Genomic DNA, 1,075,272 nt, shown 5'->3' on the forward strand with positions numbered 1-1,075,272 from the left:
ATTCACTCACACACTCACCCTTCACGTCTCCTTTCATGTTTTCTTTGGAACACGTCTTACTCACAAAACGCCACGCTCAGGCTAAGTGTGGCATAGGCCACACATTGGGCATACAGGAGAAGGCTGAGGTTCTCAGAAACGTGCAAGTGTGCTCTGGCTACCTGGAGAGCCTCCGCTGCAGGCCCGTGCCTCAGTATTGCCTATCAGCCAGAGTTTTTTGTTTATGCACACCGAAGTAATTTCCACGGAAGGATGGGATGAGCCCAGCAGTGATATCCATACAAAATATATAAATCAGCTTCGTATTTGGACCGGGCTTTGTATGTTAAACTTGCAAAGGAAAGTGACAGAATCAGGGTTCCTGAGTAGTAGTAGTAGCTCCAAAGTGTGACTGATGGGCTGTAAATTAACTTGTAGTGCGGCTGGTTCTCCAGGCCACGTTGCTGTGAACAGCAGAATTGCCTTTGAAGTGTGAAATCTCACCCAAAGTGGTATAATAAATAGATGTGGCCCAAGGACAAGAACAAAAATCTACATCTCATGCTGGCCTCCGCCTCAACTTTTCCCACTTTGTCTTGTTCTAACTCTTGATTTTTTTGTCAAAAAAAAAAAAAAAAAAATAGATTGCAGCTAGTTAGTTGTATCTCATTTAAGGAAATCCTCAAATGTCCAGCTGCTGGGCTGGGAGAGGGAAAAGGTATATTTAGGTTTTCCAAATAAATTTCTTTATATTTCATGTGTTGATATTGACCTCCTGCTGTTGAAATGCTGAAGTGACTCATGTATGATGTGTTTTGTCCTCCTTGGTAAAATGATCAATTCTAGAGGTAACGGTTATTCAGGCTCTGTGCCAAGCACGGTGCTAAATGCTTTCCATGGATTATCCAATTTATTGCATGTAAGAGTCTTGTTGGTGTTGCCCCATTGTACAGATGGGAAACGAGATGCCTGAAGAGGTGAAACGACTCAGGTAATCTGATTCTAGAACACAGATTATAATCCTTCTGCCTGAGAGGCAGGAGAGTAAGAACTCTGGCTCTGGTGTCAGACTTCCCAGGTTCAAATCCTGCCTCCACCGCTTACAAGTTGAACTTTGGGCAAGTTATTTCATCTCTGTTTCCTCCTCTATAAAATGGGAATGATAATACCTGCCTGATGGGGTTGCCATGAAGATATAATAAATCCATTCTTTTAAAAGTACTCAGAATAATGTCCAGCCTATGGTAAGTGCTCAATAAACAGGAGCTATTAATTGCTACCATGCTGACTGCCTCCTTAGAGTCAGAGGACCAACCTTTAGGAGGCAATTGTAATAATCTAGGCAGGGGCTAGTGAGGACCTGAACTAGGGCAGCCTTAGAAAGGAGGGGAGGGGACAAATTGGAGAGGCCTTACAGAAAGAAGCAGTGGGATGAGAGAGAGGAACTCAGGCTCCTTGGCCGCACGAAAGACCCGGCCATGTGTCTAGCATCATCTCCTGTCCATCCCACTGCCCCCACCCACCACCCCTTTACACTTAGCCTATTAAACCTCTGACAGTTCCCCACAACCCACCAAGTACACTGCCAGCTTGAAGCCTCCTCCAAGTCTCTGCCGTGCCAGGAAAGTCTGCCTGGGCATTCTGCCTGGTGAGCTCCACTCATCCTTCAGGTGTCCTTCAGGTCTCAGCTCCAACACCCTGTGCTCTGTGTGGCCCCCTCCCCCCACAGCCTTCCCTTATGTACTGTTTATTCTTCTCTGATAGCAGTCATGTCTTTTACCTCCCTGGCCAGACCATAAGCTCCTTGAGGTGTTCAGTAAATGCCCTTTGAATGAGCGGGTGAGCAAGTGAGTTTCTAGGACAGAGGCTATAGATTGACCCTTCCAGGATGTGACACAGAGTGTGGGTAGTTCCAGTTCCCTCTGAGTCCCCAGAAGTCCTCTGGCCCAGGCTCACCTTGGCCTGCACTTGGGAGTTAGGTCCTGCTGCCTCTACTTCATCCAGCACATCTGTGTCCTTGGAGGCCACACCTGGCGTTACAGAGAGGGGTTTTGCTTGCTTTTATCCTGTTAGGCTTCCACTAACAGAGGAAATCGAAAGACCCCCCCCCCCCCCACCTATTTTATAAGAGTTTCTTAGACTATCCATTCTTTGAAGATGATGCTGGAGGACCACCTTTGATCATCAGCACCAGGGTTGGAACAGGTGCCAAAAGCCCCCACTCCCCACCCCCATACCTGCTTTGATTTGCCAGATCCCATTGAATACCAGGACATCCTCTCTGATCATGCTGGGCCATGATCCAGTTATTCAATATAACTTAAAATTCCAGGTCTTGTGTGACCTTCCATTTAAGGCTCACAATTCTGGAGATCCTTTCAATGAAAAATAATATAAAAATCACTTATGTTTGAAAATTTCACAAAAACAAACATCATGTGGTTCCATTGCGGGGTTACCTCCCAGTGTCCTAGGAGAGGCCCATGCAAGTGAAGGGCACTCAAAAGCTAAAGTTTTATTAACTTCATGGTCTACTCATCTTTAAAATAACCAGCATGTCTTAGTTCACCAGCTTCAAATAAGCCATATCTTATATTTTTCCAATTAATTGCTCAAATCCCAAGTTGCCATTATCAGCAGGAAGTTTAGCATCCCTCTTGAGGCCTACTTCCACCCCACCCAAATTCACTACGATTGCTAGGGAGCTTTAAATCCCTAGAGAGTTAGATAGTCCCATCAACCCTGGGACACTATGATTCAAACCCTCAACCCCACTGCCTTGACACAAAAGATGGGTGGCAAACACCCACTCTCCCAATCTCACATTAATAGTGTCCTAGTGTGGGCAGCTCAGTGACACCATGCCTGCGAGTCATTTCCAAAGCCTGCCTCCCTAGGCCAGGGTGTTTATATGCTGAAGGGTCAAGCCACAAACCCAGTCTGCTCCAGCCCCAGCTGCCATGGCACCCAGTTCAGCTTCCCCACAATGAAGTCTCTTTTGGGGGGCCAATATCCTTCCCCGCTGAGCCATCCTAATCATCCCAGAGATTCTTATAAGGGCCATTTTAAAAAGTACTCTCGATCCCTTCCTCCCTGAGGGCTTTTGGCCTTTGCAGATTTGCCACCTCCTTTGAGGAGTAGTTTGCTTCTAGGGGATATTGCAAGTGGGTGCCTTGCCAGGCCACCAAAGCAAAACTAAAATATTCTGCTGCAGAAGGCCCGGTTTCCCAGTTTTATGGTTCTTCCCCCATAAGGAGCTGGTTGTATCTGCTTCATAGGATCTAACAGTGTTCAGAGGAGTTCCTGCTACCATAGAAGCCACTTCCTTCCTGCCAAAACCTGTGGCCGCTCTGGTTTTCAGATAGAGCTGGCAGTATTTATGGTTTTTTTCCAGAGCTTTACTGAGCCACAAGGTTTGTCCTGCCAGGGCCCTGTGTATCTAGCGAAGAATTTTTTCCTTCTGTATCTTGCAAGTCCTGGTTACTGTGTAAATGAGAAAAAAGCCCCAAAGAAAAGGTGCTTCCATTGGTAGTTCTCCCCAAACTGAACTAATTCCCTTTCATCCTGCTAACTTTGTCCTGCTGTGACCAGTTGAATTTGGGAAACTATTTTTGCTTCTGAGTGCAAATGTTCTTCATTCCCACATCTGCTCACCACAAGCTTTGCAGTCAGGCAACAATGGACCATGCTTCTCCCATGAATAAACACTGAAGTGTTTTTTGAAAAAGTGTTTCCTCAAGAATGCCACCTCTGTGTACAACATCCTCTTTCTCTGAGGAGAAGTGTCTACATTAATCTGATTTCTCTCTGGGGTTAACTGAGCCAAAACCAAATCACTGACTTGGTCACTGGATGAAGCTAACCTACAGTTCTGGAAGATTACAATCCCGTAATCACCCTACCGATCCCTTATGCTGACGGAAGCCATCAGACTGGGCTGTATTAAAAGATGGCTGAGGAAATGAAACATAATAGCACATTTTCTCTTCCTTCCCCAATCCAAGAAGAGTTGCTCCCAGATGCTATTTCTGCCGCCCAGCTTCTGAAGGCTCTCAAACCATTCAAGAAGGAGGTTATGGCCTGATTGGCCAAGAGCCTTCATGAGACAGCCAGCCCATTGTAACACATGCACACGCAAGCAGAGGAGACGAGGAGCAATAGGGGAGAAGTTGGAGAGGAGGTTCGGGACCAGTCTACGGTTGAATCCCTACATTTCACAGGTCAAAACATGGAGGCCCAGTGTGGTGAAGTGACTTAGCCAGGATCACACAGCTGGCTGTCCCAGAGCCAGGGATTGCACTGGCCTCTGGTCCCTACTCCAATGTTCCTGTCTTAAGCACTACATTAACCCGTGAGCTACCAAAGACAAGAAACCATGTGTTGCTTGTGCAGCCCAGGGAGTTTCATGCATTTAGGCCATTGGTCCTTTCTAACAAATGCCATTTTTCCTTTCTCATCACTGCACATTTCTTACCTTTGGAACCCAGCTCCACTCTCTGAAGCCTTCTACTACTGACTTACAAGTTCAGAATTTTGAAGAGATATATAAAAATAGAGTGCACATAGCCAAGGCTGCTTATAAAAGAATGGCAAAAAAAAAAAAAAAATCCATAAAAGGAGAATTTCAGGAGTGACCAAAGCCTGGGGAAAACCAAGGTTCTTGAAAAGTGCTAAGGACAATTTTAATAAAGGAGATGGGGAGAGTTTTTGGAAGCCATCTATAGAATAAGAACTGTAAACAAAAGTAGGGGTGCCTACTGTTTAGAAAAAGAGTGTTGGTTAAACCTATTCCTGCTGCAGATCCTTTTGTGACTTCTCTTTGCTCTTGACCATGCTTCAAAAGTCAAGGTCCAGTGCTCTAATCCACTGGTAACTCTCTCTCCCTCATCTCTGCTCTCCAGCCATTCTGGATTATTTTCATTAAGTGAATATTCTTATTCACTTAATGAAGAAGCAGGGTCTTTCTCACATACTCTGTCCTCATTATTCCCCTAGTAAATTCATACTCATCCTTTAACTTTCAATTAGAATATCACTTGTATAGGAAGACACCCAAACTAGCTAATCCCCCCTTAGCACCTCTCATTTCTTCTTATAACTCTCAGTTCTGTTCAACATCTGTCTTTCCTGCTAAGTTATTAACACCAATTCTGTTTTTGGCTTGTTCAATCTCAGATACCCAACTCCTAGAACAAGGCTTAGTAAACAGTGCATACTCAGCAGATATTTGTTGAATGAATAAATTAGTTAACGAATACATGATGGAAAAAACAGGAAAAAATACTTGCATGGCAAGTGAATAAACAAAGGGTGAGATGTGGTTAGTCAGGAAAGACTTGGATGAAATAGGAGATCATACAGCCAGGTCTAGAAGGAAATGAGTGTGAATTAGCAAAGAGAAGTCAGGAAGGCAAGGGAAACAGTGGGAGGATCATGAAAATCTGAGGCAGAATTAGTTAGGAGTCTGCCTTAACTGTAAGGCTGGGGTATTAAGATTTTGCTTTTATATGCTTCATTAAGAAGAATAACATTTCAATTGGAAAAGGCAGATCATGCATTGGTAGAAGAGAACTGAAGCCCAAGACAGAATCTAACTTTCTAACTCTCTTGGCTCCTTGTCAACCTCAAGTCTCTAGGCTCCTAATGCAGTAAATATCATGGTGCTGAATTTCAATGTTACTATGGACTGAACCCTGAGAAAAAGGAAAGTGTCCAATCAGGACAGAGAAGAGAAGAGAAGAGGTGGATTTTGAAAACTGAGATCAACAAGCTTGATCTTAATCCACAGTAAAATTCTAGAGCATATGATTGTAGGGTTCTGTGACCATCCTTACGGAAGAAAGCACTGGACACTGGGCATTAGCAGGGGTTCACTAAGAACAGGCAGCACAACATTAGTGCAGTGCCCTTTTTCCATTCAGATTAGGAAATCAGGGACAAATCAGCAGAGCTCAGAGCACAAATCTCACCAAAGCTCAAACAAACGAAACACTCACTGTAAGGAGGAATTTGAGAATCCCAGAATGATATAACTCACCCTTGGAGAGCTCACCCTTGGAGAGTCACAGTGCACAGTAGCACATTAAAGTCTCAGAGAAGTCCTGCACCAAAGAAACCTGCTTAACCTAATCTCACTGAACTAGTGTCCAAGAGAACACAATTGACGAAAGGATATTTTGGATAAACTTCATCAAGGTGTATTGCGAAGTCCTTTACATATAGACTGTGAAGGGGTGGAGAAATGTAGGGTTAAAAATAGTTCATTGGACTCACAGCTGGGTATTCAACTCTACCTAAAGAACATTAATTAATTGATTAATAAGTGCCCTGTAGGAAGTCTCTAATGGAAAGTTTCAAGGCTCTGCCCTTGGTTCTGACATTTGACAGTCTTACCAGTGACTTGTATCTCAACATAGAAGACCTACTTAAAAAATTTTCAGATAACCTAAAGCCAGAAAGGCAGCTACTATGCTGTAAAAACCACTGAAAAACTGGTTTAAAACCAACTAATGAATCTAACAGAACCCTCTGACACTTATTGGAATCAATGGTATAAGTAAAGGATAGATCCAACCTGATTTGACCCTACACTGGTCTGGGTCTCAGGTGCCACATTTTGAGAGGGACATTGACAAATTGGAGCATAATCAGAGAATGACCAACATCAGGAGGGCTCTGTACAACATGTCCCCTGAGGAGGAAAGACGAAACAAGCTAGGGATATTTAGATGGTTTTTGGAAGAGAGGATAATGGGCCCTCTGATGATAACTGGTGATAAGTAGAAAAGAAATGAGCTCATGCTCAAATCTCTGCCCCAATACTTCTAAGCCTCATGACCTTGGAAAAGTTTCTTAGCTTCTTTTAGCTTCCATGTCCTTAGATGAGACAACATGATCCTTATTTAGTGGGGTTACTGGGATGGGTCTGGAGCAGAGTATTGGGTCAATACATGCTCCTTTTCCCTTTCTTCATGTGAAGGGCAATTATAGGGATGAGAAAAGAGATCTGTTTGATACAGATCCAGAGAATAAACTGGGATCAATGGGAGAATTCTCCAAATAGAGATTTGGCTGATTAAAAGTAGGAATTTAGTAATATGGGTTGGAACACAAAGAAACCAGCTTGGCTACCTTTGCTGACAGTGCCACAGATTCTACAGAGGAGATCTCTGCTTTGGTTAGGTAACCCTTAGATCCCTTCTAGCTATGCAATTCCATGATTCAAAGTCTCAACTAGACTGCTTATTATTTTCTTCCACATGAAGTCAATTCATGTATATTCAGTCCCCATTGATATATTTTGAAGTGACACTTATGTGGACTTAAAGTTACTCTTTGACTTTACCCTCTGTGTGGATTCTTTTTCTCCGATTTTGGGAGAAAATTTTATTATCTTTAATATTATCTTTAATAAGTGTTGATGGAATAATAAGAGAGGTCCATGTGGTCTAACGACCATTCACATACACTTTGGAATCACACAGTTATGTGTTCCAATCTGGGCTCTATTTCTTGGCTATGTGGCCTTAGCCCCTCTGGGCCTCCACTTCCTCATTGGTAAAATAGGGATAGTAATGATAGCATTATGAGATAAAATGTAATAGAATATTTCACATCTTGGGAAAAATAGAAAGTATAAAATAAATTGCAGATGCCATTAGTTCTGTAGTTGCTGACAGAGTGACCTTAAATCTACTTAATGCTTAAATAAGTGTTTTCTGGTTATATAGTAAGAAGCTTAGGGCTGATTTGGTTCTTCCTGCATACTTATCAAAATATTTTTTCCTAAACAGTGCTCTTAGTTATTGTACCCAAAAACCTACCCAGGTCTACTCCTCTAGTTCTAAAGGAATGTACGATGGGGACAAAAAAGGAATCAACTAGAAAAGAGAAAAAATGGAATTTTTCTCCATTTTAAAAATTGAAGTGGGGGTAATCTTAGCTTGGCGGAAAATCTATGATAAGCCAGAGCTGGAGTGAAACATCCTCATGGGGAACAAATATGTGATGTCAAGTCTGCTCATGCTAGACACCAAGTGAGCCTCAAGCTGTGGCCACTGAGAAGCAGCCCTGCCCTCATGTTGTGTTCCACGGACTAGGGAAAGTGCCCACGTAGGCACGCTCTGAGGAACCATGAGCCCTCCGGACAGGGCCTGCACCTTGCTTAGTGCCTAGCCAGGAAAGAGCCATGGCCTGGACTTCCAGATACTTGACCAGGAAGGATGGGAGGGAGGGAGAATGAAATGGAGACGCTTTTAAAGTGACACAGAAATGAAGAGTTTGTAAGGAGGGAGGGGGAGATTTGGGGAAATAAATGTCTGGAGACAAAGAGAAACAGCTCAAAAGACTCATGTCCAGCAATGGCAGTTTTGAAAGAAGACCAGTGAACAGTGGACAGAAAAAGTCGTTGGTCATGGACTGCTGAGTTGCAGAAGACAGAATTCACTCAAACTAACTCAAAAGAAGAGAGGAGCTTATTGTGAGAGCACAAGAGTATCTGAAGGTACACAAGGCTGGGTCTCAAGAAAGAGGGAACCAGGAACTAGAGTCAAAAACCAAAGTTCCTCTCTTCATCTCTATAGAATCCACATTCTTTCTGTCAACAAAAAAGCTTTGAGGACACCACTCTAAATAAAACAGACTTTATAATGGCACAGATTATTAATAAGCAGTTAAATAAAAAAGACATTTCAAATTCTGTAAATTGTATGAATTAAAAAACAAATGCTTTGGGAAAGAACAAACTAGCACCAAGAGGTAGGCTGGGACCTGACTGCACTACATGATCACTGATTTCTTCTCTGATGAGGCAAAATGGAAACAGCCATTAGAAGAACAAGAAGGTGCCAGCCATAGAACATTCCAGGAGAGGAGTGTTACAGGAGAGAACTGTGTTTTCCAGGAGGTGAGACGAGGTCTGCGGCGCCCGACTGTTGAGTGAGGGGGAGTGGAGTGGTCAGAAAGGAGGGCAGGCACCGCTTCACACAGAGCTTTGTGGACCCTGGAGCAGGGTTCTGACTCTTTCCTACTGCAATGGGTATCTATTAGTGAACTTTAAGGTAGGGAGTCACAGTATCTGATTTAAGTTTCCAAAAGATCCTTTTGTTAGTTGGTTGAAAAGTGGATTGGAAAGAGGGAAGGGTGAAAGGGAGTGATCAGGTGGGATTCTTGTAGTTGGTGTCTTAGATCTCCGAAGAAAGGATGGGGGTGGAAAGAAGTTTCTAGAACTTGGAAGGAAGAATTGACAGGTCCTGCTACTGGTTTGGAGGGGAAGATGTGGCCTCCTATTTTTATTTTTTCTGTCTGTCTGCTTCGTTCCCTGTCTTTCTGTAGCTAAATTTTATTTACTGGCTTTCTCTGTGCACAAGAAAAAAGTGGTAGCCCTAGAGCTCACTCCATATACCCTCCAACTCCAGTGTTCATACGTGTGGAAGCTCTGCAACCCAGTTTCAAAACCCCAGGAGAGACTTGTTGCACAGCATGGGTCAGTTCCAGGAAAGCAGGGCTGCCTGAACCCTAGAGCCATGCCCACCCCCTTGCAGGGCTGTGCAGGCTGAGCAGTTATGTTCCTCAGATGTGACAGGACTCTATTTTCAGATTTTTTGACAGAAAGAACATTTAATAAGCATCTTCCATGTTCCACATACGATGTCAATGCTTTCACATCCATAATCCCATTTAATCTCTCATCTACATTGTATGAAAGCCTGTGCTGACTAAAAGAAAACATTCTCAATTGGTCTCAATTTGTGGTGTATGCATAATGTCACATGAAGGCCTCAACTGGTGAATGCATCTCCCCAAGGGTAGGAAGAGGCCTTCTCTTGAAATAGGAACTCCAGGCACAGAATCTGGTTAGCAAAGTTGGGGGCAGGGGTTAACTCACCAAAATCCAGGGGTGATAGTGAACCTGAGAGCCAACAGAGATGTTTCTGAAAAATGCTTTCAATCAGTCTAAGGGGAAAAGAATCTATTACAAAAAGCTATTTGGTTCTTAAACATAGGAATCTGTGAGTTCTCTATTTAAAAATTCTCCCTGACTTTTGATTATCTGCCATAACTCTTTTAGAAAGAGCAATTGTTAGTGCCTGAGACCAAATGAAGGTGGAAAAATGAGACACAAGGAAAATCCATCTTCTTTAACTTAATCAGTGTTTGTAGAGTAGGCAGAATCCAAATCCAAACCATATTTTCCAAAAAGATTTTCCCTCTTAATTCTTAAATCCATGTGTATTACATGAGAAATCCAATCCGTATGTTTCTTGCTCATTTACACTTAACTCATCAAAGCGTTTCCTCTGAAGAACTATTTGAAGTCCAAGGAATCTTTAGAGACTTTTTTCTTTTAACAAGCCTTTGTTCTTAGAACTAAAGAAACTGCTGAAGTTGTGTATGAAAAGAATAAATGAACTTGAACCCCATAAAGGTTAAACTTTGTTTCAAGTAGGTTCTATATTTGGAATAAACAGCTTTGGGAATGATTTTTTTGTTGTTGGGGGGGGGCTGTGACTCCACATTGATGCTTGGAATTTTCTTGCCAAAACAATTTCCTCTCGAGCTACTGATGGGCACGATGGGAGATAAAATCCATTTCCTCAGGCCAGTCAGCGGTGGTCTCCAACTTTTAGTCAGATACCACACCTAATTTGGATCTCTATCTGACCATTTGTGGCAGAAGGTGCCAGGGGGAAAGTCCCATGTCTCTTTATTGGAAGGACCGAAGGTACTTGATGAAAGGAAGGGCTGTGGAACCATCAGCTGGCAACTCACTCTTCCATTCAACCAGGATCATCCATGAGCCGTCTCTGAAAATGTAAGCCTGTAAGCTCACTCAGTTCTCATACTCTGAAATTTCTTCCTTAATTTGCTAACATTTACCTCTACCTTTCATTCTCATAACATATTTCATTGTGAATCTTCTTACATAGCTGTGTCTTGGGCTGTGGAGGAAAGGGAGGGGGTAGAAGATGGCGGTCCTGCCCCCGAAAACCTCATAATTTCATTGGGGGGTGGAAGGAGGGAGGGGCAAAGTATCCCAAGTGAGAAGTTCATCAGGTATGTGTCTGGTGAGTATTAAAGGACTTCCCAGAAGGAAGGGATGGTCAAAGACTAGCCCTAGAGCAAGTGGACTTGAACTGGGCCCTGAAAGGTTCAGGAATCTGGTAACAATATCCTGAGTAATGTAATGATGCTGTCAGACCCAAACAAAAGTTTGGGCTGGCATCAGTCTTATGTTCCTTCAAATTGGTGTGTTAAACATATTTGCTTGATGTTTAATTAGGGGAGAGGAGTGTGTAAGGGTTGGCCGGCTGAGAGTGTCAGAGATTATGCTTTCTATGGCCTCTGCAATTCCGGCTGAATTCCTTCACCTCACTCAGCAAAAACAAAGTCAGTTAGTTGCCTGGCCTGTTCAATGGCCATCAGTTGTTACTTTGCATGCCCCTTGGGAATCTGACAGTTCCCTGAGACTCTTCCTGGAATGTGTTCTGGCAAATATAAATTTTTTCATCTTGTTTCATTTCTAAGGACATGTTAGCTCCCCTTAAAAACAGTGCCCTAGAAAACTGCCTGGATGGGACAACTGAGGGATAAGGCAGTGCTGTGCCGAGTGTGTAGAGAGGAAGGACAAGGCAGAAGAAGAAAAAATAAGGTCCAGGCAATCAGCATTTGCTTAGCTTCCCCTAAGTCTGGGCTCGTGCTTGGTATCTTACAGATGCAGTCTCGTTTATTCTCCATAGAGCACTAGGGGCAGGTGTGGTGCCCATTGTACAGACAAGGAAGAAGATACACAGAGGCTAAACTCACCTGCACAGAGGCAGCTAACAATAAGTGAAGTTTGGATGTAAACCTGACTCTAGCTGAGCCCATGTCTCCCACCTAGATGGGAGGAGAGAGGTCTTGGTGGAGACTTGAGGAGGACTGAAAAGGAAGATTGTGTCTGAGTGCAAAGATACTGAATATTGGCCTATAGAGTAGAATTTTCTTCCATGGGCAACTGAAGACGCTGGGAAGGCAAGTGACACCATGGACGATGCCTTTCAGTTTTCACAGGCTGTGATGAGCAGGGTGGATTGGGGGATGGTAAACCTTCGGGAGAGTGATGAGGAAGCACTGAAAAACCTGCAGATAAAAGGGAAGAGCAGCGGACCTAGAAATGGGGGTGGGAGAGGACATGAGAAAGATTATCAACAAACAGAAGACAGGCTTTGCTGAATGGCACACTTAAAAATGGTCAAAATGGCAAATTTCCAGTTTTCTAAATATATATAAAAAAATAGAGAATATGCTTTAGGGACACTGCTGAATGTGATGGTTGGCATAGGATCTGAGGAAGAGGAAAGGAAGCTTCTGCTCCTAAGAAAATGTTGATGACATTGAAACCTAGAAGTCAAGGAAGGGCACAGGTTTGAAAGGAAAGATGCTGAGTCTGCTGTGTTTGAGGTTCTGGAGGAAACCGCCAAGTCTAGGCCTCAGGTGCCTGCTGGAAAGCTGTCGGCCCTCGACAGGGAAAGACTAGCCTTTGTGTTGAGTCACTAATGGCCCTGGTGGGACCTGTGTGCATGGGTGTGTGCAGAGCAGCCCCTGAACACTGAGCTTTTGGAATCACAGGGCTGTGTTTCTCACAATACAGGATCCCCGCTTTGCAGTGGAGGCTCTGCTGCCCACAAGGGGGAGGACTGGAAAATTGAAGGGATGCTTCTCATTGTCCCCTTGATTGGGTGTGGGTGAGGGAGAGGGGATACTGACCTTCAATGATAGAGAACCTGGGATATAACATATCCTGCAATGAGTAAATAGGACAGTGCCACTGTTCTAGTTTGCCAAAGCTGCCAGAATGCAACATACCAGAGATGGACTGGCTTTTAATAAAAGGAGGTTTATTTAGTTTAAAAACATATAGTTCTTTAGAGGAAAGGCAGCTAACCTTCAACTGAAGTTCTTTCTTATGCAGGAAGGCACAGGGTGATCTCTGCTGGCCTTCTCTCCAGGCCTCTGGGTTCTAACAGCTTTCCCTGGGGTGCTTCCTTTCTGCATCTCCAAAAACCTAGGCTGAGCTGCAAGTGCTGAGATGAGGTTTGCTGAGCTGCCTGGGCTGTGCTGCATTGAGCTCTCTCATTTAAGCATCCAGCCAATTAAATCAAATGTCATTCATTGCAACAGACACTCCCCCTAGCTAACTACAGAAGTAATTAGCGACAGATGAGGTTCCCATGCCATTGGCTCATGTCCACAGCAACAGAACTCGGCATCTTTACCCGGCCAAGTTAACACCTGAACCACGGCCACATAATGAAAAGTTGTTCTGGGGTCCTCACAAGTTTTAAAGATCCCACTGGATATTCATGTAGGTAAAAAATCTGTTTATAGCTTTCTGAGTCTAGAATCTACACTTTATACACATATTCACGTATGTATAAAAACCTGTTTGCTTGTTTGACTCATTTTAAATTTATGCTCAGTTTCATAGAGATGTAACATCATAAATTGAAAATTGTAACTTTGTTTTGTTTGTGACTTGATTGAGTTGTTCCATTTCAGAAAATCATGTCTCCGATGGCAACACTATTCATAGATTGAGTCACTACTCTGCATTGCTAGCTCTCCCATTAATGGTGAGTCTGCATTTACATTCAAGCATTTATTTTTGCTTCAAGTCCTCATGTTTCAGCATTTATATTTTCAAATACATTTTTTTCCTATAGATTCCATTTATTTTTTCTACAGTTAGGCCATTATACTGACTTTTTAAAAAATTTACATGTGCAGGTTAGTTATGTTATCTATGAATTTCATTTCAAGAGAGTGAAGGGGGTATTACAACTGATTGTTATAAGAAGGAGCAGTTGGAACTTAATGGGGCTAAGAACCACTGGTTCTAGACCAGCACCATGCAACAGAAACAAAATGTGAGTCACAAATGTAAGCCACACCTAAAATAAAAAATTTCCTAGTAGCCTCCTTCAAAGATTAAAAAGCAGCAAGTGAAATTAATTTTAATCATATTAATTTTTAACCCCTTGTCTCCAAAATGCTATCATTTCCACATGTAATCAATATAACCATTATTAATGAAGTAATTTTTAGTTTTTCCCTCGTACTATATCTCTGACATCAGGCATGCATTTTATCCCTACAGCACATAACAACTGGGACCGGCCACATTTCCAGTATTCATTAGCCTCAGGAGTCCAGTGCTACCATACTGGACAGTGAAGCTCCAGCTAAGAGCTGACACTTGTGGAGCAGACCTTCAGTGCCAGGCACTGCTCATAGGAGCTTTACATAAAAAGACTCTTAATTCTCACAATGGACCCATGGGATAGTCATGATTGTTGTCCCCAGTGACACAGGAGGAGATGGAATCACACAGAGTGTAGGCAGCATGCCTGAGGCCATGTACTGCTATGTGGCCAAGTGGAGAGCTGAACCAGGCACTCGGGCACCAGTGCCCCCGCCATAACCACTGCTCAGTGGGCACCTTTTTCCTAGGACAACTGGGAGTCTGTACAGTCCTTTTGCCTGGGGAACTCTGAGAGCCTGCCTCCCTGGGCTGGAAATGGCTCGGCCCTGGCCCTGCAAGCTTTAGGGTGGTGGCATATCAGGAGCTGCAGGCTTGTCTTTCCCCACCGTTCCCAGGAGCCTGGCCGAGTCTCTGACCAGCCTTTCTGAGTCACAGACAGAAACTTGCATTTGATTCACAGCATCCTGCAACATTCTCCATAACTCTCTGCATTTTCTTTAGGAGAGTTAGTGGGCCTGGATGAATCAAGACAAAACACAGATAGGCGGAAACTCTCTGTCCCAACACACACATCTAATAAGAACTTGCTGCCCGGACCTTGCTAGTGATTATCTTGCAATCCAATAACTTTTTCTCCTGGGCTTTCCTTAATAAAGACAGATTTCTTGATTTTCCTGGGGCTCTCTCAAGATTATAGTGACAACTCCCCCATTAATTATCAAATTATGCCCCTTCACAAAATGATTCCATTTACTTCTCACCCAAGCACCTCCCCTCATTTATGAAAAGTCCCATTTAAACTAATGTGCTTTTAACTTGCTTAATTTCAACACCTCCGTAGGGGCTACTAATGAGCTGATTCCTTGCCCAGCTAGTCCCCTGGCCCTTCCTTGTGTTCTGTGTTCCAAGGCCAATTTAGATCTTGCAATACAGGAAAGGAGGGGGACTCACCCTTTGATATGGATGCTTGGCAGGAGCCATCTTGAGTGATATGTATACTTAAATATGCGACCTGAAGTCTTGAGTCCCCCGCGGAAGTGAATCTCCACTTGCTGCTTCCAGAAACATGAAAATTGCCCAAGAGTGGGCCATGGGAGTAAAAGGCCCCCCGGTTTCAACCAGGCAGCTTAATGAGTCAGGTAATTATACCTAGATTCCCTTTTAAAAAAAAGATGATTCTGGGCTCTGACCCACAAGGCTGGAGGCATTATGACCATAAAGCAGAAGTGCTTCCTCCCAGATGTTGTCCTTCTCTGGCAGGGAGACAAAGGTGTTTTGAAAGGACCTCTCAGTTCTGCTTCATGGGGAATATCATGTGCCAAACAACTCCTTCTCCCGGTACTGTCTTCTCCCGGGTGTCAGATGGGTCACTTCACTGGAGTGCTGTGAACCACGTCAGTCTGTTCCTCTGATTAACCCTGATCTCATTCTGTTGGCAGCAGGCACTAATCTGAGGCCCTGCTGCCTTCCAAATGCTGCCCACTCATGCCAGGGATACTGGGAGCAGGAAGAGCTGACGGGGCACACACCGTGCCAGGCTCTGTTCTAAGTGCTCTTGATGCATTGTCTCCTTAAATTTTCACATAGATATTACTATGCTCCCTTCCCCATTTTATAGAGCAGGAAACTGCAGCTTGCCAGCAGTTATGCACTTGGACAAAGTTATGTACTTTGTCCAAGGTCACACAACAAGCAATTGGGAAAGCTGGAATTTGAACTCATGAAGTGATGACTCCCTCACTCCAGAGCCCAAGGGCTTAACTCCTGTACCATATTTCCAGGGGTTAGCTGGCCAGCAAGGGCATTATTCAGGCTATAGTATCACAGTCAGAACCTTGGTGGGTTGTCAAAGGACTTCCATGTTCATTAATATTGATGGTACATCACGCCATGGCCCATATCCAGGGGCATATTTGAACAGTCATAGAGCCCCCTTCCCTGTCCCAGCCATATTCATTATACTAGGAATGGGCCCATTATCCAAGCCAGACCAGTAGGAAGACTTCCTTGGGAGTTTTCAAATTGGAACTGAAAAAAAAGAGGGGTCTTTCCCCATCCAGTGGCACAACTGAGTAGATGGGTGCTGCAAATGCCAAGGCCATGGCACAGGTAGTAGGGAAAGGCAGGGAGACAATGATGACAACACACAGAGATAGCTAGAGACAGGAGAAAGAGAAAAATTTCAATGGCATTTGAGTCCCAGATTCAAATCCCTAATGCACAGCCCTTTATTTCATCCAATTTCCTTTTCCACCCAAGCTAGTCCTACTTAGTTCTCTATCACTTGTGATCAAAACAATTCCAATACACCATGCTGTGGTATACGGTCTACTAAGGACAACAGAGAGTCTCTAAAGGGTTTTGTTGAGCAAACTAATTTGTACTTTAGAAATGCAGCTGCAGCAATATAGAATGGAGTTAGGAATTGAGAAGATGATGCTGGAAGCAGGAAGATCAGCAAGGAGCCTCTTGCAGTATGGACGATGGTGGTGGTCCAAAGGACAGATGATGGGGCTGGAGCCAAGGCAGTGGCAGTGGGCATAGAGACTAGACATATTTAGTTAGTAGAAGTTTTAAGACTTGGTAATTGATTAAAATGGTGGAGATGATTTTGGAGGTATGTAAAATAGATGGGTATACCATTAGTTGAATAGGAACCACAGGCAGCAGAGCAGGTCTGGGGGAGGTGAGTGGAGAAGCCAGAGGCAGTAAGCTTGGCCATTTGGGGATGGCTCTTATAAGCTGACACAAAATGTTCTGGCACTGATAGACGTGTACTCTTTATCACCCCCCCCCCCCCCTTCATAGCATTAGTCCTGATCCACTCAGCCTAACCTGTTCCTCACACCCCTTTCTATACTGCTCTCAGCTCTCCTGGCTGTGGAATTGTCTTTTTATATTTGTCCTTGCATCACCAGGAAGATTTGTCAGGTCTGGTATTGTCTTCCTGGGAACACTTGGGCTCCTTTCCATGGAATTCTGCTCCTTCTGCTGCTCAGTTGAACTGAGCCACCTTGGATAACTTCCTCCTTGGAGTGGGGGGAAAGGATGGCTAGCACTGTTAAAAAAAAACAAAGACACCATGCTGGGAAAACAAATTCTGGCCAATTTAGCTACTTAGCGTTTTTAGGTTCTTTTTTACAGGGTTTATCTATATAGACTAGCATAGTTAAAAGGAGATGAGGATGCTAGATCTCTTCTGCCCTGACTTCCCAGCTAAAGGGTATGGACATGTTGCAATGAAAGCAAGACCCAGACTGAATTCTGCTATGCATACAAACACTTTCTAATGAGTAGACAACAGAATAATGTACAATCTTTTCTTCTAAGTTTGAGGAAGTCTTTGCTCTTAGTCTGAAAAATACCTTGCTTGAAAGATACACTTAAGGCAGATGAGAAAATATTCTAGCTAGAGAATTCAGTTGCGCTACTTGTCAGAATCACACAATAAAATCTCCTGTGAACCTCACATAGAACCAGATGCGGCCATTATGAAGAGTGTGAGCTGTTGAGCTTGCAAAATTCTTACACACTGTTTATGCAAACATGGAGGACCCATGTCACACTTCTAGTCTTCCACATACCTTCTGCACCACTCATTCTGCCAATGAAAAAATCATTTCTAAACCCATTATACAAATCAACAAGCCCTTTACATTGATGGAAGATGAAGATCACTGAAGCTCTTAAAGAGGCTACCTCTGGAGTGTGGACTTCCAATTAGACTCTTCCAAAGCTAAACAAACATTCTAGAGTGTATAGTCTTGATCAGTGTACTGCAGAAGTTAAGAATTTCTTCTAGGGTGCAGATTAAAACTAATACACACATCCCTCGATCTATGCTGAAGTTTTTGAAAACAAATAACATGTCAAAAAAAAATCATGCCATGCTCTTGCCTTGGAACCTTCAGGTAAATTGCTCTCTGCATGGAATATCTTCATTCACTTCTAATTCATTTTCCTGGGTTAACTTGTTTAATACTTCTCCAAGAAGTATTCCCTGACCCTCCCCCACCTCACAAAAACTGAGTTGAGTGTCTCATTCACATGTTCTTGTGACATCTTTGGCTAACTTCTCATCATGGCAAGTCAGCTGGTCTCTCCCCATCACTTGACTATAATTTCCATTCCATATATCCTTAGCACAAGTAAAATACTTGACCATTAGTGGGTGCTCAATTTATTTGTAAAATTTAATTCAAACTAAACTAATCTTGTTTTCCTTCCTCCTTGCTCTGCACCCATGTATTGGGAGAGAAATCAACATCTAAGTGGTGGGCTAAAGATAGATAGCCAAAATGAAGGGGAAGGGACACAGCCCTGAATACAACATGAGTCTGAGAATAATTGGAAAGTGTAGGGACATTTTTTGTTTGTTTTCACTTGAAATGCACCAAGTCTTCAATGAATTTGCTCTTAGGATAAGTTCTGGACATGGAGTAGTGTCAAGTATCTGTGTGGGGGGCTAATCTCTGATATTTCTCCTAAAAGAGAAGAAAGCAACCAGGTGCCTTATTTATCTGAAAGCTCCCTGGGAGTTGTGCAATTCCTAGTGGAGTGGAGGTCGGTGAGGTGCCATCCATCACACAGAAAGCCCATCAGCGGGCTGCAGACCTCATTTTGTCCACTGCACTTCAAATATACAGGCTCAGGCTTGACATTTGCCAAAGAACAGCTAAGCAAATGGTGGTAAAATGATGCTCCACCAAGTCAGCCCCACATCAAAGGGGCTAAATGGAGTTTTCCATTTGAGAAAATAGACTCTGCAGAAAGATTGAGTTACAGGTCATTTATTCGGAAGTACTCTTCCTTTGCTGCCGTGCATCCATCATTTTAAATAAGACCAAACCTCTGTCTCATTGAGCATTTGTCTCATTTAAGTAAACAGTGATGAAGGAAGAGAGGATGCTGTGGAATTTATGCGTTTGAAATCTATAAACTTTATGCTTTCAGATTATGTGGAAAATATTGGAAGCAAATGACTACTGTTCCCAGAGATTGCAGGAAAGGAACTGGAGGCTGGGGACATAATTCCTATTTCTCTTCTACACCTTTATCTACAGTCCCACCAAAACCTCCTACCCCTAACCCCTTAGGATGTCCACCGTAACACCACAAAGTCACACCAGAATCAGGATTCCTAGGCATGGACAAAAATGCAGGACAATTCTACAACACAGAATTGAAAACCATAATTCTAAGAAATTGGGCACTGGCTACTAAGAATCCCCAGGCAAGCCTTCAGTTGGGCTTGAGTGTTATGTATAGCCTGGGGCTTGTTATTCTTTCTTGAGGGTGAAAAGGAAGCCTCTGAAAAACTCTTGGTATAAAAGTTCCACCAAATGAATTATGAAAAAAAAAGCTTTTAGTTTTCAGAGCTGTGTGAATTTCAGAATTTTTTGGATAAAGGATCATGGACTTGTAATAACATTTCCCTGAGGGTTTTTTGCTGAACTTAGCTCAGGAAAGTTTAGTCTGATATGCTTAAGGTGAAATGGTAGCACTTACCCCTCTCTTCCCCAGCATTTCCTCTCCAGAGATTTTATAACTGTGTGCGTGAGCATGCATGTGTTTTCATTGTTATTTCTTTTCTGTATTCGCATAGGCAGTGCTGGCTTCATCCCTCTCACCGATGCCTGCAAAGGTGAAACAAGAGAGAAATGGTAAAGGGCAAAGGCTCTGTGGTTGTAAGGAGCTTGGTTTAAATCCTACCTCTGGCACTCTTTAGCAGTTTGTTGGATTCTGGGAAGGGGCTTATCCTCTCTGAATGCCACAGCTTATTCAGCTATGAACCCTCCTGAAGGGTTGTCATAAGAATTAAATGAGACTATAAAATTGCTGACATTTATGGACTGCTTTCACTGTTTTAAGTTTTATACGAAGGATTATTTTATCCAATATATATCATTCCTATTTTATAGATGAGGAAACTGAAGCTTAGAAAGGTTACATGCCTGAAGCGACATTGCTTTTAAGTGGAAAAGCTGGTATTCATTTAGATAGACTAATTCCAAGTACTCTCAATTACTTAGCTATCGTAGGTCATTAGGTAAGATGTTTTGCACAGTTCCTGGAACAAAGCGACCTTACAATGTATGGTGCCGTGTTTTGAAGCTGTATGTACCCCAGAAAAGCATGTTCTTAATCTAATCCATTCCTGTGGATGTAAACCCATTGTAAATAGGACCTTTTGATGAGGCTACTTCAGTTAAGGTGTGACCCACCTTATTCAAGATGGGTCTTAATCCTATAACTGCAGTCTTTTACAAATGGAATGAATATAGATGGAGGGAGAGAGAAAGCTATGGAAGCAAGAAGCTGAAATCAACAAAATCCAGGAGAGAAGGGAGAGACCCACAAGTACTACCATGTGTCTTTCTGTGAGGCAAAGGAGCCAAGGTTCATTGGCAGCCAGTCTTGGGAAGAAAGAATCACCCTGATGATGCCTTGATTTGGTCATTTTCTCAGCCTCAAACTGTAACTAATAAATTCCCATTGCTCAAGCCAAACCATTTCATGGTATTTGCTTTAAGCAGCCTAGGAAACTAAAACATATGGTAACCCTTATAGGGTTGCTGCTGCTGTTGGTAATGATAATAAAGGAATATTGAGTGTTTTTTTTTTAATTAGGTAAATAATTTAATGATAGAGTGCCCAAATTCCATTAAACACAATATTACAAGCAGCTATATTTTTGTATGAAGAACAGATCTGAAATGGTACAAACAGTAACCCAAGACTAAACATGAACTAAGCAAAATTGATTGAAAAAAATTTCTCCTGACTTAAATCCCTTCCACTCATTCCTATCTCCTACTCCCTCTCACTTACCTCAGATTGTTCCTATACAAGATACCTAGTTAAAGCTTTAACAGACAACATGGGAGGAAAAGGTCTGCTGACAACAGGCTGAGACTGGCCAGGAGCCCAGGTGGGGCACTGTGGCCGTGGGGCCACCCCTTTCTGCTGGGAACCAGGCTGTTTTCTATTCTGTTTTAATCCATTTGGTTCGGATGAAGCAGCACTTGGTAGCTATGACAGTTTGAGTAAGAAGAGAAAAGTAAAGTAGAGAATTGTTTTCTTTTAGAGAGAAAGCAAAGGAAAGGCCACCCTACCGCCGTGGAGCGCTTCAGGCGCATGCTGGCAGCCTCTCCCAGAGGTCTGCATGCCATGTCCATATGACCGCAGCACCTTGCTTCCCTGACCCTTTTGCTCCCCTGACCCTCTTGCTCCTGTCACTGTGGCTGTAGCTACCACAGAAGACTCATGGACAGCAAAATGTTTAGGGAAACTGGAGGTTGGACACAAACTGACAGTGATAGAGACAAGCCAACAGTGATAGACACACCTGGTATGGCTGTTATTAACCTCATTGGCTGCTTCCTTCCAGCAGTCCCAGCTAAGAACTCACCGGGAGATCCCTGCTGGTCTTGCAGCAGCATGGAATGTGAGGCTTACTTCAGTAGTGACAAGAATGGCCCTTTTATACCATATGGCCAAAGAACAGCTACCCACCTCAAGTCGTGAGGACCACATGACATGTGGGGTTTTTGTGTTAGTGCACAAATACGTACATATGGGGAAGGTTAATAAAATTGCTTTTTAAAAAATGTTTCATCACTTTATAAAGTTACACTCTATATAAAATCATCATTAAAGTTCACTGACTTCCACTACCCGATTTTAGAAGGCTCCAGCACTTTTAAAGTGTGGCAAGGAGTTGCGGACTTCAAGGTAAATTTCAGGATGGGCTAACTCTGACAATCCTCACTGCCTAGTCCAAGCACTAAGTTCTATTTAGTCCTGACTGAGAGGAGGGGACTTCACCCATGAGTACTGTCACTCAATAAGGAAACATGGAACAAAGGCGTCTCTTGAAGGTTTTGGCACTCACTGTTCCCTGGAAGGGTTTCTGGTTGGCAGAGATAGAGAGTCCAAAGTGGATGGACAGCTTCTAGATGGGCCAACAGGAATCCTGTCCAGACCAGAACCCAGAACCCAGAAGCTAAGAGCTGCTGTCAGCCACTGGGTCTCCATCCCAGCACAGCCCTGTCCACTCAGCAACTTCATCCATCTGAAGCCCAGCAGAGTAGAAGTTCTTTTACAGAGGAAAGAGGGAAGTTGGCACAGGTGAAGGCTGTGCTGCTTCCCAAAAGCATGATGCTGCAGGCCCCACCTAACAAAACAGTCAAAGGAAAGAATATAACCTCACTAAGGAATTGAATTGCTATTTCAGGTACGAGTGGAGCATCTTGGGAAAACCCAGGATGCCTACTGTGGTAGTTTGATTCAGTTGTCAACTTGGCCAGGTGAACATACCTAGTTCTGTTGCTGTGGACATGAGCCAAGGGTATGTGAACCTCATCTGTTGCTAATTACATCTGCAGTCGGCTAGGAGGCATGTCTGACGTTTGACTTAATTGGCTGGTGCTTAAATGAGAGAGCACAAGGTAGCACAGCCAAAGCAGTTTAACATACCTCATCTCAGCACTCGTAGCTCAGCCCAGGCCTTTGGAGATGCAGAAAGAAGTCACCCCGGGGAAAGTTGTTGGAACCCAGAGGCCTGGAGAGAAGGCCAACAGAGACCATCCTGTGTCTTCCTACGTAAGAAAGAGCCTCAGTGGAAAGTTGGCTGCCTTTCCTCTGAAGAACTAACAAAATAAATCCCTTTTATTAAAAGCCAATCCGTCTCTGGTGTGTTGCATTCTGGCAGCTAGCAAATTAGAACACCTACTCTGAAACTTTAACTCAAGAATATGGAAGCCATACCAGTATGCAGGTATAGTTCCCACTTAAATCTACTTGGATATTTTGGTTCTCAAGCTCCTTTGAGCTTAAAAACTTCTTTGACATTTTAAGTGCTTAGTAAAGTGTACATGTTAAGCAGACTTCAAGAGACCCAGCATCTTAAATGGGTTAAGCAATCATTTATAAACATCTTCATAGAAAGTGGTCAATGCTGGTTTTATCTGCGATATCTGAGATGATTAAACATGTTATCAAACAGTGTGTCTCAAACAACACACAACCAAACTGTATGCACATCTACAGGTTAATGCAAAAGCCCTGATATAGATATATATTTGACCTTTCAGAGAAGATACTTAGGGGCATACTTTTCTATTTCAACACAATTATGGGAAGAAATTATACGATGTAAAATAGAGGTCCATCCATAAAGTTTAAGATTTAGAAGAAGGGAAGACAAAAACATAAAATTCCAATGAAGTAAAAATAATTCCACATTGGTCTTGAACTCTGTGAAACCCCGAGATGAACTGTAGTCCTAAACATGTGTACTGGATCCAGTTATACCAAGACAACTTCAGCATGCTTCAAACGGGCTCATCATCAACTTCCTTCCGTAGCTAAGGCCCAAAACAGTGCCCCATTGTAGGTAAGGCACAAATCATACTAGGTTTCAGAGCAAGAGATAGGGCTAGTCCTTTATTTTTCACAACACTTACTGAGGTTCCAGTAAATCCTGCCTGTTTTCCAGCCACGGATCCTGAATTCTGGGTTTGATACAATCCACTGGGTATACAGCCAGCCAGAGGCAAATTCCACCAATTCCACATTAACATCAAAGTGATGGGGCCTAGCTCATCTTTTGCTCTCCCTAATGCAAAAGACGATTGGCTCAATTCATAGCCACTGTGCTGGTTTGAAGTTGTTATGTACCCCCAAAAAGCCATGTTCTCCTAATCCTAATCCAATTTTGTGATTAGGCCATACCTGTTGTTGGGTGGGGCCTTTTCTATTTTGTTAAAAAATTTTTTTAACATTTCGTACTGTCAAATATAACAAAAAAGCAATACATTTCAAAGTATAGTGTATCAAGTAGCTATAGAACACATTTAAGAGTTTGGTATGGGTTACAGTTCCATAATTTTAGGTTTTTCCTTCTAGCTGCTCCAAGACACTGGAGACTGAAAAAAAAATCAATATAATGTTTCAGCAGTCATATTTATTTGTTAAATCCTATCTTCTCTGTTATAACTCCTCCTTCTCCTTTGATCTTTCTCCCAATCTTTAGATATATTTTTGCCAATTCTAGAATCTTTGCTAATTCTAACTTTTTATGTTGAAAATGGGTGTCAATAATATGGGGCAGGCGGATGGGGCTAGTTGATGTTTTTGGAAAGGCTGGCCACTCTGTATTTCAGGATTTACCCGGCCTAAGAAACCATCTGGAGGTTATAGGTTTCTGGAAAGTAACCTTAGTGTGTGCAACTTTTGTAGACTCTTAGATAAAGCCCTAGGTGTTCTTTAGGGTTCACAGGAATGGCTTTGGTTGGGTTTTGGCAAACCCTGGCAATTAGCCTCTTCACTCTATTTGAACTTTCTTAGCCACTAATACCTTATTTTGTTATATTTCTTTTCTCCCTTTTGGTCAGGAAGGTATTGGTGATCCCATGGTGCTAGGGCCAGTCTCATCCCTGGGAATCATGTCCCACATTGCCAGGGAAATTTTTTGCCCCTGTATGTCATATCCCATATGGGGGGAAAGTGCTGATTTTACTTGTACAGTTGGACTTAGAGAGAGAGAGAAGCTACATCTGAGCAAGCAAAGAGGTTTTCTGGAAGTAACTCCTAGGCATAACCAGGAGCTTCTTTGCTTCTCTGACACAGAAATAGACATCACAAGAGCCAGCCTTAAGATCAAGGGCTTGTTCTATTGACTTGGAAGTCCCTAATGTTTGAGACAGGGGTTTCCCGGTGGTAAAATGTAATAGTTCCATACTTTTTCTCCCATCCCTTAAGGGGACTTTGCCAATACTTTTTAATTATCTGCCCAAAATACTCTGAGATGTATTTGGGTATTACATTAAGCTATACAGAATTACAAGTCCCCATTCCCATTCTGGGCTCCATGTATTTGGGTTGTTTAAATGAACTATTCAGATGGGTTGAATTAGATTATATGCTACAGAAAATTTAGGTTTTGGATAACCTAAACCTCTCTTCCTTTGGTTTCAAAAGCAGGTGAAATTCTGAAATACTGACAATGTCAACCTTACCCCTGTATTCTGATGTGCCTTAGTCCCAATCTGATGGGTTTCTTTCTTGTCTCTAGTTGAAGCCTGATCTCTTTTTCTGGTTTCTTTAACAGTTGTTGTATATGGCAATACTGACTTTCACAGCTTCAGAACTCCAGTTCTGAGTTGTAGGTACCACACAGGTAGCCAAAGATACAGGGAGATACAGGTTATACATATATTGCACAGCATCTCAAAATCTAGAAATAACATTTACAGCTCTGGACTGAACATGGGTGGAACCTTTTAAATTGGATTGTTTCCATGGAGATGTGACTGATCCAATTATGGGTGGAACCTTCTGATTAGATGGAGATGTGACCCCACCAACCCAAAGTGGGTTTTAATTAGTTTGCTGGAGTCCTTTAAAAAGCTCACACAGAGAACAGGCATAGAGTTTTGGAGATGCTGAAGATGTCAGAAGCCCCAGGAGATGCCAGAAGCCAAGAGAGCCAATTGAAACCAGAAGACAGGAGGGAAGGACCACAGACATCACCAGTGCCTTCCTATGTGACACAGAAACTCCAGACAGAGAAAATGCCCTTTCTTCTGAGAAGGTATCCTCTTGTTGGTGCCTTAATTTGGGCCTTTTCACAGCTTAGAAATGTAACTTGTAACTTAATAAATCCCTTTTATAAAAGCCAATCCATTTCTGGTATATTGCATTCCAGCAGTTTAGCCACCAAAGAAGCAGAAATAACCTTGCACTTTTCAAACCAAAGTGCTGGAAAGACCCCGGTAGAAGCCCAAGGGATTATCCTTTGTGAGGATCCTCTTCACAACAGACCCAATTGTATTATGGTTTTTGGTGATCTTTCCCAATCCCCCATTTTACATGGTCTGCAGGCAGCCCTTCAGGCACTCATTGGGGCAGAGCACCAGCACACCAAAGTCAGAGGAGAAGGAGCTGGCAGTGGCTTTCTGCAAGTCACTCAGCTTTGCATGCTTGTCCAGTCCTACTGCCTTCCTACACCCTGTTGGCAGAAGACATAAGAGATAATAAGGATGGAGTTCTCAGCTATGTTGGTAATCAGCTCCTAGCTGGTTCCCTTGTAGAAGCCTAGAAAGCCCACCTGGGAGTAGTTCTTGAGGCAGAAGTCATTGAGCCCCCTGTATAGGTCAAGGAACATCCGCATTTTCACTGCCATCATGTCAAAGGTCTGCCTGGTCAATATGCATGCTGTACCTCCTGCAGTGCCGCTGTGATGTTGCTGGCAGCTTGGATGGCAGGATTGAACATCGTGTTCATCCATTTGTCTGTTGGTTTCCATGAAAGACAACTCTCTGGAGCTTATGATGAGCACCTCATATCCCTCCAGGTGGGCTCCGCTGTCTCCTCTTGGTTCTCACTCCTCAGCCTGGAGAGGCATTTAAACTAAGCAATTATTTCAGGATGAGTGGACTATTGAGTCCAAAAGGGAGAGTGGTAGGAAATAAGGCTGAGATGTAGGGAATGATCCAATGAGGTTTGCCTTTTAGAAATCCAATGAGAAGGTGGACTAGGGACTGAGGCTAGAGAAGCCAGTAGGGACACTGTAGGAAAAATCCAGGTAAAGGAGGATGGGGTCTTATGTTATGACTGACATTGAACACATTATCATCCCTCTTCAAATGCTTCTCCTCCTGAGCCCCCTGACTCTGATATAAGACCCACCATTCCACCATTTGCTCATGGGCATCTCAAACTCTTATTTTATTGTGTTCCATATCCAACCAGTAAGTTCAATCTGTTGGTAGATCCTCTGAATCTTTACTCTCAATTGTTCCTTTGCTCTACTAACTGCCATTGCCTTCAATGACCCTGGAGGATTGATATTCTCCACCCTGACCCCCAAATTCTATGTTTTCTCTACCTCCAATCCGTTCTTTATCCTTGTCTCTGCTTTCATCCTTGAAATGCCCTAGTCTAATAAAATCATTTCCATTTCTCTCCTAAAGTTTCAGAAAGGTCCAGCATAAGTATGGGTCAAATGGGACAGACCCCTGACTGCCTGGGGGCAGGGACCTGGGTCTTAAAAGAACTGCATTGGGAGGTCTTTGGGATGGATCTTGTGCAAATTGTCAACGGCAACTCCGATGCGAGGTCAGCCATCTGAAAGCTATCAGCTTTAGTGCCTGGAGAGATGCCTTCCCTATAGCGCACCCATCCTCTTCCACCCAACTCCTGCTTCTTTCTCCCTGTGGCTGCTTTCTCAAACAGACTATCTCAGGACTGGCACACAGTGGCACTCAGTGCCTACTTGCTAAATTGAACTGAATTGAACCTGGTTCAGCCAGGTTAGTGATTCATTATTATAGTTATTATTATTGTTATTTGTAATCTAATCTGCATTACAGGGACTTTTCTTCTCCCTACACCTACTTACCTTAATTTAGAGAATCCTTTCTTTTTCCTTGCTTTATTGTGCTTATGGGAATCAGGGCCTGGCTGTTCTTTGGTCACTGAGGATCCTGAACACTGAGTATGTGTACCAGGGAGATCTGCCAGGCTCCTGGGGCACTTCTTGACCTGGATTGTGAAATCCTCGAAGACAGAGATTGAGCTGCCTTTACGATGGGGGGTTGGGGTGAGGCATCCTTGCCTGTCCAGGGTCAGAGAAGTGCTTATTTAGTAAATGAGGGCTAATATTTGGTTAGATGTGCAGCCCTCAGGAAGTCGTTCCAAGAACACAAACCGACATCACAGTCCACAAGTTCCCTGATCCAGTCTATCAACACACCCAGTCCCCACTACACCCCCGAATGGCAATCACTGAATTCTTTACCTTGCTTCATTATCTTCCTTTCAGATCTGCTGCCTAAGCCCTCTCTAAGCCCTTTTTGTCACCACACAGTCCAGGTACACTCTTGGTATGAGGGCTACCTGACTCCTCCCTCTGCCCTTCCTCTAGTCCCAGATTGTTTGTTCAAACCTGTCTTGTCTCCATTTATAATAGCTATTAGGGAATTCCTCCCCAAGCCGCACCCTGTCTGCCTTTGAGTATTAACGACTCACCTCTTGACCACAATGACCTGCTGGCCTCGTGCACCAGGACAATAGTAGCAGTGTCAGAGTGAGAGAAACGATTTCAACAAGTGGCTTCGGGGTTATTCAAAGGGGCTGTGGGAATGTGCCAGATGCTTGGTCAAAAGACAGGAGAACTTTAGATGGCAGCTTCTAAAAATTGCGTATGGGAGAAAACAAAATGGCAGATTACACATCACTCCTTTGCCAGGAATTTAGCAACTCTCACATCCTATAGAAAATCAAGCCCCTGTCAATATCATGCCCAGTCCTCCAAGGTTGGCAGTGGAAGAAGAGCCTGGATCTTGTGCTCCTGACTCTTGGGGGAAGAGCTGCCTCTTGGATCTTCCTGTCCGTAATTCTTCTCTCTGCCGAGGGTAGCATGAGGCTGAGACTATCCTGGGCTCCCCTGCTGTGTGCTCCTGTGGCATGGGCACTACCCCACTCAAAGCCCTTCTCCACTGACAGCATAAACAGCTGTTACTGGTCTGCCAGTTCCAGGGCTTTATCTGATATTCATCTCTGTATCTCAGGTCTTAGCTCAGCGACTGCCACAGGATAGGTGCTCAGTAAATGTTTGTTAAATGAATGGATGAATGAGCTTTGCTGAAGGCTCAGGGAGAGCAAAAGGGTAAACAGACCTAGAGAGCTAATTGTAACTAAGGAATCTGGCCTATAAATTGTGACTTACTCATCTTGAGCTTGTGTTCCTTCCAAGGGCCTCCCTGCCTCACTCTGCATCTGTCCCTTCCCACCTGATGCTACTCCAGCATGACTAGGCTTATCAAGACAGATGCAAGGGGTGAGAGCCATGAAAGCCTTCGTGGGATGATCTAGAGCCCACTCTCCAGGTTCCAAATTCCTTTATGAAGCTCTACACCTTTTTTGAGGATGGATCCTGAGTATGTCCACCTCTCTGAGAAGGTGGCTTTATTCTAGTCAGAAAGGCAAACAGTTGTCATTTCCCTTGCCAATTTTAAACAGTTTCTACTTGAATGTTGGGCCATTTCTCTTTATATTGTGATTAGCAGGAAAGAGTAGGTGATCATTTAAAGTGTCTGCCATGGGTGTCAGAAGGAGGAAAGATAGTATTTGTCTAGTTTATTTGCATATGGTCTCAACAGAACAAACTGCCATTCAACAAAAGAAGTCTAACATCCTCACTTGGGGGGGCTTATGTCATATGTCACCTTTGAAGGGTTTAATGTGCCCCTTATCAGTCTTCAGGCCTCCTACTCCACCATAAAGACTTGGGGAGCAGGGGATTTTAATAACTTATATCAATTTGTGATGTGATTTTTTTCCTCTTCTGAGCTATTAAAGGAAGCAACTGCAACAAGATGGTATCTCTCAAACCCAATCCAGTCATTATTATTTTTTTAAGTTTTAACATTTTATTATGAGCCCATAGTGGGATATTGAGCCCTTCGTGTGTCAAGCATCATTCCCAAGCTTCTGGCAATGATACATGGGTGAACCAGGGACAGCCCAGAAGCTTCCTCCCACTCTACCTCACCGAGGTCTGAGATGCATCTTCAACAGCATCTATAGCAGGACTCTACTGGTGGGAAACCAAGTGGTGAGGTCAACTGCAGCGGTCCTCTCTCTTCAAGAAATATTTTCAGAGCACCCACTAAGGTTGCAGGTCTTATATCATCTTCCTATATTGTCTTCAACAGTTTCTTAGATTTAGTATTTAATCTTTCACTTTCTCAATGGACAGCATATCTGATTTGAAGGTAAAGAATAGTATTCTGTTTGATGGGAAAAGATCGAATACCTAGGAAGTGTTTATTTTCCTACTGTTAAAATAATGTGTTTTACTAAAAGATAGCAGATAAAGATCTCCATGGGTGATTTAAGAAATGCATAAATAATGAATTAGAAGAGAAAACCTATTCTGCATCCCTTTTCATCCTACTGATACCTGAGACAGAAGAATATTACTTTTTCACTCTCCCTTGATCTTCCATTCAATAGTGATGCCAATAGCAGCATGTAATATTTAGGGTGACCATGTAATTTATTATACAGGCTGGGACCCTTTTGAAGGTGAACAGAGTGCTAATAATTATTACTACAGGGCAATCGGTTAAATTAGACATTCAGTCGCCTTACTACTGGTGGGAATGGCATGGATTCTGGAGTCAGGTCTAGATTTCAATCCTAACTCCACACATACTTACTCACTGTGTGAATGCAGACATAGTACTTCACCTCTAAGCCCCACTTTGCTTGTGGCAAAGATGAGGTATATTAATACCTATCTGGCAAGGTTGTTGGAAGAATTAAATGAGATAATATGTATGAAATCACCTAGCATAGTGCTGGCATTTCAAAAGTATCCATATTCTTTCTTTACAGCAATATGCCAGGATAAGTGACTGAGTTTACTTATTCATGTATTCTCATGCACCCATGAGTGAATTGGACAAGTGTTTATTGAGTAAAGCCAATGGCTCTCAGAGGGAGCAGTACTACTCTGCAGGGGATGTTTTGGAAATTTGTGGGGGCATTTTGGATTGTCACAATGACTGGGGGAGGGGGTTCAACCAGCATGGAGGGGAGGCTGCCAGGGATGCTAGATATCCTGCAACATGCAAAAGAGCCCTGCACAAGAAGGAATTGTCTCTCAAACCACATGGCTTCCTAGTGTCCCACTGGATGTTCATGTTGGTAAAAAAAAAAAAACTTCTCATAATTATTGAGCTTAGAGCCCGATTTATTTTACATGCAAGCATAAGAAACTTTTTGCAGATTTCTAATATGCACTGGGTTTCCAGGAAATGAATAAGATGTATAAATTAAGGGAAGATTGTGCTTTGTGTGGTTCAGACTTCTACTAAATATTTTCATCGTTTTGGAAAATCACATTACTAATGGCAACACCGCTATTGAGGGTAAGGGTAGGACAGAGAAGGGTATTTTAGTCACTAGCACACCACACCTGTTTTGTACTTCAGAACCATCACATTCACACGATCCTACAAACAGGAATATGCATCTGACTCTCTTGTCTTCTAGTGTGGTCTTACCTGAGGAATTAGTTACATAATTATTTCATTATGAATATATACAATCACCGTTTATTGTATTTATAATGATAGTTATATTTGTGATATTTTTAATATTTTCCTTTTATAACAGGACATTATATTTGTGGCAGAAGCTGACAGATTGCTCACCGAAATCCAGGTCCTTCTCTCCTGGACCCCAATTAGACTCTATTTCCCACACACCACCGCAGTTAGTGTGTAGCCTTATCCCTGTGTTCTAGCCAAGGGGACCCGAGCAGAAGTGATGTGCCGCCTCCAGCCCTGGCCCAAGAAAAGCTCCCACGTGCACTGGTCCCTGTCCATTTCTCCTCCCCAAAGATTACTTGTCTTCCCAGTCCTGTCAGAGGAGCTAGAAATAAACTTCTGTTGTGTTTAAGTCATTAAATACAGTGGCGTCTGTTTGTTATGGTAATTAGCTTACCCCAACAAATACGGTCTTCTTAGTTTAAACTTACGTGTGAATTCCATTTTAAGATAATTAAAAATATGCATATTGCCAAAAATTAGTTATAACAGAGACCTTCAATATGATAGGCTTAAGAGCTACTGGCATACGCTGTGGAAGGTTCATAAGGACTGAAAAGAAGTATAAGATGGGGTCTGTACTTCATCAGGCTTGTAATATAGCATGCTACCCAGACACACCCGTACATAGAATTAACCATTAAGGTAGTGTGATAAGAAGGTAGTGTGATAAGAAACCATTGAGTAGTATAGACTGAATGGCCTCCCACTTTTTTCCTATTTTGCAACCACGTAAGTTAAAAACTTTTTGAGCAAGCACCCCCAAAATATGTATATTTCATGGAATTCAAGACGTAAGCAATGGTAAATTATATTATTAATTTATGTACCACTAAGACAGAAAAAAAATCACTGACAATTAAATTGTGACACAAGGCTTTCTTTAGGCATCAATTGTAAAATGCATCCTGATATTAGAGCTATTAAAATGTGAAACAATGCATGTCTTAGAAACAATGAAAAATAGCCATACACTTCTAAGTGGATATTTATGTATGAGTGACATCCATTTAAAAGTATTCACATAAATGGAGTTTTAAAAGATTCAGATTTTATCATCAAAAGTTACAGACGGGAGAAGTTGCAGGAGTACAGGTACAGAGAGGGTTGTCTGATTGGTGTTGGGAGACACTGAATAAACCAAGGTAGCTTGAAGTATCTGAGATTCTGAGCCTCAGTGCTAGGGTGAACAACAAAAGCAGGGTAGCCAGCAGAGGAAGCTGCTTTTTGGGAAAAAAAAATAACATAAACAGAGGCCATCCAAGTGGAACCAACTTCTACAAAGTAAGAAATGATATCTGGGCCCTAGATTTATGGTCCATATGGCAAAGAACACTACCAGATTTTGGTAGGTGCCTCTTATGGCTGATTTTATAAGCCAGCTGCTGTGTAGTTCCAAGAGAACCAATCAAATGTTCCTGGCTCAAAATATCTCCCCTGCTAACTGTCAACAGAGCCTGAAATTTCTCCTTTGAAAATTAATCCCTTTCAGTTGAGGGACAGAAGTACCCTATTAAAATGCAATTTCCCCCAAGAGAAGTAACATCTTAATTTCTGCTGAGTTAACACTTCAAAGAGGACAAGTTGCTGGGAGGAAAGCACTATGGACATATCGTGAGTAAGAGTGAGTGGAAACCCCAAAAGGAGAAATGGTTGGTCTAACAGGGGTCTACCCTGGAATCTACTGATGCGACTTGTGTGTTCATCACCTGCATGTAGAGTCTTGGATTCCTCAGTGAATTCTCTGCATATGTGTATTTTTCTCACTAGGTAGTTTCCAGTAACAGAAAAATTTTAAGACAACTTCAGAAATAAACAATTTTAGCATTTTCTAAGTTACTAGCAAGAAAAGAAATCATAAGGGACAGGATCAAAAGATTTGAAAAATTAAAAAATTCTGCATAAAAGAAAAAGCTCTACCAAAATCAGGATTAAAGGGTGTAGTTGGTTGAAGGGTAGCTCCCAAAAGATAAGCCTATGTCCTGGAACCTGCACATGTGACCTCATTTGGAAAAAGGTTATTGACAATGTAATTAAGGATTTGCAATTAGATCACCCTGGATTATCTGGGTGAACTCTAGATCCAATGACAAGTGTCCTTATAAGAGACAGAAAGGAGACACCATGGGAGAAGAAGACAAGGCCATGTGAAGATGAATGCAGCAGCTGGAATATTGTAGCCACAAACTAAGGAATGCCTGGGGCCTCCAGAATCCCCCTGAGAGTTTTCAGAGTGAGTGTAACCCTGCCCAGAGGTGACATTCAACCAGGTTTTGAAAAACACTTGTCTCATTAGTCATTGTGAACAGGTATCTAAGGAAACATCTTCTATTTGTAGGCTAGAGAGATAGTTAGTTATGAATTAATCTCAACACAATCTGCACAAAGCTAAGTTGCACCCAGGCAAGAAGCTGTTGTTTTTACAGGAGATACAGGCATACCTTGTTTTATTACACTTTGCTTTATTGTGCTTCACAGATACTGGCTTTTTTTGTTTGCTTGCTTGTTTGTTTTTAACAAATTGACTGTTTGTAGCAACCCTGTGTTGAGTGAGTCTATCAGCACCATTTTTCCAACAGCATTTGCTCACCTCAGGTCTATGTGTCACATTTTGGTAATTCTCACAATATTTCAAACTTTTTCATTATTATAGCATCTATTACAGTGATCTGTGATTTTTTTTTAACATTTTCATAAATGTTTCTTGCAAAAGTCTTTTTAGTAAGTCAAAGCAATTCTGAATTTCATATAGAAAGTCAAGATGGCTTTGCAACCAGGAAAAACTTGCAAGTTAACAAAAATGTAAGCTCATCCACCTTTGTCCATGCTGCCAGACCATAATGCGTTGAATAGTTATGAGTATGGTAATTTCAGTTTGGTAGTGTGGGTGGATATGTATCTTTTCTTCTATGCATGTCTTCATTTTATTACTCCTCTAACCACACACGATCAGTGATCTTTGATGTCACTATTGTAATTCTTTTGGGGCGCCATGAGCTGTGCTCATAAAGAGTGCAAACTTAATGAATGCATATTATGTGTGTTCTGACTGCTTCACCCACCAGTCCACCAGTCGTTCTCTCATCTCTCTCCCCCTGCCCTCAGGCCTCCCTATTCTCCGAAAACAATAATATTGAAACTAGGCCAGTTAATAATCCTACAGTGGCCCCTAAGTGTCCAAGTAAAAGGAAGAGTCACACATCTCTCACTTTAAATCAAAAGCTAGAAATGATTAAGCTTAGTAAGGAAAGTATGTCAAAAGCCAAGGTAGGCTGAAATCTAAGCCTCTTGTGCCAAATAGTTAGCCAAGTTGTGAATGCAAAGGAAAAGTTCTTGAAGGAAATTAAAAGTACTACTTCAATGAACATAAGAGTAATAAAGCAAGAGTCTCATTACTGAAATGGAGAAAGTTGTAATGGTTTAGATAGAAGACCAAACCAGCCACAATATTCTCTTAAGCCAAAAGCTAATCCAGAGCAATGCTCTAACTCTCTTTAATTCTATGAACTAAGAGAGATGAGGAAGCTGTAGAGGAAAAGTTTGAAGCTAGCACAGGTTGGTTTGTGAGGTTTAAGGAAAGAAGCCATCTCCATAAAACATAAGTGTAAGGTATTGATGTAGAAGCTGCAGAAAGTCAACCAGAAGATTTAGGCAAGATAATTGATGAAGGTGGCTAGACTAAACAATAGATTTTCAATGTAGACAAAACAGACTTATATTGGAAGAAGATGCCATTGAAGACTTTCATAGCTAGAGAGAAGAAAACAATGCCTGGCTTTAAAGCTTCAAAGGAGAGGCTGACTCTCTTGTTAAGGGCTAATCAGCTGGTGACTGTAAGTTGAAGTCAATGCTCATTTACCATTCCCAAAATCCTACGGTCCTTAAGAATTTAAGCTAAATCTACTTTGCCTGTGCTGTATAAATGGAACAAACATTCATTTACAACATGGCTTACTGAATATTTTAAGTCCACTGAAGACCAATTTCTCAGAAAAAAAGATTCCTCTCAAACTATTGACAATGCACCTGGTCACTCAAGAGCTCTGATAGAGGTGAAAAATGAGGTTGTTTTTATGCCTGCTAACACAACATCCATTCTGTAGCCCATGGATCAAGGAGTAATTTCAGCTTGCAAGTCTTATTATTCAAGAAATACATTCTGTAAGGCTATTGCTGCCATAGATAGGGATCCCTCTAATGGATCTGGGCAAAGTAAATTGATTCTAAAAAGGATTGATTATTCTAGATGCTATTAAGAATAATTCATAATTCTTAGGAGGGGGTTAAAATAACAACATTAATAGGAGTTTGGAAGAAGTTAATTCTAACCCTCATGGATGGCTTTGTGAGGTCCAAAACTTCAGTGGAGGAAGTGACTGCAGCTCAGTGGAAATAGCAAGAGATCTAGAATTAGAAGTGGAGCCTGAAGATGTGACTGAAGTACTGCAATCTCATTACAAGACTTTAACAGATGAGGAGTTACTTCTTATGTAGGAGCGGAAAAAGTGGTTTCTTGAGATGAGATCTACTCCTGGTGAGGGTGCTGTGAACATTGTTGAAATGGTAACAAAAGATTTAGAATATTACCTAAACTTTGTTGATAAATTTGGGAGGATTGACTCCAATTTTGAAAGCAGTTCTACTGTGGGTAAAATGCTGTCAAACAACATCCACATGCTATAGAGAAATCTTTCATGAAAGGAAGAGGCAATTGATGCAGCAAACTTCACTATTGGCTTATTTTTAGAAATTGCCATAATCATCCCAACCTATCCCAACCACCACCCTGATCAGTCAGCAGCCTTCAAAGTTGAGGCAAGACCCTCCACCAGTAAAAAGATGATAACTCACTGAAGACTCAGGTGATATTCGTATTATTTAGCTATGAAGTGTTTTTTAAATAAGGCATGTACATTGCTTTCTTAGATGTAATGCAACTTCACACTTAATAGTCTATAGTATAGTGTAAACATAACTTTTTTTAAAAAACCATAACTTTTATATGCACCAGGAAACCAAAATATTAGTGGGACTTGCTGGATTGTGATATTTGCTTTATTACAGACGTCTAGAACCAAGCCCAAAATATCTCCCATGTATGCCTGTACAGTTTTGCACTCTTTTTGGAGAATCAAGTAAAAATCATTCTGAAGAATTGAGATATCACTAGAATTTCAGAAACTGGAGGATTTATCTTAAAAATATATCACAGAAACCATGAGAGTCACAATGTTTAGTAGACACAATTTTAGACAGTTCGATAAAAATGCACTGGATAGGTGGAAGAACTAAGTAATCATGAAAAGCAGAAGAGAAAAACTAATTAGATGCAAGCAGCATCTAATTTTCATTCAATTTTATCCAAAGTTTCCAAGAATGTCCAGCTTCTTAATCCTCTCCTCTCTGTTCTTGAGCTTCTGCATGTAGAAAATGAGGGGCCCTGACTAGATATCATCTAAGACACCTTGCAGCTTTAATAATATGATGACTGACATAGCTTTTATTTTTGCTATTATCTGATGCCTTCAGCATCAATTGGAAAAAAATGCTATGTGCAAATAGGCACTTCTGTGCCTTGATATTGACCTCATCCTTCAGATCTGATAAACAGAACTGGTATCCTACAACTAACACTCTACTTTTTCCTTCCTAGCTGTATCGTTTAGGACTCTGGTTTGCCAATAACAGAAGCTGGGCATGATCTAGCTTAAGTTGAAAGGGAACACACTGGTTCACATACAAATCACTGGAAGGGCCAAAGGACAATGGTTTCAGGGATTCAAACACGGTCAGGACTTGCCGTACTCTTCTCTGAGATGGCCTCAGACATCTCCATGCATCTCTGGTCATTCACCTTATGTCCAGAGGAAACTTAGCTCTCTTCCTCCAGTTCAAGTTTGAAAATTCCCAAGTCCTTCCCTGGTTGCACAGTGGAATCACATGCACAACACCTGAAGCAATTTCCGGGCCCACAAGTGTGAGATATGCTGATTTGTCAGCCTGGTCACATGCCAAAACTTCATTGTCAAGAGAATTTGAGTCTATTAAGGAGTGGGAAGAAAGGTGCTGAGCAGGGAAACAGAAGATTGGGGCTGTATTTGTTTTCTCTTGGTGTATAACAAATTACCACCAAATTAGTAGCTTAAAACAACACCCATCTATTAGTTCTCAGTACTGTTAATCAGAAGTCCAGGATGGCATCCCTGGGTCTTCAGGAGCTCACAAGGCTAAACTCAAGGTGTCAGCTGGGCTCTGTTCTCATCTGCAGCTTGGGGTCATCTTCCAAGCTCATATAATTGCATCAGTATCAGTTCATTATGGATCTAGGACTGAGGTCCCCGTTTTCTTACTGGCTCTCAGATTCAGAGGCCACTTGCATCTCTTACCACATGGTCCCCTCCATCTCCGAAGCCAGCTATGGAGAATTCCCCTGTGACACATCTGTCTCTTACTTTGAATCTTTTAAAATCTTGTTCACCAGGGAGAGTGCCTTTGAAGGCTCACCTGAGGAGTGTTTAATTGAATAACTGTGAGAAGGTGTGCACTAGAGGGAGGCTGGGCAGGGCGTGGGTGGGAGGGCTCTTGGAGGCCTGCCTGCCACAGCTGCTATCCCAGCTTAGGTGGTTTAAATCAGTCTCAAGCAGATATATCTGAAATAGTCAGTCATCCCAAGATTGTCTACCTAGAGCTTGAGCAACTGATCCAAAACTTGTCCTTAAACTCATATAAGCCAAATAAATTGATTGAATACATTTTAAATGATTAATCTGATTGTCTTAACATTTGGATGATAAAGTATAAACTAAACAATAGCATTCAGTTAGGGGCATGTTTTGAACACTTTCTGCATGTTCTTCCCCTAAATATAACTGTTTGATCCCATGGACTAAATGTGGCATCCCTTTATATACCTCCTTAGGATTTGATTCTTTTCACTCATGATCTTTGCAACATGCCTGATTACATATTTAGCACTTTTCTACTGGATTCTAAACTCCATGGTGATGCAGAGATGGCATTTCTTATTTGATGGAGCATCCCCAGTATGTAGCACAGTGCATGGTGCACACAATAGACACTCACAGAATGGAAGTGGACAGGGGCTATTTTATGCCTGACTCATTTATGTGTCCTGCCTGCTTAGGGCAGTGCCAGCACATAGTAGGTGTTCAGTTAAAGCAGAAGGAAGAGAAAGAAAAAAGGGAAGGAGGGAAGAAGAGACAGAGGGCACAGAGCTGGGCCTTTAAAAAAAATCCCAGGCAGGCACCAAGTGCCATTCTAACTTGATTAAAATATACAAACACTTCTCAGCATTTCACTTCCAAGAAAAATTGCTTAAGCTGATCTATTTATTTAAAAATGGTTATTGAGACTCAAAGTCTATGGAGCACAATAGACAAAGGGGCCCCACACCCAAAGCTGGCATCAGGTACACCCAGCGGCTGTTTATCTGGCTGGGTCTGTGCCTAGGACCCGCCCACATAGTGCTATTCTCTGAGTGTGTTTAATTTCTGCCCTCAGTCACCTGACCACCCCTGGGCTCTGCACAGATGAGCTGCGCCTGGATTCAGTTACTCCTGTACAAAGGCAAACACACTCATCCCTCGGTCTGTGTGAGACTTTAAAAGCAGACAAGCCGAAGGCAACAGTGACTCACAGAACCTGGGATGGACTCTAGACAAAGAGGTTTCTTCTAATGTCTGGGAAGGTCAACAACCGCTTGCCTGTTAACTATCCCAATAGCCCTGGGGATCTGGCTTTGGAAAAGGACTGAAGCCATCAGACATCTCAGAAAAAGTACATATACTGGGCCCAAAACGTCAGTAAAAATGCACAAACAGACCAAAAATGGGGAAATACGTTCCAGGACCACTGTGAATGACATTGTTGGTCCTTCTCATCAGCGACCCCCCAATGTGTCCCTTCCGTCACCCCGGCCCCTCTTTAACCCACCTCTCTTCTGACCTTTTAACTGGAAGCCTAAAGGATCATATTCTCCTGCCTAATGGTGGAGTTGGCATCCTACTTTTTCTTTCTCTGATGCAGGAGAAAGAAATCAATATTTGTAGGAGGAAGATATTCATAGACCTGGTCAAGACGTGGGGGAGATACCACTGGGAAAGAAGAATTGTCCAAGCCAGTCCCGTCTCAATCCCAGACCATCTCTATCATTCGCTTGCTTATATTACTGTGATTGTTTGTGTGATGACAAATCCCCTCACTTATCTGGCAGTTCTCCAGGAGAATGTCTTATTCATCTTTGCCCTCCTAGGCACATGTACCTGAATGCATAAATGCTTAGTCAATATTTGTTAAACTTCAGATTCTGTGCTTCATCTTCTTAGGTGATGGGAGCCACAGTGAGAGGTGTGTTTGTATTTGTTTTAATTTAATTTTATGGTGGCAACATATAGATACAGATAACAAAATTTACCATTTTAACCATTTTAAGTGGCATTAGTGATATTTACAATGTTGTGCTACCATCACCGCTATCCATTACCAAAAATATTTCATCACCCCAAACAGAGGCTCTGTTGGCAATAATTCCCCTTCCCTCTTACCCCTACCACCCCCACCCCTGACTACCCCGGCTCTTGGTAACCTCTAATTTACTTTTTCTTAATTCACTGAATTTGCTTATAGATATATCCTGTAAGCAGAATCACAATATTTGTCCTTTGTCTGTGGCTTGTTGGCATAATGTCTTCTAGGTTTATCCTTTTGTTTCCCCACATCCTCACAACACTTCTTTTCCACTTTTTAAAAATAGTCTTTCTAGTGGGTGTGAGGTGGTATCTCACTGCAGTTTTGATTTGCATGAGTATATTTGAATGGGGAAGGGTGTTGGCTGTGCCGCTTTAAGCCAATGATAACAGTTTGGAATCTCGGGTTCCTGTTCAGTGGAATCAGGCTGTAGAAGGAAGAGGGAATGTGAAAGTCCTTCAAGCAGCATAATTCATTGCATACATATAAATTAGCCTTAGGAGCTCACATGTGCCTTCCCGCATTCCTCTCCAGGGGGAGCTGAGCTGCTAGGACCAATCTGTGAAGCGCTAACTTCATTTCCGTTTATTTAAGCTGGGCAAACCTTGTGACTTGAGGATCTCCCCCAACTGGCCTGTTGCTGCTTTGGAAGAAAAAGGGTCCAAGTGCCGAGGTGATTTGAAATCTTTTATTGTGGAAAGTCTCCCGTCTTGACTTTCAACCTTCCTTCTAGGCAATAAGTGAAGATACTTTTCTAAACAGCTAAAATTCGCGTTGCTATCCAAGAGCTACTGAGGGAAGAAAAGAAACCCTGGAGTTTAAACTTGTTAAATACGTTCTGGCAACTCTAAAGGCTATTTAAAGACACACATACACACGCTTGTGTCAGTTGCTGTTGCTGCCATTTCATCCTTAGGATTATTTAGTTTACGAAGACCACAGTACAGTACATGCTTCCCATCAAATATCCTAGCCAGGGAGTTAGCTATGTAATAAGGATTTCCATATATGGGAGTGTGACTAAGAACTGAAAGAAAATGTGACTGAGACTGTTGGCTATGAATCTTGGGTACTTCCCTGACAAGGCTAAAAAAATAAAAAGAATAACAAAACCTGCGGCGCACCGGAAATGCCTGACTCCCGGAACAGCTGAGCACAGTTATGTGGGAAAATGCATGGGCTCTCAGGCACCAGCTCCTGGTGGAAAGACATCGTTAAAATGCTAGTTCCCCATTTTTACACCTTTCAGATGACTAAGTGCCTCTGTGGGGACTTTTGAAAAAGACCTTGGCCCTTCAGGCCAGGACATTTTGAACGGCCTTTCTCACAGCTTTAGCTGTATGTTCTTTTGCAAATGGCTAAATCCCTCAACCTCTTAAATTTTGTTTTGAAATAATAAATTTCTCCCCAGGTTTCTTGGTTTTCAGAAGCTGGCACAGCATGTTTCGTTTGGGAACAACTGGAAGAAAGCAACTTTACTGCCAAAAAAAAAAAAAAAAAACTTTCACGGGCTTTGAATTTTACAGAAAGGCATGTGCCGTCTGCCAGGTGTAGGTAAATGCAGTAGAAGTGAAGTAGTTTAATCCTCAGAATTGTACTGCTGGTGTAGGCCAAAAATATCCAACGGGTTACAAAGTTGGGCCACATTAATGAAATGTAAATCAGAAGGGATGAACGTAATATCTTTCATTTCGCTTCAAAAATATGGCTGCACACCTAATTTTTTTTGGGGGGGGGGGAAGGGGTCCAGTGGTCTTTGCTCCAGTTTCCATTCTGCCTTGTCCAGCCCCCCACCTGGTCAGGCACGTGGGTGAGGTGGGGTCAGGTGGGCCTGGATTACTGTTCCTGCCCTACCCTTCCCTTCCCCCTCCCTTACCCAGGTGTGTGTTTGGGGGCAAGTCACTTACCTTTGCTGATTCTCAGCTGAAAGCAAGGACTCTAGGAAACCTCTTCCCACAGACAGGTAAGGATTAAATGAGATGACAGCTGTGCAGCATTTATCACAATACCTGGTGCTTCTTAAGCTTTTACTAAATAAAACCTGTGGTTCTTGGGGTCATCTGCTTTGACTGTGCACCAATTTTAGAGGACAAATCGATCAGTAGGATCCACCCAACTTTTGGTGTTTCTGATGTAAACCAAATTCTAAAAGGGTCATTAAGTTGACAATATTAAAGCCAAAATGGGTGTCTTCAGAATAACTTAATATACATAGGCTGAAGAACTTTGAAACCAGCTACACAGTTGCAGTAATGGACTACACATATATTGAACATATCAGTAGATACCCTCCAGCCTCCTCTCTGTTTTCTCTTGAGAAACCCCAGGTTGAGTGTCGGGGCCTCCCCAGACTGGTACACATGTGGCTGGAATCAGTTGCTTCCAGGTAAATTTGCTCTATTATTTAAGCTTTTGCATTCCCTGGCTACAACTCTTCCTAAATGTCCCAATTCATGACTGTGTTCTCCTTTCTGTTCACTGTAATTTACATTTCTTTTCTTCTACATCTTTCTCTCTTTTTCTCTCCCTTTTTTGGGGGGGGGGGTGGATGGGGGGTGGGAGGGAGGTTGCCAGAGGCATTATTTTTTCAGACTAATGCTGTTATAGAGCGCTTCCTTGTTATAGTGTCTGTTTAGGTTCAAACCTATTGCTCAAGTCAACCTCTTTCTGCCTCTACTTTCCCATCTGTCAAACAGGTGTAACAATAGGCTTGAGTGACTACACTATTTAATATATTATACTCAATAACATAACTATATTGATTAAGTGCTGACAACATTTCTGGCTCCTATTGAGTGCTATGCAAGTACTGCCCACTGCTCTGCCTCCTTGTGCAGTACTGCTCCCCTCCCCACACTTTGTGGGCAGCCTCCTGTGGGCCTGGACGGGGTCTGTGCCTAAAGTTTGTTGGTGACAGAAGCGGCATGAAACCTCTCAGTTCTGAGGAGGGTTGGGGGGGCCCCAAATACCCAACTTATTGGTGAGAACATAACCTTGTGTGAGATAGGGCCACCTGCCTTTAGGGCCATCTGAAAACCAGCTTTACCTCTCTCTCCCTGATGAGCCTCTTTCTGGGAATGTCCAGGGAAGATGGCCTTAAAGGGACAAGGCCCACACCCTGGCCCAGTCCAACTTCAAAAGTGCTAAGCAACTGGAATTGCTGAGGCCAAAGGACTGGCTTGTGCAAAACTCATTTTTATGAGCGTCTTGTTTTATTTCAACCGAGTTAGCATCGCACATGTTTGGCATCTCCTCCAAGGGGCCTATCAGTCAGCCAGAAGCACATGAAATGGAGCCTGGGCTTTCGGTGATGGCATGTTGACTGTATTTGAGGTTATTAAATCTTGAAAGTGTGGAAAAGAAAATGTCTTAATGCTACCAGTGGAGAAGAGAAAGCACACACAAAATCTGCTAATGTGAAGACAGTATGTTGGGAAATGGAGCAAAAGGGAATTTTTCATTACTTGTATCTGGGTCTTATATTACAGTAGAAAGTATCTGGCTCCTATAGCAGGTTTTACGTAGACCCAGTCCATAACTACTAAAGTACTCCATTGGGCTAGAATTTAATCAAATATCTTGATTTCTAGTTAGTAGATTTGTGGCAAGCATCAGTGATAAAAAATAAAAAGCCCACCTGAAGTATTCCATCTTGGATTTAATAAATGTTCCTTCTCAAACTCAGGTTGAAAAGAAGGAATTCTCTGATGCAGACCAGGGAGGGAATGAGTTCCCTCGTTTTTTATTTTTCGACTTACTTAGACAACACATTCATTTTATGGAGAACTCCTGGCATTAAATTTGATGTTTCAAAGCACTAGAATTCATTTTTGAGGTGATATTGTAAAACAGCATCACATCGTTTTAATGAATATTTTTCAACTATCAATACAAGCCAGCTGAAATGTTTCCCATCTCTCTTCACTCCTACACCCTGCTTCAACTTTACCATTCTCCTCAAGTCTGTCTCATTTCAAGTAAGATCCTCCATCCCAAATTATGAGAAATTAATAAAAATCAAATTAAGCCATGATGAGGGGAAAGATGAGGTTCACTTGCACACTTTCATTATAACTTATTTGGATCATACAAAAGGCCCTGCGCTTTTATATTTGTATTTTATTTCATTCAAATCCATAAGAATATACATAGCATTTGAGAACCTTTCAGGAAGATGGGAGGAGGTTGCATAAAAATGCAATAACTCCTCAAATATACAGCCAGAGCTCTCTTCCAGGGCCTCATGCTGCAGGAAAGAGTAGAATGTCCTGATCACGTAGATGCTGGTTCCATTGAACTTAGCTCTTTCAGACAATAATTGGAGTCTTATGTTTGACTCTGAGTACCAAGTTAAGACAGCCATTGTGAATCTGTAGAACCTCCAGGGAGGCTGAGAAGGATGTAATCCAGGCCAGCTGAAGTGTGCTGCTGGCTGGCAGGGAGGTTCTGATTGGGACACAGTGCTGTCTCTGAGGTCTGAAGCTCTGTCATGAGAAAGAAAGAGCAGTGCGATCAGACTTCAGCACCTCACAGCAGTTGAGCAGGAGTGGAAGGAAGATTCAGGAAAGCTGTTTTCATTTGCACACTGCCAGAATGCAATATGCCAGAACTGGAATGGCTTTTTAAAATGGAGATTTGATGAGTTACAAGTTTACAGATCTAAGCCTATAAAAATGTCCAAGCTAAGGCATCCAGGACAAGATACCTTAATTCAAAGAAGGCTGATGAGTCAGGAACACCTCTGTCAGCTGGGTAGTCATGTGGCTGGCATCTGCTGATCCCTTGCTCCTGGGCTCTGCTACTTTCAGTCTCTCTTCCTGTGGAGGTTCTTCACTTTGCTTCTCTGGGGCTGGTTTTCATCTCCTGGCTTCTCTTGGCTCTCTGCAGGTTCTGGCTTGCTTAACATCTCATGGCAATGTCTGCTGGGCTCCAAGCCATCTCTAAACATCTGTGTCTCTGTTCTCCAAGTGTTGCCATCTTTGTCAGCTCTGTTCTGAAGTTTCTGTCAGCAAACTCTGTTGGCTCTGAGGCATCTGCCATTTCTGGCTCACTCCAAAATGTTTCCTCTTTTAAAGGATTCCAGTAAGCTAATCAAGATCCACCTGGAATGGATGGAGTCCCATCTCCAATAATCAAAGGTTATTGACTTTGTCACATCTCTGTGGAGATAATCTAATCAAAGGATTCCAATCTGTAGTATTGAATCAGGATTAAAAGAAACAGCTGCCCCCACAAGACTGAATCAGGATTAAAATATGACTTTTCTGGAGCACATAATATTTTCAAACCAGCACAGAAGCCAAGCTCAGATCAATGTGAAGAAACCTAGTCTGACATGGAGAATTGACCAGATTGGAAAGGTCTGCCTTCTGAGAAGGCAGATGGGGTAATTGTTGATGTCTGTGAATCTATTCAAAGCCTGCAAAGCACTTTTGAATGCATCATCCCAGCTGAGATGTATTATCCTTATTTTACTGATGCAAAAACAGATTCTGAGTGTTCAAGTGACTTTTCCAAAGTCAAATAACCAATCAAGAGTGGTAGAGTTAGACAATACAGAGGATGGCATCCAGACAAAGAAGGTAAGTGATGGATTGGAGATTGCAATCAGGTCTGTTGTGCCAGTTTGAAAGTATTATGTACCTCCAGAAAAGCTATGTTTTAATCCTGATCTAATCTTGTGGGAGCATCCATTCCTTGTAATCCTGATTGAATCATGCAGGTTGGAGTCTTTTAATTAGATTATCTCCACAGAGATGTGGCATTCCCAGTTCGGGTGTGACCTTTTAATTAGAGGGAGCTGTGACCCCACCCACTCAAGGTGGGTCTTGATTGGTTTACTAGAGACCTTTAAAAGAGGGAGCATTTTGGAGGGAGTCAGAGCCTGCAGAAAGGAAAGAAGTCACAGATGCCGACACTTGGAGAACAGAGATACAGATGTTTGGAGATACTTGGAGACTAATAGATGTTGCCATGAGATGTTAAGCAAGCCAGAACCTGCAGAGAGCCAAGGGAAGCTGAGAGATGAAAGCCAGCCATGGAGAAGCAAAATGAGGAACTCCCACAGGAACAAACACTGAAAGCAGTGGAGCACAGGGGCAAGGGACCAGCAGATACCAACCAAGTGACTATCCAGCTGATAAAGATGTTTGTGACCCATTGACCTTCCTTGAGTTAAGGTATCTTTCCTTGGATGCTTTAGTTTGGACGTTTTTATAGGCTTAGAACTGTAAACTTGTAACTCATCAAATTTCCCTTTTGAAAAGCCACTCCAGTTCTGGTATATCACATTCCAGCAGCTTACTAACTAATACATCTCCCAACCTCCTGGTCCAGTGCTTGCACCCTGCGTTGCCCTTTCCTTTCAGCCTGTTACCACTTTTGCTAAAAGCTTTTCCAATTCTGTCTGGAGGAAACTTCATTCCTCTTCTCCCAGTCTCACCCATAGCAGTACAGCACACTAATTAAGAGTTAGGCTTAGCTGCCTTAGAATCCCAGGTCTACTACTTAACTAGCTGTGTAAAGTCAAGTGAGTTTCTTAAACTGTTCAGGGGATGATGGTCATCCTCATGGGCTCACGGGGAGGGTTGCATGTGTTGATGTGTGTGAGGCTCTTGGCACAGAACAAGCATCCCATGGGTTTTTGGCTTGAATTTGCTTCTACCATCACCTAATGCAGTATATTGTTTCACACTGGGACAATTGTAGTAGTCTCCTAACTGGTCTTCCCATGTCCATGTTGCCCTGTCCAGCTTATCCTCCATACTTCAGACAGGAAAATTTTCTAAAATGTAAATCTGATGTGCCACTCCCTGGCTGAAAACCCTTTAGTGGCTTCCACTAATTTTAAGATAAAGGACAAATTAAGACCAAGCATCTTGCATGGTCTGACATCTGCATTGCCTCTCTAACCACAGCCCACAACAGCTTCCTCTCACCATCAGGGCTCATTTCCACCTCAAGGCCCAGAATGCTTTTCCAGCCCCTCAGGAAGTTAGGTTGGCCCCTGTCCCAAATATATCCAGGGCTCTATTTACATTCCTTTATTGCACTTATCCCCATTTACAGTTATCATTGTATTTATTCCCATTCACAGTTATCATTGTACTTAGCCCCATTCAAAGTTATATTATTTGTATGATTACTTTATTAAAATCTGTCCCTGAACTGTAATTGTGCTGCTTATAGTTGTTTTGCTCATAGGGTTTTCTCACTGCTATTTCCCAGCATCCAGTACAGAACCTGTCATTTAGTACATGCTCAAAGAACATGTGTTGAACAAGTAGTTGGCTTTGCAGGAACACTTTCAGAATAGATTTCAATGAGGCTTAGGGTGGAAAGTAGGACCAGATTTATTCCATGGTCCCTTCCTGCGCTGGGATTAGATGACTCTATGCTTCCCAAATGTCCCTTCCCCACACCCTACTTTTGGACATCCAAGTTTTTAGATGATCCATGGGAGACTTTCAATCACTCCTTAGGGACTTAAAAGCAAATTGAGTCATAGAAGTAGAAAATGAACCGTATACTGGGTTCTACACAAGTTCCCATCCTGATATTGTCTTTACTCCCGCAGAGAAAGGTAGACACTTATTAGGTTATTGATTGGGGGCAAATGAATTAACATCTCTGAGCCTATTTGCTCATTAAAAAATTATTAGAGTTAGTAGAAGGTTCAGTAAGGTTGCTGGATATAATTTCAATGTACAAAAACTAAAAATTGCATTTCTTTGTACCAGCAGCAAGTAGTTTGAAGTATAACTTGAAAAATATATTGCACATGCCCACAATGTGAAATACAAGAAATCCATGAATAAACAAGCAAAAGTTATATATGATGTTTCTGGATAAAATTATAAAGCTTTATCAAAAGACATTAATGAAGACAAATAATCAGAGAAATAGACCATATTTCTGGATAGGAATACTCAATTTTCTTTTATTACAATCAAATTCCTGAGAAAGTTTTCATGGATTTTGATAAGCTGATTCTGGAATTCAGATGAAAGAGAATTGGGCCAAGAATAACTAAACACAATTCTTGAGAAAGAATCAGCTGGTGGTGAAATAAGGGCCCTTTAATTGCCTACAGTAATTTTTAAAATGTGATATTGACTCGGAGAGAAAAACAGACCAATACAAAATAAGAGAGAGCTCAGAAAGAGACCCTTGTATATATGGAAATAATATTTTACATAATTAAAATGAAGATCTGAAAGGAAAGGATGGTCTAATCAATAAATCTGTGTTGGAAAAATTGGTTATCTATGGGGGCCAAATGAAAATAGACTGTACTTCACGCAATTTCCTAAAATTAATTCCCAATGGCTTAAAACAGAAATGTGAAAAGTAAACTTTAAAACTTTAGGAAGGAAATACAGGACAATATATGGGGTAACTTAGAGCTGAAGGATTTCTAAAACATGATGCAAAATTCAACTCATAAAAGAAACGACTGATGAATTTGACTGCATTAAAATCTCAAATCACTATTAAAAATGAAAAAACAATTTCTAAATTGGAAAAAAATATTTTCACAATGATTACCTCCACTATATTAGAATCTATATAAAACGAATAGCTAAAAGACAAAGAAGGAAATTAAAGAATGGGTGAAAGCTATGAACAGGCAATTCACAGCAGAGAAAAACTAAAGTTACTAGTCATCAAGAAACTGTAAATTAGTGCTTCAATAAGATACCAATAATTAAAAAATTAAAATGTCGGACAATGCTAAATGTTGGCCAGAATATGAGAAATGTGAACTCTCATCACTGTTGGTGGAGGTGCAAATTGGTGTTGACCATTTTGGAAGGCACACTCTCAGCCTATTATGAAGCTGGAGCTGGCCAAACCCTGTGACTCAGACACCCGATTTCTAGTTGGCATCCTAGAGAAGCTCTTGCACCTCTGCCCAGCACAAAGCAGTGATTGGCAGAGCAAATAAACAAAAGCATAATAATTCAATTGTTCTTCAACAGAAACAACACCAGTAGATAAATGGTAATACAGTCATACAATGGAATTCATCTCAGCAATAAAATAAATAAATACATAAGTAAATAAACAAACCAGAACTTCATGTATTAGCCTGATTAAAAAAAATCAATAATAAAACCAAGCTATGAAGGTTACGTACTGCTTATAATTCCATATAAATAAATTTTGAAAACAAGTAAAGTGACAAAATGTGTTGTCTAGGCATTCTTAAGATGTAATAAAATATGAAGACATCTAAGGGGATGGTAGACACCAAAGTCAGTTCCATGGCTGCCTCCCATAGTGGAGGAAGGAAAATCTGATCTAAGGAAAGTACCTGGGGGCGCCAACCATTCTAGAAATACAGAATCTTATTTCTTAAGATGGACAGTTGGTAACGACTATTTCTTATAATAATCCTCCACATTTTTATAGATCGGAAATATTCTTAATTTAAAAAAAGTAATCATGGTCTATTTCTCTGATTATTTGTCTTCATTAATGTCTTTTGATAAAGCTTTATAATTTTATCCAGAAACATCATATATAACTTTTGCTTGTTTATTCAGCAAGTAAAATGGACAACCCAACCATCATCTCAACAACAGCAGTCTTACAGGGTTTTACGGGCTCCTGTGCTTGTGCCCGGCACCCAGTATTTGGGGTTTCCTCTCCCTTTTTTGGGCTCAAAAGATCCATGTGAATTCCAAGCACCCATGTTGTGTCTCCAGTTCTTCTTTATCCCTTAGCATATTCCCTGTGAATCCTAATAATCACTCAGGTCAAAAAATTTGAAAGAAGATGTTCTGCCTTCAGCCCTGGGCACTGGGTATGAGAACCTTTAAGCTCCTGGAGGGAGCTAGCAAGAGAAGGGTTTGTAAGGAGCAGAACTGGACAAACAGACCCAAACTTAAGTTCGAAGGGAGGTATTATCGCAGATGATGAACTTTTACTGCTCTGACCAGAAGGAACACCAGGGCTTTTGATCTTTATATCAGGTATGCAAAATAAAACCAATTTACTCACTCTACCCTAGAAGGTCAGCAGGCAAAGTTACATTGCTTCATATTTTCCCTCCATGCCGTGACATGCTGCTAGCTTGCAGCAACTTCCAAAGCGGGAGAAATGACATAATAAATCAACAGGGTGTATTTTATTTGTTTCTTGAGGATGAGCCATGTGATAAGATGTCAACATGGGGTCTGTGCCTGGACTCGACCATTCCATCGGCTCTTGGCTCCTTCTAAGAAGAGAAATTACAGAGTCACTGTAAACAAGAAGAGCTGCCACCAGGCCATGGCAAATAAAATGAACACAAGCTAGTGATGAGAGTAGAATGACCCTGGAGCTGCCCAGGCAGACAGTGAAGGTGCTGCCAGCAGGATATTTGTTGAGCTTCTGTCAGTTTGAACCCCAGACCAAACTGATGCTGGTTTTCAATAAACCTCAGCCACTGCCCTGGTTGCCTTACTGACCTGACATTAACACCTAACATGGGTCAGATCTGTTCCTAAATTTTGACAAAACAGCCTCGATAATTAACTTGAGCCTCCGGCTTGGGAAAGATGCCCTTGGCGCCGCTGGTTTATCCTTTGCTCCAAGCTGCACACACCCTTCAACAGGGTGGAGATTCCTACTGCAGTCCCGCCTTAGCTGTAGCTCAGTGGTTGCAGGATTCAGCTTCTAGGCCTGGTTTCTGCCTGAGGTCATTGAGGCCTGGAAAAAATAGTATGTCACAGCGGAAATCACCCAAAGTCTGCATTAATACGTTAATCCGAGCTTTCTTCCCTTCTGTTTTAGGGCAGCCCTAACGCAGAGGTGAGGGAGAGAAAGGGAGTGTGCAAGTCAGATTGAAAAAGGAAGAGTTGGGAGGGGTGAGGGTGTGGAAGGGAGTAGAAGCAGCGGCTCTGCTACGAGGAGGACTGTTTTGTTCGGAACGCAGTGGCCAGGCCCAGCGCCTGCCCCTGCCTCTCTCCATTCATGCATATACCTCTCTCTCTCGTTTTCTTCCCTCTCTCTCTCTTTCTCATACATACACACACACATAACACACACACACCCTTTCTTTTCATCTCATGGCTAGGAACAAAGGTTCTGGAGCCACTCTGCCTAGATTTGGATCCTGACTATGCCCCCTTACCAGCTTGATGACCTTGGGCAGTTAGGAAGCTACCGTGTGCCTCAGTTTCCTCATTTCTCCAAAAGAAGAATCACTGGCATAATGGTACTTGCCCCAGTGGGTATGAAACGAGTTAATATGGGCAGCGTCCTGACACAGAGGAAATCCGTGCTTGTCCATTGAGCTGTGAGATATCCCACTCCTCATCCTCTCCCCACTTGTCCTGCCTCAATGGTTTCCCAGTAAGACACCCTCACAGCCAGGTGCTTAGAGGCTGCTCTGTCCCTCCCCACTGGACAGGAGACAGGTGGCCATCAACTACCCTTCCCGCACACCCAGTGCTGCCTGTGCCACAGCAGGTAGAGTCAAGGCCCCCTGCTGTCATCGTGCACCCAGCCCAGTGAGGGCCAGAAGGCAACTTGCTGCCGTGCTGGGGAGCAGGGCTCTGGAGACAGGCCACCCCATTCACACATGTGGTGTTTATTGGCTGCCCTTCATCCTGGAGATGCATTGTAGTTTATTTAACCGTTCACTGGTTTTGGGTTTGTAGGTTGTTTCTCAATTTTGCACTATTATAAATAATGCAGCAACGGTAGTAATAGGCATGGACTCGATCGGTGGAAGAGGCCTGAGTTTGAGTTTCCCTCTGCCACTTCCTAGTGGTGTCACCACAAGCTCTTGGAGCTCCAGGTGCAAAATCTATAAAAGATGGAGGAAAATGATGCCTTCTTCAGTGGATTGCTCCAAGAGTTGAGGGAAACCACATGTGAACAACTATACATGTATAAAAATACATATCCATGCATGTATATTTGTATACACATATGCAACATCTATGTGTATATATATTTTTATTTTATTTTATGCTTTCACTGCTTGTTACATGCATGACCTTGTTATAAGTGCATAACATTTTCATGCATGTGATCCTCACGACTGCCTTATTAAGAAGACAGGATACTGTCAGCCTCATGTTCAGTGTAAGCAAGGATTTCAGGAACTGGCCCGAGGACACTACCCAGCAAGAGTCCGGTACTGAACTTGGTAATCAGCTCCCAGAGCCCTCACACTTCATCGTCCTCTGCCTGGCCCAGCTGTGCCTAGCCCAGGGCCAAGCACGCAGTAATGTTATTATATTATTGTGCTATCGTGGGCATCATGAAGGCTCTCAGAGACTGAGGGAGGTTCTAAGCTACTTCCTTTTTGTTTTGAAGCTCCTGGCATAATGAAGACATGTCAAAACAGAGTTATAAAAATTGTAATGTGTTCTAAACGTTTACGTTTAACCAACTGAAACCAGTGAATGTTTATTTAAAATACAAAATAATAACACCTTCAGGAACAAGAGACCCTAGAAATAGATTCCCTCACAAGGATGCTCTGAAATTCCTGCTTTTCCCCACCCCCTGCACCCCCCACCCCAAGATCTTATCCCAAGGCTGAGCAGCCTTGCTAGTAGGGGATGGAATGAGGCGGGGGGAAGAGCCTTAGAGCTATGGGAGGTGAGCCTGGGCTTGTCGGTTTTCTCAAGTCTGATTTGGGGAAACAGCATGAAAATGACTAGCGGGGACTCAGCATGCAAAGTAAATGCTGCACGTTCATAGTGTAAATATTAACATCCTGGAAATAATGCCACCCATTTAATTACAAATGCACACTCATGTTATTTTAAATTCCAAGCAGATCTTTTACATTCTTTGAAAGGTGCTGTCCTATTTATTCTCAGGTACCAAGGCTAAAGCCACTACCCCCTCTACTTTCCCTTTTGAGCTAAGGATATAGAATAGAATTCAGTAATTGTTTATTGGACACTTTCTAATTGCAAACTCCTGTGTTCTGGGTTGTAGCAACAGAAGTATTAACAACCAGGGACTGAGCATGTAATTGGCACCAGGGCAGGCCAAGGGCCACCCATTCATTATTTTTATTTTATCCTCGCAACCACCCTAAGAGGTCAGAGTCTTGTTATCACGATTTACAAATTAGGAAATTGAGGCTCAAAGAGGAGGTTTATCAGATGCTTGGTCTGTTGGCTCTTTGTTGGGGATCTGCTTCTATTGACAAGATTCAAGTAGAAGTGATGGATCAAATTACCCCTTTTTAATTAAGCTTGGTCATCTGTACAATGTGAGAATTGGAGTAGATTATTTCTAAGGTTCTGTCAAAGTTCGAACTTGCCCTCTATTTGAGGGGTAAAAAGTTCATATAAAGTGCAAAGTTGTCTTTCAAATTATACTTTCCCATGTACTTCTGTGTTTCTAACTTTTTTTTTTTTTTTTTACATGGGCAGGGGCAGGCACCGGGAATCAAACCCAGGTCCTCGGGCATGGCAGACAAGCATTCTTACCTGCTGAGCCACCGTGGCCCGCCCATAGCTGACACATCTTGATGAATGAACAGAATGAACACACTTGTGACACCAGCACCTAGACCAAGAAACAGAATCCCGGGTTTCTATTTTGATTTCGGAGAAATGGTCCCATTAATTCGCTTAACAAATATTTATTGAGCATCTACACTGTGTGGAAACAAGATGTGATGGAGAAGTTGATAGCAGACCCTACTTCCAGCCTTGCTGCTCTGAGACCTGGGAACATCCTTAATCCCTTCTAGAGAATGATGAAATAAGACTCGATAAGATCACGTGCCCCGTTTAGCTCTAGATCCTGTATAATACAATTATTTAGGAACTCAAATCATTCCACAAAACACTTTGTTTTTGCCACCCTGAATCCTCTTTAAGTTTAATTTCCTCTGTGACAATGTCAAGAAAACTCAATCAGTTCTAATAATATCACAAGACCTTTCTACAACTGTTGACGATACATGGAGCCCCAGGCTCCGAATAAAATTGTGAAGGAAGCAAACAGCCCTTAGTGGCCCTGCAGCTTCCCTAAAATTCACCGCTGCCTTTTCTGTTCTATCATTTTTGTCTCCCCGTAGCCTAGAACCTTCATAGTCTTCTTTAAAAAGACTTGCTGCCAGGAAAGGGTCTCCCTGTTGGTGAGGAATCGATGTGAGCTCCTCGGGTGCGGGCAGCTGCTCCCATGCCCGTCTCCTTCATCTGACTCTGAGCTCCTTGACAATAGGAGAAGGAACCTTCACTCTGAGCAGAGGCCCCCTGTGAAGTCTTGAATAGGCCGTTTCACATCAAAGTGCTCATTGCAGAGCAAGCCTGCTTTGTTCGCCTCCCGTGACATATCTGCGTTTTATGAGAAGAAAAGGCCTGAATCTCTTCTCGGTGGTCCCTCAGACCATCCTAAGCAAGTGTGTTTATCTGGGTGACAGACTGGGGGAAGTGAGTGGCCAGTCCCAGTGCGGCTGAAATCAGGCTCCTCCTGCGGGTCTGTGCAGTTTAAAGCATTCCTTGCTATTGTCCTTGAAACCCTTCCCAGAAAAGTGAAAACAACACCCAGGCGTCTAACCACTCTCCTGCCTATCATTTTACTGTGGGAAATCTTAACTCTATGGTAAAGTGGTGGGGATTGATTCATGTCCCCACAACAGGCGTGTTCGTGCTGACCCCCGGTCCTGAGGGAGTGAACCCATTAAAAATAGGACCTTTGAAGATGTTATTAGTTAAGGTGAGACCAAACTGAGTCAGGATGGGCCTCCATCCAGTATCATCGAGGTTCTTAGAAGCAAAGGAAATCAGACACAGAAATAGAAGCCAGAAGTAGGAGAAGCCAGAGGCAGGGATTGCCAAGCGCTAGAGGTCTGCCATTGCCAGAACTCTACAGGCTTTGGAGAAAGCATGGACATGCTGACACCTTGATTTTGGGCTTCTAGCCTCAAAAATAAATTCCTGTTCTTTAAGCCAACCAGTGTGTGGTATTTGTTACAGCAGTCGTGGCAAACTTGAACAAAAAGTAAAAGCCAGTTGTTTTAATTTAAATCCTATTAAAAAGTCACTAATGAGTAACTGGTTCTTTTAAAAACATATTATGAGAAAAACAAAACAACTTCTTACCTAACCCTCTGTCTGATCTACAATAATCCAAGCTCAGATTGTCTATTAAAGATTAAAATACAGAATAAGTATTGAAATGGAAACTGAACTAAAGGTTCATAGAACTCATTAGAAGATTAATATTAAGTGAAACAATTCCTTACTGCTCAGTAAATGAAAATAAAAAGGTTTCAAAAATTTGTCACTTATCACTTGAATCTGTGGTACATTAATTCTGTACATATTTTTTTCCCAAAAGGGCAAAAATTATGAGGGAAATAAATTTTAAAAGCAAAAATTATGAATACTGCTATTGCAATAATTCAAAGAGACAAGTGGTATATTCATTTCCTGTGGCTGCTACAACAAATTACCATAATTTTGATGGCTTAACACAACAGAAATTTGTTCTTTCACAGGTCTGGAGGCCAAGGATCCAAAATTAGTTTCACTGGGCTGAAATCAACCTGTTAGCAGAGCTAAGCTCCTTGGGCTCTAGGGGAAAATCCTTTCCTTGTCTTTTCCAGCTTCTGATGATTGTGGCTTGTCGTTGCATCACTCCAATCTCTGCCTCCATGTCACATTGCCTCCTTTTCTATGTGTATCTAATCACCCTCTTCCGCTCTCCTGTAAGGATTCAAGTGATTGCATTTAGAGCACACCTGGATAATCCAGGATTGTCTCCTAATCCGAAGACCCTTAACTGGATCTCATCCACAAAATCTATTTTGCCAGATAAGTGACACTCACAAGCTTGGGCAATTAGGATGTGGATATCTGGTGGCATGGAGCATTATTCAATCAACCATAAGTGGTAAACCTAGTATTCATTAAATCCATATACCGGTTACATAGTGAAAAATGCAGGGAGGTGCCTTATGAACTGCCCCCTCTGTTCCTGGGCTCCATGAAAGGTCAATTATGATTCTTTTATAATAATGGTGATGATGAGAGCTAACATTTATCGAGCACCTGCTCTGAACCTGTTCTTGTTGTAATTTCCCTTGCATTAGCCACACTGAATTCTTGCAACTGCCCTATTTGGTAGGACCACCATATTTCCTTATTTTACAGAAATGGAAACTGAGGAGGCTGAGTTCATGTTCTGAAAGAAACAGAACCAGGCTACAAAACTGGAGATGTCTGACCCCAGGGACATGGCCTCCAGGGAGCAAGCCCTGGTTCCATGGAAAAGAATGTCTCAGGGGTAGAGGCGTGGGCTGCTGCTGCAGGCGTGTAGATGCCACCGGCTGCAAAACTGGTCTGTGGGCTCCAGTTGCATGAGTTCCCAGGTACCCTTTCCATGGTCTTTTACCAAATAGTGCACTGAGAGTCAGACTGCCCTTTTAATTTGTTAAAAACAGCCCAGCTATTCAGGAGACTTTAAGTTTACATGAGAGTTTGGGTAAACTTACCTTTCTAAAGGTAAATGGAATAGATATAACACACTAACGCCTTTCAGTTTTTGATTCTAGGAGGTTCCGTGAGCAGCCAACCCTAAATACAGGAGCTAATTGAACCCATGGGGGTTAGTGATGTTCACAGAGTATAGAGTTGCAGAAGCTGCACATCCTTTTACATTTTAGTTTAGCTGTGGAGGAGCAGATGGACCCAATAAATGCCTGCCATTGAGATGCCCAGTGATATATGCCAGACTTACTGCTCAAATGGATTAAATGGCCTGTAAAATGATTTTTCTGCACCAAATTTTCCTATTTACTGTCTTAAAAACACTCTCTCTCCATGCCTGTGCTCCCGCTGCTCTTGTGTAGAACGTAACTTCTTTCTAGTCATCCATCAACACATGTTGAACACCTAATACATGCAAGGCACTATGCTGGGCGCTGTCCCCACAGAGGCATCTTCCAAGAGTCTTCCCAATAGTGGAGCCTAGAGTTCCGTGGTAGAAAAAGACAAGGAGGCAGTTTATTCCAATATTTGCAATCTGGTACAAATTATTCATTCCTTTATTCATTCATTCAACAAATATTTATTGGGCCACCTTCTGTGTGCCAGACACTAAGGAAGTAAAAGAATCATCATACTAGTAAGGCATTGAACACTGACTGAGCAAAGGGACAGCTAATGGGTTTTAAGAAAAGTTACATATTTCCCTTAATCTGAAAAATGGTTAGGAATTATCTAGACCAGTTTAGGGGAGTATTTTTCAGGCACTGGAGCAGCACTGAAAGGCTGGATTGGAGGGAACTAGGCAAGAATGGAAATAGATGGGCTGGGAATTGTGACAAAACTTGGAGGGGCTTGAAGGCCAGGTGAAGAATTCCAGATTTTGTCCCAAGAGGGAAAAGGAGCTTTAATTTTTGTTAACAAAGAAACATTTTATTTTCATCACAAGAAGCACATGCGCTATACATGCCAAAAGCAGATTTTTAAAAAAGTGCATTATGCATCTTCTACTGCAAATTCAAAGTACAAGAGAACTGCCTTCTAAATATATAATGCACATAAAAAGATGGAAAACAACAAAATTTTAAAAATTGATGTGGCCTGTATCAATGTCAGTTTCCTGGTTGTGATACTGCTCTATACCTGGGCTGGATCTCACCATTGGAGAAAACAGGGCGAAGAGTACGATTACTATTATTACTATTATTATTTTTGAGCATATGGTCTGGGAATCGAACCCAGGTCTCTCGCATGGAAGGTGCACATTCTACTACTGAACCACCTGTGCACCTACGAGTATTATTATTATTTCTTACAACTGCTATGTGAACCTACAGCTGTCTCAAAACCAAAAGTTTTCAAATGTATGCACACACACAAAATAAAGACAGTGAGAGGTGCACCAGGTGAAAAAACAACACATTGATAGAGTAACTAAACACTCTGGCAGCTTCCGAAAACTGAAGAGAGCAGCTCATCTTGCAGAGCTTTGGGTTGACTGGGACTCAGTGATTACGGTGTCTTTAACCTGTATTTCACTGCAGAAGAGCTAGCTGTGTTCTGTGTGCCGATGTAGAAAGGAAAAATAGAATGGCTTAGAGAGTAATGAGATTCTATTAAAGAAGGGTCAAAGTGTATGTTTGGGGAAAGGGTGGTGTTGGGTTGTGGTTCAGAAGTGGGTTTGGACTCACCCAACCCCTGGCTAACTAAAAAGATTATGTTCTTTCATTGGCTGTCATGGAACACTGTGCCAGCAGAGGCCTTCCTTGCCTGCAGGAACTGACGGTGCTGTTTCTAGCCATGCTCCCTGGATATTTAGGAACACACAGCAGAATACTGCATAGCCGAACAAACACTAACATGGAGAAGGACACGCTTATGACCTAATGTTCTAATTTTTTTTTTATTAGAGAAGTTGTAGGTTTTTAGAAAAAATCACAGGAAACAGAGGTCCCATAAACCACCCTATTATTAATACTTTGTATTAGTTTGGTACATTCTGCTGCAAATGATGAAAGAATATTATTATAATTGTACTATTAACTATAGTCCACAGGTTGCATTAGGGCTCATTGTATCATCCTATGGTTTTATCTTTTTAATTTTTATTCTAGTAATATACACATGTAAGCTAAAATGTCCCCTCTTAACCACATTCAAATATATAATTCAGTGCTGTTAATTACATTCAGAACCTAATATTTTACTCATAAGACAAAGTGTCCAATCACAAACAAGCAGAATTTATAGTTTCTTGAAAGGCTTTTAACAATGGGAGTTACATGATTAGATTTGTCATTTAGAAGATCCCTCTGGCAGCAGTATAGGCAATATATTGGATGGGGTGAAGAGTGGAGAGAGAAACAATAAGGACTTTATTAAGACAATAAGGACTTTATTAATGACAAAGAAGAGAATGTGTATTACAGAATTATTAAGGAAGCAAAATCATTATCTTAATTAACCATTAAAAAAACAACAACAGTAAATCTTGGTCCCTGAATCTGTTAGACTCAAGTTTGGCTGCATAACAGAAAACCCAAAATAAAAGTGGTTAAACAGGATAGAAGTTTATTTCTCTTTTACAAAATGAAGTTCAGAAATAGCAGTTCAGAGCTGGTGTGGCAGTTCCAGGCTCCTCTTGTCTTTCTGATCTACCATTCGAGCACATAGTCATCTTAAAGTCACCTCATGGTCCAAGATGACTGCCAGAGCTCATACATCAAGTCCATATTCCAGATTGTGGAAAGGAGGAAGGGGGAAAGCACAAATAGGCCCACTTCCCACTGAGTCAACAAGTTTTTAAAGGCCTTCGCAGAACTCGCAAACAACATGGCTGCTTATAGCCCATTGGCCAAAACACATGGTCATAACAAGGGAAAGGGAAGTCTGGGAAATAGATATTAGCTAGCTGTGTCCCTGGAATGGGTCTTTGATGGATAATTAGTAGCCTGTGTCTCAGCCATCAATCCACAGAGGAGGTGCAAAGGAGGTGAGCGTATCCTAGTCCTCCAGGGTATGAGTCAAAGAGCATAGTGGAAACTGTGATGTGCCACTCAGGTTCCCCTTAGGTGAAGGACTTGTTGTCTCTGCTGCAGGGAGTCCTGATGGCAGCAAGCCTTCATCTGTCCACCCCTTTAGGGACTGCCCAAGCTGCAGAAAGCTTCCTTGCACCAGGCCACACCTCTTTCCTACATAGGCTATGTTCAATGACCTCTGATGCGGTAATGCAAAGTCCTGGCCATCTTGGCCCAAGGATGAACAACTCTGAAAGGCCATTCTTATTCCGGAGCTTTCTGTGGAGTTGGCTAAGGCTATTGTTGGGCCACATTGCAACTTAACTTTTCCCTCCCCTTCCACCCACAGCAATGATTCCAAGTCACTCTCTAATAAATATCTTGCACACTAAACTCCATTTCAGAGCCTGCTTCCCAAGCAAACCAACCCATTACAAGGAGGGGGAGCATATCTACCTGGGGCCAGGTATCAGATTCTCCAGGGGGAGGTGCAACATTTACATTTATCAAAAGTGGAATGGGCCGAAAAGAGGGAGAAATGTGCCATATGCACATTTCAGGTTTTCTGTCTCCTGCTGGCGTCTTGTGGTTGTGTGTGCATCCTCTATATCCTTCCATGTGTTACTATCCATCTGTTGTAGGTTTGGAATCCAGATACTCTTGTTAAACTACGTGTTAAGAAAAGAAAAATAGGTGTTGGATGAGAGCTGGGTCCTCCTGGGTATAAAATGTTTGAGTGCCGATATGGCAGAACCTCCGCCTTTTCCAGCCATGCTTAGAGGCCTTTTGGTTTCTTTCTTGGTTTTTGGCTGGTCTCTAGATAGGTGAGATATGACTCTAAAGCAGGGCGTTAAGAGGGGAAAAATTATTCTAACCTGATTTTTTTTGTTCTAATTAGAAGACAATTTTCCTTGTTCATGCTAGTGTTTTACATAATTTAGACTCAAGACAACCTCTCTTTGACATCCTTCTTTTACCAGCCCATTTGCAGATTTTGAAAAGCTTGCCCACATAAATATTCACCCAGAATGGAAAGAAATTGCTTAGGCTCCCACTTGTAGTTGAGGGGTAGACATAACACTTGGAGGTAGATGCCAAAGAGGCGGCAGTGGTGCCCGGCTGCACCAACCAGCCTGTAACCAGCAGGCTTTCCCACCACAGCATCAGGGTACACGTCTGATCTGCAAACAGACTGCACTAAAAACAGTAGTTAGACATGATTGTTCAATGTTTCCATGACTCGGAGTAAATACTATTTATATGGTATCTATGAATATACACAGTTCTGAATAAAGAGAGAAATTTGTGGCAAGAAAAGAGAACTTTGTTATCCAATTCTTTCAGGATTTTGGATTCTGGGTTAGTGAGCAGTAGATGTTAGCAGCACGTCTGCATGCTCTGTGACTTTTGAATCTTTCCTCTTCACACAACTCTCTGGCTTTTCCTATTTATCTCTGTCAAAAATTGACACAGTAGTCTTTATTCATCTGGGCTTCTAAAAATTGAATTTTGCAGAAGTACCTTTCCTAGCAAAAGCACTTTTCTGGGCAGATATGTCTAGGGACAGGGTGAAGTAAGAAGTCCATAGCAGCTTTCTCCTGTTCTATCTTAGGAAAAAAATGCAGGTGGAAAAATAATCTTAATTCAAAAAATATTACCCAAACCTATACAAGTCTGAGAATGCAGAAACACAGAGAACTTCTATTCATCCTCATGTGAGAACTTCTATTCAGGCTCATGGCAGAGCCTGCCACTTGAAGTATGGTAGATATGAAATGTTTGCTGAATGAATAGATGATGAATGAAATGAATAACTGAATGACTGAGTGAATGAATGAATATGAACTCAAGAAGTTTACCAGTAGGAGGCTAAAATAAGTACACAAAGGGTTTATAACAGAGAGACTGAGTTCTGGTGGAGATGGGAGAGAATGATCACACCAGGTTAGACCAGTGGTTCTCAACTCTGGCTACGTGTTATTGTCACCTGGGAGCCCTTAAAAATCCCAGTGTCCAGGCTGTATCCCAGAACAATTAAATCAGAGTCTCTGGGGTATACGCAGGCACTGGTGTCTTTAAAAGCCTCTCAAGGGATCCCAGTGTGGAGCTAGGGCTGAGCACCACTAGGACAGAAGGATCAGGAAGGAAAACGTCGTGAAGGAAGTCTTCTTTCCGAGCACGCTTTATGGATGGGAAGAACGTGGATTTGTAGACGTGGGCAGGGATATGGAGATATGGGGGTTAATATGCCCTCACTCCTTCCATTCCCAACTACCGTTCTAGCCTATCTATTTTTTTAAATTTATTAATTAAAAAAATTTAACAACAAACAAATTAAAACATCAACATGTGATCATTCCGTTCTACATATATAATCAGTGATTCACAATATCATCACATAGTTGCATATTCATCATTTCTTAGAACATTTGCATCCATTCAGAAAAAGAAATAAAAAGACAACAGAAAAAGAAATAAAACGAAAACAGAAAAAAAAAAAAGATTATACATACCGTACTCCTTACCCCTTGCTTTCATTGATCACTAGCATTTCAAACTAAATTTACTTTAACATTTGTTCCCTCTATTATTTATTTTTATTCCATATGTTCTACTCGTCTGTTGACAAGGTAGATGAAAGGAGCATCAGACACAAGGTTTTCACAATCACAGAGTCTCATTGTGAAAGCTATATCATTATTCAATCATGATCAAGAAACATTAGTCTACCTATTTTACCTAACCAGAGACGTTATGTATGAACTGGTAAAATGGAATCTGGGCAGCTGTAAGGCCTTTTCTCTGGCCAGAGAAGAGCCGGGGCATTAGGGTCTGAAGGGTTTGAGGTGAAGATCTAAGCACAGAGCATCCTAGGACAACTAGCCCCAAGGGATTTCCCACTGTAGGGGATACCTGCATCACCCAGCAAGGTGTCCCTTCTTCAGGGTCCCCATGGAGCTGAGAAGGTCCTGAAAAAGGAGACTGAGACTATTTCATCCCTGGGATTGGAAGCACGTGAAAAGACGGGAAAACATGAATGCTTCCTACCCACGTGCCTTCACAGGGGTCTGACAGCCTACCTTTATTCCTCTGCCAGCCCCTGGCACAGAGGCCACAGGCCCACAGGACGGCTCTTAAAACTGATACTACATAAAGACCTTCGCATCTACACCTGAGCCCCAAGGAGCAGACAAAGAAGAATAATACATCAGAGAAGGACAACAGCTAGAGAGGAAGATAACAAAGCGATGAAAACAAACAAAAAGACCAAAAAAATGAGAGCTACTAGAGCCGATAAACTACAAACTAGACGAAACAACAACAACAATGATAGAAGCTGAGGAAATTTAAAAGATTGCCCAGAATTTTTTAAAAAACAGGATTTTCAAGTGAGAACAAATGGAATGAGATGAATGAAAGCATAGGGTAGTTAGAGTTGAGACTCCACTAGGGGCCTGGAGGATTAAGTGGAAGAAACAACTCAAACCACAGAGCAAATACAAACTGATGCTCACTGTCCAGAGAAACAGTAATTCCAGAAGGAGAAGGAGGAACCCTGGAGAAGAGGCAACAGCTGAAAGATAATGTAAGAAAATTATCTAGATAAAGGAAGAAAGATCAGTCACTGCAAACTGGAAGGTTTCACCAAGTTCTAGGCTAGATTGGTAGGAAATGCACGCACCCAGGCATATCTTAGTAGAATTTCTGAATTCCAAAAGAGAAAACAGGTAAGTGATTCAGGCTCAAAAATAAATAGAAAGGAAGATCACATTGGCACTTACCTACTTCTGCTATATTGGAAGCTTGTAGCGTAACATTTATGGATATTTGAGTAAAGAACTGCAGCCTCAGATTCCTATTCCTAGTCAAGACATCATCTATCAGTGAGCAAGGAAGATATTTGTGGTGAGTAAGAATCTGGAGAATTATTATTCCTATACTCCATCTGGGGTAAATACTAAACAAATAACTCATCAAACAACAAATAAATCAGAGCAGAGAACTCAGGGAAGAAAATGATAGGAATTAGTGATGAGTTGTGATGCTTGATATTTATATAAATATTTGCAGTATCCAAATCCATATCTATAAACAGTCTGGGAATATGTAATATAAGTTCCAATAAGAATTCTTGAAATAGCCAAGAAAAGCTCCAAAGAAATCATAATAATCATCTAAAAGGTTCTGTATCTCAGCAAAGTCTGAAAGGGGGACGGGGGGAAGATACAGCAATAAAGTAAAAGCATTTATTATAGGGAGCAAATAAATCAAAACAGACAAAAAATTGTACTGTAAACAAACCAAAGGCTACTGATTCTACAGCTGAGTTATCTAATCTTTAAAAAATAGATAATAATGAAATGATTTATATATTTTAGGGATAGAAAAGATGGAAAGCTTGTCAATTTATTTTTATTTTATTAAGGCAGCATAATGACAAAGATGATATAAAAAAAGAAACTATGGACTGATCTTGCTTATGGTTATAGATGCAAAAATTCTAAATAAAGTATTAACAAATAGAGCCTAGTAATATAGCAAAAGAATAAGCACTACAACTAAACAGAGTTTATCATAGAACTACAAAGATGGTTCAACATCAATAAATCTATCAACATAAATATTTTCATCAATAAATTAAAGGTGAAAAACCATATTATTCTGAAAAGGCATTTGATTAAAGTCAGCAGCCATTCCTGTTAAGCTTTAAGAAAATAAGAATAGAATGAAAGTAGTTGGCTATTATAAAATCTCCTTAGCAAAAACCAGTAGCCAAAAACAAACAAACAAAAAACATAACAAAAACAAAAACAAAAAGACATTTGTATCCAATGTCATTCTAATTAGCAAAAAGTCATTTAATTGAAATCAAGAACCAGAAAAGACCTTACAATATTACCATCTTAATTCAGCATTTTCTTAGAGAGTCACAAGAATGTAAGGTAAGAAAATGAAATGATTTGTACAAACATTTGAAAGAAGAGATAAAAATATTTGGAATATTTATTTTTGTTAATGATTTTACCTTTCTTTTCCAGATTTATGGCTCCTAACACCATTGTTATTTAATACAGCCTTGGAGGTTTTTAGGAAATACAATAAGAATATTAAGAAAATTAAATTTAAGAAAATTAAATAACTGAAATAAATATTCGACAACATTCCTTTTTACAAATGACAGGATTACATTCCTTGAAAACCCAGGAAACTCTAGTTGAAAACAGAGCATTGCAATTAATAAATAATTTGCTAAGGTGGCCAGATTTATAGAAATGCACACAAAAGATCAATTGCTTCTCTCTTCCATAGCGTGATCATCTAGAAATAGAAATGAGGAGAATATTAAATTGATTTAGTGACAAAATCTATTGATGGATAAGTTTAAAAGAAAGATACAGGTCTATGTGAATAAAATATTATAAAAAACATAAAACTAAATATGAACAAATTTTAACATCATGCAATGAATCCGAGAGTTAAAAGCATAAAATATTCATCCTCAGACTTCCACCCAATCAAGATAACTGGTGTCAGATGCTCTGGGGTGCTGTTGCCCCACAGAATCTTTGAACAGCCAGTAAAAAGTAGCAGAGTCATCTTCCCCAAAGCCCCAGAAAACAGTTTAAGGGTTGCAGGAACTGGGCAAGTGCCCAATCAGAAAACAGAGGACTAAGAAAAGGTTGGGAGAAGCTCATGGGTTCCTTGCTGGTCTCTCCCCCAACCCATCCAGCATGGTGTGCAATCAGCCTGCACTCCTGTGATGGGTCCCTGGCTCCATTCTAGAGGAAGCAGAGAAACCCAAATGCACGTACTTGGGTTCCTGCCCATGGGTGCCAGTCTACTTGGTGGCAGCCTGAAGGACTGAAGCAGGAAAGTTACCTCTGGCTCACTGTTTTAGTTTCCTAGTTTGCTTAAAGCAATTCCATGAAATGGTTCAGCTTAAGCAATATTAATTCACTTATGGTTAGAGTTCAAGAAAATGTCCAAATCAAGGCATCATCAAGGTGATGCTTTCTTCCTAAAGACCAATTGCCTGTGATCTTTGGCTCCTCTGCCACATGGCCCAGGCACATGGTGGCAATTGCTGGTCTCTCCCTTCTCTCCTGGTTTTTGTTGATTACAGCTTCTTGCTTCTGTGTCTTTCTCACTCCCTCTATCTGTATTCCTTCTGTTTATAAAGGATCCAGTCATGGGATTAAGTCCCATTCTGAATGAGGTGGGTGGGTCACACCTTAACTGAAGCAGCCTCATCAAAAGATCCTACTTACAATGAGTCCATACCCATAAGAACAGATTAAATTTAAGAGTATGTCTTTCTGGGGTACATGCAGCTTCACGCACCCACTCTCATCCTCCCAGAACTGGCCCTTCAGGCAGAAACAGCTTGTGGACAGCTAAAGCAGTGTAAGAAACAATTAAGTCAGAGTGGCCTGGGGCAAAGGAGTACCTACTTTAAGTTATAAAATAGAGCACCCTGGAGTGGTGATATCTGTTTAATAAGGAATAGCGGGAGCATTTGGATTCCTATATGTGAGGGAATTCCTAAGGCCCCGAACAAGCATAAACTCACGACAAGACACAGGCTCAGAAAAGATCCTTCACTTCGCATTCACCCAGGAATGATGTTCTCTATAGGAAGGTTAAATTCCAAGGGAGAACACTGGCCAGCAATTTGCAGAGACTGTGAAAGGTGCTTTTACTTTGGCTTCTTTTTATTAGCTCCTAGCACTCAAGGAAATCTCTGTCATATTACCAGCAGGATGGAAGAGTTTTGGTAATGGATGGTGGTGATGGCAGCACAGCACTGTGAATGTAATTAACAGCACTGACTCATGTATTTGAAAGTGGTTAAAGGAGAAATACTAGGTTGTATCTGTTTTACCAGAATAAAAGTTTTAAAAAACCAACAACATGGTACTGTACAACTCAGTGAATTTTAATGTAAACTATGGACTTTAGCTAATTTTATTATTATAATAATATTGTTTCATTAATTGTTTCAAAAGTACCACTCTAATGCAAAGTGTTAACGATAGGGAAAACTGTGGGTGGGAGAGGAAATACATGAAAAGTGTATTTTTTGCCTGATTTCTCTGTAAATCTACAACGTCTCAAAGAAAATTATTGAATTAATTAAAATGTCCATTCTCCTCCAAAATACAAAGATAGTGCAATGTCAATTATAATCCCAACAAGTTTTTCTGCTTTAGTAAATTTCATAGTGAAGATACGATTTTTTCCATATGAATTTAGTACATATGGAAAAGTATACAAATCATAAATGAGTCTATGTACTAGTATCTCCACAAATAAATAGGACATAATTGGCACTCCAGAAGCCCTGCTCCTGTTCCCTCCCAGTCTCTACCCCCTCACCAGGGGGAACTACTCTCTTGATTTTTAGTACTGTCTATTTTGCCTCCAACAGTTTTTATTTTTTTTTAATTGGATAAAATGTGCTTAAAATTTACATGGAGCAATAGATATGCAGAAGACAAGAAAATAAATTAAAAAGTGCAGCAGTGTGAGAGGCCTGACCTTATCAGATATCAAGGTCGTAATCCAATCATTGTGTATAAGTTTAGGAACAGTTGAACAGATGAGCGGAACTGGACAGGGAAAGCAAAAAACAGATCCCAACACATGTGAGCTTTTAATACACAACAAATCTGAAAGTTTAAATCCATGGCAGGGGAAAGGATTATTTAATAGATGATACTAGCTCAACCTATTATCTTCTGGAAAAAAAAGTTGAAACCCATCTTATACGCCACACAAAACCAGATTCTAGATCTATTAAGAAGTCTTTACATTTAAATAAAACAATAAATAGCTTAGAAGAAAATTTAGGTGACTATATAGGTTGAAGAGACCTCCTGAACAGGACAGGAAAGCCAAACCCTCTGAAAGAAAAGACATATTTGACTTATTTAAATTGAAAATGCTTAGCAAAAGATAATAGACAAGTATTTATTTGGGGGAAAATAGTTGTACAGATACAAGAGAACTGATAAATAGCAATAATTTTTAAAAGGTTCCTTCAAATTGACAAGGAAAACTAAATAACTAACAGAAAAATGGGCAAGAAATAAGACTAGGTAATTCACAAAAAAGCAAGTCCAAATATCCCATAAACCATTGAAAACTGCTCAAGCACATCGGTAGTCAGCAAACTGAAAATTAAATTTACAGTGAAATAGCACTTTATGGTTATCAGAATGGAAAAAAATGGAAGCAAAAATGATAGTAATTTGTTGCTAGTAGGGCTGTGGGGAAAAGTACTCTCCATATCTTGCTGCCAAAAATATGATGCTTCAGTCTTTTTGAAAATGATCTGTAATTATCTAATAAATTAAAATATATTCATGCCTTTCAACCTTAGCAATGCATTTGATAGAAGGAAAAGCATCACTGCATTAACATCTATGTACATGACATTTATTCCTTCATTATTTATAGGGGCAGGAACTTAAAACAAAGGAAAGAGCCATCAATAAAGAAATGTTTGGATAAATTATGAAAAGCCTCATCACAGATAAAGCCACACCAGGTGACTGAGAGGGATTTCCACATTTTGAGTGAGAAATAGAAGATGCAGAGAATGCATGGTGCATTTTTACTGTATGATTTTTTTATTAATTAAAGAAAAAAAAGAAATTAACACAACATTTAGAAATCATTCCATTCTACATATGCAATCAGTAATTCTTAACATCATCACATAGATGCATGATCATCATTTCTTAGTACATTTGCATCGATTTAGGAAAAGAACTAGCAAAACAACAGAAAAAGATATAGAATGTTAATATAGAGAAAAATAAAAATAATAATAATAGTAAAAAAAAAGAAAAGGAAAAAGAAAAAAAAGACACAAACAAACAAACAAACAGACAAAAACAAAGCCTATAGCTCAGATGCAGCTTCATTCAGTGTTTTAACATGTTTACTTTACAATTAGGTATTATTGTGCTGTCCATTTTTGAGTTTTTGTATCTAGTCCTGTTGCACAGTCTGTATCCCTTCAGCTCCAATTACCCATTATCTTACCCTGTTTCTAACTCCTGATGGTCTCTGTTACCAATGACATATTCCAAGTTTATTCTCGAATGTCCATTCACATCAGTGGGACCATACAGTATTTGTCCTTTAGTTTTTGGCTAGACTCACTCAGCATAATGATCTCTAGGTCCATCCATGTTATTACATGCTTCATAAGTTTATTCTGTCTTAAAGCTGCATAATATTCCATCGTATGTATATACCACAGTTTGTTTAGCCACTCGTCTGTTGATGGACATTTTGGCTATTTCCATCTCTTTGCAATTGTAAATAACGCTGCTATAAACATTGGTGTGCAAATGTCTGTTTGTGTCTTTGCCCTTAAGTCCTCTGAGTAGATACCTAGCAATGGCATTGCTGGGTTGTATGGCAATTCTATATTCAGTTTTTTGAGGAACCGCCAAACTGCCTTCCACAGTGGTTGCACCATTTGACATTCCCACCAACAATGGATAAGTGTGCCTCTTTCTCCGCATCCTCTCCAGCACTTGTCATTTTCTGTTTTGTTGATAATGGCCGTTCTGGTGGGTGTGAGATGATATCTCATTGTGGTTTTGTGCATGGTGCATTTTTTCCAAAGCAAACAATGGACTCCAAACCCTAACTATGTGCATATATTATGTTTTTGCATGGGTATATAATTAGATATCAGCACATGAGCTGATGGGAGAAGCTAAAAGGCTTTTGGCATCTTTTTTACCTGGGAGAGAATGCTGGGGTGGACACTTAAGAGAACAAAGGGGTGGGAAGTCTCAGGGGGTGTTTGAGAAGAGTTATTTAGCTTGCCTCACACACGAAGGCTGCTGGAGGGGCCCTCTCTTGGGGGCCACAGTTTTAAGGATGTGGGAGCAGGACCTGGTGGACCTCTCCACCCTCCCCACGTCTCACCTGGTGAAATCAGATCATTTTGAACATCAAGGACACTGCAGGGAACCCCGAGTCAGGAGAAGTACAGGACCTAATGGCGAGTTCAGGTGAGGCGGTCCTACATGTCTACTGCCCCAGGGACAGTGGGGCAGTCATGGCATGACTGCACGTGTGCAGAATCCAAATAAAGCTGGGGTCCCCATCACCCACTTCTTGTAGGTGTGACACCTACCAAAGTCAAAAATTGTTAAGAATAATCTCCAAACCTCACAGGTCTTGAAGAACATTAAGGGATCCAATTCATAATATACTTCAATGCTTCTAAAATACCCTTCTCTCACACCCTCAAATCATTTTTGAATCTCATGCTCAACTCCCCCAAAACTCCTCCAGGCCCCAGCTCGCAAGCCTTTGTTGGTTTAGTTTCCTTCTCTCTTCCCGCCTGCATTCCAGCCCCGTCTCTGTGTATCATCCTCTCAAAGTCCCAGGAGACAGTCTGGCAAGCATGGAAATCTCCATATGGGCGAGGAAGGGGAGAAGTTGCGTGGGAAAAAGAAACATTTTTCTTTAACAGGTGGTGAGATATTATTCATTAATAAGTTTTGCTTCTTTCGCATATGTGAGCCTACTGTATTTGGGGATCTGCTGCCTTCTTCAGGCTGGGTCTTCCCCCACACCCCAAGTGACTGCCCCCATCATGTTTGATAGCTGCCCTCCACCTTCCAGAGCCAAGACCCTGTTTAAGAGTTACTTTGGAAGGTGGACACATCCCCACCATGCCGGAGTCCTCTCCAGACCTCTATCTGCAGATTCAGGGGAGGCGGGCTATGGGAGAGTTTGAAGCTTGCCAGCACGCAGTCTTGCAGAACAGGTGGTTTTGTTTATTTTTCTTCATTAGATTTACAAAATTGTACTCTTTACTAAAACAGCCTCAGGGCTCAAGCACAACAAGTACAGGCACAATGAGATGACATTTAATTAAAATACAGAAATATAAGCAGCAGACATCACGGTCGTGCAGCAGAAATTGCCGCAAAACAAACATTGGAGCAGCCACCGTCATTTGGCTGCTCAGCGACTGAGAGCAAAGGAAAAGTGAAGTGTCTCCTGCTCAGCCCTTTGCCCGGCTCACTTATGCAATGGCAACAAGGCCAGAAAAGAGGCCAGTCTGTAGGTCCTGGGGCCTGAAGAGTCCAAAATAACCCCCCTCTCCCCGAATCATGGAACCACTGCCCTCCACTGTTCTGGGGAGTGACGCTTTAGGGCACAACCCCAGCCCCTGCCTCTCCTTACTCTGCCTTTAATGAGGGTGGGTTTCTCTGGGCTATTCTGATAGGATAGCTTTGTTTTAGGGAATCAATCTACTAGTATCAAAGTCAGCTTCTGAAAGCATTATGGTTCAGTAGAAAGACAATAGGCTTAAAAATAAATTGTGATTACATATATACAACATAACATTTCCCATTTTAACTACTTTCAATTATTCAGTTAAGTGTGTTGATTCACAACAGCATGCTATCCTCACCACCATCTGTCAGCAAAATTTTTTCATCACTCCAAATAGAAATTCTGTACCCATTAAGCATTAATTTCTCATTCAAGAGCAATAGGGTTTTGAGTCAATTAAAGTTGGGTTCAGCTTCTGGTTCTGTTGGGTGCCAGCTGTGTTGACTTTGCAGAAATCACATAAATCCTCCACATGTCCATTTGCTCATCTCTCAGGCTAGGTGTTAGTCCCAACTACATAACTGGTTTATTAGGAGTCTCAGTTCATGGATGCCACAAATATGAAATGGTTTTCTTTTCCCCATACCTGCCCTCCAACTGTATTTATGCCCAAACCCCCATTTTTCACTAGGTTTCAGCTCCCTTAATGACATATCAGCCCAATTCCATAACTGTCCAGCCACCTTCTGTCATTAAGCAGTTACTTTTGGTCCTTAAGACTTGGTCTTGTTCTTTTTTTATTTTTAATGTTTTTTTAATGTGAAATATAACATACATACAAAAAAAGCAATAAATTTCCAAGTGCATTTTAACAAGCAATTATAGGACAGAATTTAAAGTTTGGTATGGGTTACAGTTCCATGATTTTTCATTTTTTCTTCTAGCTACTCCAAGACACTGGAGGCCAACAGAAATACCATTAAAATGATTCAGCAGTCACACTCCAATGTTCAATCCTTTCTTCTCAGTTATACTCCTTCTTCTCTTTAAATAACATGTAAACATAAAAGCAATAAATTTCAAAATACATTGCGACAATTATTTGTAGATTGATCCTTTTTTTTCTCTTTTCTTTTCTTTGTATATGTTGTATGGCAGGGGTCACATTTCATTCTTTTTCCATGTGAGTCTCCCCTTATTGCAGCACCATTTGTTGAATTTTTGTTTGGTTATTTTTTCGCATGCTTATTTGTTTGTTTGGGAAGTGCATGCGCTGGGAATCAAATGTGGGCCTCCCGCTTGGCTGGTAAGAATTCTACCACTGAACTACCCTTGCACCCCTGGCCCTGTTCATTTTAAAATTTTGACCTTATATCCATTTTACCTATTTTTCATCACCTCCTAGGACCACCAGATAAAATACATAATGTCCAGTGATATTACAATTTTGGATAAACAAGTGATTTTTTTACTGTAAATATGTCTTTCTCCAGACCAGTTAAATAGAACCTGTTGGCATGTCAAGACATTTTTAAGTCCCCCAGGTGACTGTAATGTGCAGCCCGGACTGAGGCTACCACGAGTGCCTTGGAGGGTGGTCTGCCTTCCTCCAGCTCCAGTAGGGTCTCCCCATTTCTGGCATGCACCAGCTTTGGGGTGGCAGGTCTCATCTTCCTTGACTGCCTGTTGTAAGCTGATAATCCTCTCTGTTGATCACCACAGCTCCTCCGTCTGACACCGACAGGCCATTTGTTCCCAGCGTATGGCAGGCATCCAAATTTGGGCTCTCCCGTGGAGCACATTTGTTGGTTCTTTGGAGAGTCATGTGTGGGTCCTTTCTCCTGCCGAGTCCCTTCTGGGTGAGATCAGGCATTAGCTCCTCCCCAACTCGGCTCTCTGCCAGAAGCAACCCACCCGCCAGCCTCCTGCTGCTGAGGGTTCCCTCCTCCACCAGGCAGCCCTCAGGGGAGATACTGGCAAAATAAGTTAATCTCATCACTCAGAGAGCACACTAAGAGATCCTTTGGATAGCTCTTTAAGGCATTTTTCTCATCTGTCATAAATAAACTCAAAGATATATATATATATTTTTTGCATGGGCAGGCACCAGGAACGGAACCCAGGTCTCTGGAATGGCAGATGAGAACTCTGCCACTAAGCCACTGTGGCCAGCCCTCAAAGATTTTTTTAATCCAGATTAGGGAATCATAGGCATATGCCACATTTTAGTCTGCTTTTCTCACTTAAAAATATATAATGATGTTGTTTTATATCAATACATATTAATTCATATCATTTTAATAACTAAATAGTATTCAACCATATGGCAATGGAATAAACTCTTCAGTCCCCTATGGGGTTTAAGTGCATCCTTTTACATTTTTTAAATCATTATAAATAATATTACAATGAACATCTTTTTTTTAATTAGAAATAAAAATAAACATCTTTGCTGAAAAAGTACATGGCCATTGATGATTAACTTAGGATAAATTCCTAGAACTGCTGGAACAAAGAGCATGGATATCTTTAAAGATTGGAATAGTATTGCCAAATGCCTCTTCATAAAGGTTGTGCCAATTTATACTACTGGGTCCTACTGGCAGTATGTAGGGTTCCCATTTTCTCACCCTATCAGTAAAGTGTACCTCACAAAATGTTAATTCAGGGGAATGTTAGTCATGCTAATTAAGCCATTTGAAGGGAAACATACAACAAAATGTTATTCCAGTTTTATTCTATACTCAGCCCTTATCACAGTTCCTTACTTTCGCCCCTCCCACATTAAAATCTTAGCTAGATTTGAGGGTCATGTCCAATTCAATTTTTATTCTTCTATGCTCCACTGGGACCTAGCAAAGAGCTTTGTTTGTAGCCAATGTGTTAAATATTTTTAAAATAAAGTAAATTAACTGAGTTCAAATGTATCATTTAGATCTAAAACAATTCCAATTGAAGAGCTAGAAAGTGACACAGTGTAGAAAAATAGCATTTCCCAAATTATGAAGAGTACTATGCATGGCAGAAGGCACCATGGCGTGGTGGGAAAAGAATGGGCTTCAGAATCAGGCAGACCTAGGTTTGATGATACAATTTTCTACTAGTTCTGTGACCTTGGGCAAGCCTCTTCTAGCTCTAGTTTCCTCGTATCAGGTGTAACGTCCAGAACAGATGACATAAGGTATGCAAAGGGCCCATGGCACATAGACTCTCATTAAGGGGTTGCTGTTAGTGGATGTGTTCAAGGAAGGACTCACAGAGGGGGAGATGCTGGAACTGGATCACAAAAGAAGATTTTGCATTATTGGGCACAAAACATGAAGAGCTTTCCAAGCAAGGTGTGCTGGTTTGAAATGGCCCCTAGAAAAGCCATGTTTTAATCAAAATCCCATTTCATAAAGGTGGAATAATCCCTATTTAATACTGTATGTTTGAAACTGTAATCAGATCATCTCCCTGGAGATGTGATTTAATCAAGAGTGGTTGTTAAGTTGGATTAGGTGACGACATGTCTCCACCCATTTGGGTGGTCTTGATAAGTTTCTGGAGTCCTATAAAAGAGGAAACATTTTGGAGAATGAAAGCAATTCAGAGAGAGCAGAGCAGAATGATAAAGCCACGAGAAGCAGCGCCCACCAGCCAGCGACCTTTGGAGATGAAGAAGGAAAATGTCTCCCAGGGAGCTTCATGAATCAGGAAGCCAGGAGAGAAAGCTAGCAGATGATGCTATGTTCACCAGGTACCCTTCCAGATGAGAGAGGAACCCTGAACTTCATCAACCTTCTTGAACCAAGGTATCTTTCCCTGGGTGCCTTAGATTGGACATTTCTATAGACTTGTTTTAATTGGGACATTTTCTTGTCCTTAGAACTGTAAACTAACAGCTTGTTAAATTCTCCTTTTTAAAAGCTGTTCCATTTCTGTTATATTGCATTCTGGCAGCTAGCAAACTAGAACATAAGGGAAACAGCACATGCAAAGGCTTGGGGCCATGAAAACCAAGTGACCTGGAAAATTAGGTAGATCAATGATATTAGACCACAGAATAGGAGACAGGGAATGGTAGGAGATGAGGAGCAAGAAGTAGGCAAAAGAGCATCAGATGGTTTTCTAAGTCATGGTGAGGAGCATGAGGCCTTATCCACGATAGTTGAGCTATCCAATATGGGAGAGTCACATGCGACTATTTAAGTTAATTAAAATTAAACAAAATCTAAAATTCAGTTCCTAAGTCACACTAGCCACATGTCACATGCTCCATAGCTACATGTGGCTAGTGGCTCCCATATTGCACAATGCAAATTTAGAACATATCTATCACTGCAGAAAGTTCTGTAGGACAGCGCTGCCCTACAGACCTTCTACTCAGAGTGGTCAACAGATGGCAGCGCTGGCCTCACCTGTTAGTTTGTTAGAAGGCAGGGTCTCAGGCTCCACCCCAGACCTACTGAACTAGAATCTGCCTTTTAACAAGATCCCCGCATCATTTGTGCCCACATGGAAGTTTGATAAGTACTCCTGTCCAGAATAAGGAGCCAATGAATGGTTTAAGTAGGCACTTTAGAAGTATATTGTTGGAGAAGAATGAATAGGAACACATGGAGAGAGACCAGCCAGGAGATGGTGGCAACAAGGGCTGCCATTGTCAGATTTGAGCAAATTAGAAAAAGGCACCTCTTCTGCAAAGAATCAGCCCAAACAGGCTTGGTGAGCAGAGGCCAGGCAGGATTTAAGCTGCTACCACTCACCACAAGACAACGATCAGCATGGTGGCAATGGTCCAGGGGAGCAACTAAGAAGGGCCGAACCATACAGCTCAAGGACATTAATTAACAGCCACAAGTCACCACTATATGCAGCATTGTTTTATGAAATGCCGTGTGCCTCAGGAGGAAAAAGGCGGGCGGCAGGGTGAGAGCATGAGATCTGTTGTGCAAGGACAAGCAAGGAGGATTGGCCTCCTCACAGCATGGGCTGATGGGCAGCCTTGCTCTATATTGTTCCAGCGTCCCCAAGTCATTTCACACCAGGAAAGTGTTTAAACTAATTGACTTAAACCAGTTCTGTATTTCATATATATAATACCCACAATTTGATGTTTGAATACAGTTGCAATAAATTATACTAATCACAGGAAAACCTCCTTAAACTAATATAAGTTTATTCGAAAGTGTGTAGTTTTAAGCAATCAGTTTTCCCTAGTTGAATGTTGTCTCCTTGTTTTAGAATAAAAGATACAGAATACTTCAAAACTCTGTTAATTGGGAGACTTTTTTTTTTTTTGAGTCTCTAGGGTTTTAACATAGTGGAAGTTTTTAGAAAATATAACCCCATTTGGAGTTATGGTCACCTTTTAAACCACAAGCCATAATGCTAAAAGAGAAGGGAGAAAAATAACAAGAAGCAACTTGAACTAGCAGAAAGCGTCTTTAGAACTCGGCTCTCTCTATTCTGAATATTTTTGGATTTGTGAGTTAAAGTTTAATTTATGCACTTCCAATTGCCTTAGATAACAAGAGTTATGGCAGAGAAAATGTCTACCATTGGCTGTACAACATCTTACACATACAAACATGCTCACAAATATACATACACATTCTCTATTGGTTAGAATTCCCACAGGAATCAGATGTTCGAGCAGGTGATTGAAGATTGTTTAATAAAAGGATGATTTACAATAGTGTGAGTAGTGCCAAGGGCAGTTAACAAGGACTAGCACTCTGGGTCTGATAAGAGCCGGGCTGTTGCCACCCCTAGGCCAGAAGAGGTAGGGGTGGAGGGCACTTAGTGAAACTCTGAAAAGGTAGCTGCCAGAGAAGGCTGACCATCGGAACCCTTGGCTTTTGGTAGAGGAATGCAGCTTACAATGACTTGGCAGGGAGAGAGTTGAGGGAGTAAATATTCCAACTCACACTCCTTCTTTCCTCTCTTCTTCTGGTAACTGTCATTGGCCAAACCCAATCAGAAGCCAGAGAGTAAAGAGCCTGCTGCCTTAGTCCATTCAGGCAAGCCTCCTGGGACCCAAAGGGGGAGAAGGTGGAGAGTGAATCTGGAGAGGTGGATGGAAAATGTCTAGCACCCACTCTACAAACATATACGCAATTATACACAAATACGTATGTTACATTTTCATAACACCTTGGAGTTAGCACATACTTTCAAATATTTTTCAAATATACACCTGACTCATAGCAGACACTAGATATATATTTATTGAATAAATCAATGAAATTTGCGAGTGAACTAGTTTTTTTGTATTTCCCAAGAATTAGGGTTTTGTTTTTGTTTTTTCTTTTTAAAAATTTACGTTTTGTTGTGGTAAATACATGTAACATGAAATTTACCATTTTACCCATTTTAAAGTGAGCAATTCTGTGGCATTAAGTATATTCATGACGTTGTACAATCATCACCACTATCTAGTTCTAGAATTTTCTATCGCTCCAAAGAGAAACCCTGTCCTGTAAATTTATTCTAAAAATAACAGACTGTTTTGTCTCTGCAAAATATTGTGGAAGGTGACAGGCATGTAAGCTCTATTACATGGTGTGATGATTTTCACCTTGACCAATAGTCATGGGTAAAGAAAAATAAAACAGTGTGATTCTGTCTATAGAAACATGCTGAAATGAGTAAAGTAGTTAATTCAAACACAGGTCCCGGGTAGTTGAGAAAATCCCTTCATGTTCACAACCTCAATTGATCAAATTATCCAGAAATCCAATCAATTTTCACTTCAGTTTGCCAATGGAGATACTTATGCCCTGATAAGACATCCTGCTTCCTTCACAAATGGTGAGGCAACCATTTGTAACTCCCAGGCTTTGCCAATGAAGCCAAAATAATTTCCCAAAACATCTGAAGCAAGAATAATTTCAAGAGCTCCGTTGGCCTGTTAGCGGCAAATGGGAGGTCTAGTCCCCATTGGGCTGTTCACTTGGCTGCGTGGATACCGTGGGCAATCTGGCAATCCTGATCTGTAAAACAAGGGGTCTGGACTTTGATCTCTAAAGCCCTAGCTGCTCTAACCTTCCCTGCGACTCTAGGCTCTCTGCCCACGAATCTCTGAACCTTTCACTGGGAAACACTCTCAGTCTAAGTACATCAAATGTCTAAACACAGAATGTTTACCCTTTTGATCAGATGGCCAGGGTGGAATGTGACACTTCCAGTAAATTATGGATGCGAAAGCCAACGTTTCATGTATGCAAAGTGCATTTGGGAACAGGTTTAGCATTTGGGGATACAAATAAACCCGATTCATTTACTAAAATAGTTTTTGATGGGCATTTCTAGTATAGACAGGCTAGTACCGACTGATAAGCAGTAGCGCAGTTTTCCCCATAGAGCTGGTGGACTGGCACTGATCCATCTCTGCTCTCCCACCTGGTCTCCTTGGTAACCAAGGGCCTAGATCTGTGAGACTTTTGCAGGACATCTGGCGAGGATTAAGGTACAGGTTACCGTTATCACAGCTCAAACCCATAACTTTGGTTTTTGTGGACCCTAAGTTAATTAAATAGGAAGCAACCACGCACAGGGTATAGATCAACAAACCATACTGGTGAGTCAGGCCAGCACAGTGCTAGTGAATACGGGCTCTGGAAGCAGCCTGCTTGAGATTAAATACCTGCCATGTGCCTTGCTAATGATGGAAACTTGGGCAAGTTAACATGCCTCTCTTCATCTCAAATTCCCTCATGAGTTTAATAAAAGTACCTTCCTTGTGCAGTCGTTAACTTCATTAAATGCATTAAAGTGCTAAAAAGTACATAAAGTTGTACATAGTGAGCACTCAATCAAATTAGCCAATAGTAGCAACAATGTGATTATCCAATACCATAAGGAAAAGAGAGATTTTTCAAGAATAACATATGAAGCAAATATGGCAGGACTTTAAAGGTGTAATTTGAAAGCCTTTGCTAAGTTCCCATGATAGGTATGCAAGTTTAGACTTTTGGGGGCAAAGGTTTGAACAACAGCAACAGATTGGGAAAGTTGGACTTTGACATCATACAGGTCAGAGTTGGAATCCTAGCTTTGCAGATTACTAGCTGTGTGAACTTGAGTAAGCCAAACTGTCTAAACTTTACTCTCCCCATACATACAATGGGGGATAATGGCAGAACCTACCTCAGAGGGTTGTGGTGATTATTAAATAGATAATGCCTGAAAAGGGCTCAGCACACTGTCCGGAACATAGCGAGTAATCAATAAATATTAATGAGCATTACTACTAGGTCCAGTCATGCCCTATATGGCCTCAGTTTTCACCCATATCCCTAGTTTACTCACTTATTCATTTCAGCTGTCTAACATTTGCCAGTACTAGTTCTTTGTCTGTAATCAAACTGGACACCAGGAACAGCAAAAGAATTAAGAGATGAGGTACATGTCCCTAAGTATCTTATAGTCTAGCCCAGAAATGAATCATAGGTACATCTAACGGGAAAACTCTCGTAGAGAGCTCATGCTCAGTTGTGTTACAGAGATGGGGTGGGGTGGGGAGAGGCGGTGAGGCACAACAAGGCTGAAGGAGGTGTTTGTCAGGGGGTCTTGGTGGCTGAGGAGACAATGTGGTCTTGTAGTGAGGGACACAACCCCAACATTCGGACATCTGTTTTCACACCCAGATCTGTTACCACCTATGGCATGTGACCTGGGTTGACCTATGTGACCATGAGGTTAAACATGCCTCAGTTTCCTTAGGCATAAAATGATGAAAATGATCATATTTATCTCACAAAATCAAATGCATTAAAACCTGTGAAGCACAGAACATCACCTGGTTCATAGTAAAAGTTATTGTTATGGGCTGGGTAAGAGAAAGGGAGAATTTTCCAGGCAGGTAAGATATTAGGAGATTTTTCTTTATTTTCAATTGGATTTGCCCATGTAATCCTGCCGTTGTGCCCCTCAAAGGCTAGAGAGGTAGATCACCTTAGTCCATCCCCAAGAACTCAGTTGTACTCATGGCTTATCAGAAACACACTTGGCCTCCAAAGGCTGGTGTAAATATATCTTTATTCTTCCAATTGGGATACTTTTCAGCCAGTGCTGACTCAGTCTTGAGGCACGCATAAGTTTCTTCCTCTTGGTTTTGTTGTGACCCACATTCCTCACTCTCATCTCCCAGGGTCCCAACCTCATCCTATCATTGTTCTTGGACAATGCCATGACGTCTCAGGACGTGCCATGATTCCTTGACTTAGGTGCCTGTGTTTTCAAATTCTTCAGGTAGGGTACCCAGTATGTAAGCCAACCTCATTCTCGTTAAAACTGATGACCTCTTATAGCATAATTTATATATATTTTATTCTAAAGACCCCCTTCCCACCAAAGTAGAACAGGGAAGGACAATGGCGTGAACACAATATGGAACCTACAAAGTGTATATTAAGGAATTTCCTACCTAATTGCCCACCCTGAGGTCTGGCATACAGAACATTTCCTGGCTTTCTTTATAAGTTCACCCAATGCCAGGATTCAGCCCCTGGGGGCTAATTTAGGACAGTTAAGTGTTTAACAGAGGATTCACATTGCTGAAAAGCAGCTAGATAAAAGCAACACTCCCTCCCCACGTCGGAATTCTGATCCCAACAGCATCGAAAATTCCGTCATCCCCTGACTCAGGCCCTGGAAACACTCACCAGTGACTCAGTGAGCAGCCTGGGCTCAGTGTGTCACCACAGGTCTCATCACTGGATGCATTTGGCTCAGCCGGCCATATGGCATTTTGGAAGAGTTCTTTTGTAGTTTGATGGTCTGGAAACAACTATGGCTGTCTTCATATTCTGGGTTGCTGGCTCATTCCTGTTGCAAAGAGAGGATGCTGGCCTTGACAGCACTGAAGGACACCACTGAAGCACACAGAGGATGCTTGCCTTGACACCAGAATCTCTCTACTTGTTAAGGCAGATAGATAAGGATCAATAGCTTATCAACACATAACAATTAGTAAGCACATTTCTTGGACAACTTGTATACACTTGATACTGCGTTAGCTGCTCAGGATATAAAAAGATGAATAAGACAAATAGCTCAGTCTGTAGTGGGGAAAGAGAAGAGGAAACCGGAAATACCAATAGAGTGGGAGGAGAGCATAGGAGAGGGGAATGCGGGATACCATAAGAACTCAAAGAGCCAGAAACAGTTTCCAAAAACAAGCCCAAGTTGAGTTGTAAAAGAGGAGTATAATTTATTGAGTGCCTACTAAGCCCTGGTCCTGTAATGATATTTTACTCATGTTACTTCAATTAATTCTCTTACCAAAGTCATAGAGCTAATAAGTAGCTGAGCTGGGAATTGAATCTAGATCAGATTGAATCATAACCTATTCCATCCCAGCCCACTGCCAAGGAACTAGGCAGGTCTGGGCAGATGGGGAGCGGGGTGGGGAGGTGGGGAGACAGGATTTCAGGCCAAGAGCATAACCTGCAAAGTTGAAAACAACTGTACCAAGTCAGGGAGAGGTGGAGAGTGTAGAAACCTCTTCCCAGGTCTGTAGTAGGCATATATCTTGTTTGGTGCTGAGCCCAGAATTGGCCTTTGAACCCTTCTCAACCCAGGACTCCACAACCATCATGGATTAGATTCAAAATCTATTTTCCAAATGGAATAACTAGAATAGATCTAAATGAGCCTGAATTCCTAAAAGAACCCCACAGGGTCAAGTCCAGAAGGACGATTTGATTTTCCCAAGTTCTCACTTGCCTTAGGGGAAAATACTCATCTGTTCCTTCCTTTACTAGAGTATAGGGTCAGTGAGGCCCGGAACTTAGTTGATTGTGTGTACTGCTGTATTCCCTAAATCTATGATAGTGCCTGGCCCACAGTAGATGCTTGTGCTGGTTTGAAGCTGTGATGTAACCCAGAAAAGGCCATTCTTCTGGGTGCAGACCTGTTATAGGTGGAAGTTTTGGGTTAGATTATTTCAACTGAGATGTGACCCACCCCATTCAAGGTAGGTCTTCATCCTTTTTTATGGCCTTACAATTGTAACTTGTAAGCTAATAAATCCCCATTGTTAAAAGCCAACTCATTTCTTGTGTATTACATCCCAGCAGTTTTAGTAAACTGAAACAATGCTCTAATATTTTCTATTTTTAGTGCAATATTTGCACTAAAGTGCAAATCCTACCACGTAAAAAAAGTTGGGATTGATGCTTACCCAAGGAACAGGCTCTCAGTTCAAGGTCAGGATAAGTTTTCTTTGTGTGGTGCTGAATTTTCACCATTAGCTATTTGTAAACCCTTGTTGAATGCCTCAAATCCAGGCTTTAGAATGGCACTGAAAGCTGAGCCAGAAGTGCTCAAATTGGGCCTCTGCAATGAAGTCTTACAGCCAGATTCACTCCAGCTGGTTGCTTTGTTCTGGTCCTTAATTAATCAATGCACTCTGACAGGAGGAAAGTAACTTCTCCAGGAAAAATGTTCAAGGCTGCTCAACTTTGGTGGAAACATTTATGTTAATGTGAACTAACCTGGAAATCACTCTGACCTAGTTATTTATTTTAAAAATAAATAACCACAGTGTTTTCTGCCTCAACAACTTGTGAGCACTTGGCTGATGTATGATAATCAATTGAGATTAATCTCCATATCCCATTAAAAGGAACAAATATTTCTTAAGTAAGTTTTTTGCTGCCTGGAATATGTTTGTAATATCCTTCTAGGAACTCCTGTGGGCTTAAATATGACATTCCAAAAAATAATGTGTAAATGAATTTCTATCCATTCATCAAGGGAATTATTTTCTCCATTTGTAATCTTTTGGTTTGAATTGATTTTTCTTGCTGGGAACAGAAGTAGGAGGTACATTCAGGCCTTATCTGTGACTTTGGGATCAGCGCTCTGTGATGAAACTCAAATCCCAGGTGAGATCCTCACTTGTTCCAGAAGAACCCTGTGCAGCCTGGTTTCCTGGCCAAGTTGTCATATAGAAGACAGAACCTTCAGTGAGAGCAGTCGTCAGGGTAATTGCCAATCCAAACTAAGCCAGCCCTGGGTCATCAGGCTAGGGAGAAGGTCTGCCGGGGAGAGAGGGCAATGCAAACACTTCTCATCCTCCCCTACCTCCAGATGTGGCCTAAAGCCTGCTGTCAGACCCTTATGGCCTTAAAAGACCTCCCTTTCCCCAGCCCTCTTCCAAGTGCCTTACTAGTCCTATCACACAGCCTACTCAGATTCTCACCATTGCTTAAACTAAGCAGCACTACTCAAATGTCAGTCCTTTGACTGGTATCAAAACTGTTCCCATGTCAGCACCTGGTTTCTGCTACACTTTGAGTAGTGCCACTCTATAGCCCATCAGAGCTCACACGCTTACTGTGACCTTCGCTTGGGACACCATGATGGGAAACCTACCATATGTTTCCATGTATCTCATCCCATTTAAGATGCTGCACACAAATTTAGGAAAAAATAGCAAATATACCTTCACTAACTCTCTTCTAACTCTCCAAAGGCACATTTTATTATGAGTAGTATGAACAATTTATAAAACAGAAAGGCAGAAAGAAAAAACATTCCCCATAGTCCCACCACCCAGAAACAAGTACTGTTGACATTTAGTTGCCGTTTATTTTCCATGGTAATAACTTATACTGTATATATAATTTATATTTTGTCTTTAAACTTTATGGTTTTTTCGTAATATATTACCTATGCTGCATATGCTTCATAACTTTAATTACTGGGTAAAAATTTAATTCTTAAGTTGCTTTTTAATATTATTATGCTAATTTATAGTGGCACCTGAAATGTATGAAAATATCTATTTCACATACATCTTGCTAGCACTGACAAGCACTGACTAGATTCATAAAAAAGAAAAAAAACATATTACATGGTGGTTTCAATTCTGTTTTATTTATTAGTGAGTTTGTTACCACAACAGAGAAGACAGGATTTAACAAATGAATATGACTGCTGAATCATTATATTGATATTTCTTTTTTATATTGGTATTTCTTTTGGTCCTCAGTGTCTTGGGGCAGCTAGAAGAAAACACAAAAACTTGTGGAACTATAACCTATACCAAACATTAAAATCTGTTCTATAACTACTTGTTAAAATGTATTTGGAAATGTATTGCTTTTTTGTACATATGTTATGTTTCACAATTAATAAAAACATTTTTAAAAAAAGTTTAGCATTCACCTATCATATAATTCAGCCATTTCACTACTAGGTATTTACCCAAAAGAAATGAAGGTATATGCCCATACAAATGTGTACAGTAGCTTCATTTGTAATAATAAAAAACTAGAAACCACCCAAATGTCCATCAACAGGTGAATAAAAAAACAAATTATGTCTATGCATACCATGCAATACTCTACAGCAATAAATACACACACAAATATAGATAGTCCTCAAAATAATCATGCTGAATAAATAATGCCAGACAAAAATGAGTGTATACTGTATGATTTCATTTATAAAAAACACTGGAAAATGCAAACTCCCCAAACTGCCTGGGGAGGGATGGGCAGCATGAGACTGAAGAAAAGCATTACAAAAGAGAACAAGGAACTTCTGGAGATGATAGAAATGTTCACTCTCTTGAGTTTAGTGACAATTTTATGGATAGATACATATGTCAAAACTTATCGTATTGTACATTTTAAATATGTGCAGCTTATTATCTGTTAATTATACTTTAAAGACATATCACCTCTCAAAGTTAAATAAGATATGGTCTCTGCTCTCTTGCAGCTGCCTTGGAGAAAAGAGATACAGAGGCCAAGGTCTCACCACTATTTAACATCCCAGAGCTTGCATTAGTTATTAGACACCTTTGCTGTGTCTTTCCAGGACATCCTCATTCCTTGGGAACAGTCCCTCTACCCAGGACCTGTTCCCTCTACCTGCACAGACCTATGAATATGGTCTCTCAGAAACCAGGCTTCTACTTTCTGCCTCTGCCTTCTGAATGTGATTGGTTGGTTCAGGACTTTCAGGAAAATCTGGTCCAAGCTGGGTCCATCAGTTTTTCTCTTCCAGGAATCTAGGATGAAAGACAGCAAGATGGTTTCCATGGTACCTTGGGAAATGTAACATGCCATTTTGAGAGCTGTAATGCAGCTACACTCTACCAATGGATTTACTTATATATTCAACAAATACTGATAGAGCATTGTTTCTGTTTACTAAAGCTGCTGGGATGTAATACACAAGAAATCAGTAGGCTTTTAACAATAGGGATTTATTAGCTAGCAGGTTACAATTGTAAGGCCATAAAAAAGGATGAAGACCTACCTTGAATGGGGTGGGTCACATCTCAGTTGAAATAATTTAACCAAAAAGTCTCACCTATAACAGGTCTGCACCCATAAGAATGGCCTTTTCTGGGTTACATAACAGCTTCAAACCAGCACAAGCATCTATTATGCGGTCTGGCACTATCTCAGATACAGGGAATACAGCAGTACACACAACCAACTAAGTTCTGGGCCTCACTGAGCCTGTACTCTAGCAAAGGAAGACAGACAGTAAAGGATGGAACAGATAAGTATAGTGTATGTCAATTAATATGAGCATAACAAAGATCAATAGGCAAAGTAAAGGAGAAAGCGAATATTGAAGTTAGGATGGTTAATATATTTTTATAGGGTAGTCTTAAATAAATAAATAAATTGGCTGCCTAAATTGGCATTGCTGGGAACAACTCTTTTTTTTGAGAAGTGGGAAGGACTTACTAAAAAGTTAAAAATGAAAGTAGGGCTTTACTAATATACAGATCATACCCTGCAAAGTTGCATTGTAAGATCAATTGGAAAGAAGTTGGTTGGGATGCAGAAGAAATAACCTATCAGAAATAGACAAAATCGAGAGGCTATTCAGAAGGTTACTCTTATGCAAGCTTCAGCTAGATATTGCTAATTGCCACGGTTTGCCAAACCCCAACCCATGTCATTCCTGTTAACCCTAAAGAACACTCAAGGCTCTATCTGAGATGTTATAAAAGTTGCACACACAAAGTTTATTTCTCAGAAACCTAAAATCTTCAGATGCTTCCACGGCCAGATAAGTCCTGAAACCCAGAGATGCCAGTCTTTCCAAGAACTTCAACCAGTTCCATTTTCCTATGCCATACTGTCAACGTCCCTTTTCAACACGATAAAAGGTTAGAATGGACTTATCCCAAATATCCCTAAAGATTGGGGAAAGATCAAAGGAGAAGGATGAGTTATGACAGAGAAGTTAGGATTTAAAAAATGAGTATGAGTATTGAATCATTACACTGATATTTCTTTTTAGTTTTCAGTATCTTGGAGCAGCTAGAAGGAAAAACTTGATATTGTAGAACTGTACCCATACTAAACTTTGAACTCTGTTCTATTACTACTCGTTAAAATGTACTTTGAAATTTACTGCTTTTTTGCATATGTATTTCACAATAAAAAATGTTTAAAAAAAAAGAAATAGACAATATGCTGTACTAACCAATGTATGATCATTTCCTGCTTTTTAAGACCCTCCTTTATAATAGGGAAGCTAAATGCCAACCATTTATTATAACTTTCCATTTGGAAATCCCCTAATTTCCTTTATAGACCAGTTTAACTTGCTAACTATTTTGAGATGCTTACTTCAGTTTGAGCTCTCCCTACTCGAGCAGTTTCTCTACCAATAAACCCATTATATTAATTATTATTGATGAGTCCACTTGTTTTGACAAGGTTAGGGGAAATCTTTAAAATAATGATATAAGAGCAGAGATACAAAGGAAATAAGAGAACAAATCATATAGCCATCTCCATAATGAGCTTCTAGGCAGAGGAAATGGCAATGGTAAAGGCCTTGAAAAGAAAGCATGCTTGGAATTTTCTACCAGCAGCAGGGAGCTGGTGTGGTTATATGTTAGATAAAGGAGAGGGCGTAGGAGAAAAGTCAGAGAGGAGAATGGGTGAGATCATGAGCAGCTTTGCAAACATTGTAAGGACTGTCTTTCACTTAGAATGAGAGATGTTTCAATAGATTTAACTATTGGCCCAGATTCTTCTCTCCCCCTATAATAGTATTATGCAGATACACTCTTTCTCCATGGTGTCATAGAGACAGAGTAAATTTCCCCATTTCACTGATGTTGGACTTGACTATATGATTAGTTTGGTCAAAGGACTCTGGGAAGTGACAGTGCACTTGTTTTGAGATTAGGCCTTAAGAGGTATGGTGTGTTTCTACTTGTCCATAATCAAGAGAAGAACAATTCTTGGTAGGCTCTGGTCCCAGGAAGATTAGAGACCCTAATCTCACAGGCAGTTTAGTAGCACCTACCCAAGATTAGCTGATCCCCAGCCACCAGTCACTCCACAGATGCACAGGGTGGGGTATTTGTTGTGATTTTGTGGTTGTTTATTACATAGCAATGGGGCTTTGAGCAGAGGAGCTAAGTTTTAAAAGGCTCACTCTACCTAGTGTGTAGCAAATAGGCTGTAGTGCCTGGCTGGTGGTGGTAGGAGGGCCTGAAATTATTGCAATAATCCAGGTATGAAATGAAAGTGCCTTACTAAGGATGATGATGTTAAGAAGCATTTGGATTCTGGAAATTTTGAAGGTAAAGCTGGTAGGATTTGCTGATAGATTGATGTGGAGTGTGAAAGAAAGAGAAAAATCAAGAATGACTCTGATTTTTGACCTGAGCAACTGGAAGGCAGAGCTGTGATGGGGAAGCCTGTGAGAGGAACAAGTAGAAGAGGAATAGAGTAAATGGACACAAAGAAGCCAAATAAGAGATGGGGCCAGAGTCCTGATGAACTATTAGCTTCTTCCTAAGGTCAAAGAACTTCCTTGTCCTTAGGTCATGCTCGCCACCCTGTTAGCCTTATAACACGTCTCCCTTTTTTTTCAAGCTAATTCAGAGGTTTTTTTTTTTTACACACACCCAGAAAGCCCTTGCTAATATAAGTGCTCTACTTTCTGTGCACCCAAATACTGTGATAGGCCCCTGGGAGGTGGAGAGGAATAAGCAACTGCCACTGCCCCAGAGATGCTCATGGTCTAATCGGAGAGGTCTCCACTTAGGATAAGTAATTGCTCTTGCGCTTGACTCACAGAAACACCTGGCGAACTTATTAAAAATGCTGACTAGGAGGTGCAAGGGTAATTCAGTGGTAGAATTCTTGCCTGCCATGCGGGAGACCTGGGTTTGATTTCCAGTCCATGCACTTTTTCCAAAAGCAAACAAGCAAAACAAACAAACAGACAAAAATCAACAAGTGGTGCTGCAATACTGGGATAGTCACATGGAAAAATAATGAAATGTGACCCTACCATAGAGCATACAAAAAACAAAATACAAACAAAATAAAAAACCTTGATTCCTGGACCCCACCCCAGATCAATGAAATCAGAATTTCTAGTGGTGAACTCTAGGCAAGAAGATTTTTATAAAGCAATCCCAGAAATATTAGTGTGCAGCCACATTTGAGAATTCCTTTCTTCAGTACTGCAAAAGTTGTAGAAAATGTTCTAGGAGAAAAGATGGAACAATTCACACTGCCTGGGTCATATTGCACGGCTTCAAGGAGGAGGTACTGGTTTGGAGGGATAAGTCAGAATTTATCGGGTGTGGAAGGCATAGGAAGAAAAGCATTCTGGGTGTAGAAACAGCATGAGCCAAGGCACAGAGATTTGAAGAGGAATTTAGGGAACGAAGTTCAATGGATAAAGCATTTCTCTTGTCCCTTATAAGCACATACACACACATATACATATATCATAATACAAATATAAGCAATTTATACCCTATTATTAGAGTGAAATGGTTATAAATAATTTAAATTTAGACAAAAGTCTACATCAAGAAAGAATAAAAATATTTAAAGATAGGCTGTAATTGGAGAGGAAAGAAATGTAATGAGGGAAATTTCAGGAGTACAAATTTCTAAAAAAGAAAATTGTTTATCCTAGCATCACCATTTACAAACTATGCAGACTTGGAAACATGATCTAATTTGATCAAATGTCAGTTTCCTTATCTTATACATTGGTATATAAAAAAAGCATAATAGAAATAGGGCTGTTGTAAGGAATAAATCTAAAAATGCATGTGCAGTAGATAGAATAATGCACCCCACCCCAAAGATTCCCAATATATTACCTAAACTGGGCAAAAGGGGCTTTTCAGATGTGATTAATTTAAGGATCTAAGATGAGGAGGTTACCCTGGATTATCTGGGCGGGCCGGATGTGATCACAAGTTTCTTTATAAAAAGAAGGTAGGGAGTCAGAGGGTAGGGAGAGTCGGGATGGAAGCAGAAATTGGAGTAATGCACTCTGAAGATGGAAAAGGGGCCACGAGCCAAGGAATGCAGGCAGCCTACAGAGGTAAAAAAAAGGCAAGGAAATGGATTCTCTACTGAAGCCTAGAGATGGAGTACAGCCCTATTGACCACTTGATTTTAAGATTTCTGATCTCCAGAACTGTAAAATAATAAATTTTTGTTGTTTTAAGCCCCCCACCCCCCCAAAAAAAGATTTGTTTATATCTCAGTTTATATATTGGGATTTTAATGTGGTATAAACTGCGACATTGAAACAGCCACTAGATCAGTGAAAGGAACCAGAATGTAACGTTTTACGTTCAGCTTGGACTCACCTGGGTTTTGTTCATTTCCTGGCTATCTAGTCTCATTTCTTTCACTTCCTCGCCATTCCAATCCCCTCCCCGCTTGAAGTTAGCTTTAATAGCACGACACTGAATAGACATACCTTCCTGCTTCTTGCTTCTCTGCCTTGCTCATACTATGCTCTTCACCAAGATGGCTCCACATTTCACCCTCACCCGCCTGCCTAGCTTCTAGTCATTCTTGACATCTCTGCTCTGTTAACAGCTCTTCCAGGAAGTCTTCCCTGAAGAAACGAGAGTGCTTGGGCTGGGCCTTGAAAATCCCTTAAAATGCACGTGTGTAGATTCAGGATGCTTCGTGGTTTTTTGCATTGTCCTTGGGTGCATGCGAAAGTTTTCAAATTTTAATGTTTCTTAATTCAGGAGCACAGGTCTGAATGAGATTCAGAAGGTTTATTTCACTTTTGAGACTCTGCAGAGCTGCTAGAGTTCTCTGCAGTCATTATTTTGAAGAAGCAGATTTGAGAGATTGTAGCAAATGTACAGGTGCAAATAGGAAGCTATATTTGATAAGATTTTAAGTGAAAACAAATGCAAGCTACGGAGTGCTATATTTAATGTCATCCTATCTCATTTTAAAAATAGGAAGAAATACTGCTTTATAAGAAATATCATGAGGCATGTCAGCAACATTTTAACAGTGGTTATCTACGGGTGTTAGGACAATAGTTAATAGTTCTCATTTCCTTGCATCTTTTTGTTTATACACTTTCTATACTGAGTACACATTGCTTTTATAATGGGAAAAGCTGTGAACATTATTAACGAATAGTAACTTAGCCATAGTAAATTAAAACGTGAGCTGTGTGTGCAGGAAGAGGGCACTGGCTGGACCTGGCCATTAGTCCACTCAAGACACGAACTTGCAGAGTGAGAGCATAGACAAGGTCATTTCTTTATTCTTTGCCAACCTGAGAAATAAAAGACAATAACTCAGCATTCTTTGATTTTTATTACTTTGAATGCTAATATTGTTGAATACTTGCTCTAGGAGAAGGCACTGAGAAAGCAATTCAGTCATCTGTTGCAGTCAGAACATCTGATCGTCTCAGCAAAGTACAGAGCCATTGTCAGATGGACCGTCACCAGTGTTCTCTGCACACGAGTCACACTTACTACTTTTGGTGAACTTTACTGAAAAACTGTGAGTGAACTCCCAGTGAACGCATAAGTGAGGTCTGGGGAGTGCTGCCTTCCTCCAATAGACTCAGTGGCCTTCTATGAGTGGTAGGTAAGGTGGGAGGGTTTTGGAAAAAAAAACACTGTGACAGTCCAGAGGGTGAAATGTGACTGATTGGGAATACTTGCACACACAACCGGTTTCCTATCCCTCCATGCCAGCTTTTATTTTCCGCTACACCATTAGAATGAAGCACCTGCCATCTGGCAGGCACCTCGTAGAGAAGAGTGCCTAGTTTTCAGAAGCAGAGCTTGATTAAAGAGTGACAAGTGAAAGGAAGGTGAATCAAGCCTCCCAGTTATTTCAGTGGCTTCCACTCTCCCGGGCAGCCCCATTAAGTATCCTTCCTGAATGTTTCATCCTTTACAGGCACAGTGATGAGTCACTCTGGGCATCCCCCAGGAAGTTCTCACCACATTTTGAGTTGTAACTTATAAACATTCATGCCAAGGAGGGGAGTTAGTGCTAACAGTATCTGTTAGGCTCTTCCAACACCTTTCAACCATGGAGAAAATGCTTCTGAATTTCAAAACGTTGCTCTCATGATTGGCGTCATCATCATCAGCATACCATCAAATAAATTGTGCAATTTCCATAGCATTTTATAGCTATCTTTTGCTGAATGAGTTTCCTGGACTAAATCTTCCTAGTTTGATATTTGATTGAATGAAGTTTTAGGATACAGCAGAGAAGAGGTGGTATGAGCATGGTGGGAGAAGTGAAAACTAAGAATACATAAAATAATCAGAGAACAAAACAAGGCAACTATTATTTTCGTGAGGCTCTCAATGATACCAGTATTTATAATATTGACTAGTCCTATTATTAATTATATTAAAAAATTCTTATGCAGTAGTTAGACTTTTTTTGGTGTTCAGTTCTGTAAATTTTAACATATATATGGACTCATGTAACCCCAGCCAAAATCAGGGCACAGAACAATTCCATCATCCCAAAAAACTCCCTCATGCTCTCCCTTGTAGTGACTCCCTTGCCCGCACGCCTAACCTCTGGCTACTGATCAGTTTTCCATCACTGTAGTTTTATCTTTCAGAGAATGCCATAAAAATGGAATCATACAATATGCAGACTTTTGGGACTGATTTTTTTCATTCAGCATAACACCTCTGAGATTCATGCAAGTTGTGCGTGCATTAATGGTTTGCTCCTTTTCATTGCTGAGTGTTATTCCATTATAGGCATGTATACAACGTATGCATGTGTATCACAGTGCATGCATTCAACTGTGGAAGTCCATTTGGGCTCTTTCAAATTTTTAGTGATTGAGATTAGAGCTGCTATAAATATTTCTATGCAGGTTTTTGTATGAATGAAAGTTATTATTTCTCCAGGGCAAATACCCAGAAGTGGGAATGCTGGGTGATATAGTTAAGTCTATATTTAACTTTATAGGAAATAGCCAGAATGGCTGTACTATTTTGCAATTCTATGACCTGAGTATGAGGGTTCCATTTGTTCTGCATGCTTACCAGCACTTGGAATTGTCAGTATTTTTTAGTTTAGTTATTCTACTAGGTATGTAGTGGCATTTCATTTTGATTTCCATTTGTATTTCCCTAATGGTTAATGATGTTGAACATCTTTTCATATACTTATATACGTTCTTATATCCTCTTTGGTGCAGTATCTGCTCAAGTCTTTTGCCCATTTTTTAGTTGAGATTATTTCTTTACTGTTCAGTTTTGAGAACTCATAATGTCCTTTGTTGGATATTTCATTAGCAAATATTTTTTCTTAGTCCGCATATTGTCTTTTCATTTTCATGACAGTGTCTTTGTAGACAAAAACGTTTTAAATTTGATGAAGTCTAATTTATTGACTTTTTCCTTTTATGGACCATGTTTTTGGAATAATGTCTTAAGAATTAACCCCAGGTTATGAATATTTTCTCTTGTGATTTCTTCTAAAAGTTTTATACTTTTAGTCTATATTTAGGCCTATGGCCTATTTTGCCTTAAATTTTTATAAGGTATGAAGTGAGGTCAAGATTCTTTTTTTTTGTCTGTTGATGCCCAATTGTTCCACCATCGTTTGTTGAAAAGACTATCCTTTCTTCATTGAATTGCTCTTGTACCTTTGTCAAAAGTAAATTGGCCATAGATGTATGGGTCTATTTCTGAATCTACTCTGTTCCATTGATCTATGTGTCAATAGCCCTTCACCAATACTCCACTGTCATGTTTACTGTAGTTTTTTTTATTAATTAAAAAATTAACTAACACAACATTTAGAAATCATTCCATTCTACATATACAATCAATAATTCCCAATATCATCACATAGATGCATGTTCATCATTTCTTAGTACATTTGCATCGATTTAGAAAAAGAAATAAAAAGACAACAGAAAAAGAAATAAAACGATAATAGAGAGAAAGAAATAAAAATAAAAATAAATAAAAAAACAAAAAAAACTATACCTCAGATGCAGCTTCATTCAGTGTTTTAACATAATTACATTACAATTAGGTAGTATTGTGCTGTCCATTTCTGAGTTTTTGTATCCAGTCCTGTTGCACAGTCTGTATCCCTTCAGCTCCAATTACCCATTATCTTACCCTGTTTCTAACTCCTGATGGTCTCTGTTACCAATGACATATTCCAAGTTTATTCTCGAATGTCGGTTCACATCAGTGGGACCATACAGTATTTGTCCTTTAGTTTTTGGCTAGTCTCACTCAGCATAATGTTCTCTAGGTCCATCCATGTTATTACACGCTTCATAAGTTTATTCTGTCTTAAAGCTGCATAATATTCCATTGTATGTATATACTACAGTTTGTTTAGCCACTCGTCTGTTGATGGACATTTTGGCAGTTTCCATCTCTTTGCAATTGTAAATAATGCTGCTATAAACATTAGTGTGCAAATGTCTGTTTGTGTCTTTGCCCTTAAGTCCTCTGAGTAGATACCTAGCAATGGAATTGCTGGGTCATATGGCAATTCTATATTCAGCTTTTTGAGGAACCGCCAAACTGCCTTCCACAGTGGTTGCACCATTTGACATTCCCACCAACAGTGGATAAGTGTGCCTCTTTCTCCGCATCCTCTCCAGCACTTGTCATTTTCTGTTTTGTTGATAATGGCCGTTCTGGTGGGTGTGAGATGATATCTCATTGTGGTTTTGATTTGCATTTCTCTAATGGCCAGGGACATTGAGCATCTCTTCATGTGCCTTTTGGCCATTTGTATTTCCTCTTCTGAGAGGTGTCTGTTCAAGTCTTTTTCCCATTTTGTAATTGGGTTGGCTGTCTTTTTGTTGTTGAATTGAACAATCTCTTTATAAATTCTGGATACTAGACCTTTATCTGATATATCATTTCCAAATATTGTCTCCCATTGTGTAGGCTGTCTTTCTACTTTCTTGATGAAGTTCTTTGATGCACAAAAGTGTTTAATTTTGAGGAGCTCCCATTTATTTCTTTCTTTCTTCAGTGCTCTTGCTTTAGGTTTAAGGTCCATAAAACCTCCTCCAATTGTAAGATTCATAAGGTATCTCCCTACATTTTCCTCTAACTGTTTTATGGTCTTAGACCTAATGTTTAGATCTTTGATCCATTTTGAGTTAACTTTTGTATAGGGTGTGAGATACGGGTCCTCTTTCATTCTTTTGCATATGGATATCCAGTTCTCTAGGCACCATTTATTGAAGAGACTGTTCTGTCCCAGGTGAATTGGCTTGACTGCCTTATCAAAGATCAAATGTCCATAGATGAGAGGGTCTATATCTGAGCACTCTATTTGATTCCATTGGTCGATATATCTATCTTTATGCCAGTACTATGCTGTTTTGACCACTGTGGCTTCATAATATGCCTTAAAGTCAGGCAGCGTGAGACCTCCAGCTTCATTTTTTTTCCTCAAAATACTTTTAGCAATTCAGGGCACCCTGCCCTTCCAGATAAATTTGCTTATTGTTTTTTCTATTTCTGAAAAATAAGTTGTTGGGATTTTGATTGGTATTGCGTTGAATCTGTAAATCAATTTAGGTAGAATTGACATCTTAAGTATATTTAGTCTTCCAATCCATGAACACGGTATGCCCTTCCATCTATTTAGGTCTTCTGTGATTTCTTTTAACAGTTTTTTGTAGTTTTCTTTGTATAGGTCTTTTATCTCTTTAGTTAAATTTATTCCTAAGTATTTTATTCTTTTAGTTGCAATTGTAAATGGAATTCGTTTCTTGATTTCCCCTTCAGCTTGTTCATTGCTAGTGTATAGAAACACGACAGATTTTTGAATGTTGATCTTGTAACCTGCTACTTTGCTGTACTCATTTATTAGCTCTAGTAGTTTTGCTGTGGATTTTTCAGGGTTTTCGATGTATAGTATCATATCATCTGCAAACAGTGATAGTTTTACTTCTTCCTTTCCAATTTTGATGCCTTGTATTTCTTTTTCTTGTCTAATTGCTCTGGCTAGAACCTCCAACACGATGTTGAATAACAGTGGTGATAATGAACATCCTTGTCTTGTTCCTGATCTTAGGGGGAAAGTTTTCAATTTTTCCCCATTGAGGATGATATTAGCTGTGGGTTTTTCATATATTCCCTCTATCATTTTAAGGAAGTTCCCTTGTATTCCTATCCTTTGAAGTGTTTTCAACAGGAAAGGATGTTGAGTCTTGTCAAATGCCTTCTCTGCTTCAATTGAGATGATCATGTGATTTTTCTGCTTTGATTTGTTGATATGGTGTATTACATTAATTGATTTTCTTATGTTGAACCATCCTTGCATACCTGGGATGAATCCTACTTGGTCATGATGTATAATTCTTTTAATGTGTTGCTGGATTTGATTTGCTAGAATTTTGTTGAGGATTTTTGCATCTATATTCATTAGAGAGATTGGTCTGTAGTTTTCTTTTTTTGTAATATCTTTGCCTGGTTTTGGTATGAGGGTGATGTTGGCTTCATAGAATGATTTAGGTAGCTTTCCCTCCACTTCAATTTTTTTGAAGAGTTTGAGCAGGGTTGGTACTAATTCTTTCTGGAATGTTTGGTAGAATTCACATGTGAAGCCGTCTGGTCCTGGACTTTTCTTTTTGGGAAGCTTTTGAATGACTGATTCAATTTCTTTACTTGTGATTGGTTTGTTGAGGTCGTCTATTTCTTCTTGAGTCAAAGTTGGCTGTTCATGCCTTTCTAGGAACCTGTCCATTTCATCTACATTGTTGTATTTATTAACATAAAGTTGTTCATAGTATCCTGTTATTACTTGCTTTATTTCTGTGGGGTCAGTGGTTATGTCTCCTCTTCCATTTCTGATCTTATTTATTTGCATCCTCTCTCTTCTCCTTTTTGTCAATCTTGCTAAGGGCCCATCAATCTTGTTGATTTTCTCGTAGAACCAACTTCTGGTCTTATTGATTTTCTCTATTGTTTTCATGTTCTCAATTTCATTTATTTCTACTCTAATCTTTGTTATTTCTTTCCTTTTTCTTGCTTTGGGGTTAATTTGCTGTTCTTTCTCCAGTTCTTCCAAGTGGACAGTTAATTCCCGAATTTTTGCCCTTTCTTCTTTTTTGATATAGGCATTTAGGGCAATAAATTTCCCTCTTAGCACTGCCTTTGCTGCGTCCCATAGGTTTTGATATGTTGTGTTTTCATTTTCATTCGCCTCGAGATATTTACTAATTTCTCTTGTAATTTCTTCCTTGACCCACTGGTTGTTTAAGAGTGTGTTTTTGAACCTCCACATATTTGTGAATTTTCTGGCACTCTGCCTATTGTTGATTTCCAACTTCATTTCTTTATGATCTGAGAAAGTGTTGTGTATGATTTCAATCTTTTTAAATTTGTTGAGACTTGCTTTGTGACCCAGCATATGGTCTATCTTTGAGAATGATCCATGAGCACTTGAGAAAAAGGTGTATCCTGCTGTTGTGGGGTGTAATGTCCTGTAAATGTCTGTTAAGTCTAGCTCATTTTTTGTAATATTCAAATTCTCTGTTTCTTTATTGATCCTCTGTCTAGATGTTCTGTCCATTGATGAGAGTGGGGAATTGAAGTCTCCAACTATTATGGTAGATGTGTCTATTTCCCTTTTCAGTATTTGCAGTGTATTCCTCATGTATTTTGGAGCATTCTGATTCAGTGCATAAATATTTATGATTGTTATGTCTTCTTGTTTAATTGTTCCTTTTATTAGTAGATAGTATCCTTCTTTGTCTCTTTTAACTGTTTTACATTTGAAGTCTAATTTGTTGGATATTAGTATAGCTACTCCTGCTCTTTTCTGGTTGTTATTTGCATGAAATATCTTTTCCCAACCTTTCACTTTCAACTTATGTTTATCTTTGTGTCTAAGATGTGTTTCCTGTAGACAGCATATAGAAGGATCCTGTTTTTTAATCCATTCTGCCAGTCTATGTCTTTTGATTGGGGAATTCAGTCCATTAATATTCAGTGTTATTACTGTTTGGGTAATACTTTCCTCTACCATTTTGCCTTTTGTATTATATCTATCATATCTAATTTTCCTCCTTTCTACACTCTTCTCCACACCTCTCTCTTCTGTCTTTTCATATCTGACTCTAGTACTCCCTTTAGTATTTCTTGCAGAGCTGGTCTCTTGGTCACAAATTCTCTCAGTGACTTTTTGTCTGAAAATGTTTTAATTTCTCCTACATTTTTGAAGGACAATTTTGCTGGATATAGAAGTCTTGGTTGGCAGTTTTTCTCTTTTAGCAATTTAAATATATCATCCCACTGTCTTCTAGCTTCCATGGTTTCTGCTGAGAAATCTACACATAGTCTTATTGGGTTTCCCTTGTATGTGATGGATTGTTTTTCTCTTGCTGCTTTCAAGATCCTCTCTTTCTCTTTGACCTCTGACATTCTAACTAGTAAGTGTCTTAGAGAATGCCTATTTAGATCTATTCTCTTTGGGGTGCGCTGCACTTCTTGAATCTGTAATTTTAGGTCTTTCATAAGAGTTGGGAAATTTTCAGTGATAATTTCTTCCATTAGTTTTTCTCCTCCTTTTCCCTTCTCTTCTCCTTCTGGGACACCCACAACACATATATTTGTGTGCTTCATATTATCATTCAATTCCCTGAGCCCCTGCTCAAATATTCCCATTCTTTTCCCTATAGTTTCTGTTTCTTTTTGGATTTCAGATGTTCCGTCCTCCAGTTCACTAATTCTAGCCTCTGTCTCTTTAAATCTACCATTGTAGGTTTCCATTGTTTTTTTCATCTCTTCTACTGTATCTTTCATTCCCATAAGTTCTGTGATTTGTTTTTTCAGACTTTCCATTTCTTCTTTTTGTTCATCCCTTGCCTTCTTCATGTCCTCCCTCAATTTATTGATTTGGTTTTTGAAGAGGTTTTCCATTTCTGTTCGTATATTCAGCATTAGTTGTCTCAGCTCCTGTATCTCATTTGAACTATTGGTTTGTTCCTTTGACTGGGCCATATCTTCAATTTTCCTGGTGTGATTTGTTATTTTTTGTTGGCGTCTGGACATTTAATCAGATTTCCCTGAGTGTGAGACCCAGCAGGTTGAAAGACTTTCCTGTGAAGTCTCTGGGCTCTGTTTTTCTTATCTTGCCCAGTATGTGGCACTTGTCTGTCTGCGGGTGCCACCAGCAAAAGATGTTGTGGCTCCTTTAACTTTGGAAGGCTCTCCCTGCTGGGTGCGTGGTGGAGACAGAGGAAAGGTTGTAGGCTGGTTTTAATGGCTTCAAATTGCGAAGTCCTGGGATCTGAATTCCTTGAGAGAGGGATTCCACCTGAGTTGCATTTCACCCCTCCTGTGGGGAAGGTTCAGGTGGTAGAGAGCCCTGAAAGCAGCCTGTTTCTGCGTTTGGGGCAGTTGCAACCTGTGTAATCCTGGCACTGAGTCCAGAGGTGACCAAGCCTCCATAGAAACAGCCGCAGAAGGCTCTGTTTCGCCCCCCTTTCCTCTTTTTCAGTTAGCCCAATAGGTGACTTCTGCCTTGATCAGTTTCGCCTGAGCTGGGGGCCTATTTTTAGTAGTCAGAATTTGTTTATTAATGCCACTATTGGTGTTTGGTTGGACTCAGTCCCTGCTACTGTTGGAGAGTCTTTCCTTTCCCTCCGGGAAGCCGCTTGTGGGGGAGGGGTGCCGGTCGCTGGCCGCTGCGGCTTGGGGAACTCGCTGATCCGAGACTCGCGGCCGGTCCTGGAAGCCGCCTGCGAGGGAGGGGTGCTGGCCGCTGGCCGCCGTGGCTTGGAGAACTCGCCTCTTGGAGACTCTCAGCCATCCGGGAAGCCGCTCGTGAGGAAGGGGCGCCGGACACCAGCCGCCGCGGCCTGGGGAAGCACGCGCCGCTTGGGGATCTCACCACTGCGGAGTCTCGCAGCCTGTCTAGCCGGTCCAGACTGGGGTACGCTGTGTGTCCGGTCTCTGTCATGGCTCCGGGAGCTGTTCTGTACTGTTTCTGGTTATTTAGTAGTTGTTCTGGAGGAGAAACTAAGACGCGCGCACCTTACTAAGCCGCCACCTTGGCCCCAAGTCCATGTTTACTGTAGTTTTACAAGTCTTAAGATCAAGTCATGCGATTCCTCCAAATTTATTTGTCTCTCAGAATTTCAACAACTAGTTTGAATGAGCCTTTGCTGTGAATCCAACACCATGTCAAGTACTTTACATGAATTATCTCATTTCATCTTTACAATGTCAGTTCAGGTCTGCCAGAAGGCAGATGCCAAGGTGGAAATAGAAAAGCAATAGATTTATTAAGGAAACTGTGTATGAAGGATAAAGTAGAGAGGGAGCAGGAGTGAACAGGGGGTACATTCAGATGGAGGCATGGGTCTTACATCTGTGAAAGGAAGGGGGAAAGAAGAAGTTTTGAGTAGGAGGTGATGTGGACTGAGTACAGCTCTGAGAAAATCTCAGCCAGGGTGATGGAGAGCCCCACAGCAAAGTTTGCCCATTACAGGGGTCCCATGTTGGCAGGAACCATCAGGCTCTCGTATCACCCCATATTTAGTCATTGGCTGGGAGCAGCCTGGAGAAAGCATGGCCTCAGAATGAATACTGCAGAGGAATTAAAGTCCAGAGCAATTTGACTGTAGCTGTTGTTATTTTCCCAAATACAAATTTCATATAATGACTAAGTTCAATTATAATATTATGAACATGTAAAATATTTTAAAGCTCCCCCAGGTCAAAAAAAAAAAGAATATCCAAAGGTTGATAGAGTGAGAAGTTTTATCACAGTTTTCTGCTCTGGTGAGACAGATTTTCTTTTTAACATTCCTTAATTGTAAAATATAATATGTATATTAGGCAAAGAAAGAAAAAGCAATAATTTTCAAAACACACTTCAACAAGTAGTTACAGAAGAGACACAGATTTTAATACAGCTTTATATAGTGCTTTATGTGTCAGCATTTAGATCCATCTCTCTGGACAGAGACAGGGAACTGGACTTTGAATCCATTTCTTGCCCTAGTTCCTTGTTAGTTGGTGTTTCTTTCCTTAATGTTGCTGCTCCTTCCCCCCCTTCCTCTCTTATCTCTATATACAAATTTCTTCAAAGATCAATGTCACCACAAAATCATTTCCTCCTCCCTGCTTAAAAGAGGCTAGCTATCTTCTGCTTTATTAAAACATCACAGTCAGAATCCCTTTAATCAATGTTCTCATTTAGTGTTTGTAATAAAGTTCTAAAATGATGAGGATTGTGCCTCATCACCAAAGGCAATGCCTATTATTTTATTGATTGAAAACCTGTCACTGGACTTTGACACTCTAGGCGCATCCGCACTGGACATTTTAGAGCATGTTGGTTTGGACAAGATGTTTCTGGTGGGTATTTAAATATGCATATTGAAAAGCAGCTAGCATATCAAAATTTTTTCTCCATCAATTTTCCACAGATCTTTCTAATGTTTAAGAAACAGTGATACATTTAAAAGCATTCCTTTTAGTAATACCCATGATAACATTGACTTAATTGTATATAGTTCTCTTTATTTTAGACTGTGCTTTCTTCTTTTAATCCTTAAATTGTATATAGTTCTCTTTTTATAAGGTATGAAGTGAGGTCAAGATTCTTTTTTTTTGTCTGTTGATGTCCAATTGTATATAGTTCTCTTTATTTTAGACTGTGCTTTCTTCTTTCAATCCTTAAATGATTCTGGGAGGTAGGTAGGGCCTGTGATACTACCTCAGTTTACAGATGAGAGAAGTATGTCTCAGAAAGCCAGAGTGACATCCAAGACAGAGTTGTGATAAAAATCCAAGTTTTCTGACTCAAATCATGTACTCGCTTCTCTACACATGGAAGCCTGCATACAGCATCATAATATGTAAACACAGAAGATATACAAACCTTTAAAAAAAAGTAAATAATTGACAGAAGGATTTGAGTGTTTGTGAACATGGAGCATGCGAGGCACAAACATGTTTATCTGAGCCCAGCCACCCACACTAAAATAGAGAATAATCCAGACAAGATCCAAAGATAGTTGAGTAAATGGATGAAGGAGTGAAATATGAATGAATGAATGAATGAATGAATGAATAAAGACCTACCCCAGACCCCAGCAAAGCAGTCGCTGCCAGCATAGAGGCTCTGAGGGTAGCCACTGGCCAAGAACATCTTTTCCTTGGCCATGTCACCTTTCACTCTCATTTGCACTGCCAGACAGTCTCTGCTAAGAGTCAGACTACAAAGGTAGACTGTGTCTCCCAGCCCTTGATAAAATACACTTTAATAATTTGGGAGGAAATGGAATTGGTGGATCAGCCCTTTCTATAAACACATTTTATACCCATTCAGTTCGTCCAGAAAATGTTGTTTCCCCTCTCTTCTTCTCCCTGATATCACTTAACTCACCACATCATTTCTGTGGCTGTCTCCTCTATTACTGCATGAGCAACTGATGTCAGGAACAAAGGTCATTCATGGAAAGTGCCCATCGCAGTTCCTGCTGAAGTCGGACTCACTAAGTGACTGTCCAAATGAAGGAAGAATGACAACTGCATTCTCAGCACTGGGGCTTGGGTTTCCAGCATTCAGATGATGCTGATGCCAAGGATGAGGATGAGGATGAGGATGAGGAGGATGAAGAAATCAGTTAACATTTATCAGCACTTATTATGTCAATCACTCTGCTCCATCTTTTACACACACCCTCTTATTTACTTCTCATAGCAACGCTCACAAGGTAGGAATTTTGGGGGGCAATTTCTGGGTAGATAGAAGTTATAGCTTTGTAAGGAAAGTGACTTAACTTTTAAATAAATACTTTAGTTCCTCTACAATCCAGTGTAGCACCAACTCATCCAAGAAAGCAGATTCACTAAATCAAGACATTTCTAGTCTAGAAAGGTCTACCTATAATATATTTCTTTGTGTCTCAGAATATTTTACTTCAAATATGCCAAGAAATGAACCCAAGAACATTTTTTTTGTCAGTCAAAGTAATACTTTCTTATTTCAGAAATTTGGAAGATATAAAGAAAATGAAAATCATTCTTTACCACAATAGCCATGGGTGAAAAAATCACTGTTTACATTTTGATGTATACCCAAGTTTATATATGTGTATATAAATAAATAAATAATTAAGGCACCATCTGTCCAAATTATTTTGTAATTTTCCTTTTCCTACTTTTATGTCCTAAACATTTTTTCGAGAATATAACACAACTTGAAAACTGTGTCCATATATTTGAACATTCCATAATTTATTAGCCAATTCCATATTTTATAAGCTTTGTTTTAAAGTATTGAAAAACATTGGAGTGAATATTCTTGCACATATTCTTTATGAATGTCTCTGTTTCCTTAGAATAAATTCCTGGAAAGTGTAGATCTTTCACAGACTATATAAACCCTACTTTTAGGTGAGTGCAACATAAAAAATATCTAAGAAATCTGATTTGGTATTTATTTTTGCACAGAGCCTACTTGACTGAATTCAATGAAAAATACAGCTGTAATTAAATGGCAAACAGATTTTCTACATATGGAAACCAAATATCAGACTTTCGTTTCAGTGTTCCAAAGCTGAGAACTTTGTTCATCTGGACCACAATACGGACAGAAATCTCCCATAATCGTCATCATCATTATGATAATAGCTAACATTTGTGGAAAGCTGTGACAGGAGATAGGAATTTTTAGTAGTAATATTCACAGATTTGGAAACTGAGACTTAGTGGGGTTAAATAGCTTGCCTAAGACCTTCCAGTGAAGATGTGCAGAATTATGTCTGTTGGACTCCAGATTGCACACTTTTAATATCTTTACTATTCTAAGGGCCATACTGTCCAAACCAAATAACTGATGCATGGTTCAGATCATGGCCTTTCAAAAAGGACAGGACAGGTTGCCTGGAACATCTAGGAGCTGTCATCCGAGCTACAGAGACAAAAAAAAATGGGAGGCAGAGTCCCATCTTCAAGGAGCTTATAGATGCAATAAGAAGATGAGACCCACACACATTAGTGAAAGAGTGACCCAGAACCCGAAACTGTCTAGATATTCATTCACTTATCTGTACAAGCCACACTTCTATGCTCTATATGCCCACACTATGCTAAGTGCTTTATTTCTATTATCTTTTTAATTCTCCCCACAACTTTTTAAAAGTAAAGAGAGTATAATTATAAAAGAGAATTTGAGGATAGGAAAAGTAAGCAATTTGTTCTTGATCCCAGAGCTAAGAACTAGTGGTGGGTTTAGACTTTCAACCCAGGTCACATGATTGCAGAACCCAGATCACAAACCTCCTCGTCTAATAGACTCTGAACCAGAAGCAGTGATTCAGAGCAGGTAATTATGTCATTAGAGGAGAGGGCTACTAGTCTCTTCAAACACATACTGTAAGTGGAGAAATCTTTATGAAAAATGAGGATCCTTAGCAAAGATCTGCAGAGCTGGTATAAGCTAGCTTTCTCAGATTAGTAATTCAGTGAGAGTCTCTCAGGGCTGGGACACAAGACAGACAAATATTTTATCTGCACCCAAGGATGGTAGGTTTGTGTAGGGCCCACATGGGTGGGGCTATGGGGTGTTGAAATGTGAGGGAATAGGGGTGCTATAAACCAAGAACCCTGGAAGTCTAAGAGAAGCAGGCCTATAAAGTGGACAAGGGAAGGATGAAAACAAACAATTTCACCTGGGGTAGCTCTGCTTAACGGTGATAAAGAATTGGGTCTTGGAGATTATTCTGTCTATTTTATTACAGCAGTTAAAATATTGATAAGATAAGTACGCTATCTTCTAGTAGAATAGCTAACATTTTTTGAGTCTTTAATATATGTACCAGGCTGTGTTCTAAGTAAGTTTTTCATGAATTATACCTTATTAAATCCACACAATATCAATTAGGCAGTTGGTTCTCAATAATATGGATTGATTATGGACTATATGAATTAATTTATGGATTGCTTCTATTTGACTTAACAATGTGTTTGGAGATACTTCCAGATGAAGACATAGTGATTTACTACATTCTTTTAAATGGACACACATTATTCTATAAGATGGATATATATATTCTCCTATTGTCTGATGTTTAGAATACTTCTATTTTCTTTATGCCAGCAATAATCCAATAAACATCTTTGCTCATGCAGCTGTGTGTGCATTTGCCAATGCTTCTGTAGGACAGGTACATAAAAGTAGTGGAGACTGGTTTTTTTTTTTCAATATCCAAGTTTCATTAATTGTTGAGTTGATGAACAACTTTACGTTCTGACCTAAATTGGCTTTTGAAACATGTTTTTTTCCTCTTTGACTGCAAAGCTGATAAAACATCTTTTTTTAAAGATAGGAGGTATAAATTATAGGCCTTCTATATTTGAGATAATAGAACAAAAAACTATGTGTAATCATAAACAGCTATAAAATTCTCTTCTGTTCTTCAGCATGAGGAAAATACAAATTCTCAGAGTAATGAATATAATTTTGTTTTTATTGATGTAAACTTTAGCTTTATATCTTACATTAATGCTTTTTGTTACTCATATTTTCAATCGATTTTTTCATAAATTTCTTTTTTGTGCATGGCGCACCAAAGCATAGGGAAAAAGCTAATAAATCCTCAAGTGCTCTCTTACCTTATTTTGCATCTGAACATGCTTTGATTTGGTGGAGAGGGTTAGCTGGAAGTGGAGAAATAAAGGGTGAACTAAATGTTACCTGTGGGGCTCTTTCATGTAGAGAAGACTCCTAGACTCTGAAAGAATTACAGACCATCTATCCCAAATAACAAGGAATCTGCTGGACAGGACACACCTTGACTCTGAAGAAACTTCTCTGTCTGTGCTCACCTTTAAAGTTGCATTTTCAATTATATGGTATTAGTTGAGGTAGTCTAGACTGGGTAACAAATTGACCCCAAAGTATAAAAAGACTCAAACACAACAAAAGATCATTTCTCTCTCACTTAACAATCCATGGTAGGTGATAAAAAAATGTTTGTGGAATGAATAAATGTGGGTTAAAGACATGTATACAAGCCATAGTACCAGATATGAATCTCAGATCACAAGCTCAAGTATGAAAGAAAGGCATCTTTGTTCTTCCATAATTAAAATTAAAATCTTGGGCCTTTTTTTCGCTAGGTTAAGTGGCCAAAACTAAATCTGAGACAGCTCCTTAGCATACTCTGACAGGTAAAATAATGCTCCCCCTACCCCCACCCAGAGATATTTGTATCCTAGTCCCCAGAACCTGTGGATATGCTATTTTACGTGGCAAAGAATGACACTCTGCAGGTGGGATTAAATTAGGGATATTGAGATGGGGAGGTCATTCAGGTTTGCTTGGGTAGGCCCAATGTGGTCAATTGCAAAAATTCTTTTAAGTGAAAGAGGGAGGCAGGAGAGTCAGAAAAGGAGATGAGATGATTAAAACAGGAACCAGAGTCAGAGAGAGATCTGAAGATGCTATGCTGCTGGCCTTGAAGAGGAAGGAAGGGGTCATGAGCCAAGGAATGTGGGAGGCTTCCAAAAGCTGGAAAAGCAAGGGAACAGATTCTCCCCTAGGACCAGAAGGAATGTAACCTTACTGACACCTTGAGAGTAGTCAACTGAGACTTGTATCAGGCTTTCTGACCTCCAGGACTTCAAGGTAATTCATTTGTGTTAGTTTAAGCCACTAAACTTGTGCTAATTTGTTATGGTAGCAATAGGAAACCAAGACACAATGCACCACCAATTTCCTGTCAGTGGTAGCTAAATTCTGCGAGGGAGACAACCAGGATACAAGGAGGCCATAGAACACAGGGGCTCAGAGCAGAGATACTGAAGACAGATCGCCTGGGTTTAAAACTCAGCTCTACTATCTGCTTGCTTTGTAACCTTAGTGAAGTTATATAATGACTCTGTATTTTTGTTTTCTCTTCTGTAAATTGGGGATAAGAGCTGTTATAGCACATTGGGTTACAGTGAGGATTGAATGTGTTCATTTAAGTAAAGGACTTAGAACATAGCCTGGCATGCGGCAAAAACTCTGTGTTAGCTATCATTGTCATTCCTCTTATCAGTATCATCTGGTCCTCAACCTTGATTGGTCTATGCTGGCAAACTCAGTTCCTCTGTTAAAATTCACACAGGTTCCTGCTAAGTGGTCCTCACCCCAGAAGACTGTCCCAAGATTGGTTGTATTTCAGTTAATTCTGCTCCAGAATGTTCTCCACACGTGGAAATATGGTACTGACTACCATAACAATCTGCATCAGAAAATGTTCGTACCCACCCCCCACCTCTCCACCACATCCTTTGGAATTCCTTTTGCCTGTTGGTTGGTATGCTGCTCCTCCACTTTCTGCAGATGCTTTGGCTGATGGCTCACCCCTATGCCTTCTCCATTGCCCTTGACCCATGGCAGCTGCTTTGCACAGTTAAGACCCCCTCCTCCTGGGTCAAGAACCCCCTGGAGTTGGGTATATATGTCCTGTTTCCTTGTCTCATGGCATAACAGACTCCACAGCACAATTTACATTCCAGAGCTTTAAAGGATCTGGTGGAAGCCACATCCTTCTCCTGTTCTATCCTGCTGCCCTACAGATTTCCCCAGAGAGAACAATTTCAATATACCACATGTGCACAAACTCCTGTCTCAGGCTCCATTGCTAGGGAATCTGACCTGAAACATGGTTTAAGATCTAAAGACACTTAGGAGGGGGCTGGTTAGGACACAAGATGGGTGGCCCAGAAGGTGTCTCTAACAAGCTGTGGGATTGCAGAGAAAGGAGAGATATGGGCCAAAGGAAAAAGGGAAAGCTTCATGAAACCAGCTAAACCAACATCTAGCCTTTCTGCACCTAATTGGAAAGCACACATTTAGACTAGGCTGTGTTCTATCAGCCGCTTTCAGATGTCATTGAGCTCTGTGCACACAGAATGTGTAATGCTATTTTCAGCCCAACCTTAGTTTTCACAAAGCCCATTTTTTTCCCTCAAAAGCAATACTACTTCTACCCCTTAAAGCCCCTTGATGTCCTACATCTTAAAAGTATAACTTAAATTCTAAAAATTTTTGTGCACCTAGAAACTGAACAAAAAGTTACTAAGACAAGTAAAATTATCCTTGAGGTTTTTCCTAAATAGATTGAAAAGAAGACCTAATAAACCATTAAATTTCTAAACATCTCAGCAAGTCATACTATTATCTTTTTATTTCATTTTCCCTTTAGGCAATAGACTGCTTAGTATGTAAGTATTTATTGTCATAGTGTCTCAGTACTTTATGATTTCACTTCATTACAGTTTTTGTAGTTTATCTGTTTATGTTCCTTCCTGAACTCCCCACTATTCAAGGCAACACCTGCCCCCATTTAAACTGCTCTTTCTCACATCATCATACAAAAGCATCCCTTCTCCATTTTTTTTTTAAAGAACTATGGCCCTTGACAGTCTTCCCTGGGAGCTGTAAGATCATCAGTTAGATTCACTAGAAAAGACACTGATTCTACATTCCATAAGGGATGCAAATAATAAAGCTGAAGGTCTGTGTCAAGGTAATAGATAGACATTGTTTTATTGTTGTTGTTTGAGTATTAAAGGTCTATAACAAAGCATTATTCCCCAGTTTAATCCCTCCTCAATCCCGATCTCCTCCTTTCCCATAGTCAACCAATATCAACACTTTACTTCTTCTTTTGATATTGACCTCAATTTTAGACATTATCTCTTGACTTCCTACTATCTTAAGTCAGGATTTAATTGTTTTGCACAAAATTCCTCATGGCTTCCTCATGCTTTTCCAATCTTGGTTAAATCAATAGTCAGGACTTACATAATGGAAATATTGTTCATTGCAGAAGCAAGTAGTAACTCTAATTATGCTGACTTTTTGCATAAGTTTTGCTTTTTCCTGGAGTTATGATAGCCTTGTTCTCTAATAATTTCCTATGTGGTTGGCCTTAATATCTTTTTCCATTACATCTGCCAAAGGCTATTAATGTTTTTTTCCCCATGTGCTCAAACATATGGACAGGGATTGGCAAACCACGGCTCATGTATCAAATCAGTCTGCTCCCTGTTTTTTTTTCCCCTCAAATTTTTTATTTTGAAATCATTTTGAACTTACAGGAGAGCTGCAAAAACAAAAACCCTTACAGACAAGTTCAGCATAGCCCTCCCCACCCCCAGATATGCACATCTACTGACTGTTAATGTTTTGCCACAGTTACCATGCCATTCTGTCTATTAATCAATATCACCTATTCCTAAACATAAGAGAATAGGGTGTATGCATCATGCTCCTTGAACATTCAATGCTTGCATATTCCAACCCAAAATCCCCCTTTTAACCACATTTTAATATGTAATTAGTGCTGCTATTTGTATTCACAAAGCTCTGCTACCATCATCACCATACATTACCCGAACTTTTCCATCACCCAAAACAGAAACTCTGTACAACTTAAGCATAAAATTAATTATTCCTTACCCCCACCCCAGCTCACGGTAACCTATATGCTAATTTCAGACTATGAATTTGCTTATTATACTTATTTCATATCAGTTAGATCATACAATATCTGTTCTTATGTAGCTGGCTTATTTCATTCAACATGATGTCTTCAAGCCACATGCATCAGAACTGCATTTCTTTTCATGGCTGAATAAAATTCCATTGTATGTATATACCACATTTTGTTTATCCATTTCTCAACTGATGGACACTTGGATTGCTTCCATCTTTTTAAGGCAAATATCTGTTTGAGTCCCTGCATACAATTTTTTGGGGTTTATACCTAGAATTCGGATTGCTGGGTCATATGGTAATTCTATACTTGTGGAGGACCCACCAAACTGTTATCCACAGTGGTTGCACCATTTTACATTCCCATCAACAATGAATGCATGTTCCTGTTTCTCTACATCCTCTCCACCTCTTATTTGTGTTTTAATAGATCCATTCTAGTGGCTGTGAAATTGTATCTCATTGCGGATTTGATTTGCATTTCCTTAATGGCTAATGATGTTGAGCATCATTTCATGTGTTTTTGGGCCATTTGTACATCTTCTTTGGCGAAATGTCTATTCAAGTCTTTTGCCCATTTTTAAATTGGGCTATTTGTCTTTTTGTTGTTGACTTGTAAGATTTCTTTATATATTCTGGATATTAAATCCTTATTGTATATGTGGTTTCTAAATATTTTCTCCTATTGTGTAAGTTGTCATTTTACTTTTGTGACGGTCTGGTGCACAAAATTTTTTATTTGGATGAGGTCCCATTTATTATTTTTTCTTTTATTGCTTTGGCTTCAAGTCTAAAGTCTAAGAAACCACTGCTTAACACACGTCCTGAAGATGTTTACCTATGTTTTCTTCTGGGAGTTTTATAATTCTTACATTTAGGTCTTTGATTGATTTTGAGTTGATTGTTGAAAATGGTTGAGGTAGGAATCCACCTTCATTGGGAATGGTAGCCGCTGCATGAAGAGTGAAAGTCACTAGTATTTACTGCAGTGTATCAGCCTCTTCCTCCTGCTCCTTCCTGGATGCTGCAGTGTGCTGCTAAACTCTGGAGTTTCAAAATAGTTGGTTCAGATAGTTTCTGCCAATTCAATAGCTATTCTGGTAGAAGGAGAGATTCCTGGAACTTCCTACTCTACCACCTTCCCAAAGTCCTCCTCTCCTTCATTTTTAGATCCAGTCCAGGATCATGTATTACATTTAACCATCATTGTCTCTTTACTTGTTTTTGAAACATATATACTACAAAAAATTTTCCATCTCAATCTTTTCCATGTATACCATTCAATGTTATTAATTGTACTCACAATGTTGTGCTACACTTACTATCATCCGTTGCCAGAAACTTCCTATCACCCCAAATGGAAACCCTACACCCATTATGTATTAAAACCCTCTATTTCTCCCCCTCCACCCCTGGTAACTTGTACTCTACTTTCTGTCTCAATGAATTTGTATATCCTAGCTATTTCATGTAGTTGAAATCATACAATATCTGTCTCTTTGTGTCTGACAGATTTCACCCAACATTTCTTCAAGGTTTATCCATTTAGTGGATTGTACCAGAACTTCATTCTTTTTTTAAGGCTGAGTAATATTCCATTGTAGTATATACCATACTTTGTTTATCCTTCATCTGCTGATGGCTATCTTCCATGTTTTGGTTATGGTGAAGAATGCTGCTATGAATGTTGCTGTACAGATACCTGTCTGAGTCCATTTTCAGTTCTTTTGTGTATATACTGAGAAGTGGGATTGCTGGGTATTTTGGTTTGCAAGCTGCCAGAATGTGATATATCAGAAATAGAACAGCTTTTACAAAGGGAATTTAATAAGTTACATGTTTACAGTTTAAGCCTATAAAAATGTCCAAACTAAGGCATCAGAGAAAGATACCTTAATTCAAGTAAGGTTGATGGGTCAGGAACACGTCTGCTAACTGGGAGGTCATGTGGCTGGTATCTGCTGGTCTCTTGCTCCCGGACTCCATCTTTTCAGCTTCTGTTCCTGTGGGAGTGCCTCACTTTGCTTCTCCAGGGCTGGTTTTCATCTCTTGGCTTCCCTTGGTTCTCTTCAGGTTCTGGCTTGCATAACATCTCATGGTGATGTCTCCTGGGCTCCAAGCATCTCCAAACATCCATGCCTCTGTTCTCCAAGTTTTGGCATCTGTGTCAGCTCTGCTCTGAAGTTTCTGTCAGTGCTGTCATTTCTGGCTTTCTCCAAATGTTTCCTCTTTTAAAAGATTCCAGTAAACTGATCAAGAACCACCTAAAATGGGTGGTGTCACATCTCCATCTAATCAAAAGGTCACACCCACAATTGGGGCTGTCACATCTCCGTGAAGATAATCTAATCAAAAGATTTTAACCTACAGCATTGAATCAGTATTAAAAGAAACAGCTGCCTTACAAGACTGGATCTAAAACATGGCTTTTCTGGGGTACGTAATACTTTCAAACCAGCACACTGGGTCATATGGCAGTCCCTTCCTTCTTAACCACTGTTTTCTTGGTTCTCCAAACAGGAACCAAAGTGAACCTGTAGGGTCTCTGAGCAGAGCCCATTAGGGAGGAGCAAGGGTCCCTACGTGCTGGGGGAATCGAGCTCTTCCTGGTAAAGCTGGCACAGAGAAAGAATGTAGTTCCTTCCCTTGAAACAGAGTGCTTGTGTATCAAAGTTGAAACTTGGAAGGGAGGAGAGAGAAAATATCCTTTATCTACCCTCCTCTATCTATTTCTTGCTCGGAAATGCATTGGCACTTTTGTTTTGACACTTTCACATACTGAGTCTCCAATACAATTCTTTGATATTTACATTTTTTTAGAATATAAAGTTGAAACTTGGAAAAGACAGAAAAGGTACTTTTATTCCTTCTACTTATTTCTCTCTTAAAAAAATAGCACCATATATATTTTGACATTTCTATATACAGAGTTTTTTCTATAATTCTTTACTTTACTTTTTTTAGTTCTAAACCAAGAATAGGGATAGACCAGAACCCAGATGCCTTACAAATGACTTGGACAGGAAATGAGGAATTGTGCTAGTAAACATAGCATATAGTATAGTTAATTAAGCTGAAATATTTTTATTACTGGCAAAAACCTTGTAAAGTGCTTTTTAAAGAATATTCTTTAATATATTAGCAAAAGCAGCTGAAAAGTAGAATGATGTCTTCAAAACTCATGACTAAGGAAAAGCAAGAAAGCAAACACTCTTTGATCTGAACCCAAAAGAGCTTGTATAACTTTCAAGTTAATGCGGGAAGGGGTATGGAACAGTTATATGTACATGTCTTTGAAAATAAAAATATATGTATAATTTTTAGTCAATCTATTATTACCAGAGAATGCAGCCTGAGTTTTAGAGTTTACATGTCTATTTCAACATTGGAATGGTTTTAGCACCAGCCCCTATTATGTTTGCATATAGATTGCTACAAGCTGCATTACTATATAAAATTTTTTTAACTAAGAAGAAATTAAATACTTAAACATCTTCTTACTCTTTCTACCTCTAAATGCGTATTGTTCTTTCCTATGAACATAAAAGTAATCAATCCATTATCAGACACTTCCCTAAAATTGATATGTGCTTTTATGACTCACCTCTTGGATATCTACCTTGAGACCACTAAAGCTGTACAGAAGAAGTGTAACTCAAACCCCATCCTTAAAAAAAAAGCAAAAGAGCATCCTTTAACCCTAAGACAAGTTCTGCAGTGAAGATGCTAAAGGCAAGCCCATGAAGAGGTACCAAGAATAAATATTTAACCACAGAAGAAGAGCATCAGAATATAGTACACAGAGATGAAGTAATTTACGACCTTTCTCAGAATTATCAGGTTTGGGTAGGTTCCCTGGCTTATTTTTATCTCAATACTTTACAAACAAGAAGACAATTACCACTTTTATAACCAGATAAAATAGCTATCCAAGAGTATGAATTAGTATTTGAATTATAAGAAGGCCTTGTTTTTCCATTTTCAGCATGATTGGTTAAAGTGGAACCACAGCCTATTAATTATCTTTTTATTCCTTGTTTCTCTGTTATCTAAAGACATTTTAAAACCTGAGAATTAGATTTAAATTCACAGTTTGTAATTCTTTTTGTTGTTCTTGTTACCGTTTTACTGTTTAAAACAATTCTCCTTTCTAACTTAATCAGCATATTAATTTCTTCCCCTAGTTTGATGTTAAAAATAAATTCAGTTGGGCTTAAGTAAAATTCAACTGAATGCAATAGTTTCCAATTTTTTTTTTTTTTTAAAAAACACTGACATAGCATGTCAATGTTTTGACATGGTCAAAAAGAGAGGCAAATGTTTTATAGGCTGGTAAGAGTTTGTATGGGCTGAAGTTCAAAACCTTTATCTGTAATGCTAATTTAAACTACTTGGGTTTATGATCTTCGGAAACTTGTGACCCATATACAAAGTATTATTACAATAAATTATTTGCCAGTAATTGTTAGTATTAAGGGAATGAGCATGAGTCTGTGATCAGGCAGAAGGGAAACTTTCTAACAAAAACAATCAAGGATTGGAATGAGAAATCCCTTCCCAGAGACATCTAAAATGACTCAGATAGTTATTCATCCTGAATGATTTGGTTGAAATTTCTCTAGAGGCTGAACGATGGACTATTTAACTCTGGAGGCTCTTCCTATCCCTATACATTGATGATAAGTCTCTTGGCAGTACATAAGATTTGTGTTCTCACAAATGAATGACACGGCCTTCTCCCCTTTGCCTCCAATGAGAAAAATATATGCCAAGTGATTTTCTTCTTAGGCGCTTTTCACGCTGCCAACCCGAAGGCAATGATAATTTCACCTTGGCAAGAGCACTACTGGCAGGAATTGAAAAAAAAGCAGTACTTTATGTCTTCCAAATCTAGTGAGCACATTGCTTTTATTGCAATTTTTATGCAACAGTGAGGTAGCTATATTTTGTAAACACATTTCCCTTCTTATTTTTATCTTCCTTTTTTTTTGAAATAGACAAAAAACTATTATAAACTGCTCAGATATAGACCCTCTCATCTATGGACATTTGATCTTTGATAAGGCAGTCAAGCCAATTCACCTGGGACAGAACAGTCTCTTCAATAAATGGTGCCTAGAGAACTGGATACCCATATGCAAAAGAATGAAAGAGGACCCGTATCTCACACCCTATACAAAAGTTAACTCAAAATGGATCAAAGATCTAAACATTAGGTCTAAGACCATAAAACAGTTAGAGGAAAATGTAGGGAGATATCTTATGAAACTTACAATTGGAGGAGGTTTTATGGACCTTAAACCTAAAACAAGAGCACTGAAGAAAGAAAGAAATAAATGGGAGCTCCTCAAAATTAAACACTTTTGTGCATCAAAGAACTTCATCAAGAAAGTAGAAAGACAGCCTACACAATGGGAGACAATATTTGGAAACGACATATCAGATAAAGGTCTAGTATCCAGAATTTATAAAGAGATTGTTCAATTCAACAACAAAAAGACAGCCAACCCAATTACAAAATGGGAAAAAGACTTGAACAGACACCTCTCAGAAGAGGAAATACAAATGGCCAAAAGGCACATGAAGAGATGCTCAATGTCCCTGGCCATTAGAGAAATGCAAATCAAAACCACAATGAGATATCATCTCAAACCCACCAGAATGGCCATTATCAACAAAACAAAAAATGACAAGTGCTGGAGAGGATGCGGAGAAAGAGGCACACTTATCCACTGTTGGTGGGAATGTCAAATGGTGCAACCACTGTGGAAGGCAGTTTGGCGGTTCCTCAAAAAACTGAATATAGAATTGCCATATGACCCAGCAATACCATTGCTAGGTATCTACTCAAAGGACTTAAGGGCAAAGACACAAACGGACATTTGCACACCAATGTTTATAGCAGCGTTATTTACAATTGCAAAGAGATGGAAACAGCCAAAATATCCATCTACAGACGAGTGGCTAAACAAACTGTGGTATATACATACGATGGAATATTATGCAGCTTTAAGACAGAATAAACTTATGAAGCGTGTAATAACATGGATGGACCTAGAGAACATTATGCTGAGTGAGACTAGCCAAAAGGTAAAGGACAAATACTGTATGGTCCCACTGATGTGAACCGACATTCGAGAATAAACTTGGAATATGTCATTGGTAACAGAGACCATCAGGAGTTAGAAACAGGGTAAGATAATGGGTAATTGGAGCTGAAGGGATACAGACTGTGCAACAGGACTAGATGCAAAAATTCAAAAATGGACAGCACAATACTACCTACCTAATTGTAATGTAATTATGTTAAAACACTGAACGAAGCTGCATCTGAGCTATAGTTTTTTGTTGTTGTTTGTTTGTTTTTTAAAATTTTTTTTGCATTTCTTATTTTTATTTTTTTCTCTATATTATGACTTTATTTCTTTTTCTGTTATCTTGCTATTTCTTTTTCTAAGTCGATGCAAATGTACTAAGAAATGATGATCATACATCTATGTGATGATATTAAGAATTACTGATTGCATATGTAGAATGGAATGATTTCTAAATGTTGTGTTAGTTAATTTTTTTTACTTAAAAAAAAAAGATTACAAACTTTCCAAACACCTTCATGCCTCACAATAAGCCAAATCCTGGACAGGACTCCCTTTCTGAAGCATCTCTGGTTACAAAAAAGGATGAGAAATTATCAGGTACCTAAGCCCTTTCCCTAAATAAGAAGCAAGAAAATATGTCCTAAGTCCAGAGTCAGCATCCAGAAGCTTGGGCTTTGTGCTAAAGCCACAGCAGGATTTCGAGCTCAGCTTAGTAGAGTGGAGAATTCAGAAGGGGGAGGCGCAGTCCAGAGCAAGGGGAGTCAGCCAGGAGGAGCAGTTTACTTAGGGCAAGATTCCTAGGGCAACACTGCTGTGGGTGAACTTTAAAAGAGCTGGGGCTCCAGCTCTGATCCCAAACCTTTACAAGGGGCAAAAGTGGTCCAGGGTTGAGCATATTCCCTGGCAACCGGCAGAAGGAGCCTCTCTTCAGGAAAACTTTGATAAGTTAGGCCTATTGGATTTTCACAGAGTATGGTCACATAATGAGGACACAGACTAACATTACCAAGCACACAGGAAAGCAGGCCATTTTGAGTGAGAGTCAGCAGAAACAAGAAACAGTAGATATATTAGTTTGCCAGCTGCTAAAACAAACACTATACATCGTGTTCACTTAACAATAGGAATTCAGTGGCTCATGGTTTGAGGGATGAGAAGGCTTGCTTCCACCTGGGGTTGGAATCTTCTCGCTGGCCAGCAATTGTTGGGGTTTCTTGATTTTACATCACATGGCCATGCACATGGCAATGTCTTCTCTTTTCTCCTTTGGGTTCTGTTGACTTCTGACTTTGGGCTGCTTTCTGTGGCTTCTCTCTCTGTGCCCATCTTTGTAAGGTCTCCAGTAATAGAATTATGTTACATTACAATGTTACTGTTGACTATAGACCCTAGTTTGCATTGATTATATTTTTTCCTGTATACCATCCCATTTTCAACATCTTGCAATGTTGATATTCATTTGTTCTCCTTCATGCAAAAAGCAGTTTTATATTTGTACATTTAGTCACCATCACTGTCCACCCTAGTCATTCCTAAATTATACCATCTCAGTCTTTCTCCTCTATCTTCTCTCCTGTTGTTATATGTGCCCCCAGCCCTTCTCCCTCAACCGTACTCACATTCAGCTTCATTCAGTGGACTTATATTATTGTGCTACATCTTAACTGAAATAATCCCCAAAGGTCCTATTTAATGTGGTTTCACACCCACTGGAATGGATTATGATTAAGAATATGCTTTTCTGGGGTACATAACTCTAAGCTACCACAAATATAGACCTTCCAAGGATGGCGGATACTGGAATCATCAGGTATAGAATATAGAATAACTATGTAGACAACAATGGAAAAGTAAGAGATGCAATTCCTAATATATACATATAACAGATGTCTGCAAACATTTTCTGTAAAAAGCCAGATAGTAAATATTTTAGGTTTTTCAGGCCATGAGTGATCTCTGTCCCATAATTTTTTTTCCCAATCTTTTAGAAATGAGAAAACCATTCTTAGTTCACAGCCCATACAGAAACAAGTTGCAGTCTGGATTTGACCTACTACCTAACTCTTGGCCTAGAATAAGGAATGACAGATTTGAAAACATGGAATTTCTAGAAATTAAAAAAAAAAATTTAATGGGTAGAACAGAAAGTCAGATACAGTTGAAGAACAGATTCCATTTTCAGCCACCAACCTGAACTTTGAGCCACCACTTGTTCCTGATTCTAAGTCTTGGTGCAGGGTAGAACTTACCTGGCCAGTCACACTGTCTCCTCTCTGAATGTCAACTCTCTCTTGGGGTTCCCACCCTGGGAGTAGAGCCTCTATCAAGGCCCTCAGGGTCTGTCAGACATAATTATATGTAACTGGACAGTGGTCAAGTCTGCGCCTCTCCTACAAGGCAATTCATCAACTCAAGCAGTTACACGGTTAGAAGGGGGGGCAGGAGTGTTGCTTATCCCCATTTATAAAATCCATATCAATCTCAGCCTTAACCCAGGCAGGACATTCCATTACAGAAAGAACTTTTGAGTGGTCAAAACTTTTCAAAGATGACATGAGCTATCACTAGAAGGAACTGCCGCACACCATTAAATACACCACAGAATTACCCTACACCATAGACTCAGCATCCATGTGGCCAAGAAGTGGCAGATGTGGGATAAAACGCCCTTGAATGCTGAGGTCTGTTTTTCTAGGACAGATTAAAATACATGTCATAAAATGGTACTTGATAACATTAGTACGTGGATAGAACCATTGGTGTGAATCAGTATGGCATTTTCTGTTTTTATTGTTGTCTTCTGACTAACCTACTTCCATCAAGGAATCTTCCCTCCTCACCCTTTCTTTTTTGCATGGGCAGGCGCCGGGAATCGAACCTGGGTCTCCAGCATGGCAGGTGAGAATTCTGCCACTGAGCCACCTATACACCGCCCTTCCCTTCTCTTTTAACACAAAAGTTTCTTCTCAGAAGTACTTGAAGAAAATGAAAGACTAACTGCTACTCAAGTTCTGAACTATGTTGGCAGGCATCATGGAAAAGGGAACTAGGGGAACTTAGAACAGTTTTTTCTAAGTTTGTTTGTTTTCTTTGTTTTTTTAAGTAATAGTTTTGTTTTTTTTTAAGTAATAGCTTAAATCCTGTGCTTTTAAGATAGACTGGCTAATTTTCATATTTTAGGGTACTTTGGCCCTTTTACTTGTGATTGTCCAGAATTCTGAACATTTTTTCCAACCTGAGTTCTACTGCATTCTAGTTCTACCTGATTCCTAACCTACTGGATTTCTCTCTCTCTCTCTCTCTTTTTTTTTTTTTTTGGCTTAATTCACCCTTTGGATTTGGTGGCTGAACTCAGATTCGTCAGATTTTGACTGTCTAGGATACTCTAAAAATTTAATTCCTACTCACTTTGTTCTACCCACCTTAGATTGCTTCAGCTAAATACGAGCCTGCCCTTGGGGTCTGAGTCTGGGCTACATCGGGTACATCCCAGCCACTGGGTGTAGCACAAGGAAGGGGTGGATTGAATACTAGGGTTTAATAAAGATAAAATTTTGCCTTGCCTTGTCTCTCCAAATCTTAGCAATGACATTTCCAAGTCCTTAATAGCTCTTCGGTTACCCACAATATTCAAAGACTATTTTGAATTCCAAATGTAGAGTCTGGAGAAAACAAGCTAAAATCCAAGCAGCCCCACAGGGAAAATGAAGAACTCAAAGAAACATGCATGCCATTTGCTGCTCTAAGGGTAAAGAATGCACTGGTTAATTGTTGGGTGTAGAGATAAAAGCAAAGGAAGTCATTTTTCTACACTCACCACTGATTCTTAAGAAAAACATTTAAGCATTTCCTTTTTTATCTGTTTCTTCATCTATAAACCAAAAAGGAAAAGCTGTAGGAAGAAATAAAAAGGAGAAAAAGACTTTAGGTTGCTTAGAGCATATGAATTAAAACCTTTAAGATACTTTATAGTCTTTGAAATATCATAAAAACACAAATAAACTAATTGTGAAATCACTAGTTTTTATTTTTCACTTATTTACCTTTTCAGGGCCTAGGGAGACCTCTTATATAGACTCAAGCCTCCTCACCTCCCATTCCTAGGCAATACTAATTACTTAGTGTTCATAAATTTTCCTATTCTGGTGCATTCATTTCCTGATGCTGCTATAAAAAAAAAAATCACGAATTTAATGGCTTAAAACAACACAAATTCATAATCTTACAGTTCTGGAGGCCAGAAGCCTAAATGGGTGTTAAGGTTTCAGCAGAGCTGTATTCCTTCCGAAGACTCGAGGGGAGAGTTCATTTCCTTCCCCTTCCCAGCTGCTAGAGGCTGCCTACATTCCTTCGTTTGTGGCTCCTTCTTCCTCCTTCAAAGAGCATCACTTCAGCCCTTTCTTCTATCATCACATCTCCTCTCTAATTTTGACCCCTTTGCCACCTTCTGAGGAGTAACCTTATAATCACACTGGGCCAACCTAGATAATCAAGGATAATTGCCCTGTTTTGAGAACTTTATTTATTCATATTGGCAAGGTCCTTTTTTGCTATAAAATGTAATATATTCACGAGTTCCAAGAATTAGGATGCGAATATTTTTGTGGTTCCATAATTCTGTCTACTATTATCCAGACATTTTATGTAAATGATATCATACAATATGTGGTCTTCTTTTACTTAAGCTTAATGTTTTTGAGGTTCATCCATGCTGTAGCATATACCAATACTTCAGTCCTTTTACATGTTGAATAATACTCTATTGTTTGGAATATTTTATTTCTCTATAAATCAGTTGATAGACATTTGGGTTATTTCGACTTCTTTGGCTACTATAAATAATGCTGCAATGAACATTCATGTACAAGTTTTGGGATGGACACATGATTTCAATTCTCTGATACTTAAGAATAGAATTACTTGGTCATATGTCAACTCTATATTTAACATTTTGAGGAACCACCAGATTTTTTCTTCAACAGCTGTTCCATTCTGCACTCCCTCCAGCAATGTATGTATTTCTCCACAGTCTCACCAAAACTTGTTTTTGTCTATATTTTTATTTAAAGACATTCAGCTGGGTATGAGGTGGTATCTCATTGAGATTTTGATTTACATTTCCTTAATGACTAATGAATTGAGACTTTCTGCCTTGTTCCTGATCTTATGGGGAAAGTGTTCAGTATTTTGCAATGACTAATGATAGTAGCTGAAAGTTTTTCAAAACTATTATGAGAGATAATATTTTCCAAAGATGGCTGTAGCAATATTTTCTGTCCTACGTGGTTTTCTAAAACATTGCCACTCTCCCAATTAAGGTAGAGTTAGTTTACCTCCTCTTGAATTCAGGAGGCCTTAGTGATTACCTCAGCTAATGGAGTATGGTAGAGGTAAAGCATGTGACCAATGAGTCTTGGTCATAAAAATGCCGTGCTCTTCTCTTTAGCACTTATGAGATTCTCATTTTTGGAACTTAGTTACTATGGTGTGAGGAATCCCAGGAAGCCAGCATAGAGATCGATGTGGAAAGAACCAAAGCCTCTACTCCATAGTTCAGCTCAGCTGTTAGTTGTCAACCATATGACTAAGCCACCTTGGAAGTTGACCTCCAGCCCGAATTGAGCTGTCCCAAGCTGACCATGTGAAACAAATATGAATCATACCCACTGAACCCCATCCAAATTGTAGATGTGTGAGTGAAAAAAAAGGAAGTCTATTGTAAGAACACAGAGTTTTGGGGTTTGCGGTAATAATAGCTGATACAGAAGCCCATTATTTAATTGTGAAATTCCCCTTCTATTTCTCACTTGCTGAGAGTTTTTATAGTAAATGGATGTGTGAATTTTGCCAAATGCTTTGCTATATCTATTGAGATAATAAAATGGTTAGCTTCCTTTATTCTGTAATACGATAAATTACATTGATTGACTTTTTTTGTTTTTTCTTTTATTTGTATTTTTCTTTCTTTTTTCTTTGGACATTGATTGACTTTTAAATATAAAATCATCCTCACATTCCTGTGATAAATCCCCACTCATCAAGTTGTATTATTCTTGCAATATATTGCTGGATTTGATTCCCTAATAGTTTGTAAGGAGTTTTACATTGATGTTCATAAGAGATATTGATCTTTGGTTTCTTTTCTCATAATGTTTTGCTGGATTTTATCAGAGTTATGCTGATGTCATAAAATGAATTGAGAAACAGGACCTTCATTCCCTTCTATATTTTCTGAGATTGTATTAGATAGGTGTGGTTGCATCTTTAAATGTTTGACATGTGATTTCTTTATTAGGTATAAACCTATTCAAAATTTTTATTTCTTCTTTAGTCCATTTGGCAAGTTGTGTTTTTCAAGGAATTTTCCCATTTTTCTAGGTTGATAAATATGCTGGCATAAAGTTGTTCATAATATTTCCATATTGCTCTTCTAATGTCTACAGGATCTATACTGTATCTCTTATTTTGTCTTGATATGGCCATTTGTACTTTTTGTTTCCTGTTTTTCTTAATCACTGTTGTTAAGGAGTGTTAAAATAAAATTCAGGAGGCCATTAGGCTGGGATGACTAGCCTTGGCCAATCCCTGACTGCCAAACTCAGGTAACAAAACTGAATCTTAAGAGAAGCTGCCTTTCTGTAAACACTGTGTACTAATATACGGAGACTTAACACCAGCCAATCAGAAACAAATACTTTAAGAAACAAAAGTATTTTTGAAACAGCCCAAATCAGGCAATACAGCTTAGAGCAATCAAAATATTTCTTTGTTTGCTTCCAAAGCTGCCCTGTATAAACTTCTTTATAATTAAGATACATTTCTTACAAACTGCACATATTTCAGTCTTGCTTTTAATCAATTTCTACCTTTAACTGGTGTGTGCAGTCCATTTATGTTTAATGTTAGTATTGGTATAATTTGGTTTAAGGCTGTCATCTTGCTATTTTTAAGTTGTTTGTTCCTCTTCTTCCTTTTCTGACTTCTTTTGGATTAATCTAATAATTTTAGTATTGCGTTTTAATTTCTCAATTGGAGTTTTAGTGTTTGCTCTAGAGATAAGATGATCAGCTACTCAGGGAAACCATCAATCCCTAGAAAATCATAAGTTAGTCACTCTCAGATCATAATTTACATTTTTCCTTTGTCAAAATCTAATTTAGATTAATATTGTGTCACCTCACATAAAATATAAAAACCTTACAGCAGCATAATTCTATTTGCTACTCCTCTCTGTTCTTTTAATTATTGCTTTCATAGATTTTATCTGTATATACACTATAAACCCCATACTAAAAATGTAGTTACTTTTGTTTTAAACAATCAATTGCCTTTTAAAGAAATTAATAGGCAAAAGTTCTTTAAAATGGTCATGCATACTTACATTTACCATTTCTGGTATTCTTCATTCCTGCCTATAGATTTGAGTTTCGACTTGGTATTATATCCCTTCGTCTTAAAGAACTTTCTTTGGTATTTCTATAGTGCATATCTCCTGGCAAGGAATTCTTTCAGCTTTTACTGTCTATTTCATTCTCATTTCCAAGATATTGTCACTAGACTTTTGGGTTAAGAGCTTTTGTTTCCCCCACCTCTATCCCAACAGTAGGGGCCATTTCCATCGTCTCCTGGCCATCAACATTGCAGAAAGGTAGTAACTGATATTCTTATTGTTAGTCCCTTGTGCTTAAATGTCGTTCATGTTGTATGTTTTAAAGATTTTCTCTTTGTCTTTGTTTTTCATTAGTCTGACATAATGTCTCTAGGAGTGTGCTGGTTTGAAAGGAAGTATGCCCCCTAGAAAAGCCATGTTTTAATCAAATCCCATTTCATAAAGGTAGAATAATCCCTATTCAATACTGTATGCTTGAAACTGTAATCAGATCATCTCCCTGGATGATGTGATTTAGTCAAGAGTGGTTGTTAAACTGGATTAGGTGACGACATGTCTCCACCCATTTGGGTGGGTCTTGATTGGTTTATTGGAATCCTATAAAAGAGGAAACATTTTGGAGAATGGGAGATTCAGAGGGAGCAGCACCACAAAGCAGAGAGTTCATGAGCCAGTGACCTTTGGAGATGAAGAAGGAAAATGCCTTCCAGGGAGCTTCATGAAACCAGAAGCCAGGAGAGAAAGCTAGCAGATGATGCCATGTTTGCCATATGCTGTTCCAGCTGAGAGAGAAGACCTAACTGTGTTCACCATGTGTCTTCTCACTTGAAAGAGAAACCCTGAACTTCATCGGTCCCCTTGAACCAAGGTATCTTTCCCTAGATGCCTTAGATTGAACATTTCTATAGACTTATTTTAATTGGGACATTTTCTCAGCCTTAGAACTGTGAACTAGCAACTCATTAAATTCCCCCTTTTAAAAGCCATTCTGTTTCTGGTATATTGCATTCTGGCAGCTAGCAAACTAGAATAAGGAGGTTTTGTGTGTTTTTTTTTTTTTTAATTATTTTTTGTATTTATCCTGTGAAGTTATTTCCTGAAATACTTGGACCCAATTTTAGAAACTTTTTAGCCACTATTTCTTCAATTTTTTTCTCCCCTATTCTTTCCCTCTCCACCTCTTCCTCCCTCTCTCTCTCTCTCTCTCTCTCTCACTCCCTCTCCTCTTCTCCAGCTCTAATATGTGTGTTAGACCACTTGCTGTTGTCTTACAAGTTTCTTAGCCTATTCATTTACTTCACTTTATTTTCATTTCTCTGTCTTCAGATTGCATAGTTTTTATTGTTCTATATCCAAATTCTCTTGCAGTCTCCAATCTGATATTCATCCTATACAATGATTTAAAAAATGTCTGATATTTTACTTTTCAGTTCTAGAATTTCCACTTGATTTTTAAAATAATTTCCGTTTATGTGCTAATATTCTTTATTTGTCTATTCTTGTCTACTCTTCCCTTTAAGTCCTTGAAAATATTTATAATAGCTGTTTTAAAGGCCTTGTCTGTTAATTGACACATCTAGGTCCTCTTGGGTCTGTTTATATTAACTTTTTTATCTTGATTATCTGTCACATTTTTCTGTTTCTTTGCATATGTAGTAAAAATGCTACTCTGTATATTGTGAGTGATCCAGGGAGATTAAATTTTAAAAAATACATTTTTATTGACAAATCTTCACATACATACAGTCCATACATGGTGTACAATCAATGGCTCACAATATCATCATATAGTTATATGTTCATCACCATAATCATTTTTTAGAACTTCTGCATTACTCTAGAAAAAGAAATAAAAAATGACTCATACATCTCATACCCCTTATCTCTCCCTCTCATTGACCATTAGTATTTCCATCTACCCAATTTATTTTACCCCTTATCCCCCTTACTATTTATTTTTTATCCATATTTTTTCACTCATCTATCCATACCCTGGATATAAGGAGCATCGGACACAAGGTTTTCACAATCACACAGTCACGTTGTAAAAGTTACATCTTTATACAATCATTTTCAAGAATCAAGGCTACTGGAACATAGCTCAACAGTTTCATGTACTTTCCTCTAGCCACTCCAATACACCATAAACTAAAAAGGGGATATCTATACAATGCATGAGAATAACCTACAGGATAACCTTTTGACTCTGTTTGCAATCTCTCAGGCACTGAAACTTTATTTGGTTTCATTTCCCTCTTCTCCCTTTTGGTCAAGAAGGCTTTCTCAATCCCTTGATGCCAGGTCCCAGCACATCCTGGAAGTTCTGTCCCACGTTGCCAGGGAGATTTACACCCCTGGGACTCATGTTCCATGTGGGGGTGGAGGGCAGTGAATTTATCTGCCGAGTTGGTTTAGAGAGAGAGGCAGTATCTGAGCAACAAAAGAGGTTCTCTGGGGGTGACTTTTAGGCATAATTATAAGTAGGTTTAGCCTATCCTTTGCAGGAATAAGTTTCATAGGGGCACACCCCAAGATTGAGGGCTCAGTTTATTGACTTGGTTGTGCCCACTGCTTGTGAGAATATTAGAAACTCTCCAAATGGGGAAGTTGAATATTTCCTCTTTTCTCCCCAGTCCCCCAAGGGGGCTTTGCAAATACTTGTTTATTCACTCCCCAAATTACTCTGGGATATATTGGGGCATCACATTAACCTGGGCAAACCAACAAAATCTCACACCCTATTCAAGATTCCATGTACTTACGGTGTTCAACTAAACTGACCATACAAGTTAAGTTAGGTAATGTATTTCCCAAAATATAAATTTTGCACCAAGTAAATGTTTCTCTCTTTGGTCTCACACAGAAGTTGAAGTTTCAAAATATGGATACTACTTTATCATCATCCTCTACCCTATAGTCTGATCTACCTTGGTCCTATCCAGATCAGCTTCCTCCATATCTCTAGTTGAAGTCCGATTCCTTTTTCAACTTTTAAAATAGTTCCCATATGGGATACTGCTGACTTTCATAACTTCAGAGCTCTAACTCTAAGAATAGATATGTTTTTCCTTCTTCCAAGGAGGGTTGAGACTTGTTCTGGCAGACAGTTAAATTACTAGTGGATTTTCATCTTCCCGCTAGGCTTGGCTCTATGCACCATTAAAGTGGTTCTACTTTGAGTTTATCTTTAGTCCTAGGGAATGGCTAGAACTTTCTTTAGTGCTAGGAAATGGCTAGAACTTACTATTTAGATGTAGCCTTTCTCTAAATTTAACTGAATGCAGCAAGGTATTCTGGCTGATCCAGGTATCTAACATCTCCCGGAACTGTGCAATCTCCAGCATCTCTATTACGGGCTCAGCTTCACAGCTGCTATCGTATGCTAGGCAGCCAGCCCTCTCCAAGGATGCATGATGAACCCCCACACAGACTTCTGAGATCTCCCTTTGTGTTGCTACCTCCTTTCCAGTACCCTGCCTCACAATTCTAAACTTCTGCAACCCCAAACATCCTCAGAGCCATGAGACTGCTGATTGGACTTGTTGGGACGGCCAGAGTCATGGTCCAGAAATTGCCCCTAGGTAGAAATCTCGAACAACCATAGATATCATTTTGTGTTTGCCTTCTCTCAAGGATTACAGCCCTTCACTGCCCTTGTCCAAAGCTTTAAAATAGTTACCTCATGTGTTTTGTCAAGTTTTATAGCTGTTTACAATGATGGGCAAGACCAATCAGTACCTGTTACTCCATTTTGGCGAGAACAGGAAGTGCCATTAATTGATTGTTAACAGATTTCATTTTGTTTTGATGAAAATTAGAATTTTTTATAGTGTTGCAAAGGAAATTGAGTTGTGATTTACATTTACAAATCAGAGATTTAATTTCTCATGTTACTTGAAAAGCTATCACATCCCCAGTTCCCCCTTCCTCAGATATGGAAACATCTCTTAAGGATCCTTGTGCCCATTTCCCCCTACCTCCACTCCCAGTGCTTCCCTTTCCATGTCATACATATGGCCACTGCCCCAAGTTTCTTTATATCTACATCTTCTGTAATATTCTGTCAAAATTTGAATTCCAAATAGCCTTAAAACCTTTAAAAATCCAATTTCAAGTCATCATTTAAGCATTATGAGAATACTTCTTGAATCTGTTTTTATCTTCTATACCATATATGGGAAAATTTTCCAATACACAATTTTTCCTGCTTTTATGTATGTTTAAAATTTTTCATACTAAAATTTATAACAAAAACAAAAATAAATGTCTAAGAGTTCACAGTCATCTCTCATTTGTCTTAAAAATATTTCCTCCAAGAACTAAATGCCCTTTAGTTCCAAATCCAGTATTTTATGAATATGACTGACTTCCCTCCATAGTAATTTCATTATTCAATAAACATTGTTCATTTTCCTACCAGTCTTTATCTTATCTGAGCTGAACTAGCTCAGTTAGTTTCTCTTCACTGGATAATGCTTAAATCTGTGAGCATTACTGCTGCTCTCCTCTAGGATCTTCAAATTTCTTTTATGCTTCTTTCTGAAACACAGCAACCCCAGCTGCTTCTGTTACACTAGGTGAGGACTCATTCCGGATATTATATAAGAATAAAATAAGCATCGTGCAGCAAGAATGCGCTGAGCTCACACCTTGAATTTCTTCCTCTACTCAAACCCCATAGCAACGTCAAATAAAAATACTCAAAGTATGTTTTCTGATAACAATACCAGCCATCTTGTACTTGGTCATAAAAAAAATTGTGTTTTTTTTTTTAATTTAGAAATTTGGAAACTAAAAAGCACATTTAAAAAACTGGAAAGTTCCTCAGTGAAATATTCATGAATTTTATTTAAGCCTTTAAAAAACCAAACAGACAACTAATATTTCCAATTCCTGACCAAGAAGAATTTATGGGAGAGATTTCAGTAGACTTCCAAAAGCCCTAGACACATTGGGCTGGGAATCCTGGCCTTAAAACTCACTAGTTGGACCAGCTTGTGCAAATGATGGCACCTTCCTGAGCCATAGTTTCTAGTCTATCAGATGCAAAGATTCCTCCATCCAAGTGAAGTTTTTCCTGAAATGTCCACCTTGCAAATAATTCCTGTGGTTTAAACCTCTGTTCTCATTAGACGGGGTTCAAATCCATCTGTTTGTCTAATTCCAAAGCCCTTTCCAGCCAGCCTATTAGAATTTCCTTAGCATGCTTACTTTTAGAAAATATTAAATAATATTAAATATTAAATGAAAAATAACTTAGGATAGGCCACAACAATGCTAGTGCTGAGTATTCCTTTCCATATCCCCTTTATACCTTGTATTCTCCCAGGGTGGACCCACAGAGAAACATGGACCATGGAGTGTGTCTGCGGGTAGGGGGTACTGCCAGCTCCAGGAGGTGTGCTAAGTCTTCCTGAACCCCTCTGCAAAGGTTAAGAGGGGCCAAGTCTTTCCTGCCCTCAAGGCTAGGAACCGAGGAAGAGGGAGGTTTCCTCCAAAGGACAGGGAAAGAGAACTGACAGCTGGCTTGCCTGTCTGCAGAGCAACAGGTGAGCAGATTCTCTTTGCTTTCCACCACCTGTGGATTCCTGTAGGAAGGATACTCCATCAACCAAATCTGAGACCAAGTGAGCCAACAAAGAAAAATAACACTGCAACTGATGCCCCCCAGCAACCAAAGAGAGGAAGAGCACGATAATAATGAAAACACGCTCCCAGGGAAATAAAACTGTTAGAGGAGAGAGATGAAAGCATCAGTTAAAAGAAAACTGCCAGCACTGAAAAAGCCCAAGTGCATCTGCAAAAAATAAATATGTGAATTCATAATAAAAACACATGATTTCCCAATATAAAATTCAAAAGATGAATTAAAAGAGAGAATGATCACAGCTGTTAAGATCTGAATTAGCGTTCTCGAAATTCTTATACATGATCTAAGCAAAAATATCAGACAATTAAAATCGTGACAGAAAAGAAGAGATTTGGAGGATATATTCAGGTTATTTAATAGGCAAACAGTAGGAATTCCAGAAAGAGGAAAAAAAAAGAAAGGAGAGGAAACAAACAATAAGGAAAAGATTACATCAACTAAACAACAAGAAACCTTTTATTTGAGAAGGAGAAAGACCTGAGCCTTTAGGTAGAAAGGTACATTGAAGAAAAATCACAAGTACATTGGCATATCCTAGTAAAACTCCTAAATTCTAAGGATAATTGGACAATTTTGCAAGTTCCTAAATAGAAAGAATAAATTGCCTGCAGGGAAAAATGCATAGCCTCAAATGCTTTTATTATTAAAGATGAAAGACAAAAATAAAAAAGCACTTAGAGTTTCATTTAAGAAATTGTAAAGAGATCAATTAGGAAAAAAAGAGAAAAGGACTAAGAGAGAAATAACAAAGATATTAGAGAAAAAAGCACAAAAAGAGAAGGATAAGTAAATATAAAAGCTTATTTCAAAAAAGATGAATAATAGAAAAGATAAATCTCTTAGGAACATGATTTGAAAGAAGAGAAAATGAGCAAAGCAGACACGGTAATGAATGAGAAAAAGGATGTAATCAAAGATGCAGGAGAAATTTAAAAACCATAAGAGAATACTAAAAGTAAATTTATGGAAAGAAATATGAAAGCCTAGAGGATAATAATGATATTCCGGAAAATAGAAATGACTAAAATTGATCCAAGAAGAAACAGTAAACATGAATAGGCCAGTTATGACCAAATGTATAGTAGTTACAGAGCTACCATCTAAATAGGCACCAAGACTAAATGGGTGCCTAAAGCCTGGGTGCTATAGAGACCACTCCAATACTATTCAAATTAGTCCAGGTCAGAGTAAACACAGAAAGCTCCCCCATTCATTTTCTTTTATCTTTTTATCTCTTTACCCCCATTCATTTTATGTAGCCAGCACTACTTTAATGCCACAAGCTAATCTAATACATACAGAATGAAAAAAGTATAGTCTATGCCACTTTCAAATAATACGTAAAAAGTTCTAAATGAAAGATTAGTAAATAGACATCATCAAGATCTCAAAAATAAATGATGCACTATGATCAGGCAAAATCGATTCAAGATATGCAGAAAGGCTTGCTATCAGAAAATCACTCTCAGGAAACATCAGCACAAACTAAAGGATAAAACTCATAGGATAATATTAATAGGTGCTGGACGGGCTTTGATTTCTAATAAATATTCAAAATAAATAATGAAACTTTTTATCTACTAAAGACTACTGCCAAACCCAAAATAACCATCATTCTAAATGATAAAACACAATACACTGAACCAGTTCCAGCCAAAATCAGGAATCAGATTGGGATGCTGTTTCTGACAAACATTAGTGTTGTAAAATGTCTGGGACAGACCCCAGAAAATCTATTAAGACTAGCTTTTTTTTGCTGATGATATAATTTTATACCTAGATATACAAAAGACTCTAGTATAAAATGCACTAGATTAGTTAAATAATTTAGTAAGGTGGCAGTACAAAAAACAAATATTAAAAGATAGTTTTTCTCTACTTGTAGCAAAAAGCTCTTAAATGAAAATGGAGAAAATTCTATTTATAATTGTAACAAAATCTATGTAAATCATGGGAATGCATTTTACAAGCTCACAATCTACAGGGAAAACTATAAACTCTTATGAAAAGAAATTTTCAAAAAGACCTGAACAAGCTTGAATATGATATTCTTTGGCTTGAGATGACTTAATGTTACAAAATTGTTAACTGTCCCAAAACCAATACATAAATCTAGTTCAATTCCAAACAGAATCATAAAAAGACTCATTTTAATTGTCTAAAATATCCTAAACCTTTATGTAGAAGAATAGATGTCCTAAAGTATCCAAGAAAATCATATAAAAATAACAGTGCGTATGTTGGTGGTGGGGGGAGTAGGGAAATTGGCTTTGCAGATATCAAAGGGTACTTTTAGAGTCATGCTAATCTAATGAATATGGTATGCCATGGGAATAGACAAAGAGATTAGTGGATAGAGAACTGGAACTAGATCCTTGAATAAATGAGAATAAATATAAGAAGGATCACTAGCATAGTAAGATTCATAGATATCATAAAAGAGCTTCTACAAGAAAAAGACATATTACAAAGTAGGAAAAAAAGAAAGGCTATGAACAGACAATTCATGAAAGACCAACTCCAAATAAGAAAAACACATGAAAAATGCTCTTAAAGTATTAGTAATCAGGAAAATGCATATAACAGTAGCAGTGAACTATCACTTTATACCTATCAAACAGGCAGAAAAGAAAACCTACGGCTGGTTGGGATGTGGAGAAAGGAAAAGGATACTCTCAAACATAAATGGTGGAAAAGTGTTAGGACATTTTGTTGTTGCAAAACTATCAAGCAACATCTAATAACATTAAAAATATTTATATCTTCCAACCCAGCTATCTCATTCCTGGGAATCTATCCCGTGGAAAGAAAATCACCAGTAATTAAGGAAATATATAAAAGGGTATTTCCTGTAATATTGTTCGTAAAGGAAAAGTAAACAAAAAACTGGAAACAAAATTAATGCCCATTACAGGGAAGGGCTGGATAAAGTTTGAAATGCTGTCTTCATCTGCTAGTTGCTATGACAAATACCACACAATGGGTTGGTTAAAAAAACAGGAATATATTGTCTTACGGATTCGAGGCTAGGACAAGCCCCAAATTAAGGCATCAGCAATGTGATACTTTCTCCCCCAAGTCTGTAACATTCTGGTGCTGGTTGCCCGTCATCCTTGCAGTTCTCTGGCTTATAGCCTTGCCTCACGTCCCATGGCGAGGTTCTCTTCCTTCTCTTTTTTGAGTTCCTTTGACTTCTGGCTTCTGACTCCTCCCTGTGATTCTCTGACTCTGGCTTCTGGTTTCTTTCTCTTTATAAAGCAGTCTGCATTAAGACGCAGCCTTATTCTGTAGGGCCACAACACCTTAACTGAAAACAACACCTTCAAGAGATCCCAATCACAACAGGTTCACAACCACAGGAATGCAGATTAAGATTAAGGACATGTCTAAACTGAGTACTTAATTCAACCTCCCACAAATACTCACACTTAGAGATAATATATGGTCACCTTAAAAAATGAATAGAAGTTCTGCCAGGTAACTTGGAGGGCATTCTATAAGACGAAGAAAGTGTGTTTAATGTGACAGAACTTTTGTAAAACTAGCAAGAACACAACAAAAAACTTGCCTGTACAAGGACATGTGTGCGTATCCATATAGGGTTATATGAGGAGGGAGGTAATAAGGGGCCAGAGGTCATCTCAGGGTGTTGCGGTGTTGGGCTGTGTGTGTGGTGAGTTGAGGGGAAAAGGGAGAGGGTGAAAGAGCCACTTTTATAATGCAACTTGCTGGAATGAAATCTGCAGAAAACATCCCTTCCTTTGTCATTTGTATTACTAATCACAACAAGAAAAGGAAGAGCAAACAGTAGACATTATAAATTCAGACTGTGAGAGATTGTGTTTTTCCTTCGCAGAAACAACACTTTCCCTATTTCTATCAGAATTCACAGGATTTAATTCTTTTTCACAACTTAATTATATTTCAGTCTATTTCAAAACTTGCAATTTTGGAATTTTATACTCTTTCCTTGGGTTTAACATTTTCATGGTGCATAATTTTTAAAAAGATAGGATGATATGTACTCTGGTTTCCTATGCCATTCTTAATTATATTTAGCTTTTTGCTTGTTCTTTTCGATATAACAGAACATACTTCTAAGAGCAATGTTTCTATCCTAGTTTGTAAATAATAGGTGAGAATTAATTATCTTAATGGTCTGTTGTTTAGGAAGAACAGAGGAGACTCCCTACCAATAATTGTCTCCCCCACATCAATTGTCCAGCTGTGGTCTACACAATTAGGAACAACGACCATTTAGTGTATAGGGCTCCCCTCCAAGGCTTTGGGAGAAGATGATTCTCTAAGAACAAGGAATGGGGCTGATGCTAGCTGCCACAAGAGGACTGATCTATAGACAGTAGTAATAGAGTAGTTCCATTTTACATGGAGTCAGTCAACAGGAGATTTTCCTGTCCAACTGGATATATAAACACAATGCAAATGACTTGGAGCTATCTCTCTGTTAAAGGTCTTAAATCCATATATCCAAGTAGGGCTCTGAGAAAAATAGTGTGTGAGGACCAATATTCTAGTTTGCTAGCTGCCAGAATGTGATATACCAGAAAAGAATGGCCTTTAAAAAAGGAGGAATTTATTAAGTTGCAAGTGCACAGTTCTAAGATTGTGAAAATGTCCTAACTAAAGCAAGGCTATAGAAATGTCCAATTTAAGGCATCCAGGGAAAGATACCTTGGTTCAAGAAGACCGATGGCATTCAGAGTTTCTCTCTCAACTCGAAGGGGACATGGCAAACATGGCGATCTCTGCTAGCTTTCTCTCCAGGCTTCTTGTTTCATGAAGCTCTCCTAGGGGTGTTTTCCTACTTCGTCTCCAAAGGTCTCTGGCTGTATGGGCCCTAAAGCTTTTTCCAAAATGGTTCCCTCTTACAGGGCTCAAGTGAGCAACCCCACCTTGAATGGGTAGAGACACACCTCCATGGACATCATCTAATCAAAAGTACTACCCACAACTGGGTAGGTCACAGCTCCATGAGAACAATCAAAAGCTCCCAGTTAGCAATATTGAATGAGAATTAAAGGACATAGCTTTTCTGGGGTCCACCACAGATTCAAACTGACACAACCAGAAATGATGCATTCGATAAAATATGTGCTTCTTTAAAATTTCATAACTAATTTGAGGATGAAATTAATCATATATCTCAGGCACAGACTTGTGATTTGGGGAAACTCTTAGGTTTAATATGTAATTAACTCCAAATATGTTTCAAGAAAATTTATGTGCCTACCCTTCGTGTAGGCACTGTGGCAGGTCATCCAAATGTTTGTTGAATGAACGAATGATTGTCAAGGTTTTCCAGACTTTAAGAAACCTATGTAGGTGTTTTGCCTCTTGGTTTATTCAGCGGGTAACTGTATATTATATAGTTCCTTGAGGTTCTTCCCTGTTGCCTGCTGTCGAAAATGTGGCAGTTTTGTTCAACATTAGCACCATGTCAAGTTGTGAAAGGGAGGGGAGCTGAAACTCAAATCAGTCAACGTCCCTGGCAAAGGATTGGTGGAGGTGAATGAAGAGAACAATGGGAAAAAATGAGGCTAAATAAAGATTTTTTTGCATCACCTGTAGATTTTTGTCATGGTGTCAGCTCACTTGCCATTAATAGCATAACTAATTCATATTTGGTTGGCTGGATTTTCTCTTATACTCCAGGTCCATCATCTTTCAAGTGAATTTAGTCAGGCTTAATGCTCCAAGTGGATTTCTAGCCAACATCCCTGATAACATTCCAGGGAGTGGCGAGTGACAGAACAACCGAGAACAACAAAGTGGCATCTTTCTACCTTTGCAGTTTCCCCAACTTGTACAGCTCACGTGGGATGAAGCACCTGCTTGTCCAAGGTCATAGAGTAATATTACTAGATACCATTATAGAAGAGGCTAGGTCATCAATTTTAGGTAAACAACAAAAAACTAAAAGTATGTCTTGGGTATCTTTCATTTCTATTATTTCATTTTACTTGGTCCTCTTTAACTCCTGCTTTCTACATATCAGCATCTTAATCTATATTTATTTTAACTTTTAAATATTTTCCTCTGAGATTCTTAAGGTAAGTTGCTTGTTCTTTTAGCAACCAGTGAAGCTATTTGGTTGGTTAAACTACTTTATTTGCTGTGTCCCTCAAAGTATAGCTTCAAACTGGTGAATTGGAAAACATACAGTAGCCAGGTACCTTTAGGCTCTAGTCATGAGCTGAACTAGTGTATTAGGTATATTTCACAAAATTCTACAGAATTTGATTTGCATCAGTTAAAAAGAAAAAAAGCCCAATAACAAAACACATAAGGGTCTTTGTCATCTCCAAATTTAGACTTGCTTCTGACTAACACTAGTAGACATCATCTACCTTCTACACCGTCTCCCCAAACCCCCATATCCCTCTCCCAATGTGCTCCTCACTTAATGTAGGCAAGGCATTTGCAACCAGTTTTCGTGCAAGTGCTTTTATGATTAGTGCTTTTTATACCGTTAGATTATCCCCTGAGCCACATCTGTTAATGCATTTGAACATAAGAGCTTGACTAGCTATCATATCAAAACTTGAGATTGTGTGACTCCTAAAAAGGTACCAAATTGGGTGGTGTGATGGTGGCTCAGTGGCAGAATTCTCTCCTGCCATGCTGGAGACCCGGGTTCAATTCCTGGTGCCTGCCCATGCAAAAACAAAAAAAGGGTACCAAATTCATTTGGTGTATATGTTCTCAAAGTCACATTATCATTTGAAGACAAACCCAACAAAAAGGCATTGAGAGTCTCATAGACATCAAGGACCTTGGTGTGTGTCTTTGGTAAAGAGACAGATACACCCCTTCAACACATGTATCTGCTTTACTCATTTTTATTCATTTAGTTCAAGCTGAATCAGAGAGCAGTCACCTTGCTTCAAGCTAGGAGGATGCCCCAAACCACAGCACTAGTCATCAGAGCCAGCAAATGTGTACTTTCCCATCTGATTAGAATTCTAATTAATTTGATGGGTTCTTAGCTGTTGGAAATGAAAGGGGTATGGCCTTGCCTGATGGCTGGAGAGCAGATTAGGTCCCTATGGGGGTAGAGCTCACATTTTATGGTTCTTTGTATTTTCCCACACATTTTCCCTTGGACTCTCCTTTGAGAAGTCTCCCCATGTTATGAAATTCTTCAACCCACAATATTTCACCTTAAAATATGGCTATAGTACAATCTTTCAAAGAGCACGCTGGCCTCACAAAGGGTGCAAGTGCAGGATCATCTTCTGAGGAATCAGAAGCATCTGATGTTATAACTTTCAGTCTCCTTCTCTTTCTCTGTTTTTTTTTTTGTTTGTTTGTTTGCCTGTTGCAATACATATCTTTTTGTCTGCCTATGCCTTAGATTTGCCCCTGGGCACTTGGAGCTTGGTAGTTGGCCATAAAAACCAAACAACTAGATGTTTCCAATTTGAGATGTTAATTCTCCAGTTCTACAAATTTCTTTCTCTCGAATTTATTAAAGTGATAGATTGCTCAGACTTTGCAATTCTCATTTAGGATATGACTGTATCTAACTCTAAGACTAAGTTCAAAAATTACCATGGCCCAGTATCTATGGATCCCTATATATGTATTTTAAAGTCTTACTACTCTTATTCAGTATAGACTGAGCTTTACAACAAAATTTACTCAAGAGACATGTATTGCGTGCCCTTTATGTGTCAACAAGAGGAATAAAGTGGTGAACAAGACAGAAAGGTACCTGGGTCTGTTGGAGTGGGCATTCTAGGAGCAGAATGGCTTCATAATTCATTCCCTCCATAAGTCACAGAGCAAGATGGTGGTAGAAACTGGAAGGGACTATTCATTAGCCAAGTTCTATAGTACACCATAGACATTGACTTGAAAGAAATACAGTAACTTTATAACAAAATATTTCGTATCAGTTATTTACATTCAGGAAATACATGCGCCTTATTTTCTTTAAACTAGAAAATATTTTAGCTCTCTTTCCTTTGAAGGTCTTAAATCTGGGTGGCTATCCAGTTTCTCATCAAATTGCCCTGTTTTAGCTTTCAAACGTTGACACTTCTATGCTGAAATGGAGCCTGCAAAATGCCTTAGAGGCTGAAGCTGTGTGTGAGGCAGAAATGGTATTTAAGCCCTTAATGAAATTATTACCTTTGAAACTTGCATTTAGGGTTTATAGGAGCCTTCCTCCACTTATTATTATTATTATTTTTGAAGGGGGAGGAAAAAGAATTACTGTCGGTGTGGGAAATACTCTTAATACATACATTTATTAAGTGTCCTCTGCTTAAAAATACAATTTTCATGAATTGGCGATTTAGATATACTTCTCATTGCCTGGAAACATCTGTGAACTTTTATCTGTAAAAAAAGAGTTTAATTATTTTTTTGAACTCTCAAAACGGTTTTCTTTCCACTGTTCTAATTCTTGTTGGCAGAAAGCTAAATATCTCTCATTTCTTCACTATCTTTCTAGAGAGAGAAATATGAAAGTGAAGGAAAGGAGAAAGAAAAGAAAACAGAACAGCTGGATGAAGAGAAAGGAAAAGTGGGGGGCTGGGGGTGGGGAGAGACGAGGAAGAGGGGGTGAGAAATGAAGGAGCACAGGTTTGTGAACTAGCAGCCACCGAACAGCCACAGCGCCGAGCCGCAAACGCCCACTGGCCCTAGGAGCTGCCAATCGGGGCGTAATCCTGTAGGAATTTCTCCCGGGTTTAACTGGGAGTCACACTGCCGCCTCCTCTCACCCAGACGCCCGGAGGAGCCGGGAGAAGCAAGCTCTGGAGGGAGGGAGGGAGGGGGAGGAAAAGAGGAGGAGGAGGACTCGGGAGGGAGGCGGCGGTGGGGGGGAGGAGGGGCGCAGCCGCGGAGCCACTAGCCCAGCGCGGACTAGCTTCTCTCCAGATACTCCCGGAGCTCCAGCGCGGCGGACCGCGCGCCCCAACCGCACTGCCACTAAACTCCAGCTCCCTCCTTATTGCAAGCCTTCTAATTTATTCCTTAAAATCAGAAACTAAGCCGCGATACGGGGAACGAGGCCGCGGAGGAATAAAACAGCAGCCGAGAAACAGCTCCAGATAGCCTCCCCAGAGCAACAACTCGGCATCGGGAGTCCAGAAACCAACAAGTGAGAAGGCACCGCGTTCCTGGGGCGCAGCCGCCGGCAGCAGGAGCAGGCGCAGGAGAAGGCAGCGAGCGCCCCTGAGCCCCGAGCTTTTGCTGCTGTCGCTGCTGCTGCTCCTCCACTCCGGATCCCTCTGCGCGGGCCGCGCGGGGCGCTAGGCAGGAGGCTTCATTTCACCCTCGTTGCAAGCGGAGGCTAGGAGCAACCGGTCACCAAGGAATATGCGGCGCGCGTGGATCCTGCTCACCTTGGGCTTGGTGGCGTGCGTGTCGGCGGAGTCGGTGAGTGGGCCAGCGGGGGTCGCATGCACGGTTCAGGGTGTTTGGGGCCGCGAGAGGAGTCCGCGGTGTCCCGGGGGAATCGGGGAGCGTCACCTGAGGGATCCCATTCCTAGATGCCGCGCTCGGTCCCCGGGGATCTGCTGGGAGAAATGCGCTCGCTTCTCCACCCCTTTTCCCTCTTCCTACCCTGCCCGCAGAAAGGCGCCCTTCGCTTGGGTTGCCGCGAGGTCCCTCGGGATGGGAGCGCGAGAGTGGCAGTTTTGTCCAACTGCAGAGGTTACTGAAGTCACTCCCAACTTCGCTCTCAGGGTGTTTTGCTGCGTGGCCCGGGAAGGATCGGGGTGGGGATTGAGGGGTGGCCGGAGACTGGAGCAGGAGCAGAACTCCCGAAGGAATAGGACGTCTCTGTGCGCTCCGTGCGACTCAGGGATGAGCTGGAAACTTTGGGGCTCCGTCCTCCACACACCATTACCCCAGGCTATCCTTCCGGCTGTACAGAATGTAGGATCTGGGGAGATGGGCCCCAGATTTGAGAAACCTGCAATTGCCCGAGAGGAAAGTTTCCAAAAGTTCTTTTGTTTAATTTTCCCTCTGGCTGGGGCGAGGTAGCCGTCGCGACTTGGAAACGCTGCCGGCCCGTAGGAGAACGCGAGGAGTGCGCGGAACGCGCGGCTAAGTGGCGGGGGCGTGGGCCTTTGGAGTCCTTTGGCGACCTCCCTCTCCATTTGCGGGGCGGAGGGCTGCCCGCGGGGCCTTCGGGGCTGGAAGACATTTTAATTCCAAGTGCACTGGAGTGCAGAAAGCAGGGCGAGGCGGGGTGTGTGTGAAACTGCGCTCGGCCTTCAGGTCGTCCTGCCGGCTACCGGAGGGAAACTTCTAGCCGACCACGCTCGCCCTCTCGGGCCTTGGCCGCGGCGCGTCCCGGGCACGGAGCCTCCTGTCCCGCTCCCGCAATGGAAACTTGATTAAAAAAAATTTTTTTTTCTCGGTTTGGTCGAGAAAAAAACCCTACGTAGGGTTTCTGCGGCCCTACGTAGTCCGGTGAGCGCCCTCTAAAGGGGACTGTTTCCCGGGCTTCCTTTGCTCAACGGCCCTACCTAGGCGCCCGGAGCTAGGTCCAGGCAAGTGGAAGCCCAAGCGTCGGGATTCCGTCTGCGGCCTCAGTGCGGTGTGGAGGCTAGGCTAGAGAATGCGTTCTTTCTGCCCCTCCTAGTCTTCAGTGTTCCTTCTCTAATTAACTCAACTGTCTCTTCCCAAGAAAAATTATATCGCCTTTAGGTTGTTTTGTGATTCCCCCCCACCCTCGCTTTTGGGGTGTTACTTTTCCTTCTTCCTTCTTTTTGAGGTGAACCAGTTTAGGATTGGGAAACCCTCTGGCAATGGGCACTGGCTGGGCAATTTTAATGTGTGTGAGCCTCTGCGTACTTACTAGCAGATCCCCAAACGTTATCTCGGTTTGGAGAGCATCTAGAATTGTCAGTGATAAAGAATAGATGAGTTATTTGGGCGTTTAGGCTGTAAAACTGAGCTCCGACCCTTAGGGGTATTTCTCTTTAGCAAATGATGTTTTAATCGGTTGAAATTAGTAATCTCCGAACCAGTTATGAACTTTGGCTCATTGTGTACACAAAAAGGAACAGATTCTCTGTTTATTTCAGATAAACATTATTGCTCATCTTGTTGCAAAACAGGGCAAAAGGGAGAACTTTATCTCAGGGTTTTCAAAGGCAGCCTGCCTAAAAAGCTGTACAGGGTTAGTAGAGCCTTTTTCTTTTTTTTCCTCCCTCTCAGTCCTGTTCAGTGGGTTTCAGTGATTTGTTTAGGAAATGTTACTGTTTTGGGATTCTAGAGAAAGAATGTCTCTTATCGTCTGCCTGTCTGGGTTTTTGCATAAATCTGACAGTGCTTCTTTAAGGAAGCTTTTTGGCTGAACTGTATCTGGCACCTTCTGGGTGACACCCTTCCCCTGAAATCTGTATATTTGGGGTTCTAATATTTATCAATGTGGTCTGTTTGTTCTGATCAGAATTGTATGCATTTGGTGTAAGCTGCCTCATTGTGGAAGATTACATTTTCAGTAATTGGAATATCATCTCAAAGAGTGATTAGAGGTTTTTAAAATGTCAATTCACAGACTATAGCCGAGAGTCTTTGCTGGGCAGTGAGTCAGTCTTTTCTTCCAGAAGCTGCTTCAAAGCTCAGAATGACAACTCGTCAATTTAAATTATTATTCAGTACCTTTTTGTTTCATGTATAGCAACAGAAATAAGCATGGAGTTAAAAGAGTTCATTTTAGAAAGTTTAGTCACTGTAGTGCATTATTTCCAGTACTTCTCATTTCAACTTGAGAGCTATGTCCTGGGACTTGGAACGAGTGGTAGTCAGTGCTTAAGTGGTAGTCTCTCTTTACAAGGGAGAAAGGGAAAAAGTCTGCCATTAATGAAATCTTGAGTTTTATACTTAGCTTTGGGTGGGGTGGGGGTGGGGGGCAATGGTAGTTCTCAGGAACTAAGTCTCAAGGCTGTCTGTGAGAAGGAGCAAGCGGCTCTTCCTTTGTGGATGTGAGAACACAGCAGCCAGTGCTTAGCCAGGGAAAGCCTGTTCGTGGTGATGCATTCATACTTTCCACCGGCAGGTTAGGGCTTTCACTGTTGGAACACTATGCAAGGAGAAAGACTGACTGAGTGTGGCGGTAGTGATATGCTGCTGTTTTTCTATCCAGTTTTTTTTTTTATGACTGTTTATCTTTAGAAATAATATATTGCAGACTACCATAAACACATAACTTGAACTGGAAATATTTTTAAGAAAAGGGAAGTGTTTTGGACTAGTGGAATTTTATACATATGTTTAAATGTTTCTCAATTAAAAGAAACCGTCAAGCAGTTTAGACCCAGTGTGTTATGAAAGGCTGGCTTTGGAAAGTTTGCATCAGAAAGGAAAATAAAAATTGAAATCATACTGCCTTTTGCTATTCTTTAAAAAATATATTTTGGCCATTCTAGGAATGAAACCAATTCATTTTGCTGGGGAGTTTAATAGAAACAAGGACTCTTTCTCTGCTGGTTGGCTATTAGAAGTAGAGAGACGTCATTTAAGAAGGAAAGATCTTAAAAGATCAGGCTCGCAGGAGGTGGATATTCCAAGTAGGAAATTGAGCATGTCCCCCATCTCCCACTTCTGGGACCTGGTAGGTCAAGTTTTGATGTCGCTCACCATTTGAATGGCAGCCTGTTGGGGACTCGTAATGTGATCACTCACATGACACCTTGGATAATCATTAGTTTGGCAAAGATATCAAAAGATGTTTTTTTTTCCTGGGCAGGATTTCTTTTAACATTGCCAGAAAACCATCAGACTGTGCGTGTATGCATGTGCATGCATGTGCGTGCATGTGTGTGTGTGTGTTTGTGTGTGTGAGAGAGAGAGAGAGAAGAAGAAGAAGAGACTTACAAATTAACAAGTCTCCAAAAGCTTCCAGAGACCTGAATGGCCAGCCGGAGGTGGCCTGAAATCTCTTCAGTTTGGCAAGGCTGTGAGGCTGAGCCAGCTGTACAGAGCCCAGCCCACTCTGTTGTTACTTTTATAGGGAGTGGGGTCAGGCCACGGGGGCTTGTGCCTGTTTGCTGGCAGTGGTCCAAGAGGGCCCATGAGGCGTGCCTCTGAGTTTAGATTCTCACTAGAATTGTTTCTCCTCTGTTGCCAAAAGATCAAACTAAAAGATCTTGCCCCTCTTCTTCCCAAGAAAGAAGACCTGCCATTCACACCACTGTCAATAGTATATTCCAGTGTTTCAAAATCACATAATTCTTTCATGGACAAGAAGCCAAAATAAAATTTTAGGAAACAGCAAGAAGTAATACAGAAAAGCCTTTGCTGAAAACTAGCTACTCCTATTTAAGTCTTGGTCAGCTGTGCCAGAACCTCCATCTTAATTCTAATCCTCAGACGTGAATCTTAAAGAAATCCCTGACTTATTCCTTTTTGTTGATTTCCATGTCCATTTCACCTTTAAATCCATCTATTCATTCATTTCTAAAATATTTATTTAGTACCTACTGGTGCTTGGGATTTAGCAGTGAGCGAACCAAGCAGCCTCCCTACCCCAGCCCTTCCCTCACCTTTTTGGTGCTTTGGTTCCAAGTGATCCAGACTATTTCCATTCTTTTTTGTTTTTTCTTTCTCAGAATCTTGCCAGCTTATGCCTTCATAATGTCAGTAGCCTTGCAGTTGCCCTTCCTGGACCCAGGTGCTTGCTTGCTGTTTGGTTTATCCACCACTTTTTTGGTCATGTCCCCCATGGTCCAGAAATCTCCTGTGTTTCCTTGTTAACATGGTGTGGCATCTAAACGCATCTGCCAGGTTTATAAGATATCCCATAATAGGTTTTCTTCTTGGTTATCCACACTTCATCACCTTCCATCATGTCTGTCCCCAGTCGACTGGTCTCAGTGTGACGAACACTGGATATAGGCACCCCTTCAGTACGTCTCCTTTTAAATTCTATTGATTCAAGTCCAAGTTTCAAATAAGCTTTTCATGACTGGTCCAGCCTTTGTTTTGATTCTTCTGTAAATATTAAGACTGATGATCAGAATCACCTGTTGAGCATGTAGAAAGTACAGATCTCAATGCTTCTATCAGACCTACACAATCGGAAGCATGGATGGGTAGGAATGATGGGATGGCAGGTGGAGCTGTATTTTTAAAAGCATTTCAGATGCTTCTCATGAATCAGGCACATTTGTGAAACACTGATCTAGATCACACACTTTAACCCTTAATTACGTGCTGTTTTGTATTACTACTAGGGTTCCCAGCAGTAGCTATGTGACCCTGGGAACCAGGGTAGAGCACAGAGAAGTTAACCTTGGGAGGTGAACAAGTCTGGGTTAAATGCTGGCACTTTGCCACTTCTAAATACTGGACCATTGAGCTCTGGGTCACTGAAAAAACACATGTGTGTATAAATTGGACCTAAGAATGTCTTTATAACATAACTGTTGTGAGGGTAAAATGACAGAACATATGAATGGTGTTTGAGGCTCAGAAGGTGCTAAATGGTTTATTTGTTTGTTTTCCTCTTTGCTTCTCTTGGCCTGTTTTCTTGGCTCTGAATAGAGGGCACTGGATAAGATGTTCTTTAAGGCCTCTTACTCCTCCAACATTCTGGAGAGGTGAGTTTTGTCTCCCATCAAGAATGGAGCTCCCTGAGGGGTGGGGCTGTGTTTTCTCACCTTTAACGCCCCCCCCACCCCCGCACCCTGTGCATACTGAACTCATATTGGAAGTTCACTGGACACTTGTTGCGGGTCCCAGGGCCCTCGCACCAGGACATTCAGTCTAGGGTTGGCCAGGACTTATGCAGTAGCTCAGTTTCCCTCTGGCCACCATGGTAGTGTGGCATGGGGTCAGCTGAATAGAAAAGACCCCACCCACCCATCCACTCAGGGGACAAGTCTGGCTACTTTGGCAGCTTAGCCTTCCTTAGGCCTCAGTTTCATCAACGTTGCAAAGAATAACCGAGACACTGTTGTAAAGTCTGGGCACAGCATTAGGGCTCATTAATGTTACCTTCTGTGTCCTTTGGCTGGATTGAGATTCTAGCACATTGGAAGGGTAGAGTCAGGTGTGTCTGGCATGCTGGCATTTGGCTGGTCATCTGGAATGAGGTGGCAGGGCTGGTGAGTGAATATTGGGGAGATGGGGGCAGAGAAAGGGGATGTTTTTATTGTTTAAGCGTAGAAACGCATGAAATTTACTCCTTTTGGCAAGTTGAGCTTCAAATTTGAGCTACTGTGTAAAGTCTCAGCCACATTTTGACAAGTCTCTTTCTCAGTAGCATTGGCTTTAGCAACAGGTTAGAGGATGACTCTGCCCCTGAATAGGGAAAGACACTGTTGAATTTGAATCGTGAATGTCTGTTTTTCTCAAATATCTCAAAAAGTGGGACAGACAGAGAGAGGGCAAGAAGCCTTGACATCTTTGGCAATTCCCCAGTTGAATTTCACATCAACGGGATGAAACCATCTTGTATACAGTCAGTGATGTGATAGCCAGTTTTTGTCTTGGACTTTAAACTATAGAAAAATGTTATGAAAGAGAAGATATGTTTTCTCATTTCTCTCTTCTGATGTTGGATCTGTTTTGTGAAAAATATCATGAAGATGCAATAAATGTGCCCTTTACAAAGTATTTTGATGTTTGTTTTCTTTTCTTGTGATTATACAGGTATATTAAATATAAATAGTACTTTTATCTAAGAAGTATGTGTCGTTGTAATAAAATACTTAATTACCTGTTTCTTTATAGAATTTAGTTTCATGGTAAAATGACACATGGAACATGATAGTCAGTTATTAAAGGAAGGCCATTATTTTCAAGTTCTTACAAAAAGGAATAACTATGCATTTTGATATAGCTGTTATCAAATATATATATATACAACCTTTTAAGTCAGGGCCAGAGTGAGGTTTTGCATACATGTAAATTAGCTATCTTAACCCCTGTCTTAACTTCAGTTTCTCCATTTATAAAATGATGGAATTGAACTGCAGAACTTTCTGTCGTTAATATTTATTTTTCCTGTGCTTTAGTATGTGACTGGAGAGGTGTTAGGATTTACCTAATTATTAAGCAATTATAGGCCCCTGCCAAATATTTCTTATTTTATTACCTAAGTAAGGATATTACACATGACAGAGAGGTAAGTCACTGCTAGTTTTTTTTCTGTAAAAGACCCCATGGAGAAGATGAAAAGACAAGACAGAGACTCAGAAAATATTTGCAGATCACATGTTTGAGAAATAACTTGTACCTAAAATATATAAAGAACTCTCAGAACTCAATCATGAAAAAGCAGCCAATCCAATTAGAAGGTGGGCAAAAGGCATAAGGAGATATTTCACTGAAGAGGGTATACAGATGGCAAATGAGCACAAGAAAAGATGTTCCACATCATTAGCCATCAGGGAAATCTAATAAAAACTACAGCATGTGTTATCACTATGCACCTATCAGAATAGCTAAAATAAAAATAGTAACAACACCAAATGCTGGCTAGGATGCAGAGAAACTGGATCACTCATACATTATTGGTAGGAATATAAAATGGTGCAGGCACTTTGCAAAACATTTTGGCAGTTTCTTAATAAAATGAAGCAAATAATTGCCATATGACCCAGCAGTTTTGCTCCTCTGCATTTATCCCAGAGCAATGAAAACTTAATGTTCACAAACAAACCATACACAAACATTCATAGCAGCTTACTTTTAATAGGCCCAAACTGGAAAGGGCCTGAATATGTTTCAATCAGTGAATGGTTAACGAACTTCAATAAAACCTTACCATGGAATACCACTCAGTAATAAAAAGAGAGAGCTACTGATAAGTGGAACAACTTGGATGAATTTACAGGGAATTATACTGAATGAAAAATAGCAAATCCTAAAAGGTTACATTTTATATTATTCCATTTATATAACATTCTTGAAATGGCAAAAGCATAGAAATAGAGAATAGATCAGTAGTTGTTAGGATTTCGGGGCTGGTGGTGTTGGAACTGTACTAGGGAAGTAATTATAAAAGGACAACGTGGGGAATCCTTGTGACAAGACTATTCTGTTCTTGACTGTAATGGTTGATACACCTATGCAAGTGTTTTAAAATGGTTTAGAACTAAAAACACATATAAATGAGTTCAAGTAAAAATTGGAAGATTGGAGTAAGGTTGGTGGATTGTATCAAATTTCAATGTACTGGTTGTGATATTCTACTATTGTTTTGCTGAGTATTTCCATTGGGTGAAACTGGGTAAAAGGTGCAAGAATTTTCTTTTTTCTTTTTCCTGAAATTTAAAGAAGTCTTTAAGAAAGTTATGTTTACGTTAAGAATAAAAAAATTAGACAAAGAATCATTCACCTGCTTCCTTGTTTCTTAAAACTGCTTATGAATCTACAATTATCTTAATAAGTATTTCAGTTAAAAAAATGGCACCAGACCCAGATGGTTTTACAAGTAAATTCTCCTCATCCTTCAGGGAATAGATCATTGTTGTGTCAGAGCTTAGAGAATGATAGAAGGCTGTCCATCTTCATTTCATGAAGATGAGCATTAATCTACAATAATACCAGACAATGAGAAAGTACAAGAAAACGCATTTATAGACCAATCGCGCTTAAGATCATAGATGCCAAAATTTTAAGTAGAATATGATCAAATTGAGTACAGCAGCTTAATAAAAGAATATTGATGAGCCCAAGTAGAGTTTTCTAAGGAATGATTCAATATCAGGAAAGCAATATAGCTATTAACAGTTTAAAAGAGATAAGAATATTATCATATCAACAAATGCAGACAAAATATTTGATAAAAATATATAAAAATGTTAAGATAGGGTGGTGCGATGGTGGCTTCGTGGCAGAATTCTTGCCTAATATGCTGGAGACCAGGTTCGATTCCCGGTGCCTGCCCATGCCCCCCAAAAAAGTTAAGATAAGATCACTACAGGCTGGTAAACTGAAAGCGAACTGTATTAGGGTTAATACATCTGTGCTGAGAGCTCAATTCATTTGACATGTTTAGGAACCAAAAGGCTAGTGTTTACTGAGTTGTTAGGCAACATTTCCAGTCTCATGGGAGACAGGTGTGTGGCAGCCCAATAAAATATGGGTTAGGATATATAGTCTAATTTATATGGATTTGCCCCACTACAGTTGTGTGCTTCCAAATTAAGATACTGCAGGGCCATGATCTTCAAGATTTTGGAATCAGATACATTGGGATTCCTTTCCTGGTATTACCACTTAAATGCCATATGATCTTGGGGAAGTTTCTTATCTCCAAGCCTAATCCTTCAATGCATAATTGGGAGTTATAATCTTTTCCTTTTTGGTTATTTTAAAGATTTACTTCTATAAAGACTGAAAACTTGAAACATAAACCCTGACCCAGAGTAGGTGTCTTAAACGTGTTGTTTCTCTTTCCTTCTTGCTCTAAGTTTTGTGGCTCTGGAATGTATTATAGATGTGTAAATATGTACACATGTGTTTCCTTGTTCTCACTTGCATTCTGACCCTGAACGTGGAGGAACATATATTTTCACAAACTTACAGTTGTTTTTTCCCTGGAAGGGTGTGATGCTGCATTAACATTTTCTCTTCCTCATCTCCTCATCTGAATTACAGTTTCAAAATAGACTTTTATACCAACTAGAAATTAAGAATTTGGATTGTAACTGTAAGATGCTTAAATGAGGCCTATTAAAACCTTCAACTGTAAACACTGTTCACTGTTAAGTTTACTAATGAATTAGAATCTTAACTTTGGGTTCCCCATTCTGAACTCATTTAGGTATTAGAGTGATATTTTGATTTGATTATATTAGATTTGATTAGATCTTGTAATTGTCCTAATTATTTATTTAAGTTTTATGTTTGTTAAGTCAGTCAGCATTCATAGCTTCACACCTACTGGGGACAAAGCTCTTTGCTGCTCTTGAAAGTTAAAAGGAAATCATGACATGGTGCCCACCCTCAAGCAACTACTATCTATCTTTTGGTTTCCTTAGGGTAATTAAAGATGATTTGGCCTGGATTTAACATATGTATTATATGTACAATATGCGTTCATTTATTTTTGTCTGAATCTAGTTGGACATATCAATCAATCAAAACTGCCAGAGAACTAGAACCCTATGGAAGAGAGTCCACTGCTTTCCCAGAAGACAAAACAAAACAAAACAATACGAACAGTGTGTTAGAGAAAATCAGAATTCTGTTGTCATCTGAGGACACTTAATTTTCGTATTTTCCTCCTTTGTTCCACCTGTCCTCTAAGGAAAGACTTCCAAGCAGTAACATTTACTAAAGGCAAAAGCAAGAAATTAAAATCTGAATAATCTGTTGATGTTTATCAGGAATGACAGAGTCCTTCAACGTATTATGTGTTCAGGTTAAGATTAAATAGTCTTAGCCAATGAAGCAAAGACGTATAAAAGTGTTGGGATGATTCTTGTATTCCTTTGGACTCTGCTTCTTTAACATGTAATAACGGAACTTGGAGCTGGAATTGACTTCTCAAAGGAATCAGAGAGGTTAAATGGTTTGTCTGAGGTCACATAGCTAGCTTGTGGCAGAGACATAAGTTAAGCCTAAGCCATCTGATTTAGTGGTATTTTTTTTTTTCTTCCCACCAAACTTTGCCTTTCTGGCCCCTCCTTCTCTCTCTTTCCCAATGTTAATGTTAGTACCTACTATATTTCTGGCACGTTTGATGAAGAAATGAAATAACGGGTAGAGCATCCATTATATATTATACACTCTGCATCTCTGTGTGGGTAGTGGAATATATGTTGATGCAAAGTGAATAACTCCAGGTGATATTTGGGTAATTTCTCAATTTCCAGCAATGCTGTGCTCTAGCTAATTCTTCTACTTGTCTGTGAACTTTCTGGCTAATGATGGGAGGAGAGCTGAGAGAACTGGGATTTGGAAAACCTACAGAGATCAGAGACTGAAATAAAGTTGCAATGCCTAAGAAGATTGTGGAAATTTGTAGTCAGAAAAGAAATGCTTCCCAGAGATAAGAATCAGGACCTAGAAGCAAAATTCTCTTGAATTAATACTTCATTTTATGTGGAAAAAAAGAGAAGAAGCTGCTTTTGTAGGTGGATGGAAGAAGAACATCCCTTGGATCTTTATGCTAAAAATACATCAGTGTCTTCCAGGCGAAGAGAGGTTTGGGGCACTTGTAGCTCAGGCAAAAGTCGTTTTTTGCTCAGTTCCTTTTTTGCTAGTGTTTGATGTGGGCTCCTCATTTCTCCCAACCTTTTCCTCTTGAGCACCGCTCTTGTAAATCTTGCCTGTAACACATTAACCTTTGTGTCAAGGTTTTTCAGAAATAAGTTTGAAGTGATGTTTTTAAGAAATAGGTTTTATTAAAAGCAATAGCGCTAAAAATTACTGTCCTGAGCTCCTACTATGTACTTGGAACGGTGATAAGCATTTTACATTCATTTTCTATATTGGCAGCTGCTAGTCATATTACTTGCCAAGCATGCATTTTACGTAGCCCAGCAGTGGTTGGATCCCCAGTTTTTCCAGCTTTAGATAGTCCTTCCATGATACTTTAATCATTCAAGAAAGCAATTAAAGTGTTTACATGTTTCATCACTTTCTATTATAGTCTAATGGGTGGAGCCCCAAATAATGAAGTACCTGACCCTTCATGTGCATTGACTGGCTTAGTACTCTGGGTCATTGATACTCTTGACCTAAATTTATCTTAATTCTTTGATAGCTTCTCTCCACAAGCTCCAGTCTGGTCACTGGAGAAGTAAGGGGACATCAAGCACTTAGAACAGTACCTGGTACAGAGCCATTGCAAGAATGACGATGATGTGCAGTGAATTGGACAGCTAATTAGATGTGCTCATCCAAAGAAGAAGAGATCAGCTTTTGAGATTTTGAATCTGAAAATAAGAAGAATGATGGAGGGCGGGCCGCGGTGGCTCAGCGGGCAAAGTGCTTGCCTGCTATGCCGGAGGACCTCGGTTCGATTCCCGGCCCCAGCCCATGTAACAAAAACGGAGAAACAGAATACAAGAAAATGTTTAAAAATGTTTCCCTTTCTTCCTTCCTTCCTTCCTTCCTTCTAAAAAAAAAAAAAAAAAGAAGAATGATGGAAAGTTAGAGGAGGAGCTGAGTTTTTCCTTTACCTTTTTCTTTTCTTTTTGTCATTGTTGTGTGGTAAAAGGAGGAGGCCTTTTAGCCTGTTTAGCACTTAGTTTTTCATCTGGACAGTGAAAGACGTTTTCTGCAAAGTGGTTGAGGACCCTTTCTGCACGTTAAATTTACCTGGGGAGCTTTTAAAAGATATCCATGCCTGGGCCCCAGCCCAGTTAAATCAGACTCTCTGGAGGTGGGGCCCTAATGGTTGTAGTTTGTAAAATCTCCCCAGGTGTATCCTGCTCTAGATGATTTCTAGGATCCCTCCAGCTTATAGAACAGCAGGAAGATACTGTTTTCTTAAATCACACTTGTGATCCAGCTGGTGCAATGCAGGGGCTTGTCAGGACTGGGTCTTCTGTCAGTCAGAATAGAACTGGAAAATTGCTTACTTCCTTCTGTCTTCCTTTTCTACCCTTCTTTCCACTGTTTTTCTGTGGTTCATACTTTTATGGGAATTATATGGGTGCATTATGATACATTTGAGAGCACTTTACACAGAAATATTGTAACATGTGTAGAGTACATTTATCTGAGGCTGTCTTTAAAAAAAATGGAAACATTTCCCTTTCTGAAGGAAAGCTTTCCTTAGTGGAACAAAGGATGCTTGTTCTCTTGTTTGGTTGCAAAAATAGCATGTGTGGTCAGCTTATTCGATTTGCCTGAGTTCCTGCTTTGAACAGAGAAATTGCCTGTTTTACTGATTGGAAATGTGTTCCAGTACTTGTCTGAATTTGCCGATCATGTATAAGCCCTATACATGTGTCTTAATGATGGCCCTCATTTTGTAACTGCACTTGAGCTTCAGTAACTTGGATCTGGTTCAAGTCGCATTAATTCCATAGAACTATATTGTTTCCAGTTGAAGTGGGGCTCGAAAGGGCTTTAGGCTGTCCTGAGAACAAGACATCCCAGTTGTCTTTAGTTCTTGCTTAAGCAAAGCATCAGCAGCCCATTATCTCATCTATTCATAGTTTACTTTGTTCAGATTTCTAATTTTGGAGCATGTTTGCCCTCATTCAACTCTGAAGCACAAATTTCCATCGTTAAGTAAAAGGAGATGTCTTTGACTCGTGGTAAGAAAAACCTTGCTTAAGAATTCTAGATTTCTCAAAGCTTTTAAAAATTGCTCTGCAAGATAACATTAAAATGCTGACCCTTTAGAAACTGCCACTCAACATGTATCTGTTCTACAAGAGAGTTGGAAGAAGAATTATTCTGCGAAAGTGGTTAAAATGAGCCATTTACTATGATTCATAGACTTTTAAACTCAATAAATCTATAATATCTAGACTAAAATTCATCATTACTGTTAATTATTGTGGTGGTGATAGGGTTAAATGCGTCTTTACAAAGCGTTGATCGTATTGAATAATGTTAGAAATTAGGGAGTGGAAATGCCAATCTCACCCAACCCCCAGGAAATGTATCCGAGTTAGATGTTCGAGAGCACTGACGTGGAGCAATTGGTAGTTCTATAGCGAGGAGTCAGTAACTCTGACAGCAGACCAGTGGTTCCTGCAGTGTGGTCTCCAGATCGGTAGTTCCACCACGTGGAACTTGTTAGAAACGCGGATTCACGATCCCACTCCAGACCGACTGAATAAAAAACTCTGGGGGTGGAACCCAACACTCTAGAGTTTTAAAGAACCTTTCAGGCGGTTCTGTTGTTATGCCTGAGTTTGAGAACACTGCAGTAGACACCTTAAAGCTGTGGTTCTCATCCCTGGCTGCCCAGGAACGCTTAAATGAGACTCCGTAATCGGGGGACGCAGAAATCAGTTTATTTTTTTGAAAACTCCCTAGGTGATTGTAATGTGCAGCCAGGCTTGCAGGCCACTGCTTTAGGACTTGCTTCTCAAAGTGCAGGCCCCAGACCAACCATCCCCTTACTAGAATGACTTCTTAGAAATGCAGACACCACCCAAGTTGGGCTGAATCGTCGTTTGCATTTTACCAAGATTCCCAGCGATTCATAAACACGTGAAAGTTTCTGAAACATTGTTTTATAGAAATATAGTGAGTTTCTTTTATGGAAGTCAGTCATTAGAACACCTTTAATTCAACAAGTTTGTGAGGAGGCAGAGCAGCAGCTTTGGCTTCTATTGAGCAGCCACTCAGGGAAGAAATCGTTGGAGGAGAAACAGGTACTGCTTAGAAGAACCGGAAGCCATTTGGTGTCAGCCCCTAAGCCCCTAAGGGTTATCAAGTGAGGGATGTCGGTTAAGAAACTTCCAGTTGCAACTAACAAAACCCCCTACTCACATTGGTTTAAGCAATGAAAAAGAGGATTTGGGTTCAGATAATGGAAATGTCCAAGAGCCTGGAGGATTGCTTTCTTTCAGGCCTTGGCTACCTTCGGAGACTCAAAGGATGCTATCAAGTCACATGTTTTATGTATCTTTCAGTTCACTTCTATATATGTATAGTTGGTGACAAATTAAATAATAACCATAGTATGGAATGAGCTTAACCTCTGTTAATTGGATTTTGGACCTAGACAAGCAAAGGAAGTGGAGAACTTGGGGGTGCTAAAGGCGGGCGGGTGGGGTAAGGGTGGGGGGGTGGTCTGCTAACTATCTGTCAACCTAGTCCAGCACGGAGTATTTGAAGATTATTATTGATTAGCTAAGGAACATTTAGGAGCAAATTTATTTGATATGTTTAATAAATATAGGAGACTGTAGCAATGTACTTTTTAAAAAATGTGTTTTTATTGAAATATCTTCACACACCATACAATCATCCAAAGCAATGCAATTTTTAAATTGACTTTATTTTTTTTAGCAATGTACTTTTGATCTCTTATTTTAATGGTTAGTACATTTGAACAAAGGAAAGATGCATTTGTTTATCTTTGACTGTAAATGCTTTTTTTTGAAAGTTCTGAATTTTAAGGTTCTGTAAATAAAGGCCTTTAGCCAATCAAACAGTAATGAGTGTTATAAAATGATGAATTGTACTTGTATTTACCCTTTGTACTCAAAGCTTTATTTCTTACATTTTTTATACCCTGCTCTTTGACCAAAGGATTTGAGATTTCCACAAACTGAGTACCTTTATACCTTTAGAAGAAATGTGTAGATAGTTAAATTATATGAAACTGGCGCATCCTAATGGCGTACTATGTAATGTTTTACAAAGAGGTTTTGAGAATCTTCAATAACTGAAAACTAATACATTATATTCAAAATAGTATGCTATTTCCAAGCCTCTCAACTGAATGCTTATTGTCCTTTTAATAAAAATGTGGACTGTAGGCACATATCTGATCTAAATGAATTAAAATTTAATTTGCTCAGAACTTTGGGCATTGTATTAATAAGATTTACCCAAAACACTATTGTTGGTTTAATAAATATTAAGAGAACATTTGTGAGATGTCTTCTGGCATTTGCTGTTTCTCTCCTTGGGCATTAACCACTCTTATGACTTTACCAGGTTTCTTTTGTTGTTTTGTGCCTTGAGGTATAAAGAGAGACAGAAACCCAGAAGATTCAAATAAGTTTCATGCCATAAACTATTTACAGATGGTGTTTAATATTCATTCACTAGCGCCTTTAACTTTTTTTAATATGGAACTATTTTCTTTTAGCATTCTACATGTTTCAGTGTTCAGTTTTATTTTACTGGAAATTAAAAAAAACAGCAATGAGAAGATCCTCTAGGATATGTCTTCTTCTAATAAACATCAGAAAGATATAATGTAATAGCTTACAGCTGATCCTTAGTCTTCTTGGATCTTATATTCTTTGAACAATGAGGAAAAAAGGGGTGGAAACTTCCAAGGAGACAAATTTTGATTGGATTAAAGGAAGGCCTCTCTAAAAGGCAATCGGAGTTCACGTAGGCTATCTCAGAAGTAGTGAGAGGCCAGGTCTGAAGGTAAGCAAGCTTGTATATATCTGGATGGTCATATATTTGGGGTTTTTAGAGCAGATTCAAGCATCAGCTGGCTTGGGAGATTAGTTGGCCTTTCATGCATCCTTCTACCCTTAGAGTGTACGGTTCTTACACTATATATATATTTTTTGCATGGGCAGGCACAGGGACTTGAACCCGGGTGTCTGGCATGTCAGGCAAGAATTCTGCCTGCTGAGCCACCATCACCAACTCCTTATAATACTTTGATGTTGAATGTGAGCAATTTAAAATGTATTTTGTTTCTTTTCTGAATAACTTGGTCTGACTGAGACTAGAACTCTTTAGAGCAAAAAGATTGCACTCAGAATTAGAAGGAAGATGGCATTCTGGTACAAACTTTCTGTTAAACTGATGGAAAACCTCTGTTTGCCAAATTTAGGGGACATTGTAACTAGTCGAAATTTGACATTGCCTCAAACTTCAGGTGACCCTCATAGGTACTTAATCAGGTGGAATGGGCTACTTGAAGTTCTTATGTAAGCCAGAAACATGTGTAGCGGGAGATAAGACAAACTCTAGAAAATGAATGGCAAGTAATAGGGAAGGACTTGGGGAAGGAAGAGAACCTCCAGAGGTGGGTATTTGGAGGGTCTTCCAACCAGCATGAGGAGTAGAAAGGGAAAGGGGCCACTGTCCCAACTGGTCGAGGGTTTGGAAAGGTATCTTTGCCTCCTGAGTGTTCACTACTCCACTTCTCTGCCACATGGACCAGGTAGCTCCCTTTAGATTGAGCAGAGCAGACATGATCACGCATGATACATGGACCGTAGCACAAAGCTTTCTTTATGAGGTGTAAATAACCAGCGTGGAAAACACTATTGAGACAAATGATGCACAGAGGAGTCAAGGTTATGAATAATTTCTCAATCTCTTTACTTTTTCTCAAATAATACCCACTTCTGTGTTCCCTTCTTAATTCTGGATAAGGCTAGGGAATGCTGAATAGGGAGCCAGCATTATAGGCTGGCCTTTCTCTTGCTGGTAAACAGTTGTGACCTTTGGTAAATTACCAAGCCACTTTTGCCTCAGTTTCCCCATATGTAAGATCAGTTGATCTCCGCAGCCAAACATTCTCTAGTTCTGTAATGGCCATTTCTATTTATTTTTAAAAGAAACCCTTTTTTTTCCTACTCTGTACTTAGTCCCTTGGAATCAAGTTTTAAAAATTCCAGCCCATTCTTTAAAACTGTGCTGTGTTCTCCTCTCTTGTCCTCTGCCAGTCAAGAAAATTGGTTACAGTCATAATTTAGAATGCAGTAATCTTTCATGACTAACCACTTCCTCTCTTAGAGATGCCACTTCATCTAGCTGCTTTGGCTCAGATTTCTTCCTCCCAGATAGGAGGAGAGAGTTTGCATTTTGAGTATGGGAAATAGAAGTTGGAGTCTGAGGTAAAGTTCTCACAGTAGGGAAAAAATGTTGTCCACCTGTTCGAGACAGGAAACAACTGGGGTGTGAAGACCAGCTGCCTATGTTCTGTGGATAACAATCCCCAGCAGATATTTCTCTGTATTTCAGGCTCTGGGTATACAGTTTTGTTTTCCCAGGGTCTAATAGTGCTATTAAAAGCTAGGTGAGATAATGCCTCTGGGTGAAGGTCATGAGGCTGTGGCTCAAGTATAATATTCTGGGTGTCCCGAGGAGTTGACACACACCCTCTTCGGAAGGCTAAATTTCCCTTGGCATGTTCCAGCCAGAAGCTTTTAAATTAAAAAATCTCCCAAATGCCTATGAAATTCATGGTAAGAATTTTTATGAGGCAGGTGAAGAAGGCTGCCCAGCTGTGGTCAAGATACACCCACCAGCTCAGGGCCCATTGGCCCCAGGACTGCCTGAAGAGCCCAGGGCTGCACTGGAAGAGGAGCATTTCTTGGCGAATGGGATTCCTTGTCCAAAGGAGTCTCACATTCCCGATATCAGAGTCGTGTGTGTGTGTGTGTGTGTGTGTGTATGTGTGTGTGTGTGTGTGTGAAAGAGGGAGAGAGAGATTTGTTAAAAATGCACATTCTTGGGCCTAGCTCCACACCCTGCATTTTAAACAAGTTCCTACTGTAAGTCTAAACATACTTAAGTTACAGAATCATCTATTGACCCAAACTGTATACTAACCTTCTTGCTTTTTAGTTCCATGCCCAAGGTCCTCTGCACAATGCAAAATTTGGCACTGCGTTTGGTATAAAAACCTGCTTAGCACTATCTGTAAATTATTTATTCGTTTTAATAATAAAGTCGTTTATTTGACCACAGACAGGATAACTTTCAGACAGTATCCATCCATTGCTGCTACGTGCAATTGAGTACATTTCTGTACATATTTTAATAGCCTTGTTGAAAAATAATACATATAACATAAAAATTCACCCATTTAAAGTGTGTAGTTTGGTGTTTTTTGTATATTTACAGAGTGGTGTAACAGTCACCAAAATCTAATTTTAGAACTTTTTCATCATCTTCAAAAGAAACCCTTTACTCATTAGCAGTCATTTCTCGTTCCATCTCCACCAAACCTTAGACAACCACTAATCCCCTTTCTGTCTCTATAGATTTGCCGATTCTAGACATTTTATATAAATGGGATCATACAACACGTGTTTTTGTGACTGGTTTCTTTCACTTAGCATAAAGGTTTGGAGGTTCAGTCATGTTGTAGCTTGTATCGTTTATCTTTTTTGCTGAATAATGGATGGATATACCCATTCATTTTGTTTATTCATTCATTAGTTGATGGACATTTTTTTTTTTTTTTTTACTTTTTTGCTATTACAGTCAATGCTGTTATGAACATTTATATACAAGTTTTTGAGTGGACTGATATTTTCATATCTCTTGAGTATAAATCTAGGAGTAGACTTTCTGGGTCAGATGGTAATTCTATATTTAACATTTTGAGGAACTGCCAACATGTTTTCCAAAGAGGCTGTACCGCTTTACATTTCCAACAGCAGGAAGAAGGGTTCCACTTTCCCCACATCCTTATTATTGTCTGTCCTTTGACTATAGCCCTTCTAGTGGATGTGAAATGGTAGCTAGCTCCTTGTGGTTTTTATTTTTATATACTTGATGACTAAAGGATGTTGAGTCTTTTTTCATGTTCATATTGGCATTTATATCTCCTTTGGAGAAATGTCTATTCAAACCCTTCACCTTTTTTTTTTTAACAAGCAAAGATGACTTTATTTAGGGGCTGTTATAACAGTGGAGATCGAGTAGAATTCAACTCCATTGAAACAAAGGACAGCAGAATTTTAAAGGCTGGGAGTGGGGTGGAGGAAGAGCACTGAAAAATAGTAAGGGGTGGGTAAGAGATTTACGAAGATTGCAATTAGGTCAGTTTGGTTCCACCCAGATGGTGAGGAATTTACTGAGGTTGCCGATTCAAACCACTTGGTTTGGAACGCGTTGTGGTAATGAATCCTACGCATTTTTCAATTGGGTTGTTTGTCTTTTTATTATCGAGTTTTTTTTTTTTTGGCTTGGGCAGGTTCTGGGAATCGAACCGGGGTCTCTGGCATGGCAGGCGAGAATTCTGTCACTGAGCCACTGTTGTACACGCTATTACTGGGTTTTAAAGGTTCTTTGTATTATTCTGATTACAAATCCCTTATCAGATGCAAATATTATCTACTGTTCTATGGGTTGTCTTTTCATTTTCTTGATAGTATCTTTGAAGCACAAATGTTTTTTAATTTTGATGAGGAAGTACAATTTGTCTGTTGTTTCTTTTTTCACTTTTTCTTTAGGTGTCATCTGAGAAACCATTGTGTAACTCAAGTCACGAAGGAAATATTATTCCTATGATTTCTTCTCAGAGTTTTATAGTTTCAGCTGTCACACTTAAGTCTCTGATCCATTAGAATTAATTTTTGCAGATAGTGTGAGGTAAGCCTCCAACTTCCTTTTTTCCTGTGTGGTATCCAATTGTTCCAACACCTTTTGTTGCAGAGACTGTTCTGTTCTCATTCAGTTGTCTTGGTACTCTTGCTGAGAATCAATGAACCATAAATGTCAGGGTTTATCTCTGGACTTTGATTCTATTCTACTGATTTATATGTCTATATGTATGCAATACTGTAGTCCATGTTTGTATTTGTAATGTATATATGCATACACACACGTCCATATAGCCATAGAGAGGAATCTTGAAAGTGAAGTTGGTTGTGGTTTATGTTTTTCCTTTGGCCTTAATTTGAGTGGTTAGGAAAATGGGATAAGTTAAAAGGTAGGAATTTAAGAATTTAAGGGGAAGTGTGGGAGACCATTACCAATACCAGGACACCTGGCCATAAGGTTTCCCCTGCCTCAAGTTTGCCCATTTGTCAGGCTTACAAAGAGTAGCAAAGTTGTTGACTTGCAGTTAGTTTTTAATTCTTTTTTTCTTCTTCCCTGAACTCAAATGCATTATGGAATCTTTTGGAGTTGAGCACCTTTTAAATATCTCTGTTCTTGGCCCTAGTGCTACCAATAAGGACTTGGCAAAGTGTCCTTAAATGAGCTCTGGATGCATTCCACCCTGAGTATGATTCTCTGGGCCCAAGGTTCTTCAGCCGTAAAATGAAGGAGATTTACTAGATTTTTCCTAATGCCTCTTCCAACCAAAAATTCTGCAAATTATGTGCATGGCCACCCCTTAAAATGGTTTATTTGATCCTTGTCGTCTGTATACACATAACTGAAATAATAAAGACATATCCCAATTTCTTCTATTTTACCTAAATTTGGTAAAGAGAGACTGAGAAGCAAAAAATAAAAATAAGAAAAGGAAAATATGTAGTGAGGCTTAAGCTGCCAGTTATCTAAGTTATTTAGTTTACTGGTGTAAAACGCCTAGTCATGTGCTCTTCGCAATGTTTCTCAGTTATTTTAAATTTAATGATAAACAATGCGTAACAATGTAGAGAAAGAAGAACACAAGATTAAGCTGTGACACTGTGTGCTGCTGCCTTGGTTAACTACCAGATAATTAGCTGAAACTTCTTTCAGATGTGTCTGAAATTGATTCTCCAGTCTGTGGATATTTAGAAATTTGGCTCTTCATTATTGACAACTGGTGAATGAGTACAGCGGTTATAATAATTAGGAATAATATGGTTCACCTTTTAAACTGTTAGTTTAATTCACTTAATTTTTTTGACCTGAAGTCTGGCAAAGTCTTCAAGTGGAACCATTTAGGGGAGGTCCATCCTAGGTTTTGTTTGGAAAGTGTGTAAATCGACCTGATTTGCCAATTTTGTTACAGTGATTTTGATGGTGTGATTTTAAGGCTGTTCATCTAAACACACGCACAAAACTAGCCCCTGCTCAACAAATTCCATCCACACGTCCTCACTGCAGAGCACCTGAGCAGAAGCAGCATGTACAGTGAGCCTGTACCAAATGTCTGTTGTGGAGACTTGCACCCAATCCCTGTTCCTAGAGAAGTATGTGAGCAGATGGGAAAGTCAAGTTTTCTTGTGGCTATTGGGAGTGAAGGTTGAACTAGAGGAATACCCATTACTTCCTTTGGATAAAAATAATACTTCCAATTGCCTTGATAGTTTTGAAAACCATAAAGCTGATTTTAAGTTATTTATTCTCCACCCTCTGCTTTTTTTTTTTTTTAATAAAAGTTCTCAAATTTCAAAGTATCAGTAAAATTTACTGGTGGAGTTTACTTTTCCTGGTTTCTTAATGCTCCATTATAGAAACTATTTTCAGAATGTTTCCCAATGATAAATTTTTATTAGAGAATATTAAAAAAAGAATGTATGTTCTTAAAGAGTGATTTGGATAGAGGTTGTATTCTGGAAAACGTTAACAACACAACAAAATAGATGTTTTATGACAACATGTAATTCAATGAAATTATTGAGATACCTCTTTACCTTGGAAAATTTGGGGAAAATCCTAAATTTATGCTTAAGATTTGAAAAATATTTTTTAATCCCAATTAACTAACTTTATGATGCTATTTTTAGAAGTAGTATAAATTTAATTGTGAACAAGTTGATAGCTTCTCATACTTCATGCTGACCACTAATTTGGCTAATTTAGTAAATAGCTGTTTCCCAGAATTAAGTGATTAATATAACACATCATTTCCGCTTGTATTGCTGGACCTCTCAGAACAAGTCCATATAAAAATCCAGCCAATTTCCTGTTGATTCTGTTTCTCTAGAGAACCCTAACAATAACAAAAAAAAATAACAACAACAACAAAAAAATCCAGTCAAGAAAACTTTGTAATGAGAGCCTTTTTTACTTTTGGAAGTGTTCATGATATAAAGCTCTCTTGAATCTACAAACAGAAGCCATGTCACTCAAGTTAAGCTCTTAATCACATTTTATTTCCAAGAAAACAAGGTATAATTGTTTTCACTTTAGAGGGACATGGCATTGAAGTAGAGAGAGTTTGTGACTTATTGGAATCCATAGACCATTAGAAATTATTGTGAGATTCCTAAATTTACCTATTTCCCCATTTATGGCTTTTGCTGGTTTGCTCACTTTCAGTGTACTAATAACTCAAAGCCAATAAAGGGGAGTTGACAATTCCATCAGTAATTTAACCCTTCACTCCCTCCCAAAGATCCTCTTTTCTCATCTCACTTTGTTCAGATATGGTGTTCAGTGTTTGGACACTGTGCATCCTTATGCTTTAAGTGTTTGCTTCTGGAGAGTCAGCTTAGAAAAGCAAAACAGAAAAATCCATTGGCATTTTGAGAGTTGAATCTACAGAAGATGTTGTTTGCAATGTGCCGAAAACGTAAGGTCCAAACAGTCGGAACAGGCCTGGTGCCAGGCAATTTCACTGCCATAGAAAGAGGGGTTCTGAAGCAGTCCTTTTAGGATTATCTCCAACTCAGCCACCTGCTGTCTGTGTTTGATTATGCACATCCTGCTCTTGGAGACCTGCATTAACCCTCCAGTCCCTGGTGAACCTTGCAACGTCTTTTAAACAAGTCTCTTCCCCTGGACCCCAAAGAGAAAAAGCCAAAATGATATAGAGGTTAAAAGAAGGTGGAATTTTTGAAGATTGGATTTAAGAGAACTCTCTAGGAAGGAAACTGACTCCAGAATTTTGGAACCCCAAGTGCCCATTAAGACCCTTTAATTTTATAGCCTAGGAAGCAGAGGCTCAGTGAAGTTAAGTGACTTGCCCAAAGAGAACCAGCCAGAAGTGAAGTCTGCATCTCCTCATTCCCAAGTTAGAACTGCGTTTTATATAGTAACCACATCCCTGATGACATGATCAATACAAATAATAGGTCAAATAGGTTGTGTATTTTTTAAAAAAAATTGAGCCGAGAGAGAAGAAACTCTTAAAAGCACTTGGAGTTGTCTGTTAACCACTTTTTATAGACTATAGAGGCATATTTAGATTTTTCTTTCACGCAGTAACATTATATGAGTGTATTTATTTTCATAAGTAAATTCCTACATTACATTATTCCAGTAAATTCTATGTGTGATTCTGCATTTGAGAACAGGCTTATTGGGGAAGTTTGACTAGGAAGGCTGCTCAGAAAACTAGGAAGGATGTTTATATAAGGAACTCTTGTTCAACTATGGAAATTCCAAGAGGGGCCTGGAGCGCAGCTGAGGATTTATGGCCTCCAGTCTGGGGAAGGTAGGTGGGCTCACATTATCCGTGTTGAAGAATATGTGTGGGGTCTTTGAGCCTAAGGCTGTCCATGCAACAAAAGATTTTGTCAAAGAAGATGGCTATCTAGAGTTCTTTGAGAGTAATGTGTTGCTGTTTATTTCACATCTGTGTTGGGTATTGAAAATTTTCCCTGCTTTGTGGTTGTAATGAGATCCCTCAGTTTTCTTCCTTTTAAAGGTTGGGAAGCTAAATCTTGTAGGAAATAACCCATTAAATCCTAGGATATCACTAAAACATGGTGCTTTCACTTCTTGCCTAATTAAAGGACTGAGTTGTTAGGATTTCGTTTGTTATAATGGAACTATTTAACATCGTTGACCTAAACGGTTTGGACAAAGCAGGAGAGAAAAATCGCTTTAATTCATTGAAATTCCAAGTGGATTTGGAATCAATTTTTATACTTCCTAATAGTGAGGTTTTTAATTGCTTTATTTGTTTTTAAAGATAATGTTGAGTGTGAGCTGAGCTTGTATCTTTTTCCTGGGACCCCATCCTTCCTACAAAACTCAAAAGGAAGTGCTCTGTTTAGGATACTCTGTTGGGATGCGGAGGAATGCCCTTCTTTATTTGTATTTATTCTTTTTCTAAGATTTTGGCTCTGTTTATCAATGTAAATCAAGGGGAAAGAGGAACTAGAGTGCATTTTGGGTGAGATCTCCCAAACAGGAGAACGAAGAGCCTTCACTTTTAGATTTAGGCCTTGGGAAATGTTTTTTATTGAGTAGCCTATTCAGGACATGCCTGTGTGTGTGTATTGATGGCTGAGTCTTTGGAAGTACCTCTTGCCTGAAAGCGAATTTTTCAAGTGGTTATCTGATTTTTTTTTCTCTGACTGGAGAAAAGGCAGGGCAGGAGGAAAAGCTATATATTAATTTTGTTGTTCTTCACCAAAGACACGATTTGAGAGACTTTGGAAAAAGAATGTTATCAAAACATGTTGATCTTCTCTTTCGTTTCCCGTAATGGATAGCAGTGGCTCTTCACCCACTGGGAACTCTGTCTTAATGCCATTATACTGCTGTAATGATATCAAAGAAGGTGACTGAAGTGATTTTTCTCTGTAGGCAGTTATTCTAGTTTATATGATGCATTATGAAACTTTTGAAAACTATTTGGACTGCTAAGGTAAGGGAAATAGCTTAGGAGTATATGATCTTTGTTTGAAATAGTTCTCTAATTGGGTTTTTAGAGAGCAAAATGTAGTGGTTTCAGGATGTAAGGTGTAAGGTAATTCCTGTGGTGCAGTGCTTCCAAATCATCAGCTCGACCAGAAGGAACATTCTTCCGGTGGTAGCTTTATCTAAGAATGGGATATGTCTATTTCTGGATTAGTTTTACACAAATGAAGTGTATTGCCCACCTGCTGCTTTTGCCTGGGGTTGGAATTTTTCCTTTTCACTGCTTGTTGTCACTTGGCGTTTGGATAGAAAGTGTCCTCCTTTCTCAGAGCCAGAAGATTCTGTGTAATGCATCAAGACTAATTTCTCCAAGGAGTCATTAATTCAGTTGCTCCATAGTACATGGCTTGCACTGCAGTAATAAAGCTCTGAATTGGAAATCTTTTGAAAATCTTTTTTTTTGCAAAAAAACACCTACAGTGGATTTCTGTGTAGCTAAAATCCCACACTGTATAGCAATGTCATTCTTTGCAGTCCCTTTTTAAAAAAATTTGTGGTGTTTTAAACCACGTTAGCATGAAGTGAAGGCATTTGAAATAAAGATGTAGTTCAGGAATAGTAACGGGGATCCTTTAGATTTCCATGAAGTAGAATAATGTATGTATGACGACTGTAAATGAGTATAACACGTATATTAATGTTAATTATTTAATTTTTTATTTAGGCAGTTAAGCTAGCTCCTGGTGGGTTGGGGCTCTTCCAGGGACAGTGCTCAGAGTGCTAGGTGCAATCGGAGAGGAGCCTTTCATTCCCTGCATTCTGGGAGATTTATATCTGTAAGCCGGATGAAAATAATGTGGAAAGGTGATTAGTTTAATTGGCCTGCTATTATAATTATTCAGTAGGAGGTGACTGTGGGAAGGCTATTATATCCCCAGATGCCTGGTAGGAAGGGGAGGAGATTCATTGAAAACAGCAGCAACATTATAAAACGTTGGCTTCAATGTGCATTTAATCACGAATGACCCCAGCACTTAAAGAAGGACGGAGGAATTCTTAACCATTTGGTGCAAGAATCCATCCAAAAAAGAGGCGGGCTTTTTTTTTCACGTGGGAAATTCCGCTAATCACTCCTCGTCCCTTAAAATACCATATAGGGTAACAGAATTTAAATGGATGTGGACTCAAAATATTTGTAACTTAGATGCCCTGTTCTAAAGTTGTTGCGACAAACACTCGGGGTGGCCACGATCTGGGGTTTTTTTTGCTTCTTACAGAGAAACAGCCCAGTCCAGGATAATGTTAGAAAGTGGAGTGTTTTTCCTTCACATCAAAGGATAGGAATGCTCTAGGGGCAGCGTGCTGAGGAGTAGGGAGCAGGCCTTTTTGGTACTTGCGTTGGGAAACCATGTGTGGAATGTGATAGTTCACGGACCCGAGACCTCGAAGTGAATCCAGGTGCCAGCGCGGTGCTAAGTTTTCCTAAGTGAAATGGCTGCAGGCAGAAATTGCAGCCAGATGAACCCAAAATAAAATTGATGGCTTTATTGGACATTCTTTTCATGAAATTTAACTTTGTAATGTGCACATAGATCACTCTGGGGATGTCATTATAAATGGCTGACCTTTTGTTTGGGGGAGCTGCAGCTCGCTGTCTGCAGCTCAACTCAGCTCAGCTTTGATTTCATCCCACATCTGTTGAGCATGTGATTTTTTTTTTCCCTCTGAAGCACACTGGCAAATGGCTGGAAAAAAACAAAACAGAAATCAGTCAGAACTAATTTCAGTTAGATATTCCAGTCTCAGATGTAGAAGTTATGGCTTCCTAAAGGTCTTTTTTGAAGACAGCTTTAGGAAGTCTCTTTGGACAAGGGACTTGGGTCCTTTGTTTCGGCTCCCTCATGGCTGCCCGGGGTTAATGATTGCAGAGTGGCAGAGAATAATGAACCAATACTGCAAAGCTTATTATCAGCATGCTCAAATAAGATTTAAAAATCATTCCTCCTCCCTCTTCCTCCTTCCTAATAGAAGAAGGCAGAGCATTGCTGTGGTCACACCTAATAAATACTCCAGACTTCATTGGGCTGCTTAATGGGACTTAATGTTGCTTCATGGGTGCACTTCAGTGGACAGTTCTTATTTTTATTTTTGTGTTGTTTACTGCTCAGTCTTGGAAAGATGTGAGGTTTGAGGATTTTCCAGCAATTATGGATTTTTTTTAATGGCATTGGGTTCGAACGAGACAAGACTTTGGCCATTATTTAATAGGTAATCTGGATTTCCATATGAGTGTTGGGGATACTGGAGGAATTAGGTCGCAATAATTTAAAATGGTATTCTGTGCCTCAACTTACTCAAGAGAAATTATTGGAGCGCCTGCTTTCTCTCCCTCTTCCTGCATATTCCACTCATGATTTTAGCTTCTGACCAAGTGTTGCTGCAGGACCACAGCTACCTGACCCCCTCCTGGTGGAATTCTCTGTCTTATCTTTTCCCGATCCAGAGGCAAGAAGCAGTGAGGCCTCTGGTCAGTGTGTGATGTCACTTTCTTGATTCCGGTCATCTTGGAGGAAAACCCTGCTTCTACCCCTTCATAACTTGCAATGCCCGCCTCCCCTTCTCATGACGTCACTGCAGCCCCCTGTCCTCTCCTCCTCCAACCCGTGTTGACCCACTTGGAGGCCTTGTTTCCTACAGCACTGGACAGTTCCTTATCAGAACCCTGTTCCTGCTGAGGGAGGTTGCACCCCATCCAATCCTGTGTCCTTGTTGGGCTGCTGTTATTTGTGAGCTGCCGAGGAGACTGGGAGACAGTTCTTGTCCTGAAGGTTCTTGCCCTGGGGGGCTAGAAGTCAGTCCCCATTTCCTCCAAGTCTTTGTCTCTTTAAGCTCAGCATCGTCCTCAGCTGGTCTACACCCCAGGCAGGCTTGTGGAACACTGCTAGAACACAACTGGTACCTGGAAGTGTGGAAGGACTTGAAGACTGGATACCCAGGTGCTCACTGATTTTTGAGGGTTTCCCTGTGATCTGTTGTATCACTTTTTCTTTTTTTTTTCCTGGAAAAGGCATTGCTTGAACCTCAGCTCCTCTATCTGTAAAATCAGAAAAAGACTGCCAACTCATGGGACTGAAGGGGTTGGTCTCAGGAAACATACAGGACAATGAGCACCTCTTAAGGAAAGGCTCTAGGCATTTGGGTACCACTTTATGATTTACAGAGCTTTTTTTTTTTTACACATTATCAGGCTCAGTCATCACAGGAACCAGTGGGGTAGGCATCACTGACCTGTTTTGCAGATAAGAAAAGTAAGGCTAGAGGAGAGGCTCACCAAAACTGAGCATTTGGCCTGACGTTTATAAGCATCAACTGATATAAATAGTCATGGCATGTTTTTGCCTTCTAAGTATTCCCCAATGTTTTGGTCCCATAGGGCTCCCCAGAGTGGCTTTGTATCTATTTTTGTTATGGGCTGTGGTCTAAGGAAGCATTATTTGTGATCTTGAATTTAAAAGAAGGAATCTTTAAAGGTAACACAACCTATGATTTTTGCAGAAAGTGAAGTGTCAAAATCGTTTTACATAGGTAAAAGCAAAAGTTGAAGAATACTTTTTACACAGAGCTGACCTTAGTGCAGTTGGTAAACCACTTAGCTATTATGAAGTAACTTTTTGACAGAGGTGAAAATCTCAGAAAATTTTATTAAGAGTAAATATTGAAAGCTTTACACCTGTGCTATGCTAAGACCTTAGGAGTGATACTTTCTGAAGAAGTTATTCTTTAGGTATAAAGTAGCTTTCGTTTCTTATTATGTAGCATATTACCAATAAATGGCATGGTCAGATATTTGATAGTTACAGACATTTCTTCTCTCCCTTCCTTGAAACTTGAAGTTTTATAAAGTAATCCGATGTGTCCAGCCTATTTTCAGTGGGATGAGGAGGTGGGGGAGACCCTTCCTAGGCTGCAGGAGTGCCGAGCGCGGTAGTGTCCTGTAAACAGGGCATCGATTGTGAGGGGGGCTCTGGAAAACCCCAAGAGGAGGAAGGAATTAAATAATGAGAGCAAAAAAGTGGAAAAAGTACCCTCTCCCCCGCCTTTCCTTTTTGAGAATTGTTAGGGGCCTTTTATTTCATTAGTTCTTAGGATACTCTCAGCCAAGCCCTAAAGGAAATCCAGGACCCGAGAACTGGATCTGCACTGACTGCCTGAAGTGTGTTCAGGGGTTCAGGGCGCCTCTGTTCTCAGCCTCCCTTGCTCTGTTTGCAGAACAAGGAGAACCTGGTGCTTTGAGGAAGACCTGGCTTCCTGAACTTGGGAGAGGGGAAGCTCAGAGCAGCAGGGGAGCTAAGACCTTAACCTCTCCTAGGTGAAAGGCAAGTGCCCTCTGGAAAATATTTACTGGTGGCTCCATAAAGCAGTTTACTCCTGAAGTCTCAAGGTAGGGGTAGCAGTTGTTAGTGAGTGATTCGTTTCTGATATTCCACTTTGTTTTTGGTTGTTAGATTCATCCTCTTTTTACTTCATTCCTCCAGATCTCCTGTTAATTTGTGGTACCAACCCATTCAGGATTTACTGCAGCATGATTCCTGACCCCATAGTAGGTGCTTAATAAATATTTGTTGCTCAGTTGCATACCTGCATACCCCAGGGGGAAGAAGAAGGTGTGTTCTGCCTATTGACATGGTGAGAGAGACCGTGCTTGGGACAGGTGCATGAGCTCCAGCATTTCTGCTTCTGGAGTGAATGAATGCATCTTCTGTAGCAATAGGGGCAATAGAGCAATGTCATAAATGCCACTTGTATTATCCTTTGTGTCTCCTCGCCACCGCCCTGGCCACTGGTCTTCTAGAACAGATGCTATAAGAGATTCCTAACTGTCTCCGTGCCTCAGTTATTGGGTGCTTTGATAACAACCTGGTTTCTGCTTGCTCGGTTATCTTAATCTTTCGGAAACAGAAATCTGTGATTTTAATCTCTTACTTACGTGTCTTTCAGGTGGCTCCCCATGGCCTTCAGTGGAGTGTGTAGTCGTGCGGTCGTGGCGCACAGGGTCCTTTGGGAGTGCACCCCTGCTTTGTGCTGTGTGAGATCCCAGGACCTCCTGTGCAGCTGGGTAGGCTGTTCAGGTTGGGGCTCAGAATCTACCAGTTGGAATTCGCATTGGTCGGTTTTACCACCTGGTGCTTTGATTTGGGTCTCCAAATGAGCTGGGAAGCAACATGATATTTGGGATGGGTAGGTAGGGTGCATCTAAAAACTGGCACTAGTACAATCATAAAAGCGTTCTTTCATGAATTTTAACAAATGTATCACACAAAGCCAAGGTGTTAATAATAGCGTGGTATATGGGAACTCTGTATGTTATGCATTTTTTTTCTGTAAATCTGCAACTTTGCTGGTAAGAAATATTGCATTGAATATGTGGAAAGGGGGTATAACAGTTCAAGTGTTAAATAACGAGAGAAAAATGAGATATTAAGAGATCTTTGCACATAGTCCTCAGAAGTCATCCATTCAATTAAAAAAATCTATTTTCAACTGATTCGTAGTTCATCTGGAAAAATTTCTATATATGCATATTTGGCAAAAAAGAAGAGGAACAATGCAGAGACTTGTACTACCAGAGATTAAAAGATATTATAAAGCTATGATAATAACAGGATGATATGGGTATAAAGTATACAAACACTTGAACAAAATAGTGCCTCCAAATTTTCAGTGTATAGAATAACAATTATTTCATATTGGGGAAGGAAGATTATTTGGCAAAATGGAGGTTGTGAAATTGCATATTTTAAAAAAAACAATGTAAATTCTTCCCTTAGGTCATATACCAAAATATCATTTAATATATGTTTCTAAAGTCCTAAACTCAAAGAAAATTTGCAGAATGTTTGATCTCTGAAAGACTATTTTAAGCCTTAAAGCCAGGAGCTGTAAATGATTGCTCAACTTGAGTACATAAAATATTCATTTTACAGAAAAACTACAAATGACTAATAATGATCACTAGATTAAAAAATGTAAACCAAAACAAGTATTCGTTTTTCTGTCATCAATTTATGAAAGACTTAGAAAATGCAAATACTCAATGCTCATAAGGATGTGGTTAAACAGCTTTTCAAGAAAGGAATGTAAAATAAATTTTAAATAAAATATTTTAAAATTGTTTAGTTACATGTATTGTGGCAATTTACTATTTAAAAATTAGATTAAATTACTTCAAAATAAAAATAATCTTTCTAATGTTAGTTTCATTACCTTGGTTTTTAATCTTATTTTTTCATTCATTTTGTGTGTTTTTAAGAACATTTTAGTCTTTGGGCTGCCAAAAAGAAATACCTATAAGTTAATTCTCTTTATCATATATTTGACAATTTAAAAAAATGGCAAAGAGATAATATTTTGGAAAAACATGCCCTTTAGAGGGGATTTATGATCTTTAATATCCTAGAAAACATCATAATGAAGTGTCCTATATAAAAGAGAAGTCATTTAAACATTTCAGTCCACTTTCTGAAATGTTTAAATTCTATTTATCATAGTTTCTAATATCTCTTTGTGACCTTGAACAAGCTACTTTACCCCACTTGGGCTCCATGTCCTGTGAAACGGGAGGATGGGATTCGATCAGTTTCCCAACTGAGGATACCCTGGCACAGCTGGGCTGAGATTCTGCTACCCCTCAGCTCCCAGCACAGCTGGATACAGCTGGGGTGGAGGCCACAGGCCTCTGTCCCTCCACCAGCCAGGAGCAGAGCTTTGTTTCCCACAGTAAGCTGTGCAAATTCTCCCACAAAACACCCTTAATGCATGAAATCTGTCTGTGAAACAGTGTTTCACTCAAATTCAAGAGGGGAAGGCTAGGTGGAAAAAGAGAAGGAACCCCAGTCAATATTCAATAGCTGTTAGAAAAATAAATGAAAGAAAAAAATATAAATGAAAGAAAATACATCGTGTTATTAATTTATCTCTGATGGTGGGCTTATGGATAATTGTGGATTTTCTTATAATTTTCAGTGTCTTTCAAATTTGCTATTAAGAATATGTTAAGTTCCAAGTAATGTTATTGAAAACAAAAGACATCCTCACTGACTGCTGGGGTGTCAAGGATGAGAACCTAAACAAAAACAAAACCCCACATGACAAGTTGACATTTCTCATTGTGTAAATATCCTGGTGCATTTTCATCCCATGGTTTCTTGCCCGTGTGCTTACTTTCAAAGCTGGTTTAAGTGCGAGAAATAACCATTAAGCAGAAGGCCTTGTCTGTAGAGCAAGTTAGAAGCTTTCTTCTCGCTTGGGGTAATTTAGTCCTACAGCCTTCTTCTCCCATGTTCCCCCCTAAATGCTTTCTTCCCTCTCCTTCCCTTTCTTATGATTGTGGGAATCGCAGAATAATTCCTTTCTTTCTTTGTCCTTCTTGAGGATGCGTGTGTGTATATAGTTAGATTTCCCTTGTGCCTGCTTAGCTAAGCGATGGAGATTCTGTTTTTAACTTGTCCCTTATATGCCAGTCCCTCTAGTTCTTAGTCATTGTTTTTCCTCTCCCAGTTCCCTCCTGCTTATTAACATCTTTCTTTTAATGAGACACCTAGAACTTTCAAGCTCATTTGTTTGGACCAGATTTAGGAAGAATGGGGGGGGGGGTGTTTTCTTTTTTCTCTTTTTATTTAACATTTTCAAAATTTACAGACACTCTATATCCGCTAGGCAACAACTGTTCCTTGCCCCCTCCTCCCATCCCCAGGAACCTACATCTATTTTCCATGTCTATGAATTTGCTATTTTTAGATATTTCATGTAAATGAAATCATACAGCGTCTGTCCTTATGTACTTTGCTTATTTCACTCAGCATGATGTTTTCAGGGTTCATCCTTGGTGCAGCACGTCTTGGAACGTCATTCCTTCTTATGGTCAAATAATATTCCATTATGTGCATGTACCACATTTTGTTTATCCATGTATCTGTCAATGGACACTTGGGTTGTTGGCTATTGTGAATAATGCTGCTATGAACATTGGTATACAAGTATCTGTTTGAGTCACTCTTTGCAATTTCTTTGGATGTATACCTGGAGTAGAATTACTGGCTCACACGGTCATTCTATATTTAATTTTTTGAGAACTTGCCAAATTGCTTTCAGTAGTGGCTACACCATTCTCACTAGCAATGCACTAAGTTTCCAATTTTTCCATATCCTTGCCAGCACTTATTTTCCTTTTTTTTTCTTTTTTTTTTATTGTAATCATCCCAGTGGCCGTAAAACAGTGTCTCATTATAGTTTGGACACTTTCTTTTTTAAGAGAAGGTGTATGTTTAAAGAAAAGTCATGCTAGAAAATACAGAGTTTCTACATATCCCTTCCCCACTCCTACCACACACTGTTTTTTCTATCATAAACATGGCATTAATGAGGTATCTTTGGTACAATTGATGAAGCAGTATTGTTATAATCATATTATTAACTATAGTCCGTATTTTACATTAGGGCTTACTTTTTGTGTTGTATAGTCTTATGGCTGTTTTTTTTTCCTAGAGTTTTATTCTAGTAACATATATAGGACCTACGATTTCCCCTTTTAACTACATTGAAATATATAATTCATTGGTGTTAATGACATTTGCAATATTGTGCTACCATTACCACCACCTGTTATGAAAGCTTCTCCATCACCCCAAACAGTTCTCTGTACCAACTAAACATGAACTTCCCATTTCCTGCCTCTACCCTGACTGACCCCTAGTAACCTATATTCTAGTTTCTGACTATGAATTTGCTTGTTTGAATTATTTCTTATCAGTAAAATCATATGGGGCACTTATTCTTAATAAGGAAGATAGACAGGGATAATATTAAAAAGTTTAGCATCTGCTAATGCACGGTGGTCAGTCATTCAAAGTTGTAAACAACAACGGGCATTAGTGCATACCAGCTGATTGGAAGTAGGTGGAAGTTAACAGTTTTCTGTCGCGTGCCCTTTCCATCTCAAATCAACACTCAGAAAATCTTATCTTCCCTACATAATTTATCATCGTGATGATCAGGCATTAACTGAACAGAGAAGGGAAGTCTGCCTTGAAGGATGTTGTAAATGGGTGTTCAGGATCAAAACTTGAAGCACTAATATAAAAAGATGGCCGTTCACCACTTAAGTATTATATTAGGCAGTTTTATGAAACGTAGAAATGGCTTTTTCATGCAGCTCAAAGGCACGATTTTGGAGAGGAAAAATCAAAGAGGAATGATTTGTGTTTGTCAACCTGCTAATATTTATGAAAGTGTCCGTGGGGAATTCCGAAGTAATCAGATGACACGGACTTGCCCTTCAAGGACTTTGATTTATTGGTGAAAATTTTGAATGTAGAATGGCTTATCCTAGCCTTTTCTTTTTCTTCCTTTTAGTTTCTTCTTTTTTCCCCCCTCCTCCTGAAAGACCAAAATGCGTCTGCTGCAGCTCTGGATAGGAATATTTAAGTGAGGGTTGGTTATGGCATGGTAGAGTCTTCACTGATGGTTCAGTAAAAATTCTTGCATATCTTCTAGTTGGTGGGCATCATTTGTTCAACAAGTGTTTATTGAATGCCTTCTAGTGCATTGCAGGGTTCTAGGTGCTGGGAATATAGCAGCCAACGAGACAGGCCCAGTCCTGTCTTCATAGATTTTGGGCTCTATTATTGTGGGTACATGGAGAAATATAAAGATGTGCTACATAGGGAGTGGATCCTGGGCCATAGGAGCTGATTTAGAGATGACTCCCTGTGTGTTTTCCCTCTGTGGCAATGAGAAAAGAGTCTGCGGTTGACTAGAAGACTGGGTTCCTGGCAGATGACTGTACGTTATTGTTTGGAAAACTCATCAGAACTTCTGAAGTCCCTCACTGAAGAGTTTATACCAGAATCTTCAAAGGCAGCCTTTCATAAAATAGGCAGTGAATCAGTCAATCTATCTTTAATAAAATAATGAAAGCATGTCCCATCTCGTGTCACATAGAATGCCTCCTAATGTGGATTCATGTTCAATACCTTTGAGGAGGGGAGCTACTGTTATGAAAACCAGAACCTAATTAATCCTAATGACAGTTTGATCCATTTTAGGAGGGTAAAGGATTCTACTGTGAGAGTAAGGTTTTAAAGATTTTTCCCCCTTATGGAAAAAAAATAGTTCTGATATATGTATTTTTTTAAGATTAGAGAAAATAAATCTGATTTTAAAGCCCTTGGGAATTTGGAGAACTTTCCTGTATTCCAAAAAGCTTCTTGAATTGGTTGGGATTCCCAGCCTGAAGTTTACAAAACCTCACAGTGTCCAGATATCTCAGAACTGCCATAAAATTCTCAGAAAATTGTGAAAACAATATACTGTAGTTTTTCTTATGGAGTCAATACATGCATTTGGGCACTCTTGAGGAGTAGCAGAGTTTTTTCAAAAATCAGGTAGTGACAAGTTGTTACTATGTCAAAAAGTCTGCTTAGAAATCTTTGACTTTAGGTGTTCAGAGCAGTTCAAAGAAATTAATAATTTTTCAACTGAAAGATCTTTGCTTTGGTATATTTTGGTTATTTTTTACTAGTTTTAAATGCTATTTTAATGAATCCAGTATTTTGTAGTGGGGCTATAACCTACAGCCATGAATTTTAAGGCTAATATAAAAAAAAAGTTCATTTTTCCATTCCGTAAGGGCTAATGCACTTAAAAATATCTGGCAGTTTTGCCTTTAAAATCTTTCTATTTACGAGTGACCCCTGACTTCAGTTCTAATTGGTTCCTGAACATTTGGTCTTGAGACACGGCTGTAACACAAACCCTTATTTCCTGTAGGCAGTGTTAATTGTGTTATATATTGAGCTTCCATTACCAGAAGCATGTTTTATAATATGAAAATACCAAAGTGCATATGAAATATATAAAAATACAAATTCATAACTTAAAACAAAAAACAAATATTTATTAAATATTTCGGAACAAGAAAAATAAAGATAAGAAAGTTTTGCTATAAATGTTACATTTGGGAATTTTTTTCTGCTTAGGCTGACTTGACTGATATTTAATGTTAGATCTCCCTAAAGCAAATGTAAGTGTTTTTGCCATTGTTTCAAGGACTTTCAAATTGTGTTAAAAAAAAAGGGGGGGTTGGGAGGTTATCTGCCTAAAATGCTGTTGTCTTTTAAAAGTGACTTAATACTGCTAGGTTTCTGAAATACTGAAAGTTAAAGGAGGGGCAGTTTCCATGGTAACTTCTTCAGCCATCCCATGCTCTACTGTTTCAGAAGGATCTTTGCTGAACTGTGAATGAAATATTAAGAATCTAGTCAAGTCTTCAGGATGTGAAGAGCATTGCTAAAGAAATTCATTTGCCCTAAGCACAGAGGGAATAGCTAGGTCAGTCTATACCATCCCCAGTTGAGTCAGCCTTGCCAGTCCACTGAACAAGGTTGCTGTTTGAACAGAACTCTTATGGGTCAGATAGTCATCCGATTTTGGACATCCCGAGAGGCTCTTACCAGATGAAAGGCTGGGGCAAGTTGAGCTGCCTTTGTTTGGGGGTTGCTGCCTGCGTTATCCTTAGGATGTACTCCTTTAATCTGTATGTGTTTGGAATTGATTTTGTGTGTATGTGTTTCAAGAAAGTAAGCTAATTTAAATTTTGGCTATAAGATCAAATCTATGTTATCATCATTTTCCATTTTTCCCTTTAAATAAGGGGACAAAACAGGCCCTGGCATTACCTCATAATGACCATACTGAAAGTATAATTTTATGTGTCTGTGTTTACACGAGCAATTGGTATTTCTGCAGAAATGACATTAAAGGAAGGTCTTTTATCTCCCATGTTTTCAAAGATGAAACACAGTCTAAGCATGAATGAGAAAAGTATTTTCTTCAAACATTTTTGGGTACTTATTTTTTTCTTACTGATCTTTTCGAGTAGTTTTGTGCTTTGTAGGGTTGCAGTTTTGTGGATTCATGATATGTTGACTCTCACTTATTTTCTGGTTGCATTTTTATTTTTAATATATTGAATTATGTTAAGAAATGGAAAGAAACAATAGTCTTGTCTCATGAATAATAGACAAGTAATTATCAATCTATCAGTCAATACTTTTTAAGTATAGTAGACATTTGCCTGGGCCTATAACGTGGGGATCTGAAAGACATGCAAGACATCCCTGCTCCCTTTCAGTTATCTGGTCTGATTTCCTGACCACTTTCAGGTATTTTAAAATTGGTGGTTAGATGAATTCAGAGAGGCATGAGTTCAGTAAGGTTTGTATTATAACTCATTCTGCCCACAGTTTTTTGAACCATTCTGTCGTCATTTTCCAATCTGGTATTCTCAGTCTTGGTGTTCCCTCTCCTATCTAGGCTTTATAATTCTGTAAGGTGCAATGTCTGGATCAAGGTAGAATTTAGTCCTTTACTACTTTTAGCGCATCATGTCATAGAAATTAACAGAAGCAGTTCTGACCAGTTAACTTGTTTGGGAAAATGGGGCCATATTGACAAGAAGAGTTGACAGCAGAGATTCTTTTAAAACAAGTCTTCATAGTTACTTCATAGAATTAAAGCCTCCAAGAAGTTCAAGGAATAGGAGAAAAAATATATAGTGTTCATTCTGAAAATCAGCCATTATTATGACTTTCTGGTGTTTCTTCAGAATCTCAAAATGGATGGAGGAAGGAAAAGGCGAGCCCCTACAGGCACAGGGGTAATGTCTTTGAAGACCATTGGAATAAGATTTAGCAATGTTTATTCGTTCTAAGGTGGCTTTCTCTTTCTCTAAGAAGAAGCCTACTCACTCTCTTGGCCTTTGTGAACATAGGTTTTACTACAATTTTTGAAGTGGAAGCATTAAAACGTAAGCTGATAAAAGCAAGGCTGTTTATCAGAGACATCTCAGTTCACCCGAGCCAAGTGAGTTATCAAGTCGTGCTTTCTCCTCGAGTGGTAGAAAACAGAAGAGACCCTTGGGGAATCACTTTCTTACCTGGTTATTTTTTAAATTGCCGTTCATTCTCTAAGAAATTTTAACTATTCCAGTTAAAGAAAGAGAATCGAAATTCTTTTAAATTTGAAAAAAAAGACTTTTTTGTTCTTGTGGTCCAGCCTTTTAAGTATAGGCACTTTTTTGATTGAGAAGTTATTTATTAGTGTACTCCAATGATGGCCGCCAAGTCCCCCTGCCTTGAGGGAGACCACGCTACTGGAGGGCACAATACTGCTAGGTTGGGAATCGCAAGGGCATGCCGTGGTTAAGGATGCTTCAAGTCCTAAGCTCAGGGGAACCTGAACCTTCCCACAAAAAAGGATCAGAATTGGTTCTCATTGTAATTCTCATTGCTGCCCGACTCTCCCCTGACGAGATGTAGTGCTGCCTTGTTGCTGCATCCCACGGCCAGTGTGGTGAGATCATTTTAACGAGCTGTTTCTTTAAGTGGTTTGCTCTCTGTTCTGTTCCCAAACCCAGCACTACTCTTCCTCCTTGGCCTGCAGTTTTAAATCCCTTATTTGATGTTTGGTATCTCCCATTTTATAGCCTACGTTATTTTCTGTCTTGGACTATAAATTCAGAGAGGACGTGGGCTATGCACTTGGACCTTTGCAGCATCCAGCCCAATAAACCATACTTAATGAATGTTTTAGCTGAGGGTGAACGTCTGAAGTTGGAAGCTGACATTGCTAATACCTATTTAATTGAAGATTATTAGTGTCTCTTTAGCAGGGAAAGATAGCCTTCGTTTACAACTGAAAACAAATAAGCCTCAAGCTTCTTCCAGTGGTGTGGAAGAATTGTCAGTATCACCCCAGTAGATACTGACCTGGAGTTGAATCCCAGAGAGAACAAGAGAAACAGTTGGCACCTTCCCTTGGAAGCAGAAATGTCTTCTTTCCTTGTGCATGGTTCAAAGATGGGAATTCAGGGATGACATAGGTCAGAATGTCATTTGAGCTTTTTAGATAAGGGATTTTTCCATCTCTCCCTCAGCTGATGGACTTTTCCTTCTCAGAATAAGAGTTATAAGTAAGGTGACCATGCATCCCAGTTTATACCTATTTACTAATAGCTCCACCTTTTGTTCTCAACTGTGCCCCGATTTGGGTGATACATTTATATTGCTACCCTAGGCGATACCATGTAGAGAGAATCAGTTATGGGGGAAAAGTAGGGAGAAAAAGGAAGGGAAACTGTTGGAGATCCAGGAGAGAAGGAATTTCAGAAACAATCTTGTAGTCCAGCATGTTAGATTTTTTTTTAGTGAAAAGTTATTTGGCCTTTAAATTATTTAGCATTCTACTCTAATATATTGGAGTTTGAAAGTCTTGATAGCTACATGGGATCAAAAGAAGTTTTATTACAATAAATCATAGTGTAGGATCTTTTAGTGAGGGTTAATATGTTTACTTAGAGCATTAGCTTCAAGCGTTTTTAAGAGAAATGGCAGAAGAGTTCTCTGCAATATACAAATGTGTGTATATATCTTGCACTTGCTTCTTTAACTATAAAAATGAATTCCTCAGTTAAAATCTATTTTTGTGTTTGTGTATTTAACTTAGATAATTGCTTAGTGGACATTTAATAATGATTGACTTTAGCTATTAAGAAAAGCCAAGTTGCTAATGAAGGAAATTGGGTAGGACCATATTAATATCTTCCTATTTTTTAAAGGAATATCATATAATACAAGAATAAATGTTTTATTCAAGTATCATTTAGGAATTTTTTTTGTAAGTTCCAGTTTAAACCAGTTAGGACTGATTTTTGTTAAAGGAATTTATTGGTTTAAGTAGACAGAAAGCCCAGATGTAAGAGAGCTTTTAGGGTTGATTGAGCCAGCAGCCCAACAATCTCATCACAATCCTCTTTCTTTCCATTTCTCTGCTCTGGCATGGCTGTTGTCTCCTTCTACTGGAGTCTAATAATTCCCCTCACTTTTAAATTTATTTTTGAATATGCAAGTGTGCGTGTTACTTGCATATTCAAAAATAAATTTAAAAAATATTTTCAAAAGTTGGGTTGTAATACTGCCTTACATTTTAAAATTTTACGAAAGGCCTTTACATACATCTTATTGGATCAGCAAACAGTCTTACAGTGCAGAGAAATGATCATTTATATTTTGCACACAGGGGAACAGCAGTGTGAGTGATCTACTCAGGTGTTAAAGCTGACAGATGCATTTAGACTCAAGCCCATGTCTTCTTGACCCTTCTGACTCTGTCCATTGCTCTATCTTCTTGTCTCTTCCTGCCCAGGAATTTGTTAGTCTATCCCAAAAAGAATTTTTTTTTTCCAATTTCCTTTCCATTGAGGCATGATTTGAGATTGTGCCACACTGTTCCTTTTTGTGAAAGGAACGACCTTTGGGCTAATTGGATGCAGTTTCCCTTATCAGCAAGGTGCTCTTAAAGCTGGCACCGATGGAGAATTACCTCCATCCTACAGTTGTACTCAGGAGAGATTAGGTCTCGGTTCAGACATCCTTTTGATACCCTTCTTCAGTTGCCATCCCATTTACATTCCTAGCACAGGGATTTTTCCCATCCGTGGTCTTTAGGTCTTGCCCTTGCTGCTTGCTGGGGTGTCCGTTCTATCCTAACCTCCATTTAACAGACTTAGGCTGATTCCTCATGACCCAGTGAAATGCTGTTGCCTTGCTATTTTCTCTGTTTATTTTGGTAATAATTCTTCCTCTCCTGAGTTCCTGTAGTATCTTGAATTTCTCTTATGGCATTTATCACCGGCATCGCTGTTGGTCTACATTATATTCCTTCCTCTGTTATAAGATTGTGGTTAACTCAACAGTAATGACCATTTCTTACTCATCTTGATGTCCCCAAATTAGTGCCATATATCTAATAAATTTGCAATTAATTTTTTCAAATAATTGAATAGATTTAGAGATAATTAAGCCCACTCATAAGATAAGGGGCAATTGCAGATTTTTATTTTTTGTATGTTGTATGATGGGGGTCACATTTCATTCTTTTTCCATGTGAGTATCCCATTATTGCAGCCCTATTTGTTGAATTTTTTGTTTGTTTTTTTCTTTCTTTCTTTGCTTGTTTTGGGGGAAGTGCATGGGCCGGGAATCGAACCCGGGTCTCCCACATGGCAGACGAGAATTCTACCACTGAACTACTCTTATACCTCTGGGGCAATTGCAGATTTTTAAGGCATGTGGCTATTATAGGGAACTTTATATTGGTATAATTATCACCTGGTTTATGCATAATTAAGAATGTAATTATATATTTTTATACAATAGGTTATCATGAACTGAACTACTTTTTTTATAGGATTACCTCCAACTGAGTAGGTCTTTTGAGAATGCTGCTGTGAAGCAGGGGACGAGAAGGTGCAGAGTTGGAATCTTTTACAGAAGCTCATGGAACTGCGATTGATATATCCTTTTAGTCTAAGCCATGGCACAGCTGTTCCCATTTGGCTACCTTGCCTGTTGTCTCTTGCATTGCATTAGCTGAGAGAACAGACTTAAGATTTTAACTCTTCTCTCCCTAGCCTGGGGTTCAGAAATATTTTAGAGGATTTTTTGAAAATAGAAACTTAATAGACAAGATTTTGGTGGTATTGAAACTTCTCTCTGTTTTGTATGTATCTTCTTTTTAAAAAAATACCTCCCCATTTACATTTCACTCCATGTTCTTCCAATTCAGTAGATATTGAATCAGTTTATGAAATGGCATTTTTAATACCCTTCCTGCTCCCCACTGATGTAATTTTTTTTATTAATTTTTTTATTTTTTTATTAATGGAAAGAAAGAAAAAAAGAAAATAAAAATAAAAATAAAAAAAGAAATTAACACAACATTTAGAAATCATACCGTTCTACATATGCACTCAGTAATTCTTAACATCATCACATAGATGCATGATCATCGTTTCTTAGTACATTTGCATCGGTTTACAGGAACTAGCAACACAACAGAAAAAGATATAAAATGTTAATATAGAGAAAAGAAATAAAAGTAGTAATAATAGTAAAAAACAACAACAAAAAAACCCTATAGCTCAGATGCAGCTTCATTCAGTGTTTTAACATGATTACTTTACAATTAGGTATTATTGTGCTGTCCATTTTTGAGTTTTTGTATCTAGTCCTGTTGCACAGTCTGTATCCCTTCAGCTTCAATTACCCATTGTCTTACCCTGTTTCTAACTCCTGCTGAACTCTGTTACCAATGACATATTTCAAGTTTATTCTCGAATGTTGGTTCACATCAGTGGGACCATACAGTATTTGTCCTTTAGTTTTTGGCTGGACTCACTCAGCATAATATTCTCTAGGTCCATCCATGTTATTACATGCCTCATAAGTTTATCTTGTCTTAAAGCTGCATAATATTCCATCGTACGTATATACCACAGTTTATTTAGCCATTCTTCTGTTGATGGACATTTTGGCTGTTTCCATCTCTTTGCAATTGTAAATAACGCTGCTATAAACATTGGTGTGCAAATGTCCGTTTGTGTCTTTGCCCTTAAGTCCTTTGAGTAGATACCTAGCAATGGTATTGCTGGGTCATATGGCAATTCTATATTCAGCTTTTTGAGGAACCGCCAAACTGCCTTCCACAGTGGTTGCACCATTTGACATTCCCACCAACAGTGGATAAGTGTGCCTCTTTCTCCGCATCCTCTCCAGCACTTGTCATTTTCTGTTTTGTTGATAATGGCCATTCTGGTGGGTGTGAGATGATATCTCATTGTGGTTTTGATTTGCATTTCTCTAATGGCCAGGGACATTGAGCATTTCTTCATGTGCCTCTTGGCCATCCGTATTTCCTCTTCTGGTAGGTGTCTGTTCAAGTCTTTTCCCATTTTGTAATTGGGTTGGCTGTCTTTTTGTTGTTGAGTTGAACAATCTCTTTATAAATTCTGGATACTAGACCTTTATCTGATATGTCATTTCCAAATATTGTCTCCCATTGTGTAGGCTGTCTTTCTACTTTCTTGATGAAGTTCTTTGATGCACAAAAGTGTTTAATTTTGAGGAGTTCCCATTTATTTATTTCCTTCTTCAGTGTTCTTGCTTTAGGTTTAAGGTCCATAAAACTGCTTCCAATTGTAAGTTTCATAAGATAACTCCCTACATTTTCCTCTAACTGTTTTATGGTCTTAGACCTAATGTTTAGATCTTTGATCCATTTTGAGTTAACTTTTGTGTAGGGTGTGAGATATGGGTCTTCTTTCATTCTTTTGAATATGGATATCCAGTTCTCTAGGCACCATTTGTTGAAGAGACTGTTCTGTCCCAGGTGAGTTGGCTTGACTGCCTTATCAAAGATCAAATGTCCATAGATGAGAGGGTCTATATCTGAGCACTCTATTCGATTCCATTGGTCGATATATCTATCTTTATGCCAATACCATGCTGTTTTGACCACTGTGGCTTCATAATATGCCTTAAAGTCAGGCAGTGCAAGACCTCCAGCTTAGTTTTTTTTCCTCAAGATGTTTTTAGCAATTCGGGGCACCCTGCCCTTCCAGATAAATTTGCTTATTGGTTTTTCTATTTCTGAACAATAAGTTGTTGGGATTTTGATTGGTATTGCATTGAATCTATAAATCAATTTAGGTAGGATTGACATCTTAACTATATTTAGTCTTCCAATCCATGAACACGGTATGCCCTTCCATCTATTTAGGTCTTCTCTGATTTCTTTTAGCAGTTTTTTGTAGTTTTCTTTATATAGGTTTTTTGTCTCTTTGGTTAAATTTATTCCTAGGTATTTTATTCTTTTAGTTGCGATTGTAAATGGGATTCGTTTCTTGATTTCCCCCTCAGCTTGTTCATTACTAGTGTATAGAAAAGCTACAGATTTTTGAATGTTGATCTTGTAGCCTGCTACTTTGCTGTACTCATTTATTAGCTCTAGTAGTTTTGTTGTGGATTTTTCCGGATTTTCGACGTATAGTATCATATCGTCTGCAAACAGTGATAGTTTTACTTCTTCCTTTCCAATTTTGATGCCTTGTATTTCTTTTTCTTGTCTAATTGCTCTGGCTAGAACTTCTAACACAATGTTGAATAATAGTGGTGATAGTGGACATCCTTGTCTTGTTCCTGATCTTAGGGGGAAAGTTTTCAATTTTTCCCCATTGAGGATGATATTAGCTGTGGTTTTTTCATATATTCCCTCTATCATTTTAAGGAAGTTCCCTTGTATTCCTATCTTCTGAAGTGTTTTCAACAGGAAAGGATGTTGAATCTTGTCAGATGCCTTCTCTGCATCAATTGAGATGATCATGTGATTTTTCTGCTTTGATTTGTTGATGTGGTGTATTACATTAATTGATTTTCACTGATGTAATTTTGCTGTGAGTTCAGTGATGAACAACTGTGAGAAAAACTTTTAAAAATAGGTAAGATTTAGATAGGTGGAGAGGGGAATTACATAGAAATGTAGGGGAAAAATTAAGAGAATGAGCATGCAGTATTAATGGGGTAATGAAAGGTGATGGAAGATAACCTTAGAACAGTGGTTCTCAAACTGTGGGTGTCAGTGAACCTGTTAAACATTTCCATTCCTGAGTTCCATCCCCACCCTTAGATTCTGTCTGTTTGGAGAGTTCTGTGGGTTTGGGTGTCTGTGTTTCCAGCAAGTGTCTGGCTGAGAACACACCGAACCGTGTTCTCAGACCGTTTTACAGAGTAAACGGGGATAAGCTGAGTAGTTAGCAGGGTCTACGGATTGTCAGTCCTTACAGTTTTCGGTGAGATTTTGGGTTTAGACTAGAGCTCTGACTGGGAAATCACTTAGAGGGCTGTTGAGTAATCCTTGGGAGGTCTTGCATGCAGTGAGGGGGCAGGATTGGAGCAAAAGAGCTTTTCCTCAGAGGAAGGTACAGCCAGCTGAGAAAGAAGTTTGCTCTTCTGTAAACTGTCAGGAAATGGCAGATACATTTTCCATTTATGTAATCTGTTGAAGTCTTTTGAAGAAATGTAACGTTGAATCCACCTTTCTAAAGGAGTGACTGACAGGGACCCCTTACAATCATACACAATAACCTAAAATCAGAGATCGGTCTAGTTTGGGGAACTAACTGGCCTGGAATCCATGAACCCTGGATGAGCTTAAGGACGTGGTGAACCAACTCCCTGAAGCTGTAGGTGTTGCGTGTGCAGTTTTCTGGGGGAGATGAACCATAGTGTGTTGATTACGTTCTCCAAGGAGCCCTTGCTAGCACTGGCTGGTTGCTGGCTTGCTTTCTCTCTCAGTCTGTTTTCTCTCTCCTCTCTTTTTAAAGATCCAGAAAAAATTCCTGCTAGTGATAAAAATAGCAAAAAGAACAAGGAAGACCCCAGCCCATATGCTGGAGTAGCCCTTGACTTTTCCTACAGAAACCTCTGTTTCTGTATGGGTGAGTTTGACAATATTAATAATAAACTGGATGGGAAGAGAGAATGGGGAACTTTCTGTAGACTGTGTGATGAATTTTTCTGTTGCTCATGGAGCAATTTCAGTGACTGCAACTGAACTACAAAGAGAGGGCTATTTAATGGCAAGGAGGTGAATTACTAGCTATTACTCTCAAGTTTGGAGCTGAGGAACAAAGCTGGTGTGTGAAACCGGGCTATGTGTGAATGGATTTCTCAAGTGTTTCATTAAAGATTAGTCAGCCCGTTTAGCCTTCTAACCATTCTACAGTCTCTGGCTTCTGATTCTTTTGTGGAATTAAAAAAATACTTTTGGGAAGAGTGGCTAAACAAGCCTTTAATTTGAATTTCCATATATTGATTAATCAGCCCACAGAGCGTCCTGCTGTGAATTCCCTCTGCTGCATCATGAGCAAAGCTTTTCTGAACTTGCACTTTCCATGAAGCCTGTAGGCTCTTCTTCTGGGTGTGACAATTTAAAAAAAACCCACAGTGCTAGAATGAAAATGGGTCATTTCTTAATGGTCCATTGGTTTGCAAAACCTTTTTGCGTCAGATTAAATGGTCTCATACCTGAGTTAAGGGAAAAGATGCAGGCTCTTCTCTATTTTTGCATTTAAAAAATTTGACTTGGCAATGTTTTTGGTGGTAATGTAATGTTCGCCTCCTGCTTATATGTCTACATACATCTTTAGTCTTGGTTATGAATGTGGAAATCTGGCTCGTTGGCTTACACTTTAAAAGACTTCTGCATGGGTGCAAGGGTGGTTCAATGGTAGAATGCTCACCTTCCATGTGGGAGACCTGGGTTCGATTCCCAGACCATGCACCTTAAAAAAAAAACAAAAAAAAACTACTTCTGCAGCAGCACGTACAGTGTGAGTCACAGTAAGTAAGTATGGATCTAGAAGGCCTAATTATGACTCAGACTCACCCATAAACTTGGGGACCCCCCCCCCACCAACGCTCTCTGCCAGGCTATTTGTGGAAGACACCACTAGGAATCGTTAGATGGTTCAGGGTCCCTGCTCATTCAGCTCATTACAGTGTTGGGTTTTGAGGCAGTCTTGGCTCTTCGTAGGTGTCACAGATAGTAAGAAAACATGAACAGGTGCACCTGGGTACAGTGTATTTTTGCCTGCTGATGTAGGATAACAGGGTGACTCTGGGTGAAGAGTTTTAAATACTGATAAACTGTGCAAAAGTTTTGGGTCTGGATTTAAAGAATGTTTTCTTTGTTTTACTATCTGGGTTGACTTGTTATGAGTCCTGGTTTGTTCTCTTTAACTCCTTGTTGCAGCTTTGTAGATGTTTATTACTTCCCATTAAAAAAATGCAGCTGGGTGGGCCACAGTGGCTCAGCAGGCAAGAATGCTTGCCTGCCATGCCAGAGGACCTGGGTTCGATTTCCGGTGCCTGCCCATGTTTTAAAAAAAAAAATGCAATTGAGAAATCTGTTTCCCAAGCGTTTCCCCAAACAAAAAGGGTCAAGGACAAAGAGTTCTAAGAATCACAAATGTTTTTTGCTGCAATGGACTCATCTTGAGGAAGGGATTCTTCCCATCTTCGGGTACTCTCAGAGATTAGAATGAATAAAATTAACCTTTTAACCTGTGTTTTACTCCATCACGTCAGTGCTTCCCTTTCATCTTCTTTGTGGCATGAGTATTAGTGAAAGGCAAGGAGGTTCTGGAAGTGGTTATGAGCAGAAAGGGACCAGAGAAATTCCTGGTTCAAGCCTTCGATTTAAGAGCCCAGTTTAAACATACAGAAATCTGCTTTGCAGTAAACATGAAGCAAGGAATTTGCAGCTTTGAGGACTATACATTTTACTGTCATGATAGCAGTTTTAGTGGTAATAGGGCCACGGCAATCAAAAAGCCTGAATTCGTTTCTAGGTGTGAGACAGAACTTTATAGAGCATCCTAGAAAATAGTGCACACTTGGAGTAGACTCAACATTTAATTTGCAGCATAATATGTATTGTGTAAAATTCCCTCTTACACCTGAGTTCCAGTAAATTTTACTCGGTGGTGGCTATGGACCTTTTATCCCTTGTATAGCAAGTTGTATCTGTCAGAAACATTTATTGGGTAGTCTGAGTATGTATAGGAATCTAAGAACTGAGTGTTACAGAACACTCTTGTTCTAAAATTGAAGTACCTAGTTCCTCAGGAAAATCTAGGAGTGCTTAGCGTGGGGAAAACCAACCAACCAACCCTTCCTTTACCTGAATTTCTTACTCTTGAATTGCAATCACCTCTGAGCCACCTCTGGTTGCTTCGAAGCTGTCGGCAGGACAAGGATCGCTGGAGGGTGAAGTCTTATCTTTGAGACCTGTCCAGTGACTGAGGTGAACTGAGCAACTGTTTTTAGAAATAAGTGCCCTCTGCCCTGTGGGAATGTTTGTTACAAACAATGATAACGTGTGAAGCACAGGTACAGCTGGTAGATAGAACCAAGCATACTTCACCTGGAAGGCTAATTGAAACAAGTAATTTGGGGGATATTTATTAATTGGCCCTTTGTTTCTCTTTGTTTAGAGCATCTTCATCAACCTTTATTATTTTGGTAACCCCATCAAGGACAATGTGTGTTTAAAAGTTCTCATATTCTTAAGATGATTAAATAACTATATAGCTTTTAAGGTGTGACCGTGTGATTGTGAAAACCTTGTGACTTACACTCTGTTTGTCCAGTATATGGAGAGATGAGTAAGAAAATAAAGACAAAAAAATTAAATAATGAAGGTATGGAGGGTATGGGGTGTTTTGGGTGTTTTTTTGTCTTTAATTTTATTCTTATTTTATTTTTTGGAGTAATAAAGATGTTCAAAAATCAATTGTGATGAAGAATGCACAGCTATATAATGATACAAAGTGTACAATCAATGTGAACCATAGATTGTACACTTTGGATGATTATATGCTGTATGAATATATAATATATATCAATAAAATTGCATTAAAAAAGAGTCCTCATAACAGTTTCTCTTCTGAGGGCAGGAGTAATAACTCAAATTTATTTGCATACCCCTAAATAACTTTGTTTAGGGACTCATTTATTATTTATTATTGAATTTGATTTTTTAAAAAATTTAATGAGCATTTTTAAAACAAATGAAAGCTATTTCCTTATTTAAATTTAATGAGCATTGTTTAGAACAAATAAAAATTATAAAACAGCCTAGAGACTGTTTAATGTAGTAATATATGCACTACTATACTTCTGGCTGACAGAATAAATCTTTCTAATTTACCAATTTTGAATTGAACCTAAAATCCAGCTCACCTTTGAGACTGTTCTTCCTTGTATGCTTGAAAATTTTAAACTTGTTTTTTTTTTTTTTAGGTCTCTGTCAGTGTAAGTACTTGCAAATGTAGGCGAGATAGGTGGACTGGGGAGTTCTTGGCTGGCCTAAAAATGGGAACATAAAAAATTTGTCAGAGGTCTCGTGTTTACAAGTGAGTAAGTATAAAACGTAAAATTTAAAATCAGAATGAAAAATAGGATGGCTATCTCAGTCTCTCTCTGGGATTTGGGGTAGAATGCAGGTATAATCCAAACAGTCAATGGAGAATGCTGTTACCTTCACAGACATACGTGAAATTCCAACGAAGAGGAAAGTTTAGTGGTGATAGCATCATTTTCATCATTAACATAAGACTTGTGTGTCAAAGGTGCTTGTGACACAGAGAGCTCAGATGCTCTCCGTGGTATAACGATCACATGTCCATTGACTTGGGCTGGTTCACCCCATCCCTTAGTCACATGTAGATGCCCAGAACCGTAAGGAAATACCTTATAGTGAGATAGTCCCAAGAAAGCCCCCCAACCTCTGTTCTCTGTGCACGTTTTATTTAAAAAATTTTAAATGTTCTATTTCATACTTAAAACACGGATTCTTCATTAAATTGGCCTCGCTCCAGTCTGCTGTCCTTCTGAGATTGTTCTTAGCAGCATCTGGAGCCCGCAGGAGTCTCCTGGTGGGGCACCCCCTGGGGTGACAGGAGCCCGGTTGCTTCCTGCTGAATTTTTTCAGCGGTTCCTTCCTGAATCATTTTTCTAGTCCCTGTTGCTGTCAGCTCTTGGCTCTGCCCATAGTCTCCATGATCCGCCCTCGCAGGTTACTGTTTAGGAGGGCTTGGAACTTGCCTCCCGGCTCAGCCAGTGATGAGCTCACTCACTCAGGCCTCCCCTGGTGCTGCAGGAGTATTGGAGTGCTAGGCCAGTCTCCCCCCGGGGAGCTCTGCTTGGTCCAAGTACCATTACCTCCGGGATGGTTTCTTTGTCCTACACCTAGTTTAGGCAGGTAGTATAGGTACAGAGGGACCCCTGTCGGTGCCCTTGCTATGGGTTGCGTCACATTCCTTTTATGGATCCCAAGAAATTCATTTCATACCCACTAAATGTGGTTAAGAATGTCTGCCCATGGCTATAATTTTTCTAATCAAAACCCATCCCTTCTTAAATAGGATAGTATAAAAGAGGCCAGTTCCTGAGTAAATACATAAATCACATAATGACATTCATGTATTGTTCACTTACTATGTGCCCAAGCACCTAGTCTAGGTGTTCTACGTATATTAAGTCATTTAATCCTGATGGCAATGTTTTGACACTGATACTATAATTAGCATCAGCTGGCAAGTGAGGCCACCAGAGAGGCACAGAGCAATTAAGTAACTTGCGCAAGCTCACCAGGCTGGTGGACTCAGGAATAAACCCAGCCCACCTGGCTCCAGCGCCCTGCTCTTAGCCTCCCATCACCAACAGTATGAAAAAAAAATGCAGCTAGTTTCAGGGTTGTCAGTTTTGGATTCTGGTGCTTTTTAGGTGCGTTATGAGAGCTGGCAAGTCCTTTTATGAATCTACAGAAGAGATATACTAAGAAAAAGACCTTTGTAGCTCTGTACTTTTGGTGGGGCCCAGTACTCCAGAACCTTCTCCAGCTCCCCTCTGAGTCCAGTCCCCTTGGCTTGATTCCAAGTCCTCCTCTGCCCATTTCCTTTTTCCTGGAACAGTTTTTCTCAGATCTCTCCAGCTTTCTCCAAAACTTCTCTTCTCTTCCTCCTTCCTTTTCCTTAGACAAGACCAGTCTGTGTTTTCTCTTGGGGGCGGGATCTGTGTACCCAGGAGTCAAGGGCTTGATTGACAGGGGAAGGAGCCAATTCCGGCTGCCTCCCTGGGCGGCTTGACGGTCCCCTGATTTGGGAATAGTAACAGATTTCATCGTTGGTTAATGCAAGAAGCGACACTTTGGTGTTTATTTGGCCCATCTCTGACTTGATGTTGCTGTACTCTCACTAGGCTTGGCGGAAAGCCCCACTTTATGAAAATCTTGTTCAGTTAATGTTTCAGCCTCCACATGGAATGAGGAATGAAATATAGATTCTGGTATCTAATATAAAACCATAACTTATTTTTACTCTGAGTTCCATCTTGGGACTATATTTCTATCCAGAGGCTCTGAGGAGCTTCTTTCCCTCTTTTGCTTCGATATATTAAGTTTCTTGAACTATGTCCTGTGTTATTGATCTTGGCAAATGTGGGTTTCATAATTGAGAGGAAAGTCAATGATGCCCTGTTGTTGCCTTGCATTTGGCCAAATTCTATCCAAGTCTGAAGGAAAGCAATTAAACTAGTCTTTTCTTTTTCCTTTATTAGAGAAGTAGTGGGTTTACAGAACAATCATGCAAAAAAATATAGGATTCCCATGCACCACCCTGCCTCCTACACTTTGCATGGGTATAGAACATTTGTTACAGTTGAAGATGGCACGTTTTTATAATTGTACTATTAATTAAAGTCCATGCTTTAACTTAGGGTTCACCGATAATGTATTGCAGTTCCATGGATTTTTTTTTTAAAGTTTGCTCTGTTACCATATATACAATCTAAAATTTCCCCCTTTTAATCACATTTAATTACAGTTATATATTTTATATATATTATATACATTTAATCAGAGATAGATATTTCACTGCTGTTAATTGCATTCACAGTGTTGTGCTACCATCACCACCATCCATTACCATAACATTTCCATCATTCCAGAGAGGAATCTGTACATCTTAAGCCTTAACCTCCCATTCCCTATCCCCACCTGTGGTAACCTGTATTCTAGATTCTAACTCCGTGAATTTGCTGCTTCTAATTAAGCCATAGTCTTTTAATATGAAATAAGTTTATACTTTACCTTTTTTAAAGATTGAATGATCCATTCAGTAAATTTGGTGAGTGTTTGCCATATGCAAGAAGTTATTCTGGTTCAATTTAAAGTTCTAAATATTACTTCAACACTGTGTTTACATAGCCCCATGGATAGGCTATCTTTCTCTGTATTCAACATATGGAGAATTGGAAAAAGAATTTTTAGATTTTGCCACTAACTTGCAGCATGTAATTCAATGTGGTTTTACACTATTATGAAGACTTTCCATTTTGTTTCTTGGTCATGTTGTTCTTTAGAAGAAATAGCTTGCAGTCTTTTAGTGTGTTTCATAAACTTTTCATATACAGTGATATTCCCCCATCACACCCCCCCACCCTACTCCCCATTAGGAAGCTGAAATTCCTCTGGTGTCTTGAAGCATCTTGCCTTCATTATGTATCCCCAAATCATTATGCTTATAGAAGTTTTCTGAAATTAAATGAAAAATAAGTGCAGGTATTTCAGGAATTCCTACTTACTATTTTTTTAATAGGCTGATAATAAGAAAGCAGTTTGGGGCTTGGGGATTTATATAATGCAAGTTGCACATTTTAAAAAAAATGCAAAAATCTGACACCTTATTTTACAAGGTGCACTTTTATAGTGAGTAAAAAATTGCTAAAAGGCATAAAGTAAGTTTTGTTGAATAAATATTTCAAAGAGAAATGTGTTTTGTGGGACATCACTTGAAAAAACAGACTCAAACCCTAGAAGCCATTATTTTTATAGGTGCTATTTTAAAAAATATTAATAACACATTCAAAACTTTGAAAAATTATGGTAACATATATACAACATAAAATTTCTTATTTTAACCACTTTCAAGCATACAATTAAGTGGCAGTAATTATATCCACAGTGTTGTGCTGTCATAACCGCCCTCCATTACCAAAACTTTTCTATTACCTCATACAGAAACTTCTGCATCCATTAAGTGTTAATTCCTCATTTCCCCTAAATTTGTAATCTGCTTTCTGTCTCTTATAACTTTGCATATTCTAGTTATTTCATACAAGTGAAATCATACACTTATATGAAATCATCTGCCTCTCCTTTTCTGTCTGTCATATTTCACTCAACGTGATGTTTTCAAGATTTATCATGTTGTTACATGTATTAGAACTTCGTTCCTTTTAATGGCAGAATAATAGTCCATTGTATGTATATACTGTGCTTTGTTTATCCATTCACACTTGGGTTGCTTATACAGACATTCAATTTTGATAGCTAATCTAAAAATATATATTCAGTCCACTTAGGTTGTATATGGAAAAAATGCAGTTTATATAATTTTAATATTATTTTTATTTTTTTGAAATTTTAAAAATAAATTTTGAAAATACCCACAGCATATTTTAACTATAAGTGATTGTGCTGGTTTGAAAGGAAGTATGCCCCCTAAGAAAAGCCATGTTTTGATATAAATCCCATTTCATAAAGGTAGAATAATCCCTATTCAATACTGTATATTTGGAATTGTAATGAGATCATCTCCCTGGTTGATGTGATTTAGTCAAGAGTGGTTTTAAACCGGTTGGTTTATTGGAGTCTTATAAAAGGGGAATGGGAGATTCAGAGAGAGCAGAACAATATAGTCATGAGATGCAGAGGCCACAAGCCAGCAACCTTTGGAGATGAAGAAGGAAAACGCCTCCCGGGGAGCTTCATGAAACCGGGAGCCAGGAGAGAAAGCTAGCAGATGACGCCGTTTTCGCCATGTGCCCTTCCAGCTGAGAGAGAAGCCCTGACTGATAGCCATGTGCCTTCTCACTCGAGAGAGAGACCCTGAACTTCATTGGCCTTCTTGAACCAAGGTATCTTTCCCTGGATGCCTTTGATTGGACATTTCCTTGGCCTTAGAACCGTAAACTAGCAACTCATTAAATTCCCCTTGTTAAAAGCCATTCCGTTTCTGGTGTATTGCATTCCAGCAGCTAGCAAACTAGAACAGTGATTCATAAATTATACTTTTTTTCTTTAAGTATTTAAACAGTATACTTCCTTCTTTCCTTCCTTCCATCTCCCTCCTTCCCTCCCTCCCTCCCTTCTGTCTTCTAAGTCAACTTGGCAAGTTTAAGTACTTTAATATCTTCTTTTTAGGAAGAGATAAGTACAACAGGAAGTTGGAGAGATAGGCTAAACTTACACCAATGTCAGTTTTAAATCAGCTTGCCCTTTTATTTCCCAATTTTTTGGCAGCAAGAACTGTACACACCAATAACAGAGTAGATAATACATCTATTTATCAATATTAAAGAACCACAATATTATTCTTTTCTTTATGTTTTATTACTCTACTTCAGAATATTGCTTTCAGACCATGACAGCCACTTGTACTTCAAGTTATTTATGTTTAATTTTATACAAAGGTACTTAATCTGTCTGTCTGGTTTGGCTCTTAGCTCTCTAGATAATAAGGTGATTGAATGATGACATACAATTCTGGATTTATAACAGGAATCTTTTTTCAGAGGAGGCTTAATGGTGATTGTTTAAAATAGAAGATTATGGTGTATTGAAATATAATTTATAGGTATTCAAGTTATATAAGTATAATGCAGTTAAGTGTTATAATGGAGATTAACTTCTGTGGTTTAATAAAATCTTGAAATTTATAAAAACCATTCCCTGCAGTGAAGCTCACGTATTAGGATACTACTCTCTACCTTAGTGTATCGTTGGTCACATGTCTTAATTTGCCTTTGCTTTTAAAAGGAAGGAGTAGATTTTATGCAGGTTATGGTTTATGTCCCAGCATTTAATTTAAAGAAATATATATGTATTATCTTGTAGTGCCATTAATTTGCCAAGTACTTTAGTTTTACAAAGCAATTTCACATATTTTTCCTTAATTCATTCCTGACAGTGATGCTCTGAGATAGGCGTTATCTTCTTCAGTTTACACCCCGAGTGGCTCAGAGACCGAGCCCAACATCGCACAGCACGCTGTTTTGGAGTCCTACAAAACTTTTTCTTTCTTTTCTTTTTTAATGTAAAGTTAAAGTCAGAATTCCTTAAGGCCTCCAAGGTGTTGCACGTCTGGCAGCTGCTTCTCCACGGTCATCTCACCCCATGTTCCCTGCCCTCCTGCCCTTCAGCAGTGCAGCCGCTTCTCAGTTTGTCCATTGGGACCAGCTTTCTCCTTTCAGGGGCTTTTGCATAAGCTGCTGTTTCTGCGTGCAACTCTCTTCCCCCCTCTTGCCCCTCCTCAAGGTCTAGTCAACCATTAGGCTTCTTGACCCAACCTCTCTGCGCCTGTACCATCTTAAACACACGCACCCGCACACTATGCACACGCCCATTTACCTTTCTTTTGAGGCACTTATTTCTACAGATAATTTTGGTGGCGCTTGGTTGTCTCCCTAATTAGACCAAGTTCTGGAAGGATAGGGACTTTGTCTGGTTTTACACCCCATTGTATTCTCAGTCCTAGTATGGTGTCTGGCATGTGAAAGGTGCCCAGATACTTGGATGGATGAATGAATGATGCAAAGGCTCATCAGTTATACAGGCTTTGTTTTGTTTCTTTTCTTGACACTGTTGTAGAACCATGGAGGAACCCAAGGGATTCAGTTAACATCCTTGAGGGGTGGTTGGTGTAGCATTTGGCTAGATTTGAACAAGTTAAGCATCCTTTGTTTGGCTTAGTTCAAATTCGAATCAATTAACCAATATTTATTGAATACAAAGCAAGGGGTGAAGCCTGGTAGATCTGTTGTCTTCTTCATTTCTCCATCTTAACATTTCTTCGTATTTATACAAAGAAAATTATTTTAAGTAGCTGCTTGAAAGAAGCAGGTAAAAGTGTGCCAATGCTAAATATTATGATGGAAGCTACACAAACATTCCAGCATCAACTGTGTCGTTAGTGGAATTTATGAACAAGGATAGATTTAAACATTTTCCCTTCAGTGTATAACACCTCAGTTTTGAAAATTGTCAGAAAATGAGGCCATTTCTCAATTACTCCAAACAAAACTTGCTCTTTAAATTTAATAGCATTTTCTGCACCAGAGTCCTTCCTTTGTTCATCTCTTGAACTCCCTTTATTTACTCTACAAGTTGAGACACCCAAACAAATCCACGTGCTAAACTTCTTTGCCTGCTGCAAGGAAAGTTGGAAATAGTGTACATTTTTTCTTTGGTCTACAAGTTGTATATTTCCAGCCTATGTTTTATTAAATTGTTAAACTTGGTGAAAGCTAGACCTTTCAACTTCCTCTTGAGTTTGATTGTTAAAATATAACTTGTTTGAACTAAATTCTCTGAATATCTTATATACATATACATATTCAAATGTGATTAAATGACATACTTGAAAATCAAAAGTTGAACTGAAAGTTTATGGTTTGCAATATTTTTGTAATGTTATTTCAGAATTTCCACCCTCATGTTCTCCTCTTTGGTCTGATAAATGATAAGTTGACCATATGTAAAAGAGCTTTAGTAATAAATTTAATTTTGTTTAAAAGAAAAAGAAACAAAGTAGAAATTACTTCTCCTCTTTGGCTTCCTCCCAGTCCCTCCCAACCCATATCCCTCAACCGTCCTTTAAGTATTTTAGGATTATATCAATTAAATATTTGCTGTTGTGTCTGGTCGTTGGTGTTTTTATATAAGAATAGTGTTGTTTTTTGCTGAACAGTATTTTTTTTTATCTCCTCAATGGCTTGCCTCAAACCCAAGAACACAATAGCTCTGTTGTGTATTGGGGAGGTCCTAGAATGACAGGCCCAGGAATTTTTAAAAGATAACATAAATGGAGGAGGAATGCAAGTACATTAAACAGATCCTGAGGCTAGATCTGTTGCGTGTCTAAACCATGTCTACATTCAGCGTACTTTGTAAATAAAGCCCATAATTGGTGCAGATGGGTGGTTAGAGCAGTTCTAATTGCATGAAACCCGTCCGAGAGAAGGATCCATTCTGTTCTTGGCAGTTGAGATTATAAGTGTAGGGTAGAGCTGTGCGTCATTTAGAAATGGTTCACAACGGTTCAGACATGCTTTCTTCCCTGGTGGGTGGAGATGGGATGGAGTAAGGAGAAAGGAACTGGATCTGCCTGGTTCTGGGAAAGGAGAAAAGGGAGTTGTAATTCTGGCCCGAGACTTGGGTAACAAGGAATAGTGCTCAAGCAAAGGAGATAGATGGTGGTGGTGAGCTTTGGAGAAACAGCGGGACTGTGTAATAGTGGACTAAGTGATCGCGTTAGTAAAGCACTTCAATGGAAAACTCATCAATCAGAGATTGTCTCTAAAATCACATGTAAAGATAATTTTGAGATTATTTTACGTGTTCCCAGTGGAGAGGTGGGCTCTAGACTGTTTTGCAAGATTGACTGAAATTACAAGTAAAACAAAAATTTTTTTAGCCTGAAAAAGACAAATTTAGGTAATTTAATTACTGAGGCATCAACTTTATGCTTCTTTCTGGGCTAGGTGCTTGCTTGCTATGTGGAATCTCCCCAAGGAATGACAGTGGAAACAAGGTGGCCATGTTTGACAGAAGAGCATATAGAAAGGACGTGAAATATGATGATGTGAAAGGTGACCCAAGACTGGAACGGCCAAGAAGGAGATGAATTCTGAGATGGGGCTTCATAGGGTTAGGATTTTGACAACTACAGGGGACAAAGGAAGGGATTGCTGGAGAATCTTCGTTAACTTGGAGATGGAGTTGAGATGGGGTCAGGGAGCAGGTGACACACCTTGTGGAGTTTGCCTGGTGGGGGGCTTGAGGGGCCACAGTACAGCTGGGATTTAATAAAATAAGTATTAGGAAGCTTTTGAAGGTGGTGAAGAGAGAAGTGGAAGAGTGAAATTGAAGTTTAAGGAAGCTTGATTCGTTGTGTTCTGTGCTTCTCTTAATGTTAGTATATTTGCTGCTTATATTGCCATATACCAGATATTATTTTCAATAGGTATTGCCCCTAATTTTTTAGCTTAATGACATTAAACCAATAATGATGTCGTGATTAAATCTTTCCAAGTATTTTGTAGGTTTTTGTCTCAATTTTTATACCTCTCTAAGTTAGGGCATGAGTATTCTAATGCCCATTCTACAGAAAGGGAGATGAAAACTCAAAAAGTTACTCACCAGAGTCACACACCAAGTTAGAATTAATGCAGGAATCATAAGCCAGCTTTTCTGTTCCAAGTTACTACTGAACATCTTAATGTTAAATGAATTGTAAATACTTGGGGAAACAAAACATCTAGACCTATAAAGCCAAAAGAGGCTTCCTAGAGGACCAAATATTAGTTTCTGAGTTGAAATTGAATCTTATTTTTATTTACGTGGACAGGCACTGGGAATCGAACCTGGATCTCCGGCATGGCGGGTGAGAACTCTGCCTGCTGAGCCACCATGGCCCACCCTGAAATTGAATCTTAAGAATGACAAATGCCAAAAATTCATTTTCCTCCTCAGTTTCCAATTAATATTTAGTAACAACGTTATTAAGATATAATTCACGTACCATGCAATTCATCCACTTAAAGTGTAGAATTCAGTGCTTTGTAGTATAGTCATGGAGTTGTATAAACATTGCCACAATCTAATTTAAGAACTTTTTCGTCAATCCAGAAAGAACTCCATTCCCCTCATGCCCTTTCTATCCTCCTGTGCCCTCGCAGCTCTAGGCAACCAATAATCAATTTTCTTGTCTCTATGATCCAATTGGTTTTTTTTTTTAACTAATATTTTACAGATCGTTAAAATGGATTTTGGTATTAGAAGACTTAGGTTCAAACCCTAGTTTAGTAGTTCTACAAACTTGAGATAATGTCTTACCTTTGTAAGTCTGTTTCCATATTTGTTAAACATGCATAAATTTATCTACTTCACCAGCTTGTTGTAAAGATTAAATGGTATTTATGTAAAAGTGTTTTAAGTGCTTTGCGAATTGATTGTTTCACAGGAGGTTTACAGAAAGTTTGTAACTGAATGGCTTTATTAAAGGGTCTCCAGTAGTTGGGGCAACATAATTGAATGAAAACCAAATGTTTGAATATGAGAGGGACAGTTTTTGTTTTTAAGGTCATAGTTTCATTGTTTATGTGATTTTAGGGTTTGTCTTTTTAGATAGAAGGAGTTTTTGTAGCTCTTCAGAGTCTAGTATGGTGCTAATAACATGTTTTTTGGATCAGAAACCGTTTGAGAATCTGATGAAAGCTATGCACATGCATTTAATTTTATTAAAAATATTTTATAAAAAAATAACTTAAAGCCATCCATACATTCCCTATGGGCCAGATTGAGAGCCCTTGATCTAAAACTGGAGTTAAAATAGCTTTTCAAAGCTGGGGTGAGCAGTTCCACATGTGGTAAGAGAAACGCAACCATCAGGCTGAAGTATGTTGGTTTACCCTCTGATTCTTAGTATTTTCATTTGTCCATGCAAAAGTGTGTCCACTGTGTGCTTACCCCAAACAAGATGATTTTTCTTCCACGTGTGAAAATGCACATGCATCTCATATAGAGGAGAAATGAAGAGTAGTGCCACTGAAAGACAGCGACGGTGAGAGGAAGTACCCTTGATATTATAGGCAGTACCCCTGGCACCTATGCATTTTAGAATCCTTGTATAAACAAGCATTGGGTTCCCAAGGGACCCAGGTGAAGTGGAAATTCACATCAGCCTTACTGTACAGGGCGAGAGAGATGGCCTTAATTGAGTTATTCTCCAGATAGCTGTTACCCTGGGCCACTTGATACCACAATTGTTTATTTCATAGTAGATAAATGGCCCAACAGCACAGCATCCCTCAGTCAATTTAACAGAGTTGTTCTTACCATTTCTAAAAGCAGATTTCTTTCTTACCGAATTTGTTTTCCCAATTACTTCCTCTAATTTGTGATGCATGATTGTGGGAAAAATATTTGGGTACCTGTGGCAATAGGATCCAACTAAGACCAAAGCTCAGAGGGCTGGAAAAGGGAAAAAAAGAGGAGGTGAAAGACAAATAAATACCAGGAAACGGAGTGGTTTGGATGGCCCCTCAAGTAAGCATTCACTGCCCAGCCTTTTAGAGACTGAAAGATAAGTGGAAAGGGGTTCACTTGGGCTGCCTCTCTTGCTTGCCCTTGGCAATATTTCTGAAGGCAATAGTGAGCTTGGGAAGTCAGGGTTGCAGGGAGCCAGCATGCATGAGATACACTCTGAGTCTTGGTAGCTACTAGAGTTTCTGAGGAAAGACTCACTGTTAGAGTGAAAGAGAGGCTCTTCATCAGTGGGATAACAGCAAGTCATTTCCTCATTTTCTCCTCTTCTGCAGTCTCATTCCTAAAACACCCACTTTAACTGATAAGACAATTATAGCAAGATTTTGTAAAACTACCAGAACCAGGGATTCCATTGAAACATATATAATTCAAATCCTCACCTAGAGTCTTCATTCTAGTGAAACCGAAAATAAAATTACGGTTGTTTTCAAGCAGAACTTTTGTACTTAAATCACTCCATTTCTCTCTCTGTACTTGTAGGGTAACCTAAATCCCAGATTCCCTATTTGGCACATGGATGGTTCTCCTGTGGAGGCTAACTTTGGTTTAGTGATAGGCTAGTGACTGTGGGAGAGGAGGACCCATTCATAGTAGAATGCCACTCTCTTTTCCTTCACATTTCCTTCTTGCTAACACAGCCTGACTTCATGGCTTCCGAATATCATTTTCACACAAATCACCTCGAAATTGTTTTTCTGGCTCTGTGTTCTTTTCTATCCAGCTATATTCCCGAATGACGTTTTCCCTTGGACACCCTCTTGATACCTCAGACATCAAAAGAAAATTGTACGTGGCCTGTCTTCTCTCACTACTACGCCTATAGATGCTGTCAATGAGATGTCTCTTTTGCCAAGTCTAGTTGAAGAATCCTTCTTCAACATCTCATCAGTTTCTCCCTTGTCCCCGTCCCACTGACTTGCTCTAGAATGGCCTTCTTACAGCTCCCATCCGGTCATCCTTGCCTTCTTCCTACCCCACAATTCTGACAATCTCACTTTCCTGCCTCAAAAATTTTCATGAGCTCCTGATTTCCAGTGAGACAGAGTTAGGGCTTCCCAGGCTAGGCCAACACTCAGTGTCTTGAATTCTCTGGCTTTTACCTAACATTCTTCTTTATTTCTGGTACATCCCACCATGCCTATGCTACCTAATCAAGCATAAAAACCTAATCCCACCCACCCTCATTTCCTATAAATATCCTGCACTTTCCCACTTCTGTGTCTTTGTACTCAGATGTCTAAGCCAGAGGCCCTCAAACTTAAGTGTTCTTTAGACTCACCTTGAGGGCACAGATCTCTGACCCTATCCTCAGTGTCTGATTCTGTCTGGAGTGGGGTCTGAGAATTTATATTCCTAACAAGTTTCTAGGTGATGCTGATGCCCCTGGCCAAGAAGCCTGCCTCAAGAACCACTCTTATAATCAATTTTCAAAGGCAGTTTGGGAGTATTACAGTCCATATTTAATACAAATTGATTAAAGATAAATGTAATTCAGAAGGCTTTCATTATTTAATTTGTCCATTGGAGTTCATGTACAACAGTGCTGAAATTGTGTTTTGAACTTAAGAAAAGCATTTTGAGCTCTTACTGTGCCGGCTAGCAGGTCCTTTTTAAAAGCACCGTTGAATTGAGGGTTATCCTTCTGTTTCCTCTACATACTGGATGAGGACCATTTGCCTATTTAGCTGTGCGCCTCACTGATGGCTACGCATTGTCATTATAGACCAAGTCCTACAGCCGGTCAACTGCCAATTACCAAACTGCAGGCCTGTATTCTGAAGGTGGTTTAGTCAAGTTTATGCCATCATTTTGGTTGTTTCCAATGTTACCAGGCCACAGGCATAGCCTTTCCTCTTGGTGGCTGAGTAATTACACCCTTTGAAAGACTAAGGTATTCCCACTTGGACTGGTGCACAGGTTTTACGTTCTAGTCTTACTGTTAAATGCAGGGATTACTTCCTGGTCTCATTCAAAATGGAAGCACAGGGTTCTCCTAGATGGGGAAGGAGAGGTGAGAAAAGACTGGCCTCAGGCTTCTGCTCAGGTCAGTAGCCTTTTAGAAGGACTTTAGTAACTTGCAAAGGGATGTCCCAGGGTGAGTGCAATCTTAGTAGGGTATTTGGAACTCCTTGGAAGGCAATCAGTACCTAACAGAAGATTTCACTTCTCATTACTGTTGAAGACTGTAGGCCCTTTGAGGTAGAGCTGGAGTTGCAAGTGGCTGACCCCTAATTTAGGGGCTTCTTTTGTGAAGGATTCTAAAGGGAAAGCTTGGAGGAGTGCCTTCTGTTGGTCTTTTACACACCTCTGGACTTTTACCATCTGACCTGAAGTACAACTTTCCAAGGAAATGCCTTGAGATTCCAGATTTCTTTCTGCGGTTCATCTTACATCTTCATATTACCTCTGCTGATAAGTTACCAAGTCAGCTCACCAGTGCTTTGGGAAAGCACCTTGCCAGTTATTTTGGAGTTGAACTGTGTGATCATTTAAAAAATTTAATTTTCTGCTGTTGCATTTTCATCATTCTCTGGACACTCTTCACTCTGCTTCATAAATTTTGATAAACTATCAATAAGGCTATCCCTTCCTGTCTAAGTGTATTTATTTATCCTTTAAAAATTGTACCTGAGGCAAGGAGAGTAACGTTTAGAAAAATTGCAGTGTGTTAATCATGTGCATTAAGGGCATGAAAGATATCAAGTGTTTTAGTTAAAGGTTATTATCCTCAAATGAGTATAAGCATGAATGCAGCAAATTCTTGAATTGCAAGTTTTGTTTTAGAAGTGGGATGTCTATTTAGAACTAAATAGTCTGATGAAGTGAGTGTATTTCTTGTTTGTAAATGATCAGTTTTAAAAGAATTAAGTTCTCATACATTTTTTCTAGAAGTGAAAGTTTTATTAAACATGTTCTAGTCACATCTTTCATTTTATAGACTAGTACACCCACATCCTGAGAATTGCACTGACCACTGAAACTATACTGAATCATAGTTAATGTTTGATTCTGAAGATATCTTGGGGTCCTGTAGGATCATTTTGATTTAAATAGTCTTCATGATTTAGCCATCTAAATGTTGAAGAGATGAATTTAGGTTGAGTCTTAGTTAAATAGGATTTTGGATAAATAGAGTTGAACTCATAAATCCTAATACGATAAACCTGTCTTGTCTGCTAAAGCAAGGTCAAGGTGGAAAGCATTTTGGATGGGGAATGGGAGATTGAAAATAAGGGATGCCAGCAGGCATTGTTCCACATCTGTATTGTTGAGAGCATGTTGCTTTGTGGTTAAGCCTCAGTTTTCCCTGACACCAGTCATAAATATATATCACACATAGATTGGGAAAGATTTATTTCCCTCCTGAGCCCTAGAAATATCTGATTGGAGAGGCTGCATAGATATTGCGGTGAAGAAGTTGGATGTAGTGGCTTTCCCCCTGGCATTGGGAGTGGGCCAGGGATAGACAGTGAGTGACCGGTGACGGGGACGTTGCAGAGTTGAAATTTTGCAGCCATTTCAAATAGGTGAGTTGATGTTACCCACAGAGGATTTATACTGTAGTGACAAACATGGCAGACATGCCACACAGAAGACCTGGGTTTCAGTCTTCCTTCTTTCTCACCCTTCTGCCACTAATTAGCAGTGTGCTCTTGGATGGGACCTTCAACTGGCTGTCCTTTTCTCCATCTGTAGCATTTTTGATGCTGGTGACCATCACTGGGTCTTCCCCCGTCGGCACAGTGAGCATTAGCTGAGAGGACGCAGGAAACACTCCATGGACTGAACACAATCCAGAATGTCTGGTGGCTTGTCATGACTGTTACATTTGTTGGCTGACATTAATGTGGGCTGCCTAGGCGCGTCTCTTAAAGATGTGTAAATTTCATTTAAAAATGCATTTCATGTTAGAACACTGGCATCAACTCTGAATTTAAACATTTAAACTCTTTCACAGATGTTAAATATTTCTTGATTGTTTCTAGAGTGTTTAATTTTCCCTGATGCTGTGGATTTATAAAGCTATTAATGGTATTACAGTTCTGGAAGCAAAGGCTACAGCGACTTCATTAGAGTGATCGGAATGTGTGTTTTCAGGCATTCTGCTCACAACATTCCTGGGCACCTAATGAAATGTGAACCATAGCAGATTTTATTTGGGCATATTTTACCTTTCTAAAGAAGCTCTTAGAATATCTATCACACTTACTAGTTTTATGTCAAATACAACTAGCAGGCATATCTATCATACCAAAAATTATTTTTTTATTATTAGACTTAGTTTCCCTGCAATTGTTGATTTTTTTAAGTCATTCTGACTTTGCAATGGAAAAGTATAGGCACTATTTTCATACATTAATCTGTAAGCATTTATTTTTAGGGAAGGGCTTGTGTGTGTTAGAGAGAGTCTGTCTCTACTTTCTAAAGTTTACACGTGATAATGTATTAATAAGCTCTAATGTCTCTAACACTTTCTGTCCAAGATCATTATAACCTGACTTCAAGAATTTCACAAACAAAAAGGGAAGAATTCTCATTTCTCAGTTGCAGTTTGGGGAGAAAACAGTGTCTTACTAAAGTTTTAATTATTGGCATGTTCAGCCATCTTTAATCTGACTGAGAAGTTGCAAGAATAATTTAGTTGCCCTAAATATTTTTTCTAATGTATTTTACAGTAAAAACATCCACCCATATGCTGAGAAGTAGAGTGGAAGTAACATTGATTGAGCATCTAGATTATGTGCCAAGCACTGTTAGACACTTTGTGTTCAGGCGCTCATTATAACCATTACAGAAAGTAGTGTTATTATCTATTATCTTTACTTTTCAGAAGAAGAAACTCCTGTAGGGTGTTGTCATTTGAATCTAAGTCTGCGGAACATTGTGAAATCCATATTTTTCCATCTGCTTCCTTATAGAGACATAATTCCTGAGTTTTTACCTAGTTTTAGTTTCCTAGGCTGTTCAGAGTAAATACCATGAAATGGGTTGGGTTAAGTAATGGAAATTTTTTCACTCATGATTTTGAGGCCAGTAAAATATCCAAATCAAGGCATCAACAAGGCATTGCTTTCATCCCCAAACAGTGGCTACCGGCAACCCTTGATTACTCTGTCACATGGCAAAGTGCATGGCAACATCTCCTGGTCTCTCCCTTTTCTTCTGCATTTCATTGATTTGAGTTTTTTAATTCTGTGGCCTTCTCTCCCTCTGCCTGATTTGCATTCTCTTACAAAGTACTCGAGTACTAGGATTAAGACCCATCCTGATTGAGGTGGGCCACACCTTAACTGAAGGAACCTCATCAAAAGGTCCTACTTACAATGGGTCCCCCCCCCCCCCCCGTAGGAGTGGATTAGATTTAAGAACATGTTTTCTGGGGGTACATACAGCTTCACACTGTCACACTTAGTATATGTAATGAAGCTTATTTGTATGTTTTAGCATCAATAATCATAAAGGAGAATTGCTTCAGTTTGCTTTGCTTTGCAAAGTTATATGAAGTTTGAGCCAAATAGACCCTATGTCTGCATAGAAACTTGTGGGTTTTTCCTGTCTTTTCTTCAGAAGTTCCTAATTACTTCTGGCACATCTTACGATGAAGGAATACATCTTGTGGGGGTGGAAAATGAAATATTAACTGTAATGAATAAAATTGCTGGCCAACCTGAAGAGTTGGTTAAAAAGGGGGGCAGGGTGAGAAGCTTAAATGAATTTGCTTTTCATAATGTACTTTAAAAACATAACTAAAATCTGTTGGAGTTACTAAACAGTTGTCCATTGCTAAAATGGTTGGATAGTGCCTGGTGATGAGCCCTGAAGCTCTTCCTGTATTAACTAGACAGGCATGGTAGCTGTGGGTCAGACAGTTTCAATGGCTTGCCTAAGGGAAAACAGTTGGTGTCATCCTTTCTTGTATATGCAAGTTTGCACTCTGAACTGACCAGAAACTGTAAATTAAGCGTGGGTTTGTGGAAGCCTAGAGTTGGTTAGTGAGCACTGGTCTCGGACTATAGCTCAGGCCGCCATTTTGGATATGTGGGTGTTTGGTCATAAGGGAAATTAGGGGAAGAATGAATTCATTCAGTAAACATTTATTGAATGTTTTCTGTCCTTCATGGTAGGACATCCCAGATGAATGGAGATGTTTCCATCTGCTTGGGGGAGGCAGATATGTTTAAGTCAGATAATAATGCAAGTAAGAGTAATGGACCTTACCTAATAGAGGTATGAACAAAATTTATCAGAGCATTCAGTCATGCCTGGTGAAGTCAGAAGTCTATAAGTGGACAGGATGTTTCCATTGGGGCTTAAAAGGTATGTAGAAGTTTTCCGGGCAGGAAAAGGAAGACCTCTTTAGGTGGGAAAAACGAAATAAAATAGACTCACATATAAACCATCCCTTGAGTTTTTCAACAAAGGTGCCAAAAGCAATTCTGTGGGGGAAAACAAGTTCTTTTCAATAAACAATATTGTAGCAACGGGTATCCATGTGGAAAAAAAATGAACCTTGACCCCCACACAAATTAATTTGACATGAATCACAGGCTTAAGTGTGCAAGATAAAATTATCAAGCTTCTTGAACAACATAAGAGGATATCCTCATGACCTGAGGTTAGGCAGAGTTCTCTTAAGCAGAACAAAAAAATAAACATTGGACTTCATCAAAATGAGAAACATCTGCTCATCAAAAGACACCATTAAGAAACCGAAAAGTCAGACCGCAGACTGGGAGGTAATATTTGCAGTACATATTATCTGACGGAGGACTTATATTCAGCAAAGCTTATATCTAGTATATATATATAGTTCCTATGATTCAATAAGGAAAAGACAGTCCAATTTTTTAAAAAGTGGGTGAAAGTCGCATACAAAGGCAGGGATTCATGAAAAATCATCAGGGAAGGGTGAGGTGTTTCATGTGGCTGATATTTGGGTAGGAATGGTAACCTGTTATTTCGTGCTCACCCTCTTCTTCCTTCTTACAGTCTCAGCCTAGATATCCTTTCCCCCATGAAACCTTCTGCTGACTCCCACTCCAGCACTTGGTTAAATTCCATGCTGTGTGTTCATAGAGCCCATTGTACAGCCCTTGGCAGGGCATCTACCCCCTGGTTAAAACCTGGCTCTTACCTGGCTCTCCAGCCTGACTGTAAGCACCTGCAAATGGAAGAGTCATGCAGATTAGTACCCAACGCATAGTAGATACTTAAATATTTGTTAAATGAATTTAAATGAAGCTATACAAATATTATGCTAAGTGAAAGAAGCCAGGTCTAGGTATCATCATGTTGAGGCCTTGAGTTGGACGTTTGCATGACCTAAGAACTGTAAATTGTAAGATAATAAATCCCTGTTGTAAAAGCCACCCCATTTCTGGTATATTGCATTTCGGCAGCTTTTGCAAACCGAAACAGATGCATAACTATGTGAATATACTAAAAGTCCTGAATTGTGTAATTAAATGGGTGAATCATAGGATATGTCAATTATCTCTCAATAAAGCTGTTAAATAATGAAGCTGTATTTTTCACTGTGACTGTTTAATTGTGTAAAGCTTGTGTCTGATGCTCCTTTTATCCAGGGTATGGACAGATGAGTGAAAGAAAAAAAAGGATAAAAAAAATAAATAATAAGGGAATAAAGGGTAAAAATTGGTTAAATTGAAATACTGTGGGTCAGTGAGGGGGGTTAGGGGTATGGGATGTATGAGTTGTTGTTTTTTTTTCTTTCTTTCTTTCTTTCTTTTCCTGAAATGATGCAAATGTTCTTAAAATGATCATGGTGAAGAATACACAACTATTTGATGGTATTGTGAGCCATTGATTGTATAATATGGCTGGACTGTACATGTATGGGTATTTCTCAATAAAAATCTTTTTTTAAATGAAGCTGTAAAGGTAAATTGGAGTCCAGTTGTGGTACATGTATGGATATTTCTCAATAAAAATATTTTTTTAATGAAGCTATAAAGGTAAATTGGAGTCCAGTTGTGGAGGGTCCTGTAACAACAATAATAATTCTATTTGTTTAGTACTTACTATGTGCTAGGCATTGTAAAAAGTGCTTGGTACATATTAGTTCTTTTACTGTTCTCAGTGACCCTTAAGGTAGGTACTGTTATTATTCTGTTTTATAGATGAAAAACTGAGGTATGGGAAGTTCAGTATCTTCTCAGAGTTTGTTCAGCTGGTAAGTGACAGAGCCTGGGCTCAACCCCAGTAGTGAGGATCTGGAGTCTTGCTCTCACCCACTCTGCTCTCTGCCTCTATATCATCATGTTGGAGAGCTTAGACTTACTACAGGAGGCAGCGGGCCTGTTAGGGCTGCAAACTGGGCAGTGTGTCAGCACATGTGCCATCTGGCAAAGTAATCCTGGTACAGTTGTGTGGCAGGAGAGAGGTGCCTGTTGCCCTGAAAAGGCAATAGTATAACATATTAGCAGGATTTATTGATCTAACAAAGACTCAGAGTGCTTAGTATGTGCTAGGCACTGTTCTAAGTGCTATATAATATTAACTGATTTAATTCTCAAGGAAACTCTATGAGATTGGTCCCATTATTGTCATCTTCATTTATAGATCAAGAACCTGAAGTCCAGAGATGTCCCATAGCTGGTGAGCTGCAGAACCAGACGAGTCTGGCTCCAGGCTCTCAACTATTATACCATGCTGCCACTTAATCTTCCTGTGCAAAGGAAACCATAAGTAGCAGTCTCTGGTGACGCTTCCATCCCAGATGATACAGAATCTCAAGTGAATGACATATAGGTTTTTTTTTTTTTCTCGCATGGGCAGGCACAAGGAATCAAACCTGGGTCTCCAGCGTGGCAGGCGAGTATTCTGCCACTGAGCCACCATCGCACGGCCCAGAATATATGTATTTTGAAGACACATTCTTCCATTTCCAGAGCATCTGCCTTAAAGACATTTGCCTAGCACATATTTGCATGATCATATTATATTTCATATATGATTGGCTTAGAGTGGGAAAAAAAGACACAGGCCCTACTCTCATGCAGTTTAGAAGAGACCAAAAAAAACGTGTGGACATATAAAGAAAAAAGATAATATCAGATAGAGAAAGGTGGATGAAGAAAATATGCAAGGTAGTATAATAAATCTGGTATCCAATAGGGAAGCCACCAGTCACATGTGGTTACTGAGCAGCTGAAATGGGGCCAGACCAAATTGAGATGTGCTGTAAGTGTAAAATAGACTATGGTATTTGAAAAGTTAGTATGCAAAACATTAAAAAATTCTCAATTTTTACATTGATTGCATGTTGAAAAGATAATTTGCATATAGTGAATCAAATAAAAATTAAGAGTAATTACATCCTTTTTAAATGTTGCTAATAGAACATTTAAAATCACATGTGTGGGTCACATATTTCTATTGGACACACTAGGATAAAGAGTAACAGGTAAGGAGAGGCCTCATGAGGAAGTCACGTTTGAATCCAAGAAATGAGAAAGAATTGACCACACAGAGGTTTGAGGGTAGAGTTTCTAGGAAGTGGAAAGGCTCTAGGGTAAAAACAAATTCATATGTTTCAGGTACTGAACTTTGGAGCACGATGATCGAGGGGTAGTGAGAGGAGATAAAGATGAGGGGATCATGCAGTCTTATGGCCCATGGCAAGGGGTTTGGATACTATTCATGATCTGCATTAAACTTAGGAGTAGAAACAAAGCAACTTTTAAAATGTAGATATCTATACATGGTCAACTATATTAAACTGCTGGTATTGCTGACCTACAAAGTGGCAATTTCATCTGATTCAGCCTAATCTTTTATTTGTAGTTCTGGGGTTAGTGATATGCCTGGTCTGCTAGCAAAGAAAGCCCTTCATTGTTTTCTAAGAATTTGTTCATTGGTGGGTACTTCAGAGAAAAGAACCCCGTCCTATTGATTTACACAGCACAATGGCTGACAACAAATCTTTTGAAATGGAGGAAAACCTAGCTGGCCACAAACCAAAACTATTAGAAATAATAAAAAGTCAGGAAGCTGCACTTAGAACACTTTCTCTTTTAACTTCAGTCTTTGTCAGCTTGGTGGCTTTTGGAACCCAGAGGAAGAGAGAATTGTATCATTAACACCTTTGGGTCTTGGCTCTTTGAGGGCATTTGTTATTATCGTCACTGGTGACACTTACTGTTATTGCACAGTTTAACTCTTCCTTCTGGAAAGGTCTTAGCTCAAGACAAATAAATTGAAGGGTTGGCTTTCTCAGTAGGGAAGGGTTGTTAGGAAGGTAAATTGGGGTTTGCTTATCCTTATATTAAAGGCCATGGGCTGCTGGTCAGTTACTCTCACTCTATTTCCCAGGACCTCCTTGGTGGTCCCACTGTGTATTATTAAGAGGTCTTTCCGGGCTGGGGTGTCTGGAAGAGTGAGGGGTGATTGCATGGGATTTATCGATATGCTGCAGAACTAATGGATATGGATTTATAGATATGCTGCAGAACTAACCTCTTTCTTAATGGTCTTTCACTCCAGAACCCCTGGTGGAAAATGTTTGTTCTTTATTAAATGGGATGACAGTTAATACCAAAATCTTTCATTTCATGAAAACATTTTCTGGGCACTGAAACATCTCTGACCGCTTGTTGGGGACTGTGAGTCCAGGCAGCGTTCATGATTACTGCCTTGTGCTTGGGTCTGTCATGGAGGTGCTCCGTGTCATATTTGAAATCCCCAGTGCTAGGGTTCTAGCCATTCGCTGCATCTCAGTGAGCTGGAGGTAACTGGTTTTCCACAAACTGTTTTGAGCTTAAAGCTTGAACAAATACTTTGTGCTTTGCTGGGGTTATGAGATGTCATTTCTTGGTAGTCTAGGTGTTGTGGCAGCTAATTTTTTTTGTTAAAGGGGCATGTTCTGTTCCCTGTTATGTATTTATTAATATCTGAGCCACAAAGTAGAAATCTATGCCCAAAAACCATTACACTATTTCTAGAATATTTCTTAGGTATGCACGTATTGTGGTCCCTTACTGTGGGGTCTGTGTCATCTGTATTTAATGTCGAAGAGTCAAGTAGTTCAAGTTGTTAACTGCCTTAATTGGTCCCCTGGTAACCTCATGAGGTACTCCTTATTTTGGTAGGTTTATATGAAGGGGGCTTGATTTTGGCTTAGTTGCAAATCCTTTCTTCATTTATTTTCAGTTCTAAGCAGCTTCTGTGGTTTAGTTTTGTCCATGTCAAGATTAGCCAGATAATTGTGACTGCCTTCCTTATTTATGTCACAGAATTTGAAAGCCATGTGAATTTCACAGAGGTGGCTTGAGTTTGGAAAAGTCACTTTTTAAAAATATGGCATCTGAGTTGCCTAAAGGAATGACTGCATCTACACAAATATAAATAATTGTTTGTATAGGTTTTTTTTTTACAATTTACAATTTACATTAACTCTTTCATACATTTTATCTTTTTAAATTTCCACATGAATCCCAGGAAATGGTCATTATTATTTTTCTCATTTTATAGACGTGGATCTCAATCCCAGAGTTTAAGTCCATGTATATTGACTTCAGTTCTGATTCTCTTTTCACCTAGCAGAAGCCTACCTACTGCTAGCTGGCTGAAAGAACCACCAGAATGTAATCATTCCACGTAAATGGAGAAAACTATCATTTACCAAGTATCATTTCTGGTTCTTACTTGAGTAACTCCTGTTTGTTCCCTCTTCAAACTCATCACATCCCAAATACATCTTGCAGTCTATAGGTGCCACATTCTGGCCTAAGCCAGAAATCCAGTTGTTATTCTTAGACTTGCTGTGTGGGCAGTGGTGGGTAAACCGTGCAGTCTTTGAGGCTCTGCTGTAAAATAGAGAATAATAGTAACACGTGCCTCATTGGGTGTGTGGGAGGATTTCAAGGGCTCATGCACATAACGTGCCAACAGTACTGACATACAAATACTCTATAAGGGCAACAGCTATTGTCTTTTCTTGTAAAATCTTTATATCTTCTCACTTACCCCTTCATTCAATCAATTAGTGGGTTCTGTAGATTTTACCTACTTTAATACCATCAACTAAAACTTCTTTCCAATCTCTCAGCCTTATCACTTCTTACATAAGTGTAGCCACTCTAATCAGTGCTCCACACTGCACCCGACGTGATCTTTCCAAACACACAGATTTGATCTTCTCCTTAAAATCCTTCATTTGCTTACAGAATAAATGTAAAATCCCTTAGCTTTCTATGGAAGGTCCTTCATGATTTGACCCTTCCCGTGGCCTCAGCTCACATTTCTGTTCCTTTTCCTGGACAAACACCCTGCTGTCCACCATGCAGAACTGGGATTTCTCTGAATTTCTCATGCTATCTTGGTCCCTGTGCCTTCATGAATGTTGATGATCCCTCTGCCTCAATTTCCCCCTCTTGTCTCATCATCCTCCATATCTCCTCCCCTCTGCCTACCTAGCATCAATTTATCTTCAAGTTCATGGCCTGAGTATCTTGCATAGCATCCTGTACATAACTTTGCTTGACTGGACACAGGATGGTCAGTAACTTTAGCCCTAGAAAGTGACTCAAGTCTCCAACTTCCCTGGGGGTTGGTCAGGCTGAATACTGATCCCAGAAAACTCTGGGTGTGACTGAGCCACTAGGACCCTTGAGCTCTTCATCAGGAAATTTAGGAGAAGAGAAATGAGATCACTACCACCTCAAGTCATTTGCCCTAGCAGCATCCAGAAAGCCTACCTGCTGCTTATCTGAATTCATCTAAAGCTTCTATTTGGCTTTTCAGAATTTCAGCTATAACTGTTTCTTAAATATTCCCTGCAAAAGCAATGCTAGTTCCCCTGAAGCAATAACCAGCTGGGAGTGGGAATCTGTGATTTCCAGGTGCAAGATCTCCTTTAGCTGTAAAGTGACAAAGCCAGGCCTGCTGTCTGTACAGTCTGTAGGATTTTATCCTGCTGCGATAGGAATCACACCTGTCCGTAGCCATCTGACAGCTTCTTGCTGAAGGTTTTGAAACTCTAGTCTTAACTTATCATTCTGTGAAATAATACCTTCCATCTCTATGTTATGGTTACCTTTTTGGAAAACTCAACAAATATGGGAAAGTCATTGCATTACATGTATGTCCTAATCAACTAGAAATCCAAGCCTTTCTCCTTCAAGAGGACTATAGGGATTTGCTTTGCTCCTATAAGATGATAAAGCTGGTAAGTAAATGCTTCCAGGGTGAGTGTTGACGACATTTGACTTTAGATCTCAGATACACTAAGTTGTAACAGAAAAAGAACCCACCTGATCCCCCCAGTGCATGTCTTGTAAATGTGTGTAAACCCAATCTGTATTAAAGAGAAAGCTGTGACCAGGGGAAAGGGCTTATTCTCTAAAACCCAGCTCACTCTCCCTTTGTTTTTTTGCATGAGCAGGCACCAGGAATCGAACCTGGGTCTCCGGCATGGCAGACTAGAACTCTGCCACCATGGCCCGCCCTCTCCCTTTGTTTTCATCAACTTTTTACTGAGTTATAACGCACAATCAGAAAAGTACACAAATCATAAGTGTACATATTGAATTTCTAAGTTCCTCTTTAAATATATTAGTATATTAGATAAATAATTTAATATTTGATGCTACCTCCAGTTTTTTGTTTAATTTAATTAAAAGGGGAAGTGAGGATAGCACTAAGAGTGAAGTTCTGAATTCCATTCTCCTGTCACAACTGTCTAATGACCTTGCCCGCCCTCACTTGATCAAGGAGGCAGTGTTTTGTCTTCCTGGTAGAAATATCTGAGCCACTCCTAATCTATAATTTTTACGTTCAATTCTCTTTCTTTAGCCTTTGAATATGTATATCTATGAAGTCCTATACATCCACATATATAAAAATTGTTTCTGTATGTCCGATACTTGTTTTTATCTTCTGATAAGGAAGTTCCTTACCTTGACTGGATCAATTTTTTTCCCCCTATGTAGATGCTTCTCTTGCTTATCCTATTCTGTCTTCAAAGGTGGGAAACCCTTTCATTTGAGGGTTCCAGATTCTCTGCCAAGTTCATAGTCTTTTCTCCTGGAAGGTTATCCTGTCACTCCCATGTAGTCTTTTAGTGGGCCCAGTTAGTATAAGCCAACTAAACACAACTCATTTTTAGTGGAGTTCAGCTCACTCTCCTGGCATGAAAACAGTGCTTTCTCATCCCATCTGTGGTGAACTGTTTGCCTATGATCACCTTTGGCATCATCTGAAATTTTTTTCTACTGGAGTTTTTCCCCCAACTTCCTAATTGTGGAAATTTTCAAAAATACTGAAAAGTTGTAAGAGCAGTTACAATGAGCAATGATATATCTTCCACCCATGAATAAAAACTATATCATATAATTATAATCTTACCTTATAAAATTAGTAATAGTTGCATAATAATTTCTAATATCCAGTCCATGTTTAGATTTTCCCAGTTGTCCCAAGCATGTCTTTTATACATGTTGTTTTTTCAAACCAGGATATCTACTAGAGGTTTTGTTTTCCCCTGCAATTTTTATTAACATATCAGAATATCCCAATGATTCCAATAGCCAAGTGGATGGAACTGGTGGTGCCACCTATTACTTAATACATGTAGACAAATGAGTCATTTTCCCAGGAAAAAACTGCACTTGCCTTTCTGGTTTTGATGGTTTCTGTGGTAGTTAGATTCAGTTGTCCACTTGGCCTGGTGAAGGTACCTAGTTCTGTTGCTGTGGACATGAGCCAATGGTATATGAACCTCATCTGTTGCTCATTACATCTGCAGTCGGGCTAAGAGGTGTGCCTGCTGTAATGAATGATGTTTGATTTAATTGGCTGGTGCTTAAATGAGAGAGCTCAACATAGCACAGCCCAAGCAGCTCAGCATACCTCATCTTAGCACTCGTAGCTCAGCCCAGGCTTTTGGAGATGCAGAAAGGAATCACCCCGGGGAAAGTTGTTGGAACCCAGAGGCCTGGAGACGGCCAGCAGAGATTGTCCTGTGCCCTCCATGTAAGAAAGAACCTCAGTTGAAAGTTAGCTGCCTTTCCTCTGAAGAACCAATGAAATAAATCCTCTTTTATTAAAAGCCAGTCTGTCTCTGGTGTGTTGCATCCCGGCTGCTAGCAAACTAGAACAGTTTCCTTGTTTGATGCAGCAGTGTAGGCAAGAATGAATGAATGAGAATTAAGGCCTAACACCTGTCACAGCTGTGAATGGGCTGCTTAAAACTGAGAAGTCCAGGAATGTATCACTGATTCAGTGAAGCTAATTGAGTTTGACGCCAAGGAGGTGAAGCAGCCTGGTACACACACTGTTGGCAACCAGGGACTATCACCGTGAGCTTTTTTGCCAAAACCCATTCTCACTCTAAAGAAGAGGGCAGCATCTATGGACAGGCCTCAGGAACTCTCCAGGAATTTGGATTTCATGTGATTCAGGAGGGCGATTGGTTTACTCAGATTTGCCTTGATCCGAGGCTTGCCTTTTTTTTTTTAATACTTAATAGACTTTATTTTTTTAAATACATTTTTAGGTTTATGGAATTATTGACCATGGAGTTCCATATGCCCCCTCCAGAGTCACCACCACCACCAGTTTCCCCTGTTAACATCCTGCCTTAATATGATTTATTTATTATAATTAGTGAACCAATATTGATACATTATTACCTATAGTCCATAATTTGTATTAAGATTCACTCTGTATTGTACAGTCCTATGGGTTTTGCCAAATGAATAATGTAATTACATTATGTACAGCTCTACCTATTCATCCCTCCCTCCCTTCCCCACAAATCCCTGACAACCACTGATCTTTTTACTGTCTCTATTTGCATTTCCCAAAATGTTCTATACTTGGAATCAATATAGTATGTAGTCTTTTGAAAATGACTTCCTTCACTTAACAAAATGCATTTAATCTTTATGTCTTTTTACGGCTTGATAGCTCATTTCTTTTTATCATGGAATAATAATCTATTTTATGGGTGTACCACAGTTTGCTTATCTGTTCATAAGGCTTCCTTTTCTAGTTTTCAAACAAATCACAGATTATTTTAGAACATGGTAGGTGTCGGATTGATAATTTGTTAAATGACCTAGACAGATCGAATCCTTAAGCTTTCTGAGAGCTGTAGAGTGACAAGGGACAGTCTGATGGAAAAGGCAATTACCGGTCTCCTGCTAATGTGCAGTTATTGTTTAAGAGAGCCTTGAGCCCCATGGCACTTACCCCAGCAGAGATAGGTAACTTCTATGTGTCCAGATTTCCAACAGCAAAATTCTCTAGAATTACACTGCCCAGTTCACTAACCACTAGCCACATGTGGCTATTTGAATTTAAATGGATTAAGATGAAATTCAATAAAAAATTCAATTCCCCGACGTACTAGCCACATTTTAACTGCTCCTTAGCCACAGGTGGCTAGTGGCTACCATTTAAGACAGCGCAGCTATAGAACATTTTCATCATGGCAGAAAGTTTTATTGGACAGCCCTGATCTAGAGCATTCAACCCTTACAAGGATGGGATTGAAATCAGTTGACCAGGCTGATTCTGCTTTCCATTTTAATGCTTAGCCATTTTGTGCGGCAACAGTCTTACAATGGGAGAGATGAAACCCAGCGTGGAGATTTATTTGCTGGCTAAAAGTTGCTTAAAATAACTTACTCAGGATAAAAAGGCTGCCCCGGCCAGTGAAGCTGTGAAAGCCTCCGTGTGTGACAGCCCCAGGCGGTGCTGCTTGACAAAGGTTTAAGTCCTTGATCAGCTCCTGTTAAGGATTTTTACAGAACTCTCAGCTCTTGCTTATTTAGTTTGGTGAAAAAGCAAGGGTCTTTTCTAATTGGAGGGGCTGGGATGGGTGTGGAGAGGGAGTTAAACTTCCCAACTAATAAATTTGCAAATTGTATACCCAGTCCTTTAGTAAATTTTTTTGGCCCTTTGAGGTCAGGAATGTGAAACCTGCATGAATTATAGATATTTGCCACAGAAGTTGTGGCTTGTGCCCTTGAAATGGAAATTACTCTCATTTGGGAACAAAGCAAATGGCAGTTAATTTGGGGGGGTGGGGGGGTGGGGGGGGGTGGAGGGAGGTGTTTTTGCTTTTTTTGCCAGCTCTTTGGATTTGATCAGATCTAATTTCATTCATGTGATACGTGCCACACTAACACAAAGCAATATGGGCTGTCAGCCTACTTAGATTTCAGTTCAGTATTCGTTTTATGTATGATATTTTAATAAAGCCTTCATTTTTTTTCCTTCTAGCAGAAGTACAGATAACAGACATTACATTAAAGTGTGCTTTTCCTTAAAGTCTAATTGGGAAATTGGCTGTTGACGCTGGTGAGCAGTTTTAATATAATTTTTAAATGAAAATGTGAAATTGCTTTGTCTGCACATTGTAGCACTAAATATTGACTTTGTGCCTTTTGAAATACTTTGGCTTCTAATAGGCCTTGTGTGAAAAAGCAAATTTGACAGAATAATATATCGACTATAATTCCTGTGAAAAGATTTAAAATATTCTGATATTTGGAAGTTCATTCAGGATGTGACCACTTGCAACATTACTGTCTATAAGTACAGGCTTAGAATTGATAGTTTCCTCTAAGAATAGGCACAGAGAAAAGGGTATATTATCTTGCAAATTAAGAATTAGAGATGCTAGATCTCAAATGAAGACAGATTTCCCCTCAATCTTTAAGCCAGTGTCACCTGCTAAACAACTCTTACAAGAGTTGCTGAGGCTTAATCAGTGTTTAATAATTATTGAATTTGGTCAACTGACTTTAGAAAGCAAACATATCACCCCTTGAATGAAAGGCAGGCTATCTGATGGATTTCTTTTATCTGCTGGGATTTTAATTTTATTTGGAAAAAATATATTTTAATTCAGATACTGTTTCATGTCAGCAAAGTCTGGAAAAATTGACTGTGGTTTCCTCGCCTGGGATTATTTTCTTAAAAGGCGTGAAAGGAAAAAGAATCAATATGAAGGCTTTCCGAGTTCAGATTTTTACAGAGTGCCCCCCTCTCCCCAATACAATTGATTTCAGCTGCTTTTGTAAAGGATTTAAAAAGAACAATCTGTATTAAAAACATCATTCTTTGGTATGAGCTTGAACAGTTCCAAATGGGTTTCCATGGGGGCTGCCCTGCAATGTGACCACTGGAAGGGATTGTGGTCACTGCAGTGGCCAGGGCAGCAAGGCAGCGGAAAGGCCATTAGGTAAGGTGTCGCTGGCATGCATGCCTGAGAGGTTGCCCCGACAGCTGCAATCATTCTGCTGCATTCTTTAGCCTCCAAAGCAGTTGGAGCAAGAAGCAAGTCATTTTTCTGCAAGGGGCGCATAAGGTTAAGCAGCAGGAAGGGAGAGTCGGAAGTATGTCTTTGTTCCCAAGTCTGGGCCAAAGGCAGGTCTATCAGCCAAAGCTAGGTGCAATGAAAGGGATAGCTGCCTAGTCTCCCTGTCCTCAGCTGTTTCCTTGAGGCCGCATTGGCTATGTCTTCATTTGGCAGTTTACACATGGGTGCCCTGACCATGTTGCTCTCGGGCTGCGTGCTGATCTTGTACCAATTAAATTATAATCTTCACTGGGCAGAGACACTGACTGTGGAGGTGGATTTGCCTGGAGCGGTTAGATGTATTAGAAACTGGTCCCATCATGCAAGTTATCTGACAGGACCCTAGCAAGAGCCCATTAGCTTGGATTGAGCTCCCAGAGTTCAATTCTCCATAAGGCTCTGTGTTCTCTAGGAATTAAGACTTAACAGGTAGCGAGACCGCTTCATCCCAAAAAGGGGGGCTTTTTTTTTTTACGTAGTCCTTGCTGTTGGTCATTTTCAAGAATTTGCAGAAATGGGGTGGCCCAGTAATTTGGGGGGAATTGAAGATTCTGGGGAATGTGGCAATCAGAACAAAATGGAGTTGAGGTTAGCATCATCCATTGTTATTTAGCAAGGGTGTCCAGTAACCAGATGCCTCACAAATGGCTTGCTTTGGGTGAAATCCGCTGGTAAATTTCTTTTATTACTGGACTCATTTAGAGAAAAAAAAATTCCTTGAGATGGTCTGATTAATTTTTGACTCATAACTATTTGCTGCTCTTTTTCTCCCACATTTTTAGCAAACTTATTGCTGTGTCTCTTATGAAACAGTACTTCTTTGTGTTCCACAGAGACTTAATTAGCACTAGTGAATCACCATAAATCAGCTTCATTTGGGGCAAAAAGTAATGATACGTGCTCTTTTTCATATATTCTCAAAAGCGCTTCTTGAATATTATTGTTTTTTAATGTAATTAAAAGACACGTAATTTTACCATCTTGGGAGCTGCCTCTTTCCCCTCATCCTCTACAACTCTCAGAGCAGGATTTCACAATGTCTTCATATATAGATTCTCAAAAGGATAGATCAGAAGCCCAGCACAGAGCTGGAATAGATAAGATCATCATTTGGCCACATGGCGTTTACACAGCCAATAAACAATTTGATCATCATTGTGGGGAACTTAATACTGTTCGTTCTTCTTCGTGTGGCAAAACTGAAATGTTATCTTCAGGTAAAGTAAGTACTCATATACGACATGTTAGGGCGCCAACAGGAGTGTTTTCTACACTGCGTTAGCTTAGCAATGGCACCGAGATTGAATGCTATAAATACACTCAGTATGAAGCAGATTCATTGGCTGGCAGTTCATGCTTCTCCCCATGTACTGCCTGGGGAAACTCCATTTCTTAGGGAATTTCATGCAGTGTCTACGATGGATTTTTTTTTTTTTTCTATGATGGATTTTATAATAGAATTCTACTACCGTTAAATTTTTCCTGGTTTCTCTATCAAGGAAACCATTTCTTTAAAAATTGTCAATACTCCTAGTTTCTTTTACTTGGGTAAAAAAGTTTGGTCAAGAATAGTTCCTTTATATAACAAAAAGAAATGCAGGGCCTGGGGCTATGAGTCTTGGGTAAAATCAGGGTGTTTTTTGCAATAGGAATCAAGAATGTGAATGATCCTTGGACTTGGCTTTGGGCATTAAAAACCAGAACAGAAAAAATATGTAAATTTTATCTTTAACCCTGATTTTGAAATCACCTTTGCTTTTATCCTCTCCATTCTAGCTTTGTTGCTTTTATTTAGATAAGTGCTGACACATGTTTAGTCTTCCAGTATAAGGGACTAGCTGTAAATGTCATCTTCATTTCAAAGGTCCTCCTGGATCGAATAATCACTGAGTCAACTCAGAGCCTTTCCTGTAATCAGTAGATGGAGAGGCAGGCTTAGAGAGGCTGAATGAGAGGCTCCCATTACAGACAGACAAGATAAGTGGACACTGAAAATCAGGGAGCAATGCAGAACATCTGTGGGGCTACTGGGCGGGCCAGCTTTGCAAGTGTGTCTGGGCCCAGGGCTCCAAGTTCAAGTACTGGCTTGGGTGGGGCTGGGGCCAGGTTGGAAGGGAGCTTATTCGTGGGGAAACGAGGCAACTCCACCTTGACTTTTCTTCAGATTGTCACATGGAGGAGCCTCCTAGCTTTAAATAACCCAGGAGCGATGTTCCTAATGAGTTGGGTAATTAGACCCGGGAAATTTTAGAACCTGGCCTGCTGCAATTAAATATCCATTTAACTAGATTTTTTGCCCTTGAGACCTTACATGGATCTGAAGCCACCTGAGCACTGTTCTGAGATTTTGTGGCATGATTCTGAAGTGTCACGTTTTTAAATGCTTAGTACTAAGACACCTATATACTTCCATGATGCTTTCCTAACGTGCTTTATTTATATGTACATGTACATATTTGAGTGCATTACCTGTTAAACAACAAATACATTTGCTTTCAGAAGCTCATTTGTACTCTTGGTGTTTGGAAGCTGATTCCTCACCATTTGCAACCATGACTCATCAGTCTTGTACTTTCTGTGCATTTAGTACCTTGCAACTGTACATATATATTTACAAAAAAGTGAAAAGTAACACTAATACCAATTAGGAAAGTAATAATCCACACGTCCTCCACCCTAACCATTTAACTTTCTTTTTCATTTTCCATATGTCCTTTCAATGCTTGACCAAATGTTTATGAACTTTTAATATAGTTATAATATTAGAAAACACACAAAGTATACTCTTTCAATTTAATGTATTGCCATACACATTTTTCCTTGTTGACATAGGATCTGTTGTTTTCAATGGGGACATTGAGAAAATCAATGTATCCAACATAATTTTCATAGCTGCTCCCCTGTTAACTGGTGTGTAGGTTGTCTCAGTGATTTTGTTTTACTCTTGAAATAAACTCTCCAACTTATCTTCTTATAGACTATTTCCAGGGGATGATTCCTAGGAGTAGAAATATCTGGTATAAAAGATTTCGTAGCTTCGTCATGACAGATTGAATTGACTTCGTGACCTACTAAATATGCTATTACCTGCAGTTTACAAAGCAGCAGTTCAGTGGAGAGATTAGATGGCTAAGAGAAAGCAAACAGAAACAAATAAAAAGGGCCCTTTTACTAATTTAGTCATGAAGTGATAAAATTTCAGCAAAATTGAAGCAGCAGAAATAAAGATGGGACAGTTATAATCAGTATTTTAAAGAAAGAATTGGCAAAAAATAATGCTGATTGTTGAAGAATTTGAGGAGAAGAAAGAGGATAAAGACAGCTCCCAAGTTTTGAAGATATGCTACAACTCATTAAAATACTGTAGGAAGGAGAATCTACTTCTAGGGGTGATATTTAAGCTTTAGTTAAGTTGGACAAAAGATAGTACTGGACAGTCAAGGGAAACGTCCAGCAGATATTTACAATACATATGCTCCTGGAGCTCAGGTGAGAAATCATCTCAGGCTAGAGATGAATTTTAGGAGATATGCAGAGATAATTATTTAAGGTTTGGAAAGGAATGCAGATTTGTCAGGACTATTGGGAAGTACAGTGGACTTCTGGTTATCAGAGAATGGGAACTTCTAATAGGCAGGGCAAAAGGTGGAGTAGCAATGGGACAGGAGGCAATGGAGTAAGGAACTGTGGCTATAATGTCAGACATACCACCCCAGAGAGGATATTGAGACCACAGTGTGAGCAGTGTGCTCACAGCTTAAAGAATTAAAATTAACCCCAAAAGTATAAGGATCAGGGCAGCTGCAGTTATACCACTATGAAGGACTTGACCAGATTCTACTTGCCTTAGTTACATTATTCTTTAATAATCGGTGCAAGAGGAAGGACATGTGGTTAGCCCCAGTTTTATAAAGGAGAAACTTAAATAAGGCTCAAAGTGAATAAATATCTTGCCACACGATTTAGTGATAGAACAACAACAACAAAAAAGATTTCGTAGCTTCTAAAAACATATTACTGATGTGCTTCTCAAAGGGTTGTACCAATTTGTGTTAGTTGGCACAGCTAGTTGCTAGTTGTACAACTGGTTGCTAGTTGAAGCTACTTGGTTTCAGTGAGTCAAGACTTTTTTACAGTCCATCAGTACAGTATCCTGCTTCTAGCTTAGGCCTCTGAAACACAAGTTCAGTGGGAAATTCCATTGTCAACTATGGCAATCCAAAGAGCCTGAGTTCTTACTTTGACATCAGCCAGAATGAGAGTGGCTGGCCTGTCTGCTGAGGGCATGGTCTGCCCTTCAGTCCTATGGACCTCTCTGTTTGCCTGCCCCATAGGCGTCTTTTATGTAGCATTTTGTCAGCCTGCACATAGAGTGGAGAACGTATGTGGTTGTGCCTTCAGGCCCAGGATTATAGCAGTTGAATGACCCTCAGCGTGAACTGTGATTCTAAACTAGATCCTGTTGGCTTCCTGTGCTTGACTCGGAGTCTGTTTCATTATGGTAGTTGTACAAAACACTTCTGAATAAGAAATAAATTCCAAAAATCTTTTCCCCGCTCTCCAGCCAAATGACACTAGGAAACCAAATCTCATTACTTCAGTGAGAACATATTAATACTGTCCCTCTCCGGAACTTGGAACTTTTCAGGTTAGTCTCACGTGCCTTCTATTTTTACTCTAGTCTAAACTGTGGTCATATGGATAGCAAAATAAATACTGAAATATTCTAGTTTGGGAGGGGGAGACACAGAAATGCTTATAATAACATGGCTGCAAACTTCTTGCTTGCTTCTGTTTGATATTCCAAAAAAGGAAGAAAGCCCAGCTTTGGAGCACATCTGTAAGTAATGAACATTTTCCTTTTGTGTGTCATGCATATTCAGCATAATCCCATTCATAGTCCCAGGCGTTGTTTTAATATACATTGCTTCATAGATCCCTTTTTTGTTGCCAGCAAATTTAATTAAAGATGAAGGTTGCTTCCCTTCTCTCTCCAGATCAGGAGTCTGAATCCTTTGTCACAAATAGAATTAAGAATTATCAATGCGTTCTGCTTTTGATTGTGCTTTTTCCCTGGTTGACTTTTTCCTTGTTGCTGAAGAGGAAAAGTACTTTTTAAAGTGTTAGCAATAAACCAATGTATTGACTGATTTTTTAAAAAACTAATAATCCACTCAAATGTATTCAAAAGTGAAAGGTTACAAAAGGGCATAAAGTGAAAATTCTCTCTAGTGAGATGTTTTGTTTTTAATTATTAATTGTCTCTAATTTCTGAAGATTACAAAGTGTAAGGTGGGTCACAACTTTGGGCACAAGGTTTAGATTTCTTTCATCTTAGATTATTCAGATAGGTTTCTTTTCCAAGGAAACGTGGCTTGTAAAAAACTGAGGGGTTTGGTTCACAAGGATATGTAGACTGATAGACCAGTGATACGATTACTGATACAAAAATGAGCATTTCTGTAGTGAGTGCGGATGATCATGGCTGTTCATTGTTACCAGGTCCTGGATTAAAAAGAAATGCGAGAAGAGTGCAACAGAGGCACAATGGCAGAATTCTCACCTGCCATGCCGGAGACCTGGGTTTGATTCCCGGAGCCTGTCCATGTCAAAAAAAAAAAAAAGAAATGGGAGAGGGGTACCTGGAACCTACCTGTTTTATCTGTGTCTTGGTGGTAGAGGTGTTGGAGTACATCATTCACTTAAATAAAATATAAGATCTTTCTGGATCATCATATCTGAGATACTATTGCAAATTTATCCATCGAACCACTTAATGAACCAAGTACTTTTTTGTAGAATCCACAGACATGCTGTTGGAGGAAAAATAATTTTGAACAATTGTGAAGACGCAATAACCTACCCAAAGTGAGGTGCCATTTCTGCAAATGATATTGAGTATATTGAATCATAAATAAAAATTTAGATAAGCCAAGTTATTTTCCAATTTTTCATGGTTGTTGTTAATGTGCTGATTATTTTGCTGAGCATTTTATTAAAGAAAGATTTTATTTGAGCATTGTTGGCTGGGAAATCTAACTGATTTGAACCAAATTCAGTTATTTTTTAACAAAGAGGAAAGTTTTTTTTAACAGTTAAGTACATTGAGTGCTCCTTTTAAAAATGCTTTTCAACTGTTAAAATGTTCTGCAAAGACCAGCACTGTGCCTGACTCATTTGTTGGCATTCTAAATTAGTTGGCCGTTTCTTCTTAGGTCTCACTTTACTTTCCTGCACTCCTTCTCACAGTATAAATCTGAATTCCACCGTTTCCTTTTTAAAGAGAGACCAAGTTAGAGAATGTTGGCCTGTCTTTCCCAGATGTGGGATAATCAGATAGTTCTCTGGAAGGTCTGGTCCCTTCCATTCACCAGATGGCTCAAAGCTTAGCCCTTCACAAAAATTTGACCTCCTCTACTATTTGTTGAGCTTTTAACGTATACTGGTTCCTAGTGCACAGTAACAGGGGTAGGGGATGCAGGCTGCATATCATTCCTGGCTAAGGAACCGACTGGTTAGATAAGATGCCCGCTCTGTGAGTCATCCCACAGGAAAACCCATCAGTGGTAGGTTCCAGATGAATGGTTCAGACTTTAAGGACTATAAATAAATCAAGTAGAATTCTGACCTTTCCCAAGTCGTGGTTTGTTACAAAAGCTTTATGAAAACAGTCAGATTTCTCTTCAGTGCCTGCTATTTGACATTTTAATGACCAGCCTTTTCCCAACCATTCTTGTACCTTACCTCTCACACTCAAATATGACCATACCTTATGTATTCATTGATTTTTTTTCAGAATTGAAGTTTTCCCTTTAATATACATGAGTAAATTAATTAAATCCTCCACTTCGTATAAGGTATGTTGAAGTGGTTATTAAAGTAAGAGATGTTCTATTTCTTTGTAATTAATTAAGGATTATTATCAATGCTTACTTCTGAATTAAAGACCTTTCTTAAGAATTTCTTAAGTAGGGGATTCAAGAATTTTCTCTCATGTGTGACCTCATGACTTTTTTCCATGGATGGTTTCCATGTAGTATATAAAAGCCAGGATATGAAAAGCCTAGGAAATTATTAGGTACCAGATAGCTCTCTGTAAACCAACCCTTAAAATAATTGTTTGGAAGTACACTGCATGTGATTGTAAACTTATATAACTTGGTCATATCTCATACATTCGAGGACCACGGTTATCTTTTTTCCAACAATAAGCATAAGGTTTTTTCCTTCTATTATAGTTTTAATGTGGATAGGGCACCTGGTCATTAATCTGAAGGTATTGAAAATTAATGAATGGCAATTAGTATTTGTGGCTGCAAGTATACTTCATGTGGAAAACTTATAGGACATTAGGCAGAGAAGAAGCTGTTAGAACTCTGAACTCTTAATGCATTTTTTTCCCAGTCTGAGATGCCTAGGACACTAGTTCTAAAAGATTTTAATAGATGTTCTGAATTTCCAGTCAAAGTTGGAAAATGCTAGGTTAAGCCAAGTTCAATATGGTAGTTAATTGCAGTTCTTCTCAAGACTTTTGCTATGATTATGTGTGAACTACAAAGAAAGGGGGTGAGGGGGAGGTAGACAGCATGGTAAACACTATCGGTGAACATGCCCTTGAAGTCCAGTCTTGGACGTGACCTGGGCAAGTATCAGTTCCTTTTGTCTGCAGTGAAGATTGTTGAGCTGATTAAATGAGCGAACATAAAATGCTTAGTACAAAAGGCCTGGCACGTAGTAGACATTAACAACTACAGTTAATCCTTTTGAGCCTGAAGCTGAGTGATTCTGATATCATGCATGCCTTGGGGCCTTAGCATGTAGCAGAAAGAGCCCAGAATCAGGTATACATATTATGGGATGTTAGTATGTAGCAGAAAGAGCTCAGAATCAGGTGTCAAGAGTGTTGGGGCCACCAGCTAGACCAGATAGGTGAGTTTTTTGGGGGTGGGGTAGAGTGGGAAGTGCATGGACCAAGAATCAAACCCAGCTCTCTTGCAAAGGCATTCTACCACTGAACTACCCTTGCACCCCCTCGATGGGTGGTTTTGAGTTACTTTGCCACTGTGGTGTTCTTTTTCTTCATTTTTGAAATAAATAAGTGATCTTGGTGCCTGTAGTGACCAGTCAGGTTCTAGAATTATATGTTCCTTTGGGCTCTTCCTAAGTCAGAATTGGCAAGTTCAGCTTAAGGGCAGGTATGTCATATGACTCTAAGTGATTGGGGGTGGGGGAGGAAATTTTTTGCTAATTATTATTTCATTTACAAGGTGCATTAGCTAGTAATAAAATAATTTACTTAGTCACCTATGGAAAGATAAGCTTAAGGTATAGCCAGTTTGGCACTTTGTAACCATGATAAAAGTTAATATACTTTTGAGTCCTGAGTCAGGGCTGTATGTGCTTTTATCCTAAAACTAAGAGACATCATCTATATGCTTATTTTCTATGATCTTGTATAGAAATGTAGTATTAGGACACATGAGTATTTGATTTTTATGTCCAAAGGCTGATTTTCTGAAGGTCAGGTCTGGAGGTATGGGATGTCCATAGTTAGGTTTTCTACTTTCCGATTTTTAAGTTATTAAACTAGATTAAAATGTAAGGCACGTTTAACACCCATTGCTTTAAGGTTTCATTGTCTTGACTGCTGCTTTTTGGTTTTACTAACTTAAGATATTTTGAGAACATTAACCTGATAGGTAAATCAGTGTATCTTTTAATGACCTTGGATTTCTAAATAACAGATTTCCACTCTGGTGGTTTAAAATATGGTATTTGCTCAATGCTGGCTTTGCTTAAACGGGGAAAATCAAACAAGTAGATTTGTTCTGTTGCCAACCACTGATTTTCTTAGCTTGGAAAAGGGGACATGATTGTGATATTTTTCACTAAAACCAAAAATGGTACACTTGATGGTCTGCTAATGCATTGAATCAATATTTTATCAAAATCTAGTTTTTATCATCATCAAGGATGAAAGGCCTACATCACCGTTGTTTTCCATCCGTTTTTTAAGGGTTTTATGTAAGGGAAATTGGTTTCATCAGATCTCTTAGTGATACTTTTGTCATGGATACTGGGATTTGGGTGGGGGAAGTGGCAGCTGCTCACCCTGGAAGAAATGCAAGTGAAGCCACTTGGGAAGATAACTTCCCTCCAGACAAAGGCGTTTATGTTTCATCCTGTAGGTGACAGGGAACCCGTGAAGAATTTTTCACAGATGGTGAATGTGATCATGTTGAATTTAAGAAAGGTCTCTCTGGCAGGACAGCAGAGAATGAATTCAAATGCAAAGACTTGGGACAGTGGCCAAGTAAGGAGGCTCTTGTGATGACCCAGACCCTATCTGATGAGGTTGCTGAAGCAGCGAAGACAGAGAAAGACCGATAGAGTTGGGAAACAAGTATCCATCTTGCCTTCCTTCTAGGTACTGTGGGGGATAGAGAAGTGAGTCAGATGTACGTTCTTCAAGAATTTAGTCTAGTGGAAGCAGTTTAGTGCTTCAGTTTTCGTGGCTGAACATGTTGTAAAGAAGTAACTTCTGTCCTCGTCTGCAGTAGACTTTTTCTGTTCATTATACTAGTTGCTGTCCAGTTTCCCTTTGCTTTCCTGTACTCAGATCTTGCATCAGCAAAAGGCGGGAATGGTCTGAAAGACCAGCTTTGTTTTCCTTCCAGCTTGTACTCTGAGCTCTGTTAGCCAGTCCCAAATTAAACACCCTAGTTGTGAAATCCTATATTCAGGCTGCAGTTGTAGACTTTTGGTCCGTGCCTCTGCACATTTTCTCCCAGTGACTTTCGTCAGTGCCTCGGTCCCATTGAGCAAGGGAACACGTTCAGAGCACGCCCAAGTCTTTTCTGCTTAGTGAGGCAGAAACCACATTTGACTAGGGTGTAAAATCCAGTCTTAAGTTCCCCCTTTTCATGGCTCACAAGAGATACACATCTTCTTGTCCTCAGGAAATGCTGCATAATTCATTTCTTTCTCCAAGCATGTTACCTGCAAAAATCCTTGCAGCACAGAGAGTGGAGTCTTCAGAAAAGGAATTTGTCATGTTTGGAAAGTTTTGTTTTGTTTTGTTTTTTAAGGGAAAGACAGTGGAGATATTCCTTGAGTATTATCAACCACAGAGTGAAGAAGGTCCTGCTTATTATTAAATTATAGGCTCTGCAAGGCTTTTTGCTAATTCCTCCAATATGCTTGGTGTCCCTGAAGTCAGTATGGGAAAGAACTTATAGTTTGATTTCAAAATGATCTGCACCACATGAAATGACAGACAAACTGATACTTTTAGCTGCCTTCAAACACTCAGCTCAGGAACCACCCTGGAGCCTTGTAGACCCCTGACCTCCACCCAGTGTCTCCCAGTGTAAAGTCCTGGCAGCCTCTCCCTAAGGAGCCTGTTATTCTGGGGGGTTCAGCTGTTAGGCTGCCCAGTGTGGTCAAACTCTGAGATGGCCAGAATTTGCTGGGAGATGTTTCTGGCCCATTTGATTGTTAGTATGAGAAATATGTCAGTCCGGACAACTGGGCCATCTAATGAATAGAAATTTAATTTACACATAAGGGTTAAATATCTTAGTGCCATCCTTACCACATCAACTTCTCTGACAAAACCAAGAGGAAATTGAAAATTATTCAATGTTAAGAAAAGGGAAACTGGTTTCTAGGATGTAAAGGGAATCTTTTACTTGCTTTCAAGATTCTGGTTTCCTGAGATGGATGCATAGCACAGAATTGTACGTTTGGGGCTGGTGATCTTCCAGGCTTAAAATTTAGAGACTTTTAACTATAAAAATCTTAGAGGTTTCTGACATGTGTTACCTCTGAAACCTGAGTCAAAGGCCAATTTGTTTAAGTAATCTCAGTCAACAAATATTTGTTGAGGACCTACAGCATGTCCAGCACTGTGGAAGGGACAGAGAGTACACGTGGGTCATTTCAGATCTGCACTCAATAGGCTGTACCCTGCTGAGGGGCGAGACAAATAAGAACGCATGAAATTATTAAAAAATAATAGTGAAAGTTTATGTCTTAAACTGTTCATATGGTATAAAATCCACTCTATAATTAGGGGACATAATAAAGGCTAGAGAAGTCGGAACCTGTCTTGTGTGAGACAGGATTTGAGAGAGAGGAGTGAGAGAATTCTCCAGGTGAAGTTAGCAAGACAAAGCATAGTCCAGACAGGGTCAATAATGATTCTGAAATGAGAATACAGACTAGCTCAGCCTGTAGGGGTGGTTCAGCCCAGTCAGCGTTTACTGAGCAGCTACCATTAGTCTGCAATTATTATTAAAGATAAATGAGGTAAACATGAAATTGCTATATGATGTGGCAATTCCATTTCTAGGTATATTCCTGAAAGAATTGAAACAGATACTTGTACGCCAATGCTCATAACAGCATTAATCACAATGTCCAAAAGTAGAAACACCCAAGCATCCATCAGCAGATGAACAGATCAATAAGATGTGCAATGCTCATGCAATAGGATATTATTCAGCCTTAAAAAGGACTGAAATTCTGATACATGCTGCAACATGGATGAACCTTGATAATGTCATGCTAAATGAAAGAAGCGAAACGCACAAGGACATATATTGTATGGTTCTACTTAGATGAAATATCTAGACTAGACAAATTCATCGAGACAGAAGGTAAATTAGAAGTGACCAGGTGTATTCATTTTCTAACTGTTAGAATTTATTGGCTCACAGTTTCAGAAGCTGGAAGGCTTGCTTCCTCCCTGGCTGGCCAGCCATTTGGGGATTCCTTGGCCCTTCTGTTACATGCACATGGTGGGTGGCATCTTCTTTCTGTTGTAGGTGCTGTGGAAGTCCAGCTGCTGGCTGCTCCCCGTGGCTTCTCTCTCCATGTTTGGCTTCTTTTGTTTGTATAAGGACTTCAGCGATATTGAATCAAAGCCCATCCTCGTTCAGTTTGGGCACACCTTAAAACTAATAGCATCTTCAAAGATCCTATTTAAAATTGATTCACACCCACAGGACCAGGGTTGGGACCTGCACATGCCTTTTGTGGGAGACATGATTCAATCCCCAACACCAGGGGCAGGAGGGAGGGGAGTCAGGGAGTTATTGCTTAATGGTACAGAATTTCTCTCTGGGGTGCTGACAAGTTTTTGGAAACAGTGGTGATAGTTGCACAACCCTCTGAATGCAATTAATGCTGTGGAACTGTATGTACACTTTAAAGTGGTCAAAATGGCATTTTTGTTAAATAGATTTTACCACAATTTTTTTTTTAAAGACAAGTAATAATTAAAAAAAAAAAAAAAAAAAAGACCTGAATGTGATACAATCCTAACCCCTCAAAGGAGCTGAGAGACTTAACGGGGGCCAGCTCCTGACAGGGCTCACAGGCCTGGCGAATGAAAGCCTGCATGGCAAGAGCGTTGGAGACCAGGGCCGTGCAGCGCTGCCCCAAAAGCAGAGTGAAGCTCTGACAATTCTGGCAGAAAGGTTCCAGCACGCTCTTGGCTTGGGCTGGTCACCTGATACCCATAAGCCAGGCCATAGAAGACCCGTCCCCAAGGTTTCAGTCCTCAGAATCTGCCAGCAGGATAGCTCAGACAAAACGGGTTCCCGTACTCGTCTGTCAGTTGGCGCTGAAGGCTGGTGGGGAATGTAGGATTGGATTTAAAATCCCCTGGCCTCTCTGGCCAGCCACTGAAACCTGAGGGAATAAAGAGAGGCTGTTACGGAGGGCTGGCCCTGTGTGTCCTCCTGGGAAGGTTCCAGTCAAAGCTGCTGCTGGAACAGAAGGTTTTATTTTAATAGGCAATCTAATGAAAGCCAAGGTAGTAAGAACATTTTTTAATAATGCCTGTTGGGGGCAAGCAATCAATTTGATTTTTAGAAATAGGACAATAATGAGTGTTGCCTGTTTCCAAACACAAATGTTGTTTAGAACCTGATGGTCTGCTTTATTTGTTTTTGGACTCTCATGAGTTCTGGTGTTAAGTATTGATTTACTAAATCTATTTTTAAAGAAATTATACCTCTCCTTTGCCTCCAACTCATGAGAGTTACTCTTTTGGCAGGATTATGTTGAATTTTCTCCTAAAACTCTGACTGAATCACTAAGAAGCTGTGGAACTGGTATACTCAGCGAATGATCCCTCTTCTTATTAAGCGTGTGATTTGCTTTTACCCTGCGCCAGTAATATAAAAAGAATGTGCTACTGTGAGTTTATCTGTATTTGTCATTAAGGCTCTGCTAAGGCAAAGAGCCCTGCACGCAGGCTTTCCGTGGGTTGTAGTCCTTGTCAGGAGAACCGCATGAACTGCTCCAAGCGGAGTGCCGCGCCTGGTCTCAGCAGGACTTTGTGCTGTGGCAGGAAGCTCTGCGCCTCCCAGGCCACTGGGGCTCTCGTCTGGTGAGGAAGCCCCGTGCATGGCTAGGCCTGTGAGCATCTGGTGGGCCTGCATGGATCCCTGGCTGATGATTTACCTAAGCGCCATTCTGTAGCATTTCCGGTGAGGGAATGTGACAGCGAGTTTGTGGCAACAAGAATGCTTGAGATGGCTTACAACTTAGCTTTGGGAGGACTGCAACTCAAAAAGGTTTAGTGAAATGTAATGAAATAAGCCCAGGACAGGCATTTCTGTCTCCAAACTCTCTTCATTCTACAGGATTTGGCTACATAGGTAGGCTCCCCTCAGGGACTTCGGTCTTTGGCCAGCTCTTCACTTAATTCGTCAGGTTGTCAGGGTGCCCTGAAGAAGGACAGGGTGAGAAATGTGGATTCAGAACAGGGGAGAGAGAGGAGGAGTCCCCACAGTGTAAATTGTGTGAGGGTTTCTTCATCCGTCACCATCCTGAATCTCTTATCCTTCCTTTCTCAGAAAGCACAGCTGACGTCTGATAAAGACATGTACCTGGACAACAGCTCCGTTGAAGATGCTTCGGGAGTGTACCCTATCGATGATGACGACTACGCTTCTGCGTCAGGCTCGGGTGAGGCCATTGACTTCCGATCACATGCCTCCGTTCTCCTTGCATGTGTGCGCGTGCACACACACACACACGCGCGTGTTTTATTGGAATTGTTATTGTTATTGTATGGGGGGATTTATTTCACCTCTCTGAGCCTCAGTTTCCTCATTTGTGAAATGGGAAGTAGTCATTGTCCTCTCAACACAGGGTTGTTGTGATGATTAAAAGGAGCTGATGTATCTAAAGCTCTTGAGTTTGGTGCTAATCAAAATTAGTATTTAGTTTATTATGTAGGCTTTCACAGTGATGTCATAGAAACCACCAGTAAAAGAACTCCCTCAAACATTCATTTCCTAAAACTTCTTGCCCTCTGTTAAAGATTATAGGCGAGACCAAAAAGTTATCTTTTCTTATTCCTAGAGCATTGTTGAAAAATAGAAGGGGAAATGTAGCAGCCAGGTTAAACGGCTTTATAATAGTATCCCCAAATACAATTGATGTATCAGTTATCAATTACCACTGTAATGATGCATAACAAACCACCCCAAAACTTAGTGGCTTAAATGAATTATCTGCACCACCAACAGAGGGGAATATTATGGGAGAATACTAGCCCCTTTCTGAAAAAGCCAGAGGCCTGATACTCACTGGATATCCAAATACTGCATTGAATCCTCTGTTGTTGGCTTGCAGATATCCCTTCTTGTTCTGAAAAAAGCAAAGAGAAATGTTGAGAAGGATGCCCCTGCGATCAGCCTGAGATGCTGACTGATAGCAAAGACTTCACTAGGTTCTCACAGTATCTTGCTGAAATATCTGTCTACTAATGGGATTTTATATTTTGTATACAGAGAATCAAGAAATACAATAAAAATGGAAATGTCCAAGTGTTCACACTTTCTGGAGGCAGCATAACAAGTAACTCCTGAGTTCTCCACCTTTCATGCCTTCTAGTAATTTCAAGACTATGGCTTCACTAAATGGTCCCCATCCTGCACCAACCTTACAGCCAAACACAGAAACCCAGCCTGCCCTCATAAGTCACTTCCAGTACCTTGTCTTAGGGATCTGAGGCTCTTTATCAAGTCAACCTTTCCTAATCCCGCTTAGTTAAATTTAAATTAAAAAATCAGCACTGAGCATCTACTTTATAGAAGCTAGTGTGCTGGATACTGCATGTGTGAGGTGGTAGGGATAGGGGATAAAAAAATATGAGTAAAACAGAGTCCCTGACTTCAGTGGACTTGTAATTTAGTAGGAGTGAGCTTGATAAATACAACCCATAACCAAGTCATCTCATCAAAACCTATAATATTACCATCTGTTACAAATATGAGTACATTACCATGCTATAAAAAAGTTTTAAAATATATAATATCAATAAGTCTTCCTGTTCTGAATATAAAAAACCTTAGTGACTTAAAACAGCAATCATGTGTTTAATTAATTATTCTGCGGGTAGACAATTTAAACTGTTCTCATTGGGCTCCCTCATTGTCAGTGGTCAGCTGCAGGTTGGGTATGCAGCTCTGTTGATCTTGGCTGGGCTCTGTTATATCTCTGGGGCAACTGGGCTGACTCAGCTCTGGTCCCCACTATCTCTCATCCTCAGACAAGTGGACCCTGTGTTCACAAAAAGGAGGTAGAGATACCAAGAGTTGAAGCAGAAGTGTGCAAAGCCTCTTGAAGTCTAGACTTAGAAAATTGGCACATCATCACTTCTGTCACATTCTGTTGGCCAAAACAAGTCATAAAGGCCAGCTTAGACACCACCTTTTAATGAAAGGAGCTACAAAGTGACATTGGATGCAAGGAGGAATAAAGGATTCTGGCCATTTTTTATAATCTACCATACTTGGAAATGTTTCACCTGAGCCAGGAATAGCTCCTGAGAAGCTGAGACATAGGAAGAGCTTGGAGATATATTCAGTTAATGATCAAATCGGGAATTTGTGATCAGGAAGATGCCAAGAAATTCTTATCCATGACTCTTCTTGCTTTTGGTTTTCTTTGTAGATTCAACAGATGCTAAAAAGTTATGCTAAATGTAGAATCACGATTGATTTCTAGCAATCAGAATGGTCTGGGCTTCAGAATGATCCAGAAAAAAATAAAAATCAATTGTGTCTTTGGTAAAGATCTAGCCCCATAAGAGTGCGTGTTCTGTGTTGGAAAACAGCAAGTCTGAGAAAGACAAGCGAGGTGGTGGCTGACCTAGTAACAATGCAACCCTAATGTAAAAATAGCCCTAGTTATTCTCGGGAGAGTGATATATATCGCATACGCAGAACAAGTGTGAAAAGAGTTATTCTCCATAGCCCACAACTCTATTAATATGTTTCACTCATGGCACCTTTCAATTTTTTTAGCACCTCAAAAGTGCTTTGTAACAGTCATCTTCAGAATGTCACAGGAAATAATAAGTATGGACAATTTTTTGTCCCCATTTCACAGATCTTAGAATCCCAGAATTGGAAAGAATCGGTGGATGTTATCCAAGTCATTTTGCTGACTTCTGCCAAAATTGTCCTTAAGTTTAATTTAAGGAAAACAAATACAGTCTTAACCCCCTGCCTCCCCGCACCCCCCCCCCCCATCCAGGTAAAAAGGGATGAGAGTGAGTTGTTTGACATCCTGAGCCCACTAATCAGTAGATAGGGCTGAAGCTTAAATGTGGCTCCTGTCATGGCTCTAGCTTTTAGCTGATCATTGCTGCGAAGTGGAAATAGAAGAGCACTGTTCTTGCCTTTGGAAACCTCCTTGCACTGTGCCAGAGACATTATTAGTTTTAAGGCAGTCATAGTTGGGACTAAAAATTGTAGAGCGATTACAGTGTGAAATTGTAGAGCAGTTATAGTGTGTCAAGGCACTGTTCTGATCCTTGTAACATTTTCTTACAGCGGAACATAGGTTCTGTCTCTTATCTCCATTTTTACATGGGAAAAACGGAGGCACAGAGATATTAAGTAACTTTCTCTAGGTCACACAGGTAGTGGTGATGCTCTGGGGTAGGGACCAGGAAGTCGGCTTGAAAGTGCATCCCATTTCACTTCTTTGCTATACTGCTTGCCTGTGTCACAAAACTATTCTGGATTTAGATGCCGTGCCTAGCTGATGCCTGGTTCTAGCTGGAGGGACTGGGATCCCCCAAGGGTTTGGCCAGTTCCTACTGCCCATCAGGCTATCCAGTAGAAAAGTGAGTGGACTACAAGGAAATGGCTAGCGATGACTGTAACAGAATGAGATGGGTGCCATTGCAACAAAATGGAAAAAGTGCCATGCAACAAAAATGTAAGGCAGAAATACAGACTTTCTAATAAACATAATGATTGAGTATATATACTTTCTGATATCCCACTAAATGGACTATAAAGGAATAGAGCATAAACTCATGAGAACAAACAAAACAGTAGAGGAGACAAAAACCACAGTGTTTTGAAAGCTGGAAAGCAGATGGGCCACTAGTAACAGGTTTGGCAGACATGGGAAGGCTGCGTTAGCCAGCAGTGGGGGAGTCAAGAAGCAACCTGATTACACAGCAGAATCCCCTTGGAACCCAGGAATTGGTGGCTGTAAACAGAGGATGAAAGTGGGACAGAATTCAAGAAAATTGGTTGTTAAATCCTTGTAAGAAGCAATTAGATTCTCAGATTCCTTCCCGTCATCAAGCCAAGGGACTGATAATCCTTGACTTCAGAGGAAAGCTAGAGGTTTATTATCTGGAGTGGGTAAAACAGAGAGTATCTTGACTGGGGGGCACCAGGCACAGATGGGACAGGGGGTCCTTGTAGGAAACACGGAGAATAAGTGTTATATAATGCTAAGATGTCTAATAGTTTCAGAATATTCCCAGCCTGGCTATACCTTCTGAGTAGCAGGTGGGGAGGTTTCTCTCTGGGGAATTGGAGCAACTCGGAAGAAATGACTCAGAGATACTGGCATTGGGAATTCACCAACAGAACACACAGCTATATCTTAACTGCTGATTCCCCCATTTGGCAAACCATTGCCATCTGCTCAGAGCATCTAGTCAACTTTTTAAAGTTTTTCTCTCTTAAATATAAAAAGACAATTAGTTCCCCAGACTTTTATGAAAAACTTGTAACATGAAAGATAGAGGACCCCACCTCTCCAAGAAAAAAAAAAGGAAATGAACAGAAACTCAGAGAGAAGAGAAATTACAGGGAAATTTATTATTAAACTCAGAGATGTTTTATGGTAAAATGAAAATGGGATGCTATACAAAAGGAATATTCTGAAGGCACAAAAGTTCTTGGAGAGTGGAACTCTTAATGTTAGAAATGAAAAAAGTCATTAGAAGGTGAAAAGATTAAAAGCATGTACATTCATTCAACAAATATTATTAACCACCCCACTACATGGGAGAACAATGCTAGGGACAGAGTACTTTAAATAAGGCAGGCAAAAATAATAATGCTTTCTCTGGTGATAGAATTGCTTTATTTTTTTATATATTTCTGTGTTTCAAAATTTTATGTGAACATGTATTCTTTTTTTAAAACTTTTGTTCTTTTTATGAATAGAAGAAAATGTTATTTTAAAAAATGAAGAGAATGCAATAAGCAGTAGAAACAGGTTGGAAATGGAGAGATCAAGGAAGCCTTGATGAAGAAGGGATGACAGTGATGCTGGATGTGACAGTATAAGCAGGAGGAAGCAGGCTGGGGTAGGATATTCCAGGCAGAGCAAACAGTGTGAGCTGCAAGTCAGGAAAGATTCGCCTTGGGGAGGCAGATTACACATCTCTCTGTAGCGTCAGCTGGCTATCTTGAGGGGATTTCTTACTTTACAAATCTCTTCTTTCTCACAACAGATCCTCCACAGCCCTGGTTTGTGACTCATATTTTCAACTACTATGAACCTAGGGGGTCGTGCAGGCCCCAAGTTTTTCATTCGTCTTTGAAATTTTATTCTTTGCAAGAAAAGAATTGGTTGTAGGAATAAATCAAGCATATTATATGTAAAATTTTGAAGGAAAAACAGGTAGGCTAATATAAAAGAGCAGTGTGTTTCCGGAGCCACTATTATTAATGATGTACATGTACCTAATACTTTACCTGTACAGAGTGCTTTCAAATATTTATCCCACCTGAGCCTCTGAGAATTAGTTATTAGTTATTATTATTTTTTTTATGAAAGGTTCTAAAAACTATACCCAACTAACTTTGCATGTACTTCACACACACTTAATAGAAAAGAAGTACTGTAAGAGAAAGTCTTGCATAGTGGTTCTCAAGCCTCAGGGTGTGTATGAAAATAAACACCCCCATGCTGCACTCCAGAGGGGCTGAGTTTGTTGTAATTGGTCAGATCACACTTTGAGAAACATTAGTGGTGGTTACCAAACTGGGTATTTCTCAGAATTGTCAGAGCACTTATTAAAAATAGCGCCCAGGATGGAATCCCACCTGAGCCTCTGAGAATTAGTTATTAGTTATTATTATCCCCATTTTACAGGTGAAGAAACTGAGACTCAGGTATTCCTTGTCAAGATCGTAAAACTAATAAATGCCAAAACTAGTACAGTATTAGGTTTTTTTTTTTGGTTGTTTTAATTCCAGATTCTGTGTTTTTTCCGGTGTGTCTTACCATTTCTTCTGTATATAAGTATATGCGTTCTGAAGTTTAAAAGAGGCAGTGATGCATTAAAAGTGAGCCATAGCACTGTAATAGCCATTGTACGGTTACCTTTTACTTTCTGAAGTGCTTATTGCATTAGTATGGATCTGTAAAAAAATACCCATTTTCTTTTGGTTGAGGAATTTGGAAGCATTCAGGCAAGGCAGTCAGAAGAGCTCTGAGAAAGGTGAATTTAAGTTTGTTTGAGTTTTAACAAATTTGACAGATGATCAACTCTAAAATAATGCTGTGTGAAGTCAAAAATTCTTAAATGCTCTTCTGGTAAAAGGACAAGTAATAGTGCCCAGGTGGAAAGTTACTGGTGAGTCACTCATTGAATCAGTCCTGAATCAGAGCCTATTGTGTGCTAGGAATGGTGTGAGTGACAAATGCAATCCTTTTTCTTAGTGAGCTTCCAGTTTAAGCAGAGACTTCAGTTAGTAGTTACACAAATAAACACATGATGACAAACTTGTGACAAAGGCCATTAGGGGTGGTGCTAATGGGAGATGCTAACCTAATATAGAAGGGTTGGAGGAGGCCTTTCCTGAGGAAAGAACTTGGCACTGAGGTTTTGAGGCAAATTAAGAATTAAGTAGGTGAAGGCTCCTAGCAGAAAGATCAGGAGACCATAGCTGCTCGAGCCTGAGAACAAAAGGGGAAATGGTTCTTGAGAAACCACTGGGAAGGTAGGCTGGGGCAGACCACACAAGGTGTGCTAAGGCATTTGTGTTCATCCCGAGAGCAGTGGGTACCATTAAATGGGGATGACTGAGTCATGGCCAATGTGTGGGTACAGACCAAAAGGGGGCTATTAGGAAGAAGGGAGTTATGGTAATTTATGGAACGATTATAGTGGCTTGAATTAGGATGGTGATATTGGAGCTGTAAATAGCTGCCAAAGTAGCAAGATTAATAAGTGAAGGTGAAATCAACAGAACTGGGTGACAAGTTCAATATGGAGGTGCAGAAGAGGGAGTTAGTTTTCCATTTTATAGGAACAGAAGGTTCCAGTCACTGACAGGGAACATAGGGAGAGGACCTGATTTGTCGAGGGGAAAGAGGGAGACCATGAGTTCTGTCTTAGACATGTTAGAGAGTATAGAGGCTTTGAGACATTCCAGTGGAAATGTCAAGTAGGCCATTAGATGCATGCATCTGAATTTCAGAGGGGTGATATAACCCAAAGATGTACATTTAGATGCCATCTGTATTTTATAGTAATTTAAGCCATGGGTACAGGTGAGGGAGAAAGTGTACAGTAAGAAGAGGCCTAGGCCTCAATTTTTTTTAAAAAAACTCTTGGTGTTGTGTAACCAAGTAGAAGGGAATGAGCCTGCAAAGGAGGTTGGAGGGGTAAGCCCGGAAGTCAGAGAAATCCAAAGAAAGGAGATGGTAGTTGGTAGTGACCAGTGGTGCTAGAAGTTTTGGTTAGACAATGACCATTATTAAAAATGCCATTGGATCTGGCAGTGTGGAAGACACTGGTGACTTTAACAGGAAGCACCCGTGGCCTGCTGACAGGGGCAGTCCCGCTGGAGGGAGGTGATGGTGAGGGAAGGAGCTAGTGAGGATCCACAAACTTGGGAAAACTTTGGCTACAAAAAAAGGAAGGAGAAAATAGTAGCTAGCATGAGATAGAGGGTCCGCTGTGGGCAACTTTTCTTTTTTTTGCTTATTGTTTTGGCGTAGATGGGAAGAAATCTCCTTGACAGGAGAGATTGAAAATACAAGTGAAAGAGGGGCTAATTGAGAGCATTCAGGATGATAATTTTATAGAAAAAAATTATCAGTTACCCCAAGAGCCTCTTTGGAATCCCTTCTTCATTGCAGTGAAGACTGAAAGGAGGTTTGTGCTGAATTCTTGAGTAAATATTTTGAAAGAATTTGACTCTGTCCGTATCAATATTAGACAATATTTTCTGGTACTGCAGGAATCTGCATGATGATTCACTTCCGTAGCTCATCTTTGTTTATTATCTCAGGAGCTGATGAGGACATAGAGAGTCCAGAGATGACAACATCTCGAACACTTCCAAAGATACCGTTTACTAGTGTTGCACCAAAAGTGGAAACTACGACACTGAAAATACAGAACAAGATACCTGCTCAGACGAAGGTATGTTTTGTTCTGTAATACATTATCAGGTTATTGTAAATGCTTCTCTTTCTTAATTGTGCACAACAGTCCTTTTAAAAGGACGCTTTTAGAAACACAGAAGGACAATTGGTCTTTTCATTGTGCTATTGTAAATGGTTCTTCTTTATTTTTTATGACCATTTTGGCATTTACCCTACTGCTTTTATCACCCAAGCCTAGCGTATATACAAATATTTTTATAGAGTGCTCCTTTTTAAAGAACTCACAGCCCAGCCAAGAAGCAAAATTTCAGTTCAATTGGCTTAAGCCAAGAAAATTTGCTTTCTTTTCATAAAGGATGTTTTAAGTTAAAACAATTGTGAACTTTACATATACTCAAAGTTATGAAATAAATACACTCAGATTCACATACTGAGATGGCAACCAGTCTCAAATCATTTCTCAAAATGTCAGGTCTGCCATCAGTAATAAATAAACCTTGAGCTTTTTCAGCTGATAATGATGAATTTTGGCATATCTATATGTACTCAGTTTTGAGAGCTTACTTTTATTAAGAATAAGATATTTGAGAAGCACAGGTAGTTCAGTGGTTAGAATGCCTGCCTTTCCTGCGGGAGACCTGGGTTCAATTCCAGGACCATGCACTCCCTCCCCCCCCAAAAAAGAATAAGATATTTGGTCTTAGAATAGAAGAAAACTACTAGCTAATGAAAAATGACTCATTATTTTGGCCTGATGAGCATAATATTGCAGTTAGCTGACCATTTGCTAATAGATAAGCTGTTTAACTCAGAATATGTATACTAAAGTCTGAAGAAGGCATAGACTTCAAATCCTGGATCTGGTCAAGTTTCTCCCATTACTAATGGGTCTTTGAGAAAATTAAATGGGAGTGCATGTAGCCTGGTACCTAGTAAAGCATTCTGTAAGCTTTGAATTTGGTGGAGCACTAGAGACCACGTTGATTCACCAGATGTCTAATGAGCATATGTAATAACTGCAGTGGTAGATTTTGTAGATGGTTCTGAGGTAGCATGCTGCTTATGAAAACTTAGAAACAAAGTCCCCTTTTGGCGCTTACCCTATCTTGGAGATGCTGCCAAGCTATAACAGCAGACAGGATGGGGAAGGCTGTGCCAGGAAGGTCATAACAGGCCTTCCTGGAGGGATAAACATCCCTCCGTAGGAAGGAACATGTGTGAACTTTCTACTCTTTTCCGTTTCTTCCCCTCTCCAGAGTGCTTTGTTCTCCTTCCTCCTTGGTCCTCCCAGGGCATGTCATGAGTCTGGTGAAAGGCAGAGCCGAATGGGTCTCTGCAGATTTGAGGGAACCAGGAGGTCAGCCCACAGGAGACTGGGGTGCTCTCTGCAGGGCTGAGAAGGGTCCGTTACTGTGAGTGACAGACTGACTTCACAGGCCGGGCAATGGGAAAGTAAGGGGAAGCTCCCTGAGGACTGAGGCAGACATACATAGCATGTACTGGCTCCGTTCGTGGTAGCTGCTCAGTAAATGTATAAGTTGAAGAAATGAAAAAAGAAGAGAAAGGGGGAGAGATAAAAAGCAGTAGTTTCAGTTGATGGTAGATTGGCCAAATGCTCAGGGAGTATGTGGCACACGGTCATCTCATGTGGCCGTCCTGGCATGAAAGACCACCTATCGTGGCTGAGTCTCTTGAAGTCAGTGACCACTAGGACTCGCTAAATTGAGGCAAGAAATCCTCCTGGATAAGTTTCCTTATCTTTCATGATAAGGAGTTATATCTATCCTAAGTAAAACCTAATTTGACCTAGAGTTCTGGTCTGTTGAAAATAATAGGTTCAAACTGGATTTTGTTTTTGAAATTGACTTCAAGGAAGTGAAAGCAGTGGCATCAGATCAAGATGAAAAGATAGACGTTTGACAGATGAGCTCAGGAATTAAAGATCCCAAAACAGTTTAATATATTTGTGTCCTTAGTATTATTTGTGTTCTATATAGGAATAATAAAAATGATCCATTCAATGTTTATTGACTGCTACTAATGTGTCAAAAATGTTCTGGTGGCTGATAATGATAATATTGATAATGAATAACATTAAAATGTCCAGATTGCATTTACATGGTAAAGCTGAATTAAACAGTGCCTCTGGAATAAATAATGTAGATTTTGCTTTGGAATGCGTCTCACAGTGGCATTGATGTTACTTTGTAGATATTCTGTCTAGTTTGTTGTAAATTTATGTGAAAGAAAAAGAAAAAGAACAGTTACCTGTTTATGTAGGGCATTGCTCACAACCTATTACTTCCATCATTTCCATGGCATCCAAATAACCAGACATGTATGTAATAGATCTTTAATTGGATTCATTTAATCATTCATGCTGCTTTTTATAGTTTCGCTGTGCACATATACACAAGAGTCAGGGCATATCAGATTAGTTCTGTATTGTAGGATGATTTCCCCTTAGTCAAGCCTCTGCTAGCCTACAATAAAATTTTTCAGTTTAAAAAAATGAATGTGCCATCCAGAGCACCTTGGGGCTTGAACTGCGTTTGTGGATCAGTGGACCATTCATTGAAGTGCATGGCAGCCCCAGTTGTGCTGAGATCTTCTGTTCCCACACCCACTGACCTTGGAAATCAAGCTCCTACCTGCCAGCTGGATCAGAGGCTGAATCAGAGGGAACTGAGCAGTGTCAAGAATTCTCACAAATGATTTTAAGGACTCAATAAACCTGAAGTGAAATCTTGTGATTTGCCATAATATGGGACAAAGATGACAAGAATAAGTTAAATTTTGTCTCTAATATAATAGCTATGTATCTCCACCTCATTTCCCACTAGAACTTGCTTAACTCTTTCTCTAGTCCACAAACCTGAATATCCACCCTGGGTTTTCTCTTTCCTTTCCTAAACTCTAATAGCAGTGCTAATGCACAGTGAAAAGGTTGTTAGGTTAGAATCTGGGTAATCAATACTCTCATCTGTTGCGTTGTCTGTCCTTCCACCAGGCAGCCAATTAGTGATGGGCTTTCCCTGACAATAATGGAGGTAACTCAGGCAAAATGCTGCCCATAAGCTTCTCTCTTCCACTTTATTTTGGTATTTGAAGGCCTGGGAAGATCTTTCATATTGTCTTCTATCACAGTAATGTATAAGGCAATGGAATTTTAGATGCATATTGTACAGTAGTGAAAAGATAAATTCTCTATGGTCCTCTCTTTCTTGTAAATCATGTAGGTTGAGTTTAAGGGAATTAAGGGTTTCTTGGGAATGAAGAAAGTAAGACAGTCATTCTCTCTGACAATTTACCCCACAACAATCTTCAGAGGGTGCCTTGTGTTCTGTTCATGAGGCAAGGATCCATTGACCTGGATTTCAAATGGATCTACCTGGTCTAGCTTTTGAGGTCCTTCCTAGAAATGAGATTGACCTTAAGGCATACCAAAAAGATGAATTCCTTTTTTTCATGCTTTAACCCTATAGACTTAATTAGCAGGCTGCCATTTTGAATGAACCCTAACCTTCAGAAAGCAATCAATAGCTTAACTGCCCTTCACATGTTAGATTTTATAGAGTCCTACTACAGATGGTTAGATGTCTTAGTATGGTAGTAGTGCTAGAAAGAATTATTACCTACAATCTTTATGTCCCAGTAAAGTTGACAGTGCCTTTCATCAATTTTGTTGGCCAATAAGAACTTCATCTTGGTAGAGGATAGGTAGCACGTTTCAACTCAAGTTCTCTAAGTGGTTCTCAAAACATGGGATTGTCCAGAAGCTTTAGATAAGCAAACTGCAATAAATAAAATCAATGACAGAGCCCCATCCCAGACCAAAACATCATTAGTGGTGGAACACTCCCCCCACACACCTTTTTTAAGCATTTCAGCTGATTCTGATTTTAGCTAGGGTTTGGAAACTTTGGTGTTACCTCGGGTCTTTTAGGCAAGATTGCTAGTCTTTGAGCTGAATATAAGAAAGGCAACAGAGATTTTATGTGTTGGGTGTGTAAACTGAAGAGTGTTCTGGAGTTTTAGAGAGGTGGTGATCAGAAGGGCTTCATTAAAGACAAATGAACAATGAAACAAGTGAAAACTTTGGATTGGGGTTAGAAGATCTGCATAATGGAAGGTACAGTTGTTAAGAGTCAATTTTGGTAGGTAGAGGCAGTGTGGAGACAGCTGTAGATGTTTCCCACGGGGGAGTAAGTGGTGGGCGGGAGAAATTGAAAGCCAACTAACATGGGCAGTTATGAGATTATTGCAAGAACTTGGGTGTGATATAATAAAGACCCAAACAAGACTTTGGAAATGAGAATCCAAAGAAGGAGTTTACTTTGAGAAAGATAGTGAAAAGGCAAATTGATAGGAACGAAGCAAAAAAGCCTTTGAAATGTGCCAAAATAGTAAACTTTGGGGCACAAAAGAATAGTGATACCATTGATAGAAATAGGAAAGTTACTTTGTACTCTTGACAAGTAATATTAAAGGTGGTTGATTGTAGATGATGTGAGAATTATTACTGTAGGCTAATACTTCAGATTTATAGACTGTCCAAGGTCCTTAGCATGCCCTTCATTTGACAGATCAGGAAACCAAGTTCAGAAAATGGTGTGATGTAGGTCAGGGAACCATAGGAGTCAATTGCTTATCCTAAGCTCTCTGAAGTTCTAGTTGAGGGTTCTCTGAAGGCTTAGTGGGGCATGAGTAGGAAGAGGGAAGAATTAGGTCTCGGGCTGTCATTAGCAGTGCCATGTTCAATAAAGAGATGAAGGAGTAAGGAGAATGGAGCAATGCTGTAAGAAAAGAGACCTTATGAAATGTCTATGAAACAATCTGACATGCCATTAGGATTATTATACCCTCACTAAATAGTCATCCTTGCTTACATGTATGATGGATGTTAGACAAAACCTCAAACCACATGACTTCATCATGGGACTCACCCATTGGTACAAACACCACACAAAGTGATGATCTCAATTATTTCCTAACCTCATTCTATGAAAACAAACCAAAAAAGGGGAACTTTGGCATATACTCATCTGTTATTCCCCATTCCAGCACAGTTTTTAAAATCTGTGTAATTTTTCCTTTTTCCCATACCAGTCACCTGAAGAAATTGATAAGGAGAAAGTTCACCTCTCTGACTCAGAAAGGAAAATGGACCCCGCTGAAGAAGACACAAACGTGTATACGGAGAAGCACTCGGACAATCTTTTCAAACGGACAGAAGTCTTGGCAGGTGAGGAGCCGGAGGTGGGGTGGGGAGCCTCTGTTTATCTGAGTGATATTCAGAGGTGTAGGCAAAGCTTGCTGTTTGTCACCTTCCTACTGAGAGCAGTTGAGGGCCCTTCATTCCAGAAGTTAGGCAAATATTGTCTTTATTTTCTGCCAACTCTCTCAGCCTTACCCTTGGCCAGCCATTGTGTGGTTGGGCTGGGGGTGGCCTAAGAGAGGAAAGTTTAAGGTCTGAATTGGTCTATAATCGCTGCGGGGATAGGGTGTGTCATGTGGAAGACCAGTCAGTCTTGCTCCAAGTCATGCCTGATTTGAAAATAAATTTTAGTGAAGGAAAAGATCTCATGGGGACGGGGGTGGGGAGCAGTTTACACAAATAATGCCTATGGTGTTAAGAATGTTGTCTCTAATTGTAACTTATCTGATGGAAATGCTAGCATTTGATTTTAAAGGGGAAAATTTCGAAGATTTAAGAACACCTAATCCTTGACAGGATAGCCCCAAATCCAAGACTAGAAAAGAAGCTTGCATGCTTTTTTCCACATTTACTCTGAAAAATATTTGAGTCATTTAAATCCCGTTCCATGTTTTTCTCTGAAAAAAAGCAATTGGAAGGTTAGAATAGGAAATGTGAGTACCGAAAAGACTAAAGCCTTTTAAAGTATGGAATTTGTTGAGGTTGCATCAGGAGGCTTTTGGGTGATATTATTAATACTGATGAAAGAAAGTATTGTACCTTCCTGAGGAATGTCAGATTTGCATAATTACCAGGTTGCTTCATTGAATCCAGTTTTTTTTTTTAATTTGGGAGTTTTCAAATTAAGCCTTTTGTAAAAGTGTAACTAGCTAGGGCTTGAGAAAGCTCATTTCTGCAACCCTTGCATCTCTTCTCAAAGTGATCTTCCCTTGGTATGTTTCAGCGGTCATTGCCGGTGGAGTGATCGGCTTTCTCTTTGCCATCTTCCTTATCCTGCTGTTGGTGTATCGCATGAGAAAGAAGGATGAAGGAAGCTATGACCTTGGAGAACGCAAACCATCTAGTGCTGCTTATCAGAAGGCACCTACTAAGGAGTTTTATGCATAAAGCTCCTCCTTAGTGTCTCTATTTAAGAGATCACTGAACTTTTAAAAATAAAGCTTTTGCATAGAATAATGAAGATCTTTGTTTTTTTTTGTTTTTTTCATTAAAGAGCCATCCTGGCACCTTAATGATAAAATCCCATTGTATTTAAAACTTTTCATGTATTTCTTTAGAACAAGATGAAATTAAAACTTAACATCTGCAGTGTTCTGTGAATAGCAGTGGCAAAATATGATGTTATACAAATCCTCAATGTTCATGGAATCGGTTTAAACTTTTATGCGCAAATACGAAATAATTGTTTTTATCCTATGGTTCGAAGATGAAAGCGGTTTAATTTTTGTCAGCATGTCTCAGATCAACCCTACCAAGTTGGTCTCACTTCGTTAATTTATCTGTTGTTCCCCTTTTCTCCTCTGCCCCCACCTCGTCCCCTAAAAACAAACAAAACAAAACCCTATGCCTTTTGTAGCTGTCATGGTGCAATTTGTCTTTGGATAATTCAGATGACGGTAATTTAGTGTATATGTGATTTTCAAATATGTAAACTTTAACCTCCACTTTGTATAAATTTTTAAGTGTCAGACTATCCATTTTACACGTGCTTTGTTTTTCATTACCTGTAGCTTCGGGCAGATTTGCAATAGCAAATTAATGTGTAAAATTGGATTATTACCACAAAACTGTTTAATCTTATCTGTCTAATCATATCTTCTTTTGGGAGGATTTGATGTGAGTTACTGACAAGCCTCAGCAAACCCAAAGATGCTAACAGTATTTTGAGAAGTTGCTGCAGATTCCTTTGGCCACTTTATTTGTTAATTTCTTGCAATTGGAAGGTACGAGTAGGGGTTCAAAGAAAAATCTGTTTTTGTTCATAAAAAATGCATTTAAGTTGTAAACGTCTTTTTAAGCCTTTGAAGTGCCTATGATTCTATGTAACTCGTCGCAGACTGGTGTTAATGAGTATATATATAAAACAGTTTTAAAAAAAAGTTGGTATTTTATAAGCACAGACAATTCTAATGGTAACTTTTGTAGTCTTACGAATAGGTATAAATTGTAATTTGGGGACATAAAAACTACTGAATAAATCATGTGGCCTAATATTGGAAATGTCACTGTTATAAATTTTGTACATTTTCGATCAAATGTACATCACCCCTTTGCTAACGACCATCTGCTCTCAAGGATGGCAAGGGTTTGATTTCTGAGTGCTCCACAGTGTCTGTAAATCAAGACCAAAGAGGCTGTTGATGAGAATGTTTTATCAGTTCACTTCCACAATGGCCAGGGGAAATCTGAGTGTATCAACTTGTGTGTGTCTGGGTGCAGATTCTGCAAGGCTGCCAGGGAATTACGAAGTTGCAGCTTTTATAGGATAGTTGATGGCAATATTGAGACAGATGCCAGCCTTTGCAAATAACTTTTAACACTATAAATTCCAAAGAAATGAAAGGGGCTTTCCTGCAATAGTGACCTCAGGCTTAGTCCCATAGATTTGATTTACCTTCAAAACTATGCTCCAGATCTCTCCTGAAGCTTAACTGAAGAGCTATAACAGATGGAATACCATAGTTCATACTACAGGGAAGACGTCAAGGACCGGAGGCCGCGAGCATTAAAGTGAGGGCCCCACTGCTTGGGATTGAAGGTGCTGGCAAGCAGTGATGCCTGAGGAGGAAGGAGGCGTGGGGGTGCCTTGGCTGGTACTTCTTTCTGACTGAACATTTCTGTTTTCTGTTTATCATTAATTTGTATTGTGAGCCACCAAAGTAGGAAGAAGACAGCAAAAAAAAAAAAACAAAAAAAAACAACTTTTCCAACATATACTTCACTGTTAATAAAGTCTGAATGCTTCATTTAGAGAACATTCCCTGGATTTGCCGCACAATTCAGTTTAAACGTTTTATGTTTAAGCAACGCTTGGAACAGTGTTTACTTCGATCCTTAATGGCCTTAATTCTCAAATCCCTGTCCCATCACTTACAGAACCAGTCCACTTTAAAGTGATTAGAAGGAAGTCATAGCACCTTCTAAAGCCGCACGATGTCCCTCAATTACAGAGGTTAAGAATGTAGCGGGTATACCTCTAGCTGTGCACAGCACAGTGAAATCCAATTCATAGAATAACAACCGCTTGGAGTACTTGTGCCAGGAAAAGAAAATCTCTGGCAATATTTTGTCACTGCTGTAAAGCAAAGTATTTGTTAAAGTGCCAAAATAAAGTCTGTCATGCTGAAAGTAAAAACTCATTGTATAGACTGACATCCAGTTTTCTTTAACTGTACATTTTCTACCTAGTATTTCTTTTTTTTAAGATGCAACAAATAATACTCTAATAAGTGTTAGTAATGGTTCCCAAGTTCAGGAAAATTTTGGTAAAATACAAATATTAAAGCTAATGTGAAAATGTCCTGTTTCCTTGACCACATGTAAAATGATTTCCTTTGTACAGATACAGCTTTGTGTTTGAGAGATTTACCAGTGGTTAAACTGTCCCAGTTTCAGAATATGTGGGGAAATGGGATGAGCTTACATTTTCTTAAAGTTTCAGCAGCAGGTGCTTTAGTGCCTGAACCCCAGAATCGAGACCTGGTTCATGAAATTGAATTTAGGTTAGACAAGATTTTGGAAATTGCCATTTATTATTGTTAAAAATTTGATTAAGCTTTAGATCAAATGTTCAGTGAATTTGTATTTTGGTGCCCTTTGTTTATGCACTTTAGATAGATGCTTTTGCCTTTTGAGGGTAAGCAACCCTGATTATTACAGGGTTGAAGAGAGAAGCTTAAATAAGTAAAACACAGCCTCCTCACTCTGGTGGCTCTGAAAAACTAATATGTCCTACAAAGGGTGCTAGTTCCTGAAGAACAGGTACGATAATGACTTTACTGTTTTTAGGAGCTTATTTCTTCAATATCTTTGACAAACATTTTGTAACCTCTGGGAAATATTAAAGTGGGGAACAAAAATATAAAAGCAGGAAAAAATACATTTTAGCGTGTTTGATTAAAAAAAGCAATGCTGTTAAACAATGCCAAGTCTCCATTGTGAATTTTCAAGCTGTAAGTCTCACAGTCCACAGTGCTTTTCAATTAAAATTAATGGAGCCCGATGATAAATGAAGTAGTTGGAATTGAAGGATCACTAAGATTCTTTCAGAGCTATGACAATAGCAAGATTTGAGACTTGCTTCTTCTGGGGAATTCGATTCAATCCTTTTAGAAACTTTTAAAAGGGTAGAACATCATCAGTCTGCTTTTTAGTAGTAAAAACAGAATCAAAATGAATCGTCCCTCTCTGCCTCCTAACTCTGGGTGACTTCACTCATGATTTATGGTTCTAAAGTTTTATTTCTTTTTATTTGTCTGCTGCATAGGGTCTTTAGTAGGGCCATTTCTGACCAAGGAAATCCTGGCAGCTTTGGGAGCAGGTTGGTTTCCTGTGCATTCGCTAGAAGGGTATTCCCACCCATAAATAGCAGTGATGCTTTCCATCTTGGTGCTTCAGATATCCTGGACACAAGACAATTTCATTCCAGTCTCTTTGGCAAAGTAGCATCCAAGCAATAAGGCAAGGAGGTCTAAGATACTTATATCAAGTGACAAATATTTGCCTACTGATTATGCACCATATACTTCTAGCAGCTGGGTGTTTAGTGCTGAACTAGATAGACCAAGATCTTGCTCTCATGGAGCTTTCATGTGATGGGAAGAGGCTGCATAGTGGAAACAAAAAACTATTCAGTGAAAACTGTCAGGCTTGGTAATTTCCGTGATGGAATGATGGACATAATAACAGACTGATGTAAGTGACTGGAGGACTGTATTATGACAGAATATATCAGGGATAATCCTAGCAACTTAAAACCTCAAAGATTTATTTCTTATTCATGCTACATGTCCATGGGTTGGCAAAGAGTTGTGCTCTGATAATTACCATTCTCACCTCAGAGCTTAGGCTGATAGAATATCCATTAAATGGGATATATGCATTAGATGGGACACTACTCGTCACTGTAATAGAAAGAAAAGAGCGTGATGAAGCACATGGTGGCAATTAGTTACTGCCTTATGTTGCTTCCACTCACCTTTCATAGGCCAAAGCAAGTCATGGCCATACCTAACTGCCAGGTGACAGACAAGTACAATCCTACCTTATGCCCAGGAGTTTGAGAGTTGGGATGTTTGTGAGCAGCCATAATTTCTAATTCTACCTGTTCAGGGAAGATCTCTGGGAAGGTAAGGTCTGAATGAATTGGAGAGAGTTGTGCTAAAATTTGGACATGAGCATTCCATGCTGAGGAGGGAACAAGCTAGGCATATTGGGAGAAAAGCGAGAAGGCCAAGTTGGTTGTGAACAAAAGGAAACCGTGGCAGAAGAGGGTTGAAAAGTGTAATTGCCTTGCAGCTGGTTTTCTTTCTTCCACTTTTGTTCTCTTACAGTTTATTCTCCACAAGGCAGCTAGACTAATAAATTTTGCCATTCTCTTGCTTAAATCTCTTTGATGTCTCCTACAGCACTTAGAATAAAGTTCCTTCTCCTTACCCTTGTTATTAAGGCCTACAGGACCTGACCCTGGGCAATGCTATGGACAGAGTGGCATGGCCAGTTAAGTGGTATTATAGTTATGCAGGAGAGAAATGATGGTGGCTTGGCATAAGAAAGTGATAATGGAGATGGAGAGGAGTGGAGAGGAATTGTTTTGGGAGGTAGAATCAAAAAACCTTGTTAAGAGGTTGGATGTTGGGCGTAAAGAGTGAAAAAGAAAGAAAGAGACCAAAGATGACATCCATATTTTTGGCTGAGTATTGAGGAATTATGAGAAGGTGAATACTAGGAGCAAAGGAGGGGGTTGACTGATAAATCAAAGATTTGGAGCTATGTTAGGTTAGAGAGGCCTATTAGACACCCAAGTGGAGATGTCAGGCAATTAAGTATAAGAATCTGGAACTCAGAGAGGAGGTCTGAGCTGTGGGCAGTAATTTAGTAGTTGTGTTTATATTTGCTTGTTGGCACTGGGATTTGTTTCCTGCTCTTCTTTGCTCTCTTTGATTAGCTTGGAGCAAGGGATAGAGCAACACTGGTTCATGCAAACTACATTTCCCAAGCTTCCTTGTCAACTGGCTTCCCCAAATGTTTGGCCAATGGGAGGCACTATCAGGAGACTACAGCTCAGGAGGAGAGGGAAAGCCAGTGTACTTTTCCCTCACTTTCTCTGCTTTGGACAGCATCTCCAGCAGTAGTGCATCTTTTCTGGTTTGAATTCCCAGTAGGCAGGTGTCCTCTAGGATCCAAGCTTCCTTTGTTCCTTAACTGTCAGAACCCCTATTTTCACCCTTTGTCTCTACAGCCCTAGGGAAGGGAGCAACTTCCGGCTGTTGCTATTCTCACGCTTATCTCACCCTCTCCAGTTTGCCCTTATAGTTTATCCAACATTTTTGTAACTAATTGCCCAGATTAAATCCCCTCTATTGCCTGACTTGGCAGGGGTGTTTAATTCTGTCTATGGCATTACCTGGTAGGGGTTCTGTTTTCCTGCCTGACCCTGGCTAATAATGCAGGAAAGAACAGCATATAAATGGTATTAAAAGCAGTGGGACCAGATGAGATTATCTGGGAAAGTGAGTAGAGAGAGAAGGAGAATAGCCCTTGGTTCTGCTTCTAACAAAGTTATGACTATCTTTGGTTGAGCCATTATCAGATTCCCTCTTCAGCACCTTCACAAAATACACAATCTTTAACTGCAAGGGGTCAAAATCCCTATAATGCATCATGGAGAACTAATCTTTTGAGCAAATTAATAAGCATATTAAAGTATCCACTCCATTAATAACAGGCAATATCAAATGGTTTTAAAACTGAAAAAATAATTAGGCAGTGGAGTAAGAACTATTTCAATATTCAGGAAATATCTGAAATATTATCTGTGTTTACAATCAGAAAATACCAGCAAACAAAACAGCAAGCAATTATCCCACTTTTCCACTTGCATCCTTGTCCTGGGGTCATTGAAAGGACAATTTTGTCTCTTTAATTGCATCTGCTAGGTAAATACCAAATAAGCTTGCATTTGTCTGTCCAGACCAATTGCAAGGAAGAGTAATAAAGATGGTACAAAATGTACCATACAAAATGTACCATCTTAGTTTTGGCTCCAAGATTCAGAACTTGCAGATCATGAAAAATTTCCTTTTCAGATATCATCATGTCTCAATTATTTCCTTTTTAGTATCTGTTACTCGTTCTTTCAATTAGCTTATTTTTTCATGTATAAAATAAAGATCTGACACATTAGCTTGTTGTGGGAATGCAATGAGACCATGGAGGTGATGTACCTAGCACCGTGTTGGGCATCTGGTAGGCCCTCAATACAGGATGGTTTTAAAAATGCTTCCAAAAATGCTTCCTGAGCATGCATCATATGCCAGGCACAGTTCTAGGCCCTAGAAATGCAGAAGCTAACAAAATGAAGTCCCTGCACGTTGGAATTTACATTTTAGTGAAAAGAGATAGCCAATAAATGAACTGTAATATATCCATGAGAGGTGACATTTGAGCAAAGATTTAAAAGTAGTGTTTTAGTTTATTAATGCTGTTGGAAATGCAATATATCAGAAATGGGTTGGCTTTTATAAAGGGAATTTATTAGATTACAAGTTTTCAGTTTTAAGGCTGTAAAAATGTCCAAACTAAAGCATCCAGGGAAAGATAATGACTCAAGAAAGGCTGATGAGTCCAGAGTACCTCTTTCAGCTGGGAAGGCACATGACTGAAAGCACATGCTGCTGGTTTCATACAGCTTCCTTAGGAGGGGGTGGGGTGGCATTCTTTGCATCTCCAAACATCTCTGTTTGTGTCAGCTCTGCAGTTTTTCCAAAATGATTCTTTCTTAAAGGACTCTGGTAAGTTTCCTACCTTGAATGGGTAGAGCTATATCTCCATGGAGGCCATCTAATCAAAAGGTACCATCAACTATTGGGTGGGTCACATCTCCATGGAAACAACCTAATAAAAAATATTCCACTCAAAAATATTGAATCAGGATTAAAGAGAATGGTTTTTCTGGGGTACACAACAGTTTCGAACTAGCACAGGAATGGAGAGATTGATCCGTGGTGGGAGGAAGGGGAGATGTTTGGAGGTCTGGGGAGAATTCCAGGCAGAAGGAACAACTATCAGTGGCTGGAGGCAAATGAGCTAGAGAGTAGAGTAGTAGGCAGTTAGTGAAGTATTACAAGCCAGATAAGTTGTGTGACCTTGTAGCCTGTGTAATGACTTTGCAGAGCCATTGTAGGAATTTGAACTAAGGAGCAACATGACCTGACCTACTTAAAACTGATGTTCAGACCTTAGCAGGCATCACAATCACTTGGCGTAGGGGTGGGAGCTGTTAAAACACAGATTTTGGGGCTCCACCCTTAGGGATTCTGATTAAATAGGTAGGTGGATCCAAGAATTTAAATTTCCAACAAGTTACTCAGTTGGAAACTGAGCAGTTTCTGCTGATAGCTAGGGACCCCACTTTGAGAACTAGAGATCATTCTGCTTTCTCTGCTGAGAACAAACTAGTTGGACAGGGGAGTGGATGTCGGCAAAAACACAGCAGGAAGGCTGGTAAAGCTATTGCAGTACTCAGGGAGAGACAGTCACGGTAGTGGTGGCAAGACATAGTCAAATTTTGGAAAGTCAGACTGGCCAGGACTTCTGAAACCTTAGGTGAATACATATTAAATTGTTATTAGTATTACCCTACAATCTATGACAATATAATATGATCATGTTTCCAAACTTTATGGTCACCCCATGTTTTGAAGATGCAACCAACAGAATTTGCTAATGAATAGGATGACACTCTCTTCTTTTCCCAAATGGCTATAAGGTCTGGGCTCCTTCCCGTTCCTCCTGTTTCCCAGTTGAACTCACTTCTTTCTCTTCACTACTATAACTCTCAACATATAACTCATTCTGACCTTGTGTTAGTCATACCTGCTTCCTCCCTTCAGTTCTAAGTGTTTTGAGGACTTAGATCAGGTCTGCTTCTCTTATGCCTCTCTACCTCCACCCCCACAGCTCAGCCCAGTTCCTAGCACTGCATCTGTTACCAGCCTCTTAAATTCCGCTGTGAAATTAGACTGGGACCTTCAGCCAACAAACAAACAAAAAACCTATATCATCATCAAAAGTCTAAACAATTCAAGTAGGTATTTACAGATACTTGTTAAAACTTTGGGCTTGAACTTAAGAAATGGAAAATGCTCTGATGGGTTGATGGTTTCTTGCAGAAACACATAAGCATCTAGCAGATAAATATTTAGAATTTATGAAGGGAGCTGATTACTGTTTTCCTCCTTTGTTCTTTCAATATTTCATTTATTGTGCCACATAATCACGAAGCTGGATCCATGCTGTCCTGAGATCAAAAACTACCCTTTTTATGACCCTCTCTCCCATTTATGTGAAGGAGACTAGGCTGTAAACATGGTATGAAAAAAATTCTTATATGCCATCTTGATTGCTAACATCTGTTCTCATTTCCATTCATAAATTTAAAATTCAGGCTTCTGCTGCCATCTGTTTTCTCACAAAAATCTTAAAAGAAGAAAAGCCCAAGGCAGATGTTCAGGTAGGAGAAGAGCTTCCTGGCTTGGCCAACTTTTGAAAGTTTTTACTTTTCTATTTTCTCCCTTGCAGAACAGGCATGACTTTTCTTCCTTCAGGGTGGGATTTAAGTCCCCATGTCTCACTTTTCTGTCATACTTGGAAAAGGAATCAGGAAATGGCCAGTCTTTTTTTCCTCCCCGCCCCTCATTTTAGTTTATTTAATCGCATTAACTCCATCTCTTGTACAATTTGGAAAGAACTTTATTGTTCATTTTAGCTTTGCCTTCCAATTCATTCTCTCTCGTGCGCATGCACACACACACACAAAGTATGTGTGCCCATTTTATGAACGAGACATGGATGGAAATCTTTCTACTGACTTGTTGAAAGTTACCTGGGAATCCCAGTGACACTGGAGAACTGAACCTACTACTGCCTAGATCATAGGCAATTTTCTAACTTGCTGGGTTGCTGGGCCTCTCATCGGGAATTTCTCCACGGATTACTTTGGCATGGTTATTGGATATGATTTGGCAGCTGCGGGATCCAGATTCCACGCTAGGCAATGGTCGTTTTTTATTTTGCTTTTGGCAGTATCATCTATGGCTAAGGGACTGGGCTGCTTCTAGAGCCGCTTGGCTTTGTGCCACCAGTGCTCTTGAAGCAACTGTGAGGTGCCTTCAAAAACTGACATGGCATTTTGGGGCCCTGCTGGGCTAGAGTACCCTCTCAAATGTGACCTAGCTTGGAACTTTTAGTTTTAAATACTCTTTTGTTGTTGTTATTTATCTGGAGAAACAAGGCCTCAGCAAAACCACATGCAGGCTCTATTTCGTATCTTAATGTCCTTCTCTGAAAACCTCAGTAGTATAAGTGAGGATCCACCCATTTCAGACCTTAGTTTAACTGTCCTGCATGTAAGCTAGTGGTTTGCGGGATCATCTTGCTGGGTCATATGTGCTTATTTTCTTTCTACTCTGACACTGCTTTTATACCTAACTCATGAATGACTTTCTGGGCTTCACTCTGTAACCTGGAATGAGTCACTGAATATCCTGAGCCTATTTCTCTTCATTGACAAGGAGTGGAAGACGCAGGTACGTTACCTCCCTAGGCTTGCCAGGGAGTGGGGCATTGGGCTCATCTTCACAATGTGAGGAAGGGCTTGGCAGGCACTGCTGAAACAGGAAGACTTGATTTATAAATTATCCATACTGATGAGCAGATATAATCACTCCATCAGAGCTGTCCCCACCACTGATTTCATTGGATACTCCCACACAGTAACTGAAGCCTTGGCTCAGTTTCTCTCTTACCTCTCCTCTTTCAGAATCCCTGCCACATCCCCTTCTCCCAGTCTCTGGACCTCAGGGCTCAAGATTGAGGGGAACTGAGATTAGGCCATAAATCTTTGGTTGCAGCTTAGTATCAGGGTTTAAAGGGTCTAGAGCAGAGATGGCAAATACTTGCCTTTGGGCCCCTCTTCCATTTCTCCATTCATGGCTGACATCATCAACTGATCCTAGACACTTTTCTGCTGAGGCCAAACTCAGAATTCTTCTCCAGGCAGTGATCCTCCGTGCAGCCAGGATTATTGAACTAGAATTGGGCTGGGAGAAGAAACCTATTCACCATCTTCTGCCTAGAGGGACATTGGTCTTGAGGCCATAGTTGTTCTGAATTAGACATGTTGTGAGTTAAATAGGTTTGGTCTATTTAAATATGTTGGTCTAGGAACTAAATTTAATTTGTGATACTGGATTTTGGGGAAATGCATTTGGAACTTGAAACATTCGCTTTTAAGTGAATTTTTGGGAAGCAATTCATGCCTAAATTGGAGTTTGCCTGCATTTGGTCATGCAATAGTTAGAGTGGCAGCTTAGGTTGAGGTTGAAAGCATGGATGCTGAGCACACTGCCTGGTTCTAATCCTGGCCCTGCCTCTTACTGGCGGTGTGACTTTAGACAAATTATCCTCTGGTGGCTCACTTCCCTTGTGGATAAAATGGGGAGGGTAATAGTAGCTACCTTATACGGTGATTAAAATTTTATCATTTGTAAAGCACTTAGAAGAATGCCTAGAATATAGAAGGAACAATATAAGAGTTTGTGAATTAAAATAGATACCAAGTTCCAATCTCAACTGGGAGGCTAAAACCTGTTTCCTTAATCTCCATGAAATGAAAGCAGAGATGATCACAAGTTTTGTGTTTGTGGAAGTGATGTGCTATTGATATCTATTATCAATTTATTCAGTACTTTGAATGTATATAACTTATTTAATTCTCCCAATAATCCTCTGAGGCACATTATTATTCCATTTTACACGTGAGATAAGTAAGGTTTTTATACTTGGTATTAACATTTACTGAGATAACCATAAAAATCCATTAGAAACTCTTACTCTCATGTTTCAGCATCAGTAACCTTATGCCATAGGTAAGGAGATGCTTCTGGAACTTTCCCCAAATGCCCTTGAGTATTATTCACATGTCCCAGTTGATAAAAATGTGAGTTACTCAGGGTGATGAAAACTGACTCCCATTGACTCTTTTTCCCTATTTCTTTTTTTTCCGATGTTTTACTTTTAAAAAGTATCTTATTAAAATACAGACTCAGAGCATTCACACTATTACATATTAGAAAATAAAGACAAACAAAATTGGCCACTTAGCAGGTGCCAATGTTAACAAGGTTGGTGTATATCCTTCCTGATCTTTATTTGTATTTAACTTTTATGTCCCCAAAATGATATCACATGATGCACACCACTATTCTAAAACCTACTTTTTAAAAAATCAATGATCTCCACTTTTCCATTTCAATACATTTCATCTCACCTAATAACAAACCATATTTATCTTTCTCAATTGTCCCCCAAATTTTCTTTGTTGTTGGTTTACTGAAAGTTGAATCCAATCCAGGACCACCTTCACATCTGCTTATTATGTCCCGTAAGTCTCTTTTAATGACACAGATTTGTTGAAGAGGCTGGGCCTCTTCTTGCATCATTTGACTGTTTTTTAAATTTGGAAACCATCCCAAACTTTCAGAGAATTGCAGTACAAATAACTGTTTTTCTTTTCTGAACCACATAAGAGTCAGTTGCTGACATCATATTCCATCACCACCAGATATTTAAGTTTTTATTTCTTACAAAAACGGCATTCTCCTACATAACCACGATACAACCATCAAATCAGGAAATTAACATTGATAAATCACTGCCATTTAATTCTCAACCCCCCTTCAAGTTTCTCCAGTTGCCCCAAAAATATCCTTTAGCAGAAAGATCCAGTCCAGAGTAATGCGCTGAGTTATTGTCATGCCTCTTTAATCTCCTTCAATATTGAGCATTCCTCAATCTTTTCTTGACCTTCGTGACCTTGACATTTGTGGAGAGGAGAAGCTTAGATAAATAACTTAGTAGCTATTTTGTAGAACGTCCATCGATTTAGATTTGTCTGATGTGCCAGATTTCTTGCCCTTTGTAGTTAGTATTTTGTGGAAAGGTACTTTGAGGTTTTGTAAATATCCTTTTCCTCATCATGCTTTCAATTTGTTCATTTTTAAAGTTATATCAGTATGAATCTTAGATTCTGTTCTAGTTTGCTACGGAATGCAACACACCAGAGACGGATTGACTTTTAATAAAAGGGGATTTATTTTGTTGGTTCTTCAGAGGAAAGGCAGCTAACTTTCCACTGAGGTTCTTTCTTACGTGGAAGGCACAGGATGGTCTCTGCTGGTCTTCTCTCCAGGCCCCTGGGTTCCAACAACTTTCCCCGGGGTGATTTCTTTCTCCATCTCCAAGGGCCCGGGCTGAGCTGCAAGTGCTGAGATGAGGAATGCCAAGCTGCTAGCAGTGCTACGTTGCAATCTCTCTTTTAAGCACCAGCCAATTAAGTCAAACATCACTCATTGCAGCAGACACGCCTCCTAGCTGACTGCAGATGTAATTGGCAACAGATGCGGTTCACGTACGGTTGGCTTATGTCCGCAGCAACAAGACTAGGTATGCTCACCTGGCCAAGTTGACAACTGAATCTAACTAACACAGATTCCTATTTTATTCAGTGGATTATAATCCATTGTTGCTTTTATTTATCTTCCATTTGGCCATTGAAAGTCCCATCAAAATAGCTTCTGTGTCCTTTTGATGTAACATGGCTCTAAATTCTTTGAGTACTTCCTCACTCTTTGGTAAAAGAGAGGTTTCAGGCTTATCTCATATTCCCTTGCCCCAACTCCGGAATCAGCATGTATCTAAGATCCCTGGTTTCTATTAGTGGAGAATGCTATTTAGAAACTAAAAGGTAAGCACTCAATGTGCTCATTTTATTGAGGTGTCACTGCTCTCAGATCCTCTCAGTGGATAGAGAGAAGGAACGTATGTGTCTGTGTGTGTATGTACTTTTACATTTGTATTTCTTACTCTATCCATATATATTGAAAACTGTGCTTTCCCACCACTATCTACAATTTTAATCCAACACCAAGGGGTTCATTCTAGTTTTCCCTTTCCCTATTTGTAACTCCCTTCTCCAACAATGAGAAATCTAGCTCCCATTATCCTTAATGTATTTATTATTTAATAAATCCACTGGTACATGACCACTCCCCTGTCTGCACTCCTTACACCACTTGCATTCCCACGCCTGTACTGCACCACTCTGCCTCTTAACCCATTCAGGCTTCGTCATCTCACAACAGGCCACCTTTCTGCATAAACACCTTCCTTACTCTACCTGGGCTCCAATGCCCCATGCAACCCCCCACCCACTGCCCCCATCATCACATGTGGATGCCTTCCTCGTCCCTTTTAAGCTCTGATCCCACCACCCTGCCATGAGGATGTCCTCCTCACTCTGCTCATGCTTTGATGTCTATCTAGGTCACATCTGTCGAGTGAGGGGGGACCCCCTCCACTCTGACTGTGACACTACACACAGGGCTGCCCTTCCCACATGGAGAATCACCTCAACTGTTCAGGTTGCACACCTCACACCAGGTAGCCCATGTACATGTCCTTTTTACCCATGCCAGGCCACCTCCCTTGTATGGAAATCCTCCTCATCTCATTCAAGCTCTAGCACTCTGCCCTGGGTCACCATGGCCCTTCCTCTCTCAATGTACACATACAGGGCTTGCTTGTTCAGCTCCATCTAATGGTTTTTGCATGAATTGTTCAGGGAGGAGAGGTGTAGAGAAAGAAGAGAAGAAAGAGGTACCATTGCTAATTCTTGAGGCAAATATTAGCACTTTACTACTATCTTCCTCTCTCATGAGGGACCAATGCTCTAGATTCATTCCTTAGTTACTAGGTGAATAAGAAAGTGTTTAGTGGTAATTCCACAAATACGATGGGTTTGTTTTGTGGGCATTTTTTGGGAGAGGGAGTCAGGAAGAGATTCCTATGGTGTTTCCCAAAGGATATGGTGAAGAGATGCCAGTTTGCTAATAATTATCAGGGGACATATTCCTGGATCATGAGAAGTCTTACATTCTTCTTTGTGTGTCCCGAGGACTTTTATGCAACGTAGATATTTAGAACTTCTGTATTTGAATGACCATCATTTTTATAAGATCCCATTCTTTTCTTTCCTTTCCTATCAAAAATTCCTATTATCAAACCTGGGGAAAATGTTGAATAGTTTGGTAGGCACTAGCGAAGGTTTGGAAATTTGAGTTTCCTAAATAACTTAAATTAAACCCAAGGACAACAATATCAAAAACAAAAACGAAAACAAAAACGAGCATCTGTTGGGGACCTGAAAAGTTTGCTGCTCAAGGGCCCACTAGAGGAGACTAAATGACTCCTCTAAATTGTTCTAATTTATGGAGCAATGTCTGGCCCCATGGGTCCTGGGCTGGGTGCAGACATCGGAGTCACTGGCCCATGTGATAAAAAGTGTGAAGTTCATAGTTTCTGAAGGATCTACATTCACAGGGAGACTGAAACAGAACACCAGTCTCAATGTACAAAGGAGTATCAATTCAAAGAGTTCCAGAAACCAGGTCAGAGGACTGAAGTAGAGATAAGGAACCAGAGCAAGAGAGTTTGGAGTGGAAAGTACAAAGTGGAACCTGGAGCAATTTTCTGAGTCAGTGGACACACTGCGCTTTTTACAGGGCCTCAGGCACCTTAGCCATAGGGGATGAGGGAGCTACTAGGGTAACAAACTCATTCAGCCACTCTACAGATCAGGACTCTTGGAAGTCAGTGAAAGAAATCCTAGCTCAAATAAATAATTCAGACTACTTTTAAGTATACAATTCAGCGGCATCAATTACTTTCATAATGTTGTGCGTCACCACTTTACATTACTAAAATTTCTTCATCAACCAGAACAGAAACTGTCTACACATTAAAAGTAACTCTTTATTCCATCTCCCTTCCCCTTAGTAACCTCTAACCCACTTTCTGTCTTCATTAATTTCTTTATTCTAGATATATCACATAAGTGGAACCATGCAACATATATCCTTTTGTCTGGCTTATTATACTCAGCATAATGTTTTCAAGGTTCGTTCATGTTGTGGCATATATCAAATTTTCATTCCTTTTTATGGCTGAATAGTATGCCATTATATGTATATGCCACATTTTGTTTATCCATTAATCTGTTGATGGACACTTGAATTGTTTCCACCTTTTGACCATTGTGAATGATGCTGCTATGAGTATTGGTGTACAAGCATCTATTTGAGCTCCTGCTTTCAATTCTTGGGTCAATACCTAGAAGTGAAATTCACAGGTCATATGGTAATTCTATGTTTAACTTTTTGAGGAACTGCCGAACTGTTTTCCACAGTGGTTACACAATTTAATATTCCCACCCACAATGCACGAGAGTTCCAATTTCTCTACACTTTGCCAACACTTATGTTCCATTTTTAAAATAATAACCAATCTAGCAGTGTAGAGTGGTACTGCATTATGGTTTTGATTTGCATTTCCCTAATGGTTAATGATGTTGAACATCTTTTCCTGTGCTTATTGTCCATCTATGTATCTTCTTTGGAGAAATGTGTATTCAAGCCCTTTGTTCATTCACGTAGACCCAGTTCTCCTGGTCATTTTAAGTGTCCCGACAGAAGCATATGTAGTAGGCAGAGCACATCCAGGCTCAGCCAAGCAAAGAAATGAATCTTTAGGCCTCTGCTGAGAGGATTCATGCAATAGAGACCTAGTGAAACTATGTTTCTTTCTTTGGTAGAAAATGTTACAATCTCTACACAGATAAGGGGGTAAATGTCAATTTGTCTCTCATTGCATTTATTTTCTTTTTTTCCTTCCCTTCCTCTTTCCCTCCCTCCCTCCCTCCTTCCTTCCTTCTTTCCTTTCTTCCTTCCTTCCTCTTTCTCTCTCCTATTGTGTATCTATCTATCTATCTATTATTTATCTATCTATTATCTATTATATATGACACTTACATAGCACTCACTATGTGCTTGGCATTGTTCTAATGTTTTTTACAAATATTATTTCCTTTATTCCACATTTTAGTGGATCGAATTGTATACCCAGTTTGGACATGTTCTTGGTTTGGTAGCATTCTGGCAGATATGAACCCATTGTGAATAATATCTTTTCAGGATGTTACTTCAGTTAAGGTGGGGCCCAACTGAATTAAGTTGGGCTTCAATCAGGTTACTGGAGTCCTTTGTAAGCAGAGTGAAAGTCAGATGCAGAGAGAAGCCACAGGAGTGTCCAGAAGCCAAAAGTCAAACAACCCAAAGCAGCCCAAAGGAGAAGACATCATCATGTGCATTGCCATGTGACAGAAAAGTCAGGAATACCAAAGATTGTCAGCCATCTAGATATACCATCCTGGGAGGAAGCAAGCAGCCTTCTAGCTTCTGGAACTATGAGCCAATAAATTTCTGTCGTTAAGCCAATCAATTGCATGGTGTTTGTTTTGGCAGCCAGGAAACGAAAACACACATAATCTTCATATCTAACTGTCTTCTCATGTCCAGCTGAGAAGAAGGATTTTCCCCTGCAGGTTTATGAGAGGCCAGAGACTGATTTTGGAGGGCTAGAGAGTCAAAGCCATCAATAATTAAAACTAACATAGAGAAACTGAGCTCAAACAAATCGAGGTTACCCTAAAAATAAGAAGAAAATAATGTTACATAAGTATTCATTGAAACATTTAGTCCTTGAGTCTTTCGAAAATCATAATTCAAGACACTCCGAAGGATTACCGTCATGCGATTGTAAATAAACTCATTTGTGCTTAGAAAATAATAGCCAAATGTGACAGAGACTGATAATGATCTCTTTGCTTATTCTTTCTTTCTTCCTATTAGTAATGGAACCACCAAAAGTTTTAGCTGTGTGTGCCAGTTTGAAAGGATTATGTACCCTAGAAAAGCTATATTTTAATCTTGATCCATCTCGTGGAGGTAACCGTTTCTTTTAATCCTTAGTCACACTGTAGGTAGGAAATTGATTAGATTATATCCATGGAGATGCAACATGCCCAATTGGGGGTATTAACCTTCGATTAGAGGGAGAGGTGACTCCACTCATTCCAGGCGGGTCTTGATTAGTTTAATGGAATCCTTAAAAGAGGAAACATTTTGTAAAATGTTTTAGAGCCCAAGCAGCCAGAGACCTTTGGAGGTGAAGAAAGAAAATGCCCCTGGGGATGCTTTATGAAACAAGAAGCCTGGAGAGAAAGCTAGCAGACATTGCCATGTTTGCCATGTGCCTTTCCAGCTGAGAGAGAAACCCTGAACGTCATTGGCCTTTTTGAACAAGGTATTTTTCCCTGGATGCCTTAGATTGGACATTTCTATAGCCTTGCTTTAATTTGGACATTTTCATAGCTTTAGAACTGTAAATTTGCACTTAATAAATTCCCCTTTTAAAAAGCCATTCCATTTCTGGTATATCACATTCTGGCAGCTAGCAAACCAGAACACTGTGCATATGGCCACCCAGCTAGAAACTACTTGTCCAAGCCTCCTCCATGCCTAGGTATGACTATGAAATTACGTTTTGGCCATTGGAGTGTGAGAAGAAGAAATGCATGCAACTCCCTGGTCATATTGTTCATAGAATCCGTCTGTTCCCATTTCCTCTTTTCCTCTTTCCATAGATTGGAACATGCACACTTGGTGCTGGGGGTCCAGATTCATCCACAGTAAGAATCACACTCCAGCAGTCTTTCTCAACTGGGGTTCCTGTAAAAGAATAAAGCCCTACTGAAAATGATCTGAGTAACTTTTACCTCCCTCATCTCAAGGATTTTACAGAGCCATACCATTCTAGATGCATAGAAGAAAAGTTAATTCATTACTACAATAGATGTGTTATGGCATTAAAGCTTAATTTCTCTTAAGAAACCTCCTTTTGAGAAGGGCTGCTACAGGAGCAATAAGATAAGAGGGAACCTGAATTCCTGAAAGTCCTCATGGACTACAGCCTCCAGCATATTCAAGATTACCTCATCTCTGGGTTATGTGAGAGAGAAATGAATGTTTATCTTATTAGAGCCACAGTATCTTGTGTGGTCTTTTACATAACCACTTAACCTGCTGCCTATCTTTCTCCTAACCGATAGGAGAAAGAACATTCCCATAAGACACAAGAGGCTTAGGTTCAAAGAGTTGTGTGATGCTGGGCAAGTTGGTCTCAATCTGAGAACGTAAGTAGGGGCACTTCGGTATTATCTTTGGCACAATCCTGCAGCCAAGAGAGGTCACCTGGCCAAAAGAGTAGCCATAGATCCAGGGAGAACAACTCTGAAGCTGTGGCAGGGGGTACTTTCTCCATTCACTTCCTTCTCAGCTTTGTCCTTGCCCCTTCTGGATTAAATGGCCCTCTTTATCCATGAACCAAAAATTCAAGCTGCCAAGAAATGAAGTGGATGTGGAAAAGAACTGTCAGACCAAATACATATTAGCAAATGGCTGGCCTTCTCTTCTGGGAGATAGGATCTTTCCCCTAAAGACAAATAGCTGCAGTTGCCAGCAGAGGAGGTGTTAAGAGAAACTCTACTCATGCAAACAGACATAATGGGGAAATGCTGTTCTCTGCATTCTACTGGATTTTTGTTTTTCTCCAGTGTGGTGTTTTGTAGCACCAAAATACATTATCTCCCTTCCCTGTGCTCTTGCTAAGAGAGTCAAGGCACACCAGATGTAGCTATCGATGAAAGGGATCCTAACTAGTGTTGGTGCCCAGCACTCTGCAAAACCCATGAAAAAGATCACATGCAATTCTTATAATGACTTATAAGATGGGAATGTCTCAATCTAGATTTTATAGATGAGCAAATTGAAGTCTGAAGATGATTACATAACTTGTGGATAGTCACACAGATATTAAGTAATATTTTCTCTAGCTCCACAGCTGATACTCTATTACATGATATAGTCTCTGAGTACTGAGTGAAAATGGCCTTTATGGTAGATAGTGTTGTTGGTCCCAATTTTTCACCTTTCCCTGGATTGCTCTCTTTACAAGTGAGTTTGCAGTTCTTCCCACTGGAGTTGGAATGCACTTCCCTGCCTCATGACTTTGGGCTCAGCTATGTGACTTGTTTTGGCCAATGGAATGTGGATGGACATCCGCATGTGTCCATTTTGAGTGTGGTACTTAAGCATCATAGTTTCTGATTGTTCTCTTGTGCTTCTGCCGTTACCATGAGAACAACACGTCCTAGGTAGTCAACTATTCCAAAGAGGATGAGAAGAATGGTCCTGAAGTAGCTGCTGCCCTTTCAGCCTGGACCCCAAATTGAGCATACCTGGAGTAAATCTGGGCCCAACTTACAGCAAGGAACTAAGCCCATACAGACCTGTAGATTGAAACAGAGCAGCCCAGCTGAGCTCAGCCTAGCTGATCCTGGACAATATTCTGGCTCCTGAGAAAGAATGAATGAGTGTGGTTTTAAGACATTGAGTTTTGGGGTTGTTTGTTAAGGAGCAATAACTGACTGAGACAACCTCTTTGAACAGTTTTCAGCCATTGTGGAAATATCATTGTGTTTTCCTGCAATTGGAATGAGAGATGTCATGCCACTATTCTGTTCATAATTATTGAATACTCCCTATAGCTTTTATGATGAAGTTTATACTCTTCCTCATCTTTTTTTCTAATAGTTGAATATGTTTATTTAGAATTGATGACTATCATTAGCTCACAGATTGCCCCGAACAACCCTCACTTGGTTACAAGATGGTCTTACTTTGCTTCCTTTGATACTTAAAATCACGAAGTAAGGCTGAGAGTCTATTTCATTCTGAACACCTCTAAGAGACACTCTCACAGACTTGAGTGTACTTATTTCTAGCCTAGTCTCACTCATCTCTAAACAGTCCTTAGATCTGTCTTTTGTCCACCTCACCAAATCCTTTACTTTCCTTCAACTACATTGCATGCCTTTTGGTCCCCAAACTCATTCTGTTTCATACCTTCACATCTTTTTGCACTCAATTCCTTCTGCCTGGAATACCTAGCCTCCTTCTCAGTCTAATCAATCCTATTCATGCTTCAAAATGCAGTTAACATGTCACCTGCTCCAGGAAGATTTCTCTACCCTACAGTGTAGTTTAAATTCCCCATATATGTGTTTGGTATTAGTCTGATCCTTATTACACCATTTAAAAGCCATGTGTTTATATGCCTGTCTCTTCCTCTACCCAGGAAGCTCCTTGAGACCAAAGACAGTATTTCTCTTTGATTCCTAGCATTCAGCACCGTGCTTGGCACAGGACAAGCCCCATACAATAAATGAACACTAAATGAAAACAAAAGATAACAAGTAATTGCCTATATCCTTCCCAAACTAAGAAATTCATTGACCCCTTTTCTTACTCCAAGAAGAGGCTCTTTTCCTTTAACAAGAGAAAGGTTTAATTGTACATGGTCCCCCAGCCTCATTTTCTTTGCTTAACAACTATTTAAGGACTGCCACTATGTTTTAAATGGATTTTTACTTGGATTTATGGCATAGCATCCATACAGAATTTTGAAAGAAAGGAGAAGAGTAATGAAAACAAGCTTTTGTTTGTTCAACCAGGGCCTAATTGGAATCATTTGCAGAGGTTGTAACAGGTCATACAATATGCTTAAAATAAACAGACAAAACACATGTCATAGGCTGGATTTCTCAAGAAGTAGACTCTAAGATAGAAATTAAAATGCTGAAAGATTATAAGGGATTGTTAATGAGATCAACACCTATAGAAATTAAGGGAAGGAAATTAAACAGGATTAGAGAGAAGCTAGCCCTACGGGGAGCTCTGAAGCAGGGATGGCTCTTCAGAGTTGTCCTGCCTTGGAGTGTGGTCATAGGATTGACAACTCTTTTTCAACTAAGGCAATTCTTAAAAAGAGCCAGTGGCTGAAGGCTGTCAGCAGCATTCCTAGCAACTGTAACAAATAGGTTCTTTGGTCCTGAAAGGGCCAGTTCTCTGTCCACACAGCATTGAATACCAGGTGTATCACCTGTGGCCATGATCAATTGCTGCATAAAACTTAGTGGCTTAAAACGACACCCATCTTGTTTATTCTGTCTCACAATCCTGGGGTTTTGGCTCAGCTACACAATTCTTGCTCAGGGTCTCTCATGTGGTTGTAATGAGATGAGGCCTGGGAGTCATCTGAAAGGCTATCTTGCACTATCTGGCAATGATATTGTCTGTAGATGGGACCTCAGCTGAGGGTATCAGCTGAAACACTTACATGTGGCTCTTCCTCATGACCTGGTCTTCCTCCCAGCGTAATGCCGAGGTTGTAAGAGTGAGAGAACCAAGTGAAATCTGTATTGCCTTTTATAACCTAGACTTGGAAGTCACATAATATCTTTGTGGCTGCAGTCAAGGCCTGCCCAGATGCAAGGGAGGGGAACATAGGCCCTATCTCTCCAAGGGAGGAGTGTCGTGTGGGATGAGAGATCCTGCTGTAGCCCTCTTGGATAATATAAATCTGCCACACTGCCTGAGACTGTGCACACTAAGAAGATTTTCCCTTACTGATATCTTTCAGGGCCATCCTTGAGTGTGGCTCTACTGCAGCAGTAGACAATTTTTGGCTCATGACAACACTCCAAGCTGACAATCCATGAACCAGATTTGAACTTTTCCTCTTCCTTTTGCTGGTCATTTAGGCTCCTTCATGCAGCCATTCAGATGAGCTGAGGAAGAAGCACTAGTGAAAAAATGATGGCGACTGGTTTGGATTAGCTACTTGTGCAGCTTGCTGGTGCTGTCCAGGCATGCTTACGCTTTGTTCTGGATGCACCACTTTCATTTTGTGATGGATTTCTGCATGAATCCCTGAAACTTATGACTTGGTCTAACAAAATCTAACTAATAAAGGACAGTTTTGGCTGCATGGTTACTTGGTGTAGTGTATGGTCAGGCATTCTCTAACAAGGCTCAGATGTACACCAGAGCCATTTTTCTAAATATGTATTATATCTTATAGAAGATGGCAGGGATTTGCTCCAGAATCCTAGGAGACTATGTTGTGATTCTTCCACCGGAGCTTGGCATAAATTCTGTATGGCATATTTTCCTAGCATGGAGACATCTAGTATCACAGGGTGTGCTAGGTTGTGTGGTTCAACTGCAAGGGTGCTTTCACTGCGGACTGGATCTACTGCAGAGAATTTTTCTGCGCTGGGACCCACTAAAACCTGGAAGCATTTGTGTTACTGTGTTAGCAGATTTTCCAGGTGTGGAAATATTGAGTCCAGAAACCAAAGAGGCCGGCCAAGGATTTCACTTTCTTCTCTGTGGTGGAAGGAGAAAGATGCAATAATTCATCTTTTACTTCGGAAACATGTCCCAGCATGGCCTCTATCACTGATCCTTAAGCATTTTACTGATGTAGTGAGTCCCTTCATCTCAGTTGGATTTATCTTCCTCTCTCTGGAACTCACAGAGGTAGGTTACAGTATTGCTACCGCTATGAACCATTTTTTGCTCATTTACTTCAAGTAGCATTATGTAATATAGGGGACAAGGGAAATGTTCTGTGGGATGCTCAGCTAGCCCAGGTCTCTTAAGATTATATTATGACAGGGGTTGGGATATTTATCATAGCCCTGGAGCAAGACTGTCCATTCCAAGTGAATGTGATCTGTTCCTGATCCTCCTTTCTAATAGGATGTGGAAGAATATGTTTATCAGATTAATAACTGCATACCAGGTGTCTGATGTCAATCTCCTCTAGCAAAGTTACCACCAAGGAAGAGCAGCTATACTTCGACCCTACTATTTGGTTGATTTTACGATAGTGCACTGTAATCCTCTAAACTGTGTTTGTTTTAGGGGACCAGAGTGGTAAATTAAATGGAAATGTGATTGAAAACACAACTCCTGCTTCCTATAGCTCTTTTTTAAAAAATTATTATTCTGGTAACTTATAGTCCTGCGGATCTTTAAATGTCACTCTGACCTTAATGTTGTGATTGCACACTGAGATGCCTGAACCCTCCTCCCTTCTGACATTTAATCACTGATGCCTCATTTCTATTATTTTGAGATTCTATCATCCTTATTAGAGCTTAGTTCTGTATTTCCTATCATCAGCTCTGGTCCACAAAGAATAGCCATCTCTGAGATTCTCATGACGCTAGTGCCTTTCTCCCAAGGTATCCTTATTGCTTTTGTAAATGGAGGGTCCCCTATTGGGGGCTTGGTGGGTTTTCTAGCCTTATGTGATTTATCCATTCTTATATGACCACCTCTGAGAACCTTTTGATCCTTTCTTTCACCATCTGCCATGGTAGTTCTGGCATTTTTACTTCCTTTAGTGTGGGGTATCATTTTACCAACTTTCTAAAAGAGCCAACTTAGCAGTATGTTAGTATCATCTTCTGAAGTCCTTTCCACAGTGTCAAATCCTCTTTTGGTGGAAAGTGCTCCCATCTTGACAAGCTCTCCCTTATTCAATTGGTATGTTTTACCTTCCTTGATCCTTAGTCCTGAGGCACAGTCCCATAATACATGTTAGCCAGATCCTATGACAACTTTGGTTTATAATCCTTTTTCCCCCCAACCAGAGCCCTGTCCTTTGCACAGCAGACCTTCCTTCATTGAAGCTCTACTCTTATGAGTAAGGAGGGTGCTCAGACTTTTCTGCCCTCCTTCTGGAGGAGATGAAAGCCTCTTTATATGCCACCAAGAAAGTCCTCTGGCTTTCACACTTAACTTTTGATTGCCTACTAATCACTCTTAACCACTGTTGATGCCTTAGTAAAGCCACTCAATTCCAGTGTCCTTATAGCTTTGCTCTCCTCCATATTTTTCTAATGCATTACACCTTCTTCTTTTACCAGAATGTAAGAAGGGCTTAATAAATGAGGCAACTCTTCAACAAAGGAAAAGCTAGATTCAGAATTAGTAGTTAGTAGTGAAGCCATAGTTTAGTAGAGTACGTGCTTCTGATAGTCCAGTTATGATTCTACTGTAACAAGCCACCTCTCTGAGGTCAAGGAAGGCAGCTTGTCTCCTTGACAGTATTGAGGAAAAGCTATATGCTCTCCTTTTCTGCTTTTCAATACTACCCCCACTTATCACAGGCATAGGACAGAGAGGTACAGAACAGAGGCCCTGGCAAAATACTAAAATTCCAACATTTTAGGGTCCTTTCAGCATCAGTCACTGATGCTTCCTTGCCACTCTTTCCTCTGTCTACTACGATTCAAAGAATCTTGAACCAACCAACCCTTCACAGAGACGAGATTCACGCCACCGACTAGTGACTGTTTCCTTCATTGTCTCTCTCCTGAGAGGCAAGACACAATGAAGCTTTACCTTCCATTTCTGAAATTGTCATCACCTATCTTCTAGCAGAGACTCCAGTTTATCAAAGGGAATACTCCAACTTAATGGCCTGTTTGAGGAAGTTAATTTTTTTCAATGTAAAAATAATAAAAGCTATTTTTTTAATTAGAAATTTCATAAAAGGAGAAAGAGGAAATATATGTATTCATTCCATCATACAAGGACAACCACTGTTAACATTTTGATATATTTCATTCCATATTTTTAATGACTTTTTACACAGTATAATCATATAAACCATTTTTCCTGTCTCTTACTTTAATGTTATAACAGAAGCACTTTTCCATTCTTTTAACTTTTTTGGACATAATATTAAATGGAATATTATACAGTCACTGGATATTGAATGTATTGTTTTTTTAGCATACCTTGGTTGTTGAGTAGGTATATGATATATATGACAAATACATATATCTGCATAATTAAAACACAGTAACTTTGGATCTGTATTCTGTTTTTACAATTAAAATTATATGCTGATATTTTCCATGGCAAGAAAAATTATTTGTAAGCCTAATTTTTAATTGCGGCATGATATTTTATCTTGTGGATATACTAAAACTTATTAATCGTATATGTATTTTAAGTCATTAGCAATATTGCCAACATCTTAAATTATCCTGCTGTGTTTAGGATAATTTTCTTAAATTCCTAGATGTGCAACTATTAGGTCAAAAATTATGATGAAGACTGCTAGTTGTTTAGCAAACACATTTGCCTCTTCTTCCTGGGCACACAACTAGACTACGTCTCCTGGTCCCCCTTGCAGTGAAGTGTTCCATGTACTGAATTCTAGCCAGAGGAGATACTTCTAGGTCTTCCCCACAAAAACCTTATATACACACTCCTCTATACTCTTTCTACTTCTGCTGACTCACTGGGCATGTCCAGCACCACCGTAGACATCGCCATTGAAGATGCCCAAGGCTCCATTAATCTAGTCACCAAATGACTGTAGAGAGCAGAGATCACACACACGTACTCACATACCTGTGACCTGAAACAATTCATGGTAATCACATGAGCAGGAAACAAATTTCTATTTTGTTTAACCATTATACAGTTTTGGATCAATGTAGTAGCAGCTAGTGTTACCCTAAATGAAAAACAAAACACATGTAAAAATCCTTTATACATATTTTTTATTTCTTCATATGTAATTTTAAGCTGCAGTCTGGAACAGAACTGCCAACATACCCTCCCATTTGCGATGTATGAGAAAGCCCACACCACTGTCAGCATTGAAAATATATTTCTACCTTGCATAAAAAGATTTATTGTCATTACATTTGCCTTTTTTGATTGCCACTGAAGTTTAATCTTTTTCTGTTTATTAGTCATTTGTATATCATGATGTGGTTTTCAAATACAGAAGTTGTAAAAATTTTTTTAAAAAGCATTCAAATATAGCTTCCCTTCTGTGAAACATTTAATTGCTCTTACTCTATATGTATACTCTATTGAAACAAAAACTCAAGTTGAATTTTTGGGGGCCAATATTTTAAAGGATCCCAAACCACCACTATATTTAAAGGCATAGTAATATCTCAACATAGATGAGGGGAAAATAAAAGCTGGATTTGGTCCTGCAATTCTGGGAAAATAAAATTGTTAATCAGAGAATTGCAGAATAGCACATTCAAAATGAATATCAAGCAATTCCTTTTGAAACTGTGGTGTTGGAAAACAGGGGCACCACCTGGAGTATTCTATATTTACTTGATTTTAGGGAGTGTAATTTAGCTTAAATTCAATGTAATTTGGAACAATATCCTAATGGGTTTTAGCTCAACTCATTCATTGGCTTTGACTTAGGTGACACATGTTACCACCCTGGGTTTCTTAAATGAGCTGAAAGCTTTATTCCAAATACACTCTCCACCCCAGGCTGTTCTCTGCTGGAAGTGGGGGCATGGGTGGTTCCTAGGATTCTGGAAGTATGACCCACTCCCCTGTCCTTATTTTTATCTATTCTCACATGGCGCTTCAAGTTACTTTTACACCACCCTTGTCATTCTGGTCAGTTCAGTCTCAAACATTATCAGGAATAGTAATACAAATATTTTTGAGCACCCACTGTGTACTTGACACTGTTCTATATTCTGGGAATAGAGTAGTAAACAAGGAGACAAGTAAAAATCTCTGTCTTTAGGGAACTTGCAGATAGTATACAATAAACATAATGATAAATACTACTACATAGTTTGTTGGAAAATGACACATGCCATGCACAAAAGAAAGCAGAGAAGAGTAAGTGTTATTGGGAGTGCTAGGGTGAGAGGAGGACATGGTTATAGTAGTAAATGGGTGCTCAGGGTTGGACTCATGGAGCAGATTAGTTCTGAGCAAAGACTCGAAGGAAGTGAGAGAGGAGAGCTAGCCAAGCAGATGCCTAGCAAAGAGGAACAGTCTATGAAAAGACCCCAAGCAGGAGTGTCCCTGGAGTGTTTCAGGGACAGCCAGAAAAGCAGTGTGGCTTGAGCGGGGTGACCATGGGAATAGAGGCTGGGTTGACAGCTAGGCCATGCAGCCTTCTGTAGACCATTATAAGCACCCTGGCTCATACTTTGGGTAAAATGGGGACCTATTTGGAGAGACCTGAGCAGAGGAATTACATGATTAGACTTTCACTGTAGAAATTCTGTTCCAGTTATCTGTTGATGTGCAACAAATTACCTGAAACCTTGGTGATTTAACATTACAATTTATTATTTCTCATGGTCCTGTCAATCTGTGAGTTGACTGGCCCAACCAGACAGTTGTCCCTTGGGGTCTCTCAGTCAGATGATAGCTGGGGCAGACATCATCTCATAGGTTTGACATCTAAGAAGGCTCATTCACAACTGCACTCGGCACTGGAAGTCAGTGGGAACTCAGCTGAGGCATTGACCAGAATGTCCACGTGTGGGTTTCCAAGTGCCTTGGGCTTCTCACAACATGGAAGCTTGGTTAGGGGAGCTTTCTAAGAGTAAGCCTTCCAAAAACCCAGGTAGAAGCTGCAAGGCTTCATATGAACTACCCTTGGAAGTCCCAAAATGTGATTCTTCTGGATTCTATTGGTCAAGCAAGTCTCTAAGGTCAGCTTGGAGGATTTAGACTTGACCTTTTGCAAGAGAATGGCAAGGTCACACTGCAAAGGACAATGTGGGATGGAAGGTATTATTGTGGCTATCATTGGAAATACATCTCATGGTCCCTCTGGCTGTTGTGATGAGAATAGATTTGGCAGTGGGGAAGAGAAGTAGGAAGAGTGGCAGAGAAGGGGTGGCTGTGAGGAGTGCCATGTGCAGAATGCAGCCTAAGAGGCCACTGTAATAATAGTTTATTGTAATAAAGTAAGCGAGAGGTCAAGGTAGCTGGGGCCAGAATGATAACAGCAGGGATAATAACAAATGGTCAGGATCTGGGTCTATTTTGAAGGTAGAGCCAACATTATTTCCTAATACCTTGAATATAGGCAATTAACTAGACAGATGGAGAAAAAAGGCTGTTGGTAAAGAAGGTTTGGATGTGAAATTTTTGAAATGTTTATTAGATATCCAAGTAGAGAAGTTGAGGTAGCAGTTGAATATACAGATGAGAGCTGGAATGGGGAAGGATATCTTAATCCAGTCAAATACATTATGAGTGTTCTATAAAATCTTCCCAGCCCTAAAAATCTGAATAGATTTTTATTTTTCCTCATTTAAAGATGCTATGTATAGCATTGGTTACTATAACCCCAAAGAAGATACTTCTCAAATGGATAAATTGCCGTAAATGCAGACAATAGAATACTATGCAGCAATTAAGATGAATGAATTTATAGCTTCATGCAACAATATGAATTGATGGTAATCCAGGTTCCTGGGATGTACAAGAGGGGCCTCTAGGGAGGAAATTTATGGTATAATGATTTCTAGGGAATACTCTAGAGTAAAACTACTTAATTTTGAATGATGACTCTATCATTAACCAACTGTGGTAGTTAGGTTCAGGTGTCAACTTGGCCAGGTGATGGTGACTAGTTCTGCTGCTGTGGATTCAAATCATCAGCTTGTTAAACTCATATATGGTTGATTACATCTGCAGTCTCTAAAGAGAGAGCCTTCTACAATGAGTGATATTTAATTCATGGGAAGCTTAAAAGAGAGAGCTCGATGCAGCACAGCCAAAGCAGCTCAGCATACCTCATCTCAGCACTTGTGATGGTCAGCTCAGCCCAGACCTTCAGAGATGCAAAAAGGAATCACCCTAGGGAAAGCTTCTGGGGAAGCCTGGAGAGAAGGCCAGCACACATTGCCCTGTGCCTTCCCATATAGGAGAAAACCTCAGATGAAAGTTAGCTGCTTTTCTTCCGAAGAACTACATGTTTTTAACTAAATAAATCCCCTTTTATTAAAAGCCAATCCATTTTTGGTGTGTTGCATTCTATCAGCGTTGCCAACTTAAGTACTTTAAAAATGATACCACTCTATGTCTCAGTTTCCTCAACTATGATTCATAGAAACCTACCTCATAGGGTCATGTGATAATTAAAATGGATTGGCTCAGGGTTTAGCAAACAATAAGTGGTCAAGAAATGTTAGCTATTCTTAGCATTTATTGAGTACTTATCATATGCCAGGCTGGTCAGGAATTTTTATGAATCTATTTAATCTAATCTTCAAGGTAGGTTTTGTTATTTTCTATTTTATAGATCAGAAAATTAACGCTCAGCAAAGTTATGTAACTTGCTATGGCTCCACAGCCCATAAGTGGTAGAGCCAGACTTCAACTTCTAGGTCTTCATATGATTTTGTCCATACAGCTCCTTGCACATTTTTGATACATTTACTTCTATAATTTTACTTTAAGTTTTATATTTTCAAAGGATAACATTCCCAACATGTTGTAAATATTGACTGTTGGGGCTTGAATTACATAATCCACAAAAGACATTCAAATCTTAATCTGTGTTTTGTTGGTGTGAACCCAGCTGTAAACAAGACCTTTTGAAGTTGTTATAGTGAAGTTGTGGCTGGTGGGGATTAAATCATGTCCCTCATAAAAGGCATGTTCAGGTGGCAACACCAGGGTGGGTTTAAACCCATTTGTAAACAGGACCTTTGAAAATATTAACAATAGTCAAGATGTGCCCAAAATAAGGGTGGGCATAACCAATATAGCTGAAGTCCACATAAGTGAAGGCGATTAGGACATGGAAAGAAAAGCCACAGGGAGCTGCCAGAGCAGAAAGAGAAAGGAAAAGATGCCGCCATATGCACTGCTATATGACAGAAAAGACAAGGATTCCCAGGGCTTGCTGGCCAGCCAGAAGTTACTGACCCCAGCAGGAAGCAAGCCTTCTAGTCTCTGAGACCATGAGCAAATTCCTGTTGTTAAGCCAATCCAGTGTTTGGTATTTGTTTTAGCAGCCAGGAAACTAAAACAGCGGTCAAACTGAATCATGATGGATTTTAATCCATATTACTGGAGGCCTTATTAAGAGAGGAAACTCAGAAGGCATCAGAGAAGCCAGGGTCAGAGAAAAGCACAGGAGGAGCCCAAGGGTATCATCATGTGATGGAGGACTGCCATCACCAGAAGGCCACTGATTCCAGAAGAAATTGCTGATACCCTGATTTTGTACTTCAAGCCTCCAAATTAAGCCAATAAATTCTTAGTGCTCACCTTAACCCATCATGTGGTATTTGTAATAGCAGACCTGGAAAACTAAGACATTGACATTTTAAAACAACAACAACTGTTATATCATTCCTCTAAATGTATCCAAAGGAATCTAAATTCCACAATGATTGACTAATCACCATCATCAATGCAAAAATCACTGAAAAAGCTCTTCTTTAATAATCAGAAATTTTACACTGCTCCTTTTCCTCCATGAAATTGCTTCCATTCCACTCCTCCTTTCCCTGGATTTTATCCCCTGGATTTCATGCTTCAGTATATTTTGTTGATTGACCTACCATACTTTTCCATGATAAAAATACACATGTAAATTTAAAGAAAAATCTTGCGACCACAAAATTCTTCATGCCTGCCCGCTTCTTGCAAAGTTCTTATTAGTACTAGGATGTCCCCATATTCTGGTTTATGCCTGTTTTCCCAGCATAATTATTAGCAGTACCTTCTTTCACTCTCTGTCTCAGTTTGAATAATAAATTATTGGTTGCCCTACCAAGTACCCCTTCCTGTTTCCCAGAGGAACATATATCCCATTTGAGAATCATTGTTGTAAACCCAAGAGATGCCTGACTAATGTCCTATTTCTTCTTCTCCTTTTAAATTTTAAAAATATTTATTGCATACTTATTATGTGCCACCACATTAAGTACTTTTATTTTCTAGGTACTTTGAAATATATCATCTCTTTTTATCATCAGAATTACCATGCAACATGTTTATATCGTGTTTATTTAATTTCAACAGACAAAACTGAAAATTCAGAGGGTTTAATTAACTGGTCATGGATAGTAAGTGGCTGAATCACAACCCAAGCCCTGGTTTTCCTGTTACTAAAGCCCATGCTTGTAATTAAGATCTAGCCCCTGCATCTCCAGGGCAGGCACTGCCTTTGCGGTTTCCCTTCACCCCCTGAAACTAGGGATGCAGTTTAGGCTTTGCTCACCTCCAGACTGCCTTTTTGCCCAGATTTCAACATAAAGCACTTCCTACCAGGTGCTCTTTCATAGTTGCCCGCACTTTCTCTTCATCTTTATCTGGTCCCAACCCTATCTGGTCCTGATCATCATCAGCTTCTCTTCGCTGGGTGGTTACACAGTGAACAACCCATTTGGCAAAGCCAGCCAGAGCAATTTCTTCCAATTGCTTACTTCATTGTGTCAGGGCTTCCCAAAAAGGTAAAGTCCAAACTTCTTATCAAGATTTACAGGCCTTTTTTTTCGAACTCTACACTTCAGTCCTATTGAAATTTCTTCCTGTTCCTTTTTCTACTCCTTCTCCCTTTCCAAGTTGCTTCACCACAAAATCTTTTTCTTCCAATTCGTCGTTATTCACACTTTAGATCTCAGTTTAGACCTCTGGGAAGCTGTGTGCACCACTCCCTGCCCTGATAACTTTGGTGCCCTTCAGTGGTGTGCTGAAACCAGTTGGTACAGGCTACTAGAGCTGACAGTGAGCGTCTCTTCCAAAACTGTAGCATTCAGTGACATCATGTTAGCAGCTTGAAACTGGCCATGATGGGAATATTTACATCATGGAAATCTATAAATGGTACCGTTCAAGTTTTTCGTGTTTTGTCTTTAACTGGTAAGTGAATATTTACCAGGACAACACTGTTCCCGTCCTATATTTTCCTAACACTCTAAACACAATTTATTTCGACCATCATTCAATGAATGTTTATTGACTACCTACTATGTGTCAGGCATTGTACTAGGTGCTAAGGATATAAAGATGGGCAAATGCAACAGTCTCTAGCCTCGTGGATATTACTGAATGGAGGAGAATGGCCTTAGACAAATATTCCACACAAAACATAAAATGATAAATATGTTAAGAACTAAAAATACTTTAAAGACATGTAATACGGTTATTTTATCTGGCTCAGGAAGGTTTTCCTGTGCTCAGTTCTAAAAGGATAATTTGAATTGAGGAGGGAACAGTGTTCCAGGCTAAGGGAACATCAGGTGTGGTAGTGAGAGGGAGCATGACTCTCAGGAGTGAAGGAAAGAAGACTGTCTGGGAAGCGTGGAGTGAGAAGCAGCTGGTGAGTTGTCCAGGAGCCAGGCCGTGCAGAGCTTTGTAGGCCATCCTAAGGATCTTTGCCTTTATCCCAATTGCAATGGAAAATCACTGGTGATATAAGCAGGGAGGGCACACAGTAGTGGAAAAGCAGCACAATTTGGTGCTTCAGAGATAGACCCTTGAGCCAGGTAGGAGATGCAAAAGTTACATGAAGCAAGCACAAAGACAGTGGTAGTACAAAGAGAGAATGACCTCTGCTTCTAGAAATTAGTGTGAGCAAAGTTGAGGGTACAACGGACGTTTTACTAAGAGAGAGGAATGCTAAGGGCTATGGAGATGCACAGATGTCACTATACTTAGGCTTAGTGTAGGAAACAGAAAAATATGAAGACCACAGGGGGGAAAATGCATAGGAGAGGTACTTGAAAATTTCATGGGGGAGGGCCCAGCATGATGGCGGGCGTCATAGCTCCAGAATTAGGCCAGCTCATTCTAGAATCGTGATTTTGCTCCTCAATTTTTGTGTGACTTGACCTCTCTAATCTTCCATCTTCACGTCTGTAATGTGGAAATAACAGCAATACCTAACTCATAAGGCTGTGATAAAAAGTTACTGTTAATGGCTCCAAAGTTTTAGCACAAAATATTCAATAAATGCTAAGTTATTATTAATACATATAAGTTGAATCTTGAGCAAGAAGAACTTTGATCAATTCAGAAGAATGAAGCAGGCATTCCACATTAAAGGAATAACATAAGAAAAGGCCCAGAATCTGAAAAGCATCTGATACCTTTAAAAAATAGCAACTCAATGCTACTTAAAGTATGCTTGCCAGTTCTAGTCCATAAACTGTTCCAGGTAGGTTAGAAATAGAAAGCAAAATATTTAGAAAGTTTTTAAAAAGCAAATTTACAGAATAATTTTATATTTGATGCATTTCAAAATTTTAAAAGGGGCTTCTGTTTTTAAATTTTTCACTTTTTTCCCAATAAATTTTAATTGTATCCTATAAAAACACTCCACAGCGAATTGACTATACTAAACACCTGTTCTTCACCCCAGATAACTGGGGTAAAAGGTAATTCAACCTGCAGGATACGGCATCATAGAGATGATCCTGGGAAGGTAGGCTAGAGCTACTTTGCAATCAATCTTGAACGCCTCACAGAATTCATGCTTTCTGCAGCGGGCAGCAGGGCTAGTAAAAGTTTGGAGGGGTTGTTAACTGAGAGCTGTGTGCATTGTAAATAGACGTTGCACGGTTTGGTTTTTACTCTTTACTATTGTTTGGATTTCTTTTCTTCTTTTTTAGTGAGCATGTGCTTCTTTTACATATGTTAAAAGTGTTCTGTTGTTAAGAGAGCGGAATTATTGCTTTGTGTTTCACAAAAATAACTGTTTTTATAACTTTTTAAAACGTATCAAAATATAAAATGTTGAAAATTACGTCAGCACATACTTTATGACTAGAACTGCATGTTGAGATAAGTTTTACAGGGTAATGAGTCTCCTTCGTGGGCATCCTCATATAACTAATGTCTAAGCTAAAAGAGAAAAACCTCTGATCTCGCAGTCTGATTCACCCTGCAGCCTTCCGGCGTCGCTGCCTCGTTAACAAGTTAGCCGGCCGGATAGGGAAATAACGGACGTGGGAGGCGTGTGACACTCAGAGTATGGAGCTTCCAGACCCCTGCTTTGCGGACTGGCTGCCGTTAGCCAGCCTCGGGGACACACCAAAATGCTTCACCTTTCCCCTTCAGCCTCACAACCCCTCCTTCCCTCTCCTGGCTCTGCCAACTCCTTCACTTTCTCGTGTCCCCGCCCCAGGCCCGACCCGAGGCTACAGCTTCTCAACTACCTCGCGGCTCAGAAGCCCAGGCCATGCGGCTGAGGGTCTGAGGGCGACACCAGAGACTCTCTCGCTCTAGAAAGGCGCAAGGCCCAGGGGCCGAGGACGCAGGGTGGGGCACTCGGCTTCCTAATGGGAATCAGAGCCTACAGAGTGAGCAGCCAGCTGGTCGACCTGTGGCCCCGAGGTCGCCGAATCCCAGCCAGACCCGCAAGGTGAACGCCGGGCGGTGCCCGGCCCCCGACCTCTCCTCCTGGCCTCGGATCCGGGCGATCGGCCTCTCGGTCTGGCCCCGCCGGGCCCCTCGTGCCCGGGCTCCCGGGTTGGCGGAACTCTCAACTGCGGCGTCCGGCCTTCCCGGCTCGGCCTCTCCGCCCGCAGCGTCTGGGGGCAGGGCCGCGGTCACGAGGCGGCGCGCGGGGCCCGGGGGTGTGGTCGCCGCCACTTGAGGGCCGGGTGGCGGGTTTGGTCCCGGGCGCCGCCGCCGCCGCCGCAGTCGCCGCTGCAGTTGCCTGACCAGGTGCGTTCGCCGCCGCCGGGTCGTGCCCGCGGGCGGCTGGGCGGAGGCCTCGGCTCCCCCCGGCGGGCGGGAGAGCGGGCTGAAGCCTGTGCCAGCCGCAGGGAGGGGTTTTCTCCGTCGTTCAGTTCCTAAACGCGACTGAAGGACCCGGCTGGGAAGCCGCTGGGGGACCGGTCGGGCTCCGGGCCCCCGTGACCAGGCAGGGATCGGGTCCAGAAATGGGGTGTCGGGGTGGAGGAGGATTCTGCGAAACAGCCGCGCGACCTTTTCCCACCCTCCCCACCAAAGTAGCTTCCCCTTCCCACCTCCTTTCCAGGGCCCAGCACTCCAAGATGCTCCCTTCATCTCCCACCTGGAAACAGTTCCTCCTCCCTTGAGCCTTCAAGCACTTTATCAGGGTCTCTTTTAACGTTCGTTTTGCTCTTTTCCTTGTACTTTCAGTTTTGGTGTGATTGTACTTCTCATGCACTCAACAGTACTCATTAAGTAATTGAATGAATGAGTGCATATGAAAGTAGAGATGAATGAATTAACAAATGAGTAAATGAATGACTACATATGAAGTAGAGCCAAGTGAAGGAATATGTGAATGAATATAAGTACATGTGAAAAGGAGGTAGTAGAGGTACAGGCTTACAATTCTTATCTACTAGAAGTAGATCGTTTTCCAAAAAATTATGTAAAGGTTGCACCTTTGCAAAGGGAATCATTCTGAGTGTAGCAACTTAAAAGGAGTTCTGTTTTATGCTGTTGTTAAAAAAAAAAATCACCAGAAACACTCCCTCCTATTTCCCCTTTTGTTAGTCTTAGTTCCTCAGCTGCTATGACCAACACCACACAATGGGTTGTTGAGACTAAAATCAAGCTACCAGCAAGCCTTGCTTCTGGTTGCTGACAATCCTTTGGATTCCTTGGTTTAGGCATGTCCTCTCCTTTTTCTTCCATGTTCCTGCTGACTTCCTGCTTCCAGCTCCTCCCTGTGACTTTCTCTTTCTATGTTTGTATTTCATTCTGCTTCTAAAGGACTCCAGCAATCTGGACTAAGACTCATTCAGTTGAGCCACACCTTAACTAAAACCATATCTTGAAGAGTTCCTGTTTTAATTGGGTTCATGCTCGCAAGAATGCAGATCAAGATCAAAGACATGCCTAAATCAGGGTACACACAGGTAGTTTTTCATGAATGGGTTTGCTTAAAACAAAATATCCTAGGCTTTTTCTTGCTTGTGTTTTTTCTCTCCTATTTTGGACTTTTAAATAGCTATTGTCAATATAATATTAAAGTATTTCTGAGAGGTAAGGGTGAATCTAAATGTAGGACTCCAGAACTCTGTTTTTAGTGACTTGTTAGTAGAACCAGGCACTTCTCTTGATTCAGAATTATGAAGAATCTTGTCTGTTTTCCTGATTTGTGGGTGACTGAAGAAACTGAGAAGAAAAGGAAGATATTTATCTGTGTGTGAACGCTTTGGAAGTTGCATAGGCTGAGACTACTTTAATATAGTTAGTCGCTGTAGCAGTTCGGTTTCCATACCTGGTTCCAGAAAAGTCAAATGACTGGTACTTGTTCTTTGATCTCCTGAGGTCTCAGTTTCTTACTCTCTAAAATGAGGAAGTTTAGCTGGGGCCCCTTCTGGAGTTAAGCTTCAGAAATCATCTTTTATCAAGGGTAAAAGGTGAAACTGTAGGTGATATCATGGACTTCTGCTCACTTGAGCTGTTCCGCTTGGGATTCTGTAAGTTCTTGCCCTACTTTCTGCAAATCATAGCTCATTCGTCTTCTTCCACATCTGCTACAAGAAGACTTGGGAACTTGAGCTGAGAATAATAGGCCCTGGGCTGGTGAGAAGAGAGGAAGGAAAGATTTTACACTATATTGCTACAGGCTCCTTGTCCTGGGTCTAACTTGTTTCTAGTGCCATACAATCTGACAATACCATATATTTACAGTATGTTTGGGGAATTGTATTGCTGTCAATTTGCATATATTTGAGATTAGTTATCATAGATTACAAAATTTTGGAGCTGAAAGGACCTTAGAGATTTTTTAAGGCACTTAAAATCATTTTGCATACATACTAAAATATTTTTGCATGCTACATTTAACAAATACAAAATCCCAAATGTGTTAAGTAAAAGAAAATTAATGTTACCTACTTGAGTTATTTCAAGTCTGTTGGGAGAAGTGGTGCTTGGTGAAGCAGGCTGACTCTTTTCCCGAAGAGCTGGTAATGAGGTCATGTGTCATTCGGGCATGGAATATAACAAAGCAGATATTTATGGGGCCATGACCACATACCAAACACTGTTATATGTAATATCTTTACTTATATTGCCCCATTTAATCCTCACTATAAACCTAAGGGCTAGGTATAATTATAATTTTTGTCTTTCCTAAATAGAAACTATGCTTGGAAAATGGGAAAGTCATCTGGTCAAAACACAGGCAGTTGGAGGCAGGGTTTCTTCCAGAAACAGACAATCCCTGCTAAATCTATATGGTGTCGGAGAATGTGGCTAAGTGTGTTCCAGGATATATATATATAAACTCTGGTGCAGTATAGGTAAGTGAATTTGGAATAGGATCCCACAGATGCAATGATTAAGACTGACTTACAGAGGACTTGGTTGTTTTATCATTTCAAAGGTTATTAAATCCTATTGGAACTCTAGTAGACTCTGATACTTGGGCCTAGATGCACATGCATCCTGATTTTTAAAATGTTTGGATTTACCAATTTAGGGAGTAGAAAACTGGTGACATTAAGAGGGGTGATCAATGAATGCCACTTAAGGGCTTTGTCTTTAAATGTCTTTGGATGGTAATACCAGCGATGTTGTTTCTTGGGCTAGTTCCATGCCCTTGGAAAGGCATTGCCTCCGGCCTCTTTCTTTACAATGATAACAATTCCTAGTTCAGACACAGTACAATGCCTACATCTCTGTAATCCAGAGACAAGATTGCAAGATGGGTTTCCAGGACCCTTCTAATTGTCAAGAGCAAAAGAGGAAAAGAGAGACCTATAACATAAATAGAAAGTTATTTTGTTTCTTTTTCATCAGCCAAGTTTAGCCCCATGGAAAGCAGAGACTAATTGCTGCCTTCTGAGAAACTAAAAGCCCATGCCAGTTTGATTTAGCTCAGGATTCTGAAACTTTCTGCCTTGAAGGTTGGTGTGATGGAGTAGACTTTCCCTTTGCTCACGATATTATGAAAAAACATTAAAGCAACAATTTTTATTACTTGTCCTGGAGCTATGGCTTTTAAATGTACTTTCTTCTCCACCTCCCCCACCCGCCCTAAACCACTTAGCTTTCAAAAATAAACAACCCATTCATGCGTTTTTGCTACAGTTAGATTATTAATCCTTTCCCTTTATTCCTGGTCCCTGTTTCTTTAACGTGCAAAATAGTAGGACTCGCGCACTTTTAGGTCTTAAGGATTTTTCTTTAGTTGCTATTTTATTCAGCAGCTATTAATTTCAATAACCATTTATTGAGTACCAACTATGTGCTAGATAAAGACAAATGAGATAAATTTAAGTAGCATGTGTAGGATGAGAGTGACCCATCCACAAATAATTGAACCACAACGTGATGGGGAAGTGGTGACAGCTCGTTCTCTCTGTAGAAGAACGTGGTTGGAGCTTAGGAAAACATCACAGAGAAGGCAAATTTCCAACAGAGTTTTGAAAGCTAGAGGCGAAGAAAGCTAAGGGCCGCCTAGGGAGAACTACATGGGTGAGGGAAAGGAGGCGAAAGTGAGCATGGCATTCCTGGAGAGAGGGAGCTCCTTGTGGCTACAGTAGTGAAGGTGGGGCCAGATAGTGAAGGTCCTTGAATGCTGCGGAATTTCACCTTCACCACAGCCTACATAACCTTTTTTAGAGCCCAAGTTGAAATATTTAAGCAGAGGAGTGACATAGGATTTTCTTATGAAATAGTTTCAGCAATAATGGAGAGGGAACGAGAGAGGGAATAGCCAGGAGGACAGAAGAAAATTAGAAGGCTGTTGCTATAGTCCAAATGAAATAGGATAAGGGTCTAAACTAAGAGAGAGATTTTAAAAATAGATGGGACAGGATTTAATGATATAAATATAGATATTCTATATATTATTCTAGATATAGAATATATGATTGAAAATAAGTCAGAATGGCTTGACTGTGTGAATGGAGGTGCCGCTAATTGGGATAATAAATATAAGATGAGAAAGAGGTTTTGGGAGAAAGACAGTGGACAGGATACAGGTGGAACATCCAAGTAGACATTCCTAGGATACAGCCTTGACTGTAGCTATACTATGAGTAGTATACATACCAGGTAGTTAATACATCTGCCAAACATTACAACAGTTCCTCAGTCCAAAGAGACAAATCACTTTAGTAAGTCACTTAAAAAGAAGGAAAAAGCCACATTAGACTTTCCTAATGCCCATTGCATCGTGTTTCAGGTGAATTCTTAGAACGTGCATGTTATATAGGTTACATCGAAGGAACAAAGTTTAGAGACTCAGACAATGAGGGATTATTATAGGCTACCAAGAGAAACCTGAAAGGAGAAACACAGACAGGACTGCTCAGAGAAATGAAGATAGGCAAATGGCAGGCACGTAGCAGGCAGGAGAGATTGCTTAGCAGAGTTGTAGGTAGATTGGAAATACAGAATAGAAATTTGCACTTCTTTAATGGTAAGATTATCACAAACTTTGATTTCTCATTCGATTTGTCAAGAAGGGTCAAACAGAGAGGGTATGAGGGCTCAGTAGAGAGTTTAATCTTCTTTTTCAGAGAAAGTGTTGGGAGGCTTTGAACTAAGAGGAGAATAACAGGGAAGTTTTGTTTTACTCAAGTTGCCAGAATGCAATATATGAGAAAGGGATTGGCTTTACAATGGGAATTTATTAGCATGCAAATTTAGTTATAAGGCTTTGAAAATGCCCAAATTAAGGCACCAAGGGGAAAGTACCTTCTCTGAAGAAAGGCTGCTGGCATCTGGGGTTCCTCTGTCAGATAGCGAGGCACATGGCCAGCATCTGCTGGTCCTTTGCTTCCAGGTTTCATTGCTTTCAGCTTCTGTAAGTCCTCTCTTAGCTTTCCTGGGACTTTCCTCTCTCCAAGCTGTCTTGGCTTTTTCTGTCCTTAATCGCATAAAGGACTCCAATAAAAGGATTAAGACCCACCTTGAATGGGCTGCATCACGTTTCAATTGAAATAACCTAACATAACCACAATAGGTCTACACCCACAGAAATGGATTAGAAGAACAGGGCCTTTTCTGGGGTACAGAACAGCTCTAAACTACCACAAGGAGTAAGGTAAAAATGAATAGGATAATGATAAGGAAGCACTGTTGAGAACATTTAATAAATTCTATGACGAATAATTGACAAAGGAAAAAGTGGATTGGTGCAGCATTTTCTTAGTGTTGCAACACTTGACTTGCTTAGAAAAAAGAATATATTAGCATTTTTACACTTGGTTATTACAAGAACCCCCAGAAGCAGCTAAACTTACTTCGATATTATTATTATTTCTTTTAATAAAGAAACATCTTTATAAAGTATAAATCTGGGCATTAAATGGGTTGTAGTTTGCCTCACATCCCATGGCTGCCAAGAGCTCCAAGTCTTCCGATTTTTAGTCTGTTGCCTTGTCTATTGTACCAGAGCCATGGAACCTTGGCCTTTTTCAATGTGTCCCCTCTGCCCCCAACAGTGTCATATCATGTGAAAGTAAAGGTTGAAGGCCAACAGAACTGAAATCTCTGAAGAGAGAGACAGTGATGGAAAGAACTCTTTGCACCAACTCTGCAACATGTAGTAGGGATGTTCACAAAGGGTTGTACGTAGAGAATATGTGTGGAAATTAGGTGATGCTTTCGGTGCCATAGATGAGTCAACAATGTAAGATAATCTTATTAAATATTCTGTGAGGCATATAACCCCTTCATAAATTGAATAAGTAAATCTAGACCTTCAATTATGGGATTTTCTGAAAGCAAGATATATCTGTAGTAAGCTGCATTTTTTACTTTTATGTGACTACTTTGCCAATCTTGGGTATTAAGTATGAAAATCGGGAGTTGGATCCTCTATTTATTGGAGACCATTTCAAACATTTTGAATATATGATTTGTAGTTAAATCCCTCTAGCTTATACCGAGCATCTACAAGTAGGGCATTGGCTTCAGAGGTGAAGCTCTGCTGGGAGATGGAAAGACAAATCCATTCCTGGCCTTACCCTGAGTCTTACCCTGGGACCCACAAGCGAGGGTCATGAATGTTAAGTCCCGTGGGAAAACTAGACACTCTGGGGTCCTTGAGTTCCATGTCAGTATCAAAATGAAATCAGATATAAGTCAAAGCAAAGAAACTATATCAAACCCACAGTTATTTTCATTGATAAAAGATAAAATGCAAAGAAGATAGGGTAGTTGTGGCTCTTTATTGAGCAAACATTTAAAAGTATATATCTTCAAAATACATAAAATGAATGATTAGAAATATGAGAAGCATTAGAAGCTGACCAAAATAATTAGTAGAAGACTTAAAGTTTTGTTGTTTTACATGACAAATCAAGTAGACTAAAACCAAATAGGAATATAGAAAGTGTCAATAATATGTTGTATTTAATATTAATTAAAGAATGTAATTATTTATATTATATGTATGCATACATATAAATCTATATGTGTATGCATGTTATACACACACACACACACACTATTTACAGAGGATTCACTTCATCCCTGGAACATTTATAAAACATCAATTATTTAAAAAAAGTCAAATTACGACTTCAGTGAATTCTAGGGTCCTTTGAATTCATATTGGCCTCATGCCATTTTCTAGTTTAGCCTATGTTTTCAGCTAGCTTTTGTAATAGGTTGAAATAATACAACAAAAGGAAAGCAAAACTCTGTTGTTTTATGATGCTGTCAAACTCATATAATTCATCTTCCACCTGCATATACATATGTCCCTTTTGTGCCCCAGGCATTATTTTGAGGTTATTTCTACATTGTCAAAATACACCTGAACTGTTATCCATGCCTAATCCGAAACTATATTTGTTATATTTGATTGTGTTTCTAAATCATTAATGCTATTTGTATTGCATTGCAAAAGTTAGCATTTAAAGCATCTGACTCCTTTTTTGTAGTTTTTTTCTTTTCATTAGCTTTTCTGAGCTGAAGCTTGAAGAAAACCAGGGAACCACAGGAAGTTTAGAAAATGAATAGAGGTATCCCCCAAACCAGTTACTTTCACTGAGAAGCAGATGGCAAATCGTGGTAACTTCATTTCACTGCCTGCTCAATCTAAACTTTAGCATTTGATGTTTAAACTAATCGTCATTAGCACTTTATAGTCCCTAGAGTTTAATGGTTAAGACCAAGGGCTTTGAGGCCAGCTTCCTGGGTCAGATTTCAGTTTTTCCCTTACCATGTGTGTGGCATTGAGCCAATTATATATTCTCTCAGATCTTGGTTTCTTTATCTATAAAAATGGGATAATAATAATAACTGCCTGTAATAGGCAGAATAATGTTCTCCTTCCCCAATGATGTCCACATCCTAATCTCCAGAACCTGTGAGTTTATTATTTTATATTGCAAAGGGGAATTGACATTGCAGATGGAATTAAGATTGCGAATCATCTGACCTTAAAATAGGGATAGTATCCTGGATTATTCAGGTGAGCCCCATGTAATAACAGGGTCCTTAAAAGTGAAAGGAAGTGATTAAGATGGCAGTGGGAAGCTTCAGGGCTATGTTTTCCTACATAAGCTTTGAACAATCAGCAGTCAAAAACATATTTTTTAAAGCATTTGAAGGACTACAGTAACAGGGTGAGTGCCAAATCCAGAAAGACCTACTTAAAAGCAGTAGGATCTCATGGTGCCTTGGCTGTTTCCTCTCCTAGCCCCTGACCATCTTGGCATGGAGCCAAAATGTTTTTCCAGTGTGGAGGTAGCAGAGTAACCTGATGACATTCTGGAGATCACCGGACAAATTTGTCTGGCCCAGTCTGTCTGGTGGTGCCCTGAAGGCATGAGCCAGGATTCAAGTCGTACACTCACCATGCAGCAGTTGCCCTGCATGTAGAATATAGCTTACAGAGATCTACAGAAAGCTTTGGGAAAGTAGTCATGTGACTGCCTGGGACGGGGTGATTGCTGGATATAAGACATACAGTGTAGTGCCCAGGACCATAAAGAAATTGTTTTCCTAGGTGTCATGGTTAGGGACACGTGTCAACTTGGCCAAGTTGTGGTACCTGTTTATCTGATTGGGCAAGCGCTGGCCTGTCTGTTGCAATGAGGACATTTCATAGGATTAGGTCGTGATCACGTCAGCTGCATCCACAGCTGATTCCATCTGTAATCAGCCAAAGGGGAGTGTCTTCTGCAGTTAGTGATGCTAAATCTAATCATGGGAAGCCTTTTAAGGAGGATTCAGAGGAGACAGGTTCCATTCCTGCTTTGGCTGGTGAGCCTCTCCTGTGGAGTTCATCCAGACCATCCATCGGAGTCGTCGGCTTCACAGCCTGCCCTGTGGATTTTGGACTCTGTGTTCCTGCGGTCATGTGAGACAGTTTTATAAATTTTATATTTGCAAGTGTTCCCTGTTGATTCTTGTTTCTTTAGAGAACCCTAACTAATGCACTAGGGAAGAGGGGGCATTTGTATCTGTGTAAATGGGGGAATTCCTAGGGCCACACATATATGTCCAAGACAAGATGCATGTACAGAAAGGTTCAAGGCATACTTTGCACTTTAGCCTCAGACTATTTCTAAATTTATTGCATGGATGATATCTGAAGGAGAGCACTCTCAGGTCAATCTGCAATTGGGAAAGGTGTTTTTTGTTTTTTGTTTTTTTACTAGCTCCTGTCAATTCAAGGAAACCTCTTGTCATAACACTAGATGGATACAAGCTTAAGGAACAGACATCTCAAAGTCTAAACTCCAGAGATAACACACTAAAATATCAAAATGTTGAGGTTCACTGAAAGATTATAAAACAAACAAATAAGAAGTGAAGCCTAGACAAAGGAGAAGATTAAAACATTATAAATCATCGATGAGGAGGACTAGTCCTGGGACATATGAGACAAAGACTTTTAAAGAATTGTCCTAAATATGCTTGAAGAGCTAAAGGAAAACATGGACAAAGAACAAAATGAAATCAGAAAAATTATAGATGAACATTGTGATAGTTAGGTTCAGGTGTCAACTTGGCCAGGTGAAGGTGCGTAGTTCTATTGCTGTGGACATGAGCCAATAGCATGTGAAGCTCATCTGCCACTGATTGCATCTGCAGTCAGCTAGGAGGCATACCTGCTGCAATGAATGATGTTTGATTTAATTGGCTGGAAGCTTAAAAGAGAGAGCTCAATATAGCACAGCCCAAGCAGCTCAGCCTACCTCATCTCAGCACTTGCAGCTCAGCCCAGGCCTTTGGAGGTGCAGAAAGGAATCACCCCGGGTAAAGTTGTTGGAACCCAGAGGCCTGGAGAGAAGGCCAGCAGAGATCCCCCTGTGTCTTCCCATGTAAGAAAAGAACCTCAGTTGAGAGTTAGCTGCCTTTGCTCTGAAGAACTATACATTTTTCTAAAAAATAAATCCCCTTTTATTAAAGCCAATCCATCTATAGTATGTTGCATTCTGGCAGCTAGCAGACTAGAACAGACACAAAGAGAATAATCAATAGGGAGATGGAAATTATGAAAGGGGACCAAACAGAGCTGAAAACCACAGGAACAGAAATTAAAAATTCTGTAGCGGGGTTAAATAGCAGTTTCGAACTGCAGAAGAAAGAATAAACTTGAAGATGAGACAAATGAAATCATCCGATCTGAGAACAGAAATGGAAAGTATGACAAATAAAGATATCCTGAGGAACTTGTAACATCCGGTATACTGATACATGCACTGGGAGAATCCCAGAAGGAGAAGAAAGAAAGAAAGGACAAATAGAATATTCAAAGAAATATTAATTGAACATCCAAGAGGTTTAATGAACTCGAAAGAGGATTAACCCAAATAGACCCACACTATGAAAAATCATAACCAAACTATTGAATGCCAAAGATAAAGACAAGCTTCTGAAAGCCACAGAAGAGAAGCAATGTGTTGTATACAAGGGAACTTCAAAAAGATATAGTGCAGATTTCTCATCAGAAACCATGGGAGGCAAGATGGCAGTGGGGTAACATATTTAAATTACTGAAAGCAGAAAATTTCCAATAAGAATTCTATGTCTGGCAAAACTGTCTTTCAAAAATCAGGGAGAGATTAAAACACTCCTAGAGTAACAAAAGCTGAGGGACTTTTCCACCTCTACACCAGTCCTTCAAGAGATGCTAAAGAGAGTTCTGCAGGTTGAAAGGAAAAGACATTAAATAATAGATTGAAGTCACATGAAGAAATAAGAATCTCTGGTAAGAGCAATGATGTCAATAAATACAAATGTCAGTACTAGTCTGTTTTTGGTTTTTAACTATTTCCTACAGTATCTAAAAGACAGATGCATAAAAAGTAATGAGAAAGCAGTGTTTTTTGGCTTGTAATGTTTACACTTGCAATTTGTGAGAAGAACCACATTAAGATTGGGGACCAGAGGAGTATAGGAATATAGTTTGTGTATACCATTGAGATTAAGCTGGTATCTAAGCAAACAAGGCTGTTGTAGATTTAAGCCCTATGATAACTAAAAAAGAAAATATCAGAGGATATGCCAGCTCATAGAGACAGAAATTAGAGTACAGGGTGAGGGCTAGAGGTACGGGAGGTTAATCTGTAATGGGTATAGGGTTTCTGTTTGGGAAGATGGGAAAGTTTTAGTAGTGGAAAATGGTAAGGGTACTGCAATATTGTGAATATGATTAATCCCACTGATTAGTATGCTTGGAAGGAATTGAAGTGAGAAAATGTATGTTGTATATGTGTTCCCACAATTAAAAAAGAAAAGGATGAGCAACTAAAGAGATAATAACAAGTGCAATACATGATCTTCAATGGGATCTATCAAGGGGGAGATAAGGTTCAAAAGAATATTATTGAGACATATGAAAAAATCAGAATGTGTAGACTGTAAGCTTTCTATCAGTATTAAAGTTCTTGAATTTGATAACTACATTTAAGATGTATATATAAGTGAATATCATTGTTCTTAGAAAATATACATGACAGTATTAAGTGCTCAAGGAGCATGATGTATATAACCTGTAGTCAAGTGTTCAGCAAGTGGATTGATAAATATAGAGACAGATAGATAGGTGGATTGATACATTGATGGATAGATAGATGCTATGGCAAATGTAGCAAAATGCTAAAATTGGGTCTGGATATCTCGGGATTGGGGGCACGGAGAGTTGGTTGTATGTTGAAGTTCTCAATATAGGGTTAGTATAATTTTTGTTACTGCCCTGTAAGTTTGAAAGTATTTCAAAATAAAAAATTATATATATTTAAAAAAAACATAAGAGGAAAGCAGAAGAGGGAATCAGGGAGATGTGAAAATGGCAAAATAGTTAGAAAGATGCTACTGGCTTTGAAGGTAGAGGAAAGGGCCATGAGTCAAGGAATGTGGGTGACCTCTAAAAGCTGAACAAGGCAAGGAAACAGATTCTTCCCTAAACCTTCCAGAAAGGAATGTAGCCCTGTCAGCATTTTGATTTTATCTGTGAGACCAGTGTTGGTCTTCTTACTTATAGACCTGAAAGACATAAATGTGTATCGTTTGAACCACAAAATTTGTGGTAATTCATTATAGCAGCAGTAGAAAACTAATACAGCCCTATTGTAAGGCTTAAGATGTATAAATATTTAGGAAAGACCTGTTACATCATAAGTATTCAGTCAATATTAGTTGCTGTTATTCATTGGTACTCTAGTTTTTCTCCTGTCCTTGTTCCCTTATCAAACTTGCCTTCTTATTACCAAAAAGTGTGGGGCTCCCCCTAACACTGCATCCCCAGGAGTTTCTCACTCTCGTGGTGGTCATACTCAGCCTCTGGCAGTTTGTCAAGATTACAGGCAAAGTAGGTCTCAGCTGTGACTCTCTGGATTTGCCTCTTTCCAGATTTTGAGATGGCAATTGCCCTAAAACCTTAGTTCTCTGATGGGTCCAAGGAAAGTTAATGACTTTCAGGGTTTTTTTCCAGGTTTTCTGTTGTTGTAAGGAAAGGAGTGAAGAGTTCCAAACTCTATATGTGTTGCAGTGGAAATCCAAAGTGAGGGAAATGCCTCTTTAGATGAGAAATGCCTCTATAGATGATTTCTATCCTGAGATCTTTCATCCCTACACTTGTGAAAAACATATACACTGATATATATTCTCTGATTTTCAACTTATCAATTTCATTTTCAATCATACCTTTTCTATGTTTTCTATTTTTGGTTAGTGGCATCTCAATTTATGGGATAGTAGGTATTGTGATGTGTTTGAAATAAGGGGTACAAACCAGGCTTAAAATCTGGAAGATTATCCTTAACTCTTCCCTTTCCATCAGTCTCCAAAATTAATGTCACCAGGTGCTGTTGTGCCTATCTGATTAACGTATGAATTTTTATTTTTCCCTGCCCTTTCTGTCATTGCCCTAGTCTTACCCCTTATTGTTTCTTGCCTTGTTCAAGCAGAATTCTTTTTTTACTTTTCTTTTTTTTTTTTAACATTTTTATTATGAAATACAATATATATACAAAAAGCAATAAATTTCAAAGTACATTTTAACAAATAGTTATAGAATAAACTTAAAAGTTTGGTGCAGGTTACAGTCCCACAATTACAGATTTTTTCCTTCTAGCTGCTCCAAGACACTGGAGACTGAAAGAAATGTCAGTATAATGACTCAGCATCATACTCATTTGTTAAATCCTGTCTTTTCTGTTTTAACTCCTTCTCCTTTGATCTTTCTTCTAATCTTTAGGAATATTTGGGCTATGCTGTTCCTAATTTTTGTGTTGAAAAAGGGTATTGACAGTATAGGATGGGGGATGGAGCTAGTTGATGTTCTTGGAGAGGCTGTCGCCTCTGGGTTTCAGGACTTATCTGGCCTAGGAACCACCTGGAGATTATAGGTTTCTAGAAAGTAACCTTAGCATGTGAAACTTTTGTAGAATCTCAGATAGATCCCTAGGTGTTCTTTAGGGTTAACAGAAATGATGTTGGTTGGGTTTGAAAAACTATTGTAATTAGCAATGTCTAGCTGAAGCTCACATAAGAGTAGCCTCCAGAATAGCCTCTCCAAGGTTCTATTTGAATTCTCTTAGCCACTGATGACTTATTTTGTTATATTTCTTTCCCCCTATTTGGTTAGGAAAGCATTATCAATCCTAACATGCCTGGGCTAGTTTTGTCCCTGGGAGTCATGTCTCATATTGCCAGGGAGACTCTTACCCCTGGATGTCATGACCCACATAGGGGACAGGGTAATGGTTTTCCTTACCTTAGAGAGAGGAAATCCATATCTGAGCAGCAAAGAAAGTTTTCTCAAAGTAACTCTTAGGCATAATTACAGGTAGGCTTAGCTTCTCTGCTACAGAAATAAATTTTGTAAGAGCAAGCCTCAAGATCAAGGGCTTGGCCTATTAACTTGGGTGTCCCTAACTTTGAGAGAGCATCAGGGATCTCCCACATGGGAAAGTTTTAATAGTCCAATATTCTATATCTAGTCCCTCAAGGGACTTTGTCAATACTTTCTAATTATCTACCCAGCATACTCTGGGATGTATCTGGGAGGAATCATAGGATGGATCATGTTGCTTCCCTTTTCAAAAGACCTGCATTTTAAAAAATTGCTTGTGGAATAATATTTAAACTCCTAATATGACCTTTAAGATTCTTAAGGATCTGGCATTAAAATACATTTCTAGGTGCATTGCAGGCGCATTCACCTAATATATCCCTCTATGTATTATACACTCATGAGTGAATATCCGATCATCTGGGAAGCTTTTTAAAAATAATGATTACTTTGGTGGGAATGTCAAATGGTGTAACCACTGTGAAAGGCAGTTTGGCAGTTCCTCAAAAAACTGAATATAGAATTGCCATACGACCCAGCAATACCATTGCTAGGTATCTACTCAAAGGACTTAAGGGCAAAGACACAAACAGACATTTGCACACTAATGTTTATAGCAGCATTATTTACAATTGCAAAGAGATGGCAACTGCCAAAATGTCCATCAACAGACGAGTGGCTAAACAAATTGTGGTATATACATATGATGGAATATTATGCAGCTTTAAGACAGAATAAACTTATGAAGCATGTAATAACATGGATGGACCTAGAGAACATTATGCTGAGTGAGTCTAGCCAAAAACTAAAGGACAGATACTGTATGGTCCCACTGATGTGAACCGACATTCGAGAATAAACTTGGAATATGTCATTGGTAACAGAGACCATCAGGAGTTAGAAACAGGGTAAGATAATGGGTAATTGGAGCTGAAGGGATACAGACTGTGCAACAGGACTAGATACAAAAACTCAAAAATGGACAGCACAATAATACCTAATTGTAATGTAATTATGTTAAAACACTGAATGAAGCTGCATCTGAGCTATAGTTTTTTGTTTGTTTGTTTGTTTGTCTTTTGTTTTTTTTCTTTTTCCTTTTCTTTTTATTATTATTATTATTTTTATTTTTTCTCTATATTAACATTCTATATCTTTTTCTGTTGTTTTGCTAGTTCTTTTCCTAAATTGATGCAAATGTACTAAGAAATGATGATCATGCATCTATGTGATGATGTTAAGAATTACTGATTGCATATGTAGAATGGAATGATTTCTAAATGTTGTGTTAATTTCTTTTTTTTCTTTAATTAATAATAAAAAAAAACTCTGTACCCAGAGGGACACACCAAAAAGAAATAAATAAAAAAATAATAAAATAAAAATAAAATAATGATTACTGGTTTCCATCTAGATCCCTGAAGATTCTGAATAAAGAGTTCTGAAATGGGGCTGGGAAAATGTTTGCTGTATGTGTTTGAACTTCTCCATGGTGTTTTATAACATCCCAGCCTCCCCAGATTCTTCACCTTTACCGGAATATATTATAAATATTTACACCTTTGCTCATGGTTATTATTTAGCTGGAAATACCTTTTCTGCCATACAGCATGGAAATTCATTCGTTCTTCAAGGATGAGCTGAAATGCCCTTCTCTTCCTTTCTTGTCCTTCCTAGATATGATCCTGTAATATTTTATCATTATTTTTATTATAAGTACTTTTGAATTTATTTCCTTTTGCTTTGTATGACTGTTATTTGTTATTCTCTTTTACTGCTTCCTGAGGACCAGAATAACATATACTTTATTTCTGTATATTTAAAACCATATTGGGCAGTGCAATGGTGGCTCAGTTGCCTCTGAACTGGAGTCCTGGGTTCGACTGTGGAGCCTGCCCATGGCAAAAAAAGAAAAAGAATAAAACCATGGTAATCACTTTAAATGTAGTAGGTAATTAATAAGTATTTGTAGTATGAATACATAAATAAACTCATAATAAGGCTAATAATTTTCTAGTGGATTTTCCACAATGTAGACCACTGGATGAAAGCATAAGCTTAGTCAATATAAAATGATTGGCGGAAATTTTGTTTATAATTCTTTTCTTCAGTTAAATATATTTGGCATGAATGATGTTCTTAACATGTATTTCCAATTTAAGCCTTTTAACATTTTAAAATTTCTCTTAAAGAGGATGTGTGATAATAGGAGAACAAGGTTAAGGCATCACAAAAATTTGTGATAATGGCATCTTTTTCTGTATTGCATTTTTCAAAACAGAATATTTATGGTCCACTTCTTAATGATGAATGGATTCCCCAATGTCTATTTGTAGTACATTCTCCTTAACTCTCCCAGTCAAGAAACATTTCTTTGTATCTGGCATATTGAGGTGGACTGTTCTATTAGCTGAGCTACTAATTGAACTAGGAACTATTTTCCTAGTTCAATGAATAACAAACAATTCTTGAAATAATTAGATTAACTGAGATCCAGTTTCTGGGGAGGGAGCTGGATTCTGGCATTTCCTTTGTTGGTTTTCCAAAAACTACTAAATCTTCAACCTAAATTTCTAGCGATGGAGCAATTACCTCTCAAGTCATTTCTCCAAAGGTTTTTATGAACCAGAGCAGGCAGAAACAGAGATGGGCAGGAGAGAAACTGATATCTTCTCATGAGGGAAGAAGGATTCTGCTTTGAAAACACAGATGAGCCTTTGGATGTGGAAATTTACACGGCTCAGAGAGCCCTGAACATCTTTAGAAGCTGAGCCCAGCTGAATAATGGGAGACTGTGTGCTGGCTTGGCATTGGAGCTTGTCTGGCACAAACTATGCTGTAAACAACTGTTCAGACATTTGCATCTGCATCCATGACATTAGAGTCTCAAAATGTCCAATTAAACACTTATCAATGGAAGAGATGTTTGTTTCCTCCACTGACTCGTTGTCAGCCCTCTGACTTCTCTAGTGGAGAAGCAACTTCAGCTAACAGTGTTATAAGCTCTTCCTTTCTGGGCCCAATCTTGTCTTTCATGTTCAGACAAAATTCCTCTTGAAAATCACTGAGTCTGTGCCAAGCTGTGGACCAGGGATTAGATTAAGTATCTAAAGAAAAATCTTAAGTCTGTGAGTGCTTTGTAAAGCTAAGAAAACCTAGTCAGTGTTTTAATTTCTTTTGCATAATTCTAAACTGCTAAGTGCTCAAACTTATCCTCTTTATCGCTGATAAAAAGAGGAAAGGGCAGTGCTGGTATGTGTGTGTGTGTGTGTCTGTGTATATATATTTATATATTAAATAAATGCTTCACCTAAGAAGTGAATTTTTATGCTGGAAGAAGGGAAAAGACAAAAAGGTACAGTTACAGAAGGAAAAAATTTTAACTAACTAGATAGGCTTGTTGCTAATAGACTCTGAAATATTAACTGAAAAATTCTTGCTCCAAAGGCCACCAGCTCATGCACTTCTCTATGATTTTCAGGGAGAAAGACCTATCTTCTGGGCTCAGGAACTTTATGTTATCATGTATGACATAAACAGAAAGAAGGACTTCAAACAGAAACATTGTATCTCTGTGCTATAAATTGTTTTCAGATTTACACTAATCTTAAAGAAAATAAAAATCAGCTCATTTCAAAAAAAGTGCTTTGAGCATGAGAAGAGCATGTATTAGTTTATATTTATGTAAAATGGCTTTAGAGTTTGTTCTAGTTTGCTAGCTGCCGGAATGCAATATACCAGAAACAGAATGGCTTTTAACAAGGGGAATTTAATAAGTTGCTAGTTTACAGTTCTAAGGCCGAGAAAATGTCCCAATTAAAACAAGTTTATAGACCTGTCCAATTTAAGGCATCTGGGGAAAGATACCTTGGTTCAAGAAGGCCAGCGACATTCGATGTTTCTCTCTCAACTGAAAGGGCACATGGCGGACATGGTGGCGTCTGCTGGCTTTCACGTGGCTCTACCAAAAGGGACTCTCTCCAGAATGTTTCCTCTTTTAAAGGAGTCCAGCAAGCAACTCCACCTTCAGTGGGTGGAGACACACCTCCATGGAAATCATCTAATCAAAAGTTACCACCCATATTTGGGTGGGTCACATCTTCATGGAAACAATCAAAATGCTCCCACCTAGCAATATTGAATGAGGATCAAAGGGCATGGCTTTTCTGGGGTCCACCACAGATTCAAACCAGCACAGAGTTCTTATTCTATTTACCAAAACACTCCAGGTTACAAATATGAAATAAATCTTGCCCATAAAAATTGAACAAAAGTAAAATGAAAACCACAAGTAATTGATAATGACTGACAAATATCAAGAGAAAGCTTTTTCATGAAGGAGTGCAGTTTTCAAAGTATCACTGAATATCCTTCAAGTGGAAAGAATAATTACCTTCCCAAGTTGTGTAACTTCTCTAAATAATTCTCTAAGTTCTCATCAATGAAGATGCTGACAATTTTATCATCCTTGTATTCTCAGTATCTACGTAAAGTGTCTATTCAGTAAAATTTCCTGAACTAAAAAAAAAAAAAAAAGAATTCATTTTTTTCAACATTTCAAAAATTGATACTTATTTACTTAAAAAGTATTAAAAATGGTGTGTGTGTGTGTGTGTATGTGCGGTCTATTTGCGTCCCCATCCTTGTTGCTAGACATGGAAATGACCAATTATAAGTCTTTATGATTGGTACAGCATTAAAGGTTTTGGACACATGCTGTAGAAACCCAGAGGAAGAGAAGAAGGAAATAAGGGAGAAGAGTTTAAATGCTTATATTATTCTTTGGAAAAGAGCATATAAGAAAGGAGAAAGCTGTGTGACCTTGAGTAGTTTTCCAAATTCCATTGGCTTCATCTTCCTAATCAGTAAAGTCAAAAATATAATATCAAGAACATCAAAGGGTGTTGTCAGAAGTAAATAAAATGATATATGTAAACTGCTTACAACAGCACTTGCCACATTATAAACATTTAAGAAATGTTAACTAATAATGAAATCTTAATAACCTTTTGGGCAGAGGAGGCTAAAGCATTCCTGTAGGGTGAAGGGAAGGAGCCAAGGAGAGGAAGAAAAATTAGATATTTGATACAATATGGATAAAGCATGTGGCTTTGGAAAGGAGGCTGGGCCTTTCCTTTCACTCGTTTAGGAACTGGGAAGTCTGTTGAAAAAGCTATAGAAAAGCTTTGAGGGAAAGATGAAGAAAGCTAAGGCATCTCACAGCCATATTTTAGTCTCCTTAGTTATGTAGAAGAGGAGAGCTTTTGCTAAGCATGAGGGCAATAAAGGTGGAATTTGGGGCTTAAGGAGAGTGGAAAGATTTTGTAGCAGCTGCTGTAGGGAATTTGATAGGGGTCAACTGAAGATAAATATAAAGGTTGCCCAACAATGCAGAGAACACGGCTGAGGTCAGATAGCCTTAATTTATAGTGGAAACACTTGGCATGATTGTATAAATATTGATAGTGGTATTATGCACCCTGGAGCAAGTACTAAGAAAATTCAAAATTAGTTTTGAGGACTAGGCAAGGAGGTGAGGAGGAAAGGCAAAGGCATTGTAAAGTGCTAATGAAAACACTGTTGAAATTATTAACCACCACGTAAGGTCACGAGCTGAAATGTTGAGTTTGGTGGATAGATGCACAGATGGAATGAAGGTTAGGAGGCCTTTTGTTTATACAGCCTACATCAATTTTAGCTCCTACTCTGTGCCACACATATGCTGAGTGATGGGGATACAAGCATAGAGAGAACAGCTTAGTTCAAAAGCATTTATTGTAGTTCTGCTATATATTGAGCAAATAATCCACATGACATTGATCTTTCCCTTGAAGAGCTTTAAACCTGGTGACATAATCTGGGTAATTTCAATTCAGATTGTGCTAAACTCTGAAGGAGGTAAGCCGAGGGTACAGAGGAAATCATAGAAGAGACATTCATTCAACACAGCCTGTGGGAAGAGGGTGCAGGTTAGGAAAAAAAATTCTGGAAAAGCCCTAGATTGAAGTGGCAAAAATTTTGTTGGTAAGGATAGAAGAAAGAGGTATGAGGAGGATAAATGATGAGATTTAGTGATTGAATATGTGGTGCAATGAGTGATGACTTTGTACTTTTGAGCCTTAATTACATGGACAATTATGATATCAAAAGAGGGATATCCTGAGTTAAGGTAGATTTGGGGGAAATGCTGAGTTTGAAGATGTTGAAAGAGAACATTTGGTTGCAAGTGAAAGTAATCCAACCAAAATGAGATTAAACCAAAAGGGGAATTTGTAACTTTCATAAGTGGAACATTCAGAAGTTCAGCTGGCTTTAGGTATGGCTAGATTCAGGGCTCAAATGATGTGAGATATCCTATCCCTGTCATCTTTGTCTCTTGGCTTAGCTTGTCCTGCTTTATTTCATTCTTCAGACAGGTTGTCTATATATGATGGGCAAAATGTCTAAAGCTCCAGATTCATATCCTGGAAATTCCAGTGGAAACAGAGCATTTTTTTTTGCAATATCCATGTATCATTGCCAGGGAGGATTCCAATCGGTTTTATCTGGGTTGACAGTGGTAGTTTGGAGTTGTTATGTACCCAGAAAAGGCCATCTTCTTTTAAGCCATCCCAGTGGGGGCAGATAGATTGTGGGTAGGACTTTTTGATTAGGTTGTTTCAACTGAGATGTGACCCAGCCCATTCAAAGTGGGTCTTAATTCTTTACTGGAGTCCTTTATGAGAAAATAAAAGACAGGAAAGTGGTGAGAGATGCCCTAGAGATGCTCAGAGAGGACTCACTGGAATCAGAGGCTGAAAGCAATGGAACCCAGAGTGACGGATCAGCAGACGCCGGCCATATGCCTTCCCACGTGACAGAGGAATTCCTGATGCCATCTGCCTTTCCTCACAGAAGGTATTGTTCTGTTGATGCCTTAATTGGGGCATTTTCAGGGCGTTTAGAACTGTAACTTTGTAAACTAATACATTTCCACTGTAAAAGCCAACCCTTTTCTGGTACATTGCATCCCAGCAGCTTGAGCAAACTGAAACACCATCCTATCTCTGCAGTTTGTGAAGTGCAGGGTGAAGGATGGTACTGTGAGTGACCTCAACCTAGACCAGGGTGTAGGGATCAAGGAAGAGTACCTTAAAGAAAACAAAAACAGAGATGGGAAAGAGCTGGGGAGCCAAAAACTACAGCTGCCGTATCTTACTACAGGTGCTCATATTTATCTTGGTTGAGCTAACCGGGTGGCAGTTCTGATGTGGCCCCGGGCCTCTAGACTCCAGGGAGGATGGTGGATTTTTTTGTTTGTTTTAATAGCCCTCATTGCACAACATTTTCTGCTCCCTAGCTTGATGCCTTTCTTTTGTCTTAGTTCCTAAAACCCACTGTTCAAAAACAAATTCATCATTTCTGTTTTCTGATTCTCTTGCCTGGCATTCCCACAGTGTCCATAGTAGAAACATCAGCTTTCTCTTTGACTCCCTTCCTTTCACCTCTGTCAAGACATCTGTCTTCTTCTGAAATATCTGGCAGATTTATCTTTCCTAATCCATATTCACTGTTGCCTTTCTAGTTAGGATACTGATCTTTCCAGTCTCTCCTTTCCAGTATATTTTTCTTAACGTTATCATACTTTTCTCATCACAGAAAATCATCCTTTCCCCCCTCACCCCATAAAATATTCCCAGCCATCTGCAACATTACAGGGAGAGAATTTTGTTTACATAATTCAAGTGTGAGAGTCTGAAGACTTAGTTTCAAGTTATTTCAGCTTCCTATTTAGTATTTAAATGTGAAAATGCATGTTTGAAAACCCTTTATAAACTGTAATATAGTTCAGACGATGATGACTTCTTGACTTCTCATTCTATGTAGCATGAATCCTTTCCTGTGTCTAGTGTTCAACCTTATGACCTCTTTCTAAGTGAATTTCTCTTTGTGCCCAACTTATGCCAATTTTGTTCCTCTTTGCATCTTTCTGTTCTGTTCCCAAACTTGGAATGTCCTTCTTTTTGCTCTTTTTACCTGCCCAAATCTTAATCACTCTAAAGTCCTGCTTCTTTCATGAAATCTTTTCTGATTATCCCGATCACCAATATTCTCTCCTTTCCCCCCTAAACTTCAACTTCACTCACTAATTACTATTTAATATTTGCATGGTTTTTAGTCTCCACAGTATGTTTATGCTTTTGAATGGAGGGATCCTGACATTCACTTCTTTTGTACCATGCACATTTAGTTTTAAATGGGCATTTAGTTTTAAATAAATAGGTGTTAACTGCTTAATTGCTGACTGGGAAAACATATTAATCTGCAATAATTGCCCTTTGGATATATTTCTTGAGCTTCTCTTTGCCCAATGGCAAGAAATAATTGTGGATAGATTAGACTGACAGATGCTAAAACAATTTCGATTCATTTAACAAACCCTTATTGAGTTCTGGAATATATGGGTAAGTAATGAATAAATGTTCATTTCTTCATTTATTCAGTCAATAAATGTTTATCAAGTATCCACTATGTGCCTACATTGTGTGAGTCACTGTAAGGAATGTCTATCATTAGCCATTTAGATATTGAGAATCCAAACATGAATCTTACATAGTCATCATCCCCAATTTGCTTTACCTACATGACCAATGGTGATAACATAGGGTGATTATAAGGCATCATAGAAAAGTAATTGATATGCTATAGATACGCAAAGGAAGGAGTACTTCTTTCTTAGTCAGGGAGAGATGACATCCAGGCAGATATGACGTATACACGGCAGTAGCATTGACATTCTTGTTTGCTTTGTGAAAATTTTGCATTTTATAGAGTGTGCTATTAAAAATTAGCATGCTAGAGTTTCCTCTTCCAGGAAGTTGGAGTAGGCATATTTTTTCTTTTCCTCCCATCAAGTACAACTAACAACTCTTGACTATATATATAAAGACTTTTTAATATTTTTTACTTTATATATATGTATAAAGACTCTGAAAGGTGGAGTAAAGAGCTAGTGACATCAGGACCTAAGGAACATGGTAGTGAGTTTCCTGGGTTATCATTTTGCCTCATATATTTTAGGCATGGGGTATCCTGAAAATGCAAATGGGTGCAGACATATAAAGATTCAACAAAAGCCTGCTTTCTCTAGCCAAAGGACAAAGAAAGGGACAGCATGGCAACACAGAAAAAGTTTAGAAAGTAACCACTTTGCTCTAGCCAAACACCATGGAAAAAAAACTGGCTCTACCCTTACCCACACCAACAGAGTGTGAGTGGGGAGCCCAGACTTCCATTCTGAGTAGCTACACTTTGGAAACTTAGCACCCCTGCCAGCGAAGTGTGAGAGAAAACCAATTAGATCCAGTGCTTTTTGTCCCCATTAGCTGGTAATAAGGATATCCACACTCATGGTGCCAGTGGAGAACATATATGGAGCCTGGACTTGCATCCTCACCCAGCAATAATGCACCCCTCTCTTTTTTCCACTGGGGAGGTAGCAGAGGGATCTAGTGAAGAGTCAGGACTTTCATCATTGTCCAGTGGTAATGAGGCTACTCATCACAGTGTCAACTGGGACCATACGGGGATCTGGAACTCCTACCACTGCTCAGCAGATATACCCCTCCTCAGGTGTCAGCAGAGGCTGAGTGAGGAACCTGGACTTCTAACTTCACCTGGCAATGATAAGGTAGTGCCCCATCCCTTTCCCCTGATGCTGTGGTGCCAGAGAAAGCCAGCTAAAAGAGAAGGTTTAAATAAGATCCAGATTCTCATAAATAATATGAAAATGTCTAGGTTTCAATAAAAATCATGCTTCATGCCAAGAACTGGAAAGATCTCAAACTGAGTAGGAAAAAAAAAAAAAAAAGACAACCAATAGGCATCAACACTGAGATGACAGAGATTTTAGAATTATCTCACAGAAATTTTAAAGAAGCCAGTAAAAATGCTTACAGGGAACTAAACACGATTGAAACAAATGAAAAATATAGAAAGCCTCAGAGAAGGAAAAAGAAAGTTTCAGCAAAGAAATATAAGATATAAAAAAGAATCAAATGGAAATTTTAGATTTCACTTAAAAATAAGTGAAATAATTTCAGTAGATAGGCTCAAGAATAGTGTGGAGGGTGCAGAAGAAAGAATAAATGAATTAGATTTTAGAACAGTAGAAATTGCCCAAACCTGAACAACAGAGAGAAAATAGACAATAAAAAATGAACAAAACCTCAGTGACCTGTAGGATTATAAGAAAATATCTAGTATTTATGCCATTATAATTCCAGAAGAAGAAAAGGAAGTGGTTAAGGTTGAAAAAGCACTAAAAAAAAAAAAAATGTTGAAAACTTCCCAAATATGGTAAAAGACATAAACCTACAGAATCAAGGAATGGAGTGAACCCTAAACAAGATAAGCCCAAAGAGATCCCTGCCAACAAATGTCATATTTAAACTTCTGAAAATTAAACAAGAAAAAGTCTTGAAAACATCTAGACAAAAATGATACCTTCCAAAATGAGGACAAAAAATTAGAATAAGAGTGTATTTCCCACCAGAAATCATGGAAAAGGGTGGCACAATATTTCTCAGGTGCTGAAAGATAAGAACTATCAACCCATAATTTTATACCAGAGAAAATATCCTTCAGGAATGAAGGGGAAATCAAGTCATTCTCAAATAAATATCTAAAGCAGAGCTATTCAAAAAGAACGGCTAGAGGAAGTCCTCTAAACAAAAACGAAATCCTAGATGAAGGAACCTTCCAACATTAGGAGAGAAACAAAGAACATGGTAAGCAAATATGAGTAAACAGTTGGCTTCCCTGCTCCTCTTTCATTTATAAACTGTTTGACAGTTGAAGCAAACATGCCACTTCCTAGGGTGGTTCTAAATTTATGTAGAGGAAATATTTAAGAAAATTATGCTAAAACCTGGGGTGGCAAAGGAACATAAAGGCAGGTAATGTTTCTGCATGTCACTAAAGCCTGTAAAGTGACAATCCCAGTAGACTGTGGTAGTATGTAATATATTATCTAGAGCAACTACTAAAAAAGTCCATACAAATGACATCATACATGGTGACATAAGACATCCCCTGGAAAACTCTTGTCAGAATCAGCTTATAAAAGGACAAATTCCACTGGAGGGCATAGAGATTGGAGAAGGACTCCACAAATTCTGAATCAAAGACAAAGAAAAATAATCTCCAAAATCAGGTAGGAGATATTCTGCTGGGAGACGCCAGTCCAGACTCTGCCCCCTCACTCAGTCCCACCCAGCTTTGGAATTGCACAGTAGCAGCACTGCCTGGGTCCTTCCTGCTGTGGGTGCAGACTAGAGAGCCACTCACAGCAGTGTGTTTGAACCCCATGCATATCCAGGCACAGGCACTCAAGACCACAGAGACCCAGGGCAGAACAGCTGAGGAATGCTGCATACAAAACGGTCCCTGGGGTGGGGTGGGGGTGAAGAGAAACTGACAGAACTGTTGGCAAGTGCTGCACACACTCTGTCCAATTTCTGTTGGCTGGACTATCTAAACACAGAGTGAACTTTTTGTGGGATTGACCCACCCTTCTGCCCATTTGGGTTCATGGGGTAGGATATTCTAATGGGGAAGAAACCAGAGGCAGGAAATCTTCATGTAGAAAAATAAAAAGGGGAAAAACTGAACTGCTGCAGGATGGGATGAAAATTATAAGGAAAAGAGTACATTAAGTGAAGGAGAGAATTTAAAGAAATCATAAGATAGAGAAGAAATTATTAACAAAAATAAACAGAATAGATAGAGATTCCTGGAGAAGGAACAGAGGAAAAGGCACTTTCTCTTGGAGGTGAAACAATTGCACGAAAAGCGCAATCTTACATGGTACCACATATCCAGGGAAAGAATCAGAGGAGGAAAAGCTGAGAAAATCTGGATGGTTAAACCTGGATTACTCTAAAGGTCCACAATAAATTGGACCAAGCTTCAAATACAAGCCTTATGCAAAGAAAATCAACCATACAATCCTAGATGAGTGGTAGAAACTGACTTTTGAAATTAACTTTTCAAGATAGTCACATGCCCAGATATCAGCAAAAAATTGCAAGCCATACTAAGAAACATGAAGATATAGCTTAGTAAATAGACTAAATGTGTATCCTCTGAAGTTTATTTCAGAGGATACACAGAATTTGGAATAACTAATCCAAGAAGTTCAGACAAATCTGTCAATTCAAGGAAATGAAGTAAATATGGGTAGTTAGCAGGTACTAAGAAGACATTGTGAGCATAAAGAAAAAAAATTTTAAAGTATAAAAAGAAACAAATTATGGGGTTGAAAGACACAATAATGGAGATTAAAAATGCACTGGAGGCATACAACAAGTTTTGAAAAGGCAGAGGGAAAAAATCAGCAAACTAGATAACAGGGCAATTGCAATCATACAGTCAGAAGAACAGATAGAGAAAAAAATAGGAAGAATGAGCAGTGTCTCAGGGATTTGAGTGGCAGCATGAAATGCACAAACATATGCATCACGTGTGTCCCAGAAGAAGAGAAGGGAAAGGGGAAGAAAGTATAGTTGAGGAAATAGTGGCCCCAAATTTCCCAACTCTTCTGAAAGACATATACATGTGCAAGAAGTGCAACATACTCCAAACAGAATAAATGCTAATAGACCTACTGCCAGACACATACTAATCAGAGTGTCAAATGTCAAAGAGAGAATTCTGAAAACAGAGAAAAGCAATTTGTCACGTACAAGGGATCCTCAATAAGACTAAGTGCCAATTTCTTATCAGAAACCATGGAGGCAAGAAGGCAGTGGTATGATATATTTAAGGTACTGAAAGAAAAAAACTGCCAGCCCCAAATTCTTTATCCAGCAAAACTGTCCTTCAAAAATGAGAGTTAAAAATATTCACAACAGATAAGCAGAAACTGAGAGTTTGTTAATAAAACACCTACCCTACATGAGTTACCAAAGGGCATGCTGTGGGTTGAAAAGAAAAGATAGGAGAGTGGCTTGGTGTATGTGAAGAAATGAAGATCTTCAGTAAAGATAACTAAAAGAGTAAATGCAAAACCCAATAGTACTGTATTCTCAACATACAACTGTACTCTTTAATTCCTGTAAGTGTCAGAATATAATTGAACAAGGCATAATGGGCACACAAAATATAAAGAGGTAATGTGGGCAAAACCAACATAAATAGAGGAAACAAAGGGATATGGGAGTAGAGAACATGTAAGCATTGAAGCTAAATTGGTATCTTTAGTTGCTGTATTTTGAAATTAGTAGGTTATAGATGCAGGTTGTATAATAACCCCCCAGAGTAACCACAAAGAAAGTATTTTAAAAATATACAGAAACAGAAATGAGAAAAGGAGCAATCAGATAAATCACAAAAGATCAGCTTCATAGGAAAGAAGAGTGCAATGAAGAAAAAATATGACATATAAAACCAAAGAACAAAATGGCAAAAGTAAGTACTGCCATTTCAGTAATAATACTGAATGTTAACAGATTAAACTCCCCAGTTAGAAGATACAGATTGTCAGGATGGATAAAAATGCATGATCCAACTGTTTACAAGACACTCACCTTAGATTCAAAGACACAAATAAGTTGAAAGTGAGAGGATAGTGTTTCAGTTTGCCAAAGCTGCCACAACGCAATATACCAAGAATGGATTGGCTTTTCAAAAGGGATTTATTAAGTTACAAATTTACACTTCTAAGGCATAAAATATCCAAATTAAGGCATAATCGAGAGGATCTGTTCACTCAAGATTAAGACTCATCATGTCTTGGGTTTCTCTGTCAGCTGGGAAGGCATGCAGCTGGCATCTCCTGGTCCTTTGCTCCCAGCTTGTGTTGCTTTAAGCTTCTGATTCCAGTTATTATCTATGTCGGCTCTTCAAGGATCTCCACATGTCTGTGTCTAGACATCTGGTCTCTGTGGTGACCCTTTTAAGGACTCCAGTAAACTAATTAAGACCCACCTTGAATGAACAGGGTCACATTTCCATGGAAATAATCTAATTAAAAGGCCCCACCCAACAATAGGTCTGCCACCACAAGATTGTATTGAAAGAACATAGCTTTTCTAAGGTACATAATAGCTTCAAACCAGCATATTCCACCTTTTGGACTCACAGAAGACATGTTCTTTCTAAATTCAAAATACATTCATTTCTTCACAAAAGCCTTAAATACTTTCAATAACAGTACAAATACAATACAAAGTAAGAAACAGTACAGTCTCATCAAAATCAGTTACAGGCATGATCTATCCTAAAGCAAAATTCTCCTCTGGCTATGGACCTGTGAAACTCAGAACAGGTTATCTTCTGCCAATATACAAAGGAGAGACAGTTATAAGATAAACATTCCCATATCCATAGGAAGAAATTGAAAGGAAAACAGGGGTCACTGGATCCAAGGAATTCTGAAATCCTGTATACGCCATTGGATTTTAAGGTCTGAGAATCATTTATCCTTGAGGCCTGAGAGAGCAGAATTCCCACCCTTTCCAAAGGCTGAGGCAGCAGCCCCACTCTCTTCAAACACTGGGTTGAGGGTTTTAACATATTCATGCATTGGAGAGAACAACTTGTTCTTGGTCCTACCCTCTTCAAGCATTTTGATGGCACCTGAACTCTCTCCATCTCCACGGCATTTGCTCAACCTCTTCAGAACAGTGAGGTGGCAACCAGACTCTCTCCAATTCCTGGGAGATGTGCTCCACTCTCTTTGAGACTTGAGGAGCAGCACTCTTCCCAAGCAATGAAGTGGAAGGCCTACCATCTGCTTCCAGAGCAAACACACTCTCCACATGCATGGATGGATCCACTCTCCTGGCCTGAGATTTCCTGGCTCCAGACCTTAGCTTCCATGGTTCTGCCTTTAATGTCATTTTCCCTTCAATCTTCCCCTTTCCTGTCCCTTTTAGTTCAGACTAGCAATGGTTAAATCCATACATATCTTGCAAAAAATTATTTTGATTTTTCATGCAGTATACAGGGATCATAGCCATCAGACAATAGGACCTTCCACAAATCCTTTCTCTATAACTCCATCTCCAATCATGGCTTATCCTATAATGGCTGACTGGTTCTATATTTGGATAATTCCTCATGTGGGGCACTATTTTCTGGGGACTCATTTACTGGAAGCTCAGAATTTTCCAGACCATCAAGTTCTGGTTTCTTTGTACCAAGGAGTTCAGTTCTCAGCTTATCTCTTTCCTCTGGCATTTTACTGTAAGCTGTAAGAAGAAACCAGGCTGCATTTTCCACATTTAGTTTGGAAATTTCCTCAGTTAGATATCCCTGCTCATTGTGTTCAAATTCTACCTTCAATCCAGCAGCAAGACTCAATTTTACCAAATTCTCTGCTGCTTTAAAACAAAGGCCATCTTTCTTCCAGTTTGGAATGACAAATTCCTCATTTCTACCTAAAGCTTCATCAGAAATATCTTTAGAGTCCATGTTTCTACCAATAGTCTCTTCAAACATTCTAGGCCTTTCCTATTAAACTCCTCACAATTCTTCCAGAATCTTCCCCTTATTCCTTTAAAAAGCCATTCTGACATGTTTGGCATTTGCAAACTCAGCAGCATCCCGTTTCTCAAATACCAAAATCTGTTTTGATTTGCTAAAGTGGCCAGAATGCAACATACCAGAAATGGATTGGGTTTTTACAAAGGGGATTTATTAAGTTACAAGTTTACAGTTCTAAGGCCATAAAAATGTCCAAATTAAAGCATCAATAACATGATACCTTCACCCAAGAAAGGCTGATCATGTCTGGGTTTCTCTATCAGCTGGGAAGGCATGTGGTTGGCATCTCCTGGTCCTTTGCTCCTGGGTTGCATTACTTTCAACTTCTGATTCCAGTGGCCATGTATATTAGCTCTCCAAGTATCCACAAGGGTCTGTGTCTAGTGTCTCCTCTCTGTGTTGGCTCTTTTAAGGATTCCAGTAAACTAATTAAGACCCACCTTGAATGGGTGGGTCACATTTCCATGGAAATAATCTAATCAAAAGCCCCACCCAACAATAGGTCAGCTCCCACAGGATTGTATTAGAAGAACAAGGTTTTTCTGGAGTATAAAACAGTTTCAAATGAGCACAGATGTAAAAGGATATTCTATGCAAATGGTAACTACAAAAGAGCTAGGGTAGCTATCCTAATACCAGACAAAATAGACTTTAAGTCTAAAGCTGTTATAAGAGATAGAGAAGGCACTATAATTATAAAAGGGATACTCCACCAAGAAGAAAAAATAATCATAAATATTTTTGCACCAAACTGTGGTGCCCCAAAATAAATGAGGCAAACTCTGGCAAAACTTAAGTGAGAGATAGACAACTCTATAATAATAGTTGGAGGATTCAATACACATTCTCAACAATAGATATAATATCCAGATGGAAGATCAATAAGGCAACAGGGAACTTGAACATGTGATAAATGAAGTAGACTTAACAGACATATGCAGAACATTGCACCCAAAACAGCAAGATATACATTATTCTCAAGTACATATGGACTGTTATCCAGGATAGACCCACACGTTTGGTCAAAAAACCAAGCCTTAATACATTTAGAAAGGTTTAAATCATATAAAGCATTGTGCTGGTTTGAAATGATATATGTACCCTAGAAAAGCCATGGTTTAATCCTAATCCCAATTTGTAAAGGCAGCCATTTCTTCTAATCCCTATTCAGTATTATATGTTTGAAACTGTAATTAGATCATCTCCCTGCAGGTGTGATTTAATCAAGAGTGGTTGTTAAACTGAATTAGCTGGAGGCGTGTCTCTACTCATTTGGATGGGTCTTGATTAGTTTCTGGAGTCCTATGAAAGAGGAAACATTTTGGAGAAAGAATGAGATTCAGAAAGAGCAGAGAAGGATAACATAGCCACGAGAAGCAGAGAGAACCAGCCAGTGACCTTTGGAGATGAAGAAGGAAAATATCTCTCAGGGAGCTTGATGAAACAGGAAGCCAGGAGAGAAAGCTAGCAGATGACACTACATTCACCATGTACCCTTCCAGCTGAGAGAGAAGCCCTGACTGTGTTCACCATGTGCCTTCTCACTTGAGAGAGAAACCCTGAGCTTCATGGGCCTTCTTGAACCAAGGTATCTTTCCCTAGATGGATGCTTTTGATTGGACATTTCTATAGACTTGTTTTAATTGGGACATTTTCTCGACCTTAGAACTATAAACTAGCAACTTATTAAATTCCCCTTTTTAAAAGCCATTCCATTTCTGGTATACTGCATTCCAACAGCTAGCAAACTAGAATAAGCATCTTTTATGACCATAAGGGAATGAAGCTGGGAATCAATAACAGCCAGAGAACTGAAGAATCCACAAATATATAGAAGTAAGTAGCACTCTCTTAAACAAGCAATGGGTGAAAGAATAAATTGCAAGGAAAATCAGTAAATATCTTGATACAAATGAACAACAGAACACAATATATCAAAATTTATAGGATACAGTGAAGGCAGTGATGAGAGGGAAACTTATAGCCCTAAATGCCTAAATAAATAAGAAGAAAAAGCTTAAATCAAAGACCCAACTGCATACCTGGAGGAACTAGAAAAAGAACAACAAATTAACCCCAAAGCAAACAGAAAGAAAGAAAGAAATAACAAAGATTAGAGCAGAAATAAATTAAATTGAGGATAAAAAACAATAGAACAGGGTGCGCCATGGTGGCTCAGCAGGCAGAGTTCTCACCTGCCATGCCAGAGACCTGGGTTCGATTTCCGGTTCCTGCCCATGTAAAACAACAACAACAGCAAAAAAAAACAAAAACAAACCAAAAAACCAATAGAACAAAATCAAAAGTTAGTTCTTTGAAAAGATCAATAAAATTGGCAAACCCTTAGCTATACGGACAAAGAAAGAAAAAGAGAAAAGATGCAAATAAAATCAGAAATGAGAGGGGGACACTGATACTTACCTCATAGAAATGAAAGGAATCATAAGAGGATACTATGAACAGCTATATGCCAGCAAATTACGTAAGCTTGACGAAATGGACAAATTCCAAGAAACACACACACAACCTACACTGGCTCTACAAGAATTAGAAGACCTCAGTAGATAAATACAAGCAAAGAGATCAACTCGATCATCAAATACTTGACAACAAAAAAAGCCCAGGACCAGATGGCATCACAGGTGAATTCTACTTATCATTCCAAGAAGAATTAGTATCAATCCTGCCCAAACACTTCCAAAAAAATTGAAGAGAAGAGAATGCTATCTAATTTATTATATGAAGCCAGCATCACCCTAATACCAAAGCCAGTAAAGATAGTATAAGAAAAGAAAATCATGGGTCAATTTCTTTTATGAACATAGATACAGAAATCCTCAACAAGATACATGTAAATCTAATCCCATCACATTATTCCAAGAATTATGCACCATGATCAAGTGGGTTTTGTCCCAAGTGTGCAAGGATATTTGAGCATAAAATAAATTAATATAATACACCACATTTTAAAAATGAATGGGAGAAAAACACATGATCATCTCAATTGATGCAGAAAAGGTATTTGACAAAATTCAGCATCCTTTCTTGATAGAAACCTTTAGAAAACCAGAAATAGAAGAAAATTTCCTCAACATGATAACAGATATATATGAAAAATCCAGTACTTATACTCAATGGTGTAAGACTGACAGCTTTCCCCATAAGATTTGGAATAAAACAAGGATGCCCAGTGTCACCAATATTATTCAACATTGTGCTGGAAATTCTAGCTAGAACAGTTAAGCAAGAAAAAGAAATGAAAGACATCCAAACTGGAAAGGAAGAAATAAAATTTTCACTATTTGTAGATGATATGATCCTTTATATAAAAACTCATGAAAAATCTACAACAAAGCTGTTAGAGCAAATAAATGAATTCACCAAACTTTCAGGGTACAAGATCAACATGCAAAAATCAATAGTGTTTCTCTACACTAGGAAGAGTAATCTGAGAAGGAAATCAAGAAAAGAATTCAATTTACAATGTGAACTAAAAGAATCAAATTTATAGGAATAAAGGAGTTAAAAGCACTTACATTTGGAAAATGACAAAACTTTACTAAAAGAAGTTAAAAAGATCTAAATAAATGGAGGGACATTCTGTATTCATGGTTTGGAAGACTAAAGATTTGTAAGATGTCAATTCTATGCAAAATGATTTACAGAATCAATGCAGTCCCAATAAAAATTGCAACAGCCTACTGTGCAGAAATGGAAAAAACCAATGAACAAATTTATTTGGAAGTATAAGTACATCAAATAGCCAAAAATATCTTGAAAAAGAAAAACAGTTGGAGACTCATACTTCCTGACTTTAAAGCATATTACAAAGCTACAGTGGTTAAAACAGCATGTAAGGGGCATAAGAACAGATATATAGACCAATAGAATAAAACTGAAAGTTCAAGATAGACGCTCACATAAATGGCCAATTGATTTTTGACAAGACTGCTGAGTTCACTCAATTGGGAAAGAATAGTTTCCTCAACCAATGATGCTTGGTGAACTGGCTATTCATATGCAAAAGAATGAATTGGGAAAGATTAGTTTCCTCAACAAATGATACTAGGTAAACTGGCTGTTCATATGCAAAAGAATAAAAATTTTTTCATCTATCTCACACCATATTCAAAACTCAACTCAAAATGGATCAAAGACCTAAATCTAAGAACCAGGACTATAAAATAATTAGAAGAAAATGTACAGAAGCATCTTCAGGATCTTATGTTAGGCAGTGGTTTCTTACACTATACCCCCAAAACACAAGCAATGAAAGAAAAATTAAATAAATAGGACTTCATTAAAATTAAAAATTTTGTGCATCAAAGGACATTGTTATGAAAGTGAAGAGAAAACCTACTCAATGGAAGAAAATATTGGAAACTACATATCATAAAAGAGTTTATTATCCAGACTATATAGAGATCCTGCAACTCAACAATAAAAAGATGAACAACTAATTATAATATTGGCCAAAATACCTGAATTGACATTTCTCTAAAGAGGATGTACGAATAGCTTAATGCACATGAAAAAATGTTCAACATCATTAGCTATTAAGGAAATGCAAACCAAAACCACTATGAGGCACTAGAATGGTTACTATTAAAATAAAAACTGGAAAATTATAAGTGTTGGAGAGAATGTGGAGAAATAGGAACACTCATTCAATGTTGGTGGGAATGTAAAATGGTATGCAGCTGCTGTGGAAGGCAATTTGGCAGCTCTTCAGAAATCTAAGCTTAGAATCACAATATGACCTTACATCCCTCTACTAGATACGTACCCCAAAGAATTAAAAGAAGATATTTGCACACCAATCTTCATGCAGCATTATTCACAGTAGCTGAAAGGTGGAAGCGACTCAAGTGTCCCTTAACCCGTGAATGGATAAACAAGATGTGGTCTATGCAAACAATGACATTCATTCAGCTGTAAGTCCTGGAACATGTGACAACATGGATGAAATTTGAAGATATTATTCTGAGTGAGATAAGCCAGACACAAAGGGACAAATATTGTTTGATCTCACTGATATGAAATAATTAGAATAAGGAAACTCATAGGTTCTGAACCTAGAATATAGGTTACCAATTTAAACAGAATTTCTATTTAGGTTGATTGTAAAGTTTTGGAAATGGATGGTGGTGATGGTGGCAGAATATTGTGAGTGTAGTAACAGCACCAATATGTGAATGTGGTTAAAAGGGAAATTTTTAGGTTGTATATATGTTAATAGAATAAAAGTTAAAAGGTAAAACATAGAAAAAATAGGCTATAATTAGTACAATTATAAAAATGTTCTTTCATGAATTATATCAAATGTACCACACTAATACAAGATGTTAATAATGGGGTGGGATATGGAAAAAATACACTCTAAAGTAAACTATGGACTATAGTTAATAGTGCAGTTTTAATATTCTTTCATTAATTATAGCAGAAGTATCACATTAAGGTAAAGTGTTAATAATAAGGGGGAATTTTTTGGAAACACTGTATCTTTTACAGAATTTTTCTGTAATTTAAAAATTTTTTCAATGTATACAAAGAGATACACTCAGAAACACTGTAGGTAAATCAAATGGAATTCTAAAATATATTCAAAGAGCTAATAGATAAATCCAAATTATAGTTGGAGATTTCACCCTCCCTCTCTTGACAGTTGGTAGAACAACTAGACAGAAAATTGATAAGGAAATAGAAGAACTAGAAACTACCATCAACACAAGGATCTAATCAACCTAATACATGATCTAGTTATTTACTCCACCCAAAAAGAGCAGAATGCATATTCTTTTCAAGTGCCAATGGAATATATGCCAAGATAGGAAATATGCTGGGCCATAAACAATGTCTCAGATGTTTTAAAGAACTGAATTTGTAGAGTGTGTTCTCCTATCATAACAGAATCAAACTAGAAAATAGGAAAATTACCAAGCACTTGGACACCACACTTCTAAATAATCCATGAGTTAAAGAAGAAGCCCAAGGGAAATAAAAAATACCCCGAACTGAATAAAAATGAAAGTACAACATGTCAAAATTTATGAGACACAGCTAAAGCTGTGCTGAGAGAGATTTATAGCATTAAATACATACATTGACAAGAAGAAATGTCTCATGCAAATATTCTAAATTCCCAACTCAAGAACATAGGGAAATGATTCAAAATAACTTAAAGCAAGCAGGAGGAAGGAAATAACAAAGACCACAAATCAGTGAAATTGACAGCAAAAAAGCAACAGAGAAAAACCAGTGAAACAGAGTTTGTTCTTTGAATTGATCAATAAAATTGACAAATTGATCAATAAAAATTGACAAACCACCAATATTAGGAATAATATAGGCTATCACTAGTGATCCTTTAGACATCTGAAGTTTCTAAGGGAATACTATGAGCAACTCTACAGGCGTAAATGTGATAACCTAGAGAAACAGACCTCAAAAAACACAAACTATCCCAACTCACCCAATATGAAACAAATAATTTGTATGACCCTATAACTAGTAATGAAATTGATTTGATAATGTAAATACTTTTCCCAAAGAAATGTACAGGCATACAGATGGTTTCACTGGTAATTCTACCAAACTTTTTAAAAGTTACAAAAATCCTTAATAAAATATTGGCAAATAGAATTCAGCAACACATAAAATGAATTATACACCATGACTAAGGGAGACTTATCCCAGGGATACAAGGCTGGTCGAATATTTAAAGATCAGTAAATGTTATCCATTATATAAACAGACTAAAGAAGCAGAATCACATGATCTTTTCAATTGATGCAGAAAAAAAAAACATTAAAAAAATTCAATACCTATTCATAATTTAAAAATCTCTCAGAAGAGCAGGAATAGAGAAGAGCTTCCTCATCTTGATAAGGAGCATGTACAAAACACCTGTAGCTAACCTTTTAGTTATTGGTGGAAAACTGAATGTTTTCTCCCTGAGATCAAGCACTCTTATTCAACATGTTGCTGGAAGTTCTAGCTTACAAATTAGTGCACAGAAATGAAATAAAAACCATGTATTTGAAAGGAAGAGTTTAAACTTTCCCTATTTGCAAATTTCATGATCATCTACTTAGAAAAATTCCAAATAATCTACAAAAATTTAAAATTAAAAAATGGATTCAATAAGATTGCAGGATAAAAGATAAGTAAAAATCCTTTGCAATTTTATATTCAAAATACACATAGACACAAACATTTGAAATGCAATACCATTTACAATCACTAAAATAAATAAAGAGAAATAGGTGAAAATCTAACAAAACCTTTATAATATTTGTATGCTGAAAATTACACAATGCTAATAAAAGAAATCAAAGAAGAGCTAAGAAATCTATTCATGGATTGGGAGAAAACAAAAGAGATGTCAAATCTATTCCCAATAAAGCTTAACAAAATTCCTGTCAAAATTCCAGCAAAATTTTGTAGATATAGGCAAGATTATGCTAAAATGTATGTGGAAAGGCAAAGGAAACTAGTATGTTTAAAGCAATTTTGAAAAAGAATAATGTGAAAGGAATCTACCTGATTTCAAGCATTATTATATAGATATTATAATCAAGACTGTGTGGTATCAGTAGAGAAATAGTAACCTAGATCATTGGAACAGAACAGAAAACCTAGAAATAGATCCACACATATATGCCCAGTTGATTTTTTACAAAGATACAAAAGCAATGCAATGAAGGAAAGATAGCTTTTTCAACAACTGGTACTGGAGAAATTGGATACCATTGGCAAAACCGTGAATCTCAATCTGAGTCTTATATAAAAATTAATTAATATGAGTCATGAACTTAAAACTATAAAATTCTTATGAGAAAATCTTCAGGGGCCAGGGCTAGGGTTAGGTAAAGAGTACTTCATCTTGACCTGAAGAACACAGTCCATGAAAGGAAAAATTGATATGCTGGACTTTATCAGAATTAAAAACCTTTTCTCTGTGAAAGACTTTTTTAAAAGTATGAAAATACAAGATAAAGACAGAGAGAAAATATTTGCAAACCACATATCTGACAAAGGACTAGTACATAGAGTATATAAAGAACACCAAAATGAAACAAAGAAAAAACAAACAATCCAATTAGAACTTGGGGAGAAGACCTGAAGAGACATTTTACTGAAGAAGATATACAGACATCAAATAAGCACATGGAAAGATATGCATTATTATCCATTAGGTAAATGCAAATGAAAACTATGAGATATCACTACACACCCATCACAGTACTAAAATATAAGGACAAAACCAAATGTTGATGAGGATGTGGAGAAACTGAGTCACTCAGTCATTCATGGTGGTAAAGTACATAGTACAGCCACTTTGAAAAAAGTTTGGCAATTTCTTAAAAAAAACTAAACTTGTAACTACAATACAACTACCAAATTAAACTGCAACTACGTGCACTTTTGGGTATTTACCACAGAGAAATAAAGACATGTTCACACACAAAAAAATAAAAAACAAAAACTACACTAATCTTCATACCGATTTCATTCATATTATTCAAAACCTGAATACAGTCCAAATGTCCTTCCATGGGTAGATGGTTCAACAGCCTTGTGTATCTATACCATGGGGTACTACTCAAAATTAAAAGGAACAAACTGTGGATACAAGCAGCAACCTAGATGCTGATCTCCAGGGAATTCTGCTGAATAAAAAAGCCAATCTGTGAGGTTTATATGCCATATGATTCCACATATATAATAACCTTCTTGAAGTGACAAAAGTATTGAAGTGGAGAATGAAGTAGTAGTTGCCAGTTTTAAGGAGGGGTTGGGTGCAGGAAAGAAGTGGGTAAAAGGACAAATGTAAAAGGGCAATTGGAGGGAGTCTTGTGGTGATGGCACTGTTCTGTATATGGACTGTGTCATTGTCCATATCTTGGTTTTAATATCATACTACATTTTTGCAAGATGTTACCTTTGGGGGAATGGGTAAAGAGTATATGGGAACTCTCTTGTATTTTTCTTCAACTGAATGTGTTATCTACAGTCATCTCAAAATTAAAGTGTAATTGAAAAAATTAGTGTGCTTTTATGTGGCTTCCACCTCTGTGGTTGGTTATCTTAAATCCTTTTGTTGACCAGTGATATAGTGGTCTCCAAATGTTTATTGTGAATTCCTGCTTTGCATGAGCATTATGCTGGCTGAATCTATTAGGAATATAATGATAGATGCATAAGATTTGGAATGCATACAAACTGAAGTGTCAGGGTGTGTGTGTCTGCAAAGTATGTGCAGGTACGTCTGAGAGAGTAGAGCTAACTCTCTTCTTTCAATATTCTTAAAGTTCTACTGTAAATTCTAAGAACCATAGTATAAAATGACATTTGTGGTCCTGTTCAGCTCTTAACTTGTCAAGAGGAATATCCTCTCTCAAGATACGTAGCTTCACTATAGTACCAAACCATTGTGTTGTCAAAGCCATGTGAATTATGCAAAACAATAGAAAAACAAATGACCCAGCTAGGGTTTGGCAGCTGCAACAAGCAACCTATCAATTGGAGGTTTGTTGTAATGAATTATATTTGAAAGAGTATTCTTCCAAATAATTCCAGTGCTTAGAATGAATGAAGAATCATATGAAGAACATATAGCTTATTCCAAAAGATTGAAAAAGATAGAACATAAAATTCTTTCCAACTTTTCCTTAGTTTGTATTATAGAACATATGAATGTTTAACATTTTAGATTCTTTCCTAATTAGTTAATTTACCTGTGGAATCTCTCTGAAGAAACTATTTTTGTATTTATTTGAATTTGAGGAAAAAATTTAAACTTGGAACAACCAAGAAGAGTGTTTAGTTGGAATGACAGTTCACTAATAGGGTTTTTAGTGGTCTGGCAGAAAGATAGATCCTATCATATCTCATGGTTTAGGGAAAGTTTTACAGATTTAGGTGAAATTGATGAGGATTTCTGCTTTTATATAATCAGATAATACTCTCTCTGTGCAATATCTAGCACTATCTTACTGCATAAATATATATATATACACATAAAGAAACCATAAGAGTAAAAGGTCAAAAAGTAAAGCTTCCTGGACATCTCAGACCATTGTGATTGCTGCATTATTACAGATCACAATGCAGGTGGGTCAACAACTACTGAGTGCCTTGACCAGGCTGCACCATTACACCACTCCAGGACTATGGGACTCATCTTCTCTGGAACTGTGTAGTGCATACCCTGTGCCAAGTGCCTGACACGTTTTAGGTATGGGGTTACAGCAGTGAACAAAACAAATGAATGTTCTTGTCCTCATGGAGTTTCATTCTAGACTGGAAATAAGGGTGATAAGCTAAATAGAAAAGTTGATAATAAAGCATATTTAAAGGTAACATTTCAGTGGAAGAAAATAAAGCAAGGAAGGAGGGAAGGGATTGCTAGGGTGGATGGGTCATTACAATTTTAAATAGAGCAGTCAAGGCAAGATTTATTGAGAAGGTGAATTTAAAAAATAATAATTTTATTTCACACACTATATAATTCACCCAAAGTGTACAATCGTCAGTAGCTCTCAGTAGAATCACGGAGTTGCACTTTTTCACCATTGTCAATTTGAGATTGTTCTCAATTGATGAAAGAATATTATAATATTACTGTTAACTACAGCCCATAGTTTCTATTAGCTGTATTTTTTCCCCACATACCACCCTGTTATTATCACCGTGTAACAGTGACATACATTGTTCTAGTTCATGGAAGAACATTTTTATATTGTACTATTAACCACAGTCATCATCCACAACAGAGTTTACTATGTTTCACAGTCCCATGCTTTATCCTCTAGCTTTCCTTCTAGTGACATATATGACCCTAAACTTCCCCTTTCAACTATGACTGCACACATAATTCAGCATAATTCACAATAATGTGCTACCATCACCTCTATCTATTTACAATCAGCCCTCTTAAAGATTCTGCACAAATAAGCATCAGCTTCCAATTCTCTACCCTCATCCTATCTCCTGGTAACCTATACTCTAGATTTTAACTCCGTAAGTTTGCTCATTATAATTAGTTCATATTAGTGAGACCATATAATATCTGTCGTTTTGTGTTTGGCTTATTTTACTCAGCATAATGTCCTCAAGGTTCATAGATGTTGTTGCATGCATCAGGACTTCATTCCTACTTAGAGCTGAATTCTAGTCCATCATATGTATGTACCACATTTATTTATCTATTCGTTGGTTGATGGACACTTGGGTGGTGTTAATTTTTTGGCAATGGTTAATAATGCTGCTATGGACATCAGTGTACAAACGTCGGTTCACATTCCTGCTTTCAGTTCTTTTGAGAATATACCTAGTAGCAAGATTGTCAGATCATATGGCAATTTTATACTTAGCTTCCTGAGGAAACTCCAAACTGTCTTCCACAGCAGCTTCACCATTCTACATTTCCACTAGCAGTGAATAATTGTTCCTATTTCTCTGCATCCTCTCTAAGACTTGTAATTTTCTATTTTTTAATAGTGGCCATTCTAGTAGGTGTGAAATGGTATCTCATTAGATTTGTATTTCCTTAATGGCTAGTGATGTTGAACATCTTTCCATGTGCTTTTTAGCCATTTGCATTTCCTCTTTGGAAAAGTATCTAGAGAAGGTGAATTTTGAACAAAGATTTGAAAGCAGTGTATTACTTCTGGAGGAAGAGTATTCCAGGCAGAAAACAACTAAAATGAAGTTCTGAAGTGGGGATCTTCTCATTCCAGCAAGGAGACCAGAGTAGTTGGAGCTGAGAAAGGGAGTTTTAAAGATAAGATGTGAATGTAGCAGGGGCCTTGAGGACCATGGGAAGGACTTTGACTTTTACTCTGAGCAAGATGGGGAGAGACTTGAGGCACGTGAGCAGGAAAGCTATGTGATCTGACCAGTTAGCTGTGTTGAGTCCTGCATTGCAAGGCTGCTTATTAGAAAGTGGCTTAAATACCATACTGAAGCAATTTCAGTAAAATGCTAAAGTTAGGGCTACAACTGGGAGAAAAGGTGGTTAGAATGAAAAACAAAAAATAAACAAGATTCCTGACAAAGATTTTCTGTCACTTTTAAGAAAAAAAGTAAGAGTGAGGAATATCATTTTATAATAAAATCTTAGTCTTATTTCTAAAAAGTATCAATCAACTAGAAACAAAGAAACTGACTTTAAGAGATCTATTTTAGTAGGTAAAGCAATATGTCAACCATTATCATGGTATCTTAAAATTTTCAACATCAGCAAAATACCCAAAGCTGGTGTAATGATTTGGATTCTCCCACTGGAAAAAAACAATTGGAAACAGAAAATGTTCTGAAGAGGAGGAGACTCTGAAAAGTAGGAAGAACCAAAGTGTGTATAAGTTCTGAACTTTATATCCTTTCCTTAATGATTTGCTTAAAACTTTTGGGGGTTTATTGAAACTGTTTCATAAATACATTCATTTACATGTAATGAATGTTAATCTACATGGCTGAATATTATAGTTTTGTAGTCACTAACATTCAAGGCTTCATGACCTAAACAAATTTTTGCAATAGCCTAAATTAGTGTTACTAAGAATATGTTTTTTAAAGAAATACTTGTGGAATCTTTAAAATAATGAAAAATATCTAACACACCTGGCTAAGAATTTTTGCATTACATTCACACTTCCCTGGATAAAGGTCTGTCAGCACATCCATTAGCAGGCACATATTTTCAGGTTGAAACTTGGCACAGCAGTTACAAAGAGGTAAGAGATTCAAACAAAACATGAACAAAATGTTCCTTTCTCTTCTTTTGTTTAAAGAAGGAGACATTTTCTTCTAAGCCTGAACAAAAATATTGATTTTTGTTTTCAGGAAAATAAGAAGTGTTTTTGATAAACAGTTAATCTTTGGATCCTAAGGCAGAGAAAAATCTTTTGATGTTTGGCAACAGATTTGCTTAAATACAGAAATTTAAAGAGTCATTTAAAAAAAGAGTCAGTGTTTTTATGCATGTGTGTTTTCTCCTGAAGATCATAATCACACTGAAAATTTAAACATTGATACCCTTGAGGGCTAAATTTATCCTGCCTCTCTCTGGAACAAAACAAGAATACCCACAAATGTGACACCATCTTTGGAAGAATAGGCACTAAATGCATATCTGTTGAGGGTTTGGAAGAATACACAAGTCTGAAAAAAAGAAGTCATATCTGATAAGGCTTAAAATTTTATAAAACGGTTTTGAGCTAAATTTGTTTCAAGTGTAACATAACCCAAAAAGAGTATAGAGTGAAACGTGAATTTCTCTTCTTCCTTGCTTTGAGCCACTGGGTTACCCTCCACAAAGGCAACCAAGGTTATCAGTGCCTTATTTATCTTTCAACAGAGAGCATATTCACATGCAGGTATGTGTATATATGTATGCATATTGTGCATATGAATGTATGCATATATATGTGTGTGATCTTTTTTATCTTTAGTTAAATGCTAAGGTACTAGCATTTTGTTCTGTACCTTGTTTTGTTTCCAGACATTACAGATTGGAGACCATTTAATATTAGTACATAGAGAGCCACTTTGCTCTTTTTAATAGCTTCATGTTCTATCTTATGGGTGTACCATGGTTTACCTAATAAGTCTACTATTCCTGTACATCTTTGCTTTTTCAAACTTGTGTTATTACAAAAAATAACAATGAATATCTTTGTACAAAGGGCATTTGTGTGAGTATATCTGGAGGATGATTTCTAGAAGAGGAATTTCTGGATTAAAAAGTATACACATATCCAAACTCTGAAATCTTTTCTACAACTAATTGTTGTGATGTACTTTGAAATTTATTGCTTTTCATATATGTTATTTTCAAAAAAAGGAAAAAAGAGAAGGAAGAGTATAACAGAGAAGAGAGGATTTAACCAATGAATATGACTGCTGAATCATTATATTGATATTTCTGTTGGTCTCCAGTGTCTTGGAGCAGCTAGAAGAAAAGCAAAAAAATCATGGAACTGCAACCCACACCAAACTTTAAAATCTGTTCTATGACTACTTGCTAAAATATACTTGGAAGTTTATTCCTTTTTGTATATATGCTATATTTCACAATAAAAAACATTTAATAAACTATACGCATGTATGTAGATGTTCTCCATTGTGATTGTACATTCCTGGCAGCAATATGTTAGTATCCCTTTTTCCTGTTCCTGTGCCACCATGATATGTATTAAATTTTATGATCTTTAGCAATCTGAGAGAGGAAAATGGTATCCTGTTTTAGTTTGCATTTCTATCATGGATGATATTGAGCATCTTTTCCTATCTTTAAGAAGTTTGTATTTTTTGTGAATTTTCTATTAGTACTTTGATCCATTTGTTAAAGCTTTACTGATCTTTTCCTTGAACATTTGTGGGGGTTCTTGGTAAATTTATGAAGTTAGTTTTGTGATTCATATATTTTTCTTTGTCATTTGACATTTTTTTTTGCCATGAGGAACTTTTTATTTTTTATATTTATTAGACAAATTTATCAGTCTTTTATGGTCTCTGAGCTTTGTAATATAACTAGAGAACCCTTAATTGCACTGGGTTTATTTCCTAAAATCCTCTTGTTATAAACCATGAAAAGTGGTTTTTATGTTTAAATCTTTGATCTGTCTGGAATTAACTTTAGTGTTAGGTGTGAGGCAGGGATCAAATTAAAAATTTTTTCCATTTAGCTATCAACTGTTTATTTATTTATTTAGTATTTTTACTAGAGAAGTTGTGGGGTTATAGAACAATCATGCATAAAAACAGGATTCTCATACACCACTCCACCACTTGCATTGGTATGGAACATTAGTTATAATTGATGATAACACATTTTTTATAAATTTACAATTAATTAAAGTCCATGGTTAAATTTAGGGTTCCCTGTTTGTGTAGTATAGTTCCACAGATTTTTTAAAAAGATCATATATATAATCAGACATTTTCCTTTTTAATCATATCCAGATATATATTTCTCTGCTATTAATTTCTATCATCACCACGATCCATTACCAAAACATTTCCACCATTCCAGTTAAGAACCCTATATGTTTTAAGCCTTAATTTCCTATTCTCTATCCCTACCCCACCCCCTGGTAACTATATTCTAGATTCTTACTCTATGAGTTTGTTTACTATACTTGTTTGAAATCAAACAATATTTGTCCTCTTTTGTCTAGCTTATTTCACTCAGTGTAATGTCTTCAAGGTTCATCCATGTTGTAGCATGTATCAAGACTTTAATCCTTTTTACAACTGAATAATGTTCCATTTGTATGCATATGCACATTTTATGTATCCATTTGTCAGTTAATGGACACTTGGGTTGTTTCCATCTTTTGGCAATTGTAAATAATGCTGTTATGAACAATGTGTTTTCAAGTTGCTGCTTTCAATTCTTTTGTGTATATACATAGTAGAGTGATGGTTTTCTCATATGGTAATTCTATATTTAGCTTCCAAAGGAGCTGCTAAACTGTCTTGCTCAGAAGCTACACCATTTTACATTCCCACCAGATATGAATGTTACTATTTCTGCATCCTTTCCAAAACTTCTTATTTTCCATTTTATTAAATGGCAGCTATTCTAATGGTTGTGAAGTGGTATCTCATCATGGTTTTGATTTATGTTTCCCTAATGGCTAATGATGCTGAGCATCTTTTCATTTGCTTTGTGGCCATTTGTATATCTTCTTTGGAGAGATGTCTATCCAAGGATTTTGCCCTTCTTTTAATTGGGTTGTCTTTTTGTTGTCAAGTGGAGGATTTCTTTTTTATATTTTGGATATTAAATCTTTTATCAGATATATGCTTTCCAAATATTTTTCCCATTGTGTATGTTTTCATTTTACTTTCATGATAATGTTTTAAATTTTTTAATTTTTAAGAGGTCTCATTAATCTAGTTTTCTTTTCGTTGCTTGTACTTTAGGTGTATGTCTAAAAAACCATTGCCTAACAAAAGGTCTGAAGATGCTTCCCTATGTTTTTTACTAGGCGTTTGATATTCTGGGTCTTGTATTAAGGCCTTTGATCCGTTTTTAGTTTATTTTTGTATATGGTGTGAGGTAGGGGTTCTCCTCCTCCTCCTCCTCCTCCTCCTTTTTGCACATGAGATCTAGTTTTCCTAGAACCATTTGTTGAAATGACTGTTCTTTCTCAACTGAATGGTCTTTGCCACCTTGTCAAAAATCAATTGGCCATAAATGTGAGGACTGATTTCTGAGCAATCAGTTTGATTCCATTGGTCTATGTGTCAGTCCTTGTGCCAGTTTTATGCTGTTTTGATTTGTCATAAGCTTTAAGATCAGGAAGTTGAGTCCTCCAACTTCATTCTTTTTTTTAATGTCACTTATTGGATAGCTCACTTTTTTCCTATGGGATTCAAATTTGTTTATCCCATTTAAAATTTCTAACTGCATTTGGATCTATTTTTTGACTTTCTATTCTGCTTCATTGATCTCTTTGTCTCTTCAGAAGTCAGTAGTCACCATTTAAAGTAATATAGCTTTGGCAGTAGGTTTTAATCACTTGAAGTGCTAATCCCTGATCATTAGTTTTCTTTTTCAGAATGTGACTGGTTAGTCTTATTTTTCCTGTGAATTTTGGGATCAATTTGTCTTATTTCAGACAATGCCAATGTAGTATGTATACATGTGTTTGTGTGTGGGGAGATCATGTTAAATTTGTGGAATAACTTAGGGAGAACTGATATCATTGAGATACTCAGTTTTCTTGCCCACAAATCTGCTTCACCTTTTTGTTTGTTCATTGTCCTTCAGTGACACTTAAAAGTCTTCTTCTTAAACATTGTTTATATATATTTTTTGTATTGTTCTAGCTATTTTATATATATTTTTTACTATTGTAAATGGAATCTACTCTTTCTTTATATTTTTATTGGTGTTGGTTGTTTACATGAAGAGTAGTGATGTCTCTTGTTTTTTTGTATTCATCTACTTTACCGAATTCTCTTACTGTTTATAGTAGTTTTTCAGTTGATCTCTTGTTTGTTCAGATAAATAATCATAGTTCTACAGAGAATGATTATTTTACCTTACACTTTTCAATTTATACCTAATTAATTAGTTTGTTGAAGACCTCCAATAACTTACTGATGGTCATTTGTGGGCACTCACATCTTTGACTTGACTTTACTAGGAATACCAATAGCATTTTCCTTTCACAATGCTGGCTTTTGAGCTGCAATAGAGATATGTCATTATGTCAGGGAAGAAGCCATCTATTCTTAGTATAGTATACAACTAGAGTTTTTTAAAAAGATACTTACTTTTATAAAAAGTTTTTTTATAATTTATGGGGATGATTATTTTTATTATTAATGTGCTGAATTATATTAATATTTTTATTATAAAATTATTCTTTAATTTTGAGAATAACCCCCTACCCCACCCCCCGTAATGGTATATTATACATTAATGTGATACTGAATTCTGTTTGCAAATATTCTTTTAGGATGTTTTTCATCAATATTCATAAGGGAGTTTGGACTGTAGTTTCCTTTTTTCTGTAGTGTCTACATTGGGTTCTATAACTTCATAAACATAATTTTGAGGGTTTTTTCCCCTATGCTCTGGAAAACTTTTGATGGCATTGGGTTTATCTGTTTCTTAAGGATTTGGCAGGATTCCCCTTGTGAAGCCAACTGTGTGTGGAGCTGTTTTGGTGGAGTTTGTGATAGGTTCAGGTGTCAACTTGTCCAGGTAATGATGCCCCATTGTTCTATTGCTGTGGACTTAAATCATCAGCATGTGAAATTCGTCTATGGCTAACTACATCTGCAGTTGGCTAAGGAGAGTGCCTCCTGCAATGAGTGACATTTAATTTAATTAGCTGGAGGCTTAAAAGAGAGAAGTCAGAAGAGAGCACAGCAGCTCAACTTATCTGATCTCAGCACTTGGAACTCAGACCCAGACATTTGGAGATGGAGAAAGAAATCACCCTGGGAAAACTCATTTGAACCCAGAAGCCAGGGGGAAAGCCTAGTTGATGTCAACCATGTGCCTCCCATGTGACTGAGAAAGCCAGAGGAAAGTCTTTCCTCTTAAGAACTGTACATTTGTAACTAAATAAATCCCCTTATTAAAAACCTGTCCAACAAATGGACATTTGCACACCAAAGTCTATAGTAGCATTATTTACAATTGCTAAGAGATGGAAATGGTCCAAATGTCCATAAACAGATCAGTGGCTAAACAAGCTGTGGTCTATACATACAATGGGATATTATGTAGCTATAAGACAGAATAAAGTCATGAAACATGTAACAACGTGATGAACCTTGAGGACATTATGCTGAGTGAAATTAGCCAGAAACAAAAGGACAAATACTGTATGGTTTCACTAATATGAACTAACATTAATGAACAAACTTGATGAATTGAAATTAAGAACACAGGTTATCAGGAGGTAGAAATAGGGTAGAAATTGGGCAATTGGTGCAGAAGGAATACAGATTGTGCAACAGGACTGATTGTACAAATTCAGAAATGGCTAGCACAATACTGCCTGATTGTAGTATAATAATATAAGTACTGAATTAAACTGAATGTGAATATGATAGAGGGTAAAAGGCTGGGAGCACATATGAAACCAGAGTAAAGATAGAGGATAAAGACTGAGATGGTATAATTTAGGAATGCCTAGAGTGGGCAATGATGGTGATTAAATGTACAAATAAAAGAGAGCTTTTGCATGAGGGAGGACAAATGAATGTCAATATTGCAGGGTGTTGAATGTGGGGAAAAGTATAATCAATGCAAGGTAGGGTTTATAGTCAACAGTAACATTGTAATATATGTCCATTGAGTGCAACAAAGGCATTATGCCAAAGCTAAATGTCAGCAGGCAGTGGACACAGAGAAGGGGTGTGGTTTCTTTGTAGAAGAACAGTAAATGTTTTTAGATAGATTATGGTGATGGAGGCACGTCTATACATTTAGGTTCGATTGTATAATGTGTGAAAAACACTGTTTAAAAATGAACAGAGAGAAATAAGTGCTAGAGGAAATGTGGAGAGAGAAATGTATCTTTTCACTGTTGGTAGAGAAAGTGAGAAGTGCAGTCCCTTGGAGGGTAGGTGGTGGTTCCACAGGAGAATAGGGGTGGGGTTACTATGACCCTGAAAACTAGTTGCTCAGTATATACCTGGAGGAACTGAAAGTGGGATACAAATGGACATTTGCACACTGGTGTCTGTGGCAGCAGTGTTCACAATCCACAATGGATGGAGGTAGCCTAAGGGTACGACTGAAGAATCGAAGGGGGAACTATGGTGTACACATATGATGAACTACTGACAAGCCGTAAGAAGGAACAAAATTAGGAGGCATGCAATGTGGTGAATGAAACTTAAGGATGTATGTTGAATGAAATGTCAGGAGCAAAAAGATAAATATTATCATGCCTCAAACATATGGACTAGCTATAATATAAAAACTCAGTGAACCTAAGTCAAGAGCATGGGTTATCAGGTCAGGGCCTATTGTAAAGGGTCCTAGATTGTGAACTTTTACAGCAGTCGCATAGATTCATGAGTTTTAACTGTTATTTCTAAATTCTGAGATACTGAGCTGCTTGTTATTTATAACCTTGTTGTTCCTAGAAACTTTGGGTATTTATGTGACATCTGAGACTCAGAATTAGAACTCTAAAACTATGAAAGACAGTAGTACCCCATATCGGAACTGTTTAAAAAGTTGAAAAAGGGATCTGACTTCAAGTAGGGATATGAATGAAGCTAATCTGGATAGGACTAAGGTAAATCAGAATACAGGGTAAAGGATGATATTGTCCATATTTTAAAACTTCACCTTCTGTGTGAGCCCAAAGGCAGAGGTGTTTATTTGGTGCAAAATTTTATATTTTGGATAGTGCATTTCCTAATTTCACCTGTATGGTCAGTTAAGTTGAACAAATACGTGGACTCTTGAATAGGCATGATACTTTGATGGTTTGTTCAGGTTAGTGTGATGCCCTGATAAATCCCAGAGTAATTTGGGCAGTGAATAAAGAACTATTTGCAAGTCCCCTTGGGGCACTGTGGAGAAAGGAGGATATATTCAACATCCCCATTTGGAGAATTTCTAATATTCTCACAAGCAGTGGAGACAACCAGATCAATAGGCTGAGCCCTCAGTCTTGGAGTTCACCTATATGAAACTTATTCCTGCAAAGGATAGGCTAAGCCTACTTAAAATAAGGCACCAGAGAACCTCTTTTGTGGCTCAGATGTGGCCTCTCTCTCTAAAACAACACAGCAAGTGAACTCACTGCCCTCCTCGCCTACATGGGACATGACTCTCAGGGATGTGAATCTCCCTGGCAACATGGGACAGAAGTCCCAGGATGAGCCAGGATCCAGCATCAAGGGATTGAGAAAACTTTCTTGACCAAAAGAAGGAAGAGAGAAATAAGAAAAAAAAAAGTGTCAGTGGCTGAGAGATTTCAAACAGAGTTGAGAGGTTATATTGGAGGTTATTCTTACGCATTATATAGATGTCCCTTTTTAGTTTATGGTGTTGTTGGAGTGGCTAGTGGGAAGTACCTGAAATTGTAGAGCTGTGTTCCAGTAGCCTTGTTTCTGGAAGATGATTGTATAAAGATAGAGCTTTAACATTGTGACTGTGTGATTGTGAAAACCTTGCGTCTGATGCTCCTTTTATCTAGGGTATAGACAGATGAGTAAAAAATATGGATAAAAATAAACAAATAATGGGGGGAAAAAGGTTAAAATAAGTTGGGTAGATGGAAATACTAGTGGTCAATGAGAGGAATGGGTAAGAGATATGGTATGTATGAGGTTTTTCTTTTTTCTTTCTTTTTCTAGAGTGATGCAAATGTTTGAAAAAAATGGTCATGGTGATGAATACACAACCACGTGATGATATTGTGAGCCATTGATTGTACACCATGTATGGAGTGTTTGTATGCTAAGATTTATCAATAAAAAGAAAGCCAGTTCATCTCTGGTGTGTCGCATTCTAGCAGTTTTAGCAAACTAAAACAGAGTGTTTGTTATTAATAACAAACTTAGTTTGTTATTAATTAACTTACTGTTAAATTTTCAGTATCATTTCTGGTGATATTTGTTGGAAAATACTCCATTTCATCTTAGTTCTCGAATTTGTTTACATTGAATTGAACAAAGGTTACCTGGATATTCATAACTATTAGAATTTTTAAAATCTCTTCTGTTTCTGTGATTTTTCTCATTTTTGCTTCTTATTCTATATATTTGTATATATATATTTTTTTACCTAATTAAAAACATTTAGACAAGTTAAAGATTTTCTTTTCTGTTACCCCTTCCTGGCCCCCCAAAGAAATAGCTCTTGAATTTACTCATTAGTTCTTCCATGTTCAGTTTTTCTAATCCATTAATTTCAACTTTTATTTTAAATAATTTCTTCTTCTATTTATTCCTTTTTTCCTTTTAATTATGACTTCTTGGGTTGGGTGCTTAAATAATCTCTTTCATTATTTTTTGTTTATTATCTTTAGCTATATACTGTAGATAATGATATATAGTTCTTTACCATTATTTTCTAGACATCCTGCAGTTTTACTTTTGTTTCATCTTTGATACAAGAGTAACAAAGAATTTTTAAATGTTCCATAGTACAGCTCTTTTGTTTTCTGGTTTTGTTATTTTTAATTTTTACTGCATTGCTTGAGCACAGATATCTATCCTCTGTCCTTTTTGGAATTTACAGAAGTTTTCTTTGTTTACAAATAATCAATTTTGTGAATATTCAATGGGAACATGGAAAGAAGTTGTATCTCTCTATTTTCAGAGTATATCACTTAGGTATATCTTATTTTGTTTAGGTTTTCCATATTCTGAGGTTTTTTTTGTTTGTTTGTTCTGTCATGTACTGAGACAAAAATATTACATTTTCCTACTGCTAAGATTTTATTTTCTATTTTACAACTTGTATTGCCTATAGGTTTTAAAAATGGATATCAGTACTTATGTTATTGAGTGCCTGGATATTCATAACTATTGAATTTTCATTTTGCATTGTACCTTTTAACATGATAAATCATCTTCCTTTTTTCACTTATAATGCATTTTATTCTGTATTCAAACTCATCTGAATTAATACTGTTTGCCTTGTGTTTTTTTTAGTTTGCTAGCATCTGTTATGGTCTTTGCCCTTTTTTTTTAACCTTTCTGAGTTACTTATTGAATTTAAGGTGTTCTTTTTACACAGCAGATATTTGGATTTTGCCTTGAGATTTGGTGTAATACATATGTTTAATTGGTATGTTTAGGCTGTGTATACTTATGGAAACAAATGTTTAGTTTTAGTTCTGTCATCTTATTGATTTTAATTGTTAAATTCACAGTTTGAAATATATTTCTGTTTTAATGGGTGTATGTGTGCATATTTTCTGATAATTCAGAAGATTTATATTGTTGTTCTAGTCGTTACCTTCATAACTATACCTTTATGCAGTTCTCTCTGTCCCCTACTATGAGCACTGAATGTGGGAGTTTCCTCTTTCCCTCCCTAACCTCAAAACTTCTGGTATTATATTTATTTGTGTTCACTTCTTTTGCTTACTTCTTTACATGCAAATATACACATACATCTATTTGATTTATCAGTTGTAAATGATCTCTTTTGACCTCTATCTATCAGTTAGAATTTTTAATCAATAAATAACTGAAAATACATCTAATGGTGGCTTAATCAGTAAAGAAATATTATTATCTTAGTAATAAGTCCAGAGATAGGGTAGTTTAAGCACCTCGACAGTGTCAACAGGACACTGAAACCTAGTTGCTCAGTATATACCTGGAGTATATACTCCTGGTATATACCTGGTACATACCTAGTTGCTCAGTATATAGCAGGTTTTTCCATCTTTCACTGCCATCCTCAGCATGTAGACTTCTATGTTCATGATTCTGTTTTTAGCTGTGGCAAGAGGCAGAAGAATGTGCAATGCATTTTTCACATTTCTTCATAAGAGCCAAGAAACCAGCTGTTCCCTTATGACCCCATTGGCCAGAGTTAAATTTCATGTTCATGTTAAAATCAGTCATTGTCGAGGGAAATGGACTAACCAAGAGTGAATTAGACTCATCAATTCACTAGGAAGGATGAAAGGCCCCTCTAAGCTCTGCCAACAAAAAAGCAGAGAAGAATGGATTTGTACACATCCTAATGGTGTCTGCTACCCCTGCCTTTAAAAGATGAGGAAATCAGCATAAATATACCACCACACACTTTTTTGGACCCTTTCCCAACTTTCGTTAATTATTTATTTTATACTTTAGGAATTATAACATATGTTCTATGCTGTAACAATAATATCTATATTTGTTTTGATCTTAGTTACAGTGAATTTAGTATTATTACTAGTCATTTTTTCCAGGATTTCTTCATTATTTTTTTTTGTTAGAGAAGTTGTAGGCTTACAGAAAGATCATTCAGAAAATATGTAGTTTCTGTATACTTGCTCCCACTTTTAACATTGGTGTGGTTAGTGGACTAGTGTGGTTACTTTGTTACAGTGATGGGAGAATATTATTATAATTGTACTATTTTTATTTATTTATTTATTTATTTATTTATTTATTTATTTATTTATTTATTTATTTATTTTTGAGCAGGCTCTGGGAATCGAACGTGGGTTTCTGGCATGGCAGACGAGAACTTTGCTACTGGTGCAATGGTGACTTATAATTGCACTGTTAACTACAGTTAACTATAGTCAATAGTTTACATTAGGGTTCAGTGTTTGTGTTGTCCAGTACAATGGTTGTGTGTGTGTTTTAATTGTTCTAGCAACACCTATACTACCTAAAATTTTCCCCTTTTAACCACATTCAGATATATAATTCAGTGGTGTTAATTACATTCACAATGTTGTGTTACCATCAAGACCATTACCAAACTTTCCATCACCTCAAACAGAAACTCTGTACCAATTAAACCTCACCATTCCCTACCCTCATTCTGCCCCTGTAAACTGTATTCCAGTTTCTGACTCTATTAATTTTCTTATTCTAGTTATTTCACGACAGTTAGATCATACAATATTTGTCCTTTTTGTATGGCTTATTTCACTCAACATAATGTCTTCAAAGTTTATCTGTGATATTGCAGCTATCAGAACTTTATTCCATTTCATGTCTAAGTGATATTCCATTGTATGTATATACTACATTTTGTTTTGTAAAGTGTAATTGTAAAATTGTAATGCTGCTATGAACATTGATGTACAAATGTCTATTCAAATCCCTGCTTTCCATTGTTTGGGATATATATCTAGAAGTGGGATTGTTAGGTTTTATGATTATTCTATGCTTAACCTTCTCAGAAACCTCCAAACTGTTGTCCACAGTGGCCACAACATTTCACAATCCAACCAACAATGAACGAGGACTCCTATTGCTCCATATCCTTTCCAACACTTGTTACTTATCATTTTTTATCAGTAGCCATTCTAGTGGCTGTGAATTGGTATCTCATTGTGACTTTGATTTTCATTTTCCTAAGGGTTACTGATGTACTTTTTGCCCATTTGCTTATCTTCTTTGAAGAAATGTCTATTCAAGGCTTTTGCCCATATGTTAATTGGATTATTTGTCTTCTTGTTGTTGAGTTAGAGGATTTCTTCCTAAATTCTGGATATTAAACACTTACCAGATAGGTGGTTTCCAAATATTTTCTCCCATTTTATAGGTTTCTGTTGTACTTTCATGATGAAGTCCTTTTTTTTGGGTGGGGGGCAGGGGTGCATGGTTTGGGAATCAAACCCAGGTCTCCCACATGGAAGGTGCCCATTCTACCACTGAACCACCTGTGTGCCCTCATGAAGTCCTTTCATGCACAAAATTTTTAATTATGATGATGTCTCATTTATCGATTTTTTTTTCCTTTTTTGTTGTGCTTTGGGTATAAAATCTAAGAAAACGTTGCTTGTATTTTTCCCTATATTGCCTATATGCTTCCCTATATTTTTTCCTAGGAATTTTATAGTCTTGTTTCTTCTAGTTAGATCTTTGATCCATTTTGAGTTTATTTTTGTATATTATCTGAGGTAGAGGTCCACCTTCATCTTTTCAATATAATATCCAATTTTCCAGCACCATTTGTTGAAAAGACTAGTATTTCACTATTAAGTGGACTTGGCATGCTTGTCAAAAATCAAGTCTATAATTTTATTTTGTTGTATTATCTTTATCTCACTTTGGTAGTAGGGTGATGTTGGTCTCATAGAATGAGTTATGAAGTGCTCCCATACCTTTGACTTTTTCAGAAAGTTTGGCAATATTGATGTTAATTCTTCTTGGAATATTTGGTAAAATTCACCAGTGAATCCATCTGATGCTGGGCTTTTATTTGTTGGGAAGTTTTTGATTACCTATTGTCATGGTCAAGCTCATGTGTCCACTTGGCCAGGTGGTGGTAGCTGTTTGTCTGGTTGGACAAGTGCTGGCCTGTCTGTTGCTATAGGGACATTTCATAGAATTAAATCATGATCATATCAGCTACATCCACAGCTGATTCCATTTATAACCAGCCAAGGGGAGTGTCTTCTTTAATGAGTGATGCTTAATCTAATCACTGGAAGCCTTTTAAGGAGGATTCAGAAGAGTCAGGCTTTCTTCCTGCTTTGGCTGGTGAGCCTCTCCTGTGGAGTTCATCCAGACCCTCCACTGGAACTGTCAGCTTCACAGCCTGCCCTACAGATTTTGGACTCTATGTTCCCATTGTTACATGAGACAATTTTATAAATTTTATATTTATGAGTATTTCTTGTTGGTTCTGTTTCTCTAGAGAACCCTAACTAATATAACTTGGTACCAGGTGTGGGGTGCTGCTGCAGTTTGCAAATACCAGACATGTTGTAACAGTTTTTTCAATGGCTAAGGGGAAGATTTTGGAGGAACTGTGAAGATAATGATGAAGTCCTGGAGTGTTTGAAGAGACTGTTGGTGTAAACAGAACCACTGCCAATCTGAACAAAGGAGGACATGAAAAAGACAAATTGGAGTTTGCAGAGTGAGAACCATGGAAGCTCGGGTCTGAACCCAAGAAACCTTGGGCCAGCTGAGTAGACCCACCCATATACATGGAGAGGGTGAGTTTGCCCTGAAGACAAAGGATGAGCCCCCTGCCTCATTGCAGTGGAAGCGTCGTGCTGCCTCAGGCCTTGGAGAAGGTACAACACACTCCTTGGCGACTGGGGAGAGCCTGGCTTCCACCATGTGGAGGGATTGAGCCTATGCCCTGGAAATGGCAGAAAACCCAGGTGTGGTTCCGATGTTTGCAGAGAGTGGAGCTGAGAAAAAGGTGGTCTTCTCAATGTCTTCCAAGGTTGATTTAGAAAGAGGTGGGCCACTGCATAGGCCCTTGGAAAGGGTGAGACTGCCACTTTCTAAAGCCAAAGGATAAATGTTTTTCAGACTTTGAAATCCAATGGAGTTTGCCCTGCAGATTTTCAGAACTCTTTGGGTCTTGTGACTCCTGTGTTCCTTCCAGTTTCTCCCTATGGAAATGAAAACATGCATCCTGTGACTTTCCCTCCTTTGCATATTGGCACAAGGTAACTTGTTTTGGGATTCATAGGTCCACAGCCAGAAGAGAATTTTTGCCACTGTAACATCACTTAAGGTGATGTGTATAGTTGCCAAGTTGACAAGAGGTGGACATGCAGTAGTTAGGTTCACGTGTCAACTGGTCAGGTGAAGGTGCCTAGTTTTGTTGCTGTGGACATGAGCCAATGGCATGTGAAGCTCATCTGCCGTTGATTACATCTGCAGTCAGCTAGGAGGTGTACCTGCTGCAGTGAATGATGTTTGATTTAATTGGCTGGAAGCTTAAATGAGAGAACTCAATGTAGCACAGTCCAAGCAGCTCAGAATACCTCATCTCAGCACTCACAGCTCAGCCTAGGCCTTTGGAAATGCAGAAAGGAATCACCCCAGGGAAAGTTGTTGGAACCCGGAGGCCTGGAGAGAAGGCCAGCAGAGATCACCCTGTGCCTTCCCACATAAGAAAAAACCTCAGTTTGAAAGTTAACTGCCTTTCCTCTGAAGAATTATACATTTTTCACAAAATAAAATCCCCTTTTATTAAAAGCCATTCCATCTATGGTATGTTGCATACTGGCAGCTAGCAAACTAGAACAAACGCAAAGAGACTATCAATAGGGAGATCGAAATTATGAAATCAATTAATGTAATATAGCACATAAAAAATTGAAAGGGAAAAATCATATGATCATCTTGATTGATGCTGAAAAAGCATTTGACAAAATTCAACATCTTTTTTTTGACCAAAAAAAAAAACCACTTCAAAAGGTAAGAATCAAAGGTAACTACCTCAATATGATAAAGGGAGTATATGAAAAATTGATAGTCAGCATCATACTCAATGGAGAGACACTGAAAGCTTTCCACAAGGTGAGCAGTAAATTTTAAGTCCTCGATTTTTGCTGTTTCTTATTTTTTTAATATAAGAATTCAGGGAAATAACTTTCCCTCTCAGCACAGCCTTTGCTGCATCCCATAAGTACTGATAAATTGTATTCTCATTTTCATTCATCTCCAGATAGCTACTGGTTTCTCTAGCAATTTCTTCTTTGACTCACTGGTTGTTTAAGAGTGTGTTTTTTAATCTCCATGTATTTGTGAATGTTCTTGTTCTTTGGTGGTTATTGAGATCCAGCCTCATTCCATTGTGATCAGAGGAAGTGCTTTGAAGAATTTCAGTGTTTTTAAATTTATAAAGACCTGTTTTGTACCCCAGCATATGATCTATCCTGGAGAATGTTCAGTGAGCACTGGAGAAGAATATATCCTGGTGTTTGTGGGTATAATGACCTCTATATGTCTGTGAGGTTTAATTCATTTGTCAAATTGTTTAACTTCTCTGTTTCCTTGTTGATCTTCTGTCTGGTTGTTCTATCTATGGAGGAGAGTGGTGAATTGAAGTCTCCTACTATTATTGTTGGAACATCTATTGCTTCCTTCAGTTTTGCCAATATTTGTCTCATATGCTTTGGAGCTCCTTGATTGGGAGCATAAACATTTATGATTGCTATTTCTTCTTGGTGAATTGTCCCTTTAATTACTATATAGTGTCCTTCTTTATCTTTTATGATGTCTTTACATCTAAAGTCTATTTTGCCCAATATTAGTATAGCTACTCCTGCTTTCTTTTGAGTATAACTTGCATGGAAAATCTTTTTCCACCCTTTAACTTTCAATCTATTTGTATCCTTGTGTCTAAGATGAGTCTCTTGTAAGCAGCATATAGCTGGATTATATTTCTTAATCCATTCTGCCAATCTGTATCTTTTAATTGGTAAGTTTAGTCTGTTAACATTCACAGTTATTACTGGAAAGGCATTTCACCTTTAAGAATCCACCATCTTATCTTTTGGATTTTATTTGTGAGATCTATGTATTATTTTCCCTCTTTCTGTTTTTATCCTTTAAATTACCCTTACTGGTACTCTTCAATTCTGTGCCTTTCTCCAGACCCCCTCTCCTGTCTTTTTTTTTCAACTGACAGAACTCCCTTTAGTATTTCTTGTTGGACTGGGTACAGAATTTTTGGCTGGAAGTCTTCTTCTTTCAAGATCGTAAATATATCATACCACTGCCTTCTCTCCTCTATGGTGCAAGTTGAGTAGTCTGAACTCAGTCTTATGTGGTTTCCCTCATATACAATAGACTGTTTTTCTCTTGACACTTTCAGGACTTTCTGCTTCTCTTCACCATCTGACAGACTGATTATTATGTGTCTTGTGGAAGGTCTACTTGAATTTATTCTGTTTGGAGTTCATTGAGCTTTTGCCTTGTATATTTATGTCCTTTTTAAGGGTTGGGAAGTTTTCCCCCATTATAACCTCAACTACTCTTCCTAGCCCTTTAACTCCTCTCTTCTCCTTCTTGGACACCAGTGATTCTTGTATTTGTGCGCTTTGTTTTGTCCCTCATTTCCCTGAGATCCAATTCAAAATTTTCCATCTTTTTTGCCATTTGCTGTTTTGAGTGTTCAAAATTAATTATCCTGTCCTCTAGTTCACTTATTCTTCCTTCTGTCTCTTCACATCTGCTGTTGTGTGTCTCTAGTATGGTTTTTATTTGGTCTACAGAATTTTAATCTCTGTGATATCTGCTGTTTTTCTATTTATTCTTTCAAATTCCTCTTTATGCTCTTCTGGTGTCTTATTGATGTCCTTTATGTCAATAGCCAACCCACTTATTTTCTTTAGTAGAGTTATATGAACATGTTTGATAAGTTGTTCCAACATCTGTGATCTTCTGGTGTTTTAGTTTGATCATTAAGCTGGGCTATATCTGTCTGCATTGTGATATGCTTAGTGATATTCTATTGTTTTCACCACGTGTAAATATCTTGATTGATTTCCTTTGGAAGTTGATTTCCTTCAGTAGTTGAAAGCCGTGGGTTTGTGAGATGGATGTGTTGCAGGATGCAGGGCACAGGATGGGGCGCAACAGTGTGATGATGTGTTGCAGCGCAGGTATTGGCACAGGTTAGGAATGCTATGCTGGTACCTGTAGGTGCCCAGAAGCTGGGGAGGATGTGCCTGTGCAGGTGCATGGGTCTGGGAGGTGTGGCCCTGGTGTATACTGCTATAGGGCACAGGGCCCTTTGTGCGCATGTGCAGAGCTATGATAGAGAGTTGGCATTATGCCTGCATGGACTGGGGGGAGATATGACCCAGTTGCACAGGCCTGTGCTTTCCCAGAGGTGGGCGGCATGACTGGGGGTCATGCACATGCACAGACCTGAGAGTGCTGTAAACTGATGTACTTCTTTTGAGAGCTCGGGCGGGGGTGTGTGTGTGTGTGATTGTACAAAGGTATGTTCAGGGGGAGGGTGTAGCCTGGATATGAAGGTAAGTGCTTGTAACCTTTATGTGCTGTTGACAGCCTGCAGGGAGCAGGGAGGGGGAGATAGTAGTCAGAAAGGGTACTGGAGAGTTGGGTTGGGTTGCACTTGGGGTGGGGGTGTGAGACGGGTACACCCACAAGGGGTTGGTGGGGAGTGGGGGCAAGTGACAGGGTTCAGGTGTGTGGGGTGTAGAGTGAGTTGCAGGTCGCGGGGTTGTGCTGGTGAGGGTAGCGCATTTAAAGAACACACTTGGCTTACTTCCTATCCCTGTCTCCTCATCTGTGTACTCCTGAGCACTCTGGGCTTCCACCGTAGGGTCTGGTTCTCTGCTTCTCAGTTCCTCAGCTTCTGCAACCAGGGCCACCCTATGTGGTGCAGAAGACCCTCCCAGGTCAGTTACACTCTGAGATCACTGTCTCAGTTACCCTTCCATCTGTTCTCTAACTTTTCCTTGGAGCAGGTCTGAACTTGATCTATCCTATTCCACCTTCTTCTCAGAACCTATTCTAGATGTTATTTTATTTGTTATTATTATTTTTATTGATATGTATTATATATTCACGTATCATGTAATCATCCAAAGTGTACAATCAATGGTTCACAATATCATCAGATAGCTGTGCGTTTATCATCGCAATCACTTTTTTCTTAATAACATATATATATATATAAATTTCAAAGCATATCTCAACAATCAGTTGTAGAACAGATTTCAGAATTTGGTATGGGTTACAAGTCCACAATTTTAGGTTTTTATTTCTAGTTGCACAAAGATACTGGAGACTAAAAGAAATATCAGCATAATGATTCAGCACTCATACTTGTTTGTTAAATCCCACCTTCTCTGTATAATCTCAACATCACCTTTGATCTTTCTCCCACTTGTTATGGGTATTTGGGCTATGCCCATTCTAACATTTTCATGTTGGAAGGGGTGTTGATATTATATGGAAGAGGGGAATGGAACTAGTTGATGTTCTGGAGAGATTGGCCTCTCTGCATTCAGGATTTATCTGGTCCAGTGACCCATCTGGAAGTTGTAGGTTTCTGGAAAGCTACCCTAGTGCATGGAACCTTTGTAAAATCTTTTATATGATACCCTAGGTGTTCTTTAGTATTGGCAAGAATGGTTTTGCCTGGGATTTGGCAAGTTATGATAAATAGCAATGTCTAACTGAAGCTTGCATAAGAGTTACCTCCAGAGTAGCTTCTTAACTCTATTTGAACTCTCTCCGCCACTGACACCTTATTTGTTACACTTCTTTTCCCCATCTTGGTCAGGATGGCATTGTCAATCCTATGGTGTCAGTCATCTCCCATGCTACCAGGGAGATTTTCACCCCTGGTTGTTATGTCTCATGTAGAGAGGAGGGCAATGACTTCACTTGCCGAGTTGGGCTTAGAGAGACAGAGGCCATATCTGAGCAACAAAAGAAGTCCTCCAGATGTAACTCTTAGGCATACCCATAGGTAGGCTAAGCTTCTCTGCTACACATATAAGCTTGTCTAGATATTATTAAGGAATAGTAAAGTAGATTCATTGTAGTGCAGCTGGCAACAATGATTGGAAAAAATACAAGCATTTCAAGTTTGTATTTCATGAGTGCAGACCATATAATAACGGGTATGAACAATATAGTGGGAAGGAATAGATATTAAAATCAGCCTGATTTGGGTTTGAATCCTTGCTCAGCCACCTACTTTCCAAGTGATTGTTGGCAAATTACTTTCTACATAGTTTCCTTAACTGTAAATGGGGATGTGTAGTAATATTAACCTCCCAGGGATTTTTTGTTTTTGAGGATTAAATGAAATAAATTCTAGAAAGTACCTAGTTTGATGCCTGCAGCACAGATCTTTGAAAGAGGGAGCCATTATTATTACAATTAGCGATAGATCTGGTAAATCAAGACTATTGGTCAATGTAGCTATCAAATGTAGTTTGCAGTAGTTTGATATGTCAAACCTAATAAATGTTTGATGCTTTCTAAATCTCAAACTATTTCATTGAAGGTGAGTATATTTTCAAAGCATTTTTCTGCTTAATTTGGAAGTTTAAATGTATCTGACTGGAAGCTAATATTATAAAAACCATGAGAAAAGCAGAGAAAGCACTTTTTTGTTCTGATCAGAAAGATGAGGAAGCTCTGAAGAGATCTAAGGCAGGGCTTCTGGCAGCTTCAAAATGTGCCACATGCATTTCACTGGGAGACACCCGGAACAATATACTCTCTTGGCCCTGGGAGTGTGTTCCTTGGCAACGCTTGCCCTGTGGAGTTTGGCAGAAGGGGATTTTCATGTTGCCATCTAAAGACTTGCCACTTTGCTCCCAGTCCTGTTCCCAGGGCCAACCCAAGGGATTTTTGTGTAATCTCATCCTTCTACTGTTGACGGTGGCCCTAAATCCCCCTCTATATCCCCAAGCTCAGATGTGCATACAAGAAGTTTGCTTTGAGAAGGTCTCACTTTTGGCACTGTCAGTTTCTCATTTGTCTCCTAATCTTTCTCTTTCACTTTGTCTGGAACCTCCTGCTTTGGTGACCCACTGAAAACTGAAGTTGTCCTGATAAGATGGAAACCATATACTTCCTTGCCAGATGCAAAGGGGCAGTAGTTGCAGAGCTGTAGAAGGTTAACTCCTTCTGCCTACAGCATGGTTGGTTTATACCTGGATACAGGAGTATAGTAGGGAGGAACATTCATTTTGGAAGTTGTCTAGTCTGCACTTGAAGGACGTGCCATCTTTTTTTCTGGGATGAGAGCTATTTGCCTCTAGAGAAGCCAGCAGACTGTTTCAGGTGGGGGCAGGCTTTTCAACAGCCTGTGTGGGCCTCCAGGGGATCGGAGGCATAGGCAAGTGGGAAGCAATGAGGAGGAACAAGAAAAGGGTTAGGGAGAGTAAGGGAAGAAGAAAAAGGAAAAAAGTGAACGAAGATTACGTTGACTGAATGTCTTTTCTTTACCCATCACAAATTTTTACTGTAAGTTTGAGATGTCCTTTTGCTCCAACTTTATTAGTTTTTTTGGATAGCTTCACTTAAATAGTACTTACTATGTGCCAGGCACTGCCCCAAGTACTTTACGTATATTAACTTTAATAATCTTCACTACAAACCCACGAGGTAGGTAATATTATTCTCTCCATTTCATACATGGGAAAACTGAGGCATGGAATCATTAAGAAACTTCCCCAAGATCATACATTTAGTAAGTTGTAGAGCCAAGGGTGCAAATTGAGGAGTTATATTTTCATTTTGTCTTCTCCCTCCCTTGTTAATTTTAATTAATACCTCCTAATTTTCTTAGGAGGATAAGTAAATAAAGATACGTATGAATCTAAGAGTCATCATATTGTGAAAGCTCCTATTTTCTCTAATAAGGTTTGTTGTTTGGTAGGTGGTCCTTCTAATAGGGGGCTGGGAGTTAATAACCTCTTTGGCTGGGGGCAAGAACGTGTCCAGCCCAATGTGGGAAGATGATGTCCTTGGCAGTTCATCTCCTGTGTATGCTACATAAGACTGTGCAGAATGTTGTCTAACTTGAGTGCTCATGCTTGCTTGCATTCATGCATTCATTCATTCATGAGAATATATCATGTGTATGTACTTAGTTTTTATTGAGTATATACTATGTGTTTGTGGCCCTTTCAATTCCTTTAGACCAGAGTTTCTAAATCTTGGCACTACTGACATTTTGATGCAGAAAATTTTTTGTTGTGGATGGCTATCTTGGGTGTTTTAGCATCTTTAGCAGCATCGTAGGCCTCTACCTACTAGATAGAGGCCAATAGCATCACCACCCCCGGCCCCCAAATTGTGACAGTAAAAAATATTTCCAGACATTGCTAAATGTCTGCTGGGGAACAAAATTTTCCGGTTGAGAACCACTACTCTGGACACTTTGGGTTGAATCTATGTCTGTTCCAGATATCTATTAATTGCAAGGACAATCTGATGCTTTATGCCTGTCAGATCAAATAAATCTTTATCTGGCAAAGATGATAGTAAATATCTTTTGCTATTTCAGTTAGGCTAAATACACAGTCATCTTTATATGCAATACTGTAAAGATGGCTGCTACACAGGGTTTGTTTCTTCAGTTCATAAAATCCCATACACAACATTTTACATAGTACCTGGCAAATAATCAATGCTCAGTAAATGCTCATCAAATGAATGAGTGAATACATAAAGGAATAAATGAATGCTTAAAATGCACAACATAGCTGTATTAGTCAGGGTTCTCTAAGGAAACAGAACCAGAAGGAAATATTTGTAAATATGAGATTTTATAAAAGTATCTCATGCAACTGTGGGGATGTACAAGTCCAAATTCCACAGGGCAGGCTGCAAGCTGACAGCTGATAAAGGTCTTCAATGAATCCTCCAGGAGAGGCTTGCTGACTGAAATGGACAGAGTGGTTCCGTCTTCTGGCTTCTCCTTTAAAGCCTTTGACTTATTAGATTAAATGTCACTAATTGTGGGAGACATTCCCCTTGGCTGACTGCAGATGCAATCAATGTGCTGAAGATTTAATAAACCAACCTTCTGGTTTATTAACCAGCCATGAAATGTTCTTTCAGTAGTGGTTAGGTCAGTGCTTGCCTGATCAGACAACTGGGCACGTCACCTGGCCAAATCAGTGCATGAACCTAGCCATAACAGTCTGTCCCTTGTCAATTTGGCAACTATACACATCACTTTAGACCATATTTAATCTCTAAATCAAACACAATAACAGACACATTTTTTTTTTTTGCCTAACAATACTTAACTGTTCCGTGTACAACTAGAAATGCATTAAATCTCTCCCTAACAGGGTACAAGTCCTTGGGTAGCATTCACTCGCAAACTGGATATTCTATAACTTAAATACTGCAACCTGAGCAATACAACTTATGTCATATGAAAAAGGGATACGATAGAGAAAAAAACAAAGATATTTACTTATGTACCAATACAAATATACTCATAACAAATCAAGGAAGAAATTTTCATACCATTATGGTCCTTGCTTCTGTGACTGGTCACGTTACATAGTTCATATTTCTCACTGCCTTCTTCCACTACCCATTCCATGCTCCATTTACCCTCAGCCAGCACTTCAGCAGGCCGTGATCTTTGCTTAGTGGGGTGACCCAAACCTCCTTCTTGAAGTTTCTGGGCCATTGATAGTCCTGCCTGGATTGGGTTGTTGCAGTTTTCCGTTGACTTTAATCACAGGACACAATAGTTCTAAGAAGCACCCTAGAGGATCTCCTGTATTCTAGGAAAACTCTTTTATACCTCCATTGTGTAGCTGCAGTACTATTTCTTCCTGATGGTTAATGATGGAGAAGTCATAAAATATTGCCAACATGGCTACCATGACTGATGCAAGGCAACACAAAATGGCCTAACCTGTGACCGGCTTTCTTCCCGGAACTGGCGGTGGTTCGTGCCAAAAGCACTAACCTTAAATCTGCCCTCCACCCTAGCAACAACGGTGACCAATCCCAGCCCGACATGTAAATCTGCCCTCCACCCTAGCAACAACGGTGACCAATACCAGCCCGACATGTGTCCCTGCATGCTCCCAGCCTATATAAGCCTGTGCACTTCCTCAATAAAGCGGACGCCTTCTACTCACCCCTAGGGTTGTCTCCTGAGTCGTTTCTTCGTGACTGTGTGCTGTGTGCTTGACTCAGTATGGCCGCTTACCCCCAGCCATCAGCTAACCAACAACTTAGGATCAATCACACAAACCCATACAATAATCCCCTTCCTTGCCTGTTGATTCAGAGGCATGAGAATCCTGAAATGGCCAGGTGGCAGTCCTACCTTTCAGTTAAATGGAATCATTGTTGTGTCTCCTGGTAAGAGCACACCTTATTTTGGAACTAAGACCTGTAGACCAGCAGAGCTTAAGGTTGCAGGGTCAGGAAGTAACAATTTTTCTAGTGGATCACTAGGGGTGATAGTGAGCGGTGCCACTCCCATCCTGAGTAGACAATTGGGCACCATCACCTGGCCAAGCTAACACCCACCTAACCATCACACATGGTCTTTGCAATCATGAGTTCGGTTTTGGAAATCTTGAATTTAAATTGCCTGTGAAGCATCTAGGTAGAGATGTCAAATAGACAATTGCTATACCTATTTTTGGGTTCTCAGAAGAGGTCTGATATTAATACATACATTTCAGTGACACCATTTAAAAAGGCCTGTAAAGTCAAAGGCCTGGGTGAAATTGTCTAGGCAAAAAGTATAGAGTAAGAAAAAGAGAGGGCTTCAGACTGAAGCTTGAGGAACTTCAACTTTTGAAGGGTTGGTAGAGAAGGATGGAAAAAGAAGAATATTAAAAGGAGAAGAGGGGAGATCAGGGCAAGATGCTGACATAGTGAGCAGTGCAATTTAATTCATCCTCTAGGGCAGCTAGTAAATAGCAGGAACTGTATGGAACAACTGGGGGACCTCGGTGCCTGGAGATGCATATTTTACCAGTCTGGAACTGTTAAATGACTTAGATTCCACATAGAAATGTGAGGTTCCCAAGATATGGAAGCTGGCACCCCTCCCCCATGGGCATTCCTGAGGGAATGAGAAGCCCTGCTCTTCCAGGCACTCAGCTGGGCATGAGAATAACCACTCTACCAGGGATAAGAATAGTTTGCTCTAATGGGCATAGAGAACAGATGACCCACCACACACCAAAAATAGTGCCACACTGGGTACCAAGAGTAGCCAAGAATAGCAGCCATGGTGGACACTGAAAATAGCCTCTGTGCCCCACACCATCTTGCTCAGCTGGCCACAGTAGTCGGGATGAGGTGAAGCTGAGGGGAGGAGGTGGCTCAAGATTGGCATCTGTTGGTAAGTCTCGGTAGAATTGCTTCCCCTCCATGAGATATGGGCCTTGGCTTGGTGAGTAATTACTAACAAACCAATTGAAAAGGGGGACTGTCAAGACAAACCCAAGCAAATATAAAACCTTGTAAAAGTCAAGGAAATCAACTTGCAAAATAACTTTAGATGAGTGCCCCAAACACAACAGAAAATCACAAAGCATGTGAATACTTAGGCAGATATGGTCCAGCCAAATGACCAAACAAAAACACAAGAGGGGACATGGAATTTGGAACAACTAATTAAGGATGTTCATAATGACATAAAAGATATCAAAAATACACTGGAGGAGCATAAAGAAAAATTTGAAAGAATAAATAGAAAATAGTGGATCTCACAAAGATGATAGATATTGTAGACCAAATAAAACATTAGAGACACACAACAGATTTGAAGAGATGAAAGTAAGAGTAAGTGAGCTAGAAGACAGGATGATCGAACTTGAATGCACAAAAGAACAAATGGCAAGAACAATGGAAAAAATGGAACTTGATTTCAGGGAAATGATAGATAATATGAAGAGCACAGATTTAAGAATTGCCAGTATGTAGAAGGAGAAGAGATGAGGAAAGGGCTAGGAAGGTTAGTTGAGAAGATAATGGGAGAAAACTTTCCAAATCTTATAAAAGACATAAATATGCAAATCAAAGAAGCCCAAAGAACCCCAAATAAAATAAACCCAAATAGACGTTGCACAACACATACTAATCAGACTGTCAAATGTTGAAGAGGAGCAGAAAGTCCTGAAAGCAGCAAGAGAAAAGCAATTCACTGCTTAAGGGAAACCACATAAGATTGAGTTCAGACTACTCAGCAGGCACCATGGAGGTGAGAAGGCAGTGGTGTGATCTTGAATGAAAGAGACTTCTAGCCAAAAATTCTTTATCCAGCCAAGTTGTCCTTCAAAATTGAAGGAGAGGTTAAAATCTTCTCAGACAAGGAAAGGCTGAGTGAATTTGTCAACAAGAGACCTGCCCTATAAGAAATTCTAAAGGGAGTTCTGCCAATTAAAAAAGAAAAAAAAAGACAGGAGATGGAAGTCTGGAGAAGGGCATGGAATTGAAGGCTATCAGTAAGGGTAAATTAAAGGATAAAAAGACAGAGTGGGTGTTATAGTATGCTAAAGCTTCCAAAATGAACTATACCAGAAATGGAGTGGCTTTTAAAAAGAAAATTTATTGTTACAAGTTTACAATTTTAAGGCCATAAAAATAAGGCATCCAGAGAAAGATACCTTGATTCAAGAGAGGCTGATGTCTGTCACATGGGAAGGCATTCCATGGTGCCTGCTGAGTAGTCTGAACTCAGTGGCTGGCATCTGCTGGCCCTTGTTCCTGGTTCTGTTGCTTCCATCTTGGGATGCCAGTGGTTTCCTCTCTAAGCATCTGTGGGCCTTGACTTAGCTTTTCTGGGATACAGCTCTGGGTTCTGGCTTGCTTAGTATCATATGGGAAGGTACATGGTGATGTCTGCTCTCTCTGTCAGCACTCCAAGCATCTCCAGATGTTTGAATCTTTGTTGGCCCTGTCACTTCTGAGGTGTCTCCAAAATATTTCCTTTTAAATGACTACAGTAAACTAACCGAGACCTAACTCAAATGGTAGAGTCACATCTCCATCTAATCAAAAGTTCATACACACAATTGAGTGTGATACATCTCCATGGAAACAATTCAATCAAAAGGTCATACCCACAACTGGAGGAAACAATCCAATGAAAGTTTCTACCTTAAACAACAGGTCTTCCCCCAAAAGACTGGATTAGGAAAAAAACATGTTTTTTTTCTGGGGTACACAACAATTTCAAACCAGCACAGAGGGAAAAGAATATATAGATCTAGCAAATAAAAACTAAAAGCATAAGATTGATAGATTCAAGAACTGTCTTTACAGTATTAACTTTGAATGTTAATGGACTAAACCCACCAATTAAAAGATATCGGTTGGCAGAATGGATTAAAAATATGGTCCATCTATATGCTGCTTACAAGAGACTCATCTTAGACCCAAGGGTATAAATAGATTGAAAGTGAAAGGATGGGAAAAAGACCTTTGTGCAAGCTGTAACCAAAAGAAAGAAGTAGTAATTATACTAAAATCAGATAAAATAGGCTTTAAATGTAAAGATATCATAAGGAACAAAAAAGGACACTATATATTTATAAGAGGACTGATTCACCAAGAAGAAATAACAATCATAAATGTTAATGCTCACATGAAAGGAGCTCTAAAGTACATGAGGCAAACATTGGCAAAACTGAAGGGAAGAATAGATGTTTCAACAATCATAGCGGGAGACGTCAATACACCACGCTCCTATATAGAATGAATAACCAGACTGAGGATCAACAAGGAAATAAAGAACTTAATGTGATAAATGAATTGAGCCTGACAGACATATATAAATTGCTGCACCCCCAAACGCCAGGATATGCATTCTTCTCTGGTGCCCATGGAACATTCTCCAGGCTAGATCATATGTTAGAACACAAACAGGTCTTTCTAAATTTAATAAGATTGGAATTATTCAAAGCACTTTCTTTTTATCACAACAGAATGAAGCAGGAAATTAATAACCACCAAAGAACCAGAACTCTTATGAATAAATGGAGATTAAACAACACACTCTTTCTTTAACAGTCAGCAGATCAAAGAAGAAATTTCTAGAGAAATAGTAAATATCTGGATGTAAATGAAAGTGAGAATACAACATATCAGAATTTATGGGATGCAGCAAAGGCAGTGCTGAGAGGGAAATTTGTTACCCTAGAATGCGTATATTAAAAAAAAAGAGGAAAGATTGAGGGTTTAACCACTCACCTGGGGGAACCAGAGAAAGAACAGCAAACTAACCCCAAAGCAAATAGAAGATAAATAACAAAGATTAAAGCAGAAATAAATGAAATGGAGAACAAAAACACAATAAGAAAAACAACAAAACAAAAAGTTGGTTCTTTGAGAAAAATCAATAAAATTGATGGATCCCTGGCTAGGCTGACAAAGAAAAAAAGAGAGAGGATGCAAATAAACAAAATAATAATTGAGAGGTGGTTTGTTACTGTGGATCCTAAAGAAATTTTAAACACTCACTGACTCAAGAGGAAACAGAGGATGTCAACAAACTAGTTACAAGTAATGAGATTCAATCAGTCATCAGAAACCTTCCTATTAAGGAAAGCCCAGGGCCAGACAGCTTCACAGGGAAATTTTGTCAAGCATTCCAAAAAGAATTAACACCAATCCTGCTCAAGCTCTTTCAAAAAACTGAGGAAAAAGGAACACTACCTAACTTATTTTATGAAGCTAATGTCACTCTAATACCAAAACTGGATAAAGATGCTACAAGAAAAGAAAACTACAGACCAATCTCCCTAATGAACATACATGCAAAAACTCTCAATAAAATACTAGCAAACTGAATCCAACAATACATTAAAAAAAATTATACATCATGACCAAGTGGGTTTTATACCAGGAATGCAAGAGTTCTTCAATGTGAGAAAATCAGGGTAATATAGCACATCGACAAATCACATGTATTATCAATTGATGCTGAAAAAGCATTTGACAAAATTCAGCATCCTTTTCTGGTAAAATGCTTCAAAAGGTAGGAATCATAGGGAACTTCTTCAATATCATAAAGGACATATATGAAAAACTAATAGCTTCATAACAATGGTGAGAGATTGAGGACATTCCTCTTATGATTGGAAATGAGAGAAGGATGCCCATTGTCACCACTATTTTTCAACATTTTACTGGAAGTTTTAGGTAGTATGATCAGGCAGGAGAAAGGAATAAAAGGCATCCAAGTAGGAAAGGAAGAAGTAAAACTTTCCTTTTTTGCAGATGACATGATCTTATACTTGGAAAATCCTGAGAAATCTGTGACAAAGCTACTGAGCTAATAAATAAATTCAGCAAATTGGTGGGATACGAGGTTACTGTACAAAAATCAGTTATGTTTCTATAAGTAATGCCCTAACTGAGGAGGCAATTAAGGAATGAATTCTATTCAAAATAGCAACTAAAATAATCAAATATCTAGGAATAAGCTTAACCAGAGATGTTAGGGACCTATACACAGAAAACTACAAAACATTGCTAAATGAAATCAAAGAAGATCTACAAAGATGGAAAGACACTCTGTGCTCATGGATAGGGAAGTTGAATGTTATCAAGATGCCAAGTCTACCCAAATTGATCTGAAGATTAAATGCAATACAAATCAAAATTCTGACAACCTACTCTTAAGACTTAGAAAAGCTTTTAATCAAATTTATTTGGAAGGGAAAGAGACCTCAAATAGTTAAAAATATCCTAAAAAAGAAGAGTGAAATGGGAGAACTAACACTTCCTGACTTTAAAACTTGCTATAAAGCCACAGTGGTCAAAACAGCATGGTATTGGCCCAAAGATAGAAGTATTGATCAGTGGAACTGAATAGAGAGTGCAGATATAGACCACCAAATCTGTGGTCAATTGATATTCAACAAGGTCCCCAAATCCACTGAACTGGGACAAAATAGTCTTTTCAATAAGTGGGCATGGGAGAACTGGATATCCATAGCTAAAAGAATGAAGAGAACCCTTACATTACACTCTATACAAAAATTAATTCAAAATTGATCAAAGACCTAAATATAAGAATCAGTACCATAAAACTCCTAGAAGAAAATATAGGGAAACATCTGCAAGATCTAGTAATGGGAGGTAGCATCTTAAACTTTATACCTAAAGCACAAGCCACAAAAGAAAAAATAGATAAATCGGAACTCCTGAAAATCAGAAGCTTCTTTGTCTGCAGGGACTTCGTCAAAAAGGTGAAGAGGCAGTCAACTTAATGGGGGAAAATATTTGGAAACCACATATTAGATAAAGATTTGATATCTTATGTACATAAATTATAGAACTCAACAGCAAAAGAACAAACAACAACCCGATTATAAAATGGACAAATGATATGAGTAGACACTGTTTTGAAGAACAAATACAAATGGCTAAAAAGCACATGAAGAGATGCTCATCTTCATTAGCTATAAGGGAAATGCAGATGAAGACTACAGTGAGATGTCACCTCACACCTATAAGAATGTCTGCTATTAAACAAACAGAAAACTATAAATGTTGGAGAGGATGTGGAGAAATTGGAATACTCATTCACTGCTGGTCAGAATGTATAATGGCATAGCCGCTGTGGAAGACAGTTTGGCAGTTCCTCAGAAATTTAAATATCGAGTTGCTCATGACCCTGCAATTCCAATACTCTGTATATACTCAGAAGAGCTGAAAGTAGTGTCACATACAGGCATTTTCACACCGATGTTCATAGTGACACTGTTTATAATTGTCAAAAGATGGAAACAATCCAAGTTTCCATCAACAAATGAGTGGATAAACAAAATGTGGTATATACATTTGATGCAATATTATGCAGCAATAAGATGAAATCAGGTCATGAGGCATATGATAGATAACATGGATGAACCTGGAGGACGTAATGCTGAGTGAAGTAAGCCAGACACAGAAGGATAGATACTGTATAATCTTGCTATTATGACTCTGGTAAAGGTAAACTCAGAGGCTTACCATGTAAATTATAGGGAACTTAGAGAAACACAGAAGGTAAAGATGGGTGAAAGGTTACCCAATGAGGTTGAACTTAACTGTAAGGGAACAGATAGAAGTGATGGTAGTTCATTAGTGTGGTAATAAGTAGCATTGCCATATTCAAGGTGACTATGATGGAAAGATGTTGTATAGACTCATGTATCCCATCGATTAATTCTACAATTATAAATAAGTTCTTATATGAACTACTTGAAAGCTTTGATCTTTTCCAAGGAGCCAATAATAGAGGGGCATGGAGGTAAACTAATATTATATGCTATGACTTATAGTTAACAGGAACGCTTCAACAGTACCACAGCAATATTGGGGCTAATAATTGGGGGAAGGGGACATAACAGATGGGGGAGGTTTAGATTTGATATTTCTTGAGGCCATCTTTGTCTCTTTGGACTAATGTAAACTGTCTAGAATTGAGAGTGCTGATGATTGTACAGCAGAGTGAGGAGGACACTGTGAGACATAGATTATTTATTTTGGACATTAGCCATGGCGCCAAATAGATAGAGGGGGCCGAAGGGCACAATGTGTGAGAAGCAGAATGGCAAACTGTAATGTATACATATGATGGAATATTGTGTGACTACAAAAAAGAATGAAGTCGTGGGGTATGCAACGAAGTAAATGAACCTTGGGGACATTGTGCTATGCAAAATAAGCCAGAAGCAAAAGCACAAATATAGTATGTTCTCTTTTAGAAAATACTTCAGAAAACCGGAGCCTCAATTGTAAACTGTTAAAACAGTGATACTTAGTCCAGAGTTGTAAGTTTATTTCTAGTTCTGAGATGCTGTGCTATATGTGTATAAGTTGGTATTTCCCTGGAATGTTGGATATCTCCCTGACATCTTTACTCAAAACTGGAATTCTGCAGTTCTGAAAGTCTGCATTGCTGTGAATAGCAATTGTTAAAGTAACTGAAAAAGAGATTGGTTTTCAATTAGAGATATAAATGAAGCTGATCTGGTAGGGACTAAGATAAATCAAAATACAGGGCTGAGGATTATAGTGTATGTATTCTAGAGCTTCACATATTGTATGGGACCAAAGGAGAGAGGTTTATTGCATCTAGAACCTAATTTAATGTAACACGCAGTCTATATCAATCTGCCTGGGGAGCTCATTTTAACAACCTAACACATGGAACCCAGAATGGGAATGAGACCTTGTAATTCAATATGGCTTAATGTAATACCTGAATACATTCAAGGCTATGGTGAACTGATAACTAAAAAGTTATCCCTTGTGGTACTAGAGAAGAAATATGGAACTATGAAATTTCCCTATCTGGGAACCCCTTGGTACTCTCTGAAGCATTAGGACTCCTCGGACACAGGCCACACCCTTTGATTTTGAGGATTGCCCTTATGAAACTCATTTCTGTAGCAGAGAAGCTAAGACTACTCATAATTATGCCTAAGAGTTGCTTCCAGGAAAACTCTTTCATTGCTCAGATGTGGCCTCTCTCTCTAAGCCCAACTCTGCAAGGAAAATTATTACCCACCCCCATAAGTGGGACAGGAAGCCATGGGTGAAAGTCTCCTTGGAAGCATGGGACATGATTCCCAGGGATGAGCCTCGCCCTACACTGTTGGATTGACAATGGTCTCCTGACCAAAAAGGGGAAAGGAAATGTAAGAAAATAAGGTATTGGTGGCTAAAAGAGTTCAAATGGAGCTGAGAAGCTATTCTGGAGGTATTCTTATGCAAGTTTCAGCTAGATATTAATAATTGCCATGGTTTGCCAAACCCCAACCAAGATCATTCCTGTTAACCCTAGAGAATACCTAGGGCTCTAACTGAGACTCTACAAAAGTTTCATGCATTAAGTTTACTTCCCTGAAAATTATAACCTTCAGAGAATCCCTAGGACAGATAAGTCTTGAAACCCAGAGGGGCCAACCTTTCCAAGAATATCACCTGCATCCAACCCTCTACCTATATTTCTATATCCCTTTCAACATGAAAAATTTAGACTAGGCATACCCCAAAAACCCCTATAGACTAGGAGTAGGATTAAAGGAGAAGGAGGAGTTTTAATAAAGAAGATAGGATTTAATAGATGAGTATGACTGCTGAATCACTGAATCGATGTTTCTTTAGCCCTCCAGTGTTTTGGAGCACCTACATGGTAAAACCTGAAAGTTTTTTTGGTAACCCATATCAGACTTTGAAATTTGTTTTGTAACTGCTTGTTAAACTGTACTCTGAAAATATTGCTTCTTTTTTAAAAATCATTTTTTTAACTTTCTGTATGTATTATATTTCACAATTAAAAATGTTTTAAAATGTAAAAAGCAGAGTTTTTGAAGTTTACTTTGAAAATACTGCTTTTTTCTTTCTTTGCTATATACAGTTATATTTTACAATAAAAAACATTTCTTAAAAAGGCAGAGGAGGCTAATCTATGTGTGCTTATTTCTATGACCTCTCTAAAGAGCTTTGTTGCTGTCAGTTGCCCAAAGATAGTTCCATACATCTTGAGTGTATCTGTGTAATAGAATTCAATTTAATTTACCATATTTTTATCATTATTTTTCTTGTCTGTTACTTCTATTATCCTTGAGAACAAGAACCATGTCTTTTCAAATCATTCTTGAAACCCTAGTATCTAGCATTCTGCCTGCTTAGCAGGCTTGGCATATATCTCTGATTGATTGGGAATAAATTATCTTCTTAAGAAAGATTAGCAAGAACAGAAAATGGATTTTTCCTCCATAGCTCTTTGTGTAGAAAACTGTAGGCATTTTCATTTTAAGGCTTTTGTTTGTACTGTGAAAGGGTACATTCAGGTATCAGCAAACAGATACCTGAAGGGCAGGAATGTCTAAATTCTGCATCTGTGGTGTCTTTGCATGTATTTTCTCCTATCCCTAGACATGTGACTGCTAGAAGTAATTCCAGAAGCTCCTGCAACAAAGAATTTGGTATCTACCTCACCAGCTTGGACCTTGGCCTTCCTAGGTCTACCAACAATCCCTTTCCCTCTATTCCATCTCTCTCTTCGCTATGCCTACTACCTATACCCCTCTCCACCCCCGAACTTTCTAACAATCCCTCTTTTTCCTTTGCTCAAAGAATTCTAGGGACATGGTTCATAATTATCACCACAATTTTACTCAGGATTTAATAATCCTTTTTCCATTATATTATTATAGCTCCTTGTGCTGGTTTGAAAGTCTTGATTACCCCCAGAAAAGCCATGTCCTTTAATCCTGATTCAGTATTGTAGGCTGGAAAGCTTTATTAGATTTTTTTCCATGGAGATTGACCCACTTAGTTATGGTGTGACCTATTGATTAGATTACTCCATGGAGATGTGGTGTGCCCACTTGTGGGTGTGGCTTTTTGATTAGATGAAGATGTGAACCTACCCATTCAATCAAGGTCTTGATTAATTTACTAGAGTTCGTTAAAAGGGGAAACATTTTGGAGAAACCTCAGATGCACACACTTTGAGAAGAGTTGCTTCGGAGCTGACACACATGCCTAGAATAAGGATGTTAGGAGAGGCAGAGCCCAGCAGATGTTGCCATGTGCCTTCCCATGACATGCTAAGCAAGCCAGAACCCAGAGTTGTGTCCCAGAGAAACTAAGTGAAGGCCCACAGATGCTTAGAGAGGAAACCACTGGCTTCAGAAGCTGGAAGCAACAGAACTGGAAACAAGAACCAACAGACGCCAGCCATGTGCCTTCCCATGTGACAGACATCAGCCTTTCTTGAGTCAAGGTATCTTTCTCTGGATGCCTTAGTTTGGATATTTTTATGACCTTAAAACTGTAAATTTGTAACTTAAATTCCCTTTTTAAAAGTCATCCCATTTATGGTATATTGCTTTCCAACAGCATTTAACAAACCCAAACCCTCCTATATAATGAGGTTTCTGTATCCTCTTTGATAATGGTTCCAGTGATGTGAGGAAGGCCTGTGGGCCTTCCTCTCTTCTCCATCATTTCTCATTTTGCTGGATTCTTCTGCTAACTTTGCCTGTTATCCCTTTGTTTGGTGACTGGTTCTTTTTCCTGGCCTGAGGCAAAGAGTTATTGAAATATTAAGGCATTATTGTTAGCTTGGGATCAAGTTCTTGTTGCCTGGACTCTTCTTTACTTTAATTCATGATTATTGCTACCCCAATTTTATTTTTTCTAGACTTACTGTTTCTTCTGACTTTTTATGCCTACTCGACTTGTGTAATCTTTCTTAAGTCCTTGGTTCTGAACCAATGATTCTGTTATTTAAGCCAGTTATATGTGTTTCAGTCTGTGTCTGTTATCTTTTGTGCTCCCTGTTTGTATTTCTCATCTCTAATGAACTGACTGACAAGACATTGTGTTGGCTTTGGGGAGCAAAATCATCACCATGAATGTCAAGTAGCTGGAGAAGAGTGGAGCTTAGCTCTATAGGATTGGGGTTGAATGCTTGGTGAGATTGGAGAGCAGAAACATCTTTTGTGCAGGTGACAGGAGTAAATTGGGGGGAGACTTTCAACAAAAAAATTCTCATTGATTTCAAGTCAAGGTGAATCTGAAGTTCTGTCTACATTAGTGAAGACTTATTTTTAAAGCATTTGAAGTCATACATTTAAAATGACAGCTTAATGTTAAGATGGGAATTATGATTCATAAGCAGTAGTATAATTTTGAATAACATGTCCTTATTCATTGACATTAACTGCTTTAAAATCACTAGGTTTAATTATATTAGTACTGTGAATAAAACCCAGAAAAGTTATGGAGAGAACATAATTTTGAACTTTTTGTTCAATAGTCATTACTTACATTCTTTTACATTTTTGTGAATTTTAAATTTCAATAGTGATCTTACTATTCAATTTTCTTATTTCTTACAACCATAACCTTCTGAAGTAGCCACAAATGCAGGAATAAGCTAAAGTAAAAAGCCTTTGATTTCAATGAAAATATCTTCTACAAAGCCCATGGCTTGAGTCAGTAAAGCTAGAATTTGTCTCTTTTCCTATGTTAGACCTAGAACCTATTAGATTTAGCTTATCTGTAAGATTTAATTTGTTTTCTTGGGGTAGCATGTAGATTTTACTTTTGCTCTAAGACAGAAAAGGAGGCTTAGAGCTACAAACATAGCCCTGTACAAAGTAATAGTCCTTAAGGCATAATTGAGGAAAGAGACTGAAAAAGCAGTGCTGTCCAATAGAAATTATTGTGATGATAGAAATGTTTGTCTAAACTGCCCAGTACAGGGGCGAATAGGCACAGGCGGCTATTGAGCACTGAAAATGGGATGGTTGCAACTGAGTAACTGAATTTTAAATTATATTTACTTTTAACTAACTTAATCATATTTGAGGAGTGGCTATGGTATTGGATAGCATAGTTCTAAATCATTGTATTAACTTCTTACCATTGCTATGACAAATTACCACAAACTTAGTGGCTTAAAAAAATTCAAATATTTAGTCTTACAATTCTCTAGGTTACAAGTGTGACATAGGCTTCACTAGGCCGAAATCAAAGTGCTGGCAGGGCTACTTTCCTTCCTGGAGGTTCTACCCCTAGAACCTGTTTCTTTGCCTGTTCTAGCTTCTAAGAACTGTCCACATTCCTAAGCTCATGGGTGCTTCATCCGTCTTCACAACTAGCAATGTTACATTTCTCTGTGCCTTTTTTCCATTGTCACATCTTCCTCTATTCTTATTCTCCTTCTTTTCCACCTTTAATGACAGCAGTGATTGCATTTGGCCCACCTGAAAAATCCATGAGAATTTTCCTATTTTAAGGCCAGTTGATCAGCAATCATTATTCCCTCTGAAACCTTAATTCCTCTTGCCATGTAACCTAACATATTCATAGGTTCTTGGGTTTAGGACTTGGACATCTCTGAGGGCATTGTTCTTCCTACCACATCATCTTCTAAATGTGAGGCCATTTAGTGAAAGGCTAGGCTAAGCTTTATACATCTTTGTCACGGTATTTATTGAGGTTATCCCTCTATTTCATTTGGTACAGTGCAGGGGTCCTCATAATGAATCTAAAGGAATAGAAACGTAACTTTAAAAGAGGACCTTTGTGATACCTTGTTCAATCTTCTATACCATGCCGTAAAAATCCTCTTCTATAGAATCTTAGTTCATTTAATTTCTGCTAATAGTTTCCTATGAAGAGTAGTCTCTACTTAGTGACACTTGATTTGTTGTACATCTCTAATTGTTCTAGGTGATTCTGTCATCTGAGTCTTTCTAATATCCACACAGTGGCCATCTGGTTTTGACTTTTGGAACACTGTAAACTGGCTTTTACTGCAGTGTTTCCTATTCATTAAATGGCACCACCACTCACATTGTCCAAGTAAACTTTTGGTCTTCATCTCTATCTTTTCCTGCATATCCATTTACCACTGTTCAATATCTTAAATAAATAACTACTAAAATATCTCTAACGTCTGTCCATTTATTTCATTTTAGTTATTGTATCTTCAGTCCTATGATTTCAGTGTGATTCTTTTTTATAGTTGTTTTTTTCTGCTGAGATTCTCTTTTTTTATTAAAGACCATTTTTTCTTTTAACTTTTGAACACATTTCTTTTTAGTTCCTTGACCGTATTTATAACAGCTATTTTAAAGTCCATCTTTTGGTCAGTTTCTATTGATTGCTATTTTCTTAACTATGGACCATGTTTTTCTTTTTTGCTTATCTAGCAATTTTTGATTATATGGTAGACATTTCAAATGATACATTATAGACACTTTGTAATCTGTTATTTTCCCTTCTGAGGAGTTTTTGTTTGTTTGTTTTGGAATGCTGTTGAATTATTGGTTGATCACCTTGAACATGGATAGGCTTGGTTTTATGTTTTTCCTGGGCAAATCTGTGGAAAGCTTTAGATGATTGCATAAGCCCCTTCTTAGTGGGGCTTAACCTACAAAGGCTTAATTTTAGGCTTTGCTTGGACAAGTTAAGAGTAGATCTTATTCTAGAGCAGTATTTCTCATCCTTTTTTCATTATTGCCTCTCAAAGAGACTCAAAGAGTCTCAAAGAGACTTCTTAGACATTTCTCCCATTTCACTGTCTCCTACCCCTATCCCTCCTATGAAATTCTAGTATTACAGATATATTGTATTGTATATATCTGTAGTATTTTTGATTGTACACTAGAAAAAGTACTGTGGTACTCTGGAAAATCACAAAGCATTGTAATATTTAAGATTTCCCCGCCCTACACCTCCCAAGAACTAATTTTCACCCCGTTGGGGGTATTATAACCCCAATTGAAAATGTATGGTCCTTACTCAAAGTGAAGCTTTCTGGTATCTAAAATGGATGTTCAGGGGTTTAATGGGGTATTTCATCCCTGGCTGTGCCAGAATTCCAGTATCCTCCACCACTGCTCAAACCTCAGTATTTATTTCCTTCTCAATCCTATAGCAGCCAGTCTCTGGTAAGCTGTGGATACTTGGGTTGTTTCTACCTTTTGGCTATTGTGAATAATGCTGCTGTGAACATTGATATGCAAGTACATGTTGAGACCCTGCTTTCAATACTTTTGGTTATGTACCCAGGAATAGAATTGCCAGGCCATATGGTAAATCTACCATAACTTTTTGAGGAACTACCAAACTGTTTTCTACAACAGCTGTATCATTTTACATTTTACGTATGCACAAGGATTCCAATTTCTCTGCATCCTTGTCAATGCCTATTATTTATTATTTTCCATGTTAAAAATAATGGCCATCCTAGTAGGCTTGAAGTAGTATCTCATTGTGGTTTTCATTTGCATTTCCCTGATGACCAAAAACGTTGAGCATCTTTTTCTTTGCTTTTTTGTCATTTATATATCTTCTTTGGAGAAATGTCTATTCAAGTCCTTTGCCCATTTTAAGATAGCATTGTTAGTGTTTTTGTTTTTAATTATAGCAGTTCTTTAATACTCTGGATATTAAACTCTTATCAAATATGATTTGCATCTATTTTCTCCCATTCTGGAGGTTTTCTTTTCACTTTCTTGATAATGTCCTTTACACAAAATGTTTTAATTTTTTTTTTAAATATTTTTATTGGCAAATCTTCACACACATACATTCCATACATGGTATACACCCAGTAGCTCACAATATCACCACAATGCCTTAAATGTCTTGAAGGGGCTTTCTGACACAAGGGGATCCTTTTTATGAACCCTTACATGTAGACTAAATGCTTGTCCTGTTAATGGTATATTGTTGCTTTGAGCGGTAGTTTTTAATCCCCTCTCTTGTTTGTTTTAAGCCCTGGTACTCTTTCAACAAGTGATGTCTCAGGAGAAAGTCCCAACTTATAAAACATGTAAAAGGGAGCTGCTATGGTTGAAGAAAACAAAGTTTGGATCCCTATCAACTCAATCTCTCTCTTATTTTACATCATCTCTCCCTCCCTTAATGGGTACCTTTGTAGTATCCTAAAAAAGTGGGGCTATCCAAAACAAAATCACTCTAAAGTCCTGAACATGTTATCTATACCCAAGAGACCTCTTATGTTGGGGAAAACCCAGTAATTTACACCCAGCTATATTTCAAAGGATATTTTCAGGATATGTACTTTAAAATGTAATTTAATTTTAATTTGACTATTTTTATTTTTTAATAATATAATAAGCACCCAAGAATGTACCACCCAAAACAAAAGCTAGGATCTTGACAATAATCTGCCTTTATACTTCACCAATCTAACCCACCTAACTCTATCCAAAGTGACTCTATCCACATTTCTTTCTTTTCTTTTTTTTATAGTTTCATTATATCTGTAGATATTTCTCTCTTTCTCCCTCTCTCTTTCTCTCTCTCTGTCTCTCTCTGTCTGTTGTTTTTAGCTTTTAAAAGGTCATCATTGCTGTTTATAATATTTGGGCGCGTACTTTGAAAATTTGATTTTATTGTTAAGAATCACCCATATTCTTACATATTACAGCCATTAATTCATTTTGACTTCTCTGTAATATCCATTGTGTGAATATAACTCTTTTGCATATGGGAACTTGGATTATTTCTAGGTTCTTGTTATTATGAACAGTAGTGGCTATGAATATTTTTGTACATGTCTTTTTTTTCATACTGTGCAAGAGTTTCTTTTGGGTGTATGCTTAGGAGCTGAATTACTGGGTCATAGGTTATGTGAGTTTCCATTTTAGGCTGTAATGTCTAACTGTTTTCTATCCCTTCAGCCAATGTAAGAAGGAAATAATGACAATTTTTTTTCGTGAAGCAGAGCTGTTTATGACTGTCTGTGCAATTTCCATTCCCTTTCCTTTGCTGAGACCTAGACAAAAAACACTTCTGAGGTTGACTGAGTTTAGTAACAGGGGCAGTCAATCAGCTGCTTTTACTTTTGGGCATCCTTGGTCAGGTTAGCAGTTCCTGCACTAGACATAAAGTGTTACAAACACTGTCAGTGCCACTTGAGGCTTAGTCTCACTGCTCTGTTCTGTGATGTTGCCATCTTGCTTTACCTAGTTGCTTGAGACCTGACAGTTCTTTCATACACCCCTAACATTCTGGTTTCAACAACCATAACCTGCTGCTAAATACTGAGGAAAGTTATTTCTCGGGACTCACTTCCAGAACACTGTTCTTTTCTTCCTTTGGCTTCTGAGATATCCTCAGACCAGGGGTATTTTAGTTTGCTAATACTGCCAAAATGCAATATGCCAGAAATGGGTTGGCTTTTATAAAGGGGATTTATTAAGTTATAAGTTTATAGTTTGAAGGCCATAAAAATGTCCAAACTAAGCATCCAGAGAAAGCTACTTTGACTCAGAAAGACATATGACATCTGGAACACCTCTGTCAGATGGGAAGGCATGTGACTAGCCTCTGCTAGTCCTTTGGCTTCTGATTTCAAACAGCTTCCCCAGGGATGTTTTCTTTCTGCATCTCCAGACATTTCTGTCTGTGTTGGCTCTGAAGCTTTTGCTAAAATTATTCCCTCTTAAAGGACTCTAGTAAGTGAATAAAGGCCCACCTTGAATGGGTGGAGGCACATCTCCATGGAAATCATCTAATCAAAGGTCCCATGCAACAATAGGCCTGCCCTTATAAGATTGGATTGGAAAAAGAACATGGCTTTTCTGGGATACGTAGCAGCCTCATACTAGCACAAGAGGTGACAAATCCAAATGCCTATGTAAGTCAAAGTGGAAAAATACATTAGTGACCCAGGATTAATATAATACAATTAATATAATACAAACAGTGGTTGGGACTGTTTTGACCTGTTGATGGAGATAGCCTCTTCTCAACTCTATTTGGTATTGGTAGAAGTGGGGCTGCTCCTAGATCTTCTGAAATTCTAGAAAACATAGAAATCCAGATTTTTATGTGAAATCTCCTGACTGTTAAGTCACAAGGATTGATTGGGCATTTAGGAAAACACTGTGCATACCGAACAAAAAATGTCTGATCTAGATTCAGATCATTCATCTGTGACCACTGCCTTGCATTTGGGCTTGTCTGCCTTTTGCTTTAGCTGATGCCCAGTCTCAGTCTCCATTTGGGTATTCCTGCCAAGGTGTCATCCACTCTCAGGGGCAATACTTTATTGAAACTTCCTTCAGGTTCCCCTTGACTTCCAAGTGATCCCATACTGAGCATAGCCAGGGCAATGCCTTTCCTTCACTGCTTGCCTTCAATACTTCTGAATGCTGGTGCTTGGGAGGCCTGACTTGTTTTGATAATATTAGTAGAAGAAAAATGTCATATGAAAGGAATTTTTTAACTATTGAAAAGATAAGTATGATGAGAGTCCAGCATTTTCTTCTTTAATAGTTCTCAAATCTGTTATGCACTATAGGGTTTCTCTTTTTGATCTTGCTCTAATATTAATTAGATGGTACCAAAACTTCACTAGAAGCTGGATTTTCCCCCTCAATAGTCTGGTAGGCTAAAATAGCAATCAGGGTCAGTTTTTCGATTTAGATAAAAGAGGTCTTTCACCTTTCCACCATCTTACTACCTTTTGATCTGCAGATTTTAGGCTTCTGGACATTTTGAGCATACGCCTCTAGAAACAGAATGCCTTTGCTTTGCTTGAGATTATTTGGCACATTATAAGGATAGATGTTGTTATGGAGTTGGAAAACCAAGAAAGCATTTCATAAATCCCATAACTTTCTCTCCTGTGTGGATATCAGACATAGCTGTCTACTGAGCCAGCCTTGTTGGTCTTCCAGGTCTACAATTTATGGATGTGGTCTCTGAGATTGAGGTAGTGGAGTATGTTAGAGCTAGATGTGACTGAGCTCTGGGTCATAGGTTTGCTCCTCAAACAGACCTGTCATAATTTAGATCAAGGAGGGATTCCTAGCTCAGCCAGTTTGGTAAATGTATGGTCTCTGGCCCAGGGAAGATTAGAGAGTGGCAGATCCCTCATTACCAGGAAAAAATGAACTTGAAGCACTTGTCCTGCTGGATATAGTAAGTGATGTCATCTGTGGATAAAGTTAGCACCTATATGACTTATGTGTAGAGAGAACATTTGTATCACATGAAATCTCCCAACATACGTAATACCAGAGGACACTTATTTTAAGTGACCAATGAAAACTGTAGTGACTTCCAAGAAATCTGTCCCCACCCCATCCTCAGGTTGGACCTCCATGACTATGCTAAAGGGCTTTTGTGTGACTCCTTGTTCAGTGTGCAGTCAGATGCATGCATCCTCTGACAATGCTGTCTTCTCATGGAGGACAGTACAAAGGCAGAGATGTGTGTAGGCCTAGGACTGTAGACATTTGTCCTGCTGGCTGCCTTACATACCTCATATATCTGCACAGTCTGGTTTCACATTTCTTGAGTATTTTCCTATGGAAATATTCATCATAGGAAGGACAATATTTTCCAGTTGTACATATTGTTCAAGAATGACTTCAAAAAATATATATATATTTTTTGTGAAAATTTTCAGGCTAAGCAATGAGAACAGTACAATGAACACCCATATACACATTATCTGGATTTAACAGTTGTCAGCATTTTACTGTATTTGTTTTGTCATTTTTAGTTAGTTTTTTTTTTGCAAGTAGCATGTCACATCTAAATATTTCTTTTAAAAATGAAAATTTCCTTCATAATCACATTATTATCACTCCTACTAAAATTAACTATAATTCCTTTATATCATCTAATACTTGGTTAGTATTCAAAATTTCCACTGGTTGCCAAAATTATCTTTTGTAGCCAGTTTTGTCAGTTCAGGATCCAATCAAGGGCAATGCATTCCACTTGATTAGTCTCTTAAGCCTCTTTTACTTTAGAACAACCCTTCTGCACCTCTGCTTTTGTGTATGTGTGTGCGAACATGTGACACTGACTTGTTGGAGAGATAGATCAGTTGTCCTGTACCTTGTCCCACCTTCTGGACTTGTGTGTTTTTTAAGGATGAGTTTTGATGCTTTGCATTTGGCACTGAAAATAGCTTTGGGTCTGGAGAGTGACAGTAGCTTGGGGACCCCATACCCAGAAGGCCTCCAGAAAGAATGGAGGTAAAAAATATTCCACATTCCTGTATTTTGCTCCCTGTCTGGGCTGACGGGCACAGACTCATTATAAACAAATAGGGCCATACTCTGTTTTGAAAGAACCAGATAATTTTTTTCTCTTTGCTAGGTCACAGCGTAGAACTTGAGGATGGAATGATTTTATTGGATGTGTATTTTGAATAGTGTATCCTTAATAAAACAAGAGAAAAGAAAATGAAAGAAACTAAAACTATAAGGTGGTCATAGAGATTCTTCAGTGGCCTGGCAGATTAAGTTTTTCCTTGCTACCTGAATCTATTCATCTTTCTTGGGGGTAGGGAGAACCCAGATTTGAAATAAACAAGTGCCGAGGACCAAGTACCTTGGGAGAAGCTGATGACAAGTTTTGGGGTTAGGACTTGGGAAGAAGACAGCCAAAGATGGAAGCTTAGAAGACAAAGAAATGAAGCAACCAAAAGGAGGATGCAGGTCATCTTTTTTCTCTTTCCCTGAAAATACCTGTAGTTGTCAGTGGGCCTGTAAAATCCTTTTTGATCTTAAAGATGTTTTGGATAACTAACTCAGCCCTTATTTAGCATTCTTGAGCAGGGATTCTAAAACTTAAATGCATGTTGGAATCACTTGAGGAACTTTAAAAATTACTTAATGCCTGCATTTCTCTCTCAGAAATTCTGATGTAATTTGTTTGGGGTATGGCCTGGGCAATAGAATTTTTTAAAAACTTTTCCAGATGATTGTAATGTGTATCTAAGTTTGTGAACCACTGACCTAGAGCAATTAATTATTTCCAACCTTTGTTATTAAAAAAAAATCTCCCTTGCTCCCAGCAGTTAAACATTATAGAAACCAATGCATAAAAAGATAAAAGTGGAAGTGCTTTAGTTAAGGGGGTCCTGAAATCTTGCCCATTGCTTACTCTTTGCCACCCCCCCACCACATATTTCATCCAACCCCTCGCATCTTCACAGAACTAAGCTCCAAAGAGCTGTGAAAAAAATTCTGGCTAGGGAGTTCACTTGGTTTTAACCCTCCAGATTGGGTTTAAAACCTGGTTGGTCACATAACTTCTTAACTGTGTGACTTTGGACAACTATACCTAAACACGCTGAGCCTCAGTTTCTCTATCTGTTAATTGGGGATAATATCTATCTAAAGTTGGATGTAAACACATAGTAGTCTCTCAACAGATACTGGCTCCTTGGAGAGTTCAGGCTTTTCTTGAGGCCACCACAAGCTTTCAGGTCTGTTCTGGGACAGGATTGATGGTTTGGTTTGATCTGGGAACCTTATATTTGCCCTCATATTGTACTCTATGGTAAGCACAGATTCCCTCTATTATGATGGGTCTAAAATTCTCGATTAACTCGGCCTTCAGCACTATTGGGGTAGGTTATTCACTGCTGAGTGATGAGGGAGAAGCCAGCAGCTTCCATTCCAGAGCCTCAAGAAATTCTCTTGTAACTCAGATGAACTGTAAGAATCAAGGAGAGGGAACCAGGCAAAAGTCCACCCATGAGAAGGACTATAGGAAAGAGGTTTGAATGTCAATATGGTGGTTGGGGAGGGACAGGGAGGTTGGGGTGGAAAGAAGGACCAGAGGAGGCAGGGTCATGAATGAATAAGGGAGGATTTTTTTTTTAATTAAATGGGGCAGGCATGAAGAAATACGAACGCATTCTTTCCAATTTTGGTGTTCCGATATGGCTAAACAAAACTCCCAGATAGTACAGAAACCTCACTTTTCCCCTCGTGAATATTTTACCAGTGTTGCTGTGAAATTGACTGTTATGAATCTAACTTCTTCCTTCTTCCGCTTTCCCCATGTAGATATTAGTAAATGGTGAAATCGCTAGAGGTGTTCAGGGAGATGACAAAAGAGAAATCAGAAGCTTGGGGATTTACAAAGTTAGATGATCTGTAATTGAATAATGTTGAACGGAATACACAAATCAAAAGTGATCTAGAATCTGTTAAAAGAAAAACTTATGTGGGTTTGGCCCTGGCTCAATGACAATGAACTAGTGCTTTAAGTCCGAACATGGCCATAGGTGGTATTTCCTGTTGATCTTTCACAAAGCTGGCATCAATTTCCGCATCGTGTTCTTGTTTAGACTCTGCATATTCCCAGCCTCTGCAGAATGAAACATTCTTTTTAGTTTCCTCAGCATTCACAACTCCAAAGACTTTAGCTAGCTTGCTTGCTTTTTTACCCCCACCCAGTGTATGGATAAATGGAGGAATTGCACCCAAGGGTAGATGTTTGAGACAGTTAGGATGTTTGGTGGGTTCAATGGGAATGATCCTTATTTATTAAGCAGTGTTTTTAAATTATCTTATTCATATGTTATTGTCCAAAATATCACTGTACATTTGGTTGCTACCTCACTCTAGTGTGTTAGTGGTATTTTTAATTTCCATTCTTAACAATTTTGAAAAAAAACCAAAAAACTACCAAGAAGTAAAAAGTGAAAAATATTTATTTGGGTCAATAAAATCTCTTTTTTGCAATTTGCAATTGAGTGATTTCTATGCAGGATTGTGATGCTGTCTCTGCTGCTGTCTCTTTCCTGTATTATATTCCCACTATCTGGCACACCTCCACTAGTATCCAGGGGCTTACCAGGGCTCACCAAGTGGCTCCATGGTTGTCAGAGTTTACTTGTCCACAATGTCTCCTTGAGAGCACACCCTCTCCAAAGCCATGCCCAGATTCTAAAATTCAGCATCTTCCATCCTTTATAACATTCCTGTTTTCTTATGTCTCATGTTAGTGAGTTGTCTATGGAAGGAATTTGATAAAAATAGTCCACAATTAGAGAAAAATTGATGGTAAGGGCTCAATATATTATTTTGCAAAGAGTACATATGTTTCAAAAGGAGTGATCTATAAACCATAACTAATAAATCTAGTGTCAAAGGTATTTTCAGGATTTCAGGTATAAATTTGATGGCTGGGGCAGGGTGGTGTATAAAGTTACATAGACCCTTCTCAAATCTCAACTCATAACTTCTATTAAAAATCCATTTTAAAGACAGACCCTATTCAAGTTTTGCCTTAGCAACATTAAATTCCCTTTGTTATATTTAGCTATGGCCAGGACATTTAAAAATCCCTTCATTTTCTACCAATACATTAGTGACATGCAAAATGTTGCCTAATTGTAATTATTCTCAGTAATTGTGAAGAGGTGAAATTTGTGGAGTAGGAATTTTAGTGCCTCAATTTTGCATTCAATTAACAAATGATTTCATTCTGGTCCTGAGTTTTTGAGCTTGAGGCATATCTTTATTTCCCTTTCACCCATCTCCACAATGAATTTTTCAACCTATCATTACTTAATGAAGACATGGCTATTGAAGACATAGTTCAGTTATTTCTTAGAGTACCCTGTTCAATAGAAGTATATTGCAAGCCTATTCACAGTTTTAAATTTTTAAGTATCTATATTAAAAAATAAAAGAAAAAGATGAAACTGATTTTAGTTATTTATTTTACTTAACCCTATATAAAATATATTATCATTTCAACATGTAATAAATATAAACTATTAATTAGATATTTCATATTCTCCCCCTGCCACCTTACTTAGTCTTTGAAATCCAGGATGTATTTTACACTTACAGCATATCTCAGTTTGGGGTAGCCACATTTCAAGTCTTCAATGACTAAATGTGGCTAGTGGCTACTATACTGGACAACACAACCTTAGGAAATTTCTGAATAAGAGTGTAGAGCTGTGAACTTGTACTTAGTTTCAATTAGACCATTTTCTTCAACTTCTTTATGAAACATGTTTAAATTTAAGCTAATTATTTTTCTTTCCAAGTCATTTTCTCCTCTAGTATGTTCTGATTCAGTACTTGTCACTTACAGACTTGCCATTTATAGTTTTACAGGTAGTTCACTATACTCCTCTATTTACTCTTATGAACATGCCACAGGCAGGGCATGGTTTCAATAGCACTACCTACTTGTCCATGCCAGAAAGGGAGTTTTTTTTTTGTGACCCTTAATCTCCTTCTTCCTTAACCTCCATCCTCTCCAATCCTGTCTTTCACTAACTTCACTTGTTTCTATCTTCAAAGTACATTTAGAATCAGAACACATCCCTCAATCTCTACTATCATCTCTTTAGCATAAGCTGCTACCATCTGGATTACTGCAATAGGCTTTTCCTGACTCCCCATATTCACTCTGGATATTCTCCAATCCATTCTCCATGCTGCAACCTGTGGTTTTTTTAAATTAGCTTTTTTAAAAAAATTTACTGAAAAATATCCACGCACTTACAGCCTAACCATATTATACAATCATAGGCTCACAGTATCATCACATAATTGTGTATTTTCCACCATGATCATTTTTAGAACACTGCATTACTCCAGAAAAATAAATAAAAAGAAAATAAAACTCATACATCCCATACTCTTTACCCCTCCCTCTCATTGACCCAGTGTTTCAGTCTACCCAACTTTACCCTATATCTCCCCCGTTATATTTTATTTTTTATCCTTATTTATTATTTTATTTTTTTACTCATCTGCCCATACCCTGGATAAAAGGAGCATCAGACACAAGGTTTTCACAATCACATAGTCACACTTAAAAGCTATATAATTATACAGTCTTCTTCAAGAATCAGGGTTATTGGAACACAGTTCAACAGTGTCAGGTACTTCCCTCTAGCCACTCCAATACATGATAAACTAATAAGGGATATTTCTATGACGTGTAAGAATAAACTCCAGGGTAACCTCCCAACTCTCTTTGAAATCTCTCAACCACTGAGACTTTATTTTATCTCATCTCCCTCTGCCCCCTTCGTGGTCAGGAAGGCTTTCTCATTCCCATGATGCTGAATTCCAGCTCATCCCCCAGAGTCAGGTCCCATGTTGCCAGAGAGATTTACCCCACTGGGAGTCTTGTCCCATGCAGGGGGAGGGCAGTGATTTCACCTGTGGTGTTGGCTTAGAGAGAGTGACCACATCTCAGCAACAAAAGAGGCTCTCTAGGGAGTGACTCTTAAGCATAATTGTCAGTAGGCTTAGCCTCTCCTTTGCAGGAATAAGCTTCATAGGGCTGAACCCCAAGTATGAGGACTCAACCGATTGAATTTGTTGTCCCGGCTGCTTGTGAGAATATCAGGAATTCCCCAGATGGAGAAGTTAAATACTGCCTCCTTTTTCCCCAGTCTCTCAAGGGGACTTTGTAAATACGTGTTCATTCTCTGCCTAAATTACTCTGGAATGTATCAGGACATCACGCTAACCTGTACGAATCAACAAGATCTCACACCCTATTCAAGATTCCATGTAGTTATGGTGTTCAAGTAAGCTGAGCATGTAAGTTAAATTAGATAATGTGCTACCCCAAATATAAATTTTGCACCAAATAAACATCTCTTCCTTTGGTCTCGTACGGAGGTTGAAGTTTGAAAATATGGGCCATATCATCCTTTACCCACTATTCTAATTTACCTTAGTCCTATCCAGATCAACTTCATTCCTATCTCTAGATGAAGTCTCACCACTTTTTTAAAAAAATATTTTTATTGAGTTATCTTCATATACACACAGAGTCCATCTGAAGTATACAATCAGTGGCTCACATTCATCACCTGGTTGTGTATTCATCACCATGATCATTTTTAGGACTCATCACTTTTTATGCTCTTTCAACAGTTGCTGTGTGGAGTAATACTGACTTTCATAGCTTCATTGCTCTAACTCAGAGTCTCAGGTGGCACATAAAAATACCGGCAGTTTCCAGGAATGACAGGCTATATACAAATAGCTCAGTAATTGTATATAACTTGTAAACATCAGTTACAACTCCTAAGTATGTGACCGCTCTAAGAGCTTACAATCTAGGAACCTTTACAATAGGCCCCAACCTGATAACCCAAACTCGACTTCAACTCTGAGTTTGTATATGTAGTTAATCCATAGGAGTGAGGCATGATAACATTTGTCTTTTTATTTCTGACATTTTACTCAACATACTGTCCTTAATGTTCATTTATCTAGTTGCATGCCTCACAACTTTCTTCTTGCAGCTGCTCAGTACTCTGTTGTATGTAAACTCCACAGTTCCCCCTTCCAGTCCTCAGTCATTGTACCCTTAAGCCACTTCCATCCATTGTGAACACTACTGCCATAAACATCAGTGTGCAAATGTACATTTGTGTCCCCATTCTCTGTTCCTCCAGGTATATACCTAGCAATGGGGTTGCAAAGTCATATGGCAACCCTACCCCTAGCCTCCTGTGGAACCACCGCACTGCCCCCCAAAGGGGCTATACCTCAGCTTCCCTACCAACAGTGAATAGGTACATCTCTTTCGCCAGATTTTCTCTAGCACTTGCTTCTCTCTGTTCATTTTAAACAATTTTATTTGTACATCATATTCCAACCTAAGTAAACAGACATGCTCTCGCCACCATAATCTATCTGAAGACATTTCCTTTTCTTCCACAAAGAATTCATACCCCTTCCCCATGGCCCCCCACTTCCTGACATTTAGTTTTGGCATAATGCCTTTGTTTCATTCAGTGGAAGCATATTACAATGTTACTGTTGGCTGTAGACCCTAGTTTGCATTGATTATACCTTTTCCTGTATACCATCCATTTCAACCCCTTGGGCAATATTGACATTCATTTGTTCTCCCTCATGCAAAAATGTTTTTAAATTTGTACATGTAGTCACCATCATTGTCTACTCTAGGACAATATCATCTCAGTCTTTATCCTCTCTTTCCTTCTGGATTTATATGACTCCCCAGCCATTCTCCCTGAACTACATTCACATTTAGCTTCATTCAGTGTACTTATATTATTGTGCTACCATCAGATAGTATTGTGCCATCCATTTCTAAATTTTTACAGGCAGTTCTCTTGCACAATCTGTATTCCTTACAGCACCAAATGCCCAATCTTGAGCCTCTTTCTATCTCCTGATAACCTATGTTCTTAACTTTAACTCTCAAAGTCATGCATTAATATTAGTTCATATTAGTGAGAACATACAGTATTCGTTCTTTTGTTTCCAGCTAATTTTATTCAGCATAATGTCTTCAAGGTTCATCCATGTTGTTACATGCTTCATGACTTTATTCTGTCTTACAGCTGGGATAGTATCCATCTATGTATATACTATGGCTTGTTTACTCACTTGTCCATTGATGGACATTTGGGCTGTTTCCATCTCTTGGCAATCATAAATAAATAGCAGTTTATAGCACACTGCTATAAACATCAGTGTGCAAATGTCCGTTTGTGTCCTTACCTTCAGTTCCTCAGAATATATACCTAATATTGGGATTGCTGGATCATATAGTAATTCTATACTTAGCTTTCTGAGGAACTGCCAGACTGCCTTCCAGAGCAGTTGTACCATTTTACATTCCCACCAGTGATGGATATGTTGTAACCTGTGTTTTAAAAGACAAATCCTAGCATGCTACTCTCCCACTTAAAATCCACTAACAATTATGCTTTTAGGATACAGTTCAAAATCCTATGATGGCCTACAAGGCCCTTTGTGGTCTGGCTCCTATTTATCAATTAGTTCTTCTCTCTCTTTTTTTTTTTTTTGCTATGCTTCTTCTCCCATGTGAGGATTTTCAGACACTCTTCTTCCTTCTATCTGCAGCACTTGTTGCCCTTTCTGTTTACCTAGCAAACCTCTTTTCCTCTTTCTAGTTAAGTGATTTCCTCAGGAATCTCTTCTCTAATGCCCTCAACTCTTGGACCCCCATCCTATATGTTCTAATAGTACCACTTTGTCTTCTTTAAAGCACTTACCACAATTTTGTTTATATGCTTGTGTAATTTTAATATTTTATTTATCCCCACCAATGTAAGCTACATGAGGACAGGGAACCATGTCACCTTGTTTGTCATCTTTATATCCAAAGCACAAAGCCAGGGTCTGACATCGTAAGCCTTCAATAAATTCTAACCAAATTGGTAAATGCATATATTCAGCCTGCTGGTTCTAGCCACTTGTAGTTGTAGGAGGCTTCTCAAGGTTGTAGAACCTCTTGGGATATGACCAAGGTCCCAGCTTCTGTTTCATTTTGAAGAAATGAATTTTAGAGCCTATTGCTTAAGATGCTATTTCTTTGATGGACTGCTGATAAACTTGTAAACTTCTGCCAGGCATTGTGATGATGATCCCAGTGACATCAACTTTGCCTTGTAAATAAGCCCACTGTTCTGATTCCCCTCCTTCCATACCAGCTTATGTATCTGTAGAATTGCTATGTCATAGAATATGTGCATGTTCAAATTTACCATGTAATTCCAAATCATTTTCCAAAGAATTTATACCAATTAGCACTCTGGCCAATAATGCAGGAATTCTTTTGTTCTGTGTCTTCTCCCATTCTTATTATTGTCAGACGTTTTTATTTCTGCATGTATTGTAGTGTGTCATGTGATTTAAATTCACATTTCCCTGATTACTAATGAAGTTCAGCATCTTTTAATGTATTTATTCTCCATTCATTTTTCCCTTCTGTGAAATGAGTTTTGTCATTTTTTATTGTTGTTTGTCCTTTGCTCATTGGTTCTTTCAGTACATGTTCTAGATTCTAATCCTTTGTTATGTATGTATTACCTATATTTTCTCCCAGTTTGTGACCTTTTATCTTCTGTATGTGGTCTTTTTATAAATAGAAGTTATTACATATTAATATAATCAACTAATCAATCTTTTTGTTTATGGCTTCTACTTTTTTGAACTCATTTAATTCTTCTCTGTTCCAAAGTTATAAAGATATTTTCCTATATTCTTTTTCAAAAGTTTAAACCTATTGCATTTCACACTTAAATCTTTGATCTATCTGAAATTGATTTTGCATATAGCGTGATATGGTGAATCATTTTTTTCTTTTATAAGTGTGTATCTAGATGCCCCAACATTGTGAATTGAATAACTCAAACTTTCTTCACTGATTAGTAATGCCACCTTTAGCTTAAACAAGTGTCCAATACACCTGAGTCTGTTTTAGGATTCTCTAGTTCCATTGGTCTCTTTTCTACCTTTGTGCCAATACCATACTTTTATTATTACAGCTTCAATAAATTTTCCTATCTGATAGGACAAATCTCCTTGACTGTTCTTTTTATTTAGGATGTCTTTACACATTGCTCTTGTCAAGTGTCAGAAAGCCCTGTTGGGATTTGTTCTGTTTATTCATTGCTGTGTAATGCATATCCCAAACCTTGGTGGCTTTAAATAACAATTTATTTCTATTATTCTAACTCCTGATTTTTGGGTCAGAAATTTGGTTAGGGGACAGTATGAATGGCTCATCTTTACTGAACATATGTCTTTTCCATGTGGCTAGTTTGCACTTCCTCCTAGCCATGGCAGTATCAGGGTAGTTAAATTTCTTACATGTAGTTCAGGATTCAAAGAGATGAAGGCAGAAGCTGTTATGTTTTTAAAAGGCTAAGTGTGGACCTGGGATAGCATCACTTCCACTGTACTTTATTGTTCAAAGCAGTCATAGCAATCCCAGATTCAAAAGAAGAGTAAATAAACCACACTTCTCAATGGGAGGGTGTCAAAGAACCCTCTTCAAGGGTAGAAGGATACCAAAGTAGTCAATTCAAGAGATGACACTGTTTGAGAAAATTCAATGTTGGCATCTGTTGCTAGCAATGTTATCTAGATAGGCCTTGGGGAGTGGGAGCTCATGCTATTGGGTCCACTGTCATTGCCTCTACTCCTACCACCATGATTACACCAGTTGTGCACCTATTGAAAAACTGTATTCAAACTGCACTGGCTATTGAATGGAATTAGATTGAGTCTATATAGAAACTTGAGGAGTGATGGCATTTGCCTTAATTTGGATTCCCATGAAACAGGGACTGATATGGGGAGTTGCATGTAAAAGGTTTAATAGGGGACGATTTGGGGGTATATACCTCTAAGGAGACGAGGAAAGCAGGACTGGGTAGAGGAGGAAGCTGACCCATAATGGGATTACAACTGAGGCCTCAGCAGTGGAATGAGGATGGCTATTGAAAATTATCCAAAATTGTGTCAAGGGGGCTGGGCCTTTGTGTCACCATACCAGCTATGGTAGCCATTAGTTTGTGGTGTGTCAACAGGGTGCTAGATTTTGGCCATGAACTCTCCCCTGAGAGAATGCAAAACCCAGAGCAAATCAATTTCCTGAGGCTGTGAGCAACTCCCAATGAGGGACAGCCGTGAGCCATCAGTGTCTGCAACTGGAATTTCCAGAAGCTGTGGTTAGGATACATAGGCCTTGAAAAAGGGATTTGGGTGGAGCACTACTATATCTGTTACAGTTCATCCTTTGCAGCTCTCAGGTCCGTTTGCCTCTTATTGTAAGTTTGCCTCATCTAGGAATAGCTTCTCCAGGATTCCGGATGGTCCTGTTTCTGAGAGACTGCAAGAGAATGTCTAGGGAATTGAACTATACCCGCTGCTGCTACAGTTACTCCTTAGGCTGTAAAAAGCACTCATCATCCCCTTCCCTTACTACCTGTTCTAGTTTGCTAGCTGCTGGAATGCAATATACCAGAAATGAAATGGCTTTTAAAAAGGGGAATTTAATGAGTTGCTAGTTTACAGTTCTAAGGCCGAGAAAATGTCCCAATTACAACAAGTCTATAGAAATGTCCAGTCACAGGCATCCAGGGAAAAGATACCTTGGTTCAAGATGGCCGATGAAGTTCAGGGTTTCCCTCTCAAGTGAGAAGGCACATGGCGAACACAGTCAGGGCTTCTCTCTCACCTGGAAGAGCAAATGGCGACCATGGCATCATCTGCTAGCTTTCTCTCCTGGCTTCCTATTTCATGAAGCTCCCCGGGAGGCATCTTCCTTCTTCATCTCCAAAGGTCACTGGCTGATGGACTCTCTGCTTCATAGTGTCACTCTCTCTGAATCTCTCTGAATCTCTCATTCTCCAAAATATTTCCTCTTTTATAGGACTCCAATAAACCAATCAAGACCCACTCAAATGGGTGGAGACATGTCATCCCCTAATCCAGTTTAACAACCATTCTTAACTAAATCACATCAACCAGGGAGATGATCTCATTACAGTTTCAAATATACAGTATTGAATAGAGATTATTCTACCTTTATGAAATGGGATTTACATTAAAACATGGCTTTTCTTAGGGGGCATGCTTCCTTTCAAACCAGCACACTACCCATTTGAGGTTCCCCTCATCCTCAGCTAGTGTCTCTGCTGGCCTAGGTAAGATAACTGGCAGAATACCCAGACCTCCATTCCTATGAGAGCTGAGCCCTTGGTTACTACACCCTTCTCAGAATGTATCTGCTATATGTACCCATTTTTTATTAAAATTTGGCATAGAAGGACCAAGAGACACCCCAGTGGATCATTTGAGTGTCAAACATATTCTTCCTGGCCCCTGTTGTGTAGCAGTAATTCTATCTCCTCTTGATGATTAGGGCAATTTCCCCTGCCCATGGTGACTTCTTTCCTTGCCTGCTGGTCTCTTGATATGAGTAGCCTGAAGTGACTGGGCAATAATTATCATTTAAAGCCCAATAGAATTCTTATTGTGTACCCTGGCTGGAAGTATTCCACTTCTGGGAACCAAGATTTCTCAACCCATACAACCTAAAGTAGTGGGATGAAGATCATGAATTCCCCAATTGAATCACTGGTAATGGGGTAAGAAGTGCCACTCCTGTTTCCACTCCTTGGTTCCTAGAAAATATATTCTATTGTAGACACAGCATCTCATGATGGTCATTGATTTAGGGTGCATATTGTGTCCTGCAAATGGTGCCCTTATTTTCACAGGGCATTGTCCCCAAGCTAGTGTCTAAGCTGTGTTTTTATTTTTAAGAGGCCATTCTACCTTTCTGTCAGGCTGGTGGCTTCTGGATGGTGTAACATACGATGGAACCAGTAGATCTGATGGTCATGTGCTCACTTCTGCCCCTGCACCCCCTGTCCAAGATGATGTTATGTGAGGTTGTATATCAGTGTATCAAAAATTGTAAAGTCTTTGGATAGAGGTCATAGATAAGGCCCTGCAGGCAGGAATAGCAAATCCAGTCTTAGAATATATGTTGATCTCAGTCAAGTTTAATCTTTTCCTCTTCAAGGGTAGCAGGATACCAAAGCAGTCAATTCAAGAGATAACACTGTTTGAGAAAACTCATTGTTGGCATCTGTTGCTAGCAATGTTGGACCTTAGCAGTGATATCTAGATAGGCCTTGGTGAGTGGGAGCTCATGCTATTGGGTTCATTGTCATTGCCTCTACTCCTACCACCATGATTACACCAGTTGTGCACCTATTAAGCTGACATTGTGGTGGCTGAAGATAGAGGCTGGATGATGTCAATGGCTGTTCTAGTTTGCTAACTGCTGGAATGCAACACACCAGAGACAGATTGGCTTTCAATAAAAGGGGATTTATTTAGTTAATGTATAATTCTTCAGAGGAAAGGCAGCTAACTTTCCACTGAGGTTCTTTCTTACATGGGAAGACACAGGCTGATCTCTGCTGGCCTTCTCTCCAGGCCTCTGGGTTCCAACATCTTTCCCTAGGGTGATTCCTTTCTGCATCTCCAAAGGCCTGGGCTGAGCTGCGAGTGCTAAGATGAGGTATGCTGAGCTGCTTTTGCTGTGCTACATTGAGCTCTCTCATTTAAGCATCAGCCAATTAAATCAAACATCATTCATTGTAGCAGGCATGCTTCCTAGCCAACTGCTGATGTAATCAGCAAACAGATGAGGTTTACATGCCATTGGCTCATGTCCACAGCAATAGAACTAGGCACCTTCACCTGGCCAAGTTGACACTTGAATCTAACTACCACAACTGCCTTCTGTCTTTTTGGTTGCCGAGTACTTTCTCTATGGAGGAATGCTCCCTGGAGGGTCATAATATGTGATATAAACATCTTCATACTTCACGGTACATTCATAGTTCCATCTGCAAGCAAGTCTCAACTCCAGAATTCTTGTCCCTGATCTTCCAATCTTTCTTCTGTGCTCCTGGACCAATCTGCCAGGCCAGTCTTCACTGTCATGGGATCCTTATATCTTTTAACTTCAGGCCACTTATTTTTTCCATGTAAAGAGAATGACTAAGTGCCCTTCTTGGAGCTTTGCCAATTGGGAGGATTTCCCTTTTTTATAGACTTTCAAGACCATCATTGTGTGAGGTAGTTGTGGAGCAGCAGTCCATTTTTTGGCTCACACTGACATACTGAGCTGACCCATCCATGAACAATTTTTCCTTCTCTGTCATCTGGTCTAGTCATATTGAACCTCCATGTGACCACTGATATCATTTGAAGAAAAATGCTGTTGAAAACAGAAGTGAATGAGATGGGCTTCAGGGTTTGAAGTTTGCTTGTGTCCTCTGAGCCTGTTTTTGTACTATTTTGCATGTATTATTTCCATCTCATGATAGAATACTTATGGATCTGCCTAACCTTATGACTTAGTGGATCTGATAGAACTCAGATCTGATAGAACTCAGCTCATAATGGCCAAAGCTTATTGTAGGGCAACTTGATGTCTGATGGTCATGCACTCTGTCTTTACCAGGGCTCAGTAGTATTTCAGTAGCTGCTATTTGAATGGCATGTAGATCTTTGCTAAAAATGGTATGGCCTTGTTTCAGAACCCTAGAGGATTGACTATATAGTGATTTTTCCTACTGTTTCTTTCCATAAAATTCACATGGTATATTTTCACATCACAGAAATCTCTAGAATCAGGAAGCCTATCAGGTCATATAGTACAAGTGAAAGGGTTGCTTGTACCATAACCTGGTCCTGTGGTAGAGCTCTTTGCTGCTTTGGGCTCCACTCAGAGTAGCTAAATACCTATTGTTACCCAGCCCATCTGAATGAGTACTACTTCTGCTTATCCTTATTGATAGAAATGGAGCATAATTAATTCATTTGCCCAATCAGTGGCTGCAAATCATAAACTGGAGGTTTATCTTGATCTGCTAGCAAAGATAGCATATCTGACCCAGCAACTGCAACTGTGGCTAATACTTGGTTGTTAAAGAATGTTACAGGTTTATTTAATTTCTTTAATAATTATAGGAAAAATAAGTCCAGTTTGGTAATTTATACTTTTCCAAGAATATGTTCATTTCATCTAAAGGGTTTCATAAATTTCTCTTATTAACTTTTTAACATATATGGCGTATATAGTGATATACTCCCTGTTTCTGTTTTTTTGTTTTTTGTGTCTGTGACCATTTTTGTTCCTAATATTCTTTGTGTCCTCTTTGTTATTTTCTCATTCACTCTTGCCAGAGGTATGTCAATTTTTATTAGTTTTTGAACCAATATCTGGTTTTGTTGTTTCCTTCTACTGTGTCTTTATTTTCTGTTTTATTAATTTCTTCTTTTATTTTATTATTTCCTTCTCAATTTTTATGTTTAGTCTCTTGTTCTTTTTCTAATTTCTTAAGTTGAATGTTTAGTGTATTAACTTTTAAACTTTACCTGTTTTAAATATTTAAGGCTATAAAATGTGCTTTTAGCTACAGTCCACTTGCTTTCATTAATGGTCTTTTTGTTATCTTTCAGGTCTAAGTATTTTCTAATTTTTAGTTTTATACATGATCTATGGGCTATTTAGAGGTGTGTTATTGAATTCTCCAATATATATTTTTGTTTCGTGGTTCTTTTTGTTACTAATTTTAATATAAATATTGTTGTTAAATAATGCTTGAAATACTGATTTTCTGAAATTTGTAGAAATCTATTTTTATCACCTGTATTTTTTTTAAATAACTCATATGTGCTTGAAAACAATGCATATTCTGGAGTTATTGGATGCATTGTTTCACAGATACACATTTGATCAAGCTTGTTGCATCGTTCACATTTTTTACATCATTATTGATACTTTTGTTGTTTGCTACATATTTAATAAGGAGTTATATACATTGTATTATTTTGTAGATGTGTCAGTTTCTCTATAGTTCAGGCATTTTTTGTCTTATATATTTTTGGATATATGAAAATATGTTCAATATGTTATTAAGTACATATACATGTAAAATTGTTTCAAGTTGTTACATCTTTCTGGAAAATTGAACCTTTTATATAGTGATCCTCTTTGTATCCAGTAGTACTTTTGCTTTTAAGCCTATTTTGTCTGCTATTGATAATTTACCAATTTTTATTGGCATTTTATTGATATTTCTTTTTCATAAAATTTACATTCAAATTTTGTATTTTAAGTGATAGAGGTGTCTTTTGCAAATAACTTACAGTTGCATTTTATTTTTAACTCCAGTCTGACAATATTTGTCTTTTAAGCACATAATCTCCTCCATTTATATTGATTGTGATTAATGTTATATTTGGGTTCAATTCTCTCATCTTGTAATAATTTGACAGAAGTGTTGATCTGGATTGTTTCACATCCATTAGTTGGACAATTTCCCAACTGCTGAATCACTCAACTGCCCCTCCATAGCCCATTATGTTGGACTATCCGTATGACCCCCAGTAGCAAATGGTTTGAGATTAAATGGCATCATCAAAGAAAGCAGAAACTGAAGATGATTAGCAGTTAAAGAATAGTTTCAGTAAGGGAAAAGTTCACCATCATCATATATTTGAAGGACTATCATGTGCATTTGAAAGAGAGATTAACATGTAGCAGCAAATAAGAGAGCTAGAACAAATGTTCAGAATAATACACATTATTTATTGGGCACCTTTATGTTCAGGTAAATTGCTAAGTACTTTTCACATGTAATTAAATACATACAAAAATAACCAAGTTAGATGGGGAGTTAGTATCCTCATTGTATAGGAGAAGAAATTGGAACCCAGAGATTTTAAAGAAGCTATTCAAGGTCACAGAGTATAAGCAGCAGAACTGGGAGTCATACTCAATGTTTTTTTTTTTTTTTTACATGGACAGGCACCAGGAATCAAACACGGGTCTCTGGCACGGTGGGTGTCATGGTTAGGGACAGGTGTCAACTTGGCCAAGTTGTGGTACCTGTTCATCTGATTGGGCAAGCGCTGGCCTGTCTGTTGCAATGAGGACATTTCATAGGATTAGGTCATGATCACGTCAGCTACATCCACAGCTGATTCCATTTGTAATCAGCCAAAGGGGAGTGTCTTCTGCAATTAGTGATGCTAAATCCAATCATGGGAAGCCTTTTAAGGAGGACTCAGAGGAGACAGGTTGCATTCCTGCTTTGGCTGTTGAGCCTCTCCTGTGGAGTTCATCCAGGCCATCCATTGGAGTCATCGGCTTTGGAGCCTGCCTGTGGATTTTGGACTCTGTGTTCCTACGGTCACGTGAGACACTTTCATAAATTTTATATTTGCACGTGTTCCCTGTTGATTCTGTTTCTCTAGAGAACCCTAACTAATACATCTTGGTACCAGGAGTGGTTCTTAAGGAACAGAATCTTAAAAATGGGTTTTTATAAATGGTTTTCTACTCTGACTGGGCTCAGAGACACTAAGGACTCTGATTCCCGTAATCAGAATGACACTCCCAATCCATGGACTGAGTTGGCAAAGGAGATAGTCAAAATATCATCATTCGATTCTCCTAATGCTTCGCTTGTATGAAGCCAGACTCTGGGGGATAATGTTTTTGAAACCTTTACAGAGTTTTGTAGAAATAAGAGTTATAGAGATGTTGGTTGGTTGTTGTTAGATACACTGTCTACATTAAAGGGTGAAAGGGATGGGCTTAAGGTTTCAAACAAGAAGCTTAAGCACCGTCTGAAAGATGTAGAGGTTTCTATGAGTATCCTGAAGGAAAATTTTATTTCCTGTAGCCATAGACTTGAGATCTCTGAAAATCAGACTCAGAATCTTATTGTTAGAGTAGCAACTTTACAACGTAAACTGAAATCTCAGTCTTGCATGGTGTCTGCCGTTAAAGTGAGGGCATTGATTGGAAAGGAGTGGGACCCTGAAAAATGGGATGGTGACATATGGATTGATAATGATGTTGGGGGTGAGGCTGAAACCCTAGCCATGCTGAGCCTTCTTTAGATAACCCTGTAATAGTCTGCCCTGAGGACATAGCCGCCCCACCTCCAGCCTGCCTTGAGGAATTGGCCACCCAACCTCCTCCTGAAGGGATTAGCCCTAGAGTTATTAATCCTGTTTCACCAGATGAAACTGCAAATGAAAGCCCTGAAGCAAATGGCTTGGAAGATATTTCTAATTCTTTTCATGACCCACCCCCACCACCCCTCATTTCTTCTAGACCTATAACTAGACTAAAGTCCCAACAGGCCCCTAAAAGTGAGGTACAAAGTATCACACATGAGGAGGTACGTTATACTCCAAAAGAACTGTGTGAGTTTTCCAATTTATATAGACAGAAATCAGGGGAATATGTGTGGCAATGGATTTTAAGAGTGTGGGATAATGGTGGGAGGAATATAAGGCTGGATCAGGCTGAATTTATTGATATGGGCCCACTAAGCAGAGATTCTGCATTCAATGTTATAGCTAGAGCAGTTAGAAAAGGTGTTAACAGCTTGTTTGGGTGGTTGGTTGAAACATGGATCAAAAGGTGGCCAACATTACCTGAGGTTGAAATGCCAGAACTGCCCTGGTATAATGTAGATGAGGGGATCCAGAGGCTTAGAGAGATTGGGATGTTAGAGTGGATTTATCATGCAAAGCCTGCTCTTACACCCCAGGAATGTCCAGAGGATGCACCTTTTACCAGAACAGTGAGAAATAAATTTGTGAGACTAGCACCATCATCCCTCAAGAGCTCTGTGGTTGCACTTCTCTGTAGGTCAGATATTACTGTAGGAACTGCTGTCACTGAGCTGGAATCCTTAAACACAATGGGGATGACAGGATCCCGAGTTGGCAGAAGCCAGGTGGCAGCACTTAATCACCAAAGACAGGGTAGACGCGGCTATTATAATAGACAACAAACTCAAAGGAGGCATCAAAATTATATGACACGCAGAGATTTGTGGCATTGGCTAGTAAATCATGGGGTGCCTAGAAATACAATAGAAGGGCAGTCTACTAAATTCTTGTTGGAGCTGTATAAACAAAAGAGTTCTAGGTCAAGGGAACAGAAGTCTAACCTGAATTACAAAAACACAGAGTCACGGCCCCTTAACCAATTTCCAGACTTGAAACAGTTTACAGACCCTGAGCCCCTTGAATGAAGGGGAGGCCAGGTCCCTATGGGGGAGAAACCTATTACACTGCCACAAATTTATACTGTTAATCTTCCTCTAAGTCTTCCCCAAGGAGACCGACGGCCTTTTACCAGGGTAACTGTGCATTGGGGAAAAGGAAATGATCAGATATTTTGGGGATTATTAGACACTGGTTCAGAAGTGACATTAATTCCAGGGGACCCAAAACGTCACTCTGGACCACCAGTCAGAGTGGGGGCTTATGGAGGCCAGGTGATCAATGGAGTTTTAGCTCAGGTCCGTCTCACAGTGGGTCCAGTGGGCCCCTGGACCCATCCTGTAGTTATTTCCCCAGTTCCAGAATGTATAATTGGCATAGACATACTGAGCAACTGGCAGAATCCCCACGTTGGTTCTCTAACTCGTGTAGTGAGGGCTATTATGGTGGGAAAGGCCAAGTGGAAGCCACTAGAACTGCCCCTACCAAGCAAAATAGTAAATCAAAAGCAATACCGTATTCCTGGAGGGATTGCAGAGATTACTGCCACTCTTAAGGACTTGAAAGATGCAGAGGTGGTGATTCCCACCACATCCCCATTCAACTCTCCTATTTGGCCTGTGCAGAAAACAGATGGGTCTTGGAGAATGACAGTGGATTATCGTAAACTCAACCAGGTGGTAACTCCAATTGCAGCTGCTGTTCCAGATGTAGTATCATTGCTTGAGCAAATCAATACATCCCCTGGTACCTGGTATGCAGCTATTGATCTGGCAAATGCTTTTTTCTCAATAGCTATTAGTAAGGACCACCAGAAACAGTTTGCTTTCAGCTGGCAAGGTCAGCAATATACTTTCACTGTCCTCCCTCAGGGGTATATCAACTCTCCAGCCCTATGTCATAATCTTGTTCGCAGAGAACTTGATCGTTTCTGCCTCCCACAAGACATCACACTGGTCCATTATATTGATGATATCATGTTGATTGGACCTAGTGAGCAAGAAGTAGCAACTACTCTAGATTTACTGGTAAAGCATTTGCGTGTCAGAGGATGGGAGATAAATCCAACAAAAATACAGGGGCCTTCTACCTCAGTAAAATTTCTAGGTGTCCAGTGGTGTGGGGCATGTCGAGATATCCCTTCTAAGGTGAAGGATAAATTGCTGCATCTGGCCCCTCCCACAACCAAAAAAGAGGCACAACGCCTAGTGGGTCTTTTTGGATTTTGGCGACAACATATTCCTCATTTGGGTGTGCTACTCCGGCCCATTTATCGAGTGACCAGAAAAGCTGCTAATTTTGAGTGGGGACCTGAACAAGAGGAGGCTCTGCGACAGGTCCAGGCTGCTGTGCAAGCTGCTCTGCCACTTGGGCCATATGATCCAGCAGATCCAATGGTGCTGGAAGTGTCAGTGGCAAATAGAGATGCTGTCTGGAGCCTTTGGCAGGCCCCTATAGGAGAATCACAACGCAGACCCTTAGGATTTTGGAGCAAAGCCTTACCATCTGCTGCAGATAACTACTCTCCTTTTGAGAAACAGCTTTTGGCCTGCTACTGGGCCTTAGTAGAGACTGAATGCTTAACCATGGGCCACCAAGTTACCATGAGACCTGAGTTGCCTATCATGAGTTGGGTGTTGTCTGATCCACCAAGCCATAAAGTTGGGTGTGCACAGCAGCACTCTATTGTAAAGTGGAAATGGTATATACGAGATAGAGCCAGAGCAGGTCCTGAAGGCACAAGTAAGTTACATGAAGAAGTGGCCCAAATGTCCATGGTTTCCACTCCTGCTGCCACATTACCTTCTCTTTCCCACACCAGAGCTATGGCCTCTTGGGGTGTTCCTTACAGTGAATTGACTGAGGAAGAGAAAACTCAGGCCTGGTTTACAGATGGTTCAGCACGATATTCAGGTACCACCCGAAAGTGGACAGCTGCAGCATTACAACCCCTTTCTGGGGTGTCCTTGAAGGACAGTGGTGAGGGGAAATCCTCCCAGTGGGCAGAACTTCGAGCAGTGCATCTGGTTGTTCATTTTGCTTGGAAGGAAAACTGGCCAGAGGTGCGTTTGTATACTGACTCATGGGCTGTTGCTAATGGTTTGGCTGGATGGTCAGGGACTTGGAAAGAGCATAATTGGAAAATTGGTGACAAAGAGGTCTGGGGAAGAAGTATGTGGATAGACCTTTCTGAGTGGGCTAAAAACATGAAGATATTTGTGTCCCATGTGAATGCACACCAAAGGGTGACTTCAGCAGAGGAAGATTTTAATAATCAAGTGGATAAGATCACCCGTTCTATGGATACCAGTCAGCCTCTTTCCCCAGCAACTCCTGTTATTGCCCAATGAGCTCATGAACAAAGTGGTCATGGTGGTAGGGATGGAGGTTATGCATGGGCTCAGCAACATGGACTTCCACTCACCAAGGCTGACCTGGCTACAGCCACTGCTGAGTGCCCAATCTGCCAGCAGCAGAGACCCACACTCAGCCCCCGATATGGCACCATTCCCCGAGGTGCCCAGCCAGCTACATGGTGGCAGGTTGATTACATTGGACCACTCCCTTCATGGAAGGGGCAGCGATTTGTTCTAACTGGAATAGACACATACTCTGGATATGGGTTTGCGTTCCCCGCATGCAATGCTTCTGCCAAAACTACTGTCCGTGGGCTTACAGAATGCCTTATCCATCGTCATGGTATTCCACATAGCATTGCTTCGGATCAAGGAACACACTTCACAGCAAATGAAGTGCGGGAATGGGCACATGCTCATGGAATTCTCTGGTCTTACCATGTTCCCCATCATCCAGAAGCTGCTGGATTGATAGAACGGTGGAATGGCCTTTTGAAAACTCAATTACGGTGCCAACTAGGTGGCAAAAACTTGAAAGGCTGGGGTAATGTTCTCCAGGAAGCTGTGTATGCTCTGAATCAGCGTCCGCTGTATGGTGCTGTTTCTCCCATAGCCAGGATCTATGGGTCCAGGAACCAAGGGGTGGAAATGGGTGTGGTGCCACTCACTATTACTCCTAGTGATCCACTGGGAAAATTTTTGCTTCCTGTCCCTGCTACCCTGAGTTCTGCTGGTCTACAGGTTTTAGTTCCAAAATGGGGTGTGCTTTCCCCGGGAGAAACAACAGTGATACCACTGAACTGGAAGTTAAGATTGCCACCTGGCCACTTTGGGCTACTTATGCCTCTGGATCAACACACCAAGAAGGGGATTACATTATTGTCTGGGGTAATTGACCCTGACTATCAGAAGGAAGTAGGACTGCAACTACATAATGGAGGTAAAGAAGAGTTTTCTTGGAATATAGGAGATCCCCTGGGGCGTCTATTAGTACTACCATGCCCTGTGATTAAAATCAATGGAAAACTGCAACAACACAATCCAGACAGGACCACTAATGGCTCTGAGACTTCAGGAATGAAGGTTTGGGTCACCCCACCAGGCAAAGAACCACGGCCAGCTGAAGTGCTTACTGAGGGGAAAGGGAACATGGAATGGGTAGTGGAAGAAGGTAGTGATAAATATGAACTTCGACCACATGATCAGTTACAGAAACGAGGACTGTAATGCTGTTTTGTTTGTGTTATACTATTTAAGTTGTAAGATATCAAGTTTAAGAATGAATGTTGCCCAAGGATTTGCACACTATTCTGGAGAGATTTAATGTGTTTCCAGTTATATGCAGGACAGTTGAGTATTGTCAGGTAAAAGAAAAAATGTGTGCTTGTTTTCATTTGGAAATTAAGTATGGTCTAAGGTGATATATATATATATATATATGTGCCAAGTTGACAAGGGGTGGACTGTCATGGTTAGGGACAGGTGTCAATTTGGCCAAGCTGTGGTACCTGTTCATCTGATTGGGCAAGCGCTGGCCTGTCTGTTGCAATGAGGACATTTCATAGGATTAGGTCATGATCACGTCAGCTACATCCACAGCTGATTCCATTTGTAATCAGCCAAAGGGGAGTGTCTTCTGCAATTAGTGATGCTAAATCCAATCATGGGAAGCCTTTTAAGGAGGACTCAGAGGAGACAGGTTGCATTCCTGCTTTGGCTGTTGAGCCTCTCCTGTGGAGTTCATCCAGGCCATCCATTGGAGTCATCGGCTTCGGAGCCTGCCCTGTGGATTTTGGACTCTGCGTTCCTACGGTCACGTGAGACGCTTTCATAAATTTTATATTTGCAAGTGTTCCCTGTTGATTCTGTTTCTCTAGAGAACCCTAACTAATACAGTGGGTGAGAACTCTGCCACTAGGCCACCGTGGCCCGCCTGGAGTCATACTCAATTCTGTATGACTCTTGCCTTCTTCACTGAACTATGCCACAGAGAGATGAACTGATAAATACCAAATAAAGGAGAATTACTAAAATTAAAATTATACAAAAATGTAATGAACCATCATTTGAAGGAATGAGCATCTCATAACTGAGCATTTTCAAGCAATATGATGTGGCCATATGTAAAGGCTGTTATTGTAGGAGTATTTTTGCTTTGAATAGGAAGTGGTGCTTTTAAGCAGATCTTGAATTAAAGGACTATAAAGGTTCATTTCGATTTCCATCAGCTTATTGAAAAAACTGTACTTAAAGCTTAACAAATATTTGCCTTTTAAAACTCTCCCTGATTTCTGAAAGTAGCTGCAATGTGAACTTGTCCTTTCTTCACTCAGCCTCCTTAACTCACTGCAGTGTTACATGACGGTTACAAGTGGGGGCTTAATAAAATGTTATTTGATTATGACTTGATGAAAGTCTACTTGGTCTGTTTACATAGAAGAAAAACAAGCAGTGTGTTTCTTATAGAGTGAAAACATGAGTGTAGCATAAAACTCATTAATATGATATGCTGGGGCCAAGAAATGCAAAAACTGAGAGATGCTGTTTGATAGCAACAAAAAAATCTTACCTAAAAATAAATCTGTACCTAATATTAAATATAAACAATGCTTTAAATGAAGTATATAGCAAGAACTTTAGCATGTAGCCAGAATTCATTGTGAGCAAGTTCTTTGATTTCTTAGAACATTATGCCTTGTAAAAGCCAAGAGCCCTTAAGAATAAAGAAATTAATTTCTCTCAGGAGTCTAACCAGGTTGAGCCCCCATAGACTCTGCTTCTGTCCCCCTTATTTTATTTATCTTTACTGCCACTGCATCAATAACAATTTCCCCTTCTTTCAAAGCCCAACCAAATGCACTTTTCTTCCTGAAGCTTCCACTGACCTGTACCTTGCCCTGTACCTGTACCTCTCCAGGTACCCAGTAATGACAGCTAAAGTATACAAAGAAGGATTTCACATATTTCTTATTTTCTGAGTAGTACTTTAAAACCTTGTCAAAGCAATTTCACAGCTAACTGCTTCAGGAGCTCTCTGAGATGGGTAGGAAAGCTCTCATTATAGTGATTGGCTAAGTAGTTTGTCGTAGAGTTTTAGCATCTTTCAGCTCCACAGCTTTAACAGCCAAGCATTATGTTCCAACACATTTCCCAGTAGTTTCTGACTCTTGGGTTGTAAGTTACATGCCATGGCTGATACCTGGGAATTGGTGCATTTGCAACTGGCTGGGCTCCTTCTTTGAGTGAGTCAACCGGTGGTGTCCAATGCATAGAAAGAAAAGTGGAAATTAAAAGCCTACAACAGTGTGAACAAACTTTGAGAGAGGCCTACTGCTGAGGTGAATGTGTTATCAACCACATGTGTATGCCCAGCAAAACACCCGAGAAAAATCTTGCTTTCAGAATTCAGTCGTGTGTTGCTATAGATTGGCTATTCTGCTTTCATCCAGCTGAACCTGAGTTGGCTCTGGGTTGTTTGAGGCAGTCACTGAGGTGTAGTGTAATGGTAATTGGGGATTGGGAGTCCAGGACTCTGATTCTGGAACTGTCCGAAATTACATTCATCACTTTTATTTTCTTGGCCTCGGCTTTCGCAACTGACAGTTGAGGGGCTTGCATCAGATTGGTGATTCTCAAAATAGGCCCTTTGGATCACATACGTCAAGAATCACCAGAAGAGTTTGTTAGAAGTCCAGAAATTCTTGGACTCTATTCAGGCCTTCAGAATCAGAATCTGTATTCTAACAAGCAGACCTAATGAGTTTCGTGTGCACAAAAGTACACTAAAGTGTAATCTGTAAGGCCCCTTCTGCCTTGCTGTCTGTGAATCTCTGAGTGAGAAAAACAATGACAGGCAGCAATTTATGGATTTCATTTTGACAAAAATCTCTTTACTCTTTTTCTTTGATGTTTAAGCCTATACTGGTTTAAAATTTGCCAGAAATCAATGAATTAGCACGTGATGACAATATACTGTTTTCAATATTTATGTCTGCCTACCCCAGTTTATTATAAGCTTTGGTCCTTTTTTTTCCTGTACTGCTACAGTAAGCTTCAATTTCTTCTATTGAATTTATGCTATTTTCAGAGGGTTTTTTGTTTTTGTTTTTTTATTTTTGTCTACGAAACAACAACAAACACAAAATGTCCTCCACGTAATTAATGTTATTTCTTTGCATTAAGTAACCTTAATTTCTTAGCATGGCTTACTAGGCCTTTCCAAGTATTACGTTATACCTTATCTTTGTATATTTTTATCTTCCAAATTTTCACCTTCATCCACACGTAGTTCTTTGTTTCTCAAACTTTTTTCCTGTTTCTTTTTTAAAAATACACAAAAGCTTTATATTTTTCTCTATCATATGATCCAGGGACAATCTTATCCATAAAAAATATGGCAATATGCTAAATCATTAAACCATAAGCATAGCACATATTTAAAAAAAACTGAATTTAGTTTTTTTCTGAGTTTTGTATTTTTTGATTAGTTGCTACTTCCTACTATTGGCAAAATGAAAACAGGTACCAGAGAAATATTTATATACGAATAACTGAAAATTTAAAAAGTGTTACACATTATTTTTAGAAAAGACAGTTTTGCAACAGCTTACCATTATATGATGTAAATGGTAGAACACCTTGACTGTGGAGTAGTAGTGTTCTCTGTGAGCAATGTCAGATAACAAGGCTTCCATCTCTGGTTCCTTCTTCCTGAAATGCCTTTCTGCAGCTTCTCCTTCTAGACAATTCCTATGCATTTTTAAAGACCCAGTGCATTTGTCACCTTCTCTGAGAAGCCTTCTCTGAACCTTACTCACAGAATCAACTACTCTTACTTCTGTATTTTCCATGGTAGTTGGTACATTTGTCTATGCTTTTTTTTTTTTATAATTCATATCAAATATAATAGTAGTGGTTATTTTTATTTGGTTTCTGCCTCTCTTGCTAGATATGTCTCATTCAGCTTTATATCTAAATGTCTGTATGGGGCCTGGCACAAAGTTGTTCAATAATTGCTGTTGAATGTCTTGTTTTGATTAAGATGTTTGTTTCTCAAGTACTTTACCCATTTTTGCCTTATTCTCCAGTACCCAGAACATGAGATTTTGTATACACCTGTTTAGTGGTAATAGACTGGCCTCCCTCCCTTCTCTGGGAAGCTAGTTCAACTCTCACAGAGCAGTCAAGAAAAACTCATACATTGAGAGTGATGGGATGATGGCTGTATGAAAAGCTTGAAACTACCTTTGTAGATTAATCTATCTGTGTCTGTCTCAGATCTGGATCAGGACCAGGGCTTTGATATCTTAGCAAGGATCAGAACTCAAAAGTTTGCAGTCTTCCATCCTGATCTGAAAATTGTTAGGTCGATTTTTCAATAAATCACAAAGACTTCTAAGGCTGCTATTATAAAGGGGGAAGAAGTCTAGAGTTTGAAAGGCTTGTTCTTCCACCAGCCTGGGACTCATCAGTCTGGTAAAGAATCTGAGCAGTAGGGAAATGCAAGGGCACAGTAATCAAGAAAATATTACATTGCTGGGTGTTGGCTAAAGGAAACAGGCACTTCCCACTGTTGGTTTGTGGGGTAGAAGTGTGATTTAGTACAACCTTTCTGGAGTGCAGTTTTGCAGTGTGTGTTGAAAATCTTCAAGGTGTTTATACTTTCTTTCCCAGCAATTCTACTTCTAGGAATTTTTCTGAAGGAAATGATCTGACAAGTGTACCAAGGTGTTTGTTTAGGGATAGCTATCTGAAACTAATTTAAAGGTCCACAAATAGGGAACTGATCAAACAAATTGATTATGTATATGAGGGAACATTATGCAAGCATTGAAATGATAGATTTATGGAAAATGAAAGAGGTACATGATAAAGTTTTTAGAAAAACAATCTATGAAACCATAGGTAGATTATGATTTTTGGTATATTTATGCATATATACACCAAACAGTTAATGACGGTTATACCCAGAGAGACCTTCTTTTGATTATCTTTATGTCCCAGATTTTCTACAGAGAACATATAGCACTTGTTTGTAAAGAAATAGATTTTTTTCAAAATTGATTCCTATACAAAGGAAAATTCTTTTAGTTCAGTATTCTCAAGGTTAAGTGACTAGTACTTGGAACAATGTAAATAAGTCATATATATTAGCAAATTACATGATTGATTGAATAGGGAACTTTACTCCAGATTGGCTACTATTAGGTAATATTGGGGTGACTTTTGTAAAGTTTATCCATTCATCCTTTTCCACTGGAACTGCTTCTGAGGAGTAGCTGCTTTTTGATTCCCCAAATCTTTTCTCTCTCCCTGGTTTTTGCTATTCAGGCACCATGATATGAGGTTGTGTCCCTTCCTTGTTTGAGTACTGCTGGTGCATATCTGGCTGATCGTTCATTATTTTTGTTCATTTCATTTCATTCAGGGTTTTGAGAGTCAGGTTTCATGATCCAAATGCCATCGAACCATTTTATCCTGCGAGTCCTTCCAGTGATATTATTAGGAAATTCTTCTCTGAAATTTGGCAAATATTTACCTAATTTGCTTTAAAAATTATATTTTCGCTTAAGTCTAAAATTATTTGAAATTCATTTTTGTATGGTGATAGGTGAGACTATAATTTGATTTTTGTTTCTTCCAAAATAGTTTAGCCAGATTTACATAAACTATTTATTGAGTAATCCAGTTCTTTTTTTTTCATATAGGCTTGTGATGTGTACTTTGTCATATATTGTTATTTTGGATACAGGGTCTGTTCCGGTCCTATTTTGTTGTACTGATCTATCTATTGATTCTTATACCCTCATTATACTGTTTTAATTATTAAAGGATTAAAATACAATATAATGTCTACTTTGGGTATATTTCCACTGATTTCATTTGTGGGTTTTTTGTTTGTTTGTTTTAGCTATTCTCACATGCAGTATTTGCCGAGCAAAATGCTTGGCATTTTGTCAAAAATATAATTTAATTAGGGAATAACTGACATTTTCTATTGTTTAATCTTCTCTTCCAGGAGCATATTTTAAATTACTAAGGTTTTGCTTAAGTAACTCATAGTTCATTGCTATTGTGAATTGGGCCTTCCTTCCCTATTACATTTTAAACTGGTTATTGCTAGTATGTAGAAAATCCACTGAATTTTGAATACATATTTTATATATGCATTATTAAAATATGTATTATTTTATAATTACCCAGTTTACTGAGTATTAAGTTTTTGCCTCATTCCCTTATATTTTCTAGAACAATCATATTATCTTGTGTAAATAATTATAATTCTTATCCTTTTCTAAAATAGTTATATGTTATTTCTTTTCTTGCAAATTAATGGTAATTCTGGACATCTTCTTCAGCCTTCAAATTTTAATGATTATGCCTTTAGTATTTTATTGTTAAGAGGTACTGGCAATTGCTCTAAGAGAGATTAGGAAAATATATTTTGCTTCCTAGTTCTCTAGGAGACTTAAAAATAAGACAAAAAAGTGTGGAATTTTATCAAATGATCTTTTATCCTTTTTTGATAACTATATGGTCTTTTTATTGGGCCTAACGATGTGAAGTGCTATATTAATATATTTTCTAATATTAGATACTCCTTGCATTTTTTGAGTAATCCCTACTTGATCATGCTGGCTTATTATTTTAATATACTTCACTTCATTTCACTGGTTCCTTATTTAGGATTTCACAATCAAATTCATACATGAGATTTGTCTGGAGTAGCATTTCTTCATTTGTATTCTAGAAAGAAATGCAAGGAGAAATAAAATGTTCCATGGTCAAATACATTTGAGAAGAATAGATTAACACATTTTAACACATTTCTTTACTTCAGAACCCTTTATATATATTGATACTTGCTATGAATCTTTGAGAGTGTTTCTCAAACTAATCCACATTTTTCATCCTCAGAAAATGACACTAATTTCCACAAAATCTTCTTTGGAAAATACTAGTCATTGTCAGACTTTGATATCAGGGTTATTGTGATCTTATCAAATGAATTGGAATGGCCTTTCATAATTGTGTAAACTATGATTAGATTATACAACACGGATGTTATTGATTTCTTGAAAGCTTGAAAGCCTTGCCAATAACATTGTCTGGGTCTTGGACCAATTTTGCAAATTATTCCTTGAATACATTTACAATATAGTCTGTAGTTATCCATCTGTTCCACTTTTCTAGGCATTAAATCAGTTTTATTAATTCGTGTTTCAAGAAAATTGTCAGTATTATTGATATTTCTAGATTTGTTCATGCATTGAATTCTCTTAAATTCTTAAAACATGACTTACCTGTTGGCAAATAAAATCAAATGAGATGATCTAGGCTTGAAACACAATTCATGGTTTTTGGTACAGGGTCAACTATTTTATTTCCTCTCTTTTTTTCTAATTTTCTTTCTTTTTTAAAATTTAGGTTTGTTAGAAATTTGTCAATTTTTGAAACTTTTTCCCCTGAAGAACCACCTCTTCTACCTATTTATTGGTCCATCTATTTGTTTTATTGTTTTAAAATTCATTAGTTTTCTGCTTAGATCTTTATTTATTTTTCCTTCCTACTTTCCTTGCAGTTGTTTAAATAGCTAATTTAAAACAAAATTCTTGGTTACTAGTGAAAATAGTAAGTCTATAAATTAATTTAAAAGTAGTTTTGTATTTTGTGGCCTTTATGCAAAGGGTACAGTGTTCAAAATGCAAAATGGTATACAGAGAACAGTAAGTCTCTTTCTTCACTTTGCCTATCTTTTAGCACCTCTCTAGGAAGCACCCGCAGTTACCCATTTATTGTGTTTTCCTTCAGAGCTCCTGTAAAGTTTGCTCTGCTTTTGAGTACAGATTTGCCAGAAATCCAAATACTTTTACTTATTTTCATTATCTTTAAATAGGCTTTACTTACTATTTAAATTTCCTATTCAATAAATAATTAGGAGATTGATTTAAAAACTCTTGTTCAGAGGATATTAAATGATTTTGAAATTAATTTCTATTTTTATTTCATTGTGATTAAGGAAGATAGTCTACAATTTCAACTGTTTGGAAGTCCTGAGATTTATTATGTGATAATTACATGATCCATTTTTTATAAATATTTCATAGCTATTTTAAAATTCTATAGTCTGTAAAGCATGCCAAGTAAATATTTATTAAGTCAAATTAATATTTAATTAATTGTGGTTTATTTGATTTTTATAGAATGTGATAAATTAGTTTTCTTTTAAGATGGAATTTTAGTCAATTTCTATGTATCTCTCTGATAAATTTTGTGTTTGATATTTTCTGTTATACTATTTGGCACCTAATGTGTAATTTAATTGTGGATGGTAACTTTTGCTTCTTTTTTTTAAAAACATCCTAAACGTGACATCTGTACCTGGAAATAAGAATTCAAATATTCTAGAAGGTCATCAAATGGATAATAAGATCTTTCTTCAGTATCCCTACCTCTAGTCCAATGTTTTAGTGGTAACTGGTTTTGAATACTTTTCACTGTTTTTATTTCTTCAGGTATTTTCATAACTCTAAATAATAGGTTTGTCTTTCATTCATAATTTATAAACTGTAGACATTACCTAATGGCTTTTCAATGTGAAAGATTAAGATTTAACTTACTTATGCCACTCTTACTTTTCCTTTTCAAATCCCTCTCAATTTTTGCTTTTTTTCTTATATGCATGACCTCTATAATTTAAAAAAATATTTAGATGTTGTTGACTTCTTGATTCATCAGCTTTAAACATTTTGACTCTTTATTATTTAAGGCGGGGAAATGTTTCTTACTCAACAGTCTTTGTGTCCCCATTTCTTTACCATCTGACTTCTATTAGCTATATTGCCACCTTTACAGAGGACAGTTTTTGGCATTCTAATTTCTAATTATAATTTAATCTTTCATGGTTTATCTATAAATTGATTGTGAAAGTGAAAAGTTGATAGACTTCATTTTAATATAATAGGTTTGTAAATAACCACCTACATATGTGGTTGGAATATTGAGCTCTTAGAGAAAGCTGTGCAATTCAAGAGTTATGCCCCTGAAGGGGAGTGTTAATCTTCCAAAGGGTAAGCCTAAGGGGTTCTCTCTCTCTCTCTCTCCTTTTATGTTCCATTTATTACTCAGACCCATTCCATAGTTTACTTTGCTTTGTATTTGTATCATTCTTGGAAAATATTTTTAGTTTGAATTTAAGTTGCCTTTTTTTTCTTGTTCAGAGAAGAAACACATGCCTGTCTCCTATATTTGCATATTTTCTTATTTCATATAAGTGAGTTCTTATGGTATTTGTCCTTTTGTATCTTATTTCACCAACCTGGTGCCTTTGAGTTCCATCCATATTGTAGCATGCAGTGGAACTTCATTCCTTTCTATGGCTGAATAATATTTGATTGCATGTGTATGGTGCACTTTGTTGATCCATCCATCTGTTGAGGGACACTTGGCAATTGTGAATTATGCCGCTGTGAACATAAGTGTGCAAATATCTGTTTGAGTATCTGCTTTCAATTCTTTTGATTATATACCTAGAAATTTGTTGCTAGGTCATATGGTAATTCAATACTTAACTTCCTAAGAAGCCGTTAAGCTGTCCTCCACAGTGGCTGCTCCATTTTACATTCCTCCCAACACTGTACGTGTTTATTTCTCCACGTCCTCTCTGACACTTGTTAGTTTTCATTTTTTAAAAATAGTAGTCATTCTAGTGGGTATGAGATGGAATCTCGTTGTAGCTTAGATTTGCATTTCCCTGATGACTAATGACATTAAGCATCTTTTCCTGTTTTTATCGGCCATTTGTATATCCTCTTTGGATAAATGTTTATTCAAGTCTTTTGCCCTTTAAAAATTAGGTTTATTTTATTGTTGAATTGTAGGAGTCCTTTATATATTATAGATATTGACCCTTATCACCTATGTAGTTTCCAAATATTTTCTAGCATTATGTCAGTTATTTTTTTACTTTATTGAGAAGTCTTTTGATGCACATTTTTAATTTTGATTGTTACATTTACCTGATTTTTCTTTTGTTGCTTATGTTTTTAGTATGAAGTCTAAGAAACCAAGGCCCAACACAAGGTCTTGAAGATGTTTCCCTATGTTTTCTTCTAATAGTTTTGGTTCTTATATTTAGGTCTTTGGTCTATTTTGAGTTAATTTTTTTATATGGTGTGGGGTAGGGGTCCACCTTCTTTTTTTCCACATTGCTATCCAATTTTCCTAGTACCCATTGGTGAGGAGAGTATTGTTTCTCACCCTCATCAAAAAATCAGTCATCCATAGATGTGAGGTTTTATATTTGAACTTTCAATTCAATTCCATTGGTTGATGTGTCTGTCCTTGTGATCAGGAAGAGTGAGTCCTCCAACTTAGTTCTTCTTTCTCAAGATGGCTTTGGCTATTCCTCTTACCCTTCCATATGAACTTGATGATTGGCTTTTCCATTTCTGGCAAGAAGTCTGTAGGACTTTTGATTGGGATAGTGTTGAATCTGTAAATTGCTTAAGATAGAATTGACCTCTTGATAGTATTTACTCTTCCAAACAATGAATAAGGAATGCCCTTCCATTTATTTAGGTCTTCCTTAATTTCTTCAGCAATGTTTTCTTGTTTTCCATGTAAATGTCTTTTACATCCTTGTCTAAGTTTATTACTAGATATTTGATTCTTTTCATTAGTATTCTGAATGCAATTTTTTTCTAGACTTACTCTTCATTGTTCATTACTAGTGTCAGAAACACCACTAATTTTTCCATGTTGATCTTGTACCCTGAGATTTTGTTGAATTTGTTTATTAACTCTAGTAGCTTTGCTGTAAACTTTTCAGGATTTTCTGTATAAATAGGATCATGTCATCTGCATATACAGAAGGTTTTACTACTTCCTTTCCAACTTGGATGCCTTTTCTTTCTTAATTGCTGGGACTAGAATTCCCAGTAGAGGATTGAATATCAGTGGTGACACTAGATATCTTTGTCTTATTCCTCATCTTAGGAAAAAAGTTTTCAGTTTTTCACCATTCAGTATGATGTTAGCCATTTATGTTTATGAGGGATATTGGCCTATAATTTTCTTGTTTTGTCATATCTGTATCTGGCTTTGTTATTAGGGTGATGCTTTGCCTCAAAGAATGAATTAGAAAGTATTCCTTTCTCTTCAATTATTTTTTGTAAGAGTTTGAGCAGGTATGGTGTTAATTTTTCTTAGAATGTTTGTTAAACTCACTAGTGAAGTCATCTGCTTATGGGCTTTTTTTGTTGTTGGCAGGTTTTGGATGACTGATTCAATCTCTTTACTTGTAATTGGTCTGCTGAGATCTTTTATTCCTTCCTGAGTCAGTGGAAGAAGTTAGAATGTTTCCAGGAATTTGTACATTTCGTCTAGGTTTGATTTATTGGCATACAGCTGTTCACATTATCCTCTTTTTCATGACTTTTTTTGTATGCTGTATGGCAGGGGTCACATTTCATTCTTTTTCCATGTATCTCGTTATTACATCACTGTTTGCTGAATTTTTGTTTGTTTGGTTTTCTTTTATTTGTTTTGCTTGTTTGTTTTATTCTTGGAAGTGCATAGGCTGGGAATCGAACCCAGGTCTCCCACATGGCAGGTGAGAATTCTACTACTGAAACACCCTCACACCCCCCCATATTATCCTCTTATAATCTTTTTATTTCTGTGGGGTTGGTAGTAATGCCCCCTCTTTTATTTTGATTTTAGTTATGTGTGCTTTTTTTTTTTATTTTTTTGTTAGCCTAGCTAAACGTTTGTCAATTTTATTGATTTTTTTTAAAGAACCAATTTTAGGTTTAATTGATTTTTTCTATTGTTTTTTGTATCATTTATTTCATTTATCTCCATTCTAAACTTTGTTATTTTCCTGTTCTGCTCACTTTGTCTTTTACCTAGATTCTCTATCCATTGATGAAAGTGGATATTGAATTCTACAGTTACAGACTTTTTGCCCTTTGCTTGTTGCAGATCTTATCTTTTTTGTCCTTCCTTTCCTTTACTGAAGGCTTCTTTTGTGTATATTTGATCTTTGTGATATAAGTTAGTGACCCCTTTCTCATTTACATTTCTGTATGTATTTTAAATATTTTTTCTGTAGGGTTTATATTAAACAACCTAAAATGATAATGTCCTAGTTTTAAATCATACCAACTTAACTTGAATAGCATATGTACTCCTTGCTCCTGTACCCCTCCATTTCCGTTCTTTATGTTGCTTTTGTCACATGTTACCTGTTCATATTTTATATGTCCATAACATAGAAATATGACTCCTATTCAATTGTATTCTAAATCTTATAGGAAACAAAGATAAGACTTACTGATGGTACATATTGGGTTTTGCATTTAAACATGCAATTACCTTTACTGGAGATTGTCACTTCTTCATACTATTCCATGCTAGTCTAGTTTAAAGCTGTATGTACCCCAGAAAAGGCCATATTCCTTTTTATTTTTTTTTCACATGGGCAGGCACCAGGAAACGAACCTGGGTCTCCAGCATGGCAAGCAAGAACTCTGCCTGCTGAGCCACCGTGGCCCACCCAAGGCCATGGTCTTTTAATCCATCCCTGTGGGTTTAGATCTATTGTGGATGGAACCACAATTTGGTTATTTCAATTGAAATGTAACCTGCCTCATTCAGGGTGGGTCTTGATTCTTTTTCTGGAGTCCTTTATAAGAGGATAAAATACATACAGAAGTTAAGAGATGAAATTAAGAGGAGCTGAGAGAGAAAAGCTCCAGAGAAGCTAAGAGAGGATCCACAGAAGTCAAGAGAAGAAGCCACTGGAACCAGAAGCTGAAAGTAATGAAACCTGGGAGCAAAGGACCAGCAGATGCTGGCCATGTGCCTTTCCATGTGACAGACATCTATTTGGGTTTATCTAGTTTAGAGTCTGTTAGTTCTTGGACGGGTATATTTATGTTTTTCATCAGATTTGGGAAATTTTCATTCATTATTTCCTCAGATATTCTTCCTGTACCTTTTTCCTTCTTCTCCTTCAGGAACACCGATAATGCTTATGTTGGTACTCTTATCATACAGGTTCCTTAGTCTTTGTTTACTTTTTTTTTTCTTTCTTTTCCCTATCTGCTCTTCAGACTGGTTGATTTTGGTTGTTCTGTCTTTGAGTTTGCTGATTCTTTCTTCTCCCTATTCAAACCTGCTGTTAAATGCCTGTAGTATATTTTTAATCCCCTTTATTGTGCTTTTCATCTCAGTGAATTCTCTTATGTTCTTTTCAAAACTTTGCAATTCTTCTTTTTATTCACACATGCTTTAGTACCCTCTTCTATATCCCAATTTTCCCTTAGCTCATTGAATTGACTTAGGAGATTTGAATGAATGTCTTTGATTAGTTGTTCCAGTATTTATGCTTCCTCTCTTATTTTATTTTTGTTTATTTATTTATTTTTTGCATGGGCAGGCACTGGGAATCGAACCCACGTCTCCAGCATGGCAGGCAAGAACTCTGCCTGCTGAGCCATCGTGGTCCACCCTTCCTCTCTTATTTTAATTTGTTCCCTTGACTAGGCCATCTCTTCTTGTTTCTTTCCATAACTTGTGATCTTTTGTTGATGCCTGGGTGTTTGATTATTTTGATGGTGTTAACTCTGGATATCAGCTTCTTGCTTTTGCCTAAGGTTTTAGTGTAGTTTCACTGCATGTTATAGTTCTTCAATGCTTGATTCAGTTTATACTGAAGCTTTACAGTAGCCTGTGATTAATGGCTATCTTGGTTTTTCTTTTTGTACCTACTTTGGGCAGGCAGTATTTTCCAAGATTGCATTAGTATGTGTGACCTATTTCTCTCTGGGATTGGAATTCCTTTCCTCTGTTCTTCCTCAGGGATTCCTGGGCTATTCCCTTTGTTTTTATACACATTTTCCTCTCTTGTAGCTATTATTTGCTCAATTCCTCTCTCACACAATGGCCATTTTTCCATTCTAGCTTTCAGCCCTGCCTTTGTACTGCCATACAGCAGCTCAATTTCCCCTTTCTGTGTGGCTTTTTTTTTTTTTTTTTTTTTTTTTGCCTCTAGTAACTTCTGCATTAGGGGATCCTGACCCATACAGCCAGATTGGTTGATGTTCAAAGACACCCAATTTTAGTGTTTCAGTGCACTAGAAATTAGAGTCTAGGCCTTAGGTGTGCACACTTGCCAAAAGTTACACTATTGGTGCTTTGGTTTCTAGAGCGGCTGCTTTGAATGTGTGCATGCTGATTCCTGGGGCCTTGCTATGTGTCCCTGTGCCTGAATGTGTATGGGAATCTGCTGTGGGTGGCTCTGTGGTTGGTCCCTATAGCAGGTTGTTCTAGGGCCCGAGTGCTGCCGTGGTGTGTCCCTTTAAACCATGTAGATCCTAGTGTGGGGAAGGGTCCAGACTGAGAAGTTTGGTTTACTCCTGCCCTACCTTTATTAAGTGTTTTTTCTCTTTAATTTGGCATTTGTAGAGTTGGTCTACAGTTGAAATCATGCCTCAGATTTTCAAGAGAGTTCAATTCTGCCCTTTTATTTAGGTCTTTCTAAGTGAAGATGTTCTGAGGACATCATATGCCACCATCTTGATGAAGTCTGTCATAATATTTTCTGAGCACATATATATCAGAAATATTTTTCTCTTGCTTTGGGACATGAGCAACAACTTAACTGGATATCAGATCTTTTAGGCATCACTGTTTCCACCAAAATCTACATGTAAATTAATATCCTTTTTTCCCCCAAAGTTTAGTATGTTGAAATCTGAGACCAGTCTTTTGCTCCCTCCTCCCTTCTCCCTCCCTAATTCCTTTGTAGCAATTGTTTTAGTTGCCTGGATCCTTGTGTGTTTTGTGGGTGTATATGTGTGCTTCCTAATGAAATTTGGAATGTTTTGAAAAGTTATTAGGTGCCATTCTTTCAATGATTTTGAATCACACTTGGATACTGCCTCTTCATTCTATGGACTTAGGCTTTTCTTCAGTTTAGAGAAGTTTTCTTTGATAATTGCTTTTAATCCTCTAGAATACCTAGAGAATTTTTCTCTGGCATACCTACATTAATTAAATTGATCGTATATTTTTGTTCCTCCTACTTATCATATTCCTTCTCATAGAGTACAATTCTCTGTGTTTTGGGAGAGTTTTTCAAGCTTGGTCTTTATACTTTTCCTACATCTCTTGACTCGTGGACCAAAAATTCAGTATTTCAATTTGTTAATGCTGCCAGAAATGCAATATACCAGAAATGGGTTGGCTTTTACAAAGGAAATTCATTAATTAACGAATTTACAGTTCTATGGCATACAGCAGCTCAATTTCCAAACCAAGGCATCCAGATAAAAATACCTTTACTCAAGAAAGGGCTGATGATGTTCAGGGTTTCTCTGTCAGCTGGTGACAACATTTGCTAGCTTTCTCTTCTGGCTTTCTGTTTCAAATGGCTTCCCCAGGGGTGTTTTCTTTCTGCATCTCTTAAAGTCTCTGTTTGTGTCAGCTCTAAAGCTTTTTATAAAATGGTTCCCTCTTAAAGGACTCCAATAAGTGACCCACCTTGGTTTACATCTCCATGGAAACCATCTAATCAAAAGGTCCCACCCACAGTTGAGTAGGTCATGTCTCCATGGAAATAACTTAATAAAAAAAACCCCACATGACAATACTAAATCAGGATTAAAGAGCATGGCTTTTCTGGAGTACACTATAGTTTCAACCTGGCACATTCAGCATCAAGAGGAGCTTATTAGAAATACAAAATTTGGGTGCCACCTCAGACCTACTAAATCAGAACTTACATTTTAACAAGATACTCAAATGACTCAAATGCTTATGAAATACTTGAGAATTATTGCTTTATCACAAATTTCATTTTCCGTATTGTTAATGTGTTCTTGATTGTTGTTAATATGTTTTTAAAGACCTGATTGCATTTGAGTTGCCTTGTATTTTAAAATTTTAACCAACTCTCTGGATTTTTTCCTCCATAAGTTGTTGGCTTTTATCTACTTTCAATTTCTTGAATTGAATGGGAATTATCCAGGCTTTGTCCTTATTAATAAAGAGAATAGGGGAATTGTTTTTCACTCAATTTACTGTTTACATAGTTTGCTAGATATAAACTTTAAAGTTATTTTGATGTTTCCTTTTTTATGCCTAACAAGCATTCATTTAGTATGGATTTAGGTAGATTAAAGCTAGTATCCTTGTAGTACACCTCTTACATTTTTTAAAACTATAAGATTATATTCAATTTGCAGTTTAAATAGTATAAAGTGTTAAATATTCTTTCAGATGCCTTCCCAGAATGTGGGCTCTTCCTCTATTTGTTCCAATTTATGATGTTTTTTTCTTAAAAAAAACTCTGTGTTGGGGATTGAATCATGTTCTCCATAAAAGAAGTGTTGAGGTCTCAACCCCTGGTCCTGTGGTGGTGAACCCATTTGTAAACAGGACCTTTGATGATGTTATTAAAGTGTGCCCAAACTGAATGAGGGTGGCCCTTAACCCAGTATAGCTAAAGTCCTATTGAGCGAAGAAATTGGACACACAGAATTCATGGGGAACAGCCAGAAGCCAGAAGTCAATGGAACTTAGAAGAGAAAGGAAAAGACACAGCCGTGTGCATTGCCATGTGATGGAGAAGGGAAGGAATCCCAGAGATTGCTGGTCAGCCAGAAGATACCAACCCTAAGGGGCTCGGTGGAGGTGAGGCTGGGGGAAGCAAGCCTTCTAGGCTCTGAAACTGTGAAACAATAGATTCCTGGTTAAGCCCCCCTATTGTATGGTATTTGTTTTAGCAGCTAGGAAATGAAAACCATACTGCTTCCCACCACACTCATTATCTTGCTCTGTTAGGAGACCTGAGGTCTTTCAGTAAAAGTAGAAAGAGTAGAGCTCATGGAATAGAAAGACTGGCGGAGGTAGGCGTACATGACTGTTATAAAGAGAGTTCCCATAAAACTGGATGATGTTCACTGTAATTCTGACCACTGCAGCTCCTGTGTCCTGAAATTAAGTGCAGACTATAGGGACGATCAATGTATTTTCCTATATTTTTTGGAATCATCCATTCTGTTCTAGTCATGAGGCTAAACATGTGATGTATGGTCAAAGATGCACTTCCCAACCTGTTCCCAATGAAGTTGTAGTTAATGGAATGTTTATCCTTACCAGGAACTGCCCTCTCCTCTGAAATTTGACTTTCTGTACTTTGCCAGTAGTGTGTGTGAATGTGAATGGTTTATATAATGGGAACTAGGGAGAGGCCATATAATGCTCTCTAGCATGCTGCCAAGTTACAGAGTCCAATAGTTATTCTGTTAAATGAATTTTAATAAGCTTGGTTTTCAAATTTTAAAAGATTGCTCTTTGGTTTTCTCTTTAGTTTTTTATATATATATATATATATTTTCCTTCTCAGGCTTTGTCTGTATTTTTGTATTTTAATTCTTTCTACAAGGTTGAATTCTCCTTGACTTAACTCATGTTGGGTTCTCCCCAACCTTTTCACCCAGAGGTCCTGTATGAGGTTTTTTACTGCCTCTGCATTCCTGTTTACCAGTTTACCTCTTGGCATTGATAATTATCTCAGGTAATCTATCACCAATAAGATTGTGAGCCACTTTCTTAAAAGAGAAAGCCAATTCTTACTCATTATATTCCCCATAAAGTAGATGTTCAAGACCTGTCTACTGATAAGCTAGTTAGCCTCACGAAAGAGATTGGAATGAGCATCTTACACCTCTCTTTTACCACAAAGCTAGAGATGAGTATAGGACGAAGTTCCTGTAGTTATATGGAGAGAACTTGGAACCCAAGTGCCTACTATGGAGGCCTTATCCCACCTTCCAGTGCAAGACATAATGTGCTACATACTCTTGTCTCCTGGGACTGTCTACCTAAGTATCCTCCTTGAAGTCTCTGCAGGACAGATCACTTGTCTTGCTCAATCCTGTCCCTACCTTCTATCTGTTTTCAGTGGCTCAACTTATGCCAATTTCCCCAACCTCCAATGAGAGAAGAGGAGCTTTTAGTATTAGGAAAATGGGCTGTTGAATTCCAAAGTCAGAGAAATAGACCACATAAATATTTATGAAGCATTAAAACCCTTCTATGAATGTGATTTCCTGGCCAATGGATGGTTCTAGATTGGGCTTTTTTTTGCACTCAGTTAAGACCAATTCAGACCCACTTGGTTTTTGGATGAACTTAAGAACCTTATGATTATCGTCCATTCACATTTCTGTACTATTTTGCATTGTAATTATAATACTTCCTGAAATTTCTACATCCTATCTTTCATATGAAGTGCTTTTACACCCATTATCTTATTCAGTACTCCCAAGTATGCTCTGAATAATGTTGGGAGTATTTTTATCATTCCTTTTTTTATAGAGGAAGAATGTGAGGTACAAAGTATTTGAGTGACATGTACAAAATCATGCAGCGAGTAAGGTGGCAGAATGCGGACTAAGAGCCATGTCTTGGTCTAGTATGGAAAGGGCATGCTGCCTATCACTGTTGGCAATAGTAATTAATGTTCTCTAACAGTGAGTATTTACAGCATGCCAGCTAGTGTGCCAGGCCTTTCATATACACATTCTCAGTTAGTACTCTTCATAACCCAGCAAAGCAGGCACTATTTATATCCTCCTCCCCATGCATATTTTACACACAAGGACAATTTAAAGAGTTAGGTAGCTTGCTCAAGGCCACACAGCTAGTGCTGGTATAGTTGCAATTTGAACTCAAGTCTCCCTGACTTCAGAAACCAAACTCCTAGCCATTTAACTCTCTATAGCTCTATTGTACTGATTCTATAAACATTTCAAACATCAGGTTTTAAAACACTGTTCCATTTCTTATTTCCTAAACTATAATTACAAACTCCTTTCTCCTCCCTATGACTCTTACAAATCTGGAAACTGTTGTCAAAAATAAAATTGGGAATGACATGGATAAAAAGGGCAGAGAAAGTGAAGGCCACCAATATTGATTGAGTGTCTACTATATGCTCAACAGCATATATGCCCATTAGAAACTTGCATTACCAGAACTCTGTAAGTCGGGTATTATCATTCCCATCTTATGGAGGAAGAAAGAGAGGTCCAGGGAGGTGAAGAAATTTGTCCAAGATTGTGGATGGAGGAGTCAGGATTTTACCCTGGTCTATTAGACTTTAAAGTCCATGCTTTCTTCTTAGGCTCAATGGTAGTGTTCTAAAGGCTAATGAGAAGGGGCCATATTTTTAGGGGCCTAAGGAGGATTTTAACAAACAGATTAATTTAGTTTCTGATGATTTTAGACATTATAATCTATACTGTGGAGCCCCATTAAGTATGTTGTGAAGGAATTCAAAGAGAAGAAAAACTGGCAAGTTTTAGGTTACATTTTAATGTATATCGTGATGCCAGCAGGCCTTTGACTGAAATGCATAGGAGACTGGGACTCCACCAGCAAAAACACATTGGTAAACATCATAATGACATGCACATTTAGGAAAATGATGTTTTTAATTTTAAATGCTATGCAGCCTTGCCTTATATAGTCAGAGTTGAGAAGCTGTGATATAGTAGGAAATGATTTGCAATTTAGCCTTAGGGCAAAAATATGGAACTTGTAATTATGTCAGAGGGAGTCAAAATCTTCTAAGTAGAGAAATTAAAGCTGTAAAAGTTCCAAAATGTGTGTCAATTAAACTGGTGTGTGACTGAGCATTTGCTTGAAACTTCATAGGGAATGAGTAGCTATTAATGACTTTCAGGTAAATCTCTACCTTCTAAATCTTCAAAGTTAGAAGTCTTGGGTGACAAGCATTTTCCAGCGCCTTCTAAGGCCTTCCTGGTCAAAGGTGGTTTTGAGACTGGAAGACTGGCCCAGCTGAGTTTTTAGCTTATGAGAGGAAGGTTGCATATGTGCCCCTGATGTTCACAAGTTTGTCTGAACTCTGTGGATGCTAATAAGATACAGATGAATAGCCGTACAGATAAACTATGTTGCAGATGGGATTTTGTGCCTCTGGGGAAGGACTTGCACCCATGATCTAAGCACCCCTCATTTACCTCTCCTCGTAGCCCTGGATTGACCTTTCTAATGGGAGGCTCCCTCTGAAGGGTCTAGGTAGAAACCCACGTAGTGATTGTCCTGCCCCAGGGAATGGAAGGTGGTAATAAAACTGGTTTGAGAATTTTCCACTTTTCTTTGCTCTTCCTCCCTGAGAGGTAGAATACATAGTAGTTAAAAGAACCAGCTTTGCATTCAAAAGATCTGGGTGTAAATCATGACTCTGTCCCTAAGTTACTCTGTGACCTTGGCTACTTCCTTTATCTCTTCTAAGCCTCTTTCTTTATAAAGTTATGCTAAAGATACCAGACTCACTGATTATTGTGAGAATTAAATGAAATAATGCAATATTAAATCTCCAGCATTATAGAGGTTAGATATTATTGTAATTTTTACTTCCACTGACAGCATCAATCATGGAGTCTAATCAGGGCTAATTCTTTACTATTTGTGCAAGCTTACATATATTTATAATCACTATGCTATTGTGCTCCTCTTCTGAATGCAGCAAAGTTTACTAGCCCACTTAGGCCTTTTAACAAAGGGAATTTATCAGCTGCAGACCCCTATGTGCCACTTGATTAGCGGCAGGGAAGGTATGTGGTGGGGAGGGGTGTTGCGAGGGAGACTTACCCCAAATACTTGCTCTATAGCTGTGATATCACATTATCTCACTATCATGTGCCATTGTGGCTTTGTAAGAAATAGGTCCTGGATATTTATTTATATGTTATTTTTAGCTGTAGTTTATTTTTCTAGGAAAATAGAAATTTTTGTTTTTAAGATTGACAGTTAAATTTGTGAAGTGGTTTATGGCTACAAAAATTTGCTGTGTTTAGTCTGACCGAGGCCCCTGTGTTCTTATCTTTTATGTTTGGTTTCAAGGTTCTGTGTATGAGGTGTCCTTGAACATTGGAACTTGAAGGAACATTGAATGGGAGTCAGAACTAGTTTCAGATTCCAGCTGTGAAATGTAAAGCTGTGTGAATCTTAATTTCTTCATATGTAAATGTGAATAATGCCTGCCTCATGAGATTAAAAAATATATATATAGGAAAATTTCTTTGGTAGGTTGTTTAATGTACCCCAGGGGAAACAAAACAAAACATATCCTTAATCTTAATCCATTTTGGGGGGTGTGAATCCATTGTAAATAGGACCTTTTGAAGATACTATTTTTAGCTAAGGTACTATTTTAGCTAAGACCACCTGAATCAAGTTTGGCCTTATCTGTATTACTAGAGTCCTTTATAAGAAGATTAAAATTCAGACATAGAGAAAGAAAGCCATGGAAGGAAGCTGGAAGTCAACAAATCTGGAGAGGAAGAAGACACTGCCATGTGCATTGCCATGTGGAAAAAAAAAAGTTAAGGGTCCAAGGATTTCCAGCAGCCAGCCCAGAATGCCACAGTCTTCAGGGAAAAAGGATCACCATAATAATGGCTTGATTTTTGGATTTCTCCTAACCTCAGAACTGTGAGCCACTGCATTTCCATTGTTTAAGCCAACTCATTGTGAGGTATTTGTTTTAGCAGTTGGGAAACTAAGATACTGTCTATCAAACTAGCTAACACATAATAGCCTCTCAAAAGTTAGTGGTTATTTAAGGCAGATCTAAATATTATGTCAATAAAATTTAGTGGCTTCCACATTTTACTCTTTGGGACCCTGCATTCTATAGAAACATCTTAGAGCCTACAAAGGAAGGTGATAGAGAGACCAAGGAAATTGTACCTAGAATTCCTGCTCCCTTCAAAACAAGCTCTCTTTGTATCTCTTTTATATATAAGGGCTCTACCTACATACAATTTTTTAATGTGAAAATCTTTGAAAGTCCATTTTATCAATTTTTCCCTTTATAGAAAATACTTTTAGTGTTCTATCTAAGAAATATTTGGATAATTCAGTCAGAAGGGTTTTCTGATGGAAGTTGTTAGAGTTTTAGGTTTTGAATTTAGGTCTGTAATCCATTTGAGTCCATTTTTGTATGTCGTGGAAGGTATGGATTGAAGTTTGGTAATTTTTTTTTTTTCCTTTTGAATATTTAGTAGTTTCTGCACCATTTGTTGAAAAGACATACTTTTCACCATTGAATTGTCTTTGCACCTTTGTTGAAAATCAATGCCCATATAAATGTGAGTGTATTTCTGGATTCGATTCTGCTCTATTGATCTATTGATCTATCTTTATTACTTCAATACCATACTCTTGATTAATGTGGCTTCATATTCTCTTGAAATGTTGACAGATTGGACTTCTTTAAATTAAAAACTTTAAAACACACTCTTAAGAAAATGAAAAGACAAGCAACAGACTGGATTTATGATTTGTAGATCATAAATATGACATAGGAATTATACTGAGAATCTACAAAGAACTACAAAAACTCAGTAATAAAAAGCAAATAATCCAATAAAAATGGGCAAAAGATTTGAACAGACACTTCACTAAAAAGATATGTTGATGGCAAATAAGCATATGATCAAATATTGAAAATTACCAATTATTAAGGAAATTTAAATTAAGACTGTAATGAGATAACACTAAACACTTATTAGAAAAGTAAAAAAAAAAAAAGACCTATCAAATGTTAGTGAGTATATAGAGAAACTGGAACTCTTGTATCTTGCTGCTGGGAATGTAAAATGGTACAATCTCTTTGGAAAGCAATTTGATGGTTTCTTGAAAAGATAAATTTACACTTATATGTTCCTGCCATTTTACTACTACAAATGAAAACTATGCCTACACAAAGACTTGTACACAAATGTTCATAGCAGATATATTTATACTTATATCTATTGATATATAAATCTAGTTATATATAGTCTAAAACTAGAAATAACCCAAATATCCATCAACAGGTGAATAGATAAATGAACTGTGGTATAGCCATACAAAGGAATACTACTCAGCATTTAAGTAATGAACTATTGATACACTTTTTAGCAGGGATAATTCTCAAAATAATTACGCTGGGTAGAAGAAGTCAAATATGAATAGAGTACATACTGTATGATTTCATTTATATAAAATTCTAGAAAATGCTAACTTATGTGTAGTAGTAGAAGCAGATCAGTGGTTTTTTTGAGCTAGGGAGTGGGGACTAGAAGGGTATATGGAGAGGCAGGAAAGAAAGATTGCACAGGGACATGAGGAAACTTTCAGGGGGATCAATATGTTCATTATCTTAATTATGGTGATGGTTTCATGAATATAAATGTATGTTAAAACTTATCAAATTGTTTATTTTAAAGTATGCAGTTTAACATACGTCAATTATACCTCAATAAAGCTCTTTTTAAAAGGTGATTGAAAACTTTTGGATCAATAGTTTGAAGAATCAGAGTAAAGTGAAATAATACAAGAGTATTGGTAATTAGTTTTCAGGCCTATTAGAATTTCGGCTATCCCAATGACATTTGAATGACTATTTTTCTTGTATACTTTAGGAAGTGTCCAGGCAATCAGGAAACTGAGCAGAGACTCTTCACAGTGTCAGTAGCCCTAACATACAGCATGGAGTCACACATTAATTCAAAGACAAATTTTGAAAGGTTGAGTTTTTCCATAGTTTCCAGATCCTTTGAATTAATGTATGTTCTGCTTTGGTTCTAGTTGCTAGAGGCTACTATTTCTCAAGTCCACAATATCCTCCCCATGTTGGGTGTGGAATTCAGTGAAACCAGTCTTTCTGTATCCCTTTATTAAAGTCTGTACCTAGACATATTTTGAATAGGAGAGAAAAGTAAATAGAAGCAGATTTGTTGCAATCTGGGCTTAGTTGTTTAGTTGGCCTCTTTTTGCTGATTTTCTGGGTTGATTAAACTTTGCTAATTGATAAGGTTTCAGGACAGCCACCTTGTTTTGGACTTGGACTTAGTCCAGTTGTTCCTGGTGGCCAAGCCATGCATTTTCTACTTTGGAAATAGACATTAGAACAGGATTTGTGGTACAAAATTAGAGTTCTGTGGTGTAGGAACCATAATGACTTCCAAAAACATGGGCTACAGTAATTTGGCTCTCTTTTCATTCCCATATCTAAAAGAAAATTCAGATCTTCTTAAACATTTTGAAGTTGTCACAACTGTGTATGTGAATAACTGGTGTCTGTGGGCCTCTGAGGGTGAAAGCAAGACTTTCCAGTTCTTTTCGTTTTTACGTAAAAAAGAACCTGGAAAAAACTGATAGTCAGATGTAAACATTTCAGCTGAACATTCATTTTCAACCAGGGAATGGCAAGTACTAAAGGGCTGTAGATTTCTTTGCATTTAAATGCCCTGTTTTATAGGTCCGCAGTCATGTCCCACATAGTGGCATTAGTGCCATGAAGCCTGTAGCAGTAGGATCTGGAAAGTAGGACATGTTTAGTTTTCTTACAACTCTTTTTCATTTTGCTAAGCAATGGCTAAATTATAATTCCAAACAGTAATGCTCAGAGACGACATGGAATGGTAGGTTCTCAGTTCTGGCCCACCATTCCTCAAGCTTATCTAGGCCATGCATTGCACTTACACTGAGGGATAAGGAAATCAGAGACTTCGAGATTGCCTCTGCCTTCTGTGAAACCTCAGTCAAGAGACGGATACTGGAAAATATACAGGCAGTTATAATGTGGAGAGATATGTCCTATGGCGAAAGCAGGCAGAACAGAGTAGTACTGAAACCTATAGGACCACATAACCCAAACTGTGGGGGTCAGGAAAAGCTTTTCAAAGAATAAGTCAGTTACCTTGTTGTTCCAGTTTCCTAAGGAAGGCTGTAACAAGGTACCACAAACCCGGTAGCTAAAAACAACAGAAATGTATTGTCTCAGATATTCTGGAGGCTAGAAGGCTGAAATTAAGGAGCAGGGTTATGCTCTATCTGAAACCTGTAAGGGAGAACGCTGTCTTGCGTCTTCTAGCTTCTGGAGTTTGCCAGCAATCCTTGGCGTTCCTTAGCTTATAGATGCATCACTCTAACTCTTCCGTTTTCACATGGCCTTCTTCTCAGTGTCTGTCTGTGTTCAGTTCTCTGTTTCTTATAAGGACACCAGTTATTGGATTAGGGCCCACCCTAATCTAGTTTGGCCTTATAGTAAATATCACATCTTCAAAGATCCTATTTCCAAATAGGGTCTCGGTCATAGCACTGGGGGTTAGAACTTGAACATATCTCTTGGAGAGACACAACTGAACTCATTACATTTGTCAAAGAAGGGGAAAGACTTCTACCTTTTACTATCTTCGTGACAATAAGCAAATCACTTACAGTCTCTAAACTCTGATCGTAAATAATAATATCCTTCACTAGTTGCTTATTAGGATTACATAAGATGATAAATATATATGACAGCATTTCACCCAGTCATTTACTATGGGCAAAGTCAGGATTGCTTTTCTCGTTTCCTTTTTTCCTCCCTTCTGCGTCCATCACATGAAGAATATGCGTTCTGTAGCAGACTACACAGAGGTAGTGTTTGGAGGATTTTCAATCATTATCTCTGTCACTTGGTATTTATTCTCCTGCTTCCAGTTCATTCTGGTCTATTCCCTCTGATGCTGGTCTGGGTTCTGCTCACTTACAGCACAAGGTCTTTCATGTGTCGCCTGCTACACTTGAGTAAGTGGTGGAAGCAGAGAGAAGATGGGAACCAAATGCAGCACCCACAGGAAAGTGTTGGACAGAACATCCATGTGTCCCTGTGTGCGTGAGGGGCAGGCTGCAGCCACCATCTGTCCACGGGCCCTGTGTGTGGGGAGTGTGAGAAAGAGTTCTTTAGTAACTGAGTGGAGAGAAGGGGGCTGCATGTAGCCTCTCAGGGAGGACAAAAAGAGAAGAAAATCATCTTCAAGCATAATTCAAATTTACTCTGCACCTCTGTGTCTTACAAATAGTGCATTACTGCTATTCTTGGTTGAGCCTTAACTGCTATAAAAGTGATTGGTGCAACAAATGATCAGCAGGCATTTTGGATGCAGGGATCTGATGCAGAAAAGTTTGCAACAAGTGGGGCCTACTTTGCTTTCCACTGCCCTGCATTTCCTTTCGTTCGTTTCCAGTGTTTTCTTCCTTCCTAAGAAGGCTTTGTTTTTCCAACCCCAAAACACCTTCTCATGTTGCAAATCCACCTAACCTTCAGACTGAACTTCTGCACAGTTGTCACAACAAGCTTCCTCCTCATCTCAGTAAATGTATCAGACCCCGTCATGCGGGCAGCCAGTTGCTGAGGTGCTGATTCATTACCCAGGGGCTTTCCAATCGGATCTGATGTTATCCAGAACTTCTCATCTGTTTCAGGGGTACAATTTCCTGCATTCTCTGGAGGGAAATCAAATGCTCTACGTTTAGGAAATAGGCCAATCCTGCACAGATTTAGTAGACCTCTAGGCAATTATGGGGTGATTATTCCAAACTTAGTGTTTCTTCACTACATTTCCCATAACAATGGCTTGAGTGACCTGACTGCAGATTTTTCATCTTTCGAGTGAGACATCCGGAAATAAATCACAAAAACTGAGATAAGCTGTGGTACCTTTGATTTCTGCCTCCCTCCCAAGACATGTTATCTCTCCCCAGAGGTAATTAGTTCTCTTTTCCCTTTATCTTCTGCAGTATCTTCCTGAGATAAAAGAATCTTTTTCTTTAAACACAACTTCATAATCATTTAAATCATACACCCAATCTTCTGATAAATGTGATTCTCCTTTTTAAAAAATTTTAGATTTAGAAATTGTCTGTCAAGAAAAATCACTTTCAGCTGGTTTCTTACGCCTCATTCATTTTTCCTTCCTCCTCACCTCTGGGTGGTGAAATATTTTCTACTTCATTCTTTTTTCCACCCCATACTTGACACTCACAAGTGTCTCCCTAATTCCTTTGTTTATTTATTTTGAAGTTACCTCTTAATTTCCTGCTGTCAAACATTTGCTGTACCATCTTGCTGATTCTACTTCCTAGAAAAGTTGTTTTACAAATGCTTTTTTTTCTCAGAATAATTTTGCTGTCTGTGTACTGATGAAGTGCTACAAAGGTTTTATTTTACATTGATTTAGCACTCTGAATAATTGTTTTAGCTCCATTACTGTGAATCTATTTGGCGTAACACTTTTTTTTTTTTTTGCCATCCTTGATTAATGTCTGACCATTGGGACAGAGAGGCATCAGCACATTAATTTCCCCTTAATGACACGAGAAGTGCTGGCTTTCCTGTGCTAGAGCCTGAAGCAACAGATGTTCCCTGCTCCTATTGCAGAAGGAGGGAGCATGCACTATTACAAAGAAAGTATGTGCGTGCTCTCAGCGGTGTTTGCTAATGGTGCTGTGTGGCAGCCATTTCATAGCATAGAGCAAATGATAGGACTTAGGGAAAAGAGTATTGGCATATCAGATTTTTAAAACTGTAGGTGAATCTCTGCTGAGTTAATAGTGTATAGCTGGATGGTATTTTCTTTCTAAGCTCATGAAACTTAACAGCTGTTTAGTGAAGCGTTATTTTTGTATATGTCCATTGACAGGTTTAATAGCAAATTTTGCAGTAAGTGACATGCTGAACCAGGCCTCTCTGGCTTGGGCTGTAACAAGAACTGTGTTTGCAGCAAGATTCATTGAGGGTCTTTCTGCTTTTATGTTTATAGGCTGGGGGAGCCTGGCTAAAGTGAAGGAATCTGAAAGGCATATTCCAAAGGAAATTACTAGTATCTCTACCACAGTGTTCCTTGGAACTTGTTATTAACCAGTTCAGGGGAAGATACATGGGGAAAACATGTTGTTTAGCAATAAAAACACATTAGTACAGTCAGCTTACTATAACCCTGTATTGGTGAGTGGTAATTAAATCTATATATCTCTAGCTTTATAGTTTTCTGCAGCTGAATCTCTGGAAGACTTCTGCAATTTGTCTGATTCAAGGAAGCCCATATTCTCTCCCTAGCTTTTGGAAGAGGCTGATGTGCTTTGTAATAGCTTTTTAATATTGCCAGATGAAGGCAAACGCTTCACTGGTTTTATTGGCAGAAATAAAGCACTTCCTATTACTCTTACATTGGGGGTCCAAGTCCTAGGAAACTAGGACTTTATGAGGCTAGAATCCCATTCCCTTTCTCCCCCTTTTTCAGTTCTCTTGGATCATAGGACCTCAGAATTGCTATTGGCTGGGGTTATCTACTTTATATTTGGCTCAGATGGTATAAACTGCATTCTTTATGATTTATCTGTGTTTTTATTGACTATGTATGCTTGGTTATGACTGCAAACTCCAGCATGTTCACATGGGACAGAATCACATCTCACAGACTCCTTTTCTCCAGGAGAGCCACCCTCATGGTCAGCACAGCATCTTCAGCTAACAAAGGGACCAGGAGTTATCTCATATCCTCTATGGATTTCAGTACAGATTTTGCAAGCCAAGAATACAAAGTTTGTCCTAGGGTTCATGGCTGATATAATTTATTGGAATTTTAATCATATTGTTTCACTTAAGCAGTATGTAAAGGGAGCTTCATATGTATTTCTCACAGTCCCATTGTGATGTCGGTCAAAAACCCAGTTACAGATGGCTGTATGATAAAGATGCCTCCTTTTGAACAGTAAGAAAACTTGAAACTTGAAAGGGACAACAAAATTGGGAGAAAGGAGTAGTGAACTGAGCCCAATTAATTTTCTTAGAAGACAAACTGATAAACTCATTGCAAACAGTAAAATGTTCACTATTCCTGGGACTGGGACTGACTGTATACTATTTGTCTTGCTCCATTACCTCACTGAACTGCTGCCACTAGAACCAGTTAGAAAAGAAAGGGGAATGTCATGAACTGATCTTTTTGCCCTGCTATTAGGATTCTCCTCTCTTCTTTCAATCCTCCTTCCCCCTTGTCTTTACAATGTCCATTCTTTATTTAGGATACTGTGTTCAGTGGCCTCTGCCACTGAACAAAACCTTCCTTATTACTATCTTAGGAAAACTAATAGTGAAGCTATTGGATACAAGTGAACCCCAATTCAAGTGAGGTGGACCTGGAGCAGTCCCCTCCTTATCCTGGAGTATGATTCAAACAAGTAGATATGATTGTGTTTGCTTCTTTGTGGTTTTGTCCAGAAGCATATCTAGGCAATATGTTAAAATGAATGTTTGAACTTTTAAAAAGTCAGGTAGGTAAGACTTTTGCTGTTGTTGTTGTTCTTTTTTTTTGCCATGGACAGGCTCCAGGAATCGGACCTGGGTGTCTGGCATGGATAGGCAAGAATTTTTTCTTTGGGGCATGTGCTGACGTCAGATGTGTCATGTGCTGACGTCATAAGAAGATTTGAGGGAGGCACCTATCACGTAAACGGGTGAAAACCCAATCATCATACTCATGAACCACAAAAGGATCACTTTTTTCTTTTTTTAAATGTTTTATTTTGAACTCATTTAGAGTCACAGGAAGTTGCAAAAATAGTACAGGGGTACCCTGTTATATCCTTTACCCAACCTCCCCAATGGTAACATCTATGTAAGAACAGCATAAATATCAAAGCCACAAGTTTGACATTGGTACAATCTACAGACTTTATTCTGATTTCATCAGTTTTTACTATGTGGAACTTACTAAAATTTCAAACTCCATGGCATTTTTTTTTTTTAGCAAGTAAAACTGAGGGTTTGGTTCATGTCTGGTGTCTTTCTCTTTTTCCTATATACCCTTCTGTCCCATTTCATGTGGAAAATAGATACTCCAAAACGTATCAACAAACACAGTCTGAATGCTTACTCTGTAAGGCAGTATATCAGGTGCCAAGGAGGACATGCATGCCTATAAGAAGAAATGGTCTATATCTGGGTACCATTTGTTTACACAGAAAGATTCAGCTCAAACAATACATATTTATCAAGCACATGAAATGTGTCCAGCACTATTCTTCGGGTTATAAAAATAGGAGAACTTCTCTTCAGCCTGGAAAGTACATCTTTCCCTCTTTGCTGACCCATATATCTGGTAGCTCTGTTTATGACCTTCTGAAACTAATTCAGAGATCGTCTCCTATGTTGCCTGCCTATGTTCATTGAGTACCTACTAAGTGCCAAATCAAAGTTAGATCCTAGGGATTCAAAGAGACATGCTACACAGCCCCTACCTACATCAAGTCCACAATTTAGTGTGAATAAAGATATATAAAGAGGAATATGTGAAAAACTACAACAGGTATAAATAGAGGTATGAGTAGAGTATGCAGGGATACATGTAAAGTACATCTAACTCAGACTCTGGAGTCTAGCAGCAATTCCCAGAGGAGGTGAAATCCAAACCAAGAGTGACTAGGAGTTCTAAGACAAAGCATCAGCAGGAGGAAGTGTTTCAGGTAATGCGGTCAGCATGTGTTAAGACTCTGAGACATTAAGGCATTTTGGAGAACTTTGGGATGTTCATCTTGGTTGAATCATAGGATTTGGATAAAGAGAGACCTTTAGTCATGAGACTGGAGAAGGAAGCAGTGACTAAATGCCAGACAAAAGAGTTGAAGCTTTATCTTGAAGGCAGTGGGAACCACTGGAGGATTTGAACAGAGGAGGGAAATGATCAAATATTTTTAAAGCAATAACTGCTGTAGCAAAGAGAATGTATGGAGAGGAGGAGGTTGGAGACAAGGAGATCAATTAGGAGATTGTTACGTTAATTCAGGCTAAGGTATATGGCCAGAAAACCAAGGTTTTAAAGAAGGCCTACAGGAGAAGAGATGGGTGTGAGAGCTATTTAGGATTAAATTTGATGGCACTTGGTGATTAATTTTGGTGATTAAAAGAAAGAAGGTTTTCTCGAATAGTCCCAATTGATGGGTTGATGGAAATATCATGCACCAAAAGTGGGGATTCGGGAGATAAGAGTAGTTGTAGAGGAAAATCATTGAAAAGAGTGTGGCTATATTACATTTAATGTGTTATAGGACATCCAGACTGGGAAAGCTTATCGTCCTATAATGGTAAATGAAGCTTTGGAATGAATTGACAGTGCCAGTTAGAGTGTGTAGCAGGAGAAGAGGATCAAAGAGAGAACTCTAGGAAACAATAAAATCTAAAGGATGGATGGAAGAAATGGATCCCTTCATGATATTTTCTTTTTTACATGGGCAGGCACCAGGAATCGAACCCGGGTCCTCGGGCTTGGCAGGCAAGCATTCTTACCTGCTGAGCCACCGTGGCCCGCCCGATATTTTCTTCAGCGACTTTGGGACAAATTAAAAGTTCTAAAATTTTTTTCTAAAAGTAAAAAAGAGATTGGGAAGGAGACCAGTGTTACAGGAAGAAGAGCGTTTCATAAAGAAGAGACTATCTACAATGTCAAAAGCTTCAGATATCAAGTATGATAGGAATTGAAAGATTTTCACTGGATTTAGGAATAAGTTTGTCCTTGATAACCTTAATGAGTTCAGTTTCAGTTATTTAGTGAGAACAGAAACCAAAACTGTGGATTGAACACTGATTTTTATATATGAAACAAATTAAGAGGTAGCGTTCTAGTTTGCAAGCTGTCAGAATGCGATATACCAGAAACAGAACAGCTTTTAAAAGGGGGAATGTATGAAGTTGTAAGTTTACAATTCTAAGGCCGTGAAAATATCCAAATGAAGGCGAGGCTATGAAAACGTCCAAATTAAGACAACAACAAGAGGTTACCTTCACTCAGGAAAGGCTGATGAAGTTCAGGGTTTCTCTCTCAGTGGGAAGGGCACATGGCAAAGTCTGCTAGATTTCTCTCCTGGCTTCTTATTTCATGCTCCTGGGGGCATTTTCCTTTTTCATCTCCAAAGGTCTCTGGTTGTATGGGCCCTAAAACTTTTCCAGAATGGTTCCCTCTTAAAGGGCTCCAGAAAGCAGCCCGCCTTAAATGGGTAGAGACACATCTCCATGGAAACTACCTAATCAAAAGTTACCACCCACAATTGGGTGGGTCACATCTCCATGAATAATCAAAAAGCTTCCACTCAGCAATATTGAATGAAGATTAAAAGACATGGTTTAGGGGCGGGCCGCGGTGGCTCAGCGGGCAAGAGTGCTTGCCTGCCGTGCCGGAGGACCTCGGTTCGATTCCCGGCCCCAGCCCATGTAAAAAACAAACAAACAAACAAAATATAATAAAACAAGAAAATGTTTAAAAATGTTTCCCTTTCTTCCTCCCTTCCTTCCTTCCATCCTTCTTTCCTTCCCTTCCTCCCTCTCTCTTTAAAAAAAAAAAAAAAAAAAAAAGACATGGTTTATCTGGGGTATACCACAGATTCAAACCGGCATAGATGGGTATAGGTGATTCAGCCAATACTGAGTGTAAAGAAAAGTATGATTGATAGGTGTACATTTTTACAAAAATCCATAAAAGAATGTTGGGGCTGAAATCTAACCTCTTATTTTACAAATGAAGAGACAAAGGAATTGTTCAGGGTCATACAACTAGAGAAGGGCCAAGCTGGCTTCCTTTATAAAAGGAAGGTACAAATATACTGTAATTAGGAAGAGCAAACTAATGTCTGATGCTGGAAAAGTAATCATAAGGAGATGTATCAGAGCTGTATACTTTTCTTGTGAAATATAACTACTTGCTTGATGAATTTATTCATTTATTCTATAAATATTTATTGACAGATATTGCACTGTTTGCTTGGTACACAAAGATAAATAAGGCAGATTCTTCATGGACAACGTGCTTTGTGAATTTTGTAAAAGTAGCATTATTGCTTTTAAGTGATGTACAGTTTAGCAGGGTGACAGACACAATGGCATGTAGTCTATGGTGTGCTGCTGAAAAGGCAGCAGATACATTTGCCTAGGAGCTGGTGACGGGTGAGCTGGACTGCCTTGTGTGATGATCATGATGTCACCAAATACAGAAAGAAGGAAAGGGCATTGGTGGGGACAGAATATAAGGGCAGGGGAGAATGGAATGATTGTGAAGACTAGAAAGGCAAGTACAGAACCCTGAACTGTAAATAGCAGTGAAGAGAGATCTTTAAGTCAGGGAGCCATTTGATTTGCATTCAAGATAAATCTGTGGCATATGTAAATGGATTGGAAGGGGACCTGGGTTTAAGGTAGAGAGCTGTATGAGGAAGTCTTTTAAACAAGGGATAATGAGGTTCTGAAATAAAGCAGGAATGGCAAGTGTGGAGAGGAGGGAAGTTAGGCAAGAAAGGATTTGAAGGTAGAATTGGGGACAGGATTTTACCATACATTGGTCTGTTCTCCCTGAGGCAGAGGTAAGAATCTAGTAAAATACTGTCATGTCTAACTTACTAATAAGCTTAGATCCTAAGCTTGGTTTCCCAGTGTTAATTAGTATTGATAGCAATATATCTTATTATCAATCCCCAAGAAGTCTCTAAAAGTAGTTTATAGTTAGGAATATATTTACAGCTAGAGGTGGTAGGAAATCCCACTAACAGTGGTTAAACAAATGGAGTTTATTTTTCTCTCAGTCAGGGAAGCTGTGTTGGTTCAGCACTGAGCGCTGGTGCTGGTTCAGCAGCTCAGTGATATCAAGATCAATTCTCTCGAATTTACCCTCCTGGCTCCAACGTAGTTGAATGAACCACTACAATTGGGTCCACCCTTTTGCCAGCTGCTTCTGTTTGGGGGTCTTTAAGGTGAACCAGGACATGGGATCTTCCCTAGCCAGAAATCAGGCTGGAAGAGTAAATCAGATAATTGTTAGCTTTACTTAAACCAATGGTTTGCATCTTATTAGATACAGTGCTTCCTTTTAAAAGCAAATATTTCATAATGTCTCCTTTATTTCTGAAGTAAAAATTGTAGAAGATCTACTTATGCATGTTTTCTGATAAATCAGTATGCTATCCCAACCATAATATAAAGGTGAAATTAAAGGAAAATAATGTAGAATAAAATAAGTATTTCAAAATGTAAGTTCCTAGGCATGACTGCACTAGATGGCAAAAAGAGTTATTCAGATGTTTGCATGGTGACTGTGACAGTCAATGCAGACACACAGGGTGCGGTAATGGTCTCTCCAATGCCATAAGCAGCATAGTCACTGTTTTTGTTTTTACCAAAATGATGAGCAATTCTTGGAAACAAAACAAAGTACATGGTAGTTACCTCCTGAAAAAAGTTAATGTGTATTAAAACTGTTCAATAGCTATTTTGTATTTTTATGTAAAATAGAGTTGGTTCAAAGCTCAGATAATAGGTTTTTCACATTAAAAAGTTGTGTGGAGGGCAGTGCACTGGTGGCTCTGTGGCAAAATTCTCGCCTGCTGTGCCAGAGACCCGGGTTGGATTCCTGGAGCCTGCCCGTGCAAAAAAAAAAATGGCTGTGTGGAACATACAGCAATTCTTAGTATGTAGGATTGTCCCTCACATAGTAGTATGTCTACCAGCCTGGCCCCTTCCATAGTATCGCAGCACCCTATGACAACCCAAATGCACCCCTTTTTCCATAGTCAAAACACTCCTGAGGCAGAGTACCATCCATATTGAAAACTGGCTTATGTTAAGCCAGGGTAGACACTGCACTCCAGACAAAATTGAGGTTTGGTTAGCAAGCAAAAAGTGGGAATGGATATTGAGTGGTAATTAAGAGTGTTTGCTAATAGCAGGAACTGGGTCTTGCTTATTTTTTTTTTTATCTTTCCCAAACTCTTGCACGGTTTCCAGCATTTAGTTAGAGCTCAAAAAGCTCTCTTGAATGTTTAAATGTAATGTAAACTGTGGGAAATAGAAACCCAGTTCTGTTTGTACCTTCTATTTAATAAAGGGAAGAATCTTCCTTAAAATTAGCTAAAAGGGCTTCAAATTAGTTCAAGGGCTAATTATCATATATCCAGGAATATTAACAGGAGTTGGGAAGCGGGCGTCGATGTGCCAGTGTCTGTGCTAGGATTCTGCATTTCTGTCCTCATATCTGCTACATATTCTAGGCTGAACACTAAGGGTTAAATTTCTATCAGCGAATCCCATTCAGCAATGGAATGTTTAAGGGAAATATTCAAGTTTTCATTAAAGTACTATAGTCAACCTTAAGAAGAAAAAGTAACTGACACAATAAAAATCAATAAAATTCTCAGCCCCTAAGTCTTACTTCCTCTGTCTTTCAGCATTCTCTTTTCATTGTGCCCTTTTCACTTCAGTTAGTCTATTCATTCTAGAATTTTTATCATAGCCTGAGAGACTTTCAAACAATATTTTAGGGAAAATATTTAGAAATAGAAATAAAGGGTTTTGTTTTGTTTCCTTGAAATATAAAGCTGTTATTAGAGGAAATATAGATCACAATAGGAGAAAAGCTGATTTGATTTCATTTGCTTCCAGATTAAGTAGAAAAGAATGAAATGACATTATAAAGAATGTTATTATTTTTGTGTGAAAAAAGATAATCTGTTAACTGTGGATTATGAATACAATATATGAAGAGCAAATTTTTTCAAAATAGTGTTTCAAAATTGTCTTTGAATATATGACTTTCTGAATTCCAAGTTTACAGCATAGTTTTTACAAATAGTTGTTTGATATTTTGACGAATATAACATTTAATATTTCCATAGTTTGAATACAAGGAACAGTGACTTCAACCTTTTGTGTATAAGTATGAAGAGCATTATAAAAAAATATTGTGTAGTTTGTTTGGTTATTTCAAATGGTTCTGCAATTGCTTGAGAGAGACTAGACTTTTTGCCAATCATGTTAGTAATATTTTAGGCATTTTAAATAGAAGAAATATTGAGAGAGAGTCTTTGTAAATGAATTGCTGTACTAATGCATCTTTTCTAAGTAGGGGTTAGTTTTCCAGCACTATTTTGATCCCTTTGTGAAAAGTCCAAAGAATAACCAAATAAGTAACAAGTAATAGCTTGTTTAGGGATTTTGAGAAACTCTGTATGCTGCTGTTGTGCCACTTTGGTATCTGAGTGGATTCTCTGTTCTGTAGAGTTAGGAGGTAGTGAGAGTCAGAGAGGAATGTTCCTTCCTTCTCCTGGCTATGAGAGGCCTGGGGAATGTTTGGTGTGTCTTCTGTCACAGCAGCCCTAGGGCATTTTGCTCTATACATGTTGGAACTCTTCACGGTAGACACTTTTAGGCAAACCTTGGGGAATACTTCCTTCCCATTTCTTCTGTGCCTTTCACCATTCATCCCCACTCATCATATAACTATCTACATAAAACTCATCATATAACTATCTGCTATAACCCCATAGCCAGGTTTGTAAAGCCTCCGTGTCTTTGCGTGGCTTGTTTCCTTTGCTTGGGTTATCTTTCCTCCAGTGCCACCCTCACCTTCTCCACTACCTGTAAGTAAACTCCTGCTTATCCTTCAAATCTCAGGTCAAGCATTATGCCCTCTAAATCTCTCCATCCTTTCTGGAACCTTGTAACTACTTCAGTTATAGGGCTTTTCACATTGCAATTGCCCTATTTTACTCAGCAGCTCTTTGATCATGTGGATTATTATCACATCCATTTGTGTCTTCAGTGCCTGGTAGGTGCTCAATACATTTTTGTTGAATGAATGGACAGATGAAGTCACAACCCGAAGCAAAACAAAACACCTTTTTACAATTGAATAGAGAGAAGATATTGGAGATGTGTAATACTGTTTGTCTTCATTGATCACACTCACCACATTGTTATTTTCTCCCTTTGCAGACTATGGACAAATACCACTATAGCTTGCTTAAGTTTATTCTACTGCAATGACTCTATAGGGAAATTTACATTTCTGATCTAGTACAGACTTAACTGACTTTAGAATCAGGAGACACTCCTAGTAATCCTATAGGGAATATTACTTGAGTCATGGTAGTGGTAGTTTTAAAAGGGCTAGGCTTCCATTGAATGTATCATTCATGATTTTATCTAAGCTTCTCTTTTTCTTAGGTAAATAACTTCCATAAGCTTATCGTTCATTGTGTGAAGTTGTACATTTTAATTTTCCTAAAATTAGCTCTGACCTAGTAGGGCTATCCTTTGCTACTTTCTGTATTAATCTTATTCATATTCTTCTTGATTTTATATGCTGAAATATGTCTACTTTTGGCCTATGTCTTTTTATACTGTGGAGGGCTAATGTTTTTAGGCCTTTCATGCAAATAAAAGACTCCATGCCTTTGATTATCCTTCTCCTTTGAACTGACTCCAAGTCTAGAATGAATTTCTTGGTGTATGGTGACTCTAAATCTGTGCCTTAGGAGAAAGTATACTTCAAATTGCCCTTGATTATCAGCTTTTATTCTGTCTATGTATTTCACTATTTTAAGTTTTATGATAAATCTCTTCTTGCTTAGAATGTACAATGCATCTGATTATTGTCTTTGTGTTCTAAAATTACGTTAATTTTTTGTTTGCATGGGCAGCCATCAGTGACATTACATTTACAGTGTTTCTCTAATGGGACGTGATATATCAATATCCTGTTCCATTTTTGTTACCTCTCCAAATATAGATTTTTAGCAATAATTACTATTTTTTTCTATTAATGAAAAAGTATCTCAGTTGTGCTAATGTATCTTTCTAAAAACAATAATAAAAGGGATTCTTTTAGTATTCTTTTGGAGAGCTATATAATTATGCATTGCAGCCAAGAATTACCTCAGTAATTTTCAGACTGTATTCTAGGGTAAACCAGGTTTAAAATCAATTAACATGTATTTAGTGTTTACATATGCAGGATGGCAACATGTAGTACATTACTTTGTACCTTTGCAAAAGTGCTGAAAACTGATCCGTTGAAAATTGTTAAACCACCATCTTTTAAATTAAACTCTTTAAAGTAAGCATTTATTGTGTAGGTGGGATTTGAAGATACAGTCTGAGATATTCAGAACAACACTTAAACGAATCTGTTTTAAAGTAATTATATCCTTTTTTTAGTGTTTAAAATTAATTTAATTGATCATATTAGGAGTCATTAAGTGTTACTATCACAAAATGTCAAGTTGTCTAGTGATACTATTGACTTACATGAAAGAGATGCAAAAAATATTGAATAGACATAGCTATTTTCCAGAAATAACTGTTAACTGGAATATGGATCTAAGGATGACATTTCAGTGGTCCCTCTGCAACCTTGTCATTCCCTCTTCTCTGGCTGCGTAGCCCTGCATGGAGGCCCTCTTCAGATGTCATGTGTTCTCTGTAGCTTTTCATCACTCCCTTCGTTCTTCTCCATGTTCCTACAGTGCTCTCCGTATGAGTCGTTTTGAGCACATATGTTTTGTTATAGTTATCCACTTCTCAGACCGCATTTGGTTTCCCCTCACTGGGTTTCTACGATATGCAAATGCATGCGGTTTCCTATAAGAAAGCAATCTGTGATACTCTGGAAGTCTGTGCCAGTTGGTCCAGTTACCAGGTTGATTGTAGTTGCTGGTTTATATGCTGCCTGAGAATCACAATACCGGCTTTCTACAAAATGAAGCTATGATCTAGGGATCCCTAAGCTTTCCTCTGCTCCACAATGCTGTCATTATAATGATTCTAACCCATCACTAGAAGTGTATTGTGAAATAGTTAATTAATGTTTGAGAATGTTAAGAGAATTTTTAATGAGAAGTAGATACTTGTGGTTACTGTTAATGAATAGATGGCTGTGGACCTTGTTGATTTTTTTTGTACCAATAACACATTGGAAAAATGTGCTTTTAAGAATAAATTGCAATCTGGTGAAATATTTTGATAGCTTAATAAAATTTAGCCTTTTGAAAACAAGCACCATTATGTTGACTGTAGAAACCAAGAACCTGTGCATGTAAATAGTTGTAATAAAAAAGAAAGCAGCAGCAATGTATAGTTTTCATAATTTTTCAAAGTATTTTAAATATAGAGAGCAGACTTTTATTACAACTTCTTTGTGAATGAGGCAAGACTGGTACTCTCATACCATAGGCCAGCTTAAATCTGGAGAAATTAAAGGCACACTTGTTCCTTAAGTGAAAATGTGTTGAATACCTGTAAATGGGTGTAGTGACTGAGGGTGCAGAAAGGGTTAATTTGACCTGCTTGACCTAAAGGATAGGGAGATAGATTTATAAACATATATACATTTTTTTCTTTCTTTTTTTTTTTTTTAACATGGGCAGGGACCGGGAATCGAACCCGGGTCCTCGGGTATGGCAGGCAAGCACTCTTACCTGCTGAGCCACCGTGGCCCATCCTATAAACATATTTTAGCTGACAGTTAGGCTTGGCGAGAGCACAGAAGATAAGGCACATAGTGCTGGGCCATTGTTTGGTGATTTTTAAAGCTGGGTCTTGAAGAATGAGTGGAGGCATTTGTCAAAAGAAGGAGAGCAAAGTGAGGAGCAGCGCCTTGCAGTTAAAGGGAAAGAACATATAGAGAGAGACCCAGAATTAGGAAAGGGCCTGGAAATTCGAAGAACAGTGCGAAATTCAGTGGAACCAGAATGGTCGCTGTCTAAGAGAAGTATAATGCAAGCCACAAGGTAATTTTAAAATTTCTATTGGCCACATTTAAAAAGTAAAAAGAAGCTGGTGAAATTAATAATAATCTGTTTTATGTAAATCCATATATCTGAAATATTTATGCTTTTTTTCCTATTAATTCTTCAAAATCAGGTGTGTATTTTATACTTACAGCACGTTTCAGTTTGAATTAACCACATTTTAAGTACTCAATATCTAGAAACTTAGGAGTGTGTGTATGTGTGTGTGTGTGTGTGTGTGTGTGTGTTAGAGAGAGAGAGAGGAGAGAGAGCATGCTCTAGAAGGAGGAAGAGAGATGTGTTGAAGTGGTTGTTAGAGGCATATCTGGAAAGGCCTTGTAGGCCAGGCTGAATTTGGAATTTGTCCTTACAATGTAGTTGTTGACAGTGTGCGTCTCAAATTTTTTTGTGATGAAGGACCAGTTTTAAAAATATCTAATTTGTCACAAACTGGTACTTTTGCAAAATATAAGAAAAATGAAAAATACATACAAAAAGAAGCACTACTTTATCATTAGATTTGACAATTGTGAAATTATTCTTTGTTGTCTAAAATACACACATATATATATATATGTATGTATGTATAAAAGTGTCTAAACTAGTGCTGTCCAATAGAACTTTCTGTGTAATGGAGAAATGTTCTATATCTGTGCTGCCCAGTGTGGTAGCCACTAGTCAAAATGTGGCTTTTGAACATTCGGAATGTGACTAGCATGACCGAGAAACAGAATTTTAAATTTTTTTTTTTATTTTTTTAAATTTTTTTATTAACGGAAAGAAAAAAAAAAAGAAATTAACACAACATTTAGAAATCATACCATTCTACATATGCAATCAGTAATTCTTAACATCATCACATAGATGCATGATCATCGTTTCTTAATACATTTGCATCGGTTTAGAGGAACTAGCAACACAACAGAAAAAGATATAAAATGTTAATATAAAGAAAAGAAATAAAAGTAGTAATAATAGTAAAAAACAACAACAACAAACAAACAAACAAACAAGCAAACAAAAACAAAAAAAACCCTATAGCTCAGATGCAGCTTCATTCAGTGTTTTAACATGATTACTTTACAATTAGGTATTATTGTGCTGTCCATTTTTGAGTTTTTGTATCTAGTCCTGTTGCACAGTCTGTATCCCTTCAGCTTCAATTACCCATTGTCTTACCCTGTTTCTAACTCCTGCTGAACTCTGTTACCAATGACATATTTCAAGTTTATTCTCGAATGTCCGTTCACATCAGTGGGACCATACAGTATTTGTCCTTTAGTTTTTGGCTGGATTCACTCAGCATAATATTCTCTAGGTCCATCCATGTTATTACATGCTTCATAAGTTTATCTTGTCTTAAAGCTGCATAATATTCCATCGTATGTATATACCACAGTTTGTTTAGCCATTCTTCTGTTGATGGACATTTTGGCTGTTTCCATCTCTTTGCAATTGTAAATAATGCTGCTATAAACATTGGTGTGCAAATGTCCGTTTGTGTCTTTGCCCTTAAGTCCTTTGAGTAGATACCTAGCAATGGTATTGCTGGGTCATATGGCAATTCTATATTCAGCTTTTTGAGGAACCGCCAAACTGCCTTCCACAGTGGTTGCACCCTTTGACATTCCCACCAACAGTGGATAAGTGTGCCTCTTTCTCCGCATCCTCTCCAGCACTTGTCATTTTCTGTTTTGTTGATAATGGCCATTCTGGTGGGTGTGAGATGATATCTCATTGTGGTTTTGATTTGCATTTCTCTAATGGCCAGGGACATTGAGCATCTCTTCATGTGCCTCTTGGCCATCCGTATTTCTTCTTCTGGTAGGTGTCTGTTCAAGTCTTTTTCCCATTTTGTAATTGGGTTGGCTGTCTTTTTGTTGTTGAGTTGAACAATCTCTTTATAAATTCTGGATACTAGACCTTTATCTGATATGTTGTTTCCAAATATTGTCTCCCATTGTGTAGGCTGTCTTTCTACTTTCTTGATGAAGTTCTTTGATGCACAAAAAGGTTTAATTTTGAGGAGCTCCCATTTATTTATTTCTTTCTTCAGTGCTCTTGCTTTAGGTTTAAGGTCCATAAAACCGCCTCCAGTTGTAAGATTCGTAAGATATCTCCCTACATTTTCCTCTAACTGTTTTATGGTCTTAGACCTAATGTTTAGATCTTTGATCCATTTTGAGTTAATTTTTGTATAAGGTGTGAGATACGGGTCTTCTTTCATTCTTTTGCATATGGATATCCAGTTCTCTAGGCACCATTTATTGAAGAGACTGTTCTGTCCCAGGTGAGTTGGCTTGACTGCCTTATCAAAGATCAAATGTCCATAGATGAGAGGGTCTATATCTGAGCACTCTATTTGATTCCAGTGGTCGATATATCTATCTTTATGCCAATACCATGCTGTTTTGACCACTGTGGCTTCATAATATGCCTTAAAGTCCGGCATCGCTAGACCTCCAGCTTCGTTTTTTTTTCCTCAAGATGTTTTTAGCAATTCGGGGCACCCCGCCCTTCCAGATAAATTTGCTTATTGGTTTTTCTAATTCTGAAAAATAAGTTGTTGGGATTTTGATTGGTATTGCATTGAATCTGTAGATGAGTTTAGGTAGGATCGACATCTTAATTATATTTAGTCTTCCAACCCATGAACACGGTATGCCCTTCCATCTATTTAGGTCTTCTGTGATTTCTTTTAGCAGTTTTTTGTAGTTTTCTTTATATAGGTTTTTTGTCTCTTTGGTTAAATTTATTCCTAGGTATTTTATTCTTTTAGTTGTGATTGTAAATGGGATTCGTTTCTTGATTTCTGCCTCAGCTTGTTCATTACTAGTGTATAGAAAAGCTACAGATTTTTGAATGTTGATCTTGTAGCCTGCTACTTTGCTGGACTCATTTATTAGCTCTAGTAATTTTGTTGTGGATTTTTCTGGGTTTTCGACATATAGTATCATATCATCTGCAAACAGTGATAGTTTTACTTCTTCCTTTCCAATTTTGATGCCTTGTATTTCTTTTTCTTGCCTAATTGCTCTGGCTAGAACTTCCAACACAATGTTGAATAATAGTGGTGATAGTGGACATCCTTGTCTTGTTCGTGATCATAGGGGGAAAGTTTTCAATTTTTCCCCATTGAGGATGATATTAGCTGTGGGTTTTTCATATATTCCCTCTATCATTTTAAGGAAGTTCCCTTGCATTCCTATCTTTTGAAGTGTTTTCAGCAGGAAAGGATGTTGAATCTTGTCAAATGCCTTCTCTGCATCAATTGAGATGATCATGTGATTTTTCTGCTTTGATTTGTTGATATGGTGTATTACATTAATTGATTTTCTTATGTTGAACCATCCTTGCATACCTGGGATGAATCCTACTTAGTCATGATGTATAATTCTTTTAATGTATTGTTGGATATGATTTGCTAGAATTTTATTGAGGATTTTTGCATCTGTATTCATTAGAGAGATTGGTCTGTAGTTTTCTTTTTTTGTAATATCTTTGCCTGGTTTTGGTATGAGGGTGATGTTGGCTTCATAGAATGAATTAGGTAGTTTTCCCTCCACTTCGATTATGTTGAAGAGTTTGAGGAGAGTAGGTACTAATTCTTTCTGGAATATTTGATAGAATTCACATGTGAAGCTGTCTGGTCATGGACTTTTCTTTTTAGGGAGCTTTTGAATAACTAATTCAATCTCTTTACTTGTGATTGGTTTGTTGAGGTCGTCTATTTCTTCTTGAGTCAAAGTTGGTTGTTCATGTCTTTCCAGGAACCTGTCCATTTCATCTAAATTGTTGTATTTATTAGCGTAAAGTTGTTCATAGTATCCTGTTATTACCTCCTTTATTTCTGTGAGGTCAGTAGTTATGTCTCCTCTTCCATTTCTAATCTTATTTATTTGCATCCTCTCTCTTCTTCTTTTTGTCAATCTTACTAAGGGCCCATCAATCTTGTTGATTTTCTCATAGAACCAACTTCTGGTCTTATTGGTTTTCTCTATTGTTTTCATGTTTTCAATTTCATTTATTTCTGCTCTAATCTTTGTTATTTCTTTCCTTTTGCTTGCTTTGGGATTAGTTTGCTGTTCTTTCTCCAGTTCTTCCAAGTGGACAGTTAATTCCTGCATTTTTGCCTTTTCTTCTTTTCTGATAAAGGCATTTAGGGCAATAAATTTCCCTCTTAGCACTGCCTTTGCTGCGTCCCATAAGTTTTGATATGTTGTATCTTCATTTTCATTTGCCTCTAGGTATTTACTAATTTCTCTTGCAATTTCTTCTCTGACCCACTCGTTGTTTAAGAGTATGTTGTTGAGCCTCCATGTATTTATGAATTTTCTGGCACTCCGCCTATTATTGATTTCCAACTTCATTCCTTTATGATCTGAGAAAGTGTTGTGTATGATTTCAATCTTTTTAAATTTGTTAAGACTTGCTTTGTGACCCAGCATATGGTCTATCTTTGAGAATGATCCATGAGCACTTGAAAAAAAGGTGTATCCTGCTGTTGTGGGATGTAATGTCCTATAAATGTCTGTTAAGTCAAGCTCATTTATAGTAATATTCAGATTCTCTATTTCTTTATTGATCCTCTGTCTAGATGTTCTGTCCATTGATGAGAGTGGGGAATTGAAGTCTCCAACTATTATGGTATATGTGTCTATTTCCCTTTTCAGTGTTTGCAGTGTATTCCTCACGTATTTTGGGGCATTCTGGTTCGGTGCGTAAATATTTATGATTGTTATGTCTTCTTGCTTAATTGTTCCTTTTAATAGTATATAGTGTCCTTCTTTGTCTCTTTTAACTGTTTTACATTTGAAGTCTAATTTGTTGGATATTAGTATAGCCACTCCTGCTCTTTTCTGGTTGTTATTTGCATGAAATATCTTTTCCCAACCTTTCACTTTCAACCTATATTTATCTTTGGGTCTAAGATGTGTTTCCTGTAGACAGCATATAGAAGGATCCTGTTTTTTAATCCATTCTGCCAGTCTATGTCTTTTGATTGGGGAATTCAGTCCATTAACATTTAGAGTTATTACTGTTTGGATAATATTTTCCTCTACCATTTTGCCTTTTGTATTATATATATCATATCTGACTTTCCTTCTTTCTACACTTTTTTCCATGCCTCTGTCTTCTGTCTTTTTGTATCTGACTCTAGTGCTTCCTTTAGTATTTCTTGCAGAGCTGGTCTCTTGGTCACAAATTCTCTCAGTGACTTTTTGTCTGAGAATGTTTTAATTTCTCCCTCATTTTTGAAGGACAATTTTGCTGGATATAGGAGTCTTGGCTGGCAGTTTTTCTCTTTTAGTAACTTAAATATATCATCCCACTGTCTTCTAGCTTCCATGGTTTCTGCTGAGAAATCTACACATAGTCTTATTGGGTTTCCCTTGTATGTGATGGATTGCTTCTCTCTCGCTGCTTTCAAGATCCTCTCTTTCTCTTTGACCTCTGACATTCTAACTAGTAAGTGTCTTGGGGAACGCCTATTTGTGTCTAATCTCTTTGGGGTGCGCTGCACTTCTTGGATCTGTAATTTTAGGTCTTTCATAAGAGTTGGGAAATTTTCAGTGATAATTTCTTCCATTAGTTTTTCTCCTCCTTTTCCCTTCTCTTCTCCTTCTGGGACACCCACTACACGTATATTTGTACGGTTCACATTGTCCTTGAGTTCCCTGATACCTTGTTCAAATTTTTCCATTCTTTTCTGGATAGTTTCTGTTTCTTTTTGGAATTCAGATGTTTCATCCTCCAAATCACTAATTCTATCTTCTGTCTCTTTAAATCTGTCATTGTAGGTATCCATTGTTTTTTCCATCTTTTCTACTTTATCTTTCACTTCCATAAGTTCTGTGATTTGTTTTTTCAGTTTTCTATTTCTTCTTTATGTTCAGCCCATGTCTTCTTCATGTCCTCCCTCAATTTATCGATTTCGTTTTTGAAGAGGTTTTCCATTTCTGTTCGTATATTCAGCATTAGTTGTTTCAGCTCCTGTATCTCATTTGAACTATTGGTTTGTTCCTTTGACTGGGCCATATGTTCAATTTTCTGAGCGTGATCCGTTATCTTCTGCTGGCGTCTGCACATTTAGTCAGATTTCCCTGGGTGTTCGACCCCACAGGTTGAAAGATTTTTCTGTGCAATCTCTGGGTTCTGTTTTTCTTATCCTACCCAGTAGGTGGCGCTCGTGGCACACGTTTGTCTACGGGTTCCACCAGTGAAAGTTGCTGTGGGTCCTTTAACTCTGGAAAATTCTCGCCGTAGGGGATGTTCGGCAGCCGAAGCCTCTTGGAAGAGTGCCAGCCGGCCTGGGGTTCCGAATGCAGGGAGGGTCGCCGGCCGCCGCAGCACGGGAGAGCGTCCGGCCGAATTAGCTAGTCAGCCTGGGGCGCCCAGCGTGGCGGGAGGGCGCCAGCTGTCGCAGCCCGGGAAAGTGCACTGTTCCCAGCCAGACGGGGGAGTCACGTGTTTGGAAGGGATCCCCCGGTCACTGTTCTCCACAGTCTGGGGATTTCCAACCCAAGTCTCTCAGTTGGTCCGGGGGGCCTCGCGTGGTGGGGACACCAGCCGCCGCGGCCTAAGGGGACCGCCTGTCCAATTCTACCAGCTGGCCTGAAAAGGTGGAAGGGAGGGACTCCGGTCGCTTGCCGTCCCACCCAGGAAAGCCCGTGCCCCTTGGTGATCTCACCAGAGCTGGTTCTCCCAGATAGTCAGCCGTTCCAGGATGGGGTACGCCGTCCCTTTGATCTCCCTCATGGCTCCGGGAGCTGCTCTGTATTATCTCCACTCCCCCAGTAGCTGTTCTGGAGGAGGAAAGGTGAGGGTGGCAAGGCTGTCGAGGCTGGTGGCGGAGGAGCTGGTGAAGGCGGAAGAGGGGAGAGGAGGGCGGGCGGGTCCGCTGCTGCGGGGCGTAGAATTTTTAATTTTATTTAATTTAAATTTAAATAATCACATGAGATTGTTGGCTGCTATATTGGATGACATTGAACACCTTTGCTCTCAAACCCTGTACTTATCCTTCATAGACTAGTTAAAAACAGTTGCGCATTGGCAGGGGTCTTCAAACCATGTTTTGAGTAGCACTGTTTAGGGCATGGTCTCTAGAGCTAGAAACCTTTTGTGTATCTTGGACAAGTTACTTAATCTCTCAGTGCCTCAATTTTCTCATTTGTGAAATGGAGGAATATTAAGAAACTACCTCATAGAGTTTGGGGGATTAAATGCATTTATGACTGCAATACACTTAGAACAATGTCTGGCACATAGTAAGCACTGCGTAACTGTTTCCTTTTATTGTTATCAGTATCATTTTCATTATTATCATGTAGATGATAGAGCATCGTACAGTTAAATGCTAACAAAATCCAATCTTTATTATAAATTATCTGCTTTTTTGTAATAGTTGTATTCCTTTCTTCTAATAACCTATCACAGTCCCTGGCATACAGTGGGCATATCTTTTGAAAATAAGCAAAAAATACTCTTGGCACACAGATGAAGATACTTCTTCTCTATGCTGGCAAGTTATGGCACCTGCATTTGATGGTGGAGTTTGGGGAATGATTGGGAAGGGAAGGAGGATGCAACTGCCTTTGCTGTCTGTAAAACAGTCCTGGAGTGGTGGGAAGATGGCTATGAAATTCTTTCTCCCTTAATTATGAATATTTCTTACTTATATAGATTTCTTAGGAAGAACCAACTGGAAAAAAGAAATGAAGTCCCTTCTCGTCACATTTTTTGGTGTTGTTCATCTTTTACCTCTGAACTCTGGGAACACTTTACTTGGGAATGACGTCTCCCAGAGGCCTCTTCAAGATATCAGAGAAGAAATCTCCAGGTATAGAGATGTTGCAAAATCAATCATTGAGCTTGCTGTTTATGGTAAAGCCCAGAACAGATCCTATGAACGATTGGCACTTCTGGTTGACACAGTTGGACCCAGACCAAGTGGCTCCAAGAGCCTAGAAGAAGCCATCCAAATCATGTACCAAAATCTGCAGGAAGATGGGCTGGAGAATGTCCACCTGGAGCCCGTCAAAATACCCCACTGGGAAAGGGGAACAGAGTCTGCTGTGATGCTGGAACCGAGATTTCACACGATGGCTATTTTGGGTCTTGGCAGCAGCATTGGGACTCCCCCAGAAGGTATTGTCTTTTGAAATTGCTGTGTACATTATAAAACCATCACTTAACATAACTATTATAATATCCATGTTTAATATAATTTGAATGGTAAAATGAAAAGCATACTTATTTCCCATTCCATTGGCTTAATGATTCTCTATTCTTAATACTTTTTCTTCTTCTTCTTTCCTTTCTTCTGCTTCTTTTTTGAATAAAAGTACAGGGTAACTTTTTAAATAGAGGATCTATATATTGGTCTGATACTTACCGTCCCTATCACTTATTAGTTTCTATCTAATAAAATCTTAGTACCATTCTATATAGAATTGGAATATATGTAAATAGGACATAAAAACTATGATTCCTTCCAAGTGGCTTCTATGTGCAGAATTTCTTAGAGTTCTAACAAAACTTGCATACCAAATTGATTTGCATTTAATTATTTTTATCTTAAGAATCTTAAGCCTCTAATCCAAGGATTTTTAGGGTGGAGTTCTACCTTTATTTATCAGTGTCCTCCCTCAGCTTCATCAGACAATATAAAAGCCTAGATAGGGGATTTATAAGCAATCAATGGTGAGATATTAGTCATTCTTGAATGTATTCATGAATTAATTTCCTGTTGTGGAAGAACTAGTTTCTACCCTTTTGTCCTTTTTTAATGCCAAGAGTAAGACCCATCAAAGAGGGGGATGGTCAGTTGTTTTTTAATGGAGATATAATTCACATACCATACCAATTATCCATTAAAAGTGTACAATTCAGTGGTTTTTAGTATAGTCACAGAATTGTGCATCCACTACCACAATCTAATCATAGAACATTTTCATCACCTCTCTCTCCCCAATTCCCCTACAGTTAGCAGTCACTTCCCATCCCTCCCCTACCACCTGCCCAAGCCTTAGGCAACCGCTAATTTGCTTTATGTCTCTATGGATTTGCCATAGACCGGTCACATAAATAGAATCATACAGTATGTGGTCTGTTGTGACTGGCTTCTTTCACTTCGCATAAGGTTTCCAAGGTTCAGACATTTTAGGATATGTATCAGTACTTCATTCTGTTTTTTTGCTAAATAATATCCAACTATATGGATATACTGCATTTTATTTATCCATCAATCAGTTGATGGGCATTTGGGTTCTTTCTGCCTTTTGTCTGTTATGAATAATGCTGCTATTAACATTCATTCACATTATATTTTAATGTAGACATGTTTCCATTTCTCTTGAGTATACAGGCACACCTTGGAGATATCATGGGTTCTGTTCCAGACCAGTGCAATAAAGCAACTATTGCAACAGAGCTAGTCATATGAATTTCTTGGTTTCCTAGTGCATATAAAATTTATGTTTAGGGCGGGCGATGGTGGTGCAGTGGCAGAATTCTTGCCTGCTATGCTGGAGACCTGGGTTTGATTCCTGGTGCCTACCCATGCAAAAAAAAAAAAAAAAAAAAGTAATGTTTATACTACACTGTTGTCTGTTAAGTGTAGCATAGCATTATGTCTAAAAAAAATGTACACCTCTTAATATAATAATAATTTATTCCTAAAAAATGCTAGCCATCATCTGAGCCTTGAGCATGTTCTTATCTTTTTGCCTTGATGTTGATGGCTACTGACTGATCAGTGTGATGGTTGCTGAAAGTTGGAGTGGTGTGGCCATTTCTTAAAATAAGACAACAATGAAGTTGCCTTATCAATTGATGCTTTCTTTCATGGAATAGGAGTGGGAGAGAGATGGGGGATGGCTAGTTGGTGGAGCAGTCATAGCACACACCTTATTTACCTATTAAGGCCACCGTCTTATATGGGCATAGTTCGTAGTGCCCCCAAACAATTACAATAGTGATATCAAAGATCACTGATCACAGGTCACCAAAACAGATATAATAATAATGACAAAGTTTAAAATAATGTTAGAATTACCAAAATATGACACAGCTACAGAGTGAGCACGTGCTGTTGGAAAAATGGCACTGATGGAATTGCTAGATGAAGGGCTGCCACAAACTTTCAATTTATAAAAAATGCAATATCTGTGAAACACAATAAAATGAAGTGCAAAAAAATGAGGTATGCCTGTATAGGTAGGAGTGGAATTCCTTGGTCATGTAGTAATTCTATGCTTAACTTTTTAAGGAACTGCCGAACTGTTTTCCAAAGTGGCTGCATTTTTCCACTAAAAATATATTCTAATTTTTCTGCATCCTTGTCAAAACTTGTCCTTTTCCTTTTCATTATAGCCAGGCTACTGGGTGTGAATGTGAAGCGATATCTCACTGTGGTTTTGATTTGTATATCCCTGATGACTAATGATATTGAGCACCTTTTCATGTGCTTATTAGCCACTTGTACTTATTCTTTGGAGAAAGGCCCATTCAAATACTTTGCCCAGGTTTAAATTGCTTTATTTGCTTTGTTATTATTATTATTTTCTTATTCTCATTGTTATTATTCTTAAAGGTTTTGAAGTTCTTTATATGTTCTGATACAAGTCTCTTATCAGATATATGATTTCTAAATATTTTCTCATATTCTTTAGATTCTCTTTTCAATTTACTGGTGTAATTTGCAGTAGAAAAGTCCTTACTTTGATGTAGTCCAGTTTATATACTTTTGCCTTTTGTTACTTGTACTTTTAGAGTCATATTTAAGAAACCAATGCCTAACAGAAGGTCATAGAGATTTACTCCTACGTGTTTTATGTGAGTTTTATTCTGTGGATTCAAATAATTGTTTGGTATAATTTGCTTTTGGCTTAAAAGGCCTCCTCTAACATTTTTTCAAGGCAGTTCTGCTAGTAGAAAACTCCCTCATCTTTCATTTATCTAGGAATGTCTTTATTTTACCTTTTCTTGGGAAAGAAAGTTTTGCTGGATATAAGATTCTTGCTTGACAGTTTTTTACTTTGAGCATTTTGCATGTGCCATCCCACTACTCTTTGACTTCTCATGTATCTGATGAGAAGTTAGCTGTTAATATGTTTGGGGTCCCTTAGTCATGATAAGTTATTTTGCTTTTACTGCTTTCACTTTATTTTTGAATTTTTAAATTTTGTCCTGATGTATCTATGTGTGATTTCTTTGCTTTTATCCTACTTGTAGGTCTTAGATCTTCTTGAATGTAAAAATTAATGTTTTTCATCAAATTTGGGAAGTTTTCATTCATGATTTCTACACATATTTTTTCTACTTTTCCTCTCTCACCTCTTCTTCTGGTGCACTTAATGTGGTAGCATTTCTCTGAGGCTTTGCTCTTTTTCTCCATTCTTTTTACTTTGTTCTTCAGATTGCCTGATCTCTGTCATCAAGTTCACTGAGTCTTTCTTCTACTAGCTCAAATCTACAAAACTTCCTCTGCCAAATTTTCATTTCAGTCATTAAACTTTTGACTTCCAGAATTTCCATTTGGTATCTTTTTTATAATTTCTATCTCTTTATTAATACTCTCTATTTGATGAGACATTATTTCATACTTTCATTCCTTAGGTATAGTTTCCTTCTGCTCCTTGAACATATTTATAATAGCTGCTTTTGAAATCTTTGTCTAGGTCCCTCAAAGGCACTTTCTATTACCTACATTTTAACTTGTGCATAGGTCACATCTTTCTGTTTCTTCTCATGTCTCAGAATCTTTTGCAGAAAATTGAACATTTTCAATAATATGTTGTAGCAACTTGCAACTCTGGATACTGATTTTCTCCTTTCTAGTCCTCCTACCCACTGGAGGTTGATTTGCTTTTGTTTGTTTGTTTGGACTTTTGTTTTTTACTGAATGACTGTAATAATTTTGTGAAGTCTGTTTCTCCTATAATATATAGCTTCAGATTTCCCAAATTGGATTTTTTCCTTTATTTTTTCTTTAAGCCTAGTGTACTGTATTGAATAGTGTTCCCCCCAAAATGTATGTTTACCTGATACCTATTGACATGACTTTATTTGGAAATAGATTCTTTGCAGATGTAATTAGTTGAGGTGATGTCATCTCGGGTCAGGGTGGGCCCTAAATCCAATATGACTCATGTCCTTATAAGAAGAAGAAAGACGCAGACACACTGGGAGAATGCCACGTGATATAGAAGGCAGATATTAGAGTGATCCATTTACAAGGCAAGGAATGCCAAGGATTGCCAGCAACCACCACAAGTGAGGAACAGGCAAGGAAGTATCCAGCCTTAGACTCTTCAGAAAGAGCACAGCCCTACCAACACCTTTTTTTTTTTGGATTTATAGCCTCCTGAACTGGGAGAGAATAAATCTCTCTCTTTTTTAAGACACCAACTTTGTGGTACTTTTTTACAGCTACCCTGAGGTTACCTAGGAGTCACCTTGGTTAGCATAAGCCAATTGTTGGTCTGTGCCCCCTTAGCCACTTAGATTTTTACCTTTTACTGTTGGATTGTTTGTACTTCTTAGAAGCTGTTGTTATAACTCAGGTTGTTTATGTTTGTCTCCTGTAGAGCCAGGGACTAGTAGCTTGAAAGTTCTCTCTCCATTCACTCCCAGAGGGCACAGCATTGGGCTTGCACAGTCCTTAAGACTGCCAGGGACATGTGTGATTTTATTTTCAATCCTGACTTCATAGTAGTTGTCCTAGGCTAGACTAGTTTATATATCAGTCAGTATTTGGTCAGGCTGTGCCCTTGTGCTAATAAGGCTCTGTCCTTGGATCTGTGTGCAGCTTGGAGAATGTTTTCAAAAGTTTGTCCTGTGCCTTGTTCTTATTAATCCTATATAGGTATAGTCCAGCATGTGTACATAGCCTTTGCAACCCCCAGGATTTATTGTGATCCCAGGGAGGCTCTCTTTTTTGGCTATCTCTTTCCTTGGTTCTCCCTGTTAAACTTGTGGCAGTGCTGCCATTTTACTTGTTGCCACCAGTATCACAGAGCTACCAGCACCCCATTAATTGCTCTCTACAAAGATATCCATTGTTTCAATAGCATCCTTAGATGTAGAATTCTCCACTCTCTTCAAATAAAGCCAATATTCTCAGTAAGAATTGCTAGCTCTTTGTTTTATGGCCTGCCTCTCCCCAAAGGCCAAACCTCTGCATAATTGCACTAGAGCTAGGTGAAAGGATAGTAGTGGCCTGCTTTTCCTAGAAGCCATCCCTACTCTGACCATGGAGGAGGGGCAGTCCTAGCTCCTGGTCTTCTTAGCTTACTCCTCCCATTGTGGAACCTCCACCTATTAGCTGAAACAGGGGTTATTGGGAACCCAGTAGTTTGGCAGCTGCACTTGGGGTAAGGCTTATGCCCTACTAGGAGGAACTGGGTAGGGGAATGGGACCTACAGCCATACCTGCTTAAAAGAGAGCTTTTACAATTCAGGAATGGGAGCATATGAGAAATATTCGTGAACGGTCCCTTCCAGGGTAATATTATGGCCTTAGACTGAAAGCTAGGGGGAGAGGGAGCCCCTTTGTCTTGGCCACCCTCATCTGGAGTACAGTGCCCAGATTAGTTTTTGTAACATAGAGTAGAGACCAGGAGAAAGGAGGAGAGCTCAAATGCCATAGGCTGTCATTCTTTACTGAGATTTAGTAAATTTTCTTGAATCATATTTGCTCAGTTTGCCAGTAGGATAAGTTTGAGAGACTTAAAGTGATTTTTTAAAAATACTTTTCTCCATTTATATGGTTGTTTTGCTGGGAGAGGATGCTGAGCTTATTCCTTATTTGACCAATCCAAAAGACCTGCCAGGATAGTCAGTTTTGATTGCTCTGAAGCAATTTCAATTAGTGGCAGAGTCCCCTAAAGTCATCAGGAGTTCCTGAGCCTGGGTTCTATAGTTTCACTGGGAATTTTGTTAATTGCTTTTTATTCAGCACCAATCTATGTTTTAGGTATCAGCTTTTTACACACATTACCTTTTTAAATCCTCCCAACAATCTTATGAGGTTTATGCCTTTTCTACAGATGATATCAGATTCCAGGAGGTTAATTAGTAACACGGTCAAGTTCCGGTATGAACAAACTATCGAATTCCAGTTTATGTTTTAGTTATTAGACTACCTTGCCTCATATATGAATATTTTTCTGTTATTTTTATTTATAAAACCCTTCTTTTCAGACATCTGGCTGAAGCGGATGGCTTTCAAAAGCTGCTGATGCCTGTGATGTCATGGCAGAATATTTTGGTTTCTGCCTCTTCTTATTGGACATGTTTCTTTCTTTTTTTAAAATTTTTTAAATTATTAATTAAAAAAATTAACATATCATTCCATTCTACATATACAATCAGCAATTCTCAATATCATCACATAGTTGCATATTTATCATTTCTTAGAACATTTGCATCAATTTAGAAAAAGAAATAAAAAGACAACAGAAAAAGAAATAAAATGATAACAGAAAAAAAAAAATACATAACATATCCCTTACCCCTCGCTTTCATTTATCACTAGCATTTCAAACTAAATTTGTTTTAACATTTGTTCCCCCTATTATTTATTTTTATTCCTATGTTCTACTTGTCTGTTGATATGGTAGATAAAAGGAGCATCAGACACAAGGTCTTCACATTCACAGAGTCACATTGTGAAAGCTATATCATTGTTCAATCATCATCAAGAAACATGGCTACTGGAACACAGCTCTACATTTTCAGGCAGTTCCCTCCAGCCTCTCCACTTCATCTTGAACAACAAGGTGGTATCTACTTAATACGTAAGAATAACCTCCAGGATAACCTTTTGACTCTGTTTGGAATCTCTCAGCCATTGACACTTTGTCTCATTTCACTCTTCCCCCTTTTGGTCTAGAAGGTTCTGTCAATCCCTTGATGTTAATTCTCAGTTCATTCTAGGGTTTTTCTCAATCCCTTGATGCTGAGTCTCAGCTCATTCCAGGATCTCTGTCCCATGTTGCCAGGAAGGTCCACACCCCTGGGAGTCATGTCCCACGCAGAGAAGGGGAGGGTGGTGAGACTGCTGGTCGTGCTGGCTGGTGAGAGAGGCCACATCTGAGCAACAAAAGAGGCTCTCTTGGGGGTGATTCTTAGGCCTAGATTTTAAGTAGACTTGACCTATCTTTTGTGGGGTTAAGTTTCATGTGAACAAACCCCAAGACTGGGGGCTCAGCTTGTAGCTTTGGTTGTCCACATTGCTTGTAAGAATATCAAGAACTCAACTTGGAGAAGTTTTTTTCTTATCCTCATTTCTCATTCTGTGGTTGGGCCTACTCTTCCCTGGCTATCTGCCAGGTGTTGCAAACTAAGCCAAGTTACTGATTGCTCATAGGGCCTTCAAAACCCAGGGGAAGTGGATTCTACTCACTGGAATCTGTTCTGGTTTTCCAAGATTCACTTTCACCTCACTCCTCATTCTATAGGGCTCAGAGTAGATGAACAGTTATCTGGCAGCTGGACTATTTTAAGCTCTGAGGAGACTGGAGAGTTGGGCAGGACCAGGTATGGGAAATTCCCACAGGAGATAAATGTGAAGTTAGAATAAAAAGATCTCTAACTACAGGTAGAGTGATGCCGAGTTCATCTCCTAGCTTTTGTTCTAGGAAACCCATGTCCTAACCTTGGTTTAGTCACTTATTAGTTGTACAGCCTTGGTCTTATGCTTTAGTTTTGTCAACTGCAAAATGAGAGAGGTTCAGAATATGAATTTGAAAGGTGTCTTTCAAATAGGAAAGTCTATGATTTTTCTGTTTTTTTTTAAAAGATTATTGATATATATTCACATGCTATGAAATCATCCGAAGCGTACCATCAGTTGTTCACAATATCATCATATAGCTGTACATTTATCATCACAATTGACTTTTTTCCTCTTTTTGTGAAAAATAACATATATACAAAAAAGCAATAAGTTTCAAAGCACATCTTAACAGTGGTAGAACAGATTTCATGTTCTACATATAATCCATAGTATGGATTACAATTCCATAATTTTAGGTTTTTATTTCTAGCTTCTCTAAGATACTGGAGACTGAAAGAAATATCAATATAATGATTCAGCAGTCATACTCATTTCTTAAACCCTACTTTCTCTGTATAACTCTATCACCTATGTTCTTTTTCCCACTCATTAAGGGTATTTGGGCTATGCCTGTTCTAACTTTTTCAAAAGGGGCTTTGAATAATATGAGATAATAATATGGGATGGGAGAATGGAACTAATTCATGTTTTGGAGAGGCTGTAACTTTTGGAACTTCTGTAGAATCTTGTATCATACCCTAAGTGTTCTTTAGGGTTGACAGGAATGGTTTTGGTTGAGGTTTAGCAAGCTATAATAGGTAGCAATGTCTAACTGAAGCTTGCATAAGAGTGACCTTCATAAGAGCCTCTTGACTCTATTTGAACTCTCTCAGCCACTGGTACCTTATTTGTTGCACTTTTTTTTCCCCTTTTGATCAAGATAACATTGTTGAACCCACGGTGCCAGGGCCAGGCTCATCCCTGAGAGTTATCTTCCACACCCAGGGAGACAGAAAGTCTGTGATTATTATAAATATCCACCAGGGATCAGTGAAGCTAGAATTCATGAGAGCAAAGATCTACCAGGTGTGTGCTTTGAAGCTGATTCCTTTTATAGCCAGAGGTGATGTTTTAGCTTTCCAGTTCTAGACTTTAGTATTTCAGTGTGTTAACTTATCTGAGTAGCAGGGTGAGGTTTCCATGAGCTGTCTGTGAAGAGGTGGATTAAAGCAAATATATGGACAGTCTGTGTAAGATGAAATGCTGACCAAAACTTAACCCTAGACATAAGATGAAAGTAAGAACATTCTCCAGTTGATCCTGGAATAACAGAACAGACATCAGATTCAAATAGACTAAGGAAAAGAATGAGAATCAGCAGTTAAATCCAGGAGAGGCTGATATATGAGCAAAAAAAAGGAACCTAGTTTGAATATTGTGGCTCTTCCCCAGAAGATACAACTCTGTGGATCTTCATGGTATGATCTCTTAAATGCAACATGGTAGATCACTGAGTACTGATTAATCCTCTGTGAAGACTAACATCTCTATAGAAGCTTTCCAAAAATATTATGTTATAAATTGTATGTTTTCTGTTACTTTGACGATTCCTGAAGGACTGAACTGAATCTTTTCTACCTCTCTATCTTTAGCACCTAGCACTAAACTCTTAGTACACAATAATTATTCATTCAATGTTTGAGCACAGTGAACTTTTTTAGGTGTTATTCACTTGTAATAAAACAAAAATGCTTCCTTCTGCATACTGAATGAAAATATTGATGATACCTCATCATTTGCTTAGGATTTTTTCTGATTATAAAATTAATGCTTGTGCATTAATGAAAGCATGCACATGAATATAAAATAATAAAAATCACCTTTGATCTTTAATCCAGAGTCATTGCAAATATTTTATTTTTTCCTCTAATCTTTCCATATGTATATATGTTTTTATTTTACAAATCTGAGATCACATTGAATATAGTTTTGTGACCTTTTATTACATCATGAATCTTTACCCCTTACATTTACCCGATATCTTCTGAAATAAGTTTCGATGGTTGCAAAATACAAGTATTGTATAGATATACAATAATTAATATAACCAAGTTTCTAGCATTGGAATCTAGATTATTTACTTCTTCTTCCCACCCCCCCATTTTAAATAACCTGGCTATAAAAATATGTTAATACAGAAGTAAGAATAGATTTTTAGGATGAAGGGTTTATGTGTTTGATAAATAAGATAAAAATAGGAGGAATGATTGGAAATTTCTAGGAAGTCCTAGAAAGGTAACAAAAAATAGTTTACCATCTATAGATGTATTGCTCCTATAGATGTAAAACATTCCAATAAAATTCTTAGAAACCATTTTTTCTCTGTTATTAGTATTTTCAAATTATTTAAACATGCTAATATACAACAATATAATAAAAATTATTTATGATACAACACTAATATAATGTATTTTAATCATTTAAAATAATAACATAAATATTGATATTTATAGGCTCTTGATAAATTTTGTTAAATTTTGTGTCCCCGAAAGACTTACCATCTAATTAGCGGTGTATCTTAATGTGATAATCGCTGTGCTTTACCCATATTGGGTATTTTCCCCTAAACTTGCAAATTTGATGGGCAAAAAGTGATATTTCACTGTTATTTTAATTGCCATTATTTTGCTTATTGGTGAGGTGAACATTTTGTGTTTATTGGTCATTTGAAGTTTCTTCTTTAGATTATCTGTGTATATCCCTTATCATTTTTCTATTGATGATTTAATAATTTTCTAATTGACATGCAAAAGCCCATTGAATAATAAGAATTTAAATCTTCGGATCTCATATTTGATTTAAATTGGTCTTTTTAAGCTCTTAAGATGGTTTGTATTGATACATCATACCCTCTTTCATTTCCTCTTAAGAGGTTCTTTACTTTTCATTATTTATTTGCAGAATGTATGGCTGGCACTGGAAGGTAGTTAAGAGACTGCAAACTGGCAAAATTGACTAATCTATCCTCCCTGTGCCCTATCAAAGTGCTCTAGGAAGCTGCACTCAGGTTTAGTTTATGCAGACATTGGAATAGCATCATCATTGTTTACCCGGTGGCAGATGAAGTGCCCTTGAAACTGCACTCACAAACTTAAGGTCATGGTCAAGCTGGACTTGGATTTCCAGCTGTGTTGTAAGCTCATCGGTGCTTCTGTTGGTTCATGTCAAAGTGTGTGCACCTCATGGCTTTTCCTTATGGGGGTGATTTAGGAGTGGAAAGTGTGCGCACCTCATGACTTTTCCTTCTGGGGATGATTTAGGAGTGGAAAGACTAGGCAGAGATAGCACTAAGTTGGGCTTGGTGTATAGAGTTGACTGGCTAGTTAATGCTCAGCTGTAGAGAATCAAATTGACTCTAACTGGTTTAAGTAGACATGGGATAGTTTTAAATGGTTTATGAAATCATTAGGAAAATCTTTGCGTGCATCAGCTGAAGATGCCGACTTTAAGTTGATTTCTTTCAGGAATGAATTTGAGAACCATGCTATAGAACATGGATACTACTCTCTTTCCTAGATTAAGCAATGACCTTTATCTGAAAGCTGCTGTAGAAAACTGAGCAATTCCCCAGTGGGGCTTATAACTAAAATGGTAGAAGCAGCAGAAAACAGCCTCTACCTAACTTCTGCCTTTCGGAGCTTGCTCAAGTGCATAAAAATCAGTGATTTTATGGAAATCCTAGAAATCCAGTATTGAGGTTTTCAGACTTTGCAGAATATACAGGTACATTTGAAGGAGTTTGGAATGGATATTGAATGCTTATTTCATTATATTCTCTAATCAACAATTTAATTTGAATTTTTTTTCACATAAGGAAACAAGTAAATAAGAGATCATTGGTTATATAGTACAAGTAAGACCAGTAATAGAATTTTATTTCTCTATCGCTAGTGAGTCCATTAGTGGATTTAATAAAACTGAAAGGACTATAGAGGAGAATAATATGAAATGAAAGACCCTATCTGCCTGGGTACTCTGTTAAATTGGAGAGAAATTGTTCTAGGCTGTTTGTTGAGTTTGCGAAATAAGCTGAAGTGGGTCCTTCTTCATCTTTTCTTCCATTCTTCCCCTATTTATTTTGGCATGCTCCCCTTTCATAGGCCTCATCTTAAATTTGGGTGTTCTTACAGGTTTCTATCTTCTGCCTTTAAACAGTTTTCTCGAGTGATATGATCTAATTCCATGGCTTTTAGTGTCCCCTATATACATAGGATTTCTAAGTGTGTATTTGTGACTCTGACTTCTATCTGTGCATTTCCAAGTACCTAGCAGATGTTCTACAAGCCTCCAAAGCTCAGTACTCTGCTTCTCCTGTGTGTCTTATCTTTTTATTGACATTGCCATTCACCCAGGCACCCAAATTAGAAATCTTAACCTTCTAATGTCTGATGTTGTAACTTGTTTTAATGTTTTTGTCATCTGTCTTGAACACCCATATTTGAAGATTCAGCTCAAATGTCTTCTCCTCGATGGAGTCTTTGCTATGCTTGCCCATCCCCAAAGAAGTGTTAGCCATTTCCCCTTTCTGCTTCCCTTGCACCATATTCATACTTCTATCCTAAGCATGTTTCTACCAGATAAAAAATTTCTGGAATTCAGAGACCCTATCCAGTGATTCTGAACCATTGTCTTAGACATAGAAAAAGTTTCAAGAAATATTTGTTGAATAAGTAAATCCTTCCATTTATCTCATCTCCAACAACCACTCAACATTTTCTCTCCTTTCTTCCTTTCTGCGTGTCACATCATGGTTCAGGACGTTGCAGCTCTTGCCTGCAATATTGCAATTACCTCCTGATTGATCTTCCTGGCTCCAGTCTCATTTTAAGCTATTGCCATACTGCTGCCTCAATTATCTTTGTAATATGTGGACCTAATTATGTTTGCTTCAGATCATTTTATTGTTCAGGCGATAGTTTAATGACCCTCTAAAAAGTTATCCAAGGCTGTGTTTCTAGGCTTATGTCTACTCCCCACTAGCCATATACCTTGTGTGTCAGCCACACAGGCCTCACTGCTCTTCCCTGTACATGCTCATGCCCCCTTGCCTTAAAAGCTGCTTCCTGGTTCTCTGGCTAACCTAATTCTAACTCTATACAAACCCCATCCAAACTCTGTCTGCCTGGGGAATTTCTACTCATATTTAAGACTCATTTAAAATGGATCATTTCTCAGGAATCTTCTTGATCCCAGACCTAAATAAACTTAATTATTCTTTCATCTCTGTTCTCATAGCACTTTATTTGTCTATGTAGGACTGATTTTACTTCATTACAGTTAATTGCTTATATGGCTATTTCCTCTGAGATACAATGACCTCATCCAAGGTGAAGATCACATCTTACTCATGTGTCCTCTCCAGCAGTAGGCCCAGTGCCTGGTGTGTAATCAATGCATATTAAATGCCCACTGATTAAATAATGAATGGATTGTGAGAAAGGTCTCGAATGTAAAAGGGTATTTGAAAACTCATTCAAATTCAAACACAGTTTCTTCAGCACTATGTGATTTTTCATAGGTCTTTTATGTCCCTTCCATTTCCAAATAACAGTAAGTTTTGGTTTGTATCTGAAGTGAAGGCAGATGGTAAAGAGGAGGATGAATGAGCATCAATCAAATTAGGATTAGGTTGTTCACCACAGTCTATTCTTTCTGAAAATGTAAGCAGCACAAATCAGAAAGTCTGGAAAGTTACAACGTAGGCTTATTTCCCAACTCTCTCTGTATTCATCTCATAGAAACCTGAAACAGCCATCCTGAATACTCCTAGCACTTTCACCAAAGGAAGAAATTCTGCAGCCAACACTTTCAATCCATTTCTTAGTGAGGTGCTAACTCATTTACCTATGAGGACCCTCCATCAGATAATTAGTTATTTGCACCTGCCATCTTCTCCTCCTTTAGTCTCATCAGGGAAGCATTTTTTTTTCTTCTTCTTCTTGTTTTTTTTTTTTTTGTCTAATATCTACTTGCAGTATGTGCAGAATTTCTCTGGAGAGCTGTCTCCACAGATGATGCTTTGAATTTGAGTCCATAAGATCAGCTGTAAGATCCGATTCTGAAGTATCAATGGCTGAAAATTCCATCTGTCTGCATCAAGTGAGGGTGGGATTGAGCTAGAAGGGGGCAAGCATCCTTACATCATTAAGTACCTGTCTATTATATGCTCATCATTGTGCAGATTCTTCTACTTGGTCTTATGATGTAGGTATTTGTCCTGCTTTACAGGTGACAGGTCTTTGTCTCTGGGAGGTTAAGTGCCTTGTCTAGGGCCACTCCAAGAGTAAGTGGCAGAGTCTTACCTCAGGGTCGCTCCTTCCCCAAAGTCCTTGATACCTTCCTTCTTCTCCTTGCCTCATGGTGAATCTTTCTGCCCAATCTTTTATGTATTCTCATCTTCCTTTTGGCTGTTTCCCCAAGAATAGTACCACCTCATCTATCTCCTATACTCCTTAAGATCTCCACACAAAACACAGCTTAAAAAGCACTAATTGTAAGATAAAATCACTATGGAATTTGGCTGCATCAGAATTAAGAATTTCTGTTCTTTGGGGGACACCATGCACCAAGATAATAGATGACAAAATGGGAGAAAATAGTAGCACTGAATAAAATTGCCCCACAAGAATGTATTAGCAGAACACAGCTTTTCTGGGATACATAATAGTTTCAAACCAGCGCAGAAATTGCCACATAGGCCATTGTACCAGGCAACTTATACAGGATGGTTTTTGCTGCAGCCTCCATGTAATGTCAAGGTCCATCTGGGAGTCCATCACTGGGAGAGTGGACAGGTCAAATGTGGTGAATATCCTCCAGGGAATATCAGGCCACAGCTGGAATCGACAGACTAATTAGTATATGTATAGCAGCATGAATGGATCTTATAAACATAAAGCTGGGTAAAAAAAAAAAAAGTAAAAAACAGAATGGTATATGTAATACAAAAGCGTATGTATAATGACATTTTATACGCACACAGAGTAGTATATCATAAGAAAATGTATACGCAAAAAGTTTCACATTAAACATCTTAGAGTGTTTATTAGTTAAGGGTCTCTAGAGAAACAGAATCAACAGGGAACACTTGCAAATATAAAATTAATAAAAGTGTCTCACGTGACCGCAGGAATGCAGAGTCCAAAATCCACAGGGCAGGCTGTGAAGCTGACGACTCCAATGGAGGGTCTGGACGAACTCCACAGGAAAGGTTCACCACCTGAAGCAGGAAGAGAGCCTGTCTCTTCTGAATCCTCCTTAAAAGGCTTCCAGTGATTAGATTGAGCATCACTTATTGCAGAAGACACTCCCCTTGGCTGATTACAAATGGAATCAGCTGTGGATGCAGCTGACGTGGTCATGATTTAATTCTATGAAATGTCCTCATAGCAACAGACAGGCCAGCCCTTGCCCAACCAGACAAACGGGTACCACCACTTGGCCAAGTTGACACATGAAGCTAACCATGACAGAGTGGTCGCCAACTTAGGACACATGAGGGGAGAAGAGTACGAGGAATGGGGATAAGGGAAATAAGTGAATTTTAAAAATCGAGTATATAAAACAGATTGGGCTTGAATGGGACAAAGGTGATGATGTACTATGAATTAAGGAGTACAATTAACCCTCTAATCTGATATTTTTACAAAACCACTTTCCTGTCTGTGGTTTATGTGGTTAAAGTAGGTATTTGGGTTACATTTAGTCATTTTTTCCAAGAGGAAATGCGACCACTCTCCTTTATGTTGAACATTGATTGATTTCCTTCTTCACTCACCATGATAGTATGACGTGCTCTTAGGCTTTGCTTATACAACGTAAATTCTTCACTTTTTGTTTATTGCTTTTAGTTTTACATGTCATATACATCTTTATTGGTGCTGGCTTTTTAGTTTCAAAGCTCCTAGGGGCAGGGATGATGTCTCCTCTTCATTTGCTTTGATAACCATGAGTATAGTCAGACCTTTAGATCATAATTAATAATAATCTCAATTAATTTTATGGACCATCCTCTGGAAGATTTCGAACGATCTTCTAGGAAGAGGTGTTTTCATTGAACTTCTAAAAGTGTAGATAATGATCTCTAGAGACTTGAGGATGGAATCCTGTCAGTTTATAGCACTCAGATATCCTTTGTAATGAACAGCCTTATTCCAGGTTCATACCTCATCCCCACCCTCCTGACAGAAAATACCATTAATAACTATAGATGATTCATAACTGCTGTTGTGAGTAAATCTAAGAAATGTGATCAATAATTAAAAGGTTACAATGAGTTTTGAGCTTAATTATGTAGAACCAGGAAATTTAGGTATTTTTCTTGGCAGGCTGTGTCTGTGTTTTTCTTTCTTTCTGCTATTTATGTTGCTTCTCTCTGTGTGTGTTTCTTTATTTCTCCTTCTCTCTAATAAGCATCTCTGTGTTTCTATAGCTTTCTCCTTCCTTCCCTCCTTCCTTCCTTCTTTCTTTCTTCCTTCCTTTCTCTTTTCCTCTCTCTCTCCCTCTCTCTCTCTCTCTTTCCCTCCCTCCCTCCCTCTGTTCCCTCCTTCATTCTTTCTTTCTTCTGTCTCTTTGTTCTTTCCTCTTCATTTTTTACCTTCTGGTTTCTGATTTATAGCTTCACTAACAGTATAGTTCAAGGTTGATGTACTTTCAATTTTGTCAGGTTCTTGCTCTGGATCAAATTAGGAACGTCTGTCTTTTCCTTAGTTTGTTTAAGTTTTCTTTCACAGCCTCATTGTAGTCTTAGGGTTGCAGTCACTTGAAATGAGAAGATGAGTACATATTTGTTACACTTCTAGCAGTAGAGAAAAATTTTGAGAGACATTTCTCATTGAAAGGGGGTTCCTGAGAATCAATGCCATTTTGATGGTGTTTTAGTTTTCTTATTGCTAAGGCAAATACTGTGCAATGAGATGGCTTAAGCAACAGGAACTTATTGGCTTATGGTTTTGAGGCTAGGAGAAATGAAAATCAAGGTGCCACCAAAGTGATGCTTTCTTCCCAAAGACCATGATATTCTGGGGCTGTCTCTGATCCCTGGTCTTTGGCTTTTCTGCCACGTGGCAATATACATGGTAACCTCTCCTAGCCTCTTCCTTCTCTTATGGGTCCCTTTGACCCATAGCTTCTGGCTGCTTCCTTTGGCTTTCTCTCTCTGCGACCTTCCCTACAAGGAATTCAAGTATTAGGATTAAGGCCTGTCCTGGTTCAGCTGGGCCATACCTTAACTGAAGTACCTTCATTAAGAATATCCCATTTGCAACAGTTCACACCCAAAGGAATGGAAATTTGAGAATATGTTTTGCTTGGGGTACCTCACTCCAAACCACCAACAGATAGCATCTGGGAAAACACATCAATGATATCAAATAGCTGAAATCACTTTGATTTCTCCAGGGAGCTGAACAGACCAAGTTTTAGGGGACTCCTTACATTCTTGATTTCCTTTGTCTTGAAAGATTGCATGTGAGTTCTCCAGGAAGTTTCAAACTTTATATCATCAAATTGAAACATTTTAATGAGGAAAACATTAAGAAGATTTGTCTTCTTTAGAAGTACATGGCTCAAAGATTTTAGATCAGCTACTGCATTGGATGTTCAAGGTCTGATTGACAAGGTGGATAATAACCACTGGGACCAGATGGCATCCACTCAATATTTCTGAAAGAAGTCAAGGGTAAAATTGTCAAATCTTGGGTAAATTGTGTTTAAGCCTTATTAATTGCCACTGAGTGCAGAATCACTGGTATCGCAATGTAAATACGTAAGTTTTATTATATCATCGGAAGAGTGTAATTTCTCAGGTTTAGGTACAAAGCCAAACCAAATAGATAAAAAATGTTCATACATCCCACTTTCAACTGTTTAAGCATAGCTTCAGAATTACATTAAGTTCACCTGACTCCTTATGGCAACTGGTTAAAATTTCCTGTGCTACTAGGAGACATCTATTATTTTGCCAAATCCATTCAGTCTATGTTATTTCTTACTGAAGCAATTGCCAACCAGCCTGTAAAATTTTCAAAGATATGAACCTCATCTTTTTATCTTTGTGTCCTCTATAGTACTTAACAGAGTATATCGCACTCAGAAGTGTTTGCTTTTTGTTAAAGTAGTGGAAAATATCATGCCCTTTAAAAATGACAAACCAAGGATAGTGTAACATAGAAATCTAAAGAAATGCTATCCAGTTTTCTTTAAGAAGGCTGAATTTTGAAATAGTTTTAATTGCATCTCATTTTTTAAAGTCTGTTAAATTTGAGTCACCACAGAATCTTTCAAATTTAGCTACTAAGAGTGTCCTGGATCTGTAGATGTCTACTGATGTTTTTATTTGGAACTTTCTAAGACTAAACAGTTTTATTCTATCTAAGGTCCATTGCCACAAAATCTTAAACTCTGTTCTGTATGACATTCTTTCTAGCATTTGATAGACATTTTCTTTTTCAAAATATATATATTTTCCTTTGATTAAAGAAAGAATGGGAATAGTAAACCTTGTTTTTAAGTAATGGAGCAAACACAAAGCACTTGACCTGTCCTCATTGGCCCAGTTCATCATTATTTTTAGTTACAACTAATCTTATTTTGCTTGGACAAAATGGAAGAAAGCCTAATTAGGTGTGAAATTCTGAGGCATATTAAGAACTCATCAAAATATTATAGGGTTCATTTCCTGGTGCCTGCCCATGCAAAATAATAATAATAATAATAATATAGATAATGTGACTATCTTCAGACACAGGTTAAAAAAAGTGAAATTGACAAGGAAATATGAGCCAGACAAAAATATTTTGCTGGTATAACATATCTTGGAAATATTTAAATTAATATGATAGAATTATAATAGCAACGAACTTTTCTGTGTGCTGTAGCAATTTTTAAGAAGTGAATGTCTATTTCAAGGTGATTTAAATCTATGTTATAGTCTTGGTTGGCGATTTAAGATAATTTGTTAACTTACGAATTTAACCTTTCAAATAAATTGCAAGGGCCACTCACTTCTTGCAGCATGTATAGAAATTTATCCAAATGTGTTTTTGGTTAGGATGGGAAAATATTTGGGAAATTTTAATCTGTTGCTAATGCCTATTTACTTTCCGTAAATTGAAGTTTCCCATAAGTGACTGTATAAATTGGAGGAAATAGAGAAAAAGAAGAATTGAATATAAACCAAATGTTTGTTTATGGACTTTATTTAGCCACCAACATTATTTACGATAGTAACAAAATAATATATATTTTTTGTGGATCATTATTTTCATATACAATTATATATTCTTCTGAGGCAGTTCTTTTTGGAGTACCAATTTTTACCAAATGAATTCTTTTGAATATTCTAATCTGACAATATTTTCATTTTAGAAAACTACTTAATTTACGAGAGCTTTTCCTGTACAGGTATTTTCTTGCTTATCCCCAATCTTCCATTGCCTCCCCCTATCCTCTAATAAAAGCAATTATACAAAACTCCTCAGAACTTTGTCTGCTTTAAAGATGGTTTGGCACAAACTCTGGGTTATACTGCCATAGCAAAGATGTTTCTTAGCCATTCGTCTTTACATTTGAATTTACACTAATTTATAAAAGGATTAAAAGCACCTTAAAAACGATGTGCCTTGTGGGTGTATAGGTGGTTCAGGGGTACAATGCTCACCTTCCATGTGGGAGACCCAGGTTTGATTCCTGGACTGTGCTCTGCCCCACCCCCAAGAAAAGTGATGCTCCTGTTCACTAAACAGCATATATTAATTTTTAGGGCTGTTTATTGAAAACATTGTGATTATGCTATGTCTCTTGCTTCGGGTAGAATAAATAACTTCTCTTTTTGAAAGTAATTGCTTTAAAATATTGCTTGAGGGATCAAAAAGTTAGTGTGTTGGGAGGTAGTACTTTATAGGTTTTACCTTAGACAAACTGCTTTGACTGTCTTAGGTACAAACATAAAACTAGATACAGAGAGTTGAGATAGGGAAAAGGCAGAGTGGTTAGAAGAGATCTTTAGATCATGGAGCACTTGCAAACAGGGATAGGATCTTGTCAATCTTTTGTAAAATCCTTACAGTGCCTGGTGTAGCACCATTCATGTCAAGAGGAAAGGACAGTATAAATGCTAAGAGAATGACAATAAGAGGTTGATCTTAGAAAATGCTGAGTCCCACCTAAGGTATTCGCTCAAGCTGAACTGGCATCTGGCTTTCTGACCATGTTATTTCTCCCCTTTATAAAGAAGAAATAATGTTCCAATTTTAAAGAAAACAAACATGTTTTGACTTGAAGCCTGGAAGTGATTTGTAGAGAGAGCCCTTCCTCCTGTGATTTTGGTTCTGTAGGGTTAAGTTAGAAAGATATGGTTATAAAGTAAACTATGATTTCATTGTGTTCATGTCCCATTCACCTCCACATTCTCCCCCATCCCCCACCCACCCCATAGTGACTATAGGAAAAGATCCAGATACCTCGGTGGCAGGTGGAAACCTTCTAGAATTTGGCTTCAATCTAGGCATAACTTTTACTGCTTTCCAATGTGAACCTCAACTCTAGCTAACCATTCTCTCTAGACAAGAGATACTCTGGTGGGAAGGAGGGAGTAAGTTAAAGGCTTAAAGAGGCTGAGGTCTGGGAGCTTTAACAGGGCTTGCTTCCCAGATCACTAAATTCGGGGTAGGTTGGGAGTGGAATAGAGAACTCTGGTCTTGCCTACACTGACAATATTTTCTAGGTTTCTTTCCATGGTGAGGAGAAGGTCTTTAGAGATGATGACATTTTTTGGTGCCAGACAGTTATTTTACTCATAGATAAAGACGTGTTCTGTGAGCTATATAATGTACTGGATTCTGGCAGTAGGAGCCAATCCCAAAAGATACAGGAATTAGGTGAGGAACTCAGTATACCAGACCATCAGCCTGTTGTTCAGGGCTAGCCTTGAGCCCTTGAGAAAATTACCATGAATATTAGGGACTAAGGGAGATACAGACAGACTGGCCTCAGAAAGTGGAGGAAGAGGGATAAGAAGATAGCAGCTCACTCTGGTATCTTGGAATCTCATCATCCTCAGCATATCAGATACCAGATAAAATGCATCATACTATCCCCAGAGATTTCTCTGGAATGGTGAAAGGGAAACCTGTAGGTCACTGACTTAATTTTTTCAGCTGGGTAGGGCAAGTTCTCTCAGGGACTGACATTCCCCATTTCTGGATTCTTTTCACATTATAACAGGCCTCTTTATGGTATTTGGATAGCATATAAGATATATATGATTAACTGTGTTTTCTCTCTCAAGTAATTAATGTTATTTCAGACCAAGGAATGTGTTATGTTTATTCTCTTTAATCCTACCCAAGCATTAAGCACTTCTTTAATGAATAACATTTTGAAACATAATTCAATCTATTTATTTAAATAAAGGATGAGACTAAACAATAAACCCAAGTTCATATAAGTTGGTATATTAATTTTTTAATGGAAAGAAAAGCAGCCTATTGGTTTCTTTAACCTCTATTTTTTTTTCCTCTGCCAATGGAATACAAAACTACGGGGACTCTTTATCCCTTAGATTGAGAATTGCAAATGCTATAAGAACAAGTAAATGATTTTTTAAAAATTATTTTAGAAACCAAAAATTTCTCTCTGGAAAGATTAGATGCTGGAAAGCCAAAGGTTTTTGGCACAAAACTATAAAGAAACCCAGGATGGAAGAATGCTTCAGGGGAGCTTCCATTCCAAGTTATGAAATTTAGGGTAGAATGAAGGAAACAATCTGTTCACCTTACAAAAACTATTAGTTATTAGTGCTATCTAAGGCTTAGTGAATAAATACTACTTTGAATCTGTACTACATAATATTATACTTGAATGTAGATGCTTGCAATTATCTAAGTCTTGCCCCCAACATACATATTATTTCAGTAAATGATTTCGAACCTCTATCATTCTTTCATTCATCCAGCAATCTTTTATTGAACACCTTCTGCACACCAGTTGGGCTACTGTTGATACAGAAATGAGTAAGACATGGTTGCTGATATCAGGGCGTTCACAGTTCTCACTGGCATCATGAGATGTGCTTTAGGGGATATAAAGACAAGTCCTTAAGCAACTAATGAATGGTGTCATTGTCAGGTTCATGTGTCAGCTTGGCCAGGTAGTGCCCATTTGTCTGGTTGGGCAAGCGCTGGCCTGTCTTATTATGGGGACATTTCATAGAATTAAATCATGATCACGACGGTTACATCCACAGCTGATTGCATTTGTAATCAGCCAAGAAGAATGTCTTCTGCAATGAGTGACGTTTAATCTAATCACTGGAAGCCTTTTTAAGGAGGATTCAGAAGAGACAGTCTCTCCTCCTGCTTTGGCAGTGAGCCTCTCCTGTGGAGTTCGTCCTTCATTGGAGTCATCAGCTTCACAGCCTGCCCTACAGATTTTGAACTCTACATTCCTCAAAAGTTATGTGAGGCACTTTTATAAATTTTATATCTACAGCTATTTCCTGATGATTCTGTTTCTCTAGAGAACCCTAGCTAATACATATGGTTAAAAAAATATATAGTATATCCATACAATGAAATATTATTTATCAGTAAATGGAATGAAGTACTGGTGTCTGCTAAAACATGGATGACCCTCAAAAACATGGGAGTTAGTGAAGAAGTCACAAGAGATCACATATTATGAGTCCATTTATATGAAATGTTTAGAATAGGTAAAACCATTGGGACAAAAATTAGATTAGTGCTTGTCAGGGGCTTTGCTTGCTAATTATTTGACTTCTGTCTTGGAGGTGATGAAGATATTCCAAAATTGATTTCAGTAATGGCTGCATAACTCTGTAAATATACTAAAACCATTTAATGGTGCATTTCAAATGGATGAATTGTATAGTACATATATTTTATCTCAGCAAAGCTTCTTTTTATAAAAAAAGAGAGAAATGGGGGTAGGGATAGATAAATCTTTCAAGAAATTTGCTGATGAGAATGAAAAAAATGGAAATATGGTAAAGAATATGTGTTCTATGTTGATTATTTAATTTATACAGTAGTTTCATGCACACATTCTCATTTCATCTTCATAACACTGCTGTGAATTTGAGTATGTTAATATATAGATAAAGAAATTGAAACTCTCCAAACTTCAGTTTCTTTATCTAGAAGAGTTTAAGAGACTTACCAGGGTATGTACAGCTTAATAAGAAGGAGAATGGGTAATTAAGTTTAAGCCTGTATATGATCAGGCTTCAGAAAAGCAGAGCCCAAGTTGAAGAATGGACTCAGAAAAAAGGAACATATGTCTACTGAGATTGGTGGGAAGGAAGAAAAAGACAAGATAAAGATATAGACACTATGAATTCTCTGAATTATAGTCCAAATCACATTTTAACAGCTTTATTCTTTTGTACTTTATTCTTTTTGCCCTTGAGGAAAGGACAATATCTTTACATTCATATTCTTCCTGGTGCATCTGGGGCCTTGATTATCCATTTGCTTATGTTGGACAATTACATTCTCAGGAAAATGTGAGCTCTCCTCCCATACTTCGTTGGCCACTAAGAAATATGATGGCCTTGAATTTGGACATGTGTCCTTGTTAGTTGTCTTTATTTTATAAGAAGATATCAATTATTTTGTCAGTGTTGCCCTGCCCTGAATTGACAGCATGGAATACACATGCGGTACAAGTTTATAGAGAAAGTCCATCCTTGATCTGTTTATAAACAATTATCATCAAATGCTTCCTCTTCCTTCCCTTTTTCTTGTTGCACTCCATTCCCCGCTTCAAATAATTCACTTAAACATGTTGATTCTCTGTCGAAAATAGATTGCAAACTCATTCACTTCATTTCCTCTGCTATCAAATTAGGCCAGGCTACCATTATCTTTGTCTAGCTCTTTTCTTCCAGCTGATCTCATGGGTCAAGTTTTGCCCTTGACCCCAAGCTATCATCTTGCTTTGAAAATGCTATGATTTGGCTCACCTGAAACCCACCTGCCTTGAAGAATAATCATCAGTGTTATCTCTTAAAATATATTTAAAAAAATTCATCCAGCAAATATTTGAGGGCCTACTTCTCTGCCAGACACCGTTTCTCCATTGACCATAGTACAAATTCCAACTCTTTGCCCTGGCCTATAGGTCCTACAGGATTTAGTCCCTGCCTTTTCCTCAAACTTTGTCTCATGTTCCTCTTTCCCTTTTCTCACTATACTCCAACAACAATGTTCTTTCTTCAGTTTCTCAGAACAGTTTTCCTGCCTTGGGGCTTCTGTATATGCAGTGACCTGCAAGGAATACTCTTGCCTCTGCTGTTCTCAGGAAGAGTTCCTTAGCATCGTCATCCTTCAGTTCTTAGCTTACATGTCTCCTCAGAGATGTCTTCCCTGATCTACAACAACGAAGGATGTTTTGGTTCCTCTTGTTCTTTAGTTAGCTATAAATGACAGAAAACTCAAAATAAAAGTGGCTTAACCAAGTTTCTTTCTCTGTCATTTAAAATTCTAGATAAATGCTCAATGACATTAGGAACCTAGGCTCTTCTGTTCAGATTTTCCTTTCCAAGACGGCCTCATGGGGCAAGATAACTCTTCTAGCCCCAGCCATCACATCAGTATTTGAGCCAGCAGAAGGGAGAGGAGGGGAGGATAATGTTTCTCTCCTATTAACTAACAGAGTCATATTTAGCTACAGAGAAGCTGGAAAATGAAGTCTTGCCCCCACGCCCCCTCCGAGGCAGGCACGTATGTTCCAGCAAAATTTAAAAATGAAAAGGTTCAGTTACCAAGGAAGAGGGAGAAAATGGATATGGGGGAAAAGGAGCAATATCCCCATATGTTATACTCAGGGTTGGAATGGACTCTCATTCATTATTATATCACATATTATTTATTTGTGATGGCCTACAATATAACTTTCTTGTTGGTCTTGTTACCAGGAAGTGTATGCTTCTTCTGAGCAACTGGCTTGTTTTCAGAATATAGACACTGTGAATCTTATGCCTGATTGTGTTTCCCCGTTTGCTATTTTTGCCAGGCACTTTGTAGATAAACGTGTGGTCCCTCCAACAACTGCACAAAACGTGTATGATACATATATTTTCTATAATTTTAACACTGGCATTATTTTATTTTACTACTTCTATTTTTCTAACTTCTTTCCTCATTTATTTATTTATTTGTTTGTTTATTTTATTTATTTATTTGCATGGGCAGGCACTGGGAATCAAACCTGGGTCTCTGGCATGGCAGGTGAGAACTCTGCCTGCTGAGCCACCATGGCCCACCCTTATTTTTATTTTTAATGTATTTTTGCAAGTCACCTCAAATTCTTTTGATAATAAGGCAGGAAATAAATTTAAAACTTTAATGATACATAAATAAAATATCCTACATTAAATGAGGTTAATGAAAGTGCCTCCAACATAGGATTGTTGAGGGAATCAAATTGAGTTATGTAAAACATTTGAACAGTGTCTGGCATATTGTAAGATCTATATAAATACTAACTCAGTATTATTATTATAATTAAATCCTTACTGACGTGACTACCAGATAAGCCTGCTTGAAGAGACCATCCTAATAATACTCTCAAACCAAGATAAAGGAAGAGGGACAAGATGAAATTATATGTATATTTAAGGGCCACTTATCAGCAATTTTTCTTGTAGATTATAATTATGCAGCAGATAGCATTGTTCTGTGTAACATAATATGCTAAAAATTTTAGTAAAGGCGACCCTAAGACATTTGATACATCTGTTAGTTAGGTAAAGCATAGGCGTCACTAACTGAATGAGAATTCAATCACTGAAAGGGCTGTTACTTTCTACTTTTTTTGTCCATGTTAGGACCAGAAGAGGCCTAGCTGAGAGGACTGGGTTTGAATCTTAAATCCACAACTAATAGTTGTGTCAGTTCTCTGTTTTCATATCTGTAGATAGAAGTAGCAATAGTATCTACCACATAGGAACAAAAAGATAACATGAAATAATGCATGTAAAGAACTCTGTATAATAGAGTTCCTATGTTATTAGTTTCATGTAGGTCTTTTGAACTGAAGAATTCTTCCCCTCACCTCTTGGATCTACATAGGTTATAGTCAAACTTGATGGTTTTTCTTTAACTATCTGAAAACTCTAGACTTAAAATCCTGTTGGTAATTTCACAAATGCTGAAATTACTGTTTTGTTTTGTTTTTTCCATCACAGGCTTATATGGAATAAAGATTTTAAAAATATAGTTCAAGGATCACAAATGGCCCCCAGGGATTCTTTGGAACCATGTAGCGTGTAAGCTCCAGTGACACTGATGTTTCTATTACCATAACATTTATGCTTAAGTTTCTGGAGTGGATTAATTAACCATTAATTGTGCTAACTGGATGCCTGGTTTTCACTAAATGGTAACTCATCAAAAGCTCATCAAAAATTCCCATTCATTTTATTGAATTCAAACGTTGAGGACAAATCGCCTGAGAGACTCTCTGTCCTGCCAAAGAGGATCTTGAACACTATGGTCAATTTAATTCAACATACGTATATTGAATTCAGGATGTGGGAAAAGCATTGTGCCACATATTGTGGCAAATATCAAAAGACATCCCTTGTGGTGCCCATCTACTGCTTGCTACCCAACATTCATTTCCTTCCTATCTGGGAACTGCAGCCTTGCTCTACTCCCAGCTATATGGCTTGGCTAGAATTGACCTCTTGCACAGGTGTATTATTGGGCCTTGCTTGAATTAAGTTAGAGCCCAGCCCATCCTCATCCCCATGGTTTTGGATTCATGAGTGGCCATATCCCAATCAGAACCCATGAGTCTTGAACAGATGTTTGCTGGGGCTTCAGGGAAAATGAAGCTTCCTCTGCCTTTCCAGTGGAAACTGCTGGAAGAAACCTCTCTTCTTCCTTGAGTAGTATTGTAAGTCTGGAAGAACCTGCAACAGAGAGGGGCAGAGCACTGCATAAGCACTAAAATGAAGCTACACCCCATATGATACTTTGAAATTTGCTGTACTTGTTAAACTATACTTTGAAATTTATTATTTTCTTCATGTATTTTATATTTCACAATAGAAAATGTTAAAAAATAATTAAGTTACAAACTATACTTTGAAATGTATTACTTTTCTTTATGTATGTCATATTTCACAATAGAAAATGTTAAAAAATAATTAAGTTACATCAAAGAGGGCAGTACCAGTGGCCAGGAACTGCTTGAAGCCAACCCTACACTGTTCACATGAACTGATAAATTTCCTTAAGCTAATTGGAATGGAAACAGTTACTTCGAAGTGTAAGAATCCAGGTGTTCTTTGACTTCAGTAATTAGAAAAGAATTTATGATAGCAGCTGCTTGAGTGTTACTATTATTCTAGATACTGATTTGTATCTATAATAAAACTTGATCCAGGGATTAAGACTGTGTGGAAACAAAATTAACCAATGGCAGGTATTTACTTAAATGTCTTGAGAGAAGGGATGATATCTTTCTTATTTACTGTTGGTTCTCCTACAACCATTTCTGGCACTTTGTTAAACCCTCAATATATGATGCTTAAATATATGAACTCAAGTTTATGCTAGATCCTGTGTTTCACACATACAGGAGACTTCTATTTGGGGCATTCCTGATTTTAGGCTTTATTAGGTCAAGCCACAGTCTCTTTCTTTTGAACAACCTATATGTATATTTTTAAGATGCACAATAATAAATTGTGTTTGTAGTAGCAATCAACTATGCCTTGTCCTCTGAGGGACAAGATATAGGATACATGGGCAGTGTAACACTCTCTCCCCAATTCCTTCAAATGGAGTGAATTTTTTAAATAGTTTAAACCTGTAGGAAAATATTCTCCATCCGGATTTAATAAATATGAAATTTTTGGCCACTTGCCACACATGCGTGCACGTGCACACAAACACACACACACACACACACACACACACACACACACACACAGTATGTTTTGTTTTAAAAAGAAATAAATTGTTACTTATAAAGTTGAAACTCCCTTTGCACTTCTCACCAAGTCCATTCTCTTTCCTTCATTTACCCAGAGTAATAACTATCTGAAGTTAGTGTGTATCTTTCCCCTGCATACTTTTTTGACTTTTACTATGTATGCATACGTCTATTATGTACACTTTCAAATGCCTTTTTAATGGAAGCTTTCATTTTGTTTTTGTGCTATATCCATGTTAATACATGTGGATCTAGTTCATGCGTTTCAATAGTCGAATTCTTTTGAATATATAGTAATTTGTATATATAGTAATTTGTATATCCTTTTCCTATTGACGGACAATTAAGTGGTTTCCAGTTTTATTTTAAAAGACTATGCTGTTGACAAACATCTTTGTACATTTCTACAGTGCACATGAGTAAGAGGTAAGTACTTTAATGCCAAATTGTTAGGTTTTAGGGTATCTTTTACTTTGCTTGTTATAGCTAAATTTCTTTCTGTTGTATTTATATCAGATTACACTACTATGAGAAATGCCTGTATATTCTATTGTCCTCAAATCCTTGCCAATGTTGGTATTGTCAGATTTTTTACTTCAGCTTGCTGGGTGTGAAGTGTTATTTCACTGTGAAATTACTAGAGATTAAAATCTTTATGTTAATTGTTCTTTTGGGTTTCTGCTTCTATGAATTGCCTTTTTATATTTGTTGACCATTTTTCTATTGGATTATCTGTCTTTTTCTTATTGATTTACAGGGGTTTATTATATAGTTTGGATATAATTTTTTATTAGTTGTATAAAGAGCAAATATCTTCTCCCAGTCTGTAGCATGTTAACTTTGTTATTGTATTATAACCAGTTTTAAAATAGTAGTTTTTGTATCATTACATTTCACTGTAGTCAGATTTAAGACATTTTTTAGTGTGGTTTATGTTTCTTTGTGTCTTAAGAATCTTCTTCCCAGTCTTGGGGTCATCACATCTTTTTCTGTGGTTTCTTCAAAAACTTCTATCCTTTTTTGCTTTCGTCTTTTATCTCCCTGCAATTTATTTTTCTATGTTAGAAGGTCAGGATCAAGTTTGATATTTTTCTAGGATCATTCATTAAATAATCTATAACTTCACCATTGATTTGAATGGTACCATTATTTTACATCAAGCTTATATGGGTGGGTCTATTTCTGGACTCTATTCTTTTCCATGTATCAATATTGTCCTTTTTTCACTATTAAACCGCAATAATGTTTTGCCATATGATAGTGCCCTCCATGTGTATTTTTGTTGATACATTGCTGGCTATTGTTGGCCCTCTATCTAATAATATGAGCTCAGAAATAAAAATTTCTTCCTACTGTATTTCCTAACATTTTTAGTTAACTGAGTTTCTGGTCTTATTAATAATGGGATAATTTTCTCTGTTATGTTTTATAATTAACATTTGTCTGATCTTCAGGAAATAATTTAAATTTTGAACATTGATTGTGTGTAAGCAACATAGTTGAATTCTCAAACTTCTTTAATATTTTCTTGGTAGATTTTCTTGGATTACCTATAGATAATCATGCCATCTGCAGATAAGGACCACTTGTCTGTTCCCTTGCAACACTTAAGTATGATATATCTTTTTGTTATTTTACTGCACTGGGTTAGGACTTCAATACAATGTTGAATAGAATTGTAAGAGCGGCAACCATTTCTTGTTCTGATTTGAGGCTGAAAACAAAGTTACAATGCTGTTGACATCTTGTATAAACTTTCAAAATGTAAAATAGATTATTCCTGCTTCCACTTAAAACCTTTAGATTACTTTCAATGGATAATTTTTGTTGTACAAATACTCAAATTCCTTAAAGTGGTCTACAAGGTCTTGCCAAATCTGGCCCCTCCCTGCTTCTCCATCTTCATCTTGTATCACTCTACCATCCTAACCTGCCCTTCTCTCAGTTCCATGGGCTTCTTCCCACCTCAGGGCTTTTGCTTATACTATTTATTCTATCTGGAATGTTTGATCTCTCCCCAACCTACTCTTGCTCTACATAGTTCATTTCTACTTACCCCACTGGTTCTTAACTCAATGTTTCTCTCCCATGGAAGAGTTCCAAGACTGTGCCAGATACATCGAGTCCTAAGTATTTCTATTTTAGAACATATGTATTTCACTTACTGTAGATTGTAGCTATATATTAATATGTTTGCTGTTTTTGAGTGGTATCTGTTCTCCCCAATCGAATGCAATCTTCATTAGTGAAATGACTATATCAGCTTGTAACCCTATTGTATCCCTAGTACTCTGGACAGGCCTGGCACATTGAAAGGGCTCAAAAATTGTTTTATAAATAAATGAACCACTTTAGGTGAAAATCACTTTTAAAATGAAAATATTTCACCTTTCACCCCTACTTCAGTATTGATCATTTTAGTTGAGTCTAGACTTGGCTTAAAATAAGTTGAATTAAATAGATATTTTACTGAGCCTAGATGGATGGGACATTTGTAGAATAGATAAGGGTAAGAGAGAGGAAGCAGGAGGTACATGACTTTGGATATCCTGCGAGTCAATACAAGGCCTCCGAATTTTTTAAAAGTTCAGTAAATGATACCTATTCATTTGTGATCCTTTATAACATCTTAGCTCCTCCTTTCCAATTTCTAAATCCAGTCATATCAGTTAGAAACAGAATCAATAGGATACACGCAGAGCACACAAACACACACACACACATAATGATAGTATGTATATTAAGAGATTTGCTTTAATAGATTGACTCATGATTGTGGGGACTTGCAAATCTTTGAAATCTGTAGGGCAGGCTGGCAAGGCTGGAAACTCAGACATGAGTTGATGCTGCAATCTTGAGGCAGAATTTCTTCTTTGGGTAACCTCAGCTTTTGCTTTCTTATTAGGGTAGTTGTACATTTGTAAAAAAATCATGCAGAAAGTACAGAGTTCCACATACCCCCCCTCACATATAGAGGTTTCCATATTAGTGACATTTTACATTAGTGTGGTACTTTTGTTACAATTGATGAAAAAAATTACAATTATGCTGTTAACTTTAGCCCAGTGTTAACATTTTGTGTTCACTTTTGTGTTGTACCATTCTATGGTGTTTTTTTTGTGTTAACTTATACAACCCAAAGTTTGCCTTTTAATCCCTTTTCAAATATATAATTCAGTGGTGTTAACTGTATTCACAAAAGTATGTCTCCATCATCATCTTCCATTGCCAAAATTTTCCCACCAACCTAAACAGAAATTCTGTGCCAATTAAACATTAACTGTCCCTTCCTCTCTCTTACCTGACCCTGGATAACCCATATTGTGGTTTTAGGCTTTATGAATTTGCATATTCTGCTTATTTAATATAAATGAGATCATATGGCATTTGTCCTTTTGTGCCTGACTTTATTTCACTCAGCAAGATTCATATGTTCATTCATGTTATAGTATGCATCAGAATTCCTTTCCTTTTTACAGAAGAATAACATTCCATTGTATGTACATGCTATATTTTGTTTATCCATTCATCTGTTGATGGACACTTAGGTTGTTTCTATCTTTGGGTGATTCTAAATAATGCTGCTATGAAAACTGATATGCATCTGTTCTAATTCCTGCTTTCAATTCTTTTGGTTTTATACCTAGCCATGAGATTGCTAGGTCATGTATTACTTAACTTTACTTAATGTAAAGTTAAGTATTCTATACTTAACTTTCTGAGGAAACACCAAACTATTTTCCACAATGACTGCACCATTTTACATTCCCACCAACAATGAATGAGTGAGTGTTCCTTTTTCTCCACATCTTCTCCAACACTTGTTATTTTTCTTTCTTTTCTTTTCTTTTTTTTTTTTATTTACTAGTAGTCATTCTAGTGGGGTGTAAGATGGTACCTGATTGTGGTTTTGATTTGCATTTCCTGATGGTTCATGACATTGAACATGGTTTTCATGAGTATATTGGCCTTTTGTATAACTTCTTTAGACAAATGTATATTCAAGTCTTTTAATAGTTTGTTTGCCTTTTTGTTGTGGATTGTAGGAGTTCTTCATATAGTGTATATATTAAGCCATTGCAAGATATATGGTTTCCAAATATTTTCTCCTGTTCTGTAGTTTTTTTTTTTTTTTACTTTCTTGATAAAGTTCTACAATGTACAAAAGTTTTAAATTTTGATGAGATCACATTTCTCTATTTTTTCTCTGATGCTTGTGCTTTTGGTATAAAGCCTAAGAAACCACTAACACAGGCCCAGAAATGTTTCCCTAGGCTTTCTTCTAAGAATTTTATACCTTTGGCTAGTATATTTCAGTTGTGATCATTTTAAGTTAATTTTTGTATACGGTCTGAGGTAAGGGCCCACTTTCATTCCTTTGCATATGACTATCTGGTACTCCCAGCACCATTTGTTGAAAAGACTAGTCTTTCCCCACTGGGAGGGCTTGGCATCCTTGTCAAAGATCAATTGACCATAGATATGAGGGTTTAGTTCTGAACTCTCAAGCTACTTCCATTGGTCCATATGCCTGTCCTTGGTCCAGTGCCACACTGTTTTGATGATTGTAGTTTTGTTGTAAGTTTTAAAATCAGGACATGTAAGTTCTCCAGTTTTGTTCCTCTTTTTCAAGATGGGTTTGACTATTTGTGTCCCATACCTTTCCATATTAATTTGATGTTTGGCTTTTCTATTTTTGCAAAGAAGTCTGTTGAAACTTTGATTTGAATTGTGATGAATCTGTACATCATTTTGGGTAGAACTGACATCTTAACAATATTTAATCATCTAGCCCATGAACCCAGAATATCCTTCCATTTATTTAGATCTTCTTTGGCTTCTTTTAAAAATATTTTCTAGTTTTCAGTGTACATGTCCTTTACATCCTTGATTAGGTTTATTCCTATATTTTTCATTCTTGTAGTTGCTATTGTAAACTCATTTTTTTTTCTTGATTTCTACTTTGGTTTGTTCATTACTAGGGTATGGAAACATCACTAATTTTTGCATGTTGGTATATTGTACCCCGCCACTTTGCTGAATTCATTTATTAGCTCCAGTAGCTTTGTTGTGGGACCTTTTTTGCAGGATTTCCTGTATGTAGGATCATGTCATATGCAAATAGGGAGAGTTTTAGTTCTTCTTTCCCTATTTTTATGTCTTTTATTTATTTTTCTTGCCTAATTGCCCTGGCTGGAAATTCCAGTATAATGTTGAATAACAGTGGTGATAGTGAACATCCTTGTCTTGTTCCAAATCTTTGGCGTAAAGTTTTTAGTCTTTCAGCATTGAGTATGATGTTAGCTGTGGGTTTTTTATACATGCCATTTATCATGTTGGGGATGTTTGTTTATATTCCTCATTTTCTAAGTGTTTTTGTTAAAAAGGTGTTCAGAGTTTTGTCAGATGCCTTTTCTGCATCAATTGAGATGATCGTGGTATTTTGCTTTTTGTTCTATTAATGTGGTGTATTACATCAACTGATTTTCTTTGAGCCTTGCATACCTGGGATAAATCCCATTTAATCATGTTGTTTAGTTTTTTAAAGATGTGCAGTTAGATTTGGTTTGCTAGCATTTTGTTGAGGTGCTTTATATGTACTTTTATGAGGGATATTGATTTATAATTTGTTTTCTTGTTATAGATTTATCTGGCTTTGACATTAGGGTGATGTTGGCCTGGTAGGAATGAGTTAGAAAGTGTTTCTTCTCCTCAGATTTTTGGAAAAGTTTAAGCAGGATAGGTGTTAAGTCTTTGCATGTTTGGAAGAGTTCACTAGAAAAGCCATCTGGTCCTATGCCTTTTCTTTGTTTTTGTTAGAATTTTTTTTATATAGCTTCTGCAATCTCTTTATTTTCTGTTTGTCTGTCAAGATTTTCTATTTCTATTTGAGTCTCTTTATTTTCTGTTTGTCTGTCAAGATTTTCTATTTCTATTTGAGTCAGTGTTGATAGTTTGTGTATTTCTAGGAATTTGCCCCTTTCATCTAGGTTATCTAATTTTTTGGCATGTGATTATTCACAGTATCCTCTTATAGTCCTTTTTATTTCTGTGGGGTCAGTAGCAAAGTCCCTCCTTTTGTTTCTGATTTTAGTTATTTGTATCTTCTCTTTTTTGTCAATCTAACTAAAAATGTTTTGATTTTATTTATCTTTTCAGATTACCAACATCTTTTTTTTTATTTCTTCTATTGTTTTTAATGTGTATTTCATACATCTTTGCGGTAATCTTTGTTATTTACCTCTTTCTTCTGGTTTTGGGTTTATTTTTCTCTTTTATTGTTGTTGTTGTGCTTCCAGTTGTGAAGTTAGGTCTGTGATCTGAACTCTTTCTGCTTTTTAAATGTAAGTATTTGGAGCTATAAATTACTTCAAGCACTGCCTTCCTTGTGTCCCATAAGTTTTGATATGTTGTGTTTTCATTTTTATTCATTTCATGAAGTTTCCTAATTTCCCATGCTTCTTTTTTGCTTCTTTGACCCATTGATTTTTCTTGTGTGTTGTTTAACTTCCATATATTTGTGCATTTTCCAGTTGCTTTCTATTATTGACTCCTAATTTCTTATCATTGTGGTCAGGGAAGATGGTTTGTATAAGTTTAAACATTTTCAATTTATTGAGACTTGTTTTGTCATCTAAAATGCGGTCAAACCTGGAGAATGATTCATCTCCACTTGAGAATAACGTGTGTTCTGTTTTGGGGGGATGCAGTTTTCTGTGTATGCCTGTTAGGCCTAGTTCATTTACGGTATTGTTCATGCTCTCCATTTTCTTATAGAGTTTCTGCCTGGAGATTCTAACCAATGATGAGAATGGTGTATTGAAGTCACCAGTTATTGTAGAGGTGTCTATTTCTCTCTCTTCAGTTTTGTCAGTATTTGCCTTATGTGTTTTTGGGCACTGTGGTTAGATCCCTTAAGGTTTAATATAAGTATTAAGGCAGGAGAGCCCCAGACAGGAATGCTGCTGCTGTATACGTCTTAAGCTATGCAGGGGCTGGGTGTGAGGGAGGGGCCGATTAACAGATCTGTGCTGCTTTCCTACCTCTTTCTGTTTCGATCATCAGTGAAGTCTTTCTTTAGTCTCTATTGTCCCCCAGAGTTCCAAACAAGTTGAATCTGCCCTTTTATTTAGCTGTCTCTAAGAGAAACTATTCCTGGAGATTTCTTACTCTGCCATCTTGATGATGTCCTCAGTTTCTGCTTTGAAGGCCTTTTAGCTGACTGGATGAGATCCACCAACATCATAGTGAGTAATCTCCTTTATTAAATTCAACTGGTTGTAGATGTTCACTACATCTATAAAATACTTTCACAGCAATGCCTAGATTAATGTTTGATTCAATAACTGGATTCTGTAGCCTAACCAGATTGGCATATCAAATCAACCCCCATACTGAGGCTATTATATATATATATATGTATGTATAATTGATATTTAGAGATAAGAACAAAGCTGATCAGGTCAGGGTTAAAGTAATTCAGAATACAGGGGTAAGGAAGACATTGTCTATATTTTAGAACCACACATACTCTTTGAGACCAAAGGAATAAAGTTTTATTTGATCTGGAAACTAAATTTTCTGTAGCACAGAATCTAACTCTACCTATCTGTATAGCTCATTTGAACAATTGAAACACAGGGAGCCCAGAAGAAGAAAGAGGTCCTTTAATCCTGTATAGCTTAATGTAATGCCTGGATACATCCTAGAGTATACTAAGCAGATAATCAAGAAGTACTGGCAGAGTCCCTTGAGGGTTGAGAGAAAAAACATGAAACTATTAAACTTTACCATCAGGGAATTCCCTGATACTGTGTCAAACTTTAGGGACACCCAAATCAATAGGCCATGCCCTTGATCTTGGGGCTTACTCCTGTGAAGCTTGTGTAGGTAGCGGAGAAGCTTAGCCTAAGTATAGGTATGCCTAAGAGTTACTTCTGGAGGACCTCTTTTGTTGTTCAGATGTGGCCTCACTCTCTCTAAGCCCAGCTCTGCAAGTGGAATCATTGCTCTCCCTGTTACGTAGGACATGACATCCAGGAGTGAGTTTCCCTGGTGGTGTGGGAGATGACTCCCAAGGATAAATCCGGCCCTGGCTCCATGGAATTAACAATTCCATCCTGACCATAAGGGGGAAAAGAAGTGTAACTAATAAAGTATCAGTGGCAGAGAGTTCAAATAGAGTCGAGAGGCTGCTCTGGAGGTTGCTCTTACACAAGCTTCAGTTAGATATTCCTACCTATCCTAACCTGCCAACAACCCCCAACCAGGACCATTCCAGCCAATCCTAAAGAACACCTAGAGCAATATATAAGATTCTCAAGGGTTCCAGGCACTAGAGTAACTTTCCAGAAAACTACAACCTCCAGATGGGTCCCTGGACCAGGTAAGTCCTAAAACCTAAAGGGCCCAGCCTCTCCAGAACATCAGGGAGTTCTCTCTTTACCTCGTATTAGTGACAGACCCTTCCAATATCAAAAATTTAGAATTTCCATAGCCCAAACAACCCCAAAGAGAGGTATGGAAAGATCAGATGTGATGGTGGAATTATACATAGAAGTTAGGACTTAACAAATGAATATGAATGCTGAATCATTAAATTGATATCTCTTTTAGTATCCAGTATTTTAGAGCAGCTAGAAGTAAAAACCTAAAATTGTGGAATTGTAACCCATGCCAAACTCTCAAATATGTTCTACAACTAATTGTGGTGCTGTACTTTGAAATTATTTTGTATATATGTTATTTTTCACACACACACACACACACACACACACACACAAAATGTCGATTGTAATATAAAAAATATTTATGCCCTCTAGCCTCCTATATTCTGGAGCAGCTAAAAGGAAAAATCTGAGAGGATCGTATGGTAGCCCATGACAAACTCTGGGATCTCTCCTGTCACTAGTTGAAGAGTGCTTTGAAAGTTATTACTTTTTTCTTTCTTTCCCCTGTGTATATATTATATTATATAATAAAAAAAGTTTTTAAAAAAATTAACCTCCATACCAGGGATTTGTGGAACAAGATAGAATGTATGAGTCCTGTGAAGATTATTGGCTATCTGAGCAAAGCATACTTAGAAAACATAAGTACCTGTGATTTAATTAATTAGGAAAGCTATGTAGACTAGGGTGAGAAGAGCGCAGGTTGGAGTAAGTCTGAACTGAATTGAAATCCAAGTACCACCACTTTCTGGTTTGATAAGATGTTTGAACCTTTCAATGTCTCAGTTTTCTCATCCATAAAATATGGCTAATGTTATTGTATTTTGGATGTTATATCAAAGTTCTTTGGGTGATGAAGCACAAACACATAGTTAGCCAGCCAAGAATGCATGAAATGACACATTTATTAGGTCAAAGAGCCTGGAAGAGGAGAGGAAAGAAGGAGGATAGCGGAGGGGCCTGGAGCTTATTACCACTGGTTCCTGTGAGGGTCTGTGGAGGAGGTAGGGAAGCGGAGAATATGTGCATCCCTGACTCTTGCCTTTATTGTGACCCAGAGGGGAGTGGTAGGACTTTCCCGTGGATACTGGGGTTTGGTGGTTTTAAACTATATAGAACTAAAAGCAGAAGGGCCAAAGAGCATTTGGAGAAGCTAGGAGTGGCTCTTAGCATCCAACTCTGTGGAGGCACATGCCTTATTAGTTGTGGTTACAATCAGAGTAGGGCCAGCTGGGGTGGTCACTCAAAAGGGGAACTTATGCCTAGGCAAAATGATGCAGCATCATATTCTATTTCTTTTATGCCATTATACTCTATTCCAGCTTCTTTAAACTTTATGGTGCTGGCTTTAAATTGTAATGGTGGAGCTGGACAGCCACAGGAGTTCTCAGAGAAATCAAGACTTCAATCAGAGGCTAGCACCAAAAGGGTTCTTGACTCAGTCTCAGGAAAGAATTCAAGGAGTAGTCAGTGTGTATACCTCAAAACTTTAATGTGCAGTGAAGGTACATGCTCAGAGTGCCAACATTCTCCAAAGGAAAAGCAGTCTGAGGTTGGGATCCTTGCATTATAAAGACTTGGAGGGGCCCTTTCCCCTCTGGCTGTGCTAATAAGGGATTGCTGAGCTGCACTTTTCATTGGTTCTTTTCAGGTGCCCTCCTGAACGAGGGTTAGGTGTGTGGGGTCTGGGTGTATGGGGGCTGGGCAGGTATATATGCCAAAAAGAACTTTTTGTTATGGGTCTTAGGGTCACTTTCTCCTTCCTCCTCCCCATCTGACCTGCCTCAATGGGACTAATGTTGATGGTTGGATTGTATCCTTCCAGCCAATGGGCTTTAATAAAAAAGCACCCAGGAAATTTCCATGTTTAAGTCACATGGTCTGGATACTTTTTTTTTTTGTGACGCCTCAAAAATCGTCTGGAAAATGTTATGCCAATCTGAGTGATGAAATTGAGACATGTTTGTTATTATTTGGGGCAAAAATTCTGTTTTTGTTTTTTTTTTTAAACAATATTTCCCCCAAAGCTTTACTTCTCTAGGAAGAGCTTAGGACAGTTAACATTTCAAAACATAGCAAAGTAAAAAAGCTCATTTTGGAATGTCAAGTTGTCATAGTTATTTTATCTCTCAGATATAAAACTGTAATAACATTATTCTGTACATAAGCATACCAATTTCTACTATTTTCACTCTTCAATTTCAAAGCCAGAGTAGAGGGAAAATATATTTAGAGATGAAATATTGAAATCTACTGAAAGTGTATAGAATTATTTAACTGTACTTCAGGGCTGCTTGTATCTTTCAGAAATGACAATGGATAGGTTGAACTGAAACTGCAGAGACTCTATTTGAATGATCTCTAGGGTTTATCTCCTATTTAAAATTCTTTGTCATATATTATGCATGTGTTAAATCACTGACCCTTGCTTAATTCTCCTCATATTTGTTTGTTTTCTGCTGTTTGGTATTCATCATTTGATCACTTTGATATGGAGTATGAAGAGGAAACTAGTTATCTAATTTTCACTAACTATCTTCCCTATGGTATCACATATATTTATTTTATAGCTTATCTGTCATCAGTTACAGATTGTGAAATGCTATAATAGAAACTTTCAGTTCAGAAATTCAGGGCCTGTGCATTAGTCAGCTGTCACTCTATAATGCTGTCATAGCAAAAAACCCCCAAACATCACTGAACAAAATTACAAAGATGTATTTTTTGTTCAGCAAAGATATATAGTGTTGGCTGCCAGTGCCTTTGCTTCTGGTGCAGGTGTCTTTTTCACTCCAGGACCCAGCTTGAAGGAGTAGTTCCATCTATGCCATGCCATTTTCATGGATGAGAGAAAAGAGTGCTTAAGAATTAAAGCCAGAGCTTACAATGGCTCTTAAAGTTGTTGCTCAGCTGTGACCGTACATCCTGCCCATTCACATACCATTGGTATAAACAAGTCACATGCCAAGCCCAGTGTCAGTGACCCGGGATTATATTCCTCCCAGAGGTACTGCAGTTTACATAACAATTGACAGATTTTAGCCTCTTATAGCAAAGGGAATAGGGAATAATAGAAGATAACACAGGTCTAATTTTGTATAGGACCTCTGGCTTCTTTTTTCTCCCCTGCTATGCTCTTCTCCTGCTTCTTTCCCAAAAGGCCTCTTCCCTGATTCTTTCACCCATTCCTCAATTATTACCTCTATACTTCTTGATGCTAAGTAGACCATGGCGTCCACTCAGCTTTTCCGCCCGCCCTGAATGGCAGCCTTTATAATATATTGTTTAAATTATTGCTTCAGTAAAAACTGAAGAGAATTAACATAGCCTCTGGAGCTCTTCAATGTGATAAAGATATCTCTGTTTTGAGGCAATAGGCTTGACTTTTGCTGAGTCATTTCTTCTTTTTGTTTTATGCCTGGTAATTTGTTTATTTAAAAAATTTTTTTATTTTGGTGGTGGTAATTTGTTTTCAACTAAAATTTGAAATAAATCACATAATTAGTATTTGTACATATTCAATATATGTCCAGAACCCTTATATAACCTATGATGGTTAATTTCATGTGTCAACTTGGCTAGCGTATGGTCTACACTTGTTTGGTCAAGTAAGCACTGGCCTAATTGTTATTGTGAGGTTTTTCATGGATTTAGGTCATTAGTCAATTGAGCACATCAATGCCTGATTATATCTACAATCAACAAAGGAGATTTCCTTCAGTAATGAGAGAAGTCTTATCCAATCAATTAAAGTCCTGAAAGGGAGAGGTGATCATTTCAGCAGTCAGAAGAATTTCTCCCTATTTTAGCAGGACAGTATTCTCCTGGGGAAATTATCAAAACCTCCGTCAGTTCCCACCTTGTGGCCTGTCCTTCAGAATTTGAACTGCCAATCCTCATAGTCACATGAGCCAATTCATTTAATAAATCAGTCAGTCTATCTATCTACCTATCTATCTAACCTTCTGTGGGTTCTGTGGAGAATCCTGACTTATACAATACCTTGTACTTATTGTCATATAGGTACAGAGCAATTTTATCTCCATCATTTCATCTGATGCTAGTTAGAAGCCTGGTAGTACCAGTATTATTGTGATTTCCATTTTACAGGCTGTTTTGAAAAGCAGCATATTAAGGATCAAAAAGGCTACTGAGTTTTATAGCCATGGTTCAAACCTGGGTACATAATGATAGACAGTTTTTGTTACTGATGCAGAAATACCCTGTTTAAGCATATTTGAAGAATGCGTAATGAAATATAACAAATACCTTTTCTGTAAAAAGTTATAAAGCGAGTTGGTTGCTTGTTTCATTGAATGGATTAATCAAAAAAGTTTTAAAATGTCTTCGTCATTTTGAATGATTCAATTGCTACATTTCAGTTTACATACAATTTTTCCCAGGAAAACAGTCATTACATAGATTAGACAGTACGGTTAGTGGAGTACAAAACTCCGGGCAGCCAGTTTCCCCATTGCAGTATATGAAATGTCACCCATTCAGTTTCTCCACGTGCCTATTGTTCTTTATCTGCACTGTACTGCCTCGTCCAAGCCACCCCCATCTCTCACCTAGGAAGAGGCAGGCATCTCCTAAGCAGCTCCCCATACCTTTTCTTACTTCCTCCAACCATTTTGTTCAACTAAGCCTAGTGATATTTCAAAATGTAAATCCGAATTTGCCTGACTTTTCTATCCTGCCCAAATCCCTTAATGCATCTTCAAGGCTCCCACATGGCATTACCCCGGAAACTTTGCCAGCCTTGTCTCGTCATTTCTTCCGCACTCCTGACGCTATTCTCACTCCTCTCTTCTGCTCCCAACCTCCCTGTTCCCTTATAAATTAGCACTCATTTTCAGATTTCACCTCCTGAGGGAGGTCAAACGGGAATGCTGACCCCCTAAACCATAACTAGTCCTGTTTTATTCTACTGTAGTTAGTCAACTCAAGGAGCATTCTCAAAACATTTTCCCCTCAAGCCTTTGTATTCTGCCCATCATTAAGGCCTGTGATTTTACTCTTTAAATGTCACTTAAAGTTGACATAGGTAGATAGTGCTTTCCTGTTGCTGGTTTTCACAGACACACTAGATGACAATGGCTTTTGTAAAAGCCCTCACTCACCCACACCAGGTACTGTCATGAGGAAGTATCTAGTGGTCGAGGAGAAAGCAACCATGTTCAAACATGTTTCAAAGCAATCATTTTTCAAAACAACCACATTGTTTTGTAAAGAATACAAACACATGTTTTTTGGTATAAAGGCTCACACTGATAATTCCTAGAAGTAATCAAGGTACCCCAAAATCTGACTGCCTATTTATGCTGCAGCAATACCAGTGCAGGTGGCTTGGATTCTAAGGTAGTTAGATTTTTAAGGACTAGACTGCATCCTTTGCTTATTGTTGCTGCATATTGCTGGATTTAAGCACTGTAAAATTTGGGTTTCCTACATTACACATCAAGATAAACATAATGGTCCTATGCTAGGTATCCTGTCATTAAATAATAAAAAGTTTTTGTGTAAATTCTGCATTTTCGAGGTCCATGTAGACAGGCTGCTCTGTTTGCAGCTCGTCCTCAGGTGTCAGCGTGGCATGATGGCTGGTAGCTGGCAGCACACTGCTCCGATGGGCAGACAGCTGCCTCTCTAGAGATGGTAGGAATTTACTGCACCACAGATTTTGATGAAGTCGGGCTCGGCTAGTGTGCAAAGTGGATAGACCAAGTTTACTTTGAGCCAGATTTCAGGAGAACCAGTTTGGAGAGGGTGGGCCACAGGCCTCCAGCTAATGTTTAGTTATGCATTGTCCCTTGCTTTTCTAACTTTTACTCAATTAAGAGCTGAGTTTATTATATACATTTTTTATTATTATCTTTTTTTACACTGCAAATTGCTTCAAGACAACTCCTCTTTCTGCAATTCATGGAACGAGGATGGAGGCCCATAAATGCCTTGGCTAAAAATTGGAAGATTTTAGGGAGTCCTAGTGCCTATTCTGGGGCAGGGCAGGAAGCATCGTATTCACTGTAAATAAATAGTTATTTTAATTTCAACCACTTGTCTTCCCTTCTTTGCTCATTACCTGAGAATGCCCTTTTTTCCCTCATTTTCAGGCTACTGAAATCTTTCAAGGCCACTTAAAGCTTTCTTTTACAGGAACTCCTAGGTTTCCCCAGAGAGGATTAATATTGATTTATGTTGTGAAACATTTTATTTGTTACCTTCATTTAGAACTTGTGACATATGTGTTTGTTTTAAAGTTAATGTTTACCCAGTTTTCTTTCCTAGATTATATGATCTTTAAGGATAGGACTAGATCTTATTCATCTTTGTATGGTACCCAATGCTCAGCTTGAAGCCTGTCCACGTAGAAGGGCTGAACATTTGTTGAATTAATTAAAATCTTTAAGGCTTGTTCTTCCATGAAAAGAACATTGCACAATCATAATATTCTCTATAAACAAATAGGCCCTCAGAAAAGTCTGCTCTGATGTTCTTTTATCTGCCCTGCCATGAATTTGCAATTTCCTTACCACCTCAGGCCAAACACTGAGTTTCCAAAAAGGATTATTTTCTCTTCTCCATTACTGTGAGTTCAGGAAAAAACAAGTCATTTCACCAGACTTCGTTACCTTGAATACTGCTTGTAGTGTGAGTTTACATTGTTAAGAATAAGAAGCTAAGACTTCGTTTTGGGTGGGAGCTAGAATATTTTCTGTTTGGGAGTTGTCGTCTTTTCAAATCAGAATCAATTTCCTAAAACATACTATAGGGAATTGAGAAAATCTCAGTTTTCTCGTAATTACTTTGTAGAGTTGCTGTGAGTATTAATATAGAAATAAGCACACAAATATAGCTGTTACTATTATTACCATTATCACCTTTTCTGCCTGTGATCTCTTGCTTTGAAAAGTAGAAAACATTAATACTTTTCACTTTACTTTCTTCTTATCCTTAACTGTTCCTTGGAGGAATCAAGTCAGAAGAGTCTAAGATTGCAGTCTCTTTATCAATTCTCCATAGAATACGTGATCTGAGCCCAAACCACAGTGGTCAACATCTGCTGTCTCTTCAAGAAGATGGCAGCAATAATTACACACAGGGTAAACTGCTAAAAAAAAAAAATCAATTTTGAAAATTAGGTATGGAGAATAAAAAGGAACCTGAGGATTTTGGTATTATTTTGTATGATTTAAATAGTTGTAGCCAAGAGAATCACTTTATGAGTATTTTTAGCTTCAGTCTCACATTCTCGTCAGAATTAACTACCTGATTCTTCTCATTATTCAAACAGAGCCTGATGACTCTTGTCTTGAGTGAAGTACCCCTTCCAGCTCCTCTGTTAATAGATAGGGACCACCTATGGTAACAGCCTACTGATGTATGAGTAAGATCCTGGGTAGACGGACAATAACTGCTAACTGATGAATTAGATCAATTTTTATATATCTGCTCACTTTTTCTTCCTAAAATGAAAATATTGAGCTTTTCTTTAGATATAGTGCACATTTGTGAGAGCGGACGGCAATGAAGATAACAGGCAGAGCATGACCCTTGGATTTAGACCACCAGTAATTCAAATTTCAGCTTTAGCACTTAGCAGTTATATGAACTTATTTCTCTGAATCTCAATTTTCTTGTAATTACTTTGTAGAGTTGCTATGAATATTAATATAGAAATAAACACACAAATATGGCTATTATTATTACCATCAATTATTCTGTCCTACAGAAATATCCAAGTTCTTAAAAGTATACATTTTTGGAGGGTGATCAGGGATGGGGTATTATACTTTTTTTTTCCTTCATTTATTTTATGTATTTACACATACAAACACATACACATATAAATTACAAACTACATGTGTCAGGTACCATTTTCAGACACTTGGGAAACATTAATGAATAAAATAGACAAAAATTTTTAGCCCTCATGGAACTTCCATTATTACAGGGGGAGACATCTGAAAGCTGGTTAATGCTATGGAAAAATGAAGCAAGTTAAGGAGAATAGGAGATCGGGTAGTGAGCTGCAACATTAAATAAGGAGGTTAGGGTAGGCCTTATTGTGAAGAGGACATTAGTTTTATGTTCTTAGGGGTTTGCTTGTACAGCCTTTTGGCATGGAAGGATGGAAAGAAGGAAGATGAGAGTGGGGGAAAGAATAGGAGTCTGCTGATTGGAAGGAGTACCTGAGAATTTCATTTGTTGTAACATCAAAAATGCTAACATAGAAGAGTGAAGTTTTCCAGATGGCCTAGATTTATTTTGGTCAATTTGAGCAAAAATCTTTCTAAAATGTATTGTGTACCTCTGCTCTACCCATAAGATGGACTACTAATAGAGTCCACCTGACTGGTGCCACAGCTGGAGGTCATCTGTCAGGTCTGTTACTGTCATGGAATGAGCCCCTTAGAGACCGGAGAGGCTTTCAGTAGTTTGCTATGTAATGACCTGAGACTGCAGTGATTATTAGATCTACATAGTGGCCACTACCCACATGCTGCTCCTTAATTTTTTCATTTAAAAACAAGAAACCTTAATTTATTAAGTGCAACAAATCAAAAAAATATATTTCAGCTCGAAGTCATGGTTATTTAATCAAAAATTCCTGCTATAGGCATTATATTTGCCCTAAGGGGCAAAATTCTAATTTCCTTCTATTCTTTTTTCATTGTGAAAAATAACATACATATAAAAAGGCAATAAATTTCAAAGCACACCACAATTAGTTGTAGAACAGATTTCAGAGTTCGGTATGGGTTATAGTTCCATAATTTTAGATTTTTCCTTCTAGCTGCTCTAAAACACTGGAGACTAAAAGAAATATCAATATAATGATTCAGCAGTCATAGTCATTTGTTAAATCCTATCTTCTCTGTTATAACTCCACCTTCTCCAATCTTTCTCTCAATCTTTAGGGGTATTTGGGCCATGCCCATTCTAACCTCGTCATGTTGGAAACGGCTGTTGATAATATGGAATGGGGGATGGAACTAGTTGATGCTTTAGAGAGGATGGCCCCCTCTGGGTTTCAGGACTTATCTGGCCTAGGAACCCATATGGAGGTTGTAGGTTTCTAGAAACTAATCATAGTGCATGGGACCTTTGTAGAGACTCAAATAAAGCCCAAGGTGTTCTTTAGGGTTAACAAGAATGGTTTTGGTTGAGATTTGTCAAACTATGATAAATAGAAATATCTAGCTGAAGCTTGCATTAGAGTAGCCTCCAGAGAGTTTCTCAACTCTTTGAACTCTCTCAGCTACTGATACCTTATTCTTTACTCCCTTTTGGTCAGGAAGATATTGTCAATTCCATGGTGCCAGGGTCAGGCTCATCCCTGGGAGTCATATCCCATGTTGCCAGGGAGGCTTTTACCCCTGGATGTCATGTCCCATATAGGGGACAGGGTAATGATTTTCCTTGCAGAATTGGGCTTAGAAAGAGAAAGACCAATCTGAGCAACAAAAGAGGCCCTCTGGAAATAACTCTTAGGCTTAACTATAGGTAGGCTTAATTTTTCTGCCACATAAATAAGCTTCACAAGAGCAAGCCTCAAGATCAAGCCTATTGACTTGGGAGTCTCTAACGTTTGAGACAGTATCGGGGTATCCCTGGTGGTAAAGTTTAATAGTTCTGTATTTTTTCTCCCATCCATCCCTCAAAGGACCTTGCCAATACTTTTTGATTATCTTCTCAACATGCTCTGGGATATATCCAGGCATTACATTAAACTATACAGAATTATAAGCCCTCATTCCCATTCTGGGCTCCATGTGCTTGGGTTGTTTAAATAATCTATCCAGACAGATTGAGTTGGATTATGTACTACAGAAAATTTAGGTTTTGGGCAAAAGAAACTAATCAAATTGTATCTTTATGGAATGGCAATTTTTGAATAACTTATTGGAAGATATGGGACCCTGTTCCTTAATCAAAAAGATCTGGGTAGGCCTTGTAATGTAAGGAAAGATGGCAAATATTTTCTAAGTGAGACCCTAGAATTATAGGACAGTGACTTCAGAATATTTTTATTTGAATAATAGTGATATGTTCGATCATGAAGAAGTACTGTAAATCAAGAAGCGTGGGACGTTCCCACATTGTTTAAAAGTGTATGGTACAAAGTAGGAAAGAAAACAAGCTGACTTTTTGTGGTTCCTGGGAGAGGTTACATTAACCATTTGGTGAAAGTTGGATTTATGAAGCACATTGGCTTCCAAGAGCATTCTACACAGACTGCCATCCTTTGCATGATGTCAATGTAGGTTGTTTAGCAACATATCAAAATAGTTTTATGAAAAGATAAATACATGTTTTATTAATCCTAAGGGGAGCCTTTTGAATTGTGTTTCCTTTATAAATAATTACTGTCATTCTGTGAAATTCATGACTTCTTAGGGTGGGAAAGAAAAAAAGAAAACAACAAACATCCATTTCCTCAAATAACTTGTGATTTAATACCAACTGGCCATGTGAATTAAAGAACCTTTTGAGTTGTATGTTATATTATGTTCAGCGTCTTTTCTCTGTCTTAGGAAACTAACTCCCACAATCTTTCCCCCATGGTAAATGGCTCTGAATCCTTGATCTTCTCAAACTGGTTTGCCAGATGTAGCTGCTAGAATGTATGTGACCTTTTGTATGCCAAATTCAACCTGGCTGATCAGAAACCGTAAATTAATCCTGTATAACTTTTATTTCTAGGCATTACAGCAGAAGTTCTGGTGGTGACCTCCTTTGAAGAACTGCAGAGAAGGGCCTCAGAAGCAAGAGGAAAGATTGTTGTTTATAATCAACCTTATGTCAACTACTCGACAACGGTGCAATACCGAGTTCGGGGGGCAGTGGAAGCTGCCAAAGTCGGGGCTTTGGCATCCCTCATTCGATCAGTGACTCCCTTATCCATCTACAGGTTGGTCATTTTGTTCATTTGAAATCCTTTCAGAAAACCGGGGCTTTCTATGAAGAAAGAGAAGCCCATAAGAAACCAAAACACACCATTTAACTGAAAATATTGCTTGTTCATAGAATTTTTCCCCATTCCACATTTGGTCATTTGTTTATATCTTTCTTTGTCTATTCAGGATTCCAAACATAATTTGTGCCTTCCTATAAAAGCTTTCCATCTTCATGAAGATCATCTATCATGCCTTACATAACTAACATGTTATGTGTTTTCATTGGAGGGAGAACCAAATTCATGTTTGTGTTTCATCACAGATTTCTAATGACTTCAGAGGAAAGCAGGTCTTTTTTAAATTTTCATTAAAGAAGTGAAATAAAAATAGAATGGGTAAAATGTTGGGGTGGGGGGTGTTGTCTATGGTATAGTAGAAAGATTTGGATAATTAGACACCCAGAGTTTAGACCTGGCTCTGCCCCTGAACGACTGTGTTGGGAATATTCCTAAGCAGTGTGGACCTCAGCCTTCTTCTCAGTTAACCCCTTTCTTCTCAACCCATGACAGCGAAGAATAATAAGTTGATTTTAAGATTAAGTGAGATAAACTTATGAGATAAAGGCCTGTATAAATGTTTGGTGGCATTGTTTGAGGACAACATAAGTTCCAATTGAGGTAATGCCATAGAGCTTTACTGATCCTCCATCATAGGGTGACATTCAGTATTGCAGTGGATCAAAAGTCTAAAATTTGACTTGCATATATTCAGCCTAGCTTAATGGCTATATATGGTAGCCATATTTACATTAATGATAAAATGTTTGAAGAACATGAATGAAAGAAGTACCATCTCAGTGTCGTAGCCTAGTTTCTCTAAGTAAAAAACATACAAAAATAATTGCAGATAATGTTTATTTAGGTGTAAAAACTGGCTTTTTACCGGAAGTTTGCTCTGTACGGTTATTGTTTGGAGCTGGAGACAACAGCTGCTTGACCTTAATTACCACCCTACACCCTTGAAAACTAAATGACTGAGGAGGAACTGTTAGCAACTAGGAAACCCAGAAAGAGAGGAACTCTACAAAAGTGCAGAGAAAAGGAAAGAGAGATTTTTCTTTTACGGGGATAAGATATCTTCCCATGGGAGGAAGATGGGGCATGTTAAACCACTTGTTAGGAGTTTTATGGGAGAAAAACGAGTTACACTGATGTCACAGTGCTAAAAATAATGTCCTTAGTAGAGTCTTTAAAGGTTTCATGACTAGTGAAATAATGATTGGACTATATTCCTTTGGATGGTTAACTCTTCCCAAGAGAGAAGTCCTAAAATGACTACCTTACTTACCAGAAACCTCACTTAGCTCTTGGAATAACATACCCAGAATGCTGTGGCCATTCACCAAGATTTCACTAGTCATAAGACCTGAATTATGGAGCTAGTCTGTTATTTTCTGAAACTGGGTAAATGCCAAGAATCTTTATTTAAGAACTACTGCTCATAGGACTAATAAAATCCCAGATGACTTAATACATGGTGATCTGCCAGAATTCATTGGCTTTTTTTTTTTTTTTTTTTTTTTTGCATAATGAAGACATCTGGAAGCTCAGGCTATAAGCTTCAAACACTGGAAGCATTTTATCTAACATAAGACTTAAAAATCTGTTGTTAGCCTGTAAGATTTGGTTCACTACTTGTGGTGTGTATTAAATGAGCATTTTTCCTAATATTTCTAGATCTAGACTGATTAAAAAATTTTATTGATTTTATAGCCAATCATATTTCACTGGCATTTTAACTCTTGTGGCTGCATTCTTTCAAGATATAGAAATATGTAATAACATTGCTCTTATTATAATGTATTTTAGATTCTTTCATGTGTCATCTTATTTGTTTTGAGAACAACATAATGGACCAAGTAGAAGGGACATTAATTACCCCATTTTACAGTTAGGGAAATGAAAACCCAGAGAATTAGAATGAGTAACTCAGCATATTCACATGTTTAAGTCTTCCATCATGAAAAGTAAAAGCGAAAATGAAACAAACTCTGTCTCTTTGTGCACTTCTAGCTAATTGTTTTAGAACCAAGTTACATGAAATGGTATTCTCTATTTCTATCTCTGCTTTCCCATCTCATTCATACCGAAGCCCATTTTAACCTGGCTTTTGTCAACACTGGAATGGAACTTGTTAAGGTCACAAATAGCTGCCTAGTTATCAAATATATTGGGTACTCTTCAGGCCATCACCCACCTGAGCAATCCCATCATGCTTGTGGCTTCAACCACCTTCAATACTGTGCCAATTTCCAAAACCTCTCCTCACCATGCCACTGCTATGAGCTCCAGGGCCGTATAGCTACCTACTTGCTCATTCTCTTTTTGGATATCTCATAGCTTTTTCAGATTCAGTTTGTTTGACATTGAAGTCCTCCTCTCATTTTTTGCCCCTTTCTCCTGAATTTTCTCTCTCAGTGAAGATAACACCGTTTATTCTATCTTCTAAGAAAAATAGCCCTTAATCACTTTTTTCTCTTTCTTTATTCATCACTTATAGTAGTTACTAATCCACATCTGTTCTGCTCTTTATCATCCATGTCAAAAAACGTATCGTACAGCTCCATCTCCCAGCATCACATATACATCCAGTAGTGAGGAATCCCTTACACTTTCCTAATTTCCTCAAAAGTCCATGACCTCATAAGCTTTTACCTCTGCTGCTGTCCATTGCCTCTTCACTGACTCACACTATCTTTCAAGGTTCATCTTAAGTGTTTCTTCTTCTGGGAAGCCCTGTCTGATATCCAGCTCCAGCTAAAGTGAGCTATCCCTTTTTAGTATTTCATGTCATCCTTTGCATACTCTGTATCATAATGCCTTAGAAGTAATTTTGGTTCATGCTTTGGTAGGATGTACTAACTACTCTAATAAGCAACCTCAAATCGTAGTCATTTAACACAAGTGGAATTTCGTGCTCACACAATAGTTGCGAGGGGGTACTTAGCAGAAGGCCCCTGAATAGTAATTCCGGAGCCTAGGCTCCCTCCATTTTGTGGCTCCATCACGCCTAAGACCTCAGAGTCCTCTGCAGTGTCCTCTCCATCCAGCTGGCAAACAAAGAGAGAATGAGAGAGTAGATGATCTAGAGGGAGGTTTCCATGGCCAGGCCTGGATGTAGCATACATCACTTCTACTCACTTTCCACTGACCAGAATGCAGTCATGTGGAGGCTGGGAAATTTGGTATATTTTTATGCCTAAACTGAAAGGGATATGAATTTGGTGAACAGCTGTGAAGATTTCTCCAGGTGTCTATCTCTATAACTAGACTGTAAGTTCCAGAAAGACATTGGTTATATTCTTTTTATCTATATCTAGTGTAATGTTTGCTGTGTAAGTAATTCTGGAAGTGACTATGAAGGAATGACTTTGTCTGAGGTTGAATAGAAAATTATGGCAAGGCTGTTATGACAAACCAGGTGGCTCTCTTATGACTAAACTATATAATAAATTTAAAATAATTTGTGCTTTTAGGGAACTTTGTTTTGTATTTGAAGTAAAATATATAGATGCCCAATATGCCAGATTATATATATTTTTGCTACAAAATTCATAAGCAATGATGTTTCGATTTACTGATTGAAGAAAATAGCTCTCTTCTCTCTGGCAGGTATATCACCCTTAGAGGAATTAAAGAATTCCCTAGAGGGTAGGAAATGTATTTTTTTAATTTAATTTTTCTCTTTGGAAATGTGTTTATTATCAGCTTGATTTGACCCTGTCAGTGCAATTTTCAATATTCGTCAGCCATTTTGGAAGTGTAAGAATTGTGATTACATGATCGAAGTCCTGAAAAGAAAATCAGTGACTTTTTGCCAGCACACTGCAGGTTCATTGTTATTTCTTTTGATTGCCATTGTTAGTGTTCTCGTGCTCAAATTTACTTCAAAGAGAAGGCCTTTTCTTTATTGATGCTTTTATAATGACCCTTCTTTCATTCACCATTAAATATCACCTAGGACCCCCATTAGATTCTTTTCAGTGTTTCCATATGTAAAATAGGGACAATGGTGCTTTGCCAATGGCCTTTGTCATGAGGATATTTTAAGGGTAAATATAATCATTAAAAGATTCAAGTTCTACAGATGAAAGCTTTTTCTATGAAATTCTTTTGTCTTATATTCTCAAATTAGTCATGTGTTTTATTAAGTATTTATTGAGAACTTACAAGCTCAGAAGTTGCTAGATACTAGGGTTACTAAAATGAAGTAGACATGCTTTTGTCCTTCAGGAATATTTTATCTAACTAAAAGAGAAGGGGGTAAGCTTAAAATAAAAATGGCTAGTATATACTTTTTTTTTTTCCAATCTACATGTACAATCAGTAATTCTTAATAACATCACATAGTTGCATATTCATCATTTCTTAGTACATTTGCATCGATTTAGAAAAAGAAATAAAAAGACAACAGAATAAGAATTAAAACAATAATAGAAAGAGAAAAAACAAAAATAAAAAACCTATACCTCACATGCAGCTTCATTCAGTGTTTTTACATAATTGCATTACAATTGGGTAGTATTGTGCTGTCCATTTCTGAGTTTTTATATCCAGTCCCGTTGTACAGTCTGTATCCCTTCAGCTCCAATTATCCCTTCTCTCTTTTTTTTTTTAATTAACGGAAAAAAAGAAATTAACCCAACATTTAGAGATCATACCATTCTACATATGCAATCATTAATTCTTAACATCATCACATAGATGCATGATCATCATTTCTTAGTACATTTGCATTGGTTTAGAAGAACTAGCAACATAACCGAAAAAGATATAGAATGTTAATATAGAGAAAAAAATAAAAGTAATAATAGTAAAATCAAAACAAAACAAAACAAAACAAAACAAAAACCTATAGCTCAGATGCAGATTCATTCAGTGTTTTAACATGATTACTTTACAATTAGGTATTATTGTGCTGTCCACTTTTGAGTTTTTGTATCTAGTCCTGTTACACCGTCTGTATCACTTCAACTCCAATTGGCCATTATCTTACCCTGTTTCTACCTCCTGCTGGACTCTGTTATCAAGGACATATTCCAAATTTATTCTTGAATGTCTGTTCACATCAGTGGGACCATACAGTATTTGTCCTTTAGTTTTTGGCTAGACTCACTCAGCATAATGTTCTCTAGGTCCATCCATGTTATTACATGCTTCATAAGTTTATCCTGTCTTAAAGCTGCATAGTATTCCATCGTATGTATATACCACAGTTTGTTTAGCCACTCTTCTGTTGATGGAGATTTCGGCTGTTTCCATCTCTTTGCAATTGTAAATAACGCTGCTATAAACATTGGTGTGCAAATGTCCGTTTGTGTCTTTGCCCTTAAGTCCTTTGAGTAGATACCTAGCAATGGTATTGCTGGGTCGTATGGCAATTCTATATTCAGCTTTTTGAGGAACCGCCAAACTGCCTTCCACAGTGGTTGCACCCTTTGACATTCCCACCAACAGTGGATAAGTGTGCCTCTTTCTCCGCATCCTCTCCAGCACTTGTCATTTTCTGTTTTGTTGATAATGGCCATTCTGGTGGGTGTGAGATGATATCTCATTGTGGTTTTGATTTGCATTTCTCTAATGGCCAGGGACATTGAGCATCTCTTCATGTGCCTCTTGGCCATCCGTATTTCCTCTTCTGAGAGGTGTCTGTTCAAGTCTTTTTCCCATTTTGTAATTGGGTTGGCTGTCTTTTTGTTGTTGAATCTCTTTATAAATTCTGGATACTAGACCTTTATCTGATATATCATTTCCAAATATTGTCTCCCATTGTGTAGGCTGTCTTTCTACTTTCTTGATGAAGTTCTTTGATGCACAAAAGTGTTTAATTTTGAGGAGTTCCCATTTATTTATTTCCTTCTTCAGTGTTCTTGCTTTAGGTTTAAGGTCCATAAAACCGCCTCCAGTTGTAAGATCCATAAGATATCTCCCAACATTTTCCTCTAACTGTTTTATGGTCTTAGACCTAATGTTTAGATCTTTGATCCATTTTGAGTTAACTTTTGTATAGGGTGTGAGAGATGGGTCTTCTTTCATTCTTTTGCATATGGATATCCAGTTCTCTAGGCACCATTTATTGAAGAGACTGTTCTGTCCCAGGTGAGTTGGCTTGACTGCCTTATCAAAGATCAAATGTCCATAGATGAGAGGGTCTATATCTGAGCACTCTATTCGATTCCATTGGTCGATATATCTATCTTTATGCCAATACCATGCTGTTTTGACCACTGTGGCTTCATAATATGCCTTAAAGTCAGGCAGCGCGAGACCTCCAGCTTCGTTTTTTTCCTCAAGATGTTTTTAGCAATTCGGGGCACCCTGCCCTTCCAGATAAATTTGCTTATTGGCTTTTCTATTTCTGAAAAATAAGTTGTTGGGATTTTGATTGGTATTGCATTGAATCTGTAAATCAATTTAGGTAGGATTGACATCTTAACTATATTTAGTCTTCCAATCCATGAACACGGTATGCCCTTCCATCTATTTAGTTCTTCTGTGATTTCTTTTAGCAGTTTTTTGTAGTTTTCTTTATATAGGTTTTTTGTCTCTTTAGTTAAATTTATTCCTAGGTATTTTATTCTTTTAGTTGCAATTGTAAATGGGATTCGTTTCTTGATTTCCCCCTCAGCTTGTTCATTACTAGTGTATAGAAATGCTACAGATTTTTGAATGTTGATCTTGTAACCTGCTACTTTGCTGTACTCATTTATTAGCTCTAGTAGTTTTGTTGTGGATTTTTCCGGGTTTTCGACGTATAGTATCATATCGTCTGCAAACAGTGATAGTTTTACTTCTTCCTTTCCAATTTTGATGCCTTGTATTTCTTTTTCTTGTCTAATTGCCCTGGCTAGAACCTCCAACACGATGTTGAATAATAGTGGTGATAGTGGACATCCTTGTCTTGTTCCTGATCTTAGGGGGAAAGTTTTCAATTTTTCCCCATTGAGGATGATATTAGCTGTGGGTTTTTCATATATTCCCTCTATCATTTTAAGGAAGTTCCCTTGTATTCCTATCTTTTGAAGTGTTTTCAACAGGAAAGGATGTTGAATCTTGTCGAATGCCTTCTCTGCATCAATTGAGATGATCATGTGATTTTTCTGCTTTGATTTGTTGATATGGTGTATTACATTAATTGATTTTCTTATGTTGAACCATCCTTGCATACCTGGGATGAATCCTACTTGGTCATGATGTATAATTCTTTTAATGTGTTGTTGGATACGATTTGCTAGAATTTTATTGAGGATTTTTGCATCTGTATTCATTAGAGAGATTGGTCTGTAGTTTTCTTTTTTTGTAATATCTTTGCCTGGTTTTGGTATGAGGGTGATGTTGGCTTCATAGAATGAATTAGGTAGTTTTCCCTCCACTTCGATTTTTTTGAAGAGTTTGAAGAGAATTGGTACTAATTCTTTCTGGAACGTTTGGTAGAATTCACATGTGAAGCCATCTGGTCCTGGACTTTTCTTTTTAGAAAGCTTTTGAATGACTAATTCAATTTCTTTACTTGTGATTGGTTTGTTGAGGTCATCTATGTCTTCTTGAGTCAAAGTTGGTTGTTCATGTCTTTCCAGGAACCCGTCCATTTCATCTAAATTGTTGTATTTATTAGCGTAAAGTTGTTCATAGTATCCTGTTATTACCTCCTTTATTTCTGTGAGGTCAGTAGTTATGTCTCCTCTTCCATTTCTGATCTTATTTATTTGCATCCTCTCTCTTCTTCTTTTTGTCAATCTTGATAGGGGCCCATCAATCTTATTGATTTTCTCATAGAACCAACTTCTGGTCTTATTGATTTTCTCTACTGTTTTCATATTTTCAATTTCATTTATTTCTGCTCTGATCTTTGTTATTTCTTTCCTTTTGCTTGCTTTGGGATTAGTTTGCTGTTCTTTCTCCAGTTCTTCCAATTGAACAGTTAATTCTTGCATTTTTGCCTTTTCTTCTTTTCTGATATAGGCATTTAGGGCAATAAATTTCCCTCTTAGCACTGCCTTTGCTGCATCCCATAAGTTTTGATATGTTGTGTTTTCATTTTCATTTGCCTCGAGGTATTTACTAATTTCTCTTGCAATTTCTTCTTTGACCCACTCGTTGTTTAAGAGTGTGTTGTTGAGCCTCCAGGTATTTGTGAATTTTCTGGCATTCTGCCTATTATTGATTTCCAACTTCATTCCTTTATGATCCGAGAAAGTGTTGTGTATGATTTCAATCTTTTTAAATTTGTTAAGACTTGCTTTGTGACCCAGCATATGGTCTATCTTTGAGAATGATCCATGAGCACTTGAGAAAAAGGTGTATCCTGCTGTTGTGGGATTTAATGTCCTATAAATGTCTGTTAAGTCTAGCTCATTTATGGTAATATTCAGATTCTCTATTTCTTTATTGATCCTCTGTCTAGATGTTCTGTCCATTGATGAGAGTGGGGAATTGAAGTCTCCAACTATTATGGTATTTGTGTCTATTTCCCTTTTCAGTGTTTGCAGTGTATTCCTCACGTATTTTGGGGCATTCTGGTTCGGTGCATAAATATTTATGATTGTTATGTCTTCTTGTTTAATTGTTCCTTTTATTAGTATATAGTGTCTTTCTTTGTCTCTTTTAACTGTTTTACATTTGAAGTCTAACTTGTTGGATATTAGTATAGCCACTCCTGCTATTTTCTGGTTGTTATTTGCATGAAATATCTTTTCCCAACCTTTCACTTTCAACCTATGTTTATCTTTGGGTCTAAGATGTGTTTCCTGTAGACAGCATATAGAAGGATCCTGTTTTTTAATCCATTCTGCCAATCTATGTCTTTTGATTGGGGAATTCAGTCCATTAACATTTAGTGTTATTACTGTTTGGATAATATTTTCCTCTGCCATTTTGCCTTTGTATTATATATATATCATATCTGACTTTCCTTCTTTCTACACTCTTCTCCATACCTCTCTCTTCTGTCTTTTTGGTTCTGACTCTAGTGCTCCCTTTAGTATTTCTTGCAGAGCTGGTCTCTTGGTCACAAATTCTCTCAGTGACTTTTTGTCTGAGAATGTTTTAATTTCTCCCTCATTTTTGAAGGACAATTTTGCTGGATATAGGAGTCTTGGCTGGCAGTTTTTCTCTTTTAGTAATTTAAATATATCATCCCACTGTCTTCTAGCCTCTATGGTTTCTGCTGAGAAATCTACACATAGTCTTATTGGGTTTCCCTTGTATGTGATGGATTGTTTTTCTCTTGCTGCTTTCAAGATCCTCTCTTTCTCTTTGACCTCTGACATTCTAACTAGTAAGTGTCTTGGAGAATGCCTATTTGGGTCTAATCTCTTTGGGGTGCGCTGCACTTCTTGGATCTGTAATTTTAGGTCTTTCATAAGAGTTGGGAAATTTTCAGTGAAAATTTCTTCCATTAGTTTTTCTCCTCCTTTTCCCTTCTCTTCTCCTTCTGGGACACCCACAACACGTATATTTGTGCGGTTCATATTGTCCTTGAGTTCCCTGATACCCTGTTCAAATTTTTCCATTCTTTTCCCGATAGTTTTTGTTTGTTTTTGGAATTCAGATGTTCCATCCTCCAAATCACTAATTCTATCTTCTGTCTCTTTGAATCTATCATTGTAGGTATCCATTGTTTTTTCTATCTTTTCTACTTTGTCCTTCACTTCCATAAGTTCTGTGATTTGCTTTTTCAGTTTTTCTATTTCTTCTTTATTTTCAGCCCATGTCTTCTTCATGTCCTCCCTCAATTTATCGATTTCGTTTTTGAAGAGGTTTTCCATTTCTGTTCGTATATTTAGCATTAGTTGTCTCAGCTCCTGTATCTCATTTGAACTATTGGTTTGTTCCTTTAACTGGGCCATATTTTCAATTATTTGAGCATGATCCGTTATCTTCTGTTGGCGTCTGCGCATTTAGACAGATTTCCCTGGGTATTGGATCCAAAAGTTTGGAAGATTTTTCTGTGAAATCTCTGGGTTCTGTTTTTCTTATCCTGCCCAGTAGGTGGCGCTCGTGGCACACGTTTGTCTGCGGGTCCCACCAGTAAAAGGTGCTGTGGGACCTTAAACTTTGGAAAACTCTCGCCGTCCTGGGGGTTCGCTAGCCGAAGCGGCTTGAGCCAGCCCCGGGGTCTGAACGCAGGGAGGGTTGCTGGTCCCCGCAGCCAGGGAAAGAGCCTGTCCGAATTTCCTAGTCGGCCCTGGGCAACAAGCGTGGCGGGAGGGCGCCAGCGGCAGCGGCCCGCCCGAGAGAGTGCACGTTCCCCGGGAGTCACGGGTTTGGAAGGGGCCTCCCGCACCCGTCACCGTTCTCCGCGGCCTGGGGGTTTCCGATCCAATTCTCTCAGTTGGTCCGGGGGCTGCGCGTGGTGTGGGCGCCAGCCACCTTGGTTTCAGGGGACCACCTCTCCAATTCTCCCAGCCGGCCCGGGAAGGGGGAAGGGAATAACTCCGGCCGCTTGCCACCCCGCCCGGTAAGGCCCGCGCGCCTCGGCGATCTCACCCGAGCTGCTTCTCTCAGCCAGCCAGCCATTCCAGGATGGGGTACGCTGTCTTTTTTATCTCTGTTGTGGCTTTGGGCGCTTTCTGTATCGTTTCTACTCCCCTAGTAGGTGTCCTGGAGAAGAAACTAAGATCCGCGCGTCTTACTAAGCCGCCATCTTCCAGGAAGTCCTACTTTAGTGTACCTAGTATATACTTTTTACTTAGTACTAAGTGCATGACTGGAGAAAAAGAAATTAAGTTATAGAAAGGAAATTAACATTTATTAAGCACCTACTTTTACCATGCTTCTCTAAGGACTTAAATATATTTTTCACTTAAATCTTTTAATTCTTTATGCAACCCAATGGGAATATATATTTTTATCTCTCTTGTACTGCAGGAGAAACATATTCAGAATGGTTAAATGGCTAGTTAAGTTATACATCTTGTACAATAACTACTCAAGAGTTTCTGGATCCAAAATCTTTAGATTGCATGCAGACAACCTGGAGATCTAATACTATAGGGGTGTAGAGGCAAAACAAAAGTCAGAGTGTGGCTGGTTTCATTGAGGATATGGGTCTTGGGTGGTACACAATGAAAAGGTAGAACTTGAACAAGAAGAAGGAAAATGAAAAACACTCTATGCATGATCCGGGATGAAAGTGAAAGTACATGATACATTTGGGGAATATATTGATTGATTGAAGCTAGATGGTTTCACAGGGGGATAAAAAAATGTAATTTTGGAGTGAAAGAAAGAGACCAGATTATGAAGATTCTAAATGATCAGACTGAGGATTTTTGAATTTGATATGAAGGAATTGGAGAAATACTGTATATGTTAGAATTGAATGATGATGTTTCCGAGTTGGTGTCTGAGTGTGGTCTCAGGAACAGCACCATCAAGCCTCACCTGGGAGCTTGCTGATATGCGAATGATTAGATCCCACCTCAGACCCACTAAGTCAGAAACTCTGTGGTAAAGTCCAGAAATCTGTGGTTTATCAAGCCCTCCAAGTGATTCTAAATGCATATTAAATTTTAGAACTTCTGTTTTAGAGGGATGAATTTGATGACTGCATAACATTGGAATAAGAAAGGATACTGTTCTAAGAATGCAGATATGGAATAATGAGGGCGGGGGAAATGAAAAGAAAGATAGCAGGAAGTGGAGTATAGCAAAATGATGGATTTGAATGGGGAAGGAAGTAGAGTCAAAGTCAGCAGTGTGGCAAGGGTCAAAAACCACGGGATGAATTTGTGTTCAGCCCAATATTTAAACATCATGAGTTTTACATAAAATCACATTCTTTGGTTTTTAGAGGAAAAACAGATCTGGTGACATCTGATATGGTCTATAAGGCAAGCCTCAGCTGGAATGGATTAGCCAGCAAATCCTTTTGGTGAATGGGATGTGTGCTCTCTATCTACCACAGTGTCCCTCCATGTTCTTTCTTTTTCCTATATTTCACTCATTTATCTTACCTGTTTAGGTCTTATAGGCATTTGAGCTTGTGACCTCTGCTGAGGATCACAGTTTGGGGATTGAGAATGATAAGAAATATAATGGGTTGGGAGAGGGAGGAAGGTTGTCTGGGGGGAAAGATGACTACTTGGCTTTTAGATGTTGAGATAATGCCATTAAACCAGTTTTTACATTTTGTAGGAAAAGAAAAGTAGGTAAGTATTTCCATTTCTCTATTATCCCCTTTTTGAATCACCCAAGGTAATTTAAAATTCTAGGCTGTCTTCCTTGTAATGTCCTATACTGTGCGACTTCTGCTGCCTGCTTTCTCAACATGTGAGCCCAAGAATGCAAAGTAATTCTCATGAACCCACATAATATATAATTCAAAAGGTAAATTTACTGAAGCCAAATATATTCCCACGATGGTACTCCCAGTGTCAAATAAACATTTTTTTTCTGGTTATTTTCTCCATTGCGTTAGTTAATTGAACACTGATTTGAAGTATTAATCAGCTATGGAAGCCTACGCTCCCCTTTCACTTTACTGTTGAAATGGCATCACCATCCTGGGTAGAACTTCTTTGAGGTGGGAGTGAGTTGTTGACAGAGTGTTGCTTTGTAAATACTCCCGGCTTTTATTTTATATCCCTTGGTCTTTATATGCTGCAGTGATCGAGTGAAGAGGCAGAGGACGGGGCGCGATCCAGGTTGAAACTAAGATAGGATTAAACACGCAGCTGGGGAGAGGAATGCATGAGTCCAGGTGATGTTTATGGAGTGCCAGAGAGGAAGAATGGTAGATCATCTGGTGAGAGAGCTGTGAAAAAGTACATAAATCAATCTCTATAATGATAATTAATGCAGAGTCAATAAACTGAAGCACCGGTTGGGCTGCATCGTAGAGTTAAGTAGCTTCAAAGAGGGCTTTGATTAAAGCCATTACAATTTATAAAACATTTTGCATCTTAAGAAAGCATCTTGATGAGCTTCAACATGAATTATTTTTGTAATCAGAAACCCATCTTAAAACATTCAGAGCAGAGGTGAAATGTCTTAAGAGGTCTATTTTGGATGTTTTTGAAAGCAATTTATTCTCAGAAATTAAAATAGCTTGTCCCCCTCATTTTGTTTTTTAATGGAAAAAATTAATGCTGCATCGTTCACACTTAGATTGTGTTGAATTTTTGATATCCTGGTGGTTTGGTTCTTTGGCATGACCTTAGGATAATTAGCTATCAAGCTTAATTTAAGTGGTTTGGTAATATTATTGCAATTTTGTAGGGCATATGTGCCTGCCAGAATTATAAAGCAAGGAAAATACCATTGTGACTCAAAACAGTGCAACTAGGCCAGTCTCAATTTAGTAGGCTCCTTTACTCCCTTATTTTGTTTTCACTTAATTCATTCTGAGGACCAGAACAGATGCACAGTAATCAAGCAGAATGCCAATTCTCATCATTGATGCAGGTGGAGGGCCATGTGCTCCCAAGAGGGGAAACCAGAGAAGTCCCACCGTAAATGTTGCATTTTTTTCTTCTCATCATCCATTTCTTTTCCCTTCTCTTATTTTTGAAAGGCAGATTCTTTGTTTAGAAGTTCTTTCGTTAGAAATTCTGAAATGTTCTTTAATCACTGAATTCTTATTATTGCTTCAGGTAGTGTGGTATGCATACTACCTCTTAATGGGTAGAGCCAGGCAATGTACTATGGAACTGGAATTCTGGAGTCACAGTTTCTGGGTCTTTGTACAGCCACTTGGCACATGTGTGACTTTGACTTCCATTTCATTTGTAAAATGGGAATAATGATTATACCTTCCATTTGGAGCTTTGTGAGGATTAAGTGAGATAGTGTCACTGGTGCCTGCCCATGATAAGTTTTTAATGCATGTAAAATGCTGGTATTATCTAGTCTTGCTAACTGGTGACTAGATATTCTTACTGATGAAGAAAGAAGTAAGGGTGCAAAGAATGGTGGGAGAAAGGGGAAAAGGAAGGAAGGAAAAAAAGAAGGAAGGAATGGAGGGAGGAAGGAAAGGAGGGAGGAGAGATGGAAGGAACCTTTTGAATTGCTACTTATCAAAAATAGAATCTCTGGAATCTGAGAGAGACTATACAGTTATGTAAATTTCAGTAAAGTATTGCAAACTGTGTACTACTGTTGTGCTTTGTAGGACCGCTATAATTAATAGTCTGTTTGCATTTCTAATACAGACTGTCATTTTTCATCTGCTTATAACCTTGATATAAAATTCATTTTGGGCTGCTATTTTGCATTCACAATTTAAATATATTCTATTCTATATATATATATATGTATGTATGTATACATATGCTCACCTATCTCTCAGCTTTCTGATTATTGAAAGCACAAGCTTAAGAATCACATCAATGTGGCATGTTTTTGCCGAATCTATGGTGGTAAAAAGGATTTAATGCATTTTGAATTCGGCTTTCAGGATTAAGACAATATTGCTTGCTTGTGCAGTGCTCACTGGAAAAAATCTAGAGTAATATATGAGCCAAAAGAATCCTGAGTAACCTCAAGGCAGTATTTTACTAGTGCCCGGACTTTTGTTCTCCCTCTCTTTCTATTTCTCTTTCTCCCTCTCTCTGTCATCAGTGTTAAGATGACCTAAAGTCCTTAGGCATTCAGGTGACCCTTTTGGCTTCTTAGCCCCTTGGAGAAAGTACAGCCAGAAGCTACTACCGCCAGGGAGATTTGCATACTAACAAAATAACAATATAGGGAGTGGGTGTAATCAGACAGTCCTTGATTCAAATGCTGGCTCTGCCACTTAGAAATTTTGTTACCTTCTGCATATTACTTAACCACTCGGAATCAGTTTCCTCATCTCTAATACGGGGAGTTGTTGAGAGAATTAAAATGAGATCATGTATATCCTGTACTTGACGCAGAACCTCACACATGGGAAGCAATAAATTATAGCTGCCATCTTATCTTGATCATGGTGATTATCATTAGATGATAGGACTAAGCAGGTAGGTTGTTATCAGCTGATTTATCTTGAAAAGCAGCATCTTTGGAACTCTCCTCAGTTTGGGCTCCCTAGACATTGGTTCTGTGTACATCCTGACTCCAGGCACTGACTCTTCATATTCTTCCTCAGTCTTTGGCTTAAAACTTTGCCTCTTTATCCTTTTCACCTTATGTGGACAAATAATGAATGCTTGATGCTGTTCCTAAGTATAATTCCAAAGACATTGTGACCCAGATAAGTGACTGAAATGTGGCCTGTATTTTATTTTAAACAATAACCAAGTTATTTCCCACCCCAGGACCTTTGCACTCACCATTCCCTCTGTCTGGGAGGTTGTTTCCACAGTTTTGTTTTTTTTTTCATGGCTGAATTCCTTTCAATCTTTGCATCTCAGCTGAAAGGTTATCTTTTCTGAAAGGCTTTTCTTGACTATCCTAAGTAGAGTAGTGGTCTACCTCAAAATCTTTTTCAAAGTACTTCATCTGTATGCCCAGAGAACTAATGATAGTTGGTGACTTCTGTCTATCTATCTATCTGTATCTACCTATCTGTCTATCTGTCTATCTATTTATCTATCTAATCTATCTGTCTAATCATCTGTCATTATCTGTCTGTATCTATCTAATCTCTATCATCTATCATCTCTCGACCATCAGTCTTTATCTACCTATCTATTCCTCTCTCACTCTCGTTTTCTCTCTCTTATCTATATAGCTATCTTATCTATCTATCATCTATCTACCTATCTTCTCTCTCTCTCCTCTTGATCTAGCTTTCCTACCTACTTGTTATCTATCCAAGTGTTTTAGTATCTTTCTCCCCATGAGAATGTAAATTCCATGAGGTCTTTCTTATATATCACTATATTCTCAGCACACAAGAGATTGCCTAGCACATGGCAGCTACTTAATAAATATTTTAAAAATCATTTAAGATCAAAGAAAAAAGAAACAACTATACATGGATACATATTGAATCATATATAGTTTTTTGAAGTCTCATTCTAAAGCACCACCAATTTTGTCCCAACTTTTTTGTTTGAAAAAATATCAATTTCTTTTAAGTTGAAAGAATAATAAATGACATGTATACTCTTTATAAGAAATTGCCTTATCTTTTTCCAGAGTGATTGTACTATTTTACACCCCCATCAGCCATGTGTGAGAGAGTTCAGGCTCTTTTGCATCTTTGGCAAAATTTAGTGTCAGTCTTTTAAGGATACTTTAGCTATTCTAGGTATGTATTGGTGTGTATTGGTACCTCATTGAAGTTTTGATTGTCGTTTCCCTAATGACTAATGATGTTGAACACTCTTATGTGTGTGGATTGGCTATTCCTATATCTTCCTGTGTGAAGGATTTATTCAAGTTTTTTTGCCCATTTTAAAAATTGGGTTATTTGCCTTTTATTATTGAGTAGAAGTTCTTCATATATTCCAGATACAAGTCCATTGTAATATATATATATTGCAAATATTTTCTCCCAGTTGGTGGCTTGCTTAATAGTGCCTTTAAATGAACAGAAGTTTAAAATTTTCTTTTTATATTTGGTTCTTGCATCCTGTGTCCATCTATATGAATTATCTAGATTCATCATTTTGCCACATTTTCTCTCTCTCTCCTTTTCTGAATCACTTAAAAGTAAGGTACAGGCATGATGACATTTCACTCAAATATGTTAGCATATATTACATAAAAACAAAGACCTTTCCTGATATAACTCCAATATTGTTGCCACACCTAAAACTTAGCATTGTTATAAAATATTACATATTATAAAGTCCATATGCAAATTTCCTCAGTTGCCCTGCCCACTAATGGCTCTACTATCTCTCTCTTATTTTTAGTTACAGAATTCAATCAAGGGCATGCATTGCATTTAGCTGACATGTTGCTTTAGTCTCCTTTAACCTAGAATTGTTTCCTAGACTTTTTATTATTTTATTGGACTGGCATTTTTTATTAATCCAGGGCAGCTATTTTGCAGAATGTCTCTCAGTTTAGAGTTGTTGCTTATTTCTTTTTTTTTTTTTTTTTTTTTTTTTTTTTTTTTTTAAAGGAAAGACAGAGAGAAGGAAGGAAGGATAGAAGGAAGGAAGGAAGGAAGAAAGGGAAACATTTTTAAACATTTTCTTGTTTTATTGTATTCTGTTTCTCCGTTTTTGTTACATGGGCTGGGGCCGGGAATCGAACCGAGGTCCTCCGGCATAGCAGGCAAGCACTTTGCCCGCTGAGCCACCGCGGCCCGCCCTGTTGCTTATTTCTTCATTATTGGATTAAGGTTCAAAGTTTTGGGCAAAAATTATATGTTGCATGTACATACTGTGTATAATGTGTCCCTTCTATAGCATTTCAGAAGGAGGCAAATAATACCTGTTTTCCTTACTTGTGAGGCTAAGACAATATGTCTAAATAAATATATTTAGACAATATATTTAATATTGTCTAAAGCAACATCTGCTAGATTTCTTTGTTGAAATGATATTTTTTCCCCTTTGTAAAGGAAACACATTGTAATTATGGGGATATGCTTTGAAATTTTGAATTTTGTGTCCCCAACAGAACTTCACCCAATGAAATTTTAGCATCCATTGATACTTGCCTGATTCAATCATTACATTGGCGACTATAAATATTTTTCCAATTTAGTTATTCCTATTACATATATTAGTTGGCATTCTTCTATAAAGAAATGCTTCCACCTTTCTCTTCTTTTTGTTTCTGAAAATCACTTTATTTTTTTAAATTTATGTGTTAAAATTCATTACAGTCATTCTTTTTCACAAAGCATCAAAAATTTGAAAGTGTTTAATAAATGTCAAAGCTACTATTATCCAATAAGGTTGAAAATTTGAAGCATTGAAGGGAATTCACTTTTTTTTTCTTAACCCAAGGAAGCCAAACTACCCCAGGATAAATCAACTCCTTAGCAGGGTGTAATCAATAACATTTCCTCTGAACTTTCTCATTAGCAGTATGAGCTTTGGAGTAATAACTCCGGAAATTATTTTTAGAATTTACCATTATCAAGTGTCTGTCATATGTCATATGCAAATGAATACCTTTATTCCACCCCCCATCCATAATTGCTGTTGGTTATTAAAATACATTATTGAATTTCTCCAGAACTTTTTTTTTTCAGTTCTATGCATTTGCTGATATTGAAGAGTGTGTTTTTAAAGTGCTCTTACCAAGAGGAAGATAGTCTCATTATGAATTAGTAGAGACCTACAAGGATGTTTCTTTGGGCTGAGCTTACCTTCCAGTTGTGATGAAGTACAGAATACAGTAAATTGTTCATTCACTCCAACTTCCCATGACTTCAGTGGTTTTGAAAGGGTAACCTGCCTCTCCTAGTGAGTCAACAGTAATAGTTTAATAACAATAATAATAGTTTAAGGTCAATGAGAAGGCAGCTGATGTTAGATGAAGTTTAGTGGGCATCTGCTACTGCGCTGGGTTGCTACTCAATAAATTAAATATGAGATCTAGAGAAGAATTTAATTACTAACATTTTCCAACTTCATTCATTCAATAAACAGTTATTGACTTCTGTATTTTGAGTACCCAAGTTGTGTAGGAATTGTGGAAAACTTTTTTTAAGAAAAAGAATACAAAATTACAAATACAAATTTAGATATTTAGAATATGTAGAATCAACATTTATTTAGAATAGGAAAGAAATTTTAACAAATTAAAAACATAAGAAACTTCCAAATGTTATCAGAAAAATATCATAATATTTTTATTAAATAACTATATTTTTGGTAAATTTTTTGGTTGCATACTCTTTGTTCTTCATTTGATAATGCTTTTGTGTTCTATTTTTTTTAACTTTTTAAATTGTATAGTACCATATATCTACAAAGCAAAGAAATAAAAAAGCAATAGTTGCTCTTTGTCCGCTGGGCCGCCGCGCGGCGCCCACGCCCCGCAGCAGCCGACCCACCCGCCCTCCTCTCCCCTCTTTGTCCGCCCTCCTCCTCTTCCGCCTTCACCAGCTCCTCCGCCACCGGCCTCGACAGCCTTGCCGCCCTCACCTTTCCTCCTCCAGAACAGCTACTGGGGGAGTGGAGACAATACAGAGCAGCTCCCAGAGACACGACGGAGATCAAAGGGACAGCGTACCCCATCCTGGAACAGCTGACTGTCTGGGAGAACCAGCTCCGGTGAGATCACCAAGGGGCGCGGGCTTTCCTGGGTGGGACGGCAAGCGGCCGGAGTCCCTCCCTTCCTCCTTCCCAGGCCAGCTGGCAGAATTGGACAGGCGGTCCCCTTGGGCCGCGGTGGCTGGCGCCCCCACCACGCGAGGCCCCCCGGACCAACTGAGAGAGTTGGGTCGGAAATCCCCAGACTGCGGAGAACAGTGACCGGGGGGTCCCTTCCAAACACGTGACTCCCCGGGCCGGCTGGGAATAGTGCACTCTCCCGAGCTGCGACAGCTGGTGCCCTCCCGCCACGCTTGGCGCCCCGGGCTGACTAGGTAATTCGGCCAGGCGCTCTCCCGTGCTGCAGCAGCCGGCGACACTCCCCGCATTCGGAACCCCGGGCCGGCTGGCACTCTTCCAAGACACTTCGGCTGCCGAACCTCCCCTACGGCGAGAATTTTCCAGAGTTAAAGGACCCACAGCAACTTTCACTGGTGGAACCCGTAGACAAACGTGTGCCATGAGCGCCACCTACTGGGCAGGATAAGAAAAACAGAACCCAGAGATTTCACAGAAAAATCTTTCAACCTGTGGGGTCCAACACCCAGGGAAATCTGACTAAATGCCCAGACGCCAGCAGAAGATAACAGATCACGCTCAGAAAATTGAACATATGTCCCAGTCAAAGGAACAAACCAATAGTTCAAATGAGATACAGGAGCTGAAACATCTAATGCTGAATATACGAACAGAAATGGAAAACCTCTTCAAAAACGAAATCGATAAATTGAGGGAGGACATGAAGAAGACATCGGCTGATCAAAAAGAAGAAACAGAAAAACTGAAAAAACAAATCACAGAGCTTATGGAAGTGAAGGATAAAGTAGAAAAGATGGAAAAAACAATGGATACCTACAATGACAGATTTAAAGAGACAGAAGATAGATTAGTGATTTGGAGGATGGAACATCTGAATTCCAAAAAGAAACAGAAACTATCCAGAAAAGAATGGAAAAATTTGAACAGGGTATCAGGGAACTCAAGGGCAATGTGAACCGCACAAATATACGTGTTGTGGGTGTCCCAGAAGGAGAAGAGAAGGGAAAAGGAGGAGAAAAACTAATGGAAGAAATTATCACTGAAAATTTCCCAACTCTTATGAAAGACCTAAAATTACAGATCCAAGAAGTGCAGCGCACCCCAAAGAGATTAGACCCAAATAGGCATTCTCCAAGACACTTACTAGTTAGAATGTCAGAGGTCAAAGAGAAAGAGAGGATCTTGAAAGCAGCGAGAGAAAAGCAATCCATCACATACAAGGGAAACCCAATAAGACTATGTGTAGATTTCTCAGCAGAAACCATGGAAGCTAGAAGACAGTGGGATGCTATTTAAGTTACTAAAAGAGAAAAACTGCCAGCCAAGACTCCTATATCCAGCAAAATTGTCTTTCAAAAATGAGGGAGAAATTAAAACATTCTCAGACAAAAAGTCACTAAGAGAATTTGTGACCAAGAGACCAGCTCTGCAAGAAATACTAAAGGAAGCACTAGAGTCAGATACAAAAAGACAGAAGACAGAGGCATGGAAAAAAGTGTAGAAAGAAGGAAAGTCAGATATGATATATATAATACAAAAGGTAAAATGGTAGAGGAAAATATTATCCAAATAGTAATAACTCTAAATCTTAATGGACTGAATTCCCCAATCAAAAGACATAGACTGGCAGAATGGATTAAAAAACAGGATCCTTCTATATGCTGTCTACAGGAAACACATCTTAGACCCAAAGATAAATGGAGGTTGAAAGTGAAAGGTTGGGAAAAGATATTTCATGCAAATAACAACCAGAAAAGAGCAGGAGTGGCTATACTAATATCCAACAAATTAGACTTCAAATGTAAAACAGTTAAAAGAGACAAAGAAGGACACTATATACTAATAAAAGGAACAATTAAACAAGAAGACATAACAATCTTAAATATTTACGCACCGAACCAGAATGCCCCAAAATACGTGAGAATACACTGCAAACACTGAAAAGGGAAATAGACACATATACCATAATAGTTGGAGACTTCAATTCACCACTCTCATCAATGGACAGAACATCTAGACAGAGGATCAATAAAGAAATAGAGAATCTGAATATTACTATAAATGAGCTAGACTTAACAGACATTTATAGGACATTACATCCCACAACAGCAGGATACACCTTTTTCTCAAGTGCTCATGGATCATTCTCAAAGATAGACCATATGCTGGGTCACAAAGCAAGTCTTAACAAATTTAAAAAGATTGAAATCATACACAACACTTTCTCGGATCATAAAGGAATGAAGTTGGAAACCAATAATAGGCGGAGTGCCAGAAAATTCACAAATACGTGGAGGCTCAACAACACACTCTTAAACAACAAGTGGGTCAAAGAAGAAATTGCAAGAGAAATTAGTAAATACCTAGAGGCGAATGAAAATGAAGACACAACATATCAAAACTTATGGGATGCAGCAAAGGCAGTGCTAAGAGGGAAATTTATTGCCCTAAATGCCTTTATCAGAAAAGAAGAAAAGGCAAAAATGCAGGAATTAACTGTCCACTTGGAAGAACTGGAGAAAGAACAGCAAACTAATCCCAAAGCAAGCAAAAGGAAAGAAATAACAAAGATTAGAGCAGAAATAAATGAAATTGAAAACATGAAAACAATAGAGAAAATCAATAAGACCAGAAGTTGGTTCTATGAGAAAATCAATAAGATTGATGGGCCCTTAGCAAGATTGACAAAAAGAAGAAGAGAGAGGATGCAAATAAATAAGATCAGAAATGGAAGAGGAGACATAACTACTGACCTCACAGAAATAAAGGAGGTAATAACAGGATACTATGAACAACTTTACGCTAATAAATACAACAATTTAGAAGAAATGGACAGGTTCCTGGAAAGACATGAACAACCAACTTTGACTCAAGAAGAAATAGATGACCTCAACAAACCAATCACAAGTAAAGAGATTGAATAAGTCATTCAAAAGCTCCCTAAAAAGAAAAGTCCAGGTCCAGACGGCTTCACATGTGAATTCTATCAAACATTCCAGAAAGAATTAGTACCAACTCTCCTCAAACTCTTCAACATAATCGAAGTGGAGAGAAAACTACCTAATTCATTCTATGAAGCCAACATCACCCTCATACCAAAACCAGGCAAAGATATTACAAAAAAAGAAAACTACAGACCAATCTCTCTAATGAATACAGATGCAAAAATCCTCAATAAAATTCTAGCAAATGGTATCCAACAACACATTAAAAGAATTATACATCATGACCAAGTAGGATTCATCCCAGGTATGCAAGGATGGTTCAACATAAGAAAATCAATTAATGTAATACACCATATCAACAAATCAAAGCAGAAAAATCACATGATCATCTCAATTGATGCAGAGAAGGCATTTGACAAGATTCAACATCCTTTCCTGTTGAAAACACTTCAAAAGATAGGAATACAAGGGAACTTCCTTAAAATGATAGAGGGAATATATGAAAAACCCACAGCTAATATCATCCTCAATGGGGAAAAATTGAAAACCTTCCCCCTAAGATCAGGAACAAGACAAGGATGTCCACTATCACCACTATTATTCAACGTTGTGTTGGAAGTTCTAGCCAGAGCAATTAGACAAGAAAAAGAAATACAAGGCATCAAAATTGGAAAGGAAGAAGTAAAACTATCACTGTTTGCAGACGATATGATACTATACGTAGAAAACCCAGAAAAATCCACAACAAAATTACTAGAGCTAATAAATGAGTACAGCAAAGTAGCAGGCTACAAGATCAACATTCAAAAATCTGTAGCTTTTCTATACACTAGTAATGAACAAGCGGAGGGGGAAATCAAGAAACGAATCCCATTTACATCGCAACTAAAAGAACAAAATACCTAGGAATAAATTTAACCAAAGAGACAAAAAACCTATATAAAGAAAACTACAAAAAACTGTTAAAAGAAATCACAGAAGACCTAAATAGATGGACGGGCATATCGTGTTCATGGATTGGAAGACTAAATATAGTTAAGATGTCAATCCTACCTAAATTGATCTACACATTCAATGCAATACCAATCAAAATCCCAACAACTTATTTTTCAGAATTAGAAAAACCAACAAGCAAATTTATCTGGAAGGGCAGGGTGCCCCGAATTGCTAAAAACATCTTGAGGAAAAAAAACGAAGCTGGAGGTCTAGCGATGCTGGACTTTAAGGCATATTATGAAGCCACAGTGGTCAAAACAGCATGGTATTGGCATAAAGATAGATATATCGACCAATGGAATCGAATAGAGTGCTCAGATATAGACCCTCTCATCTATGGACATTTGATCTTTGATAAGGCAGTCAAGCCAACTCACCTGGGACAGAACAGTCTCTTCAATAAATGGTGCCTAGAGAACTGGATATCCATATGTAAAAGAATGAAAGAAGACCCGTATCTCACACCTTATACAAAAGTTAACTCAAAATGGATCAAAGATCTAAACATTAGGTCTAAGACCATAAAACAGTTAGAGGAAAATGTAGGGAGATATCTTATGAATCTTACAACTGGAGGCGGTTTTATGGACCTTAAACCTAAAGCAAGAGCACTGAAGAAAGAAAGAAATAAATGGGAGCTCCTCAAAATTAAACACTTTTGTGCATCGAAGAACTTCATCAAGAAAGTAGAAAGACACCCTACACAATGGGAGATAATATTTGGAAATGACATATCAGATAAAGGTCTAGTATCCAGAATTTATAAAGAGATTGTTCAACTCAACAACAAAAAGACAGCCAACCCAATTACAAAATGGGAAAAAGACTTGAACAGACACCTACCAGAAGAGGAAATACGGATGGCCAAGAGGCACATGATGAGATGCTCAATGTCCCTGGCCATTAGAGAAATGCAAATCAAAACCACAATGAGATATCATCTCACACCCACCAGAATGGCCATTATCAACAAAACAGAAAATGACAAGTGCTGGAGAGGATGCGGAGAAAGAGGCACACTTATCCACTGTTGGTGGGAATGTCAAATGGTGCAACCACTGTGGAAGGCAGTTTGGCGGTTCCTCAAAAAGCTGAATATAGAATTGTCATACGACCCAGCAATACCATTGCTAGGTATCTACTCAAAGGACTTAAGGGCAAAGACACAAACGGACATTTGCACACCAATGTTTATAGCAGCATTATTTACAATTGCAAAGAGATGGAAACAGCCAAAATGTCCATCAACAGAAGAATGGCTAAACAAACTGTGGTATATACATACGATGGAATATTATGCAGCTTTAAGACAAGATCAACTTATGAAACATGTAATAACATGGATGGACCTAGAGAATATTATGCTGAGTGAGTCCAGCCAAAAACTAAAGAACAAATACTGTATGGTCCCACTGATGTGAACGGACATTCGAGAATAAACTTGAAATATGTCATTGGTAACAGAGTCCAGCAGGAGTTAGAAACAGGGTAAGACAATGGGTAATTGAAGCTGAAGGGATACAGACTGTGCAACAGGACTAGATACAAAAACTCAAAAATGGACAGCACAATAATACCTAATTGTAAAGTAATCATGTTAAAACACTGAATGAAATTGCATCTGAGCTATAGGGTTTTTTTTGTTTGTTTGTTTTGTTTTGTTTGTTTTTTGTTTTTTGTTTTTTTACTATTATTACTACTTTTATTTCTTTTCTCTGTATTAACATTTTATATCTTTTTCTGTTGTGTTGCTAGTTCCTCTAAACCAATGCAAATGTACTAAGAAACGATGATCATGCATCTATGTGATGATGTTAAGAATTACTGAGTACATATGTAGAATGGTATGATTTCTAAATGTTGTGTTAATTTCTTTTTTTTTTCTTTCCGTTAATAAAAAATTTTTAAAAATTAAAAAAAAAAAAGCAATAGTTTTCAAAGCACCCTTCAACAAGTAGTTACAGGACAGATTCCAGAATTGGTCATGGGCTACCACATGACCCTCTCATGTTTTTCCTTCTAGCTACTCCAGAATATAGGAGGCTAGAGGGCTTAAATATTTTTTTATCATCACAATTTACTTTTTTTCTTCTTTTTTTTTGTGAAAAATAACATATATACAAAAAAGCTATAAATTTCAAAGCATAGCACCACAATTAGTTGTAGAACATATTTCAAACTTTGACATGGGTTACAATTTCACAATTTTAGGTTTTTACTTCTAGCTATTCTAAAATGCTGGAGACTAAAAGAAATATCAATTTAATGATTCAGCATTCATATTCATTTGTTAAATCTTATCTTCTCTGTATAACTCCACCATCAACTTTGATCTTTCCATCCCTCTCTTTAGGGGTATTTGGGCTATGATGATTCTAAATTTTTTATGTTGGAAGGGTCTGTCACTAATATGAGGTAGGGAAGATGGAATTATCTGATGTTCAGGAGAGTCTGGGCTAGGTTTCAGGACTTATCTGGACTACGGACCCATTTGGAGGTTGTAGGTTTCTGGCTTGTTACCCTAGTGCATGGAATCCTAGTGGAATCTTATATTTTGCCCAAGGTGTTCATTAGGATTGGCTGGAATGGTCCTGGTTGGGGGTTGGCAGGTTATGATAGGTAGCAAGTTCTACCTGAAGCTTGCATAAGGGCAACCTCCAGAGTAGCCTCTTGACTCTATTTGAACTCTCTCTGCAACTGATACTTTATTAATTACACATCTTTGCCCTCTTTTGGTCAGGACGGAATTGTTAATCCCACAGTGCCAGGTCTGGATTCAACCCTGGGAGTCATATCCCATGTTGCCAGGGAGACCTTAACCCATGGATGTCATGCCCCACATAAGGGGGAGAGCAATGATTTCACTTGCAGAGTTGGGCTTAGAGAGACTGAGGCCACATGGAAGCAACAAAAGAGGTCCTCCAGAAGTAACTCTTAGGCATGTCTATAGGTAGTCTAAGCTTCTCCACTATCTGCATAAACTTCACAGATTGAGGGCATAGCCTATTGATTTGGATGCCCCTGAAGTTTGACACAGTATCAGGGGATTCCCTGATGGTAAGGTTTAATAGTTCCATATTTTTCTCCCATCCTTCAGGGGACCTTGCCAATACTTTTTGATTCTCTGCTTCATATACTCTAGGATGTTTCCAGGCATTACAATAATCTATACAGGATTAAAGGACCTCTTTCTTATTCTGTGCTGCCTGTGTTTCAGTTGTTCAAATGAGCTATACAGAAAAGTTGAATCAGATTATGCACTACAGAAAATTTCAGGTCCAGACCAGATAAACCTTTCTTCCATTGGTCTCAAAGAGTATGTTTGGTTCTAAAATATAGATGCTGTCTTCTTTTCCCCTATGTTCTGAATTACTCTAACCCCAACCTGTTTGGCTTTGTTTTTCTGGTCACTCAATAAATGAACCAGAGTAGCACACCCAAATGTGAAATATGTTGTCACCAAAATCCAAAAAGACCAACTAGACATTGTGCCTCTTTTTGGTCATAGGAGGGGCCAGATGCAGCAACTTATCCTTCACTTTAGAAGGGATGTCTCAACATGCCCCACACCACTGGACACCTAGAAATTTCACTGAGGTGGAAGGCCCCTGCATTTTTGTGGGATTTATCTCCCATCCTCTAACATGCAAATGCCTTACCAGTAAATCTAGAGTAGTTGCTACTTCTTGCTCACTAGGTCCAATCAATATGATATCATCAATATAATGGACCAATGTGATGTCTTGTGGGAGGGAGAAACGATCAAGTTCTCTGCGGACAAGATTATGACATAGGGCTGGAGAGTTGAGATACCCCTGAGGTAGGACAGTAAAAGTATATTGCTGACCTTGCCAGCTGAAAGCAAACTGTTTCTGGTGGTCCTTGCTAATAGTTATTGAGAAAAAAGCATTTTCCCGATCAATAGCTGCATACCAGGTACCAGAGGATGTATTGATTTGCTCAAGCAATGATACCACATCTGGAACAGCAGCTGCAATTGGAGTTACCACCTGGTTGGGCTTACGATATTCCACTGTCATCCTCCAAGACCCATCTGTTTTCTGCACAGGCAAAATTGGAGAGTTGAATGAGAATGTGGTGGGAATCACCATCCCTGCATCCTTCAAGTCCTTAAGAGTAGCAGTAATCTCTACAATCCCTCCAGGAATCCAGTATTGCTTCTGATTTACTATTTTGCTCAGTAGGAGCAGTTCTAGTGGCTTCCGCTTGGCCTTTCCCACCATAATAGCCCTTACTGCATGAGTTAGAGAGCCAATGTGGGGATTCTGCCAGTTGCTCAGTTTGTCTATGCCAATTATACATTCTGGAACTGGAGAAATAACTACAGGATGGGCCCGGGGGCCCACTGGACCCACTGTGAGACAGACCTGAGCTAAAACTCCATTGATCACCTGGTCTCCAAAAGCTCCCACTCTGACTGGTGGACCAGAGTGATGTGTTGGGTCCCCTGGAATTAATGTCACTTCTGAACCAGTGTCTAATATTCCCCGAAATATCTGACCATTTGCTTTTCCCCAATGCACAATTACCCTGGTAAAAGGCCATCGGTCTCCTTGGGGAAGGCTTTGAAGAAGAGTAACAGTTTAAATTTTTGGCGATGTAACAGGGTTCTCCCCCAAAGGGGCGTGGCCTCCCCTTCATTCAAGGGGCTCTGTGTCTGTAAACTGTTTCAAGTCTGGAATTGATTAAGGGGCTGTGACTCTGTGTTTTTGTAAGTCAGGTTACACTTCTGTTCACTTGACCTAGCACTCTTTTGTTTATACAGCTTGAACAAGAATTTAGTAGACTGCCCTTCTATTGCATTTCTAGGTACCCCATGATTTACTAGCCAATGCCACAAATCTCTGCATGTCATATAATTTTGATGCCTGCTTTGAGTTTGCTATATATTATAATAGCCACGTCTACCCTGTCTTTGGCGATTAAGTGCTGCTACCTGGTTTCTGCCAACTTGGGATCCTGTCATCCCCATTGTGTTTAAGGATTCCAGCCCAGTGACAGCAGTTCCTACAGTAATATCTGACCTACAGAGAAGTGCAACCATAGAGCTCTTTAGGGATGATGGTGTTAGTCTCAGAAATTTATTTCTCACTATTCTGGTAAAAGGTGCATCCTCTGGACATTCCTGGGGTATAAGAGCAGGCTTTGCATGATAAATCCACTCTAACATTCCAATTTCTCTAGGCCTCTGGATCCTCATCTACATTATACCAGGGCAGTTCTGGCATTTCAACGTCAGGTAATGTTGGCCACCTTTTGATCCGTGTTTCAACCAACCATCCAAACAAACTGTTAATATAGTTTGTTCTGACAGCTTGTTCTAACAGCTCAAGCTATAACATTGAATGCAGAATCTCTGCTTAGTGGGCCCATATCAATAAATTCAGCCTGATCCAACCTTATATTCCTCTCACCATTATCCCACACCCTTAAAATCCATTGCCACACATATTACCCTGATTTCTGTCTATATAAATTGGAAAACTCACACTGTTCTCTTGGAGTATAACGTACCTCCTCATGTGTGATACGATACTTTGTACCTCACCTTTAGGAGCCTGTTAGGACTTTAGTCTAGTTATAGGTCTGGAAGAAATGAGGGGTGGTGGGGGTGGGTCATGAAAAGAATTAGAAGTATCTTACAAGCCATTTGCTCCAGGGTCTTCATTTGCAGTTTCATCTGGTGAAACAGGATTAATCACTCTAGGGCTAATCCCTTTAGGAGGAGGTTGGCTGGCCAACTACTCAAGGTAGGCTGGAGGTGGGGCAGTTATGCCCTCAGGGCAAACTATTACAGGGTTATCTAGAGAAGACTCAGCATGATCTAGGGTTTCAACCTCACCCCCGACATCATTATCAATCCATTTGTCACTATCCCATTTTTCAGGGTCCCACTCCTTTCCAATCAATGGCCTCACTTTAACGGCAGACACCATGCAAGACTGAGATTTCAGTTTACGTTGTAAAGTTGTTACTCTAAAAATAAGATTCTGAGTCTGATTTTCAGAGATCTCAAGTCTACAGCTATAGGAAATAAGATTTTCCTTCAAGATACTCATAGAAATGTCTACATCTGTCAGACAGCACTCAAGTTTCTCGTTTGAAGCCTTAAGCCCATCCCTTTCACTCCTTAATGTAGCCAATGTATCTAACAACAACCAACCAACATCTCTATACCTCTTATTTCTACAAAACTCTGTTAAGATGTCGAAAACATTATCCCCCAGAGCCTGGCTTTGTACAAGTGAAGCATTAGGAAAATTGAATGGTGATATTTTGACTGTCTCTTTTGCCAACTCACTCCATGGATTGAGAGTGTCATTCTGATTATGGAATCAGAGGCCTTAGTGTCTTTGAGTCCAGTCAGAGTAGTAAACCATTCATAAAAACCCATTTTTAACATTCTGTTTCTTAAGAAACACTTCTGGTATCCTTGGTACCACAATTGTGATATGCTTAGTGATCTTCTGCTGTCTTTGTGGCATGTAAGTATCTTGATTGATTTACTTGGGGAGTTGATTTCTTTCACTAGTCTTAATCCTTGTGTTTGTGGGATGGTTGTACAGCAAGGAACAAGGCATGGGGTGAGGCATGCAGTATGGTGATTTGTTTCAGGGCAGGTATAGGTGCAGGTTAGGGATGTTACACTGATGCTTGTGAACATAGGCTCCCAGCAGCCAGGGAGGATGTAGCTGCGTGAATGCACTGTTTTGGGGGGCATAACCCTGGTGTGCACTGGTCTAAGACATGGGGCCCTTTGTGTGCATGCGTAGAGCTGTGGCAGCAGGTCTGCATTATGCCTTCATGGATTGCGGGCAAATGTGACCTGGCTGTGCAGGTAAGCACTTTCTCAGAGTTGGAAGGTGGGGCTGAGGGTTGTGCGCATGCACGGTTCTAAGACTACTATAAAGTGCAGTTCCCAGAGCTGAATGACGTGACTGGGGGCCCGTGCACATGCGTGGGCTTGTGAGTGCTATAAAGGGATGTGGATATACAGAGCTCAGAGGGGGCAGTGTGAGGCTGTGAGCCACTATAGGCAGGGGGACAAGGGGTAGCCTAGGTATGGAGGTTAGTGCCCACAGCCTTTATGTACTGGCAACAGCCTGGAGGGAACAGGGAGGGGGAAGTAGTGCTCAGGAGGGTTGTGGGAGAGGTGGATTGGGCTGCACTTGGGGTGGGGGTGTGGGGCAGGTACATGCACTGGGAGTTGGTGGGGTGAGGGTACCTAGAAAGTAGGGAATGGGAACAGGTGATGGGGTTTAGGTGCATGTGGTGTGGGGTGAGTCACTTGCACTGGTGAGGTTAGCACGCCTAAGGAACGTGGCCTGGCTTACTTCCTAATCCCATGCTCCCATCCGTGCACTCCCGCAGGCTCTGCAGCTCCATGCTTCTGTGCCAGGCTCCAGCTTTCTGCCTCTCAGTTCCTCAGCCTTTGCAACCAGGGCTTCCCCATGTGGTACAGAAGGCTCTCCCTGGTCAGCCACAATCCCAAATCACTGCCTCAGCTACCCTCCTGTCCCTTCTCTAACTTTTCTGTGGAGAAAGGCTAATCTCGAGCTACTCCAGTTGGCCATCTTCCTCCTGTCTTCTATTTTATAAATAGAAAATAAAAAGAGAATTCAGATTTTTCTCTAGCATGATTGGTCAAAATTTCATTTTTATTATTGGTAGTTTAGATGAGTTTATTCAATGTTGCAACTTTTATTGGCAATATGTACATATTTAGGATTGTTGTCAAATTTTGGAAAAGTGCTGTCACATCTCCTTCATGCATGAGCTGTAAGATTTCAGAACATTACAAGTTTTCTTATGTAGTGGCAGTGAACTGACAAACTGGTTTGTTTCTATGTCCTCTTTTTAGAGATTACTTTATTAATTAGATTGTTCAATAACCTAAGAGACCATCATGAATACTCGAAGTACATTTTTTTTCTCAATAAATTTTGGTTTTAGGTATGCCTTTTGTTTGAAGTTGGAAAACTTTATCAGGATAATATGCATCATATCTGCTAATATACAACATATTCATTTCAATATGTTGAGATGAATAAAACGTGATATCATACACAGACATTATTTATGGTATAACTATAGGTTTGTGCCCCACCAACACAAAAACTCTGACAGCTTTCATTTTGCTTGATTTCCCCAAAAAAGGAAAATAAAAAATAAAATTATAAAAATAATGGTATACTCTGTATAGAGTGTATTCCTCATAGGAGGGAACTTCCATTTTAACTAGGCATCGATGAGATTGAAATCCTTGGATTACATTTTACATGTCTGATGACTGGTAGAATTTTCCAGTGACTAGTTTCTGGGTGTCATCTACTATTTCCATATTTTCATTGCCAGGTGTTGCCCCATATATTCTTATCACAAAGTGACCTCTGGCCCTGCACCTGTGGATTGAGATTCCAGTAGTCCTGGAAGCCAGGATAGAAATGTCTGTGAACCACATAAATACATCCCCCTAAATCCAAATTAATATATCCCCAAATCAGCTTCCTTTAGGATCTTCAAAATGCCTGAAATCATTACCACCACTGTCCAATAGGATTGGAAGTGTGACAGAAAGGAATGAGGGGATTAAAAGAGATAACACCTGTAACGTGCTTAGATCAGTGGTGGCCTCTTAGTAAGGCATCCACAGATATTAACTAATAATATCATCCTCACCTCTCCATCATCAATTCCATATATGTTTTAGTGGCCTTTACCAGTTTTTGGTGGTTTGGCATTTAGGACCTTTGATAAGCAGCTTCTTCCTATTTCTATCCCTTTCACTTTTAGAACATATTTCCAAAATTTCAGAGCTAATGAACCCTTAGACCACATCTGCTCTGCTTCTTCTTTTTACAGATGAAAAACTTGGGGCTGAACATTTCAGAACATTACAAATTTTCTTGTGCAGTGGCAGTGGACTGACTAGCTGATTTGTTTCTATGTCCTCTTTTTAGAGATTACCTTATTACTTAGATTATTAAATAACCTAAGAGACCATCATAAATACTCAAAGTACATTTTTTTTCTCAATAAGTTGTAATTTTAGGTATGCTTTTGTGGCAAACTTCAGCTTAGTTAATGGCAGAACAAGTACACAAGTCTTTTAACTCCTGGTACCATGTTTCTTTTCTTTGAAGTCTCATGGGTAGCTCTGTATCAGAATGCACTCAACCTCTAAGGATTAAGTGTAAATTAATTTAGGTATGCTTTAGTTTATTCTTAGTGGGCTTTTCCCCCACAATTGACATTTTAAAAAGTGAGAATAGTTGCTGTGTTTCTAAAAGGGCACATAATAGTGTTACTTGCTCATCTTGATAGGACTTTTACCAAAGCAAACCATATGGTGGACACTCACAGGAAACGGTTACTCACTTTGTGAAGAGGTAAGCTTTCCACAAGCTTTGCGTTTTTCCTTTCTCAGTAAGAAAAGAGCCTTTATGTCAGCTGCCTGGCTTTCCTCTGCATTGGTTTTAAATCTACAGGAAGGCTAGGCAGACAAAATGTCAACTCTTTGCCTGCTAAAGAAAGAAGCTTTGAAACAGATCATTGCTGTTTATGCACCTCAAGTTGCTTTGCACTGGCTGTGTCCACAACACCGTGGTGTATTTAAAATACTGCTCTATTCGAATAATTTTTAAAAAGTACTCAGATGCTCATAAATACTTCAAAGAGGTATTTTGATGTTGCACTGATTTTTATCTTTAATTGGATTTACTACCTTAGAAAGCTTAAGTTTATAGATGTATGCCTAAAAATGCCCAAATTCCATATTCTGTTGTTCATTGACCTGGATTTTTTTGCTACAAGTTTTAGGAGTCCCAATTCAAAGAGGGGAAGACAAAAGAACCACCATACATTCAAATGCTTTAAGTATTGGGTGCTTTATAGATATCATTTTAGTTGCATCTTTATAAGAAGTTTGAGAGGCAGGGAGCTTTAGACACATTTAACATTTGAGTAACTTGGTCAAAATTCTATTCTAAGACATATTGAAAAGGGTTTTTTGTTTATCTGTTTTCCAACTAAAGAACCGATGGCACTGATGTAACTAAATAAAAATAAGGAAAAAGTACTCATATAGATAAGGGTCTTCGTCAGTTCATTTTAGTGAGGGTTGCAAAAGAGATCAAACAATGTGCTTCAGTGGAGAAAAATGGGTATATGGACTAAAAGGAGGAAAACTGCTAACAAATTCATTAACAGCAGATTTAGCAACTTTGGATGAATTTAAAAGGGCTTCTAAGATCTTGGGTCCTTTTTTTTAGGAGGGTGGATTTTGAAAGACATCATTTGGTTGTATTTCTGTGAGGCCCTTTTGTTTCCTAACCTTCTCTCTGGTCCCTATCCTCCTTCTCTTTATTCAGGACCTTCCTATGGCAAATAACAGTTGCTTAATTAGTTACCATCCAGCTTGAAAGCAAAGGCACAGTCACTATCCTTCTGGCAATTATTTCTGATATCTCTCCTGCCAGAGATGTGCCCTATGGCAGCTTCAATCCGTTATCTTCACTTCTCTTACCCATATTGGCAGCTCCCCAAGACCTAAGAAGGAAATAGCAGATCTGCAGATATGCACACCTCTGAATCAAGGCTTGGTTAATGAAATCACCCCTGCGCTTGCCCTTGCCTGTCACTGAATCCTATTCCAGCTGGGATGGAAAAAGAGCATTGGTCATGCTGTCAAAAGCAGATCGGATTTCTCCATTGCTATTTCTTACCTTAACTAAAAACAAAACAAAATGTCATACACTACAAACAGGGAAAAATAATGGCATTATGTGAGGATAAATGTAGTTTGGACTATTTTCATATTTTGTGTGTTAATCGTATTTCTCTTAGCAAATATGATTGGAAGTGGTATTTTTGCTTTCTTCCCTACCTCTGGCATTAGGTCTACAGTTAAGATAAAAATACACTGACTCCCCAAGAAAGAGTTCTTTCTGCCTGGCATGCATCCTTCTTGCCCTGTCCCTTGCTTCTGATCACCTTTCTTTCTCTCTGCTTCCCTCTCTCCTTCAATTCAGGGCTCAGAGAAATCTTTCACTCTTCTTTTGACAGGTGTCAGATAGACAGTATGAGCTCATTTAAGCTGAACTGTCTGGGGGAAATTATATTTGTTCTGGAGAACAGAAATTTGGATGACAAGTGCCAGGACACACCAGATGGCATGACTGGAGAGACTGATCAGACTCCCAGCTCACGTTCCAGGTGGCCTTTCTGTCTTTTGCTCTCCCTTATTCTTATTTGTTCATGGTTGACCCAAATGGAGACCTTGAAATACAAATCTTTGTTGGAAGTTTTCAAGGAAAAAAAGTTGATAGTGACTCAGCATAAGATACTAATACCTTCCTCAGAAGAATAGCCAAACTTTTCACTGACACTTCCCAGACCCATATGGGCACAAATTTAAAGAAGCCTCAACTTTGAATAGTGTTAGTTGTTTAATGAACAGGTCTGCTAACTAAGCTGCAAAAAAATTGGCATTTCAGACAGTCCCTAAACCTGGCTAAAGTCTGGCAATTCTTTGCCAGGATATGAACAGAAGTATCCTTAAATATTCTCCACCACTGGCCTTACCGTCTGACTGTTTTTGTTGGCTCTCACTTCCCAGAAAGGGAACCTGTGGCCATAAATGTCATGGAAAGGTATTTAGAGGAAGGTGAGATTTTTTTTTTTTTTGGTCCGAGTGAAAAACTCTAAAATTCAAGGCGAGGGCACCAGGGTTGGTACTAATCTATGAATCATTGTATTCTTAACGTATCCTGAGAACAGGAAGAAAGAGATCAATCTTTACCGACACTCAGAATTTCTCCTCTGAGCAATAGTAATTCCTCTGACATTTGCTGTTTGCTTGTTTGCAGTAAAATTCTTTCCTTGAACTTTGCTGTTACTGGTCACTTAATGAATCTTCTGAAAGAGCAAAACAAGTTGATGTTTTAGAGACACAAACAAAGAAGATGTTTATAATTCTGTGCCTCGGTTTTTTATATGTCAATATTTGGTTCACATCAGAAGCCTTATTTTTGCTAGCCAGTGTGCTTTGTCCATGAATTTACAGGTGATGGAAGGTTTGAGGTTGTTGCTAATTCAGCGATGAAACTTATTCAGGGAGAAGGCTTATTCTGAGCGAAGAAGTAAAGTACCAAATATTGTAGGGAACACACAGTTTTCTTTATCATTCAATTTTGTACTAAATTATACAGTTGGTTGGTATTAGAAATCATATTATTATGGCAAAACCAATGGTGGCAGTACTGTACTTATCTGGAGGTTTGTTTCATTAACAACTTAAGGGTAAAATCAGAGAAAAATGCCTCTGAGCCCTCCACATAGCTCTCCTAGCTCCTGTGTAGCAAGGCAGTGCATCTTATTTCTATTCTCACCAGTAACATTTGGGCCTTTAGTGTGTGATTTTTAACAAGTGACAATTTATGTTTTTTTGAGGATATACCACATTAGGGGAAGTAGGAGCAATAGAGGACATTTTGACATGGAGGGAAGAGACAGGAAAACTGCAAAATATAGCTAAAAATATGGACTGCCATGCCCTACAGTGGTGGAAATTCATAAGGATAACATTAAGTCACCCAGAAAAAGTGCATTGTTTCTTATTTTTAAAAAATAAGTGAAGGGAACTGAAAGCCCAGAGAAAGTGTTAAGCATGCAGGTAAGAGACTGTCTTTCTGTTGAACTCAGACAGATGTCTTCCTATCTTTGGATATCAGGTGGCTGCTGAGAAGGGCCCAGGAAAAGAGACAAATGTCTTTGTGTCAGAGCTTCAAAGGTCCAGGGCAAAGATAATAAATCCAGCCCCGATGGGAGAATGCTGAGTCTCAGAAATAAATGGATTCATTTCTAAACTATGGAAAGAATTCATTCATTCATTCTTTCATTCAAGTTTTAACTCAAATGTCACATCCTCAGGGCAGCCTTTTCTATACATGATCCAAAGGAAATCATTCATTCATTCCCCCAATTTATTAAAAGCATTCCCCATGAGAAACACTGGGGATTCAACAGTGACCGTGAATAACAGAAAAGGTCACATAGTATGTGCGTGTTACATACTAGTGGAAATAAACAAATAAATAATTTCAGATAATTATACATGCTATTAAAAATAAGATAGGGAAAGGCATTACAGTGTTGACTTGGCTGGACTTGGTTCCACTGGCTGGACTGGTCAGGGAAGACCTCACCAGAAGACCATAGCCAGCTTGGATTTGAATGATGTGGAGAAATTGTCCATTCAGAGATCTGGAGATAGAACCTGTCGGGCAAAGGCAACAGCTGGAACATGGCTCACTGGGGAAGACCATTTGGCCTGTTCTAGGGACTAAACTAAAGTCAATGTGGCTGGGGCAGAGTGAACAAGGAGGGGAAAGTAGGAGAGGTGGTCAAAGTGGTCAGTTAGGCTAGATCTTCTGATTTGGAGCTTGCACTTCATCCTGATAGAAATGGGTTTTAAGAGCAGAGGATGGAATCTACTTTAAGTAGATCTCTGACTCCTGCGTGGGACATGTATTTGGGGAGCAAGACTGGAAATAAGAATGTTAGACATTTAGGAGGCTCCTGCAGGAGTCCAGGCAAGAGATTACAACGGCTGGATTTGAGTAGCAACAGTGGAGCCAGTGGGCAGTGTTCAGCTTTGGCTATGTTTGGTAGGCAGAACCTTCAGAACTTGCTGATGGACTGAATATGGCAATGGGATGTGTATGTGTGTGTGTGTATGTATAGGGAAATAAAGGATTCAAGAGTGATTTCTAGGTTTTAATTTCTTAATGGCATATATTTTGTTTTGGAATTATTTTGTTTATTTGTATGCTTATTTTCTATTTGTCACCTTCCATCAGACTACAGATACAGTGAGAGAAGGAATCTTGCTTCATTACCTCATTCTCAGTACCTAGTACAGTGCCTGGCAGTTGGATTGAATAGATACATATTTATTGAGTACTTTGTATGGATCAGACCTGTATTAAGACTGAGATTCAAAGAATCTTAGAATTTGCCTTCTAGTGGAGGAGATAGACAATAAACATGTAAGCCGATTTGTTTCAGATGTTGATAAATTCTGTATTGTAAAAAAGGATCAAAAGGATGGTAAAGGAAAGCCTCTCTTCTAGTTGTTCTGTTCTCCTGCATGTGTTCACTAGATTGTAACTTCCCTGAAAGCAGACTAGAAGTCTTTCTCTTTGTACAGTGCTAAACAGAGATATATGTAGCCAGGAAATACAAGTGGGCTGGTCATTCCAGGAAACCAACCTGCTTCCTAATACACCTTCAATACCTATTTGGGTATCTGTGTGACGTGACAGCTAAGGAAATTGGCCAAGTCTTTCTTTTCTCATGTAGGTTGGCAATGCCTAAACCCATGGGTCTGTGCCTCAGCAGACCTGTGATTGAACTGCTCTCCTGGTGCTGGTTGTTAATAGGCATGGGCGGCCTACCTATGGATTTACACAGTCACACACAACCTTCCTACAAATTTAGTAATTGATAGTACTTCAGGGTCACTGGGGAGGAATTAAATCTGCTGTAAGGGAAATAAACGTAGGCCAATAGACATGGAGTGCCAGAAAGCTGTGCCCAGCGGGATCTGAAGAGCATCTGCATGTTTATTAAAAAAACTAAAACCACCTCTTTCTCCTCTATTTAAGGAACACATTTAGACCGCCTCTTATGAAATTTTTTTTCCATGGCATCTGCTTAGAACAGAAGATTTTCGAAAGAGCTCTGTTTGCCCTTAAGCAATCTTATCTTTGGATAAGGGTGAACAATCAGGGGGAAAATTTCATGGAATTGTTGGTCAGCTATCAAAATGAAAAATGAAAAACACTCCCTAACTTAGTAAGTTTGCAATGCTTTAACAGCACAGCAGTTTTCAGTTGTCCTTACACAACTACTGTACACGTTTTAGAGAGAAGAGACTGTGCTTGTCAGGCAGTCAGTAAGTGTTTGTTGTATACTGCCTGTGTACTGGTTATCCACTAGGAATCGTTCCTCAAGATTAGCCTCTTATTATCTTTTTTTTCTTTGTCTTCCCCATAACTCAAGATCACTTACCCTTTTAAAACCTTTAGGAGGAAAGGAAAGACGAGGCTGATCAAAAAGCAGACTGGAAAGAGATGAGTCTTGAAACCTCTTCTGCCGTGAAGAATTGAATTAGTGCCTTGCATAGTGCTAAACAGATAATAGATATTCAATTCATAATTCAAAACTGATTGTTGCAGTGAATGATGTTCTGCAATGTGAGGGTCTGTTCTTTTTCTTACTGATAAGTACCACAGTAAGAGGTGTCTTCAATTTGATTTAGATTTGAAATATGTGGAGCATTAGTATGTGTGGGGTACTGAGATATGGGGATTCATTGTTAAGTGAAGGTGGAAATGTATTCATGAAAACAGTATCTTAAGATAGAAATGTATGAAGATTAAGAAGAGAAATATGGGAAATCTTATCCCAGAGGAGGAAGATATTTATACTCCTCGGAAGAATCTGGGCCTTACAAAGGATATTTTTCCACACTCTCCTCCCAGCTCCTAACTTGGAGTGTTCCTCTTGGATTATTAGTTTTCTCTATCTTGAGGCAAGCCTCATCAAGACTGGTATGTGTGTCATTTAAAAAAAACTTTTTATTTTGAGATAATTTCAAACTTACAAGGGAGTTGCAAAAATAATACAAACCCCATACAAAGAACTCCTCTGTACCTCTATCGCTCCCAGGTATCCAGATCCATTGATTTTAATATTTTGCCACCTTTGCTATGTCATTCTATCAGTCAACTAACTATATCCACTACCGATCCATCCATCTAATCTATCTATTTTATGAACATTTGAGAGCAGGTTGTATACATCATACTCCTTGAACATATAATACTTCGATGTACGTTTTCTGCAAACAAGGATATTCATTTATGTAATCACCTTAAGTAAATTAGCAAGTTCAAGAAATTTAATATTGATATAAAACTTACATTCTATATTCCAATTTTTCATTATGTTCCGATAATGTCCATCATTCTTATATGCCATCCAATATCATGTATCACATTTAATTACCAGTATCACTTTAGTTTTAATTTTTCTTTCTTTCTTTTTAATTGTTTAAACATAAAACCTTTCATCCCAGCCCCTCCCAAGCATACCATTCAGTGGGATTAGCCACATTCACAGTACAGTGTTGCAGTACCCTCACCACCATCCATTGTTATAAATTTTCTTTCATCCCAAACAGAAACCCTACAGTCATTTTCCATTAACTTCCCAGTGCCCCTGCCCCCACCTCCTAGCCCTGGTAACCTATACTCTACTTTCTATCTGTGTGGGTTTGCATATTCTCTGATATTTTCTTTGTGGTTACCATGGAGCTTAAATGTGACATCCTAAATTTTGTTTGCTTTGATACCAACTTAACAACTTCAATAGCTCACATAAATTATGTCCCTTTACTCCTGCATCCCCCCCCACACTTTTATGTAAGTTCTGTCACAAATTACATATTTTTAAATCATGAGTCCAAAACCTTTGATTTGTCATTACATTTCATGCATTTGCCTTTTAGGCTCTGTAGGAAGTTAAAAGTAGAGTTACAAACCAAAAGTACAATAGTATTGGTATTCATATTTACCCATGCTATTATCTTTACTGGAAATCTCTATTTCTTCATGTGGCCTTAGTCAATTGTCCAGTGTCCTTTCCTTTCAATCTGCAGAACTCCCTTTAGCATTTCTTGTGGGGCCTGTCTAGTGGTGACAGAAGCCTTCAGATTTATCTGGGAATGTCTCATTTTTAAAGTTTTGCCAGATAGAGAATTCTTGGTTGGCATTTTTTGTCTGTTTGTTTCCAGTGCTCTATTTCTTCCCACTGCCTTTTTGCTTCTGTGGTTTCTGATAAGAAATTGCACTTAATCATATTGAGGTTCCCTTGTGTGTGACATGTTGCTTCTTTTTTGTGGCTTTCAGAATTCTCTCTTTATACTTGGCATTTGCAGCTTGATTATAACATGGCACAGTTATAATTACTGTGGGTTTATTTGGTTTTATCATTTTCAGAGTTTGATGAGTTATCTTGGATATGTATATTCATGTCTTTCATTAACTTTGGGAACTTTTCAGCCATTGTTTCTTTGAATATTTTCTCTTCCCTCTTTGTTATTTCTTCTCCTTCTGGGACTCCCACAGTGTGTATACAGATACACTTGATGGTATCCCACAGGTTCTGCTCACTTTCCTTCATTCTTTCTTCTTTCTCTTTCTTAGACTCTATGCTTTTCAGTTATCTTCAAGTTCAGTGATTCTTTCTTTTGCCAGCTCTAATTTCCTGGTGAACTCTTCTAGAAATTTTTAATTCCTGTTGCTATGGTCTTCAGCTCTATTTGTTTTCTTTTCATAATTTCCATCTCTCTATTGATATTTGTGTTCATCTGTCATTTTCCTAATTTCCTCTAGTCCTTTGTTCATGTTTTCCTTTAGCTCTTTGAGCACATTTAGGACCATTTTTTAAAATTCTTTAGAATGTCCCAGGTCTGATCCACTTATTGATGGTTTCTAATGCTTTTATCTTTTCCTTTGTCTGGTCCATCACTTCCTGTTTCTTTGTATATTTTGTAATATTTTGTTTTAAATTGAAACCTGGACATTTTGATACTTTAGAGTGATATCACTGGAATTTAGATTTCGAAGTATCTTTTCCTTAAGCTTGGACCTAGATAGTGTTATACAGCACTTGCCTTGGATGCCGGAAGCTAACAAAAAAAGAAGCAAAGGAAGAGGAGGAGGGAGAGGAAGAAGAAGAGGAAGGAGGAAAAAAGGAAACACCTTTTCCAGTCTTTAGATATTGACCCCTGTGAATGCTGTCCTTCAGGGCTTATCCATACATTGAGTTTGGAGACTAGCTCCAATTATAGAGGTCTCTCTGATCCTTTCTGTGCACACCACTTGGCTTAGGCATATACATCCAGACCTAGGAATCTCTCCATTTACATGGATACAAATGCCCCCTCTTCCCTAGGAAACATTTTCCTCATGGTCCTTGTCCCAGGCACTGCATTGTATGTCATACAGCTAGCAATCCCTTACTCCAGGTCGCATGACTTGAGTGCTCTCTAATAGTGTTCTTTAGCAGAGTTGGGTAAGCTTCCTTCTGCACATTGGTAGCAAGTTCCTCAGACCACTACCTCCAGACAGATTGGGCCAGACAGATATGTTCCCAGTATGTGCATGAAAGCTGCTCTGTTCCCTCCAGAACCAGGACCAGAGATCTCTACTGAAAACATGGAAAGACTCCATGCCATGCTGTGTAATGGCATGGGGAAGGGGCCAACCATGGCACCCATGAGATCCTACCACTTTTAAGTGGACTTTTGCTGGATTTGGCTCTTGCCATGTTACTGCAATCCTTTAACTGTTTTCTGGAGATTTTAGAAAGATGTCAGATCATCAGCTATAACCAGCAATATGATTGTGATGTATATTGTTCCAGACCTTTTTCTATACATTAACATATGAATATGTGTGCATATACAAATGTGTTGCCTTGTGTTATATATATATATATAGCACTAATTCATTGCTTTATGTGTTTTTTTCTCATGATTGTCCTTCATGCATTTCTCACTCATATTCCTAATAATTTTTGTTTGAATGCTAGACATTATTTTTAAAAACTGTAGAGACTCCTTAGGTTCACCTTTGTTCTGCTAGGCAGATAAAAATGATGAACTGATCACCTTTTTCCAACCATAGACTAAGTGTCATCAGGATAGGTTGCAATTTTATTAAAACTTAGTCTACTTCTGATTCCCCCTTTTTCTGGAGCATGGCATACCAGGGCTTTGTCCCTTTAATACCAAGAGTATGCACAATTTCTACTCTGCTTTTGAAAGATTTTGCTTTAGCTATTTAGCCTTCTGTGCTGTACAGCTTCAGAATTTGGCAAATAACTTGACAGGGGGACCAGTTCTGTGATCGAGGTCCTTCAGATTTCCCAGTTTTGCAACTGAAGTCTTACATGGCTGCCAGAGGATCTACCATTTTCTGTGTCTCAGCAGCTGCCCTCTACCTGGGCATATCATGGATTCCAGATTCTATAGTGAGCCAGCTCAGAAGTGGCAAATTCCCCCCAGAGGTAGTTTCAAGTATTTAGTTCATCTCTAAAGTATTCTTTTCTGTCTGGAATCTTACTTTCTTTAGTGCTCTTGCTTCAATAACTCTCTAATGTCTTTTAATGTATGAGTTTTGCAATTTATTTGGCGTTTTGTTTATAGTGGGGATGAAGAACTGCCATGAACAACTCCATCTACCCAATAGAACTTCTGTCTCATTTGTTTCTAATTCCTGAAGATTATTCCATTGAATGATATACCATGTACTATAGTCTACTTAACCATCTCACTATTTATGGGCATGCTGATAGTTTCCAACTTTTCATTGTTACAAACTTGCATCTTTGTGTATTTATTTATTTATGGAAGTCACTAATATCTGAAATTTCTGTATTAAAAAATATGGATTTATTTTTATTTTTATTTATTTATTATTATTTTTTTTTAACATGGGCAGACACCGGGGATCAAACCCAGGTCCTCTGGCATGGCAGGCAAGCGTTCTTGCCTACTGAGCCACCGTGGCCTGCCCCCAAAATATGGATTTTTAACTTTAATAGAGACTGCCAAATTTCTTTCCAAAAAAAGACTTGCATTTAAATGTCAGGAGTTAAATAAACCCTTCCTTCAACTGGAACAATACTTCTTAAGTCTGTGTTTGACCTAGTAGCTTGGACCTACTACTGTATAAGTCTATAGTATATAATTCTATAGTATAATTCTAAGTAATTCTACTTGGGGAAACCTATTAACTCTTTTGGAGACTCTGAGGCATAATGAGGGATTACCTGCTATGTTGCCCTTACCATTCTAACTCTGGTGCCCTCCTGAGACCATATTTTACAATGTGTTAAATGATGATCATGCAATGGATTAGAAGAGTTTTACATCTTCTCTAAGATACCAAGGGAGTGATATAGGCACTGAGGAGTCTTTAAGTAGAAAATAACAAATCACTAAGAATAGCATATTTTCAATACAGGCAATTTCCCAGTTGCAAAGCCAAGCTGTTATTGAACTGAGAGAATACTGGCTATGGCTTCAAAGCTTTGGGACCTATTCTTCATTCATGCAGTGACTTTCCCATGTGCTTTCTGTAAGATCAGTCCTTTGGATGAGTTTGCTCAATACATTTGTTTATCTTTTCGATTTCTCTCAAGCTCCTTGGCCCAGTAGCTATTTCTTTATTTGCCAGGCCCCAGGGAGTGGGAAGGCAGCTTTTTTCTAGGCAGTCAATTATTAGAGTGAGTAGGGGGAGGTTTGGAGCCTGTGAACATGGGGTGTGCAAATATGTTCAACCTATAGAAGCTCTTCCAGTTCGTAGGGTAGATCTTCTAGAATAGTTGTCTTGGGGCTTCTTTCACTCCAGATTAGATATAAACTTTTGGCTGAATAGGTAGGAAGTAGGATAAGTCTTAGGCCTTGGGACACAAAAATTCTAAAGTAAAATTCCTTATTCCCTTTTTTCTTTTGCAGTAGCTCAGCTTTAAACAGCATTAATATGCTTTCTATTCTAATGAAACAAGAAGTTGTCACGCTTATTTTCAAAATTAGTAAATGATTTTCAATGTCAGTATCCTGATAATGGTTTATTTTAAGTTTTAGAATTTTGAATTTTGATTTGATGGTGCCAGTTTAATTCTGAAATATAATAAGGGAGGGAGTTGGAAACAAAGCAGTCTCTCTTCTGGGCTCATTGATTTAGTCATGCTTCATTAGACAGTTGTTAAATTGTTAGTGCATTAGATATTGGACTTTGCATTCATTGACGATTATAAAAATATTAAGAAATGCATAATATCTTTGATGGTGTTGAATTATATAAATTGCATAGACTGCAATTTGAAGTTAGCATGAGAATTTTATAATATAGAAAATGTAAATCAAATAAAAATTGTATACCCAGTTGTCTAAGAAAGTGCCTTGCTTTTTACCAGTAATTTAGAAGCTTGTAAACCAAGCTTAAATAGGACATTGAGAAGAGAAGTGAAAGGGGTAAGAAGTTAGTGGTGTGGGGCCGGAGTATGAACGAAGTATGAATGAAAAGGAAAAAAGTACCAAGGATTGAGGAAGTTATTAAGATCGCAAGCTTGCAATGACCTTTATTTCCTAATTAGTACATTGTGATCCTGAAGACATAGTAAGTATGTGTGAATACATCACTAGGGTGTGACATATTCATCACATTCTCACTTCCCTTTGCTAATTCTGGCATCAGAAACTATTGCAGAGAATGTCTCAACAACATATGTAGATATCTCCAAAACAGGTGTGCCTATTCTTAAGCAAACTTGATATGTGAAAGTTCAAATTTACTTACTAAACAAAAATTAGATGACTACTCATAATTCCTGATGCCCGGTGCTATCCATAGTGGGATGTACATGAAAAGCACAGGGTCCAACTCTCTGGGAATGAGAAACCTTGTGGGAGGGCAGGATGGGATATAGCCAATCACAATATAAAATAGAGTTTGATTAAGACTTCAAAGAAAATACACACAAAATACTGTGGGACATGAGGGGAGAAAGTACTTCCGGCTGTTAGATTTGGCATACAGTGAGGAAGAGAAACAAATCAGAGATGCTTTCTTGCTGGAGAGAGCATTTTACCCAATCCTGGAAGATGGTTTGAATGCCAGCAAGTAAAGGAATGTCAACAGGAATGGAGGATGAGACATCAAGAATGAGTGACATCATGAATGAACAGCATGAGCAAAGTCACAGAAGAGGGAGAGCTTGTTTGATGACTAGCGATGTGTTACTGGGGTAGGGCATGCAGAGAAACAACACACTTTGGTGTTCCACAAATTTGTAATCAAATCCCAGTCCTCCCACTTATAAACATAGGACCATGTCCAAGTTACTTAACCTTTCTGAATCTCATGTTCCTCATCTTTAAAATAGTGGGGCATAGTGTTGATTTTCTGTGTCTATTTTTGGTGAAGATTGACCATAATTTATGTAAACTCTCTAGAGCTCAATAAATGGTGGCAATTATTATGGTAAGTAGTTAGTCTTGATTTTTCACAATAGTATTAGATAAATCAGAATATTAATTTGCAATCAAATTTTGGGTGTTCTTAAGGAGCTAATTAAGGAATATGGACTTTATTTTACAGTCATTGGAGAGTCATTGAAAATTTTTGACTGGGGAGTGATGTGATAAAGACTTAGAATTGGAAATTTTATTCTGATGACTGTGCAGATGCCAGATTCATTGTGGAAATAAAAATTAATGGATTAAAGGGATTAGATTTGGAGCATGGTGTCTGTGCTGGTTTTAAACTGTTATGTACCCGAGAAAAGCCATGTTCTTTCAATTCTAATCCACACCTGTGGGAGCAGACCTATTGTTTAGAGTGGAACCTCTTGATTAGATTGTTTCCATGGAGATGTGATACACTCAATTGTGGGTTGGAGTTTTTGATTAGATTACTTCCATGGAGGTATAGCCCTGCACCATTCAAGGTAGGCCTTGATTAATTTACTGGAGTCCTTTAAAAGGGAAAATATTTTGGAGAAAACTCTGAGCTGACACAAATGCAGCATTAGGAGATTCATGGAGTGCTGACAGAAATGTTTAGAGAAACCCTATGAAACCAGGACACAGACACTTGAAGAGAAGAAATCTCTGGCCCCAGGAGATGCTAAACTAAGAAATGAAGCCCAGAGTAGTTTTGCCCTGGAGCAGCTAAATGAGAACCATAGATACTTGAAGAGGAAGCCGCTAGAATCAGAAGCTGGAAGCAGCAGAGTGGGGACAAGGACCCGCAGACACCAGCCATGTGCCCTTCCATGTGACAGATACTGGCTCTACATTCAGTCAAGTTATGTTTCTCTGGATGCCTTAGTTTAGGTATTTTTAAGTCCTTAGAACTGTAAACTTGTAATTTAACAAACCCCCTTTATAAAAGCTGATCCATTTCTGGTATATTGCACCCAGCAGCGCTAGCAAACTAAAATAATGCCAGACACTGCTAGTCATAACCAAATATAGCTCTTCTTCTCCCTTTCATGGTAATAAATACCCTTATTTTTAGCTGAAAACACGCTGTCTAAAAGATGTCTTACAAGGTGGCTGGCACATACCCTTTACCTGCTTCTTCTTTATTGCTTCGTCCATCCTACTATCCAGAGGATCATCTGCTATTTTGGTCTAGTTCTAGCTTCTACTTTGGAACCTAGGAATAGTGAAAAGGTGCCATAGAAGGAACTTGAGCACTTGATGAAACAGGATTGTCATAGTACCCATATATTGAATTCCACTAGATTTCTACATGAGAGAGGAATAAAATACCTTGTTTAAGCCACTGGCATTTTGGGATTCTGTTACTTAAAATAAGATCTAATCCCAACCCATTCAGGGATGGAGGAAATAAATGAATAGGAGATTAGTTTCTAGGATGTCAAGCCAATAGTAGTTATAGTATTATAAAGGAGATGTGTATGGAGCAGGGGAAGGATGTTGGTTTTATCTGGAGTCTAGTCCAGGTGGAGATGTCAGGTGATCATAAACAAGGATCAGGAGACTGAAGAGAGGTCAAAATCAGAGGGTGGGACGAAGCCCTCTAAATATCTTGATAGTCGAATACATGGGAGGGGATGAAAATTACATGGGAAAAGAATGTAGAAAAGATAAAAAAAAGAATGCAGAAAGCTGAAGGCCAACCCTGGTGTAGTCTCTGTTTATAAAGAAGAAGGAGGAGAAAACAACAAGATAGTGAATCTGGGCAGGAAGAGGGACATGATGGTGATGAGAAGAGGATGGTAAAGGAAGAAGGGTTGAAGCTGGATTGGTGAAACATTTCTTTTGCATGTGGTAGGAAATGCAAGAGAAGAAAAGGGAATCTTAGGTTTCTCCTGGTTAAGAATGCGGTGACTATGTGTTTGCTTGGTTAATGAATAAACTATTTTGTTTAGTGTTTCAGGAAGATATTTTATTCCAATGCAAAGAGTTGTTTTCCATTTTTTATGCTTGGTTACAATTTTGTCATGCTCTTTGCAGGTGGACAGCTGCATACCAAGCTACCTCAGTGACAGAATTGTCAAGGAATTCCATAGAGGATGGATAGTCTTAGTTGGAAAGTCATGTAATAGCTTTTAAAGTTGTGTGAGATGATCATGCTGCATAAGTAACAAACTGAAAACTCATGAACAGTGTTTGGTCTTGGCATAAAAAATTACTAACAAATTGAATTTGATACATTTAATAGTATGTATAATTATTATAGGTCTTCATGATGATAGATGATACTCTAACCACTATAACTGGTAATAACCAGGTGAACCTTTCCCTTGACACAGTACAGACACATATGGGGACAACTGTAAGAAGAATGATATTAAGAAATGTGAAGGAAAGGAAAGGATAGTTTGTGTCAAGAGGAAGAATTGGGAAGAAGTGGGCATTGTTCCTCTTCCCACTTCCTCACCAGCTTGCTCTGGAGTTGGAGTCCCGGAGACCCTTGCCCTCAGTCAGGGTGATCTAAGGACATAGTGTGTCTACTCTGCTCCAGTCTCCACTCTCCAGGGTGGGCAAACCTGCCAGCCTTATTATTTTAGTTGTAAAGGATGGAAAACTTGACCTGTATTAGTTAGGGTTTTCTAGAGAAACAGAATCAACAGGGAACGCTCACAAATATAAAATTTAGAAAAGTGTCTCATGTGACCGCAGGAACACAGAGTCCAAAATCCGCAGGGCAGGCTGTGAAGCCGACGATTCCAATGGAGGGTCTGGATGAACTCCATAGGAGAGGCTCACTAGCAGGAAGAGAACCTGTCTCTTCTGAATCCTCCTTAAAAGGCTTCCAGTGATTAGATTAGGCATCACTCATTTCAGAAGACACTCCCCTTGGCTGATTACAAATGGAATCAGCTATGGATGCAGCTGACGTGATCATGATTTAATTCTGTGAAATGTTCTCATTGCAACAGACAGGCCAGCACTTGCCCAACCAGACAAACAGTAACCACCACTTGGCCAAGTTGACACATGAACCTGACCATGACACGACCATTTGGGGTTCTCCAATTTTCTGAAGATTCTGAAATAGTGTGCATGGCCCCCCAAAGTTCTTCTTTCTCCTCAACAGAAGAGAAAAGGCAACAGGCCACAGAAACTCCAGAGATTATGACTACCTGTGCTCATTAGAAGTCTGAAGCGGGGCAGGTCTGTGTTTCTAAATGTTACAGAAATCTTGGACCAGAGGAGCAGTATACAAACAAGTACGTGGTCTGTGTTTTCAAAAATGAAGCAATGCAGTCCCAGTCCATAGGACCATAAAAAACCTCAGAGGATCATAAACTATGATAATGAAATATCACATTCATCTTTGTGTCTTCAATACCTAGAACAGTGCCTCCACTCGTATTTTTTAGATGTGTTTTGAATAAATATCCTCATTTCAGGAATATTTAAAATTGCATCCTAAATCTACCTGCTCTGTATTTCTAAACATAAAGAAATAACACCTATAACTAATTGGAGAAATACCATGGAGGATGAGGCACAGAATGGAAAGAGGAGAGAGAGACAGCATGTCTCCCCAATAAAATATTCCTTGTAGATGTTGGCAAAATCTTGGTTCGAATTATAGTTCCTTGAGTTGCTAGTTATTAATACTATATAGCAGATAAATCCCTTAAAATCTTGGGGCAGAATATCTCCATTGTTAATCTGTCTAACAATATCTACCTTATAGGATTGGGGTGAGACGTAAATAAAACTTATGAAAACATGATTAATAAACTCTAAGTGGTTATTCAAATGTTAAATGTTATTGCTATTAATAGCAATAGTAATAAAACAATAATTGGAGCACTGTGAGGTACTGAGAGCTGTTAAAGTAGGCACGAATAGAAGACTTGAATGGAATATATGGGATCTGGGCTCTGGATGTATAGAAAGGCAGGTGGTTCCACAAAATAGAATAATGAAATGGCTACTATTTGTAATCACAGTGCACTGACATTTTATATAAGCTAGTCTGAAGTCTAAACAACAATCTGAGCTAGATACTATCCTTATAAATGAGAAGTCTGGTTATGTTTGACCCTAGGTCAAAGCTAAATTTCAACCTTGTTCTCTCTGGTTCATATGGTGACCCCAACTTGCCAGGATTCAACATAGAATCAATCACCAGTGCCCTGAAGGACAGCTGAGTTCCACCAGGTTTGGTCACTTGGAGAGGCTAGCCCTCTTGCCCAGGCTGACTTTAATCAGAGGTCCTGGTTATGTCTGGAGTGAGGTGGCTCTGTCTTAGAGAAGAAGAACGGAGACGGGCTCTGCATACCAGTCTGACTTAGTTTTAAGCTGCACATAGATGTTTGCCCAGACATCTCATTTCTTGTGCAGGTGCACTCAAGAGCAGTCCATTAAGACCCTTCCTGGTGTCTGTGGTCAATATGCTCCCCTGTGGAGGGTGGCCACTTATCAAATTCCTATTCCACTCAACTTCCGACATTTAACTTTGAAAGGGTTGCAAAATGCCTCTGCCTCTTAAGCTGAGTTTACTCTAGAGTTGTGTGACTGACTCTTTGTTATACTTAGTTGGAAATTCAGATGATATTCATTTTAAATAGATCTGTGGGACTTGGGAGCAGTTAGAGAGAGCACAGATGAGAAGGAGAAGTTAATTTTTTCCTAAACTAAAATTGTCCATATTAAACACATCACCTGCCAGTGATGTACATAATTACTGGAAATAATAATCTGTATCTTTTTCATTCATCCATTCATCAAATGTTTATTAAGAGCCTACTGTGTGGTAGGCTATATCCTAAATGCTAGAAATATAGAAAGAAATATAAAAGCAATGTCCATTATAGAGAGCAATATGAAGAGCCTGAGGGTCACATTCAGGCTAGTCTGGGAAATACATTTCAAAGAACGTTTGCAATAATGTGATTTGTTTTTTTCTAGAGGAAAAGAACTGCATTTGTTTTTTTCATGGGTGTAGCCTATCCCCAATGCCTAAAATAGAACCTGGCTCAGCTAAATGCTTACCAGACTTTTTAAAATTGACTTATTAAATCTGATTACATGATCAAGTGGCTAGAATGAATTCATTTAACCCATGAGTCTTTGTTATTCCCTTTAGTGAGCTAGGAATTTTTAATTTCCAAAGTCAACCTGGTAGCTAAACATTTAAATTCTGATAATTGATGAATGTGCTTAGTTACAGATTTAATGAATGACTTATTTTTAATAAAAGCAGAAGGTTCATGGTAGGCTAGACTCAATCTGTTGGCAGCTTTAAGGCATTACATCAGGTAATTTAGGAAAATTTTTCAGCAAATGAGAGCTATTAGATTATGTAACGTTCTTTCTAGGGACTAGGCAAATAACTTTGAAAGTCACATCTACTTTGCTATTTAAAAGCAAAAGTTACCTGATAAAAGATAGATTATGGGGAAATGATCCAATATTTGGTAGAATTTTTTATGAATCAGAAAAAGTATGGATGTTAATTTCTCACAAAAGTTGAATTACCTTTCTAAAAGTAGAAATGATAGTTTCCCATTTGATTACCTGTTTTCTTTAGAGTTGACTTTCATCTCTATTTTGATGGTTTTAATTACCCCCTCCAAATTCTAAATTTAAAATTTACCTCAACATAGTATCTATGAAACAGATGAAATCTTATAGAATGTTCCAATGTCATCTGAAACCAAAACAATTAACAGAGGTTTTGTGTTTGTAAAGTGGTTTAATCAGTGATGGATTTGGAATTATTGACAGCTGATTCCTAGGTCTTTAGGCCTAGACCTCGGGAACACATTATACAAGTGTTTATAAAATGCCATTTAACTAATATTCTGTTTATAATTTGACTTTGTGGTAAAAAAAAAAAAAATGCATTTGCCTGCTTCAGAGTACCAGATGAAAGCATTTTACATCAATCAAATATTACACTTGGGCTGCCCAATGTCTCCTCAGCTCCTTCTGACTTGGAGGGACTTGTTCCCTATCATTACCTCTTTTCTCCATGACACGTGACGAGAATTCAGCCTATTTTATGGAATTTCATTGAATACTAAGTCCTTGGAATGCTTCTTATACCTTCCCTATCTCTTCTTCTATTTTTCCCCTAAAAGAATTTTCTATTTTGAAGAAAAGTTTATTATTTCTCAATTTCTTAAAGCAGATTACTAACTGAAAAACTATGCAAAATGGATGGATGAACACCCACTAAATCCTCAAAATTCAGCAGCAGAATCTAATCCTTTGAAAAAGCTGTCTGCTTAGCTCATCACTATTAATCAGTTTAAAATAACTTGGCAAGGTATATTGAGAGAAAGAAAGAGAGAAAAAGGAGGGGATAAGGTAATGTTCAAAGCTGACATTTTGTATTATGGTTGGGAGGGTGAAAAAGCAGTTGAACTTATACCTTTTTAATTAAGAAAATTAGATAGCATGTTATCTTTAGTTTTAAAAATGTGAGCTGTTTTCTGATTATGAATGTAATATTTACTCTTCTTATATATTTAGATAATGCAGAAAAGCAAAGGAAAAGGCAAAAATCACGAATGATCCTACCATCCAGACAAAAACACTTTCCTGTATTTCGAGTCATTTTCTTGCTGCATAAGTTTACATGTATACAAAATTAGGGTTTGAGTACACTCACACTGTTGTAATGTTTTAAGCATATTCCTGGTGTCATTGACATTCTTCAAAATATGGTTTCTAATAGGTGCAGGGTTATCTGTCATAACATTGTCATAATTCCTTTAGTCTTCCCTGTCCTTTTAAGATGCCCAGTCTTGGTCTTGTTTTGATCGCATTCTAGCCTTTGTCCTTACAGAGGACCTCTTGGTTCAACATGGTAGTCATTTTTTCTGATCACCAGATATTTCTGGCTCTTATCTTCTGCACTCAAGACAGGACTATACTCCTTGGCCCCTTTGGATTTGGGTGAGGGCTGTTGACTTTTTCTGACCAATGATGTGTGGAGTTTTTAATTGTGGATGAGATGTCTGCAGAAGCAGTTTTCCTTCTGTCCCAGTAACTGGCAGTGTTCCTGAATGACTAGTCTGAATCAAGAGTGGGTGAAGCCAAGCTAAGATAACCCAACTGACCTGGTGTGGACAGATAAAGTAAGCAAAACTTTACTGTTTCATGTGGCTTAAATGTCCGGGTTGTTTACTATCATAGCATAAGGTAGCCATTTTGACTGATAAACTGACCTTATGTATTTGGTTTAGAAATCTGGTTTAGACCTTGTGGTCATCAGGTGAACCCATAGTCACTTTCATTTCTCTGAATTATGTGGCAGGTTGTTGTACACATCTTCGGCTTCTCAGAGTTGGTGAATGTTTCTCCCTAAGCATCTATTTCCAGGGTATTCCTTTACCTGGCTTCATCATACTTGTAGCCCATATCATATATATATATTTACACACACAGTACATATATTACACACACAATATTTCTCATCTTCATTCTCACAATATTTATGATTATTCATATATTTAAGTTGCCCTGGTTAATATCAATAGTAGCTTTAAGGTGGTAAAGATTTATTTATTTTTTTAGTTTAAACTTTGTATTTGTATAAAAATGAGAAAGTTCAAAAGAAAAAATTTCTACAATTTCCGCTACCATCCAAAACTATTTCCATGATACCATATTTTCTTTGATCCCTCGCACACAACATTTTATCATATTGCTTATCATAATTTAGTACAAATGGACATTTTCTCTATATTGCATCAGAAATTTCCATGTTGCTTTATAAACTACCTCATAATTAGCATTGTGATGGCTTCAAAATAATCCATAGAAATTGAATACCATAATTTACACCATAATTTCCTTATTATTGAGTTAAGTGGATTTTTTTTTAAAGATAGTTTCAGTATAAATAAGTTTTAAAATGTTTTCGAAAACAAATATATTACAACATATATCTGATCAATATTACTTTGTAAATCTAAACGTATATTCTAACATAGGTGCCATTGATTCAAATATTTAATATACTTTTATTTTGAATTTATTTTAAGGTCCAATTGATGAGTTACACATCAAAAACCTGCCACATTGTTTTATAACATAACTTGGTTTGGACCTCAAATAATTCATTCATTTTGTTCATATTTTGGCTGTTTCTGAAAATCAATTCTGATTTTAAATGACCAAATTTTACCTCCATTTAGACCATTTGGAAGGCTGCCAAATGCACCAAAAGCAATTTCAGAGGAAAAATTCCAAAAATGTTTAGAGCAATAGTCAATCACTGGAATAACTGCAGCCTACCACAGTGATGATTTTGGAGGGACAACACTTCCTCTGTTATGAGAGTTTGGGTAGGTCTGCTACTATATTAAGTCCATGTTGCTACAGTCATATGTTGCATAAATTTAATATTGTTTCAGATACTTATCAGTTCCTTGAGAGCAGGGACTGATTTTTTCAAAGAGCCTCCCTTTGTTCTTGCACATGTGCATGCTTATGTATATTTGTGGTTGATTATGAAAAAGTAAATGCCATGTTGAGGATACTCTTTTCTGTTGACAAGAACCTATCTTTGAATAAACCCTTATTCTGGTGAAGGCTTAAACTCTCCCACAATCTGAATCAGCAGCGTCAGAATTTGTAGGAAATGCACCCATCCCAGACCTACTGAATCAAAAGCTCTGGGATCTGGTCCCAGCAATCAATTAATGGCAAAGATAAAAGAGATGATTCTGTGACCAGAGAAAGTTGATGATCAAAGGCCACAGTTTAGTACAGTTCAATAAATGTTTTCTGAAAAGCTATCAGGGACTGTAGCTTTAGACATTGGGTATGTAAAAGTAAAAAATATAATTTCTTGGTCCTCATGTTTTCAGGAGTATAAAATGTGTAAATAAATACATACCATCTTGTGTGATACTTTCAATGTGCAAAATGTAAGTGATGGTGATGATAGCTACTGTGTTGGTTTGAAACAGTTATGTACCTCAGAAAAATCCATTCTTGTGGGGGGAGACCTATTGTTAGGTGGGACCTTTTGATTGGATTGTTTTCATGGAGATGTGACCCTGCCCATTTAAAGTGGGTCTTAATCAAGTTACTGGGCTCCTTTAAAAGAGAAACATTTTTTGGAGAGGGCACAGATGTTTGGAGATGCAGGAAGAACACACCCCAGCAGAAGCCAGAAGGACACACAGGAGCTGAAAGAGCCATTTGAAACCAGAAGCTGGGAGAGAAGGACCAGCAGACAGAAGTCACCATGTGCCTTCCCATGTGACAGAGGAACTGGATGCCAGTTGCCTTTCCTCTGAAAAGGTATCCTCTTGTTGGTGCCATAATTTGAACATTTTCACAGCCTTAGAATTGTAGCTTGTAACTTAATAAAACCCCTTTATAGAGGCCAATTCATTGCTTGTATATTGCATTCTGGCAGCTTTAGCAAACCGAAATGGCTATCTTTTTTTTTTTTTTTTTTTTTTTTTATTAACGGAAAGAAAAAAAAGAAATTAACACAACATTTAGAAATCATACCATTCTACATATGCACTCAGTAATTCTTAACATCATCACATAGATGCATGATCATTGTTTCTTAGTACATTTGCATCAGTTTAGAGGAACTAGCAACACAACAGAAAAAGATATAAAATATTAATATAAAGAAAAGAAATAAAAGTAGTAGTAATAGTAAAAAACAACAACAACAAACAAACCAACAAGCAAACAAAAACAAAAAAAAACCCTATAGCTCAGATGCAGCTTCATTCAGTATTTTAACATGATTACTTTACAATTAGGTATTATTGTGCTGTCCATTTTTGAGTTTTTGTATCTAGTCCTGTTGCACAATCTGTATCCCTTCAGCTTCAATTACCCATTGTCTTACCCTGTTTCTAACTCCTGCTGAACTCTGTTACCAATGACATATTTCAAGTTTATTCTCGAATGTCCGTTCACAACAGTGGGACCATACAGTATTTGTCCTTTAGTTTTTGGCTGGATTCACTCAGCATAATATTCTCTAGGTCCATCCATGTTATTACATGGTTCATAAGTTTATCTTGTCTTAAAGCTGCATAATATTCCATCGTATGTATATACCACAGTTTGTTTAGCCACCGGTCTGTTGATGGAGATTTTGGCTGTTTCCATTTCTTTGCAATTGTAAATAACGCTGCTATAAACATTGGTGTGCAAATGTCCGTTTGTGTCTTTGCCCTTAAGTCCTTTGAGTAGATACCTAGCAATGGTATTGCTGGGTCGTATGGCAATTCCATATTCAGCTTTTTGAGGAACCGCCAAACTGCCTTCCACAGTGGTTGCACCCTTTGACATTCCCACCAACAGTGAATAAGTGTGCCTCTTTCTCCGCATCCTCTCCAGCACTTGTCCTTTTCTGTTTTGTTGATAATGGCCATTCTGGTGGGTGTGAGATGATATCTCATTGTGGTTTTGATTTGCATTTCTCTAATGGCCAGGGACATTGAGCATCTCTTCATGTGCCTCTTGGCCATCCGTATTTCTTCTTCTGGTAGGTGTCTGTTTAAGTCTTTTTCCCATTTTGTAATTGGGTTGGCTGTCTTTTTGTTGTTGAGTTGAATAATCTCTTTATAAATTCTGGATACTAGACCCTTATCTGATATGTCATTTCCAAATATTGTCTCCCATTGTGTAGGCTGTCTTTCTACTTTCTTGATGAAGTTCTCTGATGCACAAAAGTGTTTAATTTTGAGAAGCTCCCATTTATTTATTTCCTTCTTCAGTGTTCTTGCTTTAGGTTTAAGGTCCATAAAACCACCTCCAGTTGTAAGATCCATAAGATATCTCCCAACATTTTCCTCTAACTGTTTTATGGTCTTAGACCTAATGTTGAGATCTTTGATCCATTTTGAGTTAACTTTTGTATAGGGTGTGAGAGATGGGTCTTCTTTCATTCTTTTGCATATGGATATCCAGTTCTCTAGGCACCATTTATTGAAGAGACTGTTCTGTCCCAGGTGAGTTGGCTTGACTGCCTTATCAAAGATCAAATGTCCATAGATGAGAGGGTCTATATCTGAGCACTCTATTCGATTCCATTGGTCGATATATCTATCTTTATGCCAATACCATGCTGTTTTGACCACTGTGGCTTCATAATATGCCTTAAAGTCAGGCAGCGCAAGACCTCCAGCTTCGTTTTTTTTCCTCAAGATGTTTTTAGCAATTCGGGGTACCCTGCCCTTCCAGATAAATTTGCTTATTGGTTTTTCTATTTCTGAAAAATATGTTGTTGGGATTTTGATTGGTATTGCATTGAATCTGTAAATCAATTTAGGTAGGATTGACATCTTAACTATATTTAGTCTTCCAATCCATGAACACGGTACGCCCTTCCATCTATTTAGGTCTTCTGTGATTTCTTTTAGCAGTTTTTTGTAGTTTTCTTTATATAGGTTTTTTGTCTCTTTGGTTAAATTTATTCCTAGGTATTTTATTCTTTTAGTTGCGATTGTAAATGGGATTCGTTTCTTGATTTCTACCTCAGCTTGTTCATTACTAGTGTATAGAAAAGCTACAGATTTTTGAATGTTGATCTTGTAGCCTGCTACTTTGCTGTACTCATTTATTAGCTCTAGTAATTTTGTTGTGGATTTTTCTGGGTTTTCTACATATAGTATCATATCGTCTGCAAACAGTGATAGTTTTACTTCTTCCTTTCCAATTTTGATGCCTTGTATTTCTTTTTCTTGCCTAATTGCTCTGGCTAGAACTTCCAACACAATGTTGAATAATAGTGGTGATAGTGGACATCCTTGTCTTGTTCCTGATCTTAGGGGGAAAGTTTTCAATTTTTCCCCATTGAGGATGATATTAGCTGTGGGTTTTTCATATATTCCCTCTATCATTTTAAGGAAGTTCCCTTGTATTCCTATCTTTTGAAGTGTTTTCAGCAGGAAAGGATGTTGAATCTTGTCAAATGCCTTCTCTGCATCAATTGAGATGATCATGTGATTTTTCTGCTTTGATTTGTTGATATGGTGTATTACATTAATTGATTTTCTTATGTTGAACCATCCTTGCATACCTGGGATGAATCCTACTTGGTCATGATGTATAATTCTTTTAATGTGTTGTTGGATACCATTTGCTAGAATTTTATTGAGGATTTTTGCATCTGTATTCATTAGAGAGATTGGTCTGTAGTTTTCTTTTTTTGTAATATCTTTGCCTGGTTTTGGTATGAGGGTGATGTTGGCTTCATAGAATGAATTAGGTAGTTTTCCCTCCACTTCGATTATGTTGAAGAGTTTGAGGAGAGTAGGTACTAATTCTTTCTGGAATGTTTGATAGAATTCACATGTGAAGCCGTCTGGTCCTGGACTTTTCTTTTTAGGGAGGTTTTGAATAACTAATTCAATCTCTTTACTTGTGATTGGTTTGTTGAGGTCGTCTATTTCTTCTTGAGTCAAAGTTGGTTGTTCCTGTCTTTCCAGGAACCTGTCCATTTCTTCTAAATTGTTGTATTTATTAGCATAAAGTTGTTCATAGTATCCTGTTATTACCTCCTTTATTTCTGTGAGGTCAGTAGTTATGTCTCCTCTTTCATTTCTAATCTTATTTATTTGCATCCTCTCTCTTCTTCTTTTTGTCAATCTTGCTAAGGGCCCATCAATCTTGTTGATTTTCTCATAGAACCAACTTCTGGTCTTATTGATTTTCTCTATTGTTTTCATGTTTTCAATTTCATTTATTTCTGCTCTAATCTTTGTTATTTCTTTCCTTTTGCTTGCTTTGGGATTAGTTTGCTGTTCTTTCTCCAGTTCTTCCAAGTGGACAGTTAATTCCTGCATTTTTGCCTTTTCTTCTTTTCTGATAAAGGCATTTAGGGCAATAAATTTCCCTCTTAGCACTGCCTTTGCTGCGTCCCATAAGTTTTGATATGTTGTGTCTTCATTTTCATTTGCCTCTAGGTATTTACTAATTTCTCTTGCAATTTCTTCTTTGACCCACTTGTTGTTTAAGAGTGTGTTGTTGAGCCTCCATGTATTTATGAATTTTCTGGCACTCCGCCTATTATTGATTTCCAACTTCATTCCTTTATGATCCGAGAAAGTGTTGTGTATGATTTCAATCTTTTTAAATTTGTTAAGACTTGCTTTGTGACCCAGCATATGGTCTATCTTTGAGAATGATCCATGAGCACTTGAAAAAAAGGTGTATCCTGCTGTTGTGGGATGTAATGTCCTATAAATGTCTGTTAAGTCAAGTTCATTTATAGTAATATTCAGGTTCTCTATTTCTTTATTGATCCTCTGTGTAGATGTTCTGTCCATTGATGAGAGTGGTGAATTGAAGTCTCCAACTATTATGGTATATGTGTCTATTTCCCTTTTCAGTGTTTGCAGTGTATTCCTCACGTATTTTGGGGCATTCTGGTTCGGTGCGTAAATATTTATGATTGTTATGTCTTCTTGTTTAATTGTTCCTTTTATTAGTATATAGTGTCCTTCTTTGTCTCTTTTAACTGTTTTACATTTGAAGTCTAATTTGTTGGATATTAGTATAGCCACTCCTGCTCTTTTCTGGTTGTTGTTTGCATGAAATATCTTTTCCCAACCTTTCACTTTCAACCTATATTTATCTTTGGGTCTAAGATGTGTTTCCTGTAGACAGCATATAGAAGGATCCTGTTTTTTAATCCATTCTGCCAGTCTATGTCTTTTAATTGGGGAATTCAGTCCATTGACATTTAGAGTTATTACTGTTTGGATAATATTTTCCTCTACCATTTTGCCTTTTGTATTATATATATCATATCTGTCTTTCCTTCTTTCTACACTTTTCTCCATGTCTCTCTCTTCTGTCTTTTTGTATCTGACTCTAGTGCTTCCTTTAGTATTTCTTGCAGAGCTGGTCTCTTGGTCACAAATTCTCTTAGTGACTTTTTGTCTGAGAATGTTTTAAATTCTCCCTCATTTTTGAAGGACAATTTTGCTGGATATAGGAGTCTTGGCTGGCAGTTTTTCTCTTTTAGTAACTTAAATATATCATCCCACTGTCTTCTAGCTTCCATGGTTTCTGCTGAGAAATCTACACATAGTCTTATTGGGTTTCCCTTGTATGTGACGGATTGTTTTTCTCTCGCTGCCTTCAAGATCCTCTCTTTCTCTTTGACCTCTGACATTCTAACTAGTAAGTGTCTTGGGGAACGCCTATTTGTGTCTAATCTCTTTGGGGTGCGCTGCACTTCTTGGATCTGTAATTTTAGGTCTTTCATAAGAGTTGGGAAATTTTCAGTGATAATTTCTTCCATTAGTTTTTCTCCTCCTTTTCCCTTCTCTTCTCCTTCTGGGATACCCACTACACGTATATTTGTACGGTTCACATTGTCCTTGAGTTCCCTGATACCTTGTTCAAATTTTTCCATTCTTTTCCGGATAGTTTCTGTTTCTTTTTGGAGTTCAGATGTTTCATCCTCCAAATCACTAATTCTATCTTCTGTTTCTTTAAATCTGTCATTGTAGGTATCCATTGTTTTTTCCATCTTTTCTACTTTATCTTTCACTTCCATAAGTTCTGTGATTTGTTTTTTCAGTTTTTCTATTTCTTCTTTATGTTCAGCCCATGTCTTCTTCATGTCCTCCCTCAATTTATCGATTTCGTTTTTGAAGAGGTTTTCCATTTCTGTTCGTATATTCAGCATTAGTTGTTTCAGCTCCTGTATCTCATTTGAACTATTGGTTTCTTCGTTTGACTGGGCCATATGTTCAATTTTCTGAGCGTGATCCGTTATCTTCTGCTGGCGTCTGGGCATTTAGTCAGATTTCCCCGGGTGTTCGACCCCACAGGTTGAAAGATTTTTCTGCGCAGTCTCTGGGTTCTGTTCTTCCTATCCTGCCCAGTAGGTGGCGCACGTGGCACACGCCTGTCTGTGGGTTCCACCAGCGAAAGTTGCTGTGGGTCCCTCAACTCTGGAAAACTCTCGCCGTAGGGGAGGTTCGGCAACCGAAGCATCTTGGAAGAATGCCAGCCGGCCCGGGGTTCCAAACGCGGGGAGGGTCGCCGGCTGTCGCAGCACAGGAGAGCGTCCGGCCAAATTAGCTAGTCGGCCCGGGGCACCAAGCGTGGCGGGAGGGCGCCAGCTGTCGCAGCCCGGGAGAGTGCACTGCTCCCAGCCGACGGGGGAGTCACGTGTTTGGAAGGGATCCCCCGGTCACTGTTCTCCGCAGTCTGGGGATTTCCGACCCAACTATCTCAGTTGTTCCGGGGGGCCTCGTGTGGTGGGGGCACCAGCCACCGCGGCCTAAGGGGACCGCCTGTCCAATTCTACCAGCTGGCCTGGGAAGGTGGAAGGGAGGGACTCCGGTCGCTTGCTGTCCCACCCAGGAAAGCCCGTGCCCCTTGGTGATCTCACCGGAGCTGGTTCTCCCAGATAGTCAGCCGTTCCAGGATGGGGTACGCTGTCCCTTTGATCTCCCTCATGGCTCCGGGAGCTGCTCTGTATTATCTCCACTCCCCCAGTAGTTGTTCTGGAGGAGGAAAGGTGAGGGCGGCAAGGCTGTCGAGGCTGGTGGCGGAGGAGCACGGTGAAGGCGGGGGAAGAGGGCACCGTGTTGGTTGGAGAGCAGCCGGAGCAGGAGGGGGAGGAGGGGGGTAGGGAGGTCGGGCGGCTCGGCTGCTGCGGGGCGCGTGCGCCGCGCGGCGGTCCGGCGGAGAAAGAGAGGGGGTAGGGAGGTCGGGCGGCTCGGCTGCTGCGGGGCGCGTGCGCCGCGCGGCGGTCCGGCGGAGAAAGAGAGGGGGTAGGGAGGTCGGGCGGCTCGGCTGCTGCGGGGCGCGTGCGCCGCGCGGCGGTCCGGCGGAGAAAGAGAGGGGGTAGGGAGGTCGGGCGGCTCGGCTGCTGCGGGGCGCGTGCGCCGCGCGGCGGTCCGGCGGAGAAAGAGAGGGGGTAGGGAGGTCGGGCGGCTCGGCTGCTGCGGGGCGCGTGCGCCGCGCGGCGGTCCGGCGGAGAAAGAGACCGAAATGGCTATCTTTTTATTAAACATTGTTATCTGTCAGGAACAGTGCAAGTGCTTTCCATTATACTATATCATTTCTTTCAGTCATCCCATCAGAGGCAATGTAACAAACGAAAAAGTGCTGTGTGGTTTGAGTAGGTTATCTTGAACCTGGAAAGAATCAAAGTCTCATCTCAAAATTAACCATTTCCTGTCTAGAATAGTTGACCTATTCAGGAGTCTGTCAGCTCACTTAAAAAAGGGCATATTGGTATCTAAGAATTGATATGCAGATTAAATAAGGTCATGTATGAAATTGGTTCGCTCAGTGCACATCATAAATATTCAATAGGTGGTAGTTATTATATCTTTGCCATTAACAGTCATCATCATCATCATCATCATCATATAATAAATATGTTGCCAGCATGGTGATGGGTGGTACAGCATAAATTCTATAGAGGCTATGACTTGAACCAGACCTCAAGAATTGAATTCTGACTTTGTCAATTTATGGCTGTGAGAACTTGGGTTTCTCTGTGCCACAATTTCCTCATCTGTAAAATGAAGACAGTAAGAGTCCTCACATCATAGGATTGTAGTAACTGGTAAATGAATTAATGCATATACGACATTCAGAACACACCAGCTACATAGCATATGCTTAGTAAGTATCAGCTATCATTACAGTTAATTTCTCTGGAATGTTCTATGGACAGCTCTGTCAGGAAACTAATATCTCTTTGTAGTATTTCTTGATTTTGATGAAATGGTGTATACTTTGGGAGTCCATGAAACAAGAATATCACCCTTCCTTAAATTTGTGGGGTTCAAAGCCAGCTATATATTTGAATACAGGTACTTTTAAGATGCCTAAAAATAAGGAAAAAAAATATAAGCTGATACCAACGTAAAGCTTATAAAGACCAAGAGGAGGAAGAATTTAAATCAAAGGGTATCCATTTTTATTTCATTGCAATGTACTATTTAAGCAAACATACCTATAATGATACACAGATGTTGTTTGTATACATTCTTTTTCTCCTTCAAAGTACCGAAGTGCTGATTTCTTATCTGTGCCAGCAGAACCTTTTCAGAATTAATTTTGTGCTCCTTCTATATCATCATGTGTAGCAGAGACCTCAGGTACAATGTTCTTAAAAGACAGAAGACTAAAATATGTACCTGTTTTCTCAGAAGCTGAGATATACACAAATGTGAATAAACAGTAAAAATACTACCAGATGTGTAGGAAGAGTCCTTGAACACAAACATGACTAACATCAAAAAAATATTGTATTTTTTTGATATTTGTATTTTATTGATGGACTGCCATTGCAAAAGGACTTGGCTATAAGAATTTAATGAAATTGATGGTGGAAGTAAAGAGCATTTTGACAGATATTTTTGTATTAATTTGCCACAATATTTGCTCAATTTACACTACTCCAAACTCATGTTCAATCTTTACCATGTTCATACTATGTTTGGTTTTAAATTTTATTTTAACACAGCATATTGTGTCTATATATTTCTGTGTGCCACTGTTGGCCATTTATTTGCCATTCATGTCTTCCATTTTGCGGCTACCTCTCCATGAAGTTCCTCTACTGCATTTTTTTTAGATTTCCACATTTATACACAGAGATACAGAGAACATTCTTGTTCTCCAAAACAGAATAACCAGAATAAAAGAAATAAGCATTTTTATCGTTCTTGCTACACACTGTGAGAAAGAGCAAACCAGCTTATGGTGCTCTCAGTAAGGGATATATGTAACACTTTCTCCTATGGTTTACACACTTTTGAATGGATCTTTATAGTAATTTTAATTTGGATTTTTTTAACTTGATATGAAGCTTGACATTTGTAAAAGTCTGCAAATAAGAGAAAATTTGACTAATGATGTCTTAAAGAAATAGTAGTTTTATTTACCACACATAAGAGTAAATCAGCTTAGACACCTGATCGATGATGCTGTTAAAGTCCCAGGCTCTTTCAATCTGCCTGCTTCTCCGTCCTCAATAAATATGCCTTCATCCTATGCTTGCTGACGTATGATCACAAGATGGTTGCTGCATCTCCAGGCTCACATATTTGTTCTAAGTGGAGAAGAACAGGAAAGGCAAAAGAGTGAAAAAAAAAAGAGTTTCTTCTTGAACCTTTGCCTTTATTTTTGGGAAAGACTCTTCTGTCTCCTTCTCATTGTCAGAACCATATCACATACAAAGGAGGCCTCTGCATAGAGGAGGGCAGGGAGAAAGTGGTCTGTAAATAGTGTATGGTGAGCCGCCCTTGAGTTACCTGTTATAGCACCTTACCAAGGAGAATCTGGCTTAAGTTTTGCCAATTCTTTATAAAATATTTTGTACAGTAAGTGTGTATTTATCATACTAGTGTTTCCGAATCTTTTGAAAGTCACATTTTATTTTGGAAAAAAAAAACTTACTTTAAATTCATCTAATCTATTCTGCCCCTGCTTATATCTTACATTCTTTAGCTTTGGGAAGTTTATTTTCCCTCATATCTGTAATAAATGTTATGCTGCATTTTTTTTAAATGTTCAACACTGACTCTTCTGGAATTTAATGCAGTATAAGTTATGGACCCAAATGAATTTTTCTCCATATTTATAACCAGGTGTATTAAGACATAGTTTGTTATTCTTTTCCTTTTTGTGAATTTTCTAGCTTTTCTTATAAGAATTATTTTTTTTCTGGAATCCAAATGATATTTGTTGTAATACTATGTGTTTTGATCATTGGTCTTTGTAATGTATTTTAAAATCTGACAGGGCCATAGCATTATCTAAAAAAATAAGTCCTTGTCATTCTTTATTGCTTAGTCTTTGTATACATTTCATTATCAGGTACATACATGTATGAATTTATAGAGCACTTAAAATATGGTAGAAATTACAAATAGTTCAAATATAGTAGGAACTATAAATTTCTGTTATACAAAGAAGAATTAGACATAGCCTTGACTCTTGAGGCGCTCATATCCACTATGAGACATTTAAACACAGGATTACAACTTAACATGCTAAGGGCTCTGAATAGAGGTATGGAGGGGAGACCAGTATATACTGGATGGGAGGGAATTGCTATTGTTAGCATTTTTTAGATAAACTCTGTTGGGACAGTCACAAACCGTATTCTTGTCTGGATCCTACTTGAATGAGAGCAAAATCAACATTGCATAAAGTGTGTTTCTCAGAACAAGTCTGTGAGATCATGAAACTGTTACATGAAAAAAGTTCAGTAGACATTTGTTTGGGAAATGACAACTCAGGCATGCTTCTGTTTTAGCTGTTATTTCTCAGGGACTACTATGGGCTGGTGTGCATAATGACTCCTCAAAATTTGGAGCTAGTACTCAGTGTTTCACAAATTTTTAAAAAATATTTTTATTGACATATCTTCACACACATGCATTCTATACATGGTGTACAATCAGTTGGCTCACAATATCATCACATAGTTGTGTAATTATCACTCTGATCATTTTTTTAGAACATTTGCATCACTCCAGAAAAAGAAATAAAAAGAAAAATTCATACATACCATAACCCATGCCCCTCCTTCTAATTGACCACATCATAATTTTTTTTTTTAATCAGGGAATCTTCCACTTACATAATGTGCTGGATTGAAACTGTTATGTACCTCAGAAAAGCCATGCCACTTTAATCCAATCTTGTGGGAAGAAACTGATTGTTAACCAGAGGGCCTTTTGATTAGATTGTTTCCACGGAGATATGACCCTGCCCATTCAAAGTCAGTCTTAATCAACTTACTGGAGTTCTTTAAGAGGGAAACTTTTTTGGTGAAAACTCAGACACAGATGTTTGGAGATGCAGAAGGAAAATGCCCCAGAAGACGCCAAGAGCTGAAAGAGCCATTTAAAAGCAGAAGCAGGAGAGAAGGAAAACAGACATTGCCATATGTCTTCCCATGTGACAGAGGAAACCAGATGACAGCTGCCTTTCCTCCAAGAAGATATCCTCTTGTTGGTGCCTTAATTTGGACATTTTCACAGCCTTAGAATTGCCACTTGTAACTTAATAAAATCCCCTTTATAAAAGCCAATCCATTTCTGATATGTTGCATTCTAGCATCTTTAGCAAACCAAAGCAAATGGTTTCCTAGTTGTTCTGTGAAACATGCCTTGAAAATGGCTCTAATATTTCTCCATCCGGTACCTTGTTGACACTTTTTAAAAATATATTCTTTTCATAACGAGAAAGAAATTGGCCACTCCTACTTTTTCCAGAGTTCTAATCAAGAATGGATGCTAATTTTTCAAATATTTTTTGTTTCCTGCTTCCTTTCCAATAAAATGTATCATGAGTAATATGTTCATTTCTGTGCTAACAGGAGAATTTCAGGGCATGAGGGTAATCAGAGAGTGCTATTAACGGAGATAATAAAAGAAATTTAGGTTAATTCTGAATGAGAAGAGCTTAATCTGCATTAGACAATCCTTAAGTACCTTCCAGTTCAGTTAACCAGAATTGCTTTCCATTGGATCTTAAATGGAGAACAATATTTATATGGTATCATGGACAAAGCCAATGATTTTTATGTTCCTCTATTTCTTTATCATCATCATGATCTTTCTCAAACAAATTATCCACTTAAAAATGTTCTTGTTGTTCCTATGTAAGTTTTTGTTTTGTTTAATACTGCTTCATAAAAACACATTTTTCTTTTAAATTTAGAGATTTGAAATGAAAATAAGAAAAAAAATACAAGTTAAAATCATGAAAAATATGTTACAGAAATTGTAATTTGTAAAGAAAAATTAAATCAGATAGAAACAAAGGGAGTAACAATTTTGTGATATTTACCTTGTATTATGTACATGTGGTCTTCTTTTACATAGCATAATGTTTTCAAGGTTTGTCCATGTTGTGGCATGCATCAGTACTTCATTTCTCTTTATTGTAGTATAATATTCTCCTGGACAGATATATATATGTATATATATATATATATGTGGTATATGTATATATATATATATATATATATACACACATACATACACCACATATATATATATATACACACACCACATTTTATTTATCCATTTGTCAGCTGATGGCCATGAAGGTTATTTCCAATTTTTGACTATTACAAATAATGCTTCTATGAATATCTGTATGCAAGTTTTTGAACAGAACTATGCTTTTATTTCTCTTGGGGTAAAATTGCTAGGTATAGCGCTATGTTTCACATTTTTGAAGAATTGCCAAACTGTTTTCCAAAGGAACTGTCCCATTTACATTCCCACCAGCAGTGAATGAGGGTTCTATTTCTTCTCATCCTTACTAATATTTGTTTTCTTTCTTCTTGACCAAAGCCATCCTAATGGGTATAAAGTGAGATTTCATTGTGGTTTTGATTTACATTCTCTGATTGCTAATGATTTTGAGCACCTTTTCATATTCTTATGGGTCATTTATATGTCATCTTTGGAGAAATGTCTACTCAGTTCCCTTGCTCATTTTTAATATTTGTCTTTTTAAAACTGAGTTGTAAGAACTCTTTATATATTCTAGATGGAAGTCCATCACTAGATATATTATTTGTAAAAATTTTCTCCCATTCTAGGAATTGTCTGTTTACTTTCTTGATAGTGTCCTTTGAAGCCCGAAAGTTTTAAATTTTGATGAAATTCAACATATCTGTTTATTCTTTTGTTGATTGTGATGTTAGTGTTGTAGCTATAAAATAATTTCCTTATCCAAGGTCATGAATATTTTCTCCTATATTTTCTTCTAAGGATCTTATAGCTTTAGCTTTTTGCTCTTACCTTTAGGTGTTTTATTCTTTTTTAGTTAATTTTGTATATGGTGTTATGTAGGGGTGCTACTTCTTTTTTTTTTTTTTTTTTTTTTTTTTTGGCATGTGGATATCCAGTAGTCTCAGCACTATTTGTTGAAAATATTGTTCTATCTCTATTAAATTGTCTTGGCACCATTGTCGAAAATTAATTGACCATACTTTTAAGACTCTCAATTCTATTCTATTGATCTAGATGTATATCCTCATGCCTTTACCACCCTGTCAGATTACTGTACCTTTGTAGTAACTTTTGAAATCAGGGAGTCTGACTCCTCCAACTTTTTCTACTTTTCCATGAGTGTGTTACTTTGGGCCCTTTGCTTTTCCATATGAGTTTTTCAAAAATAATTTGTTCATTTTTTACATCTCAAAGATTTTATTTAATTCATCATTTTTAAAAACATTTTTTATTGTAAGATATAACATACATACAAAACAAAGAAAGAAAAAAGCAATACTTTTCAAAGCACACTTCAACAAGTAGTTACAGAACAAATCCCAGAGTTTGTCATGAGCCACCATTCTGCCTTCTCAGATTTCTCCTTCTTGCTGCTCCAAAACAATGGAGGTTAGAAGGAATATTAACATAATGATTTAGCAGCCAAACTCATTTTTTAATCCCATTTTCTGTTATACCTTCTTCTTCTCTTTTAATCCTTCTCCCAATCTACAGGGATCTTTGGACAATGCCTGTTCTAATTTTTTCATGTTGAGAAGGGGTATCAACACTAAAGAATGGGGGATGAAATTAGTTGATAATCTTGGAGAGGCTTGTCCCTCTGAGTTTCAGGATTTATCTGACCTAGGAATACTCCAGAAATTATATGTTCCATGAAGGCAAACCTACTACATGAAACCTTTATAAAGTTTCTGTTTGAGCCCTAGGTGTTCGTAATAGTCAACAGGAGTGATGTTGATTGAGGTTTAGTTGATGTTGGTGTTGATGAACCTGGAAGCAACTCTTAGTCCTCATTATAGGTAGTCTTAACTTCTCTACTACAAAAATGAGGTTCATAAGGGCAAGCATCAGAATCAAGGGCTTGTCCTATTTTCTAGTGAGTCTCCAAAGGTGGAGATGGTACGCAGGTTCCCCAGATGAGAGTTTAATAGTTAAACTACATGCACATATATATATATTCCCCTTTGGACCATCAAGGGATTCTATCAATGCTCTTTAATTTGTTCATTTGTGGTTGTGGTAAAATATACATAAAATAAACGTTTTAACTTTTCCATAAGAATTTTAGTGTCAGTTTGCCAATTGATTCAGAAAGAGCAGCTGGAATTTTAATAGTGATTGTGTTGAATCTTTAGGTTGATTTGGGGAGTGTTGCCATCTTGACACTATTAACATTGTCTTCCAATTCATGAAGACAATGCCTTTTCATTTATTTAGATCTTTAACTTCTTGTTTCACAGTTGTCAGTGTACAAGTCTCACACTCCTTTTATTGAATGTATCCCTAAGTATTTTACTATTTTTGTTGTTATAAATAAAATTGGTTTCTTAATTTGTTTCTTGAATTTTTCACTGCTTCTGTGTGGAAATAAATTGATTTTTATATATCAATCTTGCCTCCTGCAGCCTTACTGAGCTTTATATTAGTTTGAATAGTTTTGTTTTGATTCATTAGAATGTTTTATATACAAGATCACGTTATCTGATAATAGAGGTAGTTTCACTTCTTCCTTTTCAATCTGGATACATTTTATTTCTTTTTCTTATGTAATTTCCTTGTGTGGAACCTCCAGAACAATGTTGAATGGAAGTGGGAAGAACATATATCCTTATCTGTTCCTCATCAAGGGGAAAGTGTTTAATTTTTCCTCATTAAGTATGATGTTAGCTGTGTAGATACCCTTTATCAGGTTGAAAGAATTCCTCTACATTCCTAGTTTGTTGGGTTTTTTTATTGTGAAAGGATGTTGGGTTTTGTTAAATGGTTTTTCTGCATCTATTGAAGTGATCATGTGTTTTTTGCCCTTATTCTGTAACTATGGTATATTACATTGATTGATTTTTGGATGTTAAAACAACTTTGCATTCCTGGACAATGGTGTATCATCTTTTACATATGTTGCTGGATTCAGTTTGCTACTATTTCACTGAAGATTTTTTACATCTATATTCATTAAAGATCTTGGTCTATAGTTCTACTTTTTTGTGATGTCTTTGTCTTGTGTTCACATCACAAATGCTGGCCTTTTAGAACGAGTTTAGAAGTGTTCTCTCCTTTCTGTTTTTTGGAAGTGTTTGTAAAGAGCTGGTATTAGTCTTTAAATGTTTGTATTTTGATTTTGAAGAGCTTCCTTTGAAACTTATCCTTTGCTAATGTTAAATGGCAGATGAGACTTGTAAATGGTGTGGGGAAGTGGTGTTTGACTGGTCGTCCACTTTAGGGCAATTGACTTGTATTACAGTGACAGTGAATTAACTCTAAGTAAAACAGTTGACCTCATTTTGCCTCCTTCTATTCATATTCCTCCTCCATCCATGACTAAATAATTATGGATGACCTGCCACTAGAGCAGATGTTTAACTGAAGAAATAAATTTAGAGTCTTTTATATGTTGAATTCAGGACCACACTTGGAAGATGCCTTTAGTGCCATTCTCTTCAGTGGCACTGTGGATAAGCCATGGCTGTTACCTGCAACTTATTAGTACAAATTAGTCTAGAAGCATCACTTGAAAGAGCCTTACTAAGAAGTGTCATGCTGACCCCCTCTTAAGTAAGAGAGTCTGAGAACAGAGTCTTTTAAATATTAGACACCATGTAAGGTAATATGAATAGCAAATATTTAGATTATTTTCCTACACATTTAGGGTACTTTTTGGCCATCAATCACTCTACCAAATTAGCACAGAAGAAATAATAATAATAGCTAATCTTTACTAGGTAGTTACTATGAGCCAGGACTGTTTTGACTCCCTCACACATACTTTTTTATTCCTCATAGCAATGAGGTCAATTCTAATAATAGTCTCCATTTTATAAATGAAGAAACTGACAAAGATCAAAGTAATCATAACTTGCTTGGTGTTGTACAAAAAGAGGATATTATGCAGGTAGAGAGCCAGGATTCGACCTAGGTCACGTGACTCCAGAGCCAGCCTTAAACCAGAAGACGTGTATTTCAAAGCAAAGATTCATATTCAGGGTCCCTGGATTCCAGGTTCTCGTCTTATAAGTCATCTGTCTCTCTGTTGATGAAGAATGAAACTTTTAGTCAACATTTAAGAAATTCTTAAAGAGTGTACTAAGATGGTACTAAAGACTTGCTGGATAGACAATATCTCTTTGCAAGAATAATGTAATAGTCAAGTTAAAAAATAGTTTTTATTAAACATGTACATGTGCAAGAATAAATGTTTTACTTATATAAAATAACTGAATCTGCAAAATAACCCTATGAAATAGTAATTATTATTATTACCCCCTCTATAGATGAAGACACTTTGGTAACTTGCCCAAGGTCAATTAGCAATATGTGGCATAACCTGAATTTGAACCCAGGCAATCTTGCTCTAGAGCGCACGTTCTCAACCATTTTGCTATGCAATCTCTCTAAGTAAATAAATCATCATCTGAAATGTGGTCACAAAAATACAGTGACACCAAGAATGCAGTGTTGTATAAGACCGGATCATTGTGTTTGTGCATACAGAAGTTACTATAACAGAGAAATACCAAGACATCATCTGTAAAAGGAGAGAAATGTGTTATAGCTTAAAGGAAGAGAAAGGCTGTTCTGTAAATATAAGACAACCTGAAACAAAATAAAAATTAATTTTAAAAGGGAGACTTTGAGCCTGTGCCTCCATCGAAGGTAGGAATAGACCAGTAGGATGTGGTGTCTACTCAGCAGCCCGGTCAGCTTGGTCCTAATGAAATCATTTTCTGGGAGGGTTTGGAGCTATACCTTATGGTATAAAAAAGGACAGTTTGAAAAAATAGTTTTAAAACTTAATTGATGAACCTATATGAACAGATATAAAAGTTGAATCACCTTTTTATTATTATATACTTGAATTCTGAATATATTAGTATAATAATCAGTTTATGAGTATATAGTTGAATTCCAAATGTTTCTAGTAATGTAAAAAAATTTGGAAATTAGAAGGAAAAATTTGACCAATCTGGGTATATTTTCTCCTCTAGTGCCAGAATTACAATAGTTTTCCTTTTCTTGTGGCAGTAAAGGCATTGCCCTGGTTTTTTGTCTTTTTTTTCAGCTCATTTCTTCATGGGAATGCAAACATTTCCCCATTTTCTGCAGTTTTCCTGCACAGTGTTCTGTGACCAGTGCAGAGCTACTGCTTGGGACCTCTGCGTTTGGGCAGAAAGAGTATAGACCCAGTGCTAGTCAGTGACCCTGGACCTGTGTGTAACTGGAAAAAGTTTCCTCCAGATGGGTGGGCCTTAGACTTGATGGAGCTCAGACTTCTTTTTTCTTGTCTTCCAGATGTCTTCATTTCTTGGTTGTGAGACACTAAGTTAACGTCCTTCAGAGTTTGAGGCATTTTACGAGTATAAAGGATTATCTAAATCATCAAAATAAACCCCATGGAATATTTTACGTTAGATTATTATTAAATTGAAGTTTCTTAATCATTTTTACAAAAAGAAAAGTGACATTCATGTCAAAAGTAAATAAACCAATAGTGCCCACCGTCTCCATTCAAAAATAAATGAACATCCGTGAAAGTCAAATATCAATTTATAGGGGCTTGCTTTTAAAAAATATTTTTAGTACGTTTCTGCTACATTTCCATAACCTTGTGACTTCTTTTCTCAAGTCCTCATACAGGTATTCAGGAATACCAGGTTGGTGTGCCCATGATCCCAACTGCCTGTATTACAGTAGAAGATGCAGAAATGATGTCAAGAATGGTATCTCGTGGGGCCAAAATTATCATCCAATTGAAGATGGGGGCAAAGAACCATCCAGAGGCTGATTCCTTCAACACTGTAGCTGAGATCATTGGGAGCAAGTATCCGGAGCAGGTAGGTGAAGAAGGGGGCTGGACTGTCTGGGAAGAGGCAGTTCGGGTTAAGATTCAGTTTTCAGAGATAGTTTGAGAAAGAGAGAATATGAATCTGCAGAGATGATCCTCAGAGAGCCACTCTAGTCAGAAGCTTCAGATTTTTTTTTCCTCATCAAAACTTACTAAATTGACTGAAGAAAGGCAGGACTAATTGAAGTTTATATATATCTTGTGTTTATTCCATTTAGAGCCAGCTTGGCTTTTGAGATACTGCTAATGGCTAATAGTTACTTTACTTATTATGTAAATTATCTTTTTAATCCTTTCAAAGCTCTGTAAAGTAGGATCTAGTTTGTTCATTTTACAGATGAGGAAACTAACTTGGATGAAAGGTCACTTAAAGCTAGTAAGTGGCTAAGAAGGGACTTGAAACAGGACTTTGGACTATTAAACCAAGCTTTAAACCACAGTTTATGTACAATTTCCAAGAACTACTTCTCTTTTCTTGCTTAGGAAAGCTTGAAGATCAGGTAGACCCAGAGACAATTCCAAACTCTATAACTTATTTGCTGAGTGTTAAATGATTTGGACAAGTTACTTACTCCATGAGTCTTCATGACTGCAAAGAAAGGGATAATATATGTAACTAACAATTACTGTGAGGGCAAGATTAGATGATACACATGAAATAATCTAATTCAGTGTTTGGTATATCACAGGCACTCGCTGAATATGTTCACTTTATTTGACATGAAGTGTGCAGAAAACAGTTTTTATAAGGTTTTGCATGCAAATCTCCTATATTAGAAGTTAATGAAATTCTGAAAATAAACTCAAAAATAAAGTTATCCAAGACTTGTACTTTGTTTGAGGACATCAGTGGAAGTAAGGAAAAAAGTAATAATAATGGAGTTGTCTCCCCAAAATGAAACCTCTGCACATGTCTTGACTCAGAACCTCTCCCTGACTTGAAGAGCTGTGTCAGAGTAAAGATATGTTTTAAGCTTAGGACGGGCTTCTCTCTTCCCAAATCACTTACTTCTAGACCTGGGATTGTGGCAAAGGGATAATGGAAAAGCAAAATCTCAGTAGGACCATTAGAGGTTAAAAAGCTGTAGAGAATAGTTTCAAATATTGTGAAAACAAAAAAAGCACCCAGCCCCTTTGAGCCTTTAGGAAACTGTTAACAACAGAAAAACCAAAAATCTAAACAGGCATTGAATATACTTTAAACTGTAAAGTATATTTTCCCTAGCTAGTGGTTCCAGGGTAAAGTTTTGCCATTTTAAGGTTGCTTGTCTAGGGCATGAGGATTTAAGATTATGGATTATCGCCTGTCTGGATGAGCAGGATGGTTCTGGCCACAAGAAGGTGGGTGGCAGGCAATCGTGAGGAATCACTGGGATTAGTGTGAAGCAGAAAAAAGAAAGTAGGAGGGTTTCAGGGTCTGAGGCTGAACCATTAATGCAGAATTCTGGGGACTACATCAGACAAAGGGCTGAGGATAGTGCTGGTTCTGATAGCTGTCTCAGGGCCACTGACACCTTCAGGCTGGGGGAGCTTGAGTAATTTTTTAATTAAACCATCTTTAATAAAAGTATAATTTATATAGAAAAATCTTACAAATTTTAAATGTACAATGCTATGACTTTTGAGAAATCTAACCACCACCACAAACATAATATAGAACATTTCTATCTTCCCCCAGTTTTACCTGGTACCCCTTTGCAGTCAATCTCTTCTTGCACAACTTGGGCCCAGGTAACACCTGGTCTGCATTCTACAGCTATAGTTTTGTATTTTCTAGAATTTCATATAAGCCAATTATGTGTGATATTTTGTATCTGAAATCTTTGACTCAGTATAATTTTTTTTACATTTTTTATTAGAGAAGTTATGAATTTACAGAAAAATCATGCAGAAAATACATATAGATATAATCCCCCTATTATTAACTTCATGCATTGATGTGATACACTTGCTACAATTGATGTAAGAGTATTTTTGTAATAGAACTATTAACTATAGTACATTTACATGAGTGTTCCTTGTTTGTGTTGTACAGTCCTATGTTTTTTTAAACTTTTATTTTAGTAATATACATACAACATAAAATTTCCCCTCTTAACTACGTTCACATATATAATTGAGTGCTTCATGTTCACAGTGTTGTGCTATCATCATCACCATCCTTTACTAAAACTTTTTCATCACCCAAAATACAGTTTTGGTATTCTGTACATTTAAGTATTAACTCTCCATTCCCTATCCTTGCTTTGGCCATGGTAACCTATATTCTAGTTTCTGACTCCATGAGTTTGCTTCTTCTATTTATTTCATATTAGTAATATCATATAGAATTTGTCCTTTTGTGTCTGGCTTATTTCACTCAAAATGATACCTTCAAGTTTCATCCATGTTGTTGCATGTATCAGAACTTCAGTCCTTTTTACAGCTAAATATTTCATTGTATTTATATATCACATTTTATTTGTCCATTCATCAGCTGATGAACTCTTGAGTTGCTTCCATCTTTTGGCAATCGTGAACAATGCCACTCTGAACCTTGGTGTACGTATATCTGTTTGTGTCCTTGCTTTCACTTCCTTTGAGCATATACCTAGAAATGGTATTGCCAGGTCATATGGTAATTCTATACATAACTTTCTGAGGAATTGCCAGACTGTCTTCCACAGTAGCTGCACCATTTTACATTTGCATTAACAGTGAATGAGCATTTCTATTTCTTTATATCCTCTTCAACACTTGTTAATTTTCTGTTTTCTTTTTTTTAATAGTAGCCATTCTAGTCAATGTGAAATGGCTTCTCCTTGTGGTTTTGATTTTAATTTCCCTAATGGCTAATGATGTTGAACATATTTTCATGTGCTTTCTGATCTTTTGTGTATCTTATCTGGAGAAATGGCTATTCAAGTATTTTAATCACTTTTTAAACTAGGCTGTTTGTCCTTTTGTTTTTAAGTTGTAGAATTTCTTTATATATTCTGGATATTAAGCCCTTATTAGATATGTGGTTTCCAAATATTTTCTCCCATTGTGTAGGTTGTATTTTTACTTTGATATACAGTTTTTAAATTTTGATGAGTACTCATTTATCTACATTTTCTTTTGTTGCTTTTGCTTTGGGTATAAAATTTGAGAGACCATTCCTAACAAAAAATCCTGAACATGCTCCCCTATATTTTCCTCTAGGAGTTTTATAGTTTTGGTTCTTATATTTAAGTGTTTGAATCATTTTTAGTTGATTTTTGCATATGGTATGAAATCAGGATCTACCTTCGTCCTTTTGGATTCTGGGTACCATGAATGGTTTCCCAGCACCATTTGTTGAAGAGACTGTTTTCTCACTTGAGCAGACTAGGTACCCATTTTGAAAATCAGCTGGCCATGGATGTGAGGTTTCATTTCTGAACTCTGAATTTGATGTGTTTAGTTTTTATGTCTGTCCTTGAGCCAGTACCATGCTGTTTTGATTACTATGGCTTTGTAATAAGTTTAAAGGTCAGGAAGTGTGAGTCCTCCAATTTAGTTCTTTTTTTTTCAAGATGGCAATAGCTATTTGGGGCTCCTTACCTTTCAATATGCATTTGATTATTGAATTTTCAATTTTTGTTAAGAATGCTGATGGAATTTTGATTGGTGCCCTCAATTCTGTTAATGCCTACTTTCGTATTTTTTTATTTTTATATTATACCATTTTGAGTTCCTTCTTCTTTCTTTTTCTTTTTTCATGCTTAAATATGTTCAGTTTATTGTATACCAAGTACCTTAATAAAACTTTAAAAATGATTCAAAGTAAATATTTCAACCTCCTATTCTTTTCATAAAATCAGATTTGGTAACCAAAGTCAAATTTCATCTCTCTCTTCATACACTAGGAGGGATGACCTTGCATCCGTGACAGTAAATATTGGTAAGCTGTGAGTACTATTTCCACTTGAGTTAGCAGGAATGCTGGCTGGGTCACAAAAGCATATGCTTGTTTTCCTGCATATGGAAATGAGGTCAACAACTCAGAGGCTTTGGAGCCACAAAACCTTCAAATATTTTCTGACCCGTAACCTAAACTTTACAAGATACACAGGCCTAAAGGTCCTTAGAATTTCTGTACAAACTGATCCCCACAGCCATAGTCACTAGAACATTTGTGGAAACATTTTTGTAAGAGACAGATCCCATCTAGTTTACTGCAGTCTCCTCCACTCCCTTAATCCAGTGTTTCTGTACCGATTATGGTCTCCCCAGGATCTTATGTCATACAAAGCACCATGTGAACCCAACATTGTCCCTTAAAAAAGTCATTATTTTCTGCAAGCTGTCATCGGAACTCAGATAGGGTTCATGGGCCAACACTGAGTCAAGCCGATGCAGGAATGGGTCAGAGAAAAGGGAATGAGGGCATGCTAAGAGCTCAGGCTATTCATAATATCCTCTAGTGAATACAAGCGGACAAAAGTCTGCTCCCCTGAGCATGTTGCAGAGGTGTCAGATGTACACCATGCAGATCTGCCAAATGTAGGAAGCAAAATAATCTCTGCCACAAAAATTAGCAGTATCATAAATCTGAAAATGGCCCTGGGCATGTTAAAAAGTACAATGCTATTCCTTCAGTCTTCCCAAATCCTGGAATTTATGTGTAATCTCCCTATTGTGGTTGTAGGCTGCGTGAGGTCAACTGCAGTTAGAGTTTCCCTCACAAGGGTTCTCCTCCACTGTCATACTGAACAAAGAAATAGCAGCTTCCTAGGGCCTTTCTCCAGTGTGAACTCCAGCGTCAAATAAGGCCAGAACTTTGTGTAAAGTTTTACTAATATTCATTGCACTCATAAGACCTTGCTCTGGTGGAAACTTTCCAGTATCAAAAAAGTTCAAATTTGCAGGTAGAGTATTTTCCACATTCAATACATTCATAAATGAACTCTCTAGTGATAAATGGGAATTGAACTTTGACTAAATGACTTCCCATATTCACTGTGCTCAAAACATCTTGCTTCAGAATGAACTCTCTGGTGTTGGGTTAGGGTAGAGCCTTGGCTAAAGAATTTCCCACATTCACCACACTCATAAGGCTTTCTCCTGTGTGAACTTTCTGATGTTGAATGAGGCCATAACTTTGGCTAAAGTTTTTTCTATATTTGCTGCACTCAGAAGCTTTTCTCCAGTGTGAACTCTCTGGTGTTGAGTGAGATCGGGATTTGTGGCTAAAGGGTTTCTCACATTCAATGCCATAAGGCCTTTCTCCACTGGGAGCCATAAGACGTCAATGAGGTCAGATTTTTAGCTAAAGGATTTCCTACATTCACTGCACTCATTCGGTCTCTCTCCAGTGTGAACTCTCTGGTGCTGAAAGACATCGGCTTTGGGGCTAAAGGATTTCCCACATTCATTGAACTTGTGAGGCCTGTCTTCAGTATGAACTCTCTGAATAAAATCAGATTGGCAGCTAAAGGATTTCCTACATACACTGCACTCATAAAGCTTTTCTTCAGAGTTGTTATAGTTTGCTAATGCTGCAAGAATGTGGTATACCAGAAATGGACTGGCTTTTATAAAGGCAATTTATTTAGTTACTGATTTACTGATTTGGGAAGTCACGTGGCGATATCTGCTGGGCTTCTCTCCCAGTTTCTGGCTTTCCTTGGGGCGTGTCCTTTCTGCATCTCCAAACATCTGGGTCTGAGCTGACTCTGCACTCCCCTCATCTGACTTCTTCTTCTAAGCCTCACTCATCATGGAAGGTACTCCCCTTACATGACCACAGATAGAATCAGCCATGGAAAATTCACATGCTGATGATGTAAGTCCACAGCAAAAGAACTCAGTACCATCACCTGGCCAAGTTGACACCTGAACCTAACTACTACAAAAGTGAACTCTTCTGTGTTGATTAAGGTTGGAGCTAAAGCTGAAGAATTTCCCACATTCCTCACACTCATAAGGCTTTGCTCCTATATGAACTCCCTGGTATTGAATGAGGGTAGACTTTTGGCTAAAGGATTTCCCACAATCACTATAGTTATAAGGCCTTTCTCTACTGTGAACTCTCTGATAGTGAATGAATTTGGAGATATAGCCAAAGGTTTTCCCACATTCACTGTGTTTGTGATACCTTGTAGCACTGTGAATTCAAGAGTGCTTAATGGGTCCAGAGATTTGATTAAAGAATTTCCCATATTCACCATACTCATATGACCTTTCTCCAGTGTGAACTTACTGGTACTGAACAAGTCTATATCCATAAGTGAAGGCTTTCTGACATTTGCTACACTAAAATAGTCCTTCTCCTGTGTAGACTCTCTGTGGGTGAGCAAGTGTGTTTTTGTAGCTGAAATCTTTTCTGCAGTCACCCCACTCATTATAACTCTTTTTACCATCAAAAGTCTCTCTACACTCAATGCTGCTAGGTGACGTCTCACTTCTAGGAGTGATCTGGTGCTGGAGAAGCCCTGAGGTTGCCAGGAAGTCCTTGCCAACCTCTGCAAAGGTGAATGTCCCCCCTGATACATGCAATTTGGAACTCTTTACAAATAAGGCCCTGTCCACGTCCTGTTTGAAGAGTTTCTTTTCACTGTTAATGCTTCTTTTGCTTGTCAAAATTTGCACTGAACTAGAAGCATCTCAAATATGCCTCACCTAAGTATGGTTTCTTCCCAGAATTTGTTGCTTGGTGTTTTATTTTGCTAATGCTGCTAGCATGCAATATACCAGTAATGGTCTGGCTTTTATAAAGAGATTTATTAAGTTACAAGTTTTCAGTTCTAAGACCATACAAATGCCCAAACTAAGGCATCCAGAGAAAGATACCTTGACTCAAGAAACATTGATGACATCTGATAAGATCTCTGTTAGCTGGGAAGGTACGTGGCTGACATCTGCTGGTGGTCCTTTGGCTTCTAGTTTCAAACAGCTTCCCCAGGGGCATTTTCTTTCTGCATCTCCAAATGTCCCTGTCTATGTCAGTGCTCAGCTTTTTCCAAAATGGTTCCCTCTTAAAGGACTTCAGTAAGCAGATTAAAATCTACCTTGAATGGGTAGAGACACATGTCCATGGAACTCACCTAATTAGAAAAGTCTCACCCTCAATTGGGTGGATTACATCTCCATGGAAACAACCTAATCCAAAGGTCCCACTCTAAAAAATAGGTCTTCTCCCACAAGATTGGATTAGGAAAAAGAACATGGTTTTTCTATGGTACATAACAGTTTCAAACCAGCACACTTAGATTTTAGCCAGGTGTAAAATATCTTCCAACACATAGTCATACCCCTCACAGGACTGAGTGTTCTAGGTTGATGGACCTGGCTTTGGAGTGCTGATCTGTGATGGTCTTTTGAAAGAACCACTAACCTCAGAATTTGCTTCCTCATTCTTCATTCCATGCCAACAATCTGTTGTACATTCTATACATGTTTCTGTAGCCATTGGAACCTGGGCTGGAGCCAGGGTCATGGCTGCCACTATTGCAGGCTATGGGGGGAACAGACCAGGTTGGCAAGTGGCCAGGGCTGGGACTTGGGGGTTGGCATCTTCAGCCCTACAGAGAGGCGGAGTTACACCAGGTGGTACCACCGCCCCTCAGCCCTGCCTCTGTACAGATGGGACAAGGCTTTTCTTCAAGCCTAATGTGGTGCCAGCAAAGCTCTGACACTGAGGATGCACTAACAATCCAAACACCACAGTGGCGGCAAGGCCCTCATTTATTTCTGAATATATGGTTTTCATATTATTTCTTTGTGGTCACCATGCAGTTAAAATTTAATAATCCAAATTTATAACAATAATATTTTATTTGATAAGTTAACCTCAATAATTTACACATACACTGCTCCCATACCCTTCTGTCTTCCCACCTTTTTAATGGCACTATTACATATGATATCTTTATATATTATGTGTCCAAAACTTATTATTAATTTTCATGCCTTTGCATTTTAGAACCTGTAAAAAAGTGAAAAATGGAGTCACATATAAAAACTATAAAACACTAATATTGGCTTTTATAATTACTGTTATGATTACCTTATCAGAGATTTTTATTTTTTTCTGCAGCTTTGAACCCCTCTCTAGTGTCCTTTCTTTTCAGTATGAAAAACTTCCTTTAACATTGTTCATAGGGCTAGTCTGGTAGTGACAAAATCCCTCAGCTTTTGTTTATCTGGGAATGTTTTAATTTTGCTCTTATTTTTGAAAATTCTCATCAGATATAAAATCCTCAGTTGGTGTTTTGGTTTGTTAATGCTGTCAGAATGCAATATACCAGAAATGGGTTGGCTTTTTGCCTTGTTTTTTTTTCCATGGGCAGGCACCAGGAATCACACCCAAGTCTCTGACATAGCAGGCGAGAATTCTGCCACTGAGCCATCATACTGCCCAGGGTTGGTTTTTATAAAAGGAATTTATTAAGTTACAAGTTTACAGTTCTAAGGCCACAAAAATGCCCAAACTAAGGCATCCAGGGAAAGATATCTTGATTCAAGAATGGCCAGTGGGTCTAGAACACCCTGTCAGCTGGGAAGACATGTAGCTAGCATCTGTTGTGGTCTTTGGCTTCTGGTTTCAAACAGTTTCCTGAAGGCATTTTGTTTCTGCATCTCCAAATGTCTGGTTCTCCTTTTGGTTCTGAGTTTTCTCCAAAATGTTTCCCCTTTTCAAGGACTCCAGTAAACTAATCAAGGCCTTCCTTGAATGGGTGGGGTTACATCTCCATCTAATAAAAAAACCACACCCACAATTGGTGGAGCCACACCTCCATGGAAACAATCCAATCAAAGTTTCCACCCTAAACATTACTGAATCAGTATTAAAGTACATGGCTTTTCTGGGGTACACAAGTTTCAAACTGGCACAGTTGGCAATGTTTTCTTCCAGTACCTTAAATATTTCAGACTGCCTTCTTGCCTCCATGGTTTCTGATGAGAATTGCACTTTAATCTTATTGGGATTCCTTTGTACATATTGCTTTTTCTTGTAGCTTTCATGACCCTCTTATTCCTCCTGACTTTGAACAGTTCGATTGTATGTATCTGGGTGTTTCTCTCTTACTTTATCCTGTTTGGGGAATTACAGGCTTCAGAATTTGCATACCCATGTCTTTTGTTAAATTTTGGCAGTTTTCTTCCATTATTTCTAGAATATTTCTTCTGCCCCTTTCTTTCTTTCTTCTCCTTTTAAGATTTACAAAATGTGTTTATTGGTATGCTTAATGGTGACCCACAGTTCTTTTAACCTCTTTCATTTCTGAAAATTCTTTTTTTCTTTCTACCTCTCAGCCTTAATCATTTCAATTGTCTTTTCTCAAGACCACTGTTTCTTTCTTCTGCCAGCCCCAGTCTGCTTTTGAAACCCTCTAGGAAATTTTCCATCTTAGTCGTTGTGGTTTTCAACTCCAGTATTTCTGCTTGATTCCTATAGAGAATCTCAAAGAGTTCTCCATATTGTTCAATCATTGCTTTCCTCAAATCCTTTCATTCTTTCTCTATGTTTTCCTTTTTCTTCTTGAGTATATTGAAGATATTTTTCTCTAGCAAGTCCAAAGTATGGTCCTCTATGTTGATGGTTTCTGTATGTTAATCTTATTTCTTTGGATGGGCCATCATTTCTTGTTTCTTTATCTGTCTTGTAATCTTCAGTTGCACACTATATATTTGAATATGAAAAGTGTTAACTCTGGTATTTAGTCCCTAAGTTGCTGTCTGTTTCTTATGTTTGCATGCAGCTAGTGATATGACAAGATTTTCTTTGATTAGCCAGGAACTAATCAAATTAAAGAAACCAAAGTAAAAAGCACCTATCAGTTTGTGTAAATTGGCTCTGCTTTGGCTGGTGGTTTCCTTCAGAGCTTAGCCTTCCTATTAAGAAGATCAGCCCAGGGCAAATGCAAAGTATAGGATTCTCTGCATCTTATTTGAACCTGCATGGAGCCATACTTTCTTGAGCCTGTGTTTGCTAGTGGCCTTTTGAATTTCCTGGTTTTAGTTTATGGGAGTTTGAAGCCCCTTCTAATACTTTTGAGTTAGACTTTCACTCCTTTAGGGTGCTGTATTGTGTTACTTAATGCTGGTGGTCCTTTGCCCCAGGCTACTTCAACTTTATTGTTTCTCACAGTGCCCTAAATGTCAGCAAGCTGCTGATCTGGCCTCAGATCAAACTCTGGGAAGGTAAGCCTGTGACAGATTCTCCCATTCAGTCCTTGAGATTTTCTCCCAATTGATTGGCACTGGCATATATGTAGCAAGTATGCACTCAGAGACCATTTTGCTCCCTCTGCCACAGGGCTAGAGACCCAAAATGGGAGTGCAGACTGGTTCTATGCCGCACCAAGAGAAAGTTGGGGAGGAGCCAGCAAGGATACTATTTGCTACATGGCTTTTGAAGTTGTGTTTCCTTGATTGACACTTGTCCTGTTACTGCATTCCTTTAACTGTTTTCATAGTTTTGAGGAAGGATACTGTCTTTAAGATTTCAATGCTGCTTTTGCCTGAGGGGGTATAGAACAATAGCTGCCCTCAGAGCCAGTCTTTAGTGATGTGAATCAGCTGCAGAAAAGCAGTGATCAGTGATCAGACTGCATAACCCTGGAGTTTGGAGGGCCATGTCCTTATAGACCTGCTCCTCCCTGATGTGGCATAGTGTTCCACTAGATGCTAGAATGTTAAAATAATTGACTCAGACAGTTCTTGCCAGTTCAGTAGTGGTTTGGGTGGAAGGACTGACGCCTGCAGTGTTCTACTCTGTCATCTTCCCACTGTCCTTTCTCAGCATAATTATTTTGGGATTCATCCATGTCGTTGTACCAGTTGTTCATTCCTTTATATCACAGTGTAATATTTCATTGTATGGACATACCACATTTTTTCTCCATTTAGCAGTTGATGGACATATGGCTAGTTTCCAGTTTTTTATTATTATGAATAAAGCTCAGTAAACATTCTTTCACAAGTCTCTCTGTTTGGACATATGTTTTCATTTCTCTTGTGTAAATACTTAGGAGTAGAGTTATTGGGCCAGCCTGCATTATAAACGTTTGTCTGATCCCAACATGGTGTTCCCTGCTTTCAGACTCTTCTGTCTGTTCTCTTTGTGATAAAAATTGTGAAGACAAATACTAGGGTGAATGATCAGTGGTGCGCAGCAAATGTAGGAAAAAATACAAAGGGGTGAGGAGCTTGGGAACATTAGTTGAGAGACAAATATAGTTAAGAGAAAACTATATTGTACCATCCACAAATAAAGAGAATTGAGAACCAAGAAAAGAAAAGAAAAAAATGTGTGATAAAGATTCAATACTAAATGAGAACTATTCTTTTATAGACCACTGAATGGGGATTCTGCTTTCCTGAACTGAGGGGGTCCTGCTGTCCTAAACTCTGGCAATGTTTCCTAATGTTATTCAACTTTATTTTCAATTATCAGTAGTGCTGACCATGACATAGATTTTTGGTTCTGATAGTTTAGGTTGACTTATCTCTGACAGTTACTTCTTGCCTTGCTTCATATGATGCTAGATATGCGAATGATACAAAGCAAATTAGTTGCAATGGAAATTATCTCTTAAAAAAAAGAGAATATATTGAAATTACCATTTTTTTCAGCCTGCAGGTTGAATGTCCTGGGGAGATTTGAGTTAGGAGGAGGGGAGGAAGTTGAGCCAACACTTAGGCAGTGACTGATAGACATTTTTTAGTGATGACAGCCTGCATGGCTTTACCATCTGATAATGGATGCAAAGCACTTTAATAAAAGCAAAGCAGTTAGCACATAAAGAATCATTTCATTTTGTCCTAAGAATTATGGACATGGTGTGTGGATTTCAGCTCTAAAAAAGTGTGTATTAACTACTACAAGTGTAGTATTAACGCATATCAAAACTCTATTGCATAACCCTGCTATAATCCTGTACTGCATTAACAATAGGCTTTAAAAATGCCAATGATATAAACCTTGAAAATGGCAGGATAGGGGTATTATACACATAAGTTCTACCTTCTTCCTGTGGAACCCACTGTATAATGTTTCAGTTTCTCCTAGCCAAGATACCTGTCTCCTTTCTGGCCTCATCAAAACTGTGCTCTTCTGTGATTTGGGCACATTGTATAGGATTCAATAGACCTTGAACTCATTGAGGGAATGCATTTCATTGGCGGAAAGCTGTCCCCTGGGAGCTCTGACATTAGGTATCCAAACTCCTTTCTCTCAGAAAGCATCATTTCTGGGACATTAAGGAATCTTTAAGACTCATTCATGGTTAAAAATGAGACTCAGAGAGTGAACACAGGAACTCTTTGACCTTAAGACTCCCTGGTCACAATATAGCAATTTCTACCCTAGTTCATTAAGGAACTAATTTATATTTGAAAAATAGGAAACTTATTGTCATCCATGAATAGGTTATATTTTTTCTTAAGTCAAGAGAGGTTGTGCTTCAAATATTCTTAAACCAGATGCAGAGACAGAGATGGGATCTTAAAGATCTAGTACCAACCTCTTGAAACCAGGAATAACTTGTCCAAGGGTACATAGCAACTGTGTTATAGGAACACATCTGGAACAAGATTCCAGATTTCTTCATAAAAGTGATTGTTAGGCTTGTGCTACTTAGTGTCTAAATTGAAGGGATGTAGGTTGATGCCAGTTCAGGATACTATCAGTGCCATTCATTCCAAGCTGTTGCATAGATAAATTGTGTTTGTTCCCTGCTTTTCCTTCTGACATCCCTTTCCTAAGCATAAAGCATCCTCATCTATACCGTCCCTTGTTGTTGCAGAGTTTCCCCAGAGCACCCATGAGGGTTATCACCTGGGAAACCCAGCTGTGCTTGGTCCTTTACTTTTACTCATCTTCCATCAATCAAATCTTTCTTGGCTCTCTTCCCCTCCCCCCCTCCTTTTCACTTGGAAGAGACTTTTGATGAATGCATCATCTCTGTGGCATGATTGACTATTTAGGATTCTCTTCTGCTCTATTTCCCCATCCCTCTGTTCAAAATCCCCCTCACCCTATCAAACAGGTAATTGGGTAGTTCCATTTTAGCAGAGAATTGCAGACAAAGCCAAAATAGATCCGATAGTTATATAATTAAAAAAAAACTATTTTATTCTGAAATAATTTTAGACTCACAAGAAGTTACAAATATGGTACAGAGAATTCAGGTGTACTGTTTGGTCAGTTTCTCTCAATTGCATCTTTCAAAACCATAGTACATTAATCCAATGAGGAAACTGTGGGGAGACACCCCTATGAGCAAACCTCTTTCTTGTAAAGCAGGGACTGCCTCATGGGCATCCTCTGTTTAGTGCCCAGTACAAGGTGGACCCTGCCCTGACATTAGCCCAAATGATAATTCTTTCCTAGGCTTAGTTTATGATCCTTTCATGGTTTTCTACTTAAACAAACAACAACAAAAAGATGGTGCCAATCGACTTTAAATTAGGAGTTTACTGTAACTATAGGAGAGACTATCTCACTGATAGCATATTCTCTAATCCTGACTATTGGGACTAGTCTGTTCCTTTTGATCCCCAGTGATTTTCTAGGTCTTATTCTGAGGCTTTCTTCAGTAAATGCAATATTTTTAAAATGTTAATATATTCAAGAATTCTTCTAAGGGGGTTGTGTGGAAAAAAGTCTTAGATTTTTAGTTGCTTTAGATAATATCTAAACCCATTTTGATCAAGCCTTGATAAGTGGAATTTTTCTTACGCGTGCCCTTTTCCTATGGTAGTTCTTTTCATGGGCTCAAAGAACAATTTCAGTTTCACATGCCAGTATAATTTGAAATAGAATACAGCACTATTCAGGCAGTTAGGAAACTGAAATGAAAGCTATATTTGTTAACTAGATTGAGAAAGGACACTGCACTTTCCCTTTTCCTTTTCAACCCCCAGTTGAAAACTATTGATGTGGAGTAATGGAAGGATTGGGTGGGTGTCAGGAAGCCTTTGTTCTGGTTTTGTTTCTGCCAACACATAAGTAAAGAGACTTGAGGCCACTTAATCTTCCTCTGTAGAATGAGGGACTTTGTCAGGAAAAGCCCTAAGGTCATTTCTAGCTCTCAAATCCCATTATTTAAAAAATACTTGGAGATGAAATTTCTCAACAGGCTGATGGTACACCCTGAGTGCTGTGAGATCATAACAAGACATAGTGGAAGCCCTTTCTAAAGCTGGTGTTGGAACAAAGTATTACTTCACAGAATAAGAATGTTGGTAGGTTTTGGTTTTTTAGAAAATTCTGTGTTTAAATACAGTTAGGAACTCCCCTATTCAAAGAGTTATGCTGTCTCCTCTTTTGATGGCGCTTCTTAAGCCTTTAATGTGCTAATATTCACCGGGAATCCTTTGGAGGGGGTTTGCAGTATTCCACAAACTTTCGATCACTTCAGAGAAACAGTAGGATAGAGGCATGAGATCCACTGGGTGAGTGATGGTTTGTGCTTTTTATTATAGTCATGTTTTCCCCAATTATTCACTCATCAATTCAAAGCACTTTCATTGTGCCGTATGTGCCGTATGTGCGGTATGTGCCAGGACTTACTGTTGCAGCGGTAGCATTGGGGAACAAAATAGTCCTGTGGTTAAAAGCACAGTCAGTAGAATTAGGAAGACCTGGATTTAAATCCTGCCTCTTCCACTTCGTGGCAAATTATTTTACCTTTCTGAGACTCAATAAATATTAGCCTCTGTGCAGCAGGGAGAGCTTATACAACAACAAAAGGTTGAGAATTGGTCGGGGGTGGGAGGGGAAGGCACATTAGGAGGGACAGATCATAGAAGGCCTGGCGTGCCATGAGAAGGATTGGGGCTTTGTTCTGTAGACAGCAGGAGTCACTGAAAGGTTTTAAGCAATAGATTTGCATTTTAAATCGCTCTGGCTACTGTATACATTCATGAGGCCCCAAACTTGAAATTAAGCCAAAAGATAATAAAGTATTGAATTTATGCAGTTGAAAGAGTGTTAGAAAAGAGGGGGAGGCTAATCAGGAAATGTTTAGGAAGTAAAATTAGAAAGAATTGATAAAGACTGAATATAGGGGAGAGAAGAACAGTTTGGTGACTAGGAGAATTCTTTCATTCATTCTGCAGAATTTATTGAGCTCCTAGCATATGCTGGGTACATCCAATTGTGCTCATAGCATTTGGGGTCAAGTGGTAGAAATAGGAAACTAAACATGCAACAACAATAGAAGGTGATGGTGGAAAGTGCAACCATCCTGCCAAGGGGCAAGAAGGATTTTCTGGCTATTCATCTTATTCCTGTAACATAACTCGAAGTTAACTATGCTGAGAGGTTATAAGGATGGCCTTAGGATGGGGAGATTCCAAGTAGAGGGAATAATATTTATGAAAACACGAACAGTAATGTTGTTCTTCTTTTTTAAAGAATGTGGTGTGATGTTCTACAATTTCCAAATCCCTTTGATAATTAATTCCATTTTCATAAAGTTAAGTAAAAAGAAATAATAAGGCATGGCCTATTTCATGTATATGTTTTTTAAAAATAAATTATTGAAAAGCTCAGCAATCCCTTTGCAGCTCTCTTAAAGTTGATGCTATTAAGACCCTTGTTGGAGGAATAAACAAAACCCGATTTACCTGGTAAACAAACCCATTCCATACATAATGGAATAGTTAGAGACTGCTCAGCAAATGCAGCTTTGCCTTTCATCTAATTATATAGTCTGATGATTTGTAAAACCTTCTTAAAAGATACAGCAAGTTATTCTGCCTGGGTGGGAGAATTTTTCCTAACTTAAGCAGCTGTTAAAACTTTCATAAATAAAGTAATTATTAAATCTTTCATGAACACATTGGTTAGAACATTTTTTTCACATCTTAACTTCAAGTTAGTAGGTTTTTGAGGGTGGGGTTAAGAGTTTTAAGCTGCCAATTTTTTTTCTTTTTTTTCTTTCTTATAAATTTTTATGGCTTTGAACCCGCCACCTAAATTACGAAAGAAGAAAAATACATGTGTGGCGAGCATGAGTCATTTCATTGTTTATTTTTCCAATTTCTGAAATGCACTATTAGCTGCATGCCCTCTGGGCTCATAAAGACAGCAAATGGAAATAACTCAAGTCGGACAGGCTGTTTTAGGTAGATACCTTGCCACCCAGGTAGGCAAGGCAAGCCTTGGAGATTACTCTTTTCTGAATTCAGTAAGTCATCCTAATATGCTATGATGGAACTAGCATGCAGGAGAATATGATCTTTCACAGGTTTGAACACCTTGCCTTCATTAATGATAAAGCTATTTAATAATAATCATAACCACAAAGTGAAAAATACATTTATGGGATACTTACTATATGATGGCCAATATTCTTGGTGTTTCTCATGTATTTTCTCCTTTAATCTTAACTATGACCTTGTCACATAAGCAATGCTGTTATCCCCATGTTACAGTTGAAGAAACTGATGGGTGGAGAGATCACAAAGTTCACAAAGCTTCCAAGTGGCAGAACTGGGTTTAAACTCAAGTCCGTTCTATCCTAGAACCTGTACAATTCATTATCCTGCTACTTATTATTCAAAAATACCAGTACCTAAAGAATTTCCTCTGTTTTGCCCTAGATACTGACTGCTATCAGCATCGGTAATAACAGCAGCAAAATCTTGTGGAACACCTACTCTGTGCAGGACTTGATTTTACAAGCTTGAAAAGTGTTCAAGGCAGAGAGGAGGGGAGATAAAGGAGTCCTCGCCTGGTGGCTGTTGAGTAAAGTAGGAAGTAAGTTCTGAAACCCAGACTCCATTAGCGCTAATGCAGGGCTTGCAGCACCAAATTCAAGCTGCCCAGTACCAACATATGTATACACTATTCTATAGTTTGCATTCTACTTTCAGCACTCTTAATCCTCACAACAGGGCTTATTATTATGATTAGCACTTTAAAGTTGTAGATGGTGAGACTCAGAGGGGTTGAGTAACATGACTGGAGCTAGATACACAACTAATAAGTAGGAGATAAGATGCAAAGTTTTAATTCCTCTATAACTTTCTGTGGTCAGTGCTCAGAGCCCTACAATTTTATATAGCATAAAATAAATACTTTAAGGATGCCCTAAAATACAATCCAAAGAATAAAAGCATTTAAATGAATAATTGCAATATAATGCAATAAGAGCGATTTTTATTATGTGGTTTTAAAATATGTCCACAAATTCTTTGATCTTCTTTTAAAACATAAAGTCTAATTCATTTCTCCTAAATATGGGCTGTACTTAGTGACTTGCCTCTATTGAATAGAACTTGGCAGAAGGTGATGGTATGTGATGTCTGAGACTAAGGCATGAAAAGCAATGTGGCTTCCTTCTTGCTCTTTCTCTTGGATCATCTACTCTGAGAGAAGCCAGCTGCTGTGTTGTCAGGATACACAAGCAGCCCAATGGAGAAGTCCACTTGGTGAAGGACTGAGGCCTTCTGTGATCAACCAGGACAGAAGAGTCAGACATTCACGTGTAGATGAATTCAGTGGCTCCAGTCATGCATTGAGATGACTGAAACCTTGGCCAACATCTTGCTGCCACTCCCAAATTCTTCATCTACAAAAACGCTTATTATTTTAAGCCATTAAGTATAGGGGCAATTTGTTCTGCATACATGTGTATCATATGTCAAGGAGTACATGATGCACAGAAAGGAATGATTGTGTGTGGGCTATCATAAAAGCTGGGTTCTAAAAGATGAAAATGATGAGTAGGAATCTAATAGCTAGAGAAGGAATTTATGGGAAGTATTCTGGGTAAAGAGAAGAGTGTGTGCGAAAAACCATGGGAATGTGCCACAGCAAGTCTCTTTTAAGAAACTGCACAATAAAGGATAAGACAGAAGCCCACAACTTGAGCATCATATCATTTTGGCACCATTAAGGGTAGGAGACTCTGTAAACTTACTATATTATATCATAATGTAATAACTGATGTTTCTAAGAGTGACTGTGAGTTTTCAAGAAGTTAAGTTCCATATAGACTACTTAAGAAACAGTTAAAACATTGTTTGAAATATTTACTTCAAAAATTAAAGCCAAAAAAGTATCATATAAGTCCTTAGATAAAAGGGAGTCAAGGCAGGTGGGCAATGTTGACTCAGTGGCAGAGTTCTCACCTGCCGAGCCGGAGACCCGAGTTTGATTCCCAGAGCCTGCCCATGTCAAAAAAAAAAAAAAAAAAAATTGGTGCAGTGGTGGCTCAGTGGCATGAATTCTTGCCTGCTGAGCTGGAGACCCAGGTTCTATTCCCAGAGCCTGCCCATGCCAAAAAAAAAGTGCTCAATATAAGGGAAAAAAAAGGGAGTCTAGGCTATCCAGAATAACAACCTCTCTGAGTTGTTACTTCACTAAACTGTGTAAGTCTGTGTCTGTTTTAAAAACTTTAAGTTTAAATGTAGGGACAAGAAATAGCTAATCAAGAGCACCTGTATTTTTCTGAGGATTTCATTCTGCTACAAAGGTTAGGTAGAATTAATATTTTATAACCAATTATGTGTTTTGCTTGGCATCATGCTAACCAATTGAATTTTTTAAAAAAGAGAATTGCCCAAATTGACTTATTATTTTATGCCATACCTCATTCATTCACTATTTATTGAGTGCTGCCCATGTATTACCCACTGTGATAGTCCTGTAAACCAAACCTTTATATTCGTGTTGGAAAAATCTCTTTACATCCCAGTTTCAGCCCTACTGTTTTTAAGAGTCAACAGCCATTCCTGGTAGAAAGACTATTTATTGTTTAAACTGGTTTTTTAATAAAAAATTGATACCTGATAATCTGAATAATAGAGAGAAATAAAAAGGAATTTTTACTCAGCAGTACATTAATTCAAAAATATTGTTGTAAAAATTTTGCTGCATTTCTTTCGGTCTTTTCTTCTAAGAATATTTCATGTAGTTATCAATTTTATATATACTGTCGGATCCTAAATTTATTTAACATCAAGCAAAATATCCCTCAAAGTATAATTTTTAATATCTTTAAGTTATTCTAACAAATGGGCATTCTGTAATTTATGTAATCTGTTGTAAGATTTGATCATACGTTAATCTTTTAGTAAAAGTGTCATATCTAAATAAATATGTAGCTGTGGTATTTTGGAGTTGTATTTAGGACAGCTTACGGGCTTTGTAATAATGGGGTAATTTTAAATCAGGATCAGTGGAAAACTTAGGAAGAGGGTACCGTGGTCTCTCTCCTCCCTGCCAGAAGAACTGCCTTTGGAAAGTTCTAAGATGACCACGGAGGCCTCGTGCTGAACGTGCCGTCATAGTTATACTGTTAGTTAAATTAAACATGAAGAACATTATTATTCTGTGTGCATTCTTGCTTCTTAATTTAAGTTTAAACTAACTTAATTTAATGTCATGATTTTTTTAGCAGCAATTATGGGCAGTTAATGCATGTTTCTCCTCAGTCATCCATGCCTCATCTCTTTGCAAAATTACAGCATTTCATTCCAAATTTAATCTGACCATGTTCATAAGTAGCACTTTCCTTTCTTTTCCTTCAGTGTTTACATCAGCTTTTGAGTTTATACTTAGATATGAGGGCACAAGAATCAATGCAAATCAGGTTACTGGACCTAGTCCCGCATCATCCTTCAGAGGATGTTGTGTGGACAACAGAGATGCCATCTTACTATCTCAGTTCTAGTATCCCCCCTCTCCTTCTGTCTTGCATGCCCTGACCCAAAAAATATTCTTTAAGTATGACTCTATATAGAAGTGTATGCCTCTATCAACTTCTATTTTAAAAAGTCATTGGCTCCCTACTTCCTATAGGATAATAGCCAAAACTACTTCAATCTGACATTCAAAGCTGTGCTTTTACAAGACACTCATTTTCTCATAATTTATCATCCAGAAGCCCCAGTTGACTCTTTCCCATGTGTTTGGTGTCACTTCCCTGTCTCTTGCCTTCTCCATACTGACCCCCTTCTCTATATCTACTTATTGAAGTCTTACTTGCTTTTTCTCTAACTTTCTCATTGACTGAATGAATGATTCAGTGACATTCTTTTATTTAATTAATATTTATTGAGAACTTATTGCATGGCAGACACCATTGTTCAAGCGTCAGTTCAAATGCTACGTCCCATAAGAAGCCTTTCCTAAGTAACTCAGCCAAATGCAATGTCTCCCTCTTTGAAACTTCTATAGGTCTTTTTATACTTCTGTTTTGTCACAAATCACATGCCCTATTTCTGTGTATATAACAGGCACTCAAAAATGCTTATTAAAGAAAAAATGAATGGATGGATGGATAAATTAAATAAAGAATAAAAGAAAAGTTGTGCCTTCTCTGTCAAGAGAATCTAATAACCAGACTAAAATGGTTATACTGGAATAGAAATTTAAGATCTTTATGGGTTTAGATATAAGAAATAGTGGATTTAAAAAAATTTTTATTAATAAAACCAATCAACACACAAACATGAACATTCTAAATGTATGAACATTCCATACTTGTTGTGCAATCAATGGCCCATGATATCATCACATAGTTGTATATTCATCACCATGATCATTTCTCATAACATTTATATCACTCCAGAAAAAGAAATAAAAAGAAAAAAGGAAAAACTCATATATAGCATACCCCTTACCCCTCCCTCGCATTGACTACTAGAATTTCCCTCTACCCAATTTATTTTAACATTTGTTCCCCCTATTATTTATTTATTTTTGATCCATATTTTTTACTCATCTGTCCATACTGTAGATAAAAGGAGCATCAGACACAAGTTTCACAAAGCAACTTTGCTAAAGCTATATCATTATACAATCATCTTCACGAAACATGGCTACTGCAACACAGCTCTACAGTTTCAGGCACTTTCTTCTAGCCTCTCTAATACACCTTAAACTAAAAACGGTATTTCTATATAATGCATAAGGATAACCTCTCAACTCTATTTGAAATCTCTCAACCACTGACACTTTCTTTTATCTCCTTTCTCTCTCCCCCTTTCAGTTGAGAAGGTTTTCTCAATCCCTTGATGCTGAGTCCCAGCTCATTCAAGGAATTATGTCCCACGTTACCAGGGAGGTTTACACCCCTGGGAGTCATGTCCCACATAGAGAGGGGGAAGACAGTGAGTTTGCTTGTCATGTTGGCTGAGAGATAGGCCACATCTAAGCAACAAAAGAGGTTCTCAGGGGGTGACCCTTAAGCCTAATTTTAAGTCGGTTTAGCCTATCCTCTGTGGGGATAAGTTTCATATGAACAACCCCCGAGATTGAGGGTTCGGCCTATTGATTTTGTTGTCCTCACTGCTTGGGCAAATATCAGGCTTCTCCAAATGGAATAGTTGAATTTTCCCCCTTTCTCACCATTCTCCCAAGGGGACTTTGCAAATATTTTTCATTCACTGTTCAAATCACTCTGGGATTTTTTTTAGCATCACTCTGGACAAACCTACAAAATTTCATGCCCTACTCAAGGTTCCATGTACTTACGTGTTCAATTAAACTGTCCATACAAGTTGTATTAGGAGATGTGCTAGTCAAAATATAAATTTTGTACCAAATAAACATTTTTTTGCTTTAGTCTCACACATTAGTTAAAAGTTTTAAAATATGAATTACCATCTATTTTCCACACCCTGCAATGTTGACATTCCTTTGTTCTTCCTTATGCAAAAAAAATTTTAATTTGTACATTTAGTCGCTATCATTGTACACTCTAGACATTCCTAGATTATGCCATCTCTGTCCTTATTGTCTATCTTTCCTTCTGGTTTCATTTGTGCCTCTAGCCCTCCTCCCTCTATCATTTTCACATTCAGCTTCATTCAGTATACTAACATTATTGTGCTACAATTAGGAAGTATTGTGCTATCCATTTCTAAATTTTTACCATCAGTCCTGTTGCACAATCTGTATCCCTTCAGCTCCAATTACCCAATATCTAACATATTTCTGTCTCCTGATGGTTTTTGTTCTTAACTGAAATTTTCCAACTTCATTCATTAATGTAAGTTCATATCAGTGAGACCATACAGTATTTGTCCTTTTGTTTCTGGCTAATCTCATTCAGCAAATGTCCTCAAGGTCCATCCATGTTGTTACATGCTTCATAATTTTATTCTGTCTTACAGTTGTGTAATATTCCATCGTATGTATATACCACAGCTTGTTTAGCTGCTCGTCTGTTAATGAACATTTGAGCTGATTCCATCTCTTGGCAATTATAAATAATGCTGCTATAAACACTGGTGTGCAAATGTCCTTTTATGTTTTTGCCTTCATGTCCTCTGAACAGATACCTAGCAATGATATTGCCGGATCATATGGCAATTCTATTCTTAGCTTCCTGAGGAACCGCCAAACTGCCTTCCATAGTGGTTGTACCATTTTACATTCCCACCAACAATGGATAAGTGTGCCTCTTTCTCCACATCCTCTCCAGCACTTGTCATCTTCTGTTTTATTGATAATGGCCATTCTGGTAGGTGTGAGATGATATCTCATTTGGATTTTGATTTGCATTTCCCTAATAGCCAGGGAAGTTGAGCATCTTTTCATGTGCCTTTTAGCCATTTGTATTTCCTCTTCTGAGAAGTGTCCGTTCATGTCTTTTGCCCATTTTGTAATTGGTTATTTGTCTTTTTGTTTGTTGAGTTGAACAATCTCTTTATATATTCTGGATACTAGATCCTTATCTGATATATCATTTCCAAGTATTTCTCCCATTGTGTAGGCTGTCTTTTTACTTTCTTGACAAAGTTCTTTGATGTGCAAAAGTGTTTAATTCTGAGGAGTTCCCATGTATCTATTTCTTTCTTCACTGCTCATGCTTTGGGTGTAAAATCTAGGAAAGTGCTTCCTGTTATAAGATTTATAAGATATTTCCCTACATTTTCTTCTAAAAGTTTTATGGTCTTACATCTAATGTTTAGGTTTTTGATCCATTTTGAGTTAATTTTTGTATAGAGTGTGAGATATGAATTCTCTTTCATTCTTTTACATGTGTCTATCGAGTTTTCCAAACACCATTTACTGAAGAGACTGTTCTGTCCCAGGTAAGTTGGCTTGACTGCTTTATCAAAGATCAATTGTCCAAAGATGAGAGGGTGTATATCTGAACACTCTATTCAATTCCATTGGTCAGTATATGTATCTTTATGCCAGTACCATGCTGTTTTGACCACTGTAGCTTTGTCATATGCCTTAAAGTCAGGTAGTATGAGACCTCTGACTTTATTTTTCTTTCTCAGGATATTTTTAGCCATTTGGGGCACCCTGCCCTTCCAGATAAATTTGGTTATTGGTTTTTCTATTTCTGCAAAGTAAGTTTTTTGGATTTTAATTGGTATTGCATTGAATCTACAAATCAATTTAGGTAGAATTGACATCTTAACTATATTTAGTCCTCCGATCCATGAACACAGTATGCCCTTCCATTTATTTAGGTCTTCTGTGATTTCTTTTAGCAATTTCTTATAGTTTCTTTGTATAGATCTTTTATATCCTCAGTTAAATTTATTCCTAAATATTTTATTCTTTTGGTTGCAATTGGAAATGGAATTTTTTTCTTGATTCCCCCCACCCAGATTGCTCATTACTAGTGTATAGAAACACTACAGATTTTTGAGTGTTGATCTTGTAACCTGCCACTTTGCTGTACTCATTTATTAGCTCTAGTAGTTTTACTGTGGATTTTTTGGGTTTTTCGACATATAGTGTCATATCATCTGTAAACAATGAGAGTTTCACTTCTTGTTTTTCAATTTGATGCCTTGTATTTCTTTTTCTTGTCTAATTGCTCTGGCTAGAACTTCCAACACAATGTTGAATAACAGTGGTTATAGTGGACATCTTTGTCTTGTTCCTGATTTTTCCTGGGGGAAAGTTTTCAGTTTTTACCCATTGAGGATGATGTTAGCTGTGGGTTTTTCATATATTCCCTTTATCATGTTGAGGAAGTTCCCTTCTATTCCTATCCTTTGAAGTGTTTTCAACAGGAAAGGATGTTGAATTTTGTCAAATACCTTTTCTGCATCAATCGAGATGATCATGTGGTTTTTCTGCTTTGATTTGTTGATATGGTGTATTACATTAATCGATTTTCCTATGTTGAACCATCCTTGCATACCTAGGATGAATCCTACTTGGTCATGGTGGTCTTTTAATGTGGTGCTGGATTCGATTTCCAAGAATTTTGTTGAGGATTTTTGCATCTATATTCATTAGAGAGATTGGTCTGTAATTTTCTTTTCTCGTAGTATCTTTGTCTGGCTTTGGTATGAGGGTGATGTTGGCTCATAGAATGAGTTAGGTAGCCTTCCCTCCTCTTCAAGTTTTTTGAAGAGTTTGAGCAGGATTGGTACTAATTCTTTCTTGAATGTTTGGTAGAATTCACATGTGAAGCCATCTGGTCGTGGACTTTTTTTTTTGGGCGGGGGGGGGGTACTTCTTAATGACTAATTCAATTACTTGTGATGTGTTTGTTGACATCATCTATTTCTTCTCAAGTCAATGTTGGTTGTTCATGCCTTTCTAGGAAGTTGTCCATTTCATCAACTAGTTTATTAGCATAAAGTTGTTCATAGTTTCCTCATTACCTCCTTTATTTCTGTGGGGTCAGTGGTTATGTCTCCTCTTTCATTTCTGATTTTCTTTATTTGCATCCTCTCTGTTCTTCTTTTTGTCAACCTCACTAAGGGTCCATCAATGTTATTAATTTTCTCATAGAACCAGTCCCTGATTTTGTTGATTTTCTTGATTGTTTTCATGTTCACAATTTCATTTATTTCTGCTCTAATCTTTTTTTATTTCTTTCCTTTTGCTTGCTTTATGGTTACTTTGCTGTTCTTTCTCTAGTTCTTCCAAGTGAACAGTTAATTCCTCAATTTTTGCTCTTTCTTCTTTTTTGATATAGGCATTTAGGGCAATAAATTTCCCTCTTAGCACTGCCTTTGCTGCATTCCATAAATTTTGACATGTTGTGTTTTCATTTTCATTTGACTCGAGATATTTACTGATTTCTCTTGTAATTTCTTCCTTGACCCACTCATTGTTTAAGAGTGTGCTGTTGAGCTTCCATATATTTGTAAATTTTCTAGCCCTCTGCCTATTAGTGATTTCCAACTTCATTCTTTTATGATCTGAGAAAGTGTTTTGTATGACTTCAATTTTTTTATATTTATTGAGACTTACTTAGTGACCTAGCATATGGTCTATCCTTGAGAATGATCCATGAGCACTTGAGAAAAAGGTGTATCCTGCTGTTGTGGGGTGTAATGTTCTATAAATGTCTGTTAAGTCTAGTTCATTTATTGTATTATTCAGAATCTCTGTTTCTTTATTGATCCTCTGTCTAGATGTTCTGTCCATTGATGAGAGTGGGGAATTGAAGTCTCCAGCTATTATGGTAGATGTGCCTATTCCTCGTTTCAGTGTTTGCCTCATGTATTTGGAGTACTCTGGTTTGGTGCATAAATATTTATGATTATTGTGTCTTCTCATTGAATTGTTCCTTTTATTAATACATGATGTCCTTCTTTGTCTCTTTTAATTGTTTTACATTTGAAGTCTAATTTGTTGGATATGGTGTAGCTACTCCTGCTCTTTTCTGATTGTTATTTGCATGAAATATCTTCTCCCAACCTTTCACTTTGAACATATGTTTATCCTTGGGACTAAAATGTGCCTCCTCTAGACAGCATATACATGGGTCCTGTTTTTTAATCCATTCTGCCAGTCTATGTCTTTTGATTGGGGGAGTTTAATCCATTAACATTTAGTGTTATTACTGTATGGGCAGTACTTTCTTCTACCATTTTGCCTTTTGCATTGTATATGTCATACCTAAATTTTCTTCTTTTTACCTTTACTGATAGTCTTCATTTCTACACTCTTCTCCACACCTCTTTCTCCTGCCTTTTCCTATCTGTCTCTAGTGTTCCCTTTAATATTTCTTGCAAAGCCGGTCTCTTGGTCACAAATTCTCCCAGTGGTTTTTTGCCTGAAAATGTTTTAATTTCCCCCTCATTTTTTGAAGGACAGTTTTGCTGGATATAGAATTCTTGGTTGCCAGTTTTTTTCCTTTAGTATCTTGAATATATCATACCACTGTCTTCTTGCCTCCATGGTTTCTGTTGAGAAATCTACACATAGTCTTATTGGGCTGCCCTTGTATGTGATGGATTTCTTTTCTCTTGCTGCTTTCAAAATTCTCTCTTTCTCTTCGACATCTGACATTCTGATTAGTAAGTGTCTTGGAGTATGTCTGTTTGGATCTACTCTGTTTGGGGTATGCTGTACTTCTTGGATCTATAATTTTAAGTCATTCATAAGAGTTGTAAAATTTTCAGTGATATTCTCCTCCATTAGTTTTTCTCCTCCCCTTCCCTTCTCTTCTCCTTCTGGGACACCTACAACATATATATCCATGCACTTCATATTGTCATTCAATTCCCTGAGTCCCTGCTCATATTTTTCCATTCTTTTCCCTATATTTTCTTTTGCTTATTGGATTTCAAATGTCCCATCCTTCAGTTCACTAGTCCTATCTTCTGCCTCTTGTAATCTAACATTGTAAATTTCCATTCTTTTTTAATCTCTTCTCCTGTGCCTTTCATTCCCATAAGTTCTGTGATTTGTTTTTGCAGATTTTCAATTTCTTCTTTTTGTTCATCCCTTGTCTTCTTAATATCCTCCCTCAATTCATTGATTTGATTTTTTTTTTTTTTTTTTTTTTTTTGAGCAACTGAAGCTGTTATTTTTTTTTTTTTTTTGAGATTTTTTTTTTTAATTAATTAAAAAAAGAATTAACAAAACAATTAGAAATCATTTCAATGTACATGTACAATCAGTAACTCTTAATAACATCACATAGTTGCATATTCATCATTTCTTAGTACATTTGCATCGATTTAGAAAAAGAAATAAAAAGACAACAGAATAAGAATTAAAACAATAATAGAAAGAAAAAAAAAACAAAAAAAACAAAAACAAAAAACCTATACCTCACATGCAGCTTCATTCAGTGTTTTAACATAATTGCATTACAATTGGGTAGTATTGTGCTGTCCATTTCTGAGTTTTTATATCCAGTCCTGTTGTACAGTCTGTATCCCTTCATCTCCAATTATCCCTTCTCTTTTTTTTTTTTTTTAATTAACAGAAAAAAAGAAATTAACCCAACATTTAGAGATCATACCATTCTACACATGCAATCATTAATTCTTAACATCATCACATAGATGCATGATCATCATTTCTTAGTACATTTGCATTGGTTTAGAAGAACTAGCAACATAACCGAAAAAGATATAGAATGTTAATATAGAGAAAAAAATAAAAGTAATAATAGTAAAATCAAAACAAAACAACACAAAACAAAACAAAAACCTATAGCTCAGATGCAGCTTCATTCAGTGTTTTAACATGATTACTTTACAATTAGGTATTATTGTGCTGTCCATTTTTGAGTTTTTGTATCTAGTCCTGTTGCACAGTCTGTATCCCTTCAGCTTCAATTACCCATTGTCTTACCCTGTTTCTAACTCCTGCTGAACTCTGTTACCAATGACATATTTCAAGTTTATTCTCGAATGTCCGTTCACATCAGTGGGACCATACAGTATTTGTCCTTTAGTTTTTGGCTGGATTCACTCAGCATAATATTCTCTAGGTCCATCCATGTTATTACATGGTTCATAAGTTTATCTTGTCTTAAAGCTGCATAATATTCCATCGTATGTATATACCACAGTTTGTTTAGCCACTCTTCTGTTGATGGAGATTTTGGCTGTTTCCATCTCTTTGCAATTGTAAATAATGCTGCTATAAACATTGGTGTGCAAATGTCCGTTTGTGTCTTTGCCCTTAAGTCCTTTGAGTAGATACCTAGCAATGGTATTGCTGGGTCATATGGCAATTCTATATTCAGCTTTTTGAGGAACCGCCAAACTGCCTTCCACAGTGGTTGCACCCTTTGACATTCCCACCAACAGTGGATAAGTGTGCCTCTTTCTCCGCATCCTCTCCAGCACTTGTCATTTTCTGTTTTGTTGATAATGGCCATTCTGGTGGGTGTGAGATGATATCTCATTGTGGTTTTGATTTGCATTTCTCTAATGGCCAGGGACATTGAGCATCTCTTCATGTGCCTCTTGGCCATCCGTATTTCCTCTTCTGAGAGGTGTCTGTTCAAGTCTTTTTCCCATTTTGTAATTGGGTTGGCTGTCTTTTTGTTGTTGAGATGAACAATCTCTTTATAAATTCTGGATACTAGACCTTTATCTGATATATCATTTCCAAATATTGTCTCCCATTGTGAAGGCTGTCTTTCTACTTTCTTGATGAAGTTCTTTGATGCACAAAAGTGTTTAATTTTGAGGAGTTCCCATTTATTTATTTCCTTCTTCAGTGCTCTTGCTTTAGGTTTAAGGTCCATAAAACCGCCTCCAGTTGTAAGATCCATAAGATATCTCCCTACATTTTCCTCTAACTGTTTTATGGTCTTAGACCTAATGTTTAGATCTTTGATCCATTTTGAGTTAACTTTTGTATAGGGTGTGAGAGATGGGTCTTCTTTCATTCTTTTGCATATGGATATCCAGTTCTCTAGGCACCATTTATTGAAGAGACTGTTCTGTCCCAGGTGAGTTGGCTTGACTGCCTTATCAAAGATCAAATGTCCATAGATGAGAGGGTCTATATCTGAGCACTCTATTCGATTCCATTGGTCGATATATCTATCTTTATGCCAATACCATGCTGTTTTGACCACTGTGGCTTCATAATATGCCTTAAAGTCAGGCAGCGCGAGACCTCCAGCTTCGTTTTTTTTCCTCAAGATGTTTTTAGCAATTCGGGGCACCCTGCCCTTCCAGATAAATTTGCTTATTGGTTTTTCTATTTCTGAAAAATAAGTTGTTGGGATTTTGATTGGTATTGCATTGAATCTGTAAATCAATTTAGGTAGGATTGACATCTTAACTATATTTAGTCTTCCAATCCATGAACACGGTATGCCCTTCCATCTATTTAGGTCTTCTGTGATTTCTTTTAGCAGTTTTTTGTAGTTTTCTTTATATAGGTTTTTTGTCTCTTTAGTTAAATTTATTCCTAGGTATTTTATTCTTTTAGTTGCAATTGTGAATGGGATTCGTTTCTTGATTTCCCCCTCAGCTTGTTCCTTACTAGTGTATAGAAATGCTACAGATTTTTGAATGTTGATCTTGTAACCTGCTACTTTGCTGTACTCATTTATTAGCTCTAGTAGTTTTGTTGTGGATTTTTCCGGGTTTTCGACGTATAGTATCATATCATCTGCAAACAGTGATAGTTTTACTTCTTCCTTTCCAATTTTGATGCCTTGTATTTCTTTTTCTTGTCTAATTGCTCTGGCTAGAACCTCCAACACAATGTTGAATAATAGTGGTGATAGTGGACATCCTTGTCTTGTTCCTGATCTTAGGGGGAAAGTTTTCAATTTTTCCCCATTGAGGATGATATTAGCTGTGGGTTTTTCATATATTCCCTCTATCATTTTAAGGAAGTTCCCTTGTATTCCTATCTTTTGAAGTGTTTTCAACAGGAAAGGATGTTGAATCTTGTCGAATGCCTTCTCTGCATCAATTGAGATGATCATGTGATTTTTCTGCTTTGATTTGTTGATATGGTGTATTACATTAATTGATTTTCTTATGTTGAACCATCCTTGCATACCTGGGATGAATCCTACTTGGTCATGATGTATAATTCTTTTAATGTGTTGTTGGATACGATTTGCTAGAATTTTATTGAGGATTTTTGCATCTGTATTCATTAGAGAGATTGGTCTGTAGTTTTCTTTTTTTGTAATATCTTTGCCTGGTTTTGGTATGAGGGTGATGTTGGCTTCATAGAATGAATTAGGTAGTTTTCCCTCCACTTCGATTTTTTTGAAGAGTTTGAAGAGAATTGGTACTAATTCTTTCTGGAACGTTTGGTAGAATTCACATGTGAAGCCATCTGGTCCTGGACTTTTCTTTTTAGGAAGCTTTTGAATGACTAATTCAATTTCTTTACTTGTGATTGGTTTGTTGAGGTCATCTATGTCTTCTTGAGTCAAAGTTGGTTGTTCATATCTTTCCAGGAACCCGTCCATTTCCTCTAAATTGTTGTATTTATTAGCGTAAAGTTGTTCATAGTATCCTGTTATTACCTCCTTTATTTCTGTGAGGTCAGTAGTTATGTCTCCTCTTCCATTTCTGATCTTATTTATTTGCATCCTCTCTCTTCTTCTTTTTGTCAATCTTGCTAAGGGCCCATCAATCTTATTGATTTTCTCATAGAACCAACTTCTGACCTTATTGATTTTCTCTATTGTTTTCATGTTTTCAATTTCATTTATTTGTGCTCTAATCTTTGTTATTTCTTTCCTTTTGCTTGCTTTGGGGTTAGCTTGCTGTTCTTTCTCCAGTTCTTCCAAATGGATAGTTAATTCCTGAATTTTTGCCTTTTCTTCTTTTCTGATATAGGCATTTAGAGCAATAAATTTCCCTCTTAGCACTGCCTTTGCTGCGTCCCATAAGTTTTGATATGTTGTGTTTTCATTTTCATTCGCCTCGAGGTATTTGCTAATTTCTCTTGCAATTTCTTCTTTGACCCAGTCATTGTTTAGGAGTGTGTTGTTGAGCCTCCACGTATTTGTGAATTTTCTGGCACTCTGCCTATTATTGATTTCCAACATCATTCCTTTATGGTCCGAGAAAGTGTTGTGTAAGATTTCAATCTTTTTAAATTTGTTGAGACTTGCTTTGTGACCCAGCATATGGTCTATCTTTGAGAATGATCCATGAGCACTTGAGAAAAAGGTGTATCCTGCTGTTGTGGGATGTAATGTCCTATAAATGTCTATAAAGTCTAGTTCATTTATAGTAATATTCAGATTCTCTATTTCTTTGTTGATCCTCTGTCTAGATGTTCTGTCCCTTGATGAGAGTGGTGAGTTGAAGTCTCCAACTATTATGGTATATGAGTCTATTTCCCTTTTCAGTGTTTGCAGTATATTCCTCACGTATTTTGGGGCATTCTGATTTGGTGCATAAATATTTATGATTGTTATGTCTTCTTGTTTAATTGTTCCTTTTATTAGTATATAGTGTCCTTCTTTGTCTCTTTTAACTGTTTTACATTTGAAGTCTAATTTGTTGGATATTAGTATAGCCACTCCTGCTCTTTTCTGGTTGTTATTTGCATGAAATATCTTTTCCCAACCTTTCACTTTCAACCTATGTTTATCTTTGGGTCTAAGATGTGTTTCCTGTAGACAGCATATCGAAGGATCCTGTTTTTTAATCCATTCTGCCAATCTATGTCTTTTGATTGGGGAATTCAGTCCATTGACATTTAGTGTTATTACTGTTTGGATAATATTTTCCTCTAACATTTTGCCTTTTGTATTATATATATCATATCTGATTTTCCTTCTTTCTACACTCTTTTCCATATCTCTCTCTTCTGTCTTTTTGTATCTGACTCTAGTGCTCCCTTTAGTATTTCTTGCAGAGCTGGTCTCTTGGTCACAAATTCTTTCAGTGACTTTTTGTCTGAGAATGTTTTAATTTCTCCCTCATTTTTGAAGGATAATTTTGCTGGATATAGGAGTCTTGGTTGGCAGTTTTTCTCTTTTAGTATTTTAAATATATCATCCCACTGTCTTCTGGCTTCCATGGTTTCTGCTGAGAAATCTACACAAAGTCTTATTGGGTTTCCCTTGTATGTAATGGATTGTTTTTCTCTTGCTGCTTTCAAGATCTTCTCTTTCTCTTTGACCTCTGACATTCTAACTAGTAAGTGTCTTGGAGAACGCCTATTTGGGTCTAATCTCTTTGGGGTGCGCTGCACTTCTTGGATCTGTAATTTTAGGTCTTTCATAAGAGTTGGGAAATTTTCAGTGAAAATTTCTTCCATTAGTTTTTCTCCTCCTTTTCCCTTCTCTTCTCCTTCTGGGACACCCACAACACGTATATTTGTGCGGTTCATATTGTCCTTGAGTTCCCTGATACCCTGTTCAAATTTTTCCATTCTTTTCCCTATAGTTTCTGTTTCTTTTTGGAATTCAGATGTTCCATCCTCCAAATCACTAATTCTATCTTCTGTCTCTTTAAATCTATCATTGTAGCTATCCATTATTTTTTCTATGTTTGCTACTTTATCCTTCACTTCCATAAGTTCTGCGATTTGTTTTTTCAGTTTTTCTATTTCTTCTTTATGTTCAGCCCATGTCCTCTTCATGTCCTCCCTCAATTTATCGGTTTCATTTTTGAAGAGGTTTTCCATTTCTGTTCGTATATTCAGGATTAGTTGTCTCAGCTCTTGTGTCTCATTTGAGCTATTGGTTTGTTCCTTTGACTGGGCCATATTCTCAATCTTTTGAGCGTGGACAGTTATCTTCTGCTGCTGGCGTCTGGGCATTTATTCAGATTTCTCTTGGTGTTGGACCCAGCAAGGTTGTAATATTTTTCTGTGAAATCTCTGGGTTCTGTTTTTCTTATCCTGCCCAGTAGGTGGCGCTCGTGGCACACGTTTGTCTGCGGGTCCCACCAGTAAAAGGTGCTGTGGGACCTTAAACTTTGGAAAACTCTCGCTGTCCGGGGGGTTCGCTAGCCGAAACGGCTTGAGCCGGCCCGGGGTCCGAACGCAGGGAGGGTGTCCGAACTCAGGGAGGGTTGCTGGTTGCCGCAGCCAGGGAAAGAGCCCGTCCGAATTTCCTAGTCGGCCCTGGGCAACAAGCGTGGCGGGAGGGCGCCAGCGGCAGCGGCCCGCCCGAGAGAGTGCACGTTCCCCGGGAGTCACGGGTTTGGAAGGGGCCTCCCCCACCCGTCACCGTTCTCCGCGGCCTGGGGGTTTCCGATCCAATTCTCTCAGTTGGTCCGGGGGATGCGCGTGGTGTGGGCGCCAGCCGTCTTTGTTTCAGGGGACCGCCTCTCCAATTCTCCCAGCCGGCCCGGGAAGGGGGAAGGGAGTAACTCCGGCCGCTTGCCACCCCGCCCGGTAAGGCCCGCGCGCCTCGGCGATCTCACCCGAGCTGCTTCTCTCAGCCAGCCAGCCGTTCCAGGATGGGGTACGCTGTCTTTTTTATCTCTGTTGTGGCTTTGGGCGCTTTCTGTATCGTTTCTACTCCCCTAGTAGGTGTCCTGGAGAAGAAACTAAGATCCGCGCGTCTTACTAAGCCGCCATCTTCCAGGAAGTCCCATTGATTTGATTTTTGATGAGGTTTTCCATGTCTGTTTGAACATCCTGAATTAATTGTTTCAACTCCTGTATCTCATTTGAATTGTTGGTTTGTTCCTTGACTGAGCCATATTTTCAATTTTCCTAGTATGATCATTATTTTTTGCTGGCATCTAGATATTTAATTTCCTTATTTAATTTATTCTGGAGATTTTTTTCACTTTTTTTTACCTAGGAATTTCTTACTGGATGACTTTATTGTCCGTCTATTCTTTGACATTCAGTTCAGCTTATTCTAGACCTCTCAGTTAGGTTTTGTTTAACAGATCAGAATTTTTCAATTCTTGTTTTCTTGTTTCTTGTCCTGCCTACATGGTGCCTTTTTCCCCCTTTGGAGGGTCTGCTTAGGTATTATAGACCCCAGTCGGATTTTCCCAGACCAAACTGGCCTCCCCTCAGGAGTAAAGAATCACCTGTGTCAGTTTTCCTTGAGGGTGAGACCCAGCAGGTTGAAAGACTCCTATGAAGCCTCTAGACTCTGTGTTTTTCCTATGCTGCCCAGTATGTGGTGCTTGTCTGCCTATGGGTCCCACCAGCATAAAGTGATGTGGTGCTTTCACTTCAGCAGATTCTCCCTGCTGGGGACATGGTTGAGATAGTGGAGAGGTTGTATACTGGTTTTAATCACTTCAGTTTTCCAGACCCTGGGGTCTGAATTCCCTGAGGGAAGGAGTCCACCTAAGCTGGGCCCCACCCCTCTCCTGGGGAAGGCACAGCCTCCAGACAAGCTCTCAAACAAGCTTAACACTGCCCTTGCCTAGGGCAATTGGAGCCCTGAAAGGTGGTTCTGGGTAGAATCGCAGCTGGTCCAGTTTGTCCAGACTGGTGTATGCTGTGTGTCCGGTCACTGATGTGACCCCAGCAGTTGTTCTGTACTGTTCCTGGCTATTTAAGAGCTGCTCTGGAGGATGAACTAAATCCCAAACCTCACTAAGCAACCATCTTTTTTAGTCTCCAAATAGGGTTTTAAGGATACCATTGAATAGGGAGATTCAAATTTTTGCAGTGCCAATAAATTGTTTTAACATTAAAAAGGGCAAATATATGAACCTGAAGGGTAAGAAGAATATAGTAGATGAGGTAATTTTGAAAAGGCATTTATTTTGAGCAGTAAGTATGAGGTGGGGATCTTGATTAGTTCCTAAAATAAGTGAGGCACCAAAACAATAGTGATAACTGTCATTTTGTGCTTACCAAGTGTCAGGGACTTTATTGTTCAGTTTCTCATTTAATGCCACAAACAAACCTGTGAATCAGGTTCTTTAATTGTGCTCATATTGAGTGTAGAGAACTTTGAAGAGATTAGTCAATGTTTTAGTTTGCTAGCTGCCGGAATGCAACACACCAGAGATGGATTGGCTTTTAATAAAAGGGGATTTATTTTGCTAGTTCTTCAGAGGAAAGGCAGCTAACTTTCCACTGAGGTTCTTTCTTACATGGGAAGGCACAGGATGTTCTCTGCCGGCCTTCTCTCCAGGCCCCTGGGTTCCAACAACTTTCCCCTGGGTGACTTCTTTCTGCATCTCCAAAGGCCTGGGCTGAGCTGCGAGTGCTGAGATGAGGAATGCTGAGCTGCTTAGGCTGTGCTACATTGCCATCTCTCATTTAAGCACCAGCCAATTAAGTCAAACGTCCTTCATTCCAGCAGGCACACCTCCTAGCCGACTGCAGATGTAAATCAGCAACAGGTGAGATTCACGTACCATTGGCTCACGTCCGCAGCAACAAAACTAGGTATGCTCACCTGGCCAAGTTGACAACTGAATCTAACTACCACATGTCCACCCCTTGTCAACTTGGCAACAACAAACATCACCTTAAACAGGTGCAAAAAATTCTCTTCTTGCTGTGGACCTGTGACTCTCAAAACAAGTCCGGTGCCAATATGCAAAGGAGGATATTCACAGGATACAGATTTTCATTTCCATAGGGAGAAATTGGAAGAAACACAGATGTAAAACCTGCAGGGCAGCGCTGTGGAATTTCAAAGTCTGAAAGTCATTCATCCTTCAGCTTTAGAAGGTGGCAGTCCCACCCCTTCCAAGGGCCTATGCAGTGGCCTCTTTCCAAATCAACCTTGGGGAACATCGAGGAGACCACCTCTTGGCTCCACTCTCTCCAGGCATCAGGGCCACCCCTGGGCTCTCTGCCATTTCTGGGGTACACGTTCAACCCCTCCATGTGGTGGCAGCCAGGCTCTCCCAGTCCCCCAAGGAGCATGCTACACGCCTTTTCCAAGGCTGAGGCTGCACAACTCTTCCACTGCAATGAGAGGGGAGACTCATCCTCGTCCTTCTGGGTAAACTCACCCTTTCCATGTATACGAGTGGGTCCACTCTCCTGGCCAAGGTTTCTTGGCTTCAGACCCGAGCTTCATGGTCCTCACTCTGCAAATTCCAATTTTTTCCCCTTTGTGTCCTTTGTCAAGATTGGCAGTGGTTCCATTTATACCAACAGTCTCTTCAAGCACTTCAGGACTTCTCGATCATTCTCTTCACGGTTCCTCCAAAGTCTTCCCCTTAGCCATCCAAAAAACTGTTCCAACATATCTGGTATTTGCAAACTGCAGCAGCAAAACTAGGTTTGCTCACCTGGCCAAGTTGACAACTGAATCTAACTACCACAGTCAACTTGCCCAAGCCTATAGGACTAGTTTCTAAAACCCATGAGTTCAACCTCTGTGCTCTTCTTCATCTATGCATGAAGTTAGAAAATCTGTGGGTTTTGATCGTGACATTGTGAATTGCAGCTCCTCTCTGTTGCCTCCAATGATTTTTATTTACATAGTTGTTTCTATACTAGCTCTATCAAAGGTGAATAAGACCCCAGGGTTGAATTTTGAATTATTTTTTCTTCAGGAAACTTGAAGCCACAATAGTGACATCTCAAAAAATTGCTCTAATTCTAGGGCTCAGAAGTTCCCTTTTAATCTGCACAGCATTCTGAAGCAGAGTAGGCATAACTGTCCTGGAGATTATCATTCTTTCAAAATATGAAGTTGCTTTGAATTCTATGTTTCTGTATTTAGGGCCGAGAAGGGGAAACTGGCAGAAGGCTTCTAATTAAGGAATCAAGGCTTGATAAAGGCGTTTTTGTCAGCCCAGCCTCTCTTCTTTTGGGAAAGTCCCCTCTCTTTCATTCGTGCTTCTGGCAAGCCCCACTCCTCAAAATTGGAGTCCTGAACACAGACATGCAAGAGCAAAGGAATCTGGTCCTGAATCAACCTTGACAGTGCCCCACACAGCTCAGGTTACTGATCCTCAGTCTTCTGCTCTGCAAAATGGGGTCCATAGACTTTAGTAGGTTGTTAGAAGATTTAATGAGATCATGTCTGTGAAAGTTTTGGAAGAGAGTTGTTACTTAGTGAATGTTAGTTATTACTGTGCTCTTTGACATTAATTAGTCCTAGGGACAATTCTTTTATTTTCTTTTCCCAAAAGAAGGAAAGGTAAAAGTAAAGTATTTTTATTGAGAAGGCAATAAATGCAGACTTATTGAAGATGTTTAACAAGGACATCTAGCTATGCAAATGATGGATTAGCCAAAGATAATCAGATGATTGTGAATCATAAATGATGCACTGCTACTTTGTTATAATACTGTTTGCTGTTACATTTACAAGACTTCATTCTTTAAATTTTCAGTGGTGGTAGGGGTATTGGAGATCATTGATAGTAGCACAATATTGTGTATGTAATTAATATTAATGAATTGTATACTTGAATGTGGTTAAAATGGGAAATTTTGAGTTATGTATTTATTATAATATAAAGCCTAAAAAAACAATGGTTCTAAAGACATTTAGCCCTTTTTGGGGTTGGGGGTGAGGAGCTTAGAAGTTTGGTGTGAAGGGAATAAGAAGGGTAGAAGTCTATAAAGGAGCCAGCTATCCAGCCATCCAGTTGCCAGGACCTTCCTTTGAGGAATAGAGATAGGATGAGGCTCCAGCATGTTAATAAATGTTCCACTACAGGTGAGAACTTCAAAAGTGAAGCAGTCTTCAACTAATTCCATCCCTTTATCCCATATCATCTACAGCCCCTTCCAACATGAAAAAGTTAGAATGGGCATAGCCCAAATACCCCTAAAGAGTGGGAGAAAACTCAGAGGTGATGGTGGAATTATACAAAGAATGTCAAGTTTAACAAATGAGTATGAGTGCTAAATCATTATGCTGATGTTTCTTTTAGTTTCCAGTATCTTAGAGCAACTAGAAATAAAAACCTATAATTGTGGAATTGTAACCCATACCAAACTCTGAAATCTGGTCTACAACTATTGTTGTGATACATATTGAAATTTATTGCTTTTATGTATATATGTTATTTAAAAAGAAGAAGGAGTATAACAGAGAAAATAGGAATTATCAAATGAGTATAACTGCTGCATCATTATATTGATATTTCTGTTGGTCTGCAGTGTCTTGGAGCAGCTAGAAGAAAAAACAAAAAATTGTGAAACTGTAACCAATACTAAACTTTAAAATCTGTTCTCTAACTACTTATTAAAATGTACTGGGAATTTATTGCTTTTTTGTATATATGTTATATTTCACAATACAAAAAAGTTAAAAAAAAAAAAAAAGTGAAACTGTGAATATTGGATTTGATAATGACAACATAGGGAATTATAAATGAAATGTCCAGAAAGCATCTGTGTTAAGGTAATCTCGAATCAAGACTTTGTGTCTTCTAGCTAATGAAGATTTGGGGTAAAATTAGGGTGCTGTGGCAGAAAAAGAAAGGAAACTGTTGGCCAGAGGAACAATAATATAAAGTGAGGGGGTCTTGATCAAGCTTCTATCTTTGATCTTTAATATAGGGACCTGGAGAGAATATTAGAAGCCTTAAGTGTAACCACATCCTATGTAAAAATATAACATTTTGTAATGTTATTTCAACTTTGAGTGGTTGCCAATTTACCAGCGGCTGTACAAAAAATAGGTTGTTTGCAATGTATTTCCACATAGAGACAAAGTTGCAAATAACTTGTTGAATTCATCTTATAGCATTAAATGTACTAGGACAAGGTATGAGGGTAAAAGAAAATCAGTATAAGAAGCACAGGATGATGGAAGAATAAAGTTTTCTCTATCATCTAGGACTTTGGGCCAATTCTTGGCAAAAAAAATAATGATGATGTTGTTTTTATGCCTTCTCCTTTTTTATCCTCTTCTTCCAATTCCTGTTACCTCTCCTTCCTGACTCCAGAAGCCTCTTGTTGCTCTTAGCCTCTGTATCTTTGAAAGTGTGTCCATCTCTCAGGGCCCCAGAATTCTCTGTTCCTTTCCCTTGTCCTTTTCCCATCTATATTAAGAACTTTGTTTGAGCTCAACTGGGGTCGAACTAATCAATGTCAGAATGGGAATGACTGATAGATTCAAATGTGTTTTGATTTTTAAAGAGGCTCCTTGTTAAGCACGTTGGAATTTCTGCAAATGAGATGACAAATTTCAGGCAGTGCAGAGGAATATTTTGGGGGTAAAGAGCCTTTGCTTGGGAGTCTATCAATTAAATAACTTCTGCATTTTATAGATTCATCTGAATTACAGAGCATTAGGGCTAGATAGGCACTTCGAGATCTTTAGTGTTTTGCAGATAAGGAAATCGGTGTTTGGAGACAGGAATAACTTACCTAAGGCATCACAGATGATTAAGGGAAGGCTTCCATTCAGTGTGCTTCCCAGTCAATGTTCTCATGCCCTTTTTTCTGCTCTAATCTCTCCAACTCCCATTCACCAACATCATCAACAAACTTGTATGTTTACATTCTCTAGTGTTAGGAATAGCCTTTATGATAATATTCATTTAGTATTCATCATCTCAATTAGCAAAGTTTGAATATTGACTGTGTATGAGACAATAATACATCAGTATTAAATTGATGGTTATATTGTGATTATGATAAGAGAATGTTCTCATTCTTAGTAGGTTACGTGCTGAAGTATCTATCTATGGAGAGAGAGAAAAATTAAATGTGGCAAAATGTTAGCAACTATGAATCTTGGTAAAGTGTATATTGGTTTTCAGTATACTATTCAAGCAACTTTTCTCTAGGTCTGACACTTTTTCAAAAAAAAAAAAAATCCATCTAACTCATCCAGTCATCCATTTATTTGTGGATATTTATTGAGCTCATGTAGTGCCAGGCATGGGATAAGTACTGAGTGTGTGAGATGGACAAGACACAGACCCTACCCTGAGGTGTTTATTTTCTGTTAGAGGAGATCAACATGAAAGCACAGTATTTTATAGTGAGTATTGGAGATAAATACAGTATAAGGAACTAAGAAAGCACAGAAGAGGTGATACTCAGTCTATAGGAGAAAAGGATCCTTGGGGGAAGCATCACTGAGGTGATTTTTTTTTTTTTTTTTGGTTGGTGCAACAATACAAATTTATTTTCATTTTCATCCTTACTTTTCTTATTTTCTGAATTTTCTTTCATAAGTAGGGATAACTTATATAATGAAAAATAAAAATTAACCAAATAAAGACACTACATGAAGTATATTAGACAGTGAGAATAGTCAGAGTGGCTGAGATCTTGAGGAACGGTGGGAAGAAGGGAGATTTCTGTCCCTTATACTTCCCTGGTTGAGGAGCTGCATGTGTGAACTTCCTGTCTGATGATTGTATATTTGGAGATGGCTTCTCAATGTTGGTGATTCATTTGCTCTGAATCATTTACACTGACACTCTGCTTCTCCTACTCTCAAGGTGACTGGTCTTGTGATGTATCCATCTGAGAAGGGGACAGCAGACTGATCAGGGCAGGCACTGACACCTTTGCTAATTAGAATAAAATACGCTTTGCAAACAAATAGATGTTGCTAGCCCAGAACCAGGAGGTAAATGTGGCGAGCAGAACCCAACTGGATTTCAGCACCCTCTCCCTCTTTTAGTTTCTCTCTCCCCTGAAGGGTGCAACCTCTCTATCAGGAACCCATATTTGGGTAAAACTGAGGTGATTTTTGACCTAGTTCTTGTAGAATGAGTAGGAGCTCAGCAGCAGGACCTAGGTGGAAAAGATGTTCTAAAGCAGTAACAGAAGTTGTGAGGACATGGATGTTGTCGTTGGGAGGGGTTCAGGATGGCATATAGAGAAAGGATCAGAGGAAGGGAGTACTAGAGACAGGGAGAACAATGGGAAATCTACTGCAGCAGTCTAAGCAAGAAATGGTATGTAACTGAGTTAAGGAAAGTACAGTAGTGATAGAGAGGAGGAAATCAGTTTGAGAGATGCTTGGGACTTCGAAACCTATTGAATATGGAAGTAAGAGAGGAAGCAGAAAGGAATTAACATTGGTTGAGTACCTACTATTTGCTCAATATTTTGTTGGTGCAGTTTATGTATATTTATTTTAGTTTGAATGCAATCCAAGGAGATAGATATTTTCCCAATTTTATAGTTGAGGACGTAAGGCTCAGAGAGGTTTATGTGAATTTCTCAAGTCCACATAATAAGTAATTGGAAAAAGTCAATTTCATAATCAAATATGTCTGTCTCTAAACTTCATAAACACCGAGGTGTCTGGCTTAGGATGTCTGAATTAGTAGTGCCACAAATATACAATAAAAGAACACAAAAAGAATAAAGTTTGGAGTGGAGGGTGGGCAAAGAGAAGATGAGTTTGGCTTAAGATATATTGATTTACACTGCCTTGGGTTAGCCATTTCCTGCTGTCTGATCACAAAAGAAATCTTATTTTGTTGCTTAGTGGCAAAGATGGATGAACTTGATGTGCTTGGTTTGTTGAAGAATTAGGGAAACATAGGTGAATAAATAGACAGCTAGCTAGCTAGATGGATGGTTGTTGGTGAATTGGGAGTTTGTAAGTCATTAGTCAGTACTCTATAGCTTAGCAACTTAGTTTCTCATATAACCATAGCAAATGGCTCTTTCAAATTTGTTCTTATGCCTTAAGGCTGATAGTGCTGCCTATAAATGATGTATATGTGACAATTTTACATTATGAGCATTACTCAGACTCTTAGCATTATAGATTCTCCAGGTTGAAAGAGAACTTCATATTGTCCCTAGGATTTGCTCTATCAGACATTCACTTTACATCTTTACCAGGTCCTTATTGACACATCCCAGTCCTTTTTTAGATAGATCTCCCTATATGAAAGTTCTTACTTTTGAGGTAAAATCTTCCTCCCTGTAAGCTGATAATCCTCAGTTGTTCCTTGTTCTACCCACAGAGGACAGATCACAATATCTCTTCCACATGAGAGCCCATCACACTTTAGGAAACAGCTTTCATGTTGCTCCTATATAGAAGATGCTATCATTATAAAGAAATTTAACAGATGAGGAAACTGAGGCACAAAGTGGTAAATAACTTGTCCAATGTCATGTAGCTAGTAAGTGGCTGAACCTAGTTTCAAACAGCTTTGTGCTCTTCTAAATACAGCTTTTTGTTCACATAGTTGCTTCTGAGGCAGAAGTTCTTATATATTATAAATTGTCTTGGTGAAAGGCTAAGATTGTTTCAGAATGGGGTTGGGGGAGTATATCAGACATAAATTTTATATGCCTCTTCAGATCTGTGTCAACTACATCTTTTTTATTTTAATTGTTAAACTGTTTTATTAGCCCTACAAATGCAGGGCTTACAAAAATTTCATGCAAACTTTAGATAACAGTGCAACATATAGGCGTATAATATACCACCTCAACTGCAGCTTGTACTGTGCTACCCAGGGAACCATCGAGCCACTAGTCCTGGGAGTGCTGGGCCCTTGCCCAGGGCTGTGACCATAAATCTAGGTCAACTAAACCTATGCCTAGGGGTTCTGGCTCTTCCTGTCATACCAGGGCTAGGATGAAATACTAAACTACGGAACATGGAACATGGCCCCATGAGAGTTGGAAGCAGATGGATGATACAACCTGAAAGTACTGTAGTGTTAACTCCCTGTGTGGTGAAATTCAACCAGAGGAAAGCAGGAAGCAGGAAGGAAGGAGTCAGATAAACCTCCTCATCTTCCCCTGACCCATTGACTACTCTTTGTAGCCCATCCATAGAAGTCCCTTGTGTCCAGGAAATGCTCCTGCCCGAGGACCTGTTGCATCTCTTTATCTCTTTGTGGCTCATTTTGAGGCAGAAGTGATATCACTTGGCATTGCTGGGCATCTTTCCCTGTCACATTTTCTTTCTTTCTAACCCATACTACCTTGGGTTTACACCTCCCCCAAAAAGCATTAAAACCCAAGCTAAGAAAGTGGGCCTGCACTAAATAGTGGAAACAAATAGAGTAGTGGACATAGTTCTTAGCTACGCTTCATTGTTCATACACAAGAAAGGGCCTTAGATTCTTTGAAAACAAAACAAAATTAGAATACCTTCTGTGAAGTTTCTTATCGAGATAAGTTATTTGGAGCAGAAAAGAGCCACACAGAAAGAAAATGTAGTATGAAAGCATCTTAGGATAAAGAGAGCATCTTTGTCCTAATTTGCTCCTAAGCAACTTCTGGTGGAACTAGTTGCAGGTGTTTGGAGTATCCTTGCCGTTTAGGAAAAAGTGTCCCAGTCCTGGAGAGTACATTGTTGATACTCCTCAAGCCAAGAATAAATGGACCCTCTGGCTCCTTGAGCAATTTTTATGTATTAGATTGGCATGAATTAGTCCTCTCAGTCTGCCCAGCACAACCAAACCCTGAACTGTGGTGACTTTACAGAGGCCACTTCATCTGTAATTGTCTACAGGTCTCCTTGAAACCTTCTTTCACAGGTGTCCTTAAGAAAGCCAATTAAATATATATATTCTCTTGAACCTAACACTCTCATCTCCCAACTTTCTTTTCTCAGTGAAACCCCAGAGTTCTGTACTTGTGGCAAAACCAGGGTATTTGTCTTGGAATAAAGCTGTGGTACAGTTGATCCATGAAAGTGGATCAACCTTGTCTTAACAGAATAAAAGAAAAAAATTTTTAAATTGTGCACAATTAAGCCTGTAGTATAAAGGTATCAGAGTACCCCCAAGAAGCTAGGTATGTTGGTAAGCAATAGGGTTGTGAATAGATTAAATATTAGAAATGAATTTCCTTCTCACACTCTAATGAGATGTTGCTGAGCTGGGGTAGGGTATGGACACTCTAGAACAGTACTTTGCTTAATTTGTATGTGAATCTGTTGGGACACTTGTGAGAAATGCAGATTCCTGCCATGCACTCTAGCCAGTCCTTATTCAAATATTGGGGGCCGGGAGGGGGTTCTGGACTTTGCATTTTACATAAGCATCCAGGAGGAGCACTAAAAACAGTGTCCTCTGCAATGAGAGGAAAAACAGTGAACTCTGTCTTGGAATAGTTTTGTGTTTCTTGGGAATTTTATCAACTTCTCAAAGCCTTAGTTTCCCCTCATGTAATATAGACAGTGATATCTTTACCAAAATCACAGGTCTTAGAAAATATATGTAAAAAAAAAAACCTGTGTGAATAAAAGGGATGATACTAGGAACTTAGAATGGAAATCTACATGAATAAAATGCTAAGTCATAGACTTCCATACCCATGTCCCATCCTCCTATTCTCCAACACAGCATAGGAACAAGTGTATAAAAGGTTCCTTATATACATTTGATAGAGTTTGCTTAGGAGCCATTGAAAAGTTTCTAGGATATCAAAATGGCATAACTATTCTTATTCATGTCTCTGTTGCTATTAGAAGATGCCAAGGAAATGGAAAAGGAGAATTTTTCAAGGTTGATTGACAAAGGGAGCTCAGTAGCTAAGGAAAACAAATGTTAACAATAAATTATATTCATGATACATTTGTATCCTTAATATATTTTATTCCTATTTGGTGACTATATTAGGGTAATGTCTAAACTGCTGGAACAAAAAATAAACCACAACAATATTATGGTTCAAATAGCAAAGAAGCTCATTTATTGTCCTTTTAACAGTCCTGGTATGAGTGTCTGGTCTGTTGAATAGTTCCGCTACCCATGCTCATGGGACCAGGTTCTTCCATCTTTTTGCTCTACTATAACCTAAAGCACTGTCATTATCTGCATTATAGAAGCTGACTTGTCACCTGGAAAAGGAAAAAGAAGATGAACATCTTCAGGGCCAGAGCTGGACATGGCACATGGCACTTTTCACTTATAAACCATTGACAAGGGTTCTAAAAAACCACCAAGCCTAAGTGAAAGGGAGGCTGGAAAATGTAATCTAGTTGAGTAACCACCTGTAGTAGCCATCTAATAACAGAATACTATATTAATACTATTATTAATAGTTATTAATACTATAAAAGAAAAGGAGAACAGAATTGATGACTAACTGGCAGCCTCTGCTAAAAGATGGTGGTATATAAGACTTTGAAAATGGAGTCAGTCAACAACTTATCATGACTTCAGTAATTAGCCACAGCTAATTATCCTGTGGAGTATCAGTGTTCTTTGATGTGCTGTCCAGGGCTTAGTATCCAGCTAAATCTGAGAGTTATTCTGGGCAATGTGGATGCTGGCATTCCCTCGTCTTAATTTTAGGGTTTTCCTCCTGTAACCCATGCAGGTTATGAGAAAAGACTTGTTGAGTCCCTTCTTATGGTTAATAAATGTGCTGGTGATTGGAAAATGTTGGCATAAGTGTCAGTATGAACTGTCTTCCATTTGCTTTTCTGACAATTCTGACTTAATGAATTTCAAGTGTGATTATTGTTACTTAATCAGAGGCTCCCAACATTAGTAACATTCTCTTAAGCATCATCTAAAAAGAAAATGAGTTCACAGATCTTCAACATTTTTACTTTTGATGTCCAAGTAAAAAGGATAGTACACCTATCCTTGTACTATCTCAATTGATTTGTTTGTGTGTGTGTGTTTGTGTGTGTGTGTATGTTGGAAGTGGGGGCAAGTGGGGAAAAGAATGTTCCACCAGTATAAGATATTTTAGGATTTTTAAGATGTGTTCCTCATTATTCAGTAATGTGTGAACTATTCATAACAGAAAGGTCTGATAATTAGCTGCCTTGGGATGTTCTAAGGATGATGCACTTTATCTTACAAGTTTAGTGACTTACACTGGAGGTTGGCAGGTGACAGAAACTGTTAAGGAAGATGGAAAAGCAGACTGATGAGAGTTAGAGCTGCTGTCTGGATGGGTGCGCTCGTTTAGAGAATGACTTCCCCACGATGGTAACTGGCTCCCTATACATGATTTAATTCCGGTGAGATGAACTTACTTCTAAGAAGAATCTGAAGGCAGGTTTGAGGGCTGAGAAATTATATAGGAAGTTCAGATTACTAAAGGCAAAAACTTTCCTATACACAAGTGGAGAAAGGGAAGGAAGTTACTAAGAGCTAGTTGACAGTGTGATTGGACAATGAAATCTCTGATTGGAAAAATTATATAGCCGTTTGTCTCTTTAGTTTAATACAAATGTATTTTTATTTAAAAATGAAAAATATATTTTTATTTTTGTATCCCAATTTAATAACCCCTTACATATTGTAGGATATCTCTACCGCTGACCACATTCCCACAGTAATCTGGAATTCATCCCTCTAGTCTCAGCCTGCCTTAGCCCCCAAGTGTGATTTTGGTGATTTCTAGTGTCTCATCAACTGCATTTCCATAGCTTGGTGAATGTTCCATCTTAAATGTCATGTTTTGCCACTTGTGATGGTAATTTATAATAAAACCAAGATGTGACGTATTCTGTGTCCAGCAATGAAAAGTTGGAGTCTGTCTGTGGTGTGAGATGTGCCTTCAATGAAAGGACAGCTGTGATGTGAATGGATTTGTATTGGGGGAGGCAAGGGAAGGAAGGCCTTAATTTCTCTTCCTCTTTCCCATGGATATAAAACTTCATTATGGTAATCCCCAAACCTCTTATATCATATGCAGCTACTGAAATTCTAGATTGTTTAAATGGCCACTCCTTATTCCTTCATGCTAAGCATTACCATCTGTTTCTTTCTTAGTTCTAAATGCAGGAATTCACAATTACATCGGTAACAGTGGAAATGAAATGGAATTAGAGGCCTTGTACTAAACACAAGGCAGCCTTCCTCGGGTGCTTTTCTTCTGTCATAGGCATTGGTCAGAAAGGAGAATTCCTCAGAGGTTTTCTCCCCGCTCTTCTCAGCATAGTTCCCATGAGAGTACCGTGCTATAAATCCAGCAGTTTCCTTCAGTGAGGAGGAGAGCTGTGTTTATTTTCTGTCCATGGAACTAGGGATATATGGGCAGCTCTTTCTCACAGTATTAGAAGCCGGTGGTATAATTGTCCTGCTGTTATTGGCCTGTTTTTTTGTGAAAAGAGACATGAGTTGAAACAGCACGATGACATGAGTCATCATGTCATCCCAGAGAAGCTGGGAGTGAACATCTGAAGAACTGTGATCAACCCACTAGTCGCCAGCTTGCCAGTCTCTGAAAAACAAGGGAATTTCTGTGAAAGAGGTCATGTAGAAACTGACCTTTTCTTTTTATTTTTCATCAAGTGGAGAATTAAACTTAATAATCATGGTATTTTAGAGTTAAAAGAAACACTTAGAAATCACCTAGATCAAAGCCATGGTCGGTATTCTTTCCTTTGTGTTAATCATGGTGTTTGTAGCCAGCAGAAAAGGGTTTGAGCTTTGGGCTACCACTGTGTGCTCTAAGGCATATTTCTCAACCTCAGTCTCTCAGTTCTCTTCATCTGTAACCATGGATAGCATAACGCATCTTGAGAAGGCTGCTATTTGGATTAAATGAAAGAGAATTTATAAAACTCAAGCCCATTGTATGACCATGGTTTTCTTCCACATTTATGATAGATGAAGAAATATTGGTCCAAAGAGGTTAAATCCTTTGCCTAGTACCATGCATCTAGTTAATAGTAGAACTGGAAGTAGAAGTAATATTCTCTAAGACCCTATTCCAAGACTTTTTCTCCCTGAGTTGTATTTAGACCCATTGCTACCTTTTTCGTCCTTGTCACCCATTGTACTTTTGTGCAACAAATGAGCACAACAATCATCATTTGTAAATTACTTTTAAAAATGTATATTCTCATTTAATAGGTGAGAGGTGAATTATTGTCTTTGTTATAATCTTATCATTACCACTATTTTACATTTGGGGAAAGAAAGTCTGAAAGGTCAGCTATCGTGCTATCATACTGAAAGCTTTCTTGAGACTTGGGCTCAGGTTTGTAAGACTCCAAATGTGTGGGTTGCACCTGTTCTAAGTGAACTCTCCCTGTTACATCAGCCCATGTAGGAGAGGACTGAGAGATGAAATAAAGAGGAATCAATACTATCATCTATAGTTAGGAACTTCTAGGATAGAGATGTTACAAGGAGACCAAAGTAGTTTTCTTGCATTAATATTTTAGTGGCTATGTGCTTTCTGGTCACCTGAAGTTTCCCACAGGTAGATAAAGAGTGGAGCATGAGCCAGCAGGTTCATATCGGGAGTAGTTACAAAGCACTGCACAACACAACAAAACATAGACTGCAACAACCAGAAAAGGCCCTTGCTGCCACATATGAATGAGTAGTTTGCTACTTCAAAAATACAGCTCATAGGGTGGGCCACGGTGGCTCAGCAGGCAAGAATGCTTGCCTGCCATGCCCAAGGACCCAGATTCAATTCCCAGTGCCTGCCCATGTTAAAAAAAAAAAAAAAAAAAAAAAATACATCTCATAAATGAGAAGACTTCCTGAGTCACCTGCGCCTGGCAAGTTTAGTTTCAGGCCACTCGGCGTCAAGCTGGTGTACATTCTCAAATGGAGAATGGCAGGGGAGAAATGAGTCTACAGGCCTTGTGTTTGATTTTTCTTCTCAATACCCTCATCCAAACGGGGAGTCCCCTTTGCATTTTTCCAATCACTGGGCCGTGTATTATGTCTGTTCCTTACGGTATGGTTTAATAATTCTTGGCGATAACAACATCACAATGAGTTTCACTTATACTAAGCCATCCAAGAGACTCCCTGAAATGCAGTTTTTTTTTTTTTCTGGCAACAAAACCAAATCCTTTAGAGCCAATACTAATGACCATGTGTAGAAAACCGTGTGGATTTTTATTATTTCTTTATTATTTATTTATTTATTTATTTATTTATTTTTTGGAGGAGTGCATGGTCTGGGACGCGAACCCAGGTCTTCTTCATGGAAGGCAAGCATTCTACCACTGAACCACCCGTGCAACCCTATTTTTTTTTTTAACATGTGAAATATAACATGTATACAAAGCAAAGAAAGTAAAAGCAATAATTTTCAAAGTACGCTTCAACAAGTAGTTACAGAACAGATTTCGGAGTTTGTTGTGGACTACCGTTCTACTACTTCAAATTTTTTGCTCTACTGCTCCGAAACACTGGAGGCAATAAGGAATATTAATAGAGTGATTCAGCAGTCATACTCATTTGTTAAATCCTATTTTCTCTGTTATACCTCCTTCTTCTCCTTTAATCCTTCTCCCAATCTATAGGAATCGTTAAGTAGTGCTTGTTCTGACTTTTACATGTTGAGAAGGGGTGTCAGTGCTAAAAGATAAGGGATGTAATTAATTGGTAATCTTGGAGAGGCTGGTCCCTCTGAATTTCAGGATTTAGCTGACCTGGGAATGCTCCAGAAATTATAGGTTCCAGGAAAGCAAACAGTGCATGAAACTTTTATAGCGTCTCAGTTCGAGCCCTAGGTGTTCTTAAGAATTAATAGGAGTGATGTTGGTTGGAGTTTAGCAAACTGTGGCAATTAGCACTATCTAACTGAAGTTTGCATAAGAGTAGCCTCCAGAATAGCCTCTTGGCTCTATTTATCTCTCTTGACCGCTGATTCCTTGTTTTATTACACTTTTTTTCTTCCCTTTTGGTCCAGAAGGCGTTGTTGAGCCCACAGTGCCAGGCCAGACTTACCTCCGGAGTTGTGCCCCACCTTGTCAGGGAGATTTTCACTCCTGAATGTCATATCCCAGGTGGGGGGAGGGTAGTCATTTTCCTTGCAGAGTTGGGCTTAGACACAGAGAGGCCACATCTGAGCAACAAAAAAGGTTTACGGGAAGCAACTCTTAGACCTTGTTATGGGTATTCTTAGCTTCTCCACTACAGAAATAAGTTTCATAAGGGTAAGCCTCAATATCAGGGGCTTGGCCTATTTTCTTGGGAGTCCCCAGTGGTTGAGAGGGTACCTGGGGTTTCCCAGATGAGAAAGTTTAATAGTTCCATTTTTTTTTCCTTTGAACCCTCAAGGGACTCTGCCACTACTTTTAAATTATCAGCCCACCATAGTCTGAGATGTTTCCTGGTATTATGTTAAGCTATACAGAATTACAAGGCCTTGTTCTCATTCTGGACTCCAGGAGTTTGGGTTGTTTAAATGAGCTATCTAGACAGATTGATTTAGATTGTGTGTTACAGAAAATTTAGGTTCTAGACATGATAAACCTGTCTGACTTTGGTCTCATACAGTACGTGAAGGTTTAGCATATATACAGTATCATCTTTTGGACTGTATTCTGATGTACCTTAGTCCTAGCCAGATTGATATTGTTTTTAACTCTAACTGAGGCCTGATATCTTTTTCGGTACCTTAACTGTTATTGTCTATAGCTATGCCAACTTTCAAGGCTGTAGCACTCTGGGTGTTAGGTATCACAGAGTTATTCAGAGTTCCAGGGAAATATCAACTGATACGCATAAACTCAGTGTCTCAGAATCTAGAAATGCAGTGTGGCTACTAAAAGGGCTTACAATGTAGGCTCCAGTTTTCTTATACGTATTTTCTGAAAGAGACCTTAGCATATTTATTCTTTTGTTTCTGGCTTATTTTGTACAACACATTGTCCCCAAGGTTCATTGTGTGCCTTTCGATGTCCTTCCTTTTTGTAGCTGCAGCATATTCCATCACATAAATGTATGTACTCTGCTTCTCAGTCATTGTACCCCTTGACTCCCTCCATCTATTGGGCATCATAGATAATGTCCAAAGTAAACAAACCATGTCTTAAGTACCCTCACTTGGTTGTACAACTATCAGCACTCTCAATTTTAAACAACTTTCATTGGTCGGTAGCAACAAAAAACTGACAAACACAGAGTCACCGAATATCAAATCAAAACTATCACTTACCACTTCTCCCTCCCCCCACAATTAGTTGCCCCTGGTAGTGCTGTGGTACTGTTGATATCTTCCTGTTAACTATTGGCCATAGCATGCATTTTTAATTTTCCCCTTATACTACACTACTATTCATGTGGATTTTTGAAATGTAAATATTGACATACTGAGGTTTCTTTGTGCAATGTGATTTCTCCATTTTTTCTATTTCTGTGTGCATTGAAGTGAATTCAGGGACAGTGTGATTCCGAAGGTAAGAGGGTGTGCTATAGAGTCAGAAGGTCTTGGGGTCTAGTCCTGGCTCTGCCTTTATGAACTGTGTGTTCGAAGTTCTTCTCTGAGCCTCACCTGCCCCATTTGAGAACAGATAGATATTTGCATGTAAAGTGCTTAATTATAAAACAGCATTTTACCTGATCTTGTTCCCCAGAACCAAATGAGTGATTCACTTCTGATGTTTTTCCTTCATTCAGAAGCTTTAGCTAACCAAAGGTCATTCATGATTCTTTTAACATAGGAAATGCCTTACTTTTATTAGTAGAGAAAAAAATTATTTTAAATAATTATTTTAAAATGTATTTATAAAAAATTATTAAGATTTTTTTTTTACCTTCTTGTAGAACTCAAGCCTTACAAAATTAATAAGTTTTCATTTCAGGTTACTATCATTCCATATCCTTTCGCTGTGAGCAAAGTTGTAAGAAAGGTATATATTTTTGTGTTATCTTGTGTGTGAATGTGAAACTATCCTTTATGTGTTATGTACATCTCTGTGAACATATTGTTTATTTTAATCTAGTCTTTTAATATCAGAAAATTCTCATTGTTCCAGAAGAATAATAATGACCAAAAATGCTTGTTAAAAAGCACATTAAAAGACAAGGCTGTTTTGAAGACTCAGGGGCAAAAGACAGATTATTATTTTTTCATAATTATATTAAATCCGGCATGCACTAGTCAAATTCATGACTTTATATAGGATGGGTTTTTTTTTTAAGTGTGTTGTAGAAATAATGCTAAAATAAAGGAATGTGATCACTTTTGCCAGTTCTTTGAAGGAAATGGTAGAATGCCTCAAAGAAGTATTAAGAGAAAATAATCCAGTTATATTGCTGTAGGCTTAGAATCTTTAAATAGTTCCAAAGATCAAATCTGCCTCAACAATGTAGAATAATTCCACACGTTCTCGTCTGAAACCTCTCCTCTTTATCTGTAATTGGGGGCCGTTCTGAGCCCAGGTGGGGAGAAGCAGTGAAACAGGAATACTTTGCTGAGGAACATATTCATGACACACCGTACTAGACATCTCATTTGATAATGACATCTGCATTTACAGAGAAGTCAGGATTGACTGTTGGCTCCTCTCTTTCTCCTTGCTCCTCCCCTCCACCACACACACGCATGCACGAGCATTTGTGCACAAATATACACACACTTTTCTTCTCATAGAAATGAGAGGCTTAAAAAAAATGGTAATCTTCGGGAAAAAGTATCATTAGTCTTTGATATGAAGAGGAATCTGTTTTAAATTCTTGGGTTCTGCTAAATGTGCAGAAGCATTGAACAAGGCAACCAGGCAACCAGGCAACTGCATGTAGCTCCAGATGTGCTTCACATATGGACCATTGTCCACACTGCTGGTGGGGCTGGAATAATTTTCACTCATGGTCATAACACATGTGTCCCTTTCTCTTTGTTCTGGCTTCCAAAGTCTTGCTGATTCAATTGCATCATTATAATGATGCTTCCAGGATAGCAAATATCTATCTGCTCTCAAGTTGTGATCTCCATGTGCTCCTGTAGTCCAAGGTGGTAATTAAGTTCATTCTTAGATGAAAGTGAGGGCCAGAAGCTTTGCCATCATCGTATTCTTGCCAGGAGAAAGGTCATGTGTTAGATGCAATAAGAGGGAATGAAAAGGAACTGGACTCAACTCTCTCTCTTTTCAGTGTTTTGAACCCCCACTCATTATAAACTTTCAAGCCTTATTATTGGATAATACTTTCTAATTCCTTTCTAGCCAAGACTGCAAGATATAATTTCAGAATGGAGGGTAAATTGTATTTTATAAATTCCCTACTTCCCATATCTCAGAAGAATTCCTTATCAGTTAAAGTTTTCAAAGAGGCAATTTAAGAGACATTATTTTGGTTGTCTAGCTATTTATGTTATTTATTATTCAGTCTAAAGTCTTCTGACTGCTGAAAACTTTACAAAAAAAATATTGTGATCATTGACTTCCCAGCCATTTTTTTTACTGTTTACACACATAATTGCCTTGATCACCACTGAAAAGAAATAAGTAAAATAATGTCCTAAATACCCTTTGGATTTACAAAGTGATTATAAATGGTTTTTTAAGAAAATATTTCTCATTCTTTTCATTGTATTCAAGCTTCTCTACACAGTAAGCCATATGTATTTTGGGGTGCTTTGGTAGAAGTTGGGGTATACAACCAAAATAGGGTTAAGTCATTTTACAATAGACAAATTACGTAAATAATACTTTTATTTTTAATTAATTTGAGAAATATTTATTGAGTACCTTCAAAATGTTATGAAGAAACTTGACCTTTCTTTGAGTATGAAGTTTTTGTTTATTTTCAGGGGGAGTTTATTTTGCTTTGATTAGTTTTGTGAGAGGAAGCAGCAACCTAAGGACTTTATAGCTGTAAAAAGGCAGAGAAGTTACTACAACCTAGACATGAAAAAAATTAGTTTAAATTCATTTTTTTAATGCCTGAATCACAGAGCATTTTGTAGTAACAGTAGTAAGATTGCAAAAAGAAAAGAACATGGACCTCTAAAGAGCTCCGTGAATCCTCTTGTACTTTGAGCAAGTATTGGTGATAGAAAATTAATAGAAATAAAAACAGATAGCATAGCTGGCATTCTTCTATCCTTTGAACATGTTTAGGAGACATAATTGACCTGTGCTCTGAAATCTGAAATACAGTTTTTGTAATGTGATTTTCCCTGTAGCTTTGGCATTTTCCTTTACATTTAGCCTCTTAGTATTCAGGGAGGGGACTCTGTCATAATCCTGCTTTGTTATTTTGGGAAGATTTATTTTAAAATTATGGTAAGGGGATTTTTGATCAGAGTTCTACCAGGCTAATTTCTATCTGAGTTTGCTGACTCCCACTAGCCATAAATGGTTCCCATCTCCAATGTACAGAACAGGAAGTGGCATGCTAGAATGCCAGGAATAAGGCAATTGCTCAGATGGAATAGCACTTGGCAGTTTGGAGGAATTTGTTGATGTAAGCCTAAATCATAGGTTAAAGATTGACTTGTGGGATGCATTTCTGCCAATTGTGGTCCATTCTATAGTCAAAAATGTAAAAAATTACTTACTCCAGCTGGCGCTTTAGCATTGGAATCACTGATGGGATAATCAGTGGGAGATTTTTTTTCTTATGAGTTATCAGAAAAGATAGATTGTGACAAAGGATGCTAGTTCTCCTGGAGTATCTGCTTTATCTCCCTCCCATGACATGAAAGCTCCTTGTCTAGTGGAAGAGCTAGAGAGGCAGGGAACTGTTGAGTGGGCCTTAGCATTGACCTGCCTGATGATAACTAACGCCTGCAAATGCCCTTTCTCTCCTGACATGTCAGGGCCTAGGTTGGAGCCTTGGAAATGTTCTTTGTTAATATCTCTCCAGTGTCCAAAGCTCTTTGCCTGTAAGAGAGGTGGTGACAAGTTTCCTGAAGCAGCCCAAACATCCTATTCTAGGAACATGCACGTTGTAACCTGGAAGTCTGCAGCTGAGATGCCAAATGCCAAGATAATTATAGCTGATCGAGGGAAACATGCCTAAGACTGAGCATACTTTTTCTTTTCTTCGTTCATGGATGTAACCATGTTTAAAAAAAAAATCACTCTAAAAATAAGATCTTCAATTAAGAAGACATACCACTCACCCATGTAGACCAAATGGATTACTCTATTCATTGATAAATTGCATGCCATTTGGGTTTCTTCATACTTATTTATCATTGAATGATCTTTTCCTGGAAACCCTTATGGTTGTTGTTTGACTCTGTGTCCTGCATCATGATATTTCCAACATTGAGAACAGATTTTGAAGATTCTGTTCTCGAGGATTCCACCTCCCTGCTTTGTAATTTCTCAACCGTGTTTATATTTCAGGATGATGTTTGGGCCCAAATAACCTCCTTGCTCTGACTTTCCTTTTTGGATTGTAAGTTCCTTAAAGGCAAAGACTCTGAGGTGGACTGCTGGTTTTTTGTCTGCTCAGTTCAGCTTCCTGTTCTGCTAGAAATAGCATCTTAGTTTTGAGGGACAACTCTCTCTTCTTTTTTTCCTGTATGCTAAGTAGCACTTCAATTGAGATATTCTGCTTTCCTCTTGCCAGGAGGTAGGTACATGATTCAAATTCAGTTTCCCAGACTCTGCCTCTGTTCTGAGAATCTGAGCAGAGGCCTTGAATGGAAGACAGTTGGAGCTAATTCCTCTCAAAGGCGTTCTCGGAAGAGAAAGTGGGATATCCTGCTGCCTGACTTTGAGCTGCCTGCTTTATATCCTGTTTGGATAGCTGTACCTTAGAAGCTGTGAGCTGCCCCATAGCTTTCCATTTATTTGTCTAATTTAGCCAAAATTAGTTTTTGGTTGCCAGTAAAGACTCCACCTTCTAGTGCCTCTTGATTGATCTGCCATGATGATCTGGAGCATCTTGAAAGCATTGGGAAGGTTGTTGCCTAAAATCAGAAAATTCTAGAATTTAAAGAAATTATAGATATTAACTAAGCCAAATAATATTATTCCTCCTTTATACCACTTCAGTTTCCTGAAGTTTGGAAACTTATGAATTGAGATTGGAAATTTATAGCAGAAATTAACTGGAAATCTATTACCATTTTCTTTTCCTTAAATGAAGTTTATTTTTTTAGAGCAATATTAGATTGATAGAAATATTGTGAAGATAGTACAGACATCAGTTTCCCCTGTGAATATCATTTTACATTTGTGTGGTACCTTTGTCACATTTAATAAACTAGTATTGATACATTATTATTAAATAAGATGAATATTTTATTCAGATTACCCCTGCTTTTTTGTTGTTGTTGTTGTTGTTTTGCTAATGCCCTTTTCTGTTCCAAGTCTCTGTCCAGGACACTGCATTACATTTAGAAGTCATGTCTCCTTAGGCAAATCTTGGTTGCGACAATTTCTCAGACTTTTCTTTGTTCCTGATGACCTTCATAGGTTAGAGGATTACTGGTCATATATTTTGTGGCATGCCCCCTAATTGGGATTGGCCTAATGTTTTTCTCATGATTAGACTGAAGTACTGTGTCTCTGGGAGGAAGACCAGAGAAGTGCAGTGCCATTCTCATTACATCATATCAAGTGTACCTCATTGTGGCTTATCACTGCTGATACTAAGTTTGATTATCTGGATGAAGTAGTGTTTGCTATATTTCTCCACTGTGAAGTTACCCTTTCTTCCTTCCTTTTAGATTCTATACTCTTTGGAAGGGAGTCACTATGCCCAGCCCTCACTTAAGAAATGGAGAGTTACGGTCCACCTCCCTAAGGCAGAATAGATATTCTGTATTATTTATTGGAATAAATAATGTATTCCAAATACATTATTTGGAATTCTTCTGTACAGGAGATTTTTCTCTTTTCCTCCATTTATTCTAGTTTTGGACAGTGGGAGCTTTCAGTTAGCTCATGTATCACTTTGGCATGCCTCCATTATTGTGGGTTTTTTTTCCTTTTTGAGCACTTTCTTATTTTCTCGTACTACAAACATAGTCCACGCTTGTCTCATATATTTCCTGTCTCAGTCCTAGAATCAAGCATATCTCCGAAGAGCCCTGCTTCCTTTTATTAGCTAACAGTATTAGAAACAAGTCCTGGCACTAGGTATGCTCATTACTACTGAATGTCATTACTGCTAGGCCTTCTCAGCTAACAGATCAAGGAGATATGAATGTGTATACCGTGTATATACACATACCTAAAAATATTTCTGTCTGTAACCATCTGTATCTGTATTCAAGTAAATATGAATTCATACTGTTGTCTCTAACTCTAATCCATTACCATGTGGATCATTCTAGCCTCCTCCCTCAGCTAATCTTTAACCTCCCACTTCAACAGTGAGAAATCCGGTGTCCACCATCCACCGTCCAATCCCCAATCCCGGTGTAGTGGATAGTGGTTTAGAATTGTTTCAGAATTGTTTACCTGTATACCCATGCTGTACAACTTTATCAGCTAGAATACAGTGCTTGTTATATACATTTCCTTTTGCCTTTTCCCTGTTCTCAAATTAGTGCCTCATCCACCTTCCAATGTGCCTACTTCACTTAGTTCCTCACTTTCCTAATTGACTTTCTGTAAGACTTCTATTCCTGTCCCCCAGAGTTGGGAGACTGTGGGTTGTAGTTGTCTATGTGGGAATGAAAGGGTAGGGACCTGGAGTGGGGGGTGGTGTCTATGTGCTTCACATACATACTTGATAGTAAACTCCCTGCTTTCAGTCTTATGCCTCACCCTGCTTTTGTTTTACCTATGCCTTTAATTCCTGTACCTCTCTTAGCTTCTCTGCAGTAATGCTGTTTGATTCTCTTCTGTATCTCCTCTGCTTTACTTGCTTTACTCTGCCAGGTCAGTAAGAATTCCTACATCTGCTTTGCATGTTCACTTAGTGTGGTTCAATATTACATACACGTCTTTAAATTTCATCAAAGTTGGAGTTTGTGTTTGTGTCTCTTGCACTACTAGTTGTTTTGGGGGTGATTTTGGATAAAAAAAAAAAAAAGGTCTCCAATGTAAGTCAGAACTCTCATGCCTTGTCTGCATTTTCTGTGACCCACACTAGATTCAGCTCATGTTATGTCTTTGGAGAAGGCACCCCTGAATCCTCCAAGCAAAGCTGTTATTTTGTTCTCAACTTCCACAGCATCTGTCAGGGTATATACCACAGTCTCTTAAAATAGCTCTGTACATTTTCCCCAGTAGACTATGAGTCCATCCAGGAGAAGGACCATATCCAACTAATATACCCTGAGCCTTGCACTGGCCTGACTTTGGTAGGTGTACTCAATGAATGTTTGTTGACCTAGGAATGAGTGAACAGCACTGTGTTTGCCGCATTAACTCTGAACAGACACTCAGACCTCTGAGATACACTATAGTTGTGCAGGTACTAGCTGAGAAGTTGAGTGATGATGTTGGGTTGAAATACAATTTCATATTCCCGGATCTTAACTTAGTTTCATGCTCTACAATTATGCTGCCTCTAGAAGATGTTATCCTTGGGTGACCTGGGAAAGAATTGTAGGCAATTGAGTATACTGTAATTTGGGAGGTTTCAAAAAAACTTGACTTTTCCAGTTATGTAGAAGCATCTTCCAAACTTTAGTTTCAGTTCTGTGCAGATTTGCTGTGAATTTAGTGTGGCATAACCTTTATAAATAATTACTTCAGCAGTGGAGTTAATGTAGAAGTACAGTTAAGATTAGAATATAAAGGTTACAGGAGGTAAAATTTAAGACTAAGCTCTGAAATTACACACATCTGAGCTTAAATTTTAGTCTTCTTGCCAACTTGGGTAAGTCATTTAACTTCTTTGAGCCTCAGAGTCTCCACATTAAAATTTGGACAAAGAAACAGTACATATATTCTTGGGTTGTAGGAGGATTAAACAAGATAATGCATGTAAAACACTTAACATAATGCTTGGCAGGTGATAAGCTATTGAGGAATGTTTTCTACATTTTTTTTAATCTATCATGAAATTAATATAATGCCAACAAATATGTGGTGGTTGCCTGAAATAATTCAAAAAAGTTTAGTGAAAAAAATTTGAGATGAGAGTTGGGGAAATGGGCATAGAAAATTTAGCAATGTAGAAAAGCTGTGGTGCTTTCTTCACTGAGGCCTATTAAAATGAAAGATTGTATTCTAGCAGCCAAGGAAAAGAGCAGCTCTACGAATCATTTCTTATGATATAAATTCCATTATCTACTCCATTTAGCTGTTAATGTTGTGAGGCCATCGGTGTAAATAAATGTGTTATTTTGGTAATGGACTTGTTTTCTTAACAGTTACAATATATTGTTTCCTCCAAATGCTATAATTTAACTTTGGAATTCTGCTAATAAGTCAGGAGAGCAGACTTTAGCATTATCCAGCCACCTCTTCACCTTACTTTTGGTTTCTATATTTACCAACATTTATTTAGGTAATATGGAGGAACAAAATTTAGACTGGAAATTCTGGTTTTATTTTATACTTTGTAGTTTATACAGCACTTATCATACACATTTGAGCCTCACCCAGCCCTATAAAGTAAGTATTATTATTATTATTGACCCATTTTCTAGATGAAGCAATTAAGGCTCAGAGAGTCTATACAACCACATCAGTATTCAGGTGGCAGGTGGAATTTGAATCCAGATTATTTGACTTAAATCCCCTGCTCTTTTCAATTTATCAACATGTCTGTCACTTCTGCATCCCTTTTACCGTGAGTGTAGGGTTTGTTCCTCCTTCTTATTATTGTATTTTATGTACTTGGTTTGGCATGAGATCGTTTTGAGTAAGATTTGAACTCCCTGCAACTGACGGGTTACCCTTGGTGACTGTGGATTTCTGCCTAATCCTGGGTCGAAGAAGCAGCACACTTGCCAAATCTGAAAAGAGAATATTTTATTTATTACTCAGCTTCCAGAATCGAATGACTTTCAATTTTCTGTCATTGTTCTACTGAGGGTGAAGAATAGAATATTAATATACCCATTGTTTATCCTGCTTTACACCATTCCATGAGGTTAGATGAACATTTTTTGTTAATTCATTCCACAAATATATATTAAGCACCTTTTATGAGCCCTGTAAGTTCAGATGTCAGTTTTTAAGGTTGGCACTAATATGTTCAGCATGGAGAGAGGGGGCTGAACAGAAAACTTTTGGCTCTTAATCCAGGGAAGCATCTCTTTTCCATGAAATTAACACTGTAGCTTTTCTTCTCTGTATTGAAAATACACCTTCCTCCACCCCCAAATTAAACTTTCAACATTCCCTTTCACTCCCAGAAAGATTTCTATGGAATTTAAAAAACAAGCTATTGCCAGATAATGCAGTGAACAATCTGCTGTTACTAGCTTCGTATAATCTTCGTTTATTGTCATAGTCACTCATAATTAAAATCGTAACTACTCATATGCCAGGCATCTTGAGGAAGATAGTAGATAGACAGGGAGGGGACAGTTAAGTAAGAATTTGATTTTGGATTTCTTCCCTGTTATTTTCAAAGTCCAATTTAAGTGAGTTTGCATACATATTTTTTTTTCCACTGAAAATCTTACTTCAGAAAATCAGAATGTTCCTATTCTTTTTTTTCCCTGAGAGTAGAGATGATTTTCTAAAACTCAAGTCTTTGCAAATTTATTTTTATGATTATTTTTATTTCAGAGACCTTTGTTGTTCTTGTGTGACTACACAGAGTATGTAATTTTAAGTTTCTGGCCATCTAATTTAAAAAGATGTTTCCTAAGTATGATCAGCATTGGAATGGGTCCAGAGCCCATATTTATAGAACAGTAACTACAACAACCCATTTTTCTAACCAGGCTCAACCCCTAAAACATTCCCAAATGTCTGTTTTACAAAATGACATAAGTAGAGGGTTTGGAAGGAAAGAAAAAAAAAACCTTTAGATGATATTCAAAGAGCTTTTTGCAAACGTAACTATAAAGCTGTTTGTTCAGCAGCATGTGATTCAGACAGCGAGAGTTCATCAGAGAGCAGAGATTTAACCCCTCATTTGTTTCTCTTTTTCCTTCTGGAAAAAGGATAGATTGCTGTGAATTCCATGGCAGCCTGAGCTGCCGAATGCGATTGGAAACTCTTTGACTGACTGGTCACCAAAATATCAGACAGGAACAATTCATTATTTTCCTGCTACTTAAGACCCTCTGTAATAGGCTTTGTTTTGTTTTGTCTTAAAGAAATAAAACGATGTCACAACTGTTTTCGTTTCCTAGGCTGCTCAAGCAAATACCATGAAAAGGGCTGGCTTAACCAATGGGAATTTCATGGTTCACAGTTTTGAGGCCAGGAGGAAGTCTAAATCAAGGTGTCATCAAGGTGATGCTTTCCTCCCAAAGGCTGTGGCGCTCTCCTTCTGGCTGTGGAGGACGCTTAGTCCTGGGCTCCTGTCACTTGACCATGTGCATGGTGGCCTCTTCTGGCCTCTTCATTCTCTTCCTGTTCCGTTGGATTTCAGCTTCTTGCTTCCTGTGGCTCTCTCTTTGTCTGAATTTCATTCCACTTATAAAGGACTCGAGTAATAGGGTTAGGACCCATCCTGCTTGTGGTGGGCCACACCTCAACTAAAGGAACCTCACCAAGAGTCCTACTAACAATGGGCTCACACTCACAGGGATAGATTAAGTTTAATAACGTGTTTTTCTGGGGTATATACAGCTCCAAACCAACACAACTTTCACATGAATGTCTCCCTCAACCTGAAAGGCTTTTAAATATTTTATGCTTTTCTGATAGAGCAGAATCACGTTACTTATCTATAGCAATTTTAAGTAAATTCCTTATAATTATCTCCATCTCTAAGGCAGAAACTCCTCCCTAGTGAATACTTAAAACAGTTCTTAATATACTTGAGGAGCCAGCTTCTTTAGGATGATTTCATACATAATTGGGTTAGGTTAGATCATTGTAGTGTGCAGAGGTTCAAAGTGTCCAAGTCGGTATCAGAATAGTCCACTCATACTTGTTTTGGTGGTGTATCCCGTAAGATTAGCTATTCTTCGAAACGGAGGCGGTGGCAGGACTATGCACCTGAGACCACTCCTGAACATTGACCCTTTCTGCTCAGAGCAATTCCATATTTCTAAATGGGAATGAATCCTTGTGGAGATAGGGGCCAGCAGCAAGTAGTTAAGTAGTAGGCTGTTTGACTATGTCTCCATGAGTCCTTGTCACTGGATGTGGAAGCCATCTTAGCCAAGACTCAGCTACAGTGATAAGAACTTAGACCCACCAGGCCTCTTAGTGATAAGGACACCTAACCAGCTTACCTTTTAAATATTCTCTCTTCCCTTGGCTTCCACACTGTCCTCTCTTGATTTTTTTTAATATAACCTCTCTGCACATCAGAATTCTAACTTGAGGGTTAAAAGTAATGCATTAACCTGAAGTTGTTAAGATTTTGATGGAAGGATATATAAGGAAGCAGTATAAAATATGAAATTGAATTAGCAGTGGCTAGACAGTTAAACTATCTTGGTATTCAATAAGTGGTGCCTTTTGAATGTGCTTCTCCCTCACTGGCCCACCACTATGTAACTCTACACTGACTTACCTGGGTCACCAGAATTACTCGACTAGATCCTAGAACTTGGCCATTGGGAACAATTCAGTGTCCTTGTTCCACACCTTTTTCTCTCTCCTTCTCTCAAATGTCATTGTTTCCCATGGCTCCGTCTTGAACTTTTTTAAAAAATTTTATTCATTTTCCCCAATTATACATTCTTGTTTGTTCATTTACCCATCCATCCATTCATCCAACATTAATTTATTGAGCATCTAATAGATATTAGATGCATGCAAGATATATTCTTAAAGCATCATTTGCCTGGCCAAGCTAGGAAGATAATGAGTGATGAGGTGCTCTGACTTAATTTGGTTCCTCAAAAGCAGGCCCTATAATAAGGTATTGGGTGAAAGTCTTTTATTTGAGAGGTGATTCCAGGAAGCAAAAGTGAAACAGGAAGGAACAGGGAAGGGATGAAAAGCAATGTGGATGCATTAAGAAATGGTTAACTGCTGGGGTCCACTGGGCTCAGTCTGCTGGGGATTTTTTTAGAAACTTGTTAAACATTCCTCAGAATTGTTTCGCTAAGGAATGGGGAAGCTTGGATGTTTATCCATTGACCCCTGTCCCTTTCTGATTGAGAGTTACCCTGAGAGCATTAAATCCCTGCCATTTTCTGGATGCCCTCCTAGCAGGCGTTGCAGGTTCTAGTACTGGAGAAAGTCCTCAGGCAATAAAAAGCACAAGGGTATGCACAAGTTCTGTTCTCCCAGGCTGCAGGAGAACTCAGAGGTAGGCCCAGAGGCTGTGAGTGGGGCCCTCCATACCATCTGCCTTATCCTCTATAGCCATCCCAACTGCCTTACATAGAAATACAGGAGAATTTTCAGTTTTCCAGCAAAGTTTATCCAAATAAGCATTTACTCTATTTCATGTGCAGAAACCCAGCACTATGTTTAGAATTGGACTTACTCATTTGGTGAATATGTTTAGCTTCCTTTTTCTCTACAACTTCTTTTCAGCAGATTTATGCAGACAAGAAAAATATTGTAACTGAAAGCACTACCACAAATTTCCCTGTGCTGACATTAATCATGCCATTTGACTTATTATCTCGCATTTGAAAAGAGTATTTTGCAACTCTTGTGCAATGAAGTTTTTTTTAACCAAGAGGAATTACATTCATGTAGCAACACTCTTCCAAGGCTAATGCAGTTTGCTTTATCACTAATTTACTCGCTAATTATTGTGTGTTAGTAAGCAGACACTATACACAGAACGTTTGGAGAGAAATATTTGATTCGGCTCTTCATTCAGAAAAGGGGGACAGATATAAATACCAGTCCTTGACTGATTATTAGGTGCTTGGTGTGGTGGGCTTCATTTACCAGGTACTATTGAATTGATTAAGAAATAAAAATAACTTTTGTGGGTATTAATATTTTCAAGTATCACAATTTGAATGCCATCTACTTTGGGACTGTTAAAAATATTTTCGCTGACACTGTATAATTGAATTGAGCTTGTCCCTTTTCTTAACACAGTCACCTATCCTCTCAAGTAACCTCTTCTACTCTCCACATCACTGCATTGAGGACAAAAGTAACTATGAACAACTCATGTTTGGGAAATACTTATTGAAGGGATATATAAAATCCACTTGGAATTTATATATAATAACAAATTCCCATGAATTTTAACAAAAAGTAATGAATTAAGCTTCTCTTTGGGTTCATTTATAGATACTCCAGCTTATATTACCAATCAAACTGGGAATATGTGTTTCACAAAAACATACTAGGTTACGCTAGAAATGTCACTCTCTTCTTTCCATCTATTATCTAAATCTTATTCAACCTTTAAAAACTAGGCATATTCCTTCTTTAATAAAACTTCCCTAATTCCTTCCAATTCAGTGCTTCTTGTACTTGATTGCAACTGGGGAGCTGTTTAAAACCCTTATGCCCAGTCTGTACCCCAGGTTACTTAAATCAGAACTGTAAGGGATGAGAGTCAGGCCTCAGTATTTTTTAAAGTTCCTCAGGTGGTGACAATATGCAGCCAAGTTTTAGAAACACTGCCCTACCTGGCTGTGATTGCTCCTGTCTCTGAAGACTCAGAATACCTTGATTGCACCTCTTAATGAGAGTTGTCATTGCCCTTGTGTTCTAGATCAAGATACTTTAAAGATCAAATGGCCCAGCCACACTTCGAATTCCCAGATACATCTGACAGCCTTCTTTTTGTCCAGTTTGAATACCCCTACTGACATGGAACTCATCCCCTGATGTAACCTAGTCCATTTAGGGGCAGCTGTGGACAATTCAGATCCAAGTCTGTCTCTTTGTAGCTTTAATCTATTCTTTTTCTTTCTACTACTTTGGAAAAAAGAGATCTTCCCAATGGCTTTAAAATGTTTGAATAATCCATTCATTCAAAAAAAAATTATGGATTTCCTACTATGTATTAGGCACTGAGCTACTTCATTGTAAACGAAAGCACAGATTCCTAAGAAGATTTGAAAGTCTATCCTCATATCTAGAAATAAAGCCTGATTTTTTTTTAATCTGCTACGTTACTTTACATAAAAGATTATCCCAGACCGAGAACACAAAAAGAACAAATGAGCTTAAGCTATAAAATGAGAAATTTAGATAGCGAAGTGATGACTATTAAAGTTTGGGAACAGTTTTCTGAGTAAGGTTGTGGAATCTTCCCTTGCGGCTTTAAATATGACATGTTTTCATATGACTCCATTTTATACTGCCTTAAGGGTGGAGGGCAATGTCCTAGTTACTTCTCAGAGTTCCCTGAGTCATTCTACGTCTCTAAATGAGGCAACCCTGGGAAGTTCAAGTGAATGATTAAGATACTTGTTGATTTCCTGATGATGTTTCTTGGGATAAAGATAAACAAGTTTGCCTCCCCTCCTGTTGTTCCCTGCAATATAAGAAGCCAGCTGAGGTTAGAACCTTTGTCCAAAGTCTTGACTGTGCCAGTTCCCTGAAGATGAAGGTTTTGCTGGGAAACAGAGCACTGCAAAGGCAAATTTGGGTCATGCTGGTCCTATATAGCTTTGTGTGGCTTATTCAAGGAAATGAAAAGCAGGGCTGCTGAGTGGCAGAGCTCCAGAAGCGCCATTCGTGTTGTTCGTCCTAGGGGTTACGTTCGTAGACGTCATAGACTGGAATGGCACTGCCTGGAGTAGTGTAATGAGGTGTCCTTAGGCCAAGGACACAGCAGAGGTAAGCATCTTGGGAAGGAAAATCTAGTGCTGGAGAAGAGTGGAAGATTCTATGCTGTCCTGTACAAGGGGGAAGTAAGTGGTCCCAGGGACTCTTTCCTGAGAACTAAAACTTGGTTTCAGCTACGCCAACCTAGAATCACATCAGAAAGGCATTTTATACATTAGGAACCAAGTTAGCTAAGATGTTTCCATCATCCTCTCTTGTTTGTTTAGGATCCAGGTTATTCTTTCCTTCCAATACACCCAATCCTGAGATTATCTGATTTCCTTATAAATTCTGCTCATTGGGGCAGTGAAATTTGTGCTCCGGTGATTAATTCTGGCTTATTCTGCCACCCAGCTGTGCTTTATCCTGTGGCATACATTGTGCCATGAGATAGTTGTGCGCAGGCACACACGCGCATATACACACACACAGATGCATGCCCCCAGTTCATCACCACTACAGAAGACACAGGCACTGAAAATGTGTAGGCCAGGCCATCAAGTCCTGTGCAGCTCAAATTCATCATGGTGTTTTACAACCATCCAGTCGCTCAATTAATTTTATTGGTTGACTGTACCCATCTCTTACACTCAGGGAGCACTTTCTCATATATCGTAAGATGGGAAATGAGGGAAAAGTGCTCTTTCAGTTGCAAACCCCAGGGCACTTATGCACTAATAAACTTCCTTCCTTTTTGCTTTTCAAAAGAATGTAAACCAAAGCAATTAAATTAAATGGAGTAGCACTGGCATGGTAGCATAAATTAAATTTCAGGAAATTCAGTATTGAAGGGTTAACTTTCCTTTTTTATAAACTGTCTAGTATCTGCCTATTCTGAATTAAGAAAAGACAAAATATTAGGCCCTGGTATAAATGAAGAGATTGCACAAGAGAGAAAGATAAGAAGCTGTTGACCTTGTGCTCAGCAGCAGATAAACAGCCTTATGATTTGTGGGTGAAACATGTTTATGAGATGCTTGGATTTTTTGACAGCTGTGGGCCCCTTAATCAGCTTCTCCTGCCCATGATATTCTGAGCAGACAAACAAGGGCAAGCAGTTTACTTCTGCTTTCAACGTTTCCAAAACAGACAACAAATGTCCTCCTGCGTTTAGACTTCAACCACCCCAGGCTGCACTCTGTAGAGCTGCCAGACTCTCCACATCACTGACTCTCACAGTGAAAAGCAGAGGCTTCTTCACTTCGTTCATAGACTGAAAGCTGCTTGTAAGATGGGCTTCCAAAGTTCAAACTCTAATGTAGGAAAATTATACTCTGGCAACTCAGAAGAAACCATTTGTTTGGATTTAGGACTGATTTTAATTTGATGAGTCAGGGGACTGAAGACTTTCTGCTGAGTCTGAAAACACACAAAACCCAAAGTGCACAAATATATCACTTTTAAGGAATTGTAAATTATTTAAAACCTGTACTTTTAACATAACTTATTCCCAATAAGATGCTCTCCGCATCCGATCTCATTTTTGCACATGACTTTCTAATAACTGTTAAGCATTAAGAGCTTGTACAGGCTTTGGAATGATGGTAGATCATTTTGATTCAAATGGATAGTGCTTTAAAATCCTATGTCCTTTCTCTCTATCGATTGTGGGAGATGGAGTAGGGGAAGACTAAAACTGCTTAGAGAGAACTTTTCAAGGCAAAGGCGTAAGATGTACCACATTCCATTTTCCCAACTTGATGAAGGCCTTACGTAGGTCTTGTTGAGAAGATGTGACCGTATTGGTGAAGAGGAATGTTGGAAGATAAAATTTTTAGTCTGCTTGAAAATGTTTTCAGTGACATTATTCTCTAAAGAAGGTATATTTGTGTTTCTTTTGACCTGCTTTATGAGACTAAACAAAAGTACCCAGCCTTCAAGTCTTTCTTACATTCTTTGCCATATGCAGTTCCAATATTCTCAGTTCCAATGTTAAAAGTGCTGGAGTGCAGTTCCTTCTCCTTTTACTCCCATTTGGTTTAATTTTAAAAATCTGTTTAGATATTCCCACAGTTTTTTTCAGTATACTTCAAGCCATGGCTTCTCACAATTTTTCTATGAAACACACAATTTTTCCTCTATCTGTCCATACACTGTAGTGTTTGGAATGAAAATGTACTTTCTATATTCCCTTATTTACAGGAGTGTGTATATAATTATATAATCATCCAAATGAGTTAATCTTGGAGGTAAAATTACTAAGTCTTGCTTCCATCTGAAAGCATCCACTGAAAAGTATGGATACAGAATTCAGTATATCCGTGTCTCAGAGCATCTTGATAAGCAAAAGTTTCTTTAAAATGATTGCTGTGCTCTGAAAATAGCCTTCACTTTGTGCTGAGAACTAAAGGGGAGCTATATGCAGGTTATGGTTGATATATCAAGAGTTGGGGTTAGGTATATCAAGAAACATCTCCAGTTGAAGCAGTTCAAAATCAGGAGGGGAGAATCTTACCCTTTCTGAACTATTAGGAGATCTAGAGGGAGATATAGGTTTCCCAAGACATATTCAGAAACTATAAGGGTTTCTATGACAACAGAGATGAAAATAAAGTGTCATCTTTTCTTAAGATCCTTTAGCTTCACATGAGTCCAGGATCAAGGAAACACATACATAGAAATTCACATAGCAAAGAGGACCGTGTGTTTCTTTTAGACCAGCAGATGGCTAGCAACTGCAACTCCTTAGAAAAACTTTTCTAGATGAAGAATCAAGAATCATTTCTTTTTTCCTAGAGTTTTGTTTTCCTTTTGCTTTTTGAGAGATTGAAATGTCAATCCTATTTATTCGTGTAGAAATCTTTAGAAGTCGAGAATGTATCTCATTTGCTAGCTGTCTGTGGAATGAGGCCCCAAGAACTGTTATTTCAGAAGTTTGATTTTTTAAACTAGTCGTTTTCAAAGGATAAGTCAAACCACCACACACACTACTTTTAAAGAGTTCTGTTCCTGGCAGTGAGGATGGTATTCTTTGGAGATTTTTAGTTTTACTGGAGGCAACTTTGCACACACTCATTTCCTAGTGGTTAGGTGAAAGGCCTTCATTACCCTCCTGGTTTTCTGAGCAGTGTTTTTTTTTTTTTTTTTCTAATTTGGAGAATGCAGAGGACAATGTTAACTCAATTCACAGAATCACCAGCAGGCATGTCATTTAAATGCCTAATAAAGGGGGTAGGAAAGGATATAGTTGTATCTGGCTGGGCTCCAAGATCAGGAAAAGAATTTTGATGGTAATGGAACATCAGACAATTTTTTATTTCCTTGGACTTGAGTCTGTAAACAAGGCCAGGAAGAAGGAAATGTTTGCCCCACGTAGAGACATTCACAGGGCAAAGATAGACCTCAAGGTGCTAAGTCTAATAAACTTCCTTTGCATAGGTCACCTTGGCAGGTGGTCCCCAAAGACGTGCTGAACATCCGAGGCATAGGAAGAAGAGGAAACCCAAGAATGCTCTTCCTCCTCTTCTGTCAGTGGCTATTTATACACCAAAGGGCATACTGGCCATTCATCAGTCTCTGGCCCACTCTTCCTCTCTTTTCCACAAAGGACTTGTGGAGGTAAAGGTCATGTTAATGGATAGTAGGTAACTGGCTTCCCCTTCTGGAGTATTCCAGGGACAAAGGCTATATCAGCAATGTTGGTGTGACCTTCTCGCCTAGTTATTGTGCTAGTTCCAGAACAAAATAGGTAAAATGGTCTTGTTTTCAGCTTCCTTTCTTTTTACTTTGCCTTAACTTTTATGTTGTGTCCCAAGAAAGGACAGATATGTCTCTTGTTTATCTAAAGAAGTTTGGGTAAAAATGAAGTTTTGGTCTTATAGCTTATGGTGCCCTGGAGAAATTTGTTTGTTTGTTTTTATGATAGCCCCAGTCTTTCTTCTGCACCTTTTTGTTTACCAGTTTGGAATGCTAACTGTCTTGGACCCTGTATAGCTCAGGTGATTATGTGGGCTACAGCAACCATTGGTTTCTTGCATATTGGTTTCTTTTTCAAGAACTGCCATACTAGATTAAAGATACAATTTTTGTCAATTCTTTCATATTGTGAAGTCCTTCTCCATGGCTTAGAAAAGACCACTGGATGTTTACAAAGACCTACCAAAAAGTCTTGCCCCATTGAATTGGTGATTTCAAAGTCCTGACAGATGTTATGTTCTTTTGCCATCAGTGTTTTGGATGTAGCTTTGAATTGACTTTGACTAGGCCGCAGCAAGGTCATGAATACCAGATTTGGTGAGAAAACGCCAAGTGCGCAGCCCCAGCCAAGAGAAAATTTCCTCTTACTGTGCTATTCTCAGCAGTTCAAGGCCAGTTTGTTCTTGCTCTGCCTGGAAGTGGACATGCCCTCCTGTAATGAATGGTTGAAGGGACCAGAGTGAAAAAAAAAGGGGGTTCTGTGCCATCAGCAAATGCTTCCTGTTGGCTTTTGTCAGCTTCACTCATTCAATAATTATTTACTGAGTATAATAAGTTATTGACAAGACAGTGTCCTTGCCCCCAAGTTATTTCTAATTTAGTAGAGGAGACAGAAAATTGGTGTTTTTAAGGCAGTAAATAAATGCTAAATTAGGTAAAGGACACAGTGTGCTATGGGGGCACTTAGGAAGGGCATCAAATGAGTCTGAGTCATGATAGTCAATAAAGACTTCCTAGGGGAAGGATCACATTTGTAAACAGAATTAAAATCCACTTTGCAAGTTTGCAGGAATTTAAGGTAATGTATTTGCCTCTGCCTGCTAAGCAGTAGCAGTAATGACAGTTTAGTATTGGTGGTGATGATGATGATGGAGAAGAAAAACTGGCTTCATAACTAGAAAACTCTAGTTTCAAATCCTAGCACTTTCTATTCTCAGATCTGTGATCTTGAGAAAGTCACTCATTCTTTCTGTGACTCCCAACTGTGACATAGGAATAATGATGTGTACCTCCAGGATGATTGTGATGATTACAGAAAATGTTTATAAGGAGCCTACCACAGTGCCCGGCACACGGAAGGGGTTCAATATGAAGGGGAGGGCAGGAGTGATTGAAACGAACATTTAGTAAAAAGGCAACAGGCGTTTGAAGAGAATATCACAGTAGGTGTTATTAGTGGGCATGGAGGAAAGGGCTCTGGATGTGGAATATTGAGACCTAAGTTCCCACCCAACTCTATCACGAGCTGAGTGCCCTTGGACCCATTCTCTCTGACATCCTCTCATGTCTCCCATCAGTACAGAGAGGCCCATTCATGAATCATGCAATATCTCAGTGAGAGGAATGCACAAGTTATCTAGAGTGAAGGACAATGGGGAGGTCACTGTGGGATTTGATGACGTGGGATGGCTTCATGGAAGAGAAGGGTGCTAAAGGTTAAGTAGGCTTTAGTGGTGAGGGCATGTCAGGCAGGGGCATGATGGGAGCAAAGAGGCCAGCTCCCGCCTCAACTTTATCAGGCACTACCTTCATCTCCTCACCTCTGGGTAGTCTCATTCATGGAAGAGACTGGATAGTGCAAATGTTTTGGCTTTGGTTAAGAAGTTTTCTCTTTGATAGAGAAAGTTCTGGCAAAATTTTCAAGTCGTTGAAGTTTATCTGCACAACCATTCATCTTCCTGCCAACAATCTCACTTTCCTTTCCCTGTGCTTTCCTGTCAGCTTGGCTTCCATGTCCCCACCCCTACCCCATCATCCTCCCACTTTGCAAGCCTGCAAAATATGCCCCCTCTAGAAGCCCTTTTCTGATTCTTCTCCCCTGCCTCAAAATCATGCCTAGATTCAGTGGTAGAATTCTTGCCTGTCATGTGAGACCCTGGTTCAATTACCAACCCATGCACTCAAAAAAAAAAAAAAAAGCAAAAATTCAACAAATGGTGCTGCAATAGCAGGATATTCACATGGAAAAGAATGAAATGTGATCCTCACTGCACAGCATACAAAAAAAAAAAAATCATGCCTAGAATCACAGTAAGTCAGACTTCAAAGGGAGCTTAGAGTTCGTTATGTCCCTTATTTATTTATTATGCCCCATATTTTACAGTGAAAGGACAAACCCAGGTCTAAGGACAGAAAAGAGACAGAGCCTGTATTTACAATCTCACAGTTGTGTTCTTTTCCTTCCACTATGCAGCTGGCACTTTTCTCCATCATACATTATGTTTGATTAATTTAGGCTATGGGCATCAATACCTATGTAGTAATCAGGACTCTTGGAGTTTTAAGTATCAGAAATCTAATTAAATTGTTTAATAAGAGGGAATTTCCTGATTCAGTTAACTGAAGGGTTCTGATAGGGCTGAATTCAAATGTCCAGAAGATGTCAGGGGTGTGCCTCTCCTTTGTAAGGCGCTGCTTTTCTTGGTATGACTATATTCTATTTGCTGCCCGCAAATGGTGTCCAAAAGACCCAAGCAGCTGCATGCTTATATCTTATCGTCTTAGCACCCCAAGAGAAATTGAGAAATTGTTTTGGTAACAGTTCTGGGGCAGGCTGTCATTGATTTGGCTTGAATCCTATACCCGCTTTGACTGTGGTGAGGGGCTACAGCACTGTGACTGTGCAGGCCTAGGCCAGGTGCCTGCTACCAGAGCCAGGGTGACAGTCAGCCTTACTCAAAACCACGGACTGCGAGTGCCAAAGAGGAGGTTCCCAAGAGGATATCAGGTTTCTGTTTCCAAAACACACACAACCCATCATAGACTGTGAATAATTTAAGGTATTATAGCTCAGATATCATTTACTTTTTGTGAGGCACTTTCAGTATTTTAGCATGTAGAACATGGGAATTTTTGGTACCATGGAAAGACCCTTAAGGGGGTTGAAGGGAGATCAAAATTTTGAATTTCAGGACTTTACAGGCTCCCCAATATCATAGCACAAATAATTGTCTACTCCGTTTACATATGAACGCCATCCTGATGGTAGCCAGGAAAATCAGCCTGAGATGAAAAGGTTTCCATTGGTTTAACCGTAGATAGGCAGTTGAAAGTTAATGCTAATTAATTGTCCTCCCAACAGTGCATTCTTATTTGGTCTACCTCTTGTCTTACATACATTGCTTACCTCACTCGTGAGCATAACCATGTCCCATGAGGCCAAGTCAAATAGTAGACATCAGGTAGGAAATTATAACTTTGTGTGCATTCTTTCTCTGCTTTCCATGGCCTCTTTTGTGTAGTTCTTAGATGCTTGGGGGAAACTCTGGGCTTGTTTGGTAAGAATGAAATGCTTTCACTTTCTCACCTTATGCAGTGTGGGGCTAGGATATGGTAAGCTCGAATTAGAAAGTGGTAACAGTGGTGAGAGGCAGATAGAAGATAGTGTTCAGTATAGGTGAGACTAATGCAATATTTCTTGACTAGACTGAATGGAAGTTTTGGCTTAAGTCTTTTAGAAATCATTTTCAACTCTATTTTAAATCCTAATGTTCCCTTATATGATTTCTGACTTATTTGCTTAGTGGTTTCACTTATGCTTAGAAAAGGAACACCAAACCTTCACTATTTACTTTTCCTAGTGCTTCTCAAATACCACAGGATTCTGTAAAACCATCATAGAGACAGAGGGGTCCAATATTAAACATTCATTTTCATTGCTTTGGCAAATAATTCTTGAGATAATCCAGCACAGAGGAACCAGTGAGGTTCCCTAATAACTATACCTAATGCTAATTAATTAACTCACAAAATCTCTTGCCTTATAACGATTAATAGAAATAATACAGAAATAACTAAATACTATATGGACAGATATTTGGAAACTATTTTTTAAAATATTTTTATTGACAACTCTTCACACACTTACAGTCCATACATAGTGTACAATCAATGGCTCAGAGTATCATCACATAGTTGCTTATTCATCACCATGATCATTTTTAGAACATTTGCATCACTCCAAAAAAAGAAATAAAAAGAAAAAAGAAAAAACTCATGCATCCCATATCCCTTAACCCCTCATCTCATTGATCTAGTATTTCAATCTAGATCATTTATTTTATCCCTTATCCCCCTTATTATTTATTTATTTTTAATTTTTTTTTTCTCTGTGCAGGCACCGGGAATATTTATTTATTTTTATCCATATTTTTTTACTCATCTGTCCATACCATGGATAAAAGGAGCATCAGACACAAGGTTTTCACAATCATATAGTCACACTGTAAAAGTTATATCACTATACAATCATCTTCAAGAATTAAGCCTACTGGAACACAGCACAACAGTTTTAGGTACTTCTTCCAGCCACTCCAATACATCATAAACTAAAAAGGGATAGCCATATAACACATAAGAATAAACTCCAGGATAATCTCTTGACTCTGTTTGAAATATCTCAGCCACTGAAACTTTATCTTCTCTCATTTCTCTCTTCCCACTTCTGGTCAAGAAGGCTTTTTCAATCCCATAATGCCAGGTTCCAGCAAATTCTGGGATTTCTGTCCCGTGTTGCCAGGGATATTTACACCCCTGGGAGTCATGTAGGAGGGAGGACAGTAAGTTCAACTGCCAATTTGCCTTAGTGAGAGAGGCCATCCTCTGAGCAACAAAAGAAGTTCTCTGGGGGTGGTTCTTAGGCATTTTTAAATAGGCTTAGCCTATCCTTTGCAGGAATGAGTTTCATAGGGGTGAACCCAAAGATTGAGGGCCCAGCCTATTGATTTGGTTGTCCCCACTGCTTGCAAGAATATTAGAAATTCTCCAAATGGGGAAGTTGAATGTTTCCTCCTTTCTCCCCAGTCCCCAAGGGAACTTTGCAAATACTTCTTTATTTACTGCCCAAATTACTCTGGGATATGTTGAGGCATCACACTAACTTGAACAAACCTAGAAGATCTCATGCCTAATTCAAGATTCCATGTATTTATGGTTTTCAAAGAAACTGATCATACAAGTTAAATGAGGTATTTGTGCTACCCAAAATAAAAATTATGAACCAACTTAACAGGTTTCTCTTTGGTCTCACACAAAAAGTTGAAGTTTTAAAATATGGACAATATCATCCTTTACCCTGTATAATAAACAGCTCAGTATCTTCAAATTTAGAAATAACAGTTACAACTCCTGAAGATATATGACTGCTATAGGAGCTTACAATTGAGGGCCCTTTGTAATAGGCTCCAACCTGATGACTCATGCTCTAGACTTCAGTTCACCAGGTTTTTATGTTATAGTTTGTCCATATGAGTGAGTCATGATAATATTTGTCTTTTTATTTCTGCCATTTCATTCAACATACTATCCTCAAGTTTCATTCACCTACTTGCATACCTCACAACTGCCTTCTTTTTTGCAGCTGTTCAGTAGTGTCCCTTGTATGTATATACCACGGTTCTCCTTTCTATTCCTCAGTTGTTGTACCCTTAGGCCACCTCCATCCATTGTGGACTGTGAACACTGCTGCCATAGCACCAGTGCGCAATGTCCATTCATGTCCCCCACATGAATGGTCTTCCCTTTCCTCTTATCACTGAACTCCATGTAAACTTATCTTGCTTCTTAAGATTCATTGGCTTACAGTGTCAGCATTGCTCATCAAGGTCTTCTACAGCAGACGCTATCATAGGCCCCAGAGTTGCCGAGATACGTAGAACCTGGTTTGTTCTTTTCACTAAGCTACCCAGCTTGTACACTTTTGAAAAGCATTTTTTTTTTTTTGGTACTCTTAAAATTTTTTTTTACACAATTTATACATCAGTACTTACTCCTTAGAAATAAGGTAAACAATATATGAATATAAAAGCCTAAACATTGGTGTTTTTCTTCCCCAATTCTAAATTAAATTCAGAATTTAATTTAAGTGTGTGTCATTCTAATTCTTTTTCTGTGCTTGTATATCCATATATAATTGTATCAGTTGGGATCCAAAGCAGGAAAGAGATGGAGCACTCACATTAGGTTAATTTAAATTGAGTTTAGTAAAGGGAACTATTTACAAGTTGGGGGGAGGGTGTAGGAAAACCACAAGGCATAACATAGTCACTTGACTCTGGTAAGCCATTAGCAGCAGCCACAATTACTATCCCTAGACCTGAGGGGCATGGGGCATAGGGCATGGGGCATGGGGCATGAGGTGTTGGGCACAAGGAGAGAGTGGTCATAGAGACCTGGGCACACAAGAGGTGCTGCAGAAAGGGTCCTCGGATGGGTGCTGAGACCTTTGGTGGAGAGAGGCAGCCAGTCCTCAGGGACCACAAGGAAGTAGCTGGGAATAAACATACTGACTTCCATTCCTCCCTCCCTCTACTCTCTGTTAAAGCTCCCTGCAGGAAGCCAGGGGACAGGAGAACAGGAGAATGAGTCCATGCCAATGTCCATACAGATCAGACACCTGGGGCAGAAAGCAGGGTGCAGAATGGTGGGGGGTAGATTGGAAGGTCTAACAGAAGGCACCCAATACAAATATGTGCCTATACAGTTTTAGCTTCTTTGGTTTTAGTTTCCTTGCTTACTTATTATAGAAATGGGATTGTACTATGGTATTATTCTGTGACCATTTTTTTCTAACCTAACAATTTATCTGAGCTTTTTTCCGTATCAGTACATATGGGTCTAATTCATTCATTATAATGGTTGCGTAGTATTTTATGTAAAATATATCGGAATTTTTTTTTTTTATTTTGCCTATGCTGATAATGTTGTACAGTTGATATGTACAGCAGAATATTGTCATCTTTGTAAGCTAGGAAGCATAGTAACAAAAGTAACATCTGTCATTCACCTCTCAACCTAAGATCCCTACTACCACTGACTCTGCTTTGGGAAGCTCCCCTACAGGCTCTCTGGAACTCCTCACCCTATATGTACAAGTCTGAATTGTTTGTGTTCACTATCATCTACTGTTTTCTAAAATAGTTTTTCCATATATGTGTGTATCTCTAAACAATATATAGTTTTTCTCTTTTAAAAGCCTTATAAAAAGGCCATTTTAACTGTATATATAGTCTTCCACAACTTTTTGCTTTAACATAGCATCCATGTTGCTGCATGCAGCTGTGCTTCATTCATTTGCACAGTTTATAATACTCCATTGTGTGACTATACCACAACTTACCTCCCCATTCCACTGTTGCTGGACTTTTGGGTTGCTTCCAGCTTCTGCCGTTACAAACAGTGCTGCCTACGAGCATTTTTCTACTTGTCTCTGGGTTCATGTGTACTGGAGTTACTCTAGGGCATGTACCTCAGAGTGGAATCTCTGGGCCGGGGGTTTATACATATCCTTCTTTGCTAGGTAATGCCAAATTGTTTTCAGTGGGATTGTGCCAATTTACATTCCCACCAGCGGTATGTAAGAGTTCTGGTCGTTCCTTGTCCTCCCCAATGCTTGGTATTTTCAGACGTCTTAATTTTTACCATTAATATTCTTTTCAGGGGTGCCAAGGGAAAGCTTAGTGAAAGTCTGACCCTGTTATCATAATAAATATTTTTAATTTGGCTGGCCTAGAAAATGAATTCTACTTTCCTCTGTGAAAATTGTTTTCCTTTTCCAGCCCTGTTTTGCTTCGTTTGTTTCTTGAAGTTTATATCATCTACCGACTGTGTCACATTCTAAATATATTTCAAGTTAATTAATACATAGAAAACAAACCTGCCAAATTGATCTTAAACTTCTTTCCAACTCTAATATAAATGTGATTCTGATTGGGTTCCACATGCAAATTACGGTTCCTCACAGCTCAAGGTTAGGGTTCTCCCCTATGGAGGAGTTAGCTCACCTAAAGGAAAGAGAAAAACAGTGTTCTATGGCCCCTTTTTTACCAAACCCTGGAGTACCCTGACTATCACAGCAAACTGGATTGTGTGCCCTTTGAAAACAACTGTGTCTCCTTTCCTCTCTCCCTCCTTCCATCCTCTCTTCCATCTTTCTTTCTTTTATTCATTCATTTACTGACCAGCTCAAAGTCTAGTGGAGAGGGCAAAGGGATTATTTCTGTGTAGCTTACAAACAGGATGATGAGGAAGGGATAGATGGCTTCTGAGGAGAACACTTGCTCTCAGCATTCCTTGAGCCCACCTCAGTTCCTGGGATAGGATAGGCTCTGACTGGTTACTAAATGAGTGAATGAACACTATCAAAATTTTTCAACTCTTAACTCAGATTTTTCAAATGTACAGTTTAGGTAGATCTACATGGATTGAATTCCTTTTAGCTGGTCTATCTTTTATTATTGGAGTTAGTCTTCTTTGGTAAATTTATATGCAGAACAACTTATATAACTTCTCAATTGATTTATTCAGGAAATTTAAACTATTTGATATAAATTCATTTTACCTTTATAAAAAAAAAATACCTTTCACAGTCTTTGAGGCACTTCTTTCCCCAGATTTTGGGAACTGGCATCAGCTCCTTGTAATAAGATAGCATCCTTTTTTTCCCTTCCTGTACAAGTAAGAGCTTGTAATCACCCACTGTTTCTCTGACCTAGAAAAGCTGAAATATTCACATTAATGAAAACACAGGGACTTACAAAATTGCTCTCAGCCCTTTCCTGTAGAGGTATGTCTGGCACTTGTTAATTAGCTGGTGGAATGTGGGTAATGGATGGACTGCGATGGTGGGGCTGCTGATAGGATTATGTAACTTTGAAATCAGGAAGCATATACAGTGGGGGAGGGGAAAACTGCTTTTTACAACCTGCTGGGATTGGCTGAACTTGTGCTGGCCTTGCTTTTTACTATTATAACCTTCATGTTTTTCTCATTTGTAAACTTTATTTGCATTCCAGAGCTCGATTGCATTTGCCTGGGTACCTATTTCTTTAATCTTTCGTCCTGACTGGCTTGAATGTAAATCAGCTTCAGACTTCCAGCTGCCCATATATTGCCCCAGTTCACACGATGTAGAGTTCTTTCTTTGTAGGCTCCCGTGCAAAGAATGGCAGTGTAGCTTAACATTGGACAATATGGTTGCTATTAGTAGTAATGAGCTGCTATTGAGCATCAGTGTGGGTTTGAATAGATGGAGCAATTGAGACAGTTGCTCCAGTGAAGAGCACAACATAATATTACAAAGTTTCATTCCAATAGGTTCAGAATCATCATTCTCAGTTATGCTCGTGATATCCCTAGTAAGGAAAGGAAAACATCATCTCTAGCAGGAATGGAACAGGAGACCTGGAGCGCTTGGCAAATTCCCCAGGGTCCCACAGAATGTGAGCCTGGAAACCCTCAGTCCTGAACTGTCTCAATTGCTCCATCTATTCAAACCCACACTGATGCTCAATAGCAGCTCATTACTACTAATAGCAACCATATTGTCCAATGTTAAGCTACACTGCCATTCTTTGCACGGGAGCCTACAAAGAAAGAACTCTTTACATCGTGTGAACTGGGGCAATATATGGGCAGCTGGAAGTCTGAAACTGATTTACATTCAAGCCAGTCAGGACGAAAGATTAAAGAAATTAGGTACCCAGGCAAATGCAATTGAGCTCTGGAATGCAAATAAAGTTTACAAATGAGAAAAACATGAAGGTTATAATAGTAAAAAGCAAGGCCAGCACAAGTTCAGCCAATCCCAGTGTGAGCACTGTTTTCACATCTTTACATAACATTATGCATCAGTTTATCCTCTTCTCATGCCTTTTGGATCAAGTGTAACCATTTTTATTGCTTAAATATAGAAATGCAAGAATACTGAACTGATTGAGAGAATAAGGCAGGTAGCCTTGAAAGAGGAAGATATTTATTCATTTGAGCTAGCACAGAAATACTAGATTTCTTTAATGGTGAAGTATGTGCTAAAATGCTTTATTATCCCCATCCTTTTTCATTTTCCTTTTCTCTACATAAAATTAACTAATTCACAATGTCTAAATATCACAGAGGCATATACACTGATTCACAATTTTGAGAAAAAATTTGGCTATTCTTATTAGTAGTGCCTGAAATAACACTGTCTTTCCAAACACTGCTTACCTTGATTTCACACGTCAAACCTGTCTTTTTCCTCATCTTCTCATCTCTATAAGGCAGGATGCTAGGTTGATTTTTTGAAAACCTTGCAGTCTTATCCTAAACACCCATGATTGTTTTTAAATGGGAATTTGTTTGTCTGACCAGATGTCATTTTAAGGAAGGAATCTTTCAAAGGCAGTGTTCTTGGAGCCAAGGGTGGTTAGCTTTGCCCAGCTTCCTCCTTTGGTCCCAGTGATAACCATTTGTCATTGATAATCATTTATCATTGATTATCATGGGTCAGGCCTTGTTCTACAAGATTCACATATATTGAACTAATCCTCCTAACAACCACTATTCTAAGTATTATTATTATCATCCTCCTATTATTGTAGCACAAAACCAGGAACAAGGCTCTCCAAGAGTCCTCAGGAACGTTACATGAAAACAGGACTGGCACATGGAACCAGGAACAAGGCTGCAAGCCTTCAGGAACGTTACTGAAACAGAACAAACCCGATCAAGGCTCCAAAGTTTCAGGAAGTAGGTTTTATTAGTCTATGGCCACAGGGCTCAACTGAGTAGCCTCTGAAAGTCTGAGCCCTGGGTAGGGGCTGATACAAGATTTTATAGACAAAATGGCTCATTTAGGACAGGGTTTTTCCCAATATGGTAACTGGTGATGCTCAAGGGAGATGAGTGACTGCGTACAGACAATCAGACCAGGAAGATTTGCAAAGCTGAGTTTGCAGAAGCGGATGAGGGGGGAGGGTGCTCCTACGAAAGCCTCTTATCTTGGCTTGTGTGTGCTTTTCACTGTCCTTGGGGCAGGGAGACTTTCCAAAGAGGGAGTAGCTTGAGTGAACAAGGAGCCTACTTGCTGCCAGGGGCCTGCATGCTACATTGTAAATCAGCAACCAAGGCACAAGGAAGTTAAGAAACTTGTGTAATGTTGCTCAGCTAGAAAATAGCAGTCTGGCCTCCTTGCTTTGGCCATTTAAATGTATAAGTTAACATGAAACCATTGAGGAAGCTAGGAATCTAGAGAAGCTTCCATTTTCAAAAGAGAAAGGAAATAAATACATGAAGGGCATTATAGTGACACAGCCACTTGTGAGAAGTGTTGTAGCTTTTTTTTTCATGATGTCTGAACAATCTAGTTTGCTTTGATACCTTATTCAAACTATGTTCTATACTCTTCCCTCTCCCTGCCTTTGTGTAGTTCTTGCCACCAATTACATATTTATACATTATGAGTCCAGAACCATGGATTTATCATTACATTTTATGCATTTGGTTTTTAAACCCTGTAGAAAGTAAACTGTGGAATAACAAACCAAAATATAATAGTACTGACATTTATATTTACCCATGTCATACCCTCACTGGAGATCTTTAGTTCTTCATGTGGCTTTCACCTATCATTACTATCCTTTCCTTTCAACCCGTAGAACCCTCTTTAGCATCTCTTGTAGGGCCTGTCTGGTAGTGACACAGTCCCTCTATTTTTGTTTATCTGTGAATGACTTAATCTTGCCTTTATTTTTGAAAGACAGTTTTGCCAGATGCAGAATTCTTTGTTGGAAATTCTTTGCTTTCAGCAATTGAAACTGTCATCCTACTGCTTCCTTGCCTCCATGGGTTTCTGATGAGAAATTGGAACTTAATCTTGGTGAAGCTCCCTTGTACATGCTATGTTGCTTTTCCCTTGTGGCTTTAGAATTTTCTTTATAATTATGGCATTTGACAGTTGGATTATAATATGACACAGCATGAAACTATCCAGATTTATCCTGTTTGGAGTTCATTGAGTGTCTTGTATATGTAAATTCATGATTTTCATTAAGTTTGGGAAGTTTTCAGCCATTATTTCTTTGAATATTCTCTCTGCCCCTTTCTTAATTCCCCATCTATGACTCCCATAATGCATATATTGGTACTCTTGATGGTATTCCACAAATTCCTCAAACTCTTAGTTCAGTTTTTTTCATTCTTTCTTTTGGCTCCTCAGACTGAAGTTTTCAGTTGTCTTAATTTCAAGTTCTTTGATTCTTTTTCTGCCAGTTCCAATCTGCTATTGAACCCTTCTAGGGAATTTTTTTTTTAAATATCTGTTACTCTGTTTTTCAGCTCTGTTTCCTTTTCATAATTTCCATCACTGTCAGTATTCTCTTTGTGTTCATCTATCATTTTCCAGATTTCCTTTAGCTCTTTGTCCATGTTTTCCATTAGCTCTTTGAGCATTTTTAGGACCATTTTTTAAAATTTATTTATTAATTAAAAAAATTTAACAAATGAACTAAAACATTAACATATATAATCAGTAATTCACAATATCATCACTTAGTTGCATACTCATCATTTCTTAGAACATTTGCATCAATTCAGAAAAAGAAATAAAAGGACAACAGAGAAAGAAATTAAATGAAAACAGAAAAAAAAATTATACATACTGTACCCCTTACCCCTCGCTTTCATTAGCACTTCAAACTAAATTTATTTTAACATTTGTTCCCCCTATTATTTATTTTTATTCGATATATTCTACTTGTCTGTTGACAAGGTAGATAAAAGGAGCATCAGACACAAGGTTTTCACAATCACACAGTCATATTTTGAAAGCTATATCATTATTCAGTCATCATCAAGAACCATGGCTACTGGAACACAGCTCTACATTTTCAGGCAGTTCCCTCCAGCCTCTCCATTACGTCTTGAATAACAAGGTGATATCTACATAATGCGTAAGAATAACCTCCAGGATAACCTCTTGACTCTGTTTGGAATCTCTCAGCCATTGACACTTTGTCTCATTTCACTCTTCCCCCTTTTGGTTGAGAAGGTTTTCTCAATCCCTTGATGCTGTTGTGTCTCAGCTCATTCTAGGGTTTTTCTCAATCCCTTGATGCTGAGTCTGAGCTCATTCTAGGATTTCTGTCCCACATTGCCAGGAAGGTCCACACCCCTGAGAGTCATGTCCCATGTAGACAGGGGGAGGATGGTGAGACCGCTTATCATGTTGGCTGGAGAGAGAGGCCACTTCTGAGAAACAAAAGAGGCTCTCTTGGGTGTGACTCTTAGGCGTAAATTTTAAGTAGACTTGACCTATCCTTTGTGGCGTTAAGTTTCATATGAACGAACCCCAAGACTGGGGGCTCAGCCTATAGCTTTGGTTGTCCACCCTGCTTGTGACAATATCAAGAATTCAACTTGGGGAAGTTGAATTTCTCCCCGTTCTAGGACCATTTTTTGAGTCTTTGTCTGGTATGCCTCAGTTCTGGTATTACTCACTGATGGCTTCTAATGCTTTAATCTTCTCTTTTGTGTGCACCATCACTTCCAGTTTCTTTGTACCTCTTGTAATCTGTTATTGAAACCCATACACATTGATATTTTAATATGTGACTACTATAATTTAGACCCAGTGCATCTATTCCTTTTGCTTTTATCTAGCTAGTCATAATGACAGAACTTTCCTTGAATACCAGGATCTAACTAAAAATAAAAAAATAAAATAGAAGAAGAAGAAAAAGGAAACATCTTTCCCAGTCTTTATAGATTGACCTATACCAATGTTCTACTTCAGAGATTATCCTTACAGTGAGTTAGGAGAACTCCTAATAGGCCAAAATATAGGGGTCTCTCTGATCCTTTCAATGCATTCATTTTATCTTGAGCATGCACATATTGCCCTTAGAATTTCCCCACTTATAAGGCTCCTTCTGTAGGATACGATTTCCTCACTATTCCATGTACTGCTTTGTATGTCCTTTAGCCAGTAAGCCCTTGCCCCAGGCAGCTATGACTTGACTGCTTTCCCACAGCATTCGGTAGGAGAGTTCTGCAAACTGCCTTCTATATGCAGGGCAATTTGGGGGAGTTCCTCAGTCCACAATATACATACTCCCAGTATGTGCACAAGTATTGCTCTGCTCCCTGGGGAACTGGAACCAGGGGTCCACAAAAGGAGCATGGGTCAGCTCTGCACCGAGCCAGTGAGGAGATAGGGTACAGGCCAACCAGGGCACAGGAGATCCTAGCACTTTTATGTAGCCTTTTTTTTTTTATTTGGTGCATATCCTGTCATTGTAGGCCTTTCACTGTTTTCTGGAGTCTTGAGAAAGATGCCTCTGCCAGCACTGTTTGTCCAAAGCTTTTTTGGGGGAGCATTTCATATCACCATCTTGATCTGCAGGATTTTTTTAATCGAAAAAGTTTTTCAGAAATATATCACAGCATAGTAGCTATAGCTTTTAATGCATATTAAGGTTAATTCCAAGACTTTTATTGTCACTCAGGATTTGATAATGTTATAGTTATTTATGCCAGTAAACCTTTGAGGCTGGAGGGTTTTGTATGTTAGTAGCTATAACAGATCTTATTGCAGAAATTACTGTCACAATTATAGAGGCTCCTAATTTAACCCACATTGATCGTAATATGTTTTTGACACAGTCATAAATTTTTCCCGATTCAATATGCTTTATAAAGCATATTTAAAGGCTGGCCTCAGACTCTCTGGCACTACATAGCCCTTTTGTTAGTCAGGCTAGAATCCCTTTTGAGGGTTATTTTAGGGTTCTGCAAAGAAAAAGAAGAGCAACTGGCATTAAGCAATCAACTGGCGTTGACTTCCAGAGTTCTGTCTATGATCACTATGGCCCCTGGTCCCCCCAACTTGTTAGTGCAAAGGTGGTCTCTATTACCATTAACGCCCAGTTTTCATCATACAGTCTTCACTTTCAGAGCTGCAGAACTCCAGGTTCCCCTACAAAGTCCCCTCCAGGTATTTCATGGAGTTCCTAAGGATGTCTCTCATCATCTCAGCCCCAAGTTGTTCATGACCACCTGCTTCTGTCTTCTTGCTAACATATCCTGATATTATCAAATTTTGCATATATGATCAGTGATATTAAGGAACAGAGGTCTATGCTTTATCATTTCTTTCTGACCAGTGATTTTGTGGAAAAAAAAAAAAGAACTGGGGCAAAATCTCTTCTAGAGATGTGGAGTTTTTCATATGTCAACCAGCTGTAACCTTTTGAAGGTTTAATGAAATCAGCAAATATAATTCAATGTAGAGAGTGTATATGAATCAAGACTATTATTGTTAAGCAAATGGCATTAATTTCCAGTGCACACGTGGACCTGAGTTTTAAAATATTTGTTTGAAAAATGTCAAACTGCTCATTGTTTTAAGATATTTGAAACAGTGTACTTCTAAAAGGTTACAGTATTCTCACATTTACTTTTTCAACTTTAAAAATTCTTCCCATGGCATAGGTAGTGGGGAAATACCTCAGATTCCTCTTTTAGTGGATTGACTTTCCTAGAAGCATAAAAAATTCCTCTTTAGGTTTTCAGGTAAGATGGCAGAGTACAGAACTTCAAGAGTTAGTTCATCCTCCAAGGCAGCTAGTAAAAAGCCAGGAACTGTCTAAAAGAACTGTCTAGGGGCTCTGGAGACTAGAAGAACAATGCACACCATCCAGGGAAGAGTGGAAGGAAGAGACTGAACCTGCAATGAAAAGCTATGATAAAACTCTCCGTGCTGCAGAGGCTTGTGCCCCTCCCCACTCTCATCGCAGGCTGCTCCAGGATCCTGTTCCTGAATAGAAATTAAGCTCCTCTTCTGCAAGAACCAAGGGGAAGGGATAGGAGCACAGCTGAGCACCAGTTGCAGGTTTTGACAAATTCAGAACAAATTTAGAACTCTAGGTCCTGGCTCTGAGAGCAGCTGCAATTTAAGCCAGTCAAGGATAAAAGCCAGATGGTAGCCTCTGTTTCAACACCAGCCCCAACAGGGCTAGAAGCAGGGGAGGGGACCATTTAAAGTCACAGTGCTTCCTTATAGCTTCAGGAAATAGTTTGCTAAAGGGTGCCATCTGCGGGGCAGGCCAGGAAAGTGTAGCTTCAGGGAGTCATTGAAAAAGGCATTGGGCGTGTTTCCTGACCATCTGTGGAGTCTGGGTCTACAACCCCTTTTGTGGGTTCCTGGCCCTGTTCTGGCTGGGAAATAATGACATGGAAAAGTCCTCTCCAGAGTGACTCTCCTCCCAGAATTTGCCCTCCAGGTAAAGGCAGCTAAAGACAATGAAAGGAGTGTAAAATGCACTATGAATGCAAAGAAAAAGACACAGAACAGATCAAGATTCCCAAAGAAGGAACAGAGGAAAGGAAGCTTTCTCCTGGGTATGGAACACTTGCACAAATAGTACAATCTTAAAAAAAAAAAAAAGTATAGCATATCCAGGACAAGAATCAGATTAAGCCCAGGCTGTTCCAAAGGTCTAGAATAAATTGAAACAAGTGTCAAAGAAAAATCTTAACACAAAGCGAATCAATAATAAAACCCTAGGCAAAAGGAAGAAACTGACCTTCAGAGTAAACTCATCAAGATATTCAGATACCTATATAACAGTAGAAATTACAAGCCATACTAAGAAACAGAAAGAAATGGCCTAGTCAAAGGAACAAATTAAAACTTCAGAGGAGACACACAATATGGAACATCTAATCAAAGATATTCAAACAAATCTCCTAAATCAATTCAAAAAGATAAAGGAAAATATGGCCACTCTACACTAAGTAAAATGTCGTGCTGAAGATACACATATCCAGGGCAAGCATTAGGTGAAGAAGAACTGAAAAAGCCTGATCAGTTAAGCACAGACTATTCCAAAGTTCTAGAATAAGTTGAAACAAGTGTCAGAGCAGAGCCTTAACAAAAGCCAATCAACAATAAAAACCTAGCGAAAGGGAGACACTGAACTTTAGTAACAAAGTAAACTCTGTTAGGCTTTATAGATATGAGCAGTGAGGCAAATGGAGTTAATGAATTGGTGTATGCATTTTCTGCTCAATCCAATTCTTTAATCTTTAGGCCACAAGCTGGGTAGTGATTGGCCCAAATGCCATGTTCCCTAACCTACAGAACCTTCTGTTCAGTGTAAGTGGAATCGTTGTATATTTCATTTCTTCATGGAGAATTTATATGTTCTTATTCATATTTTAGACCAAACATAGGTTTTTGTTTGTTTTTATGTTTACTTTTCCAAGAATGATGAATTCACCTTCTATATTATATAGATTAGCTAAAAGAATAAGCTCACTTTTTAAACTTTGGTTTGTTTTCTAATTTTGTCTATTGAAATTAAAGGAAATATTTGTATTCTTTAATAATGTATTTAATATTTTTGTATTAACCCATAAATAACATTGGTCTAACATTTATATTATCATACTATTCTTGTCTTATTTTGGTATCAAGGTAATACCTTGATAAAAGAGCTGGCTTAGTTTGAGAATTATCTACTCCTTTAAGTTGGGTAAAACTCATCCATAAAACTTCTTGGGTCTAGTGGTTTAATTTATATGTGGGAGAAGTCAGGGTACTTTTTTTTTTTTATTCTTTTTCTTAATGGCTATTGTTATTTTCAGGTTTTCTATTTCTTCTTAAGTCAATTCTGGTAACTTTTTTTTACTAGAAAATTATTCCTTTGAGAACCATAAGCATTTTTTTTTTTCATGGGCAGGCACCAGGAAATGAACCTGGGTCTCTGGCATGGCAAATGAGAACTCAGCCTGCTGAGCCACTGTGGCCCACTCCATAAGCATAGTTTTTAAATGTTGTGTATGATCCTTCTGTATAATTAAATTAAATTGTTTTCTCTCCCTCTGGACTCAGACCTCTCTCCCTAGAGGTTTTCTGGTCACTTTTACCCGATCTGTAAAGCTTCCAGTCCAGAACCAGGTTTTATTATGTTTGTTTCAGCACTCTTCGCCAATGGTGATAGCACATATTTTGTTCCTAAGCCACCAGGTGGCTTAGTTCATTGTCTGGTTCTGAGTTATGTCTTTGCCCATTTCTCTTCCGCAGGCTCAAGCATTTTACAAAGCTGCAGCCCTAGGCATGTTTTTTGTTTGTTTTCATCTTCTCATGCACTCAACCCTCATGTTTGGTTCCCTACAATTAACTTGGCAGAGGTCCTCCTGTCTCCAGTGAAGTGATTTCAGATTTTAGATTCTCTTTCCCTGTAGGAGCAGAATGGATTTAGAGCCCTGCAGGTCCCTTGGCTTCACAATCACTTACTACTTATTTATTCTAATTCACAGAGAGGCTTATCTTGTTTTTGAGGCATGCTATGACTTTTAGGTTTTCACTTTTTCACATTTCATCTCTAAATTGCCATGTGTTTGACTCAGAAAGGTGTGAATTGGCTGTACCACATTTACCCAAAGTCTCATTGTTAACTGCTATGCATTTCTTTTTTTCTGGTCCTAATTACTTGTCCAAAGCTCTGTGTAGGCTTGACCATTGAAGAACACATTAAAGGTTAATGCTTTTTAAATATACTCATTGTTTATGCTCAACACTGAGAAAGGAGTTACATTATACAGTAGTTCGGAACAAACTTCATTAAAGGGTTTATGTGACTAAAATTGTAAAGGTCAAAGTAATTAATGCAAAATTGGTTTTACTTGTGCATTGATCACAAAGTAATATTGTTTTCTCTAAGTGACTGAACGGGCTTCATTCTGAATCACGTTTTATTACTAAACAGAAACAAATCGGCTGCATTTGTTAATATTCTACTGTATTCCAGGCCTTGTGAGAATTACCTATGAAGAAAGTGAGAGGCTCCCTGCCATCAGGAGTCTTCCAGGCTAGCATTTCTCAACAGAGAGACGGGGATGGAAGGCACTGTTGCCACTTCCAGCCCCAACTAGAAGTGTATCAGAATTAGAGATGGGAGGCTTTTTATTTTCTAACTGTGCAATATTATCACCTCTTCTCGGTCCCCTACCACCAAGGAAATTAATTTATTCCTTTCCTGCCGCTTGGGAATTACCATGAGAGCTACTTTTACTAAGAAAATGCACCATATCCATTGGGCATTTTGATGACAATAAACATATAATTAAATGCTAAAATGGAGTAGAAACTGTATCAATTAGCGCGCACTGTGTGCCAGGCAATGTGGTAGGTACTTTCCTTGCAATCATTGTTCATCAACATATTTGGCAATTGTTAAATGTCCATTCTAAGATATGTGGGAATCAGGAAGAAGAGGTGCCAAATGTTTTGCTGAGAGTTTCTAGCAGGTGGCACGGTGTGGGCTTCAGATTCCTGCCTCTGAAGCCCATGGTCTTAACTACCTTGGGGCAATAAGAGGATAATAACAAAGTTGAAATGTGCTCTACCTTACTACAGCTCCCTGAAGGAGAAGAGAGATTAAAATTCATAATTTGATAAAGTGTAGGGTTAAAAGAGATGAAATCATGCCCGTTTGACAGACCATTCAGTTTTTGTTTTGATCTTTAAACAATGCTGCACTTACACACTTGTCCACAATAGCATAAAAAAAATATTTGCCGATTATTATCAACTCCCCATTCTTGGTGCTCTTTATACTTCTACTTTAGAGATTATGCTCAAGTGTGAAGTCAGGAAATGCTTTTTGTCTGAGCTTAAGCTTCTTATTTCTAAAGGAAATGTGCCAGCTATTGAATGCTTCCTTACGGGTTCTGTTCCGGGTCCTCTTCCTGTAATTCAGGGTCCCCCTGAGAGGGCCGTTACAGTCCTGTGAAGGCAATTGACAGTAGAGTCACTCAGTGGATTAGCCATCGCCAGGACAAAATTTACCTTAGGTGCATGGGAAGCTTCAGTTTAGACACCTGAATTCATTTGCACGCAGCACTTCCTGGTTACCTAGTAACGGCAGAGTTATTTAGAGAGGGCTGCGTGTCTGTGATTGCTTCAGCTGTAACTTTCTTTTCCCTTTGTAGCCCGTTATTGAAATGAAAATGTAACTTTGCTATTTCATAGAATATAGGATGTTTTCAAATGGAATAAGTTCATACTGTTTTAAATTAGACTCACCAAACAACATTTTTAGAATATTTGTCACATTTCTAAATAACATGTGCTTGTGATTGATACTCCCTCTAATTCAAACTGGCAGTCCATAGTGCCCTATACTTGTGGCTGCTGAAGCCGTCTGTATGAAACCTACTTATGCTCTCCAACTTCTCAAGTGAGTCTTTCCTAGCGAGAATTGTTGGCAATGTTTGAGGTCATCTTAAAATAATTATGGTATAATTTTTAAAAAGCAGTCATTTATGGATTCATGCTGTGTGCTAAGGACTACAACATTGATAAAATTATGCCATCTCATTTCATTCTCACAACCTACATTAATACAAACTTAGGTTTGTATTATTCCTGCTTTTCTGATAGGGTAACCACGTTTAGAGGGTTAAGTAACTTGCCCATGTTAAGCTGATAGGGATAAATCGTTGAAAAAACTCATTGTGTTATGCGTATAGGCAAAACGTGGCAGATTAATTTTAGCATAGTTAAATGAAAAGTAATGCATTAGAGAAAAGCAAACAAAAGTAGATTTGGGGGAGGTACACTAAATGCAAAATGTTAATAATAGGGAAAACTACTGGGGAGATTGGGTATATGGGAACTCGGTACTTTCTGTAGGATTTTTTTGTAAATCTACAAGTGCTCTAATTGAAAAAAAATAGAAAATAGCACAAACAAAACAAAATAAAAAGTAGAGTCTGCACTGTCTCATGAGGCAGGCAGGAGGATATGATGGAACAGTCCTCAGCTCTGGGTCGAAAGCCCTGGGTTCTCAAGCCCTGCCACTTCGGCATATCACTTCACTCTAGTGTAAAAGCAGAGTGTTGACCATCTTCTAGAGTTATTCTAGCTTTAAGAGTGTGTGGAAGTGGGAGCTGGAAAAGGAATCCAGCAGCTTTGGCAGGCATCTTAATATACTTAATTCCGTGCAATTAAAGAAGCCAAGTAAATTATGAGAACTGTCAGGAGGATTGTTACAGTTTGTGTATAATACAAAAGCAATTACGGTATATACATCACAACTATGGTTGCCATATTTTTAAAATCTGTGGAATTAGAGTTTAGAAGGAGCCATCTGAATGGTATGGCATGGCTATTTTAACAGTCGTAGCAAAATCTTCAGCCCGGAAAGGAAAAGAAAAAAAAAAAAGGCTCATTTAGAAATGCCAACAAAATCATGATTTTTATGTATTATATTCTTGAGAGGCTGGTAATCTTAGGGCTGATAAGAGGAAGTAATGTGTCACACAGTAGATGATAAACCTCTGGAAATTTCTATGCACGAATGTAAAAAATCAAAATAACTTTGAGAACAATTCCATGGTCCATTATGGATTATTAAAGGAAAGTGTAAAGTGTGGAATTCACTCCTAAGCATTGGTATTGACAGTGATCCTGGTTGTTATGCCCTCCCAGAGTATGTACCTTGATTCCAAGTTGGAATCAGAGGATGACTCCAATTCAGGAGGGCAAATTTTAAGTTCACAAATAGTTCTTTTGCAGGACAGTGAATTTCCTTAATGGCAAGTGTTACTATGATATAATAAAACTTTAAAATGTGATTTTGTTTCCAACTGAAGAAACAACATGATAATAGAAATTTCTAGTAGAAAAACAAGAGTAGTAACAGGAAAACATTAACAGTTCCTTCTCACTGAATAATGACCGAGATAAGCCCACCCTTCCTTCTGGAATCATAGAATCATGGAGTTGATAGTGTCCTTTGAGATTATCTAGCTCAGTACCTACCTCCCACCACCCCCTTAGGTCAGGTATCCATTCTTTACCTGAAGGATGTCCATTCCACCTCTGTTTGAACATGACCAGTATTTAGCACCTTATTCCCCTGAGGGTTACAGCGTTCCCTTGTTGAACCACCTCAAACTTATTCTTCTACTGCTCTGAAATGTACCTGCATATTCTGTCCACACACCTGCCTGCTTATACCTTCTGAGGCAAATCCATTCCTCTTGCAGATAAAGCATTAGCCCTTTGAAGCCTTCTCTTCTCCAGGCTAAGATGTTCAGTGGTGCTTCTAACCATACTGGAGAATTTTGAGAGCTCTTCTCTGACTGCAGTCTGGTGTTTGAAAGCTCTTCTTAGAATGGGGTGCTCTGGGAACAGAAGGGCAGAAAAAAGTGTTGGCTTAATTCAGAGTAGAGTAGGAATATTACGTCACATAATCAAGATCCCATATTTCTGCCAATGAATCCTAAATTTTATTAACTTTTCCTCATAGCTGAATCACATTCTTAGTTCAAAACAGTTTATGCTCACCTGAATTTCCTGGTTGTTGCCAGGTGAATACTACCAAGCTGGGTCACATCCACCATCTCTGAATGCAGTGTACATCTTCACAATTATTCTTGCTGGAATATCTTGTTGTTTTATATTATTATTTCTGCTTTTCAGGATATTTTAAAATCTTGATTATTGGATCCAACATATTAATGATTCTTCTTTATAATCTTTTTACAATCTTAAAACTCTTAAGTGTGACTCCCAGGTATTGATGGAAATGTTCAACAAGATTGTACCAAGGACTGGGTTAGGTTAAGCAGAGATAACGTTCAGAATTTAGTGAGAATTGTACTTTGTTGCTTGCATTTCTTTAAATCTTGCTGTAATTTTATAGCCTATTAAAATATAGTCATGCTAAAAATACTGTTTACATTAATGAACAATTGCTTCCATTAGCATTTTTATTTTTTTCAGAAACGGTACAATTGAGTGGAATATAGCCCACTTCTTTTACTAGCTATTCCACAGGTAAATGATTAACTACTTTAAATACATGGCTACAACTAATATTTAACTGATGAGAATATAATCTAATGACAAGTCAAAATGCTTAGGGAGCCATGGACAACCTCAGGAGTGTTGGCTTTAAAAATCTACATGCACAACATGAAAATAAAGTCACGATGTCCACTGATAGAGAACATAGACTTTCTTTTATTCATGATGTTCTTTGATTTTAATTAATTGCATTTTGGAGAAAGGAGACCTAACCTATTTGTTTTCCTTTGTGGTCTCCATTCACTTCTGAAAATTACCTTGTCTTTCTATTATGTTCTCGTTTAATAGTCATTCCTTGTGGACTCTTGGTCTCTAATAGGACTGAGTTTTATTCACTTAACCTAGCAGCTCTGCTTTTATATTATGACATTCACGTTCCTCCTACTCCTTATCTCTGCAGTTCATTTTTAATGGTGCAAAAGATAAGTTTTCTGTACAGTACCAAGTGTGACTACACTCCGAGTTAGCTTTGGACTTGCAAGAAATCACTTTCATAACTTTCTTTTTTTGAGTTGCAATGCACAACCGTTATAAGGTTGATCAGTATTTTGGCTGCTTATGGCTTTTGATTTTTGTGAGACAAAGGTTACTTCTCTTCTTCATGTAGGTATGTAAGTTAAGCTTTGATTTTTATTTTAAATGAGAAGGAAGAGTTTTTCATTTTAGGTCAATATATACCAATATATATTTTTCCTTAGCTCTCATAGAATTTATGTTAGGTATGAAACTAGTTAAGATGTCTCTTTTGTTTGTTATTCTGGGACATATAAATTCCAATAGAAAAATAAGGTAGGATCAAAGTTAATGGGCAAAATATTGTTCTTTCATACAAGGATGCAGGAAAATGAAATGTTCAATATTTGCAACATCCTTTTCCTAAAACAAAATATAATGATGGAACCTTGGCTTGTCCCCTAGAGTGTGTCTGATGTATGTGGGACACATAATAATGAGAGGATTAAGGATCAGGAGGTCCTGTGATTGGACAGCAAGGCTGCAGCTTGGGTAGACATGGAGCCTTTCAAGTAAACTTGGTTTCTTGACATCCAGAAGTCCTCTATTAGAAGTAGCTATAAAATTATTTAACTGTCTTATAATTAAACTAGAATTTATACATCAAAATAAAAATCGTCTTCAAATGTTGCCATCATAAAAAGCCGTGCACCTACCCCAATGTTCACTGCAAGTCTTGGGACTCAGACGGTTGATTTCTCACTCCGCATTACTACCATAATCCAGGGGCATGGCAGGCAGGAGTCAGCAGAATAACTTGCATGCTTGACATAAAAAGGTTTTGGGTAACTTTTATTTAGACTGCACAGGCTATCATGGCTTGATAGTACTTCATAAAGCCCTCTCCCCACTTCTCAGCTTACCTAGCTTTTTAGTACCATCAAATTAGTGCACACCATAACATGGTGAGACAATCTGTACTTTGTTATGTGAACCTCAGCAACCTGAAAGAAGTGTGGGTGTACTTCTTGACCTGGATTTACATTCCTTCCTCTTCCTCTGCCTTTGTTAAAGCTGCCTTGCAATTCTCCTCCTTTCTACTCTGCCTTTCACTCTATCTCCTCTTTTCATACTAGCCATCACTTCGCTTTCTTGTTTTTCTTCCCTTACTCTCTTTCCTTCTTTCTCTTTTTCCATCTTTCTTTTCTAATTATTCACAAAGTAATTCAAAATCTTCTATCCTCAAACCAGATTTCTTGTTATTGAGGAAAAGCTGCACAGAAGTAAGTACATGTACTAATCCATAGTAATCTGGGTTTCTCTTTATGGGAACTAGTGGTGAAGGAGAATTTTGGTATAGCCTTCCAAAGAGTTTGCTTTTCAAAGCGATGGCATGTATTGGACAGATAAGCTGTGGTGCGTTATTTAGTTTTCTCTCATGGCTCATCAGATGAGCCTAGAGCCAGAGGCTGCAGAATATTGTATAGACATGGCTTTCAGCTGATCTTGTCAGACTGGCCCCTGTGGAGAGCATTCAGGACATCAGAGGGTTAAATTGAGAAAATTTTCATAATCAATAGACAAATGAGCATCAAAGATAGTACTCTAAGCTATATATTCTTCTGGGATTCTAGAAACTATTAGGGACCAAAAAAAATTATTTAGCTTGAAAACCTAAATGGTCAAAATAAATTAAAGATAGTTTCTTTTGATAGGAAGCACCTTAACCCCATTTTTTTAGAATGAAAGATCCATGATACATGCTCTTTATGTCTTCTTTAAATTGAACCATAAAAATATCTGTAGCATAGCCTGATACCGAAATGCTTCCGTTCTTTTTTTCTTCCATTCCTATGTATCCTATGCCTAGTGAAAGCCTGGAACATAAAGGTGAAAAAATGGTTGTAAGAAAAGAGAAGTTATCTGTATATGTATCATACTTGGATTTGGCCATGGGAAAGATGATTACTTTTGGGATAAAAGTTTCCTGAACTCGCTCTCTCCTTTCCCACTTTTCAGTAAGTTTAAATACAGCATTGCAATTCAGTTCTTCTGCTCCTTTCATCCTTTCAAGTGAGACAGCTTATATTGTGGTTGCTTAGGGCAAAAGAAAAAGAATTCAGAAGCATGATTCTTTCACTTAAAAGAAGATCATCTCTGGTTGCAACCAGTCAAGACTTCTGGATGAAACTCAATTGCCTCCATTCAATCAGAATTATTTCCTTCCACAGACGTTCTCTGTGTTGCCCCTATCCGCAAATCAATGTTTAATCAATTTCAGCCATTTCTTCCCAATTCACTGCAATCACATTTTATAAATCTACCCAAGACTTGGTTTTCCTGGGCCATAGATAATTTAGGCCCTTCTTGTTTCCTCCTTAGATTTCAATCCAATAATGTGCTCAGAGAATTCAACCTGTAGCAAGCATGATCTTCCTTTAATGAAGCCTGTCTGACACAGCCCGGTGCCAGTAAGAGGGCAGTGGACAGCACTTCTTTCAGGAACAGCTGAGTGATGTGTGAGCATTCAGACTGCTGGCCCAATTTCTTGTGAAAGAAGTCTGTATCCCATAAGCTAAATACCCAACAGCTTCACCAAACCAAGTTTGAAGATGAGAAATCAGTTCAAAAGGATATCAGATGTTTGCTGTGTTGCCTCTGAATCCACAGTCACACATCATGTGTGTCAGGAGGCCTAGTTTTACTCTGTAGGGCTACCTGTTCTGATTCACTGGGGAGAAAACAATATTTGTCCAAACACAGTCCCTTTTGTCTGTGCCTCTGGGCAGTAACATAATATATTCAGCCAGTAACCTCTGAAAAGCCACAGCTTTGTCTCCTATGGGAATTAGAAAAAAAAAGAAACAGATTTCTTAAAAAGTGCCTGCCCACCTGTGTGTAGATTCTAAATTTGGGGAGGATGTCTAGCAGCTAGGAGACGTCCAGTTTGTTGAGGTTGTAGAAACTTTTTAAAGGACTAAACATTCCCCCTTTAAAGTGGTTAGAATAGAAGAAGAATTCTTGAGAACTGTCCTGGGGTATTGTACTATTTATCCCATCTCTTTTAGGCTTCCATGTAAGGCCTAAGAATGTACTCGATTTTAGAAGCCTTCTAAGAAGGAAATTTTACAAAACCTTTCCCCTGTCAACCATTTTCTAACTTCTACAAAAGCCTTCTGTCAGAAAATTCGTGCTTGCTTATATGACCCTAATGCTCACTGCTGCTGTCCAAGCCTGTTCTCTTTTGCTTTATCATCTGCTGTTGAGATTTTCCATAGAGGGACCTGTCATCGCTAAAGCCCATTATTAGATCACTCTTTGGCATTATCTCTACGGCTAAATAATGAGAAGCTTTACCCCCTCTTGTTGTAGTCATCTTCTTCAACCACTTAATTTTTGTTATTGGAAATTTGATTGGGGCTTTCTTGTGTCTCGAAAGGCATTAGCCCTGAAACTTTGTAACCCAAAAACTCCTCCCTCTTAAAATAATTCTGGTAAGAGATGACCAGGGAGAAGGAAGCAGCTGCAGACAAAACAGAATATCACAAAAGCAAAAAACAAAGACACTGAGTAATTGTCCCTCTTTCTATTGACCAAGACATTTGCATGAAGCATTCTCCACTGTTAGGTAGGCACCCTACCTATGAATATAGAAAATGCATTTTCTGCATTTTTCTTTGCTTTGGATCAGTTGAAATAGGATGAGCTTAATATAATCTTCAAAGTTCAATTGAACTTGCTTATAAAACTACCAGAGCCCTTTGCTTTTCAAAGTCAGGTCTTTGTTAACTTTTGATATTGTTTAATATAACATACATGCAAAAGTTTATATTTAACAATTTATGTACAATTTAAAGAATAATAATGAAACAATCATATGTTTTCACCTCTTGCTTCAGAAACAGAACACTGCTAGGGCCTAGGAAGCCCACTGTGTAATTTCCCTGGTCACCTCCTTCTCTTCCCCAGTCCTCTATCTGACATAAACACTATCCTAATTTTTGCTGTACCATTCTCTTGCTGTTTTTCATGGCTTTACCATCTTTGTATGTATTGCTAAAGAGTATATTATTTAGTTCAACCTCATTTTGGAATCATACTCTTCTATTTATTTTGTGATTTTCTTTTTTGTGTATGCAGGTGCTTGGTTCATATTTTTATTTTAAGACGCAACCATATTGATACATGCAGCAGAAGTCATTTTTACTACTTTAAACTATTCCATTATCTATTTAATTTATCCATTTATTTATTTATCCATTCTATTGTTGATGGACATTTGAATTGTTTCCAGTTTGGAGCCTTATGGTCTCTTCTGTATGGCTATTCTGGTACATGTGTCCTGGAACTCGTGTCAACTTCCTCTGATGTATGCACCTAAAGCACGACTGTCATACTGTGGAATACGCATGTGTTCAAATTTATGAGGATAGGCCCAATTGCTTTATAAATTATTTTAACAGTTTCCTACTTCTACCAGCAGAAGATGAGAATTCATCTAGTGCTTAGCATCCTTGGTAGCATCTAGTGTTGCCAGACTTTAACATTTTTGCCAATAAGGTTGTAAGTTACTTTTTCCCTGATTAATAATCTGGTTTGTCTTTTAAGATGTTTATTACCCATTCATAGTTTCTTTTCTGTGAAGTGCCTAATTATGTCTTTTGCCCATTTTCCTTTTGGATTATTTGACCTTTTCTTTTTGATTAGGAATAATTAATATATTTTGAATATTAATCATGTATTGATTATGTGTATTATAAATAGCTCCCAAATTGTAGCAACTCTACTCATTCTATGATTTCTCTTGGTAAATGCGTCATTTAATTACAGTTAAATTTATGTAATTCTTCATGCTTTGCAGTTATTATATCTTGCTTAAGAAATTTTGCCCACTCCAAGGATATGAAGATGTTTTTCTTTATTTTATTACAAAAGTTTTAATGTTTGACTTTTTTTTACATGTATGCAGTCCACCTGTAACTAATTATTTTATATTTTCAATTTTTTGCATTTCTATTTCACTTAAAAATAATTTCCATTTCCCTACTGAAATTCTTCACCTTTTCTATGACATCTTTAACATATTGATCATGTTTTTTTTAAAGACTCTATCTGGTAGTATAGACATTTGGGCTAAATCTGGGTCTAATTCTGTTAAATACTGTATTTCCTAACAATGGATCATTTATTTTTTTCTTGCTCATTTTGTATCTTATAATTTTTTATTGGATGCTGGACATTGAATATATGAGAATTGTAGAGCCTGAGGTAAATAGTATTTACGTCCAAAAATGAGAATGCCTCTTCTACTGTCAAGCCATTGGTGTGAGGGGTGGTTGAATGAATCTATTCATAGTTGGAGTAGGCTTGGATTTTGTTCTTTCTATTCTTACCTTTGGTGCCCACATACTCCAAATGTCTTCAGCAATAGGCTGCTGCTACCCTGTTTTTAGTATGGGGCTTGGGTTGCTGGAGAAGTTTCCTCATGGTTCTGGCTTCACCCTCAGCAACCATCAGGCTGTGTGTGCCTGTACCACAGAATATGCCTCTCTCTGTGCTCTTGCCCCTCCTACAACTGTACAGCTGTGGTCTCTTATTTACTGCAGACCTCACACAGGGGGCAGAGTAGTTTCTTGGATCTCATGTCTCAACCTAGTCTTAGGCCCTGTGTGCCTGAGCTCAGGGGAGGGGCTATCTCAACATTTCTGCTCCTCCTCTTGCAGAAGCCAAATCCTTCCTTGTGTCACGGAAGAAAGTATCCTGCCCTTCATTCAGTGGCAGCAGAAGTCTGCTTTATGTCAGTACAGGGTTCTGAGCATGAGTGGGCTTCCCACCCTGTCCTAGAAGGTGTTGTCTAGTACCAGTGCAGGATGGAGGTGATAATTTCTCCCCAAAGCCACTGATATTTCCCAGGGACTGTCATTGCAGGAGAGTTTTCTGCCACTGACCCAGGAGCAGATGACTTCTGCTTCATATGAGAAAGGAGTCCACGATGCAAGCACGTTTTCTGGCTGCCTGCCAGCAGCAGCCAGTCATCATCTGCACTCCAGCACCACAAGGGAAGGCTTGTTTGGATCTTTTGCACTGCTCTCAATTTTTCTTTGAGCATGCAATGGAGGCCCATGGAAAAGACCTGGGAAGTGGATCCCTAGTCTCCTCGTGTGGGAGTTCCCAAGCATTCTGAACTCTCAGTTGAAGCCACGTTTGCTCTTTAAGAATTTGTTAAAATTTCAGTTGTTTTCTTCGTTTCTACTCTTCTGGCTGCCACCTCTCCCTTCTGTGGCTGTCAAAGACAGAACATTTCTTGTGTCCCATCTCTCCTTGGAGAGACTTGTCTTCCTCTGAAACTCAATTCCTCTTGTTTCATTGCAACTTCAGATCTCTGTTAAGCTAAAAACCAAGCTTTTTATAGATTATCTAGCTTTCTCTCGTTGTTAGGGTGTGAACAGTGTTCTCTTGTTGCTTTCAGCATTTTAAGAAGAAGCAGGACTCTGCACGAACTGATTTTTAGTGAATTGATTTTGGTATATTGGTCTGTTTCCCTTTCATCCTCCACTCTTCCTGCCTACTTGCAATGATTTTTAGACGCATAAACTGGATTCTATCAATCCCTCACTGCTTTTCATCACACTCAGAATAAAATCTCAATTCCTCACTATGGCCTACAAGTTGCTATTTGATCTCTAGTCTTCAGTGCCCTGCCCATCTATTCTCTACCTTTCTGTCTCACTTTATTCATGCCATCACTCTTGCCAGGCTTCACACATGTCACACTTTTTCCTACTCCAAAGTCTTTTCATATATTTTCATGCTTGGAATGCTCTTTCCCTACGTCTTGGCAGTGCACTTCCTTTCTTCATTCAGGTCTCTACTCTAATGTCATCTACTTAGAGAGAGACCTTCCCTGACAATTCTACCTATAATAGCTTAAAAATCCATCCTCCATTGTCACTATCACTTTCTTGTCTTCCCCTGCCTTATTTTTTCTTTATAATACATTAAACTGCCATATTATATATTTACCTACTTATAATCCATCTCCATTATCCTAGTGTCAATTCTATTAAGGCAGAATGTTTGCTCTCTTTGTTCATTTCTGTATCCCTAGCACATAATAAGGGAACTCAATGAAAATTGTTGAATGAATGTCAAAGCTCAGATAATTTTCTCCTGTATCTGAATTAGCTTGTTCTTGTAAGAATGGACTTATTCTGAGGTTGTTCTCTCTCCCGTGTTCTGCCATGGTTTTCATTGGTCCCATTTTGATTTCCTTCTTATTCATCTTTTAATTAGGCAAATCTATTTGGATTGAGTCTCAGTATGTGTCATTAACAGGCGAGGAGCTCATCCTTGGGGTTGCTTTCTGTCCACCCTTGATTTAGACCATCTCCTTTCTCAGACTCACAGCTGGCCTGCAGGTGAAATGTGCCAGTCTGGTTCCTCGCCTAGCAGGTTTTCCTACAGACCATTTCTGCTTGACTGAGGTAGCTGCTTCCCCTACTTCCAAGGCCTGAGTCTTGGTAGTCAGGGCTAGTGTTACCAGCCACAGTGATAACTGCTTACTTACTTCCTTTCCCTGTCTGTCCCCACTCCCCATTCCTCACAAATCAAGAACCATACATTTCAGTGCACTCCCAGTTCCTAGTCCGCCTTCTTTAGTTGCTCTGTTGTGGCTGCTCTTGCTGTTACTCTTGATTTTAATTATTTGTACACTGCCTGCATTTGAAGAGGTGATGGTAGAAAGAAAGTTGGGAGTGGGGAGAATTGGTCAATATCTGCCTGCATTGGGGAGGAGCACATAAAGGGGATAGATGAGTGGGAGCCTACTTCTCTGTTTCCAGGCCATGCTATTGCTCTAGGGGCAGCACATGTGGTGACAAAGGCAATGAAGACAGCGTACATTTTCCTGTCTTTTATCAGATGGTTCTTTCCCATGGAGTTTATTATGCACCTGGGCAGGTGGTTTTATTTTGATTTGCTTGCTTAAATCAGATCCAACCATATTTTAATTAATGTTCAGTTCTGCTTGACATAAAGTAGATTTTTGGTAGTGTTTTGGTAGTGGGTTTATTTTGTTGACTTATTTTTTTGTTAGACTGGAGTAAGGAATGCTAGCCAGACCCCATTTTGAATGAGTTCCCTTGCAATGCTATTTTATAAATGTATATAGATGCTCTTATGATTAGAAACATTCAAGTTCATTAAAAATGCTACTGCATTAGGAGAAAATTTTTGTCATTACCTAGTTTTCCAATCAATAGAGATTAAAATCACAATTGTTATCTCATTATGCTCCCCGTTTTTCCTTTTTTTCTGATTTAAAAAAAAAATTAAAACAAGCTTTCATAGTACAAAAGATTTGCAACCATTCTTCCTTAGTACTGTGCCAAAGACCTTATCCTATGGAATATGATTTCATTTCCTATTATTTAAAACCATTTTCTCCATCTTTTAATGACTATTTCAAATAATAATTCTGGAATAAGAGAAGGGAAGCATTTAGGAAATATTAGAAATATGATTGTGAAAAAACAACCTGAAAGAAGTTTGAAGGATAAAATAATATCTGCCTTGATATAGTTACTCTTGAATACTATCTAAGAAAAAAGTTTGTTAAAACCCGTTTTGAGGGTGCATGGGTGGTTCAGTGGTAGAATGCTCGCCTTCCATGTGGGAGACCCGGGCTCGATTCCCGGCCCATGCACCCCCCCCCCCCAAAAAAAACCCTATTTTGAAACTTTTAATCTTTGAAACTTTAACTTCAGCGGTTCTGCGGGTGGTGAAAATGTTGACTAATTAGGCTATTGGTCCCACCTGGGATTACACCACTTTCTGAATCAGAATTTCCTGGTATTGCAACATGTTTTTCTCTTTATTCTTTTCTTTTTTTGTCTCCTTAGAAACAATTCATTTGGGTCTGTTACATGGCCATGTGTTGGGCTGGGGCATTGCACTTAGGACTACAATGAAGTCATAGTAGGCTGGGTCTGTGTACACAGAGTGAATGGGAGATCCTACAGCTGCTCACTGAGTTCAAGGAGTCACCTTGCTTAAAACCCAAAACCCTACTTTCACAGTCATTTAGTATTTTTTTTCAATCATCAAGAAAATTGGTTCGACTTTGTTTTGTTTCCTATGTGCTGTGCATAGACATCAATCTGTTGAACTTGGGTTTTGTTCGTTTATTTGCTTACTTTTTATTGACACATAACCTACTCAAAGAAAGTGCACAGATCCTAAATGAATAACAAGATGAACTTTTACAAACTGACCACAACTGTATAACAAGCAGGCAGCTCAAGAAACAGAGCATGACCAGCTTCCCAGAAGTATTCCTTGTGTCCCTTTGCTGTCACTAACCCTTCAAAAAATAACCAAGGGGAGCCACGATCCTGTTTGCCCTGTTTTTAAATTTTATATAACTGGAACCATACAAGATTTATTATTATGTATCTGGCTCCTTACACTCTTCACTATGTTTATGAGATTCATCCAAATTTTTCATGTAGAAGAGTTTGTTCATTCCTACTATGGCACAGTGTTCTATTAATTAATGCACAGAATCTATATATTCATTCCACTGGCGACAGGCATTTGAGTAGGTTCCTTTTGTTAATAGTCTGTTATGAACATTCAAGTACATCTCTTGTGGTGAAAGAATATACACACATATGCACACACACACACTTCTGTTAGGAGTAGAATTGCTGGGTCATAGGGTATGCATCAGGCAGATACAGTGTTCCAAGTGGTTGCATGTATTTACATTTACACCAGCAATGTATGAGAGTCCTAGTTGCTCTACTTTCTCACCAATATTGGCATTTTCTGTGTTTTTTCATTTTAGCCATTCAGGTGGATATGTATTGTAATGTTTTTAATTTATATCTCCTTGATGATTATAATGCTGAGCACCTTTTCATATGATGATTAGTAGTTTGTGTATCTTTTTTTGTCAAGTGTTTCTTTGTCTTTTGTCTATTATCCTATTGGTTGACTGTCTTTTTTCTTATTGTTTCATGGAAATCCTTCATATAATTCAAAGATGAGTCCTTTGTTGAATATATGTATTGTGAATATTATCCACTGTTGGTTACCTTTTCACTCTCTTAACATGATCTTTTGAAAAAAACATATTCCTAATTTTTTAAAAATCCAATTTAGTTTTTTTTTTCTTTTATGGTTTATGCATTTTGTGTCCTGTCCTGTTTAGGAAATCTTTACCTAATCCCGATTGACAAAGCTATTCTCCTATCTTTCCTCTACAATGTTTATTTAAATCTACAATCCATCTGACTTGACATTTGAATGTTGTGTAATGCATATCCTATTTTCCCAACATCAGTTTATTTGTTTTTTTAAGTTGTTTAAAATGATTGATTCTTGACAAAAATTCAAACCTATGGTGATTTAAAATTTATAATATGATCAGCCCATTTATTTAAATTGAAATGATTTAAATTAAATAATTTACTAATGTAAATTGAAAGCACCCTTACAGCCAGAAGAAAATACCAAAGTTGTAGAACTGTAATCCAGTAGGCCTGATCTCTGGTAATGATGGTGTAACCATATAGCAAAAGCAAAGCAAAACAAAATAAAAACACAGATTCTGTGTTTGTATGGACCTATTTCTAGATGTTTATTCTGTTCCACTGATCTCTGACCCACACTGTCTTGGTTGGCCTACCTCTATTTTAAGTCTTGAGGTTGGGTAGAGTGCAATACTAGTGGTCAATAAGAGGGAGTGGTAAATGGTATGGGAAGGTTGGGGTCTTCTCTTTTCTCTTTATTTCTTTTTCTGGAGTAATGCAAATGTTCTCAAAATGATCATGGTGATGAATACACATATATGTGATGTTACTGTGAACCACTGATTTTATACTTTGGATGGATGGTATAGTATGTGAGTATATCTCAAGAAAATTACATTTAAAAAGTCTTTCTATTCAAACACTTGAGCTCTAGTTTGTAAACCTGGCATATTTACTTATTCAACACCAGAGTAATTTATAATATATGGAAGCATGATCATTTTGTAAAAATGAAGTATTATCCTCACTTTTTCATTTGAATTCAATTCACAAATGTTTATTTCTTGTCTATTATAATTTGGGACTGTTAAGAATATGGTTGAAGTTTTGAGTACTGTGTTTATGTCATTTAGGTTTTAAGAGCTATTATAAAGTCATCAAATATCTACCAGTAATAAACTATTTTTTCTCTAGTATTCAAAATTATATTAATAAAGAGAGGTACAAGTTGAGGATATCTATTACCTATTAGAATGACCATAAGCCCCTTATGTAATGCCTATATACCAAGTTTTCCACTAGCAATGATACCTTTTAAAACTCAAAAATAGAAATGGAAATATGAAAGTTTCATTTTTGTATTTGGAATGAATATGAGAGTTTCCTCTTTGAAGTCATTTCTGTTTAGTCTTATTTTCTTTTTTTTATTGTTTGTTCTAGGTTGTACTGGTCAGTGGACATCTCGACAGCTGGGATGTTGGGCAGGGCGCCATGGATGATGGTGGTGGAGCCTTTATATCGTGGGAAGCACTCTCACTTATTAAAGATCTTGGTAAATATTTAGAAAGTCATTAACTAATATGTAAACGTCTCAGTAGTGACATGTTTAACTCAACAAATCAGTTACTCCAGTATACTCAAAGATACACCGTAGGTCTTTACATTCTCTTGTCAGTTAATTCCCAGAAAAGAACTAATTTATCTCCTCAAAGAAATAAATTTTTATTCAAGTGTATTCCAGACATCTATAGCATCAGGTATTACATCTGCCACTGGAGAAAATGAACAAGGAAAGAAAACTGAAGCAAATATAACCACATACATGGGAGACTATGTAAAAAAAACATGACCAAGTGCAAAGAAAAATCAGCAGTGCTATTTCCTTTCCTTGTTCTCTTAAAGGCATTATTAGACTTTTACTATAGCTTTGGTCCAGTGGTCTTTCTATTGTAGAAATAAAAAAGATCAACGTAGGACTGAGGAATGATTCCTTTAGCCGCAATGAGGAATCCAGATTGAAAAACTGGGACTTTCCAGGTAACCCTAGAATGGGGAAGATGGACAGGCATAAAAAGAAAGGGCCAATAGTAAAAGCAGTTTATTTTATTGATCATACATGCCAGTAAAAAACATACCTTTCTTCCTTGTGTGCTGATCAAATTAGCCAGATTTTGAATGGGGTTGGAAATAATTTGATTAAACAGTTAAATGGTCTGTAAGTGAGAGTTCCAGACCCAAATGAAAATCACAGTGGTGTTTTCTAAATACCTCCTTAGCAAAATGGCTTGTATCACAGCTGTGGAGTAACCTCAGTTTCGTATGTACTAAAGATCAGGACATTTCTTTAATGAAGGCTTTCCTTTGTTTACTTAAGTACATATGTGTTTAAATTCATGTTTTTTCCTCTTGCTTTTAGTGGACCCTTTTAATCTTATAAATCGGGCCATTAAACAGTTATGTTCATCTTCTTAACAGTAGATTGATGAAATTGTCTTGCTTAGGGACAAATTTTTGGTGTACCGTTTTGACATGTATCTTACTTGCATTTTAAAATGGAGAAATGAAGAGGTGGCCTTGCAATTTTTTTACTTCTAAATAAGCCTGTGTTTCTCAACCTTTGCATTATTGGTACTTTCAACCAGATAATTCTTTTTTTGTGGAGGGCTGTCTTGTGCATTGTAACAAATTTGGAACCATCCTTGGCATCTAATGGGTAGATTTGGCGTGCTCCCTGCCAAATTATGACATCCAACAATGTCTCCAGATATTGCCAGGTGTCCCCTGGGGGACAAATTGCCCCAGTTTGAAACCACTGAAATAAATAATAAACATCTAGGCAATCTGAATACAGGGTCATTTTAACTAAATAAAATCTAAGCTAATTGGAAACCCTACATTATATATATATATTTAGCCCAACTTTTAACATCACTACCATAAATGAGAGAAAAGGTTCACTGAGCACCTACTATGTGAAAGTACTTCATAAAAGCTGGGCATGCAAAGAGGTTTAAAGTGTGTTCTCTGTTATTAAGGCCCTTGGAATAGAGTTAGAGACATACATACCCACTAACACATATACTTATCAATATAGTCGTAATTTCAACAACTGCTTTTAGAATTAAGTTAAGTTTGAGGGACATAAAGTTTCCAGTAATAAAACCAAAAGCACAACTTCCTTCAGAGAAAGTCTGAGACAATTTTTATGTAAACTCCCTCCTCCTTCCTATCTCCTCTCTTTCTCTCTACTAACTTTCAGTGAAGTGGGTTCTAGTGTGCAGCAGGCGGATCTCAAGCATTTCCCCTCCATAGGCCCCAATATTTATTTTGGAAATAAATTTTATTTCAGTGAGTTCAACCGTCTTGACTAGGAACAGAGAGGTAGAGTGAAATGAGAACCAGGCCGATCCAAATTGGATTTTAGGTCTCTCAAGGTCTCAGGCAGAACATTTGAACTCTCTGAGCTTTATTTTCCTCCTCTCTATTCAACTATAAACTTCTGGAGTACTTTACCTGCTCTAGATTGGAATTAAAAGTATGTTTTTTCTAAGCTTTAAATCTTGCTTCTTGTAGTACTCAGCATGGGACACCCTCAATCACGGTTAATCGAGTCGAATTCGATTGCATAGATAAATGTCAAACACCCTGCAAGAGAAAATTCAGTATCTTTTTCCAGCCCTGAAATTACATTGACTTCAGTTGCGTTTGTTAGTTCACATCAGTTGTCTTCAATTCAGGATTTAAGTCTTCTTAGAGTTTCTAAAGACCTGTGTAAACATATTATGATTAACACTAAAGAGTAAAATGGTTAGAGTAGGTATAAAGAGAGAGTATGTTAAAAAAAAAAAAAAAAAAAAAAAACAGCAACACAGGACCCTGGAGCCAAATTGTCTGCATTCAAATCGCAGTTCTGCAACATGCCAGCTGTTTGACCTTGGACAAGTTTCTTTGCCTCCCTGTGCCTCGGTTTTCCCATTTGTGAAATAGGGAAAATAATAGTAACTGTCTCATAAGGTTTTTTTTTTGAAGGTTAGGTGACCTGTTCTCATAATACACTTAGAACAGGGTCTGATACAACCTAATACTCAGTAAATGTTAACTATTATTTAAATAAGCATGACTCTGACAATAAAATAATTTTATGCAAGAGAAGATGATAATTGTTGGGGTTTTTTTACCCCACCTTCTTTAATTATTACTTTGCCTCCTTAATATGTTAGTTATACCAGTGTAACTCTAGAGACAGCTGCTTTGGCATTCCTACAATATTCTTCCCCTTTACTATTTAAGTCATACCCCTTGTATGTTGGACACTTTTTTGACCACTACACTTCTTTCCACTTTCATACTGAATTTTCAGGTGTTCTATATTTCTCCTGGTCTCCCCCTGCTTCCATTTCCTGCTTAGGACTGAAATCCCAAACCCTACACTGCATCTCATTTCCTGTGATTGCACCCATTGAGTCCTACTCTTTAATTTAAAAAATGATTGTGGATTTCTGCTTGCAGATTGTGCATTTGAATACGAAGAGCTGAGTCCAACATGAGACATGAGTTCTGGGTGAAAATGACTGATATATTTGAATAAGAAATAGGAGCTGGGGTTAGAGGCCAAGAAATATTATATTATATAATTACATTGAGCCCAAACTGTTTAATGGGTGAAATATGAAAGTTCTGTGGAAATCTCTTTTTCCAAGAAAAGTGAAACTCCTTTTGGCTGCTATTCCTTGGACAGTATGTCCTGCATCTTTTATGTCAAAGTCCCTCAATGATGCTTGTTAATTTGAAATGTTGGTCTAGTGGGGCTTTCTGATATTTGGTAATACTTTTCTAAGATTCATCCTTCTGATCTATTCTCCTTTGTCCTCCCCTTTCACAACTCTTATAGGTTGACTTTTTTTGTCCAAGCCCTCGCCTAAACTATATTTGATTAATCTAACAAATGAGTTATTTTTGCTTTGTAAATATAATCAGTCATTCCTGAGTAACTGTCAACAGAAGGCTATTTGCTGTGAAGTACTGTTGAATACTTTTTTGTGTCTGTGGTTTACTGGACTTGAAATTGTTTATTTGAAATGTCATTTCCTGAAATGTTCTGGTGTCAGCGGACAAAGCCTATAGCCAAAGATGTTATGCCTCAATATGTTCATTTGGCACTTGAAACATAAACTGTCATCCATTCCCAAATGCTTCCAACCTTATCATATCTGTGAAGTTAGTATTTTGAGGTTTTGGACCTAAAGAAGTGAAATAAATTAGAATAGTATTTTCTGGTTGTCAAAATGTGGGAAATATAAGAATCATCTTTCCAGAGAAATGTAAATGTGAACATCTTGATCATGATTATTATATATCATACAAATCTATCTTTAGGGTAATATTTTATCTGTATATTCCTTCCCTCATAACTCAAAAGGTGCTTATTGTGCATTGACTGTGTATCTGTGTGCCAGGAGTCTGTTACCAAAGAGGAATGTGGTCCTTGAAATCCAATACATAGAGCATTTAATTAAAAAATGGCAAGGAAATTGTTATACATTTCCTAATTGACGTATGTACAAATTGCTTTGGGGACCTCATGAAAGGATGGACCAGCATTGCTTAGCTGAGTCAGGGAAACTTCACCAAGGTGATATCTGCACTTTCTTTTAAAAGATGAATAGAAATTCCTGAAATGAGAGGGGCCGAATGAAGAATTCCCAGCAGAGTATAAAGAGCTTCCAATTCTGCACATCTTTAAAAATGAAGAAAAAATTGTTGACAGTAGCAGTTTTGGGATTGGGGGAGAGGATATAAAATTGCAGGAGGTGCACATTCTTTACCTGTTATGTGTACATGTTAGATTTTTGTATAACAGGCATGCATTATTTTAGTAAATAAAGAGAAAAACCTCAACCCACCCACACCTCCCCCACAAATATATATGTATTTATAAGTATGTCCATCTGTTAAACAGGAACAATAGGGCAAAGATAGGAAGTCAGATAAGTGGTGCAGGAGTCCACCAAGTCTCCAGGGCCCAGAGAACACCAGTGAAAATAACTAAGTGCATGCCACAGCTTTAGTGCAAATTTCACTTTAGAGCTGGAGCTTTATGCTGCCAGTTCCAGATGAGTGGGTGCTCCAAGAGAGGGAGGGGTTCACTCAGGAAAAGGATTTTCTTCTCCCAGCCCCCAATCAAGTCTGTCTTGGAAAAATCCCAGGAAGTCCAATCCAAAGTAACTAAGGGGGGGAAAGTAACAACTTCCAATGACATAGAAATCTAAAGGGCAGAGCTAGAAACAGCTAGAGCCCTGAAGTCAATTTAGAACTATTTTAGACCTAGAAAGGAGGTTCCACTTAGAAAGGACCTGCCTCTAGGCCTAGCCATACCTCTGAAGATACTGTAAGTACTAACTGCTAACATTTATGGAATATTACTATGTTGTAGCTGTTGTGCTAAGTACTCACATATGTACAAGCTCTTTTCCTCCTGACAGTAATGCTAATCAGTAGATACTCTTGTTGTATCCACTTTATAGAAGAGGAGACAGAATCAAAGAGCTAGGTACCATTCCTATGTTCACACAGCTATTAAGTGAAAAATTTAAATCCAAGCACCATGACTCCACACCCTGTACTGTGTGGTACTATATAATACAATCTACCTGGAACAACCTTCCTAGTCTGTCTCTTCTTCAAGCTATCAAGAGATGTTGGGAAAAAAATGTCCTATAGTCAAGTACGTTTGGAAAACTCCTTCTAGGAAATTTCTAAATTCACCAGAAGCCATTTTGAGGGGGCGAGTCTTCCATGGATGTAGCATACTTTGACAAACAATGTCCTAGGGCATTTATGCTGGTGGCAGAACTGAAGAAGAATCCATGAATACTCGGTCAGATACACTTCAGAGAACTGTGTACAAATGGCCTTGGATTTGTTTTCATTCCACATTTTCTAGGGTCTCTTTGGGGGTTTGTGGCTCCCACAATGTTGACAGGTAGAACTGTGTCATGGTCCCTTAACTGATATGATAGAGGTTATTCTTCTGTTTCTCCCCAAAGAACATTGACACCTGCCCGACTGTAAATTTCACATGAAAACTAGCTTCTTGCCCAAGCAAACTGAGCCTTTTAAATTATTTAGAAATGTTTGGAATGTGCTAAGGGCTTTTTCTGACTGGTTTTTCTATGACCCAAATTAATGAGCTTACTGATATTTTTCTTTTCTAAATGTTGCTTTTTCTAGATGTTCTAGAGTTTTTTTTGTTTTGTTTCCCTGCTCCTACTTCTAACCCAAAAAGGTTAGAAGTAACAGGGTATTTGTAGCTTCTTCTCATGGGACTTTGAGGCTGATCTTCTAATATTTTATTCAGATATATTATTTCATCTAGTGGCAAGTTGTACAGTGCCTTGATTTCCCATATGACTTGTGTCAGGTACATAGTTTTTCAGCTGGGAATTACTGGGAACTTTTCCTAAGGTTTGAATACATTTATAACTTTCACTAGAACACTTAGCTTCTTCATATCATATTCTGCTAACACAGACATTTCCACTGGCATGTGTGATAAAACAAACACTGTGTAGATTGAGCTGCCACATATGTCCATGAAATAAAGTAAGATTTGTTAAAAAGTATCACTTAGATGTGGTCTCCCTTTTAGTTTGGATGTAGTATGGGAGGGCCCATCATTTTACAGCTTTAGGTTATGTGACTATTTCCATTGTTATTTTATCATTTAGTTAGAATATATTTTTTCCATATAAGAGGAGATGTGGTGCAGGCCACATCCTTTTATGGGATACAGCATCATGACCAATTCCTTCCTGTCTGACAGAGTTTGGAGGGGTGGTAGATGAATGCTGCTATCCAGTGAGTCTCATGGGAACCCCTTCTTGCATATTGGGCTGAGTTCACACCCACATCTGCTTTGATTTGACTTTTTTTTTATGCCTTAGAAAATCAAGAAATGTGGTATTGGTAAAACAAGTAGAAACTCAAGAAATCAGTTGTATTTATCTGGAGAAGAGGGACCCTGGAAAATTTTAATAAAATGGTATCCTTAGTGCTCCAGTAGGTTTCCTCCCACCCAAGATTGGGAATGTAAGTCTGGGGTGGGGCTGTCTCAAAAACCCTAAGTGAGCTACCTCATTAAAATTGTATTATGGTGTTGCACAACTTGGCCAACAAGGAGACCTCCTATGTGACTTCATCACATTCTGTTTCAATTATTTAGCCCCCACTTCATTCCAGGAAAATAAAAATGATTGGATGTAGTTCCTTCCATCAAGGAGCTCATAGTCAGGCAGCAATGACTTCACCTGGGCACAGACATTTGACCTAAACCTTGAAGGGTGAAGTAGATTATAAAACCGTGGCAGGAGGTGGGATAAGAAAGAACAAAATCAGAGCTCACCAAAGTATTTAGCTTGAGAAGTGGAGGATGTTGCATTAAGGCTAAAGCTATAGATGAGTGAGGAGTGATGGGAAATGAGTGTGTAATGAAAAGTCAGAGTCAGGTTTTGAAGGGCATGGGCATAAACCTGAAGTTTGGGGTTGGCACTATAGGCAGCAGAAGCCACTGACTATTATATGCAAAAATAGTATGATAAGACTTCTTCCTAATGCACAGAAACTGAGTAGATGGTCCTTTTAACTATAAAGTCTTGTGACAAAAGGAATGAAGACAGAAAAACTGAAGGGAAGATCCCAGCTATACTGAGACTAGAAAACCACAGTTTTGAAGTTATTTTATTTGCTCTGTGGCTGATGAGCCAGCTTCTACTTCTTTATGCTAAATATACCAAAGAGGAAGTGATGGGGTTTCCAAGGATGCTGTGTTCTTCGCCTACACATTTCTCTGCATCATGCTAATGCTGCATTTTACAAAAGCTGTGGCTCTCCCATCATCCAATATAGTCTCCAAATGAATTCTGTTTTAGACTGACTAAAATAGACGTCTTCAAACAAAGAAACAAGAAAGTACACTATAAACATCTGATCTGGCCTTTATGATCAAGCAGCTTTTAAAAATGGTCCAGAGAGAAAATAAGGGTTAGTTTAGTCCATTCTTAAATTCTCCAGACCTGTCAGTGCCCTCCAAATCAAGCCCTGGGAACAGAGAGTTTCTGCTGGATATATTTTGGAAAATGATGGGCTAAAGAAAATATTAAAAGAAGTTGACCATTATGTGCTTACTAATTTTAATCTTGCTAACGTCCTCACAGTATTGGATAATTATCATGGATGTGCCAATGTCCAGCCCATGTTCTTTACTGATACTGGCATCTCCAGACTGTGCTATGTGATTCATATCTCACTGATTTTTTTCAGCCATTTTAACCCTTCTTTAACCCAGAGTTATAAGTCAAAAATCTGGCAGTAAATAAGAGCCAACAGGGATAGTAGAATATAAGTACATGCTCTATGTTAAAATATCTTAGGTTCAAATCCTTCTATACTTAGTAATTGTGTTTTAAAAACTATGTAACTTTTTAAAATCTTCAGATTTCCCTTTAAAATGGGAATATCTTTTCTTAAGTACTAGATAGTTTGATTTGAAATAATTTATACAGTACCTAGCCCTTGCTAAACTATCAGCGAGTAGTAATCATTATTATCAAATGCTAATTGCCAGTCAATGTATATGGATGTTCCAGCAGAGGATGTAAGCTCAGTGTCGACGTTGAGCTCCCAAGTCTAAACATCTGTGTCCCATCTGCACAGTTCAACTTGGTTAGGGCTGGTCCCACAACAGAGAAGCCCCTAAAGTAAAAGAATAGGTACTGGTTCCAACAAGACAAACTTACAAACCACTACCCCAATATAGCCACCATCCTTGAGTATATATGAAGGCTATTGTAGAGAAGAGCATTTTAAAAACTTCATAAATAATGTGCAGAATTAAAATAATATTCCACAGGACATGGGAATGAAGATAACCTCATCATTTTGCACTTACTTTGCTCTCTCTACCAATGTCCTTAACCTAATAACAGTATATGTACAAAGATTTGTAATATTTCTGGAAAAAAATAGTAATAACATAGGAAATAGCTGTTGAGAGAAACTTAATTTTCTCCAAAGTAAATTGTTTGAAATACAGGGGAAAAAAATCAAGGCAGAGAAAGCAAAGATCAGAATCTAGTGCTTACTCTTTATAATATACCCTAATAACTGAATTCTGAAGAAATCTGTTTTTAATATAGTTAAAAGCCTCACAATTTCCGAGCATTCTTAGAAAATCCTAGGGACTATGGCCACTGATGCTTGTATTATTGTCCTTTCTCTGTAATAATGGCATATTTTTAAAGGGATATATATAAAACACAATTGGAATACTCTGAGTTATTGCTTTATTTAATATGTGTTGAAAAATATAAGTCAGGAAGTGTTTCAAAGGCTATATTTCTGTTCATATCACTGTAGATAGACCATATATCAATTTAGCTATACATAGACACTTGTTCCAGGCAGCATATAAGAATAAAACAGTATTTTATGAAGTGCTTCACAGTGGAATTACTCCTTTTCTGAAAGAGGGATGTGTGATTCACCTTTTATAGTCGAATAATTTTAGTTGAAGTCATTTGAATGTAATTTTCATCACAAATGAGGAGTTTTGTAGTGCAACTTTTGGATTGATTACTTGTCTGGATACTTAGAATATATTGTTGCAAATGAAAAAACAATTGTTAAACTTATAAAGCAGAACTTTCTGATAAAAATGCAAAATACCTGCCAAGAAGACCCCAGTCCCATATTTTGATATTTGTACTCAACAAACATTAATTGAAAACCTGGGAAAAGGGAGGAGGAAACTAATACTTGTTTAATATCTTCTCTGTACCAGTTATTTTATATGATTGTTTTTAATCCTCAAAACAGTTCTCTTGATGCTGCTGTGTATCACCTGACTCAGGACGGCATCAATTCCTTGTGATTAAAATAAATGAGAATAGGTTTAAAGGACTATTCTATTAATTAGAAATCCATATACCTATTAGAACTGTAAAGATTAAACATGCGTGGCACGTATAAAAACACTAGAATCACAACTCTGATGCTGATGGCGCCACTGCTGCTAATCATCTCAAAGGCTTGGAATTCAGATTGAGCATTTTCCTGCAGCAATCGTGTGGAGCAGAGGGAGACAAGACAACCTTCTAATGTGGTTATTGAATGAAAAAACTTGAAGACTGTAAACTGCACAAGGTGTGCCAGGGAAGATGGCAGAGTAGGAAGCTTGAGGGATTGGTGCCTGCACCAGAACAACTATTAAACCATCAGGAACTATCTGAATCAACTATCTCGAAACTCTGGAGTTCTGGAGAAAAAATTGCAGTAAATGCCAGTAAATTACTCTTGCCACACAGTGGCTTCCAGCACCAATCCCCCACTCTCACAGCAGGCAGCAATGGAGCTGATCACTGGTCACTGCTTTTGATTAGCTACTTCGAATCTCTGGCTTCCCGATTCTGTGGGTGGCCACTGTTACAACCCACCCCAGGCAAAGGCAGCTGAGGTGACTTAAAGATGGTATGCTTCCTCAGAGCTGCAGGGGACAATAGAAAGGCAGCATTGGCTGGACAGGGACCAGCCAAGAAAGTGCAGTTTGAGGGAGCCATGGAAGAAGCTCCTGGCACCCTGCCTGGCCCCTCTTCAGGGCAGTTTGGCACTAGCTGGTGCTCCCTTTGTGGTTAGGTTACTGGCCTTGTTCCAGCTAGGAAAGATTGAATTGGGAAACTCCTCTCCCCCTGCCATCCCTTCCAGAACTTGCCCTCGATGCAAAAGCAGGTTGAGACAACAAAAGCAATATAAAAAACAATTGCGGTGGACTACCTGGGGCAAAGGATTACCTGCCCTAAATCCTGCAGTGGAAACAGAGAAGTTCTGTTTCCTAGGAAAAAGAGGGGGCATTCAAACTACTGTAAATAGGGGAACTGCTAAGGCTACTAGCAAGTACAAGCTCAGGACAAGGCATAGGCACATCAAAAAATAGAGAGGATCCTGCTCTTTGCATTTGTCTTAGGCTGACCTACCTGATAGGAGGTCTTAACTCTGATGGAGAACACCAGCCTATGCAAAGTCAATTTTCAAAGAACGAAAAGGATTTTCTGCATAGAATTGCTTGGTTTTGTTAGTTCCTGACAGTCAAGAAAATCTGTCATATCACCAGCTGGTTAAACTCAAGGAAAGAGACATCACAGGGAATAAATCACAGTGTTAACATCTTAAAAATATTAAGATAAATGGTATACAACAAAAAATTGCAGGATAACAGAGATATAGGAAATGATGGTCCATCCAAAGGAAGAGGATAAAAATCTGGAAAACATCAGTAGAGAAGACCAACTGTGAACATACTGGACGAAGACTTAAAAACATGTATCTCTACTATGCTCAAGAAGCTTAAGAAAAACACAGAGAAAGAACTAAAGGATATCAGGAAAGCAATGAATGAACAATATGAGAATGTCAATAAAGGTAAATAAATTAAAAAGGAACCAAACAGGCCACTGGAGTGGAAGACCACAATATTTGAAATAAAACATTGCTAGGAGAGTTTCAACAGCAGACTGGAGCTGGCAGAAGAAAGAAACAGGGAAGTTGAAGATAAGACAATTGAAATGAGTCAACTGAGGAGCAGAAAGAAAGAAGAATTATAAAAAATGAAAATAGCCTAAGAGACCTCTGGAACACCATCAAATGTACCAATATATGCATTATGGAAGTCTGAAAAGGAAAAGAGAGAAAAAGGCAGAGGAAATAATCAAAGAAATAATGACAGAATCTTTCCAAACTTAGTAAAAGATGTGAATATGCACATCCTAGAAATCTAGAGAACACCAAATAGAATAAACTTGAAGAAAAATATGTCCTATCACATATCAATCAAACTATTGGGTGCAAAGAATAAGAGAGAGTTCTGAAAGCTACTAAAGAAAAGCAATGTGTTATGTACAAAGAGTACCGTCTAGATTAAGTGCCTATTTTTCATCAGAAACTGTAACCAAGAAATCAGGATTTAAGGGATGATTTTGATTATGGAATCATTATGTAGATATTCCTTTTTGCTTTCTGTTATATTGGAGTAGACAGAGGGAAATACCTGAAATCTCTGAATTGTAATCCAGCTGCCTTGATCTCTAATAATGACTGTAAAGCCTTTATCTTCTGCCCCTGTGATTGTAAAAACCTTGTGACTAACTTCATCTGTACCCAGTTATCCAATTTTGCAACTTTAGAGTCTTGTAATCACTAAGACAGCCCCTAATGTTTACTATTAAAGGGGCTTGGGTCAGCCCAGAACTAACCCACTCCAAGTCCAAAGTTATCTTGATAACCAAGACTGGATCTAACCAAAATGGACCCACCTGACATGTGTAGTAGCTTAGACTTTAACCTACAAGTCAACTATACCTCATCTGCTATCTTCTTATATACATTCTGTAACTAAGCACATAATCAATCTGTGCATGCTCAATAATTAGATCACCTCTAATCACATCATCTGGGGCCACTGTGCTGATTATCCTCAACCCTGCCCATCTTTCCTCTAATAAAACTATCAGAATTACTGCAGTTCAGGGAGACAGATTTTGGGCAGATGGACCATCTGCTCTCCTACTATGTACCTAGTAATAAAATCTTTTTCTCTTTGAAATTCCTGTGTCTCAGGAATTGATTATTGAGCACATTGGGCAAAGGAATCCATGGCCTTTGTCCAGTAACAAAATCACAGAGGCAAGAAGGCAATGGTTGAAATACATAAAGTGCTGAAAGAATATAATTGCCAGCCGAGAATTTTATAGCTGATGAGAACTTTCTTTCAAAAATGAGGGAGGATTAAGACATTCCCATAAAAACAAAACCTGAGGGAGTTCATTACCACTAGAGCCACCCTACAAGCAATGATAAAGGGCATTGTTCAGACTGAAAGTAAAAGATAATAGACAATGATTCAAAGTGGCATGAGGAAATAAAGGTAAAGACAATCATTTGGGTAATTATAAATGGCATTACTATTATATTTTTTGGTATGAAACTCCACTTCTTACTCCCTGTAAGTACAAAATGCAAATATTTAATAAACAATGATAAATCTATGGTTTAGAGAGCATAATGTACAGAGATAAAATTTGTAACAAGTACAAAAACAGGTGGAGGGATAGAGGGGTATAGGAACAGTACATGTGTATGCTATTGAACTCAAGTATCTATCAAATCAAATATGATTATTATTTATTTAAAATGTTAAACTTAAACTCCAAGTAGCCAGAAGGAAAATGCATGAAAAATATATCCAAGTAGAAATAAAAAGGGACTGAATATGGTACAATACAAAAAAAAAAAGACAAATAAATATGAAAGTAGACACTAATGGAATAATTGAGGGACCAAAAAGGTGTAAGAATTATAAGGACTAAATAGCAAAATGGCCAAAGAAGCTCTTGTATTATCAGTAATTACTCTAAATGTAAATAGATTAAACTCCAGTCAAAAGGGAGAGATTGGCAGAATGGATAAAAAAGTATGATCCAACTATATGCTGTCTACAAGAGGCCCACCTTACATTCAAAAATGTAAGTTGGCTGAAAGTGAAAGGGTGGAAAACATATACATTATAAGTAGTAACCAGAAGTGAGCTGGGGTAGCTATATTAATATTAGTTAAATTGACTTCAAGTAAAAAACAGAGACAAAGATGGTTATTATATACTTTAATAAAGGGGTTAATTCAACAAGAAAATGCAGTAATTATAAATATATATGCACCTAACAGCAGAGCCCCAAAATATATGGAGCAAATATTGATAGATTGGAAGGGAGAACTGGATGGTTCTATATTAACAGTAGGCATGCTGGTTTGAAGCTATCGTGTACCCCAGAAAAGCCATGTTCTTTAATCCTCATTCAGTATTGGTGCGGGATCTTTTTTATTGTTCCCATGGAGATGTGACCCACTCAACTGTGGGTGGCAGCTTCTGATTAGATAGTTTCCACGGAGATGTGTCTCCACCTGTGCTGATTTGAAAGGACATATGTAGCCTTGAAAAGCCATGTTTTAGTCAAAATCCCATTTCATAAAGGTAGAATACTTCCTAGTCAATACTGTATGTAATTAGATCATCTCCCTGGAGATGTAACCCAATCAAGAGTTGTTAAGATGGATTAGGGGAGATGTGTGTCCACACATTTGGGTGGGTCTTGATTGGTTTACTGGAGTCCTATAAAAGAGGAAACATTTTGGAGAATGAGGGATTCAGAGAAAGCAGAGAAGAACAACATAGCCATGAGAAGCAGAGTCCACCAGCCAGCGACCTTTGGAGATGAAGAAGAAAATCGCCACCTGGGGAGCTTCGTGAAACAGGAAGCTAGGAGAAGAAACTAGCAGATGATGCCATGTTCACTCTGCCCTTCCAGATGAGGGAGGAACTCTGACAGTGTTCACCATGTGCCCTTCCACTTGAGAAAGAAACCCTGAACTTCATCGGCCTTCTTGAACCAAGGTATCTGTCCCTGAATGCCTTAGATTGGACATTTCTATAGACTTGCTTTAATTGTGACCTTTTTTTCGGTGTTAGAACTGTAAACTTATTAAATTCCCATTTTTAAAAGCCAATCTGTTTCTGCTATATTGCATTCTAGCAACTAGCAAACTAGAACAGATTTTGGCACCTGAGGAGTGGGGCGCTGCTACAGTTTGCAAATACCAAACATGTTGGAATGGCTTTTTAAATGTATAAGGGGAAGATTCTGGAAGAGTTCTGAGAAGCTTGATAGAGAAGGCCTAGAATGCTTTGAAGAGACTGTTGGTAGAAATGTGTACTCTAAAGGCACTTCTGATAAAGCCTTAGACAGAAATGAGGTATGTATTATTATAGACTGGAAGGAAAATGAGCCTTGTTTTAAAATTGTAGATAATCTGGCAAAGTTGACTAGTGGCTTTGGCTGGAAGGCAGGTTTTAAGAGCTGTGAACTTGTATATTTAGCAGAAGAGATATCCAGATTAAATGTGGAAAGCACAGCCTTTTTCCTTGCAGCTTATAGTGAAATGTGACAGGAAAGAGATAAGCTGAAAACTGAACTCTTGAGTACAAAGAAAGCAAAAATTGATGTTCTGGAAAATTCTGGGCTTCCAGAAGTGGAGACTCCAAAGAATTATGCCCCGTGTGAGGATTTGGCCAAATGTGAAACCACTCAGCCATTTCAGGAAAAGCCAGGATTGGACATGGATTATCCAGGGAGGATTTGTGGAAACTCCTTATATCTGATAGGCATGATCCAAGGCTACTGCATAGAAAGCAAACAAGAGTGCTGTGGTACTGGTATAAACACAGCTGCTGTCAGTCAGGACTGGGGGGCTCAGAGAAGGGACACATTGGAGGAAAAATAATTTCAGAGGCAAAACCATGGAGGCTGGGGTCTGAAGTCAAGAAGCCTTGGGTCAGGAGAATGAACCCACCCAAGCCCATGAAGGTGAGTTTGTCCCGAAGGCAGAGGATGGGTCTTCCACCTCATTGCAGTAGAAAAGTCATGCCACCTCAGGCCTTCGAGAGGGTAGAGCACATTCCTTGGGGTGTGGGGAGAGCCTGGCTGCCACTACGTGGAAGGGTTGAGCATGTGCCCCAGAGAAGGCAGAGAGCCTGGGTGCGGCCCCAATGCTTGGAGAGGGTGGAGCCAAGGAAAAGGTGGTCTCCCCAGTATGCCCCAAGGTTGCGTTCAGAGAGAGGCAGGCCTCTGCGTAGGCCCTTGGAAAGGGTGGGACTGCCGCTTTCAGAAGCCCTGAAGATAAATGACTCTCAGACTTTGAAATCTAATGGACTTTGCCCTGCAGGTTTTCGAAACTGTATGGGTCCAGTGACCCCTGTATTCCTCCCTCCCTATGGAAATGGGTACATGTATCCTATGAATATTCCTCCTTTGTATGTTGGCAGCAAATGACTTGTCTTGGATTTCACAGGTCCAGGGCCAGAGGATAATTTTGCCTTAGAACAGACCATGCTTCTAACTAACTTTGAGATTTTGTACTGCTTTTAACCTTGTATAGTATTGGTAATGTTACTGAAATGATTTAAGCGTCTCTGATATTGTTATATAATGAATATATTTTGTATATGGGGAAAGCATGTCTTTTTTAGCATCCAGAGGATGGAATGGAATGTGCTGGTTTGAAAGGACGTATGTACCCTTGAAAAGCCATGTTTTAGTCAAAATCCTATTTCATAAAGGTAGAATAATCCCTAGTCAATACTGTGTGTAATTAGATCATCTCCCAATCAAGAGTGGTTGTTAAACTGGATTAGGGGAGATGTGTCTCCACCCATTTAGGCGGGTCTTGATTGGTTTACTGGAGTCCTATAAAAGAGAAAATATTTTGGAGAATGAGAGATTCAGAGAGAGCAGAGCAGAACAACATAGCCATGAGAAGCAGAGTCCACCAGCCAGCGACCTTTGGAGATGAAGAAGTAAAATGCCTCCCGGGGAGCTTCATGAAACAGGAAACCAGGAGAAGAAGCTAGCAGATGATGCCATGTTCGCCTTGTGCCCTTCCAGATGAGAGAGGAACTCTGAGTGTTCACCATGTGCCCCTCCACTTGAGAAAGAAACCCTGAACTTCATCGGCCTTCTTGAACCAAGGTATCTTTCTCTGGATGCCTTAGATTGGACATTTCTACAGACTTGCTTTAATTGGGACATTTTCTCTGCCTTAGAACTGTAAACTAGCAACTTATTAAATTCCACTTTTTAAAAGCCATTCTGTTTCTGATATGTTGTATTCTGGCAACTAGCAAACTAGAAACCATCCATTTAAGGTGGGGTTGCTTACTAGAGCCCTTTAAGAAGGAACCATGTTGGAAAAGGCCAGAGCCCAGAGAGCCAACAGAGCTCACAGAGTCAGAGACCTTTGGAAAATGTCCCTAGGGGAGCTTCATGAACCAAGAAGCTGGGAGAGAAAGCTAGCAGATGTCTCCATGTGTCTTCCCAGCTGAGAGAAGTGTCCAGAAGCCAGAGACCCCAGCAGACGCTAGCCACATATTTCCCCAGCTAGCAGAGGGGTTCAGATGGTATTGCCTTTCTTGAGTGAAGGTAACCTCTTACTTGTGCCTTAATTTGAACATTTTCACAGCTTTAGAATTATAAACTTGCAACTTAATAAATTCCCCTTTTAAAAGTTGCATTTCTGGTATATTGTATTCTGGCAGCTTTAACAAACTAAAATAGTAGGAGACTAATATACTCCTTTCAATAATCAATAAAACATGAAGACAGAAGATCAATATAGAAATGTAAGACTTGAATGATTCTCTAATCAACTAGCCCTAAAAGACACTTTACCCAACAATAACAAAATACAAATTCTTCTTGAGGGCACATATATCATTCTCCAGGATAATCCATATCTTAGTTCACAACACAAATCTTAATACATTCAAAAATATTGAAATCATACAATGTATCTTCTCCAACCACAATGGAATAAACCTGGATATCAATAACAGCAGAAGAAATAGAAAATTCACAAATATGTGGAAGTTGAACAACATACTCTTAAATAACCAATGAATTAAAAAGAAAATTATAGGGGAAATTAGGAAATAACTAGAGATGAATGAAAATGAAAACACAACATATATAAAAACCTATGAGCTGCAGCAAAGGCAGCTCTAAGAAGTAAATTTACACCTCTAAATGCTTACATTAACAAAAAAAAGATGTCAAATCAGAGACCTAACCTCAAAACTAGAAGATTAGAAAAAGAGAAAAAACTATACACAAAGTGAGCAGAAGGAAGGAAATAACAAAGATTAGACTAGAGAAAAAGTGATATAAGGAATGTAAAAACAACAGAGAGAATCAACAAAAATTGGTTCTTTGAAACATCAATAAAAGTGACATATAGTTATGATGAAGAAAAACAGGGAAAAACTACTAATGACTAAAATCAGAAATGAAAAGGGGGTATTACTACTGGCCCCACTGAAATAAAAGGACTATATGAGGATACTGTATACCAGCAAATTAGATACGCTAGATGAAATGAATTCTTAGAAACACAAACTACCTACACTGACTGAAAAAGAATTACAAGATCTCAACAAACCTATAACTAGCAAAGAGACTGAGAAAGTCATCATATACCCTGCAAAAGAAAAGCCCAGGACCAGATGCATTCACAGGTTATTTTTATTTTTACTAAATATTATAGGAAGAATTGACACCAATCCTGCTAAAACTCTTCCAAAGATGAAGAGGAAACACTCCTTCATTCATTCGACTAGGCCAACATCACCTCACGTCAAAGCCAGATAAAGGTACCACAAGAAAAGAAAATTGCAGACTAACATCTGTTATGAATATCAATGAAAAAAATCCTCAGCCAAGATACTGGCAAACCAAATCCAACAGCAGATTAAAAGAATAATACACCATGATCAAGAGGGATTTATTCCAGGTATACAAATGTGAGGCACCATAAGAAAACCAATTAATGTACTACACTACATAATCATCTCATTTGATGCATAAGGCATTTGACAGAATTCAGCATCATACTAAATTTTGTAAGATCAGGAACAAGATAAAGATGCCCACTCTCTCCACTGTTATTCGTATTGGAAGTTCGAGCCAGAGAAATTAGGCAAAGAAATAAATAAGAGGCTTTCCCTATTTGTAGATTATATGATCCTAAATAGAAGAAATGCTGAAAAATCCACGACAAAGCTTCTAGAGCTAATAAATGAATTAACAAAGTGGGAGGGTACAATATCACTATATACTAGAAATAAAAGATTGGAAGAAAAAATCCATTTATGACAATATTTACAGTAACAATTTATTCCTAGATATCCTAGAATCAAATATCTAGGAATAAATTCAACCAAGGATATGAGAACGTATACCCAGAAAACTGTACAATATTGCTAAAAGAAATCAAAGAAGACCTACATAAATGGAAGGACATACCATGCTCATGGGCTGGAAGAGCAAATATTAAGGTATTGTTTCTACTCAAATTCAATGCAATCCCAGTCAAAATTCCATCATGCTTCTTTACAAAAATGGAAAAGTCAAACTTCAAATTTATACGGATGTATAAGGAGCCCCAAATAGCCAAAGCCTTCTTGAAAGTTTGGAGAACTCACACTTCCTGAACTTAAAATTTATTATAAAGCCACAGTAATCAAAACAGTGCATAGTTCTGTCACAAGGACAGATATATAAACCAATGGAATCAAATTGAGAGTTCAGATATCAGTCCTTATATATATGTCTGATTGAGTTTTGACAACTCAGTTGAGAAAGAATAGTCTCTTCAACAAACGATGCTGAGAAAACTGGATCTCCATTTGCAAAAAAAAAAAAAAAAGAGGACCCTTAGTTTGTACCATATACAAAAATCAATTCACAGTGGATGAATGACCTAAACATAAGAAACATAACTATAAAATAATATAAGAAAGCATAGGGAAACTTTTTAGGAACTTGTGCTAGGCTGTAGTTTCTTAGACTTTACACCCAAATCATGAGTAACAACAACAAAAAATAGATAAATAGGACCTACTAAAAATTAAAAATTGTGCACTAAGGATTTTGAATTGAAAGTAAAAGTACTACCTATGGTATAGGAGAAAATATTTGGAAATATTTGGTATTTCCACAAAATAATTGAGAATAGGGAGTCAAACTGGGATTTGTGCACCAATGTTCATAGAGCCCTTATTTACAATTGCCAAAAGATGGAAGCAACCCAAGTGTCCATCAAGAGATGAATAGATAAACAAAATGTGGTGTATACACACAATGGAATATTATTCAGCCTGAAATAGGAAAATAATCCATGGACTTGCACAATACAAACAGTGAATCCTGCTAAGCCATGGACTATAGTTAATAGTGTAATTATTAAAACATGCTTTCATTAATTGTAGCAAATGCACCAAGCCAAAGTAAGTTGTTAGTAATAGGGTGATATATGGGAACCTTGTATTTTATGCATTATTTTTTAGTAAACCCACAACTTCTCTAATTAAAAAAGGAAAAAAGAATGCACTGTAGCTTTTTTTTTTTTTTTGCATGGGCAGGCACCAGGAATTGAACCCGGGTCTCTGGCATGGCAGACAAGAACTCTGCCTGCTGAGCCAGCGTGACCCACCCTGCAGCATTTTAATAACAGTAGCATAATTTTACAGATTCCAAATTTATAGAGTTTCATGGCTTTGTGTTTCTAAGAAAAAATTACTCAAATTGACAGTAACCATGAGTACCCTTGCTTTAGGACTTAAATGAGGTAAAGCTAAATAAGATTTCTCACCCAGAACTTTTTAGATTGATGTGAGGATGCAAGTAGACTGTTTCAAATTATAGGATGAAACAATAATGGCAGTTAACATTCTTGAGCATGTCATACCTCACTCTGGGTATGGACTGGATTTGCAATTCTCATTGAGTCTTGAAAGTAGGAATCACTATTAGTCCCTTTAGAAATAAGGGGCCTAATGCTGATGCTACTACGCCTTACAAAAGTAGAAAATCTGTTACTTTTTCTTAAAGTTGCTCTTTATGTTCTTTTTTCCTTTTTTTATTACAAAATATTTCAAACATTTAGGAAACTACATAGAATTATAAACAGTCACATATCCTCCCTCCAGATTTCATAAATGTTAACAATTTTGGATTCTTATTTTAAAAGGAATAAAAATTTAGCCAATACAGTTGAAATCTGCATTTTTAGCTCTCCACAATCTATCCACTTCTCTCACTTCAATGTGACCATTGTTCTGAGGTTCTACTACATTATTTTGCAAGTGTGCATATCCAAAAACAGTATAATATAGTTGGTGCATTTTCTTCTTTCATTAGATTTATTTTTTTTTTTATCTTCTATCTTCTTGAGGTGAATATTTAGTCCATTAGTTTTACTTGCTAATGTATATCTCACGGAATTTGCTTTCTTTTACTCAACATTTTTCAAAGATAGCTTAGTTAATGCGTAAACATCTAGTTAATTAATTTTAACTTCTCTATAACATTCCACCAAAATATGCTCATCTACTCCCTTATGAATGGAAAGTTAGATTATTTCTAATTTTTTGTTACTATAAAAATTCCTGCACTGAACACCTGTACCTGTCATATATATATATATGGCCTTTTCCACAGAATAGGGTTTCTCAGAATATGTTCATCAGGGCAAACATTAATTGTGCTGTTCAACACTATTTTATCATTACTAGCTTTTAAATTGCTTCCTCTCTCTCTCTGTATATATATGCTAGTGTTTCTTTAGAACTGTGCTGTCCTATAGGGTAGTCATGAAGTATGTGATTATGAGAACATAAAATATGGCTAGTCTGAATTGAGATATGCTGTAAACATAAAATACATGTTGGATTTTGAAGATTTAGTTCAAGAAAGAGAAAGTAAACTATCCCAATCATTTATTATGATTACATGCTGAAATGATAAAACTGTATATATTGCATAAAATGTTTTATGAAAATTATTTCACCCATTTATTTGTATTTGTAAAAATGATGGCACTATGAAAATTTATATTGCATAATGATTTGCATTTGTATTTGCATCATATTTCTAACAACCAGATTGGTGGAGTTGGAATTGCTGGTTCATAGTACCTATGTTGTTAAATACTGTCAGTCCTACTCTATCCATAGTTTTTATTCTTAATAATTGTTATGCCTATTACCTTTTTTATCTTATCATTATTGCTGTATTTTTTACTTTTATTCTCTTTTAAAAGAATAAGCATTTGTTGTGTTTCAATTAACGATTATGTCTCAGTTCCCTATTTATTAATTCTTATTCTCTCTTTATTTTTTCGTATTTTTATCTATTCCATTTTATATCTTTTATCTTCTTGAATTCCATGTTTATTCCATTAATTTTCAGTTTTTATTATTTTCTAATGTATGCATTTAAGACCATACATTCCTCTCTAAGCACTGTAGTCCATCAGTTTTGAAACAGTGCCTTGGTGTCCATCCATACCTAAATATTTCGGAATTTTCATTATGATTTCTACTTTGACCTTTTAATTGTTACAACTTTCTTTAAGTTCCTAAAAATATTGGGAAGACGGAAGATGTCATTTTGTTTTTTATTTCTAACTTTGTGGCAAAATGGTCATAAACATAGTCTATAGAATAATAAAATCTTTGGTGTTTGTTGAGACTTATTTTTGGCCTATTATGTGGCAGATTTTTTTTAAAAGTTATTGTGTGCACTTGGAAAAAGTTTGTAGCCTTTTTCACAGAATAGGGTTTCTCAGAATTTGTTCATCAGGGCAAACATTAATCGTGTTGTTCAGCACTATTTTATCATTACTAGTTTTTAAATTGCTTCCTCTATCAGTTTTTGAGAGAAATATATTAAAATCTCCCCCTAGGATTGTGATTTTTATACACACACTCCTTGAATTCCTCTCCAGTTAGCTTTATATGGTTTGATGCTTTGTTGCTTTATGTAGTTGAATCCTAAAGACATTCTTTATCTTTAGTAATATTTTCTCCTTGGAAGTTTGTTTTATCTTATAGCAATATGGAACCAACTCTTGTTTGGTTACTCTATCTTTTTCTATTTCTTTATTTTCAACTAATCGAGGTCATTTTGTTTTAGCTGATTTTGTTGTAATCAGCAAGTAATTAGATTTTTTAAAGATCCAATCTGACAACATTTGTTAGCAGAGAAATTTGTTGTTTGTCTTTATTGTAATTACCTATATTTTAGTAATTTTCTATCATTTTTTCCCCTTTAAGTTGTATTTTTGAGGGTTTTGTTGTTGTTCTTTTTTGCTTCCTTTTGGAATCATTGGTTTTTCTTATCTCCTCCTCACTTTTTTTCCCTCTACTATTTAGAAAGTTGAACATTCTCTTTCCATCCTTTTGTTGTTGCAATTAAATGTCAAATGTATATTTGTCTTCATCAGATAAGACAGAAACCATAGATTTGATTCGTGCTCCAATATATCCTCTCTCATCATATTTAAAACTGTTCTTGACTAGCGTTTACTTATGCCTAATTTCTAAACCCTCTCCAGATCAATTGTCATTTAGTTATTGCCTTTTGGCTTTGCCACTTACTAGCTCAGTGATCTTGCAAGTTGCTTATGTGCCCTGTGCTCTGTTTTCTCATATGTCAATATCTACCCGTAGGTCTCTTGTGATGATTAAATGAATTAGTTCAGTTTCTGGTACAAATAACTCCTCAGTGAATTTTAGCTGTTATTATTTATAATCGGTACTTATTAGATTGCCCATGTTTACTAACATTGTAATTCACTGATATTACTTTCTTCTGGTTCATTACCTTCTTCCTGAAGTAAAACCCAAAGAACTACTTAATTAACAAAGTTCAGTGAGTAATAAACTAAGTTTTCTTTGAAAATGCCTTTATTTTGCAATTATTCTATTATTTTTTTCTGGCTCTTATAGTTGCTCTTGAAAAATATAACTATATATATGATGGTCTATATTTTCACCATGATTTGTTTAGGACTAGTTTTGCTTTTATTTTTCCTTGCTCTGATTCTTTTTGCTTCTTTAATCTGAGGACTCTTGGGGTTTTTTTTCTTTCCTAATTCTATAATTTCATAGGCTATTATTTTCTCAAATATCTTCATTCTATTCTCTCCTTCTAGTATCTTCATAGATAAATATCTCATTCTTTCTCCCAGGTCTCTCAATCTCACTTTCCTGTTTTCGAGCTCTTCATGTGCCTTTGCAGCTTCCGGGGAGATTTCCTCAGTTTCATTCTTTCAGTTCTTAGTATTTCTCTTTAGTTGTAGCTTTCCCTGAAGGAGTGCTAGATTTGAGCCTGGCTCAAGGAAGCACAGTTAGGTGGGGGTGTGGCAGTGGGGACATACATTAGAAGGCCACATGGGACTTCCACATCTATGTCTGTTTGATCTGGTCACCTTCACTACCCTGTCTCTGCATTTGAGCCTTCTGTTAATCAGTTACCCTTTGTTTAATCAGTTCATCATTTTCCTTTGTCCTTTCTTGGCTCACTCTTAAACATCACATTAATGTTAGCTGGTTTGATACATTCAGTTTGATAAACTCAGAGAACTTCTTTCAACCTGGGCAGCCTCCAGGTAAGCCACTCTAAGTCCTTTTTGATATATTTATGTGTTAAGTGACAGTTATTTCCTTTTATGGAAGTTGATAGACCTCATGTAATAGGTCTTTCAAATGGAGAGATTAGTTGTGGTCACAGTGGCAAATTTTTTTATAATTCTCCAAGTGCTATAAACATAACAATGGTATGAATTAAATTCCCATTATGGGAGTTGTCCTGTCACAGTGAATTGCTATGATCATCTTTAAGGTGATATTTCTTTCCATACTGCCTGTCAGCAACCTTATAAGGCTTGTTTTAGATTTTAAAAATGTGAGTGCATAGGTAGTTTAGTGGTTAGAATGCCTGCCTTTTATGTGGGAGACCCAGGTTCGATTGCTGGACCATGCACCAAAAAAAAAAACAACAACAACAAAAAAAAAAAACGTGTGAGATGAATCAGTCTGCATTCTAGGAATTCAAATACTTTTTGTTGTTTTCTTGGATCTGGTCACTATTTGCTGTTTTATTTGTGGGATAGATTTTTTATGTTTTGCTGTCTTGAAATGTTATATTTAGATTCAGTTTTATATATTCTTTTATTTTTCTCCTTGATATTAACTATTTACACACACATACATATATGACTTAAGACAAATCAGCATCTTCCCCTATCTACTACATAGGTGCCCAGGATTTATGTTTTCTTTTCATATCTTCCAGACTAGGAACAAATATATTATTAGTAAGTAGGTGATTTAATTTCAATATCCTTTTTATTTCTCTCTTGCTATGATTTACTGTTTGAAACCGTGAGAAACATCCCAGTACAGCTGCTATTTTCCAGCTTTGACAAAACCTTGGTTGTTGACCTTACAAACTTAGAAATATTTATATAGTGTGATTCAATGGTGGAAGTAATAATATTAGCAGTTAAAACCCTCTAAGACATCACCAGGAAAAGGGAACTTTGGTCATTCTGTTTCTTGTTAAGAACAGCTGGCAATTTAAAAAGCAGACACTAGGTAACGGGGAGGAGATAAAAATGATCAAACAGAAATTCCTCCTCTTTCAGTTAAATATGAACCGACAATACTGCATGGTAGCAATAAAATCAAAGACTTAGCAGCTTTCCCTTGATGAGTGTGTGTGTGTGTATGTACTTATTTTTATTTCCTTTTCAAAGAAAATTTTTCTTATCTGTTTATTCTCTTTGAGGGAAATATGTCTAGATCAAAACATTTCTTGCAAAATACTTGATTTATATAAAAGCTTATTTAATGTTTCTTATGGCCATGTGCAGATTCAGACAAGATTATCTGCTGTGTGAATTACATCTGCAAGAAATAGGTTCTTGTCATGCCTTCTGCACAATTTATTCCACTCATATCTTCAAGGGGACAGAGGCGATTCCATCATTCTGAGTGCTGCCCGTAGAAGGCGGACCCCTCTGCAGTTCCCAGGACTGAGGCACTAAATGAAAGTTGCCACAGCACCCACCAAGTACCTTGATTATACGGAAGTATCTCTGAGAGGAAATGATTCTGAAGCAAGAAATGGGCAAGACCAATCTTATGGGTTGTATGTCAGATGACTGGTGGAACATGTCTTCCTATTTAAAGCATGTGCAGCAGAAGGGAGAAGAAATAAGCATATGAGCTGTATTTCCTCAAACCGTGCATCTCAGCATCTAGCATTACACTACTCAGACTTCTTCCTTCTGGTTTCCAGAATTCCAGAGGGTCTCAACTGTGCTAGAATTTATAGGATATTTTGTTGTTGTTGTTCTTTGAGGTTCTCTGTCCTTCTGGACCTTTAGCCAGAAGTTGAGATGGACCCTTTCTTTCCCAATAGTTTTGAGAAACAAAAAAATCTTAGTTGCTAGAAATAGAAGGGGATCTCCAAGATTGTCTGATGGAGCAATCTGATTGCTCATGTGAATAAACTGAAACCCAGAGAGAATGTGACTTGTACAAGAACATAGACCACAGTTAGTGTCAGAACTAAGACCCAACTCATAGGTGTCCTGATGAATAACAGGAATGTTTTTAATGAAAACTAGTAAGGACCATAAGGAGCTTTTGAGAACCATAGTGCAATCGATGGACATGGTCTCTAGCTCTTTTTCTTAACCCTTCCTAAAACAGTAGTTCGTATTCACCATGCCCAACCTTCAGTAGCCTTGAAGCAGAGTATCTTGGTAGTGAGGAGTGCGTAGAGACTGGCAGCCTGGCAGTGTAGCAATGTAGAAAGATTTCTAGACCAGAAGTTTAAAGACCCAGAAGTGAGGCCTGACTGTGCCTCATTTTTGTCTTGAAACCTTTAAAAAATCCCGTTTCTCTCAGCCTCAGTTTTCTTATCGGTTACATGAGAATAAAAATACCTGCTCTACGTTAAGGTATTCTTCACACCTATAATCACTTCTTTAACATTTTCCACCCTGGGGGTAGGGTCTATATGTATCTTGTTTGCCGCTATATCCCCAGAACTTGGCCTATCATGGCATTTACTGTGTTCATTGGTTGGTTTGCCTAATGACTGGGAAAATTTCAGAGCAATTTTAAACAGTTATTATGATTCTTGTTATCACTGATGTTGTTCTGGTTCCCCTGAGGTTGGTAGTTTTTAGTGTGATTTCCTCTTTTCCATACCCCATGACTGAGGAGAGCTGAGGCAGAAGACCCACAGTGTATCAACAGAAGCCAGTCTCTCACCCTTGGTCATAAGTGAGTGACTTCAAAATTCATATTTCTTTGAAAATTCTTGAGTCGTCTCAGTACCTGGCACACAAAGTGGATTGATCTGACTTTAAATGGGTATGTGCCAGAGGTCATCATCAACAGCAAGGTGACCTCCTCTGCTTACTATTATTGGCTGCTTTTCTACTATAATTTTCTTCTATCTCTAGTGGTCTTTATGAATGAGTATTTTTAGTGGCAAATATAAGCTTCTAATGGTACTGTACTAAATGTGACTTATACCTGAAGATGCTCTTGTGTCTGAGGAGAATCTAAATTGTCCATATGAGCCCTTATTTTAAGACCCCTTCTTCAGGTAGGCTTTGAGGTATGGAGTGAAGAGCAGGGCCTTTGGCATCAGACAGGTCTGCTTTTGAAAGCCAGTTTTCTTAATTGTAATGGTGAAGATAGTATTTCTATGTTCAGGGGACGTTGTGATGAATCTGTAAGGACATATACATAAAATTATTTAGCATAGATTTAGGCCCAAAGAAAATATTCAATAAAAGTGAGCTTCCACCCAATTTTTCCCTTCATTCTCTTTTCCAAAAATTAACATGAGATGAAAAGCAGCATTATTAGACTTCAGTCCTGTGATGGCTCACCTGAAATGCTTCCTCTCAATTCATATGCATCTTTCAGATTGCATGTTTACCAATTTCCTATTAACACAAATTGAAGGGACTAACATGACCTTCATTTGTTACAGAGACATGAATAGGCAGAACACCTTGATGAATGTCTCAATTCAGGCAGGAATTGAATGTTGCTTTTGGGGTAGGCTTGGTCTGTCATCTGCATTGACTATACATCATTCCTGGAAACTAACCCATCTTCAACCATAGTCATTGAGATGGAAACAAGTGCCAGTCCATTGAACATCACCTTCAAATAGGAAGAATGAAGGCCCAGTACAGTATATATATGGTGCATCCACATTTATAATCATGTGACTATGTATACTATTCTAACTCAACCACTTGGATAATATATTAAGATACTGTCTAGCATGAATGGATTTATGTATATATTATTTGTTTCTAAACTAAGAGCTGAACAGAAGCTAATAGTTTTCAATGAAAATATAATGGTAATAAAATTCAGGAGTCAATGTCCTGTTTCACATCCACTCTGAAATACAATTATTTGCCCACTTTAATAAAACTTTATGCATCAGTCATGTTGGTATAGAAAATATTGATGTGCACCTTGGTCTTTACAGTATCAATGGATGATAGCACTAGATCGTTGTAAATTTCGAAAGCATTATTGCTTACTAAAAATTATAGTACATTTTAAGGCTATGGAATGATTAGATACATGCATACATAGCCAATATATAAAGAAAATCTTTGTTTTGTTCTATTAAACACATATTTATCCTAATTCAATCTTTTCTATTGAATCAATTAATTCAAAATAATATCCATCAATAGGTAAATAAGCTAAAGACAGAGCATGTATATAAAGTTTTATATAGTTGTATATAAGAATGCATACATGGTAAACCCAATATTTATACACTTAAGTATGGAAACAAGTTATTACTTTTACTTTATAAAGTTAGTGTAGGCAGATTTCTATAATTATACATAATTTCATAGTGTGTCAATCAAAAGAACAGAAACTACTTCTAGGTATTTCAAGCAAGAAGGGGTTTAGGTTAGGGAATTAGAGCCTATGGAAGAAAGAGTTAGTGCTCACCAAACATTTCATTGTTTTTTCAATGAAGTAGTCCTAGCTGAAGGGCTTGAAGGGAACTGAGGAATTATTTCCTAGGGTCAAGCAGGTTTAAAGCTGGTGTGCCTCTCCCAACCCTCGCTTCCCCTGGAAGCAACCTTAGAAGCTTTGTGGTGAAGTAAAAATTAAAATGAATCCCCATGTGGAGGAGAGCCCTCACCACCCTGCATTGGACTTTGCTTAAATAAAAATCCAACTTTTACAGGGCTAAACCACATGGATATGAGAGTTCTGTTTTGTTGAGGCAGCTAGAGTTAATTATTTTATAAATACAAGGACTTATGCAGATTATGGAAGGCCCAGGTTAGGGAAGAATAGGGAAGTAACTCTTAGGATTCAGAAAATTATGGAACAGGAATGCAGGAAACTGCCACCACTGAGCTCAGCCTCTTATAGCACAGAGTTGTGTGATTTCTAAAGAAGAAATGTAGAAGCAATCGGCATTTGCTCACATTGGCTGTCTGCCAAAGCCCATACAATATCCACCCACTTCACAGGGATAACAATTGTATTAGTCAGGGTTTTCTAGGAAAACAGAACCAACAGGAGATATCTGTAAATATTGAGATATTTTATAAAAGTGTCTCAAACAATTGTGGGCTTGTATGAGTTCCAACTCTGTAGGGCAGGCTGCAAACTGGCAACTCCAATGAAAGTTTTTGATGAATTCCCCAGGAGAAGTTTGCTGGCTGAAGTAGAGATGAGAATTCTCTCTTCTGACTGCTGAAGTTCACTTCTCCTTTTAAGGCCTTCAACTGAGGAGGAGACATCTCTCATAGTTGATTGTAGATATAATCAGCCATAGATGCAATCAGCTCACTGAAAATTTAAGTCCACGAAATGTCCTTGTGGTAATAGGACAGTGCTTACTTGACCAAACAACTGGGCACCGTTACCTGGCCAATTTGACACATGAAACTAGCCAACACAGTTATGGCTTCTATTTCTCTTTTGCCTTTGAAATTTCATAGGTATGTGTCTCATTGTTATAACCTAAACCATAACCCTACTAACAGAGATTCTAGGAAATGTAGTTCCCAAGCTTCCAGCCCCTACAGTATCAGTACAAGAGAGAATACAGAAAGGGGAAATGGTGTTGAGCTCTCAACAAACAATATGGTATACACAGATGACCCAATTATTCGGGTGATTATATGTCCTAATTTGTCTGGACAAATTTGTATGTACAAGTTGACCCAGAATCATTACTGATAATGCCCTATTTCAATCACAGAACTTTCTCTGTTTGAAAAATAAATTATGTGGCCATCCTACCTATTGTTAACATGATGAGAGTACTCTATTAATTTCTTCAGCAAACATTTATTGAAGATATACTGAGTCCTAACCATTGTACTAGGCACTGGGAAATGATGAACACAGATACATGTGAGTCTAGCCTTCATGAAACTTAGAGTCTAGTCTAGTGAATGATGCAGGCCTAAACAAGGCAATAGCTATGAGGATGGATTGGAGGGGACATATTTGAAAGACATTGAGGATATCAGTTGTACAAGTCTCAATAACTAATTAGCATAGTAGTTAATATTCTTAGGGGCAAGAGCCACAGCACTTAATAGTTGCCAATTTATCCCTACCTCAATTTCCTCATCTTTAATTGGGGATAACAGTAGTGCTTAAAGCATTGTTGTGAAAATCAAATGAGATAAAACTGATAAGCTTATAAGAGTGCCTCACAGTTAGTAAATACTTAGTAAATATTTGTTATCATATAAAGAAGATAATGATGTTTTCTCTCATAATGGATGATATGAAATAAGTGTTCAAGAAAATTTCTAGGTTTCTGACTTGGGTAGCTGGCTGTGTGGTTCTTTAAATAGTAAGTGCAGGAGAGTCCATGTTATGTGGGGAAAATGTAAGATATCAACAAGGAAGACTGTTCAGAGTAAGGAAATAAAAGGGTTTTTAACAGGTCTTTGGAGTAAACCAGTATTTAAAGGGCAGAGGAAAAGAAGCCATGAGAAAGGAGAGAACTAGAAGAGAACCGGCTAAGAGATGAAAGGAAGACAACACGGGAAAAATCAGGAAGAAAAGAGTTGATAACAGTGTTCAGTGCCAAACACAAATCAGGAAAATAAGAACCTACGTGAGTTCCATGGATTTGATAATTGGGGGCTATTGGTGATGTTAGTAAGAATAGATCCAATGGAGTAGGGAAAGTGGAAATCTGATCACAGAGGGTAGAAGCAAGAATGAAAGAAAGGACATTTGGATAGTAAATGCCTTGAATACAATGTTTTGTGTTCAGAGGGTTTGAGCATGAAGGAAAAGGATCACTTGTGACTGAGGGCTATTTAAAAGCAAAGCCTACACAATCATTTCTTCCCAGAGTGTACAGGGGATTTGCAGATCAGGAAAGGTTTTGGATTATATGACTTCTCAAAGTCTTTCTGTCTCAAAGTGTTTATTATCACATGAATCGCTATCTGAGTTCTACTCAGGCTCAGCTTTTATTTACACCGGTTGACACCTGTAGATAAGATATAAAATCTGTCTTATCCTAACAAATTTAAGTTAGAATTTAGTTTGAACTTCAGTTTTTAGGGAAATATATCTTAGGATTCAAAACATATATACATACGTAGTTTATTTATGAATAGCGTTCTTAATTATTTAGCATCACAAATGTACAATTCCTTCACAATTTATTTTGAAATTGGTTCCTTTTTTTAACCAGTTGCTTATGCTTAGATGGAATTTATCTTTTTTTAACTTATTTTTTGTGTAAACCTTTATATCCAGCTTTTTTCAAAGAGTAATTTTAAATCATTAGATTTAGGTTGTAGCACTGGATGACGTTTACTAAATGGTAATTCTTTTTAAATACTTTAATATTTTCCTTTAGCACCTTTGGTAGTTTGTTGACTAGAGCAAAGCAGTTAGTTTTCTGTTAGTAGAATAGGTAGTCTAAGCATCTGGAAACGTTCTACCAGAAGGAGCCATTGGCCTTGTTTTTGAAAGGTCCCAGGTCTCCCATCCGTCACTTCCAGCCTTGCTAGGGCGTAAAAGAATCAGAATTTATGGCTGCCTCTTAGCTCTATACTATAGCCTTCCATCTGGGGTCTTCTGTTTAGAAAATCTCTTCAAATTTTTTTTTTTTTTTTTTGCCTCAAGGGAAAATGTTCTCTCAAAGATACCTCAATTTTGGTCAAAAGCATTCACAAGTCCCCTTGTAGTTTTTTTCTCTACAATTAAGTTCCTCTTAGCTGGGTAGATTAAAGCTCGTAAACGTGGTTCCGTGGTTTATTAGAAAACTCACTTTAGCTAGAAGAGTAAAAGTTGTTCATAGAGACAGACCCTAGGGAGCTAGGAAAAGGTTATTTTCCTCCAAAGAGTTCAAGCCCCTGTAATTTAATTTTCCTCTGCTTTTGAACAACCTCATGTTTTTGCTTTTGTACTATAACATAACCTATCCATTTTAGTTAAGGATTGGTCTCTGTTTCCATTTAATTTAGAAATCCCCAAGTTGTTGCTATCATTTTTATTTGTTTTTATGCATGTGCTTAAAGCAGTTTAAATATTTTAAATTAAATATTATATTTCATCAATTCCAAATGGCATTAATTGAAAGATGTACCTTTACTATAAGATATTTTCAAAAGAAGAACATTTCTCAATGAAGTATACATTGATCATGAGACCATTCCAATTTCAGAAACATTAAATGTGTAAAATTATGCCTGTGGATTTGAAGAATTATAATAGTAATGGTCATTTCACTTGATTGAACCTTCCCATTTGTGGGATTCATCATTATCTAATATGGATCCATCTATTCTTCATTCATCCATTCACCTACAATTGTTGAGAGCAACTCTTGCTAAGCAATGAACAATGAAACTTTCCTGAAAATGGTTAGCATTTTGAATTTTTAAAGTAAACCATTTGTCACATGTCTTTTTCTAGTATATTTCTTAAAAGAATTCAACTTTTTTTTTTTTTAAGTATTTTTAAATCCAATTTAGGCAAAATGGTAGTTACATGCTGGCTTTCTCACATAATCTCCATCCCCTCCATTCTTCTGCTTAGAGTGTGCTCTCAGTAGGTTCCCATACACAGTCCAGCAACCTGAGTTTATGCCTATCAGAGTGTGCCATGCCACTCAGTCATTATAAGATGGCATGATTAGGAGGGAAAAGACTTGAAAATAAGCATGTTTAAAATAGTCAACAAATAAAAGGAATAGAGTCCATTTTAAAATAAGGATGGACATTTTTGAAATAACATACCTTATTTTGTTGACTAGCATAATTACCATCTAGAATATACATATAGATTCACATATATATATATGTCTTTACTGTTGGTATTAGGACTTTTAGGATATGATGAGAAAGAGTAACATTGAACTTATAACTTCAAAGATAGAATGAAATTTTGGGTGAAAGTATCCTGACATCTTTTTCTTTAGTTCTCCTAATTCATTTGTTCAATTTTTTTTTGTTGTGAAATATAACATATATACAAAAAAAACCAATTAATTTCCAAGTACATTTTAACAAGGAGTTATAGAACAGATTTTAAAGTTTGGTATGGGTTACAGTTTCACAATTTTATGTTGCTCCAAGACACTGGAGACCAGAAGAAATATCAATATAATAATTTAGCAGTCACACTCATTTGTTAAATCCTATCTTCTCTGTTATACTCCACCTTCTCTCTTTTTTGTTTTTTGTGAAGAATAGCTTATATACAAAAAAGCAATAAAATTCAAAGCACATCGCAACAATTAGTTGTAGAACAGATTTCACAGTTTGGTATGGGTTACAGTTCTACAGTTTTTACTTCTAGCTGCTCTAAGGTACTGGAGTCCTAATTCATTTTTATCATGTTGAAATTCAAAGCCATCCTTTGAAATGTTGGCAAGAAGACCAAAGATTAAGAAAGGCAGATAATGAAATCACAGAATTTAATACAAAATGCATGAAGGAATTCCAGTGAAAGTATAACCAATAATAACCTTACTACATAAAAAATCCAAACAAATCAACAAAAAAATGAAGCCCATAACTGTAGTAGCTAAATGAGCAGAGAACTAAAAAATGCATAATCTGCAGAAGTTGAAATGTGAAATCCCAGTAGCGACCATATACAGTCATATACATGTAATTCAGAACAATGAAATAACATTTTTAGCCCTTTACATTAGAGATTTAATTTTAAAAAAAGACGTTTACATTAGAGATTTAATTTTAAAAAAAGGATTTTAATTTTTAAAAAAGCCCTTCACATTAGAGATTTAATTTAAAAAAAAAGAATTCTGGGTAAGACACAACGAATGGTACTGTGACCCATAAAGAGTGGGAGAAAGATCAAAGGTGATGATGGAGTTATACAGAGAAGGTAGGGTTTACAAATGAGTGTGATTGCTGAATAATTGCAATGATATCTTTTAGTCTTCAGTATCTTAGAGCAACTTGAAGTGAAAACTTAAAATTGTGGAATTGTAACCCATACTAAACTCTGAAATCTGTTCTACAACTAATTGTTGCAGTGTGCTTTGAAATTTATTGATTTTTTGTATAGATGTTATTTTTCATGAAAAGGAAAAAAAAGGGTATTGTGCTGCTTTGAAACTATTGTGTACCCCAGAAAAGCCACGCTCTTTTAATCCTCATCCAATCTTGTGGAGGCAGACCTATTGTTTTGGGACATTTTGATTAGATTGTTTCCATAGAGATGTGATCCCACCCATTCAAGGTGGGTCTTAATTGGTTTACTGGAGTTCTTAAAAGAGCTCACAGAAAGAGAAAGGATTTAGAGCTGACACAGAGAGCAGAGTGATGGAACCGGGTGACAGACATTTGGAGATGCTAAACTAAAAGACAAAACCCAGAGGTGCCCCAGAGAAGCTAAGTGAGGACCCACAGACACTTAGGAAGCCATTGGAATAAGAGCCGTTTGCAACCAGAAGCTGTTAGAGAAGGACAGCAGACATTGCATGTGCCTTCCTACGTGACAAAGAAACCCTGAATGACGTTGGCCTTTTCTTCAGAGTCTGGATGCCTTAGTTTGGACATTTTCATGTACTTAGAACTGTAGATTTGTAACCTAATAATTCCCCTTTCTAAAAGCCAATTCATTCCTGGTATATTGCATTCCAACAGCACTAGCAAACTGAAACAGGCATATTCTACACTGTGGGAATATAATTGGATACAACCTATTTGGAAAGCAGTTTGGCAGTATGAGCCTTAAAATGACCCTTTGACCAATTCTACTTCGCATAATAGGTTCTCAAAAATTTTCAAATATCCGAATAAGAGGTTTATGTTCAAAGATAGTCATTACAATGTTGGTTGTATTATTAAAATTGGAAACAGATATAAAGTATGACAATTGAGAAATAAATAAATTATGCTTTTCTCCTTATAATGAAATATTTTGCAGTCCATAGAAACAGAAATTTAAGGAGAACATGAAATAATACAGATAAATATCTAAGTTAAAATATAAAATGAAAAATGTACATGCGTAATGATAACTCAAAGAAATTTGAAAGCATTGAAGATTTTATCAGTTTAAGGGATGAAATCTAAATGTATGAGTATGAGGGTAGATAGAGAGTTGTTTGTTTTGAATATTCAGATCTCAATTTGTAGTTATTCAGGGCTTATCTCCCCATTTCAGAGGTATTTTCTCCCTGCATATATATGCACACATTGCTCACTGAGTGACGGGAGCATAAAATGAAAAAGATCACTGCCTATTTCATATGCTTCATCAAATGTGCTGACCATTAAGTAAGCACCAGTGTCCCTGGTGCCCTCTGCAGTTAAGAATCTTGAATACTTTCCCAAAAAATGCATGGTGAAGAAGCAAAGTCTAAACAAGCCAACTAGTGGCGAGAGAGGCATTGAGTTTCAGCCAGCCAATGCCTCCGACCGCCTGGTCTGAGGTCCTTGGACCTGTGATTCCTCAAGGGGTGATTTGTGCTTGTAAGAAAAAGGCCCTTAGCATTTCAGTAAAAGTGAGGTAGCAGCTTTGAAATGGAGAAGACTGGGACATGTTACATAGGGAATAGAAGTTCAGATCGAAATATTTGAGTTGCCCTTTCTGAGTCTCTTCCAGTTATGTGTCTCCTGCTGTTCCTTAGATTTACCCAAACCTGCCCTAAAGAATGTCAAGAGCTGAAGTCCAAAGGAAACTCTCATGAACCTTTTATATTCAGTAAACAGGACAGCGAGGAATTTCTCAGAGTACAAATAAATACAAGAGAAATAAAACTCACGCAAAACACACTTGTAGCCTTCTAAATATCTGTCCTATTTGAAAAATTCCGGCTCCAATTTCTTAGTCTGAATTGCAATTCGGCCAAATGTAGCTGACACAACCCTATAGGAGCCGGTTATTACTATGTCTCTCCCTTCCTTAGAACCTCTGGGAACAGACAAGAAAAAGTAATAAAGACAAAATACTTATTAAAATGTAAATACAGCGGCTAGATCCCTGATGTGCGGCGCTGACAATGCTCGGCTGCAAGCCCGGGAGGGCCCAGGTGCTCGGGAACCATCTTCTCTGGGCACCGTGGGGCCTCGAAATTGACAGGCTCTGAAGGGGGCCATTTGTGTGACCTGACTTCTGTGGCAGGTTGCTGGCTCATTCTCCTGCTTGGAACAGTTGAAACTTGTCTTTCAACTAACTAGAGTACAGGGAGGCAGAGATCCTTTTTCAGTTTGGCAACCTAAGTATATTAGAGGAAAAAAGGCACCACAAAATAGTAGGAAAGCGTGAGAAAACGCTTTATGAAGAAACATAAAAGAAAACCAGAGGAAAGCATATTCAGCCTCAGTTATTAAACGCATTACTGCTCCCAATCCTGCCCCCGCCTACCTCCCTCCCCAACCCCCCCCCCCCAAAAAAAGTTTCTTTCTTTGAAGAGGTTCCTTGCAGAACTCCAAACAGACCCTGATCCACCAATATTTTTAACAGCTGGTTCTGGTACGATAGAGGCTTCTATTACAGGAGACGCAGTCCTCCATTTCACTCGGAGTTTTACACAGTAGTTTCCTGTGTGGCTGAATTTTTGGCATCTGACTCCTCAACAGAAGCCCTGTGGTGTTTTTGTCGGCCAGATCTTTGAATGGCAGGGTCCTCCCACCGTGCCCCTGGCAGCTGATAAAAGCAGGCCCACCCTGAAGAAATGCCACAGGTACCGCCTAGAACAAAATGACACACATGGATGCCATTGAGAATCTGCTTGCCTCCTGCCTCATATTTTAGTTTCCAAGAGAGAGGAAAAAAAAAGGCTGTTTTCAAAGCTGACAGTGTCTGTAGCCTGGTAATGGAAGAAAATGATTAGCGTACTAAAATGGAAGTAAGCATGGAGCTGTTTGACATTGTTCTTAGAAAAATCCTTTTCTTACTCAGAAGCCAAAAGGAAGAGCTATTTCTAATATGACAAATGTGTGCAAATTTTCAGAGTGTATTGTGATTTTCCCAAAACACATGGGCAGGCAGAGCATTGTTATGCTTTAGAGTCTAAAGTAATCTAATTTCTTAAATAAAAATCTTTTTTGGCAAGGGGAGAATGACGTGTATTTTATAGATGTGAGGGGAAATTGTTATTGCTTATAATAATAGATGGGCTGTTTTTCTTATTTGGGAACATCAGGGGGATGAAGTAACAGTTTTAAAACTAAAAAGAAGTGAGCTGTGGAATACTGGGATACATCTCTTTATTTAATATTTAATGCCCACACTGTTAGGCATGAAGAAGCTTAGTCTGGTACAATTATTTAATGAAGGAACAGTAAAATAAGGTGGTTGAGATTAGATTAGACAATTGACTCAAAATGCTCCAAGCTCAAGCCTCAAAAATGAACAAATCAACACTGTCACTGTACAGGGCACATGAACATATGTGTGGCTGCTGGCGGGGTGAGACCGTGAACTGGCCCCCCCACTTTAGGGTCCCTTGTAAGTCCAGAGCTTAAGGAAATTACCTCACATCTTTATTTTTAAAGACCTCTTTAATGTCAATTGCCATGTGAAGAATTTAATGACTAAATTATTTGCTGAGAACAATTTGATGCTTTGTTCTATTGATCCCTGGGTACACAGAAATGGATTTGAGCAACACAGTGGTGAGCAAGTCAAGGAGATCCAGGAAGCCAGGATCGATAGTCTGTTAGGCTCTGTAATAATGCATCGGTTTATGCTTGGACATTTTAGGATGTCTGTTTATACGAATGTTTACAAATGTACTTTCCCCTGCAGCTAGGGTAAACTGAGTGCTAGAGAACAGCTCTATGCATGGACTGGTGTTTCACTTTTGTGACTGGCTTAGAATGTGCTTTTTCCTGTTGGAGGCTTACTCCCCAAATGAGATGGCCCTGTTTACTGGGCTCACTTAACCCATGGGCTTTAGGATCAGAAGGACCTGGGTTCAAGTCCTGCTTCTGCCCATTATTAGATATGTGACCAGGAGGTTCACCTCTGTGCTTTACCTTTCTCAGCCTCAGCTTCCTGATCTGTAAAATGGGAGCAATAATAGTGCCTACATCCTTATGTTACTTTGAGGATCAGCTGGGAAAAATTAAAGGAACTGATGGTCAGTGGAGTAATTACCATACAGCCTGGCATGTAACAGGCACTCAATGGATGTTAGCTTTCTCTTTACTTTTCATCATTACCAACAGCTTTATTTTTTAGTGTTCTCCTTTCCACATCAGAGTCAGCATGACACTCTGGACATACATTTGGTTTGTAGTTTTATTTACTGCTTATGTGACTATCTCTTCACTTACTGACTTAGCTGGCTCTGAGGCCATACATCATCCTTTTCATGCCCCCTGGTTTTGGATTCTATCCAGTTCAATGCGCAATGCCAGAACGGAACCTCTGCGTCCATGGCAGAATCCTCTCGCTCACTCCGCCTGGGCAGCTGCGTGCAGCCAGCTACTTAGGCCCAGTAAATCAGCACCCGGGCACTTGTTCTCCATTTGCACAAGCTCTGTGCTGTCCTCTAGCACCTCAGTGCACCTGCTATTGCCTCAGAGTAGACTGACACCTTCCGGCCCTGAGGTTCTTTGATTCTGTGTTTGACAAGTTCCCGTATTTTTTCTGCTTGGCCCCATACATTTCCAACTCATTCCCTCCATGCCCTATCTGATTTTCCTTATCATAGAGGGAAGGTGTTGGACTCAAGGTGGTAAGTGTGATTTAGTGACAGCTGCCCCAAAGGGTAGTATTGACAAGAGATGCAGGAAGTTATAGAATAAGTTGTCCACATCTTTTGTTGACCTTATGACAGTGGTGTTTATGGTCACCAGTTTTTATCTGAGTATTTTTCATCTATTAGAAAAAAAGATTTTCTTTGTTTTATGTATCCTTTAAAAAGAAACACAGGTTACCATCTGGCATTCATCTTTTGAAATGTCTATATCATACCTATATCATCCATATTCCAAGTCATTTTGTTCTCTGGATTTTTTTTTCTTCAATGATTTATATTGAGATATAATCATACAAAGTGTACAATCAGTGGTTCACAGAATCATCATAAAGCTGTGCATTCATCATTACCATCAATTTTTAAACATTTTCATTACTCCAAAAACAATAAAAATAATAAAAATAAAAGTAAAACATCCCATACCCCTATTTTTATTTATTCTTTTGTCTTTTTTTTTTTCTTACTCATCTGTCCATATACTGGATTAAAGGTGTGTCAGTTACAAGGTTTTCATACTCACATGCGCACACGTTAAAAGCTCTATAGTTATTCAGTCATCTTCAAGAATCAAGGCTATTGGATTATAGTTCAACAGTTTCAGCTCTTTCCCTCTAGTTACTCTCGTACACCAAAAACTGTAAAGGGATACTGCTATATTGATATACTGCATAATCTCCAGAAAAACCTCTCAATTCTATTTGACATCTCTTAGCCACTGGAACTTTATTTTGTTTCATTTATATTCCACCTTTTGGTCAAGAAAGTTTTTTCACTCCCACAATGACAGAGCCAGGTTCATTCCAGGGAGTCATGTCCTACATTGCCAGGGAGACTTACACCCCTAAGGGTCAGGTCCCATGTAGAGGGGGAGGGCAGTGAGTTCACCTACAGGATTGGCTTAGAGAGGCCACATCTGAGCAACAAAAGAAATTCTATGGGGGTGGCTCTTAGGCATAATCATAAGTAGGCTTATCTTCCCCTTTGCAGGAGTAAGCTTCATAAGGGCAAGCCCTAAGATCAAAGGTCTATCCTATCAAACTGGCAGTCCCTAATGCTTTTGAGAATATCCGGTCTTCCTCAGGTGGGGAAATTTAATATTCCCACCTTTTCCCCCAGTCCCTCAATGGGACTTTGCATATACTTTTTATCTTCTGCCCAGCTTACTCTGGGATGTGTTGGATATCATACCAACCTGTACAAACCAACAAGATCTCATTCCTATTCATGGATCTCTGGATCTTCTTATTTCTCAATTAATTTTCATTCATTTATTTAGCCAATCAGTCAGTCAGGAGAGGGAGCAAGCCCCACTCAGTCATAACATAATGACTTCTATCATGGAGCTGTGCATAGGGTTTGGTGGGATAATGGGGATGGCAATGCCTCATGGACTGCATACCATGATGTGATTTCTCTAAGCAACCGACTGATGGTGTTTGATTACTCATGTTATGGTTTGTGTCTGCCTTTGTCTACTTCTTTCTTTTTCCACACTTTACCTTTACCTCACTTCTCATCTTTGGAGGGAAGATGGCCATGGAAACTTGAGGAGGGCTTAGAGGGTAAGGTCATAGTGAAATAAATAGGAAGACTTGAAAATGACTCTCTTCTGCTGTGGTAACACCTTGTAACTTAACACTGATAACTTAATACCTAGCTGATTTTGTAAAATGCGCTTTAGAAAGTAATTCAGTTTACTTCCACATTGTCATTGAAACCCTTTATTTCTTCCTTTGGTCTTCCTATACCATTAGCATTTCTCCTAAATAATTTTTGTCTTTTGTATTGTATGTCAGAGAATGTTCTCAACATAAGAGGACCTAAAACAAAGTACTCTAGTTGAAAAGGCATGGAAAGAGGAGTAAAAAACAAAAAAACAAACAAAACAAATCTAGATTCATATCTAGCCTCCAGCGCTTACAAGCTCTGTGACATCTTGCAAGTGACTTAAGTCCCTTTGTTTCCTTATCTGTACCTTGAGGATAATAACCCCCAGGTGTTATAATGCTCCCAGGCATTATCAAACTGTTGTGAAAATTAAATGAGATAATGTCTGGAAAGAACCTAGCACAAGGTCTGGCACAGTGGTAAGTACCAGTAAATCTTGGTTTCTTCTCTCTCTCTGCCCACCTCCTTTACATTGGCCAGCTGTCTCTGCTACAGCTTCAGTGAAACTGTAAATACTTTCACTATTATGTAATTGTTTTCCACCAATCCTCTCCTCAATAACCTTTCTGCTTCCCTCTGGGTCTACTCATAAACTTGGTTATGACTTTCCTTCTGTATAATCTCCCTCTCTGCATAGAACTGTGAAACTTTGATGTTTGCAAAACTCATTCTTCCTTAAAAGAACTTAAAGCACCTTCAGTGTCGTTTTTGTCTTTTAACAGGATTTTTTGTGGGCAATAAAAAATCAATATATTTACATCTGGAGCCTATTTTTTACAATTATTTTGACAGTAATCTTTTCTTGATTTTTGAGAAACCCTGCAATTTTTTTTTTTTTTTTTTGCAGAACTGCATTTTGTTGATTTAAGTGGATGCCAATGGTATAATTTTTAGACTCATTTTGAAGTTTGTTATATCTCCATCCCCCAAAATGCAATTGAATCTTCAGCAATCCATTTGGAAGACATTACTCTTTCCTGTCTTCTACCTATTCATAGTTAGTGGTGTTTATTTCCTACCCAGCAGTTCAAGTCTTTGGTCATCTGTATTGTTATAAATCTGGATGCACCAATGTTGTCTGACTTCTGTCTGTCTTAGGGACTGAATGCTTATCTCCTTCAGCATAGAAAATGTCCTTCTTTGCATTGATCCCCAGTGCTCACTCCCACTGACCTAACACATATACCCACCATCCATCCATAGGTCATATTCTTGCTACTTTGTCTCTTTGAAATTGAACAGTTTTGGATGGAATTGGAAGGTGCTCATAGGCAGGCAGATACAAATAGCTTTATTAGATTGTATTCTCTAATTTGAGAATTTTTCCTAAAAAGAAATAGAAGGTAGAGATTGCTGAGTACTGGTCAGGTCATCCCATGCAGCTTATTATTTGGGAAGGGAGTGGAACAAAGTGGTTAAGAACATGGTTTGGGCATCAGACAGTCCCAAGAGATGAGTCTCATCTCTGCTACTTACTAGCTGTGTGGCATTGGGCAAGTGCCTTAATTTTTCTACCCCTCAGTTTCATTATTGATAAAATGGAAAGGCAATATTGCTACTTGCAGAATTAAATGTGATAATGTTTCTAAAATTACATGAGATATTGTCTGGAAAAAGCTCAGTGTCTGACACAGTACTGAAGTGTCCATAAAAGTTGGTTCCTTCTCCCCCCATTTTGCCCAAAATGTTGGACACCTCTGCAATCCCACTGGTAGTGCTATATTTTTACCATTATGTAATGGCTCTCTTCCAATCCTCTTCTTTATTCCCTGTCTGCCCTTCCTCCCAGCTCTACTCTTGAATTCTAATACTCAGTCCCTCCCTTGGGTATAACCTAACTCTCTGTTCAGAATACTGATAACCCAGTTAAAATTTTAAAAATTAGAGGTTTTTTAGACAAATTCCAAGCACCCACTACAATGATGTTGGTGCTGACAGTGATAATAAGGATAATATGAGAATTCCTTCAATCTCTTTTCCTGTAGACTGTGAGTTCCATATGAAAAGGGCATGACTGTTTCTTCAGCCCTAAATCCTTCAGTTCTTGGACCAGTTATTGAGTGGCTGAGTCTGATTTTTTGAGTAGGTTTTAATTGTGCCATTTAATCTCTTTGTTTTCACACAGCCCATCCAAATGAGTGTTGGTTGATTTGGGGCGTTCACTTCTCCCATTATTGAATTTTAGATTTTTCTTTAATGAAATAGAATTCTTAAAAGTGTGCTTGTGTGTCCAAGATGGACAGTGATGATGTGTTTTGATAAGTGTTAAATGTGGAAATTGAAAATAAGTTAGGACATATCAGGAAATATTGTTCTTGAAATGTATGTGTCTGCATAGGGGGAAAAAATCTATAGATTGATTTTAAGGTTTGAGGAAAGGTTTAAGGAACAGGGGTCCTGGGAAAAGTTCTGAGAATGAAGGCATCACATTCCTTCCCACGCTAAGCACATAACTCTGCTTGCATTTTGGTTTCATTTCAAAAGTGGAGTGTTCACAGACTCCGAACACACCCTTGTAAATTCAGCCCTAGAAGGGCAGCAGATAAACTTGGGAGTCTTTCTAAGAGAGCCATCCCTTGAGGTTTTAAGTGAATTTTTGCAAGCTCCTATAAATACTTTTAAAAGACTGTATGAAATTTCTTCTTTACCTTATCAGCTTTTATAAATGTGGCAAAATAACTCAGAGAAGCAAAATCCCCATAAGATCAGATAATGCATTTCTTTGACAATGTTAGGTTCATAAATTTTGAAGTATTGAAATTTCGTGTAAACACTCTTGAGTTTGTTCTCAATTTTCTTTTATTTGGGAGAATACAAATTGGTCTCACACTTTCTATAATCGAGGAATACATGTGTTTGAGATAAACAGCATTTCTCCTGGCAGGCCAAACACTTCTCTTGAAGAGATGCCAATCTCATATTCCTGTGGGCAGGGTTTGGCATATGTAGAGTTACCAGTTCTAACATTCTAGATCCAACAGAGATTCAAAGATTCCAGTCTATTTCCACCATCCCCACTGCCCAAACCAGCCTTATTTCCAGGCCTTTCAGTCTCTTAAGCAAGTATTTTAATGTTTAAAAAACATTCACTGTTGAAAAAAATTTTTATAGATCTAATCATATCTGTCTGGTTGCAGTTTAAAACAATTTCCATTAGGTGTGCTAATCGCTTCATCAACAAATATTAGTCTCCTTGATTTGCCAGGGGCTGCATGTAGAAATCCAAAAGTAGAAAATACATTAATCATGATTAATTGCCAAAGGGGTGGAACAGAAAATAACAGCTTTGAAATTCAGAGGAAGGAGAGAGAGGAGCAGTGTTCACGGAAGAGAAGGAATCTGAATTGGGTCATGAAAAATGGTTGGGATATGGATAAGTTGAGAAAAAATAACCAGCAATCCAAGTGGAAAAAATGGTGTGAGGAAAAGCAGAGGTGGGAAGAAAGTGAAGGAAACAGTTTACCTGGAAATGAGGCTTTGGGAAGGGGAGGAGTTGGAGGTAAGTCTGGAGAGGTGGATTGGAACCAGGCTGCAAAGGGCCTTGAATGTCATGCTAAACAAGGTAGATCTGTTCTGCGGATCAGTGATCGCCAAAGCCAGGATATGTGCAGAGCTACCCATTTAGATATAAAAGATACCACTTTATTTATATTTATTCATTTTTCTAGAAAGAAAAATAAATTAATTTTTACTAATATTTATTATGCAGATTGGCAATAGTGTGGGTCATCTGTATACAAATCTACATATGTGTTGATACATGTTCAAAAACGTTTTGAGGCAGATTACTGCTATAGATGATAGGGAATGATTAAAGGTTTTCATGCACCTAGTGACTTGTTCAAAGCAGCATTTTAAGAAGAGGAGTCTGGCAGCAGTTATACAGAGAGGATTGGAGGAAGCAGTTAGTTGGCGATTGCAGCAATTCAAAGGGCCTAAATTATAGTACCCACAGTGAGAATGGAAAGGAGGGGGAAAGTTCCAAAGACATTTTGATGATCTTGTTCTTTTCATCGTAAGATTTTTCCCTTAGCAAGAGCATTCAGCAGTCGCTTTGGGGGCTGAGAATGGAGCAATGCTCAAGAAGATGCGGGTTTTTGTTGTTGTTATTGTTCAAATCTGATTGAAAATTGTATTGGTACTACCAAATGTATTTGCCTCTTAACACCTAAACTTAAAGAGAATGAACAATTTTTAAAAATCATAACTGATTATTGGTCAAACACAAATGTAAGTCCATAACTAATTTTTACATAAGGAAAATCTTTGAAAATATAGATAATATCCTTTCCATCATAATCTAAAAGAGGAGCACTTGAAAGAGTTAGCAGAAGCAGCTTAGTGATGACTCCTGCATAATCAAACAACTAGGTTTCATGTCTGCTGTTTGATGTTAAAGAGGGATCGGAGACATTTTCTTATCTCAGTTGTTTGTTGGATATATATTACTTTTTGATAATCCCCAATTCCAGTACAAACACATTTGTTCTTCCTCACAGCTTGAATTTCATAAGAAATAAAATTTTAAAAACCATATTGATGAATGTAAGTTTTTTTTTTAAAGTCTTTGCACTTATTCTTGATTTACCATCATTTTCTTAAAAGATTGTTCTGTTTAATACCCCAATTTTAAGGTTTTTGCAAGGTAGATCTCTTAACAAAATTGTGATTCAGAGTTCAAATCTATCATTAACCATACTTCTCAATTTCTCCTTGCAGATAAAAACACCCTAGAAAATGAAAGAGGAAAAAATAGTGTATTTTAAAATGCCAGCTAGATCAGGCTTGTGATCTCTACATAATACTAACATTATCTTAGGAATAATGAAATATTCCAAATATATTGATGAATGAAACTTCTATCAAGCAATTTAAATGAGAAAAATAAATTCACTTATTTGAACTCTAGTCGGGCATCAAATATGAACTTAGCATTCATTTCAATCAAGTTAAAGTAGACCACAGATTGTGTGTATGTGCATAATTATGTTTTTGCTGAAAATGACTAGAATGTAATAGAGAAAAATAGATACAACTTTTTGGCTCACATAAAAACAGAGGAGATAAGATTAAGAGTTCAATATTATGTAAAAATAAGTACTTTGATACACTGCTGGTGGGAATAGAAATTGGTAACCTTTCTTTGTGGGCAATTTGATAACATGTCAAGAGCTTTAAAAATATCTATGCTATTTAGACTCAGTAATTTAACTTACTTTTGAGAATTTATTATAAGGATAAAAACCTTAAATGTCCAACAATAAGGCAATAGCTAAATAAAGTAAGAATAATTTTCTTGAAGGTTATTGATTATAATAGAGATGACGATGTATGCTGTGATTTTAAGTGGAAAAGTTAGTATAAAACTATGCACAGGGCAGTGCGACGGTGGCTCAGTGACAGAATTTTCACCTGTCATGCCAGAGACCCAGGTTCAACTCCCGGTGCCTGCCCATGCAAAAAAAACCCCACAAAATTATATATAAAGCCTTGCTGTGTTTATATACATATGCTGTGTGTGCGTTTATACGAATGTATGCATGTGAAAAGTATAAGGAAATGCCACATTATCCTTATGGATTTTTATTTTCTCATTTTTTAATGTTTCTTAGTTTTGAATTTTGAAATGGATATGATTACTAGTATAATTAGAAAAATTATCAAAAACTGAAAATTAAAGGGAGCTAACTGAGTTTAAAAGATAAATAACTTTAATTTTATTCAGTTTGCTGAATGGAAAGATTTCTGTGACCATGGTGTTTAGTGACTTGACCAAGAAGAGCTGTTGATACATAAAATTTTTACTGGACCCAACTGTGCTACAAAAATAGGTAAATGTATTAGTAACTAAAGTAAATGCTGGAATTGAAGCATATCTAATTATCTTGGCTACTAAGTAGTTTTATCCGCATTATTTGGGCTTTGATCTTACAAAAATAGCATATGTTATCATCTTTCTGAAGCTAGGAGACACCAGAGCCTTTTCTTTATATTTAGATAAATACGTTCTTTGGTCAGTGAGTTATTCAATTACTCAACAGCCAGTCAATAAGCTTTCATCAAGCACTTGTTAAATGTCAGTCACTGAACCAAGACCATAAAAAAGAAAAGTGAGTAAGATTCAGAGAAGTAACTGTCTAAAGGGGAGAGCAACATTTAAATGTGATTGAGAATGAAAATAGAAAGTTCTGAAGAAGGAGAAGCCAACTTTGCTTTGGAGTTAGGGAAGCTTTCCCAAAGAAAGTAAGATTAGGGCTTTATTTAATGCTTAGGCGTTTAACCGATGGAAAAGGTGAAGGGCATTCTTGTTAGGCAGAGGAACATATGCTAAGTTAAGGGCTGAAGATCTGAGATGGTGTGGCATATTCAGGAACTGGTGGGAACTGTGGTGTAGCTGGAGCTTAGAATGACAGGTACATGCAGGAGATGAGAGCGGAAAACTAGGTTAGGGCCAGAAATGGTCTTCACACAATGGTAGTCACTGCGCTTCCACTCCAGCAATGACTAACAGCAGTTCTCCTCGCTATTAGAATTCTAATCATTATAATGAGGTAGGACTGTTCTCTTTGAATTGTAGAAATAATATCTGTTATTATATGTTCCACAAATATGGATTATAACTGTGGCCATATTTCTTAAATCTCCCTTATTGTTAATTGCTTACCTCCACATGCCCTATTTGCAGGAAGTCTCCTATTGCCTCATGACTAGGGGAGGGGCCCCTAACCATCTATGAATTATCCATGAATCCTGGGACTCCATTCAGCCCAAACTATTCAGTCCTCCTTCATAAACCACTAGTAACTGGATTTGCCTCTGGCTGCTGTTCCTTGTGACTGCTGTGTGGCATCTCTTTTCCCATGCTTTGAATGAAGCTGAGCTAGTGCCTCTGTTTGCTCCCCATTTGGGGCATCAAGGTAACAGCTCCCTTTGTTTGCATTCCTATCCTTAGCCAGTGTTCCCAAATTCATAACTGTTCTGCCAGAGTGGCTGGATCTGGAGATGCTCCTGGAGTTGGCTGAAATTATCTTTCCACTAGAAACTTAGGCTGTTGTATTGAGACTGTGTCAACAGCCCAGACTCCTCCCTTCATCAGTGTCGTGTTTTCAAAGGCTTCTAAACCCTGTTCCACCCCTGAGGCTTAGAATAACACCCATCATAACATGTGACTCATCCCCAGTCCCCAACCTCAGGAAGCAGGTGAGAGCATTGGCTGCTTCCTTCCCAGAAGGCCCTGGGCTCCATTGATACACTCGTTCGCCTCTTACCCAGTATAAGAGATTCCATCTAGTTGATGAAATTAAAAAAAAACATATTGTTCAGTGTGCACAGGTGGTTCAGTGGTAGAATGCTCGCCTTTCAGGTGGAAAAACCTGGGTTCGATTTCTGGACCATGCACCCCTCCAAAAAAATATATTGTTGCCCTGTCCTAATACCCTCCCAAAGTGTCCGATTGCTTTATTTTTACATGACTAAAAAAGACACAAAGTAATTTTTCTAAGAATAAAGATCTCCAGGTGGTTTTCTGTCCTACCTGTAAAGATAGTTGCAGTTTATTTCACTAACATAATTAATCTCAGTCTAACCATGCTCCCTATTTTAAAAATCAGTGATAACAAGCTCATATATGATATGCCAAATTATGTAATTTGTCCAAGGTGGAAATAGGTCTCAATCACCAAACAATGCTTTTAACTACCGCCTCTTCTCATTCAATTTATATACTACCATGTCATTATTTATTTCTATATCTTAGATACTATACCCCTCATATTAGTCAAATATATTGCAAGATGGAGAACTCTGTAAGTATAGGCACTCTCTTCTGAGCTGTTGTAAAAGTACTGGACAAGTATATTTGTGAACTAGTGCATTTATGTGGAAATGAGTACATTAACTGTAAGAGAAAGTTGTTTTTTGTCTGCCTAGTTAGGTTGCAGAAAGGAGAACATAGTTCTGGGAGAGATTGAAACTGAATAGTAAATGAGTGTTTAGGTCAATACCCATTGTTAACAAATAGTGTTCTTTAGCATTAACTCATGATTTGGAGAAGCTATTCTACAAAAGTAGAATAATGAGCTGTTCTGAAAGTCAAGTTCATTTTGCTGTGCCCCACCCTTTGCATAAATATAAGACAGACAACTGATCTTTGCAATTAATCTGCATAGTGATAGTCATCCTCTGGCCTTCTCTTTTTTAAATTTGATGAGAATGGGGTGGGTTTTGGGGGAGGAAATTCCAACCAGATTTTTTACACGTTTTCTCATAGGCACTTTTTTCCAAAAGGCATTATTATTCTCCTCAATAAAATGAAAATGAAATGCATGTATACCATATTTCATAAACAAAGCCCTGCCATGTTATCAGTAGTTTATGTTCTTTTGGAGGAAAACTGTGATGCTGTACAATGTTTGTCGCATCATCTAGAGGTCTTAAAAGAAATTCCAGTAAGGGCTCTTTAGGCAGATTCTGTTTATCTATGGGGTGGTTAAGTACCCATTCTCTGACAAAACCACAATGATACCTCACTTTTAACCAACTGAGAGCTGAGTCCTGCTCTCACCTCCAGTTCGAGCACATTTTTTCATGTGTTTGATATGTGCTGGTTTTGCATGCCAGTAAGCCAGAGCCAGAGTTGGGAGCCAGTATTATGACTGAGCTCTTACTTTACCCCAATTCTACTACAAGATGAATTTCCTACATTTGACCCCATATCACTTTGTTTTATTGTTAGTTATTACTTTATTATCATCATCATTATTTTGTATACTTGAAATTCTTGGCTTTTGAAATTAACTTGAATTTGAAAGTCACAGTAAATTCCGTCAATTATAAATGATAAATATATATCCTGATATCAACTTTATTCAATTTTAAAATTTAGAAGGCTTTTTGACTGCATTTAGAAACTGAAAATTCTAATTGGCCCTCATTTTTAAAAGTGCAGAACCTATTTCTATTAGTTTGGGTTTAGATATGCTGTGTGTTGGGAAGGGAGCGTTTCAGGCAGAAAGAGGCAATGTATTCTTGTTACCCATTAGATGATGTCCTTTTTCCACTGGTTGAATATTATATCCATTCTGTATGTACAAATATTTTTAGGTCTCCTAAGAAAGAGAAATGAGGAATATTCATTCTTTCCTAGTTCTCCCACATTACCTACTTGGTGATTTGATATAGACTAAAAACTTGTCTCTTGACAAAGAGTCCAGCTAGCAAACAGTTCCTTAGAACCTTCTATGTGCCAAGCACTGTGCTTGATCTGTATTTACCTTGTGTAATTTAAATTTCTCAACAATCTCATGAGGCAGTTTTCCTTATTGGATACACAAAGTAATCGAAGCTCCTAAAGATTTAAAGATTACATAACTAATCCAAAGTCACGGCACTAGGAAGGGGCAAAGCCAGGAACCAAACACAACTCATTCAGACTCCATGGCCGCCATCTTTCTGTACCCCACGTTGCCCATCTCCTGGCTTTGGTGGCCTGGAGACCTGCACTCCTTACTAGTTTCACATCTAGTCTTTGAATTAAGTCCCATGCATTTCTCTTAGGTCAATTAGAAAGTCAGAGTGGAAAGAGAATTCGGGGTACACTCAGGTATTTGTTAAACCACGTGTTTCCTATTCGTTTCTGTCTACCCTTGGCCTTGGTGTGAGCTTGCTGCCATTCGGTGCTGATGTGTGCTGAGCTTCTCACGACCTTGAAGGAGGCTCTGTCTGTCTCTTTAGGGTCAGCTATGCAGCAATAGCTATGCTATTGTTATTGTTTTGAGATCTTAGAATGCCTTGCTTCAAACTGATTACTTCTTTATTATTTTAATATGACATCATTGGCCATCTGGCTGATTTGAAACGTGAAGGAGACTAATCCAGTTTAATAATGACTTTCAAGTGGAACAACAACTCTACAGGGGTATTCGGGGCTTTTCTTTTCTTTTTTTTTTTTTTTAAGACTCTGTTGTCTACTTATCCTTATTTAAAGAATATCAACATTTTAGTAGTTTGGTATTGCTTTGCTGGTAGGTGCAAAGGTATGTAAAAAGAAAGATCATTTTTTTCCTTTCTTATGGATTTTTAAAAATGATTAGAAATTTGCAACATATAAACAATAGTACCTTATTCTTTGTTATAATGTTAAGAAGAAAATGTCATTTGACTTAAATGGACTTTAAGAACAAGTATTTCTTTTAGAGAAACCACAGATTGTGATCTTTAGCTACACTGATTAGATTTCTTTCTCAGACAACAGTTTGTTAAGTTTGGACTGTAAGTGTGAGCAGGTGGTTTATATCTGTGGAGCAGCAGTGAGTGCACCAGGACTTTTCCTCACTAAATGCTCAAATGCGTTTCTAAGAAAGTCCGTTCTTAGCATTTAGATGCCCCCTCTTCCCTCTTGGGGTAAAATTGTATGATCTGAACCTGGATAATCATTATGTTTCTTAATAGTTACTTTATTGAATGTCTCTTATATGACAGGCACAGGGGTGTTTTACTACATTTTCACATCTCATTCAATTGTCACAACTCTGTGAAACACTTATGTCGTGGGCTTAATCATCTCCAATTTTCATATAAGGAGACTGAACTTCTGGTAGGGCAGTTTCCCAGGGATTGCACATCTAGTGCCTGATACATGGCAGGGTTCTCCAGATCTATGACACCTTGCCTAAGCATGAGCTAGGAGAAAATTTTTAGGAGGTGAAGCTGAGGAGGTGGTGGAGGGCTTTGCATTTTTCTGAGACACCAAGCTTTCCTATTCATTTATTAATTCAGTAGTGTTTTATTAGGCACCTACCATGTGTCAAACAATCTATGCACTGGAGACAGAGAGTGAATTAAAAAAAATATATGAATCCCTGCCTTCCAGAAACTTTCATTTCTCTCTGCTGGAAGGTCTTGAATAGGGCAATGACATAATCTGGCTGCAGTGTGGAGATTCACATGCAGGGGCCAATGGCCGTGATAGGGAGGCCAATTAGGAGGTTACTGCAACAGTCCAGGTAAGAGATGATAGTGGCTTGGACCAAAGTGGTAGCAGAGATGAGAAATCGAACTCGAGATATTCTTAGAAGGAAATGCCAATGGGATTTGCTGATGAATTGGATATAGAGCTTGCTTTTTCAGATGTTAGTCTGAACTCAGGAGAACCTGCATCCTAAAACTGTGTTCTTTTAATAATGTTCCAATGCTCAAGTGTAAAGTGGGTTCATAACTATATTCAACTTTACAAAAAATGTTGCTCCTGTTCATCTCATTAGGCTAGGCAGATGAAAGGAGAGGATCTGTTGGTGTCCAGAGGAGGCGGCACAGGGCTCTGTGTCCCAGTAGACTTATCATCCAGGCTACAGCCTACTAGTTGGCCCCTTAGAAAACCACACACCTCGGTGGCAGCATTTGAATAATAATACTAGATATTTGAAGTGTGTCCATCTCAGAGCCACAAGAAGTGCATTTCAGTCCTTCTCTATGGCTCTCCTGTGAGGAGTCAGGAGGACGGATCCTCTTCATAAGATTGAAAACCGGCTTCACGTTGTTTTGCCTTTATTTCTCAAAAATGACATCATCAAGTCCAAGTCAGAAAAGATTTTAATTATTGGTCAAATTGGCACCTTTATCATTCTGTTATACCATTTTTTTTTTTAGTTTGGGAAACAAAACTTCCTTGCAGTTGACTTTTACTAAGCAGACATAGTCACTTACAAAGGTTCTAACTTTCCATTAATTTTTAATAGCTCCTGAATACAAAGTTGTGCTTTCCAAGTCAATGTAATTTCCACCAAGCTATTTATGCAGTCATAAGATGAATAAAATGTTTTCTCCATTTAATTAATTTTCATTGACCGTAGATAGGAAAGGAAAATGCCCATGGGTAAACATAAATGTTGCATCCACTTTGCAGTCATTATGTTATTTCATACAACATTAGCAGCTAGCCATGCTTGTAGATTTAAACTAAGAAGTAATACTATGCACACCTTATCAGAAAGTAGAGCCACACCAATGGGATTCAATTAAAATAATTGGAAGGTCCCATATTCTGCTTAAAGTCCTCCTAACTGCATTTTCTGGACATGCTCAAATATCCCACCAAACTTGGCCATTCATTGAGTCCTGCTGAGCAGAATATCCACATAAGGGTATGATTAGAGGCTCTCACTTCCTGGCTTGCAGACAGCATTGGTCTTGATCCCTTTTCCATTAATCTGGCCTCGAGACCAGGTGTGATGGAGCTCCTTTGTTATGTTAGCTACCCTCTGGATGAGGCAGTCACACAGGTGAGAGATGAGTGCCTCTGATACTCTCCTGTCTCCAGAAGGCAGATGAGGGGCACTGCCATTTCTTTTAAAATTCAAAATCTGTTGAAGTATAACTTGCATCATTGTTTCTAGGGTTGCGTCCGAAAAGGACTCTACGCTTAGTGCTCTGGACTGCAGAGGAACAAGGCGGAGTCGGAGCCTTCCAGTATTATCAGTTACACAAGGTAAGAATTCCACCATGGATGCTGGGCATTTGCAAGTCTAATGTCAGTGTAAACCAGAATCCCTCGCAAAAGTCTTCTTCATCCAACCCTATCAATGAGAAGGTGTAGTGAAGTGAGGATGCTGTGGTACAGAGGCAAGGGGCTTTCTTTTTCAGCTTTATAGTCTGAGGCCTTAGAAAAAGCCCCACTGCTATGTTGCCATTTTCATGTTGTCTCTAGTTCTGCTACATTTATATATGCTTGAGAAATAGTGATTTCTTCCCTCTCCCCACTTGAAACCACACACATACTTCAATATCCCAAATCCTCCTAGAAGCCCTGAAGTTTGACAGCCAAGCTCTAAAGCCTTAAGTGAGTCAGAAATGCGTCTATAATGGCTATGGGAATAGCAGCAGCGAGAGCTGTCAGATCTGGGGCTGTGGAGGATCGCGGGGGCAATAGTGAAGCTTGAGGCAAGAAGATGATCATGGAAGATCGTGATTAGGAATGTAAGACCATACTTAAAGTGGGAGACAGGGAGATTCATGTCAAAGACCACCTCTGAGAGAGCAAAATGTACGAGCTCAGAAATACTCTGGATCAAATCAAATGTTAGTTCAAAGAAGAGTCCCAAAGCAGCGGGCGTGTTGCTGAGCAGTGATGGTAGGCAGTGATGGTGGGCAGTGATGGTGGGCAGAGATGGTGGGCAGAGATGGTGGGCAGAGATGGTGGGCAGTGATGGTGATGGCGGGCAGTGATGGCGGGCAGTGATGGCAGGCAGTGATGGTGATGGTGGGCAGTGATGGTGGGCAGTGATGGTGATGGTGGGCAGTGATGGCGGGCAGTGATGGTGGGCAGAGATGGTGGGCAGTGATGGTGGGCAGTGATGGTGATGGTGGGCAGTGATGGTGGGAGTGATGGCGGGCAGTGATGGCGGGCAGTGATGGTGGGCAGAGATGGTGGGCAGTGATGGTGGGCAGTGATGGTGGGCAGAGATGGTGGGCAGTGATGGTGGGCAGTGATGGTGATGGTGGGCAGTGATGGTGGGCAGTGATGGTGATGGTGGGCAGTGATGGCGGGCAGTGATGGCGGGCAGTGATGGTGGGCAGTGATGGTGGGCAGAGAAGCAGGGTCTGGTTGTTGCTGCCGCTGCTGCCAGAATGTTTTCCCTGAATATCCAAGTTAGAAGACGCAGACCTTGCAAGCTTAAATTAGCAAAATAAGAAAAGGGTTTATTTATTTTGTGAATTGTGTTGGTACCTTTTTGATCTTTTTTGCATATAGTCAGTCTCTACTACCCTATTTTAGTTAGTTAGGGCTTTGGAGTAATAAATGTAGGGTCATGAATTTGGTGAGAGTGTAATTATTTACTATACAGAGGAAGAGCCATGCCTTATGGCCAGCTCTTTCACTCCTTCATTTCTTTTAGCCTCAAATGATCCTGAGAATAAGATAATTCAAGATGTACATCCTTTGGTTGATAGGTCAGTTACATCATCTTCCATATCTTGTGGTAGATTAGAACATCAGATGATGATTATTCTAGATTCAGCAACATTCAACTAATATGTTAAAGCATTAGGCTTAGCATCATTAAAAAGATAAACCCTGACTTTATGGAGACGACACTCCAAAGCAGGAGACTAGTCACTAAACGTCCAGTATAATAGAGTGTGCTAAGTGTACTGATAGAGAAAAAATATTGATGGCACACACAGGTAGTTCACCTAACCTGTCCTTGGGGGCTGGTCAGGATAAGCTACCCAGAGGAAATGCCAACTAAGCTGCGACCTGAAAACTTAGTAGAAGTAAGCCAGGGAAAAGAATTGGCAGGGAGAAGAGGTAAGGATTACAAGCAGAGGGAAGAGTATATGCAAGGCTGGAGGTGAGAAAGTACAGCACACTGAAGAAACTAAAAGTAATGTAGAGCTGCTGGTGCATAGACTGCAAGACGTACAGTAGTGAGAGCACAGACAGATAAGCAGGAGTCTGAGCAAAAAGAACATACGCATCATGTTGTGAAGTGTGGACTTTATCCTGAGGGCAAGAGGAGTCCCTGAGTTATTTTAAGGAAGAAATTTAATATTCTCTACATCTTGGACAATATAGAAAACAGAATACCTAAAAAAACTTTTAGTCTTTGTAATATACTCTACTCGGAAAAAACGATTTGGACATAAACTGTAGTGGATCTGGCTTGAAATTTCCTTGATCACTAAAATCTCTGAGATCTGAGAAAAGGTTTATTTCATCAGATGTTCTCTGTAGGGTTTTGAGCTTCACCATTGTTTACTAAAATTCATGTACAGAGTCAGAAAGAACTAGATGGTTAAAAGTTAGCAGAGATATAAGGAGCTTATATTTTCTTTTTCTGAAATTTCTTCTTTCTATCCCTGAAAATGCTATTCAGACAAGCCACTAGTATCTGGACATATTTGTATGAAGACGCCATGGTTGCTGTCAAGATGGGCTACATGTGAGCTTTTGAGGCCTTGAGTTTTGCTTTCTGCCTTCACATAGGAAACTGAGTGTGTCAGGAGAACTGACATCCTCAGTCTTTGTCCTTCTACTAACTAGATGTGAGCCATCAAAAATGAGGCCCCTCGGCCTCTCAGGGACCCAGTGTCCTCATCTTATTAAAGTTTATCTCCCCCTTCTCTACCCCTGCAATTCAATCCCGGGTAATAATTATGCCTTGCTCTACTGAGAATGTAAATTGCAATGTTTTTCACAATTACATGCCTTATGCATGTCATTCTGAGTTCTGGTGTCATTGTCCGTGAGAAAACAAAGACAGTATTACCTTCAGTAGTACAACCATAGATCAGGAAACTGCTATTATTGAAAACCTACTGTATGATGACCACGACAGTGTGAAGAAGTTCAGTCTAGTGACACTATTTTCCTCCCCACCACCAGGTATCAAAGTGTTACTGTCATCTTTGCCTCTTACCTCTTTCTTATGCCCCTCACCTAATCAATAGTAAAGCTCTATTGATTCTATATTCTGTCACTTCATATGCATCCTCTTCTTTCTAAGCTCCCTTTCACCTCTCTAGTTATGGTCTGTACAATCAATCCAGCCTGCCACCAGTTTACCTAAAGCCCTCAACCTAAGAATTTTTTTTTTTTAACATTTTTAACTGATTAAATGGCATAGACTGTATGTGACCCACAAAGCCTAAAATATTAACTATCTGGTCCTTTACATAAAAAGTTTCTTGACTTCTGATTTATATGATAAAAATCATCAAATATTTTGCATTGTTATTGTTATAAAATGACTTAAAGATAATTTTATAAATTTTGTTTGAAGCCATATATTTTACAATATATTATTGTAGGAAGATATTATTCTAATAATACAAACATATGTATGCACTTTTTTTTTTCTGTGCATTCTTATTTGGTAGAGTTTAATAGTAAAGTTGACTAAACTTACATGACGTTGGCTACAGAGAAAAACAGCATATAGAAAATTATTATTCTTTCTTTTTGCTGTTATAAATGTATTCTTTCTTCCCCCCCTCAGAAAATCTTTTCAGTGGTAAAAGTTCTACAAAAGCTATTTTAATGGATACATTTAACTAAATTTTTATGGAAGTAAAATTAAACATTAATATTCATTATACTTTTCGTAGAAAATCTATCTTGGTTTACAACATGGTTTTATCAATATGTATGCATAGAAAAATATTCATATATATTTAAAACATATTTTTAATTATATGGTAACAATATTACCAACTTCATTTCCAAAAATTATATTCAGATTAATATCTAGCCTTCATAATTATGCTTTCTTTTGAAATATTTGCTCATTATTATATTAATTGCTAGCTTTGCTAAACCATTCTATGTGACACTATGATTTGTTTATAAAATTTGAGACTCATGTGCAACTTTTATTGTAGTACATAAAACACTCTGTCCAAGGAAACAAATTTTGTTTCAAAAAAAGTCTATAAGTTTTTGTGTGCATGTTACTAAATAAAACAGCTCAAACAGAAATATGAGTTTACACTTTATTTTGGAATCAACTAGAGTTGAAATCATTCTGGGGTCCATCCTGTATGCCAGTAACAGATCATAGCAGAAAATTTCATAAACAATTTGAGTTGTTTTCTCTATTTAAAAATAAAATGCTAGTTCATATATTTTGATAAGTTGGAAAATTTGCCTTTTGTTTTTAAGTTCTTCCCACTGTCTCTTTTCATATTAGCACTTAAACTTGATAGTTAGATCAAACCCCTCTCCATCAAGGGCAACTGCTATACTGATTTTTATCACCACAGTTTGGCTATTCCTGCTCTTATTCTTCATATAAATGGAGTCACAGTATATATATACCCTTGCGTCCGGCTTCTTTCACTAAGCAGTTGGTTTTGTGTTCATTCATGTTGCTTCATTAACAATATCTTATTCCTTTGTATTGCTGAATAGTTTTCCGTTGTATGGATATACTACAATTTCATTATCCACTCTCCTGTTGATGGTTGTTTCCAGTTTTAGATATTATAAATAACACTGCTGGGAACATTTTTGTACAGACCTTTTTGTGGACATATGCATTTGTTTTCTGTGGCTAAATACCTAGGAGTAGAACTGTTAGACCATAGGATAGATCTAACTGTATAGGAACTGAAAAATAGTTTTCCAAAGTGGATATACCTTGTGTGTATGCTCCCACCAGCAACACATGAGCATCTCCATTGCTCCCCATCCTTCCCAATACATGGCATTGTCAGTCTTTTTATTTTGGGCCATTCTGGTGGATGTTATATTTTCTTAATATTTGTTCAAGGTCCAATTCTGTAGAGTCACAAGAAAAGTTTTGCTTCCTGGTTCTTTCAGTTTCCCCTACTTCCTTACCTTTAGAGAACCTTCATTCTGCCTTCTGCCTTATGATTTAAATGGGGTATAGGAGGAAGAGACAAAGGCCTTTTTCTCCTACATGAGGTTTGTGAGGATGTTCATAGTAGGAGTGGCCCTATTTCATTTTGGAGAGTTACAATGGCAGAAGCAGGATACACAATGCCATCGTGCACATAACCGAGGCCGGCTCCCTGGAGCACAGACTTAAGATGGAGGCTGGGGCCTGCTGGAACAGAGCCAAAAGAGGGCCGCAGCAAGATGGCTTGGGGTGAGAGATTTCTTTTATGCCCAGAAAAAAAAAGCTATTCTAGGGAGGGAAGAAAACACTACAGAAAATGCCTTTGTGTTATCCTTTATTAGTGAGATTACTCTTTTTTAAAAAATATGAGTTTCTTTGTCAGTTGAACTCAGCTTGCATTCACTAAGAAGTGAATGTAACCACACATAGAGGGATTTTATTGTGCTCTAGTGATTTTTAAGAAACTGTTTAAGGGAGTGGAATTTAGCTTTGGAATTAAAATATATTATTGATGATTTTATTGAAATTTCAGATCAGTGAATAAATGAGGTTGTCCATATGTCATTTGCCTAATCTGCTTTTCATGGGAACAATGTTACTTTTCTCTCTACTTTTGGAAGAAAAGCAGGATGTCATTTCTCATGTCCTGAAATGCACGAAAGAGTTTTTATAAAAAAAAAAGCTTAGAATAGTTTCAACTGGATTCCTGGCATTTTTAAATCTTTTCCCTTTTAAGCAAAAATCTGATTTGGCATAATTATAATGAGTAAGGTAATCTGGCCTTAAGGAAGCCTCATTACACAAGGTAATCAAATAAAATAGATTGATATGTTCTGCTCTGGCATGAAAAATATTTTAACCTTTTCCTGATTTATTGCACAAACTTCTGGCAATTGAATTACAGGGATTGTGAGACCTGCTGTGTTCTGGTAGTCATTAATAAAGGCAATATTTTAAATAGGCTTTATTAAATGAAGGATGGGAGTGTATGATCATTCAAATTACATCATTTTATCCTATCCCTAGGCAACTCTAAAAACGAAAAAGACAAAATGAGTATGGGTAATATTTTTCAGTGTTTCCTTTGTTGTCATGTTATAGGAATATTATTTTCTCCATACTTTTATAAATACATTAAAATGTTAGCCTCTTTTGGTAGTACAGTTCTTGCCAACTTCCTAGCCCACATTAGTTTTCATACTTCACTCTAAAATAAAGGAATGTGTTAGAAATGCTTGTGAGACTTCTTCATATTATCTGGGCAAATGGGTTTCTTTGGCATTTTTATTTGGCCAACTCCATTACTGATATATAGTGTTAGTTTAGCCACAGTGCTATTACTAAAGTGCAAATAGTATTGTACTCAAGTACAGCTCTATTATAAAAATAATAGAACTGATATATCCATTCAACATAATTATAACTGTGTCACCAGCACAGCTTTCCTTTTATCTTTAACGTTCCATGCAGTATAGATATAGATCACAGATTATTGTTTCAGTCATTACTGCTAGGCCTTCATGCGACTTGTTTTTCTTTCAGTGCCTAGATATTTGCATTAGACTATGAAGCACATCACAAAATTACTTTAACTCTCATTCATCTCAGTGTGTTCTTGGTCTGGAGCCCTTGGAGTTCCAACATTCACACAATTTCTACAGTAAACCTGGGAGCTCTTTGGAGTCTTATTTGAGTTTGTGAATTTTATTAAGCAGGAGAGGGCTATCTTGTGCATAGTTTGCTTTCTCCTGTGTAGAATTCCATTACAACCACAGGATTTTATAATCTTATGTATATAATTATATATAGATGAATGTCAGCCTGGACAGAGTTAGCAAAATATTCCCTTTGATTTTAGGACAATCACGTTATGCTGCTTTGAGAATGAACATGAGTAGGCTTCAACTCTCCTCTTTCCTTTATCTCTTTAGCAGGGATCCTTTTTAACTGATTTTTTTCTCTCTATTGCAGAGAAAAGAAATTGTTTAAAGTTAAAAGCCTGGCTCTGAGCATCTGGAATAGAATCTTCCAGTGTTCCTAGGATGGCATGGCTCTGCTTAGATTCCAGGGGTAATATTTATCAGAAAACACCATATGGTTTCAAATCAGTGTGATGTTTAGCATGAGCGTTGGTTGAAGCTCAGTGCACGTAAAGAGTATATCTTGACTTCTCTGATACAGTTACTAACTCAAATTAGTCAACTGCCTTTTTACAGTTAATTCTAAGATTGTGCCAAAATAGTAAGGCTTATTATGAATTATTGTGACAGAATTTTATCTCATTCGTTCTCTATTCCTAAAACCATGAAGAAAGGCTTCCATTTTCTCCAGACTGTTTTACCAGCTTACTAGAGGTTGCCTACTAGGCACAGTGTCTGCTCAGTGCTTCCCTACTCCTAACCGGGTCATGATTTGACCTGGAAAGACCCACAGCATAGCTTATTTTTATAGTGCATGAACTTCATAAGGAAATTAGGTAGGCATGCCAACATACACAAATCTGAATTGAGGTGTCATGCCTTAGGCTCACAAGTGACTTACATGGATCAGAACCTTTGGGGCTAAATTAACCCATTACATGTGTTTGGGTCTTACAAAGTTACAGAATCAGCAAAGTATTCTTTTGAATCACTTGCACCATTTTAATTTGCCTGGAGCTGCCTTCTTCCCTCATCTTTACTCCAGCTTCTAAACCAAAGTTTGGCAAACTTTTTCTGTAAAATTCTGATAGTAAATATTTTAGACTATGGAACCATATGGTCTCTTTACTCAACTCTGCCATTATAGTGCAAAGGCAGCCATAGGCAATACTAGACTAATGAGCATGGCTATGTTCCAATGAGACTTTATTTAAAAAAAGCAAAATAGGTAGAAGATTAGATTTGGCCATTGGTTGCCAACCACTGTTCCAAACTTTTATTGGGTTGAAGTTTGGAAAACTTTTTTCTGATGATTCTTCCAATCCTACAGTCACATCTTTTGAAAGAAGTCTGTAGCACAAAATGTATTTCTAAAATTTAAAGCTTGTGTCTTGGTAGGCTATTAATATGACTATTGTTTGTAAGCTAAGCACCCAAGAAGTTGCAATTGGCCAACAAAACATACCATCACTAAGTTGGTCTAAAACCTTAATTATGCAGTGAGCCACCCAATAGGCATAGTTACCCAAATGGAGGAAAGGAGTTAACACACTTTTCCAATATTTCTTCAAATAAGAACAGAACCCTTTATTAAGATAGATAAATGTAATAATATTCAAAAATATATCTAATGTGGTTTTTTTAAGTCTATACATATAGAAGGATCTTTTAAATAAGTGAACATTTTAATACATCTTGACAACTGTCTTACTAATCCATAATGATTATCATCCACTGCTCAGTCATATCCTAGTTTCATCCATAGATTTGCCTACAGCATTTCTATTTTAAACCTGAATTATTGCCTAGGAGTGAGGCTCTTGATGGAAGACCCCAAGACCTCAGATCTTTTGGTAGCCGGTAGCCTTCTGGCAGTTTGTCCTCCACTTCTGGCAACTATGATTTTTCTGTGCTTCCGCTAGACTAGTGCATAAATATCAAAGAATGGTCTGGCCGAGATGGCTTGAGGAATGAATAGACAAATAATGCTTTCAGGCCTGCAGAGGCAATGCTAGAAATCAGGTACTGGGTGGTAAATTGACTTTTTACTCTGAAAAGCAGTATCTGGAAGGCACACATAGATCATACTAAAGATATATCTAGTTTGGGGGCTGAGGATCAAGTAGAGGAATAAGAAGCAGAGCTGTGGGACACAGTTGTGAGAATAGCCTGAATAATTTTCAGAGCTCTTTATTTTTCTCTCTGGGACTCATTTTAATGGCCCATACCTGTAGGTATTAACCCATGTCTATGCTGTCTTAAAGATGCTACTTGTCACCTGATAAAGTTGGTCTTGGCCTGACTTTCTGACTTTATTATCAATTAGTTAACATCCGTAATTCTTTCTGATTCGACTAATCTCTATTTTGTGTAAGAAAAACAAAGTCATAATTTATTTCTTAAAAAACCAAAGGTTAGAATTTTTATTCCTTAATTTCTTTCAAAAGACCTCACTCTTGCCTGCTCTTCTCAAATTCTTGCCTTGCATTTGCAATGACTCATTCTAGAAGCTGAGGTTGCCCCTAGCAACCAACGGTTTGTCTAAACTACTTTAGTTTCAGAATTCCCTTAAAGAAGAGCTTCTCAGAATCTCAGAATCAATTTCTACAGAGCTTTTATACCCCACACAGTAAAACATATATAAACAGCAATTCAAATTTTAAAAGCTTTACAAGACTTTTCAACAAAGGTTTAAAGTGGTTTTGTTATATGAATTATTTTTAAGATTAGACAATCCCCATTACCAGTTAAAATAGGAGTTTAATTTGCTTTTATGGATTCCTATAGATTTCATGTAATAAACTCATCCAATAAGATGCACCACCCCTGGAAATCAGAGGCAGTGCCATGGTAAATACCTGTAGGTGTGCTTCAGGAAACTCTCCAGGTGTTAACTGAGGGCTAGAAGGTTGTATGGCATGCAGCTATTTCCTGCTCACTGGCATAGCTGGATGTTTTTTCCCCCTCCTAAGCACTGGAAAATACTTTATTATACCCTGCAGAGCTAAATGAGACGCAATCAAGCTGTTTTGTCATTTGAATTAGGAAAGGTCAAAGGGAAGAGAACATAATAGTCAACAGGGAAAAGTGCTCTCTGAAAATTGCCCATTTTTTCCATGTAAGGGAGAGTAATTTGTTCCTTTTATTAGATCTGAAAATCCAGTAACCTACTAGAGATTTTTTTAGATAGACTTATACAGAGAAAAGAAATCAATAAGAATTTTGGTTTTTGAAAGATTCCATATCCCAAACAGATAGATTACAGATTCTTAATATTTTCAAGAAGTTGTTTTAATCCACTGTATCTATGTGAGTTTTATAAATTAGAGTACCCTTTCATAGACATCATCTCATTAATAAGAGTAATGTCCCTTGTTGTTGCCAGGCCATGTACTGTTTTCTTTATTTCACAGGTGAGGGGACAGAGACTCAGAGTGGTGATGGCATACCCAGAGTTGCATAGCACAGCCCATAGGGTACCAAGCCTGAACTTGAACCTACTTTTCTGTCTCCAGACTTCAGCCTTAATGACTCCTAGGACCAAGAACTTCATGCAGCCCACCTTAAATATAGGTGTCTACCCACTTCTCATAATATGAAGGACATACGCACCAATATATCCAGACTTGATGGAGTAATACATTATGCTCGAATAAATGAATGAAGATGTCACCTCAAGGTGCTTAGTTTAATACATATCGCCCAGAATCATATACTGACAATTTTTAAAATACAAGATAAAGCCAAAGGGGTATTGCATAACCATGCAGGCATTAGTTATCACTATTATTCTCAATGTTTTGTACTTGTACTCTCTCTGGGGAATATAAAAATAAATATATGTATTTGTTCATGATGTTAACCTGCTAAAGTGATAAATAAATCACTTCACTCTTCAGCATAATTTTATCCTAGTTTGGGGCATTTTCTAACTCAAGTTTTAGCTGGACAATAGATAAATACTTTTTAAAATATCAAAGAGACGCGTTAGTGATATGAAACTCTTATTCACACTGATATGTGTTAAGATCATTCTACTGTTTAAAAGACTGTCTTCAGATCAGAGGCACCCTGGGATACCACCTTAGGCCATTTCCTACTGCCTCTAATCTTGAAAGAAAGAAAAAATGAGAACAGAACCCTAGACCTTGGGAGATGGAAGTAGTATATGTATATATCTTTCAAATTGTTGTCTACATGTACTGTGCTTAGACACCCAAGAAAATATATTAGGACTCTGCAAACTGAGTCTAGCTTCCTTCTTTCAGGATAACTGTGACTGATACACCAAGGACAGATCACTGCTTGTTCTATTTTTAAAGATTTCCAGACACAGAGATTTATCATGTCAGTACTTTTTACTTTATCAGACAATAAGTATATCCCAGACCAGGTCCATTTGGTGATGCCTTAATTTAAGGATGAAATTTAGAACACTAAGGGGCAATTAAAACTAAGTGGCTGTAGGGTCTCAGAGTTTGTGTACCTTAACCCCATCTGCCTTAGAAGTTCCTGCACAAAAGCATGAAAGAAGGATAGGTGAATAGGGAACATAGGAGCGGTGGTGAATTGTGAATTGCAGAGAAGAAATTTTGTCACTGTTTCCAAATTTAACTCATAGCACAAAAGACAACACTTGCTCTTGTTTTTCGTTGTTTTTAAGGAAGTGAGCTCCAATTTATTCTTTTCTTTGGTCGAATAATTTGTAACCTTTAATATGTTCTTTTCTTCATAATTGAGGGCTCAGCTTGTTAGTATATTCTCTGGCCACATGTTTTCTGAATGTGTTGGAAAATTGCATCTGCCAAAATGGATTGGTGTTTGCTTTTTTTTTAAGTGAAAGGCAGCTGTGATCAAGAGCCGCCGTTCTTGGATAGTTTAGCCTGCCAAAGTCAGTCTAATATGACAGAAGTGGAAAGGGAAATGAGGATCAAAGACATAGTCAAGAGTGCAGCGAATAGTTGGAGCCCAAGGCACTAAGCTTATTGGCTTCCCGAGAGCTTGGCAAAAAGGCTATGGCCACCCATGGGATTTTTATCTTCTAATCTTTTAGGCAATTACCTTAATAGGGTACTCTGCAGTTATGGCTTCATTGAAAGGCTCTATTTAAACATCTTTTTATGGCTCACCAAGACAAGAATGGAACAGATGAAGAGAAAGAAAAACTGTTCACGTGTACACAAAGCTGCTACCTTCAATTCTCTAAAACTGCAATTAATGCCTAATTATACTGACATTCCTATTGTACAAAATGTTGAGAATGCAAATATAATTTCCCAGCTAATTACTTCATTATATGGAGGTGACACATGTGAAGTAATAAATTAACATCGTCTTCATAAAAGCCAGCAATTGTGGACTTTAATATTGAAATTTTCAAGTGAAATGAAGTGCATTTTTCTGGTGACAACTCTGATTAGATCAAAATGCCTTCTATATTTATGAGTATAATACCACCCTCTCCTTTTAGGAGATATTTCATCAATAAAATATGGTAGTGAGATTTATATGAGTAAATTATTACTAACAGGGCAACCCAAGGGATGTCACAGAGTACAACAACCTGCAGCTGCAACAGTCCAAACTTCAGATGTCTTCTTAAAGCATGGTTCAAACGGTTGACATATGAATAGTGGTGAAAGAAACTTCCTTATATACTCAAAGAACACAACCATTTACAACTCTTCAGCTGGAACAACAGTATATCAAAATTCTCAAATTTAAACTAGAAAATACTGGTGGACCCTGAGAGAGGGAGAAAAGAGGGGACCTGAAGAGTGGCAAAGTGAATTTGGTTGGAAGATATTTAACTCTCCATTTCTTTGATTTAAAGAATATCAGTTGTAAGAGGTACTATTAGGGTTAATACAGATCTTCAGGAAAAATAAAACATTAAATATACAGGTTTTTTTTTTCAACTGACAATAGTATACAATACCCAATAACCCTTTTGTCTTTAGAGTTAGTCTATGTCTGAAGCAACTTCAATTCAGAATCTAATGATTGCTCTGAATACCTTTGGGTCATTGGCAGCCAAGCCTCACCTCAGAGTGATGCACTGATTTGTGTAAACTGTGCTCCTTGTTTTGATATCTTTAGCACCTTTGGGGTTGACAGTCTAATTATGGGGCATATTGAATACAGGCTTCCTTCTGCATTTCCAATTTGGCTAAGCTTTATTTTCCCATTTGTTTTTAATTTTAATATATCCAAAAGCTGTACAGCTACTCCTGAAAGTCTAAGGAAACTTTGGCAGACTGTCCAGTACCTGCATGGAAGCCCTCCGTGAGGTATATCATTGCTTATATCCATCTTCCTGAACCTTGGACTCCCCAGGATCTTTCTGTATATTTGACAATTTCTACTGCCTTTTTTTGGTCTCACATGTGAAATTCAATCTTCCTTTACACCAAGTTTCTGAAGAATTTTAATCAATAATTGGGAATTCAAATTTAAAATTTAGTGATGGGTCTTGATACTTAAAATAACACAACTAAAGTATAAAATGTGTTATCAGAGTTCTTCTCCACTGATAAAATTAATGGACAAACAATAACAACTAATATAAGATATCGATTGTTCTTTTCCTGGTGTCTGGCAAATTTCTTATGGAATGTATCAACAGCAAGATGCAGTCCAATTTCCAAAATTTTAAAATTGGAGAAAAATATGATTTTATAATCAAGGAAATTAGATGTTTATCTGTTGAATTAAATAGTGGCAGAAATAATATAGACAAAAAAGCAGAAAAGTAGTTTTCAAGTAGTTTATTGATTCCTGATTTGCCTGAGATAGTCCAGTTTTCACCCATCCTGCCATATGTATTGATAGTGCCCCTTTTTACTCTCAAAAGGATTCTAGCTTGGATGATAACATACATAGTTACTCTACTTATTAGACATTCTTGATGATAATAATAACAATTAGTCTTAAAAAAGCACTGAATAATTTGAAATAGGATATATTTTTCAATTGCATTATCTCTATAATCATCAGAACAGCCTTATTAAATAAATCTTCGAATTGAATATGAATCTCAGTGAGAGTAAATGGCCTGCCAAAGTCATTTAGCTGTCTAGGGAAAAGTAGCTCTAGTGAGTTTAGTAATAGTAATAATAGGAATGATTATCACCATCATTTTTGTATTATTACAGTAATAATTAAGCCACCATTTACCCATCAGAGGGTCTTGACTATTTTTTGTGTCATGGACCACTTTGGGAGTTAGGTAAAGGAAGCTTGTTGCCCTCTCCTTGAATAGTATTTCTGAATGTATAAGGTAAAAATATATTAGCATTACAAGGAAATAAATTTTATTAAAATATATTTATCTATTTTTAAATGGAATTTGTGGTATAGTCATACATTTTTAAATGTATTAAGTAAAGTCTGGCAGTATTATCTAATTATTATGGTAATTTCAAGGTGGTGATGAGCATAAAGATTATTTTGAGATTTCTGCAACATCTAATATGATATGAAAATATCTGTGATTTGTGTTAGAGACAAAGTGACAGCTTCTACCAATACTACCATGGTTTGTTGCTTACATTCATAATTGAAGGAAATGCCAAATTTCAGTTAGAAGTTAATGAAAATAAGCATATAATATTTTCCCATTCAGGCTCACAGATACCTCCCCTTACCCTCACTCTCATTTCCACCTATGAACCCCTACAGGATTCCAGATAAAGAACTTCTGCCTGCAAAATAACTATTATCCCCATTTTACAGATGAGTAAACTGAGCCCTAATATTTTTCACTTCATGGCCAAGTAGTGTGTCAGAAGACATTAGGTTCTATACATCAGCTCCTCTTGCTCCTCATTGGCAACCACTACTGAAGTGGGAATTGAAGTATCCACTCCACTCCTGAGACTGCCTACCCCCCTCAGGATTGTTACACTAAACTCCTGCATGCTCTCCAAACACCAGTGGCACCCTTGGGAAAAAAGAAAGGATTATATTTGGGAACAGAAGGAGAGGTCTGTGCACCTGACTAACTGCTACTATTCAACTTGCCTTGAGCATTTCTAGTGTTCAGTCTCCCTTAAGTAGTCTGCAGGTGGCTTCCCACATGATCGTTTCCAGCGTATTTGATGCTATTTTGTGCCTTAGCTATTTTCCTCTTCTACCTTTAGGTGATTACTGCTGCTGCTTATTACTATTTTCAGATGAGGGAAATTGTTTTCTTCACCTCCCTAGCTCACTACGGGTACTTATTTGGATTTTTTTCTATAATCGCTATAATTCCTTACCCTCCTTTTATCTAAGCTATACCTATTAAATTACCTTAACTTTTATAGAAGCTAAATTGCTTCATCTGTTTATTATTTTCCTTGAGCTTATCTGAATGCTTAAAAATTTACAAAGTATGTGAAGCAATTGCTAAAGCTCTAAGAAGTCCCAGGATGCATTTATTAGTTTCTGTAATTGTGTCTTACTGATTATACCGTGTATTATCAGCCTCATGGTATACTAACTTAAGCATAACAAACTTTAAGGATTTCTTTTTTGGAAAATTATTTTATCTTTTTAAAATTCTCTTCAGATACCCAGTTGGCAGTCTATCTGTCATTTTTCAGCCCCTTCTCCTCCTATGAATGGTGGCCATGTTAGTTTGGCAAGTCTTAAACATTGATAAAGTTCTTATCTTCGATGATGAAGATGATGCTGACATAGGGTCTACTAAGAATGTATTTACCCATGTTTTCACCTGACAAGAAGAAAACTTTTGCTGCACAGTCTCCAGAATAAGACTATCTTATTACTCTGTTATTGAAGGGACATTAAAGCTTTCATTTGTATTTAGATAATTTAAGGCCAATTTCTTTTCATTGATATCATTCTATATAGTCTTCTAGAAAGTACTCTTTTAACTTTTGTAATAAATGTTGTAAAAAGTTGTATATTTCTAAAGACTTTATAAAATAGAAACTAAAGATTCAACTTAACAACCTTAGTTTTTGGAACGTATGCTTCCTTAAGGAGAGAAAAAGTAAACTCTAAAAAGCTGACATTACCACATCATCATCATCATCTCCATCATTATCATCATCATCACCATCATAAGTAAAAATAACATCTAGTTACATGCTTGTATGGGTCTAAAAATACATATAAATAAGTGTGTCTACACATGTACATGTGCTTAAATACATGCATACATATACTTTATTCATTCACTCACCACATGTTTCGGAGTCTTCTAAGTGCCAGGCACTGTTTTAAACTCTACTCTCATCTTGCTTACATATAGTGGATAAAAATTAGGTAACAAATTGGATAAAGAGGTAAAATAGTATGTTAGATGAAGATAGCTTCTATGGAAAAAATAAGACAGAGGAGAAAAATAGGGTATGTGGAGAAGGGGTTGTTTTAACTTTTGATTAAAACAGGAAATCAAAAATTTTTTATTTAATCAAAATTTTTTATTAAAACAGGACATCAAGGACAGTTTCACTAAGTTGATAATACTTGACTAGGACCTGAAGAAGTTAAGGAAGCAAGCAGCATGGATAGCTGGAATAGAGCATTCTAGACAAAATGAAGAGCTATTGCAAAGGTGATAATAAAGGAGTGTTCTTGGCACTCAAAATAGCAAGGAGGCCAATGTGCTTGAGGTGGAGTGATGAGGGGAAAAGTGATAGGAAATGAGATCCTCGATATGCTCAAATCCTGTCAGGCCCTGAGGCCATTTTCTTTGAGTGAGATTGGAACCTTTGGAGACTTATGAGCAGATGAGGGACATGACCTGAATTAATATTTAAAATGATAGCTCTGGCTGCCAGGTTGAGAATAGATCCAGGGGCTCTAGAATTGAAGCAAGGAATAACCCACTGAGAGATGGTGGTAGCTTGGACAAGTATGGTAGCAGTGGAGAGAATAAGAAGTCATCAGGCACTGGATTTATTTTAAGAAAAGAGCCACCAGGATCAGATGGTGGATTATATATGGAGTGTGAGAGAAAGAGAGGAGTCAAAGGTGACCACACAGTTTGGGGCCTGAGCAACTGCAATGAGAGCTGGGTGGAGGAGTTGAAGATGAGCTCAGTTTTAGACATGTTAAGTTTGAGGTATCAGATATCCATGTGGAGAGGGCAAAAAAAGTATCTGGATAAAGGAATCTGTACTTCAGGGAGGAAATCTATAGGTAGGCATGGATATGAGTTTTTCTCCATATAAATGCTCCATCTGCGCCAACTATAACACTCGCCCTTCTCTCAACACCTTTGCTTCCTGCCCAGTGGAAGCTCAACTCCTATACTTTTAATACCTGGGATTGTTACTTTTGCTCTTCAGGGAATATAGTGACCTTAGAGACTCTGTACCTTCTTCTTGAATATCCCCTTGTCCTCAAGATCAACATTTTCCACAAGCCTCCTCCATACCACTTTCATGAACCTCACCAGGAGTAATTGTCTCTGTGTTGTTCTCTCTCTACCCCTGATGTTTCCATCTCTCCTTTCCTTCCCTGATGGCCATCATAGCCACAAGAGCCATTGGATATACCATCTTTCCATTCAACAAATCAGCTCATTTAGTTTAATGGGAATGATTTTTATAGCTAATTTGTTCAGCCTTCTTTAAAGACAACTCAAAAATTCTTTAATCATGAAACTAAATAACTTGTAACTCTTGCCCCCAGATTCTTCTTGAATAAGATAACTTATTCCATTCTTTTAGTAAAGAATTCTGAGAATTCAACTGAGCAGGTACTTAGCATTTCAGCAGATATTAGGTTACTTCTTGAGTATGATTTCGACTCTGCTTTTAGATGTGCTCTCAAGCCCACCTCAGCAGAAGAGGGATAGTCTACCACATCGACAGAATTAAAATTCAGACTCTACTTTTTTAAATGATAAAATTTCAACTTTTCTACATATTCTGGTTATAGATAAACACATGAATCTCCTTTGAAGTGATAATATAGAATGTTTACTCATTCAAAAATATTTACTGTACATCTGCTACATGTTTTGTTGCTGTTAAGGTACCAGGGTCCCTGTCATTACATTTTTTCTGAATATTACACAGGATATACTTACACTAAAATAATTGTTTATTGTTTTTATAAAATTCAAATTTAATGGAACATCCTACATTTTATCTGGCAATCTTGGTTGCTGAGGTTGTGATCATCCGGCAGCTTGATTGGGCTGGATGGTCAAAGATGCCCTAACTTACATGTATGGAAGTTGAAACTGGCTATAAGCTGGGCTGCTATCCCCATATGGTGCTTCAACCTCAAGGAGGCTAGCCCAGGATTTTCTACATATTAGTCTTAAGGCTGCAAGAGGTCAAGGTGGACCCTACAAGGCCTGTTGTAGCCTATGCTCAGAAGTCATATATGGCCACTTGTATCAGAGTCTATAGTTCAAACAAAGCCAAGAGCCATCCCAGATTCAGAAAGTGGGAAAAGAGTCTACATCTTTTGATGAAAGGGGCAGCAAAGCCCCATTACAAAAAGGCATCATTCAAGAATAGATTTATAGCCATCAAACAATGTATCTCAAGTAGTGAGCACAACGTCAATGTCCCTGCCATCAGGAATCTTACATTTTTCCCAGGGAAGACAGCCAATAAAAAATAAATGTTTATTTTGTTACAAAGGAGAAAAACAAATCAGAATAAAGGGGTTCTGGAGTGCCATGGGAGTGCTGGGGGAGGTTTTATTTTATATGAAGTGGTCAGAAAGACTTCCCTAAGTAAAGAACATTTCACCAGAGCCCTGAAGGAAGTAAGAGATATCCAGAGAATAGTGATCCAGAAAGATGAAGTAGTAAGTGCAGAAGTTCTATGGTCAAACATGACTGAGGACCTGCAAAATGATTGGAATAGTGACAGGGAGATGGAGATTAGTAGGAGATGAGGTCAGAGAAGTTATGGAAGACCGGAACCTGTAGGGTCATACAGGTCAATGTAAGGATGTCATCACCTTTTCCTACAGATGAGGTGGGAAGCCACATGGAGGGTTTGAGAAGAGCATCATCTGACTTAGATTTTTAAAATGGTGACTTTGACTTCTGTATAGGTAATAGACTGAAATATTACAAAAGTTGAAACAGGGAGACATTTAAGAAGCTATTGCAGTACTCCAGGTGAAAGAGAATGGTAGCTTGGACCAGGTAATAATAGTGGAAATCATGAGAAATTGTTGGAGTGTAGGCATATTTTGAAATAGAGCCATCAGGATTTGCTGATGGATTGCATTTTGACAAGTGAGGAGTCAAAAGAGTGATGCCAAAGTTTTGGACTCAACAACTAGATGTGTGATTTTTCTATTTACTGATTTGCCTTTATAAGAAAGAGGCAGGAAGGTCAAAGAAGGCAGAAGGTGATGTGATGATAGAAACAGAAGGAGAAAAATCAGTATTAGTGGAGCCATGAGCCAAGGAATGAGGGCAACCTAAAGAATCTGAAAAAAGGCAAGGAAACAGATTCTCCCCCTAGAGGCTCTGATAGGAACCATAAGACTCATTTCAGACTTCTGAACTCCAGAACTAAAAGCAAATAAATTTGTGTTGCTTTAAGCCACTGAGTTTGTGGTAATTTGTTGCATCAGCAATAGGAAACTAATATATCATTAGACATCTAAGTGGAAGAGTAGCCATTGAGTATGAGTCTTGAGTTTAGGAGAGAGATGCAGCATGGAAATATGAATTTGGAACTCATATATATAGAGATTTATTTTAAAACAAAGTTACATCATATCACCAACAGAGTGAATGTGGCTAAAGAGAAGAAAATGCCACAGACCATTTTTTGACCACCCCAATGTCTAGCAGTCATAGAAATGGAAAGAAACCAGTTGAGGAAAAAGAGAAGGAGCATCCAGTGCAGCATGGCATGGAGCTATAAGAGCTTGGGGTCCCAGAAGCCAAGGGAAAGACATGTTTCCAGGAATGAGCAAATGCCAAAATGCAGCACTTTCAAACATTTCCAATTTAATGTCCACTAGTGATCTCAATCTTGATTCTTTTTTTGCAACCAGGAGGGACAACTGATATGTAAGAGCAGGATATTCTTCAGATCCTGCTCATATTTACTCTTTCAGAAGTTGCCTAAGCTCCATTCCTCTCTCAGAAAGCTACACGTCTGGACAAAATTATTTGGATGCTTAGAATAGTGTTCATCCATACACTTACTTATTTGGTAAGTATTATTGGATGGCTCTTGGCTAGGCCCTAGGAACTTCTAATCTAGGGCTTTGCCCAAGTCAAGCATAACCTCCACTATCAAGGCCTCCCCAACTTTTTCCAGTAGTTAACGTCCCTTCTTTGCATATATCTCATTTGTAGAACTCACCACATTTAATTTAACAGGCTGGTATGCCTCTACTGGTAAATTCTTCCCTCCCTTAACAAACTAATCCTATCTTAGTCATCTTCATAAGCACATTCCTTCATAGGTGGGTTGGTGACATGGTTAATATTGCAACTGGGAAACCTTTGTGAGAAAAAGACAGCATTAGTAAAAATCACACTGGGACAACAGTTGTGGATTGAGACTCCCTGGGGTAAAAGGGGTGCATGGTCACCTTGTTCCTCAGTTTTTGTTGCAACAATTGTTTGTTGAATAAATACATTTTGCTCCCTGAAGAAGCACCTTTACTGAGATATGATTATATCTTTCTTTATACTTTAATTGAGGATCAATATGTAAGAAGCATCTTTTGAAAAAGTGTTTCTGCCTCTTTTTGAAATTCGTTTATTGAAGACTTTGTCCATTTTGTTCAGTGTTCCTCATATAAAGAGCCACATAATAATTCCTCTTACAATTGAATGCTGGAAAAATAGCTCAGTTATTTCAAGGAGCAGGAGGTATGCTTCATTTTCCTAGTTAATGAGAGTCCAGTAACACATCAATCTTTCCTCACCTTGGTAACCACAAGTTAGAGCTAAATTATATCCTCAGGGTGCTGTTGGGATATTATGGCAACTTTTTCTTGTGACTTTCTTTCTCCTCAAACATTTATTAGTACCTACTATGTGCTGGACTCTTATTTAAGCTAGAGATATGGCAGAAATCCACATAAACTCGGACCCTCATGGGTCCGAGTTTATGGCATTTTCTTGGTTCTTGATAGTTTACCTTCACTTTTAATGTGGTAGTTGGGTCTTTTCTTATCAGAATCCTTGGATTCTTTCAGGAGTGTGGCAAGTATAAAAAAAATAGTTGAATAAAGTGCAACAGCACAGTACATAAGGTAGGGTGTGGAATGGTAGGCATATGCAAGGTTTGGAAAAAGCAGGTAGGGCATGAAGTTATTTGAGTAGGCCAAGAACCTTGAAACTCAATATTTGGGTATTATTATTTTGCATTAGGTTTCAGATCCATTACTGTGCTTTCAGGAGAGAAGAAGGAAAGTTGTGCTTAAAAAAAATAAAATTATGAAGCTGTGTTTACCACATGTTTAGCAGCTTTACTACTATTAATCCAAGGGGGGCTTGATCGAATAAAACACCCGAGGATATTATCATCCAAGAAAGCTGTAAGTGCTTGAGTCTAGGCTATAAGGAATTAATGAATCGGATTTTAATACAGTATGTCATAGGATCAAAGAAATGCTTAGGTTCTAGAGTGTAGAGTAGCCTATTTCTGCAGGACAAGCAAGTGAAAAGATTGCATTTTAAAAAGAAATAACCTACTTATAAGAAGACGAGCTCAGCTGACAGTTATAACCTTGGAGAGGGACTAAAAGGCCTGCTGCAGCCTTCCTAGCCAAGAGAATGTTAGGCATTCTCAGAAAGGATATTAGAAGTCAACCAGGAAGCACAGTCTTGCCTTGTAAAACACCACCACCAAAAACAAGAAACACTTCTTTATGGTTTTTTAGCATGTTACAGTGTTAAGGAAAAAGGATCAGCCGAATGAAGAATTTCTCATTTAGGCAATTTTGTACTTACATTTTGAGTCTGAGAGAGGAGAGTAGTGTAGTGGATATTACAGTAAAGGATGACAGGAAGAAAACCTGGGGGGGGGGGGGGAGAGAATGATAAAGACAGAGAAGGGTACTTCCACAAGGCCAGCTGCATTGGAGAGTTCTTTCTAAAGTTGCATATAGAAATGAATATGAACTAGTAACATGGAGCATTTGACCAATGTATTATATACTAAAGGAATAAAAATTTGAGAGATCTTGAATCTCACTGGTTCTATCTAATACATTGCCTCAAAATGCAGCAATAAAATTAGAAAAAAGGTAGACATTAACTCCCTATGTGATCCTTTCACAGTCTGTCCATCAAGTGCCCTTGATAAGTCTTTCTTTTCCTGCTAAAGAAAATGTGAATTGTCATATTTCCTAAATAATATAAATGAAATAATTATTTTACCTTATGTTTATACATATTTTCTATAGTCTTTGGACTCACCTTGATTACCACGGTGACATTTATAGAGGGATGATGTGTTTTCAGTAAATATAAGGCTATTTGTGAGCCTTACCCAACATAAGAAGAGAATTCGTTGAGATCTAGAGTACCTGAAATGACACTATAAAAACGGGATGGCCTGAAAACACTGGTTTGTCTAACAATGGGATCCTTCTGTGTACATCCACGGAATGACAGAGCAGGAAAGAGACCCCCAGAAGCTATATATTCTCTTCCACTGTCTCCAGGCAGAACAGTGTCAAAACCACAATAGGTGTCTGCAATTTTAGTACTAATGGAACTTACCCAAGACTGCCCATTTCCCCAAGCTGCAGCCAATTTAGCTGTCAAATAAAAACAACTTATGACATTCCACCTTGTCATCATCCCTTTCATGGCTCTCCCTCAGGTACCCAAGACTGTTCAAAACTGAACACTGGAGACCATTAGAAATGAAAGTGAGAACTTCAGTAGATCTGACCAGAAAGTAAAGCCTATTCTTGATTTTGTATAACAGGGGGAGACCTCTCTGCTTACCATCCAAACATAACAGCTGTTTGAGCTGAAGCTGTGTAAAGGACGCCCTATCCCTTGCCCCTTGAACTGGGAATTCCAGAGTCATTGCCACACTGGAAAAGATGATTGCAGCAACTCAGCATGCAATATTGTAAGACAATTTGCTTTTGAGAACTTGTTTTGAGCCTACCACCTGACCAAACAGAATCCCAACTTCATCTGTAAAATATTAACATTTACTGGGTAAAAAAGTGGTACTGAGGTTGATTGCCCTGTGTCAGGGTAGAATTTACTTCTTTGAAGATTGAATTGAAGCGGGTACATGATTAATTCGAATAATTAGGAGTCTCTTTTCTTTTAAGTTGATTTTGGGATTCCAGTGTCACTTTAAGTTAAACTAAAGACATGTCACCTCGGTTATGAAAAAATAAAATCTTTAAAACAAAAAAGAAGAAACCTCATTTGTGAGGAGAGGAGAGGTTGTTGAACTTGGGTCTGTATTTCTAAAGAATCACCTAGAATTTTATAAAAGCAAAGCACATAAACGTCATCCTTGTGCTTATATCAGGAAGTAAGCATGTTAAAACATGCAATATGTATTTTAAACAATTTTCTTCTTTTTAATCTTGCGTTGCACCCAAAGAATGCTAATGCTTACCAAATTGTTCTTTCACAGGGAGCTGACCCTTAAAAAAAAAAGAAAAGAAGAAATGTTACAGAGTGTGATTTTAACACTCAGCCAAGTTATGAACTCTCAACCCTGAGCAGATGTTAACTAGTCCCAACCTAAGAGATTATTCGGGAGCATTTTTCTGCATTGAATTATCTACATGGCGATGAATGTCAGTTTCCAAAGCACCTAATAAAGAGATGTTTCTCTTTATTAAGAGAGCAAAGTGGGGGGTGGGGGTGGATTACAGATAATATTTGAGCTTATCATTGACCTTCTCAGCCTCCTCATCTGTACGCCTCAGCTTGTCTCAATCGCGATGATTATCACAGTAATAAATAAAGCATTCAGCTCTAGGAGTACGTTTCTTCCTACACTCTGTAAATAAGAGGACAAATATCTTGTTACGTGTGCTAAAATAGGTTGAGTGAGAAGAGAATAGCTCTGCTTTGCTGTCACTAGCTATAATCAGCTTTTCAAATCTACACCGTGTCCCCAGTGACTCACTGCATAGTAAAGAACATGGATGTTTGTGACGACACGTTCTTGAGAAGCCACGATTCTAACAATACCATGACCGGCCTTCATTCCCATCTCTTTGTGCAGAGACATTTTGTTTTCCCTGTACCTTCAACATGTGCTAACGATTAGACAGTGATTCCATAAATGAGGCGAGAGCATGGTATCATGGAGGGTGGGTGGTTTGTTTTCTTAGTTCTTTATCGAAAACATATGGAGATGTTTATATATAAATAGAAAACAATAGAATGCTGCCATCACGTTAGCAGCAGCTATTACATTTCTACATGAATAGAAATCAAGCATTTCTCTACCTATGCCAGAATTCTGGGATACTGATATTTGCACATCCTGCCTAATTTGACCTGAAAAGATGTTTTATTATTTTAGGGCTTTTATCCCTCTTTGGAGGGAAATTGTGGAGTCAAAGTTTTGGTTTTCTGGCTTTTCTTTTCCCCTTTTTCCTCCTTTGCTTAATCAAATTACATTATTAGCACGGACAGTGAAATCAGGCCAAGTAGACCTTGAATTATGATGATGAAGGTAAAGTTTTTTAAATCTATACATTGGTTTAACTATAATCTCTTGTTTTTTTTTAACCAAAAATGAGGCCTTGTGTGGCCCGACAGAAGTGGCCTCACAAGAGACAGGGAGGTGGTGCAATCCAGGCACAGCGTAGGGGAGGCGGACCTCTGCAGTTCTAATCCCGGACAAACCACTGAACTAGCTGAATAACCCTGGGAAAGTGAGTTCACGTTACTAAGCCTCAGTTGCTTCATCTGTGAAATGAGAGCTCTAAGAGCACTTAGGTCTATTAGAATGATTGTAAGTATTACATGAGATAAGCTTTAAAGCAATTCACACCATGTCGGGCATGTAGGAAGCCACCCATGCACCCCCATCCCCGCACCAACGTATAGACAACCAACAGAAAGGTTATTGCCAAGATCATCCTTGAAAATCTGAAGGATATTGATGCCTACAGCTAAGAACAATAAGAAGAAGAATGCTGAGATTTAGCAAGTGTTACATTTTGTGCCAGGCTTTGCAGGCGGTATTTCTGACAGTTCTATGTTCAGGGTGCCATTAGCATCCCCCATTTCGTAGAAAAGAAACTGAGAGGGTTACACAGATTGCCCAATGTCACACAACTTGTAATTGGTCAATCTGAAGGTCAAGCCCAGTCTGGATAATTCCAAAGTCCATCCATACTCGTTAACTCTCTGCTAAACAGGCTTCCACATATATGGCCTGCCACGCTTTCAGCGTTTCTTTGTTTACTTTATTCTTTATGTTCCTATCAACATCCAGTGACACTGCAGTGTCATTCACAAACTGTGGGATCCCCTGTCGCTTGTACATCCCTTCATTTGTGGTTGAAGAAGGCCAGGAAGCCCAAAATAAATGTTTTGTTTGGAGGCCTGGTAAGTTAAATTTACACAGCAACTTTCACTTTGGTCAACAAAGGTCTTTTCATTGAAGGAGCTCGAAGCTCCATATGCATAGTCTCATTATTCAAACTTTGGAAAAGAGCATTTGTCCCAATTTACAGATGGAGAAGGTGATATGACTTGGGGACAGGAGAGGTCAGATATCCCCCTCTGCACCCCAGCATGCCAGTGGCCGGGTCAGGGCTGTGTCCACCTCACCAAGCTGCTCATTAGTGTGGGCTCTGATAGCCAAACTGCTAACTTGCTCCACTTTTAACCTAAATCGTACATAATTAGAAGCACTTTGCCTAATTCTCTTCTTGGAAGAATGGGATCTGACTGTAATGTGGAAACCCCCACACACAACATTACCCAATTCTGTTCCCATTTGTAAGACATATCATAATTTTTCTTTTCTCTCCTTTTCACAGGGGAGGGAGAAATTCGAGGTGGGGTGTAGCAGGGTATGAAAGAAGAGAGGGTCAGGACATCCAAATTGCATGTCAACATACTGACCAAATATCAGTGTGCTAGTTAATCAAGCCCTGAATGTCAGACATCACTGCAAATATTTTGCAAATTGTTAACTCTAATGATGCTACCACCAGGCAGTGCCACAGAGGAAAGCTGAGGTGGCACTTCTTATTATAAATACCTCAGTCTTTCTCTGAAAATCACCTTGAAGACAGGAATCCTTTGAAATGAGAGTGGAAATATGAGCAGACTTCTGCTTTATTAACCTTTTCATCATCAACAGTCAAAAAAAGAAAAAAAGAAAGAAAAAGAAAGTGCTGGCATGACAGGGCTGCAGAGTTCAGTCCTGCAAATGCTGGCAGCATCCTCCTTGAGAACCAGCAACTGTTCTTGCCCTTGTAGTAACAGTGCGCTTCCATGGCAATTAGGAAATCACTGTAGAACAGAATCCGTTTTAGAAAAAAAAACACTTATACAACGTTCAAATAGTTATGTAAGCGAAATATATTTATAATTCAGAGAAAGCTTTTGTTACCACTTCAATCCCATGCTAGTGATGGCAGTGTGGAGTTTTGGAAAAAAGCTATCATTTGCCAGCTGTGTGACTTTGAGCAAATTACTTGACCTCTCTGTCCTCAGTTCTTAACTATACCAGCATCAGTAATAAAGCTGCTTTGTCTCCTTTACAAAGTTGTCAGAGAAGATCAAAGGAAACCGTGAATGTGAAATCTCTCTGGAAGCACTGTACAAATGTTATTATTGATTTTTACTAGATAAATAATGAGAATTGAGTAGCAATACAGATCTAAGAATGACTTGGGAATAAGCCAGCCATGGTAGTCATTGGTTATTCTTGAAGAAGTGGATGGTTTCTGAGAAACAGATAGCCTTGCCAATCTGAAGAGGCTTAAACTCTCAAGTCTTAGGGCTGAGTGGCATTTTAGCTGTACAACCTGGCGAGAGCCTCTTACATTCTAAGCTCTTGAAGTGACGATATTGGCTACACAAAATCATTATGTGCTTTCTTACCAGATTTTATTTAGAAAGAGTTTGCAAACTAGTGGCCTGGCAGAGTTGCATGGGATTAGAGTGCTGTGGTTTTACACCATGGAGAGCTACATTTCATGCCTTCTTCTATTAGCACCATCCCTAGAGAGTCAACAGATGGCACAACAAGAAAATCAGAAACCCAAGACAAGCTTGTCAGTTTGATGCCTTTAAGCTTCAGCAGCACTCACAATAAAAATAAGGTGGAATATCTATTTAGAAGGAAGAGGTGCAGAGAAAGAGGGCCACTGAGCATACCTTCTTTTGTCTGAGCATGGCTAACAGTATCTAGAGACCTCCAACCATTTAGGGGGGGCTTTACACTGGACCATAGTAGGCACTTAGGAAAATTGGTTGAAATTATATTATTTTCGGTAGAAATAATTGAGCAACTTGAATAGGGGGTATTATATTCCCCTTCATTATATATATTTATAATCCTTCCAAGTCAGCTCTTGAGTCTGGCAAATCCCAGGATGAGTAATTGTGCATCTCAGAGTGGTTAGGTAAGAAGCAGACCAGTCCCTAAGTCAGGCAAAGCAACATGTGTTTCAACAGCTTGTAAGAAAGTGAAGTATTTGGTTATTGTTGTTGTTGTTTGATAGTTCCCAAGGAGAAAACAAAGAAGCAACAGATATAAACCAAACATTGTTCTCTTTTGTTTAGGAAGCTATTTCCAACTTCAGCCTGGTGATGGAGTCTGACCTGGGCACCTTCTCACCCTGTGGGCTACAGTTCACTGGCAGTGACCAGGCCAGGACCATTATGAAGGAGGTCATGAGCCTGCTGCAGCCCATCCATGTCACCCGGGTCTTTAAGGGTGGAGAAGGGACAGACATTAACTACTGGATCCAAGCTGGAGTACCCGGTAAGACCAAAAGACTAAGTCAGTATGAGGGTGGTTTTCCTAACGTGCAGTCCACAGGTTTAACTGAAGCTTCCATTCTAACATGGCAAAATGGACAATGATAGGCCATTTAATGCATGGAAACCCTAAGCTTTTGTGTATAAGGTACAATCTGATGATTTCCGGATTAGTTCATTTGACTCTGTACATGTTTACACGTCTGTTTTCCCTTTCTAAATTAAAAATGCATCACTCCTAGAGATTCTGAATTAATGATTCTGGAATTGGGCCTAGAAATCTATAATATGTTGTTGTTGCTTTAACAGATATTCTTGGTGATTATGGCACATGTGAGTTATGACTAAAATTTGAGAATTTTAGTAGAAGGCAATTACTTCTAATAATGCCCTTCCAGTTTTAGCACTTGGCTAGGAAATCTTCTCTAATCCCAATAATTCCCTACCCAAATATCATGGTGTCTGAAATTTTTCCATTGGAGATTTATTCCTTGAGGTAGAGTATTTTCTGCTAATAACTCTTTTTTTCTTAATGCAAAGTCTCCTAGAAGAGATTGAACATCAGACTAAATTCTTCTCATCAGGTATTTATCAGTTTGATATCTTTCAGAGATGTCCTAAGCAACAGGGGAAAGGAATGAATGGGAGTAGGCCTGGGGAGGTTATAGCAATCAAAAGGGGAACAACCTTATAGAAAATAAACTGCTTTACAAGTTTACCGAGGACTGGCCATGTAGAAGGGTTATTTAAGCTATCAAGTGTCTACGACCCGAGCTTGTTCCCTCCACACTATTGTATCCATAATTGAAAAAACTAAAGGTCCATCTACAGATTGTTCTGTATTTATATTATACAAATAGGTAGGTCTGCTTTTGAAAAGTTTTAACATTACTATTTCCAGAACCATTTCTTTGGCCACAAAGCATTTCATGGGTGCAAAAAATGTATCTCACTACACCCATCCCAATCCAACCTTTTTAGTTCAGTCTGCAGAGTTAAATTTCACCAAAGGCATACTTCATGGATGCTTGAGAGACTGTAGATTTTTTTAAAGCATAGGTTAGGGTTTAAGGTTTATGATAATTCAGAGCTAAAGATAGAAGCAGCTTTCCTTTATTCTAATACAAGGAAGGGCGCAAATTCTCTCCACTTGGTCTGTGTATATTTTAAGCGTATTTTAAAATTATTTTAAAGCAACATTTCCATTTATAATGCTGTACATCATCTGGACAGATCCAAGCCTCTCTCTCTCTCTGTGACATTAATAAACATGATCCATGTCAGAGAAAGGGGGGTTGAGTTATATAGAATAATTTATTTGATTGTTAGAGTTTGCTGAGCCTTAAATTTTTCAGAAAGAATGTTCTTAAAATTTGAGAAAATTTAAGTAGGCTGCCATGTGGGAGCTGTGGTGATAGATTATGGGTGAATTACATTGGAAATCAATGATTATCGGGAGGTGAGAGAGTTGAAACCAAAGAAATAACTAGGACAAAAGAGACTGGTACCCTGTCTTCCCAGGTCTTTCTTGCTTCTGCTGCTCTGGATTATTGATAATCGACTCTAGTTTTATTTCTTCACATGTAGAATGGTTCTGTTTGGATTAACAAATTGATTTGATTGTGGTCACCCCAAGTAGAGAGACTTTTTGCCTTTGCCTTTGGTCAGATTTGATTTCTATGTAACGGAGTGGATTGGAAATGTAAGCCTCTCTTGGTCCCTTAGGAGTTACCATTTACTGAGCTCCTGGTGTTTACCAGGCATTTAGGCTTTTTACAGACACTTGTTAATGTATCTCTTGTGAAATAGATACAATTATCCCTATTTTGTAGATGAAGAAACTGGATTCACAGGGGTTAAATATAGACTTGCTCAAGGCTATATTGCTTTTAAGTGCTGAAGTCATCCTGAGAACAGGTCACTTTGGCTTCAAGGCCAGTGGCCCTTTTCCCACAATATGCAACAATCCAGGGGGCTCTGGAATGCTGAGATGGTCTTCTGAATCTATGGCAGTGTCTGAAATGTTTATGTTACTCAGCTCTTGCTTGTGTAAAAGGTTTCAATTCATTCCTGTTCCAGAATAATTTCCCCCTGGGGGAAAGGAGTTTGTTATTGTAAATAACTACTTATTCCTTCTCACATATCTTCTTCCAGTCTCCTCTCTCCCTTTGTAGATTAGGAAGGTTTATATAAAGTCAGCAGTTCATTTAGACCACGATACATGTTTCCTGGAATTCTTTTTTTTTATTTCCCTTAGAGTATTGTGAGATGGAATAAAATTATGGCCGTCTTCCCCTTATTACCTCTGAGTTATCTTTTGATATTTCAAATTTGGCTATTCCTGGAAGAAATAATGGAACTGTTCATAACTCTTGATACTTACAGAAATTTTCACGAGCTTTAGAAAAAGATGAAGAGCAATTGCTAATCTGAAAAAGCAAATAAAAATATACACGTTGTATGTGCTGTATCCTTGAAGACCTGGCAAATCACAATGACTTAAACCTAAGAATTCAAAATATTGATTAAGTTATGGTTTACATACCCACTTGCCTAACTTTTAAAAACACTGAGAAATTTTATTTCCAAATTCCACCCATTCTTTCCTCTTTCCCTTTTTTCTTCCTTTCTTCCATTCATTCAAAAAACATTTATTGGACCCCTACCACGTTCTAGGCCCATTGCATTTCTGTAATATGTGGTGACTGTATGATGGCTGGGCCCCATTTTTTAATGCCCTGTGTATACTCAAAACAGAAATCCTAATTAAGAGTAAAGGTAGAATTAGAATTAGAATTCAACACGATTTATAATTTTCATTAATTGTTAAGAACACATAGATTAATTTATGAATGGATTATATTTAGGAACAGAAGGATAATGTCCCTCAACCATCTGGATGGTTTCCATAAAGGACAGGTTAAATATCAATATATATAAATATAAGGCTTTAGGGGAAAAGGTTTTAAAAAAATCATAAGGGGTTGAAAGGGTAGTTCACTGGTGGAATCCTTGCCTGCTATGCCGGAGATTCGGGTTCAATTCCCAGCCCATGCACTTCCCCAAAAAACAAACAAACAAACAAACAAAAGAAAAAAATTCAACAGTTAGTGCTGCAATAATGGGGTACTCACATGGAAAAAGAATGAAATGTGACCCCTGCTATGCAGCATACAAACAAAATAATAATAATAGGTATCTTGGATGTACTTTCCACCCAAACTCTCTGTTCTACATTTATTTATACACCAATCTTCTCTGATTTCCACTCCCTAACAGACTCCTTTCTTCCCCCTCCAAATTCTAATGTTCTTTTAGACCCATTCTATATTTTTTGATGTCTATGAAGCACCATACAGCTGGCAAATGATAGCTTTTTTCCAAAGCTCCACACTGCCATCACTAGCATGGGATTGAGGTGGTAACAAATGCTTTCTCTGAATTATAAATATAAACAACTCAGGAGTGGTGGTTATAGAACACTTAATTTGGTCATTCAACCATATCAAGGACCTGGATTCTTTCCATCTTTCTACTTTGCTATCCTCAGCCTGTTGACTCTTGTCTTCAAACTTGTTCCCTTATAGTCCCAAAATAGCTGCCATAGTTCCAAGCAACACATTCACACATTCTGCAGTAGTGGAAGGGAGAATGCCCACAATTGATAACCCTTTCTGTGAGTGTGGTATTCTTTACCAGATGTCCCACCACAGATTTCTCCTCAAGGACTTCGGCCAAAATGATGACATATGTCTATACCTAAATCAGGTAGTGGCAATCAAGTGTACTTAGCATAATGAACTTAAATTGATCACATTTCACTTCTTTGTCCTAGAGTGACACCCAGTCTACACTGAAAAGCATAGCCTCCTGATATATGGGAAAATTCGGGGTTCTTTGGGAAGAAGGTGGGGTTTTCTGCTGAGTTAGCCAGTAAGATTTATCTGCAACATCTGATCATCTCTCTTCCTGGCTTAAATCTTCGGTGTCTTCTTATTGCCTTCAGGGTTCCATGTATTACTAAAGTATTTCCTTAGCATGGAATTCTTGTTCTACCCACTGGCTTGGGTCTAGACTCATCCATTAGCCTCCTTCACTCCTTTCTATCCATCTATTAGACATACAGGTCTAATTGTATGTACTTCCTGGTGCTCTCACTCTTCCCTGCCATTGGACTTCCCCTACTGTGGCTTCTTCACCAGCTAATTCCTGTTCATTCATCGTGATTCAGTTTCTGGTTCTTGTCACTGTACACATCTTCCCTAATTCTTCACTATTTGGACAAGTGTCCCTTGGGTGTGTGGACCTGTAGTGACCTGCGCACACTTCCCTTCTTAGCACTTACTCTGCATTAGTAATGGTGATCAACTGTGAAGTCCTCAGAACTCCTGGTACCTGAGAAGATTTGCCAGGCCCTCAACAAGATGTCCACAAATCAAATATTGAATGATTAGGGTCTAGGGTCATAGGAGTAGTAAAATTAATGTGAGCAAGGTCTAACTGTAATGTAGTACACAACCAAAAATTATGATTACTTTACTAAGAACTTTGTTTCATTGAGCAGTCTTCTGCCTTTACATATTGAATTGTTTAAAAGTAACATTTTAACTTCTTTCAACTTTTCTATAATTGTTTAGAGTCCATGTTGAAGTACCAAATATGCAGATTACTCAGAATTTCGCATTTTTTCCATCTTGCTTATTTCTGTCCAATACCTCATATGGCATTAAGCAGAACTAAATTAAAACTTTCCATTTCTGCATTTCCAGAGGCCTTTTTTTTTTTTTAAAGATGTTCTGAGGAAGAAGATCAAGACACAAGTGGGAATGGGAATGTAAGGTAAATTGAAGTTTCAGCCTCTGGACCCAGAACTCAGATGTTCTCCAGTCACCAGATGGAATAGTGTAACCCCACAGTTCTATGTCCCCTGCTGTCCCTAATTAAAAGATGCCTCCCTTATGGTGCAAACTCTCTGTGCAGTGATGTTTAGAAAGATCAATGCCACGTGGTGAGCAGACTTCACCCCTCGGAGAACTTGAAAAGGGCACTCTCTGATTTGTGACTGTAGCCCTCTTTTAAATAACTGGGGCACTTTTATTCAATTATTAAGCATGTTTTGAGTGCCTGCTTTACAGACTGAGGATACAGAATGAAAAAGACCTACGGAGCCTCTGCTTTTGTGAATTTACGCTGTAGCTGGGAGGGATGATGGTGGGAAGAAACAGGCCCGAACAAATAAATCAAGAATAAAGAAATATATTACAGAGTAATAGGGCTCTACAGGGAGTTATAGAGGGACAGCTGTTTCCTACCTCTTTTCAGGTGAGTCAGAGTTCTTACTTTAATATCCTTTGGCTGCTATATTCTAGATGGGTTGTGTACCACCCACATTTGTACCGTGTCATTGGAAATCACACACCAGAGCAGCCTATCAGCATTTCCTCTGCCTACCCACCTCCCCACCGCTTGCAGTAGATGCACTTCAGATTGACAGAGGCCATTGGGAATCTTGCTGCTGCCTAGGCTTCACGCTGACCATATGTCCTGCGCTGTATGAATTATAGGGCCTCCTCCCAGGAGAAATAAATGATGATATAAAGGCACTATTCTGTGAGAGGGCTGTATGCCACGTCTGCTCATTTTGAGGACTAGGTTTATTATTTAATCATACATGCATGTATTCATATAAATGTCAGGCCATGTTCTAGGCACTGTAGATAAAATAATGATCTAATAAGAGTATTTTCCTTCAATCACCTGACAATACTTTGGGGGAATCCCAGCTAAGTGTCCCCCAACTGTCATTGGAGTGCATATACCCATGATGATCAAGATCACAGACTCTCAAGTCTCACAGCCTGGACCTGGGTCTGAATTCCTGCTCCACCCTGACCTACCTGCGTGACCCTGGGCAAGTTAAATAACCTGTCGTTGTCTCAGTTTCTTCAGCTATTAACAGAGAGTAAGAATAGTGCCCAAGTTATAGGACTGTTGGAGAATTAAATGGAGTGATACTTATAAAGTGCTGACAACAGCATCTGGCTTGTGAGAACCCTTCAGTAAAATTATATATGATCAGTGCCTATCTGTAGATAATGTGGGAGTATTATTATGCACAAGAGTTTTGGATGAAAAATGAGACAATTGAGAATAATGGAACACAGACATAGGGATAAGTTACATGAAATTATTAAAGTTAATAATGAAATAAATATAAACAGAAGTATAAAACAAAGCTTACATAGTAGTAGTTCTCTTATAATTTCCAGTCTTTCTACAGCTAAGGATTGGGAAAGTCAAGTACAGTTAAAGGCGAGCGCCTCTGTCCTGGTTTTCTTAGATCATCTTTATTGCCATATTTAATGTCTTCTATGTCTCTGAGTTAAAAATAGTTTTTATACTAACAGTATTAGTCAGGGTTATCCAGGGAAACAGAATAGAACCAACAGGATATATATATACACACATTTGTGCGAGTGTGTGTATCTATATATCTATATATATATATATGTATATACATGTGTGTGTGCATGCATATGAATGTATATATGTAAATATTATGAAATTTATTATAGAAATTAGAGCAAGTGACCGTGGATATTGACAAGTCCAGATTCTATAGGGCAGGCCTCAAGTTGGGAATTCCAATGAAAGTATCAATGAATTCCCCAGGAGAAGCTGGCTGGCTGAAATAGAGATAGGAATTCTTCTTTCTGACGGCTGAAATCATCAGTTCTGCCTTTAAGGTCTTAAACTGAATGGATGAGACTTCTCTCATTACTGAAGGCATTTTTTATTGACTGTAGGTGTAATCAGCCAAGGATACAAACAACTGATTAATGGTTCAAATCCATGAAACAGCCTCACAGTGACAATCAGGCCAGTGCTTGCTTGACCAAACAACTGGGCACCATAACCTAGCCAAGCTGACATTTGAACATAACCATCACACTTACCTCACTGAATCACTGTAATTCACTGAAGGCATTGAGTACAGAATCTCATTCAACTGTACAGCAGTAGTTCTAGGTGTAGAATAACAACTGTAAAGAACAATGTTATGCTAAAACATAGGGAGATTTGCTCTCATCAGGGCAATTTCAACAAATGCCTGTTGATACTGTCCCTCTTTCTGATTCTGTAGCTCTCTGGATTTTGGTGGAGATAAAAGGAGCTCTGGCACAAGTTGTAAAAAAAATTTCCCCTGTGGTTCAGGAAGCAGTGCCTCTGATACTTTCTGAATTGTAGCACCACACTCCTTCCTGGCTGCGTTTATCTGTGATTTGCAGTTTAACTTTTCTATTTCTACTTTTATGGAGGGAACATTAATTCAGCATCTATTGAATGCTTACTTACTATTAGGTGCTATGGGGACTAAAAAGACAAAAAGTAATGATGCTAAACTCCTTTTTTCTTTCAAAATATCTCCAGTATAAAAATAATATAAGAGATATATAATACATAAAATACAAAGGAAACACAAAATAATAATATTTCAGAAAGCTTGGGAAACAGGGATCAAATAAGGCAGTGTGATCGACTACTCTGACACAGAACTATGATCATTTTTGCATATTTCTTTCCAGTGATTTTTTCCTATGTCATAAGAAATGTTCTGAACACATGAAATTGTAATATTTAATTTAGCCAAACAGAAACAAGAGCTTAGGACATCAGTGCGAAAGTCATTCAAAACAGACCTGACCCACATCCTCTAGAACGGTTACAGCCTAGAAGGATAGGAGAGCATTGTTTATGCCACTGGCAGTTAATCATGCCCGATGGAGTCTCTTCTATTGTTGCCTTGAAATATTACTTAAGGCATACTTTCACTTTATAGTTAATATACTTTGTCTTTTATTTCTTTAGCTGGATTGAGTTGCAAAAGAGTATTTTACTCATGTATATATGTACCACCTATTATTACCTAGCATGTAATAGGTATCCAATTAATGTTTGCTTACTAGATGTATTGATTTGAAAATGAATATAATGATTAATTGATCTGTTTATGGTTTATTATTATTATGTACTAATGGATTTTTAAATATTTGATGTATTTCATTCCACTGTAGTGATTATTCTTATTGATACTCAAATTATCCCATCTTTGGCCAGTAGGAGCCTTTTTAAGTTGGTTCCTGAGTCTTTTGCCATGACCCTTGTGGTTTTTGATAACTTTCTAGTTTTCTGATATGACAAGATGTCCCTGAGCATCTTACACATTTCCTACCCCAGATCTGTAGCAACCGTTTCTCCAAAGAGCCCAGTTCTTTTCCAAGGTTACAGTATTTATAGGCCACAATCTGAACACTAAATAAGATTGTCAATAGTGGGTTTGTCATGTTTCTAGGCCTTTCAGTGGATAGAGCTAGAAAATATGTATTCTTTTTCTTTAAAGACAAAATATATTATAAATTATAAGATATTTCCAATTCAAGTCCAGGCCTATAAGAATTTTACTTAACTTCACTGATGTTATATCTGTATTTCCTTTATTCTCTTACCAAAAATCCTGGTTCTCAGTGGAACAACATAATCACCAGTTTACTACACTCCACAATACACACACACAGTAGTCCCAAAATAACAATGTCAACACAAATAACAACATTATGATTATTAAGGACAAGTTTTTTTTAATGGTTCTTTTTTGTCTTTAGTATGTATTCCACTAAAGATGTATCGATTTCTCTTAACTTACAGATCACATTACTCAGAACGTAATATTTCCATCATTCTTACTTTTCTTTTAAAAACTGAAACGGCTGATGATTTCTAAAATGTTTAAGTACATATTTCAAATTTTTCTTTATAAAGCAGAAAATAGGTTATAGAAGGGAATCATTGTAAGATTTACTAAAGCGATTACCCTGAAGTGTGACATGGTTGGATTCTTAAGATATACATACTATCACCTGTTATTTCTTCTTAGACCTGACTTAGACTATTTCATGATTTCATTTATTCATTCATTCAAGAAATATCTAGTAGGTGCTATGCGGCACTCAGACAAAGGGAATAAGAAAAAATTTAATATGTATTTTGGTGTCTACTGTGTGCCAAGTGTTATGGTAGGTACCTTATATCCATTATCATAAAATGTCAAAAAACCCTTTTGAAGTATGTATTATTATACTATAACTGATTTTCTGGTTATGTAATTGGGGCTCTAGGAGTTCCCTTCATTTAAAGTCACACAGCTTTAAGTGGAAATGCCAGAAGTAATATGGAGGTCTGCTTGACTCCAATGTCATGCTATAAGGCACAGTCCCTGTCCTCAAAGAGGTAATGAAGACTTAAGACACAGGGAGAACAAAGTTCACTGGAAGTTCATGCAAGAGAAGCATGAAACTAGCATATCCCCAAAGGGGCAACATTTCACCTGATTTTGAAGAAAGAATAGAATCTTGTTGGATAGAGAGGGAGTACATTCCATGTGGAAAGATGGATATGAGCAAAATTCTGTAGGTAAGAAAATACACTGGGTTCTTAAAATGATGAGTAGGGTTTGGCCAAGGTTTAAATTAACAGGGAAATAGAGATAAAACTGAAAACATTGCTTGGGATCCCAGTTGGGACCTGAATGCCATTATGAGGATTTGGGACAGTGTGAAACCTTTGAAGGTTTTGAGCAGGAGTGAAACATAATGGCTCAGCTCCAGCGGCTGGAGAGGTTCTAGTTAACCCATCTCCTCCTCCTTTGAGGGACTCAAAACAAGGCCCAGTTCCACAGGTTGAGCTGCAGTTCTTCTATAAACTTCTTGCTAAATTTGTAGTTTTCTTTGGTGTTTTGCTACTTGGAATTTCGCCACATTAAGCCTTCTAGTTGGAGAGACTTTGCACTGTGATTAGCCATGGGTATACTGGAATTCTCAGGTGTCAACAAATGAAGTCTGACTCTAATTGGACAAAACTCAAGCTGCTCATTGAACCTTCGCTAATTCAAATTAGTTTTAGAGCATTGTGGTATTTCATCAATTTCTAATAAGTGCTCTGCTAAAAATATGCTTATCAATTTAAATACTTTAGTAATTATGGGATTATGGAAGCAACAGGAAAACAACACAATTCAAGAGACTTGGGTGAAATTGCACTCATATTGGGCAATGGTTTTTTGCTGCAGAAATGAGTTGTGTCTCAATTGTACTGTAATAGACCCCTTAATTTAAGCAATTTCATTGTCTTAAGATCTTCCTTTTGCTCAGTATTAAAGTTCAAACTGATCACTTAACCTGATATTATTGTGCAACTCCCTCATGGATCTCTAATATAGTACATTAAATCTCCCCATTATCCCACTTTTATAAGAAAGTGTGAAATTGCATAATTCATGATAACTAACTTTCTTTTGTAATATACTTGCTGTCTTTTGTTGTCCTTCCAGTTCATAATACATAAGTCAAATATAGTTGAGCTCTGTGAAATCTATTAATTATGGATCTTTTGAGACACCTGTGAACTGTTCCCTATAATACAACCAGTTAACTTTGAAGTGCTTCCTTGGTATCTTTCATTTTTCAGTTCAAATGACTGAAGTATTCTCCTGGGAGGTGAGAGAAACGAAACCTAGGTAGAGGTAGGTCATTGGCTTCATCACTATTCTGAAGTATCCAGTTTTTGGAGGTTTAAACCTAAGTGGAAACCAGTGTTTGCTGGACACATCTTTACATTTTTTGGCAGAAATAGCTCATTACTCAGTGTTAATGTCTTATTTAAAGACAGAAATTACTCGTATATACTATTTTAAGGTCTTTAGTCAATACTATTCTGCAAAGTATAGTATAGAATTAGAGCAGTTATCCAAATGGGTCAGTGGTTCCGCACATAGTATTCCTCTGAGAAGATTATATCTGAGATACCCTAATTGTAGCCATTTGACACATTAGCACAAAAGTTTTAATTTTTCTTTCTTGTGTTGGTAGAGACCCAGTGAAAGCCCTTATGAACCAAAGACGTGTATCTAGCTTACAGTTATGGTTCTTACTCATGACTGTACTTCGGAATCACCTAGAAGCTTTTAAAAGCATATTGAAGCAGGGAGCTCACTCCCCAAAATTCAGATTTAATTGGCTTGCTTCCGGGCTACAGCAGTCTCCCTCACCACCCCACCCCCACCACCATCATCCTCTTGGAGCAGCATTCCATTGTAGTCTGTGTGTTTGGGTAATCCTTATAGTTGTAAAAAAATTGGAGACCTGTGTACTCTGCTTTTAAATGCTCCCCAAGTGATTCTAATATGTAACTCAAAATGAAAATTGTTGGGGGTATAATATAGCTTAGCTATTAAGAGTACAGATTAAAGGACCATGTAAAATTGGACTCAAAGTCTAGCTCCATTACTTACAAGATATGTGACCTTAGGAAAGTCATGTAACCTCTTGGATCCCCAATTTCTTCATAAATAAAATGATGCTGATAATGTCTCTCTCATGAAATACTATTGAAGAAGGCATGAAACCATGTAAATAAAATGGTTAACACAAAGTTGATGCTCTATCTTATTATTTCAGTTATTAGAGATGTCTGTTATTAGTCCAGACCTGTACAGTACCAAGTGACAGAGATCCAGTTCAAATGGCCTGAGGCAAAACTGGGGAATTCAGTACAGCCAGAAGAAGGATAGCGGTGGATCTGGCCTCACAGATTCTGATATTTGAGTGCTGATAGGATGCACACACTCTCACTGGTGTTCATCTCAACTTTCTTTTCATGATGCTGTCATTCTCTCTGGCCGGCTACCTTCTTAGAGACTAAGTAAGCTAGGAGCAGCTCAAGGCTTATACCTTTATAGCCTCATAAGCAAAAAACTCAGGTCCTGTGCCATCCCTGTGGTTGGGGGGTGGGGGTGGGGGACAGAGTGGGGGTTGCTGTCCTTAAAATGGGAGAAGAGTGCTGTACAGATAAACACAATGGTGGCATTTATTTTCTCTGTTGGGACTTGATTCAAAATATATAAAACCTGTGTGGTTCGAGGGCTTATAGGCAGATAAAGGACAGTAGTTAGGTCCTAGAAGTGATAAAGGAATTCCCTGAATTTAAGATATATATAATCTCTCTTCTCTTCACTACCTGTACACGGTAATCATCCTGTAAAATGAGTTTAGGATAACAAAAGCATTCCTTAGCCTCTCTAGTCCGTTTTACCTCAGACATTCAGATTCATAGGCAGATTGAATAGAGCTGGACAAGCTCGTGCTATGCTCCCAGCTCTGTGCATTATCTACTACCTGAAAGGTTCTCTCCTCCCACTCCCGCCCAGCCTCTCTACTCGAACAAGTGGAAATCCTTAGTGGTTATTTATAGGAACGCCCTCTACGGCTCCTCTACTGTGTATGTTAACCAAGAATAAGGCAATGAGGTAGAACAATCATAAAATGCCCAGAGACACCCTTTAACATCTGAATTGTTCAAACCACTTACCTAACACTTGTGGTGGAGAGACAGCAGGTGTCGTGAAAGAGAAATAGGATTCATCTCTACAGCAGCATGCGTTTGACAAGTTATTTAAATTCTCTGAGCTTCAGTTTCCTAATCTGTAAAATGAGGGCAATACTATTTCCCAGAACTGTTGTTAAGGATTAAATGTGATAATGTATTTGAAAGTTGATTATACTCTACACAGTTGGCATTCAGTAAGTGGCATTTGGGGTTTTTTTTTGTTGTTGTCATTGACAATTTTATGTTTACAAAATTATTGAAGAGGACTTTGTTATGAGCATGCTTTCATGTATTTGGACCCAGTAGAGAGAATGATTAGGAGGAGACTTTACAAAAGGTATTATTAGTATTCATTAAACTTTGGATCTTCAGCATACTTACATGCTTTGTACTTACTCTTACATAAAAGAGTGAAGTTGCTGCTGGCATTCACTCTGAACCACTCTTCTACTTTTTAGGAAAACAACGTGACTCACTTCACCACAACATGGTGCAACATATACTTCAGAGAAGGAAGCAAAGAGAAAAAAAAATCAAGTATTAATAGCATTCATCTTTTTATTCCAAATGATGCTTCTGGGAATTTTGAGTCCTTCTGTTCAGTTCTTTTTCAGCCAAAGTGAATGATTACAGATTGGTAAGACCCAAACAGAAAGGGAAAGGATGGTGGTGGTCTTTGTTCTTTACAATACCATAAGATTCCTTGGATCACCTCCAAGAGGACAAATAAGAATAAATGGATGTGAGCCTCTAGGATAATTTTGAGATATATACAGGGGGGCATCTTCTGACAGTGAGATTCAAGGACTTAAATTTGCAGCAGAACAGGTTCTCCATAAAACTTTATATTCAAAATAGTGATTCAAAACTTTTGGTGCTGAAAATCTGGTCTAAGGAACCAAAATAGTAAAAAGAAGCCTAAATTGAAGATTAAGTGATAATCCCAGCTCACAGAGAGAACTCAGCTACTCTGGTGACAAAAGCTTCCCAACTGTTCTGAGCATGTAGGTGAGGCCAGATGAAAGTTAATGTACCATTCTATCACCAGGTGGCCACTGTTAAAAGCCCGTTGTGAACTGAGCCATTACAATGGACCCCCACATCTTTGCTTCTGCTTTCTCCTTGGGAAGGAGGTGGTATATGGGCATAGAGACTAGAAAACAGGACAGTGCCACAAAAAGAGCACACATATTAAAGGCTTTGCCGTGGGTGACTGTGTAACGGTTTTGCCCAGGACCAGTTCTGGTTTACATCTGTCATCATAGCATCTTTTCCAGTCCTTGTCACTTTCAAGAGTATTCTGGTGGAAGACAAACTATCTGATTCCCCAGCTCTGCTACGTATAAGTATGTAATCTCTAGCAAATTATTTACCTTCTCTGAACCTCATTTTCTCCCTCATACAAAAAGCATAATAGTACCACCTAAAGAGTTGGTGAGAGGATTATGAATGAATGTGTGTAAGCCAGTTAGTGCAGAGCCAAGTTCACGGTAGCTGTAACTGACTCTCACAGGTAGCATCAAGTTCTGGAGTATGTAATATGGGCTGGGTCTTCTCTAGTGGCAAGAAGCCTCATCCCAGACAGTGATGTGGAGATAGTTTGCATTTTCTTTGACCTGAAAATGGGGGAATTACCTCTCTAAGCCTCTTGTAATTTTAAGACTCTATAATGACAAACTCATATTTTTCCTGAAGTAAAAATTGCTCTCAATGTAAAACAGGCATGTATTGAATGAAGGAGCAGTCTACTCATGAACCTCTACCTTTGGAGAAGTGAAAAGATGAAATAGCACAAAATTACCTTTATCAAGCAAACACAAAGAAAGTTCAGCTATGGATTTTAAATTTCAACGTTGCTAAAAGGCAGGGAGCAAGTTGATGAGATTATCTTGGCAGTTAAGGAATACGTTTTCTTAATTTTTTAACATCTGGTCTTGGTGCCAATTTCGTTTCAATTTCAGTCCTGGTACCAACTGCATAAATGCCTGATCTATACAGTTAAATATCCATGGCAACATGATTTTATGCTTCTCTCTCTCATTTCATTTCTACCACTCCCTTATTTTCTTCTTGAGAGCATCAGGAGAATGTTTATTTCTCAACTGTTGAATCTATCAATGAAAATTTGAGCTAAACAATTTGGCACAATTAAGCAGGATGCCTCATTCATCAAACCTTCATTTTTCCAAGACTTCTATCCTGTCAGTCATGAGAAAACATGTGCTAAGTGGAAGCCGTGTTTCCCATCTGTTGACCTGCCACATCTGTTGACGATTACAGAGGCACATATGATGCCATTCATTACATGACATGTGCCTCCTTGTGCCTTAGTTCATTGGCCCTCAGGGACATTTCAAAGTCTATGCTTTTTAACTTTTCTGGAACCACAAAGTTTAATTTTGCCTGCGAATGTGTTTATGTGCCTTATAAAGGAGGTAGTCATTCTCTTTCCCTTTCCCTTATTGTTGCGTGTATGCATGTTTGTGTTGCATCGAAGAAGAACCAAGCCAGGTAATAAGCATAAGGATTTTCTTCTACCCACCCACAAAGCTGCTGCTTTTATTTTCTATTCATTCTTTTCTTAATAGCATATTTCAGGGCTCCTTTTGAATTTTGTCTGTTTTTGAGTACTACTTAGTTCTGATTTCATATGCTCATGTTCTTCAGAAGAGATTTGGGTCAGATTTTTTAAAAATAGGAGATATGTATTTATATGTCACTCAGATCCTCTCTAGAGCTGTGCCCTCTTTCTAACGGGTCTCTTCCTGACCTGTAAGCATCTAGCATGTTTATTCCAAAAAACCGTATTATTCAGGAGGATTCTAGTGCTTAGAAAAGTAGAACTGAGTCTACAAGTCATCTGTTCATGTATCTTATTTCTCTAATCTTAACACCTAGAATGTTTGACAATAAACATAATATTGACCTGTTCTTCATTTTCATCCGAATATTAACCATTGGGTATGCATGTCCATAGTGACATCAATTGGATTTTCATTTAAAAGAGAGGTACTGTGTTTGGACATTGTAAGTATCTCTTAATAATATTATGAATGATTAACTGAGTTTTAGAGGAAGAGCTAAAGAAAGGGGTTATTTCATATTTGAAGGAAGAACCAGGAAAGCCAATGATGGTTTCATCCATGTGGTTAATGGTGTTTCTCAATCATTAAATATCAAGGGCACTGTAATGCTTAATTATCCTGAACATCTAAATGAACTACCAACATTTTGGAGAAAAGAAGTGACCTACAAATTCTTTAGTGTTTAGACACATCTTGAGTGGCTTCATGAATTCAACAAAAATGAGGAAGTTCTTAAATTCTGTGCCCCCTCCTCCTTCAAATGAGGAAAGCAGGGTATACAACTATGTCTCTTTTCCTGCCTTAAGTTTTGCATTGATTTGGTGCTATTAAAATCAAGGAATTATGTGAGAGGAAAACTATATTAATTGCTTGGCATTTAAAAAGTCTGCTCTATTGTTCAATGGGCTAGAAATATTTTGAAAATTTGACTGCATTAGAGTCATGCAACTTTACCTGTAATAAAAATTTTGCTGTATTCATGAATAATCAATCTTCTAGAATGAACATTTACATGCAAGTGTAGAATGCTCAGAGGGGGGTGAGAAGCTAATACTTGTTGAAGACCTACATGGTGCCAACAATGATAAAATACATTCATTATTTTATCTAGTCTCTTAACAACCACATAAATAGATACTGCAGTTTTTATTTTACAGATGGGGAAACTGAGGCCAAGGCAGGCTCAGAGCAGCTACTTAACTGGTAGGAGGTATAGTGCAGATCTGAAACTTCTATTTGACTGAAGAGCCTATTTTCCTTCTCTGCTTTTTATCCCTAGAATTATATTGAAAACAGCAAAGAGTGCCTTCTTAGTTTATACAGGCTTTGCATTCAGCACAGTCTGATTCACCAGACACACACCAGCCTCATACCCACACATCCACGTGGGCCTGACATCTGGACTGGCATCTGAATCAGCCTATGTATCAAATAGTGCTAGATCCTCTTTCTAGTTTCTGCTTTGTAGCTACTTAAAATGTCTCAAAATTCTCATTGACCCAGAGGAACACTAAGAATGTTGTCTTATGTTAATCAAGTATGTACTGGTGGTCTCCTGTTAATTACATTTATGGTACCTAAATGAAGAATCCTTCGGTTGGCTTATGAAGCATGCTGTAACTCAGGCATGGGAAGAGGCCATTTTTCAATTTTCCTAAACAAAAGGAAAGAAGGCCACTACAAGGAATCCTTCAGCGCCCTTTCAACAGACCCCCAAACACATGAGGGCACAGTTTGTTTGGAAGGTTTTAAGAAACCTCATTGTTTGACAAGTTAGTCAAGTGTCTAGAATGTGGCATTCCTTCACTTCTTATTTTTCCACTTATGCTTGTGTTTTAAGGCTCCTTTGATGTCATTTGCCCCCAAAGTAATGGTAAATGGCCACCACTGCTAATAGGCTGGCTTTCACAGCCCCTGCAAACAACTGCCTCATAAATATTCAGTAGGGCATTCTGCATGAAGGGCTTGGTAATTAGGTGACCTGCCAAGTCTTTCCACATCTAATATCTATGATAATGGCTGCAAATTACACAGGACAGAAGGAATGGCCGTACACTGTGAGGAACCTAGAGGGAATCAAGATGGCCTGTGATTTCTGGCTCAGGCAGGCAGCTGCCTCAGCCAATACACCTCTCCTAGGTGCCCCTGCTGAGGTCATGGCCTTCACCGCCACCTAAGGAGGGAGCAGTTCTTCCTCAGAAAGTCCTCACCACCCCAGATGAGAACTGCAGGCTCTTCTCTTTATTTTAATCTTTTGTTATTATGGTAATTTGCATTACAACTTGAATAGCAAATTAAGAAATCCAAAACAGATTTTAAATTTAAAAAGCTTTTCCACTAGGAATCCACTTGCATTAATTTTGTGGACTGAAGGTAAGCTAAATTAGCCAAGTTTGTACATTCATTACCTTGTTCTAATCCTGAATAGCACAAATGCAAAAAGCTGTCATTAAATTTGAGAACTGGCAAGAACTGGGATTTCTCAATGTAAGTGTTGAAAGATTAATTTGAAAAGATCTCACTAAAAAACACAGAAGGTTATTGCTGAACATATGATATTTTATATTCATGTTCTGTACCTGGTTAAAAATGCCTCTTTTCTATACCTGGTTAAAAAAAAATAGGCATGTTTTAGAACACTTGACCATATTCAAAACTGAACTATTTCTAGTTATTATTTTTGTTCAGGTGATTTGTAAGTTCAGTGCATGAGATAATATTGGAAGCTATTTTTTGTCATCAAAAAATATCTACATCCAAATAGAAGTTAAAAGCAAAATGGAAAACAAGAGAAAGACATGAGTTTTTTTTTTTCACCTTTTTTCCTTCATAATGTGATTTTGAAAGAAAAGTATCCATTTATTTAACAATATTTTACACTTTGTGTTTGCCCTAAAAATAGTAATGCTGAAGAAGAAATGATAGTGATGAAAGCAAAGGTAACAGAGTTCATGTTAATATAATTAATTTTCGCTGAACTAGGTGAAAAGCTGGCAGTGGGGTGAAAATATAGATATTTCATTTTTGATCAATGGAATTTTAATTTTATAAATACTTGCATGCCTTAATCTATACATCTGTAGTACATTTTAAACATCTGTGTTCAAGATGACTATTTGGGAAAAGGAGGCTAAAAGGTTCATTGACTTCACTGAATATACTTTCTTTGATTCTATATGCTACGTTCAAGTCCCAAATGAGGCTTTTTTAAAAATAAATTTTATACAATTTCAGCAAATTGCTTACCTTATCATAGACTGTATAACTTCGAATGGCTTTTTAAAAACCAGAATGGGTGATTTCACTATGAGTTTTTAAATGTTATACAGTTGTTGAACAGAAACATCAGTTTCAATTGTGAAAATTAGAGTAATTGAGATTTAAATTACTCGAGTGGCTGATAGTTCTCTTAAAAGCTATGTTACTAAAGGACCCTTCATTCCCTTGTGTTGCCTTTATTAGTTATAGAAGATTTTTGTATTTAGAACCTATGCCCTGGTTAAGAAAAAATTGCTACTGTGGGGTAATAGACTGAACTGTAGCATTATTTTGATCAAGCTTCATTAAGTTTAGCCATAGGTAGTTAGATTAAAACTACTACACATACAGGAAGAAAAGAAATAAACTGCCTATAGTTTAACTGTCCAAACCATGCTTGAAAGAACTCTTATGGATGACCCTTCTATTTTTTGAAAAATAATTCATAATATTACCACTCCTAAAATGCCTAGACAGCCATTGGTATTAAGAAAATGGAGAAAATCCTATCTCCTGTGTGTTTGCTTCTTTCATAAAAGTAACTTAAAAGCAACTCGAATGATCCAGGTTGGCACATTCATATAGTTGACTGTAGATTCTGCTAGCATCGGAATGGCTTGCTAGTTCCTTTTCTTCCATGTTTAGTTCACTTACGTTTTTCATTCGGTTCTTGGGCACAAAAACAGCAACTTTATTACAAAAATGTTGAAAAAACTCTGGATCCCTTTCTACTAGAAGTGTATTTATTTTGTAGTCAATAAAAACTGAGGGCACCTTCTCAAATGTTTGCTTGGTGACTCCTAATTTAAATGTTTGTGACTTTTTCCTTCTCAACACTACTCCTCAGGTGTTTTGAGCACAGTGTAGGATGAGGGTAGTGGAAAATGTTGATCCTTTTCTTTAATTCTGAGTGGCCTTTAGAAACTCTCATTTACTCTGGACCAGCAGTATTTAAACAAATGTAGTAAAGAATCTTTTATAAAGCATGTTAAAAGTACAGATTCCTGAGTCCCATTCCCAGAGACCCTAATTTAGGAAGTCTGGAATGGGACCTGCAGTCTTCATTTTTAATAAGTTCTCCTAATGATTAAGATGCAGGGGGTCTAGGAAACTTCCTTTGAGGAACAAGTTGGGCTCAGGTTTCTTGGTCATCTCTTCACACAGAAACTAAATCACATGTTCTAGGCAATATTTTCCCTGGTTTATTAATGAATGTGAAACCTGACTGAGAATCAAAAACATATATGAACTAAAACATATATTTTGTATATATGTGTGTGTTTATTATATATATATATCATATAAGGATAAAAACTAAACTATTTCTGGTAAACAGCAGCTTGATGGATTCTGAGATGCTTTGGAGTAGGAAGCCTGGGAGAGTTCCAGGCCCCATTTGATGATACTCTGGCAATATTGTGCAGTTATTACCGCAGCTCAGTTTTCTAGTCTGAGTGGAGATAATCATCTTTGCCTCCTCTACCCACATAATGCCAATGTGCTGACAAATGTTGAAGCACCACTTGTAAAAATAATTTCTACATGGTACTGTAGTTATATAAGTAACAGATTTACAGAAAACAAGCCCCAAAAGAAAGACCCAAAATTTTGCTTAGTTTTACAATTATTTCGGTCAGTTTTTGATGATAGTTTGAAAACCCACTTCTTCAGAGACTTTCCCTATAACTTCCTACTTTACCTTCACCCTGTCTCAATTCATTTCTGTAAAAATACTGAGATGTCAGGTTACATGTCACATGTCTAAACCACCCTCTGACCAGTGTGCTTGGAAATCTTATAGTTCCCATGCTCAGAACCTAGAAGGTCAACCATGTTTGACTCTGAAAATAAAAAACAGCTGCTGAGCCAGCCTGGGATATTGTATGGGAGGAAAGTCGGGTTAAACCACAGAACCCTTCCCGTTAGTGAGTCAGTGTGTGGGTGCCTCTGCGTTAAACAAGACCTCATGCAAGAGCAGAAGTCGGCTGAGTGGGAGTAAACTCTCAAGTGGTCTTTAGAATTGAAATTTCTGAAAGGAAGCATCCTTGCCCAGCTCCACTAGAGGAAGCTTTCTCACTATTTTACCCACCTCATCTTCAATAAACATCTGGTGAGCATCATTGCAGTGTGCAGCAAGGGTTCATGTCCCCTTTAACCTCTCCTTTGTCTAAGAGCAGAAACACACCTGTGGTTGAACAAGTTGGGGTTATTACTTGTTGTGGAAAGGGAGAACACACACTATGAGGAGCCATGGTTCATTGCTGTCAGGAAACAAAGACAATTCTATGATTGGGTATCTTAATAAATCTTAGCTAGAAGGAGGATGGGTCAAGACTAACACTGTTAATTGGTAAAGAAACAACAGTCACAAAACTAGACAGGAGAAAGGATGCTTGGTATTTTTGTAGTCTGCTCAGTGACTCTTTTTGTCTGAGCTTAGAGAAGATTGTGGAGTGGCTTGTTTTGACTCACTTCATCACAGTCATAGAGTGACCTTGTCTGATGTTGACGTTCTGTGAAGTTGTTTATGTCCAACAGGAGAACAATATGGTCCGGCTTCTTTAACAACGCTGACACTTACATGTCAGCCCAGATCTCAGATGTCAGGGGCTACTTTTTGTTATTTTTCAGAGCAAATACCTTTATAGTATAAATCGGTTTTAGGGCAATGTGATTTTTTCATGGTGAATATTTCAGGATCTCTTTGTAAGTACTATTTTTAATTACTCTTCAAATTTGCCATTGTTCATTTATGACCAGCTGCTCTGCTCTTGAGGGCATGCCCCCCGCTAGCACCAAGGGATTTAGGAACAGTGAGAAGAGCGAAGAGAGGCTTCCACCCATGAAGCAGTACATCAGTGGGCAGAGTATAAGGAAGAGCAGTGGAAATGAAGCGGTGACCAGAGTCTCCTCAAATGTCAGGCTCACGTGCACTTCTTACTACTCCACAGAGGTACAGAATACCTGAATACATCTAAAACCAATAACCAGCAAAGCACATGGTTCCTCTCATTTATTATCTGTTTGCTTATATATGTATGTATGTACATATGTATTGAACCTGGTATTGACACACAATGCTGAAATTATAGGTACATGAGTACCTAATATTCCAGGCTTTTCTTATCTAGGGGGAAAATATGTGCAATTGAAACCACATTAGAAAACAGTGTGCAACATCTATTTTCAGCACACACTACCTTTGAAATCTGTCAAAAATCGACTGTCAGCTGTGGTAACCCTCAGAATCATAAGGTTTGAACCTACAAATCATTCCTTTTCACATAAACATGGAATGGAGCCAGGGTTTGGCAGGGGGTGGGGGTGAGGATTCCTTTTCCAACAGCTACTTCTGCAGAACCACCCCATAGAAAGGGAGCGTTCCTTGAGAGGTGTAGGGAAGAATGTACTTCTGCTGCATCGGCACTGTCTATGGAGATGGAACTCACACTTGATGCCAACAACGCTGGGCAGGGAGCACAGTCATCCCTCTTCTCTTTCTTCCTGAATCCTTCATAAGAAATAGGCCTACTGAAAAGTTAAACCACCATTCAAAATCTTAAACCTTTACAGAAAACTATTTGTCTGCTATTTTCCTTTGCCACCTACTTTAAATCTAGAGTTTTGTCAAAGCCCGTACCAGAAGTCTCTAGCTCATTGGGTTCAGGGTGGAGACGCTATAGTGTGTTTTATGGTATCCTAAATGCACTGAATTGATATTTAGTGCATATGTTTCATGAGATATGGGGCTTCAAAAACAAACGTAGAGAATGCCCTTGTTATCTACTGCTTTCTCATGTTGGGAATGGAGGAGATGAAAGTCTTTTTTTTTTTTTTTCCTGTCTTTTCTTCAGACTGAGCATTCTGAGTTGAACAAAACTCTTCCCTGATAACTCTTATGAAATGCTTTTTGCTCTGCTCTCCAAAGATTAAGAATTGGACACATAATTCTCCATTCATTTCTCAAGTGTCAAGAAAGAATTGAGTTTAAAAGCTCCAATTCCCTTACAGGTTACACTGTCTTTCTGGATGAATTAGTATTCAACATGGCTTTGGGGTAATCTCAGATGATTTGCAGGTTTGCAAATTGTTCAGACTCATAATGAAATCTCAGCTCATAACTATGAGCTTTTTTCCCAGATGTCTGGACACCTTGGATCAATTCACTCATCTGCCCTCTCTGCCCTCATCTATACCAGAAAGGCAAGTGTGCTCGACAATGCCATATAACTGCAAATTCATGGCCTCCAGCCTTAGCTGGGCCGTTCATGAGACCTCATAATCCTGCCATGTGTCCTCAGTCAGCTTCTCTTTCAAACTGTCACCACTGACCTCACTGTTCCTACCTGCCGTTTATTTCTTTGCTCAGCAAAGAGCAGTCCATTCTCCATCCATTACCACTCTTCTTTTCAGATACAGTAGGATACGTGTTCCTCTTCTTATCCAGTGTTATTTTGTTTCCTTCTCTCCTACACTTGCAAGCACCTCAAACCAGCAATCATTTCTACCCTTTTCCTTCAGTTCTCACTCTTCACTAAAGTTTTGCCTTTAAGTATTCTCATCTTTTCCATTAAAAAATAAATAAAGTACTTCGGAGAAGATGGCAGCTTAGTAAGACGCACTGGTCTTAGTTCCTCCTCCAGAATAACTACTAAAGAACTAGAAACAGTACAGAACAGCTCCCAGAGCCACGACAGAGACCAGACACACAGCGTACCCCATTCTGGAACGGCTGGACCGGCTAAGAGACTCCGCTGCAGTGAGGTCCCCGAGAGGCGCGCGCTTCCCCGGGCCACAGCGGCTGGTGGCTGGAGCCCCTCCCTCCCTCCTTCCCGGGCTGGCTGGGAGCTTTGAATCGGCAGTTCCCCAAGCCGCCGTGGCCGGCGCCCCTCCCCCACGCACGGCTTCCCGGGCCAGCTGGGAACCTCGGATCGGCCATTCCCCAAGCCGTGGTGGCCGGTGACTGGAGCCCCTTCCACACACACGGCTTCCCGGGCTGGCTGGGAGCTTTGGATCGGCGGTTCCCCAAGCCGTGGCAGCCGGCGCCCCTCCCTACGCGCGGCTTCCCAGGCCGGCTGGGAGCCTCGGAACAGCGGTTCCCCAAGCCGCAGTGGCTGGCGACCGCAGCCCTTTCCACACGCATGGCTTCCCGGGCCGGCTGGGAGCATCAGAACAGTGGTTCCCCAAGCCGCGGCGGCTGGCGCCCCTCCCCCACAGGTGACTTCCCAGAGGGAAAGGAAAGAGTCTCCAACAGTAGTAGAGACTGAGCCCAACCTAACACCAATAGTGGCATTAATGAACAACTTCTGACTACTAAAAATAGGCCCTCAGCTCAGGTGAAACTGATCAAGGCAGAAGTCGCTGACTGGGCAAACCGAAAAAGAGAAAGGGGGCGAAAAAGAGCCTTCTGCGGCTGTTTATATGGAGGCTTCGTTGCCTCTGGGCTCAGCGCTGGGATTACACAGGTTGCAACTGCCCCGAATGCAGAAACAGGCTGCTTTCAGAGCTCTCTACCACGTGAACCTTCCCCGCGGGAGAGGTGAACTGCAACTCAGGTGGAATCCCTCTCTCAAGGAATTTGGATCCCAGGACTTCACAATTTGACCCATTAAAACCAACCTACAACCTTTCCTCTGTCTCCACCACACACCCAGCAGCGAGAGTCTTCCAAAGTTAAAGGAGCCACAACATCTTTTGCTGGCGGGACCCGCAGACAGACAAGCACCACATACTGGGCAGGATAAGAAAAACAGAGCCCAGAGACTTCACAGGAAAGTCTTTCAACCTGCTGGGTCCCACACTCAGGGAAATCTGATTAAATGCCCAGAAGCCAGCAAAAAATAACAAATCACACCAGGAAAATTGAAGGTATGGCCCAGTCAAAGGAACAAACCAATAGCTCAAATGAGATACAGGAGCTGAGACAACTAATTCTGAATATACGAACAGAAATGGAAAACCTCTTCAAAAACCAAATCAATAAATTGAGGGAGGACATGAAGAAGGCATGGGATCAACAAAAAGAAGAAATGGAAAGTCTGCAAATAACAAATCACAGAACTTATGGGATTGAAAGACACAGTAGAAGAGATGAAAAAAACAATGGAAACCTACAATGGTAGATTTAAAGACACAGAGGCTAGAATTAGTGAACTGGAGGACAGAACATCTGAAATCCAAAAAGAAACAGAAACTATAGGGAAAAGAATGGAAAAATTTGAGCAGGGGCTCAGGGAATTGAATGATAATATGAAGCACACAAATATACGTGTTGTGGGTGTCCCAGAAGGAGAAGAGAAGGGAAAAGGAGGAGAAAAACTAATGGAAGAAATTATCACTGAAAATATTTCCCAACTCTTATGAAAGACCTAAAATTACAGATCCAAGAAGTGCAGCGCACCCCAAAGAGATTAGACCCAAATAGGCGTTCTCCAAGACACTTACTAGTTAGAATGTCAGAGGTCAAAGAGAAAGAGAGGATCTTGAAAGCAGCAAGAGAAAAACAATCCATCACATACAAGGGAAACCCAATAAGACTATGTGTAGATTTCTCAGCAGAAACCATGGAAGCTAGAAGACAGTGGGATGATATATTTAAATTACTAAAAGAGAAAAACTGCCAACCAAGACTCCTATATCCAGCAAAATTGTCCTTCAAAAATGAGGGAGAAATTAACACATTTTCAGACAAAAAGTCACTGAGAGAATTTGTGACCAAGAGACCAGCTCTGCAAGAAATACTAAAGGGAGCACTAGAGTCAGATACGAAAAGACAGAAGAGAGAGGTATGGAGAAGAGTGTAGAAAGAAGGAAAATCAGATATGATATATATAATACAAAAGGCAAAATAGTAGAGGAAAGTATTACCCAAACAGTAATAACACTAAATGTTAATGGACTGAATTCCCCAATCAAAAGACATAGACTGGCAGAATGGATTGAAAAACAGGATCCTTATATATGCTGTCTACAGGAAACACATCTTAGACCCAAAGATAAACATAGGTTGAAAGTGAAAGGTTGGGAAAAGATATTTCATGCAAATAACAACCAGAAAAGAGCAGGAGTAGCTATACTAATATCCAACAAATTAGACTACAAATGTAAAACAGTTAAAAGAGACAAAGAAGGATGCTATCTACTAATAAAAGGAACAATTAAACAAGAAGACATAACGATCATAAATATTTATGCGCCGAATCAGAATGCCCCAAAATACATGAGGAATACACTGCAATCACTGAAAAGGGAAATAGACACATCTACCATAATAGTTGGAGACTTCAATTCCCCACTCTCATCAATGGACAGAACATCTAGACAGAGGATCAATAAAAAAACTGAAAATTTGAACATTACAATAAATGAGCTAGACTTAACAGACATTTATAGGACATTACACCCCACAAAAGCAGGATACACCTTTTTCTCAAGTGCCCATGGATCATTCTCAAAGATAGACCATATGCTGGGTGACAAAGCAAGTCTCAACAAATTTAAAAAGATTGAAATCATACACCACACTTTCTCGGATCATAAAGGAATGAAGTTGGAAATCAATAATAGGCAGAGTGCCAGAAAATTCACAAATACGTGGAGGCTCAACAACACACTCTTAAACAACGAGTAGGTCAAGGAAGAAATTACAAGAGAAATTAGTAAATATCTTGAGGTGAATGAAAATGAAAACACAACATACCAAAACCTATGGGACACAGCAAAGTAGTGCTAAGAGGGAAATTTATTGCCCTAAATGCCTATATCAGAAAAGAAGAAAAGGAAAAAATTCAGGAATTAACTATCCACTTGGAAGAACTGGAGAAAGAACAGCAAACTAACCCCAAAGCAAACAAAAGGAAAGAAATAACAAAGATTAGAGCAGAAATAAATGAAATTGAGAACATGAAAACAATACAGAAAATCAATAAGACCAGAAGTTGGTTCTATGAGAAAATCAATAAGATTGATGGGCCCTTAGCAAGATTGACAAAAAGAAGAAGAGAGAGGATGCAAATAAATAAGATCAGAAATGGAAGAGGAGACATAACCACTGACCTCACAGAAATAAAGGAGGTAATAACAGGATACTATGAACAACTTTATGCTAATAAATACAACAATGTAGATGAAATGGACAAGTTCCTAGAAAGGCATGAACAACCAACTTTGACTCAAGAAGAAATAGATGACCTCAACAAACCAATCACAAGTAAAGAAATTGAATCAGTCATTCAAAAGCTTCCTAAAAAGAAAAGTCCAGGACCAGACGGCTTCACATGTGAATTCTACCAAACATTCCAGAAAGAATTGGTACCAACTCTCCTCAAACTCTTCAAAAAAATAGAAGTGGAGGGAAAACTACCTAATTCATTCTATGAAGCCAACATCACCCTCATACCAAAACCAGGAAAAGATATTACAAAAAAAGAAAACTACAGACCAATCTCTCTAATGAATATAGATGCAAAAATCCTCAATAAACTTCTAGCAAATCAAATCCAGCAACACATTAAAAGAATTGTACATCACGACCAAGTAGGATTCATCCCAGGTATGCAAGGATGGTTCAACATAAGAAAATCAATTAATGTAATACACCATATCAACAAATCAAAGCAGAAAAATCACATGATCATCTCAATTGATGCAGAGAAGGCATTTGACAAGATTCAACATCCTTTCCTGTTGAAAACACTTCAAAGGATAGGAATACAAGGGAACTTCCTTAAAATGATAGAGGGAATATATGAAAAACCCACAGCTAATATCATCCTCAAAGGGGAAAAATTAAAAACTTTCCCCCTAAGATCAGGAACAAGACAAGGATGTCCATTATCACCACTATTATTCAACATTGTGTTGGAGGTTCTAGCCAGAGCAATTAGACAAGAAAAAGAAATACAAGGCATCAAAATTGGAAAGGAAGAAGTAAAACTATCACTGTTTGCAGACGATATGATACTATATGTCGAAAACCCGGAAAAATCCACAACAAAACTACTAGAGCTAATAAATGAGTACAGCAAAGTAGCAGGTTACAAGATCAACATTCAAAAATCTGTAGCGTTTCTAGAGACACTCCGGGAAGGGCGAGACTGGAGCAGAGCCGCCCGAGCCGAGGCGAGCGCCGCGCGCACCGCTGGCACCAGGAATCGGACCCGGGTCTCTGACATGACAGGCGAGAACGTTATAGAACAATTTTCAAAGTGTGAAACCCTGGTGTCTCAGGAACTGATGATTTGAGCACATTGGGCAAAAGAATCCACTGCCTTTGTCCAGTAACACAATTACCTTCTAGCTGGGGGAGGTAGATGGTTGGAGCTGCTGTGGGTGAGCTGCTGAGGTCCGGAGCCAAGCATGCTGTGGTCGGATCTGCCCAGCCGAGGAACAGAAACGTTTGCTGGATGGAAAATCCATAAAAGAAAGCTCCTGTGAAAACTTGAGACCAACGATAATTTAAGCAGAATCAGATATCTTTGGGTTGCCTGAATTCCTTGCTTGATTGCTATTAATTAAAAAACTTTGTGGACTTCCGGAGAAGATGGCAGCTTAGTAAGACGCGCAGGTCTTAGTTCCTCCTCCAGAAAAGCAACTAAAGAAACAGAAACAATACGAAACAGCTCCCGGAGTCACGACAGAGACCAAAAAGACAGCGTACCCCATTCTGGAACAGCTGAACGGGCAGGGAGAATCTGCTACGGTGAGATACCCGAGGGGCGCACGTTTTCCCGGCCGGGGCGGCTGGCGACTGGGGTCCCCTCCATGCACGTGGCTTCCCGGTCTGACTGGGAACGTTGGATAGCGGGGCCCTCCCGTCACGCTTGGCGTTTCGGGCCAGCTGGGCAATTAGGACCGGCACTCTCCCAAGCCGCGGCGGCCAGCGACCCCCGCCTCCACGCGCGGTTTCCCAGCCGACTGCCGTGCAAACAGACGAGCGCCACGAGCGCCACCTACTGGGCAGGAAAAGAAAAACAGAGCCCAGAGATTTCACAGAAAAAGCTTTCAACCAGCTGGGTCCCACACCCAGGGAAATCTGATCAAATGCCCAGACACCAGCAGAAAATAATGGATGACGCTCGGAAAATTGAAGATATGGCCCAGTCAAAGGAACAAACCAATAGTTCAAATGAGATACAGGAGCTGAGACAACTAATGCTGAATATACGAACAGAAATGGAAAAACTCTTCAAAAACCAAATCAATAAATTGAGGGAGGACATGAAGAAGACATGGGCTGAACAAAAAGAAGAAATAGAAAATCTGAAAAAACAAATCACAGAACTTATGGGAGTGAAGGACAAAGAAGAAAAAATGGAAAAAACAATGGATACCTACAATGGTAGATCTAAAGAGACAGAAGCTACAATTAGTGAACTGGAGGATGGAACATCTGAATTCCAAAAAGAAACAGAAACTATAGGGAAAAGAATGGGAAAACTTGAGCAGGGGATCAGGGAACTGAATGACAATATGAAGCGCACAAATATACGTGTTGTGGGTGTCCCAGAAGGAGAAGAGAAGGGAAAAGGAGGAGAAAAACTAATGCAAGAAATTATCACTGAAAATTTCCCAACTCTTATGAAAGACCTAAATTTACAGATCCAAGAAGTGCAGCGCACCCCAAAGAGAATAGACCCAAATAGGCGTTCTCCAAGACACTTACTAGTTAGAATGTCAGAGGTCAAAGAGAAAGAGAGGATCTTGAAAGCAGCAAGAGAAAAACAATCTGTCACATACAAGGGAAACCCAATAAGACTATGTGTAGATTTCTCAGCAGAAACCATGGAAGCTAGAAGACAGTGGGATGATATATTTAGATTACTAAAAGAGAAAAACTGCCAACCAAGACTCCTATATCCAGCAAAATTGTCCTTCAAAAATGAAGGAGAAATTAAAACATTTATAGACAAAAAGTCACTGAGAGAATTTGTGACCAAGAGACCAGCTCTGCAAGAAATACTAAAGGGAGCACTAGAGTCAGATACGAAAAGACAGAAGAGAGAGGTATGGAGTAAAGTGTAGAAAGAAGGAAAATCAGATATGATATATATAATACAAAAGCCAAAATGGTAGAGGAAAATATTATCCAAACAGTAATAATACTAAAAGTTAATGGACTGAATTTCCCAATCAAAAGACATAGAATGGCAGAATGGATTACGACCCAGCAATACCACTGCTAGGTATCTACTCAAGGGACTTAAGGGCAAAGACACAGACGGACATTTGCACACCAGTGTTTATAGCAGCATTATCTACAATTGCAAAGAAATGGAAACAGCCAAAATGTTCATCAACAGACGAGTGGCTAAACAAACTGTGGCGTATACCTACGATGGAATATTATGCAGCTTTAAGACAGACTAAACTTATGAAGCATGTAATAACATGGATGGACCTAGAGAACATTATGCTGAGTGAGTCTAGCCCAAAACTAAAGGACAAATACTGTAAGGTCCCACTGATGTGAACCGACATTCGAGAATCAGCTTGGAATATATCATTGGTAACAGAGACAAGCAGGAGTTAGAAACAGGGTAAGATAATGGGTAATTGGAGCTGAAGGGATACAGACTGTGCAACAGGACTAGATACAAAAACTCAAAAATGGACAGCACAATAATACCTGAGTGTAATGTAACTAGGTTGGAACACTGAATGAAGCTGCACCTGAAATATGGTTTTTTGTTTGTTTGTTTGTGTGTTTGTATCTTTTGTTTTTGTTTTTTTTCTTTTTCCTTTATATATATATATATATGTATTATTAGTATTATTATTTTAATTCTCTTCTCTATATTAACATTCTATATCTTTTTCTGCTGTTTTGCTAATTCTTTTCCTAAATCGATGCAAATGTACTAAGAAATGATGATCATACATCTATGTGATGATACTGAGAATTACTGAGTGCATTTGTAGAATGGAATGATTTCTAAATGTTGTGTTAATTTCTTTTCTTTTTTTTGATTAATAAAAAAATTTAAAAAAAAAATCAGTAGCGTTTCTATACACTAGCAATGAACAAGCTGAGGGGGAAATCAAGAAACGAATCCCATTTACAATTGCAACCAAAAGAATAAAGTACTTAGGAATAAATTTAACTAAAGAGACAAAAGACCTATACAAAGAAAACTACAAAAAACTGTTAAAAGAAATCACAGAAGACCTAAATAGATGGAAAGGCATACGGCGTTCATGGATTGGAAGAGTAAATATAGTAAGATGTCAATCCTACCTAAATTGATTTAAAGATTCAATGCAATACCAATCAAAATCCCAACAACTTATTTTTCAGAAATAGAAAAACCAATAAGCAAATTTATCTGGAAGGGCAGGGTGCCCCAAATTGCTAAAAGTATCTTGAGGAAAAAAAACGAAGCTGGAGGTCTCATGCTGCCGGACTTTAAGGCATATTATGAAGCCATAGTGGTCAAAACAGCATGGTATTGGCATAAAGATAGATATATCAACAAATGGAATCGAATAGAGTGCTCAGATATAGACCCTCTCATCTATGGACATTTGATCTTTGATAAGCCATTCAAGCCAATTCACCTGGGACAGAACAGTCTCTTCAATAAATGGTGCCTAGAGAACTGGATATCCATATGCAAAAGAATGAAAGAGGACCCGTATCTCACACCCTATACAAAAGTTAACTCAAAATGGATCAAAGATCTAAACATTAGGTCTAAGACCATAAAACAGTTAGAGGAAAATGTAGGGAGATATCTTATGAAACTTACAATTGGAGGCGGTTTTATGGACCTTAAACCTAAAGCAAGAGCACTGAAGAAAGAAAGAAAGAAATGGGAGCTCCTCAAAGTTAAACACTTTTGTGCATCAAAGAACTTCATCAAGAAAGTAGAAAGACAGCCTACACAATGGGAGACAATATTTGGAAATGACATATCAGATAAAGGTCTAGTATCCAGAATTTATAAAGAGATTGTTCAACTGAACAACAAAAAGACAGCCAACCCAATTACAAAATGGGAAAAAGACTTGAACAGACACCTCTCAGAAGAGGAAATACAAATGGCCAAAAGGCACATGAAGAGATGCTCAATGTCCCTGGCCATTAGAGAAATGCAAATCAAAACCACAATGAGATATCATCTCACACCCACCAGAACGGCCATTATCAACAAAACAGAAAATGACAAGTGCTGGAGAGGATGCGGAGAAAGAGGCACACTTATCCACTGTTGGTGGGAATGTCAAATGGTGCAACCACTGTGGAAGGCAGTTTGGTGGTTCCTCAAAAAGCTGAATATAGAATTGCCATACAACCCAGCAATACCATTGCTAGGTATCTACTCAGAGGACTTAAGGGCAAAGACACAAACGGACATTTGCACACCAATGTTTATAGCAGCATTATTTACAATTGCAAGGAGATGGAAACAGCCAAAATGTCCATCAACAGACGAGTGGCTAAACAAACTGTAGTATATACATACAATGGAATATTATGCAGCTTTAAGGCAGAATAAACTTATGAAGCATGTAATAACATGGATGGACCTAGAGAACATTATGCTGAGTGAGGCTAGCCAAAAACTAAAGGACAAATACTGTATGGTCCCACTGATGTGAACTGACATTAGAGAATAAACTTGGAATATGTCATTGGTAACAGAGACCATCAGGAGTTAGAAACAGGGTAAGATAATGGGTAATTGGAGCTGAAGGGATACAGACTGTGCAACAGGACTAGATACAAAAACTCAAAAGTGGACAGCACAATACTACCTAATTGTAATGTAATTATGTTAAAATACTAAATGAAGCTGCATCTGAGCTATAGTTTTGTTTGTTTGTTTGTTTGTTTATATATATATTTTTTGTATTTTTTATTCTTATTTTTTCTCTATATTATCATTTTATTTCTTTTTCTGTTGTCTTGCTATTTCTTTTTCTAAATCGATGCAAATGTACTAAGAAATGATGATCATACATCTATGTGATGATATTAAGAATTACTGATTGCATATGTAGAATGGAATGATCTCTAAATGTTGTGTTATTTAATTTTTTTAATTAATAAAAAATAAATAAATAAATAAAAACACTTTTGCTCCATGACCCCTCAGCTCTTTCTTCTCTTCACAGCTCTTTCTCTTCTCACTCATTCCTCTTTTTACTCAGTCTTAATCCACCTGGAACATTCCACCAAGTCCGATCCAAGGACTCAAATGACCTCCTTTTGGTTAGATTTTATGGGTTCATTCTGGTACTTATTTTACTTGATTTTTCTGAAACATCGACAGAATTGACCAAACTCTATATCCTTAGATTCTGTACACTTATTTTGCATCTCCCTCTTTACCATTCTTTTGAGGTTCCTCTTCTTATGTTCATTCCTTCAATTTTAGTATGTATTAGGGCTTCATCCTTGGACCCTTTTCTTTTTACTCTGTCCACTATTAATTCCCAAATCTACATCTCCAAGGGTCAAAATATATGCAGCTGACACTACCACTTAGATATCCTGTAGGTACTGTTTCAGTGTGCTAAAGCTGCTGGAATGCAATACACTAGAAATGGGTTGGCTTTTTCAATATGGATTTATTAAGTGACAAATTCACAGTTCTAATGGCATGAAAATGTCCAAATTAAGGCAGCAAAAGAAAGATACCTTCCCTGAGGAGAGGCTGCTGGCATCTGGGGTTCCTCTGTCACATGGAAGGCACACAGCAACATCTGCTGGACCTTCTCTCCTAAGCTCTGGTTTCAATGGCTTTCTCTCTCAGCTCCTGGGCTTTTATCGTCTTTTATCCTCTTCACAAAGAACTTCACTAAAGGCTTAAGACCCACCCTGAATGGACTGGGCCACATCTCAGTTGACATAACCTAACCAAACAGTACCATAATAAATCTACCCCAACAAGATTAAATGAACATGTCTTTTCTGGAGTAATTAACAGATTCAAACAAGCACAGGTGCATACATGCAACATGTATGTTACAAGCAGAGCTTTTGTCTCACCTCACTCCAACCCATCTCTAGCAATATCAAATCACCATCCTAGTCACCCAAACTTGAAATTTTAGCATTGACTTAAACCTCTCTTCCTTATTCTTCCTTCTTCATGCAATCAGCCCCCAAAATATGTTAATTCTACCTTATCAATTTCACCTTTCCTACATTCATTCTACTGTTGCCTTAGCAATAAACATTCAGACAGAAATTTAATTGCCATCAGAATCTCTCACAACTGCTTTGTCACTAGTTATCTTCTTAAAATGGATTCCTTGCTGCTTTCAAGGCAAAACCCAAACTACTAAGCATGAATTAAGATCCTTCATGATCTGACACCTGCCAAACTCTTCAGCTTGGTCTCTTTTCAGTTTTCCATATGGACCTTTACTCTGGCCAAGCCATCCTTCTGGAAATTCCCTTAAAAAGCACAGAATTATTTCAAAGTTCCACATTTTATGTGCTATTCCCTCTGCTTTTAACATTCGTCCCTTCTCCTTCACCTGGCTCATCTTTTAAGACTCAGCTCATATAATAACTCCTTAACATACTTAGTCCATCTAAGTAAATGTTAGCAATCAATTACAGTGTTGTTATGTCTTCCTTTAGTTTGAAGGCTGTTTAGAACTCCTGCTCTGTATTCTCATGGTAGACCTATAGCATAGCATTAATTAGACTATGTAATAATTGGCTACTTGTCCTTTTCATCCCTAAATCCTGAATTTCAACCATTTTACTTCACTCGTTTACATGTCATGAGTAGACTCTAAAAGCATCTGGGCTCATAAGCCTTGTTTAAAATAATAGAAATAATGAAGTTTTCCAATAAAATGATGATGATGATAACTAATTTTATTGAGCTCTTACTATGTGCTATACCCTTTCTAAATTAGTTACATATATAATTATATTATTAATCTCATTTAGTGGGTGAAGAAATTAAAACTGAGAGACATAAGTAACTTGGATAAACTACACAGCTAATAAGTAGCAGAATCAGGATTTGAATACATGGAGTAGTATTCCAGAGACATGCTCCTCCAACAAGATACGGGAAAATGTTTCCCATGTCCTAATACTAACCTTATTTTATCCTGTTTCTCTATGAAAGAAAGCCTGGAAAGTCAAAGCAAAATATTTATGGTACATTTACTTTGTGTTGGATTGAATTAGCTCTCTGAATCAAAAAAGCACAGCTCTTCCCTCACGTTTGCCATCTAGACAGGAAAATAAGATATGAGCCTACCTAAATAACTAGGCAAAATATAAATCTAAAGCATGTAAGTGTTATGGAAATTGAAAAGATAAAAATTTCGCACCTGGTTGAAAACTCAGGGACATCTTTTTGGAGGAGGTGGCGTTTGATATGTGCTTGAAAAGTTGAGTCCTAATGGGTGAAGGTTGCTGAGGGATGAAGAGTGAATGGGATTGGAAGGGTAGTTCCAGGGAACAAAACAATATCTTACTGCGCTTGACAGCAACAATGTAAAACAAAGGCAAGAGGCCTTGGAATGACTTTTTACCACAAAAAGGGAATTGGGTTATATAGTCATTCGTGACTCAGAATTCCTTGGTTCCTGCTAGGCAGGTATCTAGGAAACCAAGAAAGTAAGGCGCAGGAAACTTTAAACCCATACATGCTTCCCTGCCAGAATTCAGTCCATTTCCATACTATTTAGTATGTTCTGTCCATATGCACCTAACTAGACAATGTATTGGGTCTTTTTAATTGGACCTTAGCCCAGGAGAGGATTGAGTTACCTGAGGTCTCAGATTTGCCCAAAAAGCAGCCTGGTAAGCTTGACTCTTCAACTCTGTGACTGCTTGGTTGCTGTAAATACTTTTACTTTATGGGCCTCTTCTTTTTTTTGGTAATGTTTGTAGAGAACTATTTTATGAATACTAGCTTCTTCTTAGGGAAAATAGCTAATGGTGATAGATAATCTGAAATTGGTAGTGGCCATCTCTAACCTGGCTACATAATGAATATGTCAGCCTTAGGACTCTTTTCTTTTACTTTATAAGTACATAAAAAATCACTCTGCAACCCCTGGTTTGGTATTTATTTCATGCTTCACATATGGAAAATGCTTAATAAAATGTATTTATGATTCAGTGTACATATATGTAAATAGGTACCTCATTGTAACACCTATTTTCTAGTCTTATTCTGTCAGAAATCAGAGGGTCCAAGTTCCCTATAACTAACACAGAATTGAATGGCCTCTATTAGTCAGGGCAAGTAATGCTAGCAGCTACAATAAACAATTCCAAGTCTATGGCTTGACACAACAAACATTTATTTCTTGTTCATGTCACAATCTAATGGGGATCCATTTGTGAAAGGCCTATTAGAGGGAGGTGGTGCCCCACAGTTATTCAGGTATCCACACTCTTTTCATCTACTGACTGTTGTGGGGTGTACTGAAAGAGAGACCACATAATTCAAAGCTGCAAGTCAATTTGAAATCTTTATTAGCTGGCTGGCAACTGCCTCAGAAACCTCCAAGAAGGAAGATTCAGAGAGCAACAGCCCTGAGGTTTTCAAGGTGTGCTTATAAAGGCTAAAATCATGTTGTGGTTTGCAGTTGCTAGCAAGAAAGCATAATCATAGAATCAGAAAAATACAGTTAGCTGTTGCCAAAACACATCCTGTTCCCCCAGTTCCCTAACATTGATTATTGTTTAACTCTTGGGGACTTTCCCTGCTCGGGCCTGATTTATTGTTCCTGGCCCTTCACACTGACCTTGCTGTGTCTTAAGGTTTCAGAGCCTTGAAGCCCTCCACTGGAACCTCTGCATCTTCTAGCCAACAAGACAAACAGAAAAAGAGAGAGAAAAAGAGAGAGCATGAAAGATTGCAAGGGAGGTTTTCAGAGCCAGCATGAAACTTTTGCCCAAATCCTATCAACCAAAATAAGTTACATGATCTCCTCTAGGTACAGCAGAACCAGGAAATGGAGATTTTCTGTGTATGGGTTCAGGAGAAAACAAAATGGAGAAAACAACATTGCCTCTGTTATAAACTTTACCACCTTCATTCTTCCAATTATTCTGAGCATTTTGAAAGTTTCAAAGTCTTCACCCTCGTCTCACATGTCAAGGGGGCCACCCAATAGGGTGATGGAAAGAGCTGGAGATACATGAATAACAGTCTTCCTGACTTGACACTATTCACCTTTTCCTTTAATTATGGCTTTCTGCCATTGATGTTCCCTGGCATAGGGGGAGCTCTTGTACCTCCTGAATGGATCTGGTTGTCCAAGGGGTGTCAGCCCAGGCCATCATTTCCCTCTGGAGGAAGTCTGATCTCTGGTAACTAGAAGAACTGGCACTAGCTCCAAGTTCCCCATCACATGTTCTTCCTAAGAAAAAAGATATTTTTGTAAATCAGTTTCCAGAAATCACCTGATATCCCATGATCATCCTATGGAGAAAGGCAAATTAAACACACACATATATATTTAATATTCAGAGAGCAATATTGTGGAGAGACTGCATTACGCCTGTTAAATATAAATTTAATTTAATACAGTGACTAAGTATTTTCTTTTAACGAACTATCTCAAAACACTCAAGATGCCAAATTCCCAAGATGGATTATTTGGAAGAAATCCTAAAGCTCCCCCTCTGATCAGATTTGGGAGGGACAGGTGTTTTGTTTTGGCAGGTTCAACTTCATCCTTGTTCATTTTGGTTATATCAAAATCTTAAAATATGTTTTTTCTCAGCAGGTGGTTTCTCCTGATTCTAAATTCTTACCACCCCTGAAATGTTGTAAAAGCAGTTCTAATTGTCCTCAAGAAAAAGATCAAAGAAGGAAAAAATATACTAATGAATGCAATAATTCAAAATGTGAATGTTGTTCTCAAGTGTGGTAGAACTTTCCAGGCATATTTCTGAGAAATGGATATTTTGGATCTTACTTTAGTATACAAAGGAAGCCAATCTCTGGGCAGTTCCTCACTGCAATTCCTTTACATGTTCCCCCCTAAGAATTCCTAAAGTACCTTAGTCACAGTAATGTAGATTTCTTAGAGTTAAAGTTATGGGATAATGGAGCAAGCTGGTATCTCAAAGTTACTTGTCTACTCCTCCAACATTTGCTACCTATATACCTACACCAAGATAACCACTTTATTAATGTAGGGATAAGCTATGGAGCCATGAAATCACATCATTCTTTCATAAACAGAGAGGAAACACAAGCATGGTTACTGTCTTCAGGCTTAAACTCTGAATGTGAACACTTAGAAGCAGGAGCTCCAACTGTAATATAAGCTCCATGAGAGCCAGTGCTCATCACTACTGAATCCCTAGTGACTTGAATAGTGCCTGGGTTATGGGAGGTGCTTAAGAATTACTTGTTAAAGGTAATACAATGTGGCATAGGTATGGAGACAAGATCTAGCAAGAATAGTGAAGACTCATCAACATGGCGAAGTTGATCTGAGCCATGAAATATTATCAACGTTGAATAGATAAAAGAGAAAGTAGTGGGCAGGCCAGGCAAAGAGAAAGAATGAGAGAGGTAGAAGAGGAGGGAATGCCTATAGTACATAAGGAAGTGGGTTTGTCTCAGGTCACAGCATTCACAAAGTGGCATAATTGAAACCAGGCAGGTCAGTCATCGCAGTATGGACTTAGATCATGTGGGTTTGTGTCCTAGTGCTGCCACTTAGTAACTGGATAAATAACCCCTTTTAGCCTCATTTAGCACCTACAATTTGGGAATAATACTATAGGGCATATGCAAATATTATAGATGATATTATAGGTGAAAAAGTTGTAAACTTGGGCTATTCAAAAGATGGTATTATTGTTATTATTAATGAAAAGAATGTTCTGAGTGGCCTTTTGATTCTGGTTGTTTTCTCAGAGTGGGAAAGTGGTTCACAGAATGACTTCAGGATGTATGCCTGGGAAGAAATAAGTATAAAACATGAAATCTAGTGATGGCTTACTTAACAATTTCAAAGTATGACAATTCATAAAATTGTTTTAAGATTCATAGGTATTATAAATGATTTAAAAGTTAAATTTGTGTTATTAATTTAAATTATTATAAAGTATATATATTTGTTTCACAAAGTTATTATGTGGGCAGTAAAGATGCATTCATTCACCGAGTCAGCAAAGGAACTTGATTAGAATAACATCCAACCACACTGGTATTGTTAAAGAATACAAAATGAAGCTTTATTGTTGTTAATGATTCTTGGCATGTATAATGCTCCTTGTCTTCAGAGAACTTGACAAGCATTGATTTAAATTTCCTTCAAATATATTCTCAAATGAAAGTCATTGTTTCTGAGTATGCCTAGAAGCATAAGAAAAATTTGCTAGTTGTCAGGTTGAGAAATTATTGAAGAAGCAGAGGTGGAAACTACATATTCAGAGTAGAGATCATTTGGGAAATGTTTGCATTACCTTAGAATGAGTGTGGGCAGTGTACTCTCCCCACAGTTGTTCAAATTGTGGTGTTGGTTCAGCACATGCAGAGCAGTCCTGCAACTCCCCACCCCAAGTCCTGGCAGATCTCACCAGTTATTCTCTCCAGCTAAGCCTGGAATTGGCCCCTCATGTCCTTCTTCTGCATAGAGCTCTAGGCAGTAATACCAGTTGATCAGAGTCGGCATGGGCAAATTGAAACCTACTTACCAGCTTGGAAAACTTTACAAAATTGCCAACAAACAAAAAAATGTATCACTGTAAATGGTCTGCAAGTATGTACCCCTAATAATACATAGATGCAGAACTTGTATGAAACTGTCTCCCCTCCCTTCCCACATGCCCATATTATCACATTCTTCATTCATTTGGTCCACCATTATTCACCCCTTTGCCTAGTGAGTCAATCTCTCTCTGTCTCTCTTTCTCAGAGTTTATTGATAGGCCACCTTATGTTGGACACTAAAGAGAGAACAAAAAGGATATAAAACTCAATCCCTGCTCTAGAAGAGCTTACAATATGGCCTAAGTATGGGGACAAGATCTGGCTATGTGAGCCAATCAAATCCTACTGCTTTTTTCGGGGGGTAGGTGGAGGGAGCCACGTTTATTGTTTCCAGGTCACAGGTCACGTTGCTTGCCCTCCACGGATGGAGAGTGAGATCCCCTGGGTGAAGAGGCATAGGGGAGGTAGCCACCAGGGAGTGGAGGGTGGCCAGGGAGGTGAAGCACCTTTAATCCATCCATCTTGGTGGCCTCTGGGGCCTGGGATGGTGCTTGGCCCTGCCTGGTCCCTGCACTCCCCTCCCCCGCCCCACTATTTTTTAAAAGGAATGTAATCTACTTGAGCTTTTTGTTTTAAAAATGAAAATGCACTCAAGTTGAAAACAAAGAAAAAAGATGTGTTTGTTTCTGGTTTCATAAAGCCATCTCTGTTTTCAAGAAGGATGCTGGGGAGTTTTTTGTTGGCTCAATTCTGATATAAGCTGAAAGCAAGAAAACCAAGACCTGAGAAACCAAAATATGTAATTATTAAATTATCCCCATCTGACTATCATACTATTTGAATTGAATGGCCCTTTTCCAAAAACATAGAGGAGACAGGGAAGAGGTTCTGTGATAGAAAAATAGGGTGAGGACTGAAGTGGTTTGTGTTCAACAGAATATAATACATAGTACTGTTTCACTATATTCAATAAATAATTGAATCGTGGCTACTTTGCAATGTTGATTATCAGTGTCCTTTCACTTACCTCCTTTTATTCACAGTTGCAAGGATTAAAATTTTGGTGCTTCGATTGAAAGCATAGTTTTGAGGTCCAAAAGGCCCACATTTAATTATTCTCTTTGATTTGGGTCAAGTTATTTGACTCTATAAATCTCAGTTTCCTCATCTGTAAAAGGAGATTAAAAATAGCTCCTCAGTAGGGTTGCTGCGGGCTTAAACCAGATAGTCCACATAAAATGCCCAGTTCAATAGCCTAGGCATTGTGAGGGCGGAACAAATATTGGCTGTTAGAATCACTGTCAATGCTTAGTTGACTATTTTTTTTTCCTGTTGCCACTGTAACAATTTACTGCATATTAGTGGCTTAAAACAACACAAATTTATTCTCTTCCAGTTCTAAGGTCAGAAGTCCAATATCAATTTCACTGGGCTAAAGTAAAGCCACAACTGTTTCCTTCCAGAAGCTCTAGGAAGAGAAACCTTGTTATTTAACAGCTTCTAATGACCACTTGTATTTCTTGGCTCTGACTTGTGACCCCTTTCTTCATATTAAAGCCCACACCACTCCATTCTCTACTTTTATCATCCATAGACTTCTCCTCTTACTCTGACTCCTCATGAGTCCCCCTATAGGACTGCCATGCTTACTATGGGCTCACTAAGATAATAGAGGATGATTTCCCCATCTCAAGAGCCTTAACTTAACCACATTTGCGTAGTCCCCTTTTGCCATATAAAGTAACATTCATAGGTTCCTGAGATTAGGATGCTGTTATCTTTGAGGGTAATTATACAACTAACCATAGTGACTAATAAGACTATTGAACATCATTAAAATAATCTGGTTCATATTGTTATGACAAAGAATAGTGAATGTAAACTCCGAGGATATGAGGGTTTGAGATGCTAACCAAACAAATCATTCTAGAAAACTAAAAGTTTTTTTTTCTTTAACATTCTCTCTTGTCTACCACTATCTTATGTCACTTACTTAGGAAAGAAGATGTAGTTCAAATATGTGGAATTGAAGAGTATTTTCCTCAAACTCAGGTAGACCCAGGTTCACAGTCCAAATCTACAACTTGCTGTCTGGCTGTATGAAAATTATATGATTGCCTTGGATTGTATTCCTCAAGAAGCATTTTCTGAGACAAGGATTTGAGGCAGGTAGTTTATTAGAAAGGTTAACCCATGAAGCAGTAATGGGGAGTAAGGAAATGGGTCATAGAATGGAAGAAAACCAATAAAGGTGTGTAATAAAGTGGGTGACTCCTGTGGGATAAAGGGTGAACTCTGGGACACAATGCAGAGCATGCCTCTGAGGAATCCCACCTTGAGGAAGGAAGCATTCATCATTGACTTTAATCACTTCCTGAGAGATGATCCCTAGAACATTTTCTCCAGCACCTCTAGCCTGAATCCAGAAAGCCCTGGGGGATAGGTGTTTGCAGTAGGGCCCTTCATCCCCCATCTAGCAAAGTATACTGAGTGCCTGGGAGGAGTGGGGCATCTGCTAACATGACCTCTCTGAGCATCAGTTCTCTCTTCTGAAAACCAAGAATAATAGTACCCACCTTGCAGGATTATGTGTTTAAGCACCTAGTAGTATGCCTGACTCATAATAATTGTTCAATAGTCAGTAGCTCTTGAATAATAATTGTATCAAAGGATTCCCTGCTTATGAAATTAGTTTTTTCATAGGAAGATCATTTAGCCTATGTCTTATTCTTCTTGTCCCTAAATTAAGGTAGGGTAGGGGTGGTGGGGAAATAAATCATCTTGATGCATATTCTTTGTACTAATAATCTTATTATTGATAGTTTGGTACCCCATGTCCTTTGGCATTAGAATTTCCCTCCAGCCTCTATGCTGGTGATTGGGAACCAGCTGGTGATTAGCTGGACTAATTTGGTCATGTGCAGCTCTTAGATTCTGTGGTCATTTGAAGCTATATGTATTATGTACAAAAAATTATGTTCTTAAAGTTAAGAACATAATTCTTATGTGTGTGGACCCATTGCAAATAGGATATTTTGGTAATTAGGATAGAGTTAAGATTTGACCCACCTTATTCAGAGTGAGTCCTTAATCCTCTTACTGGAGTACTTTATAAGAGAATGAAATTCTAACAAAGAGAGAGAAAGCCATGGAAACAAAGCAAGAAGCAAAAAATCCCAAAAGAGAAGGGAGAGAAGCAGACACCATGTCCCTTGCCATGTGACAGAGGAGTCCAGGATCACCAGCAGCTGGTCTTAAGGAAGAAGGTATCATCTTGATGACGCTTTGATGAACCTTTTCAAAGTTTCAGAACTGTAAGCCTGCAAGTGAATAATTCCCACCACTAAAAGCCAACCCATTTTCTGGTTTGCTTTTGGCAGCATAGCAAACTATAACAGATTTTTGGTACCAGAAATGGAATGCTGCTATCGGAAATACTGAAAAATGTTTAAAAGGCTTTATAATTGGGTAATAAGTAGATCATGGAAGAATTTTGAGGTACTTGATAGAAAAAGCCTAGATTGCTTAGAAGGTACTATTAGTAAAAATATGGTTGCTAAAGGTATTTCTGATGAGGACTTGAATATGTCATTGCAAACTGGAAGAAAGATTATCCTTGTTTTAAGGTGGGAGAGAACTTGGCAAAATTGAGTCCTAATTTCACATTGAAGGTGAATTTGAAAGCAATGAGCTTGGATATTTAGCTGAGGAGATTTACAAACTAAACATGGAAAGTGTGACCTGCCTTCTCCTTTCAGCTTATACTAAAATGCGAGAAGAAAGGAATAAGCTGAGTACTCAACAAAGAAATGAGAAATTGATGATTTGGAAATTTCTAAGCTTCTAGAAAAAAAGTCTTCAGAGAATAGTGCTCCATGTGAGGGTTCAGCTGAACATGGAATCAGTTAGCCCTTTCAGTGCAAGTCAGGATTGGAGTGCAGTTACCCAGGGAGGATATGTGGAAAGTTATTTTATCTGATGGTTTGCACCCTATATACTACATGTTTAACTGGCAAATTTCTTTTGTGAGAGCTGTATGAATGGAACCACTTGCAATCTGGACTAAAAGGGACTGAAAAGGGACCAACTGAAGGAAAAGTTACTTTAAGGGCAGGGCCATTAAGTCTGGACTGAAGACATCTTCTTGGGCCAAGAGAGCAGATCTACCCATGTACGTGGAAAGGGTGAATATATCTTGAAACTTGGAGAGGGTGGGCCCTACCCTCCCCCCTCTGCTGTTCAGGAAGAGTGTTAACACCCCAGTTTTCTCAGATGCCTGGGAGATTGAGAACTGCTTGGCCACCAGCCCAGTGTTTGATGAGAGTGAACCTTGGAGTCTGGCCACCATCTAATGCTTGACAAGGATGGACCTGAGAACCTGAAAGTTCTTGAAGCATCTTCAATGCTTGAAGATGTTGGAAACTTCACCCCAGTGTTTGGGGAAAGCATGGCTGATGCACAAGCACTTGAAAAGTGTGGGGCTTCCACTCCATCAGGCCTGGATGAAAAAATATCATTCCATAAATAACTCTCAGACCTTCAAATCTAAAGGAGTATGCCCTATAGGGTTTTGGAATTGTTTGGACCTGTGGCCACTGTTTTCCTTCCAATTTCTCTCAGTGAGAATGGGAATGTTAATACTATGACTGTCTCTCCATTGTATATTGGAAGCAGATAACTTGTTCTCTAAGTTTCACAGGTCCATATCTAGAGGGGAATTTTACCCTAAGACAGACCAGACCTGTAACTGATTTTGATGAGTCTTTGAACTTAATATTTTTATTAAAATGATTTAAGGCTTTGGGTATATTGTGATGGAATGATGAATGTATTTTGCATATGGAAAGTAAATGTCTTTTGGGGGTCCAGAGGGCGGAGTGTGGTGGTTTGAATTGTGTTCTTAAAGTTAATTCATTCCTGTGAGTGAATATCCATTGTAAATAGGATCTTTTGTTGAGTAGGATCTTAAGATGTGACCCACCTCATTCAGGATGGATCTTAATCCTCTTAAGATCCTTTATAAGAGAATGAACTTCAGACAAAGAGAGAGAAAGCCATGGAAGCAAGACACATGAAGCAACAAAACCAAAAAGAAAAAAGAGAGACCAGCAGACATTGCAATGTGCCTTGCTGTGTGACAGAGGAGTCCATTATCACTGGCAGCCCGTCTTCAGAAAGAAAGTATCATCTTGATGATTCCTTGATTTGGTTATTTTAATAGCCCCAGAACTATAAAGCTTATAAAGCAAATAAATTCTCATTGCTAAAAGCCAACCCATTTTATGGTATCTGATTTCAGTAGCTTAGCAAACTAGAACAGGTCCTTTTGTAAATCATGGTAGCCACTGAAGAAACTTTGAGGTAAGGGATGACAACTTGCCAACCCTAGGTTACTACCAGATTATAATGAGATTTCAGACAAATACTGTCACAAATAAAACATGGCAAATCCATTATGTAAATAGGCATTAGCAAGCAAATACACACATACACACATGGAGAGTTCATGTGGCCTCTGTGTAAGCTCAAGCAAGACTCAGATCTGTATTTCTATGTCTCTGACCCTCATCTTGCACAAAATAATCACTGAAAGCCATCACGAAGATTTCTGGGCTGGAATTCTGTCACCCTTATGGCTAACATTAGGCATCCAGATTCCCCCATGGTTCCAGGCTGGGCATAGGACTACTTACAGAGTTAGCCTAGGTCATCGTCACTAAGGGTACCAATTACAGGCTTAATTGAATTCTTATGTCCTGCTTAAGCAAACACAGGGAGTATCTCTAAAATACTTCCACCAGTCCTCATTTAATGGATCCTTTTAATTTCAGTGAGAGCCCATTTCTGACATTTGCCATACTACATTACAGGCTACTAATTCTGTCATTAGAAAAAACAATCATGGGCAGTCCACAGAGGCTCAGCAGGCAGAGTTCTTGCCTGCCATGCCAGAGACCTGGGTTTGATTCCTGGTACCTGCCCATGCAAGAAACAAAAACAAAAACCCAATTATGACTTTCAGTATGTTAATTGTCAGTGCATTGATTGTGGGTTGGGACACAGGTGCCAGAAACCTGTGGTAGCTCATTGCAAACACTACCCCTACATTGGGCTTTCTTGATAAGCACACAGGCAGTACCTGGGTTATCACTTAACCCAAGTAATGGCAGTACAGTATCAGAGTATACATGCTGTTAAATTTTAAAGTAAATTACAGACATTGTAACAATCTGGTAATTTTACCACGAACCCAAACAGGTAATAGAGAATATTGCCAATCCTAAGCATTATTAGAGTTTAGTAAAGCACTTGTAATTTTTTCAATACCTTAATACAAATAAGATTTAAGAAGAAAACAATTTGAAACTCTTGGCTTAGTATCATTACACTGATTTTATAGTTCATCTCCATGATAGCTTTTAAAAATATAATTCACCCTATAATTGTTTAATTTCTTATATTGTACTTCTATTCTGTCAAAATCACATAAATTTTCATAACTATTTGGTAATTTTGCTTGGTTTCCAGGGTGCAGTTGCATAAAACATTATATTCAGTGACCTCAACCTTTTCATCAGCAAATGCTGAAATGTGCCTTCATCATCCTCACCAATGGGATGGCACAATACTTTATAGATTTATAATAACCTCCCTCTGGAAGACTATGACTGTGGAGAGTGTCTGCCCTGAATTTTGATGATGGCCACAAGAGAACCAAGTAAACTCTATATCTGCATAGACTGGAGGGTTTGAATTCTGCACAAGAGAGATCGTTTGTGTCCTTTATTTATATGGATGAGCACTTGTGATTGTTAAATCAGGAATACTGTGGATGGAGCACTATGCCAAACTCTAGTTCAATACCTAAACTGGATAGTTCCTTCATATTCTAGGAAAATGGTAGTTTCCTGAGTGATGAGTACCTGGGTTCTGAACCCTATCTCTACAAGTGATACATTGCAAGGCCTTGGGAAACTTTGCCTTGGACTTTAATAATTCATTTACTAACACATTTTTATTGTATACAACTAATGTCAGGGACTCTTCCAAGTGTTTAGGATAACTTGGTGAATGAAACAAAGATCACTGCTCATATTCTAGAGCTGCTCCTGATATGGTAGCTACTAGCCACATGTGCTATTTAAATGGAAATGTAAACTTAAATTAATTAAAATGAAATAAAATTTAAAGTTCAATGATTCAGTCATACTAGCCACATTTTAAGTGCTCAATGGTCATGTGTGACTGGTGGCCACTGTATTGGACAGTGCAGATATAGAACATTTCCATCATCACAGAAAATTCTATTGGATGATGATATGGGAAAGACAAATACTAAATAAGTAAAATACAAAATGTTAGAAAGCAATAATTGCTATGGAAAAGAGAAAAGTAGAGAAGAATAAGAAGAATTGGAAGTCATGGTGGTACATAGAGACAGGTTGTCATATTAAATAGACTGGTCAAGGTCAACCTTCCTGAGGAAGTGAGATTTTAAATAAAGACCTAAAGGAGGTAAAGGAGTTAGCTAAGTAAATAACTAAGAGAAGAGGCTGAGGCTAACCAAACCTTTGGAAACAGCCAGAGTAAAGATTCTAAATCTAGAGCATGCTTGACATCTTCCAAAAATTGCAAGAAGACCAATGTGGCTGGACTGAGTGAGCAAGGTCCAGGAGGCTAAGAAGATCAGAGTGTAACAGGATCTAGAAAATGTAGGGCTTTGAATACTATTATGGCTTGGCTTTTACTCTGAGTGAAATAGGGGACCATGACAGGGTCTTGAGCAGAGGTGCAATGTGAACTGTCATATTTCACAGTGGTTTCTGTGTTGATAAGGCAAGAGTAGTATGAGGAAGACCTATGAGACTCATGACTCTTCCATAATTTCCATGGTGTCTGCCCTATCTACTTTCCACCTCTGGACATGATCCAGTTCAGATGTGTTCTCAGTAGTCACCACATACTTCCATTTTCCATACCTTGCCAGTCCCAGCCTTGGAAATTAGCTCCATGGTCAATCTGTGCTACATAGCCCTTAATGCCATTCTATAATTTTTCATCCATGTCAGGAAAACCCTCTTTAACTCTCTATGGTACCTGTTCTGAATCTTTTCATGTTCTTAGGACCCTAGCCCTACCTCTTTCACTTTCACTTGATACCTCTCCACCTGCTGAATTGAGACATTAGAGGATATCCATCATGAGCACCATGACTTTCTTCTCCCTCCACCCTTTACAATTTCACTTAGTCCTCCATCTTCGCTCCTGAAAGGTGTCTGTTTTCCTCCCCTTCCTAGGGGAAAGTCTTCTGTTCCAGTTTGAAACTATTATCTACCCCAGAAAAGCCATGTTTTAATCCTGATCAAACCTGGTGGGCCAGACCTATGTTTAGGGTAGGAAATTTTGACTAGATTGTTTCCATGGAGATGTGACATGCCCAGTTGGTTGTGACCTTTTGGTTAGATTACTTCCATGGAGATATGACATAACCAATTGTGGGTGTAGCTTTAAGTTAGATGGAGATGTAACTCTCCCCATTCAAGGTAGTCTTGATACGTTTACAAGAATCCTTTAAAAGGGAAAACATTTTGGAAAAACCTCAGATGTAACTTGGAGAACAGTTACTTAAGAGCTGACAGAAACACAGATGTTTGGAGATGCTTAGAAAGTCAACAAAGCCAACATGAGACCAAGATGTATGGAAAATATAGACCCAGCAGATACCACCATTTGTCGTCCCATGTGATGCTAAACAAGCCAGAACCTGGAGAGACTCAAGAGATGAAACCCAGCCCCAGAGAAGGCAAGTGAGGAACCCCACAGGAAATAGAGGCTGAAAGCAAAGAAGCCCAGGAGCAAGGGACCAGCAGATGCCAGCCACATATCTTCCCAGATGACAGAGGTATTCTGAATGGCATCAGCCTTTCTCGAGTGAAGGTAATCTCTTGTTGGTGCCTTAATTTGGACATTTTCATGGCCTTAGAACTGTAAACTCACAACTTAATGTAAAATTGCAACTTATTAATTCCCCTTTTAAAAGCCATTCCATTTCTGGTTTATTGCATTCTAGCAGCTTTAGCAAACTGTAACACTTTCTATGTCCATCAGAGCCTTATTCTATGAATTATCTCCTCTCTTCCTCAATTATTCTGCCTTTTGGCCTACAAACATGCTCTAATGAAAAATAAACAGTATTTTCTGCATAAGTGTTCTGTAAATTTGAAATTTCCATTTTTAATTTTCTATTTCCTATTTGTATTTCATTCTAAAATAAAAATCTAAAATAATTTGAAAAAACAAATAGTACTTCTCTAGGCCTTTCAAGTCCCTTAAATTACAATTCTGTTTCCCTTATTTTTCTTGGCAAATCTTATGGGATGTGTAATGACTGCTTTCTGCTCCTACTGCTCCACTCACTATTATGGCCATAGCCTACCTTTCTGACCTTACCTCACAGGGCCATCCTGAAACCCATAATGCACTTTATGCATTCCCTTCCTTTCATCTCCCTGTTTTACCCAACTGGATTGCCTTTCCCCCAGACATTCTCTAATGGTCACCACCTCCCATGAAGCTCTACTCAAAGTAGCACTTCTACAAAGTCCTGCTGTCCTTTTACCCAACCTCTATTTTTCCTTCTTTTTTTTATGGAGAGATAATTGACACACAGTAAAATACACCAAGTTTGATGTTTTAATAAACATGTACACCCATGTACCTACCACCTAAATTGAGATATATATTTGCATCACCCCAGAGAATTTCCTCATTCTCTTTTCTATTCAACTCCCACCCTCACTCCCATCTCCAAAGACAATCACTATTTTGATTTCTACTACCATAGATTACTTTGCCTGTACTTGAACTTCATATAAATGGAGTACTTCTTTAGCTCTATGTCCTGTTTTTGATATTCATCTAAGTTGTTGCATTTATCAGTGGTTATTCCTTTTTATTGCCAAGTAGTGTTCCATTCTATGAATACACCTCAATTTGTTTATCCATTTTTCTGTTCTATTCACATTTACCTTTTTTCCAATTTGGGGCATTTATGCATAAAGCTATTATGTACATCCTGGTGTAAGATTTTTGTGGACACCTGTTTTATTTATTTTTTCCTTGGAAAAATACCTAGGAGTGTGATTGATGAGTCATAGGGTATATGAATGTCTAGCTTTGTAAGAAACTGCCCATCTGTTTCCAAAAGTGGTTTTACCATTTTACATTCTTTACATTCCCACCAGCAGCATATGAGAGTTCCTGTTGCTCCACAACCATCTCTTACTTTTGTGCTGTCATTCATGCTTTTCATTGAGACTTTTGTCCATGTTATGAGAATGTCTTACCTCCCCCTCCACTCTGAGGGCATCTAAGGACTGCAGTCATGCCTCACTTATCTTTGTACACCCATGGTCTAGCCTTCCTGGGAGCTGGCTCCCTCTAAACTTATACAGACCAGAATAAAATGGAACCCAGTAAAAGAGACAGGGATTCTGGGAATTCTGTGCAGACAGCTGAGTGGCCCAAATAAATCAGTATGTTGTGATTCACGCAGTTGTGTGTTACAAATATTGTTGCTTGAATGCAGAGCTCCTATGGCCATTTGTTACAGTCTTCAGGAAAAGTTTTTTATCAGATTCATAGCAGCAAGTGATATGAATTATTGAATTCACTTTCCAACATAAAAATAGCTATTTACAGCCTTCTGAAGCTAAGCAAATGAGCAATTGATCTTATCTGTGGAACACTGCAGGCTACTGTTGTCCTATCTTAACTTCCAATATTCTATGAAGGGAATCCACCTCTCTAGCCAAGAAGGTTTAATTACTATTCCTTGGGCAAACCCTGTCCATATCCTTCTTGACACCTTTTCCCATGGTGTTGTGGTGAAAATTCTTACTTAGAATGAGTCCCCTTTCCCCTCCTAGAAGCTAAATCTTCAAGGCCTGCCACAAATGCCAGTGTCTACATGAAGCTTTCCCAGCTGCTTCATCCTTCAGTAACTATTCTCTCCTATGAACTATTAGAAGCTTCCCGGGGTGGGATGATGGCACCAACCTAGCTTCCAGAGTTTCTAGATTACTAGCAACATCCTAGGGCATAAGAGAACTCTATAAATGACAAGTGCAAACCAGATGTCTGTAATTGTGTCCCAGAGGGCCAGTTCTGTTCAGAGGCTCTCGTTTGACCTCCCTTGCTCAAAACGAGCCACTCCACTTCTAACAACACTGCCTGCCTTTTGCCATCATCTTGAAGTAATAAATTGCTTCAGACCATGCTTCATCACTCACCCGTCAGTCCAGAACTTGAGTTGAATTCCAGAGCACATGGGAAAGCTGTCAGTCTTCTGGGTGTGTGAGCCAGCCCTGAATAACATGTCTCTGCTCATGCCAGCATACAGGGCTGTTCACTCTCCAAGGAAGACATAGAAGCATTTGGCATAAATTTGGCAAATATCTTGAACAAAACAAGAGTGGGTCCCTAACAACCTTCCTGGTTTTCTTCTCTCTGTTTTCTCATTTTCTCTCTCAAAACAAATCAGTACCCTCTCTGTTTCTTCATATGCTCTGGGCAGATATTTCTTGATGAAGAGAACAGATGTCTTCCTGAAAGACAACCTGGAAAGCAGAATGTTTGTCTTCTCTTTGGACTCCAATTGTCTGCATTGAACCCCAGAAAACCCTTCAGCTTCAACACTAAAAAATGGAAACTGGAGTTACTCCCTCCATGGTTTTTGATGTTGTCCTCTGGCAACACAATTGCCTCTTCACTTGGTTATGGTACTCTGCTCTCTCCCCACCTCTTATTACCTACAAAATACGTTTATTCATTCAAAAATATTTAACACCTGCATTTTTGCTGGTCACTCTCTGGAGTTAGAAGTCCAGCAATGATCAAGATAATCAAGATAAAAACTGTGCCTGCTCCTGGAGCTTATGTTTTAGAAGGAGATACTGATACAGAAAGAGAAAACTAGAAAATAGTATCATAAGTGTCATCTTAGTAAAAGTACAGAGGACAGGAAGGACAGATAGGTGAAGCACTGCACCCAGGCTTGAGAGGGCTAGAAGACTTCAAAGAAGAAGTGACATTAAGCTGAGACCTAAAGGACAAGTAAAAGTTACCCAGAAGTCAGTTGAGACACATGAGCGTGGAGTGAAGATGAGGGTTTCACACAGAACACTCTGGAAACACCCAGAGACCGATGAGAGCATAGCACAGTAGGAAACTGAAAGAAGTTTAGTGTGTTTGGAAAGCAAACTGCAAAAGAGAGTGGTAGGAGATAAAGCTGAAACAAGCAATAATAATAATAGTAAAGGCTTTCTTGTAAATGTTATAAATTCAAATAAAAAGCAGAGACTTCTCATAGCAAAGAGGAGCCATTGGAAAGCTTTAAGTAGGGGAATGAGATGACCTCTTTTGTGTTTAGGGGAGTCACTTTGACACTGGTAGCAAAGATTGGAGAGGCAAAGCTAGAATAGGCAAGAAACCAAGCAAGAAGCGGCCTCAACCAGAGGAGCTGCAGTGCAGATGGAGAGATGGATGGGTTAGTAATGCCCCAGCTTGGTGACTCAATATGAAAGGTGAGAGAGATGAAAGGGCAAAGCACAATGCATGGCCCACTGAGATAATAGCAGCATAGTCACAGAAGCAGGGAATCAAGGAACTCCAGGCTCGGGGGCAGAGCGAGCAGTCCTCTTAGGTAATTTGTATCTGAGCCTCAGAGGTTTGAGCCGGTAGAAGTATAAATCATCAGTACTTCAGTAGTAATGCTACTTAGGAATAGATAAGCCCAAGAGAAGAGGAGGGGGCTGAGGACATTAAGGAATTGGCAGAGGAAGAGAAGACTGTGATGGGGCAGGGAAATGGAGCAAACGAGGAGAAGGGATTATCCTGACAGGGACCAAGGAAAGAGTCTTCCAAGAAAGACAAATTAGTCAACTAGACACACTGTTCCAAGAAGATACTTTTATATTCTTTGGATTGAACAACCAGAAAGTTGATGTTGCAAGAACAAGTTCAGTAGAATGGTGGGTATAAACTAGACTTCAAAAGTAGTGGGAATGAGGAAACAGAGACAGCAAGTAAAGAAACTCTCTCAAGGGGTTTGGCCATAAAAGGAGGACACAAAGAACAGGAGTTAGAGAGGGTGTGGGGTCAAAGGATGGGCTTTTGAAGTTGGGAGAAACATAAACAGGACATTAGAGCTCTTTAGAACGAGATAGGAGGATATCATGAATGATGAGAGGCAAATGGTAGATGGGAGTATATAGGATTGATGTTCACTGTCTAACATTTGATAACCACCAAATTCTATGATCGTGAGCTATAGTTTTTAAGCAAAACTACCCAGTTTACAGAAATGTTAGAGAATTCAGTTCCAAATGGAAGAGGTAGCACAGTGAGCAGGCTCTGGAGCAAACTCCTGGGTTCCATTTCCAGCCAAGGGCGGCCTTGTACAAATTACCTAGTCTCTCTACATGAAATGGAGATAATCACACCTGCCTCTAGATTCTTGTGCGGATTCAATGAGATGAGGCATATAAAGTACTTAGCTCAGTGCTGGGCCCACACTAGGCAAGCGTTCTATGAATGTTGAACAATAATCATCTGTTGAAGCCTGAGATTACAGGAAAATAACTTATTTGGTGGTTTCTTACCTAAACTGCTACAGATACTGAAAAACATGTCCATGTGCTTGTTGTTTTCTAAATTGTTGAAAATCAGATCTGTCCTCAGATTTATAGAAACAGTGTTTGCATTGCTTGGCTCCTGGATGGACAGCAGAAGTGTCCATGATGAAGGCAGTACAGAGTTGAGAAATCTCTTCTGGGTTCCTCTCCTGTTTCCATCCCAAAGCCTTTCCTCTCATTTTTCAAACCCCTGTTCAAGATAAGTGCCAAGTGTTGAGGATTTCATAGCACTCCCAATCCCAGGAACCAGATTTGGGTAACTGCAGTGGTAGAAACTTGAATATGTCTTTTGAAGAGGCCCCATACTGTTTGTCTGTCAACTCATGTTGACAGAGCTGAAATTATAGGAGATGAAATATGTGAGGATTTGTTCCAAAGTAGCTGGCACATACCTATTGGCGATCCATAGGTGCTGGTTTTCTTCCTCCTCTTCCTTTCTGGAAGGTACCAAGATTGTGTTCTCATTAGATGCATGACAGAGTGGAAGGCATAAGGGATTTGTTCCCAAGTCTTGGCTCTACTGTTGAACGGCCATGTGAACTTGGACATGTCTTCTTGGGTCTTCTTCTTTCCTCATCTGTGAACTAAGCCTGATAATACCCATTGCACTGATGTGTTTTAGGGATTAAATGAGACAACATATGTGGAAGTACCTGGCACACAGTAGGCATTCAATATTTGTATCTTGTTCTTCTCTGTGTCCCAGTTTTGTTTATCTACTAGGTAGCCATGTTTACTCTCACATATCTGCCACAATTCTTCACTTCCAGACAATATATTAAGCATTTAGTCACACCTTACCCTGATGCATCAAACTCACAATATGGAAGTTACACCATGACCAAAACTCACCACTGTCTTGTCAGACACCAACAGAGTTCTGTGTGGCAGCAATAGAGATATTATTGCCAGTTGTCAGTATTGAAATGATAATGCTCCTTCATTCCTAAATGAAATCTGTGCAGGCATTTTCTTTCTATGGCTGAACATTTTACAGTCTCCTCTAAAAACAATTGCCTCATCTTATTTCCTCTCCCCGACATGTCTTTTCTCTCTCCCAGCCTGCTAACCCCCATCTAGTTTCCCTATATTGTTTGCTTAATGGGCAGTTTAATGAGTGTTGCCTTTCCATTTGGAAACGTACAGAGCACAAGACAGAAATTGGATTTCTTCCTGGACTGTTTCCATCCCCTCTCCACTTTTACAGCTTCCCCCCTTCTTTTCTATTCTACAATACAACTGAAATTTGCTGAACCAGAAAGGGGAGGAAGTAGGTATGAAAGGAGAGGCAGTCTGCTTTCTCATTTCAGGAAGAGCTGATTAGTGTCCTGCTCATGAGAAAAAACCAAGTGCGCTAAAGATACTCTAGGTCTCTCTTCTGTTTCCACGAAAGCTCAAGTCCCTGAGTACATAGTGCATGACAGAATCCAATTACTGAGATAATTAGTGTTACCTACACTGCCCAACTGTTGTGTTTTGTAATCAAAAGCTGTATTGGCAGGTGTGAGTCTAATCCTGCTGAAAACTTAGGGACACTATTGCAGGCTTAGCAACCTGAAGCAATTTTACTCTAGCTAGTGGGCCTGTGCTGCTCAAATTTCATGTTAGCTGGATGTTTGGGGATCTGCAGAATACACCAGAGTACACCAGCCAAGACACAGACATCAGGTGCCCTAAAGGGATAGCCTCTGCTGACTCGGGTACTCATGTTTCCAAAACCAGGCCTCATAGAATAGTCAAGCAGAATAGCAATTTCAAACAGCTCCATGTGTCTTCTGAATTTGTTCTCTTTAAATACTCATCTGTACCTGACTTTAAGAGCCTTTGATTTGGCATTCAAGGGAGGAGAAATTGGTTTTTCTTGGGCATGGATAGGCTGCATGTGTGGGGGTTGGACTGTGTGCTAACCTAGATACATGTATGTGTTCATAACTCACGCTACCTGCTTTAGGCTCATGCTGGCACACAGCTGCAAACTGGCTTTCTGCTACCCTTCTCAGCCAGCTCTAGTTAATTTATATCTTCACCTCTCTGCTTTATATAGCACACTAATATAATGGAGTTTCCACTCTAAACATCAGCCTTAAAGATCATTTTATCATAAAAATGGTACTTCACTTTAAAAATAAAATTTATTAAAAATAAAACAGCATGATGATAATTGGTTTATAAAATGCTGTAAGAAATTCCAAGTGGAAAACAGGGCACAAGTTGCAAAAAAAAGTAAAAGAAATTAGGTACTAAAGACAAGGACACTTTAAAAGAATAAAGTAAAATAAGAAAGATGGGTGAGGTTGACAGGTGATATGCTAGCAAGGGAAAAGGGGTCAAGGAAGATGCAGGAGGGAAGAAAGGAGACAGGAAAAGAAATGATACAGACTTGAGTAATGGACTCAAAGAAAGAAATAGAAAATGTGAAGGCCAAAGTAAGAATTAAGGAAAAAATGTCAGACATATCCAGGTCACAAGAATTACAAGTTATTTGTGGACTCCAAGGAGGTGGAGGGGCTTTATATTTCCCTAATGAAGTTAGGTGTCTGAATTCCTTAGGACAGTCTGACAGAGAGAATGCCCCTGCACATGCTAATTCAGGCTCTGAAATAATCAGACAGACGTATTGCCGGGTTTGGCCTGTCTGTAATGGCAACAGAATTCACTGATGCATCTTTAAACTGATTTTTCTAACCAGAGTCTCAAACAGTCACCAGCTGTAAATGAATATTAGAATAAGGCTTCCAGTAATGAGTATTTCTATAGAAAAATTCTGAAAACCCTTTACCTTGCTTTTTCCAAAATTTTTAGACATTTGTTGTTCTTAACCCTGGCTAGTATGTTAGCAATCGTTCAACTGCTAGGCTGTGTGACTCTCTCCAGTATTTATTTTGACGTTCTGCAGTACTGAGAGCAGCCCAACACCTGAGGTATAAATGAAATCCCTGGTAGGAATGTTAGCTCTTTTAGTAACAAAGGAACCTTTAAAGGGCTTGGATTCTAAAGGAACCAACAGGAATTCTTTCCATCAAACTTGAGAAATCTCAGCTAGCCCAAATCTGCAAAATCAGAGTTGTCTGAGGTTTGTGGAGATAGCAGGAGGCCTAAGAGAAATCTCAGGAAAGTTTCATTTGGCTTATGGCCTCAGATTCAGAGTCTGGAAAGGTGACGCAGCTGTTGTTCTGTGCTAACAGCTGATGCTCTGTTGAGTCCAAAAATTGAGGGTCACTGGTAGCTTGTGGATGCTGGTCTTCCATGTTGAGCACTGACTTCATCTAAGCCCTTTCAGGTACCGTCTCTTAGGGTTGAAGCTAAAAGCCATCTTGTTATATGCTTCTTAGGTCAAGTGATAGATTTATTTTCCTCTGATTTACACCTTCCTTGGTTTGGGAGATGTAATAAAGTGCTGTGGTTGAAGATGTTATCTTCAGAATGAATTAAAGAATAAAACAAAACAAAAAGTACTGCAGTGTGCCAATAAAAATGCAATAATCCAGGTTAGGATTTGGAAATTAGATTGTCAAAAAGATAAAGGAAGCCAAAAATGACTTATTCAGTACCTGGATACCATCTGGCACATCAAAGAGATCATTTATAGAATGGTATTTCAGAAAGTTGAAAGAATGAAAGACAATGGGCATATTATCATTCTATCTTGTTATACTTTTTTTATACTGAAAAATATTCACAATTATGTAAAGGGATAGAAAAACAGCCTAGAAGCCAACTTAGTCACTAACAATCCACTGACCCTAGAGAAGTCATTCAATAGCCCTTGATCCTTAAATTTCCTCCTTGGAATATGAAAGTATAGGTAAGGATTTCCCAGGAACAGCTAGCAAAGGAGAAATAGTAGAAGTCAGGAGACTCATGTTGTAGTCTTCACACTTCATATTTATCCATGTGGCCTTGCACAGGTGAGTTAGCATCTCTGTTTCTTCATATATAAAATGGAAAGTCATTAAGTAGGGTTCTTTTGAAGATAAAGTGGCAATATAAAAAGCATGTACAAATGTCATATTCTGCTGTCATGTAATGATACTGACAGCTAAAGGTAGCATTTAGCATGGCCGTGATTTATTACAAGGATTAGGAAACTGTAGTCCACAGGCTAAATCTGGCATACCACCTGTTTTTATTTTTTAAGTGTCATTGGAAGCAACCATCTTTGTTCTCTATGTATTATTACCTATGATTATCTGTGACTGCTTCCATGCTACAGTGCTGGAGTTGAATAGTTGAAACAAAGGCTGTATGACCCAGCAAACCTGAAATATTTAGTCTCCTAGTCTTTACGAAAAATAGTTCACTGACCCTGATCTAGCAGAAATGTTGCAAGGTTGGTGTTCCAAGGTCCTGGATTCGCTTTTAAGTTCTGTGTCATCATGTGATCCCAGACAAATGATTTCTTCTCTTTGGTTCTCTGTTTCTTAGACTGTGGAAAGAAGGGAAGACAAATCCAGCCCCTTCTTTCCTCCCAGATATGTTGTTAGGATAGATAAGAAAACAAAAACATTGATCTTTTATGGAGGAAAGATTATTAAATTCAAAGTGTTATTCGTAAGGTAGATATAGTCAGATGAGTCAGAATTGATGACTGAGTGTTATTATTCTCTGATATTAGTGCTCTCGTGTACATCAGCGGGGGGTTAGTTAGATCAGTGATAGCATATAGAGCCCTGCACCGTGGCAATATATCAAAAGCTACAATAATGCCCCCAAATCAAATTTAATCACAGTATTCATTCAGGGGTATGAGTTTTAATTGCTTCTTTATCCCTTTATCTTCTGAAGGCTGTCATTAACATTTACAAGACATGAACTTCAGAGCAGGCCAATATCTCTGCTGGGGTCACTGGCAGCTGGGCATCTTAGTCCACTGCCGTGTCAGGGGGGCCTTCCCAGCACATGAGGAAGGACTACTCCCCAGTGAGCGCAGCAGTGGTGGTGGAAGCACATGGGCTGGTTTACAGAGCAAATTCCAGAGATATTTATTTATATTAAAATTTTAATTTGTATTTGACACTTGGATGCATGAGTGATACCCAGACTCACTAAGTACATACACAAATGATTAACAAACCTTTGTCTTACACATGTAAAAATTGGGACCTCCTCTTTCCCAAAAACTCTCTCAAAACTCTAGGAATGATCTCCCTGCATGAGCAGTTCTTTGGGTAGGAAGTATATGAAAGACCTGTTCTTTGAGAGTAATATTGGCTCAGGTGCAGCCCATTTACAGTCTTTACATACACAACACCAGATGTATGGCATAGATAAATTAGGGGGCAATCTTTTTTTTTTCTCTATAAAAGAATTCTTCACTTTACAAGCAGATTCACTGCCGTGTTCCTTTACTGATCTATTACCAATAGTGCAGTTCCAATAAAGCCCCATTGTTAGCAATGCAGTACATATATGCTATTTCATTGCTAACCTGGATGGAAAGATAAGGGGCAAAGATAATTCTCTGGTTCTTCGATGTGACTATTGTCAAAGTTTTTGTTTGCAACCAAGGAGCCTATGTGTTACTTAGGATTGACTGGGAGATATGGGATGCATGATTCTTTGAAATAACAACAATGAAATGATCTTATATGATTTCATTGACTAATATGTTATCTGATTATCTGTCTGAGGTTTCAGAAAAATGAAAGGTCATGCAGAAATAAACTAATTAGTGTTTTGATGATGAGTAATAATTTAGCAATAGCTACCGCTTTGGGCATTACTGTGTTCCAAGCAGCATTCTAAGTGTTTTACTTGTCTTAACTTATTAAAGTTCAAACAAACCCTAAATGGTAGGTAAATTATTATCATTCTTACATTACATATTTTTAAATTAAGGCATTGAGAAGTAATCCTTCCCTCGGTTACAAGCTGGTAAGTACAGAATCAGAATTCAAACTCAGCAAGGGTGGCTCTGCAGTTGTGCTATTAACCACTGTGCTATATTTACCAGAAAAGCAACTATCAGGTGCTGAAATGCAGAAGCAAGAGCTGCATAATACATATTTTGTACCTTCAAGAAGCTAGCAAGAATTTCTGCTTTTGGCTATAAGAAAGAAACTGAGTTTGGATTTGTCCTTTACCATAAAAAGATAGAAAGCTGGACAAAAATATCTATCAACTAATTTCATATATTAGACAACAGAGAGATGAGGACTGATTTCTGACATAAAGGAAACAAAGGATGACTCCTATGATCTGCCTAGGAGCACATTTTGGGCCATAGAGCAGGGAGTGAGAAACCTAAGCATAGCACAATGGGCTCACTAAATTGCAGAGAGAGATTAGAATTCAGGGAGTCTGAGGCAGTTACAATTTGTCGGACAGATATCAAAGAGGAGGAACCTATACAGAAAAAGAACTCCAGAACTTTGCATGAGTCTTTAGCTGAATGCTAAGCTGAGCATGCAGAGGGTGCAATTCCACAAGACTCAGCAAAGAACATATATCTGGGAGCTGAAGGTTGAACAATTCCCAGAGCCCACGAAGGTGGGAAAAGTTTGAGTTCAGATCAGCCAACGTAGAGAAAACTTGTTGAACATGTGGTGCATTCAATAGAGACCCCAGAAAGGTCATGTTTTAATGGGCTAAATTAGCCCTGAAGCAAGGTTACACTAGACTTACCCTAACAAAACTTTAAAACAATCTTTGAATGGATCAAACACATCCATAACTGCCAAAACAATATCCAACACTCTTTAAAGGAAGACAGGAAAAATCCAGACATCCAACAGTGTAAATTTTACCATTCTACCATCCAATTAATAATTACTAGACATGTGATGAAGCAAGAAAATGTGATCCATAACAAGAAACAGACCTATAAATGATAATGATGATGAAACTGGCAGATAGGGAATATAAATATCCACTGCAAATATCTTCAAGGACTTGAATAAAATAAAAAAACATAAAGAAAAGAAAAGGTTATGCTATAAAAAAAGTAAATAGAATCTATAACTGGAAAATACAACATATGAAGTTAAAAATTAACTGAATGGCCTCAACAGCAGATGAGAAGCTGCCAAGTAAAAGATTAGTGAATCGAAAGCATAATAATCAGAAAAGCAGTCCAAATTGAAGAGAATAAAAACTTGAGTTGCAGTGACCTTTGAGACAAAATCAAGCAATCTTATGTAAATGGAGTGACAAAACAAAAAAAAAAAATAGGTGAACAATTAATGGTCAATGTCTGTCCAAATTTAATGAAAACTACAAACCCACACATCTAAGAAGCACAATAAAAGCCAAGCAGGGTAAACAACAAGAAAATCACCATAATCAACTTCCTGGAAAATTAGTGTTAAAGAAATACATTGAAAACTTCCAAAGATAAAAAAATTACATAAAGGGGATAGAAAATAAGAATAATCACTGATTTATTATAGAAGACAATGCAATAACATCTTTAAAGTGATCAAACAAAAATCTGTGAGCCTGTAATTCTATAATCAGCAAAAATATCCTTCAAAAATGAGGGTGAAATAAAGACATTTTAGGCAAACATAAGCTGAACAAATTCTTCACCAGAAAACTTGCACTATAGGAAATGTTAAAGGAGGTCCATCAGCTGGAATAAAAAATGCCCAATGGAAACATAAGTCTTTACAAAAGAGAAGACTGTTTATATCATTAATTATATGAATAAATTAAATAGGCTTTTTTATGTTTTTAAAATATCTTTAAAGGGTAAATGAGAGTTTAATACAAAATAATGATGTATTGTGGGATTTATAAACATGAGGAAATAAAATGCATAATAACAATAGCACAAGGAATGGGAGAGGAGGGGAAGCATACTACTGTAAGAGTCTTAAATATATTCTTCTAAATGAAGATTATGATAAGTTAAAATGCTAAGGAAACCACTACCAAAGAAGAGGTATAACTAATAAGCAGTAAAAGAGATAAAATAGAATCTTAAAAATATAAAACCCAATTACACAAGAAAAGAGGAAGAAAGCAGAAATAGAACAAAGAGCAAATGAAATAAATACAAAATAAACAGCAAGGTGGAAGACTTAAACAAAAATATATCAGTGGTTGCAAATATGGATAAAACATTCATATTTAAAAACTGCCTGATGAATAAAAAAGCAAAATTATATTTTTATGGAAAAAACTTTAAATATAAAGACATAAATGGATAAAAAAGATAATCAGAAAATTCTGAATCTATGAAAAGTACAATAACTGTGCTATCAGAAAAAGTAAGTGTCATATAAATAATATTATTAGAAAGGAAAAGAGTCATTTTGTAATGAATGACAGTAGTCTTCATCAAGAAGATATAGAAATCTTAAATGTGAGTGTACCCAATTACAGAGCTTCAAAATTAAATGAAGAAAAACCTGAAAGAAGTGAAAGAAGAAATAGACAAATCCATAGAAACTGGATTAGGTGACAACATGTCTCCACCCATTTGAGTGGGTCTTGATAAGTTTCTGGAGTCCTATAAAAGAGGAAACATTTTGGAAATGAGAGAGATTCAAAGAGAGCAGAGCAGAACAACATAGCCACTAGAAGCAGAGTCCACCAGCCAGCGACCTTTGGAGATGAAGAAGGAAAATGTCTCCCAGGGAGCTTCATGAAACAGAAAGCCAGGAGAAGAAGCTAGCAGATGACGCCGTGTTCACCATGTCGCCCTTCCAGATGAGAGAGAAACGCTGACTGTGTTCACCATGCGCCTTCTCACTTGAAAGAGAAACCCCAAACTTCATCGGCCTTCTTGAACCAAGGTATCTTTCCTTGGATGCCTTAGATTGGACATTTCTGTAGACTTGTTTTAATTGGGACATTTTCTCGTCCTTAGAACTATAAACTAGCAACTTATTAAATTCCCCCTTTTAAAAGCCATTCTGTTTTGGGTATATTGCATTCCGGCAGCTAACAAACTAGAACAACGTGCAACATTCAAGCATTAGGTTCATGCGTCAAATTGGCCAGGTGGTCGTGTCCAATTGTTTGGTTAAGTAGGCACTGGCCTGATTGTGACTGTGAGGATATTTTGTGGACTTAACTCATCAGTAAATTGATTGCATCTATGGCCAATAACATCTACAATCAACTGAGGAGACTGCCTTCAACAATAAGACATATCATCCAAACAACTAAAGGCTTTAAAAGAGTGAGGATTTCAAAAATCAGAAGAGATCATTTCCATCTCTACTTCAGCTAGCCAGCTTCTCCTGGGAAATCCACTGAAAATCTTCATCAGAGTTCCCAGCTTGCAGCTTACTCTACAGAATTTGGACTTGTGTGTCCCCTCAGTCATGAGAGACAATTTTTATAAAAATCTCATAATATTAATAGATATCTCCTGTTGGTTCTGTTTCCCTAGAGAAACCTGACTAACACACAAAGTTAGACCATATTTGGGTCATAAAAGCAGTCTTAATAAATTTAAAGGAATTGAAATCATATGAACTATATTCATTGACTACCATGGAATTAAGAAGTCAACAGCAAAAAGATCTGGAAAATCTCTAAAATGGAGCCATGAGTCAAAAAGAAATCACAAGAGAAATTAAATTATTTTAAATTGTTTTGATATTAAAAACATAACATATCAAAATGTGGGGTGAAGCTAAAGCAGTGCTTAGATGTAACTGTATAGTTTTAAATGCTTATATTAAAGAATAAGAAAGTTTTTAAATCAATGATCTAGCTTCTACATTAAGAAGTTGAGATTAACTCAATTTAAGTAGCAGGAAGGAAATAATAAAAAGTGGAAATCAATAAAATAGAAAGCATCAAACAAAACAGAAAATAAATGAACTTTAAAATTGGCTCCATGACAAAAAAAAATCTGGAAAACTGATAAACTTGTGGCAAACAGATCAAGACAAAGAAAAAGAGAAAAGATACAAATTATAATGTCAGGAATGAACTAAGGCACATCACTACAGATCATTCAGACATTAAAAGGAATAATAAGGAACTATTATGAACATACTTGTTCTAGTTTGCTAGCTGCCAGAATGCAACATACTAAAAAAAAAGAATGGCTTTTAAATAAGTTACAAGTTCATAGTTCTAAGGCCATGAAAATTGCCAAATTAAAGCAAGTATATAAAAATATCCAAACCAAGACACCATCAAGAGGTTACCTTTACTCAAGAAAAGCCAATGAGTTCAGTGATTCTCTCTCAACTGGAAAGGCACTTGTTGAGCATGGTGGCATCTGCTAGCTTTCTCTCCAGGCTCTTGCTTCATGAAGCTCCCTGGGAGGTATTTTCCTTCTGCATTTCCAAAGGTTGCTGGCTGGTGAACTCTGGTTCTCTCATCCTTCTGTCATGGTTCTGCAGCTTTCTTGTCATTCTCAAAAGGGGCAGTCTCTCCAAAATGTCTCCTCTTGTATAGGATTCCAGTAAACTAATCAAGGCTCACGTAGAATGGGTGGAGACATGTCTCCATCTAATCAAGTTTAATACCCACAATTGATTGAGTCATGTCTCCATGGAGACAACCTAATCAAGTTTCCAACCTATAGTACTGAATAGAGACTAGAAGAAATCACTGCTCCCACAAGATTGATTAGGATTAAAACATGGCTTTTCTGGGGTACATAATTCCTTTCAAACCAGCACAATACTCACGCCAATAAATTCAATCATTTAGATGACAAGGGAAAATTCTTCAAAAGGCCCAAATTACCAAACATTGTTTCAAGAAGAAATTTGAAAAACCTAAATAACCCTATAACTCAAATAAATAGAATTTATAAGTAAAAACCTCTCTCAATGAAAACACAAGGCCCAGATAGTTCACTAATTAACTTGTCAAATATTTAAGGAAAAAATAATATCAACATTATGCAAATTATTTAAGAAAATGGAGGAGGATGTAAATACTTCCCACTCATTTTATGAGACCAGCATTACCTTGATACAAAAATCAGATAGAGATATTATAGGAAGCTACAGAACATGTTCTTCATGAACATAAACACAAAACTCCTTAACAAATATTAACAGATTGAATTCAGCAATATGTAAAAAGGATAATACACCGATCCAAGTAGATTTTACCACAAGAATTCAAGGTTGGTTTAAATATTCAAAATGCAATCAAATTAGAATGGGCATAGCCCAAATACCCCTAAAGAGTGAGAAAAATATCAAAGGTGATGGTGGAATTATACAGAAAAGGTAGTGTTTAACAAGCCAGTATGATTGCTGAATCATTATATTGGTATTCTTTTTAATTTCCCCATATCTTAGAGCAGCTAGAAGGAAAAACCTAAAATTGTGGAACTGTAACCCATACCAAACTCTGAAGTCTGTTTTACAACTAATTGTTGCGATGTGCTTTGAAATTTATTGCTTTTTTGTATATGTTATTTTTCACAAAAAAAGAAAAAAATATATTTCTTCTAGCCTCCAGTGTTTTGGAACAGCTAGAAGGAAAAATCTGAAATAATGGAATGGTAACCCACCACAAACTCTGAAAAATGGTTCTCTAACTACTTTTTGATGGATACTCTGAAAATCATGGCCTTTTCTTTGTATATATATTTAACAATAAAAACATTTAAAAATTCAATCAATATAATTTATCACTTTAACAAAACAAAGAAGAAAAATATGATCATCTCTAGAGATGCATAAAATGCACTGAACAAAATTCAGCACTGTTCTAGTTTGCCAGCTGCTGGAATGTAATGTACCAGAAACAGAACGGCTTTTAAAAGAGGACATTTATTAAACTACAAGTCCACAGTTCTAAGGTTGTGAAAATGTCCCAACTAAAGCAAGGCTATAGAAATTTCCAATCTAAGGCATCCAGGGAAAGACACCTTCGTTCAAGAAGGCTGATGACATTCAAGGTTTCTCTCTCAACTGGAAAGGCACATGGCAAACATGACAGCATCTGCTAACTTTTTCTCTTTGCTTCTTGTCTCATGAAAGGGGCATTTTCCTTCTTCATCTCCAAAGGTTTCTGGCTGCATGGCCTCTGTCTCTCTTGGAATCTCAAGCCTTTTCCAAAATGCTTCCTCTTTTAAAGAATTCCAGTAAGGTAATCAAGACCCACCTGAAACAAACACCCATTCATGATAAAAATTCTTGGCAAATGACAAGTAGTAGGGAACTTCTCCAAACTAATAAAAAGCAGGTATGAAAAATCTACAGCCAACATAACAATGTGAACGACTGAATGCTTTCTTCCTAGTGTGAGGAATAAGGCAAGTATTCTTTCTTTCCTTCTTTTTTTCTTTTTTGCATGCTGTATGGCAGGGGTTACATTTCATTCTTTTACCATGTGAGTATTCCCTCATTACAGCACCATTTGCTGAATTTTTGTTTGGTTTTTCATTTGTTTATTTGCTTGCTTGATTGTTCATTTGTGAAGTTCATGAGCTGGGAATCGAACTGGGTCTCCCGTGTGGCAGGTGAGAATTCTACCACTGAACTACCCTGGGACCCCCAAACCAAGGATTCTTATTCTCAACACTTATATTAGATATTATACTGCAGGTACTAGCTAGTAAAATAAGGTAAGGAGTGGAAAGAAAAGGTTACAGATTTTTAAGGAAGAAGTAAACTTATTTTTATTAGTAGACAACATGATTACATATACAGAAAATCTTAAAGAGCCTACAAAAATGTGCTACTACAATTCATCAGTAAGTTTAGCAAGCAAGGTCACAATATGCAAAATCAATTGTATTTCTATATACTAACAATGAACAACTAGAAAATGAAATTTTTAAAAATAGCATGAAAGAACATGAAAATCTCAGGGATAATTTAACAAAATACATGTAAGAGTTGTTTGCTGAAAACTATAAAACATTCATGAGAAAATTAATCTTAACAAAGGTGCCAGGTTATTTAATGGAGAAAGGATAGCCTTTACAACAAATAGTATTGGAAGGAATTGATATCCTTAGGGGAAAAAAATAAACCTTAATCCTTACCATACTCAGAAACTAACCTAAATGTAAAATCTAAAATTCTGACAATTCTAGAAGAAAATATAGCAGAAAAGATTTGCCCTCAGATTAGTCAATGATTTCTTAGATTGCCAAAAGCACTAATCATAAAAGAAAATATTGGTAAACTGGGCTTCATCAAAATTATGAAGAAAACACAACGCATTTATCTGAGAAGGCTTCATAGCCTTTAAAGCTACATCTACCACACGTCAAACTGAGAAAATAGGGCATACAGGAATCTCTTCAATTTTTTTTTAATTTTGTCATTCATATTGTTGATATAAATTGTATGATTGTGTCTGATATCCATGTTTTCGCTTAAATTGTCCAAATAACCTGAGCCCTGCACGGTCTCTCGTGTGGGCTGGAAGTGGTGTCGGCACCGGAAGTTCCGCTGCCAGGCGCCCGAATCGAGGGGTAGCCAGACCAGCGGCCAGTCGAGAAGCATCTTTTGCCCAACTTTTACTGACATCTTTTTCTTCTTTGAATTATGTTGTAAGAGTTCAAGTCCTCCGCCAGATATATGCGTTGTATTTTCTTCTCCTCTCTGGCTTATCTGCCATTTTCTTAATGATGTCTTCTAATCTACAGTAATAAGAAGTGAATCGGTGATGACCTGGGACTGAATGTGAGAGGGAGTGGACTAAAAAGGAGCATGAGGGAACTTTTAAGAAAGATAGAAATGCTCTTCATCTTGATTGCTGTACTAATTTTTCTGGTGTATATATATATATATATATGTATATATATATACATATATATATATGTTAAAACTTATCAAATTGTACTTAATCTGGGTGCATTTTATTGCACGTAAATTATGTATAAAAAATAAACTAATGGTTTTATTGGATAAGCAATATTAACACTTAATAATATCTAGCTCTTTCCCAAGGTTATGCAGTACTACGAATTCCTTTAATTAATCAGAGGATTGGGAAATTAGCATGCATTGTCTTGGTCTGACTGGGCATCACAATTAAGAATGACCTTTCTGTCCCCTGAGCTCTTGCAGAACTTTGGACCTCATGTTCTGACTCTAGGTGTGCATGTCCTAGCTCCCCTGAGAGAGTCTCCTTAAGGGCAGGAATTTGTTACAACTACCATAGTCCTTAAAACTATCCACTCAGATCATGTTATTAGTGCAACTAATGTTGAATGAATTCATTACTGGAGAGCAACTGAGATGGGATACTTTGGAAAGCACTGAGTTTCTTGTCAAGAGAGGTGTTGTTTAGAGAAGTATGAACAACCATATATAAGGAATGGTATGAAGTGATTCAAACATTATGTGATGGTTAGAGTCTTTTGCAGCCCTATATTGAGTGAGAAGCAACCTTCCAAAGAGATGAGGCATTTTTTTGTTTGTTTTTGGAGAGAGAAGTGATCCTAAAAGTTAGGAGGAACAATAGCCTTTTACCACAGGCTGAATAGAATTTACCCCCAAATTAGGAGAATGGAATTTACTCCCAAAATGAGCAGTGAGATTAGATGTCTGTTAGTGAGCATATGGAGTTGAATTAGAAGCAAGGGAAGGTGATGATTTTGGAAACATATGAGTCAGACATGAAATCTAATGGAAGGAATTTCGAAAAGCACCAGTTCATGAGAGATGTTCTCTAGACGGAATAGAGGAATGGATCATGATGGGGCCGGAGGTCATCTGAGGATGGCAGCCAAGACTCCCCACCCTGGTGGCCTCCATCCTTAAGGTGAATGAATGAATCCAGCACAAGGTCATAATATTGAGGTCTGCTCTCTCACCAGTCACTTTTACTTATAATAATCATCATTCTCTTTAAGCCTAAGTTTACACATTTGTAAAATGTGTAATTATAATATCATTGTCAGGATTTAACAATATAGTGGACGTCAGATGTTTACACAGGCCATGGCACATTGGATGTACTTAGTAAATCTTTACAATAATTATGGTTATGACTTTTTTAATCATTAAAATATATGTCGTTGTGCTCCTCCACATGGAGAAATTCAAAGCAATATGAGATATTACCTTTGAAGGCTTACAACAAGTTAGGAAGTTAAAACTCTGCCTCAGTACTAGTGCCTCAAAAGTCTTCTGTGAGTTTGTGGAAAACTTCAGAGAAAGGAGCACACACCCATGTTCCAGGTATATGTCTGTAGTATACCTGGTGCTAAGAGGGGATACTGACTTTCATGAGAAAGAGCCGATCTTTGTCCTTGCCCATGTGAAGCTTATAGCTTGATGACAACTTAAACCTGTTTTTTTTCCTTCTCAGAGTTGCCAGTTTATTGTTTTTTTTAAATCACCCCAATTATAACATTTTCTTCCTTGTACGTCATTTCCTTAACAGGAATATTTACAAACTTGGGGAGGGGAGACATATCATCTTTGCAGACTGACTCACTTGCAAAGGAGCTAAGAATGATAATGATGATTCAAAAGCTCCTAGTTTTACTTCTGAATCAGGCAGAGTAAATGACAATATAAGAACAAATTATGTTTACAGCAATATTGTAGTACAATACTGAATTATTACAGTGCCATGGTTATAATTTATTATGAAATATTCTTAGCCCCAAACCAGACCAACTAAAATCACCAAGTTGCTCACCAATCTAAAAAATTAGTGCAAGCAGTTGCTGTCTTAATAAAACCTAAAAGGCTTTTCTGGCGATGAGTCTTTGACACTGAGAGCTTCTTCTCCTCAAAGTGCAACGTTCTGCTCAGAGAGGACCTGTGCCACCCTACCTTTAAGTCTTAGTCTTTCTTTTCATCTAAAAGGAAGGAGCAGATACCCAGCTTTTTCAGTTCTTCCACCAGGACCCCATCCTGTTGTATCTGCAGAAAAATGCCCCAGCCACCCACAAACTCTCTGTGCTGGTTTGAAAGTATTTTTGTACCATAGAAAAACCATGTTTTAATCCTCAGCAACCTTGTGGGAGCAGCGGTTTCTTCTAGTCCCTATTCAGAATTGTATGTTGGAAATTTTAGTTAGATTATCTCCATGGAGAGGTGACTCAATCAAGGGTCGTTATTAAACTGGATTAGGTGGAGACGTGGCTCCACCTGTTTCATGTGGGTCTTGATTAGTTTACTGGAATCCTATAAAAGAGGAAACATTTTGAAGAAAGCGGGAGAATCTGAGAGAGCAGAGAACACTGTAGCACTCGAAGCAGAGAGTCCATCAGCAGCGACTTTTGGAGATGAAGAAGGAAAACGCCTCCCAGGGAGCTGGAGAGAAAGCCAGCAGATGATGCCATGTTTGCCATGTGCCCTTCCAGCCAAGAGAGAACCACTGAAAGTGTTCGCCATGTGCCTTTCCACTTGAGAGAGAAACCCTGAACTTCATCAGCCTTCTTGAATCAAGGTATCTTTCCCTGGATGCCTTAGATCAGACATTTCTATAGACTTGCAGACTTGCTTTAATTGGGACATCTCCCCAGCTTAAAAAATTGTTTACTTGCAACTTATTAAAAATTCCCCTTTTTAAAAGCTTTCCATTTCTGGTATATTGCATTCCGGCAGCTAGCAAACTAAAACACTCACCAAGAGATGGTGGGCGATTTGGAATTGTCTTTAATATCTTGCTGGAACTCAGGACTGTCTGGCTTGTTGTAGGCCACCTAGTCGTGGATGCCCTGCAGCCACGGCATCTGCACCACGACTTTGCTGAAGCCCCACTGGGGCTGTTCAGGCATCTCCTTGAGGTAAACCATACCTTGTCCTTCTTCACCGGCGTGTCCATTTGGTCATCCAGCTGCTGTGCCGCGTGGGGCCACCCATCCCCGCACACGTGCTGGAGCCCTCACAGGCCAGTGACCTCAGCTCACCACCAGCCTGCTTCCAGAGGCCCTCCTTGGGCACACCTCAACATGGTTCTATCCTGCACTCTTCTTGGTCCTCACCAATGCCCTAGGAAATGTACATAGCCAGTACCCCAAAGACAAGTAGGAGCATTATTTCCCACTATCTGCAGCAGGCCAATTGTGATGCATCCCAAGTCATCCACTAAAACTCCCATAAACAATCTCCGTTGTGTTAAAACCAGAAACTTGGGGAGAATTGGGGCTTTTCTTTTTTTAAGCTTCATCTGTTGTGTCCTGAGGAATTTTTGGATATGCACTTTTATTTTTTATTTTTTGGGCGCATGGTCCGGGAATTGAACCCAGGTCTCCCTCATGGAAAGCAAGCATTCTACCACTGAAACCATGCGTGCACCCTGATATGTTCTGTTATATTGCAATCATTTCTACAGTGTGCTCCACTACCTTGAAAGTTGCCCAAGAACAAGTATTTCGTTAAGTTGTTCCCACCATTGTTTCCCTAGGGCTAAGTAGTTTCCCTACTCTACACTTAGGAGCTTGATATCAGTTGAATGAATGCATGATCTCCTTTCCAGAAGCCTTTTATGCAAGTCATGTTTGAAAGAATCTCTAGTGGCTGCCTTGCTATGCAGCAATGAGTGAAAGGTTAATGCATTGTAAATATAACTGAGTAGTCATTTTACCTGTTTACAGGAGCTAGAAGATTATTTTTCAACTGTATGAAATTTAAAAAGAAATAATTCATGCTTCATATTCCATGTCCTTCATAATGAGGTCTTCTTACCCATTTAATTAGTTAGTGAAGGACAGCACATTTTGCACCTTTTGACAAGAATTCTAAAGGATTTAGAGAAAAATGATTCAGGAGGTGAAACAGCAGGACTCCTGGTGTTATTTATAAACTCTGTGCTGGAAAGTATTTCAGGGCTTGTAGCAGGGACATTCAAGCAACATTTACCTTACCCCATAATTCTGGAGTTTGAGTATAAATGATGGAACAACTAATGACATGTTACCTCCACAAAGTAGAATTAGCTTCTTATATCATCATCAGCCTTTTTTATTTAAGAACACAGAAATATGTAAATTGCAGTTTCTCTCACCACAGAAACATTTAAACAAATATACTGTGATTATAATTTGGGTGACTACTGAGAATAATAACTGTTTATTCATTATAAGGATTGTCCTAAAAATTATATTACTGAGGGTCAACCACAAATAGCATTGGGAATTTAGCTATATTTAAATGTTAAATTCATACCCCAGCCTTGTAAATTCCCTGTAAATGTGTTACATGGACCAGGATCTTTTCATGGGCAATGCCACTTAATGGATATTCGTTGAACCAATGTTTTACTTCAAGTGAAATGTATTTGCATTAAAAGTATATTCGTGGGTGGGCCACAGTGCCTCAACAGGCAGAGTTCTCGCCTGCTATGCCAGAGACCCGGTTCGATGCCCGGTGCCTGACCATGCAAGAAAAAAAAAAAAGCATATTCATTTCACAGGCTCTTTCTTACACATTTGCTTTCCCTTATTTTGAAATTCACAAAGCTTTTCATGTTTAGTTCATATGATTCCTTGCTGCATAATGATTTTTAGAAGGTTTGGTGTCAAAAAGTTTATGTCTCTTTAACAGACAGTCAGTTAAAGAGGCTGCGTTTACCTGCCAGTTAGGAAACTGCCAGGTGACCAAGAAATTTAAAACTATTTACATAAAAGACATGAAAGCATATTAGAGTAACTAAACCACTATTCACCAGATTTTTCACTATTGTCCTAACCTTCCTCCATCATTAAGGATTAAGTTTTTCACCATTTTTCCGTTCTCCATGTCATTCTTTCCTCAAAAGCTGATTTGGGGAAAAACTCACTAATTTTTGCAGCATTAACCAAATAATTTGTCATCTTTTTGTAGCCAAATACCTTACCCAAAGGCATGGGCACACTTATTTTGGATAAATCCTTGCTGATACTTAAGTAATATAGAGAATAGAATCCAGGGGCTCTCACACCCAACTTTCTCTTCATTAGCCTGAGCTGCCCCTAATTCAATTCATGTGACACTATCCTCATTTTTCTCAACACAATATATGTTATTCGTTGATATTTAAACCTTTATTATATTTTTAGTGCTATATCTTTTCAGATAGGATTTTTTTAGCAGTAAAACTTTCCTCTATAAATGTATCTCCTATTTCCTGTGGTACAGCTTCTTGGGACCTTGACACAGGAAATGTCCTAAAATGAAAAAAAAAAAAGCATCTTAGCTCTGACGCTTGGTCCATCCAGCCCTTACTTCTACCCTGGATAGTGGCTTTTCAGTGAGGACTTGGTTGCTCACATCTACATCTACATCTAAAATTATTAGAAGGGGTCCCTCCTTCTAATGAAAATGATCTCATTTCTCTTTTTAACCCAGTTACAACTGTGAATTTATACTAGAGCCCTGTAAAGGGACAATTTTAGCCTGTTCTGCTTCATAGGTGGGGAGAGGGGCTGTAATAGAGAACCACAGCATTTTATAACTGGAAGGAACTTTACAGGTTCTGAAGACTGGTTACAATTTCAAATAATGATATCAATCCTCAGGTTGATATAAGGTAGGTTGAGAAGAAATAAAGTAGGTGTTCAGATGTTAAGATGTTAAGGAAGAGCCAACTTTTATACACACATATATACATACAAATACATAGGTATACACACATGTATTTACACATGTCTGTATAATTTATTTATATTTATTTCCCCTCCAATTGTTCTCATACCTGGAAACTACCCACTATGCTACAGCGGGGAGGCAATATTCCAAACTAAAGGCTAGCCCTTATTTGGAGACCATTTTAATCAGTATTCTCACTCATTAGGGTGATCATGGATAAGATGATGGAGGGAGACTCCGTCAGTCAACTTAATTTTTTAGAAAAACATATGAGTGTAATTGTTCTTTTAAGGTTTTAGGTGGGTGATGTTAAAGGGAGTAGCATCATGACTCTCATGCAATGTAAAATTGACACATATCAAAGATTTTATTCAACTAAATTAATTAATGAAGTAACCAGTAGGATGTTAAAGTCAATTCAAATAGCATTTAAAAAACTAAACTTATGCAATTAATAAGGAAATATTAGCATAAGATTGCTGAGTCAGAGAAAAACTGGCTAATGTCTTAGAGGCCAATAAACTGTAACCTTTGGGATTATGTTCTATGGGACAGAAATCATTGTCATCTCTACTGGACAAAAATCTTTAAGATAACATGTAACTACACTAAGTCTTCAACTTTTAATCAGTAGTAAGCAGTGAGTCAAACTAAGTACATTTCCCTAGGTTATCCTTGATAGCATTTACTCCTCAATGACATTTAAAGGATGTGCTGCTTACCTTTTTGCCTTATTTTCAAGTTACAGATAATTTGCATAGCAATGATGAGAGCTATAGGAACATAATGAGTAATACATCATAAGAAGAGTGTTTGGATCTTGGCTTCTATATGTAAATATCCCATGATTTGAGTAAGAAGCACCGACTTGTCATTCCCAAACAAGTGGAATCCCAGAAAGTAGGATTTCCTTATCAAAAGTTCCTGTAGAGGGAGAAGAAGAAAACAATATTTATTTTTGTCTTTGGTCCATTAAATATTTAATAATTCATTTATTTCTTCATTTAGCGATCCAACAAATATTCATTAAGCATCTACTATGTGCCACACATTAGGGATCAAGAATAAAGCAGTGAACAAGAGAAAGTCCCTGCTCTTTTGGAGCTTACATTCTAGTGGGAAATACCAGAAACAATAAGAAAACCAATAAAAGAATTATAATGTGGTTACAGGTAGAAAGTCCTATGGGAAAAAAGGCAAGTTGAGGGGTGGTTTAGATAGGATGGTCATGGACTGCCAGGAAGAGTGGTAGAATCTACAGAGTGCAACCCAATCAGAATAGCAGGACAGGTGTACAGAGGCTCTGCCATCCATCTAATAGATAGGCCCAGGATGCTGTGGCCCACTATATAATATAAATTAAATTGCTCTCTGTTTCATGACCCAGGATACCTCCAACCTGAATTTTCATCTCCTTGTCATGAGGTAGAAATGAGGGGTGGGAGCCAGAGAAGTTAGTAGTGGGACAAATAAGGCAATTTATTTCCCATGGGGGCAAAAGCAATTACTGATTTCCTGGGATATGGCAAAATGATTAGGAGCATGATTTTTAGATCACAGATACCTAGGTTTGAATTCTGTCTCTACCGCTTAGACAAGTTACTTAAATCTTTTTTTCTATCTGTAAATGACACATGATGATCCCTCCCTGATGGGTCACTGGGCGAATTGAATAAAATGATCAACAAAAAACCCTTAGCATATAGCAAGCCCTCAAAACTATTATTCTTGTTATTTCCACATATGGAAAGTCTAAAGTGCCGTATTCATGTAGTAATGATTAACTAGTCTTATTGCCACCATGCAGCTCTTCATTCTATTGGAGAGGTGAGTCATTATCACATAGTTCAAGTTCTCTGTCCACTGGAGGTCCACCAGGTATGTTGGTGTTGATCCAAGCCATGTTGTCAAAATTGTCCCAGCAGCAAATTCAGGTTTTCCAAAGAGATAGAAAGTATAGGGCCTTAGTGGCACACCTAAAACCTTTTAGCACAGTCTCTGAGATTCTTAGGTATACCCAATTATCAGGCAGATTGAGAGTTTAGAAACTAAAAGTATGGCACTTTTATCAAGTTTTGTTTTTCTTTCCTTTTCTTTTCTCCTCCTTTCCTTCCTTTTCCTTCACTATCCTTTGCTTTCCTAAGCATTTGCTTCTTTCCTATCCTTCTCTTCCCTTTTTTCTGATAAGTTGTTTTCTTCTTTGGGAAACTATTGATTAGGAAGATATTAATTAACTGCTTCTGACTCTCTTTTCTAATGAGATTTAGGACAGTAGGGATAAAGTCCCCCTTTTGAAAAAAGAGAGTCAATTCAGTTCCATGAATTGATGTTCTAATTGTTTTAGTAACACTGTTTTTTCACTTGATAATGTTGCTGAAAAAAATAATAAATTTAATAAAATTTTGAATGTATTTTTAGCATTTTATAGATTCTAGGGAGACCAAATTTTCTTGAAGGGTGTTATCTAAGACTATAACATTCTTTTCTAATCCCATAAATATTATGACCAGGGAAATGTCTGCAATACATTCCATTGCAATTAAATTATGTACTCCAGACTGTTCAAGATCTGTTTAAAAAAGAAAAATGGATTTTCCACAGCTACTTGTCTATGAGAGCATCTGTGCTGTTTGAAACTATTAAATACCCCGGAAAAGTCATGTTTTAATTCTGATCCAATTTTGTGAGGGCAGCCCTTTCTTTTAATCTTGATTCAATATTGTAGGGTGGAAACTTTTGATTAGATTGCCTCCATGCAGATGTGGTGTGACCAATTGTGAGTGTGACCTTTTGGATAGGTAAAGATATGACTCCACTCATTCGATGTGGTCTTGATTAGTTTTGAAGAAATTTGAGATGCAGATGCTTGGAGAACAATTGCTTCAGAGCTGACAGAGACACGGATGTTTGGAGATGCTTGGAGTGCCAACAGAGAGAGCAGATGCTTAGACACCCAGCAGATGTCATCATGTGCCATCCTATGAGATGCTATGCAAGCCAGAACCCAGAGTTGTGTCCCGGAGGAACTAAGTAAGGCCCACAGGTACTTAAAGAGGAAACCACTGGCATCAGAAACTGGAAGCAACAGAACCAGGAACAAGGACCAGCAGATGCCAGCCACATGCCTCCCCAGCTGACAGCAGAGTTCTAGATGGCATCAGCCTTTCCTGAGTGAAGGTAACCTTCTTGGTGCCTTAATTCGGACATTTTACTTGGCCTTAGAACTGTAAAGTTGTAACATAATAAATTCCCTTTATAAAAGCCATTCCATTTTTGATATATTGCATTCCGGCAGCTTTAACAAACTAATACAGTATCCTTCGTGCAACATTACAGGAGCTAATGTATGCAATAAAATAACAGACATCAACTTAAACTTTCAAAGCTTTCAGATATCTTGCAAAAACTTCTTGCAACACAAATTGCTTTATTTGTATACATTAAAATCCACTAGTTAAGGGGTGCAAGGATAGTACATTGGTAGAATCCCCACCTGCTATGTGGGAGGCCTAGGTTCAATTCCAGCCCATGCACTTCCCCAAAACAAACAAGCAAGCAGACGAATGAAAAACCAAACAAATACAAAAATTCAACAAATGGTGCTGCAACAAGGGGATACTCACATAGAAAAAGAATGAAATGTGACCCCCACCATATAACTTACAAAGAAAAAAAGAATCCACTAATTACATATAAATGAGAGTTAACACATAATAAGAGGAAGCTATGAGAATCTTTGTATATTTGCCTACCTATCTTTTCAGGAATTAGGGTATATTCAGTCTTTTCCTGATGTCCTGCACAGACCACAGTCATTACTTGGATCTCCCGGTGAAAATTTGGAATCTGCTGTAGCGCTTGGTGCAGGTTGAGTATTTCTTACAGTATTGATTGTATCATCTTCACCCAGTCACACAGCTGGAAAATATTTTCTATGAAGTGAGCATTTACAAAAAAAGATTCATAGAGGTGGAAGAAGAAAGAGAAAGGGAAGGAGGAGGAAGGAAAATAATACAATCCAGGGTCAAAGCAGGGCCATAGAGAATAGAACTCATGGTCCAACTGCACCATCTTTAAGAAAAATCAAAACAAGTTTAATTCCTGAAATCAGAATTTAAAATTCTCCAAGTTGTATATAACAGATGTTGCTGCTCTGGATATGTTGTCATCTTGTGAATATATAACATCTATAATAAAGTGTTATGTGAGTGCCTACTAATCCTCACAATTATCTTGAAAGTTGGGCATCATTAGCCCTATTTTATGATTGAAGAAACTAAGGCTGAACCTTATCTGATTCACCCAAAATCACCAGTTATTAAGCAGGAGAGTATGAATCTCAGCCCAGCTCTAACTACCTATAAACCCCATGTTCTCTCAGCTGGACCTGCCGGTTTAGGTCTTTTCACAAATCCCAAGCCTCCCTTAGAAGTAATTTCCTAACGGTGAAATGCTCTAATAATGAGGATACAGTTTATTTCCAGGGGTGAATACTGGTCCTCAGAACAGGCTTATTGTTACTAGCTTTCTATTTCTAAAAAGCAATTGATGATTCCAGGAGCTCCAGTAAGCTTCTCTTCATTATAAGTTTACAGAGTATATACCTATTTTTATAATGATAGAAATATAATAAATGTTAAATTAAAAACACTAATTTTTTAAGATACTGTACAATTTATCCCTGGGTATAATTAACATTTTCCCCACCCTGCGATCTCAGGTGGAAATTGAAATGCAGGCTCTCCCTCACTGCTGGTCTTTATATCAGTAGCTCTCACTGATAAAAATGTCTCCTTGCCAACAGGCCCACTCTCCCATGTCCTGTGGTTATCTGAGTTCTCACTGATGATAGCGGATTTTCTGGAGTTGTTTTAGATTGTAAAATGTTCATGGGAACTTAGGAGAGCTTTGAGGAAACAGCTTCCTTAAGTCACTAGTTTTAAAGAGAGGCAGCCAAATTCCCACCCATTAAGCAGTCAAGTTCTTTCAGTCTGAGAGAGAAAGGGAATTTCAGAGGCCTGAAGAGGGCATGCACAAATATTTCATGTTTGCATTTTTTTCAATTTGGAATTTGGAGCGTCTGGGCAAGAATTTTTCTGTCAGCCACCATGAGGGTCTATATGAAGCTCAGTGGCAAGAAAACAGCCCCAAGCTAGCCAAATTCTGTTAGAATTCTATGTCTCTTCCTGTTTCCTGATATTCGCACTTCTTATTCATCCTCCATCTACTCTCAGTTCCTTTTATTCTTTGAACTCTGTCTCTGTCCTTAATTTGTACACTGCATTTGACATTCACCTGATGTTCTCTGGGGTCTACAGAGCACATGCTCCCCACCAGTTCCAACTAATTCGAAAATGTTATTGTTTCTGTTTAAATACTTCTAACCATACCAAAATAAACACACAGATATGTCCCTTGTGGGTGTGCTGTGAGTTCAAACCATAGAGAGTCTTCTGGTTTTAAAATGGACTCTTGGCCTTTCCAATGGGAAGTGCCATTATTCTAATCCACATGCCTTACAGAGAATTCCAGAGTCTGAGATATCATCATCCTGGTCCATTTCCCCACCACGACCAACAACAACTGCAACCCAGACTACACCTCTCTCCCACCTGTCTCCGTGTTCACCCACACAACTCCACCTCCACATTTGGCTAGACCATCTCTAAGGTGCAGCTCTAGACACACCATCTTCCTTCCCGCTGACCCCCTAAGGGCTCCCCGTTTATGAATTACAATCACTGTATTTTCACCTTGACATTTAGGACCTTCTATAATTGGTTGCCAACTTCATCTGCCAATAATTAACCCAAGTTACTCCATGTATCACCCAAACTTGAGCGCTCATATACTCTATTTCTTTCACCTATGATGCCTGTTCCCCATCTCTGTCTGTTGACATCCTAACTTCTTTTACCCCTCGCTATTATTCTTTACCCCTCTCTAGCCTGAATTATGCTCCTAGAGGCTAACTTTTATAAATAAACTGTATTAGTGAGTCACTCTTGGCCTCTGGCTTATGATTGGATAATGGCTAAAGCATATCCCAGCAGGGTGTTGGGAAGCACCAGCCAGGTACTGATTCCACTGGCTTCTCCTACCAACTACCACAGATCCTTCAGTGATCCTCACCTAGAAGCTGTAACTGCAGCTATAGTTGTTATGTCTGGGTTCCAATAGTCTCTCTCTCTCTCTTTTTGCACTTTTAGGCCTAGGGGGTGGTAATGGTTCCCCATTGTTTCTAGCCAGGCTGTTTCTCCATTCTTGTTAGTTAATCCTGACCACTCGTTCTAAGTAATCTTCTCATTATATTTTCTAAATTACCTTCTCATAGTGTCCCATTAGTTTCCTGCAAGGCTCTGACTAGTAGAGTACCCTCAAGGCTCAGTTCTCTCATAACATATGCTGATTTCATTAGTTTATTCCACAAATACACATTCACCATCTACAGGCACTGGTGACACAGTGAGGAACAAAACAGAAGCTCTGCTCACAGGGAACTTCCAGTATTGTGGGAAAAGCAGGCACTAAATGTCATATGGTGGCAATTATAAAACTATAATAAAGCACAACCAAGTGTAGGTGTTAGAGGAGTACATGCAACTGCATGAGTTACTCACCATTTCTTTGTCCTTTTCTCATAGTACTCAGTACATTCTGCCTGTGCTAGTATTACCGGGTACACATTTCTCCGCCTCTTTTGCAGAGTAAAGCTTTTTGAGAGCAGAATTTGCATCTTTTTCGCTTTTATGTCTGCCTCAGCCTTATCCCACTATCTAGAATATTGTAGGGACTCAGTAAATATGTGCCCAATTGAATTGGATTGAGCCTTCAGACCATTTGTGGGCCTCCACTTCAACCCGCCTAATGAGGGTTTTTCATTATCAGGCTGGATGGTTATAGTGAGATCCTACCCATATGAGCTCTTAGACAGAACACAAGAAAGAAAATCACTGAGGAGGAAGAAGCCTCCTAAACACAGATGAAGTGTTTAATAGGTGTTGTCAGCTTAATATTTGCATCTTAGGACATTTGCTGATAGGCATTGGAGCCATTAGTTGTCAGGGTTGGTAGCTGAGCTTTTTTATACTTTTTTTTTCTTTTTTTCTTTTGCCTCACTAGCTTGTGTTGTGGTTAATAGCATCATAGCTGAACTCATTATGGAATATGAACAAATGTAAGGGAAACTCACACTCCCTTCCATAATGTGGGGCTTGGGAGCATAACTAGGGGAAAACTTTGTATTAAGATTAAATAACTTGGGTTGAGCTTGCACAAATCTAGATACCATCCTAGGGCAAAAGAGAGTGCAGGAGCAATGGCAGTGCCAAATTTGCAGGGCACTGTGAAGGCTTGGGGAAGACAGTCTTGGCAGTGTAGACAAGACATTTGTAAACTCTGACACATACCGCCCCAAAGGAATTGTTGGATAAAACATTATTATTTTTTTTACAATGCATAGTTTAGCAGGAGGCAAAGTAAGGGAATTTCTCAGAGGTGAGAAAGGTAATAAAGTAAGAATCTACAGAGGCTAGGATACTCCGGAGCTGGCATTTGTCTAAGGGTATCTGTCAATCCTCATTTGCATAGAGCATTGGTTTTAATGAATAATGGGTGAATCCGAATCCGAATCAGAAGACGAAAGTTGTAGTCCCTACTGTCCTTAAATAATATAAGACATTGATTAACTTTAACGTATTAAGATAAACATATGAGCTATGAATTCTAAGGTCTCCACTGACAAAATAGAAATAGAATGTGTAATGTTGACATTCTAAAAGAGTAAAAATAATTCTGAGAAATTCTTAGAAAATGCATATTCTGAAAGAATATGAAGTTAGGGGTGAGGGGGAACCAAAGAAGGAAAAACTAAATAAATCCAAAAAAAGGAACACTAGAAAATGAAATGAACAATTAGAAAAGCAATTTAGATGATATCAATGAATACAATTGAAAAATAATCACAATATGCATAAATATTCACCAGCTAAAAAACAAATATTGTTAGGCTATAGTTTAAAATTCAAAAAAACAAAATTCAACTATAGGCTGTTCATAAGAGAAATATCTAAAGCATACAGAGAGAAGACTGTAAGTAAAACTATGGAAAGAGATATACTAGGGAGATTCTCTGCCAAAGAAGCCGGTGTGGCTATATTAAATATTAGTAAAAACTAGACTTCAAGACAAAAAGCATTACAGCAGATGGAGAGGATGACTGCATATTTATAATGTGTTCACTTCACCAGGAAGATAAAATTCTAAGTTTGTTTGTCTTAATAGCATAATTTTGAAATTTATGAAAAAGAAATAACTGGAACCATGAGAAAAATAAGCACCTAGAAACCAGAAAGGGACATTTTAACACATCTGTCTCAAAATTAATAAATCAGATAGACCGTAAATCAGTAAGGAGTTAAAAGGTTTCTAGAACACAGTTAACAAGCTTGCTCTAATGGCCACACACAGAACATAGAAAGTACATTTTTTTTCAAGTACACATAGATCATTTATAAAAACTAACAACATAATAGAATATAGAGAAAATTTCAACAAAATTCAAGGAATTTGTATCATACACCACATTCTCTAACAATTAAATTAGAACTCCATAATGAAAAAAATAATGAAACCCCATGCATTTGAAAATTTAAAAAAAAAATCAAATTCATGAGTCACAGAATTTAAGTCGAATTAGAAATTAGTAAATATTTAGTACTGAATGATCATGAAAGTATTACTCAGAACTTATGGGATCCAACTAAAACAGTATTAAGGGGGAGAAGATAGCTTTAAACACTTAAGTAGAGAAAAAGAAAATCTGGAAAGTAGTAAGTTGAGCATTCAACTTAAGAAGTTAGAAAAGGAAAGGTGAATAAAGGCAAAAAAAATATGAGAAGAAAAATAATAAAGTGCGGAAATCAATAAAAGAAAACTTTGATACTATAGGAAGGATTAAAAAACTCAGTTATCATCTTCTTTTGTTCAAAAGGCTAATAAGGGGGCGGGCCGCGGTGGCTCAGCGGGCAAAGTGCTTGCCTGCTATGCCGGAGGACCTCGGTTCGATTCCCGGCCCCAGCCCATGTAACAAAAACGGAGAAACAGAATACAAGAAAATGTTTAAAAATGTTTCCCTTTCTTCCTTCCTTCCTTCTCTCTGTCTTTAAAAAAAAAAAAAAAAAAAAAGGCTAATAAGACTGACAAACTGCTGGCAAGACTGATGAACAAAAAAGACAAAAGACACCAATAAACAATATCAAGAATGAAAATGAGGGCATCACTCTAGATGCTGCAGACATAAAGATAATAGGATATTATTGGCAACTTTATGCCAATATTTTGAATATTTAGGTAGAACTAACAAATTCCTAAGAAAATATCATTTCCAAAATTAGTTCAAGAAGTGCCAAACCTGAATAGCCTAATAATCATAAAAGAAATTGAATCATTAGTTAAAATTTTTACATAAAGAAAGCATTAGACTTAGATGATTTTGTAGGTGATTCTACATAATGACCAGGAAATAAATGATTCTAATCTTATACGAACTATTCCAGGTATAGAGAAAGATGTTATACTTGCCATTTTCTGGATCAAATATATTCTTGATACTAATACTGGGCAGCTACAAACAGAAAATGCAAATTAATATATATATATAATATATATATATAAATAAATATATATGTATATCATTTACAATAAGAATAGAAAGTTTATGCTATCCACAAGAGAAAACTAACAAAAGCTGTGGAAGAGCAAGCAGTCAAGAATAGTCCAGACACTGCTGTAGAAGGAAGAAGGAAAGGAGGAAGTAAAGGTAAGGAAAATTTCCCTGCTAGAAATCAAGAATCAGAAAGTAATAATAATTAAGATAGTGTGAGACTGTCAGAGCAATAGACATAAAGACCACTGGAATGAAATTATAAAGCCCCACAACAAACCCACACATGTAAAGAATCTTGATATATGACAGAATTGATACTGCAGATCATGGGGAAAGAGGATGTATTAGTCAATAGGTGTTGCTGGGGCACTGAAAAATAAAAATAGAAGTCTACCTCACATTCTGTATAAAAGCCAACTCTAGTATCAAATGGATAGAGAACTTAAAAATGAAAAGCAAACTTTAAAAGATGTAGAATAGAGCATCAAAGAAGATCTTTATGATGTTAAAGTAGGGAAAGATTTCTTAAACAAGGCATAAAAAATGTAAATTGTAAAGAAAAAGATTCATAAGTTTGACTACGCTAAAATTAAGACCATCTGTTCATCAAAAGACATACTAGAGTAAAAAGATGAGCCACACCTGGAAAATGATACATGTGAACTTATCACCAACAAAGGATTATTTAAGATATATCAAAAACTCCTACAAATCAATAGAAAAAGACAAAGCACTTGAAAAATGGGCAAAAAGCAAAAGCAGGCATTTCACAAAAGGGAAATATAAATGACAAAAAACTATATGGACAAAGTAAGTCAAAGAAATATATCTGGAGTATATGTTTAAAAAACGGCACTATTAAACAATAATAAATCGTATATGTATATGGTATATATATATGTAGTTGTGGTAAAATTATAAAGAAAAGCAAGGAGTGATTGAACCACAAGCAGGACAAGACAGTGGGTGTCGCTGAAAGGGAGAAAGGAAACTATAAAGGGAGGGGCATAAAATGGGCTTCAGATAACAATCATATCTTTCTTGCATTGAATCCAGATAGATGCATATTTTTATGTTGCTGCCTTTTATAATATACATTCAGGTTCTCCAGTCTGTTATGTATATGGTATATTTGGCAAGAGAACAGTCAGTAAGTGAATAATTAAATACATAAATATGACCAAAGGCTAAAGAATTGCAACTGGAATCCAAAAATTTGACTGTATAGGTTCTGAGGGATGAGTAAGAGACGGTGAAGATTCCCTGAGGCACTGGTGGTCTATGGCCAGAACTGCTGAAAAGCTTCACCCTTGAGTGAGAGGAAAGCTTTCAGTAGGGCAGATGCTGCTCCTGATACCCTTGGAGGTTGTTGGGGTATTTCATGGCTGTGAGAAGTAAATAAGGGATTTGTAAAGGAAAACTTGAGCAAAAGGAGTATTTGACACTCTTTTATATCCAGGAAGGTACATAATTTGTACGCTCATGTATACAAAGAAGATCCTGTCTTTTTTAAAAATTTGAGGACATTTGTCTCAGTGGCTTCAACAATAAAGATTTATTTTTTCTCACATGACAAGAAGAGCAGAAATACGCAGTGCAGAGCTGGTTCTGTGCATTAGAAATATTTTCTAAATCCAGTCTCCATCAGTCTTTGCACTCTGCCATTTTTAGTGTGTGGGCTTTTGCCCCATGCAGTCTCAAACTTCAAATCGACCTTTTCGTCTTTTTTTTTTAGCATAAACAGGCACTGGGAATCGAATCTGGGTCTCCAGCAAAGCAAGCAAGAATTGAGCCGCTGTGGGCTGCCCCTGATTGACCTTTAATGTAGCTTGAGGGGCATTTTCCTGACTCTTTTGTCAGCAAAGTAAAGGTTTTCTTAGAGCTCTCTCATAGCCTACCACTCATATCCTAGTGTCATTTGGCCACTTCTTGCTACAAAGAACACTAGGAAAATAATTATATTGCCATTGCAGCCTTTTTAGTAGGAGCAGGCAAGAGTGAAGGGGGAGGGATGGCAGTATTTTCTGAGCAACTATTCAACTGTGTCTATCAAAATACTTCACTAAGGGGCAGTGCAACCGTGCCTTGGTAGCAGAATTCTCTCCTGCCATGCCTGAGACCCGGGTTCGAGTCCCAGTGTCTGCCCATGCAGAAAAAAAGTAAAATATTTCACTAAGAATTCTTCCCCTTTCCTCCCTAGGAGCCAGTCTACTTGATGACCTATATAAATATTTCTCTTTCCATCACTCCCATGGAGACACCATGTCTGTCATGGATCCAAAGCAGATGAATATTGCTGCCGCTGTTTGGGCTGTCGTCTCTTACGTCGTTGCAGACTTAGAAGATATGCTGCCCAGGTCCTAGCCAGAGCAAGAAAGAAGGCACGTTGTTCCTTGCCAGCCAGGAACCCTGGGTCTGGAGCTCCAGGAAGCCTCTCTTCACCCAACAATTTCATCTGATTTGTATTCAAAGCACAGCTCTTGTTCATACTTTCTGCTACCACCTTTCTTGATACTTTTTGAATTACCTGTTTCTAGAATAAGGAATGATCCTTGCCCCCACTCAAAATCAACATACGATAGGGATCACAGTGGGACCATTTCTTTATAGCATTTATAAAAAATATTGTTTCTAATTTGAAAGTACACATGGAATAAATCTTTGGAAGGCCTCTGGTTTTTATGTGTCCATTTATAAGCATTAAATCAAATAGTTGCATCAATTTTTGTGTTTTATGTTATTTATTGAAGGAGTAAAGGTATTGCAAGTTATAGGATTAGCTTTTGGCTTTCTAATTTGTACACATTTATATTGTTTCAATTTTTAAGTGAAATATGGATTTTTTTTAATAGAAAAAAAAAGACTTTGCTTTGTAGGGAAACAACCAAGTATGCATAATCCAGCAACCTCATTAAATACTAGGGTCTATCACTAGATAAATTAAAAGATAATTTTACATTTATGTTTTGTATATTTCACACAACCTCTCCATAGCATTGGGGCCTGTTCACACTTTTCCAGGAGCAAAGTTGGGGCTCCAAAAGAAAACTTTCACAGGGTTTCAGAGAGGAAACAGTGAAGAAGGGTACTGAAGTAGAGGGTACTAGGGATAGATAAGCTGAGAGGGGGTATTTTCTTATAGCTTCTTGAGGTAATGTGGATCTAGGAAGGACTGGAATCCTAATGAGAAACCAAGGTCATAGCTGGGAAGACTAAGAAAATTGTCAAAATGAGGTGAAGCTGAAAAGGCAAACAAAGAAGAATAAGCAGCCTAAAAGGTCTGGGAAGAGAACAGAGAGGGCAATATCCCTCAGCTCACGACAGGGAATTAAGCACCGGACTGTGAACAGCAAAGCAATGCCAGGGTTCCTTTTGATATTGGCACCTGCTGTTTGTGTAGAGAAGAATGGGGGGTTGGACAAAACAAGCTTCAACATCTAACTCTCTGTCCAGGGCCCACATGAGGGGCTTATCTTCACATCAAGATATAACGAACTCCCAGCATCCTTTGTTTACCTTAACCTTATGAGTGAAGATAGAGAAAGTCATTGTAGAAAACATTGTTATTTGATGTTGAATTTTCTTGAGGAGTTTGGTTTTAAGAAAAAGATTCATATTTGTAGGCCTAGAAATGATCTTGAATTTAGAATATTCCCTTCAAGTAGAATGGACCTTATTCAGAATGTTAAAGGGTTGGTGTACATGCATTCACTTTTCTTCCCCTCAAGGTTGTAGATAATGGACTATACTCATAAGAAGTCAAAGTACCAGTTCTGAAAGAATGACATTCTCTTCTGCTTCAGCTGTAGACAGCTGAAAGACAATGTTGCTCCCTTTCTAAAAAGAAAAAGCTGAATAAGCTAAAAAATCATAATTTTTCATGTGTCCATAAGGCAGCTACAGGACTGAATTCCAAAGAATGGCAAGCCCTTCTGAGGAGAGATGTGACCTTTGAAAGAGCATGGGAGGAACAGGAGGTAGCCGTAAAAGCAGGTAAGAAAAAAGCAGCTAAAATGTTAATGAATTCTTAAAAGCTAGTTGTGCTCTAGACTACCTGTTTAAAATAGCTGGGCATCCCAAACACAAGGAGAATTCACACTCTTTCACAAGCTGTTTCCATGAGTTTCCAGTGCATGCTCATGAGAAAGACTGGAGGCAGTGCAGGAGGCTGATGCAAACCCCCTTGATGGTACAGGCATGCAGGCAGTGATGGGCTGCTGCTGGGAGGCAAGCATGAAACTTGTGTGCTCCTCTAGACTCTTCTTTTATACTAAACAAAGCCTTAACCTGCTGGAAGAGAGTCAGAAAATCCTTTTGGACCCATAATCCTGCATCAGTACAACAGAAGTCTGCTACTACTGGGAGAGAAGTAGGAAACTCTCTCCCACCAAGGTATGCTACAGATGGAGTGTTGTGCTGGTACATGTAACAACTGAGTCTTGGGTGTGGGAGAGGAGGGATGAAGAGAGCTTTGATTTGTAGAATTTGCCTATTTCCATAGTGTAACGTGACCAATTCAAGCTGTTAACATGATGTCACCAAATGCAGAGTTCGGAAAAGATCTGCAGTAGCACACCATTATATGGTATTTCCACCATACAGACACAAAATGCAAATATCCTCAAGCACATAGATAAGTAGTAAAATGTAGAACGAAAATTAGAAAGTGGTGAGCTTTGAATATATATTGCCTTTGTTTTTAATATAATTCATGTAATAGTACGTTTTTATAATTTAATTTTTCATAATGGCTGTGTTTAACAAGAGGCTCACAAGCTCTTAAAAATTAAACAAGTGACTTTTTTTTTACAAGCTGATATGAGCTGGATCCAGCTACTTTTTTTTTATATAGAATGCTTAATGAAAGAATTATGAGACACACACACAGAAAAAAAAAGGAAAAAATCAAGTAATTGTCAAAAGATAAAGCAATCAAGAGAACTAGACTAAGAAATAATCCAGATATTGGAATTCTAAAAAGAGGGATTTATAGCATAACTTGTATTAGTTTGCAAGCTGCTGGAATGTGATATACCAGAACTGGAAGGCTTTTATAAAGAATTTAATAAGTTACAAGTTTACAGTTCTAAGGAAGTGAAAGTGTCCAAATTAAGGCACCAACAATAGGTCACCTTCACTCAAGAAAGACCGATGGGTCAGGAACACCTCTGTCAGCGGGGAAGTCATGTGGCTGGCATCTGCTGGTCCCTTGCTCTTGGGCTCCATTGCTTTCAGCCTCTGTGCCTATGGAGGTTCCTTACTTTGCTTCTCTGGGGCTGGCTTTCATCTCTTGGCTTCCCTTGGCTCCTTCCAGGTTCTGGCTTGCTTAACGTCTCATGGAAGTGTCTGCTAGGCTCCAAGCATCTCCAAACATCTGTGTCTCTGTTCTCCACATGTCTGCATCTGTGTCAGCACTGCTGCGAAGTTTCTGTTGGCTCCGAGGCTTCTGTCATTTCTCTAGGTCTGTCGTTTCTGAGGTTTCTTCAAAATGTTTCCTCTTTTAAAGGAGTCCGGTAAACTAATCAAGACCCACCTGGAATGGGTAGAGTCACATCTCCATCTAATTAAAAGTGTCACATCTCCATGAAGAAAATCTAACCATTTTTCCAACCTACAGTACTGAATAGGGATTCAGTACTGAATAGAGATCCAATCTTGTGGCTACTCCCACAAGATTGGATCAGGATTAAAACATGGCTTTCTGGGGTACATAATACATTCAAACCAGCACCCTAAATATATCATGATAAAGATCTAGTGGGAAAAGTGGATTACATACATGAAAAGAAGGGCAATTTCAGTAGAGATATGAAAACCAAAAAAGTCAAATGCAAATGCTAAAATAACACAATTTCAGAGATGGAGAATTTCTTTAGTGAGTTCATCAGCAGATTGGACAAGGCTGAGGAAAGAATAAAAAACTTGAAGACAGGGCAATGAAAATTACCCAAACTGAAGCACTAAGTAAAGAAAGAGTAATAAAAAAAAAAAATGAAAATAAAAAAACCGGAAGAATGGAGTATCCAAATGTTCCGAGATAATAACAAATGGTCTATGGTCTAATATACATGTAATTGGATTCCCAGAAGTAGAAGATATTTTTATCAGGTTTTTAATGGTAACCATTTAAAAGATTGGAGGATGCAGTAAGAACTTTCATTTCTGACCAGGTAGCAGACCGGTACACTGATTAACCCTCACACTGAAAACAATTAAAATATATATATATTCTTGTATATAGTGAAGGCTAATATACAAGAAGTGAGGACTCTGGCCCCAGGCCAGAATCATATGCATGACCTTTTAGGCCCAACAATAGACCATTGCAAAGCCTTTGCCTCCAAGCCTCATGAGGAAAAGCTTGCAGCTCCCCACTAGACATGGTGCATAATCAATGCATTATAGTTTTCTGGAGGGAATTGCAGTCAGGATCTTTTTTTTCCTGTTTTTTAGGAATTGTTGTCTTTTGTTTCCTGATATCTGGTGTCTTGAAACTGTTGTTACTTATATTTTATTTTTTTAATTATTTCAGGCATAAAAGCAAATCTGGTTCCTCCTATGTGGTCAGAAGTGGATATCATCTCAGATTATTAATTTTTGTCTAATACACACACTCTTATTGTACTTACATTTCACACTTTCTCACTACTTTACTCCAATCTGGTAATGTCAATTCTGAGGGATATCATGAACTGTCCAAACACTGAACTAAAATTCATGGTATATATGAATTATTGAAGTCTAAGGATAAACTGTGATTTATCTAGAAATCCTTTATGGATTTGAAGAATTATTCCTAGAAAGGATATATTCAGTTTTATACTTAGCTTTAAAAAAATATTTTTGGATAACCAGTCACCTCCATGTTGCTTCCTAAGATGGGGTATTTATGCTTGATTAGACTAAGTTTCTTCCACTTCTATCAAGACCAACAGAGAGGGACTTCTTGAGAGGAACTCTGACACACTCATGAACTCTACCTCCCTGTTTTAGAAACTTCAGCGACATTTCTAGGTTATTCCTGTGCTCATTTGAATCTTTGATGTACCCAAGAAAAGCCTACGTTCTTTTAATCCATCCCTGGGGGTGCAGACCTATTGTGGGTAAGACCTTTTGTTTAAGTTGTTTCCGTGGAAATGTGACCCACCCAAATCAAGGTGGGTCTTAATCCTTTACTAGAGTCCTTCGTGAGAGAACAAAAAGATAAAAACCCAGGGAGATTAAAGAGAAACACACAGACATTTTGAAAGAGCTATTGAAATCAGGAGAGAAGGACCAGCAGACATTGCCATGTGACAGAAGAACCCCAGATGCCAGGAGCCTTTCCTCAGAACAGGTATCCACCTCTTAATGCCTTAATTTAGTCGTTTTCATGGCCTTAGAACTATAAATTTGTAAACCAATAAATCCCCACTGAAAAGGCCAACCCAGGGTGCATGGGTGGTTGAGTGGTGGAATGCTCACTTTCCATGCAGGGGACCTGGGTACAATTCCTGGACCATGCACCCAAAAAAAAAAAAAATCCAACCCATATCTGCTATATTGCATTCCAGCAGCTTTAGCAAACTGAAACAATCCCTAAAGATTATGGAACTCAAAGTAAGTTCTCTTTTGTATTCTACATTCACTTTTACTACCATCCCACTCACTGCAGAATTTCAAACTTTAGGGTAACTTTGAAAAATCAAAACCATCACAAAGTTGTATTTTAGTCTTGTATTTCCACCACCTAGCAAAACTGTCATTTTCTGGCCCCACCAACTGTCTTCTTGAGTCACTGCCTCCCTGTCTAGTCCTTCTAGGAAATTAGGCCCTTTCTCCACCCTTCCCTTCTGCGCAGGCTTGGAACGTACCCCCATTGCTTATATACGAGAAGTGGCTCTGAGGAAGCAAAACTTATTCCATCTCTTTGCCTCTGCCTATAAACTGTCTATTTTCTTGAAAGGAGAAGAAGCATTACATGGGGCCACATGGTAACAGAAATGTCCCATTTCCTACCTGGACCCCTCCACTGATGCTTTACTGGAGGAAGTGTATGGAGGGGCTGGGTCAGGGGGGCAATGTGCATATGTGCAGGTGGGGAAGTATGCTGGTGACTGTGGTTATCAGTTTTGGAGGTATGAAGAAATATGCAGGGCTTGGAAAAAGAGAAGGCAGGGAGAAGAAATATGAGAAAAGAGAGGGGTGTATAAGGTTTTTTTCTCATGACAACTCTACCTGCACAGCATGCTCGCTTAGGTCTACCAAACAGCCATGGAGACTGCCACATATTATTGAGTATCCATAGCTGTAGGCATTTTAAAATATAAAAACCTCTTATTTTCCTTATACCATTGCAATTGGAACTTCTCATATGCTAAGAAATGCTGTATTATTTGAGTGGTGGCCTATTTCCTGTGCATGCAGCAGCTCTCTGATTTGACTTTAGGGTCAAGTTGCTTTTATGATTCATTTAGCTGAGTAGACTTAAGTGCAAATTGAGAAGCGAAACCCATTTAAATATTGTATAATGTGAAAAGGGTGAATTCTGTAAGAGACCAGGAGGGGATTAGAGGAGAAGAGGTCGATTGCTGATTTTGCTGCCCTTGACTTTGTTACAATGTGGTTTTGAGGGTTTCTGGTGTGTCTGTGAATGATCTGTGGTTTAAGTTCCCCTGAGTGTTCCACCTTCCTTACAATAATTACACTAATGACACCAAGAGTACTTTGAAATCCTCACGCATCTACACTGCATACATTACATTGCCACATCATCATATTTGCTCAGTATACTTCCTTCATAATAATTTCAGATGTTTCCCATTTACCTTGAGTAAATATCAAACTGATCCTGATATCTATATCTGTCTCATGAAATATACATCCTGTCTAACTGTGCCCAAATGATTAATTTACTGTTATGTGATGATTAGCATAAAAATCTCATCACGACATGAGATAAAATGTTATCACTAATTGCCATTTGAAGTGAAGAATGTTTTCTGCATGGAAATTAATGATGCATGCTTATTCTCAACTCTCTGTTAAACCAGAAGACCCAAGGCTGTTTTTTAGAGCAGAAAGAAATTACCTTTGAAGTATTTTTTTTTCTTTTCTTTCCCTTAAATGATCCTCTGTTAACCAAAGGAATGGAGGAAGATAATGATTAATGGCCTTTTGTAGTCGTAATGAAACAGCTGAGCTCAGCCGTCATCAAATAAGGTCTTTGAGCTCTTCTAATCAATTGATTCCCAGACTCCAGGCAAAGACAACATTTCCCCGGACATTAGAGCCTATTGGCAGCCCTGAAACTTGACAGATAAACACTCCTATGTTTACAGCATGTCCTAAGAGTGCACAAGTTCTTTGGAGAACTTGACTTTCTTGATATCATTGGTGGTCATCCTGGATCTACTCAACCAGCCATATGACTATCTATGAATTTTCTTGCATCTCAGAAGGACTTGTTTTATTTTTCAGATTTAAGGAACATTTTCTGTGTTTCAGATCTTGATGATAAAGTCACCTACTGTGCCAGTTTGAAGCTATTATGTACCCCAGAAAAACCATGTTCTTTAATCCTCATTCAGTATTGCTGGGTGGGATCTTTTTTATTGTCTCCATAGAGATATCACACACCCAATTGTGGGTGATAATTTTTGATTAGATGTTTTCCGTGAAGGTGTGTCTCCACCCATTCAAGGTGGGGTTACCTACTGGAGTCCTTTAAGAGGGAACCATTTTGAAAAAAGTTTCAGAACCAACACAGCCCACACAGCCAGAGACCTTTGGAGATGCCAAAGGAAAATGCCCCCAAGGAATCCTTATGAAATGAGAATCCAGGAGAGAAAGCTAGCAGGTGTTGCCATGTGCCTTTCCAGCTGAGAGAGAAAACCCAAATGTCTTCGGCCTTCTTGAGCCAAGGTATCTTTACCTGGATGCCTTAATTTAGATATTTTTATAGCCTTGCCTTAATTTGGACATTTTCTTAGAACTGTAAACTTGCAACCTAATAAATTCCCTTTATTAAAGTATGCCGTTTCTGGTGTAAATTGCATTCCAGCAGCTTTTACAAACTAATACACCCCGTTTTCCTATTAGTTAACTTAATACTAAGTACCAGTGAGTATATTACAGAGATTATAATAGAATATGAATTTTCCCCCAAGGCAAGTTCTTCTCTTAGGCTCTGCCTTGCATCCGATTACAATTGCTATGATCACTTATACCTTCCCTATGCCAATTATGCTACTAAGAACTTCATATATTTTTCCTCATTTAATTCTCACCCAATGCAGTGAGATAGGTACTATTTTATTCTTCATTTTAGAGAGATGAGAAAACCTGGGTTTAGAGCTCCAACCCCCCAAGGTCACAGAACTGAAAAAATGTGGCTAAAATCTAGAACACTCAAACCCAACTATTCCCTAAGATTGACCTGAATTCCCTAAACAGTGAGCCTCCTGGCCTTCACTGTGCTGGTAGATCCTGTCTAGCTGGTGCATTTTGATTTCAAAGACTAGAAAGTGGGGTTTGAAAAGTACCACTCTTAGGCCCAAGAAAGAAGGGCCCCTGACCTGGGCCCTGGGCCTTAGAGGACCCTACATATTGCACTCACCAACAACAAATGTCTTAAGGAGCACATGGGTGCCGCTGACACCAAAGATCCAGTGCTAAGGGATGGCATAACAGAAGCTTCCATTGCAGACCAAAGCCATTCAGGCTCCAGAAACACACTGAAAACTGTGAATGTACTGAATTTGTTAAGATAGACATTGCTTCAAAACACATGGAAGGCTGGAGGAACATAAGGACTCAACAAGGAGAAAATAACAAATTCATTAACTTGTCACATCTTTCCACTCAAACAGCATGAAAGCAATAGCTTCTTGCATAATGAAGTATTGTTTCCCGGAAGAGTCAAACATCTATTTTCTTGAGCCTTGTCAGGCTCTGATTTGTGGTTCCAAAGGTACTTATGAATTAGCGTGGTATTTGCAATAGTCATACATGGCAGTGTTTTGTATTATTTAATATTTGCAATATTTAATATTTGTAGTATTAAATAATTTGTATTTGTCATAAATTTGAATATGTGTTGGTGTAGGCATAACACTTCTGAAATGTAGTTTACATTGATGACTAAGATGGACTTAGAATTGCAAATAGTTTTATTTTATAAAATTATCTACTGCTATTTAACAAACATTTCAAAACTTAAATAGAAAATGTGAGCTTTATTTAAACATTTTTATTTAAAAATTTTATATTCATTAGTTATTATTACTATTTGCCCTTACTAGGTAATTTTGAATATTTTAGAAGAAAATATTCTTTTTGAAAATGCATAAAATGTCTTTAAAATACTTTACATTTACATTAATTACATTTTTATTGTGTATAAAATAAATCCCTTTTTTATCCTTAAACATACTTTCCACAGAATACGCATTATGTAAAAATCTGGATTTTAAGAATACGATTTTTAATTTTGCTGAAATGAAGACAAGTAAAATAACTTTGTGGACTAAATAAGTAATAATTTGTAATTATGTATATCTTTGTTATTAATGGCCCATCAATAGAATACCCTGAGAAGGGCAATAATAGTTAAATTCAATTATCTTTTGTATTTTTCTGACTGTTTTAGTTTCCTAGAGCTGCTGTAACAAAGTACCACAAATGGAGTGGCTTAAAACAACATAAATTTATTATTTCACAGTTCTGGAAGCTAGAAGGCCAAAATCAAGGTGTCTGTAGGGTCATGCTGTCTCTGAGATTCTAGAGAAAGTTTTTCTTGCCTCTTCTAGGTTCTGGTGACTATAGGTAATCCTTGGTCTTTCTTGGCCTGTAGACACATCACTCCAATCTCTGCCTCCATCTTCATATGGCCCCATCCCCTGTGGGTCTATGACTCTGTGTCTCTTCTACTCTTCTTAAAAAGACATCAGTCACCCAGTGATGAGCCTGGCCCTGTCACCGTGGGATCACAATGCCTTCCTGACCAAAAGAGGGAAAAGAATTGTAACAAATAAGGTATGGATGGCTGAGAGAGTTCAAATAGAGTCGAGAGACTACTTAGGAGGCTACTCTTACACAAGCTTCAGCTAAATATTGCTATTTATCATGGTTTGCCAAGCCCCAACCAAAATCATTCCTGCCAACCCTAAAGAACACCCATGGCTCTATCTGAGATTCTACAAAGGTCCCATGCACTATGATTACTTTCCAGAAACCTACAAAGCCTAATAAGTCCTAAAACTCAGAGGGGCCAACCTCTCCACAACATCAACTAGTTCCATTCCCCTATCCCACATTATCAACAGCCCTTTCCAACATGAAAAAGTTAGAATGGGCATAGCCCAAATACCCCTAAAGAATGAGAGAAGGATCAAGGGAGAAGGTGGAATTATGACAGAAAAGATAGGATGTAACAAATGCATATGACTGCTGAGTCATTATGTTGATATTTCCTTTAGTCTCCAGAGTCTTGGAGCAACTAGAAGAAAAAACTTAAAATTGTGGAGCTGTAACCTATACCAAAATCTGTTCTATAACTACTTGTTTCAAAGTACCTTGTAATTTTTTGCTTATATATATATATATATATATATATATATATATATGTTATTTTTCACAATTAAAAAAAGGCATTAGTCATATTGGATTAAGGGTTCACCCAGTTCCACTACTACCTCATTCTGACTTAACTATTTATGTCTACAATGACCCTATTTCCAATAAAGATCACATTCTAAGATATTGGGGGTTAGGACATCAGCATATCTTTTGGTGGCAATGCAATTCAATGACATTTAGTCATTATGAAGTTATGTTCTTCAAATTAGGATGCCCAGATCATATTTATCATTTTGCTAGTTTTGATTTATAACTTTTAAGTATTTAGTCACATTAAAAAGCTTTCTCACACGTTCAAGAAGCACAAGAACCGCCAGCCTTGTCAGACCATACTTTCCTTGCCCAGGACCCTACAAACCTTAGGGACAGTCTCAAGTTTGAAAGTGCAAATACGGTAGACTTCTCATTGAAAGAAGTCATTCTGATAAGATAATCTCTTCTCTACAATGCAGTCAGGATGATATTTATACAATGTTCATCTATGTACTCCTCTGCTTAGAGCCCTTTTCACTTGGAATGAAATTCATAACGCATAAGGTCCTGTGTCATTTCACCCCTGCTCACTTTACACCATTCTCCCACCCTTCACTCTAATCACTTTGACTTTTTATCTAGTTCATTCAGAAAGTCCTGCCTACCCATCAAACTCAACTCCAGTTCTTCAAATTTCCTTTGGGAAGCCTCCTTTGAGCTTCGGAGTAGATAGATTAAATAATAACAAAAATGAGAATTATTATGGTAATACATAAAGGCTAACATTGTCGGTTGAAGTGTTCCCCCAAAATTCATGTCTACTCAGAACCCCAGTATGTGACCTTATTTCAAAATAGGGTGTTTGCAGTTATAATTAAAGATCTTGAGATGAAATCATCCTGGACTTAGGGTGAGCCCTCTATCCATACTGGTGTCTTTATATGAAGAGGAGAGGAGATAGAAGTCCATGTAGATGAGGCAGAGATTGGAATGATGTATTACAAGCCGAGAGATAGCAAAGATTGCCAGTAACCACCAGAAGTTAGGAAAAAGTTTAGAAGGATTTTACCCTAGAGTCTTCAGAGGAAATAAGATCTTGACAACATCTTCTAGCCTCCAGAACTGTGAAAGAATAAATTTCTGTTGTTCTAAACCATATAGTTTGTGATACTTCATTACAGCAGCCAGGCAAACTAATACGGTTAACATTTGAGTATTTGTTATCCACCAAGCAGAGTGCTAAACACATCATGTCTATCATTTTTGTTTCCTAGGCAGCTCAAAGCAAGTACCATTAAGTGGGTTGGTTTAAACAATAGAAATTTATTTGCTCATGGTTAGAATCTGGGAAAATGTGGACTCAAAGCATCATCGGGGCAATGCTTTCCTCCTGAAGATTAGCTGCTGGTGATCCTTGGCTCCTCTACCGTATGGCAAGAAGGGAAAAAACAGACATCTGCTTGTTTCTCCCTGCTTTTCTGGGTTTCATTGCTTTCAACTTCTTGCTTCTGTGGCTTTCTCTCTCTGTGTCTGCATTTCACTCTTTTATAAAGGACTTCAGTAATAGGATTGAGACCCACCCTGAATGAGGTACATCACACCTTAACTGAAGTAGCCTCTTCAAAAGATCTTACTTATAATGAGTCCACACCCACAGGAATGGATTAGATTTAAGAACATGTTTGTTTGTTTGTTTTGAGGTGCACACAGCTTCAAACCACCATATCTATTAACATTTAATTCTCACAAAAGCCTACTCCTCAATTTTTACAAATAAAGAAGCTAAGACTTAGCTAAGTCAAGTTACTTACCCAAAGTTTTATTGTTAATAAGAAGAGGGTGGAGGTGGAAGGGTAGTTCAGTGGTAGAATTCTCGCCTGCCATGCGGGAGACCTGGTTTCAATTCCCAGCCCATGCACGTCCCAAAACAAACAAACAAACAAAAGTTCAACAAATGGTGCTGCAATAACGAGATACTTGCATGGAAAATGAATGAAATATGACCCCCATCATAGAGCTAACAACAAAAAAAAAGAAGTGGGGACAAGATTTTAATCAAGATTGTCTAACGTCTGATTCTATATATTTAGCTACAAAACCACACTGGCTTTCTCTGTTAAGGGCACTCATTCATGGTTTTTGTCCATTCATCCCACATGTTCAGTAGGTTCCACCATGCGTCAGGTACTCTGTGGTACTGGGATATGGTCATGAGCAACAAGATAGATAAAATCCCTGCACATAACAACATTCATTCTAGAGGTGGGGGAGCATAAATAAATAAAGAAGATCATTCCTGTGGTGGGAATAAATAGGTCCTATAGACAGAGGGTAGGTGAGAAAAGCCTGCTATTGACTGGATGGTCCAAGATGGTCTTTCTGAAGAGGAGACTTTTGGGCTGAGTCCTGAAGGATGATGGGGCAAAAACAACTAGTGTCCTTCAAAATCCATTCTACCTTTTTTTTTATGGTAATAGAGCTGCAAAATTTTAGCTGGAGTAAGGATTGTTTTCCCACCCCTTGTTAGTAGGCAAAGCTATGTGACTAGGTTTTGTCTATAATGAATTGTAACTGGAAGTGATATGAGAAAACTCCACAAAGTATCCTTAAGAGGAGGTTGGAGAGTTGGCTTCAGATAAGCTCTTCTCTCCTTCCTTCTTCCTGCTGGAAAATTGGAGCATCAGCAGCAGACTTGGACTATGAAGGGGCTTGGGATGGAGCCAAACCCAGCTGGGAAGCAGATGAGAAGGAGCATGGGTCCCTGACACTGGAGTGACATCCCAGTCCTGGACCACCCACCTCCGGATAAACTTTATTGAAGTCATGTCTCCTACTGAAAGGCACTGAACTTCTTTAGGCTTCTGAAGATTTAATGCTGCTACTTGTGAGGTACAGACTTCAAGCTTCATGTACAAGGCTTTTAGCTATGGTTGTGATTGAATAAATATCCTCAGCAAGTCATCGTAGCCCCCTTTGGTTGTCTGACTCCCAATCACAGGAAATGGTTGGTTTTCCTTCCTCTTTGACATGCATTTGGAAGGCATTTGGCATGCCAGAAGTGCCACCCACTTGATCATATGGCACCTGACAAACCGACACAGATAGAGCCCGATGCAATGCTGATCTCCGAGAAATGTCACCGCACCACATCAGTGATTTCACAAACACACTCAAAAGCCCAGATAAAGCTTTTGATGTCCCTGATCTTTGCACTTCCAAATGGTGGCTGAACAAACAGAAATCAGTCTTCTCAGAAATCTTTCAAAGAAGTGAAGTTGCCTAAATCATTTGTTGACTATTCTCTAACTTCCAAAGGTCAGGAAAGATTTTCTGTTTGTTCTTCCTTCCAGAAACACTTTCACATTCTCTTCTAGTTACTTTTGTTCTAAGAAATGTAAATCTATCATTTATCTGTTTGATATGCAAGTTTGAATTTCCAGTAAAGACTTGGTTAACTTTCCTGATGACTGACGATCATTATTCTAAAACATAGGAAGTGTTGAACAGAACTCACCAGTATAAAGGTAAATGAGAAAAAGCAGAACAAATTCTTCTACCAACATACTTAAAGCTAATGAATCACAAGTGTCATTACAGCAGGAAATCCTGTGTAAAATCCAGTGTGCAAAGGTTGTTAGGTTACCATTTGTGTGGATTAGGGCTTCATTGTGGCAATAGGATGGCTACATGATTTGTACTTGTTTTTCAATAATTTTTAATTAAGTAAGTGGCTATTGAGGGGAACTCTCACCATGCAGAAGATGCCATGGAATTTTCCACATGGAAATGACCTAAGAAGCTGAAGCTTTAGGGTTTTCTTTGTCATTGTAACCCTCTTAATCAGGACTCTATAGGTAAGTATCAGAAATGCTTTTAAACTAATTTCAGAATGGTAGTATAATGGGAAATACTGAAGTATCACGTGAACTTATGGTCTGGAATATAGCAGAAATTCGGAAATTGAACCAGGAACTATATTCCCGTGCATCAGTGCTTCCCTACCCTTTTCAATTCACAGATATAATGTAAAATGATGACAATCGGATCGCTCATAGGGATAAAACAAAGTGACAATCTCTGTATTTACAGCTTGACATACAGATCCACCAACCAGAGCAAGCCTTTTCCTTATTCTCCTAGTTCCTAAGTTCTTAGGAAATAATCATCATGAGTATTTATTGAGAACTTGCTGTTTGCCAGGCACTGTTCTAAGTACTATGCGTGCATTTCATCCACTCATTAAATCCTAACACAATCCTATAAACCAGGTGTATTATCTTTCTATTTTCCAAATAAGAAAACTCAGATACTTTGAGGCTAAGTGCCCAGCATACAGGCAGGATTTGCATCTGGTTTGCCTCTAGTTTGCCCTTAACTCTCTGCCACAGCACCTTTGTTTGGCAGTACAATCTTCCACAAAAGGACAGGAACTCATTGGCAGAGCTCAAGTTAGGCACCCAGGCCTGGACCAACAACTATGAGAAGGGAGTGGGATCACACTGTAGAAAGAAACCTGGTTCTCCTGCTGCTGTGAAGGAGAGACAAAGGGCAGTTCCTAGCAAGGGAGTGGTTGGCAGCCAAACAGAAGAACAAGGTGTCATTCTTGCTTTCCCTCCACCTCCCTCAGGCCAAGGGAATGACAGACTTTCTCTCAGTTCCAGGCATAGGACCATCATAATGCATCTCTTGCTTTATTTGTATCTTATTCCTATTATCCACTTCCATTCTCCTTACCCCCAAAGGAAGCCATACTACTTCGTTTGATGGGAATTGTTTCATCTGTATGTGTTCTTATAAAATGTGGATTGTTGTCTTATGTGCCTTCTGTTTTAATTTACATAAATGTTGCTATACTACGTGCTGCCTCTCTGTCTTCCTTTTGCCACTCCGTGTTGTTTATAAGAACCTCCCACATTTGATGGGAATTGTTTCATCTGTATGTATTCTTATAAAATGTGAATTGCTGTCTTACGTGCCCACTGTTTTAATTTACATAAATGTTGCTATACTACGTGTTGCCTCTCTGTCTTCTTTCACCACTCCTTATTGTTTATAAGAACCTTCCACGTTGCTGTGTGCATTTCACATCCATTGCTTCAAGCCACAGCATAAACTCTGTGATGTGCCTGCACCACATTTTACTTTCCTCCCACCCCACGTCTTGTCTGTCAGGGATCAGTGTGTTCTAAGGGATGGTGGGGGGTAAAAGGACCTCTCTTTTCCTGTCAATTGCCCACCTAGACACAGTGCTACATCCCAGGGCAGAGTCTTTCCCACCCGCCTGCTGTTTGCCAGGCACCGCAGAGCCACCTCTTCTGGGAAAGACTCTGCCCATCTGATGCCTCTAGACTGGGCCTGGTGTCCCTCCTCTGCACCCCAAGTACTCCACATCTGCCTGCACCAGGGCAGAGGCAGCAGAGCTGGTTGGTTGAAAGTGCAGTTGCTGGGACCAGAATGCCTGCACTCAGAATTCTGGCCCCACCACTCACAGGCAAGTCACATAATCTCTCAGTACCTCCATTTCTGTGTCTGCCAAATGTCATTAATCATAACTACTCCTGGGATTATTGTGAGAACTAAATGAGAAAAATTTGTGGAAAATACTAAGAAGAATACCCAGTAGGAATATAGTGCTATTTGTAGCTATTATAATAACATTTGTTACTTGCATTGGAATTGTCTGTTTACTTGTCTATCTCTATCAGCAGACTATGAAATCCTCAAGGCCAAAGACCTTGGCTTTTCCATTTCTGTATTCCAGAGCCACACACATTGTAAGAGCCCAGGGCATGTTCATTGGACGATGCTCTCTCCTACTTGGCCCTGGTCTGACATGGCTACAGGATCTGGTAACAGACTGGATTGAGGAGACATTCAGATAGGAAGAGCTTGGATATGAGGGCTTAAGAGGAGAGAATGTTCCTGGAGATAAAATGCTAAGCAATAGAAGATAGAGCATCAGCTGCCATATAAGGCCAGTCTGCAGGTCAGCAGGTCACCCAAGATGGGCCCAGAGAGGACATCCTGAAGGAGGCAGCTGAAAGAGCTAATGGAAGAAATTATCACTGAAAATTTCCCAACTCTTATGAAAGACCTAAATTTACAGATCCAAGAAGTGCAGCGCACCCCAAAGAGAATAGACCCAAATAGGCGTTCTCCAAGACACTTACTAGTTAGAATGTCAGAGGTCAAAGAGAAAGAGAGGATCTTGAAAGCAGCGAGAGAAAAACAATCTGTCACATACAAGGGAAACCCAATAAGACTATGTGTAGATTTCTCAGCAGAAACCATGGAAGCTAGAAGACAGTGGGATGATATATTTAAATTACTAAAAGAGAAAAACTGCCAACCAAGACTTCTATATCCAGCAAAATTCTCCTTCAAAAATGAGGGAGAAATTAAAACATTCTCAGACAAAAAGTCACTGAGAGAATTTGTGACCAAGAGACCAGCTCTGCAAGAAATACTAAAGGGAGCACTAGAGTCAGATATGAAAAGACAGAAGAGAGAGGTATGGAGTAAAGTGTAGAAAGAAGGAAAATCAGATATGATATATATAATACAAAAGCCAAAATGGTAGAGGAAAATATTATCCAAACAGAATAACACTAAAAGTTAATGGACTGAATTTCCCAATCAAAAGACATAGAATGGCAGAATGGATTATGACCCAGCAATACCACTGCTAGGTATCTACTCAAAGGACTTAAGGGCAAAGACACAGACGGACATTTGCACACCAGTGTTTACAGCAGCATTATCTACAATTGCAAAGAGATGGAAACAGCCAAAATGTCCATCAACAGACGAGTGGCTAAACAAACTGTGGCGTATACCTACGATGGAATATTATGCAGCTTTAAGACAGACTAAACTTATGAAGCATGTAATAACATAGATGGACCTAGAGAACATTATGCTGAGTGAGTCTAGCCAAAAACTAAAGGACAAATACTGTATGGTCCCACTGATGTGAACCGACATTCGAGAATCAGCTTGGAATATATCATTGGTAACAGAGACCAGCAGGAGTTAGAAACAGGGTAAGATAATGGGTAATTGGAGCTGAAGGGATACAGACTGTGCAACAGGACTAGATACAAAAACTCAAAAATGGACAGCACAATAATACCTAAGTGTAATGTAACTAGGTTGGAACACTGAATGAAGCTGCACCTGAAATATGGTTTTTTGTTTGTTTGTTTGTGTGTTTGTATCTTTTGTTTTTGTTTTTTTTTCTTTTTCCTTTTTATATATATATATATATTATTAGTATTATTATTTTAATTCTCTTCTCTATATTAACATTCTATATCTTATTCTGCTGTTTTGCTAGTTCTTTTCTTAAATCGATGCAAATGTACTAAGAAATGATGATCATACATCTATGTGATGATACTAAGAATTACTGAGTGCATTTGTAGAATGGAATGATTTCTAAATGTTGTGTTAATTTCTTTTCTTTTTTTTGATTAATAAAAAAAATTTAAAAAAAAAAAATGCTTTGGTTTCAAATGGTGGAAAGAAGCTCTCGGGGTGAATTGCTGGCTGCCCTACATGAGAGGCCTAGCTGTGAGAACCCTTAGCTGTAAGATGAGAGGTTAATTCTGAGGAGAACGCTATGGCCTCTGCTGAGGGAGTGACAGTGCTTGGCAGTGAGGAGGCCAATCAGGGAGCCACGTTTTGTGGCAGCAGCCCTCTCCCGGGCAAGGGCTTAATGAGGTGGCCTCATACCTTGTGCAGTGTTTGGGCTTGTGTGGGGACAAGGAGGTCTGTTGGGTTTGGGTTCATTAGTTGTGCGGATTATTGCCTCTGGGATTCATTAATTCATTAGCATCACGGTAAAGGGGGCAGGGGCAAGATGAGCTAGTGAAGTTCAGCAAAACTCCTCATTATTTAAAACTGGTACCTTTGTGAAACTCCAAACTGACTTTGCCCAGGATTTACCATCTGGATTGGTAAGTAGGTGTAGACAGAATTTTTCAAGATCTTCCTTCCCTCTGTCATCTGTACCCAATGATTCTGCATTCGGTTGTGCCTTAAAATATGCACTCCAGAGAGGCACTGGATTACCAAGTGAGATTTCCTTTCTTTTATAATCCCTTAGAAACAAAGTCTTGTGTTTTGTTAAGCAAATTTGATTTTGAACCAATGAAAGCAGAAATCCAATTCCCACCCCTACCCCATCTAGCCCCACCCCACTCCTGCCAACATTCTGGGGGCAAATAGGAATCCAGGATAGGAAAATTTCAGGAGCTCACTCCAAAATGCATATTTTGACAAAATGTACATACACTTCAGATCCTGCTATCACTAACTGAGCATCTACCGTATGCCGGATTCTGCAGACCACTTTTCCTTGCCTTGTTTCATCATTCCAAAGTGCCTGAGATTCCCTGGGAAAGGTCTCCGGACACCAACTTTTTAGATGAAGACACCAAGATTCAGGTTCACAGACTTACAAAAGGTCACACAAGAGCAGAGCCAGAATTTGTATTTGACCTTTAACCAACAGTATGCCCCTTAAGGGAAGGAATATTAACATGGCTTCCTTTGTGGGCTTCTGAGTGTGACACCCTCTAATCTGACTGCCCTAAACATGCTTCAGTACTTTTTTTTTATCTTCCCAACTTCGAAGTGACTAGACAGTTAACCCTGTGACAAATATCAGGTAAGGCTGAAGTGGTTGTATGTGTTGATGCTTCATTTTTATTGTATGTTTTCATTATCTCTATAAAGAAATAACATTGTTTCCTCATAATACTTTCAAATCTAATTAACTCTTGAGAGTATCTACTTCAAAGTTCTAGGATGAAATTCCCTGTTTTGAACTTCTGCTCTTCAAGCCCATATGACAATTATATATGTAATTAGATGACATTCTACTCGACAATGATCTTGTCACAGGTTAATATAACAATGCATTTCTATCTTCATTGTTTAGTTTCTTACCACTAGGCTAAGCATTTTATGGTTTTTGAATATTTTACATTTACCAGTGTTTACAAGGCTTTCCCTTGAGTTCAGTGTGCAAATGAAGAGGGTACACACTGTTTTGGAAGGCAGAAGAGCACAGTGTGTAAGAGTCAGCTTCTACTAAGTACATGTTTTATTAACATTGTTTAGCAAGAATGAGGAATAGAAGCTAAAAACTTTGGGGGTTGGTTACCATGAGGCAGGACATGTGTGTGTTAGGCCTCATCTCCATGGCCTTCACTTAGTGATACATTCATGCCTCTCCTCTCCTAAATTCACCTATCAACGTGCACCCTGTAGTGTGCATTTGCTTTTGAGAATATTCAGTTATATTAAATGAACAAGCTTGTAGTTTGTAAAACACACGCAAATTATTTTAAGATGTTTTAGTATAGATGAGTAGCTAGTAAGCAAAAAGTTTGATTGCCATAGCAGAAGTTTTGAGATGTGTTATGTAGTTAGCAAGTAGAGTAGTGTGCATTAAACAGATAGAGAGATGGAACGACCAAGAAAAACCTAGTATTTATGAAGCACCTGAGCTCTAAATATTCATAATTTACTAAATATACATGAGAATAAGTAGCAAGCAGCATTAAATATATACTAAGTATACATGAGCATGTAATATCCATGATCTCCTAATTAAAGCATGTATCAATGGTACCCTTCTGGTCCCTTGTGTCCTCTGCCCAAGAAACACAAGTAGAACTCATAGCTGAGCATCATGATAATTGGCAGTTGAGGGTTGTAGCCAGATGTACTTATCCCTGTGTCTCTCTAGAACAGCAAGTATGTGACATTGGCCCAAGGTACCTTCCTTTCATGGGTTCCTGTTTGGAGGATTCCCAAGACCACCCTGAGGCTCAATGATTCACTGGACAGCCTCACAGAATTCAGGGAAGCTGTAATACTCCTAGTTATGGTTTAATATGGTGAAAGGAGATGGGTCAAAATTGTCAAAGGAAAAAGGCACATAGGACAATGTTAAGGGGGGACTAGGTGCAAGCTTCCAATTGTCCCCTCCCAGTTGTACAGAAAGCACTTCATTCTCCCAGCAAATATGTACAAAGTGTTGCTAACCAAGGAAGTGCCTTGGAGCTTTGGTGCCTAGGTTTTTATTAGAGTTCCACCACATATCAGTGGAATGCCCACATGACTGACTTACTCAGTCCTCAGCACCTCCAGACTTCAGCTGCTGCCATGAGGCTCAGGTCCCTCACCATAAATCATACTGTTAGTACACTATCTGCTACAGCCTAAGACCCACATAGACAAACCCACACTCTCATCAAGTAAGATATTCCAAAGCCTTAGAGGTAATGTCTGGGACCTTGTCAAAGACTAGTCTATTTGCAATGTGCAGGGTTTGAGCACCCCAAGGCCAAGCCTCTGACGCACAGCCCCCTTGCTCAAACCTCAGCTCTGGTCCTAATAACCACACCACCAGCAGGAAAATCTTATGTGGCCCAGAGAGACAAAAGATATATGAACATTGCATACCCCAGGATTCAGATAGCATGGTCCTTATATCCCACCTAAACACTTTCCTAGATGCATTCATTTATCCCAATTGCCTCCCCTTGGTACTTGCTGCATGTTTTCATTTGATTTAACCTTGTTATACAGGCACTTTAATATGCCCTGTGAGTTCTTCTGGAATAACTTGCCTGATAGTGTACTTGAAGGCATGTACTTGGAGCTAATGTCCCACATGATGTGTCCTTATTTCAGCATTTGTTGCAGGTGGGTAGAGAAGTTGATATATTAGTCAGTTTTTGCTAAGATATGCCACAGAAACAAACATTTCCAAAAATCTCAATTGCCTACAATAACTACCTTATTAATAAAAACAATAATACAATCTACCATGGTGGCATGGAGAGGAGGAAGAAGATAAGACAGCAAGTTCATGGGAGTATTGTTATAGCTCTGTCTTGTTCATTGTGGTCACCACTGACCAATTGACCTATAGCTAACTTTAATTGAAGGCTCACTACAGCCAACTAAAGGGTCTCTAAGATGAGAAACGTACAAGGAAATATTTCCTTACATGTAAGAACAGTAAGAGGATCAGATTTAGCAGTAACTTTGGTCTTCTCTTTCACAAAAAAGGTCAACCAGGAGAATTGAGGGAAGTGGGAAGAGGAAGACTACTGAAAATAGGTACACGAAACAAAGAGCAAAAATGTGGGAAAGAATTTCTGTACTGGAGACAATTACAGTTTTAACAGGACATCTGCCTCAAACACTGTTGGGTGTCTGGTTGCTGCTATTGTTGGTATTTTTCTGTTTCTTGGTGCAGTTAATAGCCTGCAGTGGCCAAGGACAATTACAACCCATTGCACAAAGTCGTATGTCCCATTTGGAGAGACTGGTCACCTCAACTGTCACAAACCAGCACAATCCTCTGGAAATAGAAGCTCACTCCACAGGGCTTCTCAGATTCTCTTTAACTTCCTAACTCAACCTGCTCCTTGAGGTGTTCCTTGGGTTTCAGCCTTGTTTGTGGCTCCTTAGCGCTGCCATTTGGAAAGCTGATTTTCAGAATGGGATTTGGCAGGGCAAATAGAGCCCCAGTTGGGAAAGTACATCTACCCTGCAGAGAAGGTTATGAAAAAGGACAGGACGATAGATTCCAGCAGCAGGTTAAGGGAAAGAAAAAAATGAACTGTGCACACACTCACATACATAAGACCTTGAACTGCTTTTGTGCACAGCTTAGGTCCAGCAAGACTTCAGCATATTTCAGCCCCAAACCCTTGTCTTATTTTATTCTTCACCTTGTGCAACATTTCAGGGAAAACATAATCTTCAACTCTGTAATTCAACCACACTTCAATTTTGTCTTTAAGATTATCAGCCCATCTTTTATTTATTAACTCACACACACTACTCTTGTATAAGAGCCCCATTCTTCCATGGCTAAGCAGACATTTATGTTTTTTGTATTTAAACCAGGGATTGGGGGTGGGTTTGTGGTTCCCTTCCTTCACCTTCAAAAAGTTGGTTTCCTCTTCAACTCAGAATGTTCTAAGTTGTGTGAGCATCTAGGCTGTTAGGCTAGAGAACTCAAGTCCAAAGTGCCTTTTGAGGTATGATGTTTTACCCTTTTAGCTCAAATACAGGCCTGAATTTACTTGCAATCTGGGATCTAACATCCAGACCACTTTTCTCCTGCATCAGGACGTGGCATGCCCACCTCAAACCTGTTTCAGATTTAGTGTATGAAAAGGTTTTGACTATAGAAGGAGACTCACCCACCTGAAGTTATGCCAAAACTGAAATCTGAAGGGAAAGGGGGAAAGTGAGGGTCACTTTTACAAATTTTTACTGATCTGACTAGGCTAAAAGAGACATAAAGCAAAAAGAGCTGATTTTCTCACTGTGCTTCTCTCAGTCAACTAGAGGAATGATAGTCCTGAAGGAGTCACTGAAAAGAACTGAAGGACTTGGAGACAACCCACCCCCTAATTTCACTCATGAGGAACCTGTGCCCAATGAGGTTAAGGCCCTTAGCCGGTGGTATGATGAGCCCAAAAGTTAGGCCTTGTCAGCTCTCCTCTGTCAACCTCTTTCCAGCATGCTTTCTGGGTCAGGGCAGGGGGCAGGAGGGCAGGTCTAAGACCTTCCACAATGAACCAAACAGAATAACAGAAAAGCAAGCAGCTTGGCTGAATTGTTTATGCTTTTCTCAAATGCATTACCTTTCCACCCTGGCCATACATTAGAACGGATGGGGAAAGCTAACCAAAACAAAACACTCAACAGCTGAGTCCAGTTATGCTGATTAAATCAGGCTCCTGAGGATGAGCTCTAGGCATCATTATTTTTTTTTAGTCTCCCTAGGTGATTTTAATGCACAGATAGTTTGAGAACTTACATACTTACCTTGGCTGGAATGGGTCTGTTTGGTGGTTGATTTAAAGCATAGGTGGAGAGAAATTGCTGACCCCAGACACTATTGAGTGAATCCAATATACTTGACATGGGCTGCTTTTCTCTGTGGGGGTAAGGGAAGAAGCAGGAAGAAGGAATATCTGAAAGCTATACCCTTTAAGGAAGCTTTGTTCTCCCTGCCCTCTGGCAGAATAGATTCATTGCACAGATAATCACAAACCTTCCCTTTCCCAGCACTGTCAGTTGATGCAATATTCTGCAAGATTTTCTGCTGCATCCTGTTTTATTACCAAAACATCTCCAACTTCTTCCAGTTTTGAGCTGGTGTAACTAATAGCAACAAGAGCTTTCCAGCCTACGAAATTAATATCGTAACAACTGAAATGTCTTAAGGACAGAACGAAAAAACATCCCATAATGATTTCCCTTGCAGGCAGTCCCCTACATGCATCAATGTGCCTTTTCACATGCGAATCTGGGAGCTGACTTGACATATGATCTTAATTGTTCCTCTTTAGGAAGGGATGTCACATCTGAACTTGGCTTCAGGAACTTCTGCTCTATTCACCTTAGTACAGAAGGTCAAACTAATATTTTTAAGTGAATGCCTGACTGTATTTCACATTTTTTTCTTCCCCAGGCCATTTCCTTTGGATTCATCTCTGATATTCCAGGCTGTATGAACTGTATTGACAGTTCATCTGACTGTTAAAAAGAAAAATATAGGAGTCAATTTCTCACATATTAGAGCAGATAACTCGGTTCCCCAGATTTGGTGGACTTTAAATGCATAACTAGTCTTAAAAATAATCAAGTCAATAGCTTAGACTGGTGAAAGGAAGTGAGAGGGTGAGCAGAGCAAACTGGGTGGGCCCTTGGAACCTTGCTAAGGACCTTGGATTAGAGGGCTGCAAGCAGGAAATGACATAGGATTTGAATTAATACTTCATCTTTTTAATTTTATTATTATTATTTGTTAAATTAGGATTCAAATTCTATTCAAGATACTTTTTCAAAAGAGAGAAAATCACCAGACCTGAAAGTTCCAGCTGCTCTTGATCAGGAATTTCTTCCCTTATAAAGAGAAATCAGGAGCTGCCATTTTATTTCCAAACATTCTTCTCTATAAAGGGAGCTACTCCTTCAAACATCATCACTGGTCTTACCTCCAAGGAAAGAATTTGTGAAAGAGGTTGAAATTTGATACATGCCATTCCTTTATCCATGAATGACTATGTGATATCAACTTTTGTTTCATTTTCAAACTTGATATTAAGAATTGTGCTCTTAGATGAATCCTAGTACTCTTTCTCCCTGCCTTCTGCCTATAATTTGTAATGCTCTGTCACTGAAAGGTCCTGGCTGACCTTGGACAAGTAGCCCCTCCCCCCAACCCCCTTGGCCTCATTTTCCTCTTCAGCGCAATAGGCTAGACAGGATGGTCTCTGAAGCATCTCCACCCTTCCTTCCTATGGCTCCAAGCTCCCACTCTTAAATCCATGTTTCCAATTATGTGACTGAGCTGTGACTGTTGCAGAAGTCTAAAGGAGGGTCTGAGCCCTCTCCTATCTATTATTCTGAAGTCATATTGGCTTCTATACATATAATACACAATGCCTCCCATCCTTGCCTATTTCTTCAGTTGGGTAACATACCTTGCCCTCCCTTTGTGCCTTCCATTACAATCATCTTCTCTTCCCCACACCCAACTATAGCAATCCTTCATTTGTTTGATAAACATTTATTGAGCACCTCTATATTGAAGACAGAACAAGGCTCCAGTCCTGACCTTGAGAGAAAGGAAAAATAGTGACTAAAAGCTAGAATGCAAAGTATAAAGTTCAGATGAAAAGGCGGACTCAGGAAATAAAGATCTTCCCCAGGAAGTAAATAGGAGGAGTTAGGAAAGAAGTAGGAGAAGTTCACAGAGATAGCCTCAGGATAGGTGTACATGAAGAGGCTCCAGAAATGCTATCTGGCATTGCTGTCTCAGCTTTGTTTTCTTACCTCTGGTAACATGGGAGGCTTGTAAAACCGGAGGTCAACACATCTCTCACTCTTTGCCTCCAAGAAACAAGCCTCTAGGGCTCCGCACATAGAAACATTTTCAACAAAAATTTTCCTTCTGGGAGATGAGAAGGAAATGAGATGTGACTGGCCTCTCTGAAGAGGAGGGCGGAGAAGCAAGAACAGCTAATGGAATAACAATCAACCATCGTAAAGTAAGTTAATATTGAACATGAAACATGTAGACTGGCATCTAGAACACTAAGCACAAAATGACTAGTTCCCACACAAACTGAGTCTTCACAAATGTTTAAACTGGAAAGGGAGGAAGGAAACAATCTTTGTTTTGATATTTGCAGAAAATATCTGAGTTTTGGCTTGGGAGGCACAGGGGAATTCCAGGGTGAGAAATAAGACTTTGAACAGTTACAGTTCCCACTCCTGCCTTTCAAGCAAGCAGACTGCTTTTCCTGTCCACCCTGAGGCTCCCACTCGTGTGTCACTGTCCACTCTGTTCAATTCCTGGGACTTCCCTGACCTAGAGAAAGTGGTCTTTGCAGCTGAACACTGCTCCCTGGATCTTTAGAACATATTCCTTGAACCGTGTTTTTCTAAAGCATGGACTAATTGGTATCCAACTCACTAGGGAGCTTGCTAAAACTGCAGTCCTACCCCCTCCCCAGAACTTCCGAGGTTGAATCTGTTTCTAAAATTATTTCTTTATTTATGTGTTTACTTGTTTGGTCTGTTCTGTCCACTGCTATATCTTCAGCTCCTAGAAAAGTCCTTGGAGCATAGTAGACTAGAAGCTCAACAAAATGTGCTAAATAAATGAGTAGATCAGTGTATTGCATCTCCTTGGCCATGTGATTGGTTGAAGAATGGATATATGACCCAAGCCAAACCAAGAAGATTCAATTCCAGAACTTTTATTGGGAAAGAGAAGTTCTTTTATTGCTGGAATTGACAAATGTGACCTGAGGATAAAACCAACAGAGAGGAAAGTGAAACCAAGAGATTGAGAGAGAGACTGGGTTCCTGACTCTGAGCCTATAGGTCCAGCTGTGAATTTGTCAGTGATGAGAGATAATCTATTCCTTTCTGCTGAAGTCATGCTAACTTGAGCCTCTCACTCATGACTGAGAGAGATCTGCCTGGTGTGCTGAGTCCTGACTTGCCTGGAGTCAGGAACCACATGCTCAATTTAAGCAATAGGTTTTTAAGAGAAGACATTATGACTTTTGTTCTGGGTACATCTCTCCTTCTGCACTTGGAATATAATGCAAGACAGAACTCTTTTTCCAACTACGTGATTGTTATGATTATTGTGAGAACTTTATTTTTGAAAATGACTTAAAAATTTACAAATCCTCCTCCAGTTTAGAGATGAGGAGCCGGCACATGAGAGATTAGGGAGCCAGCCCCAAGTCAGACACCTGATATGAGGCAAGGTCAGTCTAGGATTCTTACCCATGACTTTTGGCTAAGAAGCCTTTACCACATTGTCGTTTTTCCTCTTTTCCATGAAAAATAAAATAGTAGACCTAAGGTTCAGAGAGTTTTTACTTATGGGTCCATGAACTTCAACCCCAAATGACACTTGTTATTCCTCAGGCTTTGTCAGCTGTCCTCGAGTCCCGCAGGTGCAGGGTATGCCGGGAACATGTGCTCCGGCAGAACCGAAGGGAAATCAGCCAAGTTCATGCTCATGACACCTTCCCCACCCCGTTTCCTTTTACAAATCCTGTGGCTCAGGATTACAAGATTGGGATGGAGACCATTGTCTTCCTGTGGAATTTAGCAGAGAAATGACGTATTTTGGGATACGTGCTGATACAGTATCGCAAGGCGACAGAGGCAATTCTAGCCTGAAGACGCCATTCCCTTCCTAAGTCCCACATGCTCACTTGTTCAGAAGCTAGTGCTGGCTCCAGCCTGGACACACACACACCCCGCACATGCAAGGCAAATACCTAACAGTGACCAGTGAGACGCTAATGCCCACTCAAACCTGGACACCACCCCCACCCAGCTGCCCCCACACACACCCCACCCCAACCTTTATCATTGATTTGTTGGAATTTGTATGTGTTGATGCTTCATTTTTATTGTATGTTTTCATTATCTCTATAAAGAAATAACATTGTTTCCTCATAATACTTCAAATCTAATTAACTCTTGAGAGTATCTACTTCAAAGTTCTAGGATGAAATTCCCTGTTTTGAACTTCTGCTCTTCAAGCCCATATGACAATTATATATGTAATTAGATGACATTCTACTCGACAATGATCTTGTCACAGGTTAATATAACAATGCATTTCTATCTTCATTGTTTAGTTTCTTACCACTAGGCTAAGCATTTTATGGTTTTTGAATATTTTACATTTACCAGTGTTTACAAGGCTTTCCCTTGAGTTCAGTGTGCAAATGAAGAGGGTACACACTGTTTTGGAAGGCAGAAGAGCACAGTGTGTAAGAGTCACACTGAGCCACAGGATTTGTAAAAGGAAACGGGGTGGGGAAGGTGTCATGAGCATGAACTTGGCTGATTTCCCTTCGGTTCTGCCGGAGCACATGTTCCCGGCATACCCTGCACCTGCGGGACTCGAGGACAGCTGACAAAGCCTGAGGAATAACAAGTGTCATTTGGGGTTGAAGTTCATGGACCCATAAGTAAAAACTCTCTGAACCTTAGGTCTACTATTTTATTTTTCATGGAAAAGAGGAAAAACGACAATGTGGTAAAGGCTTCTTGGCCAAAAGTCATGGGTAAGAATCCTAGACTGACCTTCCAAGAAATGACCATGGAATGCAAATCGAGAGATAAGATATCAATAAAAAATAAATACAAATATAATACTGATTAAAACTGTGTCAAGATATTATAAAGATCAGTCGAAAAAAGCATCACCATGTTGATAAGAATCAGTTTAAAGACACAGGTCAGAATACAATGGTTGGCATGTAAGGGCCTATACTTGCGAGGCAGGAGGTGAGAATGCCATTGTGGATTTGAAAGCCTATCATGGGCATCAGAGGCATATCCGTACAGTAGTAATAGGAGGAGTGATGACAGTAATAATAAAGGTGTGGTTTTCTGAAATAAACAAGGCAAAATGCTTTAGAGTTAGCCAAGAACTCTCTCTCCAGATATAAGATCTCATTTGGTAGAGCAGACCTGATAAAAACCTGGAACTCTTCACAGGAACTTCAGTGACAATCCCACGTATTACTGGCTGGTGTTTAGACTCATAGGCTCTTAGAACAAGAAGGAATCGCTGAGTCCAACTAGATCATTCTGCAGATGATAACAATACCAACCGCTATTGAGTCGGCCCTAGTGCTACGCACTTTATAGTCGTCATATCATTTGATCCTCACCACCCTCATCCATGGTTGCCTGATGAGGAAACTGAGGCTTGCAAGGTTAAGCCACTTGTCAGCAGTTACCCAACTAGTTCGCGAGAGAGCCAGGCTATGTGGCTCAAGGTATGCAACTGGTTCAATTCTATTCAAACCCATATTTTTACCGGCAGAGAGTCAAAGTAATGACAGATTTTCTGCCTTGGCAGCAGAGGGTCCAGAAGAAGACAAATGGGAATCAGAGGACCTGCTATCAAGTAGCTTTTTGACCTTTTGAAAATCAGATGCCCAAGTCCTTATTTTCACCTTCTGTAAAGCAAGATGCTTAGACTTGCTTTCAAAATGCTCTCAAAAGAATCATACAGCTCAAACATCTGATGATACCTCACAGAGAAAGTCTAGAAAAGTACATTATTGGTCTACTAGGTTGTTAGCATATATGTTTTTAACTTTTTATTGTAGTAATAAATGTACTTCTCAAAATTTCCCAATTCAACCATTTTCAAGCACATGTTTTTAATAAAATCTTCTGGTACCCAAAAGTAACTAGTTACAGTGCTTCAGAATCCTTCTCAACACAGTGTCCCCAGGCAGCCACTAATAACTAATCAAAGTGGGCATGCAAGATAAAATCCATTTATAACCCCCCATAGAAGAATAGCTTGTGTTTTTTTAAAAAAAGCATATGCTTTACAGAGGTCTCAAGGTTTTACTGTATGGCTCATACAGTAGTTGGGTGGCAGCCTTTTAGAGGAGTACCAGGTCTGCTAAATGCATTTGCCAGGGCAAGGTTAACATGCATGTGAGGTAGCTCCAGCAGTGGTCACTGCTCAGCTGATAGTCACTCATGAACTCTCAGTGCTGGGGCACAGCACCTCTGAGGACAGGAATGGGGTGACTCACTTTCAGCCTGGTGAGAAAAAGAGCAGCTTCCCAAGGGGAGCCCAGCATGCCAGACTATGGGGATTCCTTTTGGGGAGCATGGTCACTGCTCTCAGAATGCCCCCTCGGACAGGATTCATGGACAAACATACTGATTTTCCCAGATGAAAGCGCTCTATCAATTTATTTCACTTCCTTTTCCCTTGGGAGTGAAGATAAGCATGTGGGATCATGGCAGCAAGCTGTAAATAATGGTTGAAAAGAATAATGGATGACGAGGGAACAAATGGGTAGGCTCGCTCCATTATTGCATTCTTGTTCTGCTTGCTTCAGTAACCATCAAATCTCTACTCAGAGAAGCCTCTGGAAGAGAGCATATGCCTTCCTGGGTCCTACTTCTGCTGCATTTTGCCTTCTCATTCTTGCTGCCCCTTCTCTGTGAAAAGTTGAAGGTTAGAACCGTAGCTGAGTTAAAATGCTATCTGCAAATCCAGTGTTCTTCCCAAAAACCAGGTATTCCCACGAGGCCCTTTTGATTCTCTGCATATGTTCTTCCTGAGAAAAGGAAATTATGTCTCTCGAGGTTCCAGTCATGTAGCAAGTCAACAAATATATATTGAGTAACCACTGAGTTCCAGGCACAGGGGATAAAAGAGAAAACTGGCAAGACATCCTCATTCATGGGATTAGCAGTCTAGGTGGGAGAATAGCTAAAATAAATAATTGCAAGTTGTCATGTACCAAGTGCTGTGAGGCAGGGCAGTGTGCTATGGAAGCGTGAACTGGGGACCTAGCCTAATCTGAAGCCCTAACCACTCTCCAACAACCACAGAGCCACAGATCTTTGTAACTATAGTGACACCCTTAGCATCAAACACACACACACATACACACACATTATCTCTCGCCATTGGTTTTGGCATTTCCCTTAAAGAGCATTTCCACTTCCAGGGATAAGCCCTTTTTTCCTAGCTCCTGGAAGCAGCAGTGGCAGCAGAGGCCCTCGCCAGGCTCAAGGCAGGATGAAGGGCAGCAGCAGTGGCTTGGTTCTCACAGCAGCGCCTCCGGGACCTGGGAGCCCTTGGGCACACCGCTTTCCTTTTTGCACCCCCAGCCGAGGAGTGGTAGTGCCTTCCAACAGCTACCGAGCTCTGCTTTTGTTAACTAAAACTTGCCATCAATTCCCTGAATCAAGTTCTCCCTGTTTGAAATATGTGGAGGGTCTGAGTTGGGCTGATGCTTGGATGCATGCCAGCACAAGGGGCACAGCCCTGTAAGAGAAGCTCTGTCTTTGAGGTCTTCTGAGGACCGGCACTTGCCCTTCATGAACAAGAACCCTTGGGTTCTTCTCTCACTGCCCTGTGAGTGGCAGGTGTAAAGCATAGACGCCTCCTCACTTTACCCATCTAAATGTGTCCCGATGTGGTGGTTTGGAACTATGTTCCCCAGAAAAACATGTTCTTAAAGTTAATCCATTCCTGTGGGTGTGAACACATTGTAAATGGGAACTTTTGAGAGGTTACTTCAATTAAGGTGTGACCCAACTGACTCGGGATGGCTTCTAATCCTGTTACTGCAGGTCTTGTAGGGAAGGCCACACAGACAGAGAGAGACAGCCAGAGGAAGCACCAGAAACCCACATTCAACAGAACCCAGAAGAGAAAAGAGAAGCCAGGAGAGGCCACCGTGTGCACTGCCATGTGACGGAGAAGCCAAGGACCCAGAATTGCCAACAGTCAACCCCGGACACCACAGTCTTCTGGGAGAAAGCATCTCCTTGGTGATGCCTTGCCTTTGGACTTCTCCTAGCTTCAAAGCCGTGAGCCAATATAGTCCATTATTGGGCCAACCTACCACATAGTATTTGTTTTGGCAGCTAGGAACTGAAACACCTGGCTTGACCTGATTTTGTTGCTGTGGCCTGAGTGCTTCCTCTGGGTAAATATAGGGTATGTGCCAGCTTTGTGAAATGTCAGAAGTAGGTGGAAAAAAATAGAATACCAGTGGAAGGCATGTGTTGAAGTAAACTTAGCTAGGGAACAGAGAAGCAGGAATGACAAGGGATGGCAGAAGGAAGAAGCAAGGAAGGTTAAAGGTAAGCAATAAACAAGGAGGAAAAAGAAGTCAGGTTGATTAAGGTCACCTTGACTTGTTGCCTGAGCTGGTTATGGTAAAGGAGTTAAGAGTAAGCTACTTTTCTGCTCAGAGGATTGGGGTGTTTCTACGTGACCAATTTCAAACTATTTCTGGGGTTATTTCTACAACCAATATAATATCGTATTTAAGGCACAGCTTTTGAATCATGTGCTATCTGCATGACTTTGAGCAAATTCTTTTATTTCTCTATGTCTCAGTTTCCTCACCTGTTTTTATTTTAAGGTAGAGGTAATGATTTTTACTTTACAGAAAGGTTATAAAGATAAAATGAGACAGCGTATGTGAGACACAGGAAAAAACCTGGAACACTATAAATGCTCAGTATTACCCATCAAGAACCTTGATTCCCACAAAGACCAGGGACTGAGGCCATTAGGCCAGCCCAGGGGCAGATGGAATATTCCTGTCCATGTGCTATCCAGGTGGATATGCCTAGCAGTCAGATCCCAGGCTTTGTCTATTTTACTCCTTTCCTTCATGTGTAGCTGTTTCAGTATGTTTCCACGCCACAGCCTGGAGGAGGTCTGATGAAGTGGCCTGTCCATGCCAAAACCAGAAACAAGCAGCCCCAGTTGCTTATCAGGACAGAAACTCTGAACAACAGGTGCCCGATACATGCCTTTTGCTCAGGGTTAAGGTCCCTTCCCTCAGAGATGCATAAATACCTTCCACGTTGGGCAGCACAGACGCCCCTGTTCTCCCACATGAAGCAGGGTCTGCAGAGCTGCCATCCACTGACTCTGACCAGAGCAGTTGGCCTCCTTTTGAGGACCAGCCACAATGGAACCTCTTCCCCTGATCCTTTGGACCCTTTGTGCTAAAAAAGTAATAAAGTGGTCATTTGTGGGGAATCTCTGTTGTGCCTGAGCCTGTGTTCCCATGACGCACCAGAGAGCGACTCACTCCATACCTGGGTATGAATCCTGGCTTTGCCATGGACAGGCCCTGAGCCAGTCCCTTCACCACGCAGTGGTGAAGAACTGGTGAACCCTAGACCCCAGATCTACACCATGTCCCACAGTCCTTCCCTAAGCCACCTCCAGCCTTGGGCAGCAAGAACATGGCCATTTTGGAGGTAAGAGTGAGGACCTGCTTTGTCTTCTCAGGGTCTTCAGGAGCAAGTTTGCAATTCTAGGATGATTCTGCTGGAAGAAACATCTCCTCATCTTTTCCTTTCCCAACCTTCACCTAAACACAGAAGAAACCTGTTGTTTGTACCTATTTCGGCTTATAATAAAAAAAAAAATTTGTACACTCATTGATTAGTTTCTTGTGACTGCTATAACAAATTACCACAACCTTGATGACTTAAAACAACAGCAATTTATTCTCTCATAGTTCTGGAGTCCAGAAGTCTGAAACCAGGGTGTCGACAGGGCCATACTCCCCCTAGAAGCTCTAGGGGAGAATCCCTTCCTTTTCCAGTTTCTTGTGACTGCTGGCATTCCTTGGCTTGAAGCTGCTTAACTCCAATCTCTGACTTTCTCTTCACGTGATCTTCTCCCATGTGTCTGTGTCACATCTCCTTCTGCATCTCTCCCATCAGGACATTTGTGACGGCATCTAGACCCATCCATGTAATCCAGAATGATCTCCCCATCTCAAAACCCTTAACTTTTTAAGTAAAAAAGTAAAGATGCTTTTTCCAGATCAGGTCACATTTAAAAATTCCAGGGATTAGGTGCAATATCTTTGTGTGGCCATTATTCAGTCTCCTACAACTTGGTTCCCTCAACCAAGCTGATTCCATAAGGCCAGGGACACTAATGTCATCATTCCCTGGTAACAGCAAAAAACAAAGTCCCACTAAAAGGAAGAGAGCTTGTCTCATGGGCATCCTGAGAAAACCCACTTAATACTCAAAGAATGAACAGGGCATGTTTGCCTGAAAGCAAGCATCCTAACCCTACTTAAGATTAACTTTTGGATGTATCCCAAAGCTTAGATTCATCTTTGGCTGGACACATTTTTCTGGGGAAAATGGGTTGAGAGATGGGTGAGGACCGGAAAGGCCGAGTCAGCTCCAGCAGAAGTTTATACTGGCCTGAGAATTAATTTGGGAAAACAGTCTCACTAGTGGACCACTTAAAAGGAGGACTCCAGAGGATCTTCTTTCCTTAATCTGTGGAACTTGTCATGTTAACAAAAGCAGCTTCGATTTTTGACATAGCAAAGTTTTTCTCTTATATGCAGCTCCACTTTTAAGAAAGAGAAAATCATAGACCTTACTATTTGCCAGCATGCTACTCAGTATGAGAACATGGAGTACTTGAATTATTGGGCCCAACAGATAATAGTCTGTTTTCCTTTTTCACGAGGAATGGGTAACAAGCAAGAAAAATCTTGTGTTTCATCTTTTTCATTCTGGTCCTCTGATACCTTTGGCCCTCACTGATCTTTGCTTCCTTCTTTATATCTGTTCTTCTCCTTCTCTACAGCTGTATTTTCCCTTGCTCTTTCTCTCCCCATTCCCTTCCAATTTAGCTAAGAGCATGTGTAAATGTAAAACTGTAACCCTTAAGTCTTCACTTCCAAGATGATTATTGCAAACAGTCCCCTGCAGCTGATGCTGTCAGCACCCAACTCTATCCCTTCATCATTCACCATTGCTATAAACACTTGCACAACCCAAAGGCCAGCCCCATTGGCACTTTTCTGAAGGGCCCTCTGGCTGTTAACACCCATTCTGCCCACTGGGGCTCCCCAGGAGTCAAAGGTCACACATTGTGCAGGAGAAGAGTCCTTGCCCAATGGCAGACAGATGTCGGTGGGCAAACACCCAGCTCCCTCTTGCCTCAGGCAGGATAACTCCAAGGCCTGTGTTCCACGCACTCTCAGCTTCTTCAGTGGGCTTAGCTCTGTTCATCCACAGTGGTAACTTGATGCATCTTTATTTGTCTGCATCCCATCTCAGTCACATTTCTTTACTCCCTTTCTGATGGTTCTTGCAATCACTTCCCAAAAAAACTATCTATACTTGAATTCTTGTCTCAGGGTCTGCTTCTTGGAGAAACCTAAGATAGACCATCCCCCTATCATGTCTTTGGCACCACGTCCCTCCCCCATGGGCATGATGGGGAAAATTTGCTTGGAAAAGCAAATTTTCTAATCCCCTATATGCTGTCATACCCTGAAATCTGGTCACTTTGGTAAAAGTGTGATAAAACAGATCTGGCCCAGCATTTCCTTGTTAGTCTTTATCAGACAAGATAACCCCCTCCTACTTGCTCATTTTTATACATTAGTTTAGCTTCTTCCACAAAAGAAAAAATATATATATATATATTACTTTCACAGGCTATTCCAGGGCCATCTTAAGGTGAACCTTAAGCTTTTCTTGCTGTTGTGCTTGTTTCTCATTTTTACCCTTCCCCACCTCCCCATTTTTTTTTCTTAGTCAGTAGAGTCTGGTTCATGACCTCTGGAACAACTCAAGCTGATTGCTTGATCTCCTCCCTCTATTCACAAGACAAATGCAAGCAAAATCTCCTCTCCTAGGGGAACTTCTGTCACCACTTGCCCCCACCGCCCCTCTGGTCAAATCAGAAATTGGGCTTCCTGAATCAGCCCCTTCCAAAGCTGTCATTATTTTTCTTTCTAGTTTCCAAATTCCCTGAAGTTAATTGACATTGTTTTAATGCAGACTGACTTGCTATATCCAGTGTGTCTCAGTCTCAATTGACTTATACCCAATGCTTCCTCCAGTGAGAAGATGCCTATGTCAATTTTGTTCCAAAGTTTTCTATGACCTCAGTAATTGTTTTCTCATATTGGGTGGCTCCCATCACCTATAGCCGTTGACTCTTGGCTAATAGTAATGCTTGCTCAATGTGATTACAAAAACAAAACAAATGTAAATAGCTATTTCACTTGCTGGTAATTTGACCAAATTTCCTGAAATTTACCCCATAGAACCCCAAATCTCTGGAAAATGGCTTGAACCAGGTGCCAAAGAGAGTGAGGTCAGCATTCCACACTGTGCCTTCCTTCCCAGGTCTTCCTACTCCATAAATTCCTAAGCTTTACCAAGGCTGGTGGCTGAAGGGAAGCCATGGGAGCCAGTGCAAACTCCTGGGTTTTAAATCTGTTCTACCATGTGCTCAGCATGTGCCCCTAGACAAGTTAAATAGCTACTCTGAGCATCAGTCTCCTCACTTATAAAATGGAAATAACAAAAGCTGCCCTGTGATGGTAGTGTAAAGATTTTAAAAGATAACATATATCTGTTTGGAGGATCTATTATGGGAGGAGTTATATTGAAAATATTCCCTATGATGGTGGAATTGTCAATTTCTTCTCAGAATTCTGATGATATATGTAGAGACAACTCAGCACAATGCAGGTGCAGAGTCAGTCCTCCATAAACATACACATTTAATAGAAAGAAAGTTATTAGCTAGTAATCAGGCCAATAGATATCCAAATTTTATTTTTTAAAAAGCATCATTCTAGACCAGGAGTTGGGAAACTATGACCCATGACCGAAATCTAGCCTGCCACCCGTTTTTGTATGGGTTGCAAGCTAAGAATGTACATTTCAAAATGTAGTTTTTAAAAAATAAAAAGAAGATGAGTATTGCTATAATGAAAATTATATGAAATTCAAATTTCAGTATCCATAAATAAAGTTTCATTGGAACTCAGCCACGTCTATTCATTTGCATATTGTCTATGGCCACTTGTACTACAATCACAAAGTTAAGTAGTTGCAACCTTTCCAATCATTCTCAGTATTTTGGAATCTCAAATCATCTTTGGTATCTTATTCTTACAAATCTCTCTTTGATAAAAATTGTGCCTAATGCCAACACTCACCTCCTATTATCTGCAGCTTCTTAGTATCTGCTGTCCTAGCAGAAATCTCAGGATTCCAGTCAAAGTTGTGCTATGAAGTAGGCACAAAATTTCCACTGGGAAAGCAAGTTAGTTTAGGGGAATGCAGTGAGAATCCAGGTGATTCTCCTAATTGCATGTGGCAGCTCTGGACACAAAGTGAGACTGGGAGGCCAGGATGTGGCGAGAAGTTCTGGGGTTGGTGGGTGACAGTGGCTCTCCCACACAGTTAGACCACATAACTAAACCCACTTGTGAGTTCTAAGGAAAATTCCAGAATATTTAAATACACTTCATTTGATGCCAAATCTCTGGTACTGGGAATGGGGTATACAGCCATTCTCAGTAATTTAATCTTATTCACCACGCATTTTTTAGCACTTGTTGAGCTCAGCAGAGGATGTGCAAAGATAAGTAATAATACCCCGTAACTCATAAATATGTGCTCAGTAAATAATTGTTGAATGGATAAATGAATGAATGAGTGAAGACAGACTCTGCCCTCAAGGTTTTCACATTCCAATAGAGGAGACACAAATATGGAAATATTTAGTGCTAAACAAAGGTTTTAACTGGGAACTATACTGAAACAAAGGAGTGACTGGTTAATTTTGTTTGTGTGGGTGAAGGAAATTGGGTCTGAGTTTTTAAAGATGTAAAGAAGTTTTCTAGTTGTAACCCAGGCAGAGAAAATAAGATATGCAGGAAAGTCACATCATCAAGATGATGGCATAAGACATCACCGAGAATTTTTCCCCTTAGAGACAGCTAAATAAAAGAGGAGATTCAACTTGCTTGGAACTCTGGAGGATGAAAGAGAGTGGAAAAAGTCTCCACAAATGCTGAGTCAAAGGGAAGAAAACACCAAAAACAAAAGGAAGTAGGAGAGCAATGCAGACCTGCAAGTCCAGACCCTTTTCCCATGCTCTGTCCTGCACGGTTTCAGAAAGACATAGTAGTAGTCTCCCTGTGCACCTCCTGCTGTAGTCACTCCCCACAGAACCAACCACACCATGGCAGCCACTCAAAGTCCCACAAAAATCCAGGCAGAGGGACCCAGGACCTAGCAGTTGGTGTGCATGAGCATACACAGTGGTCCCCAAGAAATCAGAGTGACCTGTGGTCCAACTATCGGCAAGCTGTACACACTCCCAGCCTGGTCCCTAATTGCTGGTGCACCTAAATGAAAAAAAATGGTGTTTTTGAATAATAACCCTAACTGTCTCTGTGAGTGGGAATCCAACGCCACAGAAATTATCAGAGGCAGGAAAGCCACATCAAAAGGGGAAACCGAACCAGTGTAAGGCAGGGCAGATAAAGGGCTGAAAGCTGAAGGGAAAAGGGAGCCCAGAGTGTTGGAGAAGAATTGAGTAAATCATAGCCACTGGAGAGGAAATTTTGTATAAAAACAAAGACAACAGTCCAGGACTCCTGGAGAAGGAACAGAGGAAAGGAAATCCTCTCCTGGAAGGGAAACAGTCACACAAAATAAGGTTATCATAAAAGTTACTGCCTGGGCCCAGGGCGAGAGGCAGGTGCAGAAAGATGTGAGAAAATCCAAACTGTTATACATGGGCTGCCCTAAAGGTCCACTATATACAGGACGAAGCATTGAATAAAAGCCTTAACACACAACCAGTCTGCACTGAAACTCTAGGAAAGAGGGAGAAACTGAATTCCAGAGTTAATACATCAAAACAATCAAATCTCCAGACATCAACAAAGGATACACAAAGAAACAAGAAAATGGCTCAGTCAAGGGAAAAAATAAAACTTCAGAGGAAACACAGACAGTAGAGCAACTGATCAAAGACATTTAGTCAAATCTCCTAGATCAATTCAAGGAGCTAAAAGAAAATATGGATAGAAATAAACTAAATTTGGATATAGAACTAAAAGATATAAGGAAGACAATGTGTCAACAAAAAGAAGAATTAGAAAGCTTAAAAAGGAATATAAAAGAAATTATGGGGATGAAAAACACAATAATGAAGATTTAAAATCACTAGGGGCATTAAATAGCAGATTTGAACTGGCAAAAGAAAGAATTGGTTAACTAGAAAATAGGACTATCAAAATAATACAGTTAGAAGAGCAGATAAAGAAAATAATGGAAAAAAGTGAGCAGAGCCTAAGTGATCGGTGGGACAACAGGAAGCATACCAACATACACATGATGGGAGCCCCAGAAAGAGAGGAGTAGGAAAAAAGGGACATTGAGGAAATAATGGCCCAAAACTTCCCAAATTCTATGCAAGTCATGAATATACATGTCCAGGAATTACAAGCTCCAAACAGGATAAATTCTAATAGAGCTCCTCTAAAACACAGACTAGTCAAAATGTTGAATGCCAAGGATACAGAAGGAATTCTAAAAGCAGCAAAAGAAAAGCAATTCATCAAGTATGAGAGCTCTTCAATAACACTAAATGCTAACTTCTCTTCACAAACCATGGAGGCAAGAAAGTAGTGGCATGACATAACTAAGGTACTGAAAGAGAAAACCTTCCATCCCAAAATTCTTTATCAGAATAAACAGTCCTTCAAAATGAGGGAGATTTTCTAATGTTCACAGATAAACTAAAACTGAAAGTTCATCACCAAGAAATCTGTCCTACAAAAAAAAATGCTAAAAGGAGTTCTTCAAGTTGAAAGCAAAGGACAGGAGATAGTAGCTTGAAAGAGTGTGAAGAAGTGCAGATCTCCAGTAAAGGTAATTCTATGGGAGAATGCAAAACCTAATACTGTGGTATCCTCAGTATGTAACTCTACCCTTTATTTCTTGTAATATTTAGAATAGGAAATAATCACATTTCCATATTATGGACACACAATATAAAGAGGTAATGTGTGACATAAGCAACTTAAAGAGGGGAAATGGAGAGTTATAGGAGCAGAAACTGTGCTATTAAAGTTAAGTCGGCAAATATTCAAACTATCAGGTTATAGACTTAGGTAATACAAACCCTAGGGTAACTTTAAGTATTAAAATATATACAGAAATGGAAATGAGAAAGGGATCAATCAGTTACATTACAAAAAGTCAACTATGCCCAAAAGAAGGCTGTAAGAAAAGAAAAGAGGGACAAAAAAGATATAAAACATGTAAGAAATAAAGAACAAAATAGCTGAAGTAAGTCCTGCCTTGTCAGTAATTACACTGAATGTAAACTTCCCAATCAAAAGACTGAGAATGGCAGAACGGACTAAAAAGCATAAACCAATTACATTTTGTTTACAAGAGACTCTCCTAAGACACAAATAGGTTGAAAGTGAAAAGATGGAAAAATTATTCCATGCAAATAGTAACCAAAAGAGAGTTGTAGTAGCTACATTAATATTAGACAAAATATTCTTTAAGTCAAAAACCTTCAATTCAAATGAATGAACCAGTTAGGACTAAGGTAAATCAGAATACAGAGTAAAGAATGATATCATCTGTATTTTAAAACCTCAACTTCTGTGTGCGATTAAAAAAAGAGATGTTTATTTGGTCCAAAATTTTAATTATCTGTAACACACTATCTAATTTAACCTGTCTTGTCAATTTATTTAGACAAACTAATTACACAGAATCTAGAATAGTGAATGAGATCTTATTATTTGGTACAGGTTAATGTAACAACCAGAAGCATCCCAGAGGATTTGGGGCAGAAAATAAAAAAGTACAAAACCCCCATGGGGATTGATGGAAAAGGTGGAACTAATTAAAATTCCCCATCTGGGAAATTCCTAAAATTCTTTCAGGCATTAGGGACCCCCAATTTAATAAGCCAAGCCCTCGATCTTGAGGCTTACCCTTATGAAACTTATTTCTGCAAAAGTAAAGCTAGGCCTGCATGAAATTATGCCTAAGAGTCACCCTCAGAGAGCCTCTTTTGTTGCTCAGATATGGTCTCTCTCTTTAAGCCAACTCTCCAAATAAACTCACTACCTACCCCAACCCACCTCCATGTGGAACATGACTCTCAAGGGTGTAAGTCTCCCTGGAAACATGAGACGTGACTTCCGGGGATGAACCTGGTCCTGGCATTGTGGGGTTGAGAATGCCTTCTTGATCAAAAGGGGGAAAATAATTGAAACAAAGTAAAGTTTCAGTGGCTAAGAGATTTCAAATAGGGTCAAAAGGTCATTCTGGAGGTTACTTTTATGCAAGTTTTAGCCAGATGTGGCAGTATGTGAAGCCCCAAACAACAGTATTCCTGAAAACCCCCAAGGAGTGGTCTGGGCTCTATCTAAGTTTTTACAAAAGTTTTTCCTTGTAAGCTTATTTTGTCATGAACTTAAGGTCCCCAAATGATCCTATGCCAGTTAAGCCCTGAAACCCAGAGGTACAGTCTTTCCAATAGCATCAACCAGTTTCATTTCTCTACCCCATAAGGTCATTACTCCTTTTCAGCAAGAAGAAGTTAAAGATATCCTTCCAAGATATCCTTGAAGATTGAAAGATCAAATGAAAAGGAGGAGGCGTAATTAAGAAATTAGGATTTAACAAAAAATTGTGATTACTGACTCATTTTACAGACATTTCTTTTTAGTGTCTAGTGTTTTAGACTAGCTCAAAATAAATGCCTGAAGTTGCTGACTATAATCCAATAGCCCTGATCTTTGATAATGGTTGTATAATTACATTGCAAAAAAAAAAAGGCCATTGCCCATGTTGTTATGGATCTACTTCTAGGTTTTCGTTCTGTTACACCAATACTACACTATCTTAGTTAACCTGCTTCTATTGTGTGTCTTAAAATTGAGTAGAGTGCACAGGAATGAGCCTGGCCCTGGCACCATGGGATCAACTCTGCCTGTCTAACCAAATGGGGGGAAATAATTGTAGCAAAATAAGGTATCAGTAGCTAAGAGAGTTCAAATAAAATTGAGAGGCTATTCTGGAGGACACTATGCAAGCTTCAGCTATATATAGCTATTTATCATGGTTTGCCAAACCCCAGTCAAAACCATTCCTGCCAACCCTAAAGAACACTCAGAGCTTTATCTGAGATTCTACAAAAGTTTCATGCACTGTGATTACTTTTCAGAAACCTACAACCTCCAGATGGGTTCCTTAACCTGATAAGTCCTAAAACCCAGAGGGGCTAGCCTCTCCAGAACATCAACTAGTTCCATACCCTTTTCCAACATGAAAAAGTTAGAATGGGCATAGTCCAAATATGCTAAATTTGGGAAGAAAGATCAAAGAAGAAAGAGGGGTTATAACAGAGAAGACAGGATTTAAAAAATGAGTATGACTGCTGAATCATTATTTATCTATATTTCTTTAGTCTCCAGTGTCTTGGAGCAGCTGGAAGGAAAAACCTAAAATTGTGGAATTGTAGCCCACAACAAATTCTGAAATCTGTTCTATAACTACTTGTTACAAAGTATTTTGAAATGCATTGCTTTTTTGTATATATGTTTTATTTCACAATAAAAAATGTTTTTAAAAAATTGAGTAGAGTGCAATACTAATGATCAATAAGAGGAAGGGGTAAGGAATGATGGGATGTTTGGGGTTTTCTTTTCTTTTATTCCCTTTTCTGGAGTAATGCAAATGTTCTTAAAATGATCATGGTGATGAGTACACAACTATGTGATGATACTGTGATACCACTGATTGCATACTTTGGATGGATTATATGATGTATTAATATATCTCAATAAATTACATTTTTAAAAGACTGTCAATCCACCAAGAAGAAATAACAACCATAAATGCTTATTTACCAACCACAGTGACCCAAAATATATGAGGCAAACAATGACAAAACTGAAGTGAAATAGGCACGTCTACAATAATAGCTGGAGACTTCAATATGCCACTAAAAGAACAACAATAAGGAAATGAAGAACCTGAAGAGTACTATAAATGAAATAGACTTAGTCATATACAGAACACTACACTCCAAAACAGCAGAGTTCTCATTCTTCTCAAGTACACAGAGATCTTCTCCAGGATACTCTTCAGAGGCCACAAAACAATTCTCAATAAGTTTAAAATGATGGAAATTATACAAAATATCATCTCTGACCACAGAAGAATGAAACTTGAAATCAATAACACATATAAATAGAAGTTAGACAACACACTCTTAAGCCTTCAATGGATTGAAGAAAGAATCACAAGGGAAATCAGGAAATCTCTTGTGACAAATCAAAACAAAATACAATATATGAAAACTTATGGGACACAGTAAAGACATTGTTCAGAGAGAAATTTATAGTTTTAAGTATTACATTTAAAAAAGAAGAGCTCATATCACAGACTTAACCTCACACCTGGAACAACTGGAAAAAGAAGAGCAAACAAAATCCAAACTTAGCAGAAGGAAATAAATAACAAAGATTAGAGCACAAAGTGAAATAGAGAATAAAAAGCAATAGAGGGAATCAATGAAACCAAAAGTTGGTTCTTTAAGCAGAGCAGTAAAAAAAAAAAAAACTTAAGCTAGATTAACAAAGAGACAGGAAGGAGATGCAAATGATTAAAATCAGGAATGAGAGGGAATAAAAAGGATAATAAGAGGATACTATGAACAATTGTATGCTAAAAAATTAGATAAACTAAGTGAAATAAGTTCCTAGAAACACTGCCTACATTTACTCAAGAATAAATAGATCTCAGCAGACCAATAACAAGTAAAGAGATTTAATCAGTCATCAAAAATCTCCCAAGGAAGAAAAGTCTGAATGAGATGGCTTCACTGGTGAATCCTAACAAACATTCAAAGAACACCAGTTCCGCTCAAATTCTTCCAAAAATTTGAAGAAGAGGGAACAATTCCCAACTCATTCTATGAGACCAGCGTCACTCTAATAGCAAAGCCAGATAAAAATATCACAAGGAAAGAAAATTACAGAATAATACCCTTCATGAATATAAATGCAAAACTCCTCAACAGAATACTAGAAAACAAAATCCAACCGCACATTAAAATAATTATACAGTTGTACAAATCAAGGGGGATTTGTCCCAGGTATGCAAGGATGGTTCAACATAAAAACATCCATTAATGTAATATGCCACATTAACAGAATGAAAGGGGTAAAAACTGCATGATCATCTCAATTGATGCAGAAAAGGCATTTGACAAAATTCAGCATCCCTTTCAAATAAAACATTCATAAAACTAGGAAGAGAAAGAAAAGGCATACATGAAAAACCCACCACTAACATCATACTCAGTGGTGAAAGACCAAAAGCTTTCCTCCTAAGATCACGAGCAGGACAAGAATGCCCACTTTCATTACTATTATTGAATATTGTATTGGAAGTTCTAGCCAGAGCAATTAGGTAAGAAAATGAAATAGAAGGCATCCAAGTAAGAAAGGAAGGAGTAACACTCTCTATTTGCAGATGACATGATCCTACATATAGCTTGTTTCTTCAGGCTGGACTTATGAATTTCAGACAATAAATTTCTGTTTGTGGTGCATAATTACAGCAGCCCTGGGAAACTGAGAAGGTGGGAACCATCGTTGTGGAAGTTCACAGAGAACTGTCTCCTGCAGCCCAGATCATGGTTGAGCTAAGGCCATAAACACATGAGTCTGGCCATCAGAGGTGATTGATCTGATAGCATGACATGATAGTGCTCTCATTTGACTTGCATCATGCTCATAATGAGGAACTCTGCAGGAAACATTGCAAAGTTATTGGGGGTTTTCATCAGTTTTCCCAAAGGCCCTTCTTATCTTTTAATACTCAACTCCTTTAAAGCACCTTTCATCACTCTCCCTTGATGAGGTTCACTTATCTGTTTACTGTCCTGACCCTGCCAAACAACATTATACCTCCTGACTTTCTACGTGATCCAGCAATTCTACAACATTACTTTAATCAGCTTCACAAAGCAATGCACCTTTTCCAAGATTTGGAGTTTCTCTTTGCAGGGAACTTGGAATATATTTGCACTTAGCAGACCAACCGACATAGACCTCCATACAGAGGGTGAGATTATGCACAGGGAGGGTACCTGTCAAGATTGGGGACTAATTTTCTCAACGTTCAGTTCATTATTTCTAGATAATACCCTTTGCCCACAGTCATGCCCTTTTCCCCTCTTCCATTTGGCTGCCTAGTGGATACACTCCCTTCAGGGGAAAGATCAGCGCATAAAACATTGAAAAATTCCCACTGCACAAGTGTATGTTTCCCTCACAGTCATTCCCAGAATTATATCCTGAGTTGGAAAAGCAAAGGAGCTGGTGTGTCCTCCTGGTCATCACTGCACCTTCCCCACCATCCAGTCACAGCCTTGTTTCATCCCTGCCTGGCTGTTTCCTGACATGGGCTTCTCCCTCTTCTGCAGAACCACAGCAGTATCTCACCAGTATGCTGGGACCTCCAGACCCTTAACCCAAATTCCAACCCTCACCTCTCTAAGCCTTCCCTGGTTCTGAGTGTATGTACCCGTAATTGCTTCGTGTTTTCTTACCCACTGGGAAGGTGAGTTGTGGCTGTAGCACACCCACTCCCAAATCCCTAACAGTTGCACTCCTCTTCATGGACATCAGTAATGAACATGTTCTCAATTTTATGTAAAATTCTATGATAAAGCAGCTTTAGGACCAGTCTCTTAGTTCATCCCTTTCAACCAGATGGTTGCCCCTAGCCCCTCCTAAATAGAAATTCTAGCACCACTCCTGGCAGGGAGGGGCCTCGTCTAACTGGGTCACTGTTAAGTCCCAAGCAATAGGATAGTATTTGGCATGCAGTAGATAGTCAATAAACATTTGAGAAATAAGTCTGGAATAAAATTGTGGCCCCAGACTAAGGAGAAGGAAGATGTGGGACTGTAGGTTCTCTCTGACCAGCAACTCAGTGCTACGGTTAACACTGGGAGTTCAAAACCGTGGCTTCGGATCCTGATACAACCATTTACTATATGAAATTAACTTCCCTGTGCCTCATTTCTCCATCTGCATCTCATCATAGTAGCTACCTCTGGGCAGATGAAGATTAATGAGTTAGTCCATGGAAAACACTTAAACCAGCACCTGACTTGGAGCAAGTACTTAATAAACATTAGCCAGTGCTATCCTCCTCCCTTCAGTTTGAGATACAGAGAGAATATTTTCATGTAGGCAACCACATAATAAAAGAGGCCTGAAAGGCACAGAGGGCACAGCCACCAACTTACAGCATCCTCAGAGAGGGTACAGCTCTCCTCTAAATGGAGACTGGAGAGAGGGCCTGCCCCAATACCCCTGATTAGTCGCACCTCCTCAGGAAGGCCATAAGAATCACAGAACATCACTAGCAAGAGCTAGAAGCATCATGATGAATGGGCTTCTGCACAGCATGGAAGACAGAAACCCTGGACACAATCAGTTTCCCCATGAGCATGTCCCACTGTGATCTTCACATGGAAAAGAATAAAATGCGACCTCCACTGTACAGCATAGAAATACAAAAAAAAAGAGTAATGTTATGAAATCTGAGAGGCCTCAGAGGCTCCAATGTCCCGGCTCAGAGAGTATCATTTCATAATCTGAACCAAAAATACACCTCTGCATTGGGTGCTGCTTAATGCTTATTCAACAAAGGCACTCGGAGCCTCCACCTAGTGCAGGGAAAGCTTGGGGGAAATCAGCAGGGCCTTGGCCAGTCTGGAAAGGGAGCTTCCTCTATTGGGGCTGGTCTTGTTTCTCTGAAAGCCTCCAATTACCAGTTGATCTGACCCAACAGGGTTGTTCTAGGGCAGAGGGAAGCCACCACCAGGGGAATTGAAGCCAGTGCCAACAGCAAGAAGTGGGCACTGCCTACTTTTGCTTATGTAGCCCTTTTATCTGCCAACTCCCTTCCCCTCCTTGGCAGCTGTGGGAGATTAGAGTTAATTCATTGGCATACCATTTCCCAGGGGGCCTGACCTGCTTCCAAACATAAGATAGTGTTTAGGAACGATGGAGGGGGGCACCTTTTGATTGTCACATGACGGGTAACCATTAGTTTCCTTCAAAAGTAGCCAAGCCATGGTTTGGCTTATCCCTCCATTAGAATAACAATGGCTATTCCCTGTAGACTTAACAGGTCCCAAGCCCCTTCATCAAGACACACAAGGATCTGTGAGTATGATCATCACCATTCTGAGCATGAGATCTGATGCTCAGAGAGGCCAAGTAACTATCACAAGACTGCCCAGCAAGTGTCAGATTCCTGGGATTCCCACCCAGGCCTTCAGTGACTAAAGCAGGCAGTGCTCATTCCACTGCACATGCTGTCCTTTTAAACCAGCATCAGCATTTCTCAATGAAGATGCTTTTGGAATTTGGGCAAGACAATTCTTCTTTAATGGTACTGCCCATTCACTGAAGAAAGTTTCGCATTTGGACCTTGCATTTCAAGTGCCTGCAGCATCCCCCTGTCATTGTGACAATCGAGACCACCCCACACATTTCCAAACACTCCCACCTGGTCCACTTGAGAGTTAACTGATGGAGACATAGAGTACATGAGTCATGATGATGAGCCTGAGAGCCCAGCTCTTATTTTCTGTGCTCCCCACTGCCCTTGGCCACATCACCCAGAGAAGATCCCCAGGTAGCTGTGGGACACCATGGGCAAGAGGGTCTTGTCTGTCCTGAACCAGTCAGAGAATTTTCATTATTACAGGCTTCTCTGTGACTGTTCTGAACCCTCTCAAGAGGTTGACTGTAATCCAGAGGAATCTCATCCCCTCTTCCCCCTGGGGATCCTCTAAAGCCTGATCAGTCTTTGGCAAAACTGAGAAAGCAATGGAATGCAGTTTTGGTCCTCTCCTACTTCTTATTCTATGTTTCCCACCCAAAGCTCACTGTGCATCTCTGTCTGTCTGGTGGCCTCACCCAACTATTCCTAATTCCCCATGATCTTCCTGCCACCTCCACTCTCCAAATCCACCCACACCCAGTATTCCTACCTCAGCCTCCTTCTGAACATAGGCAAAGAGCTCTAATGAGCTATTTCAGCTGAAGCAGTGGAGGTTGAGAATGACAGTTGTCCTCCAAGTGACATGTGTCCTTTGAACACTTATTAACCCTAAGCCATGGATTGTGGTAGTTCTCCAGTGTGGCCAGGGTGATCTAGAGAGAAGGACTTCCAAGATAGGTCAGAAATAATCCAGCCCAAAGGGGTATCAGACCTCCAATACCGTTCCCCCAGATGGCTTCTGGGATTCCAGCTATATTCAGATGTTCAAGGCAGCAGACCAGATCCTCCTGGCAGCAGGTCTCCGAGTTTTCACTATTTAAAGGGCCCTGGGGCTGGCCAAATAGCTTACTGAAATCTGGCCCTTGAATTCACCTAAAAAGGTGATCAGCCCCAATGGTTAGGCATCAGGAATTGGAGTCTAACTGCTCAAGTCCATGGTGTGTGCTGCCATTTACTGGCTTTTCATTGTGAGCACCTTACTTAACCTCTCTGGGCTTCAGCTTCCTTTTCTATAGAATAGAATGTGGCACACACAGATTTATGGTTTTGTTGAATGAGGAGAATAATAATATAACTGTCTCCATAGTACTGTGGTAGGGTATGTATTTATACAGCTTAGATCAGTGCCTGGCACATAGCTAGTATTCAATAAATGCTATGATTCTGTTCAGAGATGTGGTGACTTGCACCTTGCCCTGGCAAGTTGAGTTACCTAAGGGGACAAAGAGGCATGAATTCAGATGGTGGGTGAGACTCAAGGCTGACAGACATGCTTTGTTCTGGGACATCAGTCCATTCCTGTTAGGTTCCCACATCATGGCCTGGTGTACCCAGAAAAGATCCCATCACCCCCACCCCACCCCAGACAGGGCTGGGAGAATTCGTGAATCGGGATCCCACCCTTTGATATTCATGTCAGGGCTTCAGTCCTAATGGGGAAATAAGGAAAGCGCCACATGACTGGGGGCCAATGGCCCCAGCCCACTCAGCGCGCGACGTGCCTCCTAGTCCTTGCTGCTCAACACCAGGCCCAGTCCCAGACCCCTGCCAGTGGGCTGAGGCTCGGCAGCGCCCTCCACCCAGCGCAGGTCTGGCTGGCACAGTGAGCTGACTGGACTGAGTGCCGGGGAGGCACCACGGCCTTAGCTGACACACTGGGCTACTCCTCCTGGCCTCAGAGGGCAGCAGGGACCTTCATCACAGCCTCGGTCAGGTGGTCAGAGGGACCTGCTGAGCAAGGACAGGCATATCATCACACCCCCTAATCACCTCTTTCTCCATCTGTCCACTCAGAAATAACCACTAAAGTCTTACCTATGCCAGCCCCTGTGCTAGATACTGAGGGTAAAATAAAGTTCTCCTGGAATTTATAGTCTATTAGAAGAAACCCAACTAAACAAGCAATTGCCATAAAGTACGATGAATGTTGTGGTAGGAATAAATGCAGGAGCACTGAATCTATGCTAGAGTCAGAGAGGCTTCCTGGAGGAAGAGGCACTTAAATGATCATTAGTAATTATTAATAATGTTCCTTCATTCTTAAATCTGAAATAGTATATATTCCTAGAAATAAGGTGAGCTGTTTTTTTTCCTAAAAGCTATCCTTCAAAAAAAAGGGAGTTGCTTTTATCTCAAGCTTGATAAGGTCACGCTTCTCACAGCAATGAGCTCTCTGTCTAGCCTGTCTCTGAACCAACAAAGTCCTTTCGGCAGAAAGTGCTTTAGGCTGGCATGAGCTCAGTCAGCGCTAGTTTGAGAGGTTTAAAGAGGTGACCATATGAATTTGGCTAAAAATAAAGGAGACAACACAAAGATAGAACCCAGATTTAATGAATATTCCCAGGGCTGTGAGCCATGATATGGACAACACGTCAAACAGCACTTAGAATAGAATGGGTGCTTTCCTTCAAGTAGCCTCATGACTTGCAAATATGGGTGTTTCTAGGTAGATGTCATACATGGATTCAACAAGGGCTGTAGCTCAATGATTTAGAGGGAAGTAAAAATGGCGTGTTATGGAAAACTGACTCATGATGCAGCTCTGCTAAGAGAAAGACGCTATCCAGGACACGTGTAGCTTTAATAAAATATCTTAAGGAAGTGAACTTTTAAAATAAAATATTCTATGTGATTTTTATTTTATTGTATTGTATTTATTGATACTGTGAGAAGGGAAGCACGGTAGCTCCCTTCATGGAGCTTATAATCTAACAGGGGAGACAAGACACACATGTGACACTCTTAGACTCTTGATTGGGGAAGGTGGTCGCAGAACTGGGCTGTTGGTTGTAAGGAAAAGGCTGACTCATGAACCAAGGAGATGGGGAGAGGGGCTGGTGGAGTGAGCAGAAGTCAAGAGGAGGTTGGGCATCATCTTTCCCAGGACAGAGTCATTGATTCCAGAGATCATCACGGGACTCATCAGATGAAAAGGAAATTAGCTTCACTTTTTCAATGTCTGCTGTCTGGGCTAAGTTGTAAGCTCCCTGTGTCTGCCTGGTCTCCACTGTCCTCTCTCTGACACATACACACACACACACAGACCTCAGTTATCCTAAAGCCTTAGTAACTGTTTCTATAGCTGGATCATCATCTAGATGTTTGGGCTGAGCAGCACTTCCATAATACTGGCATGTTCTATTTATCAAAGCATGTTCTCCAAACTCAGGTTGACTATGTCTTGAATTTGGAAGCATCCTGTGTTCCTGGGCACCCATTGACAGGAGTACATGCCAAGCAAGAAGAGCTAGTTAACCCAGCATGGTTCCCAGAGAGATGGAATAGGTAGATGTGATGGTCCCTGATAAGCCAGACCTCTAGGGCAAGGCAAGGGACCACAGGGAGCCACCTGCAAAGGGCCCCCTTCTGCTACATTGTCAGGACCTGGCCATCTTTTATGTTCTTTCTGAGATGCAAGAGGTCCTCCAGGGCCAGATTCTGGGGCTCTTCAAGCAGCCTGGCAGTGCCCAGCCCCTACCTGTGCCACAGCTCCCAGCCCACCAGTGGCTGCATAAATGTGATAGACAGAATAAGGGCCCTGAGCTACAGATCTTAATCTTTCACCTGCACCCACAGAGCACCCTCTACGGGATCTCAACTCCTACCAGTGTTCCTCTAATATCGCAGTGTTTCATCCTAAGCTGGCTGCCTGAGTAGGGCCACAGCTAGCTGTCCAGCCATCAGAGGCAGGCTCCTAGACAGAACAGGCAGAAGCAGTGCTGTGCAGCCACTACCTTGAGTGCAACCCTTGCCCTTCAAAAGCATGCACCATTGGCAACTTCTCTCTGAAGTTCATGGGAATGCGTTTGTCAAATCACATGCTGAAATGTTTATCTTGTTAGCTGTCAAGATGAATAAGTATGCATGCTGAAAGCCATCATTCAGCCTGGACCAAGAAACAATATTATGCAAGAAATCTGACAAAATAAATACACCTTCTAACCTGATCTGTCAGATTCATATTAATCTTTTGTTCAAAGCTGGTGGTAATTGGCCTTAAACAGACCTATGATAGCCCAGCGACTTAGAGACCTCAAGTTCCCACGTGTCCCACACATGAAAGCGACAAGCTGCCAGCACTGGCAGAGATGTTTGATGGAGAAGCTGTCCCACCTGCATCTGTGTATTCACTTGTCTTTCAACATCTAATTAACCCAAAGGAACCATCAAAAACCATATATTCAGGCCTTGCCACAAGTGCAAGGAAAAAGTGCCAAAGGGAAGGTGAAGTAATTGCCCCCACATCAACCTGTCCTAGTCCGGCATGAGACAGCAGATTAGTTACTGGCTCATCCATGACATTTTAGGAATCCCAAACAAAAAGGGCAAGCCTCCAACCCATTCTCAGTCCCCAAGGGGAGGGCCTTTTTAGGATGGCCCCTATGAGTATCTGCCCTCCAGGGTAACAAGAGATCAGGGGCCCAGGAATTTGTTAAAGCACCATGGTGGATCAGATACCAATTTATGAAGTACCCCCACTTCAGAACAGGGTGAGCTGATGAGTGAGGTTCTGAAAGAGAAAATCAGACAGTGAAGTAACATTTTTTTTCCTCTAAAAGCTCTGTTTTATCTTTAAATTCCTGAAAAAATTGCATGATGGGCTTGCTATATCGAGATAATCTAAATTCAAAGCTCCTTCTTCCCAACTCTTTGACTAAAACTGTTTGTCCTGAGGTTGTATGTACTAATAATAGCTGGCATTTCTGGAGCACTTACTGTCATGCTAAGAGCTTTACCTGCCTTAGCTTAGCTCATTTAGTTCTCACAACTGCACAATGAGGTAAATATTATCCACAGTTTGCTGATGAGGAAGCTGAGACTTGGGGAATTAACATGAAACCTCATCCAGCCGGAAAGAATCAGCACTAGGATTTGTGTTTAGTCTTGTTTGATCCCAAAACATCACCCTTATGATTTACAATTTGGTGTGCAAAGCACAATCCCACCCTAGAGGTCAGTTTTCTTTCTTTCCTGATAGAAGATGGACTTTTAGTTAATGTCAGTCCCCAGAAACCTGACAACAGCAGTAACAAGCAAGGGCATCTTCAAGGCCCTTCCTTGAGTCTGTGGAGGAGCAAGAACCCAGCTCCCCTTCCTCCAAGTGCAGCAATACCCCCAGCCTTCCCCCAAGAGACAGCCTGAGAAGCTCATGGGAGATGCCCATGGGAGAGGAGCTGGGCAGAGGTTTGTTGATGAAGGAAGGCGGCTGGCCCCCGGATGTTTCACAGAGCACTCTCAAAGGAGGCTGCCAGGTGAGCCCATGATGAGAGGCACAAGCAGGGAGCTGCCTCCATGGAAAGCACAGTTGTGGTCTAGAAGGGTCTGTGCATGGAGGCCTCCAGGCACCGTAGTTTGGTTTTGTCTCTGAAAATGTACATGCTTTCAGAGGGCATAACTCAAAGGCAGTCTCGAGCTTGCCTTCACCAAACGTTTTTTCTCAAATTATATTTTCTTGCAGGATGTCTCTGAGGAGATCAGCTTCTTGGTCACTGTGATAAAAGCAGGTACCGTAGAGACCCTTCCCAAAATTACAGACCACATGGAAGATGTTAACTAAGATAGAGGAGTTAACCAGGATATAGGAAATATGCATCCCTTAATTTTGGATCTGTAATTTTAAGTCTTTCATAAGAATTGGGAAATTTTCAGTGATAATTTCCTCCATTAGTTTTTCTCCTCCTTTTCCCTTCTCTTCTTCTTCTGGGACACCCACAACACGTATATTCGTGCGCTTCATATTGTCTTTCAATTCCCTGAGTTCCTGCTCATATTTTTCCATTTTTTTTACTATAGTTTCTGTTTCTTGTCGGATTTCAGATGTTCCATCCTCCAGTTTAGAAATCCTATGTTCTGTCTCTCGAAATCTACCACTGCAGGTTTCCATTGTTTTTTTCATCTCTTCTACTGTGTCTTTCATTCCCATAAGTTCTGTGATTTGTTTTTTCAGACTTTCAGTTTCTTCTTTTTGTTCTTTCCTTGCCTTCTTTATATCCTCCCTCAAGTCATTGATTTGGTTTTTGATGAGGTTTTCCATGTCTGTTCGTATATTCTGAATTAATTGTTTCAGCTCCTGTATGTCATTTGAATTGTTGGTTTGTTCCTTTGACTGGGCCATATCTTCAATTTTTTTAGTGTGATTGGTTATTTTTTGCTGGTGTCTAGGCATTTAATTACCTTAATTAGTTTATTCTGGAGGTTGCTTTCACTTCTTTTATCTAGGGTTTTCTTGCTGGATGAATTTATTGTCTATCTGTTCTTTGACATTCTGTTCAGCTTTATCTGGACCTTTAGCTTAAGTTTTGGTTAACAGAGCAGAATTTTTCAGTTCTTGTTTTCTTGTTTCTTGACCTGCTTGTGTGGTGCCTTCCCCCCACCACCACACACACACGTAGGAGGGTCTACTTAGATATTATAGACCCCAGACAGATTTTCCCAGACCAAACTGGCCTCCTATCAGGAGGAAACGGTCACCTGCGCTGGTTTTCCCCAAGGGTGAGACCCAGCAGGTTGAAAGACTTTCTTGTGAAGTCTCTGGTCTCTGTTTTTCTTATCCTGCCCAGTATGTGGCGTTTGTGCGACTGCAGGTCCCACCAGCATAAGATGATGCGGTACCTTTAATTTTGGCAGACTCTCCCTGCTGGGGGCATGGTGGAGACAGAGGAGCGGTTGTAGGCTGGTTTTAATGGCTTCAAATTACCAAGCCCTGGTGTCTGAATTCCTTGATGGAGGGATTCCACTTGGGTGGAGCTTCACCCCTCCCCTGGGGAAGGCACAGTCTCCAGATAAGCCCCCAAAAGAGCTCACTTCTGCCTATGCCTGGGGTAGTTGCAGCCTGAAAAGTCCTGCCACTGTATCCAGAGGCAGTCAAGCCTTTGTAGATACACAGCCACAAAAACCTTTGTTTCCTTCTCTTTTTTCCCCCCTTTTTCTGTCAGTCCTGCCCCCTTGGCGCCAGGGCAAAAATGAGCAACCTCTGCTTTGATCAGGTTCACCTAAGCTGGGGGCCGATTTTTAGTAGTCAGAATTTGTTAATTAGTTCCACAATTGGCATTTGATTGTGCCCAGTCCCTGCTGCTGGTAAAGTCCTTTCCTTTCCCTTTGGGAAGTGGCCTGTGGGGGAGGGGTGCTGGCTGCTGCAGCTTTGGAAACTCATGGTCCTGGGGGTGCTCACAGCCGGCTCAGCTGGTCCAGACTAGGGTACGCTGTGTATCTGGTCACTGATGTGGCCCCAGGAGCTGTTCTGTACTGTTTCCATTTATTTAGTAGTTGCTCCGGAGGACGAACTGAAATGAGCATGTTGTTAAGCCGCCATCTTGACCTGGAAGTCCCGTCCCTTAATTTTGATTGCACCTTTGTCTTCATTCATTCATTCATTTCTGGGATAGACATTGAGCACCTACTGGGTGCTCGGAACTGGCGAGTGCTGTAGATACACAGATGAAAAGAATACAGTCCTACCTTTTATGGCTTCACAATCAAACAGAGAAAAATGGCATAGATGACTACACTTGGAGTATGGAAGATAAGAACTAATGACAGCATGCCAATAAATAGTATGATCTAACAATTGTTGAGCACTTACTGTGTCAGATGCTGTTCTAAACCACTAACATGTATTAATACGTTTGAAATTTACAAAACCCTTGGTGATAAACCCAGTCATCATCCGATTTTATAGATGAGGGCACTGAGGCTTAGCAATATTAAGTACCTTGCCTAACATCATGAAGCTGGGGCATTTCAAACTAACTTCTCAGGATTTGGACTCAGAGCAGCTTGACTCCAAAGCTGTGATTTAAGGAACCTGGGGTTGAATCTTGGCTTGGCCACTCGGCAGCCATAGAGCAGATTCTGTCTCATAGGGTTGCAGTGAGGCTTAAAGACCTACTATGTGGAAGGTGTTTGCACCCACTTTGGTCATCAGCCATGAATATGAGGGTGATGTCTATGTAATCACTCACTACATAGTCTATGTAATGAGGTCTGGACTAAGTGGTCCTTGGCTGTGTTTCGGTATGATGACAGGTAGCCAGGGAAGGCTTCAGAGAAATGGTCTTTAACAGGGTTTGAAGGAGCTATACAAGTTTGCCAGACAGATGGTATGTGGTAAAGAAGGAGGACACAGTGGGAACAATACAAGTAAAGGCAGAAGTAGCAGGATATGACTGGAGCTCAAGGGGAACTGAGGGTGAGGGTGGATATAAAGAAGAAGTCAGAGAGGTCAGCAGGGGCTGAGACATGGAGACCGTGGATGTCATGCTGTCCAATTGCACTTGACCCGGAAGTGACAGAGAATGTGATGGAAAAGGTCACTCTGCAGCTTTTGAGGGTGAGTTTGAGGAGGGAATATAAGGTGAAAGCAGGAAGCCCAGCTAGAAAACTAATGACACAACACCACTAGAGATTCAGAGAGCCACTTCAGTCAACAAGTATTTTTGTTTGTTTTGCATGGGTAGGCACTGGAAATTGAACCCAGGTCTCTGGCACTGCAGGCGAGAACTTTGCCTGCTGACCCACTGTGGCCCATCCATCAACAAGTATTTTTTTAAATATTTTTATTAAGATATTTTCACACAGATACAGTCCATCCAAAGTGTACAATCAATGTCTCACAATATCATTACATAGTTATGTATTCATCACCATGCATGATCATTTTAAGAATATTTGCTTCACTCCAGACAAAGAAATAAAAATAAAAAAGAAACAACTCATACATCCCATAACCCTTACTCTTCCTCTCATTGACCACTAGTTTTTCAATCTACCCTATTCTTTTTACCCCTCATCCTTCCCCCATTATTTATTTATTTGTTGTCCTTATTTTTTACTCATCTTTCCATACCTTGTATAAAGGAAGCATCAGTCACAAGGTTTTCTCAATCACATGGTCACATTGTAAAAGCTGCATAGTTTTGTACAACCATCTTCAAGAATTAAGGCTACTGGAATAGAGTTCAACAATTTCAGGTTCCCTCTTGTTACTCTAATACAACACAAACTAAACAGGGATATCTATATAATGCATAAAAACAACCTCCAGGATAGCCTCTCAACTCTGTTTGAAATCTCTCAGTCACTGAAATTTATTTTGTCTCATTTCTCTCTTCTCCTTTTTGGTCAAGAAGGTTTTCTCAATCCCATGATGCCAGATCCTGGCTCATTCCCAGGAGTCCTGAACTACTTTGCCAGGATGGTGGTAAGTTCACCTACTGATTTGGCTTAGAGAGACAGGCTACATCTGAGCAACAAAAGAGGTTCTCTGGGGGTGACTCTTAGGTACACTCATAAGCAGGCTTAGCTTCTCCTTTTCTGGAATAAGTTTCACAGGGGTTAAACCCAAGATGAAAGGCTCAACCTATTGAATGGGTTGTTCTCACTGCTTCCAAGAATATCAGGAATTCCAGATGGGGAAGTTTAACATTTCCTAATTTCACCCCAGTCCCCCAAGAGGACTCTGCAAACACCCTTTTATTCTCTGTCTAAGTCACTCCAGAATGCATCAGGGCATCACACCAAACTGTACAAATCAACAAGACCTCAAGTCAATGAGTATTTTAAGATTGTCAATACAGTGGTCCTCAAAGTATGATCTGGGGCCCCTCAGAATCCCCAAGAACCTTTCAACAGTATCCAAGTAGTAATGAATATTTTTAAAGTAATACATAGACATTGTTTGTTTCTCACAAGTGTTCTGTAGAGTATTTCAAAGGCCACTGACCTGTGATATCAAAACAGATTGAAGTCAGAAGCAGATATGAGAACCCAGCTGCCATTTATTAAGCCAGACAGTCAAAGGATTTGCAAAAATGTCAAACAAGGCCACTCTTCTCCATAAACTTTTTTGGGTTTGGAAACTATAGTCATTTTTCATAAAATTAGCTTATGTTAATATACAATGGATTTATTATTATTTTTTAAATGAACTAATAAATCCCTTTAAACTTAGGTGTTTTTAAGTTTCTCACTTTTAATTTCCATGTGGTAACGTTGACAGATATAACCACATAAAAATCATTTTCAAGAATGCAAACTTTGGAAACAACAGGTCTACCATCTGCAGCTGCTGTCCAAGGTTCTGGGAATAAAGGTGAGGAACAGGCCACAGTGGCTACCCTCAGGAAGCAGACATTCAAGTCAGGTAAGAAAAGCATGTTAACAGGGCCCATCATTTCCAGGAAGACATAGATGCTGTAGAGGACATAGGACAGGGTAGTGGGTGGACAGTCATGGGGTTAGAAAGTTTCTGCATTCAGGAGTGGGCAGCAAGCCCCTGGATCCTTGCCCTCTTCTGCTCCCCCTGGGAGGCTGGCTCTTCCCGAGGGCACCCCATCCTCAGGGACTCTCACACATGGTGGTTTTAACTACTGCACCCTTAAGAGTACAACTGAACCTAGGAGTGAGCAAGGGGTCTTCTATGTCCCATGTCACCTCATCCTAACTTTATCCCTCCCTCCTTCTCAGGCATCAATATTTTTTAAAAGTTCCCCAGAGGTAGGTTTAGGGATTCTGGTACACTCACACCATTTACTGCATAGATGAATTTTTCCTACTCTTTTCTCCTCAAACCACAAACAACTCATCACAATCCTCACTCACAGCTTCCTAATCCACTGAGAAAATTGAAACAATCAAAGAGAAATTATACATTCTCCTCTCGCCCCATTTACCCCACCCCCAAGCATCTGTACACAGATGCTCTGCCTCTCCTCCTCCATCCCTATTCCCTGTTCCTGCACCTAAGACCTGTCCCCCTGGCCATCCCTTCTTGCTTGCTGAAGACCACTTGCTCCAGCAATTTCTCTCACTTTTCCGTCATCTATTTTTCCCTCTTTACTGAAGCTTTCCCATTAGCACAAAAATATATAACTTCTCTCATAGAAAAAATTCTCCTTACCCCATATCCCTCACTCTCTATTGCTCCATTTTTTTGCTTCCCTCTTTGATGGAAAAATTCTTCCAAAATGTTGTTCCTACTTTCTGTCTTCAATTCTTTCTCATCCATCCTCTTACCCACTCCATTCATAATGTCTCCCCCACCACTCTACTGAAATTGTTGCCCAGTGGTCCCCAAATTGCTATATCCAAGGTCAATATTCAATTCTCATGTTACTTGACCCTTTCCACAGTAGTCACTCAACTCTCCTTGGAACACTATCTTTAGTTGGCTTTCAGGACACTACACACCCCAAGTTATCTTTCTACTTCTTTCTTAGTCTCCTTTGCTATTTCCTCCTCATCTCCCTGAATTCTAAATGTTAGTGTGTCCCAGGGTTCAATCCTCTGAACTTTTCTCTCCTCTAATACCCACTCCCTAGATAAATTTAATTGATCTCAATGCTTTAAATCCTATCTATGTGCTTCTGGCTCCCAAATTTATATCTCCAACCTGAACCTTTCTTCCCTCTACTACAGATTCATAATCTAAATTCTCTAGTAGGGCAGGCCATGGTGGCTCAGTAGGCAGAGTTCTCGCTTGCCATGCAGGAGACCCGGGTTTGATTCCCAGAGCCTGCCTATGGAAAATAAATAAATAAATAAATAAATTCTCTAATAGCCATCTCAAACTTAACATATCTGAAACTGAACTCCTACTCTCATCCCCTATCCACCCCAAAACCTATTCCTTCCAACAATTTTCTCATCTCCAGAAATGACACCTCTGTCCTTTAACTGCTCAGACCAAAAGCCTTGGGTTAACTTTTGAATCCTCTACAGTGAGTCTGAGCTGCTTAGGTACAGACACAGAGTAGGTGGAGAGTTAGGTTTAGTCAAGAAAGAGGGTTGACCATGTAAGTACCATAGGAGAGCAAGGGAGAGAGAATGTTTCCCTGGACTCTGACTAGGTAGGAAATGAACTGATAACACAGGAGCATGGTGGTTGGTAAAATATTGGCAGGGTTCATGGGTGGTCAGTCCCCCTAGAGTCAAAGGGTTGATGGGGAATACCAGAGTAAACAAAGTAGTGGTCTAAAATACTTGAACAAAATTTCAGCTATTGTGTCTTGTTTTTTTTTTTATGGCACCACATATGACAGTTTGGCCATGGGAGTAAGTCATTGAGGGAAAAGAAGGAAAGCATCGGTGCCACAAGGCTGTCAGTATGCTAAGTGGTCATGACGTTGAGTGGATCTTTCCCACAGATGTTGAAGATGAAAATTGCCAAAGTTCTCTGTGCATCCTTTCCCACCTGGTTTTTATTTACTTATCTGTATCCCAGACTAGAAAGCAAGCCCAGCAAACACAGGAACCATGTCCTGTGTAGTGCCTTCCATAGAGCCTGGTATGTTGAAAGCACTACATGAACTCTTTGGTTCTTTCTAAAATCAAAATTGAATTTTAAGATCTGAAGGTACAGATAGGCAACTACTGACTGTAGGCCTTTCACCTTAAGAAAGGACTGATCTTTAAAGTCTTCTGAAACCAAGCTAACCTGAGGCCCATGGAGTTCATCCCTGCAGGATGAGCTGCCTCCTCTGGACTCTGCATTGTTGTGACCTCAATCTTCTCATTTAGGCATTTTGGATGATGTCCCATGAGCTCTGTCCTATACAAGTCAGCTATTTTCTCCCTCTGAAACTCCAAGTACAATTCCATTCCAATCCACACATTTCTCGAGCAGCTCCTATGTGCCATACTCTGAAGTGCTGGGCATAGAGCAGCTTCCCACACTCCTTCTACTTCATATTGGAGAAGCCTGGGAAAACTTGGACTCCACTGATAAAAATAGTTCCTTTATCCAAAAATAGTTTCTGGGGGATAATTTCTTGTTCTGGTATGGGGAAGTATCTCCTGAAAACTCTATGTAAGCAGAATGCTCCATTGAATGTCAGCAAGTGGGGCCTTTGAAGTCAGGGTTTTGCCTTACTAAGCTGGGCTGCTGCTGCTTCTTTTTTATTATCGCAGCAGAACTGTTCACCCAGAACACTTTCTTCCATGTAGCATTGATCTCTTAAAGACTGAATCTAATGCACAACCACTTGATATAATGAATACAGGGGAAGCACAAACAGCAAACAGAGAATGCTACATTCCAGTTGTCACTGGTCACCCTGTATTACAGGCTGCCTAGGGTCCTCCACCAAACACCACCTCACTGGTCAAGTTTGGGTTAAGCTGTCAGACCATTCTCACTCTTTCTCTCACACACCCAAGTTCATTACAACCTGCATCTCAGAGAGAGCATCCTAAATCCTTAGTTTATCATCATCTCTACTATTTTAGTTTGCTAGGCTGTTTAAAGAAAACTCTTTGAAATGGACTCACTTAAATGAACATTGGGAATTCATTAGCTTACAGTTTGAGGCCTAGAAAATGTCTAAAACAAGGCATCATCAAGGCAAGGCTTTCTTCCCAAATACTGGCGGTCAGTCACCCTTGGCTCCTCTGCCACGTGGCAAGACACATGGTGCATCGGCTGGTCTCTCCCTTCTCTTCTGGGTTTTGTTGCTTTCAGCTTCTTACTTCCGCAGCTTTCTCTCTGTGAGTTTGAATTTGCTCCATTTATAAAGGACTCCAGTAAGAGGATGAGACCTATCCTGAATCAGGTGGGTCACACCTTAACTGAAGTAACATCATCAAAAGTTCCTACTTAAAATGGATTTACACCCACATAAATGGATTTTATTTAAGAATATATTTTTCTGGGGTACATACAGCTTCAAACCACCACATTTATTCAGCATCCTAACAATTTTATCTAAACTTACCCACCAAGTCTCCTCTTTAACTTGCACAATTCAATTTATGAAGTCATTCATTCATCATTCATTTGTCATTCGTTTATGGGTTAGGCACAGCACATAGAGTAATGCAGCCAAGCAGATATTTAAAGCAGTGATTGCAATGCTGTATTATAACTGCTAAATGGAGACAACACAAGGTACAGTAGAGCTATTTTATTCCAGTGTTTTCATACCTGTTTGTCTCTCTGTTTCAAATAATTAAAGCTGAGAACCATGTACAATTTAATTTCCCCAAATGAATGTGATAGGCACTTGACATCTTTTTGCCTCTTTTTCCTCATCTAAAAAATATTAAGCCTCAATTTGTGAGGCATAAACACAACACAATTTTATTTCCTCAGTAACTGCAAGCAACTACACTCTTTCATTTTTAGCCATTCAATGGTTTCCTTTATTAAGACTAGATACTATCTATTTAAAAATGCAAGCCCAGATTTATTTCAAAGTCCTTCCACTGGCCATCCAGCACTGACCAGATTTGTAGATCCTTTAATATGGGGCCAAGGAGCTCTCTTCTCACCCCGCCTCCCTCCACTGCCTCTTACAGGCATTCACTCTTCTGATGTTGTGGCAGGGAGGAGAGAAGGGAGAGAGACGGAAGGCACCTTCTTAGATGAGGGCCATGATGAGGTTGCCATCCTCTTTCTGATGACCATCTCTCCACTCCAACTCGTTCTCTCTAGATTTGGCCGTGATGATGGTGACACACAAACCCTGCTGACAAGGCACTCATCCCAGACAATTCCTTAGGCATCAGTTGGTCTCTCCTGAGATATTTTTGCAGCACCCCCACTGCATTCCTCTGATGACTAAACCCCTTTGCCCCTTTCTGAGGCACCTCCACAGACCCGCAGCTCTAATCCCATCTGTCTTCTGCAACCCAATAGGGTGGTTTCAGGGTGAGTTGTCCACTCTTCTCCTGTCCGTGCCTTCTGATGTCTCTTTCCTGGGCTCTGATGAGTTAGAGGAATAAGGACATAAACCTACACCAGACAGGGCAGGGACAAAATCAGGAAAGATGGGTGTGCCTTATCATTTTTGATCAGGTGAGTGGCATGATTATATTTGTATTTTATTACAGTCTTCTCAACACACAGTCAAGAATGGACAGGAGAGTGTTAGACCTAGAGTGGAACATGATGCTTTCCAACTTGCATGTGGTTTTTAATAAAACTTGATAAATCTTCTCTGGCATATGACATAGTCAAAAAGGTAGTTCTGCATGCCTTGGGCAAGTTGATCTTTGTCTTTAGAGAACCAAATAACTACAGAACATGAGAACCTTTGGGCCCATCTAGCCCAATCCCCTCATGTATTAGATTTGGAAACTGCAGCTTAGAGATGTGACATGACTTCCAAAAGTCCTCAGAGCTCATGGAAAGCCCCACAGAAAAGGACCATATACTGCAAGAGAAAAGGCATAGTTCACCCTGATGGTAGTTTCTGACACTTCCTTGTCTGCTCTTTTTGACTTCAGATCCTCTGTTCCTTTCTTCTATCCATCCAAACCTTACCTAGATCTCTGCCCCTGTTGACACAGTCTATATTCCTGCCTGTCCATCTTGGGCCATACCTGACACTGTTTTGGGGTCTCAGACTCAACACCTGCCCAATGCCTGAGTCTGGCTTCATCCCCACTGCCAGGGCAACTAGCCAGAGCCACCAGGTTTCCCAAGTCCTTGGTGAGCTGGCCCTGGGACCACTCCAGCTCTTAACCCAAACACATATTGCACTGAAGGTGAGTTCATGTCATTTTGTGTGTATGTCTCTTTTCTACTATATCACAGGCTCCTTGAGGAAGGAGATCACATATTTTTATAAACTTATCCTCTTATACTCAGGCTGCCTGATCCTTGATGAGCACTCAAAGAATATCTGATGACCCTCTTAATGTAGTAATTTATTTACAAGCTTCCTAGTATATCCCAAAGCTATGAAGAGAGGCAGCAGGGCCCTGTGATCAGCTGACCCAGGAAGTTCCTGTTCTTTACAGATATGTATAGGTAAGTGGAGAATGCAAAGTTTCCATCAGTCAACAAATACTCCAAGCAAAGAAAATATTTTATATTCACATAAGTTCCAGAAGTGCTAGGCTATAAGAAGTTAAACCTCTTCCTTCACTATGAAATCCCAAGGGGTCTTTATTATGCTGACATGTGATTCCCAAGATGAGTATTGACAGTAATTGCTATTCTCAGCAATCCAAACAATGCCAGGCTTGTAGCAGGCTTCCCTCCTTTATTGCTGAAGGATACTTTGGATCCCTTGTGGCTTTCGATATGTTTTTAAGCAAAGCACAAGCCAAAGGCATCGTCTTGTGAGCTGTATGCCTGTGCCAGCTCGGTTTGGAGATGCTGACATGGCCCTAAATATCACCGCATGTGTATTAACATTCCAGCTTCTCCTATTCTTCAGTGCCTCCAAGATCTTCTACAGAGTCCCTTACAGGGGAAAACAGGCACAGGAAATAGATTACCGTGGTTGCATTGCAATCACCTAGGAGACCAGCTGTGCCTCTCAGCTCTGAGTCAGTCCCAAATGAATGAGGTTATGTGCACTCTAAGCTAAGCAGTCATATCCCTGAAGGAGCATGGTGGACTTCAGAGAATGGAGAACCTTTAAGCTCACCCCTACCATTTTAAACAGGAGGAAACTGAGGCCCAGGAAGCTGACGGGACACCCAACATCGCAGAGCCATGCTTTTATTATTAAAGCAGAAGTCTCCACCTGGGTTAAAACTGTAACTCAACCACCAGTCATTATGAGGTGCTGTATTTTTTAATTACTTCAGAAATAACTATATGAGGGTGCAGGTTTCTAGTTTGGGTGTGGGGGGGAAGAGAGGGAAGGAGGGAAAGCCAGCCATCATTCCCCATGAGGAGAGCAAAGCATCATAAGGAGAGGCGCATGACGTGATGTGTTTCCTCAAGTTCTCAGCTCTTTTTACTTTTGCTTGCATCTGGAAATTGACTTGAAGCACTGGAGTCTGCTACTGTAGGGGGTTGGGAGTGACTCTTATCCAGGTTATCCAGTTTCCCAGGTTTACTGGAAGAGCACAGCATTCACAGCTCAGAGTGAACACCCTCTCTCCTCCTTTCTGAGGGCCTCTCTCTTTCCAGAATTGAACCTGCAGCTGCAAGCTCAACCCAAGGCCCTATCTGAAGCCTCCAGGTTGGACCCTTGCTTTGAGGTATTGCATTAATCAAGGGATTCTTCACTGAGGCTATAAAGAGGAGTAAACAATACATGAGCCTCCGTTTGGAGCAGCTCACAGTCCGGTGGGGGAGAGGGAGAAAGTGTGGTGAACATTTGTCTTCTAACATTCCCCACTCCCTTACTCAGGATCTACTTCCTACCAATACCCTGATTGCCTTTTGGTTTTTATCTTAGTAGGATGATAAATCCAATCTACTACCCTCCAAATAAAGAAGTCAAAGCTTCCCCCAGAGCCTCTCTCCGAATCACAGGGGACAGGCAGAGGACTAAGCTTGGTAAATAGATGCTATGGTAGTTAGATTCAGTTGACAACTTCAGTTGTCAACTAGGTGAAGGCACCTAGTTCTGTTGCTGTGGACATGAACCAATGGTATGTGAACCTCATCTATTGCTGATTTATATCTAGGAGGCATGCCTGCTGCAATGAATGACGTTTGACTTAATTGGCTGGTGCTTAAATGAGAGAGCGCAACATAGCACAGCCAAAGCAGTTTGGCATTCCTCATCTCAGCACTTGCAGCTCAGCCTAGGCCTTTGGAGATGCAGAAAGGAATCAATCACCCCAGAGAAAGTTCTTGGAACCCAGAGGCCTGGAGAAAAGGCCAGCAGAGACCATCCTGTGCCTTCCCACATAAGAAAGAACCTCAGTGGAAAGTTAGCTGCCTTTCCCCTGAAGAACTAACAAAATAAATCCCCTTTTATTAAAAGCCAATCCATCTCTGGTGTGTTGCATTCCAGCAACTAGCAAACTAGAACAGATGCTTTCCTCTATCTTTGAGTTTCAAATGGGTGCCCCAAGGACCTGTGCTGTGGCCAGAGTCCCTCCTCCCTGAGCACACAGTCCTGCTAAAACAGCACTCTGCAAACTCTAACCTCACCCCCCAGGGCCGCCTTGCCACCTGCTTGTTTCCTAGCCTGGCTTTTCAACTTCCCCTCAATCCCATGAGTGCCTGATCTCCCTCCCAATGAGCTCCCTTTTCCAAGGGTTAACCAGAGTCACTTTCTGTGGCTAGCAATAAAGGAAACCTAAAGGATACAAATCTGTGCGCAGATAATCCCCAGAAAACATGCTAAATGCTAAAGGTATCACCAAGTGACATGGGAAAATAGAAGAGAGGGGAAACTTGTACTGGGGAGCAGGGGTGGAGCTCCAGAAGCCTGCAAAAAGGAGGAGCATTTGTGGACTGGAAAGATCACCCATAGGATAAGAAACGGCCTAAACACTTGAGCAAACGTGAGGACAAAGATGCTGTGTTGTCCTCACAAGAAGGAGAGGAGAAAATAGAGCTTGTTCCAGGGACCAGCTCAGCTGCCTGCTTCTGTGTGACAGCCACAGCCAGGTCTACCCCCGCAGAGCTTCCTCCCCAGAAGTGAGATCCAACACCAATGAATGCAGCAATTTAAATGCTGACATGCACCCCTTACCTTGCACCTCTGCACAGAGACCAAGGGAAGAAGGGGCCGGGTCTCTCAGTGGTAGCAGCAAAGCCCCAAGGCAAGGAGGGCATATTTGGCAGCTTTGCATTGTCCTGAGCAGTGTCTCCCAAATGCCCAAGCCCAAACCTTCCACTGGACACTGAATACACATAGAAGCCATGGCAGCTTTGGGTTCTAGTACCTTCCCCCATCCTGACCCCCAGACTGCTGAAAAACACCCCCACTTCATGTTTACTGTTTCCAACTCCCAGTGGGCCATATGGGCCCACATCTGAGTTTCATGCTTTCATGGGAACTGCGCTGGTAATGCTCTGGATTAGTAATTTCCATAGAGATTCTAGCAAAACAGCAAAGCCAAGTGAATTAATTCTGACAAAAGTCTGGCAGAAAAAAAGGGGGGGGCGTGGAGAGGATGAGTCACTGACAATACTTCTCAAACCCAAAACTCATAAGGGTTATTACAGCTGAGCTGGTATTCCAAGTGTCAAGGACAACCTGGTGAAGAAGGAGCCTCCCAGATGCCTGCCTGCCTGCTTCTTAATGAGGGCATTAGAAATAAAGTCTGGGAACTATTTGCTCAAGATCTGAGCTGCTGGCTCCTAGACAAGAGGGTGTCTTGGGGAAGAACAATTGTACTGAAAATTGCTTTCCAATAGAAGATTTGCAGAGCATTAAACACTATCCATAAACAGTTTCAGAGGGAGTCTCCAGTTAAAGAGAACTGAGAGGCTTTTGAATATAACTTTTCTCCCTGTTCTCCTCGAGAAACATCTCCTGCTATTTGGGATGTTGTTTGAGGTTTGGCAATGAGGTGGCACTTCCTTAACGAGGAAAGAAAATACATATTTTGGTGGCTATGGCTCAGGTAGCTCCAGCTTCCAGAGGAAATGAGTCTTTGAAAGGCATGTTTGCTTCATGCGGTATAAATAATGTTGATTTATTTATGTTTTAACCTCTCTTTGGTGATTAATGAGCAAAAATATATCTTCTGAGGTTTGTAGCACACTGGATTCTTTTTTAATGGTCCACACTGGAAGTAAATAAAGATGAAAAGAAAACATAGCCACGGTGGTTCTCATGAAATACGGTGTTTTTAACTCAGTTAATCTAGAGTTTAAATGACCCAAGCTGTTCCTAAGGAACTATCAGCTTTTTATCAGTATTTTTCTTTCTTTCTTTTTATGTCTGCAAATCATAGCTCCTGAAAATATTAAATTATTTCTCAATGTTTAAAAAATTAAGTAATGGTAGAATTTGGTAGAATTTGGAATGAGCCAAGTTCCTTGCCTTGATTTGAGAGCCAGCTCCAGTAGGTACTGATTGTTGGATCTCGGGAAAACCATTTTTCCCTTCTAATTTTCAGTTAAGGTTGGCCAGGTTAAGGTTAACCTTAACGCATAAGGTTACTGTGCAGATAAAATGAAATAATGGATTGTAGATGCTTGGGGAAGTGTGATGCCTGTCACAATGGTAAGCAGGAGGAGAAAAAGGAAACAGCAAGTTTTATCGTGGACTAATTTGTGTATAAGGCACTTTGCAAATGGACTCTCACAATAGCCCCCTGAGCCTTTCCTAGACCTGTCAGTCATCTCAGCTCTCTCTTTTCAACTTCATTTACTTCTAGCGTGGGCCTATCTTGCCATCCCTACACCCATCCCCGAATGGCAGCCAAATCAGTTCATGCCACGCCCAGCTGAAAAATCCATCAATGCTTTCCCATTGCAGTCAGAATACTATCCAAATTCTTTGCCATACCTGATCCAGCTCCTCCTCCCCTTCCAGACTCAGCGCCCACCTCTCTGTCCCTTGCTCTCTCTGATTTCACCAAACTAGTCTTCCTTCAGTTTTTTGGCCATGTTCAGCTCCTGTCTGTCTCAGGGCCTTTGCACATGCCCTTACTTCTTCCTGGGATGCTTTTTGTCCTTTTTTAACATGGCAACCCTATTCATCTTTTTCAGTTTCAATTTGTATGTCATTTCCTCCCTCTCAGCTAGGACTTCCATATTGACCAGGTAGACTATGCAATACACAACTCTAGGGGACACAATTCACAAAGACTACACTCTGTACAACAGTACATGTGACCTGTTCTCAGCTTCTACCACCACTCGCATTATGCCCTCAATCTCCTGCACTTCTCTGTCACAGCAATTTGCACACTCATGATAATTTGTCTGCCAAATGTCCATTTTCTCCACTAGACCATCAGGGTTGGGACCAGGACTCTGTTCACTTCCGGATCCTCAGCACCTAAATTAGGGTCTGCACATAGATGTTACTCAATAAATGTTTGTGGACTGACTTTCTTTGAAGTATGGATGACTACGTCATGCTTTCTAATCCAAAGTCACTGAATAAGCATGAGCATCAAGGTCTGGTAAATGTCTCAGTAGCTTCCCATTGTCTATTGCCATCCCCAGTGCCAAGCTGGACCTGGAAGCTAAAATATGCAGAGCTCAGGCAGCCCTAAACTGAGCACTGTGCTCTGCTCTACTAAGTGACATATCTTTGCCTGCTAGAGATACTTAACTCCTCATTACAGAAATATATTATTCCAAAGAAAAGTATATGTGAGTGGAGACTTTAGACTCTAGAGCTGAGTTTTGAGCTTATCTATCATGGGCTAGCTGGTGACACTGAAAAGAATAAAATTAGTATTATAAAATCTGCTGTCCTTTCCCCTTGCTAGTTTATTATTATTATTATTATTTAAACAAGGTATTCCATAAGCAGAACGCTGAGCTGCAAATAAGAATGGCTATAATAATATGACATGACATTATTATTTTATAGTTGATGAACAAACCTCTCAAGCACACAGTTGCCATTACTTCTCTCTTACCTTGTTCTTAGCCTACAGCTACCTTCAGTCATAACTTGTTGATTAACCAATCACAACGGATTTAGGAGCAGGAAGTGGCACCTCCCCTGTGTTCTGCATGATATAAAAATAAATAACAAAGGGGTGCGAGGATAGTTCAGTGGTAGAATCCTCACCTGCCATGCGGGAGATCCGGGTTCGATTCTCGGCCCATGTCCTTCCCAAACAAACAAACAAGGAAACAAACCATGAAACAAAAAATGAAAAAATAAACTAACAAAAATTCAACAAATAGTACTGCAATAAGGGGATATTGACATGGAAAAAGAATGAAATGTGACCCCCGCCACAAGCATACAAAAATAAATAACACATGCAAACTCAGCACTGTTGTTTTGTGAGACCTTATTCATTCATCAATCCTTAGAGCAAACATTTAGATTTTATTACATGTTAGCAAGGACCCTTCTCCTGCCTTTGAGGCCCTCATTAGCTAGTGTAGGGAATGAGGGGTAAGAGGAGACCCAACATGCCAGCAAAGGGAAAGGTTTGCTCTGAAGGAGGTAGGAGCAGCTTCCAGTGCAGCACAGGAGAGCTGAGCAACGCTGCTCGGGCCAAGGGGATGATTCTCTGAGCATCTTCTCAGACTAATCCCTCTTGGTCTAACAGGATGCAAAGAGACAGCCTCAAAGGTAGGAGGCAGGGGAAGGGGCATTATTTCTAGGCAGGGGGAATCACTGGGCTCCCTTCTATCTTTCAGTTATTTGCTTTGAGACTCTTAGTTTCTGGCATCTGAGTACATTCAGACTCCCAGGTACCCTTGGGAAGTAGAACAAATGGGATAGCTGTTCACAGAGTCTTAGCCTCTCGGTGTCTCCAGGACCCAGCCCCTCCCCAGGTGGGCTGTGTAGGAGGCTGGTGGGCAACAACTTGATTCCAAATTCCTGTTGAATGTTTGGGGTTGGGCAGGGGACACTTTGCTGGTGCATTTTCCTTTATTTTTGTAAATTTGTTTTATTTCTGAGGAACTATTATTCCTGGGTTTCTGACTCATCCATGGTCCTTAAATGTCACTCGTTATCAAGATATAAGAAGTCTCGATAAACCTTCTCTTCCAAGAATGCTGGAGTTTTGAATCCCCAAGGTCCAGAGTATGGTCTTTAGCCCTGAACCTGGAAAATCAGAGAAAGTTTACATTAGGCCCTGGGCTGGTTTGAAAATATTATGTACCCCAGAATAGCCGTGTTTTAATCATGATCCAATTTTATGGGGCAGCCCTTTCTTCTAATCCTAATTCAATATTGTAGGTTGGAAACATTTGATTAGATTATCTCTGCAGAGCTGTGCCACACCCAATTATGGGTGTGAACTTTGATTAGATGGTGATCTGACTCCACTCATTCCAGGTGGGTCTTGATTAGTTTACAGGAATCCTTTAAGAGAGGAAACATTTTGGAGAGAGCCAGAAATGACAGCAGCCTCAAAGCTGACAGAGAGAGCTGACAGGGACTTCAGAGCAGAGCTGACACAGATGCTTACACTTGGAGAACAGAGGCATGGATGTTTGGAGATGCTTGGAGCCCAGCAGATGTTGCCATAAGATGTTAAGCAAGCTAGAACCTGGAGAGAGCCAAAGGAAAACAAGAGATGAAGGCCAGCGCTAGAGAAGAAAAGTGAGGAACCCTAGGAACAGAGGCCAACAGCAATGGAGCCCAAGAATAAGAGACCAGCAGATGAATACCATGTGACTACCCAGCTGGCAGAGTTGTCCCTGATCCATTGGCCTTCCTTGAATTAAGGAATCTGTTTTTGGATGCCTTAGTTTGGACATTTTTTTGGGCTTAGAACTGTAAACTTGTAACTTATTAAATTCCCCTTTTTAAAGAGTCATTCCAGTTCTTGTATATCACATTCTGGCAGCTTTCAAACTAATACAGGCCCATTCTCACCTCTAACTCTCTGAGGGCTTCCCTGAGGCTGGTGGTGAGGCAAGGTGGGACTGTCAGGGTGCCATAGGCAGTGGGCTTGTACTGAAAGTAGGGTCTTGCTGCCATCATCACAACCAGGTCACAGTGGAGGGCAATCTCAATTTTGTTGACCTATCTGAAGTCTGTGGAGCTTTGGAGGAGTCAGATATGTAGGAAAATATGGTGTCATAGCATAGAGCATTGTGTCATATCAAATCGTATTGTAACATATTGTACTGTAGAAAAACATTTGATAAACTACCTGAAGGAAAGATGAAACAAAAGGAAGCTAATGAAAATGCTAACATGTTCCACATTAGAAATTAATCAAAAACTTGGGAATAAGGAGAAAACCCAGGAGGGAAGAGGGAAGCAGAAGAAATGAGGGACCAAGCAACATGGAGGCGGGCCAAGGATCTTTCAGAAACAAGATTATATCACACTGTGTTTTAAGTCATTTCTAATGCTACATTGTAATTCCTTCCATCTTACCAAACTTTCAGTATAGTTTCTTGTACACACACAAAACATGCCTGCGTGCTGGTTTGAAACTATTATGTACCCCAGAAAAGCCATTTTTTAATCCTGATCCTATCTTCTGGCGACCACCACTTCTTTTAATCCTGATTCAACATTATAGGGCAGAAACTTTTGATTAGATAATATTTATGGAATTGACGCATGCCCAATTGTGGGTGTGGCCTTTTGATTAGATGGATATGTGACTCCACCCATTCAAGGTGGGTCTTGATTAGTTTACTAGAATACTTTAAAGGGGGAAGCATTTTGGAGAAACCTGAGATGCAAACACTTGGAGAACAGTTGCTTCAGAGCTGACAGAGACACAGATATTTGGAGATGTTTGGAGTACCAACAGAGAGAGCAGATGCCTAGACATGGGTAGAACCCAGCAGACATCGCCATGTGCCTTCCCATGACATGCTAAGCAAGCTAGAACCCAAAGTTGTGTTCTGGATAAGCTAAGAGAATGCCCACAGATGCTTAGAGAGGAAACCACTGACATCAGAAACTGGAAGTAATGGAACCAGAAATAAGGACCAGCAGATGCTAGCTACATGTCTTCCCAGCTAAGAGATGTTCCAGATGGCATCAGCCTTTCTTGAATGTAGGTAGCCTCTTGTTGGTGCCTTAATTTGGACATTTTCTTGGCCTTAGAACTATAAACTTGTAACAAAATAAATTCCCTTTATAAAGCCATTCCATTTCTGGTATACGGCATTCTGGCAGTATTAGCAAACTAATACAGCCTGTGTGGGAAATTTGTTTGGAAGAAATTACAGGAAATGACTGAGTTCCACATGTAGGCTAATTAACACAAGTGGGGTAGTAAGAAAATGCCTAAACTGACTACTTCAGTGGAAGCAGAAGCTCAGAATTGAAGGTGACTCCAAAGATGCAAGTTCCCCAGAAATTCCCCTGACTCTTGAAGAAGTAATGAGATATTCCATAATCTGTAGGTTGAGGGTTTGAACAAGCTAATCTAGCCCTTGAAGGGGCAAAGGGACCCCAGCTAATGTCTACATTTTATACTTTATTATCTCATTTGATCATGCAATAGATATAATTATCCTCCTCTTCCAAAGGAAGCAGTCATGGCCCACAGAGAATAATTTATTTCCAGAACTACCGTATCTAATAAATAATAAATCCAGAATTTGAACCCAAGTTTTTAGCTGTAATTTTAAACTTTTGTTTCAATAAGGCTATAACTCATCAAAATCTGTGGTAATTAGAGACTCACAGGAAGTTGCAAAAATGGCACAGAGGAATGTCATGCACCCTTCGCCAAGCTTCCCCAACTTCAGCTACAATTTCATGTTCTTCCCTCCACCCACTGAATCTACAGAGGACGGCTGCAGAGACTGGCATTTTGTGTTAAAGCAGGCCCTTTAGGTTTACAGATCTTGAGGAACTGGGTCTCTTGCTGGGAACCAGAAAGTAAGCAGATGAAAAAAGATCAACCTAAAGGAGACCAAGTCTTAGAGCTTAACATGGTTCTCAACCCTAGCTACACATTTGAATTACTTGGAGAGATTTTCAGAACTGCTATTGCCTAGTACAGCCTCAGATGTTCTAATTTAATCAAGCTGATCTGGGCTTAGGCAGCAGTATTTTTCAAAGCCCCCCAAGGGCTTCTACTATGCAGCCAGAGTTGAGAACTCCTGCCCTCAAGTTCCGCCATCAGTATCACTAGCTGAGTGAGCCCACCTCCATTAGGCCCCAATGACAACCTCCCTCCCTCCTAGGATCTCATCACCACGGCTGAGATACTTGTAAGGGGAGCCTATGAATGGAAAGACGCATGGGGTAACTTGGCAGGGGAAATTTCTATTGTGTTTACTGTAGGAATTTGTGGTCCAGCCACTCTCAGCTGAGCTTCTTTTTCTGAAATAGTAAATCGGCTCTGGCTCATCAAAGGAGATTATCATTCCTTTGGCACTGTCTTTGTTTTCCAACACATCTAAAGGAAGCAGATCCACTTATTTCCAAATGCTTTTCCAGAAAGCTCAGTAGCCTACTGTGCGAGGTCACTATTTCACAATCTGCATCCATCACACCTTGGTCAAAGTGGGGAAAAATTGTCTTGTTTTGTTTTCCAGTGCTGGAGAAACAAATTCCTTCTTAAGCTTTGCACAATAAATTGTATTAAATCTTTTCAGCAGGGTTTCCATGACTATGTGAAAGGAAAATCATACAGTAATTGTTTTAAATAATATAGCAAGGCAAGTCAGAGAATGCATCTTAATTTTTGTCATCCATGCAGTGTTCCTGCTTTTATGAAAATGTTCCTAAGGCAGGGGAAAGGTTTCTGCACTCACTGAGGGTTGCTTGGCAAATGTGGTGCAAGGTCAAGTACAGACTGAGATAAGCAGACCCACAGAATCTCTCACGCACCTGCTCTGTCCATATGAGCCCCAGGGTTGGTTTGCTTATTTTAAATGAAAATCAGAATGCCATTTATCTCTTTGCTACTTGGGTACCAAAGCCAATGCCCCCACTGCATAAGGCTGACTCCTGCTTCCTAGCCTTGGTCCTCAATAGGGAGAAAGAGTTGGAGGAATGCCCTAGGTAAAGGTGATACCTGAAAACCCCAAGAAAAAATTCATCCCCTGATAGCTGAGGAAATTTTCAGGGGTGGGCCCTTAGTGGAGGCATCCACAGCAACATGTCATGGATAAGAGTCCATCCTCAGAATTGACCATCCTAGGTTTAGGTCAAGCCCTGTAGAGGATGCTACAAGTAGCTCACCTCTCAGAGACATCATTTCTTCATCTTTAAAATGAGGGTGATGATATCTACACATGGAAGGGTCTGACTCTCAAATGAGATATTGGGTGTGAAGTGCTTATCCTAGTACCCACAAAGCATGAGGACTCAATAAATGATCATCATTGTTACTATTACTATTATTATTTGGCTGTGGAAGAGCCCCCCACGTAACAAGGCAGGTCTAAGGACTGTTGCCTACCTGTGTGACATCCATGTTAAATTCAACAAACACTACTGAACCCCTTCCAGATACTAGAGAGTCTTGCTAGGGTGCCAGAGAATGGGGGAAGAAGCCACGGTCCACCCTCAGGGCTCTCTCAGAATTAGGGACCCTCACCAATTCATGTTGATGAAAATTACTCCTGGATCTGTCTCTGATCATGTTTGGACCACTTTGTGCAATTACTCTGAGGGGAAATCATTTCCTGTCTCAGCCTAGACAATCAGTAGAGAAAGGAAGGAGAGAGCGCTACACTGTCACTGAGAGGAAAGTCATCATGGCTCCTATCCCATGTAGGCAATTCAACTTCCAAATAGGGAGACAAGTGAAGTCCCTCAGCCAAACCCCAAAAAGAGTCCAGAGTAGACTTCGTCCCAGGGCTCAATCCTTTGACCTCATCTGATGTGGATGAGAACCTCATGAGAGTGGGAACTGGGGGAGGCATTAGCTCACCAAATATGCATGAGATCACTTGGCAGCTAAGCTGACATTGGAAGCGAAAGGATGTTGGCTCCAATCACAGTCTGCCATTTTGAACTCTGTAGAAGTTTATTTTAACTTTTTTTTGTAAAAAAATGTTTTAGAGCATGGACAACAAAAAAATAATGGAACACTTGAAGAAAAAGATATGGCCATACAGATATTATCTTGAGTGCCAAAACTAAGACATAGCTGAGATGCTTTGCTTTACATCTGTGCGTGTGAGAGATGTTCCCTCTGTCGGGCCCATGGGAGGCTTGGAGTAGACCCACCAGATTCCAGAAGCTGAGCTTCAAAGTGGGCCAGTCTAATGCCTCCAGGAGGCCAGTGTGGGGTGCCCTTTGTTGCCTCTGGTCCATTGTGAACAACTGCCAGAGGTTCACCACTGCTCAATCTGTTAATTCTGTCTCTCCTTTTTCTAGAAGCAGCTCATGCCCCTCTTGTGGCTCCTTCTAGAATCTTGCCATGAGGCAACAGGAACAGATTTGATGCCAGGATTGGGGCCCCTCCTCTACATTTCCATTTCACTCTCTACTGTGCTACTTACCCTCTGGTTATACTTCTTGTTTATTTGTCTATCTCCCCCCACTATAACATGAGCCCCTTGGGGAGGGCCTGTCTCTTATAAGTTATGAGTTCCCAAAGCATCACATTAAAAGACTGTTGAGTGAATACCTATAATAATGAATGACAACACTTTCTAATGATTGAGCTGAGCATTGGTTTGACATTCCTTTAAATCTGTATGCTGCAGTCCAGGCTTGTTACATTTCCAGCACCTACACTGAATTCTAGTACCAGCCCCTGCTATCCGCCAGCCCACCAACATACACAGACACACACACACACACACACACACACACACACACACATACTGGACAGCACGAACAGTACCAGGCTATGCCTCCAGGGGACTTTAGAGCCTTCTTCCTCCTGCTTTCAGGGATGAGAAACCCTCAGATATCACTTTGACAAGAAGCAGGTTCATTCATCTGCTCATTATGTCTTTAAGAAGTAGGCCTGCTCAACCCATATGGTGGTAGTAAGCACCATCTATGGAATCACTACAGCCCCATTTTCCAAAAGCCAACTAGTTATATTTCTTCTAACCCCAGAATTTCTTCAGAAATATCCTCCAGTGATTCAAAAGCCCCTCCTGGCTTGTAGCAAAATGGGGAGCAAATACAAAGGTGTTAATGATATAACCTTATTTTCAAGTCATTGGCAAAAGACCAGACTCTTAAATTAATTTATTCCGTGAGCTCCCAATATCCTCAGCTAAATTTTGAGCCACTTGCTAGAGCCTACCACTGTGCTTGTTGCTTTTCATACTTTATCTCTTTTAATCCCCATAACAAACCTATACAGTAGGTGCTATTATTATTCCCACATTACAGATGAGGAAAATGAAGGTGAGAGGTTTTTGGTGACTTGGCAATAGTCATATAGCTAATAAATAAATAGTGGACTTAGGATTTGAAGCTATGACTCCTGACTTCTCAGGTTCAACCTTCTCTGTTTATTGTTGTATCACAAAGCAACTCCAAAATGTAATGGCCTAATGCCAAATTATAGTTCTCTCCATGGTTCTGTGGGCTGACTGGGCTAAGATGGCAAGTTCTTACTTGTGGCCTCTCATGTGGTTGCAGTCAGATGTCAGCTAGGGCTACAGTCACCTGAAGGCTCAACTGAGCTGGACACCTAAGAAGACCACTCACTCATATGACTGCCAGTCAGTGCTGGCTGTGGACTGGGAGCTCTTCTGGGGTTGTTGATAGAGCGACTATATGTGGCCTCTGTTTGGTTTGGGCTTCTCACAGAATGGCAGTGGGTTCCAAAGGAGAGTATTCTAAGAGTAAGTGTTCCAAGAGACCTAAGCAAAAACTGCAAATCTTCTTATGCCCCATTCTTGGAAGCCCCAGAATTTCACTTCCATCATGTTCTGTCAACAAATTCACTAAGGCCAACTAGAATCCAAAGGAAGGGTATTTGATACTATCTCTCAACAGAAATAGGACTAAAGAATTTGCAGTCATCTTTAAACTGCCATAACCTGCCCTCTGGCCCTTTTACGTGGAAAATATACTCATCCCCTCCTAAGACTTGAAAATCTCATCATTCCAAATGACATCAGCTCAGGACTGAGGTCCAGGATCTCATCACCTATACCAGATCTTCATGCAGATGAGGCTCCTTGTGCAGTCCCTTGAATAGAGTTCTTCTTAATCTGAAGATCTATGAAATCAAGAGACAAATTGTCTCCTTCACCAGATTTCCTACACATACATACAACATACAGTAGTGGAGGAAAACTACAATTAAGCTCCCATTAAAAAGGAAGAAAATGGGAAGCACAGTAACTGGCCCATAGCAATTCTGAAATTCAACTGGGCACATGTTGCCAGTTCCTAGATTAATAACTGTCCAGTCCTGTTCCCTGGAAATGATTATGCCTCTTGGCTTCACCCTTGGGTTTTTTATTCTTCTCTCTGAATTGTTCTTCCTTTTCCACTGCAAATGGCCATTTTTGCAGCTTAGTAGTTTTCTCAACCTATTTCCTATACACAGAAGGTTAGAGACCTTAATGGCTCTTCGTATTGTGAACTGTCTCTGTCCATTTTAGTTCCATCTGACAATAATTCTATGTATGCAATTCTAAAATTTTTGTGAGCTAAGAACTTGTTTTATTTCATACTATTAGTCAAAAGTCATTCCACAGATCTCTTTTAAACAGACCCTTTCCAGCTTGGACTGAGAGTCAGTATGCTGTGGAAAAATGCCCTTGAGGTTCCTTAGAAGTCTTTAGGTCTAGTAAAGAGACCTTGAAACTCTGAGGTCTTAACAAGGGTCTTATAGCCATACCTCATATCATTTCTTACTTTGAGAATATTTTACCAACTGGGAGCTAGGAATGAGAACAGCTTTATTTTAAACCATCATGTTCCGTTCTTTTTATTTCATCTAAGTTTTACTCAACTAAGCAATTCATTTTAGGGCTCATCTCTCTATATCCATACCTTATTATACATGGCTAAAAGAAACCAGCAGCACTTTCAACATTCTGCCTGGAAATCTCCATAGCCAAGTATACTAGTTGATAGCTATATTATCTGTTTTTCATATTCCTGCAAGCAGCAATGTACCAAATTAGCCACCATTATAGAACAAAGGATACCTTTTTCTAACCTCCAATAACAATTTTGCCCCTTTCCTTCTAGCTTTCACTAACATTTTCCTCAAACACCTTCTGGCTCTGCCTGCCACTAAGGCCCAAAGCCAATGTCACCTATTTCAGATTGTTTTCATGACAGTATTCTACTTCCAGGTACCAGGTTCTGTTCCCATTATCTATGGCTGCACTACAAACCACCTGAAACTCAGTGGTTTGAAATTACAATTTATTATTATTTTTCATGGCTTTATGTGTTGAGTATGCTCTACTGGGTGGTTCTCACAAGGGGTTTCTCATAAGATTGCTGTCAGATGTCACATGAGAGCTTGACTGGGATGGATGTTCAAGGTGGCTCACCTGAATAGCTTGCAGCTGACACTGACTGTGGACTGGGAGCTTATCTGGGGCTATGCATGGCCTCTCCATGTGGCTTGGGCCCTATACACATAGTGCCTAGTTCCAAGAAGGAGCACTCTAAGAGTGAGCATTTCAAGGGAGTCATCTTTAATTTGCTACAAAGCTCCTTATCACTAATCCTTATATCCTCCCATTAAAAATAATATTCTATGAAAACTATGGGTCAGCTCTGCACACTTGGTAAATCATTCTCTAAATATTGATACTGAAACTGCTCCCAAGGTCATCTTGTTGTCTCTTACTTACAAAAAATATATACAATTCTAGACATATGTGGACTCAATTTGCTACTCTTCTGAACTTCATATGTACAGAATATTTATTAACTCTTCTGTAATTTTAGGACATGTAAATGCCAAAATTGGCAATGTATCTGTCAGACAGTCATTCATGGCGAGCCCATATCAGGAATAGCGTTTCTCTTTAGACAATTTCTCCAGGAATAATTGGAGTCAGTTGCCTGAAACAAAGAGGGGAATACCCAGCTCAAAATGTTTATAACCATTTTTTAATCACCGTGGCTAATTAGCAGAACAAGGTGTAAGTTTATGCCAATTACACCCTTCATGGGCCATTGGTTTTGATTGTTGAACAATGAAGGGGCCCCTTTCTGTTATCTCCATCCTTCAGAATGGATATGTCATATGGGTGAAAGTGAATGCTCATTTCCACTTAAGTGTCCTCTGTCTCTCAAAGGTTGTCCTTGTAGCTGCCTACAAGCACCCAGGGGGGACGAAGTGGTGGGGGGTAAGAGGGATAAAATGGAACAAGAGTCTGTGCAATTTTACAAATAGTTGAGGTACAAAAAAGTAGACTACACTGCTAAAATGGTCATTTGGCCATATCCTCTTAAATTGTTCAGAGCCAGAGTTAGCTTGGTGAGAAAGGGCCCAAGCTCTGGGATCAAATGGCTTGCGTTTAATTCTTGGCCCTTCTTCCTAAGGCACCCTACTGGACAATTTATTTAACCTCTTTGTGCCTCCATATCCTCAGTTCTCAATACTTATCTTACTTCTCTTATAAGTAGCATGGCATTACTTGATCACTCCCTCCTCTGGAAGCACCCAATAGCAACTAAGAGACAGGGAGCTGATTTAGGCAGGGAAGACACATCTGAAGTGGTGGCATTTGGACTGATAAGGAGGTAGCATTTAAACTGAGCCATGAAAAACAAGAAGAATCCAACAGACTTTTTACAGAGTTGGAATGTGTATTAGTTTCCTGTGGCTGCTGTAAAACATTACAACAAACTGGATGACTTAAAACAACAGAAATTATTCTCTTACAGTTCTGGAGACCAGAAGTCTGAGATCAAGGTGTTGGCAGGGCCGTGCTCCCACCAAAGGTGCTAAAGGAGAGTTTCTTCCTTCCCTTTTCCAGCATCTGGTGACTCCAGGTGTTCTTGGCTGGTGACTTCATCACTCCATTCTCTGCCTCTATGGTCACATGACCTCCAGCTCTTCTCTGCATGTCAATCTTATAAGAATACATGTGATGGCATTTAGGGTCCCCCTCCAGATAATGCAGGATAAGATCCAACTCTCAAGATCCCTAACTTTGTCATAGCTTTTGCCATAGAAAGTAATATTCACAGTATCCAGGGATAAGGATGTGGGCATACATCTTGGGAAGCCACCATTCAATCCTTAATAGTATGGGCACATGTAAAAAGGAAAGTCAGACTGTGTAGGGCCTTTTCTGCCTGGTAAGGGGTTTAGTCTGACAGTAAGAAGTCACTGGAATTCTTAAGCAGGGTTCACACTGAGACACTTTTATAATGTTCATCTTTGCTGTTCTGTGAGGTATAGATTTGAAGTGAGGGGCCTACAAAAACAGAAGATGGTAAACCAGTCGGGAGGCTATTGCCAATCTAAAAATTTATGTTTGGGTAGAATCTGACATTCTTAATGCAGATTACAGGTGAATAATTATTTGTCAAAGACTGTAACACAATGTCACTGGAATGAACAGTATTTGGGCAAAGCAAATTCTAACCTAAATTCTGTAAAACAGGACTATGTCCCAGTCCCACTTTATTTGAATGTAAATCAAAATAATGTACTTCTGATATCATTAACTGAAATGACTTCCTGCTCTGTTGGCTGCAGTATTTGAGGACTTCCTCCATTATACTGATGACATGGTTTCAGAGTCCGGAACTAAGAGTGGCCTTGAGAAGAAGCTGAAAATATTTGGTTGACTAAGGTTAGAAAGAATAATCTAGCATCAGCTATGCTAAAGGGAAACTATTGTGTTGGAGGGCAAGTGGGCAAGCAACCAGCTAAATACTTTCCCCTTCTACCTACTTGCCAAACCACTCCCACCCTGAAGGGAAGGTTCTCTAGCAGCCAGTACTTTGGTGAGCCCTCTAGCCTGCAGATGCTCAGAAATGGACTTTCCATGTGTGTTGAGCTTTTTTTGTAACTAAAAAGGACAGTACTTTTTTGACTTTTCAGGCCAGAATTGCATCCTCCATGCATAGAGTACAGATCTCTGAGGCCTTAACCAAGTACCTGTGTTTGCATGTGCTTATTCAAGCTTATACATTCTATTTCAAAATCAAAGTTTGGCTCTACCAGCAGTTGTCCCCTGACCACCCTCCAGCTTTGCCTCACAGTATAGGGGAGGGGAACGAGGAGCAATGGTTACTGGGCACCCACTCTGTGTAACACATGTTCTTACACGCCCCTGTGACACAGACAGCTAGGCGTTCTCCAATATATCCCTTCTTTCCTGCCTCCCCAGTAAAAGGACCCTTGATTTTGCCGAATAAAATATATATAGGACACCCAGTTAAATTCAAATTTCAGATGAACAATAAATAATTTTTAGAAGTATGTCACAAATATTGCATGGGACATATTTGCCTAAAAACATTCATTTCATTACTTAATTAAAATTTTAATTTAACTGAGTATCCTATATGACTTTTGTTTTTATTGTTTGTTAAATCTGGCACTGGGATGCCCTGAATAAAGATGACATTTCTCAGCTTTCCTTGAAATTAGGTGAGATCAGGTGACAAATCTGGCCCAAGGGAAATAAAAGTGTTCCTAAAAGGAAGGAGTATGCCTTCTCTCTTCCTCCTCCTTGCCTGCTTGCTGGGATGTAAAGGGAATGCTGGAGTTCCAGCAGTCATCTTGGATACGAGGTAATCTTGTGAGTGGAAGCCACTCGTCGAAGAGCAATAAAATAGGGGAGCCTGATTCCTGTTCTAGATAATAAATCTACCTTATTTATATTCTTACAAATGTGATAGATAAATTTCTATCTTATTTAAGACATTGCTGTTTTGGGTTTGTCTGCCACTTGCAGCTGAAACTAATTGTAACTAATACACTATATCATTTAATTCTCACTCAACCTTGAAAGTAAAGCATATTATCCAAATTTTGGAAAATAGAATCCTGAGGCTTATGAAAGTTAAATAGCTTAGTCAAGGCGGCCATGCAGTAATTGGTGAGCCAGATTTTGAAACCCAGTCTGAATGGTATCCTGAGCTCTTATTTTTCTACACCATGTTGCCTCTCTGGTTGAGAATTTTTTTTTCAAATTCCTAAATTTTGTAATATAATATCAAATTTGCTTGTGCATGTCTGGTGTTAAAGCATTCAGCATTGTCCCTCAGTAAAAGTACAAAATAAGGATATTTCTAGCATCTGTCTGTATTACTATGATCTAGAATTCCAACCCAATGCCTTGTATTTGAGAGAAATCCACCAAAGGAAATGTTATCTATTTATTTTCTTTGGGGTCTCTAAAGAAATTTATCTGGCTGTATTATAATAGTTCTCTGCAAAAATGTCTTAACTGAGTTATGATTCAATATGAAGTCCTCAGCTTTTATAGAGAATAAGTATTAAAGGTTCTACTTAAAGAATGTTTCTGTAGCTTTTGAAACATATTGTGTTCCTTGCTGTTCCTTATAAAATACAATTTTCATGCAATAAATTTCACATAGAATTTAGTACCAGGAAAAAAATGTTCAAAACATCTATCCAGGTGCAATTGTTTCCTTTTTTTTTTTTTTTTTACCAGAATTTGTGAGAATGAGAGTACTCAACAATTACTCTTTTGCATTGGCTTCCAGCAATCTTGGAGCTAAATCTCATGGTCATTTGCCATCATTCAAACACCCCAGATACCTAATATATATTTTCGTTTTTTTTAATTTTTATCTACTTTTTTCTTTTATTCCAATATTTTTTCTCCTTTGCACAAAGCAATTCCCCAGAAGAAGGTGGGAGTATAATCTACAAATTCCTAAGTCTTTGCTTGAAATTCATGAGCTCCATTTTCTTCTAAAAGGGGCTTCTAAAAGGGGCTCACAAATCTCTGACAAATAATCTATTTCCAGAACGTAGCTAAGGATCAACAGTAAACCTAACATTGTCCAGAATTCACATTTTTTTCCTTTTTTGGGAAATCAAGGCATTATCCTCTGGACAGAACAAACGTAGCAGCCAGAAATTTCAGGCACCATTAATAAGACCGATGCTAGAGAAAATCCTGAACGGAGTAACATTTTGACAGCAGCCTTCTGCTCCCTTCTCTGTCTGCCATGATGTGACGCCTTTCCCTGGGTTTTCAAACCCTGAGTACTTTTGTGCCCTCTTCTCACTTGCTTCCAGCTCCCAATGTTGTTTACATCTCTCTGTGAACGTCACTCTGTCCTCTCCCCGGAAGCAACGGCACCTTGGCCTTAATAGCAAATTATGGAATGCAAGGTTTTGCCCTCATTAAAGAAAATGTCTACCCTGTGAGTAGGTCAAAAAAATGTGAAAAGTAGGCCAAAGGACCTTGGAGAAGGTAGGGAATCGGGCCTCCGTGGTGTCTCTGAAAGCAAGCGGCAGCATCTGTGCCTAAGCTGCCCTGGCCAACGCACACCTGGCAGGTTCCTATCTCCATGGTGATGCAGCCTGGCTTGTCCAATATTACTAAGCTGACAGAGAGTGGAAAAAACAGCCATGCAGACAAATTGAGTCTTTTTGCTAGACCAAGGAGACAAGGCTGGGCTTTTTGATTTTCTAACCTGGAATCAGTTGACCCCACAATCGATAGCCTCAGGGTTTTACTATTTGCTGCTGAAAAGAGAGACCACTGATGCTGGGCCAGTATTTCCCAGTTGTCAGGTGTCGTGGGAATCTGTGTGACCTCCCCATGCAGCTTCCCCCCCTCACTTGGGGTCTGCTTTCGTCTCATCCCAGGTTCTCTTCGTGAAAGGTGGTTCGTCTGGCTCTGTGGATCTAACTTCCCTCTGGGGATCTAACTTGCCAGCCTCACAGACTCAGTGCAGTGGCGCATTATGGTTTACCAAGCACTTTCACGTACCGGAATCCTTCACTCTGTGGGACAGGGTTATAAGCTCTGCTTGATTGTTGGAGAAACAAGCTCAGGAAAATTTAGTGACTTATTTAAGGTAAAACACCAGCAGAGCTGGGTCTAAGAGGCCATAGCTTTAACTCCAGGACAAGAGCTATTTTCAGTTCCCTTCAGCCAACGCTGCCGCCCGGAGTCCAGCAGATTGGTCTCCTCTCAGAATCCTCACCCTGGCAGAATTCTGTTCTCTGTGCTCCCTCCGTGCTCTGTTGACACTGCTTACATCCTAGTTAGCTGTTTATGCGACTCTGTCCCCAGACTGTGAGGTTGTCAATTCAATTCTGACTAGCTTATGCCCAGCACAATAAATGTCGGATGAATAAATGAGCTTGGGGCTTGGCCCTCCCTGATGTCATACCAGTGGGGTCAAAAGTGGCTCTGGTCCTTGCTGCACCCTATATATGAAAAAAAAATTAAATGTATTTCTTGGCCAAGTCACCTCCATGGAACCACTGCTATATTCACTGTATAAATGAGCAGGCTTTGGACATGGTGGGACATTTTAATGGGAAACATTTAAGACCCTGAAATAATGTCTGCCTCATCAAGTCCACATCAGAAAATCAAAACAAACCAGAATATGATCTTTTTTCTGTTTTTGTCTTAACGGCTTTGGAATTGTGGTCAATGGAAACAGCATGGTTTGCAATAAAAACATTCCTGGCTCGCCAAGTGACACAGCTGGATAGTCAACCGTGAGGGAGAGAACAAACTCTTTCATTCCTCAGGAGCCCAGGAGAAGGCATCTGGGTGTGTCTGTCCCTGAGAATGTTTGTAAAGTGTCATTTGAGAAACTCTAGGAGAGCTGGGATCATGAATTTCATAACTGAAATCAGGAATCTGGTCCAGAATAAAGTTTGGACATTTTTATGAAATCATGGGGTAGAAGAGATTCTAAGTGAGGACAATTAATCTATCCCCCACTGCTCTACAGAATAACACAAAACTTATCCTAGAAAATTCTCTCTCTCTTTTTTGTTACTCTCCAGAACAGGAAATTCTCAAAACTTCTCAGGATGAACTTTTTAAGTACCTTATAACTTTCATGGGAAGAAAAGTTTTCCTTCTTTCCAACCCAAATCCCTATTGCTGAAATCCAAATTCATTCCCTCTTATTTGGGGATCGGCCAATAATCTAACACTTTGATCAATTTGCATGAATACATCCAACAAAGTAACAGTGTTTTAAAGATGTGAAGTGTGTTAATTAGGGCTCTTTTTTGCAAGTTCCGAATACTCAACTCACAGTGACTCAAATAACAAAGGAATTCTTTGATCCACATAAAGGAAAAGCACAGGCACCTTATCAATGTCAAAAAGGGCTTGGTTTCTTTTCTGTTATCTACTCTGCTTTCCATAGGGTAAGAGTCATCCTAAAGCTATTTCCTTCATGGTAGCAACATAGCTGCAGCAGTTCGGGGCCTTTCATTCATATACCACACCAACCATTCCCAGCAATTGTCTGGAAATTCACTCTGATGAGAGTACCTTGGGGTACATACCCCTGCTTGAATCAGGAAATGCAGTATACTGATGGACTCAATCTAATTAGGGCCCACCCTTTGACTTAGAAGAGCAGTATACTATTAGTGTGAAAAGGTAGACAATTGGATTCTGGGTAAGCAACCAAAGATATTCCTAAGGTTAAAAAAAGCATGATAGGATATTCCATACCTATCTGTTCTAGTTTGCTAGCTGCTGAAATGCAATACACCAGAAATGGAATGGCTTTTAAAAAGGGGTATTTAATCAGTTGCTAGTTTATAGTTCTAAGGCCAAGAAAATGTCCCAATTATAAGTCTAAAGAAATGTCCAATTAAAGGCATCCAGGGAAAGATACCTTGGTTCAAGAAGGCTAATGAAGCTCAGGGTTTCTCTCTCAAGTGAGAAGGCACATGGCGAACACAGTCACAGTTTCTCTCTCAGCTGGAAGGGCACATGGCGAGCAAGTCATCATCTGCTGGCTTTCTCTCCTGGCCTCCTGTTTCATGGAGCTCCCTGGGAGGCATTTTCTTTCTTCATCTCCTAAGGTCGCTGGCTCGTAGGCTCTCTGCTCCTCATGGCTATGTCATTCTTCTCTGCTCTCTCTGAATCTCTCATTCTCCAAAATGTTTCTTCTTTTATAGTAAACCAATCAAGACCCATCCAAATGGGTAGGGACATGCCTCCATCTAATCCAGTTTAATAAACACTCCTGATTAAATCACACAAGAAATGGCTGCCTTTACAAAATGGGAGTAGGATTAAAACATGGCTTTTCTAGTGTACGTACATCATTTCAAATTGGCACATTCTACCTTCTGGACCCTAAAAAAGACAGGTTTTCCCCATATACAAAATACAGTCATTCCATAACAATATCAGAGATCCTTAAACCATTTCAGTAGCAATACAAATGAAATACAAAGTTAGAAACAGTACAGACTCCTATCAAAGTTAGTTACAGGCATGGTCTGTTCTAACACAAAGTTCTCCTCTGGCTCTGGACCTATAAAAACTCAAAACAAGTTATTTACTGCCAATACACAAAGGAGGAACATTCACAGGACACCTATATCCATTTCCATAGGGAGGGAGGAACACAGGGGTCACTGGACCCATACACTTTCAAAAACCTGCAGGGCAAAGTCCATAAAATTTCAAAGCCTGAGAGTTGTTTATCTTCAGGGCTTTTGACAGTGGCAGTCCCACCTTTCCCAAGTGCCTACACAGAGGCCTGCCTCTCTCCAAACACAGCGTTGGGGGAAATTGGGGAGACCACTTTTTTCTCGGCTCCACCTACCCCAAGCATCAAGTTTGCACTCGTGCTCTCTGCCATCTCCAGGCACATGCTCAACCCCTCCATGTGGTGGCAGCCAGGCTGTTCCCAAACCCCAAGGAATGTGCTTCACTCTCTCCAAGGCCTGAGGAGGCATGACTCTTCCACTCTAAGACATCTCCATAGACCTATGGCTTCCACTTAAGAGACAGGGTTTTATAATCCCCAATTATCAATGTTTCCCACACTTTCCTGCTGATAAGAATCACCTGGGGCACTTGATAAATATGCAATCTCTCAGATCTTTCTCCTAGAGCTTCTATTCAATGGGTCTGGGGTGGGGACCCGAAAATTTATAATTTAATACACACTCCACGTGATTCTTAAGAGACCTCTTCATATCCACAATCCATCCCAGTACCTGCTCCACCTACACCTTAAAAAAGGGTAAGTATACTGTGACTGCTAAGACCTAAAGGGGAGGAGAATTCTCAAATTAGGACACTTTAGTGGAGAATAGAGTTCAGGGAGGTCTTTCTGTACCTAATCATCATGACTCCTGATCATGACTCTACAGATGGTGAAAAAAAAAAAAATAACCACTAACCCTTATTGAGTATTGTATTAGTTTATTAAATGCTGCCAGAATGCAATATGCCAGAAATGGAATGGCTTTAAAAAGAGAACTTATTAAGTTGCAAGTTTACAGTTCTATAGCTGAGAAAATGTCCAAATGAAGGCACCAACCAGAGGTTACCTTCACTCAAGAAAGGCTGATGCTGTCTGGAACATGTCTGTCAGCTTGGAACACACGTGGTTGGCATCTGCTGGTCCCTTGCTCCTGGGCTCCAATGCTGTGGTAGTTAGATTCAGCTGTCAACTTAGCCAGGTGAAGGTACCTAGTTCTGTTGCTGTGGACATGAGCCAACGGTACGTGAGCCTCATCTGTTGCTCATTACATCTGCAGTCGGCTAGGAGGTGTACCTGATGCAATGAATGATGTTTGATTTAATTGGCTGGTGCTTAAATGAGAGAGCTCAACGTAGCACAGCCCAAGCAGCTTAGCATACCTCATCGCAGCACTCGCAGCTCAGCCCAGGCCTTTGGAAATGCAGAAAGGAATCACCCGGGGAAAGTTGTTGAAACCCAGAGGCCTGGAGAGAAGGCCAGCAGAGATTACCCTGAGCCTTCCCACATAAGAAAGAACCTCAGGTGAAAGTTAGCTGCCTTTCCTCTGAAGAACTAATGAAATAAATCCCCTCTTATTAAAAGTCAATCCATCTCTGGCGTGTTGCATTCCAGCAGCTAGCAAACTAGAACTGCTTTCAGCCTCTGTTTCCTATGGGGGCTCCTCACTTGACCTTTCCAGGTCTGGGTTTAATCTCTTGGCTTCCCTTGGCTCTCTCCAAGTTCTGGCTTGCTTTCCATCTCATGAAAAGGCATATGGCGACATCTTCAGGACTCTACATTTCCAAATATCTGGGTGTCGTGTTGGCTCTGTAGGCTCTGTCTGCTCTGTAGCTTTTTCCAAAATGTTTGCCTCTTAAAGAACTCCAGTAAGGAACCCCACCTTGAATGGGTGAAGACACAACTCCATGGAAACCATCTAATCAAAAGATCCCACTCATAATTGGGTGGGTCACATCTCCACATAAACAACTTAATCAAAATGATCCCACCCAAAAATATTGAATGAGGGTTAAAGAGCATAGCTTTTTGGGGGTACACAACAGTTTCAAACTGGAACAAGCACTTAACTCTATGTAGGATGCTCCACTGAATGCTTTGCAGGAATTATCTCCTCTGATGCATCTCCTTTTCTAGAGAAATTTAAAGCAAAGCTACTACCATCCTTCTACAAACCACCATTCTTTGAAAATTCTCTTTTAAAGAATTAAGATACCTTTATACTATGGAAAAAAAATCAGGGACAGGCCATGGTGGCTTAGGAGGCAGAGTTCTTGCCTGCCGTGCTGGAGACGCGGGTTCAATCCTGGTGCCTGCCCATGAAAACAAAAATCAGGATCCCCACATGATAATGTCTATATTTTAGTATCTACTGTCTGCAAAAATATAGAATGTCAAGAAGTCACTGTCAAAGTTCATGGAAATCAGCATGAGCTACCTTAATCAATTTTTTATGTATTGGAAAGATTCCCAAAACACTCAGAGGGGGTCAGGCCTCCAGGGAGGTGGAAAGCCAGAGTCGGAGAGTCATTGGTGTTCCTTGTGCACTCCCTCAATCTCTGTTTCTCTCCATGTGTGCACAACACTTCTCCCTCTGTGCCCCAGCTTTCCTACTTAAAGCAGGGAGGTTATGCGGCCTCCCCAGTCCCACTCACCTCAGTGCTGCTCACCTGCACCCACAGGTTATCTTTGAGCCCCAATTCCAAGTTTCTAAAAGGGAGACTGACTAACTGAGCTCAGGCAAGGGGTGCTACCCCAGGGCTAATAAGCAGTGACTGGGAAAAAGGGGGTTCACATGGTACAAAAATAGGCCAGGGGCCAGTTTTCATTAGGGAGAAAAGAAATCCTTGAAAGCTAAGAAGATGCTCCCCAAAAGGCAATTTATACAACCATTGTGAATTCTGCAGCTCTTAACTGAAATGTTATTTTATTCATCCCAGAAGTATCTAGAAAAATTTGAAAGGTTGCAGTGCATACAGTGCTGGGTGCACGCATGGCTTCCAGACCTTCCACCATGATCACTCAGTGCTCTGGGGGTTCAAGGCCTACATGTAGGAGCCAGCGATTCAGAAGAGGAATAAACTGGATGAACTAACGTCGGAGTCCTTGGCATCTCTGGTCACATCTAAAAAGAAATGGTAGAGAGGAAGCTTTGCCTGTAGATGTGATTGGAGGGAAGAGAGACAGTATTGCTGCCCCTCAGTTTACAATCAGGACCCTCCCTGGGGTGTTGCCTCCTTCCCTGGACTTCCTCGGAGCAGGCCTGGTTATCATGTGTTTGTCCTCAATGGCAGCAGTCTGCCCACTTCCTGGCAGCTCCAAACTGCGGGAGACTAATAAAACAAGCCCTCATGAATGGATGACTGCAGTAATATTGAACTTTCAAATTTATTCTAGTTGATAATTTGGATGGAGTAGACCGTAGGGACTCTTGTTGCTATAACTAGCAGATAAAATGCTGATGAATGAAGCATTACCTTGTTGCTTAAGGAATAGTGTATAATTAAGAGGGTTGTTGACCCTAATTGAAGTGATGCCGCCAAGGTGAGCCAAACTGCAGTTCTGGGTGAGGGAGAGTTTCCAGCCCACAGCAGATTCTCTGACAAGCAAAGTTGCTAATTTTGATTTTGTAAGTTCTAGAAATGTCACACTGAGATTTACTAATGGGGCTTTTTAACCTGGATGTGTAGCTAGATCTAAAGAGTGCCAGATGTCTGGGCCTGCATCATATGGGCCTCCTGGCTGAGAAGGGGCCAAAACAGAATCATGGAGGTCTCTTTTTCCTCCAGACCTCCATTCAGGGTCTGCTGGGTGCTCAGGTGAGCAGAGCCAGATAAAGACCTTCCACGGATCTTAGCGCCAAAAAATGCTGCCTTCCCACATTACATAATTAATCCAAGGAATTCTAAAGATGTCCAGATTTTTCCATGATAATAACTTTAATGCACCTTTTAGAAAAATAAAATATCAAATTGTTTCTGTATAAAGTTTGGGGCATATCTTAATCATATTTTTAGGTTTCCTCCTGGGTAAACCAGGACTTTGGATAGTGAGAAAAAAAGTCCTTGGTTGTTGATCCTGGTTGTTGATCCTGGATCAACAACCAAGAGCCATTGATTTCAGCCCTCGTTCTGTCTCTCACCATCTGTGGGACCTTGGGCAAGTCATTTAACCTTTCTGACTCTCAGAAAGGCCATCCAGAAAGCAACTATTCCTCACCAAGCAGCTGTGTGGATCAAATGAAATTTGTCGAAGTGCTTTACAAACCCTGCCACTCTGTACAGACATATAGAGGGGACCTTGTGATTGGAATATTCATTATGCAAGTAGCTGAAATTTGGAGAGGTACAAGGAAGCAAAAGGTTTCATATCACAAGACTATTCACTGCCAAAATACTAATGTATAGATAAAATCAGTCCCCACTCCAAACATCCTTACAATTAATATAAGCACTCATCTCTGCCAAGCATGAGAGGTCTGGCCCTTTTTGATGGTCTGATGTCCACAGTTTCTGGCCATATTTGCAAAGGAAATGCAAATGGATGGCAAAGTCAAATTGCAAATCTTGCAATAAGTAAGGGATCCACAAGGTCAATGAAAGTGATGTTGGAGACTCCTCAACTCAATCAGCTAAGTCACTGAGCTAGGAGGACACATGGGCAGAGGTAGCCAGTTACCAAACAAAGAAGAGACAAAGAGCGAGAATAGTGATGCTTCAAAGAAAATCATGAGTATCAAAGCTTTAAGAAAGATTCTTAGGAAAATTGGTAAAAACTTGAGTATTTTTGTGAAAATTACTCTCTTTTGGATTGTGGTTTTTTTTTTAAAAAAAAAGGCTAAAGTGAAGACTTTAGTATCAGGCAATCATATAATTTTTTGGAAAACTTTAACAGGCACACAAAACACATGTACTCCACTCATTCTTTGATCTAAGAATGAGCTGATTGTTGATATTATGACCTAAAATTTGTTCAACAGAAAATAAACTTACTTTTTATAGTTTTAGTTTCATTTTTAAGACAAAATCGCAAACAAGCTTTTTTTTTTGTAACTATTTACTATAATCTTTTGGTTAATGTTCTAAGTGGGTGTGTGGGCTGAGTCTCCCACATGGCAGGTAAGATTCTACCACTGAACCACTTGTGCACCCTGGATTCACTTGTGAGCAGCTTTTATTTCTGATATCAAGCATCCTCAGATAACGAGGACCTTTTATAAGCATTGAACTAATAGTACTAATTTTAATGTTATTTTCCAGTCTCCCTTAACGGAAATGGTGTTGACAGTCTCCTGAAGCCCAAGGGAGGAGAAAAGGAATGAACTTCAAGCCTTTTGTAAATAGGAAGGTCCCAGGGTGACAGCTCCAGAATGGCTTGGAAACAATACAATGAGAAGTGAGCCCAATTTTCTGGCCAGGATTGATGCTGGTGCACCAGGACTGGCATGCAGGGCACTGGGAGAAGGACATGGCAGGGGGCTGGCAGGGAGGAGCTTACTGCTACAGCCTCTACATGCTACGGACTGCCAGACTAGACTCAGCTGCTCTCTCCTGCCAGTTAGATTCATGCCCTCATTTTTTCCAATGGCTGCATTGCTCCTTCCCCAACTCAGTAAAATGAGTTGGAGTTTCAGGACACCCTTGGAAACTTCCTAGAGAGCACAGGCGCTGCCATCAGTTCCTCTTGGAAACAATAAGGCCCTATCTTACAGGCAGACTGTTTGAGGAATTCACCATGCCAAAGTCCTGGGTACCTCACCCTTCCAGGTCTTGGACCACCATGCAGAGAAAATATGCAGCTGGAAGGTACAATCTCAGAGTTCTGCCCAGCAAACATGGGTTCAAATCACAAATCTACTACCTTGCTGATTGTGCGACCTCAGGCAAGTTACTTAAGCTAATTAAGCTTTGATTTTTCCCGTCTGTAAAATGGGAATAAAATGGAGCAGAGTTGACTAATAGGTCTCCCCTGTGGGGTCTGCCGGTGGATTTTAGGAGGATTCACATACAAATGGTTGACTTAGGATGTGTTCCCAGGGGGCACCCAGTTGGAAAAGCAGGCAGGGAAGGGGGAAAGCCAAGCAAGAGACAGTTTCAGGTGAGTCCTAGCCTCAGCCTGATCCCACAGGGCTCACTGGAGGATAAATTATACCTCAAAGTTCCTCCCAACTACTGCAAGGGATCTGGGCTTTCAATCTGCTGGACCCCTCTCGTTAGCAGAAGGCTGTGCTGGGGAGGTCAACTCCCAGGCCCTCTAGCTCTCTGCACTGTGGGGCGAGGGCTCCAGGAACCGTTATGCAGACGTCTGATGAAGGTCACAGGTACAAGCCATTGGAAGCAGAGTTATGGTAAAAGGGACCCAAGGACCTGGGTGGAGCACCAGCGGTATCTGCCATAGTGAGGTGTAAATGAGGTCATTTTGCCCAGCACAGTGCCTGCTGCAGAGGAGGCCCATGATACATGCCAGCTCTTATTGTTGCCCTTGCTGCTCTCGTTGTAATTATTCAAAATATGATCCTCATCCTCCGAGGCACTTGGTGCTGGGGATCTGCACTATGGACCACAAGCAAGGAGCTGGTTGTCAAAGCTTCCATGTGGGTAAATAATACATTCTCATGGACAGGAGAGAAGAAGGGGCACTAATATTTATTGAACAGCTACAGTTCAAGTGGGCTGTGCACTTTACATGAGCGGGCTCATCTAATCCTCATAATGGCCCCAAAAGTAGAATTATTATCATTTTTATGCTGAAGAAACAGGTACAGAAAACCAATATAAATTGCCCATGGCCCCATAGCTAAAATGCAACAGAGCCAGGATTCAAATGCAGTTACATCTAAGGTTCTAAGGCAGTATTCTTTCCACCTAATCATCAAAGGTTGCTCCTAAAAGATGATGTGGCTGAGCCTGCCTATTGCCTCCTCAATATATTCTGAGTAGTGATGTACCCAGCTAAAATAATATATCTCAGTTTCCCTTGCAACTAGCGATGGCCAAAAACAGTAAGTAGAAGTGACTGGGTGGGGCTTCTTTAAAGAGAAGAGATGCAACCCCTTCCTGCCTAGAATACAGATTTGAAGGCTGGAGCTCCAGAAGCCATCTTGGGACACTAAAGCTAGAGGCCAATAGATGAGCCCTGATCTGCCAACATCTGGGCTTAGTTTAGATGAGAGAAAATAAACTTCTATTCTTATTTCTGGTCTCTGTTACTAGTGGCTGAACCTAATCTTAAGATACAGATCATATGCTATTTATGAGCTTTTTAAAGGAAGATTTTACTATCTTCGATCAAAGTAAACCAGCCACTTCCCCCAGGCCCTATGTCCTGGAAAAATGTTGAAGCATCTCCAAGCTACAAAACTGATCCTGTAAAGATCCAACATACTATAAACATCAATAGATAATGTTAGTTAACCTGTGAGCAGCCTGAGTTTCCAGAATTTACAGCACAAGTATGATTTCTTACCTTTTTGAAATTAAAGAAACCAAGGCATGTGTTAAGAGATAAAGCCCTAAAGTCTGACAGTGTTCTCTGAGACCCTGGAATCACTACCACCACCAAGTGGACTTCTGTGCCTCCTTATATATCATCATCCTTTCTTGGTCTCTCCCAGAAGCAGCAGCTGGCTTGTCCCCAGGGAAGCAACAGTATTTTGCCCTGCATCTTACAGCCCCCCTAAACTTCCCACTACTCAGCAGCTTGTTTCTCTGACTGCAGTCCAAGGAAATGGTGCATGATGGAGGCCCTGACCCTGACTCCAATCTATATTTGCCATTTGCAGGAAAAGTTGATCAGAAGCTTTAGTCAATAGTGTAGTGTCCCTGGTCCAGAGTACAGATTACATAATCACGGATGGCTTGTCAAAGCAAATTTCACATGCAACTGATTCTATCACCTTGGGACCTTCTGGTGGAATAAATAATCACCATACACGTTTTGTTAGTTATGCCTCGTTAGAGATGGATTTTTGGAAATGGCATCCTGAAGGCTGCTTATCTGTCAATGCGCCTTTTAAGCATGGTAAGCTTTCCAGATTGACTTTTCTAAAAAATTAGACCGTTGCCATGGCCAGGTGCAACTCATCATGGTCACTTGCCTTGTGGGAGCCAAGAAGAGGGATGAGAAGCCCTGAGCTCACCTTCAGAACTTTCAACTTGAAATGCTGGTAGGAAGCTGGAAAGAAGTTTCCTTGCAGGGTGACACTTGATCAGAACTCTTCCAAAGGAGGGTCTCAAATTCAGTATCTCTTACCCACTCCCCCTACTCTTCAGGATATATCTGAAAGATTCTGTTAGTACAACCTCAGTACAACAAAAACATATTGTTAGAAAACGGCTCTGCCCTTGATGAGCCAAAGTGAGTCACAGGATGGAGAGTTCCTCTTTGAGGCTTCCAGGTGGGGCTCTGAGCGATCCTCTCTTGCTTCAGGGCACATTACCCTCCCTACCACTTGAGCGCCCAATCAGTCATTGAGCCCTATAGTCCTTGGATACAGCACCTGGTACATAGTAGGTGCTCAATGCACACAAATTAAATTAGATTAAATTGTCACACCCTGAATTTAGGCTTCTTCTAATAGCAAAGAGCTTCTCTACATGAGAACTATTTCCCAGGCCCTCTAATATAGAGACTACATGTATGCCCAATGTCTCATGAAAGGAGCTTTCCAAATAATATTAGTCAAAATTTATGGACATATTACTGATAATATCGGTGCTAGGGAATGGGACCAATACCTCCTTCATAGCCAAGCAAGTTATAATCTCACAATTGCCCTATCAGAGGATGCCAAGGAATAGCAATATGATATAGATGAGAAAATGAAGGCACAGAGAGAGATTACCTGGGCCAACCAAGGTTTCATGATAACAAAATTTGCAGATTCTCATTGTTTGTGACAATCCAGATTTATCTAAAAGGCATAATTAAGAATTCCATCACCAAAGGATAGCTCTAACTTTCCTTAAACTTGCCAACTATCTTAAAACATAGTTGCTAACTTTGCAAAATACATTCAGCTTTCAGTAGTATGCTTGGTCCACAAAGCAAGGATATAAGTCCAATGGAGCCTGACCGTTTGTCAATCAGCATACATGAGATTGGAATACAATTCATTCTTAAGGATTGGAACCTGGGGTTCAGCTGGGTGTGTCACTAAAGGGTCCTCAGCCCAGTTCCTTTAGGGGAAAATTCAAGAGCTTTGATTGCTAGCCCCGGTTGTGATGCTAAACTGAACAACTTTTGGCAATTCCAGTCATCCTTCTGGGCCTTAGTTTCTGAGGGTGGGGAGAGGAGATGCAGAATTAGATAAAATAATTTCAGTGTTCCCCTCCACCCTGAGATTCTAGGATTTTAAATTCAGAAGTATTAGAGGCAGAGAGATGGACAAGGTTAGAATGGATGGGGGCAGTCACCTGGTGCAAAAATAAAGAGGATGCAGACCCTTTATTTAAATTCTCACGAATGCCCTACAAGTGGCTGGAAGATTATCCATGAGAAAACACTGGCCAAATGCTTTCCATCTAAGCTCTCCTTGACTTTGGGAAGGGTGGAGTTTGTGGAGGATTCACTTCTTTGCCTCCATTTTAGGGATTTGTGCCCATTATCCATCTGGCTTCTAAAACATCAAGCAATGAGTTTCCTGAAGAAGACTCAGCATTGAGGCTGGAAATCAAGCAGAACTTCCAAGTTCTGTGCAAAAGCAAAATTGCACTAGTGTATTGTTTTCTCCACAGAGGTTACCCTGCTGGCATTAAACAAGATGAACAGTGACAGTGTGCAGCAATTGGACAGTGGGGATCTATTGTGATAGCCCTTGACTTACACCCTCACCCCTTAAAAAAACAAAGGCATTAAGTTTATGAATGTGTTCATCGAGAAAGAGGAGACCCCAGCAAAGAAATCTTCTAAGACATAAGTAATAGCGAATGGAGAGGGGATCCAGGGACTCCTAACAAATTAGTGTTTTCTGCATTCCAATCTGTGGAGCCCATTGCCCTCAGCACAGACCTGATCAGCTTCTCTAGGTACAGGATATGCTGTACCATTCCCAAGGGTCCCAGCTCCAATCCTGCAGGAAAAAATGAAGGAAGCTTTGCTGCAGGCAGGAAGAGGTGGTGATTTATGTTGGGCTCAGCTAGTGGGCTCTTCATCAAGCACCCTTACTGCATAGTATATCTCATTCCTTCTCTGTGATAACTCCACATCTGTTATATCTCGAGTAGAATCCCATTGAATGGAACACAAGACAGACAATCTCTGTGGTTCTGTCCTGCTCTTTCTTTCCATGATTCCTAGGGATCTAGCAGGGCAGGCATGTTATACAACTCCAGAGGGCTCCATCCACTCAAAGGCCTGAGCAAATGGTGTTCTAGTTTGCTAGCTGCCGGAATGCAACACACCAGAGATGGATTGGCTTTTAATAAAAGGGGATTTATTTTGTTAGTTCTTCAGAGGAAAGGCAGCTAACTTTCAGTTGAGGTTCTTTCTTACGTGGGAAGGCACAGGGTGATCTCTGCTGGCCTTCTCTCCAGGCCTCTGGGTTCCAACAACTTTCCCCAGGGTCATTTCTTTCTGCATCTCCAAAGGCCTGGTCTGAGCTGCGAGTGCTGCGATGAGGTATGCTAAGCTGCTTGGGCTGTGCTACGTTGAGGTCTCTCATTTAAGCACCAGCCAATTAAATCAAACATCAGTCATTACAGCAGGCACGCCTCTTAGCTCACTGCAGATGTAATGAGCAACAGATGAGGTTCACATACCATTGGCTCATGTCCACAGCAACAGAACTAGGTACCTTCACCTAGCCAAGTTGACAACTGAATCTAACTACCACAACTGGTTTGGTCATTTTACTTTTAACTCCATCTGGCACCTAGCCTATCAATGAATTTCAGTCTACATTTTTAATCTTAAAACCTGAGTCTATTTATTATCTGTATACTCCTTGGTACTTTTTCTGCTCAAAGTCTAATATATAATTCTTCTTTCCTAATTCACATCAACTTCAAGAAAAGTTGAGCTCAACAAGGTCACTGGCTCCAGACCCAATTTTGTTAACAGGCTAATTACCCTTACCTTACTTTCAAGTCATGCCCCTCACCCCTACCTCATGTCACACAACGATTGATGTAAGCCCTGGACCACTACCCAAATCAATTCAAGCCTATTTAAATGTACCTACAACCTGAATTTGTGTGTGTGTGTGTGTGTGTATAGTTATATATTGTTTGCTGCTATTTTTTAAAGATTTAATTTTGGGTTTGTTAAACAGAATATAAATTTAAGAGTACATTATTGTTTTTTTGTTGTGATACAACTTTTTATATTTATGTATAATTATATAACAGATATGCACAATCCATTATGAGATGACTGGTTACACTTTATATATATGTCATTATTCATTTATCAATTTTGGCTTTGGAGGTATCTTTATATATTTGGAGTTAATACATATTTTTACAAGCCCCCAAAAGCTGGTAGCCCCAGATATGATGCATAGTGAATAAATAGCACTGCAATTCTCCCCCATTCCCACACCACCTCTGTCAGACTCAAATCCCTTTTCCAGTGGACCCCAAGTAACTACTACTCTCCACCCCTGGCCACTAGTCAGGTGTTGCTACTGGATTCACATTTCTGTTGTGCTGTATTCCATGTTTCCCTGAAATGACCACACTCTAAAGAGCCATTGCTCTCCTTTCTCTTTCAAGGATGGAGGCTCTCCCTTATGGAGAGTTCAGTCTTGTGGCCTCTGCCTCTGCCACTCTCCTCCCTGCCCCAGAACCTGTGTCTCACTAGAGTCACCAGAACTTTGTCCCCTGCATCAGGGTGAATTCTTGACTCCCAGGAGCAGCCTTCACCTCCTTATGTCACATCATGCCAATCATCCTGGCTGTCTGACTCAAAATCCCAATTCACTTATTTTCCAAAATAACTAAGATCTTGGCAACCAGTCTTGACATCACAATGACCATCACTCATTATTTAAAGCATTTTACACTGTCAAAGAATCTTTATGAAAGCTAAACAGTGTTCTGAGTTGAGGTTATTTTTACTCCTAAAAATACTACTGTTGAAACTAAAATCATATCATCATGGATACATTTTTGTACTGCAAATATTTTCTGGAGGAAACTCCATTAAGTCAATTTAATTCCTTGATCATTTTCCTAAATAGTCCAGTAAAATCCTTTCCAACACTTCCCATTTTCATTTTTGTAGTGTTTCACAAAAGTTATTTTCATTGAGATTAATTATTTCCCATGCAAATTTTACACCAAAGATTTAATCCATTGATCAGTTTTTGTTTTGTTTATATCAAATATTATGAATATAGCTTCTGCCTTTGTATATTTATATCATAGAAAACACTTCTAGAAAATGCAACGTTTCAAAATTCAAGTCAGACTTCACAAGTTAAAATTTTATATTGTACAGATTTTAACTACTATGAATTTTACTTAATATCAATTATTTTAACAAGTGTAGTTTATTATGACTTGTATAGCAAACTGAGAGGGGTGTCTCTTCAGAGCAAATCCATGAGACTACGTTGGCTTATGATGTCTCTTCAGAGCAAATCCATGAGACTATGTTGGCTCATGATAGGTCAGAGAAGGCCTATCATTTAAGGCTGGACTGTGATTCAGTCAGTGGGTAAAGCATGAATTCTAGAATCAGACTTTCTGGGTGAAATTTGCCAAATTATTTCATCTCTGCTTTCCCACTGTAAAATGGGGTTAGTATTAGCACTCATCTTAGTTTGCCAGGGCTACTATGTCAAATACCACACAATGAGTTGGCTTAAATAACCGGAATTTATCATCTAATGGTTTTGGAAGCTAGAAGTCCAAACTCAAGGTCTTGACAGTCCATGCTTTCTCCTTGAGTGTGTAGGTTTCCAGTGCTGATTAACTGTTATCCTTGGGATTCCAACTCTGCCTCCAGCACATCGTTTCTCCTTCTGAGTTCTACTTCTTCTGCTTAGTCATATTTATTTCTGTCTAGATTTCCTCTCCTTGTAAGGACTTTGGCCACATGAATTAAGACCCACCCTAATTCAATTTGGTCTTATCTACATAGGGTCTTTGAAGATCCTATTCACAAGTAAGTCTACATCTTAACCATATTTAATAATAACATCTACATCTCCAAAGGTCCTCATTACCAATGGGTTCACACACACAGGAATACAGATGACTGTATACGTCTTCCTTTCCTGGACAGGAAACTCAAACATCAGGTTACTTTTCTTCATATGGGGAACATGATTCAACCCCTGACAGTACTTAAACCATAGGTTCTCATAAGGATTAAAGGATAATGCGTGCAAAGAACTGCACACAGTATATGCCATGTAGAAAGCTTGTAAGAATTGATAGGACTTGTCATTACTCCAAGCACATTAAAAACACCATCAGTTATCTAAACATCTGTAACAAACCATCCCAAAATGTAATAGGTTGTAAATAAAAGCAATTTATTATTTTTCATGATTCTGCAGGATGGCGGAGTGGCCATGCTGGCTTCACCTAGGTTCATGCATGTGGCTTCATTCAGCAAGGGGGTTGGCTGGGCTCAGTTGGGATGGCTGAGAAGATGAGGCCTCTCTTCCCATGTGGTCTTTCATCCTTAAGGAGGTTAGTCCCAGCTTCAGCAAATCCCATTTACCAGCACTTACCAACTTTCTGCTTGTGTTTCATTATTTGCTTATCCCACTGGCCTAAGCAGGTTACATGGTAAAGCCCAAAGTTTATGTGGGAGAGGCCTACACCAAGGCCAGGGCATGGATCCCAGTAGGAATGATTCAGTGGGAGCCATTGTTGTGACAATCTTCAGCAGGCATCCTTCCAATCATTTACCCCAGATCAGGTTCTTAGTCCTGATAGAGGCTGCACAGAAAGCTTGGGCCCTTCATGCTGCATGGCTTTAGGGTAGACAGATGCAAGCCTTAAATATACCCAGTGCCGAGATGGAATGGAATTCAACTTCCTTCAGCATTCCTCTTCTTCTAGACTTTCCAAATTTAATTTCATTGGTATTGATAAAAAAAAAAATCACCTTGCTGTGAACCCAGACTGCAATTTAATGTGAAGCCACTGAATGAAGGAGCAATGGAGACTCAATAAAATTATCATCTTAACTGGGTCCACTCTGAGGGCTTTAAATTGACCACTGTGACATTCTTGGGAAGTCAATCCTGCAAGAACGGGCTGATGTCAGGCTTGATGACTTACCCAGACCTTTGTCCCAGGCAGCTGTGCTGGAAAGGGCTCCACCGGCCATGCTCCCTGGAGGAGGGATTTCTACAGTAGCCCTAAAGGTAACTTGGGTCAATCTACAGACATTACCCCCACTATCTAATTTAAACCCTGTGCGTTTGGTACTATTATCATGTCCGTTTTACAGATGAAGGATGTGGAGGAACAGGAGATGCATCTGCTCCAAGAATATCAACCTGCTACAAAGAACCTGGGGCTTCTCAACACTCAGCAATAAGGATCTAGAATTCCTGCGCTGAAGTCTGAGCTCCTTTCACCAAGTCCTGCTGCATCCTTCCTTTCCTGGACAGGAAGCAGGGCCCATTTTCATTGCAGAGAGCATGGGTGACTGGATGTCTAATGAATAGTTTTAGTCTCCCCAGAATGCTGCTATACCCATGCAGGAGCATGATGTTGGGTTAACATGTGATGGGGGTTGTGATTCTGACCACTGAGAGAACAGTAGGCATTAGAATCCTTTCCTAAGAGGAGTTTTGAGAGGAGCAAGGAGAAAGTGAGCTTGAGGGAGGTGGTACCTAGTGAAGGGCAAGGACACCAGCACCAGAGCGTGTGTGGTGGGGAGTGATGTGCAGAAAAAGAAGGTGAGGAGCACAGAAGACAAACCTCAAACTCTGACCCTGGTTGCCTGCTTCTTTGCGTGTCCTGTGCAAGCCAAGCAGGGGGAAGAGTGAAGGCCATAGGCTGAATGCCACCCAGGATGTCCTGGGCCTTTCTTCACTATCTGCATCCTCAGTGCACACACCCCAGTACCCCCTAAATGCCTGCCACACACCACCTCAGAAGCAACCTCGGAGGTGAGGATAGGGGATGTGTGGAGCCTGGGGTCAGGAAATCTGCTGGATCCAACAGGAGAGGGTTCAGATGTGAGTCACAGGGACCCAAAATAGTGGTAGCCTAACCAGCAGAGGAACTCCAAAAGAAGCAAGTCCAGAACTGGTATGGGGTGGCTCCCTTCTTGCCCATAGCTGCATCATCCCTAGAGTATGTCTTAGCAGGGTAAGGGCACTGTATGAGTTTAGGCCAACTACAAAGTTAGAGTGCACACGCCCCAAGAAGGCCCTCACCTCTGATACCAGGTGCTTGGGTTCCCCAAGCCACCCTCGTTTCCATAATTTACTAGGAAGGCTCACAGACCTCACTGAAAGCTATTATGTGCACAATCATGGTTTATCACAGGGAAAGGATACAGATTAAGACCAGCCAAAGGAAAAAGCATACAGGCCAAAATCCAGAAAATGTACCAAAAGCAGAGCTTCTGTTGTGCTCTCCCAAAGGGGTGAGGACACATTACTCTCCTAGCATCAGTGTGTGACAAGATGAATGGAGGACTGCCAACTAGAAAAGCTCACTGAAGCCTCTGTGTTCAGTTTTTAATTGGGGCTTCATCCTGTAGGCATGATTGATAGATTGTCCACTTGGTTGAGCTGACTGATGCCAGGTCCAAAGTCCCCTCCCTAACTCACACTGGTCCTATCTGGCTAGGCCAAGGACCCCAAACCAACAAGTTACCTCCCAAGAGCCAAGAGCAATGACCAGATCTCTTTTGGGGCAAAGGTAAGTTCTTTACTACACAGGCATGAGAAGGCTGGCCTCCCTAGCATTCCAAGTTCCCCTGAGTGTGGAAAGCAGGATGTATTGACCTAATGTTTGCTCTTTGTATCACCAATGTGTGAACATCCTTTCTTGGATGTTCACCTCCAGCTTTGCCAAATGGTTATAGCTGTGGACCACTAAGTACATGCCAGTCACTGTGGTGAGAGTGTTACTTCATCTTAAATGGTGAAATAGGCACATTTGGGGCAGATTTGTTATTTGCTATCCCCCTGCTTTCTAAGATATTTTGATCTGACTAAATCTTTTTGATGAACAACTTCAAAAGTTTGTTTTACAACATTGGGGGTAGGAATTGGGAAGAGCTGAAGAGCTCTACAAATAGAGGGAGAAAAATTTAGAGCTCTCTGAGCAATCTCAGAGGGCAAGAGTGAAGAGATGTGAGGAGAGAAGGAACCAGGTGTAGATGAGAAGCTGCTTGTTCATTGTCCCCAGGTCACCTTAGTGTACACCAAATTTGTGAAGTAAGTGCTTGGCAGGAGAAGACTCTTGTGGAAACTGTGGAGGGACCTGAGTTTTGAGTGTGGACTGATGCAGAGGCAAAAGAGAGGCTGCAGTATGAATTGGAAGCTGAGACAGAGGAGTCCATGAAAGCAGAATTTCCCATTTCTGGAGAAATCTTTGGATTTTCATGGTCCGTGGCCTAGGTCTGAGTTCAAGGCATTCATTTCAAAATCTCACAATACTTGGTGGGGCACAGGAGGGCCTGAGCCTGTATCTGGGTTACATATTATTGTTATATTAAAGATCAAGGAACTGACCTTCAGAGATGCCAAGCTATTGCCCAAAGTCACACAACCAATGAGAAGTCAGGCCAATATTCAAATCCACATCTGTCTTGTTGCAAAGCCAATGCTTCTAATCACTATTCCATCCTGTCCTCATCCCTCTCCCCTGCATTCCAGGCCTCAGTTTCCACCTACACCCTGCCTTCCTCATACAGTCAAATGTGGCTTCTGCACCCAAAAATAAGCATAGCTGGAAGGGCGAGCAGTTGGCCTGACAGCCGCTGGGGTGGGGTGGCAAGGGGCCCAGCAGACAAGTCCCACAAGAGCACCCGAAAGCTTCACCCTCCATTTCAGCCACTAGCCAGCCCCTTGCCCTTCCCACCCACAGCAGCTCCCCCTGCCGAGCAGGCCAACAGAAAGAGAACTCTCCCCTATAAAGAGGCAGGTGGAATGCAGCAGCACATTCTTTCAGAGGAACAGGTAGCTCAGGGCAGATGCCCAGGCCTGCTTTGCACAGCAGCCCTTAGCACGGAGCCAAGAGCAAGCGCCCCATGGAGGGGAGACGCTCACAAGCAGGACACAGAGAAAGGGATTCGGCCGCTGCCAAGGCCACCTCTCACAAAAGGGGCCATGCTGCACGCTGCATCCTGGAAAACTCGTCCTCAAATAAACAGACTGGCAGCATGGCCCAGCGCCAGGGCCGCAGAGCAAAGAGCTGCCAACATTTCCATTATAAAGCCCTCATTTTTGTGTGTTAAAATGTAGCTCTCAGAGTTTATTCTGGGTTAAGACATTTTGGTGCAATCTTGAGAGCCAGGTCTTAATTTACTTTTCATTGATTTTAATTCTCCAGTGATGAACTCCCCTGTCCACTACCGCCCCTCCCTGATACGCACCCTTCCAAAAAAAAAAAAAACAAACAAACAAAATCCCTAATTATTTAAAATGGTTTAGTTTTTGTTTGGGATTTTTTTTTTCCCCTGTGCTCTGAAAATCAGAATAAAGCTTAAGAGAACAAATAGCTGCTCTAGGTTGGGCAGGGCCTTATTGTTTAAGTGTGTTTGTGGGTGGGTGGGTGGAAGGGGGAAGATCTCACAAGGGCCCTCAGCAGGGGAAGAAAAAGGTCACAAACCCCCACCCCAGCCTTGGGGCGGAGTGAGCCCCTTCCCCTCATTGGGCTGAATCTGGTTCCCCAGTTAACTCCAAGCTACCACCACCCCAGAGAAAATGGGAGATTTCTCTGTCCAGACCTCAGGCCTGAGTCCTGGGCTTCCTTCAGTCCCCTCATTCTCCTTCACTACCACCCCCCTATCCCATCCTGTCTTCCACACCTGGCCTCACACAGCTGCCCCAGGTACAGAGCTAAGCTTGCCCTTGGATGAGGGGGTTCGAGGCATTCCAACATCCCAGATAACTGAGCAGGCTCTGGGGTCTCCCACCTTTGGACAGGCAAGGCTTCCCTTTTCAGGCGGCCGCTGTTCCTTTCCTCTCTAACCCCTCACTCTCAGGCAGAGCATTTCAACTTCCATTTCCACACTGTGGCCCAAAGCTGAGCCATCTTCTTGGGACTCTTTCTGATTGCTGCAGGAGGAAAAGTCTTCCTTGGCTGCAGTCTTCCTTGGACTTCTGGGTGAAATTATACGGATACCACCCACGCCGGTTTGAAACGGTTGTGTACCCCAGAAAAGCCACGTCCTTTAATCCCAATTCAATATTGTTGAGTGGGATCTTTTTGATTAAGTTATTTCCATGGAGATATGACCCACCCAATTGTGGGTAGAACCTTCTGATTAGATGGTTTCCCTTGGAGATGTGTCTCAACCCATTCAAGGTGGGATTGCTTACTGGAGTCCTTTAACAGGGAATTATTTTGGAAAAAGCTTCAGAGTACACAGACAAGAGACCTTTGGAGATGCAGAAGGAAAACGCCCTAGGGAAGCCTTATGAAATGAGGAGAGAAAACTAGCAGACATCACAACATGCCTTCCCAGTTGAGAGAGGTGTGCTAGACCTATTGGCATTTCTTGAGTCAAAGTGTCTTTCCATGGACACTTTTGTTTGGATATTTTTATAGCATTAGAACTGTAAACTTACAACTTAGTACCTTCCCTTTTAAAAATCTGTTCCATTTCTGGTATGTTGCATTCCTGCAGCTTTACAAACTTAAACACCACCTTTCCCACCTAATTAGCTCATGCCCCCACCTGCATCCTGCCACTGGGGCTTTTTCTCTTAGTCCTACCTCCAGCAGGAAAGACTGAATATTCCAAACCCCTATATTATAAACAACTTATCTAAAATTCTCCTAATTCTCTTTTGCCCCCTCCTCCCTCACCACAACACAGCCCAGAGGGAAGCATGCAGCACCCACCACCAACTACAGCTCATCTCTGTCACTGACTGGAGCATTTGTAATAATTTTGCATGAAACATTTCTCATGAAGAATCTTTCTTATGGTGTTATAAATTCATTCCAGTTCAGTCTTGCTCTGGGTCTACAGTTGGATCTTGTCATCTCTCGGAGATTTGGGGACTGCAGCCTCCACATAACAGGTAAAGCCATGTTCCTTTTTCCCCATCCAGCCAGTTTTATGTCCACCCACTATTTGGCACTGCCCAGTGTTAAGACATCTACCCACCCTCCTGATTGTCCTTCTACCACCCACATTCCAGAGGGGTAACCTGGGACGGCTTATCCACAAAGGAGCAGGCCCACTGCACAAGAAAGCCTTAGAGTGAGCTAGGGCATCCAGGAGCAAAGAGGAGAATGAAGGGCAGAGTCCTGGCCTGGGAAGGGGGTGTGAAAATCTCCTGAATCTCTGTGAAGCCAATTGAAAGTCCCCGGGCCCTCACAACCACCCAACCCCAGATTATCTGGGGCACCAGCCTGCATCAATTGCCCCAGGATGGCCTCCAGGGCAAGGGCCTGCCCTCTGTACCCTGACACCTCTTTCTCTGTCAGTAGAAGCTGTCCGCTTCACTTTTTTGGACTTTCCAGCCACATGTGCCCACAAACAGCAATCCTTATCTGGTTATCCATGTTCAAAGGACACAGGAGAAAATACACAGGACAATCGCAAAACCTCGAGAGAATAATAATAATAATACAAGGTTTGATCCTTCAGAGTTTAAAGAGACATGGGTTGTATGTCACATTCAAGCTGCAGCCAAACGTCTATGATATAAAGATGTCGCTTTATGAAGAAGGCAATGTGGGGAGTTGTTGGCAGCAGACACCCCATCCCAATCCAAGTTCTTAGAAATGCAGTGTATTTTTTCCCATCCCTCCCACTTCCTCCTTAACAAAGATGAATTGGAAAAAAACTGCTATTCAGCGGGCATCTATTGTTTCTACCTGCCAAGCACCCCGTCCTTCTTCCTCTGGTACTAGCACCATGATTTTCATCTGGGGAAAGTCATCCTTTCCTTCATTGTTCGGGTGGGTCTGACCCTGTTCATGGCTCTAGGGCTGGACAGTGACCTAGGTTTTAGTACTTGATTCAAGTGTGCATAGTGACAGAATTAGCCAAGGGTGTCAGTCTAAGGAATTTTCTTTGGAACTGAAAGGGAAGAAATATTTTTTGTTGTTGTTCATTAGGGTTGCTGAAAGAATAAGATTTGTAGGCCTAGTGCCATCTTGACACCAAGAGAGAAGAACCTACTGGAGAATGAAGTTAATCAGACAAACGAAGCACCAAGAGGCAAAGAAAGACATATGTGAGCTCCTGGATCAAACCCTGTCTGAAGCCCAGATTGTTCCTGTCTTTTTAAGTTATGAACACTAATAATTTTTATTATTACTATTCTATTTGAGGTTTTTTTTTTTAATGACTTCCATCTAATTTAGTACTTTTTTCTCTATTTTACAGACAAGCAAACTGGAGCTTGGAGAAGTCAAGAGACCTACCAAGGTCACACACACCAGCGAGTAACTATCAGTTTGAATATGAACCTGGATATGCCTAATTCCAAGTCTTAGCTGGAACCTATAACCTCCCACTATATTCCTTTCCTCTCACTCCCTAGGTCCCAGATCTAACTTTGCTAAACATTTAGCAGTCAACTGTTCTGGAATATTTGGGGTCACCATGAAATACCCAAAGCCAGCGACTCCAGAAAGCCTCATTGAGACCAGAGGCCACACCATTGCTCTTTCATAGCTCCAGCTGGATTTTCAGTTGTGGTTGTAACCTCAGGCCAGTAACCAGGTGCGCATGCAGTGCAGGCTGCATTTTACCTTTTTTCTTTAGTAGAAAGATCCACCACATTTTTCTCAATTTCGTGTTGGCTCAGTAGCCACTGCTGCTCTCATGGGCAGAGAACTGACCCCTGGGTAACTGTTTGCCCAAGTCTTTTCGGACTGACATAACAGTGAGAATCAACCAGGATAGAGAAGCAGTTTATACATCCAACAGGGTGGGGTAAGTCTTTAGACTTAAGCCAATTTCTAACTAGAGCAAACTTTGAACAGGGAGCCTGAACCCACTCTCACATGCAGACACACACATACACACACACACACACACTCACACGGGGAATAACCCTCCCTGCTTTCTCCAGATACCCTCAACCAGGAAGAGGCTGGAATAAATAAGGTAAATTTTTCTGGGAGGTTCAGATAACAAAAATAGGAAAATAAAAAGAAGAGTCTCCCAAATGTGATTTTAGCTACAGGGGAAATTCCCCTACTGGATATCTAGAAAAATGAGAGTCCATATTCTGGATTACCATTTGGGAGTTTTTTATTTCAAATGATAACTACTCCTAACCAATGTGTTGGGGAACCAACACACAATTATCAATAAAGAATGTGTGTTTAATCTGTTCATAGAATTATTCTAGGAACGTAAGCCAATATGAGAAGATGGCCTTTTAATCAGAGGCCAAATTAAAGTTTTGTCTGCTGCTGTGATATTTTACTACATTCCAATGCCTAAATTTAACTGTTAAAATGAATATTCATGCTTAATTTTAATGCAAGTTGCCAGTATTTCATTTCAGTGCAGCTTAGATCCACAGGGAACCCCTGCCCCCACCCCAAAGAAAAAGAATCATAAAAGTTAGCCATAAGGACTGGTTCATATCTGTTGCTGAAGCACCAAATATTTCTTCTAGACATCTAGCAATATTGTATTTAACATATAAAAATAATTTCCTTGGCCAAAAGTAGACCCTAAATCATTGAAAAATATATGCATTTTCTTTGGGAGGAAATAAATCAACAGAGAATTTAAAATAAATCTTACCGATTGAAAAGAGTTTAAATGTGCTTCCATGCAATCATGAGCAGGGACAGAGAAACTCACAAAAAACTTCCAAGATGAATCTGCTGAAATGCTCGCTGAGCTGGAGACCACTTGATCCTATGCTACCTTTTACTGAATTTTTTGCACATGCTTTTATTTAACCGTTCACATAAATACATACTCCTTTCCTCATTTAAATTTTACAACAAGTGCAATCTTGAAGTGCTTTTGGCCCCAAGATGGTTAATCCAGGCCTAAAATCACAGAAGGAACTCAAGAAATGTGTTGACTAAATCTCTAATAAATAGTAAAAATCCTCAGTTCTCCAAGGCATTTAGTTCTGTAGGGAACTACGGTGGTGCAAACTGATGAGCCCTTGATTTCAGGATCCAGTGGCCAGCCCTGTTGGCTTGTCCCTTCCTCACAAGCAGTGTGCCCAGCCCTGGGCTGGAATCCTGGTGGTCTAAGTCAGCCATGACAGTAGCATTCCCTTTGCCAGGAATTTGTCTGAAGGTGGGACCTGAGGTCCATTTCTGGCCAATGAGATATAAAGGAATGTCCACTACAAGGCTCCTGGAAAATATTTTCCTCCCTGATAAAAGAGAGGGGTAGTAGCATGAAAAATGCCCTTTTGTCCCATTCCTTATTTTTCTGCTTTGGATACTGTCGTTGGGGATACAATGCCTAGAACTGAAGCAGCCATCCTGAGACCACCACACAAGTTTGAGGACAAAAATTCTCACTGAGTCCATGCTGAAGATGTTTGAATAGAAGGACTGGAAGGATGAAAAGACACTGGGGTGGGGGGGGGGGGAATTGATAAAATAAATGAGCAGCTAAACTAAACATGGGATCACGTCCTTCTAGATTCTTTATTATGGAAACAATAACTCTCCTTATTCTTGAGCCTTATTAGTCAAGGTTTCTATTACTTGGAACTGAAAGTATCCTAGCTGAATCACATTCATAATTGCATCCTCTTTCTTCTTCTACAAGAGCAGTTTAGAGAAGAGAATAGAGTCAGACTCCAGTCAGATGGAATCCTGGTTAAGTGACTCTGAGCAAGTTTTCCAACTTTCAGAGTTTCAATAGCCTTAACTGTAAAATGCAGATAACAACGATGACCCCTTAAGCTTGTTTATTATAAGAAATAAAATAAAATGATGACTGTATGTAAGTCACTTAGCCTGTCATGCAAGAGGTGCTCGATAAATGTTAACTGCCTTGCTCTCTTTCCCTCCACACAGTCCTGGATGTGTGGTCAAGAAAGAATGACTTTTCATCATCCTTCTTATTCGAAGGCAAAAGCAGCGAGAGGGACAGCTCTCTCTATGGGAGGCTATAGCTCGGAGAACAGCTTACGATCATCGGGCCTTTCTCTGCTGCTTGTATGCAAACAACTCTCCTCATTTACTAGCCGCTCCTGCCTTTTGTTGAGCCTCTGCCATCTGTGACTCAGCCTCCCTGTTACACCATCTGCTCAGTGCCTCTATTCAAAGGGGCCAGCGTCTCTTGATTTGCCTCATGCTAGGAGGGTCTGCCTACTCGCGTTCCCCCACAAGCTGCAAACAGCTGGGAGCCTTTAAAATGTGGACTTGACTGCCTCAGTGGGCAGTGATCTTGAGCCGGCGTCTCACGCCCTGGCAGCCTCAGGGTGCTGTGGGCCTGTGGGCCAGCAGCAGGCAGTCTAAGCCCCCTGTTCCAAAGCTGGCTTGCTGGCCACTCTCATGCCCACCCTGTGTGTGCATGTGCACACACAAACACACACACACACACACTTTTCCCTCCCTTATGAAAGCAGGAGTGCAGTTACCCCCTTCATACAAAGGAGCTGCAAAGCCTGAGAGGCAGTGCTGAATACTGGCTAAGAACTTGGCTCCAAATGAAGCTATGAAAGTCAGCATTACCCCATTCAGCAACTGTTTAAAAAAGCTGAAAGAGTGATCAGACTTCATCTAGAGATATGAATGAAGCTGATCTGGATAGGACTAAGGTAAATCAGAATACTGGGTAAAGGATGATATGGTCCCTATTTTAAAACTTCAAATTCTGTGCGAGACCAAAAGGAGAGATGTTTATGTGGTGTAAAATTTATATTTTGGGTAGTGCATTATCTAATTTAACTTGTATGGTCAGTTTAGTCAAACATCATAATTATATGGAATCTTGAATAGGGTGTGAGATCTTGTTGGTTTACACAGGTTAGTGTGAGGCCCTGATATATCCCAGAGTAATTTAGGCAAAGAATAAAAAAGTATTTGCTAAATCCCCTTGGGGGACTGAGGAGAAAGGAGGAAATATTCAACTTCCCCATTTGGGGAATTCCTGATATTCTTGCAAGCAGTGGGGATAACCAACTCAATAGGATGATCCCTCAATCATGAGGTTTGTCCCTATAAAGCTTATTTCTGCAAAGGAGAAGCTAAGTCTATGAATAATTATGCCTGAGAGTCACACCCAGAGAACCTCTTTTGTTGCTCAGATGTGGCCTCTCTAAGCCAATGCAGTAGCTGAACTCACTGCCCTCCCCCCACTATGTGAGACCTGACTCCAGGGAGATGAGCCAGGACCCGGAATTATGGTAATGAAAAAGGCCTCTTGACCAAAAGGAGAAAGAGAGAAATGAGACAAAATAAAGCCTCAGTGGCTAAGAGATTTCAAACAGAATTGAGAGGTTATTCTTATGCATTATATGGATATCACTTTTTAGTTTATGGTGTATTGGAATGGCTAGAGGGAAGTACCTGAAACTGTTACACTGTATTCCAGCAGCCTTGATTCTTGAAGAAGACTGTATAACTACACAGACTTTACAATGTGCCTATGTGATTGTGAAAACTTGTGTCTGATGTTTCTTTTATCCCGGGTATGGATATGTGAGTAAAAAATATAAGGAAAAATAAATAAATAATAAGGGTAGATAAAGGGTAAAATTGAGTAGATTGAAATACTGTGGGTCAATGAGAGGGAGGGGTAAGGGGTATGGGATGTATAAGTTCTCTTTTTTACTTTTTATTTCTTTTTCTGGAGTGATGTAAATGTTCTAAAAATGATCATGGTGGAGAATACACAACCATGTGATGATGTTGTGAGCCATTGATTGTATAATATGGTTGGACTGTATGTGTATGGATATTCCTCAATAAAAATATTTTTTTAAAAAGAACTTGGCTCCACTCCTAACTACAGCAATTTCAATTTATGTAACCTTGGGCAAGTTACCTAAAGCCTCTAGGATTCTTTGACCTCATCTGTAAAATGAGGATAATAATAGAATTGTCAAGACAATACATGTAAATGTGTTTAGCACCATGCCTGGAGTGTGGTGCATAGTCAACGAATGGCCCCCCACATCCCATCGCACACTTAGCAGAAGTCTTTTCCTCCTGCTATAGGACAGTTTCAAAGCATGGCCCATCCAACCTGCATCTTAATTGACCATGGCTCATCAAACTAACATTTCCACTAGTACAAAAATATTTGTCAAATATCTCATTTTTCAGGCACTTGAGCTCAGCAGTGAACAAAGATCCTTGAGAGTTTACAATCTAGGGGAAGAAACAAACACAGAAAGTCACAGTCATGAATTGTGTTAAGTCCTATGGAGAAAAAGAAGAGGGAGAAAATGTAAGAGAGAAAACAGAGAGCAGTGGGGGTGGGAGTTTGATTTTATTTGGGTGTCAGGTAAGACTTCTTGATGAGAGAATGGCATGAAGACTTGTAGGAGCTCAGTATCTTTCATATAAATGCTAGTTGGGTGAATAAATGCTCCCTGAGCTGGAGGCAGAAGTGATAGCAGAAGATGAAAACCTCTCCCAGTGACACTCTTGAGGTACTAAGATCTTGCTTTCTGAGGGATAATTTGGCTGGAATCAGAACCTTCTTCAGAACATTACTGGGTTACAAGTGCCAGGTCTGGCACCTTTTTCCCCTCTCAGTTTCCTGAATTTACTCATAAAGTATCTGGTGCCACACCACTTGGCAAAGAAGCACTGGGCTTTGATGACCATATTTCCCCCATAATCCTAGAACTTAGACTATTTGGTATTGAAGCTCAAGGTCATTTTCCCCTAGACCCACTCACTCCCTTCCATTCTACAGGTTCAATCTCCTATCTGGCTTGCTTTTTAGAGATATTGCTCTTTTAGAGATTGCATTTTCTCTAACCAATTTTTTTGGAGTTGTTTAAATTCAAGGGACCTGTTATGAGATCTGAGACTATACATACAAATCTAAAGAGAGAGAGAGAAAAAGATACCTGGGAAAGTCATTGTCCATAATCATATCAGTTTTGTTTCTTCTTGTTTTCAATTACAGAGCCCAAAGAGCTCCAGTACTGTGGATATTACTAAGCTCAGCATACCCAGTACATTTCCAACATTCTTCATTTGCTTTCCTGCTCATTTCCATTCTCCTGCTTGATTTCCAATATGCTGTGAAAGTAATTTGGTGTCACTAAACTTTTTGCTTGAAACTCTGTGCAGGTAATATCTTCTCTTCCCCCACCTTCTCCCTCTTTAAACCACTTATATTAGGTTCATGGTCCTCTTTCACTTGAAATTATCCCCAGTATCAGCTCCTGGGCACTTCTAACCTCACTGCGGCTTGTCACTAATCCCTCCCTGAATCTTTAGAGACCATTCATTTGCTCACTCAATGAGCACCTACTATGTGTAATGCGGGAATATAAAAATGATTATGACATACTTCTTATTAGCATCATTCTACGACCTCAACGATCTCAACGATCTCACAGCTTCTGGTGAAAGAGATAGGTAAACAGATAAGTACAAGTATATTAGGTCCTGTAAATATCATGGAAATGAAGAGAAGGGAAGGTCTATTTCAGCCTTGGAAAACTGAAAATAATTTCACAGAATAAGAATATCTGAGCTGTATTTGAGCATTTTAGAGGGGCTGCAAGGGGTTTTTTGTCAAGAAAGTAGGTATGAGGCTGTGAAGGCACACAATGGGTGTCTAGGGAACCGATGTGGTTCATCTGGTTGAAGCACAGCACAGGGGAAAATGGGAGAAAGTTAGGACAAGGACAAGAGGAGTTGGAAAAGTTAGTCAAGAACAAAATTCAGATCAACTGAGCAGCTAATAAAGAATGACTATAATTGATTGTAATAACACTAACTACAAAAGAACCCATATATCCACAGTGACAATAAAGAGAAAAGAAAAACAATGCCCTTATTTGCCACCATTGGAGGTGACAATTATACCAACCCAACTTCAATGTAATTGGTAATTAAAGGAATTAAGCATTACACTGCTCTTTTAGGAGGAAATAGAGCCCATCCCCAATGATGAGGGCACAGTCTTCTTTACAGAAGAATGCCAGTTAAAATACATAAAAAGGAATGACAAAATTAGAACATCATTATTTTGCAACCCACAGTAAAACAACTGATTTGGGCAAACATCATCAACGGTTGTTCAAATCATAGAAAGGAACATTCTAGGGAGCAGATATTTCCACAGTGATGAAGTATCATCCCATATTACCTGCTAATTACAAAGACAGATCTGGTGATCACTATCTTAACCCAGAGATCAAACTTAACACCAGCAGGATAACCTGGCATTGTGTACCTCCTGGTGGAATGTATTATGAAGTCCTCAGCCTCACCTGTGCAATATTCTTGCCACAGATGGTTGACCTGAATCTTCAGTTTACAAGAAATAAGGGGCTAGAGGAAGAAGTGAAATAATACTAAGAGGAAGCAATCAGACAAATCCAGAATGTGGGACACCCTACAAGACAACTGGCCTGGCTAGTTCAGGATGTCAGTCTCATGAAGAAAAAGGGGAGAGGAGTTATTTTTGTTTTAAAAAGACTGAAGAGACATAGTAATCAATTGCAATGCCCAAAAATTTTAGGATTCTCCTTTTAAGGATAATGCTATAAATTAATCTTGGGGACAAATAGAGAAATCTAAATATGGGTTTGCTATTAGATGGGATTTAGGAATTGCAATTTTTTGAAAACTGAATGGTATTGTGATTATGTAGGAAAGTACCATTATTTTATGAGATGAGTGCTGCATATTTGGAGATGAATTGTCAAGCAACTTACATTTCAGAAAATATATACATATACCTAATTGACAAAACAAATATGGCAATGTTAACAAACTTTGATTTTAAGTGGTAGGTACATGGGCGATCATTGTACCTTGTTGGCCAACTTTTCTGCATGTTTGAAATTTTCCACAAAAACTTGAAAAAAAAAAGGGTGGAGGGGTACAGATATTGGAGGCCCTGTTATGAGCTCCTTAGGATACTGGGCCTTCTGAAGGCTTTCGGCAGAAGAGTGACATGATAAATTTCGTATTTTAGAAACACTGTTAATGTATTGCATACATTCAACTAGCATTTACTAAGCTCCTGCATCGAATGTTGACTGAACACTGAGCTAGATTCTGTGGGACAAAGGAAAACCAAAAAGGTACTGGATAGAAGAGATGAAACACAGACACGAGTACAGAGGTGGCTAAGAGAGCTGGGGCAGACACAATATGCTTCCAAGAATCTTCTGTGGTTGATATCAACAACTTAGTAAAAAATCAGCCCAGAAAGGATGAACCTAGAGTGACTGAAAATCGCCTCTTGACTATAGCCCCTTGGTCTCTCCTTATTTCTTGAAGGCAGAGCCCCTCTCCCATTTTTCTTGAAGTATGATGAGATAATGTGACCCACTTCTGGCCCTTGGGACCTGACTCAGGCCCTTTGTGGGGAAATCCACAAGAGGGACTACTGGCGAAGATTTTTCTCCTTGATAAAATGAGACACATGAAAACACCCTCTTCTCCTCCTTGCTTCTTTTAAATGCAGTTGAGTGTGGATGTGATGCTTAGAGTTGGGGAATGCAAGAGAAGCAGAGAAGGGCGGGCCGCGGTGGCTCAGCGGGCAAGAGTGCTTGCCTGCCATGCCGGAGGACCTCGGTTCGATTCCCGGCCCCAGCCCATGTAAAAAAAACAAACAAACAAACAAAATATAATAAAAAACAAGAAAATGTTTAAAGATGTTTCCCTTTCTTCCTCCCTTCCTTCCTTCCATCCTTCCTTCCTTCTCTCTGTCTTTCCTTCCCTTCCTCCCTCTCTCTTAAAAAAAAAATAAAAAAAAATAAAAAAAAAAAAGAGAAGCAGAGAAGCAGACCCAGAGCCTAATATCATGGAGCCACTGAAGCAAGTTTCAGCCTCTGATCAACAGAATTCTTATTTAAGAGAAATTGCATTTTCTTTTCAAATTATTCATCTTCAGGTATTGACACTTATATCTAAAACCACCTCAGCCTCCATCTGTAGACACGCAGTGTGTCTAGAGCCAATTCTGACCTTAGAACAAAGGTGTTAAAGGAAGTCTCGGTCAATACTCCTAAAAGAGTTAGTCTTGCTCCTTATAGAGCTCCAACAGCATGCTGCAGTTTATAAACTGGCAAATAAGGTTTACACTCATAGGCTGACTCACACTGATTGGTACTGACTAGCTAATGCATTTTGCTGAGGGTTCCGATGTGCTGTGCTCATATTAATTCTATGGAAATGAGTGCCTTGGATTGACTAGTGGTAACTGCTCCCATGTAAGGATGGAATTTGAAAACCTGAGTTTGGGTACTGGCTACACCCCTTAAAGATTTTGCACCCTCATTAGGGATAATAACAGCACTTACCTTATAGGGCTGTGGTGAGGATTCAATAAGTTAATCCTTGTAAGACACCTAGAACAGTGCTTGGCACACGATAAGCCTCAACAACTATAAACTACTATAACATACAATGTACATCTGGATCTTATGAAACAAACTTGGCCCATTCACAAATTTAGTTACCAATCTAACCCTGAGGCATGAGTATAAGCCATGTTTTAAACTCATTCATTCAATGTTTGAGCACCTAGGATACCCTGAACACCTCAAATTTTTTATTTAAGACCTCATCAAAACCCAATTTTTTTTCTTGTCAATTAACAATCCACCTCTAATTGTTCCCAAACACATTCTGCAAGGCAGCTTTATGTGTCATTTGATTGTCTGCATTGCTTCTCCTAATTAATGGAAACTGGCCCTTGTTATGGATGCAATGAATAGTATCAGAAAACCCTAGTTCTCTACCTTGGCTAGACATCAGAATCACCTGGAAAGTTTTAAAAAAACACATATGCTTGGGTCAACCACTCCCCCCATCCTGATTTAGTTGATCTTGAGGTGGAGCTCTGGCAGTGTATTTCTTTACACTCCCAGATAATTCTAATGTGTAACCAAGGTTGAATGCCATTACTCTAGCTTGAAAGGGCCTTGAAGTTCATCTCCTTTGCTGCCTGAAGGGCGGTTCAAAAACTGCCAGCGCTGGCATCACTAGAAGTTTGTTGGAAATGCAGAAGCTCAGGTTCCACCTGACTACTGAATCAGAATCCATATTTTAATAGGAATTTAGATGAACTCTAAAATCTGAGCATTGAATTCCCACTAGAATCACCTCAAGACTTGTTAACAATACAAAACTACTGGGTCTCCCCACAGAACCATAGAATCTCACTTTCTGGGAAGGGCCTGAGAATTAGAATTTTAATAAGCTTCTACAGTAATTCAGGTATGGCAGTGGCACAGAGATCTGAGGCTTCTATGGTGATTTAGGTTTGCCAGTGGCACAGGGATCTGAGGCTTGGGAATCTCTAATCTAGGCCAAGGAATATAGCCCCTGAACTCCCCTGCCTCTGCTTAAACAACTTTCAATTCTTTCTTGAAAATAAGAAAAATAACAGAGATATAGGTTTTTATTTTTCCATCATGCATGCAAGTTTACAACTATGTATACTGTTTAAGAATACAGAAATAATTTCATTATAGGGTGACAAATTATCAAGAAAGAAATCCATCTACTGATTACATTTTGAAGGTTATTTTCACAAAGGAAAACAACAATGTCCAAATTATACCTCCAAGACTGGAGTTATACTGAGAGAGACCAGGACAACTTGATAACATTTCTAACAGTCACATAAGTCTCCACATAACATAGGGAAAAAACTGATATTCTGGTGAGGGGCTCAGTTAAGCACTTTATCATATCATCTTTGAAAGAGTTTGACAACAGGACAGTCATTCTTTTTTTCCTTTTTGTATGCAGGGGAAGGGGAGCATCTCCATCTTTGTTTGAGACCCTTGTTAAGTATGAAAACTTACATATTTAAGGCCTATCTATGGGACCTCATCACTTAACATTAAAAGCAAAAGGCAGACCTGATGTGATAATAATAATGTACCCCCACCAGTATCACCACCAAAAATAATGTCCCAATCTTCCAAAGCAGTCACAGTTGAATTGACACAGCGTCTTGAACTCTCCATAAACAATCCAGAGGCTGTGGGAGGTCAGAGGTTGATACAGATGAAACAAGGTTCATCATAATTGATAACTGATGTAACTAGGTGACAGTCACACACGGGTCCACATAACATCCTCTTCACTTCCATGCCCAAAATATTGAACCAAAATTTAAACAATTTTTTTAAAAAGCAATCCTTTATAGTTCAATTTTCCCATTAGGAAAAAAATGTGGTAAGATTTTACTTCGAGAAAATGTGTGGTAAGATTTTACTTAGAGACAAAATAGCGTTAATCTTCCACACACACCAGGCCACACCTAGAATGAGAGAAAACATCCAAAGTAGCATTATTCTGTTTTTTATTTGTTTCTGATTTACAAAATCCCTCCTCTAGGTATCCATTTGCCCACAACCCCTTTAATTCTTCCATCCCAGCCATAGGGAAGGCCCCTCCACTATCTCTCCCTCACTGAGATAGGCATGCTCCCCCTGAAGCGTCTCAAGCCATTTCTGTTTCTCAAGCCCACTCTGCACCAGGTTCATTCTTGACTCTATGTTTTTGCTGTGATTCCCCTGCCTAGTACATGCTCTCTACAACTTTGTCAAGCCTCTCCAGGGCTTGACTTATAAGCATTTTCATAAGGAAAAAGAAGTCAAGGGGAAGACAAGTATAGATACAATCCTACCTCCCAACTCCTAAGAATGAGGGGTGGAGGGAAAGAGGGCACAAACAAACGTGGACAGGAAAAGCCCAGGCCAGCTTTCACTTCCAATGGAAATGAGCTTGGAAATTCAGAACAGATTCTACCCACCTCCATCCCCATGCCCCAGGATGGAGCCTTGGGATCCCTGGAGATGAAAGCCTGCTCCTTGTGGGTATTCAAGGGAGGAAGCAAAGAGTAAAGGACTGCTAAGAGTGGGAAAACTGGGAGCTGAGGCCTAGATGGCCAGAGACTACCACAGAGGAAGAAGCAGTAGTAGGCACCTGGAGCTTAAAAGGCAGACACACATACAAAAAGCCTGGACAAGTCCACAACACTCTACTTGGGGGTTGTAAGTCTAGCAGATGCATAGGCATGAAAGAATTTCCAACTTCAGAATGGAAGGGAGCCCAGAAGTTGAGACCAGGGTCTCACCACGGGCCCACATGGCCTACTGGCTTCCCCTAACCTCTTTCAGCCAAGTATGTGATTTGTGTTTGGCAAGCCCCAAACTCTCTGCCTAGCTTCTGTCTCCCTAGATTATAGTTTTTTGGTTGTTTTGTTTTCAGTTTCTAAGCTCTCATCTAATTTCAACAAAAAATGAAAGATGGAAAAACGCAAGGGGGGACGAAGAAAGACAGGAAGGCAGGAGGAAGACAAGCAAAGAGATATGAAGGGATGAGATGAAGGTAAGCAGAGTCAGCCCACAGATCAGAAATACCACGTCCCCAACACTCCCACCATGACACGCTGGCCTTATCTAGGGAAGGGTTAGGGGAGTTGACAAAGATATCTACAGTTTATGTTGGTCTCACCCTCAACCTGGAGTCACAGCATGATGAAATGAGCACATATCCTCACATACCAGCCCACCCATCAGTCTGGCAGACAGTACGATCCCTGGAAGGCTGAGGAGGATAGGAGTGTGTCTCATGTACTGGCAGGAGGCATGAGTCCATAGGCAGCTCTTGCAGTCCTTGACCAGGAAGCCAATCAGGACAACAGAAACCTAGACAATACTCAACATAGTGACAGTGATGGGGTATGATGAGGACTTAGAAAAAAGTTCACCAGTAGAAGGTCTCAGAGGATAAGGAGGAAAGGCATGACAGTGGAGAACACCTGGCATACTGCCTCTCACCCTTAACCCAGCTGCTGCATGACCAGAAGGGTGGGTAGCATGGGCCTCTGAGATCCAGTAGATGGCACCAGACAGGTGATGACAAAGCCATGGAACTCATTCTGGCTGATGGCCAATACCATGTGCACTGGCTTCTTTTTGAAGAGGCAATACGGAAGCTTGACATAGACGGTATGCGTGGCCAGCATGAACACAAAGCCCAGCAAGTGTGGCCCTGAAGTATCAGAGCTTAAGGATGCACTGGTCCTCCAGGAGGATGACTGACAAGTGTCCATGTTAAAGACAAGCAGGTGGGAAAGGCCAGAGCCAAGGACAGGATCCAGACAATGTAGATAAAGGCAACACACATCTGAAGCACCATGTGTTTGCCATGTATCAGCACAGGTGAGACCATATAACATGTGACACTAATGTAAATAAGCATGAAGGCCATGTGAAAGCAAAAGAACATGATCATAAAGGCCATATTCTCATAGCTGAGTGCAGTGAAGGTCCAAAGGGGCTATGGAGCACAGAGGCCAACATGAAGAGAAGGTAAATGGCCAAACACACGTGTCATCTTCAGCCAGGCACAGGTCCAGCAAGAGGTAGCAGGAAGACTTGTGCAGGATCAGTTTGTCTGGTTTATCCCTGGTTTAGGATACTCCACTGGCTGCCTTGATGGACCTGGCTTGTCCTCTTTTCCTTTCTCTCCAAGGGTTCCATCACTCAAAAGATAGTACTGCAGGGGATTGGGCCACAGTTCCTCATTGATTATCTCAACAATCTTGTCAGATTCAATGGAGCTGTGGTTTGAAAACCACCCAAAGAAGTTACGGATTCTGTCTGGGTTCTCCTGACTTCGGGACTGGTCATCATGGCCTGGGAGCCAATGGATTGGAGTAGATTGAGACACAACCTGACCTGTAGGACCACAACCATATTCCTTGATAAGAACCTTATTTTGGAAATAAGGGTTGCAGCCAAAGTAGAACTTGATCTTGTAGCCCAATCTGGCCAGGCCAAGCTCTTCCACCTCCAAGCAGGTCAAGTAGCTGAGTACTTCTTTATCTTGGGTGCTCAAAAAGGTTGATAGCTGGGGGTGATTCTGAAAGGCTTGCCCCCAGAAACCTGGGATATTCTGGATGAGGAGGTTCCTGCGCTCTACATGCTGCAGTCGCAACTGCCCAAACTTGCGTGATAGCCGAAGGTAGGCCCTGTCGGCCTGGGAATCCATTGTCTCCAGGTTCAGCTGGAGGGTCTCCAGGGTACCCACGCTGCCATCTGTTGTCAGGGAGCCTAACCCTGCATCCTTCTCCACCTTCTTTTCTTCCCCTACTGAGACAGAGGCACACTCCGCACTGGCCCCTTTCTTTGCTTTCCCACTAGCTACAGCCTTTCCCAATTCGCTACAGGTTTCTGGGGTCTTCTTCCCAGTAGAGCCACGGCGATTTCCAACTCGGGGACCATTTCTCGGCCGTCCCACAGTTCCCACGAAGACAGGGTCTGTTTCCAGGCGCTCAGAGAGAGACGAGGCTTTCCCCGACCCGGCCCTGGTCGCCACCTGCCCGTGATCCCCCTCAGCTCGGGCCCTGAGCGCAAGGCCACCGTCCGGGGTTAGCCGACTGGCAGCCCCCTTCCCAAAACGGCGGGGTGGCGCGGGCGCAGCCGTTTCAAGGCCACCCCAACCCGAGCCAGCCTGCACCTGCGTGAACTTGGTTTTCTTCCCGAGCCCCTGGCACTCTGGAGGGTCCGGGTCGCGCGAGGCTTCGTCAGGAGCAGCGCGGGTTCGGACTCTGGCGCGGGCTTTGCCCTGGCTTTTGGCGCGAGAGGACTTTCTACCCCTACTTCGGCCGCTCATGTTGGTTGTGGGCACGTCTTCTACGCCACGCTCAGACCGTATCGCGCCAGTCCTGAGCCCTACGTGCAGCCCTCTCCATAGCAACCGCTGACGTCACGACCGTACGACCTTACCGTCGCGCGAGGACGGGGCTGCGCCCGGTGATTGGCCCCTGCGCTGCAGCTGCGCAGAAGCTGACCCTCAGAGACGCCCTCGTCCCCACCTCCATCTCACCCTAACCAGCTTTTAGGGGTAGGAGGTTTTCATTTGTATCTATCTGGATGTGTTTCCCATTCATTTCTTTCAATTGATCTCACTTGTTCCTCTGGGGTCTCATAGAATACCTCTTGTTTCTCTTATACAAAACAATCTAAAGATAGCCGACGCATCCGTCCTCCCATCTATTTTCTTAATTAAATATCTACAGCTCCTTTAACTATCTCTTGTGACATATGTCATGATGCAACTACCACTGACCTCTGTGTGTCATCTTTCAAAGCTTTTGCTGTGGAATTTGCCCTGGAAACCCCAAGAAACGTGAACGGGAGTGCTATATTGCCAGTCAAACAAAGCAATTTGATACGTGGTGGGCTGCTAAGAGTAAATATAAAATAATTATATTTACTCTTAGCCAATATTTTGTGAGTATCGTTATATACCAGGCACTTTTTAAGGAGCTTTATATGCATTATCTCAATTTATGAGACAGGTATTGTTATTCCCAGTTTCCTGATGAGGAAACAGACTCAAGAGACATCAGAGATTATATCAGCCAGGGATATAAGCACAATTCAAACCTAACCTTATATGACTCCATAGCCTGTGCTTTCTATTCACAAATGCCTATTCCTTCCAGTCTCACGCAGCTGTACATGACTGTACTGCTCTTAAGAAAGCCAGCCTTGTCTGTTAACAGTCTGCGGAGCACCTCTTCTGCCTGGGGACATCACTGAGTCCTCCAGGTACCTCTGGACCTGCTTTACAGAACTAGGATATCAAGGGGTAGGACCAGGAGTGAAAGACCACAAAGCAAAGCCCCTATAATTGGAGTTAGACATAGATGTGCTCAGAGAGTAAGACTGTCATTCATAGAGTAGAGCAGGACTTCCCAGGCTGAAGCTCAGAAGCAGAGCTTCCATGTTGGAAGTGAGAAGGCCCTAGAAACTTTTTACACTGTAACTTGGAAGCATCCAGACAACATGCCTGGTGTTAATAGGCAGGTAAAAGGCCATGCTTTTACCAGCCAGGTGATAGGACCATGAAACAGTAAAGGAACCCATGGAATCCATGGCTAATATGGAAACGTAAACAAAAACCTTTTACATAGTCCTTTCCAACTTAAAGGGAACGAGAAGGCCCTTGCAATCAGTTAATGGAGGGATAAACCCAGAAACCCCAGGGGCTCAATGATCTATGGGGTCTCATGCATCAAAGTGTTGTCATGGCCTGGCAGCCTGGCATCACCTGAAAGTTTTAGAATTGCAGAATCTCAGTCCCCATCCCTCAGTCCCCCATTTTATTGACTCAAAATCTGAAATTTAACAAGATTCCCAGGTGATTTACGTGTGCATAAGAGGATTGAGGGTACAGCATTTTGGGTTAGGGCTCTGTGCCTCCCACTTCTCTACCCCACACCTTTGCAAAGGGGGAGATTTCAGAAGGAAAGGGAAATACATGCTGTGCAGGGTGCTTTTTCTGGAGCAGGCCATCCCTTGGGTACAAGATATCACCTCCATCAAGTAATATTAGAACCATCAGACTGGGAGAGCCCTAGGAAACCATAGCCCGCCTCCACCCTCCACTGTACACATGGGCACACAGACTCAGATAGGAAAGAGTATGCTTAATACACCAAATTAAGAAGTGAAGGTAGGGGTGGGCCACGGTGGCTTGCCAGGCAGAGTTCTTGCCTGCCATGCTGGACACCCAGGTTCGATTCCCGGTGCCTGCCTGTGCTAGTTTGAAAGGATGTATGGACCCTAGAAAAGCCATGTTTTAATCAAAATCCCATTTTGTAAAATGGCAGAATAATCCCTATTCAATACTGTATGTTTGAATCTGTAATTAGACCATCTCCCTGGAGATGTCTCCCAATCAAGAGTGGTTGTTAAACTGGATTAGGGGAGATGTGTCTCCACCCATTTGATTGGTTCTAGATTGGTTTACTGGAGTCCTGTAAAAGAGGAAACATTTTGGAGAATGAGAGATTCGGAGAGAGCAGAGAATGCTGCAGCACCATGAAGCAGAGAGTTCACCAGCCAGTGACCTTTGGAGATGAAGAAGGAAAGCGCCTTCCAGGGAGCTTCATGAAACTGGAAGCCAGGAGAGAAAGCTAGCAGATGACGCTGTGTTCGCCATGTACCCTTCCAGCTGAGAGAAACCCTGACTGTGTTTCTATGTACCTTCTCACTTGAGAGAGAAACCCTGAACTTCATCGGCCTCCTTGAACCAAGGTATCTTTCCCTGGATACCTTTGATTGGATATTTCTATAGACTTGTTTTAATTGGGACATTTTTTTGGCTTTTAGAACTGTAAACTAGCAACTTATTAAATTCCCCTTTATAAAAGCCACTCTGTTTCTGGCATATTGCTTTCCAGCAGCCAGCAAACTAGAATACTGCCCATGCAAAAAAAAAAAAAAAAAAAAAAAATCTGGGCCATCTTAGCATTGGACTGTGATCACAGATCTGCATATACACAATACATCTTAAGATATGTTAGTCAAGTGAATGATCCCATGGAGTGTGAGGTTTTCTGCTAGAAGTGCCTGCTCAGTGGTCCCTGACCTCAGTTGAGAGGTGGCTCTATAAGAAACAAGAAACTAGTGGTGGTTATGAACCTCAGGGCCACCAGTTAAATCCATCTATTAAACAAGCACTGTTTTGTGCCCATTATACAGAATTATTTTTGAGCTGGACAACCACAATCTGGAACTCTCTGTAAATCTCAGAAAAATTTAAAAATCAACTGAAATAGCAGCCAACCCTCTGTAAACTGCAGCCACGGATGAGTTGGACCACTTCTCAAAGCATCCAAGGGTGGATCAACCTCTGTTGTCAAGAGTCTTAATCCAGTGTCAGCATCCGTGTCACTTAATGCTCACCGATGAATAAACCACTGCAGGATTAGCATGGGCTGTGCCACTGCCAACAGTGCTTACTATACAATCTGCCTTGAGCCTCCTTTTGTCATGTCAAAGAGATAAGCATCAGGTGACAGAAAACAAATGTGAGAATAACAGCTTATTTTAAGATATTTCTCTGGTTCAGGCCACTGAGCCCCCATGGGTTCTACATCTAAGAAGCTGGTCTGTGCTGCTGAACTGTTGGTTTTCTTCTCATTGATTAATAATTAACTTCAGACGGGACTGTGGCTGGTTCCCAACTATGTAAGGATAGGGACTATGCCTCTTTCTACTTTTATCCCTCAGAGCACCTAATATGGGTCTCACACGCACTAGTAATTATAATAATGAAAACTCACACTTATTTTGTACTTTATATTGTGCTATGCCTTAACTCAGTTAATCCCCACAACCACCCCATGAGGTAGGTGCAATTATTGTTTACATCTTACATCTTAGAGATGATGTTACTGCTACACACATAAAAAAAGGTCAGTAATTTCCCCAAGGTCACACAGCTAATCAATGTTTTTAGCACAGGCAATCTGACTCCAGCACCCATCCTCGTAACCATTACCCCTGATGTAAAATTATAACTTGAGAGATTAAGATACCAAACTCTGTAGTACATAAGAATATCTTTCCATTTTCAAAAATTACATATGTGTGTATACATACATACAAATGTTAATAATGATTCTTCTATCTATGGAGTAAATACTTGGCATGGTAAACTCAGCATGCGTGAGATTAGTTTTAACAACTCATGTTGGAAACAAAGCATTTCCATTTGCACTGCATTTTTCTCAAGTGTTCTGTGAATATTATTTAAAAAATGCATATTCACGATCATGAACTTGAAGATCTGAGTTGTTTTGACCTTTTGCAGAAATCTAGGGTTGCAGGCTTAGGTTCATGATAATGTAAGCATTCAATTGATTCTTTTTAATGTGATGATATTTTGTTATTAGCAAATATTCATTAAAAACTCGTAAGAACACTTTTCAAAATATTTTTAAAAACTAGTCTTCACTTTTGTTCCCTGAAAATTGTGTTACCTTCTTTCTATTTAAGGTCCATTTTCCTCAAATTATAAAACTTAACAAACTAGGAAAAAGACATTCCAGTTATCTGATCTGTTCCCCAGCCAAGGGAACAACATTCCCCAAAATTCTTTCATAGAACTTGAAGATCCAAGACTTGACATTTTAAGCCACCAACCTTTGTTCTTTTTCCCCAAGAGATAGTTCAAGTCTATTAGATGACATTAGTATTGCTTACTGTGAGGAATTTTGCCAATCAACCCTTCCAGGTTATGGAAGGGTCATGGAAAAGAAAGAGATATCACAGGGAATATTTTCAAAGGAAAGAGGGAGAGGAAAATGTGCTCTTATGGTAAATTTCAAGACTATTTGAACTTAACATCTTAAGAAATGTGTCTAACTTCATCCCAGTTTCCCCTAAAAGAGCAAATTTTATAGAAGACCTCCTAAGTCATTTCATTCCATAGAAGATAAGTAGCTGCAAAATATTTTTTAAATATTGCCAAATGTATTTTTCCTCCTTCTTACTCTGCAACATTTTCACCATTAAAATTAGAACTTTGTCCCTGACAAAAAAAACTACAAAGAAACCAACAAGAAGAATTCAGCAAATCAAGTTCTTCACTTTGAATTCCGAAATAGGCTCTTGAGAGGGGAAGATACAATAGCACAGAAAAAGAAAAGGTTTTTTTTTTTTAGCTCTTCAAAGATAAATCCTGGAGCACTATAACCATGGAGTTTAAATAAACTTCAGATAATGTAAGAGCCATTTCTCCACTACACAAAAAGGAGGCAAGAACCTTTTCTGGTTTGGGGTTGAGGAGCTTAAGGGAGTAAATATGTCTGGGGTGAAAAACCTTGGGGAGGCAATAGAAACCACTCTTCCTGAATAAGATGGATATCTGAGAGTAGGGAGGACCCGTTCTCTATTTGCCAAGTGAAACTCAGGCAAGTTATCTTCTCACAGGGCTCCATTCCAGCCCAGTGCAGCCAAGACAGTATACAAGTATGTCCAGTTTATGTATTGACAGAGGAAGTTCTGAAATGGTGCCGCACTTACCATCCACACCACTTCTCAGAACAGTGAAGAACAGCCATACACTCCTCATACTTACAGGAGAAAGGCATGGAGGTTGGCTAAGAGCAGATGGGCCTTGCAGTAGAGGCCCAGAGGATGCAAAGTAAAGGACCTGTTGATCAGAAACCATGAGGGACACAAAAATCCTTCAGCAGTGGACAAAATAGGAGTGGAGGCAGATTCCAAAGACCAGGTGTGGCCAGCTAAACCTCAGTGGAGGCCAGGAAAGACAGAAGACAAGATACACACCAGACCCACGAGAGGGGATGGAGAAAAGGAATAAGGAGAATACTAAAGGACTAAGTATTTATTAAAAAGAAACTGAAATTTTCAATGCTAAGTGACCAGGTCACTTGAATGCGCAAATTTAAGTTCACCTGAATTCTATAAATTGTTTCAATTGTGAAAAGTCATACTTATTACAGTAGCATTACCTAGGCCAGGCCCTGTATCTAATGAGTTTAGCCATGTAACACCAAAGCTGAAGAAACTTAAGAGGCCAGTGACTTTAAAACTCCTTAGAATATATCAAATAAGGGGGGGAAAGATGATGGCTTAGTGAGTGTGGAATTTAGTTTATCCTCCAGAACAGCTAGTAAATAGCCAGGAACAGTACAGAACAACTGCTGGGGCTACATCAGAAACTGGAAACACAGAGTACACCAGTCTGGACCAGTTGGACCAGCTGAGACCTTACACAGAACTGTAAGTCCTCCAAGCCATGGAAGCCAGTGCCCCTCCCCCACGGGCATGGCAGGCTGGTTCCCCAAGGGTAAAGGAAACAGACTTTACCAGTTTAGCTAACCAAACTCCAAGTATGGAATTAATTAACAAATTCTTACTACTGAAAACAGGCCCCCAGCACAGATAAACCTGGAATAAGCACTAAACTTACTAGGAGTTTTTGCCCCAGCAGGAAGGGGGCAGAGCAGATGGAAAAAAATATATCACTGTTGTTTTGCTAGTTCTTTTCCTAAATCGATGCAAATGTACTAAGAAATGATGATCATGCATCTATGTGATGATGTTAAGAATTACTGATTGCATATGTAGAATGGAATGATTTCTAAATGTTGTGTTAATTTCTTTTTTTCTTTAATTAATAAAAAAAAAAATTTGACCTCAGAATAGAAACTGTAAAAAAAAAAATATATCACATTAAAAATTTTAGAAAGTAACAGAAGGTATTAAAAGAAAGCCTCATAAAATATGGTTATGATTGCAAAACTCAATAAATTTTACCCATGAAACTCCAATCGCCAAATATGAGCATTTTTACACCAATTTAGGGAGGGACACCTAAAGCAAAACAAAGTGCTCCCCACCAAGAAAATCTTCCATTAATTGGCTATGGGTTGACTAGAGAACTTTGTGTGCATCCTATTTATTGCAGTTACTGTTTTTAACACATAATTTAGTTATCAGTTGAATTCTCCAGTTGGCCTAGATATGCAAGCCTTTTATCTCCAGCCAGATCAGAAGCTCTATGAGGGCAGGAGCCATATTTTATATACTCAGTTCCTGAGTTGCAGGCCCAACTTGGTATTGTTTCATATATGCCAGCTGCATAGTGCCTTCACCTGAATTTCCCCAAAGCCATTCCTGCACCAGTCAACTCTCATCTATTTACAAACCAGAATAAACTGTCCTCAGTCAACACCATTGCATGTTTAGGGCAGAAACCATATTGTTTTCTGACATTTAGGAATGATTTGTTCATAAACCTAATTTTTATATATTTAGTGTTCTCTTTCCTATGTACACACACACACACACACACACATACACACACCCTTAACATCCTTACTCCTCTTCACTTTCCCAATTACAAGACATTTATAGTATAGAAATATACTAGAAACAGAAGTGAGGTTGGAAGATTTTCACTTAGATTATCTGGGAGAAAAAGGTCTCAACAGGACCTGCACGTGAGTTTTGGGCCACCCCAGAAGTAGTCATTGAGAAAGGGGAACAGGGGACACAGAAACTGGTATCACCTCTGCCTCATATAAGGTGAGATCCCACATGGATTGCACAGGTTGCCCGCCATGGTAAGGAAGCCAGGGAACTTCAAGGAATTGGGGGTGGGGAACCCTGTCATTCACCCAGTACATTTCAGATGCCAGCCAGGAAGCAATGGTGATGAGAGAATCTAATTAGAAGGCCTCCCCTTATCAAGAGCTTCTCAGACAAACCATGAGTCCTCATAAAGATAGGAATTTACATCAAGGACATGGGAAAAAATGAACAAAGATAAAATTAAATTGAATTTTAAATTAATGAACAAGCATCATGGGTTAACATTTTCAATTATATGCTGCAATCAGCTAGTACCCATAATCATGGGGTTTCATTGTTCCATTTCCTTTCACCTGGGCTAATTTGACTGAAGAGTCTCTCTGCCTTCTGGAAAGCATGCCTTGGTTATTCATTCTGTATTTGTGTAATACCTGGAAGCAATAAGACATAAAAAAAAAAAAAAAACTAAAGTTATAGTCAAGAAAAAGAACAAAGGAAAAATAAGGGTTTTCTTAAGGAAACTTGAGAAAAAATAAAACAGAGTAAAGACCCAAATGCATTTGACTGTGTCTCATATACTTGCTAGAAGCATGCCATGGATTTGACTCTGACCTTTTAACTACCAGTGTACAGAGACAAATCAGATGTTATAACATGTAAAATGTGTAAATATTAAAAACAACATCTACAAAAAAAAAAAAAAAAAAAACAAGAGGTACTCAGAGAAAACACAGTTATTCACAATACTGAATTCATAGAAGAATGTTGGGATTCAAACTCCCAATAATATCCTCACCCTGAACTCAGCCATGTGGGCCAAGTCCTGAAGGCACCCTCCACATAGGCTGGTGAATAGGATAGGAAGGCTCTCCCTAAATGCAGTTTCTTGGTGGTTCAGGTTCAGAGGTGAAATGGCCTGATCCAAGGAAACATTCTGTAGAATTTAGAGAGACTGGCCATATATCCCCAAGTCAGCCTCAGCAAATACTGCCTTTCTCACTTGACCTTATTCTCTCTTCCAAGTGCCTGCAGCCTGGGCATTGTCAGTGGTAGACAACATCATGTGACAAATGGACTGGTTCATTTCTTTCTGGTCCCTGCTACCCAGTGAGTAGCTTCCTGAGAGCTGTATCCTCCTCACCCATCCCTTCATCTTTCTTTCTGTTCCTCATTTTCCTTTCTTGGTTCCCCACACACACACACACACACACAAAATAATGTATTATAGGAACCACTCCAGTTGCTTTCAAAAATATTTTTCCTTCTAAATCCCTCCCCCATTTGCATGTGGACTAACTTGAGTCCCAGTAGAGTTAAGTTTTGTTTTCCTCTCAGAGTGACTCTGTGCCTCAGTTTCTCCATGGTGTCAGAAGTGGTTGTTCAGGTCTGGGTGGTCAGGGCCAGACAAGTGGTGTAAGTAAAGAAAGCAGGCCTGGCACCTGCACTGGGGAGTTGGGGGCAGGGAACAGGTGTCATCTAAGGTGGGCAGCTGCCCCTCAACTCCAGCTAATAGTTGTCATACAGAAATCTACAGTTTTATGTGAAATGTCTCACTTATTAAAATCCTGTGAGAGTCAAACAGAATGTCCGTTTGCAGGCCTCCACTTTGCAACCCCTGTTCTACTTCGTTGTTATTAAACTGAGCTTTTAAGTGAAATCATGAACAAATGTCTGGGGAATTTATTTGAATTAGCCCCAAAGAGAACTTTTTGTTCCTGTTAGCCAAGAGAAACTTTTGAAGATAAATGGCGGATAACTGTCTCAAGGTAGGACCCTGAAAGCGTGTTAAAGCAAGAGAGGAATTTATGAAGGAAGACAGCTTTTGCTGAAGATGGACACAAGGAAGGGTATGTATTTTTGTCAAGCAAGCATTTTATCCTTTTTTTACTTTATACTTCAAAGATGACCTTTATTTTTAACTGGCTTTGTTTTTTCATATGTAGGGATCTGTACTGCTTCTGATTTCTCAACATGTGTGTGGTAGTTAGATTCAGTTGTCAACTTGGCCAGGTGAACATGCCTAGTTCTGTTGCTGCGGACATGAGCCAATGGTGCGTGAACCTCATCTGCTGCTCATTACATGTGCAGTCGGCTAGGAGGCATGCCTGCTGCAATGAATGATATTTGAGTTAAAATTGGCTGGTGCTTAAATGAAAGACTCAACATGCACAGCCCAAGCAGCTCAGCCCAGGCCTTTGGAGATGCAGAAAGAAATCACCCCAGGGAAAGTTGTTGGAACCCAGAGTCCTGGAGAGAAGGCCGGCAGAGATCACCCTGTGCCTTCCCACACAAGAAAGAATCTCACTTGAAAGTTAGCTGCCTTTCCTCTGAAGAATTAACGAAATAAATCCCCTTTTATTAAAAGCCATTCCATCTCTGGTGTGTTGCATTCCGACAGCTAGCAAACAAGAACAATGTGCAATTTAGACTCCATAAATATTTTCATCTCCCTACAGAACGAAGGCTTTCCATGACCAGCTCAGAGACACAGCCATACAGCTCATTGCCTCATCAGTAACATCTGCAAATCTTTACTGAACACGTGCTCCTGACATGAATGTGGAACTTGAGTGAATAACTCTGCCTCTTTCGATTATTTTTTCCTACCCGTCTTAACCAATACCTCCATAATTGATCAGGTGGAACATATGGTCACTCTGATTCACGGATTACGACAATTAGCACACCAGCAGGTAATTGCCCAAACTGGCATTTTTCATAAGTGAGAAAGACCTAAAGCTTTGTCTTTCTCAGAAAAGGCAAATTCTGTCTGGTCTTGGGCATGATTCAGTACTAAATCGTGCAATATCCAGCTAAAAATGGATATAACCATATTTAGACAAAATAGTGAACAAAAGTGAATTATGCAGCAGTGAGTTTATCGGAGCTCCCACTGGAGAATCTGAATTGAAATGTAATAGTAACTGTCTAGCATGGGAGTGAGTATATAGAGCATATTCTTGGATGCTGCCACGTGGGATTGGGCGCCCCCTCCTGACAGAGATGGTGGTTACTGGGGAGTGACTAGACCTCCTGCTCTTGGCCGGGATCTCAGAGAGAGGGAGAATGTGGGGACTGGGGGAGCCTCACAGCTGTGAGCTTTGAAATGATGGAGAAGAAACCTAGAAATATCAGGCCAGGCATTAAGAAGAGATGAAAGATTCATTTTCTAGAAACTGGACTAGTAGAAGGTAACCCCTCCCACATTGCAATCCTTTTTTTTCCTTTTGTATACTATATGGTGGAGTCACATTTCACTATTTTCCCATATGAGTATCCCGTTATTGCAGCACCATTTGTTGAACTTCTGTGTGTTTGCTTTTTGTTTGTTTGTTTTGCTTGTTTGTTTTTTGGGAAGTTCATGGACCGGGAATCGAACCCGGGTCTCCCACGTGGCAGGCTAGAATTCTCCTCTTGCACCCCCTGCAACTCTGTTTTAATATGAGAGAATAACTAAGGCTAAACCGCAGGTCGTGGTTGAGGGAGTTTATGGAAAGTTACATACTCCCAGCATGGGATCTGCAAGGCGGGAGGCTATGGGAAGCAAAACAAGTAGCAGTTTGAACACTGAATTATTGTTTTATTTACCATTCTGCGGCGAAACATATGACCTACAGCTTGAGAGGCCCGGAGATTTATGCTTCCCTCTGTTAGTTGTTCTCTCAGATCCAAGCCCCAGGGTCCCTCTTGCAGGCGCGGTGGAGAAACTGAGCACCTCTGCATCAGGGACAGCCCTGGAGATGACAGCAAGACGCTTCCGTATGCTTCTCCAGAAGATTTACAGGCATAAGAGTCTCCTGAGGTGCCCACGTGGCCAACCCACCCCCAGAGGGAATGAAAATAAAAACAAAAGTGCCTGTGCAGAGAACATGACAAGTATCCTCCCTGTCTCCTGTCTTCCCTCACTCAAACCAATTAAAAAGTAAAACACAAGTACCCAAAAGAAGCAAATGACAAGATTTCAGCAACCAATGATGTTTAAAAAAATGATGCCATATGCCTCATGCATTACTCTAGTAAACGAATTCTTTCATCATCACGAGAGCTTATATCATGCTGGCATAATTCAGGTCCTTCTAAAGGTCTGGTCTTCTGGACTAAATTTTATCATTAGTAGTGACTGGAAGAAAACATGACAAACAACCCCCAAATTATCCACAGGTAAGATAAATGTCATTTAAAAATTAAAGTAGAATAATTGCTTGCATATCTTTGATGTTATCTTTGTGGTAGGGGGCCATCCTAGAGCAGCCTGCCACCTTTCTGTGGGAACCACAGATACGTCCTGTACTCAGGACCAGGGGTGTCAGCCAGGTAGGATAAAATTCGAACCCCTAAAAGATAAGGGAACAGTCAGTATTTGCCTTCCCCGATTGTCCCAAGCATATGTAAACATTCACTGCAGGCAGCCTGACTCTGGTGGACAAGTTTTATAACATCCAGCTCACAGTCTGGTGATACAATTGTCCCTGGTGGGGAGGGAGTGGGATTTCTCGCCCATGGCAGCACGTGATCCTGAGAGGGGTGCGGTGCAGAGAATACCACCAGGCCTCCACCAGGGATTGAGACCTATTGGCTATGGGGAACTGACACCCACCCGGGCACTTGTATGGAAGTGGGTTGACATCTCCTTGGATGTCTTTACTTCTGACCCTTAGAATCCATGGAATGAGGCAGGCTGGGATCATGTAGAATGGGGATGGCCAAAAAGAGTGACCACAGGCAGGGGGTTAACTTATGGGTCAGCATGGTTTCGGATCTAAAGAAATCCTACCCAGACCTTTATGATTTTGAACTCAGAAAAAGGAGGCCACCTGTAGACTAGAAACACCAATGATAAGAGGAAAGGTCATTGGAGCTTGTGTTAGTTTCCTATCACTTCTGGAACAAATTCCCAGAAACTGAGTGGCATAAAATAACAAAAATTATATATATTATTTTACAGTTCTGGAGGTCAAGTCCAAATTGAGCCACATAAGACTAAAATCAAGGTTTGGACAGGGCTGTGTTCCTTATGGAAGCTCTAGGTGAGAACCCATTTTCTTGGTTTTTCTGGCTTCTAGAGACTGCCTGTGTTCCTTGGCTCATGGCCATCTTCTAGTCAGCAATTGTACCACAGTGACTACAGTCTCCTTCATCCATCTCCCTCTGTCACTCTGAGTCTTCTCCCTCCCTCTTTCACTTATTGGGCCCACCCAGATAATCCAGGATAATCCCCTAATCTTGATAGCCTTAATTTAATCATCTGTGAAATCCCTTTGGCCATGTAAAGTACAGAGTTGTAGATTCTGGAGATTAGGATATTTGGGGGACATTATTCTGCCAATCACAGAACCATAAATTATTGAGTATTGTTTCTAAAAGGTGTCAGATGACCCAATGTCATGTTTCATAATGTCCATCTCTCTCATATACAAACACACATGTTATTCTTGTGCCCTAAATCTATTCTACAATAATAGTTTATATTTACTTAATATTTTCCATGTATTAGGTACTGTGCTAAGCAATTTACTTGCATTTCTATATTTAATCCTCTCAACAACCCAATGGGGTAATTGCCATTATGAGCCCCATTTTTATGAATAAGAAAACTAAGGCTTAGAGAGAAGCAATTTGCCAAAAGTTATACAGCTGAAATTGAAATGTAGGTCTGTCTGGATCCTAGCCAATAATAAACAGCTGAAATATATTGAGGCTCATAACAACAAACACTTTTTTTTACTTTTACTCCACATCGGCATTGTTCTGAGACTTGGGCTGAAGAAGCAGCTCCTATCTAGGATATTGTCATTCTCAGATATTGCCCTCCATTAGCAAAGAAAGAAAAATGATAGAACCTCACACAGACTGTAAGAGCTTCAGCTGGGAAATGACATGCATCATGTTTATTTCATTGGCCTAAGCAAGTCAATGACCAAACCTGATATCCATGTGGCAGGGAGGTATCATTCTCTCACCAGGCAGGGCAGCAAGTATTTGAAGATAATAATACGATCCACAGCGCTTAACTATTGTGCTATACTGTTCATTGGAGAGGAGAGGAAAAGTGATAATTAGACACTATCACTAAGTGATAATTAGACACAGGTGCCCCAAGTGTCTAACACTCCACCATTTTAGCCTGAGGACAGCTATGTGTGCTGCTAAGACTTATGAATTGTTTCTCAGGGAAACTTTCTTCCCTGCTAGTAGGACACTAAGTTGGTATAGACCTCCCTCAAAGTAGCAGATGAAAAAGAGTGAGGGTTTCCAAAGGTCCTCCCTAGAATTCCTTCTAGAATTCTAAGAACACTCTTCTCTGAGGGCAAGTTCTTCACATTCAGGGATTGGGAGTGTTGAATTGCATATTGATCGATGGTTCTCAAACTGTACTCCAGGAGCCCTTGGGATTCTATAACGGTATCTCAGAAATAGCCAAATACAAGGACACACACCCACATATGTCCATACCTTCATTCTTGGAGCTTGACACACATGGAAGCTAAGCTTAAGATGAGAAATGAGGCTTTCAGTAATGAGACTCAACACAGAGAAGAAAAAGGGGATTCCTTTCGATAGAACGGTGCACAGAACATCCACTAGGAGAGCCTCCATGCTGATGGTCCTGGAGATCTGTATGTCAGGTGTTCGCTTCACCTGAGGATCTTGGTGCTTCTGCACCACCCCTTCTCTGCATGGCCCATTCAGAGTGGACAGAACTGAACAACTGGCCAACCCTGCAAGAAACCGAGGAGAAGATGGTGTCTGTATTGATTTGTGAAAGCTGCTGGAATGCAATATATCAGAAATGGAACAGCTTTTATAAAGGCTTTTATAATGGCTCTTATTAAGTTACAAGTTTATAGCTCTAAGGCTATAAAAATGCCCAAACTAAGGCATCCAGGGAAAGAGACCTTGACTCAAGAAGGGCCTATATCTGTCACATGGGAAAGGCATGTGGCTGGTGTCTGCATGTCCTTGTTCTTGGTTCCATTCCTTCCAGTTCCTGATGCCAGTGGTTTCCTCTCTAAATATTTGTATGCCTTCACTTAACTCCTCTGGGACACAACTCTGAGTTCTGATTGCTTAGCATCTCATAGGAAAGTACATGGCAACGTCTGCTGGGCTCCAAACATTCCTGTCTGGGTATCTACTCTCTCTGTCGGCACTCCAAACATCTCCAAGCCTCTGTGTCAGCTCTGAAGCAACTGTTCTCCAAGTGTCTGCATCTGAGCTTTCTCCAAAATGTTCCCCCTTTTAAAGGACTCTAGTAAACTAATCAAGACCACCCTCAATGAGTGGAGTCACATCTCCATCTAATCAAAAAGCCACATCCACCATTGGGTGTGTCACATCTCCATGGAAATAATCTAGTCAATGTTTCCCACCCTAAACAATAGGTCTGGCCCCACAAGATTGGATCAGGGATACATAATAGTTTCAAACTGTCACAGTGATGATGGAGAGGAGGGGGTGGAGAGAGTTAGAAGTTCAGGGCCACAAGAAGAACAAGGAAGAGAGAAGGTGGAAAGGAGGTTTGCTCTCTCTGCCCATAGGGTGGCTATGTGCTGGAACCTCATGACTCCTAAGGAGATGAGGATGATTGCATGGGAGAGACTCCCCTCTATTGCCCCTTCTCTCTTTAAACTCTGTGTAAGTGGGTAGATATGGTTAGAACAAGAAATAAAGGAGTGCTTGGGCCTTCCTTTGGGAACAGGGTGTGCACTGGGATGGCTACCAGTAAGGCTGTTCAATAAAACACTGTTATTACCACTTCCTTTCATGACAGTACTGAGCACAAGTACATAAAAAGCTTCCACTCAAAATGCTGACTTTAAAGCAAAAGCTTGAACCCCACAATTTAATCCCATCATTTTATTCTTGGAAAAGGAAATATGAGACCAGATGAAAAGGCTCATCCAAGATCATGAAGAGAACAAGTAGAAAGCTGGGTCCAAAACCAGAACTTTTGGCTCCCAGTTTGGTGCTGCCACCCCTACAAGCCCCATATCCATCAGATCCTAGGTCCCCTTCTTGGGTTCTCACAGCCCCATAAGTTAGGGGTGGCAATCCTTTACTTTAGCTGGGTGACCTCGCTTCCAGTCATATATTGAGGAGGGTGAGTTATCTGGCTTCAGCAGCAACACCACCTGCTTTGAATGGAACCAAACTCTCATCTGCCAGGGATACTAGGCTCATCTGTAAACATAAAAGCCACATCAGGGAAGAAGGTGAGCTTCTGTCTTCACCTGAATCTTCATCACTCTTCACACCCCTTCCCCTGGCCTCCCACATACCCCTATGAAATGTCTCCCTGGCTTGCCAGGATGGTGCAGTCCAAGCTGGCTGCCAGTCAGATTTTTCACAAATTTGCCACGTTGCAATGACAGTACTGTGTCAAGTCCCAGATGCTTCAGCATAAATAAATAGCACATCTGGGACCTGGAAGCAGTCCAACAGCATATTATGGAGAAAGCTGGGATAGAAACAGAGCCAAATAACACACAGCTGGAAACTGTTAAGTTAGGAGTGAGGGTGGGGGAAGCACTTGGGGAAGAGAGAAGAATAAAGAAATGGGACGGGAGAAAAAAAGATAAAATCAGGGATTGCTGTTGTCTGGAAGCCTGTGGATTATAATTGCTAAGAAACAGACCCATGGTTTATACAACAGTCAAATTAAAAGCATTCCTACAAAAATGATAGTTTATAATAATTGACCTCAAAGCAGAGAGTCTGAATAGGACTGGGATGTTTGACTCTTGGACATCTGACTGCCTTGGATGTACCAGGTTGGTTGCTGCCTAGCTATTTAAATCTATAAATGGATTCGTGGTGAGCAGGGTGAGTGAGGTCAGCCCTGCACTGGTGAGAACACCAGGGCTCCCTGCCCGGGATCACCCTGCATTTGGGAAGCTTGGTGAGTTCCCAGGCTCCTGGGCAGTCTCAGTTGAACACGCCTGTTCTGAACATGCAGAGTATTAAAGAGGAGGCCAGAAAGGAGGTGGAGGATATGCAGTTACATCACTCCCTCCCAGCCCAGAAACCCAGGCAGATGATTCACCCAGATGAATGAGCATTGGCTGCACAGATTGCTGCTTACACCCACTCCCCAAGCCAGCCACTAAAAGCTACAATGACATCACCTAGCAGAGGAGAGGAAGTTTAAGTAATGGGGAAATTAGGGCAAAAAGAAGAAACAAAATCCTTTCCTCTTGCTGTTAATGGAAATCAAGTACGTAGATTACCTTCTTAATGGATGTCTTGATTTAATCTCCTGTAATAAAAATATCCCAAATTAAGCCATCATTAAGAGTTAGTAAGTGAGAGTAAGACACATTATCACAGGGCAAGGCTTGGTTTGATCCTCCAGCTCCCATCTGCCCCAGCTTCATCTTTGTCTTGTGACAAGTAAGGAAAGTTAAACACTACTGTCCTAGAGAGGATCAGAGGTTCCTTGCAGCCAATTTGGGAGTGAATTTTGCTGGTGGTGAGCTGCAGTCTTGTTGTTGTTTAAATAAAGCAGATGACTAAACAAAAGGGAAAGCCTCCATGGCAACTCATGCCTGGTTTTGTTGAGATTTCAGGTTTTCTGTATGCACTGGGAATCTGAACGGATTAATGGCTTTTCTGGGGCCTTGGTTGGGAAAAGATTCCAACTGCCAATGATTGCTTTTTGTAGAACTTTCAGAATGGTAGAATCAAAACACAAGAGCTAGCCTTGGATAGTAATTCTTACTTTGTAGGTTCCTGGCATTGCAGTAGAGGCAAAAACCATTTGAAAATATGATCATCATAATATCACTTACAATGATTTCCGAAATCATTTAATAATGCATAGTTGGAAATGAAGTTAGAAGTTGCAGTTATGGATCTATGCATAATTTTAAAACCTTTGCTTATGCATTCAAGAAATGTTTGAGTACCTTCTGAGAGCCAGGCATTTTGCTGGAAATTGGAGATATATTGTTGAATGAGACACAGCTTCTGCCCTCAGCAAGCTTGCAATCTAGCAGCCCAAGTTCCTGCAACCATTATAACAGATGCAAAAACTATTGTTAATTCTATTCAAAAGTTAATTTTCTGGAGTACTAGTCAATTATAGGGAAGAGAAAAGAAAGCTCTGAAAATATCCCATGCCTCAAAATAAAAATAGAATTGTACTCACAAAAATTTAATTTTGTGTCATTTCAAGAACATAGAAACTACACAAAGAAATACATGTCAGAATTCTTTCTGTATCCTGGTAATTAATTTGCAGCTTAAATGCTCTTACCAGAGATTTCACATCAAAGTTGTATTTTGGGAAAGAAGGAAAACTGGGGAGATTAAACTTTATGGAAGGAATGTTTCCTGAAGACACCTCATAATTCAAAATCCACACAATTCAAGAGCCATCCTAACCAAGGATAGAGAGGTGGGATCAAGGGATGTTGTTTATGGCTAAAATGGTACTGCCATGTAGCAACAACAAACACCATTTACAATTTGTCCCGTCTGCCAGTTTGAAATTATATGATTCTGGCTCAGTTTTTTGTTTCATTTTAGAGGTGTTGGATTTTATCTGTTTGCCCTTCCAGATCCTTCTCCATCCAACTCTGTACCCCAGGAAGTTGATTTGTGTGGACTATATCAACAGGTTTCCTTGCCTTCTGGCTTCCAAGTAGGTTCCGCCAATGAGTGGCACCTGCAAGAAATCACGGAGGTGGAGGAGAGAGGTTGGGGTATCTCTGGACTCGCTCTACTAGGTCATCTTGGATCAGTGATATTCCACTATCAAAGGCCCCAGCTCCTGTCAGGTGACCCTCTCTACAGAGGCACCCTCTCAGCGGTTCAGAAACTGTGTCCTCCCCTGTCCCTTCAGGCCTGGAGTGGAGTTCTTTCCCTTGCAGTTTCCCTCCATCTTGCTCTTAACTTTTTAAATGACCCTTTCATCCGATTTAAGTGTCACAACTATTTCCTGCAGGAACCATGGCAGCCACAGGGGAATTCACAGTATTTCAAATTTTGTACCTGAAAGGAGGTTTTATTATTGTTTTCATATTAACTATTTCAAATTTGCATGGTGCAAATTTGCATGAAAACAACAAAGCTCAAAAGATCCATAGGTTCACTAGGAACAAGGTAGAAAATCAAGGTTTATAAAAACCTGCCCTAGATTTCCCTTCTCTAGCTCAAGCTATTATCCTTTATGATAATAAAGGGAACCTTCCTTTCCTACTTTACTTTAGCTTAATACAAGAAGCAAGGTCAGCCAACAACAATTCTTTCTGACCTACCTTCACTCACTCCTTGGCAAAAGAATGACTGGACTTTGAGTAAAGTAATCATCCCTCTGCTTTTCCAGTCATAAGAAATCCATTCCCAAGCAACAATTATCTCTGAAATACTCAGAAAAGGGGATGTGACATCTCTCCTTCTTCCATTGTAGCATGGGTTTGGTTTTTGTTTTGCCTGATTTCACCATTTCAACCCCTCTTGCTGGTCACTGATTCAGTAGTAGACAATTTAGCTTCCACTACAGCTCAGCAGAGCCAAAGCAAACAGTTCGGCTGTGGGGCAGATGGGTGCTTGTCACTGAGAACTGTGTCACATCTGCTGATTTATGGACATACCACCTTCATCTGGAATTCCCATCTATACATTCCTTCTAACCCATTGGTACCATTTTCCCTTTGTCATTTGCAAGGAAACTCATTCTAGAAGCATAGTGGAAAAGGGTACTCAATAATTTCCAGAGATTCATGTCAGAGGAATACGGGTTTAAATGACAAGACAGGAGGTGGGCAGTGACTCACCCCTCCAATGGGTAGGCCATGTAGTACAACTAGTTCAGAGCCCACTGACTTTAGAATCAGATCTGGATTTTAATCCTGGTTCCACCTCCTGTTAGCTGTATAACATGGGCCAGTTGCTTATCTCCTCTGAGTCTTATTTTTCACATTGGTAAACTGCGAGTAATATTAATACCTACCTCAAAGGCTATTGAAATTACAGTAGTAAAGCCCTTCGCACAGCGTGTAGCAGAGTGAGTACTCAGTGAATCATAGCAGTTATCAAATGGTAATTCCCTGGTCACTTTTCTATTATGGACCCCATTAGCATTCAGTAAACAGAATTTTTCAAAATGAATTTTCCCCTTATTCATATGTCTAGATTTGCTAATCACAGTTGATTGCTTGCTCCTGTCCTACATAGATCTCTTCCTCATAAACCAACCATTATGTAAAAGGGGAGTGCTATAGACACAGACAGCTTTTGCCTTTTAAAATCACTGTTTTTTGTGGGGAGCAGTTTAGGCTGAGCTGGGCTTCCCTGATACTCTCTGAATGTAGATAGGCTAGTAAAACACCATTCACCCCATTAAACTAACTAGCAGCTAATCCCTCGTAGTTCCCTGTCTGCTTACTACTGTTCTATTGGAGGTATTTTATTATCTACCCCTCACCCCTCCAAAAGCTATGAAATTTAAATTTAATTTTTGGATATCAATGGGGAATTTTAAGCAACAAGGGTTTAAACGTATTTTCAAAAGATTAATGTAGTGCATCATAAGTAGATTGGGAGGGGGAGTACAACTAGTCGCTTGAATGTTAACACCTAGTGATCTTGTGAAAATGCAAATTCTGATTCAGTAGATCTGGGATAGGACCTGAGCTTCCACTCTTCTAATGAATGCTGCAGTTTCATGGGCCACATTCTGATGAATAATAGTGCCCATAGTTATTTTGCTCCGTACACATCCCAACATAGTATCTAGTTAGAAAGTGTTCAATAACTTCTTTCTAACAATGCTGGTATTGATTGATAATGATGAAAAAATAAAGAGAAATTAAATTATTGAGAATGTCCAGATTTCCAAATGCTTGATTTTTATTTGATAAAATCAAACAAAACCACAACCTTAAGTTTATCTACCATGGTTGAATTTTTTAATTTAATGAAATAATGAGTCACTTCAGTGGAAAAATATCTGTCATCATGGTTCTTTGATAGTACTGATAGGTGTCATAGTTGGGTTCTGGTGTCAATTTGGCCAAGTGATGATAGCCAGTTGTCAGGTCAGGCAAGCACTGGCCTGATTGTTGCTGTAAGGATATTTCATGGCTGGTTGATAAACAAGAAGGCTGGTGTATTAAATCATCAGTCAGTTGATTGCATCTGTAGCTGATTACATCTGCAATCAACTAAGGCATGTCTCCCACCAATGAGATAATCCAATCAGTTGGAAGCTTTTTAGGGAGACGAGAGACTCTGCTCCTTCTTCATGCAGCGAGCCTCTCCTTTGGAGTTCTTCAGACCCTTCATCAGAGCTGCCAGCTTCACAGTCTGCACTATAGATTTTGGATTCCTATGGTTGCCTGAGACATCTTTATAAATCTTATATTAACAGATCTCTCATTTTGGTTCTGTTTCTCTAGAGTACCCTGACTAATACAACAGGTCAATCCAACACCTCTTGTGGAGAAGGATTTTAGTGTAAGAATGCTAAAAGTCTTTTCTCCATCACGGCTTCTTCCTTTCCCTGGTCTGCCAGGAAAACAAAGCTGATGGGGCTACATTCCTTCTATTTGTCACTCAAGTATCTGGAAGTTGCTCAAATCACAAACTGCTTAGGTTCAGGCAAAGAATGACGTAGCCACCTCTTACAAACCTTATTCCCCACCTGCACCTCACCCCTAGATCTCAAAATTAGGTCTCTGGAACATCAGGATCACTACTACCTAAGGACTTGTTAGAAATTCAAATGCACAGGCCCCACCCCCAGTCTACTGAATCAGAGATTCTGGGGGTAGGCCTAGCCAACCGGTTGTAACAAGCCCTCCAGGCCATTCTGATGCACCCTCAAGTTTGAAAACCACTGTTCACTTCTCTATCCATTATGGAGGAGTTACATCTCACTGGCTCCCAGGTGAATCTGGGAGGAGAAAGTGAGATTCCTGGTTCAGCCCCTCCTGAGCTCTCTGATTCTGATCTCCCTACCCACAGAGAGGATGCCCTCTGCTTGCTTCCTGCCTGTGGCAAGTGGTCTGCCCTATGACCTGTAGCTGACCATCTCTGCCTCAAACTGGATGGGGAAGTTTACGTCTAAGAAAAGAATTAGGAAATCCACTATGGTAAAACATCTAAGCCACTTCTCCAATCACCATTATTAATGATACAGCTTATATTTGAGCTCCATCTCTTTGTTTCCTTTGTCCCATTTCTCCAATGACCCCAAATTTGGAAGCGAAAAGAAGTATGTTCTTTACTGAGCCTCTAAAACTCCAACATATCATTGCATGCATAAGAAATCATGAGTTAACATGATTTATTATGTGACAGGCAAAATTATAAGCCTTTTTCAGGTAATAATTCATTTGAGTCCTCACAATTCTCTGAGGAAGGCCCCGGTTACTATCATCTCCCCTTTGAGGTGGGGACAGTATAGCAGGGAAAGGCTAAATAACTTGTCCAATGTTTCAAAGCCTTCAAATATGGGAGCTGGGACTCAAATCAGGGAATCTGACTCCTGGGTCCGTACTCTTGACCACACTGCTGTATCCCGATGAGAATTGCTACTTGTATGGTCAAGAATTGCTACCTGGGACAACATTTATAATCTGACTAGTGCATTTCCTAATATAACTTATGTGGACAGTTTGATTGAACACCATAAGTACATGGAATCTTAAATAGGGCATGAGAGTTTGTAGGTTTGTCTAGAGTGATGCCTCGATAAATCTCAGAGTGATTTGAACAGTGAATTTAAAAGTATTTGCAAAGTCCCCTTGGAGGAATGGCGAGAAAGGGGAAAAATTCAACTTCCCCATGTGGAGAATTCCTGATATTCTCACAAGTAGTGGGGACAACCAAAGCAATAGACTGAGCCCTCAATCTTGGGGTTTGTTCATATGAAACTTATCCCCACAAAGGATAGGCTAAGCCTACTTAAATTTAGACCTTAGAGTCACCCCCAGAGTACTTCTTTTGTTGCTCACATGTGGCCTCTCTCTCTCAGCCATAAAACTCGCTGCTCTCCCCCTCTCTACATGGGACATGACTCCCAGGGGTGTAAACCTTCCTGGCAACATGGAACAGAAATCCTAGAATGAGCTGGGACTCAGTATCAAGGAAATGAGAAAACCTTCTAGACCAAAAGGGGGAAAAGAGAAATGAGACAAAATGAAGTGTCAATGGATGAGAGATTTCAAACAGAGTCAAGAGGTTATCCTGGAGGGTATTCTTGTGCAGTATATAGATATCACTTTTTTAGTTAAGGTATATTGGAAAGGCTGGAGAGAAGCGCCTGAAAATGTAGAGTTGTGTTCCAGTAGCCATGTTTCTTGAAGATGATTGTATAACGATATAGCTTTCACAATGTAACTGTGTGATTGTGAAAACCTTTGTCTGATGCTCCTTTTATCTACGGTATGGACAGATGAGTAAAACATAGTGATTAAAAATAAATAATGGGGGAACAAATGTTAAAATAAATTGAGTAGATTGAAATGCTAGTGATCAATGAAAGGGAGTGATAAGGGGTATAGAAAAAAATAGGGGAAACAAAGACTAAAATATATTGGGTAGTTGGAAATACTAGCAATCGATGAGAGGGAGGGGTAGGGGGTATGGTATGTATGAGTTTTTTCTTTTTTCTTTTTATTCCTTTTTCTGAATTGATGTAAATGTTCTAAGAAATGATTGTGGTGATGAATATACAACTATGTGATGATATTGTGAGTTATTGATTATATACCAAGAAAGGAATGATCATATGGTAAGAATGTTCAAATTTGTATGTTGTTATGTTTAAAAAAATTTTTTTAATTTTAAAAAAAAAAGAATTTCTACCTGGGGAGAAAATAAAGCATGTGAATTATTAAGGATCAGTTGGAGGCTGGGCATTGCTAGTGCCCAAGTAAGTGAGGAACGGGCAAGTTTTTGAACTTCAAGGTTAATGGCAGCCTTCACTGTGGCTAAGTGACTGCCTTAGTATGTGTGTTAACTTTCTATCACTGCATAACAAATTATCACAAACTTAGCAGCCTGAAACAACAATCGTGTATTGTCTCACTGTTCCCATGGGTCAGGAGTTCTGGCAAGGCTTAGCTAGGTCCTCTGTCCAGGGTTTCACAAAGCTGCAATTAAGGTGTCCACCAGGATTGTGGTTTCATCTGAGACTTGAAGTACTCTTCCAAGCTGATGTGATAGTTGTCAGCATACAATCCTTACACTGTAGGACTGAGGTGCTTGACTCCTAGAGGCCACTCTTCTCCACAGGTAGTTCAAGACGTAGCTGTTGACTAGACTAAGAAGGGAATCTCTCTTTTAAGGCTTTCAGTTGATTAAGTCAAGCCCACCAGGATAATCTCTTATTTGCTTAATACAAAGTTGACTGATTAGTAGCCTAATCTTAGGTGTGATGTCCCAACATATTCACAGGTCCAACCCATAGTCAAGGGGAGGGGATTACACAGGGCATGTACACCAGAGACAGGAGTCTTGGAGGCAAAAACTTAGAGTCAGAATTCTGCCCATCAACATAAATAAGGATTGTTGAGGTTCTCTGAGGCTAACCTTGACCTGACCTTGCAGAAACACTTTATGCCTGAGCAGGAGTGACTACAGCAAGAATTTGATTTTAGGGGCAATAGAAACTTATAAACCTAGTTAAAGCTAACCCTAAAGTTAGCCTATATGCTGTATATAAGCTTTCAGACATTGGTGTGTGGAACAATTTTTTCTCCTTGGATTATGTTTCTTAGGTATTTCTATAATCCCGGCCTTTAAACTACAAAATTTAAAGCTAAATTCTCCCTGGCTGTAGAGCACCAATGTGTGTTTCTTACCAGATGTAGGAAGGCAGCACTAGGTCAGCTGCTCATATTCTGTTCCCTGCTATGTAGTTTAGAATGGCACTCATGGACAAGGGACAAAAAATGTGGAATGTGGAAATATGTGCCTCTTCCACAGACTAGAGTCACCTTCAACCACTGGGCCTCAAATTAGTTCTGAATTTGTTAATTATATAAGTGCTCGCCATAGCCTTACATTTCATTCCTAGCTTGGTTTATCACCATTCCCAAAAGGTGATAAATTTCACTAAGGAATAGATCAAAAAGAGGAGGAGCCATTGTTTTATAAAAATATCCCATCTTCTTGGATTGAGACTAAAAAAAAAAACTCAATGAAATAATTACAACCCCAAAGGTGTTTTAGGAAACCTGAGAATAGAAGTGTATTTGGAAGCAGGTTTGCTCAGAAATTCAAGGAGGAACTAGATTGGCTGTCAAATATATCTTATCACCCAAACAGGACCAGAGACAGAGTAAAAGACAGATAAAAGCAGATGGACTGGATTAAGCAAGAAGAAGGGAAAGATTTCCTTAGCTTAGTGACAAGGTAGATGGGTAGGAATGTGGAGGGGATTGGGAGACACACCAGCTATCGTAAGAGTTGGAGGAGGAGCAACAAAACAGAACAGAGCCAGCTGCAATGACCCCACCCACCCTCAAGTCATCCAAGTTCAGGAAACTTTGGAGGCAGGCTCTTATAGATATGGGAAGAGTCCTTAAGAAGAACAACTGGGGAAACCACAGAGAGGAGTTAGTGACAGCTCTGCCAGGTGGTTACAGAAATTTTAGACAGCTTTGAGAGGGGAAGATCCACCTAAAATACTCAAAGAACTACTGGATGAGTTTTAAGGTAGAACCACCATCATACATGAAGATGCACGTATTGCTTATGACCTGCAAGCACGTTACAGAAAATCTACGCAGAAGGCTTCAATTCATATCAGTATATCTGCATAACCCTAACTACTGTATTGCCAAACAGGTTGGAGGTTTGTGCTTGTCGTTATTGTTGTTGTTTTTAGGGGGTGTTGTGTGTGCCTCTGTCCCCAACAAGAATTATAGGATATCTGTTTCTATGATGTAGAAAGCATTGTGAAGAAAGGTAAGTGACTTGAGCCAAATGAGAAAAAACAAGAACAAAATGTCAAAATGTCTTCTTCTTCTTTGCATCCTCTGTTTGCAGAGACAAGTATCTGGCCGGCGCCTTGACCAGTCCACCCTGCTCCTCTTCTCCAATCCTGCTCACAGAAGGATTTCTACAGCAAAACCAATTAAACAGGGGCCCTCACTTAGAAAGGAAGTATTTCCCGAGGAAATAGTTCTTTCTTCTCTTTCTTCCTTTCATTGAGCAAGCCAAACAAACCAGTTCAAGAAGCCAAGGATAATTTCATTTATAAATCATATACACTTTGGCCACATGGTTTTTAGCACAAATTAGGATGGGATTTAGCTTCAATTCTCTTTCCTTTGAATTTGATTCTTTTCAAAAAGGAATGTTTTCCTTAAAGCATTTAGTATTTGCAGCCCAAATATTTTTTCTCACTGCTGTCTACAAGACTGCTTTCTGAATATAAATGTTTCCAATCGATCACAGTTTGAGGTTTAACATGTCCATGGCTTATCCCAAAATGTTTATTTCCTTTCTCCTTCTGCAGGTACTACAGCTGATTTTTTTTGACCCATTTTATCTCAAAGAATACAAGGTATATTGTTTGAAAATGCATCTCATACTACAAAACCAAGTCAATATTAAGTAAAGAGTGTAATCACATAGATCAGTATCAAACGCAAAATTCAGGATTTAGAGTGTAGGAAGATGAGATCTCAATAATCACAGCAATTAATTGTTAAAGAGAAAGCAGAGCCGAAGCTTCAGCGTGGAGATGTTATTTATCAGGATCTCTGCACCTGCGCTGGGTTCACTCCAGCCGCTGCTGTAGCTAAGTTTGAGTCCCAGGTTCTTATTCGGTGTCAATATGATTATAACCAATCACCAATTTATTTACCGTGCCATGACAGCCATTCCAAACTGTCATGTCACTTTCTTGTGCCTCCTTGTTTTTTAGGTCCACACCCTTCTCTCTACTAGAATGCTTACACTCACACTACATGCCCTTCTGCCCTCCTCATCCCTACTTCCCAATCAATCCTCCCAAATCCCTACTTAAACATTTCCTGACCTCTGCTCCAGCCACCCTACAACCCAAACTTCAGGCTGACTTAACAGTGCTCCTTTGTCAGAACTCCAATTGCTCTTTGGATAGACCATCAATTTAGGATTTGTCATTGGTATTATTTCTATTTACTTGCAGGTCTCTCTCCTCCCTGGATTGTAAACTCTTGAGATCAGGAACTGGTCTTGTTTAACATTGCATTAATAATCCCTAGAACAGTGTTCTGGAACTACCAATGCTCAGCCAAGATCTGTTAAATGAATGAATTCAATATTTCATTAATACTTGTGTGCCAAGGACTTTTATAGGTAGTTAGGGCAATTCAAGAGTGAGATTAGACAGAATCCCTTCCCTCAAGGAGTCCAGCAACTAGAAAAGCTATACATATCCAAAATCATGAAGGTGATGATTAAGTTCTAGATCAGGTGGGACAGTGCTGCAAAAGTTAAGAAGGAACCAAAGGGGGTTGGGATAACAGCCAAGATACTATATGAACATTCATTCATTCACTCATTCAATAAATATTTGTTGAGGGCCAAATACTGACTTAAGAACTCAGGATACATCATACAATCAAGTAGAGAAAATTCCCTCTCCTCCTGGAACTGACTTTCTATTAGGAAAGACAGACTAACAAGTCCAAACAACCCTCAAGAAGGTACATGCTGATGCAAGAAGGGACGGAGGAGGATCCAAGATGGCGTCTTAGTAAGGTACATGCGTCTTAGTTCCTCCGACTCCAAATCAACTAATAGGTGAACAGAAACAGTACAGAACAGCTCCCAGAGCTACAGCAGGGAATGGACACACAGCGTAACCCAGTCTGGGCTGGTTAGTCTGACTGCGAAACTCGGCTGCGGTGAGTGAGATCCCCGAGCGGCGGGCGATTTCCCGAGCAGCCGCAGCTGCGGCGGTCCGAGCTAATCCCTCCCTCCTTCCCGGGCTGGCTGAGAGACGCGGAGAGACAAGCTTCCCAGCCAAGGCGGCCGGCGCCACACTTTTGCGGGCGGCTTCGAGTCTCGGCTTCGAGTCCGCGACTACGAGTCTTGGATCAGAGGGCTATCCAAAGTCTGGGCTGGCAAGTCTGACTGCGAGACTTGGCTGCGGCGAGACCCCCGAGCGGCTGCAGCTGCGGCGGTCCGAGCTAATCCCTCCCTCCTTCCCGGGCTGGTTGAGAGACTCGGAGAGACAAGCTTCCCAGCCAAGGCGGCTGGTGCCACACTTTTGCGGGCGGCTTCGAGTCTCGGCTTCGAGTCCGCAGCTACGAATCTCAGATCAGAGGGCTATCCAAAGTCTGGGCTGGCAAGTCTGACTGCGACTCTTGGCTGCGGCGAGACCCCCGAGCAGCGCGCGATTTGCTGAGCAGCCGCAGCTGCAGCGGTCCGAGCTAATCCCTCCCTCCTTCCCGGGCCGGCTGAGAGTATCGGAGAAGCAAGTTTCCCAAGCCGAGGCAGGCGGCGCCCTTCTTTTGCGGGCGGCTTCGAGTCTCGGCTTTGAGTCCGCGGCTACGAATCTCAGATCAGAGGGCTATCCAAAGTCTGGGCTGGCTAGACTGACTGCGAGACTCGGCTGCGGTGAGACCCCCGAGCGGCGTGTGATTTCCCGATCAGCGGCAGCTGCGGTGGTCCGAGCTACTCCCTCCCTCCTTTCCAGGCCGGCTGAGAGTATTGGAGAAGCAAGTTTCCCAAGCCGAGGCAGGCGGCACCCCTCTTTTGCGGGCGGCTTCGAGTCTCTGCTTCGAGTCCACGGATACGAGTCTCGGATAGGAGGGCTATCCAAGCCGCGGTAGCCCCCCCCCACGGGAGGCTTCCTGGTCCGGTGGGGAATCCCCCAGGCCCGCTGCGGCCCGCAACCAGCCACAGGGTCCCCTCAAGCCGCGGCAGCTGACGCCCCCACCACGCGCGGCCCCTGAACCAACGGACAGAATTGGATCCGAAATCCCCAGGCCACGGAGATCGGTGGCTGGGGGAGACCCATTCCAAACACTTGAGACAAACGTGCGCCACGTGCGCCACCTACTGGGCAAGATAAGAAAAACAGATCCCAGAGATCTCACAGAAAAATGTTACAACCTTGCTGGGCCCAACACCCAGAGAAATCTGAATAAATGCCCAGACGCCAGCAGCAGAAGATAACTGTCCACGCTCAAAAGATTGAGAATATGGCTCAGTCAAAGGAACAAACCAATAGCTCAAATGAGACAGAAGACCTGAGACAACTAATGCTGAATATACGAACAGAAATGGAAAACCTCTTCAAAAATGAAATCGATAAATTGAGGGAGGACATGAAGAGGACATGGGCTGAACATAAAGAAGAAATAGAAAAACTGAAAAAACAAATCAAAGAACTTATGGAAGTGAAGGATAAAGTAGCAAACATAGAAAAAATAATGGATAGCTACAATGATAGATTTAAAGAGACAGAAGATAGAATTAGTGATTTGGAGGATGGAACATCTGAATTCCAAAAAGAAACAGAAACTATAGGGAAAAGAATGGAAAAATTTGAACAGGGTATCGGGGAACTCAAGGACAATATGAACTGCACAAATATACGTGTTGTGGGTGTCCCAGAAGGAGAAGAGAAGGGAAAAGGAGGAGAAAAACTAATGGAAGAAATTATCACTGAAAATTTCCCAACTCTTATGAAAGACCTAAAGTTACAGATCCAAGAAGTGCAGCACACCCCAAAGAGATTAGACCCAAATAGGCGTTCTCCAAGACACTTACTAGTTAGAATGTCAGAGGTCAAAGAGAAAGAGAGGATCTTGAAAGCAGCAAGAGAAAAACAATCCATTACATACAAGGGAAACCCAATAAGACTATGTGTAGATTTCTCAGCAGAAACCATGGAAGCTAGAAGACAGTGGGATGATATATTTAAAATACTAAAAGAGAAAAACTGCCAACCAAGACTCCTATATCCAGCAAAATTATCCTTCAAAAATGAGGGAGAAATTAAAACATTCTCACACAAAAAGTCACTGAAAGAATTTGTGACCAAGAGACCAGCTCTGCAAGAAATACTAAAGGGAGCACTAGAGTCAGATACAAAAAAACAGAAGAGAGAGATATGGAAAAGAGTGTAGAAAGAAGGAAAATCAGATATGATATATATAATACAAAAGGTAAAATGTTAGAGGAAAATATTATCCAAACAGTAATAACACTAAATGTCAATGGACTGAATTCCCCAAACAAAAGACATAGATTGGCAGAATGGATTAAAAAACAGGATCCTTCGATATGCTGTCTACAGGAAATACATCTTAGACCCAAAGATAAACATAGGTTGAAAGTGAAAGGTTGGGAAAAGATATTTCATGCAAATAACAACCAGAAAAGAGCAGGAGTGGCTATATTAATATCCAACAAATTAGACTTCAAATGTAAAACAGTTAAAAGAGACAAAGAAGGACACTATATACTAATAAAAGGAACAATTAAACAAGAAGACATAACAATCATAAATATTTATGCACCGAACCAGAATGCCCCAAAATACGTGAGGAATACACTGCAAACACTGAAAAGGGAAATAGACTCATATACCATAATAGTTGGAGACTTCAACTCACCACTCTCATCAATGGACAGAACATCTAGACAGAGGATCAACAAAGAAATAGAGAATCTGAATATTACTATAAATGAACTAGACTTAATAGACATTTATAGGACATTACATCCCACAACAGCAGGATACACCTTTTTCTCAAATGCTCATGGATCATTCTCAAAGATAGACCATATGCTGGGTCACAAAGCAAGTCTTAACAAATTTAAAAAGATTGAAATCATACACAACACTTTCTCGGACCATAAAGGAATGATGTTGGAAATCAATAATAGGCAGAGTGCCAGAAAATTCACAAATATGTGGAGGCTCAACAACACACTCCTAAACAACGAGTGGGTCAAAGAAGAAATTGCTAGAGAAATTAGCAAATACCTCGAGGTGAATGAAAATGAAAACACAACATATCAAAACTTATGGGATGCAGCAAAGGCAGTGCTAAGAGGGAAATTTATTGCTCTAAATGCCTATATCAGAAAAGAAGAAAAGGCAAAAATTCAGGAATTAACTATCCATTTGGAAGAACTGGAGAAAGAACAGCAAGCTAACCCTAAAGCAAGCAAAAGAAAAGAAATAACAAAGATTAGAGCACAAATAAATGAAATTGAAAACATGAAAACAATAGAGAAAATCAATAAGGCCAGAAGTTGGTTCTATGAGAAAATCAATAAGATTGATGGGCCCTTATCAAGATTGACAAAAAGAAGAAGAGAGAGGATGCAAATAAATAAGATCAGAAATGGAAGAGGAGACATAACTACTGACCTCACAGAAATAAAGGAGGTAATAACAGGATTCTATGAACAACTTTACGCTAATAAATACAACAATTTAGAGGAAATGGACGGGTTCCTGGAAAGACATGAACAACCAACTTTGACTCAAGAAGAGATAGATGGCCTCAACAAACCAATCACAAGTAAAGAAATTGAAGCAGTCATTCAAAAGCTTCCTAAAAAGAAAAGTCCAGGACCAGACGGCTTCACATGTGAATTCTATCAAACATTCCAGAAAGAATTAGTACCAACTCTCCTCAAACTCTTCAAAAAAATCGAAGTGGAGGGAAAACTACCTAATTCATTCTATGACGCCAACATTACCCTCATACCAAAACCAGGCAAAGATATTACAAGAAAAGAAAACTACAGGCCGATCTCTCTAATGAATATAGATGCAAAAATCCTCAATAAAATTCTAGCAAATCGTATCCAACAACACATTAAAAGAATTATTCATCATGACCAAGTAGGATTCATCCCAGGTATGCAAGGATGGTTCAACATAAGAAAATCAATTAATGTAATACACCATATCAACAAATCAAAGCAGAAAAATCACATGATCATCTCAATTGATGCAGAGAAGGCATTTGACAAGATTCAACATCCTTTCATGTTGAAAACACTTCAAAGGATAGGAATACAAGGGAACTTCCTTAAAATGATAGAGGGAATATATGAAAAACCCACAGCTAATATCATCCTTAATGGGGAAAAATTGAAAACGTTCCCCCTAAGATCAGGAACAAGACAAGGATGTCCACTATCACCACTATTATTCAACATTGTGTTGGAGGTTCTAGCCAGAGCAATTAGACAAGAAAAAGAAATACAAGGCATCAAAATTGGAAAGGAAGAAGTAAAACTATCACTGTTTGCAGATGATATGATACTATACGTCGAAAACCCGGAAAAATCCACAACAAAACTACTAGAGCTAATAAATGAGTACAGCAAAGTAGCAGGTTACAAGATCAACATTCAAAAATCTGTAGCATTTCTATACACTAGTAATGAACAAGCTGAGGGGGAAATCAAGAAACGAATCCCATTTACAATTGCAACTAAAAGAATAAAATACCTAGGAATAAATTTAACTAAAGAGACAAAAAACCTATATAAAGAAAACTACAAAAAACTGCTAAAAGAAATCACAGAAGACCTAAACAGATGGAAGGGCATACCGTGTTCATGGATTGGAAGACTAAATATAGTTAAGATGTCAATCCTACCTAAATTGATTTACAGATTCAATGCAATACCAATCAAAATCCCAACAACTTATTTTTCAGAAATAGAAAAACCAATAAGCAAATTTATCTGGAAGGGCAGGGTGCCCCGAATTGCTAAAAACATCTTGAGGAAAAAAAACGAAGCTGGAGGTCTCACGCTGCCTGACTTTAAGGCATATTATGAAGCCACAGTGGTCAAAACAGCATGGTATTGGCATAAAGATAGATATATCGACCAATGGAATCGAATAGAGTGCTCAGATATAGACCCTCTCATCTATGGACATTTGATCTTTGATAAGGCAGTCAAGCCAACTCACCTGGGACAGAACAGTCTCTTCAATAAATGGTGCCTAGAGAACTGGATATCCATATGCAAAAGAATGAAAGAAGACCCATATCTCACACCCTACACAAAAGTTAACTCAAAATGGATCAAAGATCTAAACATTAGGTCTAAGACCATAGAACAGTTAGAGGAAAAAGTAGGGAGATATCTTATGAATCTTACAATTGGAGGCGGTTTTATGGACCTTACACCTAAAGCAAGAGCACTGAAGAAGGAAATAAATAAATGGGAACTCCTCAAAATTAAACACTTTTGTGCATCAAAGAACTTCATCAAGAAAGTAGAAAGACAGCCTACACAATGGGAATCAATATTTGGAAACGACATATCAGATAAAGGTCTAGTATCCAGAATTTATAATGAGATTGTTCAACTCAACAACAAAAAGATAGCCAACCCAATTACAAAATGGGAAAAAGACTTGAATAGACACCTCTCAGAGGAGGAAATACAAATGGCCAAAAGACACATGAAGAAATGCTCAATGTCCCTGGCCATTAGAGAAATGCAAATCAAAACCACAATGAGATATCATCTCACACCCACCAGAATGGCCATTATCAACAAAACAGAAAATGACAAGTGCTGGAGAGGATGCGGTGAAAGAGGCACACTTATCCACTGTTGGTGGGAATGTCAAATGGTGCAACCACTGTGGAAAGCAGTTTGGCGGTTCCTCAAAAAGCTGAATATAGAATTGCCATACGACCCAGCAATACCATTGCTGGGAATCTACTCAAAGGAATTAAGGGCAAAAACTCAAACAGACATTTGCACACCAATGTTTATAGCAGCGTTATTTACAATTGCAAAGAGATGGAAACAGCCAAAATGTCCATCAACAGACGAGTGGCTAAACAAACTGTGGTATATACATACGATGGAATATTATGCAGCTTTAAGGCAGGATAAACTTATGAAGCATGTAATAACATGGATGGACCTAGAGAACATTATGCTGAGTGAGTCTAGCCAAAAACTAAAAGACAAATACTGTATGGTCCCAATGATGTGAATCGACACTCGAGAATAAACTTGGAATATGTCATTGGTAACAGAGTTCAGCAGGAGTTAGAAGCAGGGTAAGATAATGGGTAATTGGAGCTGATGGAATACAGACTGTGCAATAGGACTAGATACAAAAACTCAAAAATGGACAGCACAATAATACCTAATTGTAAAGTAATCATGTTAAAATACTGAACGAAGCTGCATCCGAGCTATAGGTTCTTGTTTTGTTTTGTTTTGTTTGTTTTGTTCTTATTATTATTACTTTTATTTTTTTTCTCTAAATTAACATTATATATTTTTTTCTGTTATACTGCTAGTTCTTCTAAACCGATGCAAATGTACTAAGAAACGATGATCATGCATCTATGTGATGATGTTAAGAATAACTGATTGCATATGTAGAATGGTATGATGTCTAAAAAAAAAAAAAAAAATGGTCAGCACAATACTGCCTAATTGTAATGTAATTATGTTGGAACGCTGAATGAAGCTGCATCTGATCTATAGTTTTTTTTTGTTTCTTTTTTTCTTTCTCTTATATATTTTTGTACTTTTTATTTTTATTTGTGTTTTCTCTGTGTTATCACTTTATTTCTTTTTCTGTTGTCGTGCTATTTCTTTCTCTAAATCGATGTATATGTACTGAGAAATGATGACCATACACCTATGTGATGATATTAAGAATTACTGATTGCATATGTAGAATGGATTGATTTCTAATGTTGTGTTAGTTAATTTTTTTAATTAATAAAAAAAAAAAAAAAAAAAGAAGGTACATGCTAACCCAGCAAGGGGAACAGAGACCCTGGGTTTTGTTCATACATTTCCTTCTGTTACTTGTAAGAGCCAGCTGCTCTGTACAATCAATACAAATATGAAAGACCTGCTTGCAAATGCCTCTGTACTGGTACCATTCAGAATAATCTTTGCTTGCTTCCCACTCCCAAATAGCTATTTCCCACTCCAACTCACCTTCCTTTTCCTATGAGTTGTTCAGATGACCATCCTGCTCAGGTCAATGCACAGGCTTTATGGTTGAACTCTCATCACTAGTCCTCAGTTTCAGTTTCTAGGCTTTGCAGTGTTGATGAATTAGAATAAGTTAGATGTGAGGCGATACCTCTGTCAGGCCTCTGGCTTCTCATTTCTTTCATCAGATATTTTTTTGAGCATCCAAGTGATCAGTGCTAAGCACACCAAGATAAATAATTCAGCACATATTTAAAAAGCACCTACTGTTCAGGCAGTAAGTTTGTCACTGGCAACCCAATGGCAAATATTCTATTCTATTCTCCAGAGAAACAGAATTGATGTGAGAGATATAGAGAGAGATTTATTATAGTAATTGGCTCATGTGACCATTGGTTTGGCAACTCTGAATTCTGTAGGACAGGCTACAAGCAGGAAACTTCAATAAAGGGTGTTCTGGAATCTGACATATCTGAACTTTATAAGGCAGGCAGGCCACAAGCCAGAAACTCTGGTGAAGGTGAACTTGTATTTCTCAGGAGAAGCTGGTTAACAGAAGAAAAGGCAGAAATTCTTCTTTGTAACTTCTAAAACCCTCAGTTCTCAATTTATGACCTCCAACTGGGTGGATAAGGAGTCTACCTTCATTGTTGAGAGCAATCTCCTTTGTTAATTGTAGATATTATCAGCTGTAGATGTAATCAACTGAGTATGGATGCTAATTCGATACGAAAAAATCATAATAACAATCAGGCCACTGCTTGCTTAACAACTGGACACCATTACCCAGACAAGTCAGCACATGACATTAACCATGACACAGTGGGTAAAACAGATGAGATTCCCCACCCCCACTCCTGACCCTCCGTGGAGCCTGTAGTCTAGTGTGGCAGGGCAGACATAGACAAGAAAACAAGCACCAGTCAATTCATCACACAAATGACATCACCCTGCCCTTTGAAGTGCTCAGACAAATTTTAAAAAACTAGAATGGTAGAACCAGAAAAGGGGGCTCCCTCAACTTCCTCCCCTCTTTAAAGTTGCAGTCCTCTCTACACATCTTTATAGCATTTTCTCTCTCCACAGAAAACCAGCTGCATTTCTTTCCATCAAAAGTTGAATCTTTCTGCACTTCAATCTCAATCTTCTCTGCCTCTTTAACGATGACCCTCCTTCAGTTACTCTCTTACCTCTGGGCCCTCATTTTTCTCTTCTATACTCTTGGTTTTCCCCTGGGCAAATGAATAGGCTTAGGCTACATCAACAACAACAATCAAAGGGCCTTTCTCAAACCTGCTTCTTCCAGTACAGAAGGCTTCCTCTCCCTCAGAGCCAAATTGCCCAAAATGTAGTCTTATAGCAGTGGCTCTCTCATTTTGATGCATTATAGAATCACCTAGGGAAACTTTTGAAAATCCTCATGCCCAGGACACACCCCAGGCTGATTAAATTAGAATGTCTAAGGCTGGGACCCAGCCATGCAATGTACACCCAAGTTTGAGAACCCATGATGTTTGTGTGTGTGTGTATCTGTCTCCAATTCCTTACTTCCACTACTACCACACCACACTGCAACTAGTTTCTACCTCCAATATTCCCTGAAACTGCTTTTTCTAAGGTGGTTGATGAGTTCCCTCCTGCAAACCTCCCTGGATTTTTCTCATGCCTGGCATACTTGACATTTCTCTGGAATTTGACACTATCTATTACACTTTTCTTCCCCTAAAATAATCTTCCCTTTGCTTCCATTGGATCATTTTTTTCTACTTCTCTGGCTGATGCCACATTGTCTCCCTTTTTCTGAGTTAATCCTCCCTAAAGTTTGGATATTTTCAGGCCACTGTCCTTGATAGACTTCTCATTTCATTCTTTGCATTATACAACCACACACAACATTTCAGCAGCATCTCTCTGCTGAGGACCTGAGAGCAATCCAGGGAGACCTCTGCATTGAGCACGAGGCTCTAGTTCTGGCTGTGGAAATCCCTATTTGTTGTCCCTCTGGGTTCTCAAATTTAATACTTTTAATTAATCGTTCCCATGCAAGCTTAACCTATTATATGCTTACCAGCTAATTCCCCAACCCTGTAACATCTCAAGTTGTCCTTCTTTGTTAATTTCCCATTTCAATGACTAGAACCACTATCTGCCTAGACACCCACCAGAAACCCATGAGTTGTCCTTACCACCTCTCTATCTCATCCCACCCACATTCTGACCCCTTAACATCTCCCAAACACACCCCTTCATGACAACACTCTTGTCATTTCTTATTGGGATTATTCCACATATACTCTGTTCCTAAACCTTGACTCGACCTCTCTACAGCCACCAGAGTAAGCTTTATAAAATGCATATCTAAGCCTTTACTCCCTTCTCATAAACTGGGGAGTAGGCTCCAGGTCAAAATTCTATGTGTAATCTTTCAGGCCCGGCCATAGGCAATTATAAAGGCTTTGCCTGCCGGACCTCATGGAAAAAAAGTCTCCTCAAACCAGACTTGGTGCACAGCCAGTACAGTCATTGAAGGGAGTGGCAGTCAAGGACTCAGGTCCCACAGATGGGCCGTCCTGTTTTTACATATTTCTGCATTCCTAGGCAAGGCACCTCCATTTTGAGGTCTCCGTTGGCCAAGACCTTCCTCAAGTGCCTCTGCTGAGACCTTCTTATTGGGGTGGAGGGGGGAGATGTGAAGACACTTTTCTCCACTCTGACTTGGTATTTTTTCATTCTCAGCTCTTCCACCTGTCTCTCCCCTCAGCACCCAGGTCCATAAATATGCAGGAGCCTTTTGTACGGGGCTCAGATGATCCATCTGAGCCTCACTTGGCACCATTCTATAGGACAAATTGGAACACTGTGGTGGGGGTGGTGAGCATTTCTTCTGTTCAGCTTCTTGCTTGTGCTATCGCAACAGGTGAGTAAAGGAATGGCTGTTACTCTCATTTTTTTTTTTTTGTATGCTGTGTGGTGGGGGTCACATTTCATTCATTTTTCCATTATTTGGCACTATTTGTTTTTTTGTTTGTTTGTTGTGGGTTTTTTTGGTGGGGATGTGCATGGGCCAGGAATAAAACTCAGATTTCCTGCAACACAGGTAAGAATTCTACCACTGAACTACCCTTGAACCCCCTTGTTATTTCATTTTGACTTGTCTTTATCAGCCATTCCAACACCTGGCAGTTCAGCTCTTTCATCTCAGCTCAGCTTAGTTCTTGATGTAAATCGTCAATAGCTCCCAGGCAATTTTAGGATAAAATCTAAAAATTTTGTATTTGACCCCAGTCCCATCTCCTGCTATAGCCTTCCTGAACTACATGTGCCTCCCCAAATGTGTCATGCTCTCCACTGGCACAATGCCGTTGTATCTCCATCTACAAGGAACATCATTCACCCACTCCTTTGTCTGGTTAAGTCTCATGCACTCTTCAAGACAGCTCAGATCTTCCTTCAGGAAGACTTTTGTATCAGCTTGATGTTTCTCCTTCAGCTAACAAACTATCAAACTATTTTATATAGTATAATATAAAGGTTTATTATCTCCCTAACAGGGAGTCCACAGAAGGCAGTGCCGGAGCTGGTTAATTTGGGAATTACATGGTGTCTAAATTCCAGGTTGCCTTTCCCTATATGGTCTCAAAATGTACGCCTTGACTCCAAACATCAGGTGCATATAAAACCATACTGAAAGGCAGAAAGAAAGGAAGTTGTTTTAGTTCCCCACTGCTAAAATAAATAACATACAGTATATTGGCTTAAATGATGAGAATTTATGGGCTCACAGTTTTGAGGCTAGTTGAAACCCAAAATCGAGGTGTCAGCAAGAGGATACTTTCCCCCAGAATACTGGCATTCTGGGGCTGGCTGCAAGTAACCTTTGCTCTCTCGGCTTTTCCATCACATGGCTATATACATGGTGACGTCTTCTCTTTTCTGTTTCAGTTTCTTCTGACTTCTGTCAGAAGAACATTACTTTCTATCTTCTGGCTATTCCCCATGGCTTCTCTCTCCCTATGACTTTCACTCTGCTTATAACAGACTCCAGTAATCCAGATTAAAGCCCAGCCATATCAGTTAGGCCACACCTTCACTGAAGACATATCTTAAAGAGATCTTATTTACAGTGGCTCCAGCAGAACGTGACCCAAGACCAAGAACGTATCCATGATTCAATCCTCCGCAGAGGGCTTCCAGAAGTACCTCTCTTTTTCATCAAAGAGGAAAATATTTCTCAGCAAACATTCTCCCAGTTCCCATTAGCTATATCGGAGTCAACAGTTTACCCCCAAACAGATCACTGGAAAAAGGAAATAGGATTGCTATGGTTTATCCTTTACAATGGGGTGGGGGTGGGGGGCGGAATCACCTTCTTTGAGCTCACTCTACCTCATACTATAGTGTTCTCTTGGGAAGAACAAAGGGGGAATAATGGTTAGGTAGACGATCAGCAGTCTTGGCCATGGCTTCCTCAATTGGTCTCCCTTGCTTGCCACTCCCTCACTGAACTAATTTAGATGCCCTTCGAATACTCTGTTATTGTGCTTTCCAACCTATATTGATTTTATTTATCTGTCTCCTGAGGTTGACCTCCAAAAAGTTAGTCAATAAAGTCTGCTTTATTCACCTTTGATTTCCCACCACCTAGAAAGGGTCTAGTGCATAGCAGGTGCTCAATAAATTGATTGATTGAGTTAATTAATTATTAAAATGCTCAAGGACACTATCCACATGGTTTAAAACTGGTTACATTAATGCTAATAATTTGACTCATCTAGATCATTATAGAAAAAAATACACTGTTATAGGGCCAGATATTTTGTACTATTTTCTCCATGCAATTTCCATATTCATTACCTTTGCGACTCATCCCTATAGTTAGTTACTCACTGAAACAGCAACCAAAGGACCACTTTCATCATTAAGTACAGAATGTCTCCTGATCCCCAAAAGAAGCGTGGTGGGTTTTTAAGTTGTTTTTTACCCTTGATCCCTCTATGGACTTCCAAACCATCAGATAACAGCATCCTTTACCAGCTTCTCATTTTTAGGGTAGAACTTCAAAGGCAGATTTCTTTCTCTGGGTCTAGCTGGCCTGTAGCTTATATTTTCTTCATACTACTCTTCAGTCCCTAGAACAACATAAGCTCTGCAAAGTGGCCAACAGCTTCTCATCCAGTGCCTTGACAAATATTTATTGAGGAAATTAGTGAATGAATCATTTGACTAACTTGTGTATAATCCTCAAAAACAGTCATAACAGACAAGAGCTCTTATTTAAAAGGTATGTGCCACAGCTAAAATACTTTTAAAACTAACTAAATTAGCAGCCTTTACTGATGTTGACATTCTGTTCTCAAGCTAATTATTTGCTGATGTTGCTGACCTTATTAAAGGTTGTCGATGCCTTCTGACGTTATCCTTGGAAACCAAAATCAAACCCAAATATAATTTATGATCTTGCCAAGTTCAAAAACTGCCATTTTGATGGGGCCAGAATTCCCTGTTGAATTTAGAAATTCAATTCAAATCCTTGTTGAGAAAAGAGTGTTGTGAATCAAATCAATAAATGACTAATGAACAAAGCAATATCAGCTAACTTGGGAATGAAAATAAAAATAGAAGTGTCAACTGAGGCATGCTGTGCTAAATTTCTAGTACCCTGCAGGATGAACATTAGCTGGTTGATGGGAAACTTGTTTTTGACATATATATGAAAGATGGTATTTTCCAAGCCAAAGAACTACAGAGCCTGTCATGTCAGTATCCCATATGACAATAAGCATTATTCCTTTGGCAAGAATCATAGTTAGTGTGCTGGAGGATTTCCCCAGCATGGCCTAAAGATCAATTGAATGCTCTATTCAAAGTCATGGTCCATGAAAGCAGAGCCATGGAATCCTGCCCCAAACACCAGGCATAAGTACAGCTTGACATAGGTCCCATATGTAGAACTTGTCAAAAGATCAAGTGACAATGAGATGACAACCTAGCTATTAAATGCATGAATTCTTGTTGGCATGAACAACAGCAGTATCATGAAGACATATATACATATAACTTTAACAATTCAGCAATCAGAAACAGCCTATCTGGCCCAACGTCTAAGCCTACCTATGAAACAAAAGAACAGAACAGCCAGGAGTCATTGCCTATCACAACAAACCAAAGGCCAATCTTTGCTTACTGAGTCATAAACTCCTAGGAGGCAGAAACAGCTAGATGATGATACTATTTGTAAATAATATTAAGGTTTACATGTAAAATGCATATTCATAAAATCTTTGAGTGAAGATGACCTTTAGAATTTAGTTAGCCCAAAACCCCCATCTAACTGAAGAGGAAACGGGGTTTTAGAGAGCAGAAAGGATGTGTCAAACCTCCTATAACTCTTTCTGGAGTGTTTGGAATGAACCCCTGGGTCCCTGGACCCCTGGACTGCTAAGTCTAACCCAGAGCTCTTCCCACTTTAACTCTTTTCCATAAAGCCCCTGCCACATTGCCTCACGTGCAGTTGGTTTTCAATAAAACTTGATGAAAAATCAATTCAATCATGTTTATGTGTCAGCAGGGGCAGATCAAGGTTATGTGGGGTTTGACACATATAATTTGGGGAGCCTTCTTTAAGAAAAAGAATGCAAAATGAGGAATATATAATAAGGTACCAAAATGAATATTTATTTAGAAGGAAAGATTACAAGTCTAACAAATCTGACAAATAATACCACAGGTTATCACAAAATCCAAAAATAGGGCATAATATGTTTATTAAGTAACTGCCTGACACATTTCTATAATGCTTTCCACCCCCACAGTTTTTGGCTCCAAACTCTTTGATTACCTCTTCATATAATAAAATTGTATAATTTTTTCCAGAGAGAAAACAAAAAATTAAGTCAGTCTTCTAGCAAAAGAAATTGTTTTGTACTAGTTTGGAAAAGTTGCTTTCAGCTTCACAACTTGTTATTAGTGTTTTCTGTAAGTTTTTAAGATTGTTGTCAAACTTTGGGAAAATTTGTATCTAGGTGCTTTCATAAAGTGTTGTAGGATTTCAGGGCATTACTTGGTGAACCTCAAATACTTGTAGAATATGAGACACACATTCACCAGAGAAAATGCATTTTAAAACGGCTACTGTTTTGTAACAAGTTACATAATTGTATAACAAATCACTCTTTAAGCTGCAGGATGATTTAAAGGTAAATATGTGTAGGAGTTTTTCTAAGTGGTTCACTTGTTCCTTTAGGCTGTTTCTTGTATGCTGTTTTGGCTGGAAACTACCAGACTTCATCAATGCAATATACAAAAGATTCACAATAACATAAATTGATGGTATTTTGGAATGCAAAAATCATGAAACTTTACCTTACTTCCTCATATGTTCCTGCTAATACTCCCACTAATGCTCCTGCAGCCCCACGGTATATGCTTCCCTCTGACCAGAAGGCCTGAGGAGATGAAAACTCCCAGGCCCAGCCTGAGCCGCACCATGAAGGACAGCCTTGACTCTGTCCTCTTGGCTTCTTCTCTCTTGGCTTCTTCTTCCAGAATCTTCACACCATAATTAAACTACACCAGATGGATTGAGGGATCAGCCAGGGAAAAGGAAAATTCCAGGGAAGGAGGATGAGGGCAGGAAGTATCTCAGAAATAGGAATGAGTGTGTGTGTGTGTGTGTGTGTGTGTGTGTGAGTGTGTGTGTGTGTGTGTGTGTCCACAAGTGAACCAGTGTTAAGAGAAAGACTTCTCTTGGTCTTTGTTGTGTTTTGGGTTTTCTTTTCCTTTCTTTTCTTTTGTTTCCTTTTCTTGGGTCTATTTCTTCCTGGGGCATTATCTAAAAGACCTTGAATGAGATATCTTCCCAGACAGAGTTTGAGGCTGAAGGGTCAGTCTTCCCCAATGGCATAAGGCAGGGAGAACCTCCAGGAGTGGGACGGTCTCACCATAATTCTCGTGTAAGTGAATCGCTTAACATTTATACCTTAACAATTATACATTCTCATTTTCACATCATAATATGCATCAGATTAACCCTATTATAATGTTATATTAAGGCGACGATAAATTATCTTTAAAATTCCTCAATCTTTATATTTCTTGCTCATGTACTCATCTACTCACAAACGTTAAGATTTAAGGAACTTTTGTTTTTATCCTATTCTTTCATTCATTAATGCATCCCTGAAATCATCCATTGCTTAATAAATGTTTATTATGAAAGTGCTTTGTGCCAGATGCTATGCTAAGATGTTGAGAAAAAAAAATCTCAAAAAAGCATATTATCATAAAATATGATGAAACGGGAATTCACTGGAAAATGCATTGAAACTTTTAACTTGAAACATATAAATGAGTCATTATATATTAAGATGACTTCTCTTTTATATGGAGAGATGAGATCACTGACCTGCCATCAGTGGGACATGCCTTTTGAGCTACTTTTCTGGGCATAGCATGGTATGTCCTAAACCATCCCTTTCACCCCCAGGTTCTTTGTTATCTTTGGTTGGATTCTGATACTTCATTCCCTCCAGACTTGAGTCTCCATGTGCAGTGGTTCAGATGACTTTAAATTCATTTAAAGTTAGAGTTCTTTTCTCCTTTTATTCTACAGAAAGTACCAAAGTACCTTTCCTTTAAATCACAATGGTCAAGTCAGTTGTGTATGCTGAAACCATTGATTTTCCAAATACAGTGGCTGCATTTAGCCCTGAGAATAGCCCCTTAATTGTTACAAAGCCAAGTAGTTTAGGAAGAGGCCTGCTCATTGGGCTGGAGCAGATGTTGGGACAGAGGGACAAGCCAGTGCAGGTGCCAGATACAGGCCCCGAGTGGCAGGCAGACTCTTGGCCTCTGTAGGGCTAGGCCCAGACCCCATGGGACCCTGTATACTGACACATGACCAACACACAGGGGAAGGGGGTCTGGGAACACAGCATGTGAGCAGGCAGTGGGACTCAGGGAAGCTTATCAACAGATACAAAGACCAGGCTAAGCTACAAGGGCAGAAGAAAGGCCCTGAGATAGGGGCAGAGGAGTCAGGCTCAGTCCTACAGTTCATATCAGAGATACAGAGAAGGGATGAGACTAAGAGAGTCCACTCAGGAGACAAAAACACCTGAGTTTTTATCCTGACCCAGCCACTATGTAAACGTGGAACAAACTGCTGGCTGATTCAAATCTTGCTTCCTCTTCTTCCTGAGGACAGTTACCTTAAAGTTACTTGAAGTCACATGACTACATTCTAGCCAATGCATTCTGAGTGGAAGCAATCATGGACTGGTGCATCAAAATTTCCAATGCCCAATGCTCCATTCTGCCATGCCTTGGTATTGACCTTGGTGCCTTGGATTGACCTTGATATCAAAAAGTAAACCCTAAGATGGATGGCAGTTGGCCTCTGAATTACTACTTGAAGGAAAGCCATGGCCAGACAGGAATATCTGCTCTGGACTTTAGGTGAGAAAAAAAAACACATTTCTTGGTGTTTAGACCCTTAGATTTGGGGAGTTTACCTGCTACTGTTGCTGGTATTACCTGAGCTAGTACAATAACCTAGACAAAGTATATAACCTCTCTGAAGCTCATTTGAAAAATGAGAGGCTATATTAGTCAAATTTTTCTGCTGTCACTTGAACAATCTGGAATGCTCTTTCCCAGCTATCTTCCCAATTCATTCCCACATTTGTGTAGGCTCTGATCTTCTACTAGAGAGAAGAGGTTTTGGCCACTGTTTTAGCTTCCTGGGTGCTAAATCAAATGCCATGCAATGGGTTGGTTAATCTCTTGGTTCACAGTTTTGAGGCCAGGAGAAGTCCAAAATCAAGTCATCACAGTAATGCTTTCTTCCAAAAGACTGTGCAATCTGGGACTGGCTGCTGGTGATTCCGCGTCCTGGCTTTTCTGTTATATGGCATTGCACATGGTTGCCTCTCCTGGCTTCTTGGCTCTGTTGACTTCCAGCTTCTGGCTGCTCTCTGTAGCTTTCTCTCTCTGTGATCTTATATCTATATCTTATAAGGCCTTTAGCAATAGGATTATGGCCCATCCTGATTCAGCTTAATTGAAATAACCTCACCAAAAGATCCTATTTGCAAGAGTTTACAACCACAGGAATGGACATGCTTTTCTGGGGTGAATATCTCCAAACCACCACAACCATTCTATTGAACAATACTACTCTCTACACCACCATTTTTTTCTGAAAAAATTGCCCCCTCCCTCAACTTCTTTGAAGTACAATATATTTCACGTTTTTAAACTATGCAATTTAATCAGTTTTGACATGTGTTTATACACTAGTCTTGCTTTAATTTTTTTCTTAGCATTAATTTCTACCTGCTTTGTTTGTTTATAATCTGTCTCCACCATCAGACTATAAATACTGAATTTCTTAGGTTTAAAATAGTGCCTTATCTATAGGAGGCATTCAGTTATTTGGATGGATAGCTGAAAGGTGGATAGATAGATGGATAAATGGATGGATGGATGGATGGATGGATGGATGGATAAAGCAGAGCCCAATTATAAGGCAAGGATGCACTAAGCAGCTTGGTGACTTAGTGCAGAAATTAGAGTCCCAGGCTGGCTCTCCTTATAGTCCTTCTACATCATAACTTGCCCAAGAGCAGGGAAGACAAATCAGCGCCCTACTGTGTGCCAACTCCAGGTAGTTGAGTGTAGCTGCCTGGAACACTGAATTAAGAAGGATTCTAAGGCTGCACCTATCTGGACTTAGAAACGAGGCTGGCAATCTATTCATGATATCTACCTTGGGTAGGAAAGTAGAAAGTAGTGGCAAGCATATTTGTAATCCCTTTCCTAGAAACTATTGAGGCAGTAAACCTGCTGGTAGGGATCAAATCATCTCAGCTGTGGGAAGAAACAAGCCACGTGGCTGGGGAAAGGCAGGACTTGACAGTAACATTTTAGAAATGCCATTTACTGCCTGTGCGAGCTGTGATGACACTAAGGCTGACAGGTTTTTTTTTTTATTAAATGCATTGAGATGATTCGTCTGAATGGGCTTTCGTTCCTGGCTTTTTTCCTGTTGATTTTCAATGGGCAATAATAGCACAGTGATAACTTCTACATAGGAAAAGGACACAAGGGCACAAGAGGACTTTCACGCCCACCTTAACCAACCTTGTGTTCACCCTGACAATGCCACATTTCACTAAATTGGTACTTTTGAGAGCCCTCTTTTCATTCCAGCAGTATGATTTCTTTTCATTGGATGGCTTGAAGCAAAGCACCTGGAGCCTGATGAAGCCTCATCTGACAGTAATTGGAGATAAAGACTAAGCCTTCAGGTTTTGAAGCTTGCCACAAGTAATTCAGCCCTGTTATATCAAGCCATAAAGATAATGGGTCTATTATTACCATAAAGTGTCTCTTCCAGAATCATTTTCTACTTGTCCAAGAATGAGCATCTGTTTCACTATTAGAACCGAGAGAACCACCACTTTCCTCCATCCAGATTTCAGGCCTAGATACTGCCTAAGATTCTGTATGGCCTTGGAATTTGAATAGCTCAGAGGTTAAAACAACAAAATATAAATGAGGTTTTTAACTTCTTGAGGCTTCCCGCCAATAGTCATTGCATCTCTCTGCTGTACAAGTCTTTCCCTGGTAGAATGCAGCTGTCTTCCCAGCCAGTATTAAAAGGTTATTTGCAACCTTTTAATGTATGTATTGGCCGTGCATGGGGATTCTGTCAGCTCTCTCATTGCCAGGATGATACCCAGACTCCTAAGGCCCTTTGCAGCAATATAGGATCTCATCCCTCCTTGGGGCCTTTTCCTCACTGCCCAGCATCACCTTCTACAAAACTTGGTTAACAATTCTAAAATTCTCTTTCTTTCATTAAATATTTTTATTGAGTGGTTAGAATGCCTGCCTTTCATGCAGGAGACCTGGATTTGATTCCCGGACCATGCAATCAAAAATATATATATATTTTTTTTATTGTGAAATCTTCATACTCATATAGTCCATACATGGTATACAATGAGTGGCTCACAATATCATCACATAGTTCTATATTCATTACCACAATCATTTTTTCAAACATTCGCATCACTACAGAAAGAGAAATAAAAAGAAAAAAGCTCATTCATACCATACACCTTACCCCTCCCTCTCAATGACCACTAGTATTTCCATTTACCCAATTTATTTTACGTATTGCCCCGTCTATTATTTATTTATTTATCCATAATTTTTTACTCAAATGTCCATAAGCTGGATAAAAGGAGCATCAGACACAAGGTTTTCACAATCACACAATCTCACTGTAAAAGTTATGTCTTTATATAGTCGTCAAGAATCAAGGCTACTGGAACACAGCTCAACAGTTTCAGGTACTTTCCTCTAGCCATGCCAATACACCATAAACTAAAAAGAGATCTCTATAGGGCTACGGTGGCTCAGCAGGTAAAGTTCTTGCCTGCCATGCCAGAGACCTGGGTTTGCTTCCCAGTGCCTGCCATGTTAAAACAAAAAAAATAGAGATCTCTATATAATGCATAAGAATAACCTCCAGGATAACCTCACAACTCTGTTTGAAATCTCTCAGTCACTGAAACTTTATTTTGTCTCATTTCTCTCTTTTCCCTTTTGTCAAGACTTTCTCAATCCCTTAATGCTGGGTCCTGGCTCATCCTGGGATTTCTGTCCCACGTTGCCAGGGAAATTTACACCCTTGGGAGTCATGTCCCACATAGTAGGTAGGGCAGTGAGTTCACCTGCCGAGTTGGCTTAGAGAGAAGCCACATCTGAGCAACAAAAGAGATTCTCTGGGGGTAACTCTGAGGCTTAATTTTAAGTAGACATAGCCTATTCTTGCATGAATAAGTTTCATAGGGGTGAACCCCAATAATTGCTTTGGTTGTCCCTACTGTTTACAAGGATATCAGAAATTCTCCAAATGGGTAATTTTAATATTTCCTTCCTTCTCCCAAGTCCCCCAAGGGGACTTTGAAAATACTTTTTTTCTCACTGCCCAAATTACTCTGAATATAGCAGGGCATCACACTAACCTGGACAAACCAACAAAATTTCATACCCTATTCAAGATTCCATGTACTTATACTGTTCAGCTAAACTGACCATACAAGTTAAATTAGGAAATGCACCACCCAAACTATAAATTTTGCACCAAATAAACATCTCTCCCTTTAGTCTCACACAGAAGTTGAACTTTTAAAATATGGACAATATCATCTTTACCCTGTATTCTGATATACCTTAAGCCTATCCAGATCAGTTTCGTTCATACTCTACTCAAATTCTGATCACTTTTTCAACTTTTTAAGCAGTTTTTATATGGGGTACTATTGACTTTCATAGCTTCAGAGCTCTAACCCTGAGTCTCAGGTGTCATATAAATATTCAAAGTTTCTGTGAAGCAAGGACACACGCTGACATCCCTTCTGTTAAACATTGTACAGGGGGACCTAATCAGTGCAATAAGATAAGAAAAATTAAAGACATAAGGATTGGAAAAGAAGAAGCAAAATTCTTTTGACAGCAATCCGACTATCATAAACATAGAAAATGCAAAAGAATGTACTTATACATCATTAAAATGAATAGCTAGATACAGCAAGATTGCTAGAGAAACATATCAAAATCAATATAGAAAAATAATGTATTTCCAAATACCATTTACAAATAATTGGGAAAGAAAATTTTTTTGAGATACCACATACAACAGCATCCAAATCATACAATCACTATAAATTTAGCAAGTTGTATAAAGCAATTTTGGCAGAAATTTTTTAAAACCTAAGCAAATAAAATGGCTCCTACCCACTGACCAGGAATATCTGCTTAATACTGCTGTGAGTAGAAAACAAACTTCTATTGTACTAAACCAAAGAGATTTATGGATTTATTTGTTACAGTAGTTAATGTTAATCTAACTTAAATGTTCTGCCTAAAAATGCATGCAACATGATGCAATTTTCTCAATAATTAATTAACTAAGTGTATCAACCCTATAAATGAGGTTTTTATTAGGTTCCAATTTAAAAGAGTTTTAATTAAAATTAGTCTTTCTTTATTTCTTCAGAATGAAAATTCTGCCTGTTTCAGTAAGCCAAGAGGCTTTCCTATTTGTTAGGCCTCTGAGATGGGTTGAGCCAAACTGGTCAAAGAAGACCATTTTTATGGGCAAGGAGGAAACGCCGGGAGGAACATCTCTTTTTCCAGCTTTCTTTAATCACCCTATTAAAGGACCTCGCCTAGTGGGTGCTTCCTAGAACATCTGCTCTAATGTCCAGCTTCCGATGACTGAAAGGCCGATCCCCATGACCCTTCCCCCTGTCCCAGCTGGGTGGGCACGGGACAAAGCCAGCTGGCTTATTGGTTTGTCAGGGACAAATCCAATTCTCTCTTCTGGGGCGGGAAGGTCATTCAGATCCACTTCAGCCACATTCATGCTGGTAAGTAAATGAGGAAAACAGTCTACAAAGAGAAGTCAGAAAATAGTGCTCTCTAGCTGGAGAAAATCAGCACCAGAGAGCATTTTGAAAGAGATAATTAAAACAAAACAAAACACCCTGCAGTTTTCTGCTTCCTCTGAGGCTTAGCTATACTGCCTACACATGGACCTATGAGATTTCTCTATATACTTCCAAAAATCCCCCTTTTAATGAGCTAATTTGAGTTTGCTCCTGTTATTTGTAACCAAATAGACCCTGATTGAGACAGAATGTGTTATGATAATAATTAGCCAGGAGTCTGAAGAAGAGATGAATCCTGTCTTCTCTCAATTATCCTCCTGTCAAAGTATAATTCTCAAAAATAAAAAAATGTAATTTTCATATAGATAGATAAGTAACCACTTCCCAAAGTTTTATTCAATTCATTAATAAGGAAACCAGCAGGATGACAATGCTGGTTCAAAAGAGAATATGAGAAAATTGACTTCTGTAATCAGTGGAGAAGAAAAGAACGCTTGAGGTAAGATTGCTTCTTTAGATACAAAACTGGCTAATGTCTGACACAGCAGTAAAACCATAATATTTGGAACTGTCTTCTCCATTGGACTGGAAATAAGTCACTGCCATCTTATTGGTATCGTAGAAGGCCTGAGCCTGAATCAATTGTACAAACTATGTTGCGTTGCCCTAAAGAGTGAAAGGATCCTTAGAAAGTGCTCTAGATCAGCGCTTCTCAAGCACTATTAAAGCACAAATTCCTGGATTCTGCCCCCTGAAATTTGGATTCAATAAGTCTTGGGCTAGGCCTGAGAACTTGTATTTTAACATGTTCCCACATGATGTGGCAAGTCAGAAAACCAACCCATACTTTCAGTGGCACAGTCCTAGATGACACTGAAAGGCCATGCAGTAATCCTTTTGCTCTAGTTCCAATTTTTGAATAATTTTTTTAACCCTCCAATCAAAGGCCCCAAATGAGATCTGAACCTCAGGATTAAAAAAAGAAACCAAAGTAATTACGTAGCACTTCACACTTGGATAAAGAGTTGACCTCAAAATTGAGTGAAGAACTGAAATAAACCTAAATCATATGGAGGATTTCTTTTTTTTAATGCTAAGTAAGTCTCAATAAAACTGAATCAAAAGAAGCCATTGGTCATTTTCCCACAGACTCACATTTGAGTGTCCATTCTAATCATCAATGCAAGGAAATGCTGATTCAGCCACACCATCCAGTGACAGAGGAGAGGACACTCAAGAGAGAAGAAAAAGCAAATTCATTCCAAATCCAGGAACCAAGCTGTCTAGGCCATCTTTCTGGGAGACTTCAGTTTGGTGCCATATTAGAGAAGAGAGCTTCCAAAAGGAAAAGGGGAAGAGACAATCAGACCTTCTTCCAAGGAAGTATTCTTGACCCTTCTTTCTATCCTGCCTCTAAGGGATGGGATTGTCAAATAAATCACAGGATGCCTGGTGAGACTTGAATTTCAGAGAAATAATAAAAAAATTTTAGGATAAGTATGTCTAAAAAATTACATGGACATATAGTATAAAATTTTTCATTGTTTATTTGATTCAAATTTAACAGGCCTTCCTGTATTTTTATTTGCTCAATCTGGCAACCCTTCCACAGGACCATCCCAAAGAACCACACCCACTCTAGGCCTTTAACACAGGATGCAAATTCAAATTCCCATGGGCGCTAGGAGAATAACGTAATTGAATCAATTACATTGCAGCACATGGGAGGAGAGGGAAGGGGCCCTAAAAGAAGGCAGCCAGCACAGAGTTCCTGCCCACAGGCAGGAGGCTTGCAGGCCCACAATTGCTGGATCTGATTTTAAGAGATGCAAGAAATTCAGATTTGATGTATAATCTCCTAATGTTTGGATATTGAGAAGTAATTTACTTTTTAAAACACTGAACAGGACAAAGAATCTCAGCCTCCTATAAATTTGGCCCATTTGGTGTTCTGGAATTAGCCAAAGCAGGTCAAATCTCCTCCCCTCTCCCCCCACCCAGAGTATATGTCTAGGTTTAACTCCACCTCATCCCTGAGGAGTGGCTACAAAGGGATGGGGGGGGAATGAGGCCAATTTGTCCAAATGTCCCGAGAGGAAAGAATAAACTTAAACTTCTCCCAGTCGCCAAACATCCCAGAGTTTCATTCTTTTTTTTTTTCCGGTTATTTCAAAAAAGGTCAGTAGGCAAGTGCTGGTCAGTCCATCTGGCTGGCTTTACTGTTGGTCTTCACCTCTAACCCCTTCCTGGCATGCGGGTTTCTCATGTCCATCTCCCCTCCCTCATGTAGACAATAGTGTTCTTTTTTTTTTTTTTTTTAATTCTTTTTTTCAATGGGCAGGCACCAGGAATCGAACCCAGGTCCTCGGGCATGGCAGGCAAGCACTCTTACCTGCTGAGCCACCATGGCCCACCTGATAATAGTGTTCTTGATGTCAAGGACCTTAAACCTTTTAACTTCTCTAGCACATTGCTTTGCACAGAGTGCGAATGGGGCGACTCCAGAACTTGGAAATGGTAAAAGCCACTCCTAATTAATGAGGTTTTCTACCTACAGGAATGCTTGTAAAAGACTGATGTCTAGGACAGGCAGGAAGAGCAAAGCCTAAATATCCTTAACATATTTGAAATTGTGGACAGACGAAGGTGATCCACATGGGCCTAGAAATGGCAGGCAGCGGGGAGGGGGTCTTGCCAGAGATGAAAAATGTTTCTTTATGTTCAGCCCCATCCAGGTGTAGGAAGCCCGGAACTGCCAAAGGCAGGGTTCTGGTCTATTTGGCCAATGTGTCCCTATCAAGGAAATGAGCACATGACTCGGCCTCTAGTTAGTCAACTTGGCTTATCCCTTTAATGCTCCTTGTTCTATGTCAAGCTCTAAGAAACCTTCTGATGAGGACTCCATAGTGACAAATTGCACTAATCAAAAATGTTGAGTCTCTAGGCCATCTGACAAATGTAGTTCTCATTATGAGTTAATAAACCAACTTTCTAGGGTACTTATCTGCTACTTGGTGTTTAGTTAGCATGAGGCCACTTCTCTGGGACTGATCATCTCTGGGGGTATTAATTTTAAAAATGGAATCTATAGATTCACAAGCTATGGGCCTGGTCGTTTGTATCCCTGTAAAGTCAAGATCCCTCCATAAGACCCCCTGGACATCTAACCAGCTTCAATGGATGATGTAGTACCCTCACTTTCTTTTGCATTTATTTCTTGGATGTGTTCCTACAGCAGCACAGATTATAGGCAGACACCCAGCTATGCTGAAGAAAGACGAAATGATACCAGAGAGGCCACAAGTGCCTTCGGATTGTGGTACTACGAGTCAAAAGAGCTAATCTGCATTGTTACTTTCTACCTGGCATTGGGCTAAATACTTCATAAGTGCTTTCTCTCATTTAACTTTCAAAATACCTAGCCTATAAGATAGAAAATATCATAAGCAGGCAGCACAAAGTGGTATGGGGCTCCTCATGATTTTTCTCATCTCAGCATATGTAGAAAAGAGCACTATTTGCACTGAATACTGGGGTTAATTAGAGAAGGCTGCTCACAGCTGAATGTGACTGTTATGGGAACTCCAACCACCTCAAGCCCCACCTGGGTTCCCCAGCGCTAACAGGGAGTCCATATCTTAGTATGGCTAAAGTGCATTTGTGGTTCACAGCTGGAAAAATTCTGATAATGGACCCTGAAACTAGATGTTGTGCTCAAATTCCAGTTCTACCACTTATTAAGTGTTAATTGAACTGTTTGTGCCTCAACTACTCCATTTGAAAATGGGGATAATAATACCAACTTCATAGGACTATTGTGAAGATTAAATTAAATAATGAACATAAAGTACTTAAAACATAACAAGCACTTGATATATGTTAGTTTTAACTCCATTCCGTTTTACAGAAGGTAAGTCTTAGAGAGATAAAGTAATGTTCCAGCACTAGACAGCAGGTGAGGGGCAGAGCTGGTGTTCAAACTCAAGTAGTCTGACACCAAGAACAAAGGGTTTAGCAGTACTTACCCATTAGGCAAGACTGCCTAAACTGTGAAGTCTCAGAATGGATTCTTCCCAACATCTAAAGTGAACTATAAGTTGTGACAATACATCTGTCTCTTTCTAGGTATACCCACCCTTCTCCTACCACCATCTCCTCCAAGGCTCACAGTCACTCCTGGTTGATTCTCCAATCTAGTTCATTCTCCACTTAACCTTCCACTTACCTTAGCATTCCTAGCTGCTCTATGTACTGAAAATCCCCTTACTGACAATGACTAAAACAATATCATCTGATGGTTCCTGGTACACAGAATAGTCCTCAATGGTAGTTGTGCTGCTGCTGCAGCTGTTTGATGTAGGTGTTTTGAATGAATGCATGGGTAACTGAATTAATGATGTCTGCTAGCTTGCACTACCAGACTTCCCTGAACCCTGCCTCTCCTCATGCCTAGACTGGCATGCAGTTCCACCCAACCCCTGTCAGAGTCAAAAGTCAATGATTAGCCTTTATTATATACATGACTCTCTGGTCTTGTTGACTGTGTGTGTGAGAAAGAGAGAAATAGAGGGTAGTGCCCTATGTTCATCTGGTTGCTCAATTTTTTTATAAGATCAAATGCTGTAATAGGCAATACATTCACTGGCTTATTTTGTTTCTCTCCTTATCAATGTACATATACCCAAAGGCTACCCATGAAACATTTCCAATTAAAGTTGTAAGCAAATGTCTACCTAGAAGGTTGAATGCTTGTACTTTCTGAATCACAGACCAAGACTAAAAACTAAAACTGGAGTAGAAAACAACAAATTACTTAACTTAACTAGAGGGAAATGGCGTTCTACAAGAGAAAGGCCATCTGGCTTCTAGCTGACCTCTCATTTGTCCAAAGTACCCCTTTGCTTTCCTAGGCTTGTCTGGATAAAGTATCTTCGGTGGTTTGTAAAATTTTACACACAATTCTGTCCCTGTTACCTATTGCTGTATAATGAACAAAAAAATAAAATTAGTGGCTTAAAAGAAAATCATTACCCCCCCCCCTCCTACGTGGCACATGACATACAGTGTGAAAGTCTCTCCAGCATCATGGGAGATGACTCCCAGGGATGAGCCTGGCCCTGGCACCACAGGACCAACAATGCCATCCTGACCAAAAGTGGGGTAAAAAATGTAAGAAAATAAGGTATCAGTGGCTCGGTGAGTTCAGATAGAGTCGAGGCCTACTCTGGAGGCTACTCTTATACAAGCTTCAGCTAGATATTGCTAATTACCACGGTTTGCCAAACCCCAATCAGCACCATTCCTGCTAACCCTAAAGAATACCTAGGGCTGTATCTGAGATACTACAAAATTTTCATGCACTTAAGATTACTTTCAGAAACCTACAACCTCCAGATGGTTCCTAGGCCAGATAAGTCCTGAAATCCATAGTGGACAGCCTCTCCAAGAACATCAACTAGTTCCATCCCCTTATCCTATATTATCAACACTCCTTTCCAACATGACAAAGTTTGAGTGGGCATAGCCCAAACACCCGTAAAGACTGGGAGAAGCATCAAATGAGAAGGAGGAGTTATAACAGAGAAGAAAAGATTTGACAGATGAGTATGACTGCTGAATCAATATATTGATATTTCTTTTAGTCTCCAGTGTCTTGGAGCAGCTAAATGGAAAACCTGAAATTGTGGAACTGTATCCCATATCAAACTCTAAAATTTATTCTATAACTACTTGTTACAATGTACTTCAAAATTTGTTGCTTTTTTTGTATATATATTTCACAATAAAATTGTTTTAAAAAATTAGTGGTTTAAAACAATAATCTATGACTTTATCTCCAGAGTACATGGGTCAGGATTCAGAAAGGGCACAATAGAGATAGCTGATTTCTGCTCCACAATGCCTGGTCTCACATAAGATGAGTTAAAGGTTAGGAGGGGCAGGAATGGCTGGGTGGCTAACTAGGCCTCTCTCTTTGTGTTGGTAGCTAGAGCTTCCTCACAGCATGGTGGCTCAGGGTAGTAAAACCATTTACATAGCTCAGGCCTCCAAAGGAGAGTGTTCTGACTGGCAAAGGCAGAAGCTGCTGGTTCTCATAAAAGCTATGCCCACAACTGCCATAGCATGACTTCTTCCATATTATATTTGTGAAAGTAGTCACAGGCCATCCCTAGTTTCAAAGGAAGGGAAATAGACTCCATCTTTAAAGGAAAGAAATTTGTGGCCATCTTTAATCTGCACACATTCACAGAGTTTTATAAAATTCTGAACTATGTCTGAACACAGGGGCAGTTTCCTCTTGTGACAGTGAAGCATAACCCACTGTCCCGTGGGGAACATCTGATACAGGCAGGTATTAGATCCAAGGGAATACTACCCTCTCCTACTTGCTCCTGACTTTTCAACTGCTCTGAGTGTTAGAAAGATTCAAAACAATCTAGGGAATTAAAGTACAAGCACAAAAAGAAAACGAGAAGATTTTCTTTCAAACTTGTCAATTCTGTGGTGTGAATAAGCTTGAGAAATGTGTGAAGAACTAGGAGAGGGCTGGACTGAAGGGTTCAACATTCCACCTCCTGTTTGGAGCATTTTCGCTTTATTCCTCCTGGGAAGGTGAAGAATCTTCCAGAGAAGAGTCTTTTGTTTTGTTTTCACTCTGTGCTTTCTTTGTGAGGGTACAGGAAGTTATAGGAGTAGGGATCAAGGACAGGAAGAAGAGGGAAACTTTTCAATTCCTTTTACTTACTCTCAGTCTCTCAGTTCCCAAGGACTAAGTTGACCTGGTGTGAATCCCAATTCTCTCCCTTACCTTGGGCAACTTAGTTCACATCTGTAAACTTTGGTGTCATCACCTACAAAATAGTGATAATCTTGCTGTATTCACGCAACTCTTATGAGGAATGAATCAGATCATGTTCAAAATAACTGTAAAGCAATTAGCAGAGGGCTGGGCAAGGAGACATAAGTACTCAATATGTTCACTGTCATTGGTCTCACCCCCCTCATCCTTGTCATTGCTGTCACCAGAACCACAGGACTCAAGATGAAAATCTAAATGAACTGGCCAACATGGGAATAGCTGATAACTTTGAGGATTGGAATTGTAGGTGATTTTTTTTTCTACTTCTATTTAAAATAAACATGTACATATATTTTAATCAGAAACAAGAATTATAAGTTATTTTTTAAAGTTGATCAATATTCTTTTGGGATTCCCATATCTCATGCTGATTAACGCATTCCTGTTATTTCCCGTTGCTCCCTGTCTTCTAAGAAGGCCTGGACAGGCTGTGAGCGCCCAGTGCGGTGGGCCTTAAAAGCCCCTTTTTCAACGGTCTCTGTAGCTTTCTTGGAATCTGGAAGCTGTAGAAAGCAAAACACCCCATTCCCACCCCCAGCATATTCCAAATTTGTTCACAGCTTCTCTTGCCACCAGGCAGAAACGTGGGTTCCAAACTGCCTTGGTTACTGCCAAATTGGGAGCAAGAACAACTGACCCCAACCAGGGCCAGCACTAAGTGAGGTAAGAGAGGTACCTAAAGCACAAAATTTAAGGAGGCGCTCATTCTAAAGATCTTGTGAGTATCAGCCATATACTGTCTTGACTCTGAGAATATGTGCCTCCTTAAATTTTGTGCTCTAGGCACCTCTCTTGCCTGGTTTTAGTGCTAGCCTTGATCCCAACATTCACCATGTCCAGGAAGTGAGCCAGGATCCCACCCCATCTCTTCCCAATCCCTAGATGAGAATAGTTTCTTATCACAGGGGTACTGTCTAGACACCTACGGAAAAAGATACAGCCCAAAAAGCTGAGATTGTATGCACTGAAGGGAGAAAGGCAGCCTCGGACTCCACCCCATGTGGAGGACAGTGTTGGCATAGCTTGCCCAACTCCTCGGGTTATTATGCCCTCTAGGACAGTCAGCCTGTCCCCCAAACTGCACGGGGTGTGCCTCCTCTCTACCCATGGTTCCTGAGGCCTAACCAAACAGCTCCCCTTGCCAGATGCTGTGCTCATCTGCTTTCTTCACAAGGAACCATCTGTGCTGACCTTCTCATTTGTCTACAGAAATCTTCCCTCTCCCAGCTACACAATAGTCTGTGATATTGTTATTTCTTCTAGCGCATCATAGGCCAACCCCCATCCCAGTCCCAGCTCTCTGCCTGCCAGGATAGCAGCTCCCCTTTAGGAGAACTCAGGCCCCAAGCAATCCTTCTGGCTTCTTTCATGGTCTTTTCAGTTTGTGTAGGTCAGTATAATTTCTGGTGTTGAAAGCAGTGGATGATTAATTTCTGCTAATGATTTTCTGCCTTGCCTGCTAGACTCCATTCAGTTACTCCAACCACAATTTCAGCATTAAATGACTCAGTGCCTTGTTTGTTTGCCTAAGGAATTCACAGCCTGGTTTATCTATTTGACAGGCTGAGAACTTCTTTTGTCCTTAGCTCCAGTTTCCCTCTCTTCCCTGACATTTAGTGTTTCTGAGTCCTTTTCTGGTCTCAGCACTGGCCATGTTCCTGCCCGACTTGCCCCTTACACCCTCCCTCATGGAGTCAAATGAGAATAATTAAAAGAAAGTCTGATTCTTCTGGCTTTGGCATGCCCCATGAATCCCTGTCAATAACTAGCAATTTAACACATGTCACTTTACTAAAGATCATCTTTACCAATTCTGCTTTCCCCAGCTGGGTTCCCTGCAGGGCCCTGGGTAAATGCATACATGATTGTGTCGTTCCTCATGTCATTATCAACTGGGCTTATTTTCCTTATACAGCAATGAATGACACTTGGGTCTCAGAAAATAGGCCCAGATGTGTCCTGAAGTTTCTCATGTCATGGCTGAACCATGAAGGATGGCCCCAAATTCCACACTGTTAGGGTTAGCATTACAGAGTGTGGGCCTTTTAGCTTGAAGTTCACTCTGGTATTTTATCTTGCTGAGAATGAAATAGCCCAAGGTAGTTGTTATGGATTGCATTGTACCCCAAATAGATGGACATCCTAAACCCTAACATCTCAGAATTTGACCTTATTTGGAAATAGGGCAATTACAGATGGAATTAGACAAGGTAAACTGAGGTCATACTGGAGTAGGGTAGGCCCTTAACCCAATTTTACTGGTATCCTTACAAGAAGAGGAAATTTGCCACAAATAGACGAGAGTAGAAGGCCATGTGACAGCTGAGGCAGAAAACTCCATAGAATTCACCACTAGAAACCAGGAGAGAAGCATGGTACAGATTCTTACCTACAGGTTTCAAATGGTGCACAGCCATGCCTTTTATTTCAGCCGTATAGCCTCCAGAAACAGGAGGTAATAAATTTATGTTGTTTCAAGCCACCCAGTTTATGGTGCTTTGTCACAGCAGCCCCAGAAGGCTAAAAGAGCAGTTCTGCCTCCTTTTCCCTCAGCAATTGCCATGTTTTGGGAGCCAGAATCATTGTCTGAAAATTATCCTCACTCTCACCTTCAGACCCCCGGATACGTATAGCTTAGCTAGATATAAAATATGGAGAATCTCCATTGATAAAATTTACAGAAGAGAATTGGTACCTGACGCCAAAACACATTATTCTTGGATCATTCCAGGTTAAAGTCCTTTTTTCACATGCTTGTAATGGTCCAGAAAACAAAGGAAAACCTGATGAGTAATAGAGACTCTCAGAGCATATTCAAAGCCTCCAATGGTTACCTTCTAACCACAGCATAGGAGGAGGTGCTTGGTGACAGATTTTTGAAGTAAAGCCAAAGTGAGTATTTGGCCAGGAACTATCAATATTACTGTGAGATGATCGTTTTAAATGGGCAATGTATTTGCTTTCATTAACTGTAAATCAAGATGAGTAGTTTCTAGATTGTTTTCTCCTGAGAAAGAATCTTTGTATCTCTAAGAAGAAATTGAAGCGGATTTTTATGGGTACAGTGTAATGAAAAACTTCAGCTGATCTTTGTCCTTGGTTCCTGGTGAAGCTATCTCTGAATCTTTGGAATTTCCTGTGATAGGAGTGTCCTGTGTTCTTCATGGGGGGCCCAGGATCATACCTGATAGTTCATATGCTAATAAGGGGTCAACCACACCTGCACTGGTGAGGTTGTGAGGGGGGCAATTGGCCGCACTAGAAAGACCAACCTTGTGATTAGAAGGCAGGGCTTTGAGCCGCATCTTATCAGCCTACCCCCCCAATCTCTGGGAGGGAGGGGGCGCTGCTGATGGAGCTCCAGCAGGTGGGCATTGATTCCATCAATCCTGCTGTGTAATGGGACCCCTATAACCACAGACACTTGAAGCTCCAGTGACCATGATTGAGAAAATACATCATTACTGTCCTGAAGGATGACACCTTCTGCCCTCAGGTGGAGAGAACACGGAAGCTTGTGTCTGAGAACCTCCCAGACCTCGCCTGATGTGTTTCTTCTTTTCGCGTCATCTTATTTGTATCCTTTTACTATGATAAAACTATAGTTGTAAATATAGCACTCTCGGTGAGTTCTGTGAGTCGTTCTAGTGAATTATCAAACCATAGGAAGTGGTGGCAGTGCCCAAATTTGTAGCTAATTGGTCAGAAGTGTGGGCAGCCCGGACGTCCAAGCTTGCAACTGGTACTTTAAGGGCAATCTTCTAGAGGATGGTCCCTGACCTGGGAGGTCTGGCCTAACTCAGGGCAGAGTCAGGATTGAATTGAACTGAGTTACTACAGCATTTGCAGTTGATGTCAGAAGCTGTTGTGGAAATTGCTAATGTTTTTACAACCATGACAGTGGATGAATAAATGTTCCTGAGCAGGAAAATATAGACAGACTGTGTTTACATGACACCGAATAAATAGCTAGAAAGGGCCAAATCTGTTTGGAGCGATGACCTAATAGAAACTGCTGATGGCAGACTGCCTGAAGCCTCTGTATAAAGTGGAATTTTCACTCCCTAACTGTTTGATTTTGGCCCAGAAAGAAGGCTGATTTGTTTTGCCTCCCCAGATCCTCTTCTTGTAAGTTTCCCTTATTTAGTCCATTCAAGAAGATTCAACATTCATTTTTCTACCCATTCTTCCCACAAACACTTATTGAGCACTTATTCCATTCACAGCACTGGGTTGGGCCCAAGAGAAAAACAAAGGTGAAAAACATCTAGTCTGCACGTTCAAAGATCTTGGAGTAGCCAGGGAGATCGATAAGGGCACAAATGACTACAAGGCAAGAACAAAGGTTGTTGTTATTAAAGAGAGAAGATCTGGGTGATGGAAAAGTTTTGGTAGTGTATGGTGGTGATGGTAGCACAACATGGCAAATGTAATTAATGCTACTGAATTATACACTTAAAAATGACTAAAATGGCAAATGTGTTACTTATATGTTACCAAAATAACTGGGGGGGGGGACATAAGAAAGTACAAGGGAAGCAATTACTCTGTCTAGATGATGTCCATTTGACTGAAGTCATATTAGAGTTAGTTGTGATTTTCTGAGAGGGAGCTACAGTATGCCATGTTAACCAAACCCAAGTTTGTGGCAAGTACCTTCGCTGATAGCAAACTAATAAACATGTCACAGAACTCCATTTGGAAAATGCTGGGGAAAGACTTTAATTATTCAGAGGAAAATATGTCTGGAAAAGGAGGTTGGGGTGGAATGAGAAGGGGCCTTAAGACTTCTTACTCCAAGAAAACTCTCTGAGCCTTCTTTGCCAAATTACTTGGGTTTCTCTGAGTCAGAAATGGTTGTCTGGTCATAGCCTGCTGATATGTGCCACATGAGGCAGAGCTACTTCCCTAGGATTAACCCAGCTTGACTACATAAGGCATGCCCCCCCGCAAGAGCCTTTGTTACTTTAAACTAGTAAAGAGTGTTTACTCACATGTCAATGGAGAAAACAAGTGTTTGGAGCCAAAAGTGACCAACGATACATTGTAAAAGCAAAAGCAGTGCTCCTTTTTGCTAAAGAAATCCATCTGTAAAGGATTTGTTTCCTATTTGCAAATCCCAAATACATCAATCACAGAAGTGAATAAAAACAGTTTAAAGGAAAAACAAAAGGCATTCTACCCATTGAAAACACATATTCTATGTAATAAAACAGTAAAATTTAGCAGAATATTGGGATTTTTTTAAAATATGAAACTAGTTCATGAATTTTGTTTACAACCCAAACGCACTTTATAAAGCTGAGTTGTGTCAAAACGCACCCGATTGAACAATAGGCCACTTGAGAAGAACTGCCATCTTGGGGCCCGTTTCCACCAACATTCTCAATAACAAACTTTTGTATAGTGTTTGCAGTTTACAAAATATTTTTCTATTATGAACCCACTTAGCCCTCTCAGCAATCCTATTAGGGAGGTAGGGAACTACTCCCCCTATCTGACACCTGAGAAAAGCAAGGCCTGGGGAGGTAATGACTTGCTGTCTGAGCGAGGTGTGCAGCCAGGGGAGTGTCTCTCATAAGCATTAAAGGTGGCTCCTACACTCTAGCTCCAGCATCCTTTCCACTGCCCCATGCTATCTTGACCCTGGGACAAGAACCAGACATCTCAGGCGGACAAGGAATTTCTCAATCCACTCACTAATACAGTTATTTATTCATTCATTTATGTAAGACCTCACTAAGTGTGTGCTAGTCACTGGAGACACAGCAGAGTTACAAAATGCATGTTCCCCGCTCTCATCCAGTTCACAGTCAACTGGGAAAGACACATAACTAGACAAGCACTAATGATGGCGTGTGGTTATACTATGGCATGGCAGCCATGGGAAGCCCCCCTGTACCTATTATCTGTACCATTCAACCATCCCTGAGTTTTGCTGCCTTTTATATACTAGTAGCAACTATCATTTACTAAGTTCCTCCTATATGTCAAGCACTATATTTGGCTTAGTTTAAATTCTCACTACAACCCCCACAAAGTAGGTATTAGGATACCATTTTACAGAGGAAGATACTAGAGCCCAAAGAGATTGAATAACTTTCTGAATTAGTTATTTATTGCCATGTAACAAATTACCCCCAAATTTAAGGTCTTTGATTGACATTTATTATCTCATGTTTTCTGTGAGTCAAGAATTTTGACATGGCTTATCTGGGTCCTCTGGCTTAAGGTCTCTCATCAGGCTACATCAATGTATCAGCTGGAACTGCAGCCATGCCAAGCTCTACTTTCAAGGTCTCTTAGGTGGTCACTGGCAGGATTCACTGCCTCATGGGATTGTTGAACTGAGGACCCCAGTTTCTTGCTGGCTGTTGGCTGGAGGCCACCCTTACTTCCTTGTCACATGGCCCCTTTATAGGATAGTTCACAGTATGGTAGCTGGCTTCATCAGAGTCAGAGAGAGAGAATGCAAACAAGATAGAAGTTACAGTCTTTTAAAACTTAATCTCCAAAATGACACCCCATCACTTTTGTTATATCCTGTTGATTAGAAGAGAGTAAATAGCTCCAGCCCACACACAAGAGGAGAGGATTATTACAAAGGGGATAAATGTCAGGAGGTAGGGATCATTGGAAGCTATTTTAGAAGTACCCTACCACACTTGCCAACAGCTAGTTTGTAATGTATCCAGACCTGAAATCCATGTCTACCTGACTTAAAATAGCCATGTTCAATACACCAAGTGACAGAGCTTCACATTTCCAACCTGTATGTGGGGATCCAGGGCCAGGGATTTCCCTCGACATTTAGAGCATTCCCCTCCATATTGAGAGCAAGTTATTACACATTGCCACCTACATGACTAGGACAGACATTAAAGGCCATCAGACCTCCTGGGGTGGGGGCGGAGAACGTATGAATGGTAGCATAAACAAGGCATTGAAACTCCCCTCCCCTGATCACTGCTATAACAAACCTACAAACTCCTATGTCACAAGACCCTGCTGAAACACTTTTGTCACACCCTATGAAATTTTTTTGTCCTGAACCTTTATAAACAACCCTTTAGCCCTCCCCACCCTTTGCAGAGTGCTAATCTTCATTTTCCACAGCTGGCTGCCACCATAGAAGATCTTCTCCTGTTCATAAATCCTAATAAAATTCATGTCTAGCTCTGTGCCTGGCATGTCCTTTGGTCTTCAAACTGCCCCAACCCAAGCCCCTCAAGAGCTGGTTTGGAACACAGTACACGGTCTTGTACATGCACAAAGCATTACTACACATGTGTGACTTGTTTCATAAAAGATGCGCATGAACAGATTTTTTTTTCTCATTGTATAAGGGAGAAAACTAAAACTCGATGTAAATGACTTAAATGACTCATGGAACTTAAGTGAATTCCCCAATCTCACCCCAGATGGTGCCTGGGTACAGGCCTTCTGCCTCCAAACCCCAAGAAACCCAAAGCCACAACTATAGTGATTCACTGATTTCTACCCATTTTCTGCAAAGCCATCATACACAGCAGCTAACATCCATTTACCTATGGGAGGCACTGTTGGAAGATCTTAAGGCCTCCTAAAGCCCATCAGTGCGACCTCTGGCTCCCATGACTGCCCAGTGTGAATGCAGTTTCACAGCCACCACGATGGTAAGATTGGGGATAAAGCAAGAAGAGGAGCTCGGAGAATTGTGGATGGTCCTCTGCATATCAGACACATATCTCACTACCTTGCCCATGGCTCACAAGGTGGCTTTTGCAAAGAGTTAGGGTAGAAAGATGTCCATCCATTTCTCAAGGGGGGCACCAATCTTAAGTTCATTTCTCTTCAAATAGTTCAGGCCCTATTTCCTGTTCTCTCCCCAATCACAGTCAGTCACTCAGAAATCCAAAATATCTTTGAAGTCCATCTTTTGTGGCCTAATCAGCTGCAACAGGTTCTTCCTGGGTAGTCTCCCAATCTCTAGTCTCCAACCCCTAAAGCCCTTCTCCACAGCATCCAGAATGCGCTTTCAAAACTCAGATCTGATCTTGAAACTCACCTGCTTGGAACTTTCCATGGCTTCCCATTGCTCCTAGCATAAATCTCATATCCCTTCTGTGCCAACATGAAGCTATTATGTGCCCCAGAAAAGTCATGTTTTAATCTTAATCCTGTCTTGTGGGGGCAACTATTTCTTTTAATCCTGATTCAATATTGTAGGTGGAAAAACTAGATTAGATTATTTCCATGGAGATGTGGCACACCAAATTGTTGGTATGACCTCCTGATTAGATGGAGATGTGATTCTACCCATTCCAGGTGGGTCTTGATTAGTTTACTGAAGTCCTTTAAAAGAGGAGATATTCTGGAGAGAGCAGAGCTGATACAAATGTCGATACTTAGAGAACAGAGACACAGATGTTTGGAGATGCTTGGAGTCCAGCAGACATTACCGTGTGCCTTCTCATGAGATGTGAAGCAAGCCAGAACCTGGAGAGAGCCAAGGGAAACCAAGAAATGAAAGCCAGCCCCTGAGGAGCAAAGTAAGGAGCACTCACAAGAACAGAGGCTAAAAGCTATGGAGCCCAGGGGTAAGGGACCAGCAGATGCCAGCCACATGACTACACAGCTGGCAGTATTGTTCCAGACCCACTGACCTTTCTTGAATTAAGGTACCTTTTCCTGGATGCTTTAGTTTGGACATTTTCATAGGCTTAGACTTGTAAACTTGTAACTTTTTAAATTCCCTTTATAAAAGCCATTCCATTTCTGCTATATTATATTCCTGCAGCTTAACAAACTAAAACACTTTTTTACAGCAAATAAGACCCCTCCCCTTCCTTCCCAGTCTTTGTTTTCACCATCCTCCCATCATCCTTTCTGTGGCAGTCATTGACCTGGTGTAGCCAGCATCTCATATGAGCCATGCTCCCTTTCACTTCCTGGCTGGTCCTATTTTCTCTCACTCCTTTTGCTCTTTACCTGATTAAGACCTCCAACTCTTCCATCAGAGTTCCATTCCTCATGAAGCCTTTCTCTGACTGTCCCCAAGTCTAGATTAAATGTCCTTCCTTTTTTACCTCATACAACACCTTGTACCTGTCACCCTGTGTTGTCATTATATGGTCAGTGCCAGGATGGCAGAGGCTGGATTTTCCTTGTCTGCTGTCTCCACCATGGTCAGTTGAACATCAAGACCATAGAAGGCACTTAGAAATTTGGTGAATAAATGAGTAAATGAATGTAATCCTTGGTCCCCTGTTCCCGGAACTAAAGGCTTTCAGTTACATAAACCCACAGGTCACTGAGCTTTCTTTAATCCCAATGCCAATGGTGCTATTACCCAGTCATTAGTGAGAGCCACAACCTGTCCCCCCCCAAAGGTTTGAGACAATCTATGCATCCATTTGCTCTGTCAACAAATATTTGTGTCAGGCATGCGCTGGGTGCTGAAACACTCAAAAATGAATCCGGCACGTTAGAGTCCAGACTATAATGAGCTCTGCCTCGTGTCTAGAGTCGGTGCTACTCAGAGAGTTCTTCAGAGGAATAATAGGCTCCTTTATATAAAGTACCTTAATAAAGACATTACTTTGGTTCCTATTATTATTATTGCTCAGTCTCAAAAAAAAATCTGATTTTTACTCACAGTAATATTTTGCCTATTCTGGAAATGTTATAATTATCTGCTGTTCCATTTTGTTTCATTTCTTTAAGTTTTTGAGGTATGTGGCCAGTAGCTAGCAGCACCCCCTCTGAAGTAACCGCATATACACTGCTGCATCATTATTTTTTTTGAAATTGTTATTTGGTAATAATTTTACAAACTATAGTTAAAAAGCAAGATAGGATACTTTACTATTTTATGATCCTTATTCCGTTCTCTTCTGGCTAAATAGTAAAGATTCTTCTGAGAGGCTTGGGAGTTTGTGAGCTTCTAAAGGATTTTAAGCCATCTTCACTGGGTGTACAGTTTCACACTGGAGCTTGTACGGCCTCTCCAGGATACCTCAGCTCATGGGGCCAGAGGAGATGTCCCAGCAGGAGGGGACTGACTTTGTCTCCTCCAACTGGTATTAATTCATCAATCTGTTTATTCTCACTCTTTTCCTAATACTAATATCAGTAATAATATTATAGCATTTATTCAGTATTAATATATGCTAGGCACTTTTATCAAACACTTTCTATCTAATACCCAAAACAGCCTTATGAAATAGATAAAATATCCCCACTTTACAGATGAGGATACTGAGTTACCAAAGTCCACACAAGTATTAAGTGACAGGGCAAGAATTCAACCTCAGGGTAGTTTATCACGGGATCTCACACTGTTTACCATTGTACCCTTATTGATTTCATTAATTCCAAGAAGTATTTGAGGTGACTTGACAAAAATGCAAACAACACACCAAACAACAAGTTAGTGAAGCAAAACAACAAAAAAGAAAATTAGGGTAGAAACAAATAAGATGACATTGGAATTAGCATACAAAACATAAGTTTTTAGAGTGCTGCACATTTTGTAGAAGAAAGCTGCAGATTTGGTTCTACATTTCCCAGCAGTCAGAGGTAAATGTGTTCATTTACATACTTTACAACGTCCATATAATAAAAAACAAATTGAGTGCTTGGGGAAGAGGGGAAGCAAACATCTCTCTCCTGATACTGAGACTTACAGAAGATGTCTCACTCGGGCCTCTCAAAGAAGACAGTATGATGTGATGACTGACAGGTCATCCTCAACAGCATCCCAGCAGCTAATTCAGCATCAGTTCTGTAGGACTATTTCAGACTCATTTATAACACCTCTCAGCCTAGTAAAATAACTTAGCATCAAAATCCAGGTTAAAAGTGCAAAGCCCAGATTTTGCAGCTTTCTGACAGCCCAGCTGACTCCCAGGAGGCAGAACTCCAGCAACACGTCTCCTCACTCTGAGCCTGGAGGTTTATGCCAAAAGCAAACCTGGAGTGCAGCACTCCAGGGCACCAGCTAAAGGCAGCCCTCTGTACTTCCATGGGGGGTCTTTTACTGACAACCTTTTGTGAAGAATGAGAAGCGTTTTGAGGACAAGTCCCTGACTTTGACCCCTGCATGGAGCCAGACCACAGGAGGCCCACCAAGGCAGGGCTCTCATCCCTCAGAAAATGATTCTGGATGAATTACAGTAACACAGGCAACTCAGCAAACCCTCCCCAACCAAAAAAAAAAAAAAAAACTTCCTGTATCATAGCCATGATCATTTCTGCCTGGAAAAATTTTTAATCAGCTGTAGCCAAACTCCAGGCACTGTCATTAAAAAATAAATTGATAAATAAACTGATCAAAGCAGACCTTGAACAGTTAGCTTTAAGCAATGTCATCTTCCCTCCAAGATAAACCAGTAATTAAATACAGTGGTGGTAGAGGGCTGTTAGGGCACATTAATTAGATGTTGGAAGATGTTTCAAATATGGTCAATGGGACTCATTGGACCATTTTCCCCACCTGTTTTAAAAGCAGCTGCCAGGGTCCAGGCCTGGTATCCTGGGGCCTTAGAGCAAATTTTGCAATCTGAGCAACACAACATCATTTCGGGGCCCCATCCAGAGTCTACATAAGCTCTCAGACGGGATAGGGGAAAAGCTGCACTGCTGACCTTAAAGTAGTGAGTGCTTTCTGAACTCTTTGGATTCCATACCCTGTCAGTAAAACTCTTTATTACATATAGGTATATATGTGTGTATATATATCTGTGTGTGTGTATCTGTATATATGTAGATCTGTATAGATTTACATTCAAACATTTATAATAAATAGATTATATGCATCAATTACTATACTAACATTTTATAAACAATATGAAACATTCATAAAAATAGAGATTAAGAGGGCATGAGATTGCAAATCAATATAAATAGAAGTTCTACTATTTTTCCCCATACCCCATTGCATGGTGTGGTACACTCCTCTTTAGAGACCACTGTCTTAGAGTAAGAGAGCTGAGTCTTCTCTGAGCCTCCTCTTGGTATCACACACAAGGTTTCCAACACCCAGCCCCAACCCATCTCTCCAGCTTCGTCCTGGCATGGCCACTCTACCCACACTAAATTCTCCACCACATCAGCACCCGGCCTCCCTGCATGCACAATGCGCTCTATTCATTTCATTGCGTTGTTCATGTCATTCATTCAGCTCAAATGCCTCTTCTTTCTCCAACTGTCAGAATTTCCAACTTGCAAGACACAGCTCAGAATGCATCCCCACCTTGTAATTTCCCTAGATTTCTTCTCAAATAGGAGGAATCACTCATTTTTCCATAACAATAACCACAATTATTCTTTCTAATCTTCCAAATATCCTTGAAAAATATTATCTATTTTACAGATTGGGAAACTGAGGTTGATAGAGGTTATATAACTCATCCAAGATCACTACCCTAGTGACTCACAAGACCAGGATTTGAACTAATTTCTATTGCATCCCAAAGGCCATGCACTGGCTGCCCTTCACAGAAAATTCACTTAACAGCCATTCTCTCACTGCATCCTCAACTAGCCCTGTGAGTACGTTATCATCCATAGTCTGGAGCTAAAGAAACAGAGCTTCAAAGAGGTAAAGTGACTTGCCCAAGATCACACAGTTACCAATTGGCAGGAATGGTTTCAGTCTCAGATTGGTCTGACTCTAGACCCTATGTGCAATCTGCTTTGCCATGTGAAAACACTCCATTTTTCTCACTACGTCTTTCCTCCACTTTACTTTAGCTCTTTGTCATTTTGCCTTGGATTGAATAGCACTTTCTATGTCTCCTACATTGCTCTGTAAGATACTACAGCACAGGAAATACACTTTATTCAACTCTCTGATGGCCAGAACCTACTCAGAGACAGTATGTTCATAAATGTTAATTTAATCTTACAGGAAGAATAATTGCAAAGAAATCTCAAAAAAGCCCAGAGCTTTTTTGGCTGCCAACACCAGAGCAGTACTCAAAGAATTGAGGGAGAAAATGGAAAAAGGTGAAAGAGACTACCACCTCTTGCTATCACAAATAACATCAGTCTTAATAAGCCACTGGTTGTCCACAGAAGCTATTTGGTTAGAAAGAAGTTTTTTATGTCAGTCATGAGTAATGTCCTAGCAACAACATCATTCTCCTGAAATGTGCCAGAGGTCCAGGTGGCCATCCAGGTGCCAGGATGTGTCTGAAGGAGATACTGATACTACAGTCACCAAGGAAGTTCCGTAAGATCCTATGCTGTTCCTCTCTCTAACCCTCCTTTGTTGATGAACTTGGGGGACAACACACATTCTAAGGAAGACCATTAGTCATTATTTTGCAAGTGTCTCGCAGCCCTGGTGTAGGAGGCTAAATAATAGTCCCAAAAGATATCAGGTCCTAATCTCTGGAACCTGTGAATGCTACCTTATTTGGTAAAGACTTTGCGATTGTAATTTAGTTAGGATCTTAAAATGGGGAGATTACCCTGGACTGTCCAGGTGGGCCTAAATGCAATAGCTTTTATTCTTATAAGAAGGAGGCAGAAGAGATTAAATACAGACATGAAGAGGAGGAGACAATGTGCCTACAGAAACAGAGATAACAGCAATGTAGCCACAAGCCGGGGAATGCCACCTTCACCAGAAGCTGGAAGGGGCAAGGTACAGATTCTCCCCTAGGGCCTCTGGAGGAGCACAATCCTGTAGACACCTTGATTTTGGTCCAGGGATACTTATTTTGAACTTTAGACCTCCAGAACTGTGAGAAAATAAATTTCTGTTGTTTAAGCCACCAAAGTGTGGTAATTTGGGACAACGGCCACAGGAAACATACACACCCAATAGGAGCTTCAGTGGAAGGAGAGAGGCGCTAATGATAGAAATAAGGCTTGAAGACTTGGACACAGTACCCAATACCACTCCAATCAGTACTCTGGATTCCACTTTCCAAAGAATTTTTTGAAAGTTCCATCAGTACATATGGAAGATGAATATTTCCAAGATGACTGCATCCCTCCTCATAAAAAGGTACTGCAAATAGAATTCCTTTGAGGCTTTTCAGGCAGCTAAGCCCACCATGATCGTTATGCTTGTTATTATTGTCAAATCTACATTTTTATGGATGATATCTTCCCTTTCATTCTCATCTCCATACCTCTTTGGGCTTGTTCTCCCTAGGCCCAGCCTCCCACTGCGCATAAACCTTCCACCAGACTCTCTAGGAGTGTTGGTCACCTAAAGAAGGTTGCTATCACTTCAACCTCCCCCACCCTTCTCAGGTGAAATTTGCCTCTCCCTGAGAGCTTCTTCCTCTGGATTAAAAATTGCTGATCCTTCTATGGCCATATACTTTGGGATTACTTCTAAAACCATTACTCCTACCTCTTCGTGTAGGGCCACATGTTTATAACATCTTCTGCACCTCATAGCTTCTGTCTTCCACCAACTTCCAGGCACCTCCCTTCTATTCAACGAGACCTGGCACCAATCTCAGAGTCTACCTCTCTACCTCCTATCCTGTTATATTGGGTTACATCTTCATCCACATGCAAAATGCCATTTTCATGACCTTCAACACCATTCTAAGGCAGCCACTTTTTCCTTGGATCTTGTGTTCAACAGAACAGCTCCACCTCTTAGTGAGTAATACCTACCACAACTGCCTATCCTTCCAGCTCTCTCATTTTCCTGCTTTTACTGGGTCTGGGTTTTTCTGCCAAATTGAGAATCCCAAGCCACTGATCCCATCTAGCGCCCAGTCCTTTCTGTCTTCACTTCTTTGCCCATCCCACTCAGATTCCATAGCCCATTATTTTCAGCTGCTCCCTTGCCAATATTCTCAACTCCCTTACCCCATTTGTTCTTCTCCTGCACCTGCTTGAAACAAATCTCAAACCCAAATCAATCCAAAAATATTTCTTCTCTTTCTTTACCTGGATTTCTGAGCACTGCTGAAAACATTTTTTTAAAATACCCACTACGAACTCTAGATAACCCTGGTGTCCAGCCCCACTTGGACCCTCTTTGTTTTTCTCTTCCAGGTTTCTCCACTCTCATCAAACCTCCTATATGCACTTACTTGTCCCTTCATTATTTCTTCCAAAAAATAATTATCCGGTATCTTTTCATATACCAGGACCATGCTAAGCATGAGAAATATTCAATGAAAAGACAGACACGGTCCCTGCTCTAATGGGACTCACAAGCTACTGGAAAATACTCTAGGCAGAGCACTCTCACATGTTCTTTGACAGGGAAAATACAATATATCTGAGGGAAATCTTCATCTTCCTGTCACTAGCCTACAGGACTGTGCCTTCCTTTCTCTCAGTCAGTCCCTCAGGTGATGCTCCAAAGCCTCTTGTCTCCAAATTCATCAGGCTCCTCTTTCACTTCATTGCCATTTTCTCTTCAGTTATCACTCTTTTTCTTCCTAATATTTTTTCTCTCTACAGATGAGATTAAGGTTACAAATAGATGATCCTAAAAGAGAGAGATTATCCTGTATTATCTGGGTGGACGCAATGTAATCACATGAGCCCTTGAAAGCAAAAGAGGAAGGCAAAAGTCGGTCAGTGAAATGTGGCAGAAAAAGGTAGGAGAAATACGGCAGAAAGGGAGGTCAGAGGGATTTGAAGTGTAAGAAGGACTTAGGCCGCCAATGTTGGCTTCCGAGGGGGCCGTGAGCCAGGAAATGTTAGTGGTCCGGAAAACAGCAAACAACCCCAAGCCCACAGCCAGCAAGAAACTAAGGATCTCAGTTCTACAATAGCATAGAACTGCATTCTGCCAACAACCTGAATGGGCCTGGAAGTAGACTCTGCTCTAGAGCTTCCAGAAAGGAACACAGCCCTGCCAGCACACTAAGCCTTGTGACTTTCTAAGCTGAGAACTAACTGAACAATTCAGTGCCTGGATTCCTGATCCACCAAAACTGTGAGACAATAAATGGGTGCTGTTTTCAGATGCTAAATTTGTTGTAATTTGATATAGCTGCAATAGATATCTAATATATTCTCTAACAGCTCCTTCTCTTCCCCGTTATGGGCCCCTCTTCCTCTATCTGTCCCTTAAATTGTTGTTTTTCATTCTAATCATTCTACCTGAGTAATAGTATTAGCTCCATAGCTTCAATTTCTGTCTATATGCTGCTAATTCTCTAAGCCATGTCTCTATTTCAGAAATCTTTGCTTAGTTTCAAACCCATAGACACAGTTCTAGAAAGGAGTTTCCAAGTGTCCAATAGTATTATTGAAAAAAGACCCATGCCCAGGCACATACTAATAAAACTTCCTGTTGGTAACATTAGATGCTCAAAGACACAGGAGAAATATATTGAACTTTGTGATAGAAAATTATTTTATTTCAGAATCCTATTTTCAGCCAAACTAACAATATGGGAAAGCAAAATGAAGACATTTTTCAGATATACATAGATAAAGAAAGATTTCCACCTCTCTTTAACTGACTTCCTACTTTTAGAAAGTCATATCTGATCCAAGCAAAATAAAAAGCTCGTTCTTCCACAACTGGTAAGCAGACAAACCAAGAGAACTTATTGCTAAATCTAAATAAATTGGTACATATTTTACAGTCAACCAAATTTCAGAATGTCACCATCTCTGGGGTGTATTATACTATCAATCTTGGAATCATGAGCTGAATTTCAGAACGCAAAGACAGACCAGACCAAGGGTTTAGTAGCCCTTTGTTCACTATCAAATTTAATGATTAACAGATAGTCAAAAAATATTGGCAAAATCTCTTGAGGGATGGGAGAAAGAATATGGAACTATTAAACCTGGACATCAGGGAACCCCCTAATCCTATGCCAAATTTTAGGGACACCCAAATCAATAGGCTACATCCTTGATCCTGAGATCTTGGGAAGCTTCTATAGGTATTAGAGAAGCTTACAGTACCTATAGGTATGCCTAAGTGTTACTTCTGGAGGACCTCTTTTTTTGCTCAGATGTGGCCTTACTCTCTCTAAGCCCAACTCTGTGAGTGAAATCATTGCCCTCCCCTCTATGTGGGACATGACATCCAGGGATGAAAGTCTCCTTGGCAATGTGGAAGAGGGCTCCCAGGGATAAATCCGGCCCTGGCACCATGGGATCAACAATTCCATCCTGACTAAAAGGGGGAAAAGAAGTGTAACTAATAAAGTATCAGTGGTAGAGAGAGTTCAAATAGAGTCAAGAGGCTACTCTGGAGGTTACTCTTGCACAAGTTTCAGTTAGACTTTGCTACCTATCATAACCCACCAAACCCCAACCAAGACCATTCCAGCCAATCCTGGAGAACACCTCGGGCAATATGTGAGATTCCACGGGGGTTCCATGCACTAGAGTAACTTTCCAGAGATCTACAGCCTCCAGATGGGTCCCTGGTCCAGATAGGTCCTGGGGCCTGGAGGGCCCAGCATCTCCAAAGCATCAGATAATTCTATCTCCCTGCCCTATATTAGTAATGGACCCTTCCAATACGGGAGGGCAGGGCACAGGTAGAACGACCATAGCCCAAACGTCCCTAAGGAGAGAGATGGAAGGATCGAAGATGATGGTAGAGCTATACAATAAAGATAGAATTTAACAGATGAATATGAATGCTGAATGATTAAATTGATATCTCCTTTGGTTGCCAGTATCTTAAAGGAGCTAGAAGTAAAGACCTAAAATTGTGGAATTGTAACCCATGTCAAACTTTGGAATATGTTCTATGGATGCCTGAAGTGCTGTGCTTTGAAATTTATTGCTTTTTCGTATATATGTTATTTTTCACAAAAAAAAGGACGGAAGAAAGTTGATTGTGATGATAAAAAAATATTTAAGCCTTCTAGCCTCTTATATTCTGGAGCAGCTAGAAGGAAAAATCTGAGAGGATCATGTGGCAGCCCATGAAAAAATCTGGGATCTGTCCTGTGACTGCTTATTGAAGAGTGCTTTGAAAACTATCACTTTTTATTTCTTTGCTTTGTATATATGTTATACTGTACAATAAAAAAGCTAAAAATAATTTAATGCTTAAATGATATTTAGATACTGTCCACATTGATTTCAGCCCTCTGTCCAAACACTGGAAACTCCATTTATGCAAACAGTCCTAGGATGCAGATTTGGGATTGCTTGCACAGTGGTAGAGGGTGCAAGTAAAAAAAGTGACTACATGATATAAGGAATGTCAGGAGCCTAATGCCAAATCCTGTATGGAATTTACAGGTTACAATTTCAGTAAGCAGATTACAGATCCGTGATGAAATTTACTTAAAACCACCACCTATGGAAAATCCATTATGCACTCTGGCCATTGCAAAATCCCACTACGACTTTCTTCTGATACAAAGGGACATATCAAAATAGCCAAGCAATCAAGAGTCTCAAGAGCTGCAAGTAGGGCCTTGCTAATATTATTTCTTCTCTCTTTGTGCAGATATTGCAAAAGGCAGAGAGCTCTTATCCCAAATTACTGAAAAAAATGGCCACAATTAGCATCCACAGTCTATACCAGGGCTCTGTTTTATTATTGGATGTGGGCACAGCTGTATCAGAAGCTGCCTAGGCTATCTTAGTGACACAGAGAAGCATTTTAAAGCCATAAATTCATGCTGATGTTTCAACTTAACTCTAATTTTATTATCTTTTCTCATCTGATTTCATAAAAACATTTCCTCCTTCATTTCTCTTAGGATGCCAGCTTTTCTCCTGTCCTCCAACATGTTATCAATTTCAATACTCTCGTACCATATATTATCACATAAATTAAAACAAGTCTTAAAATTATATTATTCAAAACTTTTAGAAATCTTAATTTCCCATAAAAAATTGAAAAATTCACTAAAGCAGACATAAAGTATTGTGTATATTAATAATTAGGAAATAACATCTCTGAGATAGGCCAAATAATGGTCCCTAAATTGTCCACATCCTGATCCCTGGAACTTGTAAATATGTTATCTTATATGGTAAAGAAACTTCTTCACAGGTGTGGTTAAATTAAGGATCTTGAGATGGAGAACATATCTTGAATTATCCAGGTGGGCCCAATGATATAATCACAAGGGTCCTTATATGAGGGAAGGAGAGGAAATACTTCTACAGAAGAGGAGGTGATGTGATGACAGAAGCAGAGACTGGATGGATAGGCTTTGAAAATGAAGACAGGGACCACAAGCCAAGGAATATAGGCCACTGCTAGAAGCTGAAAAAGGCAAAGAAGTAGATTCTTCCCTCAGAGCCTTCAGAAGGAAACAACCCTGCTGACACCTTGACCAGTGAAACTGATTTTGGACTTCAGAACTCCAGAACTGTAGAATAAATTTTTGTTGTTTTAAGCCACTAAATTTGTGGTAACTTGTTACAGCATCAATAGGAAACTAATACATTCACACTCACACACCTGCATGCACACACACACATGCAACTGATTTACTTGGAAATTCAAAAGCACTCTTTCAAATGACTCATTAAAAGAAAAATTAAAAACTATTTAGAAAGGAATGGGTATACAATGTACTGGAAGCTAAGGGATTTGGCCACAAGTAGTAGTAAAAGGAAAATGTATAATCTCATATGCATTCATTAGAAAATAACATTAATTGAAAATAAATGTAGTGTTCAATTCCAGAATCTAAATAAAACCAGAAGAATAAATCCAAAGTTAAGGAAGAAAATAATTAATAAACTAAAAGTAATCATTAAATGCATTAGAAAACAAAAAATCATAAGGTTAACAAAAAATAAAGTTGGTTTTTAGAAAGATCAATAAAGTTTAGCAAGTTGGTTAAGAAAAGAAGAAAAAAGACAAACCATATTAGAAATTAGAAAGAGAGCAAAACTACAGACAAAGAAAAGATATTTTAAAATATGATAAATCTTTTCTAAAATTTACACCAATTAATTTGAAAGTTTACATGAAATGCCTTTTTCCTATGAATATCTGTAATGAGGAGTCTGACTCCATTTTTTGATGGTTGGCTGCTGAAAGCTTTTAAGCCTCACTCCATCTTTTTCCTCTGGTGCCGCGCCTTTGGGCAAGCTGGTTAAGAAAACCAGGTGCACAAACCCTGTCATCATGGAAAGTTATACAGGTTATGAGAAAGCAATGGAAAGTTGCTCATTTCAACTAAGACTTTGGAGTAACCCTGACACCAAGATAGAAGAGGATACAGCAAATTAAACTATTGGCCCATCTCACTTATGAATATAAATGCAAAAGTCACAAATAAAATAGTAGCGAATGGAATCCAGCACTATACATATATATATATGCAAGTGTATAATATATATGTATATTATGCAAGAATGTCTAAGTATTAGGAGATCTACTAATTTATTTCATTACATTATCAAATTAAAGAAGAAAAGCCATTACACAACAACAAATTACCAAAAAAACATTGGATAAAGTTATCCACCTATTCAGATTTGGACAGTGTTTTGGTTTGCTAAAACCGCCAGAATGCAATATACCAGGAATGGAATGGCTTTTATAAAGGGAATTTATTACAAGTTTACAGTTCTAAGGCCATAAAATGTCCAAACTAAGACACCCAGAAAAATAAACCTTGACTCAGGAAAAGGCTGATGATGTTCTGGGTTTCTCTGTCAACTGGGAAGGCACATGGCAACGTCTGCTAACTTTCTCTCCTGGCTTCTTCAAATGGCTTCCCTGGAGGTGTTTTCTTTCTGTAACTCCAAAGGTCTCCAGCTGTGTGGGCTCTGAAGCTTTTTCCAAAGTGGTTCCCTCTTAAAGGACCCTAGTAAGTGACCCAAGTTGAATGGATGGAGATAAATCTCCATGGAGACCACCTAATCTAAAGGTCCCACCCATAATTGAGTGGGTCACATCTCCAGGAAAACAACTTAATCAAAACGATCCCACCCAACAATATTGAATGAGTATTAAAGAACATAGCTTTTCTGGGGTACACACAGCTTCAAACCAGCATGGTTGGGGTGGGGTGGGGGGATATTTAGCAAACTAGAACTAGAGGGAAACTTATTTAATATGATAAAGCTATAAGAAATCTCTAACAGACCTTATATTAAAAGCATTCCCATCAAAATCAGGAAGAAAAAGATACCTAAGATCTTCATTGTAGTGGATATTTTAGTCAATGCAATAAGATAAGAAAAGAGAATAAGAGGTAAACTTTGCAAGAGTCAAAAGTACCAAAGGAACGATATTCAATATTTGATCTATGGCAAGCTTGTAATGAAGCAGAGAAAAGATGAGGCAAAGAATCAGAACCTCTGAAGACATGATGTTTGAGGTAATGCCATTTTGGGAGCATTAAATAGGTTCAAACTCATTGTTCCTTGGTCAGATGAATTAGTATGCCCCCTCCCTGACTTCTTTTGCCTCTCTATATGATACAAACATGGGATTTGGGAGAAAATTAGTCATACACATATACACATTTATATACACAAAATATCATTATTTACAATGGATATGATGTCTTCTAAGAAATTCCAAGATTATATTTTAAATGAAAGCTAATAAGGTATTCATAAAAGAAACTGGATACCTGATCAACAAAAATCAATCCTTTTCCAGAATTAATCAATTAGAAAATTTCATGAAAGGGGGATCCTATTTATTACAACAACATATAAAATAACTAGAAAAAATAGCAGGATATATACAGAAGACAATATAAAGAAAGCTTTGAAAAGAACTTTACTGAAGGATATTTTTTTAAAGACCAGAAGACATAAAGAGATATCTATGATCCTGAATGGAAATACTTAGTACTATGAAGACTCCAATTCCCTCCAAATTAAATATAAATTAGTCATTACAATCAAAACTGCAAAAAGATTGTATTTGGTACTTAATAAGCTGAATCTAAACTTCATCTGGAACAAAGAGCACATTAGAATGAGGAGGGACATTCTCTTCCAGCTTTCAAACCATGATACACAGATAAAAAAAAAATTTAGAAGAGAGTATCAAAGCAAGAACAGACAAATAAATTAAAAATCAAGAGTTCAGACACAGTCCGATGTATGCATGGGAATTTAGTATATAATAAAGGTTTGTGGGGGTTTTCCCCAAATTTTTGGTGATAGAAAATATGTGCATAACTCCCCATTCAAAAAAGAAAATTAAACCATATCCCTATATCACACCATTTACAAAATATATATATTAAAGTGTTAAATATAAGAAACAAAATCATAAAATTATTAGAAAATAGCAGAAAACTCAGAAGCCATAAAGGAAAGAATTGAAATATTGAGTACATAAAAATTTTAAACTGTTATATGACAAAGATTTCATTGAAAGTTAAAAGATAATGTAGAAAATTTGAAGCAAAAATACTGTAACAAATATGGTTAATATCCAGACAATGCAGAGATTCTCAAAACAGTAAGATAAGAACAATAATCCAGATTTTTTTTTAATGGAGCAAAGAACACAAACAGACTTTTCAAAGAAGAAAAAGCACAAATGGCCAATAAAAAAATTAAATGGTGATAAAAATTTTTAATGAACAAGAGAAACAAAACAACTAGGAGATATATTTTCACCCATCAAAGTGGCATAAATTCTTAAGCATAAAATCCAGTGCTGGGAAGAAGTTATAGAAAAGAGCATGCTCAGACACTATTTTGGGGATAACAAATTAGTAATACCTTTTCATATCAAAATTAAAATTCATCTACTCTTCCACCTAGCATTTTCAATTATAAGTATCTTTCTGAGAGACATACATGTGTGCACAATGACATATGTTCATACAGCATGACCTGTAATAGTAAAAATATTGGGGGAAAAACTAAATTTTCAGTAGAAAAGAAATGGTTGAATAATTTATGGAGGAGTAATATGGATGTCTAGGTTTCTAGAACAATTCTTTCACTAGAAATAACTAAAATTCTGGATGAAATAGTAAAACCAACTTAAAGGCAACTGCAGAGCTCCATAAAATAATTAAGAAATGCTAAAAGCAGGTGATGAATGAAGATGGAGATCTCAGAAAGATAAGCAGAGCACAAAGTTGACTTTACCCTGAGGGCATTTGCCAACATGATGAACTTGTATTTCTATTTTTTTTTCCTTTGGTATGCTGTATGGCAGGGGTCACATTTCATTCTTTTTCCATGTGAGTATCCCATTATTGCAGCACCATTTGTTGAATTTTTGTTTGCTTGGTTTTTCATTTGTTTGTTTGCTTGTTTGGGAAGTGCATGGGCCAGGAATCGAACCTGGGTCTCCCACATGGCAGGCAAAAATTCTACCACTGAACTACGCTTGCACCCCCTGGTATTTCTTTTCTACAGTTTGCAGAAAGCCGAGACCCACCCAAAACAGGAAGACTAATAGAAAATTCTCACCTCATAAAGCTAGGACCCCATAGGGTTACACTCTCAAGCAGGAAAAAAGCAAAACAAAACAAAAAAAGCCTACAAATTATACCCACAAGCCAGTCCTCACACCAATTTATAAACCAAACTTGCCATATCTGAAGTGGTCTAAAATTCTTAAAACAAGTTTTAATTTAAAATGGTCTGAACTGGTAACGCTCTGAGATATGTAGCAAAAGTAAAAACTTGCTAGAAAAACTTACCTTAATTTCCATCTCAGAAGGTTTCACACAGACATATACATGCAGCAAGGGATATGAGCTTTTCACAGTAAAAATTCATTAAATTCACTACACACACAGATACTTGTCACCACGAGTGAGAAGCAGCTAAAATGATAAACAGCAAAAACAGACTCCAAAAGATTTTAGATATGGAGATTATGAGTCAAAAGGTATAACATAGCTATGCATATTATGATCAAAGAAAGAAAAGCCATGCTTGAAATATATGTGAAATTAATAAGAAACTATAAAGATAGACCAAGAAGATTTTAAAAGAACCAAACAAAATTTCTAGCCATGAAAAAGACCTTAATTGATATTTAAAGCTCAATTGATCGGCTTACCTTCAGAATAGATAAAATAAAAAAGATAATTAATAAACTGGAAGATAGATTTAGAAATAACTATTCAGAATGAAGAAGCAGAGAGAGAAAGAATATGGAAAAGGTGAAAGTGCTAATAAAAGACATGGAGGACAGATTTAACATAGAGGAGTTTTAGAGGGAGAGGAGAGAGAGGATGGCAGAGGAAATATTTGAAAAATAACAGCAAATAATTTGCCAATAGTGTTGAAAAACATCAACCCATAGATTAAAGAAACACGGAAATTCCAAAGCAGAATTCATGAAAATAAATTCATACCTGTATCTATCAGGGCACACTGGAATATAGGGACAGAGAAATTCTATGTTAAAAACAGAGTCCTGTTTGGGCTGACAGCTGAAATCCCAACAATAGCAATAGAAGTCTGAAGTCCATTTAATGATATGCTCAACAAAATGAGAGAAAATAACTGTCAACTCAGAATTTTTTTATCCAGAAAAGGAAAATTGTTTATAACAATTCCATACTGTTGGTTGCATGTGACATTTTTTTTTTTTTTTTTTTTGGGGAGGAAGGGAAGGAAAGACAGAGAGAAGGAAGGAAGGATGGAAGGAAGGAAGGGAGGAAGAAAGGGAAACATCTTTAAACATTTTCTTGTTTTATTATATTTTGTTTGTTTGTTTGTTTTTTACATGGTCTGGGGCCGGGAATCGAACCGAGGTCCTCCGGCATGGCAGGCAAGCATTCTTGCCCGCTGAGCCACCGCGGCCCGCCCCAGTTGCATGTGACATTTTAAAAGAATGAGTTATTTCTTACAAAAGTGCTTTCTTTTCAGCCCATGTTGATCTATCATTACAGGGAAACGGCATGGTGCAGAAAATATTCAAGGTATCATGTAATACATGTGACATACAGACTATGCGTATGTACCTGTTTATCTAAATATATATTAAAGTAAAGGAAAAGGTCTGGAAGGATCCACTAGCTGGTCAGCAGTGATAACCTCTGAGGGGGAGTGATTTATCTGAATGGTGACACAGTGAGAAGAGGAAGGAATACATGTGGCTGAGTTTAGACCAAGCCAAGTTCAGGACACATTTATTCTTCCCTCTGCCAGGCAACGAGCACCACACCAGCCTCTGCCTTGCACTTGCCATGGTCGTGCCAGTGCCCAGGTGCCCCTTTCCCACCCGGAAAGAAGTATATTGCCTGTTTTGGCCTTGGGCCCAAATAGCATTTTCCAATCCTGTTTTGTCAGAGATAAATATCATATATTAGATTTCAGTGTGATTTTTTTTTCAATAGGTTCAGCAATTGAACAGGAGGTAGATGTGAATAATTGGTCACTTCAAAACTCCAACAATGAGAATGTATTTATGTATTAATTTGAAGAGTCCACACCTATAGCGTGATTTTCAACATACAGAAAACCAGTTATTTGGATTGAAGTGGGTTGCTTTCAATTCAATTCAACATGAAGATATTAAGCACTAACTAGCATGCAAAGTACTACTTTTGGTAGATATTTTGATGAACGAGACAAGGTCCACCCTTAAAGAGCCTTAGTCTGGCGTGGGATGATGGGGAACTCGGATTGGCATACAACAAACGCTGATGCAAAGCAGAAAGAAAACAAATGTGCAAATAGAGGTAGAAGCAAAGTTCTGTGACGGGAAGCAGACTGGTGCAATTAGTTGTATGCTGGGAGAATCTGAGCAGACTTCACAGAAGAAAAGGCATTTGGGTGGATGAATAAAACTTTACTGGAGAAAGAAGGGCAGTCTGTGCAAAGGGAATAGTAAAAACAAAAGCATAACGGAGGGAAGAACATCCCAGGTTTGTAGATCTGAGTTGCTTGACACAGTTGAAATGAAATAGAATGGAAGAGAGAGGAGGAAAGTGGGAAAAGGAGAATGTTGTCAGATTAAGGACAGCAGTGAACATTCCACTCAAGAATTTCAACGTTAAGCTGTAGGCACTGGGGAGCCATTGAAGAATTTTATGCATGGTTTGACTTGATCAAATCTGTGCTCTAGAAAAATAATTTTTGTGTAAGAGATGGATGGGAGAAACTAGAGAGGGCATCCAGTTAGGAATTTACTGTCATAATGATCCATGTAGGAGACATAAGGGGTCTGAGCTGCGGCACTTTCACAGTTACAGCGTCAAGAAAGCGATGGTGAAGGCAGAACGAATGGCAGCAGGCAGCATGCTTGGGGTGGGGGGTGAGAACTGTTACAGGCCAGAGCAAGAGGTTTTGAAGGAGAGAAAGTCTTCTCCAGGTGCAGCCTGGCCACCCAGGAGGCAGTGCTGGGAAACCAGCAGCCATCAGGAAACCTGGATTCTGGAAAAGGTTAAAAAGCAGATGTCACCAGACAGCAAACTGAAACTCTGGGAAAGTTGCAAAGTGGCCAAAAGAGCAGAACCCAGGTGACCTACTTTTAATGTTCTTTTCCTTTTTAAACAGAGGACCTCCAGCACTGTGGCCCTGGAATAGGGTTTTCCCTTCTGTGCCTGAGGCCTCAGTTGGTCAGGCCACCTCCTGCTTCGTGGACAGAGCACAGGGACTGACACTGAAGCAGAGGAATGGGCCTGGGGTACAGCTGGGTTTGGGGGTGCAGCACCTCACCCTCCTGGGCCACATGAGAGCAAGTGGGAGGGCCGCGGGAAGTTCCCCCAAGGGGAGGTTTGTGAGCCCTGGCGGCCTCTAGTCATGCCGGCATAATCCAAGACCAGACAGACCTGAACAAACTGGACGGATCCTCCAATCAGCTATTTAATCTCCATCTAGCAAAAATACCTTACAGAAGGCTGAACAGCCCCCTACCTTTGCAGTTTACCAGTATCATTTTATAATCACTCTCCTTAGGGAACTCCAACTCAAAGTTTTAAGGTGGGATCTTTTAAAAACAAGTGCCGTTTCACATTTCTGTGACTGCTACACCAGGACCCGATCTCTATAAGCCCCCACACCCTGGCCCTCTTGTCTCCTTCTCTGTGGAGCACCCAACCCACTGATGAGCTGGGAGCTGGCCAGACCACAGCTGGGGAAGGTTGGCTCCTGCGCCTGTTCTTGGCAGCTGGGGATGGTGTGTGCTATGAGGGAGGCCTGTGTTATAAAAGTCTCAGTGTTTGAAGACAACATGTCAGCAAGGGGATGAACAAAGGGTCATTTGTATGAGCTAGACTGTGCTTGTTGCTGTTATTGTTACCTGGCCGCCTGGACATCAAATCCACCAGCTCTCATTCCATCCTGTTTTGTTATCTCCCAAAGGACTGATTTAGCATAACCCCAGACGTGGGACATGTCCCCAAAGACTCTGATTCCTTGGGTCATATCAGCTCATATCCCCAATTTCTCTCAATCTTGGCACCTCCTGCCATCACCAGGGCACTCTCATTCTACCTTCCCATGCCAGTCTTCACTTCCTTCTATGTCCCCATCCTTTGCCATTAAAACCTGCTTTCTATCACTAACAGAAGTAATCCCTTCTGTTAGTGCCAACAGTAAAATTAAGCTCTACAAAGGACATGAGTTTTCTTTTTGTCCACGGAAATTAGGGCTGCTCTTTCCCCTTACCCCATGGCACACTTGGGTGAGGGGATGGCATCAATGTTCCCGTGTTGCTTCTAGAACATCACTCTCACAGTTTGCCTCGTATTAGTCAGGGTACTCCAGGGAAATGGAACTGACCGCTTGAGAGACATATGTGTCTACATATATATGAGATTTGTTATTGGAATTGGCTCTCATGACTGTGGGGATTGGCAAGTCCAGATTCTGTAGGGCTGCAAATTGGAAACTCGGTGAAGGTGACATTGAATTCCCCCAGGAGAAGCCACAAGTTGGAACTCTGACGAAAGTGACTAATTACTCAGGAGAAGCTGGGTAGAGAGAAAAATTCTTTCTGACTGCTGAAATTCTCAGTTTCCTCTTTAAAGTCTTCAACTGATTGGATTAGGAGACTCCTCTCATTGCTGAAGGCAAACTCCTTTGTTGATTGTAGATGGAATCAGTTGCAGATGGAATCAACTGACTAATAATTAAATCTCCAAAATGTCCCCACAGTAACCATCACAATGGGACACCATGACCTACCCAAGTTAACACATAAAATTAACCATCACCCCCTACGCCACCCAAATCACAGCGTTCTCTACCCCTCCCTGCCACTCTTATTTGTCACTTTCCAGTGATCACTGCCCCTCTACCACCATGGTCACATATGCTTTATAGTCTTCACTCAGTCTTCACAGCCTGACCACCTGTCCCAGTGGTCGCAGCTTCCTGAGGATGATACCACCCATGCCTCACCATTACTGAGTTACCTGCATTTCAGCTACCTCCACCTCTGTTCCATGTCTACAAATCTACTCCAGGAGCACACCCTGAGCCTAATCATAACTTCTCCTGCTCTTAAACCTTGAACCCCAACATTTAAAATCTGGGAGTCCTTCTAGACATCTCAAACTGCCTCCTAAGCCTCCTTCCCTCCCAGTTCTCACTCCCCTTGTCTTCTTCATTCAGTTAATTAGTCCTTCCCTGGTCTTGCTTCTCTCCTCTCCCACCCTGAGCCTCCTTGAACTACAGTATCACAGGCACTGGCTGTACTTACACCCCTGTCCTTCCATCACACTCAGCCCACAGGATCAACCCTGGATCAACCCAACACAGTCTGCCTTCAGCCCCTCTGACATCAAAGCAGCCGAGTGCAGCTAGAGGCAATCTCACAGCCTCTCTGACGGGGCCACTGAAATTTGTAGGCTTCCAACCTCCCCCGACTCCTCTGCACTACCCACGATCCTTTTATCTTAGATGAATTCCCTCTCTTCAGCAGCTATTTCAAACATTTTCTTCTCCCTTCAAATACCCTAATTCTCTGAGCATGGGGATTCTGACAGTTGCTGAGTATGCCTATTCCAATCATGCATTCCAGAACTGATGCAATAACCGCAGGATGAGACCAGGGACCCACCGGAGCCACTGAGAGATGGACCTGAGCTAAAACTCCATTGATCACCTGATCTCCGCAAGTCTGTATTCTGTCCGCTGGACCACATTGATGGTTTTGGGACTCCTGGATTTAGTATCAGTTCAGAGACAGTATCAAGTAATCCCTGAAATTTCTGATCATTTCCTTTTCCTCCATGCAGGTCCCTTTGGGCAGGCTGAGAGAAAGATTAGCAGTATAAATCATTGGCAATGCAGCAGAAGCCTGGCTACCTGCTCATTCAAGGGGCTCAGGGTCTGTAAACTGGCTCAAGTCTGGGAATTGAGGAGCCATGACTCCATTTTGTGTTGCTGTTGTTGTTGTTTTAATTTTATTGTGTAATATACACACACATACACTCCATAAAGTTTGCCATTTTTACTATTTTTAAATGTATAATTCAGTAGCATTAATTACATTTACAATGCTGAACTACCGTCAACACCATCTATTACCAAAACTTTTCATCACCCAAAACAGAAACAGTGTATTCATTAAGGAATAAATCCCATCCCTCCTTCCCCCAGTCCCTGGTAACCTCTACTCTACTTTCTGTCTCTAGGAATTTGCTTGTTCTAGATGAATGGAATCATAAAATATTTGTCCTTTTGTTGTCTGGCTTATTTCACTTCGTATAATGTTTTCAAGCCTCATCCATGTTGTAGCATGTATCAGAACTTCATTCCTTTTTTTTTTCTTCAAATGTAATTGTATTAAGATCTGTTCATACACCCTACAATCCATCCAAATCATACAATCAATTGTTCATGGTATTGTCACATGGTTGTGTGTTCATCACCATGATCAATCTTTGAACATTTATTTCCATTACTCCAGAAAAAGAAATAAAAAGATAAAAGAAAACCCCAAACAACTCATAACTCTTATCTTCTCTACCCCCTCACTTGACCTCTGGTATTGTATTCTACCCAATTTAAAGATTTACAATAAAGGTACATTTATTAAGGTGGTATGATATGGTCAGAGATAGAGATATAGACCAGTGGAGTAAAACAAAACATCCAGAAGTAGATCCATACAAACACGAGCAACTGACTTTTTGTTGTTGTTATATATCTGTACAATCATTTTCAAAGATCAGGGCTACTGGAATACAGCTCAACAATTTCTGGTATTTCCAACTATTCTAATACACTAGAAACTAAAAAGAAGTATCTATGTAATGAGTCAGTGGTCATGACAATTTGTTAAATCCAAATTTCTCCTTTACACTTCCTCCCTCTCATTTAATCATTCATTCAATCTTCAGGGCTATCTGAGCAATGGCCTTTTAACTTCATGCTGCAAAGAGGTTGGCCTTAGGGGGTAGAGGAATGAACCTGTTTGATGTTCTTGGACTGACTGGTACCTCCTGGTTTCAGGGCTTACCTGGCATAGGAACAATCTGGAGGCCTTAAGTTTCTGAAAAAATAAACTTACTAAGTAAAACTTTATAGAGTCTTAGAAGGAGCCTGTGGCATTCCTTAGGATTTTCCAGGATACTGTTGGTTGGTGCTTGGCATACTATGGCAAACTGCAATATCTGGAATAAGAATTTTTTTTTTTTTTTTTTTGCATAAGAGCAACCTCCAAAGCATGGCTCTGTATTGGTGATTCAAGTTACACTTCTCATTGACTAGGACTCTTCCGCTTACACAGATTAAGAAAGAATTTAGTAGATTGTCCTTCTAGAGATACCAAGACTCCCTACCCATGTCCAGAATCTATGGGTACCCACAGAGGGTTGGGGAATCTGTCCAGGCTTCATCCTATACCCACTTTTTCTCTTACCATTTTCCTGTACTATTCTCTTTACATGCCAACATGGCTTGAATTGCTCACCACTCCACTCCCACCCACCCCCAAAAAATAAACCCTGTGCTTCTCATGCTATTCCTTCCACCTGAAATGTGTTCCTGTATCTTCACTACAGCTTTCTATTGATTCTATCTCCCAAATAATCTCTTTAACCAACTATTTCCTGGGAAAGCAGCAACACCTGCTCTTTCTATTTAATCCTTCTCCTATGTTGGAAACCAGAAAGCTTGAGTTGTCTTGCACAATTCTGTGTAAGCATCCACTACACATTGGTCCACGCCTAAGACCATATGCTGCTCTGGGAGGAGTGTTGATTGACATTCTCTGGTTTCACCCAGGCTCTTTGATGAATTGGTACTACCATGCAGTACCACATCCTGGACACTGATATGCAGTCTCTGAACACAGATTCATACCATAATGCATAGACTCCCAGGTGGGGCTGTTGGGGAATTAAAGTATTTCCAATTTGCCTAAACTGGAAGTACCATTCACCAAGAGGTTACCTTCAGTAGAGGTTTGCAGCAATCCTGAGATGCTCCTTCAATTCCTTCAATCTTCCTAGCCACAATTCCCCTTGATAATTTTTATTTAAAAAAAAAAAACTAATTTTCAATAAATATATATTATATTCCAAATACTTTCCTACATATTTTACATGTATATAGTAACTCATTTAATCCTCACAATAACCCTCTGAGCTCAATACTATTAGTATCATCCCCATTTTGCAAATGAGAAAACTGAGCCTTAAAATGTTTAAGTAACCAACACAAGGCCACAAAGCTGATAAGTGACAGAAATAAGATTTGAACTCAGCAGTCAAGCTCCAAAGTTCATATGTTTGACCACTTCATTCACCTGTTGCTATGGTCAAGAAAATGGCATCTGGAACCACCAAGCCCTTTAAGATAAAATTGACTTGAACACCCATCAAATCCTGGGGAAACTCAAGGTTCCTGAGGATTCTCAAGGAGTCAAGAGCCATGTGGCTCAATTCCCATAATTCCATTCTTGGCTCAATAGCTCTTAGATATTAATTTCTCTATATGCTGACATTGGCCCAATGGGAAAACATAGCCCATTTCCTTAATTGAACATGTTGTAAACTGCAGGTTTCATCCATTGGTGGATCATAAATTCAGTGTAGTAAGTCACAATCCACATTTTATAAATTAAATAGAAACTATCAAAGTTCATAGGAAGAATCCTGGCAATGTAAATGTTGCAAAAATACTCTGGTCAGTTGCCCTCCCCCATGTGACAGGAACAGTGGCAGGCATATGACAAATACACAGTGGCTAGGAATGGGTCATTTGCTCTTTTTGTTCCATAATGCCTTATTCTATTTCCCAGTATATTCTGGTCAATTTGACCATTTCCATAATGGGAAGGTTAATGTGGTGAACTTTTATATTATCATAAATTGCATTTGGTTGAGCAAAGTACAGGGGAATTTATTCACTGTCAGCAAAATTGTAGAAACTTCCAATGGAGTTTAGTCACAAATTTGCAAGGCCTTTTTCAGAAAGGATGCTATCAAGCATGATATTTTCTGAGTTTCTCAACAATTGTTTCCTTTTAATTGAAATGGTATAAATTGACCTTTAAATGGATCATCTTTTTATTAGAAGAAAAATAATGATGAGGTGAAAAATCCAGAGGCATGTGTGCAAGTTCAACTACTGAATCTAGAAATTAAAATGTAACAATAATGAGGAAAATGCTAACTATAATCAATTAACTTGGACTTCATTTGAGCTTCATTCTAAAAGGGAAAAAAAAGTAAATGGAAGATTTTATAATGAATATTATTTAAAATATGGGATTTATCTAATATGTGAAATCCATTAAAAATGACAGACCCTAAGGTATTATTTGCAATTATATATTTTCAATGAGTCCTTCAAGTCTTTTCAAATAGAGGAAAAAAGACAAGTAATTTACACAATTTCTAATATTAGAGGTAGTTCAGTATACTGATTAAGAAAACCAACTCTGTAGTTTGCAAATTTTTTATGACCAACTTGAAGACTTGCAACTCAGTAAATTCCCTTTATAAAAGCCAATCCATTCCTGTTATTTTGCATTCCAGCAGCACTAACAAACTGAAGATTTTGGTACCAGGCCTGGGGTGTTGCTGAATTTGCAAATACCAAACCTGTTGTAATGGCTTTTTAAATGGATAAAGGGAAGATTCTGGAAGAATTGTGAGGAGCATAAAAGGAAAGGCCTAGGATGCTTTGAAAAGCATGATGGTAGAAATACGGATGCTAAAGTTTCTTCCAAAAAGGCCTTAGACAGAAATGATGAATGTATCATCACAAACTGGAAAAAAGATGATCCCTGTTTTAAAACGGGCAATCCTTGTTTTAAAGTGGCAGAGAATTTGGCAAAATTGAGTCCTGGTGTTGGGTGGGAGGTAGAGTTTGAAGTCAATTAGCTTGGATATCTGGCTGAGGAAATTTCCAAACTAAATGTGGAAATTGCAACCATGTTTCTCCTTAAAGAAACAGAACATAACTTGCTCTGAGTTTCACAGGTTAGGCCAGAGGAGAATTTTTGCCTTAGAATAGACCATGCCTGTGACTGACTTTGAGGAGATTTTGTACTGTTTTGACTTGGTATTGTATTAGTCTTGTTACTGAAAGGGTTTAAGGCTTTTGTCATATTGTGAAGGAATTAATGTAATTTTGTATGTGGAAGAACATGTCTTTTTGGGGTCCGGAGGGTGTAATGTGCTAATTTGAAACTATGTACCCCAGAAAAGCCACGTATCATTTTTTCCCTGACATTGGAAGATGCTCCACATGCATCTTGTATTTTTCCTGCCCCGGCTCTAGAGGGCCATGTTCTTTTAATCCAATCCTGTGGGGGCAGATCTGTCACTGGGTGGAACAACTTGATTGGGTTGTTTCCATGGAGATGTGACCCCCTCCAATTGTGGGTGGGACCTTTTGATTATGAGACGTAGCCCGTCCATTCAAGGTGGGTCTCAATCTTTTTCTGGAGCCCTTTATGAGAGAGAACTTGGAGCTGACATCAAGGACAGAGATGAAACCAAGAGACACAGATGTCTGGAGAAGCAGAAGGAGATGAGAAAGCCATTTGAACCCAGAAGCTGGGGGAGGAGGACAACAGGCATCCCATGTGATAGAGAAACCCTGGACATGATCAGCCTCTCTTGAGTGAAGGTATCCTCTTGTTGATGCCTTAATTTAGACATTTTTTATGGCCTTAGAACTGTAAATTAGTAACCTAATAAATGCCCTTCATAAAAGCCAACCCCAAAAAAAGAAAACCAACTCTGGAGCCAGAACCACCTTTTTATAGGCATGAGACATCAGGCAGGTTACTTGACCTCTCTATGTCTCATTTCCTTATATGTTAAATAAAACTAATAATTATAATTAGTCCATAGGGTTGTTGATGTAAAACCCATGGAAAACAGCTGACCCCCTAAGAAGTTCTATATTATTTTTGGTCATTCTACAGCTGTTTATAAGTTTTATTCTCATATGTGGTTACATATCAGGTCACCAAAGAGAAAACGATTGCACAGATCCTAAAAAAAAAAAAAAATTTACTCTTTCTGCATAATAAAATTAAATTAAAACTCTTCCTCAGTGAAAACACAGAATCATTGTACAAAATACACAGGTTACTATAGATTTTGTCATCCAATTTGGTGAAAACACTGATATTGTAAGAGAAGCAATACTTTTCATTTATGTCAGAGAATGCGTGGTGTGATAGCTCATGGAGGATTTGTTATGTAGTTTAAATTTAATCTCACATAACTGAATTAGATAGAGTTATGAAATTAGAAAAGTGCATTATTGATCAATATGAATTAAACTAAAGTGCTATAAAGGGAATAAAAGTCAAAGGACAGGAAGTATGACTGGAAAATATGGTGGAGCTATTTGAAAATGGTTGGATGCTAGCAATAACAGTGCTGTTTGGAATCTGTTTTATATGCCTTGGGGTTGTGACATCTAAAGATATTTTACAAAATCTCATGGACAAATTGAAAAATGCAAACTAAGTTGTTAATTTTATTAAAGGAACTTCACTGAATTGCTGATTTGGGGGAAATTTTTGTTCAGAAATTAAAGCTAATCATATCCACTTATTGTATCATTTCAAAGTTTGTTGGTGGTCATGAGGGAAAGTGCTAGGCAGAGTATGTGAACTCAGGAATGAGATTCGCATTTTTCTAGTTAAAAAGCATTATTATCATTTGCAATTATTTCAAAGATGATGTTTGTTACAAAATTGACATATTTAACTGATATAGTCTGCATTCTTAATGAACTACATTTGAAATCATAGAGGAAAACCAAAAAGTTACTTAACATATCCTAAGGTTGTGTTCTAGTTTGCTAGCTGCCAGAATGCAATATACCAGAAACAGAATGGCTTTTAAAAAGGGGAATTTAATAAGTTGCTAGTTTACAGTTCTAAGGCTGAGAAAATGTCCCAATTAAAACAAGTCCATAGAAATGTCCAATGTAAGGCATCCAGGGAAAGATATCTTGGTTCAAGAAGGATGATGAAGTTCAGGGTTTCTCTCTCAAATAAGAAGGCACATGGAGAATGCAATCACAGTTTCTCTCTCAACTGGAAGGGCACATGGCGAGCATGGCGTCATCTGCTAGCTTCCTCTCCTGGCTTCCTGTTTCATGAAGCTCCCCAGGAGGTGCTTTCCTTCTTCATCTCCAAAGGTTGCTGGCTTGTGGACTCTGCTTCTCGTGGCTATGTCATTCTTCTCTGCTTTCTCTGAATCTCCTTTTATTCTCCAAAGTGTTTCCTCTTTTATAGGACTCCAGAAACTTATCAAGACCCACCCAAATAGGTGCAGACATGTCATCACCTAATCCAGCTTAACAACCATTCTTGATTAAATCACAGCTTCAGGGAGATGACCTGATTACAATTTCAAACATACAGTATTGAATAGGGATTATTCTGCCTTTATGGAATGGGATTTAGATTAAAACATGGCTTTTCTTTTCTTTTTTTTTTTTTTTTTTTTTTTTTAAAGACAGAGAGAAGGAAGGAAGGATAGAAGGAAGGAAGGAAGGAAGAAAGGGAAACATTTTTAAACATTTTCTTGTTTTTGTTGTATTCTGTTTCTCCGTTTTTGTTACATGGGCTGGGGCCGGGAATCGAACCGAGGTCCTCCGGCATAGCAGGCAAGCACTTTGCCCGCTGAGCCACCGCGGCCCGCCCAAAACATGGCTTTTCTAAGGGACATACATCCTTCCAAACCAGCACAGGTTGCAAAAGACTTTGAATAGTAAGATGAAGTAATTGCCCTATCCACTAAATGTTTCCAATATTGTTTATTATTACAGCATATTAAAAAGAACATTATTAATAAAGTCCAAATGAAATAGCATTAGCGATATTGTTACAAGTCCCTTCTGCTCCAAACTTCGAATTTTTAACTTTCCAGAAGAAAAATTGAAACATTAAAGAAAGAAAAAAAAAACACCTGGATTACAAACCCATTTTTTTTTCAAAACACTGATTCAACAGTTAAGCTAAACTTTTTAAAGTATTAATTAAACCATTTTTTATATTCAGCTTTGTAATGTTTTACTGCATCACTTAGGTAAGCATAAATATTATTTTGTGTAACAGTATTGTGTGTGCGTGCATGTGAGTGTGTGTATACTGAATTGAATGAAATCAATCCTCTCGACTCTTCCCTAAACCATCTATGAAAAACTAGGATCTTGTCGGCACCAGATATGTCCTTGGGATTTGCGTTCCATGGGGAGGGATTGCAAGTCCACCCCTTGAAATTGCAATTTCATTGTCCTTGTCCTAAAGTCTTTTCACCCACCTAGCCATAGGGATCCCTCACTGACCTCTCCATCCCTTTTAGACTCCAGCTTCCTCTCTTCCCTTTTCTATCCCTTCCCCTTGTCATACCTCCAAACCACCTCCCCCAAATGCCGTGAGAAACTTCACATTCATTTACCCTGTTAAGCTCCATCATTCAACCCTCCTCAGCCAACCCTACATCCACCTTAGCAGAACCTAAGCCTCTCAAGGTGTCAGCTAAATAAACAAAGGCCCACTTCCCTTGGCAGATCTTTCTTCCTTTATATTGTCAGCACCCAAATGTACCACCCTGTCCCACCATCTTTCATCCCTAGGATTTAGAAATGATCTTCTCATACAGAAATCTTTCCATATTCTCAGGCCTACTTGACTCATTTTTCTCTCTCCAGGTCTGCTTCTCTCCCTCCCCTTCTAGCAGCCCCTTTCACCCCATCCTTTTGTAATCAATGATCTCTTGTGAAGAACTCTGCGTATAGCCAGGACCAGTCTGAGAAATCTCCATCCTTCTTCCACTGAGATCTGAAATTCTCTCCCTTGGGAGCTGTTCCGTCCTCTCCCTTTCCTAAAAAGGGCTCTACAACTAACACTTATGGAACACTCAGCTCTCACTAGATACTAGCCTAAGTACTTTACATAAATTATCCTCACAACAGCCCAGCAAGGTAGTTAGTTCCTGCTTTTTACTGGAGGAACAACTGAGTTTTATAGAGATTATGTAATTTTCCCATTCAGGCAGCTCTAAATGTGGCTGTTGGACTTTGAAAACACCATGGTCACCCTCTGGCAGCCTGTGTCCACTACCGAATCCCAACACCCCAGCCCGCCGCTAAAGATTTTACCTTATACTCGAGCCACACCTTTGTGAAATCAGAGCAAAGCAGGAAAAAAAAAAAAAACTCGATCTTTTGAGAACTCCTGAGCTCAAAAGGTGGGTAAAGTATTTGCTTACTCAGTGCTGTATGCCCTGAAATTTTAAACAATGTCTGATGAGTACAAGGTGCTCAAAAATTAATTGCGTAATAACTGAATAAAAAAAATTCAAATTTCCACCTCTGCCAGTTCATTGCTCCACAATAAGAGCAACAGTACAGGCCTCTGTATGCAGCTCCCCAAGGTTCCCAACAGTCCCATAGGTTTCGTGTTATCATCCCCATTTAATAAGCACTCACCATGTGGTGGTTATAGGACATACACCTGGTGAAATGAAGATTTGTAAACATACTACCCATTCATTCATTCTTGAACAAGTATTTATTGAGAACCTGCTACATGCCAGAAACTGTCCCAGGTTCCACGAACTCAACAGTGACCAAGACAAAGACCCTGCCCTCATGGGGTTTAAAGACTGATAGAGAAGATAGAAAAATAGATAAGAGCAGATATTTATATTACAATGCAAAGCAGGGATAAGTGTTATTAAAAATAATAAAGCAGGAGAGAGACAGGGGCTATTACTTTATCTGGGGTGATAATATTTGAGCAAAGCCCAGAATGAAGTTGGCAGGTAGGGAAGCCAAGCATAAACCTAGGTGATAGTGCCACGCAGACAGGGAGCAGTGCATGTGCCCTTGGCTTGCTTGAAGAACAGCCAAGATGGGAGGATGACTGGAGTGCAGCTAGATGGAGGGAAAGATTTATGAGGCTACAGCCCTGCCCGTTAGCTCACAAGATGATTGTGCAAACCAGAAAAAGGTATCACTTCCCCTAAATACTTTATTGTCAACAGCCAGAAGATTGTCTTAATAAATACACAAATCTATGATGACTATCAGTGCCAATGCTGACCCTTGGAGTTGTGTGAAACATAAGTGTTTCTCTGGGCAGGAAATAAGAACAGGTTGAGGAACAGGCCAGAGATATTGATTTGGCAGTCATCAGCTTACAGATGTCTTTAAAGGCATGGACCTGGAGGTAACCTAGGAAGGAAGTGAGTAGCTGAAGAGACCAGGTTCAGACAGAGCACAGGCATACTCCAACATCTTGAGATCCAGAAGAGAAGGATTCAGCAAGTGAATCTGGGAAGGAATGGGCAGGAAGGAAGGAAATTGGGAGAGTGCAGTATTGCCCAAGCCAAATGAAGGCCACCGTAAGAAGAAAGGAGTGATGTGTCAAATGTTGGGATAAGGACTGAGATTTCTCTCTGGATTGGTCGGTGTAGACACATGGATTTTGGATTGGATAATGAGTACCAAAACTTGATGGAAATGAATTAAAGAGAGAAAGAAAAATGAAAAAGTAGAGACAGCAAGTAGAGACAGCTTTTCAAGGAGTTTCATTATAAAGAGGAGCAAAAATGGGCTGTGGCCTGAGCAGGATGTGGGCTACAAGATAGGAGAGATGCAGTATATTTAAGTGCTTGACAGAATTATTCATTGGAGAGGAAGAGAAGCAATCAAAGACAATTGCAGGAGCAAAGTCCTTGAGTAAGTGAAAGGGGATGCCATCCAGTGCATAGGTGGAAAGCCCATCTGAGACAGAAGCAAGAACTTTGCATTCAAGGATCATAGAGAGGTAAAGCACATCATACAGATGCAGGTAGGATCATAGATCTGGTGGTTGAACCTACCAAGCAATGTCCTTGGATTGCTTTCCTTTTCCCAAGGAAATAAAAAGCAAGACTATCAGCTGAGAGTAAGTGGTGGGGAGAGAGCATTGGTGGTCTGAGGAAAGAAAAGAGGGGAGAAATAGCTCTCTCAGAGAATGGGAAATGAATTGACAAGGGAAATTAAACAGGTTGGCCAGGCAGGACTGAGCAACTTCTGAAGGTCCACAGTCATGAATTTAAGGTAAGACCAACAGGCAAGTTTGCATGCTCTCCTCAAGCCACAGTCACCTGGCTGGGTAGAAGGGTGGAGAGGTCAAACAGTTGGAGTTAATGAATGGTGGAGTTTTACCAACACTTTGAAAGAAGGGATAGACAAACAAAGGAGCTGAGTGGCATACACAAAAATATATGCAAAACAGCCCATAAATTCTAAGCTATAAACAGAGGAAAGTAATGGATAGAGAAAACGATTAAGATGAATTGGAGGTCTGAGTGGGACCAAAGAATTCCTGAAGTTCTAAAACCAGAGGGAATGAGCTAGAATAGAAGGAGATGATAGAAAGTACCTGAAATGGCATATCAACTAGTTCCATCCCCCTCTCCCGTATTAAAGACAGCCCTTTCTAACATAAAGTTAGAAGGGGTATCGCCCAAATACCCCTTAAGATTGGGAGAAAGATCAAAGGGGAAGGCTGAGTTATAACAGTGAAGATAGAATTTAACAAATCAGTATGACTGCTGAATCATTATATTTACATTTCTGTTAGTCTCCAGAGTCTTGGAGGATCTAGAAGGAAAAACTAAAGATTATAGAACTGTAACCCATACCGAACTCTGAAAAATGTTCTTTAATTGTTGTGATGTGCTTTGAAATTTATTGCTTTTTTCTTTATAGGTTATTTTTCATAATGAAATTTTAAAAAGAAAGCACCTTTAGTAAACTTGAGATTTTGAGGTAGTGAAGCAATTAGTAATGCAAAGTCTAGGGCATGACCATGGAGTTAAAGGCTGATGTGGATCTGAGGGAAAGATCTTCCAACTGAGAAGTCAAGGTGTTCAATGAATCAGCTCTGTGGATATAATGGCCAAAGCGGTGGTGGAAAGACCAACATCTAGGTGCTAAAATTATCAATAAATGAGGAGAAGAAAAATAAATGGCTCAAAAGGAGCAGGAGGAGGAGGTAAAAGTCTATGGGGTGTGTTTCAAATATGTTGGAATAGTTAAGAGACCAAAGACTGGAAGCAGCAATGAGAACCAAGTAGGAGACCTTACCTGCCTCCAGGCCCAGTGGAATGAAGAATGTTGGAAAGAGGAAAAAACACCCTTTGAGAGGGTTGCAGGGTAATTCAGTTGGGGATGCAAGAAAAGGCCCAGAAAATAATTTAAGGCTATGGGGGTGTCCTAGTTTGCTAGCTGCCGGAACGCAACACACCAGAGATGGATTGGCTTTTAATTAAAAGGGATTTATTTTGTTGGTTCTTCAGAGGAAAGGCAGCTAACTTTCCACTGAGGCTCTTTCTTACGTGGAAGGCACAGGATGGTCTCTGCTGGTCTTCTCTCCAGGCCCCTGGGTTCCAACAACTTTCCCCAGGGTGACTTCTTTCTGCATCTTCAAAGGCCTGGGCTGAGCTGCAAGTGCTGAGATGAGGAATGCCGAGCTGCTAGGCTGTGCTACATTGTTCTCTCATTTAAGCACCAGCCAATTAAGTCAAACATCACTCATTGCAGCAGACACACCTCCTAGCCGACTGCAGATGTAATTAGCAACAGATGAGGTTCAGGTACCATTGGCTTATGTCTGCAGCAACAAAACTAGGTATGCTCACCTGGCCAAGCTGACAACTGAATCTAACTACCACAGGGGGGTTTTGCTGATGAGAGACCAGAAAGCATCATAGAAGAATTTGGAGGCCTGGGGAGGGTCAAAGTTTGAGTCAGAAAAGGTGATGTAAAGACGACAAGATAGAAGGGATGTGGGATAGCCTGGGATGTTGGATTTCTTATGGCTTTCAAGATAAATAGGTCATTCTGTGAACAGGGTATGATGGAAAATGAGTCCAAGTGGATGATAATTTATAACTGCCACCTCCTTAGGTACTGGCCTCTGAGTGCTGAGTCATGGATTGTTGGGAGAAAGGAAGTTAAGATCTCTCTGGAGGCCCAAATTAAAGTGTTTCATTTCTAATTTGAATTACTCAGGAGGTTTCCTTATTCTCAATTTCACGTTGCCAACAGGGTCCTGACTTCCTGGCCTGGTGCCTGTGTGAGCCTCTGAGCATTTTGCTACTTAGGCCCACTTTCAAACTTTAGTTTATCCCTGCAGCAGCTTAATACACCTCTTTGAATTCACGTAGGATAAAACAGGCTATGGAAATAAATATTTAGGGGTTCTGGTTGTGTTCTGCCTAACCTGGCCCAACACTAAGGGCTTTTCATAGCATGAGCAGTAAATAAAACTACCTGAACTTTATTTTCAGTGAAATCACTCCCAAAAAGACAAACACATGGGAAAGAAAACATGAAATGGGGGAATTAACTGGAACCAGTGACCATGGTGTTAATTAAATTTTTTTTTCAGCAGATGACTATCCCAGATCATGTCTTTTCCAACCACCCTGCTTTTTATAAACAAGCTATTCTTCCCCCTAGAATATTCTTCTTTCTCTTTTCTGCCTGAAGAATACCTACTTGTCCTTCCAGGCCAAATTCAAATTTCATCTCCCCTTCAAAGCCCTCCTAAACCATCCCCTCACTTCTCTAGCTAAGTCGACAGAAAAAACATTTTCTCCTGTAGCTTTGCAGTTTGCTATAATCTGCTCTTTTGTGTCCCCAACTCATCTTGCACCACTCTGGCTTCCTTCTTTTGGCTTATACTCACCAAATTCTTTCCCTCCTCCACCCCTCTTCTCCCCACACCTCTCTTGGGGGCTCATGCCTTTAGATGATTTTGTTTTCTGCCTTAATATCACTCCTCAAAGAGGTTCCCCATTCCCTTATTTAAAGTAGGTCCTCCTGTTATTTTTTCTCAGTCCCCTGTTTGTTTCCTTTAGGCCCTGTTCACAATTGACCATTTCTTCATGTTCCCTCTTTCAGAAAAGCCACTGCCACTCTCCTCTTCCTTCCCCATCTTACTGCAAACACTTTACCTATCCCACCAGTAAATCTTGAGATCAATGTGAATTTAGAGATGCAAAGAATGATTGTCAAGCTAACTTCCATCACTAACACTGTATTTTTTTAACCTGAAAACTGAATTTTACCTTTTCTTTTTTCAAAATTGACAACTAAAAAAAATCAAGTAACTCACCATTCAAAGTAAACCCTAAATTTCTATTGTCTCCTTTCAGCTCCTCCAGCTCACTCCTTCCCACCACAGGCTCTTTGAACATAATGCTCCTCTGACAGAACGTTCTCTTCCTTCTTGGCCCATTTAGCCCCTGCAGATCCCTCAGTTCTCAACTGAAGCAGCTTGTCATTAGGAAAGACTTTCCTGCCCCTTTGTACCACAAGATCAACCTCTCATACCTCTCTCCTTCATAGAACTTGTCACAGTGGCAATCTTACAAGGTTTATGAGATTGCTTGATAAACATCAATCTCTCCAACTTGCCCCTAAGCTTTGGGGATGGGTAGTGGGCATAGCCTGGCACAGTGCTTGGCACATAGTAGGCATTTAATAAAAACTTGATGAATGGAATGAATGCATGAATGAACAAAGGAATGAACAAATAACTCTTGGAAAAAGTAAGATACACATACTCACTTTCTAATCAAAGATCCCAGTGAGAGAACTACTAGATTCCAGGTTGTCCTTCATTCTTGAGGATGCTGCTACTACTGCCCATGTTTCTGTGTGTACACGTGGGGCCAGAGAGACTGTTGCAGTCTTTCCCTGGGAAACAGCCTCTAAGAGGAGGAAGATTAATGAAGGATGTTCTTAGGATCAATAGCTTCAGGAGAAAATTAAAAGCAGGTCTGGGCAGAGAGAGGGGTTGAACTGCAATACAGACATGACAAAGGCCTCTGTGGAAACTTCAGGGAGCTCTGGAGTTGGGCTAACACTTCAGATGTATCTTGAACTAGAGAAAGGGGCTGGCATTTGTAGCCTTGTATTGACCAGTTACTGGATGTGAACTACCCCTGGGAAGTGGATGTGATCTTGGGTGAGATGTCTCTTTTCAGCTGAAGACAATTCTCAAAGAAGGATCAGTTGAGAGCCATCATCTGCCAACACTCCCAGCAGCCGGAGTAATCAGTGCCTCAATCCTGAAAGAGGAGGCAGGGTATGATGGTGCCCAGCAGCCTTCACTACACAGACCAACTTAGACCTGCTTTCCTGGTCATATTTAGACTTAACCTCTGTTGACAGACTATATTCATTTGATGCTAGATTCGTTATCCAACAAAAAGTCCTTGAGCATTGAGCTTTGCCATGTACAAGAAACACTTGGATCCACCACAAGAGTTTCATTGAAAGGATTCAAGAAGGATACTCAAAATAAGAGTTGCCAGTACTACATTATGTGCCTTTTAGACTCACTGAATTCTTGCATCAACTCTGTAAGATTGATATTTTTATCTTCTTTTTACAAATGCAGAAAATGAAGCTTGGAGAAGTTAAGTGACTCACCGAAAGTCACATAACTCATAAACAGCAGAAATTTGTCTGATTCCCAAATCTATGCCCTTAAACACTACCTTTCACAACTCAGCTCTGAAGATAGAAATTTACTTCCACAATACTTTTCATATATTTATACATCAGTTAGGAGTGCAAGCAGCTGCAAATAACCCAAATCAAAACTTAACAATGCCTCGAACAAATCAACATTTCATTTTCTCATACTACAGAGTATTTAGAGGTAGACTACAGCTACTGTTGGTTCTGTGGATGGATTATGTTAGACCTAGCATTTCTGCAATTGTCTTGACATTTTCCAAATATTTATTGTTTTGTGGTTGCAAAACAGTGGTTGAAACTCTAGATACCACATCTGTATTTAACCTGAACTGGAAGAAGTAGCAATAGTGATCGCCTTTCCTTTTTATCAAGAAAGAAAGATAAAATGTTCCCAGAAACCACCCCAGTACTGTTCCTCTTAATTCTTACTCACAAGACTATTCGTATGGCCACTTTCCTGCACAGGAGACTAGAAAAGCAAGCATTTCACTCTTTGCACCTCTATGCTGATGGCAGGTGAGGGAACTGGAGATGGGCACTAAACTGGTCAATCAGCCATGTCTGCCACATGCACATAAAATATCATTCTGCCTTGCATTGTTTATGCATGTGTCTATCTCTCTCACTAACTATGCAAAGGCAGAAATTCCTTTTCAGTCATATTTGCATGTCCAAATTTCTTGGCATATATGAAGTAGAAATTCATTAAGTATATATTCTACAAAAGTAGGTGCCCCATTCCCCAGCTCCTGCTCCAGTGATGATCACTAGGAAAAGATCATAATGTATTCTGGATGAGAGCCCTGTACTCAGACCACAGTGCCAAATTTAGGATTGCACAAAGAATGCACAGTTAGGATTGCCCAAGTGTCTAAGCTTCAGGACTCATACTCAGTCTTCAAAGCATCCTCCAGAAGTCTGGAACAGAGGTCTAAGGAAGGACATGGGGAATTACAGAGGAGTCTGAAATCTCAGTGCAGTCCAATTAACTTTATTTAGCCTTATTAGTAGAAAGAATGTAGGTCTCTAAGTCAAGAGCCCTAATTTAACCCAATATTTTCTCATAACTAAATATGGCTTTAGGGAAGTTGCTACTAACACCCATAGACTCCAGTGTCCTCATCTGTAAAATAATAACCATCCAACTTATGTGTCCTTAGAAGACAGTCTCTTAACATTGGAAGAGACATTAATTTCTCCTTTTTTAGGGATCAGAAAATTGGGTCACAGAGAGGGAAAGTGACTGACACAAGGACTTTCAGCTAGAATCAAATTTAGCTGCCTAAATGAACATTTATACCAACACTAAATATAATGTGAAACCACATAGACATAAATTCTACCACATTCATCTGCAGTCATTGAATGGCTTGCTGCTGACCTGAAAGAGGCTCAAATACCTCCAGGCTGAGGTATTACTGGTATCCTCACTGAATCAGACTCAAGGATGTCATTTTCTGGTATCCAAGGAGTCATATTATATTGAGCCACATGCATCCTGAAATAATTCGTATGAGAGGTCAGCAACATCAGACAAACCAACAACTCTTGTGCCAGAGCTAATCTGCAGACAATCACTGAACCTTTTAATTAGTCCTGGTGAAAGTCAGGACTCTTCACACTGTTTCATGCACCTCTTAAGTCTAAATTAATCATGCCCAACCCCAACATGTCAGTAATTGAGAGGATATTATCCATTGAGGAAACACAAAAGGTCAAAAGACTCTGCTGAATTCAGTAATAAATTCTGAATTCAGCTTCTAGATAGATTTGTATTTTATTCATCAAAACAAATCATGCATTTTTTTCAAAACATTAATTTTAAAATATGAATACTTATAATTAATGAAGTCTAGAGAGTTGATGCTTACTGCTCCTAGGGTGGGATCCCCTGGTCTAAAAGTCAATGGATAAAGTCATCATTTAATTGCATGTTTCTACAAAGATTCATAATAAAGACAATATGGTATGGTAGAGAGAAGAGTGGATTGAAATTACAGGACCTGGTAAATATCCTCTGCTACAAATATATCATTAAGTAATCCACATTGTCTCTCAAAGCCCTTGTTTCCTGTTCTACCAGAAAGGGATTCTCAATGTTGCATGCACATTGAAATCACCTGAGTACTACACTCAGCTGGCTTGAGTGCTACACTGGAATGTTTTAAAGCTCCCCAATGATTCCAGTGTGCAACCATGTTGAGAAACCACTGTTACCAGGGGAAGGAATTGGATTAGATGAAGTGCAGCAAATATTTGACCCATGTTCTGCCACTGCCCTTGTCTCACACCCACTGTGTACACAGTTATTGATAGGGGTGCTCCTTCTGCTGAGCCCAAATGTAGTCCCATGCTCACTCACAACACAGTCACCACCAACAGTTCATTATTACTATGAGGAATGGGGTCCATTTGCCATCCCAGGACTAGAAAAGTCTTTGGTGTTCATCTCTAAAACTCTTTGATTCTGATATCTCTTCCACTACTGAGAAGTGAAAACTGGTAATGGAGTTCACAAGTTGACTCATGGAACATTTGATGTGTCTTGAAGCTATTTCTTCTGATTTCCTTGCTGGTGCTCACGTGTGCTGTAGTGATAACAGCAATACGTTAAACTACATTGAGGTAACCAGTTTGTACTCATTCTGACATGTGGCCAATAAATTGTGTTTTATCTTCGAGAAATGTAGGGCCCAAATATTTATTGTGATTGCCTTAATAAACCAGATTCATTTCAAGCCTCCTGCAGGTAATAGTACAGAAATTGACTATTTGGATGGCAGAAAATCTAACCCAATCACAAAAGGAAAAAATAATCTATTACATGGTTGCATCTAAGTACATTTGAAGTTACTTAATGTGAAACAACATTCTAAGCTAGAATTATAATTTCCTGGCATTTTGTTTTGTTTTGTTTTACTTTTGGAGGGGAAGGGTATAGGCTATAAATGAATTTACAGCTAAGTGGTGAATAGGGAAGGGGTTTGCCTTCATTGTCAGCAATCACACTCTGCTTTACGCACTCCCAGGGTGTAAATATGAAGAAAGTATATCCAATTACAGCATATTATAATAAACAACATAAGTGCATATATGCAAATCAATTAATAAATGGTATTTTCTGGAGCATTTCTAAACAGCACCCAATAACTAACACCTATAACTTTAAGTTGCAGATAAGGTAAAGAAAACCTGTTGGCCCTCTCTTTCCAAAAGTCTGCTGTCCTTCTGAAGCAAAAGCTCGCTAAAGAACAGAGATTCTCAATGTCCAGGTATCCATAGACACCTCATACGGTCACTTCAGACCCAGTCTTTTCAAGGATTGATTTATTTCAAGGTAAAACTAGAACTCGTCATTACCTTCTCACTAGTGTACCAAGGAATATTCTCAAATGGTGGTTCTCAACTTTGCCTGCACATTGGACCTGAGAAGCTTTAAAAAAATATCAGTGCCTAGAAATCCTGATGTAATTGGTTTTGAGGGAAGCCTGAGTGTCCAAAATTTTAAAATCTCCCAAAGTGATTCTGACGCACACCTCAGATGGAGCACGATGGCCTCAGGGAAGCACCGTCCACGTTCAGAAGAGGGAAAGCTACATAAATGAAGACACATCATTTATCCCCGTCTTTAGATATTCGTGCCCACTATTACTCAGTTGAACTGAGTCAGAAACCAGGAGGCAGGGAACTTTGGGGAACAGCTTGATAAACAAGGAGCAAACTCAGCAACAATGAGCTAAGGCCACAGAAGCCAAGACTGTGGCTCCAAGAGGAAAGACCCTGTCCACTTCAGGAAGCAAAGGCTCTGGGTTATACAACTTGGGGGATAAGCTCCAAACACAGCAGTATTTGGATCCAGTGAGGTAAGAAATCCTTAAAGAGAGTGAACTCTACTCATCTGCTCATTCACTGTGCTAAAAAGGAGCCCCAAATAGCAGATAGAACTGTTTCCTGTAGCAAGAGCCGGTGGGTGCAATGAAAGCAATAAATAGGAAACTCTGTAAACTAATGTCCGGCATGTTTGTTTATATTTTGCCCCTGGAACAGGGAGACCTTTCAACGTCTTCTCAGCTCAAACAGTCTGTTTTCCACATGTCCCAACAGTGAGTAAAGGGAAAAAGAAAAAAGAAAATGATTTTTTTGGAAGTATTGGCCATAAAGCCCCACTGGTCAAACAGCTTCTTTGCCTGGTGCCAGATATTTTCCTTTCATGTAGTCACAGCCATTTGGAATGAAAAACACTGACCTATAAAGATCACTTTATGGTGAACAGACCCAAAGGCAACCTTGTTGGAATAATTTTGCCATCATCTGGGAGCCGTCTTTTCCAGGCCAGCACTAAGTAATTTAAAATAAATGACCACTTCGGTGTTTTTGCACTTAATAAGATGGGAATAATTTTTAAAGGGAAGGTAAATGCTTAATAGAGCAGTGAAACATATACTGAGTTGTCACCTGTTTTAATCAAAATTCTGGGCTTTTTATAAATGTATATAAATACATTGCAAGTATCTGTTGGGAGCTGACTTTTTGCTCTATAAACAATCCTAGCTTGTGAAGGCCTTTGAGAATTTTCTTGATTTGAAAATGCATATAATGATCTGTAAAGGGCAAAAGAAAAATGCTGGCGTCCACTGCAAGTAATAATTTCCACGTTCAAAATGAAGAAATAGCTCTAGGTAATCTTTAAGTTTTGTGTTTCCTAGACTCTTTCTCCAAGGGGTTTGCACAATTCTACAAAACTCTAGAGAAGTGACTTTGAATAACTAGTCTCTCCCTGAGTTAATACTTGAACCAGCAGTGGAGGAGGCATTTCCCTGGGTGTGCTGACATGTCTCTCCTTTTGCATCTTAGCTCTCCATTTTCTTTTCCTTATTTTCCTGACCTCTCCTGTGAGATCCAGTTTCAGCTAAATATGGCAAACAGGATGTTCCTTTACTCTCTTTTCCTAAATTGGTATTTTCTTTCATGTAACCAATATGTGTTGACTCTCATTACCGTTTGTGAAAATTCCAGAATTATCTTTCTTTGAGTTCATCCATTCACTCTGAAATTGGAAACAACCCAAAGAGTCCATTGTTAAGCCAGATTCTGAGCTGCTTGGGGCTCTGTGAGCTGAGAGGACTCCAAGGTACTGGTTCTCCCATTGGCAGCTGTCATAGTCAGGTTCATGTGTCAACTTGGCCAAGTGGTGGTACCTGTTTGTCTGGTTGGGCAAGTGCTGGCCTGTCTGTTGTGACGAGGACATTTCATAGAATTAAATCATGATCACATCAGCTGCATCCACAGCTGATTCTATTTGTAATCTGCCCCGGGAGTGTCTTCTGCAATGAGGGATGCTTAATCTAATCACTGGAAGCCTTTTAAGGAGGATTCAGAAGAGACAGGCTCTCTTCCTGCTTTGGCCAGCAAGCCTCTCCTGTGGAGTTCACCTAGACCCTCTAATGGAATCATCGGCTTCACAGCCTGCCCTGTGGATTTTGGACTCTGCATTCCCATGGTTACGTAAGGCACTTTTATAAATTTCATATTTGTGAGTATTTCCTGTTGATTCTGTTTCTCTAGAGAACCCTAACTAATACAGCAGCTTTATCTAAAGGGTCACATGGCTTAGGCAGTTTGGTTTGCCAAATGCACATCAATACAGTATAACTTCTCATCATCTTCCCTCATGGATTTGTCACTAAATTTGTCATTTTTTTCCCCTGTGAAGCTGACAACAAATGTCCTTCCATCCACATCAAATTCTATACTTCCAGTTGGGACCAGATCTATACCTAACTAGACATACGAGAGGCCAGCAGGGAATAGTTTGGTGACCTCTCACATCAATATTTTTTAAATATGTATTCAACATCATTTAATGGAACTAAAGAGAAACTCATCTTCTATTAATAGAAAGTGAATACTTCTCTAGGTCTCTAGGTTCAAAATGAGGGATTAATTCCTATGACTTTTGGAGCCAAAAAGAACTTCTTAGGAGCAAATTGGTCATGTAAAAATGTAGGCAGCAAGATGAATCAGTCTAAAATAAATTATTTATTCATAATAAACACTACCATGTCATCTATTATTGAGTTTCAAAGTATCTGATCACAGCAAACACCAACTTCCCACAACTGTCAACAGAAAGCTGCCTTGAGGGATGATGGCACAAACAGCTGGGATACGCAATTTGCACATTAGCTTTGCAAGAATACTCAGAGAAGATAGTAATGAGGAGTGGATATTTAATTTTTATCCTGGAGCATTGCCTACTTTGGTAATAGAATTGATTTACATGTGACCAGTTATGGAAAGTGTCACATGGAAACCTGAGTTAATCTGCTCCACTTTCCCAGGGCTGCTCTTCTTTATAGGTTGGTGCCTGGGCTGCTTACCAGCCAGCAACCCCCCTGGATCTTGCTCTGCCCCCAGAATAGGCTCATCTACCATGAGGTCTGCTACAGATTTCTGATCATCCACACCCCAGATTCATAGTTCCATTTTCTCTCCTTCAAAGAAACGCCAGTCAATCTGGGTTACCTTGTCCAGACTGCTATCAAGTCACTGAATTCCAGAATGGGCTTCCTTGTGCTTTCTAGAGTTTGTGAAGAGGTGGGGTGGAGAAAGCCCAGGCTCCCTAAGCCAAGGCAGCAGTCATGCCCACGGGCCTTACTCTGTATGTACAGCCTGGGCTTCCAGAGCTACAAAAGGTAGGAACTAGCAACCTCTAGAGTCCACTTGCTGGCTTCATTATGCCCCCTCCAGGGCTTAGTGTGAGGTCCTTCACCATGACAAAGAGCTGTTTTAAATGGAAGGATGGTGCAGCTGGTGCTCTGCATTCCAAAATGAAGAGGCAGAATTAAGTTGATGGATAGTAACTTCATCCATCGTGTGTGTATCTTGGGAGAAGAAGAAATGAGCTCATCCATTAAAGGCCTCTCTTTGGTGAGCCTGCTTAGAAATAGGTGGCTTTTTCAGAAACACAGGCAAAGATTGGGCTGTAGGAGGACCCAAGAGCATACATACTAGCCAGAAAAATGGGAAGAGAATAGAAACCTAACCCACCAGTGAGCCACTAAACCTATGTGAGTCTGTTTCCTCACTTGTAATACAGGAAGAAAAATCTTGGTCAATCTACCAAACATGTGCTGTGAGATATTCGAGAAAAGGTTTTTATCAAAAACTGATTCTGTTCAATAAGTGAAATAAATGAATTATCTTTCAATCTAATCACACTGAGCAAAAGCTATGCACCTGTAATACCAAGAGAAACACCAAAGCTGGTGGTTTTACAGAAAACAAAAATATATTTTTACAGTGCCAGAGCAACCTTTGCAGGAAAACAGTGATTAAGGAGAAGGCATCAACTTTCTTACTGTTGACTTAAAATCTCTGCCCAATTCACTGTCATCTTCCTTGTCAAGGGAAGCTCTGAAACTGACCAAATGTGAATTGGGGAAAGAAATATTTCCCTACCTCCTCCTCGTTCATCCCAATTTACTAAGGCATTGGCCTCCTTCCATTCCACACCATTACTACTGAGACACCCCTGTCTAGTGAGTCTCCCTGCCTACTTTCTCTCTCCTTCCCTTCTGCACTGTGGTCAAGAGAAGAACAGAACAGCTGCTCTACCAGCAGGCCCCACCAGACCAAGCCTCCCTCTGCCCACCTGCCTCCCAGCTCCCCTCCCAACATCCCACACTGGATTAGTCTGACAAAAAGACATTTTGGGGGCCATGTACTAGAGGGCAGGGGAACATTTACTATGCCTTAAAAACAAGAGTTCTTAGCCTTCGCATTCCTCACTCTCCTACCTCCTGTTTCTGACCACTGTATGCTCATGCCCCAAGGACACACCAACCATCCTCATCCCTTCTAGACCAAGAAGCTGGGTAGAAAAGGAGACTTCAGGGCCCAATGGAAGCCCTGGAATCATCCATTCACTGTGTGTGTGTACATGTGTGTCCATATATGACCCTTCTTCATCAAACTCCCTGCTGCTTACCTCCAACTAACAATCGGAGCTATCCTACTATTTCTTCTCTATGAAGAGGCAGTTTAGCATGATTATGTGATTAGACTTTGGACCTAGACTGCCTGGCAGTTTTGTGACCTTGACAATCTGTGCCTCAGTTTCCTCCTCTGAAAAGCTGATGGTTGAATGACTCAACATGTGAACATATGTTTATTGGCTTTTGAGAAAGTCACAGTCCAGTGCTGGTGGTTACCTTAACAAGACCTGGAAACTTTTGGTTGTGTAGGCCCTCTTGGATGATTCATAAAGGCCATAGCCAAACCTTGGAACAAACCAGGAAACAGATAAAGGAATCAGATGGAGAATTGAATCAGGAGGAACAAAAAAGAAAAAAACCAAAGGGATAGCAGGAGATAGCTTACATCATGAAGTTGTGATAGAAAAAGTGGAAACTGTAGCAGATGTGATACACAGAGGCAAGGTAGTTTAGCGGAACAAGTATGGCCTTTAAAATAACATGGGTATGAGTTCAAATTCTGAAAGTAATTGGATTACAGTTGGTTCACAGTAATATTTTGTGGAAAACATTTTCATGTCTTATGAATTTTGTGGCCTTGGGGTACCAATTCATCAAGCCCTTCAGGAGAAGGGTAGATACCACCTAGAAGAGGAGGTCTCGGTAAGCTTTTTCACTCAAAGGTTTGGACTCTTTAGATCAGTGCTCCTCAAACTAACAATGAGGAAGGACTAGGTTTTGTTTGTTTTTTATCATATTTGGACCCACATTTGGTCCTACTGTACATGACAAGTAACTAGAAGCAACTTACTAATGAATTTGAGGACATCTAAACTGGTCTAAACTTATTTGATGAAATGAGCCCACCGGGGACACTCTTGGATATTGTGTCAAACTACAAGAGTAGCGCTGCTTGATAGATTTTGAAGAAAGCATGATACCTCCCAGCTTCTTTTAGACATCAGAAACAAAGAACTGAGGTCTGGCTTTGGAGTTTTACTTTGAGCCACAGGTAGAGACCACTCTGGGAAGTAGTGGAGATGTTTCTAGTGTGCAGTGGGGAAAAAAAAGAGCAAGGCAAAACAATATGTTGGACCCGTCTGGTTGCTCCCCCACCACCACATACATGGCCACCAGGTAAAAGTCCTAGGGCAAGGGGAGGACATTGCTGACTGTAGTAGAAATATCCAGACAAGTATGGAGAAACCAGAAAGCATCAAGACAAAGGGCCGGCTTTCCTGATCACTCTAAGGGGAGGTCACAAGCATTTGGAGAAATGCCTCCTTCTGGCAGGGCATCACATCCAATCTTGCACAAGAGCAATGCTGCCTTCTTGGCAGAAGGAGGAACAGATGTGACACCCAGACAAAAGTTCAATTGGAAGCCCCTGATTTGCTTCCTTTCTCTTCTCACTCATAGCTCCATTCTGCCCCTCAAGGGGGTCACCTACATGTTCACAGCCCCCCAGTCCATGACCCCTTGACCATTATTGGGCCAAGGCACATATACATACTGGTGGCCCAGGAAAAGGCCCACACAGGCTCTGGGGCAGACTCAGGCTCAGGGCTGTTTGCACAGGGGATTTCAGGGTCCTGAGCACACAAAGGGTAATCTAGACAAATAAGCACATCTTCCCAGCCCTACTGACTGTCTTAGTATGCCAGGGCTGCTAAGACAAATACCACACAATGGGTTGGCTTAAACAACAGGAATTTACCTTCTCACAGTCTTGGGGGCTAGAATTCCAATATCAAGTTACTGGCAAGGATTGTCTCTCCCAGAGTGTGAAGTGTTCTGGCCATCCCTTATTGCATGGCAATTCTCCCTCCTTGTACCTGTTCCTCTAATTTCCTCTGGCTTCTGGCTTCTACTTTCATATTCATTTTCCTTTTCTCATAATGACTTAAACTATATCAGATTAAGGCTCACCCTCATTCATTCTGGCCACACCTTAATCGATAACAGCATCTTCAAAGGTCCTATTTACAAGTGGGTTTGCATCCAAAGGAAAGTGAATTAAAACTTGAACATGTCTTTTGTGGGGGACATGATTCTATCCCCAACAAACTCCTCACCGGTGAGGAGGGGTGTAGCCAGAGGAATGCCAGAGAGGTGCCCTCTAAAGTGCAGGGCTCAGAACACAGGCCTCATTTGCTGGGTCTCAGGCAATACAGGCAAGAGTCTAGGTAGATAGTTTGAGATGGCAATGGTGGCTTTCTGTGGCGGGTGCCTAATGTGCAGGCAGTCCAGAAGTCCCCATATGCCCTGGTGGCAGGACACTGAAGTGAGGAGAATAAAGAAGGACTGAGTAAGGCCTGGAGTGAGCAAGACCAGGCTTCCAACAACAGGGACTTTGAGAATGGAGGCCAAAGCAAGGTTCTGATGCTAGCATGTGACCCAAAGCCAGGCATGCCCAGAGACATGGGCACAGGACTCTATGAGGACAGAGGCTATACACAGAGACAGGCAAGTCAAGATGCTTCAACTAAAGTCAGCAAGAATCTAGGAAATGTAGGCCATACACTCGGCGCCATTTTGGTGTGAAGAAGAGGGAGAAAGAAATACTGGAATTCCAAGCATTTATCTGAACAAGGCAGTTAATACAGGAAAAGACTGAGATGTCATTACATCATGAATCGAGACAAGTGTGTTCTCTTCCCACACCCTTCCCACCCATTTGACAGGCAGGTGGAGAGTCATCTGCAAGATTGGTTTACAGCAGTGCTTCAAAACCTTTACATGGCAGTACTCACAGGAAATAACACTTGTGTGGAACATGGGGGAAAGCAGAGAAGGCAACCAGCTAGGGGCTCCTAGCCACATTTCTTGCCTCTATTTCAGTGCAAACTCAAACATTTCAGGAGCACAAGGTTTAATAAAACATATAATACTAAATTACATGAAATGTGGTGTTTAATTCCACTCAGAACTGTGGTTGGTGATATAGTGTGAAGTTTTAAAATAATATTTTAGTACAAAAATGTAAATGTTCCTGCGAATGTCAGGATAGAGTCCCAAAGCTCTATCCTGTAGAGTCCCAGCTTTGGCAAGGAGTCCCCAACTACAGGATGAATGAATGAACAAACGAATAGATGAACAAATTAATGTATAGCTCATCACTTTCTAACTAACTGCACTCAAGGTTCTTATCTTTCCCAGTTTCTCTTGGAAAAGTAGAGAAGATAATTGCTACCTTGAAGAACTAATTTGTGAGGATTAGATGAGGTAAGGTATATATGGTCTTTTGGGCAATTAGAATAAACTCAATCAAGAAAGCCCAGATTTTGCCCCTTCCCTGATAGATACCTTCCCTGGTATCCACAACTGCCTCAGAGTGCTTTGCCTGGTTATTGAGCTACAAATCCCACCCTACCCACAGCCTCTTTTGCAGCCAAATATTAAGCTGATTTTTCTTTTGGTTAATTCTTTCTTTGGCCCCCAGACCTTGCTCTTCTTCCCTTCACAGCCAACGGGGCTCCCCTTTTCTCTCTCAAAAACTGCACACCATTCTTTCCTTAGGGGTGCTGAGGAAAGCACCATAACAATGCATGTGGACTACTGTTCTGGGTAAAAAATGGAAGTTTTGGGAAAGGCTGGTGTCTGGAGACTATGAGGGAGCCTCTGAAGTCCTTGAAGATCTGAGACAATCTCAGTGACCTGTAAGACAATGACCTCAGCAATTTTTTTCCTAAAATGTTCCACATCATGTCCTGAAGATTGGTTATAGCTCCAAAAAATCAGCAAGTCCATTATCTTATCTCCCCCCCAACAGTGTCTGTGAGCTATCTCCTCAAATCAGCACTCAGAAAGCTTTGAGACTCAATATCCCAACTCATTCTGCACTGCAGCTGTTAATGAGTAGCAGAAATATAATTAAGGCTTTTCATTTAACAATGAATCAACCAAAGCACTTGGGAAAGATGTGACATTTGCAGGAAAATTTACATTTTTGTACTAAAATATTATTTTAAAACTTCACACTATATCACCAACCACAGTTCTGAATGGAATTAAACACCACATTTCATGTAATTTAGTATCATCTGTTTTATTAAACCTTGTGCTCCTGAAATGTTTGAGTTTGCACTGGAATAGAGGCAAGAAATGTGGTTCAAGAGGGAAAATATGGACATAATATGTCATCAGTTCTTGCATGTCTAGAAAACTAGAGCCAGAGCAAGTAGATTAGATGAACTAAGCGACTTGCCTGGACATGACCCTGAGGGTTACACTCAAATTTCTAAGAAGAAATGAGAGCTAGAAAAGCTCACCTACTAGACAGGGACATAGCTGAGGATTCTTACTAGTCAATGAATTGCTTTCAATCTGCCCTTCCTGACAGCTCACTACTTTCTTTTCTAAAAATGCTATATGCTAGACTGCCTTCTCTGAGGCTGAGGAAAACTGAAGTGAATCTTATGAAATACAGAGTTTGGCCACTTCTCTCAATAGATATCCAGAAGGATCATCGCTTAGGGATCTCACACAGAGACAAATGGTGGCTAAGCTCGGTAAGGAATGGCATGGGACCCACTGGCCCAGCCAGAAGAGCTCCATGGAATTTAAAACCTCTCACCTTTCTCTCTCCTTTGAATTTATGACGCTAGCAAAGCAACCAGGACAGGCAATTCAGGAATCCAAGCTTTTTTCCTTCTTTTTCTAGATGACACCTTGGACATGAAGACATAATTATATCACTCTAGATGTGAATTATTTCTAGTGGATTGTGCCTGAAGGATGGGGATATGTCCCTTGTTTGCATTTTATAAGGACTGAATGTGGCTATCATGTCATTCTTCTCAGTGGGAAAGAGTTTGTTTCCTATGCGCTTATTCCTCCTACTTAGTTGAGGTTTCCAGCACGTCCTGGGGTGGCAGAACTAGTGTGCCCATGCTTCAGTGACCCCTCTATACTATTTGGTTTTCTCATGCTCTATTTTTACTAGGCTCTACAGTTGACTCAAATCAGACTTCTTTTAACAATAATGGTGGCAATGAAGTCATTATGTTGCAGGTCAAGTTTTCTTCCCTATCTCCCCTCCCGGAGTCAAGGACCTCCCAGGAATAAAGCAATAAAAGGAAGATTTTTGTAATGGCTCCTAGACTTTGAGATTGTGTATTCATTATGACATGAGTTCAGTTGTGTGTGACAGAGACCCAAAATAAACAAGATAAAAATATATTTCTCTCTTACATGAGAGTTTCCCTCAACCACAGGATCCAAGATGGCTTTTCATGAAGTCCCCATTCCAGCCAGCAGGAAGGAACAAAGGGCAAAAAGAGGGGACATTCTTTCCCTCTGAAGTTTGTGTTCTGGGTATCATATATTACTTTTGCTTATATCCCGTTGGCCAGCACATAGTGGCATGAGTGGGCACACCGAGCTGCTAGGAGTCCAGGAAGCATAATCTTTATTCTGGGATGGCATGCCCAGTAATGTACTTGGAGACCCCCTTTACAGCACGGCAATTTCCCACATGACAACTGTGCAGTGAAACAATTTGTGACTTCGAACCAGATTTTTCCCATGAGCTGGAATTCGTGAAGAGTATCATTTACACCTCCCAGCAAGCACCCTTTACATAAAATACAATTCTCTATGTTTTGGGATCCTGATCCAATGAAAAGTCTGTACATAGAATGTAGTTCTTGAAGGAATTATTCAGATAATCCAGGGCAAAAACATCAAATTCTTAGAACCCAGACTTTTTAATTTTTGAGGGTTTGAACCAAAAGGACACTCTTTTTGCTAAGAGTCTGATGTGTTAAGTGCTAAATTAAAGTCTTTCTTTGGGCAGAGAAATCTGTTTCAAATCACTTGCTCAGCTTCCCCACTTGCCTGGTCAACACTGTATATGCTGGGAGGAGGAAGTGTTGATTACATCCCACATTCTGAAGTCATTGACTGGTGAGACAATGTTTAGAAACAAGAAGCAGTGATCAGTTTTCAGTACTCACAGTCCTGATGTTTGCCTGCTGGGTCCCCAGGTTGGACAAGGTGCTGTCTCTGTCATTTCCTGTTTAAGGCTGTTGGCTGTTACCTCTAGATAACAATTAGATGGGAACTTAGGCTGAGAAATTGCACTTTTGAATTTCACCCTGGATTTAGAAAAAGTCATCAAACAGGGAAAACCTGACTGTTGAATGTTTGTTTCCTGGCAGAAATGATCTAAAGCAGAGGTTCTTAACTCTCATAATACATTGGAATCACCAGAGGAACTTTAAAAAAAATGTATCAATATCCAATCCCAACCCCAGGGATTCTAATCCTTTTACCCTAAGGTGGGGCTAAAGGACTGGAATTATAAAATCTCCCCAAGTAGTCTCATCTGCGATGTAGGGGCTGGTGGACCTGCCCCAGAAGTAGGAGAAGAAAGGGGAAGCAAGAAAGAAGAACTTGAGGAGTCTGACGATGATCTAGGCTTTGGTCTTTTTTGGGGGGGTGGGGGGAGGAGGGGTACATGGTCCAGGAATGACTTTGGTAACTCCTGTAACATGTTCAATAAAAAGCTGAACTCTTAAAAAAAAAAAAAAAAAAAAAAAAAAAAACTCTCTAAGTGATTCTAATGTGCAGGTGGGGTTGAGAACCAATCGTCTAAGGAACGCCACGTCCCTATTTTTTGTAATCCATTCCAATCATTACAGGACTATGCAATCAAGATCAGGAGAATTCAAATGAACTGAGCAACTAACCTCCTGCCTTCAATAATTGTAGCGAATTATCACACACCCACAGCTCTGATGTGGAGCCCTGGGAAAGGGAAGATAAGAATGGAGAAAAAAATAATGCAGGAAGGTTTGCTTTGATCATACAAGGTCCCTTATAAAATAAGCAGGTTTATTATATATCTACATAAGGACCCAAAATGGATGGGAAATGCTGAAGTGACTCTAGGAACTAGCTGCTCTTTCAGCTTCCCTCATGGGCCTAATATTGGATACTATTTGCAATACGACCCGTTTCTCACTCTGTCCCTACAGTAACTGACACTATGGCCAAGCTGAACCACTTTTTATTCTAGGGTTCTGACTTCTTCATTTCCCCCAAGAGGATGTGACCTGGACCCCCTCTTAATCCAACACGTAACTATATTATGACATTTTTTTTATATTCCATCTTATCTTATACTAACTTGAATTCTAGCCTTTCCCCTCCTAATTGTATAAAAGCAGCATATAACCAAGCCCTGTACCTTCCTTGTCGGTACATCTCTAGAATCCCTAAGATACTGCTTTCCATGTGATTGGCACTCATCATTTAGTGGGTTGGTCCCAATAAGATGTACTTTATATCTTTTTTTCTTTCTTTCTTTCTTTTTTATTTTTTGCATGGGCAGGCACTGGGAATCGAACCTGGGTCTCCGGCATGGCAGGTGAGAACTCTGCCTGCTGAGCCACCGTGGCTCACGCATGATGTACTTTATATCTTATCTCCTGAGCCTGAGCCTTAAGAGCCTTGACGACTTTCACTCTTTGAATAAAGGTTCATCTTAGACCAGCACATGCAAAGAGAAATCACTCTCGAATGCCATCTATTATTTATCAGTACAGTTGTCTAATATCCCAAATGCCTCTATTACAGCTACAATGAGTCATTTGACATTTCAGAATAAAATAAATATCAGTTTTAAGAAGGATAAAGATTCCCAAATTTCCTCTTTACAGATCTTGGGGTTATGGGGGAAAAAAGAAAAGAAAAAGAATGGGGGTGGGGCACCGCAGGAGACGAAGTTCTTCCAATGACAATAGCACTTTGAAATAGTTATAGCAAAGGAAAGAATGTTTTCCAGATGCCAAATAGTTTTTCAGTTAAACAAAACCTTCCATCTCCAGGGAGGCATGGACATCTGATTAGAGCTGCAGGGAGCGGGTGGGAGAAGCAAAAGGATTTTACTCCTAAACACATTTCCTGTTTTTTAAATTTTAAAAAGCCAGCCAAGTACACTGTCTCCCTGGGAAACAGAAATAATAACTGTATCCACAGAATTGGTGAGGGTTGACTGAATAATATTATTGTCATAACAAAAAATAATATTGTCAAAATAAAAAAGTATGATGTCATAAAAAAACTATCACAATTGAAATTTACATTTTTACGATCTTTTTTTGCAATTTATAACATTTGTCTTCTGCCTTGTCGTCTCAAGACTCATAACAACCTTGGAAGTAATAGGAATTATGATACCATTTTACAGAGTATGAAACTGAGGGGCTGGTTGCTAGCCACGGACTGAGTGACAGGTGTCTTTTACAATCTCTCCAGACCCTGTTAACATGCAGGGCAAGATGTGTCCCTGTGCAAATGCCTCCCCTTTCAGGACAGCGGCAGGTCAGTGCAATGAAGAAAGACAGGCTTTGGAGTCAGACAGGCAGGATCCCAGCCCTGTCTCTCCATAACCTTGGGCAAGCTACTTCAGAACTTCACTTAGTAGCAAGTTCCTAATTTGTAAAATCGGCATATTAATACCCATGGGATTTTCCTGAGGATTAAGTGAGTTTATGAAGTGCTTAACAGGGCCAGGTCTCTAACGAACCCATAACCAATGCTAGTTATTAGTATCAATATAAGGTTCATATATGAGAAATAGCACATTGCACATGCAAATCGTACTATAATTACGGCTTCTAGTTAAATACAGAGCCTAATGGAAAAACATCTGGGAATTTTCTCTGGCTGAGAGTAAACACTAGTTTCAAATGAAAAATTTGTGCTAAACCATTGTACGTCAAACAGACTCCAATATTTTTTCAAGATTATGTATTCTGTTACTGAAAGTGCACACACTTATCAAAGTTGGATTTTATTTATTTTAAAACAGTGTGTATTTTAAAATTTCACCAATAAACCACGTCTACTAAATTATCCCATATTTCACCTCACACTTCAATAATCTTTACACGTTAATCAACCACCTTGAGTTTGCCCCTCTGTATTTATTGTGCCTGCATTTTATTATTTCCTTGGTAAGCCTTGTGTTTCAAAGGCTTTCCAGAACAACTCAATCACAAAAATATGCTTCTGGCTGACACTTAGGATATAAGGTCTTAACCCAGTGGTGAAATAATTTTATAATGAAACAAAACCATGAAATAGAATCCTAGTGACAGTTAAACAAGTCTGTAATTATCCAGTGAGCTTGGAAATCCCTTCTTTCTTCCCTCTCATTCAATCTGAAAACACAGATGTCATCTCATTAAATCCACAACTCAGATGTGCACACAAACGCCTTATACCAAACACACATTTATCTTTCCACCTCTCTCCCCACTTCTAAAGCCTCTCTTATAGGATGGCAACTTCAAATTAAATCAGGGGAGAAAGTAAATAAGGAAATCAGGTAGCCAAAGCAAAAACAAGCAACTGCAGCTGGTGCTTCAAGCCAAGAGACCCCAAAGGAGTCTGCCAAAGGAGATTATGTGAATATTGTATGTGTGCATGTATGCAATTCAAAAATTATGACTTCCTCCCATTTGTGTGGTGTGTGCTATACATATATTTCTTTTTTAAAAAACTTTTTTATTAATTAAAGAAAATTAACAAACAAAACATTCAGATATCATTCCATTCTACATATACAATCAGTAATTCTTAATATCATCACATAGTTGCATATTCATCATTTCTTAGTACATTTGCATCGATTTAGAAAAAGAAATAAAAAGACAACAGAAAAAGAAATAAAATGATAATAGAGAAAAAAAAGACTATACATACCATACCCCTTACCCCTCGCTTTCATTTACCACTATTTCAAACTGAATTTATTTTAACATTTGTTCCCCCTATTATTTATTTTTATTCCATATGTTCTACTCTTCTGTTGATATAATAGCTAAAAGGAGCATCAGACATAAGGTTTTCACATTCACAGAGTCTCATTGTGAAAGCTATATCATTGTTCAATCATCATCAAGAAACATGGCTACTGGAACACAGCACTACATTTTCAGCTATACATATATTTATGCATATATATATATATATAACAAACTTACTGTTTGAGCTATAATCATATCATTTGTTGAGACATTATAAACTAGGCACTGATCATTATACAAATTATTTCATTTATTCTTTGTAGCAACCCTCTGAGGTAGGTTGCCTCCATTTTACAGAAGAAGAAACTGAGGCTACAGAGATTCAACCATTTGCCCAAAGTCACACAAGTACTGTGTGGTAGAGTTGGGATTTGAACATAGGCAGTCTGACTCCAAAGCCTACCCTCCTTACTGATGGACTAGCTCTGTAACCATTAAAAATATAGATCATTAGATGAATGAATGAACAAAAATGAGTGATGTAGAATTTCTATTTTTAAAATCCTAAAAATAACACGAACAATTCTCTGTCTCTTTGCAAAGTTGAGAATTTGAGGGAAAACATCATAAAGTTCTGATCAGCTGTTGTTAAAACCCTATGGAGGGAAGATGGCGGCTTAGTAAGACGCGCGGATCTTAGTTTCTTCTCCAGGACACCTACTAGGGGAGTAGAAACGATACAGAAAGCGCCCAAAGCCACAACAGAGATAAAAAAAGACAGCGTACCCCATCCTGGAACGGCTGGCTGGCTGAGAGAAGCAGCTCGGGTGAGATCGCCGAGGCGCGCAGGCCTTACCGGGCGGGGTGGCAAGCGGCCGGAGTTACTCCCTTCCCCCTTCCCGGGCCGGCTGGGAGAATTGGAGAGGCGGTCCCCTGAAACCGCCGTGGCTGGTGCCCACACCACGCGCAGCCCCCGGACCAACTGAGAGAATTGGATCGGAAACCCCCAGGCCGCGGAGAACGGTGACGGGTGGGGGAGGCCCCTTCCAAACCCGTGACTCCCGGGGAACGTGCACTCTCCCGGGCGGGCTGCTGCCGCTGGCGCCCTCCCGCCACGCTTGTTGCCCAGGGCCGACTAGGAAATTCGGACGGGCTCTTTCCCTGGCTGCGGCGACCAGCAACCCTCCCTGCGTTCGGACCCCGACGGCTCAGAACCCCCAGGACGGCGAGAGTTTTTCAAAGTTTAAGGTCCCACAGCACCTTTTACTGGTGGGACCCGCAGACAAACGTGTGCCACGAGCGCCACCTACTGGGCAGGATAAGAAAAACAGAACCCAGAGATTTCACAGAAAAATATTACAACCTTGCTGGGTCCAACACCAAGAGAAATCTGAATAAATGCCCAGACGCCAGCAGCAGAAAATAACTGTCCACGCTCAAAAGATTGAGAATATGGCTCAGTCAAAGGAACAAACCAATAGCTCAAATGAGACACAAGAGCTGAGACACCTAATGCTGAATATACGAACAGAAATGGAAAACCTCTTCAAAAATGAAATCGATAAATTGAGGGAGGACATGAAGAGGACATGGGCTGAACATAAAGAAGAAATAGAAAAACTGAAAAAACAAATCGCAGAACTTATGGAAGTGAAGGATAAAGTAGCAAACATAGAAAAAATAATGGATAGCTACAATGATAGATTTAAAGAGACAGAAGATAGAATTAGTGATTTGGAGGATGGAACATCTGAACTCCAAAAAGAAACAGAAACTATAGGGAAAAGAATGGAAAAATTTGAACAGGGTATCAGGGAACTCAAGGACAATATGAACCGCACAAATATACGTGTTGTGGGTGTCCCAGAAGGAGAAGAGAAGGGAAAAGGAGGAGAAAAACTAATGGAAGAAATTATCACTGAAAATTTCCCAACTCTTATGAAAGACCTAAAATTACAGATCCAAGAAGTGCAGCGCACCCCAAAGAGATTAGACCCAAATAGGCGTTCTCCAAGACACTTACTAGTTAGAATGTCAGAGGTCAAAGAGAAAGAGAAGATCTTGAAAGCAGCAAGAGAAAAACAATCCATTACATACAAGGGAAACCCAATAAGATTTTGTGTAGATTTCTCAGCAGAAACCATGGAAGCTAGAAGACAGTGGGATGATATATTTAAAATACTAAAAGAGAAAAACTGCCAACCAAGACTCCTATATCCAGCAAAATTATCCTTCAAAAATGAGGGAGAAATTAAAACATTCTCAGACAAAAAGTCACTGAAAGAATTTGTGACCAAGAGACCAGCTCTGCAAGAAATACTAAAGGGAGCACTAGAGTCAGATACGAAAAGACAGAAGAGAGAGGTATGGAGGAGAGTGTAGAAAGAAGGAAAATCAGATATGATATATATAATACAAAAGGCAAAATGTTAGAGGAAAATATTATCCAAACAGTAATAACACTAAATGTCAATGGACTGAATTCCCCAATCAAAAGACATAGATTGGCAGAATGGATTAAAAAACAGGATCCTTCTATATGCTGTCTACAGGAAACACATCTTAGACCCAAAGATAAACATAGGTTGAAAGTGAAAGGTTGGGAAAAGATATTTCATGCAAATAACAACCAGAAAAGAGCAGGAGTGGCTATACTAATATCCAACAAATTAGACTTCAAATGTAAAACAGTTAAAAGAGACAAAGAAGGACACTATATACTAATAAAAGGAACAATTAAACAAGAAGACATAACAATCATAAATATTTACGCACCGAATCAGAATGCCCCAAAATATGTGAGGAATATACTGCAAACATTGAAAAGGGAAATAGACTCATATACCATAATAGTTGGAGACTTCAACTCACCACTCTCATCAAGGGACAGAACATCTAGACAGAGGATCAACAAAGAAATAGAGAATCTGAATATAACTATAAATGAACTAGACTTAATAGACATTTATAGGACATTACATCCCACAACAGCAGGATACACCTTTTTCTCAAGTGCTCATGGATCATTCTCAAAGATAGACCATATGCTGGGTCACAAAGCAAGTCTTAACAAATTTAAAAAGATTGAAATCTTACACAACACTTTCTCGGACCATAAAGGAATGATGTTGGAAATCAATAATAGGCAGAGTGCCAGAAAATTCACAAATACGTGGAGGCTCAACAACACACTCCTAAACAACGACTGGGTCAAAGAAGAAATTGCAAGGGAAATTAGCAAATACCTCGAGGCGAATGAAAATGAAAACACAACATATCAAAACTTATGGGACGCAGCAAAGGCAGTGCTAAGAGGGAAATTTATTGCTCTAAATGCCTATATCAGAAAAGAAGAAAAGGCAAAAATTCAGGAATTAACTATCCATTTGGAAGAACTGGAGAAAGAACAGCAAGCTAACCCCAAAGCAAGCAAAAGGAAAGAAATAACAAAGATTAGAGCACAAATAAATGAAATTGAAAACATGAAAACAATAGAGAATATCAATAAGGCCAGAAGTTGGTTCTATGAGAAAATCAATAAGATTGATGGGCCCTTAGCAAGATTGACAAAAAGAAGAAGAGAGAGGATGCAAATAAATAAGATCAGAAATGGAAGAGGAGACATAACTACTGACCTCACAGAAATAAAGGAGGTAATAACAGGATACTATGAACAACTTTACGCTAATAAATACAACAATTTAGAGGAAATGGACGGGTTCCTGGAAAGACATGAACAACCAACTTTGACTCAAGAAGACATAGATGACCTCAACAAACCAATCACAAGTAAAGAAATTGAATTAGTCATTCAAAAGCTTCCTAAAAAGAAAAGTCCAGGACCAGATGGCTTCACATGTGAATTCTACCAAATGTTCCAGAAAGAATTAGTACCAATTCTCTTCAAACTCTTCCAAAAAATCGAAGTGGAGGGAAAACTACCCAATTCATTCTATGAAGCCAACATCACCCTCATACCAAAACCAGGCAAAGATATTACAAAAAAAGAAAACTACAGACCAATCTCTCTAATGAATACAGATGCAAAAATACTCAATAAAATTCTAGCAAATTGTATCCAACAGCACATTAAAAGAATTATACATCATGACCAAGTAGGATTCATCCCAGGTATGCAAGGATGGTTCAACATAAGAAAATCAATTAATGTAATACACCATATCAACAAATCAAAGCAGAAAAATCACATGATCATCTCAATTGATGCAGAGAAGGCATTTGACAAGATTCAACATCCTTTCCTGTTGAAAACACTTCAAAAGATAGGAATACAAGGGAACTTCCTTCAAATGATAGAGGGAATATATGAAAAACCCACAGCTAATATCATCCTCAATGGGGAAAAATTGAAAACTTTCCCCCTAAGATCAGGAACAAGACAAGGATGTCCACTATCACCACTATTATTCAACATTGTGTTGGAGGTTCTAGCCAGAGCAATTAGACAAGAAAAAGAAATACAAGGCATCAAAATTGGAAAGGAAGAAGTAAAACTATCACTGTTTGCAGACGATATGATACTATACGTCGAAAACCCGGAAAAATCCACAACAAAACTACTAGAGCTAATAAATGAGTACAGCAAAGTAGCAGGTTACAAGATCAACATTCAAAAATCTGTAGCATTTCTATACACTAGTAATGAACAAGCTGAGGGGGAAATCAAGAAACGAATCCCATTTACAATTGCAACTAAAAGAATAAAATACCTAGGAATAAATTTAACTAAAGAGACAAAAAACCTATATAAAGAAAACTACAAAAAACTGCTAAAAGAAATCACAGAAGACCTAAATAGATGGAAGGGCATACCGTGTTCATGGATTGGAAGACTAAATATAGTTAAGATGTCAATCCTACCTAAATTGATTTACAGATTCAATGCAATACCAATCAAAATCCCAACAACTTATTTTTCAGAAATAGAAAAACCAATAAGCAAATTTATCTGGAAGGGCAGGGTGCCCCGAATTGCTAAAAACATCTTGAGGAAAAAAAACGAAGCTGGAGGTCTCGCGCTGCCTGACTTTAAGGCATATTATGAAGCCACAGTGGTCAAAACAGCATGGTATTGGCATAAAGATAGATATATCGACCAATGGAATCGAATAGAGTGCTCAGATATAGACCCTCTCATCTATGGACATTTGATCTTTGATAAGGCAGTCAAGCCAACTCACCTGGGACAGAGCAGTCTCTTCAATAAATGGTGCCTAGAGAACTGGATATCCATATGCAAAAGAATGAAAGAAGACCCATCTCTCACACCCTATACAAAAGTTAACTCAAAATGGATCAAAGATCTAAACATTAGGTCTAAGACCATAAAACAGTTAGAGGAAAATGTTGGGAGATATCTTATGGATCTTACAAATGGAGGCGGTTTTATGGACCTTAAACCTAAAGCAAGAGCACTGAAGAAGGAAATAAATAAATGGGAACTCCTCAAAATTAAACACTTTTGTGCATCAAAGAACTTCATCAAGAAAGTAGAAAGACAGCCTTCACAATGGGAGACAATATTTGGAAATGATATATCAGATAAAGGTCTAGTATCCAGAATTTATAAAGAGATTGTTCATCTCAACAACAAAAAGACAGCCAACCCAATTACAAAATGGGAAAAAGACTTGAACAGACACCTCTCAGAAGAGGAAATACGGATGGCCAAGAGGCACATGAAGAGATGCTCAATGTCCCTGGCCATTAGAGAAATGCAAATCAAAACCACAATGAGATATCATCTCACACCCACCAGAATGGCCATTATCAACAAAACAGAAAATGACAAGTGCTGGAGAGGATGCGGAGAAAGAGGCACACTTATCCACTGTTGGTGGGAATGTCAAAGGGTGCAACCACTGTGGAAGGCAGTTTGGCTGTTCCTCAAAAAGCTGAATATAGAATTGCCATACGACCCAGCAATACCATTGCTAGGTATCTACTCAAAGGACTTAAGGGCAAAGACACAAACGGACATTTGCACACCAATGTTTATAGCAGCATTATTTACAATTGCAAAGAGATGGAAACAGCCAAAATCTCCATCAACAGAAGAGTGGCTAAACAAACTGTGGTATATACATACGATGGAATATTATGCAGCTTTAAGACAAGATAAACTTATGAACCATGTAATAACATGGATGGACCTAGAGAATATTATGCTGAGTGAATCCAGCCAAAAACTAAAGGACAAATACTGTATGGTCCCACTGATGTGAACGGACATTCGAGAATAAACTTGAAATATGTCATTGGTAACAGAGTTCAGCAGGAGTTAGAAACAGGGTAAGACAATGGGTAATTGAAGCTGAAGGGATACAGACTGTGCAACAGGACTAGATACAAAAACTCAAAAATGGACAGCACAATAATACCTAATTGTAAAGTAATCATGTTAAAACACTGAATGAAGCTGCATCTGAGCTATAGGTTTTTGTTTTGTTTTGTTTTGTTTTGTTTTGATTTTACTATTATTACTTTTATTTTTTTCTCTATATTAACATTCTATATCTTTTTCGGTTATGTTGCTAGTTCTTCTAAACCAATGCAAATGTACTAAGAAATGATGATCATGCATCTATGTGATGATGTTAAGAATTAATGATTGCGTATGTAGGATGGTATGATCTCTAAATGTTGGGTTAATTTCTTTTTTTCCGTTAATTAAAAAAAAAAAAAAAGAGAAGGGATAATTGGAGCTGAAGGGATACAGACTGTACAACGGGACTGGATATAAAAACTCAGAAATGGACAGCACAATACTACCCAATTGTAATGCAATTATGTTAAAACACTGAATGAAGCTGCATGTGAGGTATAGGTTTTTTGTTTTTGTTTTTTTTTCTTTCTATTATTGTTTTAATTCTTATTCTGTTGTCTTTTTATTTCTTTTTCTAAATCGATGCAAATGTACTAAGAAATGATGAATATGCAACTATGTGATGTTATTAAGAATTACTGATTGTACATGTAGATTGGAATGATTTCTAATTGTTTTGTTAATTCTTTTTTTAATTAATAAAAAAAAAAAAAAAAACCAAAAAAAAAAAAACCCTATGGAGGATGATGAGAGAACCTATGGTTGACCCTAACATCTGTTCTACTTTTCACCCTCCATAATAGAGAATCACATGGTCACCAAGGTTACATTACCCAGCTTCCCTTGCAGTGAGCTGTGGTTTCTGCTAACTTCTGGTCAGTTGAATATAAGCAGGTGTGATGTATGCAACCTCCAGGCAGTATCCTTAAAGGAGGACATGAACTTTTCCCTTGATTAATTTTCCTTTCTACCAACTATTTGTGGATATGATGGCTGGAGTTCTGGCACCCATATTGAAACAAGAGGTTGTTTCAGGAATGGAAGGCATATGGCAGATCAACATCTGACACTATGTGTAGCACTAGGTGACTCCTTCCTAATCTCTTGAACTTGAGGGAGAATAAAATTCTATATCATTTAAGTCACTATTATTCAGTTTTTTCTGTTATTCACATGTTAACTTAAACCTAACACAAGGGTTCTTACTTGCTTATATTTATTGAGAATGACCTCTACAGACAGGGCTGCCACTAACATGGCAGAACTCTCCAGTAGTGATTCTTAAGTGGAGAACTGCCACATCCCACCATCTCCAGTGTTCCAATCCCCAACACACTCGGGAGCTTCTTATGAGCTATTTTTGTCGATGGTCCCAACAATGTACTCCAGCTAATATTCAGAGCAAATGATTTCTCAGTTGTCTGTGCTGGAATGGTTTCCTAGTTGACTTACCACCCAAATGCAATGCCTTAATGCAATAAATAAATGTGTTAATGTCCCGTTGGCACTCAGCACTATTCTAGGCACAGTGACAAATACAGAAGTAAAAATATGAGCCTTACTTTCAAGGAAGCTACAATCTGGTAGAGGAAACTCAACTTACAAGGATCAATTCAACTCATTAATCTGACTTCTGGATACATCACTCCACTATAACAGCACTTATACGGTCACTTCATAACTTACTGTTGCTAATATAATTTGGCCTGTTCTCAGTGCTCATTCTCTTTGGCTTCTTTGCTGCATTTGGCACCTCTGACCATCACTGGCCCAAGTGAAATTTTCTCCTCAGTCTCAATATGTTATTCTAATTCTCCTTCTGTGTCTCTGACTACTGTTATTTCTCTAGGCATCCTGGACATAGTTGGCAAACCATACTAGCTATGTGATTTTAGGGCAGTATCTCAAATTTGCTAAGCCCTCATTTCCTTGTCTATAAATGCCAGATAATAATACCCTCCCTGAAGAATTATTGAGCAGGATTGTTGAGAGATAATGTATGTGCATCCCCTAGCACAGTGCTGAGTACATAGTAAATACTCAATTAAGAATAATGAGTAAAAAGGAATAATGAGTAGTGAGCTGTTTGTGCATTACCTGGTCATTCCCAAAAATTCAGGTAGTGTTGTGACACCTAGAACTCAGAGCTAGAACTCTGAAGCCATGACAGTCAGCATTACCCCATACAGGAAATGTTTTAAAAGTTGAAAAAGGGATCAGACTTCAACTAGAGGTATGAATGAAGCTGATCTGGAAAGGACTAAAGTAAATCAGAATACTGGGTAAAGGATGATATGACCCATATTTTAAAACTTCAACTTCCGTGTGAGACCAAAGGAAGAGATGTTCATTTGGTGCAAAATTTATATTTTGGGTAGCACATTACTTAATTTAACTTGTACGGTCAGTTTAGTTGAACACCATAAGTACATGGAATCATGAATAGGGCATGAGATCTTGTTGGTTTGTCCAGGTTAGAGTTTTGCCCTGATATATCCCAGAGTAATTTGGGCAGTGAATGAAAAGTATTTGCAGAGTCCCCTTGGAGGACTTGGGAGAAAGGAGGAAATATTCAACTTTCTCATTTGGAAAATTCCTGATATTCTTGCAAGTAGTGGGAACAATCAAATCAATAGGCTGAGCCCTCGATCTTGGGGTTCACCCCTATGAAACTTATTCCTGCAAAGGATAAAGTAAGCCTACTTATAATTACGCCTAAGAGCCACCCCCACAGAACCTCTTTTGTTACTCAGATGTGGCCTCTCTCTCTAAGCCGACTTGGCAGGTAAACTCACTACTCTCTCCCCAAATGAAACATGACTCCCAGGGATACAAATATCCCTGGCAACATGGGACAGCATTCCCAGGATAAGCCAGGGCCTGGCATTATGGGATTGAGAAAGCCTTTTTGACCAAAAGGGGGAAGAGAGAAATGAGACAAAATAAAGTGTCAGTAGCTGAGAGATTTCAAACAGAGTCGAGAGATTACCCTTATGCATTATATAGATATCCCTTTTAAGTTTATGGTATATCGGAGTGGCTGGAGCGAAGTATCTGAAACTGTTGAACTGTGTTCCAGTAGCCATAATTCTTAAAGATGATTGTATAATGATATAGCTTTTACGATATAGCCATGTGATTGTGAAAACCTTGTGTCTGATGCTCCTTTCATCCAGGGTATGGACAGACAATTTAAAAATATATAAGGATAAAAAAATAAATAAATAATAGGGGGCCATAAGGGATAAAATAAATTGGGTAGATTGAAATACTAGTTGGTCAATGAGAGGGAGGGCTAAGGGGTATAAGAGATACAAGTTTTTTCTTTTTTATTTTTATTTCTTTTTCTGGAGTGATGCAAATGTTCTAAAAATGATCGTGGTGATGAATACACAACTATGAGATGATGTTGTGAGCCACTGATTGTACACCGTGTATGGACTGTATGTGTGTGACGATTTCTCAATAAAAATATTTTTAAAAAAACAGTAATTAGTAGTAATAGCTTCAGTAACAATACCAAGAGTAATAGTCATATCAGTACTGCTAGAATTGGTAGTTAGATTCACTAGCAGTATTGTACCTAGTACTAATAGTATTAGTTGTACTGATAGTAGCAGCTACTTTTTCTTTTTGCGTTCTCCAACTGTGGATGGTCCCCAGCCATATAGTTTTCTCTTCTTCTCTGTACATATTTTACCTCAATCTAATCATGGACATCAACCATGATCAATATGAATTATTCCTCTGTAAATAAGCCCTATTTACATATTTCCACCTGCCTTCTGGATAGATTTGAAGTGTCGAAAACCTATTTAACCAGGTTACCCCCCAAACAACTCCACCTCTCAAATTTTATATTTCTATCCAAGATCTTCCCTAAGTACCACACCCCGACCCTAGCAAACCTAATCTATGCATTCGTAGTCTCTCTTGATTGACCAACTTAAGCATTCATCAGATTCTAATATGGGCATGGACATGACTATCTCCCCCACTGGATTATGGCTCCTGCAGGCCAAGAGCTGAGTCCAATCCACCTTATATTCCCAGCACTAAGCCATATGCCTGATTTTAATAAATATTTGTTAAATGAAAAACAATGAATTACAAATATTCCATGCCATCACATACTGTAATAGCCCTTGCAAGATGCTATGATTCCCAACTTACTCAGCATCCATATTTAAGAATTTGTTCTAGTGACTAAAAGTCTTAGCAAATATATACATTGTTCAAACCCACACATACCATTTAGATTAAATAGCATGTGCTTCCTGTAGCAGCTTCTATATGTTATTCATCTGTCCATGCTAACCTCACCCATTACCCCAAGAGCCTGCTAAAGTTTTTGCAAGAGTTTGGAATGTATGTCGCCTACAGAAGCAATAGGGAGGAGACTGTTGACTCATGTGATGAGAAGCATAAACCACAATCATTTCTTTCAAATCCATGACTTTGTGGACTGAGTTTTTGTCTGTGATCCCAGCTATGAGCCCTCACTCTCTTCTGAGCTAGGTCGAGAGAAATGGACCCAGGCCCTGAGTTTGGGAATGGCTTGCAATAAGAAGAAGTAATATAGGGATTTTACTTCTGGGAGTCCAGGAATATCATTGCAGAAATAGATTCTCAGTGAAAACATAAGGAACCGATCCCAAAGTCTTTTTCTCTTTGCTTTTCCCAACCATGTGTCATTCCCAACAACAACAAAAAAATACATCTTCTATAGGAAAAAGGAGTGAATCTAACATCTTTCTCCTGGAACTGACTTGCAGATAAGTGGAAATTTTAAATGTCTTGTGTGCCATCTTGAAGGGATGTATATACCCTCGAAAAGCCAAGTTTTAATCCTAATCCCATTTTGTAAAGGCAGATGTTTCTTCTAATCCTTATTCAGTACTGTGTGTTTGAAATTGTCATTAGATCATCTCCCTGGAGATCTGACTCAATCAAGAGTGGTTGTTAAGATGGATTAGGGGAGATGTGTCTCCACTCATTCGAATGGGTCTTGATTAGTTTACTGGAATCCTATAAAAGAGAATGACAAGAGAGAAAGCAAGGAGATTCAGAGAGAGCAGAAAATGCTGCAGCACCATGAAGCAGAGAGTCCACAAGCCAGTGCTTTGGAGATGTAGAAGGAAAATGCCTCCCAGGGAGCTTCATGTAGCAGAAAGCCAGGAGAGAAAGCTAGCAGGTGATGCCATGCTCATCATGTGCCCTCCCAGCCAAGAAAGAAAGTTCACCATGTGCCCTCTCACTTGAGAGAGAAACCCTGAACTTCATCGGCCTTCTTGAACCAAGGTATCCTTCCCTGGATGCCTTTGATTGGACATTTCTATAGACTTGTTTTAATTGGGATTTTCTAGGCCTTAGAACTGTAAACTAGCAACTTATTAAATTCCCCTTTTTAAAAGCCATTCCATTTCTGGTATATTGCATTCTGGCAACTAGCAAACTATCTAGGAATGCCTCACCATACTACACAGCCAGAGTTGATCCTTCTCCCCCTGTGTGAGATTCATTAAAAAGTCCAATGCCATCATTCATCCACTTGTCCACTTAATTACCAGACTCTTTTATTTTTAATAATCTTTCATTCTCACCATCTGTAATACGCATCTGAGAGATGTTAGGATTTTTAATATCTTCCTCTGGGTTAGTAAGACTGAATAAATTTCTCTTTCCGAAATTCTTTTATAATATTAGGGGGAGGTATTTTCTTTAATTACAACCTCAAACATCTCAGAATTTTTAATGAGCAAAGCAATTATGTTCAAAATCAGAGTGGTTCAGCCAGACTTGGTCCTTTGACTTTCAAAGAGTATAACAAATAAGACATTTCTTCACTATCAGAAAACAGATGGATGCTTGCTCTTCACAAAGGACTCCTTTTTTTGTATAAATTCATTTACAAGCATTTTGGGGGTAAATACCCTGTGCCCAGTTCTCTGGATATAAACAAAGAGGCACCATTCTTGCCATGACAGAGACTTGGAGGAGACCTGCAAGTGTGGGCTTAAATGGGAAGGTAGATCAGTTAGTTACAGAGCCCTGACTGCAGGTTGACAGGGGAGAAAGGAGTGGTAGGTGATTAAGGAGCTGCATGAGGTTGTGTTGTAGGACAGCTACTCTGGCAACAGAAGGGAGTAGGAGAGGATGAAACCTACTGTGGAAATCTAAGCACCAATGTATCAGGGCCAGGGGAGGTGGCAGTTGGAAGAGGTGGCAGGAGGAAGAGAAGGTGAAAACTTCCCCAGAAGAAATTCTAAAGAAGTCATTAGAACTTGGATAGATTACTGCTGAGATAAGGATGGACCAACAAGCAAGCCTGAGCAAGCAAGCAGATATTCACCCATCCATTCAATAATAATTGATTGAGCACTTACTATAACAATCTTCACCATCCTAGGCACTCTATCTTAAAGAGGGAAAAATCTTGGCTCTTCATTCTAGCAAAAGGAGGCATTGAATAAGGACATTAAGCAAGTAAATGTAACTTCTAATAGAACTATGAATAGATCAAGTTAAATGGGATAAAGAATAATAGTAGTATGCACAATTGTTCTATAAAGCCACAGCTTCTCTAATAAAGAAAAAAATGACCTTAAAAAAAAACACAATAGGGAAGATGGCGGCTTAGTAAGACGCGCGGATCTTAGTTTCTTCTCCAGGACAGCTACTAGGGGAGTAGAAACGATACAGAAAGCGCCCAAAGCCACAACAGAGATAAAAAAGACAGCGTACCCCATCCTGGAACAGCTGGCTGGCTGAGAGAAGCAGTTCGGGTGAGATCACCGAGCGTGCGGGCCTCACCGGGCGGGGCGGCAAGCGGCCGGAGTCACTCCCTTCCCCTTCCCCGGGCCGGCTGGGAGAATTGGAGAGGCGGTCCCCTGAAACCGCCTGGTGCCCACACCACACGCGGCCCCCCGGACCAACTGAGAGAATTGGATCGGAAATCCCCAGGCCGCGGAGAACGGTGACGGGTGGGGGAGGCCCCTTCCAAACCCGTGACTCCCCGGGAACGTGCACTCTCCTGGACGGGCCGCTGCCGCTGGCGCCCTCCCGCGACGCTTGTCACCCGGGGCTGACTAGGAAATTCGGACGGGCTCTTTCCCGGGCTGCGGCGGACAGCAACCCTCCCTGCGTTCGGACCCCAGGCTGGCTCAAGCCGCTTCGGCTAGCGAACCTCCCGGACGGCGAGAGTTTTCCAAAGTTAAAGGTCCCACAGCACCTTTTACTGGTGGGACCCGCAGACAAACGTGTGCCACGAGCGCCACCTACTGGGCAGGATAAGAAAAACAGAACCCAGAGATTTCACAGAAAAATCTTCCAAACTTTTGGATCCAATACCCAGGGAAATCTGTCTAAATGCGCAGACGCCAACAGAAGATAACGGATCACGCTCAAATAATTGAAAATATGGCCCAGTCAAAGGAACAAACCAATAGATCAAATGAGATACAGAAGCTGAGACAACTAATGCTGAATATACGAACAGAAATGGAAAACCTCTTCAAAAACGAAATCGATAAATTGAGGGAGGACATGAAGAAGACATGGGCTGAACATAAAGAAGAAATAGAAAAACTGAAAAAACAAATCACAGAACTTATGGAAGTGAAGGACAAAGTAGAAAAGATAGAAAAAACAATGGATACCTACAATGATAGATTCAAAGAGACAGAAGATAGAATTAGTGATTTGGAGGATGGAACATCTGAATTCCAAAAACAAACAGAAACTATCGGGAAAAGAATGGAAAAATTTGAACAGGGGATCAGGGAATTGAATGACAATATGAAGCGCACAAATATACGTGTTGTGGGTGTCCCAGAAGGAGAAGAGAAGGGAAAAGGAGGAGAAAAACTAATGGAAGAAATTTACACTGAAAATTTCCCAACTCTTACGAAAGACCTAAAATTACAGATCCAAGAAGTGCAGCGCACCCCAAAGAGATTAGACCCAAATAGGCGTTCTCCAAGACACTTACTAGTTAGAATGTCAGAGGTCAAAGAGAAAGAGAAGATCTTGAAAGCAGCAAGAGAAAAACAATCCATCACATACAAGGGAAACCCAATAAGACTATGTGTAGATTTCTCAGCAGAAACCATGGAGGCTAGAAGACAGTGGGATGATATATTTAAATTACTAAAAGAGAAAAACTGTCAACCAAGACTCCTATACCCATCAAAATTGTCCTTCAAAAGTGAGGGAGAAATTAAAACATTCTCAGACAAAAAGTCACTGAGAGAATTTGTGACCAAGAGACCAGCTCTGCAAAAAATACTAAAGGGAGCACTAGAGTCAGAAACGAAAACACAGAAGAGAGAGGTATGGAGAAGAGTGTAGAAAGAAGGAAAGTCAGATATGATATATATAATACAAAAGGCAAAATTTTAGAGGAAAATATTATCCAAACAGTAATAACACTAAATGTTAATGGACTGAATTCCCCAATCAAAAGATATAGAATGGCAGAATGGTTTAAAAAACAGCATCCTTCTATATGCTGTCTACAGGAAACACATCTTAGACCCAAAGATAAACATAGGTTGAAAGTGAAAGGTTGGGAAAAGATATTTCATGCAAATAACAACCAGAAAATAGCAGGAGTGGCTATACTAATATCCAACAAGTTAGACTTCAAATGTAAAACAGTTAAAAGAGACAAAGAAGGACACTATATACTAATAAAAGGAACAATTAAACAAGAAGACATAACAATCATAAATATTTACGCACCGAACCAGAATGCCCCAAAATACGTGAGGAATACACTGCAAACACTGAAAAGGGAAATAGACACAAATACCATAATAGTTGGAGACTTCAATTCACCACTCTCATCAATGGACAGAACATCTAGACAGAGGATCAATAAAGAAATAGAGAATCTGAATATTACTATAAAGGAGCTAGACTTAACAGACATTTATAGGACATTAAATCCCACAACAGCAGGATACACCTTTTTCTCAAGTGCTCATGGATCATTCTCAAAGATAGACCATATGCTGGGTCACAAAGCAAGTCTTAACAAATTTAAAAAGATTGAAATCATACACAACACTTTCTCGGATCATAAAGGAATGAAGTTGGAAATCAATAATAGGTGGAATGCCAGAAAATTCACAAATACCTGGAGGCTCAACAACACACTCTTAAACAACGAGTGGGTCAAAGAAGAAATTGCAAGAGAAATTAGTAAATACCTCGAGGCAAATGAAAATGAAAACACAACATATCAAAACTTATGGGATGCAGCAAAGGCAGTGCTAAGAGGGAAATTTATTGCCCTAAATGCCTATATCAGAAAAGAAGAAAAGGCAAAAATGCAGGAATTAACTGTTCACTTGGAAGAACTGGAGAAAGAACAGCAAACTAATCCCAGAGCAAGCAAAAGGAAAGAAATAACAAAGATCAGAGCAGAAATAAATGAAATTGAAAATATGAAAACAGTAGAGAAAATCAATAAGACCAGAAGTTGGTTCTATGAGAAAATCAATAAGATTGATGGGCCCTTAGCAAGATTGACAAAAAGAAGAAGAGAGAGGATGCAAATAAATAAGATCAGAAATGGAAGAGGAGACATAACTACTGACCTCACAGAAATAAAGGAGGTAATAACAGGATACTATGAACAACTTTACGCTAATAAATACAACAATTTAGATGAAATGGACGGGTTCCTGGAAAGACATGAACAACCAACTTTGACTCAAGAAGACATAGATGACCTCAACAAACCAATCACAAGTAAAGAAATTGAATTAGTCATTCAAAAGCTTCCTAAAAAGAAAAGTCCAGGACCAGATGGCTTCACATGTGAATTCTACCAAACGTTCCAGAAAGAATTAGTACCAATTCTCCTCAAACTCTTCAAAAAAATCGAAGTGGAGGGAAAACTGCTTAATTCATTCTATGAAGCCAACATCACCCTCATACCAAAACCAGGCAAAGATATTACAAAAAAAGAAAACTACAGACCAATCTCTCTAATGAATACAGATGCAAAAATCCTCAATAAAATTCTAGCAAAACGTATCCAACAACACATTAAAAGAATTATACATCATGACCAAGTAGGATTCATCCCAGGTATGCAAGGATGGTTCAACATAAGAAAATCAATTAATGTAATACACCATATCAACAAATCAAAGCAGAAAAATCACATGATCATCTCAATTGATGCAGAGAAAGCATTTGACAAGATTCAACATCCTTTCCTGTTGAAAACACTTCAAAAGATAGGAATACAAGGGAACTTCCTTAAAATGATAGAGGGAATATATGAAAAACCCACAGCTAATATCATCCTCAATGGGGAAAAATTGAAAACTTTCCCCCTAATCGGGAACAAGACAAGGATGTCCACTATCACCACTAGTATTCAACATTGTGTTGGAGGTTCTAGCCAGAGCAATTAGACAAGAAAAAGAAATACAAGGCATCAAAATTGGAAAGGAAGAAGTAAAACTATCACTGTTTGCAGACGATATGATACTATACGTCGAAAACCCGGAAAAATCCACAACAAAACTACTAGAGCTAATAAATGAGTACAGCAAAGTAGCAGGTTACAAGATCAACATTCAAAAACCTGTAGCATTTCTATACACTAGTAATGAACAAGCTGAGGGGGAAATCAAGAAACGAATCCCATTTACAATTGCAACTAAAAGAATAAAATACCTAGGAATAAATTTAACTAAAGAGACAAAAAACCTATATAAAGAAAACTACAAAAAACTGCTAAAAGAAATCACAGAAGACCTAAATAGATGGAAGGGCATACCGTGTTCATGGATTGGAAGACTAAATATAGTTAAGATGTCAATCCTACCTAAATTGATTTACAGATTCAATGCAATACCAATCAAAATCCCAACAACTTATTTTTCAGAAATAGAAAAACCAATAAGCAAATTTATCTGGAAGAGCAGGGTGCCCCGAATTGCTAAAAACATCTTGAGGAAAAAAAACGAAGCTGGAGTTCTCGCGCTGCCTGACTTTAAGGCATATTATGAAGCCACAGTGGTCAAAACAGCATGGTATTTGCATAAAGATAGATATATCGACCAATGGAACCGAATAGAGTGCTCAGATATAGACCCTCTCATCTATGGGCATTTGATCTTTGATAAGGCAGTCAAGCCAACTCACCTGGGACAGAGCAGTCTCTTCAATAAATGGTGCCTAGAGAACTGGATATCCATATGCAAAAGAATGAAAGAAGACCCATCTCTCACACCCTATACAAAAGTTAACTCAAAATGGATCAAAGATCTAAACATTAGGTCTAAGACCATAAAACAGTTAGAGGAAAATGTTGGGAGATATCTTATGGATCTTACAACTGGAGGCGGTTTTATGGACCTTAAACCTAAAGCAAGAGCACTGAAGAAGGAAATAAATAAATGGGAGCTCCTCAAAATTAAACACTTTTGTGCATCAAAGAACTTCATCAAGAAAGTAGAAAGACAGCCTACACAAAAATTGAGACAATATTTGGAAATGATATATCAGATAAAGGTCTAGTATCCAGAATTTATAAAGAGATTGTTCATCTCAACAACAAAAAGACAGCCAACCCAATTACAAAATGGGAAAAAGACTTGAACAGACACCTATCAGAAGAGGAAATACAAATGGCCAAAAGGCACATGAAGAGATGCTCAATGTCCCTGGCCATTAGAGAAATGCAAATCAAAACCACAATGAGATATCATCTCACACCCACCAGAATGGCCATTATCAACAAAACAGAAAATGACAAGTGCTGGAGAGGATGCGGAGAAAGAGGCACACTTATCCACTGTTGATGGGAATGTCAAATGGTGCAACCACTGTGGAAGGCAGTTTGGTGGTTCCTCAAAAAGCTGAATATAGAATTGCCATACGACCCAGCAATACCATTGCTGGGAATATACTCAAAGGACTTAAGGGCAAAGACACAAACGGACATTTGCACACCAATGTTTATAGCAGCGTTATTTACAATTGCAAAGAGATGGAAACAGCCAAAATCTCCATCAACAGAAGAGTGGCTAAACAAACTGTAGTATATACATACGATGGAATACTATGCGGCTTTAAGACAGGATAAACTTATGAAGCATGTAATAACATGGATGGACCTAGAGAACATTATGCTGAGTGAGTCTAGCCAAAAACTAAAGGACAAATACTGTATGGTCCCACTGATGTGAACAGACATTCAAGAATAAATTTGGAATATATCCTTGATAACAGAGTCCAGCAGGAGGTAGAAACAGGGTAAGATAATGGCCAATTGGAGTTGAAGGGATACAGACGGTGTAACAGGACTAGATACAAAAACTCAAAAATGGACAGCACAATAATACCTAATTGTAAAGTAATCATGTTAAAACACTGAATGAAGCTGCATCTGAGCTATAGGTTTTTGTTTTGTTTTGTTTTGTTTTGTTTTGATTTTACTATTATTACTTTTATTTTTTTCTCTATGTTAACATTCTATATCTTTTTCGGTTATGTTGCTAGTTCTTCTGGGCCAATGCAAATGTACTAAGAAATGATGATCATGCATCTATGTGATAATGTTAAGAATTACTGATTGCATATGTAGAATGGTATGATCTCTAAATGTTGGGTTAATTTCTTTTTTTCCGTTAATTAAAAAAAAAAAAAAGAGAAGGGGTAATTGGAGCTGAAGGGATACAGAGTGTACAACGGGACTGGATATAAAAACTCAGAAATGGACAGCACAATACTACCCAATTGTAATGCAATTATGTTAAAACACTGAATGAAGCTGCATGTGAGGTATAGGTTTTTTGTTTTGTTTTTTTTTTTTCTTTCTATTATTGTTTTAATTCTTATTCTGTTGTCTTTTTATTTCTTTTTCTAAATCGATGCAAATGTACTAAGAAATGATGAATATGCAACTATGTGATGTTATTAAGAATTACTGATTGTACATGTAGATTGGAATGATTTCTAATTGTTCTGTTAATTCTTTTTTTAATTAATAAAAAAAAAAAAACACAACAGAGGATGGAGAAGAGTGCCTGTCAAGGAAGGTCTCTCTAAGGAGGTGCCATTTTTGCTGACTCCCAAATGCTGGAAGGTGCCAAAGAGCAAAATTCTGGGGAATAGACTTCCAAGTACACAAAACTTTGTTCCTAAGGAAGCCAGTGTGACTGGAGGATAGTTCTATTGGGGGAGTGATAGGAAAATCATCACAGACAAGAACATGTGGACTCTTGCAGGCCTCTGTAAGAAAGTTTGACATTATTCTCTCTGCATTTGAGCCATCACGAGTGAACTTGGTAATAACGAAGATATTTCCCATCATTTATCTTTAAAAAGGCAAAAGCAGACACAGGACTATGAGTTAGGAAGTGGTATCACAATAGTTGAAGCGAAGGATGGTGGTGGCTTGGTCTCAGGAGAAAAAAATTAGGAGTAAAAGAATTTGGAATGCATTTTCAAGAGAGAATCACAGGGCTTGCTGATGGATAGTTCATGGATGTGGTGTGTTCGATGGAGACAACTGTGGCTGCACAAGCGGAAAATGGTGGTGTCATATTGAAGGGAGAAAAATTAGGAACGAGTTTGGTGGGAGGGGGGTGTGATCAAGAGTTCTGTTATGATGTGGTTACTTTTGTGGAACCTATTGCACATCCAGGTAGAGCTTTCTATTATGGGTATCGAGGATTAACAGTCATATTATTGATATCTGTAATAAACTTTAACTGATATTTTGAGAATGCACACAATTTTGATAGTTAATCAAATGGTATTTAAGATAGTGTTTAATATGTAGAATTTAAGAAACTCTGATATGTATCTATAGATTTTTTTCCTTCCTTGCTTTAACTTTAAATTAGTTAATGAAACATATTATACAAACAGGCTTTATGATGTTTACTTGGATTTTTTTCTAATATGCCTATGGATAAGCTATCTAAGATATCCATTTTAGGTGGTTAAGATTTCCATATGTTAATAATAAAAATATTTGTATCTATTTAGTAACATAGGACATTATTATAGCAATGTAGATATTTGTAAGAACTTTCTAGTTGATAGTTTGAGAACATTTACAGTTTTGACAGCTGATTAAATGGTTTCTAAATTAGTGTTTAATACTTAGAATTTAAGAACTTTGCTATCTGAAATTGTAGAATTTTTTCCTTGTTGCCTTAATTTTAAATTGGTTTATGAAACACTGCACAAACACAGATTTTACAATGATTACATGGATACTTTATTTAAATATGCCTATGGTTAAGCTAACTAAGATATCTAATTTTGGTGGTTCTAAGTGTATTGTTTGTTTTCTTAAATAAAAAAAAGAATCATATTATTATGTTTAGTAAAGTTGTAATCGGTTTATTTTGGGGCAGCAGCAACCTAACCCTTCCCAAATCCTCATCAGTCATTACAGCAAGGCCTAATAATGCCAGTGTAAAAAAAATAAAATCCTTTGGGATCCCAGCCCCGCCTGCACATTCCTCCCTCTCTCATCCACAGTTTTCCTCCCATCCCTCCCTCAAAGCATCCGAGCAGATGACTACCCATACCCTCCCGCTGCTGCAGAATCGGAAATGTGGACTCTCCACCTAGCAGCTGCGGTTGGGTTCTGGATCACTGGCAGATAATCTCTTGCTCTGGGAATCCAGAGGAAAGGGCTAGGAGCAAGAGCATGACCCAGGAGTGAATTCAGGAGCTCCTAAAATCAGGCAATGGGAAATGAGTCATCAATAAACCTCAGAGATGAGGGACTCCCTGCAGCTGGGCTCCATGAAAGAGACATGTTGGACACCCCCACAGCTTGACAAACTTCCTGGAGGGAACCAAGCTTGCTGGAAAGCAGAATGGAAAATTACACTCACAGTTTACCCCCTTTAAACACAGTTTGTGAAACTGACGAGTATATTGTGGAAAAGTCTGAGCCCACAGATCCAGAGAGTGAAAACATAAAACTGGGCTCTTCTGAGCTGGGAGCGAGGAAAACTCATTAAAGAAAAATTCAAAACCTACAACAATCCCTTGGTTTTTCTTATCCTGATTCACTAATTCAATTCCCCTCTTTCTGAGCCCTCTTCTCTCTTGCTTTCCTCTTCCTTTCTTCCTTCCTGCTATCTTGTACTAGAATAATTTGGGGGGGACTAGGAGAAATCTTGGTTTAGGGACTAGTTGAGTTTTTGAAGTGCTTGCTGAAGAGCCAATCGCATCCTCCCCTGTTATGCTGCTATGTCCAACTCACTGCTTCTCAGCAGTCACCTCCAGAAACAGCCTCACTGCATGCCTGCTGGCATTCGAGGGGCTAATAAACAGCATCTCTATTCCCTGTGGGAGTTCTGAACCAGAGGTAGACACAGGAATCTGGCACATGTAGATCAAAATATCACCTTCAATACAGATTAATGGCTCTAATGGAAGCATGGCTCAGATCTGGGTTCCCATCAGTAACAAGTTGCAAAACTACAGGTTCCTCTTTGAAGACTAGCCCTGTGAGGCTCTTCTCAGGACCAAAAACAAATGAGACCTCATCCATGCTACCGAAAGCAGATCCAAGGTGGAGCCGAGCAGCACAGACCCAGCTTCTTCCCCCAAACTCATCAGTCCACCAGATTGGATTCCTGGCACCAAATACATCCAGAATTAGGGCTCACAGGGTTCTTCTGTTTGGACTAGATATCTGAATTGCCTGATAGGGTGCTGCATACATTCAATCAATTAGCAAAAATATATTGAGCATCAACTACAAGCCAAGCACTGAATCAGAGACTGGAGAAAAGATATATTAATCAATCACAATTTCTGCCCTCAGGAGTTTGAACCCTAATAGAAAAGGAAATTGCAATGGTATGATAAATAATCATGTGC

General features: G+C 39.0%; 3 protein-coding genes, 2 long non-coding RNA genes, 2 other non-coding genes and 1 pseudogene across 11 annotated transcripts; 4 read left to right on the plus strand and 4 right to left on the minus strand.

Annotated features, from left to right (window-relative positions):
- Positions 1-23,546: 23,546 nt before the first annotated feature.
- Positions 23,547-26,500, minus strand: LOC143686849 (mitochondrial ornithine transporter 1 pseudogene; annotated as a pseudogene).
- Positions 26,501-136,160: 109,660 nt separating this feature from the next.
- SDC2 (syndecan 2) lies at positions 136,161-243,188 on the plus strand. Its single transcript, XM_077167277.1, has 5 exons — positions 136,161-136,708; positions 227,945-228,056; positions 235,661-235,794; positions 240,867-241,002; positions 241,919-243,188. The coding sequence occupies exons 1-5, from the start codon at positions 136,649-136,651 to the stop codon at positions 242,080-242,082; spliced, it is 606 nt and encodes a 201-aa protein (XP_077023392.1). The 5' UTR covers positions 136,161-136,648; the 3' UTR covers positions 242,083-243,188.
- Positions 243,189-276,461: 33,273 nt separating this feature from the next.
- CPQ (carboxypeptidase Q) lies at positions 276,462-846,900 on the plus strand. Of its 4 annotated transcripts, none has more exons than XM_077167279.1 (8): positions 276,462-276,557; positions 429,185-429,649; positions 476,249-476,456; positions 548,351-548,558; positions 651,883-651,994; positions 704,246-704,337; positions 731,549-731,750; positions 846,761-846,900. In XM_077167279.1, exons 2-8 carry the CDS (start codon positions 429,217-429,219, stop codon positions 846,883-846,885), a joined length of 1,380 nt encoding a protein of 459 aa, XP_077023394.1. In that variant the 5' UTR covers positions 276,462-276,557; positions 429,185-429,216; the 3' UTR covers positions 846,886-846,900. The 4 variants fall into 4 exon arrangements, with proteins under 4 accessions (XP_077023394.1, XP_077023393.1, XP_077023397.1 ...); XM_077167278.1 differs by lacking the exon at positions 846,761-846,900 and adding an exon at positions 815,664-816,185; XM_077167282.1 differs by lacking the exons at positions 731,549-731,750; positions 846,761-846,900 and adding an exon at positions 815,664-816,185.
- Positions 411,349-411,452, minus strand: LOC143689309 (small nucleolar RNA U13). The gene has a single exon (XR_013178751.1). It is a non-coding gene; the product is annotated as a small nucleolar RNA U13 (small nucleolar RNA).
- TRNAG-UCC (transfer RNA glycine (anticodon UCC)) lies at positions 649,042-649,112 on the plus strand. Its single transcript has one exon. It is a non-coding gene; the product is annotated as a tRNA-Gly (tRNA).
- A 29,481-nt stretch (positions 846,901-876,381) lies between the features above and the next one.
- Positions 876,382-904,519, plus strand: LOC143686390 (uncharacterized). Of its 2 annotated transcripts, none has more exons than XR_013177116.1 (4): positions 876,382-876,458; positions 878,163-878,324; positions 878,968-879,087; positions 904,107-904,519. It is a non-coding gene; the product is annotated as an uncharacterized LOC143686390 (long non-coding RNA). The 2 variants fall into 2 exon arrangements; XR_013177117.1 differs by lacking the exon at positions 904,107-904,519 and adding an exon at positions 895,451-895,500.
- A 27,297-nt stretch (positions 904,520-931,816) lies between these two features.
- On the minus strand, positions 931,817-936,379 carry TSPYL5 (TSPY like 5). The gene is made up of 2 exons (XM_077167283.1): positions 933,885-936,379; positions 931,817-932,685 (listed from the first exon to the last, which is right to left on the minus strand). The coding sequence occupies exon 1, from the start codon at positions 936,048-936,050 to the stop codon at positions 934,821-934,823; it is 1,230 nt and encodes a 409-aa protein (XP_077023398.1). The 5' UTR covers positions 936,051-936,379; the 3' UTR covers positions 931,817-932,685; positions 933,885-934,820.
- Positions 936,380-949,213: 12,834 nt separating this feature from the next.
- On the minus strand, positions 949,214-952,768 carry LOC143688871 (uncharacterized). The gene is made up of 3 exons (XR_013178344.1): positions 952,522-952,768; positions 949,748-950,013; positions 949,214-949,318 (listed from the first exon to the last, which is right to left on the minus strand). It is a non-coding gene; the product is annotated as an uncharacterized LOC143688871 (long non-coding RNA).
- Positions 952,769-1,075,272: the final 122,504 nt, after the last annotated feature.

This window comes from Tamandua tetradactyla, chromosome 6 (assembly GCF_023851605.1).
Source record: "Tamandua tetradactyla isolate mTamTet1 chromosome 6, mTamTet1.pri, whole genome shotgun sequence".
NCBI classification, from domain to species: domain Eukaryota; kingdom Metazoa; phylum Chordata; class Mammalia; order Pilosa; family Myrmecophagidae; genus Tamandua; species Tamandua tetradactyla.

Excerpts from the sequence above, each read along its gene's own strand:
- SDC2 (XM_077167277.1), top strand. The coding sequence starts at position 136,649 with ATGCGGCGCGCGTGGATCCTGCTCACCTTGGGCTTGGTGGCGTGCGTG. Across the intron at positions 235,795-240,866 it reads AGATACCTGCTCAGACGAAG|TCACCTGAAGAAATTGATAA; the intron begins GTATGTTTTGTT and ends TTCCCATACCAG. Across the intron at positions 241,003-241,918 it reads ACGGACAGAAGTCTTGGCAG|CGGTCATTGCCGGTGGAGTG; the intron begins GTGAGGAGCCGG and ends GGTATGTTTCAG.
- CPQ (XM_077167278.1), top strand. The coding sequence starts at position 429,217 with ATGAAGTCCCTTCTCGTCACATTTTTTGGTGTTGTTCATCTTTTACCT. Across the intron at positions 476,457-548,350 it reads ACTCCCTTATCCATCTACAG|TCCTCATACAGGTATTCAGG; the intron begins GTTGGTCATTTT and ends TCTTTTCTCAAG. Across the intron at positions 548,559-651,882 it reads GGAGCAAGTATCCGGAGCAG|GTTGTACTGGTCAGTGGACA; the intron begins GTAGGTGAAGAA and ends TGTTTGTTCTAG.
- TSPYL5 (XM_077167283.1), bottom strand. The coding sequence starts at position 936,050 with ATGAGCGGCCGAAGTAGGGGTAGAAAGTCCTCTCGCGCCAAAAGCCAG.